Source organism: Aotus nancymaae, unplaced genomic scaffold (assembly GCF_030222135.1).
Source record: "Aotus nancymaae isolate 86718 unplaced genomic scaffold, 86718_ANA_hifiasm-v0.15.2.pri h1tg000019l, whole genome shotgun sequence".
NCBI lineage: Eukaryota > Metazoa > Chordata > Mammalia > Primates > Aotidae > Aotus > Aotus nancymaae.
In genome coordinates this window covers 5,158,752-6,312,184 of record NW_026988431.1, presented here as the reverse complement: position 1 = coordinate 6,312,184, position 1,153,433 = coordinate 5,158,752, and the positions used below count along the sequence as shown (strand labels likewise).

The window sequence follows — 1,153,433 nt, the reverse complement described above, 5'->3', positions numbered from 1 at the left end:
GTGCAGTGACATGATCATGGGTCACTGCAGCCTTGAAATTCTGGGCTCAAGCAATCCTACTGCCTTAGCCTCCCTTGAGAGGGAGTGCAAGTAGATGGGATTAAGCATGGAAGTAGCTGGGATTACAGGCACATGCCACCACACCTGATTACTTTTTTTTTTGAGGTGGAGTTTTGCTCTTGTTGCCCAGGCTGTAGTGCAGAGGCACGATCTCGGCTCACTGCAACCTCTGCCTCCCTGGTTCAAGCAATTCTTCTGCCCCAGCCTCCTGAGTAGCTGGGATTACAGGCGTCTGCCACCACGCCTAGCTAATTTTTTTATAGTTTTAGTACAGATGGAGTTTTGCCATGTTGGGCAGGCTGGTCTCAAACTCCTGACCTTGGCCTCCCCAAAGTGCTGGGATTACAGGCGTGACCACCGTGCCTGGCCAATTTTTATTTTTTAAGACAAAGTCTCACTCTGTCACCCAGGCCGGGGTACAGTGGTGTGATCTCGGCTCACTGCAAACTCTGCCACCCAGGTTCATGCGATTCTCCTGCCTCAGCCTCCTGAGTAGCTAGGATTAGAGACAAGCACTGCCTTGCCCAGATAATTTTTGTATTTTTAGTAGAGACGGGTTTCACCATGTTGCCCAGGCTGGTCTTGAACAGCTGACCTTAGGACTAATTTTTAAATTTTGTGCAGAGATGGCAGTCTTACTATGTTGCTCAGGCTGGTCTCCAGCTTCTGGGTTTAAGCAATCCTCCTGCCTTGGCCTCCCAAAGCACTGGGACTATAGGCATGAGCCACTGCATCTGAGCCCCAGTTCTTACTCTTTTGAGGTTCAGCACTTGGAGAATCTCTCTTAGATTGAGGTAGGCCCACTAAGAGCTATTATCAGGAAAGAATATCAAAGAGGAACTCACCATGAGGGAAAGGTAGGTCAAGGCTAGTAACCGAGGTTCAATGCAGAGAGATGGAAGATGGTGTTGGGGAGGGTTGGTATTGGTACAGCATACAGCTGAGGACAAATACTGTTTGGTAGTGCCATACCTTGGGGACTATAGGAAGCACATAAAGGTTAATGAAAAGAATTATAACCTCAGATCAATCCTAAATTGGGGTACTATTGAACAAGGCATAATTCGACCAGTAAGTCTCATTGTAGCAGATAAGTGTCCCCCAGCCTGTGTGAGCTCAGTCTCCAAGAGTCACACCCACAGCCAAAGCAACAGTGGGATTGGCCTGATGTGTGACTTTCCGTTTTCTCTCTCCCCTTGCTTTGATTAAGCCCCTCATGTCCTTAGACTATTCACAGAGTGATGAGTGGTCTTTGGGAGATACTGTGCTTCTTAATAATAAGAGAAGGTCTGATTTAACTTGAGCTTATCAAGTGGGCTGTAAGAATTTCAAGGCCTAGGTTAAAGGTAAAGAATAAATGCATATGGTTATCACCTCATCACATAGATTAGATTAATTTTTTTTTTTTTTGAGACAGAGTGTCCCTGTTACCCAAGCTGGAGTGCAATGGCGCCTCTGGGCTCACCGTAACCTCCACCTCCCGGGTTCAAGCAATTTTCCTGCCTCAGCCTCCCAAGCAGCTGGGATTACAGGCACTTGGCACCATGCCCAGCTAATTTTTGTATTTTTAGTAGAGACAGGGTTTCACCATGTTGGTCATTCTGGTCTTGAACTCCCGTGAGCTGCCTGCCTTGGCCTCCCAAAGTGCTGCGTCCGGCCAAATCTCTTTTCTTTTCTTTTCTTTTTTTTTTTTTTTTTTTTAGAAAACTCCTGGCTGAGTTAAGTAAGTGACTTTGAGTTAAGAAAAAGAGATACCGGGATAAGGAGGACTCTACAGGACTGTTTCAGCTAAGACTCTGGGGCTTGGTGTGGATGAATCTGTTCATTAGCCCCGCCTTAGTAAATACTGCCTTAATAGGGCTTATTTCTATCTGAATATACAGCATGATTCACTTGCTGATGTGTATGAGGTAGGAGTGGGGAGGAGGCAGGAGAGTGGCGATAGGAAAGATACACACTTACCTTTCAAAGGGAGGTGGCCACTTGGCTGCCAGAAGGTGGGGGAAATGACCTCTGCCGGGGCAGTGTCCCTACATCAGATCCATCGCCTGCCTCTAACCAAAGAAACCAAGGAGCCTCATAGAAGTACTGGTGACGGGCTGAGAGGTACGGAAGCCAACACAGAAGTGAGGACTGACTCCTCTGAACCCTCCACTTCAAACTCCAAGGAACACTGAGCTTGGGGAACACACCCGCCATTCAGGTGAACCTCGGGAGGTTTCAGCATGTTCCAAGGTACGACAATCAAGTTAGCACATACCAGCACGGCTTGAAATGGCAGATAATAAGCATTAATCTCCCTAATAAATTCATTAGTCAGCTGTATGGTCTTGAAAGTGGTTTGTACACTCAGATCATAAATTTAACCCTGGTTAGACATTAACCTTCTCTGACTTTGCTCAGCAAATCTCCCAGTAGCCCTAGTGGGATCAAAAGATTCCTCAGCCTTCCATTAAGATCTCATGCTTTCCTTTTGCCTAATTACACTGATACAAATCTTGACGGAGCATTTTTAGGGTATAGTTTAAAAAAAACAACAACATGGTAATGCCTTATCTAACTTTCATGGGCATATTTACTAAATCAACAAAAAGACTGACAAGGCATTCAGGACTCTGCGTTTCTGAAAACATACTTTCCAGGCCATCTTTGTAGGAGATTAGATAAGTTCTCTGTCATTCACATGGTACTTCCTTCAGGGTAAGCTCCCCTGTGGCATAGGTCCATGAGACCAGCCCCCTGTCCCGTTCTCTTTCTCTCTGGCTGTTCTGACACACTTTTCCTGATGCAATATTTCCCTTATTGGGCATTTTTAAGCTTAATAATACATTATCTATCCAAATCCAATGTTTTGCATTCCTTATAGAGAGAGGTCTATGAACTAGCAAAGCTTAGAGAGATACTAGGAACTCCTGGCAAAAGTATTTTTCAATACCCTGCCAATCACCTCTATTTCTCTCCTGACCCCTAGTTTTATTTTTCCTTCCCCACTGCCCTGTGCTGCCTGCTCAGCAGAGAAAGTCTGTCTTCCACTCTCCTGCCTCTTTGCTGTGAAAACTGCACACATGTTCAGAATGCCACCTTTCTCTTTATCCCTCATCTACCCTCCTAGTCGCCATCCCTTCAAACTGACATTTCCCCAAACCTCTCCAGGTGGTCCCCTGTGCTTTCTCATCCCACCTCTACCTCTCTCATCATTCAGCCCTTGGAGATAAAGGACCTCTGCATAACAGAAGTTTGTTTTGAAATATTTCAGAATTTGACTCTTCCAGACAGCTGTGTTCTGTCTTTGTGACAGGCATAATTCTAGGTCCCTGGGGATACAGAGGAGAACAAAACAGAAAATATCCTTAGCTCCCTGAGCTGACTAATATCCTCCTGTCAGCTCAAGGAGGTAAATACCTGCGGTATTTCTACTCACAACCCATTGGTTTATTGACTGTTGCCAAACTTTGTGGCTTTTTATTTTTTTAACTGAAGTTCCTTGACAGTAACACAGCAAGACTTTATATTTATTAATGTTCTTAAAAAAAATTAAGGCAGAGAAGTTTTTTCAATAGGTTTTAACATATCCCCAATGAGAACAATGCACAAGTAGTCTATTGAGAACTCAAAGGTTAACAAAAGAAAGAAGAACAAATGTTCAGATTGTCAATGCCATCTGCAGATGGATCTGCAATCCAGATGAAGTTTTAATACCATCTCAGGTCCCTTTCATTAGAAAAATATCTTGTTTTCCACTGATGTATTTATCTATGCACCTATTTATTTATTTTATTTATATTTAAAATTTTTTTAGAGGTGGGTCTTGCTCTGTCACTCAGGTTGGAGTGAAGTGGCATGATCGTCCATCCTTGAACTCCTATGCTCAAGCAATCTTCCTGCTTCAGTCTCCCACGTTGCTAGAACTACAGGTACTCACCATCATTCTTGGCTAACTTTAATTTTTGTAGGGACAGGGTTTCACTATGTTGCCCAGGCTAGTCTCAAACTCCTGGCTTCAAGTAATCCTCTTGCCTTGGCTTCCCAAAGTGCTGAGATTATAGGTATGAGCCACAGTGCCTGGCTGACTCTTTATTGTTTTAAAATCTTTATATACATTTATTTTTCCGTATTATGAAGGTAAAATGTAAGTAAGGTGTTTTTTTGGTCGGGGGACAGAGCTGCACTCGTGTTGCCCAGGCTGGTGTGCAATGGCAGGATCTCAGCTCACCACAACCTCTGCCTACCCGGTTCAAGCAATTCTCCTGTCTCAGCCTTCCAAGTAGCTGGAATTACAGGTGTGTGCCATCACGCCCAGCTAAGTTTTTGTATTTTTAGTAGACACGGGGGTTTTTCATGTTGGTCAGGCTGGTCCTGAACTCCTGACCTCAGGTGATCTGCCCTCCTCGGCCTCCCAAAGTGTTTGGATTACAGGCATGAGCCACTGTGCCCGGCCCTAAGTAAGTTTTTGAGGGCAAAAAACAGAAGAGTACGTGTATTTTCAGTTTTTTGGTTTGCTAATTGTGTGAACTCAGAGGTAATAGGCAAATAGTTAAGAACAGGTGTAGCTAGACTCTGACTATGCAAAGCAAGTGTGGCTTTATGGGCTCCTACCAGCTGAATATGAGGTTCCGAGTGACATAAGAAAACGGTTTCCTCTCAGCTAAAATGGAACTATATTGAATATTCACAAATTAGTAGTCAGAAGACAAAGATGAGCCTCAAAGTCTTTGGTTTGTTTGGTTTTGCTTTGCTTTTGGCTAGCCCAGTATTATCGATTAGAGTACGCATTCATTCTCTAGTCTGCCACAGGCCTCCCCACTTTCTATCGCACACATTCTACTTTCACAGTTGCTTTGCATACGTTTATATAACCAGCCATGACACGTAGACGCCTGCCCTATGAAGGCATCTGAGTTTTCAGTCCTTGAATTGGAAGCTTTCCTTGGCTCCCCTTTCAACTCTGACATTTCTGGTTCTAGTTCTTTCTCAACACCCCCTTAGTGTTGTACTGTTTCACCAGGACTTAGTAAGTGCTCTGGGAGACAAGAGTCTTAAATACAGCGTGTTTATTTTAGATGTGTCTTAAGCTTCATCCTCTATTTGCTACATGATTTGGATTCTGGTTTCTGTTCAATTTCATCAGTGGGGGAGGAGGGTTGGGGTGGGGGGAGAATCAGTTATGAATTTTTAAACAGGTTTGATATGAAATATTTAGATAGAAAAGATAATCTGGGTACGGAAACTTCTCCCCTCTCCTTGTCCATCTAGAGAAATGGAACCTTCTTGTAAGCATTTAGGCCCAGTTGTCTCTAGATGGTTGTGTGATATGTCACTCTAAGACAGAAGGCAGGACTCAACTCCAGGACCTTAAGGAATTATTGGTCTGGTTAGCTCACTTCTTTTTTTTTTTTTTTTTGGAGACAAAGTCTTGCTCTATCCCTAGGCTGGAATGCAGTGGCGTGATCTTGGCTCACTGCAACCTCTGCCTCCCGGATTCAAGTGATTCTCATGCCTCAGCCTCCTGAGTAGCTGGCATTACAGGCACCTGTCACCACACCCGGCTAATTTTTGTATTTTTAGTAGAGATGGAGTTTTGCCATGTTAGCCAGGCTAGTCTTGAACTCCTGAACCTCAGGTGATCTGCCCGTCTTGGCCTGACAAAGTGTTGGGATTACAGGCGTGAGCCACCTCTCCCAGCCAGCTCACTTCTTAGGGTATAGTTTTGGAGGCTGAGGATGAAAAGAGAAAGGGGGAAACCATCTAGTTTCAAATCTTTTTTTTTTTTTTTTTTTTTTTTTTGAGACAGGGTCTTGCTCTGTCTACCAGGCTTGAGTGCAGTGGTGCCATCTGGGCTCACTGCAACCTCCGCCTCCCAGGTTCAAGCTGAACCACCAAGCCTGGCAAATTTTTGTATTTTTAGCAAAGATGGAGTTTCACCATGTTGATCAGGCTGGTCTCAAACTCCTGGCCTCATGTGATTTGCCTGCCTCTACCTCCCAAAGTGCTGGGATTACAGGCCTGCACCACTGAGCCCAGCTTCTTGTTTCATATCATTTAGAACTCTGTTGTTGTGACCGTAGCCATCACATGGGACAGCCCAAGGGCATCCTCAAATTAAAACAGTGTTTCTCAAAGCATATTTTCTGGACCTCCTGAGAATAGCATATTTTCGGGCATGGTGGCTAATTCCTATAATCCCAACACTTTGGGAGGCAGAGGCAGGAGGGAAGATCACTTGAAACCAGGAGTTCGAGCCCAGCTTGGGTAACAATGCAAGGACCTGTCTCTACAAAAGATAATGTTTTAAAAAATTCGCTGGGCACAGTGGCACACACCTGTAGTCCCAGTTACTTGGGAGGCCAAGTCAAGAGGATCTTTTGAGTCCTGGACTTCAAGGCTGCAGTGAACCATGATCACCCCATTGCACTCCAGTCTGGGTGACAGAGTGAAACCCTATCTCTAAAAATAAATTTAAAAATAAAATGCAGATTCCTACTGATGTTCTGCCCTACATCCCTCTGACTCATCTCATAGTTTGCCTGCAGCTGGATGGTTTCTGTATATACATGAATCTCTTCTCTATTCTGCCTGAGGGCTTTCCCTGGCTCCAGAGAAACTTTTAAGTGCCAGGGAATTTATGCCTAGCAAGATAACCATCCACTCATAAAGGAAAGGAGCTGGTGGATAAATACCCCAGCTTCTGTCTTCCTCAGTAGGGCAATTCTAAGGCTTGTTTTTCATGGTTCCTCAGAGGATCCCTAGTAAGGTTGAGCCCTGGTTGCTCAAGTCTACGCTCCTGGTTAATGTACACGCTCCCTGCCTCACCTCTCTCTTTTTTTGTGTTTCCGGAGCCATCACTCTAATAAACTGCTTACATCCATGTCTTTATTTTAGGGTCTTTTTTTGGAGAGCTCAGATTAAGGAGCCTCATCTCAGACAAGAGGCAGTAGAGCCATGATGGATAAGAGGCTTTGGAGCCAACTGCCTGGGCACAGTCCAGGTTCCACTACTAGTTAGCTGGTAACTAGCTAACTAGTTATTAACTATTAGAGCTTCAGTTTCCTCATCTGTAAAATGGGAATAACAACAGTAGCTACCACATAGGGCTCTTGTGAGGATTAAATGAGTTCCTACATGTAAAGTGCTTACATGAGTGCCTGGCTCATAGTAGACATATATAAGAAATGCTTACTATTATTATTGAATAGATCAAAGTCTTTTAGGTGGGGCCTAAAAATATGCTTTTCAAATAAGCTCTCCAAGTGATTCTTATTCACTATAAAATTTGAGAACCGCTGAACTAGAGACACACCCTTTGGCATTCCTATTTTACAAAGAAAGCATTTAAGGAAGCCTATTCTACTTCAGTAAATCTGGGGTTGTCTGCGGTTGAACATTGTTTGCATGAAAAGTTTTTGGGGTAAAAAGCTGTGTCACTGCTCAGAGCACAAAATAATGACAGGTGATTGTACCCGTGGGGCTCACCAGATTACTGGATCCATCCCCCAATTTAAACCTTTTCCCCATATTAGGTAAAACAAGTTCTAAAATACATTAGTTCTTCAAAACCAGTGGTACTCCAAAGTGTGGCTAGACTGGCAGCATCAGTGTCACCTGGGAAATTCTTAGAAATGCTCTTCTCAGGTCCCACCCCGGGCCTCTGAATTTTAAACTCTGGCGGTACGGCCTGGAAATCTATGTTTTAAAAAATCCTTCAGGTGATTCTGATGCAGCCTAAAATTTGGAACCAGCATCTTAAATTAAGGGAATTCTTTAAAACCTCCCTCCTTTTGTTACCAGTGGGATCCAAAAGCTAGATTTTTTCCAGAAGTGGTTTTTTTTTTTTTTTTTTCAGCTTTTTAAAATCAGGTACCTACACATATAGTTTAAAAAAAATAAAAGCTGAACTCTGCTTACTAATGATTGTGACTAACGAGGCCCAAAGGTAAAGCATCCAAGGGTTAGGTATTTAGCCTTGCAGGAACACCCCAGAGTTTTGCAATACTAAGAATATTAGAAAAACGTAATTGTTTTCCATAATTAGTCCTAGATATTTCTTGCAGGTACCTGGGCAAGGCATCTCACAGGTGACCTTCTGACCCCACAAAAACATAAAACAAAAAACAGAAGAAATGAAGCACTTTAGGAAATTTCTTTTAACATTAAAATGAAAGTCTAGCTAAATTGTGAAGATGAAAAGGATCAAATGAATTTTTGCTTTACTTCAGTTTCCTCTGGGTATCCACTAGGTCATAATAATCATAGTCAGGTTCATTTTATCTCCTTTTCTGCATCTGATGTTTTGGCCCATTTTCTGACTCATAACCAGAAGAATTTTGGAGAAAAACCGATTTTTTTTTTTTTTTGAGATAGAGTTTTGCTCTGTTGCCAGGCTGGAGTGCGGTGGGTCGATCTCAGCTCACTGCAACCTCCGCCTCCCGGATTCAAGCAATTCTCCTGCCTCAGCCTCCCGAGTAGCTGGGACTGACTATAGGCACGTGCCACCATGCTCAGCTAATTTTTGTATTTTTAGTAGAGATGGGGTTTGACCACATTGGCCAGGATGGTCTCGACCTCCTGACCTCGTGATTTGCCCACCTCCTCCTCCCAAAGTATTGACATTACAGGCATGAGCCACCGCACCGGCCAAAACTGATTTTTTTTTTTTTAGGTAGCCGATCTCTGCTACTACTATTATTTAACATTATCAAATTCAAAAATGCTTTTTGTGTGTTATCTTATTTAATTTTCACAACATTCCTATGATGTATTATTATTCTTATTTAGCAGGTAAAGAAACTGAAGCTCTGAGATGTTAAATGCCTTACCTGAGGTTACATATATAATAAGTGGCCAAGCTGGGGCACAAACCCAGGGAGTGTGATTCTTCACTAACCACACTGCTGTCAAATAGTGAACCACAAGACAGTGGTGGTTATTTATTTATTTATTTATTTATTTATTTTGAGACGGAGTTTCGCTCTTGTTACCCAGGCTGGAGTGCAATGGCGCGATCTCGGCTTACCGCAACCTCCGCCTCCTGGGTTCAGGCAATTCTCCTGCCTCAGCCTCCTGAGTAGCTGGGATTATAGGCACGCGCCACCGTGCCCAGCTAATTTTTTGTATTTTTAGTAGAGACAGGGTTTCACCATGTTGACTAGGATGGTCTCGATCTCTTGACCTCGTGATCCACCGCCTCGGCCTCCCAAAGTGCTGGGATTACAGGCGTGAGCCTTATTTATTGAGATGGAGTCTCGCTCTGTCACCCAGGCTGGAGTGCAGTGTTGCAATCTTGGCTCACTGCCACCTCTGCCTCCCAGGTTCAAGTCATTCTCCTGCCTCAGCCTCCCAAGTACCTGGGACTATAGGCCTGTGCCACTGCATCTGGCTAATTTTTATATTTTTAGTAAAGACGAAGTTTCACCATATTGACTAAGCTAGTCTCAAACTCTGGACCTCAAGTGATACACCTGCCTCAGCCTCCCAAAGTGCTGGGATTATAGGTGTGAGCCACCATGCCTGGCCAAGATAATGGTTATTTAAAAACCATTTCTTTGGCCGGGCGCGGTGGCTCAAGCCTGTAATCCCAGCACTTTGGGAGGCCGAGGCGGGTGGATCACGAGGTCAAGAGATCGAGACCATCCTGGTCAACACGGTGAAACCCCGTCTCTACTAAAAATACGAAAAATTAGCTGGGCATGGTGGCACGTGCCTGTAATCCCAGCTACTCAGGAGGCTGAGGCAGGAGAACTGCCTGAACCCAGGAGGGGGAGGTGCGGTGAGCCGAGATCGCGCCACTGCACTCCAGCCTGGGTGACAGAGCGAGACTCCGCCTCAAAAAAAAAAACCATTTCTTTGAATAGCAGAAATAAAATGCCCATTCTATAAAACGCTAAAATAAATTTGAAATATTTTTAAAATTTGGAGTAAACTTAAATTTACAGAAAATTTGTAAAAGTAGTACAGAGAAGTTTACTGAGCTTCTTTGAATGTTAACGTCATATATAACCAGATACACTTATCACAATTGAGAACTTAGCACTGGTACAACACTTTTCACTCGGCTAGCCTTTATTCCAATTTTACCAGGTTTTACTATTTCCCTTTAAATGTAAAAACTGTTCCAACAGTCATGTTAGCATTCTATTTTGCATTTTGTTATTCTGTCTCCCTCATTTCCTCCAATTCATGACAATTTCCCAACGTTTCCTTGATTTTCATAATATTGACGGTTTTGAAGGGTACTAGTCAGGGGTTTTACAGAATGCCCACAATTTGGGCTTGTCTGACAAGTGATCTCATGATGAGACTGTGGAACTAGGTTCTGGAGAAGAAAACTGCAGAGGTGAGGTTCCTTCTTATCACTTGTATCAGTGTGTATATACTATCAACATAACTTATCACTGGCAACACTGACCTTGAGCACTTGGTCAAAGTGTCTGTGTCAGGCTTCCTCACTGTCATGTTATTTTCCCCTTTCTATAACATTTTCATTGGAAGTAAGTCACTACTAAGTCCAGCCCAGACTCAAGAGGAGGAGAATTATGTTTCAATTTCTGGAGGGCGCGGTAACTACATTAATTAGAATTCTTTTGCATAAAAGATATGCCCTCTCCTCCCCTCGTTTATTTATTCATTAATTTTTATTGATGTGTACTCAGGGATATTTAATTTTTTAGTTTATAATCCCATATTATGACTGTTTATTTTCTTGCTGAAATTATCCTAAGCTTTGGCCATTGGGAGCTGTTTCAGGTTGGCTCTTGTGTCCTTCTGACATGCCCAAGCTCATTTTCCTTGTCCCAGCCCCAAACAGCCATAGAATTGAGAAACCAAGATCTGGACACTAGTTGTGTTATTGATGCTGCGTGTCATTACTTCTAGGCCCTGTCATCTGACAGAGCAAGGAAATATATGTGTGTATTCTAATACATGTATGCACACATATCTATATATGTTTCTGTATCTGGCTACCTGCATGCATATATGCTTAAAAAAATAAAATATGTATATAGGCCAGGCACGGTGGCTCACGCCTATAATCCCAGCACTTTGGGAGGCTGAGGTGGGCAGATCACAAGGTCAGGAGTTCGAGACCAGCCTGGCCAACATAGTGAAACCCCGTATCTACTAAAAATAAATAAATAAAATAAAATAAAAATAGCCAGGTGTGGTGGCTTGTGCCTGTAATCCCAGCTACTGGGAGGCCAAGGCAGGAGAATTGCTTGAACTGGAGAGGTGGAGGTTGCAGTAGGCCGAGACTGCACCACTGCACTCCAGCCTGGGCAACAGAGCAAAACTCTGTCTTGGGGGGAAAAATATGGATATAACAATAAACATAAGTTTATACTGGTATCTCTTACTCTAATTCAGCGTCATCGGGGACATTCTAGCCTTTCCTTCTTGCATATTTGTAACTCCTTTCTCTAAGATGTATTTATTTGTTCAACTCTAGTATATACTGCTAACCAGAAGCCCTGAAGAAACAAATTTACCGACTAAGGTAAGATGTTTATATTAAGTTCTTTTTGTCTTTAGTCTTACTGTCTCCAGTCAAAATATCACTTTTGAAAGTTGCTGAGGTCAGCTTCCCACCCCTTTCTGTGAGGTTATTGTATACATTTGAAATATAGTTAAATGTATTAGTTGCAAACAGAGCTCCATTCTGGGATGGGATAGATTTTTTTATAGTCCATTTGCTCAAGGATTTATTGAATATCAGGACTCCTAGCAACCATAAAATGCTTTATATGTTTTCAGTATTCTTTGTGTCTATATATGGAAGGCTCTATATAACATTCTTCAAATAATACGTGTTCACAGGAGAAAAAATCTAAAACTACAGGAAAGCAAAAAGAAAATAAGTCACCAGGCAGCCTATTGCCTGGAAATAACCATGATCAGAATTTTATGATATGTTCTTCTAGATTCTTCAAGATGAACAAAGTTGGCATTATAAATTCACATGACTTTGAACCTGCTTTTTACCTTTACTACATCATAAACATAAGATAGTATTTGGATGTAAAAAATGCAAATTTAAAAAGTATTTTCTCCCCCTTTTTCCTAGAGATTTCAGATCAGTAATCAGAGACGCTAAGCAAATGCTGATGCAGGCATACCAATAAGCAACTGGGACTCTTCCTGGCAAAGGGAACTGATTAATACAATGTGTGCAAACATTAATTGATGGTGTAAATTAAGAATCAAATCCCTGTTTTAAACACATTACACACGCAATCAAGAAAAGCATTTAACCAAATTCGTTCATGAATTCCATTGTGTGCTGTTGAATAGCTAATTTACAATTGCATTAGTCTGTAAAATAATCTATTAATAAAATTGGAGAAAATTGGGCATAGATTCATTATCTCAGTCAGTTGTAGAACATTTTCCCTGCAAATGAGGTGGAGGCCTAATTATCATGCTCGGCAGACTGAGAAGCATATATCTGCCCTTTATTCCTCCATTGTCGACTAATGTTCCGGCAACCCAACCAATTCATTAAAGTTAGTGAAAAAACTTGTGTGCATGCTTAATCTTCTTTGGTGTTAATTAGAGTTGCCTTTGTTTTAAAAAATGTTTTATAGTTTACTAAAATGAAGAATAAATTGCCTATCAGCTTTGTAAAGTATTTGTGCTTTCTGCTAGTAGTCTTATCCTTTGTGGAGAAAAAGCTGGGCCCTTGAGTCATCCTTCCTTCAGAATTTTTGCTTTCCCACTGCTCTTTGGACTCATTAGAGGTCAGGGTAGAAAATACTCAGAGAAGTAATCCAGAAACTACTGTCAATATTAAACACAGAGAAAGTTAGAAAACTTACAACTAAATGGGTGGGAATAAAGAGCCTGTAGTGAACTATGCATTTACTCATTCTTTATGCAGTCAATTAACCAATCAACGATCACTGATTAAGCACCTGCTACATGCCAGGGCCCATGCTAGGCATTGTGAATATCAAAGTTAAAGGTTTGGTCTGGGGTTGACAATGATGTGGGAAATCAACGTACCACTGTTGGTAAAATAAATTCACCTCTTCATGAAGTGAATGGAGTTACAATTAATTTACAATTAGTAATTAATTAGAGTCCATTAGTAATTAGAATCATTAGTAATTAATTGGAATCTATTAGTACTTAAAGTGTATATAATCTTATTATTCAACAAGTCCAATTCTAGGAATGTATCCCCTGAAAATTCAGTTGATTTCATTATTTGTGAATTTGCCTGTTCACTAAAGTTTATAATGCCAAGATCAATGCTTAGAGCATTTTCACAGTCATTCGTGAACTCGTAGAGCAGCAAAAGCTTTGAGGATACATATTCCCAGCTGAAATTGAACAAGGTGATATGTTGCCTTCTTGTTTCACCTCTTAAACTATAAACAAGTATCCTTTTCATGGTCTATTTAGTGCCATATTTTTCTCATTGTTACATGTTTTGTTGGTCATTTCACTGTTTAAAATGGCCCTAAAGCATAGTGCTGAAGTGACGTCAACCTACATCACTGTACCTGTGATAAGATACATCATAGTTCAAGAAGGCTGTGATGTACCTCATGGAGAAAATACTGTTAGATAAATTTCATGTAGGCATGAATTATAGTTGTGTTAGCCCTGAATTTAGTGCTCATGAGTCAACACTATATATTAAAGAATATGTCTTTAAACAGAAATGCACATGAGCTGAATGTCTGTTCCCCCTCAAATTCATATGTTGAAGCCCTAACTCCCAACATGATGCTATTTGGAGATGGGGCCTTTGGGAGGTAATTAGGTCAGATAAGGTCATGAGGGTGGGGCCCTCATAATGGGATTAGTGCCTTTGGAAGAAGGAACACCCCAGAGCTTGTTCTCTCTCTCTTCATGTGAGGACACTGCAAGAAGGCAACCAGCCAGGAAGACAACCCTCACCACAACCTGACCGTGCTAGCACCTTCGGCTCAGAATTGCAGCCTCCAAAACTGTGAAAAAATCAATTCTATAGCTTAAACCACACTGCCCATGGGATTTTGTTAAGACAGCCTGAGCAAACATAGGCATTTGGAATTCATCTATGAGGCAAACTTCTAGAGGTAAATACTTCTATGAGAAGGTACTTACCCTTGCAGAACTTACATTCTAGCAGTGCAAGGATTACTGCAGTGGCCACCAATAGGAGACTTATAGCTTGTAGCCCCAGAAATCCCTCTCCTAGCTACATCTCAAGAGAAATAAAGGTGTATGTCCCCCCCCAAAAAAAAGACATTTACAAAGTAGTTGTTAGTGGCTTTATTCACAAAAAGTGGCTAGCCAGCTAAGCACAGTGGCTTGTGCCCCTGTAGTCCCAGCTACTTGGGAGGCTGAGGCAGGAGGACTGCTTGAGCCCATGAGTTCAAGACCAGCCGGGGTGATACAGAGAGACAATATTAAAAAAAAAAAAAAAAAGCAGCTAGTCAAATTATGATATGTACATACCAGAGAACAGTCTACAGACACTGAAAATGTTATGGATGCATATTTACTGACATAGAGCAAATCCAGGACTAATTGTGTTTTTTTAAATAATTATTTTTTATCGATGCATAATAATTGTACATATATGTGGAGTACTGTGATATTTTGATACATGCATACAATGTGTAATGATCAAGTCACGGGCATCAGGATATCCATCACCTCAAACATTTATCATTTCTTTGTATTAGGAATATTTCAGATCTTCTCTCCTAGCCATTTTGAAATATACAATAAATTATTATTGACTATAGTCACCCTCTGTGCTAGCTAACACTGAAACTTATTCCTTGTATCTAATCATACGCTTATTCTCATTAACAAACCATTCTCCTTCTCCCCCTGAAACACCCTTTTCATAACTATAACTTCTATGAGATCAACTTTTAAGCTCCCACATATGAATGAGGACATGTAATATTCATCCTTCCATGCCTGGCCTATTTCACTTAACATAATGATCTTCAGTTACATCTATGTTGCTGCAATTGACGGAATTTCATGTTTTAATGACTGAATAGTATTCCATTGTGTATATATACCACATTTTAAGATTTATTCATCTGTTAATGAGCACTTAGGTTGATTCTGTATTATGCAATAAACATGGGGATGCAAGTATTCCTTTGATATAATGATTTTCCTTTCCTTTGAATAAATTGGTATTGAGATTGCATGGATTACTCTTATGTAGTAGTTCTATCTTTAGTCTTTTGAGAAACCTCCATACTGCTTTCTCTATCGGCTGTACTAGTTTACATTTCCATCAGCAGTGTGTATGAATTCCCTTTTCTATGCATTCCTCGCTAGTATTTATTTTTTGTCTTGTTGATAAAAGCCGTTTTAACTGGGGTAAGATGATATTTCATTGTGGTTTTGTTTTGCATTTCCCTGATAATTAGTGATCTTCAGTATTTTAAAAATATACTTTTGGCCATTTGTGTATCTTCTTTTGAGAACGTCTGTTCAGATCCTTTTCCCACATTTTTTTTTTTTTTTTTGAGACGGAGTTTCACTCTTGTTGCCCAGGCTGGAGTGCAATGGCGCGATCTGGGCTCACCGCAACCTCCACCACCTGGGTTCAAGTGATTCCCTGCCTCAGCCTCCCAAGTAGCTGGGATTACAGGCATACACCACCATGCCTGGCTAATTTTGTATTTTTAGTAGAGATGGGGTTTCTCTATGTTGGTCAGGCTGGTTTTGAACTTCCAACATCAGGTGATCCACCTGCCTCCGTCTCCCAAAGTGCTGGGATTATAGGCGTGAATCACCAAGCCCGGCCCTTTTCCCACTTTTTAATGGGATTATTTCATTTTTGGCTTTTGGGTTGTTGTTGGTGGTGGTTTTCTTTTTTCTTTTTTTTTTTTCTGTTGAGTTCTTTATATATTCTGGATATTAATCCCTTGTCAGATGAATAGTTTGCAATTTTTTTCTTCATTTTACAGGTCGTCTCTTCACTGTTGTTTCCTTTGCTCTGCAGAGTTTTTTGGTTTAATGTAGAAGCATTTGCTTTCTCTCGTTTTTGTTGCCTATGCTTTTGAAGTCTTAGCCATAAAATCTTTGCCCAGACCAATGTCCTGAAGTATTTTCCCCATTTCCTTCTAGCGGTTTTATAGTTTTGGGTCTTACATTTAAGTCTTTAATCCATTTTGAGTTGAGTTTTGTATATGGTGAGAGATGAGAGTCTAGTTTTACTCTGCATATGAATATCTGGTCTTCCCAACACCATTTATTGAAGAGGGTGCCAGGACTAATTAATTATTGACTGAAAGATAATCAGTTACAAAACAGCAGGTACATTAGGCCCCAAGTTTGTGAAAATGTGCAGCTATATTGCATGTATATTTATGTGTGTGTATATATACATGCAATATAGCGCCACCATGCCTGGCTAATTTTGTATTTTCAGTAGAGATGGGGTTTCTTCATGTTGGTCAGTCTATGTATTTGTATAGAACTATTGGAAGATGTTAATAAGGCCTTTCACTTGGTAGTTGGACTTCAGAGAATTTGTGCCTTTTAAATTTGACTCTTCTGTGCTTCATTCCATTTTTTTATTTTTTAATGCTATATATGAGAATACAAAAGTAGTCCCATTTACCACTGCAAATCTGCAAAGGATTTACATGATTTACCAGCCAGTTTTTTCTAAGAATCTCCTGCTTCAGAAATGTCCAGGTTTCCCAGGGGATCACACATTTGTGTGAGTCCTTATTTTGCTGCTATGTGGCTTCATATTATAAAGCAACCCCCACCCCCCACCCACCCCACACACACACCCAGGAACCATCTACAAATGTCACTTCTCACCCACGCTGTACCCACTCTCTCCCCATAACTCCCAGAAAGTGATATTCTCATTAAGCTGTGTGCGCAAGCTGACCTCAGTTTCTTCAAGAGCCACCACCCTAGGGAGCAAAACTAGGCATCAGTTACTGCCACTTCCCTGTGCCCCACCCCCATCCTCTACCAAGGGGGCAGCTCAGCTCCGGGGGTTCTTTAATGTTGGAAAGTAGCTATGAGGGGGATTATGTTCTCCGGTCCCCCAGCCAGCAAATCCAAGCCTCAAATGAAAACAGCTAGGTTGGGAGAGGGTCGACGCCTTACTCTGCTTTGCAGAAGCAGGTGAAAATGGCCTCTGATAACATTGGTGATAATTGAGGGGGTGTGAATAGGGGATTGGTCCCAGAGCAGTTTGTGATAATCTTTTTAGCTGTCTTGGTAAAAACCCATTCTTTCCTGTGTGTGTCCATGTGTGTGGTGAGTGTGTTTTTAGTGCTACTCAACCACTTTTCCAATCGTGAATGGGGGATTTGTTTTCAAAAAACCAGGACCATGGCTCACCCTGTAAACTCATTCTCAAAACAACCTAGTAAGTACATAGAAATACTTACATTTATTTGTGTTGTCTTATTCTTAAAATGTCTCCTTAGCTATGTAGTTAAGATAGGCATGCAGCCTTTTAGCTAAGATCCATATTCTGAGATGTGTTTGCAGTATTTGTGAAGCAAAGGTAGGGGGAGCATGCTGCATCTCACGTTGTCTGGGAGGCATCAAGATTTACAATTGTAAGGCCATTTCACTCTTCTTGCTTGTCTCAGGCAAATGCAGGTGACCGATGGGGCCAAAGAAAAATGCATTTGCCTGAGAGTCTTCATTTCTGAAGCAGTCACCCATGTTCTCAGTCCTAACGTCAAATTTCTGGGGATTTTTTTTTTTTTTTTTTGAGATGGAGTCTCGCTCTTGTCACCAAGACTGGAGTGCAATGGTGTGATCTTGGCTCATTGCAACCTCTGCCTCCCAGGCTCAAGCGATTCTTCTACCTCAGCCTCCTGAGTAGCTGGGATTACAGGCATGTGCCAACACGCCTGGCTAATTTTGTATTTTCAGTAGAGATGGGGTTTCTCCATGTTGGTCAGGCTGGATTTGGGGATTCTTGAGCACTGCTTCTTAAACTTGCTCCATGTTGTAATCACCCAGAGATTTTTTTTTTTTTTTAAATATTGAGGACCGTGTCCCTCTTCAAGAAAATCTGATAAACTGGTCTGGGGTACACCCTAGGCACCTAGATTTTTTTTGACTCCCCAGTTGACTACAATATGCAGCAAAGTTTAAAACTCACTGTCTTGCAGATGGGAGTGGTAGCATGTGCCTGTAGTCCCAGCTACCTGGGAGACTGAGGTGGAAGGATCACTTGAGCCCAGGAGTTCAAGGCTATAGTGAGCTGTGATTGCACCACTGTACTCCAAGCTGGGGCTAGAGTGAGACCCTGTCTCTGAAAATAAAATTTGCATCACTGTCTTAGAGGGTGCACTGTGGGAATGGATTGTATGTGGGGGATACATTGGTTTCTCAGAGTTGCCTTTGACTCAACCAAATTAGAAATTTATCTGAAAAATCCCTATTCAGAGAGATTATAGACATTAAAAGGATAGCTTCTTGTAACCATGCTGTTCATAACACAGAGGCAGAGAGACCAACAGAGCATAGGGAATGCCTGCTGCAAAAAAGCCTCCTACCAGGTAATCTCAATAGTACACCTGACAGGGAACAACGCTGGTGTCACATTCAGGATGTCCAAGGCAAATGTTCCGTGGTACTGCAGCGCTCATTGACGACTTGTACAAAATGGCAGGTGGCTCCAATTATGGTATAAAAATAATCAGAAGGAATGCCTTCCAAAATAGTTGTCTACGCCTCATGCATTGTTATAAATACAGTCTTCTATTTCTCACAACTGATGCTTCTTATTCCAGTGGGGCTGTATTTAGCCTCAACATGCTGTGTAGAAAAGGAAGACCTTGCTTTCCTCTCATTGGTCAAGAGTCTCCCCACACTACCTCTGCAGCTCAGCCTTCCAGGCAACCAAGGGATTATAAAGACAGTAGCTGTAGTTTCTAATTAGCAGACACCACCTTATATCTGAACTTATATTTGCCCTGATGTCAAAGACTCACATACAGATTTTTAACAGCTGTTGTCATTCTAAGGCAGGGAGTCATTTTGTTCCCTTTTCCAAAGCAGATTCCCAAGGGCCAGGAAGGCCAGACTTTGACTTTCTCCCCAATGGTTGACCCATCCTGCATCAATTCCAGCTGATGCAACAATTAGCTTTGCTATTACTTAATCTCATTTCAGGCACCCCGCCCAACACGTCGTTAGCAACGCACAATAGTAACGTCACCAATAATGTACAAAGGTTTTCCCAAGCTGGTCGTCTTAGGCTAGACACCGTCATAAACACGGAGGCTTCATGTGGGCTTACATGCAGTTCAAGGGTTATGACAGAGAGAAAAACAAACCTCAAATACATCTTCTTTGGACTCAGAGGTTACAGTGGAAACAAGGTTTTTTAATGGCATTTGATTCCCAGGAGAAACGCTTGAATATACTCATCCTGGCGATTGGCGCTTTATCTCCCTTTACCTTTTCCCCAAGCGTTTTCCTTGATGGGACATTAGGAATCAGCAAGTACCTGAAGTTCCCAAGTTTTACTCTTAGAATGTCCTCTTAGGTATGGTTCACTTTGCCTGTGAGGCTGTCTCTGGAGATCATTTGTTTTAGGTAGAACTTCTCCTCACAATTCATAGACAAACTCCACTTGACCCCATAAGATCACAGGGGAATCAATGTACAGGAACAATGAATAATGTTACAACCTCACGCAACATTTCCCCAATTCCCATAACTGCCTCATATTTCTAAAACCTCTTGACACCTTCTGTTAAACAGCTTCAGAGAATAAGGTCCTTGGCCATATATGTTAATATTTGACAAAGGAATAAGAATCTTCATTTCTGGCCTAATTCCCTTTTCCTGAATTCTCTGCTGATTTCTAGCAGAAATGGGGAAGGGGCTTCTCTGGGGAGAACACCAAGGCTGGTTGTTAGTAACCAGATCTAAAGAGTGAAAGGGGCCAACGCACAGTGGCTCACGTCTGTCATCCCAGCGCTTTGGGAGACTGAGGCAGATAGGTCACTTGAACTCAGGAGTTTGAGACCAGCCTGGCCAACATGGTGAAACCGCATCTCTACTAAAATTTTAAAAAATTAGCCAGGTGTGGTGGCAGATGCCTATAATCCCAGCTACTCAGAAGGCGGAGGCAGAATTGCTTGAACCTGGGAGGCACGGTTTGCAGTAAGCTGAGATTGTGCCACTGCACCCCAGCCTAGGTGAAAGAGTGAGACCCTGTCTCAAAAAAAAAAAAAAAAAAAAGTGGAAGGATCTAATCCACAAAAGACAGGAGTTATTTCCAGAAAGTGAGATAAGGAGTCCAAGGAGGAGGGGACACAAGATCACACAGGCCCTCTCTCCTGTAATCAGTTAGTAGAATACTGGGCAGCTGAGGATAAGAAAAGGACAAGAACTAATCCTGCTTAGCCAGCCTCTCTCCAGCCTAGGAATTTTTTGTCTTCTCATAGTAGGTCAATACAAACTGTATCCTACCTGAGTGAGTCAGAAGAAACTGGATTTCAAGGCCTTTCGAGAGCCAAGTCTAAGGTTAAAGGCTTAATCCTCCAGAATCCAAGGGTGTGTAGGAGACCCTAATCCATCAAAAATATTGGGAGCCACACAGGAGTCAGCATTAGCTTTCTAACTTTTCCCACAAAACAACTTCAAGCACAAATCCCACATTCCTTGCTTCATCACTTAACACCCTGCTGCCTGGCCAACATGTCACACGTCAGATTTCTCTGGTTCTAAAAGATGATCGTGATTTCCAATTTCCATCCCCTCCTGAGAGGAGGAGAAGGGCTGAGTTCAGGTTATTCACACAAACATTGAGCAGCTGTGTTGTGTTAGATACAGTTCATCCCACCATACTCATTAAGACTTAGCCGATGCCCTCAGCATTGCCAACCAAATTGCAATGCCACTGGAAGCTCAGAACTCTTATTTGGGTTCTGAGGATCAACACCTAATACAACACCATAGAAACCCAGGGCTGGGGCCATCCTCAAGGACATCTAGCCTGCCTTCCTGCTAGGCTGATGAATAAGCAGGTCCAGAGAATGATGTGAGCCCATTTCACAAAGCAGTTGGCATTGCCGGGACATGAATCCAGATTCCTGACTTCTGGACCAGAGGGCTCTATGGCTCTTTGGTTTTCTTCACAAAACAGCCAGACTGGCATTAGTGAACAGGGTACCTCTGTTCAGATTGGCATTAATGAACAGGGTGCCTCTGTGTGGTTATGCTGTTCTTGCCCCTCTGAAATGCTCCCTGGCTGCTTTTCTTCATCTCCCTACCTCCTACTCATCCTTCAGGATTTAGTTCAAGTGTCATCTCCGTAACTCTTCTCTGGCTCCTAGTATGAGATAAGGGACCCTGTGCTCCCTACATTCATAGTAGTCACAGCATTGCTCCAGAACCTCCAACTAACCTGTAAAGTCTTGGATAGCAGAGATTATGACCCCGTTCAATTTATACAGATCAATGCCCAATACAATGCCTGACATGTTGCGCATTCCTTTTTGGTGAATTATGGTATAAATGTTATTATCAGTGCATTACACTGATGATGTGTAATGTGAGGTATGTGGTGATGCTAAGCTTTATTTGTGGACCCTCTGGAATCTCATGGCCTACATATATGGCAATAGCAATGAATTATTTAAAAGACAAAGAAAAACCCACGCAAATATGTTAAGCGAGGTTCTTGTGTTGTGAAAGCTCATTTTCCAGGCAAGGAAAGGGAAGGGGAAGCGTTGAATGAGTCAGGGTCATATTCCAGCTTAGTGGCAAAACCTGGATTTCAAGTTTCTTATCAAGGATTCATGCTCTTGTCACTACATTCGCTGCCCCATCATCACTTAGACAAGAAAGGTTTTTTTGTTTTGTTTTGTTTTTTATCAGTAGTCTTTTATCTTCTGTCCTTTAGAAAGGGGCAGAGAAGAATGTGAGTTTTACTGATCCTATACCCAATGTCTTATGGTCTCAGAGGCCAGAGTTAAAGTACAACCAAGCAGCAGAGAGTTCTTAGTGACTTATCACTGGGATCATCAGCTTTGGAGGCAGAAATGGGCCCAAAGACTGCATGGATGTGAAACTCATGAGTCATGCTGTACCCATTAGAGCTATGTTAGGTGACGGATAGAAAGATGGGATGTCTTCTCTCCCAGGATGGGACTGGGAGAGACTGTGGGCCTCTCTAGTCCTCTACGTCATCACTGGCAAATCCCATCAGGTAACTGGAAAGAAATATTGTCTGGATTAGGACTGAAGTACTATGTGGTACAAATGATTGTTGTTAGTAATAAGTATACATGGCAATGTGTTAGATAGTAGTTAATATTAATAGTTATTAGTATTTATTACTAGAATCTGCCTTAGACATAGGTGAAGATGGAGAATAAGGTTTGGAAAGAACAGTGCTCACTGCTAATCTCTGAGGATGGATGGACATCTATCTTTCGTCAGTTCTGGGTCCTGCAGGCCTGAACCTGGAAGGCCACTAAATACCACAGCCCCCTGCTGGCCACAAGCTGCAGTGACACCTCAGAACTTCCTGGAAGAAAGACCCACTCCAGAATTCCAGAGGTAGACTCAGAATCACAGAGGCGGGGAAAAGCCTTAGAGATCAAACAATGAGGAAAGCGTGACTTAGTAAATCTCCCATCACTTATTACAGGCAGAGCCTGAAACAGACACAGCCGGGTGTTCCTGGGGCCCTCTGAAACCAAATGCACAAATACTGATTGAAAGTCCATTAGTATCTGCACGTATTACTCTTCGGTGATTTCTTTGAGATCAAGATGGTTGTTAGAAACAGCTTAAAGGCTTAGAATTTGTCTTTAAAAATTATCAAATCCTAACACCCTACTTCCTTTTGTTATTTTTTTCAAAATGTCTTATTTTTTTAACAAGCAAAATATAACAGAAACCTAGCTCGAGTGGTAACTTGCGTGGGAACATCAGCCACGTGAGTATATGTGGGAGATGGGAAGTGTGTAAAAAAATGTTTTAGGCTTTATGTTCAAACAATTCTCACTCAGAGTTTAAGTATGAGAATGCTTCACTATATGATTTTCTAGTCTCCAACAGATCAGAAGAAGGGAATAAATAGCAAATAAAATGTCTGCACTATTAGCATTAGGCATACTGTCACAGCAAAAGGAGGAATATTGCCAAAAATTCTCTTTAAAAAAATCAACCCAACAACTAGAATACAGCAATGCTGGGTTATAAAATGCCCAAGATACCTCCAAGAGGTAACCCTTGAGCAGGACTGGACTCAGGTTTTGTGGCTTATACCATTTAATGGATTTTTTTAAAGAAAAAGAATACAGGCCAGGTGCTGTGGCTCACACCTGTAATCCCAGCACTTTGGGAGGCTGAGGTGGGTAGATTACCTGAGGTCAGGAGTTTGAGACCAGTCTGACCACCATGGTGAAACCCTGTCTCTACTAAATATACAAAATTAGCTGGGTGTGGTGGTACATGCCTGTAGTCCCAGCTACTTGGGAGGCTGAGGCAGGAGGCTTAGAACCTGGAGGTGGAGGTTGCAGTGAGCCGAGATCATGCCACTGCACTCCAGCCTGGGTGGGAGAGCAAGACTCTGTCTCAAAAAAAAAATCATACAGTAAAATTGATTAGGGGTGGTACACAGTTCTGAGAATTTTAACACTTGTATGTTTGTGTAAACACCACCACCATCAGGTTATAAGGTAGATATATCACTCACAAGAAATTTCTCATGCAAAAGTGTACAAATTTTGGCTGGGCATGGTGGCTTACACCTGTAATTTCAGCATTTTGGGAGGCCGAGGCTGATGGATTTTGAGGTCAGGAGTTCAAGACCAGCTTGACCAACATGGGGAAACCCCATCTCTACTAAAAATAAAAATAAAAAAAATTAGCTGGGCTTGGTAGCATGTGCTTGTAATCCTACCTACTCAGGAGGCTGAAACAGGAGAATCACTTGAACCTGGGAGGCAGAGGTTTGCAGTGAGCCAACATTACACCATTGTACTCCAGCCTGGATGACAGAGTGAGACTCCGTCTCAAAAAAAAAAAAGTGTACAAATTTTAAAACAATATTAAAAGAGGTAAGTTTTGTTAGCTGTGGCATTCATTATTATGGAATACTTCATTCCCCCAAATTTCTTCTTGATGGTCCATGGAGGTGCTACTCTAACAGGAATCCATTAAACGAACGGCAGGTGCACTTCAAGAACCACTGTGCGGATGATTTTCTAGACTTTTTTCCCCACCTGATCAAAGTTCAGCCTCTCCTTTTTAACTTAGCCTTTCCCAGTTGTGTGTGTGTGTGTGTGAGATATGGTTTGACTGTGTCCCCACCCAAATCTCATCTTGAATTGTAGTTCCCCTAATCCCGATGTGTCCTGGGAGCAACCTGGTCAGAGGTAATTGAGTCACAGGGTTGGTGACCCTCATGCCGCTCTGTGATAGTGAGTTCTCAGGAGATCTGACGTTTCCATAAGTGGCTTTGCCCCTCCTTCACTCACACTTCTCCTTGCTGCTGCCGTGTGAAGGAGGATGTGTTTACTTTTCCTTCTGCCAATATTGTAAGTTTCCTGAGGTCTCACCAGCCATACTGACCCGTGAGTCAATAAACCTCTTTCCTTTATAAATTACCCAGTCTCTGGCAGTTCTTTATAGTAGTGTGAGAACAGACTAACACAGTGTGTGTTTTGTATGTTTAACTTATAACTTTCTTCTGAAGATGGTATTTTTAAAAATACTGTGTTCTCTAAGAAAATCAAGCCAGGAACTCCGAGCTTTGGCCACAGAAAGAGAAAGTCCAGATAAGAACATCTGTAGACAACCGAGTAACCTTGGCCATGCCTTCCTTTGCAAGGTCTCCTTTGTGGTTTTCTCATTTGAATCCTGCCTTACTGTCACCACCACAGTGGCCTCAGGGCACTCTGATCCCTCTGTGTCATTCTGACCCAACTGTAAAAATCCAATTCTCATAGACTCCCTAATTAAGCTAAAAAGGGTATAGTTAATGCCAAAGAAAACTAAACAGGAAAATATGTAAGTTAAAAAAACAAAGCAGGAACTGTACAGTTTCTGCTTCAACGGCTGGCAGGTTTCATCCCCTAGCTTAGGTGGCTACACTCCAACTCCAAAGAATCCTGCCTATACCAATGCAGCAGTAATATAGTAGGGAGTTAGGAATTTGGGTTCTGAAGGGAAATTACTCACATTCAAATCCCCACTCTACTGCTTACTCGCTGTGTATCCCTGGACAAGTTACTTAACCCCTCTGTGCCTCAGGTTTTTCATCTGTAAAAGGGATATTGATAGGATCTATTTCAGGGGTCGACGTAAGGAATACGTAAGCTAATACCTGACAACCATTTAGGATGAAGCCTGGCACACAGTTGGTATGTGATAAATGGTAGCTATTATTTTTCCTGGGGACACTGATCTCGGTTCAAGTTCTAAAGGATGTTTGTGTTCCTCAGGTAACTACAATAGAGATAATCTTACTCTCTAACTGAGACTCCTCCACCCCTGCCCACTCCATCACATCTGTTACAGGAGGTGGGCTTCTCCCCAGCCCAACTCTATCCTGGTAATAATACCGTAGCCACAGAACAACTGTAACATCCAAACTAGATTTAGAGAAGCCAGACCAAGACGGCTGTTCTCTTTAGATTTCTATGCCTTTTGTCCTTTTTGATAGGGATTCGCCCAATTGCTTCTAATCGGCACCTTTGATCTAATACAGCAAGTTCCTTTTGAACTTGACCACAGAGCATGTTTCCCATCTCTTAGACTGAAAAGAACATGGACATTTTTTTCTGGCCAGTGTTATCTTGCCAGAGCTATCTAGCCACCATGGACTTGGGCACAACTAAGAACAAAGGGACCTTGGTGTGGAGGCTCACGCCCATAATCCCAGCACTTTGGAAGGCCAAAGCTGGCAGATCACTTTAGGTCAGGAGTTTGAGACCAGCCTGGCCAACATGGTGAAACCCCATCTCTACTAAAAATACAAAAATTAGCCGGACATTGTGGCACATGCTTGTAATCCCAGCTACTCAAGAGACTGAGGCAGGAGAATCGCTTGAACCCAGAAGGTGGAGGTTGCAGTGAGCCGAGATCACGCCATTGCACTCTAGCCTGGCTAACAGAGTAAGACTCTGTCTCAAAAGAAAAAAAAAAAAAAAGAGCAAAGGGAACCCGTAAATGACTCTCTCTGTAGCCTAAGAAATAGATGCCATAAAGTTCTGAGCTGCAGGTGAACCCACTGTCTGCTGGAGGTAGAGGAAAGACTGGAAATGACAAGGCTTTCACGTGTCCTTTCCTTAAAACAAGAAGGTCTGACATCTGTAAAAGAGAGGTCTACTAATAAATAAATAAATAAAAAGAATTCTGTTGTTTTCTTCTGGTGCCATGAACCCTTCACGGACATTGGGAACAATTTTTGACAATTTACTAATCTCACAGGAATGAGATTATGGAGGATATGTGATTTTCTTTCCACTTTCCCAGAATTGTGATTCAAGGGTCATCTCTGAGAACAAAATCAATGGCAGCCCAGAACCTGCCTCCAAGGACTGGCAGAGGCTGGGCCCAGCTGCCTCACACCACAGGGCCTGATGAGAAGGGTCACGCTGGCAAAATGTTCTCCACCTTCCCACACACTCAGTCCACACAAGAGGGGCCTGAGGAGAGGCACCTTTGGAGGAGGGGACATGATGCATTTGTGAAGTCCTTTTGCCTCCTCTTTTCACAGCTTCAAACCCAAGTGTAGGAGGGCATCAGAGGATCACCCGTGATGTTTGGGGCCCACTGACATCGTGTTCTCTTTATAGCCACCAGGCACTCAGGTCTGCTGGTGCGCTGTGTTAAAAGAAAAACTTCAGCTGAATTAAATTTAAAGGCGTTGAATTGAGCAATGAACGATCTGCGAATCAAGCAGCCCCCAGCATCACAGCAGAATCAGAGAGACTCCAGGGATGCCTCATGGTCAGAATAAACGTATAGACTAAAAAAGGGAAAAGGAACACAACACATGTCCAAGTGAAGGAGAGATGGCCAGGGTCAAGATGATTCTGTGCTACGGCCATGCCTGAGACCACAACGGCATGGGCAGAAGATGCTGCCACGAGCTGGAGGGCTGCCACACAAAGTGGCTTAATTTTCAAAGGGGTCACTCATGGAGAACTGCTTAGGGTGGCCTCTTGTCAGCTTGCCCTATGGGAACTCACAGACAAGAGCTAGGTCAGGGGATTACAACTCTGCCTTGGGCAATTGCTAGTCTACCGTCTCCTATTCCTCATCGGCTCCTGGCCAGTAGATCCTCTAGTCGAGTATATTGCAGATGGTAAGGAGTCAAGATGGTTGAGGACAAGGAATCATTTGAACCAGAAAAGAGACTGAAGTGTTAAATGAACAAGACTGGTCTGGCGCGGTGGCTCATGCCTGTAATCCCAGCACTTTCAGAGGCCAAGTCAGGTAGATCACCTGAGGTCAGGAGTTCGAGACGAGCCTGGCCAACATAGTGAAACCTCGTCTCTAATGAAAATACAAAAATTAGCCAGGTAGGTGGCATGTGCCTGTAGTACCAGCTACTCGGGAGGCTGAGGCAGGAGAATCTCTTGAACCCAGGAGGCAGAGGTTGTGGTGAGCCGAGATGGTGCCACTGCACTCCAGCCTGAGCAACAAAGCAAGACTCTGTCTCAAAAATAAATACATAAATAAATAAAATAAAATAAGATAAAATAAAATAAAATAATTAGCCGGGTGTGGTGGTGGGTGCCTGTAATCCCAGCTACTTGGGAGGCTGAGGTTGGAGAATCACTTGAACCCAGGAGGTTGCAGTGAGTGAAGATTGCACCATTGCACTCTAGCTTAGCCTGGGCAACAGAGTGAGACTTCATCTCAAAAAAAAAAAATTTTGATTAAAAAAATATAAATGAAAAAGACTGAGTTTTAAAACCAAAATGAGTCATTTTTCAAATGAAAGGAAATGCTATATTGTTAGATGAGGGACTCAACCTGGCATAGTCACTGGAAATTTTGGGACAAATATATCATTATGAGATTCTTCAACATACCAGGTACATTCTGGTCCCAACCTCAGTTACCAAAAGGATAGAAGATAATTTCTAATAAAACCACAGCTCTGCCAGGCACAGTAGCTCACGCCTGCAATCCCAGCATTTTGGAAGGCGGGAGGATCACTTGAGTCCAGGAGTTTGAGCCTAGCCTGGGCAACAAAGCAAGACTTTGTCTCTAATAAAAATTTAACAAGGTAGCTATGTGTGGTGGTGTGCCTGTAGCTACTCAGGAGGCTGAGGTGGGAGGATCGCTTGAACCCGGGAGGTCAAGGCTGCAGTGAGCCCAGATCATGCCACTGCATTCCAGCCTGATTGACAGATTAAGACCCTGTCTCAAAAAAAAAAAAAATCACAGGTCCAAAATGGCTAAAAACTGTATATTGTAATATTTCTAATAAAATATGTAATATTTTATTAGAATAAATTTATTTTATTAGAATATTTGTTTACTAGAATATTTTATTAGAATACATGTTTGTAATAAAATATATTGTAACAAGACCTGCTGACTAAAGAAAATAGTATTTGGGACTGGGCATTGTGACTCACACCTGTAATCCCAGCACTTTGAGAGGCCAAGGTGGATGATCACCTGAGGCTGGGAGTTTGAGACCAGCTTGGCCAACATGGTGAAACCCCCATCTCTACTAAAAATTCCAAAAAATGACCCAGGCATGGTGGCATGCACCTGTAATCCCAGCTACTTCGGAGGCTGAGAGAGGAAAATCGCTTGAACCCAGGGGGCAGAGGTTGCAGCGAGCCAAGATCACATCACTGCACTCCAGCTTGGGAAACAGAGCGAGACTCCGTCTCAAAAAATAAAATAAAATAAATAGAACCCCCACACCCACAAACAAAAAGGAAAACAGTATTTAGAACATAGTATGTAGTTCAGCACTTCAGGAATGGTTGAAAAAAAAATAAGCATGGTTCATGAAGAGACAGAAGCTTTTCCTGGTGCTGAGTTCACAGAATCTATCACTAGACTGGTACTTACTGTAATGAAGCCTCCCACAGCTGTTTTTGCAGGAAATGCAGACTTGTCTCCCATGTGACTTTGGTGAAAGACCCAGTAAACAACAATAGGCCTGAAAGCACAAAGCTACAGGAACAAGCCCTTCCCAGCCCTATCCTCTACCCCAGGTCTGAATGCCGCACACCTGTGGCTTGTTTCTGGCTCAACAATAACGATCTTTTCCTCACAAAGCAGCTCTTAAGCGCTAAGCATGGCTTCCTATCACTAATCCCCAAAACATTTCTATGGGATAAAAACAGGAGACCAAGGGTAGACTCCTGCTCATTTAGAAACATTTTAAAAGATGGCTTGGGTTCAGTCTGCTCATTCCTCCCTGCCTCTACCATCACAAACCTAAACAAAACAAAATTCCTGCAGAAAAGCAAACTGTAAAACTCACAACCAGAGCACGAAATGAGGAAGCACAATGTGGAAATGCTACACAGCGTCTCTCTGCTGCCTCCCACCAGCCAGGGCCGGGCTGGGAGCCAGGTCTGAGAAATAGTAGCACATGCTGCCACGCTTTTGGTGGATGGTTGCCATGGCAACCTGCCTCTGCTGAAATGCTGAGCATCTTTCAGCAGTCTCATCCTTATGCTCTTCTGGCCTGGAAGGGAATGTTACAAAGAAGGTAGAATGAGGGGGTTGGGGGGAATACCAGTGAGGGTGCATGAAACAAGTAGACGGTTGGAGGATCAGGTAAGATGCCTCTCACTATACTGGAAGTCTCAAGAAAGGGATGGAAGATAGGTGGCCTTTAGATGTAGGTCCCACCCTATCTTCTGCAGCAATTTCAGTCATTCATTCATTTACCCACTTGCTCATTCTTACGTTAAACTAATTTTATGGAGCACCAACCATATTCCAGGAATTATACTGGACACTGGAGGTGTAAAGATGAGGAAGATACGATTCCATCCCCTGCCAGGGAGCTCACAGTTCACATGGGAGACAAGAGATACACACACGTGTGCACACACACATATACACTCAATTAACCATGATATAATGTTCTAAGTGCAGAAATAGATGTACATAAAAAATATCACAGACTTGAAAAACCAAGCGCAAGTAATTCTTAGAGTTGGGTGCAAGGGGCTGATCAGAGAAAGCTGCATAGAAAGGTTAATACTTGAGTAGGGTCTTGAAGGCGTTCGTTAAAAGAAAAAAAAGAATTGTCCAGGCTGGGCACGACACAAACACTTGTGGTATATTCCACATGTGATGTATTAAACAGCCACCAATGATAACAGCACTTGTGGAGTGCCCAGCTACTATTTTATGTGCTTTATATGTATTATCTCAGCTAACTCTCACAGTGGCTCTGTAGAGGGGGTATTGCTGTCCCATTTTACAGAGGTGCAGATAAGTAAAATTACTTGCATAAGGTTACACTGGTATTTGATATTGGGTGAGAGAATCAGACTTCTGGCTCCGAAGTTTATGTGCTTAATCTCAGCCTTGTGATTACCCCATTGCTCTGGAGAGGCAAGGTCACAGGATATACAAGGGGAAAGAGGAGAAACACAGGTTGAGATTGTTGGGAAACAAAGATTAGGGGTAAATTATCACGCCCTCAAATGCCATTTTTAAAAGTCTGAAGTTTGTTTGTGTTTTGGTCATGAGAAGTCATCATGGTGTTATAATGAAAATTGTATTATTATGATGATTCTGGAGTTCATGTGTAGGATAGAATGCAGAAGAAACAGACTGAACATTTCAACAGCAGGAACAGGAAGAGAGGAAGGGGAGGATCATACATAGTTTAAAACAAGGCAAGGCCCATGTCGTTTGGTTCATCACAGAGCTTGATATACTACAGGCATTCAGTAAATATTGGTTAAATAAATGTTTCAGAGTTATCTTATTTGGCTTTACCTGAAAGCAAATTCTGAAATAAAGGTTCCCATATGAGAGTTTATTTAGCGAGTGTGGGGAACACCAGCAGATTAGAGAAGTAAGACAGGGAAAGACACAGCCAGTAAAGGCTGGGCTCTGTGGCTCATGCCTGTAATCCCAGCACTTTGGGAGGATGAGGCAGGTGGAATGTTTGATCCTAGGAGTTTGAGAGCAGGGTGAAATGGTGAAACCCTATCTCTACAAAAATGCAAAAAATTAGCTGGATATAGTGGTGCATGCCTATAGTACTAGCTACTCAGGGGGCTGAGGTGGGAGGATTGCATAAGCCTGGGAGGGGAAGTTTGCAGTGAGTCAATATCATGCCACTGCCCTCCAGTCAGGGTGATAGAGTGAGACCCTGTCTCAAAAAAAAAAAAAGTGCATTTATTAAGCCAGCTACTAGAGTGGGCAATTGGAATTTAATCCTGTGGGGAACCTTTGGGAATCAGTATGAAATACACAGCTCAGAGGCATCTCATCAGATGAGTGAGGGAGCTGGGGTATTTATACACCAACTCTATCAGTTAGTAATTATTGAAGGCTGTTCTCAGGGAATGTTAATTCCTGGCATTTCATAAAGCAGAAGTGTGTGTGTGTGTGTGTGTGTGTGTGTGTCTGTGTTTGTCTGCGTGTGTGGTTTGAAGAAGGAAATCAGGTGCAGAGATGCAGTTAAAAATCACTGGGGCACACTGAATCTCAGGTGCATATGGATGGGGATGAATAGGATCTGTTAGAAAATCAATCTTAGGCAAAAGTTGAAAGAGAAACTCTTCATGACAACTGAATTGTGAGACATCATGTCTCCAAGTGAACTTTCCTTTTGAGTTTCTTTTGATTTCCTCTCACTAGGACATAGATGTTTTCCTTTCTCCAACTGCATTAAAAAATTTTTAGACAAATTAAATTTCACAGAGCCTAATTGAGCAAAGAATCATTTGTGAATTGGGAGGCCCTCAAAACCAGAACAAGGTTCAGGGAACTGCAGCTTGCAACATGGTCAGGCAGCATTAAGGGACAGAAAGCAAAAGGGAGGTATAGAGACAGCTTAGTGTTTGCCTTATCTGAACATGTCTCATCAGTTGGCTGCCTGCGATTGACCGGCCCTTAGCTGCTGTGATTGGCTGAGACTCAGCTATTTGTTATACAAGTATATTTCTAAGTTCAGCTTTCAGTTAGTTTACATACTAAGTTGGTTGCAGTTTGTTAAGTAAGGAGTCAAGTACTGAGGCATCCCCAGACCAAATTTAGTTTAATTTAACCATTGGGAATGTGTTCTCAGAGGCGGGAAACTGGTGTTTCAGACTCCTGGATTTTACTATTTGGGTGAACTCCAGAAAACTTCCCAAATAGTATGGGTGGCTTTTGTAGAAGGTTAATTATATTATTCAATGTTGAAAGCTGAAACTCCATCAAGTAAGATTTAGATCAGAGATTAAGTAGAAAAGAAGGTGGAAGGAGGAAAAGAGGAAGAAAAAAAAGAGAAGGGAGAAAGAGGGGGATAAAAAGACTACACTAAAATTGGCATCACAGGTCCCAAAGCCAGCTCTTGTATCTGAATGCACAAAGCTTAGACTAGTGTCTAAAGTTTCTAATGGCGAGAATGAGAAATTAACATGCGATTTGTTTTTCTGGCTAATCACAAAGTTCTCATCTGTAGAAACTTTTCTCCCCATTCCCATCTGCCCTCCCACCCTACTCACTCACCTCAGCATCTCCCCCACCTTCCCACCCCACCAATATCTTGTCTACCCAAGTTTTTCTGTTTCTCATCACAATTGCATTCTATGAAGGTAAGTCTTCCTCTATTCTTCAATTTGAACAGATAAATAGTAATGATTTCTAAACTCGTAACGCAACTGTGTCTGCCCCAAGGAAGGATCAAAGGAAATTAGCCCACAGAGTCTATTCTATTATACACAAACCATGGGTTTTTGTTTCAAAGCATGACTCTAGGGCTACCACAGAGACGGATGCCATGGCTACGTGGTTAGAGCATGAGTAAGTACCTCAGAAAGCATGATGCTATCAATGTACTTTTCAAGCCTTAAGACAAACTTGTGGATACAGCTCCCATGTCTAACTTGTCAGAACTTTGTCTTTGGCAGAATGGCATAGCAGGAAGCAGGTGGCTGACCTGTTGCGTGGAGTCACATGGGAGCTTCAGAGACCTGCTGAAGGGGGAACTGCCTTAGCATTGCTCCCTTAGTCAATCATATGCCTCCTTTGACAAACCTTGAAATTCCCGCTAATAACCTTACAAGGAACTGAAAATCATAGCCAACATCTAAACAGAAGTGGATGTATTTAACAAGTGAATATCACATTTAAACCTGTCAAAACAAAGATAATTGAAAATCATGTGAATACCACAGTGCAAGTAAAAATTCACCCACCTTCAAGACACGTCACTTCCCAGACATTGCCTCATTGACTCATTCGTCTCAGGAAAGAGGAGCGTTATGGCAAGCTATGAATATTTCTTCTCCCTGGATAGAAAGGAAAAGTCGGCTGATGTTGGAAATCTTGCCTTTTGAAAAGCATAGCAGGATTATTAAAAACATCAAGAATCACCAAACTAAGGTGAATGCAAAAAGAAAGAAGCGGTTATTGTGAGACCACAGGTATCTTTTGAGAGTAGATAGTCAGAGAGTCTTTTACGGAGCAGAGTATCAAATGAAGCTCATTAGGCCTGGCAAGGCATATTAAAGAGGCATTCAGACCAGGCACTGACTCAATGAAGGCAGCTCAGGTGTGGTCCAGGGTACCATGTTCTCCCTGAGGTTGTGACTACCCGTTAGATGGTGATGGAAAGTATGATGAGCTATCTGTCAGTGTCTTCAAAGGCCTCTGGAGCAAAGCCACAGTGTTCTAACCAGGTGCACACAGAAAATGTTTTTCTCATCCACAGCCAGAACATGGTGTAGACCTGAAAGATAACCTGTGACTGAGCAAGTCAACCTGTTGTAAATGGGTGATTACTATGATCTCCCTAGATGAGTAAGTGCTCTACCACTACTGTTTATTTATAGTTTAATTCCAACAATTAGCAAAAACAGAAAAGAAATTGGGAAGACAACATAGAAGATGGTTAAGAAGGCCAAGTATGGTGGCTCACACCTATAATCTCATCACTCTAGGAAGCTGAGGTGGGCAGACTGATTGAGCTCAGGAGTTCAAGACAAGCCTGGACATCATGGCAACATCTCATTTCTACAAAAAGTATAAAAATTAGCCAGGCATGGTGGCATGCACCTGTAGTCCCAGCTACTCAAGAGGATGAGGTGAGAGGATCACTTGAGCACAGGAGTTCAAGGCTGCAGTGAGCCGTGATTGCATGCCACTGCATTCCAGCCTGGGTGGCAGAGCAAGACCCTGATTAAAAAAAAAAAAAAAAAAAAAGGTTAAATTCAGACTGCCTGAGTCTGAACACAAGGCTCTATCACTTATTAACATGATAATCATGGGCAAATAATAATTCTAGGCCTCAGTTTCCTCATTCACAAAATTGGGATTTTACAGGTTTTGGTGATGATTAATATGATAACAGATGCAAAGAACTTAATACAATACCTCTCAGTAAATGGGAATTATTATTATTATACTAATAAAACATATACCCATAAGAGTGAAACTGATGTGGAAATGAAAATTAAGTACGAGAGGTGGGTGTTTTGGGAGGAGGTGGTAAATGTTAGTTATTATATTGGCCCTAGTTAGGCAAATATGATTACTTTGATTGGACATTATATTTAGCTCTGAGTTTCCTAAAATCTAAGAAAAAATAAAAATGATTGTAGACCAAATTATTCTCATTTTATTATTAAATACAACATTAACATATATTTAATTCTCAATCAACTTCTGTGGAATGCCAGAATAACTGCTGCTCAATATAATACCCTCAGCCAGATGTCTTACTTTTCTACTTGCCTCTTTTTTTTTCAAATTTAACCTTAAGACATTTTGAAAATTAATAAAATTCAAGCATCTACTAATATCTGTGCCTTCCCATCATTCGTATACTTAGCTTTAGTTTTAGTTTATTGTTTACTTTGTATGGAAGTCTTAATGACTGGTTTCCATAATTTTAACTTAAATAAACACTAAATCAAAAGCATTTTTAAAAGCCTTGAGACTTCCAGAATGGTGAAATAAAAAGTCTCTCTCCAGCAAAACAATTTAACTTGTGAAAATAATTTTTTAAAAATCATTTAACTTTGGGAGACTGAGGTGAGAGGATTGCTTGACCCAGAGTTTGAGACCAGCCTGGGATACAAAGTGAGACACCATCTTTACAAAAATTAAAATTAGCTGGGCGTGGTGGTGCATGCTTGTGGTCATAGCTACTTGGGAGGCTGAGCCAGGAGGATCTCTTGAGCCCGGGAGGTAGAGGCTATAATGAGCTATGATTGTACCACTGCACTTCAGCCTGGGCAACAGAGCAAGATCCTGTCTCAAAAATAGCAGCAACAACAACACCATTTAAAGTCTCTGAAAATTGCCTCAAGAACATATAGCAAGTGAATAAACTCACTCAAGAAAGTCAATTAGGTATCTCAGTAAGAGCAGGGAGTGTCTGTGGCATTTCAGCCATGGCCTGGCCTACTAACCCTCCTTGCAGTGCCATATTAACAAAGCTCTACCCTGGAAGGGCTACTCCTGGCAGGCACAGGTAATAAGATGTGAGCTCCCTTGTCCCTAAGCTTCCATTCCGGGCTATGATCTTACTCTAAGGGAGGTGAACTGCCAACATTTTTCAGATATATACATTTTCTCCTGTTGGTCTTCCTGCTGTTAATTTATTTCATAGTCTCATTTATTATTATTATATTATTTTGAAACAGGGTCTTGCTCTGTCACTCAGACTGGAGTGCAGTGGTACAATCACGGCTCACTGTGGTCTTGAGTTCCTGAGCTCAAGTGCTCTTCCTGCCACAGCCTACTGAGTAGCTCGGACAACAGGCATGTGCCACCACATCCAGTTAGTTTTTAATTTTTAATTTTATTTTTGTAGAGACAAGATCTTACTATGTTGCCCAGGCTGGTCTTGAACTCTTGGGCTCAACTGATTTCCTGCCTCAGTCTCTCAAAGTGCTGGGATTACAAGCATGAGCCACTGTGCCTGCCAGTCTCAACTAGTGAACCCTCAGAGGAGAAAGGGAAATTATTAAAAACTTTGAGAAGAATGAAAAAACAAAACATATGTTATGTAGCTAAAGCCGTGCTCCAAGATAAATTTATAACTGTAAATGCCTATATTAACAAAGAAGAAAGACCACAAATCAATCACCTAAACTTCTACCTTAAGAAACCAGAAAAAAGGAGCAAACTAAACCCAAAACAAACAGAAGGAAATAATGATTATAGGAGATTAAGTGAAAGAGGGAATAGAAAAACAGTAGAGAAAACCAACTGATATAGTACAGCTTTGCGTCCCTACCAAAATCTCATCTTGAATTACAGTCCCCAGATGTTGAAGGAGGAAACTGATGGGAGGTGATTGGATCATGGGGGTGGTTTCCCCATGCTGTTCTAATAATAGTGAGTTCTCATGAGCTCTGATGGTTTTATAAGTGTTTGACAATTTCCACTTTCTCTTGCTTCTTCCTCCTGCTGTCTTGTGAAGAAGGTGCTTGCTTCCCCTTTGCTTTCTGCCATGATTGTAAGTTTCCTGAGGCCTCCCCAACCATGCAGATTGGTGAGTCAATTAAACCTCCTTTGTTTATAAACTACGCAGTCTTGGGTAGTATCTTTATAGCAGTGTGAGAATGAACTAATACACCAACAAAACTAAAAGTTGGTTATCTGTAATGATCAAGAAAATTGACGAATCTTCAGCTGGACTGACCAAGAAAAAAGAAAGAAGATTCAATGATTAAGATCAGGAATGAAGGAGTAGACATACCACCAACCTTACAGAAATGAAAAGCATTATTAGGACTGTAAGAGAATATTATGTCAACAAATTAGAAAAGATATGTGCAATGCTTTTGCTTATAATGGAAAAAGATCAGAAGCCATCTTTATGTCCATAAATTGGGGAGGAACTAGGTGCATATGTAAAATATCAATATACCTACACGACATACTGTTGAATTTTAAAAAGCAAGTGTAGATAAATATGTTTACTATAATATCTTTTTTTTTTTGAGATGGAGTCTCTCTCTGTCTCCCAGGCTGGAGTGCAGTGGCATGATCTCAGCTCACTGCCGCCTCTGCCTCCCAGATTCAAGTGATTCTCCTGCCTCAGTCTCCAGAGTAGCTGGAAACACAGGAGTCCATCACCACTCCAGCTTAATTTTGTATTTTCAGTAGAGACACGGTTTCACCATGTTGACCAGGCTGGTCTCAAACTCCCGGCCTCAAGTAATCCACCTGTTTCAGCCTCCCGAAGTGCTAGGATTACAGGGGCGAGCCACTGCACTTGAACCAGTATAATATATTTTATGTAAATATATACTGAATGATATTCTAAAGTTTCTAGTGGTAGGTGTAGGGTTGTGTGTGTGTGTGTGTGTGTGTGTGTGTGTGTGTGTGTGTGTGCATGTATGGGAAAGACATACATCAGAACTAATAACAGAGTTTACCAGGGAGAAGGTGGTGAAACACCAGGGTTGGGAGTTAGGGTGGGGGAAAAAGGAGGAAGATTGTTGCTTTATTTATAATGGTTGATATTTTTTGAAGGAAAAATATTTATGTATGGTTTGTAAAATTTAAATTGTTTTTAAAGAAAGTAATAGCTTAATAAATGGTGTCAAAATCGTTAATTCATGTAGGAAATTACAAATTTGGCAGTATTACATAGGTATGGCCTTGGATAAAAAGAAACGTCAAAACCATTTTTTTCTACATTTGCTTATACATATCAGTATGTCTGCCACGGTCAGGTCTAAATGGAAAAGGTCTTAAGAACAATATTATATGAAAATTAAAGATTAAACAAAAAAAGATACAAATAAATGCTAACAAACATAAAGCTTATTTGAACCCTGACACAGTTCTGAATTTGTAAAATATCTATTACTTCATGAAAGGCTCAAATGCAATGTCGAGAGAAACAAATTGCCTTATAGTTTAAAGCAACAGACTAGTGAACTTGCCTAGTTTCCTAGACCCTAATGATGCAGATGCTGAGTGTAGCTTCAGGCATTTTTCAACACCAAGCCTTCAGAATGAAAAAGTACATGGCTTATTGCCAAATACGTTTGCCAAGTCCCAATTTACAAGCACAGTTCAGCTCATTTGCACTTCTATCTTGATCCTGAGTGTTGATCTATTAAGAAATAATAAAACCATGACGTTGTTCCTTGGGTAGAGAGAGCCATGACCTTGGTAAATCTCATCCCTGGGAACAAAAATATCCGTAAATGTCTTTAAACTCTCTCATTTTCTATTGGATTGAACACTTTCCTATGGAGATCTCTTAGGTTCATCCCAAAAGGTAGGATTTCCTCATTGAGATAAGGCATGAATGTCAGCGTGTCATTCTCAATAATTTGGTTAAAAAATCATAACTATTAATAGTTAGAAGAAAATAGTTCAGAAAATAGTTCAGTCCTAATTTCACTTTTCATTCTGAATAGGGGAGGATTTGCTGGTGTTCATTTCCCTGAATGCTTGAATTAACCATCCAGAGTGCCTCCTTTCAATAAAATGTAGAATAGACTTGCACAGGCTGAGTTAGGGTCTAATACTAAGGATAAGGCATATGTTCAAGAACCTTGAGTATTAATATAAAAGAACTATGAAACTCAGGAAAGGAGTTAATAGGAACCATCATCAACAGATTGCTAAAGGAAGAGATGACAGTGAACATCTGCTGCTTATGTCTGCTGAGAATCCATTCCCTTCTTCTGGTGATAGTATCCCGAGTCCCTTTGCAGAAGCACCCCTCTTCCACTCTCAGTTCATGAGGTTTAGGTTGGACTATTCTGACCGCCTTGCTCTAGGAGTGGGCACGTGACTCAGATTGGGCCATTAGAGAATTCCATACCTCAAGTTAAAGAAATAGATTCACAGATGGCTGCTTGACCCACACCAAGCTAATGAGAATCCAGGAAGTTTCTGGCCCTGCTGGAGAAACATGCATGATCTTGTATTGGTAGAACTTACTTCTGGAGCTCTACATAGTCCTGTTTACAGAGACCCCCTATCAGAAAATAAAGCCAACATTGAGAAGAGCTAGGCCAAGGGAAGGCGACGTATCCTGATGGCATTTTGTGAGACCTGAAGTTAGCATCACGCCTTGAACTTCTCAGTTACATGGATCATTTTAATTTCCTTTGTAATTCGAATGAGTTTTTGGCCACTGACAACCAAAAGAATTTTGACCGATACACCAGTAATGCAGTGTATTTAGGTATTAAGCAAGCCTTTCCAGAGTCTGCCCTGCTACTCTGCTTATCTAAGTCCCAATTTTTTTTCAAAGACCGATTATAATATTGTGTTATCCTTGCAGCCTTTTAGAATCCCACCGGACCTTTGTGAATCCTTCCACCTTTTAATTTCCCAAAGCATTTATCATCAGTTATTATCCCCGCTTGTTTGTTTTAAATATATTCACACATCCTCTCTCTCCATATAGATTATAGTGAAATCCCAAGGTTAGGAACCACATGTAGTAATGCATTCCTTAATCTCAGTGCTTGGAGATTAGAGCTTCAATAAACGTGTGCTGATACATTGTAAGGGCTTCAGTATCTGTGATCCAGTTTTGTGTTCCAGCTCAACTAACCCCATCACGTGCCCAACATACACACTTACCCTCAGTGAAACACATATACACTGTGTACACAGACCCCTAAACATACACATACTCTGAAGTCACTGATGCAGAGTGAGCTCCTTCGTGTGTATTGCCTTAAAGACCCTATTAGGTGGAGCAGAGGGAGAGTGGGGACGGAGAGCATTAGGAAGAATAGCTAATGCATACTGGCCTTATTACCTAGGTTGGTGGGATGATCTGCAGCCAGACACCATGGCACATGTTTACCTGTACGTCCTGCACATGTACCCCAGAACTTGAAATAAGTTGAAGAAAAAACAAAAGATCCTATCCGAGAGAGGACAATTCTAGTAACTAAGTTCCTTAGGATTCAGAAATGGCTGAATGACAAAGATAGAACCGTTTGGTTTCCTCACCCCCATCTCAACTGAAATGAAAAGGAATGATGAGGGAAGGCCATGTTGAGGAGAAAGGTGAGTCTGAGCGAGTAATCTCTAACCCAAAGGAAGGCCTCTCCCCCATAGCCAGCTCTAGAGTAAAAACAGTAAAATGATCTTTTGCTGCATCATAAGTACATGTTAGAGCAAAGATTTACCCAGATTTACCCAGGCACAGGTCTTGAAATAAATTACACAGGACTTGTAAGGAGCAGGATCTGGGTGGGTGAGAATTTTAATAGCAATGAAAATATGACTCAGTTCTTGGCTCTCCCCTAAGGCATTTCAACCTCTCTGACCTTGGTTTCATCATTGCTCTGCTGTGAGGAAAGAATAGTAAGCGGAGATCCATGGAGCAAAGTGTTTTTCCTCTCCCTTTCTTCCAGCTTCTCTGGGTGAGTGGGGTGAAGAGTTATATAACGTGATATCTCCCAGAGTGGTGACAGAGAAAACCTTCACCAAAAGACAAAAAAATGAGGCCTGGCGTGGTGTCTCATGCCTGTAATCCCAGCACATTGGGAGGCTGAGGCGGGCAGATCACCTGAGGTCAGGCATTCAAGACTAGCCTGGCCGAAATGGTGAAACTCCTCTTCACACACACACATACAAAAAAAATTAGCCCAGTGTGATGGCAGGTGCCTGTGGTCCCAGCTACTCAGGAGGCTGAGGCAGGAGAATTGCTTGAACCTGGGAGGTGGAGGCTGCAGTGAGCCGAGATTGTGCCACTGCCCTCCAGCCTGGGCAACAGAGTGAGACTGTCTCAAAAGAAAGAAAGAAGAAAGAAGAAAGAAAGAGAAAGAATGAAAGAAAGAAAGAAAGGAAGGAAGGAAGGAAGGAAGGAAGGAAGGAGTTAAAAAAATGTAAAGAAAAGAGTGAAGAAGTGAGAACATTCAAGGTCTAGAAGTCACTGAGGGGAGGTATTTCAGTAGCTACTACCATTGCAGTGAGTATCAGAGACTCTTCTTGGTAGAATTCCACAAACAGCAACAGAACAGCTCACCCTTACTGTACATGTATGCTGTGCTAGGCAGGACATTAGCACTTGACATGTGTCTCCTCACCCAACCCCTCCCTACCTGTGTGTTAGATTGTATCAACATTCTGATTTTTACAGATGCAGAAACTGAGGCTTATAGAGAATAAGAAGCTCTTCTTACTGCGCAGCAAGTGAGCAACAGAAACAGTCTCAGAATTCCAGATCCTCTTATTTCATCCTTTTAATCTCTCCAAAATATAAAATAAGATGGTACTCAGAGAAATACCTTTGGTCTTTTCTGGGCCAAAAATCTTAGGGAAGATACGCCATAAAGAAACAAGAATAAAAGTTCCTCCTGGTGCATAAGAACCCCAAGTGCCCAAAGTCTAAATGAGGTGTAAACAGTCTCCCCTTTTCCAGAGTTTTGCTTTCCGAGGTTTTAGTTACCCTCAGTCAATTGTGGTCTGAAAATACTGCGGTATTTTGAGCGAGAGACATGACATTCACATAACTTTTTTTTTGGAGTGCAGTGGCATGATCTCGGCTCACTGCAACCTCTGCCTCCCGAGTCCAAGTGATTGTCATGTCTCAGCCATCTGAGTAGCTGGGATTACAGGCGTGTGCCAACACACTCAGGTAATTTTTGTATTTTTAGTGGAGATGGAGGCCATGTTGACCACGCTGGCCTCAAACTTCTGGCTTCAAGTGATTTGCCTGCCTCAGTCTCCCAAAGTGCTGGGATTACAGGCATAAGCCACTGCACCTGGCTCACATAACTTGTATTTTAGAATACGATTATAATTGTTCTATTTTATTATAATTTTTGTTAATCTCTTACTGTGCCTAATTTATAAATTAAACTTTATCATGGGTATGAATATGAAAAATATATGTGTGTGTGTATATATATATATGTTATATATATATATATGGTTCAATATTAGCTGCAGTCCCATCCACTGGGGGTCTTGGCACACATCCCTTGCCTATAAGGGGGGACTACTCTAAGTGGCTTCAAGTGACTTTTACAGATCAGTTGAAACCGTCAGCTGCCAGCATATATCCACCCTGGCTCCTTCCCTCTTTGCTTTGCATGGAACTTACTCTCAGTAACTTATTTTCACTTAGAACTTTAGTATTAAAACAGATGAGGGTGGCCAGGCCAATTGGCTCATGCCTGTATGCCTGTATGCCTGTAATTGTGGCACCTTGGGAGGCCAAGGCGGGAGGATCACTTGAGCCCAGGAGTTTGAGACCAGCCTGGGCAACATGGTGAGACCAGATCTCTACAAAAAATAAACAAAATCAGTCAGATGTGGTGGCATGCGCCTGTGGCCCCAGCTACTCAAGGGGCTAACAAGGGAGGTTCTCTTGAGCCCAGGAGGTTGAATCTGCAGTGAGCAGTGTTTGCACCACTGCTCTCCAGCCTGGGCGACAGAGCAAGACGGTCTCAAAAAAACAAACAAACACACCCACGAAAACAACAACAACAACAAAATAAACAGATGAGGGTGTGGGACACCCTTTAATTTTGTTTTTTTAACCTATCTCTACTTCCAGTTCTGGAAAAGTTGAACGATGTTTTCTCTCTTCCAGCTGCACTTAGAATCTTGTGATCCAGGTTAGTCAAAAGCCACTTAAAAGCTTATGGGAGACAGAAGCTCCAGCACGTTCAGGAAGGCAGCTCATATCACCAAGATCACCTCCTTCCCTCTCCCTTTTCCCACGTGCTGACTCCAAGGAGGTTTTTTGTTGTTTTGTTTTCATTTTTTAGAGACAGGGTCTCTGCCAGCTCATGACAGCCTGGACCTCCTGGGCTCAAGCAGTCCTCCTGCCTCAGCCTCCTGAGTAGCTGGGACCACAGACACATGCCACCACACCTGGCTAATTAAAAAAAAAATGTGTGTGGAGAACGGGTCTCACTGTGTTGCCCAAGCTGGTCTCCAACTCCTGGCCTCAGCAATCCTCCTGCCTCGGGTTCCCAAAGCAATGAAATTACAAGCATGAGCCACTGCGCCAGGCCTCAAGTAGTTTTTTTTTTTTTTAACCAGGACTCAGGACTTGTAAGGCTGACACTGACACAGAAACGGACACTTGCTTTTCCCTGTTGGAGCTCAGCAGGGACACCGCCAGACCACAGAAGAGGGTCTCAGTTTCCCTTTGGAACGCCGCTACAAGCAGATCGTATCGGTGAGTGCTGAAACACAGTGGCATGAATATAGCAGCCCCCTGTCTCATTACTTTAAGCATCACGCTCGAGAATTCCAAGCCAACAGAAGAACTCGTCCCGTTCCCACACCTTTTGTTGCCATCTCCCAAATCCAGCAAGTCCTGGTCCTTAAACTAAAGGGCTGGGGATTTCAGAAAGGGTGAAGGAAAGTGTTCTTGAATCATAATTTTCCTCATTGTCTTTAGAAACTAGAACAAGGCACACATGAAATTTTTCCTGACCTTCAATTTAATCACTTGCCTACCAAGGAGGTAAGCGCATTCACATTTTAATTTTCAAGGAAATGTTTGGTCTCAGTTTTCAGGTTCTTCCTGCTTGACGGGGTGTCCTCATTTCACACAGAAAAAAAAAAGACAGTGATGACACAGTTCTGCCCTCTAGTGGGCATTGTAAAGAATTTAGAGTATGAATAAAAAGACTTGAGCCTCCAGGGAATTAAGATGTTTTTTTTTTTTTTTTTTTTAATTTTTAATTTTTTATTTTTTTAAACTTTGCTGCATTTCTCTTAACTGATCAACAGGTTGAGATTTTGCCAGCACTGCTCAAACCGAACTTGCAGGCCATGTCTACAAGAAGTTGATATTTTTCTTGATAAAAATAATGACGGGTGGGTGAAAAAAAAGGTGACATCAGAAAACAGGGAAATCACTGAGTTTGGAGTGAGCTGTGCATGGCACTGAAGAGTCATGCGACTTTAGATCTCACCAGTCATCAGCTATCTCATATGTCAAGTTGGGATAAGAATACCTATTATCATAGAAGTGTGGTAAGAATCCAGCACATCTGGAACACATTATTTGTGCTAATTGTGCCTCACCAAGCCATGTGACTGGCTGGAGTGCAGTGGTGCTATCTCGGCTCACTGCAACCCCTGCCTCCAGGATTCAAGCAATTCTCCTGCCTCCCAAGTAGCTGGGATTACAGGCGCATGCCACCACCCTCAGCTAATTTTTGTATTTTTAGTAGAAACGGGGTTTCACCATGTTGGCCAGGCTGGTCTCAAACTCCTGACCTCAAGTGATCCATCAGCCTCAGCCTTACAAAGTGCTGGGATTACAGGCATGAGCCATCTCGCCCGGCCAAGCCACGTAACTTTAAAGAGAAGAGACCATTATAAAATGTAGGCAGAGAAAGGGTGAAAACAAAGGCTCCAAGAAAGAAGCCCAATTCTACCCACAGAGAATCATTAAAGATACAATTCATATTTCTTGCTTAAATCTTAATCCAACCTGATTCCACAAATAGGTTTACTCTAATACAATTATCTGCAGTACAACGACTGAAATCTAAAGAAAAAGTGACTTTCCTTCAGGTGTGTGGAATGTAAATGAAAACTAAAGCCTGGATATATGATTGCCTTTTCTGACTTATTTTGCAATGAAATCAGCCCACAAAAATAGAAACTTTTACCTAAAACTCTTTTTAAAAAAACTTTTAACACATATATTTTAAAAAGTTATCTCACCTCCTACTTAACCTGAAATCTTGCTTAGAAGCAAAACTAAAATTGGAGTGATAATGGCTTTTCTTTAGCTACAATTTCCAAGGTAAAAAAAGAAAGAAAGAAAGAAAAAAAAGAAAAGAAAAGAAAAAGAAAATTTAAAACTCCTGATGTAGGCCGGGGCACGGTGGCTCATGCCTGTAATCCCAGCACTTCGGGAGGCCAAGGCAGGCGGATTATCTGACGTCAGGAGTTCGAGACCAGCCTGACAAATACGGAGAAACCCCATCTCTACTAACAATAGAAATTAGCCGGGCATGGTGGCGCATGCCTGTAATCCCAGCTACTCAGGAGGCTGAGGCAGCAGAATGGCTTGAACTCAGGCGGCGGAGCTTGCGGTGAGCTGAGATTGCGCCACTGCACTCCAGCCTGGGTAACAAGAGCGAAACTCCATCTCAAAACAAACAAACAATAACAAAACAAAACAAACAAAAAAACTACTGATGTATGTTATTTAAAAAAATAAAAAGCAGCCGTCCTCCCATCAGTCTGCAAACCCCATTGTAAAAAAGTCAAAACACACAAGGGATGCAGCACCACTGATGCTCCTTCGTTTCCAGCCCCGGCCCCGGCCCCGGCCCCGACAGCCACCGAGATGTTGATGCCTGAGAAGAACCGGATTGCCATTTATGAACTCCTTTTTAAGGAGGGAGGCACGGTGGCCAAGGAGGATGTCCACATGCCTAAGCACCAGAGCTGGCAGACAAGAATGTGCCCAACCTTCCGTCATGAAGGCCATGCAGTCTCTCAAGTCCCGAAGCTACGTGAAGGAAGTTTGCCTGGAGACGTGTCTACCGGTGCCTTCCCAATGAGGCTATCCAGTATCTCCGTGATGACCTTCATCTGCCCCGGGAGACTGTGCCTGCCACCCTATGACTCAGCCGTCTAGAGACTGGCAGGCCTCGGCCTAAAGGTCTGGAGGGTGAGCGACCTGTGAGACTCGCCAGAGGGGAATCCAACCGAGATACCTACAGACCGAGAGCTGTGCCCCCTGGAGCGGACAAGAAAGTCGAGGCTGGGGTTGGGTCAGCAGTGGAATTCCAATTTAGAGGTGGATTTGGTTGTGGACGTGGTCAGCCACGTCAGTAAAATTGGAGAGGATTATTTTGCATTGAATAAACTTACAGCCAAAAAAGCTTTAAAAAAAAAAATCAAAATACTTTCCTAAACTCCAAAAGAAGATCTAAACTCTGACACTCTGGCCTCAGCACCCAATGTTAAAAAATAAATCTTAAAATTCAATCTTCTGTAATTTTTTTTTCCCCAAGATTATCTAAATTTGGCTTATTATGAAGACAAGAACAACCATTCAATTCTTATTTATTCCCCACTTCATTCACAGAGACATGCCAGAACCTCTGTACACATGATAATGTCTGACACTTCTTGCTTTCCGTGGTATAATAAGAAACTTGACTTTTCAACAAAAAAGATAAAACGAGGACATATATCACAAGACTATTAAATTCTTCAGGAAGACAATATTATTTTAAGATTATGCTTCAAAAAATTGTAAGCAAAATGAAAAGGCACCATTTCAAAAGTACTGACAGTAAATTAAACTTAAAGGAAGTTTAAGGGAATTATTATAATTATTATAAGTGCTCAGAAAGGATTACGTGTCTGTAATCCCAGCACTTCAGGAGGCCAAGGCAGGCAGGTCACTTGAGGCCAGGAGTTCAAGACCAGCATGGCCAACATGGCGAAACACTGTCTCTACTAAAAATACAAAAATTAGCTGGGTGTGGTGACTCATGCCTGTAATCCCAGCTATTCAGGAAGTTTCTGAGCACTTATAATAATGTAACTCAAAAACAAATCTGTTCTTACAGAAATCTCCAGGATGTCTAAGATAATTTTAAGAGGTGCAGGAAGCAGTATTCTAACGATAGTAAATGCTGTTAATTGTACTGTTTTTAACAGAGTAGGCAACTGATTTTGACTCACTCTCAGTTGTTCAAATACATGTAAAATTTTTATTGCTTAAGCTATCAATATTTTACAATAGAAAAAATCTGAATCGTAATAGATATAGTGAAAGCTAAAATGTTAATGAAACTATCATGCAAGGTAAATTCAGATTTATAATAAAGGCAACTTGCATTCAATTGGTGAAAATTACTGCCTAACATGTTAGGACCAGAACATCTGTCTGTAAACTCCATTGTAAAAAAATCAGATGAAGACAACATGGGTGTTAGGGTTCATACACCTTCTTTCAGCTTTCTGTAGACTTGAGTGTTTTTTGTTTTTTTTTTTTTGGCAGAGTATCACTCTGTCACTCAGGCTGGAGTATAGTGGTGCAATCTTGGCTCACTGCAACCTCCATCTCCCAGGTTCAAGTAATTCTCCTGCCTCATCCTCCTGAGTAGCTGGGATTACAGGTGGCACCAATATGCCTGGCTAATTTTTGTCTTTTTAGTAGAGACAGAGTTTTGCCATGTTGGCCATGCTGGTCTCGAATTTTTGACCTCAGGTGATCTGCCTACCCTGGCCTCTCAAACTGTTGGGATTACAGGTGTGAGCTACTTCTGCCAGCTTGAGAATTATTTAAAATTATAATTGGGGGTGGTTGTGAAAACCAGGAATATGAAAAACATGTCTGCCTTCACCATTCTTTTCAACATTATTCTGGAGGTCCTTAGTCAGTATAAGAAAATGTGAAAAGGAATTAGAAAGGAAGAAACTGTTATTCACCAATGATATTGCTGGTTATGTAGAAAACTAAAAACAATTTATAAAGAAATGTTACAAAAAAGATAATATAGCAATATGGCTGGAGATAGGATAAATTGCATTTTTGTACATCAATAACAGTTTTAAACTGCAATGTAAATACATATAAGATTTAAAACAGCAAGAACAAATAAGATAAATATGAATAAATTTCATAAGAGATGCATAAGACATTAATGAAGAACACTTACAAACTTACAGAAAGAAGATCTATAATTTTAAAAGACCTATAATTTAAAAAATACTGGCTGTGGACAGTGCCTCACACCTGTAATCCGAGCACTTTGGGAGGCCGAGGTGGGAGGATCACCTGAGGTCAGGAGTTTGAGACCAACAGAGGCAGTGACACTGTGTAACTTCCAAGGGAAGATGCTAAAAATCAATATGTCTACAACACATGTTCTATCTCTTGGGATGCTCACCACTGAAATCTAATTACCAGGAGAAGCCACTTGCAGAGAAAGTGACGCCAAGATTGAACCACTGCATTCCAAAAAGTGAAAGATGACCAACATGGAGAAACCCCATCTCTACTAAAAATACAAAACTAGTTGGGCATGGTGGTGCACACCTGTAATCCCAGCTACTTGAGAGGCTGAGGCAGGAGAATCGCTTGAACCCAGAGGGTGGAGGTTTCGGTGATCTGAGATCGTACCATCGCACTCCAGCCTGGGCAACAAGAGTGAAATTTCATCTCAAAAAAAAAAAAGAAAGAAAAGAAAAATTTATTTAAAACAAAGTGAGAAGGAAAGATGAAAATTGAAGATAAAAGATATTCTAGGCAAAAATAAAAGAAGAAGACACCAAAAGAGACAATATCAATGTCAGATAAAAGAGAATTCAGTTCAATATCAGATGCATTAACCAAAACAAGAAGCATATTTATAAAAATAAAAAGTACTATCTAAGACAAAATCTAACAATCATACGCCTTTATGAACTAAATAATGTGGTTCTATTAGTCAGGATAACCTAGGTTTATGATGTAGTATAACAAATAATCATAAAAACGTCAGTGGAGTAGCACAGTAAGTTTATTATTCAAACAATGTCTGTTGCAGGTCTGGGAAACTTTCTAAGGCAGGAAACTTTATCCCCCATGTGATTCTTCTTTATCAACACATGTTTTTATGATTACCATTAGAGAGAAAAGTAGAATAGCAATTAAACGATCCAGAAACGCGTTGGCCCTAACGAGTCACGTTGCCATGCCAAACCTCGAGGTAGGGGGTAGCAAAAACTACTGCTTCTCAAGTGCTTGAAAGGAGGAAAGGCAGAGATGTCGCTGCGAAGCACTAACATTTGGTGAAATACATTAAGGAAAGCTCTCTGAAAATACAGGGCAAACTTAACTAAAACACAATCATTTGAGAAGCTCTGAGAGCAGATTTTTAAAGAATTTGGTCAACCAGGTAAACAAAATAATCGAGGGCAGAAGGAATTCAAATAACGTAAACAGCAAATTTGTAATTCAGAAAGACTGTTTCTTCTCTATTCTCTACATTTATGGATTTTTTATGTACTTACACACCAGTGAAACTTTATTTTAAAAAGTAACTATTTTCCCCAGATGCAGTGACTCATACCTGTAATCCTAGCACTTCGGGAGGCTGAGGCAGGAAAATTGCTTGAACCCAGGAGTTTGAGACCATCCTGGACAATATAGTGAGACCCCATCTCTAAAATAAAAAAAATAAAAAAAAAGAAGTTAGTTGGGCATGCACACCTGTATTCCCAGCTACTCAAGAGGCTGAGGTGGGAGAATCACTTGAGCCTACGAGACTGAGGCTGCAGTAAACTATGATTACACCCCTGTGCTTCAACCTGGATGACAGAATGAGACCCTGCCTCAAAAAGAAAAAAAGTAACTATTTTCAAACAACATTCGCTGATAATTCAATAAAATAAGAAATTAAAAATTTCCCCGAAACTGACTACAAATTAAGAAACATTCATATAAATTTATAGATTAAATAGAACTTAAAAAGAGAACAAAATACCAAATTTTGACAATGAAGAAAAGATTTAATAGATACTTCCCAAAGGAAAATATAGAGAGAGGAGGTGGAGGTAGATGACAGCAGAATAGAAAGATCCACTGATTGCCCCCCAAGCAAGGACACCAAGTTAACTATCTACCCAGAAAAAACACCTTCATAAGAACCAAAATCAGGTCAGCACTTATAATACCTGGTTTTAACTTCATATCACTGAAAAAACAATGAAGAAATAGAAAAAGCAGTCCTGAATCTCCAATGCCACCCCTCCCCTACCTACCCCTGGCAGCTGCAGTGGGGTGTGGAGAGCATCTCTGGGTACTGGGGGAGGGAGAAGCAGCAATTGTGAGGTATTGAACTCAGTGCTGTCCTATTAGAGCAGAAAGGAAAACCAGATCAAACTCAGCTGACACCCACCCACAGAGGGAGCGTTTCAACCAGCCCTAGCCAGAGGGGAATTGCAGATCCTAGAGGTGGAAACTTGAGTTCCCACACACCTCACCACAAAGGCCCAAAGTACTCTTGGCCTCTAAGTCAACTTGAAAGGCTAAGTCATAAGTACTGTAACTCTTAGGTGAATTCTAGGGTGGAAGTAGGTCCAGAGACAGTGGACTAGGGGTGGGGGGGCACGTGACATACTGAGACACTAGCTGGGACAGCCAAGGAAGTGCTGGCATCGTCCCTTCCCAGGGTGCACAGTTAGTGTCCTCAGAAGAAACTCCTTCCTTCTGCTTGAGGAGAGGAGAGGAAAGAGTGGGGAGGACTTCGCCTGGCATCCTGGAATACCAGCTCAGCCATAGCAGCATAGGAAACCAGTCATGAGGCCCTTGTTCCAGGCCGTAGCTCCGAGATGACATTTCTAGACACACTCTGGGTTAGAAGGGAACCTGCTGCCTTGAAGGAAAGGGTCCAGACCTGGCCTCATTCAGCTAACTAAAGAGCCCTCCATCAAGGGCCTTGGGTGAGCCTCTGAGATTTGCTAGCTTCAGGTGAGACTCAGCACATAACCAGCTGTGGTGGCTTCAGAGCAAAACTCCTTCTGCTTGAGAAAAGCAGAGGGAAAAGTAAAGAGGACCTTGTCTTGCACATTGCCGCAGGAGAGTAGAGCACCAAGAGGGCTCTTGGGTTCCCTAATTCCAGGCTTGACTTTTGGACAGCATTTCTGCACCTGCCCTGGGCCACAGAGGAGCCCATTGCCCTAAGGGTGAGTCCGAGGCCAGGTGGCATTTGCCAAAAGCTGACTTCAGAGAACTTAGGCCTTAAGGGATCGTTAGTGGTAATCTGGCAGTACTTCTTACAGCCAGGGGTGCCAGTGGCTGTTGGGTGAGGTTCCTCTGTCTTTGAAAAAGAAAACGGAGGGAAGAGTGGGAAGAACCGTATCTTGTGGTTTGGGTTCCCGCTCAGCCATATATAATACAACATCATTTTCAGTTGATGCCAAAAAAAAGCATTTGATAAAATTCAACATCCCTTCATGATAAAAGCCCTCAAAAAACTGGGGATAAAAGGAACATACCTCAACCTCATAATAAAAGCCATTTATGACAGACCCACAGCTAGTATCATACTGAATGGGGAAAACTGAAAGCCTTTCCTCTAAGATTTGGAACACAACAAGGACACCCACTGTCACTACTGTTATTCAACATAGTACTGGAAGTCCTAGCTAGAGCAATCAGACAAGAGAAGGATATAAACAGCATCCAGCTTGGAAAGAAAGAAGGTGAATTATCCTTGTTTGCAGATGATATATTATATTCAAAAAAACCTAAAGACTCCACAAGCAATCTATTAGAACTGGTCAAAAAATTCAGTAAACCTGTAGGATACAAAATCAACATACAAAAATTAGTAGGATTTCTACGTGCCAACAGTGAACACTGTAACAAAGAAATAAAAAATAATCCCATTTACAGTAGCCACACATAATATTAAATAGGCAGGAACTAACCTAACCAAAGAAGTGAAAGATCTCCATAATGAAAACTACAAAACACTTATGAAAGAAATTGAAGAGGAAACCAAAAAATAGAGAACGATTCCATGTTCATGGATTGGAAGAACACTATGTTAAAATGCTCATACTGCCTAAAGCAGACCGTAGCTTCAATGCAATCGCTATCAAAATACCAATGAAATTCTTCACAGAAATAGAGAAAACAATCCTAAAATTTATATGGAACCACAAAAGATCCAGAATAGCTAAAGCTATCCTAAGCAAAAAGAACAAAATTAGAGGAATCGCATCACCTGACTTCAAATTATACTGCTACTGGCATAAAAAACAGACACATAGACCAATGGAACAGAACCGAGAACCCAGAAACAAATCCACACACCTACAGTGAACTCATTTTCAACAAAGGTTCAAGAACATACACTAGAGAAAACACAGTCTCTACAATAAGTGGTGCTGGGAAAACTGGATATCTATACGCAGAAGAATGAAACTAGACCCCTATCTCTTGGCATATAGAAAAATCAAATCAAAATGGATTAAAGACGTAAATGTAAGACGTCAAACCATGAAACTACTACAAGAAAACATAAGGAAAAGTCTCTAGGACATAGATCTGGGCAAAAGTTTCTTGAGCAGCACCCCACAAGCACAGGCAACCAAAGCAAAAATGAATGAATGAGATCACATCAAGTTAAAAAGCTACTGCACAGCAGATTATACAATTAATAAAGTGAAGAGACAACCCACAGAATGGGAGAAAATATTTGCAAGCTATCTGTCTGACAAGGGATTAACAACCAGAATATATAAGGAGCTCAAACAACTCTATAGAAAAAAATCAAATAATCTGATCAAAGGATGGGCAAAAGATTAGAATAGACATTTCTTGAAAGCAGACATAAAATGGCAAACAGGCATATAAAAAGGTCAGGTGGTCAGGTGCTGTGCCTTACATCTGTAATTCCAGCACTGTGGGAGGCGAAGGCAGGCGGATCACCTGATGTCAGGAGTTTGAGACCAGCATGGCCAACATGGTGGAACCCCATCTCTACTAAAAATTCAAAAATTATTCGGGCATGGTGGTGCACATCTGTAGTGCCAGCTACTCAGGAGGTTGAACAAGAGAATCGCTGGAACCTGGGAGGCAGAGGTTGCAGTGAGCAGAAATCAAGCCACTGCACTCCAGTCTGGGTGACAGCAGAGAGGGACTTCGTCTCAAAACAACAAAACAAAACAGAAAAAACGAAAAGGTGCTCAACAGTTTTATTCATCAGGAAATGCAAATCAAAACTTCAAGAATATGATCTCATCCCAGTTAAAATGGCTTATACCTAAAGACAGGCAATAACAAACGCTGGCAAGGATGTGGAGAAAAGGGATCCTTGTACACTGCTGGTGGGAGTGTAAATTAGTTCAACCGTTATGGAAGACAGTGTGGCGATTCCTCAAGGACCTAGAAATAGAAATTCCATTTGACCCAGCAATCCCATTACTGGGTATATATCCAAAGGATTATAAATCGTTCTACTATAAGGACACATGCACACGAATGTTCATTGCAGCACAGTTTACAATAGCAAAGACCTGGAACCAACCCAAATGCCCATTGATGATAGACTGGACAGGGAAAATGTGGCACATATACACCATGGAATATTATGCAGCCATCAAAAACGATGAGTTCGCGTCCTTTGTAGGGACATGGATGAACCTGGAAACCATCATTCTCAGCAAACTGACACAAGAACACAAAATCAAACATCGCATGTTCTCACTCATAGACGGGTGTTGAACAAGGAGAACACATGGACACAGGGAGGGGAGCACTATACACTGGCATCTGTTGGGGGGAGTGGGGGGGACAGCGGGGGTGGGGAGTTGGGGAGAGATAGCATGGGGAGAAATGCCACATATAGGTGAAGGGGAGGAAGGCAGCAAATCACACTGCCACGTATGCACCTATGCAACAATCTTGCATGTTTTCCACATGTACCCCAAAACCTAAAATGCAATTAAAAAAAAAAAAAAAGGCTGAGTGTGATGGTTCATACCTATAATTTCAGTGCTCTGGGAGGCTTAAGTGGGAGGATTTTGAGCCCAGAATTTCAAGATCAGCCTGGGCAACAAGGTGAGGGCCCATCTCTACAATTTTTTTTTTTTTTTTTTTTTTTTTTGCCAGGCATAGTGGCATACACCTGTAGTTCTAGCTACTCAGGAGGCTGTGGTAGAAGGATTGCTTGGGCCTAGGATTTTGAGGCTGCAGTAAGCTATGATTGTGCCACTACACTCCAGCCTGGGTGATAAAGTGAAATGTGAAACAATGTTTCAAAAAAAAGCAGAAGAAGAGAAGAAGAAGAAAAATTAATCATTGATACATTTGGATCTCAAATATTGTTCATCCTCTGAAAAACATAAACAATAACAAAAACTATGCCTTAAAATTTAATGTTTTCATGACTAAACATATTTCACAAGCCTCCAAAATATTGAACGTCCACAGTATAGGGTCTAACCCATGATACACTGCCAAACCAATGAGTTCCTCAAGGAGCTTGGCAAACCATGAGACCATTGTAATACTTGGCTCTTGCCTCTGTATAGTGGGGTTTACAGAACTAAAGCAGTCTCTAAGGTGCTCCCAGCTCTCCAATTCGGTGACTCAAGGAATGATGATTGATTTAGGGATTTAGGAAGAAGTTCTAGTCAACAGAAGTTCTAGTCAACTTATGGCATTAATATTGAGTCATTTCAAGAAGGAATGGTGGCAATATAAGACCATTGTAGGAAACATTCTGATTGCCTGAAGTTTTGTGGAATAGGCTACAATTTGGTGTCTGGGATGAGGAAGGGAACAAGATGGTGGTGATGGTATCTACATGTTAAAATCTACCCTTGTTATTCTTCAAATTGCCATCATGGTCTCTCTCAGTAACCAACTCCATTCCAGTTCTAGAAGTTCCAGGCTGTGAATTGTGGATAGTAACTTGGGTTTCCCCTCCATCCACCTTTTCTCTCCCTCAGATTCTTCCCTGAATCCTTTCCAAAGTAAGTGATAAGAAACCACTTCTCTTGTCATAGATGACATCACTCCCCTTCTTGCTTAACAACCAAATTATTTAATAGAACTTTTTTTAATCACTTGATTTCCATATGATGCTCCTCCTCATGAGTTATTGAAATATATTTTTAAAAGGATTAGGAAATTGATAATTTGCCCTGGGAATAGAAAAGCAGATGGAAACATACTTTATCACTTTGTTATGCACTAGTTTAATGGGATTTCTTAGCAATTTTGGGCATATTAGACTGTTTTAATCAATATGTTTCACCCACTGTTACCGATGTATACACTTTGTCCATTTTACAACTAGATTTCTGTGTCCCATGTTCCCCAGAAGGCCTCCCTGTTTCCTGTGATGATACATAAAGACCGGACATCATGGCTTTTTGGCTTACTCTGTTTAATGTCACATTCAAAGTACCACTGAGTAAAATTTTCTCATGTATATGTAATTGATAATAATGGCTGTACTGGAATTTAACTCCTTTTCCAATTCCTGAATGAAATAATGGGTCTAACTGACAATCATCAATATACAATGACATGCCCCCAAAACAGACAACTGAATATCGTGAGCCTACTCATGGAATATTACCACCTATAAAATATTATTACCAAAAAGGTGGAATCTGGATCAGATCAACAAAACATCACTTTGTCAGAAAAACAAGAATCAGAGGATTATGTTAACACCACAAAACTGCAATCAGCAGATCCAGAACCTGGAAAACTAGACAGAACAAATGCCCCAATTTCTTCAATCTATTACACGAAGAAATAAAAGAGGAAAGTTGAGGGGAGAGACCTCTAGACTAAGAGAATTAAGTGATACATCAATCACATGTGTGGGACCTGTTTGGATCCCGATTAATACAAACCACTCTAAGGAACAAGCAAACAAAAAGAATAATAAGAACAACTTTATGAGACAACCAGAAAAACGTACCTGAATATTTCTAGATATTCAGAAATGATCGTTGATTTTCTAGGTAAGATAATTGTATGGCAGTTATACACATATTTTAAAAGAGTCCTTTTCTTTAAGGGCTGTGTACGGAAATAATTGTGGATTAGAGGACAGGAATTTTGGGATTCGTGGCAGAAAGAGTGGAGTGGGGATTACAGGAAGAAACAAGAGAGGCCATGACCAAACATGGAGAAAACCTGTCTCTACTAGGGGCGTGGTGGCGCATGCCTGTAATCCCGGCTACTTAGGAGGCTGAAGCAGGAGAATCGCTTGAACCCGGGAGGCGGAGGTTGCAGTGAGTCGAGATCGCGACATTGCGTTCTTTCTTTCTTGCTTTCTTTTTTTTTAACAGAACCATTCAGGACCTGACAAAGCAGCGTGTTTAAGAGTGGAAGAACCCTATTCGTCTGGGGAGACTTGCTCTCCATGGCCACCAGATGGCGAAGGCTACCCGCGGCCCAGAAGAGAGCGGAGCTGCAACCGGGCGTGGAAACTCAGCTGCCCGACCTGGAGGCCAAGGGCGAGGCGCGGGGTCCTCCTCCACGCCACTGTGTGCGGAAACCTGAGTGGGACTTAAAGTCACAAAAGTCCCTATGTGAGTCCTGCTGCCTCCCTAGTGCTGATAGAAAAGGGTTCGGACCTTTTTAAGGAGGCAAGGGAAAATTAAACTCGTGTGTGTGTGTGTGTGTGTGTGTGTGTGTGTGTGTGTGTGTCTGGTGGGAAGGAAACGCTGCCAAAAATACGCATTGCTTCGGCAGCGGTCAGCGATCCCTCCGACGCGGGGGCACTTCAGGGACCATTGCTGAGGGCCTGTCTAGCTTTTGGGCGGCTGAATCCTTCCCTTGGTGAGCTCCATACGTGCCTTTGGCAACACACAGAGGACTCCCAGGGTTGAAGACGTGGGTGCATGTGTGTGTGCGCGCGCCCACGTCGTGCTTTCTTTTTCATTTAAACCCTAATAAGGAGAAATTCGATGGCCAGCAAGGCCAGAGTTCCATCGTCTTGGGGGTGGGGTGGGGGGAAGGCGTCTGTAACTTCAGTCTGACCAAAAATCGTTTAGCTCCTACGCCCAGAAGAAAATGCAGCGCAGGTCGGGTTCGGGCGCGCGGGAAGCCCTGCGAACCCCAAATGTGTGCGCTGAGCCGAGGCCTCTGCAAGCTGCAGGAGGGAATCTGACCTCCGACAAACACAGGCGCCGGAGGACCGGGTCCTGGGATTGGCGCACTCCCGGGCTGGACCTGCGGGGTTCGCACATTTGAAAGCGTAAACTTGAGGAATGACGGCGGGTCGATGGGTGTTTTATAGAGTGGGACTCAGTCGGGCTCACCAACAGATTTTTCCAAATTCCCTTTTAAAAAGAGCCTCCCAGGGCTTTCGAAATCTCCGCGGGGTGAAAGCTAAACTTTGGAGCCGGTGTGTACAGGAGTAGATACCGGGGCGAGAGCCAGAAAGAGAAGCGACACAGTGTCCAGGCGAATGGGAAAGGAAAGATTTTAATTTTTGTTTCTACTGGTAGCTAAATGTCGATAAAAATCAAAGGGCATGCGGGAAAGTTTTTATTCCAGAGCTTTTCCATGACACTCGCAGAGATTTTAAAAATTACATTCCTCCCCCTCCGCAGGTTGGATTCGGAAAGAAGCGACTGCAGAGGAGAGGGAAGACCGTGAGTGTGCTTTTATCTAGGTTTAAAGAGAATCAAAGACGGCTGTAAAAAGGGAAACCGGGACCAAAAACAGATTTAGAGCCTCGAAACTCTCCACTGCGGGTTTGGAAGATGCGCTGCTGCAGACTTGAAACAGGCACCAAACCCGCGCCCAAACACGGGCTGAAAATATAGCGCGCGAATCTGCAGCTTCCCCTCCTCCCCAGGTTCTTTCTGGCTCTTCCCGCCTTTCCTAGTTTCCCTTCCAGACGTCTTCGGCTCCCCCATTCCACCCCCAGGACAGCTACTCTACATCCCAGCAATTCCCAGCTTCTGCACCGAGGAGGAGGAATTCTGGAACCACCCAGAGCGAACTCGTGCCGGGGCGGGGTGGGGGCCGGAGGAAGGTCCTGCTCCGAATTCTCTCCAAAGCAGAAAAAATTCCAGGGGCTACTTGTGCGCTGCTTCTCACCACCCCCACCCCCCACCACCCCGCTTCCTTTTTTTTCCTTCGCAAATCATCAACAAAAAAGTGTTTGGCGACGGAAAGACACCAGTGGAAAATGGCAAATAACAGTATTTCCAACTCCAAGTCAGGTCCTCTTTGCACTGCTTTTTCCTGTTTCATTGCAATTTCTTTATTTCATTGTGGTTTTTTGTTTGGGGCAAGAACGGAGATGTGAACCCGGACGAGCCAACAGACCCCCAAGCCAGTATCTCCTCCCAGCGCAGAGAACACCGCCTGCGCCGGTGCAAACGCGGGGACCCTGGCAGAGAATGTAAACAAACCGGGCGCCGAGCCCTTGATCTTTATTTAAATAGAGGCTTGTTTATCGGTGTCATCCTAGGAGGATTAATTAGATACATCTCTTCACAATTTGGTGTCTGACACTCCATCTTAGGAATGCCTTATCACAAGGTGTTAATTGGGGCCACTCAGCCACTTACGTTTCTATTAAACACTGTGAGGGACTTTTCACAAGTACCAGGTTCTTTTTACTGTACGGTGCAAAAATATACAGGACTCGAAATAGACTAAGGCCAGAATCTGCTTTATCCCGGCAGTGATTAGCACTTTGGGGCTTTCTAGAGGGCAGAAATAGGAGAGCACTCTTTTTGAAATTCCATCGCATCTCCCAATATTCGATGGTAGGATGCGGTGTAAGGGGGCTGTGGGGGTGTGGGGGAGGCGCTGACCAGAATGGGCGGGCTTTGAGTCTCCGTTCCGGCATCTAAATCTGTCATCCACAATACATATATATTAAAAAGCACATCTCCAACGCTTTTGTCTCTGGCTCCCCAGTAAAGTTCGGGGCGCCTTTGCTACAGTGTTTTGAGCAGGCCGTTCGGAAACGCGGAGCAGGAGTTCGAGCCCCCAAGGTCACGGGTGGCGCAGGAAGAACTCGGGCCCCAGAGGGATAGAGGGGAAAGGAGACAGGACAGTCGAGGTACAAGGTCCTGGCGGCCTTAATTGGGCGCAGAAGGGGAGGAGGTCCCGGCTGATTGCTCGCCTCCCAGCGGCTAATCCTCTTAGCAGCTGCATTTCCGCGCTACGCAGTTAGCAGAATGACCCTCCCAGCCAGACCTTTACCCCAGGAGGGTCCAGGAGGGGGCTGGAAAGGTTTGCAAGCTGAGCCTGAAGCCGTCTGCTGATAAGCCCGGCAGGACGTCTGGCGGGGGTGGGGGGGAACAAAGGGGACCTCCACCCCACACTCCTTGGTTTGACTGTTTGGACGGCCCAGGGTTCAGCCAGGGGATGGGCTGTCCTTCGTCTCCCCGTGGAGCGTGGGCCAAATAAACGGAACAAAGCGCAAGGTGAACTGCTCCAAGGCCACTGTTTGCAGAGCGGCGCTGCGCGGAACGACTGGAATCCTCCTCTGAAAGCGCCACGCCCGCCCCTAGCCTGCGCCTCAGCCCGAGTAACCGCGGAGTTTGACTGCAGCCACCGAGGCCGGCAGCCCCGGCGGCGGGTGCGCAGCGTCTCGGTTCAGAAGGAAGCCGCAGGTGGGCGCCGAAGCTGAGCTGTGTGCAGCCCCCGCGCCGCCGCACCCCAGGGACCCGGAACTGGTGGGCGCTCAAAGGCCCACGGGGGTTCCCAGGGAGCCTACGTGGGCCTAAGGATGGGTGGCCCCAAGTAAGCCTAGAAAAAAAGCCCAGAGAACCTAAGTAAGTGGCCAGATGCTCTGACAGAGCCTGGTCTCCAAGAACCAGGAGCGGCGGTTTTCGAGGCTGAAGTCTGATGTGGGCAATCGGCTGCAATACTCCCTCCTCCGCCCCCGCCACCCCGCTCCGCCCCCTGCCGCCAAAACCCATTGTCCAGACTTCCCAGTGGGGTGAGGAAATAGCCCCATTCCATTTCAAGGAAAAAAGAAGATAAACAAAAGCATCCCCACCCCCGCATGACTACAGTATCGAGTTAGAGATTCTAGAGTCTTCCGTGGAGGTAGGGGATGGGTGAGGCAGTGTTAAAGCTGAAAAGGATGAAGAGGAAGCAAAATGAGATCTTTAGAACAAAGATGAAAACCCCAACAGTACAGAAGACAGAGCTATGCCCGTTCCCTTATTAAACCACATTTATTAAAAATGACTAAGACTGTACATAAAAATCCAAGATCTCTAAAAAGCCTATAGGAACTGTGGCATCAGGTTTAGTTTCTTCACATTACCAAGTTAGGGAGAGGAGATGGCGCAGGAAGAAGATGAAATAGGAGTTTTCCTTAAACACGGTTCAAGTTAGTACAGAGTAGATGAATACATTCTTAACTATCTAAGAAGTAAACAGAATATTCCCAAATATCATGGGGATGATGAAACTCTCCCCTTGCCCCTGCAGCTGTAAGTGATTTGCAAATCTTTACAAAGCCAAAGCACCAATTTTACATTATCCCAGACACCTATGTAGACTATTTGTACAATATATTCCACATTATTCTACAGTGTATCTAAACACACAACTGTACACTTTTAAATTCTTTTTCTTTTTTTTTTTGGCGACTCCCTCCCTTCCCCTCTCTCGAGTCCTACTGGTCACCCCCGCACATAGCAGAGGCCTAGCAAGTCTCAAGTCAGGCAATCCTGGACTAGGGCAAACATGGCTTGTTCCAAAAGCCAGGGGGGTAAGGAATCAAAGTCAGGTGAGACCATCAATTTCACAAACGCTTTTCTTGACTCCTGGACCTAATATCTTTTGCCCCTGGCGGAATGTAACAGCAAAATATCTCCTGCTGAAACTGAAGGCCCAGCCCTCTTCCAGAAGCAAAACACCTTAACACTCGGCTTCTATTTGCTTAAGAATTTACAAATAGAAATGAGAATCAAAGGTTTTAACTCATTTGATAGCAATGGGCACTCAATATTCACAGCCTGCTTCTTTGAATGGTTAGTGTCTCAAATAAATACAGAACCTTGGATACCCTTTGAATTTTAAGATACCTTAAAGTCTTCCATTAATTGTATTTTTTTTAAATGCTAGGTTTGTTTCAGTTACCTGCAGCAATCAAAAAGCTTTGGTACCTTCTTTTAGATAATTGCACAAAACAGGATGCATCAAGGTGGAAGGCAAACATCTTTTTGGCAACCTAGGCAAAGAAGACAACAAAAACACCACCAAGTCCATCTGCAAAAAGTTAGCTAATGTTTGAGGTGAAAATAACTCTTTAGGGAGTGGTGTAAAAAGCATAATACCCTCCCATGCCTTTTGAGGTGTCTTTACTATACTCCTCAGCATTAATGTCCTCACATTTTATGGAAGGAGAATTTTCATTACTGGAGGTGCTAGGAGACAGCCGCCTTCGCTTACAAGCACTGGTGTATACCCCTGAATCATTGGAATCTAGAGATTTGATGGAAGGGGGTGTCTCTATCCAAGAAGAGCCAATTTCCTCTTTCACTTTCTCTTTGGAGAGCTGATCTTCAGAGAACACAGTGGGGCTTGTTCTGGAGGTCCATGGTAGTCCAGCTGCCATCTTTCTCTGATAAGAACCTCGACCTCCCCACCCTGCCATTGCAGGGAAGGTTGGGTCGGGGTAATACCCCAGGGCATGGGATGTCTGAAGGGGCAAGGATTTAATGCCATATGGGAGCAAGGTGCTAGAAGTATATTCAGATTCATAGGAACCGATGTCTAGTTTGTTGGTCCCGGGTTGCTGGACAGGCGTGACAAGCCACCGCTGGGGAGGGTTGGCCACCTCTTCGCTCTGTTGGGGTGAAAGGAGGCCGTTGGTCTGTGGCACGGTTCTCTCGCCATTATAATAGCGGGCTTGAGGTAAAGTGTTGACAAAGGGCTCCGGGAAGAAGGACTGAACGCCGTACCGACCTCCAGGGACAATCTGATGGGATCTAGGAGAATCCGTGGGAGATGGAGTTAACCTGTCATTTTCTGAAGCGGTGTACATGCTACAATATAAAGAGAAACACTTAAAAAAAAAAAACCCTAATGTTGTCCCCAAACAAACCGCCTCCCAGAAATGAAAAAGGCTGTGTTGGTTATCTGCACGAACGTGCTGGTCTGTTGGACTGGAAGAAGTCAGGAGATGCATTGGAGGATTTTAGCTGGACTCTTGGCTTATTGGGAAAAATTTCCTACTATTGTAAGAAAAAGTTTCCTCCTAGGCATCAAGTATTTAAACTATAGAAAATGTACCTTTACTAGTCTAGAACATGAAAAACTCAGATCAAACCTCCTTTGTCAATGTGATGGAGAAAACACTGGTTGTGGTGGTAGAAAACTCAGATTTTAAAAACAGCAGGGCCGTGCTGTTTCACGTCGTGAAATTACATCCTCTTAGTTTCAGGTTTTTCTTATGTTAAAAAAAGAAAAGCGGGGGTGGGGAGAGTAATAATATCTGCTCTTAGGAGAATAAAAAAGGTGGATCAAATGAAAAGGAAGGTATATAAATGCAGATTCTTAAAATTTCAAGTCTTCACTCAAATGCTAAAAAAACTTAATTTTTAAGTCTTCAACATTTCTTCAAAAATTAACACAACCCTTTTGAGAAAATTCTAAAGCAAGATTAGTAAAGGGGAACAAAAATTGGAAAAACAAAAATAGATAAAAATCTCAAAGGTAAAAGCTCTTCCTAAAATATATTCTCAGCAAAGTGTCTGTTGATGTACGTCCTGTTCAGAGCTGATCATGCAAGTGTGGATAAAAGTTGCACTTACGAATCATAGTTGTCTCTGAAGCCTTTTGCAAAGGGGTTATGATCAATCTTTAGTTGAGTAATCTAGATGGGGGAGAAAAACAGTCATTGAGGGCTTTATCATGCTGGACCTTAGCTTTAGAGATTCTTGAGATGTCTGGGACACTCACGTCAGTGTTTTGGTAGGCAGTCACTGCAATGAATTGCGTTTCTGAGAAGGTAAAGGTCTGCGTCTTTGAGGGCTCATTCAAGTCCTCTACACTGTCCTCTGTAACTTCAACAATGTGGAGTCGGGGTTGGTATTTGTGTAAGGACTGTAAGACTATCATCTGGAAGGAATACAGAAAAAGAGTTGCTAAATCTAAAAAGTCCCTTAGTGGTCAACAAAATTAGATTTTGACAAATTATGTATTGCAGTATGGGACTTCTAAATGCTCCTCACCAACAGCTGTCTTTGCTTATTGCAATTTTAAAGGCCTCATTATTGCCCCCTCCCCCCACTTTTTTAAAAATTTAAAACATAGCTTGGTATGTGGTTTCGATAAATACGCTTTCCTCTTGGTTTTCTAAATTCTCAAAAGACTTCGGTATTTCTCTTCCTAATAGTCAACTCACTGTTACTGAAATCCAATAAGAAAGTGAAGATGAGAAAGGCCAAAAGAACAAAAATGGTTAGAAGTAGACGAGCCAAAAGGTCACAACTGCAATTATAAATACAGCAAAAAGAGTAGGAACTCTTATTAGAAAAAAGACTTATAGTCAGAGCAGAAGACACCCCCTCCTCCTCTGTCACTCTACCTGGGTGTTGTTGTTATTTGCGCCTTTGTTATTGGTGAGTTTTAATTTCCCAAATGAAATCTCCTGTCTCATCCAGTGGGAACCAGTATTAGGAGACTCTGGGTGAACATACATTTTGTTGCCTAAGAGAAAAAATGAAACAAAACACAAAACCCAAGTATATAGGGCTGTTTACAAATGGGAGAAGGGTAGGGATGTCTCTTAGCTATGGGCAAAGTATAGGAGCCAGCGTTACAGCTGGTCTCCCAGCAAAAGTTGCTTAAGGAGGCCAGTGGAGACCAGTAGGACTACACTGACATCCCTCCTGGGCCCCTGTGCTTCCAACCTTCCTTGCACTAGGCACTTGCCTGGATGATATTTCAGAATTTAAAAATGGAGCTAATAGGAGATAACACTTGAAGGTCAATTTGGGGCCTTCTAACGCTGTAAGGGCAATATCCCATGGAAGGTAGTTGGACATTTATGGGTCAACTAAACTTTGGCTGGGCTTTCTCAAGCGAGCATTAGAATCCCAGGGGCCCTTCCCACCTGGAAAGCTTATGACTACCAGTTTCTTAAATGTAGGGATTGGGGTGGGGTGGGGTGATGTCTTAAAAGTTCTAAATATCTGTATATTGGCAGGCGAGAAATCTGACTTAGCAAATTCTCCTCTCGTCAAACAATCAACACAAAGAAACTCTCACTAACACCTCTAGGCCTCAGAATGGAAGGGAAAACAAGTACTAGCTTTAAATGTGAATTGTCTGAGTCGAGGCTTTCGATTTCTTCCCACCAGCCGGTTCCGCCCGGCTCGGGCCTCTTCTCTGCTCACCCTGCATGTTATTGTCGGCTTTGCCGCAGGTCACCCACTTGCCCCCTTGGAAGCGCCAGTGGTTGGGGTCTGCCAGCACCACCTCTACGAACACATTGTAGTGGGCGGTGGGATTGAGTCCGTTTATGTTGAAGCTCAAGAAAGGAAACATGCGCCTGTGTGCAAGGGAACAGAACCAGAAAAATAGATTTAAATCGGGATGTCCTAGAACGGACCCAGACCCTGGCAGGTTCCCCAGACACCTGGGATAGGGTCGGGGCACATTTAAAAGTTTGCAATGAACAGAATGCTGGTAGAGCAAGTGGCCTGAAACTATGTGAAATATTTTTAGTTGGCAACTCTTGGAACCTTTCCCTCTTTTCAAAATAAAATAAAATAAAATAAAATCTGCCCCAACGTCGGTATATCCCAAATTCACGTGCTTCCAAACCCTCAAACTCTCGGCCCTTTCAGATGCTTATTAAATTTTTTCTCCCAGGATGTTAAAAACTAATTTTTAAATGAACCATTTTAAAAAGTACCAGAGAACAATATTAGGTTATTCTTGTTAAAAATACATGTCAAAACTTTAGGATAAAAGTCCTCGTTGAGTGCCCCTCTCTGAGCACCCACCCCTTCCTTTCCCCAGAAGTAGGCAGTGTTAGCAGTTGGATGTGTATCAGAACTTTCTTGCGCACCGAACCCGAGCCAGGTCTGGCTCCAGGGCGGGTCTAACCACCTACTCCGACCAACTTTCCTAGGCCGGCGCTCTAGCCCTCTCACCCACCTTCCGGAGACGCCCCGTGGAGACCCTGGCGCCTAAAACTGCGGGAGCCCATCTACTGCGCTCAGGAGGCCAGCTCTCGAACCTTTCCCTACGCGTGGCTCCTTGCCGGCTTGCAGGCATGCACCAGCCGACCGCCGAGCAGGCGGATCTAATGCATCCAGCTGGAGGACATGCCCTAATTTCCATTTCCGCCTCCTCTAGGTCTGTTCAGGTGAGGATGATGGGAGGGAAAAGGAGCGTACAGCCGCAACATTAGCACCCTGCAAGAGCCGCCGGTGCGCAGACACAGAGGGACACAGCATTGAACAGATGCCGTGTCTACGGAAATTTATTGCCCTCGGTGAAACACTCTAAGCACCGCGCGGAACGACTGGGTACAACTCCCTCATCCCAGACCTTCCCCTGGACCACACGTTCACCCTTTATCCCCGAACCCAGGGTACCCTCCACGCTGCGCTCACCTGCCCTGTTTCGTAATGATCATCTCAGTTTGGTGGCGGTGGAATTTGAGCCACAGAGGCCGGTTGCACAGGTAGACGTGGGCACGGAAGCCAGAACCGGGAACCCCTAGGCCCCCCAATCCTCCGCAAGATCCCGCCGCTGCGGCTCCAGGGTATGGCCCGTAGAGCGGAGCACCCTGGCTGTACTGATAGGTGCCGGGCCCGCCGCCCCCGCCGCTGCTACCGCCTGCGCCACTGCCCGCGCCGGCTCCTGGGCCGAACTGCGCCCTCCCGGGTGGGCACACAGCCGCGGGGAAGCCGCCGGGGGGCAGCATGGAGCCGTAAGGGTAGCGCGCCCCGTTAGGAGCCGGGTACACAGGTCCGTGGGGCGCCCCAGCCGCCGCCTGGTACGGGAAGAGTGAGCAGGGCGCAGCCAGCTCCGACCCCTGAGGCCCGGGGGACTGGAGGTAGTAGCGCTCGGAGCTCAGGCTGTCCATGGAGTAGCGCGCAGTAGCTGCAGCCGCGGCGGCGGCGGCGGCGGCGGCTGCAGCGGCGGAGGGCAGCTCCTCCTCCCCGCAGGGGGAGCCCTTGCGGCCGTCCGGGGGCCCTGGCTTGGCCACTGCCGCAGCGCTGGCAAAGGCGTCCCCGGCGTCGGTGTCACTAAGCATGGCCGCAGGGGCTCCTGCGCTGGTGGCTGCGGGCTCCCCGCTCACCGCGTCGCAGGAGAGACCGCCGGAGAACTTCTTGGACGCTTTGTCTAAGTCCAACTTCTGAGGAGACGGGGCCGCGCCGGGGAGGTGGCCGGCGCTCCCGCCGCTGCCGCCTCGCGCACTCTCCAGCGGGTAGAAGTGCGCGCCGGGCAGGTTTACCGAGCTCACCAAGAGCTGCTCCCCTAACTGCATGCTTTGCAAAGCGCAGACGGCAGCTGGCTGCTTCCTCTCCTCCGGTGGCCTTATTATAAAGGCAGGATGGGGGAGCCAGCGCCCTCTTCCGAGGGGAAGGTAACTTCCCCTTCTTCCCGCGCCGGGGCTACCCACCTGCCGACTCACGGGCAGCTACGGCGCGCACTGGCGCGCACTGGCGCGCCCTGAATCCAGCGTCCTTTCCGCAAGGAAAGCGCCGTGAGTTGGAAAGCAGGAGGTGGAAACTAACCCAGAAGCCCTCTCCTTTTCCTTCCTCGTACCTTTTGCTCCTCAGGACCCCCACCCTCCTCTTACACTCACACGCTGGAAGAAGGGGACTTAGATCTCTGTCCCCATCCACCCATTAGCCCGCGCCTTTCTGCCCTTTTTCGATTTCCAAACCATTGGTCAAGTTGACCACTTGAAAACTTATAGGCTGTCACTGGCTGCTTTATATACTTGCCGTCAGGGAGGGGCTTCGCGGCCTCACAGCCCGGAGACCCTCCTATTGGCTGATGGAGGTGACACTAATTCAATTAGGCATTTACTAATTGGATCAAGTCGCCTGCGACTTTCTTTTCCTTTAGCCTGATTTTTTTTTCTTTTTTTGACTGCGTCCCGCTGTGAGAATGAATCCTGGTGTCTGTAATTTTGCTGGAGTTTAGGGGACAAGGTTTGAGGTCTCCGTAGAGGTGTCCATCCTTGGCACATTAGTCATCTCAGCCCTCTACGCGAGGAAAGAGATGGCGGGAGCAGATTTTAGAGGCCAGAGGGAGAAAGACTCTTCAAGCTGATTGCTGGCAGGGAAGCGCCCCTCCCGGAGTCTGGGGGAAACTGGGGCGAGTTGGAACTAGGGCGAGTTGGAGACAAGGAAGTTTCTTTCCTCGTTGGAAGCTGTAACTTCAAAGCACACCCTCCTCTCGTTGAAGGCGGACTCCGTGGCCTTCAACGCACAGGAACCACTTTTTGTTCGTTCCCATCCTTTCCCAAACCTTTCCTACTGCGTAAGTGGGAAAGGTTTGTAGAGAGGAAACTCGCGCTAAGATTTTGTGATTCCTGGGACAGTCAGAGCACATTGCCATCCTCGAGGACCTAAGCGCTCAGCTTCTAAATCAGAAGCCTGGATAGGGTAGGGTACTGGGGACAGGACAAGAGTCAAACTAGGCGAGCTAACACCCACTTCATACTCACGCCATCACGCCTGCTTTCAGGGAGGCAATCACTTTTATTCCACACCACTTAAAATCCACGCTGCTCAGTTTTCCTGATCCCAGATTCTGTCCCTTCACCAGCATCTTCAGTGAGGCCTGATACCAAGAAACAAAGGTTCCCTAGCAGCCCTGCAGTTAGGATTCCCTGCGCCTCTACTCTGCGGCTAACACAGAAGGTAGAATAATTAGTGAAATAATCAGTTTGATATTGAATTAAACTCCAGCTGCTTGTTTCTTCGCTGCGTTTCCGCAGCTAGAGTCAAGAGCGGGGCCGTCATATTTTGTTGTTTCATTATTACAGAAGCTGGGGCACGTTTCCTTGCGGATAAGGAGAGGCCTGAATATTCGCTGTTAATAAGCAATTACAGACGTCGCCAGTAATCGCTCCGGGAGCGCATTTTCCGGCTGAGATGTCCGGACACTGCTTCCCCAACCGAACGCGATCACACGGGAAACTCTTCGCCCACAACAGATGAGGTGGCCAAAGGATTGCTGAGCGCGCTCACGCAAGTGTAGAACAGTGCGAAGCTTTCCAACCCAGCTTTCCAACCACAGCAGCACCAACATCGGCTTGTCTGGGGTCTCCGAGAATGAGGTCCTTAATGCACTTGGAGTCTCCAGGGCATTTATCACAGTGTTTTTTTTTTCGTGGGGGGGGGTGTATGTGTGTGTGTGTGTTCGCGCGGGCGCGCGCTCGCGTGTGGATGGTGGTGAAAACCAGGAGTGCGCAAAGATTTTCAGGGTCAAGGCACTGCCAGAGGAGAGAGGGCAAGTTGAGACGAATGGGCTGGGGCAGTGGGCTTGTAGGTCCCGAGCCAGAGCGGCCAGGAGCAGATCGCCAGAAAGCTGGTACTGAGCGCGTTCTGCCCTGCGCTCCCTGCATTTCGTCCCATCAGTGTAGACCGGGTTTGGCGCGGCTGTCTGCTTTCATCACTACACTGACCATGCCTTCCTCCCCTACATTAGTGTTATCTTGACCCAAGGAAGTCTCGAGCATTGATTGTTTAGAGAGTATAGCGTTGTGAAGACTTCATGATCGTCAACCTGGGAGATTCCGTGAGGGTTAGGCGAGCACAAGGAAAGAAAGGGGCCGCGCCGCTTGCGCGGCTTTGACGACGTATCTATCCCTGGGCTAGTGGTCTTGGTTACTATTCGTGGGATCTTCCACGTTATCCTTGACCTGAGTTGTAAGATGTCTAAGGGAAAAGTAGGGATGAGAAATCTCCCTAATATGAGATCTAATCTCACGTTATTTGGAGCTAGGGTGGCCAAAGGTACATGACAGTTTTGCGCTTTAACAAAGCAAGAAGCGGGCCTCGGTGTCCCTTCAAAATGCTTTTGACGCAGCCAGGGAAGCGCTTCGCGTGGCAAAGTGCCATCGCAGGCAACAGGCATCGTTCCGACCCACTCTGGCGCGAATAACGCGGGCCAGCTGTCCCCCGAGCCACATCAGAAAGGGCTGATTTTATTCCAGCCCCAGAGCAAGCTTTTGAAAGCACATGAGTTCAGTATGAGTACCGCCTAATTATTAAATATACACACGATGTGTATAATTAGGATTTATATTGATTCTTGGGGGCAGGAAATTTTGGTTTATATCTTCCCACTTCCCCAATAAATATATTATTTTATCCAAACTTGAACACATTTTACAGTTGGAGAAGCAAAGACAAACTCAAAGAGAATAAAAACTCAGTTTCTATAAAACTACTCTAGGACCCAGGAATTTTGGAACGTGGAAAATATGTACATAATATTATATTACATATTGTATCACATCACATTTGTAAATATATGTTGCAAGTTCTCTTTAAAAAATGAAAAGCACTGTTTCAACTACAGATTTTTTTTTTTTCTGGCTGGATAAAGATAATCTCATTTAATGGTTCTGTGTTAATTAGCTAACCACATTGTTATTATTATTACATTTAGAGTATACTAGTCTAAAATGCCTGGAGAGTTATAGATGAGCAAGTCTGTGATTTCCTGCTTGAAATGGGCTTTCCTTTTGCTGGTTCAATATTACTTGTAGCCAGGGGAAGAGACATAAAAAATATTTTCACGTGTCCCAGCCACACTTTAAAATCCAGGGACTCCTTTCCAGAAATAGGAATAGAAAAGAAAGTCCAAAGCAGTGGCTTAAGTGAACACATCAGGCAGCACCCTCCTTAGATTGGGTGGGCAAATAACAGAGCCTTCCAGCCTGTTTGCTGGTTGATTTCAATTACACCCCAAGCTTCATGAAATCCAAACGAGACATTTATTGAAAGGTGCCTGGTTTTATGTGGCTCAACTGACAGTGTATTGGAATACACTGAACAAAAACATCAACATCAGGGAGGAAACATGGAGACCCCTTGGAACCCCAGACCCAAATACCGGCTGGATTAACTCAAATCTTGCACCTTTCAGCCTGAGATGGAGCAAGCAGCAATCTTTGAAGGCTACCAGGAAGCCAAGGCCAAGTCTGTATGTGAGAATATTAAAGAGCTCACACTCTATTGTTCTGAGGAATAATGCCAATTTCATGCCACTGTCTTGGTCAAAGTTATTGCCAACTTGACCAGATGACCCCTTTATCTCTTTCTCCCACTGAAAGGTAATCACCATCCATGCATTGATCTTTTAAAAGCAAAACTGAGAAGCATTTGGCTGCAACAGGACTATTATACATTAAATACATTTACACACATATGGATACATTACAGAGGTGAGTTTTAGATGAGTGCAATGATATATGGTTTACCTCTCCCCATGTGCCACCCGCCCCCCACAACCAAGGGGGCCCATATAAATGTCCCAATAAATACTATTATTTTCACCCCCACTAAAAACGTGTTATCAAAACACTGTCCATGTTATTCAAACACTTTGTAAATTCTGAGCAGACTTGCTGCCGGTTCTCCTTTTAACCCTAGGAAAACATTCCAACATTAACCGGTCACCAGCGCTTCGCCTGGACTTTGGGAAAGCGTCAATGGGTTTTTTGTGGTGAGTTGGTCCTTTTACTATTTATCTATGGCCCTTTTTTTGTTGATGTTACATTTTATTTCACCATCTCAGGTTCACTCTTTGGCCCTTTGTTCTCTGATAGCCAGATCTGCCACCTCTGCTGTGCTTTCCAAAGAGGGAGGGAGCTTTCATCACCGTTAGGTTGTTCATGTTTCATATATATATATTCTTTTTTTAAAGAAAGTGTCACATAAGATAAAGCATCTTGGCAAGGACAAGCAGTGTTGATTCTGCTGTCAACAGCAAAATACTCCCACCAACAGTTTCACTTTTATAAGAATTTTTAGAATTTATATTTCACCATGACACTGAAATACACTGACCAATTGCTTTATAAAAACAAAAACAAAAACAAAAAAACCCAAAGCAGATCTACAAATGTGTGATGTGAAGGGTTATATTAAACCCATGGTATTTTTTCAACAACAACAAAAATGACCAATTTAAACTATTATCTTTGCTCTAAGTCTATATATCTACCTTGTTAATGCACTTGTGGTTCACTTTTAAAACATGAGGAGGTGAAGGAATCCTGAAATGGATGTTAATAAACACACTAGTAGTTGCTTATTACAGAAGATAAATGATCTTTTCCTAAAGATTGAATCAAGAATCTTTGGCAAATAGCACATAATCATGACTTACCTTTTTAATGACAGTATTTTTTAAACTGCTATGAATTTCTGTCTTTAGCTGCTGTTTTATCATCATCATCATTATCTTTTCCTTTTTCCTCATCATATATATGGGATTATATAATAACAAGAAAAGCCATATTAGGCAACAAAAAGTAAAACACTCTAAAGAAAGAAAGTGTATTTTGGGAACGTTTGGCTAATTCTTGCTACATTATATGTGAAAGTTACATGGGACTCCATCTATCTTGCTCACTTTTCTACCCTGAAAAGCCTGGAGCACAGTAGGTGCTCATCAGTTAAAAGAAAAGCTTTCCTGAATCGATGTGCTAGAACAGCTAACACAGGTCACAGACAGTGTCAGGTCTTAGGCTTCATAACCACAAAGACTAAAGTAATTTTTTTTTCTGAGAAAAAGAAAACAAAGATCCTTCTAAATTAATAGACCTGACATTTTCATCTTTTTTTGACTTTAAAATATAGTTTTCATTTTTAAAACCTTTTCTGTCTCAAGGTTCTTACATTGTTGCATGTCTTTTGTATGTCCATGCTAAACTTCTTCCATGGCAAAATAGAAAAAAAGAAGTTAGTGCTGGAACTGTAGTGCAGCTGTTAAGGGAAGCAAACACCATGTCACCAAGGAGAAATGTTAACCTGAAGGTAGATCAACTGTATGTTACTGACAGAGTTGACAGAATCTATGAAAATTAATGTTTAACAGAAGGCACCCCTATGATACAGGTGCAGCAAGATGTCTACACAACAGGTGGGCAGAACCTAAATCCTGTTGACCAAAGCTTCCATATGACAGGGGTAGCTGGAATCCCCCATCCAGACCCTATGTGAGAAAAGTAGAGAGAGGAAGTCTGGCCTGGGGGAATTAGCAAAAATAACTAAGCTCATAAGATAACCAAGTGAGAAACAGTGAGAGGGAAGGAGAAAGGAAGGACAGACAACAGGATAGAAAAACGTCGCAGTCATTCCTTAAAGGTCTCCGTTTTCAGACTCCTAAGAGAAAAGCAGAACCTTGTATTCAGAAAATGTGTGTATTTGTGGCTGTAATCTTTGCTATCTTTGTGAATCTGGGCAAGCTCTTTAACCGCTGTGTGCCTCAGTTTCCCCACCTGTATAATAACAGCCCATTTAATATAAAGCAATTAGAACAGCACCTGCACCTATATAGGAAGCCTTTCCTACTACTCGCCATTACACTTACACTGAGCTTCTTATTAAGATACAGGAACTAAACGAAGTTGAATAAACCTTAGTCTTTTTCCTCCCGGGGATTCCTAGTCCGATGGGGGAGGCCAAGAGCTAAGAGGTCAAAAGCAACGTGAACCAGCTGGAGTGAGTCAGTCAGAACCAAAGAGAGTCCCCAGTTACTCTAGCAGCTCTTTTTTATTTCCCCAACTGGGAAATCAAGTGCCCTCCCTGTGAGCTCGGCTGGAGAGGTGCACTTCAAAGGGAGGCGGCCGGGGCGCCCTAACCAGGGTGTGCCTTCCGCCCCCACCAGGCTGCCATTAGCATTCTGTTTTTCCCAAGGCTTCCAGTCTCTCCCGCCACCCGCTGGGATTTTGCCGTTCCGGCCGATTACTTGTCAAAAAGAGAAAATAGGGTATTTAGCTCGGCTTTTGTTCTCCACCTACTTGGTTAAACGCCTGACCACGAAGGAGTTAAGTGAGTAGTCGGAAGCCTCCCGCAGGGTTCGCGCTCCAGGAGAAGGCACCCTTCACTGGAAGTCCATCTGGATCCACTCTCTGTGGGTCCCTGAGGGCCTCAGTGACGGCATCTGCAAATTGAGGGGACAGAGCAAGTGCAGAGCAAGATCAACCGCAGAGGGCGGCTGTCGAGGGAAGTTCGGAGGAGGCCCCCAAGGCCAGGCCGGCCTGTGCTGCTTAATCACTCGACAGGGGCCGGGATGGTCCCTGGAACTCCCTCCCTCTACAGATTAAGAAGGAGCCACAGGAAAGGCGTATCCAAGGGGCAGCAAAAAGCAGCTAGGATCATTTCTCCACCACTTAGGGCTGACTTTTCAAGAATACAGTTTATTTGCAAATTCACAAAGGAGGAGAATAAGAAAAGCAGCAGCAGCAGCTGACGGCTCTGCTTTACGTGTATGATCTTTGAAAAGAAACAGCACCCTAAACTGTTATGATCTCATTTTACGGAAGAGTAAAGTGATGCTTAGAGAGGTGAAGACCCTGGCTCAAAGCACCCAGCTGAAAATGATGGCCTGGGGATGTGAATTCGAGCAGTCTGGGCTGCGGTGCTCCTAGAGGGAAAATTAAGTACGTGTGAATGGGGCACGGGTGGGTCGTTGTTTTCTTTGGGGAGGAGGTCAGACGGAGGCTATAGAATGGGACCCTTTCTTTGGGGAGGGGGTCAGATGTAGGCTGCGGAATGGGACCCTTCCTCGGAAGTGAGTCTTCCTCGGAAGTGAGGAAACCAGTGAATGGCATTCGGTGCCCATCTACAGCCTCTGGACCTTCAGAATGAGCCTCTGGGGGCAACCGGGCTCCATAACTCCGCTGTAAACCCCAACTTTGGAGTAGAATCGGTCATCCTTGCTTGGCATAATCATGACCGGGGTTGTCCACTCTCTAAGTGCTGGGGCTGGGCTAAGCCCTTGGCATACATTATCCCATTTAGGCTCTCACTACTGACTCTTGAAGGTAGGTGCTTTCAGCATCCTTGCTTTACAATTAAGAAAATCGAGGCTCGGAGAGATAAAATAACTTGCCTGAGGTTACACAACTTGTAGACTTCAAGTTCAGGAGGACCGAGAAGCTGGGGAAGGCGGTGCCTTCTGTCTGGACCTCTGAAACCTTTAACGGAAAAAGGATTCCCCTGGCCCCGAGCTTTTACTGAGGGGCGATCCGGAGAGTGAGCCGCGGCGAAGCAACAGCCAGTTCTCTCCTCCATTCCCCTCCAGATAAATTTCCTCTTCTCCTACTCCTCGCTGGGGTTTGCGGTGCCCCTGTCTGCCACATGAAAGCGCTCTCTAAAGCTAGCGTTTTTGGACTTTAAGAGAGCTTCTCGCCTCCTCCTAGACGTTCGAAGCCTTCGAATTGCGCAAGGGCCTGGAAGCGAGAAGGTTCGTCTGGTCTCTCCCTCCTCTGAGCGCAGGACCGCGGCGGACGCCCTAATCCCGAAACACTCATCTCTGGGACTGCGCACTCGCCAGCACAGCAGACAACGCCGCTTCAGAGGAGTCTTTTAGGGCGCTGAGCGCGTGGCGAATGCTCCCAACTTGATGCACTATCGCTCCCACCCACGCCCTGGTCCGCGCAGCCCGGGGAAAACATAAGAATTAAAAAAAAAAAAAGTCAATTCCACGCAGGGGCTCAAACCCAGGCGTCTGGCGCCGGAGCCAGGGAAGGCTCTTAGGGGCTGGGTTCCTGGCTCTTACTGCGCGAAGGATACGGCGAAGGTTTCGAAATCCCACCCCCCCTCCGCCCTCCCCTCGACCCACTGGCTGCTTGGATCTCCAAATACAGTCAGGGTGGCACTCAGGTGTTCGAGCGCCTCAGTGTATCTTATCACCGCTCCCTACAAGTACACACCCATTCCAGATTGTCTTTTGGGAAAAATTACGGGGGTAGGGGATCCCACATATCTCCTCTCACCCTCCCTCTTTGCCCCTTGACGCCAAGAATCTTCTATGTTTCTCTGTCATCCATCAGAGCAGAGGTTTAGACACCTTGACGCTAACAACTGATAATACATACATACATATATGAATATATCAGCAATACATTATATGTAATATGTATTCTATAATATAAAATCAATATATACTTAACATACTTGCATGAGTTAAAAAAGACCCAGCAACCCAAAAGCCGTCAGATTGCCAACTCTCGCGCCCCCAGTTCCTCGAAGTGAAGGCCACCACGATTGGTTTCTCTTGCGTATTTCTGGGGCCATTATGCTACGTTTGCAGCAGCAAGTACGTAAACGCACCTGAACTTCTCTTTATCTGTCCCCCGCCCATATGAACGCTTTTATACACTCTATTCAACACCTTGCCTTTTTCACTTATAACACATCTTGAAGTTAGTTTCTTGGAGACGTCGGAGTTTTTGCTAGCTTGGCACATCCTGGGCGCACCATTGGCGGGAAATGGTTTTAAAATTATACTGGTATTCTGAGGGCTTTCCTTGCAGCTGTGTGCGCCGACCAGCTGCAGTCCTGTCCCCGGCCAGCAGCCGGCTGTCCCGCACCCCCCGGAAGCGCGCAGAGGGTGGAAATGTAGAAGACGCAGCGCCCCCTTGCTCAGCGTGCGTGGAACCCCGCTGTGAGAGTTTCCCTTTCACTGAGACCCTCTCATTGTTTGTACTCTGAGACCCCCAAAACAGGTAAACAAGCACTCATGCCCTGCCTTGTGACCAGAAGCTCGTGGGCCAGGGAGCGATCTGCTAGACTGTCCCAGTGCTGCCTTAGGTCAGATCAAAGCGGAGGACCTAGAGGGGACCGTCAGTCCCATTCACATCCGCTCAGCTTGGCAGCTGGGGCCTGGAGAGGGTTGGGTAGATGTGGGCCAGCAATTGCGTGTTATTTAAGGTCCAGGGAGTGACCTCATCTGAAATACTTCCTGAATTCTCCTCGGTCTCAGTGGCAGCTCTTGAAGATGCTGAAGGTCCTTAAACTTCTCAGAAGTGGCACTATAAGACTCAGTTGATTCCACAATACTAGAAAACAATTGTTGATCTAGTATGTGTGTCAGACATTGCGCGAAGTGCTGGGGTACAGGAGTGGTGACGTTGGATCCCGACAACATCAAGTCAGCAAATAAAAGAATATCAGAAAACAGTCAAAAGGAGTAATGCGGTGGTTCTCAATCTTGGCTGCACATTAGAATAATCTGGAGAGTTCTTAAAAATCCTGAGGCCTTGTCGGGTGCGGTAGATCATGCCTGTAATCCCAGCAGTTTGGGAGGCCGAGGCGGACAGATCACCTGAGGTCGGGAGTTCGAGACCAGCCTGACCAACATGGGGAAACCCCATCTCTACCAAAAATACAAAATTAGCCCGGCATGGTGGTGCACGCCTGTAATGCCAGCTACCCGCGAGGCTGGGGCAGGAGAATCGCTTGAACCGGGGAGGCGGAGGTTGAGAGGTTGCGGTGAGCTGAGATTGCGCCATTGCACTCCAGCCTGGGCAACAAGAGTGAAACTCCGTCTCAAAACAAAACAAAAATCCTGATGCCCAGGTAGCACCACCGAACAATTAAATCAGAATTTCTGGCGGTGAGACACAGGTGTCAGGATTACTGAAAGATCCCCAGGTGGTTCCAATATGCAGCAAAGTTGGAAAGCCACTGGGCTTGTGGGTTAGTGGAGGCCCTTTATGGAGAGTTGACATTTGAGCTGAGACAGTAATAGGGAGGTGGCAGTCAGGAGAAGGCCTGTGGGAAGACCCTGTGACCAGCCCTGAGTCTGCTGATGCTCTGGGATTGGCAGTGGGGGAGGGAAAAAGAGGACATTTGACAAGTAGAAGGAATCATGTGATGCAGAGCATCTAGTCACAGTTCACTGCATCCCTGGGAAGTATCTCAATTGCCCAATTCCACAGGGAAGCTTTAAACAACACTACAAAATATCTAGTTTAAAATGATTGTTTAAAATTAAATAATGCATGAAATAGATAAAAAATAGAATAATGCTAGAAAGGTTTTGACAGTAACTTTGTGAGGTGTTTCGTGAGGACATTTCACCAAATCTGACATGTCATTCATTAATATGCATCACTGATGTGTTTACCATAAAGAAAACAAAAACTGTGTTCTAGAATTTTAATTTTGTGCTTATTGAAATAATTGCTTTTTTTTTCTTTTGAGACTGAGTCTCGCTCTGCTGTAGTGCGTGATCTTGGCTCACTGCAACCTCCACCTCTCAGGTTCAAGCAATTCTCCTGCCTCAGCCTCCTGAGTAGCTGGGATTACAGGCATGCATCACCATGTCCTGCTCTTTTTTTTTTTTTTTTTTTTTGTATTTTTTAGCAGAGACAGGGTTTCACCATGTTGGCCAGGCTGGTCTCGAACTCCTGACCTCAGGAGCCTACTTCGGCCTCCTAAACTACCAAGATTACAGGTGTGAGCCATCGCGCCTCGGCCAATAATTGCTTCTTCAGAGAAAGGATTATTTTCATATTTCACTCATGTACACATAAGAAGGAAAATAAAAGCTGTATTCACAAGCAGTGACAACTGTGTCATAACTGCCACCTGATCAACAGTGATGGTAAGACACCATTGCTAGAAGAATGCATCTGATTTCTAAGAAGTTGAAAGATGTGCCATAGAATTAATTCAAGTCAGTGTTGTCCAATGAGCTCACTACTCTCAGTGCTTTACACCTTTTAGCTCATTTAGTCCTTACAATGATATGATACGAGGTAGGAACAATTATTTATTAACAAGATTTATAGGTGAGAAAACTGAGACATTGAAAGCTTAGTTACTTTAAGTCCGACCATTACCAAGTTGCTGAGATAGGGCATAAACCCACTGAGGGCTTAATTACAATAGGAGTCTGAGAAAATTGTCCACATGAGCCAACTGAGACTCAGAAGTGTTGAAAGGAGGGGTACAGGGTGAGAAGTGAGAGCAAGGGTTTGAGAACTCAATTAAGTGGTAGGTTGGGATCTGCTTTTCCGCTTGATCTGTTTTGTAACATTTTAAGGGTAGAAGGAATCGTGGTAAGACAATACTATATAGCGAAGAGTATTCTTATTATCCATTAAAATAAGAAAGATGATAAAACATACAGTTATTAGATAGTTCTTAAAAATAAAAAGTATACAATTATCATCTCTTTCTTATTTTTAAGAAATAAAAATAAGAAATTTTTAAGATACAAGAAAAAGATAACTGTATATTTTCGGGTCATAATTTTTAAGTAAATTTTAAAAATTAAACCTAAAGTACAATACATACAAAAAGTACAAGTATTCTAAATTTACAGCTTGATGTTTCACCAAGTTGAACACACTTGTATAACCAGCATCTGTGTTAACAAATCCAGTATTGCCCAAATTCCAGATGCCTCACATTCTCCTTCTGCTCACTGCTTCCCATGAGGTAACCATCATTTTGACTTCTGTAAGCACTGATTTGTTTTCCCTGTTTTTGAGTTTTATGTGAATGGAATCTTACACCGTGTTCTTCTTTGTGCCTGGCTTCATTCCCTCAGCATGGGTTTGGGATTCACTTGTGTGGTACTGCATGCATGCATTTGTTTCACCTCCTTGCTGTGTCATATTTCATTGTATAAATATACCATTTTTCCATTCTGCTGCTGGAGACATTCGTGTTGTTTTTAGTTTTGAGGTTATTATATATAGGGCTGATATGAACATTCTTGTACATGTCCTTTGGTGAATATCTGTATCATGTTTCGGTCAGGCTTGTACTCACAGGAGTGGGACTGCTGGGACACAGAGGTCAGACTATATTTTTTAAAAACGTTAGTGACATTTTGGCAATTTGAAGATGGTACCTTATAATCTTAATATTTAGTTGTGATAATGTTAGGGAGTACTGAGGGAAGGAATATCAAGTTAAGGAAAGCAGGAAAAATGAAAAGGAGATAGGAAGATAGAAGCTATGCTGTAGCATACACTTACTTTTCTGTATTCTTCTGTTCAACACTAAATACTTATAAATACATTTCCTCTACAGATTCCTCATGTACCCACAGAGAAGCACATTGGCAAAGCAGACAGGGATTAGGAACTATTTAGAATGCAGAGAAAACCCTTTGCTTACATTTCATTGTCTACATTTATGACTTTCAAGCAATTGCCTAGATTGAACATTTCTAGTATGTGAAGGTAGAGTTACTGATATCGGTACACTTTCAAGTCTAGATTTTCCACTGATTTTTTTAGATAAAAATATATTATATAAAATATATACTAATATGTATTTATAAAGAAATATATTATTATATATAAATATATGCTAATATATATTTATAAAGAAATGTGTTGTTATATATGAAAGTAATATATTATTTTTCTTTTTCTTTTTTTTTTTTGTGTTGAAGTTTTGTTCTTATTGCCCAGGTTGGAGTGCAATGGTGCAATCTTGGCTCACCGCAAACTCCACCTCCCGGATTCAAGCTTTCTCCTGCCTCAATCTCCCTAGTAGCTAGGATTACAGGTGTGCACTACCATGCCCAGCTAATTTTGTATTTTAGTAGAGATGGGATTTCTCCATGTTGGTCAGGCTGGTCTCGAACTCCCAACCTCAGGTGATGTGCCCACCTCAGCCTCCCAAAGTGCTGGGATTACAGGCGTGAGCTACCGCACCCGGCCAGTAATATATTATTTTTCTATACAAAAAACATAATCAGGGAAAAACTTTCCCCCCAATGTTATAATGCTATATGATCTTTGTAAAAAAAAAAAAAAAAAAAAAAAAAAAAGGAAGCAATTGAGAATCAGTAAAAACAAGTTCAACACAACACAATCTATCATGCAATCCCTTAGTGATAACCAGTCTGGACAGTGGTGCTTATAGGGCACCAATGGGTGCCTACCTAGCATCTCCCTATCCCATTTGTTTTTCCTAAAAGAATTTTTATTTTATTCAGGCATCCATCCCTCTCATAAGACTCTGGGAAAAGGGATCCCAGCTGCACTTAAGGAGAGGTTGACAATCAGTATGTGTCATTTTCTTGGAGACGCTCCTGGCCCAGATGGAAGGGGAAGACTTAGAGTCAATGCTTGGGAGAGAGGTTTTCTCCTTCACATTCCTACTTAAGTAGAAAAAGCAAGAAAGCAGTGTGATTGCCTCTGGCACCATCTTGGTACCATGAGGGAAATCTTTTTAGGGGAACCCAATGGTCAAACAACAAATCAAAGACAAGGGAAAGAATCTGGATCCTTGGGGATTTCTTTGGGTTGCTAATGGTTGTGTCTTCATTTTGAGGCAAAAATTACCTTAATATCTAAAATGATTTGAATCAACATCCTAACTATAGAGTTATATATCTTTCCAGATATGCCTGAGCATGGTGTTGCATAAATATCTATTTACATATATACTACATTTACCTATATGCTATATACACATGTAATATGTAAATATACAAATATTAGTTCAGTTTTTTCATTTAAAGCAACACCACACAATGAACATTCTTGCACAAACATCTTTACATACTTGTCTTATTTCATTAGAATAAATCCTTAGAATTCATGGTTCTAGATTGAAATAGATTTGTGTTTCCAATTTTGATACACAGTAATAGATACTCTTCCACAAATATTATACCAATTTACAATCCCAACAAAAATGTTTCCATCCTCACCAAAACCAACTATGATTACTAACCCTCTAGTCTTTGTCAGTCTGGTCAGGGAAAAATATGTCAATATTTTTTAACTTTGCATTTTTTAAATTGTTGATGAATTTCTGCACCATATTTAAGTTTAGTAAGAGCTTTTCGGATATCATATATATATCTCTACTAAGTTAAGTGTTTCAAATATTTCCTCCTCTCTTATGATTTGTCTTTTGATTTAGTTAATGAGATTTTATTTTATACAGAAAGTTAAATATCTTTCCTGGTGCATGTTGGGATTTATGTGAAGCCATAGAAAATCCTACTCACTTTCAGACTTTTTCCAGTGCTTTCAAACCGTATCATAAATGTTTGATACATTTGAAATTAATTTTGAGGGAAAGAACAGTTAGAAATTCATCTTTATGTTTTAGCAATTATCTAACCAGTTGTTCAAATATCATTTACTAATTATCCTTAATTTGAAACACCTTTAAAATATGTGTCCCATATTTCCTTACATACTTGGGTTTAATTTTGGACCCCATTAGCTGCCATTGAACTATTTGTCTTTATCTCTACTAGTGACATGCTATTTTAATTATCTTAGCTTTATAATATAGTTTTCCCCTTATAGGACAAAAATACTTGCCACTTAAAAAAAAATCTTTCTCTTTCTTTCTTGACAAGGTCTTGCTCTGTTGCCCCAGGCTAGAGCACAGCAGTGGATCTTGGCTCAATGCAGCCTTGATCTCCTGGGCTCAAGCCATCCTCCCACCCTAGTTTCTAGAATAACTGGGACTACAGGTGTGTGGCCTCCAAGGCCGGCTAATTTTTGTGTTTTTTTTGTAGATACTGGGTCTCATTATGTGGCTTAGGCTGGTCTTGAACTCCTGGGCTCAAATCCTCATCCTTTGTTCTCTCAAAGTGCTATGATTACAGGCCTGAGCCACCCCACCCAGCCTTAAATGGTATATTGTTTGTTGCAGTAAAGCTATTGATGAAAAAAAAATCTTGTGGCTGGGCGTAGTGTCTCAGACCTTTAATCCCAGCACTTTGGGAGGCTGAGGCAGGTGGAGACCAGCTTGGACAACATAGCGAAATCCCGTCTCTACTAAAAATACAAAAATTAGCCAGATGTGGTGTGCACCTGTGGTCCCAGCTACTCCAGAGGCTGAGGTGGAAGGATCACTTGAGCCAGGGAGAAGAGGCGATGGTTGTAGTGAGCAAAGATTGTGCGACTGTACTCCAGCTTGGGCGACAGAGCGAGATCACAGCTGGAAAAAAAAAAGTTAATGACTACCTATCTGAGTTTTTTTTTTTACTTTGAGTAGCTTTGCACTTGATTATTATCTTATAATATCGCCTGCTGGGATATGAACATTTTTCTAGGATATGATGCATAGGGTATGATAATTTTCTTCCTTTTTTCATTTAATTCCTTTTTTTTTTTTTTTCCGAGACGGAGTTTCGCTCTTGTTACCCAGGCTGGAGTGCAATGGCGCGATCTCGGCTCACCGCAACCTCCGCCTCCTGGATTCAGGCAATTCTCCTGCCTCAGCCTCTTGAGTAGCTGAAATTACAGGCACGTGCCACCATGCCCAGCTAATTTTTTGTATTTTTAGTAGAGACAGGGTTTCACCATGTTGACCAGGATGGTCTCTATCTCTTGACCTCGTGATCCACCCGCCTCGGCCTTCCAAAGTGCTGGGATTACAGGCGTGAGCCACCGCGTCTGGCCATTTAATTCTTGAATATTGAACTATCACTTAAAGTAAATGTGAAATCATTTTTGTATTTTTATCAGTTTTCCTGGGGATATGGGAAATTGACTGGAAAAATCAGAATTACTCATTTATGGCCCAGGTCCATGGAGAAGAATGGAGGTGGAGACAGGGAGGGAGGCAGCCAGCAGAAGACAGAGATGAAGAAGCCAGGCCAGGGAAGACTGGCTGGAAAAAAATTCTAGCACGTAACAGGCATAAACTCCACAGCCTCCCTTTACTTTGGTAGTTGTTTGGAAAAACCAGAAAGATTACTACCCTCTAAATTATGGTTCAGTTTCTCCTTAGCTTGCTCACAAAATATAAAATCCCAATTGTGAGATGGTTTGGGACAGCCATTCTTGACTTAATTGATGGACAGTATCTTTACATTCATCAGGCAGAAAACTGAGGAGACTTCTCTGGGGTGGGTTAGGGTTAACAGTGAGTTCCAAGCCCAAGGTGTGGAACCAAATTTTGGAGGTCATCTTTTCAACCTCATGTTCCCACAGCCTTAAGAATGCTGGCTAGTTGCATGGTGACTCATGCCTGTAATCGTAGCACTTTGGGAGGCCAAGGCAGGAGGATTGCTTGACTCAGGAGTTTCAAACCAGCCTGGGCAACAGGGAAAAACCACATCTCTACAAAAAGCACAAAAACTAGCTGGGCACGGTGGTGCACACCTGTAGACCCAGCAATTTGGGGGGCCGAGGTAGGAGACTCCCTTGAGCCCAGGAGGTTGAGTCTGCAGTGAGCTGTGTCCTCCTTTCCATTGCACTTCAGCCTGGGTGACAAAGTGAGACCCTGTCTCAAAAAAGAAAAACAAAGGAATTGCTGGCTACATAATAGATGGATTTGGAGGGTTTTTTTTTTGGTTTTTGTTTTTTGTTTTTTTGAGACTGGATTAATATATTTAGTTAGAAGATCATGCCATGTACCTCCAAAGGAAGAGGGTTCAGAGTAGGAATTCACTTCAGTTTCAGTCTCACTTTGGAAATGATGATCCAATGAGAAAGACATGTTTAAGTCTTAAGAAATTTTGGGAACTAGTAGACAAAATTTAATGAGAGTGAGGATATTCACATAGCCTAAACATATCTCCACATAAGATACTTATTAATTATAAGCCTAACAAATGCAACTTTACAGTAGAAAAACCTAGCAGATATTGCCTCTTACTTAAGTCCTCAAAGTTAACAACAACAATCATGGGGAAAAGAGCTGTACGCTCTGATATGATGCAGTGAGAAGGACAGCATTACTTCTGTGGAATTCTGCCAAAACCACATAAAGTGAAGCTAATCATGGAGAATCACTTGTCAAACCCAAATGCAGGGACATTCTACAAAATAAATAGTCTGCACTTTTTGGAAAATGTCAAGGTCGTAAAAAACAAGGATGACTGAGGAACTGTTTCAGACTGAAGGAGACTAAAAAGACACGGCAACTAAATGCAAGTTGTGGTCCGGGACCGAGTTTTATTTTTGTCTGTCACTTTTGAAATAAAGGACGTTAGTGAGCCCATTGGCAAGATTTAAATAAGGTTTGTAGATTAATTATATTTTATAAATGTTAATTTTGCAATTTTGATAATTGTGTTGTGGTTATATATTATACATAAATATTCTTGGTTTTGGAAAATATACGTTGAAGTATTCAGGGTAAAAGGGCATCATTTCTGTGCACGTCCTCTATGGTCTGGAGCATTGGTTTAGCATCCAGCACTCTACAATCTTAACATATGAGTAATACAAAATAAAAAGTAGCCAGTAAAGTCCTATGTGCTCTATGATTCATTTTGTAAAACATATACAAATATACACATTTGCACGTGCATGTGTGCACATGCACACACTTATGAAGGAAGCCAGGAATGAAGTATACAAACATGTTAGCAGGCTAGGTGGTGCAGTGAGGAGTGATAACTGTTTTTTTCTTTTTATATTTTCTGTGCTTTCTAAGTTAGATACAACTAACATAATTGTAATTCTAAATGAGCATTGATTCTAAATTCTAAATGAGTTGATTTTCCATGAGCATTTAGAATCAAACATAAATTATTTAGAAATACATTAGTGGAACTACTGTACAAAAAATAATGAATGAAATGCACATTTACTTTTGGTCCCTCTAGAAAACTTACTAAAAGGAGAGTAAATAAATTATTTTTAAGGGTATAAACATAAGAGATCAAATAGAACAGGAGTGGAAAGCTGAGAGCCCACCAAAGTTATACCACTGAACTCCAAAGGTTCAGAAATCGATTGTGCCAAGTACCTGTATGATGAGAGGAGAGGGAAACAGGGCCTAAAAGCAGGAGAATTGGTTGGAAGTAAGTTTATAAATGCATTAGTCTGTTTTCATGCTGCCGATAAAGACATACCTGAGACTGGGCAATTTACAAAAGAAAGAGGTTTAACTGGACTTACAGTTCATATAGCTGGGGAAGTCTCAGAATCATGGTGGAAGGCAAGGAGGAGCAAGTCACGTCTAACATGGATAGCAACAGGCAAAGAGAGATTGTGCAGGGGAACTCCTCTTTTTAAAACCATCAGATCTTGTGAGACTTATTCACTATCAGAGAATAGCACAGGAAAGACTTGCCCCGTGATTTAATTACCTTATATTACTATGTTACATACATATTACTTACATGAAGTCTGGGGCCATTCTAAATCTTGTCCAAGTGAAGGCCATCTGGGAGGGCAGTGGGACCACAACTGAGAGAGACTGTGAGAAATGGCTGATGAAAAATTCTGAAGTGGAGAAAAATGGTCAGAGGGAGAGAAAAATTCTTCACCCACACCATAGGAAGTGCATGTTTTCACTGGTGGTTTCTGAACAAACTATGAACATTTCCAAGAAGAGTCACCTTTCATCACTGGTCAGATCTCATGTTGTCATGTGACAGTGATAGTCACGGTGCCAGTCAAGTAAGAATTTTTCTCTTTTCCTTTACCATCTTCTCTCCCAGCTACTCAAGCTGCTTTGGCCCTGATGAGAGTCAACAAACACAATCAGTAGGATGAAGAAGGAGGGATGGAGATGAAAGAGGAGGAAGGACAGCAGATTGCACCCTTTCCCAGCTTCCTGCCTTCAGAGGCCCCCAGCATTAGGAAGGGAGAATGTTGTAACTTAAAATCATGTTCAAAGCTGTGATTATTATATAGGGTGGGAAATGTTTAATTATGAAGCTTAGACAAGTTTTCTAACTTAAATGACTCTAAACCATTTATCTATCATCTATCTATCTAGCTATCTAAATCTACTATCTATTTATCTAGCCTAAGTGTTGTTAGAAATATCAAGAAATATCATGGAACTGCCTGAGTGTCTGAGTTTTTATCCAGCAGCACAAACAAAAATTTCCACATTGACTACATCTTAATAAGAGACGAAAATACCTAAATAAAGATATTGTCTAATTATATGTCATATGTTCTCATTGCTCAACATACTGGTTATTTATTTTATACCATATTTGGTTGGAGTTCTGTGGCTTACAGCTAAAAACATCCTAATTGATGTATTGGTTTTCCCAAGGGGTTACTATGTAATAAAGAAATCATATTATAGTCCACACTATTGTATTTTAGTCTCTAACATTTCATTAGGTTATTGTTTACTGATCAGTATTATTTAATAGTAATTGAGTCATGACAAGAAAACAGTTACAAAGTTATCGAAGTATTTTAATCTTAATAACCCCCAAAAGGAAATAGTAGGATACATAGAGAGTATAAAATATTTTAATGCCTTAAGAAAGAAAGATATGAACCATGTGAAGACACTTCTTAACAGGATCATACATGTAAATTGTATTGTCCACATTCACATTACATATTTTATTTCTGTGTCATTGCTAGTTTTGAAGGATTTATAATTGACAGATGGTACCAAATGCAGCTTTCTCCCTTTCGCCTATTGTGGAGAGGAGACCTTTGCCAAAATTTCACAATATGAAAATTGCTCCTGTTTCTTAAAGGGCAAACATGAATCACTTTCTTTTTGGATTAGGAACAAGTTCAGAATGGCACAGAAATATATTGACATGATCTACTTGCCAGAGTGCTGACATTCAATGCTGTATATATTTTTGGGAGAAGATTTCTGGCTTGTTACCATAGAAGGACCAGTTACCCTTGTGTTAAAATTGAACTCAAGGTGCTTTAGGTCCTCTCACATGGAGTTAAGAAAATTTAAAGCAATTTTTTAAAATGAAGAATTTCACAATGCGTGTCTATCGTTGCTCTTTCATTCCCAGTCTATTCATTGTTAAAGTGTTCTAAACTTCTTCCACAGTAGTTGAAGAAAGGAATAACTCGGTTTAAAATGGAATGTCCAAACACAAGCTCAGTTTACCCCCATCTAAATTTTAACTATCTTTTAAGACCGATACAAAGTACCACTTCTTCCAGAATATTTTACTTTTAGCAATGCATACCACTTTAATATTTGACTTTAATTTTCTAATTGATTTTGTTCTCTGTTTAATTTATGTAGCATTGCCTTCTCAACATGTTTATGTGCATTATAATTTAGACATATTTATGATAGAGATAGGGTATGGTAAATATATCTGTGTCTAAATTATGATAGACATCTTCATAACCTAGTGCCATATCACATTAGGCACGTTTTAAGTCTTCTGTGAAGTTGGACGTGGTGGTGCACATCTGTAGTCCCGGCTACTTAGGAGGTTGAGGTGGGAGGATTGCTGGAGCCCAGGACTTGGAGGCTGCAGTAAGCTATGACTGTGCCATTGCACTTTAAAAGCCTGGGCCACAGAGTGACATCCTGCCTCTGAAAAAAAAAAGAAAGAAAGAAAGAAAGAAAAAGACCTCAGTAAGTCCTGATTATGAAAAGTAATCCATTTTCTAGGGAATTAGTCCTGATGAGGAAATGTTATTAATTCAATAATCAGGCTAGTGAAGCAGTTCATAAGACTAAGTCCATGACTATGCGTTACCATTTTGTTTTTGCCTTCAAATTTTGCTAAAAGCTCTGGTTGTCTCCCTGTCTGTCCAATCATGCTGCCTTTCAATCAATCCTCCACATGGATGCCAGCATCTGTTTTTAAACCAGCAAACTTGATTATGCCACTCCTCTGACCCAAATCCTTCAGTGACATCTCATGATCTTCAGGATAAAAATCAGAGTGTTGGCTGCCCCCTAAGGCCCTCTGTTATCTGGCTCATTTCCTTCCACTCTCTCCAGCAAACACTTCAGCCTTGCTGTGGCATCCTTCTTCAGTGACTGTATAGGAAATTACTCTGCCTAGCTGGCCTGCCTCTCCCTGTTTGGGGCTGAATTGTGTTCCACCCTCCCGCCCAATTCATTTGTTTAAGTCTAACCCCCCATACCTCAGAATGTGACTGTATTTGGACATAGGGTCACTGTAGATGTACTTAGTTAAGATGAGGTCACACCGAAGTATCATAGGCCTCTAATTCAACACGACTGGTGTCCTTGTAAAAATGAGAAGTTTGGACACCGGGGTGAGCACACGGAAGACTGCCCTGTGAAGACTGGAGTCATGCTGCCACAAGCTAAGGAACTACCAGAAACTAGGAGAAAGCTTTGGGACAGATTCTCCCCTAGAGCCTGCAGAGAGAACATAGTCATGCTGATACCGCTATTTTGGATTTCTGGGATCCAGCATTGTCAGACAATAAATTTCTCTTGTCCTGAGCTACCCAGTTTGTGGTACTTTGTTACAGCAGCCCTAGGAAATTAACATGCCCTCCTTCCACTTGGTCAACTACCTGTTGTTCAATATTTGGTTCAAATATCGTCTCTTAGGAAGCCTTTCCTGACATTTCCAGCCACACTGAGTTCCCCTCTGTTTCTCTCTTTATTTGTCTTGTGTCTCGACCACTGGTTTCTTTGTTTGTGTCTCAACAGGATCTGTGTCTTGTTCATCTCTTTATCCACAGACCCTTGCATAATTGTCTCAATATGTGTTGTCAACTTCACCAACATCTCTGTGGAGAAGTATTTGTCTCATAGGAATATGGCAACGTTTATTTTATAAAGGGAATCTAGAGGTATAAAAAGCTAGAGTGAAAGTAAATTAATCAAGGTCATTTAGCATCTCTATGGCACAGCCAAGAGCAACCATCTACATCTGGAGTTTAAGAATCAGGAGATTCAAGAGATCGAGACCATCCTGGCCAACACGGTGAAACCCTGTCTCTACTAAAAATACAAAAATTAGCTGGGCGTGATGGCATGCGCCTGTAGTCCCAGCTACTCGGGAGGCTGAGGCAGGAGAATTGCTTGAACCCGGGAGGCGGAGATTGCAGTGAGCCAAGATTGTGCCATTGCACTCCAGCCTGGCGCCTGGCAACAGAGCAAGACTCTGTCTCAAAAAAAAAAAAAAAAAAAAAAAAGAGAATCAGGAGATTTTGGAGACTTCTAAAACCTCTCTTTGCAGATGTGAAAGCTGAGATCCATTCCATTAGATATAAATGGCTCCTTATCTGCATAGAAGAGTCCAGAAGAAAAAGGAGTTTACTCCTGTGGATGTATATGAAACTATTAATAATGTTAGGAAATTCTGAGAAATTTAAATGGAGAGTAAGAATGTAGACTTATCCTCTAATGTAAATTCTTTATTATCTGTTCCTCAGAAATGCAAAGAAGAGTGGCTAACCATCATTTAGAATGACTGTTAACATGCTCTTCTCCTCTGCTTTCACGGGTCAGAATTTAGTTAACAACTTTATATGACAGAAGAAAGCTCAAATGGTCATTTTAAAGTTGCAGCTAGAATTTAAGAATCCTAATTTGTCTAATTTAAGGCTTTCTTGATAATAATAATAATATTGATAATAATAGGAATCAGAACCCTAATGTCTCTTAATACAAATTAGTAAAACTCTGGCTTTCACTGGGTACCTAAGAATTTTCTGCTTTTGGTCTGTTGGCCTCAGGAAATTCACCATGGACTTCGTTGAAACACAAAATGGAGAAGAGTAAAAGGAACACATTTGTGTCATAAGCAAATCCTTTAAAAATCATCAAGAGACTGCATAGATGGCCACAAAGAGATTTTGTAAAGGGTTTTCTACAACTAAAATCAATTCATCCACTTTATCTGTTTTGAACATACTGGGGATGCAACGAGAGATGTCACTAAGAGTTAGAGCTGCTTGGAAACCTTTAAGGTGTCAATTGACCATATTTTTAGGTGCAGAAATGTTACATGGACACACCACAGATTCACCAGTGATTTACTTTTTTAAATCTGCAACAAATGGACCCAGGAATCTACAAGGGAATAAAAATATCATGAGAGCAAAGCTGAGTTGAAGCAGGGTAACTCAAAATCAATATTTTGCTTTTAAACTCTTAAGGGGAGACCCAGGAGGGCTGCACTCATTTTGTCCTCCTTACTTATTATCCTCAGAGGATGGGGTAAAAAGTGACAAGCCTGCTCCATACTTCAGGCAGGACATTCTTCACTAACAAGCCACTTGTTAGAATTCTGAGCTTCAATTTCCTGGCGAGTGGCTTTTTAATAGCTATGCTATCAGTTGCTAGTTAAAAAAAAAATCACACTTTCTGTATCACATAGGTGGCATTTTGTATTTTGGGACCAGGCAAAGGACAGGCAGCAGCAATGTGGTGGGAAAGGGGGATAGTCTTGTTAAGCTACACCTGTGTAATAAAGGCAGTGGAAGCACCAGCCAGCAGCTTGACTGAGTATTTTGCTAGAAATTAGAATTCGCCGTTACTGAAGTCAAACAATTTTCTGTTCTTGTACATTGAGAAGCAAACGCTTTACATTTTCATTACTTTGCTGGTGCTTTCAATGGAGTCAAACAGTAAATTGAGGAGGCTGAGGATTTTCTTTAAGGGACAACCTGGAAATAGGTTTTATTCCAAGTAGATGACATTTTTCAAGTGTTCTCTTAAAGAGCCTAGTTTTAAAAACAAAACCAAAGCCATGTTAGGTAATTTCTGAACTATTTAGAAATCAAAGCTGCAGGTTTTGACTCAGTATGAAATGTCCCCTGATCACCTAACTCCTCGGCGCATTGCCTTGCATGTAGTCCTTGCTCCATGTGGACTTAGCAATTTCCTTCACCAGAATGGTAGGAACAGATGAACGCACTGGCTTAAATTTTCCTATTGTCAAGAAACAAAGATCAAAATGGGTAAAGAACAGATCAAAGTATACTTATTCACATGTAACAATATTTCTCTGTGTAGCAGTCAGAGTCCAAACAGGAAAACAGAAACTATAACAGTTATGCTAATGTAGATAATTTAATATGTAAAATTAGTCTAACAGATTTGTGTAACTGAAAAAAAGGGGAAAGTAATAGTTGAGGTAATGCAATGATAGTAACTCCAAAAAGCAGCCATGACTCATCAGACTGGGGAAAGAGAGATGAGGTTAGGGTTATTTATTGGAACATGGAAACTTGAAAGAGAGGCCCTGTGATATTGAAATCCCGATCATTGTGAGACAGTGGATATGCTGACAGAAAAAAGAGGAAGGAACCACTCTTTCCCCTACCCCTTACACTCTCACTTCCAGTCTTTCGGTGTTCCATCACGTTGTCAGAACCTAACAGGGAGCCCACCTGGAAAGGAGAAAGGAAATCTGCAGGATCTCTAGGCCCAGGATCTCCATGTCACAAAGCATAGTATAGAGTAGTAGGTTTTGGCTAAAAGACAATTGCTCAGTAACTGGCCACTTAAATCATAGAATCTAATCCAACACGATAGACCAATTATGCTGCAATAAACAACTCCTGGACCTCGATGGTCTCAGACAACAAAGGCTTACTTTTCAGTGATACTTCTCCTTCAGAACTCATGGACACAGGCTAATGCAGCAGCCACTGCCTGAAGCATTGGTGGCCTTTGTGGCAGAGGGAAAGTGAGCAGGAGTAAGTTGTGCACCGGTTCTTAAAGCTTTTGCTTAGAAGGGACGTGTCACTTCTGTTCGGATTTCTTTGGACAAAAGAAGTCATATGGACATTGCAGATTCCAAGATTGAGGGGAAGTGCAATCCTACTACTTAGGAGAAGAACAAGAAATATTTGGTTGATGGGGAAAATTGATGCGATTAGGCAAATTTTAGTAACAAAAACTTTGGTGTAGTTGACTTCTAAGATTGGAAAAGCAAATCAAGTAGTAACATACTTCTTTTCCATATAAGGACCATGTAAGGTACATTTTCAACTGTAATGCCATTTAAAACATGCAATACATTTTTTTTTTTTTAATGGAGTCTCACCCTGTCGCCAGGTAGGAGTGTAGTGGTGCAATCTTGGCTCACTGCAGCCTCCGACTCCCTGGTTCAAGCAGTTCTCCTGCCTTAGCCTCCCAAGTAGCTGGGATTACAGGCATGTGCCACCACACCCAGCTAGCAATACAAGTTTTGTATTAAAATGAAGTTAACTTAAAACCTTCTAAAACATTTCTAAATCCAGAAAATTACTAAACTACAAAGAGTTAAACCAATATTTTTTAAAAGTACATTAAATTACTTTGCTCCCAATGTAAAACCTTTTTGCTCTCAAGTGCAAAAAGCACGTTTTTCTTTCCTTTCTTACTGTTTTCTCCAATTTTAAAACAAACTTCAATCTATTGGCACACTATTGGAAGAATGAATTCAGATGCATTTATTGGTTTGAGTGTGAGATAAAAATAATTTGGAGACAGCAGAACTAGGAAAAAACAAACAAGTGAACAAAAACTCTATTCTGCAAACTTCATGTGGGCAGGAAACAGATGTCTAATTCACTGCGTTATAGGCAGCCTCTGTTCAGTGTCTGGCACATGGCACATAGTTGATAATCAATGACATTTGCTCTGACTGAGATGGTGTCATATATGCTATGAGCATGAAGCTTCCAAGGTATCGTGGAAGTCCACAGGAGCAGCCAAAGCTGATCTGTATAGTTAGAGAAGAATCCTAGACGTAGTAGGAAGAGGAGGAGGTGGTAAGTAGGTGGCCACAGCTGCCGCAGAAGGGAAAGCCGTCTGGCATTTTCCTGATATGTGCATTGGAAGGACACCAGGCTGTTGGGATGGGGCAGGAATGAGGAAAAGGAAGGGTAAGCTGGGCCATGGTCAGTGACACCCTCAGGATTTTAACTGCCTTGTGAGTTAGCCAGCAATTTTTATTTTACTGAGGAATAATTGGTTTAACTGAGAAGCTAAGTAGTATTCACTACTACGTACTGCTAAGATGTGCATATAGGCCAGGTGCGGTGGCTCACGCTTGTCATCCCAGCACTTTGGGAGGCTGAGGTAGGTGGATCACAAGGTCAGGAGTTCAAGACGAGCCTGACCAATATGGTGAAACCCCATCTCTACTAAAAATATGAAAATTAGCCGGGTGTGGTGGCGCATGCCTGTAATCCCAGTTACTTGGGCGGCTGAGGCAGGAGAATTGCTTGAACTCAGGAGGTGGTGGTTGCAGTCAGCCAAGATCACACTACTGCACTCCAGCCTGGGAAACAAGAGTGAGACTTCATCTCAAAAAAAAAAAAAGATGTGCATATAGATAAAAATATTTCAAGATAGGAATTGCTGAGTGAAATGTAGGAACTCGAACTCCTGACTTCAGGTGATCCGCCCACCTCGGCCTCCCAAAGTGCTGGGGTTACAGGCGTGAGCCAATGCACCTGGCTAGGTTGGATTTATTAAAAGCACCGTTTGATAGACATCCTGGTAAATGAAAGAATTTTCTTACTTGTTCTTGATGGCAGAGCTATGACGTAAGTGCTCTTCAAAATCTCCATTTCATAGAGGAGAAAACTTAGGCTTAGACAGGTTAAGTAAACTTATTCAAGGTCACAGAAGGATAGCAGAGCAAGAACTAAAAGCTTGTTTTCTCTGACATCAAATGCTCTTAACTACTCTGCAACACTTTCTCCCACAACGTACATTTTGGGTTCTAAACTCCCCCCTTCTCTGTCTTGCTACCCTACCTTTATTCCCACTTAGGCTAATTTTCCTTACTTGCTTTATATTTATTTTCTCTTACTGTATTTTCTATTTTCTCATAAGTTGCTTTAAATTATGTTTGGAAAAGTGAGAGTACAAACAAATAAATGCAGATATTTCCATGTATTTGTTTAATTATTCACTGATTAGACTCAGATAAAAATTTACAACTATTCTCTCATTTATTTTTCCTCTGCCCCAGAGTGCTATTATTAATACTGAGATGCCTTTGAAATCTTATCTAATTGAGACACGGAATAGTTTATTTCTTTTTTTTGTATATATGTATTTTTTTATTATACTTGAAGTTCTAGGGTACATGTGCAGGTGCTACAGGATTGTTACATAGGTATTCACATGCCATGGTGGTTTGCTGCATCCATCCCCCTGTTTATTTCATTAAAAAAAATTCCAGGACCCAGTGTTTCTTTCTTAAACACACAGTTCTTGTCATTTCCTCGTCCCCTTTGAGATATGCCTATACTCTCCTTCTTTTAAGTTTTCTTTAAGCCTGGTTTCCTAACTGCCCTCCATCATCCTGCATAAATTAGTAGACACTTTTCTGAGATATCGAGCCTGTCTTTACAGAAAAGTGGCATAATACATCGGAATTTAAAGTGTTGGTTGCTCAGCATTTCTTGGAGGATCACTGATGGATTGGGGATATTTGTAGCAAATTGCTTAATTTCTCAGAGCCTTAACCTTGGCATCTAGGAAGTGATGATAATGACATTTACCCTATTTTTCTCAGAGGAAAGTAGTAATTAAAGATCAATGGGACTTTCTGAATGGGCAGGAGGAGGTGATGGGCTCCCAGGGGAGTGGAGCTCTGTGTTGTCCCCAGAAGATCAAAGCGTTGGGCTTTCTCCTGAAGTCTCTTCTTCCTTCTGTTACTGCACAAACCTGGATAGAGGCCCTGGGCCAGCAGAGAAGGAACAGTGGTGGAGACAGGGGGAGGGCAAGAAGCTAGTGCCTGTGTGTTTTCAAAGAGAAAAGACTCTGGAATGGGAAGCATACAAATGTATCACCTCCTCCACCATAGTTAGAAAGGATCTGAATGTCTACACCCCTCCGGATAGTAATGATGCCTTCTGGATGCTTTTTCTCCACATTTCCAAGGTTGCAGAACTGCTTTTACGCCCTTATCCCCCTCTTCTCTTCTTGCACTGTGGCACATTCCCCCCAGTGCTGGTCATGCCTGCAATTCTTCAATGTAGAGTCTTTAACTTCCAAAATCCACTCAGCAAATGTTTCCTGCAGCTCTTACTTGTTCTAGGTTCCTGTATTATAAAGTTACCCAAGGAATCCCAGTTAACTTTTACATTTTGAATATCACTTAGAATATTTTTCTTTTTTTTCATAATTTGCTACCTCTCTAGGCCTTTGTCTCCCACTTGAGAGAGCTTGATCAGCCCCAGCTGCCAGTGCTTGCAGAAACCCTTCTCCTGGCCTTGTTTTGAACAGAGAAGCACAAACTCAGCAAAACTTCAGCACTTTGGGAAGTGCATGCTGAATGTGGCTAGCTGGCGGAGAAGTCAATTTTTTTTCTTTTTTTTTTTTGAGATGGAATCTCACTCTGTTGCCCAGGCTGGAGTGCAGTGGCACAATCTTGGCTCACTGTAACCTCCGCTTCCCAGGCTCAAGCAATCCTCCCACCTCAGCCTCCCAAGTGATCCTTCCACCTCAGCCTCAGGAATAGCTGGGACTACAGGCTTGTGCTACCACGCTGGGCTAATTTTTTGTATTTTTAGTAGAGATGGGGTTTCACCAGGTTGGCCAGGCTAGTCTCAAACTCCTGACCTCAGGTAATCTACCTGCCTCAGCCTCCCAAAGTGCTGGGATTATAGGCATGAGCCACCATGCTAGGCCAAGAAGTCAGTTCTTTAATGAAGGCAAGTGAGCACATATCTTTTCTTGTCTGGTGTGTGAAGCTCTAGAAATAACTACACAGCTCCCTTTTCACGGTAACCCTGCCTCTTTCTGCTCCAGCCCACCCAGGACTTTCATTTCAAGTCTTGCATTAAACAACAGCACAATCCTCTCTTGATGGTGAGTTTGGTTTACTTTGTTTTGTTTTTGTTTTGTTGACTGTAGGCCTGCTGCCTCTGGAGCCACAATTTATGGGGTATATGGATTAGCATGTTTCTCCTCGTGGCGGTTGTGCCTCCCTCCCTGCCCCATTTAAGTTGCTTTGCCAGTTTCTCTGCTCCACATGGTGGGGGAACTGTTTCAGCTTCTCCTCCACATGGCGTGTCTGTGCCTGGCCCCTGATCCCTCCTCCAACTGCTTAGAACTACAGTCATTACTGTATTTTCTTGCTCTTTAAATTCTCTACAAGAGCAATTTTCAGGATTTACTAAAGACACAAATAAACCGAAAAACAGACTAGCCGGGGAGACAGGGCAAGCACCACGGTCATCAGAATGACTGAATTTGGCTGAACTTCCATGGCGAAAAATGCGTGGGTAAACAAAAGATGTTTTCTGTCTTCCTGTACCACAGGGGGCTACTGGATCTCCTTCTCCCACATACTTGTTTTTTGTTTTCCTATCATTTGAGTCAAGAAAGTGAGTACTTGTGAAGTTTGCTGTACGCAGGTTTCCTGGGGCAGTTATGGTTTATCAGTTATGCATCCCATGGCTGGGTGAGGTGGGGATCCAGAATCTGGATATACAGGGAGAAACAAGTAGCTAGAAGACAGGACATCTGTTAACGGGAATCTAAACCAGATGCAACTTGGGGAGAAAGCGGCCAGTCATGGATACTGGTGGCCCCATATGGAGTTGTGACCTTTAGGAACTTTGAGAAAAACTGAGCCTTGAGCACGCTTGTTGTCTGCTTGAGCCGTCAAGAGCAGAAGTTGAGGCTGATACAACTTATTGAGCCCTGGAATATCAGAAGGTGACTTCTGGGTTGAGATTTCTGCTTCAGAGTTTGATATTGGGTAGGTGAGAGACAGTGTGGGGATGCATACTTGGTTTGCTTATGTTGATTTCAATTCTGCTTCTAGCTGGGCACGGTGGCTCATGCCTGTAATCCCAGCACTTTGGGAGGTTGAGGTGGGCAGATCACAAGGTCAGGAATTTAAGACCAGCCTGACCAACATGTTGAAACCCTGTGTCTACTAAAAATACAAAAATTAGCCAGACGTGGTGGTGCACGCCTGTAATCCCAGCTACTCAGGAGGCTGAGGCAGGAGAATCACTTGATCCCAGGAGGTGGAGGTTGCAGTGAACCGAGATTGTGCCACTGCACTCTATAGGTCAATGAATTTTCACAAACTGACCACATCTGTGCAGCCAATGCCTAAATCAAGAAGTACATATTACCTTTACCCCCAAAGCCACCCTCAGGCTTCTTCCCTGTCCCTATCTTTTTCTGAGGGGTAAGTGTGATTTTAGCTTTTACCATCATCACCAAGAGTTGCCAGTTTTGTCCTCAGAAAAGTTAAATAATACAGTTTCCTGTCTGGCTTCCTTTAGTCAACAGCCTGTTAGTAAGATTCACCCATATTGTTGTACACAGTCTTCATTGCTGTATGGTATCCTGTTATTCAAATACACCACAATTTATTATACAGTTCTACTGTTTGTGAGACTTTGGGAAGTTTTTGGTTTGGGGCTATTGGAACTGGCTAGCGCTGATTACTTTTTTTTTAAATAGTGCTTTGTTATGAAGTCAATATACATTCAACCAGCGATTTGGTCACCAGATTCTGTTAACAGAGTTATGTTATTATAAGTTAGTCCTTTTTCAGTGCTAGGATTTTTTCCTATTAGTAAAATAAATGGGCCAGTTGTGGTGGCTCACACCTGTGGTCCTAGGGCTTTGGGAGTCTGAGGTGGGAGCATTGCCTAAGGCCAGAAGTTTGAGACCAGCCTGGGAAACATAGTGAGACTTCCATCTCTACAAAAAAACTTTAAAAAATTAGCTGGGCATGGTGGCATGTTCTTGTAGTTCTTACTACTCAGGAGGCCGAGGTGGGAGGACAGCAAGTTGAGGCTGCAGGGAGCTATGATTATGCCACTGTGCTCTAGCCTGGGCGACAGAGCCAGACTCTGTCTACAAAATAAATAAACAAATGATGGGCATGGTAGGGAGAGAAGTGAGATATCTAAGTAAATTGTTTTTTATTGCTGCACAGTACAGAACCCCAAAACTTAAGCCTTAAAAAAAATAACAGCTTTATTATTTCTCACAGTTCTGCGGGTTGACTGAGACCAGCTGAGCAGTTCTTTTGCTTTACATGGTGCAGCTGGGATCCCTCATGTGGCTGCAAACCAGCCTGGGAACATCCACGATGGCTTCACTCACATGTCTAGAGCCTCGTCTCCATGGCCGGGGTGGCTGAAGGCTCTTGCGTCACTCTTTCTCTCCACGTCATATTCCATCAGTTAGGAATTGAGCCCAGGTTTCGTTATGTGGCGGCTGTGTTCCAAGACAAGACAAATGGAAGCTGCCTGGCCTGTTGAGGCCCGGGCTCTAAAATGCACAGAACATCATTTGTATTCTGCTAGTCGAAGCAAATCACAGAGCCAAACTGAGATTCAAGATGAGGGGAATTGGACTCTCCCACTTGATGGGAGAAGATGTGTGCTTATAGAGGGATAAAAAAATTGTTGGTAGCCTTCTTAGGTGATGATCTGCCACACAATCTATCTTGTCCCCTGCCAAAACTCGGGGGAGGAAGGAAGGCTGCAGAGTCTTGAGGGTTATGTGGAGAAATGAGCAGATAATAGATTTGGTGAAAGGGTGAAGGTGACAGCATAGAGGAGGAAGGGTTGCTACACAGATTGGGAAGTGACAATGGGAAGTCAGGATAAATAGAACATCTCCTGCTCGTCATTACTTTGGATGTATTCATTTATCTAGCAAATAATTAATGCAGGAGCCTTGAGGCAGTGTGGTAGACCAATAGGCAATTTCTGGAAGCAGCATTATCCTGAGGGGCTACCTGTTCAGAGGGCAGTAAAAGTTTGGAAATCAAATAGCTCAACCAGAAGACAGAGTGAGGAACTGAAGTAAGGATTCAAATGACACTGGGACATCCAGTCATTGATGTGATGGTTCCAGAGGTCTGCAAGGAACTTGGCAATTGGCCAAATTACTGGAGAACACTTTGAGGTTAGGAGAACCTGGTCATGGAGTTTTGTAATTAAATGAAGGTGGGACATAGTTTGGAATTAGTAGTCCTTAAAGTTGCAGGCATTTTCAGATGACATTACTGGTGGTTTTACTGGCTCAAAAGGGATGTTAGGGTTCAGGGTTCCAAAGATAACTGGTCAGTGATGGTTCAGTAGCATTATGGGTGCACCACTGATATCACCTCTGTACCACTTCAGGGCGCCCCAGTCCATCAACTGCCAGCACCTGATTTTCTTTGCCTGAGGGCTCTCTTTTGTCATTGGAACCAACTCTGCCACCAGAATAGATAGAATATTAATGTTAATGTTTCTCCCTCATCATCCCCTTACCAGTGACTGACAGAATTTTATGTGTAAATACCCCAAATTCCCTTGCCCCTCAAAGGAATAACACTGAGGTGTATATTCTGTACTAGCTCTAAGTGACATTAAACTCTAGTGGCCCACATTGGTAGTTGGCTTGAAAATATACTCTTTAGTGACTGCTTTTACTTTTGATTTTCTTTTAAAACTTGATGAATTACTAAAAATTATCAGTATAATAAAGACAACAGATCACAAGATGGTTCCTATTGTAAAGATAGTTTGTTACTCACAGTTCCCAAGAGGAAGGGGCATCCTATCCCATCAGGAGGGTGAAGTATTGGGGTTGGTCAGGAAGCAGAAGGAGTGAGGAACTGTAGGTTTCTGAGGGAAAGAATGGGTGAGTCAGGGTAAGCAGGACTGGCTTATTTGAATAATTTCAAGGGGCTCTGAGATATAGAGGCTACATGTAGTTATCTGGTATCTGGCTCTGGAATGATTAGAGCAGATGGATTATGACTGGGAATGTGAGATCCTAATAAAGGAGGTGTTTGGCGTGTGAGCTCTGAATTGGTGAGTTTGTATTTGAAAACTGCCTTCACAGGCAAGTTGTTTACTATCTCCAGGAACTCACTAACTCTGGACACGGCAGAACCTCCAGAGTCAGCCATGCCCCAGATGTCAGAACACCACAATTTAGAAATAGAAGGAATGGGTAATACAGATGCTTGCTTCCCTCCTCCCATGTGAATAATTCTGTCTCCTCTCAAATAAAACTACCCAAATTCAAATTCTTTTCTTAGGCTGTGCTTCTGGGGGAAATCCAAACCAATCCAGACAGGGATGGTGTCTCTTGTAATCATATGGATTTTAGGTGACTAAATTAAGGTGGTGGCAGTGAGAATGGAAAAAAAGGGATTCTCTGGAATGTGTACAATATTTTCAGTCTTGGAACATGTTAGCTGAATAGAAATATATATGATTTACATGTATATATTTCTCTAAAATGAATTTAATCCCAATGATTATTATTAGCTGCTTGAGAAGTGTGCTGGTGCCAGGTTGTATCACCCCTTGAGAATTGATTACTAAATATCCAGAAAACTTGAATACTGGTAGTTAAACTGTTGGCCGTTTGAAATTGGCCATGATGAGAGCATTTACACCACCAAAACTGGCAAATGCTGCAAATTGGGGCTTTTCTCCACAGAGAGATGATTTACCAGCACACCACTGCAATTATGGCATGTTTATGAAGAAAAGAACATAGTCTCATGGAATTTTGATGTTGAGAAAGTCATCAAGAATCAGCTAATTAAAACTCCTGAGTTCAAAGATAGAAAATGAGCCTCAGAGAAATGTAAGGGAATAAATTGCCTGGAATGAGAATTGGTGGCAATGCATAGGCTAATACCAATCTCTTGGTAAGTAAGAGTCCTCAAAAATTTAATACCTCGGCTGATGTATTAAAGTCATTATAAATATTCCAAGTGTTGACATTTAAATGTTCAGATTGTATTTACAGAGTAGTGTGTGTTTTGAGGAGGAAGAAGAGGGGTAAAATTGCACAACTGACAGTGCAATAAAGCTATTTTGTTAAATGCTGAAATAAATAAATAAATAAAAATTCCCTGAGCATTCATTGACACTGTAAATATGGAAAGTCTGTTATTGAACAACAGTTAAATGGATGCCAAGGGAGAGCATTGTGACAAAATCTCAACCAAATATCAATATGAACATATTTCTGTCTGTGTGAAAATATGTTCTTTCCGTATGGGAAGGGAAACTGTAAGGAGAGAAATATAAACAACACACTGAAGAAATGTTGCGTGGAGAAGCTGTTTATCTGCCAGAGCAAAGCACTTCTCTTCCTTCTGTGAATTTTCCTAGAGAGGCTGTCATGAAATTTACTTATGCAAATAGAAAGCCAATTCTTCCATTCAAGGAAAAAACGACAGATTTTAAGAGCTGTTACTTGGTAAGGATGAAAACACACACAATATGGTTATATTCTGAGCAGATATTTTGATTGAATCACCAGAGCTTTTTAAACTCCAGAGAAAGATTAAATGATTTTATTATTATTATTTTGAGACAGAGTCTCACTCTGTCGCCCAGGCTGAAGTGCAGTGGTACAATCTCAGCTCACTGCAACCTCTGCCACCTAGGTTCAAGCAATTCTCCTGCCTCAGCCTCCTGAGTAGCTGGGATTACAGGTGCTTGCCACCGCGCCTGGCTAATTTTTGTATTTTTGGTAGAGATGGAGTTTCACCATCTTGGCCAGGCTGGTCTTGAACTCCTGACCTCGTGATCCACTCGCCTTGGCCTCCCAAAGGGCTGGGATTACAGGCATGAGCCACCATGCCTGGCTTCAAATAATTTCATTTTCAGAGACTTATGTATAATAACGTATTAAGCGATAGAAATTTATAATTTGGCATCATTGTTTGTGTTCCCAAGAGTTCAGCACACCTTAAACTCAGGAGATCTGAGAATTCAGTCCACAGTTTAAAATATTTCATAACAGATTCTAGATTAAGAAAAATCTGAATACCAGCTTCCTAACAGTTTTCTTTTCTTTCCAAATATAAAACATATTGCTATAGACTGAATGTTTGTATTCTCCCCAAATTCATATATTGAAACCTAATTCACACATTATGAATATAAGAATATAAGAATTCCTATCACTATAACAATTAGGTTTCAATATATGAATGTGTGAGAGCATTTGAAGATAGGGCCTTTGAGAAGTAATAAGTCATGAGAGCAGAGGTCTCATGAATGAAACCAGTGCCTTTATGAAAGAGACCTCAGAAACTCCTTTACACCTTGTCATGTGAGAATGCAGGGAAAAGAAGGCTGTCTATGAAGTAGGAAGCAGGTCCTTGCTAGATACTGAATCTGTTGGCCCTTGATCTTGAACTTCCCAGCTTCCAGAATGGTGAGAAATAAATTTCTATGGCTTATAATCTACCAAGTCTATGTTATTTTTATTTTTATTATCATAGCATGAATGCATTAAGATACATATTATTGAGACTAATTAAAAGGAAGAGATCAAGCTAGAAAGATGAAAAATAAAACATCTCCAAACACATTCTACTAGTCTAGTCATGAGATGTACATCAGACAAACTCCAGTGGAAGGACAGTCTACAAATCTGACCAGTATGTCCCAAAATTCTCTAGGCCATCAAAACAAGAGTCCGAGAAACTGTCATGACCAAGAGAAGCACATAGAGACAGGACACCAACTGTAATGTATTATCCCAAAAGGGATCTTAGAACAGAAAAACGACATTAGGGAAAACTGACAAAATCTAAGTAAACTATGGACTTTAGTTAATAACATATCAATGCCGATTCATTAACTGTGATAATTCTACCAAGCTAATACAGGATATTAACAATAGAAAAAACATGGGGTAGGGAATACAGGAACTCTGTAATAATTCTATAAATCTAAAATGATTCTTAAAAGTTTATTAAAAATAAAGCAGAAGCTTATGTTTGGGGAAAATGAAAGATGTTCATTTTAGCTTGTGTTTTTTACTCACTGTTTATGTACAGTCTTATCACACTGCTGACATGAGAAGCAGCCATGTGCTTTATGCAGGGAAGGGAGAAATAAGAGGAGTTAAGAAGCTCAAGGCAGGCTGGGTGAGGTGCCTCACGCCTGTAATCCCAGCACTTTGAGAGGCCAAGGTGGGCGGATCACCTGAGATTGAGAGTTTGAGAACAGCCTGACCAACATGGAGAAACCCTGTTCCTACTAAAAATACAAAATTAGCCAGGTGTGGTGGCACATGCCTGTAATCTCAGCTACTCAAGAGGCTGAGACAGGAGAATGGCTTGAACCCAGGAGGTGGAGGTTGTGGTGAGCCAAGATTGTGCCATTGCCCTCCAGCCTGGGCAACAAGAGCAAAACTCCGTCTCAAAAAATTTAAAAATAAAAATAAAAATAAATAATTTCAAAGCAAAAAACAGTGATGACAATTTAGGACGCTGTCAGTGACAGTGTATGGTAGGTGTCAGAAGAGCTCTGATACTAAAATTACTCAGTATCCCAACCACTGACCACCTTACGCCCAGGAACACTTTTATTCTCAGTGAACAACTGTGTTAGTAGGAGGTATCTTGGAAAAAAGAGATCAAGATGCAAAGTTCAAATATCTTTATGGAGCCCTGCTGGGGGAAAAGAGGTCCACTGACAATTAAGAATGCTTTTCACACCTATGTTTGTTTTCTGTGTACAGCCTTTTTTGTGGTAGGCAGTCTCCAAGGATGTCTACCATCAGTTTCTTCCATCTGTGTATATGCACGCTGCTCTTCACATTAAGAGTTGGAATCTGACTGAGCACGGTGGCTTATGCCTGTATCCCAGCACTTTGGGAGGCTCAGGCCAGAAGATTGCTTGAGCCCAGGAGTTTGAGACCAGCCTGGGCAACAGTCTCTAAAAAAAATAAAAATAAAAAAATTAGGCACGATGGTGCGTGCATACGTGTGGTCCCAGCTACTCAAGAGGCTAAAGTGGGAGGATCACTTGAACTCAGGAGGTGGAGGCTACAATCAGCTATGATCATTCCACTACAGCCCAGTCTGAGTAAATAAAGAGTTGGAATCCAATTTCTCTTCTCTTGAATCTTGGTTGGGCTGAGTGACCTACTTCACCAATAGCATGTGAAGGCACTGACATTTTGAAACTTCTGAGGTTGTGTCATAAGAAGCATATGGCCGCCGGGCATGGTGGCTCACGCCTATAATCCCAGCACCTTGGGAGGCCGAGGCGGGTGGATCACGAGGTCAAGAGATCGAGACCATACTGGTCAACATGGTGAAACCCTGTCTCTACTAAAAATACAAAAAAATTAGCTGGGCGTGGTGGCGCACGCCTGTAGTCCCAGCTACTTGGGGGGCTGAGGCAGGAGAATTGCTTGAACCCAGGAGGCGGAGGTTGCGGTGAGCCGAGATCGCGCCATTGCACTCCAGCCTGGGTAACAAGAGCAAAACTCCGTCTCAAAAAAAGACAAAAAAAAAAAAAAAAAAAAAAAAAAAGAAGCATATGGCTCCTCCGGGGCCACTTGGGAGGCTTGCTTATGGGACCCTTGTTCTCAGGAGTCTCCTTGGAAATGAAGAAAGCAAGCCACATGGAGAGGCTATGTGTAGATACTCTGGTTGACACTCCCAGATGAACTTCCAGCCTCCATACAGCCAGGATTAGTTGCCAGCTCTATGAGTGAGACATTTTGGATGTCCAGCCCTGTCGAGCATCGTATGATTCCAGTGCCAGCCACTGTCTGACTACATCTGTATAGGTATCCCAAGGACTATTAACCCAATGAGTGCAGTCAACCCATGGAACTGTGAGAGAAAATAATAAATCGTTATTTTAAGCCATGGAGTATTGTGGTGATTTGCCAACCAGCAATAGGTAACTGGAATTCTCCCTAAAAAAGCAACCTATCCAGATATTTTCCAAAGTTTGATCAGTAGGTAAGTTACGCTTCTGAGAGCCAATATGCACAATCCTTGTAGTAAGTAGCACTACTGAAAATCAATCACAGTTAAACATAGCATACATTGAAAATATTTAGCACTGGTATTTGACAGTAAACAAGACAGACTTAAATTCTGTTCTTATAAACAAGTGGAATAAGGCTCAAAAAAGGTTATATCTTTAAAAAAATTTAATTAGGCATATTTCCCTCAGTTTTAATACCTCTTTCACTCCCTTAGGATTATAGAACTGTATGTAAGAGTAGGAGCTAGGAAAATAAAAAATAATTAATTGTTACTTTTTTGGGGTCACCCTTAAGTTATAGCATTTTTTGTGTGTTCAAAAGAAGGAAATGAAGACAGGAAAAAGAAGGAAGGGAGGGCAGAAGGGAGGGAGGAAGGGAGGAAGAAAGGAAGGAAAGAAACCAGTAAGCACTTGGTAGTTCGAGTTGACTGCCTTCTATGTTTTATCCTGTATCTCTACATATGTTTACCAAAAGAAAAATTATTTACCAAGTTTTTGCTACATACGGTAGGTGTTTATACATATTAGCTAATTTAATAGCCACAACAACTCTGTGAGTTGGGTACTGTTACCATCTTTACTTCAGAGTTAAAAGACACTGAAGCACAGAGAGTTTAAGAAATTTGTCCAAGATCAGCTAGTTAGCATTAAAAGAGTTTCAAACTGAGGACATCTGATTCCAAAACTTGTTTTTAATTGTCACTAAACATCTGCAAGGTTTAATAAGGCAGATTTCAATTTTATTTATTTATATTATTTATTTGTATATTTAACACACAGTTATAGTTAGCTATGTAATTATCTTTGGTTTATTATTAACTGCTCAAGATAGCTCCTTTTGCAAACACTTGAATAAGAAGACCTGCATTCCTTGTGTGCATGAATATGAACAATGATACATATGTATCCTCTTTCGAGTTTTCAGCTCTGATAGACAAAAGTATTGAAAAGCAGCAAAACCAAGAACAAATCACCACTAGAAAAAGCAAACAAACAAAACCAAACCGTAGGGTCAGATAGACCTGACTCAAGCTCTTGGGTAAGTTATGAGACCTCTGCCTCGTTTCCTCATCAGTGAAGGGGCCCCTAATGCACTTCACCACAGGGTCACAGGGAGTAAATGCATTTCTGTGCATTAAGTACCTGTCACATCGTAGAAGCAGCTAAGAACAGTGATTAAAATATTGGGGTTTGGATTCAGACAGACTGGGATTGGAAACGTATGCCTGGGTTACATATGTAACTTTGGAAAAAATAATACTTACTGTGAGAGATAAATGGGATAATGTTTGTAACACATCTGGTACACAGTGAGAGCCCAGAGTCTAGTTACGGTGATGCTAATGTCGGTTCTACTCTGCCCTCTCTACCTCCTTCCATTCCACACTCTCTCATCCTTCAGTAGAAACTGGCATGCTTGTGTCAATAGAAGCTGCCTTCATCACTTTTTTTTATTAAGGAATAATTTAGACACAGTAACTTCACCATTTTTAGTGTACATTTCTGTGTTTTGATAAATTCATACGGTTGACCACAGCAAGATGTCATATTCCATCATCCTCCAAAATTCCTATTACTTTCCAATCAACTCCTAGCTCAACCCTCTTGGCAACCCCTAGTTTGTTTTCTGTCCCTACCATTTTGCCTTTTCCAGGATGTTATATTAATACAATCACAGAGCAGGTAGTATTTTGAGTCTGACTTTACTCACTTAATATAATGCTTTTAGAGTAGTTTCCAATAGATTTTAGTTATTTTTAAAAATACACTTTATTTCTCCCTGTTGAATCATCCTGATTCACACAGATGAACTAATTAAGGGTGGAATCTCAAGAGTCTCTTACTCAGAAATTATTTCATTCTTTGGTTCACTGAAATACCTGCGTACAAAACCAAAAAGCACAAAACAACACTGGGATACGAGTTTCAACCAACTTAAAATAGTATGCTATGACAAGAAAAATATAATATCCCCTCTTTTCACAATTAAAATAAAAAAGAGAAAAATCATTATTCTGATACCAACCTTACCTAAGTTATCCCTTCATTTTACAGGAATGCTTTCTTTAGTGATTTGACCACACAAATCTGCTGCATCTCATTTGACTTCAATGACTTGGATACCATTTTGAGGCACTTTCATCTTCTGCTTTTAGACATAATGTGATTTATACATTCATGCTGACTCCATACATGCTAGCTGGCAATGGATTGAAATGAAACCTGCTGAGGAGAATCCGTTGACAGTTGGAATTCAGGAAGATGAACAGGCTTAGGAAAAATGTTCACGATCTTTTCCCATGCTTTTTTCTCATTTTAACTCTTGGAGAATTCAAATCTTGGCTTCTCAGAACTTACTGCAGGACTTAAGGAGAAAAAAAGGACACACAGAATTATTTTTTCTTGGTATCAGGATGGGGAGTAAAAAGAAAGGTTAGAGATGATTAAAATGGAATGGCTACAGCAGAATTTGGGTGAATTAAAGCTATGAAACTTTTTATCAATTATTTTATGAATAATTCTTCCAAACCATAATCGTAAACTTCAAGTGCATTAGTATTTCTTCTTTAGCTGAGATTTCTGTTACAGAAACTGCTAGTTGATCTCTGATATCCATTCTGATGGCAATCTAGTAGCCCAATTTGTTTATTCCACAAATAATTTTGAGTGCCTACTAGGCATGGTATTAGATATAGGAGTTCAATGGTAAGAAAACTGGCCAGCTCTTGTCCTTATGAAATTTACAAGCTTATACACTGATGATAACCTTCCAAGGCTTCTATGAATGCCATGGTACCAATGTACTCACATAAACATCCTTCAAAATATGGCAGTCACTTTGATAGGAGGAGGAACATATGACAAGTGGTATGCTTGGTTTGAAAAATAAAAGAGCAGGATATTAGAGACTTTGAAGCTGAATATTGTCAGCCAAAGAAATTCCTGGATACACAGAAGGTGTAAAAACTATATTTATTTTATTGTTTCTTATTATTTTCTTACAGTGGCACTTTTTAAGAAGATTTGATCCATCCTGGCTAACACAGTGAAACCCCATTTCTACTAAAAATAAAAAAAAATAGCTGGGCGTGGTGGCACGCTCCTATAGTCCCAGCTACTAGGGAGGCTAAGGCAGGAGAATTGCTTGAACCCAGGAGGCAGAGGTTTCAGTGAGCCGAGATTGCACCACTGCACTCCAACCTGGCAACAGAGTGAGACTCTATATCCAAAAAAAATTTTTGATATAACTGTGAAATAGAGAATTATAGCCAGGTAAAACGCTCACATAAAAACAACAAAAACAACAAAGCAAAAAAAAAAAAAAAAAAAAGGCAATTTCCCAAATGAATTAGAAGAAAATCAAGACAGAGATATTGAAATACTGGAAAGTTAAAGTTAAGGTAAAATTGTGAAGTTAGAACCCTAAATACAGTTATTTCATCTTTTAGGAGTCTCATCAAGCCCATATCTGAATAGAATCATAGCTAGCCCCCTCCATCTGCTCACCCAGGTAGGCCAGGACTTGCTCAATTTAACCAATTAGGCCCTCAATAAATAGTTTTTGAGTGCCTTCTATGTGCCAGGCACTGCTCCAGGCACCAAAATAGACTGGCTTGCTTTCTTCTTTTAGAGATAATAATTGAGTAATACTTTCAATGGACAAGCAGATTAGATTCTCTCTGGGACCTTCGCTAGATCTAGAATTTCAGGATGGAAAATTCTTCCACGGTCTTTTTAGTCTCTTATTTAGGCAAGTTCACTTTTTAACATTGTAATTAGACAGCTATACATAACACCTTTTAAATATTGCAGAAAACATGTCATAGCTTCATTTTAATAGCATTTTCCACTGTCTGTTAACTCTCTCTCATTGGTCATACATTTTTTATGTTTTTTGATGAAGGGCTTTCTTATTCTTATATTACATGTGAGGAGATCTTAGGCACAGGAGAGTGAAATGACATTTCTGAACTCACCTCCTTGTAAGAGGTAACATCAGGAGTTGACAATGTGTTTATCCGCTATGTTGTCTCAACAGGTGATGCGTTTTCTGTATATTCATATCCGTTCTCTTTTCTGATGATCCCCTCTCTTTCCTAGAATCTGGCTGGGTAATGAGGATGATAACATCCCTTAGAGAGTAATGGTTAGGCACATATGTATGTTGTAACCAGAATAAGAATCCTGGCTACTGGAAATGTCCTCTGGAAATTTATTCACCCTTCCTAGAACTTAGTTTTGTTTGTTTGTTTGTTTGTCTTTTTGTTTTATGTGTACAATGGGTAAAAATAATTGCAACTTCTTTCCTCATGAGATAAAAGCAGTCAATAAATAATCTCCATTATTATTACTTGATAGTAATTATAACACTGTAAAATTAAAGAGGATCTTAGAAATTATTTATACATAGTTGATATGTCTTTTGACATAATTTTTCTCCAAGTTAAACAAAAGTTTCCAATTACACTTTGCATTTTGGTCTGACTGCACAGATTGCCTTGAGTATTAGAGACTGAAAAATATTGACGACCTAAGCAGATTAAAAAATAAGCTTGGAGCCAAGCGTGGTGACTCATGCCTGTAATCCCAGAACTTTGGGATGCTGAAGTGGGTGGATCTCTTGAACCCAGGAGTTTGAGGCCAGCCTTGGCAACATGGCAAAACCCTGTCTCTACCAAAAAAATACAAAAAAAAAAAAAGCCAGGCATGGTGGTACATGCCTGTAGTCCCAGCTACTCGAGAGGTTAAGATGGGAGGATTGCTGGAGCCTGGGAGATGGAGGTTTCAGTGAGCCAAGATTGCACTATTGCACTCCAGCCTGGGTGACAGAAGTGAAACCCTGTCTCAAAAACAAATAAAATATGCTGGGCGCAATGGCTCAGGCCTGTAATCCCAGCACTTTGGGAGGCTGAGGTGGGAAGATCACTTGAGGTTGGGAGTTCGAGACCAGTCTGGCCAACATGGTGAAACTTTGTCTCTACTAAAAATACAAAAAATTAGCCAGGCATGGTGGTGTGTGTCTGTAATCCCAGCTACTTGGGAGGCTGAGGTAAGAGAATCGCTTGAACCTAGGAGACAGAGATTGCAGTGAGTAGAGATAACATCATTGCACTCTAGCCTGGGCAACAAGAGCAAAACTCTGTCTCAAAAATAAATAAAATAATAAGTTTGGATTTGGCATCTATTAAAAAATGTTTCCTGATCCAATGAAAGTAAAATAGCTCTAAAAGAGTTGTGTGCCCCAAGTTGATTCATATCTTAGTTAAAAATGATCACAATAAGGCCAGATGCAGCAGCTCTCGCCTGTAATCCCAGCACTTTGGGAAGCTCAGGCCAGTGGATCAGCCAAGGCCAGGAGTTCAAGACCAGCCTGACCAACAAGGTAAAATCCTGTCTCTACTAAAAATACAAAAATTAGGCCGGGCGTGGTGGCTTATGCCTGTAATCTCAGCATTTTGGGAGGCCAAGGCGGGTGGGTCAGCAGGGAGATGGAGACCATCCTGGCTAACACTGTGAAACCCCGTCTCTACTAAAAATACAAAAAATTAGCCAGCCATGGTGATACATGCCTGTGATCCCCACTACTCAGGGGACCAAGGCAGGATAATCGCTGGAACCCGGCAGGCAGAGGTTGCAGTGAGCCGAGATATTGCCACCACACTCCTGACGTGGTGACAGAGCGAGACTCTGTCTCTAAATAAATAAAAATAAATAAATTAGCTGGGCAAGGTGGCTCGCATCTGTAATCCCAACTACTCAGGAGGCTGAGACATGGAATTGCTTGAACCTGGGAGTCTGAGGTTGCAGTGAGCAGAGATCCCTCTACTGCATTCCAGCCTTGACGACAAGAGTGAAATTCAATCTCACATAAAAAAAAAAATCCTCACAATGTTTAAACCTATTACTGACTTGGTTTCTATTTCTGATAGGAAATGGCTTGAATAAGGAATATTCTCATCCATCTCGTTTCTCATTTGGTATTGCATAGGATGCTACAAGGCTGGACTGAGATCGTGCCGGGGAACTTCCAGACAAACGGTAGGCTGCCATCTAATTCTAAGAAGCTTAGCAGGTGTTTATGTGGGCGATACTGGAGATGAAAGGTTTGGTTACAGAATATAGTTGAGGTTAAAGAGCTATGTCTTTTGGAAAACATAGATGCTAATGGGTAACTATGAGAACTGAGTTGGGGAAGACACTATATATGTTACACAAAGTTTTAGACTGATGACCATTTTCTTTCTGCATATTTTTCTTAATGTTTTTGTTGTGGTAAAATACATGTAGCATAAAATTTACCATCTGAACCATCTTTATGTGTACCATCCAGTGGTATTAAGAACATTCATACAGTTGTGCAAACATCACTACCATTCATCTCCGTAACTCTTTTCATCTTGCAAAACTGAAACTCAGCATCCACTAAACAGTAACACTCCATTCTCCTTGTCCCCTAGTCCCTGGCAACCACCATTCTGCTTCTTCTCTCTGTGATTCTGACTACTCTAAGTACTTCAAATAAGTGGAATCATATAGTATTTGTCTTTTCATTATTTCCTTACTTCATTTAGCATAATGTTCTCAAGGTTTATCCGTGGTGTAGCATATGTTAGAATTTATTTTCTTTTTAAGAATAAATAGGCCGGGTGCAGTGGCTCATGCCTGTAATCCCAGCACTTTGGGAGGCTATAGGTGGGTGGATCATGAGGTCAGGGGTTCAAAACCAGCCTGACCAATATGGTGAAACCCTGTCTCCACTAAAAGTACAATTAGCTAGGCAAGGAGGCAAGGTGGTATGCACCTGTAGTCCCAGCTACTCAGGAGCCTGAGGCAGGAGAATCGCTTGAACCCGGAAGGCAGAGGTTGCAGTGAGCCAAGATTGTACTACTGCACTCCAGCCTGGGTGACAGAATGAGACTCCGTCTCAAAAAAAAGAAAAAATAATATTCCATTGCATGTATATACCACACTTGATATGGAGCAATGGGAACTCTTATATACTGTTGGTGGAGATATAATTTGGTAAAACCAATTTGGAAAACTGCTTAACAGTACCTACTAATGCTGAATATAAAATCAACAATTAAATAATTCTACTTTTAGGTATATACCTAAAAAAATTTGTACCTGTGTGTACCAAAAATCATATATGAGAATGTTCATAGAGTTTCTACTCATGTTAGCCCCAGACTGGAAACTACCAAAATGCCTAGTAGTAGAATAGGTAAATAAATTGTTGATATATTCATACAATGGAATAACTTACGGCAATGAAAATGAACAAATGATTAGTACATCCAACAATATGAATGAATCTCATAAATAAAATATTGAGTGAAAGAATCTAGTTACAAAAGAGTACATGCTGCATAATTCCACTTCCCTGAAGATCAAAAACTGACAAATCTGATCTGTAGAAATAGAAGTCAAGATACTTGTTAACTTTGGAAATTTGAGTATTGATAGAGAAGGGTAATGAGGAGGGCTCTTCAGTTTTTGGTAATGTTTTGTTTGATCTGGGTACAAGTTATGTGAGTATGTTTAGGTTAAGAAAGTTTTTGAAGCTGTATATGTAAGATGTGTGCACTTTGCTTTATGTTTTTAAAAATAAGGATGTGTACTCTAAAAATGATGACTGAGGCCAGGCGGGGTGGCTCATGCCTGTAATCCCAGCACTTTGAGAGGCCGAGGTGGGTGGATCACCTGAGGTCAGGAGTTTGAGACCAGCCTGGCCAACATGGCAAAACCCTATCTCTACTAAAAATACAAATATTAGCTGGGTGTGGTGGCAGGTGCTTCTGGTCCAGCTGCTAGGAGGCTGAGGCGGGAAAAATCATTTGAACCCAGGCTGTAGAGGTTGCAGTGAGTGGAGATAACATCATTGCACTTCAACCTGGGTGACAGAGTGAGACTCGGTCTCAATAATAATAATAAATAAAAATGTAAAAATGATGACTGAACTTTAAATATCATGTATGTTATATGTAAGTGTTCATGGAGCACATGGAATTATGTGTCTATTATTTGAGTGGTAGGATTTTTGAATGTGTATTTGTACCATCATTTTTACAATATTATTTGTGCAACACATAATTAAAATTAAAAAGAGATGATTTGATATATTTATTTGCCTTTAATATATCCAGTGTTTTCAGGGAGATAGCTTAAATAGTAGAACAGAAAAGAGACAAGCTAGAATGGGTGATGACTAGAGCAGAAGGAAATGAAATACACAATAATATCCATTTTAAAATAAAAAAATTACTATGTTGCCAGGCGTAGTGGCTCACACCTGTAATCCCAGCAGTTTGGGAGGCCAAGGTGAGAGGATTCCTTAAAGCCAGGAGTTCAAGACCACCCTGCCTGGGCACCAGGCAAGATCCTATCTCTCCAAAAATAAATTTAAAAATTAGTTGGGCATGTTGGCATATGCCTGTAATCCTAGCTACTTGGAGGGAGCAGGAGGATCACTCAGGCCCAGGAGTTTGAGGCTGCAGTGAGCTATGATCGTGTCACTGCACTCCAGCCTGGGTGAGGCCCTGCCTCCAATAATAAATAAATAAATAGATAAATAAATAACTATGCTTACTTTTCATTGAGCTACTGAAAGCAAAGCTGCCTATCCAAGAATCATAGGGCTTTAGTTATGGAAAGGGCCTTAGAGTTTACAGAGTCAACCTTCTTTGCTTCACAGATTTAAAAAAGTCAAAGCCACAGTATTACACAGTTTGATGATGACAGGATCAGGACAAGAATTCAGGTCCCCTGACTCAGTCCAGTGCTCTTCTTTCAGATCAGCTGTTGGTTGATCCACAAAGCTGTGACATGACCCAGGGCCAAGTAGGGGGAAAAAAAATCTCACTGGGAAGATAGTCTGAAAACGTTAATAATGCCCCACTCCTCCATGAAGTCACATCCCTTTGCAATATGACTTTTAAAAAGATGAAGTACCTTTTTGACCACTTGAAGCTGAGCTTGGCCATGTGAGTTGCTTTGACCAATAGAATGAGGCCAAAATCATGTTGTGCCAGTTGTGAGCCTAGACCTCCAGAAGTGTGAGCGATTCAGCTCTGTCTCTTTGAAGCCTGCCAGCTGCCAGGTCAACAAGCTCAAGCTAGCCTTTTGGAACTGAGAGACCATGTGGAGCAGAGATGAGTGTTCTAGCCCTCAGCAGATTCAGCAGCTGACCATAGATGCATGAGTGAGCCCAACCTAGGTCAGAACACCCCAGCCAAGCCCAGAACAAATTTCCAACCAACAGAATTGTGGGTCAAATAAATGATTGTGTTTTAAGCTACCAACATTTAGGGTGGTTTGTTTTACAGCAAAAGTGAATGGATATCATGTCAATTGATCATATTAAGCCATGTCTCATTCATCCGTTGCATTGCAAATTAGTGTTCCTTCCCTCTAATTTTAGAAAGAAAGCCTCTTCAGATGAAAGACTTAAGGAGGCAAAGGAAAAATTGGCATTTACAGCATGTTTTCAAATTAGGCCTAGACACTTGCTCCCTTCTCTGGAAAGACCTCCTGAGGACATTTGACGTTATGTAGCATTCTGTTATTCATTTAATTCTGTTCTCTTTCTTACTCCAGACAAACAAATTCAAATACTGTATATTACTATCACTTTCTCTTTCTTCTTTGTTATCACTCCCCTGAGTGACATAGATCTATCAGAACCTTTTTATTACAGTTGCTCTTACTTGTCATGGCTAGAAGTTTAGCATCCTGCTCTCAGAAGCATTTTCTGGTTTGGCAAATGCCTTGCAGAGATGTCCTCTGTTCCTGCAGACAAAAAATCAAGTTAAGGTATATTTCTTTCAAGAGAAATAAGCATTCATTCTGACCTTTTCCTGCTATTCTGCCCACTCCTAGAGCACTGTGTGTGCTCTGATGGTGACCATGGCCCTGAGCCAGAGGGAGGGAAGTCTCACCATATTGTTGTCAGAGTAGATAAGCAGTGGGGCACATGAAAGGGAAGTGCTCCAGGATTTGTGGGCTGCTTAGGCTCAAAGATGCTCTCTTCTCATTCCAGCTAACGGGGACTAATGGAAGCAATAAAACCCATGCTCATTAGTGAATCTCAGGCTCCCAGCACCCTGGTGGGAGGGTGGCTGAGCAAGAAGCCAACTATAGTGGCTTCTCTTTCCTTCTTTAGAACACACATGTGAACACACACAGAGACACACAGCACTCTCTCACTTAAAAAGGTGTGACAGCTTTCAGAAGTAGAGTTGTAGCTATATAAGATGAATGAAATATGGATGTCAGTGGCTTTGGATTATGTGTTGTTTTTTTTTTCATTTTCATGGCTGCTTCATGCTTTTATTTTTATTAACAATCCCTCGTGAAGCACCTACTCTGTGCAAGGTAATATGTTAAGTACTACCATGAGGACACAAAGGGGAACTAGAAACTGCCTGTAAGATGGTAAGAGTCTATTAAACAGGAGAGCATCATGAATAAGTGAATGAATTAATTATAACAAATGCTATTCAAAGAAGAAATGCCATGGTAGATCAGAATCTTTTCTTTTCTTTTTTCCCCCATTTTCCTGGAGAATGAGGTCTCGCTATATTGCCTGGGCAGGTCTCAAACTGCAGGGCTCAAGCTATCCTCCTGCCTCTACCTCCTTAAGAGCTGGGATTATAGGTGTGAGCCACCGCGCTGAGCATTTTTTTTTTTCAAGATGAAGTCTCACTCTGTTGCTCATGCTGGAGTGCAGTGGCATGATCTCAGCTCACTGCAACCTCCACCTTGCAGGCTCAAGTGATTCTCTTGCCTCAGTCTCTCAAGTAGCTGGGATTACAGGCACCTGCCACCACACACAGCTAATTTTTATATTTTTAGTAGAGATGGATTTCACCATGTTGGCCAAGCTAATCTTGAACTCCTGACCTCAAGTGATCTGCCCACCTCAGCCTTCCAAAGTGCTGGGATTACAGGTGTGAGCCACTGTGCCCAGAAAGAATGTTTCTTTTCATGAGAAATTCTTATTTTGTAGATCTATGAACTTTTGGTTCTCTTCTTGAGTGCAGTGACTTTTCTCCTTTCTTGTTGGTTGGAAACTCCATTCTCTGCCAGTGAACTCTGTCACACCTGAGGAGACAGGGCCCATTGGACTTCGTGGTTTCTGGGAACAGAGAGGAGTGCTTACAATAAGGGAGTGAATGCAAACACTGTCTGAGAGACACTGTTTAGGGAGAAAGCCAGAGAAACAGAATTGATTGTCTAATATATACAGTAGTCCCTCCTTCTCCACGATTTTACTTTCCATGGTTTGAGTTACCTGCAGTCAGCCATACTCCAATAATATTAGATCAAAAATTCCAAAAATAAAGAATTTATAAGTTTTAAATTGCATCCTTCTCTGAATACAATCTCAAGCTGTCCCTACTCTGTCTAGCGTGGGATGTGAATCATCCCTTTGTCTAGTGTATCCACATTGTCTACACTAGCCATCCATTAGTTACTTAGCCATCTTGGTTATCAGATCTAGTGTCTCAGTATCACAGTGCTTGTGTTCAAGTAACACTTATTTTACTTAAAATAGCCCCAAAGACAAGAGTGGTGATGCTAAGCCATAGAATGCTTTCTTTAAGTGAAAAGGTAAAGTTATTGACTTAAAAAGGAAAGAAAAAATATGGTATGCTGAGATGACTAAAGATGGAAAGAACAAATCTTGTATCAGTGAAACTGTGAGAAGGAAAAAGAGATTCATGCTAGTTTTGCTGTCGCACCTCAAACTGCAAAAGTTACAGCCACAATGTGTGATAAGTGCATAATTAAGATGAAGAAGGCATTAAATTTGTGGGTGGAAGACATGAACAGAGAATTTTCAATTGATGGTAACAAGTTGTGCCAGAAAGCACTGAGCCTATGCGAAGACTTCAGCAAGGGATCCCTTGAAATAAGCAACAGCAAGTCATTTACTGAAAGTAAGGAATGTTTATACAGATTCAGAAATAGGTTTGGACTGAAAAATATAAAAATCATTGCAGTCTGCTGAAAAAGTTGCTGCCACATTTCTGGGAGAGTTGAAGAAGTTGATTAAGGAGAAAGAATGCCATCCAAAGCAAGTCAGAATGCGATGAAATCGAGCTCTCCTGAAAGAAAATGCGCAATAGAACCTACATTCATAATGCAAAGGAGGCACCAGGGCTTAAGGCATGGGAAGACAAATTAACCCTGGTACTAGGTGGCAACATTGCAGGGCATATGATAAAGCCAGGTATAGTGTACAGAGCAAAGAACTCATGAGTTCTCAAAGACCAAAACAAAAATTATCTGCTCGTGTTCTGGCAACAAATCAGAAAGCATGAGTGACAGCCCCCTTGATTATGGAATGGTTCTACCAATGTTTCATCTTAGAAGTGAAAAAAATAGCTGGAAGAGAAAAAGTTGGAATTTAAAGTCCTTTTAATAACAGATAATGCCCCCTAGCCACCCTGCAGCTGTTTGCTATGAATATGAAAATGTTGAGGTTGCATTTTTACCTCCAGATACAAACTCATTGCTTCAGTCTCTTGATCAGGGCATCATTCGTTTTTTTAAGGCCACATACAACAACCAGGTATGTGATTGCATTTGATCAGCAATCGACACAGACTCTAATCTGAATATAATGCAGTGCTGAAAATCATTCACTATTGTGATATAACAACATTCATCCAAATGGCAATGGATGAATTAAAACCAGAAGCTAAATGCCCACTGGAAGAGCTTATAGGGTGAAGTTGTGAATGATTTTAAAGGCTTCCCAGGGATTGATGGAGAAGTTAGGAAAATCATTCATGCAGCAAGACAAGTTGGTAGAGAAAGATTTGTCGACATGCTTGATGAAGTGGAAGAACATATTGAAGACCATTGAGAAGTGTTAACAAGTGAGGAATTAGGAAAACTTGTCATCCACAAAGAAAGAAAAAGAATAAAAAAACTGAAGCAGAAACAGCAATGTGAGCATTACCAAAATTGGTTGAAGATTTTCAAATTGCAGGAACATTAAAGCACAAAATTATGGAATATGATTCTCACATGGGACAGCGTCTTATATGGTATGATGATGGAAAGATCACATTCTCTGCAGCAACACTTTGATGAGTTAAAAAGAAAGAGACAGTACCTTCCGATTACAATGTTCTTTCAGAAGTTTTCTGCAAAAACTTCAACTACGGAGGCTCCCCAGCCATTGACATCATCTGTTCCTGACGTCAAGCCATTGGTATCATCACGGCCTCACGATCCAGGATAACCCAAAGCAAATAATCCTTTTCCTAACACTATGTCAGAAGGTCAATAGTAGCATCGTAATGCCTATGTTATTCACCTCACTTTTTTTTTTTTTTTTTTACAGGGTCTCACTGTCACCCAGGCTGGAGTGCAGTGGCATAATCTTTGCTCACTGCAGCCTCATCCTCCTGGGTCCAGGCAATCCCTTTGCCTCAGCCCCCCAAGTAACTGGGATTACAGGCATATACCATCACATCTAGCTAATTTTTTTGTAGAGACCAGGTTTTATCATGTTGCCTACGCTGTTTTCAAACTCCTAAACTCAGACAATCCACCTGCCTCGGCCTCCCAGGGTGGTAGGATTACAGGTGTGATGCAATGGCCACGCCTGGTCTCATTCACCTCACTGCATCTCATCATGTAGGCATTGCATCACCTGATTTCACAACATGAAGAAGGGTGAGTACAGTACAATACGTGTTTTGAGAGAGAGAGACCGAATTTACGTAATTTTCATTACAGTATATTGTTATAATTGTTTTATTTTATTATTAGTTTTGTTGTTAATCTCCTACTGTGTCTAATTTATAAATTAAACTTTATCACAGATACATACGTGTGTATAGAAAAAATATAACATGTATAGGGTTTGGTATTAACTACAGTTTCTGGCACCCACTGAAGGTCTTGGAACATATCCTCTGGGATAAGGAGGGACTAATGTCAACCTAAAGGAAGAAGCCGAGGCACAAAACATAATTTTAAAGCATTTGCTTGAGCCCTTATGAGGACAGCTGCTGGGGAGACACTTCCAAGTTGCCTTGAGAAGTACTCCGCTCAGCCTTTGTGAGAAGCAGGTTTTCAAAGGCAAAAGGGAAGAAGGAGTGGGCCGATACAAAGTTGTTGGACAGGAATTCTCATTGGTTTACAGAAATAACATTGATTAGTGATTGGCCATATATTATTGAACTACAGGATATGAGTTATGGTGTCCAGTGCATGGCATTGGTTAGGTTAACTTTGTAAATACTTTTGGCATTGGTCAGCCTAGAGCCCTCATGGTAAGTGGTTTCAAGAGGTAATTACTTAGTTCAAGGGGCAAAAGGACACTGACTGCTGTCATGTTTCAATGCATCTCTTGGCTTGATAATTTAAAGGGGCTTGCATTTCTCAGATTAAAAGTTTCTTTTCTTTATCACTGCTGTACTCTGGATAAATGAACTTAAACTTGGTCTTTGTCTTCAAAGTTTATCTTTGCTGCTTTCCCTCTCTGATTTTTGACTTCTTCTCTTTCATGCTATAGGTCACGCCTGGGTTTGTCTTCATGAGGTGTCATGGTGCCGGGATGTGTTCTCCTCTTCTCATTTGCCAATTTATTGCAGATCCCTCCTCAAAAAAGTTCTGGGACTAACTCAGCCCATGGAGATCAAGGTGAATTAGAAAAACAAAACAAAACAAGATACATTTTAACATCTAATTTTCTATTCCCAGCATCCTCTCCCCAGAAAAAAGGTTACGTTTGTCTCTGGTGATGCATTCGTTGTAGGTCATTAGATGAGTTATAGGAGAGGAAAATCAAGATTTGGAGAAGGAGTCTTGGAAGTTCTGGTGAAGTTTTCCAAAACTGGGAAAAACATGACGTATGTGATTACTGGCATCCTGCCCCCACACAATGCTCCTGGGAGGAAGGGGAGTATCAGAAGGGAATGGCTGGCTGGACTCCCTTTGCAGAGGCTTCCAGAATTGGCAGACTTTCCTGTGCCATAGCTTTGCACAGTAGGATTGAGGAGACATGTGTTTTTTGAACATTTCCAGAGGAAGAATTTGCACTTAGTCTATGGTGAATGGTATATCACCATAGAGTGGAATTGTTTACCATAGTGGTCCTATTAGGAACCAACTGGACAATGAACACGTTGGTAGAAACCAGGGCAGAATAGTGCAGTGGCCTAACGCTGCAGGCTGCCTCAGACCATGATGCCTCCTTAAGGTTCCTGAGGTGGAGGTGAAGGTGGTGGTGGTGAGTGCTCATAAAAACCGAGGATTTCTCTGCAATCCAGCAGGATGGGCACTCAAAGCAGGCAAAATTTGAATGATCAAAGTAAAAAAGATAGTATTTATTCCTTTTAAGTTTTTCAATAGAAAAAAATTCACAACCATCTTCATATGTTTTACTTAATGGGAACTCAAAGGATTTTTTTTTTCCATTTTTGCTGCTGATTCAGAGAAGATGCTCATTGGCTAATGACTAATTCATAGTCACAACCATCCTTTTAGTAGTCACACACACACACAAATACAACAACAACAACAACAATAATAAAGCACCGAATCAGGCACAGTGGCTCACGCCTGTAATCCCAACATTTTGAATGGCTAAGGCAGGCAGATCACCTGAGGTCAGGAGTTCAAGCCCAGCCTGGCCAACATGGTAAAACCCCGTTTCTACTAAAAATACAAAAAATAGCCAGGTGTGGTGGTACATGCCTGTAATCTCAGTTACTCAGGAGGCTGAGGCAAGAGAATCACTTAAACCTGAGAGGTGGAGGGTGCAGTGAGCCAAGATTGTGCCAACCTGGGTGACAGGATGAGACTCTATCTCAAAAAAAAAAAAAAAAAAAAGAAACACTGGATCACATAGTGAAAATGAGGTTATAGGAAAGAAAAAACATGGATGAAAAGTGAATAGTAGGGCTTCCACGTCTGATTCCCCAGGATTTCACATATTATTGATGTTTTACTGCTCATAATTTTCAGATATTCTTTTCTGTGTTTAAAAGTAAAGAATTTTTAAAAGTTTGCCAAAGGTCAGTATAGAGAATGTGCTTCCTAAGGGCACTGTATCTTAGGGTGGTTGTAAGTCATAACAATAGCAGCAACAGCAGAAGCAACGGCTGTACAAGACAGTATATTTACCACACAATATGGAGTTTTTTTTGTTTTTTTGTTTTTTGGTGCCATGACTCAGATACAATATGGAGTTTAACTTCCTTTCGTAGTTAATCCACATGCTTTCTATTTAGCAACGTTCTCCTTTTATTTCTGATTATTTCATCTTCCTAAACACAGAAAAGCACTACAGATTACATCTAATTCATTCATCTTTTTAATTTTGTTTAGCACTCAAATTAAATTAGTTATTCTAGGATGTAGGACTGAATCATAGCCACCCACAAGCTAATTGTGCCCTTGTGATCCCTCAGGTCAGCCTGAAACAGTATACACTTCTACCAGCTACCCCTGGGAGAGAGAGGTTTCTGCAAACAGGTGTCACCTACTGTGGAGGCTGCTCTTCAAGCCAACAATAAAAACCAATACTGGGGATCCCTGTGTTTTCATGGGGTGCAAAAGAGACATGTTGCTCTGCAGATGGGGCCCAGGGGTTTAGAGGTGAGCAGCAACTGGATCTTACAAATTCTTCTACAGCCAGTTTTCTCAATCTTGACACTATTGACATTTGGGGTCAGATAATTCTTTGATTAGGGGGTTCGTCTCTGTATCATAGGATGTTTAACAGCCTATCTGGCCTCTAACTACCAGATGCCCCCCATCCTCCTATTTAAAAAGATACTTTATCCATATTTATGCTGCTGTCTCTACTATGATGCTTGCTCAAAGAATGAGCAAGTTCAATCTCTTTGGAATATCTCTCTATGCTAGCAATGAGCGTCCTTGGCATCAGTAGGTAAGAAAGCTGAGAGAAGAGGGCTTACTTATACCAAATGATAATTATAATGATACCCTTTCCTGAGGCCTAAATTCCATGGTTCTCCAAGGAGCAGTTGGGTACTTCCGCTCTCTTTTACCTTGAATCCCTCTAGAGCTCTCACTCTCTGTGCTCAGCCCCTAAGGTTTTGTGGAGGCAGGCTTGGATCAATGGTTCCCAGGCCCAGCTGAGCATTTATTCACCCAAGGATATCAAAAGAAATAATCAAGACCATATTCAGTTCTAATATGGTTTTGGGTGTGGTATCTGTGAATATGTATTTTTAAGAATTTCCTCAGGTTTTTCTGATATGCAACTACTTTGGATGACTCTAGAGTAGTAATGATGATGATGGTGGCTATGTCGATGTCTATACTGTATGGAGCTCTTATTGTGCTCCAGACCTGTGTTTACTGATTTTTATTTTTTTACTTTTTTGAGACAGAGTCTTGCCCTGTCACTCAGGCTGGAGTGCAATGGTGCGATCTTGGCTGATTGCAACCTCTGTCTCCTGGGGTTCAAGCAATTCTCTTGCCTCAGTCTCCTGAGTAGCTAGAATCACAGATGCATGCCACCACACCCGGCTAATTTTTGTATTTTTAGTAAAGATGGGGTTACACCATGTTGGCCAGTCTGGTCTCAAACTCTGACCTCAAGTGATCTGCCTGCCTTGGCATCTCAAAGTGCTGAGATACAGGCATGAGCCACTGCACCTAGCCAGACCTGTGTTTAATACTTTCCATACATTCACTCATTTCATCCTCCCCAAATCTCTATGAGTTACTATTACTGTTTCCAATTGAAGATGAGGAAACCGAGGCCCAAAGAATCTAATAATTCTTTCAAGTTCATGCAAGCCACACTGGGCATGCCTCTGGAGCTGGAGTTCTTAACCATTAAACATTTTTCCTTCCTACCATTTTTTCAGCTGTAAGGTGGGTAGGGGTTAGACTAATCAAGACACATGCAGATGATTGGGGGAAAAGATCTCTCTGAGAATGTCTGGAATTTCTGTAGGCCTCTGAATCCAGGCCTTTTTCCCAGAGTTAAGGAACGGGTAGCTGAAAGGCGCAGTTAAGTGTAAAGTTGATCTTTGTCATAACTCAGACAGGGAGTCTTGCAGCTCCATAAATATGGAACAGGGGCTACAGAACTGCCTGAGGGAAAGGGCTCATAAAAATGATATTTTTACTAAGCACCAGAAAGAACATTTTCATCTTTAAATATGCAGAGACACTACAGCAAGTATCACAAATTCATTCTGGTGATGCAACCAACAACACTTAATTATCAGCTCCACAAGCAAATTAGGTGAGAAAATTACTTGTCTTTTTACATTTATTTTATTTCTAAAAGAATTTGAAGAAGATAACAATTTAACTACCACAGTATATTACTCATAAACGGCTTCTCTTCTTTATCTGTTGTTTCTTTCTCTCTCCCTTTGCTTTAGCCACAGGTATACCTGTTCTTTGTTTTGCCATTTGTGTGGATACCTAGTAGAGGAATTTGGTGCCATTCTTTGAGGAATCCACTGGATGTGTCAGAAAGCTGAGTTAGAGACAGTTGGTGGTAGGGTTAAGGACCAGGAATGGAGATATGTTCATGAGCGTCTCTATCTGAATTCGTCTGTTTACATGAGGCTAATTTCCTAAGAAGACTGAGCTGCCCTGCTCAGACTGTTTACCAGAGGTGGCTTTTGGGTGACGTTTGTGCAGCCACTGATGCTAACTCATAGTCTGCAAATCCTAGCTCCACATTTTTTTTTTCCTGTGAGATGATATTGTTTTGAGGACATGGAGCTCTGTGGCCTAAGAAAGACCACAGAGTTAACTCTGCCCATGGGGTTAGGCAGGGCAAAAAGAAAGCCCACCACTCCCAAGCAAAGTCATACTCTCCTTCACTTTCTTACACATCACGTGGCTCTATTCCCAAGGGATCTTTCTGAGATGCTTCTAGAGCGGAAGCTACGGCTTCCTCCTTAGTATTTCCTGAAAGCAATGAAGTCTCAGCTATTTTACTAAATATGCTTGCAACAACAGTTAGAGGCGAAAGCTTGGTTTCTTGTAGTTTCCCTAATTTGTAAACCTCTATGTTCTCAGTCTGCTCAGCCTCTGTCAGTGGAGAGGAGGAGGGAAGGAAGCTGGCTGGAGACCGCTGGGCCCACAGAGGACCACAGGCAAGCTCCTGCTAGAAGTCACTTCTGGTGTCATCAGCAGTTACACTCTCAGCAATTTGGTCCTCTAGCTCCAAAACCTAGAACGATTAGATATTCTAGAGTTTGTCTAGTCTCGTGTTTCAGAATCAAAGGCCAGGCCTGAGGTGGCCAATGCAAACAAGTGAAGTGAGTCAGGAGGGGACTGTGTGGGCCGGAAAGCATACACTCCAACTGCAGGCGGAGCTGCCTTTAGCTCCCTCAGACGGTGGTCAGGAGGAAATGCAAACCCAGGGTGCCAGATCTTTCCAAAAGATTTCAGAAATTGAATTTTTAAAAAGAAATTTCATGAATTTTTAGTGTTAGCAAACCATTCAGGTTTTTTTCCCACTTATTTTATTTTTTATTTTTTTTGGAGATGAGGTCTTGCTTTGTCACTCAGGCTGGAATGCAGTGGTGCAATCACTGCTCACTGCAGCCTCTACCTCCTGGGCCAAAGCCATCCTTTCACCTCAGTCTCCTGGGTAGCGCCACCACACCCAACCAATATTTGATTTTTTTTTTTTTTTGGTAGAGACAGAGTCTTCCTATGTTCCCCAGGCTTGTCTCAAACTCCTGGGCTCAAGCAATCCTCCTGCCTTGGCCTCCCAAACTATTGAGATGGCAGGCATGAGCTACCATGCCTGGCTCTGAGTTTTTTGGTTTTTTTAAAATGTTTTGTGTGTCAAACAAAACATGTTTGTAAGTCAGATGTGGTCTGAGGGTCACCAGTTTGCAACTTCTGCTCTAGTTCAACACTATCCTTTTCAAGATGGATCTCCCAGAGGGCACATGGTGTGTTAGCCATTCACAGGCTCAGAACCAAGACCTGATGTCTGAACTACAGGTCAAGCATTCTTTCCTTTACATTTTATCCTTAATTCTCTTGATTTTCGTCAACTCAAGGATTCATTTCAACTAGTGGTGATTGAATACTTCCTATATACAAAGAACTGTACTAACTGCTTGAGATTACCAGAGAGTTAAACAAAATAATCACCCTTCCCTCTAAGGACTGGTAATTTTCTTGAGAAACAGCAGAGAAATATGATTTACAATGTGTTTCCTCTGTGCTAGGCACTTTATATCCAGCATTTCAAGGACTTTTCAAGAGATTCTATGAAATCAGCATTGTTTAACAACTTTTTTTTGGTTAAGAATATTACAGATCAGAGAGATTAAGTAACTTGCTCAGGGTCACACAGCTAAAAAGATACAGAGCTGGGTGTTGAACTCATGTCTTCTGACTCCAGAGTCCAGAGTTTTCCATCCTTTTTTTTCTTTTCTTATGAGAAATTGGGAGGGTTCATTTAATGCATGTTAATATTTTCCCTTGCTTTTCTACTAGACCATATAATAATAGGGGCTCCAAAACACAGTATTCAATAATGCATAGAAGAGTTATTATCACTCTCTAGGAAACTAATTGTGAAGAATATGCAAAGCAGCAGAAACAACACAGAGGGGTCAGAGTGAGAAAAAGTTTTATTAAGGAAAGTGTTAGACTGGGTACAGTGACTCACACCTGTAATCCTAGCACTTTAAGAGGCCAAGGAGGGAGGATTTCTTGAAGCCAGGAGTCAGAGACCCACTTGGGCAACATGGTAAGACCCCCAACTCTACAAAGTAAAAAAATTAGCTAGGCACAGTGGCATGTGCCTGTAGTCCTAGCTACTCCAGAGGCTGAGATGGGGATATCACTTGAGTCCAGGAGTTCAAGGCTGCAGTAAGCTATGATCATACCATGCACTGCAGCCTGGACAACAGAGTGAGGCCCGTCTCACAAAAAAAAAAAAAAAAAGAAAGAAAGAAAAGAAAAGAAAAAAGAGGGATAGCTTCTGAATAGATGAGCTTTGAGAATGTGGACAATGGCTAGCATTGGGCTTTGTGTTCTCAGCCTTTGAACAGGTCATATTAAAGCAAATCTATTTTGCTTATCTCTAAATACAGTTCATGATGATTCAGATTCTAGGGGTGGTGGTTTAGAATCAGTGTAGAATCAGCTAGAGGTACCCCTTGCAGCAGGCATGTGCCCCGACAGAGGAGATGAAAGCCTGTCATTCAGTGGGATTTGATGATTTACCCATAATCACCGGGGCCGGACGCCTTGGCTCTCAGCACACCCGCCTTCCTGTGCGGCACACAAATTCTTGCTACTTAGCCCCAGCTTCTCACACTGAGCCAAGGCCCAATTTCCATCTCAAATTTACTTTGTTCTTTTATAAGCATCAAACATTTGACATTTATCATAAAAGGTCTGAACTATTCATCTGACAATTAAACATCCTCTGGGGTATGCTGAAGGGTTGGTATTTATGTTTGTGATTTTATTTTTTCTCTTTAGTAACCCTTCCTTTGCCTCTGTGATACTGATATACACTGGTTCAGAACATGTACAATATTAGGCTATGAAAGAACCGTTTATTTTGAATTTTCACTAAAACTACACTATGTTATAATATCATTTATTCTGTTTTTCCAGGGTTAGAACTCTTGGGACATAGCTATCAGGGGATTCCCCCACTTTCCCACATCTGTGTGTGTGCATGTGTGTGTGTGTGGGTATAGATCCCTACCCCAGAAAACACAATGACTTCAGTTAATAGCCATTGAGTTCACAATTTCTACTTCTGGCGACTTGACAGATGGGAGGCCAAGGTGGGAGGATCACTTGAGGCCAGGAGTTGGAGGCTAGCCAAGGCAACGTAGTAAGACTACGTCTCTGCAAAAAAATTAAAAATAGCTGGACATGGTGGCGTGTCCTTGTAGTCCTAGCTATTCTGGAGGCAGAACTACACATACATCTGTGTGTGTGTACATATCCCTACTCCAGAAAACACAGCATCTTCAGTTAATAGTCTTTGAGTTCACGACTTCTACTGATGAGGACTTGACAGATGTGTAGCATATCAATTCTCCTGGCAGGGGAGGTTGGGGCTGGGAAACAGACATGAGGCAAGAAAATTTCTCATTGGCTCTAAAAGCAAGGATAACACCACTGATATCACTTACGTGTGACCGTCTCAGCTCAGGGGCTAGAAGAAGTGCTGAATGAGAGTTTTTCCATTGACTTGGTGTGCTAACAAAGTGTCCTGGTGATACTAGAAAAATGACAAATGAGTATCTTGAGTAAAATAATGACTTGGACTCCAAGAAATTAATTAGAAAACATCTGTGCAATGTAGAGGAAGAAAAATAAAATGAGACCCAGAAGACCCAAATCGCAAATCAAAAGAACCTCACAGAAAATTCTAAGATTGAGATTATTTATGCTGGGGAAGACTAGACTTTTTTACTAAGGATATGATGTGAAAGGCTTTAGGAGACATCTTGGTCTTCTCTGCTGGGAAATCTGAGAAGTGGCTCAGAGTCTCAGCAGGGGCACCTCCAGCAGTGGTGAGCAATTCCCTGACAAACTGCTTGGGAGGGAAGGCAGTGCTCCTGTCTGGAATGTGTTTTTTACCACTTTTCAGTTAGATCGAGAGTTCAGAGGAACTACATTTCTTTAAGCCAATTAGGCAGAAAACCAGGGTTATATTAAGAATCAAATGATAATAGTTGAACGTTGGTCGAAAAGCATCTGACTGTACATAAGTACACAGGAGTTTTCATGTAGTCTGAACTTGATTTAGATTTTATATTAGAGGTTAGCAATTGGTTTGAATGATGGTTTAATTAAGTGGTTGTATTTTTAATAGAAAACACATATAATGCTTCTTTACTTGAGCTTTCCATGCCTTAGGAAATCCTAACTATTTTAAGAAACAGGATTACCTGTGTTTTCCTTGTCTCCTGGTGGCAGCTACCTACTTAAAGGCATTTATTCCTTCCTAGCTAAGAAGGTCTCAATGGCCTTAAGAGGACCATCTTGAAAAAGGACCTAAGTGATAGTAAGCACCAGATTCACCTTCCTTCTTGGCACCACTTTTGACGCTTAAACATGATGCGATGATAGCCAACCTTTAACAGGATGTGACCTTCGTGAAGGCAGAAACTGCCCTGTTCTTCATTTGCTGCTGTATCTCAGGTGCCTAGCTCAGTGCCTGGCTTGTAGCAGGCATGCACAGACATGCATTGCTTAAAGAAATGGGTGACCAGGAGTCAAGAGCAAGAAAGAATTTTACATATCTAATACTGTACATCTCATTGCCAGCATTTCTTCATTTTACTTTTGGTTTGTTGATTGCCTAAAAAAGCTTCTCTTAGTGCTGTATAAATTATATATGTTGCCTATTTTATATCCTAAGGCCATAAAATTATCTGTTTAGCTTACAACTGATAAGTGCTCACCTAAAGTGATAGGTTTATATAAAAGACTCCACTTGCTGGGTGCCGTGACTCATGCCTGCAATCCCAGCACTTTGGGAGGCTTAGGCAGGTGGATAACTTGAGGTCAGAAGTTTGAGACCAGCCTGGCCAACATGGTGAAACCCTGTCTCTACTGAAAATACCAATATTAGAGGGGCGTGGTGGCGCATGCCTGTAATCCTAGCAACTCAGGAGGCTGAGGCAGGAGAAAAGCTTGAACTTGGGAGGCGGAGGCTGCAGTGAGCTGAGATCATACCACTGCACTCCAGCCTGGGTGACACAGTGATACTCCATCACCAAAAAAAAAAAAAAAATTCCACTTGATGATAAAAATCAAACCCTAATCTATATATTTTTTATTTTAAAAATATATTTTATTTTTAATTGTAAAAAAAATTAAATTCTGAAATTACAAAAAATTTAATTCTGAATTAGGAAATCCCTAGAGGCTGCCTACAGTGATGTATTATAACTTCCTGGCTTATTATCATTAGTAGTGAGAAATTTCTCAGGTAATTTTTTGCTAAAAATAATTATAGCAAACATATATCATCTTTCCTGTGCCACATACATAGTGCAAAGGATCAATTATATACGTTATTTTATTCAAACCTCTCAACAGCCATTTTACAGATGAGAAAATGTAGACTTTGAGAGCTTGAATAATGTGTCCAAGGTCACACAACTACGAAGGGCTGAAGTGGGGATTAGGACTCTGTTAGTGGCTTCAAAGTCCAATTCTAAACCACAAGGCTGCAATTCTCTACATATTGCTCAAAGTGGTAAAAATACTAGAATTTGTAAATAAGATGCTGCTTTTATAAATCAGGGTCAGGGATTTTGCTAGATTCTTATCTCTGTTAGTCATGAACAGTTTTGTTTGCTTCTGGAGTGGAAGAAAAAAAGTTACGTTACACGTGGAGTATGAGACCTGTATATGTCCATCTTCTGTGAGTCCACACTTGGCAACTGCTTCTGAGGTATAGTATTAAATGTTGTGGCAGTTAAACCCCAAGTGCATGGGTGCACCTTGAATGATCCTATGTCTTTTATTTCCTCTATAATCTGTTTCATCAAAATAAACATGAATTCGTATTCCCAGAATTTTAAATAAAACACGTGTACTGAATTTTCCGTAAGAAGTAACAAAGTGAGAAATTCACCCTGCCACTTAACAGCAAGAATGTTGGCACATTCTTTTGAGATGACTCCTTGAAGGTCCCCCAGGCTTGGGAGCTCCTTCCATCTCTCTCTCTCTTTCAAAGTCCTGCCTGGCTCTTCTAGACTTTTCTTTTGGGAAATGGTTCCTTGGCCTTTTTTTAAGGAAATCAACCTTTCAGCTTTTCCCAGCAGCCATAGTTCTGTATCTCTACCTAACTAGTACCCTCGTTCTGGTACAAGGCCCCAGAATGGTGACTGCCAGTTTACCAAGGATCTGGACAGCTCAGAATACTGTGTAGAGAAAGAGGCTGTGAATAGTTATACTTAAAAATGTCTATTTGTGTTAATGAGGGTATTTTTCCTCTCCAAATCTGAACATCTCCAAAAGACTATGGCAATTGCATAATATGTATCCTGGGGTCAAAGATCGAAAGCCATGTATTCGGAAATCATCAGATTTTTAAAAATTACTAAAAAAACAAAAAGGTTAATATTTGAAGCCATCTTGCCAAAATAATAGTTGGTCTATATACCTCTTCATATTTCAGTGTGTTTTGGTGGTAAGGCGAAAAGGCCTCAGTCAAATGTAGACATGCTTTGAAGCCTCAAAACACATGGTTTCCTTTACAGGACCCAGGATCTATTAATCTTCCCAGCATGCTTTCCTCACTCATCTCCACAAATGCTACATTATACATTACAAATAGCTCATCTACATGACGTGATGATAGCCAACCTTCACACATGATGTGACGATACAACCTTTGTAGCAACATTAACAAGTTTACAAACTTTTGTACAATGTTATTGTTTACTCTACCTTATGAGTCCCTGGGATCAAAATCCACACATATATCATCACTGGCTACACACAGAGGGCACCCGTGCAACTTAGCGGGCATGGATGTGGACTCCTGCAATCCTGTACCGCCTGAAGGGATGCAAGACCGAGTCAAGCATGTTCCCTATGTGCAATGTGTCAAGGATGATATGTCAACCCATTACCCATGAAAGCCATTCGGGGTTTGTTAGCAAATAGTGGCCTGATTATGAATGGGTGTACAAGTGCTTTGTTGCATAGGGCTGTTTTGATACTGCATCTTGATGAAGGCAGCTTAGAGCAACCCAGCATTAACTAGATTACACATTACTTTTAAGTTAAAGGATATAATTGAAGCAGATGTATTTGAAGCTCTGGAATTGAATCTTCCTATTAAACAAAACACACTGATATCTGAATAAGGGCTTATGACTTTCACAAATATTTATTCAAATATTAATGTGTTAAATATATTTTATCTTGGGATCCTTCATTATTAACATATTTTAGTGAGTAGAATTACACACACACACACACACACACACATGCACTCTCACATAAACTACCCAAAGTTGATAGCTTTTGCAGGTTAACTGTGTAATACTAAGTAGAGTAAAATTATAATATGTCTCTATATATTTAATATATGATATTTGAGTGGGTATACATAAATAAATAGATGACCACCATTGTAGAAAGAAGTCTGATTTCCAAATGCCTTTCAAATTATTATTACATGCTATTTGGTTGTTTTTCAGGGGAAGAGATTATATTTAGGTCCTCTTCACCAAATCATTAAAGCTATTTTGAAGCGTTTAAGAGAGCAATGTTTAATCTGTATATTGGCAAAGAATTCTGATCACGAAAGTACCCAACAAAGAACTCAAGTTTCCATTTGGATGTCTCAAAGCAACCTCAAATGAACATACTCAAATCAAATTTATAATCTTCCCTCAAATTTGGTCCTTAGGTTTCCCATCTCAGTGACCATCAGCACCATTCATCCAATTGCATAACCAGAAAGTGGGGAAGAGTATCTATTCTTTCTTCACTCCCAGGTTGCAACCATCACCAAAGTCTGTTGATTTTGCAATCTAAGTAATTCTCCAATTCAGCCCCTTCTTGCTATCACTCCAGATACTCCCCAGCCCAATCTGTCATTACCTTTTTAGCAGCATCTTCTCTTGCGCACATGAAAAAGCTACTGACTAGACCCTTGTCAATCTCTGCAATCTTGCCTCTCATAGGTTGCCCCTTGATATAGTTTCTTCAACCACCTGGTCTTTCTCTCAGTCCCAACAATGCATCATGTATGGTGGCCCTTTGTGTTCCAGGTCTTCCAGCATGCTGATCTTTCTTCCCTGTCCATCTGTAATTTTCCCAGTAGAGTCCCGTTAGCTATCAACCAATTTATCACTTTCTTAGGGAAGTCTTCTGTCATCTTCCTAGTCTTGGTCAATCTTGTCAAATACATCTTCATAGTACTCTGTGGCTTTTTCTAATAACATTTTAACATAGTGTTTCTTATATATTCAATTGTATGATTATTTGGTTAAAGCCCGTATCTCTCTCTGATTTGATTGTAATTTTCCTGAGACCCCAATCTATTCTACTCACCACTCTATCCACAGTGATCCCATAGGGCCTGGAATGAAGTGCCTATCCCTTAAGTTTTTGCTAATTGCATAAGTTAATGAAGAGCTATGAATACCAGATATTAAACAAATCTGTTAAGAAATTGAACAGAGAGAAAGCCTACTGAGTGACAGCTGTAGAATTTCACTGTCTTAAAGAAGAGACCTCCAGACCAGAAAACATCATAGAAAGTACCTCCAATTGTAGGATATGACAAATCTCTTGAATTCCTTAGGTACAATTGCTGTATAGTGCATCATGAAGTAAGGCTGAGCCTTCCAGAAGCTGCCTTCATAACTATTTCTTTTCTGTTGGACAAGTAGGGTCTTTGCCTCTTGTTCTTGGCCAGCAGAAATGTTTGAACAGCCAAATGGCCAGATACTCGGGGTAGGTATCCTGTTTCCCTAAGACAAAGGCAGCAGACAGCAGGCTTGGGGTGCTAAGTGTCATAAACATGTGGCTTTTTTTCTCCCTAGTGAAGGCCCAGTCTCATGCATTATAGTTATACCTCTGCCAATATTCTGAAAACTTCATCACAAAATATATTATAGACTCAGTGAGTTTGCAAAGGGAAGGGTCATCTTCTCTAATCTACTTCTCAATATGGGAATGCTTTCTAAATTATCTCTATGAGAAAACCATTCTCCATTATGAAGTGCTTGAAGACACCTTAAAATTTCTTTCACTGGAAATTTCTTCCTTTAGGTTGGAAGTCTTAGATGATAAAGTTAATCCCTCTTTTAAGCCCTTTGAGCATTTTGAGACTGATATAAAAGCTGTCCCTTTAGTGCTTCATTTTTTTCCTCTTTGTGTTTTTCAGTTTCTTAGTGAATATTGGATTATACTACTATGAGATATTTTTTCTATTATTATTAACAAAAGGAGACTTCAAATTTAAGAAAGATGTTTTTGGCACTCCTAAATTCAGAGCTTAGATTCACAAAACCTTTCTGTCTTCAAAAATTTACTCAGCAATCTGTGCTCACCCCATTCTGTAAATTCTTAGCCATATTCACTCGGTAATTACACATACACTTAAAATTTTAGTAACATTTTACACATATTTTTTCTTTTCTGTCAGATTTATACATTATTTGTATTCCACACTGGCATTGCCTGTTAAAAGCTTATTTGCAATAGGTAATCAATAGAAACATGTTGTTAATTGATCTAGGGGCCATAAATCTCAAATTGTAGTCCGAATGGTGTTCAGACTCGAATATCGTTTGGACCTCAACAAACCTTGATTTTCTCATTTGTGAAAGATATAAAATCTCATTCTCAACAACTTCATAAGACTACTTTGAAGACAGATGGAAAGATATTCTGAATTTAAAAAATATTTTAAGAGGTTTAATTTTATTTTTGAACTCCCTGCCAATTTCCATGAGATTGTGATTCAAGCTCACACCTCCTCACTCAGTTGTATTTGCCTCTCTGTGTTCCTTTTTTTTTTTCCAGCATGAAGATAGACCTGGCAATTGAATTCCTCAGTTGCACTGGGACTGTTGCAAGACCCAAAGTTTTGGGATCATCTGGCTTTGGGGAGGACATTTGGCATGTGTTTGCAAATAATATTACAGGGACCCAAGGTATGAATTCACATTGGGCCTGAAGTTTCTGTTTTCATGGGAATAATCAGCTGTCTGTATGGCCCGATTAAAAAAATTGACATGGAAGGGTGAGTGAAATAAATATGTGATTTTGGATGACAATCTTTGGGGCGGATTAGGAAGAAGGAAGCCAGATTCATGATTGGAGATGGTCAATCTCCATTTTAGAAGGCTGGGGCTGCCTGCAGGGCTTTTAAATGCTGACAAAGGTCTACCAGGCTTTAATTGGGAAGTCTAATGTTTTCTTCTTTTACCTGGTGCTCTGATGGAATATCAAAGGGATTATTCTGTCCTGGATTTTGAAAAACAAAATAAATGAATACCAATTGCTCTTCAAGACCAAAACCTCTATCCACTTCTCAGAACTGTCAAAGTGCCTTAGGAAGCAGTTTTTGTTTTTGAAAGAAGCCATCTCATTAGAAGTGTTTTGAGACTGGAAGGAAATACACCAAAATTAAAATAGTGGTTGTTGTTTGGGACCTGGGCCTGTAGACAAGGGTTTTGTTTTGTTATTTTTCTTTCTGTTTCCCTATTCTTTTTGAATAACCTGTTATTCTATTATGACTTTTATTTAATTTATTGTTCGATTTGTATAAATTTAGGGGGTACAAACGAAGTTTTGTTCCATGGATATTGCATAATGGCAAAGTATTATGACTATTTAATGATATAAGGGCATAATATAAATATAAAATACAATATACATGTTATATGTATTATAAAAATAAGGTAGTATAAGATAAAAAGAAAAGAAAAGAAAAAAAAAAAACAACAAAGCCAGTCCCCCCAAACAAAAGCCCTTCAAACAAAGCTAGTTATTCTACCCTTTTATTTTACTGCTTTCAGGGTGCTCTCTGTAGTATATGGAAAACATTTCTATTTCAGCTGGACACCAAACTCAATAGTTTTTGTTTAATTTTTATTTCCTCCCTGTTCCCAGCAAGTCTTTACCAATGTTTGGGTTTCAGCTTAACTGAGTATGTAGGGCTCAGAAATTGCTCAAAGATGGCAATGTGTAGAAATTCCATTTTTTCCCTCCATTTTAATTTCCTTTAGCAATTTAGCACTTCTTTTCAAATCACACATATAGAAAAAACAGAAAAATTTCTTAACACCCCTTTGGCAAGTCACATGGAAAGAACTGCCACTGTTTCTATTTACATGCTTTGGGCAAGTTATATTTCAAATAAAGAGCAAGAGCTTCAACCAAGAACCAAAGGAGAATTTTTAAAGTCCCTTTTAAGCAACTAATTCCTTCAGACAAGATGTACTATGAAAAGCAAAACACAACCTAGAATTACATACAATAATGTAAGAAGGGTGTACAAATTAAGTGTTTATAATACTTAATATTATACTTGAAACTATTGATTCTTAGAGAAAACACAATGTAAATATAAAGTACGCTTTATATTTTTCTTATAAGATTTTAGTACTGATAGAATCTGGAATATACATTTTTAGTAAACATAAAATCATATATCCCCAGTTGTGGCTCAGATGAAGCCTTCAAATCTCATTGTTTATACTTACTTTCAACAAAATACTACATTTGGCAGCTACCAGTAAGTTAAAAGAAAGGGCATAATCCCATATTCACCTAGTTTTCGATTGACATACTTTTACAATATTCACATCCTTAAAAAGCTTGCTTTTGTTTGGGAGGCAAACTGTAATTTACTCAAGGAAAAAAAAATATGAGGTCAAGGGAAAGCCATTATTGTATTTAATAATTAAAACAAATAATATAACAATTATATGCATAATATTATAATAATATAATATATATTAATTTATATATTATATTATATACATTATATATTTTTAATAATTAATTTAAATAATTATTTAAATTGTTATTTGTTAATTAAATTTTTAATTGTTTAAATTAAAGCAAATATTGAAAATCCTGATTGCTGAACTTCAAAGGTGGCAGAAAATAGGAGTAACGCAATATTGAAACTTGGATTATGTGGTCTGAGATGTATTTATTTATTATCTGGAAATTAAAATAGAATGTGAAGTTATACTCATATATTTTCTCTACTTGTTTGGAGTAATTTCTAATTTTTCCTTTTTTAGTGCTGTTGTATCTCCCAATAACAGTGGCTTCTGTGTGTGTAGTGATTTGCCCATTTCAAACAGATTTCTTCCTCTCTTTTTTTTTTTGAGACAGAGTCTCACTCTGTCACCAGGCACCAGGCTGGAGTGCAGTGGCACAATCTCGGCTCACTGCAACCTCCACGTCCTGGGTTCAAACAATTCTCCTGCCTCAGCCTCCCGAGTAGCTGGGACTACAGGTGCACGCCACCACACCCAGCTAATTTTTGTATTTTTAGTAGAGACGGAGTTTCACCATGTTGGCCAGGATGGTCTCGATCTTTTGACCTAATGATCTGCCCGCCTCGGCCTCCCAAAGTGCTGGGATTACAGGCTTGAGCCACTGCACCCGGCCAGTCTTCCTCTCTTTTTTAACAAGAACATTTTCAATTTGTTAAATGCAAGATCTAAAAGACAGAAAATCACTTCCCATTCAGTTTCGTTTCATTTATTTATTTTTCCTTTTGTTAATTTTAAATTGTGCAATTAAACATTCCTTTTGGTTGTTAGGAGGTAAATTCTATCTATTTCTATCTACTGTGATTTCTTCAAGATAAGTTCATTTGGTGCCAGTAAAATTATTTTTGTTCTGCTATTTCTGAATTTATGGATCATTTTTAGAATTTGTATTTAGATTTTTTTTTTTTTTTTTTTTTTTGAGACGGAGTTTCGCTCTTGATACCCAGGCTGGAGTGCAATGGCGCGATCTCGGCTCACCGCAACCTCCGCCTCCTGGGTTCAGGCAATTCTCCTGCCTCAGTCTCCTGAGTAGCTGGGATTACAGACACGCGCCACCGTGCCCAGCTAATTTTTTGTATTAGTAGAGACGGGGTTTCACCATGTTGACCAGGATGGTCTCGATCTCTTGACCTCGTGATCCACCCGCCTCGGCCTCCCTGTATTTAGATTTAAACTTAGTAGGAAAGCTTCTGGCAAGTGTAGTAGACTCAACTCTGCTACCACTTTGTTGGGGGACCATGAATAACTAACATTTAAAATTCAAAGGAATGAAAGTAAAAGTTAGGGGTCAGGTTTAAAAACAGGTGGAAAACAGCACTTTGGGAGGCCGGGGTAGTTGGATCACAAGGTCAGGAGATCGAGACCATCCTGGCTAACATGGTGAAACCCTGTCTCTACTAAAAGTACCAAAAATTAGCCAGGCGTGATGGCATGCGCCTGTAGTCCCAGCTACTTGGGAAGCTGAGGCAGGAGAATTGCTTGAACCCAGGAGGCAGAGGTTGCAGTGAGCTGAGTTCACGCCACTGCACTCCAGCCTGAGCAACAGAGTGAGACTAGTCCCCCTGTATAAAACAAAAAAAAAAACAAAAAACAGGTGGAAAAAACACAAGACTCATACTACTTTAAGAGTACACCCCCCACACACACATCAAATAAGAAAAATATTTATTTTCTTGTGTTTCAAATAAATTATTTTGCAGCAGGAAACACTGCAGAAGTTTCTTAATGCATTTAAAATATTATCTGCTTGGCTGTTATTTTTAAGAAACAACTATAGTAAAAATTAATGTCGTCTTTTATCAATGAATGATCATTGCTTTCAACCAAGGCCTCTATGCAGAAATTAAGCTGGAGATGAGATCAACAATACCATTTGTATAAGGCATTTACGTTTTCTTGGGCTGAAGTTTTAGAAATCTTTATAATCCTCAGAATAATGGGTAGCATTTGTGATGCTCAATTTATTTTACTCTCAGCAGTGTTACAGAATAAAGTTAGGGTTTTTTTTTTTTTTGGCAAAGATGTTTAGTGGTCTAGCCAATATGTACATTCTCCCATGTAAAGACCCCCAGCTACCCTACTACATTTCCCATTGTGGGCTCCCTTATATCCCTGTAACTACTCCCCACCATGAAATGTGAGTGGAAGAGATGGGTATCACTTCTGGGTTGAACTTTTTAAGAAGGGGGTGTGCCTTCTGCATTCTTTTCTCTTCTGCTTATAGACCCAAAATTCTATGAGATGGTTAAGGTGGCCAACTGTCCTGGTTTGCCTTGGACTGAGGGAGTTTCTAGAATGTAGGACTTTTAGTTTCAAAACTGGAACAGTCCTGGAAAAAGGGGTATTTGCTGATCACCCTAAAAGATGCCACCTACCAAGAATACCTATGTGGGACTTTTATGTAATTGAGAAATAAGCCAGGACAATTTTGAAGTTAATTTGTTGCTACTTACTAGCTTTACCCTAACTAATACAGATTGGAATTACTACTCAGTAAGTGGCCTTGTTCAGGTAGACATATGTCAATGAGAGGATATCAAAAAGCAGAAATGCTGGCTCTCGTCCTCAGCAGCTCCGTGATCTAGAAAGTGTTCTTGGCCTAATCTTCTGGTTGGAATAGATGAATGGTTCTCAAAGGGTGTTGCAAGAATCTACAGCAATCCCTAAGATCTCAGGGTGTCCATAAGGGCAAACAAACCATTTCATAACACTACCAGATGTTATTATCTTTTCACTCTCATTCTTTCAGGAGTGTGCAATGGGGTTTTCAAGAGGCTACACAAGGTGTGATGACATCATGACTCTGGTGGCTGATGGAATATATGCTTGTGAATTATTGTGTTTTAAAATTGTCTTGCTTTTAGGGGTGGCTGACAAGATGGCCAAATAGGAACAGCTCCAGTCTGCAGCTCCCAGTGAGATGAACGCAGAAGGCAGGTGATTTCTGCATTTCTAACTGAGGTACCTGGTTTATCTCATTGGGAAATGGTTAGAGAGTGGGTGTAGCCCATAGAGGGCCAGCCAAAGCAGGGTGGAGTATCACCTCACCTGGGAAGTGCAAGGTATCGGGGAACTCCCTCACCTAGTCAAAGGAAGCTGTGAGGGACTATGCCTTGAGAAATGGTGCATTCCAGCCCGGATACTATGCTTTTCCCATGATCTTCGCAACCCACAGACAAGGAGATTCCCTCGGGTGCCTACACCACCAGAGACCTAGGTTTCAAGTACAAAACTGAGTGGCCATTCAGGCAGATACTGAGCTAGCTGCAGGAATTATTTTCATACCCTAGTGTTAACTGGAACACCAGTGAGACAGAATCATTCACTCCCCTGGAAAGGGAGCTGAAGCCAGGAAGCCAAGTGGTCTTGCTCAGCAGATCCCACCCCGACAGGACCCAGCAAGCTAAGATCCACTGGCTTGAAATTCTTGCTGTCAGCACAGCAGTCTGAAGTTAACCTGGGATGCTTGAGCCTGGTGAGGGGAGGTGCGTCCACCATTACTGAGGCTTGAGTAGGCGGCTTTCTCCTCACAGTGTAAACAAAGCGGCTGGTAAGTTCAAAATGGGTGGAGCCCACTGCAGCTTGGTAAAGCCGCTGTAGCCAGAGTGCCTCTCTAGATTCCTCCTCTCTGGGCAGGGAATCTCTGAAAGAAAGGCAGCAGCACCAGTCAGAAGCTTATAGATAAAACTCCCATCTCCCTCGGACAGAGCACTTAGGGGAAGGGGTGGCTGTGGGCGCAGCTTCAGCAGACTTAAACATTCCTGCCTGCCAACTCTGAAGAGAGCAGTGGATCTCCCAGCACAGCCCTTGAGCTCTGCTAAGGGTCAGACTACCTCCTCAAGTGGGTGCCTGACCCCAGTCCTGACTGGGAGACATCTTCCAGCAGGGGTAGACAGACACCTCAGACAGGAGAGCTCTGGCTGGCATCTGGCTGGTGCCCCTCTGGGATGAAGTTTCCAGAGGAAGGAACAGGCTGTTCTCCTCCACTGGTGATACCCAGGCTAACATGGTCGAAGTTGACCTCCAGCAAACTCCTGCAGACCTACAGCAGAGGGAACTGTTAGAAGGAAAACTAACAAACCAAAAGGAATAGCATCGACATCAACAAAAAGGACGTCCACACAAAAACCCCATCTGAAGGTTACCAGCATCAAAGACCAAAGGTAGATAAATCCATGAAGATGAGGAAAAACCAGCACAGAAAGGCTGAAAATTTCAAAAAACAGAATGTCTCTTCTCCTTTACAGGATCACAACTCCTTGCCAGCAAGAGAACAAAACTGGATGGGGAATGAGTTTGATGAATTGACAGAAGTAGGCTTCAGAAGGTGGGTAATAACAAACTTCTCTGAGCTAAAAGAGCATGTTCTAACCCAATACAAGGAAGCTAAGAACCTTGAAATAAGGTTATTCTGCTAACTAGAATAACCAGTTTAGAGAAGAACATAAATGACTTGATGGAGCTGAAAAACACAGCATACAACTTTGTGAAGCATACACAAGTATCAATAGCTGAATCAATCAAGCAGAAGAAAGGATATCAGAGATTAAAGATCAACTTAATGAAATAAAGTGTGAAGACAACATTAGAGAAAAAAGAATGAAAAGAAACAAAGCCTCCAAGAAATATGGGACTATGTGAAAAGATCAAACCTACATTTGATTGGTGTACCTGAAAGTGACAGGGAGAATGGGACCAAGTTGCTAAACACTCTCTAGGATATTATCCAGGAGAACTTCCCCAACCTAGCAAGACAGGCCAATATTCAAGTCCAGGAAATACAGAGAATACCACAAAGATATTCCTTGAGAAAAGCAAGCCAAAGACATGTAATTGTCAGATTCACCAAGGTTGAAATGAAAGAAAAAATGTTAAGGGCAACCAGAAAGAATGGTTGGGTTATCCACAAAGGGAAGCCCATTAGACTAACAGTGGATCTCTCTGCAGAAACTCTACATGCCAGAAGGGAGTGGGGGCTAATGTTAAACTTTCTTAAAGAAAAGAATGTTCAGTCCAGAATTTCATATCCAGTCAAACTAAGCTTCATAAGCAAAGGAGAAATAAAATCCTTCACAGACAAGCAAATACTTGAAGATTTTGTCCCCACTAGGCCTGCCTTAAAAGAGCTCCTGAAGGAAGCACTAAATATGAAAAGAAAACACTGGTACCAGCCACTGCAAAAGCATACCAAATTGAAAAGACTATAGATACTACAAAGAAACTGCATCAACTAACAGGCAAAATAATCAGCTAGCATCATAAAGACAGGATCAAATTCACACATAACAATATTAAGCTTAAATGTAAATTGGCTAAATGCCCATTAAAAGACATGAACTGGCAAATTGGATAAAGTGTCAAGACCCATCTGTGTGCTATATTCAGGAGACCAAAGACACACATAGCCTCAAAATAAAGGGATGGAGGGATATTTACCAAGTAAATGGAAAACAAAAAAAGCAGGGTTGCAATCTTAGTCTCTGATAAAACAGACTTTAAACTAACAAAGATTTAAAAAGACAAGGGCATTACATAATGGTAAAGCAATTGATGCAACAAGAAGAGCTAACTATCCTAAATATATATGCACCCAATACAGGAGCACCCAGATTTATAAAGCAAGTTCTTAGAGATCTACAAAGAGACTTAGACTCCCACACAATAATAGTGGGAGACTTTAACACCATACTGTCAATATTAGACACATCAACGAGATAAAAAATTAACAAGAATATCCAGGACTTGAACTCAGCTCTGAACCAAGCAGATCTAATAGACATATACAGAACTCTCCATCCCAAATCAACAGAATATACATTCTTCTCAGCACCACATTGCACTTATTCTAAAATTGACCATATAATTGGAAGTAAAACACTCCTCAGCAAATGCAAAAGAATGGAAATCATAACAAACAGTCTCTCAGACCACAGTGCAATCAAATTAGAACTCAAGATTAAGAAACTCACTCAAAACTGCAAAACTACATGGAAACTGAATAACCTGCTCCTGAATGACTACTGGGTAAATATCAAAATTAAGGCAGAAATCAAGAAGTTCTTTGAAACCAATGAGAACAAAGACACAATGTACTAGAATCTCTGAGACACAGCTAAAGCAGTGTTTAGAGGGAAATTTATAGCACTAAAATGTCCAAAGGAGAAAGTAGGAAAGATCTAAAATTGACACCCTAACATCACAATTAAAAGAACTAGAGAAGCAGAGCAAACAAACTGAAAAGCTAGCACAAGACAAGAAATAACTAGGATCGGAGCCGAACTGAAGGAAATAGAGACACGAAAAACCCTTCAAAAAAAATCAATGAATCTAGGAGCTGGTTTTTTGAAAAGATTAATAAAATAGACCATTAGCAGGACTAATAACAAATAAAAGAGAGAAGAATCAAATAGACACAATAAAAAATGATAAAGGGGATATCACCACTGATCCCACAGAAATACAAATTACCATCAGAAAATACTATCAACACCTCTATGCAAGTAAACTAGAAAATCTAGAAGAAATGAATAAATTTCTGGACACATACTCCCTCCCAAGACTAAACCAAGAAGAAGTCAAATCCCTGAATAGACCAATAACAAGTTCTAAAATTGAGGCAGTAATTGTTAGCCTACCAACCCAAAAAATGTCCAGGACCAGATGGATTCACAGCCCCATTATACCAAAGGTACAAAGAGGAGCTAGTACTGTTCCTTCTGAAAGCATTCCAAACAATAGAAAAAGAGGGAATCGTCCCTGATTCATTTTATGAGGCCAACATCAAACTGCTACCAAAAATCTGGCAGAGACACACACACATAAAAGAAAATTTCAGGCCAATATCACTGATGAACATCAATGTGAAAATCCTCAATAAAATGCTGGCAAACTGAATCCAGTAGCACATCAAAAAGTTTATCCGCCACAATCAATTGGCTTCATTCCTGAGATGGAAGGCTGATTCAACATGCAAATCAATAAATGTAATCCATCACATAAACAGAATCAATGACAAAAACCACATGATTATCTTAATAGATGCAGAAAAGGCCTTCAATAAAATTTAACATCCCCTTCATGCTAAAAATTCTAAATAAACCAGGTATTGATGGAATGTATCTCAAAATAATAAAAGCTATTTATGACAAACTCACAGTCAATATTATACTGAATGGGCAAAAGCTAGAAGCATTCCCTTTGAAAAGTGGCACAAAACAAGGATGCCCTCTCTCACCACTCCTATTTAACATAGTATTGGAAGCTCTGGCCAGGGCAATAAGGCAAGAGAAGGAAATAAATAAAGGGTATTCCAATAGGAAGAGAGGAAGTCAAATTGTCTCTGTTTGCAGATGACATGATTGTATATTTAGAAAACCCCATTGTTTTATTCCCAAATCTCCTTAAGCTGATAAGCAACTTCAGCAAAGTCTCAGGATACAAAATCAATGTGCAAAAGCCACAATCATTCCTATACACTAATAATAGACAAACAGAGAGCCAAATAATGAGTGAATTCCCATTCACAATTGCTGCAAATAGAATAAAATGCCTAGGAATACAATTTACAAGGGATGTGAAGGACCTCTTCAAGGAGAACTACAAATCACTGGTCAAGGAAATAAGAAAGGTCACAAACAAATGGAAAAACATTCCATGCTCATGGATAAGGAGAATCAATATTGTAAAAATGGCCATAGTGCACAAAGTAATTTATAAATTCAATGCTATCCCCTTCAAGCTACCATTGATTTTCTTCACAGAATTAGAAAAAAACTACTTTAAATTTCATATGGACCCAAGAAAGAGCCTGCATAGCCAAGAAAATCCTAAGCAAAAATAGCAAAGCTGGAGGCATCATGCTACCTGACTTCAAACTATGCTACAAAGCTACAATAACCAAAACAGCATGGTACTGGTACCAAAACACATATATGGACTAATGGAACAGAACAGGGCCTCAGAAATAATGCCACACGTCTACAACCATCTGATCTTTGACAAACCAGACAAAAACAAACAATGGGGAAAGAAATGATTCCCTGTTTAATAAATGGTGTTGAGAAAACTCCTAGCTATATGCAGAAAACTGAAACTGGACCCCTTCCTTATACCTTATACAAAAATTAACTCAAGGTGGATTAAAGACTTAAATGTAAGACCTAAAACCATAAAAACCCTAGAAGAAAACCTAGACAATATCATTCAGGACATAGGCATGGGCAAAGACTTTATGATTAAAACACCGAAAGCAATGGCAACAAAAGCAAAAACTGACAAATCGGATCTAATTAAACTGAAGACCTTCTTCAGAAGAAATGAAAGAATGCTGTTTTATCTTTTATTTTTATTTATTTATTTATTTTTGAGATGGAGTCTCGCGCTGTTGCCCAGGCTGGAGTGAAGTAGCATGATCTCAGCTTACTGTAACTTCCACCTCCCAGGTTCAAGCGATTCTCCTGCTTCAGTCTACCGAGTAGCTGGGACTATAGGCATGTATCACCATGCTCAGCTAATTTTTTTTTTTTTTTTTTTTGTATTTTCAGTAGAGACAGGATTTCGCCATGTTAGCCAGGACAGTCTCAATCTCCTGACCTTGTGACCCACCCACCTCAGCATCCCAAAGTGCTGGGATTACAAGCATAAACCACCATGCCTGGCCTTGTTTTTTTTTTTTTTTTTTTTTCTTTTAAGAATCATTAAAACACCAGAACTTATGGAGTGAAAACATGAAAGAAGTCTGTTTATATTTTAGGAAATATATATACTTCTACAAACAAACCTAGTAGAATATCGGACAAAAAAACCGTACAGGTCTCTCTTAGCTCTTTATATGAACTCAGTTGCTGGTGAGTGGGGAGAGAATTCACCCATCTGTGTACATGGCTTTCTGAATAATAATAATGATAATGGTAATTGGCATTTATTAAGCTCTTACTATGTTCTGAACACTTTATTTGAATGATATCTTTGAATGCTTATAACATCCTAGAAGGTAGGTGCTCTATTGTTTCCAATTTATGGATAAGAAAACTGAACCACAGAGAAGTTAAGTGACTTACCCAAAGTCACACAGCAACAAAGATAAAATTCAAAATAAGACAGACTTATTTTATAGCCTGGTATTCTTTACCTGTAAGCCATACTGGGTTGTACAGTAATTGCTGAAGGAACAAATTTCAAAGCCTTCCTTATAGATAGTCTTTCTTTCTATTCGTACAAAGGATATAAACTGTAAGAACATTTATGGCACATTGAATTAGCTCAGTAGTTCAAGTGAAAGAGTTTCTCATTAACTATTTAAAACTATTCATTTTTATTAGGAGGACCAGGGCTAGACTCAGGATAAACCTCTATTTCATTCAATTGAACTTAGCCCAATTTAGTTCATGTTACTGAATATACATTACATGCTGGGTTTAGGGAGGGAAGACTGTAATTGTAATTAAAAAGGTATTACCTCTGCTTTCTAGGAACACAGAATCACTTGTGGGATTAAGAGATAAGGACAGCAAGTAGACCAAATTTAAGCTCAGGTTCAAGCCGGCATAGGCTGGTTGCCACAGTGCTGTGTCTCAGGTAGGGTAGAAGTGTGAAACAGACAGTTCCAGAAGGAAAGCTTGAGGGTAACCTTGGGTCTTTTTACCATTCCCAGCCCTAGCAGGCCATAGGCTCAATAAATACTTGTTAAATGAATGATTAAGATCCCTTAAGGTACTAAGTAGGATATGAAAACAATTTGTGGAGGAGAAAGCATTTGAAGTGGATACCTTTAAGTTTTAGGGGAGAAGAGTATTCCATTCTGAGGCTGCAGGACATGCAAAGGACAGACTCTTAATATAAAAATGCTGGAAATGATGATGGTAGAAGCCTGCGGAATGATGTGGAATAAAGAAGTGTGTGATAATGATTATGATTTGACTAACATCTATTATATATCTCCGTTGTGCCAGCTGTTTTCAAGGGCTTAATCTTATTTACCCTCCAGAAATGCAGATTGGTGGTGGACGTAAAGGTGCAACCTCGTTCTCCCTTCAAAGGGAAAGTGCTTCCCAACTGTGGGGGGTGTGGTCAGCACACAGCCTCTATTCAGCAATCAGCTCCTTCAGAGTTGGCCTCAGCTACAGAAAGGCCCCTGGCCCATAATCATGCGCATTTTAGGGGAAGCCCATGTCCCATCATTGAGTGAGGAAGCGACATAGAGGCCAGGTCATTCTGACCAACATGGACAGACCCTATTGGGTTGTGTTTGCTCTCGAGCTTCCCCTAGGGTTGGCTATGGCGCTGTTAGGCTTTCATTGCTCCCCTCCCTTCCCATCACAGCTCAATTCCTAATCAACATCTCACTTGGTTTAGAGTCTGCTTCCAGAAAACCTAATCTTCAAGCCCGTTAATCTCCCACATTGGCAGACTGGAAACTGGAGCACTGAGAGACGGGGCATTTCCCCAAGGCCCCACAGCTAGTGAATAGCAGAGCCAGGTTTTAAATTAAGATTCTTTTAACCTCTAATTGAGGGTTCTCTTCGGAGCCGCACCCTGGCTACAGGACCAACCTTACAGTATTTAACCAAAGATGCATTCTCGCACAGGCAACCAGAATCCCTCCACTGTCAGCCCAAATAGATGTTTTTTTCTGTGCCCCCTAGAGGAGGCCAAGGCTCTAGGTCATCTGTGCCCACTCTTGGTTCAACTGCTCCTATCAGTTTTTCAAGTCTCAACTCCTAAATCAAAATTAAGTTTCCTGGTTACAAGCTTCCGCAGTACCCATCATAGCACTGGCCACAATCTGCGATTACATGCTTATTTTCTCCTGATTGTTCTACTAGTCCGTAACTTCAGGAGGGCGTGGGTTATGTTTGTTGAGTTCACCACTAACTTCCTAGCACTCCCCCATACTGTTTGGGTGTGGAAGGAGCTCAATATACATTTGTTAAAGGGGTGAGTTAAGTGTGTATGATAAATACTGGGTACTTATCTCAGTCAATATTATTTCTCGTTTTCTTCTCTCATGGAACTAAATAAGATATTCACGGTTGGGCACAGTGGCTCACGCCTGTAATCCCAGCACTTTGGGAGGCCAAGGTGGGCAGATCACGAGGTCAAGAGATCGAGACCATCCTGGCCAACATGGTGAAATCCCGTCTCTACCAAAAATACAAAAATTAGCTGGGCGTGGTGGCATGCGCCTATGGTCCCAGCTACTCGGGAGGCTGAGGCCGAAGAATTGCTTGAACCCAGGAGGCGGAGGTTGCAGTGAGCCAAGATTGCGCCACTGCACTCCAGCCTGGTAACAGAGCAAGACTCCCTCAAAAAAACAAAACAAAACAAAAATTCACAAAATATTATTGTATTATGGCAGATATTAATTATTATGATTATGATGGTTTTTAGGCTCACACCATGGGGGGTGTGGTCAGCACGCAGCCTCTATTCAGCTCTCAACTCCTTCAGAGTTGGCCTCTGCCACAGAGAGGCACGTGGCCCATCATCATGCCCTTTTCAGGGAAAGTCCGTGTCCCATCAGTGAGTCAGGAAGAGATATAGAGGCCAGATATATATATATGACCAAATTGGGTGGTCAGAAATTAATAACTTACTCAGAAACTCTCCCTATATTTTTTGCTGAGGTCATGTTTAATTTTCTTCAGGAGAACTCTGAATCCTAAGACAATGCCGACATTTCCCAAGAATGGAAATTCCATGAGCTTTCTCAGATAGTTGCCCGGATGTCTGGAAACCCCGTGAAGGTGATCTCTATCATTTTATCCGCTTAGATATTTGATTCATAAACTCATTCTTTAAAACCAAAGTCATGGGTGGCACCTTCTGACCTCGTTAAAGCTCATAGATCTCCCTAAGTGAAGATTTTTCTTCTTGAAATGTGGCAGAGGTGTGAAATATTGAAGAGGTGTTCTCTCAAACATTTGCCCTACAAACTCACACAATAGAAAACCAGAGTCAGGCATTTCCGAAATGGGTCACTTCTCAGAAAGACTGTTTCAACTTCACTCTATATTATGAAGATTTTTTTTTTTTTTGAGACAGAGTCTTGCTCTATCACCCAGGCTGGAGTGCAGTCGCGCAATCTTGGCTCACTGCAACCTCCTTCTCCCAGATTCAAGCAATTCTCCTGCCTCAACCTCCTGAGTAGCTGGGACTACAGGAGCATGCCACCACGCCTGGCTAATTTTTTGTATTTTTAGCAGAGATGGGGTTTCACTGTGTTAGCCAGGATAGTCTCAATCTCCTGACCTCGTGATCCACCCGCCTCAGCCTTCCAAAATGCTGGGATTACAGGCATGAGCCACCACACTCCACTGAAGATTTTATAGATTTCAGTTATGCAGACTTTTTAGCTTTTACTTTTTCAGACTAGCCCAACTTATTTTTTTTTATAATTTTTAATGTATTCTTCAATATAAAGTTGATATATTGACAACACAGAAAATATTGAAAAGAGAGAAAAGAAAAAAATCATATTTTCAGACATCATACCTGTTTCCATTTGTGAGTTTTTCTGGAGTATAGAGATTTTGAAGTTCAAGTGGGAGGGAAAAAGTTTGTTGAAGGCTCCTTCTAGAGTTGCTCTGAAACCAAATTTAAACTTACCTTGAACAGTTGCAACTTAGAATTAGAAAGCTCAGTCTTTAGGCTCTGTTGTCTAGTAGCTGTGTGTTTCTGCAATTTACTTAACCTCTGAGTCCAGTTTTTTCTTTTGTAAGATAGGAATAATAATTCCTGCAAGTGACCTAGTAGGAATGTATTAGAGGATTAAGTGGGAAACGGCAAAATCCCTTCTGATCCCCAATAAACATAAGCTACTCTTATTACTGAACTTTTTTGGATCTTTTCTGGATCTTTTCTGAACACTGTTGTGGCAATGCTGTTGGTTTCCACGCCCCTCATCTTCCCTGGAGCCTTATTATTGTAGTGCCTACAGTCTCATCTCTGATTACCAGCATTTTCCACTCTTTGCCCAAGGGCTTACTCTGACAGCCAGCTTCTGGTATATGCTCACAAAAACAGGCTGAAATGCCAGAGAATTCGCATGCCTGGATCAGTCTACAACCAATGCCTGAAGGGAGCTGATACATAAATACCTTGGCTGCCCTGTCCACCAGATGGGATTACACTGAGGCTTATAGTCTACACTGGGTCTCAGTTTCCCTAGAGCTATTAAGCTGCAGGTGCCCACAGTGACAACTAGCTCAATTATACACCACACCATTTTTGGCCTCCTGAATCGTGTATTGGGTTTATTCCATTCAATTTTCTGATTTACTTCTCCACTTTCTAACTGGTATTTCCTGGAATTACCTTTCCATTAAGCTGCTAACAGGACTTGATGTTAGGCCAGTTGAAACAGAGGCAGGAGTAGGGAAGACAAGCACCCAAGCATGGCCCCTGAGTTTCTCATGTGAACAACTGGATGGGATGTTCATTCCATGAAATGTAATTGATAAGATGCATAGAGCAGGTTCTGTGGCAAGATCAGTATTATATTCTGTTGGACATACTAATCTTGAGATGCCCCTGAAACACGCAACAGGAGATTTCCAGCATGTCTAGATAATGGTTGGTATGAACATGCAGGTGGACCTAGGGGAAGCCAGAGTGAAAACCAGGTATAATCCAAATGAGTCAGTACAGCAAAAATTATGCATTAATCTACTCCAAAAGAGAGAAAAAAATCTAAAGATAGTAAAGATGTCACTGACCATAGAATAGTAGTCGTAATAGTCCTTGTTTTTCCTCTTGCCTCTTAGTTCTCCTCTTCCTGTTTCCCCTGTTTCCTTCCTTCTCTTCCTCCTCTTCTTGTTTCTCCTTCTTTTTCTCTCTTCCTTCAAAACATATTTTGCATTAATCTTTAGGTTGTTTCTTTTATTTTGAGCACAATCTCAACCTGTAAGAGCTTCCATGAAAGGAATGATTTTAAACTTTTAAATTGTGCTGATTCTTTGAAGGGTTGTTATGTCAGGTAAGAGTTGCATTGGTATCTGTTTTATCTTTGTTTCTTTTTTGGTTTGAGAGAGAAGTGAGGAAAAGAACAAGATATTACATAGATTATTTTTCTCCTGGTCTTTGGAGCAAGCCAAGACCAGAAGTACAGAAATCAGTAACAACAATATTTGGAGTGAGCAAAGTGTGAGCTGACTTTACATGCAGGCCTTTTTTAAAGGGAAAGAGTCAACAAAATAGAGAGTCAGCAAGTTGGAAGGGGAAGAAAAAACAAACTAAAACAAAACAAAAATGCTAAGCAGAAGAGCCAAGTATGATAGAAGATGAGTGACAGCTAATTAACACTTTCCATTGATTTTATAGAAGACAGAGTTTCTATGTAAAAAAAATGTGGAAATTTGCAATTAAGTAGAACAGATTGGAAGGAGAAGAGAGAGAAAGAGAGTGAGAGAGAGACGGAGACAGAGACAGAGATAGAGCGAGACAGAGAGAAACAGAGAAATAGAGTAGCAACATTGAGAAATCAATACTATCCTGAAATTTGCCTGTCAGTAAAAGTGAAGTGGGCCTCTCCACAGGTTGTTTGGACTTCCTCACAACATGGTGGCTGGGTTTCAAGAACAAGCATACCAAGAGAACCAGATAAAAGCTGCATTGCCTTTTGTGACCTTGGCTCTGAAAACACATAATGTCAATTTTCCCATAGTTACAAGTACACCCAGATTTAAGGCAGAGGAACAAAGACCTTACTTCACAATGAAAGGAGTTTTAAGGCATCATTGAAAGAAGATCATGGGAGATAGGAAATATTATTATGGCCATTTTGGAAAATATAGTGTACTACACTATCCAAAACTAGGGTGCCATTTTCATTTATTTAAGTCTTCTGTTGTGTCTCTCCATAGATTTTTAGAGTTTGTTTATAGAGATTGGGTACATTTTATTTTCTTTTTTAAATTTTTAGAAAACTTTTAAGTTCAGGGGTACATGTGCAGGATGTGCAGGTTTGTTACATGGGTAAATGTATCATGGAGATTTGTTGTACAGATTATTTAATCACTCATATATTAGGCCTAGTATGGATTAGTTATTTTTCTTGATTCTTTCCCTCCCTACACCCTCTGCCCTGTGGTAGGCCCCAATGTGCATTGTTCCCCTCTATGTGTCCATGTGTTCTCATCATTTGGTTTCCACTTATGAGTGAGAACATGTAGTATAGAACATGTGCTAAGGATAGTGGCCTCCAGCTCCGTCCATGTCCCTTTAAAGGACATGATCTCATTCCTTTTTATGGCTGCATAGTATTCCATTGTGTTTATGTACCACATTTTCGTTATCCAGTCTACCATTATTGGGCATTTAGGTTGATTCCATGTCTTTGCTATTGTGAATAGTGCTGCAAAAAAAGTATGTGTGCATGTGTCTTTATAATAGAACGATTTATATTCTTCTGGGTATATACCCAGTAATGAGATTTCTGTGTTGAATGATATTTCTGTCTCTAGGTCTTTGAGGAATTGCCACATGGTCTTCCACAATGATTTAACTAATTTACACTCCCACCAACAGTGTAAAAGTGTTGCTTTTTCTCCACAACCTTGCCAGCATCTGTTGTTTTTTGATTTTTGAATATATAATTATAGCCACTCTGATGGCTGTAAGATGATATCTCATTGTGTTTTTGATTTGTATTTCTCTAATAATCAGTGATGTTGAACTTTTTTTTCATGTGATTGTTGGCTGCACAGATGTTTTCTTTTGAGAAGTGTCTGTTCATGTCCTTTGCCCACTTTTAAATGGGTTTATTTGTTTTTGTGTGTGTGTAAATTTGTTTAAGTTCCTTACAGATGTTGGATATTAGACCTTTGTCAGATACAAAGTTTGCAAAAATTTTCTCCTATACTGTAGTTGTCTGTTTACTCTGTTTAGATAGTTTCTTTAGCTGTGCAGAAGCTCTTTAGTTTACAAAGATCCCATTTGTCAATTTTTGCTTTTGTTGCATTTGCTTTTAGTATCTTCATCATGAAATCTTTGTCCGTACCTATGTCCAGAATGTATTGTCTAGATTTTCTTCTAGGGTTTTCATAGTTTTGGGTTTTACATTTAAGTCTTTAATCCATCTTGAGTTGATGTTTATATATGGTATAAGGAAGGGGTCCAGTTTCAATTTTCTGCATATGGCTAGCCAGTTCTCCCAGCATTATTTATTAAATAGGAAATCTTTTCCTCATTGCTTGTATTTTTCAGGTTTGTCAAAGATCAGATAGTTATAGGTGTACAGTTTTATTTCTGGGTTCTCTATTCTGTTCCATTGGTCTACGTGTCTATTCTTATACCAGTACCATGCTGTTTTGGTTACCATAGCCCTGTAGTATAGTTTGAAGTCAGGCAGTGTGATGCCTACAGGGAATATTTAAATGATTATTGAGAGTTATGATGTCTCATTTGGTGCTATTGTAAAGAGAACATTTTCTTTAATTGCATTTCCTAACTGATTATTGCTTGTACAGAAAAGCTAAAGTATTCATGTGCTAATTTTGTAGCCATTCACAGTAGTAAATGTCCTGGGGAAGTATCAATTTGAAAATTGCTCAGTTACCAGGTCTTAATGTGTTTGTGGTAAATTTTTACTGTCTTGTAACAAAGTTTCAACAGTTCAGCCAAACCCAAAAGATGACAGAAATAGAGAACCTTTCTTTTATTGTATCATTCACCAAAAGTGTCTCTGATTCAAAAATCTACTTTATCTTTATATAAACCAAAGATACATACATATGCTTTGTCATAGATATGTGCTATGCTTTGCAAAGACATATGCTTTAAAAAGATGTGCTGTGAACATGATGGAAGAAATAATTTTGTTTATGGATTTTTTAGGGGATGTGCCTTTCAAGGCCTGCATTTTGTAAAATATATGGAAGAGTTTGAAGTTGCAATTTATTTTAATGTAGCCATAAAGCTACATTGTAAAACAATGCTAAAGTTTCATATTGAGCAGATTCCATAGATCAAGACCTTTTTGAAATTAAAGGACAGTTTGAGACTCAACTTGTTGACTTGTTCTGGCTCAAAAACTATACTTCTTTACTGATAAAACTATAATTCTTACTGGACAAAGTAAACCTGAAAGCACAACACTACTCTCAATCTACAAAGAAGTAAGGGTGTTCAGATTCCAAATGAACCAATAAAGCAAATATCAACTTTTATTCTTCACTGCTAAAAAACTCTAAGCTCGATGGAATCACACGTATGGAAGGATTGCAGAGTGTATTAGTCAGGGTTCTCCAGAGGGGGACTGAACTAATAGAATATATATATATATATATATATATATATATATATATATGGGAGTTTATTAAGAAGAACTGACTCACACGATCACAAGGTGAAGTCCCATGATAGGTCATCTGCAAACTGAAGAGGGAGGAAGCCAGTAGTGACTCGGTCCAAAAGCCTTAAAAGTAGAAAGCCAACAATGCAGCCTTCTGTCTGTGGCTGAAGGCCTGAGATCCCCCGGCAAACCGCAGGTGTAGTTCCAAAAGTCCAAAGACCGAAGAACCTGGAGTCTGATGTTCCAAATAAGGAAGTATTCAGCATGGGAGAAAAATGAAAGCCAGAAGACTCAGCAAGCCAACTTATCCCACCTTCTTCTGCCTGCTTTGTTCTAGCCCAGCTGCAGCTGATTGGATGATGCCCACCTGCACTGATGGTGGGTCTTCCTCTCGCAATCCAGCAACTCAAATGTTCATCTTTTCTGGCCACACCCTCGCAGACACACCTAGAAACAATACTTTACCAGCTAGGCATCCTTCAATCCAGTCAAATTGACACTTAGTATTAACCACTGCACAGAATTACTTACAGGAAATGAAATCACAAATTTAAAAGTAAAAATGTGTAAACAAATATAGCTATGGCTGCCTTTGGAGTGCAAGCTTCAGGATGTTTCTAAAATATGCCTTGGCTTTGTGGTTAGCACTTACAACTAATATGCTATATATATATATATATATATATATATATATATATATTGCTTATTTATTTTGTTTATTACTATCTTCCATTTTAACATTAGCTCAATGATTTTCATCTGATTTTAAGAATTCTATATTCTCAGTACCAGATAGTACCTAGTATTTAATATGTATTTACTGACTGAATAATTCCATAGACAAATGAGATTTAGTATCAAGACAAGGTGTTTGAACTGAGACTGAAGTATCCACAACATATTATCTGTTGTTCTTTGGATGGGAGTATTGTGAGCTTTAAAGTTGCAATTCTACTAGATTCTGTGAAAGAAAATGTTCTTTCACAAAATGAACTGAAGGTGAGAGTCACCATTAGTTGTGAAAATTTCGAGTTAGAATTGATGTATCTCAATTGAAAAAAAAAAAAAAACCTGAAAAGAAATAGACGAGCATTGACAGTAAAATGCATTGCATGATTTTTTTTAATGCTTCTTTTTACTTTTCTGTATTTTACACATTTTCAACAACAAAGATGAATTACTTTTGGAGGGAGAAAAAAAACTAAAAAGAAGTGAAAAACTATTGTGCCATTAAGTTTGTGTTGCTGTTGTTGTTGTTTTGCGTTTTTTTGAGAAAGGGTCTTGCTCTGTCCCCGAAGCTGGAGTGCAGTGGTACAATCATGGCTCACAATATCCTAACTCTCAGCTCAAGCAATCCTCCCACCTCAGCCTGCAGAGTATCTAGAGTATCTAGGGCTATAGGCGTGTGCCACCATGCCCAGCTAATTTTTTTTTTTTTTTTAGAGATGGGGTCTCACTGTGTTGCCTAGGCTGGTCTTGAGTGCCAGGCCTCAACTGACCTCCTCCCTTAGCCTACAAAAGTATGGGGATTGCAGGCATGGGCCACCACACCTGGCTCCATTAAGTTTGTTAAAAATCAGCATCTTACTAGTAATTAATATCAGAGTATATGAATTAGAAGTAAAAGATGTGTGGCTGCACACTTAGACACCAATAAAATCAAACTATGTTTTCTTCTGATTTGGGTATAACTACTTTTAAAAATCTATATTTGAATGAATGACATATTCTTCTTTTCTTTTGTTATTAATAGTGGTTCCATGGCATCCCATCCACATGCAGATTTTTATTTTCTTTTTTAAAAAAGTATAGAGATGGGATCTCATTATACTGCCCAGGCTGTCTTGAACTCCTGATCTCAAGAAATCCTCCCTCCTCGCCTCCCAAAGTGCTGGAATTACAGGGATGCCACCGCACCTGGCCCCAAGTATAGATTTTTGAGTACAAGTTTAATTATTGAAACAGCATTGACTATATGATATTTAAGGTACCTTTGACTCTTATTCTCTGCCACCCCAAATTGGGCTCTATTTACATCATATGATTGTGAAAACTAAATAACAAGCAAATATGTTTTCATTCATGAAAAGACACCCTAAATTATAAAGCCCCATATATGTTAAATAATAACATTTATTAATTATCAACAAATTGGTTGGAAGAGTACCTCCCAGGACCTAGTCTAGTTTTCTGTCTGCCGTGTAGGTGGCTATTTTCAACTCGGAGGGAGCTGGGTGGAACCTTTACTTACCGGTTATAAATGGGAATAAGGAAGCACTTCTTTCCTGTGCTGTGAAGCATCAGTCTATAGGACACAGTTTAAACAGAGGGGACTCCAGGCCCATAACATATATAACAGCCTGTGCCAAGGGAGTAAGACCTGATGAAAATCTTTCTGGGAGTGTGAGGCTGCCCCAGCATGGGTCCAAAGGAGGCATTTCCCTACAAGGTTGCTAACTTGGAACAACCCTCAGCTAAGGGAACCCAAATCAAGTTTGTCTCTTCTGGAATGATACTAGTTTGCGTTCTGTACAGAGGCCTGCCACCCCAAATTATTGAGATCATAGAGCTCTACAATAGGGCATTTGACGGCTTGTTTTATCATGTAAGCTCCATGTTAATAACAAGAGGAAGTTGGGTGTGTCCTAGCATCCAAACAAATTATCATTTGTTATTAAATTAGCTAATATTAAAATGAAATTTTAATAAGAATAAATTACTATCATTACTAGTGCTTATTGCTATTAAAACTGATTTTATTTATTCTTTTCTTTTTTCTTTTTTTTTTTTTTTTTTTTTGAGACGGAGTTTCGCTCTTGTTACCCAGGTTGGAGTGCAATGGCGCGATCTCGGCTCACCGCAACCTCCGCCTCCTGGGTTCAGGCAATTCTCCTGCCTCAGCCTCCTGAGTAGCTGGGATTACAGGCACGAGCCACCATGCCCAGCTAATTTTTTGTATTTTTAGTAGAGACGGGGTTTCACTATGTTGACCAGGATGGTCTAGATCTCTTGACCACGTGATCCACCCGCCTTGGCCTCCCAAAGTGCTGGGATTACAGGTGTGAGCCACCGCACCCAGCCCAGCTGTCTATTTTAAACATGTATACTCATTAAATCCCTCTTCTTATTCATTAACACGTAATTACTGATGGTCACATATGGTGAGCCTTGTTCTGGGTGCTGGTAATATAAACAAAATTGACAAAGTGCCTGGTGCACACATTCTAATGCGGAGAAAACAACAACAAAGAAAGAAAAAAAAAGCAAGGTGTGATATTGCTATAGTGGGACACAGAACAGAGTATGGGGGTTACAGAGTTTTGGAGTGGAAGGGAGACGCTCTATATCACCGGGGGATCAAGGAAGACTTCTCTGATGAGATGATATGTGGACAGAGACCTGGATGAAGAAAGGAATGAGTGGACCATGTAGATGTCTGGGGAAGAGCATTCCAGATGGAAGGACCAGAAAGTGCAAAGTCCTTGAGGCAGTAACGTAGTTGTTTTGATGGGGGAGTGGCTAGAGCAAAATGAGAAGTAGAAACATTAGTGCAAGATGAGATCAGAGAAATTGAGGGGCGGTGGAGGGCTGTTCACATAGAACCATGTAGGGCCTATCCAGGGAGGACTTCAGATGTATTCTGAAGGAGCCCAGAGAGGAGACAAGGAGACCAGTAAGAAGCTACTGCAATGGTCCAGAGAGCAGTCAACAGTGTACATGGATATAAGCCATTTCTCCCTTGTAAGCCTGCCCTTCTCTGTCAAGCTGAAGCCACTGCCCACTTCCGATGCTACCCAATCCCTCTCCTCCTGTGGCCAGACCACGGGTAGATATGAAAAAGGTAGAGTGGGTGTCTTCTATGAGATCTGTTGGGTGCTAAGAGTCTGTGTGACAGATAACCAAAATACCTAAGAGTGACAAGGCAGGATTAGTGGGTGTCACCCTCAGAAAATCAATTTGAGAATCTTGGTCTAACACTTATGGGTTGAGAAGAACATGCTGGTAATGCTAGAGAAAATGCTGACTAGAGGCACCATAGACTTCAGTAAGAAGTCTAAAAAAGAAGTGGCAGACACAAATGTGTGGCATATACCAAATCACTCCATATTTAATCTCCGTGATGAAGTACCTGGAAATCTGTAAATGACAGCAAGAAGCAGCTTGACAGGCTGCTGTGTGCTCTACTTGACAGCTACAAACTAGGTGGAAGTTTTTCTCAAATCTGAGATGTCGCTTTTGAATATAATACTAGGCAAAGTGGGTTCAAAGTCCAAAGTCGAGGCCTCTATCCTATCCATAAACCAGATCAATGAGCTATTAAGAAGGGCAAAGAGAATACATGGCACCATTTATTTAGCACTTTATTGTTCTAGAGTATAAAAACATGATGAGGCCAATGGTGTTTTACTCACTCCTATGCCCCTAGTTTGGGAAACTGTGTGTGTAACACAGTAAGTACTCAATGAACAGTTCTCACATTAATGAATTTCAAATTCCTTTGGGTTATATGTATATTCTTGTAAGCCTAGTGATGATGAGACTACATTTTATTTCTTCCCATCTTTTTCTCCTCTCCTTATTTCTCTTCCATGTTACTATAGCAGATGCCATCAATGAACTGCCCATATCTCCTTGGCCCACTGAGAAATCAGGCTACAGACAGTTCCTGTATATAACAATGCTTCTTTTGGCTTCTGCCTGCAGGTGTTTTCTTGCCACAAAAGAGTGCTCAACCTTCTGGAAGTTCTCTGAAGAGTTAAATCCCCAGGGGTGATCTTCTATCAGTGAAGGATGGGAATTGGTAAATAACTATTCCAGATTCTTTGCTTCTCAGCAGAATAATTCTGAGGTGCATTCTACAGTTTCTCAGAAGGAATTGAACCCCAGTTATTTGCAATGGTTTCTCACCCATTAAGGCATCTTTATGGCTTTCCTACCTTCCCTATCTGAGTTCATTACTTTATCACTCTATTTCCTGGGACCACTTTTTAAATAAACTACATACACCCAGATCCTTATATATCGGGGGCTGCTTTGGGGGAACCCAAACTAAGACAATTATCTGCAGTGCTTAGAAAAGCTGTCCATAGCGGGTACTTGTGAAGACTGAGTGAGATAACGCAAGTCAAACATTTAGCATAGTGCTCATGGAGTAAATACTCAGCTCTTCGCCACCATTGCTGCTGCTGGGGGTGTCCATATGCATTATTAATTTTGGGGGAGGAATTTTGAGGAATCAAAGCAAAGACCAGTGGGCAGCCACAATAACAACAAAAACAATGGTGGTAGAATATGAGGAATAACAGAGGCAAAGATCAGTGACGAAGCTAGGAAAAGTGGTGTCTTTACTAGGTGTTAACCTATGTGGCACCAATAGCATAAGAAGTAAGACTTCACCCTGAGCACCAATGAGTAGAGCTTCCTGTATTTTCAACAGAATTGATGAAGGTCTCATAGCTAGCCAGAGTATAATGATATTTACAATAAAATGGGAAGGTCTATTAAGACAATCTTCGTGGGAAGGGTCAAAAATTGGACTTCCTTTGAAGGGAGAGAAAGATTATACAGGTCTTGTTAAAGTGGAACAAGGTGGTCCAGTCTCAGGTAAGTGTAGATGGAGAAGAGAAAAGCAAAGGGAGCTAGAATGCTGAGGATCAGAAAATCAGAAAAAGGTGAACTGCAGAGCTCTGAACCCAGAAAGAAGCATTTAAATCTTTGCCTTTTTGATATCGTGTGTTAAATGCTGTGTGACTGACACTTGTGCTAACTGTATCTGAAAGAGGTCAGAGCTCATAGGGGAATTTTGCCATTAACTCTAAGCAGTGGCAGACCATTGGGATTATACCATAATGTCAACAAAGGTAAATGGTGCTAGTGATTTTTTTCCAGGACTGGGGCTTGTGCCTGACAGTGTTTGATTCTGTAGAATGCTCAAAACTGGAAGCCCCTTTGAGGCACAAATGGTGTCCTATTCACTTTTAAATTTGCAGTGTCTCTCATCGCGCCTGGCATGCAGTAGTTGGTCAGTAAACATATGTAGAAGAAGGGAAAGGAAAAACAAAACCAGTGTTATCAAGGTAGGAATGGAGAGAAAAGAAGAAATTAGAAAGTCTTCAATAAATGCCACTGTCTGGGTGGGGTGCGCAGGTACCAGTGGTACCAGGTTGGCTCCTTTCTCCTCCACTCTGCTGGTTGAGGCAAAAAATAGACCAAAGGTTCCCACTGATGTGGTTTCTTGTTAAACCACCACTATGATACACAGCTCATTCTGACCCAGTGCAGTTATGACTTCTCACCTGCTTTTTATGAAAGATGTGATTCCACAATTGTAGAGAGGATATGAAGTAGGACAGGAAAGGAAATGCCCCGTGCTCTTGTCCATATGGAAAGGAGGCCTATGGCCAAATGAATCATAAAGCACTTAGGAGTGGAGTCCAGGCTCGGTGGGGGGGCCTCTGGAAAACAGAACTATGTGAGAGTTTGGATTCATTCTGAGTTCTACAAAGAGACATTCTCCTACTCTTGAATTCCAAGTGTGTCTTAGGGGTAATTACAGCTCATAAAGCAAGTCCCTTGTTTTATCAGTGAGATACAGTTAGTGAAAGTGCAGATACGTAACATGTTAATAAAGTTACCATCACATTTTGTTTCTTTAATTTAACTCAATGCCTGAAGTCCACATAAATTATACTTTGATTCCTGGCATGACCTTATGATATTTGACCAAAAGCCTATATATTTTTCCCACATTTTGTTAGTTTTATTTATTTACTTTTTATATCAATAGTTTTGGGGGGTTTTTGGTTACATAGGTAAGTTCTTCAGAGGTTATTTCTGAGATTTTAGTCTCCTGAGCAGTATACACTATACCCAATATATCATCCAAAAGCATAATATATCTCTTGACTGGTGTCCCATCTGAACCAGTGAGCAGAAGGACAAGAGTGGCTCCTGGACTTTCTTGATGTCTACAAAAGTCCATGAGCAAAAACAAAAACCCAGTGATGTCAAGCTCATGTTCTCCCAATATCAAGGATGTGGGCTGGGGTCATCATCACTTCTTCTCTGGGCTTCAGTGTCTTCCTCTTGCAAAGAGGTGCTTAGATTACACACTGTTTGGGGTCCCATCTCAATGTGTTATTCTATGATTCCGAATGTATATCATAGGAGAAAAGTTAGGTGTCAGGCACTATGGAAGATAACACTGTTAAGGCTTTTGCTCCAGCTACCTTGCAGAGGATAGGCTTCAAAAAGTTTTGCCTTGTGTCTTTCTGAATCATTCCACTTTTAATACCTGTGGTAAATAAGTAATTCAATTATTTGTCAATTAATTTTGCTTATGCCCCTTCAGCTGTGCAGTCATTTTAATTTCTTTTTAAATTTTTTGTTCGCAGGATCAAGAAAAAAGGCTTACCTTTACAAAGGTTTACTTACTCTAAGGTCATACAAATATTCTTTGATAAAATTTTTCTATAGTTTTTGAATTTATTTTTAAACATCTAAATCTTTAAGGCATATGAAATTTATTTTTGCAAATGGTGTGAGTCAGGAAATGTTAACAAATTTTCTTTCCAAATTGGTCCACTATTTCTTGGCTATTTTGACAATTTATCCTTTCCTCCACTCATTTGAAATACTATTTTTATCATACACAAATTCTCATAAAAACATGACTCTTAATTTCCATTTTCTTAAGATTAAATTTGTAGTAGATAATGTCGGTACTCCTCCTAGATCTCTTAGATTCTTTTTAATGTTTGTTTTGGAGTACTGTGGAGAGAAGTGTTTGTGAGTTTTAGCATCTTCAGGTCTTTTGGTGGGGGTGGGGGTGCTCTTTTAGCTTTCTTTTTTTTTTGAGACAGAGTCTCGCTCCGTCGCCAGGCGCCAGGCTGGAGTGCAGTGGCGCGATCCCGGCTCACTGCATCCTCTGCCTCCTGTGTTCAAACAATTCTCCTGCCTCAGCCTCCCGAGTAGCTGAGATTACAGGCACACACCACCACACCCAGCTAATTTTTGTATTTTTAGTAGAGAAGGGGTTTCACCATGTTGGCCAGGAGCTCTTTTAGCTTTCTTTGTCTTCACCAAGGGAGGTCCAGAGGTTTCCCTCCCTTTCCCTCCTTAACCAATGACTGATGGGTGTGAGTATGTGAAAATCCACTTCTCGTGTCTTGGATAGGTGCAACTCTGAGGCTTACCTTATACACCACATTACCTTATACACCACCTCCAGCCTGATCAGCCTGAAGCCACCTTCCTCAGGACTTCATACTCCTGCCTAGATTCTGCCCCTTCCCTGTCCTGCTTTCCCCATTCCCTGCTAGGTTTTCCCCTGGAAATCCTTCACCAATAAATCACTTGCACACAAATCCTCATCTCAGGTTCTGCTTTTGGGACACTCGATTTAAGGCAGAATCTTTTTCATCATCCCAGCAGATGACTCCACCAACTGAAAAAAAATCTTTTCCTATCAGTTACCTGTAGAATTGAGAAAGCTATCCATATGACATCCTTCGCTCCTTCCAGCCAGATGGGAGTTCATGCATTTAGTTAGATTAAAGTAAGCTCAGCTCCTGGAGGTATCCTGTCAATACAGTGAAAGATGCTTTAGTATTTTAAGCACAATCCATAAAGAACACAAAGCTTTTAATTTCTCAGAAATAATCCAGCAAGTCCTTAAAATAATATCCCTGGATCATCAGTTGGTATAATTTATGATAAATAAGGTGATATTTGATCACCTTCAAACTTTCAACCTAATAAAAAGTATCATGTGTAATTGGTAAGAGATTAAACAGAAGAGTTTAAAATGAAGAGAGTCCTATGTATTCTTTCTAAAATATTTAGATATATTTATTACTTTATGAAATATTTATTGTCTGCTATATACAAGGTACCCTCTAATCCTCTCCCTATCTTTCTCTCTCTGTCTCTCTCTCTCTCTTCTTCCCTCTCCAAATTTAACCACTTCCAATAGAGTTAGGCATTAAAATTGTTTTTAGTGTTTGCCTATCAAAAAAGAAATGCTGCAATAAACATCTTCACAGTACACTTTTGCATACTTCACTCACGTGTATTTGTGGAATAAATTCCTAGCAGTGGCTAGGAATTGCCAAATTTATTGCCAAACTTGCTGCAGTTTTTTTTTTTAATGCTATCACATTTAGTAATTAATAGTGACTATCTTTTTTTTTTTGGCAGCATCTCCAACATTGATTTTATAAAAACTAGCATTTTTTTGATTTTATAAAAACTAGCATTTTTTGACACTTTCAGTGTATGCAGGTATCATGGAGTTAGTTAACTCTCCAATGAAATTCATGCTTTCCTTTTCTCCTTAATTATTTCTTAGATGTGGCTGGCCAGGAAGGCCTATTTTCTGCCCCATTCCCTCACCCTTTTTGTGTCTAGATGCAGCCAGATGACTAGCTCTTGCCAATGGATTATGAATGGAAGTGATGAATGACGCTTACCAGCTAAAACTTTCAAGATAGAGTGTGCCTTTTTCTCATGTTCTTTCTCCTTCTGCTGGCAGGATGCAGAAGAAGATCAATTTAGGACTAGCAGAGTCACAGAATGGAAGGAACCTGAAGGAAAGCCATTCACCAACCCAGAATACCCACCTTCTACTGTTACATGAATAAGAAACAACTATTATATTAAGCCACTGAAATTTGAAAGCTTATTTGCTTTAGGTGCCAACATTAGCCTAATGAATACAGATTACTTTGTAAATTAATATAATCTACTTAAAATTTGTTTCCTGATTTATTATTTTGAACATTTATTTTTCACTCCACTATGAATGATGAGTGAATTCATGCACTTATATTCCTCTTACCTCTCTAACCTTACCACCTCTCTATTTTTATCAGTTATCTTGTCATTTTCAGATCTACTATTGATTTATACTTTATAGTAGGCTTATATTCTTACCTTATACTTTAATAATATATACATCAATTTCTTGATTTTATTAAATTAGAGTATCATTTAACTCTGTGATATAAAATACTTGTTTTATACTTCTTGTACCTCTATTTTCTTTTTTGCTTTCTTATTTTAGCTAATTATATTTTTGTTTTTCATTGCTAAAGCTTACAACTTTTTTATTGTTTTATAATATCTATTCCCATATGAGGTTTATCCTTCTTTTACTGTATTCAAAATTATGACCAAGTCTTCATAGTTTTTATTTTCCTAATTTTGTTAATTTAATTCAACTCTTTGTTGTCTGAATTTTGTCATCAAATTGTTTTTGCACATTGGAGAAATTCTGTCTCTTGCTGCTAATTTTGAATGACAACATTGTAATGAAGAATTCCGAAGGCAGTTTTATTTTTTTCTCTTATATTCCATTACTTTTTTTTATGCATGCATTTATGAACTTTTAAAAACATAAGTGACTTCAAGAGCAGGCATGGTGGCTTACACCTGTAATCTCAGCACTTTGGGAGGCCAAGGTGGGCAGACTGCTTAAGCCCAGGAATTCAAGACCAGTCTGGACAACATGGTGAAATCACATCTCTACAAAAAATACAAAAATTAGCCAGGTGTGGTGGCATGCACTTGTAGTCTCAGCTACTAGGGAGGCTGAGTTGGGAGGATTGCTTGAGTTCAGGAAGCTGAGGCTATAGTGAGCCATGAGCATGCCACTGCACTCTAGCCTGGATGACAGAACAAGACCTTGTCCCCCCCCCAAAAAAAAAGTGACTTCAGCAGTCTATGTCTCTCCCTCCCTCACTTCCTTTTTTAAAATATTAAATGTTCTGAAATTTCTTGTCCCTTAATTTAGGTCTTCCATCATTTTAAGAATAATTTCTTATATAAATATTTTTTTCAATTCCATTAGTTGTAGTCTCTTTTTCATGAAGCAAATTATATGTACAGTTGACCCTTCATATCCATGGGGTCTGCACTTATGAATTCAACCAACTGCAGATCAAAATATTTAAAAAAACAACAATAAAAAATTAATAATACAAATAACCAATACAATATGCCAAGTATTAATATTTACATAGCATTTATGTTGCATTTGATATTCTAAGTAATCTAGAGATTATATAAAGTATACAGAATGATATGTGTGGGTTATATGCACATACTATGCCATTTTATAGAAAGGACTTGAGCATCTGTGGATTTTGGTATCCATGGAGGAAGATGGTTCCTGAAACCAATACCCTGCAGATACTGAGTAAAAGAAACAAAAGCCAAATGGTTCTACTTTGCCATTATACCTTAGAAGTTGTTGATTTCTTTTTCTTTTTCTTTTCCTTTGCCTTTTCCTTTTTCTTTTTTTTTTTTTTTTTGAGACAGAGTTTCACTCTTGTTGCCCAGGCTGGAGTGCAATGGTGCAATCTTGGCTCACTGCAACCTCCACCTCCTGGGTTCAAGCGATTCTCCTGCCTCAGTTTTCCAAGTTTTTTCTCCTGCCTCAGTTTCCCAAATTACAGGCATGTGCCACCATGCTTGGCTAATTTTTCATTTTTAGTAGAGATGGGGTTTCTCCATGTTGGTCAGACTGATCTCAAACTCCCGACCTCAGGTGATCCACCTGCCTCGGCCTCCCAAAGTGCTGGGATTACAGGCATGAGCCACTGTGCCCGGCCAACTTCTTTCTTAATTAAAAAAAAAGTAAGAAAGAAAGCATTCTTGGTAACTATTTTCCTCTGGAATGTTTTGTTCTTATCTAAAAATGTCACCTTTAACAGCATAGTGCACACAAGTCATCAATCGTAATTATGGTTCCATTTCAGAAAGCCAACAACACAGCTGGGCGCAATGGCTTATGCCTGTAATCCCAGCACTTTGGGAGGCTAAGGCAGACAGATTGTTTGGGTCCAGGAGTCTGCAACCAGCCTGGGCAACATGGCAAAATCCTGTCTTTACAAAAAATACAAAAAGTTAGCCAGGCATGGTGGTGTGCACCTGTAGTTCTAGATAGGAGGCTGAAGTGGGAGCATCACCTGAGCCCAGGGGTCAAGGCTGTAGAGAGCCATGATCATCCCACTGCACTCCAGCCTGGGTGACAGAGCGAGATCCTATCTCAGGAAAAAAACAAAAAAGAAAACCAACAAAGCAAAGCAAAACTGAGGTTGCAGTCCATCATTTCTGACAAATGAGCCAAGGGCAGCTTGGAGTGCTGTAAATTATGCTGTAAAACTCTTTGGAGGGTGCTGAAGAAATCCAGTGGGTTTTGGATCCAATTCTGCACTATAGAGTTCATCATTCCCTCTGGTGAATAAGTGCATGCATTGATAAACTTGGCAAAATTTGGAACAAAACCAATTTAAAATGCCATATAAGAATTTGTTCTCTTGATACACCTTAAAATGGGTTCAGTTCTGTTTTACATTAGTCATCAAAGATAATAGCAAAATTGTATTTATGATGGCAATGGTTTTCAGTATCTTGTGTAAGAAAGGGCCTATTAGCTGGGCACTGTAGCTCGCGCCTGTAATCCCAGCACTTTGGGAGGCTGAGGCAGGTGGATCATGATATCAGGAGTTCGAGATCATGCTGGCCAACGTAGTGAAAGCCCGTCTCTACTAAAAAATACAAAAAAAATAGCTAAGCGTGGTGGCAGGTGCCTGCAACCCCAGCTACTCGGGAAGCTAAGGCAGGAGAATTGCTTGAACCTGGAAGGTGGAGGTTGCAGTGAGCCGAGATCCCGCCACTGCACTTCAGGCCAGGCAACACTGTAAGCCTCCATCTCAACAAACAAACAACAAAAACTAAAAGAATGGGCCTGTTAAGACTGCCACCAAGGAATAATGATCTCAAAATTCTCAATAGGTACTTCAAACTCGCCAACACAGTTGTTACTATTGCTGTAGTAAAGAGAAACAAGAATCCAAACATTTCCTCTTTCTCTTTCTGATCAATATCTTCATCCTTTCCTTCCTTGTCACCCTCCACGTCACAGGGGTCATCCATCTATCCTTGTATGTGACTGATTTGCTCTTGCATATCATGTTTTCCGACAAGATTGACTTGGAGGTTATTTTTGAGGGGATTTTTAATATTTGCAAGTGATATTTCCACAGATTAATAGCAATCTGACTTTTAAAAAGTTTTAAAGAAATCTTAGCTAGATCTCCCCACTTCACCTCTTAACTTTTTCCCCTTTTCAAAAGCCTATGTAAAAAACTGAAGAGTGAGAAACTCCCACTAGCAACCCACATATTTTCCCTCCAAATGGGCTGCTCATTTTTTGAGGCAGTTTTTCATATGGTTTTGGCTTTCACACTTTTGGTCGTCTGTCATGTTTTGTTTACTCGAACAGGTGGAGATTTAGTTCTATCTCTACAAAACATGTAAAATGGAGAGGAAAATACAAGACTTTGCTTTAAAGAAATGAAAGAGAAGGAATGAAGCCTTAGACATAAAAATAAGGAACTTGAAGCGTGGACTTAGTTTTCCTCAGGCTGTCCTGACCTCTTTGGTGAGTCCAGATTTTTATTTAGTGGCCCTGGGAAAGATCCATGTGATTTGATTTTCTGGGGAAGATCATCCAGAGTCCAGTGTTGTGTCTTTAGTTTAGCTGTGTCTCAGTGTGAAACTAGTAATTTTTTTTTTTTTTTTTTTTTTTAAGAGTCTCACTCTGTCGCCAGGCACCAGGCTGGAGTGCAATGGCGGGATCTTGGCTCACCACCACATCTGCCTCCCAGGTTCAAGCAATTCTCCTGCCTCAGCCTCCTGAGTAGCTGGGACTACTGGTGCGTGCCACCACTCCCAGCTAATTTTTGTATTTTTAGTAGAGATGGGGTTTCACCATGTTGGCCAGATCACAAGGTCTTGATCTCTTGACCTTGTGATCTGCCCACCTCGGCCTCCCAAAGTGCTGGGATTACAGGCATGAGCCACCACGCCCGGCCAAAGCTAGTAATTTTTAAAAATCCATGTCAAGACTCGTGAGACTGAGCTGGGAAGATCACTTGAGCAAGGTAGGTGGAGGCTGCAGTAAGCCAAGATTGTGCCACTGTATTCCAGGCTGGGCAATGGAACACTTTGTCTCAAAATAAATAAATAATAGTAAAAAATCCATGTCATTAAAACTCTGTAAGACAGAGTTTTCTCCAACTTGTTCTCTTTGTGTAACATCTAAGATGGGAGACTCAATCCTATCACTCCAATTCACAGCAGAGTATTCTGCAACTTTGGGTTTCTAAGGTCTAGTGTGCAAACGGCAGCAGAACATTGAAACTCAGCAGAGTACTGCCCAGAATTGTGGCTGTGGGGGCTATGGTACTCAACAGAAGAAGCAGTGGCTCCCAGGAGGTGTGAGGGTGAGAAACAGGAGAGTAGTTGGGAAAAAAGCAGACTGAAGATGAGCCCATGTAGGAACCCCCTTCAAAGTACCAGAGGGAAGGCTCCTGGAATATCCATTAGCAGGAGCTAGTAGAGAAGGGAATGGAGAGTCAGCAAATATGTGTTACCATATCTTCTGAGAATAATATCTTATCAGATTTATTTAATATTTCCCTCTATTGTCAGTGAAAACATAATGGTATAAGGAGAGAGTTCATGGAAGAGTGCTTAGAGATTTTGGTACTTTGGTTGTCTTTTTAGTAGAATTTCCTAAACTCACAAGTAATTCATGTTCTCAACATAGAGGTAATAATGAAAGAGCCTTACACTCCTGTGAGGCTTGCTCCTTTTCAGAAGGCTCCCCGTGGATGCCCCTCATGCACAGTATTTCAATGAGGTTGGCAGACCATGCATTTATTTACTTCCACTTTGACAGGAACAACCTGAACCTCCGAGATGCGGAAGTATTTTCAAGAGTGAGGCAGCTAAGAAATGGAGGGACTAATAAACCTAGGTATTAGTCCTAGGTATTCTAACTCCAAGATCATTACTCTTTCAACCAAATCATGCTCATTATGGTAATTTTTTTAAATAACAAAAATGGCTTGCATTAATCTTGTATAAATTTATACGAAATGTAAAACTTGGTTAAGCTGATTTCTGTAGTTTCTATAATGTAAATAGAATGATGATACTTTGTGGTAACGCATTATGCAATTTTCAAAGCACAGCAAATTTTAAATAGCCTAAGAAGTTAATGGGAAGTTATTGTTACCTGTATTTGACATAGAAGGAAACAGGAAAAAGGAAGTTAAATAACTTGTCTCAAATCTTCTGATTCCCTTTCATCATCTAAGAGCAGATTCCTTCTTAAAATTCTTCACATCATCACACAAGTAACCTTTATAACTGTGGTATAGCCACATTGATATATTTACTGTCATGTTATTACATTTTACTCATGATTTTTCTTTCTTCACATGCTTCATGTATTGTCCTGGGCTCTCTTTGCAGGGAATTTATGGTGAACTCTGAAGCAAAGTTGCTTCCATCTGTAGATATATAGTTCACTGATTTTCTTGGAAGCAAAATAAGATCATCTCAACAACTATATGCAAACATCACTCTTTACCTCCCTCCCAAAACCCAGCCTTCTTAAAAAAAAAAATGCAGGTTGTCAGAAATGGCACCTTTTACATTGGCTATGTATTAGAAAAACAAAAACAAAAATTGATTTGAAAATAATTGAGGTGTGTGGATTTCACAGGTGTTGCCTGCTGTGCTAACCGCCTGGCTGAGACTGATTCATGGTATCCATTGGCCTCCTTGAGATAGCTACTGGGCTTGCACTTTCACCAAAGGGGAGACACAATAAAAAGTCTACAGATATTTAAAAAGGAAAAGAAATATAGTCTTGTTTTTTTTCCTTCCTATAGCAGTCAGGAACACTATGTATATATTCAAATCAACTGGGAGAAACCACCTCCAGTATTGTGTCTGAAGTACATCTCTCAGAATTGTATGTTCCTTTCCCTTCAGCATAAAAAATCAGAACACTCTCCTTGGATCCCAAGCACTGAAAGAGATTTTTCTAAAAAGAAGTAATTAAGTATCAAACTCTCTATTGAAGAGAATAATTATGTAGAGTAACTAAAGGGGATATTTTAGAAATTTTTCCCACTTTTTGATGTCTACTGCTCCATGGAGAAAGTTAATGTAATTCAAAGATTAGCTAAAAATTTAGGAGGAAATGGGAGTTAAAACCATGGTGATGTCGATGACTGGGACAAAGACTCAGAGAGCCTTTCACTGTGTGGAGGCTTCATCCCCAAAACTGTAAAATAGGAATATGGAGAGGACAGTAGTAGGTACCTGGGGATAATAATTCAGATGTAAAGCTCTTTGAACAGTCATCAAACTGGTGTCCTCCTTCCAGTTTCAAGAAGAGCCTTAGCATATATAGCACCTGCCCAATCAGGAAATGGCTATTTAGTATTGAGAATACATGGAGGGGCATTTTAAAGCTAGATGGTATTTATTCCTACGTGCAATCTCTACTTTTTATTTGTACTTGGATGTGATTAGACTAGGGAGGAGGAGGAAGAATGACTACTTAACTGAAGTGATCATTTGATAAGGCTTTCCCACAGAACAACTGGAGATGTGATTTTTATGTCAGTCATCACCATTTTGGTTGACCAGAACATCAGAGACAAACCATATCATTCCACACCAGCCCATCCCAAATCTCACGTCTTTTCATATTTCAAAACCAATCATACCTTCCCAGCGTTCCCCCAAAGTCTTAACTCATTTCAGCATTAATGCAAAAGTACGTAGTCCAAAGTCTCATCTGAGATAAGGCAAGTTTCTTCTGCCTGGGAGCCTGTAAAATCAAAAACAAGTTAGTTACTTCCAAGTTACAATGGGAGTACAGTCATGGGATAAATGCTTCCGTTCCAAATGGGAGAAATTGTCCCAAACAAAGGGGCTACAGGTTCCATGCAAGTCTAAAATCTAGCAGGGCAGTCATTAAATCTTAAAGCTCTGAAATGACCTCCTTTGACTCCCTGTCTCACATCCAGGGCACACTGATGCAAGGGGTAGGCTCTTATGGCCCTGGGAAGCTCCTTCACAGACATTGAATGTCTGTGGCTTTTCCAGGCACACAGTGCAAGCTCTCAGTGGATCTACTATTCTGAGGTTGGGAGGACAGTGGCCCTCTTCTCACAGCTCCATTGGGCAATGCCCCAGTGGATACTCTGGGTGTGAGCTCCAACCTCACACTTCCCTTCCACACTGCCCTAGCAGAGGTTCTTCATGAGGGCTCCACCCTTGAAGATTTCTGCCTGAACATTCAGGCATTTCTACACATCCTCTGAAATCTAGGTGGAGGTTCCCAAACCTCAATTCTTGACTTCCATGCATCTTCAGGCCCAACACCACATGGAAGCTGCCAAGGCTTGGGGCTTGCATCCTCTGAAGTAATGGCCCAAGCTCTACCTTGGCTCCTTTTGGAGCTGGAGTGTCTGGGCTGCAGGGCACCAAGTCCCTGGGTCCGGCTTACAAAAACATTTTTTACTCCTAGCCCTCTGGGCCTCTGATGAGGAGAATGCTGACAAGATCTCATCCTGAAGACATTTTTCTCATTGCCTTGATGATTAACATTGGATCCTTGTTATTTAGACAAATTTCTGCAGCTGGCTTGAATTTCTCCCTAGAAAATAGCTTTTTTCTTTTCTATCACATCATTAGGCTGCAAAGTTTTCAAACTTTTATGCTCTGCTTCCCTTTTAAACACAAAGTCCAATTTCAAATCACCTCTCTCAAATTCAAAGTTCCACTAGGGCAGAAGCAAAATGCCACCAGTTTCTTTGCTAAAGCATAGCAAAAGTTACCTTTGCTCTAGTTCCCAAGAAGTTCCTTATCTCCATCAGTCCACCTCAGCCTGGACTTCATTGTACATATCATTATCAGCATTTTGGTCAAAACCATTCAACAAGTCTCTAGGAAGTTCCAAACTTTTCCACATCTTCCCATACTCTTTTGAGCTCTCCAAATTGTTCCAACCTCTGCCTGTTACCCAGTTCCAAAGTCAATTCCACATTTTCTGTATCTTTATAGCAATATCCCACTCCCAGTGCCAATTAACTTCATTAGTCAATTTTTACACTGCTATAAAGAAATTTATCTGAGACTAGGTAATTTATAAAGGAAAAAGGTTTAATTTACTCACAGTTCCACATGACTGGGAAGACCTCAGGAAACTTACAATCATGGCAGAAAGGGAAATAGGTAACTTCTTCACAAGGAAGAAGGAAAGAAAACATGTGAAGGAGAAATGGTCAAACATTTATAAAATTAGTAGATCTCAGAAGGACTGTCCTGAGAACAGCATGGAGGAAACTACTCCCATGATCCAACTACTTCCTTCCCTTGATTACATGTCCCTCCCTGGACATTTGGGTATTAAAATTTGAGATGAGATTTGGGAGGGGACACAGAGCCAAAACATATCACCCTGTAAAATATTCCATGAGACGATCAATCCCAAGACACATAATCATCAGATTCTCCAAGGTTGAAATGAAAGAAAAAATGTTAAGGGCAGCCAGAGAAAAAGACCAGGTCACCTATAAAAGGAAACCCATCAGACTAACAGCGGACCTCTCAGCAGAACCCCTACAAGCCAAAAGAGATTGAGAACCAATACTTAATATTCTAAAAGAAAAGAATTTCTAACCCAGAATTTCATATCCAGTCAAACTAAGCTTCATAAGTGAAGGAGAAATGAAATCCTTTTCAGACAAGCAATTGCTGAAGGAATTCATCACCACCAGGCCTGCCTTGCAAGAGATTTTGAAGGAAGCACTAAATAAGGAAAGAAAAAACTGTTACCAGCCACTATAAAAATACCATGAAGTACATAGACCAGTGACACTATGAAGGAACCATATAAACAAGTCTGCAAAGTAACCAGCTGGCAACATGATGACAGGATCAGATTCACACATGACAATACTAACCTTAAATGAAAATGGGATAAATGCCCCAATTAAAAGACAGAATGGCAAGCTGGATAAAGATCCAAAATTTATCAGTATGCTGTCTGCAAGAGATCCATCTCACATGCAAAGACACACATAGCATCAAAATAAAGAGATGGAGGAAAAATTACCAAGCAAATGGAAAACAGAAAAAAGTACAGGTTGTGGCTGGGTGCAGTGGCTCACACCTATAATCCCAGTACTTTGGGAGGCCAAAGTGGGTGGATCATTGAGGTCAGGAGTTAGAGACCAGCCTGGCCAACATTGTGAAACCCTGACTCTACTAAAAGTACAAAAATTAGCCAGGCAGTAGTGGTGCGTGTCTGTAATCCCAGCTACTCAGGAGGCTGAGGCAAGAGAATTGCTTGAGTCTGGGAGGTGGAGGCTGTGGAGAGCCCAGATTGCGCCACTGCACTCCAGTCTGGGCAGAGAGTGAAACTCTGTTGGGTTGCAATCCTAGTTTCTGACAAAACAGACTTAAAGCCAACAAAGGTCAAAAAAGACAAAGAAGGGCATTACATAACAGTAAAGTGCTCAATTCAACAAGTAGAATTAACTCTCCTTAATATATATGCATGCAATACCAGGAACACTCAGATTCATAAAGCAAGTTCTTAGAGACTTTCAAAGAAACTTAGACTTCCACACAATAATATTGGAAGACCTTAACACTTCACTGACAATACTAGACAGATCACTGAGACAGAAAATTAACAAAGCTATTGAGTACGTAAACTCACCTCTGCATCAAGTGGACATGATAGTTATCTACAGAACTCTCCATCCAAAAACAACAGACTATACATTCTTCTCATCACCACATGACACTTACTCTAAAATTGATCACATAATCAGAAGTGAAACACTCCTCAGCAAATGCAAAAAGACTGAAATCATAACTAACAGTCTCTCAGGCCACAGAGCAATGAAATTAGAACTCAAGACTAGGAAATTCACTCAAAACCACACAACTAATGGAAAACGAACAACTTGCTCCTGATGACTCTTGGGTAAACAGTGAAATTAAGGCAGAAATCAAGAAGTTCTTTGAAACTAATGAAAACAAAGAGACAACATACCAGGATCTCTGGGATGCAGCTAAGGCAGTTTAATAGGGAAATTGATAGAACTAAATGCCCACATCAAAAAGCTAGAAAGATCTAAAATTAACAACCTAACAATAAATCTAAAAAAATTAGAGAATCAAGGCAAAAATAACCCCAAATCTAGCAGAAGACAAGAAATAACTAAGATCAGAGCTGAAATCAAGAAGATAGATAGACATAAAAAATTTTTCAAAAAAATCAACAAATCCAAGAGCTGATTTTTTGAAAAAAGTAATAAAATAGATAGACCTCTAGCTAGACTAATAAAGAGAAAAAGAGAGAAGAATCAAATAAACACTATCAGAAATGATAAAGGGGATATCATGACTGACCCCACAGAAATACAACCAACCATCAGAGATGACTGTAAAAACCCTTATGCACATAAACTAGAAAATCTAGAAGAAATGGATGAATTCCTGGGTACATACACCCTCCCAAGACTGAACCAAGAAGAAACTGAATCCCTGACTAGATCAATAGTGAGTTCTGAAATTGAGGCAGAAATAAATAGCCTACCAACCAAAAAGCCTAGGACCAGATTCACAGCTGAATTTTACCAGAGATACAAAGAACTGGTACCATTTCTATTGAAACTATTATTTTTAAAAATGGAAAAGGATGGAATCCTCCCTAACTCATTCTGTGAGGCAACATGATACTGATGCCAAAATCTGGCAGAGATAGAACAAAAAAAGAAAACTCAGGCCAATATTGTTGACAAACATTGATGCAAAAATACTCAATAAAATACTGGCAAACCAAATCCAGCAGCATATCAAAAAGTTTAACCACCATAATCAAGTTGGCTTTATCCCCAGGATGCAAGGTTGGGTCAACATACATAAATCAATAAATGTAATTCATCACATAAACAGAACTAAAGACAAAAACCACATGATTATCTCAATAGATGCAGAAAAGGCCTTTGATAAAATTCAACATTCCTTCATGTTAAAAACTCTTAATAAACTAGGTATTGAAGGAACATTCCTCAAAATAATAAGAGACATATATGACAAACCCATAGCCAATATCATATTGAATGGGCAAAAACTGGAAGCATCCCCTTTGAAAACTGGCACAAGACAAGGATGCCCTTTCTCATCACTCCTGTTCAACATAGTATTGGAAGTTCTGGCCAGGACAATCAGGTGACAGAAAAATATAAAGCATATTCAAATAAGAAGAGAAGTCAAATTATCTTTGTATACAGAAGACATTATCCTATATCTAGAAAACCCTGTTGTCTCAGCCCAAAACCTTCTTAAGCTGATAAACAACTACAGCAGTCTCAGGATACAAAAGTAACGTGCAAAAGTTACTAGCATTCCTGCATACCAACAACAGGCAAACAGAGGGCCAAATCATGAATGAACTCCCATTCACAGTCACTACAAAGAGAATACAAGTGAAGTGAAGGATCTCTTCAAACAGAACTACAAACCACTGCTCAAAGGAATCACAGAAATCACAAGCAAATGAAAAACAATTTATGCTCATGGATAGGAAGAATCATTATCATTAAAGTGGCCAAACTGCCCAAAGTAATTTATAGATACAATGCCATTCCCATTCAACTCCCATTGGCATGCTTCATAGAATTAGAAAAGTTTTAAGTTCATAAGGAACAACAATAAAAAAAGCCCAAATAGCCAGGACAATCCTAGGCAAAAAGAAGGAAGCTGGAGGCATCATGCCACTCAAATTCAAACTATACTACAGGCTACAATAACCAAAACAGCAGGTACTGGTATAAGAACAGGCACATAGACCAATGGAACAGAATAGAGAACTCAGAAATAAGACTGCACACCTATAACCATCTGATCTTTGACAAATCTCATAAAAACAAGCAATGAGGAAAGGATTCCTTATTTAATAAATGATGCTGGGATAACTGGCTAGCCATATGCAGAAAATTGAAACTGGACCCCTTCCTTTTACCTTATACAAAAATTAAGATGGATTAAAGACTTAAATGTAAAACCCAAAACTATAAAATCCCTAGAAGAAAATCTAGGTAATATCATTCAAGACGTAGGCATGGGCAAAAATTTAATGACAAAAATGCTAAAAGCAATTGCAACAAAAGCGAAAACTGACAAATGGGATCTAATTAAACTAAAAAGCTTCTGCATAGCAAAATAAACTGTCATCAAAATGAACAGACAGCCTACAGCATGGGAGGAAATTTTTACAATTTATCCATTTGACAAAAGTCTAATATCCAGAATCTATAAGGAATTTAAACAAATTAATAAGAAAAAAAAAACAACCCCATTAAAAAGTGGGTGAAGAACATGAACAGACACTTCTCAAAAGATGACATACATGCAGCCGAAAAAACATGAAAGAAAGCTCAACATCACTGATTATTAGAGAAATGCAAATCAAAACCACAATGAGATACCATCTCACACCATTTACAATGTCTGCTATTACAATGCTAAAAAACAAAAGATGCTGGCAAGGTTGCAGAGAAAAAGAAACTCTTTTACACCATTGGTAGGAGTGTAAATTAGTTCAACCATTGTGGAAGACAGTGTGGTGATTCCTCAGAGACATAGAGGCAGAAATACCATTTGACCCAGCAATCCCATTACTGGGTATATACCCAAAGAAATATAAATCACTCTGTTATAAAGATATATGGATGCATATGCTCATTGCAGCACTATTCACAATAGCAAAGACATAGAATTAACCTAAATGCCCATCAGTGATAGACTGGATAAAGAAAATGTGGTACATATATACCATGGAATACTATGCAGTCATATAAAGGAATGAGATCATGTCTTTTGCGGGGACATGGATAGAGTTGGAAGCCATTATTCTCAGCAAACTAATGTAGGAACAGAAAACCAAACACCACATGTTCTCGCTTGTAAGTGGGAGCTGAATGATGAGAACACATGGACACATGGTGGGGGAACAATACATACTTGGGCCTGTCAGAGGTGGGTTGGGAGCAAGGAGAGCATCAGGAAGAATAGCTAAGGGATGCTGGGGCTAATACCTAGGTGATGGCATGATCTGTGCAGGAAACCACTGTGGCACATGTTTACCTATGCAACAAACCTGCACATCCTGCACAGGGACCCCTGAGCTTAAACTATAATTATATAAAAGAACATGAACATTTCAATCATAGAGCAGGGTAGGAAATAAGGAAATAAATAAATGGCAACACAGTGTGGACTCTGGAGCCCATCACTTCCCTGTCAATCTTGAGTTTACTACTTTTTAGCTCTGTGATCTTGGGTAAGTTACGTAGCTTGTTACCACATCTCAAAAATAAAGATAAGGACTGTGTACCTATCTCACTGTGTTATTGCAAAGATTAAAAAATTATCTACCAAACTCTTAATACATTATCTGGCAAACAATATGTACTCAATAAAATATACATGTTATTATTATGGATAACTTGACTATTCTCCCAGACTACAAAACCCAAACTCTGAAATTCCAAATTTATCTGTGATGGCTCCTCTTTTTTTTGGCACTATCCTTTCCCACCAGCCAGTCAATAGTTAAATTATTTAAATTCTATGATCTCAACCCTTTATCTCCTTTTCTGATACTTCCTCTGAAATGCAGCTCCTCCTGACTTTCCTCCTAGCAACAGAAAATCTTTTCTAATTGCCTTCGTCATCTTTTCTCTGCTCTATTCTATACACTGCTGTAGCTCTGAGCATATCACTTCTTTTTAAGGGTTTTCTATTGCAACTAATTTATTTTATTTTATTATTTTTGGACACAGGGTCTTACTCTGTCACCTCCGTTGGAGTGCAGTGGGGCAATCATGACTCACTGCATTCTTGACCTCCCAAGCTCAAGTGATCTTCCCATCTTAGCCTCCTGAGTAGCTGAGACTCCAGGTGTGTGCTACCAAGCATGGCAAAGTTTTAGATTTTTTGTAGAGATGGGGTCTTGCTATGCTGCCCAGGCTGGTCTCAAACTCTGGGGCTCAAGCAATCCTCCCACTTTAGCCTCTTAAAGTGCTAAGGTTACAGGTGTGAGCCACTGTGCCCTATTGCAACTGATTTTTTTTCACAGCTATTACTTTTATATTTAAGATCTGCCCTCATATGACATTGCAATAGATTATAGCTTTGGTCCTAGTTCTTCACTCCCCTGTGATAGGATTGTACATCCATACCTTTGCCTTGTAACTCTGCTGTGTCCTCCTGCTGGGTCTGCTTCCTCACCCCATGTCACTTGCTTTGGCAATGAAAGATGAGTAAATGTTGCAAGAGCAAAGGTCTTACCTGTGTTTTTTATGATTTGACTCAGCTCTTATGCTCCAAATCAATCATGAAAGAACATACCCTGGATTCCTGCTATTCTTTTAGTCTTGGCTCCAAAATTAACACACATGAGGAAGAACTGAGCTCAATCCACAGCCTGGATTTAAGCTACCTAATGTATAGTAGGGGAATCAGAGCTACCCAGCCAAACTCAATCTAGGTCAACTGAACCTCAGCTGACTTGCAGATTTATTTTTTTTGAGACAGAGTCTTGCTCTGTCACCCAGGCTGGAGTGCAGTGGCGCAAGTGGCTCACTGCAACCTCCACCTCCCAGGTTCAAGCAATTCTTCTGCCTCAGCCTCTCTGGTAGTTGGGACTACAGGCATGCATCACCACACCTGGCTAATTTTTGTATTTTTAGTAGAGATGGGGTTTCACCATGTTGGCCAGGCTGGTCTTGAACTCCTGACATCAAGCAATCCACCTGCCTCGGCCTCCCAAAGTGCTGGGATTACAGGCCTGAGCCACTGTGCCTGGCCTGCAGATTTATGAGTATGAGAATAAAGGCTTGCTAATGTAGATTAAGTTTTTTTTTCTTTTTTTGAGACGGAGTCTTGCTCTGTTGCTCAAGCTGGAGTGCAATGGTATGATACTGGCTCACTGCAACCTCTGCCTCCCAGGTTCAAATGATTCTCCTGCCTCAGTAGCTGGGATTACATGTGCAGGCCCCCACACCCAGCTAAATATTTTTTATATCTTTAGTAGAGACAGGGTTTCACCATGTTGGCCAGGCTGGTCTCGAACTACTGACCACTGGATCCTCTTGCCTTGGCTTCCCAAAGTGCTGGGATTACAGGTGTGAGCCACTGTGCCCAGCCTCATCAAGTTTTGTGGTGGTTACTACACATCATAATTGTGTTGATACCTGACTAGCATAGACTAACTACTTTTCCAGCGTCACCTCTGATCATACTCTTGTAAATATGCTACAGTCCAGCTAATTATAAAAACTTGATGACCTCTCAATGTGCCCTTGGCTTTTCTACCTTTGGTATCCTGGTCCTCCTCTCTGTCTTCACATGAATACATGTAGCTGGTAGTTATTGGTACTGGGCTAAGTAATCATGGGTGATCACTCTGTAACCTTCTCTACTCTCCAGGCAGCAGGCTGAAATGCCATTCATGGCTTTGAATTTTTTAGTTTACCTTTTTGTATTTATATAGTTTGATTCCATTACTAAAGAGAGACCTTGATTTTTAATAAGGAATTAATATTTATTGAGGGCCTGTATGTTATATAAGTGGCATAAAATACCAATTATAATTGGTGTTTTATATACAATGTTCATCCATGAAGTAGAGATTATTTTCCCCAATTTTGTAGAAGAGGGAGGGGAGCTTCAGAGAAGTTATGGAGCTTGTTGAAAATGTGAACAGTGGTGGGGCTGAAATCCACTTTGCTTCTGTTTCTTGCTGCTATGCTTTTTGGCTGTGCCATCTTATCTTTTGCAGTTACAACCTCAAAAAATTAACATGTTAACTGATTTATTAAACAGATAAGTGATAGAAACAGTTTGAAAATCTAGAACATAAAGTGCCACATCTTAGTGGTTTTATTAAAGAAATATTATTTTAAAAATTAGATTTGAAACCTTAAGTAGCTCATGCCTCCATCTCTCGAGACCTGCCTTGTATATTGCCAATGTTTGTGTCTTCAAGTTCTATAGAACTCAAAAGGAAACCACAGAACACCACCCCAGGATAGCAGAGAGAGTCTGACCTAAGCCCACAGAAGCCAAAAGTAGCAGGGTTGGAGTTAAAAGCTTACACTTTGTCTTCAGCTCACACCCTGGCACCTTCAGGCATTGTCTTTTTTTAACATCAGGGTGCCAGCCTCGAATTTTTAAACCTTAACTCTGAATTTCTTGACTCCATATGTTTAAGATACACTTTGTGTGTTACTATTTTGAAACAGCTGTTTGTCAGAGCTAGGGAAGAGGGAGGGAATCAAAGCTTCATGGGAGGTGCTTGTCTTAGAAGTGAGGCTGCTGAGCTACCAAACGCAAGCCAAGTTTCTCTTGATTCTTACAAGCCGAAGAGCCTCACTCTAAATCAGGGTTTCTAAACCTTGGTGCTATTGACCTGTGTGTCCAGGTAGTTCTTTGTTGTGGACTGTCCTGTTCATTAAATATTGGCTAGCATCTTTCTGACTTCTACTCACCAGAGGCCAGTGATGCTGCTTTCCCCAGATGTGACGATCAAAAGTATCTACAGATATTGCCAAATATCTGTAACCTTCCCTGTGACAAAATTGTTCAGATTGAGAACCATTGCTCTCAATGAATTAAGGAAGGCTGAGATCATTTTGTTGTGGTTTTTTAGAGATGGTTTCTCACTCTGTCACTTAGCATCAAGTGCAGTGGTGAGATAATAGCTCACTGCAGCCTCGACTTCCTGGGCTCAAGTGATCCTCCTGCCTCAGCCTCCAGAGTAGCTGGGACTACTGGCTAGGACTGATATCAAACTCAGAAAGAAAGGCAAAATAGATGACAGATGAACATATCTAGAAAAATTATCCTAGTACCAGTTAGATGAACCATGAATGCATTTTACTTTTTATACAAATCTTACTTATTTATATTATGAATATCTTAGGAAAGAAAAAAATCAAATAGAAAGGCTGTTTATTACTACTAAAGCAACTTACATAGATATACCCAGTAAATTAAAGGTGAACCCTAAACTAAAACTTGTCTCTTAGAGCAGGTATGTATACTGTTGTAGTGACTTGGCAGACTGAGAGTAAAGTATCCCTGATCTTGGGGTTCAATGTCCCCAGAGCCAGAAAACCTAAGAGCTCTGCCATTTTTAAGCTGCTACATATTGACTGCTTCAATTGCTTTAGGGACTTTGCTTTCTGTCTTACTATATGAGGTAGACACTATTGTTCCCATTTTATGGATGATGAATGTGAGGTATACAGAGGTATCACTTGCCCAAGTTCACAGGCACAGGGACAGGAATTAAAATCAGGTCTACCTGGCTCTGATGCTTGGGCTCTTCAATCAAATGGTGTCTGCATCCCACAGCTGGGATAAGGCCGTGGATTCACTGAGCTTCACAGAGTAATCATCACATTCATTATCTCACCTCACATTGGTCCCGCTCGGTCCTCTGATGCCTCTGCCCAGAGCTGATCATGCAAGGGCATTCAAGGAGATTGTTGTCACATGAGGTTGTCTCATAGAAATCTCTGGCTCGAATATTGCGTGATTCTGTGATTCTAGTGAATGTCATCCAGAGAAAGGAAGAATGCCATGACATTATTTATACTGAGATAGCAGGAACTAATTGGAAAGAAACACCCCAGTGGTACAGAAAAGTAAATCTAGTGTTTCCGGCAGAAATTCCATATTAGTGCAGGCAGTGGGATATAATAAGGCTGTGGGATGTTATATGTAACCTTCTTATAAGGGGCCCAGAAGATATGGAAACCCTCTAGTAGGAGAGGCATGGGGGCCTACGGGACCAGAAAACAACAGATGTGACAAATCACTGACAAGGCCAATGTCAAGAAGGTTTTCCTCTGTTTTCTTCTAGGAGTTTTATGATTTCAGGTCTTATAGCTAGGTCTTTTTTCCATTTTAAGTGGATTTTTGTGTTCAGTTTAACAGTCCAATTTTTTCTTTTGCATGTGGAAATCCAGGATTCTCAGGACCATTTATTGAAGAGAATATTCTTTCTTCATTGTGTGTTCTTTTTTTGGGGATGGAGTCTTGCTCTGTCACCTAGGCTGGAGTGCAGTGGTGTGATCTTGGATCGGATCACTACAGCCTCCATCTCCCAGGTTCAATCAATTCTTGTGCCTCAGCCACGCGAGTAGCTGAGATTACAGGTATGCACCACCACGCCCAGCTAATTGTTGTAATTTAGTAGAGACAGGGTTTCGCCATGTTAGCCAGGCTAGTCTTAAACTCCTGATCTCAAGTAATCTACCCCCCTTGGCCTCCCAAAGTACTGGGCTTATATGCCCAGCCATTGTGTGTTCTTGGTACCTTTGTTGAAGATCAATTGACTGTAAATGCATTAATTTATTTCTGGGCTCTCTATTCTGTTCCACTGGTCTACAAGTCTGGGTTTTGTTTCAGTTTTTGGGTTTTTTTTTTTGGCAGTATCATGCTGCTTTGAGTACTCTAACTTTATAGTACACTTTGAAATATGGTAGTGCGATATCTCCAGCTTTTTGGTTTTCTATTCAGGATCATTTGTGGTTCCATAAAAAATTTTAGGATTGTTTTTTCTACTTACGTGGAAAATCTCATGGAAATTTTTAAAGGGATTGCATTGAATCTGTAGGCTACTTTGGATAATCTGAACATTAAATAATATTAATTATTCCAATCCAAGAATATAGGATATTTTTCCATTTATTTGAGTCTTCATTGATTTCTTTCATCAATGCTTTATAGTTTCCAATGTACAGATCTTTCACTTTCTTGGTTAAATTTACTCTTAAGGGCCAGGCACGGTAGCTCACACCTGTAATCCCAGCACCTGGAAGGCTAAGGCTGGTGGATCACCTGAGGTCAGGAGTACAAGACCAGGCTGACCAACGTGGTGAAACCCCATCTCTACTAAAAACACAAAATTAGCTGGGCATGGTGGTGTATGCCTGTAATCCTAGCTACTTGGGAGGCTGAGGCAGGAGAATCATTTGAACCCAGGAGGAGGAGGTTGCAGTGAGCAGAGATCGTGCCTTTGCACTCCAACCTGGGCAAGAAAAGCAAAACTATATCTCAAAAAAAAAAAATATATATATATATATATATATACACACACACATACATATATATATTCTTAAGTACTTTGTTTTTTTTTATTGTAGCTTGTATAAATGGGATTGTTTTCTTGATTTTCAAATATCTCATGGTTTGTATATAGAAACACTACAGATTTTTGTATGCTGCAACTTAATTGGTTTATTATAACAATTTTATGGTTTTTTTGGTGGAATTTTTAGGGTAAATACAAGATATGTCAACTGCAAACAGTTTTACTTCTTCCTTTCCAATTTGAATGCCTTTTAGTTCTTTTTCTTGCCAAACTGCTCTGGCCAGGACTTCCAGCATTATATTAGATATAAGCAGTGAGTGTGTAAGTCCTTGTCTTGTTCTGATCTTACAGGAAAAGCTTTTAGCTTTTCACTGTTGAGTGTGATGTTAGCTGTGGACTTGCCATACATGGCCTTAATTATGTTAATACATTTGTTTCATAACTAATTTGTTGAGTTTTTATAATAAAAAGATGTTGAATTTTGTCAAATGCTTTTCTGTATCTGTTAAAATTGTCATGTATTTTTCTCTTTATTCTGTCAATGTGATGTATCACATTTATTGATTCATGTATGTTGAACTATCCTTGCATCTCAGGGATAAATTGCACTTAATCGTGGTATATAAGACTTTTAATGTGCTGCTGAATTTAATTTGCTAGTATTTTGTTGAGGACTTTTACATCTCTGTTCATCAGGGATATTGACTGTAATTTTATGTTCTTGTAGTTTCCTCACCTGAATTTGGTATCAGGGTAATGCCAGCCTCATAAAATAAGTTTGGAAGTGTTCTGTCCTCTTTAAGTTTTTGGAAGAGTTTGAGAATGAAGGGAATTTATTCTTTTTAAAAATGTTTAGAAGAATTCACAGGTGACGTTGTCAGGTCCTGGTCTTTTTTGTGTTGAGAGTTTTTTGATGACTGATTTAATCTTATTATTGGTCTGTTCAGATTTTATGTTTTTCATAATTCAATCTCATTATGTCATATGTTTCTCAGAATAAATTTATTTCTTCTAGGTTACCCAATTTGTTGACATGGAATTGTTCATAAATTCTATGCATTTTTGTGAAATCAATTGTAAATCTCCGTTTTTATTTCTAATTTCATTTATTTCAGTCATCTCTCTTTTTTGCTTAGTCTAACTAAACTTTTGTCAATTGCATCTTTTCAAAAAACCAACTCTTAGTTTTACTGACATTTTCTATTGCTTTTCTAGTTGATTTCTGCTCTGACCTTTATTAATAATTTTCTTCCATATGACAACTTTGGGCATAAGTTGTTCTTTTTCTAGTTCCTTGGGGTATAAATTGAGGTTGTTTGAGGTCTTTCTTCTTTCTTAATGTAGGCATTTATTGTATAAACTTCTCCCTCAGAATGTTTTTACTGTATTCCATAAGTTGTGGCATGCTGTATTTTCAGCTTTACTTACAGGTATTTTTTGTTTTTCCTTTTGATTTTCTCTTTGGCCCACTGGTTGTTTAGAAGTGTGTCAAGGCGGGTGGATCATGAGGTCAGGAGTTCGAGACCAGCCTGGCCAACATGGTGAAATCCTGTCTCTACTAAAAATGGAAAAATTAGCAAGGTGTGGTTGCACACACCTGTAATTCCAGCTACTCAGGAGGCTGAGGCAGGAGAATCACTTGAACCTGGGAGTCAGAGGTTGAAGCGAGCCAAGATCACACCACTGTACTCCAGCCTGGGTGACAGAGTGAGACTCCATTTTAAAAAATAAAACAAACAACAAAACAACAACAACAACAAAAATATTGTTCAAGTTTGCCATTTTCTTATTGACTTCCTGTCTTGGTGATCAGTCCATTATTCAAAATAGAGTATTAAAGTCCCTTACTATTGTTGTAATTCTATTTCTCCTTTCAGTTCTATTAATATTTACTTAAACATTTAGATACTTTCATGTTAGGTACATTTACAGTTGACCCTTTATATCTGTGGGTTCTCCATTAGTGAATTCAACCAACTGTAGATAAAAAATATTTGAAAAAGAAATGAATGGTTGCACCTGTACTGAACATGTACCAACATTTTTTTCTTTTCATTATATCCTAAAAATACAATGCAACAACTATTTACATAGTACTTACATTGCATTAGGTACTGTAAGTAATCTAGAGATTAAAGTATACAGAAAAATGTGTGGATTATATTCAAATACTATGCCATTTTGTATAACAGACATGAACATTTGAGAATTTTTTTTATCTGCAGGGGGTCCTAAAATCAATCCCTCACAGATATTAAGGGACTACTATATATTTATAATTGTTATATCCTCTTGGTGAATTACTCCATTACCATTATGTAATGACCTTCTTTCTTTTTTGTAGAAGTTTTTGACTTAAAGTATATTTTATCTGATATAAGTATAGCTACTTCTGCTGTATTTTCAGCTTATGTGTGTCCCTAATGCTACAGCATGTCTCTAGTAGGCAGCATACAGTTGAGTTTTGTTTTGTTTATCCATTCAGTCACTCTGTCTTTCGATTAGAGAATTTAATTCATTTACGTTTAAAGTAATTATTGATAGGTAGGGACTCACTACTGCCATTTTGTCAATTATTTTTGACTGTTTGGTTGTTCCTTTGTTCTATTCTTCCTCTCTTGCTGTTTTTCATTGTGATTTTATGATTTATTTTTTGTAGTGATATGCTTTTGAATCCTCTCTTTTTATCTTATGTGTACCTCTTATTGAATACATGAGGTAATCGTGAAGCTTACATAAAATACCTTATAGTTATAACAGTCCGTTTTAGGCTGACAACTTTGACTGCATATAAAGCTCTACATTTTGACTTCTCCCATCAGAATAACTACAGCTACAGTAACTTGGTAATGAATACAAGATACATAACAGTTGTAAATTGTGACATTCAATAACATAAAATGTTGTAGACCAGCCTGGCTAACATAGTGAAACCCTGTCTCTAATAAAAATACAAAAATTAGCTAGATGTGGTTGCGTATGCCTCTAGTCCCACCTACTTGGAGGCTGAGGCAGAAGAATTGCTTAAATCTGGAAGATGGAGGTTGCAGTGAACCAAGATTGTGCCACTGCACTCCAGCTTGACTGAAAGAGTGAGACTCCATCTCAAACAGAAAAGTTATGAGTCAATGTTTCTTGAAAAGACTGAAAAAGCAGCCTCCCTACCATGCAGATTCTACAAGCAATCAGAAACACAGCCCCATTCAAGATGGAGTTACTCTTGTTCCGAGACCTCTGTCACCTGCATTTGCTGTTTTCCAAGTGCCTTCAGCTCAAAGAAATTAGTATAATGAAGCAGCGTATTTTGGTGTGGCAATTCCTGAACTCCTTCAGCCCTTTATAACAATCCTTAAAAAACCCAGGAAGGGGTTCTAATTGGCCTGGCCTTGGATTGTTTACTTTGCAGTCCATCAATATGGCCAGAGGATAAGATGTTTAGGATAGGTAGTCCCTGTGAGAACCATATGGTTAGCCTGGAGAGAGAAACAGTTCTCTAAAAGAAAGTCTGCATGTTCCTATAAGAAGAGAGAGGACCTGGGCAGATAAAGGAGTATAAGTTCACATCATGGATTTTAAAGATTCCCGAGGCCGGTGCTTCCTGTTTGGATGGCATAGCCCTTCTGTGGTCATTATGGAAGGTAGTCTAGGCTAATTGCCAATTTGAATCTAAAGTAAGAAAGCTGAGTGTTTTCTTTGATCTTGAACTTGCTTTTATTTCTCACTTGCATTGCCCTGATAAGTCTACTTATTATCACTTTCTCTATTTTGCCCTATATCCTGCCTGGTCTCTGTTATGTTTCTGTTGAAAATCTTATTCACACATTTGTGTGCTCATCTTGATTATAGAAAATTTTATTTTTAATGCTTCCCTGTCTTTGCTTTATTTCAAATCCATAGTCTCAATCATCAGGTCACACACACACACACACACACACACACACACGCACATCATGCAAAAAAAAAATCTTGAATGACAGGAAGCAAAAGCTAAAGTTTTAATACCATGTGGAAATCAAGGTAAAAGCCAACTTTTTGGATAAGCAGACCCATCTAAAAAGCATAGGGTGTTTGGTTGTGGCGGGTGCTGACAATGAGAGGGAAACACATCTTTAACTTCCACATTAGGGAATAAATAGGAAATGGCTAAAATGGAAAATTCAATTTGGACTATATTATGTAACTATTTGAAAGCAAATGCCAAAGGAGACAGCAAAAGGAGATAAGTGGTTGATTGTCAGGCATAGGAAGTAGTGGGAAAAAGAATATGGCCCCAAGGGGCTAACTTTCATAAGTCATCTTGTTGAACTATGTTATACAATTTTGTGCATGATAACTTGACAAAATAGAAGTAAAATGAAAGGAGCCCTAAATCTGAGCCAAGGGTCTTGAATTCTGGCCTGCCTTAGCTGATTGCTCAGATTTTTCTCTTTCCTTCTCTTGGTTTAATCTCTCTCTCTCTCTTTTTTTTTTTTTGAGACACAGTCTTTCTCTGTTGCCCAGGCTGGAGTGCAGTGGCGCAATCTTGGCTCACCACAAACTCTGCCTCCCAGGTTCAAGCGATTCTCCTGCCTCAGTCTCCTGAGTAGCTGGGACTACAGGTGCGTGCCACTACTACCCGGCTAATTTTTGTATTTTTAGTAGAGATGGGGTTTCACCATATTGGCCAGGCTGGTCTCAAACTCTTGACCTCAAATGACCCACCTGCCTCGGCCTCCCAAAGCGCTGGGATTACAGGCATGAGCCACCATGTCCAACCCTAATCTCTCATTTTGATGGTGCTTCCTATAATTGTTTTTTGAGAAAGGACATAAGAGATTAAAATGGTAAGCTCTTATATATCTAAAAATGTCTTTAATCCATGCTGAAATTTTATTCCTTGTCTTGGCATAGAATTCTAAGTTGGAAACTATTTTCCCTCGGAATTTCTCCATTTTTCTTTTAGTTTCTACTGTTTTATTGGGAAATCTACAGCCATTCTGCATCTTGGTCCTTTTAAAGTAAGGTTTTTTTTTTTTTTTTTTTTTTTTTTTTTTTGCTTTTCTGAAAGTTTTGGGATTTTGTCTTCTATCCTAGTGTTCTAAAGCACTATACTGGTGGGCCTCAGTGAGGATTTGTTTTTATTTATTTGGGTGAACCTCAATAAGACTTTTACTTCTGAAAAATTTTCTTATTTTACTAATAATTTATCTGTTTTCTCTTTCTAAAATTTCTTTTACTTAGATGGTTAGTCTTCTGGACACTCTCTAACCTCTAATTAGCAAACTTTTTTCTCTCTCATTTTTCATTTTTGCTCTACTTTCCAAAAAATTTCAGCAAAATTATCTTCTAGCACATTACTTGAGATGTTCATTTCTGCTTTCCAATTTTCATTTTCTAAAATTCACTCTTATTGTCTGCATGTTTCGCTTTTAAAAAATAGAATCCTGTTTTTATTTCATGCATACAGTATCTCACTCTATCGCCCCGGCATGATTATAGCTTATGGTAACCTCCAAATCCTGGGCTCAGATGTTCCTCCTGCCTCAGCCTTCTGAGTAGCTAGGCATATGCCACCATGCCTAACTTTTGTTTTTTGTAGAGACAGTCTTACTACATTGCCCAGGCTAGTCTTGAACTTTTGGCATCAAGCAATTCTCCCACCTTGGCCTTCCACAGTGTTGGGATTACAAGTGTGAGCCACCACACCCAGCCTTTTCGTAGACTTCTGGCTTTCATGTTGTGTTATTCCTCAGATGTCTAGTGAACAGCTTTCTTTGGTCTATTTAGTCAGTCAGTATTTGCCTTTCTGCATTCCAACTTCCAAAATTTTATCACTATCATGAAAGGAGAGATTTCCTCAAAACGAGAATTCCATCAGTGAGAAAAGAGATATTGTCTTATTCTTCTCCTTGTCAGTGTTTGCCATTTAGAGGAGAGGCTGGGTGGCAGTGTGGAAGCTGCATGGGGAAAAATACTACTTTTGCTCAACTGTCCAGACCAATTTGGCTCTAACTCCAAACTTATATTGGGGCTCACAACACAAGAATGGCACCTTGGTGTGCTGAATACTCTGAACTGAAGGACAATGAAAGGGCCTTGGAAACAATGTCTTCCTGATGTTCTCCCATCCTCTGGTTTCCTGCCCTCTTTCTCTCCAGAAGCAAATCATAGTAACCAGAATTTCCCTTTTGCAAGGTGGGTCATAGAAACTAGAACTCTTCTCGCCCAAAGCAAGACATAAAAACTAAAAAGTATACTTTTCCCCTTCTCCCTTCTTGTTTGAAGACCTCATTCCTGAGGGTTCTGTCCCATATCCAGGAGGAAGGAATGTTACTCAGAGAAGACAAGAAGATTCTGGAAAGGCCTTGCTGGGTTTGCCACTTATCATTAGATCATACCCTTTTGTCCAATCACATTTCTACATGTCTGTCTATTTTTCACTGAACCTAAACATAAAAATAGTCAGTTTTCTCTGGATCTCCCAGTTTTCATTTCTAAAGGCACCGTGTTACATAAAACTTTGATGCAATAACTGTGTTATGCTTTTCTCTTGTTAATCTGTCCTTTGTTATAGGTGTGTTGGCTTTGATCGTATGATTGCTGAGGAAAATATCACACCTTTCCTCCTCTATGCTTACAGTCCGAACTCAGCAGAAGAAAAGCTCTATGCAAATTTCCCATCCCTTCTTAGAAAGCAGCTTGAGCTCCAGCTATCTCCAGCCCCTTTGGAGTATTATTCCTGCCCCTTCCTTTTCTTCCCCTAAATGGCTTGGAAAAGCAACCCACATGAAGTCTTTTCTGAAAGTGGTTTTGGAAAATAGCATTATCTTCATTGCATTTCATTTCCAGTGATTTTAGTGTCTTGTAAATGCCAGATGACTCAGTCTCTTTTTTATTTTGCCTCTGCTTTCTGGCTACCCAGCCCAGTCTCAGTCTCCTCCTCTATAAAATGGGGACATAGTACCTCCCCTGCTCTACTCCTGTGAGGAAGAAGTAAAACAAGGTGAATTGGAAAGCCAGTGGTCAAAGCCTGTCACTTCAGGAGCTTCGTGGCCTTTGACAGCTCTGAGAACTATGAGAACCATGGGAATATCTTTCCCCAATGCCTCCTTTACTAGGGGGCCCTTGATGAGGGTTTGCACTTTTCCCCATCAGGGCTACAGTGTTTGCAAAAGTGAAAGTAACTTTAAATCCCACGTGATCAAAACATAAGGTGAAAAAAACCCAGTAACTAAATTCTCACCTCCACAACTATTGCAAGTAAAACCAAGGAGTGAAGAGAAGATATTAACCTCCCTAGACCTACATGCAGGCAACAGGGTAAGTAAGCAGCATCAGTTCTCTCCACAAACCCAGAGAAGGTGTGAGACACCGTGGAGTCTGCTGCTTCCTTCAGACCCAGGGAATGTCTGCTTGACACCTCTCTTTCTACCTCCCCACACCCCACTTCCTTCTATTTTTGTAACTTAGAGAGGAACAGGAAGGGGTATTTTTTAAAAAATGTTTTTAAGCACTCAGTGTATGCCTGTGTCCTAGAAGCTGATGAAGCTGTGAACTTGGCACTGAAAATGATTGTGACCCAGGACAAGGGCTTCAGCGTCTCCACCTTGTCAAAGAAGGAGCTGACCGTTACCTGGTTAGAGAATATTTTGTCATCTCCCTCAAGCTGGTGCAGGGAGCTCCAGCACACACTGCTGTATGATATTCAAATCCAAAGTGAGAAAAGACTCCAATATTGTTTTACTTAATCAGTGAAAGGGAAGGTAGCATCAGAGTTGAGTTTTGAGAAGGTGGCCCCTAAGCCAGCCTGCCAGATCAATTTGTGTCTCCAGGGAGAGAACAGTGGTGCTGGCTTTTCCCTTCAGGGGCTGGTAAAACCCATGAGGACCCATCGAATAGGCAATGACAAACTGATGACTGTGGCTACTGAGATTATATTCATTGCTCAGTGGTTCAAACATGTCCACAATTTAGAGTGGAACCCTCTATGCAAATAAGGAATAGAAAAAACTGTATATGGTTTTCAAATAAAATATATGCTGTCAGGATAACTAACTGGGTGTTTGGTTTGTTTATTTGTTTTTCTTTGCCAGCAACCACTTTCAACCTACTCTCTATTTCTTGTTTTCCCACTTAGCCTCCAGTTACATGTCAGATTAGCTACTCTTTGGATAGGTTTACCATATTTAGAAAATAAGAACATAGTTAAATTTGAATTTCCGATTAAACACTTTTTTTAGTATAAATCAGTCCCATGAAATATTTGTATACATTTATAGAAGAAATTATGTATTATTTATTTGAAATTCAATGGGACAAACTTATACTAAAATATTATTTGTTTATCTGAAATTCAAATTTAACTGGGATTTTGTATTTTTATCTAGCAACACTGACTCTGTATCTCTTTTCCTCTCCTTTTTAAAACTCTTTCCAGAAAGAGGTTTTAAGCCAAAGAGAAACAATGGACTATAGGCATGTTCTGACCTACTACAGTGAATTCACACTGAACCAAGGAACTGAGATGGTGTCGGTTTACAAGTTAGTAGTAGGGTGAGTAAAGTTTGTAAGTTTGCTTTTTCTCCCAGGGAATAGGCAGCCAATTGCAATAACTTTATAGTGAGCATTTGCAGTTTTCTATAAACGTGATAAGCTACGAAGCAGAATACCTAAGTGTGCATCATCAAGTTCCTAGGGCTTACATTGGTGAACAGATAGAGGATTACATTTTTGAGATCATTCTTTTAAACTAAAAGAACTTCAATTCAGTGAATATGTATTTCTTGAGTAAGTGTTAAGAATATAAATGTTGGGCTAGATGCTTGTAGAGATACATAACTTCAAGGATATGTATCCCACTTTCACCATATTCTAATTCATTTGAGGGAATACATAATGTTTTAGAGCAACATATTTGTTACATGAGCAGTGTACATTTTTATTTTATTTTTATTTTTGAGATGGAGTCTCGCTGTGTCACCCAGGCTAGAGTGCAGTGGCATGATCCCAGCTCACTGCAACCTCCACCTCCTGGGTTCAAGTGATTCTCCTGCCTCAGGCTTCTGAGTAGCTGGGATTACAGGTGTGTAATTAAACACCTGGAACCTGTAATTACAGGTTTGGATTTTATATATATATAAATATATATAAATATATATATTTATATATATATATTTAACCGGTTAATATAAATATATATATATATATACTTTTTTCTTAATATATAGTATTATTCTCTGTTTTATTGTTCTATGTATATTGTTTTGCATCTGTCTTTACTTGCAATTATGTTTTTAAAAGTCTATCCATGTTGATCTATGTAGGGATATTTCATCTGCCAAATTACATTTCAGTGTATGCATATATTATAATTAATCTGTTTTCCTATTAATGGACATTTAAGTTGTTTTCCATTTATTTTTCCAGTTTCATACTATTATAAGCAGGGATTCTCTAATATATATTAAAAATGGAATCTCCACATTGTAGAGTACATTTTTTTTAACTATTTTCAATTTACCTTTAATTTAAATAAGCCTGCATTTAGTGATCCTTTTAGCTTTATTGAGTGAAATTTGAATTTGTTACTGTGAGAAGTTTTTGTTTTTCTCCTCAAAGGAAAGCCCTTTCAATTTTGCCTTTCACCTACCTCATTACCAGCAATCATAACAGAAACAATGATAAAATCACTCTCTGTAAAATGTCACCTTTGAAAGTTCTTTTGTGATGATTTGTGGACCTTCAGTCAACTAAGCCACCTACATTTCCCAAATCCTTTGTTGTATTTCCAAAGACTATCTGCTTGAAAGACCATACAAGGCCCCCTCAGGATCATATGTCAATCACCTGGTGGTGGATAGACAAGTAACATCAGTGTGAATTTTAAGGAACTGCCAGTAATATGTGTCAAGGGCCCAAGTGTGGGCATCCCTATTTGGTTCAATAGTGCCACATTTAGGAATTTACTGTAAGCAAATAAGTAAAGATATGCACAAAAATAAAGTGACAAGGTATTAACTACAAATAAAAATTTTAAAGTAGAAAATCAGAAACACCCTTAGGATTCTATAATAGAATGTTATATAAATAAATCAAGATGGGTTTCTATAAAAAAATTGACCCAGAAAGTGTTAGTAGCATGTTAAATGAAGAAAATGGAATAAAAGCTAGTTTGAAGAAATATTACTTTAATATATACGTATATAGATGGAAAAATATCTGGAAGAATATAACTGAAGGCATTAACAGTTACTAACTCTGGAGTGTGGAATTTATAGATGGAGTTTCATTTTCTTCTTTTGTCATATGTTTTTCTAATTTTTATACAATGAACATATATTATTTTGGCAACAAAGATAATTAAAAGTAGATATGACAGAATTTTGTTTACTCGGGTCATGGTTACGTGTTGAGAATGAACGCTAAGAGATAGGCAGGCTGGTAGGAGAATTTAGGAGCAAGTTGAGATGGAGAAGTAAATTTAATAAAACACATTATCTGGGAACAATTTTGGATTTTTCTTGTACATTTTTTTCACCCTTGTTCTCCAGACCTTTTAAAAGATTCTAAAGCACAAAAGTCCTGGATGATTGCATGGTGTGTAGCAATGAATCATCCAGTTTTCCTTTTGTTTTTGAAATATGTCTGCACTTACTCCTTCACTGTAGAAAATTTATGCTCCCAGTGAAGACCTGCAGAAAAGATAGATTTGATAGCCTTCCTTGATAACAAATTTAAGAAAGATATCTAATGCTTCCTTTATTATTTAAAAAATTTAGTTTGGAGGAAATAAAAATCTTCTCTAGAATAACATTCTTTTTATAGCCTCAATATCCCTTCCTTGAATCTTCAGTGTGGCAAAAATAAAATAAAATAAACACAAAATAAAAATCACTTGGTTAAGGCTGAAGAACCCTATTTACTATCACTTTCTGTCAGGTTTAAAATATCCAAGTTACAGTCTACAGAAAGAGAGAATGGTTGCATGTAGATAGGCTCCTTAATGGATGAAGATACTCAAATGTAAAAAACCTAAAATTGGTTTTATAGTAAACTAATCAAAACTAGAAAAAATGATAAAATCTAATGCTCTCTGGTATGTAGGTTATGGAATAACTGGCATTGATGATAGCACTTAAAACTGGTTGGTTCAGTATTTATGGAAAGAATCCTAATAACATGTAAGAATTATCAACAGGTATTTGTTTTACTCCCTCCCAAAAGAAAAAGTTATCTGCGTAAGTATCTTTCTCCCAAAGACCATTTGGTTTACTAACAAATGTCATGATGTAACTTTAGAGAAACTGTACCACAAAATAGAGCTTGAGATCCCTAAAATCACACAATTGTAGAGAAGGAAACTTAAAAATATAACTTGTTGACTTTAAAAGCTTCTAAAAGATTTTCCCAAATTCCTCCAGCTAAAAACTAAAGATGCTGAACTTGCTGTCGATGACTCTGTAAGTATGAGTTATGAGTCTTTCATGCAAAACCCATGCCCTCAATAATGAGGCAGCTCTTAGGGTCCAGAAGGAAGCTGTCGGTCAAGGCAAAAGCAAGTGTTGGTTAAAGGGTATATACCACCTGCCGGCTGCTGCTCGCTCTGCATTCCAGACAGACAATAGCTCTGGAAGTGGTGTGAATTGCACCCCACCCCCACAATTAACCTCAAAGAAGTGTTAATTTCGCAGTCAAACTGAGGACCATTTAAATTCAGGCAGTGTCAGAAAACAAGCATTTATTTGGAACCAAAAGAACAATTTGTCTCTTTTCTTTTTCATTGTCTGCCCATTAATTTTCCCAGAATAAAACACCTTCAAACAGACTTTCCCTGCTCCTAGAATGTCCCACATCCCAGTCTAGGCAAACAGGATTTTTCAACGAGAAGAAAAATTACTCCCTCATTGTTTGGTGAAGAGCAGAAAGAATGGATGGTTGCCTTTAAAGAGGACCATTTCTGGAAAACAAAGCTAGGACAGTACACACTTGTTCGAGTATTCTCTTTCACTAGTGACATGATGACGTCCTTCCAGAGTCCATAACACTTATGAAAGTGTGGACACTTTTCCTCTCAAACCACTGGTTTTGCTTATGACCACATGATTATGATTTTGGGTAATAACTTTACTTACCTTTCCTTCATCTCATGGTTTCTCAACCGTGAGCACTACTGACATTTTAGGACTGGATAATTCTTCAGTGGGGAGGCAGGTGGAGAGGAAAGGGAGGCAGTCCTATTTTTATAGGACAGTTAGCGGTATCCCTGGCTTCTACCCACTATATGCTGGTAGCACCCTCCTCCCTCCTGCCCCCAGCCCTGTCATTTTGACAACAGAAAATGTCTCCAGACATTGTCAAATGCTAGGTATCCTATATAATAGAAATATCAACTATGTATTGAGTTCAACTATGTGCCAGGTTCTGTACTATGCACCTAACATTGTCATAACAACCCGGACAATTAGGTACATGTTGTCCCTGTGTCACTAGAATGTAAGATCCATGAGGACAGGTGCCATATGTCTAGCTTACCATTGTACCTCCCTAGACTTTGCACAGAAACCAGCATGTAACTGTGTACACCACAATGCCCAGGTAATATTCTTTAAAATGAATCAATAATTGAAATTTACTAAAGAAGATCATTTACTTCTTCCTCTTATAACCCAAGCTTTCAGCATATTCTGTTTTCTCCACTTTCCAAATATACTCAGAATGTAATCATTTCTCATCACCTCTAAAACTACCATCCTGTTCCAAGTCAGTATGATCTGGATAATCGCAACAGCCTCCCAATGGGGCTCCATGATTTTGCCCTTATCCTACCATAGTCTATTATCAACCCAGCAACCAGAGGATCCTTTGAAACATAAGAGATCAGATAACTCTATTCAACACCTTGTAACGGCCTCCCTCTCAGAATAAAGCCAAAATTCTTTTAGTGGCCTACAAAGTTCTACGTGATGTATTCCCTGTTACCTTTCTGAATTTATTTTCTTCTACTGTCTCCCTTACACACTCAGTTCCCTCTACATTGGCCTTGTTGTTGTTTTTTTTTTTTTTTTTTTTTTTTTTTTTTTTTTTTTTTGAGACGGAGTTTCGCTCTTGATACCCAGGCTGGAGCGCAATGGCGCGATCTCGGCTCACCGCAATCTCCGCCTCCTGGGTTCAGGCAATTCTCCTGCCTCAGCCTCCTGAGTAGCTGGGATTACAGGCACGCGCCACCGTGCCCAGCTAATTTTTTTGTATTAGTAGAGACGGGGTTTCACCATGTTGACCAGGATGGTCGGCCTTGTTGTTTTTTAGATACGCCACGCCTACTTCAGAGCCTTTGTACCAGCTCCTCATCTTGCCAGGAACACCCTTCCTACAGCCCTCTCTCTTTTTTAAATCCTTGCTCAAATGTCATCTTCCCAATGAGGTCTTTCTTGGGAACTCCAAACGTACACTACTCCTGACCCTCTTTGCTACTTAATTTTTCTCCACCAGCACCCTCCGATGAACCAGAATGTAAGCTCCATGAAGAGAGATTTCTGTCTGTTTTGTTTGCCATTAAATATCCAGCATCCAGTATTAGGCATACAGTAGCTGCTCAAATATTTGTTAATTGTTGAAAGAATGAATGAATGAATGAGTAAAGACACAGAGATGTGAAATGGCAGAGCTAGAATGCAAATTCAGGCTGCTAGCCTCTAAGTCCTATTCTTCCAGTGATAACCAAATTTGGGTGTGCATCAGAATCGCTTGGGGAAGATGGGTATGATGGTTAAAATGCAGATTCTAGGGCTCCGTGCTGGACCTTAGGAATCAACATGCAAGAGAGGAGGATTCAGGAGATTGTAGTTTACAAAAGCTCCTTGGAAATCCCTATGCAGCTCATTTGCAGGCTCCGTGGATCTGCAAATGGAAACTTAAGGAGTGACCTGGGAGCCACCTGCAGCACAACCAGCAGAGTCAAAGTCTGGGACCTCCAGCCAGCCTCTCAGACTGTGAATCCATACTCTTCTGTGTACTAGCTCTACTACTTTTTGCTTTAATTTTTCCTTTCTTTCCTTTCTGAAAAATTTTTATTTTTTATTTTTTGGGATGGAGTCTTGCTCTGTCATCCAGGCTGGAGTGCAGTGGCGTAATCTCGGCTCACTGCAACCTCTGCCTCCTGGGTTCAAGCAATTCTCCTGTCTCAGCCTCCAGAGTAGCTGGGACTACAGGCACCTACTACCATATGCCAAGCTGATTTCTGTGTTTTTAGTAGAGATGGGGTTTTACCATGTTGGCCAGGCGGGTCTTGATCTCTTGACCTCAAGTGATCCACTTGCCTCGGGCTCCAAGTGCTAGGATTACCGGTGTGAGTCACCGCACCCGGCCACCTTTCTTTCCTTTTTCTAATGAGAATTCTTTGAGTCAAAGACCTCAATATCTAACTGTGCTACATTTTCTCACCATAGAATCCAATGTCTGTAATTTCTAATTGGATGACATTGGTCAAATTACTTAACTTCTTTATCAGTTTTTCAGTCTGTAGATTGTGGATAATGCCACTCTCGATCTCCTAGGATCACTGTGAAGATCTGAAATTCCAGAATAGCCCCCGATATATAGTAAACATACAACAAATGTTAACTACTGTTATTGTTATTATTTAGACGGAGTCTCGCTCTGTTGCCAGGCTGGAGTGCAGTGGCACAATCTTGGCTCACTGCAACCTCCGCCTCCCGGGTTCAACTGAATCCCCTGTCTCAGCCTCTCAAGAAGCTGGGACTACAGGTGTGTGAAACCACACTGACTAATTTTTTTTTTTTTTTTTTGTATTTTAGTAGAGACAGGGTTTCACCATGTTGGCCAGGATGGTCTCAATCTCCTAACCTCATGATCTGCCTGCCTCGGCCTTCCAGAGTGCTGGATTATAGGCATGAGCCTGCGCACCCAGCCAACTATTATTATTGTAAACATCACTCATTTCTAGGCTCCAGCCCAGATCATGAGATCAGCATCTCTGCACACAGGGCTCTAGGATATTTAAAATGAGCATTCCATGTGATTTTGGTGCACACAGAGGGTTAGCCTGCCCTGCCTCGCTCTGTCCCATGGGGAGTAGGAGTTAGTGTTCTACAGCCTCACAGCCAAATGTTCAATATATGCTGGGTGGAAGCAGCAGTGATCTGACTCCTTGTGGAACATAAGAGACTCCTGGTCTTGCTAGTAATAAGGCACACAGGTCTGGTGTGGCAAAGTAAGCTTGGAGATGATTTAGCCTAAACCCTCATGTTCATAACTAATGAAGCAGGCCCCAAAAGTGATTTTGTAACTCATGTGCTAATACTTCAAAAATGAGGGCATAAGAATTCCCCTATAGCCTTGCTATTCAGTGCAGTCTAAGGACCAAGAGAATCTATATCACTGGGAAGCAAGTGTGTCAGAAATGCAGAATCCCAGTCATATTCCAGAACTACTGCTCCAGAAACATTGGTCGAGATCCTTGGTTCTCAGAATCACTGCACAGTGAAATTATTTGGAAAGCTTTCTGAAATACTGGTGTCTCAGTCCCATCTGTGGAGATGCTGATTCATTCAGTCTAATGTAAGAACTGGACTACATATCTATTTATACGGAAATATGAATACATACATATGCTATCTCATCTCTGGCATTACACGTTTTATTTAATAAAGGAAGACATAAAACAAGAAGGTTAAATTTAAAAAATAGAGAAAAGCAAAAAACCTAACACCTACCATCCTGGCACGCAACCACAACAGCACTTTTCATTTGGTAATATGAATTTTAAATACTAAAAGCATATTTTTCCCCTGTTGACTTTGCTTATGCTGGTATTCATTTTCAGAACCACCAAAGTGGATGACTACATTTAGCCCTTTTTTTTTTCTTGTTTTTCCCCAATTAGATTGCTGCTTAGGATTTTTCCCTTTATAAGCATCTTTTATAATGAGAATGAATAATTGTCTCCTGAAGTCATCCCATTAACTGTCTGGCACTTCAGCTTGCTCTTCTGTGACCCAGAGATAACTTCTAGCCTATCTTATTTGTGAGAAAAGTACATGAGATAATAAAGATGAAGATACTTTGAAAAAGGATAAAGGAGCTTAAGACCAGTTGGAAAGAGGAAATCTCATTGTTGAGGACCAATGCATCAGGCACTGGGTAGTTCAAATATTTTGCATCATATATTCACACTAACGCTGCCAAGTATTACTAACCTTGTTTTATAAACGGCAAAACTGAGGCTCAGAGAGATGCAGAAACAAGTTCAAGGTCATACTGCCAGTAACTGAGACAGTTTTCAAACCTAGATTTTCCTAACTTTGAAGTCACTTCTGTGAGAAGCCATTCAAAGGCATGCATATATTACAGACTTTATTATAAATTATATATATTATATTATTTAGACATCATAGAAAGTGCAATGTCAAAGGAAAGACATAGACAAAGGGCTGTAGGACCGTAGAAGGGAAGGAAATTTTGTAAGTTGAAGTAGCTCACACTTCAGTGAGCGTGTAAATTATTTGTCCGATAAATTCCAAAGCAGAATGGTAGCCCTCTCTGACACTCTACTAATTTAAGCTAGAATCATTTAAAGAAATGATTAGATACTCACCAAAGCTTTAGAGAGAACACTTGATTTATAAACTATATTTATCTGTCTAGACATAGACTTCTGAGAAGTACTGAAAATGGGCTTGTTTTAAGTTGAACAGGTACATGTCTGTATGTTGAAAGTTGAGAAAAGCAAGACCTTCAGAGCAGAGAACATATCTCAACCCTCCCATTCCCTTCTCCAACTTCTCTCTCTCTCTTTCCTCCTACCCCTCTCCCTTTCCCTCTTTCTGAGATATTTCAAGATGAGGCAAGTCAGGAAAACTTTCCTTAGGAGGCACTAGAATTAGGCTTATATTCTCAAATTTACTGATTATTCATTTGTCTACATGTTAGCACCACCTGGACAGCTTGAAAAATAACCATGTCTGGGTCCTGGCCCCAGAGATTTCTGATGTAATTGGTCTGTAGCAAAGGTTGGAGTTGGGGATGTTTGAAAGATCCTGGTGATGCTAATAGGCAATAGTGTTGGAGAACTACTAGTTTAACCACTAAGAAGCTGAAGCCTTGTGACTAACTTACTTAAAAGAGTATGTAATAAAATTATACATGATTAAAAGTACATCACTGTAGCCAAAACTATAAACAGAAATTGCCATCACTTTTGAGTATGACTTTAGATAGCTATAGATGTTCTGGATATATACACAGCATGCCTTAACACAGTGTTTAATTAATATTTGCTGAGTATGTAGTGATTGAGTGGTGGATGAATGAATGAATGAATGAAAAATAAATGTGTGAAGTTGAGCAACTATACTAGGAAAGGCATATTCTTTTCAGTTTTTTAAAAAAAGTGTTTATTTCTTTGCATATAGGTAATATTAGAAGAATCCCAGATTCAAAGTCAAGAGACTGACATTTGAATATCCACTCTGGAAAAGTCAGATAAGTTCTCTTGTTTCTGACATTCAGTTTTTTATTTGTTAAAAGAGGAAAACAATTCTGGGGCTTTCATGATACAAACAAGATTATGTCTTAAAAAAAAAAAACCACCTTTGTAAATAGTAAAGTGACACAGAAATACAAGGGAATATTTTTATTTTTATGATACAAGTAAGAAAAACTCAGTAAGCATCACTTTGACTAGTGGTTCTCAGAATTTAGCATGGATTAGAACCCCCTGGAAAGCTGGTAAACATGCAGATTCTTATCCTCTCTTCCAAAGATCTTGAGCCAGTACTTGAGATCTGGGCTAAAGTCCATAAACCCAAAGGTGATGCTAATGCTACTGATCCACAGATTGTACTTTATGTAGCAATGACTTAGACAAAGTTATGGGGCAGTGTTTAACCAATAAAAATATGTTTTTCTGACTTTTTCTTTCTCCTAAGGTATCTCAACTCCTCCTTTAATTTCCTTTACCCTAACCTCAGAAACTGCTTTCTAGAAAAAACAAAACAAACAGTATCATTCATTAATATTTGTGAACAAATTGATATCTGTGTACTACTTCATCTTAGAATATCAAAATGTTAAGACAAAGTATGGAATAGAAATGTGCTCATTTCCTTAAATAATTGACAGGTTTGGGGGCAACTAGGGGAGGGATAGTTGGGGGTGGGGGGTTGGGGAGGGATAACCTGGGGAGAAATGCCAGATATAGGTGATGGGGAGGAAGGCAGCAAACCACATTGCCATGTGTGTACCTATGCAACAATCTTGCATGTTCTTCACATGTACCCCAAAAAGTAAAATGCAATAAAATATATATTTAAAAAAAAGACAAATTTCAAGGGGAATTCCCTTTGAGATGCCTTCTTGGTACACCTTAGTATTTAATTTGGCATTTCTTCCTCTGTATCTACCACTATAAAAGCATTTATCAAAAAAAAAAAACAAAAAAAAAAACCAAAAAACTAGTATTAGATAAAATAGAGTTTAAAGCAAAAGTTGTCACAACAGACAAAGAAGGTTATGATATATTGATGACAGAGTCAATCGATCAAGAAAATATAACAATTATAAACATACATGCACCCACTGAGAGAAACTCAAAACATATGAAGCAAAAATTAGCAAAAATGAATGAAGAAAGATAGTCTTGTACAACAATAGTTGCAGATGTCAATACCCCACTTTCAATAAAGAATAGAACAATTAGACAAAAGATCACTAATAAAATAGAATACTTGAATAATATTGTAAACTAATTAGATCTAACCAACATATACAGAACACTCTGCCCAACAACAGCAAGATATACATTCTTCTCAAGTACACATGGAACATTCTCCAGAATAGATCATATCCAGGATAGCCACAAAACAAGTCTTAATAAATGTTAAAAGACTGAAATTATTGTAGGGCATGGTGGCTCACCCCTGTAATCCTTAGCACTCTGGGAGGCCAAGATGGGAGGGTCACGAGGTCAGGAGTTTGAGACCAGCTTGGCCAGCATGGTGAAACCCCATCTCTACTAAAAATACAAAAATATAGCTGGGCAGGGTGGCATGTGCCTGTAACCCCAGCTACTTGGGAGGCTCAGGCAGGAGAATTGCTTGAACCTGGGAGGTGGAGGTTTCAGTGAGCCAAGATCATGCCACTATACTCCAGCCTGGGTGACAGAGTGAGACTCTGTCTGAAAAAAAAAAAAAAAAAAAAAAGATTGAAATTATTGAGGTACTTTTTCCAATCACAATGAAATGAAGATAGAAATCCACAGTAGAAGAAAATTGAAAAGTTCACAAATCTGTGGAAATTAAACAACACCCACTCTTAAACAACCAATGGCTCTAGAAGAAATCACAAGAGAAGTTAGAAAAATTTTGAGATAAATGAAAATAAGAGCACAACATATCAACATTTACAAGATGTAGCTAAAGCAGTGCTTAGGGGGAAATTTATAACTGTAAATGTCTACATTAAAAAAGAAAGAATAATTCCAAATCGATATATTAACTTTATTATTTTAGAAACTAGAAAAAGAAGAGCAAACTAAACCTAAAACTAGGAGAAAGAAGAAAACATTAAATATAAGAGTGAAAATAAATAAAACAGTATAAAAATAATAAAAAATAAAACCAGAAGTTGATTTTTTCAAAAAAATTAACAAAATTGACAAACCTTTAGCTGAATTGACTAAGAAAAAAAGAGAGAAGACAAGACTCAGATTACTAAAATCAGAAATGAAAATGGGGACATTACTACCAACCCTATAGAAATAAAAATGATGAGAATAGAATAATCTGCACTGTTATACAACAACAAATCAGATAACCTAGGTGAGACAGACATATTCTTAGAAACATACAAACTACCAAAACTGAATAAATTAGGGAAAGTAATAGATCTATATAAGTAAAGGGATTGAATCAGTACATTGCTGGGGGAAATGTAAAATGATCCAACCTCTGCAGAAAACCATCTGGTGGTTCTTCAAAAAGGTAAACAAAGAATTACAATATGACCCTGAAATTACACTCCTAAGTATATACATCAAAGAATAGAAAAGCATTGCTTAAATAAAAACTTGTACCCAAATGTTTATAGTGTCACTATTGACAATAGTTAAAAGGTGGTGTATTAGTTCATTTTCAGGCTGCTGATAAAGACATACCCAGAATGGGAAGAAAAAGAGGTTTAATTGGACTTACAGTTCCACATGGCTGGGAGGCCTCAGAATCATGGTGGGAGGTGAAAGGCACTTCTTACATGTCAGCAGCAACGTAAGACCTAACATCATGAAAACCCTTGAAGAAAACCTAGGCAAAATCATTCAGGACATAGGCATAGGCAAGGCCTTCATGACTAAAACTCCAAAAGCATTGGCAACAAAAGCCAAAATAGACAAATAGGGCCTAATTAAACTCCAGAGCTTCTGCACAGCAAAGAAACAATCATTAGAGTGAACTGGCAACCAATAGAATGGGAAAAATTTTTTGCAATCTACGCATTTGACAAAGGGCTAATATCCAGAATCTACAAAGAACTAAAACAGATTTACAAGAAAAAAACAAACAATCCCATTCAAAAGTTGGTGAAGGATATGAACAGACACTTTTCAAAAGAAGACATATATGAGGCCAACAAACATATGAAAAAGATGCTCATCATCACTGGTCATTAGAGAAATGCAAATCAAAACCAACTGAGATACCATCTCACACCAGTTAGAATGGCAATCATTAAAAAATCTGGAGACAACAGATGCTGGAGAGGATGTGGAGAAATAGGAACACTTTTACACTGTTGGTGGGACTGTAAACTAGTTCAACCATTGTGGAAGATAGTGTGGCGATTCCTCAAGGACCTAGAAATAGAAATTCCATTTGACCCAGCAATCCCATTATGGGGTATATATATCCAAAGGATTGTAAATCGTTCTATCATAAAGACACATGCACATGTATGTTCATTGCAGCACTGTTTACAATAGCAAAGACCTAGAACCAACCCAAATGCCCATCAATGATAGTCTGGACAAGGAAAATGTGGCACATATACACAATGGAATACTATGCAGCCATAAAAAATAATGAGTTTGTGTCCTTTGTAGGGACATGTATGAACCTGGAAACCATCATTCTCAGCAAACTGACACAATAACAGAAAAACAAACACCACGTGTTCTCACTCATAGGCGGGTGTTGAACAATGAGAACACATGGACACAGATAGGGGAGCATCATACACTGGGGTCTGTTGGGGGGGACTAGGGAGGGACAGTGGGGGGTAGGGAGTTGGGGAGGGATAACATGGGGAGAAATGCCAGATATAGGTGTCAGGGATGGAGGCAGCAAACTGCATTGCCATGTATGTACCTATGCAGCAATCCTGCTTGATCTATGCACGTACCCCAGAACCTAAAGTGCAACATATATATAATTATATATATATGAGAAAAAGAAAAAGAAAATAAGGAAGAAGGAAAAGTGGAAATCCCTGATAAATTTATCAGGTCTCATGAGACTTATTCACTGTCATGAGAATTGCATGGGAATGACCAGCCCCCATGAGTCAATTACTTCCCCCTGAGTCCCTCCCACAATACATGGGAATTCTGGGAGATACAATTCTAGTTGATATTTGGGTGGGGACACAGCCAAACCATATCAGGTGGAAACAATGCAAATGCCCACCAATGGATGAAGAGATTAACAAAATGGGTTATATCTACATGATGAATTATCATTGCTCCATAAAAAGAAATGAAATAGCAATTCATGCTACAACATGAATGAACCTTGAAAGCATTATGGAAGCTAGACAGAAAAGGTCATATATTGTATGATTCTATCTGTATGAAATATCTAGAATAGGTAAATTTATAGAGACAGAAAGCACATTTGTGGTTGACAGGGTCTGAGGTGAGGGGAGAATGGGGAATGACTGCTTAATGGGTGTGGGACTTCCATGGGCGTGACAAAAGAGTTCTGAAACTGGATAGTTGTGATGGTTGTACAATATCGTGAATATACTTAATGCTGTTGAAGTGTACACTTTATAATGGTTGAAAAGGTAATTCTATATTGTCTGTATTTTACCACCAAAAAAAGGGAAATATGAAAAGGCACGTTGAGAGAAGTGCTTTAGTCCTATACCTGTATCCACTACTGGACCCCCTACTCCATCCTGACTTTTGGAGGTAACAATTTTAGAAAATTATTATTTATTTTTCTGCTATATATTTATGAAATATAACAAATACAAATATATATTCCTATAGCTCTCTATTTTTCCCTCTAAAATCTAGCATGCTATGTATACTAATCTGTGCTCCATTTTTCCAGTTAGCTATATACTCTGAAGATACTCCCACATCAACATAGAGAGAAGGTTCTTCTCTTTTACAACTACAAATCCTCCACTGTGAAAACATCCATTCCTCTGGAGACTCACTGAGTATCATTTAGCCTTGGAAAACAATTATAACTCTTTTGAAAAGTTTAGGACTTTTCTCTCTTTATTTCCAATCTCAATGACCAGTCTGCCTTCCATTAAAAGCTTGAAATATCCAATGATGCCAAAAGCAAACTCCCTACTAGGATTCAAATATAAGATAATGAACTTTCTTGTGATCTTGTCTATGTATCCACCATGACCTTCTCACTCCTCACTGCAGGAAATATTTGGGGTTGGTAATAACGATTGAGAGCTCAAACCATGTGAGATTCTGCAGTGTATAAACCCTAACCATTGCCATTTTAGCATTTTCACCATATCTTAAGATAAGTAGGAAAAAAGAGAAAGAAATAAGTCATCTGCTTCTGCAGGCTTCAGAATTTCCTTTAGGCTCCTTCCAACCCAATCTTTGACTCTGATTCTTGAATGTATAACAGTAAGATTGGTCAACTTTCAGAGGACCATTTAAGGGTTTCAAATAGCTTCTCTCTTGCATCAAAGGAAACCAGCAATCTCACAGCTGCTTCAGTAATTTCAATCAGAAAAGAAAGTGGTTAGTAACTTGCTGAAATAAACCATATTGGACTCTGGATTTCACCAACCATGAAAGATTATTTTCTTCACACATGTGTTTAACTTAATGGGTGAAGAGACAAAAAGAAAATGAGTTTTCATGAAGTACTATGGTTTGTCTTGATTACAATTCAGCAAAGATTCCTTGCTGTAGATTCTTTCCAACTGCAAGTTAAAGTTTTAGTAACTTGGCATGGCTGCCTCTTGGGCGAAAACAAAGGCAGTTCTCATGTTGGGATGAAACAGCTTCTCCCTCAGCTTCCTGTCTCAATTCCAGTAGTCCTTCAAGAGCAGGACAGACTCTATGTTCTCACAGCCCTTCTGGTAATGTCATCTCACAATGACTTTCTTCACTTTGCATCACTCACACTCAGGGGCATCCACAGTGTCTCGAACATAGTAGGCACTCAATAAATGTGTGCTGACTGTTGAATGAAGGTTATTACATTCTGCATTTTAATTCTATGTAGTCTCCTGCACAATCAGTGTTTTCAAGAGAAACAGAACCAATGGGAGATAAATATGTGCATATACATATAAACATATGTATACATACATATATATTTGTTTTATTTAGAGATTTAAGGAACCAGCTCACATGACTGTGGTCTGTCAAGCGAGTTCAAACTCTGTAGGACAGTTCAACAGACTTGAAACTTGGCAGTTGATTCTGTAGTATTGAAACAATTTATTCTTCTCCAGGAAACTTTAGTTTTTGCTCTTAAGGCCTTCAACCGATTGGATGAAGCTTACCTGCATTATTAACGATTAATCTCCTTTAAAGTCAACTGATTGTAGACATTAACAACACCTACAAAAATATCATCATATCAACACCTAGATTAGCATTTGATTAAATGCTTGTGTATTATAGCCTACTTAGCCAAGTTGATAAATAAAATCTAACATCACACTTCCTCATCTGATTTAAACCTCAAAGGCTGAAATGCATTTATGTTGAGAGCTTAGGATATGCTTCTGTTGCATTCTACCTACCTCAATTATTTCTGACCCAGGTTTCTTATTTCTTCTGAAGATGCCTCTCATATTTTAAAGTCCCAATCTGCTTTTATTCTTGATGCAGTCTAGTTTCCTTTTTCTGGGCTATCCAGCAATATGCCTCACCTGGTCTCCAGCTCCATTGCTCAACTTGTAGCTGGTTACTTGAATGATATAAGATTTTGTAGCTACCTTCTATGCCATGGTCATCATGTACAGTTGTGAATGGTAACCCTAGAATGACATAGTGTAAACAGAGAACCCACTTGTGACCATCCATTCATCTATTCACTATCCAATCATCATTACCTACCCCTTCAGACATCTCTGGGGGAATCTATATTCAAAACTCCTTTCATCTGAGGAGACCAAAGTGAGGTGAGATCACCTAAAGTTGTAAATACCTGAGAGCAAGTTTAAAGTAAATGACCCTCAGTCATGAACTTCTTAGTGAGAGTAGGGGTGGGGTGGCTTTTCCTTGAAGGCAGACCTTGATAAGACCTAGGTGGCTGATGTCATACATGGCAGGGTTTCAGAGTACTCTTCAGAAGACAAAAATTTATGAAAATGCACTTCACACATTTCTCTACAGTTATCCTAGTCCTACTATGCTCTTAGCACTTAGGATAAATTTTGATCATATCTTTCTAACAAGGTTACTTGAAATCTAAATCTCTCTTTAAAGCTGCTCAGAGTCTCTTTCTCTTTCTGCAGCTGACTTTGGCCTCAATCATGCATTCAGCAAATACTTGTATGCCGCCTGCTATGCATCAGGCACTGGTCTAGACACTGGTCATTTTCCTGTTGATTTTTACATTCTAGTCTTCCATCGAAGATGATAGGCCCTGCCCCTCTTCTAGTACCTTTGAAATTCCAAAGATATTTATTACCTCTGGGCTAAGACAGAAATACATCTGGTTCATTCAATAAGATTTAGGTCATAGGATGATAGAACATTGTCAAGTGGTGCACACTGAAGGCATTACAATAGATGCTATCCCTAGTGCATGCTATCTGTAGTATAGGGTTGCCTTAGGAGAAATTAAAGGGCTAGCAATACGACTATACTAAAAACAGAGGTAAATAAAGAAAAAAGAGATGGATTTAAAAGAATTCTGTAAACTTTATTCTTCCTTTTAACAAGTTCATTAGGTGAAAATTAACTTTGGCTGTAAGTGTATGTATGTGTTCTTTTGCCTGGGAGTCTAGAAATCCATAAATCCTAACCAAATTGAGCCAAGGAAATAAATCTTCTTTAGACTGATGGGTTATTTTTTGACATGAGCAAAGCTGAAGTTGGTTTGATGAGTTAGACCATCTCTTCATCCAGAAATCTATATCCCACCAAGATAGTTTTAAAGACTCTTACAAAATTACATGGATTGCACCAAGATTAAAAGGAAGTGGAAGAAAAAAAAACTAAGAGAAAGAAAAGTGAAAGAATGTCTTCGTGAGTCTAGCTTCCTATTTTCCTTAAACTTATTTGCACAAATGTTGTTCCTCATGACTTGCCACTTACATAATTTAATTTTCTAATATCCATCTTTTGTTCACGTCTTTGAAATAGAAAATTCTTTTGTAGAAAATGACATCTTAGATAAATGAAATGTAGTAAACCAGTATCCTAGAACTAAAGTCATACCTCATTTGCTAATTGTCTATTTCATATGAGTTTTAATCATATTTTCAATTGCTTCCCATGTCTATATTTTGTTTTTCTAATGAAAATGGTAACTCCTTTAAGGCAGACAGTTCCTACTGGGTGCCAGTCACTTTACATACACTGTTTTATTCTGAATTCTTTTAATGACACTGTGTGATAGATTACTCCCATTTTACAAACAAGGAAATTGAGGCTCAGGGAGGTGAAGTTATTTACCTTACAGCTAACTTAGTAGCAGAATGAGAATCTCACTGATGAGCACAGGGTTGTGGTAGTACCTCTCTGCAGGGAGGTAAGGGTGGGAGTCTATGTGGTTTTGACAAGGGTGGGCAAGAATTCACCCTGGAAATCTTGACTAAAATGTTTTTGTGGGTCTCGGGCACAGTTAGGTTCACACCTAGGAAACTCTCTGAGGGTAAAGCCACAGCTTGGTTAAATTGGGTGACTCGTGACTCACAAGTGTGAAGGTTTATATTTTAGCACCTGGCAATCAGAGGCAGAATTAAACTACTTAAAAATGAACATTCATGAATACTCAGAAACTTTGCAAGAGCTCCAGGTCACAGCATATATTAGACTCTGAATTGCATCTAAGGGTTGAATTACCTTCTAGCCTGTCTTTGATTCATACTAAATAAACATAAAGCGACAACACTGGGCAGATGAGTAAGCCTTTGAGTCCTGTCCTGGGGTTGTGTTCTCTGCTGGATCAGATTTGATTTCAGTAGCCCCTCCTGAAAAGCAGGTTCATTATGGTATTTATTGGGTAGGTTTGGAACAAGGCAATCATGAGGTCCTGATAGCTGTAATACAGATTTTTAAAAATCCAAGCCTCAGAAACTTGCAGAGATAAGAAAAGACAACTGTACTTTGTACAAGTATATCTAAAATTCAGTACTTCTTTATTTTGAAAATTGCTTTTCAGTTTCTTCAGGAAAAATTATAATTGTTGGAGGAAATTAAGGGAAGAGAAAGGGAAAATAACCTGCTTTGTATTGACATTGTGCTCTACATGACTAAATTATTGAGCGAAGAATCAAAGCAGTTAGTAACCTCAGCCTACTGCATCTCACTACTTATCTACCTGGGATAATTTAAAGATTTCTCAGGACGTTCTTTTCTTTTTTTTTTTTTTTTTGAGATGGAGTCTTGCTCTATTGCCCAGGCTGGAGTGCAGTGGCATAATCTTGGCTCACAGCAACCTCCGCCTCTTAGATTCAAGCTAGTCTCCCATCTCAGCCTCTCTAGTAGCTGGGACTATAGGTGCACACCACCTTGCCTGGCTAATTTTTGTATTTTTAGTAGAGATGGAGTTTCACCATGTTGGCCAGGCTGGTCACAAACTCCTGACCTCAAGTGATCCACCCACCTCGGCCTCGCAAAGTACTAGGATTACAGGTATCAGCTACCCGCCCGGCTCAACATCTCATATTCTGTTTAGGATTTTGCCAGGGCTAGAAACCTATAGAAATGATTGAAGCATGAAAATGGGGATATTTTGTTGCTGACTTGTGGCAGAAAATGGTGGTGGTGGATATATGCTTGTAGTTAATTATTCTGCCCATTTTGTCAGCCCTTCGGCCCTATTGGTCATTTTACACTTCATAGGTTTTTTTAAAAAAGATATTTAGACTTCCCACCTTTTACAGTTTTTCAAAACTTGTCTTTCCCCACATTTTGAGACATTTATAGTAAAACTAAAGGTAATGCAATAACCGAAGGATATGTATTTGTAGTACAGATGCCAGGAAGCCAGTTTGTTAAGGGCCTCCTAGACTAAAGAAGGATTAAAGGAGAGGAGAGGATTCATATATAAGGTGGTAGAGAATCTTGGTGCCAGAAATTAGAGTCGAAAGAAATAATAATTGGATGCATGTTAAACCTAACCATTTAGATGGCTTATTTTCCACTGGGCTATGACAAGTTCTGTGAGTAGAACATGTCTGGTGTTGCCCATCACTGAATCCCATTTCTTGCACAGAACCTGGGACATAACAGGGACTATATAAATATCTAGTTAATAATGAATAAGGGAATGAGGTAGGGAAAGAATCCTGCCTATCTTGTTCTTTATAGTATTCCTAGCACTGGCACTAGTAGATGATCAATAAACGATACAGACTTGGGTGTCTTCCTGGAGCTTAAAATATCCAAATGTTAGGCTTTGTGAAATACAGCCACTATTTGTTGTATGACTGGGTTGGTTTTTATAGACCAGATAATTTTTTCACTTCTCAGAGTAAAAAGGGCTGGGTTTTATCTTGCAAATGGCCCACCATTTTTTTTTTTTAATTTCATTTTATAGCATCTCTGTAAGTGCTGACACTTTGCCTGGCTTTGAAGGGGCCAACTGTTGACTTGTTTATTCTGACTCTTTATTAAGTATATCCATAATCAAATTAATTCTTGTTCTGTTACAGGAATAAGGCAGAGTGGGGAAGTCCATATTATAGAGCCATGTTATAGAAATTAGAATACCTGGTAGTGCCAAGAATGCATGCCCCTGGATACAATGTAATACAAAGTGAAGAATAATGACTTACAGGTCTGAAGGCTCTGGTTTTGGCCCTTCTTTGCCAACAACTTTAATGACTCACTTAACTTATTTGAGTCTTTTTCCTTGGTTGTAACAGGATTATCCTTTTGAAGAAACAGTATCAAGAAAATCATGTTCAGAGTAGAAAAAAATTATAGCTAGGTGGTACATGTATCTGACTGAAAATAAACAAGCAACGAGTATTAATTTGCTCACGTCAGTTTTTATGATGAGTTTCTGACACTTTGTTAGAGAGCCTGGAAATTCAAACACAAGTATTTCCCCTTCTTCCTTCTAAAGGAGCCCATAGGTGCAAATTCTAAAGGCTTATTTGATGCATAAGAAAATTTCTCTTATGTTCATGAGTTGTCCTAATTTCTCTCCCTTTTTTTTCCTTTTCTGGGTAAAATAATATTTGCCAACTCAGTTTTAGGGTTGGATAGGATTTCTTTGCCTCATTATCGATATAACATCTAATCAAATCATTCTGAGTCTAATTAAAACATTTTCTCAATGTGCTATCAAAGAAATTCTAAACATTACACATCAAGAGCTTACAGGAAATCACCATCTTTATGTTAGAAAAGAAACAGGAAGCACTGCTTATCTCTGGAACCTCAAGATTTCTGAAGGACTTACCTAATCTACAGGGTTTCTACTTAGGCACCAAAATCAAGTCATCTATGGCACTTTCTAAGACTTAACCTAGTTCTCCACAATATCTCCAGCTTGGGAAGAATTTGCCCAAGAAAACATTTATATTACAAAAGTCCAAATGCCAGGAAAAATGGATAGGCAGTAAAGCAATTTAACATCAAAAAATAATTTGTTAGTGTTTTAAACTATTGCTTAATATGAAGGGGAGGATCTGATACTGTGTATACAATAGCACTGCAGTTGCTCACTATAGGTGGTAGGTGCAGAACATAGTTTTATGCGCTTCTTTCTGCTTATCTCTGCTATCCATATTACATCCAATAAACATGTATAACTTTTGTAATCAGAATAAGATATAAAATGTATTATTGAAAATTATGCTAAATTAAACCATAGGCCTTTGCAGACATTCATATTGAGAATTATAGACTTGAGAAGAGGGCATCCCAAAGGACATGAGTCTAAACACTATAATTTAATAAAGGAAGAAACGAAGGTCCAGAGAAGTAAACTGACTTGCTCGTGTCTGGGGGTAGAGGTGGATGAGGAGCTAGGTGAAGCCTGGATTAGAGTCTCAAGTCAGAACTCTTTGAGTGTTATCTGTATAGTTTCTATGACAGATATCCTTTAACATATATGTGATATGCAGATAATTTAATTGTCCAGATAAAAACTACTCTGAGATCTTCTCTAGGAGTTCACTGGTAGGAAACGGAAACATTTTTTTAAAAGCATGATCAAATGTCTAGTCCCATTTGACTTGAATAATATGCCCAATTATAAGATAACAAACTTTGTCATTCCTGGCAACAACTAAGCTCAAATACATTGCTCTGACTGGGCTGCTCTACAAGGTAGGCTTGAAACCCAGTATCTGCCCTCTCCAGTAATGACCTAAACACATCACCAGGCATTACAAAACATCTAAACCCAGAGACAGAGGAGAAGTGGAGTGAGCAGATCCCTCCATGTAAAGGAAAAGAAAAATCAGATTTCTTTTCCTTTACTGTCAGACACTGTCAACAGGAGCCCCAGATGGAATACTCTGCTCTCTGTATCCATTGGTTCTGCATCTGTGGATTCAACCAATGGCAAATGGAAAATATTTTTTAAAAAAATGGATGGTTGTAGCTGTACTGAACTATGCACAGACTTTTTTCTTGTCATTATTCCCTAAGCAATATAGTATAAAAACTATTTACACAGCATTTAGATTGTATTAGGCATTATAAGTAATCTAGAGATGATTTAAAGTGTATAGGAGGACGTCCATAGATTATATGCAAATACTACATAATTTTATACCAGGGACTTGAGTATCCATGGATTTTGGTATCTGTGGGGGTCTCAGAACTGATCTCCCATGGATACTGAAGGAGGACTCTACAATAACCATTTGAGAGAGGTTTTTAAAAAAACTCATTTTATAGACAAGTAACTGAGATTGAGAAGCTAGTCTATTTTAGTTAGTAAATAGCACAGGCAATATTTGAATGCAGGTTATCTACCACCCAGACTAATGGTCCTTCCATTTCTACAGCCACGAATCCCTGTTTACAAGGTAATAATATATCCATTGCGTAAAATAGATGTAATAGAATGTAAAATAGGAAGTGTTGATCAAGTGCAAAGATATAGATGATTATCACAGACTATTAGATAGAAGGCTCAAAGTAGTCAATAATCAAATAGAGGCCCGGTGCGGTGGCTCACGCCTGTAATCCCAGCAATTTGGGAGGCAGAGGCTGGTGGATCACTTCAGGTCAGCAGTATGAGACCAACCTCGCTAACGTGGTGAAAACACGTCTCTACTAAAAATACAAAAAATTATCTGGGTGTGGTGACGAGTACCTGTAATCCCAAGTATTCGGGAGGCTGAGGCAGGAGAATTGCTTTAATCTGGAAGGCAGAGGTTGCCGTGAGATCGTGCCACTGCACTCCAGCCTGGGTGACAGGGCAAGACTGTCTCAAAAAAAAAAAAAAAAAAAATCAGATACAGACCTGATATGGATGCTGTTGGTGCCCTACCCAGGTCTTCTTCACTGGGCTACTGAATTCCTCTTCCAGTTGCTGTGAGTATCCACTCTGACCGGCTCACAGCTGCTTTTTTTATCTGGAGAATTGCCCTCAGCTAGGACCAATGGGGACCAATGGGGACCAATGGGAACCAATGCAAACTGCCTCATCTAGGAGGCAGCCCGCAGACCACAGTTAACTGATATGGAGGTGTCAAAGGCAGACCACTTGCCTCAAGGTGAGACACACTATGTGGTGCAGTTCATGTTCCAGAGCTCCCCATGGCATCTGATTGAAGCCTGTCTCCAACTGAGACCACATCTTTGCTTAGCTGCTTCTTCCTGCCCCATTTTGCTTCCCCCACTCCCTTTCTTCTGAGTGTGCTGCATCAGTCAATCACTTGAATGAGAATTCGAGTTGTCAGATTTAAGAAAAACAAAAAAGCACACATGACACTAATTTAAATTTGAATTTCAGATACACAAAAAATAATATTTTAATATAAGTGTGTCCTATGCAATATTAAGGACATACTAAATTCTTTCCTGTTTATCAGAAATTCCAGTTTAACTGGGATATTATATTTTATCTGGCAACCCTAGTAGGAATTTATATCTCAGACTCTGCTTCTAGGGAACCCAACCCACAACAACATCTCAATCATTGAAATTTATGAAAGGAACTAGTTGCGGGAAATTGGATGGATTGTATAGAAGGATTTTATTGGAAATAGCTGTGGAGTTCCAACCACCTTTCCCCAAAGTGGAAGAGCGTGCTGTGCTATCTTCTGAGCTTAAGCTAGAAAGAGGGGCTGTCACTGGACCACTCAAAGTGCTTCATATCTGTCCCGGCAGCTGGGGTCACAGTGGAACAATTAATCTGGGAGTTCCAACACAGCTTGAGGCAGGAGGGTTTAGAGTACAGTGGGGGAAAATTGCATTCTTCCTGATGGCAGTTAAGGAGTGTGAATTTTAGAGACTAGATGAGGAATTCATGGGCAGAATGGGACCTGGAGTCATTTTTAAAGTGAGTATTTCCTAGAAGATGGCCTGTTAGGGAAGGGGACCCCAACAGGTTATAAAGCTGACTGAGGGGGCTTCAGGAGTAGCCAGTAAAAGGAAAAGTACAGCCTAGAGCAAGGCTTGGAAATTTTTTCTGTAAAGGGCCAGAGAATAAATATTTTACTCTCTGTAGGCCACAAAGTCTCTGTTGCGATTATTCAACTCAGTCATCATCACAGAAAAGCAAGCATAGACAGTATGTAAGAGGATGGGCATGGCTATGTTCCAATAAAACTTTATTTATAAAAACAGGCACTAGGTGGGATTTGGTCTGCCTTCCATCGTATGCCAAATCCTGACCTTGGACAAAGCAGAGTCAATCAGAGGGGATTAGCAGAAAAAGTACAAAGAACCTGTGAATTTGCCTAGGAGCGAATCTTCTTTAAATGTCTCATCATTTTATGTTCATATCAGTCAGATAAAATTATTTCTGCTCCCCTTTCATTTCTTTTCTCCCCAAACTCCAGCTTTGGAAGGGTCAGAAACTGAGATTAGTAAAGCAAGGAAGAGTGAGAAAGAAGACTAAGTTAAATTGGAGTTTTGCTAAAGGGATTAGATAATTTTAACTATTTAAAATTATTTTTTAAATTGTTAAATTATTAAAATTATTTAATTGAATTGAGACTGTAATATAAAGTAACTGTAGAATTTTCTATTAATTGTGTGACCAGAAAAGGTACAAGGTCCAGTCAGTTTTTATCTAATCACTGAGGAAGAATGTCCTCCCCAGAACAAATTTTAAAGGGATAGCAAGAGACAAAAGTAAAGATGGGGCCGGTTGCAGTGGCCCATGCTTGTAATCCCAGCACTTTAGGAGGCTGAGGTGGGTGGATCACCTGAGGTCAGGAGTTCAAGACCAACCTGGCCAACATAGTGAAACCCTGTCTCTACTGAAAATACAAAAATTAGCCGGCGTGGTGGTGGGTACCTGTACTCTCAGCTACTTGGAAGGCAAGGCAGGAGAATTGCTTGAACCTGGGAGGTGGAGGTTATAGTGAGCCAAGAGCACACCACTGCACTTTCACCTGGGTGACAGTAGAGAAACTCTGTTCCCCCACAAAAATAAATAAATACAAATAAAATAAAGGTGCTTTCTTATTACATTTAATTTGTCCTGCTTGTCTGAGGTACTTCTTACATTTATATTTGTAGGTCCTTGCCCAGAAACAAATCTAAAAAGGTTCCCAATTTTGAGAAGTCTCCAAAGCAGTCACACAAAGTGGTTCTTGAGAGAAAACGTTGGTTTTGAATTCCAGTGAGGCCTGGAGAACACAAAGCTATGCCAATGGCAGGCGAGTCAAAGTATTCCTGTCCGCTTAAGTTTTCACCCTCCTCTTTGTTCCCATTAGGAGTGGGATGGGGTGGAGGTCAGGAGCAAGAGCGAGTGTGAGGAGCACGTGGAGAGTGAGGAGCACGTGGAGAGTGAGAAGAGGGGGAAAGGCTGACCACACTCATTTCCCTGAAGGCAGTAGTGGGCTGGTGGTTGGGTTTAGAAACCTCACCTTTGAAAGATTTGCTTTGTTAAAATGTGACTTGATAGTCCACATTTTAATCTCTGAATTAAGACTGTTGGTGACTTAACAGTGACTGTAGGACTTTCCAGTATGTAAGAATTAATAGAAAAGTCACGGGACTGCCTTACTTTTCATCCAGAGGTGGAAAAGTACTGTTCTCATGGAGCAAAACTGAGAGACCAAAACAAAATTCTCTCTCTCTTCACAACCCATGAGTCCCACAAGTTTAACACACTAGGTAAACAGATAAATGTAAAATGGGACTGGGCTCTGGGAGCCCTGTGGTGGGGGGCCTTTCCTCACTCTGCAGTGCCCTGGTCCCCAAGACCTCCCTAGGAAATCCAGGGTGTCAGAAGGCAGTTTGCCAATCACTGCTGCATATCTAGCTCTCCCTTAATTCGGAGGCCTGCAGAAAACAGCTTAAAACTGGCTAAAAGTGTGATGATACCAATGAATTACTTCTTGGTGTTTTCCTCAGGATGTACCACAAACTGACATCAGATTGCATTAGAAAATAATACCGTAGTTCAGGGGTCAGAAAACCTTTCCTTCAAGAGGCCAGATAATAAATATTTTAAGCTATTCTGGCCATATAGTATCTGCGGCAACTACTCAACTCTGCTGTTGTTCTTGAAAGTAGCTGTAGGTAATGCATAAACATACGAGCATGATGATATTCCAGTAAAAGTTTATTTACAAAAACAAGTCTCATGGACTGTAGTTTGCTAACCCTTGCTGTAGTGTACCAAAGCATCCATTCCCTGTTTTTCCAATAAGAGGGCTTATTTTTCCTCCAGGATGACTCCTTACCACCAGCTTTACTCCAAGTCTGTGTGGTTCAAGCCCCACTCCTCTAAATCCAGGGGAGGACACGTCATTCAGATCTGGATAAGCGTAGTATGCCTCCCTGTGTCCACTACTACTGACTTAGGGTGAGGGTCTGAGCCAAGGCAGTCAAAGTCAAATTAGATTAAGTGAAGGGACTTTTGCTTTAATAATTTTGGATTTTAGGCTGGAAATATGTAAGCCTGAAATATTAGGATGAGCAGGGAAAAGGAATCTGCCTGTCTTTGGTGGAATTCCCATAATACAAAGATTTGTTTCCAGGAAAATCTGAGGCAGATATGGAAGTCAGATCGGGAAAGCAGGAAAACAAGCAAGGATGCAGTATCAAGCAAAGTCCCATGAAGGGCAGCTTTGGCTAACCTCTGAGGGAGGTGGGGAAGCTCTGGGACCAACCTTAACTGTGAACTTGTTCCCGTCAGGGATGAGGGAGTCAGGATATTTATACCTCTGCACCTGCTAGTTATTGGTTAAGATCTACCCCTGGAGAACTTTAATTCCTAGGCTATTCTAGCATTCAGGGCAGTAGTTGCCAATGTTGGCGTCAGAGCTTGAAGGCAAAGTGCAGGTGCTGTCTATCAGAAGAGAAAGCATACCAGGTTAAGGTGTATGAAGGCCATGCGTAGAAAACTGACAGCTTCTGCTACACTGCTAGAGAGAGAAGTGAATTTTTGAAAAGGAAAAACAAGAGATGCGGAGAACATGAGGGCTTATGACAATTTTTGAACCTCTGTGTCCAGCTATTCCAGAAACACTAATTTACCCCTGGATTTTGCAGTTACTTGCAAGGAATAGGGGGAGAGGAGGAATTCCTAGAAGTTTTCTATTACTTGCGAGCAAAAGTGTCTTAATGGAGAGAGACACACAATTGATCAGACTTTACCATAACACAGAGTAGGAAGAAAATAAATCTTAAAAGGTGGCACATTGGCCTTTGGTCCTCAAGCCTTGGAAATAACTTCTCTCAATGGAGCTTTTGTGTCTCTATTTCTATTCTTAATAACAGCCCCATTGTGGAATTGCAGGGATAGGAGCCTTTCACACCCTTATAAAAATCCAACTTCTGAGAATGAGGGAGGGCCTGAAAGGTTTGGCCCCTGGGGACAAACCCCAGGTGCACTCAAGGCCTTAATAAATAATGGAGCACAAGTAGAAGAAAGGGCAAGAAATGTGGGAAATGTGATATCTCAGTTCCGAGGCCCGGTGGACCAACTTGGCAGTCTTGGATAGAAACAGATTAAGTGTGAGAAATCACTCATCCCTGATATATAGTTGCTTCATGGACTTTGCCATTGTGAGAAGCATTCAGCCTCAGTAAGTCACAGACAACAAAATGTGCATTTTTTCACTTCAGAGGATTTAGCCAGTTGATTAACTACAAAAAGAGGGAACTTGGTGGGTAAAAGACTAAGCTTTCACTTCAGGGAATTCTGGTTGAGCCCTCCAAGAAACGGAGTTCACATCTCAGCTCTGGGACTCTCAAGGATAATAGCTCACATCAGAAAACCACAGTAAAGGATTTGGCAAGCGGGGACCAGGGTAGGTGGTTGGATGGACAAGGAATTATGGGAAGTCTCTCCTTCCAACCTCCCAGTTAGGGAAATTCTTAAAGAGATGGCGGAATAAGTGGAAAATATTGGAAATCTAGTGCTAAGTCTGATTTGAAATTGCCTCATAATTTTAGAAAAACAAAGAATGTGTGGTGACTACAAAGAAAGATGATGGTCATAAAAATATTTTCCTCCCTACCTGCATATGTTTATTCTTCTTCTTACTTTTAATGGAACCTACTTATCAATGGGATAGGAAATCAGAAAAGCACAGAGATTCACAAATGTCAATGTATTCAGGACTGATCTTACCAATAGGCAGATTAGATTATGTGTAACATAAGAAATCACTAATGTTTGACAACTTTTGACCTACAAAAATGACAATTTCATATGGTACAGCCTAATAATTTTGATATTGGCAAAAGAGGGTCACTAAAACAATTTGATGTTAAACAATTCAAAAACGTTTTGAAGCAGCCTTCATAGGAAAAATCAGAATGTTGAGTGTTTTTATGTTTTCTGATACTTACTTTATAACTCAGTATTGCCTTTAATTTGAATTACATGTTGAAGGTGAGGTAGAAGCAGAATAAATTTTTCAGGACTTGGGTATATGAAGACCCCATCCAAGCCCTGGTTACATTCATCATATGAATCTCTGCAGGTCTTTCTCTTGTAAATGTTATTATTTCAAACACCTAATGAAGAATCCTGACTCCACCATTTAGTATTTGCATGGCCTTAGATCACATGGATGCAAGGTTTAGACCTTTAACCCAATAATCCCTTCTGCTGAAACGTAAGGTAATAAAAGTGTATTATTAAATGAGATAATCCATGTAAGGTACCTTCACATACTAAACTCTGAATAAATACTAGCTAGGATAATACAAGTTATTATTGTTATTATTATTGCCATTATTACTAGGGCAGGTCTGGACAAAACGGAGAAAGCATGAAGCCTGTTTTCCATGTTGTCAGCCTTCCAAGTTCCTCTTTCTGGGCATTCATCTCTGGCATTGGCAACAGGGAAAGAACCTGAAAGTGAAGTTAAAAATCTAGGTTCCTGTCTCTGCATTGCCACTTCTCAACTGTATAATCTTAAGCAAGTTACTTAAAAGTCTCTGAGTCTCAATTTTCTTACCTGTAAAGGTGAGGAATAGCCATCTGATGGGTTTTTAGTACAGATTAAATATAAAGTGTTGACCCTGCACCTGTTACACAGTAGGCACAGATTAATGTCCTCCCCCTTTCCTTCCACCCACTGACTCCTTGGATGCCTAATGGTCCTCTGTCTGATAAGGCCTGAGTCCTCCCTCTCTGTCTCCCTGCTCTTCCTCTCGCACAGTCAGAACCTCAGTTCCCTAGATCCTGTTCTACTCTCTCTCAGTCTCACTGAGCAGAGTAGTGAAGGCAGTAATGACATTCATTTACTCAGGACATGTTCCTGACTACCTACTAGGTGCCCACCACTGGGGGTACAATAGTGAACAAAAAGACAAAAATCCCTGCCCCCAGTGACTTTACAGCCACAGGGTTTGAGTTGAGTTTTTCTAGTAGACAACAAAGTAAATGGCATATATAGCATGTGAGATGGTGATAATATGTAAGGATAAAAAAATAAAGTGGAAAAGAGGCATAGGAAATGTGTGTCTGTATTTTAAAGAGATTGCCTAGGAAAGGCTGACTAGGAATTTAACTGAGTACAGGTTTGACGGAAGGGAGGGATATTTGTAGTGAGAGGTGACTTCAAACGCTACAATCCTATTGTATAATACATAATCTATGTGACAGGGTTTTTGTATCAAATTCAGAATTATTAGCTTTCACTCCTAAATCCATTCCAAGGTTTATTCACCTTTGACAATCTTCTAATATTGCAGATGGGATTAAAAACTGGTATTGAGCCAGGCAGGTTAATAGTTACCTGGTCCTGACATGATAATGTTACAGAAATGTCCATTTCCACTTAATTACCACTGAAGACATCTTGGTTTTCAATGTCCACTTCCTGTCCCTTTGGTCAAGATTCTTTTGTCTCAAAAATGTTTTCAGTCATGTCAAACTAGTGTGCTGCTCTACAAGGCCAGTGACCAGAGGCATGCTCGGTAGTGATTATAACTCACCCATGAGGCCAGCCAAATGTGCCTGGAATGGGGCTAAATGCTTGGCATGCATTATCTCATCTTATCCTCTCAACAACTCTGACATACGTTTCTTAATTATCATCATTTTCCAGATGTGGAGAATGAAGAACAGGAAGGTTAAGTAACTTGCTCCAAGCCATGCAGCTTGTAAAGCCATAGAGATGAGACTTTGAACTAGTTATACATTTAACCACCATATCATTGGTTTTTAAACTCCAGTATGCTCTAGAGTCACCTGTAAAGCTTGTGGAACCCAAATTGCTGGACTTCACCCCCAGAGATTCTGATTCAGCAGGTCTGGAGTGGGACCTGATAATCTGCATTTCTAACAAGTTCCCAGATGAGACTGCAGCAGCGCTCTGAGGATCACATTTTGAGAACGACTTTGCTGCATTATACTTCTTTAATCTAGAAGGGACTAACTTTTCAGTTAAGACAAAAAATATTTCTGTCCTTAAAAAGAAACATTCACTGTGTTTATTGACAACAAACTGGGGAACCAGGGTGCTTATTAGTTCAGTTTAATTGGCACTGAGTTCGTTTTAGGAGTTCTCAATCTAGTGTCTATGAAACAATGGCACCGATACTTCTTAAAGGCAGAATGTGATCAGAGGAATCTGAGAGTTCTGGGGGTCCTCAGAAGCAGACACACAGAAGGTGGGTCGTTACAATAATGGTCCCCAGTGGGTCATCCCCCTGTGTCTATATTCTTGTGATGTGATGCTGCCACTCCTTGCATTAAGAGGTGGAATTAATTTTCCCTCCCCCTTGAATCTTCGCTGGCCTATTGCTTTAACCAGTAGAATGTGGCAGATGGGCCAGGCGTGGTGGCTTAAGCCTGAAATCCCAGCACTTTGGGAGGCTGAGGAGGGTGGATCACCTGAGGTCAGGAGTTTGAGACCAGCCTGACAAACATGGTGAAACCCTGTCTCTACTAAGTAATAATAAAAAAAAAAAATAGCCATGTGTGGTGGTGCGTGCCTGTAATGCCAGCTACTTGGGAGTCTGAGGCAGAAGAATCACTTGAACCAGGGAGGCAGAGGTTGCAGTGAGCTGAGATTGTACCATTGCACTCTAGCCTAGGCAACAAGAGCAAAACTCCGTCTCAAAAACAAAAAAAAAGTGGCAGATATACGATGTTCAAGTATGGAAGACTACTTCTTAAGGGCCATTGCAGTTTTTGCTCTTATCCTCAGAGACAGCTGTGATGAAGCTCAGGCTAGTTTACCCGCAGGGGGCATGTAGTGGACAACTGAGATGCCCAGCCATGAGCCAGTAGGAGGAGCCACAGACAAGTTTTCCAGGTAGTGATCAAGAAAGCTTGCTGGATTTTCCTTCCAGATTGGCAGTCTCTGGCTGCTCCAGCCCACTCATCAGCAACTACTAAGAAACTCCAGCTACAGATTTCAAACCCACTGCTTGCCTGGCATTGGAAAGTCCCATCTTAATCTGCAGGTGGGTTCCCGTATCAGGGTGTTCCTAAGCCTCGGTGCTGTATTTCCCTATGTAAACTATGAATGTGGGGTCATGACATTATCATAGTATCATATAGAGCTATTTTTTTCAATTATCTTATAACCCTTCTGGTTAGATCAAGAATAATTACACTTGCTAAACAACCTTTAGATTAGCACAAGGAGAGCAAGCTTTGGGCAAAGAAATTTGGCAGCCAACACTATCTATCCAGGATCTAATAACATCGTTCTGTTGTCACTGAGCGTGTGTGCTAGTGTCATTTATGTGTAGTGATCTTGGTTGTTCATTTGTGTTTGTGATGTGAAATTTCCTTTTCAAACAAATGTAATGATTTTAAAACTGTATCAAGTGTAGAGAAAATGTATGATAAATGATAGCATTGGAAGTAAATATACATGGCAAAGCTGTGATAGCAGTGAATGAGCCCAGGCAGAATTCATGAGGTTGGGTCACAGGCCTAAGACAAGTGTTCTGTCACCTCACAGACCTCCAGCCCTCCTGCCTTGCCCTTTAGAGCATGTGACCCCGCGATCATGGGACAACTGGCTTGGCTTCATGTTTGCCTTTCTCTACATTTTCTTCCCCTCTTCATTCCAGGTCCTTGGAGAGGGGCCCTTCCAGGGTTCCAGAACAGTTGAAGAAAGTAAAGCACTGACTCCTGGGGAGGTGGTCCTCCACCTCCTGTCTCTTCCTTCCCCAGTTAGCATAAGAGTCTGACTGTATAGTCTCTAGTATAGTGAAAAGGCTTTCTTAGCCCCTCAAGGCTCTTTATTTTCCATTTTTGAAAAATGGAGGTGCTTTTGAGGGCTGGGTTTGTTTCTTTCGGGGGGGAAACTCCTAGGACTCTGAAGAGCTGAGAAGTCCTGGTAACTTACAGCTGGGTCTAAGCCCTAGGCTGTGAGAGAGTTGTCAAGGGCCTTAGAGTTTTGGTTGATAGCCTCAGGCCATGCTCACCAGGATGGGAAGGCAGCAGGCACTTAGAGGGAAATCCTAGCTTAGGACTGTAGATGGAACATTTGCAAGGATCTCTCTTATGATGTATTTGGGTGTCTTTAAAAGACATAAATTCAGCAGGAAAGCAAAGGAGGCAGGAATGCTCAATATTTAAGCAGTTTATATTTAGTTTTTTGTATATGTCAGCTATTGCTTAACATACTGGGGATACAGAAGTAAAAATGAGACAGATAAGGATCCAGCTGTCATGGAGATGTCATTATGGTAGAGGAGCCATAATATTAGCAAATACATGAAGTAATACACTGTATAATGACAGGTAGTGATAGTAATTCTGAAGGAAAATTAAGCATCTTAATGGATCAAAAGTATATATGTGTGTGGGGTGTGTGTGTGTGTGTAAGGTACTACTAGCCCTCCTTAGGGACTTTAGGGAATGTGTCCCATAGACACTCCCATAAAGGTCTGGATTAAAAATGGAAAGAGTTTAAGCCTGCTGTGAAATACGGTGGTTATGGGGGTGGGGGAAATATTCTGGAAGAAAAAGGCTTGGCTAGGACATTCAGATAACAAGGAGCAGGGGACTATCCCCTGTAACTGGGATTCCCCTTCCTCCAGTGTTACCCCCCTCATCTTGCCCACTACAATGCCCTAATTCTTTAGAGTCCGGAAATTTCCTCTCTTACAACCTCATCTTTATTGAAGGTAAAGCAAGAAGCTCCCAAGGCAGCTGCTTAGGGAGAAACATTTGGTTCTGTCCTTTGTTCTTGGAGAGTTTTGGGTGAAGCTAAAGAGGATAATGGAAGACTGTTTTGAGTTTTCTCTCTCCTTGTTTTGGAAAATACCTCAAAAAACCTGTTGATCAGTGGTCCCCGGTACTCTCCACATGTCAGTACTGTGTCACCAGCAGTGTTCCTGTTATCTATTGTTGCATAGTCCTCAAATTTAATGTCCTAATTCAACAATTTATTATTATCTGTATGTTCTGTGTGTTGGCTGGGCTCACCTGGATGGCTGTCCTTTGGGGTTGTTCATGCAGCTGCAGTCTGATAGGGCTGAGGCTAGAGTTAACCAAAGGCTCAACTAGGCTAGATGCCAGGGTAATTTATTCATTCATGTATCTGGTACTCCAGGACCTCTCCCTGTGATTACTGGTCAAAGCAGTCACAGGCCACTCAAATTCAAGGCAATGGAAGAATAGTAACAATCTTTGGTGGTAAAGTGTCATGCATGTACTAGGAAGGAAGGAATTGGTGGCAACTATGTAGACATGCTACTTCAAGGAGCACAGGGGGGCATCCTTCCAGGGCTCAGGCAAATTCTGACAATTTCAGGTCACTGAAGGGAGTTCTGAGGGTTGGGATTTCTGGGGTTATTATTTTAAAGGATTTGAGGGGTTATTACCCATCAAAATGTGAGATGTCACTATAGGCGTCATTAACATCAGTCAGCAACAATACCTGCTTCGCCCCTGCTCCAATACACACCAGGTCCCCCCACCTCTGAAAAGAATATTAAACTCTACCTGCCAACTGAATGTATCCTTCAAGTTCTCTAGAGTGGCTGTGAAACATGGGAAAAAGTACAGTCTTGGCTCCACAAACATGGATTTGCCTTTAGGTTCTGCCACACAAACTCGCCTGGCAAATTATTCTTCTGAGAAACATTACCTGCAAAATGAAGGCAATAGTACGTAATGTTGCTTTAAGGATTAAATGGACTAATCAATGTCAAATTCTCACTGTAGTCACTGAGTAAATGGTTGTTGAGGCATTGACAGAAAAACTAGTTCCCTCAAATGAAACTTTTACAAAGAGCCTTGTCTTAGGATTAGGTTAAATATTTTTGGTGATAGAAAACCCAAAATATTACTTCTCTACAACATGAAAGAAATCTGGGAATAGAGAGTACTAATCAATATTGCAGCTCCATGTTAACTGGGGACCCCGGCTGATCTTACTGTGGTATTCTAATGGTGGTTTTCTTTCTTTCTTTCTTTTTGTTTTTTTGTATGCTTATTAATTGAAATTCTTCTGTAAAAAAGTGTTGCCCCTCTTCTTCCTCATTAGTTTATTTAATCTTTTCAACATGCCCCTATCTTTTTTTCCTTTTTTGGAATAGCACTTCCATAGTTTATGGCACCATGAGAGGCTTCGAGGCTTATCTTGTATTTTCCATGCCCCAAGACTGAAATCAAACACTTCTCCAAGGAGCCCTCTTTCTCTTGTGGAATGGTATTTATAAACCAAGATCTGAATGTTAGATGTGCTCCTTGCTACTGGAATTTCACTGCTTCTGGGACTTGTAGGCAGACTTGACTAGGAGAGATAGATAGATGGATGACAGGCAGGCATTTGTCTATCTAACCATGTATTCTAACTCATGCATATACACAAATCTATATTTATTCCTGTTTCTCTATGCATGCATGCATACTTACAAAATCATTAGTACATGCTGAAACCTCCCTCTCCAATGCAGCACAACAGTGTTCTTCCCAGAATTCTTCTTTTGGTTATTTGTAACTTCTTTCTCTGATAATAAGAAATCTGGCCCTCATTCATTTTCCCTCTCTCTCTCTCTCTGTCTCTCTCTCTGTCTCCATCCATCCATCTTTATTTGTTCAGTTCTAGTACACATGTAATTTTAGAATTGCTAATATGTACCCCTGTGGGAAATAGACTTACCAAGTAGGGTGCAATGTTTATATACTGTTCTTTTTGTGTTTAACCTTATAATCAAAGCACTGTTTTCCAAAGTTATGTATAAGATACTTAAATTTTTTTTCATAATAGCTGTAGCATTTTGCATTTCCAACAGCAATAAATGAAGGTTCTAGCTGCTTTGTATTTATGTCAGCACTTGGTATTGCAGATTTTTAAATTTCAGCTCTTTTAATGTGTGTGGTAGTATCTCATTGGAGTTTTCATCTGCATTCCCCTAATACTATCGATGTTGAACATCTTTTCTTATGCTTATTTGCCATATGTATATCTGCTTTGGTGAAGTGTCCAATCAACTCATTTACCCATTAAAAACTTTTGATTTTAAAAATTCAATTTGTTTTGTATTTTTGAGTTATGAGAGGTATTTATATATTCTAGACACATGTCCTTTAAGACATGATTTGTAAATATTTTCTTTCAGTCTGTGGCTCTTCTTTCCATTTACTTGAAATGTTTTTCATAGAGCAAAGATTTTAATTTTGATAAAATCCAATTTATTATTTTTTATGTACTATGCTTTTTATTCCTATCTAAAAATTCCTTGCCAAATACAAGGTTATACTTATTTTCACCCTTTTCTTGAAGTCTTATAGTTTTATGTTTTATATTCAGTCTATGACTAATTTTTTGTTAACTTTTCATGAGGCGTAAAGTACATATAGTTTTTATCTGTTTTAGTTTTGGTTTTGCTGCATGGATATCCGGTTGCTTCAGAATCATTTGTTGAAAAGGCTGTCCTTTCTCCATTGAATTGCCATTGCACCTTTGTGAAAACATATCTGTAGCTATAGTCTCTTGTAGAAATTGTATTTATGATGATTCTACATAGAGATGTTTTATTATAGTTTTCTATTTTATATAGTGTTTTATTATGATTTACTTCCCTTTTATTTGTCCTTTATATTATAATTAGGACATTATTGATTATTTTTTAACTTATGTATAAAAGCAGATTTAATTTTATTTAATATTACTAAAAGGAGCTTTATAAAAAATATTTTTTATAGAAAATATTGAGTAAAACAAGGTCAGATAACAAACAAGATAATCCCTGATAGGCCATTTTAAGGACTTTGGATTTTATTCTAAGTATGAAGGAAAGCCTTTGTAGAACTGCAAACAGAAAACTGAAATCATCTGTTGTACTTTTTAAAAATATTATTATAGCTGTTTTATGAAGAATAAGTTATAGGATTGTGGCTCACACCTGTAATCCCAGCACTTGGGGAGGCCTAGGTAGGCAGATTACTTGAGGTCAAGAGTTTGAGATCAGCCTGGCCAACATGGTGAAACCCCCTCCGTACTAAAAATACCAAAATTAGCTAGGCATGGTGGTGTGTTCCTGCAGTCCCAGCTACTCAGGAGGCTGAGGTGGGAGAATCACTTGAACCTAAGAGGCAGAGGTTGCAGTGAGCTGAGATCATGCCACTGCAGTCCAGCCTGGGAGACAGAGAGAGACTCCAGCTCAAAAAAAAAAAAAAAAAAAAAAAAAAAGAATAAATTATAGAAGCAGCAAGGGTAGGAGCAGAGGAGCATAAGGAAGTAATTTAATAAGCCAGGTGACAGATGATTGTTACTTGTAGCAGTGAATCAGGGTGGAAGGGATGAGCATCACGTTGTACACATATTTCTGATGTAGACACAATAGTACTTGCTGTTGAATTAGTTGTGAAGAGTAAAAGCAGAGGCAAAGTTGATACCAAATTTTTTTTTGTCTGAGCAACTAAAAAATTGAATTTTCATTTATATGAAGATAGGAAATTATGCAAGAAGAATGCAATGTGGGGCATTTAGTTCTGAGATCCATTTGACATCCAACTGGAGACACTGGGCAGACAGCCACGTTGGGCATTTAAATCTGGAGTTCAAGGGAGAAATGCAGGTTGGAGATGGAGATTAGAGAAATTTTAGTACATAAAAAAATTGGCCGGGCGCGGTGGCTCAAGTCTGTAATCCCAGCACTTTGGGAGGCCGAGGCAGGTGGATCACAAAGGTCAAGAGATCGAGACCATCCTGGTCAACATGGTGAAACCCCGTCTCTACTAACACAAAAAATTAGCTGGGCACGGTGACGCGTGCCTGTAATCCCAGCTACTCAGGAGGCTGAGGCAGGAGAATTGCCTGAACCCAGGAGGTGGAGGTTGTGGTGAGCCGAGATCGCGCCATTGCACTCCAGCCTGGGTAACGAGCGAAACTCCGTCGCAAAAAAAAAAAAAAAAAAAAAAAAAAAAAATGATATATGCAACAGTATTTGGAGATAGGGTTTTAAAGAGGTAGTTGAGTTACACTGAAATCATTAAGGTGGCTCTAATCCTTTATGACAGGTGTCCCTATAAGAATAATAGATTAGGAGACCCATGGAAAGGGAAGACCATGTGAAGACCCAGGGAGAAGACAGTCATCTATAAGCCAAGGAGAGAGAACTCAGAAGGAATCAACTATCTTGATACCTTGACCTTAGACTTCCAGCCTCCAAACTGTGAGAAAATACATTTTTGTTGTTTAAGGTTTGAACTTTAAGCCACTCAATCTGTGGAACATTGTTATAGCAGCCCTAGCAAACTAATACAGTAGTCCTCAGGCATGAGGCTGTCTTTACTTTTTGGTGCTTTTCTAGAGAACTGGCTGTTTGATTGGTGGATACTCTTCCCTAACAAACATACATACCATTTCAGTCTATGATGGTCATTAAATATCTCTAAAAATGAATCGTTCCTCTTCCTCCCTGGAGGTAGACACCTAGCTATGTAAAGGTTTGAATCATTCAGCATGCATTTTTTTCAGTTGACTATTCCATCATTCTCTTTGCATTTCTTGTAACTAAGTCCTATCTTCTGCTGTGCTTGGTGCTTCTGAGTACAATCTTGCCTTTTCATTTACACTGGAGAATTATGATTTTCAGTGATAAAGAGTGGAGGCATTTGGCTTCTGGCATCTCTGCATGGGGATGGGAGAAGGTGGTATATGAATGCACATTAATTTTTTTATTTTTATTTTTTTAAGATGGAGTCTCCCTCTGTCCCCCAGGCTAGAGTGCTGTGGCGTGATCTTGGCTCACTGCAACCTCTGCCTCCTGGGTTTAAGTGATTCGCCTGCCTCAGCTTCCTAAGTAGCTGGGATTATAGGTGCATGCCAACATGCCTGGCTAATTTTTTTGTATTTTTAGTAGAGATGGGGTTTCACCATGTTGGCCAGGCTGGTCTTGAACTCCTGACCTTGTGATCCGTCCACCTTGGCCTACCAAAGTGCTGGGATTACAGGCTTGAGCCACCATGCCTGGTATAAATGCACATCTAGAATGTCAAGTCATTTATATGCCTTTTTACTTTAAGTTTTACCTTGTTACATGTGTCATGGTAGTTGCTTGTGAGTTCTCTAGGGCAAATAAGCCCATTTCTCATTGGTATCTTCTGGGTACATATTTTAGATTGAAGCTCATTCCCCTACCGTGTCGGTCACTACTTAATTCTTTGCTTTACATTTTCTAAAAATGTGATCATGCCTCTCCTTTTCTTGCTGGGCTATACCACTTTTACTCCTTTACTGCTATTTTATTGGAATCATAACTCTGAGAGGAGATTAGGGAATGTATCCAATTTGTTATTTTTTATCTATCTGGGAAACTTTTGCAAAAGGAGGGCAATAAAATGATTGTAAAAATGTATTTTTAAAAATCAAATTAGATTTGATAAAGAAAATAAAATTCTGAAGGCTTTTTTAAGTTGCTTAAATTAAGTCAGCAAATTGGGTTAGCTGTACTTAATCTCTTTCCATTTTAGTTTTCTCTCTTGTCAAATAATGGGTTCCCCAATCCAGGTGGTTATTAGAACCAGCTTGAGTGCTTTTTTGTAATCCAGATCCATAGGCAACAGGCCCAGAGATTCAGATTCCATAGATCTGGGGTAGAAAGCATAAAGCCAAAGCACCTCTTAGGGCTCTGGGCACTTGAATAGTCTGTGAGTTTGATAATTTCATTTCTATTCCTTGATTTCCTTTTTAGCTGGAACTCTTTTAGGAATGACAACTATTCTAAATATTTGGATAATAGTAGACTCATTTAGAGCCTTAAACTGAACTTGCATAAATCACAATATTGCATAAATCACAAATTAACAAGTGGAAGCATGCAATTGATTATTAGCTGGGAGGGCCAAAATGAAGTATGAGGAGAAAATGCTGTATAATTTGAGAAAAAAAATAAAACATATTTTTATGTTTGGAAATTATATTTGAAAAATTAAACACCTCTTTTCTTATAACAACTTCAAAATAAAATGCAAAAATTTTTTGTGTCCGACATGGTATGCCAGAAATAGAATTTATTTTCTGCATACACAAAGCTTAGGGTAGGGGTGAAAGGAATGATGTCATGAGATTTTCAGGTTTATCCAAAGGGGTCATGGGTTTAATAAAGTTGGAAAGCACTGCAATAGTGAGATGGATTAGTTTCTGAAGAAAAGTGAGAAAATAAAACCATTATGTCCAACTGTCACTCTTCCAACTGAATATTGAAACCACTTGGGAAAAAACTTGAGTGAGGTTTACAGTCATAAGCAACTTTGGTATTTTTGAGGTTTGCCTGTGAATTGCCATTTAGCTGTACCACATACTTCCTAGATATGTGATTAGTTGCCATACTTTAAAACTTTCAAAAATGTTAAGTTGCTTGTTACACTCGTCTAACTTATTAAAAGGTTTTTGTTCATTTGGATTAGTGGATTTGTGTGTTTTGGTATGGTTTGTGGACAGAGGATGCAGAGACTGGGATTTCTGTTCTACTTACACAATAATGTGGTGTATTAACTGGAACAGGTCACTTAGTATTTTATCTTTAAGTCTTTGTATATCATACATTGCATACAAGGGTGATTTGGTTCAAAATTTGTCACCCATGGACTGCCAGGTTCATTTGACTGACTGATTCTACCAGCTAGGTAAGTGTCTTCCTCCTCCTTGCCTCTTTATATTGTTGATGAATAATGACACGTAATCAAAAGTGATGTTGTTACTTAGTTTAGCAATGGCAGTAACAGTAGTAGTCTTACTCCAGAAGATGTCTTAATGCAAGAGGTGAAACTGATTAAAGAGACTAGAATATTAATATTAAAAGCAATGGAGCTAGAGACAAGAAAGCTGATTTTGTGTCCTGGCACTCCCAGTCCCGCGGACTTGGTTATGACAGTTTAAGATTTCTAAGTCTTAGTTTCTTTTGGTTTGTAAAATTGAGATTATAATAGCTATCAGATAGAATTGTTTTCAGAACTAGAGGAAATAATGCTTTCAAAGACTGAGCTCCATGCTTGGCATTTTGTCCTAAAGATAATTGCAACACTGCACATTTTTAAGTAAAAGGATGATATGATTAGATTTATGTTTTAGAAAGTGTGGAGGATGAGTTGGAGGCACATAAAACTGGAAAACAAGAGATTTTAAGCAGGTGAAAAAGTTATAATGATATAGCTGAAAATTATACAATCTAAAATAAAGCAGAAGAAGAGGGAAAGGAAAGGATGAGACCTAGTTGAGTGATAAGAGAGTAAGTGTCTTGACATTATAAGTTCTGTGAACTTATGGCTCCAGAATTCTGATGCAACCTTGTGGGAAACTAAATTTGAATGAACTCAGATTACGTCTCTGCCACTCAGTAGCATGGGAACTCACAATATAAATTGAATTCAGTAGTCGAAAATATAAAGAAATAAAAATTTCTCATATTGTCAACTGAGGTTCAAACTCCTTATACAGACAAGCTGTTTTGGACATATTAATAGAAATGGAGTAGGCATTGATTGTGAATTGCTACATGAACACATTCTATCTTGTACAGATCAGAACACACATGAAATACCATTCAAAGATGGGAATCAAATTTGCAAAAGAGTAGTAGCAAATTGGAGCCTGATGAGCATGGAAAGAGAATAACAATCATGCAGCATGAGAAAGAGTACAAGGATCTGGGATCCTTAGGTGAGAAGTCAGCAGTTATTTAATGGTATTCAAAGAGAATATTGAAGGCCAAAGGTGGAATGACTGCTAACCTTTATATGTCACTTACTGTCTTCCAGACACTGTCCCAAGCATTGACATGAGTTAACTCTTTTCACAATAACCCGGAATGTAGATACCTATTATTATCACTATTTACCAGCTGAAGAAATGAAGGTGTAGAGAAGTTAAATAATTCCCCTAAGCTCATATAGCTGATGAGTGGTAGAACCAGGATTCAAACTTACTTTTTGTTTTAGGGTTCTGAATTAGTGTAACAAAGACTTCTTTACAGTTAGGGCTGTTCAGAAAGGGAATGCTGGCCTTGGAAGCAGTGACTTATTTCACTGGGAATGTGTTGGGCAAGTGTCATGGATGGTACAGAGAGATTTGAGATTTCTGCTGGAGATGGACGTTAGGTAGAATGATGTGAGGTCTCTGATTTTGAACTTCTAGGAGATCATTTTTTTGTGACATTTTATTTGTTAGTTAAAAAATTTTTAAATTTGGTTTAAAATAGTTTCTCCCCTTTAGGTGGCATGTGAGATGTGCTCAAGAAAAATACTGCAGTAAAACTCTATCTTAGGTTATAGAGCATTCATTCATTGTACAAGATCTTAATTGGAAGTATCACACTAAAAAAAAAAGCAGACTTTAGTAAGGAAAAATATTTTATTTATGTAGCTACAGATCTAACTGGGAGGATTTACTAAAATTATTTTCATCCTTCTTTTATATTCTGGTGTGCACATGGGGTGTGTGTGTGGGGTGTGTGTGTGTGTGTATATGTGTGTCTTTATCTCTTAATTGTTGATTGTGTTGGCTGAATTTCTTGGGATTGGTTTTCCCTGCATAGCTTGGCATTTGTGTTAGAGAGCTCATTTTGGGTGGGCTTCCACCCATCCTTCTTTTTCCAATCTGTGCTCATTCTTGTCTGTCTGAAATACCTGGAATTATCATGGCAGATTCAGCCTTCTTTTCGACTATAACAGTGGGAATGTCACATTTGGTGGCCCATAACAACCTAGCACTTAGGAAAGTGAAGAATTTACAGTACTTTCAGAATGCATTGAGGAAGTGGATATGTATCAGATGAACCTAGATAGCAGCTTATTTTACATATACACTGACTTTTTCAGGTGTGTAATAACATAAAAATCAAGAGAAGATCATACTTTGGTTTAGGCTGAACTTTATCAAAAGTGGTTTACCATTGTGGAATATCTCATGCTGACAGTTATTGAACTTACGCTTTTGAGTTGTCAACACCGCAAACAACCCACTGGTCTGAATTTGTAGCTATTTTGTTCATGTTGATTGCTGCACAGAGTTGCAAATATCTAACAATTTCACTATACCTTTTAGTGTGACTGCACCAAACTTTTACATTTTGAAATTATGAATTTCTGGCTGGGCACGGTGGCTCACACCTGTAATCCCAGCACTTTGGGAGGCTGAGGCAGGTGGATCATGAGGTCTGGAGTTAAGACCAGCCTGGCCAAGATGGTGAAACCTCATTTCTACTAATAATACAAAGAAAAAAAAATTAGCCTGGCACAGTGGCAGGTGCCTGTAATCTCAGCTACTCGGGAGACTGAAGCAGGAGAATCATTTGAAACCCAGGAGGTGGAAGTTGCAGTGAACTAAAATCACATCACTGCACTCTAGCCTAGGTGACAGAGCAAGACTCCATCTCAAAATAAATAAATAAATAAATTTCATTCTGTTTCTCCTTTATATTAAAGTCAGAAGATTATATTGATTTTTAAAAATCTGTGAATGGGTAGGTTAAATTGTTATAAATTTCATTCAGAATAGAACACATGGCATTAGAAAACATTTATTATAAAATGGAGGTTTGGAGATTTATAGAGCTTTCATTTTGTTTTAAGTTTCTATTACCTCTAAAGCCTGAAAATGAAACCCGGCCAAAACCTCCCAATTCTAAAACCAGAGGCTTCCTTGAATCTTGACTCAGGTTTGCTAAAAGTGGTGGGAGGAAGGGTTTCTGTGGAGGGCAGTATGAAGCAACTATCACGTTTAGGAAAACCCATTATAATAATAAAACTTTACTTCCTCAGAATATTTTTGAAACTTTCTATTTACGTAGACATGCCCTAAAGAGCAAATTAAATAAGAAACAAATGACGTGATAAGACTACTACTGTACTGATACACATTTCCACTGAAGTATGTGTAACTTTTATCCTTCCCTAATTTTTTGATCTAGATGATTCAAACCAGAAGACAAATCTAGCTTTAAGAGAGTAGAGATGAGAAGAAAAAAAGATGACTTTCTAAAACTCAACCTTACTTTGGGCCTAGGGGGCATCTTTTCAGTGGGTGTTTTCTTTTTGTTTGTTTTTTTGTTTTTATTTCCCTTTGTGGAATATCTTTTGTCTCTTTATCTCTATACTCTCAAATCTTATATTTCTAAAAAAACGAACATGCAAAAATATTTTATGAAAAAAGAAACCAAAGCATGAGTAACGATTCATTCTCTCAGATAATAAAATGTGTTATAAAGCTATAGTGAATAAAATAGTGTCAGTGGTAAACAAATAGACACAGATAAAACATATTCTAGAAACAGACTCCAGTATATGAACATTTTTTATGATAAAAATTGTATCAGAAATGACTAGAGAACAATTATTAAATAAAAGATGATTATACAGTAGATAAAACTTTGGGGGGAAATTCAATTCTTAGTATGTATTATGCATCAACCTAAATTTAACAAAATTAAAATATTTTTAAATATTAAAAATAGCATAAAATTAGATAATTAGTGCCATAACCTCAAAGATGGAAACAACGGTATAAGAAAAAAATCAAATGCAAAACTTATGGAGAAAGTCATAAAACATAGATTGATCAAATTAACTACTTAAAATTTTGGTTTTAATAATAGTAAGATGAGTGCTCACATTATGCTAGTGCTGTGCTCTCCAGACATTCTGAATGTGCGTCTTCAACAAAGGAACATGGCCAGGAAGTCCAGGATGTGTCCTATACAACGACAAGATAATTAAGAGAATGTCATTCATATTGTAGACAGCTTTAGTATTTTGAACATTTAAAATATTTTATTGTAATTTTTTGGGTTTCAAAGATAGGCTATTTGTATATTTATTAGGACAATTCTCTGCCCAATCAAGTAGAGTATCATTCATAACAGAGTAGATGGATATTTTGCTTTAACTCACGAAGAAAGGAACAAATTCAACAAACAAAAGATTTTATCGATGTAACAACAAACAATGTTTCTAATATTAGAAGCTACTTGTTGTTCATGTACTCCTTAGAAAATACCTTAAGATAAAAAGGGAAAAAATCCTCACTGGTAAAATTTAGCTAAATATTATGTTTCATTTTTTAGTTCATAGCATTTGCCATTTGTTTATTTTACTAAAATGATGCTGTGGCATTTCCAATATAAGTCTAAGGATAATTTCATAGGACATAAATTATGCTATCATATAGTAAGTAACATTCCTTTTCCATCACCACAAAATAATCTAATTACAGCAATTATTTATTGGTAGCTGTGAAAATTTTACCACAAAATGTTAATTGTTATTAAAGTTTAATGGCTCATTATATAAATATAATTTAAATAGATTACTCATTCCAAGATAAATGTACTACATGATCACATTATTTCTGCCCAAATATTTGAAAGATAAGAAAACAATATATCATGATCAGGAAAACTGAAAATGAAAAGTAATTAAACAATAGAATGAGAAAAAATTATTTTAATCATTGGATGCTAGCAGTAAAAAGGACTGGAGACAACTAGTCTCCACAGAATTTAATATGTATAGATAATTCATAGTGGGGACAATGGGTGAATTTATTCTCTACTTCCACGTCAATAAGAATGGATGAATTCCTTAAAACACACTGAAAGATGAATGAATAAACAAAATGTGATATACACATACAATAACATATTATTCAGCCTGAAAAACGAAGGAAGTCCTTTCATTGCCACAACATGGATGAAGCTTGAAAACATGCTGAGTGAAATAAGCCAGTCCAAAAAGTCACATACTGTATTATTCCTCTTATATCTAAAGTAGTTCAATTCATAGAAATAGAAAGTAGGATGGTAGTCATTAGGGGTAGGGGAAGAGGGAAACCAAGAGTTGCCATTTAATGGGTATAGATTTTCAGTTTTGCAAGATGAAAAAGTTCTGGAGATCTGTTTTATAACAGACCCTTTTTGAAATGATTCAAGTCATTGTTCATGTGGCCCACAAAATTCCATGGTCTTTAACCAACTGAACACTCAAAGTGCAAGTACTTCTTATCTTGGGCTTCTTTTTCTTCTGTTGCCACTGATAGCTGTAGTCAGCCCTTGCTCTTCAGAGATTTCCCAGGAGTGAAGCAAATACTGCTATGTGTGTTTACCAAATTTCAGAGGACCTTGGCCAAGCGATCCCAGTAGGCATTGTTGACTTTTGGCACTGGATAATCCTTTGTTGTGTGAAGCTGTCCTGTGCATTGAAGATATTAAGCAGTATCCCTGGCCTCTACCTACAAGATGCTAGTAGCATCAATTTCCAGTTGCAACAACCAAAAACGTCTCCAAATATTGTCAAATGTCCTTGGTGGGACAAAATTGTCTTAGGGCCATTGACCTAAAGGCATTATTTTTTTACAAATCTACTTCCTAATGACTTCTTTACCTTTTCTTTTTTAGGATGAAGGTGGTAGTGGAATAATGCGGGCAAAAGAGCACCCCAAATACAATTTCTGTATAGATGGTTTAGTTCCTTGCTTTAGAGTGGCACATGGCATCCTGTAAAACCTCAACTAAACCTGGGAAAGAAAGAGTTGTATTTAATGCCTTGTCCCACATAAAATAAAAAATATATATATAAGTGATAGGAGAGATGAGAAAGCACACTAATATATTAACAGAAATGATCTTTGAGAGGTGAAATCATTGATTTTTTTTTCTTCATTAGAATTTTAATATTTTATGCAGTGGATTTGTAGCACATGTTTTAAGATAATTAAAAAATAACATCAAGACCAAGTAAATCCAGCAATTTCCAAGACCTAACTCAAATATCTCTTCCATGATGCCCTTCAGATTACCAAACTAACAATATTTTCTTTTTCTTCTGTAACAACAATAATAGCTGACTTATACTGAGTACTCTAAGGCTGGGCATGGATTACCTAATTTAATCTTCATATTCAGGTCATTAAACAGAAGTTTTGTTATTCCCGTTTTGTAGATGCAGAAACTAAGCTTATAGAAGTAAATAAGTAGCCTAATTTGCCTAATATCACAAAGCTGTTAAATGGCAGAGCTATCATTTAAACTTAAGTATGTATTCACAGTCCATTTCCTGTTTCCCATGGTACTGATCACCAGGCACACAGCTCTTATTGGTGTTTTTAGTGACTTCAACAGTATTAAGACATTTTTCCTTTGTCTACATAATATTCCCCAACTAAATAATAAAGAGTTTTTTTTTTTTTTTTTTTTTTGAGATGGAGTTTCACTCTTGTTACCCAGGCTGGAGTGCAATGGCGCGATCTCGGCTCACCGCAACCTCCACCTCCTGGGTTCAGGCAATTCTCCTGCCTCAGCCTCCTGAGTAGCTGGGATTACAGGCATGCGCCACCATGCTCAGCTAATTTTTTGTATTTTGAGTAGACGGGGTTTCACCATGTTGACCAGGATGGTCTCGATCTCTTGACCTCGTGATCCACCCGCCTTGGCCTCCCAAAGTGCTGGGATTGCAGGCGTGAGCCACCGCGCCCAGCAATAAAGAGCTTTTTTTTAAAGGGAAAAGGTATTTAATTTTCATTAAGCATCTTCGTCTAGGGGGCACCAAGATAGATGAATTATTGAAACAGTGCCTTAGTAGAACAAGACAGTGGAGGCTTTCTCTATAAATATAAGAGCAACCCATAGTTTTCACCACAAGCATTTGACATCATTTTTCAGTCGAAATATTATAAGTCATGAAGATTATCCAACATGTGAACACTAACCTGAAGTTATCTGTTTACACAGATGACCTACTGCCTAAATACTGGTGTCATTTATATTCAAGCAAAAGAAGAGGCAATGAATATGTACCAGGAAGAAGGATATTGCTAGACATACTGAACTGATTTTAGGACAAAATTATCATGTAAATTGAGCAGCTTCATTGTACCAACCTATCTGAAATGCATACTCAATGTAATAGTAATGGCAGAATCCCTGCTGATTAAAAGGAAGAGGTCACCTCTGGGGAGGTACAGAATTGAAGGGGATCCCTGACAAATCACTAGATTTGGCCCACAAAAATCAGGGGTCTTTAACCCGCTGAACACTCAAAGTGCAAGCAATTCTTATCTTGGGCTTCTTTTTCTTTCTTCTGTTGCCAAGCTGGGTCCCACTACATGGTGGGGCTGCTCAGATAAGACCAGGCTTGGGCCTCAGTGGCTCAACATCTGGCAGAGTAGTGTGAATAGGCTGCCAGTTTTCGACCCTATAAGTGAGTAGGTCTGTTAAAAGCAGGGACTGATATGTGTGCCTTGGAAAAGTTCTTTATTTTTATTATTGTGGCCACAATAAGCATATCTAGTCTTTTTTGTTTGAAAAACTTATGAAAACAGCAAAGTTAATGGTAAAATTCAAAGAGAGAAACTTTGCACAAATGGTATTCAAAAATGTGGTCCATGGATCATCAATTGGGAGTTTATTGGATATGCAAATTCTTTTTTTTTTTTTTGAGATGGAGTCTCACTCTGCCACCCAAGCTGGAAAGCAGTGGTGCTATCTTGGCTCACTGCAACCTCTGACTCCCGATTTCAAGTGATACTTTCCTGTCTCAGCCTCCCGAGTAGTTGGGATTACAGGTGTATGCCAGGATTACAGGTGTATGCCATCATGCCTGACTAATTTTTGTATTTTCAGTAGAGACAGAGTTTCACCATATTGGCGAGGTTGGTCTCAAACTCCTGGTCTGAAGTAATCTGCCTGCCCTGGCCTCCCAAAGTGCTGGGATTACAGGCATGAGCCACCACACCCAGCCTGGAAATGCAAAGTCTTGATCCTCACGTCAGACCCAATTAATGAGAATCTTTGGAGTTGGGATCTAGGAATTTTTGTGTTAACCTACTCTCTAGTGATTCTTCTGCATATTTTAGGGTCATTAGTCTATATCACTCCCACTACATTCATCATCTTCACAACAGAAAAAAACCTTCAAGAATCCATTTAAAATAAGTTTCTGACATTGTGCTTTCCAAGACAGTAGCCAGTAGCTATAGGTGACTAATGAGCACTTGAAATGTGGCTGGTCCACACAAAGATATGCTGGAAGTATAAAATCCACATTGGATTTCAAAGACTGAGTATAAAAAAGAAATGAGAGGGGGGAGGTTTTCAAGATGGCCGATTAGGAGGAAGTCGGGATCGCAGCTCTGAAAGAAGGCGCAGAGGGTGAGTGGACGCCGCATTTCCAGACAGATTTTTACTGACCACAGACCAGGGGATTAACAGGAGGAGGAGCCGCACGGGTCACCAGCGCCGCTGGTTTGAGCGGAGAGGCGCGCCGCTTGGCCTACGCCCTGAGGTGGGGGGGCCGTGGATCCACGTACAGAGCGAGAGAGACTGAATCACCTCTGAGCCAGCAAGGGGAGCTGAAGCAGGGATTCAAGCCAGGACACTCCCGGGCAAGGGCACGCCACGAATCTCAGAGCCGCTGCTTTGGCTGATGCAGCGGCTCACAGGGCAGCGGATTTTTACTGCCCACAGACCAGGAGATTCACAGGTGGCGAAGCTCCAAGGGTTGCCAGCGCCGCTGGTTGGACTGGCGCGGCTGCTCTGCCTGCCCCCGAGGCAGGGAGCAGCGGCCCCTTGTGCAGAGTGAGCGAGACCGGATCCCCTCTGGGCCAGCAAGGGGAGCTGAGGCAGGGACTCAACCCAAGAGTTTCCTGGGCAAAGAGGACGCCTCCAGAAACACGGCTGAACACGGGACGGTCCAGCTCTGTGGAGGAGGGGCGTCACCCACCGGGAAACACCCTGCAGTTCCCAGGACAATTTGCCCACAGCAGCTCAACGAAGCCTCTGCAGGCTGAGTGTGACTAGGCTGCCACCTTGTGGGCAGGGAAAACCATTGCAACAGCGGAAAATCATAACGCCCTAATTCCCTGGGACAGACCACCTAGGGGGAAGAAAAGGGGGTTTATGAGTTCAGCTACTACAGACTTAAAATTACCAAAATCAGAAAGACAGCAACTACAAAGTCGATAGGTGGATAAATCCACAAAGATGGGAAGAAACCAGCGCAAAAAGGATGAAAACACCCAAAACCAGAACACCTCTCCTCCTACAAGGGAGCACAACTCCTCACCAGCAAGGGAACAAGACTGGATGGAGAATGAGCGTGATGAAATGACAGAATCAGCTTTCAGAAAGTGGATAATAAGAAACTTCCGTGAGCTAAAAGACCATGTTCTAACCCAATGCAAAGAAACTAAGAACCTTGAAAAAAGACTTGACGAAATGTTAATGAGAATGGACAACTTAGAGAGGAATATGAGCGAATTGATGGAGCTGAAAAACACAACACGAGAACTTTGCGAAGCATGCACAAGTTTCAACAGCCGAATTGACCAAGCAGAAGAAAGGATATCAGAGGTCGAAGATCAACTCAATGAAATAAAACGAGAAGGCAAGATTAGAGAAAACAGGGTAAAAAGGAATGAACAGAGTCAACAAGAAATATGGGACTATGTGAAAAGACCTAATCTACGTTTGATAGGTGTACCTGAATGTGACGAAGAGAATGCATCCAAGCTAGAAAATACTCTTCAGGATATTATCCAGGAAAACTTCCCCAACCTAGCAAGGCAGGCCAATATTCAAGTCCAGGAAATACAGAGAACACCACAAAGATATTCCTCTAGAAGAGCAACCCCAAGGCACATAATCATCAGATTCGCCAGGGTTGAAATGAAGGAGAAAATACTAAGGGCAGCCAGAGAGAAAGGTCGGGTTACCCACAAAGGGAAGCCCATCAGACTTACAGCAGATCTCTCAGCAGAAACCCTACAGGCCAGAAGGGAGTGGGGGCCGATATTCAACATCCTTAAAAAAAAGAACTTTCAACCCAGAATTTCATATCCAGCCAAACTAAGCTTCATAAGTGAAGGAAAAATAAAATCCTTTGAGAACAAGCAAGCACTCAGAGATTTCATCACCACCAGACCAGCTTTACAAGAGCTCCTGAAGGAGGCACTACACATAGAAAAAAACAACCAGTACCAGCCACTCCAAAAATGCACGAAATGGTAAAGAGCATCAACACAATGAAGAATCTGCATCAACCAATGGGAAAAACAGCCAGCTAGCATCAAAATGACAGGATCAAATTCACACATAACAATATTAACCCTAAATGTAAACGGACTAAATGCCCCAATCAAAAGACACAGATTGGCAAATTGGATAAAAAGCCAAAACCCATCAGTGTGCTGTATCCAGGAAACCCACCTCACAAGCAAGGATACACAAAGGCTCAAAATAAAGGGATGGAGGAAGATTTACCAAGCAAATGGAGAACAAAAAAAAGCAGGAGTTGCAATTCTCATCTCTGATAAAATAGACTTTAAAGCAACAAAGATCAAAAGAGACAAAGAAGGACATTACATAATGGTAAAAGGATCAATGCAACAAGAAGAGCTAACGATCCTAAATATATATGCACCTAATACAGGAGCACCTAGATACATAAGGCAAGTTCTTAAAGACTTACAAAGAGACCTAGACTCCCACACAATAATAGTGGGAGACTTCAACACCCCATTGTCAATATTAGACAGATCAACGAGACAGAAAATTAACAAGGATATCCAGGACTTGAACTCAGACCTGGACCAAGCAAACCTAATAGACATTTGCAGAACTCTCTACCCCAAATCCACAGAATATACATTCTTCTCAGCACCACATCACACCTACTCTAAAATTGACCACATAATTGGAAGTAAATCACTCCTCAGCAAATGCAAAAGAATGGAAACCATAACAAACAGTCTCTCAGACCACAGTGCAATCAAGTTAGAACTCAGAATTCAGAAGCCAACCCAGAACTGCACAGCCTCATGGAAACTGAACAACTTTCTCCTGAATGTTGACTGGATAAACACTGAAATGAAGGCAGAAATAAAGATGTTCTTCGAAACCAACGAGAACGAAGACACCACATACCAGAATCTCTGGGACACATTTAAAGCAGTCTCTAGAGGAAAATATATAGCAATAGGTGCCCACATGAGAAGAAAGGAGAGATCTAAAATTGACACTCTATCGTCAAAATTGAAAGAGCTAGAGGAGCAAGATCAAAAAAACTCAAAACCTAGCAGAAGACAAGAAATAACTAAGATCAAAGCAGAATTGAAGGAGATAGAGACACGAAAAACCCTTCAAAAAATCAATAAATCCAGGAGCTGGTTTTTTGAAAAGATCAACAAAATAGACAGACCACTAGCCAGACTAATAAAAAAGAAAAGAGAGAATAACCAAATAGATGCAGTAAAAAATGATAAAGGGGATATCATCACAGATGCCAGAGAAATTCAAACCATCATCAGAGATTATTACAAACAACTCTATGCACATAAACTAGAAAACCTGGAAGAAATGGATAAATTCCTGGACAGTTGCCTCCTCCCAAGCCTAAACCAGGAAGAAGTCGAAAACCTGAATAGACCAATAACAAGGTCTGAAGTCGAGGCAGCAATTAAGAGCCTACCACCCAAAAAAAGCCCAGGTCCAGATGGGTTCACAGCCGAATTCTACCAGACATACAAAGAGGAACTGGTACCATTCCTACTGAAACTATTTCAAATAATCCAAAAAGAAGGAATCCTTCCCAAATCATTTTATGAGACCAACATCATCCTAATACCAAAACCCGGCAGAGACTCAACAAGAAAAGAAAATTACAGGCCAATATCCATGATGAACATAGATGCAAAAATCTTCAATAAAATACTGGCAAGCCGATTGCAACAGCACATCAAAAAGCTTATCCACCATGATCAAGTAGGATTCATCCCGGGGTGCAAGGCTGGTTCAATATACGCAAGTCTATAAATGTAATTCACCACATAAATAGAACCAAAGACAAAAACCACATGATTATCTCAACTGATGCAGAGAAGGCCTTTGACAAAATTCAACAGCCGTTTATGCTAAAAACTCTCAATAAACTAGGTATCGACGGAACGTATCTCAAAATAATAAAAGCTATTTACGACAAACCAACAGCCAATATCATACTGAATGGGCAAAAACTGGAAGCATTCCCTTTGAAATCGGGCACTAGACAAGGATGCCCTCTCTCACCACTCCTGTTCAATATAGTACTGGAAGTTCTAGCCAGAGCAATCAGACAAGAAAAAGAAAAAAAGGGTATTCAATTAGGAAAGGAGGAAGTCAAATTGTCTCTATTTGCAGACATGATTGTATATCTAGAAGACCCTATCATCTCAGCCCAAAATCTCCTGAAACCGATAAGCAACTTCAGCAAAGTCTCAGGATACAAAATCAATGTGCAAAAATCACAAGCATTCCTATACACCAATAACAGACTTAAAGAGAGCCAAATCAAGAACGAACTGCCATTCACAATTGCTACAAAGAGAATAAAATACCTAGGAATACAACTAACAAGAAACATAAAGGACCTCTTCAAGGAGAACTACAAACCACTGCTCAACGAAATAAGAGAGGACACAAACAGATGGAGAAACATTCCATGTTCATGGTTAGGAAGAATTAATATCGTGAAAATGGCCATACTGCCCAAAGTAATTTACAGATTCAATGCTATCCCCATCAAGCTACCAATGACCTTCTTCACAGAACTGGAAAAAACCACCTTAAACTTCATATGGAACCAAAAGAGAGCCTGCATAGCCAAGTCAATTCTAAGCAAAAAGAACAAAGCAGGAGGCATCACACTACCAGACTTCAAACTCTACTACAAGGCTACGGTAATCAAAACAGCATGGTACTGGTACCAAAACAGAGATATAGACCAATGGAACAGAACAGAGGCGTCGGAGGCGACACAACATATCTACAACCACCCGATCTTTGGCAAACCTGATAAAAACAAGCAATGGGGAAAGGATTCCCTGTTCAATAAGTGGTGTTGGGAAAACTGGCTAACCATATGCAGAAAGCAGAAACTCGACCCCTTCCTGACACCTTACACTAAAATTGACTCCAGATGGATTAAAGACTTAAACATAAGGCCTAACACCATAAAAACACTAGAAGGAAACCTAGGCAAAACCATTCAGGACATAGGCGTAGGCAAGGACTTTATGACCAAAACACCAAAAGCATTGGCAACAAAAGCCAAAATAGACAAATGGGACCTAATCAAACTCCACAGCTTCTGCACGGCAAAAGAAACAGTCAATAGAGTGAATCGGCAACCAACAGAATGGGAAAAAATTTTTGCAACCTACCCGTCTGACAAAGGGCTGATATCCAGAATTTACAACGAGCTAAAAAAGATTTACAAGAAAAAAACAAACAAGCCCATTCAAAAATGGGCGAAGGACATGAACAGATACTTTACAAAAGAAGACATACAAGAGGCCAACAAACATATGAAAAAATGCTCATCATCACTGGTCATTAGAGAAATGCAAATCAAAACTACATTGAGATACCATCTCACGCCAGTTAGAATGGCGATCATTAAAAAATCTGGAGAAAACAGATGCTGGAGAGGATGTGGAGAAATAGGAACACTTTTACACTGCTGGTGGGAGTGTAAATTAGTTCAACCACTGTGGAAAACAGTGTGGCGATTCCTCAAGGACCTAGAAATAGAAATTCCATTTGACCCAGCAATCCCGTTACTGGGCATATATCCAAAGGACTATAAATCGTTCTACTATAAGGACACATGCACACGAATGTTCATTGCAGCACAGTTTACAATAGCAAAGACCTGGAACCAACCCAAATGCCCATCGATGATAGACTGGACAGGAAAAATGTGGCACATATACACCATGGAATATTATGCAGCCATTAAAAATGAGGAGTTCGCGTCCTTTGTAGGGACATGGATGAACCTGGAAACCATCATTCTCAGCAAACTGACACAAGAACACAAAACCAAACACCACATGTTCTCACTCATAGGAGGGTGTTGAACAAGGAGAACACATGGACACAGGGAGGGGAGCACTATACACGGGGGTCTGTTGCAGGGGAGTGGGGGGGACAGTGGGGGGGGGAGTTCGGGAGGGATAGCATGGGGAGAAATGCCAGATATGGGTGAGGGGGAGGGAGGCAGCAAATCACACTGCCATGAATGCACCTATGCAACAACTTTGCATGTTTTTCACATGTACCCCAAAACCTAAAATGCAATTAAAAAAAAAAAAAAAACAAAAGAAATGAGAATACCTCATTAATTATTTTTATATTGATTGCATATTGAAATATTAATTCAGATATATTAGATTACATATATTATGTTAAATAAAACATTAAATTTAATTTCACCTCTGTCTTTTTATGTACTTAAATGAGACTACCAGGACATTTTAATTTACATATGAGGCTTGAATCATATGATATTTCTATTGGATAGCACTGTTCTAACTAATCCCCTTAAAGTATGACTTACTTTTTAGTCTATATTTTCTAGTTTTAAACTAGCCAGGGTTTTTTAAAAATGATAACAAGAACAGCAGAAATAAAAATTTGTTTTATGTTTAATATATACCAGACCCTGTACTAGCATCTTGCATAGATTATTTCATGTAATCCACACAATCATCACAACAGTTCTATGAAGTAATACTGTTATCCTTACTTTAATAATAAAGAAATTAAGGTTGGAAGAGTTTAAGTAGCTTACTCAAGGATACCAGGTGGTATGTGACAGACACAGAATTCAACTTAGGGCCATCTGACTTCAGAGCACATGTTTTTATATATTTCTCTGTACGTATTAGCTGAAAAAAATGTTATTTATTTTTGATGACATTTCTGTACAAAATGACCATATTATTAAAGTCTTTATCAAAAAATTATTAAAGAATAATGACAGAAGCAACCTCATGTGTAATGTGTGAATCCATAGGTGTTTAAGATGTAAAGCCATTCAAGAAGCTTGAGACAATAGTCCTCAGCTTTGCATCTGATAAATGGGTGACATTTCCAGTAGTTCCTGATAAAACTCATAAGGCAATTGGTCATATGGCTGAGAAAACTCTCCAAATTTGGGTGGCAGCACCTAGTTCAGGAAAAATCTGAGACAAAAGCAGCAATTTTATAACTCTGTAATACCACTCAGTGTTCTATCCAATCAGCTTAAAAGCCCTGAACCAACTTAGGTCACAGATAGGCTACTAAAGGTAGGGTGAATTCTTGTATAGATAATTCCATTCCCTAGAAGATCTGTGATGAAAGACCTACGTGATGAAGATCTATAATGAAATGAAATTTAACAAATGTAAGCACATGCATCATCTTTTTAGATGTCTAGCAGAGGAGCCAGGAAGCTTACCACCAGCATACCACTCATTCTCTCTACTGTGTCAATATTTGTTAATGCTGGGTGAGGGCATCACCAGGGCAAGCCTCAAAATCAGGGAGCAGCAGAACAACAGAAACGTCTGGCAATAAGCAACAAATGTTATTGTCTGGATCAATTCTCAGACATGAGTAGAACAAGTTTTTCATTATCTATGAACCGCAAGAATGAGAAACCAGAGTGTGGAGCTAGGTGCTAAAGGATGGAAGGAAGGAAAAGAACAGAAACAATGGCTAAAATTGTAGTGATGTACCTTATGACACCTAATTCCATAAGCCTCCTTATCAACTGGGATCGACTTGATTTCTTATGATCAATAGAAATATATCAATCAGCTTTATATTAAATGTTTTTGGCTAATAATAAGGTCAATAACAATTGATGTTGTGAGAGCTTGTTTTTCACCAATAGCCAACTTGAGTTAAGCACCAACAATTAATGCCAAGGTATTCATAACCTTAATGGTGGTCTACACAGAGCTTGGGGAATTGTTTCAGTGGTTTTTGGATCAACTGTCCTGCGAGTTTTAGAACTAATTGAACCCTTTTCACCAATGATTTCATCAAGGATATCTACAGATGGACAGCAAAACTTTATAAATCAGAACTTCTAAGATAATGTCTGTTTTCTTCACAGTGTCTATTATTTCCAATGTTACAACCTCAGACTTCGCAGGTTCTTGAGTTGACAAACAAGGACATTTAAAACCATAGGAAGTCCCACTACCTCGCTTATAGAGGCCTCAGCCCATATATATTGGTAAAGCATTAGCAATAAATAAAACAACCCTGATCTCTTAAAAAATCAACAGAGGTCAACTCCAAGAATATAATCCTCAAAGTTGAATCATGAAAGTTTCTTGTTGCAATAAAGGCTGACTGCCAAGGCACCTTTTTTGGAGATCCATTCAGCAGGATTGGGAGGAGAGTTGGAAATGACAGTGGCTACATGCATATAAAGCATTTTTGCAGCTTATCCTCAGGTGACTTTGTGGAAGCTGCTGCCTGTGGACTTTTATGAGCTTTTATTTTCATCAAGTCATTAGGAAAGCCAAATTTCAGTTGCCACTTATAGTTCCCAGAGCTTGAATATGCCAACTCCTATATTTTCATAACTCACTCAGAATCTCATTCAATATAAAATGCAAGGGACTAATGTCTAATGACAGTTTTTTTCCACCTGGGAAGTACTAGCTTTCATGTGCTTGAAAAGTTCAAGATGAACAGGGAACAAAGCTTTCCTCCTGATAGCAGAAACTCAAGGAAATGTGACTCGCTCCTGGTCTAGCCAGCGGTGAAAAGCATCAGCATAGCTCTAGCCTTATACCCAAATTAAAACCATCAGCTTAGTCTGACTGTGATGTGGCCATAACATTTCACCACATTAAATGTGTGATAACTGTGCACTGGCAGGTAATGTGATCTGACAGTGTCACCATGGAGCTGTCACATCTGAATTGTTTTCTCAAACCCAAATGTCAATGTCCACAATGGATCTTTATTCCAGTTTAAATGTATTATGATGGTAATAATATATGTAATCATGAAAGAATTCAAGACAGGAGAAGCAAATTAATATTTATTGAGTACTCACTATGTGTCTGTGGGTGACAGACCCTAAGGTGATCCGCAGCGATTTCCCACTTCCTGATGTCTACTCCTTTGTGTAATCTCATTCTCTAGAGTGTGTGCAGGACCTGGGATTTGCTTCTAACCAATATAATATGTCAAAAACGATGGGATGTCACCTCCTTGATTACGTTACATCATATGGCAAAAGTGAGAGATGTCATCCCCGTGATGATGTTATGTTACATAAGACTTCTTAGCAGAGATCTTCCTTGCTCATTCAATTAAGTAAGCAGCCATACTGAGGAAGCCACATGGCAATAAAGCTACCCAAAGAGTGTTCTATGTCATCTCCCAAAGATCTCCAGTGGGACTGAGATCCAGATGCCACAATGATCACCTGCTCCATAGCACATCCTATAGTGGAGTTTCTTCCCCTTTTCATCAGACTTCCTGATATGGTTTGGCTCTGTGTCCCCACTCAAATCTCCTGTCAAATCGTAATCCCCAGTGTTGGAGGAGGGGCCTGGTAGGAGGTGATTGGATCATGGGGGTCATTTCTAATGGCTTAGCACCATCCCCCCTAGTGCTGTCTTATGATAGTGTTCTCATAAGATCTGGATATTTAAAAGTTTGTAGCTCTCTTTCTGCTTTGCTATGTCTTCCTCCTGCTTTGGCCTCCTGCTTTGGCCTTGCTTCTCCTTCACTGTCCATCATGATTGTAAGTTTCCTGAAGCCTCCCTTGCCATGCGGAATTATGGAATTAAACCTCTTTTCTTTATAAATTATGCAGTTTCCAGTAGTTCTTTGTAGCAGTGTGAGAACAGACCAATAGCCTTTCCAACTCTCATCAGTGGTGGCTGGAATCTCCTTCCGTATAAATGGTTTGAATTTCTTTTTCTTATGGTCTGCTTCTGAGTGAACCCAACCAAAGAGGTAGGGGCACTTCAAGTTGGATGAATGTTTTTAAAAAATCTTATCAAAAAGGACAGAAACAAGCACAGAGATTGCTTCAAGCAGCATCCCTAAGAATGTTTTCAGCAAGGTACATAAAAAAGGAGAAATAAACTTAGGAGAAACAGCTGGTTGTTATTTGTCAGACTCAATATTTACTAGCCAAGCTTTGACGAATAATTTGACCCTCAAATACTTAAATACTGGATAGGCAGTATGCCGGATAGTGGACACGTGTTCCTTCACTGGATAGTTATCTCCTCTCTTGTGAAATCACGTTAGTATTCTGATTTATATATTGGTCTCTCTAGTTTGGTTAGTGTGAGTCAGTGTTGAGTCTGGCAGGAGCTGCTGTGATTAAAGGATCAGACTCTGGAACTGCCACAGCTTAGGTAGGCAAGCATATTCCTTTCATGTATTTGTCACTTGCCTCAACAATTTTTATCATGCATTTGTTATTCAGGAAATAAAAGAATTTTCTGGCATTAAATTCTGAAACAAATTCATTGTCTGCTTATAAGTGGTGTAAGATAACATAATGATCATTATACAAACTTCCACAAAAGTTGAGAATAACATATTCAATATAGCAGAGTGAAGGTGTTTTTGCTGGGGCAAAGCCAAAAAGGTGAAGGAGTAGTGATTCTCAACCAGAGTCCAAAGTACTGACGCAGACCTCAGTAGCTTTCATGAGTTTCTTCACCACGTATTTCCAACAGACTGAATAAACAGATCTCATACTGATATATATGGCTGTTTTTACAGGTATAGGTAGAAGTTTTTTATTATAATGCTTTTGAACTCTTGGTGGTAGGTGGTGTCTTTAATCACTATGTATTTTCTTAATCAATGGTTACTAAATAAAACTACTACGTTTTAAGGAAGGCCTTGATAATTGTTTAGGCTTGTAAAGAATCCTCATATATTAAAAGATTGAGCCATGATTTTTTGACTATCTGTCCTAAGAATCCATTTTTTAAATTGGTTTTTGAAAAGTAGGATAGAGGAATTAGTGAGTTCAGTGTTACCTTCTCTGGTGGTCATTGAATTTAGAGCTTCTGCACTTTTGCCTAAAGTGGGTCCCTGTGCTATGGAGTAAGGTTGATATTCCGTTATGAAAATTCTTAAGCCTGCCTGATATTTATCCCTGGGTGGGGCCTCTTTTATGACCTATGCAAGCAGTATTAGGGTATAGGGAAGGAGGAACAATCACTCTACTTAAAGATTATTGCAGGATACTAAGACAGAGTAATTTCCCCACAAGATGCGGAAGAAGACAGTTGGTTCCACCCTGATGTTCAAGATTTCTCTGGATTTATAGCCCATAAACCTACTTCTCTAAGCCCACAGATGTGAATTTCAGGAGTTCACAGGACTCTTCAAAATAATGATCTTTCTCATTACTATTGTACTTTACAACTTTGTATGCATTTTCTTTGGCCCTTTTCTGAAACCCTGTGAGGTAAAAAGGGTAAGATTGTCCTATTTTATGCATAAGAGAAACACCCTGTCTCACATAGGTTGCCTTTGTGAAGGCCACTTGACTAACATAGGGAAGAATCATAACAAAGACCTGAGCTCTTCTGAAACCAATCTAGAAGACAATCACATCATCGACATAAAATAATGTAAAGTCACGCACCAAGTAATGATGTTTCCATTAATAATGAACTGCATATATACATATATATGTGTATATAATAGAGGTCCCATAAGATTATAATACCATATGTTTACTATAACTTTTCTATGTTGAGATATGGTTAGATGCAATATGAAACAGGAAAAGAACTAAGGCCCAACAACTCTAAGAGGAATTCCCAGAGGCGTCCGGGAGTTTCCTGTTTTACACTCAGTTATTTGTTACATACTTTTTAATAATATACTCTCATAATGAAGCCCTTGAATAGTTACTTTAGAAAAATAAGGGTGACTGGCATCATGTTTAAGAAATCACAGTTTGACTGAGTAACTTGGTAGAACCAACTTGCTCATCTGGAGTTGAAGGAACAGAAATGAACAGATTTTTAAAATAATTATTCATAAGATGTCAACTCTCATAACACTGTTTCTTGATTATCTGCCGACCTGAGGGGCTCCTGCTATATTCTCAGAATAATGTGTGACATGCTGACATCCGGCTGGTCAATGGTAATGAGATATTCAGTGGGTTAGAGAGAAGGGTCTGATAAGTAAGTCAAGCCCCAAGTCTCCTTTGTCTGTGATCTGTTGGGACACTTCATAGAGAATTTCAAGGGGTGTATGGTGAAATAAATGGAAAGTCGGGACTCTTAAGATACTAAACATTTATGTACTAGGTAATAGGAGACAAAGGATAAATAATGATCCTAGAAACACATAGATTCTGTTGAGAGGACTATTTCAACATTAGGCAGAATGCGTAGAATAACAGGAAATGGCATTCAGGAAAATTACAAGTCCCACCCCTACCAGCAATCTAGCTGAGTGACACTGAACAAATCAGTGAAACTCACAGAACCTATTTTCTCATCTTAAATATGAGGTAATAATGCCTTAGAAGACAATAGTGATGATGAAATGTAATTATAGAAAGTATCTTGTCTATAGAAACATATTCAAAATGATACTAATGAAAATTTAAATATTAAATAGCATTTAATTTAATATTAAAAATTATTTTTCTATTTGAACTGGATTCTGAAATACGTTTTGTTGAATATTACACCTTATGTGGCATGAGTGCTATTTTAAAGGTATACAGTAATATGCTTTAAGCACAAATTCTGATTAGAGAAAGATTTTGCAATTCTCACCAGGCAACTACAGTCATGCATTGCTTAATGATGGGTAAACGTTCTGAGAAATGCATCATTAGACGATTTCATCATCCGAACATCACAGAGTGTACTAATACACACCTATGTGCTATAGCCTGCTACACACATAGACTGTATGGTGTAGCCTATTGCTCCTAGGCTACAAACCTGTACAACATGTTACTGTACTGAATAGTGTAGGCAGTTGTCACACAATGATGGGAGAGGGAGATGAAATTTTCCCATCAAGCACCTGCTCAGGCACAATCTAAATTCACCCCGAAGACCTGGAAGTTGGAGCAAATTAAGCTACCTCCTCCAAACACATTGTATACAGACAATCTTAGTTCAAAATAAACATCAAAAAGAAAAGTCTATAAACATGTACACTGAAGCAAGTGTATGGAAAGTGAATGGCCCACTGCTTTGCTCTCAGACTGGGGTGGTGATTCATAGGTCAATGGTAGCCATGAGAATCCCTCTTTGCATCCCTGCAGGACAGCTGCAGTGGAAGACAATCAGGCCTGGAAGTCAGGGCACATCTCTTACCAATTCAATGACCCCAGCATTGTCATTTATCCTCCTTGAGCTCCAGTTTCCTCCTCTGGCATGTGAGCTTTTATTTGATCCCCATGATGACATGGCAGTGAGGAAGCAGGGAACTGAGGACACTCAATCTGTAAAGAGTTAAGTCACTCTCCCCAAAGTCACATAGTTAGGAATGACAAGAAGAAATGCTGAAACCTGGGTTTCTGTACTGTGAGCCCAGTGCTGCTTCCTCTACATAATTACAGAGCCTGTGCATTTATAGGATTTATATGACTCAGGTCTTCTTTAGGAGGCTGCGAGCATAGACTTCTAGGCCTCGGGTTACCAATTGTTCTGGTTTACCTGGGAGTGAAAGGTTTCTGGGGCATGAGACTTACAGTCTTAAAATGAGGAAACCTGGACAAACAAGGGCAAATTGGTCACTATAGCTGGTTATAATTTTATGCAGTGGTTGTCAGCTGTGGCTGCAAAATAGAACTACATGAATTGCTTAAAAATGCTGATGCCTAGGCCCATGCCAGGCAATTGATTCTGAATCTCTGGGATTATCTATATATATAACTGCCACCACACCTGGCTAATTTTTGTAATTTTTTATATATATATATATTTTATTGCACTTTAGGTTCTGGGGTACATGTGAAGAACATGCAGGATTGTTGCATAGGTACATACATGGGAATGTGGTTTGCATGGTCCAGATCTGAGTTCAAGTCCTGGATATCCTTCTTAATTTTCTGTCTCATTGATCTGTCTAATATTAACAGTGGAGTGTTAAAGTCTCCCACTATTACTGTGTGGGAGTCTAAGTCTCTTTGAAGGTCGTTAAGAACCTGCTCTATGTATCTGCGTGCTCCTGTATTGGGTGCGTATATATTTAGGATCATTAGCTCTTCTTGTTGCATTGATCGTTTTACCGTTATGTAATGCCCTTCTTCGTCTCTTTTGATCTTTGTTTGTTTAAAGTCTATTTTATCAGAGATGAGAATTGCAACTCTTGCTTTTTTTGCTCTCCATTTGCTTGGTAAATCTTCCTCCATCCCTTTATTTTGAGCCTATGTGTATCCTTGAATGTGAGATCGGTTTCCTGGATATAGCACACTGATGGGCTTTGACTTTTTATCCAATTTTTCAGTCTGTGTCTTTTGATTGGGGCACTTAGCCCATTTACATTTAAGATTAATATTGTTATGTGTGAATTTGATCCTGCCATTTTGATGCTAGCTGGTTGTTTTGCCCATTAGTTGATGCAGTTTCTTCATTGTGTTGATGCTCTTTGCCATTTGGTATGTTTTTGGAGTGGCTGGTACTGGTTGTTCCTTTCCATGTTTAGTGCTTCTTTCAGGAGCTCTTGTAAGGCAGGCCTGGTGGTGATGAAATCTCTGAGCAATTGCTTGTTCATATAGGATTTTATTTCTCCTTCACTTATGAAGCTTAGTTTGGCTGGATATGAAATTCTAGGTTGAAAGTTCTTTTCTTTAAGGATGTTGAATATTGGCCGCCACTCTCTTCTGGCTTGGAGGGTTTCTGCCAAGAGATCTGCTGTGGGTCTGATGGGCTTTCCTTTGTGGGTGACGTGACCTTTCTCTCTGGCTGCTCTTAGCATTTTTTCCTTCATTTCAACACTGGTGAATCTCACGATTATGTGCCTTGGGGTTGCTCTTCTTGAGGAATATCTTTGTGGTGTTCTCTGTATTTTCTGGACTTGAATATTGTCCTGCCTTGCTAGGTTGGGGAAGTTCTCCTGGATAATATCCTGAAGAGTGTTTTCCAGCTTGGATTCATTCTCTCCGTCACATTCAGGTACACCTATCAAATGTACATTAGGTCTTTTCACATAATCCCATATTTCTTGGAGGCTTTGTTCATTTCTTTTTACTCTTTTTTCTCTAATCTTGCCTTCTCATTTCTTTTCACTGAGTTGATCTTCAATCTGTGATATCCTTTCTTCTGCTTGGCTGATTCAGTTATTGAAACTTGTGTATGCTTTGCAAAGTTCTTGTGTTTTTCAGCTCCATCAATTCATTTATATTCCTCTCTAAGCTGTTTATTCTTGTTAGCATTTTCATCAAACCTTTTTTCAACGTTCTTAGTTTCTTTGCATTGGGTTAGAATATGTTCTTTTAGCTCGGAGAAGTTTATTACCCACCTTGTGAAGCTTATTTCTGTCAATTCATCAGACTCATTCTCCATCCAGCCTTTTTCCCTTGCTGGTGAGGCATTGTGATCCCTTATAGGAGGAGAGGCTTTCTGGTTTTGGTGTTTTCATCCTTTTTGCGCTAGTTTCTTCCCATCTTTGTGGATTTATCTGCCTGTAGTCTTTGTAGTTGGTGACTTTCGGATGGGGTCTCTGAGTGGATGTCCTTTTTGTTGATGATAAAGTTATTTCTTTCTGTTTTTTAGTTTTCCTTCTAACAGTTAGGCCCCTCTGCTGTAGGACTGCTGTAGGTCTACTCCAGACCCTGCTTGCCTGGGGATCAGCTGCAGCAGCTGTAGAACAGTAAGGGTTGCTGCCAGTTTCTTCTTCCATCTTTGTCCCAGAAGGATACCTGCCAGATGTCAGCCTGCATTCTCCTTTATGAGGTGAATCTTTGGATATACAGGGTTCGGGGAGCTGCTTGAGGAGACAGTCTGTCCCTTATAGGAGCTCAAGTGCTGAGCTGTGAGCTCCATTGTTCCATTCAGAGCTGTTGGGCAGGTACATTTAAGTCTGCTGCAGCGGAACTCATAACTGCCTTTTTTTCCCAGGTGCTCTGTCTGGGGAAGGTGGGGCTTTATTTATACGTTCCTTTTCAGAGATGTCCTGCCCAGAGAGGAGGTAGCCTAGTCAAAGTCTGCCAGCAGAGGCGTTGCTGAGCTGCTGTGGGCTCTGCTCAGCTGCTATGTGAACTTCCTTGCAGTTTTGTTTATAGAGGTATAGTTAGAACTTCTTTGGTAATGGCAGTCTGCCTCAGTAATGGAGGACTGTCTCTGTAATGGTAGACTGCTGCAGTAATGGTGGACTTCCTTGGTAGTGGTGGACTGCCCTGGTAATGGCGGATGCCCTTCCTTCCATAGAGCTGGACCGTCGCGGGTCCAGCTGTGCTTGCTGTGAAACTCTCAGTCCAGAGCATTTCAGATTGCTGGTCTTTGTGGGGGTGGCACTGGCTTAGCCAGATCACCTGGCTCTCTGTTTCAGCCCCCTTTTTTTCAGTTGAATGGGCAACTCTGTCTCCCAGGCATTCCAGATGCCAATTGAAATGGCGCCCAGATTTGTGTGAGTTTTTGTGCGGAGACCCACTGCGACGGCTGAAACATCCTTGCTAGAGACTCATGGTGCTTTTCCGCCCAGGACTCTCTTGGTCTGTGGGCAGTAAAAATTCATTTGGAAATGTGGTGATCACTCACCCTTTGCGTTTTTGCTGGGAACTCCAATCCAGAGCTGTTCCTATTTAGCCATCTTGGATCGTCTCTCTTAATTTTTGTATTTTTATTATAGACGGGGTTTCACCATGCTGGCCAGGATGGGCTCGAACTCCTGACCTCATGATCCGCCCTCCTCGGCCTTCCAAACTGCTAGGATTACAGGTGTGAGCCACTGTGCCCAGCCTTCTATATATATATATATATATATATTTAAAAATCTCTAAGGTTTATTTTGATGTATAGTAAAGATTGAGAACTACTGATTTAGAATACAAAATCGATGACCTTCCTCCTTCAACAGACCACACATAATTGCCCAAAAACAAGGTGGAGAAGTGGCTCACCAATGTCTTATTGAAAGGCACATTGGAGAAGGTTGCTTTCCTCAAGGTTTTAACAGCTGGAGTGAGCCCTCAATTGACTAAAGCAACAGATTGTAGTACCGAGGGAACTGCAAGGACCACAATACCATCTACAGTCCCAGGACTTGTGTGGAAAGACAGATGCTGCTTCTTGAAAACCATCTTCCATAGGTTGGCATTAAGTCCCTCTCTGGCTTACCCCAAGTAGGAGGTGGAGGATGCCATTATGGTGTGAGGAAAGCAAGTCTCTGCATGTGGGAGTTTTCTTCTAACTACTGAATAAGATGAGTGCATTTGACCAGGTTTAATGGATCTGACTTTTAAAAAATCAAAGAGTTTAGAAAGCCTCAAGATAAATAGTTATAGGAAAATAAAAATCATTTCTGCATTAAGCTTTGAATAAAATAGGGAATGTCACTTGGTGACTATAACACCTGAGTTGCCTTGTTCTTCCTGATCCTGTGGCATTCTGCATCATCAGCTGTCTTTTGAGAATAGACCAGAGTTGAGGATAACTTCTCACCTATGTATTTAAATATTGCACATCAGAGTTCTGTGACATGATTTGCCCATAGCCATTTACGATGGCCAAAAATGCCACTCAAAGTAGAATTTGTATTAGTCTGCACATTGTTCCTTTTTTTTTTTAAATCACTGTGGGGTTTTCTGGTTCTAAAATCAATAGTGTTGAATATAATTTTGAAGTAAAAATACAATAATTATTCTCCAATAATTTCCCAGCAAGTACTTTTATTTTTGTGTTTCTGTGCCTGTCTTATTTTTAAATGACAGTACCAATAAGAAGTTAATAAGAAGTAATAATATTTATTAAACCTCCCTGGAATAGGATGACATTATAAGCTTTGAAGCAATAGAAGAAATGACAAAACAAAACTGGACAATATAATTAAAAATTGAAATCTCTCTGAACATACTTGTGTGTGTGTGTGTGTGTGTGTGTGACAGTCAAGTAGCACTTAGGATCTTACCCCACTTCCTTTCCATGTGCCTTCCAGTACATCAGACGTTGAAAAGTAAAAACAGACATTTCCCAGGCTCCTTTGCAGGCAGGGTGGTAGATTCAAAATAGATTCACCCGTGAATGCATTTCTGTGAGGATTTAGAGGCAGAAGTGTGCCAGATGCTGCTGTTGGCTCTTCATTTTTGGTTTTAGGTACAGCTGTGGGGATGTGAGGTCTAAAGTAACATTCCAGGGTCTCGTCCCCACCTTTGTGGTTGTCAGGAGACATTTGTGCTGGAACCGTGAGGACCTCATATTCCTTTGGCCTCAGCTGCAGTGGCTTGTTCTTCCTGATGGTGGCAGATGTATTATAGCAGCAGCTTTTAAGGACCAGTTCTGTGATGGTTTAGGAGTCATTCTTAGGGGCCCAGCCTAAAGCCTGCTCCTATAGAGTTTTCAGGAATTTTATAGGCATCTAATCATCTGTGTTAAGTTCCTCTGCTTAAAATACTTACAGGGGTTTCTGCACTAAATTATGAAGTATTGCTAATAAAAACAAAAGAAAAAAATATAAAAGGAGAAAAGTTAACAAAATGAACAACTGGTTCACACGAGAGGAAATGCACAAAAACAGAAAGGCCCCGAGATGGATCTCCTTTTAGGAGTTGCCCTATGGCAAACTCACCCAAATGACTGACATGAAAATGGCCACCCACACAATGTGATCCCTCTCTTTACCCCCCATGAAAGTGATTAATTGTCTTGTAAGTCCCTTCTTCAGAAACTTGACATTGGAATTAAAATCCCTTTGATATTTTTTCCAGGTAGCTGAAATAAAGATGTGTAAAATTTTGCCTGTGGACTGAGACACAGACAAAGCTGGCTTGTAGTGAGAAAGAAAATTAGGCAAAGGAAAAGAAAGGAACTGAAAGAAGTAGAAATAAGAAAGTGGTGAAGAGAGTGTAAAAGGTCCCTTGATTTCAGTTTGTTCCAGGGGCACAAGAATAAATTTCTTATTTTGCTTAAGCATGATGTGTTTTTGGTTACTTGCAAATAACAATAACAATAATTTTAACCAATATCTTTGCAATAACAGAAAACTGATTCAAAGATAATTCATTCAGCAAATGTTTATTTGGCATCTTGTGAAAAGGAATTGAGGAATAGGGCTTTGAATAAGACAAAACCTTCATATTCATGGAGTATCTGGTTGAGTAGGGAAAGAGATACTGACCAAGTCATTATAGGGAAGCACAAGTTTTCTCAAGAGCATACACCAGGATTGATGAGGAATTGCTAAGTCATTTAGAATAGATGAATAATCACTTTATTCATGATTGGGGAAATCTCTTTTAAGTGTTTGTGATGCTATTGTCTGCTTTTCAGGAAAAGCACCCTTTTACTACTATGACCAAATACCAAAGTCAAAAACGTGTAGGATGGAAAGATGAAGAGCTTAACAGCAGAATCTGACACTCAAAGTTATGACTTTGGACCTGTCATGGAAGGCTTGCTATTTACCCTCTAACAGGAGCTGTTTATGAGTGTCCTTCCTTTCAGTAACAAACATTAATTGACTCAGAAGGTTCAAGTCAGGAGCTTGTGAACACTCAAAAACTATTAGAATTCTTATACATACACCCATGTTTCCTTCTACATGGCCCTGCTTTGATTACAAAATCTACATTCAGAGATATTTATTCACATTTTCCTGTCTGAGAACTCATGCTAAGAAGATTCTGGAGAGAGATATAAACATAACTGCATGCATATTTTGGGGTTTCCAAAAAAAAAAAAAATACATGGTTTCTTAAAGATGCTAAAAGATATTCTGTGATTTCCAGGACTGGCTGAACACTGCTTTGACCTGTTATGAGATAAGGAACCTAATACTGAGACAATATGTGTCCATGAGAAATGCATCTGGAAGCAGAAAGACCGATGGCATCCTGACTCTATTTGCAAGTTGTATGGTCCTCTAGGCCTTATTTCTTTATCTGTAAAATGATATATTCCAGCTCTACTCTGTGATTCTCTGTTGACCAAGACATGACTGAAAGAATAAAAATGCAAAAACACACACTGAAGATGGAAGGAGAGTATTTTGTGCAACGGCTGTATTGCTGGCAGACTCTAAATTGGTGTGAAACTCTGAACTTGAGGGAGCGGAAGATGAGCCAGGCTCAGCTCACACCAACAAACATGTTATAGCCAGAGGATGCTTTTGAATACCAGATGAATTAAAGGCCGTTGCCAGCAGCTGTGAAGAATGTCACTGGGATGCTGTCTGATTCCCCAGTGAGTGCTATGAGTGAAGGATGTCGGTTCCTACGGGAAGGTCAGCTGCATTTCCAATGGTTCAACTGCAGGGTTTGGCTGGAGGCATCCACAGACACACAGGTGCTGAGAAATGTCTTTTTCTTGCAGTGTGCACTGGGACAGGCCAGCTCCGTGCTGTCAGATGAAGTGTAGCATGGATAGCCTTGGCCACGATGGGAAAAGACAGTGAATCTGGGGCAGGCAGTGGGCTCTGGGGAGCAGAGGAGTAAGCCTGTTAGGACTTTTTTTCTTTCTTCTTCTTTTTGTCTTTTTCCCAAGAGAAGACTGTCCTGCCACCTTGACTACTAGTTTTTATTGTAAATTAAGTTTTTTTTAAAGAGTATTGGGCCAGTATAGATTTCAGATTGTGTTTCTTGGAGTCCTGGTGGGGGCTGGAGGAATGAAGTAGATTTGTTAGTTGCTTCAGGGTTATCAGGTGGGGACAAGCAGGTGGGCTCACGATTCCTTGTCTCTCTTCAACTAGAGATGATCTAATTTCACTGTTCCTCTTTTTTCTTTTTGCCTTATTGTAAAAATTTAAGGTATATAACATGATGTTTGACATACACATACATAGTGAAATGATTACAATTAAGCAATTTAGCATATCCATCATCTCACATGATTACCCTTTTTGTGGTAAGAGTTGCTGTTTTATAGTAAGCTCAAATATAAGATGATTGTGAAGTGATTCCATTGCTTAAAAGGAATCAATAAGTAAAATTTAACCCATCAGATCAGAGCTTCTCACTTTGATGCACATATCAATCACCTGGAGATTTTGTTAAAATAGGGTGAGGCCTAAAATTTTGCCTTTTTTTTTTTTTTTAATCCAAAGATCTTTATAAAGAAAATGATAACTTTGCACAACAAAATCCATGTCTGAAAAGTTTTGGTAACTAATTTAATATTTTCCATGAGGTATCATAAAAAATATGCTTGAGAATTTTTAACTTGCTCAGAACAGATTTTGATTTGCATTTCTCTGATGTTCAGTGATGTTGAACACCTTTTTATATGCCCGTTTGCCATTTGCATGTCTTCTTTTGAGAAATGTCTACTCAAATCTTTTGCCAATTTTTGATCAAATTATTAGATTTTTTTTTCCTATGGAGTTGTTTGAGTTCCTTATATCTTCTGGTTATTTGTCCTTTGTCAGATATGCTGTTTGTAAATATTTTCTAATTCTGTGGGTTGTCTCTTCACTTTATTGTTTGTGTCATTTGCTGTGCAGAAGCTTTTAAACTTGATGTAATCCCATTTATTTATTTTTGCTTTGGTTGCCTGTGTTTGTGGAGTACAACTCAAGAAATTTTTGCCCAGATCTATGCCCTGGAGACTTCTCCCCAATGTTTTATTGTAATAGTTTCATAGTTTGTTGTCTATCAAATTTTACTGTCATGCTTTCTGGATTCTATGTCAATTTAAAATTATATAATAATTATTCATATTTTGATTTAGCACTTCAATCATTTCTAAAATCAAAATGGAATTGATTAAAATTAAAAACTCAAAGTTTTAAAAACTAGACAACTAAAAAATTCTTTTGGAAGTTTAAGTATGATATAAAAGCACAAATTATTTTTTTTCTTCAACTTTTATTTTAAGTTCAAGGGTGCCGGACACGGTAGCTTACTCCTGTAATCCCAGCACTTTGGGAGGCTGAGGCAGGTGGATCATGAGGTCAGAAGATCGAGACCATCCCGGCCAACATGGTGAAACCCCATCTTTAAAATAAAAAAAAGTTCAAGGGTACACGTTCAGGATGTGCAGCTTTTATACATAGATAAACTTGTGCCATGGTGGTTTACTGAACAGATCATCCCATTACCCAGATATTAAGCCAAGCATCCATTAGCTATTTTTCTGATGCTCTTCCCCACCACCACCAGGTGCCCAGTGTGTGTTGTTCTTTCTAAAACAATGTGTCCATGTGTTCTCCTCATTCAGGTCCCACTTATAAATGAGAACATGTGTTTGGTTTTCTTTTCCTGGATTAGTTTGCTGAGGATAATGGCTTCCAACCCCATCCATATTCCTGAAAAGGACTCTTTTTATGGCTGCATAGTATTCCATAGTATGTATATACCACATTTTCTTTATCCATTCTATCATTGGTGGGCATTTAGCTTGATTCCATGACTTTGCTATTGTAAATAGTGCTGCAATAAATATACACATACATGTACCTTTATAATGGAATGATTTATATTCCTTCGGATATATACCAAGTAATAGGACTGCTGGGTCATATGGTATTTCTGCCTCTAGGTCTTTGAGGAATCACCACACTGTCTTCCACAATGATTGAACTAATTTACACTCCCACCAACAGTGTAAAGGCATTACTGTTGTATTTTGCCTTTTTATTAATGGCTATTCTGATGGGTGTGAGATGGTGGTTTTGATTTGCATTTCTCCAATGATCAGTGATGTTGAGTTTATTTTCATGTTTGTTGGCTGCATGTATGTCATCTTTTGAGAAGTGTCTGTTCATGTCCTTTGCCCACTTTTTAATGGGGTTGTTTGATTTTTTTCTTGTAAATTTGTTTAAGTTCCTTGTAGATTCTGGATATTTGACCTTTGTCAGATGGATAAATTGCAAAATTTTTCTTCCATTCTGTAGGTTGTATGTTCACTCTGATTTTCTTTTTCCTCTGTAGAAACTCTTTAGTTTAATCAGATTTCATTTGTCAATCTTTGCTTTTGTTGCAATTGCTTTTGATGTTTTCATCATGAAATCTTTGCGCATGCCTATGTCTTGAATAGTATTGCCCAGATTTTCTTCTAGGGTTTTTATAGTTTTGGGTTTTACATTTTAGTCTTTAGTTCATCTTGAGTTAATTTTTGTGTATGGTATAAGGAAGGGGTTCAGTTTCTATTTTCTGCATATGGCTAGCTAGGTCTCCAGCACCATTTATTAAATAGTGCTTTCCCCATTGCTTGTTTTTGTCAGGTTTGCCAAAGACTAGATGGTTGTAGGTGCGTGGTCACATTTCTGAGCTCTCTATTCTGTTCCATTGGTCTATGTATGTGTTCTTGTACCAGTACCATGCTGTTTTGGTTATTGTAGCCTTATAGCAAGTTTGAAGTTGTGTAGTATAATGCCTATGGCTTTATTCTTTTTGCTTAGAATTGATTTGGCTATTCGGGGTTTTTTTTTTTTTTGGTTTTATATAAATTTTAAAATAGATTTTTTTCTAATTCTATGAAGAATGTCAATGGTAGTATAAGGAGAATAGCATTGAATCTATAAATTACTTTGGGCAGTATGGCCATTTTCTTGATATTGAGTCTTCCTATCCATGAGCATGAAATGGTTCTCCATTTGCTTGTATTCACTCTGATTTCTTTGAGCAGGGGTTTGTAGTTCTCTTTGAAGAGGTTCTTCACTTTGCTTGTAAGCTACATTCCTAGGTATTTTATTATTTTTGTAGCAATTGTAAATGGGAGTTCATTTATGATTTGGCTCTCTGCTTGCCTGTTGTAGTGTATAGGAATGCTAGCAATTTTTGCACATTGATTTTATATCCTGAGATTTTGCTGGAGTTGCTTATCAACTTAAGAAGCTTTAGGGCTGAGACAATGGGATTTTCTAGACACAGGACATGTCATCTGCAAACAAAGGTAATTTGATTTTCTCAAGCCAAGATAATATTTTTTAAAAAGAAGAATATCACAAAACTTGCCTAATTGATATCAAGACATAATAGAAATTTGCAGAAATTAAAGAGTGTGGTAATGATGTGAAAATAAACAAAATAATTAATGGAGAAGACTAGAGAAACTGGACTTTGACTCACATGATGAGAATTGAGTATATTATTAAGGTGGATAAAATATGGATAATTAATAAAATTATTGCTGGTATAATTGATTATACAGTGAGGAAAAAATAAAGTTATACCTCTCCTTTTATCACAAACACAAACCAATTCTAGATGTATTTGAAAATGAAATGTATTTTTTTAAAACTAATCAAGTACTAAGCCCAAATGTAAATGATTATTACATAATCTTAGCAAGAATAAAAATACTGTGGAGTGGAATCCAAAAACCATAAAGGCAAAATTTGATAGATTTTTACCACTAGAAACAAACAAAAACAAAACAAAACTTACTTTCATATGGCAAATACAACATAATAAGACAGTCTGTCAAAAAATATTTGCAATTTTTATAAGATAAGGGGTAAACATCTATACTAGCTAATAAGCTTGGGAAAATTAATAAGCAAAAGTCAAGCAATCCAATAGAAACGAAATTGCCAAAATGTATTACAAGAAAATAGATGTGTGATTATTGCCTTTGAACCAAACTTATGAGTCATGTTTTACTCAGCATTAAAACCAGCCCAGCAAAAACCCATGACGATACACGGCTAATCATTATCAGCTGAGGAAAAACATACACAGCATAGAACTTGACTCATTTGTGGGAGGCAGCACCATCATTTTATAACACAGTGCCTGGAAAGCCATTAAAGATACATAATGTGAATAATGCCTAAAATTTCCACCCTTACAGAAGCTACCCTAAAATGCCATACTCTAGTTAATCTTATGGAGAGGGAAACTAGCTTTAGAGAAAAATACTAAAATTATTTGTATTTCTAAGTCTTTTGTCTCAGAATGGTGTTCTCATATACCATATACTTCTATTTTCCCTCAATAAATGCTTACCAACATTGTAATCTACTTAGAATGTAGTTGAAATGCCTCACTGGAGGAGCCTGAAGAATTGGGTTTCTTCTTTTTATTAATAGATTTAATTTTTCAGAGCAGTTGTAGGTTCAGAGCAAAATTGAATGGAAGGTATAAAGATTTTCCTTATATTTCCTCCCCTGCCACATGCACAGCCTCCCCAACTATCACCATCCCCAATTAGAGTGATACATTTATTACAATTAATGAACTTACATTGACACTACATTATCACCCAAAATTCATAGTTCATATTAAGGTTCACTCTTAGTGTTGTACATTCTATGGATTTGGACAAATTTATAATGGCATGTATTCAACATCATAGTATCACAGAGTAGTTCACTGCCCTACAAATCCTCTATCCTCTCTGCTTCACATATTCATTCTTCCCTTCCCCTTCACCCCTGATTCTTTACAGTCTCCACAGTTCTGCCTCTCCCAGAATGTCATATACAGTAGTTGGAATGTACAGTGTGTATGACTGGTTCTGTTTTTAAAACCGCAATTTATTACGTGTGATTTGTGAAATGTTGTTAACTTCCCTAACCTCCTTGGACGTTGATTTCCTCACCTGTGAAGTGGTGACAGAGGATTTGCTTTGTCCTGGGACAGCTGTGAATGTTGGACCGTGCAGCCGTGCTTTGGAGATGGCTGCACCGTAATAAAGATCACAGGGAGGAGAATAAACACAAGCTTTTGAAGATGACAAAAGTCACTTTTAAAGACTGAAATTTTGTGGTCTGTTGAAAAAGTTTGGAGAGGATAGGGTACACATTTGTTTCCTGGTTTATACAGAAAAACTGGAATATAGAGCTTGAGGTAACTTACCAAATGCACACAATGGATCGCTTTTCATGTGTATATTTTCTGTAGAATATTCTAGCAATATCTATATCCATTAAAACAACAAAAGGAAGCCAGTCATTACATCTTTACTTTTCAAATCACATTTTATTTGAAAGGTGTTATGGGCTGCAATGTCTTCTCCAAATTTCCATGGTCAAGTCCTAACCTCTAGTACTGCAGAATGTGACTGTATTTAAAGACAGTGTCTTTAAAGAGGTAATTAGCTTAAAATGAGGCCATTGGGGTGGACTTTAACCTACTGTGACTGCTCTTTTTATAAGAAGAGAATATTAGGACATAGACAAGTTCAGAGGGAAGACCATGTGAAGACACAGGGAGAAGATGACCATCCACAAGCCAAGGACAAGGCCTCAGAGGAAACCAATCCTGCCGATCCCTTGATCTTGTGGGATCTAGCCTTTAATATTGTGAGTGATTTCTCTTGTCCAAATTAACCAATCTGTGGTACTTTGTTATGATAGTTGTAGCAAACGAATATGAAAGGACCCTTGTTGTTGTTTGTTTGTTAAGGGGATACGTTTACCAAGCTAAAACTGCTTCAACAGGTCAATGATATCAGCTCATTTTACAGAATTAGGAAAATCATTTCTTATCATGAATCAGATTCACACCTCAAAATGGACTTTCTGAGCCCAGGATGTGTAGTTTCTGATTAACTGGAGGTGAAGAATAGAAAATACATTACTCAGCTGATGGTAATATTTTCTATAATTACATGTCCTGGTTAAGCATACTCATGGGCTTGGCATATTTTTGTAAATCATCAGCTGTGTATGCCCCATTAATAAATAAATGACATGTAGACAGATGACAGTGGTGCAAGTTAGAAATAGGCTGTCTACACCCTGGGGGCAGGGGAGGAATGGAGGAAGAGGATTTGATAAGTTAAACCATGATGGTGACAGTACCCACTCCATGGCAAAGCACCAAGGAATCCTTTCACATGAACTGAGTTGAACTTCTTGGAAGTTTGTAAACTTGAAATGAGCTCCACATCATGGGCCAAGGAAGAATGTCTATAACCATGCTCCTGAAATTTAATGTACATATGAATTACATGGGGTCTTGTTAAGATGCTGAGTTTTAATCGAGCAGGCCTGAGGTAAGGTATAAAATTCTAAATTTCTAACAAGCTCCAAGGAGATTTGGGGACAATACTTTGAGCAGAATGTGCAGTAAAAGGAGAACATAAGAGAAAGGAAGGTAGACTATAGAGGCATCAAAAGGAAACTTAGAGTCCCTCAGCCTCTTTTCAAAATCAAAGAAATACAAATGAAAACCATGGAATAGTATGTCTTGCTTATCCCTTTGGCAAAGCTCCGAAGACTTGATGAGGCATGGTAGGAAAGAGTATGTATTTCTCTTATATGTCACTGGCTGAAGTGTTAATAAATACAACTTTGAAGGTGAGAATTTGGCTTTATCTGTTAAAATTGAAAAGGCATATACTTTAGAGCCCAGTATTTTTATTTGTGCAAATATATCCTATAAATATACTCATATTTGTGCAAAAACACAGTCTATATTTTCTGTTGAAGAGTTATTTATGTGTGAGTATGTTTATATGCTAGAACATGTGTAAAATATCTCTGGAAAACTATAAAAGAAAGAGATAGTAACATAATCTTTGACAGAGGAGAATGTTTAAGGAATTAAGAGTTTGGGATGAAAGACGGTTTTCATGTCACTTTTGAACTGGGTAATTTTTTTATTTTTTATTCTTTTGAGACGTAGTCTCCCTCTTTTGCCCAGGCTGAAGTGCAATCTTGGCTCACTGCAACCTCTGACGCCTGGTTCAAATGATTCTCCTGCCTCAGCCTTCCGAGTAGCTGGGATTACAGGTGTGCACCACCATGCCCAGCTAATTTTTGTATTTTTAGTAGAGATGGGGTTTTGCCATGTTCACCAGCCTGGTGTTGAACTCCTGACCTCAGGTGATCTGCCTGCCTTGGCCTCCCAAAATGTTGAGATTACAGGTGTGAGCCACTGTGCCTGGCCAAATTTTTAAAAAGTCATATTCATGGATTAATTTTATGTTTTAGTTAAAAAGGGAGTGGAGTGAGGTGGGAGAGATAATTTAGAAGGCTCATGAAAGACACTATTAGGACCAAGAAGGTGGTGCTGTTTTCTTTTCCCTCTGAGATCACACCAAGGAAGCCATCATCATTGTGTGCTCATAAAAACAACTCCCGCCAGCTTCCCAGGTATCTCACTGCTGCCTGCACTGGGGTTAGCCTCTTGGGTCACCCAGAAGTCATTTAGTGCTTCTGGGGCACTTTAGGTTTCTAGAGAAAGAGGATCATGCAGGCCACCTTCAGAAAGAGGGGAATTTATTGGACTACAACTAGAACATCTTCGGGTATCAAAGCTATCCTAGAAAGCAGACACGCTGTCTTTCTGAATCTCTTTGTGAGTCAGCCTCTGTCTGTCTTTCTCCCTTCCTCCCTCCCCTTTCTCTCTCTCTCTCTGTTGAGATATATATATAGTCATATGACATAATGTATATATGTCATATAATGGCATTATATATATCTGTATATATAGTCACACACACACACACACACACATGTATAATGTCACCACCTTCTCCACTACCCACTATCAAGCATTCCTGGAGTGTGTATTTTTTCTTTAGCTTCTGCTCCTTGTATTTCTGTCCTGCTCATAACTTGGAACTCCCTATTGTCTTTATAGTCCTACTCTACCCTGTATCTCAGTTTCTGATTCTAAAAGGTCCTACAGTTTTTCCAGTGTTTCCATATTCCAATTCCTGAGAGGTGGACTCTGAACCAGACTGACCAGAATATGAGTGATTGGGTAGGAATCACAGGGCAGAATCGCTCGCGCATCCCCTGCAGAGGCTGTTGGTTTGCTGCTTCATATAAAGGAGGGAGTTTTATATGGAGTAGACATTTCTAAGACCTTCTTTTTTGCAAACTCACTTTTTTAAAGACCCAGCTTGATGTCTAGGGACAAATAAGACTTGATTACTTGCAATTATCCAATCTTCTGTGGCATGTCACTTATCCTTCTGTTTATAAAACAGAAAGTCTGACTCCTCTGCAGAGCCTATTCTACTTACTAACTATAGGCAGAAATGAGATGGGTACCATTTTCCCATTTACTAAAGATTTACAAAATGCAGACAGGATCACACCCCAGAGGCTGAGAAAACAGCACTCCTGTGAATTCCTGAGGAAAAAAATGACAACTTTTTTTTTTTTTAGTGGTGGTTCTTTATAACTCACTAGCTTAACATAGTACAGAAACTAAAGAAATAGACTGTTACAGCTAGATGCTTTTCGATACATTTGAACAAAACAATTTACAGGGGACTTCCCCTACCCATTCCTCCAAACTTGATTTAGCATATATATTCCTTAGTCCAGAAAGAATACGATTTTGACATATCTTTTTCAGATTCAGATTCAGATTCACAACTCCCACCTCATTCTTTGCAGAGACCTAGGACTAGGAGCCCCAAAATATGCAAGGAGTCCAGGGCCCAGAGCAGTATCTTTAGCTTCCAATTAATCTGAATTAAAAAAAAAACCTTGGAGAAAAGCTATGCCTGGTCTCCTTATGCTAATGCTCTTGGCATCTCTGCCATCATGCCCCACAGCACCTGTTCAATGTTCTCAAAAAATTAGAGATTCTTGATGGATAAAGACTTTGGCTACTTCTACAACTACCTTAGGAGGCTCTTAAATGAGCTTTCTGTATCCTGGTAATTATGTTTCTTCTGGCCCTGATGCTACCACCCCTTCAGTTGCAACCCTTCTTCCTTTTCATAGGTGGTTTTAAAATTTGTTTTTTAAATAAAATATAAGTGTTGACATAGATGGTGGCACAAGATACGCCATAGGATCCAATTAGCTTTTAACTACAGCTGGGAAAGAGTTCAACAGAGCTTTAGAGGCAAGCTATCTCCCTGTCCCTCCAGGCAGGAAAAGGGGTTTTCAGCATGGGCTATTAACAGACAGCCAGTCTAAATGGTAGAAAAGGAAAAAAACAGAGGAGATAGGTAACATGCAATGAAGAACATTTGGGAAAACAAAGCTTGTTCTCAAAGAAACAGGTCAAGCTGCCAATCTTTTTTTCTGACTTTTGCACTTTTCCTGACTTTTTTTTTTAAGCCAGGTAGTAACTGGCTAACCAATTATTTAGCCAGGTGGGCTAGCTACAAAGAGAAATCCTGTGACTACAGTGTAGCCACCTTGCCTCTCTAATACTCAAATATAGAGAAATGTATGTGGATGTCCTTTCTTGTCAACATAAGAAAATTATGTCAGATTCCACTGTTCAAAATAGAGCCCAGCAACTCTAGAGTTAATACAGATAGCATAATGACTAAAGATTCGAAAGAGGTCTGTGTGAGATAGAGCTTAATCTGTGTCCCTGTGAAATTGTGTGTTGGTAGCTTATTTTCAACCTTCTAAGGCGGCGCCGGATTTTAAAAAATAACAATGTTGAAAAAAAAATCACTAGTCCTTTTTCCTTTATCCTTCCCCAGTTTTCAATCTTTACCTTTCATTGGCATTGTTGTTGTCATCTTCAGTTTCCATTTTTCCTAGTCTTGGTGGTCACTTTTCTTTTTCTCTAAATTTCCTTGAAGAGAGAAAGATCAACAGAAAGCCACAAAGACCTCGAACCAAAAGCCAGAAAACCATCCTGAACCTGGAAGGAGAGTACTGATTGAAACCGAGGAGGGTGCTGGGGATACAGTGGACTCTCTGAGAGGAAAATCAATAATGATGACAGAATTTGTTCTGGCTGGGATTTTGTTAATGAAATATACTGCTTCCCAGAGTGACAGAAAGAAGATGAATTGGAAATGGTAGCTCATTATAGACTGTTCTGTTCTAAGGGTTCTCTTCATTCACTCTGAAAGAATAGGACACCCATTTGCTAGAACGGGACCCTTCTTTAGAGTCCCCATCTCTTTGGAGGCTCAGAGTGCTTGGACCTAATCAACTCTCCAAGGCCCAAGTCACACTGAATTTGCCCAAGTAACAGTTGTCTGGGAATCTCATTTGCTTTTAATTTTCAGATTCAGAAGCACACCTAGGAAGAGTCCCAAGCTGCCACTTGGGTGGGTGAGATGAATACAATTATGTTAGGGAGATCATTAATTTAATCCATATGGGTGGGTAGTGGTAGTTGAGAAATAAGCATTAGTGGTTGGGGCAAAGCTGTGATGAATAAAAGGCCCGATCCTTGGTGTCAGGAGGGCTGAGTTTCAGAGCCATCTTCTTACTACCTAGGTGCTTTCATTTAACATGAAATTATTTAAAAATTGAGATATACCCTAAAGTATCCTTGAGTTCTTTTCTAGCTTTTTGATTCTATGTCACACCAATCCTTGAAGCCAGGGACACAGAGAATGAAGTTACAGGGTTCTTGTATGAGAGAAAAATGGCTGGAAACAGTTATTTATCTCTACCTCACAGCTTTGTGTGCCAGAAAATGACACTGAACATTTTACATGAGAATCCACCATGATGGTGACATTTCTCCTTCCATTTATGTTATTCTGTTTCTTAGTTTTAGGATGTCTTTTTAAAAATCTCTGTTCTCTTCCTTTTTCCAACTCCTACATACAACTACCAGTTCAATTGTTTTTTTCTCACTAAATGTCCCCTCATGTGACTCTGCCCCCACGCACAAGTGTGAAAAGTAAGTAGGTCTGAACAGCCACTTACACAGCAGGTAAATTCCATGATGATTGGATAGGAGATTTCCTCTTGAATGTTCTATTAATAATAATACAAACTAATTTCCTTTCCAGTATTTTTCGTCCCCAAGCTTCTTGAAGTAGCTGTCACTAACAAGAAGCAAAAGGAAAATTCAGTCTCTGTGTATGATTTTAGGACTTAGGTTTCTCCCTAAATTTGTTTCATCATTAATGGTGGGTGTCTTATACAGTAAGAGAGAATTTGAGAATTTTTTTTTTAATTTAGAGTCTATCACTGAGGCTGGAGTACAGTGGCATGATCTTAGCTCACGGTAACCTCTGCCTCCTGGGTTCAAGCGATTCTCCTGCCTCAGCATTCTGAGTACCTGGAACTACAGGTGCGCACCATTACGCCTGGCTAATTTTTTTTTTCCATTTTTTAGTAAAGATGTGGTTTCACCATGTTGGCCAACCTGGTCTTGAACTCTTGACCTCAAGTGATCCTGCCAACTTGGCCTCCCAAAGTGATGGGATTACAGGTGTGAGCCACTGCATCTGGCCAAGAAAAAAAATTTCAAGTGGTCTTCTAAAAAATTAGTTCATTAATTTGTCAAATTTTTTTGAATGCTTATTGTATGTATAGCACTGTAATAGGCACCATGGAAGAAAATAAAAGAACTAAGTAGATAGCAGTGGCAGAAGCTTCTAGTTTCCTATTCAGTATCCCTTTAGTCATTTTTCTTGTACTCCAACCATTAGCTCTACTATTAGCAAATTATGTCAGCCATACTTTAAAATAGATACAAAATCTAGTTCCTGAGCCATCACATCTGTTACCTGGATTATTGCAACAGTCTCCTATTTGGCCTCCCAATTCCTTTAGGGTATTCCTACTGTCTACTCACTACAAAGAGCCAGAATAATTCTTTTAAATCAAGCCAGCTTATGTTATACTCTTAAATTTCACCAATGGCCTCCTATCTGACTTAGTGGAAAGGGCATTGGCCTAGTGTCCTTAATATCTGGCTTCTCACTGCTACTGTGACTTTATCTCCTATGTTGGGGCTCAGAAAATGCTCTACCAAAGTATGAAAGAGACTGGGAGAGCCTCAGAAGCAAAAATAAACCTTTCCCACCTTTCTGTGTAGGAGATGGCCATAAAGAAATTCTCTAATCTAGCTTTCCTGAAAGTAGGTCATAAGACCCTCACTCCAGAGGGGTTCTTCCCTATACCCAGGGAGATGGAACGCTACACAGAGAGGTCAAGAATCTAAACAGACAGGCCTTACTGGGTTTCCCCTAACTCAGTCTATTACCATTATATCATATGCTTTTTATCTAATCACATTTCTACATGATTGTCTACTTTTCATGGAACTCAAATGTAAAAATAGGCAGTTTTTACTTTACATAAAATTTTAATTTTGTTAATAATGAAGACCTCGGTCTTTCAGTCTTTATTTCTGAAACCTCTCATGTAAAATAAAACTTTGATTAAATTAATTTGTTATTTTCTTTTGTTAACCTGTTCTTTGTTATAGGAGTGTCAGATATAATTCTCATGATAAGTGAAGAAAGGTATCACAACCTTTCCACCCCCACATCTCTCCCTTCTCTGCTCTAACCACACAGGTCTTATTAATACAACATGTCAGACACCATCCTGCCTTGGGGTCTTCACACTTACTCTTCTTTTTGTCTAGAATGTTCTTCCCTCAGATGTCTGCACAGCTTCTCTGACACTTCTTTTAGATCTCTACTGAATATTATAAGTGAAGAGTTTTTGACTCAGTTCCTGATTTATCTTCCTATTTACTCTCTTCACATACTATTACTGTGAGATCCATAAGGGAAGGACTTTTGTCTGTTTTATTCATTGTTACTATTCCTAGGATCTTAAATAGTGCTGGGCACATAGAATACGCTCAATAAATATTTGTTGAACCAATTTTTCTGCTTTCTCTTCACTAACAAAACACCAAGTTTATTCAAAATAGTAATGAATCCATCTAAAAGACTATACTTTTCACACTCTACTTTGTGTCTAAGAGTGATTGATTTGATCTAAGCCTAAGTCATTGGGTGGGTAGTGGGGTTTGGGGACAGTCTGGGAAGCATACTATTGTGTGCTTCCCTGTTTTTCCCTCATTCCTAGCTGGAATGTAGACTTGATGGCTGAAACTCCCACAGATATATTGTGTCAATGAAGAAACTCCAATGATTACAGCCACAGGCTAAAGAAGGTAAACCAAAAAGGTAAATAGAGTCTGAGTCCCTCTTATGGATACCAGTTTGGTTGTTTGCCTTCTTATTTCTTTATATTAAGAGAAAAGAAAATTCCACTTCATTTAAGTCACTGTTGTTTCAGGGTTTTGTTACTGGCAAACAAATATAATTCCTAACTGATAAAATGGCCATTTTCCTTCAGAAGCCCTTATCTTTTAAAAAGAGAAGATAAAAATACAAGGAAATATAAGTAATAAGTAGACATAACAAATTGCCTCAGGAATCTTCTGATGTGCAGTGCTATAAATTCAGAGGGCAAATATTGAAAGACTCCACAGAACTGGTAAGAAGTTGGTTAAAAAGGAAAGGGGCTGACCCAAGGTTGGGATATAGAAGATATTTGGTATGTTGCAAGGATAGCTTGTCTAGGTTGACAGACCAGAATACTTACTCATAGGAAATTGTTAGAAAATTACATTTTGAAAGACTACTGGGACTGACTTACAGAGAGCTAGATTGGTGGTAGTAAAATAGGAAAACAAAACGTGGAAATGAGAAAAGGTTCCAAGAATTTGGTTGTGGGAAACAAGAGTGAAGATAGGGTGCACTGAGAGGGACTGGAGACAGTTCACATATATGGGGAGGTCAGGATGAGTTTCTAAGGGAAGGGCTTGGCTTCAGACATTTTAATTCAATATATCAGACCAATATCGAAATGGAGCTGTCTGGTCAACAATAAGAGATGCAGAGGTAGGGCTTGGGAGAAGAAGACAGGGTTGCAGAATTAGATGAAAGAGATATTCACATAGAGAAGATACAGGAAGTTATGTTAATAATGGATTAGGCATCTGTGAATAGCTTCAATTGTATTTGGAAGAAGAGGATTTAGCAAAAGAGATAGACCAATGAGCAAGCAGGTGGGGAAACTGAAGGTCAAGGGGACCAACAGAAGGTGATTTTAAGAATGAGGGTGGACAGTTTGCCAAAAGCAAAACAACATTTTTTTAAAAATCCAAAACATTAAAAGTGAAAGGAGATGGAAACTTCGAGAAGACAACTGGGTTGGCATCTAGCTGCCTGGGAAGCTTTGAGAGAACACCTTCAGTGATGAGAAGTGAGACTGCCAGGAGTAGAGGTGCAATTGGCAATGAGGAAAGGCAGCTGCAGAGGTAAGGCAGAACTTGGAGTTTGGCAACAAGAAGAAGAAGAAAGACTAGACCTTGACCAGTCACAGGGTTGAGCACAGTTTTGCTTTATTTTATGTTTTTAAAGGAGAAGAACTTTTATATTTTAAGGTAAAGGCAAAGAAACCAGGAGAGAAAATACTGATGCTGAAGGAGATGAATGCAGACAGAATTAATTTCAAAGGCTTCTTTTTTGAGGCTAGGGAGAATGTGAAGGGTATTTCAAGGTGGAAGATGAGGGATCTCCTTAGGAAGGGGATTAATTTATCCATTAAATAAAAGGTGAATGTTTGCTGAGAACTGAGGTAAAGGGAAATGGAATTAAATCAAGAAATGGGGGAGGTTTTTTATGGCTACTGAGAAGTGTGTTTCGGCAAAGGTTTTAGTGTTGTAGTTACTAAATAGTCTGTGGTGATGGTGGTGATGGCGATGATGCACATAAAAAGGTAAGAAAAGTAACTTTATGTTGAAACAGGAAATCTAGTAAATTTTCAAAAGCCATCATTAAAATTAATCTTAAACTCTAAGTTTCATCAATGCAGAATTGTTTTTAGGTGTCAGGTAACTATGAACTCAAGTCAAAAACTAGAAAAATTCCATGCTTTATTTGTTTTCTCTCCTCCTCACCTCCCAACCCCCTAAATCCAAACATTTCTGGATGTAAAGCACTTTCTAAATCAGTAAAGATTCCTTAGTCACATGAGGCTAAAAGGATCACAGCCAGAAAGCTGTGATCACTGAGCTCAGGCATTCTGCATAAAACCTAGATGTGACCTCCAGAGGACAGGCAATTCAGTTTCAGCTGGCCTCTGTGTGGTGATAAAACCAAATTGCAAATTCCATGAAAGTAGGAACTTTGTTTACTTCTGATTCCCAGCACCTAACATAATGCAAAGCACACACTAAGCCCTGAATTAGTATTTATTGACCAAACGTTGAATGAATACAAGAATAAGTGCTGTGTCATGTAATTATCAATGTACCTAACAACCAGTTTTCAAATGACTATTCAACATAAAAACATTTGTTTTTCTCTCATCACAAGCTTAAACTACACACACACACATAAATCTTTTGTGTATTTATATAGTGAATATCCTAGGTGCTACTCAGTGCTTCTAAGTGGTTCTGGATGAGGATGGTTTGTGTAGCTCCCGAATTTTAGCCTTGCTCATGAGCTCAAGAGCTTAAAGAAGATTTGTGGAAGCTGCAGAGTGGAGGCAAAACTTAAGAAGCAGCTCAAATCTAAAATGAAGACTTAAAAATAACAAAATGAAGATAAAGATCACCAACTCCATCCATTATAAACTATAAACAATAATGAAATCATACCATACATATGTCCTACAACGTTTTTTGTCCTGGCTCTGTTTTCATAAATGTCGATCTCCATCATTATTTTGTACTGGTGTCATTCTATCATATGAGTGTACCATTATTTAGACATTCTCAGACATTCTCTAATAGATAGGCTTTTTATTTTCTTTTCTTTTCCTTTTCCTTTTCTTTTCTCTTCTCTTCTCTTTTCTTTTTTTGGCAGGATCTTGTTATGTTGCCTGGGCTGGCCTTGAACTCCAGGGGGTCAAGTGATCCTCCCACCTCCGCCTTCTGAGTAGCTGGGATTACAGGCGAGCACCACCATGCCCAGCCTTGATAGGCATTTTAACATTTTTAACATGCTGCAGTGAACATGTTTGTAGATATTTATGTACTTGTAATACTTTAGGATGGATTCCTAAAATTAGGTTTGCTGCTGCCAGCTTTTTCTTCAAAACAATACACCTGTAAGCCCTTAGCAAACAGGAGATTATTCCTTTCTAAAACTTGTTTCCAGCATTGGCTCTTAGCAGGCGATTTAAATTTTGGTCACTGAGAAGCAAAATGGCTTCTTAGTGCCTTTAAATTTGCAAGTCCTTAGTTATTGCCAAGCATTACCTTCTCTTCTATGTTTATAGGCCATTTGTGTTTATTTTGCATGAACTGCCTGTTTAGATCCATTGCTCAATTTTCTATTACATTGACTTTTTCATATTAATTTACTTAAAGTAATTTTGTATTTCAAATATTAACCATTTATTTGTGATATATTGCTTTCTCCTAGTCACTTTTATTTTTGTTTATGTATTCTTTAAAATTTTAAAAAATATTTATACAGCTATTAAATTTTTGTATTGGGAGTTTGAATTTTAAGCTTTCCCAACCTCAATCTTAGAAAACTATTTTCCATAACATTAGTTTTAATGCTTTTATTGTTTTATTTTTACATTTATATCTCTAATTCCGGTGAAATTTATTTTTGTATCTAATACAAGGTAACATTGAACTATTTCTTATATGTAAACATCCAATTGCTTTAACAGAATTTGCCTCAACCCATTTTCCTTGGGATTTTAAATATTACTTTAGCACATATTGAAACAGGATATTTCCCTGACCGCTTTGCAGGACTCTTGACAAGGGTACCCTGTTTACTCAGCCTGCCACTCTCAAGTCCTTGTGGGAGGGAATGCATGACCGAATGAGGTGGGAACTAGAGTACACCAGCACTAGAAGCAGTTAGCCACTTCAGTGCCAGCAGTAATGAACTCCACTCCCATGGACCTACTGCATTCCCCTTGTAGGAGGGATTGTGCAGGTGAGTGGGTGCAGGAGCTAGGGTGAGCACTTTTGGACACCAGCAGGAGCAAACTCTGTGCAGGCCCATGACAGTGTCTGCGGGGGGTACTGTGACTCTCAAAGCCCCAGTGGGCATGTTATAATACTCTTTTAGTTCTGCTGTCTGCAAATGGTTTAAATGTTAACAGCTCCGTAGGCCCTTTTTTTTTTTAATCTAAAAAAAAAAAAAAAAGAATTCGTCTTCTTATTTTTTTTTTTAATGCAGTATTTTAATTATACCTTTTCTATGTTTAGGTATGTTTAGATACATAAGTACTTCCCATTGTCTTATACTGCCTGTAGCACTCAGTATGGTACCATGCTGTGGAGGCTGGTAGCCTAGGAGTAATAGGCTGCACCATATAGCCTTGGTGTGCAGTGGGCTCTTCCATTTAGGTTTTTGTAAATATATGTTTGCCCAATGATGGAATAGCCTAATGATGCATGACTGTATTTACCTTCTGAAATATTATTCCTGACAATTACTTGGCCTTGGCTGTTTATTTAAACAGACCACTCATTTCACCATTTCTCATCAGAACATAAGCTAATGAACTGTTACATCCCCAGTGTCTCGAACAGGGTTTGGCACATAACAGGCAGTCAATAAATATTTGCTGAATGAATGAACTGACTTTGTTGATCCCTTGACTCACTGCATTGTGTCACTGGGTAGTTTTTTTTTTTTTTTTTTTTTAAAGTAAACAGGGCTTGCTATAAAGGAAAAGGTTTTTTTTTTGTTTTTTTTTTGTTTTTTTTTAGAAAGAAAGAAAGAAAAAGAATAAAGAAGAGGAGGAAAAAGGAAGAGAAAGAGAGAGAGAGAATGGAAGTATTGCTTTCTTGCCCAGGCTAGAATGCAGTTTAGTAATGGGTATTGAAAACCTCTTTTATACCAATAATTATACTTGATGTAGACAGGAAGGAATAAGGGAAGAAAATAACAAATGAGCAGCCAACCAATATTTCATTTAAACCTATGAAATGCTATGCGATTACTGAGGAGTGATTTACTTCCAATTATGTAGTCACTTATGGAATAGGTGTGAGGTGGTAATGTATGTTTTATGTATTTGAAGTGGAGAGTTCTATAAATGTTTATTAAAGTTTACTTGTTCTGGGTCTGAGTTCAAGTCCTGGATGTCCTTGTTAATTTTCTGTCTCGTTGATCTATAGAATCATTAGCTCTTCTTGTTACATTGATCCTTTTGCCATTATGTAATGGCCTTCTTTGCCTCTTTTGCTCTTTGTTGTTTTAAAGTCTACTTTATCAGAGGCGAGAATTTCATCTCCTGCTTTTTATTTATTTGTTTATTTTTACTCTCTGATTGGTTGATAATCTTCCTCCTTCTCTTTGTTTTGAGTCTTTGTGTATCGTTGCATGTGAGATGGGTCTGGATGCAGCATACCAATGGGTTTTGGCTTTTTATCCGATTAGAATATATCTAAGTTTAATACTGGCATTTGATGCTAGCTGGCTGTTTTGCTCATTAGTTAGTGTAAATTTTTCATTGTGTTAATGTTCTTTTCTTTTTGATATATTTTTGGAAAGGCTGATATTGGTTGTTCCTTTATATGTATAGTGCTTCTTTCAGAAGCTCTTGTAAAGCAGGCCTGGTGGTGGTGAACTCTCTAAGTACTTGTTTGTTCGCAAAGGATTTAATTTTTCCTTCGATTATAAAGCTTAGTTTGGCTGGATAGGAAATTCTGAGTTGAAAGTTCTTTTCTTTAAGGATGTTAAATATTGGTCCCCACTCTTTTCTGGCTTGTAGGGTTTCTGCTGAGAGATCTGCTGTAAGTCTGATAGGTTTCCCTTTATGGGTAACCTGACCTTTCTCTCTGGCTGCCCTTAGTATTTTCTCCTTCATTTCAACCCTAATAAATCTGGCGATTATGTGCCTTGGGGTTGGTCTTCTTGAAGAATATCTTTGTGGTGTTCTCTGTATTACCTGGAGTTGAATATTACCCTGCCTTGCCAGATTGGGAAAGTTTTCCTGAATGATATCCTGAAGAGTATTTTCCATCTTGGATTCATTCTCTTCATCACATTCAGGTACACCTATCAAACGTAAATTAGGTCTTTTCACATAGTCCCATATTTCCTGGAGACTTTGCTCATTCCTTTTCATCCTTTTTTCTCCAATCTTGTCTTCTCGTTTCATTTCACTGAGCTGGTCCTCGACTTCTGATATCCTTTCTTCTGCTTGATCAATTCGACTGTTTAAACTTGTGCATGCTTCGCGAAGTTCTCGTGTTGTGTTTTTCAGCTCCATCAATTCACTTATATTCCTCTCCAAATTGTCCATTCTCGTTAACATTTCATCAAACCTTATTTCAAGGTTCTTAGTTTCTTTGCATTGGGTTAGAACAAGTTCTTTTAATTCACAGAAGTTTCTTATCACCCACGTTTTGAAACCTGCTTCTGTTATTGGAACACACTCGTAATCTATTAAGCCTTGTTCCGTTACTGATGAGGAATTGCGATCCCCTGTAGAGGGAGAGGCATTCTGATTTTGAGTATTCTCTGCCTTTTTACGCTGATTTCTTCTCTTCATTATATATTTATCCGTCTGTCGTCTTTGTAATTACCGACTTTCTAACTAGGTCTCTGAGCAGACGTCCAACTTGTTGATTCCCAGCGCCGAAATCTGAGCAATCCACTGCGCCGGCCAAAACAGCGGTGTTAAGATTGATGGTGCTTTTCTGCCCGGGAATCTCCGGACTCCGCACCAAAAACTGGTGCGCTAAGGCACCAGCAAAACTGCCACGCCGGCCACAAGAGTCGCCCTGGCGACACGTGGGGCTCCTCTGCTGGGAATCTCCTGGTCCGTGAGCCACAAATATTTGTCTGAAAGTGTGGCGTCCTCTCGTTCTCTGCGCTTTCACTGGGAGCTAGGAGCCCGAGCTGCTAGTGATCAGCCATCTTGGATCTCTCTCCCGTAGGCCCTTTTGAATCCGCACTCACTCCTGAGCTCTTGTCTGGTGTGGAGGAAAAATGAGGTTGTATGAACCAACTGAAGGATGGTAAATGCAGGGGATTTTATTGCCAGCAAAAGTGGATCTCAGTGGGAAGAGGAGCTGAAAAGGGGACAAGGAGGTAAGTAATCTTCTGAAGTCTGACCAGAGATGGCTAGATTTTTCTCTGAAGTTACACCCTCAAGCTGTCCCTCTGAAGTCAAGCTGCTTCTCTCCAATGGCCAGCTATAGCTGTCCTGACATCAAGCTGCTTCTTCCTCCCTGCGGACTGAGCCTGGGCTCTTTATAGGCACAGGATGGGGTGGGGTAGGGCTGTGAGTGGTTTAGGAAAAGGCAGCATTTGAGCAGCAAAATGGGGATATAAGTTATCTATTTGGGCTACGGTTTTAGGCTTTTTGGTTTGAGAGTGGGGCTTTGCCAGGGACCCCTCCCTTTTCTGCCTAGAATTTTTCTGCCTCCTGTCCTTCTCAATATTAAATTTCTACTTATTCTTGATGTTCTCTGGATTCTACTCCTATAATTAATCTGTTAATACTAATCTCCTTGTTATGATACATTTTCCAAATTATCTTGGCTATTTTCATGTATATTTCATATACATGAATATATATTTTGCATATTTCATATACATTAATATATATTTTGTATATTTCATATACATTAATATATATTTTATATATTTCATATACATGAAAATAGCCAAATTGATATTAACTCTCCCAGGTTTAATATTAATTTGTAAAGTTAAAACTAAATACACATCTAAAACAATTGCTTTACATATTTATTATTTCCGTTAGAGAATATGGCATATTTCTCCATTTATTCAGACATTATTTCATGTTCCTCAGTACAATTTTAAAGTTTCCTAGATATTCTAATATTTCTGTTACATCACTTTGTACAATAATATTCTCTCATTTAATCTACTAAGGAACTAAAAATGTGCTAATAGGTTATTAAAATTTTGAATCATCCTTGAAAATGGTGTATTTTTAAAATTGTTTTACTGTATTTGATTTTACTGCACTAACGTTTTGTTTAGAAATTTTTGTTTGTATATTAGTAAGGGATAATTCACTAGCACTTTTCTTTTAGTGCTTTTTTTTTTTTCAATTTTGATGGGAACATTGTGTTGATTTTGTAGTCCGAATAATACAAAACTGCCTGTTTCTGGAGAGTTAGTTATACTGCGAGCCTGGCATCCTATTATAGATCTTTGACAAACTTTTCATTTCCTCTCTGGATTAGTAGTCTACTTGATTTTGTATCTTTTCTTGAGTATTTATTTCCATTTATAAATGTCTTCCGTACATATTCAGAGAGATTTTCTATACAGGTCCTTAGGGATGATTACCTCCACCAATATTACAGTATTTTGAGCAACTCTTCTCCCAAATAATTCTGTCTAGCACTACCTTCTGACCCCAGATCACACAATTCAATATTCCCAAGTGCTGAAGTAACTTAGTACCTGGGTGCCAGTTAGATTAGTACCACCAATAAAATCATGCTGTGCTTTTGTCAGGTAAGCAGAGAAAGGAAACAATCTCAAACCCTATATACCAGCTGGCCACACTAGGCAACCCCAAGTTCCCTGATGTGGAATTTTCAAGCAATGGAAACTAAGTCTATATAATTTCCCTGGCAATCAAAGAGACAACCTTCACCTCCCCACTCCTTCAATGCTTTTTGGTTTTTCACCAACAGCCCTATCATATCACAGCTTTACAAATGTCCTGGCATTTATTTTCTTGCTGTACAGGGTGGAGATAGAAAGAAATCCTTTGTGGACCTGCAAGGAAATTCTCAATTATGTTTTCTTCTTTTACTTGAAACCACATGCTCTTTTTCTTTACATATTTTTCAGTTGGGTTAAAGGAGGCTGGAGTTGAAAATGTTCTGACACTTAAAAAATAGTTTTTGCCAGGAGGGTTTTTCCCAGTTTGAAAAATAATTCAGTGTGCCTCCAAATAAACAAATGTATCACAAGAACTGGAAGCCAAGAGGCTAAAAACAAAAAAAAAAAACAAAAGAATCTCAACCCTAACATCTGCTTAGGTATATGTCATTACTTGGTGGAAAAAAATTAAACCCACATCTGTTATGGTTGCCTAGATCCCTACAATGCTTTGATAGGTCCAACTGGAAAGCAGGACCCAGGAAGAGACAGATTCAACTTGCAGCCAATGATTCTTTGGATTGTCAGAAATTTGGCTTTAGGTTTCAAAATCTGCTCTCTATTTAATAATTAAATTATCTTACTATAGATAATAAGATGGTGATGTATACAATTTCAAAATAGAGAAGGTTTTTAAAAAAATATTTAGTTCATGAAATTGTTTTACAAATGGGGAAACTGAGACACAAGAAGTTTCATTAATTGGGTTAATACTCAACAGTTTGGTAGTAACAGAACTCAGACCAGAATCGAGGCCCCATGACTGAGAAAATATATTCTTTCCTCCATGTTCCACAGCTTTTATACAGGTAAGAAAAGTGGATAAAGAATGAAGTTTAGAAAACAAAAACAAGCTGGGGTCTCTCTTTGATTCTGTGTCTACCTGAAGACTCTTGAATCTGCCATATTCCAACAGACATATAAGATTTATATAGAATAATGCAAGATGTGGTGTGTGGCAAACTTTAAAAGATATGCAAAATTATATAACCGAAACTTTAGAAACCTAAATGAGGTGCATATGAAGTCCTTAACATAAGGCTTGGCACCTATATAGAACTTAATAAATGCAAACAGTACCTGGAATATAGAGACTCAATATTTGTTGTATTGATGAATACTTATCCATTTTCTTATTAAAGTCTCCTTCTGGGAGATTCCTGGCTTTGAAAACAGAGAAAGCTATCTCCCAGGATGAGTACATTTCTTTAGGGAACAAGATGCCCCTAGCACGAACTTAAAACACTTTCAGCTGAGAAACCTGGGTTCTGAATCTTTAGTTAACTCATGGTGCAGACAGTACTGGGTTCTCATCAATGGTGGAAAAGGCAACTGGACTTTTGTTTGATGTTGTGGCAGAGACTGCTAGTGACCCACTGTATCAGTTAACTATTGCTACAGTACTGCTGCATTAACAAGCAACCACAAAGATTTGTGGAAATAGTTCAGTACTAGAGTAGGTTAGAAGAAGATGAGACTCCATGGGAAAGGGGCAAAAAGTGAGGATGCAGGCTTTCAAGGAATATTTTCGTGGAGGAAGATAATAAAAATATAATTTTCCAGAGAGAGATCCAAGATGGCTGACCACTAGCAGCTCAGGATTGTAGCTCTCAGTGAAAGTGCAGAGAACGAGAGGACACCATACTTTCAGACGAATTTTTGTTGCTCACGGACCAGGAGATTCCTAGCGGAGGAGCCCCACGGGTCGCCAGCATGACTCTTGTGGCTGGCGCGGCGGTTTTGCCGGTGCCTCAGCACAGCAGTTCTTGGTGCAGAGTGAGCGGGACTGGGTTCCCTTTTGGCCGATTCCCAGGCAGAAAAGCACTATCAATCTTACCACTGTTTTGGCTGGCATAGTGGACTGCTCAGATTTCGGTGCTGGGAATCAACAAGTTGGACGTCCACTCAGAAATCTAATTTGAAAGTCGGAAATCACAAAGATGACAGGTGGATAAATTTACAATGATGGGAAGAAACCAGCGTAAAAAGGCTGAGAATACCCAAAATCAGAATGCTTCTCCCTTTACAGGGGATCACAGTTCCTCATCAGCAATGGAACAAGCCCTGATGGAGAATGAGTGTGTTCCATTAACAGAAGTAGGCTTCAGAAGGTGGATGATAAGAAACTTCTGTGAATTAAAAGAACTTGTTCTAACCCAATGCAAAGAAACTAAGAACTCTGAAAAAAGGTTTGACGAAATGCTAACGAGAATAGACAATTTGGAGAGGAATATAGGTGAATTAATGGAGCTGAAAAACACAACACGAGAACTTTGTGAAGTATGCACAAGTTTTAACAGTCGAATTGATTGAGCAGAATAAAGGATATCAGAGTTCGAGGACCAGCTTAATGAAATAAAACGAGAAGTCAAGATTAGAGAAAAAAGGATAAAAAAGAATGAGCAAAGTCTCCAAGAAATATGGGACTATGTGAAAAGACCTAATCTACGTTTGATAGGTGTACCTTAATGTGACAAAGAGAATGAATCCAAGTTGGAAAACACTTTTCAGGAGATTATTCAGGAAAACTTTCCCAACCTAGTAAGACAGGACAATATTCAACTCCAAGTTATACAGAGAACACCACAAAGATATTCTTCAAGAAGACCAACCCCAAGGCACATAATCATCAGATTCATTAGGGTTGAAATGAAGGAGAAAATACTAAGAGCAGCCAGAGAGAAAGGTCAGGTTACCCACAAAGGGAAGGCTATCAGACTTACAGCGGATCTCTCAGCAGAAATCCTACAAGCCAAAAAAGAGTGGGGGCCAATATTCAACATCCTTAAAGAAAAGAACTTTCAACCCAGAATTTCATATCCAGCCAAACTGAGCTTCAAAAGCGAAGGAAAAATAAAATCTTTTGCAAACAAGCAAGTACTTAGAGATTTCACCATCACCAGGCTGGCTTTGCAGAAGCTTCTGAAAGAAGCACTATACATACAAAGGAGCAACCGGTATCAGCCTTTCCAAAAATATATCCAGCTAGCATCAAATGGCAGTATTAAACTCTTATATATTATTAACTGGATAAAAAGCCAAAACCCATCGGTACGCTGTTTCCAGACCCATCTCACATGCAACGATACACAAAGACTCAAAACAAAGGAACAGAGGAAGATTTACCAACCAAATGGAGAGCAAACATAAATAAATAAATAAAAAGCAGGAGTTGCAATTCTCACCTCTGATAAAATAGACTTTAAAGCAACAAAGATCAAAAGAGGCAAAGAAGGACATTACGTAATGGTAAAAGGATCAATGCGACAAGAAGAGCTAAGGATCCTATATATACACGTACCCAATACAGGAGCACCCAGATACATAAGACAAGTTCTTAATGACTTATAAAGAGACTTAGCCTCCCACACAATAATAGTGGGAGACTGTAACATCACATTGTCAATATTAGACCTATCAACGAGATAGAAAATTAACAAAGATATCCAAGACTTGAACTCAGACCCGGAACAAGTAAACTTAATAAACATTTATAGAACTCTCCACTTCAAATACACAAAACATACATTCTTATCAGTACCATATCACACCTATTCCAAAAGTGAGTATATAATTGGAAGTAAATCACTCCTCAATAATTGCATAGCATTTCATAGGTTTAAATGAAATATTGGTTGGCTGCTTGTTTGTTATTTTCTTCCCTTATTCCTTCCTGTCTCCATTGTTAAGCACAATTATTGGCATAAAAGAGGTTTCCAATTCCCATTTTTAGACTGCATTCTAGCCTGGGCAATAAAGCAATACTCCCGTTCTCTCTCCCTCTTTCTCTTCCTTTTTCTTCCTCTTCTTCATTTTTTTTTTAATTTCTCTTTCTTTCTTCCTTTTTTTCTTAAAAAAGTATATATAATTTTCCTTGTCTTCCTTTTAAGAACTAGTGCCATTTAATTGTATCAGAAATAATTATTACTATGATGTCTATCTCTTCATAACACAGTGACTAAAACTACAGAGAAAACTGTAGTTCTTTTATAGTGCTCACTCATTGTAGCAAATGGGCAAGTCAGTCAACTTTCAAAGTCACGTGGATATGAGTCAGCATATTGGCTCCTGACTTACTAGATCTTGGACAACCTATCAGTAATAAGCCTCAGTTTCCCTATCTATAAAATGGGGATAATGTTAGGATCTACCCAGAATGTTTGTGGGTATATGTATATGAAACACCTTGCTTTAGGCCTATCTTGTACTATTTGGTTGAGTTCAGCTGTTCCAGCATCAACAAGTTATAACAGGTCCTTCTCCCAAACCCTCCAAAAGGTCCTCCCATACACCTGACTTTCATGGATGGAGATGGTATCTCATCAAGACAATACCACTCAATTCTTTTTCTTTTATCTCTATTCTTTTGGCACTAATTTGACAGTAACCATCACTTTGCAGGGAGGACTTAGGTATATAGTAGGAATTCAGTACACTCTAGTGGTTCCCCCTCAGCAGTTGCACTGCAAGAAAATACTTAGAATTAAAAAGCAAAGTAGGTCACTAACTAAAAGGAACTAGAGAGTTGACAAGTTGGTAGGTAGCTAGCTATGTTGTGATGCTCACCTGAGTAAAACAGTGGTGGAGAATAGCAAATAGGAAGAAAAGGTAAGACAATGTGGAGTGCTATTCTAAGTCTACTAAGCTAATCGCATTATTTGTAGCAAACTGAGCTATAAAGTGAGAAATCACTGAGATTTGCTAACAATATTGGATAACAAGGAAGTAAAAACCAGCAATAATCAAGGATTATATGTACCATACAAAGACTAATTTGGAGAGTTTACCTGACTTGAACAAAATGTTTTCAAATAAATGTATTATGGAGCCTATAATTCTGAGTTACAAAAAATCAGTTTAGCTTTTTAAAAAATCGTTGAGATAATTGTAGATTCATGTGCAGTTATAAGACAGTACAGTGAGAACCTGTGGAGCCTTTTCTAAGTTTTCCCCATTGGTAACAACTTGCAAAGCTATGGAACAATATCACAACTAGGAAATTGACATTGATGCAGCCAAGACAGAATAGTTTCATCAACACAGGGCTTTTAAATTATCCTTTTATAGTCATACCCACTTCCCTACCAGCCCCATTTCTTGCTTAATCCCTATTGACCACTAACCTGTTCTCCATTTCCATAATTTCATCATTTATAAATGGAAATGTTACCTTTTGAGACTGGCTTCCCCCTACACCCACCCCACTCCACACAATTCTCTGGATTTTCATCTAGATTGTTGCGTGAATTGATAGTTCATTCTTATTTACTGCTGAGTAGTACTCTATAGTATGCACATATTACAGTTTGTTCAACCATTCCGCCACTGAAGAATCACCCGCGTTGTTTCTAATTTAGGGTACTGTAAATAAAGCTGCTATATTCGTGTACAGGTTTCAGGTTTTTATGTGAACACCAGTCTTCATTTATCTAGAAAATTGTCTATGTGTGCAATCACTCGGTTTTACGGTAGTTACAATGTTTAATAGTTTTTTGTTGTTGTTGTTTTAACAAAACCACCAAACTATTTTCCGGAGTGGCTGAACAATTTTACATCCCCTCCAGCAGTATATGAGTCATTCAGTTTCTTTCTCCACATCCTACCACCATTTGGCATTGTCATTATTTTTTATTTTAGCCATTTTGATAGGTGTGTAGTGATATCTCATTGTGGTTTTAATTTGCATTTCCCTAATCACTAATGATGCTGAGCTTCTTTTCATATGCTTATTTGCCACCTGTATATCTTCTCTGGGAAATGTGTCTCATGTCTTTTTCCCATGTTCTAGTTGAATTGTTTTCATTTTTACTGCTGAATTTTGAGAGCAGTTTGTGTTAGAGATACTAGCCTTTTTCAGATATATGGCTGGCAAATACATTCTCCCAAACTGTAGCTTTTTTTTTTTTTTCATTCTTTTAATAGAGTCTTTTGCTGAGCAAAAGCTTGTAATTTTTATGAGGTCCAATTTATTTCTTCTCTTCTTGGATTATACTTTTGATATCAAGTCTAAGAACTCTGCCTTGTCCTAGATTCCAGAGATTTTCTTCTGTTTTAGTCCTAAAAGTTTTCCAGTTTTATATTTAAGTCTATTGTGTATCTTGAGTTAATTTCTATGAGGTGTGAGGTTTAGGTAAAGGTTCATTTTTTTTGTCTATAGATGTCCAACTGCTCCAGCATCACTTGCTGAAAAAGCTAACCTTCCCCATTAAATTCATCTTGTGTCTTTGGGGAAAAAATCAGTTTGGCCTATTTGTGTGGGCTCTATTCTCTTTCTGGGTTTTCTGCTCTGTCCCATTGATCTATGTGTCCATCCCTCTGCCAATATTACACAGTCTTGGTTACTTTAGGTATACAACAAGCCTTAATATTTGAAAGAGTGATTCCTTCTATTTTATTTTTCTTTATGAACATATTTTGGCTATTCTATGGCTTGTTCTTTTCCATATAAATTTTAGAATAAGCTTGTCTATATCTACAACAAAACTTGCTTGAATTTTAACAGGAATTGTGTTAAACCTGTATATCAGTTTGGGGAAAATTGACTCATACGTTAAGTCTTCTAATCTCTAATATGTTAAGTCTTCTAATTCATGAATAAAGTATATTCTCCATGTATTTAGGTCTTAAGTGATTTCTTTCATCAAAATTTTGTAATTTTTAGCATGCAGATTTATACTTGTTAAGTTTATGTCTAAATATTTCATTTTTTTGGAGTAGTTATAAACGGTATTGTGTTTTAAATTTTGCTTTCCATGTGTTTATTGTTAGCATTTTTAAATGGGATGGTTTTTGCAAGTTGCTCTTGTAAACTGATCTTTTAAGAATCAATGTTATTTAGAAACATATTTATTAGTATTCTATTCAATGTAAATTACATCATATCTTGGGGGAATATTAAAGTGTAATTATCACTACTTATATTGCATTTTTACCATTCACCTTGTCTCTAACAAAGAGTCAAGAAGTGAAAACTATAAGACATAATTTTAGTCCATAGATCTGATGAGATGATCTGCAAAAAGACAGGGAGGAAGTATTGGGTAAAATGAGTCTAAAGAGTACAAGAGGGTGGAAAGACTGCAGACCTACCTAGGATTTGAAATACCTGGATTCTGGTTGCCTTCCAGATATTTTCTGTGGCTCGGGCAAGCCTCTGAATGACTATCTCATCTGTAAATTGTTCATGTCACTTATGTACTTTTTATTCTCCAGCAACATATTTTAGAATCCAATGAGATCATACTCATGCTGTGGAAATATAGAAATGCTACACCAAGATAAAGTTAAATTTTCTTTCCTTGAGTGATTTACATAATTAAGAGTAATTTTCCACTTGGAAAATGCTTTTAAGTTTTAGTATTAAGGTGAGATGTGTATTATCAAGGTAGCCTGTCTACAAACAGCCATGTAGCCATGTTTCTGGGGAACGGGAGTTAATTACATCACACTATGTATGAGCGAGTGTCCCTTCCATCCAGGCCAACTGGGCATTATTACAAGTACAAGTAATTGCCTTGCCTTTCATCGCTCGCCTAAATCATTAGAACACAAGATTATTAAACTAAGACCTCACCAATTTAACTGCTCAATGATGAAGTCTATTAGACCATCTGCTACCTTATCAACACCAGGCACAGCAAGTCCAGGCAACTTTATACCCAACATGTAGCATCATACTGCTTCCAATTGGTCCATATACTGTTTTTAAAGTGATTGTTATTTAATTGCTAGGGCTAACAAGCAATCCAACAACTGCTTCTCAGCTGTCAGTAAGACTTGCCAAAAGTGGACTGTTGGTTCAGAAAAGGCCATCCCACAGCGTAAGTTTGTTTCAAATCATGCTATTCAGGCTAGAGCCTGGAGAGATTATTTCAGGAAGGTATGAGTCTTAAAGACACAGGATTATGACCACATCTTCCTCTCAGCTCATGTTCTCTCACTATATGAAGGCATAGTTATTCTAAGAAGGTGAATAGCAGGAAGAAATGCGAATATAGAATATATGTGCATTTATAGTTTTCTCCTCTCTCTGGTCCTTCCTCTCTGTCATACTTCTTATCTTTCTCTGAAGGCTGAAGTCACTTCTATATTGTTCACTATCATATCCAGCACCTGGTAGGTCTTTAGCAAATACTTCATAAGTGAGTGAACGTACATCCACATATGCAGGGAGAAAAGTAAGAGACGATATGTACACAGAGTTTGATGGGAGGAGGAAGAAAGGCTTGCAGGAAGCCCTAGGCAGTTTAGTCACTTCTTTCTCCTTCAGGTACTAGTGAGAACCAAAAACCTAGAAGAAATGATCTAGATATCTTGGAGAACTGACATATTAGTAAAGCATTGTAAAGGAAAAACAACGTCTTGGGTAAAAATGGAATGGAGTCTTTGCCATCCTCTTTTCCCAAATAAACCCTGCTCTGCCATTCTTCAGTGACACAGCTCCTCCATGAATCCATAACACCTGCAGCAATGAAGTGTAACATACTTACTAGCACTTAGCCATATATTGCTTGATAGTGATTGATACAGTTTGGATGTGTGTCTCTGCCCAAATCTCGTATTGAAATGTAATCCCCTTGTTGGAGGTGGGGCTGCTGGGAGGTGATATGGTTTGGCTCTGTGTTCCCACCCAAATCTCATCTTGAATTGTACTGCCATAATTCCCACATGTTGTGGGAGGGACCCAATAAGAGAAAATTTGAATTATGGAGGCAGTTTCCCCCATACTGTTCCTGTGGTAGTGAATAAATCTCAGGAGATCTGATGGGCTTATTAGGGGTTTCTGCTTTTGCATCCTTCTCATTTTCTTTTGTCACCGCCATGTAAGAAGTGCCTTTCACCTCCCACCATGATTCTGAGGCCTCCCCAGCCATGTGGAACTGTAAGCCCAATTAAACCTCTGTCTCTTCCCAGTCTCCAGTATGTCTTTATTAGTAGTGTGAAAATGGACTAATATATGATGTGATTAGGTCCTGGGGGTGGATTTCTCATAAATGGTTTTGTACCATCTTGCTTGGTACTGTCCTTGCAATAGTGAGTTCTTGTGACATGCGGTCATTTAACTCTCATGCTCCTGCTTTTGTCATGTGACCTGCCTGCTCCCTCTATGCCTTCTGTATGATTGTAAGCTTCCTGAGGCCTCCCCTGAAGAAGATGCCACTATATTTTCTGTATAGCCTGCAGAACTGTGAGCCAATTAAACCTCTTTTCTTTACAAATTACCCAGTCTCAGGTATTTCTTTATAGCTATGCAAAAATGGACTAATTCAAAATTATTTACCAAAGTGTATGACAACATTATAAGTTCATCAAAAGCAAGACCATGGTTGCATGTGTACATTCTTACCATAGCTGGCTAAGTCATAGCACATATTGACACTTGCAGACTAACTAGTGGAAGGACCTACATTTTATCTCCTCAGCAGGTTGATAGAAAAGGAACATGTTTCTCTAGGTTACTTCCCATTATGTTTTTCAAAGCTTCCAGGTGGTAAATCCACAACTTCAAAAATTCCTTTCTAATACTCTTAAAAGAATTAATGGGTAACAGGGACCCCTCCTTTAAAAAAATTCCCCCTCTTATTACTTTACTCAGATTGCTTAAGATGTAAAATTCATGTATAATGGTTTTCATTATACCATCGTTCTTTTCTAATGTGGGTTCTTTAAAGTCAGACAAACTGGGTTCAAATCCAGCCTCATTCCTTACAACTCTGAGAACAAAGGCAAGTTATTTAACCTCTAAACGTTTTGCTTTCTTCTTTTATAAAATGGTGTGGTGATGAGAGGCTGTTAGAAATAAATGTGTAGAAAGCTATTACTTGAGATAATGCCTATCACTTGGGTAATTATCAGCTTTGACATCCATAACCCTTGACTTCTCTTGCGAAGAAGAGGATAATGGTGATATTCATCTCATATGGTTAGTGTAAGTATTGAATGTACAGCCCATAAAGAAGAGTAAAGCGGGGTGATGGTACATGAAAGTTTCTGTTTTGAGAATACATTTTACTCCGTGATAATTAATTTAAGGCATTGTCCACACTAAAGCAAACACAGAGGCATATTTAAATAGACAGGAATATGCATGATTTCATACTAAAACACTCATTTCAGAGCAAATTTCTGGTTTGCTTCAGGATGTACAGGGCTACTCCTTAGATGCAATGGAATTATGTACACTCCACTCTGCTCTTAAGATAGTTTGGAGGAACAATTTGGAAAACACTAAGAAAATTATTGGTAAACCATAAAACACAAAAAATGTTAAATTGAAATGATGCATCTGGTGTCTGCTAAGTTTCTTCAGTATGACCAAAAGTCAGGGGTCAGACACACAAATGTGTTCTGCTGCATCTTTAGCATCAGCCTATCTCCACCAGCTCCAGTATTCTTCCCTCTAACACCTTCCACTAAAGGTTGTTCCACTTTCGTTGAGAGACTGAGAAGTTATTTGAGAACTGATTGACATTGTGGATTTAACTACCCTAAGGAGACATTAAGGTAGATTTCAGCAAGTTTCTGGGGTTTTTTTCAAGTGAATCCCATACACTGTGTTCTCCCTTCAGAGAAAGTAGCAAATACTAAGTTACCAAGTCAAAAATATCACACTTTATACTGCCTGCAAGGATTTTCTAACTGTCAATCTGATAATCTGATGCTTAAGTTTCTTAACTCTTCCTATGTATATCTGAAAGTTACATTTTACTGGGAAATTTTTTGTGTTTGGAAAGCTATCTGATACAAAAATTATACTCACACTTTCCCTGTTACCATCTTAACAATCAACACAAAATCCTCCTGAAAAACAGCAAGTGAATATGTAGTAAGCCAATGGTATAACTAGGCTACTATACCTGCAGATTATTAGTTGCACGAGGTAGACAATCAAGGTTGGGTGGATTTATTCATTTATTCAACAAATATTCGCTGATGGCCTAAAATAGGCCAGACACTTGGCAAGGCATTGGATGGATAGATGGATGAATGGATGGATAAATTTATGATGATTATATCAATGAATGGATGGTTCTCCAAAATGCATGACAACTAACACCTGATTTAAACTAAACATAGTAACCCTAGAAAAGAGCAATTGTAAAGAGCATTTTATTTTTTTTTTAAGGAATAAGGTCAGATCTATAACTATTGGAGCACATACTGTTTCAGATATAACTTGGGCTCTGAGCAGAATTTCCTGGGTGTTTGTATTAGTTAATCATAGGAAAAATTACAAGTAGTTTCAAACATACTAAGTGAAAGCTTTTCTTTGATTTCATCCCCAATGTACAGATTCCCTTAACCCTACTTGGAATAAATGCTTTGATTTTATCCTGTTAGAGACTCTCAGGTCTAGCATGTTGGAGCAGTACCAGCCTTCAAGTCTAAGGAGAAATTTAAAGTTTCTGTTATGTTTTAATTCATATTTTCAGTTTTTATAAGCTATGCCCAAATTTTGTTTTTGAAAAAATCATTTATCTTAGTGATTGCCTGCCATACCCATGTAGTACCTTCATTACACATGTCAGCTTCCTAAAAACCAGGACTTTCTGGCTGTCTTGTTTATTTCCTTGTAACATGATCTAGTGCTGGAAGTTTTGCAGAGTGAATGAATGAATGAATGAATGCATGAATTAAAAAGGCAGACTAAGTTTTATCATTGCTGTTGTGACATCTACCTTGCTACATATTGAACCATACTTTTCCAGCACATTCTAACTCTTCATCTTTGCAGCTCCATTTTATTCTTGACAACAAGGCATATTCAAAGAAAAAAGTGAAAGCAATAGAAACAAAGAAAATATATTAAAAATTAACATATATTGTATTTAAATAAACTCAGAAAAAGCCATATGTGTTCTATCAGTCATTTCTTGCTCCTAGGCCATGTAACAGTGGTTGTAACATGTTTAAAAAATAGATATTCTCTCCTGGCAATGTCTAAGCCTTGAAATAAACCAAACTACCCACTTTCTCTGTTATAAGCAAAATATTCTAGAATCATATAGAAATAGTCCTAGTTGATATTGTCTCCTCAAGTCTTATTAGTGTCTGTCTTTGAGATTGTATAATTTTCACCCATAAAGACAATGGCTAAAATAATACCTGGATTCATTTATATGGAAATGTCAAATAAATTCTATCTTCCTCAAATTATTTACCAGCTTGCTAGATATTTACCACACTTTACTTACTTATTCCATTAATATAACATAGACATTATTTTTAAATATTAATACTAATAATCATAATAATACCTTCAGCATCCTCTCCCTAGCATATTAGTCTTGCCCAATGCTGATTCTTTTTAAATTCAGTCAAGTATCTTTGAAAGCTCTGGAATGAAGTACTCACAAGTATAAAATCAGAAAAAAATACCCATCTATACCACTGAAAGCTGACTTGCCAAGACATGTATGTGTAGGTCTAGCCTGTCTTGAGGCAATACTTTATTTTTATCCAGAATATTTTCCAAGCCTAGAAAAAAGACAGCTAATACATCATTTGGGACCAGAAGTGTCATGCCCAGGTTGCAGTTGCACCTGGAATATCTTGTCTGTTATGGGCTGAATTGTGCCCTCCCTCTCCTATCCCCAAATTCATATGTTGAAGTCCTAACCCCTATTACCTCACACTGTGACTGTATTTGGAGATTAGGCTTTACAGAGGTAATTAAGGTCAAATGAGGTCATATGGTCAGAACTAATCCAATATGACTGGTGTTCTTATAAGAGTAGGAGATTAGGGCAGGCACACACAGAGAGAGAGCATGTGAATGAAGACACAGAGAGAAGATGGTCATCTGCAAGCTGGGAAGAGAGGCCTCAGAAGAAATCAACCCTGCCGATGCCTTGATCTTGTTGATCTTGGGCTTCTAGGCTCCAGAATCATGAGAAAACAAGTTTCTGTTGTTTGAGCCACCCAGTCTGTGGTACCTCATCTTGGCAGCCCTAGCAAATTAATAGAATGTCTTAGAAAATCTGGAGAAGAGATGCCTGATTAGGGCAAAGGGGAATATTAAGAAAAACTGAAGTTCTTTTAGTCTCTCAGGCACCAGAAGTCTATGAAATGTGACTAAAGGTAGTTGCCCACTTTAAAAAAAGGGAGTAGACTTTAATAAAGATGAGGAACCTTTCCTTTTGGCCCTACTTACATTCAGGTGAAAACTAGATTGAGTTCTCCTTTGTTCCCCAAACAGCTTGCATTAGCAACTGGCCACTGCCAAGCTTGGGCTGGGAGGGAAGCAGGCTTTATCAGTATGCAGATGAGGCGCTTGGGGCAGGCTGCTAAACCAAACACCCTGTGTCAGCAGCCTTTAACCTGATGGAGGAATTCAGCCTCATTTCTGGCCAGCAAATCAATTCATCCCAGAGAGAAACCTTGGGGACAAAAATTCACACACCATCAGGAATTCAAAACCTTACCTCCTGCAAGACTGGCTTCCAACAATTTGGAATAATAATACACGCCAACACAAAGACCCAAAGCAACAAAGACCATCTCAGACTGCTTAAACACACTTAAAAAGCTCTAAGCAGATGGCCAGTTCTGTCCCAAACTGAACAGGCTGCAGTGGACCTATCAAATACCGTGTTAGCACAACGCTTTCATCTTTATTCCAAACTCTAATGCTCACTAAGCATTCCCAATGACAGGCAAGCCCCATTTTCACTTTCATTTGGAGAAAGATGTGAACTAGCCTTCCCTCAACCAAATTTAGGTAAATGACTGTCTTTTGAAATCCATAAGCAACAGCACCTTGTATATCTTAAATACCTTGTACTTTTCTTCTCTCGGTGTTGTACCTAGCATACCCAATACCCTGGGCACATCATTTTCAACACCTCCTCCTCTACACCAAAATTTTCAGCAATGATCATAAAATTAAATGTACAATGATCAGAAAATAAATGTAAATAGTAAAAAATTTTCTTTCATTGAACTTTGTATATCTAGCTGTGTTAGTGAAAAAGAATAGAATACCAAAGTTAAAAAAAGAGGAAAGGAATGGATTAATACTTTAAAATTGAAAGCAAAAAGTCCATTTTAAGTAACTATGAAAGCATACCATTAATTTAACATTGGAGTGTTTTTTTTTGCTCATTTACTAGTTAATTAACACTAAAGAAGAAATATCAATTTTAAAGATATTCAAATTTAAGATATTTGAAAGGTATATAATATTTAAGACATTTCAAGTATAAACTAAAGTTTATACTTACCAAATGAAATACTACATCTTGCAGTTCACATCCTGGTTCGCTGATTTAAATTTAAACATAAATTAAAACTCCAAGTGATCACAGAAAAAGAAAATGAAATAACTTGAGTTCTGTTGCTTCATCTTTATTATTGTTTATTTAGGACCCACCATAGGAGTTTAAGACTCAAACTGTGCTTGAAGCAAACTTGAATGACTCAGAACCATTGAGAATTCATTGCTGAAACAAACACAGTAGTCAAATCCACAGGTGTTGGAAGCCAACCACAAAACTGAGAATCTTCCAAATTAACTTCTGTGGAGGCTACCTGTTTAGTAAAGGGTAATAAAAATGTGCTAATCTGAAGCTTACATTTATAGCAATTGTCTAGAACCTAAACTCAAAAAGTTTGTTATGTGTGTGTGGAGAATAATCACTGGTAAGTTTTAAATTGTTGGTCCATGATAATAATAAAAAGCATTTTATTAAATGCTTTTTGTAAATTCTTTACAGACAATGCCTGTGTTTGGAGAGTATTATTCCCAACACCCCACTAAGTATTCCACGGACTTCTCTTCTCTATCAAAGCTAGGTATACGTTAAGAATTCCAAAGTGTTTAACTTTGTTATCTCATGCCGTCCTTTATTCTAAAGGATAAAGGGAGAAATATAATCCCCAGTCTCAGAATCTTAGCATCAGTGGTGAAGATGCCCATCCTTGGAATGAGTTTTGGTCTTCAACACTGATGCTAAGATTTTGAGAGAAGGAATTATATCTCTCCTTTCCTTGTTTCTCATGGCATAAATGCCAATTAAATAAATGAATAAACCAACTTATAAAAGATTTACTAATTTTTCTTAAATATGTACATATAACACCCTGCATAGTAATCCCATACATATTTTATTTAGAAACAGTTATATTAAATGTTATTTCATATTAGAAGCCTTAGGTAGATGGATCTTACCAACAAGAAAAAAAGACTGAATAAAACAAGTCAGACATTAAAAGAGTAAATACTGTATAATTCCATCAAATAAACTACAGAAACTGGGAAGCTATTCTAAGCTGCTAAATGTTAGGATCATTACCATGTAAGCTGAGCAAGGAAGGGAGGTTGTGATAATGACTAAATAGGAGTACAAGAGATATTTAGGAAGTTCTAGAAATGTTCAGTTTTATGATCTGGATACTGGTGGCATGAGAGTGTTCACTTTGTAAAAATTTCTCAACCTGAACATTTATGTGTACTTTTCAATGGGTGTATTATACTTCATTGAAACAATTTTTCTTAAAAAGAAAAACCACAGAAAAATATGATATGTAATAAAGAGAAAAGATATATTTTGACCACATATAAGAAATAGATGCTCAAAACCTTCAATAGAGTTGATTATATATTTTGAATTTCTCTAACCTCCCACTATCTCCTAAAGCACAGGGTGTTGTCAGTTTATTTTGACTAGCTACTAATAACTGCAGAACTAAAACCAGCTTTTAAAATGTGCTCAATGACAGTTTTGATTCTGAATTCATCTTCTTTGATGCTCACACACTGGGCTGACCCCAGAATGGTCTCTTGCTGCCAAAGTTTTACTTGCTGTTTTCTCTTGGTGCTTCGTTCTTCTCCTTGCTCGGCTTCCCTCGCCTCTCCTTACTTACACTAGCCTTTCTGAATATACCAGAATACTCGTTATCAATACATTCTTTCACGTATTCTGATAAACACAGAAAAATTTTCTTACCTTGTTCTCGACCAACTCCGTTAACTCCCCATCAGTTTCTAGACTCCTCTAAAGTTTACCAGTGATGCCCATGAGTGCCTGAATCAACTAAAAGTCCTCACCTACTTCTTTCTCATCTCGTTTCTCCTGAAAACCCCCAAACCCTTTGATTTCTTGTATCTCATACTCTTTTTCCTGAAAGGAGAATGATTTGGGAAGGAAGACAAATGTGAGGGGAAACGCCCATGACCATGGGTAAAATAGAAACACACTAGGGACATGAGAAAAGGAGAGGAAGAGAGGAACAAACAACAGCAAGTAGGCGAACCACAGACCATCAAAAGTTTGCTGCAATTTAACACAATAGTAACAGAAAAACATTGTTTACTGTTGCTCAGAATCTAATGATAACCTCAATAACAAGAGCACTATCAGCAATAGCTATTATTTGTTGAGAGTACCATGTGCCAGGCGCTGGGCTCAGCAAGCTACTTTAATTTTGTTTAATCTGCACAACAAGCCAAGGAAGTAGGCATTTTCATCTCCATTTTACAGATAAAATAACTTATATTCAACCAAGTTTGAATCTACTTTTCATATGATGGTTATTACCACACAATATGGCAAATACGGCACAGAAAATGAAGGACAGCTGTATTACAGAGTGAGACCCAAATTCCAGAATCCATTTGAGAAATATTGTTAGTTTCAATCATGAGGGGTCCATGTTCACATGACAGAGATTATCATTGATCATATTTATTTATATTAGCATTTATCATATTTTATTGAAATTGTTTGAGTACCTTCAAACTTCTGTAATGTTAGTTATTATATTCTATTTAACTTGGTATCTGCAGCATCTTGCAGTGTACTCGACACATCAATAACAATGGAGATTATTACAAGAAATAATATTTTCATCTCTTGGCTTAGCAAAATGAAATAGAGGATCATTCCTCCCAATTTAATCAATCCATACTGAGCAGCAAATCTCTATATTCTTTCATTCCCCAATTAGGTTAAAACTAGGATCCCAAAATACCAATAACCAAAATCAGTAACAATGATTTTCAAACTCTGTGCCAAACATCTAGGTGGCTTTTGTAGGGGATTCCATTTTGTTTATGTGTTGTTTCTGGGGACAAGTTTAACTTATTCAAACACTCTGGCACTATCTAGATTCTAAATTGCCTCATTTCTGCTTTCTAAGTAGTTTTTCTACCACTATAAAGCTTTGTAAAACATCTTGTGGTTTGGATAAAAATAAAATCGCTAAGGGTCATTTGCGGGTTATTTTGTTTTTGTTTCTGTTTTGTAAATAAAGAGATGAGCAATCTTATATGAGATCATTTTCATGGAATAGATAAGTAGCAGTGAATTTACATTTTAGCTTGGGAGGGTGTGTTCATAAACCAGAAAAATATTTGTTAACAAAAAAGTGATGAACAGTACCCTAGACAGGCTGCTGATAAGTGCTATTTATCTCCACGTGACTCAACTGGGGTCAGAATAAGGTGGCTGCTTCAGTTATTCTAAAGATATTTCATTCAAATGTCAAATTTCATAATAACTCATTGTATGGAAGATTTAGTAGAAATACTAATTAACTAAAAGTTATCTTTTCAGTTATACTTTGATACTAATTAGGGAAATCTTTGTTCTGGAAAATAATACCATAGAACATTTACTGACTTAGCTTGTGTCTCTTTGTACAATCAAAATTTTAAACATATGTCAAATAACCTTCTTCATTAACCAAAGAGATATAGATAATTTTCTTTGAGAATGGGGCAAACATTCAGTGCCTTGGTGCCCAGACAGTGGAGTAAGAATGGAACACAATTAATACAATTTTGTTCATGGTTTTCTCTGATCTTTCCCCATCAACTGATGGAAGAATAAACTAGAGAATAGTTGTGTACCCTGGAGTACAACTGATCTGATTACCTGAGAATGTCTTTCTAGCTTAACAAGGGAAAATATGCTCTCTTATGATACATTCTTCATGATATCCATGTGCCTCAGAGGCAATGGTACTACTGGGATCTATATTGAACAAGGTTCTTTTGTTGGCAAACAGGAGATGGCTCTTGTCTTTATAGAACACACCCAGAAAAATGCTGTTTTTTTAACTAGCACACCTCAAGATGCCCAAAGTGTATCCAAGATTGGGAGTTAGAACTGTCTTTCCAATAGTCCCTCCATGGAATAGTCACAGATACCCACCTGCTTACATGTACATCCAAAGGAAAAAAATTTAAAAAATTTGTGTCAGCTCTGAGGTTACCCAGATATACAAACGGAAGTTGTAGCTGGCAGTGCTATTAATGTAAAGAGTTCATGATCAAGAGTGTAAAATACTCTTTAGGTTTATGGTAACCTGAAGCCTGGAAACACAGGTAAATGAACGTTCATAATAAATGGGTTGTTAGTGTTACATTACAATAAGTTACATAGTCAAAAGCATTGTATGATATCTTCAATATGCTCCTCCTTTTAGCAATCCATAGCTTAATGCTTTGTGCAAAATTGCAGTGAGTGTGGTGCATTAATGAAGAATTTTCATCAGTCCCCGTATATATATCTGGATTACAATGCCTTAGTAATTTATGTTTCTAATTTTAACATAATAAACCTGTGTCTTTAGCATACCCCAGAATAAGTAAGTGAAAGGGTTCAGATCTAATAAGCATGCAGTCCACTTCACAAGACTATGTGGTTTAACCCAATTTAAGAAATTATCCTCTACCCAGGCCCTCATTATTCTGGTGTAAGGAAATGGTGCACCATCATATACATCCACTTTGGTGACTTCACCTGGCCTGTCAACCTATAATTTAGAGCTTTTTCTTTATTCTGTAAGAGTGGAAGGGACTATTTCTATATGGGAGTTTTGTCTAATGAACCATCAGTTATAATTCCATAGTTAGAACATAACCTGTGCTGCTTCTTTTTTTTTTTTTTTTTTTTTTGAGATGGAGTTTTGCTCTTGTCACCCAGGCTGGAGTGCAGTGGTACAATCTCAGCTCACCGCAGTCTCTGCCTCCCTCGTTCAAGTGATTCTCCTGCCTCAGCCTTTCAAGTAGCTGAGACTACAGGCGCGCACCATCATGCCCAGCTAATTTTTTGTATTTTTAGTAGAGATGTGGTTTCACCATGCTGGCCAGGCTGGTCTTGATCTCTTGACCTCATGATCTGCCCAGCTTGGCCTCCCAAAGTTCTGTGATTACAGGCGTTAGCCACTGCACCCGGCCAACCTGTGCTTCTTCTTTACATTAATTTATTCCACAAATATTATTAAATTCCTATGCTAGACTACACTATTCTAGATGCTTGAATTAGCTCTGTAAATAAAAGCAAACCCTGGCCTTTATTAAATGTTCATTCTAGCACGGAGATAAGACAATAAACAATGAACATATAAGTAAGTATATAATATAGTATGTTCAGAGGTGACAAACAATGGGAGATAAAAAAGTAAGGCACAGTAATTGAGAGTTTCATTAATATGTAAATATAGCATACAATGGGAAAAAATAAAAACGATAACAAATTAAAAAATAAACACAGAAAGTTACATGTTCAATCTATAATAATATTTGGGTATGGCTGAGTTCCAAGAGAAAATGTTGTTTGAAAGAAAACTTCCACTGGAAAACTGGAGAGAAAACATCAAGCAATATATCTCTTGACTCCAAATAAATCTTTGACTTTATGACATGGAAAATTCACAGGTGGAAAATTAGAGGAGATTTTGGTTTATGACTATAGTTGATTCATGCCCTCCTGGGCAAACAAACAGCAATCTACTTAGCGACTTTCATTTTCAACTTGAAATGTTGGAACCATTGAGATATTTTGGATTTTCTGACAGGTAGTTGACTCTAGAAGCCACAAAACTCAAGAATCCTAACACCATTCAAGTGAAGGTGTAGAAGTATCCAGTTCAATGAGCTGCCATTGCTTATACTTTGATTTCTAGACCACAATGACTGGCCTTTGGCTGGTTGTTTGGTGAAGCATGCTTACGAGACATGAGGAACCACTTCTAACTTCTAATTACATGAGGAAATTCTGTTTGAATATATGTATTTCCTGGGACATCTTGGTGTACACCATCATCCCTCCTCCCCATACACAAACTGTCACACCCTGACACCCTCCATCCTCAGATCCATGATCCATGACTCCTACTGACTGCCCCAGGAACAATGAAGGTGCTCCCTTAGAAGAAGGCATGAGGGGGTGGAGTGACCGTTGAGTATACTCTGATTTTTTAAAAAACTGTCATATGGCGAGATAGTGGGTTTCAATGCTGTCACCTATTCAGTCAGCCCAGATGAACTAGAATCACCATTTCAGTTATATCATAGCTCCAGGCAAGAACATGTCACCCCCTTTATTTCCAGCTTCCAACAAGCTGCTTAGGCAGATGCTAAATGTGGTCCTCCCTGCCACGTTGGGTAGAGTGGCCTTTGTGTGGGTTAATTGAGCCCCCACTCCATTTAATAGGCTGTTGAAGTCTTATTGAAACAGAGCTAGTGCCGCAGGTTAAATACATTGCAGTGCTCTTGCTAATCCTCTCATTAACAGGGCTGGAAAGCTTGTTGGGAGCTGTGAGTTTGCATATATTAACAGGGCGCTCTTCACTCAAGTGCTATCAATAAAATGACAAAGCCAGTTTGCAAATAGTGAATTCAACAGTGACACAAAGCTAGATACCTTTAAAAAGATAAACAGCTTAATAACTGATAAATCTTATATTCACACTTGAGAGAAGAGAAAGATAAGCTGGGAAGAGACGTCTTTTATTGGGTCAGACTTAAGACAGAAATGCAACTGATGTCAAACCACTGCAGAGACTAGCAGATGAAGTTGAATTGAGAAATGATGTTAATGAGCCATGGAGGGTAAGCCCACATTTAGAAGCACCCAAAATGGCACGGTATGTTGTTTTTTAACAAAGGGGTGGAAAACAAAATCCTGGCACTTGCTGAAATAGGTAAGGTGGAGAGCTGTAGGGTTGCCATCTCCCAGGAAAACCATGCCGACATAACCATTTCAGAAAGTGTGTGGCATAGAATTAGACTCCTGATGCTGAGCCTGCTCTGTGCCAGCACGAAAGTGGGGGAAAGGGAACCTGTGAAACAGCGGGAGGGTCACTGTGTATCCAGCTGAAGACTGCCCGTCATCAGTTTATATGTTACACAAGAAAATGGAAAGAGGGTTTGGGGAGAAGAGTATCAGTAGACGGAGATAGTGTCACAAAGGACTAATAAATATGGCATAAAGACAAGATGATTGGTAAATGATCTGTGTCGTTAGCCACCTTGATCCTTAGTGAAAAGACAAATGCTCTATGATGTCAAACCTCAAAATGGAGCTCTTATGGCTGAATGGATTTTGAGCATCTTCGTCAAAATGTTATCTACATTTTAAGAAAAAAAAAGAAGACTCCCCAGGCTAACTGGTCAAATAGCAGAAGTTTACACCCTAGAGTATAATTTTTAAAAAATGGTAGATGAGGGTTTCCTAGGACTGCTAAAAACCACGGCTGTTTTGCTGCCTCCCTCCCCCACCTGTTTGTGTAAAAAGAACAAACATCAGACTTCAAAGGAAATCAAGTGTCACTGATCTGAGAGTTTCAGATCTTTAGAAAGGATGTAATTTCAGAGTTATTTTGATTTTTAAAAAGTGCTTTGGCCCAACTATCCAAAATTCGGTTAGTAATAAGCCATGTTTAAAGTGTCATGGTGGATAATTCTCAACTAGATCAGCAATCATTCTATTGCAAACTAGCTGTGTGACCCTAAGCAAATCATTTATTCTGTCAGGACCTAAATGTCCTTGTTTGTAGTATGTATGACTTGCACCAGAGGAAGTCTGAATTCCTCCTAGTTCTCAAATTCCATGATTAAAATAACAGAAGGATAAGCATAAAGAAATTGATAGATTTTATTCTAAAACATGAATGGTCAACATAACTGACCTGTGGTAATGGTTGAAAAGTAGAGCGAAAGTAAGCAGTCTTTGATAATTGACTTATATTTGACCTATTCAATTACCAGTTCCTAGAGGAATGGGCTTGGCCTTATATGTTTCCAAAAAGCCTTACAGGGTCTTACACAAAATTGGCTTTAAATGTTTATTTATTATTATTTCAGAGACTATTTCTTTTCTTTATTTACTTTCAATAAAGTATATATTTATTATTTAAAAAATTACAGCACTGGTAAATCAGTCATATGGCACTGGTATTTTGTTATATTTCAAGTCACACTAAAGTTTCAGAAAAACTAGAAATACTGATTTTACTCTACATGTTCAGAGACTATTTCTAATGACTTTTCATCAACAGTGGAAACTAACATTTAAAATAAAAGTTTGAAACCTTTCCCTCACCAGCTTATCAGTCAACTTGTGATTGTTTAATCTCCAACTTTCTATATGAAAGCAGTTTTCCAGTCTTTCCAATCAATCTCTAAAGGAATCTCTAATCATCCCTTGCTTTCTTTCCTACTGCTACTGCCTTTCTCACTGTTCTTCCTACTGGTCTTCTTTCCCGTACATCTGCACAACAGACAGGTTAATTTGCCTAATGCCCAAATTCAAATATATTATTTACCTCCTTGCAACAGTTAGTGAATCACCACCATGTGGCAGATTAATTACAGACCCTTCACTTGCGGTTCAGAAGTTTGCATAATCTGGCTCACACCATTTTATTCTTATTCTCTCTTACTAAACTCTAAAACGTATACTTTATATTGAGTGGAGTTGCTGAACTTTCCTTTGCTTTTCCATTGCTGGGCCTCTACCATCCCAAGTGCCCCCAAATTTCCAAGCACAGCTCAGAGAGTATCCTAATTTCTCGTTAGTCCATGAACTGGAAACAAAATTAGAAGCCCCTAAGGTTTACCGTAAGTATCCCACTAGAATCTCACATTTTTCATTTCCACATGAAATTCTTTCTGAGATATTAGACAATAAATTCTATTCAGTACTACTAATATCTTGCAAGTTACAAACTTCAATAGGGCAGAAACAATGTCACTAGTTTGGGATTGCTGGAAGGTGACCTGAGAACAGCTTTCACCTAAAAGAAGACCAATAAAGGTTTATTGAATTAAGTAGAATGACTTATCAAAAATACTTTAAAATGTCCCCTTGTGAATTCTAAGCTTCTATTTAAATAAATCCTTTTAAAATGAGGATACTACCTGTGATTCATCCTTTGATACCTTAGAATTTCCATGGTTAGATTTTCTTTAAGAGCATTAATACACGTGAGTAGGCAAATAACTGTCCCCTGTGAAAGAGGCTGGTAATATCACTACCAAGATGGCTGGTAATAACACTAACACAGCTAGTTAGTAATAGACCTAAGACTGGAAGGGCTGGGTTTTTCTTAGAGTGTGGCATAAGCCAGCAGTATTAGGATCACTTGGGAGTTTATGAATAATACAGAATCTCAGGCCTCATTCCAGACATACTGGGTTAGAATCTGCATTTTAATAACATTCCTAAGTGAATAATGTGCACATTACAGTTTAACATTATCTCTTTTCTAGCACTATGGTCTGTAAGCAAAGAAGAAAAAAGAGATAATTTTGTTGACGCTTTCAGGGATCAAAATGTTTATTTTAATTGAATCTCATAGATAAATATATGTTCATCAATCCCTACCTGTCATGGAAGTAGTCTAGGACAGAAAAAACAAACAACCAAAAAAGAAATACGTGGTAAGCACACATTCTTATTTATTCAGGACCAATAATTACTATTTGAGGTCAAAGCAAAACCTAAACCAGCTCACATGAAAAGTTCTTAGTAACATGCTGATTAAGTTAAGACAAAAAAATGAATATATTTACCTCTTCTTTCTATTCTGCCTAAGCGGTCATTCTAGTTTAGCACAGCATTTGGCAAAGCTGTACTAAAAACTTTTTGGTCACTCCAAAATTTTAGTTACCAGAACCAAGTACCCTATATTTTGAATTCAGTTCTCTATTAAGTATAAAAATACAACTTCTCTTTAGGAAAATTAGGGTTTATTCTGGTCTACAATCATATTGCTAGATTGATAAAGCATTGTTTATACCACTTGGGGAATAAACACAGGGAATTCCTGCAGGTAAACAATGAACATGACCAACTGAGTGGAAGTAAAAGAAGACTGAATTTAAATTTTTTCTCTTCCCTCCTCCTCACCTTTTTTCTACTTTTCTTTAGAAAACAAGATTTGCCACGGAGTTTCCTTGGAGAAGCACCTTGTCATTTCACTACTCTTTAAGACAACTGGGGAACCCAAGAGGAAAATTCTGCCTTAAGAATTCCTCAGTATCAGGTTGCCCCAAGTTGAAACTGTTCACATTTATCAAACACTACAGAAGTGCTAATAGTATGCATTGTTATCCACAGTTAATGCAATCAAGGGAACACGTTCAGTGCTCTGGCATGGGGGGGCGGAGGGGTGAGTGTGCAAGAGCTGTTCTTTGAGTGAGGAGAGTAGGAGAGATTATAGCATAGGCTAGTGTGAAGTTCTTTCTTTTTAAAGAAAGACATGAGGATTTCTGTGTCAATTTGGTGGGATGCTAACAGTTCCTGATAAATTCTCTCTCATTGTTCAATGAAAACGTACGTGAAAATGCAAGAAGAGAGGATGAGAGAGACTAAAACCATTCTTCAAGTAGGAAAAATACAAGGCTATATGTTACAGAGAGGGGAATATTTTTATCAACTGTAGCTTTGATGGCATTGGTCAGAGAAAAACATCCTGAAATACCCATATTTTATCTTCTGAAGCAAAAGCAAAACAGCACATATGGACTGCAGCAGTAACAACAAAGGGATGGAGGCCTTAAATGAGTTGCTGCTTTACGCAGCCCAAGGGCATCAGTGCAGTGTAACTTCAGCACGGTCATCTAACAACCTGTCAATTGTTTTCATCCTCTATTAAAAAAAAAAAAAAGACCTTAAAAAAAGGTTCTGGGACCATTTAGTTTTACAGGAAACCTTTTTTCCCTGAAGTTTTAAAAATAGAAAATACCTGTGTTATAATAATCTATGCTATAGCTTGGTAAAAACAGAAAAGGAATCTCATTCCATTTAACCTTATAAAGATATCAACACTGATGCAAAACTGGGTAAGAACACTCCCTACCCCGCCAATAAGAATACTATACCTAAATCCCATGTAAGAATACGTAGAAAAAAATATTAGATATAATAGTATCAGATGAAATTAAGATGACTATAGTAGTTATATTAGAATAGGTAGTTAGGCAGACATGAGCAGGGCAGGAGAGGCCCCCCCCCACTTCCCCACCAGAAATGTCAGGCAACCATCAGGTGATGGTCAGGCAGTGGTAAAACTGTCCCTCTAAAATAATATTGGTTGCAGCAGGAACCAGGGAAAGGCAGTCTCCCAACAGACAGAAAGCACCTGAAACTGGTTATCAGCAGCTTCCTGAGAAGATTCAGGAGTGAAACTGGTTATCAGCAGCTTCCTGAGAAGATTCAGGAGTTGGGCAAGTGGGCCCTAGCATTCGTACTAAGAGGCAAAATGGCAGTTTAACTGGTATATGACCTTCCTCTGGGAATGCTCAACTGGTAAGAGAAAAATGCCTCAAGTGAGCATGCACACAACTTCACTAAACACACTGTGAATGCAGCCCCTCCCAAGTGCTGGCAGTCCACTGCACAGGCAGAATGGCAATATATAAAACCCCAAGTCAATGGTCAAAACAACACACTTGAATCTCTCAAGTCACCTGCTCAGCCCTCTGCTTCAATTCCTTTTGCTCCTGCTCTAAAACTTTTTTTTTTTTGAGACGGAGTCTCGCTCTCTCTCCCAGACTGGAGTGCAGTAGCACCATCTTGGCTCACTGCAGCCTCCGCCTCCTGGGTTCAAGCAATTCTCCTGCCTCAGTAGCAAGGATTATAGGCGTGTGCCACCACACCCAGCTAATTTTTGTGTTTTTAGTAGAGATGAGGTTTCACCATGTTGACCAGGCTGGTCTTGAACTCCTGACCTCAGGTGATCAGCCCGCCAAGGCCTCCCAAAGTGTTGGGATTACAGGCAAGAGCCATCGTGCCTGGCTTAAAACTTTTTAATAAACTTTCCCTCTTGCTCTAAAACTTGCCTCCATCTCTCTGCCTTATGTCCCCTCAGTTGAGTTCTTTCTTCTGAGGAGGCAAGAACTGAGTGAGGTTGCTGCAGACCCATACAGATTCACCACTGCTAACAGTTAAAAGTGTTTAGTCTTCCCAGAACACTATTTCATCCTAAGTACCACAGGATTATCACTGCTTTCTCTAGGAAGCAGCATCTAAAATATATGATGCTTAGGCCAGGTGCAGGGGCTCATACCCATAATCCCAGCACTTTGGGAGGCCGAGGCAAGAGGATCCCTTGAGCTCAGGTGTTTGAGATCAGCCTGGGCAGCAAAGTGAGATCTTGTCTCTACAAAAAATTAAAATATTAAGTAGGCATGGTGGCATGTGCCTAGGGTCCCAGCTACTCAGGAGGCTGAGGTGAGAGGACTGCTTGAGCTTGGGAGATCAAGGCTAGAGTGAGCTGTGATCATTCCAGCTTGGGTGACAGAGAGAAACCTTGTTTCAAATAAAATAAAGTAACTATGGTGTTTAGCATGAAGGATGTTTAAGAAGTGTGCTAGGGATCAATTTCTGTGGAAGGGAGAGGAGAAATAGGAGCAGGCAGAGAGAGATGTTGACTTGTGATACAGGCCCCCAAACATTCTCAGCAGGGACCACAGGCAGTTCTGAGGCTGTAGCAGCCCTAAGTTGGGATGACACAATTCAAAGATTTTACTTCTACATAAACCAGTCTTTGGATGTGGGTTACCCTGTGAAGGGACATGACCTTGGATGAGGCATCTCCCACATTCACTGCTGGGAAAGAAGGTCTTCTTTATTCTGGATTTGTTGCAGCTGGTCTGTTGTTAGCCATGTTTCCTGTCACACAGAGAGAGCCTGTCTATCCTAATACAGAATGCAAGTGACAGCTGGAGAGAGCAAGAGAGAGAGAGACAAAGAATAAGAGAAAGCTCTGGGGTTCACAGGTTACTACTTCTAATCCCTGCGGCCTGATTCCTTCAACTTTTTCTTCAGTTTTCTCAGTCCAGTATCTCTTCTAGCAATGTAAGTGAAGAAAACTCCCTTTCACTTCAGCTAATGTGAGCTGAGTTTTTATTACTCAACCATATAAAATATCAGGTTAACTCAGTTACCAAACCTAAAAAAGGAAAACACACACACACACACACACACACACACACACACACACACAGTTGACTAATATCAGTTATCAATATAGAATAAACTATAATGAACAATACCATGAAAAAAAGCATTGACATTGTATATAAAAAGACTAACTCACTGTGATGGTTCATTTTAGGTGTCAAATTGACTGGGTTAAGGGATAGCCACATCGCTTGTAAAACATTATTTCTGGGTATGTCTGTGGAAATGTTTCTGCAGGGGATTGGCTTTGAATCAATGGGCTGAGTAAGGAAGGTCTTCCCTCATCCAATCTGGGCAGACACCATCCAACCCATTGAGGGTTCAGATAGAACAAAAAGGCAGAGGAAAAGCAAATTCATTCTCTGTGTTTTACAGTTGGGACACTCTTCTTCAACTAACGTTGGACATCAGAAGTTCAGGTTCTATGGCCTTTGGACTGTAGGACTTGCGCTAGCAGTCCCACAAGATTCTCAGGCTGTTAGCCTCAGAGTAAGAGTTACATCATTGGATTCCCTGGTTGTGAAGCCTTTAGGCTTGGAGTGAGCCACACTATCAACTTTTCTGTTGCTTTTACTTGCAGATGGACTATATTAGGACTTCTCAGCCTTCATAATCACATGAGCCAATTGCCCTGCAAATACTGTGTTAGGCCATTCTTGTGTTGCTATAGAGGAATACCTGAGACTGAGTAATTTATTTTAAAAAGAGGTTTAATTGGTTTATGGTTCCATATGTAAGTTGTACAGGAAGCATGGTGCTGACATCTGCTTGGGTTCCTGGGGGACTTCAGGGAGCTTTTCCTCATGGTGGAAGGCAAAGGGGGAGCCAGTATATCACATTGCAAAAGAGAGATTAAGAAAGAGAGTTGGGGAGGAGGTGCCACACACTTTTAAACAACCAGATATCACAAGAACTCACTCACTATCTTGAGGACAGCACCAAGCCATGGGGGATCTAACTGCATGACTCAAACACCTCCCACCAGGCCCCACCCCCAACACTGGGGATTATAATTCAACATGAGATTTAGAGGGGCAACATCCAAACTATATCAAATCTCATCCTCTATATCTATGGATATGTATTCTTTTGGTTCTGGCTTTCTGGAGAACTCTGAGTAATACACCTGCCATAACCAAAGTCAATCCCAGGAATGCAAAGATGCTTTAACAGAAGAAAAATCTGTCACCAGGCGCAGTGGCTCATGCCTGTAATCCCAGCACTTTTGGAGGCTGATGCAGGCAAATCACGAGGTCAGGAGATTGAGACCAGCCTAGCCAACACGGTGAAACCCTGTCTCTACTAAAAATACAAAAGTTAGCGAGCCGTGGTGATGGGCACCTGTAATCCCAGCTACTTGGGAGGCTGAGGCAGGAGAATCACTTGAAACTGGAAGGCAGAAATTACAGTAAGCTGAGATCACGCCACTGCACTCCAGCCTGGGCAAAAGAGCAAAACTCCTCTTTGGACACAAAAGAGCATCTCAAAAAAAAAGAAAAAGAGTAGAAAAATTTGTTAATATAGCTTACTGAATCATACCAACATTCAAATAAGAAAATACATATAATCACCTTAATAGAAGGGTGTGGTAGGCTGAATAATGGGCCTCCCCATAATGTCTGTGTCCTAATTCCTGAAACCTATGAATATGTATTTTATATGGCAAAAGTGACTTTAAATATGTAAATTAAGGATCTTGAGATAAAGAGATTATCTTGAATTATCCAGGTGAGCCCAATGTAATCACAAGAGTCCTGGTTAGAGGGAGGCAGTAGAGCTAGAGATAGGGAAGGCTCTGTGACAATAGAAACAGAGACTGGTGGGATGTGCTTTGAAGAGAAGGAAGGAGTCATGAACTGAGACATGCAGAGGGCCTCCAAGAGTTGGAAAATGCAAGAAAACAGATTTTCTTCTCAAAATCTCCAGAAGAAACTGGCCTTGCCAACACCTTGCCTTTTGCCCTGTTAAAATGAAAACTTGAGAAAAACTAAATTTAACAGAGTTTAATTGAGCAAAAAATGATTCACAAGTTGTGCAGACCCTGGAACCAGAATAGGTTCAAAGAGACTCCAGGGCTGCCACATGGTCAGATAATATTTATGAGCACAAAAAGGAAAGCAACATACAGAAAATAGAAGTAAGGTCCAGAAATAGCTGGATTGGTTACAGCTTGGTGTTTGCCTTATTTGAAGATGGTTTAAACAGTTGGCTGCCTGTGATTGGTCAAAGCTTGGTGACTGTTATAAGAACAAGTTAGTCTGTTTATACATTCAGTTAGATTACAGTTCGCTTGGTATGGATAAACCTTTAGGCTAAACTTAAAATATATAGAGGCAGCTTTATGCTAAATTTAATTTAAAAGCCCAATGAGACTGATTTTGGATTCTGACCTCCAGACATTAAGAAAATAAATTTGTGTTGTTTTGAACCACTAAATTTGTGGTAACCTGTTACAGCAGCAACTAGAGACTAATACAGAGAAAAATGATGGTAACATTTCATATTCAATGTTGATTTTTTTTAATTAGTAAAGGATACTTTTTTAGCATGACAAAAGTTAACAGCCTACTTCAAGTAGCAGCCCATGACAGTGTCATAATTATATTTTACACTTTTTAGCAAATGGAGTTAGGCGTAAAACAGGAATGTAGGCAATTCTACTGAAAAGGAAGAAAAGAAATTCTCTTCCTAGAAAATATAAGAAGTTGAACTATGAAAACATTAGAACTACTTGTCACTTTATACTTCAAAAATCCAAAAAGCTCTGAAGTCAGACCTGTTTGCAAAAGTTTGGTGTCCACACTCATTTATCATAAAACCTGAATCCAGTGGATGTCGGGCTTTTTATAGCATTGATTTATCTATTTAAAAATATTGTCAGTTTATTAGCACATTAGTGTATTGACTATGGGCTCCTGCCTTATACCTTACTGTAGGTATTATAAGATGCAAGATAAACACATATATTTATAATGCATGATATATTTGGATTATTATTATTACTATTACCTTTCTAAAAATTTAAACTTTAAGACTTCAAAATATATCTGTCTCCAAGGGTTTGCTATGGATTGAGGACCTATGACAGTGCAGTTTGATAATGTGACAAGAAATAGGTAAATAAATAAGTAAAATTTATTTTAAACATTTTAAAAATCAGATAGATATATTTTAAAATATTTCATTACCAAAATGATAAAATATCTAAGTATAATCTCTCAGTAAGAAGTATGTAGTGCTCCTATGGAAAAAAAATACAAAATTACTGAGATGTAAAATAAGCTATATAGCTGGAGAGACAAATGTAATGCCATCCTAAACAAAATCTCAATAGAACTTAATTTAGCACTTGATTTTTTAAAAAACCTCTCCAGCCTAGACTCTCTTTTCTGCCTCCACATTGCTCACAGGCATCACATAAATTTCTCAGCAATGTCTTTCCTTACACAAAGTGATCCTCAACTGAATGCATTTTAATTTCTGCAGAGGGAGGGTAGCTTCATTTCTGATAGGTTCTATTCAGGGAATTTAAGACTTTGAGACTAAGAATCACTATTCTCAAATTCAACTGATTTAATAAACATGTGCAAATTAACTCTTCAAAAAACTTTGCAAATAGTAATAAGGTCTGCCAGATTGTCAACAACACTATAAAATAATTAAATCTGTGTGGTACTAATTTAAAAATAAATCATAAAATAGAATGATTTATCTAGAACCAAATCCTAAAATAAATATAAGTATAATACATAATAAAGTATGCATTGCAAATCAATAGGCAAGGAAGACAATATTCAACAGCGATTTGAAGATATTAATGGGTAGAAAAAATCTGCTAAGACATTTACTTATATCAGGCACATGAATTAAAAAATAAAAGGAAACAAATAAATGTTTTAAAAATCTCCAGGTAGGATAAAGTGAATATTTAAAAGTTTTGCATGGGAAAAGTTTACCAAATGGAAAATAGCAATGGATTGGACTTTTTGGGTCTAATTAATTAACTATTATTATTTGTGAGATTGAGTTTCACTCTTGTTGCCCAGGCTGAAGTGCAATGGCTTGATCTCAGCTCACTGCAACCTCCACCTCCTGAGCTCATGCGATTCTCCTGCCTCAGCCTCCCAAGTAGTTGGGATTACAGGCACCTGCCACCACACCTGGCTGATTATTTATTTTGTTTTAAGTAGAGACAGGGTTTCACCACGTTGGCCAGGCTGGTCTTGAACTCCTGACCTCAGGTGATCTGCCCTCAGACTCCCAAAGTGCTGGGATTACAGGTGTGAGCCACACACCTGGCCTGGGTCAAATTAATTAAGAAGTAAATAAGAAATTAAAAAATAAGGAAAATAAAATAGTGACAAATACTTTAGACAAAAAGTTAAAATCACCAATATGTGCAACTCACATAAATCACTAAAAGTCATTAAGATTCCAATAAAAAATAATGAGGCTAGGACCACATGATTCATACATGAGAAAATTCAAATTGGGTTTTTTAAGGTTACAGCAGCAAACAATTGATATCAATTCATTTGTTCCTTTCTTCCCTACAATTAATATAACATACCTTAAGAAAAAAAGATAAATGCAATGCATGTACAAAGCATCTAAACAAAGGGAAAATTTGGTTAACCCAAAAAGTTCCAACTTTTGGATTCTACTTAGGAATATACTCCATAGAGTTCTAGGATTAAAGATAATAAAATTCTTAATTATATTTTATCTACTCATCAAATTGTGGCATGCTGGGTTATATATGCCAATCTAGTTTTGAATTTCTTTAAAGCAACACCTCTTGAGTTCATTGTAAGAAACAAAGAGTACCAGTCAAACTGAAAATCATACAACACTAGGTGTGTGGATTTTCCCAACAACTTTAATGGGGGCTGTTTAAAAACCTAGCTTTTATTATTTCACTGCATTTCAGTCTTGCTTTGAAGCCCACATTACTCCAACCAGTTCCTGTCACTACCTGAGAACCATAAAATGTAGATGGCAAAAATTACAATGTTGGGTGTCTATCTTTTTTATATCCAGTGACAGAAAATTAAATACACTTCAACAATACAAAGACATGGACTGGTGGATATATACATACTTATCATTATTTCAAGACAAATTTCAAAATGGAAACACAGACAATCCATCCATGCAGGTCTTCATGCACCAGGGCTTTTAAGAAGTATTGTTAACGAATGTGAGGCACACGCTCACCCAGAAAATGGAGTTTCATTATTTTTAAAACATAATTTTTTTGTAAACACATATTTTATTATTAATTACTGGAAAGAAAGAGTTTACCACCCTCGTTAAAGCTTTTAATTTTTGAGATGAAGAAATGGAGATAGAGGGAGGTTGAACAACCTTCCCAAGGTCTCATGATTCTTACTGAAGAAACTGACTTTAAAGTCAACAAATTGTAATTTTGAGTTTTGTTGTTTAATTATTCATTCATTCAAAAATATTTTTTGAGTACCTGCCATAGGCCCAACACAGGAATATAGAAATGAAAAAAAAAAGAGAGAGCATCTCTTCATTCAAGAAGCTAATGGTCAGGTGACAACGATAAAAACTCAACCAAAGACCATAGAGTGCTTGGTTGAAAGTCAAGGTAGGTTGGTGAGGAAAACCATGGTAAAAAATGAAGTTGCAGATGGAGCCAGGGGCCAGATTATAAAGGACTTCAGAGGCCATGTTAGGACTTTATGTTTCAAGTGTGATAGATAGCTTGTGGAGCATTCTGACCACAGGCATGACATGATCAGTTCTATCATGAGTTCTATTATTTTTATCATATTGCCTCTCTCAAACAATAGTTTATTAATGGCACTGCATGTTTGGTTTAATTAACACTATAGCTATAATTTCCTGTATTTTATTTCAAAATCTTATGTCTACCTTTTAGTATGAAAGACATTCCAAACCATATGTTCAGCAGAGAACTCCTAACTTTGATAAATTTGATGCTTCACAAGCAAACTAGGTAAATTTGCTACGTTTAAGAGTCAGATGTTCTATTCCTTTATTTGAAGGTCTAGGTTCCTTCCTCAAGATTTCTTTCTCCTATGAATCTAAGTCCCGTTTTCTTTCACTCTTAATTTCCAGCGATATCTAAACAGCAATAGTGACTTTTTCCAGGATAGTTTAAAACCCACTGCATTTTAAAGATGAAATAGAAGCAGTACTAGAAAAACAAAACTTAGAAACAACAATAAAAGCTATAGCTTCTCTCTCTAGAGAGCATACATCTTGAACTTGTGGAATGGTCCTGATTTCAAATATTTTGCCTCTATGTTCTAAAAGATATTTATATTCATTGCCTCAGTATCTCCAGTTCAGAATTGATGATCACTGTATTTGTTTCATATTGCACAATAAAGTGAACTTAGATTTGCCCAAATAGCCTTCAACTGATTTCATATAACTACACAGTCACTTTGGAAATATGGGTCACTATGCTTCCATCTTTTCTTATCTTCAATAAAAGAAAATGTCATGAAAAAATGCAATTCTTAAAGAAGGGGTCATGGCCTTTTTTTCCTTAATTTTAAGTCTGCAAATTTTAACAGAGTTGGAAATAGACACTCAATTTTAGTCTTTGGGCAATTAACAAGTTATTTTAGCTATAGAGCAGTTTTCATTAATACTACACTAGTAGAAATTTCCAAAAAGAAGAACACCTCATAAGAGAGAGAGCAAAAAAGAGAAAGAGGGAAAAAAGGAAGAAAAGGGGATGGGGTAGGGAGTGGGAAAAGACAGGAAAAGGGAGGGAGAAAAGAGAAAACATTCTTCACCTACCAGCTGGAAAATATCTTATATTTATTTGAAGGCTCAATACATTATAATTAACTTATTTCTATTTTATAAGTACCCAAAAGCTACAACTTTGTTCCACTCTTATTTTTTAAACATATTTTGAATGCTGTAATTTGTTCATCCTTTTATAGTTCCAACCTGTACCAATAAAATTATTGTGTTATGTTATATAGATATTTAGCAACATATACAACTAGGTTTAATCAGATTTTTCTTTTACAAAAAACAGAATAACAAAAACATTTATTGCAAATAATCTTGACAGAAATCAAAGATGTCTCCTTAATTTAAATCCAGCTATAGTTTCAGAGTTAACCACAATGGCAATAAGTTTGTCAAATGTTCTTTTTCACAAGGTAGATGCTTATTCACATACAGATGTATCTAGTGAACGGCAGAACTATGAGGGAACTCATTGAGGAGATGCTAGAGTTAGCCTTTGCTAGAATCTCTTCAAGACCCCCCTCCCCACCACCACCTTTTTTTCCATTTGTAAGTGGAAAGGAGACATCACACCTAACAAATTTAGCACAAAGTCTGACACATAGTAAGCTCCCGATCAATGTGAACTATTTGTTATAATTACTTGGCCCCCAAGTTCTCTCCACAACCCTACTGTCCAAAGACAGCTGCCTTTACGCACACATCAACTGTCAGGAGACCACAGTGATTGAGAGTTGGAAAGTACCTCAGAGGTCTTCGAGTTCAACCTCCTACATTTCACAGGTGAGGAAACTGAGCTTCAGGTCATAGAAATACATGGCTCAGGGGAACACAGTTATGAGGCTTCCTGACTATGTTAGTTATGTACTTTTCCTGACTGCCAGACCCATTTATTTCCTGTTATTCAAGCCGAATCCAATTCCCTCTTAGACAGTGGTGATGCTGCGTACCATACAGTTACTGGCATTGCCTGGGAATTTGACTGGTCTCCAGGCTGACTAGGATACAGCTAACAGGGTGGGCTGCTGGTTGGAAGACTGGCACGGTGGGTGGGAACTGGAGACTGGAGATGTGTTTTGATGCTTAGAGAGGGCAGCTAGAACTGTTCGTTTAAAACATATATATCATGTCACTCCTCCTCCAGAGTTTTCCAGTACCCTCTTATCTTACTCAAAATTAAATCCCAATCCAGGCCGGGTGCAATGGCTTACGCTTTAATCCGAGCACTTTGGGAGACTGAGGCCGGCAGATCATTTGAGGTCAGGAATTCGATACCAGCCTGGCCAACATGGTGAAACTCTGTCGCTACTAAAAAAAAAAAAAAATTAAATAAGCTGGGCGTGGTGGCGGAGGCCTGTAGTCCCAGCTACTCGGGAGGCTGAGGCAGGAGAATCGCTTGAAAGTGAGAGGCCGAGGTTGCGCTGAGCATCGTGCCATTGCACTCCACTCTGGACAACAGAGCAAGACTCTGTCTCAAAAACAAAAAAAGAAAGAAAGAAAGAAAAGAAAAGGAAATCCCAAATTCTAACTGTGACCTGCAAAGAAGGGAATAATGTGGCCCCACTCACCTCTCTGATGTCTGCTTTCACTGCTCTCCATGTGCTCGCTCTACACCAGGCCTCACTGGCTTCCTTGCTGTAGTTGAAGAATACCAGGTATGTTCTGGCTACAGGGACTCCTCTGCCTGGATGGATCACTATCTCCCGACATCAGCATGCCTTCACTTTGTTCAAGTCTCAGCAAGAATGTCATCTCACTTGAGAGGCTTTCCATGACCTTCCCTATGCAAAATGGCATCTCTGCCCCGCTTCTCTCTTTTCCTTTCAACCTGCTTATTGTTCTTTGTGGCATTGACCTTTAGCTGACATTTTGATGGATGTTCATTTATTTGCTTGTCGTGTGTCTTTGCACTAGAATGTGAGCTTGTGGGCTCAGGGACTTTGCCACGTTTGCTGTTGTGCCTTCAGAGTCTAGAAGAGTTCCTGGCATATAGTTTCATTAAGGGTACATTAAATGAATGTAAGAAAGGAAGCAAGTAGGAGGGTTCTGTATGCTTGGCTGACTCTACCAAAAGACTTCTGGGCTGAGATGCTTCCATCAATATGAACAATTTTAAGAGAACAGCAGGGCATTCTTTTATGTCTTTAGGCCAGCCACTTGTTCAAGTATGTATGCTTATTTTTGTCTGCCTCCCTCACTCTTTGCAAATGTCATGAGAGTAAGAACTTTGGTTCTCTGCCATAACTCCAGCAGTAGACCAATAACTGCTACATAGTGTTTAATAAATTCAGTGAATAAATCAATAAATGAAGTTTTGAAAAGAGGGAAGGATAAATAATATAATATGGATATGAAGTATCTAGAATACGTTTTGAAAATGATCCAGGCCTCCTATCTCCTAATAAGCTCTTTACATAATTTGGTCTTGGCAAAACTTAAAAAATGCTTGAGAAACTGAATTCTTAAAAGTATATATGTACACACACACACACACACACACACTCATATACATATATTTTTGCTATCTGTGTACCCTGTTTGCCATCAGTGAACCCTGTTTGGATGACAATTCTCTAACTTCCCTCATCTACTCAAGAAATATATTTGGAGAATCAACTATGTGTTGGGCACTGTGTTAGATGCTAACTATAATTGTGAGAGAAAGAGACATGATTCTTACCTTATTACACTCACAATCTCGGAAAGAGATATTAAACAAATAAACACATCAATGACTTATTATCTTATTGCTGATTGCATAAGTGTTTTGAGGAAAGAGAACAAAGTACAGTAAGACAAAGTAACAGATTTATGTGAAACACATCCTGGTAAATTCAATCTATGGCCATCCCTCCCTAGACCCTGAAGTCATAAGCTTATGTATGTCCTGTGGTTCTAAGGTGTAGTTCTAGTGCCATTTACCTGAATGGAGCTCTTTACTGGGATATCAGGCTCAAAAGAGTCACCACAGGGTTCTGTTAATTTGATAAGAGATATTTATCTGAAACTTCCCAGTGCTATCTGAAACCTGTGAGATTTCATAGACATAGCATTTACTTTCTCTCTTGATATCAGCCGAAGTCTCTCAACTTAACAGAAACAATAGCAATAATTACAGAAAATCTGTCTCTATCCCTTACTCTGCAGAGAGCAGCACTCTCAGGTTTTTAAATCTATTAATTCATTTATAAAGTAGCTACTATTATTATCCCCATTTCACAGGTGAAGCATCAGGCACCAGGGAGTTAGGTGACTCATCAAGATTAGACAGCTATTAGGAGCAGAACTGGGTCCTTTCATTGTCTCCCAGTTAAATCTTTTGTAGTTCAACGGCTCTGGGGGTTTTGGAAATTTTATAGGGAGAGTGCAGAAGTGCTCTTTTGTCTTTTATCATATTTTATCTTTTATCAAATTCCAAACAAGTTGTCATTGCCCAATAAGTAGATAAAGGTCTTTCCATTCAGTATTTAACAAAAAGATGAAGGCTTTTGCTGGAAATGTTAGTTGTTGCCTCCCATTTCTAAATTCAACCCTGAAATATAAACTGTGAAATATAATTTCTTTTCTCCCATCTTCCTGGTTGTTTGTGAAGCATGTGGGAGGGAGCATATGTGGCTAGCAAATTTCCCCACCCACTGCACTGCCACCCTGAAGCCATTCATTGACCCCATCAGGCCTTCAGAAGTCTCACAAGCAGGAAAAGGGCTAAGTGAAGCAATGTTCTGGTCAGTGTGACAGTTTTCAAAGAGAAAGTCTTCCTTATGTATTTTTCCCCCTGCAATCAAATAGGAGGCAGTATACCTGTCAGGCTAGCTTCTTGGTTCAGTACATTAAAAAAAATCTCACTATCTTTGAGAAAAATTGGATGTGTGGTCCTCAACCACAGGTGATTTTGTCCTGAGGGGACACTGGGCAGTGTCTCGAGACATTTTTGACAGTCACAACTTGTGGATGCTACTGGCAATTAATGGGTAAAGCCCATGGACCCTGCTAGACATCCTACAAAGCACACGAAAAATCCCCCTACCTTCATCTCAAAGAATCATCTAGCCCCATTTGTAGTGATGAGGTTGAGAAATAACTTGGTCTATAAAAACGTACTTGTTCTTATATTCTAAAATAAAGTCAAATAAAAATGTATTTTTTGAGCCTCTCTCATGTGCAGAATCCAGTGATAGGTCCTGGGATAAGCTCTTGATCTAAAAGATCAAAAGAGAGAGAAGACATAAAAAGCACACGGCAGACTTCTGCTTTTGGGAAAATGGGATAGACATACTTTTCCCTATTCCTTCCTCCAACTACAATGAAAAATGCTGGAAATTACATGTAAAATAAACATGAAGGACTTGAAAAATGTTAAAGAAGAAGGCAGACTGGCTAGAGAACTTGGGATTCAAGGAACAACATGGTGGTGAGTTCCCTGGATTTATTTTTGCCTCATACATCCCAGACTTGGTGTGAAAAATATCTGGGAAGCCAGAAATGTTGATAGACATAAGAGTGGAGAAAAGCCAAAGGACCAGAAAAGAGGCAGCCTAGCAAGACAGAAAACATTTCAGACAATACTTTCTCTAACTCCAGTCAAATACTGCAGAAAAGACTACATATAGCTAGCCCCACCCACTCCATGCCAGCAGATACCAAGTGGGGAGCTTAGACTTCTACCATCAAGGCTGAAATGAGGTGCCCCAGCATCTTTGCAGCAGTAGTGAGAGAAGGCCAAGTAGGGAGCTGGGACTTCTATCCCCACCAGTCAGTGACAAGGCCTCCTCCCTGTCACAGTGTCAGTGGAGATTGTAAGGAGTCTATACTTCTACTCTGCCTTGTAGTAATAAGGCACCTCTCCCTCTCCTCATCAGAGTGGTGCCAGAGGAAGCTTCACATTGAGTCAGGACTTTCACCATTATCCAGAAATAGCAAGGTCATTGTCACTGTGGTGTTAGTGAAGACAATATAAGAGCTAGAACTCTGACCCATGTCCTGCAGTAACAAGGAACATCTCTCTTAGTGTTAATATAAATGTTTTAGAAAAGAAAATAGAAGACATTTCAACAGCTAGGATAGGTAAAGAGTTTTTAGACTTGATACAAAAAATATGAGATATAAATTAATAAATTCATACACTGCCCTTCAACAAAACTTTTATTGTATGCATTCAGGAAAAATCTATACCTTAGAGACGATATCTAATTATTCAGTCAAGTCACTGTTGAATGAATATGTGAATATGTGCAAAATGCCTTTTTAAACTTAACCTGCTATATGTGATATAATTCAATTCAGTGTTCATTGAACATCTACTGTTGGAACATGCCGTGTTATGTCCTGAAGTACTGGATTTTAGAGAAGGAAATAGAGTGTGCAAATTAAAGGGTAAGGAAAATTAAACACAAACCTGCCTTTTAGATAATAAATATCACCCTCTGGAAAGTGGACGGGGGCAGCTCCTTCAGAACCAAGCACTCTAAACTTTGGCATTTTTGATGGACAAGCATATTTCAGTCATTTCTGTCAGGTCTTGATTCTATAAATGAATTATAACCCTTTCAGTCAATATTGGCAGAGACTTGGCACGGTTGCAACTTCTTTCTCCTACGATGTTCTTGGCTGACATCACTTGTGAATCCCAGCACTCTGTAGCACTGTGCCTAGACATGGCCTCTGAGCTCATCTCAACCACATGCTCTAGGCAGTGCATACCAACTGATCAGAGTTGATCCTCGAGAAGCACCTGTCACAAACTCTGGGTCTGAAAGGTGACCTTGATAAATCATTTCCCCTCCCATTTGCACAAAGTGAATCTCTCGGTAATCTTTTTATGTGGACACTGGCCTCTCAGGGTTCTGGAGTTTGGTAGGAGGAGGAGACTGCAGGTTTAAGCCTTCAACTGGGTCATCGTCCTTCACAGCACTGGCTCTCAAACTGAGTATTTTTCCTAGTCCTCAATAGACACGTCAGCACTCTCCTTCCCTGCTGGCCCTGGCAGAGAGAAAGGGAGAGACAGGGACGAAGGGCTGCCATGGATTCCAGGTGTCCCTTAATGCAGTCCAGCGTGGCCACCGCAGGGCCTCTCTGCTTGCCCACAGATATCCTTTTGAGCGTTCAATTAAAAGGGACATTTGCTGACGTCCGTAGGTGGTGCGCACGGGTCCTGGCAGTTTCAACATGTTGGTTTCGCACATCGATGTTTATAAGATTTGAGAGACTTTTTGTATTTATTTCAATGCAAATATTAATGTTGACAAAACCTGATCTGTTCCTGTGTTTATTTAAAGCCTCAGAAACAAAAGGATCATATTATTTAGCAACCTAGATAATATTTTGCAAAAGTTTTCTTGCAAAATGTTTTTAAAGTGACACTGAGAAAATAAATTCATTGTCTTACTCTTTGAATCACGTTCTGAGAAAGCTTAGGAACTAGAGAGACCTACTGTAAACCCTGAATTTCAGTTTCCTCATTCAAAAAAGGTTAATAAGACCTACTTAGAGGATTGTTGACACAATGAAGGAAATGAGTGAATTCTTTTACAGTTTTGGAGCAGGGGAAGGCCTTTTAACAATTACTTAAAATCCAGGGGCTATAAAAGAGAAAACTGATACATTCAAACATTACTCAAAATTCAGGAGGCAGAAAAAGAAATGGAACCATTTAAATATATTTTAAAGGTATGCAAATCAAATATGAAAGAAAAACTGAAAATAGCTGTATCATATCACAAAGAGCTCATCTCTTTCATATACAAAGAGTTCCAAGAAATTGAGAAGAAAAAGGCCAAAAAGTTCATTGATAGACAGTTTACAGAAATAAATACAAATAGCCCATATATATATAAAGGCTCAATTTCACTCATCAGAGACAAAGCAAAGTGAAATTATGGTGAAATAACATTTCTCACCTATCAGATTGGCAAAAATCCAAAAGTTTCACACACTCTGTTGGCAAGGTTGCAGAGAAATGGGCACTCTGATATATTGCTGGTAGGAGTGCAAAATGGTACAACCCCTGCAGAGGGCAATTTGGCAATCTTTATAAAAATTACAAATGCATTTACCCTTTGACCCAGCAATTCCACTTCTGGGAATTTATCCTACAGATTATATGTATATACATGAAATAATGAATACATATTAATATAAACCTTCATTAATAGCAAAAGATAAATAATTCAACTGCTCATTAACAGGGTACTGATGAAATAAACTGTGATATATGCACACCACAAAATATTATGCTGCTGTAAAACAAAGAATGATGTTGATTTCTGTATGCTGACACGGAAAGATCTCTAGCATTTATAGTGAAAACAGGAGCAGAAACTATATAAAATGGGCTACCTTTTATGTAAGAAAGATGAGAAATTGGCAGGAGCAAATATATTTGTATTTACTATATTTTCAGAAAGAAATATTTTTAATATTCAAAAGAAGAGAATAGAAATAGTATTTCTTATGGGACAAAGAGCTGGAAATAAAATGGATGAGAATAGTGGAAGCAATACTGTTTAATATCTTTCTTTTTATATTATTTTGACTTTTACCCATGTGAATTTGTTACCTTTTAAAAAGTAAAAATTCTTCAATAAAATACTGGCAAGCCGATTACAACAGTACATCAAAAAGCTTATCCACCATGATCAAGTAGGATTCATCCCGGGGATGCAAGGCTGGTTCAATATACGCAAGTCTATAAATGTAATTCACCACATAAACAAAACCAAAAACAAAAACCACATGATTATCTCAATTGATGCAGAGAAGGCCTTCAACAAAATTCAACAGCCCTTTATGCTAAAAACTCTCAATAAACTAGGTATCGATGGAACGTATCTCAAAATAATAAAAGCTATTTATGAAAACTGACAGCCAATATCATACTGAATGGGCAAAAACTGGAAGCATTCCCTTTGATATCTGGCACTAGACAAGGATGCCCTCTCTCACCACTCCTATTCAATATAGTACTGGAAGTTCTAGCCAGAGCAATCAGGCAAGAAAAAGAAATAAAGGGTATTCAATTAGGAAAGGAGGAAGTCAAATTGTCTCTATTTGCAGACATGATTGTATATCTAGAAGACCCTATCACCTCAGCCCAAAATCTCCTGAAACTGATAAGCAACTTCAGCAAAGTCTCAGGATACAAAATCAATGTGCAAAAATCACAAGCATTCCTATACACCAATAACAGACTTAAAGAGAGCCAAATCAAGAACGAACTGCCATTCACAATTGCTACAAAGAGAATAAAATACCTAGGAATACAACTAACAAGGAACATAAAGGACCTCTTCAAGGAGAACTACAAATCACTGCTCAACGAAATAAGAGAGGACATAAACAGATGGAGAAACATTCCATGTTCATGGTTAGGAAGAATTAATATCGTGAAAATGGCCATACTGCCCAAAGTAATTTACAGATTCAACGCTATCCCCATCAAGCTACCAATGACCTTCTTCACAGAACTGGAAAAAACCACCTTAAACTTCATATGGAACCAAAAGAGAGCCCGCATAGCCAAGTCAATTCTAAGCAAAAAGAACAAAGCGGGAGGCATCACACTACCGGACATCAAACTCTACTACAAGGCTACAGTAATCAAAACAGCATGGTACTAGTACCAAAACAGAGATATAGACCAATGGAACAGAACAGAGGCATCGGAGGCAACACAACATATCTACAACCACCCGATCTTTGACAAACCTGAAAAAAAAAGCAATGGGGAAAGGATTCCCTGTTCAATAAGTGGTGTTGGGAAAACTGGCTAGCCATATGCAGAAAGCAGAAAACTCGACCCCTTCCTGACACCTTACACTAAAATTGACTCCAGATGGATTAAAGACTTAAACATAAGACGTAACACCATAAAAACACTAGAAGGAAACCTAGGCAAAACCATTCAGGACATAGGCGTAGGCAAGGACTTTATGACCAAAACACCAAAAGCATTGGCGACAAAAGCCAAAATAGACAAATGGGACCTAATCAAACTCCACAGCTTCTGCACGGCAAAAGAAACAGTCATTAGAGTGAATCGGCAACCAACAGAATGGGAAAAAATTTTTGCAGCCTACACGTCTGACAAAGGGCTGATATCTAGAATTCACAACGAGCTAAAAAAGATTTACAAGAAAAAAACAAACAAGCCCATTCAAAAATGGGCGAAGGATATGAACAGATACTTTACAAAAGAAGACATACATGAGGCCAACAAACATATGAAAAAATGCTCATCATCACTGGTCATTAGAGAAATGCAAATCAAAACTACATTGAGATACCATCTCACGCCAGTTAGAATGGCGATCATTAAAAAATCTGGAGAAAACAGATGCTGGAGAGGATGTGGAGAAATAGGAACACTTTTACACTGTTGGTGGGAGTGTAAATTAGTTCAACCACTGTGGAAAACAGTGTGGCGATTCCTCAAGGACCTAGAAATAGAAATTCCATTTGACCCAGCAATCCCGTTACTGGGCATATATCCAAAGGATTATAAATCGTTCTACTATAAGGACACATGCACACGAATGTTCATTGCAGCACAGTTTACAATAGCAAAGACCTGGAACCAACCCAAATGCCCATCGATGATAGACTGGACAGGAAAAATGTGGCACATATACACCATGGAATATTATGCAGCCATTAAAAACGAGGAGTTCACGTCCTTTGTAGGGACATGGATGAACCTGGAAACCATCATTCTCAGCAAACTGACACAAGAACACAAAATCAAACACCACATGTTCTCACTCATAGGCGGGTGTTGAACAAGGAGAACACATGGACACAGGGAGGGGAGCACTATACACGGGGGTCTGTTGGGGGGAGGGGGGACGGCAGGGGGGTGGGGAGTTGGGCAGGGATAGCATGGGGAGAAATGCCAGATATAGGTGAAGGGGAGGGAGGCAGCAAATCACACTGCCACATATGCACCTATGCAACAACCTTGCATGTTTTTCACATGTACCCCAAAACCTAAAATGCAATTAAAAAAAAAAAAGTAAAAATTTAGGAAAAGAAAGAATTAAATGAGTTCATGGACATAAAATACTTAGCCAGTGTTCCAGACCCATCTATGTATAAATATTGATGGTTTATATAAATTGTAAACATATCCCCGAGTTATTTAACTGGGCTCTGAAGAGTTCTATGGCTGTTTCACATAGTGTGGCCTTCAGACTCTCAGATTGAACCTTCATTTTTAATACGTATCCCAGAAAGTCTTCGTTTTTAATATGTATCCCAGATCAACGCTTGGGTCCATCTGAATGCTTGCATGCATAATCAGAATCGCTGGAGCTAAGACCTAGGAATATAGATTTTTTAAATCTCTCACAGTGATTCTTATGAGCCTCACAGTTTGAGAACTACCATGGTCTATCTCAGGTATACTGTAGAGGGTGTTAGAGGTAGCAAGCATGCAGAAGGTCATTTAGGCTATTATTTTGATACCATAGCTAGTCTGCTGAGTTCAAAATATACCTCTCCAGTCTTGTACTCTAAACCTGCCCATGCGATTTCCTGTTGGCATGGTCACCTGACTGTGTGTAATAGGGATTTCAAATGTAACACATCTAAAATCGAACTTTAACTGACTGGACTGGAATTGATCCCTTGTTTACTCATTTATTCTCTCACATGTTCTTTGTATAGTCTTCTCCATCTCAGTCAATAACATCATAAACCATCCAGTTGCTCAAGCTAAAAGTTTAGACATCACTTTTTGTTCTTCCATCTATCCTCTTCCTACATCAAATCCATCAGCAAGCCCTCTCCTTTGCAGGATTTATACCATTGTGTAATGCATGAGAGTGCCCATTTCTCTACTGCTTTCTCAACGGAAATTGAAACTGAGTCAGTTTTTGTATGTCCAAGAGCTGTTTGTATCTCCTCTTTTTTTTCCCCCATGGCCTATTCAGCTGTGCAAGATAAAGAAGTTCTGGAGATCTACTGCACAGCAATGTGACAATAGTTAACAATATTGTACTGTATACTTGAAACTTGCTAAGAAGGTAGATCTTAAGTATTCTCAACACATACACAAAAGCTAACTATGTGAAGTAAGAGATTGTTAATTAGCTTGATTGTGGTGAATATTTCACTATGAATACACATATCAATTCATCCAGTTGTATAAATTAAATATGTACAAATTTTAATTGTCAACTATACCTCATTAAGTTTGGGGAAAAAATGGTGAAAGGTAACAAGTATGAGAATATTTGCTAAAGCCCTTACCTCCTTAGAGAGCCCTACCCTTAGCAAACTGCTAAAAGGTGCTTCCTACACACCAACCTCTGCTTCTCTCTATCTGACTACACTGCCCTTGTGTAACCTCTGTCCTCACTCACCTGGACATTAACGTGTCAGTGGCCTCTCTGTTCTCCCGCTTCCTTTCTTGCCTTCCTTACACTCTGTCATTCACCAAATCATCTACTTCCAACGTAAGTCCACTCATGTCACTTTCCTGCTTACAATGGCTTCCCATCTTACTCATGAAAAGACCCTGAGTTTTCTTCACTTTGACCTACAAAGGCTGGGTGAGTTCCCACTTACTACCATTTGTATTACATTCTGTGGCACTCTTCTTGCTCTCTGTATTTCAGTTACATAGCTTCTCTTTCTTGCTTTGGAGTGTGCACCATGCTACCCCAGATTCAGGGCCTTTGTGTTTGCTGCGGCTTCTGTGTGGAATGTTCTTTCTACTGAGCCTCCCTGCACTTATTTCTTTGTGTTACTCAGGACTCAGCTGAAATCTCCCTCCTCAGAGAGCCCTCTTCTCTACCACCACCCCACCCCTGGAGGTCACACTATCATTTTTCCCTGTTTTGTTTTCTTTATAGCACTTGTCATTATCTAATATTACTTTATGTATTGGTTTACCTCTTCATTGCCTAAATCACTCTCCAGGAATGTCAGCTCCATGAGAGCTGGGACTTTGCCTAGTTTGTTCACTGTCTTGTCTCCAGACCTGAAGCTGTGTGTGGCACATTACTAAGTGCTCAATAAATATTGGCTAGGTAATCAATGACCTGCTTTTCATGGTCATGGCTTCGCCTCCACTTTTTCTTCTTCAGACCAACTCAGCCTCATTGTCTTGGCTTCAGCTGCCATTGTTTATATCCATTGCTTTGCCACTTTTTCCCATCCTCACTGATGTATGATTGCCAGTTTAAAAATGCACATATTTAAATTATACAACTGGATGAATTGATATGTGTATACATTGTGAAATATTCACCATAAGCAAGCTAATTAACACATCCATCACCTCACATAGTTACCTTGTGTGTGGTGTGTGTGTGTGTGTGTGTGTGTGTGTGTATGTTGAGACCACTTCAGAGCTACCTTCTTAGCAAATTTCAAATGTACAGTACAATATTGTTAACTATATCACGTTATTGGACATTACATCTCCAGAGCTTTGTTATCTTGTGTAACTGAAACTTCATACCTCTTGACCATTGATATGGTTTGGCTCTGTGTCCCCACCCAAATCTCATTTTGAATTGTACTTCCATAATTCCCACATGTTGTGGGAGGGACCCAGTGCGAGAATATCTGAATTATAGGGGTGGTTTCCCCCATACTGTTCTCATGGTAGTGAATAAGTCTCATGAGATCTGATGGGTTTATTAGGGGTTTCTACTTTTGCATCCTTCTCATTTTCTCTTGCCGCCACCGTGTAAGAAATACCTTTCACCTCCTGCTATGATTCGGAGGCCTCCCCAGCCATGTGGAACTGTAAGTCCAATTAAACCTCTTTTCCTTCCCAGTCTCAGGTGTCTTTATCAGCAGCATGAAACAGACTAATACAGTAAATTGGTACCAGTAGAATGGGGTGCTTCTGAAAAGATACCCAAAAATGTGGAAGCGACTTTGGAACTGGGTAACAAGCAGAGGTTGGAACAGTTTGGAGGGCTCAGAAGAAGACAGGAAAATGTGGGAACGTTTGAAACTTTCTAGAGATTTGTTGAATGGCTTTCATCAATATGCTGATAATGATATGGACAATAAGGTCCAGGCTGAGGTGGTCTCTGATGGAGATGAGGAACTTGTTGGGAACTGGAGCAAAGGTGACCCTTATTATGTTTCAGCAGAGTGACTGGTGGCATTTTGTTCTTGTCCTAGAGATTTGTGGAACTTTGAACTTGAGAGAGATGATTTAGGGTATCTGGTGGAAGAAATTTCTAAGCAGCAAAGCATTCAAGATGTGAATTGGTTGCTGTTAAAGACATTCAGTTTTATAAGGGAAGCAGAGCATAAAAGTTCAGAAAACTTGCAGCCTGACACTGTGATTAAAAAAAAAAAAAAACATTTTCTGAGGAGAAATTCAAGATGGGGCAGAAAATTACCTAAGTAATGAGGAGCTGAATGTTAATCCCTAAGACAATGGGGAAAATGTCTCCAAGGCACATCAGAGGTCTTCATGGCAGCCCCTCCCATTAAAGGCCTGGAAATCTAGAAGAAAATGGTTTTTTGGGCTGGTTCCAGGGTCCCTGGGCTGTGTGCAATCTAGGAACTTGGTGCCCTTCATCCCAGATGCTCTAGCCATGAATAAAAGGGGCCAAGGTACAGCTTGGGCTGTTGTTTCAGAGGGTGGAAACCCCGAGTCTTGGCAGTTTCCGCATGGTGTTGAGCTTGCAGGTGCACAGAAGTCAAGAACTGAGGTTTGGGAACCTCCACCTAGATTTCAGAAAATGTATGGAAATGCCTGGATTCCCAGGCAAAACCAGGGCCAGGGCCCTCCAGAATCTCTGCCAGCGCAGCACGGAAGGGAAATGTGGGGTCTGAAGCTCCCACACAGAATTGTTAGTGTAGCTGTGAAAAGAGGGTCACTGTCCTCCAAAGTTTCTGTGACTGGTTTATTTCACTTAGCATACTGTCCTCCACGTTCACCATGTTGTCCTAAATGGAGGACTTCCTTTCTTTTTAAGGCTGGATAATATTCCATTACACACACACACACACACACACACACACACACACGTAGTCCATTATATAAATGCATATAATTCATTACATATATATATATGTATCTTTCTGTAAATGTGTGTGTGTGTGTGCACGTGTGTGTCTGTCATCAACACTCAGGTTGATGCCATAGCTTGTCTATTGTGAATAATGCTGAAATGAACATGAGCATTCACACATTTCTTTGGAATACCGATTTGATTTCCTTTGCATATATATCCACAAGTGGGATTGCTGGATCAAAGGTAGTTCTATTTTTAATTTTTTGTGGAACTTATATACTGTTTTCCATGATGACTATAGTAATTTACATTCCCACCAGTCGTATACAAGGGTTCTCTGTTCTTCACATCCTTCCCAACATTTATCATCTTTTGTCTATTTGATAATGGCCATTCTAACAGGTGAAGTGATATCTCATTGCGTACTTTGCATTCCTCTGATGATTATGGAAGTATCTTTTTGTATACCTATGACCATTTGAATGTCTTATTTGAGAAATATTTATTCAGGTCCTTTATCCATTTTTAAATTGAGTTTGTTGGGATTTTATTTTTTGTTTGTTTTTCTATTGAGCTATTTCTATTGCTTTCTACTGAGCTACAGGAGTTTCTTATATTTTGGATATTAACTTCCAATCAGATGTTTGACAAATATTTTCTCCATTTTTCAGGTTGCCTTTTCACACTGTTGATTGTTTCCTTTGCTGTTCAAAAACCTTTTAGTCAGATATAAGCACTCTTGTTTTTTTTGTTTTGTTGCCTGTGCTTCTGGTGTATTACCCAAAATATCATTGCCTAGACCAATGTCAAGAAGGTTTTTCCTATTTTATTCTAGAGTCCTACAGTTTCGGATCTTACATTTAAATCTTTAATCCATTTTGAGTTGATTTCTGTATATGGTGTGAGATAAAGGTCCATTTTCATTTTTCTGCCTGTGGACATTCAGTTTTCCCAATACCATTCATCAAAAGACTACCTCTTCCTCATTTTGTGTTCTTGGCACCCTTGTTGAAGATCAGTTCAACATAGGGTGTATAGATTTATTCTGGAGCTCTCTAGTCTGTCTTTATGTCTATACATCTACTACTTAAATAGGAATTCAGGAAAGCCACCCCATTTAATGGCTAAAAAAAAGGAACAAAATACTTTATCACTTGATATAACTAAGTTCCTGAGGTATTTCTGATGAATCTGGCTCATCTTTTCTCTCCTGTCATAACTGCTGCCTTCATTCGTGTTCCTGCACATGATCCAATCATATGTGGTTTTGGGTGTGTTTGGGTTTGGATAGAAGAAGAGTCATGTGATTTTCAAGGAAGCTGTGAATGGGCTGCTTCACTTAAAATGATAACTCTAAGATATGATAATAACATTAGATATTGAGGGCCAAGAACAAGTATGAGAGGAGAGGACCAGCCCAAGACAGAAAACGGGACAGATAAAGGAGATTGAAGACAAATTTAGCCTAGTTCATTTTCTTTCTCTCCCTTTCTTTCATTAGTTTCCTTCCTTCCTTCCGTCCTTCCTTCCTTCCGTCCTTCCTTCCTTTCTTCCTTCCTTCCTTCCCTCCTTTCTTAGTTTCTCTTTCTCTTTCTTTCTCCTCCTCTCTCTTTCTCTTGGAATTTCACTCTTGTCTCCCAGGCTGGAGTGCAATGGCGTAGTCTTGGCTCACTGAAACCTCTGCCTCCTGGATTCAAGTAATTCTCCCATCTCAGTCTCCCAATTAGCTGGGATTACAGGCATGCACCACCATGTCCAGCTGTTTTTGTATTTTTTGTAGAGATGGAGTTTTACCGTGTTGGTCAGGCTGGTCTCTAACTCCTGACTTCAGGTGACCCACCCGCCTCAGCCTCCCAAACTGCTGGGATTACAGGTGTGAGCCACTGCACCTGACCCTACTTCACATTCTTTAACAGCTTTCTATTGGACCCTTACTCCATTCCCTCTTCCTGGAGCCCAATTTGCTTAATAGAAAACCAAATCGGGAACAAATAGGACTGGGAGGAGTGGAAGTCACATCTTTTGTGAGCAGGAACAGGTTTGAATGTATGCATCCTAGCAAACACGGTGTCATTGTGATCTGTTGCTCTGTGCCATCCACATCTCTTCACTATAATTAGCAGAAGAATCTAGAGTTCAACATAAGAAGCAGTTCTCACTTTAGTGGGCCATGAAAACAATTTCAACTCTGCTTACCTTGGCTTCTCTGAATTTCAAGCAGAGGAGGTACTGCAGTCCATTTTAAGTGAGACCAGCATCTTCCCTCTTGCTCATTCCTTTGTAAGCTCCTATAAAATAAAATCACCAGATTCCCAGAAGATAAAAATCCATTCTCTCCCTCCCCTTCACATAAGTGCATCCTCATGTATTCACAGGCTTCTGCAGATTTTAATAAGGTCCCCCGTGTGGGTCTCTTCAAATATGGGCAAAATACTCAGAGTGAGAAAATGTCACATCTAATCAAGGGTGCTATAAATGCAGTACCCGTGGCAGGCAGACGGCTCACAAGTGGCTTGAACCAAATCACAGTCTTTCTCTGTTGGAAACCATAAGAACTTCATTTTGGGTCTTCATTTTGGTTATTTCAATTAAATACTTAGGATTTTTTTTAAAAGGAAAATTTTATTTGAATTGGGCAAACAGCATAGCCTGCTGATGGTGACAGAAACTCAGAACTTTATTTCCTGGAGAAAAAAGTGTTTTAGAGACCAGTGAGTTCTCCTTTTAAACATAAACACCTAAACGTAAAGGCACAACCACTCCTAACCCCCAAATTCTTTCTGACTCTACATTTCTGCTTATATTACTGTAACTCAGTCTTCTCCAGCCTGGAGTTCTTCAGCCCTATGGTTTTAAGTCAACATTCCATGTTTTGCAGATGTCCAGAGCTTCTCCCAGTATCCCTGAAAGGATTGGTGCAGGACAATGGTTCTTAACCTAGGTGATTTTGCCCATAGAGTATATCGATAAATGTGTAAAACATGTTTGATTGTTACAACTGGGAGAACAGTGGTGCTAGAGGTAGAGACCAGGGCCGCTGTTAAACATCCTATGACATTCAGGACGGTACCTCACAACCAAGAATTATTGGGCCCCAGATGTCAATAGTGTCAAGGCTCAGAAACCCTGTCCTAGAGACTTGTATTTCTGTTGAGGCGCTCTCCATCACAGCCATTGCAGGCTGCTTTTCTCTTATCATGGGGTCCTGCCTGGAGTCCTTGACTTGGACCTGGACCTCTGCTGGTTTCACTGACTGTAGCTCTGAGATTTTGGCTTGTCTTCATGAGATGCTGTTGCCACCACGTTGGTATCAGTAGAGTGTTGAGTTAGAAAACATTAAGTCCTCTTTATTAGACTTTCCCTTCAATCCCCTCTCACATAAAGGTCTCATAGCCTTTGACTAAAGTTTTGGGGTCAAAGAGGGAGAGAACAGTAGAGTTTCGTCAAGAGAATACATTAATATATATTCATTCAATTGTCCTTTAATTGTTCTCCAAAGACATTTCCCAGACTCCAGAACTGTGAGAAAATAAATTTCCGTTTAAGCCATCCAGTCTGTGGTATTTTGTTATGGCAGCCTTAGTAAACAAATACACTGGATAATAATATCAATGAAAACCTAATTTATTTAAATTTGAAATCAGGATGATAGTATTTTTTGATGAAGTTTGCAATGTACTCACTATACAAGCCAATTGAACACTCATGCACCAAATAGGGGAACCAGGATGTGAGAGAAGACAATATGAAAATTGAGATATAATGGTATGTGTCAAAAAAATTTTGTATAAATACAATCTAGTATAAATCAATGTTCCAAAATATGTACTAAGTGCTAAGGAACACAGAGAAAATAAGATTGTCATCAAATGGGACTATGATACTTTCACAGTGTGGGGCATATCCCATCTGGCAGGGTAGGAAGATCTAATCATAGGTTTAGAAGGATGTGCTATGCTTTGTGTCTATATGGTGATATGGTTCGGATCTGTGTCCCCACCCAAATCTCACGTCAAATCATAATCTCCATTGTTGCAGACAGGGCCTGGTGGGAGGTAACTGGATCATGGGGATGGACTTCACGAATGGTTTAGCACCATCCCTTTGGTGCAATTATGATGATAGAGTTCTCATGAGATCTGATTGTTTAAAAGTGTGTGATATCTCCCCCTAAATTCCTCCTGCGTTGGCCACGTAAGACAAGCCTGTTTCCCCATTGTCTTCTGCCATGATTTGTAGCTTTCCTGAGGCCTCCCCAGAAGCTGAGTGGATTCCAGCATCATGATTCTTGTATAGCTTGTGGAACTGTGAGCCAATTAAGTCATTTTTCTTTAATACCCAGTCTCAGGTATTTCTTTATAGGAATGTGAGAACTGACTAATACAGAAAATTGGTACCAAGGAGTGGGGCATTGCTATAAAGATACCTGAAAATGTGGAAGCAGCTTTGGAACTGAATAATGGGCATAAGTTGGAATAGTATGAAGAGCTCAGAAGAAGACAGGAAGATGAGGGAATGTTTGGAATTTTCTAGAGACTTGTTAAATTGTTGTGAACGAAATGCTGATAGTGATATGGACAGAGATGACCAGGCTGATGAGGTCTCAGATGGAGTTGAGGAATTTATTGGAAACTGGAACAAAGGTTACTTTTGTTACACATTAGCAAAGACGAAGAACCTGATGGCATTTGCTCCTGCCCTAAGGATCTGTGGAACTTTGAAATTGAGAGTGATGATTTAGGGTATCTAGGGGAAGAAATTTCTAAGCAGTAAGTGTTCAAGATTTGACCTGGGTGCTTCTAAGAGCTCATGTGCATGAGCAAAGAAATGAGGTAAAACTGGAACTTATATTTAAAGGGGAAGGAGACCATAAAAGTTTGAAAAATTTGTAGCCTGGCCATATGGCAGAAAAGAAAAGCCCACTTTTAGGGGAGCAATTCAAGCCACCTGAAGAAATTTGTATGACTAAAAGGAAGGCAAGTGCTGACAACCAAGACAATGGAGAAAAGGCCTTGAAGGCATTGCAGAGAACTTCATGGTAGCCCCTCCCATTACAGGCCCAAAGGCCTAGGAGGATAGAATGGTTTCCTGGGTCATGCCCAGGGCCCTCCACCCACTGCTGCCCTATGCCGTCTCAGGACACTGTTCCTTGAATTCCAGCTACTCCAGCTCCAGCTGTGGCTCAAAGGGGCCCAGGTACAGCTCAAGTTTGCAAACTATAAGCCTTGGTGGTTTCCATGTGGTGTTAAGCCTGAGGTGCACAGAATGCAAAAGTTGAGGCTTGGGGACTTCCACCTAGATATCAGAGGATGTATAGAAAAGCCTGGATGTCCAAACAAAAGTCTGTTGCAAAAGTGGGGCCCTCATGGATAACATCTACTGGGGCAGTGCAGAAAGGAAATGTGGGGTTGGAGCCCCCATATGGAGTCCCCACTAAGGCACTGCCTAGTGGAGCTGTGAGAAGAGGACCATTATTCTCCAGACCCCAGAATGGTAGATTCACTGACAGCTTGCACCCTGCACCTGAAAAGCTGCACCAGCCAGTGAGAGCAGCTGTCAGGGCTCAGCCCTGGTAAGCCATAGGAGCAGAGTTAACTAAGGCTTTGGGATCCCAGTCCTTGCATCAGTGTGGCCTGGATGTGAGGCATGGAGTCAAAGGAGATTATTTTGGACCTTTAAGATTCAATGACTGCCCTGCTATGTTTCAGACTTGTATGGGGCTTTTAGTCTCTCTCTCTTTTGATCAATTTCTGTCTTCAGGAATGGCAGTGTTTACCCAATGCTTGCATCTGCACTGTATCTTGAGAGTAATATTATTGTTGTTTTTGATTTTACAGGCCCATAGGAGGAAGATGCTTGCCTTGTCTCAGATGAGACTTTGAACATTGGACTTTTGAGTTAATGCTGGAATGAGTTAAAACTTTGGAAGACTGTAGAGAAAGGGTGATTGTATTTTGCAATGTGAGAAGGACATGAGAGTTGAAGAGGCCAGAGACAAAATGATATGATTTGCATCTGTGTCCCCTTGAAAATCTCATGTCAAATTATAATCTCCAATGTTGGAGGTGTGGCTTGGTGGGAGGTGATTGGATCATGGGGGTAGATCCTTCAGGAATGATTTAGCACTGTCCCTTTTGTGCTGTTCTCATGATAGAGTTCTCATGAGATCTGGTTGTATAAAAGTGTATAGCACTTCCCCAGCCCCTTTCTCCTGCTCTGGCTATGTGAGATGAGCCTGGTTCTCTTTTGCCTTCCACCATGACTGTAAGTTTCCTGAGGCCTCTCTAGAAGCTAAGCCAATGGCCAGCATCATGCTTCCTGTACAGCCTGCAGAACCATAAGTCAATTAAATCTCTTTTCCTTATAAATTATCCAGTCTCAGGTATTTCTTTATAGCAATGTTAGAGCTGACTAGTACGTATGGTTTCTGGTGAACATTTATTATTTCTTGTTTGTTGATTAATTTAGAAAAACACCAGCCCAAATGGAATCCTCTGTTTTAAAAAAGAAAAAGTACCTGAAGGGACACTAAGAAGGAAAGGGGGAGGGAGAGAAACCTGCATTTTCTTCATTTTATATTTCTGACCAATCTGAATTATATAGTGATTATGAATAGCTTAATAATATAGTTTCATAAAAGGTAGAAATGTATATTTTAAAAGACATGCATTGACATACTATTTTTTAATTTATATTTTTGCCCTCACATTGAACAAGTGATTTCCAAATTGCAATGATGATATCCCACAGACATAGCTAACAATAGTCAGTTCTCATGTGTGCATGGCACAACATATAGTCCAATATTTGCCATTTATTATCCAGTTCAACTCCATGAAATTTGCTCACACATTTTAGAAAAAAAGGTCAACACTTTAAGGCTTATAATTTCTCCAGTTCAATTGTTAACGCCCTTAGAGAAGATGTGCAGATCCAGGGTCATCTCATTTTTGGAAGTGAAAATGTAACATGGATCAGTTAAAAGTTGAAGTTCCCATATTCTTATCTTTGCATTTAGAGATGTAATCAGGAGTAAGCAAGGATCTTAGGTATACCAGCTGATCATTTAATAAAGCAAATGTCCAGCTATAATCCTCAGATACATTTTAGAACTCTTGCAAAGGCTGATATAATCATACATGTAAATTAGCCAGAGGATTTTTTCTCAAAACTTTTGAAAAAGAAAGGGATTGTTGTGAAACTAACTATAAAGAAGGTGGGCAGGGAATGGCAAAGGTTATCCTGCATGATGTGTGACTAATCTCTAAACTAACTTCTATTAGAAGATAACGACCTTAACCTTGGCCACGGGGGTTGCCACATCTTTTATGTCTTTGAGTCACATCTTGCGGGTGAACCTATACTTCAAAGACAGAGATCAATGAGAGTGTGTTTCTGGGTGTAAGATTTCCTGCAAACAGGACTTATGTACTTTCACAGTGTAGGGCTCATGGGAGAAGTTGCCTCCTAAGGGAGGTCTTGAAGTAAGTCCCTTGAAAGGGATACTTGGATTTTCCAGTAGTTTTAAAAGGCATAAGCAGTTGATTTCCCAGTCAGTTTCCAGAATCTCATTGCCTTTCTCCTCTCTGAGCAGCAGCCAAAGTCCTGACCATCAATCTATAATTTGCAGAAAATTCTAAGTCTCATAAGCAGAGCTTCCTGCCTATAAATTGATGACCCTGAGTGCACAGCTATTCCCTACATCCTATGTTTCCCAGAGGACAGTATTTAGAGCTCTCTAGGGGAGTTTCTCCCATGGGGAGTCACAATTGATTTCTTAGCCAATATCACAGCTCTCTTTTTTTCTGGCCAATAGCTATGACTTTAACTTCTAGCTGATACTATGAACCAGAAGTCTCAGTGCATGAGTGAGTGAACGAATAAGTAAATAAATGAATGAATGAATGCTGGCTGGTAGAAGCTCACAATATAGGCAAAAAAAAAATAAAAAAAAATCCACACATTTCCACGCAATCACTTCACCAAGCATTATCTTAGGAAGTTCACTGACACTTCTGTCTCCTTTCTCTACTTCAGGCAATAGCCCTCACAAAACTGAAACAGAGCTTCTAATAATGAAATGTTGGAACCTTAAATAGTACAGAAAGTTTTATTAAATTAACTATAGCTTCCAACTATCAGTTTTTGGTAGCTTCTTTGGCATTTACACAAAACTTTGTGTAGTATGAGTGGCAGAGAATTTTCCTGTTTTCTGGATTTTTGTTCTTTGTTATAAAATTTGTTCATTTATGAGCCTGTATGTTTGTGTATAGGAAGTTTGTGTGATAAGTTGTATGCATGTTAGCTGGAACCATTTATTACATTAATGGAAAGAGAGGAACAATGTTTTTGCTCCTGTTATTCCCAAAACCATAAAAGACACACAGGTTTTCTCCCTCACATGACAATTTCTCTCCCTTCTCAGCAGCATGGAGGAAGATTTGAGCTCTATTACCCACAAAAGCAAGATGTATGGCATCTAAGAATTTCTCACTTGCTGTCCTTGTAGATAATTTTTTAACTGGGAAAGAGAGGTTTAAAGGACTACAACTCAGTTTCACCTGATGGACTCCAAGTTTGGGAAATCAATGGCAGATCATTCCCAGTCAGGCGGGTGTCTTTTGCAGCCCTATGCATGTGACCACAGCTCCTGTATAAGCGCATCAAACTGATCTTGCAACCAAAGTTAACTTAAGGTTGAAACTCAAAACTAAAAGGAAACCAGAGCCTATAACAATTGAGAAAAAAAAGGAAACAGTGGGAGTTCGTGTGGACAGAAATTGTCAAGTTTCCCACTGCTAGTATTTGTCAGTATCACATCCAAAGTCCCCACCCACCCGCCCTTCCTCTCTCCATTCCAAAGTGATGCCAAGGGAAACACATGCAGAAACATATGCACACATGTGTATAGAAGGAGCACTGTAGGGCTTTGCCAAAGTGATTTTGACCACAGCAGATCATTTTTTCAGCTTTGCTTAACACAGGTATTTCCCTTAACTTACTGTCCTCAGAGTAAGTTTCAGCACCTGGCAAGTGACATTTAATTTTGTTCCTTTGAAAGGGCACCCAGAGGTTATTACCACCCAGTTCCCAAGTTGCTCTCAGGACTTGAACTCATGTGAGAACTAAAGGCAAGCCACACAGCACTTTACCTACCCTACACTCACAGATGGAAACCTACCTCAATTCTGGCTCATCTTTGAGGGCATTTTATTTGATAATCTGTCCCTGCAAAGGTATCCATTCCCCAGGACACCATAAGAATGAAAGCACAATGAAAGTTCATCATGGGCAAAACTAACATTTATTGAGCACTTATAATGTGACAAGTTCTGTGCTAAATACTGCACACGGATGAGCCCATTTAATCCTTATAACAACCTATGGTGTACAGGAAACTGAGGCACAGAGAGGTTACATGACTTGCCCAGGATTATACAGCTGCTAAATGGAGAATACAAGCAATCTGATTCCTGAGCTTATGTTCTTAGCAAATTTACTCTTCAGGCTCTATTTAAATACTTTTGTAAGTGTGTGTGTGTGTGCGCGCACGCGCATGTATGTATGTGTGTGTGTGTGTGTGTGTCCCATATGTATATGAGTGGGTTTCTGGAAGGGAGGTGCAGGAGGTGAAACGAGGGCAAAAAAAATAGACGGAAGAAAGATATCTTCAGGGCCTTGGAACAATTGTTCATGGATGCACCTCTCAGTTATAGTGTAAAGGGGCCCTTTTAAACAGAGCATCAACAGTAGGCTGCTGGCAAGATGAATAGAGATACCTCACTCTCTCCAAGTGGCAATTTGAGGAGACCAATTTAAGAAAACATCATTTACTCATTATTGGGGTTTCTAAGGAATTTCTTTGGGAAAGGTATAAATTGCACCAAAAAGTAAATCCCACCATCTTCAGGTCCCAAAGCTTGCTTTCTCCAGCTTTTTTCTAAGAAGGGACATGGAAGGATTTAAAAAAAATCCAAAACCCAAACGGTATATCTCCATCTCACACATTTCTTTTTTTTCTTTTTCTTTTTTTTTTTTTTTTTTTGAGATGGAGTTTTACTCTTGTCCCTTAGGCTAGAGTGCAATGGTGTGATCTCCACTCACTGCAACCTCTGCCTCCTGGATTCAAGCAATTCTCTTGCCTCAGCCTCCTGAGTAGCTGGGATTACAGGCGCCTGCCACCAAACCTGGCTAATTTTTGTATTTTTAATAAATACAAAAATTACAGGTCTAAGTCACCAGGCCAGGCAACACACCATCTTAGAAAAAGAAACTTAACCTTCTTGCTTTGATTTTTCTCCCTAAAGTGATTTCTATCGTAATTGAGCCTTCACAGGCAACAAGGGAAAGCTCCTGTCTGGTTATTAAAACATGAACCCTTCACAGAAAGTAGCTCATTCTAATACCTTATTGGGGAATTTAAGACATAATATCCAACAGTAATCTTGTGGATTTAACAGACTTTGTAGGTTCATTTGCCATGTCTCTCCTTTGTCCTTCCTCCACAGAACTTCTACTAACCTCAAGAAAAGTCCTATGTAGTGAAAATATAAATGTTGAAAACAGTTTGTTGTATTATATTTCTATTGCAGATTACTGCTAGAAGACTTTAGACATCATTTAGTGCCATCTTCTTTGTGGGTAGGGGACAAGGAGAACAAGGCTTAAATATGAGACTGAATATTCTCAAAGCCACATGTTACCTCAAGGTTTGGTGCTTCTTTGAATCCCACTTCATTTCTCACTTTTATTGCATATCTTATATGCCCCCATTTTATTAAGATGGCCATAGACTGATCAACATGAAAAAGGTTCTTCAGAAGCTTTCACTCAATCAATACAAATTTTGGACTTACATTCTTCTCTCCAGTGTCTTTCCAAAAAAGACCTTAGATAAAAGTCATTTTTCAAAACGTGTGACCCACTTGGCCACATTTAAATGTTAATAAAATCCTATTTTGCTTTTATAATACACTACTAGAGATAGTTTCCAAGTTATATTAATACATGTTCTATACTGTACTGATCAGTAAGACTTTTTTACTTAGTAGAATTGAGGTAAAGAGGCAAAAGTAGAAGCCAAGAGCTAATCATCAGTGTGAGGTCACAGTGGTGACTATAGGCTCCATGAAAAAAGAGAGCTTGCCTATTATTACCACACTGAACTAAGTATTAACAGTATATGGTTAAGTAGTAGGCACTCAACACATTTTGGTTAAATAAATTAACAAAAAGGTGATAGGGAGAGGAGGAGCTCCTCATATATTTCTACATGCTCCAACTACCACATTTTCCATAGACAAAGTTCTTAATGGGTCATGGCACATCTCATAGCTGAAAGAGACCAGGTAAATCTCAGCTTCTTAAAGAAAGAAACTGAGAATACAGTATTATTTGGTGCTTTAAACTGAGATTTCTTATTTGCACAATGATGGGAAAGGTAGAGCTGGCTCCCAAGAATGGTTTTCAACTTCCCCACCTTATCAACCCTGTAACATGATAAGACATGTTATCCCTATGTAATATCTCCTGCTTCTCAAGGTTACCTTCTCTAAGCCTCAGGTTCCTTGTGTGTGAAATGTCAGTAACTCTAGTTAAAGGTGGTAAATGAGGAAAGGTGCCATTTCTAAATCAGAAATTTTGGGGATCTCTGGAAGACACAGGAGAAATGACTCATTGATTGATTAAAATATATATATATCAAAACATCAGCTGGCAAGCCCACATTGAGGCACAAGTTGGGTGCAATGCAATTCTTCTCCATGGAAACTCAGCAAGGGCTGAGTCAAGTGGTGATCTCTGAGATAATTTATTAAAGAGCAGTTGAACAGGCATGGCTGTTGATCTCTACACTCTTTTATCTGTCTTTCCATATTCAGCAGTTGGCCATGGTTTTCTGTCCAGGTTAAAACTATGAGACTGGTCTCTAAATAAATCAGAGACTTTGTTTCAAACATAAAAAGTGAGCATGGGAACAGGAGAGAAAAGTAAAGCATGACTATGAATTTAGGTGTAAGATAGAAAGGTTGCTCCTTCTTGAAGGGCAAAACATTGAAGCACATTGCCTCCTAAGTTTGGCAACCATGAAGGGAGGTGCCATCCTCTTAGCTCTCAACCTTAGAATAGCCTAGATTCTGTCATCCTCTGTCCATTGGAGAGAACTTTCCCAGTGAGAGCAGAGCCTACTGCAGAGATAATACTTTACTTCTGCTAAGGAAAACCCACATTAGCTGCCTGTATTAATCACCTCATGCTTGAATTTCTAAAAGTAAGTGTATAAGCAACAATCTCAAAACATTTGGAAAGACATAAATAATAGAGAAAAAATTAAAATCTGGAATTAAAAATAATTAAAATAATTCTCAAGGGAAAGGAAGAAATGAAAGTATGCCAAACATCTGTTTGAATGGTGTGGGTTATAAACATTGATTTATCTTCAATAATAAAAAATATGTTTATATACATTAAAAATACATGGCTGGTTGAGTGCAGTGATTCAGACTTATAATCCCAGCATTGTGGGAGGCCAAGGCAGACAGATCACTTGAGCTCAGGAGTTCGAGACCAGCCTGGCCAACATGGTGAAACCCTGTTTCTACTAAAAATGCAAAAATTAGCCGGGCATGGTGGCACACCTATAATCCCAACTACTCGGGAGGCTGAGGCAGGAGAATCGCTTGAACCTAGAAGGCATAGGCTGTAGTGAGCCATGGTCACGGCACTGCATTCCAGCTTGGGTGACAGAGCAACATGGTTAAACATGAGCTAACTAGAAACAGGATGTAGAGATCCCAAAATGCTTTCATAAGACACAACACAAGCACAGAAACTGAAAAACGGTAAAAGACAACTTAGTCAATCCAGTGAATGAGAAAAAAATCCACAGCAAATAGAAAATAAAGCAAGATAACAGAAATAAAATCAAATATACATGTAATCACAACAAAAGTCAATGGCTTGACCTTCCATCAAAAAACAAAGATTTTCAGATATAAAAGGAAAAAAAAGTATGTATGTAATTTGTAAGAGAAGTACTTTTAAATTTATTTTAAAATATTGAAAATATGAAGATTGATAAACATATATCAGGCAAAAGGTAAAGAGACAATTCATGAAAGAAGAAATATAAATCTTCTATATATCTATGAGAAGGTACTCAACTTCTAGCAAGGATAAGATTAATTAAAATGATCATGAGATACCATTTTCCACCTGTAATAAGATAAGCAATTTTTTAAAATAATTGGTGATAGCCAGGGTTAATAAGGATGAGTAGAAACAGGCATTGCTGATGAAACTATAAATTGGCTGGGATTCTCCAAGTTATGGCGGGGCAACATGGAACGGGAACAAGAATGGAATGATCCCATTGACTTATCTCTAGGATGAAGGCTAGGAGTCTGGACAAAGGTGCCCAGGAGACAAGTTCTGTCAGCAAGTCATGTCATCATAAAGCATAGAGCCAAGAGCATGGCACCTCCATTCATGGTTGCCAAACTTAGGAGGTAATATGCTTCAACGTTTTGCCCTTCAAGAAGGAGCTACCTTTCTATCTTACACCTAAGTTCATAGTCATGCTTTACTTTTCTCTCCTGTTCCCATGCTCACTTTTTATCCTTGAAACAAGGTCTCTGATTTATTTAGAAGCCAGTCTAATAGTTGTAACCAGACTCAGCTCTGATGCTTCCTTACTTTGTTCTCTAGTGCAAGTCTCCTTGCTAGAACATGCTTCAATTTCTCCATCTGCCTTAATGTTCTCTTCAGATGAAATGAAATAGTATATGCAAAATGGTTCAAAGAATACAAAAAAGCTGCATTATGTGTGACATTATCATTTTTTATAATAATAAAAATTGTATTGACATGCTTCCACAAGAAGGACAGAAAAGATTAAATGTGTATGAAATTGGTCAAAATCTGGCTACCACTATCTGAATGCTTTTATCCTCCCTCAAAAATTTTAAAACATTTAAAAAGCAGTACTTTCAGCATCCTTGGATAGATCCAAATACGTGGTCAACTTGTTTTCTTTATAGAAATACAAGATGTTCTTTTGCTCCCAAACAGCTGTGCCTGTCTGAAGCATTCACAATCACTGGATTTCTTACAGAGCCCACTTAGGAGGAACCAACGAAAGTGCTTTTAGCAGCTGGGTCCCAAACCCAGGCCGCAGGTCTCAGGGTAGCTTGTTAACCCTGAAGTGGGAGGTAGGGACTCAGGATTTTGGTTATACCTTCCATTGTCTGCCTTTTACTGTCACAGTTGCTGTTGTTTCTAAGGGTGACATCTGAGCAGGCTTTCAACACTGGGGAGAAAGACTTTTCCACAATCTAGGAGTAACAGGGCTTCTCAGGGTGAATGAAACTTTCTTCTTTAAGACTCTTAGTATTATCTTCAAAAGTCAGCTCTTCCACAGATAATTTTTATTAATGTAAGATGTTCTATTTGAGAGTCATCACTCTAGATAGCAGTTTTTAAAAATGGTACTGAGCAGATACCAATACACTTGAGGAATACTTAAGATACTGGGGTGGTATTCTACCTCTATCTCTTATTATATCTGCAATCTTGTGTATGATACTTCAATTCTTGGTGCCTCTGATTCTTTATCTTTCCTGCCACTGGTACGTGGCAAGTGCTTGATAAATGGTAGCACTGGTCTTTGTTATAGTCTCATCTGTACTTTACTTCCATTCAGGCAGAGTCATTATTTTACTATCAACATTAGTAAAGAAAGAGAGTAGGCAAGATAACATCTAGTTTCTCACATCAGGGAGAAAAAGACCAGATGGCCTAGGCTACACTTACAGACACAGACCAGGAAAGCTGGGCTGCTGTGAATAAAATTGTTTGAAAATGTAGGACATGCTAAGTACCTACTACCAGTTGAGTCCATTGAGAGGCATAGCTGGGAATCAGATTCAAACTGGAGACAATCTAGATTATAAAGGCTTCTTTAAACAAATCTAAAAGTGACAGAATGATGTCTCCTTTCTGATAGATAAATTCAAATTCAGATCCAAACCATAAACTGTTTGATCTGCAAGTTCTGCTGGAATCCTATCTTTTAATGGAGGCTTTCCATCCCCTTTCTGACCCGGTTTCCTGTGGAAAAAGTGGAGGCCATTCATTAACAGATGGGGAATTTCAGGAGAGAAATAGGAATTGTAAGGAAGGGTCAAATAGGAATGCTAGAAATAAAATTGTGATAACAGAAAAGAAGAATGCTTTTGATGGGCTCATAAGCAGGCATGATATAGTCAAGGAAATAATCAGTGAACATGGAAAGAGTATCAAAGTTACCAAAACTGAGAACACAGAGGATAAAAATGTGAGAGAAGAAAAATGAACAATGTATTCAAGAGCTATGGAACAATATGAAACATTCTAATATATAATTAATATCTCAGAAGAAGAGAGAGATAGCAGGGAAAAATATTTGAAAAGATAATGAAGAACTTTCCAAAAATAATAAAATGTATCAACAACAGATCTAAGAAATTTAGAAAACCTCAAGCTGGATCAATATCCCCTCCTCAAACACACACACACACACACACACACACACACACACACATATCCCTAGACATATTAAATCCAAACTGAAAACAAAGATAAACAGGAAATCTTGAAGGCAGCCAGAGGAAAAAAGAAAGAAATACATATTACTTACTGAAAAACAAAGATAAGCATTACAGCAGATTTCTTGACAAACACTATGCAAGTTAGAAGACAAGAAAGTGATGTCTTTAAAATATCAAAACTGAAAGTGGCTATCCTAGTATCTAGTAGCCAGTGAAAATACTTTTCAAAAATGAAGGTAAAATAATGAATTTTCAGACAAATGAAATTAGGAAGATTTTATTACCAACAAAATCTTTTTTGGTAATAAAAATTTTGTGAATTTATGTGAAATGTGAAAAGAAATTCTTCAAGCAAAAGGAATATGACACTAGAGAGAAACCTGGATCTACATAAAGAAATAAAGAGTTCTGAAAACAATGTAAAATGGAAGTAGACATAAAAACATATTTTCATATTATTCATCATTCTGAAAGAAATCAACTGCCGGGCCGGGCGCGGTGGCTCAAGCCTGTAATCCCAGCACTTTGGGAGGCCGAGGCGGGTGGATCACGAGGTCAAGAGATCGAGACCATCCTGGTCAACATGGTGAAACCCCGTCTCTACTAATACAAAAAATTAGCTGGGCACGGTGGCGCGTGCCTGTAATCCCAGCTACTCAGGAGGCTGAGGCAGGAGAATTGCCTGAACCCAGGAGGCGGAGATTGCGGTGAGCCGAGATCGCGCCATTGCGCTCCAGCCTGGGTATCAAGAGCGAAACTCCGTCTCAAAAAAAAAAAAAAAAAGAAATCAACTGCCTAAAGCAAAAAAAAAAAAAAAAAAAAAAAAAAGCAGCAATATATTGTGGGTAAATAGCAGATAAAAAAGTAAAATAAATGTCAACAATAGCACAAAAAAAGGAAGAGAAGAATTGGAAGTAAGACCCTTATACTATGTGATATTCTGTTATTTAAAAATAGACACTGAAAATATAGATATATATTGTAAAGTTTTTAATGATTCCAATCTTTATTTTAGATTCATGAGGTACATGTACAGGTTTGTTACATGGGTATATTGTATGATGCAGAGGGTTGGCTTCTAATGATTGCATTGCCCAGAGAGAGAGCATAATATCCAACAGTTAGTTTTTCAACCCTTGCCACTCCCCGCCCCCACTTCCTATGCGTCCTCAATGTCCATGAGTACCTAACATTTAGCTCCCACTTATAAGCAAGACCATACAATATTTGGTTTCCTATTCCTGCATTAATTTCCTTAGGATAATGACCTCCAGCTGTATCCATGTTGTTACAAAGGACATGGTTCCATTCTTTTTTATGGCTGTGTGGTATTTGATGGTATATTTGTACAACACCTTCTTTATCCAATAAACCATTGATGAGTGCCTAGGTTGATTCCATGTCTTTGCTATTACTAATAGTGCTGTGATGAACATATAAGTGTATGTCTTTTGGTAGAACTATTTATTTTCTTTTTGATATATACTTAGTAATGGGATTGCTGGGTCAAATGGTAGTTCTCAGTTCTTTGAGAAATCTCCAAATTGTTTTCCACAGTGGCTAAACTAATTTACTTTCCCACTGACAGTGTGTAAGCCACTCCTTTTCTCTGTAGCCTCACCAGAACCTGTTTTTTGACTTTTTAATAGTAGCCATTTTGACTGGTGTGAGATGATATTTGATTGTGGCTTTGATTTGCATTTCTCTGATGATTAGTGTTGTTGAGCATTTTTTCATATGCTTGTTGGTCGCTTATATGTCTTCTTTTGAGAATTGTCTGTTCACATCTTTTGTCTATTTTTTAATGGGGTTATATGAGTTTTGCTTGTTCCATTGTTTAATTTCCTGATAGATTCTGGATATCAAACCTTTGTCAAATGCATAGTTTGCAAATATTTTCTCTCATTCTGTAGGTTGCCTGTTTACTCTGTTGATGGTTTCTTCTGCTTTACAAAGGTGCTTTAGTTTAATTAAGTCTCGCTTGTCAATTTTTGTTTTGGCTGCAATTGCTTTTGAGAACTTAGTCATACGTTCTTTCCCAAGGCCAATGTCCACAATGGTGTTTTCTATGTTTTCTTTTAGGATTCTTATAGTTTGAGGTTTGTATTTAAATATTTTGTCCATCTTAAGTTTTGCATATGGTGAAAGGAGGGGGTTTAGCTTCATTCTTCTGTGTATAGCAGCCAGCCAGCTATCCCAATACCACTTATTGAATAGGGAGTCCTTTCCCCATTGCTTATTTTTGTCAACTTCGTCAAAGATTAGATGCTTTAGGTGAGTACCTTTATTTCTGGGTTCTCTATCCTGTTCCATTGGTCTATGTGCCTGGTTTTGTACCAGTAGAGGTATACTGCAAATCCTAAGACAACCAGTAAAATATTTTAAAAAGAGGCATAAATAATAAGCCAACAGTGGAGATAAACTAGAATCATAAAAAAATACTCAATTCAAAAGTAAGTAGAAAATGAAGCAAAAAAAAAAAAAATAAAAAGACTGAAGAAAGAAAGCAAATGGAAAATATCCTGTAAAATAGTAGAGTTTAATACAATCCTATCCAAAATTATATTAAACTTAAATGATTTATCTGTACTAATTAAAATATGAAGATTAACAGATTGGATGAGAATACAAAATATCTATATGCTACCTACAAGAAACACTTTAGATATAAAGACTTAAATAGGTTGAAAATAAAGGGATGTAAAAAGATATGCAACGACACTAATAAAATGAAATCTGGAGTGGCTGTAATAATATCATACAACATCAACTTGAGAAGGAAGATTTTATCATAGATAAAGAGGGGCAAATTGATAAAGGATTCAGTTTTCCAAGAAGACATAAAAATTCTAATTGTGTATGCACCTAACAACTGAGTTTCTAAATTCATGAAGCAAATGTTATAGAACTGAAAAGGAAAATAGGCAAATCTACAGTTATATTTGGAGAGCTTACCATTCCTGTCTCATCAGTTGATAGAATATGTAACAGAGAATCATCAAATGTATAGAAGACCTGAGTATCACTACCAACATACTTAACCTAATTGATATTTATATAACACTCCACCCAATAACAGCAGAATCCACATTCTTTACATGTGCAAATTAAACACTCACCAAGACAGACCATATTCTGAGTCATAATACAAACCTAAACAAATTTAAAATACTCAAATCATACAAAATATTTTGTCTACTCAGGACAGAATTAACTTAGAAATCAATAAAGAAAGATACTGGAAATTCTGTAAATATTCAGAAATTAAACATGACACTTCTAAATAACCAGTGAGTCACAGAGGAAGTCAAAAAGAAGTCAGAAAATAGTTTTTACTGAATGAGTATGAATACATAACATAAAATGCATGCAAAGTTTCCAAAGTAGTGCTTAGAAGGAAATTCATAACATAAAAATCTTCATATTTTTCTTATATTAGGAAAACGTTCACAAATTAATGATCTAAGCATTCACTTTAAGAAACTAAAAAAGGGCAAATTAAGCCTGACATGAGGAGAAGAAAGGGAATATGAAAAAAGCAGAAATCAACTAAATTTAAAAGAGAAATACAATGAAAAAAATCATCAGTAAAACTAATGAACCTCTAATAAAACTGATAAAAGAAAAAGGAGTCAAGATACAAATTAATACTATAAAATGAAAGAAGGTTGATAAGAACTAACATCACTTCAAATACTACATTAAAAGAGTAAAAAAACCAAACTCATAGCCTTAAATTAAATAACATAGATCAGGGACTGATATACTTTTTATGTAAAGCTCCAGATAGTAAATATTATAGGCCTTGTGGGTCACACACTATCTCTATTACATATCCTTATTTTATAATTTCTTTACAAAGTAGTATTGTTCTTAGCTTACAGACCATACAAAGCAAGCTACATTCCACATTAGGCTTAGGTATATTTTGCTAACCCCTAATATAGATGAAATGTACAAATTCTTTGAATGTGCACACAACCAAAAGTCACTCAAAAATAAATAGATTACTTGAATAATCCTATATCTATTAGATCAATTAAATTTGTAATTGAAACACTGCAACCGAGAAAACTTTCATATCCCAATAGCCTCACTGCCAATATCCTACCAGACATTTAAGGATGAGTTAATACCAATTTTTTTTTTACCAATTCTTCCAGAAATTAGTAAAGAACTGAACAATTCCTATCTTATTCTATGAGATCAGCATTACCCTGAGACCAAAATCTGACAAAGGCACTGTAAGAAAACTGCAGACCAACAACCCTCTTGAACATAGACACAAAAATTCTCAATAAAATACATGCACATTAAATTTAGTATATATAAAAAGACTAAAACACCACAATGAAGTAAAATTTATCATATAAATAAACGTTTGGCTTTACATTTTAATATCAGTATACTTCACCATATCAGTAGAATAAAGAAAATCCATATGATTATCTAAATAATTATAAAAAAAGCATTTGAAAAATTCAACATTCATTCATGATAAAAAGTCAAAGCACATTGAAAATAAAAGGAAGCTTCCACAACCTGATAGCATCTACAAAAAAACTATCATCATATTTAATGATGAAAGACTGACTTCTTTCTCATTAAGAATGGGAATAAAGGAAGGATAGTCACTTCCAATACTCCTATTTCATCAGATAAGAGATGAAAACTATACAGCTAGGAAAGAAAAAAAAAAAAACACCCATATTTGCAGATGGCATGACTGTCTATGTAGAAAATCCCAAAGTTTCTACTAAAAAGCTACTATAATTAATAGGTGAATAAGGTCATAGAATACAAAGTCAGTATATAAAAATTGATTGTATTTCTATATATTAGCAATAAGCAGTTGGAAAAAAAATTTTTTAAAATCATGTTTTACAATTGCACAAAAAGACATAAAATACAGGCAATATCTATGCTGAAAAGTACAAAACTTTACTAAGAGAAATTTAAAAAGACATGAATGAATGGAGAGGTATATAATTTATATAAATTGTAAGACCCAATATTATTAAAAAGTCAGTTCAATCCTAAATTGTATGCCCTCCTAATCAAATTATCAGCAGGAGTTTTGGTAGAAATTAACAAGCTGATTTGAAAATATATGTGGAAAGCCAATCTAGAATGGCCAAAATAATTTTGGAAAAGAGAACAAAATTGGAGCCCTTAACATTATTTTGTTTCAAGCCTTATTATATAGTTCTAATTATTCAAAAAGGGTGATGTTGGTGAAAGCGTAGAAACACAGACCAATAAAACAGAACAGACAGTCCAGAAATGACCCCACGTATCATATGGTCAACTGATTTTTTGAACAAGGTCCAAAGGCAATTCAGTACATAAAAGTTAATCTTTTCAACAAATGGTTCTAGAATAATTTGATATCAATATGCAAAAAAAGTCAATCTATACCTTGAATTACATACAAAATTTAACTTAATGCAGATTACATGCCTAAATGTAAGACCTAAAACTCTAAACTTCTAGAAGGAAACATAAAATATTTTGTAAGTTGAGTTACACAAGGATTACTTACATATGATACAAAAAGTATAATGTGTAAAAGAAAGATTCTGATAAATTAGTCTTCACTAAAAATAAAAAGGTTTTGCCTTTCAAAAATCACTGTTAAGAATATGAAAATGCAAGCCTTGAACTGGGAGAAAATATTAGCAAAACTCATAACTGGTAAAAAAGTTGTATTCAGGATATCTAAAGAACTCTCAAAACTAAACAAAAAGGAAACAAACTAATAAAGATGAACATAAGATTTGAACACATATTTTGCCAAAACTTTAGGAGCCTGGGGCAGGAGGATCGTTTGAGCCTAAGAGCTTAAAACCAGCCTAGGCAACATGGTGAGACCCCATCCTGCTCCTCCCTCCTGCCAAAAAAGATATATTAATGGCAAATAAGCATATGAAAAGGTGCTGAACAGAATTAATTATTAGGGAAATGCAAATTAAACCTACAATGAGATGCCATTACATACCTATTAGAATGGATAAATTTATTTTTTTTAATTGGCTGTGAGATTCTCATAAGTTGCTGATGTTGGGAAATGAATATGGCATTTTCCTATAAAATTAAATATACATTTGCCTTATGACCCAGAAATTACACACACACATGCACACAAACACCACACACACACACACACACATAAACACACCTGTGGACAAACATTTGGAGGGTACGTTTAGAGGGTATTATTCTAAAAAACTGAAAACAAGCCAAATGTCCTTCAACTATTGGATGAATAAGCAAGCTATGGTTTGTCTATATAATGAGTGTACCCAGAAATAAAAAGTAGTGAACCAGTGACACATGCAATAATATGGATAAATCTCAAAAGCATTATTCTAAGTAAAAGAAACAAGACTCAAAAAACTACATTCTGTATGATTCTATTTATATGATGTCATACAGCATATGATGAAAGGGCAAACAGAGAGACAAAATAAATCAGTAGCTGCTAGAAGGCTAGGATTTTGCAGTGACTGACTACATGAAACAAGATGGACATTTTTGGAGTGATTACATGTTATATATATTGATGGTGATTGTGGTTACATGACCAAAACCAACTACATCAAAATGTTCTCTGTGTTAGCCCTTCTGATTATACTTCATAGAATCATAGTGTGATGCATTAACGGAAATGGCTGATTTCACAGGGTATTCCCCAGCATAAAACTTCGGTTTATGTTGATGGAACATCTTTCTCATAGTTGGCATTTTTTACACCAATCTAGATAAGAAATCCCTTTTGGCAAGAGCTCTACATTTATATCAGATCAGAATGTTTGATGACACATTCTCTGGAGAATTACAGAACTGGGGCTTCCTTATTATGTAATAAACAATAAACCCTTGAAGTTCTAAGTATCTAATATTTTTTAGGTATCTCATATTTCTTTTTCTGATAGCCTCCAAAATATCCTTTTTAAATTAGGAAAGCGAGGGACACATTACCATTTATCACATGTAAAAGCTCAACCAGGAATAGGGGTGGTTTCTTACTTGTTTCTAAAACACAGTTAAGGAAAATGAGCAAATTTAGAAGAAAGAATGATGGAGACTTGATTCTGTTGCAAAACCACTAGTAAAGATCAGCCTCATGTACACAGTAGGGGTCAATAGAAAACCACCACTTTTCACCTAAAGCAATTTGTTTTTGAACAGCCTCATTAATTTTATCTTCTGCAAAGAATTTGGCCATCAAATTTATATTAAATACCAGAAAGCTGTCTTTTGGTTTTGAAAGATGTCTGAGTCACTTAAGAATCACAGGGTTCTCTGCTTGAGGAAGAGCTACTTTGGTGTTGAAAGATGTCTGAGTCACTTAGGATATGTAGAGAGATGGCTCTTTGCCAGCATGTGGGTTATCTAACATCTGAGCAGCCCAAAGTTCATGTTGGCTGTTTGCATTAATCACCATAATTTGACTAACAAGCCTGAAGTGACAGCTCAGCATCAGCATGGCACTAGGGCCACAAAATGAACAAAGACAAGAAGCAAAAAAGGTAGAGTGGTGAAACAGAAATCCCCCATTCCCCTCCATGGCAGTTGAGAATTTCCAAAATGTCAGTAAAGGCATCAAGAATTCAAGCAAAAGAGATAGCGAGGGGGAAGCCCAGTTGGGAAGAGAACTATTCCAACTTCACGTTCTTTTATTCATGGTTTTACTTCTTCCTACAAATCTTAGCCAGTTTCTGACTTTGGGCTGTGGCGTGTGAGGTGTATCCATACACAGACCCTAGGGTAACTTGGTTTCATTTGCTACGCTGTTCAAGAATCCAGGCTGGGCCTATCTGATTTCAAATAGTCAGATTTTGCCATTTTTCCTTAAAAATATATAATTGTTCTATCTCCACGACCTGGGTAAATTAAGAGTTTTATACAATTTCATAAAAATAAGAATGAACATTTTATTTACAAGAAACAGAGTAAAGCTACATACCTCACTACCACTACCACCCTCCTCCCCTGCCCACCACACACACACACACACACACACACGCACAAACACACATACACCCAAAGGCATAGAAATAAATGATCACTGAGTATAGATTACTTATTTCTTAGGTAATTCAAGTCAATTGATTGGCTTAATTCCTGGGCAGGACTTTAAATTTGCCAACGGTTTTTCAACTCAACCTTGTCTCTTTCAGTTTGCCTGAAGTACATCACCTGCCACGTATTATAGCTGAATCTTTTAATGAAGCATGGCCTCTTTGCTGCTTCTGAGTGGTCAACCTTACTTACTGGTCATGTGATGGCACCCCTCCCTGAAATCAAGGAGCTTCTCCAAAGATTCTCTCCCATTTCCTAAATTGAGTGCCACAGAATACTATCTCCATGGGATGTTATTTTGTGTTTAAAAAGAAAAAAAAAATGGTTTATGTGGTGAGATGAGATGTGCAAATATTCATTGGTGAGAATCTGTTTTGAACATACTTAAGAAGCAGGGCCCCTCAGAGCCTTTCATATGTGTGTGTGCCTTGTGAAATCTCCACAAGCAAATATGGCATACAAGATTTCCAGAACTTACTTGACAAAGGAGCTCATTTAATTTTCTCACCCACAACACCTATTGTTTCACAGGAGAGACTGCTTCCAGTTCTAAAAACCTAACGCTATCTTTCATCCTCCATTCAGAATCCCACCACCAGCTCCTAGCTCATTTGCTGAACAGGTATAGGTGGCACAACCAGATTCCAACCTCTCCTGCCTGACTTTGTCTCATCTCTCCAGGTGCTACATATGGGTCTCATACATTACAGTTATGTTTTATGATTGCTTCACACATATGATAACACCAAAAAGAATGTGCTCTCACATCACCCCTAGTTAATTCATAACCCAGGGGTATATAATGTTATCTCCCCTACCAGATAGTCAGCATGTTCCCTTCTGCTCCCTCTTAACAAACTAAGTCTTTAAATCTGTTTTTTAGTGGGTAGCCATAACACATCATAAAAGATTCTAGATATTTAATGAGATAAAAATAGATATGACTGTACTTTTCTTTCAAGCCATAGCTAGTCTTCTTGTTCATAAAATAAAGCCTTATTTAGTGGCTCATGCCTGTAATCCCAGCACTTTGGGATGTCAAGGCAGGTATATAGCTTGAGCTCAGGAGTTCAAGACCAGCCTGAACAATATAGCAAGACCCTGTCACTATTAAATAAAACAAACAAACCAGAAAACCCCCCAAAACACCTTTATTTAAAACGAAAAGTTTCTTTTTACAACTATAAATCTACCTGAAAATATCTTAACTTCTGATTTCTGAAAACAAGAAAATATAGTGATATACTCCCTTTCAATTGCTATTTGAACATTATTTCAATTTTCTTTAAAAGTAAGAATAAATTCTATTTGGAGAAGTATTTATTTTGATTAAGTAAAAAATTCTGTACATATTTACCATGTGTGCATTTGTGTCTGTGTGTGTGTGTGTGTATGTCTGTGTGTGGGTTCTTAGCATTTGGAAGAAAACAAAGATTGCTGAGGGTGGGAGGAGGTGTCTCCTGTTTTCACAGAGATTTCAGTGCTTGAGTCATCCTTGTCATTTTCAAACTCAACTGCTCAAAACTGAGTCACAGGGGAGGGGTGAAGTGGGGATTAAACTGAGTTTTGAAATAAATCTAACAACTGTAATAGGTAGTCACCCACAACGGTCACCCTAGGAGGCCACCTCACACATTGCTCACTCGTATACATTTTCTGGTTCTTTTCCATCACTCCCTAAAAAGAATGTGTTAGGCTGTGTTCATTTCCCAAACATGTCCTCTCCTCTTGGAAATGATGTGGTTACTAGCAAAACAACTCTAAATATTTGGACTTTTATAGCATACCACCAATCTATCCTGTAGTTTTCCGTACGGAACAATAGTTAACTTATTAAAACCCTTGGAATAAAGATCAACCATTCATTATTCTTATATCTCATCATTATTGTGAGGAATAAATGAGTTGGTATTTGTAGGATAATCTGAGTAGGGCTTAACACAGATTGTGTGTACTTACTAAATGCAGATAATAAATGTCAGCTATTACTATTACCACCATCACTACTTCTACTACTACTGTTGCTATCAGTGCCTCATTCAATCTCAGAGTATTTCCTTGAAAATTAAACTTGTGAAGTGTGTTTTAGACCCCTGCTTCTCAAAGTGTAGTTCACAAGGTCTGCAGACCAGCAGTGGCAGTATCGAGGCAGCTTGTCAGAAATACAGAAGCTTTGGTCCCTTCCCAGATGTACAGAACCAGAACTTGTGTTTTAACAAGATCTATGGGTTGTTCATATGTACATTAATATCTGAAAAGCACTCACAGAAGAATATTCTGGCTAATGGGGAGATACAGTACATACAGATGATCAATTCTCAAAGATTTCAAACAAGAATACAACAAAATAAACTTACTCTTTTAAATTTTGAGGGAAAAACCTGATACATCAGAGGTCTGCTTAAATGCCCTGTATTCTCAGAACACCCCTTGCTAAGAAGGGGGAACTGAAAGAATGAAGGTATGGTTATCACTAGCACTTATTAACTATTGGACATTTCATCTTATGTATTTCTGTGGAACCTGAAATATAACATGTTCAAAATAAAACTCATGGACTCTGTTAGGTTGGAATTTCCAGACACACATGCTGAAATAAAGATTCCTGTGATAGTGATTTATTAGAAATGCTCCCAGAAAAATCTAGTAAGGAAGAGGAGAAGTGGAATTGGAAGAGAAAGAAGTTAAGTAAGGAACAAATGTCCAGCAAAAGCCCATGGGGAAGGAGAAGTAATTGTGATTCAGTCACTCAGGGGACTCTGAAGATAGTGTAAGTCCTAGCAACACCAAGTGTGGTCTATACATTGGCAGGTCAACATCACTAGAAAACTTGCTAGATGTGCAAAATCTCATACCCCACACTAGTTCTACCAAATTGAAATATGCATTTTAATACAATCCTCCAAGTGAATCATAAGAATGTTAAAATTTGAAAAACACTGACATATGTCAATATATCAAAGCTGCTAACCAGGAGCAAGGACCGTTAAGTATTTATATTCCACTGCTGTGTCAGTCTTTGGTTAAGGACTGGTCCTAGGGTCCTTAATTTCCTTAGTAAATTCCCTGCCACTTTCTACCCTCTGTGCATGCAGGCAAAGGAGTTTAAGCAGGGTGAGGTCAGTCCCTGACAAGGAGACCCAGGATCTGGCTGCACCAGGAGGTGGTATGCAGGGAACTGATCAAGACATCCCAGAAGATTAAAGGCAGAAAACAAACAAGACCTGCTAATCTCCATTTACCTTTTTCCTCATTCTGCTCTTTCTCTGGTCTTTTCTAGCACATACATTATTCGCCATCCATAGAACTCTGAGATCACTTTTCCTCACTTTCCAAGACCAACAGGGGACCAGTCCTCTCAGGTCTACCTCCACAAGCGTTCTCAAATCTGTCCTCTATTCTCCATCACCCTGCCACTGCCCAAGTTCAGAGCTTTGGTATCTCAGACCATCACATTCCCTTTCTAACTGCCCTCAACCCCACACTGTGTCTGCCACCTGCACACATCTTGCTAGTTGAACGTCCCCTGCTCTTCCATGCCTTTCCTAATTCTTCCAGGCAGAAACGGCCATTCTATCTTCCTATAGCAGTATTTCTGGTATATTCTTCAAGTGAAGCTGGTATGTTCTTCAAGTGAAGCATTTGTCCTATTATTGCTATTTTTAGTCATTAGAAGATCTGTCTATCCGGATAGATTCTGAACTGCTTGAAGATAATGTCATAGCACTTTCTGTGCTTAGCACATAGTAGGTGCTTGATGAATGCATATTAAATAATGAAGTTATTGATTCGAAAGTATTTTTCAAGTACTTGAGCATAGGTCAGGTGCTTTGAATCTAAACTTAAATTTAATAAACTTCTCAAGGATGCAAATGCTGCATGAAGTGAAAAAAAGATGAATGAGAGATGTTATGAATAACCCTTTCAAGCTTTCCAATAGATGACACCTCACTCATTTGTCACTTAGCAGATTCTCTCAGCTGCTTTAGTAAAAATTAATTGTAATATTTAATGCAAACAGTTTTCTCAAGAATTGGTCACACACATTTGACAAAAGCACACAACAGCTACGGTCAATCACTGTTTATTATTTTAGCTATTAGACACTAATTTTCATATCCATTGCAGAATTGAAACTGTTTTCCAAATACAAGTCTTGAGAATAAATGCTGTTTACTTTTACTAATATCATTCCAGAACAAATGCAACATTTGTAACCTGAGTAATTAGTATCCAATCTGTTCTTTCTAAATTGTGAGCATCTCCCCCTTGCTCTTGCTAGTGCACTCTCTCTCTCTGGTTTAATTAATGCTAATGCATACTGCCCTACAAGAATTTGCAAGCTGTACTGAGAAATAATGCAGTGTTAGTTTTGTAATTTAGTGCACAGAGCACATTTGTGCAAAAGCTTTGTAAACTGGGCCTGTGGTCAAAAGGAGCAATTAGCACTTTGTTAGTATGCAATGATGTACTAATCTGTGCAGTCCCCAAAAGCAATTGTCTGTTCCATTTTGCCCTCATGTGCAAATTTTTTCCAGTGTATACAGCACTACTCCAAAAATAACACATTGCCTGCCTGGTGCTGTAAACTGGATTCATGATGATGAAGACGTATCAATTAGAAAATATCTGTTGGGGGAAAATATACATGAGTCTGGTCCTACAATTTTTAGCAAAATGAGAAAGTTGGTAAATAGCCTTTGAAAGGAGCTATAGTTTTCTGTTCCTCACTCAAATTTGACAAATGAAATTGTCTTCATCTTCATAAAAAGACTATAAGGTGGGCATCTGGTGGGAAAACAAGATCTCAAACCAGAATAGTTAAACCCAGAATCACATGGATGTCGATTTCATTAACACAGCAGGACTGATTTGCATTTAAACAGATGCCATCCATTCCTTTATTTAAATGGCACCTAAGAAACATAAGAATTTTGTGCATTCTTTGAACTTCTCAAGTTCTTAATAAAGCACATGATTATGTCAGTGGAATTATAAAAACAAAAATAATACCTTGCATTTTTAGAATGATTCTCAGTTTTCCTAAGGCACGTCAGGTACACCAGCTCATTTGAGTCTCACCACACATCTGTGGGTAGGCATTATCATCACCACTTTGCTGATGTGGAATCATGAGTTCAGAGAGGTTGAGTGACTTGTATAAATCACCCAGGAGGCAGTATTGTATAGTGATTCAAAGCATGAGCTTTGAGGCCAGAGTACCTAAAGTCAAATGTCCACTCTGCTTCTGTCTGGCATGTGACTTTGGCTTTACCTTTATGCACACGTTTCCTCAATCTGTAAAACAGTGATGATAATTATACAGTAGGTCCTTATTTAACATCATCTATAGGTTCCTGAAAACTGTGACTTTAAGTGAAATGACATGTACCGAAACAATTCTTACCAGAAGCTAATTGATATAAACAAGAGTTAAGTTCCTACAGCATATTTCAGGTCACAAACACATTACCAAACTTCTAACTAAAGATAAAAACACTTCTAATATATATTTTTAATTTTATTTTAAGTTCTGGGATACATGTGCAGAACATGCAGGTTTTTCTACATAGTTATACATGTGCCATTGTGGTTTGCTGCACCCATCAACTTATCATCTAGAAAAACACTTCTAATTGAATATTGAGATAAATGTGAGATATACATACATTTAAGAAAGATTAATAAAAATGAATAAGATGATTATTTGCCCTATTATTTCAATTCAGGGTCATGGGCAGCTGGAGCCTATCCCAGCAGCTCAGGGCTCAAGGCAGGAACCTTCATGCCTGGACAGGATGGCATTCCCTTGCAGGGCACATTTGCACAGACCCACATTCACTCAGACAGGGCAACCGAGACATCCTAAGTTATCTAATGTGCACATCCTTGGGATGTTAGAAGAAATTGGAGTACCCAGACAAAACTCACCCAGACATGGAGAGAATGTGCAAACTCCACACAGACAGCGTCACCAGCTGGGAATGGGTAGAATAATTATGTTACTCAAGTACCTGTCTCAAGGGGTTATTGTGAGACTTATATTTAAAGCACTTAAAATACAAATATGGGCAATATATGAATTAGCCATTATTATTGTTATAATTATTAGCATGTAGTAAGTGACAGAGGTAGGACTTAGATGTGAGGACTTTCAAAGCAATCCAGTAAATATAACCATTTTTCCTTTTCAAGGACCTATTTTTCAGACTATCAAAAGTTTCAAACATATTTTTGAAGATAAAAGAGAACTGAAGGGGAAATTAATGCTATTCAACTTAAGAAAAAGCTATTAAAGAGATAGTGAATATTGTTCTTTATTATCATCAAAGAATGCTGTAACAAGTTGGTAATAAGCTGAAACATGAATTTGATTTGACATAAATAAATAGTTCTGATAGTGGAGAAGAAGAGGTTTCTTAGGGAGTGTAGTAGATTGCAAAAATGACCACAGTCCAGCACCTCTCTTTGTATCAATGGCTCTAGAAGGCCACTTTGCAGCTCTGCTATCAAGAGGTGGAGCCTGTGTTCCTACCTAATGATTCTAGAATAGCTTGTGGCTTGCTTTAGCAAATAGGATGTGGTGGAAGTAATGGTATGCTAGTTCTGAGTCTAGGACCCAAAAGACCTTATAACTTCTGCTCTTGCTCTTGAAATACTGCCCAGTTACCCTGAGCTAACCTGCTGGAGGTTGAGAGAGGTTTGATCCCTTGCCCCAGGCCACAGCCAGCAAACCCAAGAGGCAGTCATCTAACTTATTGGCAACTGACTGCAGGTATATGAGCAAGTTCAGCTGAGTCCAGAAGAACCACACAGCTGAGCCCAGGCAAAATTGTTACCCCACAGAAATATGAGCAAAATAAATATATATATTTTTAATCTGCCATGTTTTGAGGTAGTTTGTTATGCAGAGAAAGCTAAATAACTCTATGAGACTATGGCATTTTTGACCTTAAAAATCCTTGAAGACAACATAGGTATCTCCCAGTGGAAACTATTTTGGAAAAAAACTATATGGGATAACATGAGGAAATAGACTTTAGAGGATTTGTTCCAACACACATACTTCTCTAAGTTTGTGAAATGAAGGTTTAAACTCCAGCTAGAGGGTTATTTTCATCTGAAAGGAAACAAACAGCGTACTCTTTTAATCATGCATTCAGTAATCATCATTGTTGAGCACCTCCTCTGTGCCAAATGCTAAGAAAATGAAACAGTCTCTTTCCTAGAAAGAAATAAAAATTGTGGCAAATATAATTTTGACTCTACCTGTTTGCTATATATTATTAAAAATCAAGTTTTTAAAAGAAAGATTGCATTTCCCTAGTAGTCATGTAAGCTTAATGACAATATTACGTGAAAAACAAATAGGTTACAAAGATGCTTTTAGAGCATATTTTAATAGTTTATATATCATAAATGTTACAATACCTACTTGTGAGAAGTTGAAATCTAGAATAGGCATTCACGCAAAGGTCGGGCCATTTCATCATTTGACATTCAATACAAGTTGGTAGAGCAAGTCTGAATCCTGACACTGAACTTTTACCAAAGTCTGTGTGCCAGTCAACATTTCCTGTCATACAAGTCTGACATATCAGGTCTGGGCTACCTTATTCTTTTTCTTCTTTTTGGTATTTGGTAACCATAATTTTATTGTAATCCTCATACTTTAGAAATTCCTCCTCCTTTACACTTGCTTTTTTCCCTCTGTATTTGTCAGCTGTGGTTGGTGCCATTGCCCTTTTCTCCTTTGGTCTAGGCAGTGGTGATCTTTTCAACTGTAGCACCATGCTGAGATATACATTAGTAGCAGGATGATACAAAGCCCTCTCAGATTTCTCACAGTTGTTTTCATATGGGAGGTTTTATGTCTCTCATAGCTGCAAAACACTTTTTCAATTTTTCTCAGTTGCCTGGAGCATATAGTACATAACCCACAATGGTCTCTCATTCATTCATTCATTCATTCACTTGTTCATTAACTCTACTAATAAATATTGAGCTTGGCAATGTGCTGGGCTTGGAAGATACAAATTTGAACCAAATATTAACTTGAAATCTGTCCTCAGGGAACTCATAGTCTAGCGAGAGAGAGAAAACTTTGTCAAATAGTTATAAAAACAAGTGTAAAATTGCCTTTAGGGTGACACCTGGTATATGAGTATTTTACAATAGCTAAGGAGAGAACATCCTTCCTTTAGGAAATATCACTTGAAGTGAGATATGAAGCCTGTGTAGAAAGCAACTAGGAGAAGAAGAATGCAAAACAGAATGAGCAGAAAAAACTGTGAGTGCAAAGGCCCTGTGGCAGGAAGAGGCATAAAGATTTGGGACTACAAGGCAGTCAGAGAGGCTGGGATACAGAAGGTCAGGGTGAAAATGTGGGTAGGATGAGGAGGCAGAAAAAGGAGGAACAAAATTGGGTAGGCTTTAGTAAGGAGTTTTACCTGTATCCTGAATCAGAGAAAAACCAGTGAAGGGTCTAGCAGGGTACCAACATGGATAGAGTGGCATTTTAAAAAGATTACTTTGGCTGCAGTGGGGTGTAAGAACACATTGAGCTTCTGTTCCATAAGAAATCCCCAAAAAGAAATCACACACAAGCCATAGCTGAATATTTAGACCAAGGAATGAGAAGGAGGAACAGGTGGAAGTGGTCTAAAAGAAGACAAAAACCAGTGTTGAGCTAGAAAAGAAAGTAATCAGGATACTTTGTCCACGAGCTGCAGAACCCACATTTGTCTTTGTTTTTGTTTGTTTGTTTGTTCTGAGACAGAGTCTAACTCTGTCACCCAGGCTGGAGTGCAGTGGCGCCATCTCGGCTCATTGCAACCTCCACCTCCAGGGTTCAAGCAATTCTCCTGCCTCAGCCTCCTGAGTAGCTGGGATTATAGGCACGCACCACCACATTTTTTTTTTTTTTTTGTATTTTTAGTAGAGCCGGGTTTTACCATGTTGGCCAGGCTGGTCTCAAACTCTTGACCTCAGGTAATCCTCCTGTCTCAGCCTCCCAAAGCATTGGGATTACAGGCGTGAGCCACCATGCCCAGCCAGGATGATTTGTTAAACATGCAGATTCCAAGGCCCCATCCTACAACTTTTGAGTCAGAATCTCTAGGAGATGAGATCTGGGAATCCGTGTTGGTGTGTTGAGTCAACCATGACTAAAAATTATATTGTCTAAGGTAAGTGAAAAAAATGACGAGGTTGAAACTATTCAAAATCCCACGAACTCCTCAACGTGAGATCTGAGCAAAAGAAAGAAGAAAAGGCACAGATACAATGAAACAACATTAGACATGGGTTTTCTTCCAGGCTTAGTCAAGGCAGCTCCCTGTGCCCTGAGGTTTGTCCCAGGACCTCTCTGCCTGTGTTCTCATCTGCACCACAGTGCTAAAGGCCCTTCCAGCCATGAACGCTAAATTCTAAACTGAAGCATCTATGTTGATCCCTACTTTCCCTACACACCTGATGATGATTTACCTTCATTTTATTCTGATTACCAATTGAGACTTGTTTATAATACTTTAAATTAGAGTTAGCAAATTATTTCCTGTGGACCAAACCCAGCCTGTCCCCTGTTTTAGTATGGCCCAGGAGCTAAAGACGGTTTTACATTTTTAATGACTGAAAAGAATCAAAAGAAGATTTATTTTATGATGCAATAAAAGTATATGAAATTCGAATTCAGTGTCCATAAAGAAAGTTTTATTGGAAAACACAGCCATACTCATTCATGTATGGCTGATTTTGCTGCATACATACTTCACAAGGTCAGGTTGAGTAGTTGTGACAGACATCATCTGGCCCACAAAACCTAAAATATTACTAATTTTTTAACAGAGAAAGTTTCTGACTCATGCTTTAAATTAACCTCTCAGCCTTTTTGGTTAAACTACTGACAAATTATCAAACTCCTGTGAAGCAAATAGTTAATTTGTAATCAAATAGTTAATTTGTAATCAAATAATTGCCCCATAATTTAAATATTTTATAAATTTGACTTTTCAAATTGAATCTTCTTAAAGTCTATATCTTTTGGTATTATGACTAACTTACTATCATTCAGGTGAATCAGAAATGTATGGATTCATAAAGGATCTAAAATAATTATGAGTCCACTGTATACTGCCTAGGCTTCTCTAGGAGTATATCAAATTAATAAGACAGAATCTACATATAGTCTGTACTTCAATTCTAATTGACTTATCTAAAACAGAATTAATTACTTTTGACTTCAAACCCATCTCTTAGTCTTCTGTTCTATACATTTAATACTGTACATTTGAATAACATTTTATGAATATGCAAAATGCTTTTGAAAACAGTAAAAATCAGATAATTCACACTATTGACAAGGAGGCCTAGTACAGATTAGCTCATTTCTAGAGAAAGGATTAATTGAAAAAAAAAAAATGGTGTAAGTTTACTGAATTACCCTGTAAACTGTGCCCAGAGAGACACACACTGTTGACAAGAATCTTTCAGTAAAGATACCATAACATATTTGGTAAACATAATGGGAGTTGCACTTGCAGGAGACCTCATTACAGCTCTTGGCTATGAAATGTTCGTGGAGAAGTAGGGTGAGACTGCTGGGTTTTCTGAGAGAAGTATTGAGTTTGTGGATTATTAAAGAGGTGAGAACCAGTGAAAAAGTGGGGTTAGGCTGTACAGCACTTTTCAAGACTTATTCTGTCTTCAATGTTTACACTGCTAGAGAGTTTTTCTCAGATTCAACTCGAGTCTGGTAAATATCTTTTTAATTATATTTATTATTTTGTTTTAATTTTTTTTAGTACCACGTGCAATAAAATCTTTTGAAAGAGAGGAATTGGTATGGGGGAGAGAAATAGCAGACTGCTAGTAGTAATAACCTTTGGATGTCACCTTCCCTAGCTTTTCCAACTCCTAATAAGCCCATGAAGGGCAGACAGTTTTAAGGCCCACTGGGACAAGAAATTAAAATTGTTTCCTCTGGCATGGGCCAGACTGGAGCAATCTTATAAAGAAAGCAAATTTATTTTTTTCCCATATCCTCTCTTCAACTCACACATTTTTTTCTAATCAATTATTAGTTTATTATTTGATGATCAATTCAACAATTTTTTTTTCTGGTATTTTTAATTTTCTTATTGGGTCCATTTTACTTAAAAAAATACAAAATATTTTTAATATATCTTAGAAAAATTAGCAAAAATTTGTGAAAGTTGAGCATATTACACTGTACAATGTTATGATACGAATGTTTTAAAATAATAAATATTTGGTTTTCTTTTAACATAGCACATCACAAAAATACATTTTAAAAACTTTTTTCATGCATAATTCCTGAAAATGATCATATCCCTACTTATTAAGGAAAACACCTGATTATCACAAGCACTCAAACACTCCTGAAATTTTCTGTACAGTAATTACAAAAGTAAAACCAAGAGTTCTGTTGGCCCTTTGACAGGTAAAACCATTTTAAATGCTAGGAAAAAATCAGTTAGTATCAAAATATAATTCCAAATGGTATTTACTTAGTTCATTTCTGTGCTATCTTTGATTCACAAGTATCTATCTTAGCCAAAGCACTGTTTAAAAGGATTTTGCTTCCCTTAGACATAGTGTCACTGAAACCAAGATGTAAATTGGTAACGTTGTGCATTAAACAGAAACCTGTTGCACAACCACATATAAAACTACTTGGTCATATCAAGGTCCACCTGTGACCAGAAAGCAGGCAGTCCTTAGGCCGATGGCTGGGAGCCAGACAGTGAGGTCTTCAAGAAGCCAGGGCTAGGGCAGCTAAGCCCCAGGTCATATTTTCAGCTACAGCTGTGGATTAAGCCAGGTTGAAGGAAGGACATTCTGCAAAAGTGCAGGGCCTATTTCACAACTTTAAGAAGTAGAAATTCACATATTCTATTATCACCCTCCCCACCATGCAGAGACTCCCCAAGGCCACACTGTTCCACCCCATAGATTTCACATAGGTGATTAGCTTCTTTGTAAAATATTTTTTCCTCATGCTGGAATGAGGGATACTGGGGTCTTCTGGTGTAATGTGTAATCAAACCACAGGAAAGTTTCCATTTCTTGCCTAGGTCTCATTGGTCTAATACACCTGCCAGCTACTGAATAAAATGATAATATTGATAAATGGCTAGGCAGAAATTCAACACCCAAATCCGCTGTCAAATTTCAAAGGCACATGATACAAAAATATTTTAGACAATAATCTAAACTTTATAAAGATAACTACAAGAAATCATTAAATAAAATTATATTTTTATTAAACAGCTAAAAGTCTTAAGACAAATACCTAAAGACCACTTCTTCATTGGCAAATATTTTCTAGTCATAAAAGGTGATAATTTATGGGATTATATTCCAGTTTCCAAATACATACACTGAAACCTCTAATACCACTCTCTCTAGATGTATACATCTATTTGGAATTGCTTTCTTAGCATGCACTCAGCAAGCACTAGCATAAGAACACCTGAGGTTCTCTGTCCTCATTTAATACTTGTAGAGAGAAAAGGACTCTATTCTACTGAGTTCTGCCCCCTCCTTTTTTTTTTGCAATAACTGAATTATCCCCATATTTATTTATAATTTTAAGCTTAATTGCTATCCATGGAGTTACTGCTGCTTCTCAATTATAACTAGTGTTAGAAGGCTTGATTTCATAAATGTTCTCCTTAATCCAAAGATAGATCATGTACGAAAACCTTCCTTAATACTCCTTTGAAATCAGATACATATAAACTATGATCCCAATTTCCCTGTTAAATTTATTTCTATTGGCTATTTCCTCCATTGTCATCACAGAGGAAGGGAAAAAGCAAAAAAGCTGCCCGTCTAACAAAGGCTAATATCATGGCTAGTCTAATATATTGGCATGCTGTCATCTTTATGATGTTTTGAATCTAACTAGCAGACATACAGTCAACTTCCTACTGGCCATGCGCATATAATTTGCTTTCTTAATTATCCAAATAATTTTTATTTCAAATTAGCTTCTTTCTACTACTCAGCATAATCCTCTCACAGCCTGGCATATACTTAGTAGCACATCACTGACTAGAGAGAGTGAATATGAGAGAAAATTAGGTTGAGAATATGGGGCAAAGGTATGGTCTCCTCTAAGGTGAGGGGAAAGGAGATGGGAATGAAACATGCCAAGTGTATGATGGTTAGGGAAATAAATATATTAGTAGAAGCTAAAAAACCCCTACTAACAGGATCACATTCCAAAAGGGCAACCAGGAAATGGCAGTGACTCCATGACTTCTCTGTCAGAGCACCAATGGTCAAAGGCATTCCATGTTAAGTATCAGGGAATGGAAAGCAAACTGCCCAGTCTAGTTTAACAGCACATACTCGGAGAAGGAAACACACTGCCAAAGGAAAGAGCTGACACCCAGTCCACAGAGGTCCTGACTACTCCGTGGCAGTGAGGCCCTCCAAACTCTGCAGAGCTGACTATGCTGTCTGCACCCTGCCTCATTTGGGGAAGAATCTGAGAGAGCTAAAAGGTAATTTTCAGAAGGTGAAGTTTTCAAAGAAAGAGTAAATAAACAGCTTGACAATACTGACTTTTTCCCCCTTTTCAGGTAGCCCTTATTTGCAGAAAGATAAATAATAAGGCTTCCTTAGGATATTGACCCACTTAGGCACAGAAGGAAGAAGAGTTAAAAGCAGCAAAGCCATTTCTTTTTCTTTTTTGAGATGGAATCTCACTCTCACCCAGGCTGGAGTGCAGTGGCATGATCTGGGCTCACTGCAACCTCCACCTCCTGGATTCAAGTGATTCTCCTGCCTCAGCCTTACAAGTAGCTGGAATTACAGGCGCCTGCCACCATGCCCAGCTAATTTTTTTTTCTTTCTATTTTTAGTAGAGACAGGGTTTCACCAGGTTGGCCAAGCTGGTCTTGAACTCCTGACTTCAGGCGATCCACCGCCTCGGCCTCCTGTGATGCTGGAGGCATGGATTACAGGCGTGAGCCACTGCGCCCGGCTCCCAAAGCTGTTTCTTTTGTCTTTAGCATAAAGCCCTCCCACCATATAGTATCTACATAATTGATGAGATGTGAGACAGCAAGCTCAGTCACTCCGTGGTCTTTTTCTCTTTCCAATTCTTCTCTCTCTCTTCAAGGTCTGCCTCAGTGAAAGCAGCAGGTCCCCAGTTAGTGATCAGGTGAGAGTTCTTTGAACCTGGTTCTATCAGTCGAATTAATCCTTCATGATGGGCCACTTTGTCCTTCCAGCTCTTGGTCTTATTAGCTGCCATCTCCAGCTTTTTTTTAACTTCCTAGTACTGCTCAAGTGCTTGTTTCCGTTCCAACTCCAGCTGCTCCAGCTGCTCCATGGCCTCCTTCAGGGCCCGCTCCTCCAGGACACGCTGATTCTCCAACTCCTGCTTCTCTGCCTCAGTCATCTGAATGGCCTGCTGCTGCTCCAAGTGTCACTTTTCTAGTTCAGCCCTCTTGGAAGACTCTTCCTCCAACAACCTGGCCTGAAGCTTCCACACCGTCTCTTCATCTTGCCGGGCCTGTCTCTCATCCTCAAGAGTCTCTTGCAGCCTTAGGTACGTATCTTCCAGCTCCCGTACTCGCTGTAAATACTGTTCCAGTTCAGAGGACTTTTGGGCAACCTGTTCTTCCATCTGCTGTCTGATAAGCTTCTCTCTTTCCAGCTCTGTGCTGAACCTGGCCTGAAGTTCCACTTGAGTCTGAAGGCGTTTCTTTTCCTCTTCTGCTGCACGAGATGCTGCTTCCTCGTTTCTTCCGCACGGCCTCCAACTCCAGCTGCTTGCTTTCGCTGGCGGCCTGGAGCTCCTTCATTTGTTGCTCCAGTTCCTCTTGTTCAGCCAGTTGCTTCTTCCAGAGTTCCTTCAGACGCTGTCGAGCTTCTTGTGTGGTGGAGGGCTGCCCAGCTTCAACAGATGAATAGTAGAATGAATGGCTTGAATCCACTCCTGTTTCTTCTTCTTATCTGAAGCACCAATTTCAAAAGTCTTATCAAAACATTTTATGAGAAAAAGGCATTTCTTTCCATCTTTGTCAGGCAAGGACTCTAAACAGCAATTTTCATCCAAGAGAATGTCTCCTTTCTTATCATTCAGGTCCTCACTCACATAGTAAGAAATTATGTTGCGTTTTAGTACAAACCATTGTTCAGTCCAGTTTTTCCGTCTGTGACCCTTTTTCATCATGTAACCCCCCTGTTTTTATACATCTAATATAAGTTCATTAAAGACTTCATTAATTGCCATAGACACAGTCTGCCAATCCATGCCTTTGCTAAACTGTCCATTTCCAATAAGCTCGATAAGTTCCCACGCAGAAGGGCCATCTTTACTGTCATCAAAGTTGACTTTATAATGTTCAAATTGTTCTTGCTGCCAACCTCCTCCCATAGCTTCTGTAAGCTTCTTAAGCAGGTATTCGATCTCTTCTGTCACAATAATTAATGGATACTTGGTCTCAGATAAAAAGTTGAAAATAACCCATACTTTAAATGCATCACCTTCTGTAATGAGCAGGGAATTCCTTTGTGAGGTTTTTTTTGACACAGAGGGTCCAACACATCCTATTGAATTCAATCTTGTCAAAGTTGTCTTGGACCTTTTCCAAAATGAACTTGTTTAAATAAGGCATGTAGCCCTGGTTGGACACTGGCCCCTCATCATCATCCCTGAAGTGTTCTTCAAGGGCAACAGGGTCATGAGGAACCTTCAGCACCGTGCACAGGTTACGGGAAAGGACCTTGAGCTGGGACTTGGAGACTTTGCCACTGTGGTCATGGTCGAGTGCAGTGAAGGCATGCCAGATGGCTTTGAGCAGCTCGTCCCTCAAGCTCCCCATGGTCGCTGCCCTGCTGCCCCACCAACCCCTCCTGGCCAGCCAGCCCCTCCATGCCTCTCAACAAGTATTTATTTAGCACCTGAGAGGCACCAGGTTAAACCTCTGGCAGCTCTATAGAGAGTTCTAAGTAGTCAATCTGTTCTATCTAGCCAAGGTAGGAGAGCGCTGGAACAAACAATGCTAATATCTCTTTGAATTAACATAATAAAAGTTTACTTCTAGCTCATGTAACTTTTCAGTGTGGAAATTGGGCCCTCCCATTTTGTAGTTCTATAATATCATAGGACATCAGGGGCCTTCCATTTCAATGGTTAGCACTCAGTCACTTGGCCACAGATAACTGTAATGAGAAACATGAGAAACATGGTTTAACCCTTCCCAAGAGAAGGAGGAAATGGGTTGGGGAAAAGATAGCCAGTCTTGGCCAAGTATCTTCAGGAAACTTACTTTCTCTCATACGCCAGTGCTGGACCACTCAGCACCATCATACTGCATGGATTGACATTCCTTTCACACCTCACACCACCCAATGCTCTGAAATCTTTTAGCCTCTCAGCATCACTGGAGGCAGGGATAGGAAATGTGAACTTGATTGAAATAGGAGATTATTTGAGAAACCACTCTATGCCTTATTATTTTAATAAGTTAAGTAAATTATTTTAATCTTATTTAATCCTCTCAACAATTCTGAAATGTAGGTTTTATTAACGTCATATCATCAATGACAAGCTGAGATTCAGAGAGGCTAAAATCCTCCTAGGGTGACTTGGATTCAGTCTCAAGTCTACTGGACCCCCAATCTGGTACAGTTTTCATTACACCGGTTTCCTAACTTGAGCTTTTTTTGTGCAGCACCTTTATGCCATGTCCTATATTACATACTTCTAGTACTGTTAAAAAGATCTTCTCATCAAAACTTAGTCTCAGCCAAGGCAATGCTATCTGTGACACACTATGATGGTACTATCTTTACACCTTAGCAATCACTTTATTGCTTGTATCCTCATTATTTGTAATTTAGGATAACAACCTAATAAATAATGCTGAGCAAGGACAAAAGACCAGCACTGATAATCTATAATACTTTCCCTGGGATTTTTGCATTTTTAACAATATATGCTTAGGGTTTAGCCTAGAGGAGAGAGTCACTAGAATGACATTCTCAAATTAAAACCACAATGAGCTATCATTGCATAGCCACTGGAATGACTAAAAAGACAAATTAAAAAAGCAAATTTTGCAAAAATATATAACAATTCTCACAAATAACTGGAGAAAATATAAAAGCATATAACCACGTTGGAAAACTGAGCAGCAGTGAGAAAATTTAACATCTATTTTTCACCCAAATTTTTCACTTGTAGGTATTTATCCAAGAGAAATGAAAATATGTTCACATACACACACACACACAACACACACACACACAATCTGTAAAAAATATATAAAGATTCCCCAACTTTTTGGTCTCTTCTACATTCTTAATAATCACTGAGAACCCTAAAGGGCTATTGTTTATGTGAGTTTTATCCATTAATTGTTACTAAATTAGAAATTAAAACAGAAATTTAGATAACTATTCATTTTGAAATAACTGTAATAAAGTCAATTTTACCTATTAATATCATTAATATTGTTAACTTAAATAACAAATTTTTATGGAAAATAACTATATTTTCTCAAATAACAAAATCAGTGTGAAAAGTGGCACTATTTTATATTTTTGCAAATCTCTTTAATAGAAATTTAATAGAAGATGACTGAATTCTCTTAACTGCTTCCACATTGTCTGTTCAAGAATGATTACTGTACTACAGCTTGCAACAGGAAAAAGTTGGAAACAATAAAACTGTGTATTTAAGAGAATTAATAAGTTTCATATTTATAATACTAGTTTTTCAACTAGATTCAGTTATGTGTATCAAATACTTAAATCTCAGAAACAAAATATTGTCCAAGAAGAGCATGTAGAAGAATGACACATTGTATGAGACTATTTTTATAGAGTAAGAAAACATTAAGAAATGTTCTAAATATTATTTATCATATCACATACAAATATAATAAATCTATAAAAGTTGCATAATTATAAACTCCAAATTCAGAGTAATTTTCCTCTAGAAGAGAGAGGAAAGAAGGGAGGGGAATAAGATTGAAGAGGAATAAACAGTAGATTCAATTGTATTTAAAATGTCTTATTTTAAAATTCTAAAGAAATATGGTAAAATGCGAAGGTTTGACACAGTTGAATAGTTGTTATAAAGGTTGTATTTATTTTACTTGTTATGCTTTTACGTATGATTGAAATATTTCAGAATGCTAAAAAAATGTATGTGTAAGAGAGTACAAAAGGCTTTGTGAGTAAGCAAAACAAATGTCTAGGTAATCTATGTTCGAAGAGTTATTCTCATTTTTGTTGTTTTGAAGCTTTTCAGAAAGTTTTCAAACACAACAGGAAGAGCTTATGCTCAATTCATGCGCACAATTTTGTTTTTAAAACTTTCTTGAATTCGTACCCTTTCTAAATTTTGAAGGAAGGGCCTCTTTGAAAGGGTTTGTTTCTATTTATCCAATGAAAATTCATTCAATATCCTCTACAAAAAAAAAAAGAAACAAAGAGGTATTGAAGAGGTACAATGATGCCCATTTTACATCAGCTAACAATGCAACAAGAAAGTAATTTCTTATCCCAGCTGAGTTCATAGATGTATGGGCAATCCAGCAAATACTCTTCCTAGGTACACCACAGTAAATATATGCACTAGTACATAGGGACAGGTGTACAAGAATGTGTATTGATTTCAATGAATTAATCATTAGAAAAAGGTTTAATGAATTATGGTGAGTCTGCATAATGAGATCTTATCCAGTTTACAGTAGTAGGCAACTACCTTCACTTTGCATAATTATCTTGGTTATTCTTAAGGATTTCTTCTTTAGCAAAAAATTGTAAGATAATGTTATCTAAATGTAAGGCAGAAATTTGTTTTTTTTATTAGAGTTGCAGAAAATTTAAATTTAAAGAATAATTTTGGGAAAAATGTTTTTGTGATTTTAAATTGTCCAATTGAAGAATATATGGATTTCTATACATTTGGATCTTGTGTTATGTCCGTCAATAAGATTTTTTGATTTCTTTACCTTGTCATGCTTAACATATTCTTAAATGCTTTTTTTTGTTTTTGTTTTTGCTGTGTGTGAAATGTTTTCCATTCCCATTTGGGATACTCAAGGCTAGGATCTATAAGAGGTATAGATTATTTAAAATATTTATCATGTATATAGCCAGCTTACCAAATTTTCTAACTAATTCTATTATTATTATTTTCTTTTGAGATGGAATCTCACTCTGTCACCCAGGCTGGAGTGCAGTGGCGTGATCTTGGCTCACTGAAACCTCCATCTCCTGGGTTCAAGTAATTCTCTGCCTCACCCTCCTGAGTAGCTGGGATTACAGGTGCCCTCCACCATGCCTGGCTAATTTTTATATTTTTAGTAGAGTGTTTCCCCCAAAGTTCTAGTGTTAGAAACTTTATCCCCAATGCAACCATGTTGAGAGCTGGGCCTTTTGGGATGTATTTAGGTCATCAGGAATCCACCATCATGAATGGATTAACACACTATAAAAAGGGCTCGTGGAAGTGGTTCACTCTCTTCTACCTTTCTTCCATTGAGGACCCCACACCCATTCCCTCTTGCCCTAACACTTTCTGCCATTTCCAGATGCATCAAGAGGGCCCTCACCAGATGTTTGCACCTTGATCTTGGACTTCCCAGCCTCTCGAGAACTGTGAGAAATATTTTTTCTTTATAAATTACCCACTATGTGGTATTCAGTTGTAGCAGCAAAAAATGACTAAGATAAAATATTTGCTAAGTCTTCTAGGGGCTCAGGTTGTTTGATCAATGGCAGCTCTCCCATTGAGGGTAAATAAAGAGATCTCCATTCTCTTTAACAACACCTAATGGCTCTCTAGCAGCAGGTAGCAGGCTACCCTCTGCTATAGTGGGGAACTCTTTTGCTACCCAGACTCTTTGTTCTCTTTGATACTTTGTCCTCCTGTTATACTCCTTGGACTCTTGGAAACCAGGAATACCTGGTACTCTCATGAAAGGCCAATGAAGACCTTCTCCCTGGAGTTCGCCAACCTTCACAAAAAGTAAATTATTTCCTGGGGTTCTAGCTGGTCTCCAGATGCTCACTCAGATAAAGAAGAGTGTTCCCTATCAGTCAGGTGGAGACTAACAGATTGGAATTGGTGAGGAAGTCAAAGGGCTGCATTTGGGTCACTGTATTTCTGGAATCCCCCTCTTTTAGATTTCTAAATTATTATGCCTAATAGACTCAGTGTTAGTTTTCAAAGAATCCGTTGAATGATATATGTGTGGCTTCATCCTGGCTCAAGCACTTAGTGACTTGGCTTCCCACATTCTTCCTTTCTCATTCTCTATCCAACCATACACCTTAACTAAGTAGAGTCTAGATTACCTCAAAATGCACTTTGTACTGTGATGGAATTCCAATTCATAGATAGCAAATCCTAGAGGCTTACACTTGCATTCAATTGAAAAAGTTACAGAATAACTGAATAAATTATCTTTATGACACGGTTTATCATGCAGGATTGATAATATCACTAGATTGTTGGTGGCTGGAGACCAAAATACATAACATGATACATTAGCTGGTCTCTAATAATGGCCCCCAGTGAACCATACTTTCCAGTGTTCCTGCCCACTGAATCTGGACTGGTGGGCCTGTGACTTCCTTCAACTGATAGGATGTGGGAGAAGTGACAGTCAGACAGTTACAAGGCCTAAGCCTGTAAGAAGGTCAGTAGCTTTGAGTCACAGTGTTAGATGTCCAGCTACTTTGCTGGAAAGGCCATGGAGAGACAATACATGTAGAGGCCAGTGGAAAGAGAGAAAGGAATCAGCAACATCTTCCCCCTGCCTTTATCAGCTACAGTCCCAGACTTAGGCATCCTTGCCAGGATGTCTATCAGACTCATGAGAGGAGGATCCTGGGTGTTCAAGCCTTGCTCACAATCTGATCACAGCTGCAAAGAGACCCTAAGTGAGACCAGCAGAAGAACCATCTAACAGAGCCTATTTAAAAACAATGGGAGAAATAGTGTGCAAAATGGCCTGAGTTCAGTCCTTGTTGAAGCTTAGGCTGACTTTGTTCATTCAAATAGACATTCTTCAGAACGCCAAACCACAGAATATAAAACTTAATAAAATTGTTGTTTTAAGCCACTAAATATTGAAGTAGTTTGTTCTGCAGCAATTTATAACCAAAACACATGTTAAGGCAGAAATGTGGAGTGAAGTTGGGACTCTCAAACCCACACAGTGACTTATTTCCAGACCTAGATTTTCCATTTTGTTCGATGTCTTCATCCCTTTAAGCAGAGCCTTTGTCTCCTTGTTGCACTAAGACAAAAATCTTAGTGATACAATTTAGGATTTTTAGGACACTCTTGATTCTCAGGGATTTAAGAATGATCCACTAGAACCTACAACAATGAAGGCGAATAAAAGCAATCCTCTAACTTGGATTCCCCAATATGCTGAAAGTGTGCGATCTTGTTTCATTTCCCAAAAGCATTCGACTCTCTGAATCAGGCCGTCAATCTAGTGAAATGTCTATAAGAGTAAAATGGCACACACGCACCCAGGCTCATAAAATCATAATAATAATAAAAACCCCCTCAGACTTCTTTTTTTTTTTTTCAGCTGTGAAGCAGCACCTGCCATTAGCTGTGGTGGTTCCTATTTTCATATTGTCTGACAGTAGCAGTTGGATCACGCTTGAGCCAGTGTGACTGAGAGGCGGGCTCCCTGCTTCCACAAAGCTGAATTTAATAAGATGAGAACAGCATGCCAAGATGGGGAGCTCCCTCCCTGACACTTATCCTGACACCAGCCCCTCAGCGGGGCTGTATTGCTGTGGTAATCTGGGTGAGCCGGACAGAGCGTCCTGCTTACAAGTTCAATATAATGGAACAGCAGGGGGCGAAGGGCTGGCAGAAAAGCTTAGCAAAGTTAAAGCCTATTACTCTATGCTTGAGGAAAAATGAGTCACCAAATATTACACCCAGAGCAAGACTTGAACCTGCCAAATGCAGCAGCAACACACGCTAAGCCTTGTCCATAATGGTGCATTCATTATCTTATGGTCCAGGGTAATGTGGATTTAAATGTTTTTAACCCTAATGGAAATGTATATGCAAATTTTCCCTTAAGCCCACCCCTCCCTCAGTATTCTTTTGCCCTGTTTGAATCTAATAGGCAAGGTGACTGTACACTGCATATGTCAGAGAAAATGATGCCTTCTTAATCTGCCTTCAGCAGCAAGAAGAAGGCAAGAAATTGGACAGAAATCTTTCAGCTGCATGTTACGGCCTTTGTTGTTGCTGTTTTATGCCTCTTGTGGTGTTGAATTTAAAACTAATGGAAGAAATAGCATGCAAATGATCTCTGTATTCAGTACTGATTGAGGCTTAGGCTGGCTTAGTTAACTTGAATATCAGCTCTTCAATACAAGAGAGTTCCAAACCAAACTCTTCAATATAGGTAGGTTTTGATACAAATTCTTAAATACTGGCCATTCAAATCAAACTCTTAGACGTGGAACAGATTTGCCTTATATTTTCTATCAACCAGTGCCCCAGAACTTACATATTTTCATCAACCAGTCTAACTGAAAGACCATTATTTAGAATCCTGATCCTTAGGACTGTAAGACTCAGGATGTTTGAAAGAATCACAATAGAACTGATTTGTGATTCCTCCTGCTCCCCTAGATTAGCTACTACCATATTTTCATTACAGCAGAGGCCCCTGAGATCATCAATTATGGTGTTAATGACAACAGCCACCAAACACTGAGCTCTTATCATGGGCCAGGTAGGTTGGTTGGGTACTTTATGCCTATTATCTCCAATTGTTATGTAGTGCATTATAAATATTCTCATACTGTTCTTAAGATGTACGAAGAAATTTTACCTTTTTTATTTAAAGCTGGTCAAATCTTGTTCTTCAGGGTTTTCCAACAAAGATAAAACATTAAATGTCAGACTCTTTGAATGTATAGTGTCTTTCAGCCATATATTCAGTCTTTTAGGTTTCCTCTGTTTCCCCTTGCTCCTCTTGAACTTGGTGTCTAGAATGCATATGATTAGCACCAGTGGCAAATGAACACTCCAGACTCATGTTAGTTCTTGGATTCCTGGAGGCCCTACCTTAGGATGGCTGGCCTAACCAACCGCATGGGCTGAAGAGCAATCAGGTCCTAACTGGCCATTTGGAGCTTTCTGCTGGCCTACTACTAGAGACTGTGGTCCTGGCCTATTGACTCTGTTTATGAAGCCTTCAAATGTTGCAGACTCTGAGCATCGCAAGGTGTATGCCAGTCCACCTTCTGTCTCTTAAATTCTGTGTCCGCCCATCAGGACATGTAGGAATATCTGTATGCCCTTTACGCCAGATGCAGGCCAGGGGGAGCAAGCCCACCTCCTCAGTCTCATCTCTCTAGTTCCTCTGTCATTCAGTGGTGTACTTTCTTTCCCACTCCATGAGGACATGGTGCAGAAATGAATGGAAGATGCTTCCCAAGATCTTAGCTTTGTCTAGGGAAGTAGACCACTAATCTTGGTGTCTTGAGGATATCCTAGACACATCTAAATATTTCCATTGTCCTCTCACTTTAAATGCAGGCCGAGGAGTGAGGGAAATGGGAATCCTGACATCTGACCTCCTTCCTTTATCATTCACACCTTTCTTCTGTTTAACACTGCCCCGGCCCAGAACTAGGGCTTGCCTCTTCCTCTCCCTGCCTAGCCAGACCCCCATACCTCATATCATGAATTCTCGTAAACTCTAACTGCCCTAATTTCGGTTCCCCAGAAATAGACAAGAAATCAAATGGAAGTAGTATATTTGGGAGGGGCAAAAACCACCAAAGTGGGAAAATGAGACAGGCAGGCAGTGAATAAACGGTACATAATAGACCAGTTACCACTGGGGGCAACTGTACCTTAATCCCATGGGGAAACTCTGGGTAACAGAGTAGAGCACATATTCAGAGTTATTCCACCCAAGGGTTAAGGAAGCTGCAGCTTTTATGTATCAATTCCTGTATTTGCTGTTGCTTCAGACAAAGCCACCAGAACCCAGCCATGGATTATCTGATTCAAAATGACTTTAACAGTTAAATTTTGACATTTGAGACTTGTAATTTTCCTAAAAATTATTTCAGTAACTTGTGAACCTTCTTCTACTTCTTGATCTGAAAGCCAACCAACCAAACAAGCAGAAACCATTACAGTGTTCATTCTAGTTCAGCAAAAGATATGCATTAAAACAAAATACTTTGGTTGTGTATCACCAACCAACTCTCACAAGAAATTCATTACTTTGGTACAAAGTAATAGCTTTTAAATAAAAATCCAGCTAATGCTTTTGATCAAACTATAGCAGTTACAAAAGGAATTTATTTCCTCTTATAAATCTAAGTAATACCCCAACACTGGAGAGCCAAACTCTCTTATTTCTCAGCTTTCTGAATATGCAGGTCTCTCTTCTCTCTGAAACATTCTCACATCCAACTCCCAGCATCATTGTCTTTATAGACATCCTTTAGGTACCATTTTACATGTAATTTCCTCTGAAAATCTTTCTTTCATTCTGCCATCCATCTTCCAATTCCCGAGAAAGCACTTTACTCATAGCACAAGGTATTTAACCTGCCATAGAATGAATCCATCTGTTTTGTAATGGCCAGTTTTCCTCTCTGAAGCCCACTAATTCATGAGTTCATATATATAAGGAGTGCTTTCTAAACAAAAGTAGCGCTTGACATCTAGCATGGCTTACATGTTCAAAGTGGTTCCATGGTAAGTGAATTACACTTCTGTTTAGTCTCCATGAAGCCTAGCCTAGATTAGAAGACAGCACCTGTTCTCAGAAAGGCCTGGGATGGAATCCTAATTTACCTCCTCTGTGACTTTTGGCAAATTGCCTAACCTCTGTAATCTTCTGTTTCCTCATCTATGTTACGAAAACAGTAGTGTTCACCTGTCAGGGATGTTGTGCCACTAAATGAGATGTAAGTCAATTGCTTGGTGTTTTATCTAGCAAATGGCAAGCTGGGAAGTGGGTTCTACTGCTACTTCTCAACAGAGAATACATAGAATCATATTAATATTTATAATGTATTTATTCCTACTATCACAGCAGTCTGAGAGGCTGAATATATAAAGAAGTGGTTCTCAAATTTTAGCATGTATTAGAATGCACAGATCATATTTTTTATATGAATATATATATGAATATATCTCTATTTATATATACAGATTACAGGGCCCTAGCTCTAGAATTTCTAATTAAACAGGTATAGGGCAGGGTCCAAGGCATTTCTGACAATCTCCTAGATGACCTTGATACTAACTACACTGATGGTTCTGGCACCATCCTTTGAAAATTGATTCTTGCTGTCTTCACATCTTCCTCAGTCCAGACAGCTGCACATAGGAGTCACTCAAAAAGCTTTCGAAATTACTAATGTGTGAGTCCCATACCATGGATTTCTAATTTAATAATAGGTCTAAGGTGTAGCCTGAGCATTAGGGTTTTGAAACTTTCTCAAGTGATTCTAATGAGGAACCAAGGTTGAGAACTGGGGCCCCAGGTGCATGTCAATGATGCCTTGCATCTCAAAGTGTGGTTCTCAGACCAGCCAGGAAGCTCGTTAGAAATGCACAGACTCAGACCCCACCCACCTGGACCTAACTAATCAGAATCTGCATTTTACATAAGATCTTCCAAAGGATTCTTGTGCATGTCAAGTGTGAGAAGCTCTGAAATGGGGAGTCTTCTCACCCAGCTCACATCAGAGGAAGTATTACCAGATCTTACTTTTGCTTCCAGGATTGTCTTTCCTAAAAGACCAGGATTTAAGGCAAAATGAGCAAAATGAAGAACTCATTACCTGTGACCTTTCCCCAAAAAGAGGGGTTTTTACACCTGCACTGCAGGCATGAGTCTGAGAACCCTTCTCTCTTTGTCCCCATCCTTTTCTCCTCTTTATCTTCCCAGACTCAGTTTCCATCTCCAGACACAGCCTTCACCACACCTGTTTATTAATGGCTGAGGCTTCATACTCTGATTCAAGTCAAACAGGAGGCAGGATCAGTGTCTTAGTAAAATTCAGGAAAATGAAACTCCTCTTTTAAAACATGTTAGCACCTGGTTTCTCTCTAAATTACCCTAACACACAAATGTGTTAAGTATTAAAATAAAATCTTTATCCACTACAGGCTGGAAAGTGAAAAGTAACATGGAAGGGATACCTAATGATTTGGAAAAAGAAAAAGATTCAGCTGCATTAGTGAAGAAATTATGAGGTGTCTATGACCAGAGAAACCTGAAATGTGCTAATTGAATGCCCTCAGATACCATTATCAGTGAGGCCCCTCCAGAGCCAGCAGCACAAGCTTATCTGAGCAGAAACCCGAGTTAACAGCAAAGAGAACCGTCTTGATGGCCTAAGTCGGCTTCTAGGGTGCATGAGTCAGCAGCGGAGGGGTCCTTCTGCGTGTGAGTTCATTAGGAATCTTCCATAATCAAGAGTGAAAATCACCTCTGGTTGAGTGTGCCATTATGTATTTGAAACCCAGAAAAAAGGCAAGTTGTATTTTTAGAGAGAATAATAACAGCCATATTAGGAATACATGCATGCACACATTGCAGTCATGCACACATCCACATGCCCACACACACTCCAAATCACAACTCTTGTTACTCCAAATGTGTCCCATGGACCAGCACCATCAGTATCATCTGACCCCACCCCGTACCTACCGTTTATGAATCTGCATTTCAACAAGATCCTCAGGTCATCTGATGCACTTTAAAGTTCGAGAAGAATTACTCTAGACCAGTGGTTCACATCTTCGGCTGTGCATTAGAATCACTCAGGAATTTCAATAGGCAGCACATTTTGAAAGCCAGTAGTCTAAAATCAAAGATAAAATTACCCTCTTCAAATTGAGCCCTTTCACCACTTTTGAAACAGGACTTTGATGTTCAAGAGAAATACTTTAAGATTGCTATCGGAAGATATGGCTAATAACAGACGAGATCAGGCACATTCAGGGTAGTTGGCCATAGACAGCTAAGAACTCTTTTAAAGACTAACTTTTTTCTCTTTTAATAATTATCTCTTTAGCTAAAGCTTACTGAGACTACACACCATGACTTACTTCGTATAATATCAAACTTCAGGCAAACCAAAGGGCGTGGGCCAACATCGGTGCTCAACCAATGTTTGTAATTAATGATAAATTACTGATAATAAGTGAAAGCTCAGAATTCTGGCTTCTCTGTGTTATTCATTTTTTTGTACCTTCAATTATGAAAGAAATTCTTAGGATTGTATCTCTTCATCAATATTATAACTCTTTGAAATGCAGGAACACATTACTGCTTCTTCCCCCTTCCCATCCTAATACACAATATATTAATAAGCACAGAGCATATATTCAGTGATTGTAAATTTCATTGACTATCTTCAACTTTTTATGCAACTAGAAGGCATGAGTTTTTACATGAGAACATCTGAATTTTTCTAATTATGAAGCATGCATTACTGGGAGTTTACTGTATTTTACATAAAAGCTTTTAATTAATCAGACTTCATCAAGAATAAAAAACAGCTGTCAAGAATAATTTTCTTAAAACTAAAGTCTTCTAAGATATGTCATAGATTTAGAATATATTCTACAGAGCATACTGCACTTCACTTTCTATAAATCTGTGCAGTGAGTATCTGTGTTTGGAATGATTATACCAGACAAGGGGTTGGCAAATGTAATTTGCTTTCTGTAAAGCACCAGGTAGTACATTTTTTTTCTTTGTTTCACCAGCCATGCAGCCTCTGTCGCACCTATCTATCGGATATTGAAAACAGCCATAGACAATGAATAAGCAAATGCTTGTACTTGTGTCCTAACAAAAAAATTTAGGAGAACAGGTGGATTTGGCCTATAGGATATAGTTTTTCAACCCCTACAACTGGATGATGTAGAAGGTAAATGTGGAATGAAGTATACTTACAAAGGCAAAATAAATTAGGTTTGGTACAAGCTGGAGTATAAACAACTGCCCAAAAATGCAAACTTATATACTTAGATACTATTTTCACGGAGAAAAGGAAACTATAAATCCTTAACAAATTTTTCAGAGCCAATTTGGGTGTGGAAAGTGAGAAAATGCTCTGTTAACTTGTAGCTTTAAGAAATATTTAATTAATCAGGACATGGTATTCCTCAAATAGATTATTCACAATTTTCTGTAAAGATTGTAGCAACAAAGATTGTAGGATGACTTCTTCTCCATTATGGAGAGAATCAATTGATGACTTAAATAAGTGAACTGGAAACACAACCCACCTTAGTTTTCCAGAGGAATTAGGACAATGAGAAAGCCAGCCAGGAGCTGATGGAAACACCTACAGTCAAAATAATGTCTATTACACTGTAAAAGCTCTTAGTCTTTTGATTTGTTCATTGAACGAGATCATTTCAGGGTTGAAACTGTTGAATCCTAAGTAAACAGGTAAAGAGCTTCAGGTTCCCTGGTAATTTGGAGATTCCTTCTCTCAGAAGACATAATAATTAGCCCAGGAGGATACTCAGCCAAACCTAGTATGCTATTGTGGGTGTCTTGACAATGTCTAACTCAATGACCTTCACCACTCATGAGACGCAATGCACACACAAGAAAATGGGTTTCTCTAGCAAATAAAACATTAAAATATTAGCTTTGTCTTAGCAGATGTTCTTCCAAGTTTAATCCGGTTTGATAATTTTAGAAGAGATAGATTTTGTTTGATTAGAATTGATTATCAGAGCATACTACTTACTGGTTAAATATTCTGGATTTGAAAAAGAAATTTAGTTTCACTCAGGGTTTCAGCAAGCTGGTGTCATGTTTGTCGTTGTTGTTATGGTGGTAGTGACTTTCTTGTGGGGTTGGGTTTAAGACCCACCTATTGAGCTCTTTACCACCTCCTTCTTTCTTCCTCATTCTAGAAGTATTTTCCCTCCAGAGCAGCAGGTGCTTAAACAACACGTGCTAATAATGAACTAGATAGAAAGAAGCATCTCTCAGTTTGGTAACAGGCAAGCTGCATTTGCATATTTCAGTCTGAGAATTGTATGTTGCTTTAGAGGTGATGAAGTATCTCTAAGGAAGTCTCTTAGATTTAAACCTCCCTTATAATTTCTGGCTTCATGTTAAATATGTAATGGTTTCCCTCTTCATAGCATTTTTTGGAAATTGGTAATATAGATGGCCATTTACAAAACTGGAACTGGGGTGAATACATGCACGACTTTGCCTGGGACAATCTCACTTTCCAACTCCTTTCCCAACAAAATTTTAGTAGTGTTCCCTTTCAATCTCAAAAGTGTACAGATTGGACAATAAATCATATGGTCAGTCTAACAAGAGCTGACATTTATTTACCATTTCCCTTAGCTAAACACACTGCTAAGCATTTCTATGCCAATTACTTTATTAAATTCTCACAATATCCTTTGGAGAGTTTACCTTATGGTTTTCACGTTATAGATGAGGAAACTGAGTATAAGAGAACTGGAGTTATATGGATAGTAAATAGCAAAACCTAGATTTTAACCTATGAGAATGATTCTAAAAAATGTTCAACCACAATGTTCTATTTCTCCTTAAAAGCTACAGTGTACTGCAAAGTGCCAGGGAATTGAGAATTGTTCATCTCTTCTGTTTGGGAGAAATTGTATTTGGAGAGAAGGTAAGAGACAAAGTTAGAAAGAAAGGTGAAAGCTGCATAAATATTATTTTATAAGCAATATTAAAGTTTCTACATCTTTCTTCTCCTTAGTTGGCTTAGTCTGGGATATGACATGAAGTTAAAACATGTGCATTTCCAGAGGAGGCTATGCACATATGCATACATCCATGTCTGTAGGTTAAGAAGAAACTAACAAGAGACAAGGTGGTATTTGCTATTAAGTTTACGATGAGGACTGTAATGTGTTCCAATTAATAGCTGTTGTAGATCAAATACTATGTCTTAATTATTTTGGTGTATTTTTCCCCTTTCACTCTCAAACATTTCCCAGTTTGGGCTATAAATTGTATTGCAGTCATATCTATAATAAAATATTCAAATAATCTTATTTTTGTTTAAGCGCTTTTGATGCTTTACTAAAATCTTAATGCATATCATTAAATATTTCTTGGAATATTTTATTTCTAGAAAAATAGACTTGATCATTCCTTCAGAGATTTGTTGAAAGCACTAAAATAACCAATGAAGGGTGGGAATGAATCCACAAATGAAAGTGACAGTCTATGAGCAAGCAATATCACAAGATGATTACAACAGAATCTTATAACAAAGGTAGGTAAACTCATTTCTGGAAAGAAGAGGCTTTATCAAGGATAGGAGCTTTGTCCTGGAATAAAATACATGAACAAGAGTTTATGTGGTGGTCAGTGTAGTAGAAGAATACAAGTAAGCAAAAACATACAAGTCCTCAGTAAACTGAAGGCTATGCAGGGGAAGAATAAGGGGCCAGTTCTTTCTGCCTCCAATGCCGAGCATCAAGAGAACAGAGAGAGGGTAAAAAAAAAAACAGCAGGAATTTCTCCCAGTTTCTCTGGTCAGACATAAGGACTCTCCTTTCTTGGAGTTTTGGATACCTGACCAGCCACAACTGCAATTGTCACCACCACTGCCATAGAATTTCCTGGGAGATGGAGCAGTAGAAAACATAAATTCTCTTTGACCCCATGAGGCACCCTTTCTCCTTCTTTAGACTACAATTAAGTGGGTTTTCTTGGAGTTCGTTCTGTCTGTACTTGATGTATAGTTCCTGTTTCCAACTGTCTTGGTCCTACAGTAGGAGATGCCAGAGGAGAAAAGTGGTTCAGTGGTACTCCAGGTTCTGGTTTCTTTCTTTAATCGTCTGCTACCACTTACTTTACAGGCTCCTCAGAGAACTGCTACATACATTCCATGCAGGGTTTTAACTTTCTTCATGGAGAGAGACAGAGTGGAATATGTTTACTTCAACTTGAGTAGACATTCCAGAAAGGACAGGATATCCCAGAAAGGACAGGATATCCCAGAAAGGATGTCTTAATTACTGTAAGAAGATTGGCTTTGTGACTAAAAGTATCCAGAAAACTTTTTATCTGAAATTTGAGAAAGTCATTGGACCCATCTTAGATTTCACCCAAGAGCTGGGGGAGAAAAGAATAAAGTGGTTTTATGAAAGGTCTTTCACCTTAATGATTTCATGTGGTTAAATTTTTAAAAAGAATATTTACAAGTATTTCACTTTAGTAATCACTTCTACAGAGCCAGCAGGAAAAAAAAAAGTCAGTCTGAAAGTACTTGAAATGCTTAATTATTTTTCAGAGTAGACAGTAAGGAAGAAAAAGCTCCAGATCCTAACTTTGGCTCTTTGCTTCACTGAATTACCAAAATAAGGGGAAGTCTTCAGCCACGGCTTCAGATCAGGACAAGATGGGAACTTCATCATGCCCGTGTTATTGTTGGGGGATTGATCCCAAAATAAAAGACCTAAGTTTCAGCTGGTCCCAAACCATAGAGAATTTTACCCACACAAAGCCCCCATTTGCCAATGCAAATCTGGTAATTGGACACTTAATTACCCTATTTGCACACATAAATGAGGGGTGTTCCTGCAAGAAATCAGAGTCCACTCTTAAAACTTTGGCCGCAAGCAACGAAACCACATGCTTTTGTCAACAGTTAAGTTGATTAGAATTGTGTTTATTTCTGCTCGTGTTAGGCCACATGTATTTTCATTGGAGTCTGATGTGTATTGAGTTAAAAGCTTAGTTAAAAAACCTGTGTTATGCAGAAAACCTAGATAGTAATTGCCAACTATGTGCCAAGAATCCTTTCATCATGTAGAGAATACAAGGTCTGAATAAAAAGAAATATTCTTTGCAACCTCATATGCTTGGGCAGACTCAGCAGTCTTATAGTTGTAATAAAGACAGAAGGGCCTTTTAAAAGAATACTTTAAACAAAATTTCCAGCATGGATTACTCTTTTGGGTAAATGGCTCAAACATTGAATTTTCCCACTTCCCTAGGGCAGGTAAAGGGGTGAATTTTCTCTGAATATCTTCTAGTTAGACAGTGTCCTAACAATGTCCTTAGGGGGAAAAGTGTTTTTTCCATTTGGAAGCATGTATTGTGAGTAGGCCCATCTGGGTTTCCTCCCTATGAATAGAAATATCAAGATTTGGCTGTTTTCTGATCTTTGATTATACGCAGGCCTGAGTTCTAGTCCTGATTCTAACTCAAACTGTGTACTACTGGGGACAGACTCAATTCCTGACAATTGCTTAAAAAAAAATGGTGAAGGGAAAGCTTGTCAGGGAGAGTCAAGTAGAAAGTATGGGAAATGGAGTCAGGGACGGGAGGCCTCTAAGTTAGCAATGGTAGAGGAGGATGAACAGTAAGAGATGATCATTTGATTTGGTGATTTAAATGTCAATATTAACTTTGTCTTGGTCATTAGATGCTTAAAAAATATTTTTTGAGTGAATGACTTAATTATCAGGACAATTTTTTGAGCACCCCTTGCCCAGGAATCACCATGCAAGAAGTCTGGATTACTCAGAGAGAAAATGGGCTCCTGCCTACAAGAGAGTTGTGAGAGTACTCGCCGAAGAGTAAAAACTAGCCAAGGTGAAACAACTGAGCAAGACAGTCAAAGATGTAATGTGAAATGAGGGAGCAAGATGATCTTTGAGTTCTTACATAATAATGGGATGCCTACTGTGTATTGCATTCCATAGAGGTGCTCACCTCCCACTGAAGTACAGGATATCAAACTATGGAAAGACAGAAGCTGGCTTGTCGCCACCACTGCTGTGATCACCTTAGGTTCAGTACATGCCAACCAAAGCAGAGAAGCTGTGTACCTGGTGAGGCCCCACTACAACATGGTAAAAACCAGAGGACTCTGGAACCTGGCCTGGATTATGGCGGCCCAGAGGTAGAATGCTTGCTTTCATCACGTCTTTTGTCTCTCTAGATTATGGGGCATCAGGACTCTCTTCTTGGCTCCATCTTCTTCCGTTATTTTTCATGTGGACATGTGGGATACACACACACACACACACTCTCTCTCTCTCTCTCTCTCTATATATATATATATAATATGCATAATATATGATATCTTTTTATTGTTTTTTTCCCCAAGGATAATATTCAAAAGAAAGTATTCTGCTTATGTGTTATGTGGAAAACAGTTATGTGTGAAAACTTAGTTTGAAAACAGAAACAGAAGTATGGGGCCTGTCAACTTGCCCACCATTCCATCCCTCAATAAAACATGTTTTTAAATCTTCAGCACAATTTTTCTTCTTCTTTCTTACTTCCATTCTCTTTCTTCCTTTATTTTCTTTGGGGAAGCTAAAAGTACTATTGTGATGGGCTTGACTGGACGTTACTGAAAAGTGACTCTATTAGTTGAACATAGATGTAACAGTGTTTAAAGATGTGTTATCAGTGGCTAAATGCTCTGACCAAACTTTAGAGGTCAGGGGGTTAAGAAAAATATTTTTTCACTTTTACAAACCTGTGAACTTCAGCTGTGTCCTGTTGGTTTAGAAGCAGAAGGGAGAAGAAAAAATTACCTTTATTAAGTGTTAACTAGATTCCAGGCTCATTAACCAAATTATCTCAGTTAACTCTCTCTGCCACCTTCAGGTAGGTATTAATATTTACTTTATAGATGAGAAAGAGTGTTGTTTAGAGAAGATTGGCAACTTGCATAGGGTCACCTAGGGAAGGAAAACAATCAGAAGGCATGTTCTATGATCTTAAAATACATCCAAAATATTGGTTTTTTTTCAAGCTGTGGGTCAGGAAGTCAATTTAATGTATCATGACTAAAGTTTTTTTTTAATTAAAAAAAGATTAAAATAGATTTGAAAATATCCAACTACCATTTCCTGAAGCTTTTGCTTTATTTGGTGTGTATGTATATGTGTGTACGTGTGTGTGTGTGTGTGTGTGTGTGTGTGTGTGTACTATGTTATGATGAAAAATGTATTTCTCCCTGAGTTGTAGTCAAAAATTTGAAAGCCACTGCAATTGCCCATACTGGTGCTGTGCAGTAAGAAAAAAATTGTCTAGGTAATTGTCATTAGGGTAACTACATAATTTATAATCCAAACAAGAACACTTTGGAAAATGAAGGAAATTCTATCATTGAATCGCTGACTGCTTTGACTAATGGATTACAACTAAAGTGTCACTATACCTAATTCAGACCTAGCCATTAAGAGGACTGGAATCTTCTGCTTTTGTCTATTGAAACTCTCAGTTGCCACATGAAAAATCCAAAATCCAACTACATTACATGGAGAAGCCACAAGTCTACAGTCTATAAGTATTGATAAATTACAATTAATAAAATATCATAGTTTGCTCAGATTTTCTTAGTTTTTACCTAATGTCCTTGTTCTGTCCCAGGATCCTATCCAGGATACCAGATAACATTTAGTTGTCATACTCCTTAGGCTCCTCTTAGCTATGACAGCTCTTCAAGCTTTTCTAGTTTTCAATAACCTGACAGTGTTAAAGAACGCTGGTCAGGTATTTTCTCATGATTAGACTAGGATGTAAATTCAGGGGAGAAAGATCACAGAGGTAAAGTCTTTGATCCACTTTAACTTTTGTATGTGGTATGATGTAGGGATTCGACTTCATTCTTTTCCTATGGTTATACAGTTGCCCTAGCACCATTTGTGACAAAAACTTTGTTTTAGCTTTTTAAATATTTTTTTTGAGAGGAGGAGGAATATCCTGGATGATTTATATTTTTATATGAATTTGGCATCGCCTTGTCAATTTTGGCAAAATTAGCTAGAATTTTTATAGAAATTGCATTGAATCTGTAGGTCAATTTGGGGAGTATCAAAATGGTAATAATGTTAAACCTTTCAATCCTTGAACATAGGATGTCTTTCCATTTATTTAGGCCTTCTTGAGTTTCTTTCAACAAATATTTTATAGTTTTCAGAACATAAATTTTACATTCCTTTTGTTAAATTTATTACTATGTTATCCTTTTTTTTAATGTCATTGTAAATAGAAATGTTTTCTTAATTTTATTTTCTGATTGTTCATGGCAAGTATGTAGAAATATAATTGATTTTGTATGTTGATCTTGTGCCTTTCAATTTTGCTGGCAGTTAGGCATTCTATGTCACAGGATAAGATAGGAGGTTGGCACAAGATACAGGTCATAAAGACCTTGCTAATAAAACAGGTTGCAGTTAAGAAGCCGGCTAAGACCCATCAAAACCAAGATGGTGATGAGAGTGACCTCTGGTTGTCCTCACTGCTACACTCCCACCAGTGCCATGAAGGTTTACAAATGCCATGGCAACGTTAGGAAGTTACCCTATGTGGTCTAAAAAGGAAAGGCATGAATAAACCACTCCCTTTTAAGCATATAATCAGGAAATAAGCATAAAAATGGGCAACCAGCAACCTTGGGGCTGCTCTGTCTATGGAGTAGCCATTCTTTTATTCCTTTCTTGCTTTTCTTTTTTTTTTTTTTTGAGACAGAGTCTCCCTCTGTCACCCAGATTAGAGGGCAGTGGCACGACCTCAGCTCACTGAAACCTCTACCTGCCAGGTTCAAGCAATTCTCCTGCCTCAGCCTCCTGAGTAGATGGGACTACAGGTGTGCACCACCACGCCTGGCTAATTTTTTGTATTTTTAGTAAAGACAGGGTTTCACCATGCTAACCAGGCTGGTCTCAAACTCCTGACCTTGTGATCCACCCACCTTGGCCTCCCAAAGTGCTAGGATTACAGGCATGAGCCACCATGACTTGCCATTCCTTTATTTTCTTAATAAACTTGCTTTCACTTTACTGTACAAACTCACACTGAATTCTTTCTTGTATGAGATCCAAGAACCCTCTCTTGGGGTCTGGATCTGGACCCCTTTCCAATAACACAATGGGTTTATTTTGCCCACTGCCCAGATGCAACCTACTTACCAAGGCAGGCGATTGCAGTAGAGAAAGAGTTTAATTCAAAAATTGCTGGCTGAACAGTAGACTAGAGTTTTATTATTACTCAGATCAACCTCTCTGAAAATTCAGAGGCTAGTGTTTTTCAAGGCTAGTTCTGTGGGCAAGGGAATAGGTGATGCTGATTACTTGGGGGTGCAATCATAAGGAGAAGAAAAATAGTTCTCATGTGCTGAGTCCACTTCTGGGTTGTGCTACAGGGCTGGTAGGTAGGTCCAAGTGGAGCTACTCATGGCCATAAATGCAGAAACTAGAAAAGACATCTCAAAAGGTTCTGCAATAGTGATGTTGTCTGCAGGAATAATTGAGGAAGTTGCAAATCTTATGATCTCTGGAATAAACGCTTCTAATTTTTTCTATCTCCACCCTAGCAGAATTCAGGCTCCTGTCATCCTCCTAAACTGGTGGTCTTTTATTAGCTTTACAAAGATGGTCTAGTTTTGGGGAAAGGCTATTATTATTTAAAATATAAACTAAGTTTCTCCCAAAGTTAGCTCGGCCCAAGCCCAGAAAAGACTGAGCACAGTGTGGAGGTTAAAAGCCAGGTGAGACTTGGTTAGATCAGATCTTTTTCATGTCACAATTTTCTCACTGTTACAATTTTTGCAAAGGTGGCTTCAGAAAGTCCAGTAAATTTGAACAGAAAGGGGACAGCACATACTTTTGTCTTGCTTCTGATCTTTTTCAGAAAATCATTCAATTTCTTACCATACGGTATGATATTAGCTGTGAGTTTTTGTAAATCCGCATTATTCGATTCAGAAATTTTCTTTCTATCTTAGTTTGTTGCATTTTTATCATGAAGTGGTATGAATTTTGTCAAATACTTTTGCTGTAATCTGATGATCATGTGGTTTTAGTACTTTATTGTACTAATACGTTTATTACGTTATTGATTATCCAATGCTAAGCTAAACTTACGTTGTTGGGAAAAATTTCACTTAGTCGTGGTGTATAATGTTTTTATATGTTGCAGGATTAGGTTTGCTAGTATCATGTTGAGGATTTTTGCCATGTATATTTATAAGAAATGTCGATTTGTAATTTCCTTTTCTTATGATGTCTTAACCTGTTTTTCTTTTAATCAGAGTAATATTAACCTAACAGAATGGATTGTGAGATATACTTCCTTTTCTTTTTCTTTATTATTATTATTAGTAGTATTATTTGAGACAGGGTCTCATTCTGTCACCCAGGCTTGATTGCAGTGGCACCATTATGGCTCACTGTAGCTCAGGTGATTCTCCCACTTTGGCCCCCCAAGTAGCTGGAAATAAAGGCACATGCTACCATGCCCAGCTAATTTTTTGTAGAGATGGAGTTTCACTATGTAACCCAGGCTGGTCTTGAACTCCTAGGCTCAAGTGGTTGACCCACCTCAGCTTTGCAATGTGCTGGGATTATAGGTTTGAGCTGCTATGCCAGGTCTCTTTTCTATTTTTTTCTATGTTCTATTTTTTGAAAGATTATTGTTAATTGTCTTGTAAACATTTGCTAGTAAAAATACTAGTAGTGATCTGACCATGGCTCTTTGCAGGAAGTTTTTTGATTACTAATGATATCTCCATTTTTTATAAATATACTCGGATATTCTGTTTTTTCTTGAATGGGTTTATGTAGTTTACGTCTTTCTAGGAATTTATTCATTTCATCTAGATTATCTAACTTGCTGGTATACATTTACTCATAGCATTCCTTTTAATCCATTTTTTATTTCTGTAAAATTAATAGCAATATTCCCTTCTTTGTTCCTGATTTTAGCAATTTGAACATTCTTTTTTTTACCCCTTTTGTCAGTCTATCCAATAGTTTATCAATTTTGTTGATCTCTTCAAATAACCAAGTTTGGTTTTGTTTATTTTTCTCTATTTTTTTTTAACTTCTCATTTTATTAATTTTATTCTAACCTTTATTATTGCTGATTTTTCTCTATTGCTTTTTTCTTTCCCATTTTATTAATTTCATTCTAATTTTTATTATTGCTTTTCTTCTGCTAGATTTGGATTTAATTTGTTCTCATTTTTTCAGTTTTTGAGGCAGAATTTTGTTATTGATTTGAGACTTTTTTCTTTCCTAAACATTTGGTGCTATAAAATTCTTTCTCAGTGTTGCTTTAGCTGCATCCCGTAAGTTTTGTGTGTTTTGCATTTATTTTTATTCACCTCAAAGAATTTTCTAATTTCTTAAGATTTCTTTTTAGACCTACTGATTATTTAGGAGTGTATTATTTAATTTTCACATATTTGTAATTTTCCCTACTGTCTTTCCATTATTAATATCTGCTTTCATGCCACTGTTATCAAATAACATATTCTGTATGATTCCAATTATTTTAAAAGTACTGAGGTTTGAATTATGACGTAGCATAGAGTCTATCCTGGAGAATTTTCTATGTGCACTTGAGAAGAATGTGTGTTCTACTCCTGTTGAGCAGAGGGTTCTATAAACATAGATTGTAGTTGATTCATAGTGTTTTTCAGATATTCTGTTTTCTTACTGATCTGCTTAGTTGTTTTGTTCATTGTTGAAAGTGGAGTGTTCAAGTTTTCAACTATTATTGTTGAATTGCACATTTCTATTTTAAATTTTGTCAGAGATTGCTTCGTGTATTTTAAGGTTTTGTTGTTTATGACTCTGGATGTTTATTATTATTATTATATCTTCTTGATGGATTACCTCTTTAATTATTGTAAAAGGTTCTTCTTTGTCGTAGCATTTTAAGCCTTTTAAAAAAATTTTGTTATAACTACACAAGCTTTCATGTGGTTGCTGTATGCATGATCAATCTTTTTCTACCCTTTTACTTTCAACTATTTGTGTCTTTGTATCTAAATTTCATCTCCTATTGAAGACATTATAATTGGATCATGTTTTTATAACAATTTTATTTCTGCCTTTTGACTGGATTGTTCAATCTATTCACATTTAATGGTTTTTTTTTTTTTTTTGATATATTAGATTTATACCAGCCATTTTGCTTTTTGGTTTCTATATGTCTTCTGGCTTTTTCCTCTGTTCCTCTTTTACTATTGTGTTTTGCATTGAATGAATATTTTCTATTGTAACATTTTAATTCCTGTAATGTTTTTTTTTAACATTTTATTTTTAACTTATTTTTACTTATTTTAACTTATTTTAACTAATTTTCTTAGGGAACGTTCTTTTTTTTTTTTTTTTTTTTGAGACGGAGTTTCGCTCTTGATACCCAGGCTGGAGCACAATGGCGCGATCTCGGCTCACCGCAATCTCCGCCTCCTGGGTTCAGGCAATTCTCCTGCCTCAGCCTCCTGAGTAGCTGGGATTACAGGCACGCGCCACTATGCCCAGCTAATTTTTTTTTTTTTTTGTATTAGTAGAGACGGGGTTTCACCATGAGGGAATGTTCTTGAGTTTAACATATACATCTTACAATCTGCTTCAGATATATATTGTCTTGATTCCAGAGAGATATAGAAATGTTACTCCCATATAGTTCCATTCTCTTTCCCTTTTTTTGTACTATTATTGTTATATATATATTACATCCATATATGTTATAAACCGAGCAATACAATAATTATTACTTTATGTAACTTTATGTCTAAGAAGCTGAGGAAAGAAAGAACAAATATATGTTTATAGATTGTTATACCAACCTTCTTTTGAAATGTTTCTTTTTCTTTTAATTTGTTCCTGTGGATTCAAGTTACCATCTGGAGTCATTTTCTTACTCCAATACAGCTTTATTATCATTCACCTACTTTGTAATGTTAATTGTCAAATCTATTATATTTTTATGTTTAGGTCCAACAGTTTAATTAGTTTCATTAAATTGCTTTCTAAATCACTGAAGACATTGAAATAATAAAAACATACATTTATACTGTCTTTTAATAGTGCCCTATTGGTGCTTTTCAACAATGGATTCAAATTTCTCTGGTATTATATGCTTTCAGCCTGAAAACTTCTTATAGTATTTTTTGTAAAGTATGTCAGCTAGCAACAAATTCTATCAGTTTTTTATCTATCTGGTAATGTTTTTATTTCATCTTTGTTTCTGAAAGATAGTTTTACTGACTATGTCTCTTGGTTGATACGCTGTTGGGATTTTTTTTTTCCTTTCAGCACTTTTGATAACAATCGACCTCTGAACAACATGTGCTTCAGTACATTTGTCCACTTGTACATGGATTTTATTCTGCCTCTGCCAACCCTGAGATATCAAGACCTCTTCCTACTCCTCCTCAGCCTATGCAATGTGAACACAATGAGAATGAAGACCTTTATGACGACCTATTTCCACTTAATAAATAGTAAACGTATTTTCTTTTTCTTATGATTTTCTTTTCTCTTTGGTTTGTTTGTTTAAAACAGAGTCTCACTCTGTCACCCAGGCAGGAGTGCAGTGGCACAATCTTAGTTCACTGCAACTTCCACCTTCTGGGTTCAAGTGATTCTTCTGTCTCAGCCTCCTGGGTAGCTGGGGCCAAAGGCATGCACTACTACATGTAGCTAATTTTTGTATTTGTAGTAGAGACAGGGTTTCACCATGTTGGCCAGGCTGGTCTCAAATTCCTGATTTCAAGTGATCTGCCCACCTTGGTCTACCAAAGTGCTGGGATTACAGGCAAGAAGCACCACACCTGGCTCTTTGTTACGATTTTTCTTATAACATGTTTTCTCTACCTTACTTTAAAGTGGGAATAGAGTATATAATACATATACCATCCAAAATATTTGTTAACTGGCTGTTTATGTTATCAGTATGGCTTTTGGTCAACAGTAGGTTATTAGTAGTTAAGTTTTAGGAAAGTCAAAATTATATGAGGATTTTTGTCTAAACAGGGGATTGGTGCCCCCTAATTTGAGTGTTGTTCAAGGGTCAATTGTTCCAAAAGAGAGCCCGCATAGCCAAGTCACTTCTAAGCAAAAAGAACAAAGCAGGAGGCATCACACTACCTGACTTCAAACAATACTACAAGGCTACGGTAATCAAAACAGCATGGTACTAGTACCAAAACAGAGATATAGACCAATGGAACAGAAAAGAGGCCTCAGAGGCAACACCACACATCTACAACCATCGGATCTTTGACAAACCTGACAAAAGTAAGCAATGGGGAAAGGATTCCCTGTTTAATAAATGGTGTTGGGAAAACTGGCTAGCCAAGTGCAGAAAGCAGAAACTGGACCCCTTCCTGACACCTTACACTAAAATTAACTCCAGATGGATTAAAGACATAAACCTAAGATCTAACACCATAAAAACCCTAGAAGAAAATCTAGGCAAAACCATTGAGGACACAGGCATAGGCAAGGACTTCATAACTAAAACACCAAAAGCATTGGCAACAAAAGCCAAAATAGACAAATGGGACCTAATTAAACTCCACAGCTTCTGCACAGCAAAAGAAACAGTTATTAGAGTGAATCGGCAACCAACAGAATGGGAAAAAATGTTTGCAATCTGCCCATCTGACAAAGGGCTAATATCCAGAATCTACAAAGAACTAAAACAGATTTACAAGAAAGAAACAAGCCCATTCAAAAGTGGGTGAAGGATATGAACAGATACTTCACAAAAGAAGACATATATGACACCAACAAACATATGAAAAAATGCTCATCATCACTGGTCATTAGAGAAATGCAAATCAAAACCACATTGAGATACCATCTCGTACCAGTTAGAATGGCAATCATTAAAAAATCTGGAGACAACAGATGCTGGAGAGGATCTAGAGAAACAGGAACACTTTTACACGTTGGTGGAAGTGTAAAGTAGTTCAACCATTGTGGAAGACAGTGTGGCAATTCCTCAAGGACCTACAAATAGAAATTCCATTTGACCCAGCAACCCCATTACTAGGTATATAGCCAGAGGATTACAAATTATTCTGTTGTAAAGACACATGCACACATATGTTCACTGCAGCACTGTTTACAATAGCAAAGACTTGGAACCAACCCAAATGCCCATCAATGATAGACTGGACAGGGAAAATGTGGCACATATACACCACGGAATACTATGCAGCCATAAAAAACGATGAGTTCGCGTCCTTTGTAGGGACACATGGATGAACCTGGAAACCACCATTCTCAGCAAACTGACACAAGAACAGAAAATCAAACACCACGTGTTCTCACTCATAGGCGGGTCTTGAACAATGAGAACATAAGGACACGGGGAGGGGAGCATCACGCACTGGGGTCTGTGGGAGGGAACTAGGGGAGGGAGAGAGGGGGGTGGGGAATTGGGGAGGGATAACATGGGGAGAAATGCCAGTTATAGGTGATAAGGAGGAAAGGAGCAAACCACACTGCCATGAATGTACCCATGCAAAAATCTTGCATGTTCTTCATATGTACCCCAAAACCTAAAATGCAATAAAATATATTTTTATAAAAAAAGGGTCAACTGTTTATTGTCCCATTGCCTTCTGACTCTCATTGTTTTTTAGGAGAAGTCAGCTGTTTATATTATTGGAATTCTGTGGCACGTGTTAAGTCATTTTTCTCTTTGATACTTTCAGGATTTTCTCTGTTTTTGTCCTTCAGCATTTTTTTCTATGATGTATCTAAATGTAAATTTATTTGTGCTTGTCTTACTTGGAGTTCATGGAGCTTCTCGGATGTGTAGATTAATATTTTCAGCCAATTTGAAAGTTTCCAGTCATTATTTCTTCAAATATTTTTTCTGTTTTTTAAAATTCTCTTCTCCTTCTGCTACTCCTATTATCATATGTTAATGCTCTTAATGGTGTTACACATATCTCTGAGGCTTTATTCATTTTTCTTCATTTTTTTCTTTCTGCTCTTCAGATTTTATAATCTCTATCAATGGATCTTTAAGTTCACAGATTCTTTTTGTCTTTCAGTTCAAAACTGCTGTGAAATCTTTTAGTGAATTTTTTATTTTAATTATTATGCTTTTCAACTCCAGAATTACTACTTAGTTCTTTTTTTAAATTGTTTATCTCTTTATTGATGTTCTCTATTTGATGATATGTTGTCATCATAGTTTCTTTCACTTCTTTAGGTATATTTTCTTTTAGATATATTTTCTTTGAATATATTTGAAATGGCTCTTTTAAAGTCTTTGTTAAATCTGACATTTGGGTTCCCTTACAGTCAGTTTTTGTTGCCCTCATTTTTCCCATGTGTGGGTCACAATTTCCTATTTCTCTGCATGTCTCATGATTTAGTTAATTGTTGTTGAAAACTGGAAATCTGTTATAGCAACTCTGGATACTAATTCACTTCTCTCCTCACCAAAGCTTGTTTTTGTTGTTGTTGGGTTGTTTCTGTTGTTGTTGTTGGGTTGTTTCTGTTGTTGTTGTTGGGTTGTTTCTGTTGTTGTTGTTGTTTGTTTTTTGTGACTTCACCAACCTATTTTAGTGAGTTTTTTTCCTCTGAAATGTAGCCTCTGTTGTAATTTCTCAAGGGTGTAGTCTTGAGTATGTACACAGACAACCTAGGATGACTGATTTTAGCAGGGCTCTCTTTGAGTGTTTCTTTCCATGATCTTTCTGTTAAGTTGTCTGCCTTTGGTATTACACCCAGCTGTTTTGTCAGTAAGGGTAAGCCAAGCAGATTCTATCATTTAGTGTATTGAACTTAGGCCAGTTAGTTGCCTCTCTAAGCCTTAGTTTTAGAGTAATATTAGTCAAATGACTAATACTACATGTGTTATGCCAACTAAATTAAATCATGGATATAAAATCCTCTAACATAGGACTGTTGGCCCAATGCACATAGTTCATGCTTAGTCCCTGTTATCCAAACTTCCTCAGTACATAGAAAGTTGATGAGTATATAATAAGAAGACTTCAAAATTATAAACCACAAATATTACAGAAATAATGATTTTCTTCCCAAATCTGGTTTGCCTACCTGCTTTATTGGCTGATGGCAAATATCAACTAGAATTAAGTTTCTCATTTCTACTTTCTAGATTCATTGAGCATCAGGGAAGTTCCAGGATGTATTTTGTTCAACATTTGCACATATCAGGTTAACAGTCAGATTCATCTGAAAAAGAAAAAAAGCTTTATTATTAGTACTTACCAATATGTTATTTCCCAAGCATCAGCAAAACCAGATTTCTCCTGAAGAGGAAAAATAATAGTCCTAGTTATTCACCTAATAATTATTAAGTACCTGGTATGTTCCAGGGAAAAAAGATGCTAGAGATAAGGGAATAGAAAAGGCAAATATTGCTCTATCCTCATGAAATTTACAATCTAGCAGAGTTTGACAGCCAAGATATTTCAGAAGCACAAAATTGAACTGCTTATGAAACTAAAATTTTTCACAAGAATTGTGATCAAATTAATGTTTGTGTGGTGACATCTTTATAGTCCTGAACAAAATTTATAAGATATTTGGGAAATGGCCTATAGCATTTGGAATGTAGAGCATAACTTTTGCTTCAGCTGAAGTCTCAAATTGCATAAAATTCAAATATGAATAGCATATACTATCATCTACTCCAGGAAATTTTTGGTTCATGTGGGAGATAGGCAGATAACATAAAAACTACATAGCAGTGCTCCTGGCACAAAATGAGATGTTCAATAATGGAAACAAATATAATTACTACTTACTAAGTATAGAAAGGTGCTTGAGGAACAAAATGTAAGGTGCTTATGCCATATGAAGTATGATCAAATATGACCTCTGGGCACAAAGGAAACAAGAGTCATCTAGATTTATATTAATTAGATACCTTTACTTGTTCAGCACTACAGTAGAAACTCTGAGGAAGACAAAACTACCTGTCTTCAAGGTGATTATACTGATGAAAAGGTCTCAGGACAGAGAACTCAGAGCCAGACCAGCTGCTCAACCATAAGTTGTAGAATTATGAAGACCTTGCCTACTCTGAGCCTCCATTTCCTTGGTCTGTAAAATTAGAGTAAACATACTATCACCCAGAGCTGTTGTAAAGATTAAGTGAAATAATGGATTTAAAAAGGCATGTGAAAATGTGTTCTGCAATTGAGGAGGTTATTGTTACAATCCAGCAGGAGGAATACTGAGTTTCTTTTAAACCAATGAGGCCATCTCTGAAGACCTGAATTCTGTGTGGTCACATGAAGTAACTGAGTTACCACATCAAACATGCCTTCCCTTCTTTCGCTAACCAGTTCTATGGTCCCCATACAATGTAAATCCAACATTGATCATGTGGATGAAATGAATCTAAACGTGGTGGCTTTTCTCCTCTTGGAAGCTTGAGCTTGAACATGGCTAATTCCATATCCACTCCATTCTGCCCAATTTCCACACCATCTATCCCCACCACGAATTTGGTTTCATTCTCCCGTATTAAAGTCACACACCACCAAATTATATGCTCCCCAGAGTCTCTCTCTTCTTACATTCATCTCTTCATTTTCCAGGGTTCACAGCAGAGTGATTTGCATATAACTGGTACTCAATATTACTTTTAATAAAATTATAAAAGAAAAGACCATTTTAGCTGATGGTGTTTGGTAAAGTTATCTCCAATATTGTTTGATGATAGCTCTTAAACATTTTCTGATGTGTTACAACTAATGTGCAACATTAGCCAGAGGTATAATTTATTTGTTCTAATAATATTTGATGAGTTCAAAATATTATTAGAACTAATTTATTAGTTCTAAGACTTAAAAGAGTTCAAATACTTATATGATAAGGGTTAGGGTTACAATAGTGAGCAAAGCCAAACCTGTCTCTGCTCTCATAGAGCTCAGGTTCTGTTTGCTATTCATTGTAAATGAAGACCAAGAAAAATTTAAAAGCAGACTTGGCATTTAGCTGGAACACACAAGTACAGCTGTGTATATGGCCAGAATCTATTTCAGGTAGTGCTTAGGCAACAATGTTTAGAAAAGATTTTTATTATCACTTCTAACCAAATATTAACTCTTTAATTTAAAATGTCTACTGCAAAAGAGATAAAAACAATACCACTGATCAGGCCACTTGTAAACAGAGTGTTTTAAGCATTTTAATTTATAGTATTAGGTTTAAGATGACTCCTCCTGAGTGGTCAATGTCAGCCCATTCCTGAACAGAAATGCAATGCAAATGGGGACTCATGTCCATTGTAAAACACTCAGAGAATCTCCTTTACCTGGTTCAAGAAAGTGCGTCCTACTGTATACACTACTACATAAACGATCCTCAAGAAATGCTTTTCAGAGCATTCCATAATCAAAATTAGAGAAAAAAAATCTGTATATGTAAGAGAACACATGGAAGTCCTGCAAAATGCTACAGTAAAAATTAAATTTTCAACAGTGTTTGACTTGTAACCCAGGTCTCCTCACATTTGTTTCATCACAGAACCATTTTCCCAAAACACACATATAAGTATCTGGAAAAAGTAATATTCTCGGGAAGATACTTTGAGATACTCTGGTTTAACGTATTCAGATCCTACTCTGATAATTTTCTTTCTTTCTCTTTTTTAATTGCCATCATAGGAAAGGTATAAATACATCTAAGTCTATTTTAATCAGTTATGTCATCTGCTAAAGTGGCAATCAAAATCCAATTTTGTCTTTTAATAGAGTGAGCAGTTGAGAGGAGAGCAATAATAATGGCTGTTTAACACCAGAAAACGCCAGAGAATGATTCTATTCTACCTGGATATGTGCAGGGACCTGCAGAGGATTCATCCTGCAAGCTCATATACAATTCGTTTTCATATTTTTATTTCATATTTATTTTTATTGTACTCTTCTTTACTTTGGCAATCTTAGATTAAGTTTCTAGTTTTCCAAAATTGCCTGCAGTGAACTCCTATCCCTAGAGATTGCTTTTTTATTAGTCTCTTAAGCAAGTTATACAATTCAAATCACCTCTCCCTGTCCACCCATCTGCTTGTTTTTGCTTTTCTTCCTCTCTGCTGGATTCAGTGTAGAAATCCTCTATGCCTCCTCTCCCCCCTCCCTGTCCGCTGCCCTAAACTCTCCCCCACCGTTCTGTCTATCCTCTCTGTCAGGGTCCAGGGGCCCCTTCTGTTCAGATGGCTCTGGGCCCACCTGTACCGGCCCCATCTGTCAGCAAAGCAGCCTCAGCATCCCACAAACCTGGTGGAGGAAATTCTCCTCTGAAGAATTGACGTCACTAGGTGTTCTCCTGAGAGTTGTGCCCTGAAAAATTAGCTACATTGAGAAAGAATAAAGGGCATTTCAGCATGGGATAAAGGCGTTCCTCCCAATGGCATTAATAAAATACTTCTTCCACACAGGGCCATATTTCAGTCTTTCATTCAGAACATTATTTTACATTAACCTGACAATTTTTTAAAAGCAGGAATTTTAAAGATATTAAAAAGGATAATATCTTCAGGATAACCAGAAATTTAAAAGTAATTATTTGTATTATTAAAAATACATTTTATTTACTAGAACTTCTTATGCGATACAATTATTTAGAAAATACATTTTATTTATTAGACCTCTTTATGCAATATAAATAATTATAAATTATAAGTAAAAATATAAATAATTATTTATATTGTATAAGGAAGCCTAGTAAATAAAATGTATTTTCTGAACCTATCATGACCAAGCATAGTTGCAAAATTATTTCTTCATACTCTTCCAATTCAAGTAATGCAATAATCTTTTTGGAAGAAGTCATTCAGTTAGTTCCTGGGCACTATTTGTAAAGGACTCAAGGAATCATATCCCAGAGGAAGGGTTTCCTTGAAGAAAAGCTTATTTCTGATATTTAAAATCCCCTGTCCCCAAAACGTATACACAGTGAAAAAAGTGAAGTTCCATAATTGACCAATACAGTAAGGCTTGGCTCCTTTTTCCTGTCTGAAATTTGATTCATATTTAACCCAGATTTGTGTGTTGATTTAGAGACCAAAGTGCCAAGAGGAGGACAGAATGGTCACAGCCAGCCATTGTAGAGGGTATTTGGTGCCAGGACTGAACAAGTTCTCAAAAATGTTGATGGCACCTGAAATTCGTACATTAGAACCCCTTGATGTACAAGCCAGTCTCTTGGTTCTGATGTTCCCTTGCCTGTTTCCTGCATGTGAGAAAAGTGCTGCAGCGACCCTGTTTATCTGGCCCCTGCACAACATTGTCAGGACACATTTCCATTTTCCAAGTGACTGCTGCCACTGGGCCGCAGTCTGTGCTCATTTCTCGAGTAGCTAAACCCTTTGACACTGTGGTTTTTAATTAAAATTACATTAAAGTTAATCAACCAGAAAGAGGCTTCTGTAGAAGGCAGGTTTGATTGCAACCTGCAAAGGGCACGAAGGCTGCCAACTTGCTAAAGATGTGCCTGCAGATGCCAATCTGCCCACATGAGCCCCACGGTTACAGAGCTGCCGAGGAGAGGTCAGTTCTGTTTGCGTTTTCCCTGGAACTGTCAAAAAAATTGCAATGGCAGTGGCGTGGTATAAAGCTAAAAAAGCAGACAAGCCTCTTCAAAGCATACCATTCCAGCATTTCTGCTACTGCCCCAAACCACTGATGTGAAGCTGTCATGTCCCAACTGCTTCCTCTTCAGACGCAGTTAGGCTCAACTGAGAGCCATTAGGTTTGTTGTTTGAGGAGGCTATAGATAGTCTTAGAAGATCTTGTCTTCTACAGGCTAGGTTTCTGGCATATGATGCTGTGATTGGCTTTGCTTTGTTTTGAAAGAGCCAGAGAAAATATTTGCATGCTTCAGGATTCCTTGTTCATCTTTAGGTTCTTTGCAAAAGAGATTCACTGGAAAATGACTGTGCATAGCACAACATATCTTTATGCATTTTGAACAAAGACTCTATTAAATAAAAATTCATATATAGGACTTGTTATTTATTTGACACTAAATGTTGCAATGGTGTTCAGTCTAAACTATATATTATTTTATGCTCACTTTAAATGTTGCAGTGGTGTTCAGTCTAAAATGTAAATTATTTTATGTTCACTTCTTATATGATTAGTTTACTTACATTTAGTTCTTGAAGTACCTCACACTTTGTGAGAGATTGAGTAGTTTTAGATAAATGAATGAATGAATGAGTGAATGAATTAAAAGAGGGAGTCATCTATCAGAACTAATTCTATCTGTGCTTTTTTTTTCTAAAGCTATATAGTCATGTACCATGTACCAATGATTTTGTAAATGATGGACCACAAGCGACAGTGGTCGCATAAGGTTTGAATGGAGCTGAAGAATTCCTATTGTCTAGTGATGTCATAGCAGTCATCATTACACAATGTATTACTCATGCATTTGCAATGATGCTGGTGTAAAGAATTCTGTGCTGCCAGTCATAAATCTATAGCAATTCTGTACAGCACATAATACTTGACAATGACAATAAATAGCTGTTACTGATTTATGTATTTATTATGTAATTTGTTATTATTTTAGAGTATACTCTTTCTCCTTATTAAGAAAAAGTTAACTGTAAACAGTCTGAGGCAGGTCTTTCAGCAGGTAGTAACGATGCCACAAGAAGGCATTGTTATCATAGATGACAGTTCCGTGTGTGTTACGACCCATGAAGACTTTCAGTGGGACAAGATGCGGAAGTGGAAGACAGTCATCTTGATGATCCTGACCCTGTGTGCCTAGGCTAAAGTGTGTGTCTTAGTTTTTAACAAAAAAAGTTTAAAAAATAAAAATAACTAATAGAATAAGGAATAAGGATATAAAGACAACATATTTTTTACAGCTGTACAATGTGTTTGTGTTTTAAGTTAAGTGTTACTACAAAATAAACAAAGTTAATAAGTAAAAAAAGTTACAGTAAGCTAAGGATAACATTGTTGAATAAATAAAAAGGGAAATATTTTCTACAAATTTAATGTAGCCTAAGTGCACAGTGCTCAGAATATCTGGAGTAGTATACAGTAATGTCCTAGGCCTTCATGATTCACTCACCGTTCACTCACTGATTCACCCGCAGCAACTTCCATTCCTGCTAGCTCCATTCATGATAAGTTCCTTATAAAAGTATACTATTTTTAATATTTTATACCATATTTTTACTGCACTTCTATATTTAGACACACAAATAGTAACTGTTGTGTTACAGTAACCTATATTATTTGGTACAGTAACATTCTGTACAGGTTTGTAGCCTTGGTGCAAAAGGCTATACCATATAGCCTAGGTGTATAGTAGGCTATACCATCCAGGTTTGTGTAAGTATACTTCATGATGTTTGCACAACAACAAAATCACCTAAAAATGCATTTCCCATTAAGTGACTGTAAAATCACCATTACTACAAAAAGTTAGATGTAATTTTATTTTAAGTGTCAACTCTATTCGTATCTGATGCCTAAATCACTATTCTAAGGATTCTGAGGTTGTATCCAAGTAATCAAGCAGAGCAAATTATTTCTGTCAAGGACTATCCTAGTTCTATGGTTTGGGGAACAATATAAAGATTATACCAGAATTCATGAGTTGCTTGGAAGGAAGTGGACAAAGCCTCATTGCATGAAGCTTTCTATGGGAGAGGAGGAATGAACTTTTAAGAGGAAATTTAACTAACTTTACTGAGTTTCAAGCTCTGTAAAAGCTGGCAAACATTTTCTTCTATATATCCCTTAGAGGCATCCTGAGTCTGTTCTGACTCTAATTAATCCATTGGTCCCACAATTACTTACTTGTCTATGTATATCTATGCTATAACAATGTTATTATAGCAAAAAATTAACTTTCTTTGGAATCTGAGAAAAGAATTTTTGTGTATGGATATGGTTAATTCATCATTACAGTATCCTGTCCTTACTGATCACATCATGAAAAAAATTGAACTAAATTCTTAAACACCTCTTTCTTTTAATGAAAACTTACAATCTTTTACTCAAAAAATCAGTCAGTATAAATGTTCTTTAAACAGACTTTCAGGGATAACACTTGGAAATAATTTGTCTTCTTTCTTATAAAACTGATCATTTAAAAACAGAAATAAAATATGTTTCTCTTCTCACTTCAAATTAAATATTAACATTTTCTGCCCTCTCTAAATCATGTTCCTAATGAGATCCATATAAACATATGATTTTCAATGCAATTTCTAGGTCAAGCAAAGTATAATGTAGTGTGGCCCCATTCTCCAGTTTACCAGAGCAAAGTTCAGTTATTAACTATTATAAATATTAGAAAGTACATTAAGACAACTAGCTAATACTTACTGACCATCTACCATGGGGTAGGCATTCTTTGGTGTGAAAGGCATAGCAGTGATCAAAGATGATGACATTCTGTTCCCAGGCCGTTTACATGCTGCATATGAGAGAGCAGCTATACAAAATGGCTGTCCTGGAAGCACTGTAGGCTAGCTACCCATTAGACAGACTTTTCCTTGCTATGTCCTTGGTAATAGAATGCTAGTTTGGTTTGGGAACGCATCACAACCAAGATTGCTGTCCCCTTCATGTTGACCAGATGATACTTACCAGCCTCCCTTGAGCTTGGGGTAGCCATGTGACCCAGTTTTAGCCAATAAGACCTACTAGGAAGTCTGACGGGAGGGAAGTGGGTTCTTCAAAATATATTTTCATCTCTAATAAGAAGACTCCTGCCAGGAGTATTCCTGCCTCCCTTACTAGCCCACTGTCTCTGCCTTTAGGGACTGGAGCCATCCTGTAATCATGAGGCAAAAGCACCAAGACAAAAAGCCAAATTCTGAGGACAGTAAAACAGAAGGATGGAAACTTGGGGCTTCAACAACATTTTGAACTGCAGCCTCCAAACTGTAACTTGTAGATTTCTTGTTACATAAAACAATTAAATGTCATATCCCTTAAGCTAGTGTTAGTTGGAGAACCTATTATTTGCAGCTGAAAGAATCCTAATTGATATCATTGGTTTGTTTTCAAACATGAAAAATAAAACCTTCCAATCCCATAGTCTACTCCACTTCTTCCACTTTAACATTTTACTTATATCTTTGTGTATCACTGTACATGAAGAATCTGCCTGTTCCTTATGCAAGTCCCTAATGGAGAAACATATCAAAGGCTAGCTCTTTTTGCCTCAGCAGGTATTTGGAGTAATATCTCTGTACAGGCCTTGGCAGGCCTCCAAAAACTTTCCCCAGTCAATACGTAGATTCTTTTTTCTCTTCTGGCTTTAAATCAAATAGGAGTTCTCCTGTCCATAAGAATGCAACTTCTCCGTGCCTCCATGTGAATGAGCCAATCAGATCATTCCCTGGATTTTGAGCAAAGGCATTAAAGAGGCTGAGGACACAGGCTGATTAGTTGGGCAGGCTATGATTCATGAAGGAACAGAAAGATGAGGTTAAGCCTGTCATAGGCAACATCTGACTATGTTATAACTACATACAATAGCTTATGACTATTTCAGGCAAGATTTTGAGTCCTGCTACTACTCACGTATGTTCGCCATAAGAATCATATGGAAAGCTGACAAACTTTGCCACCTACATTGACAGACTGAATTAAAAATATCTACCTATATACTTTTCACAAGAGACTCCTGTAGGATATAAAGACACAGAAAATTGAAAATAACAGCATATAAAAGACAGATCAGAAAAATACTAAGCATAAGAAAGGTGAAATAGATACACGAGACAGGTTGCTAAATTAGAAATTCAATTGAATTGCCCAGATATGTAAATATTTGATATCATAGTGAGCACCTGGGAGGTGACTTAGCTCTGGCCAATGGTGAGATCAAAGGGCAATGTTTGCTCTGGGAATGGCCTTCGCATGCTTCAACTCTGGAGGTAGGTTGAAGCTCCAGTTAGCCAGTTAAAAAGGGAAGAAAGGAAAATTAGATGATTCTTTCTTCCCCAATGACAGTTGGCCTATGTGCAACTAGTCTTAGCTCTTGGTGGAAAGGTTTAGAGAGTGGTAAAAAAAAAATCTTCTTTTTGATGATAATTAAAAGGAATATTAAAGTATTGATTAATACTATAAAATAAGACACAACACAACAAAACAAAAAACTACCATGAAACTATACATAGAGTTCATATTTATTAAATATAGGGCTTTTATTATGGGAATATTAATAATATGACTAGGGTGAGTCAGAACAGGTAGCCTATTGAGAAGTCTGTGGGTTTGAGCACTCCTTATCATTTGTGTCAAATCTGAATTTTTGTTACTGGTTAGTACTTATGAGGTATTACACTTTGGATTCTCTAGAACAGCAGATGCTAAGACCGAGTTTAGATTATAGGATATCTATAAGAGTTGAAATCAATACAAGTAAAAGGAAAGGGGAGTGTCTTGTTCCATTTTCTGCTGTGTAATAGAATACCACAGATTATGTAATTAATAAAGAAAAAAGTTTATTTGATGCACAGTCTAGGGGCTGGGAAGTTCAAGAGCATGGCATCTGCTAGCACTGGTAAGGGACTTCTTGCTGTGTCAAAACATGGAAGAAAGGCAAGTAAGTGAGCACTATAGACAGTGAAATGGGGCCAAACTTACCTTTTTATCAGGAGCCCACTCCCATAATAACTAAGCCACTCTCATGATAATGGCATTAATCAATTCATGAGAAGCCCTCAGGATCTAATCCCTTCTTAAAAGTTCCACCTCTAAATACTATTACAATGGCAATTAAATTTCAAGGTGAATTTTGGTGACATTCAAGCCATAGCAGGGAGAAAGCAAGCTTAGGCAGAGGGAGATGTCAAACTGAGAAGCAAGCCTGACAGATCCTTGGCCAACCTGGCAGGGTACTTTGGCTCAGCATTTCTCTGTGTTGGGCCAGAATGTGTGGGCCTGTACACCACTGTCTTGCTCAGCCACAAGATGCAAGATGCCACAGAAAAGATGTGACCTCAACCAGGTCAGCTCTCTGCAGCTGAGGCCAACCCTAAAGGAGCTGCCAGCAGGAGGTAAAACTATGAATGCGTATTGTTAAGTGTTCTAAGTGACAGTGGCTGTTTCCAATTTCCTTTCTTTATTGAGATAGTCAAGATATTATTTGCCAAATGAATGACTACATACCATGTTTTGGAGGTCTAATTTATTTGCAGTAGCAAAGACCACATTTAGCATAATGGTTGCAATCAGAGCTAATACTTCATTGTGCTCATGGTACTCTTCTGTAGGTTTTCTCAACCTCAGCACTACTCATATTTTGGGTCAGATAATTCTTTGTCATAGTTGGCTATTCTCTGCATTGTAGGATGTTTCGCAACATCCCTGGATTCAATCCACTAAACACCAATAGCATCACTATACACATACACAGTGGTGACAACCAAATGTCTCCAGATATTGCAGATGACCCCTGGGGTTGAAAATCACCACCAGTTAAGAATCACTGGTTTCAAGTTATCCTTAGTAATTCATCCAGTTTCTCCAGGGCCAGACTGCTCAATTAGATAAAGATATGTTGGAAATGATTACCCCTGCATCCTTTAAATCTTTAAAGCTATTACTAATCTGTACTGCAGCCTCCCCTCTTCCAGGATGCAATATTGGTTTTGATTTATTATCTTGGTCATTGAGTCAGCAAAATATCAAGGCTTCTACTTGACATTCTCCACTATGATGGCTCTTACCCCATAGACCACAAAAACCCAATATGGGGGTCACAGAATCTGCCAATATGCCCAACTCAATGATAATTCAGGGGCAAGGGAAGCTTCTAGGAGGTCTATAGACCCAATGGACCCTGTAAGAAATACAGTGGCCAAGACTACTTATCACCTGCCTGCCATGTGCTCCTACTCTATCAAGGGGAATATGGTGACACTTCATGCCTTTGGCCATCAGTGTCAACTCAAACTTTATGTCCATAAATCTTCAAAAAGTATGGATATTCTTCTTACCCCAGTGAACAGATGCCCAAGTAAATGGCCATAAGTACCTTTTAAGGACTAAGAGAGTAATAACCATGTATACCTGTTATCATAGGATCTTTCCCCCTTTGGACCAGATCATCTCTTTAGTCAATGGATTCTTAGTTTGAAAATGGAATAGGGATTGTGTCTTCACTGGGGATCTGCTCTCATTTTCCTAGTCAACAGCTCTTGATTTCTCCTGCTAGTACAAGCTGAGTAATACCTTTGTTGGATACCTAACTCTTTTGTCCCTAGTACTCAAGTTATATTAACTGTCTCAAAACTCTCTGCAAATCAAGCTCCCATGGCTAGCACTTCAACTTTGTCAGTCATAATAATAATTGTTTCCCTGGCTTCTGGGGGTCGAGGATCACCACTGATCTCTATTGTTTGTGTTCCATTATACCCACTGCTAGTGGGGAGTCAAGTTCTGTAACAGCCCTTCTCATCATTAACACTGGCAATCCCTACAACAGAAAAGCAAGTGCTGTTTTGAAGGAGATGTGAACAGGACATCTCTGTGTCTAAAATATAGAGTGTTATTTTAATCATAGTAGATGAGGTAATTATTAACTTAAGATGTTTTGCTCTCTAAAGTTGCAATTGAACTTTCTATTACCTATGGAAAAACCTGAGTCCAGAATTCTTCTCCAGAGTCAGGGAAAATTTCTCCCCAGTGAATGTATTTTAAAGACAGGGAGAAAAAAAATAAGGATGCATTTTTATTGCCTCCCATGAGACATGCTTGTTTAAGTGTCTGTTCACATATGGTAATATCAGAGAAAATAGTCTCTAAGGCTAAAAGCATTGTTAGAGATAAAGGCAGACATTTTCTAATAATAATACACACAATTCACTGGGAATATTTCTTAAAGTCTAAACTTTTATGCACATAACACACCTTAAAATATATGAAGCAAAAATTAAAATAAGTAAAAATACAAATTTACAAATCCAACATCATAGTATGATTTTACCATACTCACTGTTAACAGTTAACAAATAAATAGCTCAATAAGCATATAGAAAACTTGAACATCATAATAACTGTCTTGATCTCATAGGCATATATAGAATCCCAAACCCAATGAGTAAAAAGTATACCTCATAGAAAATTTATGAAAATTCATCACTTGCTAGTCTATAAAACAAATCTCAAAACTTTGATACCAGGTCTCATGCAGATCATGTTCTCTAACTACAATGCAAAAGAGGTAAAAAATGAGAAATGATTTTTTAATCTAAAAAGCCAACATATTTCGAAAATGAAAAAAAACACATTTCTAAGTAAGTCAAAGAAAAGCTATACTGGAAATTATATGGGTCATTATAGATCCTCCTAAACCAATGCCTTCATATTAAAAAATGGGGAAACCAAGACCGAGAGTAGTTAAATAAATTGCTCATAGTCACAATGCAAGTTGGTAGAAAATAAGGGGACAGCAGTGTGTAGTTCAGGGCACAGGATTTAGGGTACAGGCCATGGAGTCAGACTAGTTCTTAATCCTCCATTTACTAACACTGTGCCCTGGGACAAGTGAACCTGTATTTTCAACAAGGCTCAGGCTCAGTGTTTGCAGTGTTCTGTTGATGAAAGCAACAAGGTCAGCCCAGCTTCAAGGAGTGGGGAAATAGAATCCACCTCTTCAGGGGAGCTGCAAAGTCACATGGCAAAGAGCAAGGACAGAGGGAAGGGTAGAGAATTTGGAAATATTTTTGCAATCAATCTATCACAAGGGCTAAATTACTCCTTGGCAGAAACTACAGTGGAGATGAAATAGAAAGTAAAGTGAATGTATGTCTCGCAAAAAGAGCAAGTATTCCCTTAAGTTGCATGTGTTTTTCCATTGAAAGCAGGGGTTCCCCAACCCATGGCTGCAGATGTGTGATAGTCTGTAGCCTGTTAGGAGCTGGGCTGCACAACAGGAAGTGAGCAGAGGTGAGTGAGCATTACTGCCTGAGCTCTGCCTCCTGTCAGATCAGCAGTGGTATTAGAGTCTCATAGGAGTGCAAACCCTATTGTGAACTACACACGTGAGGGATCTAGGTTGAGTGCACCTTATGAGAATCTAATACCTGATGAGCTGAGGTGAAGCAGTTTCATCCTCAAACCATGCTTCCAATCCTACCTTCTCATCTGTGGAAAAACTGTCTTCCAAGAACCTGGTCCCTGGTGTCAGAAAGGTTGGGGAACCACTGCTTTAAAGGAATCCATACCTCCAAACAAACGTCAGATACAAAGAACTAACTTGATATATGAAATAATAATCAATGAAATATCAAAACAGTTGCTGAGGTTTCATGAGCTAGAACAAATCTAACTTTAGACTTGAAGATCTGAATCAAATTATTCTGTACAGAAAGATAACATTTTAAAAACCCAACTTGTTTGGGTTGGATGCAGAACAAAATATTGACAGACAAATTAATGAATGTGAATGGCAACGTATTTTAGGTAAATATTCTCGTGTGGACTGCATAGTTCTAACATTTAAATAGTAAGAATCTTTGAAGGACTATGCCTTCCGGTTCAGAAAATGAAGCCTCTGCTTTTTGAAGGAATATCTAAATTATATAATGAGGCTGGAATATCACATCTTAGGTAGTTTTTATGAATGCAAGTGCCTTTTTGCATTGTATGTTTGGTACAAAGACACAGCATTTATTACAACATGGGAGAATAAAGGTAGAAATTCTTACGAGTACAAAACAGCATGAGAAATGTAATTTTCACTTCCAGCACACTGAAAGATATAAACACTCTTGAACATGCTGTCAGCCACCTATCCAAGAACGAGGATTCCAGAGGGATCAATCTGTACATTTTAAAAAGTTATTTTTAACTCATTAAATAGTACATCTAAAATTACTGATAAGCAACAGTTTATATTTTGAGGAACAAATTAAAATATATTTATTATTTTTTAATTATAATTTCAACTTTTATTTTTGATTTGGGGGTACAAGAGCAGGTTTGTTACATAGGTATACTGCAGGATGCTGAGAACCTCTTTTTTAAGACATGTCATGAAATTTTGTTTGTCTTCTTGCACATTTGTTGAAACTTTGCCCCACTCCACACTTGTAAGAAATAAAAGTTATAGAATAAGAATTATCTAAAAAGAAATGCTTATACAACTCTTTTCAGGAACAACAGTAAACTATTTTACTGACAGAATCAGCAACTTAATTAAAAGTCTGCTAATGCTGGTGTTAATAAACCTGGCATATTTTCAATTTAGATTGATACTACTCAAACTGATACTTGGTAATATGTCACCATAAATCTGGATGAGAATATTGGCTATATAAATTAAACTTTGATTACTTGAAAAATCATAGAGGCTATTACAGATGCTCCATAATCAAATTGTATTTTTTAATAAAAATGTTCTACTTAGGAAGCCAAGATGAAGTAATTGGCTGTGTACTATTTACCTTCTGGTTAGAGAAAAGTCACCAACACATAATTATTCATGATATTAAAGTTTTAAATGAAGAAACAAATTTAAAGGATGGATGTGTGGACTGTTTGGATTTCAAAATTGAATAAGTGATTTACTACTTTCATTTCTTTTGCAGGTACTTATTAAGCTCCTATTATGTGCCTGGCACTTTTATAGAGGTTGAAGAAAATGTGGAACGGGAGACAAAGATGTCATGCTCATATAATTTACATCCTAGGGATGTTATTATTAAACTTTAATGAGCCTTATCAAAGAATGACTAGAACACTGTAGTGACACTATAGCTTGTTGGAAAGCTATGATGACTGAAAATAAAAATTTTGATATAGGTTCAAATATTTCCAGAGCTGTGTCAAATAAACCTGTATGTCAGTTAGCACCTCCTTGCCTCTAATGGCCTCAACCTTTAGCAATTCCTTTGTTTCAGAAGTTCCAAGTACTATATAAAGTTTCTGAGTTGAGAGAGGGAAATGATGGCTTGTATTCTCAGAGCCAGTGCAGGTTTCAGATCCCTGAATTCTAGGAGTTTCTTCTGTTCTACTCATTTCACTATATGGAACTCAGTCCTGCCTTACTTTCTACACTATCATGTGCATCACTTCCTAAAACTGCCTGTTTTCACTGCTTTTAAGGCACATTGGCCCATTTTCTGTTTCTTAAAGGTGCCAAACTGACTTCAACCTCAGGAGTGTTTCACTTGTGTTCCCTCAGCCTGAGATGTGATCCTTCCAGATATCTGCTCAGGTTGTACCCTCACTGCATCTAGATCACCACTGAAATGTCACCTCCTCTGACCACCCTGTCTAAAGTAATACACATGCATTCTCCCACTCTCTACTTCAATACACTGCTTTCTTTCTCTTCATACTATTTGATAGCAGCCAACATGCTGTGTATTTATTTATCTGTTTACAATCTCTTCCCAGCTCCATGAGATCACAGACCTGGACACATTCACTGCTGTAACGTCAAGGGCTAGAATACGCTGAGAACACAAAATTTTTTCAATTAATATTTGTTGAGTAAATGAATGAATGCATGAATACAGGGAAAACAAATGAGCATAAGTTTAACAGACTTTCTTGAAAAGTTCTGGGCTAAGATGAAAGAGGTGCTCAAACTACACTCACATAAATAATCTTGAAGGGAATTCTAAGCATCCACACTCTTAAAACTACTATAGCCACTCCCTTCACTTTCCCTTTGAGATGCAAAACAACATACTCCTGCCTTTGTTTTAGAGATGAGTTCCTCCCTTCCTTAGAAGTTCCAGCACCTACTCACACCTAGACTTTCCAAGAACTCACCTTCTGCACAGTCACTTCTTAATGTGTTTTTCCAAAGACAGTTCATTCTTTTAGAGAAAATTACTAAAATCTACTATTTAAAAGTTAAAGTTGTCTTCACCTCATTGCATGATTAGTGAAAAGCAGTGCAAAATCGAATTTTTGAGTTAAATATTATTCCAGATAGAAATGATTTGTCTGGTTAAGACACACATGTCAAAGACTATCCTAATCTCATCAATCAGGAGTTTTAATCCATATTTACAGCTTGAATTTTTCTGGAGGAAAAAACATATTTAGATCAGTCTAAGACAGGTGAGTGGTAAATAAGACACAGGAGATAGGACTGGTGAGTGAGAGGTAGCACGGGGAGTTTCTTTGCAATGATGAAACAGTTCGGTGTCTTGACTGCGGCTGCATGAATCAATACACAGGATAAAATTACATAGAACCATGCACACGCATGCGCACACCTGGAAATGAGTTCATGTAAGAATTTGCAAAATCTGAATACTATTCAGTTTTGTATTGTATTGTACCAATGTCAATTTTCTGATTTTGATATTGTACTATAGTTATGCATGATACTGCCATTGGGAGAAGCTGGGTCATGAGTACGCAGGGATCTCTGCATTATTTTTGTAATTTCCTGAGTCTGTAATTGTTTCAAAATAAAAAGTATAAAACAAAACACAAAACTACAATGGAAGTATCTGCAAAAGAAGTTTCAAAAAAATCTATTTCAGACCTAATTGTGATTCCAAAAATAAATGTACGAACAGCTGGCCAGGCGCGGTGGCTCACGCCTGTAAACCCAGTACTTGGGGAGGCTGAGGTGGGTGGATCATCTGAGGTCAGGAGTTCAAGACCAGCCTGACCAACATGGAGAAACCCCATCTCTACTAAAAATACAAAATTAGCCAGGCGTGGTGGCACATGCCTGTAAGCCCAGCTACTTGGGAGGCTGAGGCAGGAGAATCACTTGAACCCAAGAGGTGGAGGTTGCAGTGAGCGGAGATCACACCGTTGCACTCCAGCCTGGGCAACAAGAGCAAAACTCTGCCAAATAAATAAATAAATAAATAAATAAATATATGAACAGTCAAAAAATTTACAAATCTGTTGGAAAAAGTAGCATATACTTTCTCTAAAGATTAAAACTCAATATCAACAAAATTGATATTGTTTTATGAGTTTACTCATGGCTTTAAAAAATGTTGATTGACAAACTGACAAAACCCATGACATGTTAAGATTGTTAAAGATAAAGTACATCTATTGACACTGTTTACTACCCAGAATATCAACATATTTATACATATACAAACTCTTAAATCACCAGAGTTTTCCATCAATAGCAATAAGATGCATGATCATCTCTGCAATGTCACAGCTGTGTTGTAATGTGCCTTCTTTAAATTGAGATATTGCTCCTGAGGAGCAATAGTTGTCATAAAGGTATTTCTCAAAGCAAGGATCTACAGGAACTCCCAGTTTCCAACAGTTCTAGCTAACTAGATATTTTATGAATGTCAACACACCATGGCTTGTAATAAACAGTCCTCCAATGTACTTTATGGATGATGCATTGCAAGGCCTGCAACATGAAAATGAGTCCCTCACAAAGGCATGAATAAGAATGAATTACATCTTTTCTTTTCGACACAACCTCCCTAACTAAAGGCCCTCCTTCTCTGAACCTGTGTTTGATATAATCACATTTTAGGATGCAAAGAAAAGTTTTAGCGCTGGGTAGGGATTATTCCCGTTATCTACAGGTGTTGGGAAGTCAATTTGTGGCTTTTAGTATCCTGCCTACTGGACATTGGTGTCTTCTATTCTTTGGAGCCAGAGCTGCCAAATTTTAGAGGATCATTATATTCAAGTGCTGATAATAAATTAACCAGCTGTAGTGACAAATGCTGTGATGTAGTAAAATGTTCTTCAATTATATTCCAAGCCAAAATTCCTTTTGTGTCTTTAGAAGGATTGGACTTCCCTTAAAAATGCATCTTTCTTGTATGTCAACAAATATCAATGTTTTAAAGAAAAGTCCTTACCCATCTTACTGGAGTATGATGACTACTAGAAAGAAGAATTAATAAATATTTGATCTGATTGTTCAATGAAGTAGAATGCTTCATTTTGCTCATCCTAAATTTGGAATTTGTTACCTGTAAATTATAAATGCATGAGGAAGAAGAGAAAGAAATAGATTAGGATGAGAATAAATGAGAGAAAGGAGAAAACAAAAACAGCCAGTGAAATCTAAATAAGGTCTATGTTTTAGTTAACAGTTTGTTCAAATATCAATTTCCTGGCTTAGACATTATAGTATAGTTATATGGTAACTTTGGGTGAAGCTGGGTGAAGGTGTATGGGAATTATTTGTTCAAATTCCTGTGAGTCTCAAACTATTTCAAAATAAAAAATGATTAAAAAAATTAGAAAGCAGAGAAGCTAAAAATACACGGTAACTCCCAACACCCACAAATTAATTTATTGAAAAAAGCCTCATATATTGCCCTTAGCTACAGATGGCCAGTGGCTCTAAAGCAGATTTTACAATAATAACATCTATTATGTTCCAGTAACTTCTTATTAAGTGCCAACACTATGCTAAATGCTTCATACACACCATTTTATTTAATCTCCACAACAACCTTGTCATAGGATCAGTTAACCTTCTAAAGAGCTATTATTCTCATCTTCATTGTACCAGCAAAGAAACCAAGATTCATACATGTTAATTTTCCAAAGCTATGTAGCCAATAAGTAATGAGGGTAGGAACTGGAGCCAATCTGACTTTGAACTTCATGTGCTTTGTAGCAAAGGGACTTGTCTTCTTTCCTTCTTTACTAAGATTAATTTTTCATTATCTTTAATTGACACATAATTATATACATTTACGGGATACAGTGTGATATTTCAATATCTGTATACAACATGTAATGATCAAAATCAGGGTAATTAGTATATTACCTTAAACAATCACCATTTTTTGGAGTTGGGAATATTAAAAATCCTCTCTTCTAGCTATTTGAAAATATAGACTAAATAATAACTGTTAATGATAGTCACCCTACTGTGCTGTAGAAAAACTAGAAATTATTCCTCCTACCTAGCTAGAATGTTGTATCCATTAATCAGTCTCTCTCTATCGCCCTCCTTGCATCCTCCCAGGCTTTAGTAATTACTATTATATTCTTTATTTTTATGAAGTCAACTTATTCAGCTTCCACATAGGAATGAGAACATGTGGTATTTATCGTATCCATGCCTGGCTTATTTCACTTAAACATAATGTCTTCCATGCTCATCCATGTTGCCACAAATAACAGGATTTTGTTCTTTTTTTTCTTAAGTGACCATACTTTCTTGATAACTACCCAGTGGCTTAGATAAAGAAAGTAAAATTATTTTGTTTTTCTATGGAGAATATATAGATTTAATCAGACAGGCTCTATCTAGCAAATCCTCATTTCCCTAGATAGGCCCAGGGAGGGAGAAGGCAATGTCCCTTTTGAAGAAAGTGGTCACAGATGGTTCCTTCCTCATAGGTTTCTCTCCTTTGTGTTCTATGGGCATAATACACTGACCATAGCTCACCAGATCATGAATTCAAAATGTAACATAGACTACCAACTCTGTTGTTGAGGCTGCTAAGCCTAAAGTTTGGTTGACTCTGATGCACATCAAATTGGGGTCTTGAGTTCAAAATAAGAGAGTCCAGCTGCTTAAGGTATGGACTGGTGTTAGCCCAGCTTTAGTGCTCAGTATTAGGTGGTTACTAAGTAACCCAATTAGATCTTCCTTTGAGGAATTTAAATTGGAGACACACAAAGAGAAACAGACACAACAGAGTCAATCAGAGCCAGAAAATAGGAAGTTTGAGAATAGCATCTTCTTCAGGCAAAAGATCAATGACCACAAGCTGCTGAGAAAATGGCTAGATTTTTTTTCTTTTTTTTTTAAATTATACTTTTAAATTATTGGGTACATGTGCAGAATGTGCATGATTGTTACATAGGTATACATGTGAATGACTATATGCTTTTAAAGGTACTCCTGAACCATAAATTGCAATTATTGATACTCCAAGTTTCCAAAGGTCTGATTATATCATTATTTCTAGCATTCCTTAATTATTGCAAATCCTCACCTATTTTTGTTTTATAAATAGAGTTTCTCTACCCTTGGAGAAACATAAAGAAGTGTCTTGTAGTTAAGAAATATAAATCAAAAGAACAGATTTCTACATAAAATTTTAAAATCTTTTTCACGTTCAAGTAGTATTGTGTCCAAGATTATAAATTCATACATTTTTTGTACACAAAGCAACTGTTTAAACTTTTTTGAAACTATTTCAAAATAAAATTTATGAGAATAGTACAAAGAGCCTTTATCTAGATTTACCCATTGTGAACATTTTGCCACACTTCCTGATCATTCTTGCTCTAACTATATATATGCATACTGATTTTTCTGAACCATTTGAGAATAAATTACCAATATCATTCTTTATTACTCCTTAATCATCATTATTTATTTCTTAACTGTATTCTTTTCATATAAGCACAATGTAGTTATCATATTTTAAAAATTTATCATTGATACAATATAGATATTAGATAATATGGATATTAGCTATTAGATAATATCTAATCTATAGTCAATATCCCAGTTTCACCAACTGTCCCAATATGTCTTTATAGGAAATATTTCTGGTTCAATATCTAATCTAAAACCACACACAGCATTTAGTTTTTCTATCTGATAGGGCTCCTGTAATCTGTACGGTTCCTCAGCCTTCCCTTTTCTTCCGTGACATGGACACTTTTAAGATTACAGACCATTTCTCTTGTAAAACACTCTCAACTTTTGACCTGTCTGATGTTTTCTCATGATTAGACTCAAGTTATACATTTTTTTGGCAGGAGCACTATATATGCAACTTGTTTTCTTAATGCATCACATAGGAGGCACATGAAGTAAGTTTGAAAATCACCACTGTTGCAACCTTCATGGTAATATTTGACCCAGACAAGAATTACCAGTGGATGCTAAGTTAGTGTGTAAAAATTGGATGAAAAACAGATTATTGATACAATCCCAAAGTATCTCCTTCTTAATCTTAAAAGCAGAAAGAGTAGTTTTGCAATACCACTTTAGCAAAGTGATCAGAATAATATATTTTTAAAGATAATAACTAAATACATAGAAGATTCCTTGAATATGTTTCTTGTTTTATTTTGTATCATCTACATGGAAAATTACATACAGAAATGAAAACTAACAAGAAGGGACAGTGAGACAAAATACAGCAGCAAAGAAACAGCACCTTCCTTTCACATAAATCCTAAGTAAGTGGATCTTATAAGGTGAGATATTTCTACATTGAGTTTCTAGACTGACTAAAAAATAAGTACCCAGAAGTCTGCCTGATAAATTTCAAAACCAGAAAGACTATGCATGTGACTCCTATATTATTATTTGTAATAATACTTCTAGTCCCAGGGATAGGAAGGGGGCTAAGATGTGATTTTCAGAAACTGTTGGATTTCTGAGCAAAGGTACTATATGGGCCTTAAAAAGAAAAAAGAAAACAAAGACAGCCAGAAGACCTGTAATTAATAGCTATACCTGCAAAACCAAAAGACTTGAAAAGAGCATGGAAAGATCTGCTGGTCACATTTCCATTCCAAGCAGAAACAGCATACAGTACTGTTCAATAAATACTTATCATCTTTTATGTGCCAAACAATGGGATAGCCTTGGGAATCCAAACATTTGTAAAATATAAACACTCTTTCCTAAATTTTACCCTTTAGGAGGGACAGTGAATTGGAAGCATTTGACTGGGGGAAAGCCAATATTATAGGTACCATGATGAGAAAAGTAGAGTCCAAAACTATGAAGTATTCAAAATGCCTCCATAAAGCAGGTAATGGTTGATCTAGCCTATTGGAGAAATTGATAGGCCGGGCGCGGTGGCTCAAGCCTGTAATCCCAGCACTTTGGGAGGCCGAGGCGGGTGGATCACGAGGTAAAGAGATCGAGACCATCTTGGTCAACATGGTGAAACCCCGTCTCTACTAATACAAAAAATTAGCTGGGCACGGTGGCGCGTGCCTGTAATCCCAGCTACTCAGGAGGCTGAGGCAGGAGAATTGCCTGAACCCAGGAGGCGGAGATTGCGGTGAGCCGAGATCGCGCCATTGCGCTCCAGCCTGGGTATCAAGAGCGAAACTCCGTCTCAAAAAAAAAAAAAAAAAAAAAGAAATTGATAGCAATTCAATGTGGCTAAAGAATTACTTTTCTCATGACACTTCTAGAGCAATTATTACGAGGCTTTGTCCTAATCAATTTGCATATGTTAATCCATGTAACTCATACCAACTGAGGAGACAGATGCTGTTATTATTTCTCCATTTTACCAATGAAAGTGCTAGAAGAGTGGGATGAAGTGTTGTGCTTAAAGCTTTAATCAGGAGTCAAATTATGGAAAGATACATGTCCAATACAAAAAGGTTTGAAGTTTATCCTACAGTCTGTAGGATAAGAGGTACTGTAGATTTTTTAGAACAGAAGTGATATGTTTAGATTTGCATTTTAGAAATTTGTTCTGGCAGTTGTGTAAATGGTGAATTAGAGTTGGGCAAGACAGGGGAAAAAAGGAGCCAGCAAGAAAAGAGAGGAGATAATTACAATAGTCCTATAGAATAAGATGAGGACATAAACTCTGGCAGAAGAAGAGGGCTGAAGAGGATAGTTTGATACAAAAGTTGTGTCAATGGGATTCATGATTGATAGGAATTCCAATAGATGAATTTACAATTTCCCCCAGGATCTCGTTTAATCTATTAAATGCTTTCTAGTACAACTGATTGAGGCTAAGTTTATTGGTCCAATGCCCACATATGGCCACTAGTTTAGATTCATTTCTCTGATCACAAACCACACCACTCATCAGACTTCAATTATAATGGGTAAGGCTGGGTGTTTCTGGACAAATCACTGCCTCTGATAGGAGGAATACCCAAAATACAAATTAAAATGTGAGCAGGTCTGTCAGGTTCAATCACCTTATTATATGGAGTACAGTGCATGTCAGAAACTTCAAGGAAAGTGTGGAAGACAACTCTTTATAGGTCACAGATTTCTGCATGTCTTGTGAGCCATGCATTCTCCAGCTTTTTTTCCAGAATATCATTTCAAAGATTTTTGTATAATACAAATCCTTGGAAGATGGAGATCATATCTCCTTCCAGAGCAAAGGATAAGTTCACTCATAGCTTTGGAAGCCAGTGTCTTCTGCCAAAGTAAAGGGCTGATATGTTTACTGGCCAGCAAAAATAAATTCGGGTTCCCTAAGCTCAGGGCTGCTCTCCTGTAACACAGCCCACTGCATTTGTCTAGGCCCATATTGTCCTTGTGGGACTTGAGGACAAAGAGAACAGACACAAATATGCAATACTCACGCTGCCTTCTGTGCCAGGCATAATAAAGTCCTCTATCTCTGACCCATAGAGTCTCATGTTTTCTACCAGCATCCATGAAATTGTAGCAGGCTAACTTATGATGAGTGTTTTCTGTTTTGTTTTGTTTTTGTTTTTGAGACTTGCTTTGTCTCCAGGCTGGAGTGCAGTGGCACAATCTCGGCTCACTGCAACCTTTGTCTCCTGGGTTCAAGCGATTCTCCTGCCTCAATCTCCTAAGCAGCTGGGACTACAGGCGTGTGCCACCACGCCCAGTTAGTTTTTTGTTAGTTTTTGTATTTTTAGTAGAGACACAGTTTCACCATGTTAGCCAGGATGGTCTCCATCTCATGACCTCATGATCCGCCCACCTCGGCCTCCCAAAGTGCTGGGATTACAGGCATGAGCCACTGTGCCTGGCCCTTATGAGCTTTTAAGGAGTTAAAATCATTGACACTTTACTATTCCTGCTAGAAAGTTACTCAAGATTCCTAATTCTGGCATGCTCAATGTGAAAGAGTGAACAAACTAAACAGTTATTGAGCTTAACAAATTGTACATTCTTTTTTTCTAACCTTTGCTAAAACCATATCCCTACAACAGCCCAGAATCTTGCCTAAGATGTAAATAAACTCACTTTCTTGGTGATTGATTTCAATTTTTGTAATTTTTAAATAGAAGTGATAATGATAAGTGAGTTTGACTTGCCAAAAACCTTCACAGAAAAACAGGAAATGATGGCAATTCTTGGATGTCTACTTTAGTATTCACTAGCGGAGACTTTTCTGCTTTTCTAAAGGAACAAATGCCGTGGGAGTCTGAAGATGACTTAGACAGTGCACAAATCATTTACTTGGAGATCAAATGTATAATAGCTGTTATCTGAAATTAATTTCCTTTGAATTTCAGCTAATACACAGAGCTGCTAAGCAGGAAGACTTGTTCTTAGATTTATTTAATCATATTATGGGTGTAGCAGGATGGTGGTAACTGAGACTGGATCTTAAGAATATTTGAAACATCAATGAGTTGATTCTGGAAAAACTATCACTTAGAAGTTATAAAGCTCTTCTGCTTTTTATGAGGTAAAGACTAGGCTTTATTTTTGAAGCCTATTGACTTTTTGTTTGGGGAAAATAACCCACATGTAGAGAAAGAGTTATGAAATACAGATATTTGAGAAGGGCAGCTCCAAAAGCTATACTTTTCTGAGAAATGATGTAAAACCTTATTTTCATAGTGATCACAATGCATCTCTTAGATCATATTTTTAAAATAATTGAAAATGTTTACAGAAACAATGAGGTTTAGGTTTTCAGGCTTATGTTTACAGAAACAATGAGCAGAAAATACAGAGTTTCCATATCTCCTCTCCAGAAAACACAGAATTTGAATATCTCTTCTCACCCCTCCACAGATTCCTTTATTGTTAACATCTTGCATTAGTATGGGACATTTGTGACAATTGATGAGCCAATATTGATACACTAACTGAAGTCTACAGTTTACATTAAGTTCATTCTTACTGTTGCACATTCTTTGGATTTTGGGAAATGTACAATGATATGCATCCACCATTACAGTATCATACAGAATAATCTTACTGCCCTAAAATTACCCTATGTTCCACTTATTCATCCCTCACTCCTCCTACCCCAGCTTCTGGCAACCACTGGCGTTTTCACTATCTCCATTGTTTTGCCTTTTCTGGAATGTCGCATATTTGATAGGATACAATAGATAGCCTTGTTAGATTGGCTTCTTTCACTTGGCATTATCCACTTAAGTTTCCTCCATGTCTTTCTGTGGTTCATTAGCTCATTTGTTTGTTTGTCTATTGAGACAGAGTCTTGCTCTGTCGCCTAGGCTGGAGTGCAGTGGCGCGATCTTGGCTCATTGCAACCTCTACCTTTTGGGTTCAAGTGATTATTCTGCCTCAGCCTCCCAAGTAGCTGGTATTACAGGCGCACGCCACCACACCTGGCTAACTTTTGTATTTTTACTAGAGATGGGGTTTCACCATGTTGGTCAGGCTTGAACCCCTGACTTCAGGTGATCTGCCTGCCTCAGCCTCCCAAAGTGCTGGGATTATAGGCATGAGCCACTGCACCTGGCCTATTTATTTATTTACTTACTTATTTTTATTTATTCCCTGAAGGCCATCTTGATTGCTTCCGAATTTTGATGATTAAGAATAAAGCTGTTACAAACATCCATATGCAGGGTGTTGTGAGGATGTAAGTCTTCAATTCATTTGGGTAAATACTAAGGAGTATGATTACTGGAGCCTATGTTTAGTTTTGTAGGAAACTACCAAACTACTTTTAAAGTGGCTATATATTTTGCATTCATAACAGATAAATTGTTTTTTTTTTAGGTATTGATTTAGACTCTCTTCTATCTATATTTTCCTTAAGAGGTGTGTGTGTGTGTGTGTGTATGTGTATCTAAAGGATTAAGACAAGAGATTCCAAGACAGCTAAAAGATATTGTAATAGGCAGAATAATGCACCCAACAAAGGTGTCTGTGCCAGAATCTGTGAATATGCTATATTATGGTACGTATAAGAAGGAATCAAGATTGCAGTTGAAATTAAGGTTGCTAATTAGATGACCTTAAAATAAAGAGATTATCTTAGATTATTTGGGTGGGCCAAATGTAACCACAAGGGTCCTTTAAATGTGGAAGAGAGAGTCAGAGTTACAGTGATGCAGCATGAGGAAACAGGGGGCTTTGCAGAGGGAAGTGAGCTACAAGCCAAGCAATGCAGGCAGCTTACGGAAGCTGGAAAAGGAAAACAAAGAGATTACCCTCTAGAACCCACCAACACCTGCATTTTAGCTCAGGGAAATCCATTTTGGACTCTGATTTCCAGAACTAAAAGATAAAAAATTTGTGTTGTTTTAAGCCTAAATTTATAATTTGTTATAGGAATTATAGAAAACTACTACAGATATGTAGCCTAATCTTCCTATCATCTCAAACTAGGAAAGAGATTTTGAAAAGGGTCAAGGTTGGAATGTTTATGGCCCACATGCAATTCCAAGACTGAATGACCCAGAATTGAAAACATATGTCTACACAAAAACTTGTACACAAATGTTCATAGGAGCACTATGCACAATAGCTAAAAAGTAGAAATAACCCAGATGTTTATTCGCTGATAAGTGGATAAAAAAATGTGGTACATCCATTCAATTGAATATCATTCAGCCATAAAAAACAATGAAGTGCAGATACATGTTACAACATGGATGATCCTTGGAGACATTGTGCTAAAGAGGCTGGTTGAAAAAGGCCACAAAGAAAATAGGATTCCATTTATATGACATGTCCAGAATAGGCAAATTCATACAGACAGAAAATGGTTGGAAGAAGCTGAAAGTAGGGAGTTATAAATGGGGAATGACTGCTAATTGGGTGTAGGGTTTCTTTTTGGGATGATTAAAATGTTCTAAAATTAGATAATAGTAATGGTTGTACAACTTTGTGAATATACTAAAAACTACAAAATTACATATATTAAAAGGGTGAATTGTATGATGTATGAATTATATCCCATTCTATCTCAATAAAGCTATTACTAATTTTTTAAAATCCCACATCTTAGAAAATGTATTAATGATCAGTTACTGAGTTCTGATATGAGTTGGTAAGAGGATTTTCTCTGGGAGAAATGGACAAAGGAATTTCCCACTTGTAGTCATCCAGGAGGCAGGTCTTGGACTGTTGTGAAAGGAAAACTGTTTTTATTTTTCTGGCCTTCAGGTAATTGACAGCTTAGATTCTGGATGTGTCAGTGAATTTAGGTTAAGGTACATCACAGAAACACCAAATCAAAACAAAACTAAAACTAAATTAAACTTCTAATAGCACAAGTTTATTCCCTGCTCATCCTTTATGTCATTGGAAGTCATCAGGGGACTCTATTCCTTGTCTTCTTCCCTGGAGCTTAGATTGATGATACAGTCATCACTCCAAAAATTGTTCAGCTCACAGCAGAGGGGTCAAGCTCTTGAGTTCTTGCACTAACAATAATTTGCTTTAGCCTGCATGTGATACAAGTTACTTTTACTCATTGGTCATAGCTAGTTGCAACTTCCACCCAACCAAAGGTAGTCAGGTAGTGCAATACTACTATTGCCCAGAAGGGTACAAATCAGAAACTTTTGGGGAATAACACCAAAGACTACAGTTGTAGGCTGAATAATAGCTCATGAAGATATCAGGTTCTAATCTTGGAATCTGTAAATGTTATATTATTGGAAAAGGGTCTTTGCAGATGTGATTAAGCTAAGGCTCTTAAGCATGGGATATCATCTAAGTAGGCCCTAATGACACAGTATGCATCTTTATAAAAGAAAAGCAGAGGAAGATTTGACACAGACAGAAGAGGAGGAGGCAAAGTGACCATGGAGGCGGAGACTGGAGTCAGGCAGGAATGCAGCTGGTCACTAGAAACTGACAGAGACAAGAAATTTTCCCTTAGAGCCTCCAGAGGGAATGTTGTCCTGCTGATACCCTGATTTCTGCCCAGTGAAACTGATTTTGCACTTCTGGCTTCCAGAACAGTGAGAGATTACATTGGTGTTGTTTTAAGCCACCAAGCTTATAGTATTTTGTTACAGCAGCCACAGGAAATGAGTATAACTGTCAGATTATATATGGTAGATGTGTTTTGAGTACTTTCTTTAGGACAACTAAATTCGTCCCTTTTACATAGTCATATGTCCATAACCACACTAAAGCCAAGCAAAAGAATTAAAGAAGAACCAAGTAGTAAACCACAATCAAAAAACTTAAACCTGTGAACTCACAGGACTGACAGTATCAAACTAGTCACTCTTCACTAGAATCACACGGCACTATCCTCCAGACCTTAGAAAACTCTCACTGAAGTTTATGGTGCTGTCTTTACTAAACATAAGAAGGTGGCTTAAAATCGACAAGAAGGGAATAGCAAAAGGACAGGCCTTGGCCTATGGTCAGAGCAAGTCAGTTAGCTGAAATGACAAATGACAACCAGGTTGAATCTGTGGAACATACAGGCATTCCTCAAGTAATCCTTGAAACATTTCGGAAAGAAAACGTTAGCATCTGGATTTCTTGACGTCTGTCAAGCAAAATAGAATTCGAGCTCTAGTGACTTGGATATTTAAAGGAAGTGTGATACTATAACAAACTTAAATTTTTAAATTATTGAAATTACAAAACTGGAGGAGCCCTTGGGGAAACATTTAGCACTATTAATTCATTATACTAATAAAACACTGAAGTTCAGAGGAATTGTTAGAGCTTCTGTTTCTCCATCTTTAAAATGTAAAGTTGGACAAGACCATCTTAAGTAATTCTTAAAGACTTGGGGCTCTATTAATTAATTTGATAACTGGCTCTAACATTCAATATTGGAAAGAAATCCAAAGTAGACCTGGACAATTTAAAATTGTATATATGAGATAAAATTAGTTTTTTTTTCTTTGTTTTTTTTTTTTAAGAGTGCAGTGGTGTGATCATGGCTCACTCTCGAACTTCTGGGATCAAGGAATCCTCCTGCTTCAGCTTCCTGAGTAGCTGGGACTACAAGTGTGCATCAGCATGCCTGGGTAATTTTTTGTTTTGTTATGTTTTACGTATGGGATCTTTCTCTGTTTCCCAGGCTGGTCTCAAGCTCCTGAGCTCAAATGATCCTTCTGCCTCAGCCTCCCACAGCATTGGGAATCACAGAATGAGCCACCACACCCAGCCTCACAAGCAGTTTTCTTTCTTCTCAGGAACGTTTCTGGGGTCAAAAGTGATTATTACAGAAATAATAATCATCATCAAAGATGGTTTAATGCTAAATATAAAGTGGCAAATTACTTAAAAAAAGTTTATGAAAATATGTCAGTATGTCTTGGAACATTTTGATAAATAGTGGATGAGCAAGGGAGTGAGTGAGCAAATGAAATTAAAAAAAAAAATCAGAAGAGCTTTAAAGATGGCTGATCACTAGCAGCTCGGGCTCGTAGCTCCCAGTGAAAGCGCAGAGAACGAGAGGACGCCACACTTTCAGATGAATTTTTGTTGCTCACGGACTAAGAGATTCCCAGCAGAGGAGCCCCACGGGTCACCAGGGCAACTCTTGTGGCTGGCGCAGCGGTTTTGCTGGTGCCTCAGCACGGCAGTTCTTGGTGCAGAGTCTGGAGATTCCCGGGCAGAAAAGCACCATCAATCTTAACACCGCTGTTTTGGCCAGCGCAGTGGATTGCTCAGATTTCGGTGCTGGGAATCAACAAGTTGGACGTCTGCTCAGAGACCCACTTAGAAAGTCAGTAATTACAAAGACGACAGAGGGATAAATATATAATGAAGGGAAGAAACGAGCCTAAAACGGCAGAGAATACTCAAAATCAGAATGCCTCTCCCTCTACAGGGGATCGCAGTTCCTCATCAGCAATGGAACAAGGCTTAATGGAGAACGAGTGTGTTCCAATAACAGAAGCAGGTTTCAAAACGTGGGTGATAAGAAACTTCTGTGAATTAAAAGAACTTGTTCTAACCCAATGCAAAGAAACTAAGAACCTTGAAAAAAGGTTTGATGAAATGCTAAGGAGAATGGACAATTTAGAGAGGAATATAAGTGAATTGATGGAGCTGAAAAACACAACACGAGAACTTCGCAAAGTATGCACAAGTTTAAACAGTTGAATTGATCAAGCAGAAGAAAGGATATCAGATGTCGAGGAACAGCTTAGTGAAATGAAACGAGAAGACAAGATTGGAGAAAAAAGGATAAAAAGGAATGAGCAAACTCTCCAGGAAATTTGGGACTATGTGAAAAGACCTAATTTACGTTTGATAGGTGTACCTGAATGTGATGAAGAGAATGAATCCAAGTTGGAAAATACTCTTCAGGATATCATTCAGGAAAACTTTCCCAACCTAGCAAGGCAGGGTAATATTCAACTCCAGGTAATACAGAGAACACCACAAAGATATTCTTCAAGAAGACCAACCCCAAGGCACATAATCGCCAGATTTATTAGGGTTGAAATGAAGGAGAAAATACTAAGGGCAGCCACAGAGAAAGGTCAGGTTACCCACAAAGGGAAACCTATCAGACTTACAGCAGATCTCTCAGCAGAAACCCTACAAGCCAGGAAAGAGTGTGGACCAATATTTAATATCCTTAAAGAAAAGAACTTTCAACCCAGAATTTCATATCCAGCCAAACTAAGCTTTATAAGTGAAGGAAAAATTAAATCGTTTGCGAAAAAACAAGAACTTGGAGACTTCACCACCACCAGGCCTGCTTTACAAGAGCTTCTGAAAGAAGCACTATACATATAAAGGAACAACCAATATCAGCCTTTCCAAAAATATATCAAAAAGCAAAGAGCATCAACACAATGAAAAATTTACACTAACTAATGGGCAAAACAGCCAGCTAGCATCAAATGCCAGTATTAAACTTATATATAGTCTAACTGGATAAAAAGCCAAAACCCATTGGTATGCTGCATCCAGACCCATCTCACATGCAACGATACACAAAGACTCAAAACAAAGAGAAGGAGGAAGATTTACCAACCAACCAGGGAGTAAAAATAAACAAATAAATAAAAAGCAGGAGATGCAATTCTCGCCTCTGATAAAATAGACTTTAAAGCAACAAAGATCAAAAGAGGCAAAGAAGGCCATTACATAATGGCAAAAGGATCAATGTAACAAGAAGAGCTAATGATTCTATAGATCAACGAGACAGAAAATTAACAAGGACATCCAGGACTTGAACTCAGACCTGGAATAAGTAAACTTAATAAACATTTATAGAACTCTCCACTTCAAATACACAAAACATACATTACCACCTCACACCTATTCCAAAAGTGACTACATAATTGGAAGTAAATCACTCCTCAGTAATCGCATAGCATTTCATAGGTTTAAATGAAATATTGGTTGGCTGCTTGTTTGTTATTTTCTTCCCTTATTCCTTCCTGTCTACATCATATTGGTATAAAGGAGGTTTTCAATACCCATTACTAAACTGCATTCTAGCCCGGGCAAGAAAGCAATATTCCCATTCTCTCTCTCTCTCTTTCTTTTTCTTCCTCTTCTTCATTCTTTTTCTTTCTTTCTTTCTTTCTTTTTTCTGCCTTTTTTTTCTTTCTTTATTGAAAAAAAAAATCTCAAAACAAAAGTATAGATGGTCTTTTATTTAAAATGCTGCAGAAAATATGGCTCTACCTCCAAAATATATATAAATCTGACCACTTACCACCTTCACTGTTTCATGTTGATCTAACCAACATCATTTTTTGCCTGTGTTATTTCAAAGTCTTAAATGGTTCCCTGTTTCCATTCAAGCCCTAAGTCTTTCTTAATACCACAGCCAGAGGGATCCTTTAAAAATATGTCAAATCGTCACTCCTTTGCTTAAACTTCCCTTCACCCAAATAGCTTCTTATCTCATGGAGATTAAAGCTAAAGTACTTCCAAGACCTTACAAGGCTCCTCTCAGCTGGCTATCCCCACTACCTTATTAGCTTATTCCTACCACTCTCCTCACTCACTGGCTTTGGTCTAATCATCTAATCACACAGGCCACTTCTATTCTTCAAATACACTATGCAAATTATCATCTCAGAGCATTTGCATTTCTCGTTCCTCTGCCGAGAATCCTCTTCCAAGTCACATAGTGGCATGATTCCCTGCTTCTCTTCCTTCATTCCTGCTTAAATGTCACTTTTCCATTATGGTCTTCCCTGGTCACCTTATGTAAAACAGCAACAACCACCCCTCCCCAGCTTGGCACTCTCTATTTCTCCTTACTCAGCTTTATTTTTCTGTGCTGTGCTAATCATCAAATGAAATGCATTCACTTGTGAATTTGTTCACTGTTGCTTTCTGTTAAAATAGATATAAGAACTGTGTTTTTTTCCACTGCTGTATCCTTAGAGCTTAGAACAAAGTCTAGCACAAATGGGATACTCCGTAAATGTTTGTTGAATGAATAAATGAATGCAGCTTATTTACTTGTTTGTTTTTTGTTTGAGACAGGGTCTTGCTCTGTTGCCCTGGCTGGAGTGCAGTGATGCAATCATGACTCACACTGCAGCCTCAATCTCCGCATCTCAAGTGATTCTCCCACTTTAACCTCCTGAGTAGCTGGGACCACAGGCATGTGCCACCACACCAGGCTAATTCTATAATTTTTTGTAGTGATAGGGTCTTCCTATGTTGCACAGGCTGGTCTTGAACTCCTGACCTCAACAGATCCTCCCACCTCGGCCTCCCAAAGTATTAGGATTATAGGCATGAGCCACCATGTTTGGCCACAAATGTAGTTTAAATATTAGGAGATTTGTTATATAAAATTACAAGAAGAGGTAATTTTCCACAAATCTGTCTCAGTTGTTCAATGACATCATCAAAGACCTTCCACTCTGCTATCCTCAGGGTGTTGGCTACTGTCATAAAGCTTGCTTCAAGGTTGCAAAATGGCTACTGCAGTTCTAACCATCATAGTCACTCACAAATATTTGTATGCAATCATTCAGTTAGTAAGTAAATTTTATGAGACAGTACTAAGTACCAGGCATTATTGTAAGCATGGGAACATAACCATAAATAAAACAGGAAGTCACTACTCTCATGAAGTGTGCTAGGCTGGAGTGCAGTGGCCCAATCACAATTCACTGCAGATGTGACCTCCCAGGCTCAAGCCATCCTCTTTCCCCAGCCTCCTGTGTAGCTGGAATTGCAGATGTGCAACAGTAGGCCTGGCTAACTTCTGTAATGTTTGTAGAGACGAGGTCTCACTATGTTGCCCAAGCTGGTCTGGAACTCCTAGGCTCAAGCAATCTGCCCACCTCAACCTCCCAAAGTGCTGAGGTTTCAATTATGAACCACCTTACCTGGCCCTCATTCATATAACTTTAATCATGAAAAAAATATTCCTCTGAAGTCAGCAAACCTCTTTCATGGGTCAGCATTATGTCATATGACTAACCCTCTTTATAAAGAAAGTTGGAAAAGCAAGTCTCTAAAATTTTCAGCCTCTACCATGACAGGTACATTTTGCTATAGGAAAGAAGTAGTAAAGGGAACAGCTGCTGGAGAGGCAATCAACAATGTTTGCTACAAATCATGCTAAACATAGGTAGTCATTCAGTATCTGTTTCTTAATAAAGCATTAAGGTTGACAATGATTGCCCTGTGGCTGAAATTTAATATTTATCTCTGAAGGTTTTTGTTTTCTAAGTTTCTGTCACTTATTTTAACAGCCTTAATCATGCAGTATCTCCCAACATTCTAACAAACAGACTTTGGAAATTCACCAAGCAATGCTGGATTGCTCCCAGGACTAAGTGATGGCATTTAATTTGCTCACCTGGAAAGAAGTACAATTCCAGAAAAGACCATTTCTTCTTGTATTACTTATTGGTCGACCAGCCACCTTTAGGCCAAAGCTGTGAATATATATAATCTGTCAGCCTTCTCTATGTGTTCTTCAGGACCAAGCCTGAGTATCAAACTTCTTTTGTCCAGTGTAACTGCAAGAGCCACTTTAGACTCTTCACTTTGCTTTTCTGTGGGCAATAAAGCAGCAGTTCCATCACCGTTGTCCAAACAGCAAATGAGAAGTGATGTTTCAGTATAAGGCTCTGTCTGGAAAAGAAGAGAAAGAGGCAGCTTTTCTGACAGAGCCGTTCACACTTTGCCTGCACAGCTGGGAGACATTAGCTGAATTTCCCCAGACTGGTCTGCTTTCTGGCATGGTAAGTTAAAAATCCTGAGAGCCTCCAAGGTAAGCTGGATTTCTATCATACACATTTAGCAGCTAAATCACCAAAAGTCACTTTCAAAAATTCACGCAAAGCTGCATCTTTACCCAAGGTGAGGAGTTCAACAGAAGTTAGCAAAATGGGGACCGTGGGCAGGAGGCAAGGAAAGAAAGAGAAAATATTGATAGATTATCTCTGTTCAAAAGCTGCTTTCATTTTAAGGAACTTTGTGCTCAGGAAAGGAGATAGAAGATAGTTCTGCAATAAATAGTATGGGACATATATGAAAAGAATAAATAATATTTCAATGTGTGTCAGTTTCCATTTCTGACACCACATTAAGGGGTTGGGAAGAGCATGCAAAGAGCCATAGGCCGGGTGTGGTGGCTCACGTCCAGCACTTTGGGAGGCAAGGCAGACATATCACGAGGTCAGGAGTTTCAGACCAGCCTGGTCAACATGATGAAACCCTGTCTCTACTAAAAATACAAAAAAATTAGCCAGGTGTGGTGGTGCACACCTGTAATCTCAGCTACTTGGGAGGCTGAGGCAAGAGAATCGCTTGATCCTGGGAGGTGAGGGTTTGAAGGTTGCAGTGAGCTGAGATCACCGCATTGCACTCCAGCTTTAGCAACAAAAGCAAAACGTCATTAAAAAAACAAAAGCCATAAAATTTGTATTAGGCACTGGAAATTTATTAAGCAAATACCCACATTTTAGGATGCTTTCTTTCACCATGCATATTCAGCAGTCTGATATGCCTTTCTCAACAGCTGTTGACTGATTTGATACAAAATTATACATAAAATCTGTTTAATGTGAAATTTGTTGTAAAATATCTAGTTGCACTATAACTTCTGTCAAAGTTACCTTAAATCAAAAGCGTGAAACATTTACTATGGAGATTTTTTAAAATCTTGAGTTATTGGGACAGAGAAGATGAAAAATGAAAACAGCAGCTCAGAATAGAAAAGGCTAGATTTGGCCGGGCACAGTGGCTCATGCTTGTAATCCCAGCACTTTGGGAGGCTGAGGTGGGTGGATCACCTGAGATCAGGAGTTTGAGACCAGCCTGGCCAACAGGGTGAAACTTCATTTCTACTAAAAATACAAAAAATTAGCCAGGCATGGTAGTGGGTGCCTGTAATCCCAGCTACTTGAGAGGCTGAGGTAGAAGAATCGCTTGAACCCAGGAGGCTGAGGTTGCAGTGAGCTGAGATCATGCAGTTGCACTCCAGGCTGGGCAACAAGAGCCAAACGCCATCAAAAAAAAAAAAAAAAAAAAAAAGGCTAGATTCTAGTCCCACATCATGATAAATTAACAGTGAGATTTTGAACATGTCATTTAGCCATGGGGCTCAAAGTCCTGTCCCCTTTACTTTATGGGAATTTCGTTATGAAAAACTCTATTTCCCCAGGTATTTTGTGTGATCTATTATCAGCTTTTGATTCCATAGATAAGGACAATCTCTTGGCTTTTTATTTATATTCTGCCTTATTCCACAAGGACTCTCAGGCTGCTCTGTGGGCCAACTTACATGACTTTGGTGTAGCTCTCAGATTTTAAGTGTTTATCTAAATCAATATGGCAATACCAGAATGGATTTTGAAAGGATTAGTTCCAATTTTAAATGGCTTAAAACTGGATAGCACCTAAACATTTTTATTTATAATTTGTGCCTATATAACTTAATCTGGCTCAGGAGATCTATATATTTCCTCCTATATATGCTCCAACACATATAAAAATGTAGAGACAAGCATCCTTCCCTATGTTGATGATATAATCTTACTATTATAAGAATATCATTAAAAAATAATGGAACCTGCTGGCATATTGCCAATTTGAATTTAAAGAAAAAAGAATCTTATGGTTTCTCTATTTTCTGAACAGAGGGAGTCCCTGTGGCAGGGCTAAAGAGAGAGAGAAGAAGCAGGTGGTTGTGGCTCCAGCCTCACCCCACCCCCAAAGAGGAGTGTTTTCGTTCGGTCATGTTTTTATTTATTTATTAGACTTCTAAATAAATTTTATTCAAAAAAGGAACTTCTTGATTAAAAGAGTCTGATCTAGGTGAAGAGAGGCAAAACCAGGAGCCACTGGAGTGAATCTTGCCCATGGAATTTTTTGTCCTGTAATACACCATTAAAATGTTTACATATGTTGCCAATATTTAGTTATTTTACATAAAAATCTGGATTTCTGGGTCTCTTGACAATTGGGGAGGACTGGAAACACTGAGACGCATTCCCACACACAAAAATGAGCTGGAGCTGTGTACTGGCTGCCCAGCTTTAGAAAGTCACACACTCTCTAATTCACTGTGTCCCCACTACTCCCTGGTTTTTTATCCACCTGATTGTATTCACACATTTATTTTACTTGTCTCACACTTGGGGCAATTCTGGGAGGTGGCCCTGATCTACATGTATCTCAACACCAGTACATTCTGGTATGTTGACCAGGATGTGCTCCTACTTAAAATTAATATTCTGAGTTAGCCACATTGAGTCTTTGGGACAGAATTCAATAGCTTCAACCATGGGTTTGTTTCAGCATTTGAACAGATTCATGGACTTTGTCCTGCCTTAGTTTCTTTGAAGCATTTTGTGAAGAGGAGCTGGTTCCATGTGGGCATAACTTGAAGTGGAACTAGGAGGCCATCAGTTTGCTCATAATCTCTAAGGAGGTTTGATTGCAAATCTGCCTTTAAACAACAGCTCAGAGGTTCTTTACCCTACTACACTCTACAGCAATCTCAGACAGAATCATAGCCAAGAGGAGAAATACTGGAAGGTTGTCCAAGCAGTGCTTTTTAAACTTATTTTTACTACAACCTGCAGTAAGGGATGTATTCAGCCACAGGTATACACACTTGCGTGCACGCACGCACACACACACACACAGACACACACACACGTTTTATGTTACAGTGCTTACCCTTAATACAAATACTCTATTTGTATACATGTACATATGAAATACATTGTTTCATTTCTTTAAGTGCTGTTTGTTACCTACTATCTAGATCTCACAAATTCTTGGTCATAGTTTGCCTTTTAAAAAACGTAAGTTTAAAGAACATGCTGTTAATTAATTTCCTAGATTTTTAACATTCTGTCTTCATATTAGGTAAATTATAAAAATATGCCTCTGCAATATTTTTTTAGTTCTCTATGGACCTGCATCACTAAATTATGAACTATATTACCTTTGCTTTTCATCAAGTGCTGTCATAAGAAACGGTCATTTTCTTGCCTAGTGTCCTTTGTAGGACAATATTCCTTTACAGTGTGACATAACATGTTCCTTTGGGAGTTCAAGAAAAGTTGATTTTCCTGACTGATATGTAATCTTCTACTAGATAATCATTACTGTATAACATCTTTTCTTTTCTATTTTACTGTAACACTTAGCAAACTTAAAACTTTAGTACTTGCCTGTTGTAGCTTTTCTTCACCTAGATTCTCTAGTGTGATTCTTTCTTTCTCCATGTCTATAATCCAACTGTCTTGCTTTCATCAGTTCTCATCTAAATTACTACAATAGTTTCTAGCCACTTTTCCTGCCTCCTCTATTTCCAATCCTTACTCCACACTGCTGTGGAATGATTTTTTGTAAGACACAAATGTGACAATCTAAAAAGAAAAGATTATTTCCCTGCTTCAAAATCTTCCATGGATCTCCTTGAGTATTACCTTCAGCTGCTGTGGCTTACACATAAGAATTTTTTTTTTTGGAAACTAGGTTAGATAAACATTGTTTATATAATATTAAAATTTGTAATACTCCAAAAACTTTGATAGAAAAGAAAAAAACATCTAAAAGTCCAATAAAGGATGTTGATCAAATGATTATGTATGATTTTTGGTATGTGCATATGGAAATTTAAAATGATGCTTATATATCTAGGAATATTATCTATTCAACAAAAGAGAAACATCTACACATGGATCTTAAACTGGCAGCTCAAGAGCCAAAATCATCCCTCCAACAGCTTAGCTTGTCATGAACAATGTTTTAGAATTTCTATTTTGGACATTTTTAGATGGACATGTGGTTTCTAGTTCACTACTCTCAAGTTTCTTACACATAGTTCATCACATTCATTTTAGTTACCTGCCAGATCCCTGTGGCTTCAGAATTTATCATTTTTGTTAGAGAGTTGAAAGGTTTAAGAGAGGTGGTCAAGCAAGGCCTTTCTCACCATAATCCACTCTTCTCCCAAATGCTGGTTTTGTATTCTGCTTTTTGCATCCTTTCCAGGTTTGATTCTAAAAGTACCTGAAATTCTAAAGATAATAAAAAGTAAAACAAATAAGACCCTAGGTAAAGTTTTGAAAAAGGCATCTCTGATGAAGAGGCATTTAAGTTGAGAAACAAAGGATGAGGAGGAATGAGCTATGCAAAGAAACAAAGGATGTTCTGAGAGAGGTAACAGCAAGGACAAACGACCTGAGATAGGAAAAAGGTTGGTGTGTTAGGCCAGTGTGAGCGAGACTTAGTAAGAAACAGAAAGAACTGTTAGCATGTTAAAAACATTGCCCAGGCTGGGAACATGAAGCTCTCCACAGACCATGATAAGGAGTCTGGATGTGGTTCAACATGCCATAGGAATCTTTCATTACTTTTGGGTGAGGAGTAATTGGGATGATTTCAGTTTTTAAAAGATCATTCTGGCTGCCGTGCAGATGACGGCTGGTACAAGGGTAATAAAGGAAGCTAGAAGAACTTCTAGGAGGCTACTGCAGTAGAATAAGTGACAGATGATGGTGGCTTGAGCTAGGTGACAGTGGTGGAGGTGGAAACAACATTTGGACTTGACAAGTATTCTAGAATATAAATTGCAGGAATTGCTGATTGGCTGGATGTGAAGGTGATATTAAAAAAAGGACTGAAGGATGTTTCCCTGGTTTCAGGTATTATTAACTGAGTGGATGATGGTAACATTTACCATGAGAAAACTGAGGAAGGATGATGTATGGCATTTGGGGCCACGGAGCAGGAGACAGCCATGCTTCTAAGCATGTTCAATCTGAAGTCTATAAGCCCTCAGATAGATGGGATTTAGGGGAGAAGTTCTAGGCTTGAGACACAGATTTAACAACAGATAAAGACAATTTTGAACCTTAGTCAAAAAAGTATACAAAGGAAAAGAGAAGGAGGAACTCAATCCAAGATTAGTGATACTACAATAAGAGTTGGAGTAAAGGAGGGAGAGCCAGCAAATACTTCTGAGAAAGAGCTGCTAAAAAAGCAAGAAGAAAACAAGAAGACTCTGGTGCCACCAAAACCATCTAGGGGGAAGAAGTTGTTAACCTCACTGAATGATGCTGAAAAGTTAAGGTCAGATTTGCATAGGATTTTGCAAACTGAATGTGGTTGGTGAGCAGTAGAATGGAAGCCATATAGAAAAGGGTTGAAGGGAAAACGCTAAGTAAAAAACTGGTGATGGTGTATGTAGGGATCAACTGAGCTTCTCAATGAGTAGTTTGCATATCTATGTGGGCTCCTTGGGTAGCTTAAATCATCATGAAAATATAAATTTGAAGAACATGGTTTTACTATTTATTTCCCTTGAAGGAAACCTTTCAGTTTGAAGTCAGGTTTTCTCCTGATTCAGTTGCTGCTAATGTGTTTCATCCAGCATTCTTTTCAAAGACAGTTTTACAACTTGGCTTAGATCATTCTGCTTGTTGATACACTTCAGGGCCTGAGGTTATCTCAAGATGGTATGTTGGAGTCTGCACAAGTTTCATGTATTTAAAACTTGGACTTGGTAAAAGAATCTCTTGAGATTTAACACCTCCCTCCCCTGGCAGGCTTGGGGAGGGGGAAAAATCATACACAGCAAATATTATTTACACCATTCTAACACATTCATAGCACTCTTACCAAATCCTAATGAAGGAAGAAAGAATGCACCTGCAATAGGGAAGTTCAGTAAATGAGAACTATAGAGTTATTTTAAGAATATATAAACAAATGAGAAAGGGAAAGCTACTGACCAAAATAAACAATGTTCATTTTTTATCTTGAAGAGATATAAGTATTTAGAATGTCAAGATCTAAAAATAAAATAAATTCTGTACCTCTAAAAAAGAGAAAATACTATTATTTTGTACCCTTCAGTATCTAAGCAACTATTCTCTTTTCTGAAAACGATGCATGAATCACACTGACCAGTAGAGTTGTTGTAATGGTTAGACTTTTACTATTCCTCATTTTAGAAATTCGGATCTAGCCAGAACAGTGCAATTTATCCAAATGCAAATTAAGTCAATTTTAAGATAAAAGAAGAAATTTGTATCTTGATCCTCTGACCACCCTATTGTAGAATCACAGGAACTTCAACTGGAAGAAATCCTAGACATATCTAATCCAAGTTCCTACCTAGTTGTAACAGAGGTCATCCCAATTCTGCGTGAAAATCTTCATGATGTGACACTCACTATCTCATACAGATTTTGAACAGATCTCGTTGATAGAAAGTTTGCTATTATTTCAGTAATAATGTTCTCTGTACATGCACCACCAAACTCAAATATTTAAAGGAAACTATATTAGTCTTTCCATTAAAATGCTTTCTCTTTGGTGCAAATAAAGATGACAAATAATTGTTATCATTTTTGAATGTTTACATGCCTATGAAAATTATTTTATGTGTTTCTTCTCACTTAATATTTACAGTTACATTCTGAGGTATATAAGAGGGCAGGTCTCCAGATGACAGATCATGTTGGCTGACCCAGATCTTCCCTCTCTTGCTTGTAATTCTCAGGTAGAATGTACCGAGAATTCAACACCCTGAGATAAAGAGGAAATGCCCAGAACAACCCAAACTGTGTCCTCGTTTCTCCTAGAACAGGATGTTCTGCAATGCTTGAGCTCAGCATGCCAAATGTCACTCAAGGTATATAAACCCAGGGCCACATGCTTTTCCAGATCCCTCCGTTGCGGTGCAACATGGGGCATGCACAGACAGAACTCCATCCACCCCTGGGCAGCTTTCCTGAGCCTTAGGAGACTGGCTTGCTCTGATTCCTAGGTTTCTGTTGATCCTTGCTGCCTATAATAAATCTGTAATAAAAGAATAAATAATCTACTTTGTCCTACTTGTGCATGCATTCAGTCTCACTGGACTTAAGCAATTGGTAGAGAGCCTTTGTAATGTGGTTGTGGTCAACTTTGTTAGTGCCATCTTTCTTGCCTGTTCTCCAGCTATAGAGTACAGCCAACCAAATTCTTTCCCAGCCTCTCTTCCAGCTAGAGGTGGCCATGGAATTCCATTTTGGCTAAGGAGGCATAGAAGAATGTCTGCTAGAGGGATTCTTGGAAATACTTTTTCTTCCTTTGAAAAAAAGAGAAACCTGTTTCGAGGGTTTTCTCTCTGTCTTACACCCCCACCTGCTCTCAGTGCTACAAGATTTTGGACTTGAAATGATGAAAATGAGATTTCTGGAGCAACCACTGCCATTTTCAACAGTGGAGGGAAAGTCAGGAAAATCACAGAGAACCTAGAATCCTCACATTGTGGAACCACCACACTAATCCTGGACCATGTACTTCTAGATTTCTTATTAAGTAAACAAGTGATGTCTTTGTGAATTGAGCGAAAGTTACCTGGCTTTTCCATTACCTGAAGCTATAATTATCCTAATTGATATAGTAGGAATGTTATTATCTTTGTTTCATATGTGAGGAAACAGAACAAAGAAATAAAGTAAAAATATTCCAAGGTTGCACAGAGGGCAAAGAGCAGAGCCATGACTAAAGCTTACGTAGTCTCAGAACAAACATACAATCTCCTCCAGTTTGTTGAATCGATTTTCATGTATCATGTTTTTTAGATCCCACATCATGCTGAATAGCCACATATTGTCATAATTGGCTTTCTTGATATCTCTCCGAAGTGAGGTTGTTAGAGCGAGGTACAGTCACTCCTAAATCAAAATAGTGTAGAGGGTAGTAGACATTCTCTTGTTCTGAATACTTATGTGAACACAGGCTGGAATCCTATGAGCTTTTTACTCAGTCTCATCACCCTCATATCAACTCATGTTAAGCTTTATTTTGGCCAGGTGCAGTGGCTGATGCCTGTAATCCCAGCACTTTGGGAGGCTGAGGAGGGCAGAACACTTGAGCTTAGAAATTTGAGACCAGCCTGGACAATATAGCAAAACTTCATCTCTAAAAATAATTTTTTTAAATTAGCTGGGCATGGTGGTGCATGCCTGTGGTCCCAGCTACTCCAGAGGCTGAGGAGGGAGAATTGCCTGAGCCCAGGACATCAAGGCTGCAGTGAGCCGAGATTGTGCCACTGCACTGCAGCCTAGGTAACAGAGTGAGACCCTGTCTCAAAAAAAAAAAGTCTTTATTTTTTCCCTTAAACATCCTTCTCACTCTTTAATATTTAGATAATGAAAATAACCTCAGATAATTGAAAGAGGTTGTTGAAGAAGCATTTTCTTTAGTCATTTGCCTTTACATATACAACCACGATAATATAATTCTTCTCAAGGAAATGATAGTCTTTCAATCTTTGAAGGCACTCAGGCACAGGGATTCCTAATCTCACTTTACTGCTCCAGTGTTTAAAATTTTTATGATCCTCATTAACTGCATCAATAAAATATAAGCAGCACAAATGCAGGAACCTTTTGTACCTCTGCTGTACCCTTGGAATCTTAGTATAATATCTGGCACATATTAGATAGACACTCAGTAAATATTGATTGAATGTGAATGATTCTAAGAAATTCTTCATTCTATTCAGTTTTATTTCCCTATATTTTTTTGCAAGTGGAAATCCCAAAAGGAATGGCCTAAGGTACAGATGCCTTGAGAAACCCTGGTTAGCAGATGGTTATATCCATGCCTTTAATTTATTCTTTCTTTAATCCATCATCTGGGGAAGGTTTAATACCATTTTTTATACCACTAATGACACTATTTCCTATGACGTTCCATCTAACTGTTGTTTCTGGATCTCTAGCTGCTAATATGTCCAAAACACATGGTCGGTCAATGAATATGTCACATGGGATAGAATCGAGAGCTATGTTGGAGTTGGTGAACAGGCTGAATGAGCAAATGAATGGATAAAACCAAGATCTATGCAGTTATAATTTCCCTTTGATCTTCAGTCTTATCTCTATCACAGAAATACTTATTTCTGACTAGACCTTTTGGTATTTTCCTAATACTTCTCTTTTTCATGTTCTCCTGTTGGTAGCCACTATTTTCATAGAAATCTAAATTAGATCTAAGTTTTCCTTGCCTCCCCTAATAACATGTTACTCTTCCTTAACTAATCTATAAAATTTTCACTATTTTTTAATAGTAAAAAATTATTGGTCTCCAAGCTAATTGCACTGTGATTAGCCAATGAGTCAGTCCTTTAACTCAGATTTCAGAAGATCCTGTAAATGTGAATCCATTTACTCCTTGTATCACTTTAATCAACTCTCACTACTTTTGTTAATTAATTTACTTACTCTCTCATGGGAAGCCTATCCTAATTTTTGACTCACTTGCTGTGATTAGGAAAATCCATTAGCCTAAAAGCCAAATCGAGGCTGAGAGAAGCATATCTGAAGTACATGGAGTTACAAAAAGAGCTTGTCAAAACTGAAACTAGGAAGGGATTCAGGAAATAATGAATTTATGAAGAGTGTTTGTATTGTGAAGTGTGCCCTCTTAACTGGTAAAGATGATCTCAAATAAGGAAAACTCAGATGTGGGTTTCTCTGAGAATATACTCAGAAATATTTTATTGCTCTGAATTTAATCTAACCTAATGGAGTGTTGCACCATTTGAGGATCCTCTTCATAAGTGACATTTACAACTTGGTTTGCCTGCCCAGTGGGCGGAAAAATGTGTTACTCTTGACCTCGTTGAACAAGAACCCAGATTTGAAGCTACACATCTAAAGTCTTAAGCTAACAGAAACCCAGGTAACTATGGAAACAAATGATACCCCAACATTGTTAAAATATTACTGGTACCATTCATCTTTAACATATTTTATGAATTAAATACCTAAAGGAAAGACAATCATTGCATGCCTTAAGGTTGTGGCTAAATTTCCAACTTACCATAGGTACAGGGCCTTGTCACAAGAGCCACCACCCAGGACTCCCCATGCCAGGGAATCAGTCTAATGAAGTGTTTCCTGGACACTATTTATTAGAAGAATTTTTAACATCCTGACCTATGCTGCCAGGGTTCTGGTGGAAGATTCTATGCCATCCCCAAAAACATAAAACCAAAGTCAGACATTTTTACAGTATGGAAATGAAAGGATGATGAGTCAAGAAAATGACAATGTTCTGTTAAATTTTGGCAGGGGAATTACAGGCAAATAGAAGGTGAAGAAGGTATTGGTAACAGTACTGTAAATATATTTCTAGTCTTCTTTCAAATAAATCAAAGTTCCAGGGAAATACATACGTTTGCCAGATACAGCTGTCACATATTCTTGGTGGGAATGGAAATTGATGCAACTTCATTGAAGGGAAATTTGGCCAAATTCATCTACATTTAAAATGTACTTCCGTTTGACTGAAACTTCATTTTTAGTAGTATATGCAAAAGGTATCATCTACGTTTTCAAAATTGTATATGTATTGCTTATAAGAATGAAAAATTGGTAACACCATAAATGTCCATCAGCGTACGACTGGTTAATGAAATTAAGGCTGAGAAATGGAATGCTATATGTCCTTAAAAATATGAGTGATAGGAAACAATCTCCAAAATATATTAAGTGAAAAATTAATATGCATAACTTTCTTCCCCTCTCTTGTATATGCAGTGAATTTCCCCAGAAGGAGGCACACAAAGAGATGACTGCAACTGCTTGTAGACAGGGAAACTACGAGGCTGGAGGAAGAAGAGGAAGGAAGGATTGCATTTCACCATACAACAGTTGAGATTTTTAACATGTTTATGTATTTCGAATTTTAAAAATTAATTTAATAAACATATGTGTCATCATACCCAGAACTTACCAGAAGGGACACCAACCATGATCTGGCCTACCTCACCATACAATGGTGTCATCAAAATCCCTAGGGGAGAAAGTTTTCACAGGCCAAAATATCTAGACTCCTGAGGAGTGCGACACTATAAAACAGACAAACTGAGTACATGAGGCAGATTTGTGGGGCCAAGGGCTTCAGAGACAAATGAGGGTTTTAGTAATTTTAAATAGACTACTATAGCATTGAAATTCATTAGGTAGCAGAAATCATGCCTATTGTCAAAATAGACAAGTTTGTCACTCACTTGCCGTAAGTCCATGATGAAAACTAAATATTAGTAAAGTTGCCATAGTTCTTACAAACTGTACTCTGAAGTATTAATAAAAGAGCTAGAATAGGGGGCCCAGAGTAATAAAAACCAACCAACCAAAGAACAAAACAACAGCCACAGTTAGTATCAACCATGGAGGGTCTCCTAGAGTAGGGCTGCGAATTAGAGCTTTAAGATAAATAGTGGTCCATAGATGGGAAAATAAAGATGTTCATGCACACAATATGGATGACAATACAAAGGTAGAGCTAAAAAGAATCCAGATTTGGAAATAGTCTCACTTGAGCTAAAAAAGTATTAAGAAGAATGAGGAAAGAAGAAAAAATTGATGTCAGTTATTGAATAAAAGATTCAGTTCAAATTTTATATGCTAGGCAAAAGGAAGCTACTAGAGATTCTTAAGCAGGTGATTGATCGATTTTCATTTTACAACTTTCATATAGAAGAGAAAAAATATACCTAAAATCACATATTCAGGCTTACATTTTAAATATGCCCTCATTAACAACCTAACATCAGCTATACTATTAAAGTCCTAAGAAATCACCAATTTTCTGATGGAAGACATGATGGGAAACACAGGAGTTTTAAGATTTCCACGATAATATGTTTGGATTTTTCTTCTTAACAAATCTTAGTTTCCAGAAACGTCACCCTAAAAAAGATTACTCTTAGAATTTTTATGTAACCATTGACATCCTAAAATGTCATGGTCAAGAGGTTAGGCTTTACTGGTATTAACTCATCTTTGACAAATGGAACATGAAAAAGTATTTCTTTTCAGGCAATTAGGTAGTTTTCTCTACATATTTAATAATTTCAGGAGTCTTTATTGTGAATTCTGAAGGTAGAATTTGAAGTGTGACTATAGTTGCTTTTTAAAAGGCACAGTTGTACTGTATTCATGATACCTATGCATTTTATAATGTCTTCAAATCCACCCATGAATAAAGGCTCAAGGCTCATACACTTATTCATTACTATTTTTCACTTCATACTATATAACCTGTATATAAATATATATATATACACACATATACATGTGTGTGTGTATATATGTGTATACATATAATTATATATGTATATATGTGTATATATACATAATTACATATGTGTGTGTGTATATATATATGTGTGTGTGTGTGTTATTATTGGATAGGTTTGGGCCCTCCAAATTATTTATTTATGTATTTATTCACTAAACTGGGAGTTTGATAATAATTGAATATTAAATAATTTGAGATTATTTTCTTGGAAAGGGTTTTGTTTTTCATTTCTTTTTAGCATATAGTACATTCAGATAAGTTTAGATGTCAGAGTGCTAAAAGGCTTCTAATAAAAAACCCTGCCATTTCTCGATGCCTCTCTTCCCAACCATTCACTCCTGTGCCCAGAGTAATTTTCAGCATTTTTGGTTTGCTCCTCCTGAATTTGCATCAATATTTTAAAGTAATACACAAAACTTGTTTGTTCTAGATTCTGCCTAGAAACCAGACAGAGCTTCTGTTGACAAAATTAATTTATTTCTTATTCTTTTTTTTTTTTAAATGTAACCACTTTTCAAGATTTTTTTTTTTTTTTTTTTTTGTCTCTAATGTTCTGAAATTTCACAATCATATGCCAGGCTATAGATTCTTTCTCATCCTGTGTGTTAGTACTCATCTTTCAGTTTTGAGAAATATTCTTATATTTCTTTCTCATTCTTTTCTTCATGTTTCTCCCTGGAACTTCTATTTATCAGATATTGCTCTTCTAATTTTCTTGACTGTTCCTCTACTATTCATTTGTTGTTGTTGTTGTTATTGCTTAACTTTTAGGGAGATTTTCTCATCTTTATCTTCCAAAGCTTCTTTGGGTTTATTCTATTTATTCTCGTATTTTAAATTTCTCATTCTATTTATTTTAATACTATCTCATTCTTGTTTAATTTGTGCAATATTTCTTTTATATTTTGATATTTTCTTTGAAGTTTTCCTCTTCTTGCATTTTCTTTTTTTTTTCATGAACTCTATTTTTCTCCCTTTGCTTGTTTCAGCCTCTTTCTTGCTGGATATTATCCTCAAATATTTGGTTATCACTGGCTGTCCTTTTATGTTCAAGAGTGAAGCACTAAGAAATTGACTGACATCCGCTTGTGTAAGGGTGAGGTTGTATGCTGGTGGGCTGCACTGCAGGGCAGTAGAGAGGCAGCTGGCTTTTTACTTGTGAATCTTTTATGTCAGTATTAGTCTATCTTTTCTCTGGAGTTGTTTTCTCCACAAAAGGAGATTCCAGCTCCTATTTGGGAGATGAGGTGGTGACAAGAAAGGATAAATAAACTGGCTGCTGGTGATGGGAAGGGAAAGAAACAGGATTATCAACATTCAGAACTTTCTGATTCACCTAGTTACACTGTTTGTCAGTATGCCACTGCCTTCCACTACCTGACTGCTGTGCCAGGTGTCTCCAATCTAGAACCTCTACTTTGTTTAATCTAGAGAATAAACATTTAGTTTCCTGCTGGAGTAAAGGAAGCACTGTGACAGATAGAAGTGACAAGACAAGAAATAATCCCGTTTTCAGAACTTACTTCCAATCTCTCAGGCTGTCTCAGGTCTATGCAAAATACCTGCTTGCTCCTGGTTGTCACCCTTCACACATGTGTGCACACACATCCACAATCACTTAGACCTGGCCTTATTCCCATCTGCTACATCATTTACGATGACTCCATCTTTTTCCATATTCATGTTTTATTTGAATTAAGCATCCCCTAGTCTCATTGGCATTGGAATATGTGTTTTTGTTTCTTGTTCCTGTTATTGTTTGGGGATGATATTTGAAGACAAGGAGTCAAAAGATATTTTTATTAAGCTACCTTGAAATAAAAATCTCCTGGAATGTGATTGAAGAGTAGGTAATTTTTGTGATTGCTGAGGACTGCCTTAGTTTTAGATCAGCATTGTCCAATAAAACGCTTTCAGAGAATAAAAATATTGTATTCTGGCACTGAGTAATATGGCAACTACTAGTTATATATGGAAATTTAACACTGAAATGTCGCTGAGGAACTGATTTTTAATTTGATGTCATTTTTATTAAGTTAAACATTAATTTAATACCCACCTGTGGCTACTAGCTACCATATTGGGCTGTGCAGTTTTAGACAGTAAGTAAGTTAAGATGCCAAACCAAGATTCCAGGTAGATAGATAGCCATTTCCAATCCGGCTATAGATTTGGTCTGTTCTCACTCATAAATAGATAATTCAATTCCCAAAGTACTGTTTTCTACACTTCCACAATATTGTAAAGATTACTTTCCCCCTATATGTTAATGCTTAGAAGAGATTACTTTATGCTGGAAGTCCTATATGTCAATCGTCATCTCTATATAAAATGTCAAGAGCGTGCCAATGGAACATTTAATTATTTTTAAGAACCTTTAAAAGAAATGACCACAATTGTCCTCACCTCTCCAAAGTATGAATGAACTTTTCTACTGTATAAATAGTATTATTATGTATTAATTAAATTTTAGATGAAGTGTGCTAAAATCAACTTTTTAGTTTGAGAAAAATTAATATTTAGATGTCTTGTGGCAATTATTGAAGAATCCTTTATTCTCTGAGGCATCTCAACATTCGCTGTCATAAAAGCACATAATTTGTACACAGAAGAAATATTGTTTGTTCTACTTGTTGTAGTCAAGAGGCATATATCTACATCATTCTAAAGCAGTTTAAAATCATTGAGATACAGGATTAAGAAAAGCACAAATAGGATGGGCGAGGTGGCTCATGTCTTTAATCCCAGTAGTTTGGGAGGCTAAGGCAGGCAGATCACTTGAGGTGTTCGAGACCAGGCTAGTCAACATAGTAAAACCCCTATCTCTACAAAAAATACAAAAATTAGCCAGGTGTGGTGGTGGATACCTGTAGTCCCAGATAGGTTGCAGTACGAAAATCGCTTGAACCCAGGAGGCGGAGGTTGCAGTGAGCTTATATCACGCCACTGCATCCAGCCTGGGTGACAGAGTGAGTGAGACTCCATCTCAAAACAAAAAACAAAACAAAAAAAACCCCAACAATACCACAGCTCCATTGTGAGCTCAGAGGAATAAACAGACTATTTCTGTGGAGTCTAATTCTCATGTTAGTGAGTAGTAAATAGGTTTCAGGGAATTGTAAATAACTAAGAGTCTCTGCTGAGTCATCCTTATAGTTCCTAGCTCTGGAATCAAATACCAAGGAGATATACATAAAAGTTGAAACCACATTATAATAATTATAATGTTATAATAATATAATACATTATAATTATAACAAAATAATATTTTTTAACAGATTTCTCCATGGGATAAAGTGTAAAAGCATGATCAATAATGAAAGAGCCATTCCAGAGACCTGCTTCCTCTGTGTAAACTATTGGCCTGGGAGACCCAGACTTGCAGTTTGTTGAGGAGTCAGCTAGAATAATGTAAAGCTGGGATTTTCATCAATTTGATAGTTCCACACTTGAGGAGTCAAGAAATATTATCTTTTTATTTGTAATAAGAAAAATTTATACTGTTAAGATTACACTCATGGAATCCTAACTACACTCATTGTTCTTCAGTAAAAATTTCTTATCATAGTTTAGTTGCTAACAATTATCATGTTTTATATAAATGTAAACAGAAATAACAAAGAAGCTTTTTTTGCATTACCAGGGCCTGAATATTTGTGTTAAAACTGAAAGGCTGCCTACTTGTTAGATTCTGCAATTGAAAATATTACCAAAAACATGAATGTTGGTCCCACTTTTAAGCTACTGTTCTGTTGTGAATACAGATAATTTGTTAGTCTAAATAAAGGTCTACGTCTAAATCTCAGCAAATGATGGCCTAAACCTGGGCCCCTGTGCAATGGGAGTGATGTGTAAATCAAACACACTTGTGAAACCCGTGTTCTTCGTATACTGAAGGGTACTAATGACTTTAATAAGAGTGAAACGTTTTGCTTAAAGCAAACTGATTGACCTTGACAACAGAAGTGTAAACAAGAATCTAATGAATATTAATTTTTCTTCTTTTCTGCATTAGCTGTAGCTGTTGACTGATTAGCTCTGACACCTACATGGTCAAATTAACAAGCACATTTATAAGATATTTTCCATTGTTTATAATATCAACAAAATTTCTGAACCTTGGTAGGTTACTATAGTAAGTTATCATCATTTCTTAGAAATCTATCAGATTACATTTAAAACAATCATATATTTTACCTCCCATAAAGTATAAGATGCATATTTTGAAATGGATGCATATAGCTCCAGTAATTTATGATGGGATTTCAGAGCCGAAGCCAAAATGTAATAATTATTCCATTATTAGACTTAAACATGAGCTGGATTAGTTATCAGCAGCATTGAGGCAGGGCAGGTTTGATGTATCCAAAGCTACCATATTGAACTAAGTGCCACTTCCCATTGTGCCCTTGCCATCTGTATAATGACATCAAAGGAGAGAAGGCAGGAGCAGATGGCATCAATGGCATACAAGAGCAAAAGTCACACCCACAGCATGCTGCTGAGTAATGAAAGTGAGGTGATGTGCAGGCAGAGAGCAGACGGAAATTAAGAAAGGTCATGGTGGTGCTATGGGCTGCTTAGCTCCGACCATCATTACAAGAGCAGCATGCTCCACTCATTCCTACCTTCCTTTTTATGAGAAATGCTTTTCTACCATTCCCACCATGTGCTTCTAGCAGGGGTTGTCATGTTTTACAGGCCCCCCATCTTTCTGGCCACAGTTGATTATCTCAGGAGGTCAGACCTTGACCCCATTTGGACCCCCTTTTTCCAGAATTTGAGCTAGGTAAAAAGAAGTATTCTCTCTTCAACTATAGAGGGACACAAGATGAAATTACGGAGGGTCACAAGATCTGTCAGTAGTCATGTCTCCAGCTATGAGTAGAGGCCCATTCTTTCTACAGTTAAAAAGAATTACAGGCCAAGCGAGGTGGCTCACGCCTGTAATCCCAACACTTTGGGAGGCTGAAGCAGGCTGATCATGAGGTCAGAAGTTCGAGACCAAACTGGCCAGTATGGTGAAACCCCCTTGTCTACATAAAATACAAAAATTAGCCACGTGTGGTGGTGCATGCCTGTAGTCCCAGCTAATTGGGAGGCTGAGGCAGAAGAATAACTTGAACCGGGAGGTGAGGGTTGCAGTGAGTCAAGATTGTGCCACTGAACTCCAGCCTGGGCAACAGAGCGAGACTCTGTCTCAAAAACAAAAACAAAAAAAGAATGACAAATGATACATCAGCACGAGGTGAAAAGCAAAGACAGAAAATATTTGAGGTTGAGTTTTAGAGAGTAAACAATGTCTGAAATGGAATAGAGATGGAACTCAGATGAAACTGCTTCTATTGATCCCTGTTCATGCAAGAAAAGACATAAACTTTTACAGGCCATAGTAGAAATGAGTAAAAACTAGAGCATCCAATCTTGGCAGCAACGGTCAAGACTGACTAGAGCAGCATCTAGATCATTTTCTTCCCCGTATCTAAATCTGTCACATAGTGTGGGTCCTTTTATAATTAGCCATTTTTCTCCTGATAAGGAAGACAATTTAGCTTATGCCCAACAATGCCGGACTCTCCTCAAATTTTACTTCATTCAGAAAACTTATTTAGGACTCTTGAAGTGTTTAATTCTCTTAATATTCTAAATCTAATAGAAGCCAAACCACTACTATAAATATATCCTTAGAGATCAAAACTTTGGAATGGTTGGGTTCTCTGTTGTAAGTATAATGTGGGTTATCTCTGCAGAGAATTAGAGTTGGGGAGAGAGGTAGTAAACAAGAGGAAATCTTCAGTGAATCTATATTGATTTCATTATTTTATAGTCATAATATTGTAATAATGATAAATGCCCTGTTCCCTGGTAAATAACGTATGTATATTAATTAATTCATTATATTCTGGCAACGATCCCATAGGCCAATGCTAAAATTATCACCATTTTATAGGTGAGGAAAATGGGACACAGCCAGACAAACTTCCTCAAGATCATATGACTAATAATTGGCAGATTCCAGGTACTAACAAGGTAATCTAGATTCTGTGCACTTAACTGCTATGTCCTACTATTTCTAACATGAAGGAAATTTATTCATGTATTAGTTTTGTTAAAATCAAAGTAATAAAGCCTTGATATTTTTATAAGTTTGGAAACATGTACACCAAAATGTGAACAGTGGAAATCAATTTTTAAATATTAGGGATAATTTTTATTTATTATTTTTTAAAAAGTATTATTTATTCTTTCCAAATAGGTATGCTTTACTTTTGCAACAAGAAAAAAATACCGTTAAGTTTTCATAGTAACACAGTTCAAACTATCTTGTGAGACTTTCCACTCTGTCACAAGGGAACCGTAAAGTATGCAGCAGCTTCCTTTTCAATTGGTAATTGGGTCATTCTGTTTTATGGTGATTGGCAGCAAGAATAAGATTTTGCAGAGATGTTGCACGTATTCTTTTTAACCCCTCTGGCACAGTGTGCTGTTTGAGAAAATATATGTTATACCGAATAAATATGACGATAGATATAACAAGGTTTGTTTGCAACAAATACCTGATTAATACTATAAAGTGTGAGCCCTGAAAATTTTCTCATGGTACAGTGAATATAATATCTGTAATCTCTGTAATCTCTGTCTGGGAAAAGTCATGCCTAAGGACTAGACCAACATGGAATAGCAGCATGAAACTCTGAAAAGAACATGAGACTGGCAATCAGCAGACTGAGATTTGTGGTTAATGGGTATTTTATCCTGTTAGAAAAGGTTTTAATTCTAACTGGGCCTTAAATTTTGTGACCTTGAGAAAGACATTTAATCTCCTTGGCTTTTAGTTTTCTTGTAAATATTTAATAGATTTTAATTTTAAAATTAAAATATTCTGTGATTATATGCTAATATATTTGGTCATGTCTGTAGAACTCACTGTTACATTTTTGATTAAAAGTGAAATTTCCTAATCATTAAAAAACTGGAATTTCCCATCTTTTGGACAGATGTATAACACTCCCTCAGGGAAACAGGCTGCTATAGCTACTTAAATGTGTTTCTTTATCTAAATGAAAGTCAAGTACACACATCTAAAAAGGCAGGGCTGGCTGGTGAAAGTAACCCATGAGACATGTGAGTTTCAGGCTTGTTATCAACAGCACAATGGATGTCAGCTTTCAGCTTACATAGAGTAAGCAGCATTTAATATTGATAGCTTCAAGTCAATGCTTTCTGACACAGATTCTAGCAGAAGAGAAAACAGACATGTATAAAAATTAATTTCTGCCTGAAGACAGTTTATTTAGTAATGGGATGGCCTATATCTAAAAAACTTTATTTATCCCTCTAAAAAGAAAACTGAAAGTAAAAGGGATCAGTTCTTAAAACTTATGGAAATTGCTAATAAGCACAAGGGAGCTTTCTACATTTGTCAAAACATTGAACTGTATAATTAAGGTGGCTATATTTTATCGTATCAATAAAGTTGATTTTTTTTTTTTAAAACCTCATGGGAACATGTCAGCATGCTCAAATGGATTTCTTCTCATCTCTTTGTGCTAAAGATCATCAAAAATTCCAAATTACTTAACTTAAAATATGGATACCTTTCAACTCAGAAATTTCAGCTTAATAAATTATCATTATAAGGAAATATTAATTGATGAGAACTAAAATTTATTTTCAAGGATGTCCACTGCAATGCTGCTTATAATAGCAAACAAAAAGATACAATGTAAATTTACTACGGAGGATGGCAACAGGGTGAATGATTAAGATCTCAGACACTGAAGCCAGGATCTTCAGTTCAAATCCTTATTCTGTTGCATAGTAGCTGGAGATGTTAATAGTTTCTTAATATCTCTTGCCTTGGTTTCCACGTTTCTAAAATGAGGTTAATGATAATGCCTATTTAGTGGGATTATTATGATGATTAATTAATATTTGGAAAGTGCTTAAAACCATGCCTCACATATAATAAGTGCTGAATATACATCATTAACGTGAGCAGTGTTTTTCTTCTTGAAAAGCAGAGTTTTACACCTACAATAGCTCACTTTAATGTAATTTCACTAGGTCTATGCTAATATAATGATCTTATACTAAGTGGATCAGAATTTTAACAACAAAAATAATAGAAATTATTTTTATAAAATAACATATTTTTATGAATAGTACCTTAAGATTTGTGAAGATTTGATTTGTGGAACTTTATAGCATTCTAAATGCTGTCTTCTTCAGAATAGTATGTATACTGTGCTATCTTTTTTGTAAAAAATGAGGAATATAAAGGTACTTGTGATTTTTTTAAGTGAAAGAGTAAGCCAAAAACAAATATAAATGTTTATCTATCTACCAGGTGAGATGAAAGAGATGAAAGTTAAACTTCTCTGAATACAATTAGTTTTATACTTTTGTCTTTGGAACTATGTAAATGTTTTATATAATAAAAAAATTGGCCGGGCACAGTGGCTCAAGCCTGTAATCCCAGCACTTTGGGAGGCCGAGGCGGGTGGATCAGGAGGTCAAGAGATCGAGACCATCCAGGTCAACATGGTGAAACCCCGTCTCTACTAATACAAAAAATTAGCTGGGCATGGTGGTGCGTGCCTGTAATCCCAGCTACTCAGGAGGCTGAGGCAGTTGAATTGCCTGAACCCAGGAGGCGGAGGTTGCAGTGAGCCAAGATTGTGCCATTGCACTCCAGCCTGGGTAACAAGAGCGAAACTCCATCTCAAAAAAAAAAAAAAAAAAAAAAAAAAAAATTAACCTAATGTTTCAAAATTCTCTCAAAAATAAATAAAAATGAAACAAATCAACATAACTATGTAAGTTGTTGGCTTAACCACACAGAAACTATTCCTATGACTTTAATTATATATATATATATATATGCTTTCTTTATAAATATAAATCTATATCTTTATAATATAAACATTTATATATATATATCAATGTATATTTAGTAACACATATTTTGTGGAATATTAAAGATAAAAACTATAAATAAATAAAACTATATTTAATAATTATATTGTTAGTAACAATATTGGTATGATAATTTTGAAATTATATATTGCTAGCATAAAACAAAGAAATAATTACATTTATGTCATTAAAAACAAAGATTTTTTTCAGTATATGAGAAAGGAAATACAACTGTAAAATCAAATAAGTTAAATAAAAATTCTAAATTTATGTTGGAAATATTACTATGAACTCATGATGTAATTTTTTAAAAACATAAAGGTTTTCTAGTTCTGTCTATTGGAAAGGCCTAGAAACAATGACCAACCCTGTGGCAATGAGCACCTTTAGTTCTCAGATTATGGTTTCTAAAAACCATTTCCCATAAAAGGAAACAGGATTCCTTGGAGAAATAGCTGATTGTAAACATGAGTAAGTGTAAAATGAGCCTCTTGTCATTCCAGAAAGCAAGGAAGCTCATGAAGATATCAGAGGAAAGTCAAAAGGAACATGATGCCAACTTGAAGGGCTCCTTTAGGGCAAAGATGGACTAATTTGTGCATTAAAAAATATATTATTTCAATGTATAGAAACACATCAAAAATTTTAAAAATCCATGAATTCCTAACAATAGACAATTTTTTAAATGACCTGATTAAGTATTTCTTCTACATTTCTTTTATAAACTATTGCCTCAAGGTAATGGCCAACTATAAAATAGTTGAATCAGACTGACAGCATGTGAATTCAATCCTCTCTTAACATCACCAAAAAAAGAGATAACCAGACATTAAATGACTCCTGATATCATACAGTAAGACTCAGCCTTACTTATGAACTATTCTTGAAAAAAAAAATCTAATGTAATCAAGCCTCTAAGTCTAATTATTGCTTTGTTGGAAACTCAGGGACTAGGATAATATGCTACATAACAATTAATCAGTAAATCCAGAAAGTGGAAATTTCTACATGACAAATTCCCTGGTTCTTCACAAAATAAATAGCAAGAAAAAAATAAAAACAACAACAGAGAATATATAAATTAAATGACTTAAGAAGTATATCAACGTATGTCATGTGTGATTCTTACTGCATCTTCATTTGAACAACAGTGAAGGAAAACAGTTATCAAATAAAAATTATAAGACAACTGGAGAAATTTGAACAATAACTAGATATTTAGTGATATTGGTGAATTATTGTTACTTTTATTTTACATATCATAATGGCAATGTATCTGTTTTTTCAAAGTTCTCTTTTAAAGATAAATATTGAAGTATTTATAGGTGAAATAACAGGATGCCTGAGATTTGCTTTAAAATAATCTAGGTTGAGTATCAAGGGTAAAAAGTAGGTGTGGTTATAAATGAAACAAGTTAGGTCATGTGATAATAATTATAGAAACTGAATGATGGGTTCATGGAGTTTATTATACTAGTCTTCCTACTTTTATATGTATACATTTGAAAAAAATCTATAATTAAAAGGCACTACCTTTTTCTGATTTCTAATCTGGTTTTTAGATTCTTTGTTCTTTTTGGACTGTTCTGGTTTAGGGTTGGTGTATTTAATTAAACTGTGGGCTGATGCTTCTTACAATTGAATCAATCAAGGCATGGGAATGGAGTGATAAGTAGGAAGCCACAGGTATATTAAACCTAAAAATCTTCTAGCTTCCAAGTAACAATATATTACTATATAATTACATGTGTCCTCACTTTTGTTTGACTTCAAATGAAGCTGCATTTCTTCAATTGGCTGTTACAGGATAATAGAGTGAGATGAATGTCAAACATAATTAAAACATAGCAGAGCACAAGGAGAGACATTGTCAGCAGCCAGTGAATACAGTGCCGTTCTCATCCAGTAAAAAACTGTGCCACAGGCAGATGAACAGATGCTGCATTTACCTCAAAAGAGTTTATAGTAAAAGGAAGCAATTTCACAATACAGTATAACCCTGTTCATTTCATCTCCTGGTTCTTACTATGTGAACTATTCAGAGGGTCTCTTACCTGTTTTCCTTGCTTCGAGACTTTCCCTCTCTAATTCTTATTTTCCTAAAATTTGCCTGGCTAAGATCCTGCCCGTGGATACTCAGATCCTGTATAGCCTACTCAAGTCAATTATGTTCCTTATCCTAGCATTCAAAGCCCTCCACCATCTGGCTGTAACCTTTGTTTCTGGCCCTAACTCCAGCTATTTTCTTTCCTGCATTCCATGCTACAGGCAAATTGGCTACTTATTATTTCCTATTACAACCAAACTCTTCTTTTAGAATTGCTACCTAGTTACATCCATTTACTCCCCAACTTTACACTTTACTTCCTACCTCCCCCCAACCATAGTGACTCCAGTTTATCTGAAAGCTCCTTTAAGAAAGCAAACAAGAAAAACAAAAAAGTCCCAATTTTTAGCTAGTGTCAGTTCCTATCTCAATGTCTGCCATTAGTCTTTCAAAGTCATATATAAATATGAATTCAACTTTCTCCTTCAAATTCTAAAGCCATCTGTCAGTGTCTTCTTGCTTATTTTATTTTCCTTATATTCTTTTACTCCTGCCAGTTCCTTCATTCTAGCCAAGCTCCCATTTCACCCTGTACTTAGTGGGTTCACATATTCTTCCTTTGTGATAATTACTTGCATAATGTGTATCTCTCCAACTAAACTATAAAATTCTACATGGCAAGGACTATGTTTGTCTTTTTCACATTGTAATCTCAGGACCTGAGCAAAGAGACAAAACAAGTATTTTCAGTGATTGAATAAATGCAGCAACATAAATATATTAATATCCAATATTAATTTTGTTTTCTCCTTATGTTAGTGTACCTTTCACTCTATATCTGGAACCATCTTTTTCTTTCCTACCCTTATTCAAAAACATTTCTTAAATAGAAAGTTCCTGTATTCAAAAGTTTTCAAACAGTTTGTATGAACTCTAGCAATCCTAAAATACCCCAAAAATATGTTATTTTTCTTATATATATGTATGAAGGCACCACAAGAGAAAAATTGTAAAATAAATACAGGTGACCCTCTAACAATCCAAGAGTTGGGGGCACCAACCCCCACATACTCAAAAATTGCAATATTACTTTTGACTCCCTAAAGCTTAATTACCAATAGCCTACTTTTGACCAAAAGCCTTACTAGTAACATAAAATCAATTAACACATATTTGGTATGTTATATTACATACTGTATTCTTACAAGAAAGTAAGCTAGAGAAAAGAAAATGTTATTAAGAAAGTCATATAGCCAGGCATGGTGGCATACACCTGTAGTCCCAGCTACCCAGGGGGCAAAGGCAGAAGAATGGATTGAGCCTGGGAGTTCTTGAATTTAAATACAGCTTGGGCAGCATAATGAAACCTCATTTCTTAAAAAAAGAAAGAAAAGAAAATCATAAGGAATAGAAAATATATTTACTATTTATTAAGTAGAAGTAGGTCATCATAAAGGTCTTCATTCTTGTCATCTTCATGTCGAGTAGGCTGAGGAGGAGGAGAAAGATGAACAATTGGTCTTTCTGTCTTAGGGGTGGTGGAGGCAGAAGAAAATCCATATATGGACCCAAGCAGTTGACACCCATGTTGTCCACGGGTCAACTTACATGTTTGGGGTAAAGTTAAATCTAATCAATGAAAGTGATATATGTTTAGACTTATTATGGTCTCAGCATGGTGGTATATACACAAGCTGGTTTCACTCCCGTATACAGAAAACTAAAAACAAATGCACAATGCTCAAATTATTACCAGCAATACTCAAGAATTCAAATATGAAAATGAGAAAGTTTTCAAAGAATTGAAAGAACTCTAAGCAGACAGAAAAAGAGTCAGGCTTCCACATTCGAGACACTCCTGCTCAAATTCTCCCTGGCACCAAGCATGAAGAAAATTTCCTTCAACTCAGTTTCTATGCTGGAAAAAGTAAGATCAAAAAGTGAACAGCCAGCAGAAATCTTGGAGTTGAGAAAATATATTTGCTGAACTGAAAAATTCAAAGGCAGATTGAATGAAACAAAGGAAAGGAACTGTGAGCTCAAAGACAAGCTGTTCAAAAATATACAGAGGCCAAAAAAGAATAAAAAGCAACAAAGAATGCCTATGAGTATAAAAAATCACCTAAAATGACCAACCATCAAACAAAGAAAACACAAGCAAAAAACACTTCTACATGTTAACTTCACCCGTCCCCACATTTTGACTTTTACTTGTCACAATTTATATATTTTTATAGTACTCAATAATAGCTATAGGTTCCTGTAGCTATTATTGTTTTTCATAAATTTCTCTTTTGGGCTTCACATTAGAGTTATGAGTAGACTGCACACCACAATTACATTATTAAGTTCTGGGTTTCTCTGTTGTAATTAATTATATCAGTGGGTTTTATACTTCCATTTTTTTTTTTTTTTTGCATGCTAGTATTTTATGGGTATTTTTCTAACGATATCAATGCTGAATTATACCAAACATTTAAAGAACTATTCCAAATCTACACAAACTCTTCAAAAAATTGAAGAGATAATACTTCTAAGTACATTCTACAATGCTAGCATTATCCTTGATAACAAAACCAAACAAAGACACAATAACAACAGAAAAATTACAGGCCAATAGCACCAACGCACATAAACGTGAGCAAGTCAAATTCAGCAACACATTAGATCATTCACCATGATTGAGTGGGATTCATCCCAAGAATGCATAGATGACTCAACATACTGTATCAAATCAACAAACATGATACATCACATTAACAGAATTGAAAACAAAAACTATATGTTTATTTTAACAGATGGTTTAAAAATCAATAAAATTCTGTACCTCTTTATAATAAAAACCCTCACCAAACTGTGTATATAAAAGAAATATACCTGAAAATATTAAAGGCCATATATGACATACTGACAGCTAAGATCATACAAAATGAGGAAAAATTGAATACTTTTCTTCAAAGATCTGGAACAAGACAAAAGAAGCCCATTTTTATCACTTTTATTTAATATAGTACTTAAAGTCTTGGCAAGAGCAATTAGGCCAAGGAAAGAAGCAAAGGACATAATAAATTACCCTTGTTTCCAGATGCCATTATCTTATACTTAGAAAATCCTAAACCACCTAAAAACTGTCAGAACTGATTAAAAACTTCAGTAAAGTTGCAGGGTACAAAGTCAACATACAAAAACCAGTAGCATTTATCTATGCCAACAGTGAACAATCTGAAAAAGGAATCAGGAAAGCAAATCTATTTGCAATGGCTTCAAAAAATATAAAATACCTAAAAATAAATTTAACCAAAGACGTGAAAGCTCTATGCAAGGAAAGCTATAAAATGATAAAGGAAGTCTAAAGAGGACATGAAAAATTAGACAGATAGTCTATGTTCATGTATTGGAAGAAGTAATATTTGGCGATACTTTGCAAAGCAATTTACAGATTAATTGCAATCCCTATCAAAATATCAATGATATTCTTCACAGAAATAGAAAAAACAATCCCAAAATTCATATGGAACCATAAAAGATCCTGAATAGTCAATCCATCTTCACAGAAATAGAAAAAACAATCCCAAAATTCGTATGGAACCATAAAAGATCCTGAATAGTCAATGCAATCCAGAGAAAAAAGAAAACAGCTGACAGTATTATACTATCTGATATAGTTTGAAAATCACTACAGTGCCGCCATGTGAAGAAAGACATGTTTCCTTTCTGCCATGATTTTAAATTTCCTGAGGCTTCACCAGATCTGCAGAACTGTAAGTCAATTAAACTAAACCTCTTTCCTTTATAAATTACCCAGTCTCAAGTACGTCTTTATTAGCAGCGTGAGAATGGGCTAATATAGTAATCAACCTAAGTTGATTCATCAACAAATGAATAAAGAAAATGTGTACATATATGCAATGAAATATTAGCCACAAAAAAAGAATAAAATCCTGTCATGCGCAGCAACATGGATGGTACCAGAGCTATGTTAAATGAAATAAGCCAAGCAGATAAAGACAAATTTCACTTGTTCTCACTCATATGCAGGAACTAAAAAAAGTAGATTTCATGAAGACAGAGGTATATTAAAAGAAAATCAGGCAGAAATTCTGGAACTGAAGAATTCATTGAAGGAAATACATTCACAACCTTGAACAGTAGACTAGACCAAGCAGAATAAATCATTTCAGGACTTGAAGGAAGATATTTTGAAATAATCCAGTCAGACAAATATAATTTTAAAAGAATAAAAAAACAATGAACAAAGGTTTTGAGACATTTGGTACTATATAAAGTGACTGAATTTATGAATTATTGGTGTCTAGAAGGCAAACGGAGATCAAAAGATTTAGAAAACCTATTTAATGAAGTAGTAGATGAATAATTCCCAGCTTAGCAAGGGACTTAGACATCCAGATACAGGAGGCTCAGCAATTCCCAAGCAGAAACAATGAAAAAAGGACTTCACCATAGCACATCATAGTAAAAGTGTCTAAAGGCAAAGGGGATTTAGTGAATTATAGAAACAGCAAGAGAAAAGTGTCTCATCACCTGTAAAGAAAATCTCATCAGACTAACAGTGAACTCAGCATAATCTCACAGGGCAGAAGAGAATAGGATGATATATTCAAAGTGCGAAAGAAGAAGAAAAAATAAATAAATAACTGGCTGTCAAGAATTTTATATGCAGCAAGATAATGTTTATAAATAAAGGAGAAACAAAGAATTTTCCAGACAAGCAAATCATGTGGGAATTTTCATGACTAGACCAGACCTACAAGAACTGCTGAGAGTCCTAAACTTGGAAGTGAAAGGACTTACTGTGATAAAAACACAAGAAAGTATAAAATTCATTATTAAAGCAATCACACAAAGGAAGAAGAGAAAGAAATCCAATGATACCACTACGGAATCCTACCAAACCACAATTGAAAACACTAAGAGAAAAAGAATTTATAAAACAACTAGAAAACAACAGCAATATGATAACAAAACTTTACATATCAATAATAACTTTGAATGTAAATGAATTAAACACTCCTCTTACAAGAAACGAATTGGCTGAATGGATTTTTTTTAAAAGATCCAACTATATGCTGCTTACAATAAACTTGTTTTACATGTAAAGACACATAAAGACTGAAATTAAGGAGTTAGAAAAAGATATTCCATGTAAACACAAACCAAAAGCACATGGGAATAGTTATACTTACATCAGATAAAACAGACTTTAAGTCACAAATGGTAAAAAATAATAAATAAAACTTTTTAAAAGACAAAGTGGGTATTATTTAATGATGCAGGCATCAATTAAGCAAGAGCATATAATAATTCTAAATTTCTATGCACCTAACACTGGAGCATCCAGATTCATAAAACAAATATTGCTAGACCTCAACAGAAGGACAGACCACAACATAATAATTGTGGGGGACTTCAACACCCAATTCATAGCACTAGATAGATTACCTAGATTAAAAAAAAAAATCAACAAAGAAACACTAGTCTAAAACTGGATTTTAGACCAAGTGGAACTTACAAACATTTACAGGACATTCTACCCAACAATTGCAGAATGTACATTCTTTTTATTAGCACATGGAACATTCTCCAAGACAGATCATATGTTAGGTCACAAAACAAGTCCCATCACATTTTTAGAAATGAAAATCATATCAAGTATCTTCTCAAACCACAGTGGAATAAAACTGAAAATTAATACCAAGGGGACCTTCAGAAATTATAGGGATACATGGAAATTAAACAACATGCTCCTGAATGACCAGTGAGTCAATGGAGAAACTAAGAAGTAAGAACAAATTTTGAAACAAATGAAAATGAAGACACAACATATCAAAACCCGTGGGATACAGCAAAAACAGTGCTAAGAGTTAGATTTATAGCATAAAATGCCTACCCTAAAAGAGTAGAAAGTTTACTAATTAACAATCAAATGAGGGACCTCAAGGAACCAGAAAAGCAAGAATAACTCAACCCTCAAATTAGCAGAAGAAAAGAAATAACAACAAACGATCAACAAGACAATAAGTTGGTTCTTCAAAATGATAAACAAAATTGATAAACTGCTAGCTAAACTAACCAAGAAAAGACCAAAATAAACAAACTAAATGAAAAAGGAGACATTACAACTGATGCTACAGAAATACAAAAAAAGATAATCAGAGGTTGTTATGAATAACTATAGGCTCATGAACCAGAAAATCTAAAGGAAATGAATAAATTCCTGGAAACATACAACCTTCCACAATTGAATTGGAAAGAAACAGAAAACCTGAACAGACCAATAATGAGTAATGAGTTTGTTTGTTTGTTTATTTGTTTGTTTGTTTTGAGACCCAGTCTTGCTCTGTTGCCAGGCTGGAGTGCCTTGGCACTATCTTGGCTCACTGCAATCTCCACCTCCCAGGTTCAAGTGATTCTCCTGCCTCAGTCTCGAGTAGCTGGGACTACAGGCATGCACTACCACACCCAGCTAATTTTTGTATTTTCAGTAGAGACGGGGTTTCACCATGTTGGCCAGGATGGTCTCAATCTCTTGACCTCGTGATCTGCTTGCCTCAGCCTCCCAAAGTGCTGGGATTACAGCCTGGAGCCACCATGCCCAGCCAAAGCAGTGAGAATCAGCAATTTAAAAATCTCCCAACAAAGAAAAGTCCAGGACCAGATAGACTCATGCCAAATTCAACCAAACGAACAAAGAACTAATATCAATCCTCCTGAAAGTGTTCCAAGAATTGAAGAGGAGGGAATTTCCTCTAATTCACTCTGTAAGACCAGTATCACCCTGATACCAAAACCAGACAGGAACACAATGAAAAGTTAATATCCTTGCTGAACAAAGAAACAAAAATCTTCAACAAATTACCAATGTGAATGCAACATTATATCGAAAACATAATGCACCATTATCACATGGGGTTTATACCAGTAATTCAAGGATGGGTCAACATACACAAATTAATAAGTGTGATAAATCACATTAACAGAATTGAGGACAAAAACCATATGATCATCTTAACACTGCAGAAAAAAATTTGATAAAATTCAACATCCTTTTGGACAACTGGGGAAAAAAATCCAACAACCCTTTATGATAAAACCTCAACAAACTAGGCGTAGAAGAAACAAAATAATAAAGGTCATTTATGAAAATCCCAAAGGTAACATTTTACTCAATGGGGAAAAACTGAAAGCATTTCTTCTAAGAACTAGAATAAGACAAGGATTCCCACTTTCACCATTTCTATTAACATAATACTGGAAATCTTAGCTAGAGGAATTGGGCAAAAGCAAAAAGTAAAAGACATCTAAATTAGAAAAGAAGTCAAATTATCCCTGTTTGCTGATGATATGACCTTGTATATAGAAAAACTTAAAGACTACATCGAAAAATTCTTAGATTTGATAAATGAATAAATAAAGTTGCAGATACAATATTAATGTTCACAAACCATAGCATTTTGAAACATCAGTAATTATCTAGCTGAGAAAGAAATCAGGAAGGCAATCCTATTTACAATAGCTACCAAAATATAAAGTACCTAGGAATAAATGTAACCAAGGCAGCAAAATATCTGTACGAGGAAAACTACAAAACATTTTAAATATGACACAAACAAATGGAAAAATGCTGCATGCTCATGGATAGGAAGAATTAATACTGTTCAAACGACCATACTGCTCAAAACAATCTACAGACTCAGTGTAACCCCTACCAAAATACCAACTTCATATTTCACAGAATTAGAAAAAAAAATCCTAAAATTCATATGGAGCCAAAATTAGCTCAAATAGCCAAAGCAACCCTGAGCAAAAGGAAGAAAACTGGAGGTATCACACTACCTCACTTCAGAATATATTACAAAGCTATAGTAACCAAAACAACATAGTACTGGTAAAACAAATAAAACAAAACAAAAGACACGTAGATCAATGGAACAGAATGGAAAACCCAGAAACAATGCCACATATTTACAGTTGACTAACATTCAACAAAGCCAACAAGAATATACATTGGGAAAAGGATATATTTGCAGTAAATGGTGTCAAGAAAATTGGATATTCATATGCAGAAGAATGAAACACAATCTATACCTCTCCCATATACAAATATCAACTCAAGATGGATTAAAGAATTAAATGAAGACCTGAAACTATAAGAATATGAGAAGAAAACCTAGGAGAAACTATTCTGTACATTTGTTGAGACAAAGAATTTCTGACTAAGACCTCAAAAGCACAGGCAACAGAAATAAAAATAGACAAATGGGACTTAAACTAAAAACATTTGTACAGCAAAAGAAATAACCAACAGAGTAAATAGAAAACATGGTGAGTGAGGGAAAATATTTTCAAACTGTCCATCCAACAGGAGACAAATACCCAGAATATACAGAGAACTCAAACAATTCAACAACAAGGACAAAGTCCCCACAAATATTCCCATTAAAAATGGGCAAAGGACATAAATAGACATTTTTTCAAAAGAAGATATACAAATAACAGGTATTTGAAAAATGCTCAAAATCCCTAGTCATCAGATAAATGCAAATTAAAACCACAATGAGATATCATCTTACTCCAATCAGCATGGCTATTACTAAAAAGACAAAAATAACAGGTATTGGTTAGGATGTGGAGAAAGGAAACTCTTATACAGTGTTGGTGAGAATATATAGTATAGCTACTATGGAAAAGAGTATGCAAATTTCTTTAAAAATAAAAGCTGGAATTCCCATTTGATCCAGCAATCCCACTACTTGTCATCTACCCACAGGAAAAGAAATCAGTATATCAAAGGAATACCTGCACTTGTATGTTTACTGCAACGCTATTCATAACAGCAAAGATATGGCATCAACTTAAATGTTCATCAATGGATGAATAGATAAGGAAAATGTGGTATACACAATGGAATACTACTGAGCCATTAAAGTGATGAAATCATGGCTTTTGCATCCACATGAATTGAACTGGTTGGTGCTCATTACACTAAATGAAATAAGCCAGACACAAAAAGACAATATTGCACGTTTTCACCCATAAATGGTTGCTAAAAAATGTGTTCACATGGATATAAAGAGTGGAAAGATAGATAATGGAGACTCAGAAGGGTGAAAGGAGTGGAATTGGGGGGATGATGAGAAATTCATTAATGGGTACGGTATATGTTATTCAGGTGATTAATACCCTAAAAACCTTGATTTGACCATGACTCAATCTGTGCATGTAACAAAATTTCACATGTATCCTATAAATTTGTACAAATAAATATGAAATAAAAGCCACACTCATTTATTTACATATTGTTTATAGCTGCTGTGGCACTACAATGACAGAGTTGAGTAGTTGCAACACAGACCTTTTAGCCCACATAGCCTAAAATGTTTGCTCTCTGTTCCTTTACAGAAAAACCTGTGGTATAAAAAATTAGTTTTTAGAAGATGATGCTGAAAGGAATTGTGACTCAGTCTCCACTAGGGAGAAAGAGATTTCAAGATAATACAGTTTTAACTATAAAATGAACTCTCTGCAATGTCTAGTAAACTCCTCAATAGGAAGGAAAAAAATTAAGATGTAATGTTATAAGAAGATATATGCCTAAAAAAATTCATTATTAGAAAAACAGCAATAACAACAGAGATGTTGTCTGTAGTTAGAAAGAACTTGTGAAATAAGTATTTCGAATAATATTCTAAGGAAATTAAGCTAGTGGTTTCTTGGTGATTTGGTGGATGATTCTTAGAACCACAATTAAATTAGGAAACCAAGGAATATAAGAAAGTAGTGAGCAGAGAATGAAAAGTATAGGGGGCACACAGCTGGTTATCTTTGGGTAAATGACTTCGCCAGCAACTCTGAGCCTTCATTACCGTGCATGTGAGATGGGAGATAATGTTATGTCAAAGCTTAAATAAGAAAACATAGGGGAAAGTGTCTGGCATAATTAAATAAATATATTCTTGGCTAGACTGAGTGGAAAACTACAATCAATAATGAATGGTTTTGCAATAATCATGGATAGTGACAGTAAATTCTCCATAAATAATAGTGTTTACTTTTACAGTAAGAATACGTATAAATGTCCACACAGGGTTGCTTTTCCTCAACTAGCCATAGAAGCAGAAGTATTGTACTGTTTCTTATATGATGTGGGTAGGAATCCAGTGTTATCTTACAGACATGACAACTTGCCATTTTTTAGTACTAATTACCATGATATCCTCTCTGTGAAACTGTCCTAGCATTTCTGTCTTAATGAATAATTTTATGAATTCTCCTACTCCCCAATGACCTGGAATTACATTGTCCCCTGATCTCCAAAGTCACATAAGAAAATACTCACCATGTGAAATTAAATAAACAAGTAGCATTACCTACTTCACACTCTTTCCTGCTCTTCCTTTAAGATAATCTCTGTTGTTTGACAATGACTCCTCTAGAAAACCAAAGAATTGCACTTAAATGGCATTTTTTTTTGCCCTTCTCCCGGGAGCGTGCTTTCATTGGTTCATTGATGGTGTACAACGTGCCAGATAGTCTTCTAAGATTAAGTGCACAATAGTGAATGTTCATATTTCTTAAGGTAATGCAAGCTGCTGTAATGAATACTACTCCTGATCTCAAGGGTTTAAACAAACAAACATGAATATCCAATGAATGTGTATTTCTGGCTTCTGTAAAGTTCAATACATGGGAAGGAGAAGGGGGCACTCCACTCCATACACTCATTCAAGGATCAGGATGATAGAGATCTTGCCATCTTCTATACATACATTCCAAAAAGGTCCTGAGCTTTGACATTCAGCTAGTAGATTAAAGATAAGACAGCAAGAAGGATGGTCCAGGGGTATTATAGGACAGTTCTGGAAGGGGGTATACCCTACTTCCATCCACTTTCCACTGGTCAGAGTTTAGTCATGTGGCTCCACCAAGATTCACAACGTGCTGAAAAATGGTGTATAGGACTGGAAACTCCTTTCCTGCAAGAAGTCTGTCCTATTAATGGGCAGTATGAACTTTTGCCAAAGGCTGACCATTCTGCAACATTCCCTCTAAAGATGAGACACCATTAACAATGATATGCGTAAATATGCACATGGGATCTGAGTTCTGAAAAAGGCAAGTCTGTCAAAGGGAATATAGAAGTTCACATTTTCGATCACAAAAAGGTTCACAGAGAAATTTTAGTATGCTGTATCAAACCTTCTGAATGCAACCCATAGGTGACTTCACAGCAAAACCAGAAGAGGACAGATAGGCATAAAACGAAGTTTAATTTGGGTTGGTTTTTTTGTTTGTTTGTTTTAGTGTAATTTTATTTTACCACTTTTATTAGATCATTTGGTTGTTTTCTCAAAAATTTCCCTTCTTGGATTTATTACTATAAACTCAGAGGATGCTTGAATGAACAAATAAATAAATTTCTGTTGAAGATTTGCTTGATGAGCATCTGTCATGGTGTTTAATTATATATTAACAGTAACCCCCCAAAATGCCTTAATAGCTTTTTCAATCTTGAACTATTCATCATGAAACTGTGTTGATCATGTTATACTATGAAGTTTTTGTCAGGAAAAAAAAAAGTTTCTGAGTATCACAGGAATTCTGGGTCCTAAATAAGCAATCAGATTCAACAAAGTATATATTACTGTAAGATCACATACCTCAGGGGCATTGAAAAGCTGAAGTCTATTCTCTGAAAGTCATTTACAATTTGTAATGTCAAAATATCACTGTAAAATAGCCTCAATTGTAACTGAAAGTATCCCCAGAGGTAAGTAGAGGGAGAACAGTTTAATCTTTCCACCATAGGTCACTCAGTCTGAAGGATATTTACTTCTTGGTCCATATATAATTTTATTATGTAATAGTTCTGTCTGCTTTTACCTAACAATATAAGTATGTAATTATTTATTGATGTCCCCTTTTATGTCACATTATTCCAGGTAACGTTATTTGTCAGCTATAATGATGAAATACAAAAAGATATGATATTTAGAAAAGAACACATTTACTGACAGACAACATGTTTCAACAGGAGTAATAGTGTTCCTTTCAGGTTCTTCAGAGATATGTAGGGGCACGTTTGGTTGTCTCAATTATTGGAAAGCACTGCCTAGTAAGCAGTGTCCAGGGATGTTAGGCATCCTGCAAAGTGTGGAACACTTCTATGGAATGCTTAATTGTCCCAGAGTTCACACAGCTTTAGCATCCCTCCAGACATCCATGAAGATGAAATACCTTCATTACCTAAGCTTAGAAGCTAACTTTGTTTTATATACTAACATAAAGTCTATTTTTGCACAATTTTAAATTATATATTTATTTACTTATTTGTTTAATGGTGGAGTCAGGGTCTCCCTATGGTGTCCAGGCTGACCTCAAACTCCGAGGTTCAAGTGGTCCTCTCATCTTGGCCTCCCAAAGTGCTGGGGTTACAGGTATGAGGCCCCACGCCTGACCTACATTTGCACAATTTTTAGATTCACTGACCTTTCCAGAAATGTAACTACCCTATAAATTGATAGAAGATTCTTTTTTGTTTTGTGCAGAACTTTACAAAGAGATATTTATTTCAAAAAATCATGTTTCTAACTGCAACACTGGTTATGGTATTTGAATCATCAGTACTGGACAGTCAGCATTGTTAGTGCTCTCATTTGTATGGATTCTAATTTTAAGTAAACATGTGACTACATTTTTGTTTTCTTACATAGTGTATGCCTGAACTTTCATAATTTTTCTGTTGTACACTACTCTCCTTTAATTTTCCTTTATCATTTACTTGTGGGTAGGGTTTTATAGTTTTTGTATTTTTTGACATACAAATATCAGAAAACTTAAAAAAAATCTTTCTGGCACTGAATCTGAGAGAATTGAGAACAACTGTTTAGGACAGTATAGGTTTTCAGGATTGCAATGAAATCATAATTTAATAATTGCTACCATTTATTTATTGCTGATTATGTACCAAGCATTGTGCTGATCACTTAACCACTCTGGAAAAGACTGATTATTGACTAAGGGAATAACCAAAAGCAAGTAATAACTGTAAGTCTGAACTATTACTGCTTCTAATGTGGCAAAACTATTACAGACTCCTAACTTCAGGAGAGGAGAAAGACCCTAAAAAGTGCTACTCAAACTTGCCTGTGTACTTCTGTACATACTCACCTGGGGATCTTATAAAAATGTAGATTCTGATTCAGTGGGTTGCTGCTGGTCTACAAATCACTTTTTAAGAAGCAAGATCTGGCTGGGCGTGGTGGCTTATGCCTATAATTCCAACACTTTGGGAGGCTGAGGAGGGTTGATCACGAGGTCAGAAGTTCAAGACCAGCATGGTCAATGTGGTGAAACCTCATCTTTACTGGAAATACAAAAATCAGCCAGGCCTGGTGGCAGCCACCTGTAATCCCAGCTACTTGGGAGGCAGAGGCAGGAGAATCTCTTGAACCCAGGAGCTGGAGGTTGCAGTGAGCAGAGACTGTGCCATTGCATTCTAGCCTGGGTGATAAGAGCAAGACTCCATCTCAAAAAAAAAAAAAAAAGCAGCAGCAGCAGCAGCAAATATCTAAAAATAAGTTTTCAATATTAATGCATCCCAGGTGTACAAAATTGTTAATCTTTATATAATTAAAGCAATTTTTAAAATGCAAATAAAAACAGACATGCAACATTTTCAACTTTTTCATAAATGAATATCTCCATTACTATGATGTAAAAAAATAAGAAAATACACTAGAACAAATCAGAGAAGTTAGTGAACGTAACATAGAACTTGTATATATAACAAGGGCTTTCACCAAAACCTCAAAATAATAAGCCCCCCAAATTAGTATATATTTTGCATAGAAAAATATAAATATTAGACTAATATAATATACACTAGCATATATATAAAATTATAAAATATGTCAGTTCATCTAATATAAAGATATTAAATATTATTTATTAGAATAAAACATTAATTAGCCATAATTTTTCTCCCAGTATGCTAGCTAAAATATAGATACATATCTACTAACTTAAAGCCAGTTAAGCTGTGGAAAAATGTGTACATTGGAATTTCTGGTTGTAATATAAACAAATGTGATCATTTTGTTAGGATAATCTGCCAACTATTACTAAAAACCATTAAAAAGTACACACTCTATGACTTAAAATTATTACTAAGATATTTATAGTACCCAATAATTTACTCAGAAAAGAATTCACAAAATAAAAAGATGTGTAGAGCCATAGATTAATAAATATTTATTGAGTATCTACTGGGGCCTATGCTTGAGGCATTGTTGTAGGTACCTAGGGTACACTGGGGAATAAAAAAAGTCAAGATCTCTGCCTAGTCAAGGGAACCAGGCAATAAATAAAAAAATGTAACAAGGAAATTTTATCATAGTATGTTAGAATGTGATCAGTGCCGTAGGGAAAAAAAAGAAAGCAAAGGAAGTTAAAAAGAATCAGAGTTTAAGATGAGAGCATAGTCAGGCATGGTATACATGCCTGTAATCTCAGCTACAAAGGTGGGAGGATCACTTGAGCCCAGGAGTTGGCGGCTGCAGCGAGGTATGACTGAGCCTACACACTCTGGGCAACAGAGTGAGACCCTGTCTCAAAAAAAACAAAAAACAAACAAACAAAAAAAACAAAGGGAAGAAGAAAAGAAAATAAAGGGATAGGATATGAGGTGGGCAGGGGTCATCTCAGGTTTCTAAGCTACATGCAACATAGAACCATTGTAGGATCCTGAGCAGAGGAGATGCAACAGTAGTTATAATATTGTAAAAATAAAAGCAACTTACAATGTGTTTTGAAACAAATCACGCTGTTCAACAACAGAAGAAGAGTTTAAGACTTTGAAGATAATAGACTCCATGGAAAAATACAAAGTATTTATAATAAAATAAAAAATAAAAGCACCATTTCTAGATTGAAATCATGAGACATGGAAAAAATAAAATAAAATTGAATATAATCTTTGATTATTACCACATTGAAGTGGGAGATAAGATAGTGAAAAACAGCAGTAAGTGAATTTTTACAGACATACAGTATAGGTGTTTTTACCTGACCAAGTGGCAAAATAAAGAAGACAAGGAAAAAGAAATCTCTATATCAACCAACTAAGTCCTCAAACTACTATAGCGCTGTACATGTGACAGCATATTATCAAGATCACTATAACACATATTCCTATGTTCTTCTTTCTATACACTAAAGGTAGATACATTCAGGCCAAATATACAACAAAATTAAATCTTTCTTAAGGTCTGCAGAGTTCTTTCTCCTTGGACTCTTTTTTTTTCCACTTTTTTTTTTACAGTGATAGATAATCTAAGTTTCTTTCTAACTAAAAATCTATGATTCTTTGGTACTTTTACAATTAATTTAGGTACAAATCTCTGAACTCTATTGCGATGGCACCTATGGCAAGGCTCAGAGCTATCAGAAGAGGGAGAAAAAAGAGCTACAGGTATACAGAATTAAAAAACTTCAAGTATAGCTGCTTCTTCTCCCAATTTAAAAGTAAAAATGCAACAGAAGTCTCAAGGTCAAAATCTCCTCTGTTCTGCTGTTCTCCATGAACAACTTCTTTTTATACTTATTCAAAACCTTTGACCCCCCCAAGAAGCCAACAGCCTTCATAATGATGTCTCAAAAACAACTCTTTATATGGTATCCAGTGTATAATGGATTCAGAGACATGAATAAAACATCTTAATTTTCAAGTATTTCTTTCTAAATTAATTTTTGAAAGAAAAATGTCTTGTAAAGAAAGAAGGTTTTTTTTAAGGCATGCAGCTCTTGCATAGAAGGATATAGTTTTCATGGCCTGTCTTGTTAAAAATGTTCTAGTACCCATCTGATGCACACTTATTTATGGATTTTAGACTAAAAGCTCTTTTTTGCTGGTTTTCTTCACAAGCACTTATCTCGACATCCTCATTAGGTGGTTTTTTTCCTTTTCTTTTTTGTTGAGGCCTAGTCATGCCCTTGGTACTCTCTTTTGTTCCATGCTGCAAAAGGAATGGTTTTTAAAGGCTCCCTCTCCACCAGTCCCACCTTTTCTTTCTTTGTAATTAGCCTTATTTGAGGACCAGAAAAGTAAAAGACTGGAAAAAAAATACAAAAACTATTGAACAAAAGATATGATGTTTTTTCCCCCATCCATATGCTGTATAGCTCATGTACAACCTGGGTCAGATGACTTGCATATATGCCTTTAAAATGAAAAGAGAAAGAAAAGAAAGGAAAGGCACTGACTTACACAGCAGCTGCACTGGTATAAACAGGCTCAGAGTAAATGTCACAATGAAAGGAGAATAATACACCTTATCTTTATTGCAAAAGTAATTCACTTTAAAACCAAAGAACGTGATGAAACTAGGTGCCTGATGACAACGCTTGCAGATAGCCATCTGAAATGTCTCAATATTAATTTGGTTTAATTGAAATGAGAGAAACAATTTTCTTTTTTCAAACGCAAATTTTTTTTTCATTGGAGCAACAAGCAACTGAAATTATTCAGCTCTATCCTTTAAAATGGGTTCATTACAATGGTTTTGATACAGTGATGATTAATGAAACATTTTTTTCTGCCTTCTCTTTCCTTAGTTCACCGGGTAAAAACCTCTAAGAGCGAGCCAAGGGATTTATACTATCCTTGTCTCTAGAAACAAAATTCTAGCTTTCAAAGTATTAAAATTTACAAATACCAACTGGACTTTTGGGCCTAGAATAGAGTTGCTCACTTCGGAAAAAAAAAAACAAACACCCTTTCTTTGTATCAATATGATTCTATGAAAATGAGCATCAAAGGCAGCTTTAATGAGATAAATGTTAGGAAGACTAAGGATTCCAGAAATACAGTCATCAAGAAGCCAACCAGTCTTCTTCCCTACTCTAACCCATGAAGTTAATCAAAATAGGGGCTTTGTTAAGTTTATCAAAATATGGGCTTTGTTTGTTGTTTGTTTTTTTCCATGCTGATTAGGCAAGCCTAAGTCAATATCTAGAAGGAAACATAGGGAATATTCTCACTGGGTAATTTAAAGAAAGTTCAATACACAGACTATCTCCAAAGCTATGAAACAGGTTCAGGAAAACCAAAAAGGGGTAGTGTTGGTATCAACTACCAATCCTAGGCCTGAAGGAGAAAAGGAAAGAAACCACGATTGAATCTAGAGAGGTAACTATATAAAATAAATATGGCTTTTGAAAGAGACTTGTGGGCTTGGCAATGCAGAAGGTAAAGGAACACATGTGTCAACCATTCTCTTCTCCTGCCCTCTGATTTTCTGCAGATGTTTCACATTAGACAAACACACCTGGGAACCAGAGAGCAAGGAAAGTTGGTGATGCCATCCATATAGATAAATGTCTCAGGCATAGAGCAGGTGGAGACAGAATCAGGAGGAGCAAATGAAAGTTAACATTTTTTTAAAGTAATCAATAAGTACCTCTTTGTCTCTTTTTATTATAGGTAGAGCCACCTATTTTCCTTAAGCTTTCTTCTCCTTTTATATAAAATATTTTAATTAACTTTTTTTAGGAACAATTTTGAACAGTGAGCTTACATCCTCTTAATTATTTTAACAGATCAAAGAGCTCAAGATACCTGAAAAAATGTTAACGCTTTCTTCTCACCCCCTGTTGGGTGCACACTGATTAATGGATATAGCCATTTCATTAGCAAGAAATTTATTGAGTACTTAAATATGCAAGGCACTATCCGAGAACCATGGGGTACCCAAAGGTAAATCAAGTAAGGCTGCCATCACTAGCACATATCTCTGGTTTTCTCTGTCCTGCATCCCTTTCTGTTTTTTATTTTATTATTTTATTTCTGCTGCCCATGATTAGACACAAGGTTGGGCACATGATTTAGGCCTGACAATCAGCATGCCCCTTTCTCCTGACCAAAGTGATAAGCCAAGACAGAAAAATTGCCTAAGATAGATCACTAACAGTTTTATTTGGAACTTTCCTGCCATATTTATCAAGTAAGAGGTACTCTTTCAAAAGGAATTATTCAGTGAAAAACACGCAGTCAAGCTGAGATAAGCAGCTGAGGAGACAGAGACTGAGACTTCAGCCCAGCCATTCCTGGCCCCCACTCAACTTCTTACTGTTCTGAGACAGTAAGTAAGTTATCTTGTTTTGCATAAGCTATGATTTTATCCTATGTAACCAGGTAAGACTTGACTAACACATTATCCTCACGATGTTTATATGTAATGGATAAAATATGTGTGTATGCAAAACACAAAATATAAATGGATTTTTTAAAAGATAGAGTTCAACAATTTGGTTCAGCAATCCCACAACTGGGTATCTACCAAGAGGAAAAGAAGTCATTATATAAAAAAGATTCTTGCACAAACATGTTTATAGCAGCACAATTTGTAATTGCAAAAATGTGGAACCAAACCAAATGTCCATCAATCAACGAGTGGATAAAGAAACTGTTGTATGTATGTGTCTGTACATATATATATATGTGTGTGTGTGTGTGTAAATACTACTCAGCCATCAAAAGGGAATGAATTAATGGTGTTTGCAGCAAACTGTATGAGATTGGAGACTATGATTCTAAGCGAAGTAATTCAGGAATGGAAAACCAAACATTGTATGTTCTCACTCATAAGTGGGAGCTAAGCTATGAGGATGCAAAGGCATAAGAATGACACAATGGACTCTGGGGACTCAGAGGGAAAGGGGGTGAGAGATAAAAGACTACAAATCGGGTGCAGTGCATACTGCTCAGGTGATGGGTGCACCAAAATCTCCACTAAAGAACTTACTCATGTAACCAAACACCACCTGTTTCACAATAACCTATGGAAATAAAAATACTTTTTAAAAATAAAACAAAAGATAGAGTTAAAGGAGACTAGGTTTACTTACAGAAGTAATTATCTGAGGAGTCAAGGGAATTAAGATGTCATTTGAACTAAGCCATAAATCATGGATGAAATTATGGGCATGTTGATCACTGTGGGGAGGGGCACAGAGAGAGGTGGCAGATGTGGTATTTGTGTAGTTGTATTTCACAAAGAAATGGAGGTGAATGATACAGTGGGGAACATGTTACCATCTATTACTAGTGAGAACACAAACATTTAAACAATGTATATGAGTCCAAGAATATACAGCAAATTATTTAACAATGGTTAAATTTTGATAGTAGGACTGCAAATACTTTTCTCTTTGTGCTTTTCTATTTTTCAGACTGCAGTTTGGAATAAGTAGAAAATATAATTATTTATTACATGAAAAAATGCCAAAACCTATCAAAAAAGGGGAAGGGAGTCACAACTAATGTTGAGTTTTAGAAATATTAATTATCCGGCTCATTTAGTTTTGAACTGTTTGGAGACTGACTAGGCATTGGTCAACAAGAGTTCTTAATTTCATGTCCACAAATTCAAGGGTAGAATTCACTCAGACCATTGCAGCTCGAGGCTTCATGCCACTTACTGTTTTTACAGGTTGCCTAAGATCAATGTATGTGTCAGAGAACTTGTTATCACACTTTTTTTTTTATTACTTTAGGAAAGTAGATTTTTAGTACATGGTTTTATCAAAGAGAATCCAAAACTCAAGGAACATGATGGCATGAACCTAACAAAACCATCAAAACCTGATAAATTCAAGCAGATTATGTAAGTGATGGGGCTGCATCAAAAACTAGGAAGAGTTTGAGCATTTCCTTTACATGAGGGAAAAATTGATTTTATTTGTGTAAAACTAAACAGGACTAAATGTGAACATACCAGCCTCCATCCATTTGTACTAACAAAGTAAAAACAAAATGCTTTTAAAAATTAATTGAGATATTTTAAAGACTATGCCCAGTTTAGACTCAAGAGGAGTTAACAATCGTCTCTCTTCTGTCACTACTGAAAAAATATAGAAAAAGGCCTCTAGTGTACTCTTAGGCAGCAGCTATAGACACTATTATTTTATCAATTAACCTAAATAGGTTTATAATCAGAATTTAGAAAACAAATTCTTAGCATCCTTCCTCCCTAGTCGACTTTAATTTTCTCAACAGTCTTCTTTTTTCTCTAGTTTTATGTGACACTCATAAGATTTTAAGAGCTAGGGAGTTTAGGAAACCAGAAACAGGAGGATTTAGATCCCTCAGAATATGAAAGTTAAGACTATTTTATGTGACATCACAAAAATGTTTTGACAGGTTAATCTTTGTATTTATTATTTGTTTCAGATAGTGTTTGTTTTACTACTAGAGCGTCTCTTTATAGTTCCAAGATGAAATATGATTTGTATGTTTTCTCCTACAAATTTTCTAAGTATGTATTAGTAGTAGTATGTTGGTGCAAATATAATTGCGATTTTTTTTTGCCATTAAAGTGGAAAAACACCAATCTAATAGATTAGGTATATATGAACATGCTCTTTGACATATACGATTTAATTTTTCACATTTTGGTGTGGGCAGAAGAATTAACATCACTATGCTGAAGAAAGACTCATGATAATTTTAAGAGCCATGCCAATGTATGAACAGAAAAAAAAATCAATGAAAAAAATAATGTCTGAAAGCAATCCAGATAACTTTCAGGGTTTTAATAGCATTTTAAGTAGGTAAGAAAATGTCAAATTTTCAATAAATAGTTTTGGGACAATTGGTTATCCACTTGGAAAAATAACAATAATATAACCTTTACAAAAAACAAGCTCCAGCTAAATAAATATTTAAATGTACTTTTTGAACTGTAAATGTTCTAAAAGAAAATATAGTAAAATATTTTTTAATCTTATTATAGGAAAAATCATTAAAAACTTTGCCAAAAAATGTAAAAATCATAAAGGAAAACTTTTAAGTCCTGACTGTATAAAATTTTGTGTTACCTTTGTAAATTGAAAGACATCATAAACAAAAGGATGTGGTTTATATATCAATAAATTGAAATAACATATATTGCACACTTATCTCAAAGAGCTAATATTCTTAATACATAAATGGTTCTTAAAATCAATAATTAGAAAAGCAAACAACCCAATTAAACATGGTCCCAGGAGAGAGAAAAGTAGGTGTTAAACTTATATAAAGATACTTAATCCCACTAATCAAAGAATTCTCATTAAAATAGGGCTTCTAAAAATTTAGAAGCTTAATAACAGTACTGGCAAGGATGTAGAGAAGTAGGTAATGTAATCAATTATTGGTGTAAGTATAAATTGAAATAGACTTTCTGAAGACAATATGACAATATCAATATGTTAAATCCACATACTCAATTACCCAGTAATCTTACCAGGGAGAATCTATCTTATAGACATACTGGCATGTTTGCAAACATATCTATAAAAGAATGATGATTAAATCTTATTTAAAATAGAAAACATACTAATCTATATATTCATAAGACACTAGAAAAATTAATTATATTGTATCTATGTGTTTAAATCATCTATAACTGTCTAATAACACTCCAAAACTTATGTCTTAACACAACAATTCTGTGGGTTGGGAATATAGACAGTTCTTCCTTTCTATGTAGCATTGACTGTGGCCAATCAGATGACACAACAGCTGGTGGCTGGCTCATGCTGGAAGTCCCAGAAGCCTTCACTCATGTCTAGTGCCTCAATCCTCCTCCATATGACCTTGCATTAGGCCATTCTTTGCACTACAAAAAACAAATACCTAAGACTGGGTAATTCATAAAGAAAAGAGATTTAATTGGCTCATCATTCTGCAAGTTGTATAAGCATGGCACCAGCATCTGTTCAGCTTCTGAGGAGACCTCAGGGAGCTTTTACTCATGGCAGAAGGTGAAGTGGGAGCAGGCTCTTCACATAACACATACTTTTAAACAACTAGATCTTGCAGTAATTCACTCACTATTGGGAGGACAGCACCAATCCATGAGGCATCTGTCCCCACAGACCCAACATTTCCCACCAAGCCCTGTCTCTAACATTGAGGATTATATTTCAGCATAAGATTTGGGCAGGACAAATATCCAAACCATATCAGCCTAGTTGAGCTTCCACACATCATCTCACAATAGTCGGACTTCCCACATGGAAGATGACTTTTAAGAGAGCATTCCAAGAAGACAAGCCCTGATGCAGAACTTTTATCAAGTTTTGCTATCCTGTTGGTCAAAGGAAGTAACATAGCCAACCTCAGCATCAATGTATGCTGATACAGCATCAGCATCAACATCAGAGCAATCTCAGCTACATAAAAGCATTGTTACCAGGAGATGTGATTCTTTAGGGACTGCTAATGTAACAGTCTCCTAAACATTCAATAGAAAATAACAGAGCCATTTTTTTTTTTAAAAGGAATAAGACATTTGTATATTTTTTGATAAACAGAAAATTCTCCTGGATGTAATATGTAAGTGGAGAAAGCAAGTTATAGAACAATATTCATAGTCTAATCACATTTGGTTTTTTAAAAAGCAACATTACTACATGTGTATATAATACATATGATATATATGTGTATATACATGAATGTTTATTCATGGGTATACACACACAGATAGATATGAAGAGAGAGAGGGAGGGAAAGAGAGAGAGAGACTTAAAAGGATATGCTCCAATATACTCCAAACTGGTATCAATGGTGAATACTGGGGATTAGGATTGGAATGAACAAGGGTATTTAAAAAAATTATTGTTTGATTTGGGTTATAATTTTTATTTTATCTCTTATATTCTTTAAATTTAGTACAACTACCATGTGTTATTTCTGTGTTTTTTAAAGAGGAAGTATTCAGAAAAATCTTTAGTTCATTCTACAGACCTATAAGCAGCTGCAATAAATCATGTTGATTGTAGTCTGCCAAAGCAGGGTACTGAAGGGTGACAGGTTAGCAAAATAGTACGGGCTCATCAATTATGGCAGCACAATCAACCATAATATCTTTTCAAACAGCTTTAAAGCTTGAAGAGTTACTTTGATAATTTTTCCCTTTCTTGAAAGTGATTTGTCCTAGACAAAACACAAGTGCAATTTTGGTAGTAATTAAAATTTTATATGTTTTGATACACACACACACAAAATCTGCTAAATAAACTTTTAATTTCTCTTCCCTTGTTGACTAGGTAATAACTAGAATGGAATGATGATGGTAATCATGATGATGCTGATGATGATGATAGCAAAAATAGTGCTTACTTACTAAGCATGTCACCTGCACAACAACCTGATAGGGTATCTACTACTGTTATGGGCATTTTGCAATCAAGGAAACTGAAACTTATTCTATGTCATATAATCATATTAAATTTAGTATAACTAGCATTGTGGAAACTGAGATGGGATCTCAGGTATCCCTGGTCCAGAGCTCTTTTTATACTGCTTCTCCTGGGAATTATGATAGATGATCTCTGTGTATATACAAATATCCTTAAAGAATTAGGAGTCTTATTTTCGATACAAATCAAGAAAGAGTAATAAAAGTTTTCACTATTTAAAATCCATTTCTGTCACGCCTGTAATCCCAGCACTTTGGGAGGCCGAGGCGGGTGGATCACGAGGTCAAGAAATCGAGACCATCCTGGTCAACATGGTGAAACCCCGTCTCTACTAAAAATACAAAAATTAGCTGGGCACGGTGGCGCGTGCCTGTAATCCCAGCTACTCGGGAGGCTGAGGCAGGAGAATTGCCTGAACCCAGGAGGCGGAGGTTGCGATGAGCCGAGATCGCGCCATTGCACTCCAGCCTGGGTAACAAGAGCGAAACTCCGTCTCAAAAAAAATAAATAAATAAAAAATAAAATAAATAAATAAATAAAATCCATTTCTGTTACCATTTAGGGTATAGCTAGTTGAGGTTAAGCATTCATTTATGCCTATTATCTTGGTTTTGGCATCACACTAACTCAAAGACAACTCAAGTTGTCTAGGCTGCTTCTAGAACCACGTATCAGTCTCTCTGCTCCATAAGAATTCTCTGTGTCGGGCTGAATCTGATCTACCAATATTCTAACACTGAAATTAGAGAGCTCAAACAACAGCTGATTGCACACCATGAGATCCACTAAAATCTGACAGCAGGTGTATTCACCAATTTTGACTATAATGATGGCAATAAGGAGATTCTGTTAAAGGGACAAGAGCACAGATATCTGGCACCAGGACCTGGAAAAAAGCAAGACAGTTTTAAACAAGTACCACATGTGGTGACTCATTAGATGTTGAGAGCTAATAAGAGGCTGAAGATTTTTAGCTTAGCACTGATGCTGTGGACAGCAGGATATCCTAACATCTAGAAATTGAGAATGAATCAGGAGGTAGTGATAAATCCTGTGCTGATACCTGGTGAGCAGAACTGTTATATTTTTAGGATAAATGCAAAGATGTAAAAATTCAACACAGTGCTGGAGTGAAGCAAATATATTGAGAGATCTGCACACTGGCGGATTCATTAATTCACTAAGCAAGTACTATTTGATGATAGCATCCCAGGTTTCAAAACATAGAAGTAAACCAAAAAGACATGGCCCTTTTCTGATGGAGCTGAGAGTTTAACAGAAATGAAACAACCAGATAATGATTATAATGTGCAATGGGTGTTATGATACTAGAAATATAGGATATTATGGGACCATTGTCTAGAGAAGTGAAGAAATTCCCATGGAGGTGCAGGTCCAGACCAAGGACAAGGAAGAATGCATAGATGGAGAAAAAGCCCATAAATATGGATATCAGCATGTAAGGAGGTCAGAGATGGCAGGAGTTGACGCCATTAGTGGTGAGAAATAAGGAGATGAAGAGATAGACAGGGCCACACGGTGTTCTATGAAAAAGCATCTCTGATTTTACACATGAAAATTACTTTCATAGCCACTTTTATTTAATAGCAGCCAGCAAACCAACATGTATAAAACTACTATGTGCCACACAGTGAACAAGACAATGTCTCTGTCCTCAAGGAACTTAACTATTAGTGGAAGGATCCAGACCAAAAAATCTCATAGAAAATGCAAATAAATATCTAGCAAGTGCTAAGAAGAACAAGAAATCAAATGCTATGAAGAAGAATGAGCGAAGGGGCACATTTTAGCTCCTGTGGTCAAGAATGACCTCTCTAGTAGAAGAAATATTTGAATTGAGATCTGAACAAATGAGAAAGAGGAAGGCATGTGAAGGTCTGGAGAGAGCATTCAAAGCAGAAAGAATAGCATGGGAAAACAAAGCAGAGATCAAAGCAAGTGTGCTTTCGAAGCCCAGAAATTAGGCCAATGTGGCCAGAGACAGTGAATGAAAGGAGGTGTAAGGGAGTTGATGTCAGAGAGATGGCTAAAGGACAGATCACGTGAAACCTTAAAGGAAGACCAACTAAGCATACCACTTGCCCAAGATTATCCCAGTTACCGCCCTTTAACTTAGTTTAATTAAGAATGCCCCTGCTTCACTCTCAGAAGTTTATAGCATATGGCAAAGAGCTTAGATTTTGCAGTCCTGATGAAAGCCACTAAGCAAGGCAACAACATGATCTGATACACGCCTTAGAAAAGTTGCTTTGGCTACAATTAGAAAACATTCTGTAAGGAGGAGAGGACAACACTAAGAACTGACACTTTCATTAATTCTGTTTAAGACCCAGATACCCAAAGAACTTTTTTGATTTCTTACAGAACTCCAGAATCTTGGAGTTTGGAAATAATTTTGGAGTTTGCTTTCTCTGTTCTCCTATATCATGTAAGAATGACCAACATTCTTATGTGTTGAATGATTAACAATAGTTGATCAACTAATTTATTACATGTTGAATGATCAACAATAGTTGGTGCCTATAACTGGCTTTAATGAAATGGAAATCAATGTCAGATTTTAAAGAGAAAACCTCCACTGGATAAAAAGGCAGGAGACTTAAAATAAAAAGAGCACAGTCATTGGAGGAAGACAGAGCCAGATGTGTGTCCTGACTGGTTAGAAGCTTTGTAACCTTAGCCAAATTTCTTAACCATTCTGAATCTTCAATTTGTCATTGTCAAAATCAAGCACACCAAAGGAAACTTTTATACAGTTTTATAATAAGGAAAGAAGAAAATTATTGAAGGTCTCCAGCAATCACTACAACGTTTTTCAGACCATGCGACTTTTTTGTTCTGAAAAATCTAGACAGGTCTGACTGTTCTCAAAATATATATTTGCATGGTCTCCTTTACTCTTACAACTAGGATAAGGTAACTCAAATCTATGTGATTTACCACTGGTGCCAAGAGACTAGACCACAAACAATCAACAACATCTACAGTGGCCTCCTTTCTCAGAAAACTATATTAGCTCCACTAAGTCACCATAAAGATATCACAGACACTTAGATTAGTTTTCTAGAGCTGCCGTAACAATATGAAGTGGCTTAAACAACATAAATTTCTTGTCTCATTGTTCTGGAGGCTAGAAGTCTAAGATCAAGGTTTTGGCAGAGTTGGTCCCTTCTGAGGGCTGTGAGAAAGGATCTGTTCTGTGTCTCTTTCCTAGCTCCTGGTGGTTCGCATCTTTGGCATCCATTGGCTTATAGATGCATCACCCCAATGTTTGTTTTCATGTTCACATGATGTGCTTCCTGTGTTTGTGTCTGTCTCTTCAAATGCCATTCTTTTCAAATGGACACCAGTCATATTGAATTATGGGCCCACTTTACTCAGTACGACTTCATTTTACCTTATAAATTACACCTGCAATGACCCTAGTTTCAAATAAGGTTACATCTTATTTGGAAGTACCGGGAGTTAGGACTTCAATATATGAATTAGGGGGCAGGAGAACATTCAATCCATAACAATGCTGAAATAAATCATCTTTATTTTACATTAGTTTATGCCCCCTAGCCCCCCAAAGAGATTCTATTTAAACCTTTCTAGTTAAGAAAAAAACATTTTTAGAGTTACTTAGGACATTCTGTTTTAAAAAGATTTTTTAAAGAAATGTTTGCCCTGTTAAAATATATATATACAGCATTATAAAAAGGAATTAAAAATGGAGACAAATTTGATGCAGACCTCCCCACAGGGCCACCACTGCCACCACTTGTTCTCAGAGTTGACATTTGAATCTCAAGGGCAATCACAAACATGGAATTCATTCTGAAAATCTCTGCTGCCCGGTTGGAACAACCGTTAGTGTTTATAAGGCACATGGTTTGATGAAGATTACATTTATTTTAGATTAGTCTGGGGGCTGGCATTGTTGTTCTAAAAGTCTGAAGATGAAATTACAAATTTAAATAGTTTCTGTTAGCAGCAAATTCTGCTGTTTGCTATAGCAGATGCTGTCAGTGTTCTGCCCATATCCTATAGGCACACATTGTAATGAAGGCACCTGTGACTCTCTGCCAGAAGGCTTTCTTTAAGCCTGTGTGTAGTGCAGACTGGAAGTGCTGGGGGGTTAACACCACTGGGAGCACCCCTCAGCCAATGCTAGATGGGAGTTGGCAGATAAATGCTCCATTTTCTTTGCAACTTGGTTAGGAAATGTCTTCACTGACTTGCAGTGTTGCCAGCTGCATTAAGCTTCCGTTGCCCATTCCTGCAACTTGATTTATAGGCACCCTTTTTTAGCTGCCTTACTTTTCTTCTATCACTTCCCTACATCCCTGGAATTTCCTAGTTTCATCTCCTAAATAAACCACCTATACAGTTGACCCTTGAACAACACAGGTTTTAACAATGGGGGTTCACTTATATGCAGACTTTAAAAAACAAATATATTAGAAAACCTTTTGGAGATTTGAGACAATTTGAAAAAACTTGCAATGAACTGCATGGCCTAGAAATATTGAAAATTTTAAGAGAAAGTCAGATATGTCTATTTTATCATTTGCTATCATAAAATAAACACAAATCTATTATAAAAAGTTAAAAGTTATTAAAACATATGCACACAGATTATACATGAGACTATTCATTGTCAAGAGAAATATAAACAAATGTGAAAATGTAATATTAAATCATAACTGCATAAAATTAATTATAGTACCTATTGTACTACTCTACTAATTTTATAACCACTTGCTGTTGCTATTGTAGTGAACTCAAGTGTTGTATTTGCTTTAAATTCCATGTGTATTAGTCCATTCTCATGCTGCTATGAAGAAATGCCCAAAACTGGGTAATTTATCAAGGAAGGAGGTTTAATTGAGTCACAAATTCCACATGGATGGGGAGGTGTCAGGAAACTTACAATCATGGTGGAAGGTGAAGCAAAGCAAGACACCTTCTTCACAAGGCAGCAGGAAGGAGAATGAATGCAGGAGTAACTACCAAACACTTATAAAGCCACCAAATCTCATGAGAACTCATGCACTATCACAAGAACAGCATGGGGGAAACTGTCTCTCCCAGGACACATGGGGATTATGGGAACTACAATTCAAGATGAGATTTGAGTGGGGACACAGCCAAACCATATCACCCTGTGAGGCTAATCATTGCCACATGAGCAGTTTCTCTCTCCAGTAAATTTCATTTTGCAGTAAAAAGTGATCTCTTGCAGTTCTTACATATTTTTCATTGTATTTAGTGCAATTACATAAACCTTGAAAAACACCAGGGGACTGAAACAAGATACCACTAGTGATATTAGAAGTGCTCCCAACAAACAGAGAAAAGTCATGACATTACAAGGAAAAGCTGAGTTGCTTGATAGATACCGTAGATTGAGATCTGAAGCTGTAGTTGCCCACCATTTTGAGATAAATAAATATAGTGTAAAAAAAATTGAGAAAGAAGGAAGGAGGGAAGGAAGGAAGGAAGGAAGGAAGGATGGAAGGAGGGAAGGAGGGAAGGAAAAAATTTGGGAAGCCGTCACTGCAGCTATGCCAGCAGGCGTGAAAACTGCACATTTTTTGTGTGAAATGCCTTATCTCATATTGAAAATGCAACTTTGTATGGGTGAGGATTGCTATAAAAAAGGCATATGTATAGACTCAAACATTGTATGAGGTCAGCTGGGCATGGTGGCTCAAGCCTGTAATCCCAGCACTTTGGGAGGCAGAGGCAGGAAGATCATTTGAGCCCAGGAGTTCACAACCAGCCTGCTAATGACCCCCACATCTACAAAAATTTTTTTAAAATTAAGCAGGTGTAATGGTGCACACCTGTGGTTCCTGCTAACCAGGAGGCTTAGGTGGGAGGATTGCTTAAGCCTGGGAGGTCAAGGCTGCAGTTAACTGTGACTGCACCACTGTACTCCAACCTGAGTGATAGAGCAAGACCTTGTCTCAAAAAAAAAAGAAGAAAAGAGAAGTCATTATACGACAACTTAGAGCAAAAGGAAGGTGAAGGATCTGAAGCAAGAGAATTTAAAACCAGCAAAGGATTGTTTAATAATTTTAGAAAGAGGTTTGGCTTTTAAAATGTCAAGATAATAGGAGGAGCAGCAGCAGACAAATTCTAGGACTACATGTCATTAAGAAAATTGAGAAAAAAGGATATCTGCCAGAACAGGTTTTTAATGCAGATGAAAGTGCCTTATTCTGGGGGAAAAACGCCACAAAAGACATTTCTTAGTAAGGAAGAGAAGTGAGTACCAGAATTTAAGATAGGAAAGGATAGGCTAACTTTAGTGTTTTGTGCAATTGTAGTCAGGTTTATTACCAGAACTGCCCTTATCTACAGAGGTGCTAACCCCAGAGCTTTGAAGGGAAAAGATAAACACAAGTCGCCAATCTTTTGGTTGTACAACAAGAAGGCCTGAACAATGCGAACACTTTTTCTGGATTGGTTCTATTGATGATTTGCCCCTGAAATCAGGTAGTAACTTGACAGTAAGAGACTGCCTTTTAAAGTACTTTTAATATCAGACAATGCCCCTGGTCATCAGTAATCCTATGAGTCAACATCAAGGGAGTTGAAGTGGTCTACCTCTTTCCAAACACAACATCTGTAAATTAGCCTCTAAATCAGAAGGTCATGAAGACCTTTAAAGTTTATTACACAGAGTACTCTATGGAAAAGATTGTCAGCATTTAATATTAAAGAGAATCCCCAATAGAGAACATCCTGAAAGTCTGCAGAGATTAAGCATTGAAGATGCTATTTTAGTTATAGAAAAAGTTGTGAAAGCCATTAAGTTTGAAACAATAAACTCCTGCTGGAGAAAATTGTGTTCAGATGTTGTGCATGTCTTCACAAGATTTGTGACAGAGCTACCCAAGGAAATCATGAGAAGAGATTCTGGATATGTCCCCCCACCCCCCAAAAAAATGGTAGGGAGTAAAAGATTTCAAAATATGGATCTTGGAGAAATTCAAGAGGTAATAGACACTATATTAGAGGAATTAACAGATGATGACTTGATGGAGATGAGTGCTTCCGAACCAACGCCACCTGATGTGGAAGAAGATGTAGAAGAAGCAGTGTAGGAAACAAACTGACATTAGGTAATCCAGCAAAAGAGTTCCAATTTTTCATGACTGCTTTCAACTTCTTTCACAACATGAACCCTTCTTAGATACAGGCACTGAAACTAAAGAAAATGGTGGAAAAAAGGTTTGTACCATATAGTAATTTTTAGAGAAATCAAAATGCAAAAGAGTCAGACAGAAATTCTGATGTTATTCTGAATATGCCTGCCTCTCCTGTTTTCCATTCCACTTTCTCTACGTCTTCCACCTCTGCCACTCTTAAGACAGCAAAAACAACTCCTCCTGCTCCTCCTCTGCCTCAGCCTACTGAGAGAGAAGACAATGAGAATGAAAATCTTTATGATGATCCACTTCTACTTAATGAATAGAAAATATATTTTCTTTATTATTTTATTAATAACATTTTCTTCTCCCTAGGTTACTTTATTGTAAGAATACAGTATGAAATACACATGATATACAAAATATATGTTAATTGTTTATATCATCGATAAGGCTTCTGGTCAACAGTAGGCTATTAAGTTTTGGGGAAGTTAAACATGAGACATGGGCTTTTTTATTGCATGGAGGAACTGGTACTCCTAAACCCCCTGTTGTCATTTGAGGGTCAACTGTACATTGTTTAAGGATTTGCTTCTGGGGTAATTCAAACTAAGACCATTATCTTCTTAACAGCTATTCCCTTCTCCCTTATTTACTTGACTTCAATTTTGTAAAGTTCCTATCCTCCTCTCCAGTGCCAAGGACTTTAAGAAAGGTTGACCAGTCCCATCTCTGGGAAGGGTCCTGATTGATCTAAATTGATCATGGTTTCTTATTTTTCTAGGAATGAGCAGTCAGCTCAGTTATAACCAATGAGAGACACGCAGGAAAGTCAGCTATGGGACTTTGGAGACATAGAAAAAAAAACAGTTTCTTTTCAGCCTCTGGCTTTTGTCATGTCTAGATGAGATGCTAAAACTGTTGCAGCCATCTTGCAACCCTGAAAGGAGGCTTTGGGAGGACAGAGCCAACACAGAGGTAGGGGCAGAGCCATGAGAATCCCCAAAAAGAGCCAGAGCTCTAGTTACATTGAACCTGGAGCTGCCCTTTATTTAGAATTCTTGTTATGTGAAATAATTCATCATTTGATCAGTCAAGTCAGGGTTTTTTGTTACTCCAGGCAGTAAGCATCTAATTAATACATTGTTATGAGTAGAGAAAAAAACTTCACAATCTTTAGACTGTCTAGAGGCTGGATACGGCCATTGAAGCAGAAATCAAGAGCCAAAAGGGGTCAAACATACATCAGGACAAACCAGCCATGAGCAGGAGGAGAAAATATGGAATCACGGTCACCAAGCAATAATGGTAAACAAAGCTAAAATGCACAGACCCCAAAAAAGTAGGTCATCAAGGTTGGAGAGTCTTCCAACCTGTCTTGTTTCTTTCCTCCCTTCCTTCAGCTATCACTTACTGAGCACATACTGTATTTTGGTGCACTTCTAAGAACTGGACATTCACAGGTCAACAGGAGCAATAGGGCCAGAGCCCATGGGAAGCTTGCATCCAAGAGAATCACTAGCAAATTAGAGCATAGGAATACATTGTGGAGAAAGAAAAAGGAAAGTGGACACATGCATAGGCCCAGATAAAACTCTGGATGCAGGTGAGATGCTATTTCTGCTGTTGTTTTCCACATGTGGATACCTCCATCCAGGCCTCAAAGTAGCCAAGAATGACTTCTGACCCCAGACAAAAATATTACTGAATAAGCTATGTTAAAGAAAGAAAAATATTCAGAAGGCCACTGTAGACACCCTGATATTGGTAAAACAGCACTCAGAAAGAGAAAAGTCACTTTTATTAAAAATATTACATGAGATGGATAGTGGTGCTTGGCAAGTTATTTTTCTCCTCAGGTAAGCAGTGGTCTAAGTTGAGGTCAAATAAAATCAACTGAACAGCTCTCTGGAAATCTGTTGATAAGCTCATTCTCAGTGGGAGAAAAAATGACAGTAATGTCTGTCATGGGTACAGAGAAAAATGACAGCTATTCAGAAACCCATTTGCAATAGCCTAATTGCAGAAAAATGTGAAAAAAGAGAAGCCTTGACTCCTCTCTATTCCTAAGGGAGAAATTATTTTGTAATTAAGAGAAAAACAGAGCCAAAATATAAAACTATACTTATTTTTCTTCTTGTCATGAAACTTATGCCATAAAAACTGTGAATCTTGATGTTGGCAAGTACCCATTCCTGAGTGATAAGCAAAAACTTCTATCAGTTGACCTGAGCATCTCTTAAATGCAAAGTGTAATATTAGCTATATAATTTAAAAGTAGACTATACTTTATTATTTGTGAACCTGTGAGATTTACTTAAAGTGTTTTACTGAATGTTTATAATTTGTATATTAAATCCAGTAACACCTTTTTTTTTGCATCGAATTGCAAATGGCTGTGTTACCTACTGATTTGCTTTGCATATGCTCTACTTTATTTTTAAACATATTAAAAATATGCACTTATACACATTTATGTTCTCTTTTCAAGGCAACATGGCTGATAAGCATGTTATTAAAATGCATAATCATTGCTAAAAATAATTGTGTTTTTTAGCATATTATGAGAGCATAAAGACTAGTTTTTATTGATCTATTTATTCACTTATTCAACAAATATTTGTGGAATACCTATTAAATGTCAGATATGAGAACACTGGGCTAAATGCTAGATTTATCACCATAAGTCTGTTTGTAAACCTACTTTTGTAATGCAGTCTCATGATGGAACCAGTCAACCATGAATTATTTGTACCAAGGTCTAAACAATTAATCAACACAAGACAACAGAAAAAGAGCTTTGATGGGACATGAGAATTAAGTTTTGGGGCAAAAGTAGAATTGGGGCAAGGCCAGATTCAGATCCTAAGAATATTAGAATGAACAACAAAAGATAGAGGTCAGGAGTTAGAGACCAACCTGGCCAACATGACCCGTCTCTACAAAAAAATACAACAACAACAACAAAATTAGCCAGGCATGGTGGTGCACACCTGTAGTCCTAGCTACTAAGGAGGCTGAGGCAGGAGAATCACTTGAATCCTGGAGGCAGAGGTTGCAGTGAGCTGAGATCACGCAGAGGTTGCAGTGAGCTGATACCACGCCACTCCACTTCAGCCTGGGCGATAAATTGAGACTCAGTCTCAGAAAAGAAAAAAAAAAAGATAGAAATAATCAAGAGAGACTATGAAGACTATGGAAAAATCTAAAGCCAATGACTACAGAATCTTACAAATAGCAAGGAAATCACGCTTTAAACTGTGCTTGGTTGGTATGGGCAAATTCTCATCGACAAGAGAACTGTGTTGTAAGCTCTGAGCTCCATTCTCTGAGAGGTGCATGTAGTAGCATCTACAAAGTACTATTTTCAACTACCTGAGACTTTAGCATTTCATCACAGAAAGCTAATCCTTCTGCAATCACTGATTTACGTTTGTTTTTATCAAGTGCCAGTTGCTTTCCAATTCCATTGCAGAATTCTGACACTATTAGAAAAGGTGTGATACGGATTTCTTCTCCCGCATTAGCCTATAATACATCTTCTTTGATTCATGACCTAGTAGTCACTTACGCAAACATCCCTATCCTCTAAGATGCAAAAAAACAGAATATCGTATCATCAAAGCCAACAAGTTAGAAAAGGGGAGACCTGGAGACAGCAACAAGTTCCAAATTAAAATAAGCTGGTATAAATGTACAAGGCTTAATGGGATGGGTAGGAAAGGTTGGCAGGCTAATACTCAGAGAGTCCTGGAATTGAAAAGGCAAACTCTGAGGCCTGGCACAGTGGCTCACACCTGTAATCTCAGCACTTTGGGAGGCCGACGTAGGTGGATCACTTGAGGTCAGGAGTTTGAGACCAGCCTGACCAACATGGTGAAACCCCATCTCTACTAAAAATACAAAATTAGCCAGACGTGGTGACACACGCCTGTAATCCCAGCTACTCGGGAGGCTGAGGGAGGACAATTACTTGAACCCAGGAGGCAGAGGTTGCAGTGAACCAAGATTGCGCCATTGCACTCCAGCCTGGGCAACAAGAGAAAAATTCCATCTAAAAAAAAAAAAAAAAGAAAGAAAAGGCAAACTCTGTTCAATGGTATAGACACAGAAATTCCACATTATCATTATTCATAGAGCTAATAAGGCCCTAGAAACTGACATATATTAACTATTTCAAAAGAGAGAGAATTATATATCAGCAAGTCAATTACGTTTTTTTTTTTTTTTTTTTTTTTTTTTTTGAGACGGAGTTTCGCTCTTGTTACCCAGGCTGGAGTGCAATGGTGCGATCTCGGCTCACCGCAACCTCCGCCTCCTGGGTTCAGGCAATTCTCCTGCCTCAGCCTCCTGAGTAGCTGGGATTACAGGCACGCACCGTGCCCAGCTAATTTTTTGTATTTTTAGTAGAGCCGGGTTTCACCGTGTTGACCAGGATGGTCTCGATCTCTTGACCTCGTGATCCACCCGCCTCGGTCTCCCAAAGTGCTGGGATTACAGGCTTGGGCCACCGCGCCCGGCCCGTCAATTACTTTTTTATAAGAAGAAATGGCCAGTATCCTTACATCTTTCCCAACTTCAAGGGATTTCTAAAACTCATCAAGAGTTTATTGGGGATAACAAACTAAAAATAATAAAAGTCAAGTGTCTTCCTGAGTCTTTTATCCAGGCCTGGTGATATGACCCATTCCATGTCATTAAACTCTCATGCCTGGCAGATGGGGCTGTAGGGCTCTGAATAAAGCTTCATTTCTAAGTCCTAGAGGTTTAAGAGTCAAGAGTGTATACTGCAATGGTGTTGAGCTCACCCAGAAACTAGTTTGTATGAAGCAAATAGAGAGATAAGGATGGAAGTTTTCAAAAGGAAAGCCATAACTGAGAAAAAGGAATCATTAATCTTTGAACAGACAGGAAGTAAGAGTCCAGAGTGAGACTCAAAAGGCTGGGTTAGAGTTAGAGACTCTTTCCTAGGGGTACTTATGGGTCTCATCAATAAATGGAAATGATATGTCAAGGTTGCCAACTAGTTCATATACATGACACTGAAATTCCATTGATTGGAAACTTTGTGGTCCTCAAGTCTCAGATAAAAACTGACAGATTTGTCTTTTGTTTTTCTAAAGTCCGAAAATCCCCACCTTTCTTTATATAACCTATGAATCTTATTAAACATTAATGGCAAGACTGAAATACCAAAATGCAGGGACATGACAAGCTGTTGGCTCAGTTTTACTATGCAATCCTAATGACAGGAGAAAATAGATGATAAAAGTATTTAGCAGTATATTTTCTTAGGAATTTTGAAGATTATGGATTTAACCCAGCACAAAGATGATCTCTGCTAGATGTTCTGTGTTTGCCCCTCAACATCCACTCTGTAACCTCATCCACCCTGCTCTGTGCTGCCAGAAGCTGATATTTATGGATACATCAACCAGGTTAGCTCCTCTTCTGCCTTCCACTTCTGTCTGGCAGATGGGAACTGCTAGCAGTAAATTAGAAAGTGGAAGGAGGATGAGATTATAGCAGCATGCCTCAAAGACTGTGGTCTCAGAACCTATTAATACTCCTAAAAATTGTGTTTATTGATAAGAGATACTAAGACAAAAATTATATCTATTGATTTTACTATGTGAGAAATTAAAACAGAAAAATTTACATTAATATAATTTATTTTAAAAATAACAATAAACTCATTGTACATTAATATAAATAACATGTTTATATGAAAAAAACTCTGTTTTCCCAAACAAATAATAGTAATTAAAGTGGCAGTGTTTTATGTTTTTACAAATCTTCTTACTATCTAGTTTAATATAATACAGCAGGATTCCCATTTCTGTTTCTGCATTCAATCTCTTGCAATATTACATCATGTGGTCCCTGGAAAACTCCACCCAACTCTCATGAGAAAATTAGAGAAAATAAGGCAAATAACATTTCAGTATTAGTATAAAGATATTTTTGAAAACAGTTATGAGAGGTCTTGAGAACACCCAGGAGTTCCCCCAAAAAACTGCTGGTTAGACTATGCCCCTGGCTCCCTCTCTGCCAGGCTGCAGTTGGCAGTGGCAATATTCCCTTATCAAAACTGCATCTCCTGTTGGGCAGCCAATCCTCTCCTGTAGTTATAGGATAAATATTCTATCCCCCAGCCCTCTCTCCAAACCCAAGGGTGATAAAGGATCCCTGCTGTTGCTAGTCCTGGGGTGCTTCAAGATTCCTTGACTTGTCTTAATCTTGCCCATACCTTTGTAAGTAGGCACTTCATTAAACTCTCCTCAATTTTTATGTACGTACGCCTGTGGTAGACAGATGCAAGCTGGACCTCCATGATCTCCACCTCCTAGTATTTGCCTTTGTGTAATCTCATCCACTTGAGTGGAGGACTTGTAACTCGCTTCTAACCCATAGAATGGAACAAAGACAATGAGATGTCACTTCCATAGTTACATTATGTTGTTCAAGACTCTGTCTTCCTAACAAATGCAATCTATAGATGGACTTGCTGGCTTGATGAAGTAAGCGACCAGGTTTGGAGATGTGACCATATGACAAGGAGCCATAGGCAGCCTTTAGAAGTGCAAAGCAACCTCTAGTCAATAGCCAGCAAGATGCTGCAGCTCAGTCCTGCAGCCACAAGTAAACAAAATGTGCCAACAGTATGAGTGGACTTGAAAGCAATTCTTTCCCAGTGGAATCTCCAGATAAAAACACAGACTCATCAATACTTCAATTGCAACCCTAGTAATACTCAAAGCAGAGGAGCTGCCAAATATGCACCCAGATTCCCTGATTCACAGAAACTGTAAGATACTAAATGCACATTGTTTTAAGGTGCTAAGTTAGTGGTAATTTTTTACACAGCAATAGATAACTAACACAGTGCCATTTTCTCCCTAAAACTCTAACTCATTATATGCCAATTAAAAAACAAAAATAATAATCCTTTTTACTACTGCCTTTCCATTTTTACCAGCCTTTCCCACATTTATTTCCTTATTACCTAATGTCTACAAAGTCAGTAGCAACTAAAAATGTGAAGAAGTATGTAGTGATGTTGAAGTTAAGCATTTTAATCATTAAAATCTTGCTCCAGTTGACTTTCCTGAGTTAAAAAAAATGAGTATATAGTAGTTATACATGCAAGGCCCATTTGTTTTTTTGTTTTTGTTTTTGTTTTTTTTTTAGATGGAGTCTCACTCTGTCTGGAGTGCAGTGGCATGATCTCCACTCACTGCAACCTCTTCCTCCCAGGTTCAAGTGATTCTTCTGCCTCAGCTTCCCATTTATTTTTAACTTTAAAATTATTTGTTAATCATTTATTCAACAAATATTTATTGAAAGCTTACTTCAGATCAGGAAGTACTGTAGGAACTGTGGATGCAGGAGTGAACAAAACAAACTACCTAATCTCATATAATTGATATTTTACTAGAGGGAGACAGGCACTAAACAAGAAAAATAAGTAAACTATATAACACATTGGAAATTGATCAATACAGTCAAAGAAAAAAAAGTCACACCAGGAAGGAGCATAGGGTCACTGAGGTGAGGAAAGAGATTACAATTTTAAATCAGTTGGCCAGGGAGGTCTTGTCTGAGAAGAGGAAGTCTGAGTTAAGCCCCACAAGGAGGTAACAAAGGAGCCATGAGAAATCTGTAGGAAGAACTTTCCAGGAAGACAAAATAGAGAGTGCAACAGCCCAGAGTTGGTAGCACATCTGGTGTGGCTGAGCAAGGGTAAGAGTAACAGAGTTACAATCTGTAAAGGGGGAATGGAGATCAAATAGGGCATTTAGGTCATCGAAAGGACATTGACTTTTACTCTAAATGACACAGGAAGCCATTGAAAGGTTTTGAGCGGAAGTGTGGTATGACTTGACATGTATTTTTAAATGGATCACTGGCTGCTGAGTTGATATAGTCTACATGGGACCAAAGAGGGAGCAGGGAAATGTTTAGGAACTAAAAGCAATTAATTCAAGGAATGAATGATGTTGGGTGGACCTGAATCATAACAGCAGGGTTTGCTGATAGACTGGTTGTTGGTGGAGAAGGCAAATGTGTGAGAAAAAGAGAACTGCTAAAGATGACTACAACTGTTTTGGCTTGAGCAACTAGAAGGCAGAAGTGGCATCAATTGAGCTGAGAAAGGGTGTAGAAAGGGTAGGTTTGAGAAGTAGAGATAAGTTTGGGATATGTTAAGTTTGAAATATCCATTAGATGTCCATATGGAGATGTTAAATGCTCACTTGTATATATGAGAACAAACCCCTGCACTATCAGCACTGGGCCAATTTTTTGTTGTGGAGTGTTGTCCTGTGCATTGTTAGATATTTAGTGACATCTCTGCTCTATGCCCACTAGAGGCAAGTAGCACCTTTCACCCAAGCCCCAGTTGTGACAATCAAAAAGCCTCCAGGCATTGCTAAATACCCTCAGGTTCAGGGGTGAGGGCCATAATTGTCCTGGAGTAAGAACCACTGGAATGAAATGGAGTTATAAAGAGAAGTCTGGCTGAAGATATAAATTTGTAAGTCATCAGCATAAAGATTATCTTTGAAATCATTAGACCACTTGATAACACCTAAGTATAGTCAGAAAGAAAAAGAGGTTCAAGAGCTCCAATATTTGGAATTCAGAGACATGAGGAAGTTACCAGCCGAGGTTCAGCAAAGGAAACATATAAAGAGAAGTCATGTGTGAGGAAAACCAAGAGACTCTAATGTGAAGCATGGGGGAAAAGATTTGCACAAAGGAGAGAACGTACAACCATGTCAATAGTGTTGATAAATCAAGTAAAATAAGGATTGAGAATTGAACATCGGGCTTAACACAGAGGTCACTGCCGACCATGACATTATCTATTTGTGGAGTAAATGGGGCAAAAATATATTCCTAATTGATTTCAGAAATAACAAATTAGACATTGAGTAGAAACATATGAAAATAATGATAGATGTCGAGTATTTTTTCAATGAATTTGCTATAAAGGGAAAGAGGGAAATCAGGCATCATCTAGAAGGATACGTGAAATGATGGGGAAAAGGAAGAGCATGTTTTGGTACTAATGCAAAGACAAATTCAGTTCAGAGAAAAATTTGGATAATGCAGAAGAGAGAGGAGAAAATCACTGGAGTGATATCACTGGATAAGCAAGAGAGAATTGACCATGACATGTAAATCATAATATATACATGCCAATATATATAGTAGATGCCAAGGATGTTAAGTTTGAGATGCATATAGCAGATGTCCATGTTCTCTTGGCACTCTCCATCCTATACATGCCATGGCTCCTTCCTCACTCACAATATGAGGGCTTTCACTAACTGGAAGAGCAGATTTAGTCCACAGCTGTTGACCTCATCTCTTCCAAGCAGCCCTCAGCCCAAGACAGATGGGTACTAGAGTATAAATACCCTAAGGAAGTTTCTGTACCATTTCTTAGAGGTCTCCAGTAGAACTGGACTCCAGTTGTCCATGGCATCAATCTGCTCATTAGCACACACTGTACTAGCTGTTTTCCCTTCCCTATCTCACTGCATCTGCTGATAGTGCTAGTGCTTCCTGGGATCACCTCCCAAATAAGCTGCCTACACTGAGAACCTTGTCTCTGGGGAACCTGTATCTGGGGAAACCCAACCCAAGACAGTGTAAACTCAAATGATTTTTAACTAAGCCCTACCTGCTACTTAGTAGTACAGTATTTCCTGTAAGAAAAATTGTCATTCCAGGCTAACTTCAAACAATGCCTTTCTGCGTTAACAAATTTCAATCCAGACTATAACACAATGGAGTATTTATCTTGACTAAAATGGCCCCATATCTGTGCTTAAGTGTCATTCTCTGTCACATCAGTGTGACAGCACTAAGTGTCTAGCTTGAATAAGTGGTTCCCTGTCCTTTGATAATACACCAAGTGTCCATATTCTCCTCATTATAATTTTCAGCTTTATCAAGAGTAGCCTAAGATATCTCAGAATTCCCAGAGATTTTAAAACTGTGCTTCATTTGTTCTATTATACACTCATTCTGTCTTGTTCATTTGAACTGGATTCACCAGGGAATACAATTTAGTTAGCCATTTCTTTTCTTTTTGCACTCTCTAGCCTGCCATCTTATTTTTAGTCTAAATTGTTGTGCTGCTGCCTCATTCATCACCCACTCCACCTCACTCAACTTACATTTAAAATCTCATAGAGCTGGGAAACTATAACGTAGTTTCTTCTCTTTTCTTAACCTCAGAAATTTCAGTTTGCATAGTTTATTTAATACTTCATACATGCCAGACACTTTTTAAAGTGTTTTACATAAATCAATTTTTTTTCTTCACATCAACTCAATGTAGCAGGTACTATTATTATCTCCATTTTACAAAATTGAATTATTACTGATTTTAATTGGGATTTCGAATTTCATAGCACCTAAGGGCTAGAAACAACCTTGAAAGTTTATTTAGGTAAGCTTTACTTGATAGAAATTTGTCCAAGCACCCCTGGGATAATTATAGACCTAAATCTCAGAAATAGCCTACAGATTTCTGTTAAGACTTAGCCTGGCCTTTCTCTCCTGCCAATCTGCCATAAATGCTCCTTTGCTCTAACACTTCAGTCACAATGGCCTTATTCTGTTTCTCCAATGAGAGAAGCTCCCTCAATTTCAGGGCTTAGATGAATGCTTTCCCCTCTGCTTGGCACTCCGTAGTAGACATAATAACAGCCCACAAAGAAATCCATGTCCTAATCTTCAAAACGTGTGACTATGTTACTTTATTTAACAAATGAACTTTAAAATGTGATTAAGCATCCTGAAATGGGAAGATTATCTTGGATTATTTGGGTGGGGCCAATGTAACCACTAGAGTCCTTATGAGAGGGAGGCAGGAGAGTTAGAGTCAGGAAAGAAGATATGATCACAGAAACTGTGGTCAGAGTGTTGCCATCGCTCGAAGAGAGACTTTAGCCAAGGGATGCAAGCAGTCTCTAGAAGCTGAAATAACAAGGAAACAGATTCTCTCCTAGAGCCTCCAGAAAGAATGCAGCCCTGCTGACCCATTTTAGGCTTCTGAACTCCATAACTGTAAGATAATACATTTGTATTCATTTATGTCACTACGTTTGTGGTAATTTGTTACATCAGCAGTAGAAATGAATACACTCTATTTCACCAATCTCCCCTTTTCATTTTTACTCTTATTAGTCTTTTAGATTTTGATGCAAATATCTATTCCTCAGGGACACTACCTTTATGACCACAAACTCACCAAAGAAATGCCCCTGTTGCATTTTCAAAACATCCCATACTTTCCCTTCATGGTACTTAACAACACTGTTTGATTATTTGATTAATATCTGTGTAACCCACCAGACCACAATTTCCGTGAGGGCAGACAGATTCTGTTTTTTTCTCGTCATTATATTCCAAGCACTCACACAGTAATATCACAAGCACTCAATAAATTATTGTTTAATGAATAAATAAATAAATAAATAAAGAATTAATATAGGATTTGAAAATGATTTGATAGCTCTAAGGCATGTAAAGATTATTATTATAACTAACTGGTTAGCCCTCCAAATAAGAATCAATGCTGTATACAAAAGGTGCCCTGAGGGGGCGGGGCCAAGATGGCCGACTAGAAGCAGTGGCAATCAGAGGCTCCCATTGTAAAGAACCATAACATCATGTGAATCCTGCATTGTCAACCAAGGTATCCAGGTTCTGCCATCAGGACTGACTAGGCAGCTGGTATGATCCACAAAGAGGATAAAAGAGCAGTGTGGTGTGGTGGCCCACCTGAGAGCCATACAGGTCAAGAGAGCCCTCAACCCCCAGCTAAGGGACGTGGTGAGTGAGCATGCTACCCAGCCAGGGGAACTGTGCTTTTTCTATGGAACCGTGCAACCCCTGGATCAGAAGATCCTGCTTGTGAACCCATGCCACTGGGGCCTAGGGTCCCAACCCCAGAGCAACGCAGATTCTCAACAGCCTCTCAGCTAGAATGTGCTTAAGTCTGCTGAGTTCCCAGTGGGGAGGGGGCAACCAGCACCACAGCTGTGGCTGCCTGCTGTCTAAGCCATTTCAGCTCCTTTGGAGCCAGCATTGGGACTCATGACTGCCTAACATGCTAAGCTCCCTGAATTAGGGAAAGGCGGCACCCATCTCTATAGCTCCAGGCCATGCTTTTCCCTTGCTGGAATCAGTAAGGCTAGACAACTTGGTTCCAAGAGGTGTCCTCCACAGCCCAACACACTAGCTGTGGCAAACTGTGGCCAGAGTGCCTCTTCAGGCCTGACCCTGACCCATCCTTCCTCATTGGGCAGGGCCCCCCTGCAGGAACTCCAACAACTCCAGCCAGAGGCACAGGGACAGAACTCTATCTCCCTGGGCCTGAGTCCCTAGTGGGAGGGGCAGCTGCAGTCTCTGTGAACCAGGAGACTTAGTCTTTCCTGCTAGTAGTTCTGAGGAATCCAGGCAGCCCAGACGAGTTGGTTTTCCCCCAGGGAAGCACATCCCCTCCACCAAGGGACAGTCAAAGTGCTTCGTTAAACAGGCCCTGTTGTCCTTGCCACCCAACTTGATGAGACCCTCCAACAGGGGTTGTCAGACACCCTATATAGGAACAATTCTACTGGCATCAAGTTGGTGCCCCTCAAGGTCAGAGATTCCAAAAGAAGGAGCAGGCACCCATCTTTGCTCTTCTCTAGCCTCCTTCAGTGACATCTCCAGTCATGGGAGCAAACCAGAAGAAAGAAGAATAGGGCCTGAAGTGAACCCCCTGCAAACTGCAGCAGCTCTCCAGAAGAGGGACCTAATGATTGAAAGAAAAACAAACAGAAAGTAATAGCAACAGCATCAACAACAACAAAAATGTCCTCACAAAAACCCCATCCAAAGGTCATCAGCCTTAAAGATCGAAACTAGACAAACTCATGAAGATGAGAAAGAATCAATGAAAAAACGCTGAAAAAAAAAAAGATAAAAAAAGACAAAGACAGGTATTACATAATGGTAAAGGGATCCATTCCACAAGAAGAGCTAACTATTCTAAACATATATGCACCCAATACAGGAGCATCCAGATTTATAAAACAAGTTTTTAGAGATCTACAAAGAGACTTAGACTCCCACACAATAGTAGTGAGAGGCTTTAATACCACACTGTCAATATTAGACAGATCAACAAGATAGAAAATTAACAAGGATATTCAGAACTTGAACTCAGCTCTGGATCAAGTGGACCTAATAGACATCTACAGAACTCTCCACCCCAAATCAACAGAATATACATTCTTCTCAGAACCACATGGCACTTATTCTAAAATCAACCACATAATTGGAAGTAAGACACTCAGCAAATGCAAAAGAACTGCAATCATAATGGTCTCTCAGATACAGTTCAATCAAATTAGTACTCAGGATTAAGAAGCTCACTCAAAACCATACAATTACATGGAAATTGAACAACTTGCTCCTGAATGACTCCTAGGTAAATAGAAAATTAAGGCAGAAGTAAATCAAGTATTTGAAATCAATGAGAACAAAGACACAAGGTACCAGAATCTTTGGGACACAGCTAAAGCAGGGTTAAGAGGGAAACTTATGACACTAAATGCCCACATCAGAAAGTAAGAAAGATCTCAACTGAACACCCTAACAACACAATTAAAAGAGCTAGAGAAACAAGAGTAAACTAATCCCAAAGCTATCAAAAGACAAGAAATAACTAAGATCAGAGCAGAATTGAAGAAGATCAGAGACACGAAAAACTCTCCAAAAAATCAACAAATCCAGGAGCTGGTATTTTGAAAAAATTAATAAAATAGATAAACTGCCAGCTAGACTAATAAAGAAGAAAAGAGAGAAAAATCAAATAGACCCAATAAAAAATAATAAAGGGGATATTACCACTGACCCCACAGAAATACCATCAGAAAATATTGTAAACACTTCTATGCAAATCACCTAGACAATCTAGAAGAAATGGATAAATTCCTGGGCACATACACCCTCCCAAGACTAAACCACAAAGAGATCAAATCCCTGAATATACCAATAACAAGTTCTGAAATTGAGGCAGTCACTAACAGCCTACCAAACAAAAAAAGCCGAGGACCAGACAGACTCACAACTAAATTCTACCAGAGGTACAAAGAGGAGCTGGTATCATACCTTCTGAAACTATTCCAAACAATAGAAAAGAAACAACTCCTCCCCAACTCATTTTATAAAGCTAGCATCATCCTGATAGCAAAACCTGGCAGAGACACAACAAAAAAAGAAAACCTGAGGCCAATATCCCTGATGAACATTGATGCAAAAATCCTCAATAAAATGCTGGCAAACTGAATTCAGCAGTACATCAAAAACTTATCCACCACAATCAAGTCAGCTTCATCCCTGCTGTGCAAAGCTGGTTCAACATACACAAATCAATAAACATAATCCATCACATAAACAGAACTAGAGACAAAAACAACATAATTATCTCAATAGATGCAGAAAAGCCTTTGATAAAATTCAACATCCCTTCATGTTACAAACTCTCCATAAACTAGGTATTGATGGAACATATCTCAAAATAATAAGAGCTATTTATGACAAACCCATAGGCAATATTGTATTGAATGTGCAGAAGCTGAAAGCATTTCCTTTGAAAACTGGTACAAGACATGAATGCCCTCTCTCACCACTCCTATTCAAAATAGTATTAGAGGTTCTGGCCAGGGCAATCAGGCAAGAGAAAGAAATAAAAGTTATTCAAATAGGAAGACATGAAGTAAAGTTTTCCCTGCAGACAACATGATTGTATATTTAGAAAACCCTTGCATCTCAGTCCAAAAACTCCTTAAGCTAATGAGCAACTTCAGCAAATTTCAGGACACAAAATCAATGTGCAAAAATTACACGCATTCCTTTGCATCAACCATAGATAAGCAGAGAGCCAAATCATGAATGAACTACCATTCACAAGTGCTACAAAAAGAATAAAATACCAAAGAATACAGCTAACAAGTGATGTGAAGGACCTCTTCATGGAGAACTACAAACCACTGCTCAAGGAAATAAGAGAGGACACAAACGAATGGAAAAACATTGCATCCTTATGGATAGGAAGAATGAGTATCATGAAAATGGCCATACTGCCCAAAGTAATTTATAGATTCAATGCTATTCCCATCACACTACCATTGACATTCTTCATAGAATTAGAAAAAAAAAGACTTTAAATTTCACATGAAATCAAAGAAGACTCCATAGAGTCAAGACAATCTTAAGCTAAAGGAACATAGCTGGAGGCATCATGCTTTCTGACTTCAAACTATACTATAAGGCTACAGTAACCAAAACAGCATGGTACCAAAATAGACATATAGACCGATGGAACAGAACAGAGATCTCAGAAATAATACCACACATCTACAATTATCTGATTTTCAGCAAACCTGATGAAAACAAGCAACGGGGAAAGGATCTCCTATTCAATAAATTGTGCTGGGAAAACTGGCTAGCCATATGCAGAATATTGAAACTGGACCCCTTCCTTACACCTTATACAAAAATTAACTGGAGGTGGATTAAAGGCTTGAATGTAAGACACAAAGCCTCAAGAACCCTAGAAGAAAACCTAGGCAATACCATTCAGAGCATAGGCATGGGCAAAGATTTCATGACAAAAATGCCAAAAGCAACAACGAAAGCCAAAATTGACAAATGGGATCTAATTAAAGAGCTTCTGCACAGCAAAAGAAACTATCATCTGAGTGAACAGGCAACCTACAGAATGGGAGAAAATCTTTGCAATCTGCCCATCTGACAAAGGTCTAATACCCAGAATTTGCAATGAATTTAAATAAATTTACAAGAAAAAAACAACTCCATCAAAAAGTGGGCAAAGGAGATGAACAGACACTTCTTGAAAGAAGACATTTACATGGCCAACAAACATATGAAAAAAAAGCTCACTAGAGAAATGCAAATAAAAACCACAATGAGATACCATTTCACTCCAGTCAGAATAGTGATTCTTAAAAAGTCAAGAAACAATAGATGCTGACTAGACTGTGGAGAAACAGGTATGTTTTTATGCTGTTGGTAGGAGTGTAAATTAGTTCAACCATTGTGGAAGACAGTATGGTGATTCCTCAAGGACCTAGAACCAGAAATCCTATTTGACCCAGCAATTCTATTACTGGGTATATACCCAAAGGAATATAAAGCATTCTACTATAAAGACGCATGCACACATATGTTTACTGAAGCATTATTTACAATTGCAAAGCCATGGAATCAATCCAAATGCCCATTAGCAAAAGACTGGATAAAGAAAATATGATACATATACACCACGGAATACTATGCAGCCATAAAAAGGAATGAGATCATGTCCTTTGCAGGGACATGGATGAAGCTGGAAGTCATCATCCTCAGCAAACTAACACAGGAAGAGAAAACCAAACACCACATGTTCTGACTCATAAGAGGGAGTTGAACAATGAGAACACATGGACACACAGAGGGGAACAACACATACTAGGGCCTGTTGGGGGTGGGGGCTAGGGGAGGGAACTTAGATGATGGGTCAATACATGCAGCAAACCACCATGGCACATGTATACCTATGTAACAACCCTGCATGTTCTGGCATGTTCTGTACATGTATCCCAGAACGTAAAGTAAAATTTTTTTTAAAAGGCACCTTAATAGTCTCTGAAGCATTATTCCTCTATTTAAAAGGCACCAGAGGCCGGGTGCAGTGGCTCATGCCTGTAATCACAGTGCCAAGGCAGGTGGATCACCTGAGGTCAGGAGTTTGACACCAGCCTGGCCAACATGGTGAAACCTTGTCTCTACCAAATATACAAAAATTAGCAAGCGTGGTGGCACACAGCTGTAAGTCATAGCTACCAGGGAGGCTAAGGCACGATAATTGCTTGAATCCTGGAAGTAGAGGTTGCAGTGAGCTTAGATGGTGCCACTGCACTCCAACTTGGGTGATGGAGCGAGAGACTCCATCTCAAAAAAAAAAAAAAAAAAGCCACACATAAGAAGTTGATGGTTAGAAACGTTGCTGGTTAATGAGAAATTGGAGACTCCTGCATTGTTTCCCTTGAACACATTTCAATGTTTCTGTTTCTAAATCATGTCTTTTTCTTGTTTCCACCAATTCGAACATATGAAAATATTGAAAAGAATGTTAGCTCTGCAACTGCTTCAATAGCTCTATTAGTCAAGATAATCCCTGCTATTTAGTAGTAAAAAAAAAAAAATCCCCAAATCTCAGCGATTTTACACACAGATAAAATTATTTCTTGTGTTTACAAAGGCTGAAGGGAGTCCACAGAGTTGTCCTCTGTCTGTGATTCAAGAATTCAGAGTCCTTTCACGCTGTGATGCCACCATTTCAACCTCTGGCTTCCAAGGCTATTGTGTCAGTACAAAGTACGAATAACTCGTAGTTTTTAACTGCCTTGGTCCAGAGGTGACAAAGCCTTCCACTCACACAAGACATTGGCCAGAACTTGTCATTTTGGCCCAACCTAATTACAAGGCAGTCTGGGAAATGAAGGGGACACGGGGAATATTTGGTGAGCATCATTTTATTTTCTATAATAGTTATCAATGTTTTGGGCAATGTTCCACTATTTATAAGTAAAACAAAATGTTGTTTCTCCAATTATATTTTAATGCACGTAGGAAGTTCCAGCTCTTCAAAGAAGTATAGTGACACATTTATAAAGTCTTTTGTAAATAATCACTTCAAATATTTATCTTTTAATGAAATACTTGTTCATATTGGCTTTTCTTGAAATAGTATATGCAGAGAAGTGCTGGAGCTGGTTCGTACTAACTCTGAAGCTGATTTTGCATCTCTTCCCAACTCCCCACTTAGTGTTAGATGACATCATAATGGTCATGACCATTGTAATTCCACTTCTCAGTAACTTTCCTTGTTACCAGGCAAAAGGAAGCATTTTTATATTGTCAAAATTATTGACAAAGTTATATATTTTACTATATTTTAAAATAGCAGTTCAATAAAATGTTGTACTAGCCATGACCTACACATTTTTGTAGGCAGGTATGATCTTGAGTGTATTAATATAATTGATCTGTTTCATACAAGTACTATGTGTAAAGAATTATGTTAAAAGTTAGTAGAGTTATATAGAATTGTTTTAAAACATGAAAAAGAAACCCAGAAACAACCTAAATGATCATCAATAAGGGAAGTGCTAAACAAAAAATACTATAATCTCAGTTTTTAAAACTGGAGGTAAATTTTTATATATTAACATGTACTGGTCTCCAGAACAAATTATGAAATAAAGTAGAACATGATAGAACATTATATATATAATTCATATATATATATATGAATTCTATTTATGTTAAATAAAAACAATACAATACTATATATTGTTATGATTTTATAATAATTACATGTAAGTGCAAAGAATAAGGTCTGGAAGAATATTTAGAGAACTGTTAATAGTAGTGAACTGGATATATAGTGAAAGGGGCTGAAATTAAAAGCAGGGATTAAAAAAGGACTTTAGCCCATGTTTCAGTTTTTACTAAGGCAATATATTTATTTGTGAAAAGTAAAAATAATTTTTAAAATTAATCACAAATATTTTTATTTCTGAGCATTTGAAGAGGTAGATTACTATATATCAGTAACTAAATGAGATGTCCACGTTTTATTTTTAAGAGAACAAAGTATGTTTCAGAGCAATTTGTATAATATAACTTCATTTGGCTAAAGAGAGAAAGAAAATCTGTTACATTGATACGTGTTATATTTAAGTGGGAAGTACATAGAAATGGAAAGAATTCCTGCAAACTGTTAATGGTGGTTACTTTGTGGGGGAAGAGCGTTGAGATGAGAGGTAGAGAGAACAGGAGGAGGTTTTGTTTTTGTTTTGTTTTTGTTTTCCTTCTGTCCTTTTATAATGAGCATATACTATTATAATTTTTAAAAATCGAATTTAAAAAGTTAATTCAGGGTAGCCTACATGGCTAGTTATAAAATACCCTGAATTTCAGGTCTAAACTGTGGACTATTTTCAGGTCTCATTTTGCTTAAAAGATGGAAGCATTTGTATGTAAGGGACTGATTTGAAGTTTATGCATTAAATCAACAGTTAATGATCTTCTCAGTTCATTCGTTCATTGATCGGCCTCCATCAGGAGTGAAAGAAATAGAAAAATGCAATAATTCTTTTCTAAGGGTTAGGAAAAAATGCTCTAAAAAGGACTTATGGCTGGGTGCAGTGGCTCATGCCTGTAATCGCAACACTTTGGTAAATTGAGACAGGAGGATCCCTGAAGATCAGGAGTTCAAGACCAGCTTGGCACATGGTGAAATCTCATCTCCACCAAAAAAAAAACCACAAAAATTAGCTAAGCATGCTGGTGGATGCCTGTAGTCCCAGCTACTTGGAAGCTGAAGCAGGAGAATTGCTTGAGCCTCGGAGGCAGAGGTTGCAGTGAGCTGAGAGCACCACACTGCAATCCAGCCTGGGCAACAGAGTGAGACTCCATCTCAAAAAAATAAAAAATATATATATAAATAAAAGAGACTCATTATGTTTTATTATTATTGTTTTGTAAATCTTCAGACAAAGGGTGTAAGAGCTAAATAATCTGAAAAAAAAAATCTGGATCAAAAAATTAGATACAGACCAAATCAGAAAGCAAGTACTGGAACAAACTGTAGTAATTGTACAATCACTTTTATTAACATAGTCACTAAGGGGTAAGTGTATAAACTGACATCGTTACTGTCCCACCCCTTTTTGCCCTCAAAAAAAGAAAAAAATTTACAAAAAGTGTCTGTTTTGATGGTATCAAACATGGTAGGAAGAGCCTCTTCCTTTAATCATTTCCTGTTTGTCAGTTTTCTATCTAGGTGTCAGGTTTAAATTTGGAACATGCAGTATGCAATGAATTATTCTCAAGCAAAGGAAGGTAAAGAAAAAGGAAGACACACCTCAGATTACACATTTGAAAATAAAATATAATTTAATGCATAAAGCAATGCTATTTTTATAGTTTAAAAACTAATCTGCTATAAATTGAGTTAAAATACATAATGTCAGTGAATGCCAGAATTAAACAACTCTCTAATTGTTTATGAATTGTTAGAGTGTGATTTTAAGCTTGATTTGGGAAATGCCAGCATTGCAAGATTATAAAGTAAAAGTGATAATGAAGAATGATAAATTCCAAAATGGAGAAAATTCAAAAGTTGAAATGCCGAGAGAAAATATAAGGCAAGAACCTACAAAGAAAATGATAAGAAGTGAAAGATGGCCAGGCACAGTGACTCATACCTGGAATCCCAGCACTTTGGGCAGGTCAAGCAGAAGATTGCTTGATCACAGGAGTCAGAGGTTAAAATAAGCTATGATTGCACAACTGCACTCCAGCCTGGGTGACAGAGTTAAGATTCTGTTTCTAAACAAACAAACAATAAAACAGTGAAAGAGTATTCTAACAGAAAATAAGAAATACAATAGCACTGGTCAAATCACATGATTTGTATCAAGATTCACATATACAAAAATGCAGTTCCCTCTTAGCTATTACACAGACAGACAAGAGAGAGAAAAGCCCTATTAGGCCCTCTTGATGATTGACCCTAACAATAGTGAAACACTAAGAGAATTTTCTCTATGCCTGTGATATGGTTTGGCTGTGTCCTCAGCCAACTCTCATCTTTAATTATGGCCCCCATAATTACTATGTGTTGTGGGAGGAAACTGGTGGGAGATAATTGAATCACAGGAATGGTTTCCCCCATATTGTTCTCATGGTAGTGAATAAGTCTCATGAGATCCCATGGTAGTGAATAAGTCTTATGAGATTGCATGGTTTTATAAGGGGTTTCTCCTTTCACTTGGCTTTTTTTTTTAACTGTACTTTAGTTTCTGGGGTACATGTACAGATCATGCAGGATTGTTGCATAGGTACACACATGGCAATGTGGTTTGCTGCCTCCATCCCCCTGTCACCTACATCTGGCATTTCTCCCCATGTTATCCCTCCCCGACCTCCCCACCTGCCCCCCCGCTGTCCCTCCCTTGGCCTTCCCAAACAGACCCCAGTGTGTGATACTCCCTTCCCTGTGTCCATGTGTTCTCATTCTTCATCACCCGCCTATGAGTGAGAACATGTGGTGTTTTTCTGTTCTTGTGTCAGTTTGCTGAGAACAATCGTTTCCAGATTCGTCCATGTCCCTACAAAGGACACAAACTCATCATTTTTTTATGGCTGCGTAGTATTCCATGGTGTATATGTGCCACATTTTCCTTGTCCTGTCTATCGTCGATGGGCATTTGGGTTGGTTCCAGGTCTTTGCTATTGTAAACAGTGCCACTATGAACATACATGTGCATGTGTCTTTATAATAGAATGATCTGTAATCCTTTGGGTATATACCCAGTAATAGGATTGCTGGGTCAAATGGAATTTCTATTTCTAGGTCCTTGAGGAAGCACCATACTGTCTTCCACAATGGTTGAACTAATTCACACTCCCACCAACAGTGTAAAAGTGTTCCTATTTCTCCACATCCTCTCCAGCATCTGTTGTCTCCAGATTTTTTATTGATCGCCATTCTAACTGGTATGAGGTGGTATCTCAATATGGTTTTGATTTGCATTTCTCTAATAATCAGTGATGATGAGCATTTTTTCATGTTTGTTGACATCCTATATGTCTTCTTTTGAAAAGTATCTGTTCATTTCCTTTGCCCATTTTTGAATGAGTTTTTTATTTTTATTTTTTTTGTAAATCTGTTTAAGTTCTTTGTAGATTCTGAATATCAGCCCTTTGTCAGATAGATAGATTGCAAAAATTTTTTCCCATTCTTTTGGTTGCTGGTTCACTCTAATGATTGTTTCTTTTGCTGTACAGAAGCCCTGGAGTTTAATTAGGTCCCATTTGTCTATTTTGGCTTTTGTTGCCAATGCTTTTGGTGTTTTAGTCATGAAGTCCTTTCCTGCGCCTATGTCCTGAATGGTAGGATAGGTTTTCTTCTAGGGTTTTATGGTGTTAGGTCTTATGTTTAAGTCTTTAATCCATCTGGGTCCAGTTTCTGCTTTCTGCACACTGCTGGCCAGTTTTCAAATAATGAGCAAACTCCCATTCACAATTGCTACAAAGAGAATAAAATATCTAGGAGTACAACTAACAAAGGATGTAAAAGACCTCTTCAAGGAGAACTACAAACCACTGTTCAAGGAAGTAAGAGAGGACACAAACAGATGGAGAAACATTTCATGCTCATGGTTAGGAAGAATCAATATCATAAAAATGGCCATACTGCCCAAAGTAATTTATAGATTCAATGCTATCCCCATCAAGTTACCAATGACCTTCTTCACAGAACTGGATAAAACCACCTTAAACTTCATATGGAACCAAAAGGAGCCTGCATAGCCGAGACAATCAATCCTAAGCAAAAAGAACAAAGCCGGAGGCATTGCACTATCTGACTTCAAACTATATTACAAGGCTACAGTAATCAAAACAGCATGGTACTGGTACCAAAACAGAGATACAGACCAATGGAACAGAACAGAGGCCTTGGAGGCAATGCCACACATCACTTGGCTTTTATTCTTTCTTCCTTGCCACCATGTAAAACATGCCTTTGGCCTTCTGCCATGATTGTGAGGCCTCCCCAGCCATGTGGAGCTGTGAGTCCACTAAACCTCTTTTTTTAAATAAATTATCCAGCCTCAGGTATGTCTTATGAGCAGCATGAAAATGGATTAATACAGCCTGTATGTCCCTGAATAAATAGTAGAGTATAGCCATATCTCGATTTTCTAGCACAATACCAGTTTATTTTTAAATATGAAATAATTAACACAAATGCACAAACCTTTCATGTATGACACAATTTTACATATGTATACATCCATGTAACTATTACCCAGATCAATATATAAAAGATCCTATCACTATAGGAGATTTTTAAAAGTGATCCTTTTTAGTCATTTCCTCTTCCTCCAGAAGTAGCCAGCCATACTACACCTCCTAGTATCATAGTTTAATTGGCATGTTTTTGAATTTAATATCAATGAAATCATACAATATGTAGTCTCATGTGTCTGGCTTCATTCATTGTTTAATGACATTTGTATTGTTTCTATTTTGAGATCATTATGAATGAAGCTACTATGAGCATTTATTCAGAGTGTTTTAGTGGACATATATCTTCATTTGATATTCTTGGAGTATATACCTAACAGTAAAATTGCTGACTCATAGGTTGGATGTATGGTTAGCTTTATTAGAAATTGACAAAGTTTTCCAAAGTTAGGAATTTGTGTTATGCATCATATATTAGCCTCATTCCTGATCCTATTTTCTGCTTGTCCTTGGTTTTTCAGATTTTTCATACTTATTTTACTTTACTCTTTATCATGACTGGCTAGGTATTTAATTTTCAGAGGTAGAAAGATAACCAACAACTCAGTGATAAATTTCTAATTCATATGTCATGGTGTTCTGGCTATTATTGTTATATAACAAACTCCTCCAAAATTTAGTAGCTTGAGACAACAAACATCATTTTGTTTTGCTCACAAATCTGCAATTTTTGTAAGGCCCAGTGGAAACAGCTTGTCTCTATTCACCAGCTTGAATGGCTCAACTATGGTTGGAGGGTCCACTTCCAAGAGAGCTCACTCACATGGCTGACAGGTTGATGCTTATTTCAGATCAGTGCTTGACTGAAGTTGTTAGACAGGGATCTGGATATCTTTCCCTGTGGGAAACACTTTCTCCATAGGGTTGCTTGAGCTTCCTCACATCATGGCAACTGGTTTCCAAGAATAAATGTTTTGGAAGAAAATGGAAATTCCAATTTCTTAAGGCCTGGGCCTAAAACTGTCAAATGTCATTTCTATATTCTATTGGTCAAAGCAGTCATAGAGCCTTCCCAGAAGGGATATGAAAGCCTACTCTTCAGTGGGGAGAATATAAAAGAATTTTCAGTCACTTTAATCCACACAGTATACTCTTTGACAAAAAAAAAAAAAAGTTATTTACATTCTTCCCGCATGTAAAATACACTCACTTTCTGTCAAGAATGTCTTATTGCAACATCAGCCTCAGGCTCAAGGTATTAAATACTGTCATCTAAATAAGGTTGTATTACCCATTTCAGGTTGCCATAACAAAATACCATAGACTGGATGGCTTAAACAACAGAATTTTTTTTTTTTCACACAGTTCTGGAAGCTTCAAAGTTTAAGATCAAGATTCAACAATGTTTTGTTTTTGGTGAAAGCTCTCTTTCTGACTTGCAGACGACTGCAGTTTCTCAATATCATCACAATGTCATCACAGAGGGAGATAGAGACAGAGAGAGCAAGAGCTCTCTTTCTCTCTTCATCTTCTTATAAGGACTTAGTCCTATTGAATCAGAACCTCACCTTTATGACCTCATTTATCCTTGATTACCTCCTAAGACCCTATCACTAGATATAGTCCCATTGAGGGTTACAGCTTTATCATATTAATTTTGGGTAACAAAGTCATCCATGGCACACATCTAGCTGCTCATAGGTAAGTTTTCTTGAGTATAGGTCACTGAGTATAGATCCTGTTGATCAGAGAACCTGTGGGTTAAAGAGAAAAGTATTCTCAACCTATAATAGTGAGAAAGAGATTGGATGACCATAACAGACAGCCCCATTCGAAAAGGAAGGGAACAGAGGCATAGCAGTCACAGATCCATAGTAATTCTGAAGCATAATCTAGCAAATGGCACCAATCCCTTTGATAAGGGTCTAGTTTTGCTGTGAGTGATTATCCATGGCTCTTAGCTTTGACCTCTGGGCTCCAGGCTCTTTCGTCTGACTTATTATTTCACATCAATTAAAAAAGGTCTGTATTTGCAGCAAGGTAGCTTTCTTAACCTAATTCTTAACCATAGAAATTAATTTTATATTCTCTCTCTTTCATTCTAAGCTACTTTGATTCCTTTAATAATTTTATAGGGTTTTATATCAATTTATAATAAACTTCAATAAACAAAGGCACATTTACATTTTTTTGAAGTGAGCCCTTCTATATCTGGGTCATGTGTAAGTCTGTTATGGGACAACAACTTTAAGGTTTCTAAAATCCATATTCTTTAACTGAAAGGTCTATAAAAGACTGTCTTTAAATCTTTTTGAGATACTAACAAAGGGTCTTACATCTACATACTTGAGGTATTTACCCCGAGATCATGTTCTGTTGATAGCTCTAGATTTGATCTTGCTGTTTATTACTTTGAAATATTTCACTAGGGGATACGGGGATAAAAAAGTTTTATCTTCAAGACAGGCAAGTCCTGAGTATTTTTTATTTTCTCTATATTTGACTCAAAAACTTAAGTTAATTCTTTATTTCATCTCTCTTCCTAAAAGCAGTTGAGAAGTTAACTTACAAATTATCACAATCAGTAGAAGCAGCCAGTTTGAACTTTCTACATTCTGCCTGAAAATCTCCACAGCCAAGTCCATGAGTGCTTTATGTATTTATTCTTTTTATTTTCCTAGGTATCATAGACAGCAGTGTTGAGAAACCATGTGACCCAATATAACCAGGATCCTATTTCCCTCATTCTCAAATAGCACTTTCCTCCTCATCATAGGAGCCCTCAGTAGTGGCCTCTTGAGGCCCTTTGAGCTTTCATTTACAGTCTTCTTGAGGTTTTCCCAATGTCCACCCACTGCCCAGTTCCAAAGCCAATATCATATATTTAACGTTTTTGTTATGGAGCATCCCTTTTCCAGGAACCATTGCTGTATAAGAAATTATACCAAAATGTAATGGTTTTGAACAACAGTCACTTAATAATACCTCATTTTTTACACGTCAGGAATTTTGGCAGGGCTCAGCAGAGTGATTCTTCTGCTCCATGTACACTGACTGAGGTAACTCAGTGGTAATCAGTTGTGGAAAATGGGTTGGTTTGGAAAGTCCAAGACAGCTTCTTCGTGTCTGAAGCATTTTGGTGGGGCTGTCTGGAAATCAGGCTTAACTGGAGTACCTACATGTGACCTCTCCAGCATAACAGCCTCAGGGAGTTAGAATTCTTTAAAGTACATTAGGACTTCCAGGAAATGTAATCCAAGGAACCCAAACAGAAACTCCTAAGCTTCTTCTGACCTGGCCTTGGAAGATCTACAATGTATCCCTTCTTCCACATTCTACTAGCTATGAGTGAGTCACAGGACCTGAAGGCCAAAGGTAAGGGGGTAAGGAGAAATAAGGAGGATTGGTTCATTGGGGAACAATCTTTGGAGACTTGATACCATATATGGTACAAAATTAGTATGCTACTTGAAGACTAATAAGAAGCATTGCAATGTCACTGTTCTTTATCCAACCAACAAATTAGCATGGCCTACTTTTTAGCTATTACTGGTATTCTCTGTATTGTATAACCATGGGTAAATTATTTCAACTTTCTGTAATTCATTTTTGTCATTTGTTATGTGTGCTTGATAATACCTATGCCATAGATTTGTTGGGAGATTATAAAGTGTTTAGTGGAGTGTCTAGCACAGAGTAAATGTGAGGCACAAAAATATAAATAGGTAATATTATTTGTCATTATTCCTATAGGAATTCTACTGAAAAGGAATTATGTGTAACATATAATAAACAAAAAAACAAACAGAAAGTACTGAGAGCTACTAATGAAAGTGATTTTGTTTTATTATTGAACCTCAGATATTTATAAATGGTATTTATAAACAGTGAGCAGAAAGGTGAAAGAGCATTGATATAGGTAAGCTTACCTTATGGCAATACTGATTTATACTTCTAAATCTCTCAGTGACGCTGGTAAATCTCAAAATTGTTCTGTAGAATGTTTCAAACATGAGGTGAAAAGAAGATTCATGTCATTCATAGAGTCTTCTCTGGTTTAGACTATTCCTAAGAATGAAAAGTCATCTGCTTTATGCTCCCAGGGAATCATTCTGTTTCAGAACAAATTGTGAATTTAAGAGGAACTTCAGAGTTATTAAATCTTTTTGCCCCAAATTTGAGAGCCTACAGACAATGAGGCCAGCCAATGTTTGGTTCTAATCGGTACATTTTAAATGTGATGCTCTTATGAAAGTGTGTTCTACTTTTGGAGCTTGTCAAAACATGCATTCAAAATATATATATAATTTTTTTTCTTTTTTTTGATGGAGTCTCATTCTTTCTCCAGGCTGGAGCGTAGTGGCGTGATTTCTCACTGCAGTCTCTGCCTCCTGGGTTCAAGCAATTTTCCTGCCTCAGCCTCCCGAGTAGCTGGGACCACAGGCATGCGCCACCACACCCAGCTAATTTTTGTGTTTTTAGTAGAGATGGGGTTTCATCATGTTATCCAGGATGGTCTCAATCTCTTGACTTCACAATCTGCCCAACTCAGCCTGGCCTCCCAAAGTACTGGGATTATAGGCATGAGCCACCACACTCTGCCAGCATTCAAAATCTTAGTCTTCAAGATCTCCAAAGAAAGACATCTTCGTTTCCCAGATCCCAACACCCACCTTTCTTTCAACCCATTTGCACTTGCTCTCTCTTAGGTCTGCAGATGGGCAAGTAGTAGCATTGGAATAAGCCCATGAGGGCATGCTACTCCCCTTCCTCAGGAGACATGCTCAATGAAGATGAAGTTTTCTTTTCTGGAATCTCTTTGAGAGGAACAAGTCTCTGGTCTCAGTCGCATTTCACTCTCTTCTTTTCAACCAATTTTCTCCCAATATTGACATGTTTGCTGTCATAAAGTTGTAAACATACCAGTGATGCTGCTATAGCTAAACATTTTCAGGAGACGTGTGGTTAACTGAGGCCTTCTAGGAAGGTCAGATTAGGCCTGAGAACTAAAGTATCCTACAAGTAAGTGGGGTCACGGTGATAAATGATAGTCATTCTTATTTATTGACTGGAGAGTGCAGTAGCATGGAATTGAGGATTTAGATTAGGAAAGAGTAACTAAATATGAATTGACTAGGCCATGTGCAATGATACAAAATAGTATGTTACCAATAGACTGTTTAGAAATACTGGAATAGTATGCTCCCTGTGCAGCTACTGGGATTTTTATCTCATTTTTCTTCTACCAAAAACCCTAATGGCTTGAATTTGCTTGCCCCATGTCATACCCAAACTAAGAGGAAAGGAGTAATTTGGGGCTATGTATTTATAATGAGAGACACTTAAAAAACAGTTTGAAAGGCATTGATAAAAGCTTGCAGATCTCTCAATAACAACCTTGTTTAAGTGTCTGTCCATACAGAACCATGCATGGAAGAATGTTTGCATCCACATATCTAAAGAAGCAAAAAAGCATATGAGATCAAGGTGTCATTTTCCTGAATGAGAGAAGCAAATTTTAGTTCATTTTCAGTGCTTGGTTTACATTTTAAAGAAAACTAACAATATTAATGATCAAGTGTAGGACCAAAGCTAATACTAACCTAAAAATTATTATCTTTCATGGTGGATTAAAATCTGAGCTTATTTTTACTTCAAAAATGAATGTGGTTAAAGATCGACTTCAATCCCTTAGTGTCTCTTTTCAGTCATGATACCCTTCACATCAAAGCTCATTTACTGAAATAGAAAAATCAGATCTCCAAAGAAGTGGTGAGGTAGATTCTAAATTAACAGACTTCATCATGAGGGTAAGAGAGCAGCAGCAAATCAAAAGTCAGTTAAAGAGCTTCTGCTTATTATTTAACTTATAATAATAAGTTCTCCATTTATTATTATTATTTTGAGTTATTTGACTGCTCGGAAGTTTCACTGTATATAATTAACCTTTCAGAGGACAAGTGTATGATTTCTGGCTTTGCTTTATTGAAGTTATAGCAATTGTGAAAACCTGAAAAAGAGTTTCTGTTCCATTTTCTAATTCCATGAAAGACTGACTCATTTGTAAAATGCCTCCACTTCATTCACTCATTTGTAACTGAAGATATGCATCAATTCACTCAGGAAACAAGTCTTGTTATACATGGGAGATCACTTGTTTTATGAAATGAAATTAATAGTGTAAATGCTGTTAACATTTTAAACATCAATTGAAATTACTCCTTAAGCTCATTTGACCAAGTAGTGTTTTTTTCCCATATTTTGAAATCACACCTGTGCTAAGACATGCACTCTTTTCCTCTATCTGGTAAGCACAAGGTGTGGGAACTGGTGCAATAGATAATTAATCTCTATTGCTATCTATAGTTTCATAGTTAACACTGTCTTAGCAAAAGTGTGAAAACACATTCACACCTTTGAAAATGGATGATTAACTAATCAAATGACAATATGAATGTTGGACAAAATTACAGAAATGACTGCAAGGCAGAGCTCTTTATGATTATAACATTCTATTTAATTATTAAGGGTAGATTGTTCAGTATAATCTGTGCTCCTCAAACATCTAGGCAGATTCTCAACTTTTTAATTGCAGAACTCCTCAAAAAAGAATGAAGAAAATATCAGATTTTCCCTTAATTAAGGAGTTTTAAATACAAGAGGTTAAAAAGGAAAAGAGAGGTACAGTTCAAGACCACCTGCAAAAGGGAGCCAGGAAGGGAGAATCACATTTGAGTGAACTGTCAATTTTTTTCCTCTGGACTTTGTGATTTCCATTTAAAATGCAGAATAATCTGAATACATAATTGAATATTCAGTCTATCACAGCAAAGTCTCTTTTGATAGTCTGATGTATAAAAATCCAAATTGGGAGGTGTATTAGTTTGTTTTCACATTGCTAATAAAGACATACCCGGGTAACTTTGCTAATAAAGACAAGACCGGGTACCTTTTAAAGGAAAGTGTTTAATTAAGCCACAATTCCACAGGGCTTGGGAGGCCTCAGGAAACTTAACGATCACAGCACAAGGGGAAGCCCTTCTTCACATAAGGGCAGGAAGAAAAGAATGAGAGTAGAGCAAAGCCAGAAGCCCCTTATAAAACCATCAGATCTTGTGAGAACTTACTCACTATCACGAGAATAGCATGGGGGAAATTGCCACCATGATTCAATTATCTGCCACCCAGTCCCTCCCACCACACATGAAGATTATGAGAACTACAATTTAAGATGAGATTTGGGTGGAGACATAGCCAAACCATATAAGGCAGGCCCTTATATTCATTATCTTAACTAATTTTCTAAGTTACCTGTGTGTACACTTTAAGAAATGATAATTGGAAAAAGGCAATGATACTCTTGGAGGAATGCAGATCTAAAACTGAAGGTTGAAAACAAATATTCCATGTACATTGTTTTAAAAGTCTTTAGAATAAAATTATCTATCCATATTTATATTTTAAAGCCAAAGTGTATATTAGTGGCACATATCACATATTACCTTATAGTGTAGTATTTTAAGGACATCTTAACTGCCCTCTAATGTCTTGAAATCTGGCTACATATCTGACTCATTACCATGCCACTAATTGGTAGTGTTTTATATTAAGTAAGCATTCTTATCTATTGAATAAATGCTAATAGTAAATGATGAGACAAAAGTTGCCATCAAGTTGCATTTTTATGAAAAAAACTTGGTTATGGAAAGCATGGAAAAGCATAATTTTCAATTTATAAATTAGCCACACATTTCTTCATTATATGGAAAATAAAAGTCATATTAATTATCAATCATTTATCATCACCAAGTGAATATTCTTTTGACTGATCTTGTAGTTACTATAACACTTGAATGTGTGTAAGGGTGTAGGTATATTCACACACCTATTTTCCCACCTGCAACCTGACTTCTTCTCTGAAACCACCTTGGTCCAGATCTTTCCCATTTTTCTTCACCTTGACTTCTTAATAACATTTGACACCACCCAATATCCTTCCTTTTGAAACACTAGTTTCTCTTGGTTTCCATGCCATCACATGCTTTTGATTTTCCTCTACATCTCTTCTTGGGAGATCTCATTGACTCCTGAGATTTAATTACTGTATGTATTCTTATGTCTGCTATGTTTAAACCTCTAGTTCAAATCTCTGTTCATCTTCAGTCATCCATATACGTATATGAATGTATGCACACATACATACTGTATTAGTCTCCTCTCACATTGCTATAACAAAATACCTGAGACTGAGTACTTTATAAAGACAAGAGGTTTAATTGGCTCATGGTTCTGCAGGCTGTAATGGAAGCATAGTGACCTCTGCTTCTGCGAAGGCCTCAGGAAGCTTCTAATCATGGCAGAAGGCAAAGGAGGAACAAAGTGTCTCACATGATGGGAACAGAAGCAATGGTTAGGGAGATGCTACACACCTTTAAACCTACACATCTTTATATAGCCAGATCTCACAAGAACTCACTCATGATCATGAGGACAGTACCAAGGGGGATAGTACTAAATCATTCCTGAGAAATCTGCCCCCATGAGCCAATCACTTCCCACCAGGCCTCACCTCCAACATTAGCGATTATAATTTCACATGAGATTTGGTGGGGACAGATCCAAACCATATCACATATACATACACACATGCATGCACACATACTTAGGGCACCACTCTCTGTCCCCCAAGCCTACTCCTTCACTAGGCTTTCCACTCTTGGTGACTGAAAAGCTATTCATTCAGTCACCCAGGTGGAAACCTGACTGTTGCCCTTTACTCTTCCCTCTCATGCACCCCCACACCCAATACCTCACCATTATCTATTCGTTCTGACTCCCAAACATTTCTTGGATTTGTCCCCTTTCATTCATCTTCACTGCCACACTCCAGGTTGAGCAATACCTGTCTTGCTTCATGTATCACAACATCCTACTAACATACCTTGTTTCTTACATCTTGCCCCTTTCTGTTCATTCTCATTCTATTCAAAAAGATTTTCTAAACTGTGGTCTTCAAGCTTCTCTGCCTACAAACCCCTGATAGAAATTTTGAAAATTATATGTAATGTTTAGGTTGGCATAAAATGATTTTACTGTAAATTTAGATAATTTCATGCCATGTATTCAGACTACCTGATACAATGTAAACACTGATACAGGAAATATAAAGTACATTTATTTGGATACATTCAAAAGAAGACACAGTTGTGTCCTCAAAAGTCATTTAATACCTGCCATTGCCTCCTTAAAAATACCTGAACAAGTTCACAAGTTGTTCTCTAACAGTTGGTGATTTTATGTTTTTTTTTCTTGAACTTATATTTCTATTATACTTCCTCCTAAAATCTTAATCTGTTAAGATTTTATCTTAACAATCAATAAAAGACTGAAGAGTAAAATCTTATCTTAACAGAATTAAGATTTTACTCTTTAGTCTTTTATTGATTATTATGTCACTAAAGCAAAAGCATATATATAAGCTGAAGTTTTCATTTTCTGTATCCATAAGACTCTAAGTCTTAAATAATTTCTTACAGATTGATTTACTATTACATATATCATTCAATATGCTTAATGAAAACAACAAATACATATTTAGAAAAATGCTTACTAAATATAAGTAAAATCTTATAAGAAAACCACTCTTAATGAGATAAGTGCCTTTTTTCCTATTAGTTTATGTGCCCATTACTTATTTCTAGAATTGGCATTCAGAATAAATTGTATGCCTATGTTTGACCTTATATATATATAATTTTTGAGAAGTGTTGATCCCATAAATAACTATATGGGCCAAGAAAGAATTTTATTATAGCAATGACAGCTATTTCTTTAAATATTTTCCAAGCAACATAGCAAAAATCATGTTATTAAAAATTACTTTACAATGATTTATCAGTTAGCAACTTAATTAGATCCTGCTTTAATCTTATGAAAAGCAAACAACTGGACATCCTGTAACTTGTGAAAGGATGTTTTACCAGTCATTAGAGTTATTTACTTGGTCAATTCTGAGAAGTATACTAAAAAACCTTTTGCTAAACTTATCATATGGCAATTAATTTTACTCCTTCATTTGGAGGTGCCTTATTCATGAACCTAAAATTAGTCAAAATCAGACTCATGCTCGCCCCCTATATATATATATTTCACATTAGGATAGTTTCTGTCATCTGTTTAAGAAAATATCTTAGCATTTATGCAATGGATTAGTTTTCCAGGTCATTTCATGATGCTTTAAAAAGCATGGCAGGTTGACGTGAACATTGGCTCTTGAGAATTATTATATATATATAGTAGAGTAATTTCATTTCACATTGAAAACAAATACAGAATTAGAGTAGCAAATGCATATTTGAAACAGTAGAATTAATCATAATAAATGGATACTGATTTTAGGTTCAGGACATTGGAGAAATGTATTTTGCAAAAATTAATAGCAAACAGAAAGAAGGTATTGCCATGTATTGATGATGGCTGGTCATTATTAATAGTAGAAGCTACGACATATTTGTTATTCTCATTGTAATAAATACTTAGGAGGAATGTCTAGATGACTAAAGATATTGATAACTAACAGCAGGAGACTTGGTCAAGCAAAAAAGGTGTTTACAGTATTCAGTAATTTCCTAGGAAAGGTAATGAAATTGTTTTTCCACAATCTGAATCAAAATGTAAAACACAAACTTCCTTTGTTATATGTTTCTTTCACTGAAGCTGTAAAATTTTTTGAAAATAAATCAATTATTTTCCATTTTTTTCTCTTTGAAATCAGACCAACCATGCAGCTGAAACACAGGTGAAGGGGAGTTCTCTTATTGGTACTGGAGGAGCTCTTTCTCCTTACCCAGGAGGGCAAAATTATCCAGAGGTTCACTTTGTTGTAGATTCTTATTTACTAACATGCTTTTTACAATTTGGAATGCTCCAATCCTAAAATAGATAAAGCAGGATCTTTGACTTGACTTGTTGCCTGGATGAAGTAAGGTGCCACCCTCATCAATGTGTTTTAATACTTGTTTTGTTTTGTTTTTAGGTGCATTGCATTCTTTGATGATAGTTCGGTAACGAAATAGGCAAAATTGATAGGTAAAAATTTTCATGACTCCAGCATCTTTACTCTGCAATGTATCTGATTCCAAAACATTCTAACACCCCATTTCTGATACCACATTTTGCCCCGAATAAAAACATTTTTAATACAAGAAGAAATCTCAAATCTTACAAGTGAGTTTATTGTGTCTTAATAAGAAGAGCCTTCACCAATACCAATATTTTGAATTGTCCATTTGTTTGGTGCCCCTGGATAATCCACCAGAGCAGGATTCAGAATGAATGTGTGATACACCTCTTTAAAAAAAGGAGGGAGAATGATAATTACGCTAGGGCAAGAGGAAAAGGAAAACCATATGATGTCTTCATCACAAGTATGTAGTAGAAAGAGTACAAAAGGAAGATGACCACCTTAAAATTAATTATAGAAAATTGTTCATGCCTGTGACACCTTAAACCCCAGTGAATGAGCCGACCCCAGTCGAAAATCTTTTGTCCCAAAGATAATTTCATCTCATTTCAATGCTTAACATTTAAGTGGCCCCCCTTTGCTCTCAGGATCAAGACCCCATTAATTTTGCCTATTAAGAGGTCCATGTTAACTTCTGCCTGTGTTTGCAACCTCACATTTTACCCTTGCACTTAATGATCAGCCAGATTGAAATTCCTGAGACTTTTCCAAACCCACCAGGACTTCTTTCCTTCAGAGTCTTTGTATGCTTTCCTCAATTTGGAACATTTTTGTCTCCTGTTCTTTTTAGCTTGACTTGCTCCTGTTGATCTCGCATTTTCAATATCAATTCCTCTTGAAAACCTTTCTGAGCTGCCCACCTCCAGCCTCATCCCAATCACTGAACTGGATTAGACACTTATCCTATGCACTATGTGCTATTATTGCTTCTTATCCTTAAAAGACCTTACCCACTTGTATTAGTCCACTTTCATGCTGCTGATAAAGACATAACCAAGACTGGGCAATTTACAAAAGAAAGACAGTTATTGGACTTACAGTTCCACATGGCTAGGAAGTCCTCACAATCATGGTGGAAGGTGATAAGCACATCTCACATGGCGGCAGACAAGAGAAGAGAGCTTGTATGAGGAAACTCCCCTTTTAAAACCATCAGATCTTGTGAGACATATTCACTATCATGAGAATAGCATGAGAAAGACCTGCCCCCATGATTCAATGACCTCGACCGGGTCCTTCCCACACACATGCAAACTGTGGGAGTGACAATTCAAGATAAGACTTGGGTGGTGACACAGCCAAACCATATAATCACTCATCAACTTTATTATAATAATTAAAATCTTACTTGTAGACATAGTATCTTAGGGCCATGAGCACTGTTTTATTCACCACTCTATCATCAACTCCCATGCCAATGTCTAGCATATGAGACTTGTTCAATATTGAACAGTTTTTCAACAGACATAAAGAATTTACATATTCAAATAAACCCAGACATTCAAAGTGGTTACTTTTTTTTCTTTTTGTTGATTTTGTTCTTGTTGTTATTAGTATCAACAAAAATGAACTTAAAAGTAGTAGTAACTCTATCATCTTTTTTTTTTTTTTTTGAGATGGAGTCTCACTCTATTATCAGACTAGAGTGCGGTGGTACAATCCCAGCTCACTGCAACCTCTGCCTCCTTGGTTCAAGTGATTCTCCAGCCTCAGCCTCCCAAGTAGTTGGGATTACAGGTAGGTGCCACCATCCCCAGGTAATCTTTGTATTTTTGGTAGAGACAGAGTTTCACCATGTTGGTCAGGCTGGTTGTGAACTCCTGACCTCAAATGGTCTACCTGCCTCAGCTTCCCAAAGTGCTACGATTACAGGCATGAGCCACAGTGCCTGACCTCAAACTATTGTCTTATTGCATTGCTTAAAAATGGGACTTCCTCAGCATGAACATATACAACCAGTTATAATGATCCCAAGAATGCCTGTCAGGAATTCTGGGTTCTAGGCTTTACTTTATCACAGACTACTTTTACATTGGGTAAGTCATTTTGGATGTAAATACCATTCCACTTTTAAGTTCTGTAGCTTCTTCCTACTGTTTTACTTTAATGAATATGGTCACCGAATTCACCTATGGCCATGAACACAGATTGAGATGCCTAAACTTACATGGAGACATGGAGAGACTTGGTAGGCAGCATGGTGCTAACTTTTATTTGTGGAAATAGTTGGGTCTTTAAAGTAGGGTTTGTAATCATGATGAAGTGTACTGGAAGAAAACAAAGTATATCAAAAATGTTTTAGAGCTATTTCACTCTTCCTTTTAAGAGCCACTGCTTTTCTGAAACTTTCTGTAAATGCACTGAATTGGGGGTCCAGAGGCATAGTGATAAGTAAGAAGGAGTAAGATTATAAAATAAGCTTAAGCCACATGTAGGTTTGCTGGGCCTGTAAGTTTGGAAAATCTGGAATCATTGAATGGTTTTAGCAAGTAATAACATCAAGCGGTGGAAAAGGATTTTAAAAGCTTTAATATGGCTTGGCATAGAATGAATTGGAGAAAGAAAGCCTGGAGGTCTGAAATAGTTGGGAGGCTACAAAAATAGTCCAAGTAGAAAGGGGTGTGGTCTGCACAAAAACGTTGACTGTGAGAAAAGAAAAATAGATGGTATTAGAGAAGGTTATGCAACATGATTTGGATTTAGGGAGTGAAGTGCAGAACTTAGGTTCAAAGATAATTGAGGATTAAAATATGGGTTGAGTTGAGACTATTGAGAGAAATATGGATGACAGAGGGTAAGATTTTTTACAATGTGCTAAATTTGAGGCATCTATACAACATTTATTCAGTAAAGAGCTAGAAATGCAATCCTTAAACTTGAGAGAAATCAAAACTTGAGTATTATTTGGGAAACCTTCACATAAAATGCAACAGTTGCATCCCCCAAGATGAATCAATCTAAGAGAAAGACCACAGAGAAGGTCCGATTTCTCAAGATAAAACACAGTAGAATGGTCAAGGTTTAAAAATGAAAAAGGTTGAGTCAGAGAGTAAAAAACAAACAAACAAAAACCAGAATTCATGGTAGAAGTAGGTAAATCTAGTTCAGAGGAACAAAAAGGTTTTCAAAAAGCCCAGGCTTGGTGGTGGTATGTGCCTGTAGTACTACTTACTCAGGAGGCTGAGGCAGGAAACTTGCTTGAACCCAAGAGTTTGAGGCTACAGTGAGCTAGGACTGCACTACTGCACTCCAGCCTGGCAGCAAAGTGAGACCTTGTCTTTAAAAAAAAAAAAAAAAACGATGGGGGAAGGGCAATATTGTTGGATGCCACAGCCACACATAAAGGCTGAACACGAGGCTTGAAGAAAGGCCCTCAGCTTCCATATGCATTCACTGAAGTAACAATTTGAGTGATTTCCTACTTGTCTCATCTCTTGATAATACTCCTCCTCCAATGAATGTGATTCTGTTTTGAATAATAGAAAATGCACATTCTCCAAGGTGCCAAGCTTCTCCAGCTCCCCTCCAACATCAGATAGTATGGAACTGGGCATTTACCACATTCTAATATTCTTCTCAGGACTACTCCAAGGAGAAATTAACTTCATTTGGTTGGAAGATATGACCATTTATTGCTATTTCTACTTCCTAAGAGTAAGCCCATGGATGCCTAAGATACTTCTGGGATTCACAGATTACAAAAGTACCCTTATAAAACATCTAACATCTATTGACCACCAATTGTGTTCCATGCTTTGGCTAGTGATTCCATAATTATTTTGTTATTCAGTATTGAAAACAGTACTGCAAGCTGAATATTATTGAATATTCTTATTTCCATTTTTTAGAGATATTCCAAAATTGTCTTATTTCCCTTATAGTAGAAGATAATAACTCTTTACCTTTAAAGGCTGAGACAATGGCCCACTATTGGACCAAGAGGTCAAAGAATCAAAATAGAAAATCATTTCAGCACTAAAGAATAATGTTTATCAGGCCATATATCATCTATTCTTCTGGTTTCCAGTAATTATTTGAAATTACAAATTATGAGGAATATTTGTCTAGTAGAAATAACATCAGCTTGGGCAATGGGGCAAGACTCCACCTCTACAAAAAATAAAAATAAATAAATAAATTAGCTGGGTGTGGTGGTGCATGCTTATAGTCCTAGTTACTTAGGAGGCTGCGGTTGGAGAATTTCTGGTGTCCAGGAGGTCAAGGCTTGCAGTAAGCAGTGTTCACACCCCTATCCTCTGGCCTGAGAGACAGAGTGAGAGGCTTTCTAAAAAAAAAAAAAGAGAGAGAGAGAAAAAAAGAAAGAAAGAAAGAAAGAAAGAAAGAAAGAAAGAAAGAAAGAAAAAGAAAGAAAGAAAGAAAGAAAGAGAAAGAAAGAGAAAGAAAGAAAAAGAACATCAAGCTCCCTATATAACTGACAAATGCCATAATACCTGAGAGTAAGGACTTTCTAAGTCAATTTATTTGGTCCAAGTATAGTTAAAACTTGTAGTTTGAAACATGATGTAGTGATTTAGCTGTCACCACTAACATCTAGTTCACTAGAAGTTGATAGTTTTTCTTTATGTCTTTTTAAAGTTATTTAGCTTATAGGGGAAATATACTATCCTTTATACTTAAAACCGACCTACAAATGAAAAATAACCTACTAATTCAAGGAAGAATATTTCAACCTGAAAGTACATAGTGTATGCAATCTTCATGGCAAACAATTTATATAACTGGAACACTTTCAGTATAATTAGAGAAGAGTTCAGTTATTTATCTTTTCTGAAAACTCATCTGCTGCTGCCCTCTTAATGGTAAGTTGAAGAGGCTGTCATTAGCAATATTTCACAAGTGGGTTGTGATTAAAATTTATTTATTTATTTTATGCCCAGACTTTTTTCCCTTTTATGATTTCAGAGTGTAATACATAGCTTAAAGCAGAAATATAAAGCCACACCCATTGTCTCCTGGCAATCCATGAATCAAAGAATGAACTGAAGAATTATTCAATAATAAATCAAGGTCAGAAAAATATGTTGACCAAGAGCAGTAGGGAAAAGGAAAAAGGGAAGGAAGGGAGGGAGTCTCAAGCAGGGGCCTCCCTCCAGATTACAGTAACTGTAGCTGGCTGGGCCATTCGTCTAGTGGTTGTAGCCAGTTTCAAAATTCAACAATCAGTGAGTCAAATCACATCAACCAAAGTGGCTGTGCTATTTTGGCAGGAAGTAGAAGTCCAAGAGGCAAGTGAGCAGAAAGCTAGAGAACCTAGTTTGAACCTCAAGAAGCAAAGGTACAAGCCAGACAGAAGGCTGAATAATGCTAAAGAATGGTCAGCAAAGCCTGGGACAGAAGTCAGTTGCAAAGGCATATTGAATTTAAGACCTGATGAATAACGCAGTAGGCGAAAGAAGTTGAAATGCTCCTTGGTAGGGTTTTTGGTCAGATTCTAATAGAGTAAAAGGAACTTTATAAGATGTCCGAGTGATCATGTATCTCATACATGATTGAAACCTTTTACAGACAATCAAATTAAATAAACTTTTAATTAAATACTAACATAATATATGCCAAGAAGCTATTCTTGCCAGACAGTATGTGAATCATCAGAAATACAAAAGTGAGGTATGATTCCTGTTGGTAAACATCATAGTCTAATGAAAGAGAAAGGTTTGAAAACAATCTAAATAAAGCATTAATATAAAACATAGATATGATCACAACATGTGGAATTATCATCAGACTACCCTAAGAGAGTGAGGGAAAACTTGAGAGAGAAGTATGTGAGCTGGGTAGAAAAGACACTTTGTCAGGTATGAAGGCATTCAGTACAACAGTGCCTGAAGTGTTCTAGGTGTGGAGAAAACGTGGGGGTAGAGAGTGAGACATATTTTATGAGTGGAGTACAGACTGATAATTGGGAGAAGCAAACTGGAGCCAGATAGAGGCAACAGTTGTGATTAATCTTATCCATAGGGCAGCAGTTCTCAGAGTGTGATCCCAGGTTCAGCAACTTTAGCATCACCTGGGAACTAGTTAGAAATGCAAATACTCAGGACTTAAGCCAGTGCTAGGAAATTACAAACTCTGGGGAAGTAGGTGGGGCCCAACAATCTGTGTTTTAATGATCCTTCTGGGTGATTCTGCAGCACAATGAAGGTTGAAAACTACTGTGCAGGGAAAAGTGAAACCATAGAAAGTATTTAGCGAGGGAATGACAGGTCTTATTTTCTTCTTAGAATGAAAACTAGCAAAAGTATGGAGAATGGATTAAATGAGTGGCTAAAGACTATGGCTGCAAAATACAAGAAAGAGAGGGTAAAATTCAAGTATCTTTTTTTTTTTTTTGAGATGTAGTTTCACTCGTTGCCCAGGCTAGAGTGCAATGGCGCAATCTCGGCTCACTGCAACCTCCGTCTCCTGGGTTCAAGTGATTCTCCTGCCTCAGCCTCCCGAGTAGCTGGGATTGTGCCACCACTCCCAGCTAATTTTTGTATTTTCAGTAGAGACAGGGTTTCTCCATGTTGGTCAGGCTTGTCTCAAACTCCTGACCTCAGGTGATCCTCCTGCCTCAGCCTCCCACAGTGCTAGGATTACAGGCATGAGCCACCGTGCCCAGCTCAAATATCTTAAATGAGAAAATATGAGTCAGAATTTGACATGGTGTGGTGAAGGCGGTACTTCATGGTCTGGCAGCAATTTGAAGTTTGTTAATTAGGAGAGCACCAAATAATCTTCTCTCAATGTTTTTACTCATTAAAGCACTACTTTTTATTTAAAAAATTTCTCATATCTTTCATTTCAACTTTTTCTATTTCTTATTTCTTACATAATTGGACACAAATGGCAGCCTAACTTTAAGAAGAGGAGTTCAGGAGGCCTGGAGAACACTCTAGTCCTGCCTAGGGTAGACACCCCTAAATCTTTGTGTCTTTATAATAAGCCCTGGAAATCTATTTGTTATAGATTAAGTTATGTTCCTTGCCTCAAAGCTCTCATGTTGAATAGATAATTCATAAGGGCAGGGCTTTAATTCAATAGGACTGGCATCATTATAAGAAGAGGAAGAGACACCAGATCTCTCTCTCTCTCTTTTCCTGTGTGCACACAGAGAAGAGGCCATCTGAGAACACAGTGAGGTGACCCTATAAGCCAGGAAGAGCGGCCTCACCAGAAACTAACTCTGATGGCATTTTGACCTCGGACTTCTAGCCTCCAGAAATGTGAGCAAATAAATGTCTGTTGTTCAAGCCACCCAGTCTGTGCTATTTTGCTATGGCAGCTTGAGCTGATTAATTACAGTAAAAAGAACGTGGCCTCCGAACCAAACAGATGTGAATTCAAATCTTAGCTCTGTCATTCATTAGTTTTATCTTTGTGTTCCAGTTTCCTTGTAAAATATAGACAATGAGGATAATATTGCCTCCTACGGTCATTTATTTATTCAACAAGTATTTATTGAGTGCTTTATATGTACCAAGTACTCAAACAAATAATTGGTATGCTCTTTAGGCTACAATGGCAATTAAGAAGAAAAATAATCCTTTCCCTCCTGCAACTTATGATATAGAAAGAAACAGATAACAATGATGAATCTTACAAATTTATGTTAGTTTGTATATATAAGCAGTGTTACAGCTTCTATTAAAAAAGCATGTCTCCTCCAAGGCCATGCCCTCTTCCTAGGGCAGCCTTCTATCAACAATCGGTTAATGCAGTAGTCCAAAGCCCAGCTCCCTTCCTCCAATTCAGGACATTTCTGAAGGGCCATCCCAGCTTCAGAGCTTTATGTGGAGTTGGCTTAGTTCTTGTTATGATTGTACCACAGCTCAACATCTCCCTCTCCCTATTGCTGTTTCTTTCCTTTCTTTTCCATAAGCATTAGCTTTCCGAAAGTAGAGCACTCCCTAACACATTTCCATGTGCTAATCTTCACCTCAGAGTGTGCTTCCCAGGGTCCAACCTGGAATAGCAGGTTTATATGGAATAAATGTAAACCTGTTCTGTAACTAAGAATGGGAAGTGAAGATTCTTTAACTAAACTTCAAAAGTGGGATATGGGCTCCCTCCCACAGCCCATTCCTCATCTGACTGTTCACAAACTAGAAGCCAGCAGGCACAGAACCAGAATAGACAGGCAGGTGACACTCTTCATTGTTCTGACATGGACAGTTTACATACCTTGTTTTGAGCCTTTGTTAAGTCCAGTGATCAGATATGCAGAAACAAAGTCTCAAACTAGAAAAGATGAAAATATTGTGTGTACCCTCACCTTATGTATCTAGAATTTGTGTCGGTTGAAAAGACCAGGATACATTCACAGAAATAGGCAGGGAGAGGAACAGAATAAATAGTCCAGAAACAGGCCTAAGATGAGAGAAAGAACTGAAAAGGAAAAGGTAAATTATTCAGTAAATATATCTAGAAAAAGTGTTAGAAAAATTGGATAGTTATTTGGAAAAAAAATTCTCACCATAAATAAAATGAAATAAAGATAAGAAGGTAGATGTAAAGGAGAAATCTATTTTTTCTTATCTGTGGGGTTTTTAAAAATTCTACTGAAAGTTCTGGATACATGTGTGCTGAATGTGCATGTCTGTTACATAGGTATACATGTGCCATGGTGGTTTGCCGCACCTATCAACCCGTCATCTAGGTTTGAAGCCCCACGTGCATTAGGTATTTGTCCTAATGCTCTCCCTCCCCTTGCCCTAGAAATCTATTTTTTTATAAAAAAGAAAAGAAAATATTGGGGACATGATGGGTTATCTCTAAGAATTAAATCAAAGTATCAAAAGAAAATATTCTATACTTGTCTGTCAAATTAGTGTAAGTAAAGGAAAACAATTACAAAAAATTAATGCTACAAACAGGTTAGAAAAAGACAACACCTTTGATATAGAAAGACAACATATAAATCAGTAAAAAAATAGTAATAGTATAAATTTAAAATGGAAAAGAAGATAGGTAGACATTTCACAGAAGGCCAATTAAAAGGCTAGTAAATACACCAAAATGTTTATTAGTAATAATAAAAAGTAAAAGGTTGCAACACTATGCCTGTTTGTAGTAATTTTACAAAAATATTTAAGATGACTTTACCTATTGCTAACAATTTATCTATAGTAATTAGCAAAATAATTTCACTTCTAAGAATTATCCTTAGAAATAAACAGAGCTAAAGATAAAAGCTTTATTTTTGGAATATTTATCACTGTGTTAATTTTGAAAGAAAATTTAGAAAGAACCTAAAACATCAACAATAAGTAGAAAGTGAAATAAATTTTGGTATCTATACACTGCTTTGATGAAGTCTTTAATGTTTTCTTAACATTTAATAAGTAATACAAATAAAAGGAAGTATGTATGGATATGTTCTGTATATGTTTCATATGATTGATAATGATTCAAGCATAAAGCAAATGTATGATTATTTCCCTTCTAATCTTTGCTTTTAAGTACCCAGAAATTAATACCTTTATAAATTTATCCAACAGATATTTAAGTGAGTGGTTTCTATGTCTTGGGCACTGCAAGAAATGCTAGGTGAGGGGCTTTGGCAATTGTGGGTCTTTGGGTCTCTAGCTTATTGGCCAGCATATGTTATGGAGCTAAACTAGGTATCTAGAATCATATTGAGAGAAAATATGACTGTCACACCTGGAGCATAACATATGGGTCTTCAAAGAAAGAAGGCCTGGCATGAGAATTGAGAGCCGAAGTATTGAGAGCTAAGGGACTTCCAGCCAGAGAAGATGAAATCAAAGAAGAGCAGATTACAACAGGCAAAGAATAGGCAAATAGTAACATGGGGTAATTATGGTATAGTAGTAGGCTGCTTTCTGTGCCTGGATTTTCATGTATTCTCATTCAGTTCTGTTGCTTGTATGAGCTTATTCTATGGGCAATGAGAGAACCACTGCAGGTCTTATTAATTATGACAATGTTTTTGAGTAGCAAGGGGCAGCAACCAACTTAAAACATGGGAAACAATGAGCAAGTGCTCTTTTAGACTAGATTGCATGCAGGTTGATTGTCTTGGAACATAATCTCAGGAAACAGGAGTGAGGAGGAGGGAAGAGTGAAAGAGGGAAGCTGGGAAAGATAATACATGAATGTATCATTAAGTTGCCCACTTCACAGATGACTGGTGCTGTTTACCATGAGACCTTTGCAGAAATCTTTAAAATAGGTTTGAAGACTGTCTGCCTAGGGAATTTTAAAATGGCATACATTTATGTATTGGATTCCATTCACTATTAATCAAGGTAGTCCCACTGTCAGTAACTTCCCCTGCACTTCTAGATTGAATATGAAAAGCTACTGAGAGGATCCCTGTGCATGTTCCATGGTGTAGTGTCAGAGAAGCAAGTGAGAGGTAAAAGGCTGAGGCCAGGTGCTGTCAAGTTGCACCTACATGAAGAAGGTTGAAAGAAGCTTAAAAAGAACTAGCCCCACGTGTAAGAGTTGGGGCCAAGCGTATATGAAGTTGCACACAAGAGGTGTCCTACATTTGTCTGTTGTGGCTCAAAGAAGAGCAAAGCCACAGAGAGGCAGATACAGAGCTGAGTCTCACAGCAACTGCAACTAGATACACAAACTTTTTCTGGACTTTCTCAGTCTTGTGTCTCTGTAACTCTTTGGTTGGGCTTCACCCTTTTTCTCTCCCTATAGGTAGCTTTCTCTACATGGCAAAAACTAGTCTCTTAATGACTTCTACACATTTTGCGTCTTACAATTTCAGTTTTAGAAAACTACAATAAAGGATATCACCACTGACTCCACAGAAATACAAACTACAATCAGAGATACAAACAACTCTATGCACATAAACCAGTAAACCTAGAAGAAATGGATAAATTCCTGGACACTTGCACCCTCCCAAGCCTAAACCAGGAAGAAGTTGAAACCATGAACAGACCAATAACAAGGGCTGAAGTTGAGGCAGCAATTAATAGCCTGCCAACCAAAAAAAAGCTTAGGTCCAGATGGGTTCACAGCTGAATTCTACCAGATGTACAAAGAGGAGCTGGTACCATTCCTTCTGACACTATTCCAAACAATACAAAAAGAGGGAATCCTTCCCAAATCATTTTAAGCGACCAACATCATCCTGATACCAAAACTCGGCAGAGACTCAACAAAAAAAGAAAACTTCAGGCCAATATCCATGATGAACATAGATGCAAAAATCTTCAATAAAATACTGGCAAACCGATTGCAACAGCACATCAAAAAGCTTATCCATCACAATCAAGTAGGCTTCATTCCGGGGATGCAAGGCTGGTTCAACATACGCAAGCCTATAAACGTAATCCACCACATAAACAGAACCAAAGACAAAAACCACATGATTATCTCAATAGATGCAGAGAAGGCCTTTGACAAAATTCAACAGTGCTTTATGCTAAAAACTCTCAATAAACTAGGTATCGATGGAACGTATCACAAAATAATAAAAGCTATTTAGGACAAATCTACAGGCAATATCATACTGAATGGGCAAAAACTGGAAGCATTCCCTTTGAAATCTGGCACTAGACAAGGATGCCCTCTCTCACCATTCCTATTCAATATAGTATTGGAAGTTCTAGCCAGAGCAATTAGGAAAGGAAAAAAAAAGGGGTATTCAATTAGGAAAAGGGGAAGTCAAATTGTCTCTATTTGCAGATGACATGATTGTATATTTAGAAGACCCCATCATCTCAGCCCAAAATCTCCTGAAACTGATAAGCAACTTCAGCAAAGTCTCAGGATACAAAATCAATGTGCAGAAATCACAATCATTTCTATACACCAAAAACAGACTAACACAGAGCCAAATCATGAGCGAACTCCCATTCACAACTGCCACAAAGAGAATAAAATACCTAGGAATACAACTAACAAAGGATGTAAAGGACCTCTTCAAGGAGAACTACAAACCACTGCTCAAGGAAATAAGAGAGGACACAAAAAAATGGAGGAACATTCCATGCTCATGGTTAGGAAGAATCAATATTGTGAAAATGGCCATACTGCCCAAAGTAATTTATAGATTCAACACTATCTCCATCAAGCTACCAATGACCTTCTTGACAGAAATGGAAAAAAACACCTTAAACTTCATATGGAACCAAAAGAGAGCCTGCATAGCCAAGACAATCCTAGGCAAAAAGAACAAAGCCGGAGGCATCATGCTACCTGATTTCAAACTGTACTACAAAGCTACAGTAATCAAAACAGCATGGTACTGGTACCAATACAGAGATATAGACCAATGGAACAGAACAGAGGCCTTGGAGGCAACACCACACATCTACAACCATCTGATCTTTGACAAACCTTTCAAAAGCAAGCCATAGGGAAAGGATTCCCTGTTTAATAAATGGTGTTGGGAAAACTGGCTAGCAGTGTGCAGAAAACAGAAACTGGACCCCTTTCTGAAACCTTACACTAAAATTAACTCCAGGTGGATTAAAGACTTAAACATAAGACCTAACACCATAAAAACCCTAGAAGAAAACCTAGGCAAAACCATTCAGGACATAGGCATAGGCAAGGACTTCATGATTAAAACACCGAAAGCATTGGCAACAAAAGCCAAAATAGACAAATGGGATCTAATTAAACTCCAGAGCTTATGCAACAGCAAAAGAAACAATCATTAGAGTGAACCATCAATCAACAAAATGGCAAAAAATATTTGCAATCTACCCATCTGACAAAGGGCTAATATCCAGAATCTACAAAAAACTAAAACAGATTTACAAGAAAAAAACAAACCCATCCAAAAGTGGGTGAAGGATATGAACAGACAGTTTTCAAAAAAAGACATATATGAGGCCAAAAAACATATGAAAAAATGCTCATCATCACTGATTATTAAAGAAATGCAAATCAAAACCACATTGAAATATCATCTCATGCCAGTTACAATGGCAATCATTAAAAAATCGGGAGACAGCAGATGCTGGAAAGGATGTGGAGAAATAGGAACACTTTTACACTGCTGTTTGGAGTGTAAACTAGTTCAACCATTGTAGAAGACAGCATGGTGATTCCTCAAGGACCTAGAAATAGAAATTCCATTTGACCCAGCAATCCCATTACTGGGTATATACCTAAAGGATTATAAATCATTCCATTATAAAGACACATGCACATGTATGTTTATAGTGGCACTGTTTACAATAGCAAAGACCTGGAACCAACCCAAATGCCCATCGATGATAGACTGGACAAGGAAAATGTGCTACATATACACCATGGAATATTATGCAGCCATAAAGAACAATGAGTTCATGTCTTTTGTAGGGACATGGATGAATCTGGAAACCATCATTCTCAGCAAACTGACACAAGAACAGAAAATCAAACACCGCATGTTTTCACTCATAGGCGGGTGTTGAACAATGAGAACACTTGGACACACAGGGAGGGGAGCATCACACACTGGGGTCTGTTGGTAGGGGCAAGGGAGGGACAGCGGTGGGGTGGGGTGGTCCGGGAGGGATAACATGGGGATAAATACCAGATGTAGGTGACTGGGAGATGGAGGCAGCAAACCACATTGCCGTGTGTGTACCTATGCAACAATCCTGCATGATCTGCACATGTACCCCAGAACCTAAAGTACAATTAAAAAAAAAAAAAGGCTAAAATAAAAAAACCTGACATGCTTAGACCCACATCTAAAATTTCTAGGACAGAATTTCATCAACCTTTCATAGGCCAGGTATCCATTTTTGGACCAATGAATATGCATAAAGAGAGATGTCATGTAAGGACACAAGGACACTGGTAGAAACCATATAACTAAGTAGGGGAGGAATAGTTTCCAAAAGAAGAGCAAGATGCCAAGCAGACAATACCAGAAATGTATACCACATGTCCTGAGTTAAAAAAACACTCTTAAAGCATATAGAGCCTCGAAGTACCTGTACCAAATAACCAGAAAATACAAAAATAGTGTCAGAATTCAGGCAAGAATTAGGGACAGGGAAAAGAATAGTAATGGTATTAATGAGAAATAATTGGTGGGCCATGTGACCCACTTTAGTTTTACACGATGCCCTTACGTTCTCCATTAACAGGAATTTGTTCAATAAGCATTTGTGATGCCAGGTCCAGTGAGAAATATAGGAACTACCATAGCACGTAAGACACAATCTCTCTCCTCAAAAAGCAGATCATCATGTGACTTAGTAACAACAGCAATACCTTATTTTTATAGGACATCTTTAATCCATACCTTGAGATCCCTGGCTCCATGACACAGAATCAAATTAATAGAATTTAATGTAAACACTCTTCTTTACTGAAGGTCAAGGTCCGAGTTCTTTGGGAGGTTTTCATTTGGACTAATGCTTCATGTCTAATTGGTAAAGATACCAGAATCAGTGATATGGGATTGTTTTGTTTGGGCACAGTACTTGGAAGAAAGCATTGAAACTTGATAGCAGTACTCAACATTACATTTTTTTTTTCTTGTATCTTGTTTGACCCCAAATACTAGTGGATAATCTAGATATTTTAGCCATATTCAAGGGTCATGAAAGAAATCCCACACTTGAGGAAAAGACAAGCTTTCCAGAGAATGTTTCAGAGAAAGTTACGTGGAACGTGGGTGTTTCACAGATTCCTAAGCTTCTGGCAAGTATAAGGCAAGCATTTCACAGAAGAACTTGCAGCAGAAATTCCCACTGCCATAGCTATAGGCTGTCCAGTCTTAAGGGAGTTGCAGGAACGGGAAAAAGAGACCTTCAGAGAAGACATGACTTCCAAAAAAGAGAATGCAAAGAGTACAAACAGAGTGCTAAGAATAAGCCAGTGGGATGCGCTTGAACTAAACAAGGCCCTGGAGCAGCTAGTGTGGTCCCAGTTTACTCAGTGCTTTCATGGATTTAAACCTGGGCTATTAGCTCGCTTTGAACCAGAGGTGAAAGCATGCTTATGGCTTTTCTTGTGGAGATTCAGCATCTACTCCAAAAATGCCACAGTGGGACAGTCAGTTTTGAATATTCAGTACAAAAATGATTTTTCCCCTAACCTGAGATATCAGCCACCTAGTAAAAATCAAAAAATTTGGTATGCTGTTTTTACAATTGGTGGGAGGTGGTTAGAAGAAAGATGCTACGATTTGCTTCGAAACCATCATTTAGCATCACTTGGGAAAGTCAAGCAGTGCATGAATTTTGTGGTTGGACTTTCAAAATTAGGTGGGCTGATTAATTTTTTGATTTTCCTTTAGAGGGGAAAGTTTGCAACTTTGACAGAACGTCTTCTAGGCATTCATTCTGTGTTTTGCATGCCTCAAAACATATGTGAAGTTGGCTTTGAATACATGAATAGGGAACTTCTCTGGCATGATTTTGCTGAATTTCTGATTTTTCTCTTACCACTTATCAATGTCCATAAGTTGAAACCCAAGCTATCTTCATGGTGTATCCCTCTTACTGGTGCACCTGATAGTGACAATATATTAGCCACCAGTGGCAAAGAATGTTCTCTATGTGAAGAGTGGCCCACCGTGCCTCACACCATAGGATGTGAGCATATCTTCTGTTATTTCTGTGCTAAGAGTAGTTTCTTATTTGACATGTACTTTACTTGTCCTAAGTGTGGCACAGAAGTACACAGTCTGCAGCCACTGAAATCGGGAATTGAGATGTCAGAAGTAAATGCTCTTTAGAAACTAAAATTGCTTCCTCTGAGGGAAAAAAAATGCACTGTTTAAATTCTTAATATTAGTCATCCTAAGTATACCATTTATGTATCCTTTATAAGGAATGTGCTGCATAGCCACTGTCTTTTGCTCCTTTCCAGGCATGACTAAATTCTAATCACTGGAAACCATGTGATTCTAAATATATTATGTAAATGTTAATGTATTACGTTTTTTTAAATCACTGCATTCAATTTTTAATGTCAAGAATAATGGACAGCTTTTGTTAGGTGACTACTAACAATGCTCCTTCATTTTACTACTTCTTAAAAAGAAGTTGGACTCTAAAAATAAAGATTTTGGAGACTCTGGGGGAAAAAAAAAGAAATCCCACACTTATTCTACATGGGAAAAACTTTGTCAACGAGAACTCTGTCTTTCTCTTGTTGAAAATCTAGTTATTCTTTAAGACCTACTTTAGACATAAGCATGTACATAAAGTCTTCTGAAAGTCAAATTAATTTCTCCATTCTTTTTTTTTTTTTTGAGACGGAGTTTTGCTCTTGTTACCCAGGCTGGAGTGCAATAGCGCGATCTCGGCTCACTGCAACCTCCGCCTCCTGGGTTCAGGCAATTCTCCTGCCTCAGCCTCCTAAGTAGCTGGGATTACAGGCACACGCCACCATGCCCAGCTAATTTTTTGTATTTTTAGTAGAGACGGGGTTTCACCATGTTGACCAGGATGGTCTCGATCTCATGACCTCGTGATCCACCTGCCTTGGCCTCCCAAAGTGCTGGGATTACAGGCGTGAAATTACTCCATTCTTTGGGCTCCCATATCATCATCTATCAGTTGAATTGTAATTATTCATATGTTTCTATCTCTCCCTCTAGACTTTGAGTTCCTTAAAGGCAGGAACCTCATCTTACTCATCTTTATTTTCCTAGACTTCAGTACAGTATATGGCATATAGAAAGTTCTCTGATCTGAAGGAGGAATGGTGGTAAATCAAGACATTTGTCCTCTTTCAGATTAGTAAGGTAGAGATACTTGGTGTTAAGTCACTAAAGCTTTCATAACTTTGTTTCCTTTAAATAAGCAAAAGGTCCCTACATGTTTTTGGTGCAGTTGACCCACTAACTGGCATGTTACTGACATTTCAGGCTCAGTGTGCAACAAAAAGCACTCCTGTCTTTCGTCAGTTCTTATGAGAAATTCTACAAAGGATCATAGCACCTGCACAAAGCCAAGATAGGAGAAATCCAATATAAGTCATGTCATAGTATTATTATTATTTTAAAAAATTATTTTATTTTCTAGGAATAGAGCCTCTGACCCCAGAGAATACTGTGGTCTGTCTCAAAGGAGGCCACCCAGAAAACCATACACAGTTAAAACAAAACATAAAATATAGAAAGCCTTCTGCAGAGGTGAGAGGTGATATTTCACACTTTTTTTTCTCACCTGATAAGTGATAGGTCATACTGCTAAATCTCCTTTGTTCATTTGTAGGTTATTTCACATAATACTGATTTAAACCCATTACTGCCTAGATTTCAGTCCTTGAATGCGGATTAGCTCTGAATAAAATTTTTTTAAAACCTATATATCATGTAATAATAGTTCAGAAGAACAGCTTTTCAACAGTGAAAATAGAGAAATAGATGATATAAAGGATAATCATCATAGCAACAATAGCTACAGTTTAAGAATGGCCTACTGTGTGTGAGACAGACACCACTGTCAGTGTTTGTAACAGGACATCAGTAAGGTTCAAATCAATCATGCAGAGGTAGGTTATATTTTTAAAGATAAAAACATTGAGGCCCAGGAAGATAAACCATTTACCAAATGTTACATTAAAAGTAGCAGAGCAGCTATCTCTCTCTATACAACAACATGAATGAATCTCATAGCCATGAAGTTGAGCAAAAAAGCCAGATATGAAAGACTACACACTGTATGATTATATTTATATAAAGTTCAAAAACAGGCAAAACTAATCAATGCTCAGAGAAGTTATAAGAGTAGTTAATTTTGTGGAAAGAGGTTTTATTAAGAGAAGAGCAGGAGAGAGGGGAGGTGTCACACACTTTTAAACAGATCTCACAAGGAACCTTCTGGATGGCTAGAAATGTTCTATATTTTGGCACATGTATAAATATGTAAATACTCATTTAGCTGCACAGAGATTTATAATCTTTACTGTATATAAGTTATATCTCAAGAAAAGCAGTTAAGTAAAGTAGGGGAGAAAAATGAGTTTAGCTCTGTGTATTAGGCCATTCTCACATTGCTATAAAGAAATACCTGAGACTGGGTGATTTATAAAGAAAGGAAGTTTAATTCACTCACAATTCTGTAGGTTGGACAGGAAACATGATGCTGGTATCTGCTTGGCTTCTGGGGAGGCTTCATGAAACTTACAATCATGATGGACTGTGAAGGAGGAACAGGCATGTCACATGGCCAGAGTAGGAGCAGGCGAGAAGGGAGGTGCCACACACTTTTAAACAGATCTCACAAGATCTCACTATCGCAAGGATGGTACCAAGAGGATGGTGCTAAACCATTCATGAAAAATCTGCCCCCATGATCCAATCACCTCCCAACAAGCCCCACCTCCAATATTGGGGATTACATTCAGCATGAGATTTGGATGAGTACATACATCCAAACTATGTCACTCTGTTAGTTCTAATGGTCCTCTCTTTTCACTAGATACTTTTTCTGCAATCAGTTTCAAGTTTTTATATTAAATACAAACTCTTAACCGTTTTTCCAGGATAGTGCAAAGAAGTCTTTACAGATAATGTAACAAACTATTGCATGTAAATTAACATAGCACAAATTGCAGATTACAAAGAGGTTGGTTAAGAAAAGTTGATATAGTAATCTGGGACTAAGTTTATAAAGAATTTTATGAACCTTGTTAAAAGAAGGTGTTTGAATTTTATTTACATAGGGAACTATTGAGAATTTATGTATGTATGTATGTAGTGTGATAGTATATATTTATAGGGTACATCATGTTTTTAAATATATGTATTGTGGAATGGCAAAATAAAGTTATTTAACATATGCATTACTCCACATACTTATAATTTTTTTTTTGTAATGGGAATACTTAAAATCTCTTAGAGAGTAGCAATTTTCAAATAGATAGTACATTGTTACTAACTGAAGTGACCATTGTGTACAGTAGATCTCTTGAACTGATTCCTCCTGCCTAACTGAAATTTTCCATTTTTTTAATTAATATTTCCCCAAGGTCCCCAAACCCTTAGCTTCTGAATACCACCATTTTACTCTCTGTTTCTAGAAGTTTGGCTTTTTCACACTGCACATATAAGTAAGATAATGGGGTATTTTTCTTTCTGTGCCAAGCCTATTTCACAGAAGATTCTTTCAAAATTGAAGGATACATCATGTCCTCCAGGTTCATCCATTTTGGTGCAAATGACAAAATTTCTCTTATTAGAGCTCAACAGTGTTCCATTGTGTATACATGCCGTATTTTCTTTATCCATTCATCGGCTGATGAACACTTAGGTTGATTCCACATCTTGGCTATTGTGAATTATGCTGCAATAAAACATGGGAGTGCAGATATCTTCTCAGCAGGCTCATTTCATATCCTTTGAATATATACCCAGTAGTGGGACTGCTGGATCATATGGTAGTTCTGTTCTTAAGTTTTTGGGGAGCCTCCAAACTGTTTTCCGTAATGACTATACTAATTTACACTCCCACCAGCAGTGTGTAACTGTTCTCTTTTCTCTATGCTGTCACTAACATTTTATTACCTTCCTGTATTTCTGCTATTCTAACAGATATTAAGTAATATCTCACTATGGTTTTAATTTGAATTTCCCTGATGATGAATGACGTTGAACATTTTTTTCACATACTCGTTACCATTTATATGTCTTCTTTTGAGAAATGCCTATTAAGGTTCTTGGCCCATTTTTAAATTGAGTTGTTTTCTTGCTATGGAATTGTTTGAATTCCTTATATATTTTGGATGTTAACCCCTTATCATTTATATCGTTCTCAAATATATTCTCCCATTCCATAGGTTGTCTCTTACTGGGAATTTTATATAGGAAATTTTATGATCAAATTTGCTGTTGTGGGTGAAATGGATTAGAGAGAATAAGTGGAAGGAAGAAATGCCTAGGAACAGAGAGTCATTTCAGAACTATTATAACAATATCAGCAAAAATGGGCAGATCTTGGACTAAGAGTTATGATTATGTTTGGCAGATGAAATAAAGATATATTAAGGAAGGAGAACTGAGTACATATTCTGATCAATCAGATGTAGAGAATGAGGGACAGACAGGAGCTGACTGAAGTGGATAGGTGAACTGAGTCAGATTAAAGCAGTCCCTATTTAAAAGTCAGAAAAACAGGGACAAAGTATTTTATTCTGGTGAGAGGTGAATGCTAGGCAGGTTCTCAGGGCTCTAGCTAAGTGATCTGGGATTAAGGGAATAATTGTAGTCCTTATAAAAAATTTGAATGTTTTTATCAGTTGAACTGTGACTCCCAAAATTCTTGTGTTGAAGTCCTAGCCCCCAGCACCTCAGAATGTGATTGCATTTGGACACAGGGTTTTAAAAGAGGTAGTTTAGACAAAACGAGGCCATTAGGATATTCATTAGAGTGGGTCCCAATCCAATATAGCTGGTGACCTTACAAGAAGACATTAGGACACACAGTCACACACAGGGAAGACCACGTGAAGACACAGGAGAAGATGCTATCTACAAGCCAAGAAGAGAAAGAAGCCTCAGGCAAAAACGACCTTGTCAACAGTTTTGATCTCAGACTTCTACCCTGCAATTGTGAGAAAATATTTTTGTTGTTAAAGCTACCCAGACTGTGGCACTTTATTATGGCAGTCCTAGCAAATAATACAAATGTCAAGATGGGCCTAAGTCCTTTCAAACCACAGAAGGCACAAGCCATGCCAACTGGGTGCTAAATAATACAGCTCAGAAAGTAGGCAGGGCCACCAGGAACCCTTGGTTATTGATCTTCTGGCCAATAACTACTTCTCAATCCTATCCTCTGGTAGAGATGGGGCTTCTAATATTCTTTCAAGTTTGATTCTTATTGACTCAGTGTGAAATCTCATTGATTTCAAGTTTGATTCTCATCTGTAGCAGAGTCGAGCTACAGATGAAAAAGTCTTTAATTCTGATGCTAAGAGGGGTCAGAAGCAAGAAGGGGTTGACTGACAATCTCAATTTCAAAAAATAAGTAACTGGATATCAATATATAGCACAAAAGAGTGTTAGATCCAGTAAGAATGACTCAAAAGTAATTAAGATATTTGTTTCTACTTGCACATTCCTTTGCCTTCACAGGCACAGAGAAATTCACTGTGATTCAACTGTTCTTATTACCCTGGATTACTGCAAATTTCTCTGAACTGACCTTTCTGTTTCATTATCACCACTCTTAGCCCCCAATAATGAAGATCAAGGGCAGATCATTTTAGGCATGAATAGGCACATTGCCATGATTTTCTCATTTGTCTGTATATATTTGCCGAAAAAAGGAATTATCTGGAAATCTTGAGTCTTGGTCCTAATCTCCTAAATCCAATTTTGAAAGGTAGTTTCTTCTTTTGCAATTACTCCCATGTTCATCCTTTTATATTTTTATGTACCCCAGTTTAGGCTCTTTTCAGATCTTGCCCAAACCAGCACAATAGCCTCCTTACTTTTCTGTTTACCTTTTAGCTCTTTCCTCACTACCTAAATCCATCCTGCACAAAACTCATATAAAACACCTTTAGAAAATGTTGACCACAATGCTCCTTTCCTGTATGTTAACCTCCAATAGTCTTGCTGCTTATAGCAACACATTCAAACACACCTCTGTCTAATGTTTAAGGCTGTGGGAGTCTGGCCTTTTCTAGCCAATGCATAATTGCCCTAGCTTCCCAAATCCTCAAATGCATTCAAGTGATTTCAAGCATTGCCCAGCACATGCCTGCCACACAGTGCAGTGCTTCCCTACCCTGTGCTTTTGTTCATATGGTTCTATTCCTTAGCCTGCATCTCTGCCATGCTCCACCATGCTCCTTTAAGAACAGTTCAAATCCCAGAAGATTTTGATCTCATTTTTCTCCTAGCACGATGTGCCTTTTTTTCTGTCTGCTCATTCTGCCCATCTTTCAAGGCCAAGCATAACTTGTAACTTATCTTTGAAGTCTTTCCTAACCATTCCAGCACTCAATCTTTTGAGAAAGTCTTCTGTGGGGTCACCAGTGACCAGACATTGAGCTCTAGGGATCACAATTGGGTAAGACACTGTTCTTAATTTCCAGGATGATGTCCTCTCCTATTTCCTTGAGTTTCTATTGCAATTACTACCCAAATAATCGTCTACTAATAAGGCGATGCCTAGGAAATTTCTTGTTTTTAATTGCCAATTACATTTGCTTAACTTAAAAAATGACTTATCTTCCCTAGTTAGGTTGTGAAGACTCAGTTTTCCCCCAAAGTATCTAGTTTAACATGGGAGCAGAGAGAGATATGCTATTATGTATTGGGTATTGGGTTATTACTTTTGCTAGTGCTTCTCCCAGTGTGATATGGCTAGCAGTTCATTTTATGGGACACACAAAAACCACGATTTTACAGATACTGTTGCTGAGGATAAGGCTAAATAGTGCCTATGTAAGTGTTTTTAAAAAGTGAGTTGGTTTAAAAACAAATGTTAAACAGTAATGTTTCAAGTGATAGCCATGGCAAAAATGGTAGAGGTGGTCCTTTAATGTCTTTCAAATGCATTATATGATGTCACATTTATTCCTCAGAACAACCTTGCAAATTAGAAACCGAAGTCCAGAAAAATGATAGAACTTATTCAAGTCACTAAGATAACAGATCATGCTACAAGCTTCAAGTGAAGCCAGATCTTTCTGACTGAAGCTCTTCAAACTTTCCCTCTTTACCATAATACTCTTTTGAATATAGAAAGATTTAGTTTAATCTAATACTTGAATAGAGGTATCTGACCTGTGTTTTAATACTCGATATTCTCAAAAAGATTTGCTTTAGCGTTCTAAATCAAATCCTTCACCTTCAGAACAATAAAAGAGGCACACCAGAGTCATGTTGGTGTATTTCTAAGCACATTTACAAAACATACAAGGAAAAGGACCTGATTCCCCGGCTGGGTGACTGAAACGTTAATTCTTCACCTTGGCACCTCAACCTACAGCTGTAATAAGGGCCGTTATGCCCAAATAGGCCCTTAAACGGAAGACCTGCTGAGCAGAGACCCACTTTCCCAGCCCTGCTCAACTGCCTCAGCTTTTCTGCCAACTGACCAGGCGGAAGCAGCAGCAGGGGAGGAGGGACTGCAGGTAGGTGGGGAGGGGATCATTTTGAAAGCCCTAAATCCCTTGCAGGGAAGAAGCAGCTGCTCCTTGTTTTTCTAAACATCTGTCCCATCTGTCCCGGGCCGCACCTCACAACTTCGGTGGTTCGAGACAGTTAAACATGAATTTGACGAGGAAGCACTTCTGAAGGCTGGTTTGCGAGTGGAAATGAACCTAAGTGCCACCCAGAAAGTTTCTTCTACTGAGAAGAGGTTAGTAGGGGGTCTTCAGCGGGACGGCTATTACCTTCCTTCATTTTACTCTCACAAAACATACAGATTTTACGGTAGAGGCGGGATTTATAACATCACCCAAATCAGCCTGTACGCCCTGAGGACATTATTTTACAACGCAGAGGTACTTCTAGAGCCCATTTTAACCTCTAGGAGAGCCGCAGTCTTTGAATTGAAGGAGAATTAACGATATTGCACATACCATAGCACCTTTATGGAGAACAAGCTGTGCACACCTAGCGTGTGTGGCGTTTATCACATTTAACAGCGTGTTGCTTTTATTTGTTTTGTCCGCCACACTGCTCCTTGAGAACAGGGACGTTATTTTTCTGGTTATTTTCCTCTCGCATTCAGAACCGTGGCTGGAATTTGGCAGCCATGGAACAGGCATTTATGAATGAATAAACGTTACCGAAGAAAAATAAAGGAACTGAATGATTCATTTGGTTCTCCGAAAGCGGGTATGGGGGGCGGGGCTCGGACTTGGACCCAGTTACCGAATGAGGCGTAGTCCCAAAGTCCTGCAGCTCCAGCTCCAGTCACCGCAGACCCACGTCAGCAACCGGTGCTCAGGCCTCAGGAAGCGAGGCTGCGCGCGTCCTGCGCGGTCCCGCCCCGAAGGAGCGCAGCCACGCCCCCTCCCCCGCTCATTCCCTCAGCGAAATCAGTTCCACTCGTTACAGGATTGGGGCGGGGCCAGGGGAGCGCAGGCGCAACGGGCGGCGGAAGTAAAAACCCGGGAAGGAAGAGGGAAAGGGGCCCGTTGGTGTTTTGCAAAGGGCGCTGCGTTTCTGCTGCGGGAAGCTCCCGGAGGTCGCTCGTGCGTCCGAGCCCAAGCCACTCCCCTCTCCTCCCCTCCCCTCCCCTCTCCTCTCCTCCCCGATTGCCCTCGGAGCCGCTAAGCGGCTGCCCTCTTCTCTGCCCGCCGAGATGGCGCTTGACCCCGCAGGTACCGGGCGGGAAGCGGGGTTTGCCGAGGGGCCTCACCCCGGGTCTCAAGCCAGGGGCCGTAGGGGTTGGAGGCCGACCTGGGAAAGGTGCAGAGCTCTGGGTGGCACTGCTTCCACCAGCGTCTCCTCAGGCTGCTTGACCCGGTCTTACGTCATCTTCTCATTTGTTGGGGGTTATGGTTAGCTGAGGTTGCGTTTGATGTCTAAACTCCCGTCCATTGTGGTTTCCTAGTTAACGCGACTAATCTCTTCATTGTCACCCTCTTTTTCGCCCCTTAAGGGCACAGACTCATTTAATGTCTGGTGCAGACAGTCTGGCCCCAGAAAAATTTGCATATTCGTTCTAGCGCACAGTTTTACATTTCTGTTTGGGAGTTCATCCTTGTAACCCAACTTAAAAACATATTTCAAAGGATCCATCATTGTGGCAGGAGTCAGGTTTTTGAGAGAGATCTTCAAAGTCTTAAATGTTGTTTTAATTTCGTTGCTTCCAACCACTTCCGTTTACAGCAGTAGTTTAATTTCCCTGGATTTCCCATCCTTATGGAAGGTCACCTGCAGTATCTTTGCTTTAGGCTATTGTTGCAAGGGTATAGATAGCATTTTTGGAAGGAATGGTAATTGGCTTAGTACATTTCTACAAAAAGTCAAAACATTGAGAGTTGAAATGGCGTCAAACCTTGGGAGATTGAGAAATGGAAAATGCTCTTTCAGAGCCTTCAAGAAGCATGAAAGATAGGTGTAGCACAGAAATAATGTTTAAATTGAACACGTTATTACCAAGTTAAATGTTCTCAGTTATCCACCAATAGTATGTGGTGTGGTAGGTCCTTTTATCTCCATTTTACAGATTAGGAAACTGAAGCGAAGAGAAGTTAAGTGACTAGTCCAAGTGGGTAGTGGTAGATCAGGGAGTACTCTAATTTGATGCATAGGGGAGTTCTGAAACATAATGATCTTATTCATTTTGGACTATGTGATTACGAAGCAGTTAGCAGTTGATCTGGGCTTTGAAGTATAGAATTTCCAGTGGTTGGAGCTGAAGAAGAGGCAGCCCCACGAGCACAGATGTCGATAGTAAAGTGCACTGTGGGATGCTTGGTTTCAGGATGAATACTATGATTTGGTTCTTGAGAATAGAAGGGGTGTCAGTGAGGGATGGGTAAGGCAGGTTCAGGTTTAGGCCCATATAATTTATGGCATTTCTTATTTTTTTATTTTTATTTTTTGTTACTCAGACAGAATCTCACTCTGTCACCCAGGCTGGAGTGCAGTGGCACGATCTTGGCTCACTGCAACCTCTGCTTCCTGGGTTCAAGCAATTCTCCCACCTCAGCCTCCCCAATAGCTGGGATTACAGGTGAGTGCCACCGCGCTCGGCTAATTTTTGTATTTTTAGTGGAGGTGGGGTCTCACCCTGTTGGCCAGGCTGGTCTGGAACTCCTGACTTCAAGTGATCCGCCTGCCTCGGCCTCCCAAAGTGCTGGGATCACAGGTGTGAGCCACTGCACCCAGCGTAATTATGGTATTTCTGAACTGGAAGTGACGGCCAAAGAAATCTTATATAGATGAGGAGACTGAGACTGAGAGAGGTTAAAGATTTCCATATATCTATAAGTTTTGAATTCAGACAAAGAAATTTAGAAAAAAAAAATCTTCATACTTGCTGTCTTCACTTGCTTACCTTCCAGTTATTCATAAACCACTCCAATCTTGTATTATACCCAATGCCACACAACTAGCTGCTGGTAGAGCCAAGTCTGCATAAAACCTAGGTAATTTCATTTCCAGTCCGGCACTGTAGACCATGCCACCTTTTGAGTATTTATTGATTAAACAAATACTTGTTGAGTGCCTGGCATATGCCCCATACTGTTCTAGGCCCTAGGGAACAGTAGTATATAGGACAAACAAAATCCCTGCTCCCAATCTAGTGGTAGAAAAAGGCAATTAATAGCCCAGTCCCACTCTACACAGATGTGTGTGTGGGCACGCGCACGCGCACACACACGCACACACTTTTACAGATTGTGATAAAAATGAAGAAAATAAGCAATGTCATGTGGTGAAGATATTAGTCAGTGAAGAGCTTTATGTGGGAGTGACATTTGTATTGAAAACTGAGGGATGAGAGGAAGCTAGGCAGAGTGTGCAAGGCCATCAGGAAGCAAATACTGAAAATATTTAACTTGAATGTGTGTCAGAGTGTGGAGGGGATCCATGAGGAAAGATACTGGGAAAGTAGGTAGTAGGTAAATGCCTAGATATTGCAGAGGCTGCAAGGCTTCGAAGGCTGGCTGTGATAATAAAGCATTTGGATTTTTTCTAATGCCATCAGATGCCTTTGGAGTCTTTTAAAGAGGGCAGTAACATAATTTGTGTGTTTATTACCCTGGCTACAGTAGTAGCATGCATTGTAGAGGGATCAGGTCATAAGTGGAAGAAGAGAGACAGGTTAAGAGATGGGAGCAGTAGTCCAGGCCAAATATGTTTGTGTCTTGGCCTAAGATGGTATTAGAAAGATGGAAAGAAATATATAGCATCATGAGGAGAAATTGACAAGACTTGCTGTTGCATTGAATAAGGATGGTGAGAAAAAGGGAGGAAATAGCAGCTGGGCACAGTGGCGCATACCCATAATCACAGCACTTTGGGAGACCAAGGCAGGCAGATCGCCTGAGCTCGGGAGTTCGAGACCACTCTGGGAAACATGGTAAAACCCCGTCTCAACTGAAATACAAAAAATTAGCCAGGCGTGGTGGTGCGTGCCTGTAGTCCTAGCTACTTGGTAGGCTGAGGCAGGAGAATCGCTTGAGCCTGGAAGGCAGAGGTTGCAGTGAACCAAGATTGCACTACTGCACTCCAGCTTGGGCTACAGAGTGAGTGTCTCAAAAAAAGAAAAAAAAAAAAAAGAAAGAGAGGAAATAGGGATAATTTTAGTTTTTTACATCAGCAACTGAGTGGAAGGTCATGGTTAAATCTAACAATGTGGTTATTGGAAACTTCAACAATGGAAGCAATGGAAAGTAAAAAAGTAGAGTCAGCAAGTAGGAAGATTTTTTTTTTCCTAAATTGTTTTGTCTAAATTCCAGAATAAAATGCATGGAAACCGGGTTTTTTTATTTGTAATTTCGTGTTTATCTGGTTCATACATTGAAGCTTAGGTTCACATTTTGATGTTTTTCTGCTTTGTACGGCCCACGATGCTATTTGCCCATGTTGGGTAAATGAATAATAGATATACCAAATGAAGTTTATTTAGCAAAATCTGTTTTCCCATTGGTTTATTTTGCATTTTTTGTGATCTTTACAGAAGGTTGATTTTCATTTGGCAGCAACTTCTAATTAACTTTTAAGGGTCTGTTTTCCTAAAGAAACTGAAGCCAACAATGAAATGCAGATTATATACTTACACATAGTTTTATTTACACTATTTTTGTTAATGTAGCGGTAAAAACAGCACTCTTAGCTTACTGCCATGTTCCAGACAAATTTTCTGACATGATTATATTCTCAGATGATGGCCTATAGTAACCTGCACCTGATAAATTTGAGTTTTCCCTTTCTCTATCAACGAGAAGTATTTCCTTTCTCTCTTCTTTGACTTTTCTCCTTATTAGTAAGCTTCTCTTCCCTCTGCCACCATGGATTAATTCTCTCCTTATACAGGATAGGGCATGGTACCCTAAGGGAATTTTCCTTAATCAGGTGTATGTGTGTCCCTGTGTCCTTCTATTGAAGTTTTCTTCCAGAAACCTAGTAAGAGGAGGAAGACGGGACAGAGATAGGGTTTAGGGGGTGGAAAGTGGGGTCAGGAATTTCATGACATTCCATGAGAAGGTGTTTAAAGTATATGTGTCTTCGAGGATTTCATTATGGATGTTCTGGAGTATTTGGGTTGCAGTACTCCAAGTTGCAGTTCTTTTAGTGGTTCCTGTGGGGATGTAGGTAAATTAGCTTTAGGGGTACTGGCACAGTACTAGCACTTACATTTACTAGGAAATTTTACTTTTTAAGTTAGACATCTAAACAAACTTGAAGAATCTCTTTTGAGCATTGTGTGTTTAATATGTAAAAGGTTATGGAGTTGATTAGAAATTTTTTTTTTTTTAAATTTCTTTTTAGTGATAGGGTTTTGCCATGTTGCCCAGGCTGGTCTTCAACTCCTGGGCTCAAGTGCTGCGCCCGCCTTGGTCTCAAAGTGCTGGGTTTATAGGCATAAGCCACTGTGCCCAGCCAACTAGAAAAATTTTGATTTTATCATTGCTGCTGTATCTCTAGAGTATCTTAGACATAAATTACATTGGTGGCGCAGAACAAAAGAAAAAAGACTTGTTTAATGTCTACATTTTGTATATTTATTTATAAATTAAAAGTGTGTTTGCCATAGAAAATACATTGTTTTTGTCTCACTATGTTTTTGTCTCACTAGATTAATTTAACAACTCTCTGATGGTTCTCTGTGAAATTTGAAAAACACTGCCTTAAGCGAAGACCATAAGAAAGAAGAATTGAGATCAAAGAGGAGTATGTGGCATAGCAGTGGGGTGGGGGTGGGGATTTAAGTTATGAAGCATTAAATGACCTGTAAACCATTTCAAGGATTTTGAATTTTGTACTAAGAACAATGGGAAGATACTGCAAGTTTTTAGGGAAGGGAGTGACAAATAGAACGTTCCTCATTTCCTGTTGATCTGACTTTTGTTTAGATTAAGAATAACCTTGATCTCAGCCAAATACTGCATGCCTGTATCACATCTCAGAGTATCCCGTCTGGAAGCACATGGTATCTGTCTCTCACAGGTGATGTGAGTTTTGATTACCCACTCAAGGTTTTGACCTATTTTATTGCCATATTTTCCCTGTTTTGCAGTTAATAACTAATCTGTGGGAAGATTAAGACCTTGTAAATATTTGCTTCTCATCAAGTATTTCCCTTTGATTTAGGGTCCATTAATGTTTTTTACTTGATTCAGTCTTTCCATAATGGTTGCAAAATAATGATTTTCTACCTCCAGCACACTCCCTTCACATTTACTAGATGGTTGTTGACATTTTGCTCTAAGCAAGGGACTGCTTTGTTTAATTTTCATTTATTTATGAATTTATTATTGGTATTATTTGTAAGGACTCATGAATTCCTATATTTTTCAATGGTTTATACTCTGTTAATGTACATAATTAGTTTTTGTGCTTGAATTTCCCCAGATTTGGCCAGAGTTTCCTTCAAGCTAGCCTTTGAATTTTTGTCATATGCTCTCACTGTTTTTTTGAGCATTTCCTTTTTATTCCCTGAAAAAAGATATCATTGCTTCATTTTGTACCTACCCTGGCCAATCCATTGAATTAGTTATTTCCCTGAGAAGCCCTAGTTTCATTTATTTGGCCACAGTATTAGAGAATAAGATCTGGTCACTAGGACTGCATATAACTTAGGTGTTTTACATGAAAGTGATTTATTAATGGATTGCTTTTAGAAAAAACAAAACAAAACCCTGTAAGAGAGTAAGGAAAATAGGAGAGGGGAGGGGAAAAGTCTGCACAAGGGTATGGTTTCAGGGAAGGCTAGTCTCAGCCTAATCAGCTCTTGTGTACCGCATGGTACATAGAATTTTTGTGTCTTGGAGGCAAGGGAGCTGAGCTCTCATGCCATTTTGCAGTCATTGGTTACTGCAGGAGTTGGGAAGAGGGACAGCAGCAAGGAAAACTGCAAAGGGCTTCCATGCCCAGGGGCAGTCTTGAGAAGTTGCAGGTATGAATGCTCTAACATTCTCTGCTACAGGAGGGATACCATCTCTATCCTAAAAATAATTTGTCTGAATCTATTAGGAATCTTAATTGGATAGTGAGAGTTTAGATAGTAGTGAGAGTTCAGATAGTAACAGGTCAGATAGGAAGGGGTACTTGCACACAGTATACATATATACAGGTATATGTACTGCATCTAGTAAAGTGTCGCAGGTTGTGGTTAACAAGTTTGAATAAAACTGGCTTAAGATATACCTAAGGTAGGCGAAGATGTACATTTTTTTATCTTCTAGGCCATCGTACATGCTGTTCTCTCTAGAATTTTCCCTGTCTTCCTTATCCCCAAGTCTACTGAATTCTTGTTTATTTTTCACAACTCAATTTAAAATCAGTTTCATAGGAGGCTTTTCCTGATTGTTACCACCTCCAGTTAAAAATTATTTTTTAATGTTTAAAATTAAAAAAAAAACACCAAAATATCATATAACCTATGTATAGAGTTGTTTTCCTTCTAGATATAAATTCCTTTCCCTTGATAAATAAAAGGAAACCTACAGATATTGATGCACCTATATTAACAAATAATTGGAGAAATAAAGAAAAACATGATTTGGAGAATGGGAATATTCTGTGTAATAAATAGTAAATATTTTTCATATGTATCCACCTCTTTAAATTTATTAGAGACTAGATAAAAGAATAGGTCATTTAATTTCACCTAGATTGTAGAAGATTGCCCACCTACTGCCAGGGAAGTAGTGTGTTGTTGTGGAATCAACACCAAATTTGCGAGTTAATAAGACTGACTTCTTGTTTCAGACTTTGTCATTTACCTATCTTTAATGACATAATATGAGGGTTGAGGATGAGAGGTAAAGAGATACATCAGAAATTGCTAAGGTTGCTTCAAGCTTTAAACTTTTATGATATTAATGCTTGTCATAGGTCTTAAGGGGTTCCTGACTCAGCACAGAAATAAATTCAAGTTTATGTGTTGTTGCCTTTTTTGTTGTTGTTGTTAATCGCATATGTGTAAAATTCTGCGTTTTTGACATCTGTGGACATCCGTGGATGTCAGAAATTTGAAAAGTATTACCTTGTACTTGATATAAGTGGAGCAAACAAAATTGTACCCAAGACTATTGATACCCAAGTTAACATTCTCCCCCACAAACACCTGTTCTATTTTTGCATTAAGTAAGGACATTGAAGGAAAAAACTGTTAAGAATGTAGTGTTTACTATACTGCATTGTGTTTTGCTAAAAAAACTGTTACTGGGAGATTCTTACAGATCAAAAGATATGTTAATTACCTAAACATGATTAATTGGAATGTAGAGTATCACATGTTTATGCTGCAGAATAGGGAACCTTGCTTGTCTGATTCATTATTGTATACACAATCCCTGGTGTGGTGATTGGTACATAATAGGTACATAAGTATTTGTTTACAGAGTATCTGTAACTATCAAATATTAAAACTCTTTTAAATATATGTGTCATTGTTAAACAGTTCAAACAATTTTATTGCATATTTACCATATGCTAGGAGTTAGAGGGAATTACAAAGGTGAGTTAGATGTGGTCTCTGACCTCGTTAAATTTAACTGTTACATACAGTAGTTCTCAATGTAGCTGCTTATTATTGTTTGGGGAGCCTTAAAAAATACCAATGCCTGGCTTTTACAAAACCCAGCATTTTTTATTTAACTGGTCTGGGGTGGGGCCCAAGCACTAAGAATTGTGTACAGTCCTCTCAGGTGATTCTTTGTTACAGCCAGAATTGAGAACTTCTGGTACCAAAATCTGTCTTAGTCTACTCAGGCTGCCATAACAAAATCCTGTAGACTGAGTGACCCACACAACATACACTGAGTGGCTTAAACAACGTACATTTATTTTTTTACTATTCTGGAGGCTAGGAAGTTCAGGATGAAGGTGCAAGCAGATTTGGTTGCTGGCAAGGACTTATGTCCTGACTTGCAGATGACTGCCTTTTCCCTGTGTCTTCACATGGTGAGGGGATAGGGATGGGGAAAGGGGGCTGGAGGAGGAGAGAGGACAAAGGAGAGAGAGCCCTTTGCCTCTTATGAGGCCACCCATCCTATCAAATTAAAGCCTCACCTTTATGACCTCATTTGACCTCAACTACTTCCCAAAAGCACTGTCTCCAGATACAGTCACATTGTGGGTTAGGGATTCAACATATGAATTTGGGGAATGGTAATCACAATTCAGTTTATACCAACCACTGATATGGTGGGAGAAGATTGCATATATAGTGTGATGTGATGTGTTTAAGTCCAGGTGTGATACAGCAACAGAACTAGTGCAGGCAAAATCTTTGGGTTAGAGAAAGGAGAAATCACTTTTTAGTCCTGGGGATCAGGGAGAACTTTGGGATGGAGAAATGTTGAGTTGAGTTTTAAAGAAGTAAACTTTGATAACAAAAAATAAAAGATAGAAGATGGAAAGTAAAGATCAAGATTGAACTAGAGTTTGACTTTACCTGTTACTTGCTGGGTAATGCTGCAAGATTGCTTTGAGCTTTCTGAGTCTTAGTTTCTTTATACCTGCTTCTGAATGAGATGATGTTTGTAAACCAGTTTCATTCACCACCCTCTTCTTCCTTCTGTAAATGTTTATCATGTTGCTTCTGTGTACTATGTAATTGTAAGCTGATTTTTCAGGTAAGAAGGGTAACGTAACCACTAGGTTGGCAAAATGAAAGTTTACATTGTAGAAAATTTACGTTGGAATTGAGATGCTGGTGAGACATAGAAACGACCAGTAGATAGTTAACAATGTTAAGAGTTGGAGATGGAGATGAGCACTGAGAACTCAGCATCATAAATGCCATCTTTAAAGTTGGAACCTCGTGGGATTGCTCCAGGAGGATTAAGTGCAGATATTACCTTGGAAATGTGTATAATTCTAGTATTGTTTATGTTGTTCAGGATATTTTTGAAACTCCTTTAAGATTTCCCTTCAGATTCTTCAGTATACTCATCTTAATATCCTTATTTTGGAAAATCTTTGTTCTGAAAATGAATTTGAATTTCAGCCAAAGTTTAACTAGAGACAGTTTGGTGAAGGTGATAGATGATCATCCTGGGAAATGCTACTTCTTCCCTTGTCTCAGTTTGTTTTGTGTTGCTGTGAAGGAATACCTTAAGATGAATAATTTATCAAGAAAGTGATGTATTTAGCTAACAGTTCTGCAGGCTATCCAGGAAGCATAGCATCTGCTTGGCTTCTGATGAGAGCTTTTATGCTGTGTCCGAACATGGCAGAGAAGGTCAAAGGGGAAGAGGGCATATGTGAAGAGGAACCAAACCTGAGAGGCATCCTGATTTTTACAACAAACCAGTCTCTTGAGAACTAATTAGTTTCTCTGAGAACCAGTCCACTCTCGAGAACCAGTCCTTCCAGTAAGAGCAGGAATTCATTACTGCTAGAAGGGCACAAAGCCATTCATGAGACGTCTGCCCTTATGACCTAAACACATCCCATTAGGTGCCACCTCCTTACACTGCCATACTGGGAATCAGACTTATGAGATTTGTGGGGACAAACCATATCCAAACCATATTGCTCCCACCCCCAAAAAGTTAAATTATGGAACTGGTTTTCATGTTTACTTCAGACTAGCTCTGAAGCCATACCAAGAAAGAAGATGTGATTTGAGCAAAGGCTGAGGCTGAAATAAGTGAGAAACTGTTCAATATAAAAATAATTCTCCTATCCCATTATCAAAGTACTATATTTTCTTTATAGGAATTCTATGAAATACTGTATGATGAAAGAACGAGTAGTAACTGGGTAGACAGAGGCACTGAGGAACATTCATAGGGTTGAGAATATTACAGAATCTTCTAGGTGTATATGAGAAAAAAAGTAAATAAGGCAGTGTATTGCTAAGAAGGCCAGAGGTATGCTGTCATTTATTCCTTTCTCAAATGTCTGCACCTGTCCCATAACACTGCTGATTTTCTACCAGATGTCAGTGGGAAATTGTGCTTGTAGGCAAAGACAGTCTTGAAGTTTTACCAAATAAAGTAAATGTGAAACTTGTTCATTTAAGAAATTATGGCCACAATGGCGGTTGTAACACATTTCTAAAATTGGCAGGTCTTATTGCATAAGTTAATTTCCTGCTTTGGTGTACTTTTAAATTTGTTGTCCCTTTCTGGCCTCTTCTTGGTTAAATCAGTGTGGGTAGAAGAAGAAGTTTTCACACCTAGCAATCTGCAGAATCTGAGGTCCAAGAAATAGGTGCTATTGGGAAATGGGCACATCTCGTGTGAACAAGGTGGTTAATTAACAGTGAAAGCTGATAGGACAGAGGAGCTCAGAGGAAGCATATTATTGTGGGATATGGGTGGTACCTGACTCAGAAGCTAAGCAGAAATCTTAGAGACACATCTGTCTCACTGATGTACTTTCCATATTTTGTAAGCATTTGAGCATATACAAAATTAGATTGTTAGTAGCTGACCTAATATTTGATGTTTATTCTCTTTGAATGTGTTAGTTCAAACAACTGACGAATTGCCCATCTTGCTTTTAAAAATATTTTTTTCCATGATAGGAAGCAGAATCAGAATTCTCTTTGATTTTACTTTCTGATAAAAAAATTGTGAACTGTGAATTTTTGAATTTTTTTTGTTCAGATGATGATGCCTCTGAAACACAAATTTACTGTCTAAGGGTTGTTTGCCTGCTGCAGTATAACTGTGGAAGCTCATTTAGCCTTGTTTGCCAAAGTCCCCTGAAATAGGCCACTACTCCATGTGCATGGTGGTGTCATTGAAGGTTTAGAACCTAAGTTACATGATCTTGGCATTGGCACTTTATCAGAGGCTTGGGTCATTTCACTTCTGTGAGCCTCCAATTTTTTTATCTGCAAAATGAAATCAAAGTACGTACCTGAGAAACCTGTTATGAAGACTGTATGTATTCATTGCCCTTATCTCTAGGTTTCACAACCAGAGGCAGGCTAGAGCACTGGGAGGAAAATCTCTCCTACTCTTGATTTCCCTTTCTGTTTTTGTTTTGTCAGTTCAAGTATTGCTTCAAAGAAAGAAGGTGAATTTTCCTGTTCTAAGATGTCTCTTCTTCTACGTGTCTTCATTTTGCTCTGTCATTATAGCAAGAGGGTATGAACAAAATTGCAAGAGGAATATCTGGTCATAAGCATGCATATCTTTGTGCTGTTGAGAAAAACGAGTTTACCTAGATTCCTGGTGTGAAGCACTTAGAACTAACAATTGAGAACTCTGGTCTCATTGTATTGTATATCATGCCTTCTTCCTGGGGCTCTGCTCTGCATAGCTAGTAAAGAAGAGGGACCAGTAGGATTTGGTAACTCATGCCTGTGATCCCAGCATTTGGGAGGCTGAAGTGGTTGGATTGCTTGAGTCAGGTAGTTTGAGACCAGCCTGGGAAACATAGTGAGACCTCATCTCTATAAAATACACATAACAAAATTACCTGGATGTGGTGGTGCGTGCCTGTGTTTCCAACTACTTGGGAGGCTGAGATAGGAGGATCACTTGAGCCTAGGAGGTGGAAGCTGCAGTGAGCTGTGATCACACTGTTGCACCCTATCCTGGGTGACAGAGCAGGACTCTTTCTCAAAAAAAACAAAAAGAAAAAACAAAAACACCCCTCCCACAAATAGCTAAAACAAACAAACAAGAAGGACCCAAAGATAGAAACTATCGCTAATGAGAACACTGTTGCAAGTTTATTACAAGCATTTTTCATGTTTTTCCTGCAGAGTAAACAGTAGCACCAGACTGTCTTCAGAAACAAGTAAATGTAACTAGGAAATTTTTTAAAAAGTAGCATTACTGAAGTATCAAATTAGTTAAATTAGGATGTTTTCATTATTGAAAAGGCATAGCTTGCCCTTCATATATCACATTCTTTCCTATTAAAGATTCTGTAATATTCTGATTTGCTTCACTGTTTCTTTGTGGATTCACAGCAAGTGCTGTTGTCAGTAGCCTTGTAATCTAGTACGGCCATATTGCAAGAACACATGAGCCCCAAAGCAAAATATGAGCTAACAAATTCAGCCAGTGAAAAAGGTGAAAATTGACTTTCAGGTGATGATAGAATGTTGAGAAGTTAGAGCTTTGGAAATTTTCCCTGGTGATATTATCCTGATTCTTTAATTCAGCATAAATTTATGTGACTAAATAGTAGTATACTTTCAAAATTTAATTTTTAGTTTTGCAACCTCTGTACACGTGTATAACATATATACACCAGATTAAGATTAAGAGAATCACTTTGTAATTTGTGAATAAAAAGTGTCGTATCTATAATATTTGTAATGTTGAAGATAGCTTTTTCAAAAATTATAGTTAATAAATCATTGATACTTAGTGGCTGCTATGCTATCAAGTGGGAAAACCTTTAGTAGAATTTTTGTATTTTTAATACTGTCATTTCTGATTTAATACCAAGAATTTAGAAAATTTTAATCAATATTAATACAATTCTGGAATTATTTATTTGTCCTAGGAAGTTTTAGAAGAATGATCACAAGTCTTGACATGCCATTTTAAAAATGTATTTGATAGGAATATTATAACTTAGAATTCATAATGTAGGTAAATTTCTTTTATAATTTATTTTTGGAAAAATCTATGTATTCAAAGAAGTGATTCAAAATAATATTGGCTTATTTATAAGACCATTGGAAGATTTATAAAACAAAGAGAAGATTCATCAGGATGCATTATGAGTAAGTTGTATAGATTAAAATTATATACGTGAAAAAAAGTAACACTTTGAAATTGATTTTATAAATAGATCAGTATAATCCAACGTCTTCTAATCTGTTTAGTAATTACACTGAACAGTTATTGATGTCTAATTATGATTTATCCTATAGGCAAGGCAAAAAGGAATTTGTGGATATAGTCTCAGTTTTATTCTTTTCTCTGTAAATAAGCATCAGCTTTCTACTCTACAAGATGTCACAGTCCCTTCAAATTCAGCATGTCCACAACTGAATTTCTCTCTTACCTGATCCTTCTTTTATATTCCCTATCTCAATAAATGGTCATATCCTTTTACTTGAAGCCAGCAAACTGGGAGTCCTCCTTGAATCATCCCTTTCCCTCAGCCCCCTTAGGCACTGTCAGTCCTTGTAGGGCCTCCCTCTGAATTTGCTGTTTTCTCTCCATCCATGCTTCCAATCTCAGTGCTTTGTTTTGTGTCCTCATTTGTTTTTTTTGTTGAGACGGAGTCTTGCTCTGTCTCCTAGGCTGGAGTGTAGTGGCATGATCTCAGCTCATTGCAACCTCCACTTCCCTGGTTCAAGCAATTCTGCATCAGCCTCCCGAGAAGCTGGGACTGCAGATGGGCACCACCATGACCGGGTAATTTTTTTTTTTCTTTTTTTTTCATAGAGACAGGGTTTCACCATGTTGGCCAGGCTGGTCTTGAACTCCTGGCCTCAAGTGATCCACCTACCTCAGCCTCCCAAAGTGTTGGGATTACAGATGTGAGCCATTGTGCCCGGCATGTTTCTTGTAGCTTCTGCAAAGCTAAGGAAAAAGAGAAAGTGCAAAGAGTTCAGCAGATATGGTCTATGGGCCAAATCTGGAAAGGCCTATAAGCTAGGAATGGTTGGTAACATTTTTAAAGGGTTGTTTTAAAAAATAATAATATATATATATACTTAACGTGTGTGTGTATATATATGTATGTCATATATACATATACATATATGTATATATGACAGAGATGTTATGTAGCCTGCAAAGCTTAAAATATTTATACTCTAGTTCTTCACAGAAAAAGTGTGTCTGTCTTTACATAGACAGTGAAAATTGGAATACAACTACAGGTGTGGTAAAGGGAAAAAAATGTGAACACCTTCATATCAGTTTTTTTTGAAAATTAGGTGAAACAGTGTCCTTGAGAAATACAAACTTGCTAAAATTTCAGCTGCCTCTAGAATAAGTAAAAAGAATTGTAAGAATTTTACAAATAGTTAAAATTCTTTGTGCCTGTGTGTCTTACACATACAAACATACATACTCCAAAACATAAGCCCTGATAGGTGGTGTATTGGTCAGGATTCCGCCATGGAAATAATCAGTAGGAAGAAAAACGTGTGTGTGTGTGTGTGTGTATCTTAACCTGTATATATATACACGCACGCATATGTGTGTGTGTGTGTATGTATACATATACATGTTAGGAGGTCTATTACAAGAAATTGATTTATGTGATTGTAGGGACCAGTTGGGCAAGTCTGAAATGCACAGGGCGTATCAGGAAGGGCAAGCTTGGAATTCTTGATCTGAAGCTGAAGCTGCAGTCAGCAACTGTAATTCTTCAGGAAAACCTCAATTCTGCTCTTAAGGCCTTTGAACTGATTGAATTAGGCTCACCCAAATTATCTTTGATAATCTCCTTTATGTGAATCAGCAAAATACCTTCACAGCATCACCTGAATTAATGTTTACATGAATAAGTGGGAACTATAACCTAGCCGAACTGAACTATAAAACTGACCGTCACAGGTGTTTTTTAACAAACTTTAAAGGAACTAAGAATAATCTTTGTTTTATACATAGTGTTCTGGATAATATAAAGGAAGAGGAGAGTCCCTAATTTATTGTTTAAATAACATAACTTTAACACCAAAACAATGCAAAGAGGAAAGTCATAGGCAAATGTCAACATGGTGACAGCTGAAAAGACTCTAAATAAAATTTGAGCATCCAAGACAGAGGTTTTGCTAGTTACTACTCACCACTCTTCTAAAGAACTTAGCCAGTAAGAATTTAAAAAGAGGATACAAAACTGTTTTCTGTGTTTGTCTGCATAGAAATTGGAAGATAATCTATTGTCAAATTATTAAAATTGAGAGAGGTTGTATTGATTATAAGGACAACATAAAAAATCAGTTGAACCTATATACTAGCAATAAACAATTACAACAGGTTATTTATGGAAGGATAGATTTACCAATAGAAATCTAATGAAAGATGGACAGTATCTTTAAGGAGAAAATTATGAATCTTTTTGTCTACTTAGTAACCAAATTTCTAATGGTTATGTGTTGAAATCTCCCACTGTGAGAGCAGATTTCTATAATTTTTAAAGCTAATCTGTTTTAAATTGAGGTAAAATATACAGTGAAATTTACAGATCTTAAATGAGTTTTCATAAATATATATACCCTAATGACATTTTTCAGAGAGTACTTCTCAGCTTCCATATGTAACCACTGTTGTAATTTTTATCACCATAGATTAACTTTACATGTTCTTGAATCATGCAGTATGTACTCCTGTGTCTGCTTTCTTTTTCTCAAGTGTTTTTGAGATTCCCCTAGGATAGATCACCTATCCTACTGTTAGTAGTGGTATACCAACAGTGTCATTATTTTTTTATTGCTAAGTAATTTTTGGCTGTTCTGAATAACGCTTTGTAAATAGACTTGTGCAAGTTGTTTTCTGGACTTACATTTTCATTTATCATGCATAAGTGAATACCTAGGAGTGGAACATTTTTAACTTTATAACTCAGCAGTTTTCCAGAGAAATGTATCGTTTCACGGTCCCACTAGCAAGATATGAAAGTTCCAGATGCTCCATATTCTTTCTAGCATTTGGTGTTGTCATTGTTTTTAATTGTAGTCATTCCTCGTTTGTTTGAAGTGATGTGAAGGGTTTCATTTGCAGTTTCTTAATGATTAATGATTTTGAGCACCTTTTTATATATGTATTTTCAATTTGTGTATCATCTTTTGTGATGTGTCCATTGAAGCCTTTTGCCCATTTTTTATTGAGTTGTGTTTTTATTATTGATAGATAGGGGTTCTTGTTATATTCTAGATTCAAGTCCTTTGTCGAATATATATGTCTATGTATATATTAGAATATATCACATACATGTGTGTGTGTGTGTGTATATATATATATGTATATATGAAGTGAATTTTTTTCTCCTGGTCTATGGCATGCCTTTTAATTTTGTTAATTGTATCTTTTGATAGACAAATGATTTTATATTTGGTGAAGTCAAATTTATAATTTGTAAAATTTCTTTTTAGTGCCTTGTGTTCTCTTTAAGAAATGATCTACTCCAAGGAATTGAAGGGTCTTTTTTGTTTAATAGTTTTAGTTTTTACGTTAGGTTTATGATCCATGGCCATTTAATTTTTGTGGTTACTGTGAAGTAGGAGGTAAAAGGGTTTAGGTTTTTTTGTTGTTGTTAATACAGTTCTGCTACCATTTGTCAGAATACTTATTCATTAACTAGCCTTGGTGCATTTGTCAGTAAATTGATTGTATATATATATGGAAGTATTTCTGGATCCTTTTGTTCTCTTGTGTTACATTACTCTTTTTGGTTACCTGAATTATGCCAACACTACATCGTCTTGACTTCTGTAGCTTTGTAGTATGGCTTGTAATCAGGTAGTTGCTGCAAAGCATCTAAATTTGTTCTCCTGTTTTAGTGTTGTTTTGGCTAGTCTATGTCCTTTGTTCTTCCTTATACATTTTTTTTCACTTTTTTAATTATAATTTTATTTTGTAATAATATAATAATAATAGAAAACCTACTGTCTTCCCAGCTTTCCCTAATGATGCTGTCTTACATAATCATAATATGTGTATTCTCAATGGGTGTAATATTTTCTTCAAAAGGATAAAAATTGACATTGGTGGAGACAAAAATCTTACTCTTTTAATATATGAAGCACTGTTATACCCATAGTACATAAACATATATATATCTGCAGTATTAAAATTTCATAGGGACATTAGGATTAAAAATGTTAGAAAAGGCTCCTTTTAGGGCAAAAATGAAAAAAGGTTGGGACAGACTTCTGTAATTAGTTGTGAACAAGGAAAGCGGGAATGGGCATTGGTATAATATTGTTGATTGACGTATTAATCTTAGTGGAATTTCACCAGTTTTTACATGCACTTTTTTTTTGTTCTGGAGTTATATGACATCTGGATCATCATGATTTTCTCCTGTGATTGTTTTCTAGAGGTTTTTTTTTAACTTTTTATTTTGAAATAATTATAGACACATAAAATTGCGAAAAATACTATATAGTCTTGAGTGTCCGTCTCGTAGTTTTTCTCAGTGGTGACATTTTATCTAACTGTAGTATAATATCAAAACCAGGAAACTGAAGTTGGTGCAATACTGTTAACTAGATTATAGACCTTTTCAGTTTTCACCAGTTTCTACATGTACTCATATGTGTGTGTATGTAGTTCTATGTAATTTTATACCATGTTTCTCTTTTGATAGGGAAAGCGTTCAGGGTTTTACTATTAAGTATGATGTAAGCTATAGCTTTTTGTAGATACCCTTCATTTAAGAAGTTCCCTTCTGTTCCATGCGTACTGATTGTGTTTTTTATGAATGCATGTAGAATTTTGTCCAGTGTTTTTTAGCATCAATTGATATGATTATATGGGTTTCCTTTTTTGGACTGTTAATGTATCTGATGGATTACATTGGTTGAATTTCAAATGGTGAACAACTCTTTCCTCCCTGAAATAAATTCAACTTTGTTTTTATGTATCTTTCTTTTTATGTACTGCTGGGTTTGATTTGTTAATACTTCGTTGAGGATTTTTGCATCTGTGTTCATGAGGCATAGTGGTCTGTCGGTTTTGTGTGTATGTGTATATGCTTTGTAAATAGTGTTCTTGCTTTTGGTATAAAGGTCTTGTTGAGTGGGCTTTAGTTGTTTTGTGTTTTTTTAAAGGAATTTGTTCATTTTATTTTAGTTGTCAAGTTCACTGACCTTAATTTATTAATAATATTCCCTTAACATTTAAAAATATTTATTTTTTCTGATTTTTGAAATTTGTGACTTTTTTTCTGATTAGTTTGGCAAGTGGTTTATACATTTTATTGATCTGATCCTCTCAAAGAACCAGATTTAATTTCATTGCTTTTTTTCTTTCATTTGCTATTGATTTCATTGATTTATATTTTGTTATTTGTCATTTTCTCTTTCGCTTGCTTTGTGTTTATTTTATGCTTTTTCTGGTTTCTGAAGGTAGAAACTTAAGTTGATATAAAACCTTTTTTCCTTTTCTAGATAGGTTTTTAGTGCTACAAATTTCCTGCCAAGTACTGTTTTAGCTGCATCACGTAAATTTTGATATATTGCATTTATATTTTCATTCATATCAAAATACTTTCTAATTTCCTTTTTGATATTTTCTTAGATCCATGGGTTATTTAAAAGTGTGTTATTTAGCTTACTAATATTTGGAAATTATCCAGACACCTTTCTGTTACTGGTTACTAATCTAATTACATTGGTATCAGGAAACAGCTTGTATGGTTTATTTTCGTAGATGTTCTGCTGTTATTAGGTATTCTATAAATGTTAGTAAGGTTAAGTTAGTCGATAATGTTGTTCAAGTACTTCACAGTTTTAACAAATTTAAGTTATGTTTTTCTAATATGAGTTATATATTTTACATTTGCATAACATGGGTTCAATTTTCTATCAGAGCATATTGTTACCTCTTGTGACAGATTTTATTTTACAAAGAAGGTTACAAAATTATCTCCCAGCCTTCATGGTTTTCTGTAATGTGGTTTTGTCACCAATAATGGAGTCTGATTTCCTTCCACCTGAGTGTGGGCTATCGTTAATGACTTAAAATCAGTATAGTGCAAGATGAACAAATGGTGTTGAGTGGCTCCAGGTTGAGAGGCCATTGGGAGATACTCTGGTTTACAGTCCTAACTGAGCACTTCTTTTGGCCATTCCAGGCCAATGTCAGATACATATATAAAGAAAGAAATTATTTTGGAAGTAAATTATTTTGGAAGTAAGCAAATCTACAGCTACAAAAGCCCCAGCATTTGTAGCTGTAGAAATCAAGACCAGAACCATCAGAACTTTGAGTCTTCCCAGATCAGGCCCCTCTGACCCATAGTAACCCTAATCACAATAAAATGTTTATTGTTCCACATTACTAAATTTGATTAGTGGTTGTTGCACATCGTAGTCATTTCTCAGTATACCCCGGGGACTGGTTTCAGGAGCCCCATTTTTACCAAAACCTGTGCATTCTCAAGTCCCGCCCATGGGCCCCTCAGAACCCATGTGTGTTCAAAGTCAGCCCTCTCTATGCCATATAGGTTTGCATCCCCAAAATATTGTATTTTCAGTCTGCATTTGGTTAGACAAAATCTGACTATTAAGTGGACCCCCACAGTTCAAACCCATGTTGTTCAAGGATCAACTGTAGTAAGGCGATTACTTCTCTTTTTGTAGGGTTTGAAGGTGGTAAGCATTTTAGTTCCTGTATATCTGAAAATGTCCTTAACTTCACTCATAATTGGTAGTTTAGAGACTCTGGAATTCTTTATAAAGTAATTCTCTCTCAGAACTTTGAAGTTATTTCTCCATTGTCTTGTTGCATCATGTCTTGCCAGTGAGCTATGATGTAAATCTGATTCCGATTACTTTATGTAAGCAGTGTTTATTCCCTTTTGAAGCTTTTAGGATTTTGGGGTTTCAGACATTTCACCAAAGTGCGTTTAGTAATCCATGTTCCATTGCTGTCTGAGGACTCATGTCTTTGTATTTGCCTCAGTATATTTATTATACTTAACAATGATCTAATATTTTCTTTACTGTACTCTTTTAATGGGCAACTTTCTGGTCTTTTGGGGATAAATACCTATATATCCTTTTTCACCCATGGCCCAAAGGCAGCAGAGGAGTTGACCATTTGGTTCCTACTGAGTCACTTTAATTAATAACTGTTTAGTTTCCTCTCGGGAAGTTTTCTTGCTTTCCATATTTGCTGCTTCAGAGGATGGAGCAGCACCCACTTTTGGCATGTGTTTTTCCCTGGATACTCTATAGGAATATGATGACCTCATTTAACGTGACCTAATCTGCCTTTTTTCTTTCAGAGATTCCTCATCATTTTTGATTCACTGAAGACGCTTATCCTATGTTTATTTTTCAGGACTCTCTTAGCATTTAAAGAGCAGGTGGAACTCTAGAGCAGGTGTTCAATTTGCCATTTTAGTCTAATTGTGGAAGTTGTGTTTAAAATGCGTAGAAATCACACACGCTTTGTTTTGTATATAGACTTGTAGTTCCACTTTTTCTTCTGCCAGTTCTTTTTTAGGCTATTCTGTTACTAGGTAGCAAAACAACTTGTGTGTCTCTTAATCTTTTATCTCTTCATCTATTCTTGGATCTCAGGTATCAGTGAAAATCCTCTTTTTGTGGATTATATTAATAAGAGAATGATGATTTAGATGCTAACTTAGACACAACTGCATGGAATATGTTATAAAGTAAAAATGTTGCAGTGTAGTTTGCAGAAATTTTAAGAAATATGTTACTCGTGTTTCTCACATTTTTGTTGTTGTTTATTTTTAAAAATCATTAAAAATAGGATGATTTTCAAGGACTAAAATAGTCACAATTTCATAAGGTTGTAAGTTTTGAGTATATTTGCATAGGTTTTTATTTTAAGTAAACCAGAGTCTTATTTTTCTTTTAATCTGGTGATTTGCTTGAGACTTTATTAAAGAAAGACCTTTCTTTTTCAGACCAGCATCTCAGACATGTTGAAAAAGATGTTTTGATCCCTAAAAAAATGAGAGAAAAGGCCAGAGAGAGGTGTTCCGAACAAATTCAAGGTAAGATTCAAATATTCATGTAACGATCAAATTTATTTTTAATAATACAATCTGAATTTAATCCTTAGCCCCAGAATCAAGTAGTCAATGAATTAATATGTATGAATTGCTTCTCACCCTTTCACTGAAATACCAGTATTTCAGCTTTCAGAACTTCCAGTGATCTTCAATTCATTTATAGCTTAAAAATATTTCCCCAAATTACTAGTAAAAAACATTTTTTAACCCTCAGAAGTACAGTTATATACATAGAAAAACTTGGTATGAGTAATTTGCAGAAGCAAATTATTCTGATTTTTATAGGGAAGAAACATCAAATCTAACATATACCTGTTTTCCAGCTGTCAACCTTATTCATCTATTTGTGTGTGTGTCTGTGTGTGTGTGTGTGGGGGTGAGTGTGTGTATTCTAAGGTGATTTTCTTTGGTGTCATTGTCTGTTACTGAATTGTTAATAGAATACCAATAGGACTTACAGTGAATCTGGAGTTTTTGTTTTGTTTTATGTTTCTAAGTGGAAGATATTTATGTAAATACATACACTAGACAGCTACACATATATGTTTTCTTTGGAAAATGTTTTTAACAGGAAATACTCTTATATTCTATAAATCTAGAGACGTTAGTGATTAATATGTGACATTCTGGTGAAACATGTAAACAAAGCAGTGAAAGGTGAAAAATGAGACCATAATACGTTTGTAAATGATGAGTTATTAGACAAGCTGATGGCAATATTACTGTAGAGATGTCTTTAAAAAAATTCTACCTCTTGGAATGGCCCTCAAAAGAAGTAATAAAATTTTACTGACCTAGGCTATTTTCCTGGCTTTACTTCTTCACTTTCCCTATGGTCATCTTTATTGAGGGACCACAATAATTTTTAGTGAGGATGCTGGGCTGCACTTCCACTGCAAGCATCTCTATAGGGGAGCAGGGCTGGCTGTGTCAACTCTAATTTCAGAACTGGGTCAATAACATTTGGATACTAGGAACACTTTTGTTTCTTTCCCTGTCCTCTGCCCTTAGCACCTTTACAATTGATGAATGGAGGCAATAAAATAAGAGTAGTTCTTTGGACTCAACGATGTGTGATGGTCATTTCTGTTGCTTCAGTAACTTATTATGACCTATTCCATTTTAAAACTCATATAAATAGTCATTCTACGGTTTTACTCTTGCTTTCCTGTGAATTAGTTTAATCAGAGTAACTTTCTTTAACACCTACCCCCAGTTGTCTTGAGAAGTCAACCTATTGACAACTGCGGGTAGTGCATGTATGACATTGACGGGGTCATGTTCATGGTCACAAGAGGTACATCCTGCACATTCCTCATAGAACTTTAAAAATAAATATCCTGATTCAGGTGAGGGCAGGTAAAACTTTAAAACCCTGTAATAAAGTTGTAGGGCTTTTTACTACTAGGAAAATTTACTTATTACTGATACAACAGTCTAAAGTTACACAGATAAGTTGTATTTATGCTGTCTTGTAGCATATTATCTTTGCACATAGAGTGAAAGAAAGCTAGCTAACTCAATTATAGATTTAATTTTTATTGATACAATTCAAATGAAAATGCAGAATGATTGTATGGCTTTGGGTTTCAGAATTGTCATTCATTGTCTCTTAGACAATGAAACTTTGGTTTTTGAAATGAAAGAGTACAATATAACTTAAAAATATTTATTTGTATTACAAAACTAGTGTTTTATAATGGTACAGAAAATAAAGTTTAATTTTCACTTCATCAAAAGTTGTTTAGGATGTTGACATAGTTAAGTTTTTGCTTTTTTAATATACTTAAGTCTTCTGAAGACTGAAAGCATCTTAAAATCTGTGATTCATTGGATTATTTAAATGTATTCATCTATATTAGAATGTATGTTATAACATATTTTGAATCTCTTATACATAACTATATATTGGTTCTTTAGGCCATGTGATTCAAAACAGTATTTTAGAATCTAAAATTGATAAGGTAATAAGGAGTCTTTAGTATTTTCCCTATTTAACCGTATAGATTAGGAAATGATGTGCATTAGAATTATTCAAGCAGCAGAAGAAAACTTCATTTAAACTAAACAATAAGACAATTTAGAATCAGGACACTTCCATTGTAGTTTATTTACTTTTTATGCCTTTGCTTTATTGAATAATTATAGGATTTTATATAAAATCATTATGTATGCCAATTGTATGGTTCTTAGATAAAAGATACAGGAATTTTAATAAGTAATCGGACTTTCTGCTAAATGCCTAAAACATGATTATGTGGGAAAGCTTTTCTGTTTGATTTTTTTTTTTTAATGTCATTTCGACCCAGCTGATCTTAAGAATTGGGTCAGACTGCCAGCAACGTAGGTTTGTGAAGGGAGAACAGCTTTTCCAGGGACAAAGAGAAATGAAATCACTTTCAATGAAAGAAAGATGCCTCATTATAGTCACCAACAGCAGTTATTGACAGCTACACTTCCTATTAACAAGGAGCATTTAACTAAGAGTTTGGCTGTTGGATCTTTGGACTTGATCTAATTTGCTAGCATTAATTAGTTTCTTTTGAGCACAGACACTTGGTGCTCACAGCTATAGATTTGGAGGGCTAATTAGGATAGAAAATTGAACAGAATTGGGTAAGGCATTAACCTTCCACCATTACCAGCTGAGACACTGATAAAGACCACAGAGTCCAAATGTTACCTATTGATGTGAGGCATACCCTAATGAATATCAATTTCAGCCAGGTTGCTGTCTTCTTACTAGTTCTCTCTTCATTATAATTTTTAAACCAGCTTACGTGATACCCTCTTTATCTATAAGCCATTGGTTTTTACTTACTGTACACTGATTTAGTCTGAGTTGCATATTTCACCTAATGTTTAAATACAGTTAAAATTTGTCTTAAGCAGTAGATAACATTTAGAATGTTTCATTGTTATATACCTTTGTACTTTTAAAATTTAATATTAATCTGGAATTACAGGATGCTAATTCTATAGTGAATTTGTGTAAGTTACAGTAACTATGCCATTTTAATATAATGAAAACTATAACATAACACAAAACAATTTTAGCTTTTGGGTGACAAGTAATATTCATTTTACTCAAATGGTGTCAACTCTTGAATCTTGGTCTTTATAAAATATGTTTTTAATAATGTAAAATAAGAAACACAAAAGCATATGTTTCTTTTTTTTTTTTTTTTTTTCCTTTGAAATGGAGTCTCACTATGTTATGCGGGCTGGTCTCTAACTCCTGGGCTCAAACAAGTCTCCCAACTGGCCTCCCAAAGTGCTGGGATTGCAGGCATGGACAACTGCGCCCAGCCTGTGTTTCTTTTTGAAGACAGTAGTGCTTAGCACCTTTCCTTTGAACTTTGATTTGATTAGAAAGGTGACTTGACTTAGAGGTTAGATACTTACAGAAAGGAGAATCCTGATCTTGCTATTCGGGAAACTTTGACAAGATTATAAATTCTGTTGGTATCAAAAGAAAAATTACTGATTTAAATATAAAATTTAGTTTTATAGTATTCTTTCCTTGCTAGTGATGTTATTGGCAGTCAATAAAGCCACTAAAATAAATGACTGAAGTATACTGGTGGACATTAACACAGTGAACACTGAGTACATTGGGAATGGAACTGAAAGAAAACTCTAGAATGGCCAAATCACTTTCTTCCTCCACCTTTCTTCACCTTCTAAAAGCCAAAATAGTAATCTCTCACCAACTGTAATGATGAAATCATTGCTTTTTCTTGGATCTAAGAGTTAGCAACTTGTGTCTTAGGGAGATGGTTTGACAAACTCTGGAGGTTGATTTCAACTCTCTTGTCTTTTTCTAGCTGTTTGACTTCGCTAATATAATGATTTATGTTTTCTGTGTTGGTAATGTTTAAAAAAATATTGTTTGCCACGTATAGGGGACGTATGCATACTAGTATTACACATTTTTCTCCATAAGAGGAAGAGTCACTGAATTATATAGTGTTTTGTAAACATTTCTCATTATATTTCTTTGCTCTTTTGAAGTGCATAGTTGACATTTGCTATAAAGTCTCTATATTGGATAATGACATTTATTTTAGAAATAATAAGAACTTTTTCTTCCTTTTCCTTTTGCTATCACAGATCAAGACAAAAAAGTATTTTGTCATCAGGGATGGCTTGGAACTTTCTTTAACTTAGCTGTATTCTCTTACTTATTGACTCCTTTCATCTCTTGGGGCTACTTTTTCCTTATTTTAATGTTCCTTTTGTATTTATGTTGCAGTCTTTTGATCTTTTGTCCAATATGTGGGGTATAGCTCTGAAAGAATTATATAAAGTACAAGGAAGCAAGAGTTACTTGTTTGAAACATCACAGAGCTGTATGTAAATAACAAAGAAGCTTGATAAAATGCCCTGTTTTGTCAGTCACACAGAACTGAAGTATGTTATATTTTGTGAAATTCCAAAGTGAATAGACAAAAAAGAATCAAATTAAGAATGCTTAGGATGTTCGTTAGAAAGTTTACAGGCAGATAATTATCAAAACAGCATTGAAATAGTTTGGAGGGCTGCAGACTATATACATAGTCGAAGTAATCAATCTTCTGTCCAACTATGTTATTTGAACCTGCGAAAAACCTGCCTTTTTATTTTTGTTTGAAGTGTACCATTCCTATTACATGTATTTTTGTCATTAAACCAGTTCACCAGTATTAACTAACACTGAAGTGGATATGCAATGCGTCTTTAGACTGGTTTGGATATGTTAAAAGGAAAATAATCACTGCATAGGATGCATAGCTGTTATATATGAATATATTATACAATCTAAGAAATACAAGTTTCTGCACTTTTGTCATGGGTTCCTAAGACCACCATTGGATTGACTGATTTGGTAGAAAAACTGACAGGACTCAGCATATAATCCTATTCATAGCTAAAAATTATTACAGCAACAAGATAACAAAGCAAAATCAACCAAGGGAAAAAGCATATGGGAAAGTTCAGAAGAAATCATGGCACTAGCTCCATGAGTCTTCCCCTGGTAGAGACACTCAGGGTGTGCTTAATTTCTCCAGCACTGGATTGTGACAACATGTGTGAAATATTGTCTACCAGGGAGGCTCATTAGAGACTCAGTCCCCAGAATTTTTATTGAGAGTTGGTCATTTGGGAACTCTCTGCCTAACAGGTATCAAAATTTCAGATTTCAAGAAGGAAAGCAGGTGTTTAGCATAAACCATACTGTTTGCACAAATGTTTGGGCACAGTGAGCCATTCTTATCAATTAGAAAATGGTGGGGGCACTCCCAAAATCTGAGTTCTCAGATGCCATCTAAGGGTCAATCTTACAATCAAGCTTTTTAAGGATAGTAATGTCATACCTGCTATGTTAACTCTTTTCTGCACGTGGACATAATAAAAATTAATTAGCAGTAACTATTTGTGTATGCTTATCATGCCTGATATACCAATGGAATCATGAGTAGTAGGTTTATATCAATCATAAATACAGCTGAATTATTTTAAAAATAACTGAACAAAGTATATCATAGTCTTCCTTATCTATGGTTTCACTTTCCATGGTTTCAATTACCTGTGGCCAACTGAGGTTCTAATTATTTTATCATTTTATGTCATCATTATAAGAAGGGTTAGTGCAGTGAGATATTTATAGTACAATAAGATATTTTGAGAGAGACCACATTCACTTAACTTTTATTGTTATAAACATTCTATTAGTTGTTGTTAATCTCTTACTCTGCCTAATTTATAAATCAGATTTTATCGGGGCAGGCATATAGAGGAAATAAACATAGTATACATAGGATTTGGTAGTATCTGCAGTGTCAGGCATCCACTAGGGGGCTTGGATCCCCTATACATGATGGGGGACTACTGTATAATGGTTATTACTTATTGATCTAGTGGTTCTCAGTTATTTGTGTTAGCACATACTCTCATTAGCAGACTTAATAGCTTATTATGATTATCTTATTTCTGAAAACAGGACAACTTTGCAATAAAATTGTATGTATTTGGATATACATATCCATGAATAAAATGGCTAGTTTTCTTCTCACAGAGGAAGACACAGTATGTTTTGGTTTTAGAAGTAAATGAAATCTTACTTGAAGATCTGGGATACGTGTGCAGAATGTGCAGGTTTGTTACATAGGTTAACTTGTGCCATGGTGGTTTGCTGCACCTATTAACCTATTACCTAGATTTTTTCCTCTGTGAAATGGAGTCTCTCTCTGTTGCCCAAGCTAGAGGACAGTGGTGTGGTCTTGGCTCACTGCAACCTCCACCTCCTGGGTTCAAGTGATTCTCCTGCCTCAGCCTCCCAAGTAACTGGGACTACAAACATGCACCACCACACCTAGCTAATTTTTGTATTTTTAGTGGAGACGGGGTTTTGTCATGTTGGCCAGGCTGGTCTCAAACTCCTGACCTCGGGTGATCTGCCTGCCTTGGCCTCCCAAGTGCTGGGATTTCAGGTGTGAACCACCACGCCCGGCCAACCTGTCACCTAAGTATTAAGCGAGGCATGCATTAGCTATTTATCCTAATGCTTTCCCTCCCTCCCTATTCCCAGTAGACTCCAGTGAGTGTTGTTTCCTTCCCTGTGTCCATGTGTTCTCATTGTTCAGCTCCCACTTATATGTGAGAACATGTGGTGATTGGTTTACTGTTCCCGTGTTAGTTTGCTGATAATGTCTTCCAGCTCCATCCATGTCCTTGCATCCATGTCTCTCATTTCTTTCTATGGCTGCATAGTGTTCCATGGTGTATATATATGCCACAATTTCTTTATCTGGTCTGTCATTGATGGCCATTTGGGTTGATTCCATGTCTTTGCTATTGTGAATAGTGCTGCAATGAACATACACATGAATGTATTTTTATCTTTATAATAGAATGATTTATATTCCTTTCAGTATATACTCGGTAATGAGATTGCTGGATCAAATGGTATTTCTGGTTTTAGGTCTTTGAGGAATCACCACACTGTCTTCCACAATTGCTGAACTAATTTACATTCCCACCAACAGTGCAAAAGTATTTCAATTTCTCCACAGTCTCACTGCATCTGTTGTTTATTGACTTTTTAATAATTGCCATTCTGACTGGCATGAGATGGTATCTTATAGTGATTTTGATTTGCATTTCTCCAATGATCAGTGATGTTGAGCTTTTTTTTTTCATGTTTGTTGGCTGCATAAATGTCTTGAGAAGTGTCTATTCATGTCGTTTTCCCACTTTTTAATGGAGTTGTTTGTTGTTTTTTTTTCTTTTAAATTTAAGTTCCTTGTAGATTCTGGATATTAGACTTTTGTCAGATGGATCGATTACAAAGATTTTCTGCCATTCTGTAAGTTATCTGTTCACTCTGATGATAGTTTCTTTTGCTGTGTAGAAACTCTTTAGTTTAACTGTAAGGGTTCTTAGGTTCTTGCCGAGTTTAAAATGAAGAAACTGAAGCCAGCACAAGAAGATCCAATGCAAATTTATTCCGCTCCTGGGCAAGGTTCTGGCAGGAGGGGCCAGAGAAGTCGCGGGGACTCCTCTCAGATGTGGGGTTTTATAGGGAATGGAGGCGTTTGATTGGTTGTAGGAGAGCAGGATGTGGGCGTACAAGCTGCTATTGGCAGGTAGGCGGGATTTCCGGTGAGTGGGCAGCCCAAGGGGAGTGGGGCCCGGACAGGACAAAATGCTATCGGGCAGGTCCTGGCGGGGCTTCCTTTAAATTTTGGCGGGGTTCTTTAAGGGAGAGCTAGGTGCTGTGTGAGGGGGGATGGGCGTGTCTGAGCTCCTGGAGTGGGAGGGGGTTGTGTCCGAGCTCCTGGAGTGGGAGGGGGTTGTGTCCGAGCTCCCGGCGAGGTGACCGGCCTTACATTAACTAGGTCCCACTTGTCAATTTTTGCTTTTGTTGCAATTACTTTTGACTTTTGCTTTTGTTGCAATTACTTTTGACTTTTGCCTGTGCCTATGTACTGAACGATACTGCCTAGATTTTCTTCTAGTGCTTGTATAGTCTTGGGTTTAATATTTAAGTCTTTAATCCATCTTAAGTTAATTTTCTTTTTTTTGAGATGGAGTCTTGCTCTGTTGCTTAGGCTGTAGTGTGGTGGTGTGATCTTGGCCTCTTGGGTTCCAGTGATTCTCTGGCCTCAGCCTCCTAAGTAGCTGAGACTACAGGCCTGTGCCACCACACCCGGCTAATTTATGTATTTTATTAGGGATGGTGTTTTACCATATTGAACAAGCTGGTCTAGAACTTCTGACCTCAAGTGATCCACCCGCCTTGGCCTAAGGAAGGGGTCCAGTTTCAGTTTTCTGCATGTAGCTAGCAAGTTCTTCCAGCACCATTTATTAAATAGGGAATCCTTTCTCCATTGTTTGTGTCAGGTTTGTCAAAGATCAGATGATTGTAGATGTGCAGTCTTATTTCTGAGTTCTCTGTTCTGTTCCATTGGTCTGTGTGTCTGTTTTTCTATCAGAACCATGCTGTTTTGGTTACTGTGGCCTTGTAATATAGTTTGAAGTTGGGTAGCTTGATGCCTCCAGCTTTGTTCTTTTTGCTTAGGATTATCTTGGCTATATGGCTCTTTTTGGTTCCATATGGATGTTAAAGTAGTTTGTTCTAATTCTGTGAAGTTTTTCTAGTTCTGAATTCTAATAGAATTAGAATTCTACCTGTCAATGGTAGTTTAATGTGAATAGCATTGAATCTATAAATTTCTTTGGGCAGTATGGCCATTTTCATGATACCGATTTTTCCTGTCCATGAGCATAGAATGCTATTCCATTTGTTTGTGTCGTCTCTGATTTCTTTGAGCAGTGGCTTGTAGTTCTTGAAGAAGTCCTTCACTTCCCTTGTAAGCTCTATTCCTACAAATTTTTTTCTTTTTGTAGCAGTTGTAAATGGGAATTCATTCATGATTTGGCTCTCTGCTTGTCTATTGGTGTAAAGGAATGCTTGTGATTTTTGCACATTGGTTTTGTATCTTGAGACTTTGCTAAAGTTGCTTATCAGCTTATGGAGCTTTTGAGCTGAGACAATGGGGTTTTCTAGATATAGGATCATGTCATCTATAAACAGAGTCAAAAATCTTGACTTCCTGTCTTCCTATTTGAATAATCTTTATTTCTTTTTCTTGCCTGATTGCCTTGGCCAGAACTCCACTACTATGTTGGAAACGAGTAGTGAGAAAAGGTATCTTTGTCTTGTGTTCATTTTCAAGGGGAATGCTTCCAGCTTTTGTTCATTCAGCATGGTATTGGCTTTAGGTTTGTCATAAATGGATCTTATTATTTTGAGGTATATTCTGTCAATACCTAGTTTATTGACAGTTTTTAACATGAAGGGATGTTGAATTTTATTGAAGGCCTTTTTTTTTTCCATCTATTGAGATAATCAGGTAGTTTTGGTCTTTAGTTCTGTTTATGTAATGAATTAGTTCATTGATTTGTGTGTGTTGAACCAGCCTTGCATCCCAGAGACAAAAGTGACTTGATCGTGGTAGATAAGCTTCTTGGTGTGGAGCTGTATTTGGTTTGCCAGTATTTTATTGAGGATTTTTGCATTGATGTTCATCAGGGAAATTATTCTGAAGTTTTCTTTTTCATTTTTTTTTTAGACAGAGTCTCGCAGTGTCTCCCAGGCTAGAGTACAGTGGCGTGATCTCGGCTCACTGCAACCTCCACCTCCAAGGTTCAAGCTGTTCTCCTATACTTAGCTTCCCAAGTAGCTGGGATTACAGGCACCCACCACCACACTCAGCTTATTTTATTTTATTTTTTTAGCAGAAACAGGGTTTCACTACGTTGGCCAGGCTGATCTTAAACACCTGACCTCATTATCCACCCGCCTTGGCCTCCCAAAGTGCTGCGATTACAGGCATGAGTTACCATGCCTGGCCGCCTTTTTTTGTTGTATCGCTGCCAGATTTTGGTATCAGGATAATGCTGGCCTCATAAAATGAGTTACAGAGGAATCCCTCCTCTTCAGTTTGGAATAGTTTCAGAAGAAATGGTATCAACTCCTCTTTGTACCTCTGGTAGAATGCAGTTGTAAAACCATCTGATCCTGTGCTCTTTTGGTTGGTATGGTATTTTTTACTGCCTCAATTTCAGAACTTGCTATTGGGTATATTCAGGGATTCAGCCTCTTCCTAGTTCAGTCTTGGGAGGGTGTTTATGTCCAGGACGTATCCATTTCTTCTAGATTTTCTAGTTTGTTTGCATAGAAGTGTTTATAGTATTCTCTGATGGTTGTTTATATTTTTGTGGAATCAGTGGTGATATCGCCTTTATCATTTTTTAGTGTGTCTGTTTGATTCTTTTCTCTTTTCTTCTTTATTAGTCTAGCTAGCAGTCTGTTTTATTAATTTTTCAAAAATGCAGCTCCTAGATTTGTGGATTTTTTTTTAAGGGTTTTTGTGTCTCTAGCTCCTTCAGTTCCGCTCTGATGTTGGCTATTTCTTGTCTTCTGCTAGCTTTGGGGTTTGTTTGTGCTTGGTTCTCTAGTTCTTTGGGTTGTGACGTTAGGATGTCAATTTGAAATCTTTCTAGCTTTTTGTTGTAAGCAGTTAGTGCTGTAAATTTCCCTTTTAACATTGCTTTAGCTGTATCCCAGAGATTCTGGTATGTTGTCTTTTTCTTTCATTGGTTTGAAAGAACTTCTTGATTTCTCCCTTATTTCATTATTTACCCAGGAGTAACTCAGGAGCAAGTTGTTCAATTTCCATTTAGTTGTGTGGTTTTGAGTGAGTTTCTTAATCTTGAGTTCTAATTTGATTGTGCTATGGTCTAAGAGACTGTTATGATTTTGGTTATTTTGCATTTGTTGAGGAGTGTTTTACTTCCCAATTATGTCATAGATTTTAGAGTAAGTGCATGTAATGATGAGAAGAATGTATATTCTGTTGATTTGGTGTGGAGAGTTCTATAGATATCTATCAGGTTCACTTGATCTAGAGCTCGGTTCAAGTCTTGAATATCTTTGTTAATTTTCTGTCTCAATGAGCGGTCTGATATTGACAGCAAGGTGTTAAAGTCTCTCACTATTATTGTGTGGGAGTCTAAGTCTTTTTGTAGGTTTCTAAGAACTTGTTTTATGAATCTGGCCCCTCCTATGTTGAGTGCCTGTATATTTTGGATAATTAGCTCTTCTTGTTGAATGGATACCTTTACCATTATACAGTGCCCTTCTTTGTCTTCTTTGATCTTTTTGGTTTAAAGTCTGTTTTGACAGAAAGTAGGATTGGAACCCTGCTTTTTTCTGCTTTCCATTTGTTTGGTAAATTTTCCTCTATCACTTTATTTTGAGCTGGTGTGAGTCTTGGCATGTGAGGTGAGTCTCTTGAATACAGCACACCAATGGGTCTTGACTCTTTATCCAGCTTGCCATTCTGTGTCTTTTAATTGGGGTCATTTAGCCCATTTTTATTTAAGGTCAATATTGTTATATGTGAATTTGGTCCTGTCATCATGATGCTAACTGGTTATTTTGCCGACTTGTTGATATAGTTGTTTCATAGCGTCATTGGTTTTTGTACTTCAGCGTTTTTTTTGTAGTGGTTAGTAACAGTTTTTTGTTTGTTTATTTAGTACTTCCTTCAGGAGCTCTTGCAAGGCAGGCCTTGTGGTGATGAATTCCCCCAGCATTTGCTTGTCTGAAAAGAATCTTGTTTCTCCTTCACCTATGAAGCTTAGTTTGGCCAGATACGCAATTCTGAGTTGGAAATTCTTTTCTTTAAGAGTGTTGAATATTAGCCCCCAGTCTCTTCTGGCTTGTAAGGTTTTTGCTGAGAGGTCCACTGTTAGTCTCATGGGCTTCCCTTTTTAGATGATCTGGCCTTCTCTCTGGCTGCCCATAATATTTTTCCTTCATTTCAACCTTGGAGAATCTGATGATTATTTGTCTTAGAGTGTTGATCTTTTTGTGGAGTATCTTACTGGGGTTCTCTGAATGTCCTGAATTTGAATGTTGGCCTGTCTTGCTAGGTTGGGAAAGTTCTCCTCAATGATATCCGGAGTGTGTTTTCCAGCTTGTTTCCATTCTCCCTGTCTCTTTCAGGTACCTCAGTCAGTCGTAGGTTCATTTTTTATATATAATCCCATAGTTCTAGGATGCTTTGTTTGTTTCTTTTAATTCTTTTTTCTTTGATCTTGTCTGCCTGTCTTATTTCAGCAAGATAGTCTTCAAACTCTGAAATTCTTTCTTTCAGCTATGGATACTTGTTGCAAATTCTCAGGTTGTATTTTTCAGCTCTATCAGCTCTATCAGGTCATTTATGTTCCTCTCTAAGCTGGTTATTCTGGTTAACAGCTCCTGTAATGTTTTGTCATGGTCCCTTAGCTTCTTTGCACTGGGTTAGAACATGTTCCTTTAGCCCAGTGAAGTTCGTTATTGTCCACCTTCTGAAGTCTACCTCTGCCTGTTCATTCATCTCAGCCTCAGCTCAGTTCTGTGGTTTTGCTGGAGAGGTGTTGCAATCATTTGGAGGAGAAGAGGCACTCTGGGTTTTCGAGTTTTCAGTGTTTTCTTTCTATTTTCGTGAATTTATCTAGCTTCAGTCTTTGAGGCTGCTGTCCTTTGGATAGGGTTTTTGTGCTGCTATGCTGTTGTCATTGTTGCTGTTAATTTAGTTGTGTTTTTTTAAAGCCGTCCTTTGTAGGGCTGCTGTGGTTTGCTGGGGGTCCACTTCATACTCTACCTGGGTCCCTCTTACATCTGAAGATGTCACCAATAGAGGCTGCAGAACAGCATAAGATGGCTGCCTGCTTCTTCCTCTGGGATCTTGGTCTCAGAGGGGCACTGACCTGTTGCCAATGGGACCGCTTCTGTATAAGGTGTCTGGCACCTCCTGTTGGGGTCTCACCCAGTCAGGAGGCACAGGATCAGGGAGCCACTTAAGGAAGCACTCTGGCTGCCCCTTGGCGGAGGGCTGTGCTGCTCTTGGGGGAATCCTCCTGTCTGGACTGCCCCAATTCCTCAGAGCCAGAAAGGGGAAAGGCTAAATCTGCTGATCTGAGGAGATCATAGCCACCCCTGCCCCCAGGGGCTCCATCCCAGGGGCTCCATCCCAAGGATATCAGAGTTCTGTCCATAAACCCCTGAATAGAATTGCTGAGATTCCCGCTGGGAGGTCCTGCCTGGTGAGGAGGGATGCATCTGGGTTTGACCTAAAGAGGCAGTCTGACCTAAAGAGGCAGTCTGACCACGATCTGCCACAGCCATTGTGCTCTGCTGTGAGGAATTCCTCCTGGGTCCAAACCACCCAGTGTCCCTGGCACCGGTAGGGGAAAATGGCATACTGGAGCTGCAGTGATGGCTATTGCCCCTCCTCCAGGGAGCTCAGTAGTCTTAGGCAGCAGGCACCTGCTGTGATAGTGGCCATCCCTCTCTCTGGGAACTCAGTAGTCTCAGGTAGTCTCCAGCTGAGCCGCTGCCCAAAATCTGCACAGCTCGGTGCTTGGGACCAAAGACCTTGGTGTGGGCTAACGAGGGGATCTTCTGATCCACGGGTTGCAGAGATCCATGGAAAAAGTGTAGTTTCCCGGGTAGGGTAGCACAATCACTCACTGTCTCCCTTGGCTGGTTATGGGAGCTCCCCTTACCCTGTGTGGCTCCTGGGTGGGCTGTTGTTTCACCCTGCTTTTCCTCTTTCTCTGTGTGTCACACCAACCGCCTAGCCAGTCCCAGTGAGAGGACTTAGATACCTCAATTGCTGGTGTAGGATTCACTCACCCTTTTCGTTCTTCTTGGTGGGAGCCTTTGACTGCAGCTGTTTCTAGTCAGCCATCTTGGCCCCCATGAAATATTTAAATACTAAAAATTTAAATGACAAAATTAGCAAGAATTTTGTCAGGATAGATGAATATAATTTTTTAAACAACCAGTTTATGTAACTCATCTATGAAGGTATAATAGTGTAAAAAAATTGAAAACAAATGCAAAGAATTACATGTGTTGAAATTTTAAAATATTGTTAAAATGAATATATATTATTATAAATGTCATAGCTTTTTTACCAATACCCCATTAACAGGATTTTATTGTTCTAATCTTCCTAGACATTAACTTTGAGTTATTTTGCTATAATAGACTTAAATCCTTTCCTCTTATGAGAAATTAATCTAAAATTAAATATGGCTGTTAAGCAGTACTATGCACTTGTACATAAAATCTGAGTAGAAGATCACATTTCACTTAAGTTACCTGATGAGCCTGCAGTTACAGTTAGTATTTTTTCCAGGTAATCAGGGCCTGACACTGGTAAACGTTTTGCAGATACCCACAAAATTATATTTTACTAAAATACATTTTTATAGGAATCTTGTATATCTGTTGGAAAACTAACAGAGGAGGCAATTGAGTTTGTGCAAAACTCCGGAATGTATTAGACTCTCAGATTTAGAGCCAGTTAATAATAATCAATCCTTTTTTGGGGAACTGGGAACAGAATTTGCTTTGAAGCCTACTGTACAAAAGAGATAAAAGTTTTATTGTATTGTGCTTCATTTCATTACATTTACAGAGACAGTACGTGACAACAATGTTGTGTGATATTAATGAAGCAGATTTTAAGTCAGAAGTTACAGGTGACAACTGCAGTCTAGTATGTATCTCTTTCCACTTTTCTTTTGTGGTTTTCTCTTTTGAGAGATACAAAGTATAGAATAAATTCTAAATCGCATAAATCAGCAGTTTTAAAGATTAATGATTTCCTATGATTTATTCAAATTTTCAGAATATTAATTAAATAAAGATGATAGAGATTTTATTCTGAGGCCCATAAACAAGTTTATCTGGTGTCATATTTTAATATATTGGTTGTCTCCATTGTGTTTGCATTTGGTAATGCTGTTGCATATATTTTAGTGTTAGTCAAATATTACATCACTAAAAATACAATTTTACAAAGCAAATAAAGAATTTTTTTGTTCCTTTGAGCATTTGAACCTTAGTGTTATGTAGAACATAGTCATTTAAAATATGTATTGTTCCCTGTATGTCACTCACCATTTTATGAACAGTAAATGAAATAGACAAAAATCTTGAAAGTTAAGAACCTTACACTTTAGTTGGGGAGGGGAGGATAAATAATAAACATTATAAGTAAATGTAAGCGCCTTGGAGAAAAATAAATTTCAGTAAGTTCAGTGGGGAGTGCTGGTGTTGAAATGTGGCTGCAGTTGTTGATAGGTGATCAATATAGGTCTCCCTGAGAAAGTGACATGTGGACAGAATTCTTGAAGGAGGTGAAGGAGTGAGATAATGCAGATACCTATGAGAAGAATGATCCTGGCAGAAGAAATAGCATGTGCAAAGACTCTGAGGTATAAGTGAAGCTGGCATGGTTAAGGGACACCAAAAAGGTCACTGTGGTTAGGTTGGAATGAATGAGGGGTAGAGTGAATAGGGAGGAATTCAGCAAAATGATTGGAAGTAGAATCTTTCAGAGTCTTAGAGGTACTGAGGACTTGTAGCTAGTAGGGAGACAAATGGAAAGATGAAGATTGCTTTGAACATGGACAGAGACAAGGTCTGATTTATAGTCAGCACTCACTGCTATGTTAAGAATAGGTGGAATAGGGACAGGGCAGAATTAGAGACGCTAGTAATTGGGTGATTGATGTGATTGAGATACTCCAACTGACAGATGATGGTGGATTGGAAGGGTGGTAAAAATGGAGGTGGTGAGAATGAGCACATTTGGGATATATTTTGAAAACAGAGGCAACAGAGAAAGATATGACTCCTTATTTGTCCTGAACAGGTAAAAGAGAAGGAGTTATAGTTAGCAGAGATGAGGAAGACTGAGTGTGGAGAAATTTTATCATTTTATTTTATTATTGGTGGCAGATGGATTCAGAATTTAGTTTTGGATATATTAACTTTGAAGTGTCTTATAAGTTATTTCAATTTGAAACCATTTTATCAGACTATAGTAAGCATCACTGTTTTAAAGGGAAACAAAGGAATAGAATGTTTGTACAATTGTGGTTGCTTTAATGTTTTTGTGCACGTTATGCAGGTTCTCTTTTCTATTAGTGTACTATCAGTAAACATGTTCAATTTTGATAGTGATAGATTAAAAACTGACATTTGTATTCCTTGGCCTTCCTCTTAAGATTTCACCTAGACCACTTCCCCTCCAGAACAAACCATAACTACACTGATTTGTTAATTCAACAAACTATCCTTCAGTACTACTATATGCAATACATGGTGTTAGGTACAGTGGGGAATAGAAAGACATGGTGTCATAGCTCAATAAAAAGAGTAAATTACCTATCCTCCCCTCCCCAATTGAAGTGTAAGGTTCATAACTTTTAAGATCATCTGACTTGTTAATATAGCAGGAACATTATTAGAATTCAGCTATCTTTATTCCCAGCCTAGTGTGTGTTCCATTATAATGTACCATTTGACTATGTCAAAGATAGCAAATACAGTTCGTCTTTGTCAACTTTAATCAGTTGATAGTGTTTGTCTAGCACATTGTGAATGGGGTCCATCAGAAAGAATGTCATTAGATCAATGAGCTGTTACTTTATATTACCCAAACTTAGTATGATTTAAAATTTTTTAATGAGTTTATTAAGTTTATAAAGAGTTCTGTTTTTGGCATGGTCTACTAGCTCTATTGCACAATTCCTTCTGTAGAAAACTACTATGACCTATGGACAAAATAGGAAAATTAACTACATGAAAGCATTGGAAAGTAAACAAAAGCAGACAGAAAATAGAGGGAAGTCAAACGTTGAAAGAAGGAAATAGTACTGGGTGAGTCTTTGCCAGGTAGGGTGGCTGAAACTCTTGACAAACGAAACCCCTCAGTCTTGTTGGTCTGAGGAACCAAGGACAGGGTTTGGTGTAGCTGCAGGCCTTGGAAAGTGTGTGTGCATGTATACTCAAAGTAAATTAAATTGCCTGCTTAAATAAAGAAAAAAATTATTCAGAGAAAACAGAACCCAAACTTTGTACTCATATTACTCACAATGTTGCAGTAGAATGCAAAATTATTCAGTGTATGCAGAAACAAGAAGACATGAACCATTCTCAAAAGAAATCAACAGGGGCTAACTTCAAGATAAGTCATATGTTGTTATTAGCAGACAAGAATCTTGAAACAGCCGTTGTAATTGCTTAAGAACATAAGGAAAATATGCTTGCAATGAATAAAAATAGGAAATCTTAACAGAGAATTTTGAAGCAATAAAAAAGACCCAAATGGAAATTCTAAAACTGAAAAACACAATATCTAACATAAAACTTTTAGGATGGGAATGAGTAGGAATCATAACCTAAAGATAGATCAATCAAAATATCTAAACAGAGAGGGGAAAAATATTTAAAAATGAGCAAAACCTTGCGGACTTAACATAAAAACAACATAAAGGACAATAACATTAGGACAATAATATAAAAACAACCTTCATGTATTTGTAATGGCATACTTGCCAGAATGGCTACAATTAAGAACACTAACAATATTCACAAAACACAAATCTGCCCAGTGGCCTAGCAACTCTTTCCAGGAGAAATGAAACTTCTGCAAGCAAAAAGGCCTAATAGATACTGATAGATACACTACTTACAGTAAATAAAAGCAATTTGTTACTGTATAGTACTGTGTATGGTGGTGTGTCTATCAGTAGCCAAAATTGAAAATAGCCCAGATTCCTCTAAAAAAAAGAAGGGATAAAATACAAGGGATTACTCTTCAGTAATAAAATGGAACAAGCTACTCTTCTGTACAACAGTGGAGGTGAATTTCAAAATGATTATGCTTAGTGAAATATAAGAAAAATAAAAAGTGTATATTCTTTTAATATTATTTTCTAGAACAGGCCACATTTAAATAGTGTTTTAGAATAGACAAAACTAATATGAACAACAGTTGACTATGTGGGTGTGGAACAAGTATTGATTGAAAAAGGATATTAAAGGAACTTTCTGGAGTGATTTTAATATTCTGTAGTTTTTGGTGGTTCATATGGCACAGAGGTATACTTTTGTTTCATTGAATGATATATATTAATACTTGTTTATTTCATTTTAGATCACTGCTATCTAATTAGAAAAATGTAGACAAATATTGAACTCTTACCATATGCATGATGAAGTATTTGTGGGTAAGAAAACATTTGTACTGTATAGTGTTCACAAGATTTTGGAAAAGCAGGCATTTGCACTGCTGGCCAGGAATAACAGCATGAAAGGAGCTCTTATTTTTAAAAATTCACCAAATTCATAAATAAGCAACTCCTTTACTTAGCAATTCTACCAGTAGGATTTTATCTTAAGGAAATGTCAGAGATGTACAATAAAATATGCATAAGGATGTTCAACATAGCAAAATATGTAATACGGAATATTGCCAAAAATGTAGATGTCAGCAGAGTCTGATTGCTTATATTAATTATGGTACAGCCATAGGATATGATAAGATACATATTTGTAGTCACGGTAAGTGTGTTGATCTATATGAGAAACTAGATTTTGTTCAAGAGTTGGTAAACTACAGCCTGTTGTCCAAATTTGGTCCACCACCTATCTCTGTAAACAAAGTTTCCTTGGAACACAGCCAAGCTCATTTACTTGTGTATTGCCTATAGCTGCTTTCACACTACAGCAGTAGAATTGGGTAGTTGCAGCAGAGACCACCTGGCCTACAAAGCCTAAAATGTTTATTCTGTGGCTTTGTACTGAAAACATTTCCTGACTCTTGGTTTAATCAAATTAAATTCTAGAAACACAGGAAGGGCTTGCCTAAATTAACTAACTCCATAAATTTATGAATATTACCATGTGTCCAGCACTGCACATAAGCTGTCTACATAAATGTGACTGAAACAGATTCATTCTGCATTCTTACTGAGTTTAAGTATGGTAGGGGACATAGTTATTAAATAAATATTCAAATTAAAACTATCTATAAAGGAAGAGTGCTATGAGGAAATTTTAACAGGTATTATTTCAAAGTGTTGGTAATGGCAATTTTAAAACTTGATTCTTTAAGTTTTTTCTAGGATTTAAATATATTTCATTGGAAAAAGATAATAAAGTTTAAGTAGCTAACTAGACATTGCTTCAGTAATTTTTAAAACTTTCTGATATTGCTCTGAATGCACAGAATTAAATTAAATTTACAGAATTAAGTTTAATTGCATTTATGTTAAATAAAGCACGTTCAATATTGTGAGAAGTGCTATAGAGACAGGGTTGAAGTCTGAGACTTGCTTTTAAGTACCTTATTGTATGGTTGATGAGAGAGAAACCAGGCACAGAAAATAGAATTATACCATATAAAACAATTTATAATAAAACAGCTATGTTAGTTTAGAAAAAAATAAGCCAGTGAATTCTGATTTAGGCAGGTGAGACTTAATGAAGTATGTGGGATATCAGCTGGACCTTGAAGTACGGCTAATTATTTGGCTAAGTATAGGGAAGCTGGAACAACATTTCAGACCAGAGACCTAGAATTTAAGGTACAGGGGTGAGAATGGACATGTTTGTTTATACAGCAGCAAAGAGATTGACCTTAGGAAACCGGTGGTGCATTAGGAGTTAATGATACACGTAAAGACTGAGAGTCAAGGCTGATTTTGGAGTGCCTTAAAAGTCTGAAACAAAAGTTTAGATTTGACTTCTGGTAAACGAAAAAAAAAAAAAAATCTGAAATTTGTTCTTTCTACCTCCCTTTATTCCTTTTGTCCTCTTTCTCTTCTATTTTCCTTCCCAGGAAAAGAGTTCATACAAATAAAATTGAAAGATTAATTTTACCACCAAATACAAGACAGATTACAAGTTTACTTTCTAAATTTTGGCTTTCTGCATTCTTTTAAAAGTAGAAGCTGTTTTTCATTAACAGTGACAGACAACAATGGAACCATGTGTGTTTGCTAGAACCAAAGGGACGAACCTGTCTCATACTGCTATAGCATAACTCCTGGCATTTATTTAAAGAGTGAAGGTGTTGTAAGAGAATGAGCATTAACTGCATAGTCTTTTTGTTACTGCTTTTCTTACAGGTGTCCTAAGGCATTATTCCTTACCTTCTTTGGAGAAATTAACTCACCAGATTTGTCAGGTTTTTAAATGTGACATTTTATCTTATTGAAGTCCTCAAAGTTAAAGAAGTATGTTCTTTGGTCTAGGAATGGCTAAATAGCTAAACGCAGTTTAATCTTTTAATTTAATGGCTACTTTTGCTTACATAATCTGAAAGTTCACATTGTTAGGCTGCTTTTTTCCTTCTAATTAACACCAGTAATTTTACTCTGCATTCTAACATGTTACCTGTGTCTTTACCTTTAAAATGCATGCACGAGTGATCTGTTTACATTTACCTTTTTTATCCCTTTGATTCTTCATCATAACCTTAAAACTTTAGTTTTAATAACAAACAAACTCAAATCAAATGTAACTCTGGGTTCATATTATTAGGTATCTTTCCTTATTTCAGCTATCTCTTCCAGCAGAGCTTAAAAAAACTGATTTGACTTGACTAGACTTACTAGGACATATCTTTCTGTAGGATTTCCAGGTCATTACACACATCTCAGTTTCTTTTTGACTTTCTGAACTTTGCCGTGTATTTATTGCAAAGTATTTCTATAGTTCAACCCTGTACTCACACCTCCTTAGTCAGTGACATTGCCAAAGAGCCAAGTCTTGCGTAGAATTAAAGTGATGGGCAGACTCTTTATAATAATTTTCAAAGTCCTTTATGTAAAATATTAGGTAATTGACAGGTTTTAGATCATACCATGGGTGAATATTAAGCACATGATTGGAAACCAGTTATTGGCCAGGCATGGTAGTTCACACCTGTAATCCCAGCACTTTGGGAGGTCGGGTTGGGCAGATCACTTGAGGTCAGGAGTTTGAGACCAGCCTGGTGAAACCCCATCTCTACTAAAAATACAAAAAAATAAAAAAAATAGCTGAGTGTTTTGGCGCATGCCTGTAATCCCAGCTACTCAGGAGGCTGAGGCAGGAGAATCGCTTGAATGCAGGAAGCAGAGGTTGTTGTGAGCTGATATCGGGCCAGTGCATTCCACCCTGGGCAACAGAGTGAGGCTCATCTCAAAAAAGAAAAAAGACACCAGTTCTCTGCAGTAACATGTTGTCTTGCTTTTATAGTTGCCTTTCTAAGCCTATTGGATCCTTGAGGTTTTTATGTGGTGATTTCATTTCCATTCTGTCTTTTCCAGGCAGATGATATCCCTTTATGGTGGCAGAATACCTAGTTTTATTGACTCAGTAGGAAGAGTTGTATTCCAACTCAATACAGCTAACTGCATTTACAGTCTTTGCTTATTTCTTGTCACTCACCTACACAAACTGAACTAGAGAAAAGTTCTAGTTTTCTCTAGTTCAAGGCTATATTTGGAAATAAGGAGAAAAGGCTATATTTGGAAATTGGGAGAAAAGTCAAGGCTATATTTGGAAATTTGAAACCCTCTTTAAAAACAGCTAGACATTCATCAAGTCCTAGATTGTGTCAGTCCAGTGTACAAATTTGAATTTAGGATGTGTTGCATTTTATTCTTTTCCTGGCATATCTTCCATAGATTTATGCCTAGCTCATGAAATTTAGACTTTCAGAAATTAGAATATGTGATATTACTGAAGATTTGACTAACCGTACTTTGTGTTGCATTAGTGTGAAAAATCTTAATTGTTCTTCTTCCTCTTATTTTAGCTTCAGAAGATCATCTGTGGTTGACTTATATATCGTTGAGCTTATTGAGGAGTTCTTTCATTTCATTAGTGCCCAGTGATTTTCAGAGTAGACTTTAAATAGGTCTACTATTTACTGCCTCAGTGATTAAGGCTTCATGCAACTTCTTTTGTGTTATCTTTTTCTTTCGTATATTCCCTGGTGAAGTCTGTTTAGATGATGAGATTCAAATTGTCATATTCTTACAGTAGAACCTTTACTTTACCTGTGTAATTGAAGTGTATTGGATCTTCATCTCTCACACATAACGCGAAATCAGTGGTCCTCAACCCTCATTGTACCTCAGAATTATCTAGGAATTAAAAACAAATCAAAACAAAACAAAGTAGTATTGCACAGGTTTCTCTCCACAAAGAGAGATAATTACATTTTTTTTTACAAAGCTCTCAAGGTGATTTGGATGTACATCTAAGGTTGAGAAATAATGGATTAGCCAAAAGAACAGAATTTCTCCTTAAAGCAGCCCATGTAGATTTTGCTCATTTGTATACCTTAAAGTTACATAATTTACTACCTAAAGCAGTCTTCTATACAAGCCATAAATTTTTGGCTGTTTTTGTTGTTAGATTTGTGTGTGTATGTGTATTTGCAATTTCTTAACCTTTACTTCCATCTTGGGAGGTTAGACCCCAGATTATCTAGGCCAGATTTCAGGTTCTTTTCCAGTAGGCCAAGGAAATTCTTAGGAAATAATAAAGTATGTTCTGGCAGCCTTAAACCTTGACCTCTTTTGTATCTTGTAAATTATATGGCTGCTTCCTTTACTATCTCTGTGGCACAAAAACTTCACCTGCCTTAGCAGCTTCTTCCTAATCTGTGTTCCATCAGTGCATTCTTTGATTTTTTGGATTTCATATATGGATTCTAATCCAAATGAGCAGAAATTGCTATGTAATTATTAGATTCCTAAGTACCTAGGATGTAATACTAATAATTAATTGATGAATTTAATGAAGAAAATGACTGTGACATGGAGAAAGAGTCTTTAACCAGCATGTGTTTGTAGTCTCTGTCCTTACCAAGATGGTGGTCCTGTCACTGAGCACAGTAGTTAAGGAGGTACTGGTGACCTGCTCTGCTGGGGAGGAAGGACTTGTGTGGTGACACACAATATGTATTTATCTTCAAAAGCTGTTTCTGGATGGAATTATAATTTTGTTCCAGTTAGTGAATACATATTGTAGAAAATATATACAGATAAAGAGAGTTGATCACGTAAAAGTCTTATTTGGGTTTTTAAAGAAACCATGACTTTCTGTCAAATATCACATATTCTCACTTATAAGTGGAAGCTAAATAATATGTACATATGGGTACAGAGAGTGGAATAATAGACATTGAAGAATAGGAAAGATGGGAGGGTAAGGAGTGAGAAATTATCTATTGGGTACAGGGTATTCTATTCGGGTGATGGTTACATTAAAAGTCCAGATTTCACCCTACACAATGTATCCATTTAACAAAGCTGCACTTATATACCGCCTACATCTATACAAATAAAATATGAAAAAAAAAACATGACTTTTGGACCAAGTTATCAAGTAGTTATTATTATTCCGCGTTATTGTCCAGGTAAATTCTCTGCATTTTCTTTTATGCTACCTTTTTGGTATATACATTTTATGCTTGTATATAACTAATTTTTGAGTTTCATTTAAAAAGGCTGAATCTAAGATATCTTTGTTGGCCTTGCTAGCTGGTACATTTTTATATTGATACAATAACTTTTTTTTTTTGCTATGTCAGTATTTTATGTGGGCCTATTTGAATATAAATACTTCTTCCTCATGAAATAGAGTTAACTTAGTAGGGCAGTCAGGAACCTCTCAACATTTTGACGTTGAAGAAACATTGTTTTTGCTGTAGTGGTTTATACTGGGTAGTTTATATAGGGTTAATCGTTACTGAATTTGGATTCTCCACTTTTTTTCCCTGCAAATTTTAACATGTCATTTAGTGAATGTGAAGTTATGCAAAGCGTTTATGTTAAATAGACTTGTTAAGTATGTCTTTCCTATCTTCTACATGATTCCTACTGAGAGTGTTAATATTCAGATACTCATTTATGATTCTATTTATTCAGGAATATACCTGTTTGTACCATAGTCTTCATCATTGAATTATCACTGTTAAGGAATGTATTCCATATGGTATTTTTCATTAGTAATGGAATATATCAATTTTCTTCTTTCCATTTCCTTTTTGTATTGAAGGAAAAGTTCCAAGGTATAAGGAAGTAGGTCATGGTATCTATAAACTGCTGAGGAAGTGAAGTATATTAAGAAGTAAAAATTGAAGCTCAGTTGCCCTCTAGGGGTTTGGTTTTAACACAGCACATGTAGAAGTAATTTACTGAGCTCTTTGGGGAAGGGTAGATCGGCTAAATGTAGGAGCCTATTTTTCATTTTCTGTTAGAGCCTGGCTGGCATTAAAAAGCTGGTTTTGATTATTTATTGCAAAAGAGAAGACTATATCCCAGTTTTGTAATATACAGACAGTTTAATGAAACATCCTTTTTGTTTGCTTAATTTTAAAGTCAGGGCTTTTGTGCTGGAACAATCGAACCATCAACACATTTTCATGTATTATTTGGTGACCAATTCTCAGATTCTTTTCTAACACTCTTTTGTCTTCTCCATGTCACCTCTATAGCACTTTTAAATCAGCTTCCTCCCTTTCTCTGCCCAAATCCAAGAACAGACTCCGGTAAAGTGGCTTCTTGAATCCTCTCTTATGTTTTATCAGATGTGATCATCATGAAACTTTTCCTTTTGGTTTCAACACCTTTGATTGGCATCTTTATCTGGATTAGTAAGACTGTTTCTCTCATTTTGAAACAGAAGGGCAACTGGCTTTCTAGTTTAATTGATACCCAACTTTACATTGATTGAGGTTCGCTTCATTTATATTTGAATCTGTCTCTGGTGCAAAGCGCTCTACTTTGTAATTTCAGAGTTAGACTCCTCCTGTTTTGGTAAGAGATAGCAATTTTTTTTCCCTATTATTGGAAATGTTAACTTTGACTTGTGAAAATCATAAATATGTTTATTTTATGTGCAGATATTTAAATATTTAAGCACATTTCTATATAAAATATGAAAATTCATGTGGTTATTGGTATGCATTAAAAAGATTTGTGTGTATACATGAGTGTGTGTTAATATATGCTCTTTTATTCCCTTTGAAAGATGCTGTAAACTTTACTCCTTTAAATATATATTGGTTTTTATTTTTACCATTATAGTTATATTGAGCTTTTCTATTTTGGAAAAATCTCCATTATTAATGGTCAGAATCTTTAGTTTTTATCATTGATGTATAGTAATTTTATTTTTAAAGTTCAGTTTTTGTGTGTTATTTTATACTCTGAAAACCATGATTAGATTTTGATATATTAAAATATTAAATTGACTATAATATAGCTCTGTGCTGTCCAGTATATTAGTCAGTAGTCACATTGGCTATTTAATTTTAAATTAATTAAAATCATATAAAATTTAAAATTCAGTTTCGCAGTGGCACTAGCCGCATTGCAAATGCTCAGTAGCTACATGTGACTTGTGGATACCATATTTGATAATGCAGACATTGATTATTTGCATCATTACAGGAAAATTTATTGAACAGTTCTGGTATTGATATATGACTCTTCTTCAATGTGTTTTTAAAAATACCTTAACACTGGTAGTTTCTTGTGTAAAATGAATTGAAACATGAAAATGTTATATATCTTTATCTTATTAAAATAACATTTTGGAAATAACTGAATTAAAACTTACCATATGTGAAATGAGTTTACCTTTATAATAAAAAGTAGCACATATTTCTAATTATGAGCCAAGTGATATCAAATAATTTAATAAAATTATGTATTTTTGAAATATGTAAATATATCTACTTTATCTCCATCTTGTGGTAGAAGTATCTGGAAATGCTGTTAAGAGTATCATTAAAGCTTATTCATTTTTACATTGACTTACCCTTGCTCTTGATCATTACCATAAATGTAACATTAAGTGTTAAATTTTTTTTTTAGGAAATTTTGGGCCTTTAATTTAGGAAAAATTGAAGAATTGAACTAAAAATAATTTTAGCTTTTATAGTTACTATTGAAGGTAAATGTAAAACTGCAAGTGCCACAGTTTGAATGTGTATTGGAATATTAAAACAAGGAATACAAACATTTAAATCATGATTGAGAGGAAAAACAGAAAAGAAAGCTTTAGCTGCTTACTTGCAAATGTAGCTTTGTGTTGTTGAAGAGGATTATGATGAATATATTTATGTGATAAATGTATAAAGTTTGATTGATTGTTTTGTACTGTAATACTTTTTATAATTTTTATTTTTATAGTTTCTTGTTTTTAAGTATACTTAACAGTCCTTTTGTAGATAATTATGATTTTAAGATTATTTTTCGAAGTAAATGAAAAAGTAAGTATTAAAACACTTTGTAAACTGTAGCATTCTATACAAATATATAATCTTATCTTTTAAAAATATATAATATGAAATATTTGGTTGGGAGGACCATATCAGAGGTTTAAGAACATATTTCTAATCACGTTCATTTGTATCATTCTTTTATTTTCTTTTTAATTTTTGGATGAGTTTCTTTAAATATATTTAAAAAATTTTTATATTCTTTGAGGTTATTTTTTAAGTTTTTTGAGTTAAGACTAATGGTAGTCTTAATGCTACTAATGCTACTAATTAGTCTTAATGCTTAAGACTAATGCAGTCTACAAAACAGTATTTATAGTTATGTTTCAGTATAGAAAAGTCTCTGAATGCTCTAAAAATTCTGAAAGAATATTTTAGTTAAATTCTAAGACTTTAGGAAGAATTTTGTGAAGCAAATAAACTAGCTAGGTAACATTTAGTTTTTAAAATTCATTTTGTTTATCTTACTAAGTATTGGAGAGGGAATAGTCTATGAAATGGAAACACCTAAATTATTTATTTAGGAGATATTCCACATAGGTAGTAAGATATAGAAGCTGAATATAGCATGAGATATTTGTGGGACAGTGAGAAGATTAGTTTAATTATATAAAAAAAATTTAGTTGCAATTTAGGGTCATATTTTGATGCTCCTTGAAAGCCAGGCCAAGTATTCTAGAATTAATGTAATAGAAAACAGGAATTTTTATGCTGCAAAGATCTTTATTTAGGGAGAAAGTCCGTGATCTCAGAAACTTAACTGTAGATCAAGCCTGTGAGATTAACTAATTACCAATGCAGGAATCTTTCTAGCAATATGTGAGACTTCATTTTCAGTACCTCTACCCTACTTCAGGCTTTTAGTATGTCCTTCCCTCCTGCATTCTCTTGTTTTGGGGGAAAACAACATCATGCTTTTAATAAAAAGGATATTCAAATTATATAAGTAATATAGAAAATATGAAATGCTTTCCAAAAATTACTCTAAATTCTACTGTTCACAAGTAGAGATATGTCTCTGGGAACAAAAGGATGTACAATGGGATTATATTATATACACTATATTTTCAGTGGAATTTAGAAAACAAAAGATTTCCTAAAGTTTCTGTAAATGTTTCTTGACAAAAGGTTACTTGCCTCCATTGTAAGAAAACATATTATGAAACTCACTGACAAGTTTCAGTAATAATGTTTTAACTCCATATTCTAATTTTGAACAGTATTGAGTGATTCTCTGGTATGAAAGTACAATTATACTTCTCCCACCTTTTCTCTTTCAGGTCCCAGTTTCTGTAAGTTGTAATTTTACGTTGTCATAATTTATATTACTTATATTCTTTTCTGTGACCATAAATCCAGTGCTTATCACATTTTGTTCTTTAAAATTTTATTTTTTGATCCGTTGCTTGATTTCATTGCCAATAGTTAATTTAAGAAGAGTCTTTGGGCTCTTGAATCCTTGATATCTTTCATGATTGGGAATGACTGCTTGATGCCTTACACATTTGTCACTTGTAGAGTGGACATAATGTTGTCAGGTCATATTTTGTCTACCTCAGAACTTTTTACATACACAATTGCATCAGTATTTTATGACATTAAATGTTGCTCTAAGAAGTCTGAGACCAGCCTGATTTTCATCCCCACCCTACCTTGCAATCACCCTACCATAGGTGACATGATTTTTCTGGTTGGATCCTATAATAATTCTTTCTGTGTCCTTGAGTTTGGAAGCTTAACTGGGATATATCTTGTATCAATTCTTTATGGAACATACTGTGCTTTTTTGGTTTGTACATTCTTTTTTTTTTTTTTTAACATCAGAAAACTTAAATTATAATTGAATTTTTTGGGAGTGGGTAATTCTTTTCCTCAGAGATAACCAATCATCCTTGGAACTTTAAAACAAGGATTAATATTTGATGTTACTTGTTGCATAAATGATTATTCCAAAATGTAATAGCTTAAAACAGCACACATTTGTTAATCTCATAGTTTCCGTGGGTCAGGAACCTAGGTATGACAGCTGGGCCCTCTGCTTCAGTTTCTCACAAGGCTGTAATTAATGTGTTGGTTAAGGTCTGTGGTCTCATCTGAAACCTTGACTGGGGAAGGATCTGCTTTGAAGCTCACTCATGGTTGGCAGCATTCAGTCCCCCATACGATGTTGGGCTGATAGCCTCACTTCCTTGTCACCTGAGCCCTTTCCACATGGCAGTTTACATTATCAAAATATGCAAGCCAAGAAGATGAGAGAGAATATCTTGCAAGATATGCCGCAGTCTTTTGTTACTCGGTCATGGAAGTGACATCCTGTCTACATTACCATATTCTTGCTTAGAAGCAGATCACTAGGTTTAGTCTACCTAGTGGGAGGGGCTTACACAAGGACATAAACGCTAGGAGGCTGGGATCATTGGAGGCCATCTTGGAAGCTGTCTGCCGCAATAGTTGCCTATCACACCTTGGTTTTCTCTGTGTTTGCACTAACCTTTCCCCCCACCTCCATTTTACTGTGATTATCTTGATTAATTTAAATAAAATTTCTCATTTGAGTTTTAGCTATGTCTATGTTATTCCTTTTATGTTTCTAATATATTTATTAGCACTGTTATGGATTTATTTTGGTCTTCAATTTATCTCTTCTGTCATCTCACTCTGTTTTATCAACTATTCCTGGAAGTCTAGTTTTCTTGAATTTATGTTTTTATTAAGTTCTAATAGAGGGTGACATTTGAGATGAATCTTCTTTTCCTTAGGCATGTTTGCAGAGTTGCCTTGCTGTTTCACTGAAAAATTGTGGGTGAATGCTCTTTAACACTTCTGCCACCTTTTTCTGATGTTTGTTTTCTCCTGTGGGCTATACTGTGAGGGCCGGGGTGTTCTTTTATGTACTTTCCTGAAGGCTGAGGGAGGAGGAGAGGGAGCACATGGCCAATGCAGAGTTTTTGTTAAATAGCCTTCAGGAATGTTTCCTCTTTTCTGTGGGGTTACCTTTGGGTTATTTTCTGAGTGTGGATCCCTGAAAATGGCATACTCTGGTGGTTTTTCTTAGCCCCTGCTGAAATCCTTTGAAGGTGGGTAGAGGTTTTTTTTAATATTAAATATTTTTTTTTTGTTTTGTTTTGCTTTACTTTTCTCTGGGCTTCCTATTTATGCCTTCCGTCTACTTGTCTCAAAAATGAGGAATTTTTAGTGGGAGTTCATAGGCTATTTTAACTCATTTTCTTTCCGCAGTTCATTCTAGAGGCTAGAATCCATGGTGTGCTGAGCTTTGCCAAAATCTTTTCTTTCTTTCCTACTTTTTGAAATTCATGGTATGAACCTTTCCCCCTTTTATGGCATAGTGGTAGCTAGCCAACTTTTGCCTTTTTAAAACTCTGCTTATCTTATAGAATGTTGAGGGAGGGTTTAAGAGCTTACAGTATCTTGCAGTTTTACCCAAAACTGTCTTCAGTATCTTTCAATTGTTGTATTAGCATGGAGACTAGCTTCTTTTCCTCCTTCTTCCCTAATTTTACCCTTATCCCAAATATTGTTGCTAGGTAAAGCTTTTTGAATTGATCAGTTTAGTTCATGTTATTCCCCACGGTTTATAGGATCAAGCCTAAGCTCTTATATTTAAAGTCACCTAGAGTTTTACTTCAGCTTACTTTAGTAATGACAGTTTTGTCATTACTTTTTCTGAGTTTTGTTTTCTGGCTAAATTTAAACATTTTGTACTTTCCTATAGATGCCTTAGGTAGGTTTCCAAGATATGATTAGTATATAATGTGGTGTTTGTATACATTATGGGTTTTTTGTTTTTTGTTTTGATGGAGTTTCATTCTGTTGTCCAGACTGGAGTCCAATGGCACGATCTTGGCTTTAACCTCCGCCTCCTGGGTTCAAGCAATTCTCCTGCCTCAGCCTCCTGAGTATTGGGATTACAGGTGCACACCTCCGTTCCCGGCTGATTTTTCTATTTTTAGTAGAGATGGGGTTTCACCATGTTGGTCAGTCTGGTCTCAAGCTCCTGACTTCTTGATCCGCCTGCCTCAGCCTCCGAAAGTGCTGGGATTATAGGCATGAGCCACCACGCCGGCCTACATTATGGTTTTTAAAAAGACCTCTTAATATTTTTATTGCCGTTCTATAGGAATGTGTTTATTTGTCAAGATTCATCTAAAAATGTGGTCTCCAGAAATGAACATAAATGTGTATAAGTACCTTTTCTTCTGAGTCCTTTTTAAAAAACTCAATCAAAAACAAAAAACGGATAGGTCAGCTAATGTTAGTACAATTAATGTTCACAGAAGAAAAGAGCCAGGCCACTCTTTTGCAGTCATTTTCTCTATGAGGATAGTTTTCAAACAAAAAGGGTCAAACTTAACAAAGAGAATATTCGTTTATTTATTTTACTAGCTGATTACTTAAATCATTTATTAATGCCTAAATGCTAGGAATTGCACCAGGATCTGGAAAAAAAAACATTGGTGCATAAGGCAAACATGATCTTTTGCCTTCATGGAACTTGAATTGTAGTGAAATTAAAATGGAAAGGAAACCTGACGGCTTCCTTAATACAGTCACACATACACAACCTCCAAGGTTAGTAAAGAAGTTATCTATCACTCCTTTGGCAACCTCGAAGTGCTAAAGATTCTTTTTTTTTTTTTTTTGAGATGGAGTTTCACTCTTGTTACCCAGGCTGGAGTGCAATGGCGCGATCTCGGCTCACCGCAACCTCCACCTCCTAGATTCAGGCAATTCTCCTGCCTCAGCCTCCCGAGTAGCTGGGATTACAGGCACGCGCCACCATGCCCAGCTAATTTTTTGTATTTTTAGTAGAGACGGGGTTTCACCATGTTGACCAGGATGGTCTCGATCTCTTGACCTTGTGATCTACCCGCCTCGGCCTCCCAAAGTGCTTGTATTACAGGCGTGAGCCACCGCACCCGGCCTATTTTTTCTTTTTTTGAGATGGAGTCTCACTCTGTCACCCATCCTGGAGTGCAGTGGTGTGGTCTCAGCTAACTGTAGCCTCCGCCTCCTGGGTTCAGGTGATTCTTCTGCCTCAGCCTCTCGAGTAGCTGGAATTACAGACACTCATCACCATGCCTGGCTAATTTTTGTATTTTTAACAGAGATGGGGTTTTATCATGTTGGCCAGACTGGTCTCAAACTCCTGATCTCAAGCAATCCGCCTGCCTCAGTAAAGTGTTGGGATTATAGGCGTGAACCATCATGCCTGACTAAAAGTATTTTGAAATTCTTTTTAGTTCTGTAAAATCTTTAATTTTCTTCCAAGACCTTTTATATGTTAGATATAAGATTAAATTTGAACTATATGGATTTCAAATAAAATAGAAGAATAATTGCTAGTTTTGAAGAACTCATGTTAATTGTTTAGAATAAATATGGTTTTTGTAAAATGACCTTTAAAATACTCACGTCTGGTTATGTAGAAAATGCTGTAACAGGATCTTCTGTTCTACCATAACTTCATGTATGCCCTTTAATGGTACTTTAACTTTGGAGCAATTACGTAAGAGAGCTCTGTCAAAAAAGTTATATAAATTAATTGCAGTCAGGAGAACCTTACTCAGTGGTTATGTATACAAATTTACCCCCCATAATATGGAAAAATTTTTATAATTGCTTTATTTTCTTACAGAATAGGCTTCTAAAGTTGCAAATTTTATTATTAAGTAGCAAAATTTAGGGGTAGAATTTGCTTTTCGTTACGTGAAATAAATTTTTCTCGTTTGCAATTCAGGGCAAATAAATTTTTATGAAACATTGCAGATGTCAGATGGATTTGGGAGAATTTTTCATAGGATTTCACAAATTAAGTAAGAGGAGGAACTTACATAGCTACATAAACATTAGTGAGTACCAGAAGTTTATTAATCTGCTTGTATTACATAAATAAAAATAAAATGCTGTAGTTGTGAGTTAAAAAGCTAATGGAAACTGATATAGGTAAGTTAAATTCAAAGTAATAATACCAGAAATCCTACATTGCTGTATTTCAGTCATTTTTATGAATTGAAAAAAAATCTTTTTAACTTGTGGTTCTTTAATTCTTTTTCCCATTTTCGCGTTAGAAAATATGTTTGTGTTCATTGAGTTGGGTAAAATAGAGGAATTAGGTTCTTAATGCATTCTGATGTGGTTACTTCTAGATTTGTCATTCCAAAACATCAGACAGGATTCATATTGCCTATTACTCAGAGAACTAGTTATATTAGAACTCAGGCTTTGGCTATTAACTGAACTCTTCTTTCTTTGTTATCCATAGGGAAGTTACAGAGATGCTTAGTTTACTGTACTGATTATTATTATTTTTATTTTCTTTAGAAAAAAAAAAACAAAATAAGAACCTGTAGACTGGAAGGAGCCAAAAATACAGTGTTCACACTGTGCTATCCCAGAAATACCTTTACTGAATAATGTTTTTCTAACAAATTTATTTTAACGTGAGCTCATGTTTACTCATAGGTGTTTAAGGCATTTTTAATGTGTGTCTTTTGTCTTTAGTTTTTACTTTCATTTTAGTGACATTGTGAAATTAAGCCCTGTCTGATTCCCACAAGAGTAACTTAGGAACTTTTACATTGGCATTAGTAGCTGTGCCTTCTCTTTGGACCGGGCTACATTACCCATACTGTGTTTAGGAATTCATGTGAAAACTTATTCTTATCTACAGTTATTTTTTTCTTTATACCCATTTTTCTTGAAAATATTTAAAAAATATGTATAGAATTAGAAACTTCAGTATTTGTATCATATCACTGGCTATAAAAATTATAGCTGATTATAGTTCCTTTACGTTTTTCCCCAAAAATCTCCTTAGAGGGGGCTACCTGGATGACCCTACTGAAAATGTAACCTACTAGATCCTTCCTCCATAACCCCCCACACTCCTTAACTTCTCTCTCTTTTTCTATATCTCTTACCACGGTGTAACATACTGCACAATACTCCTTTTAGAATAAGGGATCCTGGTTTGTTTTACTCATGTATCCCAAGAACCTAAAAAAGGCTTGGTATATAGAAATGTTCAGCAGATATTTGCCAAAAGAATGAATTAAGAATATACAGTTGTCCCTTGGTATCCACAGGGAATTAGTTATGGGATCCCAATCCCTCCTCAGGAAACCAAAACCTATATCCCATGAATACTGTGTTTTTTATCTGTGTTTAGCTGTGGATATGGAACCCACAGATATGGAATGGTATTTATTGAGAAGAAAAAACCCCCAAGTATAACTGGACCTGTGCAACTCAAACCCGTGTTGTTAAGGGTCAACTGTATTATTTGAGTTATTTTTCTACTATTTTATAGAATAAAAATTTGCATGCCCTAAGCCGGTTACTTTCAATTTCTTTTCACCTGGTCCATACTAAGAAATACAGGTGTAAAATACAACCCTGAGTACACATATATACAAACAGATTGTTAGAAATCTGAATTAGTCTCTGCCCCCAGCTGTCATAAGACTTAACAGGCCAGGAATTATGCATATATTCAGTAAACTAGAATGTGACAGATACCTTCCATGAAAAATGTAATGCTGAGACTCCTTAAATGGTTGATCACCATTGTAACCATGTAATATTTTATGCTAAAACCAGACAACTTAGAACTTCCTCTTTTACATTAAAAAAAAATGATGATTCTTTAGTTTTAAAGTTTGTACATTTTTGAGGAAGCTCTTTTTAGCTTAATGTCAGCAAAGCAGCTGCTGCTTGAATTTACTTTGTAAAACACTGAATTATTCATTTCCATAAACAAAACTTCCTTAGTAATTATTTAGCATTAATTTATTTGTCTTTATTTCAATCAACCCTGTTGACATTCTGTTTTAAAATTAAAAATATTCTTTGTGGAATTTAACAAATAAGACTGTGACAGCCACTTTCTTTACTTTCTTTTGTTTTTATAATAGGATTTCCAGATCCTGAGATGAGCTGTCTTATTTTTATTTTTTTATAAAAATTACTAACAAAATGTAGAGCACATGTAAATTTTTATTGAAAATGTCTTCTAAGTAGCTTCTAAGACCAAGTGCTATGATTTTGACTTAACATCTGTTATCTTGAATTCTAGCAATGTAAACTTATTAGAATTACTTTAAATAATTATTGTTTGTATTCACCAATTGTTTAATAGAGCAATAGGAAAAACAAAAGTAAAGTTTGTTGGAACTCTTTCTTCTCTTTTTGCAAATATAGGAATAGCTCTTTGAATTTTGTGCTGCCTTTCTAGTAGCCTGTGGTGAGCCCTTCCACATTCAAACTCTTCTTAGTTATTTATACGGCCTCCTTGGGCAATCAGTCTTTTACTGCTGTGTGATATTTCTTGCCATTTTTCCAGAATTCCTGTTTTACCTACTTATTTGTTTATTTGTTTTATTTTAAATGTGTTACTGCCTTCCTGCTCCATTGGAGACTTCTTGAGGTCAATAGACAAACTATTTGATAGCTTAATACATATTTGGTAATTTAAGAAAGGAGGGGATAAAACCACTTTATAAAGTAACATCCATTCAAATGAAGCATTCTTACCTAAAGTGCTTCTTGGAGCATACATTTAGAGAGGTTTAGTAACTGATCCATAAGACAATCAGTGTGGTCTTAAAGGAAATGTAAACTTTTAGTTAAGGGCCCATTTGAATCCCTGTTGAACCGTACTATATCCGCCATTACTGTGGCAGCCTCATGGGACCATGGAAGAGAATGAGACCTCGAATTAGAGACAGGAAAAGTCTCCATTTAATTCCTCTGTCCTAGGCTCTACAGTGCTATTTAAAATATAATTAAGGAGACCTCTGCTTTAATAGTTGTTGGGTGGGGATAGTAGTTTTTGTAGGAATAACCACAAGTATATAATTATTTCAGGGCTGAAATGTTCAAGAAAACTTTTCCAGCAGATGACACAGACCATCAGCCATCAGCTGGGAGCCATTATACAGACATATTTTGTTTTTCCTCTGCAGTGTTTTAGAAAACAAAGTGAGCTATTTAAAATTGTGAGATTTAATGTAAAACAAAAATTCCAGCTTAAAAAAATACAAATCCTCAGATCTGATGATTCTGTATTTCCAGACCTACAAGACAACGATCTTGAATAAAGTAACAGTTGTACCTTTAAACATGGGACATGTGCTGTAGTGGTTCATTACAGTTTCTGTGCTTGCACTGTTCATGTATTTATACACATAAACATTATATATTCATGTATACATAATCTATATAAAGATAGATACAAAAAGTATTTCTCTGAAACTGTGCTTCAGTCATAAGTAAGAAAACCAAACTGAGATGTTGATCTGGTTCAAGAAAACAGGATGGAGCCTTTTGTGAAAGTAAAGAATATTCTTTTGTGTTTAACATGCAAATGGCTCAACTTCCAAGTTGCATAGGTAGTTCGGCCTGAGTCTACAAGTCTTAGAGATACTTGTCTATATCTGTCAAATTTTGATTGTCATGCCCTTAATTATAATCTATAAGTAACTTGTATGGCTTATAGGATATGAATTTTGGAAATCTATGCTTCCAGATTAATTTGCTTAATTCTTGGTTCCTCATACTTTTTCTGTAAAGGGATATATATCTAAGACACTAAGAAAAGCACATCTGAGGTAAGAAACACCCATGAATATTTAGTACATGGTTAATAACCTAGTTTGTGAGGTTTAGAAATAGTGACGAGGAGATGCAGGCAGCAAACCACATTGCCATGTATATACCTATGCAACAATCCTGCATGTTCTGCACATGTACCCCAGAACCTAGAGTGCAATAAAATATATATATATAAAGAAATAGTAAAGTATATTTTATATATAATATTCTATGTAAAAATATATATATAAAGTATACATATTACATATATAATAAAAATGTATAGTATGTAATCTTAGTACATACTAAGTAGTCTCTAAATTGTTTTAATTCTAATAAATTATACATTCATCTGTGGTTCTCCTCTCTTAAATGTATTTTTTAAAATTCAAAAGTTTTCTCTCATTTTCATCTGAATTTTTGAGTTTGCTAACAAGCAAAAAGTCATTTCTATTCAATTAATCCAACAAATAATTTACTCTTCTTCTCTATCTTAAATTTGAAGAGAATTAAGAAATGAAAGAGAAGGAACATCTATTTCATGTTCTGTTTAGTAGTAACAGTTGCAAATATGTAAGCATTTTATTCTTGGATTCACTAGTTTCCGTGCTCAACAAAGATGGGTCAGTATGTTCTGTTTTTTTCTGGGAAAGTCTATAGAAATAATTTGGTTGTTTTTAAGCACCTACATGCTTTTTGGAGGTGGTAGTGGTAGAAACAGTCCTTATAAATATCTATGCCTGAAACAAGCCTCTTCTCTGAGCATAATCAGTCTTTAATAAAACTGTATTTCTAACTACTTGAGCTGATAAATAGTGAGGTTTGTTTTAAACAAGTCAAGTTTATTTTATGTCAATTTTCTATTTGCCCTGTGTAAGATATATTTAATTACTTTACTGCATCTCAGTGTTCAAATTAATCAGATTCTGCTACATATTGGTGCTCAAATTAGAATAATTCTTTCATCAACTGTGTTATCCATGCCATGGTAGACTAGAATAGAAAAGCTACTCTTGGCATATTGAAGATGCATGCATTTTATTTTCTATTGTAATTTAAAAGTAAAATCAGAAATATTGATTTCTACTTGACTGGAGAGATGATTTAGTTTGAATATCAGTCTGATCTTAATCAGGTGAGAATTAATTGAGTTGGAGGTATTAGATATTCAGTGATGTTAACTGAACCATGATCCATCTAGAGAGAAGCTTTCTTTTGTACTATGTTAGAATTATCAAATAGCTCATGCACTACAATGTAAAATAATCTTTTCATGTTCATCCTTCTACCTTCTTGTATCATTAAATGCACCACTAAATTCATTCTATACACAGTCTAATCTTTAAAGTAGCAAGCTAATAAATCACAATTTAATAGAAAATTAAAAGCACAATAATTTTGTCATAAGATGCTATTGTTGTCACAATTTTATAATGATATATTTGCTAGTGACTAATTTTAAAACCAAGTGATTAAACCTCTGCTTTTCAAGTATACCTGGGACTTTAAAAAAAAAGTCCTAGTTTTACTTTTTTTAATGTTCAACATTACAAGAAGAAAGTGAGCAATACAGAATTATTTTAATGTTTATCTTCAGAAATAAAAATAGTCTGTAACATTATATTGGTCTGAAATGTGGCATGGGCTTTTCATTTATTTTGAGTGTGATAGCAATATCATAAGTGTTGTGAAAATATAAATGGTGAGATAACACCTCCATAGGACTTGCTCTTAAGTAGTAAAATTGTAAAGTCTTTAAATTGCAGCTAGAACTGAAAAGATCGATTTGCCTTGTTAACTGCAGATACTATACCTATTAAATGTTTAATTAAATTTAGTATAACATGTCTTTTATTTACTCCTTTTTTTTCCCTTAAAACTGGGAACGTGTTATCATTGTCAGATTTCTTCGGTTTTGGCAGTTGGTGTGACTGTGTTAAATTAAAAGAAAGCCAATAGTGCGACTTTTGATAGTGTCACTTTACACTGGAATAGTGTTTTTTTGCTTGATACTGGTATAATGGGAATAGTAGGATCTATGTAGTTTGTATATTTTTGAAAAGGAATATCCAAATTTATATTCGAGAACAATTAGCATTTAATAAAATTAAGCTAAAATTGCCGAAACATTCCTAGAGTGCAATGAACAGGGAGTTCTAATGAGATACAGTGAAGTTCCCCATCTAGTTGTTACTAAACAGCAATTTAGGGCAGAAGGGCCTACTTAGGAAAAAATGAGAGAAGGAACTGGCTGTTTCACTCTGCCCTTAGAAGCCGAGGCTCCTCTCTGTAGACCCCACTCTCCTGTCTCTTGCACCCAAGACGATTTCTTGCATGCTTTCTCTCACTTCTTTCTTTCTCTCCCTTTCTCCCTTCTTCCCTCCCTCCCTTTCTCCATATCTCCCTCCCTGCTTCCCTTTTTCCCTTCCTCCTTTTTTTTTTTTTTTTGTTTCATAATGTTCTGTGAGGTGTAGGGAGTACCAAAACACAATACAAATATGTTTCTTCAATTCTTCTCCCTGCCGGTTTTCCTCCTGTGAAATAACCATAGTTATCAGTTTTCTTACATACTCTTTCATAGTCATTATGTGCTTGCAGACATACGTGCACACACACACCCACACCCATACCCCAGGCACAGAAATGATAACATTTTATAATAGACTCTTCTATACCTTGCTGTTTTCAGTTTTAAATCTTGGAGATCATTCTTTATCAGTGTGCTATTTTTTAATGGCTACATACTATTTCATGATATAGTATTAACACTTAAGCAGTTAGTGTTACTGTGATAGATTTGATGGCATCACCAAAAGCCACATTTATATAAAAATATTTTTTTTGCTTCAGGTGACAGAAGACAGGATGAGGAATGGTTAATAATATTTTATTCTTTCAATGATTCCTCACAAATGGGAACCTATTTACTTACTATTTTGGAGACAAGGCCTTGCTCTGTCACCCAGGCTGGATTGCAGTGACATGATCAAACTCACTGCAGCCTTGACCTTCTGGGCTCAAGTGATCCTCCCACCTCAGCCTCCCAAGTAAATAGGACTTCAGGTGTGTGTCATCATATCCATCTAATTTTTGAAATTATTTGTAGAGATGGGGTCTCACTGTGTTGCTGAGGCTGGTCTTGAGCTCCTGGATTCAAGCAATCCTCCTGCCTCAGCCTCCCAAAGTGTTGGGATTACAGGCATGAGCCACTGCACTCAGCTTACTGATTTATTTTTGTTAAGAAAGACATACACGTGTTATTTTTATGTCTGAAATGAATGAAAAATTCTAGTGTGATTGAATTTGGAGAACTTGCTATCTTTATGGATGCATTTGTTTTTTTTTCCCCCATAGGAGATGCTAATGTTTTTTAAACCAGTTGTTAAATAAATGAATTTGACAAATGAACATGTTATAAAGAGAGTGACAAAGATTTGGTAATAGTCTGGAAATCACATACTTTAGGAGGCAGTAGTGTTTGAACTGGCGCTGAGGCAGAAGATGAGAGAAAAATATGAATGTTATTTCCTATAGTATATGATGAATTGGCAGTATTAGACTAGCTTTTTTCAGTCTGTGCTACTCCCGCCCCCACCCCCGCCACACACACCCACACACACGATGGAACTGGCTACCTTGTGAAATAAAGAGTTTTCTGTCACCACAAATGTTTACACAGTAAAATGCAGTAGGAAACACTTTCTGAATTAAGAGTTTAGATTAAGTGACCTCTAAAGGCCTTCACACTCTAACCTTTTTGATTTCAGAAGTCTAGAACAAGACAGCTGGTTCTGTCCAGCACCCTCAATAAGTAGTGTTTAATGGTCACTGTTGGCTCATACTTATTGCCAGAGTGGTCTGTAAACCACTTGCAAGTATGAAAAATTACAGCAGGTTAGTTCGTTACTTGCATTACTAAAAACACGGATCCTACTTTTGTTTCCCCGTTGTGTAGCTGATGAGGGAAGGTAAAGCATCTACTAGTGACAAGAAATCCTAGAAGGATCCATGTTCAGAAGTTTGCCTGTTTTTTTTTTTGGGTCAGTTGCTTTGATCAATGCCTATTAATGAATTGGTCTATTTAACATCGAACACTATGTGGGACAGCAAAGAGGGAATATGTAAGAAAAATGTATTTGGGGAGACTTAGGGAATCTCTTCCATATGGTCTTTTAAAAAAGATAGGGGGATTTGGTTATTTCATTGGCCACTCTAGGCTGTGCACATGCCTCTCCTTCAAATGAGGGGAGCACTTAATATCTAAAACACGAAATTTAGCACTTCATCATATTTTGTTTGAAGAAGCCACTTTCTTATGTACAAAATCCTTATTTTAATTATTTAAATATATTTTATAGGAATTCTTGAAAACAGAGTATAGAATCAGAAAGTTGAGGTATCTGATGCTATTTTATTTTATATGGCTGCTAAGTGGTCATTTAGCAAAAAGTCAGCAACAGGATCTACCTTATTCTTTACTATGGTAGTGATACAATGTGATGAGCCATTGTCACTTGCTTCTTGGGCCTAATTTGTGACCTCTTGTCAGATAAGTGGACTGAGTCTCTATTGTGTGGGCATGGAAATTTCTAACAAGCATAGCAGTTTTTCCTGTGTTCTGCAAAGGAGTAAGTGGAATCCAATAGTAATTAGAAATATTTTTCTAAAATTAAAAGACCTTGTTCTAAACCAGTCTGTGTACGCCACACTATCTGATCTTGGAAATATGGTGTAGCCTATTTAAAGTTCAGTTTATTCATCGGACAAATGAAGATATAGTGCTTACTTGATAGTGTTTTTTGTAAAATTCAAGTGAGCTAATCAACATAAAGTACCTAGTATAGTAGTACCTGGTACAAAGTAAACACTCAGTTTATCTTAGTTGCCATTTTCATGTTTTTATTGACATTATTATTGACATTATTAACTACCTTGCAAAAAATGATTAGAAAGTTACTTGGGAAAATGGAAAAACAAGAAAAAGGCCACGTGAAATAAGACAGTTTCTATTCAACATTATTAATGTATTCTTGACTTTTGGTTTTTCATCTTCTGTGTTCCTAGCGTTACATACTAACTGCTTCTTGCAAGAATCACATTTTAATCTCAAACTTATATTCTAATAAACTGAGATAATGAATCTCAGTATCCTCCTGAAACTTTTCAATTTTTCTATGAAACCCCAAAGTTTTGTTACTGTTTTTTTTAATTTTATTTATGAATAAATTCCGAATATAGCCTTTACTAAACTGAAGAGATAATCATGATAAAGTAGTGTTGGAAATTTTGATCTATGTCAAAGAAATTAGATAACAGTAATGACAGATTATTTAGCAAGATATTTTAAAATGTTAGAGTGAGTTAAATCAAGTAAAACCTAGTAGAAAATGAGAATTATAAATTTGGCACTCCTTCAATTAATTCACTTATTTATTCAGCTATTTGTTAGCTAAATATATATGAATACTTACAAGTATTCCTTTGTATACAAATAAATGCACAAATATTTGTTGAATATACACTAAGCAAGTAAAGTTTACTGAATGATTATTTTATACCATAGTCTTTGTTTTCTTAAATATTTTATTTTGATTAGGCATTTTAATAGGCTTAAAAAGAATCAGTGGATAAGAAAATATGTTCTAAGGAAAGATATGGAAGATAACTAAGCCTAGAATGATCATAAGATTTAAATCATAAAGCAGTAGCCAAATCATCAGCCACTGTTTCCATCTCACCTGAACTATAGGCAACTAAAAATGTCTTTAGCTGTGTTGTTCAACCTCGTCACCTTTAGACATATTTTAAAATGAAAAATTTAGTTATGCAGTCACATTAGCCACATTTCAGGTGCGCGATAGTCACATGTGACCAGAGGCTATGATATTGGAAAATGCAGCGAATATATCCATAATCACAGAAAGTTTTATGAGACAATAGATATATATGCAAGTTATATAAAAATTTAAATTTATAGTAGTCACATTTTTACAATTTAAAGGGGTAAAACTAATTTCACTATTACATCTTAAAGGGCCAGACGCAGTGGCTCATGCCTGTAATCCCAGCACCTTGGGAGGCTGAGGTAGGTGGATCACTTGAGTCCAGGAATTTGAGACCAGCTTCGCCAACATAGTGAGACCCTGTCTCTTAAAAAAAAAAAAAAATCTTATTTAGCCTAATATGTCCAAAATAATATCTTTTTAACATGCAGCTAATATAAAAATTGTCCTAGAGAATTGAAAGTAAAAGCTATGTTTAATGCATCAATATCATAAGTAAGGATTTTTATCTTTTCTTATCCCCTCCCTGGAATTATGTTAATCTAAGGTATTTCTGGACCGTATGGCTTAAAATTTTAACATAACAACTGTTGGGTGATTTACACTCATCTTAGTAGATGTCTCAGACAGCATTTGACAATAATGATTATTCCTTCCTTGATCCAAACTTTCCCAGAAAAGATAGTTATCTGGTGGATACGTTTTATTAGTTTTTATATTTTAAAGTTGTATTCAGATAATTTATAGAAGAATGAAGACAGTGACTTTAGAAAATAGAGTAAGAATTTAAACATAGCAAGCCCCAGGTGTTATTCCATATTTTCCTTGTTCGGAAAGTTTTATAACTTGGAATGGTTTATGTCCTTTGATTGCAACTAACTGCTCATCATGAACCTGGAACATAATCTGTCTTAAAGATTCTGACTCCATATAGCTCTAATAGGTTCTAGTTTACCATTAATCTTTAAAATTTATTTTATTTTTTACTTTATATTTGAGGGGTACATGTGTAGGTTTCTTACATGAATATATTGTATAGTTCTGGAGTTTGAGCTTCTATTAAACCATCACCCAAACAGTGATCATAGTAACTAGTAGGTAGTTTTTCAGCCCTTGCTCTTTCTACTTCTCCCCTCTCTCCCTCCCTCCCATTTTGGACTCCCCAATATCTATAGTTTCTATTTTTATATTTCTGCATTCCCATTGTTTAGTTCCTACTTATAAGTGACAACATGCAGTGTTGGTCTATTTCTCTGTTAATTCACTTAGGATAATGGCCTCCAGCTAGTTCCATGTTGCTGCAAAGGATGTGTTTTCATTTTTATGGCTGTGTGCACCACATTTTCTTTCTCCAGTCCAGCATTGATGGAAACCTAGGTTGATTCCATGACTTTGCTGTTGTGAATAGTAAACAGCAATAAACATACAAGGGCAAGTGTTTTTTTGGTAGAATGACTTCTTTTCCTTAGGGTAGACATCCAGTAGCAGGATTATCCAGTTTGATTTTTAGTTCTCTGAGAAATCTCCAAACTGCTTTCCATGGGGGCTGAACTCATTTATACTCTGTTTATAAGCATTCCCTTTTTTCTGCATCCTCAACAATATCTCTTGGTCCTTTGTTGGAGGCATAGTTTGCAAGTATTTTCTCCTATTCTCTAGGTTGTCTGTTTACCCTGTTGATGGTTTCTTTTGCAGGGGAGAAGTTCTTTAATTAGTTTAATTTTCAATTCTTCTTTTGTTTCGTTTGCTTTTGAGGTCTTAGTCATAAACTTTTTGCCTAGCCCAATCCACAAGAGTTTTTCATAGGTTTTCTTCTAGAACTTTTTTGTTTTTTTGGGTTGGAGTCTCACTCTGTTGCCCAGGCTGGAGTGCAGTGACATGATATTGGCTCACTGCCACCTCTGCCTCTGAGGTTCAAGTGATCCTCCTTCCCCAGCCTCCTGAGTAGCTGGGATTACAGGCATGCACCACCACATCCTGCTAGTTTTTGTATTTTTTGTAGAGATGGGGTTTCACCATGTCTTGAACTCCTGACATCAGGTGATGCACCCACCTTGGTCTCCCAAAGTGCTGGGATTACAGGCATGAGCCACCACACCCAGCCTTTTTTTTTTTTTTTTTTTTTTTTGTAGTTCTCATTTAAGTCTCTCATCCATCTTGAGATCTTGAGTTAATTTTCTTATGTGATGAGAGGTAGAGATTCAGTTTCATTCTTTTGCATATGGCTAACCAGTTTTCCCAGCACCATTTATTGAATAGAGTATCCTTTCCCCAGTGTTTATTTTTGTTTACTTTGTTGAAAATCAATTGGTTGTAGGTATGCAGCTTTATTTCCAGGTTCTCTATTCTGTTCCATTGTTCTGTGTGTCCATTTTTGTACTGGTCCCATGCTATTTTGGTTACAACAGCTTTGTAGTATATTTTAAAGTTGGGTAATGTGGTATGATGCTTCCAGCTATTTCTTTCTTTTTTTTTTTAGGATTACTTTGGCTATTTGGGCTCTTTTTTGGTTGCATATAAATTTTAGGATTTTTTTCCCCAATTTTGTGAAAAATGACATTGGTAATTTAATAGCAATAGCATTGAGTCTGTAGATTGTTTTGCAGATTATGGGCATTTTAATGACATTGACGCTTCCAATCCATGAGCATTGGTTATTTTTCCATTTGTTTCATCTGTGATTTCTTTCAGCAGTGTTTTATAGTTCTTGTAGAGCTCTTTCACCTCCTTGGTCAGATGTATACTTAGGTATTTTTGTGTGTGTGTGGCTGTTGTAAATGGAATTGAGTTATTAATGTGGTACTCAGCTTGAACATTACTGGTGTATAGAAATACTGATTTTTGGATGTTTATTTTGTATCCTGAAACTTTACTAAAGTCATGAATACTATATATTTTTTTGTCCTTAAAAATGTATTTTCAGGCAAAGTCAGGAGAATTACTTGAGGCTAGGAGTTCAAGATCAACCTGTGCAATATAGCGAGACCTTTTCTCTGAAAAATAAAAATAAAAGAATTGGCTAGGTGTGGTGCCACACACCTGTAGTCCTAGCTACTTGGGAGGGTAAGGTGGGAGGATCACTTGAGCCCAGAGTTCAAGGCTGAGAAATCCTGGGTGACAATAAAAAGAATATTGTTCACTCATCAGTTCCTGATTTTGAGAAAATTCATCTGGGATACTGTCATCTGAAGACTTATAGTCAATATGATTATGTGCTTTTATGATCAATTTCATCATCTTCCTTAAAGTCTGGAGTGCTGCTATTGGTTTCTTTGCATTCTTCTAGTTTATCTAATAATTGTAGAACATCTTTTGGCCAATTTTTTCCCTCTACTGTGGTAGTGTATTAGTTTTCTATTTCTATTGTAACTATACAAACTTAGTAACTTTATTAAGACAACCCAAATTCGTTATATTGTAGTTTCATAGTTCTGAAGTGTGACAGGTCTCACTGGGCTAAAATCAAGGTGTTGTCAGAGCTGTGTTTGTTTCTGGAGCCTCTAGGGGAAAGTCTGTTTCCTTGCCTTTTCCAACAAAGGTGAAGGTATTCGCCTTCTTCCATCTTTAAAGCCACCAAGATATCATCTCTCTGACTCTGCTTCCATCATCTCATCTCTTTTCTCTTATTCTCTTCTGCATCTGTCTTTCACTTTTAAGGACCCTTGTGATTACGTTGGACCTTCCCAGATAACCTCCCTATTTTCAACTAATCAGCAAACTTAATTCTGTCTGCATCCTTAATTCCCATTTGCCATGTATCCTAACATATCATAGGGATTATGACTGGGACATCTTTGGGGACTATTATGCTACCTAACATAGGCAGAAAATGAAAAAAATTTCAAGTTTTAACTGTATGCACTGAAAGCTTTTTTTAAAAAAAGAAAAAGCTACTTTTATATCTTCATGAATGATAATACTATACATTGAACAATATAGTAAAGGTAATGTAATATTGAAAGCTTTATTTCACTATTGCATCCTTCTAGGGGATTGTATCATTTTCTTTTCTTATTATTTTAGTTATTTTTAGCATAGTTGGAAATAATTGACAGGCCATGATGCAATAATTTCTAATATGATGAAACAAAATGTTTGAAGATACAGGAAAATAAGATCAATAAGTTGTATATTGAATCTTAGCTTTATATCAAGATCCAATGATCCTTTTGATAAAATGGGTTTTATTGTATTAATAATATGTCAATTTGTTTTTAGATTTTGGGATGCTTTTAAGAAAGAATAAAGTCATGAAATATCCTTGAAATAGTTACAGAATTACTTATAAAAGAATTCTACAAAACTAAAATGGGGTCTAGTGTACCCTGATTATATACTGAGGGTGAAACACTTGGCTTCCATGCTTTCTCTGATGCCTCATAGTCCTCTGTGTCTTTCCAGTTTCTTCTTTCTCTCCTAGACCGTTAAGTGTTAGGATTCCTTAGTCGTTGCCCAGGGCCTCTTTTCATTATTTTTGTTAAGTTACTACTATCGAAACAGTATTTTCAGAACTTGCTTCAGACTCATATAGCTATCTGCCTTCTACTTGGATGTTTCACAGGCCCCTAACTGAACGTGTCCTAAATCCATCGTCATCTTTATTCCATCTTCCCTCACCAGTTCCCACCAAAACAGAACAAATTCATATGCTGTTCCTTTTTGGTGAGTGTGTGTTATGTAAAACAGTGCTTTTGTTTGTTTTTCTGGCGTTTTTTAAGTTGTCAACCTGTGTCATCATGCACCCAGCAAGAAAATTAGGGGTTATCCTTGACTCCTCCATCTGTTACACTCATAAATAACTGTATTCCGTGTCCTGTTAGTTCTCTCTGGTTTCATTTGTATTCATTCACTTCTCTCCATTCTCACTTTGTCTGTCACAGTCCCTCCTGACTCTTGTACTAAATTTCTCTCCAGTTTTCTTATTTCCAGTTCTGTTTCCCCTCCCTACTCTAAAGTTCTATGCAGAAGAAAACATGATCCTGTCATTCCACTGCATAAAACTCTTTTGAGGATTTTGATAGCCCTTAGAACACAGCCTGAACATTTTAACATTGCCTACTGCTCATACTTGGTACATGCCTTTCCTCCTCTACCTGACATCCACCCCCTCACCACACACACACACTCTAATAGCAAATTTTCTAGCCATTCTGAATCATTCTCTATTATATGTCCTACCTGTTCTCCTCCAGACCTTTATGCCCTTCCCTTTGTCCAGAATACTGTTCACTCTCTTCTTTTGCTAATACAACACAATGTAGAGCATAGCTTAAGAGTACTTCACATTGGAAGTCCCTCCTGAGTATGTTTTAGGTTGCCGTTCTGTGCTTCCATAGCACCCTCCCTGCCCAGAGCAGGTATCAACTCAACTGTTAGCTTTTGAGGATTACTTGTCTTCCTCAGAGAATGTTGTTAGCTCCCACAGAGCAGGAACTCTCTCATTCTTACTCAACATGGTAAACCCAGAAGCTAGAACAGTGTTTAAACATGCAGTGAGTACTTTGAAATGTTTGTTGAATGAATGAATGAATGATATTTTATGAGCCCCTAGATAAATGAGAAAATAATTAGATATTGTAATTTATTGAGTCAGCTAATACATGTGAGTCATTAATTAATTGGACAGTGCGTATTATAAACACAATAAATATTAGCTATTGTTGCTATCATGAAGATAGAAATGTAAGTAATTTTTTCTTTTTTGTTCCACTTTGGTAATTAATGAAAAACTAATAGATTATTTACAAATGAATCTTTTCTTAAAAATTAAGGTAATGATTTGGTGATTTCCCATCTGCAGTGTTATAGATTTGCCTTTGAAAATGGAAATGTTTTTTAAGGATGTGACTGCAGTGAAGAAGCCACTGTTTCAATATATGTCTTGTGAAATAGCGATTCCCAACCTTTTCGGCACCAGGGACCAGTTTTGCAGAAGACAGTTTTTCTAGTGGTTTTGGGATGAAACTATTCCACCTCAGATCATCAGGCATTAGTTAGAGTCTCATAAGGAGTGTGCAGCCTAGATCCCTTGCATGCACAGTTCACAAGAGGGTTTGCGCTCCTGTGAGAATCTAATGCCACTGCTGATCTGACAGGAGGTAGAGCTCAGGCAGTAATGCTCGCTCGCCAGACGCTCACCTCCTGCTGTGCCACCCGGTTCCTAACAGGCCATGGACTGGTACCAGTCTGTGGTCCGGGATTTGGTGAACCCCTGTTGTAAAGGATGTTTATCATTTCTGCACATTATATTTTCCATTTGAACTAATAGTTTTATGGATCTCTAGAAAATTGTCTTTGGAACTCTTTTGCAGGGGGTTGGCTAGAATGTTTGCTGGAAAAGACTCACTGGTATACTTTTTCAGCTTACTTGAATTTATCCTAATTCTCATCTAGTCTGGAATTAATTTATACTTGGCTTTGTCTGTAGGTTGGATTAGATTCTTTCCAAAAGTCAAGCTACTGGGATCATTGATGCAGAGGTCACAGGGAGATCTACAATTCTGTTACTAAATTGTATAGACTGATGTACATAAAGTCAGAACCTCACGAATTACTGTTCATGCTTTTGGTTATACAGAATAATGTGCTTTTTGTCCCTGTGGCCTTGATTTCCTTCAGCTGAGCAGTTATTAGAAAGAAGAGAATAAAAATACTATCTTCATTGTCTCTGCTTTGGTTCAGACCTTCATTACTGCATTGAAAACTGAGGGTGACCTCCTGTTGTCTTCAGGCACTTTTTACTTCGCAGCTTCCAGAAGGGATGATGATTACTGAGAGTGGCGCAGCTCTTAGGCATTGTCTATAGGGACCTGACATTAGACTGTTCACTGCAGAAGTCTTCACATAAAAGATAACTTTTCTTGAGAAAATTTAGTTGTAGATTTTAATTTACATTACAGATTTAAAACTGCAGATACCTTTGTCTGAAGAGAAATCTTACAAAAAGTCAGCACTTAGACCCTCTTTCAGTTTTTTTTTTTTATTATTTTTAGTCCTACATTTTTAAAACCTCTTATAATTCAGTAACTGTTCAAAAGATCTTTTCTACATTATGTTTAAAGCACCTCTCTGCTTTTATTTTTATCCAGTTTTATATAAGGAAAGTTTTGTTATTCAGATTCCTATTTGTAGAGTTGATATGATGTATTATGAATTTAGGGTGATTTTTAAGTCTGCCCTACTATGTTCTTTAATAAACAGGATGTCCTAATTTTTTTCCACCTATTAAGATGATGGTGTAGTCATGGAAATATTTTCTATAGCTCATGTGTTAAAATTCTAAAGTATATTGGTATCCAAATATACCTTTGCTTTTTGTAATGCTAGGAGAAAATAGGCATTTTTTGAAGACTTTACTGGCTAATAAAATCAAAGTCCTGAAAAGTTAAGAATAAGTGCTGTGTCTAAAGATGATTGTGAAAAAATTCATTTTTAAAATCAAATTAATGGAGATATGAATAGAGTGGTTCTAGTCAGAGAAATGAAATAATGGGGATTATTTCTTTTAATTTAGTGTGTTTTAAAAGTTGTCATCTCAGTGAATACTTTAGTTCTAATTGGATAACTGCACTTGCAAAGTAATGATGTTGCTTAAAACTGACTATGTGCAGAGAAAGTGTAAAAGATGAACTATCTGCTATTTCTAGTTCAATGCACAGTTGTCATACTTATCCTTTGCTCGATTAAGGAACCACATTTTTGGGGGTTATTTAAATATTAAAGTACATCCGGAAGTTCCATAAATTAAAAATAAATTATTTCTGTTACTGTTTTATATGGAGGCTCCCAAGTTTTTTTCATATCATAGTTAAACTGGAAATTATATAGATTACTTGTACTTAATTACAGTGTGAATAATTATTTTGTCCATTATGTTAAAGTTAGAAGAAGACTTTATCTCTTTATGTTTTTTTCCTAGATAATCTTGATCCAAATTTAATTATATGCAAAAAAAATTTTTTTTAATTATTTTTTTGTTACAGAGTCTCACTCTGTTGCTCAGGCTGGAGTGCAGTGGCATGATCTCAACTCACTGCAGCCTCCTCTTCCCGGGTTCAAGTGATTCTCCTGCCTCAGCCTCTCAAATAGCTGGGATTACAGGCACCTGCCACCACGCCAAGTTAATTTTTGTATTTTTAGTAGAGATGGGGTTTCACCATGTTAGCCAGTCTGAACTCAAACTCCTGGCCTCAAGTGATTCACCCACCTTGGCCTCCCAAAGTGCTGAGATTACAGGCGTGAGCCTCAAAGAATATTTTTACCAATAGTATATGATATTAAGGGGTTTCTTTGAGATAAATGAAGAGTTTACAAAAGAAAGATATGGAATTTTATGTTCTTGATATTTTAAAGAAAAAATGTATTGAGTGCTCATTACTTTAAGCCTTTGAATAACTTTTAACAATCTCTCTACATTCCTACTCTGTTTATTGATATTCTTTTGTATTACCTTAAGATTGAATTGAATGAAATTTGATTTTTATAGTATTTAATAGTAATTAAAATTATTGATAGAATCAGATATACAAGCTCCTTAAAATTTAACATAAATTGAAAAATGGAAGTAATTTAAATTGGATTTGTTTCAGAATACCATTTTAGAAATCAGTTGGCAGTATTAGCAACATCACTATTATATGAATATATGCTAATGAAGGATGAAGGAAAGGTCCTCATTAAAATCTTGTTGCTAAACAAGTGACAGAAACCTTACAGACAGCTTGAGGCTTCAGGTCAGTCACATTTACTCCTGAAGAGATTTGGACAAGTGTGAAACTGCATAGATGATGCCTTTGTTGTGATCAGAACACATAAATGCTTTTTTGCACCAGTTCCCTACCAAGGACATTTTTATTAATATTAGACAAAAAAAATCTTAATGCAATGCCTAAATTCAGAAAGTAAACATTTGCTAACAACCATTGTCTCTGTGTTTTCAGAAAAGGAATAAGGTTTGGTCAACTAGTGTGTTTTCATTAGGCAGAATTCATGATCTCATTACCTTTCTTCCAGACATTATTTGGGTGAACTGGTCTGGTGTAGGTATAGTAAGGTGACAGTAAAGGTAAGATGGTGCAGGGGAATCCGGCCCATGGTTCATTGCCACTATTGAACATGGCAGTTCTCTTAAAGAAGGCTTTAGGTAGATTTAGTTAATTCTGGATTAACTTTGTATACATATTGTTTGAGTATTGCCCATGTCTTTTTATTTGGGATAGTAGTCTTTGCTTATATAAAAGTAGATCTAAACATCATGCTATAAATAGAAAAGTTAACACGTAGTAATAGCTAAGCATTCCAGAGTGAAAGTTAATTGACTTTTAGATAGCCATGTAGCTACCCTTCAGTGTCTCCACTGAAAATGAGCTGGCTGTAAGTCTGCTTTGCCTTTTGAGTGTTAGAGAGTCCTTAGTCAAAAGGCACAAAGGAATTTGACTTGGTTTAATTTGACCTGTGTGCCCAGCTCATCTGCATCAAGAGGAACAAGAACATTTGTAGTTGGAATAACGAAGATACTTGATTACATTTAGAGTCTAACAGACTGGGTTGGGAATGAGAGAGCAAATGGTGGGACTGCTGAGACTAGTGAAGCAGAAGCCAAAGGGAACTAATCCTGTGTGTCCTTAAAGGGGAATACTATGCATCACTCATTTCATGTGATCATGCACATTAAATTATTTGAATTAAAGTCATTTCTTGCATCCTTTGTTCCTTGTTCCTATTCCACCAATTTTCTTTGAAGTATCACTGTGATGTTGTGTGTGGATACAGATATCTGTGTTGTAGGGCTCTTGTCTCAGCAAAGCCCCCCCTAATAAATTGTTTATGCATTTAACAAATCTAATTTTTGGTTTCTTACGGTTTTAAAATATTTTTATGACATAAATATGTATGTTCATGGACACTTCTAAAATTATCTGTTTAAGATAATTATAATATATATTGCTAAGTAACTGGAAGGAAAACACAAAGCTCAAAAAAAGAGAGGAATCTTGATTGTTTTGTATTTTAAAAGTTACAAAAAATATTGAGAAGACACTTGTTTTTATTATACTTTTGTAAGGACGATGTTTAAGATCTGACTTGAAATAGTTGCTTACTTATAGTAGATTAGAGGTGGCAGAGTCTGGAACTAGAGCACCCAGTGATCAGGAGAGACCAGAATAGTCCACGAGAGTAGCTGCAAAAGATGAGGAGCAAAGCCTATTGTCCTGTGTACGAGATAAGATAGGAGTGAGTCTGACCCAAAGCAAACACAAGACAGAGTAGTAAGTGGCCCAGCTGTGGGTAGCATAGGCACCAGGCTTTTCTGGGTTTGTGGTCCTGAAAAGGCAGAATACCCAAGGTGCCAGTACAATTTAAAGGGCAAACTAGCAGAATGGAAATTTGACAGAAAGCCATTTGTAATATCTAGGGCACCTAGAACTTACTTGGAAATGAAGTGGGAGTCCTGTTATTAGAAGTTAAGAAACCATGGCAGGGTTGTGTAAAAGAAGAGGGATGCCTTGATGTCATCAGGTGGGAATCCACCATCTTTTGTTGCCAGGTACTAAGAAGATATGGAGAGACTAGACAACAGGCACCAATGGCTGGAAACAATTCCCCTTCAAAGGAGGAATCAACTCTTCGTATTTATCCTGGAATATACAGTCATATACTGCATGGCAATGTTGAGGTCAACAACAGACCATGTATATGATGGTGGTCTCATAAGATAATAATGCTATATTTTTACCGTACCTTTTCTGTGTTTAGAAATGTTTACATACAAAAGTACTTACCTTTCTGTTATAATTGCCTGCAGTATTCAGTATAGTAACATGTGGTACAGGTTTATAGCCTAGGCTATACCAAATAGTCTAGATGTCTAGTCAGCTGTACCGTCTAGGTTTGTGTAAGTACACCCTGATCTTTAGACCATGATGAAATTGCCAAATGATGCATTTCTCAGACTGTATCCTCATTGTTAAGCAGGACATGATTGTACTCTTTCTCTACTAGAAATCCTGTCTCAATCCTGTCTCTATGAAGTCTCCTTACCCTTCATCTCAGAAGTCCTCTCTCCCTCTTCTCAAATCAAATTTATTTCTACAAAGTGAATATCACTCATCCTATTCTGCCTTTCACTGGTGTACATGTCTTTTGTTGAGCATGGTACTATGTGCCTAGCACAATCTACATAATGTTCAAGGCTGCAGTGAGCTATAATCGTGCCACTGCACTCCAGCCTGGATTACAGAGCGAGACTTTGTCTCTAAAAAGAAAAACTGTGTGTGTGTGTGTATTTATATAGATGTAGTTACAAGTACTTTCTCCTTCTAAATTTATTTCAGATTTTACCAAATGTTGCAAGGACACTGGAGTTCTTATGGTAATAAAATGTCGGAAAGAAAACTCTGCATTGAAAGAATGTCTAACTACTTAGTAAGTAGTTATCTCAGTGTTTGTACTTCTGTGTGTATGTGTGTGTGGTAGATAAGAGTATGTTACTTAACTCATTACATGTAATGTATTCTGTACCTCTCGATACCAAATTTATTATGTTGTTGGCTGAATCTGAAGTTCCAATATAGTCTTAAAAATGCAACATATTTATGAGTCTTTTAAATTTTTGTCAGCATTGTATCTAATTAAAAAGATGAAGTCAGCAAACAAAAGTATATGACTTTTTACCATTTAACAAATATTTTTTGTGAGCAGTTTGATCTGTAAAATATAGTACAGACTGATTTTTGTTTATTCTAATGTAAAGATAACTGAATTAAAATATCTCTGAGACCTTTTACAGCCTTGTGATTTGTTGAATTAATATAATTTGACTCCTAGAAAGTTAAGATAAATTATATAGGTGATAAGAAGGTAAATTTAGATTTTTGAAGTTAACTAAATTAATTTGTAAAATAATTTTATAATGCCATGTTTACTAACATTTTGTTGTAGTTCCTTAAATCCTAGTAAAAGATCCCCCCAAAAATTCTTTGAATTCACATGTTGATTTATTCACCCACGTTCTATTGCCCATATTATTGACAGATATTATTGCAGAATACTTTAGCAAGTATAGTTAATTGAAAGTTGAGAGATCTTAGTTTTGGTAAGCCTTTATTTCCTTTAATTTCTGTAGCTTGTGCAGCATATATGTCAGTATGGTATATTTCTTAGGGGATTAGATTAAAAAAGCATTGAGCACCTGAACCCTACATTTATTTTTTAATAACAGAGTATGTACACATAAATCTATAGACATTTTTTTAGAATGGTGGAGTTGGAAGAGACTTTAGGGATTATGTAAACTCATCTCTATATTTGTAGATGAAACATAATCAATGTTGATGTTTTTTTCTTCAGTTAATAATATCAACAGCAGACCTTATTTATGGTCCCTATTTATACTCAGTGCTTTACTATAGAGGATTGAAAGTTCATTCTGTGACTTTATATTCTTTCATTTCTATTCCTGAGTGCTCCCAAGAACTGTTTACTGAGTAAATGAATCCCTTAAACTTTTGTGTGACTGAATTGTTAAATTCTGTCTCGTATATTAAATAATTTTTATATCTCAGATTCAGTCATCATCATTGTTATTGTTAGTTTGACATATTATCTTTCACTCCAGATGGGGCAGCTCTAGAACAGAGTAGACAGGCATATAGACTGCAGAGAGGGCAACCTGGGTTCAGCTTCTGTATCAGTGCCAGCTTAGCTGGCCATGTGACCTTAGGCAGGTTCATTGTAAGAAATCATAATTATACCTTATAAGTGATTGATTGTGAGATACTATATATAAACACATTTATCATGATAGGTATTCAGTAAATTTTAGCTTTTTTTATTAGTATTTTTTACTATTTATCTGAATATTAATCATTTGAATATCCTTCTCTCTCACACACCCTAGAAGTACGAGAAAATAACAGATTCTAGTCCACTTGAGGGGAGGGGAGGGACTTGGAAGGATGGCTGTTTCTGCTTGTTTAGAAGAGATAAGCAGTGAAGGAAACAAAGAAGGATTTGACATTTACTGAAAGTAAATGGAAAATTACTAAGGAAAATTTTACTTGACTTTGAGTCCCCAGATAGACTAAGAAATATTTGTTCATCTTTAAATAAGGTGTTCTTCTTTGTTAATTACTATTGACATTTCCATGAAATGAATGTAACTGCTCTCCTCTCTCATCTTGAAACATTAATGGTTTGTGCTCCTTTTTTTCTACCTCTTACCTTCATTTTTTCCTTAATACACTATGTTCTGATTTCTGTCCTCACTTCACTGAACTTGCTCTTTTTAAAGGCTCTAATGGGCTGATGGTAACCAAATCCAACAAATTGTTCTTTCTCTTTTACTTCACCTATCTCTTCCAATCCCATCTTAAAAGTCTCCATCTTCCCTGATAATACTTTTCCCCATTTCCCCAACATCTCTCTGTACTTCTCAACATTTTCTTTCTTAATCTACTCAATTAAGTTGGTGTTTCCCCAAGTTCTCTTCTCATTCTTAAATCTGGGAAAGTTTAGTTTGCACTCATATTGTTTCCCTAAGTTCTCTTCTCATTCTTAAATCTGAGAAAGTTTAGTTTGGCCGGGCGTCGTGTCTCACGCCTATAATCCCAGTACTTTGGGAGGTCGAGGCGGGTGGATCACGAGGTCAGGAGTTCAAGACCAGCCTGGTCAAGATGGTAAAACACCAACTCTAACAAAAATACAAAAATTAGCTGGGCATGGTAACAGGCGCCTGTAATCTCAGCTACTCGGGAGGCTGAGGCAGGAGAATTGCTTGAACCCAGAGGGTGGAGGTTGCAGTGAGCCGAGATCGTGCCACTGCACTCCAGCCTGGGCAACAGAATGAGACTTTGTCTTAAAAAAAAAAAAAAAGGAAGTAACATTTCTTTGTCCAAGTCTAAAACTGAACTTGGCTCCTTTTGCTTGGCCTACAGCGTGCCTTTGTGAATTATACAGTAGCCTAGTATCTACAGTCTTGTTGCCTAACTCAAATTGGTTGTTTCCTATTGATTTCTGCAGTTTCCCCACATCATCACTTCCTTTTCATTCCTACAGCTCCTCCCTTGGCCTGTGTCTTCATCATTTTTTGCCTAGATTATTTTAACAGTTTATTGGAGATCTTGCCTCTAACCTTGCTTGCCCCCTTTTGTCCTATCTGCCACATGTTGTCAGATTCATTCAAGACGCAAAACTGATCTTACAGGTGCGGTGCTCTATTAATTGTGCCCCATTTCCTTTGGTATAGATTTTAATTTCTTAGTATGGCATAAATGGCACATCACAATTTGACCTTTGCCCATTCCATCTTCATTTCAGGCCTTTTCTCCTGTGTGCATAATCTGCTAGAGTGGTATACCCCTCTACTTGCAGTTTTTTATGCATCAGTTTTTCCTCATCCATGTGCCTTCCCACTCTTGCCTTCTATATGGATTTCTGTTGGTCTTTCAAAGTGCAACTTAGGCATTTCCCCTTGATATCTCTGCCTTCCCCATTTTTCCATGTTTCCATAGTACACTGGGCCATACCTCTGTCACAGTATTTTGTATACTTAATTGTAATCTGGTCTTTGTCTGCCCTATAACACCATGGGCTTCCAGGACAGGAGCTTTGCTTCTCATTGCTCTATCCTCTGACAGTGCTATATACAAATGAGTGATTTGGTCTTTAGTTTGGTAGCATAATGTTAACAGTGAATTTGTAACCATTACTAAAAGTCTGCTTCTAAAGATTAAGCCTGATGAACCAGATGTCTAAATATTAGTAATTAAAGTAAGCTTACATTTAACACATGCAAGATTATTTAAAGTATTTTCGTTTCCTTCTCATAGCTATACTGATCCAGCCTTTTATGAAGAATGCAAAATGGAATATCTGAAGGAAAGGGAAGAATTCAGGAGAACTGGAATTCCTGCAAAGAAAAGGCTACAGAAGCTTCCCACAAGCATGTAGGCAGATATTGAAATGACATTCAGGAAATCTAATATTCATGGAAGTCATTTTATAGTATAAATCACCTTAAATAATGGACTGAAGATAAGAATATGTGTTTGCTTTATCTTAATTATGGAAATATTAATTTTATCTGAAATAAATATTTTATTTCAAAGTTCTGGTTTCTTTTTCTTTTTTTTTTTTGAGACAGAGTTTCGCTCTTGTTACCCAGGCTGGAGTGCAATGGCGCAATTTCGGCTCACCGCAACCTCCGCCTTCTGGGTTCAAGCAATTCTCCTGCCTCAGCCTCCCGAGTAGCTGGGACTACAGGCACACACCACCATGCTTGGCTAATTTTTTATATGTTTAGTAGAGATGGGGTTTCACCATGTTGACCAGGATGGTCTCGATCTCTTGAGCCACCCGCCTCGGCCTCCCAAAGTGCTGGGATTATAGGCGTGAGCCACCGCGCCTGGCCAAAGTTCTGGTTTCTTAAATAGAAAAGGAGTAATTACTGAAGTGGGATTTGGTTTTCCTGGTCATTCTGGACCTTTTAAAAGTTTTCCCACAACTGTAGTTCTGTAACAGTGATACTGATTTTTTAGAGTTCAAATATGGACCTTACATTACTTTTCTTCCAATATATACAGGCTAATGGCTAATCACGGGAGCCAAAACTAAAGAAAAGTAGGAATGGACAACTTTCAAAGGTGTTAATAATAACTAGGGAGTATAGCAGAATGACCATGAACCAGAATCCTACCTGGTTCTACCACTTACTAGCTATACAACTGTGGAAGTAAATCTAATACAGCATGTGAGGATTTACTGAGTATTGCAGGTACAAGTACAGTGTAGTGTATAAGACAGTGTTTCAGACCTGGTAGATGCTTTTATATTGGTAGTTACTGTTATTAGTAGTACAGGCTTATTTGGAAACTATCTTAGTCCATTTTCTGTTGCTATAGGAGAATACCCAAGACCAGGTAATTTTTAAGAAGAGCTTATTTGGCTTACAGTTCTGGAGTTTATTTGCCAGCAGCTTCTGGCAAGGGCTTTCATACTGCATCAAAACATAACAGGGTGAAAAAAATAGAAGGACAAACAAGTGTGTGCAAGAGACTTAAGCTGAGCAAGCTTTTATAACAACCGACTCTCCTGAGAACTTATACTTGCAATAACGGCATAAATCCATTCATGAGGGCTCCACCTTCATCACCCAATTACCTCATAAAAAGCTCGATATCTTAGTACTGTTAAATTAGCAATTAAGTTTCCAACAAACGAACTCTTGGGGAACACACTCAAACCACAGCAGAACCACAGGTAAGGAGATACATACTTATATGAATTAATTTTACTTAGGTCTTTGATGGAGAATTTTCTAAAGCGTATTGTATGTTCTTAACCTGGTAACTTGGCTACAGAATCCTTTAATCTTTCATTTTGAGAAGTTATTTTTCTAAGTGAATTACCATTCTGTAACATAGTAATGGACTCAGGAAGTAGTATAAAAATTTCCATCCCAATTTAGTAATTTGAACTTTCATATTAAAAGTTATTTCTCCCCCACCATCAGCCATTGTAACTAGTTTCAAGCCATTGTAACTAGTTTCAAGATAAGTAAATTTTATTTATATTTTCACAGTCCTCATTAAAATCACAAATAGAAATTACTATGCACTAAGACAAGGTTTAACTTTGGCTCCAATCCCCATGAAACAGATGTGAGATTTTTTTTTTAAAGGACTTAAATCAAATAGGACACTAAAGAATCAATAGGTGTTCAAGTTCCACACTTTACTCTTGAGTGAACCACTCAAAAAACTATTTTACTCTTATATGAAATACAAAGAACCCACATTTTCCCAGCCACAGATCAAAAGAGAGATTACTAGAGCAGACAAAAGCAAAGCAAATATAGAAATCTAGAGACCACACAGGATAGGGGTAAAGATGCCTTTATTTCCACATTGACCTTTTGGTATTGGTGCATTTCCTAGATCACAGGACCTTAACTGTTTTTAGAGATAACTCAAATGAATATGGAATTTAGTTGAAGAAGCTAGTGAAATATACAATCTGTGGCTATTTTATAGCTTTGATTAAAATCAAAAGTAGCCCACTTCATGTGGAAATTCACTTATGTACATGTGGCTTTCCCCACAGAAGCCAAATTAGATTATATAGTATAAATAATATATTCATCCTCTTTATGTCAAAGACTAAACCATAAATTGTAACCTTCAGAATACCCATGCATATCCATACTGAATTTTTTCACTAGGTACATCTGCCTCAGTTGTGTCTTGCTTGCTTATTGGCGCCTCTGTTGATATTATTCCATTCATATGTGGTAACCCACGTTTTTCACCGCTTAAGATACACCTTCTCCAAGTAGACTTTCTGAGTATCAGTACTTTGTTGTCACATGATTCAGTTTTTCAAGTCTGAATTTTCCCATTTATTTTGGTTTTCTAATATTTTACATAGGCACATTCCTCCTTTTAAGAATTCAGTTCCATTTTGGCAGCAACTCAGTAAGTCTTCTTAGAGATGTACATTTTTACTTTAGCTAATAAGGGAGCAAGAGGAAGGAATAGGTGGATTTTCGTTATTTATGTTCTCTTCATTCTGTTGATTTATGGATGTACTGAATTGAATCTTATAAAAAGAAATCTAAAGATTCAAGGAGGCTCTTTGGAGCAAGTTTCAGCTAGTATGAAAGAAGTCAACATAAAACTTTCAATAGGCAACTGTTTTTGTTTTGTTTTTGAATTTTTCCTAGAGCAGAGATGATCAAGTGTACATTTTAAAACTTCTAGCTGAGTAAAAAATTTTGGGGTTAATCTTTCCTTACTAAAGAACCTTATACATATCTGCCTAGCACTTTAAACTGTTACAATCAGTCACTGACTTTTTGGTATACCTGTTTGATAGCTATCATCACTGTACTGTTTAGATGGAAAATAATTTTCTCCACTCAAAAGCAGTTGGTTTAACAAATGTCTATTATATGAATCACATTAACAACCAACAATTAGTACCAGACTTTTGAGATATATAGGCAAGGACAATATTTCACATCCACTTCAATTTCAAACAAAAATAATTTATTTTAATTAAACAATTTCTTGGTATTGTTCAAAACATTAATCAAGCAATTATCTCATAAGACTTCTTTTCTTTACAAAGGAAAATTTCCAATTTTGGTTTTAAAAAAGGCAAACCAGTAAGCTACATTAGAGATCAGATATAATATACAGCCTATGCAGCCACATGAGAAACAGTTTTTGCTGCTTTGTTATTACACAGGTAGTTGCTTCCTTCAGCTAAAGCCTGGAGTATTGTATTATTATTTGTTTTATGCATATTGGGTTTGGTTCTATTACTTGGCAGGAGATTGTATTCCCCTGAGTCAGCTGTGTTCATTGGTCAGAATAAATTCCAGCATCTGACACCAATTCCATTAATCACAGACAAGCTTGAATAAGTGTAAGATAATAGAAAGTCAAAAATATCTGGTGAATGGTGAACATTGTCTTATGTATGTATGCTATTCAGTAATACAGAAGAGATCTGAGACACTGAGTATAAGATATATGACACTCTATCAAAAATAGGATAAAGTCCTCCTACATAAAATACTTTAGCTCAGGCAAAAAGTGTATTAACCAAGTAAATCTCCACCCTGAAAGAATTTAGATAAATTTCCATTTGAAGCCATCTTTGTTATTTCCTTCTTTGTTTACAAGTAATTGGCCACTTAGAATAAGAGTGTGTGGACATTTCATGATTGGTAATATCAATACAGCCCAACATTTGATTTCTATGATTAAAACTCCTAAAGCCACTTTCTCAATAAATAGAGTATTACATTGCAACACAAGGTCTAACAATTTAGAAGCTGCTCTACCTAACAAGCAGCTGTAGACCCTTTGAAGAAAATGACTTTTTATCATTACACACATATATTTAGGTTTATATAATGGCCTACTGAAGTGGCAGATTAGGCTGAAACCTTTGTGAATGCTCCTTCTACTTCTAACTGAATGGTGTATGGAGTTACAGTCATTTGTTTACATCTCACAGTTTTTCAACTATTTCATCATTTTTTTTTCAATTAGGACTTACGTAATGTACCAGGACAAAGTTGGCTTCAATGATTATTTCACGTCTTAGAATTCAAACTGCAATTCTAAAATTTTACCAACAAAACACTAAGAAATCACTTTAAATCTTAAACATTGAAACACAGTAGCATATAAAGGTGGTATAACCTAAGCAGCTTTTATTTCATTATATTTTCCATCTTTGTGCATTGTGACAACAGAAATGTAACCTATTCGCATTGCCATTTGTTCCATTATACAATTTGAAGCAAATACACTGTTTCCTTTTATTTTTATGAACAGATATTTAGACATTTCACACACTTTGTAAAACCACATCTAAAATCTCCAATTCCATTCTTTTATTTGAGAGGCAAAATTGTACAGTTGTTATTGAAAGGAGAGTTCTCTTTTTTAAACACCTTAAGTTTACTTATTAATTAGTATAGTAGCATAGTTTGGATTCTTAGAATACAGAGCTAGAGGGTGCTCCTTCATACTGGAAAACCAACTATGTTGGTTTTTGTACATCTTGTACAGTATGTTCAAATAAAGATACTGAAGAACTCTGAAAAATTTTAATCAAAATCCCCTTTCAGTTCCTTAAATATTGGGAGAACCACTGAAAGAGATAAGTGTCCTCATGGTCAAATCATGAATCTCTTCCAAATTAATTCTTATAAAGGCAGTTTTGATTATGTTGATCCAGGTAATGCAGTGGTGGAAGGTTGGATAAAGGCAAAGTTTTACTTTTAGTTTCTCCAAATGCTGTCTCACTTGACTTAGGAGGGCTTGGAAATACCCAGGAATTGTCTTCCAGAGAATTTCTGCCATAAGAACTGTGTTCCTGAAAGCATGTACCATCATTAGGAATGGATCTCTCATTATCTGTCCATGATTGGAGGATTGCTTTCTCTGATAAAATCTTTATATCTCCTGGTAAAGGGGAAGATGCAGTATGACAAAGAGCTTTGCCATTTGGTGAGAGAGGGGGATGTCTTGTGTATGTTGCAGTAAAATTCATCAAGTGCAGTTTTGTGCTGTCTTTTCCAAGGTCTTCACTGCATCCTACAGGGGCACAGGCTAAAAAGAAAACAGACTGTCAGTTTTCATGGCATTTGTGATCATAGAATTCTATAACACTTCATTAATTTGGCTGAATTCTAAAACTGGTTATGAAATTAACATTTCCAAGTTAGTGTGATCATTGAGGCACTGTGACTAGGAGATAAATGACAAGATGATCTGAGTTTTAATCCTGGATCACCAATTTACTGACTGTGACTTTAGATATTTGTCTCTTAGCTGCTCCTGATGTCTCTTTCCTTGTCTGCAGAATGATACAGAATTCCTGTCCCACCTATGCCGAAGAGCTTTTAAAAGATGAAGAACTACATATTTTTAAAAGTTGGAAACTAATACAGTTAAAATACAAAGAAAGATCCCGTTCCTGGCTCTTACTGTGGCTGGAGAAGGGTTGCAGATGGTTCTGGGGACTAAGACAGTTCTCAAGTTTTAGCAATTTTTAGTTAAATATAATATTCCTTCGCTTAGTCAAACTCTTTGTCCATAGGCAGTCCAACAGTAAATTTTTCAGAAATAATTAATTTTGAATTGGTGAGATCCAAATGAAGTTTTTATATATCAAAGGTTTTTGTGGATAAAGTAGTTTAAATAAGTTTGTAAAATCTTGTTTCTTGTAAAACATAAATAGCAAATGTTAATGCTGCTGTGGTCACAATATATGTAAAAAAAAAAAAAAAAAAAGGCCAAAAAAAAAAGGTTTGTACAAATGCAATGGCCTAGAAAAAGACTACTTTAAAGCTATTATTTCACCACAGCCAGCACATTGGTAATACAGGCTTCTCCTCTCCCTCCAGCTCAAACTATCAGTGTGGAAAAGTAAGTTTATCCTTACCTCAAGAAAGATGGTGAAGTGTAACTACGCTTGACTTCATGTAGTTTTAGAAGAAACAAATTGAACGACATTATAAAATAAGCTCATTATTTTTCCTGGGAGGGTGGATAGGGATGGAGGAGAATCGGAACTACAGTGTTTGGCTTTGGAAAAAAGGTGATACAAAGGTCAGGAGAAAGGTGATCTAGTCTCATTTCTGTATTCCTCAAAGCACTGAGTTCTGTGGTAAGGAGTGGTGACCTTGAACCTGCCACTGTCACAGGAAATATGCTAGAAAACTTATGTTCCAAAGCACTAACAAGTATTAGCCAGGAAGGAACACAAGGATGAGCTATGTCCAAGTATGAAAAGAGCACTGCTCCTTTATTGTTCAGGTAAACAAAGCTAGATTGAAAACTCAATGCAGAATTATTCTGTGAGTTCCTTTAAAGAGAGATCTTATTTGTACCATCAACCTACAGTCTCACATATAACAGTGACCAGTGGAAAACTCAAGGACAAAGTGAACCATAAATTAAGGTAGGTTTGCTAAAACCCCATATTGTTTTCCCTGATTTATATGTAACCAACTCTCTAAAAATGACAAGGAGTTCCAAATTCAATTTTCCTTTCCAAAATGTAACACTTTTCCTCACTAATAAACACTCCTGAGAACTATTTATGACACAACCCTCTTGTGCACTCTTTAAGACAATGTGAAATATAAATAAGTAATTTTAAACTAGATGGTGATTATGTTTTATAAAAAGTTCTATCTCATTTTTAAAAAGTACATTTTAGGGCATTCAAATTTCTATCACCCAACTTTTCAGAAATATACCTGTTATGTAATACTAGGTATAAATGTACTGATTTTTCTCTAAGGTATAAAAATAGCTTTGGCAAAAGTAGCTGCTACTAGTTAACACAAAACTCAAAAAGTTCAATCAGTCAAGCAGTTAAATATGAAAGGCAAAGCAATGAAAATTTTTGTTTGGTTGAAGGGCATGAGGGGAGAACACCTAGTTTTTGATTAATCAGCTATATCCATTATGGAAAGAAAAGCTTGTAAGAAATGCAAAAAAACCAAATAATGAATCAAAGTTTGCTTTCTTTTTCAAAACAAACAACCTAAAAAGCTAGTTCTTTGGTGTATTCTGTAGCACTGGAATGAATATTTGCTTTTGGTGTCTTTTTTTTTTAAAATATATGAAGTAGCTGTGGTAAAAGGTCAACTAGAGCAAACTTAACACCTCAGCCTTATACACATAAGCAACACTTGGCTGAGAAAAGCCACAAGGGGAAAAGAATACAGTACTGAAGGAAAAACACATCAGCAACACCTTTATGTGTGAAGTTGACCAGTATGAGACTGAAGCCGAAGCAGAGAATGGGTAGGCTGCGAACATACTTTATATACTTTGGCTTATCAATCTCTCATTTGATGAGATTTTGATAAGATACGACAGCTAGTTGCTCTTCAGGCAGTTTGGCTGGAATCAGTGGTTTCCGGTAAACAGTGACTTGCCTTTCTTGATTGCAGTTCGGGTTTTCAGTTTTCTTAGTAGTTCAGCTTGTACTTGAGTCACCAGATGTAAATTAGACATTTCTCTCTTCAGTTCCCAGTATGCATGCTGCATATTATCACTGAAATAAAGGATTTTTACAATAAGTTAATACTCGTCATTCTTTTTATACACAAAAAGGAATAACTAGAAATATGCAGATCAAATTTCTGCTCCAATTAGTTTTGAGATGATATAAATTAAATAAAACAATTGAAAGATATTTAAGTAGGGAATTAATAAGTGAAGAGATCTCGAAAGAATAACACTGTCCCTCTGATATGTAGCAACTAACTGTATTATATGAAATGGTATAATAAAAATAAATATTGTAACTGATGAGAGCTTCTTGCAGGGTCTTTCTCAGAACTGCAATTTTATTTTAGGCTATAATGTGCAGCTATTAATTAGTAAGTAGTAAGGAATATGTTCTTTATTTGCATAAAGATATATTCATTCAATTATGGATTATTAATTTGTATTTATCTTTTGATTGCTTTGACACTGTGAATTGAAATGATATATCAACTGCTGAATGTATATCCAAGTCCACATTAAAATAAAATTTAGGTTTCATGCATTACATTCTTTATGTTTGACTGGGCTGTCTCATAACGTTGGTTCTAAACCAATGTGACATGACAGCATAAGACATGAAGAGCCAGATGATTTCCTGGTAAGGAAAAAGCAGCTAGAGAGGGAGGATTATATGAAACAGAAATAGAAACTTCAAAAATCCCTCCCCTATTTTTATAATTAAAAGTATTTTACCTCAATTATCTATGAATTTATAATTATTTTAAACCTCATTTTTATAGATTTTGTTTTCCATTAAACATTCATAGTTGGACAATGAGGATTTTCTTTTTTTGCTTCTTAATTGCCAACTAAGTGAATTAAAATCTTCAGCATATATTCTCATTTTGTTGTACAGGAATATCACAAAATATTAATGTAACAATAAATAATCTTATAGAATTAGAAAAATCATTATTACCCCTTAGAGATATTAGTGTAATGTTAGTAGAACAGAAATCAAACTACACAAACACATGTCACCTCATGCTTCAATTTTTGTGTTACCATAAACACTTAAACTTCAAAAGGATAACATTCTTGAAATCTAATATCTCAAATTACATAAGTAACATAGATTATATTTAATATATAAAATATAATTTTGAATTATAGTAAGGTTAAATACCTCTTTTTTTCAATGAACTTTACACTGCCTTTAAGAAAAATCTGCTTGTTTTAGTCTGTTGTAAACATCATTTGTTAAGTTGTAGTGTATTAGAAATCACAGGGCTTTTTGCAGGTTTTTAACAGGTGTCAAATAATTAGTTCACAAAAATTAACCATGTCTACTTCACCAGAAAACATCTGAGATGTTTGCTACAATGAATGTTTCACATAGGAACCTGTCTTAAGTGCGAAGGGAGTTGTTGGTTTCTTGGTATAATTCTGGGCATTCAGTATGCTTTCCGAAGAGTTACTCACATCATATAGCAGTAAGTGTAAACACTGTACATGTGCTAATTCATGCAGATAGTCATGGTATGAATAATACAGCTTAAAAATAGTTTATTACGGGTGTGAGACAATACATCAGTGCCTGTTTAAGAGAAAAGAAGAGCAAATACTCAAGACAGTTTTGAGTACTAAAATACCAAGCATGTCTAATCATTCAAGACAACTAGGCATGGAAAATAAGAGAAAGAATTCTAATAATGGTGTTTACAGTGTCTAATATGCACTTTTCAGTTCAATTTAATGAAGACTGCTTAAAACTCAGGTTAAAAACTAGGTCACTGAGTTTAATACACATTTAGTCTTCTTGTTTTTTGCTCTTAATGTCACCTGAATTTAAATCTACAGATAGACAAATGTAAAATTATTACTAAGTATAGCTCTCCCTCTTGTGGATAACAAAGTAACTGCAGTTAGTGTTTCCCACTTTACAGTTAATATTAAAGTGCTGTAATCTTCAAAATGTGTAAAAAATTATTTAAAATTCTATCTACTTGAACAAAATGTTTAACCATTATTTAAATGATACTGGAAAAGGCAAGCTATCATCCCTCAAATTTCAGTAGGCTTCCAATTAAACCTCTTATCTAGGTGTTTTGAAGACAAAGTATAGATTGTTACCCTCCTATCCTTACCTCAGTTTCCCGAGTCTATGAACTTCAGTTAAGTTTTGCTTTAAATGCCACATAAGCAAAATGCTGTATGTTATCTATAAAGAACTTATACAACTACTTCAAATATTGAAATATAACACTGAAGCTTCTCAAATGAGAATTCTAAAAAACAGATGAAGCACAAATAATGATGGTTGGGCACTTATTATACACTAGGCACTTCACCCACATTCTCACACCAACTTGGTAAAGTGGGTAACCTCATTTTACACATGAGGAAATGGGTTGAAAAGTATACTGCAGTCTGCCATGTTGCTGTTCAAAGCTGTCTTTCACTTATCCGGTCTAATGACTGATCACCGCCCTTTTGGAGTAACATTTTTCATATCCTCATCAATTACCAGGCACCTACAATACGCTGACTGCCAACACAGTCTTCTCACATCTCTGACTTTTAAATGTAATGAAACCGGCTTGCCCACAACTGCAGAAGAGGCTACATGTCCTGCTTACAAAGTATAACTGCTAAAATCTCAGTTTTCTTAGTTGATACTACACATGGAACTCTTTAATACAGAAATAAATATTCCTTGTATGAGAATAATCCACTTGAGTTTCTACTTCAACCATACATATTTTTCTTTAGCCTTTGAAAATTTACTGAACGATCACATTCCCCATTCACCATGGTAAAATTAAACTATGGGATATTCTTAGCCAAGAGTTACAGACTTAAAGTGTGTATTCTGACAACTGTGGCTCCCCGCCAAACAAGTGGCTTTCATTTTTTATTGCAAAGCTCATCAAGAATCATTTTACACTGCAACCCAAAGAAAATAAGTTATAAGAAACCATACTTACCCTTATTGTGTGTAATGCACTCTGGTTCTGATTGGCATGTTCTATTCTGACTTATTCCATGTTTTTTTAATGCTTATTATAACTCATAAAATTTTGTGTCACTAAGAAAACACAGAAGAGCTTGAAAAACACTAACCTAATCTGCATTTTCTAAACCTGAAATTTACATTTTAGGAAGTCATCGGTAATACAGTTCCACAATGCAGGTTTACAGTTGATGAGTAAAAGAAGTACAGTGACTCTACACCTAGATCTGGTTTAAAAATTGAAGCCATCAACCTAAAGCCAAAATCAAAACAGGATACCTGGCAGGACACTGTTTAAATTTCTGACAGGGCTATTACTGTTAAATGATGTTTTACACAGTGAGTATCACATAAAAGGCCTCCAGTAATTAAAAGGTTCACTCTGTCATAGGGAAACAGTATACTACCTCATTTGCCTGGCAATATGATAGAGGAAATACAAATAAGGAGAGTTCCAAAAAAGGAAGTTATCCAAATAACTGGAAAATATTCCTTAAATATATCCAAACCTTTAGTTAACGGTTTTATGGAAATATCCCTATGTAGTTTTTCCAATATAGTAAACTAATCTGTAATCTGAATTGTTCCTCTTAAAAGTGGATGATCTAACTTAAAAAAATTAACAAAACACAAGAACATAAACTGGAAATAGATGGAAATGAGGTGAAAAATACAAAACAAAACAGAATGCAGTGGAGAATGAAGCTAACATAAAAATGCATGATAAAAGTTTACCGACAGTAGGCCATAAATTTGGTTCTAAGTTTTCTAGTACATAACCAAAGAGAGAAACTTAATCAGTTTTGCAGTTCACATTATCTACGTGATACAAATGCGAACCAATTGCAAAAAAACACAAGTATATCTGAGCACTAAGAGAGCCACTGGGACATGCTGTAATTACACAATTCTTTACATACATACTGTTAGTATGGCTTTAAAACAAAGTAACTTTTAAACTGAATTTAAGGCAATTCTTTCTAAAAACTGTCCTCTGAATTGATACTGAGCTTTAAAGAACTGAAACTACACACTCTGGAACCACAATTAGAGCTTTGCAGCCTTGAAAACGGAATCATCTCCTTGGGACTTCAACTTTCCCCAAATCCTGGCACAGAGATTCTTCAATATTTTGTTAGTTATCTGATGCCTTCAAACAGGTATTTTTGTGGGGAGTCAGGTTTTCAAGAAATTCTTAGTGTATGTGATCCAAATTATGCAATCTCCCATGAATGAAAGCAGAAATTCCATTCTATAGCACATACTTCCAATGTACTATTTATATAGCCCCTGTATTTGATCTCTTCTGATTATATTTATTCATTGTCTACTTCTTTCTAAACTGATTTGAAGTGGCTTATAAAAATGACAAATACAGAAAAATAAGGGGAAACCTAGGTTGACAGGAGAAGGTAACTGACAAAGAAGATAATTTTAAGAAATAGTTTACATGGACACTGTAACACACATTTTTCAAAAAAACAACAAGTTTCCTTTCAGTAAACTTAGATAAAATTCAAAGGCATAACTGAAGTACTGTTCAAATGGCAGAGTTAAATAACTTCAACAGAGATTGTACTGCCAGCTCACATAGTCTAATAAAACAGTTACTGCTGGCACTTTATAGAAAAAGTCTGTCAACCCCTGATCTAGAAGAGTAGCTATATGTCATTGCCTCAAATTGTTTTTCCTAATTGATCATTTCTCTCAAGCAGGTTTTTGATAGGAACTGGCGTGACATGATTCACATTATTTACTTCAGTCAGTAAACCTCGGAAGCCAAATGATCAAACAATGAAGTCAGATCAGTATTTTTATTGGATGGAGGGTAACAATGTAGAGAGGCTATCTTAACATAGTAGAAACAACAATTATTAGATCACTTAAAACATAGAACTGAAGTTACTTAAGTAAAAATGATATGTATTTGAGGAAAATGGGTTGAAAAAGTATATAAACTCTGATGGCTACTTCTATTCTTATGCGAAGAGGGAATAGTCCTCAAAATTCATGCTATTCCTATGATTGTGCCACTGTACTCCAGGCTCCGCTACAGAGACCCTGTCTCAAAAAAAAGAAAAACAATTTCATTCTATCCCAAAGACTAACACTGGCCAAGTATACCCTTAAGTAAAAGGAATGTTATTGTATATACATAACGAATAATTCTTCTATGTACAAATTAAGTATTACAGAATACTTTCACATAACTAGTTCCCTAAAATCATACTAAAATACTACTGAATATTCAGAGATTTTAAGACAACCCATTTTTCCACTACTTAAATTCAAAGCTGTTGTTACATAACAATTAAATTTTGTTTTATAAATATATTGTGATCAGAGGTTACATTCAGTCATAAAAGAATCTAAGGACCTATACAAAGTGATTTATGGAAAAGGATAATGAATGTATTATTTTAATGCTGAAATGGTCATACCTTGAAATGCTTAGTTTTTGGAGATCTCTGCTCTTCAGATTGTCTTCCTGATGTGGATCCTGCCATTTGTTTTAAAAAAAGAAGTTTAAAAGTTATAACTTTTACATTTTATTTAGTCTCAGTTCTTTATTACCAGAGACATGTTTCAGGTTTGATAGAATATATCTATAACGGTAGAGCATAAAATTAGATTTTATACTCAATTTTAATAAAATACCTTCAATCTATAACAAATATCTCTAAATCACTTCCAATGGTTTAAAGTATTAATGCTTTAATTTTCTTTAAAAAAATTGCTCTCATTTTGTAAAAGAACTTGTAATCTTACAATATATTTCTAAAGACACCAATCTGAAGTCTATATTCAAAAAAGTATTACACATTTATCAAATTTCTGTCTATTTATGGTACAGCTGAATGAATTCTATGGGAAAATGGAAGTTTTTTGGTATTTTACTTTTTCGCGCTATTACCAAAAACATACCAGAATTTTAAGAGGTTACTGTTTTAAAACATCAGCATACATTCCTCCTTCCACATGGATTAAAAATGACCTGGCAAGGACATCATAAAGTCCCTAGATACTTTCAAGTTTTAGTAGTTTATTTAGGTTGCAGATATGACAAAGAATCTTCAGAAGATATTTTTAAATGGATTTAATATGTTTGAAACAACTCTGTAACACTTGTTTGCAATGCATTCTCATATAAGGGTTTGTAACAAATAAAAATGATTATCACAGGTACTAATTCTACTGGCAGAAGTGGCCAGTATAAGCTCAGAATACAAAATGTAATTTTACCATTTCTTACCAATACAATCTAAATTACATATTTTACAGTGAAACATTAAAAAGCAACATAAGGACTTCATGAGTATTCTGAACTTGAGAGTAACGTGAAAAATACCTCATCTTACAGGAGTTAAAACCTTTCTGGATCTCTGATTTTGATACTCTAACAGTTAAGTTAAATCTTAGGGAGCCCTATGGAGAGGGGAAACAGAACGGCCCACAGGACAGGGGAGGTTTGACTACTAACAAGACACGTATCCTTGGACCTTGTTTTTTCTGTTCCTTACAGGAAATGAAAGAACCTGATCAGATCAATTTCAGTATCTTTGTATCACCAATTAAAAATTTTTTTTTAAATTAGTATATACTTAGGCATATATGTTCATTGAAAACCTTCCTCGTTTTTAAAGCCAAAAATACAAGAAAATTTGACAGTTTGAGTGGAAAAATGTTTTTCCAGCTACTATCTAATAATTCACACTCTAATGTACATCAGCAGTAAACTCATAGGGACTGTATCTAGTATTTAAAAACCCTTTTCTTGGCTAGTAATTCATCTGCCATGTCCTAAAGCTGGTAATGGATCTGTTCACCAACTAGTGCCATATGATGTGGGAGTGTCATATAAGGAGAGGCCCATGGCTATGAAATCTTGGTAAACAATGTTCAAGTTATATAGGTTTCTGTACTACAGGAGAACCTTTAGTATACTACAGCACATTATGAATCTCTAACTGGGCTACTATTATTAGAGACTTTAGACATCTTTTAAAGCAACTTCATTTTACTGATCAAGTATCTCTCTTAATTCTTTGGCCCTAGAGTCTCTATTTCTCACAGGATCAATTGTTCTGAATATAAATGGCTGGAATATTGGGGAACACATGAAGTCTAAAAGGCCCATAATGGAATTGCCCCTAGAACATCACTAACATCAAATAGTAATGAACTGAGTTCCCTAACGGAATACTTAAAAAAATAAACCCCAAAACAAAAAGCACTATTATATCCATGTAGGATGCTATTACATGCTTCAGAAGGTTTTATAAAATGCTTCACTGAAAATACCATCTTAAAAAAAAAATTTCTTAATATGGCTAGAGTAATGTGAACATAAATTTCTCTCCTTGGCTTCTTCTCAGATTCCTGTATCTAAGAGGACTCTGGTCAGCAACATCATTGAAACAAGATTTGAAAGTACGCATCTCACAACATCAAGATTTCAACTTGGAACCCCTGATGAACTGATATTTCCACTCTTCCTTTCCTAGGTTCATTTTTTAATTTTAGCTGTGAACCGTTTTTACTTCACAGCCTTACCCTACCCCTAAATAAATGCCTTTGAAGGTGGGGACCATGTTGTAAATGCCTTTTCAATATTCCTCTCTTATCTCATGTTCAACTGTTAAAAGTTTCTTGTCTCTCATATTTAATTTAGTCATCAGTTAAAGAAAAGTGATTTCTAAAGTTTCTTCTACCTCTAAAAGTCTGTTTCTGTGATTTGGTCACTTAGGATAGATGAATTTAAACTAAAAGCAAATTTATTCCCTAGCACCATCTAGTGGAAAAGGGTAACTAACATATTAAGAACAGAAATTTCAACACACATAAAAACCTAAAGGCACTGCCTTTCTGGATGACTCTCATCGAGTTTTTTAAAAAAGCATTTACTTACTGAACATACTATATATTGGCCACTATGCTAACTACTTTACATACTGTAATTTAAACTTCATGAAAAAAGGTATTTAATGTCTATTTTATAGAAAATGACTTCCAAAAAGTAAAATGGTGTCCCTAATGTTACAGCTAATAAGCAACACCACAACTATGAGCTAAGTTTTCGATTTCATGGTACTGCTTCCTACAGTACAACAAACTATCCATTACGTATAAAAGCTATCAAATTATTTCTTTTCAAATAGATATAAATTCTGGCAATTAGAATTCAGAAATTCAAGGTGCAGATCTTTTCTTGTAAGCATGTCCTTTGAAAAGAGGCTTCTCAGTGGTGATGGCAACTGGGCTATGGAATAGGATGCTGAGTATCTGAAGGAATTGTGCTGTGTGGCCACAAGTTCAAACCTGGAAAATTAACTTTATTTGTCAAGTAGGAAAAAAACCACTTTGGCTCTAACAGGAGTTGACAGTAATTTTTGTAGTGTTTCCCTTTTATCAGGAATGGAGGTGCCAAAGTGAGTTCTCATTGCTCAGTTCAGAGGAATTCATTTGGTCAAGGACCAGGCAGAATGCTCTATTATACTCAGTATCTGGCTCATTCTTATCGAGTGGCCACTTCACATAAAAACTAGATTACAGAAGAAAGAAATATCAGCTCCATCTAAGAACACTTGAGATTCAGGGCACAATCTGCCAAGTAGTCAGGAAGTAGGAGATGGAGTTCCCCTTTCAAGTGGTGGCATCCCAAAGGGACAAGGAATAAAAAATACAATTCCTCAATAGTGTTAAAATGCTTTGGTAGGCAAAATGGTTGAGTGGAGAAACAATTATATACCTTAGTTGAGATACGTAAATGCATAAAATGGCTATTTGCTCCAGACTTAACTGAGCTTTTCAATTTCTTGTAATAACTATTTAAAGTCTGCATTTGGTGCAATGCTCTCACACTTCCCTGCTTCTTTATCATTTCTTGTTTTAATCTCAGCTCTGTCATGACATCTGAAAATATAGGTCCAAGCTTTTTAGAACCAGATGTAAAATACTGGGCACACAGACTCCTGGTAAGGATCTAAGAGGCAGCTTTTTTTAGTGGATGACTTCAGGCTAACCATACTCCAGCAAGTTGGTAGGTTTTTGTTATTTTTTCCAATTCTTGAATTCTCAGCTATTTGCTGGTAGTTAAAGATGCCCCAAAAGTATTAGTGTTCTGATAATAAGTAAGCTCTGTTACCTTTTCTTTGTTGGTCGTGTTTTTTTAATTCCAAAAATCGAGTTGTCCCTTATATCTAAATTAATGAAATTATTAAGTAAAATAAAATAGGACTTAAAACATGAGTTCTCTTTAAACTTTACAGAGAAAAAGATAACTTAAGGAAAATGAAGGAAAGGGAGTCTGAAAGAACAGTTATAATAAACTAATAAGCTTATTAAAAATCAACCTTTTAAAAAACCAAATTGTATAGTTTTGGAACAGACTAAAAGTGTATGGCATGTCAAATTTTAGCAGAAATGCTTAAAGAGGTAGATAAACATAATTTTTTCAAGGACTAGAATATTCTCTAAGTAATTACAATTTATGTTAACTCTGTGGTTTAACACATACTTAGTTATAAATCCTACATATGATGCACAAAGAATACTGAATTTCTCTATTTAATAATTATGTAATACCGTTTGTTTGGCTTTCTGTAGTTCTATTTTGAGATCGCTACATTCTTTCTTCATCAGTTCCAGCTCTTGTTCTAAACCATGGATCTTCAGGTCACAGCTCAACTTTTCCACCTCCCAGTTTGATGAAGGTGGATTTAAATTCCTCATCACTACAAAAAGGATGGACACTGTTATCTTTTCCTTCTACATTGATTGCAATTCTTAAAAAGGTTATTCTGGTAAAATCTAGATAATAGAAAAACTAACATAAAACATACGATCAATAGGTTGTAAAAACAGTAATTATTGATACTTTCAAAGATCTATGCTAAAGAGAATAAGAAATCTAGGTATCTTGTTTTAGAATTTCTAAAGACAACTATCCTAAAATCAAGCATATGCTAAAATTGCAGACAGATTAATATTCTGCAAAGTCAAGGTTAAGACAGTGATGAAAATAATAAACTGTGGCTAAGCTAATCATTCCATCTAGCTCTCTCAGAGTATGAAGTTTGACCAATGAGCCCAGAACATGATGTCAAAACAATTTTATCCTTAAACATTCCACTGCAGAAACTCAATACAACCGGATACTGCTTTATTCCTTACTTAGTACCTCAGTCTCTTTTGCTGCAAAAAGCCCCAACCAACTACGCTAAGAGACTGTATCTCAATCTCCTATCAAAGTCTCTCAGAGGCCCACTCTTTAGCCTGCCTCAGAATATTCATGGGAACAGGCTATTTACCCATAAGCCCCAGATCTAACTTTCTCCCCCAGTATTTTATCTGCACCTTTTAACAACCTGCAGTAAGAAAAAGAAATTGTAATGACTCCAGAGCAGTGTGTTTAACTGTGGGTAAGATGTTGGGTAAGAAAGAGAAGCCAGGACAACCAGTGGGCTAGATGTTTTGACTTCTGCTTCTTGCTTCTGGGCTTCTACTCCTTTCTTCCTCTACTTCATCACAAACTAGTCCTGAATAAAAACCATTACATTTTCTCTAAGAAAAGTGCAATATATAGCTAAGGAAAAATTAAAGGAAGTTGATATATGTGAAGGTAGAATAGAGAAATTAACATAAACATAAAAATTAAAAAAATAAGTACAGTAATTTTCTGTACTCTTAGCATGTGAGTGCAGAAAATTGTTAATGTTACAAATAAATGGAAAAATATATAAATTCTGTTAGAATATTTATAACAAGTAACTAGCATACCCTGCTGAGTTTCCACCTCTGTCCTCAGTTGGAGGAGTTCTACTTCTTTAGATTGTAGCTGTTCATTCAATACTTTCAAAGATTCAGAGTTGTCTTTATTCTAGTTAAGTAGGGAAAATGCCAAATTACATTCAATAACATCTACAGGTTGGTATTATACTGTAATTTTCAAGTAGAAAAAAAAAACCCATTCTTGTCTTTAAAAACAAGGTGAGAAAATGAACTCAGTTTCTCGGTAATCTCTTTTATTCTTTTTCCAATTTAGGATATTATTATTCACTGGTTTTTAAAAAAAAGACTAAATCTACTATGTCATCATTTTTGAAAATAAGTCAGTGGTGTTAGATGTATTTAAGTCCTAAACATCATTACATACTAAATATTTTATATAGAAATAAGTTAAAATATTATTAAAATTTCCATTTTGTCTTGAACATGTATATAAAATTTTAATTACTAAATATAAATATTTAACTTACTTCTAATATTAAACTTCTTGAAGGAGAAAATTCATTTCCAAAATACATATGTAATTATTTTCAAACCAACTTACCATTTTGTCCAGTTTGCTCTTCAAATTATCTCTATCAATGCAAACCTCTCGATATGCATGATAGGCCTTATTTACTTGTTCTCGTCCCACAGAACTTGTTTCTTCATCAAATCGAGCTATTAGCTAATGGTATGAAATTAGAAAAGAAAGCTTAAGAGAGTATTCTACAGATAAAAAATAAGTCAGTGTTCTGATGGCTCCATATCTGACTTCAATCGTAGTAGTATAGGGATAGAGCCTGGATTCATTCGGTGAGTATTTCATTTCCACACAATTAATCTTTACTGATTAAGAAAGCAAAAATGCACAGAATATTTTTTGAGCTTTCTATGCTTTTACATAACAGTATTTTATAATTCATGGTATCTGTTTTATAACATTAAATTATAACTACCTGATAAATTTTGGTGGGAAAATGAATCAGGTAGTTATGATAATTACCTGATTCATTGCACGCCTAGGCTGGAATGCAATGGGGTGATCTTGGATCACTGCAACCTCTGCTTCCCAGTTTCAAGCAATTGTCCTGCCTCAGTCTTCTGAGTATCTGGCATTACAGGTGCACACCACCACGCTCTGCTAATTTTTGTATTTTTAGTAGAGATGGGGTTTCACCACATTGGCCAGTCTGGTCTCAGACTTCTGACCTCAGGTGATCCACCTGTCTCGGCCTCCCAAAGTGCTCGGATTACAGGTGTGAGCCACCGCATGCAGCCAAGGCATACTTGACTTTTTAAGAAATAGATGTGTGTGCTAATTCATTAAATCCTTTATATTAGAGAATAGGAACTAACAGGATTGTTGGTCACAAAGTACAGAAATATTTCCAATGTTAACTATACATAAAATCCCATTTTTCTATTAAACTTTAAAACAAAGCTATGAGCTCCAAAATGTTACCTTCTCTCACTGTATCCTACAAATCTACATAATCAACATTAAAGTAAATATAATTCATATGAATACAAAGGAATTATAATTATTTTTACAACTGACTCCTTTCCTCTTAGTTCCCACCAAAATAAATCAAACTCTACCAAGCCCCATCTTCAAGTTGTTTTATATAGCATAATTCATTTCCTTGGATAATTAATTTCCATTACATAGGACAACTCATTCTTTACCCTTGGTGGTAGCTGCTCTTTGTAGAATAAAAACGCTCTGATCTGAGCTGAAAAAATATAAACTAAGATAAGTTAAAACTTTAAAACTCAAAACTAAAAGGATAACTAAAGAAGATTCCCCATACATAAGGCCAAGTAGATTGGGGCTTCATATTGAACCAGCTACTTTACTTACATATTCTATAGCAGTTAGATTTGTCACAATTATACATGGAAAGGTAAACAGAAAATATTAATTCATCAGTTAAAAGCATTATTCCTATTACATCTGTTAAAGAATAAAAGAGAAAGAATAATGAGGTAAAGATTTCAGCCCTGGTAAAGATACTATTAAACCTACTGGAACAATGTTCCAGAAGCTTCCTCCTTTGACACTTAATTTCCTTTGTTGGTATATCATTTTTTTTTTTTTTTGCCCAGTTTTGAAAATTCTGACTAAAATATATACAGCTACAAAGGTAAGTAAACCTGAAAAAGAAAGGAAAATATTTGGACTATAACTCCATGTTGTTAAATCCTCTCCTACAAATATTCATCAAGTACATAGTATGTGAAACACAGGATGGTAAGTATAACGCCCACAACCACAGAAGAGAGGACAAAAAGTATTCAAAATTGCAAATATTTTGAATTATTCCTTATGTCACAAAACACAATGAAGGTAAAAGATAAGATTACCTTTTCTTCCAAAAATCTTATTCTTTTCTTTAACAAAGAGTTCTCTTTCTCTGAATCCTTAAGTCGTTTTTTGATGTCTTCATATGCAGTGACAAGAGCAAAATGAGAAGCAACAGATTCATCTCCTGAATATATTGAAACTGGAGCCACTGTATCTCTCTTATGGGCTTTTTCATGATTCAGAATGCAGATATCATCTTCTACCAGTGCATCCATGACAGCTGTTTAAAAGAAAAAATATGAATGACAAATGTCTCACTGAATAAGTGAAAAGGAAAAGTTATAGTTAGAATAATGTAAATACTAGAACAATGTTTAAAAACCAGACTGTCTGGGTTGTATTCTAAACTCTACCATTTAGTGTCAGTCTGACTTTGCGCAAGTTGCTTAACCTCTATGCCTCAGTTTCCTTATTTATAAAGTATAAGAAATAATAGCAAATACTTCATAGATTCTTAAGAATATTAAATAAGATAGTATCTATGAAGCATTTAAAACCATAATTATTAGTACATTCTGTAAAAGTCTGAAACATCACTTTCCATTAAAACAGTCAAAATTTTAAAAAATACTTTATCCCCAAATATTTCTTCCCTTAACATTTCCACTTAGACCTATTATAACAAGTTTTATAGCTTTTCAATTTATAAATTTTCAAAAATTCTTTGAGTATAATTCATTACAACATATTAATATTATAGAACTCTGAATGCATACTCTACTATATTCTTTCCATACCAGTAATTGGTTATGTTTGTTGTATATTCAGAATAGAAGACAAATAAATTAACATTTGGGTGTCCATTATGTCCCACTATCATGCACTACATTCTTATAATATTATCTCTTTTAATCATCTAAACAATTCTATGATGTAGGTATTATCTATATTTTATAGGTAGTCTTAGAAAGTTGAATTAGCCCAGTTAAATCTAGAAGAATGTTAAGCTCTGTGAGGGCAGAGACTATGACTGTTTTTGCTCATTATTGTGTCCCCAACTCACCACTGTGTAGAAGCTGCTCAATAAATATTGATTGCTGAATGAAGAGTGGGTAGAGTAGGATTCAAATCAAACTCTGACTCTAAAACCTAAGAGAAGAAGCTAGTTACCTTCATTATTTAATGAAAAATTGACTTGCTCTGTACATCTACTTTTGCTGTTAGGTTCAGCATTACTTCTCTGGGAGTTATGTTCCTGAAAAACATGATGGAAGGAGAAACTGTGGCTAAAACCTTTTAAGACCTCCTGGGAAAAACAGGGTAAGAGGGACTTCAGATCATGCAGGAGAACCTAAAAAGTTATTTAAAATATTTTTTAGTTTAAAATAAAACACTTATTAATTACTTATAAATTACACTTAATAATTCCTGACCTAAGATATATGACATTCAGTTGATAATCTTTATTTAAGACACAGCATTCTAAATAAAGATTATCAACTGAATGTCATGTATCTTAGGTCAGTAATTATTACTAGAAAGTGAGTTTTTAAACTATCCCTTGCTTGAAATAAAATTTGGTTACTAATATCAGTCACTGTTCAAGAACATTAGATGAAGAAACTGAGGTAGGAGGAATTTAAGTACTTTTTCCAAAGTAACATAGGGCTGGGCACAGTGGCTCACGCTGTAATCCCAGCACTTTGGGAGACCGAGGTGGGCAGGTCATGAGGTCAGGAGTTTGAGACGTCCTGGCCAACATGGTGAAACTAAAACCCCATCTCTACTAAAGATACAAAACGTTAGCTGGACGTGGTGGTGCGCGCCTGTAGTCCCAGCTACTTGGGAGGCTGAAGCAGGAGAATTGCTTGAACCCAGGAGGGGGAGGTTACAGTGAGCTGAGACTGTGCCATTGCACTCCAGTCTGGGTGACAGGGCAAGCCTCCATCTCCAAAAAAACCAAAAAAAACATAGTAAGCGGAGAGTTGAGATATAAACACAGGCAATTTAATTACAGCCATATTTCAAACCCATGTTTCACTATGCCTACTTTCTTCCAAAATGTCTAATCTCCCTTCTTGTGCCAACTACTGCCTGTAACGTTCCTTTTGCTTTACTTCAAACCACATGAATACTAACAAAAGGTTAGTATTTTGCTTTTCTAATTGTACAATTAAAAACTTCCAACTGTTGTCAACTAAAGCAAGAGTTGGCAGCATCTAAGCAACTGGTATCTAGGATTGCATGAAAGGCAGATAAAAACAAATGTGTATACTACAAGTCTTGAGTAGGTGAAACCTACCTTCTAGTCAATCTTCACCAACACCAATTTAACATTTTCTAACCATACAAGACAACTCCATTCTTAAGGTACAATCTTTCCCAGTTTTTCAATAAAGTCCAAGAACAAGATTAGACTATGCTACCTACAGTATACCAAAAAAGTGGCAGATTCTCAGAATCATAATTAATTCATGCTTCTTCTGATACAAGTTGCATTTTCTCCTAATAACAAAGAGTTTACTTTTCAGTCTCTTAGTAAGAGCAAACATCATTCCAGTCATGCTCTTGCTAGCTGAAACTCTCATTATTTCCTTTCAGAAGAAAAATACAGGTTATTCTCATGTTGCAAATTGAAAGTATGCATATATATCTCCATAGAAGACTCTTACACACACACCCCTTAAAAGTAGAAGTAAAATAAGCATAGATGGTTAGGTAAGTGGTAGAATAAAGTCTAGTTTAAGGAGAGGTAAAATTGTGCCCATACTAGACATTTGACTTAAATAATTTAATAATCACCCAATGGGCAGGATTTATTTGATGTGTATTTTTTCTAAAGACAGCTGAAAACAAGAAATAACAAACTGCCCTACAAAGTCAAAAACAGATATCCTGCGGTTTATGTATTTTAAGGATCAGGGCTCATGCACTTTTGTTTTACGCAAAGTTCTAATTAGCTCAGCTGTGATTTATTTGTTCATTTTTATCATGAAACAATCATTTACACAGCAAGGAAAATCCAGAGTGAGAGGCAGAGTTATGCAGAAAAAATATTATTATACCATAAAGGTAGGCAATACATTTGAAACAATACAAAAGGCTATGGAAGGTCTGAGGGATGGGGAGAAGAAGTGGTTTTCACAGAAGATACCACAAAAGAGCAATTGTCTCTTAACACTGTACCTTTAAATGAAGATGGTTATTTTCATTGTATTGTACTTATTGTACTTACACCTTTAGAGTTTGCTAACTTCCAGCAGAAGGAACAAGTTCAGAGATCTAAGTGTGGGGAGATAGGTTGAGAAGGGGAGTGGCAGGAGATGAGATTAAAAAAACAGAATAGAGACAAACTGAGATGGTCCTTCCTGATAGAGACACTATGGATTTTGGTGCTTATTCTGTTGATTTAAAAAAAAAAATAGGCCTGCACATGATTAAAGGGTATGAATACTTACATGTGTTGATTTTTTTAAAAATTCACAACCAGATAACTACTTAGCATTATGCTAAATGTTTACAAACATTATCCCATTTAATTCTGAAGACTGTCCTATGAGGTACAAAATCTTATCAAACTCATCTCACAGATGAGAAACTGGGACCTGGAAAGGTAATGAAGCTCAGCCAGGATCACATAATTAGCGTGAAACAGGACTCGGATTTTAGAGCCTGAGCTATTAATATTTTCCCCTCCCTAATGAATCTTTTACAAAACCTTACACTCCTACAAAACCAAGAACCCCTCAGAAGGCTTACAAAAGTACTTTATATGGAAGGGAGTATATTGATATAATAATGTCACTTTTTTTTTTTGAGACCGAGCCCCAATCTGTCTCCAGGCTGGAGTGCAGTGGCGTGATCTTGGCTCACGGCAACCTCCACCTCCTGGGTTCAAGTGATTCTCCTGCTTCAGCCTCGCGAGTAGTTGGGACTACCGGTGCGTACCACTATACCAAGCTACTTTTTTTGTATTTTTAATACAGACGGGCTTTCACCATGTTGGCCAGGATGGTGTCGATATCCCGACCTTGTGATCTGTCCTTTTCTGCCTCCCAAAGTGCTCGGATTACAGGCATAAGCCACAATGCCCAGCCAATAATGTCATATTTTATACAACATGATAGCTGGTCATTTTTAAGACAATATGAGTAGTCAGACTGGTTTACCTATTGATATCTGGTGCCATTTTATTTGTAAATCAAAAGTTGCATATATCTTGTCTCTGTAAGAAGACAATGGCATAAAAAGATTTTTTCGTTTTATACCATTATTCTATACTATAAACATTACTTAGAATATGCCGAAAAGCAGCATCAAATTGCTTATCTGTCCTAAAAGTTATGTTAAGAAATAGCCACATATTAAAGCATACAATCTGCTAGCACCACAGATATGTATCAACTTTTATTAAGTTCTAAAATAACTGTCATTTAAATTTGATATAAAATGGATAATTAAAATTTTAATTTCTATCTCTGCAAAAATAAATATGAAATCACAAGTATGAGAATATTAATACTTATTGTATTAGTCTGTACAAACCAGACTTCTGGAGAGTAAAAGCTACAGGGCCAGGGAAAGTGAGATCTTAAAAAGGAAACAATACAAGGCAGATATCCCATTATATTTATTAATATAATGAAAGGAAAACTGTTAGCAAAGTAACAAAGTAGGCTATGTGTAGCCTTTGGTTTTATTGCTATGCAAACATCCTTCATAAAACGTATTTCTACAGAGAAGTAAAGGGAGCTGTGGTAATCTGCCTCATAATAAAGATTCAGCTTTATACATTTTAGTTGCGATGAAATGGCTGTGTGTGTGTATACAAATCAGTTGGCCCATGAAGCCTGATCTTCTAGATAAATGGTAATAGTGTAACTGGCTATTATTCTGTTTGACAAACTAGACCAAGCTAGTTATACCATTTAACATTTGGAGACACTTAACATTATGTCGTTTTGTTATCACAATTTAAATTTTCTTAAAATAATAAACCTGTTTTCATTACTATCCTTGAACATTCGCAGGCATGGTCAGTTCTATGTTATGAATTAGTAAACACCCTTTAACTTTTGCATTAAGATTTTACTTTTAATATTACAGAAAGTAATTTCACATTCATCATTTCATCACAATATAATGGGGGGGTTAAATAAAACGTAGTCATGCAAATATTTCATATATTTAGCAATTAAATTTTGTTTCCCTTTAGAGGTTTGCTTAAATATAAAAAGAGAATTAGAAAAGACTGAGGTAAACGCTGTTGACAATTATTTTTGAGAACAATGAAATTCCCAAGAATAATAATGGAGAAAGGGCACGATTTGTCAGATAAAGTAGGTAGGAATGAGAACAGCAGTACCTGGAGCTTGGGGAGAAACACAGGAAAAAATAAGATTCAAACATTATTTATTAGAATTATTTTAGAGGATCTTAAATTTTAGCCTTCATCATTGCAATCAACACTGAGAGAGCTTTCAGTTGTTCATTGCCACATGTATCAAGGTTTGGGATACTAGAAAACGTATCTGCTGATATCAGACTGGTCTTCTAGGAATAAATATAATTATGCTATCACATTTCATCTTTATATCTGCCATTTATTGATCACTTAACATATGCCAGTCATTAACGCTTTCACATGTGTTTTTCTACCACTTAGCTAAGTACTATTATCCAAAGTTATGAACGAAGTCTTAGAAAAGTTAAATACCTTACCTATAGCTACACAACTAATCAGTGGCAAAGCTGAGATGTGAACCCAAATAAGCTGTCTTCTACGTCAATGCTCTTAATACAACATTTGGAGAGGCAATACAAAAGGGATTCTGGTTATCCTAAGAAGAATATAGACAAGGAATAACTATGTCAAAAAGAACACTAGCCCAGGATTCAGAAACACAGATTCTAGCCTAGGATTTACTACCCTGATTATAGTTTAGTTCACTTTACCGCTCCAGATCGAAATTTTTCCATCTGTAGAATCACAGGGTTAGACTGCATCACTAAGATGCCACCTTACTAAACTGTGAAGGCAAAAGTTTAATATGAATACAGAATAATGGCAACCTAAACAGAGAGAAGGGAATTCACATTTATGCCAGGAACTGCCTAAAACGTATAGTACACACATTATCTCAAGTCCACACCAAATTTGGCTAGAAAGGTATTGGCACCACGATAAATGAGGAAACTGAGGCTCAAAGAGGCGAGGTAAACTGCCGATATTCACACCAGCAGTATGTGACATAACTGAAGTTTGAATCAAGGCCTATATGGTAGATTCTGTATTCTATATTGCCTCTTGAAGTAAATCATATTTAGAATTTTCATCACCTTTCTACCTCCGAAAAGCTAGGATATTCCCATACCCATTTCGTACAATCAGTCAAAATACCATGGAGCAAGGATTAAGGCTTATGAAGATGAACAGACCAATGCTTACTTCTCTTTCTCTGTCTGTAATCAAACAGGTGCAGAATAGCCTAACTAGTTTATAAAGAAGAGTCATCAAGTACCTCTTTTCAAGACATCATCGCTTAGTCTGTGTACATTAGCAATAAAATGCCCTGTAATTCAATAAATGTCCAAAGATGTACACAGCATTAGATATATAATAAGAAGAAAAACTTCAACTTAATTTTCATGACCCTCACTGAGTTATCCAACAAACTGCTTTAGTCTAGAAATGAGTTTGCATTGCCACGGAAACACAGGGCTCTTCCAGAGTTAGCACAGGTATGAAGAGAAGTCTACTTTTCATTCCTTTCATACAGTAATAGCTCTAATGCAACTGGGCACCTACCATACATTCAATGTTACTGGTGTTATTGATAATTACTTTCTAACAGTGATAAGACAACTATACTTGGATTCTGAATATAAGTTCAGTAAAAAAGAAAAAAGATTGGTTCTATTACTTCATGGATTACAAAAAAAACTTCATCATTTTACTTAATAATCAGGACAAGGACCTGAATTGGTAATAGTAGGCAAGTGTTTATGGTACACCAAGCAGTGTGCTTCACCTTTTAGAGAAACGATCTTATTTGTTCTTCATAAGGATTCAGTAAATCTATGTAATACCTCTGAGGTTGTAAAGAAGCTCCTCATATTACAGGTGGAGAAACTGAGACATAAAAACATTAGAAAGTAGAGGAGCCAGAAGTGAAAATCAGGCAGCTGACTCCAGAGCCAGCATAACTCTCAGAAACTATGCTTTGGTGCCTTAGAGTATGTATTACCCCCATTTCAGAGATAAGGAAAATGAGGAAGTAGTTTAGCCTCTTACTCACTGTCAAGTGTGGAAAAATCTGCATTCAGATACTGGTGTTCTGACCTAATCCAGCGTCATTTCTCATTATGTTATGCTGTCCCTTTAATACTAAAACCTTCTATTTGCATATGATGTCTCACTTACAAACAATATCACATTAAAATTTTGTAAATATCCTGTAAAGGATGCACTGCTCTCAATTTACAGATGATGGAATGATCACAAGATTGAGCAATGAGATAAGGCGTTTTTAGAGAAACGAAATTGTGCCTTGAGATCTTGCTCAACCCAATTTGAAATTCCAAACTGAAAACCAAAATATCTTCTATACTTAAGGAGCAAGGGTCAATTTTAATCCTGGTATATCTGTCCTTGATCCCCTTAACAAATTTGCATTACGTCCGGGAGCAACTGAAGGTTTGATTTGTATCGGAGTTTTCGTGGGCATTTTGTCGCTTTCGAGTACTGGGGTTTCTTGTGTATAGAGGGTGTTAGCCTACCTTGCACGTTAGTAGTAGTCACTCAACAAATAGCTGAAGGCTGGACTGAAAACCATATACAAGTTAGACATTGGAGAAACGACGAATACCTGTTAGCTCTCGATCAAGTGCAGGAGGTCGATATTCACTACTCAGATGCCCAGAGAGTACCGTCCTAGACACATGTCCCTCTTTTCTCTCCATACAGATGTAGTCCCAATGAATGAAAAAAAAACTGAAGGCGCCCCAGTAAGTCAGAGTACGGAAAGAAAAGGAGCAATTAGCTAAGTAAAGTGAATAACCAAGAAGGGCCTGGACAGCTGGGGTGTAGGGGTAACAGGGGAAAGAAAGGGATGCCCAGGAGTGGGCCGCTCCCTAGTCAAAGTAGGGGGCGCGGGAGGGAGTGAGAAAAATGACGTGTCTCTTCCGACCCGCAACAGCAGCGGAGGTTGGCCGCGGCACTGCCCGCATCCCTATCCTCCGCCCGGCCCTGGCGAGTCACTCACCCAGAAGCCAGGCTACGTAGGGCCGCCCCCAAGGCTGCCGAGTTTCGATTCCTTAGTGTTTGGAAACGGACCGAAAACAAACCGGGTCGCCAGGGGTCACCATGGGCTTCCGGTTTCTTCGATGACACCGCCGCTTCCACAGCGAAGGGAGCTGCTCAGGGTGCGCCGCGGAGGGAATCCCATGTCTTCTGACTCGGCAGGAGCCCTGGACGTTCTGGAAGGAGGGGCGAGAGGAGGCAGGAGGAGCCCGGCAGATGCAGGAGAAGGCCTGTTACCCAGCAATACGCGCGCGATACCCAGGCCCGCCGTCGGGACCAGCACGGGCCGGAGGGAGGGGAAGCGCTGCAGCTACGAACTGAAAGGGTGGATCAGCTCTCAGCCGGAAAAGGGGCTGCCGCTGTCCGCGGGCTCGGCGCCAGGGCGGCGCGAGAAACCGGAAGTCGGGCCCGAGGGAGCTGGGAGGGCGTTCGCGAAGCTTGGTTCGGTCGTGGGGGTGGGGAAGTGCAGGAGTGGCAGCGCGGTGTACTACACGTCCCGTGAGCCTCCGCGGCAAGACGGGGCGGGGCCGCGCGACGCCAGGAGGCGGAGGTGGCGGCAGCGGCGGCGGCGGCGGAGTGGAGTGGAGTTGTGTTGGGTAAGAGCGTTACCAGTCCCCGTGTCTTGGGCCAAGCGTCGCTTTCAGGGGCGCCCTCTAGCGCGTCTTTTTCACTAAGCATCCTCTTGGGGTTCGCCGAGCGTGTGGTGCTCGGCTCAGTAGCGCCTTTACAGGTTTACCAGGTGGTGTCGCCTAACGTGGCTGGGAACTGGGAAGCCTGTTAGAAGCCGTTTAACCCTCAGTAGCCTCTGTTTTCTAGGCTCGTTGCAAGCCCTCAGGCAATCACTTGAGGTACAAGCTCGACGAATAGTTTAGGGGGCTGTAGTTACCCACAAACGACACCGCGGCTTCCAGCACACTGCTCAGTTTATGGAATGAGACACAGGGTGAAGATGCCAAAGTTGTATCTGGTTTCCCTGGAGTTGCCACCACTTCGGTTGTTTCTAAATGAAAGTCCCTAGCTGTGGAGTCACGAGTAGTTGAATTAATTACAGTCACTGAAGGTCGCAGCCAGATGGAACCCCTGTAGCTCCAGGGTGTTATTGATTAAATAAACAAGGAACCATAATTATAGGAAATTTAACTTAACTAATCGCCAATTAGCTATACGGGCATTCCTCACCACCCCCTTACAGTAGTATTTTGTCATCTGCAGGCTTGACTGTCAGCCCAACTGGCAGTCCAGTAGGATGAATTCCACTCAAGGGTTCACTTGAAAATACGTCTTTATTGTTGCTGAACCTCTCCTTTTTGATTTAGATTTAAGTGAAAATTTATAGCTGTTATGAACAAAGACCACAAGTTGAAGTTATAGGATATTTTTTAAAATACTTAGAAATCTTTATTAGTGTTAGCGTTGAAAAAGGAAATGATTTGCTGCAATTTACTGGGCTGGAGAACGAAAGAGAGCAGTGTTTTTAATATTTTGAGCAAGTATCCGTCCTTAACTTTTTTGATTGCTTCCGTGATGCATTTCGAGAATTTTCAATGTCAAACTTAACCATTAGGTGGTGTGTTTTTACAAGCAGAGTTTTGAAAAATGCTAGCACAATTGGTTGAGGCATCACGAGTCATCAGAAATAAAGTGGTAACCTGGTTTTTAATTTGAAGGTGTAGAAATGTTTTCGAATCTTCGTTCATAATTTAAAATAATTTTAGCGTTGTTGAAAAGGCAGGGAAAATCATTTTAATCTTTTCTTTCAGGGTAAATAAAAATAAAATGTCATAAATCAGTATTTTGAAGTTTATCTGGTGAGAGTCCATTTTTGTTTTACAATGCATACCACACAATGGTTTTATTAACAAACGTACGAGTTTATTAACAAACGTATTTGCTTAACCAGGATATACAAATATTTTTATTTAGTCAAGTAAAACATCTTAATTTCTTTTTTTGAGTTGTGGAACCCCTGCTAGATTATGACAAAGTATAATCCATATATTCATTGTATTTAGCTGCAAATGGTCACTTTCCACCCTGCTTCTGCTTTAATTAACTTTAGCAAATAAAATGAATTACTAGAGAAAACTTGTCACACAGTTTAGATGTAATCATGTATTAAAGGTTTATTATCAGGGAAAGACCTCTGGTAAGTTAATTGAAAGTTACTGTCTTGATAGGGACATTTTATAGGAAAAGAGAATGGTTAGATAATTGTTAAACTAGATAACAGAAAGAAAAGAATGTAGGGGTCCTAACTGCTAATCTTAACTGACAGCCAACTAGTTGTGAGTGGTTGGTTTTCCAGAGTTTCTTGATTCCATTGAAAGTTATTGGAACTTTGCTTAGGCGTTTTGTTCAGGAATTTTCATATTTTCCCAAGAGGGAGTTGTGAATTACATCATCCAAAAAGCTGTCTCCAAGGCCAAATTTGGGCCAGTTTCTTTTCTTTTGAATGATTCTATTTTTTGTAGCTACAAATTCAATCTGAAAATTTCAAAACAAGTCACTGCTTTTAAAAAATATAGTTTTGGCCAGGCGCGGTGGCTCAAATGCCAGTAATCCCAGCACTTTGGGAGGCCGAGGTGGGCGGATCACGATGTCAGGAGATCGAGACCATCCTAACCAACATGGTGAAATCCCGTCTCTACTAAAAATACAAAAATTAGCTGGGCGTGGTGGCAGGCACCTGTAATCCCAGCTACTCAGGAGGCTGAGGCAGGATAATCGCTTGAATCTAGGAGGCGGTGGTTGCAGTGAGCGGAGATCCAGCCATTGCACTCCGGCCTGGGTGATAGAGTGAGACCCCATCTCAAAAAAAAAAAAAAAAAATCTATCTCTCTATATATGTATCTATATATACTTTTCTCAGAATGGACATTTTGGACTCAGTTGAACACTGTTGACACTGGGCACTTTAAAAATTGTCCTGTTTACATGTTGTCATTCAAAAGAAAAAAAAAAGGTATTAAAAAAGCTCCTTCACCATTTTTCACCCTCCCACACCAACTCCAAGGTCCAGATGTTCTCTCCATCAGGGATAGGGCTTCTGAAGGACATGATACTGGCCGATACTGGGTTCCCTTTTTCACTGGATTTGATTGGATTTCAAATCCAGTATCTTAGCAAATCTTTTTTAGCACAAATTTGACTGTGGCTTGGCCTATTTTCTTATTTTTAGGTAACAAAATAAGGTGCATTTTTAGAGCTTCAAATCTTAGGCAACATGTAAATAAAAAAAATTTTTTTCTTAAATGAGGACTGGTATCTGAGCTATGAAGAATATTTACAGTAAAAAGAAACAATGAGTGCAGTTTTTAAGAAAAGATTTTAAGTGATTTTCTGATTAGTGATTTAAATTGTATATTTAATTTGATTAGTGTCATACTACCCCAGGGGTCGTGTTTTCTGTTTCTTTGTTGTGTATTCTGAGTACTGTGCTTTGGTACACCCTGGATAGATGTGGCTCTTCATTGTCAGAGGAAGAAGACTTAATATTATCAGTACCACTAAATTGAAATGGCAGTGTCTGCCTTTTTTATATTCATATCAGCTTCAATGTCATTCTATCAGTTTTGTTTTTGAAACTTCTTCCTCTCTTGTCCTCACATATCACGTGTCCAGGTTACAATCTTTATGGTATGAATAGTTTTAGTGACAAGGATAAAAACGATTTCAAGACTACTACCAAAATTAAAAACTGATATTTGGGTGTAGGCAGTTGTCTTCCCTCTTTTCCCCGTACTTTCTCCCTCTCCCCTTTCCCTTGTCTCCTTACCCCTCCTTTTCCTCTCTCTCAGATGTATGCATGCGTGCACACGCACACACACACGCACACAGAGAGGGAGAGAGAGAGAGTTATGAACACCTTAAAGTTCATGACTTGTGTTAAACTGTATGTATCTAAACCTGTGTGTATCTTAAACCAGCAGTCTCTGAACTGGGCAACGTATATCCTTTACACTTAACCTTGAGAAGTATGTAAAGGCTTTCCAGGGGGTTATATAGTTAAGGGTAGTTTAAGAGTATTAATTCTCAGGTTGTGAACTTGCATGTTTTCATTCCTAAAATTAATCTTCCTCAGAATGTGCTGAACTAGACATCTTTCTGCTTTCCTCTTTAGCAATTGTTCCTCCCTCACTGACAAATATGGGGATACCTTATCTGACCTAAATCTTGATAGTGCTATTTAGAAAGTGAATGAATCTAATGACCGAGTAGTTAATTCTTTTGCAAAATTGGTGATTTTCAGTTGCTTTAGAAAATAATTGCAGGAGGACCAAATTGAGTTATCTGCTCGTTAAAAATGATTTTTGCTACATAACCCTATGTGATTTTTGGTACATAACTTACGAGTTCACACAAATTATTATTGCTATAACCAGAAATCATTACTCTCCCAAACGTTTGGAATGGAAGAATATAACATATAAAAATAGAATTAACCTGAATTCCATTTCTTTCTAGCAATAAGTAATATTTATTTCTGGGTACATGGCATAATGAGGGAGGGGGCAAAAGGTTCTGTCTATTTCTTTATGACATGCATTTCCAATAAATGTTTTATATTTTATAGGCCAGGCATGGTGGCTCATGCCTGTAATCCCAGAGCTTTGAGAGGCTGAGATGGGCTGATCACCTAAGATCAGGAGTTTAAGATCAGCCTGGCCAACATGACGAAACTCTGTCTCTACTAAAATACAAAAATTAGCCAGGCATGGTGGCTCACATCTGTAGTCCCAGCCACCTGGGGAGGCTGAAGCACGAGAATTGCTTGAACCCAGGAAACAGAGGGTGCAGTGAATCAAGATTGTACCACTACACTCCAGCCTGGGTGACAGAGTAAGACTCTGTCTCAAAAAAAAAAAGCTTTTTATATTTTAAAATAACTATAGTTTGTTATATGTTAAATATTCATCAACACTATTCTAGTAATTTAATGATGACACAATATTGGAACTTATGTTCTTGGAAATTTTAAAATTTACTTTTTTTTTGTTTTAAGGAATTATGATAGAGTGATCAATTTAAAATATTTTGAAATCTCAAAATATATTATGTTAGGATAAGCTTATGTGGAGGAAGTGAGATGGAAATATGAATTCAAGGAAAGGAGGGATGGTATCAAGTTCTCAGCTGCTAAAGGAGAGCTTGTTCATGTACTTTACAAAAAGATGGATGATGGTAGATTTTAAATTGCTATGGCATTTATATTCCGTTTATAAAAGAAATTATGACTATTGACTCTAGCAGACAGTTTGTCCTGGACATACAATCTGTGCTTCACTAAGAACTTTTTGACTCAAATATGTTTTACATTCAATAGGAATTGGTTGCTGACAGAGCTTTTTTTTTTCAAAATAAAACATGAGTACCATAATTGTCTGCACAATGGCTAAATTCAATGATTTTCTGGCAGAAACATGATGAAGAAAAATTAATGGTCTTAGAAAGCCTTTGACTTGAAGAATAGTAGGGAGAAAAAATAAGAGAACAACCAATAGGAGAACATCACCAGAAAACCCAGGAGGTGGTTGGTAGATTGTACAGAGAAGACCCAGTAAAGGGAATCCTATACTACTTAATTAACAAAGTAAGAGAAACCCTTCTCTGAAGCTTTGCAGTTATACTCTTTTGCTATTTGATATATGAATTTGTTCATTTATTAAATATTTGGCAAATTATTGAGCACTAATCCATGTGCCAGACACTGTTTTAGGCACCGGGATGAAATAGGCAAAATGGCTTTTTTAAAGTAGAGGAGGTAAAACCTATTAGAGAAACCAGGCACATTGACAAAAACCTGTGTGAAATTTAACAACATGATAAGAAATTCCCTTTTTTATTTTTTACCAATAGTTACTATATGTGCCTCTAAAGAAAAAAAAAATTCTTTTTTTCCTACCTAGAATGGGAAGAGAAGAATAAATTCTGTTTTGAGGCTTTCATTTATATTGTAAAAACCAGGAAGGCAAAGCCAGTTATTCAGAGGAGAGCCATTTTATAAAGCTACAAATAAATATTAACGAAAAGATGACATTAAAGTTCATTAAGATCTATTGAAAGAAATTAAGCTACATTTTTCAAATAGATTGTATAGCAAAAGAGAAAGAAAATTTCCAAACCCATTGCGCAACTCACACAATACAAAAGTGAAATTTTTGATGTGACGTGATGGTTAATTTTATTTGTCCACTTTACTGTGGGCTATGGGCTGCCCATGTATTTGGTTAGACATTCTTTATGGGATGTCTATGAGTGTTTTTAGATAAGATTAGCATTTGAATAGTAGATGGAGTGGGCAGCATCATCCAATCCGCTGAGAGCCTGAATAGAACCAAAGGTAGACAAAGGGAGAATTCGTGCTGTCTCTGCTTGAATATTTGAGCTGGGACGTAAGTTTTCTGCCTGTGGATTAGAATTTATACCATTGGCTCTTCTGGTTTGTAAGCCTTTGGACTTGGACTGAACTCTCTGGTTCTCTAGCTTATATATGACGGATCATGGGAGTCTACCTCCATAATCACATGGGCCAATTATATATGTATATATATCCAAACATATATATCTGTGCATCCTATTGGTTCTGTTTCTCTACAGAACCCTGACTAATATGCTTTGTATTAATTACAAAATTAGATATGGTTTCCTAACGATAAAGATTTTGAATTGCCTATGAATAAATACTCAAGTGATTCTTAAGTCTCCCTCAGAAATGTATTATTTATTCACTGAAATTACCTTATTAATTATTTGCTCTTGATAGTTATTCTATATCATTCCCTTTTGGCTTTAGTAATCCCTTCCCTCATCCCATAGTCAAATCTGTTCACCTAGTTTTTTGGGTTTTACTCCTTAGCTGTCTGAACTATTGCAATAGTTTTCACTTAAATTTTTTTTTCTTCCAACACATTCTTTATATTCATTTCAAAGTGATCTTTAAAAACTCTAAATATTATCATTATACTTTTCTTAAACTCCTGAAATGACTCCTTAACATTTTTTGATGGACCTTCTTAATATAGCTGAGCCTCTTTCTCCACCAGCTCTTGTAAATGCTCCCAATATAGGCACTGAAATTGGGTATCTGTACACACTGACAAGATTTTCATTCAAGTAACCTGATTTTTTTTACAGTATTTAATTTCTTATATTATTGATATTTTAAAAATAATTTTCAAATTCTCAGAGAATTCGGGAACCCCAGAAAAATTCTCTTAACATTAGTTTGAGAATTATAGATGTGGTTCTCACATATTTGTCCTAAATGAAAACATATTTACAAGAGAATCTTATATGTCTGGGTAAGGAATTTTACTAGAATACGTTGAGTCTTAAATTTATTTGGAATATGTACCAATAAAGCATCATCACTTTTTCAACATCAAATATTGTATAGTACAATTCAAAGCCACACATCCTTTGTACTTGAAATAGAAAGGTTTTTCTCCAGAGACCACCCAAAACTAAAGTAAGAATTCTCAATATTCTCGGAAATCTTCGTAATAGATTAGATTGCTATCTGAATATTATGGTCAGAAGTTGCAGGAGGCATTTGTATCTCATTTTACCCTCCAACAATCCTTTTTCTGGAATAATTCAAATTTTCTGTTTGAAAAGTATTTTGTTTTCCTAACTAGACAATTCAATACGTGTATTGTTTGAAGTGAGATAATATGTGCACATACCTGTGCTAGGTAACAAGTTTAATGATCAGAGAAAACACAGAAAACTATTACTACCTAGAAATACTAAACTGTACATTGAGAAAGTCATTGATATGTTGAGTCTAGTAACTGAGATGATTGCTCAAAACTAACTGAGTTTTAGAAGCCAGATTATTTTTTACTTGTATTATTTTTGATTGTTAATACTATATTAAATGAAAGTGGAAATGGTCAGATTTACCACCCAAATTATCTTGTGTTTTAAATTGAGGATTTATCAGTAACAAATATGATTTAAAATTATTTGTAACTTTCACATTTGTGAAAAATGTAACTTTTTGACCATAAGTATTCATTAAGTTTGAATAGTTATTTTTCTATTTTGGTTAATATTTTCTTATGAGGGTACAAAACATAGTATAAAGAGTCTAAGTCAATAAAAAATTTTTTTTCTGTGTAATTAAGCGGAGTACAACTAGGATTTTCTAGTAGAGCTAACTTAACTTGACAAAAATATGCATGTGGGTATCTTTGATTTCATGGGCAAAAATAATGGCTTGGGTTGAAGAAAAGAGAAGAAAAATGTGTATCTTGATGTTAAATAAATTATCAGAATACTTCATAATCCTTGCTTTGTAAAGATAAATTAGCAACAAAAAAAGTTTGAGAAGTTATAAAGGATTTTCATCCTTACAAAAACTGTAGAACAAGTTATTCACTGTTTTTTTAGGAGAGAAAAACTATAGAGCAATCAGGAAATTATCAGCTATAAAATGTAGCATTAGGTGTATTTATGTGATATGTTCTTGAAACATTCTTTATGTAAGAGGTAATTACAGATAGTGTCTTTTTTCCCTTACACATCGTAGACTATGATAGTCCCATCTCATCTTGGCTAAACTTTTGAAAACTTAAATATTGATTATAATTCATAATTTCATTTGGTCACTCATATTTTAATGAGAAATTTTAGAAAAAATTAGAAATCATTGACATTTATTGGTTTTGCTAAGAGGATTGGTTTAAAACCAAATATATCAGTAATTACATTAAATGTAAGTAGACTACTCAGATCAAAGATGTCATATTGGATTAAGAAAAAAAAACTGTGGGCTGATTATAAGAGATACATGGGAAAGAGTGAAGGAACAGAAAATATTAATAATGCGTACATTAAAGTAGCTTGGTATAATTATAGTAACATTAAACAAAGCAGACTTTCAGGAAAAAAAGTATCGCTTCTACCAGAAGATAAAACAATTCTGTTTATATGCATCTAAAGAGACAGCCTCGTAAGAAATGAAGTAAAAAGTGATGAAACTAAGAGGCAAATCTAAGGTAGATTTGAATATACATCCCTTGGTAACTGATAGAATAAACAGGAAAAGAATGCACTACTAAAAGAGGTGACTGGAATTAAAATGATTAACATCACAGCCACTAGTATGGCTATTGTTAAAAAAGCAACAACAGAAAATAACTATCCTAAAATTCATATGGCATGTCAAAGGACCATCTATAGTAGTTTTCTTATGATATAAAGACATGAATGTTTTTAGAAGTTTAAGAGATACATCGGTTTTTTTAGAAAAGGAAAATAAGCAAATCATGAAATGTTAACAACCAAAATTTCTGAAGATTAGATATTATTTCATCACAGAATGAAATAATAACTTTTTAAAAAGGCCTTTTTTTTCTTCAATTGGCAAAGGTTTAGAAAGTACCTATTGAAAGAGCAAAATAAAACTACAATGTAGCAATTGATATTAATACATTTTGAAGTACATTCTGCTAATCTTTTTCTGCACATTATTTACAACCTGTTTTGGTAACTTTTCTTTTCTTTTATTTTAATAGGTTCAGGCGATAGAAGTGCAGTTTTGTTGGATAGATAGACATATTGCCTAGCTTCAATGTATTAGCTGTTAGTGTACCCGTCACCTGAATAATGAACATTGTATCCAACAGGCAATTTTTCAACCCTCATCCCTTTCCCATCTCTCTCCTTTTAGAGTTCCCAGTGTCTGTTATTCCCCTCTGTAGTTCCATGTGTACTCATTGTTTAGCTCCTACTTACAAGTGAGAACATGTGGTATTTGATTTTCTGTTAGTTGTTTCACTTAGGATAATGGCCTCCAGCTCCATCTGTTGTAACAGACATGCTTTTTTTCTTTTTTATGGCTACATAATATTCCATGGTCTGTATCTATCTATAAAAACCCCTTACATTTTCTTTATCCATTTACCCATTGATAGACACTTAGAGTGATTCCATATTTTGGCTATTGTGAATAGTTTTACAATAAACATGAGAGTGAAGCTCTCTCTTTGATATAATGATTTCCTTTTTTTGGATATGTATCCAGTAGTTGGATTACTGGATCATATGGTAGTCTTTAGTGTTTTTTGTTTTTTGAGGAACATCTGTGCTGTTTTACATGATATACTAATTTACATTTCCACCAAAAAAAATATGAGGGTTCCCCTTTCTCCACATCCTTACCAACATTTGTTATTTTTTTGTCCGAGCCGTTTTTACTGGGGTGAAACGATATCTTATGGTGGTTTTGATTTGTATTTTCCTGATGACTAGTGATGTTGAGCCTTTTTTCATATACCTTTTTCAACTGGCTTTTTCTGTGTGTGTGTGACAGAGTCTCACTCTGTCGTCCAGGCTGAAGGGCAGTGGCACAATCTCTGGCTCACTGCAACCTCTGCTTCCCAGGTTCAAGTGGTTCTCCACCCTTAGCCTCCTGAATAGCTGGGATTACAGGTGTGTGCTATCATGCCCGGCTAATTTTTGTATTTTTGATAGAGATGGGGTTTCACCATGTTGGCTAGGCTGGTCTTGAATGCCTGATCTCAGGTGATCCACCCTCTTCACCCTCCCAAAGTGTTGGGATTACAGGTGCGAACCACTGCACCTGGCTCCATTTGTGTGTCTTTTGAGAAATGTCTACTCAGATCTTTTGCCTAATTTACAATTAGGTTTTTTGTTTGTTTGTTGTTTGAGAGCACTATAGTTTCTGGTTATGAATTCCTTCTCGGATGGTTTGAACATGCTTTATCTCATTCTGTAGGTTGTCTCTTCACTTTGTTGATTGTTGGTTATGCAGAAGCTTTTTGGCTTCAGGTGATCTCATTTGTTTATTTTTGCTTTTGTTGCCCGTGCTTTTGTTGTCTCATGCAATATATTTTTGCCCAGACCAATGTCCTCAAGCATTTCTCTAATGTTTTCTTGTAGTAGTTTCATGGTTTCACATCTTAGACTTAAGTCTTTAGTCCATTTTGATTTGATTCTTGTATATGGTGAGTGATAGGACACTAGTTTTAGTCTTTCTCATATGGTTACTTAATTTTCCCAGCACCAGGTATTCAACAGGCTGTCCTTTTCCCAGCGTATGTTCTCAGTACCTTTGTCACAAATGAGTTGACCGTAAATGGGTGAATTTGTTTCTGGGTTCTCTATTCTGTTTCATTAGTCTATGGGTCTATTTTTATGCCAGCACAAATGAGTTGACTATAAATGGGTGGATTTATTTCTGGGTTCTCTCTATTCTGTTTCATTAGTCTATGGGTCTATTTTTATGCAGTTTTGGTTACTTTGGCTTTGTGTAGTATATTTTGAACTCAGGTAGTGTGATGCTGCCAGTTCTTTTTGCTCAGGATTGCTTCAGGCTCTATTTTGGTTCCACGTAAATGTTAGGTTTGTTTTTTGTATTTCTATGAAAAATCTCATTAATATATTGATAGGGATTACATAGAATTTGTAGGTTGCTTTGGGTAGTATTATCATTTTAATTATATTAAGTTTTGCAGACTAAGAGTGTGGGATGTCTTTTCATTTTTTTTGTTTCTCTTCATCAGTGGTTTTTCTTGTATAGCTCTTTCACTTATTTGGTTAAATTGATTTCTAGGTATTTTATATTTTTGTAGATATTATAAATCGGATTGCTTTCTTGAGTTCTTTTTCGTATTGTTCACTGTTGGCATATATATATAAATGCTACTGATTCTTGTAGTTGATTTTGTATCCATAATTGTACTGAATTTGCTTAACAAGTTTTTGTTAATTTTTGTTGATTTTTCTTTCTGGGTGATCTGTGTATTCCCAAGAGTGAGGTGTTAAAGTTCCTTACTATTATTGTATTGCAGTCTATCCTTCTCGTTAGATCTTTAATATTTGCTTTGTATACTTGAGAGCACCAGTGGTGAGTGCATAGAGGTTTATAATTGCTTTATCCTCTTGCTGAATTCATATTTTTATCATTATATAGTGACCCTCTTTGTCTCTTTTTATAGTCTTTGATTTTTACTCTCTTTTTCCTGATGTAAGTATAGCTATTCCTGCTTTTATTGTTTTAATTTTTTTTGTTTCGAATTGTATATAATACCTTTTTCCTCCTTCAACTATGTGTCTTGATAGTTGAAGTGGGTTTCTTATAGGCAGTATATTTTGGGGTCTTGTTTCTTTATTAATTCAGCCACTTTCTGCCTTTTAATTTGAGAATTTAGTTAATTTACAGTCAAGTTATTATTGATAAGTAAGGACTTACTACTTCCATTTTGTTGCTTGTTTTCTGATTGCTTTGTAATTCCTTTCTTTCTTTCTTTCTTACTGTCTTCCTTTGTGGTTAAGTGATTCTGGTAGTATGTTTTAATCTATTGGTTGATTTTTGAAAAAATGTTTGTGAGTACATAAGTGTATATAGTTATGGGCTACCTGAGATGTTTTGATACAGGCATGTAATCTGAAATAAGCATACCGTGGAGAGTGGGGTATCCATCTCAAGCATTTTTCCTTTGAGTTACCAATAATACAGTTACATTATTTAAGTTATTTTAAAAATACAATGAAGTTTATTATTGACTATAGTCATCCTTTTATGCTGTCAAATAGTAGGTCTTATTCATTCTTTCTGTTATTATTATTTTTTTTACTCATTAACCATCTGTACTTCCCCCACCATTCTCCTACTACTCTTTCTAGCCTCTGGTAACCATCCTTCTACTCTGTATGTCCATGAGTTCAATTGTTTTGATTTTTAGGTCCCACAAGTACGTGAGAACATGAAATGTTTGTCTTTCTGTTCCTGGCCAATTTCACTTAACATAATAATCTCCAGTTCCGTCCATGTTCTTGCAAATGATGGATCTCATTCATTTTTTGTGGCTAAATAGTACCCCTGGTGAATATGTACCACATTTTCTTTATCCATTCATCTATTGATAGACACTTAGGTTGCTTCCAAATCTTAGCTGTTGTAATCAGTGCTACAACAAACATAGGAGTACAGATGTCCTTTCGATATACTGATTTCCTTTCTTTTGGGTATATACCCCGCAGTGAGATTTCTGGTACTTGATATTTTCAGTGAATCTATTACAGGTTTTGGGATTGTGGTTATCATGAATTTACAAAAACATCTTATAGATGTTATTTTAAGGAGATAACAGCTTATCTTAGATCACAAAGAAAAGAATAGAAACAAATAATGAAGAAATTTAAAAAAAACCCTCTACACTTTAACTCCATTCCTCTCACATTTTGACTTTTAATTATCGTATTTACATATTTTTTTCTTATACCTTATAAAAAAATTAACAAGAGCATTTACATATTTTTATATTACCCATCTCTTTACAGATTTCTCTAGCTATTTTTTTGATAGATTTATCTTTGAGTTTCCTTCTAGAGGTATGAGTCTGTTGCACCCCAAACTTACAGTACTAGAGTTCTGAATTTATCTCTTTACTCAACTTTACCAGCACATAGTGTCTGGCAGATTGTGGGAAGGATGTCATGAACCTAGAAATCTGATTTTTTTATTGTCTGCTGAATTTTTTCACTTCTCTTTGGACCCAGGGATTGCTTCATCCTCAGATTTCAGTTCTGGGATACTGTTGGTGGTAATCTTGGCAGAGGTATTTGTTTTTAGTTTCTTCTCGAGGACAGGTGGAGCTAAATTGCTTGTACTCCACCATTTTGGTGATATAACTTTTGTCTCAAAATATATGTTGAAATATTTTGTTCACTGATTACTCCCTAACCCTTTTTTTCTCTTTTATGTGTATGTTTTTATGTCTTAAGTATAACTTTAATGGAAGGAAAAATAAATTAGTCTGTAATCTTAAGCAGAACTAGACAATTTGCTTTCTTTATTTAACAATATATTGTGAACATACTGTTTAAGCATAGGCATGATTTTAGTTTTGAGATTGAAATTATATTCTTTATTCCTCAGTTATGTTTTTAGACAGTTCTGATGAAATTCAAAGTGAAGACAGAAATATTTTTCTATTATTAAATTCACTACATGATTGTTTTGTATTTTATTACTGATTTGTTTAGAGACCTTTAGTTTGTTTTGTTTCTTTCCAGAGGAGAATTCCAAATTATTCCTATCTTCAACCTGTTGTTTTACTCTGCAAATTCAGATGTGATACATGCATGCTCTCAATTTTGCATCATGCAATTTAAAACTACTTCCATTTTTACATTCTCATTTTAAAACTTGTGATAGAGTCCTTTACTTAATATTTGTGTAGTGATTCTTGAAACAATCATTATACAGTTGCCCACTGGAACTGAGAGTAAGAACATTATTACTCTTTATTGGGATTATGACATTTGCTTCAAAAATAAGGAAAGTAAATGACAATGTATAAATCATTTTGAATGACAAGTTACAATTGTCTAATTAGATTAGCTAAAGATTCTATTTTTGTGTACTGCAGTTTAAGGAAAGTGGTCAACTTAATTAAAGACTTTTTTCACAGTAGGGCAGCAAAATTTTACCTTTAAGCAATCAGCTATATGACTTCCATGACAATATAACTTAAATCTTAAGGTCAATTGAGAAAGGGCACATGCAGGGAAAAATAACTAAAGTCTATATTTTGTATTCTCATTCAATCTATGGATGTAATTTTTTATTTATAATATGATTATATTTGAAGGCAGTCTGAAGAACTTGATTTTAACTGTCTTTGTTAGATCCGTTTTATTCTTACAAGCCTTAATATACTGAATAAAATTGGCAGCCATTCAATGTAGACCTAAACCATATAGCTTGATTATTAAGATTTAGAGTTGGCATTTAATGCAGTTTATCAAATTTCCAATTATTTACTTACTTTTCCCTTGAAAATATTTAACACAGCGGAATATAGTTGCTGCCAAAGACATCAGCTGTCAAATATGGCAATATGCTGTTTCTGTCCATTCTACTTTGATTTCTGACTTTGGATGAAACCTATCAGTTATCTTTATTATTAAAAAAGAAAAGAAGCTCTTTATTAAGCATCTTGGAGCTATGCTAGAAATTATCCACCAGTATCTGCATTAACTAGTCTCTGAATGATAACAGTTTTGCATAGATATGGGCTCTTAATAAATTTTTGTGGGATCATTAAGTATTTGACATATGGGCACAAATTTAATTTGGTAAAACAGCGAACAGTGAAAGTTAAATATACATCATAGAGAAGCTTAAAGATAAATGCAGTTTAAAGATTAGAAGAAAACTAAATAATTATTTGTTGAGCACTTGAAGAAAATCATGAAAGACAAAGTAATTAGAGTGCTCTCATTCTACATTGGTTTTTGCACATTTTAATTTTCTTATCTAACTAGAAATATAACTCACTTAAAAGCAGTCTAGAAAGGAAATCAAACATTTATTATGTCTTCAGTGTGTCTCAGTTACTGAAATGGGTTTTTTCATAAGCTGTTTAATTTCATCATTAAAACTGTCTACAAATTAACTATTATTACCATCAACATATACAGATGATGAAAAGATGTGACTTGCCTTAATTTGAAAAACTCATGGGAAATGAAGTGAGAATTTAAGCCCAGACTTAGGGATGATGTTCAACTGTTACATATGGCCATGATTGTTGTTAAATATTTTGAATATCAACACTACCTAAGCCAGTCTAACTCTGAAGTTTATATTTTTTTCATTATTTCATGCCTTATAAATATTTATTCAGTGCTTCTCTTTGACAAGTGTTCTTTTAGATGCTAGGGATAAAGCAATTAATAAGATAGATATGAGCCTTGTCCTAAGTGGACTTGTCTTGTAGAGGACTTCATTAAATAAACTATAATATAATGTATTGAGTGGCATGCAGAGGGAATGGAGATTGCTGAGGCATATAATAGGCATACTGACTCCTACTTACTGTCTTTCGGATTAACTGAGATATCACTTCTCTCAAGTAGCTGAACACTGCCTGAAAGTATCAGGTGTGCCTTATGTGCTTCCATAGTATTCTATTTTTGGCCCATAATAGTTCTTATCATCACTTGGGAGGGGGGATCTTGTATTACATTTGCATTTACACCTGGTTCATTGCATTTATACCTGGTTCATAGCAAACCCTCAAGAAATAGTTCTAGAACAAAGAAAATAGAATCAAAATCTGAAACCGTAGCAAATAAGTGAGAGCACAGTTTTAGATAAGCTTTTAGATATTTGGATGAGAAGTGATGGAAATATCCTTGTAAAGCCAGAGAAAGATTTCTCTTTTGAGACTGAGGAGTATGGTCTAGAATGAAAAAGATTTAGAATAATCACTGAGGGGATGTAAGAGGAAAGAGAGAAAGAATACATTAAAAAGATAGCCTTAAACAAGTGCTATAGAATGAGGGTAAAATTCTTGAGGTTAAAACAAAAAATCAACAAAAAAATGTCCTTAAGAATGTTACTATGAGTTCTTCACTATCGACAATTAGAAAGTTTATCTGTGTGTTTCTCTGAAATCTACCTTTATACAATAAATATCTTCTGCATTAAAATAGGTCATTGAAACAAAAGTTCAGAAGGAAAATATGTCTCTGTTCTATTTCCAAAATATTTTTTTTACATTGAATATATTAACACCAGTCAGTACTTGAGCAACGTTAAGGAACCTAGGACATAAAAAGAAATGACTGTACTCTTTAAATGGGTGAATTTTGTGAAATGTGAATTATATCTCACAATAATGCTTTTAAATTAAAACAATGAGAACCCTTTTCCATAGCAAAACTAAAGAACAGAAAAATTTGACCAATTTTATAGCTCAAGTAACATATCAAGGAATTTCTTAGAAGGTAGCTTTCTGTTTGGGGGAACAAAGGCACAGGTGAATTATGATGGAATAGATCTAATCTTGAAACAAAAACATGAAGTAAGTCAAGTTTATTTTTTTTATACTGAACTCCTTCTCCTCCACCACCTGTATAAATATATGTCATAACTTGCTGTGACCCCACAATGTTTTCCAGCTTGCTCTTTTCTTTGCATTTCCTCACTTCCACAGAAGCATACAAATGAATAAACAAAAACAACTACTCAAAGAATTACCTAAAATTGTTTTATCCATTTCCTTACTTTATAATTACTCTTTAGCATACTTCAATGAGGATTTCGTCTTTACTACAAACCTGGCATTGCTCTTGTCACATCATAGGTGACTTCCATGTTGACATCCAATGGCAGCTTCTCTGTCTTCATTCCTGAAAATTCTAAGTAACGTCCAACACAGTCAATCATTTAGTTTTTCTGGAAACATAAATGTCATTAACTTTTATCTGATTATTTAGGTTGAAATCTTAGTAGTCAAACTTGATTAATCTCTTTCCTTTTATTCCTACATACAATATGTCAGCGAGTCCTGCATATTCAACCTCTAAAACATATGCAGAATGAGTCCACTGTTTTTCAAAGTTCTGTTCCCACCCAATACCAAAATATCTTTTTCTACAAGTCTATTCTCTACCTGATAATATGCTATATTTAAAATATATACTCTTTGTTGAACTTTACCATATATATAAATATACATGTGTATATATATATACACACACACACACAGAAAAATAAAATTATTAATTTAAGTCTTTACTGAAGTCTCTTGAAAGGGTGCAGATAGGGAAGTCCTTTGTTTAATAGAAAATAAACTTCCTTACTCATCTGTCCTCCTCAAAGCTCCAAACTGTGCAAGAATTTCTTGCCTTCATAAAAACTTCACTAGTAGCCTATTGTTGATCAAAACCCTTAACAATAACATAAACAGTCAATTAACACGTATTTTATATATCTATTGCATACTGTATTCTTAGAATATACCTAGAAAAAAGAAAACGTTACTAAGAAAATCATAAGAGAAAATACATTTACCATTTATTAAGTGGAAGTGTATCATCATAAAGATCTTCATCCTCGCTGCCTTTATGTTGAGTAGACTGAGGGCTGGTTTTGCTGTTTCAGGGATGATGAAGGTAGAAGAAAATCCTCATGTAAGTGGACTCATGAAGTTCAAACCTGTGTTATTCAAGGGTCAACTGTGTATGTAAATTTTAGAACACCACCAGCCTGGGTGACACAGTGAGACTCTGTCTTTACTAAAAATAAATATGAGGCTATATTCCTAGCTACTCAGGAGGCTGAGTGGGAGGATTGCTTGAGCCCAGGAGTTGGAGGCTGCAGTGAGCAATGATCCCACCCCTGCACTCAGGCCTGGGCAACAGAGAGAGACCTTATCTCAAAAACAAACAAAATTTTGGAAGAACAAAGTGGCTATATTAATTTTCTAGGACCTCTGTAACAAGGTACAACAGACTGGCTGACTTAAAAAACAGAAATTTGGGCAGGTGTCTCACGCATGTAATTCCAGCACTTTAGGAGGTCAAGGCGGGTGGATCACCTGAAGTCGGGAGTTCGAGACCAACCTGACTAACATGGAGAAACCCCATCTCTACTAAAAATACAAAATTAGTCAGACATGGTGGCACATGCCTGTAATCCTAGCTACTCAGGAGGCTGAGGCAGAAGAATCATTTGAACCTGGGAGGCAGGGTTTGTGGAGAGCCGAGATCGCGCCATTACACTCCAGCCTGGGCAATAAGAGCAAGGCGCTGTCTCAAAAACAAGCAAACAAACCTAGAAATTAATTTTTTCACAATTCTGGAAGCTGGAAGCCTGAGATCAAGTCTGAGATCAACCTGTTGACAGGATAGGTCCCTTCTGAGAGCTGTGAGGGAAGAATCTAACCTCTCTTCTTGGCTTGTAGAAGCCATCTTCTCCCTGTCCTCACATCGTCTTTTTTCTGTATGTGTCTGTGTCCAAATTTTCTCTTCTTTTAAGGACAATAGTTATATTGGATTAATGCCCACCCTATTTACCTAATTTTAATTTAATTATCTCTTTAAAGACCCTAACTCTAAATGGAATAATATTCTGAGTTACTGGGGATTAGAACTTTAGCATGTGAATGTCTTTGGAGAGGAGAGCACACAGTGCAGCTGATAATAGTGGTTTTCCTGCTTTTGTTTGGATACTTGCTATTCTGCCAGACAATTTATAGAATCCTTTTATTGGTTCTTTTCTCCATTTTCACAAACTCTGAAGCTAGTATCTAGCTTAATAAAAGAGAAAAAAGGCATATACAATATTTAAGATACTGAGTCTTTGATAGGAAAGCTGGATGCTGCTGTAAAGTGCCCTTAAGTCTTTCAAAATCTTGTTCTAATGAGTAAAATTAAGGACATTTCAGGACACAAGATATTATATTAATTGTATGGTAAACCAAATGTTAGTTTCAATCTTTCCCATTAAGAAGCAATAGTTGAAGCGTTTTCAATGATGACTGACTATACTTGTTTTTCCTCATAATAATAAATTTATAATAACTAAATCACATGGACTTGACACTAGCAGTATTTGTTAACAATTTTGAATTAAGGTGTTGCCAAGGTTCTGATCATTCAGTCCTGTACTACTGAAATATTAATTAGGGCAGACTTAGCTTTCTAGTGCAAATACCTTGAAGGAGAAGGCAATTCCTAAATATACAGAGTTAACTTGACTGTCTTGTTGCATCCTGTGTCATCTCCCCCATATTAATATTTGATAATGTGTTTAATTTCTATAAATGCCTAAAGCAGAATCACAGCTCCTCTTTGGAAAATGGCAAATCTTTAGGATAAAAGATTCTATGTGAATAGTACCAAAGCATTACTACATAGTAACTAATATTTCTATTAAAATATTATGTATCTGAAAAATAAAACATGCAAGTCTTAAATATGACACAAAGCAAAGGTTAATGCTTCTTGGATTACATTTCTAGAGAGCTTACCATGGGTATAAATAGTCGACTATTTTGTTTGTATTATGTGACTGACAATGTCACTGAAAACCTGCACAATGCAGTTTTAGCTATGGATTCAGTTGGCCTTTGTGAAGGTTTTACCTGTGTAAAAGGGGTGTTTGGTTTGTTTTAACCTATTAGGGTATATTTCTGTTGCTACTTTATCAGTAAAACAAAATCTACTAGAAGAGATGTGTGTTAAGGCCGAATGGGTTGGTTTTTTGGTGCCTTCTTTCAGTCAGACATTCTAAATTTTGAGATAATAGGTGATTAATGAATTCTGAACATGGACCTCTTCAATTCTGAGATCTTTATTAAAAGCCAACCTCACATGAGCCTAAACCAAAGTACTCTTATTGCCACTTTTCTGACCCAATGCTTATTTTTAAAACTGGATTTTAAAAAAATTAGATCGTCTAAGTACCCTGTGATTTTGTAATTATTCATCTAAACTTAAAATTTAATATTTCTTTCTTTTAGAAAAAATTGACATGCTCCATACCACTGTATACACAGAGCATGCAACGAGTTTCCTGGGCTCTCCCACAGCTTTAGAGGTACATTACTAGAGCCCTAGCCATTATCACTTTTCTCTATATTTTTAATTTGGGGAATATATTTCTGCTGGTATTAATGGTAGAATATACTATAATGTGGATCATCTTTACTTCTCTGTTTATTTATTTGTTACTAGACCCAACCACAGTCTTCTTTCATTGCTTTCACCTTTCTTTGCTTATGAAATATTTTATATGTAATTATACACTTCGTATTAATATATGAGAAATCACAAATCTGTTTTGTACTTTTTATGTTATTAGATACTATTTTTCAAACTTTTGCTAATATATTAAATAAGTTTAATCTTATTAGAAATGTTTTAAAAAATACAAACAAGAAAGCAACCTTACAGCTTCCTTGCTTTCCTGAAGCTCTTCTACTGAGTACATTCACTTCAGACTATGTATTCTGGGTATTAACCCATATGTCTGTATACTGAAAATATTTCATTCTAGCTACTTGCCTTTCAATTTACTTCATGGCTTTAGTTTTTCAGTGTGCCTTTAGTTACACAGATTTAATTTTGACATGTTCAAGTTTGCCAATCTTTCTTTTATGACTTTTGTGTTTTAGATACATTTCTACTTCAATATTATACATATTTTATACTTTTAAAATTAGTGTTTTGTCAGTCTAGAATTTGTGTTTATAAATGGTGCTAGGTTAAGATTAAACTTTATTTTTTATTGTAAGAATTGCAAATAAATGTTGAATTTCTCATGCTTTTGGGGCACATATTAAGATGATCATATGGTTTTCCTTCTTTAATCCATAATATGGCATGTCCTGCAAACAAAGCAAGTAGTCAAGACCTGCACATATGAGACCTGTTGAAACAGTATTTAATTTACTGGAGAAAGCTCACGGGGACAGGGATCAATAGCTCAGTGAGTGGATCTCTGTGACATCATCTCACTGTGAAACAGGCACAGCATAGTAATTTTTAAAGGCCATATGACAAGGTCCATTAGAGGAGACTTGACTGTTGGTCTGCATAGCTTTTAATTAATAATTAGAGAAATACCACCTCATCCCCTGGCCTGATCAGGCATTAGAATACAATATGACATGGAAGAACTTTTATTCCAGTGCTATTCTGAAAGCATGGGTATTCAAGGTTGATGGGATGTTGTAGCCCAACTGCATCCAGGCCTTATGTTTACAGCTTTAAGTTAGTGCAGGAAAAGAGTAGGATTGACCGTATCAATCCATATGATTAGGCTAGCACTGGCTCCTTCTTTGGCATAATAAGGGTTGGAGGGATTTATGGTTATAGCTTTAAGATAGTGCAGGAAAAGAGTAGGATTGACCATATCAATAAACATGATTAGGTTAGCACTGGCTCCTTCTCTGGCATGATAAGGGTTGGAGGTGGCACTGGGGTCCAAACACTGTGATTGATCAAAATTGATTGTTTTAGGGTCTGGGCCATATTCAGTTTCTATGGAGCTTTGTAGGACATTTTATCTTTGGGAGGCTAGCTTGCAGGGGACCATTCTTGGATTAATTAATTCTTACTCTTATTACCTATTTGGCCATGGTGAATTTTTCTCTTAATATGCTAACAGATTGGATTTACTGTTTTAGTTAGGATTTTAAAAGTCTACTTTCCTAAATGAGATTAACATAACCTTTTATTTTCTTATACTCTCCTTATCTGGCTTTTACACTTTTTTTTTGAGTTAAATATATACATTGTATCTTCTAGTAACTTTAAAATTTTTGTTTCTATAGTTATATTTCTAATATGTTTTATTTTTGTTTTCTCCTTTTGAAGAACTAGCTTTTGCTTTTGTTGATTGTTATAAGCTGACTGTTTGAGTCTCCCCTAAATTCAAATGTTGAAAGTCTGACCCCCAATATGGATAAATTTGGAGTGGGACCCCTAAGAAAGAAATTAGGAGTAAATGAGTTCATAAAGGTGGTATCCTGATCTGGTAGGATTAATGCCCTTATAAGAAAAGACACCAGAAAGCTCACTTCCTCTTTTCTTACAATATACACCAAAGAAAAGCCTTGTGAGGATCTAGCAGTGATGTATCAGTCCACAAGCCAGAAAGTGAGCCCTCACCAGAATCCAAATCAGGCAGAAAACCTTTACCTTTAACTTGTAGTTCCTAGAACTCTAAGACAATTAATTTATGTTAAGTTACCTAGTCTGTGATATTTTGTTATGGCTGCCCAATAGTAGACTAATAGATTCTTTGTGTTTGTTTTTTCCTTGCTTGTTTCTTAGTTTATTCACTTCTCTTATACACCATTTTGTAAAGTTCAGGATGCATCCTATGAAAAATTCTTAGCTAAGGTTTGAAACTTACTAATTTAATATTTATTTTTTATTTTGATATCCTATCCATTTAAACAAGTTTGATGGTCAAATTAAAAATATCTATATTATATTGATTCTTTTACAAATAAATAGCCTTTTATATTTTTATGAATTAAGGTTATATGATTATAGATATTCTAAAATGCTCTACTGTTTATTAAGCCTGTGTTTTATAGGATACAAGTTTTCTTTTGTTGGATTTGTTTCTTCTCTTTTATTGTTGGCTCTTCTTTTTGATTTTTATGATTGGGTGATCAACTGTGTATTTTAGATTCACTGTTCGTTTGTTTATGAGTTCTCTGCTTACTTTAGCTTTTCACCAAAAAGGAAAAGGAGAATTGATGGGACAGACTCCTGGATAGGGTGAGCCAATAGCTTCTTCTGAGTAGTACAAACTCCCTGTTTCTCCTGAATATAGGTAGACTACTGAAGGTCCTGTTTTACCCCTTTGACCCACCATCAGCTCTCTCTGCTTTACCTGGCAACAGGCATCTCTGTTGCTTTGTCTGGGCCAAAGAGAGATTACCCTATATGCTGTTACTTCAGTATTCAAAGCAATCACTCTTGGTTTTCTAGGATCCCTCCAATATTCACTATCTAAATAGTGAATATCGTAGGCTTAGCAAACCTTTGGACCACCTCCTATCTTTTTAGTAGTTTTCTTCTGTGCATATTCTACACATGTGTTTCTTCTCTTTTTTCCCATCTGTCTTTTTTCATGGAAGGATTCCCCATTTCTAGAAACCCAAGGATACTACTTTTTTAAAAAAAATACATTTTTAGAAGATAAGGAAATTTACTCTTCTGTAATTTCCTGGCATTTGGAGTGAGATGCGAAGGCTCTAGCAAGTATTTAGTCTATCTTAAACCAGTCTCCAAGACACCTACATTTTAAAAGTTGTTTTATTTTGATACAATTTCAGTGTTACAGAAAAGCTGCAAAAATAGTAGAAAGATTTCTCAGTTACTTTACGTCCAGTTTTTTCAAGTATTAACATTTTATTACATTTGCTTTATTTATCTTTATGTTTGTGTGTATATCTGCATACTCTATCTGGATCATTTAAGATGAATCATTCAAGAATAAGTTGTAGTGATATCATAAAAAATGGCAGAATAGAAAACTAAAAAAAAATCTGTCCTCTATGACAGTGATTGAACTGGCAAAATCTTTCAGAATTGATTTTTTTTTGGAACTCTGGAATGTAATTTTGGGATCTAACCAACAACTTAGTAACACCCACAGGAGTGTGTAATAAAGAAGGAAGCTGTTACATTTCAGTAAAAGAGTTTTATGGCATTTTAACTTACCCTCTTTATTAGTCAGAGTTCTACAGAGAAACAATCAAGAAAACTTACATGTATATAGAGAGATTTATTTCAAGGAATTTGCTTATTTGATTTTAGAGACTTGGCAAATCCAAAATATGTAATAAGTAAGGAGTTTGAATCAATAATCAACATTTCTCATTAAATGGAAGTCCAAGACCTGATAACTTCACTGCTGAATACTACCAAATATTTAAAGATGAATTAATACCAATCCTTCTTAAACCCTTCTAATAAATTAAAAAGAAGGAAAAACTTCTAAACTCATATTACAAGGTTACCATCACCCTTATACCACAACCAGACAAGGACACTACAAGAAAAGAAAACTACAAGTCAGTATCTCTAATGGACATAGACTGAAACATCCTCAGCAAAATGCTAGCAAACCAAATTAAACAGCACATTAAAAGGATCATACACTATGATCAAATGAGATTTATCTTTGGGATGCAGTGATGGTTCAACATATGCAAATCAATAAGTGTTATACACCACATTGACAGAATGAGGAAAAAGCATTATATGGTCATCTGAATAGATGAAAAAAGAATTTGACAAAATTTAACATCATTTAATGATTAAAAAAACTCTTAAAAAATAGATATAAAAGGAATGTACTTTAACACAACATAAGCCGTATATCACAGTTGTACAGCTAACATAATACTCAATGGTTGACAAGTCTAACATTTTTCTCTAAGAAGAGAAGCATACCACTTTCACTCTCACCAATTGTATGCAACATACTGGAAGTTTTAGCCAGAACAGTTAGGCAAGTAAAAGGAGTAAAAGGCATCCAAATAAAAAAGGAAGATATAAAATTATCTCTGCTACCAGATGACATGAAATTATATATACAAAACCATGAAGACTCCATCATAAAACTGTTAGAACTAATAAACTCAGAAAAAATACAGGATATAAAATCAACATAAAAATTAGTTATGTTTTTGTGCACCAACAAGAGCTATCAAAAAAGTAATTCAGAAGAAAATTTCACTTACAATAGCATCAAAAAAGGTAAGATACCTAGGAATAAACTTAACCGTGGAGATGAGAGCTCTGTATACTGAAAACTATAAAACATTATTGAAAGAAATTGAAGAAGAAAACAAATAGGAAGATATTTCATATTTGTGGATTCGAAGAAGTAATATTGTCAAAATATTCATATGATCCAGAGCAGTCTACAGATTCATTGCAATTTCTATCAAAATTCCAATATCATTTTTCACAGAAATAGTACAATCCTAACATTTTCTGGAACCGTGAAAGACTCCAAATTTATAACAGAAGCAATCTTGATCAAGAAGAACAAAGCATCAAATTTCCTGATTTGAAATTATGTTACAGAGCTATAGTAAGCAAAACAGTATAGTAGTGTTATAAAAATGGACATATAAACCAATGGAACAGGAGGAAGAGACCAGAAATAAACCCATGCATATACAACCAATGAATCTTTGACAAAGGCAACAAGAATACATGATGGGGCAAGAATATTTTCTTCAACAAATGGTTTTAAGATAACTGGATATTCACATGTAAAAGAATGAAGTTTGACCATTATCTTACACTATACACAAAATCATCTCAAAATATATTAAAGACTGAGACATAAGACATGAAACTACATAACTCCAAAGAGAAAATAAATATAGGGGAAAAGCTTTATAACATTAGCCTTGGCTATAATTTCTTGGATATGACACCAAAAGCACAGACAACAGAAGCAATAATGAAGTGGGTCTACATCCAATTACAGTGTATCTGCCCAGCAAAGGAAACAATCAATAGAGTGAAAAGGCAGCCTATGGAGTGGGAGAAAGTATTTATTTGTAAGCCACACATCTTATAAGGGATTGCTATCCAAAATTTGTAAGGGATTCATGCAATTTGGTGGCAAAATATCGACCAGTTTGGCCAACATGGTGAAACTCCATCTCTATTAAAAGTACAGAAATTAGCTGGGCGTAGTGATGCATGCCTGTAATCGCAGCTTGTTGGGAGGCTGAGGCACGAGAATCATTTGAACCTGGGAAGCAGAGGTTGCAGTGAGCCAAGATCACACCACTGCACTCTGGCCTGGGCAACAAAGCCAGACTCTGTAAAAAAAAAAAAAAAAAAAAAAATGCTGATATTGTTCAAAACTCCTTGAGTGTGTTGTAATTTTATGTTTTGGGATACATCTGTCACCAAATACATATACATTGTAATAAAAATTGATACTTCACAAGAATTTATATTGGCTATACTGCATCTTAAATATCTTTGTTTTAATGAACACAAGAACTATGTAATATTTTAGTTCAAGAAGAATTGATCTTATTTTCTAATGTTTTGAACTCTGCTATAACATTTAAAAATAGCACGTATGGGCTGCGTGCAGTGGCTTATGCTTATAATCCCAGCTCTTTGGGATGCTGAGGCAGGGGGATCATTTGAGGTCAGGAGTTTGAGACCATCCTGACCAACATGGCAAGACCCTATCTCTACTAAAAATAGAAAAATTAGCTGGGCTTGGTGGCGGGCACCTTTAGTCTCAGCTACTCAGGAGGCTGAGGCAGGATAATTGCTTGAAATCAAGAGGCGGAGGTTACAGTGAGTCAAGACAGCACCACTGCTCTCCAGCCTGGGTGACAGAATGAGACTCTATCTAAAAAATAAATAAGATAAATAACTAAATAAAAATAACATGTATGGAATACAGAAATCTTTGTAGAATTTATGTAAAATCCATACTGACTTTTCTCATTTTATTTAGCTTGTGAATTTCACTTGAAGCTATACATATCTATAATAATTGTACTGTATTAAGTGCTTAGAACAGTTTAGTAGGACTCTACAGACCTTGATGGTCTCTTTAATAAATTCAGGTTAACTAGTAATGCTTGTTTCTACAATGTTATTTCTGTTGTTCTAATGAAGTTCTCATTATGTTTTTTATGTACCTTTTAATAGCTTTCTTACTAGCTAATTGTTCTGCTTCTATTTTCTCTGCATCTCTTCCAAAACACAAATTAAATGTAAGACATTGTCTTAGTCTGGCTGCTATAACAAATTACCATAGACTGGGTGGCTTCAACAATAAACATGTGTTTCTCACAGTTTTGAAGGTTAAAAAGTCTAAGATCAAGGTGACAGCAGGTCCCATATCTGATGGGTGACTTCTTCCTAGTTTTCAGTTGGTTATCTTCTTACTGTATCCTCACATGGTGAAGAGGAGAGGTAAATAAGCACTCTATGCTATTTCTTTTTGTAAGGACATTAATCCCATCATGAGGACTGTCCTCTAATGACCTAATTGCCTCCCAAAGGCCCCATACTCAAATATAATCATCTTGGGGGTGGGACACAACACTTTCTTAATTCATAGAATTTTTACTTTATTTAGAAAGTTATTTTGGATGGTGGATGGGAGGCAGGACTAGACTGCAGCTTCAACTCAGATGGGCAGAACAGTATGTGGAGGCTCCCATCATGAATTTTTGCTCCGGAACGATGGCAGGAATAAGTAAGGAAACTGGAGAGGACCCACAGACCCTCTGAAGGAAGCAGATTGCTCCTGCAGGACCCAGGAAACACCCCAAGTACTGTGAGTGTCCAAACTGTGGATGTGGGAAAGGGAAATTGTCTGCCCCTGAATTCACACCCCCACTGGGGAAACTGAAGATGTAGATTACAGGAGAAGATGATGACTTTACCCAGAGATTAATCAGTTTAGAGAGCTGAGTGAAATACAGGGGTAGAGGAAGCAGCAGGAAAAGCCCTGTGAGCTTGCTGGGTCCCCTAGCAAGCCATATCTGTCTGACCTCAAGGGGTCCTTAGGGAGGGTGGCCAGAGGCACTGGGAAAAGACCACAGGGACAAGGAAATCCCCAGCTGAACTTTGTAATAATTTGAACTGATTGAGAAGCCTCCTGGCCAGGTCTTGGAGGAGGGCATGCATCTGGTGTGCAGACTCCGCAGGTGGGGAAACAAGGAAAGCCATATTTTCCTTTTGCAGCTGGGAGGCAGATAGCCTGGGGTAAGTTCTCGGCTCTGCTTGCCCACTGTCTGGAAACAGACTTGGTGCTGTTGGTGGGGACATGGTGGGAGTGGGACCAAACCTTTAGATTGCTTGGGAGCTGGATGAGGCCTGTGACTCTGACTTCCCCCCACTTCCCTAACAACCTACGTGACACAGTAGAGAGAGCCATAATCCCCCTAGGAACATAATTCCATTGACCTGGGAACCTCAACCCCATCCTCCACAGCAGCTGCAGCAAGACCCACCCAAGGAGAGTCTGAGCTCAGACATCCCTAGCCCTGCCCCCACCCAGTGGTCTTTCCCTACCCACCCTGGTAACTGAAGACAAATGGCACATACTCTTGGGAGTTCTAGTGCCCTGCCTATCACCTGTTCCTTTTCATACTGCCACAGCTGATGCTTTCTGGAAAACATCACCTCCTGGCAGGAACCAGCACAAAAGTAGTGCATTAAACCACAAAAGTTAAGGAACCTCACAGAGTCCATTTCATCCCCCTGCCACCTCCTTCAAAACAGGTGCTGATGTCCATGGCTGAGAAACCCAGAGATGGTTCACATCACAGGACTCTGTGCAGACAACCCCAAGTACCAGCCCAGAGTGTAGACTTGCTGGGTGACTAGATCCAGAAGAGAGGTAATAACTACATCTCAGCTCTTAGAAAGCCACATCCATAGGAAAAGGAGGGGAGTATTACATCAAGGTAATACCCCATAGGAGAAAAGAATCTGAACAACAGTATTTAACCCTAGACCTTCCCTCTGACAGAGCCTACCCAAATGAGAAGGAACCAGAAAATCAACTCTGGTAATATGCCAAGACAAGATTCTTTTTTTATTTATTTATTTATTTATTTATTTATTTATTTATTTATTGCATTTTAGGTTTTGGGGTACATGTGAAAAACATGCAAGGTTGTTGCATAGGTGCATACGTGGCAGTGTGATTTGCTGCCTTCCTCCCCTTCACCCATATCTGGCATTTCTCCCCATGCTATCCCTCCCCAATTCCCCACCCCCCCCGCTGTCCCCCCCACTCCCCCACAACAGACCCCCATGTATAGTGCTCCCCTCCCTGTGTCCATATGTTCTCCTTGTTCAACACCCGCCTATGAGTGAGAACATGTGGTGTTTGATTTTGTGTTCTTGTGTCAGTTTGCTGAGAATGATGGTTTCCAGGTTCATCCATGTCCCTACAAAGGACGCAAACTCCTCGTTTTTAATGGCTGCATAATATTCCATGGTGTATATGTGCCACATTTTTCCTGTCCAGTCTATCATCGATGGGCATTTGGGTTGGTTCCAGGTCTTTGCTATTGTAAACTGTGCTGCTATGAACATTCGTGTGCATGTGTCCTTATAGTAGAACGATTTATAATCCTTTGGATATATGCCCAGTAATGGGATTGCTGGGTCAAATGGAATTTCTATTTCTAGGTCCTTGAGGAATCGCCACACTGTTTTCCACAATGGTTGAACTAATTTACACTCCCACCAACAGTGTAAAAGTGTTCCTATTTCTCCACATCCTCTCCAGCATCTGTTGTCTCCAGATTTTTTAATGATTGCCATTCTAACTGGTGTGAGATGGTATCTCAATGTAGTTTTGATTTGCATTTCTCTAATGGCCAGTGATGATGAGCATTTTTTCATATGCTTGTTGGCCTCATGTATGTCTTCTTTTGTAAAGTATCTGTTCATATCCTTCGCCCATTTTTGAATGGGCGTGTTTGTTTTTTTCTTGTAAATCTTTTTTAGCTCGTTGTAAATTCTGGATATCAGCCCTTTGTCAGATGGGTAGGCTGCAAAGATTTTTTCCCATTCTGTTGGTTGCCGATTCACTCTATTGACTGTTTCTTTTGCTGTGCAGAAGCTGTGGAGTTTGATTAGGTCCCATTTGTCTATTTTGGCTTTTGTTGCCAATGCTTTTGGTGTTTTGGTCATAAAGTCCTTGCCTACGCCTATGTCCTGAATGGTTTTGCCTAGGTTTCCTTCTAGTGATTTTATGGTGTTCGGTCTTATGTTTAAGTCTTTAATCCATCTGGAGTCAATTTTAGTGTAAGGTGTCAGGAAGGGGTCCAGTTTCTGCTTTCTGCATATGGCTAGCCAGTTTTCCCAACACCACTTATTGAACAGGGAATCCTTTCCCCATTGCTTGTTTTTATCAGGTTTGTCAAAGATCGGGTGGTTGTAGATATGTTGTGTCGCCTCCGACGCCTCTGTTCTGTTCCATTGGTCTATATCTCTGTTTTGGTACCAGTACCATGCTGTTTTGATTACTGTAGCCTTGTAGTAGAGTTTGAAGTCTGGTAGTGTGATGCCTCCTGCTTTGTTCTTTTTGCTTAGAATTGACTTGGCTATGCGGGCTCTCTTTTGGTTCCATATGAAGTTTAAGGTGGTTTTTTCCAGTTCTGTGAAGAAGGTCATTGGTAGCTTGATGGGGATAGCATTGAATCTGTATATTACTTTGGGCAGTATGGCCATTTTCACGATATTAATTCTTCCTAACCATGAACATGGAATGTTTCTCCATCTGTTTGTGTCCTCTCTTATTTCGTTGAGCAGTGATTTGTAGTTCTCCTTGAAGAGGTCCTTTACATTCCTTGTTAGTTGTATTCCTAGGTATTTTATTCTCTTTGTAGCAATTGTGAATGGCAGTTCGTTCTTGATTTGGCTCTCTTTAAGTCTGTTATTGGTGTATAGGAATGCCTGTGATTTTTGCACATTGATTTTGTATCCTGAGACTTTGCTGAAGTTGCTTATCAGTTTCAGGAGCTTTTGGGCTGAGATGAGGGGGTCTTCTAGATATACAATCATGTCGTCTGCAAATAGAGACAATTTGACTTCCTCCTTTCCTAATTGAATACCCTTTATTTCTTTTTCTTGCCTGATTGCTCTGGCTAGAACTTCCAGTACTATATTGAATAGGAGTGGTGAGAGAGGGCATCCTTGTCTAGTGCCAGATTTCAAAGGGAATGCTTCCAGTTTTTGCCCGTTCAGTATGATATTGGCTGTCGGTTTGTCGTAAATAGCTTTTATTATTTTGAGATACGTTCCATCGATACCTAGTTTATTGAGGGTTTTTAGCATAAAGGGCTGTTGAATTTTGTCGAAGGCCTTCTCTGCATCGATTGAGATAATCATGTGGTTTTTGTCTTTGGTTCTGTTTATGTGGTGAATTACATTTATAGACTTGCGTATATTGAACCAGCCTTGCATCCCCGGGATGAATCCTACTTGATCATGGTGGATAAGCTTTTTGATGTGCTGTTGTAATCGGCTTGCCATTATTTTATTGAAGATTTTTGCATCTATGTTCATCATGGATATTGGCCTGTAGTTTTCTTTTCTTGTTGAGTCTCTGCCAGGTTTTGGTATTAGGATGATGTTGGTCTCATAAAATGATTTGGGAAGGATTCCCTCTTTTTGGATTATTTGGAATAGTTTCAGTATGAATGGTATCAGTTCCTCTTTGTATGTCTGGTAGAATTCGGCTGTGAACCCATCTGGACCTGGGCTTTTTTTGGGTGGTAGGCTCTTAATTGCTGCCTCGACTTCAGACCTTGTTATTGGTCTATTCAGGGTTTCGGCTTCTTCCTGGTTTAGGCTTGGGAGGAGGCAGCTGTCCAGGAATTTATCCATTTCCTCCAGGTTTTCTAATTTATGTGCATAGAGTTGTTTGTAATAATCTCTGATGATGGTTTGAATTTCTGTGGAATCTGTGGTGATATCCCCTTTGTCATTTTTTATTGCATCTATTTCATTATTCTCTCTTTTCTTTTTTATTAGTCTGGCTAGTGGTCTGTCTATTTTGTTGATCTTTTCAAAAAACCAGCTCCTGGATTTATTGATTTTTTGAAGGGTTTTTCGTGTCTCTATCTCCTTCAATTCTGCTTTGATCTTAGTTATTTCTTGTCTTCTGCTAGGTTTTGAGTTTTTTTGATCTTGCTCCTCTAGCTCTTTCAATTTTGATGATAGGGTGTCAATTTTAGATCTCTCCCTTCTTCTCATGTGGGCACTTATTGCTATATATTTTCCTCTAGAGACTGCTTTAAATGTGTCCCAGAGATTCTGGTATGTGGTGTCTTCATTCTCGTTGGTTTCGAAGAACGTCTTTATTTCTGCCTTCATTTCATTGTTTATCCAGTCAACATTCAGGAGAAAGTTGTTCATTTTCCATGAGGCTGTGCGGTTCTGGGTTGGTTTCTGAATTCTGAGTTCTAACTTGATTGCACTGTGGTCTGAGAGACTGTTTGTTATGGTTTCCGTTCTTTTGCATTTGCTGCAGAGTGATTTACTTCCAATTATGTGGTCAATTTTAGAGTAGGTGTGATGTGGTGCTGAGAAGAATGTATATTCTGTGGATTTGGGGTGGAGAGTTCTGTAAATGTCTATTAGGTTTGCTTGTTCCAGGTCTGAGTTCAAGTCCTGGATATCCTTGTTAATTTTCTGTCTCGTTGATCTGTCTAATATTGACAATGGTGTGTTGAAGTCTCCCACTATTATTGTGTGGGAGTCTAAGTCTCTTTGTAAGTCTTTAAGAACTTGCCTTATGTATCTGGGTGCTCCTGTATTAGGTGCATATATATTTAGGATCGTTAGCTCTTCTTGCTGCATTGATCCTTTTACCATTATGTAATGTCCTTCTTTGTCTCTTTTGATCTTTGTTGCTTTAAAGTCTATTTTATCAGAGATGAGAATTGCAACTCCTGCTTTTTTTTTCTCTCCATTTGCTTGGTAAATCTTCCTCCATCCCTTTATTTTGAGCCTTTGTGTATCCTTGCATGCGAGATGGGTTTCCTGGATACAGCACACTGATGGGCTTTGGCTTTTTATCCAATTTGCCAGTCTGTGTCTTTTGATTGGGGCATTTAGTCCGTTTACATTTAGGGTTAATATTGTTATGTGTGAATTCGATCCTGTCATTTTGGTGCTAGGTGGCTGTTTTGCCCTTTGGTTGATGCAGATTCTTCATTGTGTTGATGCTCTTTACCTTTTCATGTGTTTTTGGAGTGGCTGGTACTGGTTGTTCTTTTCTATGTGTAGTGCCTCCTTCAGGAGCTCTTGTAGAGCTGGTCTGGTGGTGATGAACTCTCTGAGTTCTTGCTTGTTCACAAAGGATTTTATTTTTCCTTCACTTATGAAGCTTAGTTTGGCTGGATACGAAATTCTGGGTTGAAAGTTCTTTTCCTTAAGGATGTTGAATATCGGCCCCCACTCTCTTCTGGCTTGTAGGGTTTCTGCTGAGAGATCTGCAGTGAGTCTGATGGGCTTCCCTTTGTGGGTAACCCGACCTTTCTCTCTGGCTGCCCTTAGTATTTTCTCCTTCATTTCAACCCTGGTGAATCTGATGATTATGTGTCTTGGGGTTGCTCTTCTAGAGGAGTATCTTTGTGGTGTTCTCTGTATTTCCTGGACTTGAATCTTGGCCTGCCTTGTTAGGTTGGGGAAGTTTTCCTGGATAATATCCGAAGAGTATTTTCCAGCTTGGATTCATTCTCTTCGTCACATTCAGGTACACCTATCAAACGTAGATTAGGTCTTTTCACATAGTCCCATATTTCTTGTTGACTTTGTTCATTCCTTTTTACCCTGTTTTCTCTAATCTTGCCTTCTCGTTTTATTTCATTCAGTTGATCTTCGACCTCTGATATCCTTTCTTCTGCTTGGTCAATTCGGCTGTTGAAACTTGTGCATGTTTCACGAAGTTCTCGTGTTGTGTTTTTCAGCTCCATCAATTCGCTCATATTCCTCTCTAAGTTGTCCATTCTTGTTAGCATTTCGTCAAGTCTTTTTTCAAGGTTCTTAGTTTCTTTGCATTGGGTTAGAACATGTTCTTTTAGCTCACGGAAGTTTCTTATTATCCACTTTCTGAAAGCTGATTCTGTCATTTCATCACCCTCATTCTCCATCCAGTCTTGTTCCCTTGCTGGTGAGGAGTTGTGATCCCTTGTAGGAGGAGAAGTGTTCTGGTTTTGGGTGTTTTCATCCTTTTTGCGCTGGTTTCTTCCCATCTTTGTGGATTTATCCACCTGTTGACTTTGTAGTTGTTGTCTTTCTGATTTTGGTAATTTTAAGTCTGCTGTGGCAGAACTCATAAACCCCCTGCTCTTCCCCCCAGGTGTTCTGTCCCAGGGAGTTACGGTTTTATGGTGTTCCCCTGTGCGGTTGCTGTTTTCCCTGCCCACAAGGTGGCAGGCTATCACACTCAGTTTGCAGAGGCTTCGCTAAGCTGCTGTGGGCTCCACCCAGCTTCGTGTGAATTTCTGGGTGTAGTTAGAACTGCTTCCACGATGTTGGCCCGCCCCTGTAGTGACGGAGTCTCTGTAGTGGCGGATTGCCTTGTTAGATTGCCCTGGGAACAGCAGGGTGCCTATGGAGAATGCCCCTCCTCCACAGAGCTGGACCGTCCCGGTTTCAGTTGTGTTTCAGGTCTTCTTGCTGGGTAAGAGGGGACACCGTCTCATCTGATCTGCCTCCGGAGCCGCTGCGTTGGCTAAAGCCGCGGCTCTGAGATTCGTGGCGCTGGCCTGGCTCCCCGTTTCAGCTCCCCTTGCTGGCTTATAGGGGACTCAGACTCTCTCACTTTGTACAGTGAGCCGTTGCCTCAGGGTGCCGGCCCAGCGGCTGCGCCGTTCAAGCCAGCGGCACCAGCGGCGCTGGCGACCCGTGTGGCTTCTCTGCGTGTGAATCTCCTGGTCTGTGGGGAGTAAAAATCAGTCTGGAAATACGGCGTCCACTCACCCTCTGTGCTTTCTCTCGGAGCTGCATTCCCGAGTTCCTCCTAAGCGGCCATCTTGGATCTCCCAAGACAAGATTCTTTATCACTCCCCAAAAATCACACTAGCTTACTAGCAATGGACCCAAACCAAGAAGAAATCCCTGATTTACCTGGAAAAGAATTCAGGAGATTAGTTATTAAGCTAATCAGGGAGGCACTAGAGAAATGCAAAGCTCAATGTAAAAATATAATAAATAAAAAACAAATACAATAAGTGAAGGGAGACACATTCAATGAAATAGATAGCTTAAACAAAAAACAATCAAAACTTCAGGAAACAATGGACACACTTATAGAAATGCAAAATGCTCTGGAAAGTCTCAGCAAAAGAATGGAACAAGTAGAGGAAAAAAATCCAGAGCTTGAAGACAGGATCTGAATTAACCCAATCCAACAAAGACAAAAAATAAAAATAAATAAAAATATGAACAAATCCTCCAAGAAGTCTGGGATTATGTTAAATGATCAAATCTAAGAATACTTGGTGTTCCTGAGGAATAAGAGAAATCAAAAAATTTGGAAAATATATTTGGGAGACTAATCAAGGAAAGCTTCTCCAGCCTTGCTAGAGATCTAGACATCCAAATACAAAAGCACAAAGATTACCTGGGAAATTCATCACAAAAAGATCGTCACTTAGGCACATTATCATCAGGTTTTCTAAAGTTAAGATGAAGGAAAGAGTCTTAAGAGCTTAAAAGCACCAGGTAACCTGTAAAGGAAAACCTATCAGATTAACAGCAGATTTATAAGCAGAAGCCCTATAAGCTAGAAAGGATTGGGGCCCTATCTTCAGCCTCCTCAAATGAAACAATTATCAGCCAAGAATTTTGTTTCTAGTGAAACTAAGCTTCATACATGAGGAAAGGTACAGTCTTTTTCCGACAAACAAATGCTGAGAGAATTTGCTATTACCAATCCACCATTACAAGAACTGCTAAAAGCAGCTCTAAATCTTGAGATAAATCCTGGAAACACAATAAATCCTGGAAACACAGCAAAACAGAATCTCTTTGAAGCATAAATCTCACAGGACCTATAAAACAAAAATAGGATTTACAAAACAACAACAAAAAGCAAGGTATACAGGCAACAAATAGCATGATGAATGGAATGGTGCCTCACATCTCAATAGTAACATGGGATGTAAATGATCTAAGTGCTCCACTTAAGAGATTAAGAATTGCAGAATGGGTAAGAATTCTATCCATTCTGCAATTCTTCTGCTAACTATCTGCTAACTATCTGCTAACTATCCAGTTAACTATCTGCTAACTATCCAGCCAACTATCTGCTGCCTTCAAGAGACTCACCTAACACATAAAGACTCAAATAAATATAAGGTAAAGGGGTGGAAAAAAAACATTTCATGCAACACCACAAGTGAGCAGGAGTAGCTATTCTGATACCAGACAAAACAAAAACTTTAAAGGAACAGTAGTTAAAAAAGACAAAGAAAGACATAACATGATGATAAAAGGCCTTGTCCAACAGGAAAATACCACAGTCCTAAATATATATGTTTTTAACACTGGAGCTTCCAAACTTATAAAGCAATTACTAATAGACCTAAGATAGGAGATAGACAGCAACACAATAATAGTAGGAGACTTCAATACTCCACTGATAGCACTAGACAGAAAGTCAACAAAGAAATAATGGATTTAAACTGTACACTGGAAAATGGACTCAACAGATGTATACAGAACATCTCATCCAACAACTGCAGAATATATATTCATCAGTGCATAGAATGTTCTCCAAGATAGACCATATTATAGGCCACAAAACAAACGTCAATAAATTTAAGAAAATTGAAGTTATCTTATGTACTTTTTCAGACTACAGTAGAATAAAATTGAAAATCAACTCCAAAAGGAACCTTCAAAACCATGCAAATACATAAAAATTAAATAACCTGCTCCTTAATGATCATTGGGTCAAAAATGAAATCAAGATGGAAATTTAAAAATTCTTTGACCTAAATGACAGTAGGTACTGATAAAACCTATCAAAACCTCTGGGATATAGCAAAAGTGGTGCTAAGAGGAAAATTTATAGCTCTAAATGCCTACCTTAAAAAGTCTGCAACAGCACTAACAGATAATCTAAGGTCAACCTCAAGGAAGTAGAGAAACAAACAAAAAAACCAAACCCAGCAGAAGAAAGGAAACAACCAGAATGAGAGTAGAACTTGTGCGACCCCGGCTGTGGGACCCCGACCCACAGGAGCAGGCAGGCGCTCGATCGACACGAGGCAGGACGCGTGGTGACCTGTACCGGCTTTATTGGGATCTCCGGGCGACTCGAGCGGGCAGGGAGGAATCGCGCGCGCTTTCTTTGTTCGGTCGGCTTTATAGGGACAGAGGGCCAGGGGCGGTGGAAGAGCTGACCTGGCAGGTAGTAATTGGCTAGGTTGGTTGCTGGGCAGGAAGCCTGCCGGGCGGGAGCTAGTGGGACGGAAGGTTACGGGAGAGCTGATGGGGCGGATGGTGATTGGTTTAGTGAGTTGCTGGGCGGGAAGGTTGCTGGTCTTGCCAGGGTAGAGTGAGATAAGGGACCCTCCCTGTGGGGGAGGAAGGGCCTCCTTTATGGGGGATTAGGCCCTTTCCACATGGCTGGGGGACGGGGCCGAAAAGCCCTCAACCAGACATTCCCAACTCCTTAAAGAGGAAAAGGGCAGCGGTCGTCCTTCTGGCTACTTCCTGCTGACTTTGGGGCAACGTGGGGTTGGGGTAGGAGTTAGGATGTCTGGAGAGGTGTGTAGCGATATTCTGGCCGATCAGACACGGGCTGGAGCATCATCTGGTGGATGGTGACTCGCGTGAGTTCTTGGAAGTGCCGCTGTAAGAACTGTAAGAAACAAGGAGCAATGAGCAGGAGCAAACAAATGATTACCAGGGGCCCGATTAGCGGGGATAAGAGGGTATACATAGAGGAAGACCACCACACTGTGGCATCAGCTGAAAATTTTTGATTTTGTAGGTTGGTTTTGATTTTTTGTAGGTTTTCGATTCTGGTTTCTACCAGGCCAGATTCATTAATGTAGTAGCAGCACTCTTCTTGCAAGAAGATGCAGGTGCCCCCTTGTCCAGCGGTGAGTAGGTCCAGAGCCCTCCGATTTTGTAACGCAACCTGAGCAACAGAGGTGATTTGTCTTTGGAGGGATGCAAGGGATTCAGCAGAGTTTTCAATGGCAGCCTGTAATTGAGAGGCAAGTTGGGTTATTCTGGAGTGAGTTTGGACTAGTGCTCCTCCTCCCAACCCTGCGGCCACTGCCGAACTGGCAAGGGATAGGCCTACAGCTAAAGGCAGGAATGCAGCTCTCCGAGAACGGTGGTGAGGCACTTGGAGCATTTGGTATTCTGCCAGTGAGTAGACAGTTAATCGGGGGACGAGAGTTACTGGGAGGCATAAAAGGGTTGATACTTGGCCCTTGTGGAGGGTTTTTGACAAGGTGTTATTACACCAAAAGAACGTTCCTTGTGGAGCAGTTAAGTTGGTAGTTACTGGAAAAGTTTTGTTACAGCCAGTGAAGTTTCGGCCTAAGGAGTAGCATACTGGCAACTGTGTTAACTCAGGTGGAGTGTAGAGATTTACTCCCTTGATGGGAGGAAAGGGAGGAGTAGAGGCCGAGGTGCGGGTGTTTGGAGGGATGGGATAGGGGACAGCAACAAAAGGGGTTTGGCCTAATACGGCACACATGAAACATGAGGTGAGGTCAGTTAGTCCAGAGGCGTTAGCAACTTTAAGTCCTTCCCTCAGAAAAGTGAGCCAGGAAAATGGGGACGAGGATTTTGGCGAGCTTAACTGATTGTTGAGGATTTGTTCCTGTTGCTTAATGTCGGAGTGAACCTGGGGGGTCGTGCGGACGTATGCCCGCCATATGTACAGGTGTGAGGAGGGATAACTTGTGTCAACCGAGTTATAAAGGGCTGCCTTTTGATGGGAAGTCCATCAGGCATCCCAGGGGTCGGAAATCCGTAGTGAAAGTCCAGTCGGTGTAGAGATAAGGGGAGAAGGATCGCCACGACTTGAGGTTTTTAAATGTTTTTTACAGGTGCCCCAGGTGCATCCCATGCAGGACTTCCAAGAGGTGGAGGCGCACTCCCCAGTTTGTTCATAGTTGAAGCATAGGAGAGATCTAAGCGAGTTGGGCACATTGTAAAATTGGGTGAAGTTTAGGGAAATGGGGGTTTTGCATCCGTCGGGGGGGCAATCAGAGGTTGTTAAGAGCTGGTTGTGACTATAGGGAGGAGTGTCACAGATAAAGGCGGTCTTGGTATAATTTTCAGTTAGATAAAACCTCCAGACATAGGGGGTGTTGCCCTTACATTTTGGTAAGTTTGATAGACAGAGGGCCAGTAAGAATAGTTTTCCACAGTGGGGAGGAGCCATGTGGGACCCTCTTGACCCGTGACAGATGAATCCAAGACTGAATTTCTGCGATTTTGATTACCGACGGGGTGGTGAGGATGACCGTGTACGGGCCTTCCCACCTTGGAGTGAGAGGTTTCGGTGTCAGAGATTTTATAAGGACCGAATCCCGTGGAGAGATTTTCTGAGTGCCGTCGGATGGCTGAGTAGGTTGGGGAAGAGAGGCGTTAGCGTGTTCGCGGAGAAGGCTCCGGAGAAGGGTGAAATAAGGGAGGTATTCTCCTAAGGGAGTAGTGTCAGGAGGTGATGGGGTTGAGAGCAGGAAGGGGCGACCGTACAGCAGCTCAAATGGACTGAGCTGTGATGGGCCCCGAGGGGCTGCTCTTAGTCAGGCGAGGGCAATGGGAAGCAAGGTTACCCAAGACTGGCGAAGCTCTAACATGAGCTTCGTTAGCTGCTCTTTGATGAGGCCATTGGCCCGCTATACCTTACCGGAGGATTGTGGGTGGTAAGCGGTGTGTAACTTCCACTGAATTCCTAGGGCAGTAGAGACAGCGTTAGTAACCTTGGAGACAAAGGCAGGACCATTGTCAGACTGGATGGTAGCCGGGAGTCCAAAGCGGGGTATGATGTCCTGGATTAGATGGGTGGTTACCGTTTCTGCAGACTCAGATGCTGTAGGGTAAGCCTCAATCCAGCCTGAAAAGGTATCCACAATGGTTAAAAGATATCGGTACTGCTTGTGTTTAGGCATATGAGTGAAGTCAATTTGCCAATCTTGGCCTGGAAGAAACCCTCATAATTGGTGGAGTTGTTTGCGGGGGTGGCAGGACCCCTGAGGGTTAACCCTGGCACAGGTGAGGCACTTCGCATGGACCTCATGAATGGTTTGGGAGAGACCGTCTGGATGTAAGAGTGGACTGAGGAAGTGGAGCAGGGCCTTGGGCCCGATATGAAGAGAGTTGTGAATATCTTGGATTATTTGAGTTCGTTGTTGTTTTGGGAGAATGAGAAGGTTGTGTTTAAAGGCCCACTTATCTTTAAATGCAACTCCTGGGGTGTTTTGTAAGGATTGTTTTTCTTGATCTGAGTAACATGGGCTGTATGATTTGGACAGGAAATAAAGATGGGCAGGGGGCGGGTGATTCCTTGCAGTGTCCTTAGCCACCCTGTCAGCAAAGGCATTGCCTTCTGCCACTGTGGAGCCAGTGGTTTGGTGTCCCTTGCAGTGGATGATTGCCACTTTGTTGGGGAGTTGGATAGCTTGAATGAGATTGGCAATAAGTTTGCCATTTAAGACAGGGGTACCTTTAGTGGTGAGGAAACCCCATTCTTTCCAGATCATGCAATGGGAGTGGGCAATGAGAAAGGCGTATTTTGAGTCTGTGTAGATGTTAACTTCTTTGTCTCTGGCCCATTTTAGGGCCTGAGTGAGGGCCACTAGCTCGGCCTGTTGTGAGGTGGTGCCCAAGGGAAGGGAATGAGTTTCAATGATGTCTGTTTGTGTGACTACAGCATAGGCAGCCGTCTTGGGGCCAGAAGGATGTGGGATGGAGCTGCCGTCGACAAACAGAGTGAGGGCTGTCGGCAAAGGTGTTGACTGGAGGTCTGGGCGAGGGGACTGTGCCTCAGCCAGGATTTCAGGACAATGGTGGTCTGGAGTGGGTCCTGAGGGGGTGGGAAGAAGAGTGGCCGGGTTTAAGGCCGCACAGTGTGAAAGAGTGATGTCAGGATTTTCGATGAAGAGTAGGTGTATTAGTTGGATTCTGGATGGCCCCAGATGTGGCAGTGACCGGTGAGTGAGGAGTTCAGTTAGCCTATGAGGGGAAAACACCTGAAGGGGAAGCTGTAGGTTGATTTTAAGGGCTTCAGTGGTGAGGGCAGCCGCCGCAGCCAGGGCGCGGAGACATGGCTGCCATCCCTTTTCAGTGGGGTCGAGTTGTTTGGAGAGGTAAGCCACTGGTAAGAGGGTGTTTCCCACTGGCTGCGCTAGGACTCCTACTGCAGTGTGGGACTTTTCATCTGTGTACAGGTGAAAGGGCAGGCTGGGATTGGGCAAGGCCAGGCTGGTGGATGTACATAAAGCTTTGAGGAGTGTCCTAAAAGCCTGGGTAACCGTGCCCTGGGAAGAGAGTGGTCCCGTAGGGGTTTCAGATGCGGCCTGATACAGAGGTTTGGCTAGGGCCGCATAGTTAGGTACCCAGTGGCGGAAAAACCCAACCAAGCCCAAAAAGGAGAGTATTTCCTGGGCTGACTGCGGGGGCTGAAGAGTTCTAAGAGCCTGTAGCCGGTCGACCGTGATGGACTTTTTCCCGGGCGTTAACTGTAACCCCAAGTAGGTGATTGAAGAGGAGGCTATTTGGACCTTACCGGGGGATACTCGGTACCCCTTGCCACCTAAAAAGTTCAGGAGAGCGGTGGTGGCCCGTATGCACTCAGGGCGACTGGGGGAACAGACCAACAGGTCGTCCACATATTGGAGGACTGACGAGGGCGTAAGGTCACAATTGAGTAGGTCATGGGCTAATGCCTGCCCAAACAGGTGGGGACTGTCTTGAAACCCCTGAGGGAGGACCGTCCACATAAGTTGCTGGGAGACTCCTGTGAGGGGATCTTCCCAGGTGAAGGCAAAAATGAAGTATGAGCTCGGATCGAGGGGAATGGTGAAAAATGCATCCTTAAGGTCCAGCACCGAAAAGTAGGTAGTGTCTGGAGGGATATGTGAGAGCAATGTGTAAGGGTTGAGGAAAACTGGGTGTATGGGAACAACTGCCGCGTTGACTAGACGTAAGTCCTGGACCAGCCTATACTGCCCTGAAGGTTTGCGGACAGGAAGGATAGGGGTGTTACAAGGGGAATTGATAGGGATTAAGAGGCCACAGCTTTTAAGCCGTTCAATGATGGGCCTGAGGCCAACGCGGTGAGCCTTGGAGATGGGGAATTGGGGGCGGCAAAGGAACTTAGGGGAGTGTTCTTGGAGGAGGATTTTAATGGGCTGATGGTGAGTCGCTACTGTGGGACTGTCTATGTTCCAAACCTGGGGATTAACTTTGGGGAGAAGGGCAGATAATCTGTCTGCGGATTGTGGACATTCGGGAGCGTAGGCCAGTAAGAGAAAGTCACACTGAGCGGTTGGGGAGAAGGTAATGCTGGTGTTTAGTTTGGAGAGGATATCTTGGCCCAGTAAGGGCACCGGGCAAGATGGAATTACTAAGAAGGAGTGAGTAAACTAGATGGGGCCGTATGAGCATGTAAGTGGCAAGGTCTGGCCTGGGGTGCTAGGAGTTCCATCAATCCCCATAATAGAGACCTGGGAAGGAACAATTTGTCCAGGATAAGTGGGGAGCACAGAATAGGTAGCCCCCGTGTCGAGCAAGAAGGAGACACTTTTACCCGCTACCTTGAACGTAACCCTGGGCTCGGCAAGGGTAACTGGAGTTGGGGAGCCAGGGCACCACTACTCGTCCAACAGCCCCAGCAATTCTGGGAACGGGGAATTCTGGGTGTCTGGATCCTGGGTCGTGGAGCCAGGTTCCAGGCCTCCAGCGGATACTCCCTGCTGCCCAGTGCGTCAGCCTGGAGGGGCTGGGACCCTGGGTAAGTTGGGGCAATCCGACTTCCAGTGTCCCATGAGCTGACAAATAGGACAGGGCTTAGTAGGCAGACGAGGCTGGGGGCATGTTGAGGACCAGTGTCCTTCTTTTCCACATTTGAAGCACGCTCCAGGAGGAGGGCAGGAGTTGCCTCTTGGCTTTTGGGTTCCTGCCGGCCTCAGAGCGGCAGCTAGCAAAGTGACTTTCTGCTTCATTCGGGCTTGGCGGGCTGCCTCAGCTGTGTCCTCCCTGGCATTAAAAACTTTAAAGGCCATTTTTACCAGGTCTTGTATGGGGGTTTCCGGACCCTCCTCTACCTTTTTAAGTTTCTTCCTGATATCGGGGGCAGACTGGGAAATGAAATGGGAGGCTAGGACCGTGGCCCCATTTTGGGATGCCAGGTCCAGTCGAGTGTAGCGGACAAGAGCCTCCTGTAAGCAGCCAAGGAAAAGGGCGGGGTTTTCATCTGCCTTCTGGGTGACTTCCCTGAGTTTGTCATAATTTACAACCTTGTTGGAAACTATATCCATGCCCCTAAGAAGGTATAAGATCATGCGGTCCTGTAGTGGGATGTGGGACCCGGTATGCGCCTGGTAGTTCCACTGAGGATCAACATTGGGAAGAACTTCAGTACCCACAGGGATTTGGTTGGGGTTTAGAGCATGATCTCTATCTGCCTGGTGTCTGGCCACCGCCAGGATGCGCTCATGTTCTTCAGCAGTGAGGGTGGAAGTACAGATGACACGTATATCGTGCCAAGTAAGGCTGTAAGCCTGAGTGAGGTATTGGAACTCCTTGATATAAGTAGAGGGGTCGGCTGAGAAAGAGCCGAGCCTACGCTCGATCTGAGCTAGGTCCTGGAGAGAGAAGGGGACATGTACCCTTACTAAGCCTTCCGACCCGGCCACCTCACGGAGAGGTGCTAGGAGTGTAGGCTGGTGTGAGCGGGTGGGGGCCGCCACCGGGGAAGTAGGAGGGAGTGGTGTTTGTGGTGTGGGAGGGGTAGTTGCTGGAGTAGCAGGAAGAGGGGGAGGAGCCTCTAGGGCGGGAGGTGCAGGAGGAGCGGTCGCAGGGGAAACAAAGGAGGGAGGAGTTTCCGAGGCGGGAAGCGTGGGGGGAGTGGCTACTGGAGAGGCAAGAGAGGGTGGGGCCTCTGAGGCAGGGAGCGTGGAGGGGGTGGCCGCTGAGGGAACAAAGGGAGGAGGAGTTTCTAAGGCGGGAAGCGTGGAGAGAGGGGGGGAAGGGCTGACAACTGGTGGTAACTGGCGACTGGGGTTGACGGGAGGAGACAGATGAGTTTCCGGAGCCACGGGGGCAGAGCCAACGGCAAGAGGGGGAGGGGACAGGTGGTCAGGCAGGTCCTCCTGCACTGAGTAAGGCGGGGGAGTGGTGGCGGAAACGGTGGAGGATTTACAGTAAGGAACCTGGGCTAGGAGAACTTGATGTGTGGAACAAGCAGAGCAAAGGTCCGGGTGGGTACGGAGATCCCAAAAAGCCTGCACATAAGGCACCTCGCACTCTTTGCCGGTGCGGCGGAAGAAATTATCAAGATCACGAAGGATGTTGAAATCGAAAGTACCAGTTGGGGGCCAATGTGACTGGTTATCGAGCTGGTACTGAGGCCATGCCACTTGAGACAAGAAAATAAGTTTCTTTCGTCTTAAGGTTTGCGAGTATCCTAATTTGGAAAAATTTCGCAACAAACACCCAAGAGGAGTGTTAAGGGGTATTTTGGACTCTGTGTTCCCCATGGGTGGCGCGGCAGTGGTTCCCTGCCAACTACCGAGTAAATGTAGGAAGAGGCGTCCCCCAAACACTACAAACACTCGGCGAATTGGAAAGAGTAAATGTAGGACGAGGCATCCCCCGAACACTACAAATACTCGGAGAATTGGAGAGAGGAAGAGTCAGAGAGGGCGTCCCCTGTCCGGCGCTTCCAGAAGGCTCCTGGAGCCTGGTTGGAGGATCGTGCTTGGGCCGGCCGGCGCTTGGCGAGAGATCCGTGGAGTTGGAGTTGGGAGGGCCTGCCGTGCGCCCCACAGGGAAGGAAAGGTAAGGCAGGAGAAGAGTAATAAAATCAGTCCTACCTCACTCAGAGTGCAGAACGGCCAGATCCGGAGGGGTCGCCGGGGGAGGGGGCTGCGGGCAGCCCAGCAGCCCGAACCTCCCGGGTTTTCGGCACCAGTTGTGCGACCCCGGCTGTGGGACCCCGACCCATGGGAGCAGGCAGGCGCTCGATCGACACGAGGCAGGACGCGTGGTGACCTGTACCGGCTTTATTGGGATCTCCGGGCGACTCGAGCGGGCAGGGAGGAATCGCGCGTGCTTTCTTTGTTCGGTCGGCTTTATAGGGACAGAGGGCCAGGGGCGGTGGAAGAGCTGACCTGGCAGGTAGTAATTGGCTAGGTTGGTTGCTGGGCAGGAAGCCTGCCAGGCGGGAGCTAGTGGGACGGAAGGTTACGGGAGAGCTGATGGGGCGGATGGTGATTGGTTTAGTGAGTTGCTGGGCGGGAAGGTTGCTGGTCTTGAGTCAGGCCAGGGTAGAGTGAGATAAGGGACCCTCCCTGTGGGGGAGGAAGGGCCTCCTTTATGGGGGATTAGGCCCTTTCCACATGGCTGGGGGACGGGGCCGAAAAGCCCTCAACCAGACAGAACTAAATGAAATTGAAACAAAAAATACAAAAGATAAACAAAAAGCTAGTTCTTTGAAAAGATAAATAAAACTGATAGACTATTAGCAAGTTTAACCTAGAAAAGAAGAGAGAAAATCCAAATAAGCTCAATCAGAAATGAAATAGGAGACATTACAGCTGACACCACAGAAATACACAACATTATTCAAGGCTACTATGAACACTTTTAAACACATAAACTAGAAAACCTAGAAAAGATGGATAAATTCCTGGAAAGATAGACTCCTCTTAGCTTAAATCAGGAAGAATTAGATACCCTGAGCAGACCAGTAACAAGCAGCAACATTGAAATGGTTATTTAAAAATTACCAACAAAAATAAGTCCTAAAATTGGCACATAGACCAACAGAACAGAATACCCAGAAATAAACCCAAATACTTAGGTAAGTCAGTGGATCTTCGACTAAGCAAATAAAAATATGAAGTGAGGAAAGGATACCCTTTTCAATAAAAGGTGTTGGGATAATTAGTTAGCCACATGTAGGAGAATGAAATTTGATCCTTATCTCTCATCTTATACAAAAATCAACTCAAGATGGATTAAGGACTTAATCTAAAACCTAAAACTATAAAAATTCTGGAATATAATATTGGAAACCCTTTCTAGACATTGGCTTAGGCAAGGACTTCATGACCAAGAAACTAAAAACAAAGAAAAATAGCTGGGACTTAATTAAAGAGCTTTTTCATGGCAAAGGAACAGTCAGCAGAATAACCCAGAAGGTGGAAAAAAAATCTTCACAATCTATACATCTGACAAAGGACTAGTATCCAGAATCTACAATGAACTCATATAAATGAACAAGAAAAAAAAAAAAACCATCAAAAAGTGGCCTAAGGACATGAATAGACAGTTCTTCGAAGAAGATATACAAATGACCAACTAACATATGAAAAAATGCTCAATATCATGAATGATCAGGGAAATACAAATTAAAACTACAGTGCGATACCACCTTACTTCTACAAGAATGGCCCTAATAAAAAAAATCAAAAAACAGTAGATGTTGACATGGATATGGTGAACAGGGAACATTTCTACACTGCTGGTAGGAAAGTAAACTAGCACAACCACTATGGAAAACAGTATGGAGATTGCTTAAAGAACTAAAAGTAGAACTACCATTTTACTGGCTTTGTACCCAGAGGAAAAGAATTCATTTTATGAAAAATATACCTGCACATGAATGTTTATGGCAGCACAGTTTGCTATTGCAAAAACATGGAACCAAGCCAAATGCCTATCAACCAACCAGTGAATAAAGAAACCATTATATATATATGAGATCAAATATTACTTAGCCATTAAAAAGAATGAAATAATGGCATTCACAGTGACCTGGATGCGATTGGAGACTATTTTTCTAAGTGATATAACTCAGGAATGGAAAGCCAAACATCATATGTTCTCACTCGTAAGTGGGAGCTAAGCTATGAAGAGGCAAAGAATGACACATGAACTTTGGTGACTTAGAGGGAAATGATGGAAGGGGGATGAGGGATAAAAGACTACAAATAGGGTGCAGTGTATACTGGTTGAATGATGGGTGCACCAAAATATCACAAATCACCACTAAAGGACTTATGTAACCAACAGCATTTGTTCCCCAATAACCTATGGAAATCAAAACATTTATTTTGAATTCATTTAGACACATATTCTTATCACATCTCACAGAAAAAAAGAAAATATAAGTAACATAAATTTGTTTATGAAATTCCTAAAGCTTATTCATATGAGTACTTTTCCTAAATCATTTTTCAATTCCATCTTCGATGTCTATCTTTCCACATAATATTGCTATGCTCTGAATGTCTGTGTCCCCCAGAATTCATATTTGAAATCCTAACCCCCAAGATAATAGGATGTAGAGCCTTTGGGAAGTGGCATTAGGTGGTAGGGATTTGCAACCTGAACATACTAAGGCAGGAAATTGCTACAGAGAAGTGGAGGTGCTGCTGTAATAATTTCCTAAAAATGTGATAGTAGCTTTAGGGTAGAGGCTTGCAGAGTTTTGAGGGGCATGCCAGAAAAAGCATACATTGCTGTAAATGGACTGTTAAGGGTAATTCTGGTGAGGGCCCAAAAAGAAAAGAGGAGTGCAGTACAGAATGTCTCAATCTTCTTAAACAATACCTAAGTAATCCTGAGGAGAATGTTGGTAGAAATACAGACAGTAAAGGCCATTTTGATGAGAGGCCATTCTCCAATGGAAATGAGGGACATATCATAAAGCAATAGAGGAAGGGCCATCTTTGTTATAATGTGATAAAAAATTGGCTCAATTGTGTTCAAGTTCTAGTGTTTTGTGGAAGGTAGAACTGTGAGTGATTAAATTGAATATTTGGCTGAGGGAAGTATCTGAGCAAAGTGCTAAAGCTGTGGCTTGGCTCCTCTTGACTGCTAATAGTAAAGTGTAAGAGGAGAGAAATGATTTAAAGATAGAATTGTTAATCGAAACAGGAGTGCTTAAAGATTTGGAAACTTCTCAGCCTCCACATATAGTAAAGAATGAGAAAGCATGTTCAGAAGAGAACATGAAGGGTGTGACCTAATGATCATCTGATAAAGAAATTAGCCATCTCAAAAGAAGCCAAGATCTATTATCCAAGAAAATGGAATAAAATGGGAGAGTGACCCTGAAAATGCTTTAGAAGTCATCAGTGTTCTTGAAACACTTTCATGGTCACTGTTGTCTAGTCATAGCATGAGAAAATCATTGTGCACTTTTTGGTGAGCTTATACTTTAACTTATCAAGTCCATTCATGTATAGGAAATGACAACTACATCATGACTTTGAGAGGATATTGATTGGAAGATATAATGTGATTGCTGAGATATCTGAATATAAAAATTTGCGTCTTGGCAATTATGAAATATCTAATTTTTTGTGATACTTTTAGTTTTAAACAGACAAGGACTCCTTTTTGCTTCCAGGATAATAATGTCTATTAATCTAATGTGGTAAATAAGACTCTCCTGAGTTTTTTCACCCTTTCTATGACCTTTGCTTCCCTTAAAAAGTGTTCTAACAGCTCAGCTCAATATTTTTGTACATGCTTTGCATCTTTATATGTTCATGCATGTTTTCACAGAATTTTCTTTTTTTTTTTTTTGACAGATGAGGTCTTGGTCTGTTTGCCAGGCTACATTGCAGTGGTGTGCATAGATCACTGCAGCTTCCAACTCCTGAGCTCAAGCAATCCTCCTGCCTCAACCTTCTGAATAATGGGAATACAGGTGTGCCCCATCACACCCAACTAATTTATTTATTTTTGGTAGAGATCGAGTCTCACTGTGTTGCCCAGGCTGGTCTCAAACTCCTGGGCACAAGTGATCCTCTCGCCTTGACCTTCCAAAACGTGGAGATTACAGGCTTGAGCCATTGCATGTGGTCTTTCCTCTTATGCGCTTCTTTCCTCCTTCACCTCGCCAAAGTGAACTACTTATCTTTTCAGGTTCAGCTAAAATGCTAGCTGCTCCATGCATCCTTCATGGAGCCCTCCTATTTTAGGAAAATTTTCTCGTTTGTGTTCTCCTAGGTATTTGTACATCTAACATTTATCACACTGTAATACATTTACCAACTATTTTATGGAACTTGGCATCTATGTTTTTCTGTTGATGAAGTCAGGAACAGGGATTGTTTCTTGATCACCTTTTGTTCACAGTGTCTAACATTTAATATATCAGTGTCTAACATTTAATAGGAACTCAATATTTAAATTAATGCTTAAAGTCATCCGTTTATTCAAAAAATATTGAGTATCTATAGTGTGCAAAATAATATACTAGGAATTCAATATAGGGTAGTAAGTAGTACTTTTATTATCCCCAGGTATGGGATCAGAGATTTTGAGTGGTTAATTTGCCTAGTAAAATGTGGTAGAGTTGTCTGACTGAAAATTGAGTGTCAGCTGGGTGTGGTGGCTCATGCCTGTAATCTCAGCACTTTGGGAGGCTGAGGCAGGCAGATCACAAGGGTGGATCATCCTGACCAATATGGTGAAACCCCCTCTCTACTAAAAATACAAAAAATAGCTGGACGTGGTGGTATGTACCTGTAGTCCCTGCTACTCAGGAGGCTGAGACAGAAGAATTGCTTGAACCTGGGAGGCGGAGGTCCCAGCTACTCAGGAGGCTGAGGCAGGAGAATCGCTTGGACCCGGGAGGCAGAGGTTGCAGTGAACAGAGATCATGCCACTGCACTCCATCCTGGTGACAGACCCAGAGTCCATCTCAAAACAAACAAACAAAAAAGATAATTGAGTGTCCATAACCATTCACATCCATTTCCTTGAACTTAAGACTTTATAATTTTAAATAGACATTCTGTGTTTTCTATTTTCTAAAATTTAATATTTTGGTTTTCTGCATTTTCTGGTTCAATATAACTAAGTTATGAAATAAAAACAAAAATTGAGCAAAGCAAATACTGTACTCAGCATAGCTTTGCATTTGTCAATGTTTTATAAACTAATTGTAGTCTACTTAGGTATGATTGTAGAGGGATCCCTTCAAAGACTCTAGCATTCTTGTGATCGCATTTACTTCCTCGTTATTTGCATCATCTGTATGTGGCAGGAATTTTGAAAAACAGCAAAGTGTTGGAGAAAAGGTAATGGAAACAATGAGAATATGGTTTGAAAAGAATAAGTATTTTATGATCTGTATTCTAAATTCTATTAGCCTGGATAAAACATATCAAATCTAAAATACCAAGAGGTTTAAGTTAGATGCAATTGAAAATGAGTATCACTATTTAAGTAATAATGACATTTTCTTAGTGTTAATTTATCTTCTCAGTATTATCCACTATAAGAACCAACCTCCTAAGAAAATCTGAAAACCTTATCTACCATTTAAAAGTAATCTTTTAATCCCCTTAACATTTTATAATAGACTTTCATAATGAATTTCCATAAGCTTTCCATTGATGTGGTGCCACAAACTTAGAGCGGTTTTTCTTTTATAGCAATCCATTGGTTGCAAGTTGGACAAAATCCTAGGTGATTGAGTGACAGTAATTACTTTATTCTGTCTTCTCTCTCATACTTCATTTATTTGCATTATTAATATTGTCTAGTCTGTTTCTTTGTAGATATTTTTAAGCGACTATTTTGTGAGGAATAGTTTTATCTAGATAATATATTCTATAAACTTTTAATAAATATAAATTTGTTTAGTTAAATGTAACTTCAATACGTTGTATTATAGTAATTGTAAATGAATAACTGAAAGGCACATTTGTGAAACCCTCTTAAGTTATGGCATCTCCCACCTTTTCAACAGGAGACCTCACATATGACCAGCTTACATGTGGTCTTAGTGAAGATTCCAGTGTCAATTTGATGTTAAGTATTAGTAAAGTCTATTTTTTCTTATGAAATAAAAATAAATAGAATGTCCTTGAAAGAACTTGTTATTGATAATCTCATTCTTTCTAGAACTGTACTCCAAATATTTTCCCTCAGCTCAGTTGTCCACGCAGAGTCTCAATACCTGCTTCAGACTTAGAATTTTCTGGATCTCTTTTGGTACAGGGAAAGACATCTAAAACAAAGGAATACAGAGCCCAGAAATAGATTAATGTGCACATATATGAATTAGAATAAAGAGCCATTTTGGATCAATTACTAAAAGATAAATAAATATTATTTATATCATTGGTTATCTACTTAGACAAAAAGTAGAGTCTTCCAACTTAATCATTCACAAACACAGAAAATTCCAGATGACTTAATTTTTTTTCTATTTTCTCCTTCTTTTTTTTTTTTTTTAAGACAGAGTCTCACTCTGTCACCCAGGCTAGAGTGCAGTGGCACGATCTTGGCTCACAGCAACCTCAGCCTTCCCGAGGTTCAAGCGATTCTCCTGCCTCAGCCTCGTGAGTAGCTGGGATTACAGGCACCTGCCACCACGCCCGGCTAATTTTTGTATTTTTAGTAGAGACAGGGTTTCGCTATGTTGACCAAGCTGGTCTCAAACTCCTGGCCTCAAACTATTCACCAGGCTCGGCCCCTCAAAGTGCTGGGATTACAGGCGTGAGCAACCACGCCCAGCCACTATTTACTCCTTTTTTCTCACTATCTTTATTCAATGAATACTCTTAGGTGTAGCAAGTAATAATGGTAAAGAAACTGGAAAACATATGGAAAATCTAAATGAGCATTGTAGGAAACATACGTGATAATTATAACTAATTTTGAGGTATAAATGCAAAATAATACTCCGATGCTGGAAAGAAATGAGATAAAGACACAAAGTCCATCTGAATTAAAACATTCTGTTATTTTGAAGAAGGTAGAGATATTCATTAATTTATACCTTGTTAAATCGCGTATTAAGAGTAGTATTGGCCGGATGGGGTTGCTCATGCCTGTCACCCCAGCGCTTTGGGAGGCCAAAGCAGGCGAATCACGAGGTCAGGAGTTCAAGACCAGCCTGGCCATCCTCGTGAAACCCCATCTCTATTAAAAATACAAAAATTAGCTGGGCGTGGTGGTGCATACCTGTAATCCCAGCTACTCAGGAGGCAGAGGCAGGAGAATTGCTTGAACTGGGACCTGGGAAGCAGAGGTTGCTGTGAGCTGAGATCGCGCCACGGCACTGCAGCCTGGGCTACGGAGCAACACTCTGTCGCAGAAAAAAACAAAATAGTATTAAGGGTAACTATTAAAGTAATAAAAATAACATAAACTTGCTAAAACCAGTATAGAGAAGAATAAAATTAATTTTTTTCAATACAAGTTAGAAAAGGAGAAAAGTAAAGAAATAGCATAATAAGATGTGCACAAAAATGCAAGTATATCAGTGTCAAAATAAAGTATATGAACTAAAACCACTGGTTATCAGATCATATCTTAGATTGGATAAAAATGCAAATCCCAACTATATACTCTTTACAGGAGGCAGAGGGGAAAAAAAAAAACCCTTAGTATTGGAAAGGCTAAAAGTAAAGAGATGGTAAAAGTTATAACCAGGACCAGGCCAATCAAAAACATAATTACTATCTTAATTGCTATGTTAATAGTGGACCAAATAGATTTTAATAGGCAAAGAATATTATTAGGGATAAATTGCATCGTTACATAAAATGAGAAAGAATTCACAAGCAAGATGTAACAAATCTGAACATATACATATTTAATAAGCAAAGAAACGACAAAATTGTGTGGATAAATTGACAAATCCACAATTACTATGGGAGATTTTAACAGCCCTTTTAGTAATTAATATATAACGATTTAGTATCGATAGAGAAAACTAACCCCACAATCATAAAATTTTATTTATAATGGTTGACACAAGCTTGGTATAATGATTAAATGTACACCTTGCACCCAACAATTGAATAATACATATCGTTTTTCTGCACACATATAACATTCACAAGTATTAAGTAGGACCACAAAACAATTGCCAGAAAATCAATATCACACAGATTATATTCTCTAAACAAAATACAATTGCATTAAAAATCAATAACAAAAAGATAACTCTTAAATACCCTTGCCTTCTGATTTTTTTTTTTTTTTTTTTTTTTTTTTTTTTTTTTGAGACAGTGTCTTGTTCTGTACCCAGGCGCCAGGCTGGAGTGCACCTCCGCCTCCCAGGTTCAAGCAATTCTCCTGCCTCAGCCTCCTCAGTAGCTAGGACTACAGGCGCACGCCACCACGCTCAGCTAATTTTTGTATTTTTAGTAGAGACAGGATTTCACCATGTTGGCCAGGATGGTCTCAATCTCTTGACCTTGTGATCTGCCCTCCTCGGCCTCCCAAAGTGCTGGGATTACATGCGTGAGCCACCACGCCCGGCTGAATTTTTTAAATTAAGTAACTCATAGGTGAAAGATGAATTGAAATCGTGTATTTAAAACTAAATAACAAAGCGATACTGAGAGAGGAATGTATAACCTTGAATGTTCATATTAACAAAGACTGAAAATGAATTAACTAAGCATCAGCTCAAGAAGGGAAAAATGAGAGCAACAAAGAATGTCCAAAGAAAGTAAAAAGAAAGAATTAAGAAAAGTGCAGCTATTCATTAAATAGAATTCAGAAAAATAAGGAGACTTAAATTCTGGTTGTTTAATAAGTTCTGACAAGAGAAATGAAAAAATGAGAGGGCATAAACTTCAAAGTGAAAGAGAAATATAGTGAGAAATATAGTAGATATACTAAAATTCATAAAATTTATGTTGAAATTAGAAAATTCCTCCCTTAGGCAAACTTTCCATAAATGGGGGAACATTTTTCACTTCATTTGATGAGACTTTTACAATCTTGGTATCAAAACCAGACAAAGACAAAAGGAGAAATAAAATAATAGACAAATGTTATTTATACATACATGTGGAAAATCTTAATTATTAATGAACTAAATAAGGCAATGTATATTAAAAACTTATGAGGTATAACCAGGTGGAGATTATCCAGAATGCAAGTATAGGCTATTATTCAAAAATCCATCAATACAATGTACTCAATTAATGATCTTAAAAGAAAAATCATATATTTATCTCAGTATATGCAGAAAAGAATTTGATTAAATTAAACACCACATTATGATTAATAACAACAAACAAATCCTTTTGGTAAGCTGGTAATAGAAGGAAAACAACTTTCTGTAACCTTTTAATGATCTCTACAAAAACCATACTCCCAACGTAACAATCAAACATTGGAAGCATTCTCTTTAAAATTAGGAGAAGAAATCTACTATCATGGCTTCTGGTCAATATTATACTGTCTTAGCCAGTAGAGTAAGACAATATATGAAGATTGGAACTAAACAAGCAAAAAAAGGTGTTACACACACAAACTTGATGTGAAGGGAAAGTCTAGCAAAGGACAGGGACTCTGTGAGTAACATATAATCTGGTTCCAAAGACTGAACTCAATCACTTCTGCTTTACTGACTCGTGACCCAGAGAGTAGAGAAAAAATTTATTCACTTCAGTTACAATGCACATTGCAGTTTGCTCCTTATGCATTTTCTCATCAACTAAAGAATTAACCACATTAATACAAATATCATTAGTAAAAGTTTTTATCTTCTGCTAGATTTGATTCTGCATTTAGACTTTTTCACTTTTTCAATATCATAAACAGTGTTACACTGAATATTTTTGTCTTTGTATGTGTTGGTTGGTCTTTTTAAAATTTATTTTATTACATTTGCGTGAGTGGGATTAATAGGTCAAAATTTTTGAACTATGGCTTTTGAAATATATTGACAAATTTCTAAAGCAATTTGTAGTGGCCCTGGTAAGGTATATGACAAATATAAGTAAGTGAGCTTCTAAATATATGATTAACTTATGAATGAAAGGGTTCTTTAAATGGTGCTTATACTTGGTTAGTAGTGTTTTACTAATTCATGTATATGGTACATCAGTCTTTCCATTTTTAAGAAATAGGCTTTGTATTGCAAAATAAGTTGCCAATAATTAGTTTTACTTGTATTTTATTTATAATATTTCTTATTACATACATTGTTATTGAAGCTAGAATTTGGGGGCTTTGTTATACAATTCCAATATTTTATATGTTTAACATTTTTCTAACTAGAAAGCTCTGAGAAATTGAATTAATAATGAATAAAAGGTAAAACTATTTTAAGAGATTTCTTTAACTTAAAAAACGTTAAATTTTTATATGTTGAAATATTTTGCTGCATTTCATTTCCTGAGACAGAAGAAAAGGATTATTTGGTCATGCTGTATATATACCCAAGAAGCAGTACAAACTAATGGGTAAGATCACAAACTTAGACTTAAACTGCCTGCATTTAAATTCCAGCTATACTGTGTACCAGCTCCAGGACCTTAAACAAATTGCTTTACTTTTCTTAGCTTCAGCTTTGTCTGTAAAAATGGGCATAATAAGGTTGTTGGGAAGACTATATGAGTCATGTGTATAAAGCACTTAGAATATACCTGGTGCATAGTCAGCATTCAGTAAGGCTTAGCTGTTATCATGGCAAAATATACTTGATAGATACCAGATGTGTGCTGTATAGTCGGTCAATAGAAATTATAGTTAACCTCTACTTCCCTTTGGCTCCATCATATTTTTCTATTTTTAATTTTGGGGCATTTTAGGATCAGAACGATTGTTGTTTCCAGTTTGTTCCTTTGTTTCTAGATAGGTGGAAACAACGTGTTCAACATATGCAGTCTTTGAAGGATAGAGGATGGGTGCAGAAGATATCAAAGAGAAATTTCTCTGATTTTGGTTTGAATCCTCATTCTGTTATTTTCTTCTTTCTTATTTTCCAGATTAAATGCCTTATGGATAAAGAAAATTTGGATGGTAAGATTGAATATTGTAACTATGCAATGGATTCCTCAGTGGAAAACATGTATGTAAACAAAATGTGGGTTCAATGTGAAAATGAAAATTGTTTGAAATGGAGATTGTTATCAAATGAGGATGCAGGCAAAGTTGATCATAATGAACCTTGGTACTGCTTCATGAACACTGATTCAAGATATAATAACTGCTCAATTTCTGAAGAAGACTTCCCTGAAGAGTCTCAGCTTCATCGGAGTGGATTTAAGATTGTCTATTCACAGCTCCCTCTTGGAAGCCTGGTTTTGGTAAAATTACAGAATTGGCCAAGGTAAGGTTTGTGCTGTTTTATTACTTTTGAGGTGTAGTCTTGCTAGGTTTATGGATATTAAAAATCTTTTCAAAGAGTCAACATTTTTCTTTTGTCTACTTGTTTCTTAATTTCTTATCATTGTTCTTTTCCATATTTCTTTGGGGTTTTTTTCAAGCTTTTTAAATTGGGAGGTTAGGTAACTGAATCCAAATCTTATTTTCTTCCCAATATAGGCAATTAAAGCTATAAATTTCTCTCTAAGTAGTGCTGTAGCTTCATCATACAAATTTTGATATGTTTTATTATTTTGAAATATTTACTGATTTTCTTTGTGATTTATTTTTGAAATGGGTTATTTAGAAGAAGTGTGTCTTTACTGAATATTGGGGTATTTTAATGCATCTTATTGAGTTCTCATTTAAATCTGTTGTAATCAGTTCCACTGAATCATATTGTGTGGCCCACCATACCTTCTTGTGGCATATCTTATGAATATTTCATGACCATTTGAAAAGAATGTATTCTATAATTGTTGCCTAGATACCTAAAAATTTTTTTCTTTAGATTTATGTAGATTTATTATATTGCAATATTTCTCATCCTGGGCTGGTTTTCCCAAGTAGGCAGTGTGCACTTCCAGTATATAACTTCAAGTGTTATTTTTATCTAAGGTTTATTATAACCTATTATGTTTGTTCTGTTGCATTGCTTTGATTTTCTTACTTTAGGATTTTGATATTACTTATGGTGGATCTTCTTTGTCTATCTTTTGTATTACTTTTTCTTAAACTGTTTTTATCTTTTCAATTTTTCAAATTTAAATTTTTCTTTTTTGTTTTTCTGAAAGGTATTATCAATGGCTTTTGTGTTTCTTCTAGTTTAGTCTTTTTTGTTAAAATTATTTCATCACCTAGGTATTAATCCTAGTACCCCTTAGTTATTTTTCCTGATCCTTCCACCTTCCACCTTCTGGTAGGCCCTAATGTCTCTTATTCCCTTCTACATGTCTATGTGTTCCTGTTATCACTTCTTTTTTTTTTTTTTTCAGTTGTTCTAATTATAATTTATGTTGATTTTTTCATTACTTGTATTACTTTCTTATTTTCTATTATTTCAACTTGAAATTTCAGGTACAATTTTGATCTTTGTAAGGCCATGCCTCTCTGATAAGCTTTCACTTTTTGGTAGGGGTATTATTTATTTTTACAATAACAACTTTATATTAGATTCTACTAGAATCTTTTCTTCTTGAGTAATTTTCTATGAAATGAATTCTTATTTGTTCAAAAGGCAAGAAGGAGTGCTAACTTTTTTTTTAGTCCATTTTCTCTCTGTTGTTCAGATTGAATTATTCCTATTGTTCTCTTTAAGTTCACTGATTCTTTTTTCTGTTATATTCACATTGTATTAAAAGTATCCATTGAGCTTTTAAAAATATTGTATTTTCAGTTCTAAATGTTCATTTGGTTCTTTATATTTCCTATTTATTTACTAGACTTTATATTCTTTTTATTTTGGATCTTATTTAAACCTATTTAGCATGCTACTTTTGCTACTACATCAGCAGGATATGCAAGAGCCCCTCTTTGTTACTCCCACATGGGAGTAAGAGTCGAGGTTCCCCACTCAGCCTCTACTGATTTACAAGGGAGGGGAGAGTGCCTCAATTCCACTGGGCAAAGGTGAGAGTTCAAGCTCCCCACTCACAACCCTAGCTAGTAAGGGTAGGGTGACCTTTTTATTGTTGCCAGGTGAATTTCACTGATACCATATGGTATCTTATTAATACTGGAAGGTGGTAAAAATCTTGGCTTCCTACTAAGCTTTTTCTGCCACCACCTGAACAGGAAGGGTGCTTCATTATTGCTGGGTGATTTGCAGTCCAGGCTCACAACTGGCCTTTGGTATGGGGGTAAATGTAGAGGCCATATATTTTCCATTGCGTTTGTCTGTGATAGAGCAGTTATTCTGTATAAGTCTTCTGTCTTGCTGGGCTTCTCCTCTCTTGGTCCTTTGGCTAAAAAGAGCAGGCTTTATTGGAGCTTTCTTTGGTTTGTATGGTTGTATTCACTGGTATTTCTGGGTTGCTGACTTCTTCAGCACCCAGTTGAGGAATACAAAGCGTAAGAAACGCACTGCTATGTCATTCCTCAAGTCACAGGATCCCTAGCTAATATATCACTTTTTCTTCAACTTTGAGAATTTTTTAATGTTTGTTTCATATATAATATCCAGATTTTTCAATAGAGGGAGAAATACAAAGAAATGAATCTACTTGAGCTTGTTGAACCATATGTTAGAGGATAGTTGGTTTTGTTTTTTTTTTAGCTTTTTTCCCCTAATTCAGAGTTCCAGAGCCCTTATTTTATCGTTTTCTCAAAGTATCAAAAATAGGCCTGCCTTTTGAAATTTCCTAGGTTTTTCTCTCCCCCATGTTTATTTTTAAATTTTTAAAACTTTAAATTTTTATTATTTTAATTATTCTACTTTAGCTTTTAGAGGAGTTTTAGGTTTGCAGAAAAATTGAGTGGAAAGTATGGAGAGTTTCCATATGTCCCCTTCTCCCTCTGACACACACAGCTGCCCAACCATCAACATCCCACACTGGTATGGTACATTTGTTATAATCTATGAAACAGAATTCACTCATCATTATCAATAAAGTCTGTACATTAGGATTCATTTTTTGAGTTATATATTCTGTGGGTTTTGACACATGTCCATCATTATAGTATATACAGAATAGTTTTACTGGCCTAAAAATTCTCTGTTCATCTCCTATTTATCCTTTCATCCCTCCAAATTCTTGATGACCATTTATCTTTTTACTATCCTCATAGTGTTATCTTTTCTAGAATGCCATATAGTTGGGATTATATAGTATTTAGCTTTTTCAGACTATCTTCTTTTATTTACTAATATGCATTTACATTTCCTCCATGTCCTTTTATGGCTTGATTACTCATGTATTTTTGCTACGGAATAATATTCCATTGCCTATATGGAGGACAATTTATGCATTCACCTACTGAAGGATATCTTGGTTACTTCCAAGTTTGGGCAGTTATGAATAAAGCTTCTATACACATCAATGTGCAGGCTTTTATATGGATATGTTTTCAGTTCCTTTGGGTAAATATCAAGGAGTGCATTTGCTGGAAAATATGCTATGATTATGTGTGTGTGTGTGTGTGTGTGTGTGTGTGTGTGTGTGTTATTAAGAAAATGCTAAACTGTCTTCCAAAGTGGCTGTTTTATTTTGCCTTCCCAACAATGTTGCTTCACCTCCTTGCCGGTATTTGGTATTATTAGTGTTCTGGATTTTGGTCATTCTAATAGATGTGTAGTGGTATTTCATTGTTTTAATTTGTATTTTCCTAAGGACATATCCTTTTGAATATCTTTTTATGTGCTTATTTGCCATCTTGTGTCTCTTGTTCGGTAGGGTGTCTGTTGAGATTTTTTGCCCATTTTAAAATCTGGTTGTTCATTTTTTTGTTGTAAAGTTTGAAGAGTTTTTTGTATATTTTTGATATCACTGTCTTATCAGATATGTATTTTGGAAATATTTTCTCCCACTCTGTGGCTTGTCATCTTATTCTTTCAATAGTGACGTTTGCAGAGTAGATACGTTTTATTTTAATGAACTCCACTTTATCATTTTTTTCATGATTGGTGCTTTTGATGTTATATCCCCACTTTTGTTTGTATCTTCTTTTTCCTTTCTTTCTTATTGATCTTGTCCTCTTCAGTTTAGATTTTGCTCCCAGTAGTTTCTCATCCTGTGAGCTTTTGTCCTGGAATGGATCTTTGTTGGTTGGTTCATAGGGCCCACACTTTTCCAACACTTTCAGATTTTGTTGCAATCCACCTCACAGTTTTTGGCTGCTGTCCTTAGTTCAACTTGCTGCACTTTCCATTAAATGCTTGTTGCAGTTTGAAGTTCTCATTCCTCTTCCTCCCACCCTCCTTCCTCTCAAACAGATGTTATTACTGTGTGGGTCATATAATTTTTAGTAGTTTGTGCCCGTTTCTTCCTATTTTGGTGTTCATGTGGGTAGCTTACCACTTAGTATTATCATAGATGGTATGTGCCAGGTTTGCTTTGCTGTTATAGTTGCTCTACCTCTATTTATGGGGAAATTTCAGAATATTCTAAAACTAACTACCATTGCTGCTATCTTTCCAGAATCCTTTACTATTTTACATTGTGCTTTTCAACATAACATTCTTAAAGCTGTATATTCTGGCTCACTATCTTGTTTTCATTCATGTTCAGCTATTCTACATGAATAAAATAGGATGTTGGCTTTCATAGAGAGACTATGGTGGACTTATTCCAACACACACACACACATGTGCACACATGCATGCACACACATGCACACATGTATGCGCACGTGCACACACACACACATCTCAATCAATACCTAGATTCATGTTCTTGCTCTATTACTTATGGTTATGGTCTGAATTATGTTCCCTCAAAGTTCACATGTTGAAGTCTAACCCCTAGTACCTCAGAATGTGGCCATATTTGCAGATATGATTCTTAAAGTGGTAATTAAATGAAAATCAGACCAAAGTAAGATGGGCCGTAATCCATTATGACTGGCTTCCTTATAAGAAGAGGAGATTAGAACATAGACATGCACAGAAGAAAGACCATTTGAAGACATAGCAAGAAGGTGGACATCTATAAGCCAAGAAGAGGGATCTCAAAAGAAACCAAATATGTCAATGTATTGTTCTTAGATGGTAGTCTCCCAAAACTATAAAAAAAAAATGTGCTTACTATCTTTGCACATATGGGAAATCTCTTGGAAATATGTGTCCTTTGTTACTGAGGGCTTTTCTGAAGATCAAATGTGACAATGTTTAAAAATTATATTGTTAATTGGCTTTCATATAATAATTAGGATGGACATTAAGAGGAAATAGTTATGTAAGAAAAATATTTTAAAAGACATAAATATGAACACTCATTTTATGAGAACTTATGAAGGTATTTGTAGTCCCATATAATTTTCCTTAGCTCTAATTAACAGTTTGGAAGCAGAGTGTTTATACTCTCTAATGAAAATTCTGAAGTTTTAATTCTAACTCAAAAAATTTATTTGCTTTTTGTCACTATGTTTGAAATACTGTGTTAGAATAAAACCTTTTTCTGCAGTGTTGTGCTAGTTGAGGCTTAGGACTTAAAATTAAAAAATGAAACATGTTTTACACCAGTCCCTGAATTATCTCTATCTGTGATTAGGGATATCAAAATACCCAAAAAGTACAGCTGTATCTACCTTCTTATTTATTGGAGAGTAGAATGCATATGGCTAAGTAGTCACGTATATTTCTCTTTATAAACTAAGTTGAGCACATACTTAAAATACAAATTAAGAAACTCAAATCTACTTATATTGCTTAATCAGTAGCACAAATATATAGAAAGATAATAACAGGTTAAATTGCAATAGCAAAATATAAAGATAGAATTAACCTACTAGAAACAAATACTAGTTCTTAATTAAGCAATGTCATAGATGTTGAAGTTCCAAGTGGAAAGATCAGCTGCTGGTTTCAGAGATACCTAGCAGTGTAGCATTAACTGCGTCAACTCTCTTTAGCCCATGACCTTATACGTAGCTTCTAAGGGTCAGAAACTCAATCTTGCCAACATATCAGAATTATTTTTTCTTAAAAAAGTTGACTCTCTATAATAAAGCTAACTAGAGACTGATACAGAATCCAGAACTGCTTAATCTGTATACAATAAAAACAAATAATTGTCATGAGATTAGCACTTTCTTTTTCTATGTGCAAGCTCCAGGAAGAATCAAATTATAAGTGTTATATCTACTTCTGCATTCTGGCACAGCATATATTTATGTACTTATAAAAACATAAATGTGGCCTTTTGTCTTTGGGTCATACCTGTATATGCTTGGGGATGGAAACATCTGCATGTACTAGAAAGAGAAAACTGTCCACAATGTTTAAGCAGCCTTGTTTTTTAAAAAATTGATCATGTACTATTGTATTCAAGCTAGAGAGTCTGGACTCTTTAGAGAAAAAAAAAATGGTGCATATCTCACTTAATTCTGAAAGATACATTGTCAAGCAGAAACTAGGCTCTGTTTACCATAGCTACTTCAGGAATATTTACACAGATATTTGACAAAGCTCTGTCATAAATATAAAAATTAATTTATAGAAAATATATTTGCATTATATTGAATTGTAGTCCAAACAGTTAGGTAATAAAATATGGCTTAACAAAGCAATTAAATGATAATTTTTAGAGACAGTATATAAATTGATAAATTGAGATTTCTACTGGATCATTTTAGTATTATAAAGTATTGATGACTTTTCATTTGCATTATTTTGCATGTGAATTAATATAATATGTGTGTCTGGATAGAAAACTTCCCTTTTTCATCAGACCCCACAGTTAGGTACAATCCAGAGATTTCTTGGCAATACGACATTTAGTTAATCATGATTCTGACTCATCCATTTTGTTTCCAACAGTCTAGGGAAAAGCCCCAAGTAAACATCCAAACCACTATTTAAATATAAAGTCATGTATTTCTAATTGGCTATGTGGGAACTGAAACCATGATTAAACTTCAGCTTCTATAGGGGCAATAATTATCTTATTAAAGATCATTTCTACTGGATAACAAATATATAAGACATGAATTTCTTCCTGATATATTTGCATCCCTTGAGCTTACTTGTTCTGCCAAAATATGCCCTTTTCTCTAATGGATTTCAATGACTTGTATCTATTTGATTTTATTGCATTTGTGCCTTTTACTTCTCACCACCCACAGATTCTAAAATTGATCATATACTTTTCTTGTAATTCTGATTATCTTTCCATTGAGTTGTCCACTCTTACTTCTCCATTTCCATTGTTAAGTCTCCTAATAATGCTTCAGAATTTCTCATCCGAGTATAAAGGAAAAAATAGTGTAATGGAAGTGGGCAATTGATTATCATGGTTGACAGTGTCTGAACTCAGAATGACATCAGCTTTTTTCAAACACCTCAAGTCATAAAAGATGATGAATGTAGGAGATGAGGAGAAGTAATTGTGTTTTCTGCATCCGTTGTCTCTGCTCAGCTTTTCCTTTAGTTTACTGCATTCATTCTTAACTGTGACATACAGACAGAGTCAGACAATTCCCCTCTGCTTCATGAAGAAATACTGAAGTGCCCCATTTATTTGGACATGTGACAATACCTTTCACAATTGGTCCTTAAATCAGCATGCAAGATTTTCTATAATTTAACATGTTTAAATATGAACAGAGCTTTCTCTTTCATTAGCATCTAATTCTTTTTGAGAGTCATCTCTATTTTTATTTATATTTATAAAGTAGTAATTTAAAATGAATACTCTTGGGCCCAATAGATATATGATTATTAAAGATTATCAAAGTAGCTGCTCATTTTATACATGATAACTGCAAAATATTCCCACGTTTATGACTTAAGTGTGAGAAATCCTGAGACTATTTTATGCTGAATGGAGTAGGTGCTACTTTTAATTTGATATTGCTTGACAATAATCCTCTTAGAAATTTAAAATTACTAATTATTAAATATAAACCCCTTGCATTTTATGGTTTTAACAATGTAATGTAACAGTTACAGATCGATTGCTTTTAAAATAGATGTTAATTATGATGAAAGACCCATTATTCCTAAGTTTCTGTTAAGCTAGGGTCTTCATTGCTGCTGCCATGGAGTCTCCATTGCTACTTCTTAGTGGTGTCTTCTTTCTAGTGGGTTCCTCCAGAAATATAAATTTCCAGTGTAACTTTAAAAGGTAAATTCCACTCAAGTTTTCTTTTAAGGACAGCCTAGTAATAGTCATCAAACTATGAGATACTGTGGTGTGAACCTGATAATAACCAGATAGTCTTCTTTATTGAGGTACTGAGGTTACAATTGACTCTCTGTTACCACTTACAGTTTTGTTTTTTTTTTAATGTACTAGGCTTCTTTGTGTTCCAGACAGTTGGAAACAATCTGTAATCCTCTAGACTTTCCTCTTCCAAAACCTATGACTGCCAGGGAGTCCTCTGTCTGTGCTTTCCCTAGTTTAGAGCCTCAAGAACCATAGGACTCTGCTCAGCCTCCAGGGAGCCCCCGAACATCTACTCCATTCTCACATTCCACCATCTCTGTTGACTGTGCACCCATATCACCACCTCCTGGCAGTAGAGTTGGAACTTGTCAACTTCCTAGAATCAGAATTTTTATGTTACTAATACCAAGCATGAAATATTTGTATTCGTTTACATTGTGTTGTCAATTATGATCTGTAATGATATCGTTTGGCTCTGTAACCCACCTGAATTTCATCGTGAATTGTAATCCAAACTCTAACACCAACATGTTGGTGGCAGGATATTGTGGGAGGTGATTAGAACATGGGAGTAGTTGCCCCCATGCTGTTCTCATGATACTGAGTGAGATCTCATGAAATCCAGTATTAATAAGGGACATCCCCCTGCTTCACTCAGTGCCATTCTCGCTTCTCACTCTCGCTGCCATATGAAGAAGGAAGTGTTTGCTTCCTTTTCTGTCATGATTTTCAGTTTCCTGAGGCCTTCTCCACCATGTGGAACTGTGAGTCAATTTAACCTTTTTACTTTATAAATTGCCCAGTCTCAGGTATTTCTTCATTGCAGTGTGAGAACAGACTAATACACAAAATTGGTAGTATACAGAGTGGGGTGCTGCTATTAAAGATACCCCCAAAAAATGTGGAAGCAACTTTGGAACTGGGTAACAGGCAGAGATTGGAACAGTTTGCAGGGCTTGATAGAAGACAGGAAGATGTGGGAAAGTTTGGAACTTCCTAGAGACCATTGTATGGCTTTCACCAAAATGCCGATAGTGATATGGACAATATAGTCCAGGCCACGGTGGTCTCAGATGGAAATTCCTTGTTGGGAACTGGAATAAAGGTAAATCTAACTATGTTTTAGCAAAGAGACTGGCAGCATTTTACCCTTGCCCTAAAGACCTGTGGAACTTTGAACTTGATAGAGATGATGTAGGGTATCTAGCAGAATAAAGTTTTAAGCAGCAAAATGTTAAAGAAGTAACTTGGGTGCTCTAAAAAGCATTCAGTTTTATATATTCACAAAGATATGGTTTGGAATTGGAATTTATGTTTAAAAGTGAAGTAGAGCATAAAAGTTTGGAAAATTAGCAGCCTTATGATGTGATACAAAAGAAAAACTCATTTTCTGAGAAGAAATTTAAGCCAGCTGCAGAAATTTGGATAAGTAGCAAGAAACCAAATGTTAATCACCAAGACAATAGAGAAAGTGTCTCCAGGGCATGTAAGAGCTTTACATGGCAGCCCCACCCATCATAGGCCCACAGGCCTAGGAGGAAATAATGGTTTCATGGGCCAGGCCCAGGGTCTTGCTGCTTTTGTGGTCTTGGGACTTGGTGCCTGTCCCAGCCATGACTAAAAGGGGCCAATTACAGCTCAGACCATTACTTCAAAGGGTAAAATCCCTAAGCCTTGGCAGCTTACACATGGTGTTGGGCCTGTTGGTGAACAGAAATCCAGAATTGAAGTTTCAGAACCTCCACCTAGATTTCAGAGGATATGGAAATGCCTGAATGTCCAGGCAGAAGTTTGCTGCAAAGCTAAAGCTGTCATGGAGAATGTCTGCTAGGAGAGTGCAGAAGGGAAAAGTGGGGTTGGAGCCGCCACACAGAGTCCCCACTGAGCCACTGCCTAGTAGAACTGTGAGAAGAGGTCCACCTTCTTCCAGACTCCAGAATGGTAGATCCACTGACAGCTTGCACCTAGAAAAGCCACAGACATTCAATGCCAACCTGTTAACGCAGCTGGGAGGGGAACTCTACCCTGCACAACCACAGGGGTGGAGCTGCCCACAGCTGTAGGAGCCCACCTCTTGCATCAGCATGACCTGGATGTGAGACATGGAGTCAAAGGAGATTATTTTAGAGCTTTATGATTTGGCTGCTGCACTGGATTTTTGACTTGCATGAGGCCTATAGCCCCTTCATTTTGGTCAATTTCTTCCATTTGGAATGGATGTATTTACCCAATGCCTGTACCCACATTGTATCTAAGTAATAAATAACTTGCTTTTGATTTTATAGGCTCATAGACAAAAAGGGCTTGCCTTGTTTTAGATGAGACTTTGAACTTGAAATTTTGGGTTAATGCTAGAATGAGTTAAGACTTTGGAGGACTAGGAGCTGCTGGCAAGATGGCTGAATAGGATCTGGTCTGCAACTCCCAGTGAACTTAACACAAAAGGTGGGTGATTTCTGCATTTCCAACTGAGGTACACAGTTCATCGCATTGAGACTGGTTGGACAATGGGTGCAGCCCACAGAAGGTGAGCCAAAGCAGGGTGGGGCATCACCTCACTGAGGAAGTGCAAGGGGTCAGGGGATTTTTCTCCCCTTGCCAAGAAAGCTGTGAGAGACTGTACTGGGAAGAACAGTGCATTCCTGCCCAGATACTGCACTTTTTCCCACAGTCCTCATAACTGGCAGACCAAGAGATTCCCTCTGGTGCCTACAACACCAGGACCCTGGGTTTCAAGCACAAAACTGGGTGGCCATTTGGGCAGACACCAAGCTAGTGGCAGGATTTATATATATATCTATATATATATATATATAGATATATATATATATATACACACACATACACACACACATATATATATATATATATATATATACCACAATGTCAGTTGGAACACCAGCAAGACAGAACCCTTCATGCTCCTGGAACGGGGGCTGAAGCCAGGAAGCCAATCATCAAGATCAGTGGGTCCCACTCCCATGGAGCACAGCAAGCTCAGATCTACTGGCTTGAAATTTTCACTACCATCACAGCAGTCTGAGGTCGACCTGGGATGATAGAGCTTGGTCAGGGGAGGGGCGTCCACCATTGCTGAGGCTTGAGTAGGTGGTTTTCTCCTCACAGTGTAAACATAGCTGCTGGGAAGTCTGACATGGTGGCTCACACCTGTAATCCCAGCACTTTGGGAGGCTGAGGCAGACAGATCACAAGGTCAGGAGATCAAGACCATCCTGGCCAACATGGTGAAACCCTATCTCTACTAAAATATGAAAAATTAGTTGGGCATGGTGCTATGCACCTGTAGTCCCAGCTACTTGGGAGGCCGAGGCATAGGAATCACTTGAACCCAGGAGGCAGAGATTGAAGTGAGCCAGGATTTTCCACTGCACTCCAGCCTGGTGACAGAGTGAGATTACATCTCAAAACAAACAAACAAAACCCACTAGGAAGTTCAAAGTGGGCAGAGCTCATGGCAGCTTAGCAAGGCCTCTGTCGCCAGACTGTCTGTTCAGACTCCTCCTCTCTGAGCAGGATATCTCTGAAAAAAAGGCAGCAGCACCAGTCAGGGACTTACAGATAAAACCCCCAACTCCCTGGGACAGAGCACCTGTGGGGAGGGGTAGCAGTGAGCACAGTTTCAGCAGACTTAAACATCCCTGCCTGATGGCTTTAAAGGGAGCAGTGGATCTTCCAGCACAGAGCTCGAGCTTTGATAAGGGATAGACTGCCTCCCATGTATCCTGACTGGGAGATGCCTTCCAGTATGGACTAACAGACATCTCATACAGGAGAGCCCTGGCTGGCATCTGGCAGGTGCCCCTCTGGGACAAAGCTTCCAGAGGGAGGAAAAAACAGCAATCTTTACTGTTCTGCAGCCTCTGCTGATGATACCTAAGCAAACAGGATCTGAAATGGACCTTCAGCAAACTCTAGCAAACCTGCAGCAAAGGGGTCTGACTATCAGAAAGAAAACTAACAAACAGGAATAATATCCACATCAACAAAAAGGATGTCCACTCAGAGACCCAATCTGAAGGTCACCAACATCACAGACCAAAGGTAGATAAATCCATGAAGATGGGGAGAAACGTACACAAAAAGACTGAAAATTTCAAAAACCAGAACTCCCCTTCTCTTCCAAAGGATGACAACTTCATGCCAGCAAGGGAACAAATCTTGATGGAGAATGAGTTTGATGAATTGACAGAAGTAGGCTTCAGAAGCTGGGTAATAAGAAACTCTTCCGAACTAAAGGAGTATGCTCTAATCCAATGCAAAGAACCAAGAACCGTGAAAGGAGGTTAGAACAATTACTAACTAGAATAGGCAGTTTAGAGAAGAACATAAATGACCTGATGGAGCTGAAAAACACAGCACAAGAACTTCATGAAGCATACACAAGTATCAATAGCCAAATTGGCCAGGTGAAAAAGAGGATATCAAAGATTGAAGATCAACTCAAAGAATGTAAGAAGACAAGATTAGAGAAAAAAGAGTGAAAAGAAACAAACAGAGCCTCAAAGAAATATGGGACTATGTGAAAAGACAAAATCTACATTTGATTGATGTACCTGAAAGTGAAGTGAGGAGAATGGAACCAAGTTGGAAAACACTCTTCAGGATATTTTCCAGGACAATGTCCCCAACCTAGCAAGGCAGGCTAACATTCAAATTCAGGAAATACAGAGAATACCACAAAGATACTCCTCAAGAATAGCAACCACAAGACACACAATTGTCAGATTCACCAAGGTTGGAATGAAAGAAAAAAGTGTTAAGGGCAGCCAGAGAGAAAGATCAAGTTACCTGCAAAAGAAAGCCCATCAGATTAACAGCAGATATTTTGGCAGAAACCCTACAAGCCAGAAGGGAGTGGGGACCAATAATCAACATTCTTAAAGAAAAGAATTTTCAACCCAGAATTTTATATCTAGCCAAACTATGTTTCATAATCAAAGAAGAAATAAAATCCTTTACAACTAAGCAAATGCTGAGAGACTTTGTCACCATCAGGCCTGCCTTACAAGAGCTCATGAAGGAAGCACTAAACATGGAAAGGAACAACCAGTATCAGCCACTGCAAAAACATACCAAATTGTAAAGACCATTGGCACTATGAAGAAACTGCATCAACTAATGAACAGCTAGGATCAAATTCACACATAACAATATTAACCTTAAATGTAAATTGGCTAAATGCCCCAATTAAAAGACATAGACTGGTAAATTGGATAAAAAGTCAAGACCAATCTGTGTGCAGTATTCAGGAGACCCATCTCACTTGCAAAGACACACAGAGGTTCAAAACAAAGCAATGGAGGAAAATATACCAAGCAAATGGAAAACAAACAAAAAGCAGGGGTTGCAATCCTAGTAAAACACACTTTAAACCAACAAATATCAAAAGAGACAAAGAAGGGTATTACATAATGGCAAAGGGTTCATTTCAACAAGAAGATCTAACTGTCATAAATATACATGCACCCACTACAGGAGCACCCAGATTTAAAAAGAAAGTTCTTAGAGACCTACAAAGAGCCTTAGACTCCCACACAATAATAGTGGAAGACTAACATCCCAGTCTCAGTATTAGACAAATCAATGAGACAGAAAATTAACAAGGATATCCAGGACTTGAACTCAGCTCTGGACCAAGTGGAATTAATAGACATCTACAGAACTCTACAATCCAAATCCACAGAATATACATTCTTCTCAGAACCACATTACACTTTTTCTAAAATTGACCACATAATTGGAAGTAAAACACTCCTCAGCAAATGTACAATAATAGAAATCATAAAAGTCTCTCAGACCACAGTGCAATCAAAACTCAGGATTAAGAAACTCACTCAAAACTGCACAACTACATGGAAACTGAACAACCTGCTCCTGAATGACTACTGAGTAAATAATGAAATTAAGACAGAAACAAAGATTTTTTTTGAAACCAATGAGAACAAAGACACAAGTACCAGAATCTCTGGAACACATTTAAAGCAGTGTCTAGAGGGAAGCTTACAGCACTAAATGCCCATAAGAGAAGTGAGGAAAGATATAACATCAACAGCCTGATATCATGATTAAAAGAACTAGAGGAGCAAGAGCAAACAAGTTCAAAAGCTAGCAGAAGACAAGAAATAACTAAGATCAGAGCAGAACCGAAGGAGATAAAGACAGAAAAAAATGCTTCAAAAAAATCCATGAATTCAGGAGCTTTTTAAAAAAAAGATTAACAAAATAGATAGACCACTAGTCTGACTAATAAGAAAAGAGAGAAGAATCAAATAGACACAATAAAAAATGATAAAGGGAATATCACCACCAATCCCACGGAAATACAAACTACCATCAGGGATTACTATAAACACCTCTATGCAAATAAACTAGAAAATCTAGAAGAAATAGGTAAATTCCTGAACACATGCAACCTTCCAAGACTGAACCAGGAAGATTTGAATCCCTGAATAGACTAATAACAAGTTCTGAAATTGAGGCAGAAATTAACAGCCTACCAACCAAAAAAAGTCCAAGACCAGACAGATTCACAGCTGAATTCTACCAGATGTACAAAGAGGAGCTGGTACCATTCCTTGTGAAACTATTCCAAAAAATAGAAAAAAAAAAAAAAAAAGGAATCCTCCCTAACTAATTTTTATAAGGCCAGCATCATCCAGACACCAAAACCTGGCAGAGACACAACAAAGAAAGAAAATTTCAGGCCAATATCCCTGATGAACTTTGATGCAGAAATTCTTGATAAAATACTGGCAAACCAAATCCAGCAGCACATCAAAAAGCTTATCCACTACGATCAAGTCAGCTTCATCCCTGGGAAGCAAGGCTGGTTTAATATATGCAAATCAATAAATGCAATTTATCACATAAACAGAACCAATGACAAAAACCACATGATTATCTCAATAGATGCTGAAAAGACCTTTGACAAAATTCAGCTGCCCTTCAGGCTAAACACTCTCAGTAAACTAGGTATTGATGGAATATATCTCAAAATAATAAGACTGATTATGACAAACCCATAGCCAATATCATATTGAATGGGCAAACACTGGAAGCATTCCTTTTGAAAACTGGCACAAGACAAGGATCCCCTCTCTCACCACTCCTATTCAACATAGTATTGGAAGTTCTGGCCATGCAATCAGGCAAGAGAAAGAATTAAAGGGTATTCAATTAAGAAAAGAGGAGTTCAGATTGTCTCTGTTTGCAGATGACATGTTTGTATATTTAGAAAACCCCATCGTTTCAACCCCAAATCTCCTTAAGCTGATAAGCAACTTCAGCAAAGTCTCAGGATACAATATCAATATGCAAAAATCGCAAGTATTACTAAACACCAATAATGGACAAATAGAGAGCCAAATCATGACCTAACTCTCATTCACAATTGCTACAAAGAGAATAAAATACTTAGGTATACAACTTATAAGAGATGTGAAGAACTTCTTCAAGGAGAACTACAAACCACTGCTCGTGGACATAAAAGAGGAAACAAACACCTGGAAAAACATTTCATGCTCATGGATAGGCAGAATCAATGTCATGATAATGGCCATACTGCCCAAAGTAATTTATAGATTTAATGCAATCCCCATCAAGCTACCATTGAATTTCTTCACAAAATTGGGGGGAAAAACTTTAAATTTTATATGGGAACAAAAAAGGGCCTGCATAGCCAAGACAATCCTAAGCATAAAGAACAAAGCTTGAGGCTTCATACTACCTGACTTAAGCTATACTATAAGCCTACAGTAACAAAAACAGCATGGTATGGGTACCAAAACAGATATATAGACAAATAGAAGAAAACAGAGGCTTCAGAAATAACACCATACATCTACAACCATCTGATCTTTAACAAATGTGACAAAAACAAGTAATGGGGAAAGGATCCTCTGTTCAATAAATGGTGTTGGGAAAAGTGGGTAGCCATATGCAGAAAGCTGAAACTGGATCCCTTCCTTAAACCTTATATAAAAAATAACTCAAGACAGATTAAAGACTTAAATGTAAGACCTAAAACCATAAAAACCCGAAAAGAAAACCTAGACAATAGCATTCAGGACATAGGCATGGTCAAGGACTTCATGACTGAAACACCAAAAGCAATGGCAACAAAAGGCAAAATTGACAAATAGAATCTAACTAAACTAAAGAGCTTCTGCACAGCAAAAGAAACTATCATCAGAGTAAACAGGAAATCTACAGAATGGGGGAACATTTTTGCAATCTATTCATCTGACAAAGGGTTAATATCAAGAATCTACAAATAACTTAAACGAATTTACAAGAAAAAACAACCCCACCAAAAAGTGGACAAAGGATATGTCCAGATACTTCTCAAAAGAAGACATTTATGCAGCCAACAAACATATGAAAAAAAGCTCATCATCACTTGTCATTAGAGAAATGCAAATCAAAACCATATTGAGATACCATCTCATGCCAGTTAGGATGGCGATCATTATAAAGGCAGGAAAAAACAGATGCTGTAGAGAATGTGGAGAAATAGAAATGCTTTTACACTGTTAGTGGGAATGTAAATTAGTTCAACCATTGTAGAAGACAGTGTGGCAATTCCTCAAGGAGCTAGAACTAGAAATACCATTTGACCCAACAATCACATTACTGGGTATATACACAAAGGATTATAAATCATTCTACTATAAAGACACGTGCACACATATGTTTATTGCAGCACTCTTCACAATGACGAAGACTTGGACCAACCCAGATGCTCATCAATGACACACTGGATAAAGAAAATGTGGCAAATATACACCGTGGAATATGATGCAGCTATAAAAAAGGATGAGTTTATGTCCTTTGCAGAGAAATGGATGAAGCTGGAAATCATCATTCTTAGCAAACTAACACAGGAACAGAAAACCAAATACCACATGTTCTCATAAGTGGGAGTTGAACAATATGAACACATGGACACAGGGAGGGAAAAATCACAATATGGGGCCTGTTGTGTGTTGGGGGGCTAGGGGAGGAATAGCATTAGGAGAAATACCTAATGTAGATGGTGGGATGATGGGTGCAGCAAACCACCATGACACGTGTATATCTATGTAACCAACCTGCACATTCTGCACATGTACCCAGAACTTAAAGTATTACAAAACAAAGAAAAAAAAAGTACTGCTGGTAACAACAACAGCAACAACAACAAATGACATAGGAGGCCTGTTGGAAGGGCATGATTGTATTTTGAAATGTGAAAACATGAGATTGGGGAGAGTCCAGTGGCAGAATCATATGATTCGGCTCTCTGTCCTTCCCCAAGTCTCATCTTGAACTGTAATCTGAACTGTAGTTTCCACAGGTTGGGGGTAGGAGCTTGTGGGAGGTGATTAGATTATGAGAGTGGTTTCCCTATGCTTTTCTCATGATAGTGAATGAGTGCTCATGAAATCTGATGGTTTTATAAGGAGCTTTTTCCCCTTTCACTCAGCACTCTCTCACTTCTCTCTCCTGCTGCCATGTGAAGAAGGACATATTTGCTTCCCCTTCTGCCATGATTGTAAGTTTCCTGAGGCCTCTCCAGTCATTTGGAGCTGTGAGTCAAAGAAGTTAAACTTCTTTCCTTTATAAATTACCCAGTCTTAGGCAGTTCTTTATAGCAGCATGAGAATGAACTAATACAAATAATAACTTTTAAAGTTGGCTATGGGTTGGGTAGATTTATGATTTTATAACTGGTATCAATTGATAATTTAACAGATTAATAATTTACAGTCCTCAAATTCAGCAATTTATGGATTTTTTATTTTTGTGATTTCAGGTTCTTCACGGGTTGATTTTTATACTTTCTTTAGTTTTTAAAATTATTTAAATAATTTAGTTTATAAATAATTATCTTAATGAGGCAAATATATATCTGTATCATTCTTTCTCCTCTCAGTTGTACCAAATATGTTACATATATATGATTGTATTTGTTTGCTAGAGTTGCCATGACAAAATGCCATACACTGGGTGGCTTAAACAACAGCAATTTATTTTCTCAGTTATGGAGGCTAGAAATCCTGAGATTAAAGTGTGGGTAGGATTTTCTGTTTTTTTGAGACCCTCTTCTTGGCTTGCCAATGGCTACCTTCTTGCTATGTCTTAGCATGATCTTCCTTCTGTGTATGTTTACCTTCACTTCTTCTGCTTATAAGGAAACCAGTCATATTGGATTTGGGCCGACCCTAATGAACTCATGTTAACTTCATTATATTTTTAAAGGCTCATCGTCCAAATATGACCACATTTGAGGTTAGGACTTTAACATATGAACTTGGGTGTGTAGGGAGGACAAAATGTAGCCCATAATGATGACACTTTATAATTTTTTAATTTGCCAAAAACCAAAAATGGGTAAAGTATATGTTTGTTTGAACTTCAACAACACAGTGAGGAACCAGTTACAATGAAGTCTAGATACCTGCTTGGTGCCTGTATTAGATTGTTCTCACACTACTAATGAAGACATACTTGAGACTGGGTAATTTATAAAGGAAAGAGGTTTAATTGACTCACAGTTCAGCATGGCTGGGGAGGCCTCTGGAAACTTACAATCATGGCGGAAGGGGAAGCAAACACATCCTTCCTCACATGACAGCAGTAAGGACAATTGCTTAGCAAAGAGGGAAAAGCCCCTTATAAAACTATCAGATCTCATGAGAACTCACTCACTATCATGAGAATAGCAGCATGAGGGTAACCACCCTCATGACTCAATTACCTGCCACTGGGTCCCTTCTAAAATACGTGGGGATTATGGGAATTATAATTCAAGATGAGATTTGGGTGGGGACACAAAGCCTAACTGTATCAATGCCTCTTGTCTGGTGTATGGCAAAACCAGAGAAAATATTGCTCGTCAAGAGACTTGAGCCTGTGTTGGTCCTTGCTGTACCGCTAGGAAATGTTGGAAAAAATCTAAGCATTCTGTGTCTCAGCTCTCTAAGCTATAACATGTTGGGGCATACAGAAGGTAGAGGGGTATAGGATTTGAGATTCTGAACATCATTATCTAACTGGGACTTTACAGTGCTGCAAAGTGAAGTAGCACTTGACAGCTGTACAGATTTTTGAATGGTTTGGCATGTTTCATACCTTGATCTATAAAACTCCATCATATTTCTACTGTACATTCCTTAGTCATAGCTTGCTGACCTTATTCACTGTCTTCCCTTCCTGCTTTATTCTCTGAACAGTAGGTTTGAGTCCAGAATGATTTGTTAATTTTTTTAACACTTAGTTGATATATAAGTGCAATTTTGCCATGGATAGAATATTAAAACACAACATTTTAGCCCAATAATTTACATTGTGCTATTTAAATACAAGATGATTTTCACAGTTGTAGTTTTTAACATAAAAAGTCAATTTTTGAGACATTAATAATAAATATTTATGAAATTAGACAATATATAAGATAAATTATCTAGCTATAGTTACAATGTATTATCTGAATAGAAAAAATAGATATTACTGAGATGAGCTCCTCTATATCTCTATAATCTTTTTCAACTTTATTTCACTGAAAGAATACCATCATTCTGTCCTTGGTCTTGATATGGTGGCAATCCTTATTGATCAAACATCTGATATGAAAGGCCTTTTGTTATTTTAGTAACTTTACTCGTTTGACTATGGTATAAGATAAACCTCCTCAAACTGATTTTATCATAGAGGTAGAGAAGATCTTCAGAGATCATGTGGTTGCCCCACTTCAATAAGCAAAGCACATTCTTACACACACACACACCATACACTATACACTACACACTTTGCTACTCTTTACCAAATAGTTGTTTAGACTCTTAGTAAGCAAGGAAATATTACTTATGAGGCTGAATATTCCGTCTTTGGGCTAATTCTTAAGTCCTTTTATGTTTTTCTTTTCTTGAGTTGAATATAGCCTCCCTAAGCTTTCCCTTCCTTTGGTACTGGTCTTGCTTCTGAGCCATGACTGTGATCTAGTCTAGTGGAAAACATTTGGGCTTTGGCATTAGAAAGTCCTTTTTCAAACCATGTTTCCACCTTTTATTAACAGTCTTCTTAAGAAAGTTCCAGGATATCTCCAAGACTCAGTTTTTACTTAAAGAAAATAGGCTTGGCGTGGTGGTTTATGCCTGTAATCCCAGCACTTTGGGAAGCCAAAGCAGGTTGATCACTTGAGGTCAGGAGTTTGAGACCAACTTGGCCAACATGGTGAAACTGAAACCCCATCTCTACTAAAATACAAAATTGGCCAGGCATGGTAGTGGGCACCTGTAATCCCAGCTACTTGGGAGACTGAGGCAGGAGAATCACTGGAACCTGGGAGAGACGGAGGTTGCAGTGAGCTGAGATTGCACCATTGCACTCCAGCCTGGGTGACAGAGCAAGACTCCCTCTCAAAAACAAAACAAACAGACAAAAAACAAAAACAAAAAGAACCCCCCAAAAAACCCAACTACCTAACATCAAAACTTTATTCATCACTTCATCAGGTTGGTGGGAGGATCAAATTGATAATGAAAACTTCCAAGGTGTTCTCACAACACTGGCATCATTAACTTGCCTCAGTACATTGCCTCTTCCAATTCCACCCCAGTCTTTTTTTGGATAACTTCTAAATATCTGTGATATTCTTCTTCAGTTTCTTTTATAATAGCCTTGAATCAATTTTCATTTTAATGTTTAAAATTACAGAAATTATTTTTAAAATATTGAGCAAATATGTTACATAATAATTCTGATTTTCTTAGCACTAAATTTGTTTTTATTTACATTCACAATGAGGAATGTTTATAGTGATTATGTACCTGTAAATTTTTTAGTTTATTTCAAACTTCCTTTTTAGTAGAATGTGATAAACCAGATAAAACACTTAATTAGGCATGAGTTTTCTCACTTCAGAGGTTTTTCAGGAGTATTCTCTAATTCTGGTTCAGACACCATATAGAAATATTATTTCATTTTGCTTATTAGAGATATTAATGACAGGAGCTCTCTGCTGCATATTATGAAATAGAAAAACCAAATAAAATAGAAAAGGCAAAAGTGAGAAATGAAGACCAAAGAGAAAAATGAAACACGTAAAGTAATTTGTAGAGGTTTATGTCATGAAAGAATATATCTCTAAAGTTTTGTTTTTAATAAAGAGTAAATTTTATTTTCAATGTTGAAGATTTTTTGACAATGTGGTCACCTGGCAATGGAGCAGATGGGGGAAGGGGACAGGATAGAACTTCTGATCTCTCTATCTGGTTTTCCCACAGTAGTTTAACTCCACAGCACTATCACAGCCTGAGCCACCAGGATTCCTTTGGCAGACCTGGCTCAGGAAATATCAGCTCTCTCCTACTCCATCAGAAGTCATGCTTAGTGGGTTAACATTTTGCTAATTAATCATTCTGATTGTTTAGAGTTAATTCAGCTCTGCATGAATCTGATGAATCTTTTCTTCTTTTTCTATCATTAGTGTCTAAATATCCCTTATTATCCCTAGAGATCATTATTTTGCTTTATAATTCTTTTCTCATGTCTTATCTGTATCTTAAACTTGTGAATATTTCAAAGCTTTCTATAGCTATAAAATGCAACTTATTACTTGCATCAAACAAATATCCTACCTTTGAAAGATAGAAGTAGAAATAATATGTTTTGTGAAAATTCAGAGGAGAAAGTTCAATATGTGATTGTGATAGATGTGTTGATGTCAGCCTTTTTAAAAGCATCAAAATAATTAAAAATAATTTCTTTTGAAAGTTGGCCAGGAATACTTTGCCCTGACCATTTTAAACGGAAGTATGTGACCTATGACCTGGATGGAAATGTTGAAGAGTATCACATAGAATTCCTGGGTGATCCCCATTCCAGATCATGGATAAGTGCAACATTTGTTGGACATTATAGTATCACATTAAAGGTAGGTACAGTAACATCAAAACGTTATTCTTCTTGCACTTGTTTTTAGTTATGGTAATTTTTATCTTTGATCATAAAATATAATTATTTACTTTTAGATTTATATAAATAATGTATACTGTTTATTTAAATTCAAATATTTGTATTTTTAAAGTGTTTTTTTTAAAGAAAGTGTGGATATGAAATAGTTAATGGGAATTTTAACTTTTATTTTTCTAATGGCAATATAATAAAAATCAACTGAAGACTTTATGTAATTGCCTTTTGAAACAATTTTAAGACTATCATTGGGTAATTTTTTAATTATCTTGAGAAGAGGAGACTTTCTTTCTTTTTTTTTTTTATTGCATTTTAGGTTTTGGGGTACATGTGAAAAACATGCAAGGTTGTTGCATAGGTGCATACGTGGCAGTATGATTTGCTGCCTCCCTCTCCTTCACCTATATCTGGCATTTCTTCCCATGCTATCCCTCCCCAACTCCCCACCCCCCCGCTGTCCTCCCCTCCCCCCCAACAAACCCCCGTGTATAGTGCTCCCCTCCCTGTGTCCATGTGTTCTCCTTGTTCAGCACTCACCTATGAGTGAGAACATGTGGTGTTTGATTTTGTGTTCTTGTGTCAGTTTGCTGAGAATGATGTTTTCCAGGTTCATCCATGTCCCTACGAAGGATGTGAACTCCTCGTTTTTAATGGCTGCATAATATTCCATGGTGTATATGTGCCACATTTTTCCTGTCCAGTCAATCATCGATGGGCATTTGGCTGGTTCCAGGTCTTTGCTATTGTAAACTGTGCTGCAATGAACATTCGTGTGCATGTGTCCTTATAGTAGAACGATTTATAATCCTTTGGATATATGCCCAGTAATGGGATTGCTGGGTCAAATGGAATTTCTATTTCTAGGTCCTTGAGGAATCGCCACACTGTTTTCCACAGTGGTTGAACTAATTTACACTCGCACCAACAGTGTAAAAGTGTTCCTATTTCTCCACATCCTCTCCAGAAACTGATAAGCAACTTCAGCAAAGTCTCAGGATACAAAATCAATGTGCAAAAATCACAAGCATTCCTATACACCAATAACAGACTTAAAGAGAGCCAAATCAAGAACGAACTGCCATTCACAATTGCTACAAAGAGAATAAAATACCACAAGGAACGTAAAGGACCTCTTCAAGGAGAACTACAAATCACTGCTCAACGAAATAAGAGAGGACACAAACAGATGGGAAACATTCCATGTTCATGGTTAGGAAGAATTAATATCATGAAAATGACCATACTGCCCAAAGTAATTTACAGATTCAACGCTATCCCCATCAAGCTACCAATGACCTTCCTCACAGAACTGGAAAAAACCACCTTAAACTTCATATGGAACCAAAAGAGAGCCCGCATAGCCAAGTCAATTCTAAGCAAAAAGAACAAAGCGGGAGGCATCACACTACCGGACATCAAACTCTACTACAAGGCTACAGTAATCAAAACAGCATGGTACTGGTACCAAAACAGAGATATAGACCAATGGAACAGAACAGAGGCATCGGAGGCGACACAACATATCTACAACCACCCGATCTTTGGCAAACCTGAAAAAAACAAGCAATGGGGAAAGGATTCCCTGTTCAATAAGTGGTGTTGGGAAAACTGGCTAGCCATATGCAGAAAGCAGAAACTGGACCCCTTCCTGACACCTTACACTAAAATTGACTCCAGATGGATTAAAGACTTAAACATAAGACCGAACACCATAAAAACACTAGAAGGAAACCTAGGCAAAACCATTCAGGACATAGGCGTAGGCAAGGACTTTATGACCGAAACACCAAAAGCATTGGCAACAAAAGCCAAAATAGACAAATGGGACCTAATCAAACTCCACAGCTTCTGCACGGCAAAAAAAACAGTCAGTAGAGTGAATCGGCAACCAACAGAATGGGAAAAAATTTTTGCAGCCTACCCATCTGACAAAGGGCTGATATCCAGAATTTACAATGAGCTAAAAAAGATTTACAAGAAAAAAACAAACAAGCCCATTCAAAAATGGGCGAAGGATATGAACAGATACTTTACAAAAGAAGACATACATGAGGCCAACAAACATATGAAAAAATGCTCATCATCACTGGTCATTAGAGAAATGCAAATCAAAACTACATTGTGATACCATCTCACGCCAGTTAGAATGGCGATCATTAAAAATCTGGAGAGAAGAGAAGACTTTCTGTTTTAGCCATAGCTCACAGGAAAAATTAAGTATGGATTGCAACCAGCTTTTCAAATTTCAAATGGAATATTTCATTTATACTGACTCTTCAGCATCTAAACTTTAAATCTCACACTTCAATTAATGGATAGACTGTTAGGTTGGTAAATCAATTAAATGATCTGTGTTTACATTCTAATATTGAAACTTTTCATCATCAAATCATGCTTTCATTAAAACTTGATAAAAAGTAGATGTCAGAAATGTGAATACCTTTTACTCAATTTGGATATTTTCTCTTTTTCCTTTTTATATTTTTTTGAGATGGCTGGCTTTAAATTACTGGGCTCAGGTGATCCTCCTACCTCAGCTTCCCAAGTAGCTAAGTCTATAAGCACACACTACTGTGCCCAGCTGGATGTTTTTTGTTTGTTTTTAAATAGATGTGTACATATTTAGATTTACAAATAAGTTAATATGTGTATTTAAAACATGCAATTTAATCCACAGTAAAATTAAATCTGTGAAAATTAGGGGTACTTTAAAATGGGTTTTTACTGTATCTTTGGCAACAGTATTTTGGTATTCAGTTTTAAAAGGGTAAGAGGGAAGGCTGTTTTTATGAAAACATTCAAGTATGGAATAATGCCATATAAATCAATTTCATAGTAGTTGTGATCCAGTCATCTTTATATGAGGCATCGTCTGTGCTCTGACATTTTGAATTTGCTCCTAGATTCTTTTGCTGGCAACCACAGAAGACAGGACAGAGTATTCCATCTGTGCCCCCTTTATAAAGGATGGGGAAATGTTTTAGCATTCATGAAGCTGACCTTAGAATCTTACCTTGGGATAGCTGAGATTTTCCTGTCCTTTGAAGGTGGAGATAGTATTGACTCTAATTTACATTCTATTGCCTAGACTTCCCAGGGATTTAATCTTTTTTCGTCGTTTTTGGAGCTCCTATATCCTCTGATCCTATCTATATACTCCACCACATTGATCCAGATATTAAATACACACCCCTGGCCTCAGAAAGAAAGACCACAAACATCAAAAGTAATGTATAGTTACACAATGTAGAGTTTTAAAAATATTTTTCTAGAGGAAAGGTATATAAATTGTGTAAGTTGTCTGATAACTTTTTCTAAAACTGGATGAAGAATGATAGTCATTTATAATTTTAACTGGTTATAGCTGACTAAATTTTACTTCGTACATTATTTCAATATAATTTTCCTCTAAATTAATTCTTCTAAATTAATTAATTTAACAAATAAGTAATATTCCAGGATTTTCACTGAATATGGACTCTCTATATTTTGCAGTACATATATTAAGGTGGGATAGAAATAAATTTGCCTACAAAGACCTGCCTTATATGGATTTAAATTAAATAGTTTTTGTTTTATTATGAAGATTTTAACTATTTTCTCTTGGGTTAATCATGTTTGTCTAGTCTTTTAAATAGTTAATAGGTACATGGTTGCCATGTTTATGAGACCTCTAACTTAATTAATTTTATTGTTAAGAGCACAACAGTACTCAGTCATTCTCTAGTCATACAGATAGTGTTTTCCCCTAATAAATGGAACTATTCATTGATACACTGAGATATACTCCAGAAAATAGTTGAAGGCAACATTTTTGTTATAGATTTATAATTGATGTTAGTTTATAGATTTTATTTTTTAATAGTTAGCTATACATACAGCTGAAATCCATCCTCCTCTCTTATAAAAAACCTTGATATTCCTGAAAGTATTCAGAGATGGGATTCTGGGAAGAAGGTAGAGTAGAAACTTCCAGGAATATATCTGTCTACCTAGAAAACAATCAGACACTGGTAGAATCTGTCTAATGTAACTATTTTTGAACTCGAGTCTATTGAATGCTTGCAACTTCCAGGAAAAGGCTTGGACTGTATGCTGCAGTTAATTTCCATCAACTTCAGCTCTTAACACAGTAGCAGCTACCAGTCCCCATCCCCAGCCCTCGTGAAGTGACCCAAACCTTCATTCCTGAGGGGTCTGGACTATTTTTAGTCCTGCCTGGATTGGGCTGTTGTAGTTTGCCATTGACCTTGACAGCAGGCAGTTGTGCCCATGTTTCTGGAGCATCTTGCACACAGCTTGTAGGAGCTGAGGTGGGCAAAAAGAACCCTGTTTTCCAAATACTGGGGATCTGTGCGGTAATTGCTGGTTGCTGCTTATGATCACAAAGGTACAGACAATGAAAGAGGCAGCTACTGTAATTGTAATCTCCCCCATTTTTACAAGCTCCTCCCCCTTCAGCTGAAGTCACTTCCAGGAGATTAAAAGGCTGGCACACTTTTTCACTACCTCTTTCATTTTTTCAGCTTTCCTCTTGTGAAAGCCATACATTAAACACTGCAAAATTTGAAATCAACTGCATATACAGGGTAAATTAGAAAGTGACTGTACAGGCAGAGGGAAAAATACATGCTCAGAAAAGACCTAAGCAGAACTAAAGTTTTAGTTCAGCCTAATCCTTGGCACAAAGATAGACTACAACAATAAAAAGACAAAAGCAATAACAGAAAACAGCAAATTGGGGGAAAGAGGAAGAATCTGATTTTCAGACTTACCATATTATTAAATGTTCAGTTTTCAACAAAAATTCATAAGGCCTATAAAGAAACAGGAAAGTATGGCTCATTTAAAGGAAAAAAAAATCATCAGAAACTATCCCTGAGAAAAACTTGATGGCAGATCTATTAGACAAAGACTTTAAAGCCACTGTCTTAAAGATGCTCAAAGAACAAAAGGAAAATGTTGATAATCAAGAACGTGATATATGAACAAAAGAGAAATATGAATAAGGAGATAGAAAACCTAAAAGAAAACCAAAAGAATTTAGGAACAGGAAAGTACAACTGAAATGAAAAGTTCACTATAGTGATTCAAAGGCAAATTTGAGCAGAGAAGAAAGAATCAGCAAACGCAACAGAACAATGGAAATTATTGAGTCTGAGTGTATTAGGTTCTTTAGAGGGACAGAACTAATAGGATATGTATATATATGTTAATGATAAACTTCCCTTTTATATATATATAAAATATATGAAATATAAAATATATAATATTTATATATTATATAAAATAAAAATATATGTTATATCTAAAACTATATATATACTTAGTAACTAAATATATACTTAATAAACTCCCCTTTATATATATATATATATCCATCTGTCCAAAGTGTCCAGGTAGCATCTTAACTTCTAGTTTAATGGAATTGTTGTTGTGTCTCCTGGTGGCTGTGTTCCTCCCTCTGGAACTATATATATATAACTATATATATATATATATATATATATATATATATATATATATATGGGGAGTTTATTAAGTATTAGCTTACATGATCACAGCATCCACAATAGGCTGACTGCAAGCTTGAGGAGCAAAGAGAGCCAGTCCAAATCTCAAACTGAAGAACTTGGAGTCTGATGTTTAAGGGCAGGAAGCATTCAGCATGTGAGAAGTATGTAGTCTGGGAGGCTAGGCCAGTCTCTCCTTTTCACATTTTTCTGCCTTCTTTATATTCGCTGGCAGTTGATTAAATGGTGCCCACATAATTAAGGGTGGCTCTGCCTTTCCCAGATTAATGACTGAAATGTTAATCTCTTTTGGCAGCACCCTCACAGACACATCCAGGATCAATACTTTATATCCTTCAATCCAATCAAGTTGACACTCAGTATTAAGCATCACAAATCCACCCCTTGTCAACTTGAACCTATACACCTCTCCTGAGATCATACATAATATTCAAATAAAGACAATAATAAGGTCATAATTATGCCTAATGTAATACAACTATCCTTTGTACAATTGGAAGTCACATGATAAAGGAAAAAGGAAATAAAATGAAGATCTTTTCTTAGTACAAGTGTATACATGCACCAACATGTTTTTTACAAAGAAAGAGGAAATATTCATGACAATTACAGTCCCATTTCTGCAGCTGGTCACGTGGTTGTACCTGGTATTGATGACTACCTTCTTCTACTACCCATTCTATATTCCCTTTGCCTTTAGCAAGCATCTCAGCAGGTCATGGTTTTTATTCCTGGTGAAGTGACCCAAACCCTCATTCCTGAGGGGTCTGGACTATTTTTAGTCCTGCTTTCATTGGGCTGTTGTAGTTTGCCATTGACCTTAATCACAGGGCATGGTAATACTAAGAGACACCCTAATGGATCTCCTGTATTCTATGCATACTCTTTCTTGCCTCCATTTTGGAGTGGTAGACTGATTTCATCTTGATAGTCCAGGTCAATCACCCTAGCCGACACTGTAAGGTCCTTCTTAGTCTGTTGACCTAAAGATAGGAGGAGCCCAAAGTGTCCAGGTGGCATCTTAACTGCTAGTTTAATGGAATTGTTGTTGTGTTTCCTGATGGCAGTGTTTCACCCTCTGGAACTAAGACCCCTAGGCCAGGAGAACATAATGTCATGGGAACAAAAAGCAAAAATTTTGCTAGTGGATCACTAAGGGTAATGGTGAGTGGTGCCACTTTCACTTCTACTCCTTGTTTCCTGGAACCATGAATCCTGGCTATAGGAGAGACAGTATTATATACTGGATACTGATTCAGAGCATGCACAGTCTTCTTGAGAACTTTGCCCAAGTCCTGCAAAGTATTGTCACCTAGTTGGCATTGTAATTGTGACTTCAAATGGCTATTCCACCATCCTATCAATTCAGCTCCTTCAGGATGATGGGGAACATGATAAGACCAGTGAATTCCATGAGCATGAGCCCACTGCCACACTTCTTTAGCTATATAGTTAGTGCCTTGGTCAGAGCCAATGCTATGTGGAATACCATAATGGTGGATAAGGCATTCTTGAGTTGATGGATGGTAGTCTTGGCAGAAGCATTGTGTGCAGGTTAGACAAACCCATATCCAGAGTAAATGTCTATTCCAGTGAGGACCTCTGCCCTTTTCCATGATGATAGTGGTCCAATATAATCAACCAGCCACCAGATAGTGGGGTGATCACCCCAAGGAATGGTGCCATATTGAGGTCTCAGTATTGATCTTTGCTGCTGGCAAATTGGGCACTCAACAGTGGCTGTAGCCAGATCATCCTTGGTGAGTGGAAGTCCATGTTGCTAAGCCCTTGCATAACCTCCATCCCTGCCACCATGGCCACTTTGTTCATGAGACAATTGGGTGATGACAGGGGTGGCTTGGAAAGAGGCTGAGTGGTGTCCAAGAATGGGTCATCCTATCAATTTGATTATTGAAATCCTCCTCCGCTGGGGTCACCCATTGGTGAGCACTCATATGGGATTCAAATATCTTCACAGTTTTTGACCCCTCAGAGACATCCATCCACATACCTCTTCCCCAGATTTCTTTGTCACCAATTTTTCAGTCATGCTTCTTCCAAGTCTCTGACCATCCAGCTAAACCATTGTTTACAGCCCATGAATCAGTATATAATCACACATCTGGCAATTTCTCCTTCCATGCAAAGTGCACAATCAGGTGCACTCCTCGAAGTTTTGCCCATTGGGAAGATTTCCCTTCACCACTCTCCTTCAGGGATGTCCTGGAAAGGAACTGTAGTGCTGCAGCTGTCCATTTTTGAGTGGTGCCTGCATATCAGGCAAAACCATTTGTGAATCAGGCCTTAGTCTTCTCTTCCTCTGTCAACTGATCTTAGGGAATTCATCATGAGGTCATTGGTGCAGGCTGGGGGAGAGAAGACAGGGTGGCAGGCATGGAGACTGTGAGCATTTGGGCCACTTCATCATGTAACTTACTTGTGCCTTCAGGACCTGCTCGAGCCAGATCTCATATATCACTTCCATTTGATGATGGAATGCTGCTGTGCACAACCCACTATATGGTTAGATGGGTCAGAAAGCACCCAGTTCATGATAGGCAGTTCAGGTCACATGATGACTTGATAATCTGTAGTCAAATGTTCAGTTTCCACCAAAGCCCAGTAACAGGCCAAGAACTGCCTCTCAAAAGGAGAGTAGTTATCTGCAGAAGATGGCAGGGCCTTGCTTCAAAATCCTAGAAGCCTCCACTGTGATTCACCTAAGTGGGCCTGCCCAAAGCTCCAAACAGCATCCTTATCTGCCACTCACACTTCAAACAACATTGGATCTGCTGGGTCATATGGTCCAAGTGACAGAACGATTTGTACAGCAGCCTGTACCTGTTGCTAGCCTTCTGTTCTGGACCACACTCAAAACTGGCAGCCATTTGGGTCACTTGATAAATGTGCCAGAGTAACACACCCAGATGAGGAATGCATTGCCTCCAAAATCCAAATAAACCCATTAGGCATTGTGCCACTTTCTTGGTTATAGGAGGGTCCAAATGCAGCAACTTGTCCTTCACCTTAGAAGGAATATCTCAACAAGCCCCACATCACTGGACACTTAGAAATTTTAGTGAGGTAGAAGTTCCCTGAATTTTAGTAAGATTTATTTCCCATCCTCTGGCATGCAAATGTCTCACCAGTAAGTCCAGTGTGTTTGCTACTTCTTGCTCACTGGATCCAGTCAGCATAATGTCATCAGTGCAATGGACCAGTGTGATATCTTGTGGAAGTGAAAAGTGATCAAAGTCTGTCTAAGATTAGGACACAAAGCTGGAGAGTTGCTGTACCCTTGAGGTAGGACAGTAAAGGTGTATCGCTGGTCTTGCCAGCTGAAGGCAAATTGCTTCTGGTGGGCCTTATGGACAGGAATAGAGAAAAAGGCATTTGCTAAGTCAATGGCTGTATACCAAATACCAGGAGATGTGTTAATTTGCTCAAGCAGTGAAGCCACTTCTGGTATAGCAGCTGCAATTGGAGTCACCACTTGGTTACATTTGTGATAATCCACTGTCATTCTCCAAGATCCATCTGTCTTCTGCATAGGCCAAATGGGAGAGTTGAGCAAGGAATGATGGGAATCACCAGCCCTGCATCCTTCAAGTCCTTGATGATGGCACTAATCTCCACAGTCTCTGCAGGGATGTGATATCGTTTTGATTTACTATTTTTCTAGGTAGAGGCAGCTCTAATGGCTTCCATTTGGCCCTTCCCACCATAATAGCCCTCATTCTACTAGTCAGGGAGCCAATGGACCCACTGTAATTCAGACCTGATCTAAAACTCCACTAATTATCTGACCTCCATAAGCCCATACTTTAACTGGAGGACCACAATGACATGTTGGGTCCCCTGGAATCAATGTCAGCTCAGAGCCAGTGTCCAGTAGTCCCTGAAATGTCTGATCATTTCTCTTTCCACAATGCACAGTTACCCAGATGAAAGACTAAAGCTCTCCTTGGGGAGGAATGTGAGAAACATTCACTATATAAACTGTTGGTATTATAGTGGGGTTCTTCCTCAAAGTGACCTGGCTTCCCCTTCTTTCAAGAGGTTCTGGGTCTGTAAACTGGCTCAAGTCTGGAAATTGATTGAGGGGCTGTGATTGTCTGTTTTTCTAATTCAAATTACTCTTTCATCCATTCAACCCAGAAGTTATCTGCTTGTATAAATTAAGTAGGAATGCAGTTAGGCTTCCTATCAATTTCACTTCTAGGAACACCTTGATTAACTTGTCAATACCAGAGCTCTACACAAGTCAGAATATTCTGATTGCTGCTTTGCTTCTGCTGTCCATTACAATAGCTATGCCCACCTTGCCTTTAATTGTTGAGTGTTGCTCCTTAGCCCCTGCCACCTCGGGATCCAATTATTTCCATTGTATTTTGTAGTTGAGTGGCTGTGGTTCCCACTGTTAGACTGACATACAGAGAAGAACAATTACAGGGCTCCTTGAAATTACAGGTGCTTCCCTCACAAAACTATTTCATAAGACATTGGTCAGAGGCATTTCTTCTGGACCCTCTTAGCTGGGATGAGTAGGTCTAAAGTGACTAATGTGATTAATGTGACTAATATACTCCACCATCCCAATCTCCCTAAGCCTTTGCACCCCTTTCTCTACATTAATTCAAGGGAGATTAGGCATTTCCAGCTCACTCATAGTTAACCATCTTTTAATCCATATTTCATGTAACCAAGAAAATAAACTATTAGAACTTTTTTTTACCTCCCCAAGCTGCAATATTAAAAGCAGAGTCCCTACTTAGTGGGCCTCAATCAATAAATTCAGCCTGATCCCACACTGTGCTCCTTTCACCATGATCCCACACCCTTAATATCCATTCCTATGCCTGTTCTCCATATTTCTGTTTATATAAATTAGAGAACTCAAATAGCCCTTTTTGAGTATAGCACACCTCCTCATGGTCATACTGTCATCCTCACATCTAGGGGCCCACCAGGACTTTAGTCTAATTTTAGGTCTAGAAGTTACAGGAATGATGAGGGTGGCTCCTGAGAAGAATCAATATTATTTTGCCTGGCACCTCCCTCAGGGGACGCCATCACTGTTGCCTCAGGCAACACAGGGTTTATCTCCTCAGACAAAGGTGGAAAGGCTGATGGCAGCATGGGTCCAGGAGGGGACATTGCCACTACAGAGTTTACAAACCCAATTTCCCCAGCTTCATCAGGGTCCTTCCATATGTCCTCATTCCACATTGTAGGGTCTTATTCTTTTCCAATCAATGCCCTCACTTTTACAGTAGACACGTAGTGAGGCTGTGCATGTACCTTTCATTGCAGGTCAGCCACTTGCATGATAAGAACTTGTGTCTGTTTTCCACAATTTCAGCTTTTTCTCTACAGGAGATAAGACTCTCACTCAGGGAAATTTTAGCAGACTTGAGGCTCAGTATCTGCTTCTGAAGCTGGGAGTTAGAATCCCTGAGTTCATCATTTGCTTTCATCCCTTTGTCTACTGAAATTAGGAGCAACTAACCAGCTTCATTGTATTCCTTGGTTCTCTACATATGGGCAAACATACTATGTATACAGTCACCAAACTCCTTGCCTCTCATGGGCTGTGAATCAGGAGTGTCAAATGCATTTATTTGGCACAACTCTCTAAACAGTTCACATCAAGTAGTATCAGTGTTTTCTATACTATTAGAAGTAGAGTTCTTAGCATTTTGGAGTGTATCATATTAAGCAGCCAACTCCAGAAACCCCCAAACAAAATAACTCCATCCTTAATATTTTGTTCCTCTAGAACCACTCCTGGTACCAAAATCTGTATTAGTCAGGGTTCTCTAGAGGGACAGAGCTAATAGAATATACACACACACACACACACACACACACACACACACACACACACACACACATATATGTATGAGTTTATTCAATATTAACTCACCACTTGAGTTACAGAGCAAGTTTCTCTCTAAAAGAAAACAAAACAACAATGAGAAAAGACATTGTTAGTCTAAAAACCAGTATATGTAACTTTGGTTTATAACTCCACATTTTGTTTTCTGCATAACTTAAGAGACTGATGCACTTCAGGGAATTATTAGTTTATATTTTTGGGCAAACAACATATAAAGATGTAATTTCATGAAAACAACAGAAAGGGTGGTGATGGAGCTGTTAAAGGAGCAGAATTTGTGTATGTTGTAGAAGATAAGCTGGTATAAATTCAAATTGAAGTGTTATAACCTTAGGATGTAATCCTTGTGTTAAACACAAAGAAAACAGCTATTGAATATATGCACAAGAAAATGAGAAAGGAATTTAAATGTTTCAGTATAAAAAATTAACTAAACCCAAAAGAAGCCAGTAAAGCAAGAAATGAGGAACAAAAGCTGTAAAGCATATTGGAAATAAATAGCAAAATGACAAAAATAAGTCTTTTATTAGTAATTCTTTGAATGGATTAAACTCTCCAATCAAAAGAAAGAGATTAGTAGAATGAATAAAAAGACATGATCTTACTATCTGCTCTCTAACAGGAGACCCACTTTAGATCCAAAGACACAAATAGACTGAAAGTGAAAGAATGAGAAAAGATGTTCCATGCAAATAGTAACTAAATGAGAGCAGGAATAGCTATCCTAATATTGGACAAAATAAACATAAAGGTTACAAGAGACAAAAGAATAATATTTTAATTAAGATATTCAATACGACAAGAAGATATAACTATTATAAACAAACATGCATCTCTTAAGAGGTTATGAAAACATATGAAGCAAAATCTTCCAGATTGAGGGGATAAATAGACAGTTCAACAATAATAGCTAGAGACTTAATATCCCATTCTCAGTAATGGATAGACCATCAGGCAGAAGATAAGTAAAGAAATAGAGGACTCAAATGACACAGTAAACCAACTAGATTTGACAGATATGTACAAAACACTCTACCCAACAAGAGTAGTATACACATTTTTCTCAAGTTCACATGAGATATTTTCTACAATAGATGGCATCATGGGCCACAGATTAAGTCTCAAGAGATTTTTAAAAGATAGGCTGGGTGCTGTGGCTCACACCTGTAATCCCTGCATTTTGGGAGGACGAGGTCAAGAGATTGAGACAATCCTGGCCAACATGGTGAAACCCCATCTATACTAAAAATACAAAAAATAGCTGGGCATGGTGGTATGTGCCTGTAGTCCCAGCTACTCAGGAGGCTGAGACAGGAGATTTGCTTGAACCTGGGAGGTTGGGGTTGCAGTGAGCTGAGATCCCACCACTGCACTCCAGCCTGGCTAGTGACAGAGTGAGACTCAAAAAAAAAAAAAAAAAAAAAAAAAAAAAAAAAAAAGGTGGATATCCTGCAGAGTATTTTCTCAGATTACAATGAAATGAAAGTAGAAATAATAACAGAGTAAAATTAGAATTTGTGGGAATTAAACATTCTCCAAACAACCAATGGATCAAAGAAAAAATTCCAAGGAAAATGGAGAACACTTAGAGATGAATGAAACACATCTCAGAAAAAACGAAAACACAACACACTAAAACTTATGGTATGCAATGAAAGCAGTACTACGGGAGAAATTTATACCTACAAACATTTACTGAAAACCAAGAAAAATCTCAAACCAGCAACCTAACTTTACAACTTAAAGGACTAGAAAAAGAACAAACTAAACCCAAAGCTACTAGAAGGAAGGAAATAATAAAGATAAAAGCAGAGATATAATATGGAATAGGAAAAAAATAGAGAAAATCAATGAAAACAGAAGTCGGTTCTTTGAAAGATCAATAAAACTGACAAACGTTTAGCTAGATGGACTAAGAATTAAAAAGACTCAAATTACTAAAATCACAACTAAAGCAGGGACATTGCTACCGATTCTACATAAATAAAAATGACTCTTAAGAATATACTATGGACAGTTATACAGCAACAAATTGGATAACCTAGATGAAATGGACAAATTCCTAGAAACACAAAATCTGGTGAAACTAAAACATAAAGAAATAGAAAACCTGAGTAGACCTTTAATTAGTAATGAGATTGAAAAAATCTCCCAACAGCAAAGAATCCTGGACATGATGGCTTCACTTTGAAGTCTGTCGAACAAAGAACAAATACTGATCCTTCAAATTCTATTTTTTCAATAAACTGAAAAGGGAGGCACACTTTCTAACTCATTCTATAAGACCAGCACTACTCTGGTACAAAAGACAGATAAAAACACTGCAAAGAAAAAAAACTATAGGCCGGTATTCCTTATTTAGATTGATGCAAGAAGTCAACAAAATACTAACAATCCTAATTCAGCAGAATAGTAAAAGAATTATACACTATGACCAAATAGAATTTATCTTGTAATGTAAGACTAGTTCAATATACAAAAATCAACAAATGCAATACACCACATTACCAAAATGAAGGGAAAAAAATGATCAGCTTAATTAATGTAGAAAAAGCATTTGACAAGATTCAACAACCTTTCATGATTAAAAAAAAAAAAAACACTCAGCAAATTAGTAATGGAAGGCTACTATTTCAAAATAATAAAAGCCATGTATGAAAAACTCATAGCAAACATTATATTCAATGATGAAGGATTAAAAGCTTTTTTCTGAGATGAGGAACAAGGAACGGATGCCAACTTTCACCATTCTATTCAACATAGCTCTGAAAGTTCTAGCCAGAGCAATTACGCAAGAAAAAAGAAACAAAAGGTTCCTAGTTTCCAGGGATGTTGTCTACAGGCACTCAGAATGGTCCAACATTTGACATACCATCTTAGGATTTCCTACAATACAGCCACTACTAAAACTAGGCTGTCCTGAACCCCGGGTAATAGAATTGTTTTCCTTTATACCAAAAAGATTGGGAAAACACCAAATCTGCATGTGGTGTGTGCCTGGGGAAGAGTTAGAGGGGTTTGTGCTGTGAGGCCTAAAGTTACTATGAGATTGTCCAAAACAAAAAAACATGTCAACAGGTCCTATGGTGTTTCCATGTGTGCTAAATTTTTTCATGACAGTATCAAGTATGCTTTCCTTATTGATGAGCAGAAAATTGTGAAATTGTTTAAGGCTCAAGCACAGAGTCAGAAAGCTAAATAAAGAATAAAGTTTTTTTTTTTTTTGAGTAGTGAAAATTAAAAGGCTTTAAAAACAGATCCAAATTGGACAGAAAGAAGTAAAATTATCTTTGTTTGCAGGTGATATGATCTTATGAGTAGAAAACCTTAAAGATTCCACAAAAAAAATTAGAACTAATAAGCAAATTCAACAAAGCAGCAGATGCCTTATCTTTTTGTTGTTGTTGTTGTTTTTGAGATGGAGTCTCACTCTATTACCCAGGCTAGAGTGCAGTGGTGTGATCTCGGCTCACTGCAACCTCTGCCACCTGGGTTCAAAGGATTCTCCTGCCTCAGCCTCCCGAGTAGCTGGGATTACAGGTGCCCGACACTGCGCCTGGCTAATTTTTGTAGTTTTTTTTTTTTTAAATTATACTGAGGTACATGTACAGAACGTGCAGGTTTGTTACATAGGTATACATATGCCATGGGGGTTTGCTACATCCATCACCCCATCATCTACATTAGATATTTCTCCTAATGCTATCCCTCACCTATACCCCTACTCCCTGATATCACTCCCCTATCCCCCCACCTCCTGACAGGCCCTGATGTGTGATGTTCCCCTCCCTGTGTTCATGTGTTCTTATGGTTCAACACCCACTTATGAGTGAGAACATGCAGTGTTTGGTTTTCCGTTCTTGTATCGGTTTGCTGAGTATGATGGTTTCCAGCTTTATCTGTGTTCCTGCAAAGAACATAAACTCATCCTTTTTTTATGACTGCATAGTATTCCATGGTGTATATGTGCCACATTTTCTTTATCCAGTCTATCACTGATGGGCATTTGGGTTGTTTCCAAGTCTTTGTTATTGTGAACAGTGCTGCTATAAACATATGTATGCATGTGTCTTTATAATATAATGATTTATAATCCTTTGAGTATATACCCAGTAATGTGATTGCTGGGTCAAATGGCATTTCTAGTTCTAGCTCCTTGAGGAATCACCACACTGTCTTTGACAATAGTTGAACTCCAACCAACAGTGTGAAGTGTTCCTATTTCTCCACATCCTCTCCAGCATCTGTTGTTTCCTGATTTTTTAATGATTACTATTCTAACTGGTGTAAGATGGTATCTCATTGTGGTTTTGATTTGCATTTCTCTAATGACCAGTGATGATGAGCTTTTTTTCATATGTTTGTAGGCTGCATAAATGTCTTCTTTTGAGAAATGTCTGTTCATATCCTTTGCCCACTTTTTGATGGGGTTGTTTATTTTTTCTGGTAAATTTTTTCAGTTTTTTGTAGGTTCTGGTTATTAGCCCTTTGTCAGATGCGCAGATTGAAAAAATTTTTTCCAATTCTGTTGGATGCCAGTTCACTCTAATGATAGTTTCTTTTGCTGTGCAGAAGCTCTTAAGTTTAATTAGATCCCATTTGTCAATTTTGGCTTTTGTTGCTATTGCTTTTGGTGTTTTACATGAAGTCTTTGCCTATGCCTATGTCCTGAATGGTATTGCCTGGGCCTCCTTCTAGGGTTTTGATGGTGTTAAGTATTATGTTGATAAGTCTTCAATCCATCTGGAGTTAATTTTTGTGTAAAGGGTAAGGAAGGGATCCTGTTTCAGCTTTCTTCATATGGCTAGCCAGTTTTCCCAACACCATTTATTAAATAGGGAATCATTTCCTAATTGCTTATTCTTGTCAGGTTTGTCAAAGATTAGATAGTTGTTGATGTGTGGCATTATTTCTGAGACCTCTGTTCTGCTTTATTGGTCTATATCTCTGTTTTGGTACCAGTACCATGCTGTTTTGATTATGGTAGCCATGTAGCATAGTTTGAAGTCAGGTAGCGTGATGCCTCCAGCTTTGTTTTTGTTTGTTTGTTTGTTTGCTCAGGATTGTCTTGGCTATGTGGGCTCTTTTTTGGTTCCATATGAAGTTTAAGGTGGTTTTTTTCCAGTTCTGTGAAGAAAGACAATGGTAGCTTGATGGAGATAGCATTGAATCTATAAATTACTTTGAGTGGTGTGGCCATTTTCAGGATATTGATTCTTCATAACCATGAGGATGGAATGTTTTTCCATCTGTTTGTGTCCTGTCTTATTTCTTTGAGCAGTGGTTTGTAGTTCTCCTTGAAGAGGTCCTTCACATCCATTGTTAGTTGTATTCCCAGGTATTTTATTCTCTTTGTAGAAATTGTGAATGGGAGTTTGCTCATGATTTGGCTCTTTGTTTGTCTGTTATTGGTGTATAGGAATGCTTGTGATTTTTTCACATTGATTTTGTATCCTGCGACTTTGCTGAAGTTGCTTATCAGCTTAAGGAGATTTTGGGCTGAGATGATTCAGTCTTCTAAATATACAATCATGTCGTCTGCAAATAGAGGCAATCTGACTTCCTGTTTTCCTAATTGAATACCCTTTAATTCTTTTTCTTGCCTGATTGCCCTGGCCAGAACTTCCAATACTATATTGAATAGCAGTGGTGAGAGAGGACATCCTTGTCTTGGGCCTGTTTTCAGAGGGTTTTTGTCTTTGGTTCTGTTTATATGATGGATTACATTTGTAGATTTGTGTGTGTTGAACCAGCCTTGCATCCCAGGGATGAATCTGCCTTGATCGTGATGGATGAGCTTTTTGAGGTGCTGTTGGATTCAGTTCACTAGTACTTTATTGAGGATTTTTGCATAAATGTTCATCATGGATATTGGCCTGAAATTTTCTTTTTTAGTTGTGTTTCTGCCAGGTTTTTGTATCAGGATGATATTGGTCTTATAAAATGAGTTAGGGAGGATTCCCTCTTTTTGTATTGTTTGGAATAGTTTCAGAAGGAATTGTACCAGGTCCTCTTTTTACCTCCGGTAGAATTTACCTGTGAATCCATCTGGTCCTTTGGTTGGTAGACTATTAATTGCTGCCTCAATTTCAGACCTTGTTTTTGGTCTATTCAGGGATTCAGCTTCTTCCTGGTTTAGTTTTGGGAGAGTGTAAGTGTCCAGGAATTTATCAGTTTCTTGTAGATTTACTGGTTTATTTGCATAAAGGTGTTTGTAGTAATCTCTGATGCTAGTTTGTATTTCTTTGGGATTGGTAGTGATATCTCCTTTATCATTTTTATTGCATCTATTTGATTATTCTCTCTTTTTTTCTTTATTAGTTTGACTAGCAGTCTATCTATTATGTTGATCTTTTCAAGAAACCAGCTCCTGGATTTATTGATTTTTTGAAGGGTTTTTCTTCTCTATCTCCTTCAGTTCTGCTCTGATCTTAGTTATTTCTTGTCTTCTGCTAGCTTTTGAATTTGTTTGCTCTTGCTCCTCTAATTCTTTTAATTGTGACATTAAGGTCTTGATTTTAGGTGTTTCCTTGTTTATCTTGTGAGCATTTAGTGCTATAAATTTCCCTCTAGACACTGCTTTAAATGTGACCCAGAGATTCTGGTATGTTGTCTCTTTGTTCTCATTGGTTTCAAAGAACATCTTTATTTCTTCTTTCATTATTTATCCAGTAGTCATTGAGGAGCAGGTTGTTCACTTTCCATGTAGTTGTGTGGTTTTGAGTGAGTTTCTTATTCCTGAGTTCTAATTTGATTGCACTGTGGTCTGAGAGACTGTTATGAATTCTGTTCTTTTGCATTTGCTGAGGAGTGTTTTACTTCCAATTATGTGGTCAATTTTAGAATAAGTGCAATGTGGTGCTGAGAAGAATATATATTCTGTGGTTTTGGGGTGGAGAGTTCTGTAGATGTCTATTGGGTCCACTTGCTCCAGGTCTGAGTTCAAGCCCTGGATATCTTTGTTAATTTTCTGTCTCATTGATCTAATATTGAGAGTGGGGTGTTAAAGTCTTCCACTGTTATTGTGTGGGAGTCTGTGTCTCTTTGTAGGTCATTATGAACTTGCTTTATTAATCTGGGTGCTGTTTTGGGTGCATATATATTTATTATAGTTAGCTCTTCTTGCATTGATCCCTTTACCATTATGTAATGCCCTTCTTTGTCTCTTTTGATTCTTGTTGGCTTAAAGTCTGTTTTATCAAAGACTAGGATTGCAGCCCTGCTTTTTTTTTGCTTTCCATTTGCTTGGTAAATCTTCCTCCATTCCTTTATTTTGAACATATGTGTGTCTTTGTAAGTGAGATGTGTCTCCTGAATATAGCACACTGATGGGTCTTGACTCTTGATCCAATTTCCAAGTTTGTGTCTTTTGATTTAGCCCATTTACAATTAAAGTTAATATTGTTATGTGTGAATTTGATCCTGCCATTTTGATGCTAGTTGGTTGTTTTGACCATTTGTTGATGTGGTTTCTTCATAGCATTGATGGTCTTTACAATTTGGTATATTTTTGCAGTGACTGGTATTGGTTGTTCCTTTCCATGTTTAGTGCTTCCTTCAGGAGCTCTTGTAAGGCAGGCCTGGTGGTGATGAAATCTCTCAGCAGTTGCTTTTCTATAAAGGATTTTATTTCTCCTGTGCTTATGAAACTTAGTTTGACTGGATATGAAATTCTGAGTTGAAAATTCTTTCCTTTAATGATGTTGAATATTGGCCCCCAATCTCTTCTGGCTTGTAGGGTTTCTGCCGACAGATCTGCTGTGAATCTGATTGGCTTCCGTTTTGGGTAACCCAGCTTTCTCTCTGGCTGCCCTTAGCATTTTTTCCTTCATTTCAACCCTGGTGAATCTGATAATTATGTGTCTTGGGGTTGCTCTTCTCGATGAGTATCTTTGTGGTATTCTCTGTATTTCCTGAATTTGAATGTTGGCCTGCCTTACTAGATTGGGGAAATTCTCCTGGATAATATCCTGAATAGTGTTATCCAACTTGATTTCATTCTTCCTGTCACTTTCAGGTACACTAATCAAACGTCGATTTGGTCTTTTCACATACTCCCATATTTACTGGAGACTTTGTTCATTTCTCTTCACTCCTTTGCCTAATCTTGTCTTCTCACTTTATTTCATTGAGTTGATCTTAAATCACTGATATCCTTTTTTCTGCTTGATTGATTCAGCTGATGAAACTTGTATATTCTTCACAAAGTTCTCATGCTATGTTTTTCAGCTCCATCAAATTATTTATGTTCTTCTTATTCTAGTTAGCATTTCATCTAACCTTTTTTCAAGGTTCTTAGCTTCCTTGCATTGGGTTAGAACATGCTCCTTTTTAGCTCAAAGAGGTTTGTTATTACCCACTTTCTGCAGCAGGTTGCTTCTGTCGATTCACCATGCTCATTCTCCATCCAGTTTTGTTCCCTTGCTGGTGAGAGTTTTGATCCTTTGGAGAAGAGGCATTTTGGTTTTTGGATCTTTAAGTCTTTTTGTGCTACCTTCTTCCCATCTTCATGGATTTATCTAACTTTGGTCTTTGAAGTTGGTGACTTTTGGATGAGGTCTCTGAGTGAACGTCTTTTCTATTGATATTGAAACTATTTCTGTTTGTTAGTTTTTCTTCTAACAATCAGACCCCTCTGCTGCAGGTCTGCTGGAGGTCCACTCCAGACCCTGCTTGCCTGAGATTCACCCCCGGGGGCTGCGGAACTGCAAAGATTGCTGCCTGTTCCTTCCTCTGGTAGCTTCGTCCCAGAAGGGTACCCACCAGATGCCAGAGCTCTTCTGTCTGAGGTGTCTCCCAGTCAGGATACATGGGGGTCAGGGAGCCACTTGAGGAGACAGTCTTACCCTTATCGGAACTCGAGCACTGTGCTGGGAGATCTGTTGCTCCCTTAAGGGCTGCTCGGAAGGGATGTTTAAGTCTGCAGAAGCAGAACCCACAACCGTCTCTTTTCCCAGGTGCTCTTTCCCAGGAAGGTGGGGACTTTATTTATAAGTCTCTGATGGGCTGCTGCCTTTTTTCAAAGATGCTCTGCCCAGCAAGAAGGGAGTCTAGTGACAGTCTGCATGCAGAGGCCTTGCTGAGCTGCCGTGGGCTCTGCCCAGTTGTTGTGTAAACTTCCCAGTGGCTTTGTTTACATAGCCAAGGTAAAAACCACCTACCCGAGCCTCAGCAATGGGATGCTCCTCCCCCGACCAAGCGCAAATATCCCAGGTTGAGCTCAGACTGCTGTATTGGCTGTGAGAATTTCAAGCCAGAGGATCTTAGCTTGCTGATCTTCATGGGGGTGGGACCTGCTGAGCCAGATCACATGGCTTTCTGGCTTTAGCCCCTCATTTCAGGGGAATGAACGGCTCTGTCTTGCTGGCATTCCAGGAACCACTGGGATAGGAGAAAACAAAAACTACTGTAGTTAAAACGGCTGCCCAGTTTTGTGCTGGAAACCCAGGGAACTGGTGTTGTAGGCACTAGAGGGAGTCTCCTGGTCTGCAGGTTGTGAAGACCGTGGAAAAGCACAGTATCTCAGCCAGAGTGCCATAGTATCCGGAAAAGTTCCTAATGGCTTCCCTTGGCTAGGAGAGGGAGTTCTCTGGCCCTTGCACTTCCTGGGTGAGGTGATGCCCCACCCTGCTTTGTCTTGTTCTCTTTGAGCTGCACCCACTGACTAACCAGTTCCAGTGAGATGAACCTGGTACCTCAGTTGGAAATGTGGAGATCACTCGCCTTCTGTGTTGCTGTCGCTGGGAACTACGGACTGGAGCTGTTCCTATTCAGCCATCTTGGTGGAAATCCTCCTTTTGTAGCATTAGTAGAGATGGGGTTTTACCATCTTGGCCAGGCTGGTCTTGAACTCCTGACTTTGTGATCCACCTGCCTTGGCCTCCCAAAGTGTTGGGATTACAGGTGTGAGCCATCGTGCCTACCCACCTTATCTTTAAAATAGAAATTGTGATAACATCTGCCTTGTAAAGTGGATATGAGGGTTAATTGAGATAATACATGTAAAGCATTTAGCATGTGCTTGTTTTACAGTAGGCTCTCAATAAATGTTAGTTGTTATTATTCATTGGAAGTAATAGGTTAAATATACGGTTAAATTATTTTCTTTCCCTAGGACCCCATGTCTATAGGAGAGAGTACCAAAAAGATGCTGAGAACAATAAGGTGGAGAATAGTATATTTTATTTTGACTAAGGTCATATATAGAAAATGATGTGATTTTAATGGTCTTTATCATCAAACACAATTCTCCTAGAAATTGAGATAAATAGAGCTAATTGATGATGTTATTCTTTGATTTTTCAGTACATGACTGAAATGAGACCATTGCTGCGATGTTTTCATAGCTAGTGCAAATGGAAGCATCAAGAACTATTGAAAGCAGGAGATGAATTAGAGCCTCCTTAATCTGACTCCTTAGTGAATGAATAGGCCCAATATCAGCAGTGCCTCCAGAATACTTTGGATTTGTTTGATGGAATCTGGAAGAACAGAAAATACTATATTCCATGTTCTTTACAACTGAATGAAACCAGTTTCTTTTCCTATCTCTATTCCACCTTTCAGATTCACTCACATTTATATATGCTGAATTTGCTGCTCTAACTAAATTGTTGAATTCACCTCTATTGTCTCTCAACTTCATCTCTTATAAATTTAGATAGCTGTGAACTTGTACTGAAGTTAAAAGTCCAACTCCAAATAATATTACCAACTTCATTCAGTATATAAAGAATGGAACAGGTGGCTACCTTTTCCATCATCAAATGCATTAAAAAATGTATCAACTAGGTTTCTCATATTGACTCTTCAATGGAACAGCAATATTCTTTTCTAAGAAATTTCAGGATATAGCTTTCTCAAATAAAAGTGGTTATTTTCTGTTTTAAAAAACTATGAATCAGATAATTATTTTTGAACCAATATACAAGACTCACAAAATTGCCCTGAGAGTCATTTCACTTAAAAGTAAAGTTGCCTTATAATGAGTTTTTTATGTTGGGGTTCTTAAATTAGTAAATAGCTGTAGAGTAACTTCTTGTTACATATTTCCATCAAGAATGGTGAAGTCCAAAACTCAAAATCATTTAACAGAAAGTTTATAATTGTGTTTATTTATAATTGTATATATTCTTTATCATTTTCCTTTCTTTAATTCTTCCCTCTACCTTATTTTTACACATCAAAAGGAATTTTAATAAAACTTGACATATATTGCATTAATAGTGCTGACATGAAGCAGGACTTATGTAGGGAGTGTGATATCCTAGCATTTTAAAAAATGAGATATTAGGACTGCAGATATTTGTAAGAAAGAGGAATATATATTATTAAATTTTGTAGATTTCCTCCATTGTTATCTTTGTCATTATAAGCAAGTGTTATTCCCCTTCATGAGTATGCAGTATACTTCTTCATCTTATTTTTTTACTTCTAACTTTTATTTTAAGTTCAGGGCTACACGTGCAGGATGTGCATGTTTGTTACATAGGTAAGCATGAGCCATGGTGGTTTGCAGCACAGGTCATCTCATCTCCGAGGTATTAAGCCCAGCATCCCTTAGCTATTCTTCCCTATCCTCTCCATCTTCCCACTCTCCACCCTCTGACAGGCACCAGTGTGTGTTGTCTCTCTCCTTGTGTCCATTTAGTCTCATCATTTAGCTCCCACTTAAAAGTGAGAACATGCAGTATTTGGTTTTCTGTTCCTGCATTAGATGGCTAAGGATAATGAGCTCTAGCTCCATCCATGTCTGTGCAAAGAACGTGATCTCATTCCTTCTTATGGCTGCATAGTATTCTGTATTGTATATGTACCACATCTTCTTTATCCAGTCTATCATTGATGGGCATCTAGGTTGCTTCCATATGTTTGCTATTGTGAATAGTGTTGCAGTGAACATACATATGCATGTGTCTTTATGATAAAATGATTTATATTTCTTCTGCTAGCAATTTTTGTATGTTGATTTTGTGTCCTGATACTGTGTTGAAGTTGCTCATCAGCTTAAGAAGCTTTTGGGCTGAGATGATGGGGTTTTCTAGACATAGGATTATGTCATTTGCAAACAAAGATAATTTGACTTTCTTCCTTCCTATTTGAATACTATTTCTGTCTCTTGCTTGATTGCCCTGACGAGAACTTCCAATTCTGTGTTCAATAGGAGTGGTGAGAGAGGCCATCCTTGTCTTTTTCCAGTTTTCAAGGGGAATACTTCCAGCTTTTGCATTCAATATGATATTGGGTGTGGATTTATCTTTTATAGCTGTTATTATTTTGAGGTATGTTCCTTCAATACCTAGTTTATTGAGAGTTTTTTAAATGAAGGGATGTTGAATTTTATCAAAGGCCTTGTCTGCATCTTTTCATATAATCATGTGGTTTTTGTCTTTAGTTCTGTTTATGTGATTCATCACATTTATTGACTTGCATCTGTTGAACCAACCTTGCATCCCAGGGACGAAACCAACTTGATCATGGTGGATAAGCTTTTTGATGTGCTGCTGGATTTGGTTTGCCAGTATTTTGTTGAGGATTTTTGCACTGATGTTCATCAAGGATATTGGCCTGGATGATACTAACTTCATAGAATGAGTTAGGGAGGAGTCCCTCCTCTTCTATTTTTGGGAATAGTTTCAGTAGGAATGGCATCCTCTCTTCTTTATACCTCTGCCCTTTACATTTCCTTTTAAGTATCTTCTAGTAAAGGATCCAGTTCAGTCCATGAATTAGGTGAAATCCAGTATCCCTAAATCCTAAACAATGCTGAATAAACTAGTTTTGAAAATAAATTTAGAATTATCACTTCTTTACTATTTGTTCAGCTCACAGAAGATGTACTAATTCTGCATCACATATTTAACCATCTTCTTTACCTAGATTTCCTACCTGCCCTTATGATTCTATCATTAAACATAGAACATCTGTTTGTAATAAATACAACCAGTGTTTCCCCTTAAACACATATTCTATAAAAAACAAACAAATATAGAGTAGAAAATAGCTTCCAAGTATACTAACATTCTTTTAGGTTCAGGTCTTGATATCCGTTAATACTGTTGCTTAAAATTTTTTAGACTAATCTTGAGTTTTTAAAGGCTCAGTGCGAATGAGTACATCCTTATTTCATGGCTGATTTAAACCTGTACATTTCTTGTAGTTCTATTTAATGTCGCTAGCTGAAGCGCTCAGCCTGGCTAGAGCAGTGGAAGATAGCAGCACTTTAGATAAGCATCGGCCTTAAAAATTATCTATTGACTCTATGCTCATTTGCTTCTTGTGTTGTATTCCTCAATATATTACTAATACTTCAGTTATCATTTTCCATAACAGAGTTTACAACTGCTTTTTTTTGCTACAGACTTGATGAATTTCAGTTTTGTAAAAATAAAAATTCTATCCCTTGAAATCAGAATATATAAAATACTTTAAACTGTACAGTGTTTTTATTCTTTTTAACAATTGTGTTAAAATAGATATGATAAATTTACCTTTTTAGTCATTTTTAAATGTACAGTTCATTGATGATTTAAGTTTTTAACTACTGATTAATAGTTCCAAAAATGATTTCCTAAGCAATATAGAAGTGACCTGATACAGAAAATGCCATATGGCAGTTTTCCATCATTTTCAACACCACTTATTTTTTTATGATATGGGCTAGGAACTCTTTATAACACCATCTTTGATAGTTAGGCAATAGAATTACCTTGTAGTGAAACAATATCATTTTGTAGTGGCTGAGCACACAAATTCTCTAGGTTGTCTGTGTATGAATTCCAGCTCTATCTTACTAGCTATGTAAACTTGGGCAAGTTCTAAACTCAGCACCTCAGCTTCCTCATTGTAAAATGAGGATTCTAGTGCCTATTTTATAAGCTTATTAAGAAGCTAAATGAGTTATTTGTGAAGTGTCTAACACGGTGCCTGTCAGTACTACATATGCATTGAATAAATTAGTAAGTTAAAAAATATTAGGTTCATTAAATTGTAGAACTTCTATAGAAATTAAATATATACAGGGTCAACTTCTCTCTATTGTGAATAGAGTTCCTATCTCATTTTCTTGGACTGTAGACATCAGATGATAATCTCACATGATCTCTGTTTGTTGTTAAGAATGCTGAGGTTCAGGTTAAGTGACTTGCCTGAGGTTACACAGCAGCAGAACCAGGACTCAAGCCCAGGTCTTATGATTACAGACTCCAGGTTTTCATATTGTATGTCAGCATGCTTGAAATTTACATTGGACCATCTACTTCTCATCTTCATAAGCATACCAAATTCATAATAAGCTATCATCTGTAAACTGGAAAACCACACAGGCCTTCTTATTGATCAACTGTTGTTAATTCATCCAACTTGATTAATTAGCTTAACCTTTAGCCAGGGTCTTTCAAAGTTGAATAAAGATATGAAAGGTCTTTTCATTATGGTTAGCACATTGATTTTTTGCCATGGATTTGGAGGCTTTTCATGTTGTCATTAAAACCTAGAATTTATTTCATTCCCTTTTAACATAGCAGTAACTGGTTATTATACAAATGTTGTTATCCTGATGCCAGTGTTTGTTTTGTGTTTTGGGGTTTTTGTTTATATTTGTTTGTTTTGATCTACTCTTGGTTCTCAGACTTGCTGGTCATTACATTCCACTGTAGAGCTCCTTAAAAATACATATTCTTGAAACTATTCTCCTTGGTAAATCTAGAACCACTATGTATAGCCGATTATTTTCCCAAAATATTTTCTGTGTGGTACAAGAATTAACTAAAGAAGATATTTATGTGAATGTGTGTTGTGTTTATTGTGTTCACTCTGTGGAAATGTATAAAAGTATTTATGTATCTGTGGTACTGAAGAAGCCAGGAAAATCCTGGGAAGAATTGGGACATTAAATTCTCTTGTCCTTTTAAATATGTTTTTTTCTTTTGGTGGTGCCTGATTTTCTCTCTGCTGTGATAGCCCAGAGCCCTCTCACTTTCTCTTTCTTCTCAAAATCTGATTTCAGGTCTATCGCACTATATGACTGGCGTATTGGTGGTATAAAAATTGTTTTCCAAAAGGATGTCACTCCAGATAATGGATAAACCTGAAATGTCACATTGGGGGTCCTTTAAACAACATTGCCACATGTAGCAGTTGTTTATTCCTTCTAGATAGGAAAAGAGCTTAGATATTCCAAGTTTTTAGTAAATATATGTTAAAGTCTAGGTGAATAAAAAGCTTATCTAGTGCCTTGTGATTTTTCTGATTTGTCCATCAGAGCCATTTTATCATAAATTGCTTTATTTCCTACCTCCCTACCCCCACCCCCAATGTTGCAGGGAGTGCCCAGTTAGGAATTTGATCTTCTGTCTTGATATTTTCCAATATTTCAAGCCAAGTAATGGAATTACACTACAAAGATTTGATTACCAAATTTCCCTATCATTATCTTCTGCCTAATTTCTTCTCTAGTGCTCACTGCATTCTTGGTATTATCTCTCAATCTGATGTAAAGAATCATACTAAACGGAGCTAGACTTTTGTTTTTTTTTTGGTCGGCTTTAATAGTTCACATTTTCCAGTGGCCTGGAGAGTAGGGTACATAAGTTGTTTTGATCTTAAAATTCTGCTGAGTTAGGGGAGTCTATTTGTGTCTGTAGGAAACTTAAGCAGAGTAAGCAACAAATCAGTAATATTTTTAAAGCAATATTTGCTTCAAGTATTTGATAATTTGAATAAGCTGTCTAAATAATCCACATTTGCTTGTTTGAAATTGTATGGACATGTGTTAAAGTGACAGGTGAGAGGGAAGGCAGATATTATTAGAAAGGCAAGGAGGCTAGCTAAAGCTAGTTTCTCTGATGCACACTGGTGTAATGCGGCAATCTTCTAGTTTGCATCAAAGGAACAGGAATGTTCCTACTGTCTGGATTACTAGTTGCTGTTGCAGAAATCCAATTTAAAGAAGACAAGATATCCTAGTGATTTTTTACTGAATTGCTTTAAGTGAAAATGATCTGCCCAACAGAGGAAAAGAGCGATAGCTTTGGCACAATAGTAAATAGAATGATGTGTCAGCCCAATACATGGTTAGAGTCAGTGAGCTACACTGCAACTTTTAATGCATAAATAACAGCAATTGACATAAATCTTCAGGCGGATACTTTATAATAGGTGGTAGTGTTGGTTCTTAAACAGTTAGTAGTGATGCATTCCAAAGGATAATCATTTTTTAATTTCTTTACATTATGGGATCTATGACCATAGCCCTGTGTTGCTAAAGACATATTATGTAATAAATAACTTAATGATCAATATTTGAAGTCATATCAATGAATTTTTGAAGCTCTATAAAGAAGTTTCTAAGTATATGTGATTCCAGTTTTCTAGAGTTTAAATATATAAACATTGTTTCCAAAAGATAAGTTTTCTAAATTGGAAGTGCTTATATTTACAGTTAGCTTTAATATTGATATTTGAACTCATAAGTTTAGATTATAGATGTTGTTGTCATACCTAGAGCATTGTTATGAGGTTCTCCCATCCCCATGATTGGTCATACTAAGAAGATTTGATTGAATTACTTTAGTTTTATAGTTAGGTACTATTTTTTATATAATATTATGCTTGAAATTAGACACACATTTTTCAAGAAAAAATGCTACTAATACTAGAGGATAAATCAGTGACCTATCAAATACTTTACAAATCTAAATTTTATAACCAAAATGAAGTTTTATATTATCTTAGTATCACTGTAATACCAGATGATCATTAAGTTTATACATTTTTCTTTTTCCTTTGTAGAGAATAATCATATAATTCAGGATTAAAACATGTAGCAACCTTTCATTTTCATCTGGTTTCCTGACTGGGTGTTTTCATGCCACCTTGAACAAATTATGTCTATTTATAGTACTCAATAAATATTTGCTGAACTCCTGTTATCCAAAATTCTTCTAGGTTCAGAGGTAAATAAAAGACAAAATTGAATGCCCTCATAAAATTTAAATAGTATAAGACATGAAATAAAGAAATAAATAAGAAAAATGATATAGTACATTAGTTATTTTTGAGTGCTATGTAGAAAAATTAGGGGACTGAAATAGGCAGAGTTAAGAAGTACAAAACCAAGGGGTGGGAAGGAAAGACTGTCACCTCCCTATCTATTCTAATATTTAAAACCACACAGCTAGGACATTTTCCCTACCAATTAACCAAACACCAGTGGTTGGTGATAATAATTTTTGTTTTGATTGTATTTTTCTCTTTCTTTTACTGCAAAAAGTAGTCAGGGACCTTATATTCTCAGGGGAGTTTTCTGTTGTGGGAGTCAAAAGCAGGGTTTGCTTGTTTTCCTGATCTAAGTTCCTTAAGGGTGGGTAGGGCGGACTGAGAACACAGAGGCCAGGGACACTGCAAGGGAGACACAGGAACAGAAAGGCAGAAAAGATAGTCCCTTACATTTGGAAGAGAACAAAAGTCTATCAGTCCCTCTGGCTAGTGACAGTACCCTGAAGAAGAATAGCACCATGGTGTATCCAGGGAGGGTGAACCCATGCTATCAAGACTCCTAGTCTCTGAAAAGATTCTTTTGTCAAGGTGTGGCAAAGAAGCTGTTTGGCTGCCTAATTTCAAGGGACTTGAACAAAAATATTATTCATGTAACCATGATGGGCTGAAGAGCAGTGATCTGCCCTCATTTTTCAAGCACCTTCTAGGCACAATGCCTTTCTGATTTATGTGAACCTAGGGAATGTAAAGGGTAACCCCAAAATGACAGAGATCAAATTTCTTATCCTGGTTGGATGAGCACTCTCACATTCAATTTGATTTTGCAAATATAAGGTAAAGTAACATTGCTTACATATTAAAGTTTGAGGAGTAAGATTTATTCTGCTACAACCCTACATTATCGTTTATTACATCTTGATTAGTTCTTTTGTAGAAGAAAAAAAAGTCTTAAAATAAGTAGCAACAGAAGACATGAATTTCTCCCAGATTGCAAATTTCTCTCCACTGGTCTTACTGGTGGACAAACCCTTATGTATTTCTTTCTTTGAATTTTTTTACTCCACATTAGTATTCAGTAATAGCACAAACCTTGTTCAGTAAGTCAAAAGTTATTAAGAGGAGACATTCAACTTCCTCTTTAAGGAAATGGGAAAGGAAAAAAATGAGGTTAAGGCCTTTAGTTGGTCAATAATACTGATTAAAACAAGATCACATAGAACAGTGGTATACAAACTTTTCAGTGTTGGACACAGCTAGGCATTTTCTCAGATATAGAGCATTATTTTCTCTGTCTATCCCATATGTTTAGTCTCAAACCTCATTCATGCTCCAAACATTTCCATGTTTATTCATTTATCAAAAATCATCTTATTTATACTCATAAGTTTACACAAATTTTTAGTCTAAGTGTCTTTCTTCTCTTTCTATAATGATTACTTCTTTTCTCCTTCACTGAAAATTTAAGAAAATTGAGAAAACTCAAGTTGCCAAAGTAATATAGACATATTAAGGACATAATATCCTCTCTTCGAATCAATCATAGGATTTACGAGAATTTGATGATCATGGTACCCACTCCTTCCTATAGTCTCATCTGGAGTTACTGGTATTGACCCTTGAATTTATAAGCTTTTAGGTTCTTGGAAGTTTTTACTACAGAGCTGCCTTGAAAATGTTTAAATTTTAATTTTAAATTAAAAAATTAAAATTTGTTTTGCTTTTGGTTGAGAGATAAGCTAATTTGAACATTCTAAAATTATTAGATATACTCAGCTTTTAGTGAAAGAACCCAAAGCTAAGGACAAATATAATTATTTTTGCATTGCAAAGTGTGGTACAAGAGTACCTACGCAGGATTTACAAGGAGGTGCAAAACTAGCTTGGCATCACTTAACCCAATTTTACATAAGGATAGAAAAGGTTTAGGTTGAACATCCAGAAATGTCTTGGTGGTGGTACATGTTTGTAGTCCTAGCTACTTAGGAGGCTGAGGTGGGATGATCCCTTGAGCTCAGGAGTTCAACGGTCCAGTGAGCTATGATCATGCCACTGCAGTCCAGCCTGTTCAACAGAGCAAGACCCTGTGAAAGAAAGAGAGAGAAAGAGAGAGAGAGAGAAAGGGAGGGAGGGAAAGAAAAGAAAAGAAAAGCCAGGCATGGTGGCTCAGATACAAGGAAGGAAGGAGAGAAGGGAGAGAGGGAAGAGAGAGAGAAGGGAAGGGAAAGAGAAGGAAGGGGAAGGGAAGGAAGGGGAAGGGAAGGCTATAAGAAGAAATGAAAAGGAGGAAATTTTCTTGGGAGGAAATTTTGGTATACTGTGATATTTTCTCCATTCCTCCTTCCTCCCTATCTTGGGAAAAAGAAGATGGTCATTTTTCTTTACTTCATGTGTAGTACAAGAGTGTTTTTTGTTTGTTAGTTAGTTAGTTTATTTATTTATGTGTAGTACAAGAGTGTTTTTTGTTTGTTAGTTAGTTAGTTTATTTATTTATTTATTTTTTGGAATGCCTGATGAATGTATCCTGGAGCTTGAGTAATACAGCATGTTGATATCAAACTTCTCCCTCAGAAATCTACACAGTGAAAACTGAAGATAGATGGTAGCACTGGGAACAGCCAGCATTTCCAGTTTTCAGGAACAATGATGCAGACAAAATGGAAAGAGTCAGGGGTCAGTTTAAAAGGGTCTTCACCCAAAAGGGCTTCCTGCCTTCATCCAACCTATGCAGAAAGAGGCAGAAAAATGGTAATGAGATACAGGTTGAAAGCAACCAACTCTAAAAGAAATGCCTCTCTCCAGGAAGTTAGCAATCAGGTGTTCCTAGTTGGTAGAGAAGACCCTCTAAAAACTCACAAATACACTGTAGTAAAAAAGAACTTCAAGCCCAGAGAGCATCAATCCTAGATTGCCATTATAGAAGACAAATAAAAATATTTTCTGCAATTTCTCTTGTTTTCTCCGTATCTGACTCTTTCAGCCACAGAGGACTTAGAACATAGTGGGGGAGAAGAAGCACAGATGGACAAGAACCACTGGCAGCCTGAAGTGTACCCCTAGCTTGTAGGACACAGGAGCTTAAACTCTAAATGAAGCTTAGGATTTTGTTTCTTACATGCTAGAGGACACTTTGGTTTTTGAATTTTGAGGGACTTAAACTAACTGCAGGACATTTCATTATTTTAGTGTTATCAGAAACATCACAAGAACTGCTGTAGATTTTAGCCAAGGCTTAAGAAACATCTGGATTCCAACAGAAAAAGTTTAAATGGCAGTTGCTTTCTGCTTAAGCTTGAATCCTATTTTGAATAGTATTTGGCTTTGAATAATTCATTGTTAAATATGAACTTAATTATTTATTTGATTGCTGGTTAGAAAGGTAAATGTTTCCATGCTTTCAAAAGATAATTTTTAAAATGTAGTTTTACCTTAGTTTGACTTTATTTATAAAACAGCTTTCTTTCTTTTGCTAATTTGTTTCTAAAATATAATGTAAATGTGTTCCAAACTGAATATTTATCTCTTTAAATGCTATAGTATTTTAAGATGGAACTTAATCATAATGGTATTTCTGTAATTCATTCAAGCATGATACTCATTCATCTTTCAGAAACTTTATCCTAGTAATTAGTATATGGGATGAATCTATTATGTTTAGTGAGATGCTGAGTCTTTGCTTCCTTCTTGTCAATCCAGAAGCCTTTCAGTCGATTCAAATTGGAAAATTGTCATAATGTCTAAAGGAGCTATGTTTATGGAGATGATTTCAAAGTTGTTAGCGTCTCAAAATAATGCAGTTAAATAAATGTGAATTACTTAAAAATCTCACGGAAAGAACATGAACTCACTTTACAATTTTATTTTAATTAGAGAAAAAATTGGTTGTTCAGGTAGGAAATTTGAATTTTTAAAAGTAGGTAGGATTGCTACCATTATGTAATATTATTCTGTTCTAACTGACTAATATAATTAACCAAAGAAAGAAGCAAAAGTGCCCACACAAGAAAGGAAGCAGCAAAATTACATTATTAGTAGACAGTTGTATACCTGTAAAACCCATGGAACTCAAACAAAAAAAAACTATTGTAAACAATAAGAAAAAAACTGTTAAAAACAAGAAAATTCAGTAGTGTTTCAAGTTATAAAATTACTGTATAAAAGTAACTGTCTTTCTGCCTTAAAGACACAAGCACATGTATGTTCATCACAACATCATTCACAATAGCAAATACATGGAATCAACCTAGATGCCCATCAGTTGTAGGCTGGATAAAGAAAATGTGCTACATAGACACCAGGGAATACTACATAGCCATGCAAATAACAAAATCATGTCATTTGTAGCAACATAGATGGAGTTCAAGGTCATTTTTTTATACTAAGAGCATTAATACAGGAACAGAAAACCAAATACCATATGTTCTCACTTCTAAGTGGGAGATGTACACTGAGTATACATGGATACAAAGATAGGAACAGTAGACACTAGGGCTTACTTGAGGCAATCCTTTAGTAGGGTGGGAGGATGGTGAAGACAGAAAAGCTGCCTATTGGGTACTGTGCTCATTACCTGGATGATTAAATAATCTGTACACCAAACCTGCACAACACAGAATTTACCCATTTAATGGACCTGAACATGTGCCCCCTCAACCTAAAATAAAAGTTGGAAGGAAAATAAAAAGAAGTAACCATTTTAAAAATATGAAGAGACCAAAATTCTCATTTATAATGGCAACAAAGGATTAATAATACACTGGTGTAAGCCTAAGAAACAATGTCCAAGATCTGTGTGAATAAAACATCAAAATGCTACTAAGAGACAGGAAATAAAACATGAGACTCTCTGTGGTGGCTCATGCCTGTAATCCCAGCACTTTGGAAGACCAAGGCAGGCAGATCACCTGAGGTCAGAAGTTTGAGACCTGCCTGCCAACATGGTGAAACCTTGTCTCTACTAAAAATAGAAAAGTTAGCCAGGCGTGGTGGTGCATACCTTTAGTCCCAGCTATTTGGAAGGCTCTGGCACAAAAATCACTTGAACTCGGGAGGTGGAGGTTTCGGTGAACCAAGATCATGCCACTATACTCCAACCTGGGTGGCAGAGCAAAACTCTTTCTCAAAAATAAAACCTGAGTAAACAGAAAGATATAATCCTCTTCTCTTCTTGATGTGGGAGATTTGATATGGAAGATGTCATTTCTCCCTAAATTAATTTAAATGCAATCTCAATTTTAAAAAATAATAAATGAGACTTTTGGCAAAGCAAACTAATTCTAAATTTGTTGGAAGATTGAACAAGAGAGAGATTTAGGCCTATAAAACATGATAGCTATAACAAGATGTCACTAATTAACGCAATATGGTACTAATAGTGATTTGACAGATTAATAGAACTACATAGAAATTCCACAAATAAACTCAAAAGTACTTGAAATTATAGTTAATGGTTCAGATTGTACTCAAATACGAAAAGTTGTATTGCTTAATAAATAGGATGGGTGCAAATTGTAACATGGGGAAAATAATGAAGTCAGAGCTATATATCATACTCATGTCCAAACTAGTTCTACAGGAGGAAAGACTTAAATGAACAAAAACTACAGAGGAGGAGATTTGTAGTACATAGAGGTAATTTTTTTAAATAAAATGGGGTAACTTTTAAAATATGAAAATATTATTTTACAGTCAATAAGAAAAAGACCATTATACATACTAACACGGGATTTGAATTGTTATTCCATATAAAAGAAAATTTAAATGGCTTTTAAAAAACAATCAAACCTGCTGATCATAGATCCCTAGGACATTGAGAGAAAATAGGTAGTAGCCAGGTAGTGGTTACAGTGGGCCTTGGGCGACACCCAGTACTGTTCTGGCTTCATAGCTGACTCAGTGCAGTCCCAATGGTGATGGCCACAAGGTTGCTTGTGTCACCTCACCCCCAGTCCCGGGTGACTCACAGAGAGCAAGACTTTGTTTGTTTGGGAGTAAGAAAGGAAAGAGAACAAGAGTCTCTGCCTGATATTTCAGAGAATTATTCCAGATCTTATCCACCACTCCATGAGTCTGCAAGAGCCATAGCATTATTGGGCTTATGGTGCTCCCAATGCAGATACATTGTAGATAAGCAACACTCAAGCTCTTTCAAATACCTGGAAAGCTTTCTCAAGAAGAACAGGTGCAAATAAACCCAGACTATAAAGATTACTCTTTAATGCCCAGACACTGATGAACATGCACAAGCATCAAGACCACCCAGGAAAATATGACCTCATCAGACAAAGTAAATAAAGCAACAGGGACTAATCTTGAAGACATACATGACCTTTCAGACAGAAAATTCAAAGTAGCTATTTTGAGGAAACTCAAAGAAATTCAAGATAACACAGAGAAGGAATTTTGAATTCTATCAGATTACTTAAAGAGTTGAAACAATTAAAAAGAATTAAGCAGAAATTCTGGGTTGAAAGTGCAATTGGCATAGTGAAGAATGCCTCAGAGTCTCAATAGCAGAATTGATCAAGCAGAAGAAAGAAATAGTGAGCTTGAAGACAGACTATTTGAAAACATAGAAGAGACAAAAGAGGAAAAAGAATGCAGCACACCTGCAATATTTAGAAAATAGCCTAAAGATGACAAATCTAAGTTATTGGCCTTAAATAAGAAGTAAAGAAAGAGACAGTGGTAGAAAGTTTATTTAAAGTGATAATAGCAGAGAATTTCCCAAATCTAGAGAAAGATATCAATATCCAAATATGAGAAGATTATAGAATACCAAGCAGACTTAACAGAAAGAGGACTACTTTAGAGCATTTAATAATCAAACTCCCAAAGGTCAAGGATAAAGAAAGGATCCTAAAAGCAGCAAGGAAAAAGAGACAACAGACAATGATACTACAATACATCTGACAGCAAACTTTTCAGTGGAAATATTACAGGCCAGTAGAGAGTGGCATGACATATTTGAAGTGCTGAAGTAGAAAAACTTTTAACCTAGAATGGTGTATCTGGCAAAAATGTCCTTCAATCATGCAGGAGAAATAAAGGTTTTCCCAGACAAACAAAACTGAGAGAGTTCCTCAACACTGGACCTGTCCTAGAAGATATGATAAAAAGAGTGCTTTAATCAGAAAGAAAAGATCTTAGTGAGCAATACAACATCATCTGATGATCCAAAACTCACTGGCAATAGTAAGTACACAGAAAAACACAGAATATTATAACACTGTAACTGCGTTGTATAAACTTCTCTTCAGTAGAAAGACTAAAAGATGAATCAATCAAAAATAGTAACTGCAACAACTTTTCAAGACATAGAGAGTGCAGTAAGATACAAATAGAAAAAGTTAAAAAGAGGGAGGACAGAGTTAAAATTCAGACTTTTTATTTTTATTTTGCTTGTTTGTTACATGTAACAGATAAGCATTGTTGTTATCAGCTTAAAATAATTGGTTATAAGATAATACTTACAAGCCTCATGGTAACTACAATCAAAAAACATACAACAGAATACACAAATTAAAAAGCAATGAATTCAATTATGCCACCAGGGAAAATAACCTTCATTAAAAGGAAGAGAAGAAGGAAAGAAAGAAAGAAGACTGTAAAACAACCAGAAAACAAATTAAAAAAATGGCAGGAGTAAGCCCTTATCAGTAATAACATTGAATGTAAATGGACTAAACTCTCCAATCAAAAGACATAGAGTGGCTTAATGGATATAAAAATAAGGTCCAATGATTCATTGCTTACAAAAAACATACTTCACCTATAAAGACACACATAGAATGAAAATAAAAGATGGAAAAAGATATTCCATGCCAATGGAAACCACAAAAGAGCAGGAGTAGTTATACTTAATATCAGACAATGTAGGTTTCGAGACAAAACTATGGGAGACAAACAAGGTCATTATATAATGATAAAGGAGTTAATTCATCAAGAGGATATAACAGTTGTAAATATGTGTGTGTGTGTATATATATTTGTGTGTGTGTGCGTATATATATGTGTGTGTGTGTGTGTGTGTGTGTGTGTATATATATATATATGCACCCAACACTGGAGCACCCAGATATATAAGGTAAATATTACTAAAGCTAAAGAGATAGGTAGATCCCAATACAATAATAGCTGGAGACTTCAACATTCCACTTTCAGCATTGGACAGATCTTCCAGACAGAAAATCAACAAGGAAACATCAGACTTAGTCTGCACTGTGGAACATAGGGACTTAATAGATATTTACAGAACATTTCATTTTATGGTCACAGAATACACATTTTTTTTTTTTTTTTTTGGCCTCAGCACATGGACGATTCTCAAAGATAGACCATATGTTAGGTCACAAAACCAGTCTTAAAACATTCAAAAAAATCGAAGACATGTCAAGTAACTTCTTACTGCAATGAAATAAAACTAGGAATAAATAAGAAGAATTTTGGAAACTCTGCAAACACATGGAAATTAAACAGTATGTTCCTGAATAACCAGTGGTTCAATGCAGAAATTAAGAAAAAAATTTTTATTGAAATAAATGATAATCAAAATATGACATACCAAAACCTATGAGATATAGGAAATACAGTACTAAAAGGGAAGTTTATAGCCATGAGTGCCTAAGTTAAAAAAGAAGAAACACCTAAAATGAACAACCTAATGATGCATCATAAAGAACTGGAAAAGTAAGAGCAAACAAAACTCAAACTCAACTGATTTTCTTTTACTCAAATTAGTAGAAGAAAAGAAATATTAGAGATGAGATAAATGAAATAGAAAACAAAAATACAAAACATAAAAATTGTTTTGAAAAGTGAAAGAAAATTGACAAACCTTTAACCAGAGTAAGAAAAAGGAGATAGTACCCAATAAATAAAATCAGAGATGAAAAAGGAGACATTATAATCGATACCACAGAAATTCAAAGGCTCATTATTGGCTACCATGAACAACTATATGCCAATACATTGGAAAGTCTAGAAGAAATGGATAAATTTCTAGACCATACAACCTACCAAGAGCAAACCACAAAGAAATCCAAAACTTGAGCAGACCAATAACAAGTAACAAGATAAAAACTGAAATAAAAAGTCTCCCTGTAAAGAAAAACCCAGAACCTGATGGCTTCACTGCTGAATTCTATGAAACATTTAAAGAATAACTAAGACCAATTCTACTGAAACTATTCCAAAAAATAGAAGAGGAGGGAAACTTCCAAACTCATTCTATGAGGCCAGTATTACCCTAGTACCAAAGCCAGACAAAGACACATCAAAAAAGAAAATGACAAGCTGATAGCTCTGATGAATATTGATGCAAAAATCCTCAACACAATGCTAACAAATATAATTCCACAACACATTAACAAGATGATTCATTATGACCAAGTGGGATTTATTCCAGGGATATGGGATTGGTTCAGCATACACAAATCAATCAATATGCCATATCAACAGAATGAAGGATAAAAAACAAAGCATCATCTCAATTGATGCTGAAAAAAGAAATTGGAAAAATTCAGCATCCCTTTTTGATAAAAGCCTCATAAAACTGGGTACATAAGGAAAATACCTCAATATAATAAAAGCCATATATGACAGACACATAGCTAGTATTATACTAAATGGGGAAAAACTGAAAGCCTTTTCTTTAAAACCTGGAGCATGAGAAGGATGCCCATTGTTATTCAACATAGTGCTAGGTAGTGCAATCAGACAAGAGAAAGAAATAAAGAGCATCCAAATTGGAAAGGAAGAAGTCAATTATCCTTGTTTGCAGGTGTCATATCTTACATTTGGAAAAACCTAAAAAAGCTGTTAGAACTGATAATCAAATTCAGTAAAGTTGTAGGATACTAATCAACATACAAAAATCAGTGGGAGGTTTATATGCCAATAGTGAACAATCTGAAAAACAAATAAAACAGTAATGCCATTTACATTAGCTACATATAAAATAAAATACCTAGTAATTAACTAGACCAAAAAAGTGAAAATTTTCTGCAATGAAAACTGTGAAACACTGGTGCAAGAAATTGAAGAGGACAGAAAAAAATGAAAACATATTTCATGATTATGGATTGAAATAATCAATATTGTTAAAATGTCCAAACTACCCAAAGCAGTCTACAGATTCAATCCAATCCCTATGAAAATACCAATGACATCCTTCACAGAAATAGAAGAAAGAATCTGATATTTATATGGAACCACAAAAGGCTCAGAATAACGTATCCTAAGCAAAAGGAGCAAAACTGAAAAAAAAATCACATTACTTGACTTCAAATTTTACTATAGAGCTATAGTAACCAAAATGGTATGGTATTGGCATAAAAGCAGACACATAGACCAGTAGAACAGAATAGAAAACCCGGAAATCAACCAATATACATCTACAATGAGCTCATTTTTGACAAAGGTGCAAAGAACATACATTAGAGAAAGGACAGTCTTTACAATAAATGGTGGTGGGAAAACTGGATATTCATATGCAGAAGAATGAAACTAGAACCCTATCTCTTGCATATACAAAAACCAAACCAAAATGGATTGAAGACTTAATTCTGAGACCTCAAACTGTGAAACTACTACAAGAAAACTTTGGGGAAACTCACCAGGACATCAGTTTTGGCAAAGATTCCTTGAGTAATACCCCACAAGCACAGGTAATCAAAGCAAAATTGGACAATGGGATTACGTCAAGTTAAAAAGCTTCTGCACAACGAAGTTTTGTATCCAAGTGAGTTAGAAGGAAAGCACCACGCTCTGAGTTCTAAATTAAGAGTCCTTTATGAATTAGCTGGTGACCGAGAGATGGATAATGCTCAAACTACTCTCGGCCCCGCAGAAGGGGCTTGATTTCTCTTTATACTTATTTAGGTAGGGGACGGGGAGCCTAGCTGAAGTGGAATATTAAAGAAGCAGAACAAGCAAGTTAGATAAGCTGGTAACCAGGGGTCAGGAGGTTCCCAGGATTGTTGGTTGTTAAGGGTATTTCCACACAATCATCAACAGGGGTAGCAGGGGGAACTTTCCATACAATCAATCACCAAGGAAGGTATTCACAATAGCAGGTGGACTTGCCAAGCAGGATGCGGTTACAGTGGTTACAGGTGCTGTGAACAGTGTGAACCACTCTTAACGGTGCAAAGCTTTTAGTGCAGTGTGACCCAGTAATGCACCTGTGGGGGCTGAGGCAGGGAGGGAGAAGCTAAGCTGGAGCTTACTGCTGAGATGGAGTCAGTTAGACTAACACAAACTAGGTTATTACAAAAGGATACAATCAACAACGTGAAGAGACAACCTGCAGAATGGGAGTAAATATTTGCTCACTACTTTTAGTGCAGTGTGACCCAGTAATGCACCTGTGGGGGCCGAGGCAGGGAGGGAGAAGCTAAGCTGGAGCTTACTGCTGAGGTGGAGTCAGTTAGACTAACACAAACTAGGTTATTACAAAAGGATACAATCAACAAAGTGAAGAGACAACCTGCAGAATGGGAGTAAATATTTGCTCACTACTTTTAGTGCAGTGTGACCCAGTAATGCACCTGTGGGGGCCGAGGCAGGGAGGGAGAAGCTAAGCTGGAGCTTACTGCTGAGGTGGAGTCAGTTAGACTAACACAAACTAGGTTATTACAAAAGGATACAATCAACAAAGTGAAGAGACAACCTGCAGAATGGGAGTAAATATTTGCTAACTACCTATTTGACAAGGGACTAATAACCAGAATATTTAAGAAGCTCAAACAACCCTTAAGGAAAAAAATCTAATAATCCAATCAAAAAATAGGTAAATGATTTGAATAGACATTTCTCAAAGAAACATACAAATGACAAGCAGGCATATGAAATGGTGCTCAACATCACTGATAACCAGAGAGGCAAATTAAAACTACATTGAGATATTACCTTACCCCAGTTAAAATGGCTTATATCCAAAAGACAGGCAATAACAAATTCTGGTGAGGATGTGGAGAAAAGGGAAACCCTGTACAGTGTTGGTGGTAATGTCAATTAGTACAACTACTATGGAGAACACTTTGAAAGTTTGTCAAAAAACTAAAAGTAGGCTGGGTCCGGGGGCTCACGCCTGTAATCCCAGCACTCTGGGAGGCCAAGGTGGGTGTATCACTTGAGGTCAGTTCAAGACCAGCCTGCCCACATGGCAAAACCCTGTCTCTACTAAAAATATGAAAGTTAGCCACACGTGATGGTGCATGCCTGTAATCCCATCTACTTGGGAGGCTGAGGCAGCAGAATTGCTTGAACCTGGGAGGTGGAGGCTGCACTGAGCCGAGATTGTGCCACTGTACTCCATACTCCAGCCTTGGTGACAGAGTAAGACTTCATCACACACACACACACACAAAAAGAGCTAGCATATGATCCAGCCATTCCACTCCTATGTATATACCCCGTGAAAAGGAAATCAGTTCATTGAAGAGATAATCTGCACTCTCATGTTTATTGTAGCACTGTTCACAATAGCCAAGATTTGGAAGCACCCGAAGTGTCTATCAATATATGAATGGTTAAACAAAATGTGATATATACTGTGGAGTACTATTCAGCAATGAAAAAGAATGAGATCCAATCATTTGCAGCAACATGGATGGAACTAGAGATCATTATGTTAAGTGAAACAAGCACAGAAAGATAAACTTTGCCTGTTCGCACTCATTTGTGGGAGCTAAAAATTAAAAGAGTTGAACTCATGGATATCGAGAGTACAAGGTGGTTACCAGGGGCTGGGAAGGGTAGTGGAGTATCAGCTGGAAGTGGAGATGGTTAATGAGTACAAAAAATAGAAAGAATGAATAAGACCTAGTATTTTCTAGCACAAAAGGTGACTATAGTTAAAAATGATTTAATTTTACATTTAAAAATAACTAAAGGGGAGAGGATCCAAGATGGCCGCTTAGGAGGAAGTCGGGATTGCAGCTCCAAGAGAAGGCACAGAGGTGAGTGGACGCCGCATTTCCAGACGGATTTTTACTGCCCACAGACCAGGAGATTCACAGCAGGAGAAGCCCCACGGGTCGCCAGCACCGCTGGTTTGAGTGGCGTGGCCACTCAGCCTATGCCCTGGGGCGGGGGGCAGTGGCTTCTTATGCAGAGCGAGAGAGACAGAGTTCCCTCTGAGCCAGCAAGGGGAGCTGAAGCAGGGAGCCAAGCCAGGAGACCCCGGGCAAGGGAGCGCCACGAATCTCAGAGCCGCTGCTTCGGCTGAGGCAGCAGCACACAGGGCAGTCGATTTTAACTGCCCACAGACCAGGAGATTCACAGGCGGAGAAGCTCCACGGGTTCCCAGCTCCGCTGGTTGGACCAGAGCAGCTGCTCGGCCTGTACGGGGGGCGGGGAGCAGCGGCTCCTTGAACAAAGCGAACGAGACTGTGTCCCCTCTGGGCCAGCAAGGGGAGCTGTGGCAAGGAGGCAAGCCAAGAGATTACCGGGCAAAGAGGGCCCCTCTGGAAACACGGCTGAACCCGGGACGGTCCAGCTCTGTGGGGGAGGGGCGTCCTCCATCGGGAAACACCCTGCAGTTCCCAGGGCAATTTTCCATAACCAAGACAACCCGCCACTACAGAGACTCCGTCACTACAGGGGCGGGCCAGCATAGTGGAAGCAGTTCTAACTACACCCACAGGACTGCAGGGACGCTCACACAGAAGCTGGGCGGAGCCCAAAACAGCTCAGCGAAGCCTCTGCAGGCTGAATGTGACTAGACTGCCACCTTGTGGGCAGGGAAAACGGTAGCAACACAGCTGAAAAGCATAAAGCGCTAACCCCCTGGGCCAGAACACCTGGGGAGAAGAAAAGGGGGTTTATGAGTTCAGCTGCTGCAGACTTAAAATTACCAAAATCAGAAAGACAGCAACTACAAAGTCAATAGGCGGATAAATCCACAAAGATGGGAAGAAACCAGCGCAAAAAGGATGAAAACACCCAAAACCAGAACACCTCTCCCCCTACAAGGCAGCATAACTCCTCACCAGCATGGGAACAAGACTGGACGGAGAATGAGTGTGATGAAATGACAGAATCAGCTTTCAGAAAATGGATAATAAGAAACTTCTGTGAGCTAAAAGAACATGTTCTAACCCAATGCAAAGAAACTAAGAACCTTGAAAAAAGACTTGATGAAATGCTAACGAGAATGGACAACTTAGAGAGGAATATGAGTGAATTGATGGAGCTGAAAAACACAACACGAGAACTTTGTGAAGCATGCACAAGTTTCAACAGCAGAATTGACCAAGCAGAAGAAAGGATATCAGAAGTCGAAGATCAACTCAATGAAATAAAATGAGAAGGGAAGATTAGAGAAAACAAGGTAAAAAGGAATGAACAGAGTCAACAAGAAATATGGGACTACGTGAAAAGACCTAATCTATGTTTGATAGGTGTACCTGAATGTGACGAAGAGAATACATCCAAGCTGGAAAATACTCTTCAGGATATTATCCAGGAAAACTTCCCCAACCTAGCAAGGCAGGCCAATATTCAAGTCCAGGAAATACAGAGAACACCACAAAGATATTCCTCTAGAAGAGCAACCCCAAGGCACATAATCATCAGATTCACCAGGGTTGAAATGAAGGAGAAAATACTAAGGGCAGCCAGAGAGAAAGGTCGGGTTACCCACAAAGGGAAACCCATCAGACTCACAGCAGATCTCTCAGCAGAAACCCTACAGGCCAGAAGAGAGTGGGGGCCGATATTCAACATCCTTAAAGAAAAGAACTTTCAACCCAGAATTTCATATCCAACCAAACTAAGCTTCATAAGTGAAGGAAAAATAAAATTCTTTGTGAACAAGCAAGTACTCACAGATTTCATCGCCACCAGACCAGCTTTACAAGAGCTCCTGAAGGAGGCACTACACATAGAAAAAAACAACCAGCACCAGCCACTCCAAAAATGCATGGAATGGTAAAGAGCAGCAACACAATGAAGAATCTGCATCAACCAATGGGCAAAACAGCCAGCTAGCATCAAAATGACAGGATCAAACTCACACATAACAATATTAACCCTAAATGTAAATGGACGAAATGCCCCAATCAAAAGACACAGACTGGCAAATTGGATAAAAAGCCAAAACCCATCAGTGTGCTGTATCCAGGAAACCCACCTCACATGCAAGGATACACAAAGGCTCAAAATAAAGGGATGGAGGAAGATTTACCAAGCAAATGGAGAGCAAAAAAAAGCAGGAGTTGCAATTCTCATCTCTGATAAAATAGACTTTAAAGCAACAAAGATCAAAAGAGACAAAGAAGGACATTACATAATGGTAAAAGGATCAATGCAACAAGAAGAGCTAACGATCCTAAATATATATGCACCTAATACAGGAGCACCCAGATACATAAGGCAAGTTCTTAAAGACTTGAAAAGAGACTTAGACTCCCACACAATAATAGTGGGAGACTTCAACACACCATTGTCTATATTAGACAGATCAACAAGACAGAAAATTAACAAGGATATCCAGGACTTGAACTCAGACCTGGAACAAGCAAACCTAATAGACATTTACAGAACTCTCCAGCCCAAATCCACAGAATATACATTCTTCTCAGCACCACATCACACCTACTCTAAAATTGACCACATAATTGGAAGTAAATCACTCTGCAGCAAATGCAAAAGAACGGAAACCATAACAAACAGTCTCTCAGACCACAGTGCAATCAAGTTAGAACTCAGAATTCAGAAGCCAACCCAGAATCGCACAGCCTCATGGAAATTGAACAACTTTCTCCTGAATGTTGACTGGATAAACACTGAAATGAAGGCAGAAATAAAGATGTTCTTCGAAACCAACGAGAACGAAGACACCACATACCAGAATCTCTGGGACACATTTAAAGCAGTCTCTAGAGGAAAATATATAGCAATAAGGGCCCACATGAGAAGAAAGGAGAGAACTAAAATTGACACCCTATCATCAAAATTGAAAGAGCTAGAGGAGCAAGATCAAAAAAACTCAAAACCTAGCAGAAGACAAGAAATAACTAAGATCAAAGCAGAATTGAAGGAGATAGAGACACAAAAAACCCTACAAAAAATCAATAAATCCAGGAACTGGTTTTTTGAAAAGATCAACAAAATAGACAGACCACTAGCCAGACTAATAAAAAAGAAAAGAGAGAATAAACAAATAGATGCAATAAAAAATGATAAAGGGGATATCACCACAGATTCCACAGAAATTCAAACCATCATCAGAGATTATTACAAACAACTCTATGGACATAAATTAGAAAACCTGGAAGAAATGGATAAATTCCTGGACAGTAGCCTCCTCCCATGCCTAAACCAGGAAGAAGTCGAAACCCTGAATAGACCAATAACAAGGTCTGAAGTCGAGGCAGCAATTAAGAGCCTACCACCCAAAAAAAGCCCAGGCCCAGATGGTTTCACAGCCGAATTCTACCAGACATACAACGAGGAACTGGTACCATTCCTACTGAAACTATTCCAAATAATCCAAAAAGAGGGAATCCTTCCCAAATCATTTTATGAGACCAACATCATCCTAATACCAAAACCCGGCAGAGACTCAACAAGAAAAGAAAACTACAGGCCAATATCCATGATGAACATAGATGCAAAAATCTTCAATAAAATACTGGCAAGCCGATTACAACAACACATCAAAAAGCTTATCCACCATGATCAAGTAGGATTCATCCCGGGGATGCAAGGCTGGTTCAATATACGCAAGTCTATAAATGTAATTCACCACATAAACAGAACCAAAGACAAAAACCACATGATTATCTCAATTGATGCAGAGAAGGCCTTCGACAAAATTCAACAGCCCTTTATGCTAAAAACTCTCAATAAACTAGGTATCGACGGAACGTATCTCAAAATAATAAAAGCTATTTACGACAAACCAACAGCCAATATCATACTGAATGGGCAAAAACTGGAAGCATTCCCTTTGAAATCTGGCACTAGACAAGGATGCCCTCTCTCACCACTCCTATTCAATATAGTACTGGAAGTTCTAGCCAGAGCAATCAGGCAAGAAAAAGAAATAAAGGGTATTCGATTAGAAAAGGAGGAAGTCAAATTGTCTCTATTTGCAGACATGATTGTATATCTAGAAGACCCTATCACCTCAGCCCAAAATCTCCTGAAACTGATAAGCAACTTCAGCAAAGTCTCAGGATACAAAATCAATGTGCAAAAATCACAAGCATTCCTATACACCAATAACAGACTTAAAGAGAGCCAAATCAAGAACGAACTGCCATTCACAATTGCTACAAAGAGAATAAAATACCACAAGGAACGTAAAGGACCTCTTCAAGGAGAACTACAAATCACTGCTCAACGAAATAAGAGAGGATACAAATAGATGGAGAAACATTCCATGTTCATGGTTAGGAAGAATTAATATCATGAAAATGGCCATACTGCCCAAAGTAATTTACAGATTCAACGCTATCCCCATCAAGCTACCAATGACCTTCCTCACAGAACTGGAAAAAACCACCTTAAACTTCATATGGAACCAAAAGAGAGCCCGCATAGCCAAGTCAATTCTAAGCAAAAAGAACAAAGCGGGAGGCATCACACTACCGGACATCAAACTCTACTACAAGGCTACAGTAATCAAAACAGCATGGTACTGGTACCAAAACAGAGATATAGACCAATGGAACAGAACAGAGGCATCGGAGGCGACACAACATATCTACAACCACCCGATCTTTGACAAACCTGAAAAAAACAAGCAATGGGGAAAGGATTCCCTGTTCAATAAGTGGTGTTGGGAAAACTGGCTAGCCATATGCAGAAAGCAGAAACTGGACCCCTTCCTGACACCTTACACTAAAATTGACTCCAGATGGATTAAAGACTTAAACATAAGACCTAACACCATAAAAACACTAGAAGGAAACCTAGGCAAAACCATTCAGGACATAGGCGTAGGCAAGGACTTTATGACCGAAACACCAAAAGCATTGGCAACAAAAGCCAAAATAGACAAATGGGACCTAATCAAACTCCACAGCTTTTGCACGGCAAAAGAAACAGTCAATAGAGTGAATCGGCAACCAACAGAATGGGAAAAAATCTTTGCAGCCTACCCATCTGACAAAGGGCTGATATCCAGAATTTACAATGAACTAAAAAAGATTTACAAGAAAAAAACAAACAAGCCCATTCAAAAATGGGCGAAGGATATGAACAGATACTTTACAAAAGAAGACATACATGATGAGGCCAACAAACATATGAAAAAATGCTCATCATCACTGGTCATTAGAGAAATGCAAATCAAAACCACATTGAGATACCATCTCACGCCAGTTAGAATGGCGATCATTAAAAAATCTGGAGAAAACAGATGCTGGAGAGGATGTGGAGAAATAGGAACACTTTTACACTGTTGGTGGGAGTGTAAATTATTTCAACCATTGTGGAAGACAGTGTGGCGATTCCTCAAGGACCTAGAAATAGAAATTCCATTTGACCCAGCAATCCCATTACTGGGCATATATCCAAAGGATTATAAATCATTCTACTATAAGGACACATGCACACGAATGTTCATTGCAGCACAGTTTACAATAGCAAAGACCTGGAACCAGCCCAAATGCCCATCGATGATAGACTGGACAGGAAAAATGTGGCACATATACACCATGGAATATTATGCAGCCATTAAAAACGAGGAGTTCACATCCTTCGTAGGGACATGGATGAACCTGGAAAACATCATTCTCAGCAAACTGACACAAGAACACAAAATCAAACACCACCTGTTCTCACTCATGGGCGGGTGTTTAACAAGGAGAACACATGGACATGGGGAGGGGAGCACTATACACTCCATCTGTTGGGGGGAGGGGGGATAGCGGGGGGGTGGGGAGTTGGGGAGGGATAGCATGGGGAGAAATGCCAGATATAGGTGAGGGGGACGGAGGCAGCAAATCATACTGCCACGTATGCACCTATGCAACAACCTTGCATGTTTTTCACATGTACCCCAAAACCTAAAATGCAAAAAAAAAAACAAAAAAAAAAACTAAAGAGTGTAATTGGATTGTTCGTAACACAAAAGATAAATGCTAGAGGCGTTACATATCCTTTTACCCTGATGTGATTATTACATATTACATACCTGTATCAAAATATCTTAGGTAACTCATTAATATATACACCTACTAAGTACCTACAAAAATTAAAAATTTATAAAGGTTGGCAAAGATGTAAAAGTGTTCTGCAAGGTGTGGGGAAATATATTGAATATATTGCTTGTGGCATTGTAAACTTTGAGCTCCTCATTCAAAAGTGATTTCACAATAGCCTCCAAAATTTAAAATATACATACATTAAACCTGTAATTTTATGTCTTGGGATTTATCTTTCAGTATACTCTCACATGGGAAACATGACATATGGACAAAGCTTTTTTTTTCAGCATTGTTACCAATAGTGTATCAGAAACAATCCAAATGTTCACTTGGGCATTGTCAAATAAATAGGGGTACGTACATACCACCTATGTGGACATACAAACATCTATTTTCTCATTCCTTTAGTTCTGTCATCCATATCACCTCTTATACTATAGCCTAATTTTTTATGCTTTTTATAGATTTCTCTTCTCATAGGCTAGAATGTAAGCTTTGTCTGTTTTCTTCAATGATAGATCCTGAGAGTCTAGAATATGTTGAATCAATAAATACTGTGTGTGTGTGTGTTTGTGTGTGTGTGTGCATTTGTATATGTGTATGTGTTTCTAATTCCTAAATCTTATCTGCAGGTAAGTTTTCTGTCCTGAATTTTTGTATCCAACTGCTACTCGACATCTCCACCTCGATATCATAATTATCTTCCTCTTGGGTATTGAGAAGTCTCATATCAGCACGTCCAAACTCTTGATCTTTCTCCAAATCTTTCCTTCTTGACAGCCTGCTTTATCTCAGTAGATAGAAAATTCCATCCTTTTGCCCGCTTAGTTTGAAAGTTCTATAGTAATCCTCCATTTCTCCCAAAGCCAATTTTCAGGTGGTCAGGGAATGCTTTTTGCTCTATCATCAAATTATGTCCAGAATCCTAACACTTTTCACCACAGTAACTGTTACTGCTCTGGTCCACATTGCCATCATTTATTCCATAAATTATTGCAATAGCCTCCTAACTTAGTGTCCTGCTTCTATACTTGCCTCTGTATAGCCTTTCCTCATGAAAACAATCAGAATGATTTATTTAAAAACATTAATTCAAATCAAATATTTCTTTTATGCTCAGAACTCTGCACTAGTACCTATTTCACTCAAAGGAATAGCCAAAGACCCTACAATGGCTTGCAAAGGCCTTGATGATGTGGCCTGTGTTAATTTTCTGAAATCATTTCCTATTACTCTCTGTCTTCATCATTCAGACTCAGCTACCCTGGATTCTTTGATGCTTCTTGAATACACACGTACTCTCCCACATTAGAGGATTTTTTTCTCTGCCTGGAGTACCCTTTCCTTGGATATATATATGGCTAACTTCCTGGCCTCCTTCAGGGAGATCATGGCCTAAATGTCACCTTTTCGATGAGAGAGTTACCTTGACCGCTCATTACCCAACCCTCAGCACTCATGATCACCCTGACTTTGCCTTACCTTTTATTTTTTTATTACAGAGCACTTATCACCTCCTATAATATATATAGTGTTATTTTTATGCTTGTTATAGTTGTTTGTTCTCATAGGCTAAAATGTAAGCCTTGTCTTTTTTCTTCAGTGATAGATCCTGAGAGTCTAGAATATGCTCAATCAATCAATAAATTCAGCAATCTGCAAGAAAATTAAAAATATAACTATTCATAACATTCATTATATATTTATATAAGTTATAGACATATTTAATGTTATAATATATAAATTATATGATTATATAAGTATCTCTGGAAGACTATAAAAGAAACTAGTAATAGTTGCCTTTGGGAGAAATAGTACCTGGGATGGGAAGGAAGGCACATTCTATACTGTGAGAATTTACACCTTATCATTTCTTCAATTTAAAAAAGAGTAATTTAAAAATACAAAGCACAGTTGAGCCTAATTTGGAAATCAAAATTCTTCATAAAATAGATCCTTAGCTTTTGAGTTCCTTAGAAGGTTTTAATTTGTATTACCACTAGGTGGCACATGCCTACTGATAAGTTCCAAGACTCCCAGACACAAGTTTTCAAACAAACCTTTTCAGTTCCCCTGAGTTGTCAAAGTTTATTTTAGCTGTATGACACTGATTTTTCTCAAAAAAAATTTTTTTTAACTATTTTTCCATACTATTTCTATAGGGCAGAGGTCCCCAACCTTTTTGGCACCAGGGACTAGTTTCATGAAAGACAATTTTTCCATGGACCGGAGGGAGGGAGAGGGATGGTTTTGGGATGATTCAAGCACATTACATTTATTGTGCACTTTATTTCTATTATTATTTCATTGTACTATCTAACGAATAATTATATAACTCACCGTATTGTAGAATCAGTGGGAGCCCTGAGCTTGTTTTCCGGCAACTAGAGGGTCCCATCTAGTGGTGATGGTAGACAGTGACAGATCATCAGGAATTAGATTCTCATAAGGAGCACACAACCTAGATCTCTCGCATGTGTAGCTCACAATAGGGTTTATGCTCCTATGAGAATCTAAAGCCACAGCTGACGTGACAAGAGGTGGAGCTGAGGCAGTAATGCTTGTTTGTCCCCTACTCACTACTTGCTGTGCTGCCCAGTTCCTAACCGGCCATGGATGAGCAATGGTCTGACCCCTGCTATAGGGAATATTATAGGAACTGTTTCTACACTATTCCTATATACAGAATAGTATAGCAACTATTGAATGCTACAAGCTTTAAAGTGATTTTTCACTATAATTTCTAATTTAAGATTATAACATTTGACTTGCAGAAATGTCTTAAATCTGTGAAGGCTAGCTTAGACATCCTTAAAATAATTTAAAATTTCCAGTATTTAGTGAATTATATCTGCCTATCTTTTCATCTGTTTCCTATGAAAAACCTTACTTCATGAATGAAATTTATAGATTGTGTGTCCAAAAGTAGATTTTTGTTTGATCCTATTGTTTTACTGCTTTTATGTCAAGTTGATCAGTGCCCAGGGCCAAATGCAATTTAACTGCCTCTTTCCGAATACTTTACATAATATACCATGAGGTGTAGGCAGATGAGTACTGCAGAGGATGCAAAAATGACATATTGCTTATTGCCTCCATCTTCATGGACCTTTCATTTTATGGTTGGTGATGTCATGAACACAAATAACTGTAATAGAAATCATCAAGTAGTAAATCAGTAAATGCAAAGAAGTAAATGCAAAAAAAATCAGTAAATGCAAGAAGTGTAGTGGGAGCACATAGTTGATATTAATTTGGGGAACTCTAAGAATATGGTGACATTGAGAATAGCTTTAAATATATAGTTTCATTCTCTGAATTACTTCAATATGGGTCTTATATAGATTTATACTTCTGTGTAAAAGGTGAATTATCTTACACATCTTTGAGAAAGATATAATCTTTATAGATAGGTGTTAATTATAGGTTAATAAAATAAATAGCCATATTCCTTTTGCTGGTAAATATTCAAAATGAAAATGATGGCATGAATTTTATAAATGTAACATTTGAAAACATTATAAAAATCATTTTTGGCAAGTTTTAAAATAACACTGAAAAGATTACTGGACTAGGTCAATTTAATGTTTATTTTTGACCCAGATTTTTTAAATTTTGTTTTTCTTTTTAAAATATATTCTTTGAAAACCAAATACATATTTAGAAAATGTGCTGTATCCAAGTAAAATAACTTACTGAGTTCTTATTATGCCATAAAACTATATTATTTTATTTCATCCTCATGAAACCTTATGATGTATGTAGTGTTGTCATTCACATTTTTTAAAAAAAGAAACTAAGGCACAGGAAGTTTAAGAAACTTATATGCATATGTTAATATCTGCTATAACACTAAAACTAGATGTGAATAGAATTTTTTTTTTTTTTTTTTTTTTTTGAGACAGAGCCTTACTCTGTCACCCAGACTGGAGTGCAGTGGTGCGATCTTGGCTCACTACAACATTTGCCTCCCAGGTTCAAGTGATTCTCCTTCCTCAGCCTCCCTAATAACTGGGATTACAGGCATGAGCCACCACCCACTGCCAAATTAATTTTCTTCTAATAAGAAACTTGCTTTTCAATTTGTACCACTTTAGTGTAATTGCTATGTCATTTAAAAGGAAATCAACATTATTCTTATTAAATGTATTAACTACTTTATTACATTGAGGGCCTTTTTGTAACTTTCTAAGTGTGAGATGAATAATATTATCACTATTATCTTAGTGAACCAAGCATCTGACCCTTTTGACTATTAATTTGCAAAATTTTCACAATTTTGCTGAATTCTAAAATAATAATTATATACCAAAGTCTAAGAAATATACCATACAATGCTCCAAATCAGATTTAGTTCCAGCTTAATAGTTAGGTGGATTTTAAAACAAAGTTATATATTTAAAATGAATTTTATTCTTTTTTCTATATTTATATAGCCAGAAAAATGTAAGAAAAAAAAGAAATGGTATAAAAGTGCACTAGAAGAAGCATGTCTACTCTATGGATATTCTCATGAGCGAAGACTGGAAATGTGCTGCCTGTCAAAACAACAAGGTATATAATTTTTTTTCTTTATCACTCCAAAATAAGGATTTATTCAAATGCATGTTTTCCAAAATACGTTTGCTCATTCAAAAGTTTCTGTCACTCTTCATAGGGAAGTAGTATATCATTGTTTATTGGAAAATGTTTTTATATAAACAAATAGCATATATTTTGTCCCCCAAAACAATTTTCAATGACTAAACATACACTTTATTTAAATATAGGTGTTCTTGTTAGCACTTTTGTTATTTTCTTTACTCTTAGGCTATCTACATAGGTCCTCTTGTGTATTTCAAAGACATATATTTCACAATGGGAACTGTAGCGTTAAATATGTTCCTAGCATAAAAATTTCATTTGGATATGCTGTATAAAATATAGAACAAAGTATTTTCAAAATGTTGTATTTTAAAGTAAGTTCACAGCAGGAGTAAAAGATAAACTTCAACTTTTAAAAAATTAGTTGAAAAATTGTGATAATATTTCAGGTTAGTTTCAAAGAAAGTTTTATTGAATTCTCAATACTATGACGTATAGATAGCTTTTTAAGTGAAACCATGTGGAAGATTATAGTACGTATGACATGTTTTTGTATATATTTAACTTTTAAGTTCAGGAGTACATGTGCAGGCTTGTTATATAGGTAAACTTGTGTCATGAGGATTCATTATACAGATATTTCATAACCCAGGTATTAAGCCTAGCACACATCAGTTATTTTTCCTAATCCTTTTCCTCCTCCCACCTTCCACCCTCTGATAAACACCAATGTGTGTTGTTCTCTGTATGCTCATGTGTTTTCATCATTGAGCTCCCACTTACAAGTGAGAACATGCAGTATTTGGTTTTCTGTTCCTGCATTAGTTTGCTAAGGCTAATGGCATCCAGCTCCATCCATGTCTCTGCAAAGGACTGATATCATTTTTTATGGCTGCATAGTATTCCACAGTGTACAGGTACCACATTTTCTTTATCTAGTCTACCATTGATGGGCATTTAGGTTGATTCATTGTTTTTGCTATTGTGAATAGTGTTGAACATACATGTACATGTGTTTCTTTTATTATTATTTTTATGTTTTGAGATGGAGTCTTGCTCTGTCACCCAGGCTGGAGTGCAGTGGCATGATCTTGATTCACTGCAACTCTGCCTCCCGGATTCAAGCAGTTCTTCTGCTTCAGCCTTTCGAGTTGCTGGGATTACAGGCGCATGCCACCATGCTCAGCTAATTTTTCTATTTTTAGTAGAGGCAGGGTTTCATCATATTGGCCAGTCTGGTCTCGAACTCCTGATCTCATGATCTGTGTGCTTCAGCCTCCCAAAGTGCTGAGATTACAGACGTAAGCTACCATGCCTGGCTGCAGATGTCCTTATAATAGAATGATTTATATTCCTTTGGGTATATACCCAGTACTGGGATTGCTGGATTGAATGGTATTTCTGCCTCTAGGTCTTTGAGGAATCACCACACTGTCTTCCACGATGGTTGAACTAATTTACACTCCCACCAACAGTGTATAAGCATTCCTTTTTCTCCTCAACTCCTCATCACCATCTGTTATTTTTTGACTTTTTAATAATGGCCATTCTAGTGCAAGATGGTATCTCATTGTGGTTTTGATTTGCATTTCTCTAATGATCAGTGATGTTGAACTTTTTTTCATATGTATGTTGGCCACATGTATGTCTTCTTTTGAAAATTGTCTGTTTGTGTCTTTTGCCCACTTTTTAATGGGGTTATTTTTTCTTGTATATTTGTTTAAGTTCCCTAGAGATGGTAGATATTAGACTTTTGTCAGATGCATAGATTGCAAAAATTTTCTTCCATTCAGTAAGTTGTCTGCTCACTCTGTTGATAGTTTCTTTTGCTATGCTCTTTAGTTTAATTAGATCCCATTTGTCAATTTTTGCTGTGTTGCAGTTGCTTTTGGTGTCTTCATCATGAAGTCTTTGCCCATGCCTATGTCCTGAATGGTATTGCCTAGGTTGTCTTCCAGGGTTTTTATAGTTTGGGTTTTACATTTAAGTCTTTAATCCATCTTGAGTTAATTTTTATATATGGTATAAGAAAGTGGGGGTGGAGGTGGGTCCAGTTTCAATTTTCTGCATATGGCTAGCCAGTTCACTCAGCATCATTTATTAAGTAGGGAATCCTTTCCCCATTGCTTGTTTTTGTCAGGTTTGCTGAAGACCAGATAGTTGTAGACACATGGCCTTATTTCTGAGTTCTTTATTTTGTTCCATTGATCTATGGATATGACACATTTTTACTCTGAAAAGAATGTGATTGCCACATAAAATGATAATTTTTATTAAACTTAAATATGTTTTAAATTTTTTCTGCTTAGTGATTATGATCATTTTATATTTAACAAGGCCCCCTTTTTTTTCTTTATTACTTTAAGTTCTAAACAAATTACTCTATGGATAGAAGGATCTGGACTTTGATGCTAACTGAATTTTAAAGTAGCAATGATTTTTTTTCTCCTTTGGAAAACTTTAATTTATATTTACAAAATGTTTGTATGTGAAAAGGTTTTAAATAAGAAAAATTTAAATTTCAACCCAGCCACCTAAATTTAGGTTTTAAAGCAAATAAATAAGTTTGAAGGGAGTGGAAAAAGAATGACAAGTATACTACTCAGGTTTACTCTGAGACCAGGAGAAGAGACATTTATTACTACAAATGTGATTTGATTCCTGTGCTAAAAATATAATGTCTCTATGTATTAGCAATAAAGGTTGAATGCACTCTATTGTTACAAATTTAGTTTTATGCCTTGCGCAGACTATACATTTCTTACTTAAACACGACAGCCTTTTAGACATTTAATTTTTTGAACATTAATAGTTTTAAGGAACATAGTCATTTATTTTTTAAACATATCTATTTCTCACCAGGAATAGACTTGCTATCTCAATTGGCTGTGAGACCTTTGACATGCTTTCCTATCTGGAGACTTTGAAAAAGGAGTATTTCTGATTGGTTTTGCAGCAACAGCTCATTTTCTGGCTGAAAATCTGATTATTTTTACATGCAATTTTATGTAATTCAGCCTGGTTCTTGAGAGCCATAGGCCTAAATGCTTTCATTTTGTCTCTTAAGTAGCCAAAATGGAGGGGCATAAACTTTCAGGACTCCAGAATTCCAGGAGTTTAGTCTTTGCCATAACAGGCTCACAATTCACTATTCACTATCTCCAAAATAGTCAATATAATCCTTGTGTGTGCTTGGCATCCAATGTAGATTCTGGTAAAGTATTCAGCTTCTTACTGTATTCAAAAGTAGTTTTGAGAACTAAGTAGCCACTGTTTAGATATTTTGCCAAAGGTGAATAACTTAGCAGCAATCCACTTATTTTAACCCAGCAACTTTGAAGGCTTCTTCACCTAACAATTTCATTTTCAAACCTAGAAATAAATTACCCCAATATGTAGCCTAAAGTCTTCCTAGCATGCAGAAACTGGCATAGTATTATATCTGATGCAACTCTCTCATTGTTGAAATATGCAGGATCTTTAAATATATGTAAATATGGACCCAATCAGATGATAACCGTCTCATCCTATAATTTAGTTGCCCTGTTTTTGTTGTACTACTTCTGTAACTAAGTAATTTTCTGCTGGGGCTAGAAAGTTTTTTAATTATATATAGAAACATTCATTATAATTGTACTTCTAAAAATAAATAGAGCATTATCCATATAATCTCTTTATAATTAAGCTTTAGGATTTTGTAAGATTAAAACTTTCTTACATGCTGTACATTTTAGATTGGATTTCCCTATTTCCAACTTTTTTCCAGAATTATTTATGTTGTTAAAAAATTGACTTGTTTAGAGCACTTTTAAGTTTACAGAAAATTGAGTGGAAAGTACAGAGAGTTCCCATATATCTCCTCCCCACAACCTCTAAACACACAGCCTCCCCACTATCAACATCCCATACCTTGAGATCCATTTGTTACAGTTGGTGAACCTACACTGACATGTCATTATCACCCAAAGTTCATAGTTTACATTAGGGTTTACTCTTGGTGTCATGCAATCTGTGGGTTTGGAGAAATGTATCAGTGACCTGTATTCACCATTGTAATATCATCATACAGAATATTTTCACTGCACTAAAAATCCTCTGTTCCAGCTGTTTGTTTCTACCTCCCTCTTATTTCTTGGCAGCTACTGATTTTTTATCTATCTCCATAGTTTTGGCTTTTTCAGAATGCCATATAGTCACTGTGACCTTTTCAGATTGGCTGTTTTCTCTTAGTAATACGCATTTAAGTTTCTTCGATTCATTTGCATGGCTTGATATATCTTTTATTAGTGCTGAATACCCATTGTCTATATGTACCATGATTTTTTTAATCATTCACCTATTCAAGGACATCTTGGTTGCTTTTAAATTTTGGCAACTGAATAAAGCTGCTGTAAACATATGTGTGCAAGTTTTTGTGTAGACAGAAGTTTTTACTTCTTTTGATAAATACCAAGGAACATAACTGCAGATCATATGGTGGGATAAATATTCAGTTTTTTAAGAAACTACCAACTGTCTTCTAAAATGACTGAACCGTTTTGCATTCCCACCAGCAATGAATGAGAGTTCCTGTTGTTCCACATTGTCATCAATATTTGGTGGTGTCAGTGTTTTGGGTTTTGACCACTCTAATAAGTGTGGTGTGGCACCTTATTAATGTTTGAATTTACATTTCCGAGTGACATTTGATGTTGAACATCCTTCCGTATACTTATTTGCCACCTTTCTATCTTCTTTGGTGAGGTGTCTTTTGAGATATTTTTCTCATTTTTCAACCGGATTGTTCTTTTTTTTTTTTTTTTTTTTTTGCTGTGGAGGTTTTAAGAATTCTTTGTATATCTTAAATGTCATTCTTTTATAGGTCTATCTGCAAATATTTGCTCCCAATCTGTGGCTTGTCTTTTCCATTCTCCTGACGGAACCTTTGGCAGAGCAGGAATTTTAAATTTTAGTGAAGTTCAGCTTATCAATTATTTCTTTCATTGACCTTGCCTTTGATGTTGTATCTAAATGTTATTGCTATATGTGGGGTCATCTAGGTTTTCTCTATGTATTGTTTAGGAGTTTTATAATTTTGCATTTAGACCTATGATTCATTTTGAGTTCATTTTTGTGAAGGGTGTAAGGACAGTGTCTAAATTTACTTTTGTGTGTGTGTGGATGTCCATTTATTCCTGCCCCACTGGTTGAAAAGACTGTCTTTGCACCATTGTATCACCTTTGCTCCTTTATCAAATATCTGTTGACTGTATTTATATGGGTCTGTTTCTGGGTTCTTTATTCTGTTCTGTTGATCTATTTGTCTGTTCTTTTGCCAATCAGTACCACACTGTATTGATTACTGTAGCTTCATTTTAAGTCTTGAAGTTGGGTAGTGTCAGTCCTCCAACATTGTTCTTCTCTTTCTATATTGGGTTGGCTATTCTGGGTCTTTTGCCTTTCCATTTAAATTTTAGAATCAGTTTGTTGATTTCACAAAATAACTTTCTGGCATTTTCTTTGGGATTGTGTTGAATCTATATATCAAGTTGGAAAGAATTGACATCTTGACAATATTTAGTCTTTGTATCCATGAACATGGAATATCTTCAAGTTTATTTAGTTCTTTTTTGAGTTATTTTATCAAAGTTTGGTAGTTTTCCCCATTTAGATCTTGTACTTTTTTTTTAGATTTATGCTTAACTAATTCACTTTGGGGTTGTCAATGTAAATTCTAATGTGCTTTCATTTCATATTCTACCTGTTTGGTACTGGTATGTCAGAACGCTATTTATTTTTGCATATTAACCTTGTATCCTGCAACCTTGCTATAATTTGTTATTAATTACAGGGTTTTTTGGTTGATTCTTTTGGATTTACTACATAGACAATCATATCATGTGCAAAGAGAGTTTTACTTCTTCCTTCCAAAACTGTATACCTTTTATTTTCATTTCTTTTCTTACTTTATTATCTAGAAATTCCAGTACAATATTGAGAAGAGTGGTGAGGGAGAAAACCCTTGACTTGTTCTTCCTCTTAGCATGACATCTTCTAGTTTGTTACCAGTAATTATGATGTTAGCTTTAGATGTTTTGTAAATGCTCTTTACGAAACTGAGGAAGTTCCCATATCTTCCTTGTGTCCTGAGGGTTGTTTTTTGTTTTTTGTTTTTTTTTGTCAAATGCTTTTCTGTGATCTGTTTATATGATCATGTGATTTTTTCTTCTTTAGCCTGTTGATACAATTGATGTATTACATTAATTGGTTTCCAATTTTTGAACTACCTTGCAAGGTAGTATTCTAAGGAGTATTTTCTCTGCTTCTATCTTCTGGAAAAGGTTATGGAGAACCAGCATAATTTCTTCCTATATGTTTGATAGCATTTACCAGTGAACCTATCTGGGCTTGCTGCTTTTTGTTTTGGAAGGTTATTATATTAATTCAATTTCTTTAATAGGTGTAAGGCTATTCAGATTGCCTGTTTGTGAGAATTTTAACAGAATGTCTCTTTCAAGAAATTGGTCCATTTCATCTAGGTCATCAAATTTGTGGGCATAGAGTTGTTTATAATATTCCTTTATTTTCTTTTAATGTCCATAGGATTTGTTATAATGCATATCTTTCATTTCTAATATAAGTAATTTGTGTCTGCCTGCTTCTCTCCCTTTCCTCTCCTCCTTCCTTCCTTGTTTTCTTCCTCCCTTCCTTCCTTCCTTGTTTTCTTTCTTCATTCCTTCCTCCCTCCCTTCCTCCCTTCCTTCCTTCCTTCTTGCCTTCCTTTTTTCTTTCATTTCCTTCCTTCCTTTTCCCTCCCTCCCTCCTTCCTTCCTTCCTTTCTTCCTTCCTTCTTTAGAGTCTTATCAGTTTTACTTGTCTTTCAAAGAACTAGCTATGGTCTTACTGATTTTTCTCCATCTACTGTCCTCAATTTCATTGATTTCTGCTCTTTTATTTTTTTTCTTTGGCTTATTTTGGATTTAGCCTGTTCTTTTGTGTTTTTCTAGTTTCCAAAGTAGAAGCTTAGATTATTGATTTTAGAGCTTTGTTCTTTTCTAATAGATGCATTCAATGCCATAAATTTTCCTCTAAACATTGCTTTTGCAGCATCCCATGATTGATAAGTTGTACTTTCATTTTCATTTAGTTCAGAATATTTTTGAATTTTTCTTGAGATTTTTTTCTTTGATCTATGTATTACTTAGAAGTGTGTTGCTTAATCTCCAAGTATTTGAATTTCCACCTTTCTCTCTGCTATCACTTTCTGGGTTAATTCCATTTTGGTCTGTGAAGAGATGTTAAATGTGTTAACATTCTTTTAAATGTGTTAAGGTATTTTTTATGGCTGAGAATGTGGTCTGTTATGCTGAATGTTTCATATAAGCTTAAGAAGGATGTGTATTCTGCTGTCGTTGGTTGAAGTAGATTACAGACGTCAAATTATCCAGTTGGTTGATGGTGCTTTTGAGTTCAACTGTGTCTTTACTGATTTTCTTTTTGCTCGATTTGTTCATTTCTGATAGATGACTGTTGAAGTCTCCAGCTATAATAGTAGATTTATTTATTTCTCCCTGCAGTTCTGTCAGTTTTTGTTTCTCATATTTTGATGCTCTGTTGTTAGGTGCATGCACATTAAAGGTTGCAAGTCTTCTTTGAGTATTGATCTCTTTATTAATATGTATGCCACTCTTTATTCTTAATAACTTTCCTTGCTCTGAAGTCTGCTCTGTTTCAAATTAATGCAACTACTCATACTTCCATTTCATTAGGGTTAGCATAATCTATTTTTCTTTTAATTTTTCAATCTAGGCCATTAATGTTTAAAATGATTATTTTTAATGTCATGGATTAATAACTATCTTATTTGTACTATTTTCTATTTATTGACCTTTTTCTTTGTTACTATTTTTGTCTTTCACTCTTTTTCTGTCTTTGTGATTTTGAAATTTTAAAAAGTTGGCAACATAGTGAGATTCTGTCTCTACGGAAAATTCAAAAATTAGCCAGTTGTGCATCTGTAGTCCCAGCTATTAAGGAGACTGAGGATTGCTTGAGCCTGGGAGGTCAAGGCTGCAGTAAGCCATGATTATGCCACTGCACTCTGACCTGAGTAACAGAGCCAGATCCTATCTCAAAAGGAAAATAATAATAATAATAATTTCAGCGTGTAGAATTCTAGGTGGGTGGGTTATTTTGCCAACACTTTATTTTGCTCAACTGTTTTATCACTTGTGTGGTTTTGAGAAAAAGTTGGTTGTAATTCTTACCTTTACTTTTCTATTTATTGGTAAGGTGGTTTTTTTCTCTAACTTCTTTCAAGATTTTATTTTTAATCTTTTATTTTCTGCAGTTTAAATATGATACATAGATTTTTGGCAATTATCTTATTCGGTGTTTTCTGAGCTTCTGGATCTATGGTTTTGCATCTGATGTTAGTCTGGGGGAAATTATCAGTTATTATTGTGTTGAATTTTTTTTGTTCCTGTATCTCTTTTCATTCTGTTATGCCTATTATGAGTATGTCACACTTTTCTAGTTGTTCCATATTTCTTGGACATTCTGTTTTATCTTTTTTCAGTATTTTCTCTTTTTTAGTTTTGGTGGTTTTTATTGATATATCCTCAAGCTCAAAGATTCTTTTCTTAGCCGTGTCCAGTCTACTGATGAGCACATCAAACACATTCTTCATTTCTGTTACATTGCTTTTGCTCTCAAGCATTTCTTATGAATCTTTCTTAGAATTTTTATTTCTTTGCATACGTTACCCATTTGTTTTTGCATGTTGTCTACTTTTAATACTATAGCTTTTAGCATATTAATCATAGTTGTTTTAAATTCATGAGCTGATAATCCCAGCATCTCTGCCATATCTTGATCTGTTCCTGCTGCTTGCTCTGTCTCTTCAAATTTTCTTTTTAACCTTTTAGTATGCCTTATACATTTTTATTGAAAGGTAGGCATGATGTTCTGGGTAAAATAACTGTAATCATGATCCTTTAGCTATATAGTAGTAAGACATGAGGGGGTGGGAAATCATTGTATAGTCCTATGATAAAGTCTCAGTCCTAGGCTGTAAACTTCATAAAGGCTTTTCCCCAACCGCCCCCTCCCCCCACTTTTTTTTTCTTCACCTACATAGCTTGTAAAGGATGGCTAGAAGGGGCTGGAATTGGGTATTTTTCTTCCCCCAGGTGAGGCTGGGGTTAGACTTTGAAAATCCCTCAATAGGTTAGGCTCTGATGAAATAGTTTCTCCTCAGGGCAGGCTTTGTTAAGAAGTACAGAATGCTCTGATATATTATTCAAAATGATTGCTTTTCTCTTCCCCCTGATGGAAGCCAGGAGATACTTCTTTAATCTTCTCCTTGAGAACCTGGTAGAGCTCCTAAAGGTAAAACTCAACAAAAGTGTGCCCCTGTCCCCATGACTAGGTACCCCTGGAGTTTTTGTCACAGGCTTGTTCCCACATAACTTCTAGCAATTTGTCAATTAAAGTTTGAATTTTCCTATCCCTAAACTAGTTTCTACCCTGCTCAGGTGGGCTATGATTCTCTGTACTTACCTTTTTCTCCAAATTCGGGGGCATCAGTTTGCCCTGTGACCTCATCTCTCCATAGGATCTAAGAAGAGTTGTTCATTTTCCAGTTTGCTCACCTTTGTATATGTTGTTGGATTCTAGTGGCGACTTCTAAGCTCCTTACGTGCCAGACCAGAAACTAGACCGTCCTCTACGTTTTTATGAAAATGCTCTCAGCTGTGACATTTAAACAAAGAAAGACTGATGTTTTTCAGAGGCCACGAATAGACAAGTTAAAAAAAAATATTTAAAGAAGATAAACCATTGAATTATGTTAATATTTGTATTCCTCTCTAATATGGTTGTAAGTAAAAAATCAATAACATCTGTTCTGGATCATGAGTCATAACCACCTCTACTCATTTAGAACATTTTCATTTACTACCTGCAGCTCCTCTTTTGCACGTTAGAATTATGACTTGGATATAGCTCAAAGGAGGAGTGAAGGCCCTTTTCATTATCCACATCTACATTTCCTATTAACTGCTTTTCACTCTTTATGATGAGAGTCCCTACATGCAGAGATTTCTGATGGAAGGAAATTAAACCTTTCTCACAAGAGAAAATGTAGCTTTTAGAAAGTTGTTAATGTTGCTGAAGTTGAACATAGACCTACTGTTAATAAAGAAATTACTACTGATCATAATGTTTTTAGTATTACATAAGAATTTTCCTTTGGCATTTGAAAATCAATATGGTTGATACTTCCCAAGATACTCTTTTTATTGGAAGATGGTTTTTATAACTTTTGAACATAAAAAGCTCCTTGAACAACAGTTCACATGTTTCTGTTCCCGATTCATTGCCATAGTAGCAAATTTATATAAGAATGAGGTATATTTTGACAGGAAACATAGAAAACATCCATTTTGGTTAACTCTCTGTATACCATCCGGATACACAGACTCCAATTATAGTTTTTGAGTTTTTTTTTTGTTCAATTTTAACTATTTTTAAGGTTTGACATTTCATCATGACTTTTATCCTTATTAGAGGTTTTCAAAAGAACAAAGAGTAAATTTACTTTTTTAAAATATACAATAAAACTTATTCCATCTTGTGATTACCATAAGGTTCTACTGGGCCCTTTACACATCATTAATCCCAAAATATACTATGAAATTTTAGTGATCTTATTTTTTCCTATTTCTTAAAACATGTTGCTGTTTTATTATTACTCATCAATTATTTCCTACTATGTTAAAAAGATGAAAACAATTATTTAGATGGAAGAACGGTGGAGTCAAACAGAAAGGTGATACAGAGGTGAAACATATAATCACTGAAGTGTTTTTCCTAGTATTCCAAAAATCAAGATCTCTCTCTCTCTTTCTTTCTTGCTTTCTCTTTCTCTCTCTCTCTCTCTCTCTCTCTCTCTCACACACACACACACACACACACACACACCCCATAATGTTTATTAGCTAAAATGGAAGTGAATATTTGTTGATTATTTGTTATCTTCATACATGTTTTTAGGAGTTTTAATTAAGTAGATTATATTATTTAAATCTCACAATATACCAGTGAGTTAATCATTTTTACTCCTGGACCTAATTAAACTAAAGAGCTTTTGTGCAGCAAAAGAAACTATCTACAGAGTAAATAGCCCACAAAATGGGAGAAAATATTTGCAAGCTCTGCATCTGAAAAAGGTCTGATATCCAACATCTATAGTAAGCAAAAAATAAACAACCCCGTTAAAAAGTGGGCAAAGAACACAAACAGACACTTTTCAAAAGAAGACATATATGTGGCTAATGAGCATATGAAAAAATGCTCAACATCACTGGCCATTAGAGAAATTCAAATTAAAATCACCATGAGATATTGTCACACACCAGTCAGAATGGTTATTAATAAAAAGTCAAAACATAACAGATACTGGTGAGGTTGCCGAGAAAAGGGAATGCTATATACTACTGGTGGTAATGTAATTTAGTTCAGTGACTGTGCAAAGCAGTTTGGCAATTTTTCAAAGAACTTAAAGTTGAACCATCATTTGACCCAGCAATTCCATTATTGGGATATATACCCAAAGAAATATAAATCATTCTACCATGAAGACATATGCATACATATGTCATTGCTGCACTATTTACAATAGCAAAGACATAGAATTAACTTAGATGCCCATCAATAATAGACTGGATAAAGAAAATACCATACATATTCACAATGGAATACTATGCAGTCATGTAAAAGAATGGGATAATGTCCTTTCAGCAACATGGTTGGGACTGAAGGCCATTATCCTAAGCAAGATAATGCAGTAACAGAAAATCAAGTGCTGCATGTTGTCACTTATAAGTGAGAACTAAACATTGAGTACATGTGGACACCAAGAAGGAAACAATAGACACTGGGGCCTACTTGAGGGTGTAGGGTGGAAAGAGGGTGAGGACTGAAAAACGACCAATTGGGTACTATGCTTATTACCTGAGTGTTAAAATAATATGTAAACCAAACCCCACAACACACAATTTATCTATATAGTAAACCTGTACATGTACCCCTGAAACTAAAAGTTTAAGAAAAATAATTATTACCCCTGGTTTATTAATTAAGAGAGTCTAAGAGCATATGCATTGTTTTATATCTTACACTGTCTAATTTAGTAGCTGATATCAAGTAAATGATCAATATATTTTAATTAATAAATTACATTTTTTCAGGAAACTGTGAGATTTTGTATGAAATACATACACATTTTAAATTCTAAGTAATATTGAACACTTACTGAATATAAAATGTGGCCCCTGCTTTTAAGGAATATTCTAGTTTTACAGAACACTTAGACATGTTCATAACTTACCATAATACAAGGAGGAAGTTCCGCAGCTTAATATGACTATGATTTTGCAAAAGAGGTGGCGATTTCTCCTATTCGGAGGAATCATCTGTAGTAGTACCTAACCTTATATGTTCATCAGTGGAGAGAAAGGGTATTCCAGAGGGATCATCTCAAGTATACAGCTGGATATAGGAAGGAGGATAGTTTACATGTGACTAGCCAGTTGTAGGTATGAATATAGTAACCTGTTCATCTGTGTTTCTATATTTTATGACAACAGTTGTTACCAATAGATACATATACACATATACATACTTTAGCACATATCAAAGTAATATCCTAGGATAGTTTTTTATGAACTATTTGGTTACTAATTATTCTGGTTTTAGGAGTGGTATAATGAGAAAATGTACTAGTAGTCTTCATTCTTGCTGAATCTTTCTCTGAGGCACTGTTTACAGGTCAGTGGTCCAAAATGAGATGGCAGACATTCTGGAAAAATTAGAGGCTTGTGTTCAAATGAGTCTGGCCGAGCTGTATGACCTCAGGCAGGGTACTTCATTTGCGTCAGTTGTGAAGTGAGGAAGGACTGCATACTTTACAAGGTTATAATGATAATTAAATAAGATATCTATATAAAGTCCTTGTCCCATGTCCAGCATATAATAGATATGAAAGTGGAGGTAGCTGGGGTTCAATTCTAGATCCTATATACTCCAGAACACACAAGCTCACCAGAACCTAGAAATCAGATATACTAGACACTAACTTGAGAACATCCAACAATCCAAATTTAAGAGAGGAGATTTGCCAAATTAGTAAAAAGATGTTCATATTATTACTTTTGGATTGCATTGCTCCACTCAACAATGGGAAGCTGAGTTTATTAGCATATTAATTAAAGGGACAATTGGAACAAAATATTGTTATAATAGTAATGAGAAAGTAGGAAATTCTAATTGTGTAACTTAGTATTTATTTGGATAGGAACATTGGCAGTTTTTTGAAGCAGCCATGTTTCATTATCTTACAGATAAATCCAAAACACATGACAAAGTTGCTGCACTGGCCAAGAAAAGGGTAAGGTTGTGTTTTATTTTATAAAATATGCAAACTTCAAATTTCATTTGATTAATAGTATTTTTTAAAGAAAATTAAATTATTTAAAAACAAATAATGACATACAGTCCATTTTTTCTTCTAAATGTTACTTCAGTATATGTTTCCTTTCTTAGGTCGATACTAGGAAATTAATATTTATGGTTACTTACATTAATGTTATAGGACTATCAGAAATTAAAACAATAGAAAACTATAAGTAAACAAGTAAATGAGTGCTTTTACTTAAATTATATTTCATATTCATACTCTTATATACTCTTCACACTCATAGTTTTATAAAATATTTTTATATACTATATTACCATAATGTGTGTACACAATCTCATAGAAAATTTAAATAGAATTTGGAGCTCAGCATGGCCTCTATCTTAAACTTAAGTAGATCACAATATCAGCCATTTTAATGACTTTTATGAACCTGGAATTTTTTAAATGTAAATTGTCAGCAGCATTTAAAAATAATTATTAAAATTTAATACATTATTCTGAATATTGTATTCAGAGAGTTGTTTACTTACTGTCAAAAACTTGACTGAGATAGGATGAACCTTGACATTCTCCTCAACTGATGATGTTCTTGCTACTAAACAAAGAGAAAGAGTTGGTGCCTAAAACAAATACTTCTGGACATATACTAGTGCCACAATAAAAGGAATTATGATAGAAAGAAAAGCCTATGATGAGATTTCCTGTGTTGAGCGGTGAGGCAGAGCAGATCAAGGAAGGATGGTCAAGTGTAACCTCGAGGAACAGAAAAGGATGTTAGGCATGTAACTATAGATGGCTACGCAAAGGCTGGGCATCATGTTTGTATTCTGAATATGTACATTTTATGAGTCCTTCTAAAATCAGATTTTGTTTTATCTTTTTGCTTTTTGGCTTATGAAAGGAATTTGGTCTTTTCATTGGCTGAGTAATGTTCATGTTCCTTTGCAGAGAGGAATTCAGTATCACAGAAAACAAGGTTGCCCTTTATAAAAGAAAGGATATAGGTCTTGTGTGTTCATCTGGAGATTTAGACAGGAATATGTGAAGTAGTGTAGTATTGTTAATGTGGACAGGTTTATTTCAATCTTCGCTAAAAGATATTTAATCAAAGATTATAAAGATAATAACTAATGTTTCTATATATTACTTTATTTTTACCAGTTGTTCTTAACAAGGGTAGTACTGTCCTCAGTGCCATGGGCCAGATCTGACCTTTAAACTATTTTTGGTCTGCAATGAGATATGTACCGAAAGTAAGAGTAATCATTTATGAACTTGTATGGTAATTTGATAGAGTATTTTTTGTCTGTTGAATCTAATAATAATAAAATGGAGCTTGCATTTTTTAGTATGTCTGTGTTTTTTATTTCATTTTTTCTCTAGTAACTCATTTTTATTTTATTTAATAAAAGTATAGATCTCAGATAGACTGGGGGAAAAACTGATTCTTTACCACAGATAGTTGGAGAGATACTGTCTTAGGAGACATTTTAGAAATTTTTGGAGCTGCTGTGGGTTATAGTAATTTTGGAGAATATAAGGTGTTTTACTGGGCAAGGACTAGAGACACTAGGTATCCTGAGATGTATGGAACAGGGCTGTGTAAAACAACTGTTCAATATTTGGAATGATTTTGAATGTTCTTCTGGAGTCAGCAAACTAGAAGAATAATTATATATTGTGTTAATACAAAATAATACTGAAACATTACATGTTAGGCTAAAAGCCAAGGAATCAGAAGGCTTGTTATAGAGAGACAAACTGACATAGAATAGACAGATTAAATAGCTCTTGAAATAATTGACTATTTTACTGAACACTTTGTAACATTTTCAACTATATATTTAGCCACAAAAGGTCAAAGTATAGTTACAGAGAAACCGTGGAAGGAATTTATGGATATGTAACAGGAAATCTGAGATGGCTTTTGTCTTAAAACTAAACATTACTTACTAAATTAGTAGAGATATAGGAAATGCATTGATTTCACTGAATTTTTTAAATAAATGTTTAGAAATATTTTTAGTTCTTGTGTCAGTTTGCTGAGAATGATGGTTTCCAGGTTCATCCATGTCCCTACAAAGGATAGGAACTCATCAATTTTTATGGCTGCATAGTACAGAAAATCAAACACCACATAGTCTCACTCATAGGCAGGTGTTGAACAATGAGAACACAGGGACACAGGGAGGGGAGCATCACACACTGAGGTCTGTTGGGGAGAGCTAGGGGAGGGACAGTGAGGGGTAGGAAGTTGGGGAGGGATAACATGGGAGAAATGCCAGATATAGGTGATGGGGATGAAGGCAGCATACCACATTTACCTAAAACACAATTAAAAAAAAAAAAAAAAATATATATATATATATATATATATATAAACACACACACACACAACTTAAAGAAAAAAAAAGTTAAACATAAATTAACCATAAGATCTAGCAATCCTTCTTCTAGGTATGTACTCAAGAGATAAAAATGTACATCCACACAAAAATTTGTATGTGAATGCTCATAAAAGATTATTCATAATAGCTGATATGGTTTGGCTCTGTGGCCCCACTCAAATCTCATGTTGAATTATAATTCCACATGTCAGGGGAGGGGGCTAGTGGGAGAAGATTGGATCATGGGAGCAGACTTTCCCCATGCTGTTCTCATTATAGTGAGTGAGTTCTCATGAGAGCTGATGGTTTAAAAGTGTGGCACTCCCCAGCTTTACTCTCTCCTGCCACCATGTAAGACATGCCTTGTTTCCCCTTTGCCTTCTACCATAATTGTAAGTTTCCTGAGGCCTCCCCAGTTCTGTGTGATTTTAATTGACTCACAAAAACTGTGAGTCAATTAAACCTCTTTTCTTTATAAATTAAATAAATAAATAAATAAATAAATATTTTTAGTGTTGTTAGCAAGATTATAAAACATTTCCACAAACATTGTCTTTCACTTTAGACCCCGAGGGGAAAACAAGGCAGACATTATTATCATTATCTTATAAAGAAGGTCATTTGTGGTTAGAGAAGTTAAGGAACTTGCTCTAGCCACATGGTACTTTTAGATATTTTTGTTTAATCTTAATCAGTTTTCCTTAATTCCTATTAAAATATTGACAAGGCAGCCTCATTAAGGTTTGAATATTAATTTCACTTAGTAAGGTAGCTTTTATTTTTCTTTACAGTTTGGTTTTATGGATATTGAACATAATATTTTTAAAGATGAGTACTGTTTTATTTAAAATATTATACATGTATTAAAGAAAGCTGTTGGTATGAAAGAAAAAGATAACGGCAAAATGTATTAGGTAATTAAGTGCCAGGCACTACATATATGTTATTTCATTTTATTTCAACAATTATGGGGCATATTCAATATTATCTCTGGTTCACAAGTGAAGAAAACAGGCAGAGGGATATTGACCACTGCAAAAAACAATACAAAGATAAATGATTAAAAAGCAGAAAATTGCTTCTAGAGCCCGTCATCCTGGGTTGAAAATCTTAATAGTTTGTGTTTTTTTATTTATATAAATACATAAGTATTTATATCCATTATATATTTATATAACACGTAAGTATTTATATGTTTTATATTATTTATATAATACATAAGTATTTATATATTATTTATATAATACATAAGTATTTATATATTATTTATATAATATATAAGTATTTATATATTATTTATATAATATATAAGTATTTATATATTATTTATATAATATATAAGTATTCATATAAATAAACAAAATACAAACTGTTAAGATTTTCAACCCAGGATGAGGAGCTCTAGAAGCAATTATTTACTTTTTTATCATCCATCTTTGCATTGTGTTTTTCGCAGTGGTCAACACTGTTTTCTTCATTCGTGAACCAGAGATAATACTTATGTATTTATATAAACAAATGTGTGTATATGTATAAATGTTTTGTGATTGTTTTATTTTTTACAATGAGATCTCATTATATATGTTTCTCTATAGATTTAAATACTTTGATTAATAAATTCAGACCTGTTTTTAATATTCTGCATAGCATACTATAGCAGATGTATCAAAGTTTTATTAACCAGTCATATGTTAATGAATATGTAGATGTTTTCAAATTGCTGGTGTGGTTTGGTGCTGCTATAAGAAATGATTTAGTAAACATCCTTGCATATATATTTTTAAGTGCTGATACTATTATTTCTATATGATAGTTTCCCAAAAAGAATTGATAGATCAGAGCTACTCCCAGTGTTTTCTTGCTTCCCTTGAATCATGAAAAGACCTTGAGGAATAAGTTGTTAAAGTTATGTGTTGGCCTGTGCTGAGTTATATTATCAGTTGCTGCCACCTCTTTGAACCAAGATATAAGAATGTTGCCATCTTGGATACTACTCCTAAGTGCCTACTTTGAATGGTATTCCTGGGGTCAAGCATGAGAGCTCTGTTTACAAGCTTCTGTACTTACTTAGCTCCCCTTTTAAGCTCTTTAGCCATGTGTGATAGAGATGGGTAGTACACGTGCACTTGCCTGATCACCTCTGCCTCACTGGCAGCAGTCTGCATGAAAGAGACTCTGAGTAAGTCACACTAATCTCTCTGAGTTCCACGTGATAAAAAGGAGTAGGTCTAGCTTCTGTAAGTCTCTTCCCACCCTGATATCCCACGAACTGTAAGATATTCATAACAGCTCATTAAGTACTTTTAGAATATCAAAAGACTTGTGCAGACCAGAATTAATATATAGTAAATATCTGAGTCAAGCGGGCCTAAAGATAAATAATAAAAAAATAAAATAAAAAACAAGTATACCAGGAAGACAGGTGGACTAGCTGATGGTGTTGCCTGTAATAGATTTTAAAAGATGTTTGAATAGATAAGTACATGTATGTATGTGTATTTATATACATACAAACTTTGTGTGTGTGTGTGTGTGTGTGTGCGTGTGTCTTTAGGAAACAGTATACTGTGGTGGAAGAATACAAACTTGATACCGAGACAGCTCTGTCTCCAAGAGCTAGTTCTGCTACTTAATTGTTGTGTGACCTTAGGCAAGTTAATTTAAACATCTTTTAGCCTCATTTAATCAATCCCTCTAAACTGGTAACAATAATAATTATCCTGTATGATTTTTATAGAGGTTAATATACGAAGCAATTATAATAACATATAGTTAAAATATTTTAGTAGTTGCTTAATAAATGCTAGTACTTTTCTTCCAGATTTCTCCTTAGAAGGACATAGGAAGTAAGAATTTAAGAAAATTTAAAATTCTCAGACTTATAATAATATCGTAGTTCTATTAGATAGTTAGGATTAGCTATGCTTTTTTTTTTTTATTATACTTTAAGTTCTGGGATACATGTGCAGAACGTGCAGGTTTGTTAGGTATGCACGTGCCATGGTGGTTTGCTGCATCCATCAACCCGTCATCTACATTAGGTATTTCTCCTAAAGCTATCTCTCCCCTATCCCCTTACTCCCTGACAGGCCCCAGTGTGTGATGTTCCCCTCCCTGTGTCCATGTGTTCTCATTGTTCAACTCCCACTTATGAGTGAGAACATGCAGTGTTTGCCTTTTTGTTGCTGTGTTAGTTTGCTGGGAATGATGGTTTCCAGCTTCATCCATGTCCCTGCAAAGGACATGAACTCATCCTTTTTATGGCTGCATAGTATTCCATGGTGTATATGTGACACATTTCTTTTTTATCCAGTCTATCATTGATGGGCATTTGGGTTGGTTCCAAGGCTTTGCTATTGTGAACAGTGTTGCAGTAAACATATGTGTGTTTGTGCCTTTATAATAGAATGATTTATAATCCTTTGGGTATATGCTCAGTAATGGGATTGCTAGATCAAATTATATTTCTGGTTCTAGATCCTTGGGGAATTGCCACACTGTCTTCCACAATGGTTGAACTAATTTACACTCCCACCAACAGTGTAAAAGCATTCCTATTTCTCCACATCCTCTCCAGCATCTGTTGTTTCCTGATTTTTTAAGGATCCCCCATTCTGTAGGTTGCCTGTTCACTCTGATATGTTCCTTTTCTGTACAGAAGCTCTTTAGTTTAATTAGATCCCATTTGTCAATTTTGGGTTTTGTTGCCATTGCTTTTGGTGTTTTAGTCATGAAGTCTTTGCCCATGCCTATGTCCTGAAGGTTATCACCTAGGTTTTCTTCTGAAAATTCCCTAGTTATACCCTTACTCATTTTGGGGGAGGTTATATTTTTTCTGATTGATTTGTAGGCATAGACACTCTTATTAGTTATTAATCACTTGTCAATATGTTGCAAACATTTTCTGATTTTCTTTTTAAATGTTTTGTAGTTCTTTTTCTATATATAGTAAAATTGTTTCTTTTGGAGCTTTCAGTGTTTTTTGACATACTTTAAAGGCTGCCCTCTTATTAATATAAAATATGTTTCACGATTCACTTAACCTTTCTTCTATTGTTACCAGTAACACTGATGAAAATCTTCATCAGTATAGCTTCCTTTTCTACCCTGTTTGTTGAATTGTTTTTTCAAGGACAATTCCCAGGTGGAAGGATTATGTTGAAGTGCTCTCACCATTAGTGCTTGCAAATGCCGTAATTGTCATTGACAGGTATTAGTATAATAAAGATGTTGTTGCCAGTTTATATCATAATTTGTTGTTGTTTCTTTGACATGACGTAAAAAAAAGTTTATGTACTAATTTAGGGGAAAAATCATGTTTATAATACTAAATGCATTCATGTAGAAACAGAGTTTGGCTCTCAATTTATTTTTATTTAGATTTTTTCAATAGAGCATTTTACATATTTCTTATTAACTCTATCCCAAATATTATTATAATTATTATATATAATAATTATAATATAATTATTATTATATTATAATAATAATTATTATATCTTATTAACTCTGTCCCGAATATTATTACTAACTAGAAAAGGATCTCTTTTTTAGTTTTTTGTTTACATACAGATGTTATGTGTCCCTTATCTTTTTTGCCTAACACTTACTAATACCAATAATTCAACTTACACTATTTGTATGACAATGACCATTTTATTGATTTATACATTTATATATGAGTAATTTTGGCTATTATATTTTCTGATAAAAAATCTTTCTCCCCAAAGTTATTACAAAAATTTTTGATAACAAGCAGAAAATTTTCATTAGACCAGTTAACAGGATAGGTTGCTTACATTTTATGGCTAGATGTCTGGATATTTGTGTTAATTGCTAAGCTTGCCATTAATATGGAATTCATGTACTGCAACTCACTTAATTTATTTAGCTTTATATGCATCCTTCCCAGAAGATAAATATTATAGCAGATCCATACTGCTGGGTTCTAGCCCTAGGCAGAGAGAAACTCAGAAAAGAATAGCAAGCAGCAGAACCCCTTGGGAAGAGTCACAGTCAGGCTTCAAAACTCATGTAATTTCCTTTTGTATTCTACTTTGTGGGCATCATTCACCTTTCCATAGGTCAGTGTTCCCCAAACTTGAGTCATTCAGATATTCCATCACCATTTTGCCATTTTCAGTACTGTTACTATAGCTTTCTTTTAGTTGTAAGAGAAGAAAATTTCGACAATTTGAGTTTAAAGATCTAATTGGCTTTTATTAGCGATTCATGAGTCTGGCAGCATCTTATCTATGAAACAGAAGGGTGCTCTGCTGGGATTAGCAGAATGATCAGCTTTTGTAAGGCAGCTCCAGCAGGAAGAAGGAAACAGCATTGTGTAAAAAAACCAGATTGGTTAGCATCAGGTTACTTCAAGTAACTTTCCATGTGTGGAAAAAAGCAGAGAGGACTTTCTTAGGTTGACTGTGACCCTTATTATGGATTGCTGTGAATCTCCTGTTTTTTGGGAAACTGGTTCGTCTCCCAGTTCAGTTTAATTACGTGATACCTAGTGCAAGTGATTCCATTCTAGTTTGGTCTGGATTATTGGAGCCTAGTGCAGGGGCACGGTCCACAACGATGACCTCCTGTAAATTTTATTTAACACATTTGACTCACCTTTTTTGTAATTTATTTTTTATTGAAGTAAAATTTAAACACAGTGAAATGCAGAGATCTTAAGTGTACAGTTTGATGAATTTTTCTTAAATACGTATATACTCACATAACTACCATCCGCAATAAAAATAATTTTCCTCATCCAGAAAGTTTCCTAATGTAAATTTTTATCCATTTTATCCATTTATTACTTTAAATCATCAGTGTAAATCTTAACATAAAAAGTTAATTTTTCTTTTTTAGAGACAGGGTCTTGCTCTGTCGCCCAGGCCGGCATACACTGGCGTGAACACGGCTCACTGAAGCCTTTACCTCCTGGGCTTAAGTGATCCTCCTGCCTCAGCCTCCCAAGTAGCTGAGACCACAAGTGAGCACAACCATGCCTGGCTAATTTTTGTATTTTTTGTAGATAAAAGATCTCGATACATTGCCCGAGCTGATATGGAACTCCTGGGCTCAAATAATTCTCCCACCTTGGCCTCCTATAGTGCTGGGATTACAGGCATGAGACACACACCCCTCCTGAAAGTTCTTTTTATACTAGTTTCATTTGCCCTATGCTCAAGATCTGTCGAGGGAAACTGCCTCCTTATAAGGCAGTATTAAAATGGCTTTCCAGAAGGTGGTTTCAACAAGATACTCTTTAGTAACTTCATAACTAAACCTGCTTGATTCAATTGCAAGATTTACCTCTTTTATCTTGAATTAAAGTCTATAGGAATTCTATAGGATAACAATTAGTAGTAAAATATTACAATTAGAGGAAACAGAGAAATCTCTGATTCCAAATCTTTATATACCACTTATGAAGGCAAGCAAAGATCCCTTGCTTCAGAATACCTATTTGCTGGTGCAGATTGTTGTATTTGCTCCTTAAATTAAAAAAGAAAAAGTCTTTATTGAGACTTGTATATTTGCTTAACCCTGTTTTGTATTTGTTTTTCCCATGATGGATCTGACTTCAGCCAAACTGCCTACTTGTGGTTTTCACAAAATGGCCAGTGGGAGTGGGAGGAGCTGAGGAGTACAGGGGAAATGCATTATCAGGGTTGAGTATGGCAGAGTTGAAAACTCCTTTGTTTTTCTCCCCTGGAGAGAAAACAATAGTGTGTCCTAGTGTAAAGACCACACTATTCCCGAAGTTTATAGGGCGTGTAGTGTAAGAAATGTTGGCTAGCGACTAGTTATAAGGGGCGGTTTTTCCATTCACAGGGCTGCTGGGCTGCTTGTTGCTAGGGTTGCAGTTCTAAGGGGCTGCTGTAAGAAAGTAGAAATGGAGAGGGGTATAGTGATGCCTTCCTAAACCAGTGGTTTTTTTCCCAGTGCAGTGAGTGGTTTGTCTCAGAAAATTCAGAGTTTAATTATGCAAATCTGGTCCTTGGTAGACAAAAATTGAAGTTTATCTATCATCAATTTTCTCTAGTTGTTTAAGACTTGTTTTCATCCTTATTACTAAAAAGAAAACAAAAAAGCATCCCTTTTGAATGTCATTGTTTATAATAACTAGTTTTATATTAATTTTTCTCTGTACATAATGCCCATTTACAGATTCACTTGAGATTAGTTTACTTGGAATTTGAGTTTGATAATACTTAAAATCTGGTGCTACAGATTCCAAAAATTTGAAACTTTTCAACCATAACTCTCCCTGTTTTCCATTTTATATTTTAACTTTGAACCAGAAAGCAAGAAAGATGATTCCACAAAATGTGGTTGCTCTTTTTTTAAGAAACAAAATCTTCCTCAGGTAACTGTTATCAAATGGTGAACAGCTGCCAGATGTTGTCCTTTGTTGTTTGGACCTAAGGTTGTGGTATGCAGTTTTCTTCAGTGCATTTTGCTGATTATATTTATTACAAGTGTAATACTTTCTCTCTGATTCAGAGACACATAAGTCCTGTTTCCAACTTCAGACTCCACACAAAATGAATCTGAGTCTCCTCTGAACTCTGGGATATTTCTTGCTCACCATCATCATCTTCACTCCATTCCATTAGAATCAGAACCAGTATTACCAATCAATAGGTTATGGATAAAACATAGAATAGGAATTTAAATAATGAGTTTGTATTTTATAGATTGCAGCAATTACACTAGCTACATTAAGTGATTTTTCTATGCCTAATAGTTATTCTGCTATTCCACTTGCAAAGGGAGAGGTATCACTGGAAAAAATGCGTCAGTGAAAAGAGAATTGGCTTATAGCAGAATTCAAGTCTACAGTTTCAAATTTATAAGAATTTGGGTTTGTCCACAAGCCTTTCAACTTTTCATTTACGTCAAATGACACAAGCCTACTTTCTTTATAAACCTATAAATTATTACTTTTGAAATTCTTTAAAATTATAATGACTTTAAGGTGCTATTTGTCTTTTTGTTTATGTAGTTAATACCTTTACTTTGCCAAGCAGGGTAGCTCATGCCCATAATCCTTGCACTTTGGAAGGCTGAGGTGGGTGGATCGCTTCAGCCCAGGAGTGCAAGACAAGCCTGGGTAACATGGTGAAACTCTGTCTATACTAAAAATAAAAAAATTTTGCCAGGTGTGGTGGCATGCGTGTGTGGTCCCAGATACTCAGGAGGCTGAGGTGGGAAGATCCCCTGAACTTGGGAAGTTCATGCTGCAGTGAGCCAAGATTGTACCACTGCACTCTAGCCTGGGTGACGGGAGTGAGATCCTGTCTTAAATAATGATAATAATAATAATAATAATTCCTTCACTTTGTCCCAGAAATATTTTGCTGTATCATGAGATGTTTATATTAGGTATACATCTTACACTTATACTCTGCTACACACTAGATGGCAATTTTTTTTTTAGATGGAGTCTTGCTCTGTTGCCAGACTGGTGTACAGTGGCACAATCTCAGCTCACTACAACCTCCATCTCCCAAGTTCAAGGGATTCCCCTGCCTCAGCCTCCTGAGTAGCTGGGACTACAGGTGCGCACCACCACGCCCTGCTCATTTTTTGTATTTTAGTAGAGATGGGGTTTCACCATGGCCAGGATGGTCTCGATCTCCTGACCTCATGATATACCCACCTCGGCTTCCCAAAGTGCTGGGATTACAGGCATGAGCCACTGCACCCAGCATAGACAACATTTTAAAAATAATTTTTAAAATGTTTTGGTTGTGCTATTGTGGAGAGCCTGTCTATTCCTATGTATGAGAGAGATCTTATGCATTATACTGAAGGTCAATGCTTAAAGCATTTGACAGTGATCCATGGGTTCAATAATCAGTCTGGTTATCCTTACTATTCTAGTTGATGTAGAGAAAAATTATAAAACAAATAATGAAGCACTTGCCATTAATTATTTTGTCCAGAAAAATAGTATGAGTACTATAACTACTGAATACTATCTGCATCAGCTTTTTAGAATTTAATTGAAACACAAAGATTCTAGACAATCTTCCCTAAAAACAGTATCTTCTCCCAACATTTTCCTTGCTAAGATATCCGTTGGCAATAGGAAAAGCCTGCACTCAAATAGGAATTGTTTCAACTGATTTGGATTTTCAGAAAGTCTAAAATTAGAAGTCAAATAATCTAATTTACTGGCTTTATTCAATCAGCTAAGCAACTGTGTTACAAATTCTGCTTTCCATGTTGTTCTTCCCTCCCTGGACTCCCTGTCTGGATTAGTCCTTAGTATTCTTAAATTCTTTATAATTATAAGTGAAATCTATTCTATTACTAAAAGAAATACCTGAATTTTCATGGTCTATCTCTGGTATAGATAGTCAAAAACCACTAAAAACTAAATTAAATGTAAGGCTTTAAAAACTACCAGTGAAGCACCAAATCATAGAGCTCCTTGAAGTTTCCTGGTACTCCTATCCTCTACCAAGATTTTAAGTGTTAATCAAAGGCCTTTTATGCCTTTTGTTTAAGGTGGGCTGGTGATCAACTGCTATTTTTAGGGGAAGTGCTGTCTTGTGTCTTAGTTCTTAGTTCACTGCTTGAATACACAATATTCTCTTTGATAAGCCCCTCAAAGCAGAGAAATCTACAGTGCTTTATTGTAAACTTACACATGGCTGGGAGAGTGCAGGGAATAGCAAGATATTTATAAGCCATATTGCCACAGACTGGTATCTGATATTGTCCAAATCTCATAGGAATGCTGAACTCTACTAAAGGTTGACTAGACTGGAGCAAGTGGCAATTGACGATTGACATTTATATATAAGAAACACTAGATTTGTGTTCTTTCTATTGAAATAGTATCTAAAATAGGGCCATAAAATGATCATTGTAATCCTCCACTCCTTTTCAAAGGAGAGTTGAAAGCAATCATTGTCTAGGCCCAAAGACTTAACTGTATTATTTGTACTCTCCGGATACTCAGATTAAGTAATAACCATCATTTGCAGTGCTGCATGTAACTAGTTATTCTAAGTAGATTTTCCAAAGCAAAATGAGGAAATTGGCTTTTCCTTTTATATGGTAACTTTTAACAAGGAGTTTGTATACATTATTCAAAGCATATAGATTCACTTTTGGAAATTCTGTCGAAGTAGGCAGCTCTTTAGTGATTATTGACTGACAATTACTCTCAAAAGAAGATTACAAAACATATTTGTGTCTTTCCTGAGCATAAAATACTGAATCAAATTTTCACACCCCCAGATTTAACAGAAGTAACAGACTTACTCTTTGTGTTTAAAAATAAAAATAAGCACTTCATTTAGCTGAATAGTGACTTTAGGAAATGGGCAATTGTCAAGTCAGTTTATGCAGATCATACAAATCTAATGTAAACACAGTTCTATGGATTTTCTGTACTTTGCAATTAAAGGCAATTCTATCATTTGCAATTCCAGTCAGCAATCCTAATGATATATATATGTTTTGTACACTCAACAAGGAAAGTATTAAAACTTAATTTGGTTTATTTGGAATCAGTGACACATAGTGTTGTATTTGTGTAGATAGGTGGGATGCATTAAATCAGTGTCTCAAAAACTTTAATTTGCTTGGGAGTCATCTAAGAAGCTTATTTAAACACAGATTCCTGGGACCCACCCCCAGAGTATCTGATAGGGTGGGCATAAAAATTTGTATTTCTCTTTTTTTCTTTCTTTTTTTTTTACTGCAACCTGTCTCCCAGGTTCAAGCATTTCTTCTGCCTTAGCGTCCCGAGTAGCCAGACTACAGGCACACGCCACCACATCCGGCTCATTTTTGCACTTTTTGTAACAATGGTGTATAACCATATTGGACAGGCTGGTCTCGAACTCCTGACCTCGTGATCCACCCACGTCAGCCTCCCAAACATCTGGGATTACAGGCATGCCACCAAGCCCAGCCTAAAAATTTGGATTTCCATCAAGCTCCCAGGTATTGTTAATTCTGACACATAACGGCCCTTACTCTGAATAGTCCTAGGCTAGACAACGTAAGAGAATCAGCTATGCAACAGTAGGAAGAAAAGTGGGAGGGATGGGATAGGTAAATATTACAGTATCTACCTGTAGTGAGTTGAATAGTGGCCCCAAAAAGATATATCCATCTGGAACCTTAGCATGTGACCTTGTTTGGAATAATGATTTTTGCAGATGTAATCAAGGTAAGGGTATTAAGATGAGATCCTCTTGGAGATGGGCCCTAAGTTTAATGAGTGCCCTCACCAGATACAGACTTCTATCCTATATTACTGTAAGATAATACATTTCTCTTGCTTTTCCATTTGTGATAATTTGTTACAGCAGTCCTAGGAAACCAGTGTACTACCCAAGCTCCTACTATCAGAATGCTAAGTTCCCTCAGTCGTATGCTATAAACAAAAAGGTAAGAATCTGGACACTGGTCCAGAGGTAAACAATGATTGAACAACTAATTGGCAAGGAGATTTGGATATTTTCTGGTATATTATTTAATCTTCCCCCAAATACTTTGAGGTAGAAATTTTTTGGCATCATTTAACAAAACAAGACCTTGAAATGCCAAATACTCATTTAGGCCACAAATATTTATTGTTTACTTTACACCAGACTCTTGCTGGCTATTGGAGTAGTCAAGTGACACCAAAAGTGACATAGCCAGTAAGTGCTAAAATAAGCACTTAACTCTAGATCATGTTATGCCAGATTCTATGCTTTTCTCCATTACATTTTATCAAAACACGAAGGCATAGAGCATTTTGGCAAATACTGACTCGTTCATTTCAATCACTTAACAAAGTAGAAAAATAATTTATTTTTTTTTCCAACAGGAATCCCCTTGATTTATGATAACTGTTTAATGGTATTTCCATTAGTACCTATAAAGTGCTTTTCACTTTGTTATCTTTTAATCTTATTTCCTCTTCTAACCCTGTTTACTTTAACCCCTTTTACTTTATGCTCAAACATGCAGATAATTTAAGATGATACTTAATAACAAGATGGAAATAATAGATCTATATTGTCTTTGGAGATGGAGATCAGTAATTTAGACAACAGTATTTCAATATTTTTGTTTTTGAGATGGGGTCTCACTCTGTGGAGTACAGTAGTGAAATCTCAGCTTCTATGAATTTATTACAGATTTTAGTTAGCTACCTTTTGAGTTTTGATTTCGTGTTATTGCATTTTTGTCAGTGAATGTGGTCTGTAAAATAGAGATTACTTTAATATTTTTGAGACTTCCTCTGTGACCCAGTAGGTGGTCAAATTTATAAATGTTTCAGCTTGGAAACAATACGTATTCTTTAATTATTCAATGCTATGTTCAATATATATTCATTATATTAAGCTTATTGTTTGTGGGTTGAATTACCCTATTCACTATTTTTTTCTGCTTTATTATGTTTTGAAAGGTAAATTGTGTAAGAAATTTTAAGAGAGGTAAAAAAAACTCTGTAGATTTAGCATTTTCTACTTGTAATTCTGTGTTTTCACTTTGTACATTTTTTTCTTTTGAGACGGAGTCTCGCTCTGTCGCCAGGCTGGAGTGCAGTGGCAAGATCTCAGCTCACTGCAACCTCCACCTCCCTGATTCAAGCAATTCTCCTGCCTCAGCCTCCCAAGTAGCTAGGACTACAGGCGCGTACCACTACGCCCAGCTAATTTTTTGTATTTTTAGTAGAGACGGGGTTTCACCATGTTAGACAGGATAGTCTTGATCTCTTGACCTTGTGATCCACCTGCCTTGGCCTCCCAAAGTGCTAGGATTACTAGCATGAGCTATTGCGCCAAGCCCACTTTATACATTTTAAAGCTAAGTGTATTAATTCATTTAGTGTTGCTATAAAGGAATACTAGGTAATTAATAAAGAAAAGATTTATTTGGCTCAGGGTTTTGCAGGCTGTACAAGAAGCATGGTGCTGGTGTCTGCTTAGCTTCTGGTGAGGGGCCCAGCCTGCTTCCACTCACGATAGAAGATAAAGGGGAATCAGCAGATACAGAGATTACATGGCAAAAGAGGAAGTAAGAGAATGTGGGAAGGTGCCAGGCTCTTTTTAACAGACAACTGTAGTGAGAATTAATTGACTGAGAATTCACCCACAAGAGAGGGCATTAATCCATGTATGAAGGATTTACTCCGTAACTCAAACACCTCCCATTAGGCCCCACCTCCAACACTGGGGATCAAATTTAAACATGAAGTTTGGAGGGGACACACATCAAAATTATTGCACTAATATTTTAGGTAATAGATAGATCAAGACAATTATACTTTCTGAGTGACTTTTTTTAGCATTTAGTAGCAACTCTTTTATTTTTTATTTTTTATTTATTTATTTATTTATTTTGAAAGAAAGGAAGAAAGAAAGAAAGAAAAAGAATAAAGAAGAGGAAGAAAAAGGAAGAGAAAGAGAGAGAGAGAATGGTAGTATTGCTTTCTTGCCCAGGCTAGAATGCAGTTTAGTAATGGGTATTGAAAACCTCTTTTATACCAATAATTATACTTGATGTAAACAGGAAGGAATAAGGGAAGAAAATAACAGACGAGCAGCCAACCAATATTTCATTTAAACCTATGAAATGCTATGCGATTACTGAGGAGTGATTTACTTCCAATTATGTAGTCACTTATGGAATAGGTGTGAGGTGGTAATGTATGTTTTATGTATTTGAAGTGGAGAGTTCTATAAATGTTTATTAAGTTTACTTGTTCCAGGTCTGAGTTCAAGTCCTGGATGTCCTTGTTAATTTTCTGTCTCGTTGATCTATAAAATCGTTAGCTCTTCTTGTTACATTGATCCTTTTGCCATAATGTAATGTCCTTCTTTGCCTCTTTTGCTCTTTGTTGCTTTAAAGTCTACTTTATCAGAGGCGAGAATTGCATCTCCTGCTTTTTATTTGTTTATTTTTACTCTCTGATTGGTTGATAAATCTTCCTCCTTCTCTTTGTTTTGAGTCTTTGTGTATCATTGCATGTGAGATGGGTCTGGATGCAGCATACCAATGGGTTTTGGCTTTTTATCCGATTAGAATATATATAAGTTTAATACTGGCATTTGATGCTAGCTGGCTGTTTTGCCCATTAGTTAGTGTAAATTTTTCGTTGTGTTAATGTTCTTTTCTTTTTGATATATTTTTGGAAAGGCTGATATTGATTGTTCCTTTATATGTATAGTGCTTCTTTCAGAAGCTCTTGTAAAGCAGGCCTGGTGGTGGTGAACTCTCTAAGTACTTGTTTGTTCGCAAAAGGTTTAATTTTTCCTTCAATTATAAAGCTTAGTTTGGCTGGATAGGAAATTCTGGGTTGAAAGTTCTTTTCTTTAAGGATGTTAAATATTGGTCCCCACTCTTTTCTGGCTTGTAGGGTTTCTGCTGAGAGATCTGCTGTAAGTCTGATAGGTTTCCCTTTATGGGTAACCTGACCTTTCTCTGTGGCTGCCCTTAGTATTTTCTCCTTCATTTCAACCCTAATAAATCTGGCAATTATGTGCCTTGGGGTTGGTCTTCTTGAAGAATATCTTTGTGGTGTTCTCTGTATTACCTGGAGTTGAATATTACCCTGCCTTGCCAGGTTGGGAAAGTTTTCCTGAATGATATCCTGAAGAGTATTTTCCAACTTGGATTCATTCTCTTCATCACATTCAGGTACACCTATCAAATGTAAATTAGGTCTTTTCACATAGTCCCAAATTTCCTGGAGAGTTTGCTCATTCCTTTTCATCCTTTTTTCTCCAATCTTGTCTTCTCGTTTCATTTTACTGAGCTGGTCCTTGACATCTGATATCCTTTCTTCTACTTGATCAATTCGATTGTTTAAACTTATGCATGCTTCGTGAAGTTCTCGTGTTGTGTTTTTCAGCTCCATCAATTCACTTATATTCCTCTCTAAATTGTCCATTCTCGTTAACATTTCGTCAAACCTTTTTTCAAGGTTCTTAGTTTCTTTGCATTGGGTTAGAACAAGTTCTTTTAATTCACAGAAGTTTCTTATCACCCACATTTTGAAACCTGCTTCTGTTATTGGAACACACTTGTTCTCCATTAAGCCTTGTTCCGTTACTGATGAGGAATTGCAATCCCCTGTAGAGGGAGAGGCATTCTGATTTTGAGTATTCTCTGCCTTTTTACGCTGATTTCTTCCCTTCATTATATATTTATCCGTCTGTTGTCTTTGTAATTACCGACTTTCTAACTAGGTCTCTGAGCAGACGTCCAACTTGTTGATTCCCAGCACCGAAATCTGAGCAATCCACTGTGCCGGCCAAAATAGCGGTGTTAAGATTGATGGTGCTTTTCTGCCCGGGAGTCTCCGGACTCTGCACCAAAAACTGGCGCGCTAAGGCACCAGCCAAACAGCCGCGCCGGCCACAAAAGTCGCCTTGGCGACACGTGGGGCTCCTCTGCTAGGAATCTCCTGGTCCGTGAGCAACAAATATTCCTCTGAAAGTGTGGCGTCCTCTCGTTCTCTGCGCTTTCACTGGGAACTACAAGCCCGAGCTGCTAGTGATCAGCCATCTTGGATCGCAACTCTTTTAATCTCTGATTTTGCTTTTTGACTTAATGTCTGCTTTTATTCTAACATGAATATTGCTACATTAGGTTTCTTTTGTTAATAATTATGAATATATTATATTCCAGCTCCTTACTTTCAACCTTTTTTTTTTTTTTTAATTTTGAGACAGTCTATCACCCAGGCTATAGTGCAGTGATGTGATATCGGCTCACTGTAACCTACACCTCCTGGGTTCAAGTGATTCTCCTGCTTCAGCCTCCTGAGTAGCTAGAATTACTGTTGTAAACCATCACACCCAGCTAATTTTTGTACTTTATTAATAAAGACAGGGTTTCACCACTTTGGCCAGGCTTGTCTTGAACTCCTGACCGCAAGTGATCTGCCTACCTTGGCCTCCCAAAGTGCTGGAATTAGAGGTGTGAGCAACTGCTCCTATTTGTTTCAACCTTTCCATGTCATTCAGTTTTTTGAATTACAGGTTTATTGAGATATAATTTGCATAACATACAGTTCACTTTTTCAAAATATACCATTCAGTTTATTCAAAGTTTTGCAACCAACATTACTATCTAATTTTAGAACAGTTTTTCATCACCTTGAAAGGAAACTTTATACCCATTAGCAGTCACTGCCTATTTCCCACCTCTCCCTTTTCTGTGGTAACCACTAATCTATTTTCTGCTTCTATCAATTTGCCTGTTTTAGTCATCTTAGATGATATTATACTGTGGCCTTTTGTGTCTGGCTGTTCACTTTTCATCTGTATTATAGCATGTGTCAGAACTTCATCATTTTTAATGGCTGAATAATATTTCATTATATGGATATACCACACTTTATTTATCCATTGGTGGACATTTGGGTTGTTTTTAATCTTTGGCTATTATAAAAAATGCCATTATGAACAATCATATACTGGTTATGTCTGAGTGCCATTTGTTGAAAAGACTGTTCTTTGTTATTGAATTGTCATGGGACTCTTCCTAAAAATCAGTTCACCATGTATGTGAGAGTTTTTTTCTGAAATCCCAATTCTATTCTATCGATCCATTCTTCTATTTTTATTCCAATACCATACTATCTTGATTACTGTAGCTTTGTCATAACTATTGAAATCAGGAGATGTGACCAACTTCTTTTGGCCAAACCCTTTGCAATTACCCCTTCTAAAGAAGAGTATATTGCCTCACTGCATGCCTTTGGCTGAACTTTGTGACTTACTTTGGCCCATGGAATAAGGTGGAAGTGACAGCATGATAATTCCAACCTAGTCCTTAAGAGGCTTTGTGTGTTTTTGTTCTTCTTTTGAGCCTCTAGACTAACCCAAATTTACCCAGTGGTCTTAGGAAAATGCAAGTCATGTAGGGCAGATCTACCTACATCAGCTAACCCTAGACCTATAGGAGAGCATTCCTAGCTGCTTCACTATGCATCAGAGATGGCCCACCAAACCAGAAGGAACCTCAACCAACCTGAAAACATAAGAGGACACCAGTTTCCATCAGGAAAGCCTAGGATCTTCCATGAGAAGATGATCATGTACAAATTTCTTAACTCTTCTAAATTAGTCATTTACAAACACTGTGCATGTCCATTGAGGATCAGCAGGGATTGAAACAATTAGAACAGAATCTCTACTTCATGTTCACTAAGGGAACCAGAGTCTCTACCACCTGCTAGCTACACTCTGGAGCTTGTAGCCTTTTCACCTATCAACATGAGAGTCAAGGCTAAGAATCTACCCCAGATGTCAAGAAAGACTTTGGGCATAATCAGTGCTGGAGTGAAAAGGATCAACACAGAAGAGAAAATGAGAAGAGGTAAACATAATGACAGTCTGGAAGATGAATTGAATTTCATGGCAAAAGGGACTCAGAAAGTCATTCGGCAATCCGGGTGTGAACCAACTAGAAGCAAGTGTCTATTCTTTATGTGGGTCGTATTGTTGGATCCTATCTCATGGGAACTAATAGCTTAAAGTGGTTTTCAAACAAAAGTATGAAATTTGCAAATATAGCAAATGAAAGTGCATAATGTAAACAAGATTTTTAAATGGAAAGTACTTCAATCTTCAGGATACTGAAGGAAAAAAAATGTTTTAAAAAATGTTAGCAGCAAATTTCAGTAATAAATGTACTGAATAGACAGACATTATCTGTCTATCCAAGTATTAAAACTACCAATTTTTCTATCCATTGAAGTACATATTTTTAGATATAATAAAAATGAATTTTCCTTAAAAAATTACTTGTATTTCTCTTCTTTTGGTGATTATCCTTAAATATGAACATGCTTAATGGGTATAACCATTTAAATCTAATCACCATCACTCTTCTCTTGAATAATTCAAGGTTCTAAAGATGCTTGAATAATTCAAGCATCATTCTAAAGGTGCTTTCATGTTTGTCTAACCCCTTTTCCTCCTCCATTTAGTTATTTACTTTTGTAAATCCTCTTTGTTCTTTACTCCATTACCAATTAGTCTTTTTTCAGGTCAGTGTTTCTTTAGATTTATATAATGTTGAGCATTTACTTATCTTCACTTCTTTTTGATTTTTCTAGATTCAATCTTCTTCCTTCAAAGTACATTCTTTAGTAGCTCTTTCAGCAAAGTTCTTTTTAATTCTCACTCTTTTGAAAAATATTGTTTTAAAAATTGTAATTTTTTTCATAATAATGGAAATCAACAATCACAAAAAGCAGAAAAAATAGTATTGAACCTTTTTATACTCCTCAGTCTCAGCAAACACACATGTATGGCTACCTTCTTGAATTATAGTTTTATTGGATATAGTTTAATTGAAGATATATTCCTGGATATTGTTTTGATATGGTACCAATTACAGCTTAATTGTCTTTCCTTTATAGTTGGCACCATGTCTTTTACAAATTGACATGTTTGATTTTGGAAAATTCTTTTTTTTTTTTCTTTTTTGAGAGGGAGTATCACTCCAGCCTGTTGCCCAGGCTGGAGTGCAGTGGCTTGAACCTCCTGGGTTCAAGCAATTCTCGTGCCTCAGCCTCCCATGTAGCTGGCATTACAGGTATGTACCACCATGCCTAATTTTTTGTATTTTTAGTAGAGACTGGGTTTTGCCATGTTGGCCAGGTTGGTCTCAAACTCCTGAACTCTGATAATCACCCACCTTGGCCTCCCAAAGTGCTGGGATTACATGCGTGAGCCACCACGCCTGGCCTAATTCTGGAAGATTCTTTGGCATTATAACTTCAAATATTTATCTTCCATTTTGTTTCTATATTATTCTTATGGAACTCCTTTCAGAAGTATTCTCGACCTATCATTCTGTTCCCCATGACTCTTAGCTACTCTTCCAAAAAGTATTTTTGTCTCTCACTGCTATAGATTTGGTGATTTCTTCAAGTCTACCTTCCAGAATATTCTTTCTTCAGTGTTTCTAATCAGCTTTTTAAGCCATCCATTATATTTTAAATTCAATGACATGACTGACTATTTATTTTCTAGAAGTGTGATTAGGTTCTTCTTTTTTTGGTTTTGAGCTGGAGTTTCGCTCTTGTTGCCCAGGCTGGAGTGCAATGACACGATCTCAGCCCAGTGCAACCTCTGCCTCCTGGGTTCAGGTGATTCTCCTGCCTCAGCCTCCCAGGTAACTGGGATTACAGGCATGCGCCACCACACCTGGCTATATTTGGTTATTTTAAAAAATTCTTTCATAGCTCATAGATATCATAGAAACCTGAAGTTGGTCATTATAGTTTCTAATCCATTTTAACCCTTTAATAACTATATTTATTTTTAATTTGGGCTTATTGCTATAATACAAACATATGAAATGAAAATCGTAAATATAAATAAAATTAGATGAATTTTTATAAAATGAGCATTCTTTTCTAACCAGTACCAGATCAAGAAGCAAAATATTTCCATAACCCCAGAAGTGTTCTTATGCACTCTTCTAGTCATACTTCCCACCTCCAGCGTAAATGCTATCCTGACTTGTAGGGCCACACTTTAGCTTTGCCTGTTTTTGAGTTTTATGTCAACTAAACTATACAGTGTAAATTATTTTATGGTTTTTTTTTCTTCTGCAGATGATCTACATGCTCTTAATCTTAATACTTGTGAATTACGAAGACCCTGTATACATTTTCACATTAATTTCTTGGCTCTTTTACTTACTTTTGTCTTAGTGATTTTTAGAAATACTGGATAAGTCTTGTTAATTATTTGATTGAGAAATCTCAAGAGACATGAAATTCGATTTCTCACTTTAATAGTATAGACCTAGTGTTTTCATTCTTTTAGGATTATTGCTTTTTGCTATCTAATTCCCCATGTCAGACTGTGTACTATGGTATTGCTTTTGTGTCCTGGTGAGTGAAGTTTTTCCTATTCTCTTGTTATGGACAGAAAAGTCCTTGAAGTCCCTAGGCTTTATGGAACATTATTAGCACAGCTCTCTAACCAGTGTCACCCTCAAATCATGTCACTTGCCTTTGCTTAGACATGAAAAGCCCAGGTCAAAACTCCTTTGGTCCCGTATCCTGGTACAAATTTCTTTTGGGCCTTCACCATGACAGTTTCCATCTGTATATTAATAGCTTTGCATTTCATATGCTTCTAGCATCGGATTTTGTTTTCTTTCTCTAAAGATTATATATGTGTGTACAACTTTAAGGTGTTTTTATTAGTATTTTTATGTGTTTGTGAAGTTATCTAAGGGGAAGTGAATAATATAGAAGATAAGCATCCAAATCAGATCAGTTTGCCATTCCTGAAAAGTGATCAGATCCATCCAATTGCAGTGACTATGCAGTGGTTGACTAGACTTAAAGATGTTTTTTGGGCTATGGGCCAGAGCGTTTCTTCTGGCCAAATTTCTTGAACTGCATGGAACCCATTATTTTGCTGAGCTGATTTAGTCCCATACAAACTAACTCATCTTTTTGTCTTTGTTTTATAGAAGCAGATTTCTAAAAATAATATTGAAAAGAAAAAGCCCAAATTTAGAAAAAGGAAAAGGTATGCTTTTAGAAATTAAATAATATTATGATAAAATTGAAATATATATTGGATTTAGTTATTGCATGACCTTTTTCACAGTCTTTGATTCTGTTTCACTTGAAAAATATTGTGTTTACAGTTTTCTAAAAGAATTAGTAGAATTATGAATAGTAAAAGTTTTATATTTATGAAATATTTTGAGCCAGAACTTTGAAAGATTAACATCTTGAGCAATCAGGTGAGACTCAGGTGAGAATGAGCAATCAAGTGAGAATCAGGTTTTTAATTTAAAAATAGGTGATGTAACCAGAAACAGGTTTTCATAATGAACTGATAAGCCACAGATGACAAGTTTTAGTGTTTATCACTGAACCAGTCATTTTTTTAAAGAATGGGAATCAGTGCTGTGTTAGGAGGGATCCTACCAGAAAACAAGGACTGACACTTATAGGAAGCTCTTTTCTTCTTCTTTGTTCTTTTTCAGAAGATGAGTAACTACATTTTAAAAATGGACTTCCACTGCCTTATTTCATTACACTTCACAGTAACTCTATCAATAGTTAGGAAGTATATTATAATCTGCATTTTAAAAAATGAAGAATTCCTGGCTTGGAGAAGTCAGTGACATTCTCAAGATCTTAGGGTTAGATAAATTATATTTGAACAAATTCCTTCTGACTCTGTGTTAACAACATAGAATAGTGGAAACAGTATGGATTTTGCAGTCTGACAGAAGTTAGTTCTGCCATATTCTACCATTTACCTAAGTTGTCAAATTTCTCATTTTTCTCTGATATCTCAAATTCTGTTTCTTTATATAATGACAGAAACAATTCATAGGTTTTTTTTGGAGGAGGATAATGAAAAAGCCTGTGTAAGGTGCTTGGTAAATTGTTACTGCTTTGCACATAGTGAGAGCTCAAAACAATATTAGTCTTCTTTTTTTTTCACTGCAGCATACTTTCTTACTACATAAAACAACCAAGAAAATTATTTTAAGATAAGAAAATATACATATTTATAATCTACAGTTACCAATGAATATACATAAATGGTCATTTAAATATGTATAATTGATCTTTTGAAACTAAATCTGTCAAATTCTTTTTCTAGGAAAGCAACTTTAACATACTCTTTTGAAAATGTTTGTTATGATGATGCCTTATCAGAGGAAAACATGGGTATGTGAAGGCCTGTCCTGCTTTTGGTTCTTTAACTTATATATAATTCCACAAAATGTAGTTGTAGTCCTTTGAAGGAAAAGAAGGATCTGTTTTATGTGTATGTGTGTGTGCATGTGTGTGTGTACATATACACATGTATACATATGTATACATTTATACACATATATACATGTGTGTGTATATATACACATATATGAGAAATATTAATGGATCATTTGTGTTATTGATTTAGATACTGAGGCTTTTAAATTTTCTTGGTTTCTTAAGGTTTCTATTTCCTTGAATTAAATTTTCTCTGTTTAAGTTATGTATTTAATTTTTTAAATAACGCACCAGGCTGAGTGTGGTGGCTCAGCCCTGTAATCCTAACACTTTGGGAGGCTGAGGCATGCAGATAACTTGAGGTCAAGAGTTCAAGACAAGCCTGGTCAACATGGTGAAACCCATCTCTACTAAAAATACAAAAATTAGTTGGCCGTGGTTGAGTGTGACTATAGACCCAGCTACTCCAGAGGCTGAGGCAGGAGAATCACTTGAGCCTTGGAGGTAGAGCTTGTAGTGAGCCATGATTGGGCCACTGCATTCCACCTGGGTGACAGAGCAAGACTCCCTCTCAATAAATAAATAAAACATAAAAAATTATACAATAATGCACCAGCAGCTGTAGAAAGAAATACTAGCAACTATACATTTCAATCCAGACTTCTTCATTCCAGACTTACTGGGATCCTAAGAGTGCCAAAGGGAGAGAAGAAAGGAAAGCAGCAGCCTGGGACTTTCAACTAAATTGTCATTGGTTAGAACACGGTAGAGTGAATGTAGAATGCAGGGAGAAAGTTTTAGTTTTCAAAGGCAATTGCCTTTTTCTACATTTTCTTTAGTCTTGAAAAGCAGTCAAATGCTTATTTGCAATTTAGAACTTTGGCAGTCATGTTCAAAGCTCATTAAACCCTGAGGAGTTATCAGTGATATATTTATTCCCTTTTCCTTGAAGCCACTCCCAGGGCATCCTATGGCATTGCAATTCAATTGGCTAAATAAGTCAGTCATTGTAGTCTTATTAAAAGCAAGGAAAGCCAGGTGCAGTGGCTCATGCCTGTAATCCTAGCACCTTGGGAAGTTGAGGCGGGAGGATCCCTAGAGCCCAAGAGTTAAAGACCAGCCTGAGTGACACAGTGAGACCTCATCTCTACTAAAATAATAATAATAAAAAAATTAGCTGGGCATGGTGGCACATGCCTGTAGTCCTAGCTTCTGGGAAAGCTGAGGTGGGAGGATCTCCTGAGCCCAAGAGTTTGAGCTCGCAGTGACCTGTGATCACGCCACTGCACTCCAGCCTGGGTGACAGAAAGGATGAGGTAGTTATTTTTTAAAATCTACTTGTTCTCCTAAACCACTACAAACTTCTGTTGTTTCTATCTCTTTTCAAACTTATTATATTCCTGTTTCCTTAGTAATTAAGGTGTTTTTTCTTGGCTATTTCATCCCTTTCCTTCACATGATCATTCATATGTTCCTGTAGAATGATAAAAGGCTGTTTACTGAGTTCCCACTAGGAGACCCTGGCACTGTAGCTGAGGCCAGGATCCTTCTCCCCTCCAACTCACACAAGATACTACAGGAGAAATCCGCTGCAGCCCAGAGGCATCCATTGATTGGAAATGACTCTTCCTTGTAATAAATGAATACATCTTGGTAGTAATCCAGGTAAAGGAGGTCTCTTCAGGATTGTAACATTCACTATGGCTCCAAAAGTCTCAAAAGTTAATTGTTAAAATAGTTAACCTGATATGTGTTTTATTTCTCCATCCCACTGTGAACCAATAAAGATTAGGAACATCTACTCTACTGTGTTCTTTGCTAGAGTTCATTCCCTTCCTAAAAGAGTGATTCTTTTTCAAGTTTCACTTTTAAGTTTTTTAATCCCCCATCTACCTTTCTATGGATCCCTCAATCTAAGCCTCTAATATTTCCCATTTCTCCATAGCTTAAAGTAAGATCAGTCCTAGATCAAATTATAGAAGAAATTATACCATATTTTTGAATCTCTGTCCCACTTCTTAGACCCACTTTCCTTATACTCCCAGATGTTAAAGTTTCCACATTAGTCTTCTGCCCCAGATTTGCTGTTTCTTCAAGAGCTTTATGCTCCACTAATTGCTTATCTCTGTCTCTCTCAGTAAGCTTCTCTCTCCTCTTTTCCTGTGGAACCATGAGTCAATTAATCCTTTTTTCTTTATAAACTGTTGAGTCTAAGGTAGTTCTTAGCAATGGGAGAATGGACTAATACAGCCCTCATCCCCTTTATCCCAAAAATGCCATGCCTCCCATTTCTTTTTGTGTCTCCGGGAATGGTACTCTCTTCTTTATTAAATTTCAACCTTTATTTTACTCATGTCTACATTTAAGTTGTAAGCACACAGAGACATGTTTGTGGCTACTTTAAAACAAAAGAAAAACCAAGTACTTTTTCCTCCTCGTCACCCTCCTCTTTTATTAAAATGCCTTCAGAATTTCAACATTGAGATAGCCTTGAAAATTTATTTAGTATTCTTTTTTCAGTGTCAGCTTTGGAATAACCCAACCAGTAGCTACTATATAAGGGAATGTGTTAGTCTGTTTTTGCATTGCTATAAAGAAATACCAAAGATAGGGTAATTTATAAGAAAAGAGGTTTAATTGTCTCACAGTTCTGCAGGCCTTCTAAGAAGCATGGTGCTTGGCTTCTGGGAGCCTTTCCAGGAGGCTTACAATTATGGCAGAAGGTAAAGGGGAAACACGAATGTCACATGGTAAAAGCAGGGACAAAAGAGGAGAGAGTTGCCACATACTTTTAAACAGCCAGATCGCATGAGAACTCACTCATTATTCCAAGGGAATAGTACTAAATCAATCCTGAGAAATCTGCTTCCGTGATCTACTTACCTCCTACCAGGCCCTGCCTCCAACACTGTGTATTACAATTCAACATATAAGATTTGGGCAGGTACACAGATCCAAACTCCATCAGGAGGAAACAGCTTCTTAAACATTTAATAGGTAAGTTGAGGTGAAAGAAAACTCCATAAATATATATTTAAAGTTTTAAAATAATAACCGAGTTATTGAGACAAACCATGAGTTATTTCTTATCAGGAGTGGAAAAGCAACACTGATTTATTTTCTACACATTAATTTTAAAAGCTAGATATGGGGCTGGGCATGGTGGCTTGCGGCTCTAATCCCAGGACTTTGGGAGGCTGAGGCGGGTGGATCACTTGAGGTCAAGAGTTTGAGACCAGCCTGGCTAACATGATGAAACTTCATTTCTACTAAAAATATAAAAATTAGCCAGGCGTGGTGGCGGGTGCCTGTAATCCCAGCTACTTGGGAGGCTGAGGCAGGAGGATTGCTTGAACCTGGGAGGTGGATGTTGTGGTGAGCTGAGATCACATGAAACTGTACTCCAGCCTGGGCAACAGTCAAAAAAAAAAAAAGGCAAGATATGGACTTTAGTATTACAGATACATTTTTTTTTAAAAAACTTTCTCTGAGTGATGGAGTAGCCATAATGCTACCACTTTACTCTCAGCAATAAATTGAAACAACTCAGAGAAGCTACAAGATAATCAGTATTGATAGAAGATGATTGGTTATGCAATAAGCAAAGACATTCATTTTGTCTGTGTCTTTGGAGGATATTATTGACCAATTTTGATAGCATAGTTTGTAGATTACAGTAACTGCTATTTTTGAGAATTATTTTTTAACTTCATTTACAATATAGGAATACTTATTTAGAAAAGCAAACCTCTCACTGCTCTGGAAGCAGAAGCTGACAGCAGTCAGGTTGGTGTTGTAAACCCTAGTTGACTGATGAAGTCATCCATTACTTTGTCTAATTTTGATCAAAAGGCAGTGTACATATTTCTTCAGATCACTTGAAAACAGCCTACAATGCCACTTGGCAATGATATTTATTATCAAAAAATGATTATATTTTAGCCTAACATTAGAAATATAAAGATGTTTGTTTGCCATTTTTTCTTTTACAGCATAGCTTAAAATGTGTCTTCTCAACAGTGCATTAAATGTCATTGTCAATTTTCATAGACTCAGAATGTAAAGTAGGAAAACGTAACATTTGTGAGTGGAACTGGGGAATTGGTATGAAAATAACCATACGCAGTCATCTATTAAGTAGCAGCTTACTAAATAAGAAATCTGTCTTAAAGAGGGTTTTAGTTTTTTTAAAAGAAAAGTGCTTCAATAAAAAACCTGCATTCCTCTAGAAAATTCTGATTTGATAGACGTGGTGTTGTTATGTGTTTAAATAAACTCCCCAGCTGATTATTATGTCCAAAAAATTTTGGATATCACTGTTTTAGAATTCAACATTCTGTACTCTGTGTTCTTACGCCTTAGCAGTAACCATAGAACACAGATCTGTGTGGATGCAAGTAACATGTTAATTACAGGTTTTGCTTGTTTTGTTTTTAAACATGAGAACTTTTTCTAAGATGTGGAGTGGCTTATTAGAAAGCTTCTTTCAAACTGTTTTGAAAGAGGTTTTCCATAGAGAAAACCTAAAATTGACTAGGTGGAGGTAATAGCTAGGAAGGCTTATTAGTCTATGCCTATTTTCTTGAGTTCCTGCCCCTTAGTAGGCAAACAGTAAATATTTGTTGATTGAATATGACAGTGCTCATGCCTATAATCCTGGCACTTTAGGAGGCCAAGGCAGGCAGATCACAAGTCAGGAGATCAAGACCGTCCTGGCCAACATGGTGAAACCTGGTCTCTACTAAAAATATCAAATTATCCAGGTGTGGCGGCACTCACCTGTAGTTCCAGCTACTCGGGAGGCTGAAGCAGGAGAATTGCTTGAACCCGGGAGACAGAGGCTGCAGTGAGCAGAGAACGTGCCACTCTACTCCAGCCTGGTGACAGAGCAAGACTCTGTGTCTCAAAAAAAAAAAAAAAAAAAAATATATATATATATATATATGAAAGTGCTTGGGGAAAGCAATAAATATTGATAGAAAAATTATTTTCAAGACAAACTTGTGTTTTGAAAAATATACTAAAAGTAGTTTTTCCAGTATTGTAATGACAACCAAGATTTCATAACCTGCCATGATTTTATTTAACATTATTTAATAGGCCCTTTAGAAGAATTTTAAATTATCCTACTTATGTCCTTCTTGGGTATATTTTCATGTTCCATGACGTTTCAGCTGTTCCACTTGTGATTTTTGCTGACTTGCCCATGAACTGCAGATAACAGAAGGTGCTATGTTAGATTTTATTTACATGTGGAAGATGAAGGGATGTGTACTCACAGCCGTTCTCTCCGAATTACATTCTCTTTGGAAGGGCTTCTCAGACACTCCATCTGCCTCTGGTGTAGGACAGCAGGCCACATGTGGCCTCCTTTCTTTGAAGCAAAGGCTTCAATAAGCCCTATAGCAAATGAAAATGTTTGTTTTATTTAAGTCAAGAATTCAAATGCATATTTTTAATCAATAGCAAAGTCTAGACCAGGCGCGGTGGCTCACACCTGTAATCCTAGCACTTTGGGAGGCCTGAAGTGGGTGGACCACAAGGTCAGGAGATCAAGACCATCCTGGCCAACATGGTGAAACCCTGTCCTTACTAAAAATGCAAAAATTAGCTGGGTGGTGGTGTGTGCCTGTAGTCCCAGCTACTTGGGAGGCTGAGGCAGGAGAATCACTTGAACCCAGGAGGTGGAGTTTGCAGTGAGTGGAGATCATGCCACTGCACTCCAGCCTGGTGACAGAGCAAGACTCCATCTCAAAAAAAAAAAAAAAGTTAAGTCTTTAGTTGTAGCAGGCTTTTATTTTTTTGGTGGGGATATTGTTTCATGTCAGCAAGGTCAATGAATTACCAGATTTTTTTTTCCTATTTATATATTTATGTCACAGTGGCACAAAAACACCTTTTATAAATGCAGTATTTTTTTAAAAATCAGATTAGGCAATTAAGATGTGTTGCCATTTGGATTAGGAAGGCACTAGCCTGTGTTCAGCCTAGCCACTTAATCACAAAACTTTTTCTTTTAAATAGTAGTTTAATAGTCTATAGTAGAGGTTGGCAAACTGTGGTCACCAGCTTCTGACTGTTGTTGTAAATAAAGTTTTATTGGAACACAGCCACTCTCAATTGTTTATGTACATGTCAATGGTTTGTGCTACAATAACAGAATTGAGTAGTTGTCACACACCATCTGGCTCACAAAACCTGATATATTGGCTCTCTGGTTCTTTAGAGAAAAATTTGCTGATGCTGTTTCTATAAATAATGTAATTTAGTTTGTTGCCCTTGGACCCTGATTAAAAAAAATTTCTAGTAAGTTTTGGATATTTCACTTCTACTTTATGGTTTATACATAGCAAGACTATCACATTTTTCAAGGAAGAATTGTAAATGATTCACCTGGAAATTCATAATAATTTTGTATCAGGAGGAAGTCATGTATGAAAATTATATGAAACATTTGTATTTTACCTTGTAGCATTTAAAATATTCTTATTTCTGGGTGGTTAAGATTATGAGTTAGATTGAATTAAGTGAGATGTAGCATTTTTTACTGTATTAATCATGTTTTTTTAGTTGTCTCTGAGACAGAAGTTTTACTAAAAGAGCTGGAGCAAATGCTACAGCAAGCACTGCAACCCACAACCACAGCTGAGGAGTCTGAAGAAGGGCATGGAGAGGAAATAAATACGGGAGAAAAGGTAATATTGATAGTTATTTTCAGACCTAAATAACAACTCCAAATTATTTAAACAGCAGAATTGTTCCTGGTTATACATTTTAATATATAAACAACTATTTTCATGTCTGAAATTTGAGTCCTTGGTTATCATGAGGTGAATAATAAACTAGTAGCCTGTTGAGAAATCAAAACACATCTATCAGTATTTGAAAAAAATCTGTGTTTAAGTACAGGAGTTCTTTAAATTTTAAATCTTTGGGATTGGAGTGAAGAAAGATGGACGATGCTCACTGTAGCTGAGGTAGGCCACTACAGAGAGAACTCCCCCTTGCTGCCAATCTTTACAGTCAGGAGAAGGGGCCAGGATAACAGGAGCTCACTGGAAAATCTGCCCTATCTGGGTTATGCACCAGGATAATCTCTATAGGGACAAACCTTATGAACATACTGGAGGTAGAATTTTTCACTGGAATGTGTTTTACCATTTATATCTAGATTTGTCCTTTTTAAATTTTGTCATTTGGCTTTCTATGTTGAACTCAGAAAAGCAAAATGTGCTTACTCTATTCAATGTCTTTGCAAATAAAATGAGAGTTTGTGACACAAGGCTCAGGCCCTTAAGTCACAGCAGCGATATGGTAAGTATGAGAAAAAGAAGTCATAGGGTAGATACTTCCATGTGGCAGTGCAGCTGTTCCCTAAGTAGGAAAAAAAAAATGGCAGTGAGGAGTTCTGTCCCTTTAAGGTTTTATTCATTCATTCAGTTAGATACACAGTGTGCCTGGAGTCAAGAGAGCCTATTGACACTGACTCTGGAATGTAATGCATGTGTTCCAATCCTGGTCCTGCCAATAAGGACTTGTGTAATTTGGAAAAGTGGCTTATCATTTACCTCAGAGGATTGTTTTGAGGGTTAAATATGGTAAACCAGGAAAAGTGCTTTGCATAGGAACAAACACCCAAGGTTTGGCTATTATTACAGACGAGAACTGGCAATGGCAGTTGCTATAGAGAATAAGTGCTTAGATTTTCTTTCTTCATTTCTGTTTTCTCACATTCACACTTTGAGCAACTGCCTATCTATAAGTCTGTCTGTTCTAAGATGTAGAAAAAGATGGATTTGTAAATGGACAAAGGGGTTTACACCTTTCAGCAGACTGCCCAGTTGTATGATTTCATTCAGAACCTCAACAAAAATAAAGATTTTTCTCAAACACGTTCTTTATTGAGTTAGAAATTAATAAAATATACAGATGGTACTGCTATGGAGATGAATATGTTAAAGGAAAATAATATTAATGTTAAAAACTCCTACTGAGTTGAAAACATAACTTTCTTTTTTTTTATTTTTTTTTATTTTTTTTTATTTTTATTTTTATTTTTATTTTATTGCATTTTAGGTTTTGGGGTACATGTGAAAAACATGCAAGGTTGTTGCATAGGTGCATACGTGGCAGTGTGATTTGCTGCCTTCCTCCCCTTCACCCATATCTGGCATTTCTCCCCATGCTTTCCCTCCCCAATTCCCCACCCCCCCGCTGTCCCCCCCCACTCCCCCACAACAGACCCCCATGTATAGTGCTCCCCTCCCTGTGTCCATATGTCCTCCTTGTTCAACACCCGCCTATGAGTGAGAACATGTGGTGTTTGATTTTGTGTTCTTGTGTCAGTTTGCTGAGAATGATGGTTTCCAGGTTCATCCATGTCCCTACAAAGGACGCGAACTCCTCGTTTTTAATGGCTGCATAATATTCCATGGTGTATATGTGCCACATTTTTCCTGTCCATTCTATCATCGATGGGCATTCCATTTGACCCAGCAATCCCATTACTGGGCATATATCCAAAGGATTATAAATCATTCTACTATAAGGACACATGCACACGAATGTTCATAGCAGCACAGTTTACAATAGCAAAGACCTGGAACCAACGAAAACATAACTTTCTTAATCAGCATCAGCAATATCAATTTTTACCTGAATGCATGGATTGTAAATGCTACTTTTCCAATTGGGTTCTTTTCTAAAAGACTTGTTTTCTATATATGGGTCTTTTGCAGAATAAGACCTGTAGGTTGATAACATACATTCTATATACATATAATTAATATACAAATTATTCTTTTTCAGCAAATGTGTGTTTTATTTGAATACCATATGGTTTTGTGCAGTGTTTTTCAGTGCTAGCAGTTTCTTTGAAAACATACAGCCAGGTTTGTCTTTATAGTGATGTCCTGGAGCTTTTACAGGCACAGAATTAACTTCTATTTTGCCATTATAAGTAGTAATTTGATAGAAGAGAATTACTTCTGAGTTTTATTTCTTAAGGTAAAAATACATAGCTTTAACTTATCACCAGGCAGGAGCTTGCTTTTTGTTTTAGATTCTTGTATTATTTTATGCTTTCAAACAGCATTTCAGAAGTGTAAAAATTAGCTATTTTAACTGGCTGATGGGCAGGTGAGTGCCTCCTGGTTACCAGTTCATAAGCCAATCTGCACACTGAGCTTTGTAAGTCTGGCATTCGTACCAGGTTCAGGATATTTGGGTTGTTGTTCACTTTTAAATGAGGTGAATAATTGTGAAACCAACTAGCAAAACTGGAGCAATTTCAGTTTAAAAGTAAAGAAATAATCACATGTAGGATTTCATGTATTTATTTATTTATTGTTATTAGAAATAATTAATATGTCTTCCAAAGGCAACTCCACTTAAATCTGGAGATATGTTGTTTTTAAAAGAAGGTAGCCTCTTATAAGTTAAATACGCCAAAAAGAGCCTCCTAAGAATTTTAAAGTTCTGAACACATTGATTCTCTGAGCAGACATTGTATAAGCTGTTTTCAAAGTTGTCAATTTGATGATGTTTTCATCATCCATTTCACCTATGAGGTTTCAGTTGGATTATCTCAGGAATTTACATCAATGGATGAGAGTAGCAACATGGAAAAAAGCTTATACACATAGATAATCAAAACTCATTTCTATTTGTCATTGAAATGTTTTGTGAAATTATTTTCCTACCTAGAGTCACCTTCCTAATTATGATCTTCTTAAGCTAACATTAACATTGGATTAATATTAGCTATATTCACCCTACATTATACTATAAGCACATTCACCCTACATTATACTATATTATTTGAACACTGGAATAATAGAAGAGTTTGTATAGCTAATGTGGCTTGAAGAATTACTATGTTTCATTCAAGTTATCAGGAAAATTTGATGTAGTTCTGATTAATTATATGGTTGTTTTGCAGTTATCCAAATGTATCCCAGAAGCTCCTGCAGGCAGTCCATTTGAAAAACACTATGAAGAGGACTATCTTGTAATTGACGGGATAAAATTAAAAGCTGGAGAATGTATTGAGGATATAACTAATAAATTTAAAGAAATAGATGCTTTGATGTCTGAGTTTTAGAACATTATGCATACTTTTAAAAGTTAATTATAAAAAATTGACATCTTTATATTTATCCAAAATTAAAACCTTAAAAATTTTTAGGAAATAGGTGTACATTATACCAAAGTTGATATTTGCAATAACTTTCTGCTTCATACTTCATATTTTGAGAATGGCCATGATTTTTAGAGTCAAATGGTATTTAAGTTAGTGTTAAAAATTTAGAATTAAGAAACCCTGATATTTGTATTTGTATATTTCTTGTTTGTCTTAATTTTTGAGTTGTTTGTGAAATTTGCCTCACAAACACATGCTTTACAATGATTATTTAGGTCCTTTATTCAAAAGTGGCTAACTTAAAGTGGCTTCCAAGCTACTATAATTCTCACAGGTAATTCAAATCTAATAAACATAGTGAATGTGTATTTGTAGTGGAATCAAACTATTACAAAATAAAAGGAAATAATTTGTTAAATCATTGTTTAATAGAGTTAAAAGTTTTCTTAAAAACCAAAAAATGTCACTTGCTACTTCTTATACGGGAAACAGTTATTTCAACCATGTTTCTCAAAACTGACTGCTTAATAAGTCTCTGGGAGACTTTGGAAGATCAGAATCCTGGACTCCTCCCTGCTGAGTAAGTATCTTTGGAGGTATCATCTGGAAGATGAGAAAATGTAATTTAAAGTGTATAGAGAGGAGTTAAACATATTCGTTATAAGAAATCTAAAAACATAGAACATAAAAACTATATCATTTTTCAGGGATTCCCATGAACAGTTTTAGTAGATATCCTTCTAGATCTTGCTTTAGGTACACTGAAATGTGTGGGTATTCACACTATCTTTAGTTCCTGCTCTGTTTATCTTTCTCTGGGGACACGGGGTGGGGAAAAGGGCATTCCAAGCACATAAAAACCAAAGCTTGAGGAGAGAAGAAATGCACAAGAGCATCACCACATTGGTGAATTTTATTGTGAGTTGCCTCATATTGCTTTAACAAGGAGGCAGCACATGTATAAATATTAAAAATAAATAAGACACCAAACAACCAACATACCACTACAGGCTCATTGAGTGGGTTGCTTCTTTTAAGTATTTTTAGATTCTATAATAATCACATAAAGTGGAGAGTGGAGATGATAGACCCATAACGGTGGAATATTTCATTTGCCAAAGTAAAGTGTGTATGTATTTCTGTCCTCCATGTTTTCCTCATGTATTCCTTAGCATTTTGATGTTGTGTCATAGGATGTTGAGTTGTAAAGCCTATTTGGGTCCATATTTTACCTACTAACTTATCTAAGGCATGTAACCAGTAAATAGAAGGGCCAGAGTTGAGTACATTTCTGTCAGGTTCCAGATCCCATGTCATTGATTACCATCTATAATGTCTTGATGAAGATTTTTACTAGCTGGGTCGTGGAATGATAATCTAGTTTCCTCATATGTAAAATGAGGATGGAACTATTTAAACCAAGCATTGTTGTGAGGAAAAAATGAGATATTTTTTGTGAACGTGGTTTGCAAATCAGTTTGCTCTTCTGTTTACTCCTCTTTGCAAAGATAGTCAAGTATGTGTTTAAGTATATTGCAATTAATAATTACTAAGATCAAATATAACTATATATTTGAAATGATCACTTTCCTTACTCGTATATTATTTAATCTACTACTCATCAGTATCAGAGTTCTTTTTTCTCTTTTATAAAATTAATCTTTGGAAATTATCACCAGCAACATTATGATCTTCTGTCTTTTAAGGTACATCTCACTGTCGAGCTTTAGAAATGGCTTTAAATAACTTTGCTTTCTTAACAGACATTCAGTTAAAAAGGGAAAGGTGGGGGGAAGTCATAGTTTTGATGAGTAGTGGCTGGTTTATGTGTCATTTTGGATGCTTTTCAGCAAATGCCCAAATGCCTTTTGAAAGAAAGCCATGTTATTTTTAAGGATGTGTTCCTGCAGCAAGTTGGAATTTGGTCCTAGGCTCAAAATAACTTTTGAAAACCAGGAAGCTCACCAAAATATTTGATCAGTACTAGTCTCCTTTATTCTTGGCAATTCCTTATTATGACATGTAGTTAACTTCCATAAATTTTAAATTTTATGAAATGAACTTTTTGCAATTTGCAGAGGAAAAGGAGGAGTCAGAAGAGAAATATAAATGTGACTATGTCCCTCTCTTCTGGAGCTTACAGTCTAGTGATGGAAGAATGCAAACAAGCATAAATGTTCCTCAAAGCAGAAAGTGCATTTGAAAATGGAACATCTAAAACCAGAAGGGCGTTATCTTTCCAAGCAGCTAAGAGTCCATAATTACAAAATACTTAATACAATTTCTTCAGGCTCAGGCGTCTCCTACCAGCAGTGAGAGACCACCTCACCAAGTCTAAGGTCAGCAGACAGCTAACTTGGGCTGCCAAAAGCTTTTAATAGAGAAAGTTAAGCCAGAGCTAGGATTTCCCTCCTAATCCCTTTTCTTGGCTTCTCTTGAATTTCAGAGAGGGCCAATGACAATGACACCTGATCTTTATATCTCATTAGTTATTGTTTTGAAGGGACTTTCTCCTTCTACTAGCACAACTGGATCAGACACCACATACTCCATATGATCACCACCCATTCCCCCTCTCCACTTCCTGCTTAGTTGCCTGCCTGCAACTCACTGTCCCCTTTTCTTCCATAAATACCCTTACTACTGTGGATAAAGGCAAGGTGTGGGAGGCATAAAAGTGGAAGTTGTCAAAGGACACTCATCTTGCATGGTGGTTCTATGTGAACCAGTTTGCTCTTGGAACCTTCATGACAGGGAGGAGTAGGGGACAGTGGGTGAATTAGAGAGCAGGCTGTGCTGACCAATCATCCTTCAGCTCCTGCCAAGAGTCCTTCCTACCTCTCCCATGGATGCCTGACCCTATCTCTCAATGGCAGCTACTGTCAGGCAGTGGTAGAACTGGAAATCACCATTAGTCACCTGATTTATGAAAGCCTGACTTCTTCCAAGCAAAGGAAGATTAGGGAGTCAATGTACATCGCTGTGTGAAAATTGCAGGCTATTTGTAAACTGAAGCCCAACTTATGAAGTAGAATGTGTTAAGTACTAGGATGGGGGTGTGAAAGCAGAGGAGAGCAAGATTAATTTTGACTGCAGGAACAGCTTCATTGAGACATTTCATTCATTCCTTTATTCAATACTTGAGGCCAGGTTTGTGCTAGTGCAAGTAGTGAACGTATTGTAGCAAAATATTTATAGTAAATACAGTGAACAAGATAGACATGACCTCCAACATCATGGAACTGACACTAACCTTGGGTAAGTTGCTTTAGCTTCTCTGTGCCTCACTTTCCTTATCTAAAAATCAGGATGATGGTGATGGTAATGATGATGATGATGAAGACAGTAGTAATAATACCAATCTCATAGAGTAGTTGAACAGAATAAGACATGCAAAGCACCTAACAAGGTGCCTGGCACTTGGCATATTATGTTACTGTCAATACTAATTTTATGTTCTGGTTGAAGAGAGAATCAAGGCCATATTTTGAAGATAGAAGGGTGGTCTGACTGAAGAGGATGAAAGTCACAGGGCAAATAAGCACAGAGTTGAGAAAAGTAGGAATATCAAGTAACTAACCCGAGTAACCAGAGGACAGGAGACAAAGGGCGTGAGGGGAGGAATGTTGGCAGTGAAGGTTGGACTAGACAGGTGGGGCTTTGCTCAAGAAGGACCTCGTATATCATACCAGAGGGGCAGCATTTTATTCAGCAGAAGAGTCAGGTTTTTCAATAGAGAAGGTCAATGATGACCAGAATGTCCAGGATGAAACACTCAAGGGTGCTGGGCACTGGGACTGCCTTAGAATTAGACCATTCTGCAATCGGAATGCATCAGAGGGTAGTGGGAAGACATTACTATACCACCCTTTGCCCTTGTGTTTGAAGAAATCTGTGCCCTGATGTTAGCTCAGATTGTCAGTTTTCACAGCAAGCACCTTAGGGTTGCCATTAGGCAGCAAGAACTGGAATGTTAGATGTCTCCGTGAAATCTTATTAAACTCTCAGCTGCTTGGGAATAATGCACCACAGCTGCAGAGTTTTAAATAGAAAAGGGTCTCTGACTGTCAGAAAGGTTACAGGTAGATAGTTTCATTTGTCCTCCATGAAAGCTTAATATCATTGTCTTCTGTTGAAGTCAACTTATAGACCTCATTACTGCAAGTTCATCAAGCAGGTTGAGCAGCCTTATAGATTTTACCACACTCTCAGAACCGTGTTGGGAAAGAGCCAATGCATTTTTAACCAGCTTCAGCAATTTAAAGCTCTTTGGTGTTGTAGTGCATTCATACAATTGTCGGTAACTCTCTAAGAGCAGCATCTATGTCAAGAGAGATTCCCACTATTGCAATGTGAGTTTCTGGAGGTAGAGGCTACATGTACTTCCATTTTGTGACCCACCCAGACCACAGCCTCATTTTTTGCACATTAAAATACAAGTTTCTATATTGATGTTAAACTTCCTGTCAGTGTAGCCTTTTCAAAAACATCCTGAAAAGTTCTATACTCAGACACCTTTCATTCGAATCTAAGATGGTTATTGCTTTTTTCCTCTAACTCATTCCAACATCTCATAACAAACACATGCTCTTGTCAGTTGCTACAATAATGCAGGGTAGCAACCATAAAATGCCAATGCAACCATAAAATGTCAAACAGCAAAGCACATTTTTTTTAGTTTGAGAGTCTGCAACGTTCCACTGGCTTGGCTACTTTGAGTAGGTCACAGTCGTGTCTGTGATTAGCTGCAAGTGTACTTAGGTGTGGCTCAGTTGATTTTGCTAGGCTCACATGTCTTGAGGCCAGTCGGTTATCAGGTGATCTAGAGCAGTCTCAGGTGGGTAAATTGGGGCAACTCGTCTCTGCTGCATATGCCACATTTCGTCTTCTAGTAGGTAGCCTAGGCATGTTTTCATGGAGATAGAAGAGCGACCAAAGTAAGAGCAGGCCCCCTCATGCAAGTGCTTTCCAAGCCTCTGCCTGCCTCATGTTTTTGCTCAGATCTCTTTGGCAAGTTCCATAGCATGTGAATATAGGGCCTTATATGCAATTCATGCAATTCATCTACCACATATGCTCACTGAGGAAGAGAAATTCTTCTTGTTGCATTGATCCCTTTATGATTATGTAATGCCCTTCTTAGTCTTTTCTGATCTTTGTTGGTTTAAAGTCTGTTTTATCAGAGACTAGGATTGCAACCCCTGCTTTCTTTTTTTTTTTTTTTTTTTTTGGCCTTCCATTTGCTTGGTAAATATTCCTTCATCCCTTTATTTTGAGCCTATGTATGTGTGACTTTGCACATGAGATGGGTCTCCTGAATACAGCACACCTATGGGTCTTGCTTGACTCTTTATCCAATTTGCCAGTCTGTGTCTTTTAAATAGGGCCTTTAGCCCATTGACATTTAAGGTTAATATTGTTACATGTGAATTTGATCCTTTTATTATGATGCTAGCTGGTTATTTTGCCCATTAGTTGATGTAGTTTCTTCATAATCCTGATGGTCTTTACAATTTGGTATGTTTTTGCAGTGGCTGGTACCAGTTTATCCTTTCCATATTTAGTGCTTCCTTCAGGAGCTCCTGTAAGGCAGGCCTGGTGGTAACAAAATCTCTCAACATTTGCTTGTCTATAAATAATTTTATTTTTCCTTTGCTTATGAAGCTTAGTTTGGCTGGATATGAAATCTGGGGTTGAAAATTCTTTTCTTTAAGAATGTTAAATATTGGCCCCCACTCTCTTCTAGATTGTAGGGTTTCTGCAGAGATCTGCTGTTAGTCTGATGGGCTTCCCTTTGTGGGTAACCCAACCTTTCTCTTTGGCTGCCCTTAACACTATTTCCTTCATTTCAACCTTGGTGAATCTGACAATTGTGTGTCTTGGGGTTGCTCTTCTCGATGAGTATCTTTGTGGTGTTCTTTGTGTTTCCTGAATTTGAATGTTGGCCTGTCTTGCTAGGTTGGAGAAGTTCTCCTGGATAATATCCTGAAGAGTGTTTTCCGACTTGGTTTAATTCTCCCCATCACCTTCAGGTACGCCAAACCTAAGTTTAGTCTTTTCACATAGTCCCATATTTCTTTGAGGCTTGCTTTATTTCTTTTCATTCTTTAATCTTGTCTTCATGCTTTATTTCATAAAGTTTATTTTCAACCTTCTGCTTGATTGATTCAGCTATTGATATTTGTATATGATTCAAGAAGAGCTAACTATCCTAAATATATATGCATCCAATACAGGAGCACCCAGATTCATAAAGCAAGTTCTTAGAGACCTACAAAGAGACTTAGACTCCCACACAATAGTGGGAGACTTTATCACCCCACTGTCAATATTAGACAGATCAATGAGAGAAAAAATTAAGAAATATTTGAACTCACCTCTGGACCAAGAAGACCTAATAGACGTCTACAGAACTCTCCACCCTAAATCAACAGAATATACATTTTTCTCAGGACCACATTGCACTTATTCTAAAATTGACCACATAATTGGAAGTTAAACACTCCTCAGAAATGCAAAAGAATGGTAATCATAACAGTCTCTCAGACCACAGTGCAATCAAATTAGAACTCAGGAATAAGAAACTCACTCAAAACTGTACAACTACATGGAAACTGAATAACCTGCTCCTGAATGACTACTGGGTAAATAACAAAATTAAGGCAGAAATAAATAAGGCATTTTAAACCAATGAGAACAAAGACTCAATGTATCAGAATCTCCAAGACACAGCTAAAGCAGTGTTTAGAGGGAAATTTATTACACTAAGTGCCCACAGGAGAAAGTGGGAAAGATCTAAAGTCGACATTGTAGCATCATAATTAAAAGAACTAGAGAAGTAAGAGAAAACAAATTCAAAATCTATCAGAAGACAAGCTATAACTAAGATCAGAGCAGAACTGAAAGAGATAGAGACACGAAAAACCATTCCAAAAATATCAATGAATCCAGGAGCTGTTTTTTGCGGGGGGGGGGGGGGGCGGGTGGGAGGAAGATTAACAAAATAGACTGCTAGCCAGACAAAGAAAAAAAGAGAGAAGAATCAAATAGACACAATAAAAAATGGTAAAGGGGATATCACCATTATCCCACAGAAATACAAACTACCATTGGAAAATACTCAACACCTCTATGCAAATAAACTTGAAAATCTAGAAGAAATGGATAAATTCCTGAACACATACACCTCTCAAGACTAAACCAGGAAGAAGTCAAATCCCTGAATAGACCAACAGCATATTTTGAAATTGAGGCAGTAATTAATACCCTGCCAACTAAAAATCGACCAGGACCAGACAGATTCATAAACAAATTCTACTGGAGGTACAAAGGTACCATTCCTTCTGAAACTATTCCAAACAACAGAAAACCAGGGACTCCTCCCTAACTCATTTTATGAGGCCAGCGTCATTTTGGTACCAAAACCTGGCAGAGACACAGCAAAAAAAGAAAATTTCAGGCCAATATCCCTGATGAACATCAACTCAAAAAATCCTCAATCAAATACTGGTAAACCAAATCCAGCAGCACATCAAAAAGTTTACCTGCCATGAACAAGTCGGCTTCATCCCTGGGATACAAGCCTGGTTCAACATATGCAAATCAATCAACATAATTCATCACATAAACAGAACCAAGACAAGAACCACATGATTATCTCAATAGATGCAGAAAAGGCCTTCAATAAAATTCAACAGCCCTTCATGCTAAAGATGCTCAATAAACTATAGTTATTGATGGAATATAGCTCAAAATAATAAGAGCTATTTATGACAAACCCACAACCAATGTCATACTGAATGGGCAAAAGCTGAAAGCATTCCCTTTCAAACCTAGCACAAGACAAGAATGCCCTTTCTCACAACTCCTATTCAACATAGAATTGGAAGTTCTGGCCAGGGCAATCAGGCAAGAGGAAGAAATAAAGGGTATTCAAATAGGAAGAGAGGAAATCAAATTGTCTCTGTTTGCAGATGACATGATTGTATATTTAGAAAACCCTATCATCTGAGCTCAAAATTTCCTTAATCTGATAAGCAACTTCAGCAAAGTCTCAGGATAGAAAAATCAATGTGCAAAAATCACAAACATTCCTACACCAATAATAGATAAACAGAGAGCCAAATCATGAGTGAACTCCCATTCACAATTGCTACAAGAGAATAAAATACCTAGGAATACAATTTACGAGGGATGTGAAGGAATTCTTTAAGGAGAACTACCAACCACTGTTCAAGGAAATAAAAGAGGACATAAACAAATGGAAAAAGATTCCATGCTCATAAATAGAAAGAATCAATATCATGAAAATGGCCATGCTGCCCAACTTTCTTCACAAAATTAGAAAAAAACTACTTTAAATTTCATATGGAACCACAAAAGAGCCTGTATAGCCAAGACAATCATAAGCAAAAAGAACAAAGCTGGAGGCATCATGCCACCTGACTTCAAACTATACTACAAGGCTACAGTAACCAACACAGAATGATATTAGTACCAAAACAGATATATAGACCAATGGAACAGAACAGAAGCCTCAGAAATAACACCACACATCTACAACCATCTGATCTTTGACAAACCTGACAAAAACAAGCAATGGGGAAAGGATTCCCTGTTTAATAAATGGTGTTGGGAAAATTGGCTAGCCATATGTAGAAAACTGAAACTTGGACCCCTTCCTTATACCTTATACAAAAATTAATTCAAGATGGATTAAAGACTTAAATGTAAGACCGAAAACCATAAAAACCCTAGAAGAAAACCTAGGCAAAACCGTTCAGGACATAGTCATGGGAAAAGACTTCATGACTAAAACACCAAAAGCAATGGCAACAAAAGCCAAAATTGACAAATGGGATCTAATTAAACTTAAGAGCTTCTGCACAGCAAAATAAACCATCATCAGAATGAATAGGCAACCTACAGAATGGGAGAAAACTTTTGCGATCTATCCATCTTACAAAGGGCTAATATGCAGAATCTACAAATAACTTAAATTTACAGGAAATAAGCTCATCAAAAAGTGGGTGAAAGATATGAGCAGACACTTCTCAAAAGAAGACATTTATGTGGCCAACAAACAAGAAAAAAAGCTCATCATCACTGGTCATTAGAGAAATGCAAATCAAAACCACCTTGAGATACCATCTCATGCCAGTTAGAGTGGTGATCATTAAAAAGTCAGGAAACAACAGATTCTGGAGAGGATGTGGAGAAATAGAAACACTTTTACACTGTTGATGGGAGTGTAAATTAGTTCAACCATTGTGGAAGACAGTGTGGTACTTCTTCAAGGATCTAGAAGCAGAAATACCTTTGACCCAGCAATCCCATTACTGGGAGATATATATATATATATTCTCCAAAGGATTATATTATATGATATATATATATAATCTCCAAAGGATTATATTATATTATATATATATATAAAATCTCCAAAGGATTATAAATCATTCTACTATAAAGACACATGCACATATATGTTTGCTGCAGCACTGTTCACAATAGCTAAGACTTGGAACCAATCCAAATGCTCATCAATGATATACTGGATAAAGAAAATGTGGCACATATACACCATGGAATACTATGCAGCCATAAAAAGGATGAGTTCATGTCCTTTACAGAGACATGGATGAAGCTCGAAACCATCATTCTCATCAAAATAACACAGGAACAGAAAAAGAAACACTGCATATTGTCACTCATAAGTGGGAGTTGCACAATGAGAACACATGGACACAGGGAGGGGAACATCACATACTGAGGCCTGTCAGGGGGTGAAGGGCTAGGGGAGGGATAGCATTAGGCAAAATACCTAATGTAGATAATGGGGTGATGGATGTAGCAAACCACCATGGCACATACATACCCCTGTAACAAACCTGCAGGTTCTACACATGTATCCCAGAACTTAAAGTATAATAATAAAAAAATATATTTTAGAACTGATAAATGAATTCAGTAAAGTTGCAGGATACAACTTTAGCATACAAAGATCAGTAGTATTTCTGCACACCAAAACAAACTAGATGAAAAGGAAATCAGGAAAGCAATCCAATTTACAACAGCTACAAAAACTTAATAAAATAAAATACCTAGAAATAAACTTAACCAAAGAGGTGAAAGACCTCGTACAAAACTGCAAAACACTGATGAAAGAAATTGAAGAGCCACAAGTCAAAAGACATCCCAGGTTTATGTATTGAAAGAATTAGTATTGTAAAAATGAACTTACTATGTCAAGCAATCTACAGAGTCAATGCAATTGCCATTAAAACACCAGTAACGTTCTTCACAGAAATAGGAAAAAAAATTATTTATATAGAATTAAAAAAGAGCTCAAATAGCCAAAGCAATTCTGAGCAAAAAGAACAAAGCTGGAGGCATACTACCAGATTTCAAATATATTCTACAAAGCTGTAATAACCAGAATAGCATTGTACACAGCATAAAAACAGACATAGAAACCAAGTGAAATATAACAGAGAATCCAGAAATTAATCCATGCATTTACAGTAATCTGATTTGTTGTAAAAGCACCAGGAACACTCTGTGATGAAAGGACAATCTCTTCAATAAATGGTGCGGGAAAACTTGACGTCCATATACGGAAAATGAAACGACCCCTATCTCTCACCATATAGAAAAATCAAATCAAAGTGGATTAAATACTTAAAACTCAAAACTATAAAACTATTAGGAGAAAGCATAAAGGAAATGATTCAAAACATTGGTCTAGGCAAAGATTTTAGGACTAAGAATTCAAAAGCACAGACAACACAAGCAAAAATAAATGGGACTATGTTAAAACACTTTTGCATAGCAAAGGAGACAATAAACTCAGTGAAGAGACAACCTGACAACCTGTTGAATGAGAGGAAATATTTGCTCATTTGACAAGGGACCAATATCCAGAATATATAAGGAACTCAACTATTCAACAGCAAACAAAACAAAATAAATTAACAACAATAACAACAAACAATCTGATTAAAAGGCGAGTAAAAGATCAGAATTGACACTCCTCAACAGATGACAAAAAACCAACAAGTACATGAAAGAAATGCTAAACATCACTATTAGGAAAAATACAAATTAAAACCACAATAAGATATCATCTGAGGTGAGTGAAAATGGCTATTACAAGCCACAAAAAAGAACAAATTCTGATGAGAATGCAGAGAAACAGGAACTCTTAAACACTGTTGGTGGGAATGTAAATTAATATAGCCATTATGGAAAACAGTATGGAGGTTTCTAAAAAATCTAAAAATAGAACTACTACACAATCCAGCAATTTTATTACTGGGTATTTATCCAAAGGTAAAGAAATCGCTTTATCAAAGGAATACCCATACACCCATGTTTACTTCAGCACTATTCACAATAACTAAGATAGGGAATCAAACTTAGTGTCCACCAACAAGTGAATGGAGACAGATAACTGCATATATACACAATGAAATACTAATGAGCCATAAAATGGAGAAAGATAACTGTATATATACACACACTAAAATACTACTGAGTCATAAAAAAGAATGAAGTCCTGTCATTTGCAGCAACATTGGTGGAACTGGAGGTCATTATGATAAGTGCAATAAGCAAGGCACAGAAAGATAAGTATTTCATATTCTCTCATCTGTGGCACCTATAAAAATTAATCTCATAGAGGTAGGAAAATGGAATGATAGTTATCAGAGTCTGAGAAAGGTGGGGGAGGGGATGAAGAGTAATTGATTAATAGATACAAACATAGAATTAGAGGCAAATGGTTTAGTGTTTGATAGCACAGTAGGGTGACTATAGCAAAAAAATTATTGTATATTTCAAACTAGCCAAAAGAGAAGAATTTAAATGTTCCCAACACAAAGAAATGATAAATGTTTATGGTGATGGATTTGATCATTATACATTCTATGCATATGTCAACACATCACCTGTACACCATAAATATGTATAATTATTATGTATAAATAAAATAGACTAATTTTAAAAAGAATGAATCAGGCAGTCAAGGTGGGGAAAATTAAATGTTAAAAGAAACAATGTGTCATTTGATTTAAATGATAAATGTCCTTTTTGCCAATCACTGTGTGACAAATACTAGTCTAGAGTCATTGGACTGGTAAACATTTTGGTGAACTTACAGAATTTAAAGATCCAGAGGGTTATATTCCGGTTTGGACAGGGGTAGGGATTTGGAGGAGGTGCTTTAGAGAATGAAATCAGTTTTTACTGATTCCTTTTATTAAGGTGGTCATGTAGCTTTCCTTCCTGTATCATAGTCATGATCAGTGAATTTTTTGATATTAGATTATTTAGCTGATAATTTCTAAAATCCACTTTTTTTGAATTAAATTGAAATTTATTGCAATAAGAGCCTGAAAACTATTTCGTTTTTTATCCACATATTTCATCCACAAATACACATATTTTGTGTGTTGGTAGTCTCTATTTATAATGTCTAGCTTTGGATGATGGTTCTTGCCCCAGGCCTTGCACTAAGTATTTAAATTCATTCAAAACCATTATTGCTCATAAATTTTACCTTACACAAAATAGATTATAAATACTTTTAGGTCAGGGTCTGGGATTTATGGATTTTATAATCCTTTGACCTAGCACAGCAAGCAAGGGCTTAAGAAATATTTGTTTAATAAATGAACAAATCGAGTTTATGTTATTTAAATCCCTGGAACAAATACCCTTGCCCAAGTGAGGATTAAATTTGCCATCTAACTTGGCCTTTCCAATTATATAAGTCTAAGTTCTCAAAACTGGATGAACCTTGAATGTTTTCACAACTTAGCCTCACACATGGCCACATACGCTTTGTTACTTATTTCATGTGTGTGTCAGCCAGTATTTAAAATGATTCTCAACTTCTGGGATCCAAACTCTTGTGTAGTCTCTTCACGTTGAAAAGGGATGAACTGTGTAACCATTAAGATATTGCAAACATGACAGAATGTGACCGCCAAGGCTCAGTCATAAAAGACAGTGCAGCTTTTACTTTGTTCTCTTTCAGAGAAGTCATCTGGAGTAATCCAACTACCACACCATGAGGGCATTCTAGCAAATCTATAGAGAGGTCCATGTGGTAAGCAACTGAGGCCTCCTGCCAACAACCAGCACTAACATAACAGCCATGTGTGGGAGCTCTTTTAGAAGTAATCAATCAGCCTCAGTCAAGCCTTCAGATAACCACAGCCCATGCTGACGTCTTGACTGCAACTTCATGAAAGACCCTGAGCCAGAACTTCTCAGCTAAGACTTGCCTAGATTCCTGACCCAAACTCATGTTTTGAGGTAATTTCTTATACATCAATAGATAACCTAATGCAATATGTGATGGGCTTGTCTCACCAAATAGATTATAAGCATATTTGAGAAAAGAACCATAAGTTTCATTTCTCACAGTGCTTGGAGTAGCATTGAGAGACTTATCTCAATAACTGATGTTAATGCTTCACAATTACATTCTAGTCAAGTCAACAAATATTTATTAATGCCTACCAGATACTCTTCTAGGGGCTAAGAATAAAAGTAAACATAAAGGAACAAGGTAAATTCTAATGGAGAAAACAGATGATAATTTAAAAATAGATATGGATCAGTTCAATGAATCAATGAAGATATGAAGATAAGAAGAAAATCAAAACAAGGAATGGGGGATAATGATATTTTATGTATTTTAGACAGGGTGTCAGAAAAGCCTCTCTGGTTAGACATTTGTGCATAGAACTATGCATGTATCTGGGAAAGAGCATCCCAGGCAGAAGGAACCACAGGTTCAAAGGTCATGATACTGCCAAAGAATGGCATATTCAATCAGGCCAATATGGCTAAGGCTGAGTTAGCTATTTGCTTCAGATTTCACTCTTTAGTTAATTGAAAATTGCACAAATGCAACTTTACATTTGAATCTCTCACAGTGGCTTGCATCCCTCTTTTCCTGAATTAGAACATGGCACCAAATATTGGTCTACTATAAACAGATCTGTTCATGTAAGTTAGTCATTTTATAAACATATGAATATGGCTAATAAGACAAAATAAGCTAATATTTGTAATTGGAATGAAGAATTAGAAAATTTACTGATTGCAATCTTCCTGTTGTAACTTCTGTTCTCCTAAGCTTTCTGATTTCCTTAAAACCATTAATGCCCACCAATAAATTATATAGCCTTTGTAGTAACAAATATGTTTGAATGTTACTGACATTGTAGGGAAGAACCAGGCTCATTCGGTATATGTTTATTAAGAAATAACTTCTCAAACTGGCAAATGATTAGGTCTCCCAACAGAAGAACAAATAAAATCACATTTTCTAAATCATCTGTCAGTCCACGCTGTGGACTTTACTTCTTTTCCATTACTTCTGAAACACATATCATGGTGAATCAAATGATCATTGAATAATGAATTTGGCCTTGATTACTGTGTGTTCATGATCATAAATAAATGAAGTTATGTATGTATTTCATGAACATCTGAATATTTTAATCTTACATTTCACCTCAGATTACCAAGTGAAGTGTATCCTTATTTTAAAAGTAAACACTCCTTTGAGAGGCATAATACATAACTTAAACTCACATTTAACATTTTAAATTAACATGTAAATAAGAACTCCTGCATTATTTTACTATGAAATTATTTTACTATTTACTGGTGTTCTCTCTTTAATAGATGAGTGATTTTCTTTCTTTCTTGGTCCCTTTTATAAACATAATCTTGGCAAATTAATGAATTATTTTATTTGTTTTTTAATTCGGAAGAGCAAACATCACAGAGGACACATTGGGGAAGTGGAGAATAGGGAATAATAAGGCAGAACAAGGGGGAATCAAAGAGAGGAAGCCAGAAAGAGAGAGACACAGAGATAGAAAGATTCAAAGACAGAAAAATTCTGTAGCTTATATGCATGTGGTGTGGGGAGGAGGAGTAAGTGTGCATTTTTGTGTGTGTGCTGGCAAGACAGTGAAGAGGTAACTACTGAGATATAGCCAGAAAGGAAAAAGGATAACCATTTAAAGACTAGGATTTGTTTGTGGGAAGGAAGAATAGTTTGTTATTTTTTAAAAATGTAATACTGAAAAAAGTAATCACCATACATGCTTTTTCTTAAATAAAAATGAGGCCGTTCAAATTGTAAAAGGAAATATATTAAAAATTCCTAAAAATAAATGCATCTATTAAGTATTTTACCTGGAAGCCTACTACTGTACATTTTTGTCAAAGCAAATTAAAAGCTATGAGGGCTAGGCATGTGTAGTGTCATTTATAATTGAGTTTTCTCAGCTCTACCAGAATTTCTTTTTCTAACCTAATTAGATATAGACAAAAGTATTAAAAAAATCTTTCTGTGATTCATATTTACTTAATATGAATTGTTTCACTTTGAGACAGTTGGCTCTGATAATAATTTATCAAAAAAATTAATTTTGATAGAATCTAGTAAATGAATTTGCAAAATATAAACAAATTTCAAACTTTCTTACAACTTATTTTTCTGAGCTGTAATGCATATGATTTATACATTTAGCACAAACAGCATATGTTGAAGGCTATTCATCTTAAATTGCACAATTTTTAAAAGTATTTAATCTTTAGCTTTAGGACATTCAGACAATTATTTGGAATTTGTCAAACCTCTAGAATTTGGTTTTCTAAGTAGCAAGAACTTTAAATATTCATTTTCCATATAAATGATTATCTCTTAATGACAATTTTAAGAGAATTTTTATATGCTTTTATTGAAAAGAAAAAATATTAACAATTCTTCAAATGTTTTAAGTAGAAAAATAAAAAGCAACCAAACCAAAGAAGTAAATTCTCACAAATATTTTCCCTCAAAGACTTCCTTCTTTTAGAAACTATATTTTGAAGGAAATCTAATCTATGCTTACCTGATTCATTTATACATCTTCAGAGTTGTTTCAAACATCAATACATTTTAAGAGTCTTCTTATAAGTCTTTTCCAAGATATTTTTATTTGGACTAGAAGTTCATGTTTTGTTGACACTAAATGGAGCTTGGGATGAGAGACAAAAAGTTAGCTTGAAGCCCACAGAGTTCAAGTGACTCCAAACAAGGTCAAAAGCATTCTTCTAGTCTCAAATAAGATTGTAGTGAAGAATAGAAGTGTTCACTATGTGATAGCATGTTTAAGTCAAAGATTTAAAAAGGGAATAATACGTTATCCTGGAATCATTAAATAGTTAAGGCATAAAACAAATTCTACACAAAGTAGAATAAGTTGGAAATTCTTATATTTGCTTGGTTTGTGTTTTAATATTTTTTTGTTTGTTTGTAGACTTTTTTTTTTTTTTTGAGATGGAGTCTCACTTTGTCACCAGGCTGGAGTGAAGTAATGTGATCTTTGCTCACTGCAATCTCTGCCTCCCAAGTTTAAGTGATTCCCCTGCTTCAGCCTCCCAAATACCTGGGATTACAGGTATGTGTCACCATGCCGAGCTAATTTTTGTATTTTTAGTAGAGATGGGGTTTCACCGTGTTGGCCAGGCTGGTCTCAAACTCCTTACCTCAAGTGATCTGCTCACTTCAGCCTTCCAAAGTGCTGGGATTACAGGCGTGAGGCACCAAGCCTGGCCAAGACAAATATTTTTAAAAACACATTTTTGTAGTTTTCATATTTGTATTGCTAATTGTCTTAGTGTTTCCCCAAGAAACAAAGATTTGGGGGTGTTTTATTTGGGCGCTGGTGCTAGACAGTACTGGGAGACGATGTCAAGAAGTGACACAGGGAAGGCGAACACTAAGGATGTGTTATGAAGCAAATTCCTACCATGGGCAACTAAAGCTCAACCCTGCTGGGGCAACTCGAGAGCCATCTGAGACATACACCTCAGAAATGTCCTACCCAGAGTGTGAGGAACGTAGGCTATTTATATGCCAGTTCCCATTGGTCATTGGTTAGAGCCTGCCCCTGGAAGGTAATAATTACCCATGCTTCTGCGCTGCCATCTACACCAGAATGGACTGAGGTGATCAGAACCAAGGTGATGTGGGATGCATGGACAACATCTACTACTCTGACATCCATTCTATTTCATTTCAGAATAATAACCATAGGAGATTTATGGTGGAGGATCAAGAAAAGCTCTGTCTGAGTTAGTGAGTTTATGAAAGTAATTTTTAAGCAAAAGAAAATTTGAGAGCCTCAGTTAAGATTTTAAAGAAAAAAAAGTATTTACACTTAGTGTTTGACACTTCGTTTTCCTTCACATGGATAATAGCTGACATTTATTAAACACTTCTTATATGCCCGACACTGTGCTAAGTGGTTTAGCTTTTAATGAAACATTTAGTCCTCACATCTACCCAATAAGATACACGCTATTACTATCTTTGTTTCACAGATGAGGAAACTGACACATAAAAAGTTTCTGTAACTTGCCCAAGATCTAGCAGCAGAACAGGAATTATAATTCAGTCTGGTTTCAGAACCATGTGCAAAAGTTCCTGGGTCTAGTAGGAAGTTTTGCACAAACCCAGCTACCAGAGAATAAATCTGGTCAGGCAGAATACTCACACAGCACATCAGGCAAAGCAAATTTATTACTCATAGACAGGCAGCAAGGATAGATAGAAGCCTGGAATCCATGAGAAGCCAGTTCTTCAAGATGCATGAAAGCCGCCCAGAATGGAGAGTCTGATCTGTGCATGCCCCACTTTGCATTGCAGCTGAGGGACCGCTAAAAGCACTTTGCTCTGGGTTTTATACCCTGGTGTCACATGAGTCTCTGAGTGCAAACACTGCAGACCATCCTAATTTAGGAGGAACAAAGATGTGTTCTGGGATATTCTGACACTTCTGTCTCATCTCAGAATGTTGCTTTCTCAGTACATTTTGCCTGAGAATTGCAAACAACAGGGAAAGCTCTGGCTTGGCCAATGCCATCCAGGAATCTGCCCTCCTACACCGTGGTCTTCAACTCTGCATATACTGATATCTAGCATTCATGGTACAATGGTTAATTCTGTTTCAACTGGATTGTGCAAATGGGGTACCCATACTAAACATGATTTCTGGATGTGTCTGTGAGGTTGTTTCTGGATGAGATTAGCATTTGAATTGGTGGAATCAATAAAGTAGATTGACCTCCTCAATGTGGCTGGACATAATCCAATCTGGTGAGGGACTGAATAGAACAAAAAGTCAGAGAAAGAAGTAATTCACCCCTTTTTGCTTTCTGTGTGCCTGTCTGAGCTGGGATATCAGTATTCTTCTGTCCTTGGACTGACCACCTTGGGATTCCCTTGTTCTCAGACCTTTGAACCTGGAGTTATACCACAGCTTTTCTGAGTCTCCAGTTTTCAGAGAGCAGACTGAGGGACTTCATATATACATGAAGGTATTTATTATTAAAAAAAGGCTCACACAGTTATAGAGGTTGAGATTTTATACATATATATATATATACACACACACACAAACACACACACATACACACAAACATATATACATAGACACACACACACACGTATATTTGCTTTTGTTTCTCTGGAGAACCATGACTAATACAGATTTTTGTTTGGGTACCAAAAATGGTTCCAGAAGAACAGAATTTTAATGATGACTTTTCTAAATTGGTCAAAGGGTTTCTGAAATTGGATCTGTAATGTACTTAGATTTGAAGATGCTAATGACTATTCCCAGTAGTAAAGAGAGGACCTATTTTCCATGGTGTGTAGTGTTTATAGAGATAAACAAATATCTCCATTGGATACCCTAATCAACCACTCCAAGGAGCAGGGAACTGGGTGACTGTGTATATTATGCATAGAAATATTTTTAGAACTCTAATGAATGTAATGAGGTTGGCTGGTTGTGTGTAATGTCACTGGACAAAGTATTGAAAGAAAAGGATGAGCTCAGGGATTCTCATTCCCAGTGCAAGTGCCACATACGTGACCTGAAAGCTTCTGTGTGCCCTGAAGAAGATCCTTATTGTCTGTAGCTTCAGGACTGAGATTGCTGAAAATCAGATAAAGAATCTTATCCGGTTATTGGTTGAATTACAACGCAAGTTGAACTCCTAGCCTTGTAGCATGTCTGCTGTTAAAATGAGGGCATTGATTGGAAAATAAGGGGATCCTGTAAGTTGAAACAGAGATGTGTGAAAAGACCCTGATGAATCCGGGAACCCTGACCCGCTAAATTCTTATTAGTGTTTTTGCCAGTAGAAGTCGCCTTGCTAGTTATAGTGGCCTTTCTATCCTCTGTCTGAGGGCATTGACTCTGTATTGCCTGAGGAAACTGTAATGGCCTCCTCTGATGCAGTTGCCATGCAAGACAATGCTGACTTTCCTCAGGACTCACCCCCAGCACCCCTTTTTACTTCCATGAACTCAAGTCCTACCAGGCCTTTAAAGGTCATTTACAAAGTATGACCCATGAGGAGTCGCACTACACTACCATAGAACCATGTGAGTTTTCTAACTTATATAGACAGAAATGGGAGCATATGAGGAAAGGAATGTTGAGGGTGTGGAATAGTGGTGGAAAAATCATAAAGTTGTGTCAGGTTGAATTTGTTGATATAGGCTCACTAAGCAGAGATTCTGCGTTTAATGTTGCAGCTTGGGAGTTAGGAAGAACTGTAACTGTTTGGTTGGTTAGCCAAAACTTGGATCAAAAGGTGACCTACAGTGTGGGAATTAGAAAGGCCAGACCTGCCTTGGTTAAATGGAGAGGAAGAGATTCATTGGCTTAGACAGACTGTAACGTTAGAGTGGATTTTTCATTTAAGACCTACTTACCCACCCTGGGAAAGCCCAGAAGATACACCTTTCATCAATACTTTGAGAGCGAAATTTGTGAGGGAAGTCCCAGCTTCCTCTTCAGAACTCCATGATCACTCCATTCATCGCTCTAGGCCAGACCTTAGAGTAGGGATTGCAGTGACTGAATTGGGAAATTAAAATGCAATGGGAGTAATTGAAGTAATTGAATTCCTGGGTGGCACAGGCCAAGTGTCATCACTCAACTGCTAAAGGGAAGGTAGACGCTGTGACTATAATGGACAGCAGAGTCAAAGCAGCAGTCAGAATAGCCTGACTCATAAAGACTTAGGGTGTTGGCTAATTGATCATAGTGTCCCTAAAAGTTAAATAAATATAAATAGGAAGCCTACTAAATTCTTACTTGATCTGTATAGCAGAAATGTTCTAAATCAAGTAAACAAAATTCTATCTTGAATCATAAAAACGGACTCACAACTCCTCAGTTTCCAGACTTCAGCAAGTTTATAGACATAGAGTACCACGAATGAAGGAGCTGTTCGGTCCTCTTCAGAAGAGACCATGGGACATTGCCAGAAATTTACTAGTAATCTTCCTCATAGCCCAAAGGGACTCTTGGCCTTTTACTGGGGTAACTGTGCATTGGGGAGAGGAAATAATCAATACTGGCTCTGAACTGACAGTAATTCTAGGAGACCCTAATCTTCACTGTGGGTCCACTGGTGAAAGTAGGGGCTGATAGAGGTCAGGTAATCAATGACATTTTAACCAAAGACCATTTCATAGTGGGTCCAGTAGGTCCTCAACCCCAGCCTGTGGTTATTTCCCCAGTTCCAAAATGCATAATTGGAATAGTTATACTCAGCAGCTGGTGAAATCCCCACACTGGTTCCCTAACTACTTGCACAGTGAGGGCTATCATTGTGGGAAAGGCCAAGTGGAAGGCACTAGAACAGCCTCTATGTAGGAAAATAGTAAGTCAAATGCTGTGTGAAGCCTTTTTTTTAAAAAAAAAAAAACAAAAAACTTTAATCCCATTCATAAGAGAGGAGCCCTCATGATCTAATCACCTCTTGAAGGCCCCACCTCTACTATACTATCACATTGGCAACACCTGAATTTTGAAGGGGGCGCATTCAAACCACAGCACATCTCCTAAACCAGATGTGGTCTTATTGTTTGAGTAAATTAACACATTGACCAACATGGTATGAGGTTATTAATCTGTCAAATGCCTTTTCTCCATTTTTGTCAATAAGGCCTACCAAAAGCAGTGTGTTTTCAGCTGGAAAAACCAGTAATATACTATCACTGTCCTACCTCAGGGGTGTATTAGTCCTCCATCCTTGTGTCATAATTTAGTTCACAGGATTTTGATCATCTTTGCCTTCCATAAGATATCACACTAGTTTATTACATTGATGACACTGTGCTGATTGGACCTAGTGAGCACAAAGCAGCCACTATTATAGAATGATTGGTAAGACATTTGCATGCTAGATGGTAGAACATAAACCCATATAAATTCATGGACTTCTACTGCAGTGAAATTTCTAGGGGCTCAGTGGTGTGGGACATGCCAAGATATCCCTTCTAAGATGAAGAATAAGTTGCTGCATCTAGCCCCACCTACAACCAAAAATGAGGCCTCCTTAGATTTTTGGAGGCAGTCTATTCCTCAGTTGGGTGTGTTTCTCTAGCCCATTTACTAAGTGACCTGAAAAGCTTCTAGTTTTGTGTGAAGCCTAGAGGAAGACTTGACTCTGCAACAGGTCCAGGCTCTTGTTTAAGCTGCTTTGCCACTTGGGCCATATGATCCAGCAGATTCACGGTGCTTGAAGTGTCAGTGCATATAGAGATGCTGTTTGTAGCTTTCAACAGGTCCTTAATGGTGAATCACAGTGTAGACCTTTAGGATTTTGGAGCAAAGCCTTGCCATCATCTGCAGAACTATGGTCCTTTTGAGAAATATCTCTCAGGCTGCTACTGAGCCTTAGTAAAGACTGGGTGTTTAACCCATGGGCCACCAAGCTACCATGTGATCTGAGATACTCATACAAACTGGGTTATTGTTTCTCCCAGCCTGCACCTCTGGCTTTATGGGGAATTCCCTATCATCAATTGACAGAGGAAGAGAAGGTTTGGGCCTTGTTAACAGAGAGTTCTGTATTTATATGCAGGCACCACCTGAAAGTGGTCAGCTGCAAACCTATAGCTCCAACCTGGGACATTTATGAAGGACAATGGTGAAGAAAAATCCTCCCAGTGAGCATAACTTCAAGCAGTGAATCTGATTGTTCATTTTGCTTAAAAGGAGAAATGGCCAGATATGCAATTAGATACTGATGGGCTATTTATGGGCTAGGTTTTGCTGGATAGTAGTCAGAGATTTGGACATTATTGGAAAATTGATGACAAGGAAATGTCAGGAAGAGGTATATGGATAGATCTCTCTGAATTAATAAAAGCCATGAAGATACTTGTGTCTCATGTAAATGCTCACCAAAAGGTGGCCTCAGCAGAAGAGGATTTTAGTAAGTAAGTGATTAGGATGACTCATTCTGTGGTTAGCAGTCAGACTTTCCCCAGCCTCCCCCGTCATCACCCAAAGGGTTCATGAATAAAGTCATCGTGATGTCATGGGCTCAGCAACATGGACTTCCCCTCATCTAGACCAACCTTGTTATAGCTATTGCTGGGTGTGAAATCTGCCAGCAGCAGAGAACAACACTGAATCCCTATATGGCACCATTCCCTGGGGTGATCTGCCAGCTTCTTGGTTGATTACATTGGACTGCTTTCATCATGGAATGAGCAGCATTTTGTTCTTACTGGCATGGACACTTACTCTGGATACAGATTTGCCATCCATGCATGCAATGTCTGCCAAAACTACCATCATAGACTTTTAGAATACCTTATTCACACAGCATTGCTTCTAATCATGGAACTCACTCACAGAAATAAAAAAGTGTGATAACAAGCCCATGTTTATGGAATTCACTGGTCTTATATTTTCCACTATCTGGAAATGGTATGGCCTTTTGAAGACTCAGTTACAATGCCAGGGGTGGGACAAGGTTCTGTAGAAGGCTGTATGTGCTCTGAATCAGTGTCCAATGTATGGTGCTATTTCTTCTATACCCAGGATTCACAGTCCAGGAATCAAGGAGTAGAAATAAAATGGGACTACATGCTATTTCCCCTAGTGATCTGCTAGCAAAATTTTTGCTTCTTGTTTCTGTGACTTTATGCTCTGCTGGCCTAGAGGTCTTCATTCCAAAAGGAGATGTGCTTCTACAAGAAGACATAACAGTGATTCCACCGAAATGGAAGTTAAGACTGCCACCAGCCATGTTGGACTTCTCATGTTTTTGAATCAATAGATAAATAAGAGAGTTACTGTGCTGGCTGGAGTGATTGATCCTGACTACCAGGGGGAAGTTGGACTACTACAATGGAGGTAAGGAAGAGTATGTCTGGAATATAGGGGATCCCTTAAGGAGTCTCTTAGTATTGCCATGGCCTGTGATTAATGTCAATGAAAAACTACAACAGTCCCATTCAGGAAAGGCTATTAATGACCTAAGACCCTTCAAGAATCAAGGTTTGGGTCACTTCAACAGGTAAAGAATCATGACCAACTGAGATGCCTTTTCTACTCATTTTGCACAGGACTGATAGGAGGAAGTCATTTTTTGAAACATGCATTCTTCTTTCTGTATTTATACTTTCACTTAGTTTTCAACCCTGGTTGAAATTAAAAATAAAATTATAGAATGGAAAAACATTTTGGGGGCCAAATAAAATCCATATGTGTGAGAATTTTGAAACATGAAGAACTTGCATACATTCAGTACAACAGACTGAAAAGTTGTAGATGAGGCCACGTCTTTCTTGTTCCTTAGCATGTAAATGACAGTAAAAACACTTTGGGTTATTTTATACATAATGCATAAGTTAAATTTATTTTATATGCTATTTTATGACCTGAAGCTGTTTAGTAAATTGGTTAGCATGTCTCTGACTAATAGGGTAATGTTGAACTATCATTCCTTGAGGCATATTTATGTATTTTTAGATGAAAAGTTGTTATATGCCCCCCAAATGGGGTGTTGGGCTGGGGAAAGAACCACTTTGGGGAAAGAACCACTGTAGGAAAAGCAGTAAAGCTTCTCAAGAGCTATTAACTAAACAGCTCAAGTGAGGTGACACTGTGTATTGGCTTTTAAAAAAATTAAGATAAAAATCTGGCATGAGGGAACTTTCATTTATAATTTTATATACTTTTTTGAGTTAAAAAATGTTGACTTTAAATTTTAAAATTAACAATCAAAACTTCTTTTGATCTCAAATGTGTTATTGAAAACAAGCTGAGTTAAATTGTGAAAACAAAGTTGGAAATAATCATTTTTTTCTTATAAAAAAGAAAATACTGCTACCCAAAATAGCCAAGAGGCCAAAAAGTTCTAAAGAGAAAGGTAATCACCCTTTTGGCACTGTGGGCTGTGTGTCAGTCTCATAAATGAAAAGATGATCCCTAAAATGAGAGGGGTGAGTTTTACTCAACCTCGAGGAAAGTTGTTTTTCAACTATCATTTCCAGACCTCATAGCACAATGGAGAGAAAAAATAGAGGTAAATACACACAGACTCTTTTCTGGAAGGGGAAAGGGGAAACCATTCTAGCTACTAAATTCCTAGAAAGAGTAAACAGAAATAGGGATACACAGGACTTGGTAAAAGTAATTACTTCAGTTTTTAAAGGTTGTGATAAGGCTTCCAAATAAAGCCTATGAAGGAGCCCACAGAGGCCAAGGTATGGCAATCAAGTCCTCAAGAGACAAGTGTAGGATCCAGAGGCCACAAAGCAGATGCCTTCTGAGGAGAAAAGATCAGACTCCAGATTGTCCAAGGAAGCAGCCTTTTATGAATTCGTAAGTGCCCAGTGGTCAGTTTGCCATTGATGATAAATGTCTATGCTTAGGGGAAATAATGGCTTATGAAAAATTCCAGAAATGGGTGAATAGACAGCAGAGATGACAATGCATGTTATTCTAATTATCATTTACTTTTCCTGATTGTTGACATTGTATTTGGAACTGAGTGAGGTGTTTAATAGCCAGCAGTACAAGGAGATGCAAGTTAAAGGAGGAATCACTCTCAGTGTATAACCAGGGCAGATGGCCCAGCTGTTGTGACAGCCATCTATGGGGAGGGCTTCTGGACCTTGAACACAAAGAGATTTATGTTTCCTGATAGTGACTGCATCCTCCCCAATTATTTTTTTTTCTGTCAGGAATTTGGAACTGTAAACAGAGAAGCAGGCATTGGGAGTTGTTGCAGGTTAATGGAAGCCATTTGTGAAAGGGTCCATAAAGTTGAAAGTTGTGGATCTGCCATAGTTCTTATTGTATGAGTTAGCTATTGCAGTGTAATAAATGACCCCCAAACTCAGTAACTTAAAACAACAATCACTTATAATGCACATATTTGTGGGTCATCTGACCTCCACAGGACTCACTCATGCATTTTTTAGGTTGGTTAGAGGCCCTGATCTAGGCTCAGCGTGGCTGGGGTAGCTCTACTCTGTGTGTCTCTCATACACTTTTGGGACAGATGACTGGGCCAGGCATTATTCTTCTCACCGGGATGACAGAAATGCAAGAGAAGTAGAAAAATTCAAGTGTTCTCGAAGCCTAGCCTTGCAATTGGCATGCTTTCATTTCCAGCTCATTTTATTTAATGAAAACAAGTTGCATTGCTGAGCACAGATAAAAAGGTGGGCTTTGTGGCTTGAATGTTTATATCCCCTCCAAAACTCATGTTGAAACTTAATCTTCTTTGTGGTGGAATTAAGAGGTAGGGTCTTTGGGAAAGTGATTAAGTTATGATGGCTGCACCACATGAATGGGGTGCATATTTTTTAAAATGAAAAAGCTGGTGGGAACTAGCCTTGGCTCTATTTTGCTTTTCCATCTTTTCTGCCATGTGACAAGATTCATCCCCTCCAAGGGCACAGAAACCCAGCACCATCTCAGACAGAGTGATCATTCCCCTCACCAGAGACTGAACCAGCCAGAAACTTGATCTTGGACTTCCCAGCCTCCAGAACTGTGAGAAGTACATTCTGTTTATAAATTACCCACTTTGTGGTATTTTGTTATAGGGGTACAAACAATCTAAGAGAGTGGGGAGATAGACTCTGCCTCTTAGTGAGAGGAATGACAAATTCATATGATATGGGGAGGTGAAGAACGAGGGTCCTTTATGCATATCATGCTGCTATGGCAGAATATTGGTTGTGTTGATTGCTGATTGTTGTTTGCCCCATACCCATTCAATACATTTGTTTCTTTTACCTACCTCAGAAATAACAAGCAGAAAGCACCTTGGATATTGCTGCATGCCAGGTCTAGCCCATAAGTATTGCCAAAGTAGTGAGCTTGACTGTGTCCTGGTTTAAGATCCAGTTCTCATGGCCATGGCACTAGGCAGGGAAGGCAAAAAAACATGAACAAAATCTGGTTTCTTTACACTGGCAGTTCACTGGGACAGTGGGAGGATAAACAGGTCTCTTGTAATCCAGGGCATCTCAAACCATATGCTTGGGCTTCAGTTTTTATTCAAATCCCCAAACTTCTCTTTTAACTACACCCATGTTTCTATCTGACATCTTCCTTGGGGAAGTCCATGCCCCTGGACATTCTGGAAATGCTACCTACTTCCATTCTCAAATTAGGATTTTTATATTCACCTCCTTGTATCACCATGTCATTAAAATATAGGAGGGGCAACTGCTGTCCTGGGACATTTTATTTGGTGATGGCATCTTCAGGGCTGAAGATTACGATGGAATATACCTGCTCAAGGCAGGCTTTACCTGGCCAGAGAAATGAACATCTTTTTCTAATTTGCACACAGATGTTATATAGAACAACAATAGCTCAGGCTTTCCTGGTTTTCCCTTGGTAACAATTCTAATGCTGGTGATTTTCTTCCAAGTTAGTGCAAACCGTAGATGCCATTGTGGCTCAAATTATTCAAAGAGGAACTTCTACCTTCTAGTATATAGTCACTAGTTGGTCTTATATTAACCTACTTTTTATTCTAACTCTCCTTGTATTATTGTGAAGTCTATTTTCCTTCAGAATGTTAACTCAACTCATTTCTCAAGTACTACTTGAACTTGAGGACACTAATATATTTTATTCTCAGTTTTACTGCCCATCACTAACTAAAACTGAGTCTGGTTGCTTGTATGAGAAAGAATCTTAACTAATACATTAGCTAAAGAAATACCACAAAGAAACAACAGCATTGCTTAATCAACATGGCAGCTTGATCTGCAAAAGTTAAAAAAAAAAAAAAAGAAAGAGTCAAAGTAGTCTTGGCTGTATTAGCAGCATCAGGCAATTACAGAATCTGCTGCAATAAATGGCCAAGGTTATGGCACCCATAAAGTTTAATTTGCATTCTGAATATTACCATGTGTTCACTGAGAATGCAAAGCAGGCTCTGCAGGTTGTGAGCAGCTGAATTACAGTACATTTCAGGATTTCTTTGGTCCATGCAAAGGCAGGAGGAGAATGGCTTGCTGGTGTGTGGTCAGCCTCAACCTTTGCCTCCTTCAGCAGGACAAAGGTAACATTAAAAGAGATGGCCCTTCTGGGCTACCGTTGGAGGAGATAGAATCACCAGATGGTCTGGTGTAAATTGTCACTGGGCCACATTGCAGCCAATCGGATTATCTGGGTCATTCTGGAGATTAATGTAGATAGTCAGAAGATTGATTAGGTTGCCATGATTGGAACCTGCTGGTATGGGAATGAAAATGATTTTGCCAATTGTATCAAATGTGTGTTATTCCAAGTTACCCAGTGAGAAAGTGAGCTGGCATTGTGCGGAGACACTGAAATTGGATAAGAATCTCATTGCTAGAGAACATACAGAAAATTATATTTCCAGATCAATGAAATATATAAGAATCATACTACTACAGGAGAAAAGGGTTCTAAGCCCAGAATATTTTCCCGCAGCTTCCTCACACTTAGGTATCAAGCATGCATCCATGGCAAGGAAGGAGGTCAGGGCTCTGATTCATTCTGATAATCTTCTCTGCTAGGCTGTATGGATCTCCTGCTCATCTTTCCATTCTTGGGCACCTTCCACAGGCCAGCATTTCCCATAAATCCCTGTGGAAGCCCCCTGTTATCAATGGTTCAGGTTATATAACTAGGATTGTCCTTCCAGAATGTCTGTCTGCTCCACTCCTAACTGCTCTACCACAGCCATGAGCATGACAGGCATCAGACTTAGAAAATCATAGGAAATTCTTTTTTAGTGAAACAAGGAAGAATTTTAGGATACCAGGAGAGTGTGAGAAAGGGAGGATGACGGGGAGAGAAGGGCCAAAAGTGTCTCCCTATTCTTTATTCCTTAAGTAAATTCAGTGCCAAGCCACATCCAAACATAACCCCACTAGCAGGTGAATCTTCAGTTGTCAAATTCTCCAGCACCTCAAGACTGGCTCAATTCCCTCAGTCTTGGAGGTGTTGTGTGAGTAGAGAGGGGAGGAGAGAGGAGAGGGGAGGAGAAGGTAGGAGTGCTCCCTACTTGAGGTGGAGCCCCTTCAGCACCATGGCTGATCATTCTAGAGGGGGAGCTGTCCTGACCCATTTTGTTGCAATGCTGAGGGCAGGAACTGGGAACCAACTGTGACATCCAAAACAGCTTTCACCTCATTTGAGATGCTGATGAACAAGGATTTAAAATATTCACCTCATTTCTTTTTTTTTTTTTTGAGACGGAGTTTCGCTCTTGTTACCCAGGCTGGAGTGCAATGGCGCGATCTCGGCTCACTGCAACCTCCGCCTCCTGGGTTCAGGCGTTTCTCCTGCCTCAGCCTCCCGAGTAGCTGGGATTACAGGCACGCGCCACCATGCCCAGCTAATTTTTTGTATTTTTAGTAGAGACGGGGTTTCACCATGTTGACCAGGATGGTCTCGATCTCTTGACCTAGTGATCCACCCGCCTCGGCCTCCCAAAGTGCTGGGATTACAGGCATGAGCCACCGCGCCCGGCCACCTCATTTCTTTAATAAGTGAGTTAACATCATTTTTGAAAAACAGGATTTGTTTTAAGGAAAGAATTTTAGTTGTAGGTCTCTTCTATAATAAAGCAGAGTATATATATATATATATATACACACACACACACACACACACACAAGAAAAAGTAAACAAAAAGCCTACATAAATGAATGTATGAAGCACACTAAACAATTTAAAATTATTTCTACATAAATCACTCAGAGAAAAATATAACATAGGAAGAAAATAAAAATCTTCATAACCTCCCAGTTGGATTTTAGTATATTTCCTTCTAGTTGTTTTTCTATGTGTGTGAGAAAACCTTTTAAAAATTAGATAATTTGTGTACATACATACACCACACACACATACTTTTCAAATCAATCTCTATTAGTTTACTATGGCTGCCATAACAAAATATCACAGACTTGGTGGCATAAAGAATAGGAATTTGTTTCTCACACTTCTGAAGGCTGGAAGTCCGAGATTAAGGTGATGGCAGGTTTGGTTTCTCCCGAGGCCCCTCTCCTTGGCTTGCTGATGGCAGTCTTCTCTCAGTGTCCTCATGGGACCTTTTCTATGTGCACTCCTGGTGCTCTTTCTCTTCTTATAGAGACACCAGTCATACTGGATTATGCCTTCTTTGAACCTAATTACCTCTTTAAAGACCCTATCTCTGGCTGGGCACGATGGCTCCTGCCTGTAATCCCAGCACTTTGGGAGGCTGAGGCAGGCAGATCACCTGAGGTCAGGGGTTTGAGACCAGCCTGGCCAAGATGGTGAAACTCCCTCTCTACTAAAAGTACAAAAATTAGCTGGGCATGGTGGCAAGCACCTGTAATCCCAGCTACTCGGGAGGCTGAGGCAGGAGAATCACTTGAACCCAGAAGATGGAGGTTGCAGTGAGCCAAGATCAAGCCACTGTCCTCCAGCCTGGGTGACAGAGTGAGACTGTGTCTCAAAATAAAATTCAATAAAATAATAAAATAAAAACCCAGTCTCCAAATACAGTCACTTTGGGAGTTAGGGCTTTTTGGTGGGACACAATTCAGTCCGTAACACTATTTAACATTACATAATAATCTTTCCCCTACATCATTAAATTGTCTTAAAAACATTTTGATAGCTATACTATAACTTGCACAATATTTTCCTATTATTTTAATTGTTTATAGTCAGCAAAAGGTTATTTTACTTATAAGTAATATTTCATAAACATCTCCTTGCGTAAATGTTAAGTGTAACTATTTGTCTTTCAAGTAAATTTTAAGCTACTGGAAGAAAGGCATCAGGGAGAGAGCTGTGGTGAGGGACAGACCCAGGGATACCTATGGGCTAGATTGCCCTAGTTTTCCCCACTTCACATCCCATTCTTGGACTATAGGCCATTGACAAGCACAGGCCCCAGGCCTATCAACAGATACCCCCCAAATGTGATCCCATCCCAGTGACAGGAGGTGGTTGCCAGCTCCCACTTGTCCATCTATGCTATGGTCCCTGTTACTGACTTTCCTCTGATCCTCCACTTCCCCTTCTCTGGACTTTTACTCCTCTAGCTCTTCTCATAATTATGCAAGGTCTCCTTACTTTGGCAAACTCCTTATTCCATAATAGTAAGAAGAGCTTACTATATGCAGAAGAGCTTACTATATGGTAGGGTGCAGAACAATCATAATGGGTAGCGTGGTTCCGCATTCTTAACTGATACAGGCAATTTGCCTCTCTGTACTTCAATATCCTCATATGTAAATTGAGACTAATATATGGGGAAGTATCTAGATGTTCTAAGGTACACTTAGAACAGTAGCTGGCACATAAAAAGGATTCAGTGAATTTGGGCTGTTATCTTCATTATTGTTATCACCTGTATGCCCAGGTACCTGCTTTAGATTTGTAATTTCGTCCAAGTATGACTCCTAGCTTCTTTCTTGATTCCAGTAAAAATTTGCTCACAGAAACATTTGCAAAGCATAGTTAATTTTACTGGTCAGGTGTAGGAAGACATGAAAAGAATTTTACTTCATGGTATTACAAGCAACTCCAAGTTGAAAAGCTAACTTTCTTAAATTTTCTTCTGCTGCATACCCCTGGGCATTCCCACTGATTCTTTACCCAAAGCACCCAAAACACCTACCTCATGCCTTCCCCAGATGTTCCCTCCTTATCTGCTCTCCTCATCTCCTCAAGTCTTTTTTATCCCCCTCCTTCCCAAGAGCAAACCCTACACTTTTTCTTGTTTTGTCCTGTCAAGCAGCTTGATCATGGTTTTATTACTTGAATTATTGCAGTGGTCCTTAACCTGGGGCAATTTTGGTACCAATGGGATATTTAGCAACGTCTAGAGACATTTTTGGTTGTCACAACTGGGAGTGATAACTGGAATCTACTGAGTATAGGCCAACGATGATGAACACATCCTACAACAAAACATTATCCAGTCCAAAATGTCAAAAGTGCTGAGATTCAAAGACTGAACTAGTGCAACGTTCATGTTCTCAGAGCCTTAGTGTTAACCCGATTAGCTTACCAAGACAGTTTTACGAGAAAAGACGGCTCTCTTCCCTTTAAAATACTTTGACTCTGGCTATTAAGAAAATACATTTCCATCTCTGCACAGAGAAGTTGTAGCTTTTCCTGCACTATAATGCAATACATGCTTCCGTTGTTCAGCTCTAGGATTAGCTTCTAGAGCTGTGCTTCCCATATGACAGCCACTTGATAGATATGGTTATTATATTACCAAAAGTGAACATTAAAAATAGACTGGTGTTGAACAATGGGAACACATGGACACAGGGAGGGGAGCACTATACACTGGGGTCTGTTGGGGGGGAGTAGGGGGGAAAGCGGGGGGTGGGGAGTTGGGGAGAGATAGCATGGGGAGAAATGCCACATATAGGTGAAGGGGAGGAAGGCAGCAAATCACACTGCCACGTATGCACCTATGCAACAATCTTGCATGTTTTTCACATGTACCCCAAAACCTAAAATGCAATAAAAAAAAAAAATTCAGTCCCTTAGTTATACTACTCACATTTCAAAGTGACTACCAAATGGGATAGTGCAGATATAGAACCTTTTTATCACCCCAGAAAGTTCTATTGGACTGTACGATTGTACAGTGAGATTGGACCATGAGGTTGTAGGGTAATGAGACTGTAGTGTTTGCCCCTAGACCTTCCTCATAATTCTTCTCTTAAATTTAACTTTTAAGTTCAGGTGTACACATCCAGGTTTGTTACATAAGTAAACTTATGGTGGTTTGTTGTACAGATTATTTTGTCACCCAGGTATTAAGCCTAGTACCCATTAGTTATTTTTCCTGATCTTCTCCCTCCTCCCATACTCCATCCTTTGATAGGCCTCAATGTGTGTTGTTTCCCCTCCATGTGTCCATGTGTTCTCATCATGCAGTATTTGGTTTTCTGTTCCTGGATTAGTTTGCTAAGGATAATGGCCTCCACATCCATCCATGTTCCTTCAAAGGGCATAATCTCATTTTTGTTTTCTAGCTGCATAGTATTCCATGGCATATATATATATATCACATTTTCTTTATCCAGTCTCCCATTGATGGGAATTTAAGTTGACTCCATGTCTTTGCTACTGTGAATAGAGTTGCAATGAACATACATATGCATATGTCTTTATAATAGAATGACTTCCAATCCTTTGAGTATATAACCAGTAATGAGATTGTTGGGTCGAATGGTATTTCTGTTTTTAGGTCTTTGAGGAATCACCACACTGTCTTCCAACATGGTTGAACTAATTTACACTCCTCCCCAACAGTGTTTAAGTGTTTCTTTTTCTCTGTAACCTTGACAGCATCTGTTATTTTTCAACTTTTTGTTAATAGCTATTTTGACTGGTATGAGATGGTATCTCATTGGGGTTTTGATTTTCATTTCTCTAACCATCAGTGAGGCTGAGTTTTTCTCATATGCTTGCTGGCTACATGTATGTCTTCTTTTGAAAAGTGTCTGTTCATGTATTTTGCCCACTTTCTAATGAAGTTGGTTTTCTTGCTTGTTAATTTGTTTAAATTCCTTATACATTCTGAATCTTAGACCTTTGTCAGATTCACAGTTTGCAAAAATTTTCTCCCATTCTGTAGGCTGTCTGCTCACTCTGTTGATAGTTTTCTTCGCTGTGCAGAAGCTCTTTAGTTTAATTAGATACCATTTATCAATTTTGCTTGTGTTGCCATTGCTTTTGCTGTCTTTGTCATGAAATCTTTCCCTGTTCCTATGTCCAGAATGGTATTGCCTAGGTTGTCTTCCAGGACTTTTATAGTTTTGAGTTTCACATTTAAGTTTCTAATCCATCTTTTTTTTGGATTAAAACAACACAGATTTATTTAGCACTCACACTGCATGTCTAAAGCATGTCACTTGAGGGATGCCATATTATCGTCATCACTCAGGGACCCAGGCTGACAGAGAGTTGGCCATGTGACTGACATCACCATCTTAACATTCTAACAAAGGAGAATGCAAGGGGAATCACATGCAAGCTTTGAAGTGCTTCCATCCAAGAAAGACACCTGTCACTTCCACTCTTATTTAACTGGCCAGAGAAAGTCACATCACCCTGCCTAATTCCATGGAGTTAAAGAAGCATAACCTTCCCTTGTGTTGGGAGAAGAGGAGAACCAGAACCACTAGCAAACACCACTAACATGTGCTTCATCATCCATAATCTACCTCCTTAATTCCTTTCTCCTCTTCTTCCCTCTCTGATCTTCTATCTGAACAGTATTCCCTGATCCCTTGCCATTCTAATGTTATCTCCTTCCATCCCTTTCTTTGTTTTGTTTTGTCTTTATTTTTTTGATAGTGAGCTTTTTTTAAAAAATAAGTTTTTGGGGAACAGGTGGTGTTCAGTTACATGAATAAGTTCTGTAGTGGTGATTTCTGAGATTTTGTTATACTTATCACTCAAGCAGTATACACTGTACCAAATGTGTAGTCATTTATCCCTGACCCCACTCCCACCCTTTTCCTTAAGTCCCCAAAGTCCATTGTGTCATTCTTATACCTTAGCGTCCTCATAGCTTAGTTCCCAGTTCTGAGTGAGAACACACAATGTTTGGTTTGCCATCGCTGAGTTACTTTACTTAGCATAACAATCTCCAATTCCATCCAGGTTGCTGCAAATGTCATTACTTCATTCCTTTTTATGACTGAGTAGTTTTTTTTTGTATATGAGTAATTTTTTGTATTTATGAAAGGGGTTCAGTTTCAATCTTCTGCATATGGCTAGCCAGTTCTGCCAGCACCATTTATTGAATAGGAGATTTTCTTGCCATTGCATGTTTTTGTCAGTTTTGTCAGAGATCAGATGGTTGTTTGTGTGTGGCCTTATTTCTGGGTTCTCTATTCTGTTCCCTTCGTCTATGCTTTTGTAACAATACCATGCTGTTTTGGTTACTGTGGCACTGTATGGTAGTTTGAAGTTGAGTAGCATGATGCCTCCACATTTGTTCTTTTTGCTTAGGATTATCTTGGCTATTCAGGCTCTTTTTTGGTTTTATATGAATTTTAAAACAGTTGTTTTTCCTAGTTCTGTGAAGAATGTCAATGGTAGTTTAATAGGAAACTATAAATTGAATCTATAAATTGATTTCGGCTGTATGCCATTTTTATAATATCGATTCTTCCTATCCATGATCATGGGTTGTTTTTCCACTTGTTGGTATCATTGCTGATTTCTTTGAGCAGTGTTTTGTAGTTCGCCTAGTAGAGATCTTTCACCTCCCAGGTTAGTTGTATTCGTAGGAATTTTGTGTGTGTGTGCACGTGTGTGTGTGAATTGTGAATGCAATTGTGTTTCTGACTTGGCTCTTGGCTTGACTGTTGTTGATATATAGGAAGGTTAGTGATTTTTGTACTTTGATTCTGTATGCTGAGATTTTGCTAAAGTTGTTTATCAGCATAAGAAGCTTTTGGACTGAGACTATAGGTTTTTGTAGATATAGGATCATGTCATCTGCAAAGAGATAGTTTGACTTCTTGTCTTCCTATTTGAATGCTCTTTATTTCTTTGTCTTGCCCGATTGCCCTGACCAGAAGTCCCAATACTATGTTGAATAGGAGTCATGAGAGAGGGCATCCTTGTCTCATGCTGGTTTTCAAGGGGAATGCTTTCAGCTTTTGCCCATTCACTATGAGGTTGGCCATAGGTTTGTCATAGGTGGCTTTTCTTATTTTGCAGTATCTTCCTTCAATAGTTTATTGAATTTTTAACATGAAAAGATGTTGAATTTTATTGAGAGTCTTTTCTGTGCTTATTGAGAAAATTATGTGTTTATTTGTCCTTAGTTCTGTTTATGTGATGAATCACTTTTATTCATTTGCATATGTTGAACCATTCTTACATCCCCAGGATACTTGATCATGGTAGATAAGCTTTCTAATGGCTGCTGAATTCGGTTTGCCAGTATTTTGTTGAGGAGTTTTGCACTGATGTTCATCAAGGATATTTACCTGAAATTTTCTTCTTTTTATTGTGTCTCTGCCAGGTTTTGGTATTAGTATGATGCTGGCCTCATAGAATGAAACAGGAAGGAGTTTCTACTCCTCAAGTCTTTGAAATAGTTTCAGAAGAAATGGTATCAGATACCCTTTGCACATCTGGTAGAATTCAGCTGTTAATCTGTCTGATTCTGGACTTTTTTTAGTTGGTAGGCTACTGAATTACTGACTCAATTTTAGATCTCATTATTGATCTGTTCAGGGATTCAGTTTCTTCTTGGTTCAGTCTTAGGAGTATGTATGTGTCCAGGAATTTGTCCATTTCTTCTAGATTTTTTAGTTTATGTGCATAGAGGTGTTCATAATATTCTCTGATAGTCATCTGTATTTCTGTGGGTTCAGTGGTAATCTTCTTCTTGTTTTTTCTAATTGTGCTTACTTGAATCTTCTATCTTTTCTTCTTTATTAATCTAGGTAGCAGCCTATCTATTTTTATTAATTTTATCAAAAGACTAGCTCCTCGATTCATTGATCTTTTGAATTTTTTGTGTGTGCCTCTCAATCTCCTTCAGTTCAGCTCTGATTTTGGTTATTTCTTGTATTCTTCTAGCTTTGGGCTTGGCTTGCTCTTGGTTCTCTAGTTCTTTTAATTGTGATGTTAAGTTGTTAAATTGAGATCTTTCTAACTTTTTGATATGAGCATTTAGTGCTATAAATTTCCCTCTTAACATTGCATTAGCTATGTTCCAGAGATTGTGATATATTTTATCTTTATTCTCTTTAGTTTCAAAGAACTTCTTGATTTCTGCCTTAATTTCATTATTTACCCAAAAGTCATTTAGGAGTAGGTTATTTAATTTCCATATAATTTTGTGGTTTTGAGTGAATTTCTTAGTCTCTCTCACCATTCTTTTTTGTTCACTTTTGTAAATCACCATGTCTTTTGTGATCCAGTCAGGAAATCATAGGAGGTGTCACTCTCTAGCATCAGAGTGAGCTGAAAGCTCCTCTCCTGCAAAGGCATTCTGCCTCAGATATGAGGAGAGTAACTCAAAGATGCTTAGGTCCTTTGAAGGGAATGTAAACTCCTCAAGGACAGGAGTTTACAATTTCTTTCCCTAAGGACCCATGACACATAGCATGGTGTCTGACACATGGTCAGCATTTAACAAATAACTAATTCAGTGAGTTGAGTGAATTATATAAATCCTAACACGTTCTGTATCTGTGCGTTGGCCTGTATCTTGGCAATCCAGGATTAAGTAGACTTGGCCATCAAGTTGGTTTGTTGTAGCCAAAACCTACATTGTAGGGAGGAGTAATAAACAAAGAATAGGAGTTTGCATTGGCTTCTGGTTCCTCCTTGCCAGCTAGGTGACCTTTGCTGGTTATTTGGTTGATTGCTTAATCTCTGTGGGGCTCAGTTTTCCCCTTTGTTAAATGAGAATCTAATTTTTGACTTTCCTACCTTCTTGGCTTTTTGTGAAGTTTGAATGAGGTAATTTTGTTGAGAGCAGTTTCTAAAACATAGATATCAGTAGCTTTTATTGTTATCACAATTACACAGGCAATGGTCCTAGTTAAAATTAGCAGGGGTCATATATTTCTTCTTCCTGTAGAATTCTAGCTTTCAGACTCATGGTAACATTTGTTTATCTCACTACTGGCAAGTTTTTTTGGTTACTTTGAGCTCATTCCTCGATCTTCTTTCTGTTTTCTCATTAAAAAAGAAATGAATCTAGTTCAGAGGGCTTTGCTAAAGAATAGCTAATGAATTACAGATGCTGTAAATGCCAAGCAAAGACAATAGGCTGCTCTCAGGGATCCAGTATCCTTGCATTCCACTGTATCAGTCTCTTCCACTTTCTCTTTTTTTCTTTTTATTGCATTTTAGGTTTTGGGGTACATGTGAAAAACATGCAAGGTTGTTGCATAAGTGCACACGTGGCAGTGTGATTTGCTGCCTTCCTCCCCTTCACCCATATCTGGCATTTCTCCCCATGCTATCTCCCCCCAACTCCCCACCCCCGACTGTCCCCCCCACTCCCCCCCAACAGACCCCAGTGTATAGTGCTCCCCTCCCTGTGTCCATGTGTTCCCATTGTTCAATACCCATCTATGAGTGAGAACATGCGATGTTTGATTTTGCGTTCTTGTGTCAGTTTGCTCAGAATGATGGTTTCCAGGTTTATCCATGTCCCTACAAAGGACGCGAACGCATCGTTTTTGATGGCTGCATAATATTCCATGGTGTATATGTGCCACATTTTTCCTGTCCAGTCTATCATCGATGGGCATTTGGGTTGGTTCCAGGTCTTTGCTATTGTAAACTGTGCTGCAATGAACATTCGTGTGCATGTGTCCTTATAGTAGAACGATTTATAATCCTTTGGATATATACCCAGTAATGGGATTGCTGGGTCAAATGGAATTTCTTTTTCTAGGTCCTTGAGGAATCGCCACACTGTCTTCCACAATGGATGAACTAATTTCCAGTTTTTGCCCATTCAGTATGATATTGGCTGTTGGTTTGTCGTAAATAGCTTTTATTATTTTGAGATACGTTCCGTCGGTACCTAGTTTATTGAGAGTTTTTAGCATAAAGGGCTGTTGAATTTTGTCGAAGGCCTTCTCTGCATCAATTGAGATAATCATGTGGTTTTTGTCTTTGGTTCTGTTTATGTGGTTTATTACATTTATAGACTTGCATATATTGAACCAGCCTTGCATCCCTGGGATGAATCCTACTTGATCGTGATGGATAAGCTTTTTGATGTGCTGTTGTAATCGGCTTGCCATTATTTTATTGAAGATTTTTGCATCTATGTTCATCATGGATATTGGCCTGTAGTTTTCTTTTCTTGTTGAGTCTCTGCCGGGTTTTGGTATTAGGATGATGTTGGTCTCATAAAATGATTTGGGAAGGATTCCCTCTTTTTGGATTATTTGGAATAGTTTCAGAAGGAATGGTACCAGTTCCTCTTTGTATGTCTGGTAGAATTCGGCTGTGAACCCATCTGGACCTGGGCTTTTTTTGGGTGGTAGGCTCTTAATTGCTGCCTCAACTTCAGCCCTTGTTATTGGTCTATTCAGGGTTTCAACTTCTTCCTGGTTTAGGAGGAGGCAACTGTCCAGGAATTTATCCATTTCTTCCAGGTTTTCTAGTTTATGTGCATAGAGTTGTTTGTAATAATCTCTGATGATGGTTTGAATTTCTATGGACTCTGTGGTGATATCCCCTTTATCATTTTTTATTGCATCTATTTGGTTATTCTCTCTTTTCTTTTTTATTAATCTGGCTAGTGGTCTATTTTGTTGATCTTTTCAAAAAACCAGCTCCTGGATTTATTGATTTTTTTGTAGGGTTTTTCGTGTCTCTATCTCCTTCAATTCTGCTTTGATCTTAGTTATTTCTTGTCTTCTGCTAGGTTTTGAGTTTTTTTGATCTTGCTCCTCTAGCTCTTTCAATTTTGATGATAGGGTGTCAATTTTAGATCTCTCCTTTCTTCTCATGTGGGCACTTATTGCTATATATTTTCCTCTAGAGACTGCTTTAAATGTGTCCCAGAGATTCTGGTGTGTGGTGTCTTCATTCTCGTTGGTTTCGAAGAACATCTTTATTTCTGCCTTCATTTCATGGTTTATCTAGTCAACATTCAGGAGAACGTTGTTCATTTTCCATGCGGCTGTGTGGTTCTGGGTTGGTTTCTGAATTCTGAGTTCTAACTTGATTGCACTGTGGTCTGAGAGACTCTTTGTTATGGTTTCCGTTCTTTTGCATTTGCTGAGGAGTGATTTACTTCCAATTATGTGGTCAATTTTAGAGTAGGTGTGATGTGGTGCTGAGAAGAATGTATATTCTGTGGATTTGGGCTGGAGAGTTCTGTAAATGTCTATTAGGTTTGCTTGTTCCAGGTCTGAGTTCAAGTCCTGGATATCCTTGTTAATTTTCTGTCTCGTTGATCTGTCTAATATTGACAGTGGTGTGTTGAAGTCTCCCACTATTATTGTGTGGGAGTTTAAGTCTCTTTGTAAGTCTTTAAGAACTTGCCTTATGCATCTGGGTGCTCCTGTATTAGGTGCATATATATTTAGGATCGTTAGCTCTTCTTATTGCATTGATCCTTTTACCATTATGTAATGTCCTTCTTTGTCTCTTTTGATCTTTGTTGCTTTAAAGTCTATTTTATCAGAGATGAGAATTGTAACTCCTGCTTTTTTTTTGCTCTCCATTTGCTGGGTAAATCTTCCTCCATCCCTTTATTTTGAGCCTTTGTGTATCCTTGCATGTGAGATGGGTTTCCTGGATACAGCACACTGATGGGTTTTGGCTTTTTATCCAATTTGCCAGTCTGTGTCTTTTGATTGGGGCATTTAGTCTGTTTACATTTAGGGTTAATATTGTTATGTGTGAATTTGATCCTGTCATTTTGATGCTAGCTGGCTGTTTTGCCCATTGGTTGATGCAGATTCTTCATTGTGTTGATGCTCTTTACCATTTCGTGTGTTTTTGGAGTGGCTGGTACTGGTTATTTTTTTCTATGTGTGGTGCCTCCTTCAGGAGCTCTTGTAAAGCCGGTCTGGTGGCGATGAAATCTCTGAGTGCTTGCTTGTTCACAAAGGATTTTATTTTTCCTTCACTTATGAGCTTAGTTTGGCTGGATATGAAATTCTGGGTTGAAAGTTCTTTTCTTTAAGGATGTTGAATATCGGCCCCCACTCTCTTCTGGCTTGTAGGGTTTCTGCTGAGAGATCTGCTGTGAGTCTGATGGGCTTCCCTTTGTGGGTAACCCGACCTTTCTCTCTGGCTGTCCTTAGTATTTTCTCCTTCATTTCAATGCTGGTGAATCTGACGATTATGTGCCTTGGGGTTGCTCTTCTAGAGGAATATCTTTGTGGTTTTCTCTGTACTTCCTGGACTTGAATATTGGCCTGCCTTGCTAGGTTGGGGAAGTTTTCCTGGATAATATCCTGAAGAGTATTTTCCAGCTTGGATGCATTCTCTTTGTCACATTCGGGTACCCCTATCAAACGTAGATTAGGTCTTTTCACATAGTCCCATATTTCTTGTTGACTTTGTTCATTCCTTTTTACCCTGTTTTCTCTAATCTTGCCTTCTCATTTTATTTCATTGAGTTGATCTTCGACCTCTGATATCCTTTCTTCTGCTTGGTCAATTCGGCTGTTGAAACTTGTGCATGCTTCGCAAAGTTCTCGTGTTGTGTTTTTCAGCTCCATCAATTCACTCATATTCCTCTCTAAGTTGTCCATTCTCGTTAGCATTTCGTCAAGTCTTTTTTCAAGGTTCTTGGTTTCTTTGCATTGGGTTAGAACATGTTCTTTTAGCTCACAGAAGTTTCTTATTATCCACTTTCTGAAAGCTGATTCTGTCATTTCATCACACTCATTCTCCATCCAGTCTTGTTCCCTTGCTGGTGAGGAGTTGTGATCCCTTGTAGGAGGAGAGGTGTTCTGGTTTCGGGTGTTTTCATCCTTTTTGCGCTGGTTTCTTCCCATCTTTGTGGATTTATCCACCTGTCGACTTTGTAGTTGCTGTCTTTCTGATTTTGGTAATTTTAAGTCTGCAGCAGCAGAACTCATAAACCCTCTTTTCTTCTCTCCAGGTGTTCTGTCCCAGGGAGTTAGGGCTTTATGATTTTCCACTGTGCTGCTGCCATTTTCCCTGCCCACAAGGTGGCAGCCTAGTCACACTCAGCCTGCAGAGGCTTCGCTGAGCTGCTGCGGGCTCCGCCCAGCTTCCGTGTGAACTTCCCTGCAGTCCTGTTTATATGGGTGTGGTTAGAACTGCTTCTGCTATGTTGGCCCGCCCCTGTAGTGACGGAGTCTCTGTAGTGGCAGGTTGCCTTGGGTATGGGCAGATTGCCCTAGGAACTGCAGGGTGCCTCCGTAATGGAGGACGCCCCTCCTCCACAGAGCTGGACCGTCCCGGGTTCAGTTGTGTTTGCCATGGCGCTTTTTTTTGCCCGGGAGTCTCCTAGCTTGGCTCCCTGTTTCAGATCCCCTTGCTGGCTAAGAGGGGACACCTTCTCGTCTACTCTGCCCCAGGAGCCGCTGCATTGGCTGAAGCTGCGGCTCTGAGATTTGTGGCGCTTTTTTTGCCTGGGAATCTCCTGGCCTGGCTCCCCATTTCAGCTCCCCTTGCTGGCTTGGAGTGGACTCAGTCTCGCTCACTCTGCACAGGGAGCCGCTGCGCCAGGGCAGAGGCCAAGCAGCCGCGCTGGTCAAACCAGCGGCGCTGGTGAGCCATGGGGCTCCCCCGCCTGTGAATCTCCTGGTCTGTGGGCAGTAAAAATCCGTCTGGAAGTGTGGCGTCCACTCACCCTCTGCGCTTTCTCTTGGAGTTGCAATCCCGAGTTCCTCCTAACTGGCCATCTTGGATCTCTCTTCCTCTTCCACTTTCTTTTCAGTCTGGCATTTAACAACACCCCGATGACATTATGGTTTCATCTTCAGAGAACGGTGTCTCAGAAGTTAACACTTTTGTCATTATCCATTGAGCTGATTTTGAGATTCCTAAAAGTGTTTAAAAGCAAGATCAGCTGACTTCAGTCACAGCAGGTATTACAGGTAAATCATGTTCTTCTGAAATGGCTATTATGTCTACATCTACATCTACATCTACACTGAAATTCATCATCTGCAGCTTCATTCTCTCTTCATTTTACTCAGGGAGGGAGACCCAAGTTTGGCGCTTTCAACTATGAAATTCCCATGTTGTAGGCAGTATTTCTGCAGCATATATTTCCAACACCTTACCTTAATTGCAATGCTCTTTGTTTTACTTTACTCATATGCTATCTATCTTCCAAGTCCCCTGTCTTTTTTCTTTCTCTCTGGGACTACTGCTGGAACTACTGCTCCAACAATTTCCTTCTCTGTAGTGAGAGAATGATAGAAACTTAAGGCTAGAAAGGACCTGAAAGATCCTCTAGTCTTAAACATCCTATAATCCTTCAATCTATCCCAATTAGTTGTTCAACCTGTGCTTGAACAAATTATTACAACATACCCATTACCTTGGAGTTAATAAAAATTGTCTAATTTTCTTATAACTTAGTTTTCACTCCCCAGTGAAACAGTCATGAGTTGTTCCTTTATTATGTCTTTCAACCCTTAACATATTTGTATTGGTTGGGATTGCTTTTGACTGCATGCAGCAGAAATCTGAATAAAGTTGGCAAACAAATAAAGCTTTATCTTCTCTCATAACAAGAAGTCTCGGAGACAGGCCATTGTTGTTGTTGGCTCAGTGGGTCACTGATGTTGTAGCCAGCAAAATTTTTGCACAGATCCCTTTGCTAAAGCTTTTTCCAGGCACCATGATCACATTTAAGGCAGAAAGAAGGCAGTCACATCTATAACTTTTTGTCATGAAAACAATAGCTTCTTCAGAAAATTTTCTTTAGTTTTATGCTTACCTCTCATTGGCTAGAGTGATCACATCTGCAAGATTGGGCTGTAGAAACTGAAATGAGATTGTCGTGTTTGGTGTATCCCAATCATAATCCGTATCCTGGGGATAGGCTTATTGCCTCTCTCCAAAATATTTGGGGTCTGTTAATCAGGAAGAAAGGGAGAATGGTATTAGGATGGCTACTGTCATAGCTGTGTTCCTCAAGAAGCTAGTCATGAGACAAGTTTGCTAGCAAAAGGGGCTTATTTAGGAGACGATCCCAAGAAGCATTAGCAGGAGAGTGGGAAAATGAAAAATAGATGGATAGAAAGGTGTATTAATGAGCAGGTTAGTGCTTTGGGCAACTGCAGCTCAGTCCTACTCAGGACAGCGTAGAGCTTTCCTACCTGAGTGGTAAGGAAGCTGGAATATTGAACCATTCATTCCCATCCATCGCTGGTAGAGAGCTGCTCCCAGGAACACTAACTTCCAAGCACCTCCAACCTATCCCTTGTGTGGACTAAGCATCTCCCTCAAGCAGAGAGTTTTAGAAGCTTGTAACAAGAGCAATCCATGTACTCAGACATGGTGAGTGCCAAGGAACATGCAGTGTCTGCTAAGCTACCGTCAATGCCAGTCACAGTACTTACAAGGTACTCACTCAATAAATACTTTAATTCAATGAACACTTATGGAGTACCTACTACTTGCCAAGTACTGTAAAAGATATTTACTAATTGATTTACTCTCAGAGGGACTTTCTTAACATAAACAAAAACAAAACACATGGTCTTTATACTCAAATCTTGATAAATTATAGAAATGCACTTTCCCCATGGCTGTGACCCTTCTCCTTTCCCTATTCAATATTGGTGATTAAACTTTTTGTTCCTATCAAAGGAATCAGTCAGTACTAAAACAGCCTGTCACTGCATATAGTGTAATTCTTAGGAAACAAGCTGTTTTATTTAATAAAATGTTCAGTGTTTCTGAGTTCTACTTTGTCCTTAAGAGCAGTTATTTACTAAGTAGCACATTAGTTGCTTGAAAAAAATGAATGTCTCTTTTTCTTATTCTAGCATGAGCTACCATGAGCTACCTCTCATTATAACCGCCATTGTTCTTTTCTTAATAACTTAAATGAGGACATGATTGTCATGAATGTAGGTGTTGCTTCAAACCTCCTTCAAAAGTTATTCTTAGGTACCTGCTACAACAGGAAGAATATAATCATCCTGCCATCCAAGGCTAGCTTTGCTCCAGTGTGAAGTTCTCTTGTGCCTGGTGGATTGAGTCTGATGATGGTGCCATGACTATTTTGTTTTCTATTTCTTTTGCTTCCCTTCTTTTCTGCTCCGCCCTTCTGCACTCATTGACCACAAATTTATTGAGTACTGCAGTGGGCACTGATGCCTCTCTAGCATCTATTCCACTCCCTTGCTATTGGGGTAGGCATGTGGTTTGGTAGGACTGATCACCAAACTCATAGCCAGGGGCAAGACATGATTGGCTTGTGTCAACCAGACAGTATTTTGCTGGTCGTAGTGATTAGTTCATGGGAGATTATGTCCAATGAATGTGGAGCCAGCCTGAGAACAAAGATGGCACAATAGAGAAAGATAGATCTGAGAAAATAGAAGTGAAATACAGTCATAGTCCAGTTAAAACTGTTTTAGAAGCTATATTAATTTCTACACATTTTAGTTCCATGAACTAATACATTTCTTTTGTTGTTAAAACAATTTGAGTTGGTTTTCCTTTACTTGCAGCCCAAAACATCTTGACTAGAAAAAACCAAAACCCTGCACTTCCTTTCCTCTTCCCGCCTTGAATTAACCCTACGTTTCACTCTGTATTCTCCACTTGTTTCTCTAGGTTCCAAATCTGGATTTCAGTCACCCAGTATCCAGCCAGCAATATCTTTTCGAAATGTGGCCAATACTTGACCATGGAAAAACCCAGTCATTCAGCTTACTAAGACCTTCTGAGGCATGGGAAATTACCATAAGACATATGCCAAGTATGTCCCCAAATCGTGTCTTCTGACTATAAACTCCATAAAGTTTGTCGAATTCTAAATTATATAAAAACTGTGGCAAGAAAATGTTTGACAATAAGCCTAGTTCTGGAATTGGTGTTCAGGGTCTTTAGTTCTCCTATTGCAAACCCAAATTCATTTATTTATAAATGGTGAGTGATTAGCTGTGGAGCCTGGGAAGTGTAATTTACAGCAAATTACATCTAGTGTAGTTCACCTTGTGTTGATCTCTGAGGAAGAAATCATTTTCACTCACAAGAGCTAGTCAAATGCAAATCTATCCCTTTCATAAAACAGCTATTCTTCAACATACTTCAAAGAGCATTAGAAGAAAGAGCCTCCTTCTCATGAGAGAAGGCTCATGAGAAGTTACAGTTAAGTATGAGGAGGGTTTTCTTCATGCAAGGCGTTTTAAGAACTAGAATGGGTTACTCAATGAGGTTAGTAAATGTTATTTATTTAGAGATTCTTAAAAATAAAGTGGGGCTGGGCGCAGTGGCTCACGCCTGTAATTCTAGTACTTTGGGAGGCCCAAGTGGGTGGATCACGAGGTCAGGAGATTGAGACCATCCTGGTTAACATAGTAAAACTCCGTCTCTACTAAAAATACAAAAAAAATAGCAGGACGTGGTGGCATGCACCTCTAGTCCCAGGTACTCAGGAGGCTGAGACAGCAGAATCTCTTGAACCCAGGAGGCAGAGGTTGCAGTGAGCCAAGATTACGCCACTGCATTCCAGCCTGGGTGACAGAGTGAGACACCGTCTTAAATAAATAAAAAAACAAACAAACAAACAAAAATAAAGTGGCTTGGTGTAGGTGAAGATTTGCTTAATGACAACGAAAAATAGTCTTTAGCTGTCTGATGATTGACCCTGAAAAGCATATACTTAGTTTCTTTTAAAAGACTGAAGAAAGCTTTCAGAACAAATAGCACTATAAACACAGACATAAAAATTTGCACTACCTTGAAAGTATGGGTTGTTTCTTTTTTTCTATTCAACAGTAATCCCATAGAACTTGTTGGCCTCTGACATTCCAATGCATAGTTGTTGGTAAAATAGGTCAGGTTTGGTTGAAGTCTGACTACATGACACATTGATTTTGCTATTACTTTGGCCATCTTTTGAAGCCTTGCTTGGTGTACTTACATGTGGTCAGAGAATATTTATAGTCTTCTCAGTGATCTTGGCATTCTTAATTTAGAAGCAATAGGAACATCTAATGACTCACTGGGTCCTGTTGATTATGCCTTCTAATTCGCTGTAGAATACAGCACCTCTTTTTTCTTTTGTGGTTGTTGTCTTATTCAAAATCTTATTTCTTGCTTCTCTTATACCTCTGTTCCCCTAGTTGGTTTCCTTGCCCTCTTATCTTACTCTTCTCCATTGGGTTATCGTGAAATCTTCTACATCTTATTCCTAACTTAAAATACCACCATCATTACCATGTTATAGAAGCACCTTCACAATATGGGTTCAGCCAACTTTTCCATCCACCTCTCATTTCTCCTTTACACATGTGAGGTTCTGCAATGTTCCACATTACATTCATCTTGCTCTGTACCCATTGTTCTCTCCAATTTGAACAGCAAGGATGCTCCCTCCCTTTTATTCTTTCTTGTTAACATCTCCTCATCCTTCCAGATTCAGCCCAGCCACCACTTCCTCCCTGACACCTCACACTGAGTTAGACACCCTGAGGGTTCCCACAGCACTTAGTGCTGACTGTCAGTCTCCTGAGATCCTGGAGGACTGGAGCTATGTCTTGCATTTCTGTATTTCTGGCATAGTTCTTAGAGCATGGTACAGGTGCTCAGGAAAGGTTTATGAAATGAAGGGCTGAATGAATGAGGTAGAGATTATGCTTCATTTGCTTTCTTAGGGAAGGATAAATGAATGAGTTAGGCTCATTATGCATTCCTGAGGGGTGTGGACTGTGGTTGAGCTAAGTTATGCCTTTGTAAGAAAGACATGGTTAGCGCTGTTCGAGGCTGTTAATCAAAATCTAGATTTCTGACTTCCAGTGCACAATGCCATAGAATTCCAACATTCAAACATACTGAAAGAAGACCAGGTGGCTAGAGCTTGTCCAACTCATACAGGCAGTTACCTAACTGATCCAAAGTTACTTTGTACCCTGGAGTTTGGGACACCCAAGTAAGAGCTGAAAATTGGGGCAGAAATAATCTTTATCATCATGTCCTCAAATAAGCCCAAACTAAAATCTCTTGTATAATATGAAAACGTTTCAATGGATCTTTCAACAGTGGGTCTATTAACATTTTAAATTTGCAATTCGAAGAGAGTCCAATAATACCTAATAGATATTTATAAATGTGACGAGAGCTTTATGTAATTTTGTTATTTAATCTCTGCAACAACCCAAAGGGATAGGAAATGTTATTATTCCCATTTTACAGGTGGGAAAATTGAGGTTCAGAGAAATTAAATAGTTTAGGTAACTTTCTGAAGTCATACATTTACTGGTAGTGGAGTTAGAATTTAAAATTATATTTGTCAGACATCAGGGACTTGCACTCTTAATTAACCACTTTTTTTCAGTCTTAGCCACCAGGGAAAGCAACATGTGCACATTCTCAGTTCTTTTTATTGATACTGTATCAACAAAAGCATATGAAGTTTTCACTATATAAACAAAGTAGCAAGATGTGAAGCATCAAATATTTAAAACTAAGAATCTAGAATGTAAGTAAATACAAAGGGAAAATATTATTCTAGCTATGCAAGGCATAGGTTGTTATTAACAAAGTGATAGATGACAAACTGCAATCAGAGAGGGGGTGGATAAATTGTGCAAGGTCACAGAGCGAGTGGCTGAAGTTGGATTTGAAGAAGGCCTGTCTTACTCTGAAATCCTCCCAAGGCCTCAGTTGTTGGGTGCTGATAGGCTCTTATTTAAATTTGTCATGGAAACATAGAGCAGGAATAAACTTAATGCCAAAAATCCTGCTTACTGCTTACTATATGATAGAAGACACAGTTGAAACAAAAATTTTTACCACTCAAAGATACCATTCTGGCATTAAAGTGAATTAAAAAACACAATGTGATACTATCTCATACCCACTTGAATGGCTACTATCAAAAAGATAGAAAATAAATGCTGGAAAGGATATGGAGAAATTGAAACTCTTATACACTGTTGGTAGGAATGTAAAATGCTGCAGCTGCTTGGAGAATAGCATAGTAGTTCCTCCAAAAATTAATAATAGGAATTACCATATGATCCAGCAATTCTACTTCCATGTATACACCCAAAAGCACTGAAAAGCAAGAACTAAAAGAGATATTCCTAAATGACTGTTCATGACGGTGTTATTTACAATAGCCAAAAAGGTGAAAGCAACATAAATGTCCATCTGTGGTGAGTGGATAAACAAAATGTAGTATACATATAACCATGGACTATTATTCATTCTTTTTTTTTTTTTTTTGAGTAGAGTCTCACTCTTGGCTCACTGCAACTTCTGCCTCCTGGGTTCAAGCAATTCTCCTGCCTCAGCCACCAGAGTAGCTGGGACTATAGGCATGTGCTACCACGCCCTGCTGATTTTTGTATTTCTTAGTAAAGATGGGGTTTTACCATGTTGGCCAGGCTGGTCTTGAGCTTCTGACCTGTGATCCACCTGCCTTGGCCTCCCAAAGTGCTGGGATTACAGGCGTGAGCCACTGCACCTGGCTTACTTCATTCTTAAAAATATATGAAATTCTGACACATGCTATGAAATGAATGAACCTTGAGGACATTATGTTAAGTAAAATAAACTAAACCTGTCAGAAAAGGACGAATACTGTATGATTTCACACATATGAAGTGCCTAGAATAGTCAGCTTCATAAAGACAGAAAGTAGAAGGATGGTTGCCGGGGCAGGGGTTGAGGGGAATAGGGAGTTATTGTTAATGGGTACAGAATTGCAGGTTTGCAAATAAGAACTCTAGAGATGGATGGTGGTGGTGGTTGCACAGCAATGTGAATGTATTTAACGCCATTGACTTGTATACCTGAAATGGGTAAGATGGTAAATTTTATATGTGTATTTTACCACACTTAAAAATAATTTAAAAATGAGCTAAGTGTTACCAGTCAGAGTCCAGTCAGGAAACCAGTTACTACTCTAGCCTTTCAAATGGAAGAGAGTGTGATAGATTCAGTCACACATGGGTTGGCCAGCAGAAGATGATGAAGCCACTCAGAGGTTAGCAAGAGCAGGAGGCTGTTCCCATCCCTAGGGCTAGAATTCCACAGAGAGGAAGGTGTATTACCTGGTCCTAGAATCTCGGGCCACATAGTTGGAACTAAAACCACAGTGGTCGGGGTGTGTGGGGCTGCTGCCAGGTGAGACCTAGGGCAACTAAAGGAGGATCTGTGTCTGGCAAGAGCTAGAGACACAGGGGAGATGTAGCTGCTGCTGGATGCAGCTGAGGCAGGAGAGAGGGGAAGAAATACCCTAGCATCTCCCCTCCTTATACCCTGCCATCTTCTACCAGTACCTCCCATGGACTGAAACTACTCAGAGACCAGTTAGCAAAACAGCCCAGATATGTAGTTTCCTGTGACACAGAGCAGAGTACACAACAAACCAATGAGAAATGGATCTAAGGGCAACCTGGCAAAATACCAGCACACTAGTTTGTGAAAGGCTTCTTTCCTTCTTGTTTAAAAAGCAATTTTTAAAAATCTCTCTACATTGAGTTTCAAATACCTCCATGTTCAGTGATACTGATTATTATTAAATTAATTCACTTTCTAGACATTAGAAACATTTATTAAGAGTCTATATATATTTGAATAGAGGTTTAGCTTTGGGTATCATTCAATGCTTCAGAAACTATCTCTTGGTCAACAAACTTCAAGTCATCCTGAGCAAAATGGTATACTGTTTTGTTTTGATTTGTTTGTAAAGTGTGAGCTCAGATAGAATAAAACTCTTGCTCTTCCTTTAAAATCAGATCAGAGTTCACTTTCTTCTCTGGCCCTTCATTCACCCGAAACCTAGGTTAGTGTTTCTTTTCTCTGCAACATCAGCACCATGAGTTTACTTAAGAGTACTTTTATAACAATTTTAACATTTTGTTGATTTGTCTGTTCTTTCTACATAAGTCTGCAAACAACTCAAGAACAAAGACATTATGTGTGTATATGTACAGTATATGTATATATATTTTCATAGATATGTGTGTGGTTATACTATGCTATCTCCAACACTAATAACTAACAATAACCATTTCAGGACCAGATACATCATAAGTACTCAATACATTTAAAAAACTGAATAATTATTTAATGAAATACAATTAATAGGTTTCAGCAACTGTTTGGATGTGGGGAGCAAGGAAGAGGAGTCAAAACCGCATGCGAGCTGTTCAGCTGTGGTGATTAGGAAGAATTGTGCTGTTAATATAAATAACAAAGAATGGGGTAAAACCTTTTTAAATAAAAGTTTTGTGAATTTTGTTTTTGAAATATTCTAATAGACAATCAGAAGTATGGAACGGGCCTCAGAAGAAATGTCAGGGCTTACAAATAAATTTGAAAGTCATTTTCATAGATGGGATTTATAGAGGAATCATCATGTAGCAGCGGCTTGTTTTTTCCATATATTGCTGCAACAGTGTTTTCTCTTATCCTACATTCTCTTTTAGTACTTTACTACTTCCATATCAAGAGGTGGAGTCTATGTCCTCTCCCCTTGAACCTGGGTAGGCCTCTGTGTTTGCCTTGACCAACAGAGTATAGAAAAAATAGCCTTGTTCTAGATTTCTGCCTTGTTCTAGTAGATTATTTGCTCCTAGAACACAGCCACCATCTTGTGAGGAAGCCCAAGAAGCCTTTGGTGAGCTCATGTGAAGAGGAACAGAGACCCCTGGCCTATAGCCCCTGAACCCCAGCCATCAGGCAATACCAACTTGCCAGCCACATGAGTGAGCCATCTTCAAATGTGAAGCTTTCAGCCCCCACTGGAAATAGATGATGCAGAATAGAGCTGAGGCATATCACATCTACCAAGCTTTGTCTGAACTGCAGATGTGTATCATAAATTATTTTTATTATTTTAGAGTATTAAGTTCTGGGGGTAATTTTTTATATATCAAGAGATCATTGACATATGTAGGTGGAAAGGATCGTGAAATTTGAGTCTGACAGGCCTGAATTCAAATGCCTGTTTCTACTATTACCAGGATTGTGGCTTTAGGCATTCTACTTACACTGTCAGAACATCACTTTCCTCAGGCATAAGGAGCTAGCACTGCTTATTGCAGTGGGGCTGTTATGTTAATTAAAGGAATTGTTATACATTAAATGCCTAGTGCTGTGTTTAAGCTCTCTGGTGATTAATAGGAGTGCTATTTCCCCAAGAACTAGAAAGTTGAAGTTTTGTGAGCTCTCTGAAGAAAGAATATGCATGGAGTAGAACAGGTCACTTGGGGATGAATAGGGAACAAAGAGTTGGTGAGGGAATAGTCAAGAGGAGGAAGAATCAAGACTGTGTAAGATTGATTATTTCACTCAAATTTTCTTCAGAAAATGTGAAGGTCCTTAATTTAATTTGAAAAAAATTTTTGATAAAATTTGAGTGAAATAAGAGACAGACGAATGATGAAGATAAATGAACCACAAAGGCAGCGATTCCTGTAGTAGAGAGGTGATGAGCGACATATGACATAACAGTGTTGACAGAGCAGAGATCTGGGAGCCTGAATACTAAGGGGTAAAAAGAAAGGGAATAGTGAATAGTGAGAAGCAGCAAACGGTTGGCATTTATATATGCCTTAATGTCTAAGTGTGTATGTTTTTCTTTAGGTATGTGAGAATATCAAAATATGAAAAAGGTATGTATCATCCACCAAAATTTCTCTTTCTCCAGTATAGTGGTCTTTCTCTTTGCTCTAGAAATTTATCCAGATGCACCTTCTGTGGGTTTTATTTCTTTATTTATTTTGAGATGGAGTTTCACTCTTGTTGCCCAGGCTGGAGTGCAGTGGTGTGATTTCGACTCACTTCAACCTCTGCCTGCCGGGTTCAAGCAATTCTCCTGTCTCAGCCTCCCAAGTAGCTGGAATAAAAGGCACCCATCACCACACCCAGCTAGCAGGTGCACCTTCTAACTCATCATCCACACTCTTCTGGTTCTCCTTAGAGGATTATTTATTATGTTTATCACTGCCTTTGTGGGTTATTTTTTCTTATCTGTTTTGTATTTACATTTAAAATCTCGTTTTCCAAAATGTCACATCTAATTATTTACCATAGTTGTACATGCTTGTTATACTCTGATTTCAAAGTGGAAAGCCAAGTGTACAGATAAAGAACATAATGACCAGGGGATCAATGGCCATATCTAGAAATAGGAGAAGAGAAGTGCTTTTTAATAGATGTAAACGAAAGCATACCATTAAAAACTACAGGTTTCCCACCTTCACTTGATTATCTGATAATTTCAGTGTGCAATTAACTAGTCAGAAGGTATCTACTATTATAATCTCAGAGTTTTTGAGTTAAACAAATGACACGTTATTTCATAAATAGGGAAATGGAGACTCAGAAAAGATACCTGTGTGAAGTTACAGTTACTCACCTTCCTACAATGGTTCAGTGAAATTGATACAAATGTGTGATCATAGTAAATCCACAGTGAAAACCCAGTTTCCAAATAGCCCATTCTTGTTTTACCTTTTTGAAGACTACATTTTCTGAGATGAGATACAAAGTCATTCACATAAAAGATTTTTAATATTCATTCTCAAACATTTATTTAGCTCCCGCCATGTACAAGGCACTGCTTTAGGTGGGTCTTCTAAAACATACTACATGAGGGTATGAAAGATAATTTCTGGTTTAAAAAGCCAAATTAAGAAAATGTAATATTTATTAGGCACTTGTAAGATAAAAGGTACTTGCTAGAGCACCTCCTCTGCCAGCTTTACACCTTCGTAAAATTTCTGGTTTGCTCAGGAGATATGAGCATGATGCTAATGAGAGCCGGGTCAGGAATTTAATTCTTGACAGCTTTGTACGAGGAATGCTAATTTTGACCAACTATGTCTAGGTTGTTGTTAGTTGTAGTTAGTTCTGCAACTGAGGGAAGTGTGGCTGGTAGAGCTGATGGTGACCCAACAGTTATATAGGGCCAGTAAGTGGATACAAGAGGCAGGAAATGGAGCTATCCATGGTATGTTTCTGAGTTCTCCCCTGCCGCAGGAGACAACAGTTGCAAGGCAAGGGGAATTGGGACATGGGATACAGGATACAGGGCGGAAGTTGAAGCAGAATTCACCTGGGAAGCGTAACACTTCTTTCCCATATCTGTTTCTTTCCATGTGTATGGAGTTCAACTAGCACAACATCCCTGGCCTCTCTCAACTCTTTCACTCTCTCTGCCCCTGGAGAGGTGTCTTGTCTGCATAGTGAATTTGAAAAAAAAAAAAAAATGGACTGAGTTTGCTGGTCTCTTCATTTTACTATCTGGGAGCTAGTTGCCTGCAGGGCATATGCCCACACTATTTGTCACTGGGCGAATTTGTCTGCCTGATCTTAGTGTTCATAAACAGGAAGACCATTTGCTTACAGATACAAGATACATCCTATAACCTAAATGTTATCAGTAATAGAGGAGATATTTTGGCCCTGAATATCCTTTTGCCTTATATCTCAGCTTAACAACTTGGGTTGGTTATTTACTGAGTTCCCTTTTTAAGACTCCTAAAGGATACACAGGGAGAATATTCTGGTTGCTGGAACCTCTGGGGTAAGTGGGTGTGTACTGATTTTTGTTGTTTCTAGTGCTCTCATAGTATTTTGTGGCATACCTTAAGTATCCATATTGCTGTTGTTTACAAGGCAAAGATCACCACATGCTTCATCTCTATGGCTTCACTGTCCAGCAAAGATTCCAGTAAATGAAAATACAGAACAAAGATCCTCAGTATGGCAACCAGGAATCCAAGCTGGGAGGCCCAAATCAAAGTCAAGGGCACAGAAATAATCAAACGTAGGAGATCATAGGAGAGGGACTGCATTTCTGAGCACCACACCCAAACATTCAGAAGCACAGCTCAGTAAAACTGACATTCTGCACAAGCCAAATGGGCCAGCTCACTAAGGCAGAATTGCTCCGATATTGCTTGGACAGATTGTGACTGTTCTTCAGACTGAAAAGGTCTGGAAAAATTTTCAGGTGACCCCAAAATTAAAGTTCAGAATCCTGGGAATTCTTATGTCCCCAAACTACACATAAAATTTTAGTTGTCTGTTAAGCAACGTGTGTGTTTGAGCAAGTAAAGGGTGGTGCATCTAAACATTGCTTAAGACAACTATTAGGATTTGTGGCTTAACTTTATTAAGATGTCAGCAAAGGTGTAGACACAAAGAACAGAGTTTGGCCCTTTTAGCTCATCACTGAATGAGTAAATATTATTGTCTTCTTTCATCCCTACTGTGCTCCCTCCCTTTTGAACTGGATTGATGTGGCCTATGAAGAAACTTGCCCTCCATTTTTGAGAAAACGAAGGCTGAGTGAGGTGGGTCTTAAGAAGCCCGCATGAAAGTCAAGATGTTTTGAATGGTGTATGAGCTCCTGGGCAGCCTCCTGAAATCATATTATCTGAAGTCCTTTGGAGTTTCTTTCCTGAGGACAACAACAACAGTCTATTTATTGGTTTCAGTTGCTGTGAAGTGACCATCCTGCAGAAGTGAGGCTGTTGCCCTTAGCTACACATCTCTTTGTGGCAATAATTTTGAATAACACAGTACCAAATCAGCAGCTGGGCAAGGCACAGACCCTGATGAAATATTTTCCTAGTGTTAGCCTCCTTTTATAAGACAGGTTGTGGCTAATTCAGCTTAGAAGTGATGCACATCCTTTTTCAATCAAAGAAAAGGGCTGACTTTATTTTAACACTATCCTCTTCCCTCTCAAGTAGGGATTTGCTTATTTTTATTCTGCCTTTCTGAGGTGTGTTAGTTAAAATAATAATCCAAATCGCTGGAATAATTTTTTTTCCTGATCACACCCACCTTACACAGTTATTGAAAGGATTATAGAGGATAATGTACAGAGCACACTTAAGCAATGATAGGCAGTGCGATTATAAATGTGATTGTTGTGGTTATTCTTATCCCAGAGAAGACAAAGCTCAAGGGGGCTGGCTTCTGTTTTCAAATCATGAGTGTTTTTGTTTTATCCCCTCTCCTCTCATCTCACCCCATCCCATCCCATCTCATTCCATTGGTTCCATAGATATTTAATATTCAGACTAAGTGTTGAGTACATTTCTGTTTTGAATTTCATTTGCTATCTTCTGGTACTGTTAGCTCCTGATCTCTTTTTTGTTTTGCATTTCACCTTCCATTTCGAGAGTAATCTGCAAGTTTTGATATTTACTTTCAACATAGTTTCACTCAATGTAATCAACTTTCCATTATATACCAACAAGATGCTTGGGGTGGGGGGGCATGTCTTTATGTATCCTGTACTTGGAATCCATTTGCAGTCTTTTGTCTCTTTTTCTTAAAGCAGATTCCAAATGCATTCTATGTCTGCTGATATTTGAAAAGGCTGTAAAATTAAAGCTAGGCAATTATGAATACTATGAAAAAGGTTTTGACAACTTTTGTTGGCATTTAATTCAAGTTAAACTCCTCTCATTCAAAATAATAAGCATAATGTTACTTATTATGTAAATGAGGTGGCAAGGCAGATGTTTTTCTTCCTGGTGCATTCACTGGGGATTAATACATACAAAAGCTGAGAAGGAGGGGCTGGTGTGCAACCTGGGAATTCGAATAAGGGTTGAGCAAGAGGAAGGATGATTACTCTTGAGCTGTGCTCTTCAATAGTGGAGGCAATAACCTCATAAGGCCATTTAAATTTAAAATAATTAAAGTGAAATAAAATTAAAATTCAGCTTCTCAGTCACATTAGCCAATTCATTTGTTCAACAGCCATATGTGGCTGGTGGCTACTTATTCAAGAGCACAGATAAAGACCATTTCTATCATTGCAGGAAGTTCTACTGGACAGTGGCGCTAAGCCCAGAAGGGTTAAAGTAAAGGGAAGGATGCTTGTAGATTCCTCTACAATTGGAACTTTACCCTTAAGAGTCCTGCAAGGTTCTCAGAATGGATGTACATCCATTAAGAGCCAAGAGATGTAAAAGTTAGAATTAAGTGGCTGGTTAAATTCTACCTTTGCATATCACGGGGATACACTATAGTTGTGCTCCTTAAACTTTAAATGTTCATACATATCACATGGGAATCCTAACGTGCAGATGCTGATTCAGTAGGTCTGGGGTGGGGCCTGAAAGTCAGCATTAATAAACAGCTCCTGGGTGATACTGATGGGCACCCAGGTGATGACCTGTGAATTGCACTTAGGGTAGCAACGTGCTAAAGTCCTTAATAGCATTGACTTAATTTACAGCAACATCCCTGAAGATGGTTAACCAATCTGACACAGGAATCTTTAATCACTGAAGGCTGGTGCCAGGGTACATCTCATAGCCACTTAAAATTGAATCATTTCACATCAGAGTCCTGGAGAAAGCAGAAGCTGCTGTCATGTTACCAAGAAGAAAAAATGGCTCATTGGAAAATACTGAATACACTAATTTGAATCTATGATAATTGGGATAGTACTCTACCTTTCTAGGTATTCAATTTTTGCAGATTAAGGAAGAAAAAAATTTTTTAAACTAGCATAGAAGAAACTGCTGCTCCATGGAAACACTGATTTGCATACATAAAAATTCAGTCTATAGACATCCTTCTCAACCTTGTCTGCACAATTGGAATCACCTGGGGGAACTTTTAAACATTAACATGTTAGATTTCACCCTCAGATATTATAATTTAATTGATCGTGGGGGAGGAAATCGGTGTTTTTTGAACACTCCCCAGGTGATTCTCACATGCAGTCACAGAGAATCTTTGATCATAGCAGTGGATCTCAAACTTGAGCATGCATCAAAATCATGCCTTGTTAAAACATGGATTGCTGGATCTTACCTCTAGAGTTTCTGATTTGATAGGTGGGATGGACACTAAAGTGTACATTTCCAACAAATTCCCAGGTACTACTGCTGCTGGTTTGGGGCTCATACTTGGAAAATCACTCACTGACTTAGGACAGCACTGTTTCTCAGTCTTGGCTACACATTGTAATCACCTGGAGAGGCTTAAAGGCTACTTGTCCTTAGATCCCAGCCGCAAATATTCTGATTTAATTTTTCCAGGGCCTAGTAGTCTGTGCATTGAAGATTTTAAAAAGTTTCCCACATGATTAAAACTTGAGAAACATTAATGGTAATAAAGCAAATCCATTAGGTCTGAGGACCAGAAGCACTAGCTTTACCTGGATGTTTGTTGGAAATGTAGTCTCAGGCCCAAACCCAGACCTACTGAATCATAATCTGCATTTAACAGCATTGTCCGGGTGACTTCATATACATTAAAGGTGAGAAGTACTATAGTAGATAGCCTTTTAAAGTAACAATTTATTGATCTGTGTCATTTAAAGAAATTCTTGTAACAATTTTTGATAGTTCCTAAAAATATTGTGGCACATAATTTGGTCCAAACTCACTCCAAATTTTTGTAGCTTTACTAGATTGCCACTCACTGCACAGACAAGCACTTGGTTTCTGTTTGCTTTGCAACAGAAGGAATTAGTAATCCCAGCAGAAAAAAAACTGTGGACTTTCAAGTCTCAAGTAGAAAGAAGGTTAAGAATAACCAAGTTTTTAGGGAAGTAGTTCCACGTATTTGCATCAAGCTTATTATTCAAGATAAAGTGCTTTTTAGGTTAATGCCTTTTGATTTCAGAAAACTGTATGCATTTAATTTATTACCAGAGATACAATACAGATAAATTCTTAATTTATGAAAGTTTTCCTTATGCAACACTAAGATCCTGGAGGATGAGAAGTGGTGGGGAATATAATGTCTTAAAAAAAAAGTTGCTAAATTGTGTTTTCCTAATTAGCCTTTCTTGGTAGTATTTTAGGGAAATATTGAGTGCTCATAGATGATTATAATGTAGAAAGACCAACCATGTGATGTGCCAGAGCACTGGGTCTTAAACTTAAATGTGGTAGGAATCACTTGTTAGAAGTAGATTCTGATTCAGTAGGTCTAGGGTAGGGCCCAAGACTGCATTTCTAACAAACTCCTAGATGCTGGGAAGCTGCTGGTTCGTGGATCATACTCAGTAGCAAGGAGTTAGGGTGACTACTCTCCCAGGATACCTTTTTGTAAACTACCATCTCAGGGACTCAAAAAATCAAGAGGTCTGGTATAAATAGGAAGAAGGGTGATGTTGCTAAAAGTGCTGATTTACTAATTTAAATCACCTGGGAAGAGAAAGCCAAAGGTCAAAATTATTCATAGACCTATCATTAATGGAAAGTTAATTGGGAAATGAAGAGTCATTTGAGGCAATTGCAAAATAGTAACACAAATACCTCAGATGACTAGTGGGGCAAAATTTTCAAAATGTTGCAAGCTGTCTGGATGCTTGAAGTAGCAATTTACATGCATAATTAGGTGCAATCAACAGTTTTGAAATGTAATATATTTTCCGAGTCCATATTTACTTGTGACAGATGCTTAAAAAAAACTATGTCCCCCAAAAATAGAGGGGCAGAAGAAAGGAGAAATATTTGCATTTAACAATAAGAACCTTTAAAAGGACATGTCTAAATTTAGAACAAATTAAATTGACATATTGTATATTTATTTTGATTTAATCTTCATTTAAACCTTGAAAGAAGTTCACAAACATATTTTGGAAGTAGCAAGCATGGAAGAATAATAACTTACCAGTCAGCTATTCCTGCTGCTGTCTGAACTGACGTGATTTTTATTTCTACACTGTAAAAAAAAAAACCTGACAAATTCAAACCTTTGTTGCACAAAATACTATCGACTTTCTTCCTGTCTTCAGAAGGGGCTTCATTCTTTAAAGATACCAAATATCTTTTAGGAAATTTAAATAAAGGTGATTTAAACTGGTAGTTTCTTTTTTTGTAAATCAAGGTCTTCAGGTGAATGCGCACTGTGAATGTATCTTACTGTTCTCAATATAACAATGTTAGGTGCTCACTATGCACTAAGACACTCTGCTAAGTACATTACACATATAATCTAATTTACCATTATAAACATTCTATAATGGTTGCTGGTTTATTACCAGGTACTGGGGAGGAGCTTACTCTATTTTTAACAAGTTCCCAGTTTAGAAAATGAACTTGAAATCTAATTTTTAGAAAATTTGAAGGAAAAGAGAATGGGTAATTTGGTCCCTAAACTTTTTCTTCTTTTTCAAAAGCTTGTTCACATTGCATTATTCAGATTGGTTGTCTACACTGAGGAAAGTGGCAATTAATTTCTGTCACACATGCAGCGTCAGATTAAGAGATAGCATTGAGGAATACAACCTAGTGATGTGTTCTTGTGTAACTGCATCTAAAGGGCAGTATGTCTTGATATGTAAAAGTTGTGTTTAAAGTTAATGGAAAGCATTCATGGGATGAGCAATGCAATTTTCCAGTTTCATCAAGCAAGTGTGATCTGTGATATATATTAGGGGAAAAAAGCCATCATCTGCTAAGAAATGCAAGAATAGTTCATTAATCTGCTGATCCATTTGGGAGCATTACGGAACTCAAAGCCCAGAACAATGGGCTGTATTTAATATTGAACAGGTTCTTGATAACCCGCCATTTATCTCCATAGCTGCTTGAAGGTCCCTCCTGAACCTGCAGAGTTGCGGTAACAGTTCCCGTGAAGTTGTAAGCTACTACCCAGCATTAAGTGCTGTTTAAATTGAGAAGTCATCCTGATCACCTGACTAATGGTGAACCCCGATTTAAGAACTTCCAAGTCTACCCTCGCCATCTCTCTCTAAATTTGTAGACGCAGCGCACTGCTCGCCCTGGGGTCACCACCGAAGCCTCCTGGTGGAGCCCTGCTCTGCTGAGGACGCTCTCCCAGCACGGAACTCACCACCAAAAAGAGACGGCGCCCAGCTGGCGCCCGCCCCGGGCACATTGCAGTAAATGCCTGGCAGCGACTTCTCGCTTCTCACTCCTCCTACCCCATCGACCCTCTGCTGCCGACCTTTACGCCAAACTCCGGCGCGCCGCGAGACTCGCGTCCTCGCGGTCCCCGAGGGGCCCCACCCCTTCCCGGTTCTAACCTGCGACCTGGCCAGAGGCAAGGGTAGGTCGATTCCTGCCCGGAATTTGCCGTTGGCTTCTCCTTCTCTACTCCAGTTCTCTAGTGCAGGGCTGTGCGGCGCGGAGCCACCAGCAGCAGAGCAGACCCCGGAGCGGAGCTCTGGGACACACACACGCACAGCCCGGAGGGACTGACCCCGGAGGCGCGCGCGGCCGCGGGAGGGAGGGGACCAGGGCCAGCGCGGAGGCGGGGGTCGCTGGGGTTGGGGGTGGGCGCGCCGGCCCTCCGCACGCTCCTCTTTCTAGTCCTCGCCGCCGCCACCTCGCCCAGGTCGGAGATCCCTCCTTTCCTCGGCTCCTTTGCGTTGGGGAGGGGGTAAGGCTGAGGGTCGGCGCTTGGTCAGCGGGCGGGGACGGTAGATTTCACTTACACCTGACAGTCCCTATTCTTGCCAGTTTGGCCGGGCACATCCCGGCGATCAGGTTTGTTCTTCCAGCAACTTTGTTCAGAAGGTTGGTAGGGAGGGGAAACGCCGAGGGGCCCCAAGAGACGCTGGAAAGCGGCGAGGAGCGTGGGCCGGGCTGGAGAGCAAGTCCTCGAGCGGCCCTGAGGCTGGGAGCGCGCTGGGAGGCGCCGCCGCCGCCGGGATGCGCTCTGCTTAGCGGGACTGCCTGGGGCGCCTGAAGGCCAGCGCTCCAAGGACACGCGGCCACCAGCTCCTCGCGCTTCCCGGCCCAGACGCCGCCAGTGCCGGAGCCGAGCAGGCGAGCGGAGCCGCGGAGAGCGCGGGCGAAGGGTGGCAGGAGGGAGGGCGCGCGGGAGGCGGCCCCTCCTCGGCGAGCCATGCGTGCCACGGGCGGCTGAGGAGCTGCCGGGCGCCGCTGCCAAGTCTCCGCTCCGCTTTTGTCTTGCCCTCCAGTGAATGGGAAGATGGAGATGGATGTTGAGGGAGTTTCTCCGCGCCCGGAGCCCATCCCCCGCTCCCAGGGGGTTGGCGGAGCCTGCCAGGCGCCGCCACAGCCGCCCCAGCCCCAGCCGCCGCCGCAGCCGCTGGCTCAGGATGAACTGCCCGGTGAGAGTGCAGGCGCTGAGGACAGCGACGATCCCGAGAGGAGACCCAACGGCGAGAAAGGAGAGAGCAAGGTAGGTCCACAGTGTTGGCGCCGTGATACCTTTTGAACAAAACCAAGGAGTTGCTGTCGTGGCTGTCACTTTAACCCCTCCGCTCCCCAACCCCCTTCCCTCGTTTGTGTGGGGGTGGGGGTGGCAGATGTGAAGAAGGCTTAAGATTAAGGGAATCCATGGGCGCTAGTGACTTTCCGAACTGGAGGGTATGTGCAGAAGTCTGTCCTGGTTTCAGTGCTCAGCGGTGTGTGCAGAGAAAAGTCTTCTGGTACATGCGGTGTGATGCTCTGGGCGAGCACAGCACCTCAGCAGAGCAGTGTTGAGACCTTTGCTTGCCCTCGCCGTATAACTGAGGCTTATTTGGATGATACAGGTCCGGGAAAACATATCTTTAGGAACTGCCAAGTGGCTTCTGAGACTCCTTGGAGGGAGGTGACATCAACCTAAAGATGATAACAATGGGAGCAAAGTTTGGCTCATTTGCAGACTGGAGTGCCTTGCTTAACCCTGCTCCAAGCTGGAGGTCCTCCTCCTGACCTGGTATCCTCCTTCTAGGAGGGCAGGGATCAAGAGCCTGGCAGCAGATGAGCCCTACAAATCTTTTGCAGCCCTGCTGTGTCATTGTAGACCAGGGGATACCTGCTACTTGCTGTGGAAAGAGGAGTTCTTCAGGTAATTGGATTCCAATAAGAAATGGCTTGAATGTTATTTTCTGGTGCTGATGTCTCTTCTGCTGAGAAAATTGTAAAGTAGAGGAAATGGCATAGAAAATACTGCCTTGGTAGTATTAGGAGGGTGTGTTTATTACAGCTTTGTCTCTGGGTAGTCTTCCTTCACACACTCGGAGTTTAGTCTTGTGGAAGCTAATGTTGCTTTGTTTTATCTGTATAAAGTGTACACTATGTATTTGTTAATGTATTTTGAAACTGGCTGGTAATATTGGGGAAAAGTTGGTTCAACAAATCAGAATATTGGAACCAAATGAGTCAGTCTGTCTACTTTCTCACTTTTGCTCACTTAAAGAAGTGTGCAGGAAAATGGGCATTTCTGCTAGTTAGAACGGAATTGTGTGTCATAAAGTGCCCCTTCTTGGAGATTGCCTTGGTTTCTGTTAGAGCTTTCCTAAGACACGAGTGGATTAAACAAATGCTGGAAATGTGTCAGGATCACGTTGAATTGCTGTTCAGTGTTTGGAGACAGGCTCACTTAACAAGTTCAGATTTGCAAATGTTCAGAATTGTTTTGCATTTTGAAATGGAGCTAAGAATCAAAATTGTTGTTTATCTTCCAGAATCAATATTGTTATTTAAATGGAAGTTTACCAAGGAACTAGAATTTGAACACACTCTAGATGCGACAGGGTGCCTTGCAAATGCATACAGGATTTACATTGTGAAAACTATGATGAATTTTAATATTCCGATATCCTCAGCTTTCCAGTCGCTCTTGATTTCATGAATATTTAATTCTGTCATGACTGCATATTTACTACTTTAAATGACTGTCTGCGCTCAGTTTTATGAAATAACCATAACTGAGCATCATATTACCTAATTGAACTTTAAGTCTCTTTTGCAAAATAGGTGTGGAGAATAATTAAAATATACAACCAGTGCTGCCATTTCCATACTGTTGATTCATATGCCCTGAGCATGAGAAATTCCTGCCATCAGCAAAAATCTGTGCTTATCTGTTTCCCTTTGATGCACCATGCAGACTGTCTAATGTTTTACCGGTTGTGAGGAGTAAGGAAGGCAATGCACTAGAATACTACAGCAGGTGAAGAGCGGACTGAAAGCAGGTTGATTACATTTAGTTAATTAGCATGTTCAGATAATTGAGTATTCTGATGATGTCTGCAATTTCTTGAGGTGGAAACAAAATACTACTTTTTTTTCCTCCAGGTGTTTGTCTTAAAACATTATGTTGCATCCCTCTCTTAACCTACAAATCAGCTGTGTTAACCCTTTGCTTGCCTCTAATACTGTCCTACTGGTTCTTTTGAGTCTGAGGATGGTTGCTGTGTTTCAGACTTGCATAACTGTTTTTGTCTTTGACAGATACTAAGGCAAGTTATAAATTGATTTTTCTTAGCAAATCCTTATTTCATTAGTGGGGAGTCCTTTGGCTGTCTGACCAAATTATTCTATTAAAATATAAATGGAAGGACAAACTGGTATAAAGTGAAATGGGGTTTTACCAAGCTGTCTGGGGTGAGGTGGAGGAGTTTACCACAGTATGGTTTTCAAACAGTAATGTACAAACATAACGTACCAGGTGATTATGTTTTTTTCTCATTCGTAAGAGCAATAAAATACAAATTTCAAAAACAGAATTATTTACTTTAACTTTACCTTAAGGGTATTATAAATAGGATGTGAGTGGATATGTCCCTTGAAAATTAAGTGTCAGGGACTAATGGCATTTTTTTTTTTAAGATTCTGGTTTAGGGCCATGATTTATTCTCATATGTATTTATCTCAGTTGTCTTATTGGAAAAGAAGTCAGAGCTTAGTGCCAGATCAGCTTGTCTCCTAAATTGCAGGTTCGTGGGTCATATGTCCTCAGAAAGTCTATGAAATAAGAAGAAAGGTTAGAAAACTGGATCAGTCAAGGGATTTTTTACGCCCGAGTTTCATGATGTGACTGGTGCTTTCTGTCCTAGAATAATGTTTCCTGATTCCTCTCTAGCAAATACTCTTCAAAGAAATATTAAAGCAGCTGCATATTATATATGCTTTGATTCCATGAATTCAGGAGGAAACAGACCCGAAATAGACCATCTATTCTTCCTCTGTGCTTTAAGGCAGGTTTATATTAAACTCTTGCAAAAGCAGCCTCTTCTCTTTGCAATGACATCTAAAGACAATATTGTAATCACCTTTGGTGAACTGGTGAGATATTTCCTCGCCCATTATTTCAAGACCACCTTCCTCATGTCTGAAAAGAGGTCCTCTGAACTGGATAAATCTCTTTTCTTTTGGTCTTAGCAAAGAAGATTAAATGATCATGGTCCTTAAGTAAAAGACATTCAAATTCTTGAAAGTGCTCTTGATTCTGGATTTGATCATCCTCAGAACTTTCTTAGAAAGTTTTCTGTGGGCTCTAAGTATTCTATCCTTTCATTGCTTTTTAAAATTCTTCTGAAATGCTTTGGTTATAACAAGTAACTCTTGGATGGGTGTTTCTGAAACTTCCTTTGGAAAAGTTTAAAAAAAAAACTTTCTTGTGTCTAGGACCTGTACTCCAGTGTGTTAGTACCTTTATATTATAAAGTTACTTATATAAATGTGGAAATTCTTCCCCGATCTGATCCTAGATGCCAAATAAAAATGATTATTTGTTTCCTTCAGGTTCATCTCATTCATATATTCTCTCTTTTACTTCATTCCTCACACCCTATACCTGCCTCACCTCCCACTGCCAATACTGTTTACTACGGTATTTTATATAGAAGGTATATTTATGGCCCAGATGTGAAGCATTATGACCAAACTCTCTTTTTTGCTCAGCTCTTGTTAAATCCTTGGTTTGCAAGATGTGTTATTCCCATGGCTTTGGATTGGAGGAACTCTGTGCTCTTGCTACCAATGATACATTGTTGATGAAAATGACTCAATTCTCACTTCAACTGCATTCCATCAGTAATGCTGTTCTTACAGTCATTCTTTAGGAGCATACTGTAGGGACTCTTACCTAGCATGTCACTACATTTTTGAAAGCCTTTTATTTTGGAAATAGATTTACATTTATAGAAGAGATGCAAAGACATATTCTTTGCCCAGCTTCCTCTAATATTAACATCCTACATAATCAAGGTATATATATTACAATAAAGCAATGAACATTTGTATGAAACTACTAATTAACTTGTGTAGCAAAATCTTTTTTGAGTGAATGTGTAACATATAGATGCTTTCCATTCTATTCTTTTAGTATTTAAGGTGATCTTTATACCTGAAAGACTCTGTGAGAGGGTATTTAAGAGTAAAATTTAACTTTGGGATGACTATTTCTCCCTTTTATCTGTTGAGTAGGAACAGCTTGCAAAGTGCAAAGTTGGAGGTTCCTGGAGCTCTGCATCAACTGCAGTGAGCCCTGGGGGAGTTACAACTTTGGCAAAGCTCTTGAGTGCTTTTAGCTCCAGAGGAATGATGGTCTTCCTTTTTTTGTTTTAAACTGAAAAACGTTCCTGCTCCAGGTAAGATAGGGTTTGTCAGTAAGCAGAGGACAGCAAAGTCTCAAGTGGCAGGTAGAGGATAAAAGGCAATTGATAAATTCAAGGTAGTTCACTTTGATGCCTAACCCCTTGGGTGATTGTTTCTGGCATGAAATGTAATGGAAGCCTTTTTGGTTTTGCATTGTATATTAACCAGGTGGACACTGACTTCTGGCACAGAAGCAGAACCCTGTCCACAAAAGGTAGGATGTCAAAGTGATTAAAAGTGTTGACTGTGAAATGAAAAAGACCCTAGTTTGATCTTGGCTTGGTCTTTCATTAGATCTTGATCTTAGACAAAGTCTTAACCTTTCCAAAGCTCAATCTTTTCATCTGTGAAACAGGAATAATTATGGTGCTATCTATGGTTACTGTATGGCTGGAATGAGATAAAATGTGTAGAGTTTTCAATTCAGTGCTTCATAGGTAATGACTGCTCAATAATAGCGAATAAATTGTATAAGTTGGGGCTTCAAGTCCCCCCTAAATTTTCAAGGGGGACTTGGAGCCCCAACTTATAAAACCAGAGGGTTCTGGGACTGGAAATGACACAGACATACTTTTCTACAGTCAAACCAAGTTGGTGCTCATGTACCTGGTTTTGCCCTGTGGTCCTTAAAATGTTCTCAGGTCTTTCTTGGTGGGCAGAAGGTTAGCAAATAGTTATCTTGACTTGTCAATAATCTGCTGTTTTCTCATCAGGAAAGCCAAGGAAGAGCAGATGAAAAAGTCTCTATATCCCACCCCAGGCCCCAGAAATATGCCTAAGACACTATAAAGCAAAGGGATTGCTCTGCTTTTGCACATTATATTTATGGCTTTTCAGGAAGATTAGGTGGCAAATCTTAAGACTTAAAAATGATTGAGTTAAAAAGTTGTATCTGTTAGGGCTCCTTGGTTGCAGGAAACAGAAACTAACTTTAATTTGAGCAAAATATTATATCGTAAAATTTTAACGTACTTACAAAATCAAAGGGAAAATTACAAAACTAGTTTTTGGGAAGTGCTGAAATAAGAGATGTTCAGATGTAAGTAGTAGAACGTACAGAAAGGTTTCTTAAGGGTGCTGACATAAGAAAAATAAATCCCAGCCATTTTTCGCTTTTATGCCCCTCTTCTCAAGACCTGGATTTTATAGGAGGTCATCTAACTGGCCTCTCTTGGGTCAGATAGCTGCTGCTTGGCCAGGGTAAGGTGGGGAATCCTCAATGCAGGTTCTGTGAAATTTTATCTTTTGGAAGGAGTATAATTCCTGGAAAAAAAAATCATGGTGCTGTTATCAGACCAAAGAAAATGGCTACTAGTTGCCAAAACAACCATGATAATTCCTTTCCTAAACAGGGAGAGGGAGAGAGAAGAAGGAAAAAGAGAGTGAGAAAAAAGGAGAAGAAATAGACACGTATTTAGACAAGAATCTGGAATATTCAGTAGCATTGCATTCTTGCCATTTTAAAAGAAAGAATACAGAGAAAAATATGGAATCTATAGCTTACTTATGTGCAGGAGGAAGAGCAGAGAACTTGATCCTTATTTTTATATGCAAAACGAGACTCCTAGAATTAGGAAACTGGATCGGAATGCATAGCCCACTGGGTTGGTCTACCCAATCTCCTTCCTTTATTTTTACATAGGAGAAAATTGAGGTTCCATAAGTGATTTGCCCAAAGACAGAGCTGGCACTTGAATACCATTTAACCTACAATGTGCATCCAGATGGCATAAGTCAAAGTCCCTCCTCTTCTTAGGAAACTCCAATCTTCTCTGAGTTCTGATATGGTTACATGAAACATTTGGAGTCTGCTTTAGAATTTTAAAATTCTTAGTTCCTCCACTTATGAAATGAGATCAGCAGCATGCATCTCCTGAACAGATCATCTGACAATGGATGCAATTAGGCCCTGATGTTTTAAATTACAGACCTTTCATGGTACTCCTGTCCTTTAGAATGAAATATAATTGTTGTCTGCCTATAAATTAAAGCAAGTTGGTTTATTGCTCAAATTCCTAAAGCTTTTTCTCTGACCTTTGAATTTATATGTCAAAATGTTTCTGTTCTCACATTTCGACCTTACACCATACTGAGGACGTCCTGTAGGTGGTGGAATCATGCACAATATTAGTTTCTCATTTTTGGGTGGCAGGTGTGGGGAATGAGCTTTTTATTCCTGGGCACACATTCTTCTGGCACCATACCTGGCACATAGTTGGTGCTAAATAAAAATAGTGGTTATGTTGAATTCTGTGTTGATGCATTCAGTCAACGTGTGTTAGCTGGATTTGCAAAGTTAAAAAAGTTAAAACTCCACAGTTCAGTGGAGGAGACACACTTTTACACAGATCATAATGCTGTAAGAGGATGAGGGCCATGGAAGAGATGAGAATAAGAGGTATTGCAGAGAGGGGCTCAGCTGCCCTCACTGAATGGAGGCTTCATAAAAAGGAGCCATTTCACCAGGTTTAAGAGGAGTTGCAAGAGCTTTCCAGATAGGGGGAATGGGTCAATATTTGGAATGGCTGAGAAAGGTTCAGAAGTTCGTCACAGAATTGAGTAGAGGTAGTAGCTGGAGGTATATTTATCAGGAAGGCCTTGTAATGGCATGCCATGACATTTGGACTTTATCTTATAAATAGTAGGTTGAGAGTAAAACTTTGAGGCTGTCATAGCAGTCTAACACTGTCCAGCAGGGTTTTCCAGACTTTGGAATTCCCTAGATCAGTCCATTTAAAAGAAAATGTAGAGACAGAATTAACTCCTGTTTATTGTGTGACAAGAGAGGATATTATATCATTTTACAAATAAAGTGCATTTAAGCACCAAAAATGGTAAATAAAATATATGTCAGAATAGAATAGGTGTCAGTCTTCACTCAACCCTCTCCCAACCCGTCTCTCAGATGCATCCTGTCTTATCTCATCATATCCCATCACACACCACTATCCTCATTGTCCTCACTTCTCTGTAGACCTTTATGTACTTCCTTGTGGACTGGGGGTTGGGAACTGCTGAGGGCATCTGTGTCAAGTCTGAGATTGGGCTGAGGCATTTTTGCTGAGTTTATCTTCTTTTTCTCATGGGCACAGCCATGGCGGAGTTACTGTTACTGGTACGAGGAATCCGTGTTCTTAGACAAGCCTATTGTTTTTACCTCTAAAATATAATTGAAAATAAAACATTCCTGAGCTTAAAAACATAACTCAAAAACATATTGGAGGCAGCAGGAGGAGTAGCAATTCTGGTAGCTTAGTCTTAAAAACTGAGGCCATTTAACCTGTTTTCTAAGATAAAGTATTGACCTGTCTATCAAGCATTCTGATGAATAGCCAAATGGAATGAGACTGTGGGACATGTAGAGACACTGATCAATGAGTGGTTCCTACATTTCCTGAGGTGCTCCTCAGATAGTCAAAGGCACAGGTCACAATTCATTCACAAAAACTAGTGGCTGGCTCCGTGCTGTCCATCCATCCCGTGCTTCCTTCTGTACACTTTTTCCAGACTTGCATCTCCCTCCCCCGTTAGACCTCCTTGTTCTTTACATTCTGTTTTTGGTGTTTTTTTTTTTTTAAGTAAAATTAATTGCCATATAATTTACAGACAGTAAAACTCACCCTTTTTACGTCTACAGTTTGGGTTTTAACAAAGGTGTACACCTGTGTAACCACCGTGATTAGGATGTACGATGTTTCCATCATCCTCAAGAGTTCTTTTGCATTCCTTGCTGCATAATTCCCTCACCTTTCCCCCGCCTTTTCAAAAATTTTCTGTAAATTGAGTCAAATAGTATGTAGCCTTTTGTGTCTGCCTTCCTTTGTTTAAAAAAATTGGTTTGATATCCACCCATTTTGTTGTATGTATCAATAGTTTATTTTTCTTATGGAGTAATATTTCATTGTATGGATGTATACCACATGTTGCTTTTCTGTTTACCTGGTGATGTACATTTGGGTCATTTACAAAGTTTTGACTTTTATGAGTTAAGCTGCTATAAGCTTTGTTCTGTGAGTGTGAGGACATTTTCATTTCTCTCGGATGAATTTCTAGGGATGAGATTGTTGGGTCATAAAAGTGTGTGTTTGACTTTGTAAGAAGTTGCCAATCTACTGTTAAAAGTAGCTCGTCTGTTTCACATTTCTACTATCCGTTCCAGTCCCTGAGAGTTCCAGTTCCTCCACATCATTGTGAACACTTGGCATTGTCGGTATTTTTAGTTTTAGTTATTCAAGTAGATGTACAATGATATCTTGTTGTGGTTTTAGTTTGTATTTCCCTATTAAATAATGATATCGAACCTCTTTTTATGTGCTTGATTGTTATCTGTATGTTTCTTTGATAAAAAGTCTGTTCAAATCTTTGCCCATCTTAGAAAAAATTGGCTTGTTTATATTCTTTATTGATACAATCTATTATTTTCACATAGATTTAGGTTTCAGAAACCCTGGTGGAAGTTTGAGGGACATTTCAAGTTTTCTTTATTAGGATTGTTGGTGAACCAGCATTTACTGAGCATTTATCATGTGCCAGTCAGGGAGCGAGTTAGATTCACATCAGGTGGTCTCATCTTATGCTTTATAGTAATCCTGAGAAATACCTATTATTAACCCTGAGGTCACACAGCTAGTATATGGCAGAGAAGGAATTAAATTGAAGTCTTTCTGACACACTCTTTCCACTTCCTCAGGTGTGACTCCAAGGCTTGTTCTCCACAACTGACTGGTTAGTTTCCCAGCCAAATCACTTGCACTGCTCTGGGTGTTTTAAAAGCAGCCCTCAGGTGAAATAACACTGCTGGCACTGACATGCAAATCAGAACATTGAGCTTAAGGCAAAGAGAATGCTCCCGGTTTTATTTCAGTCCTGAAAAAAAATCCTATCCATTTCAGAAGATAGAAAAGTGAGAACTCTCCAGAGAAGTGGAACGTCTGAGGTGTTCATTTACATGTCAGCACCCAAGGGTGTGCATCTCTCTCAGCTAAATTGCACTGCTCTGTTACCCATGGGCCTAGGTTAGGGGTAACTCCTGGAAATTAGACCCCATTTTAAACCCTAACTGTGTTTCTACAGGCTGTAAGGACCTTGGGCAAACCATGTGAACACTGTGGTCTGGATTCCCTTATCAATAAAGATGATGGATAAGATCTTCTTACTACACCTGAGGTTATAGGATTGAATTACTGGTAGGGTTACTAACTCATCTCAGTTTATCATTGAAAGTTCTCCATCTCGGGTAAACCAGGACAGTTAGTCACCCTATTTATGGGATGCATGTAAAACATCTGTGCCTTTATAGGCTCTCAGGGTATGAGAGCTGTCATGGTTGAATGTGCTTTGGGGCATTCGATCTGTGCATCTGAAAATGACTCATTGTATTTCAGAACTAATGAGGCCCTAGGAATGATTCCAGCTTCTTCAAATTGACTTTAAAAATACTTCAAAGCAAGACTCTGGATTGAATTGGAGGAAAAATGTTACCTTTCTGAATAAGTGGCCATAGAATTTTCTGAGGCAGCTCCCCAAAGCCTTTAACCACAAGTTAAGTGTGTTGTAGGATGCTAGCTGTGTTTTAGAATGCTAGTCTCTTTGGCTGGAGAAGGGAAAGCTCTTTGAAAGAGCACCTTCCCTGGCAGAACAAAAATCAGCTCAATATATATTTTTTTAAGTTGCATGTTTGGTAGGGTTTGTCTCATTAAGAATCAGACTCAATATCTCCCATGGGAACCCTCATTTGGGAAAAAAAACTGCTCTTGTAGGAAAGAATGGGGGACTTAGATGGTGTGACACTGGATCCTGGATCTGCCCTTGTTAACTGTGAACTCTTGGACAAGTCTTTGAGTCTCAGGATCCATGGGGCTAATACTGCTACCTTTCGAGGAACTGTCTAGGCTAGAAACTCAAATTCAGTAGGGCATGAGCCAAGCCAATTGTAAATTCTTGCATGAATCTGAATGTATATATGTTAGCCACTCTGGTTTTGTTAAATAAATGAGTCCCACCTGCCTTCATGGTTTTTATGATCTTATTTAAGGAATTGAACAAAAGAATATCTCATCAGAGTTAAAGGAACTAGGGAATAGGGTGGTGTAAAGGATCATGTGGTCATTCCTGAGAAGGATACCCTCAGATGATACTGCATGGGTTTGTGTGCCCAGGGGGTCCAAGGGGCTGGATTTGGGTGGCAGGACACCACCAGGGGCATCTTCAGCTCACCCTGAAAACTTGCTCTGCTACCTGTCTTGCTTGCTTTTTGGATGAAAGTAATAATCACCTTTCTTTTTTTAAAGTATACTTTAAAGATTTTTTGAGCTCACAATGTCCTACCCCAAGCTTTTGCTCAAGCCATTCCCTTTGCCTAGAATGTTCTTCCTTCCTTCCCTTTCACTTTCTTGTCACACAGTTAATTCCTATTCAGCGTTCAAAATTCAGTTCAGTACCTCAAGGAAGCTTTCCCTGATTTGAACCTTTCCTTGCATGCCTCATAAGTCAGGTTCCTCACATAGGGGGTAACAATACACACTGGGGCCTATTGGAGGGTGGAGGGTGGGAGAAGGGAGAAAATCAGGAAAAATAACTAATGGGTACTAGGCTTAGTACTTAGGTGGTGCAATAATCTGTATGACAAACCCCCTTGTTACAAGTTTACCTGCACATGTACCCCTGAACTTAAATTAGAAAAATAAGTCAGGTCCCTGTTGATATAATATCACACGTTCTTAGTTATGTAATGTGTCTAATGTATGTCATGAGGATAGGAACAGGTCTGTCTTTTCAGGCAATTTCTCCAATCTTAACATAGCAGCAATCATATCACGGTACCCATTTTGATAATCTTTTATCTAAGACTTACTTTCTGGGACAGGATGGGCAACGTTCTTAGGCAGCCCACATTTTAGTGGGAGAGAGAGATACTAAACAAATAAACAACTAAATAAACATTACAGATAATAAACAACTAAAGAAAATTCTGACACCAGTGGCCCCTTAGCTGTAGGCATATATTCAGACCCCCTGTCTAACCATATTTATTTAAGGCAGCAAACAACCATATTCGAGCCTGTTCTTGGGAATGGCCATGTATCTTAGAGCCTCAGAAACCTGGCCTTGTTTACTTCTTTCTGCTTTTGTCTGCAGAGTTTAAGTTCTGCTCACCACGTTGGCATTGGGAAATATGTAGCACATGCGCCACCAGCTCCCCTTCCTGGATTCATGTTAGTCACTGCCAACTAATGACAGCACTCTTTCCCACTGAGTTCAGCCTTTGCCTTGGAATCAATTGGAGGTGGTGTGCATGATGAAACTTTGGTGCGGTCCTTGCTAGGCTTACAGCTGTCTTAGCAATGCCTTTTCCCTTGCTTAGACCAGACATTGAATCTTCAGTACTCCCCTCCTCAATTTCTAGACTTGCATTATTCAATATAATGGTCAATTGACACGTGACTATTTACATTTAAACATGAATAAAATTAAATTACAAATTCAGTCACTCATTTGCATAGCTCCACTTCAAGTGCTTAAAAGCCATAAGTCTAATGGCTACCGTGTTGCACAGTGCAGATATAGAGTGTGTCTATTATTGCAGAGAGTTTTCCAGGACAGGGATGCTATGGATTACAGGCTGTTCTCAGAATAGCAGCCTGCCTCAGCTGTTGTTCTGAGAAGCTGTGAAACAAATCCTTTGACAAGGACGGAGACTTTACAACTTCCCTGGGTTTGCTTTAGGTTCTTGGTGACTTACAAATTGTTTTAGAATTAACAATATTGTTGTGTATAGAGGCAGCTTACAGCGAGCTCTTTCAAAAACTTTGGCTAGTGGGGTTACTACTTTTACCTAGGTGTTCTCTTGAATCCTGGTATTTGCCCTTGACCATTATAGAAAGCAGTCCCTGGTAAAGTGGTTCCAAGAGATGGCTTTTCTATTACCCAAGTTCAAAGCCTTTATTAGTGGGTAGTCCAACAGCTGCCTGAAGCGCCATTGACATCTCCTCTTAGCCATTTACTAATGATTGTCTTCACACTGTGGGGATTACTATAATGGCACTTACTGTCAGAATACACAGGCAGAGAAATCTTGCCAAGAGCCCAAATCTAATATCATCAAAGAGCCTCCATGCTTGCAACAACAATGTAGGGAATAATTTTCAAATTATATAATGGATAAAGAATTCTAGGTTACAAAGTTACACTCTTAAGGTGTTTGTCCTATTCTTACATCTTAATAAAATTTCAAGTATGTTATGATTGTGAGTGGTTTTAGGTATAGATAAATAAGAAAGAGAGTATATATGAAAGGAGTCTGATAATAGATATTACCTTTTTAGCCCTTCTTGTATTTCTTCTTTTAAATCCATGAGTGAGAAGAGTAATCTTTTTAAGACAGGAGGAAGGATTGGGGAGTTAGTCCTGAAAGATCCTAATATGAGACTTGCTGTGCCTTTATCTGGCACATTAACTGTCAGCAGGAAAAGAGATGGGAAAATGGCCCCCGGGCGGATTTGGTGAATTTCCTCCCTGTTAGCTAGGATGAAAATTTGAATGACACCTTGAAGTGATCTAAAGCTCTTTTATTTACACATCCAGTTAGCCAGGAGGCCCCTAGGCATCGCATTCAGAATGTAGCAATGCATGGAAGACAGTGAGAGTGAGAGATGTTAGCTCTCTCTCCTCCATCCCAGCAGTGGCAGATAATCGGGACCAAGGAATGAGAATACAGTTGATACAGAGAACAATAAGAAAGAGAAAAATATATAGCTAAGCCAATAAAAATGACATCTTTCTGGTATTTTTACATACCATTTAAGTATTAAAAACACAGAGATACAGAAAGACTAATGTATTTGTCAAAAGTTAGAGATGTAACCAAGGCAACCATAATTGCCCTTTAGTCATTACCTTCTTATTTCTTTATGTTTGAACTAAAGACAGGAAGCTAGAGCTCATCAGGGATGCACAAGAATCAGTTTTCACCACTGAAATTTATGAGTGAAAATATGGACTCTTGGTACCTGTGACGTCAACAGCTTCAAGCAACTTGAAACCTAGAAGGGTGCACGGATAAGGAGCAGGAATGAAAAAAAATTGCTGTAACTCTTTGCTGTGCCTATTGTGTCTTCCCATGCTCACTACTCAGAAATGTGCATTCACTTTCTGTATGTGATTATGGCAATAGTACTCAGCTCAGTCAGGCCAGCTGGGAGTCACAGCCTAAATATTGGGTGGTCGTGTGTCCATTTGTTCTTCTACTTTCAGTTTCCAGGCAATTTTGGAATTCAAAGAAACTTCCTCATTTATGGCACTAGTCCCTGAATTCTACAGAGATTTGATATCTGTGGCAATATCAACATGTCAGATGTTGCTTCTCTGATTGTGTATCCTTTGAGTGAGGAAGAAGAGGTAAAGAAAAAAGAATATCCTTGAGGGAAAAGCAATATTGAAGACCTAACATTTCACAGCTGCTGTGATGTTTGAAAATTTATGTGAAGTCTTTATTTTGATGCATCAATTTAATTGTGGCCTAGAGCTGAGATTTGCATTTTGGAGGCTATCCAGTGTAGAGTTACAACAGTAAAGTAACACCACACACCTCACTACATTATTTAGTTTAATTTTTCCTTTTTTCTTTGGTGTCAGTTGTGTAACAGCTATATTTGAAAAAGTTAAAGTTCTATAAAGGGTTAATTTTGCACTAGGTTAGCAAGTAAGGTCTAACCTTTTTCAGGGCTAGACTGAGTGTCTATTTAGTGTCAGGTAGATAAAACAGTCTGATGTTTCAGTTGAGAATCATATCACTCTCTAAAAAACAGTCTGACTTTCTGCTGATGATTCATTAGAAAAATGAGCATGATAATTGAATTGGGGGTTGAAAAGAATCACAAGGAAAACAACCACATTCAACTTTTGGCCCTGTCATATGAAATTCCGTTAATGTGCAATACATAAAACAATGATCGCTCCTAGTGGACTCTTTTAGCAAATGCAGGCTACTTATTTTATTTTATTTTGCTCTGATCAGTTGCAAGAAGCTGTTCATCACTGCTATTGAATCAGGGTGGGATTTGGAAACAGATTTGGAAAATGAGCCTCTCTGAATGCCTGTGTGTTGATCAGATTCTGGGAAAGAAATCGGGGTCCCAAAGCAAAAGATGACAACTCAGAGAAACTAGAATGGTGGAATTTTCTCACAAAAGTATTGTTCCTCTTTTTGAGCATGGTTGTGATAAAAACTGTTACAGGACAGGTAGCTGCTTTACTCTGGAAGGAAACAGGTCTTGCTTCCAACTGTATGGAGAGTTGGTTTGTACAGGTTGGACAAAATAATCACCTTTTGGCAAGTTATAGATCTAACTCTTCTCTAGAGAGCTGTTTCTTAACTGAGGATGATTTTGGCCCTCCCACTAGGGACATTCAGTAATATCTGCAGACATTTTTGGTTGTTAGAGCCATTGGTGGGGTGCTCCTGGCATCCAGTAGGTAGAGGCCAAGGATGCTGATAAATATCGTGCAGTGCACAAGACAGCCTCCCACAGTGCCAAATTATCAGGCCCAACATGTCAGAAGGGCCAAGGTGCAGAAACCCCGATCTGAAGAGTGTTCTAGGGCTTTGAGGTCTTGTTTTTGTATATCCTTTATGAGGATAATATTTTGAAGGGAAGTTTTAAAACAGAATGTGTAAGGCTTTATCTTATCATAAGGTAGTCAGGACCCCCAAGTCTGTAAATATATCCTTTTCCCAGATCTAATTCTAAGAGGCTAGTGTGAGGGGAAAGTTTCTTAGACCAAGAATTCCAAGCATTGTCTTTTCTCTAATAAAATTGAAATTTGCTGGGACTCATTCTGTTGTTTTGAAGGCGGAAGACAGGAAACTGCCTCTCTAAAAATCATAGTCTCAGACTTTAATGAAGGTTCTTTTTGTTTGTTTGTTTTTTCTAGAGATGGAGTCTCGCTATGTTGCTCAGGCTGGTCTGGAACTCCTGGGCTCAAGTGATCCTCCCACCCAAGCCTCCCAAAGTGCTGGGATTATAGGTGTGAGCCACCATGACTGGAAAGATTGTCTTGATGTTAAACTATATATGCTTTGGGTTTCTAAACCAGTGATTTCAAATTGTATAGCTGTTATACTGTCATTAAATTTTGCTACAAACATTTTCTTATCTTGTACAGTATGGATTAGTCCATGCTTATGAATTTTCAGACCAGGAAAAACATAATATGCCAAATAGTTTGCTTAAAAAATACACACAATATAAGGCTCAGAATACTTAGCTCTGTAAAGTATTGGAGACTAAATAAATCATGTTAAAAAAAAAAGAAGGCCACTTTAATTTACCTAGTGGGTAGAAACTTTGAACAAACGTGTGCACAGTCCAGATTTTACTTTTCAATGTTGGTAAGCTTGAGTAAGGAAAATACTTTATTAAGAAGAAAAGCTATTGATTCCACCTTAAATCTTCAAAGATTTAATCTACCAAATTTGTTACTTAGTCTCTTTATTCACTGAAGTTAAATTAGCAGCCAGTGTGAGATGGCCAAGAAAGGGTCCCATATCAGTTGCTACATCCAGAGCCCAAAGTAAGAAGTGTGATACTTTATTTCAGGTGTTGGCTCTTTCTGCAAAGTGCCAAATGGTAAATATTTTCAGCTTTGTAAACGATACAGTCTCTGTCTCAACTATTCAACTCTGTTATGGTGTAAGGCAGCCATAGACAAGTGAGTGGATGTGTTTATATTCTAACAAAATTTTATTTGCAAAAACAGGCATTAGGACCAATGTGGCCATCAGATCATAGTGTGCCCACCACTGCTTTATTTAATTTATGCAGCTTTATCATGGGCAAGTGCGTGATTTTCTTTACATTTTTTGCAATGATGAGGATTATTTATGAAACTATGATACTTTCTTCAAAGCCTCTAGATTGGGAGTCATTGCAGGATGCACTTAAATATGCATTTATATGCCACCTACAACCTAAAAGGCAAAGAAAATGCCATATCCACAAATTGACTTTGTCAAAACATGATTCAGTGTTCATGGAAATGATCTAATAGGGTCTGTTAGGTTATTATAAAAGTACCAGAGCATTCTCTAATATTTACTAGATTTCAGATTTAGTGAGACATTAGGTTGGAAAAAAAAAAGATCAGCCATTTCAAAAGAGGATTCCCTTTGGACTTGAACTGTGCCATGGACTGCTGGTCAGAATGGTGCATGAGATGAGGACAGAATTGTCAGACATTACTTGACACTGTCCTTGGCAGTATGTGATGAGGTCTGAAAGTGTGTTGCTCAGTTATGGTCTGGCTCTTCCTGATAGAGTTTTCTGATGAGAGGTTGTGTTGCTAGTCCTTGTCAGTGTACCACCTACTGTGATGTAAGAGTGAGCAATGGTTCCTACGAATTGTAAAGAGGGAAATGAGCCACCACCCATTCTTTGCTTTCTGTTCCTCAGTAATCACGCCAACAGGATCAAACACTGTGGCACTTCCAGCAAGTCAGCCAGTCGCAATGTGGAGGCAATGAGAGATTGTTTTTTTCCACCTCTTAAGCGCCCTCAGTCAAGAAAGATAAAACTGAAGTAGTTCGGTGTGAGGGTTCTCAGTCACAGGATGGTAGTGACGCAGTGTGCTGTGTAGCGGCACAAACATAAAATTGCCCTGAAGTCTTCATTTTATGTGAAATGTGAGGCTCTTCAGAAACAGTCTCTGATTCCTTGAATGAAGTATATGCTATGTTCAATTAGCCGTGTTTTCTTCAGTTCTACCAGTCAACACTCCTTCCTTGGAATGAATTAAACCTTTAAATTTGCCTTTCACATGAGCCAATAACAAGTTGATGAGTAAAACCTTTGCTACCTTGTTAAAAAGAGCCTGTCACCCAGGTAGAACTGATTTCATCTATGACTCAGTTGGAGAAAACTCCGTGTAATATGATGCCTGGCACCCATTCCCCTATTTCCAGGAAGCATCAAACATAATTAAAGAAAGGCAAACCTTTCCCACCGAGAGTGGAGCTACCCTTCTCTTTCTTTCTCTCTGTCTCTGTATTGAACAAGCTAGTAAATTCATAATCTATTGCAGAATAATAAATTAGCCCAACACTTAGCAGCTTAAGGAGCAGTAAGTATTTATTATCTCACAGAGGTTCTGTGGGTCAGGAGTTCAAGCAGCTTACCTTCCAGGTTCCGTATCATGGTGTCTCATGAAGTCGCAGCACAGATGTCAGCTCGGACTCTGAAGGCTTGACTGGGTCTGGTTGATTGGCTTCCAGTATGGCCCAGTCATGTGGCTGGCAAGTTACTGCTGGTGGTGGGTAGGGGGGCCTGAATTCCTTGCCACCTGAATCTCTCCATAGGGTTTCCTGAGTATCCTTATAACATCGCAGCTGGTTTCTCCCAGACTAGTGTTTCAAGTGAGAGGAAGATGGAAGCCACAGTGTTTTTTTATGACCTAGCCTTGGAAGTCACACTCTGGCACATTTGCGTACCAAATTGTGTACATAGAGCAGCCCTATGCAGTATGGCAGGGGGAAGCACAGAGGTGTGAATATGAAGAGGTGAGAATAACTGGGGGCCTTCTTGGAGGTGGGCTTCTATAGCCAGTTCCTTGGAAAGATTCCCCAACCTGTTCCTAATTTTCATTTGCATGGGGATAAAAACTTCAGTAAAGGTTCTTTCTAAACTTAGGAAGGTCATAACTAACTTAGGCTTTTCACATAAGCAAGAATGTGAAGCTTAGCATATATATATATATTGCTATTAGTAACACCTGTCAGATATCCTGGCTGGAAATTTTAAAACATGCTGTTCAATTTTTTAAAACCCTTTTGATGTGTTGTGATTACATGTATCTACATTTTCTCTCTGTCTCTTGCTTAGTATCCCAACTGGTCTTAAATCTTTTTTTCATGTAACTTTCCTCTATGAAAACTGTTTTAGATTTAACTGCTGCTGACAAACCTAAAGGTGTATATTGTCTCACACACAATAGAGCTTTATTAGAGCTTTATTTCTCTTTTTTTTTTTTTTTTTTTGTGAGATGAAATCATGCTCTGTTGCCCAGACTGGAGTGCAGTGGCACAGTATCGGCTCACTGCCACCTCTGCCTCCTGTATTCAAGCAATTCTCCTGCCTCAACTTCCCGAGTAGCTGGGATTACAGGTGTGTGCCACCATGCCCAGCTGATTTTTGTATTCTTTTAGTAGAATCAAGGTGTCACCATATTGGCCAGGCTGGTCTTGAACTCCTGACCTTATGATCCACCCCCTGTTGGCCTCCCAAAGTGCTGGGATTACAGGCGTGAGCCATCATGTTCAGTCTGTTTCTCACTTTTATCACAGTCAAAGATGTGTGTTCTTGGTCAGTGGGTGGCTTTCTTTATGCAGTGACCCACTGGCTCCTTTCATCTTTTGCTTCTGCCATCCTTGATGGCCACATCATCATCTGCTTCCAGTCTGAGGAAGGGAAAGGGTGTGGAGATGGTGATGCCACGTAGATTCCGCTGGAGGGAACCAGTTATATGGCTACGGCTGTTCCAGGGTGGCTAGGAAATGTGATTACTCACGAGGCAGCTGCCTTCCAGACACAAGTGTATTCTCTCGAAGCAGGGGTTGGGGGTGGTCTTTGCAGCAGGGCGACCGTCTCTACCTGAGATCCCAGGCTTCAGAACTTGCTGCCTTGGAACATTTGGTAAGAACTTGAATTATGTATATTTGAGATTTTGTGACAAAAGTTAATATTACTTCACTTTATAAGTTAAAATAATATGAACGCTAGTCTATAATAAAAATTTCAGCACGAATCACTTAAATTACAAAGTTGGTAGCCAAGTACATTGTAAACTGTTTATGCTATTGAGGCATGGAGGGAAGTGGGCACCACTTTGGACTGATAAATATAAAAGCTCTCTGTCCTTTTGAGGATTATTCTGGAATAATGTGAGGCTTTCAAGATATCAGCCCTTTCATAGGGAAGTAATCAGCTCTGTTTAAACAGAATATCCTCGAACTTATATTTATGTCCCCGTTCCTAATAATACTTCGGTTTGCTTGTATCTCAACCACTTACTTTCTCGCCAGTGTTAACATGGTCATTGTCTAGTTGAGGCACTTCTGGGCTGTTGTCACTGCTTTTCTAATTGCTGTTATTATTATTGGCAACACCACTTATCCAGCACTTACTGGGGCCAGGCATTGACCTAGTGTTGTGCTATCTTTTATCTATTTTAATCCTCACAAAACGTCGCAAAGTAAGCGCATCACCCTCATTTGACCATTATGCTGAGTTTCAAAGGCTAAGACGCAGTAATGGTGGAGTTGAGGTTTAAATATATTCTGCCTGGTACAAAGCCCTTGCTTTCTTCCACCTCATGGTGTACGTCAGACTAACTGCGATACAATAAGTTTATTTGACTTTTTTGTTCTTATGTCTCTGGGGTAAATTAAATCATGTTTCTTGATCCTTCATTCACACTGTGGGGTATCTTCCTACTCTTTTAAAAATAATTCCTCATCCCTGATAGGGTCTTCTCAAATCTGAGCAGGCATTTTATTTCATGTGTTGCCTTTGCATGCTCATAAATGGCTTAAACAATGTTTCCGCTACCCTTTCTTAGAGCGTGGGTCTCCTTTGTGAATAAATTTACAAGCATCTCAAAGAAAATGGAGTGTGGGCCATTAACCATTTTGGCTTTTTAGAGGAGAATCCAATCTTCTGTGACAGAATGGCAGGATTAATAATTCTTGTGAAGGCACTTTGGAAAGAATTCTATTACCAACTTTAGCAAGCCTTTTCATTCTGTCCCACACTACCAACTCATCAGTAAACTGGTAAATGGATTCAGCTGATACAGATTTTCCCATTTGCTGGGCTTGCAAACCCATGTTGTCTTCAACAGCTCTTTTCTTGGTCTAGTCTCATTGAATGAGTCTTCACAAGTGGTAAAAAGAACAAGCTTTTAAATCAAGACAGCTGTGAGCTGGAATCCTGGCTCAGAACCTTTATAACTGTGTAAGGTGTTTGAAAATTACTTAATCTTTCAATGCATCAGTCTTTAATTTTGTAAATGGAAATGATGATGCCTAAAGACCTAAACAAGGACACATAAACAAAAATGCCTAGTGTCAGGAGACTAGGAGGTCCCAAAAAACTCTACTGCTACATTGATTCTTTTAAAAAACAACATTAGGAATGTAGCAAGTAACCAAAAAAAGCATGAAAAATAGCTAGAGGAATCAGGACTGATTTTTCTCACCTAATCAGTCTGTAGATTGGTGGCTAGTGATGTTGGTTCAGGACCTTGATGACATCAGAGCTGTAATCTCTATGATTCTCTTGGCTTTGTCTTCAGGCTAGCAAGATAGCTTCTGAAACTCCAGACATTATATTCATGTATAAGATGAGAGGAGGAGGGAGATATCACCTGTGCTTTTCTTTATTATTAAGTAAACACAAACATTTTTTAGAAATGCCCCAGCAGTTTTGCACTGATGTCTCATTGGCTGGGTTGTGTCACATGACCACCCCCAGCTGCAAGATGGACTTGAACAGTGACTATGTAGCTTTGACAGCTTCAACAGAAGAGTTGAGCAAAGACTATTTACAGTCTCAGTTGTTGATGGAGTGGATGGGACTGCACGGATAGGAAGTATAAAAGAGGGAGGTGTACAATGTTGTGAAAGCACAAAAATGACCGCATAGCAGTAGGACTGAGACTTAAATATCAGAGAGGAAAGGAATGATTCAGAAAGATCCTAAATAATGATAGGTAGAGAAAAGAGTGGGGTTTCCGCAGTAGAAATAGGATGCAGTGACACATAAGCATTGTGTGCATTTCATGTTTGGGATTTGGTAGAAACTTGGTGGCTCTAGGATGGTGTGTGTGTATGTGGGTACGCTGGAGTCGGTGTTGTGGAGAGTTTAAGACTGGAAAGACAAATTAAAACTAGACTTTAAAGAGCCTTGTGCATAGCAGGAAGCAGTTTGGACTTTGGCAGGTGGGGAGGGTGCTAGATGGCTTTAACATCAGCTTACATTTGAACTGGAGTGAAGAAGTATTTAATGCAGGTTATGGAGTAGTGGGCTAATGCTGTGAGATAAAAAACAGAGGAGACAGCAAATACCAGCGAGCTTTAGACAGTGGGCGTGCGGAGACTTGTCCTGATTTGCTTGAAGGATAACAGAGAGAGAGGAGTTAAGAATAACCCCAAGATATCTAGCTTGGGTTCACGATGACACTATTGAGTAGAGGAAAGGAATACTGGAAAGGAGCAGGATTTGGGGGAGAGAATAATGATTCTGGCTTTAAACATACAGAGTTGGATGGGCCTGCAGGAGTTCTAAAGATTGGAGATTGGATTCTAAAGGCCAGGAGAGAGGCTGACGGAAGGTACAGTTACAGAATGGTAGCTGACATCAACCTAGGGCAGCACGCAGAGTGCTAGGGCAGCATGCAACCTAGGCCAAAAGGAAGAAGCAGAGGAAGAGAAGAAACGAAGAGGGAGTGGCATTCTGAAGGGAAGCGAGCATCCAGTACTTCAGAGAATTCATGCAGAACGGAAGAGGCGACACTGATTCTGAACACTAATTTAGCTTCATTTGTTATGTCTGACGTGTTTCCTTTTTTGGATGTTCTCTTGTCTAGACCCTAATTTCCTTGTTATTTGAACTGTTACATCTACTTTCTATTTAATTTTGTACAAAGTATTAAGCTATTTTCTCTAAAAGATATTTGTAAAACTAAAATAAATGCTGGATTTTTTCTACTTAAAAGCAACATAGGCTCATTATGAGAAAAATCAGAAAACACTGATAGGTAAAGATAAGAAGAGAAAAATCCTCATAATCCTACTACCCAGTAATTACCACTGCCAAGATCTTGATGTGTATATTTTTTGACTAATATTTTTAGACACAAATACACAATTTAACATAAATCAGGACATTCTATACACATTGTATTGCAACCTGCTTTCTTAAATGTCACAGTATACTGTATCATAAACATATTAAATGCTCATCTAACAGCATTACTTTTCATGGATGAATAATATTCCACTCAATGTCCATATAATTTTAGACAATTCTTCCCTTAATATGTACTTTAAGGTTGCTTTCAGTTTTTCCCTATTATAAACAGGGCTACAGAGAACATTGGTTTAGATAAATGTGAGTATACTTTAATGGATAAATGTTACTGCTAGGAAGTATCTTTAAGATAAGTGCTTCGAAAGGGATCACTGGCTCTTCTAATAACCTTTTGAGTGTTGCTCTCAATTTCATCCCACACACCCATGTCAGGAACAATGTCTGAAAAGCTCCTCTGTGGACTTCTCCTGTTCTTCTTACAATTATTATGAAAGTAACTCTTTGCTCTTCTCTACACATGACTTGTTCTCATGATACAGAAGGTTTCCTGAGGAGCCACCAAAGTGTTTGAAGGACTCTGAAGGGAGAACCAGAAGCAAAGGTCAAACAGAACAGCATCTCATCCTGAAGAACAATTTGATAATACATTTCTAATAGAGGAAGAACTTGTCACTGGAGCAGGGTCAGCTGTTATCCTCTGCAGTCAAAAAGAGAAGAAGCAGGTTAAATCTCTAGGGTGGGTGATTTAAGTCACCTACATGAAATCATTTCTTGGTATTGTAGGATATTAAGCTTTGAGATGTGCTCCTGGGTGTGACTTTGGAGTCTTACTGGGAAAACTTTAAGCATTTTTAGAATCTCTTTTTGGCAGGGGTGGTTAAGTGGACTTTTCTCAGAATGAGATGCCCCTCTTGGTGACCTCTACAGGCTGCTGCTAAGCCCATGAAGTCAGTCTTCAACCTGGGAGATGTGCCATTACTCAAGGTTTATTGCACTTGGGTCAGGTGACTATCATTTAAGCCTGTTTTCTGTGTATGTTTGTGTGAACCGCTCTATAGAGCTGATTGAAATCTGTAGTTATTTTTCCACTTCAATTCTTTTGTCCATGAATAGTGCTTCTGTGAGAAAAGAGATCGGTGTTGTTTATTGTTGCTACTTTTGTTTTCTTATAGCTGGAAGCTTTTTCTATCAATACAAATTCTGATTCTTTATAAAAGATCAGAGTTCGTCACATGTAATCTGTATATCCAGGGTTACTCTAAGTGACACCATTTTCAACCTTCTGTAGAAATCACTTTGATTCTAATCTGTTTCTTCATTTCTTATATTTTGGGCTTTCTTTAGAAATATTTTCCTTTTTCTTTGGGGCTAAAGGCCTGAAGGAGAAAGTATAGGCAGACAGCCAAAAATTTTTTCCCTGTAAATAAAAGATCACAGAAGGTGCCTGAGGAGATTTAGACCTTGGGAAAACTAAAATGAGCATTTTAATTCACTCTTCTGGGACTATTTTACTTTTTTTTTTTTTTTTTTTGTGGGAGGGGAGCTTTGTGAGCCTCTCCTTTTTCAGTGAGTACTAATTTGATTTTTTTTATTATATTGATGACAAAATGTGATTAATAAAGGAGGAAGAAAGGAGTTTTGAATCAGGGGACTATGACCATGTCATGTTGAATTTTTAACACTGAAACCTTTAGTTAGTTGTAGGAAAGATATTTAGAAAGTACGTTCTCCTGCCCTTTTGGATTTCATGTGAAAAATATGAACGTGTGGAACTGCTGTCTCCCTGAAAAGTTTCCTGATTTTTGTGCTCTTGACTGCATCTTTTTCCAGTACTGATAAGTCAGTTTGTGATGCCCTTCCCTTGAAAATAATGATATTGGTTGTACCAGTGAGGTACCATTATGGGAAATAGCTGATCAGTTAGAATCAGTGCAAATATGCACAGAACAGTGAGGAAAGAAGGCGGCTCATTAACCTGGGACTCTGGAGACTTACAGTCTGTTCTTGGCTGCCTGGAACTAGCTCTTAGGCATCTTTTCATCTATCTGTACATGGCTCAAGTAGGAGAGACACTAGTCTGAGAGCCAGGGACCCTAACTTCTCACTTGTAACCTGCTACTAATTTACTGCATGTATGTATCTAAGCAAGACTTTCTCCTGTCATTTTTTCCTATGTATGTAACTAACAGGATTACTTCCAAATATAGACAAATGTGAGTAAGCATTTAGTATGAAGGATTATAAAATTTATTTAAGTGCTACAAAATGCTCTCAGTATATTTGTGCCACTTTCTAAATCACAAAACAAATCCAAACTTGTAAACTGAGGATGTAGGTATTGATGATTACTAAGATACTCGATTTTTTATTATTGAATTTCTAAGTTATGAACAAATTCATAAGAAACAAATGATTATTCGTTTGACAATGTGGCAGGTAAACATGGGGCATGTGGGAAAACTTGTAAGTAAAAGACAAAGGATTAGAGGTATGGTTCCTGTCCGCTGTGAGCTGGCAAGTGCAGGGCAAGCTGAAAAGGTAAGGTGAAATATAGAGTCCTTCAGAGGCCAAGGCAGCAGATCACTTGAGGCCAGGTGTTCAAGACCGGCCTGGTTAACGTGGTGAAAACCCATCTCTACCAAATTTACAAAAATTAGCCAGATGTGGTGGCACATATCTGTACCCCAGCTACGCAGGAAGCTGAGGCAGGAGAATCGCTTGAACCCTGGAGGTGGAGATTGCCGTGAGCCAAGATCTTGCCACTGTACTCCACCCTCAGAGACAGAGCAAGACTCTGTCACATACACACAACGGAAGTGTTTTGGAGAGGGCTTATGCGTATCTGGTGTTTGGTGTTCTTTCCTGTGCAAGGCTTCTTCTGTTTGGTTTTATTTTCATTTCCTCCTTTACTCCTCCATGCCCCTTGCCTTATTTCAATTCTCCTCTTCCACATAGCCACCTACTCCAGTGGAGCCATCATTGAAAAAGATAGACCCTTGTAAAATATGTCGTCTTGTTTTGTGTATTATACTATGGTTCTCTGTTAGTTTCTTAATTTACCCAAAACTATATGTTCAATATTGACTTATATTTTGTGTATAGCTGGTTTGCTTCACTAACAATTATATTATATTACAAGTATGCATCCATCGTATTTTACTGATTCATTTCCCCAGTGGTAGGCGCTCTCACTCCCAGCTATGACAAGCAATACTCTATTGTGTCAGAATGTTTCTGGGGTACATGTTTGAGGTTGGATTGTCTGGTTATAGAATGTACAGTAAATAATGCTGTATCACTTTCAGGTATGCTTATATTTATTTTTTATTGTAAATGCAAGCACATTTGTAAGAAACATGTGAAAATTATTTTTAACCATCACTTAAAATTGTCCATTTTCATGGGATTTAGTTGCATTTCTCTTATTAATACTACATTTGAGCATCTCTTTTTGTGTTGGTGAGCCAGTTGGTTTTCTCCTACTCTGATATGATGCGTGTCTGTGTATGTGTATGTGTGTGAAAGAGAGGGAGAGTGTAATTTTGGATAACATAGTGATATAAGTTTGGAAGCTGCCCTAATTCTTAATAGCTACCTTATTTATCTAAAAGAATCAACTGCTAATCCCATCAGTAAATTACTCTTACTAAAGACAAAGGATTAGGGCTGGGCATGGTGGCTTATGCCTGTAATCCCAGCACTTTGGGAGGCCAAAGTGGACAGATCACCTGAGGTCAGGAGTTCGAGACCAGCCTGGCCAACATGATGAAAACTAAAAAAATACAACAAAAATTAGTCAGGCGTGATGGTATGCGCTTATAATCCTGATTACTTAGGAGGCTAAGGCAGGAGAATCACTTGAACCCAGGAGGCACAGGTTGCAGTGAGCTGAGATTGCACTATTGTACTTAAGTCTGTCCTAGGCAACAAGAGCAAAACTCTATCTAAAAAAAAAAAGAAAGAAAAAAAGACAAAGGATTAATCGGATTCCCTCCTCTCCCTACTTCCACCACCAGATAGAAAGTTAAAAGCTTTCTTACCACCGGCTTCTAATAGTTAAGAAAATGTCTGTGCATATTATTGCAGGCAAGTAGGTTGACCCTATTAACAGAGACACTATTCTGATAGTCAGAGACTATCCAAGAGAAGTTAGTCAGAGACTCTAGCTTCTTATGTAACCTGCTGTTAACGTTTTGAATAAATTTAAGTAAGGTTTTCTCTCCTCATGTGTCATATTTAAAATAAATAATAGGAATAAATACTTCCAAGTCACAGGCACATTCAAATGTGCATCTAATATCAAAGAATATAACATTTTTATTTTTCCAGGGCTGGCATGTAAGGAGCTTGGAAGATGACGTCTCCCTCATCCACACATGAGACAAATAATGCTGAATAAGCTGAAAAATTAGCAACTCTTAGATTCCTCAGAGAACTGAAGGGATACAGGGCAAACTGATTCCCCCAAAATTGGAGAAACAGGGACATACAGAGAAGTACAATTTTACCAGAGTAGAAACTCAAAAGGGAAAAACCTCTGGGAAACCAGTGCTGGAGTAAGGAAACATAAACTATAATTAGTGAATTGCTGGAGGCTCACCATGGACGAGTTAGAGAGTTAGAACTCCAGGAAACCTAGTTTTAGGGGGTTGCTCCCACACTTTTGTGAGTTTTGTCTCTAGGAGTGCCCTACCAGGTTCTCATAGTGAATACTGGATAAAAATCCAGTTGTGCTGTTGACAAGGGGAGTGGAAAAGTAACCATTTCGAAATACGCCCAGGTGTTCTGTTCTTAAGATCTGCCCTTGAAAGAAACTGTTTCACCAGAGCCTAACAGATTGGTCTTTTATCAAAGCCTGAGTGACCACGGGGAAGGGAAGCACCCTCTAGTTTCCCTGATCTATGTTGGACGTTAAAAGGGGGCACAGAAAAACATTTGTGAAGTTGACAACTCGGGCACAGGTTCACTAAAACTGACACCTACTCACAGGATTGCAGAATGTGTCCCCACCCCTCACAGCTCAGCACCATATCACTAAAGGTCTATTTACTGCAGCTCCTTTTACCCGATTAATGTCTCATTTTCAACAAAAATTACAAGGCATACTAAAAGACAAAGAACACAGTTTGAAGAGACAGAGCAAGCATCAGAATCAGAATCAGACTCAGATATGGCAGGAATATTGCAATAATTGGAAAGGGAATTATTAATATGCTAAGGGCTCTCATGAAAAAAGTAGGTAACAAGCAAGTACAGCTCAGTAATGCAGAAAGATGAAGCAGAAAGATGAAGATTCTAAGAATCAAAATAGAAATGCTACAAATAAAAACTGTTGTAACAGAATTCAAGAATGCCTTTGATGGCTCATTTGTAAAACTCTTGTCTCTCAATGTGATGAGTGTACAGTATTCAAATGTCACTTTAAATTTTAAAACAAGCTTCAACTTCACCATTTCTGTGAAACACGTTGTTTTTTATGTGATACATTCTGGTACTGGTTGTTTTATTCTTGACTTTGAAATGCTCACAGAAGGGAAAAGGGAGTTTTTGAAGAAATAGTATGGGAACCAGAACATTACGCAGTGCCTTTGAAGGTACAATGTACAACTAGACATTGATTCCAGGTGAAATCAGCAAATTTTCATTTAGAAATTATTTGGTAAAAATTATTTTTGTCTTAATGAAGTTGAATTCAAATTGTTACAAAAAAGATCCTGACATCAGCTTTAAAATTGGATACTTTAAATTGGAAAGTGTGAAGATAAAAATTAGGAAGTCAAATGTTCTAAAATATGAAAATATTTTATTTGTGATTTACAGCACTTTTTTGGTCATTACAGTTTATCAATACTTTTTTTCCCCAGAGAAATCTTGCATTTCATTATTTGTGATGCTATATAGGTTGTTGCTTGTTTTTATCTGACGATAGCCATCAGCTATGTTTGGCTTATGCCAAAGACTGCAAATTAGGCTGGGCATGGTGGCTCACACCTATAATCTCAGCACTTTGGGATTCCAAAACAGGCGGATCACTTGAGATCAGGAGTTCGAGAGCAGCTGGCCAACATGGCGAAACCCCGTCTCTACTAAAAATACAAAAATTATCCGGGCACGGTGGCACTTGGCTGTAGTCATAACTATTCCAGAGGCTGAGCTATGAGAATGGCTTCAACCTCACTGCAATCCAAGGGAGGTTGCAGTGAGCCAAGATCGCGCCACTGTACTCCAGCCTGGGCAACAGAGTGAGACCCTCTCTCAAAAAAAAGAAAAAAGACTGTAAATTAAAAATAAAAAGAAATAGGAACAGACAAAAAATATTTTAGAAGCATTTTATAGTATATGAGGATAGTGGCAAGGCACATTCTTAAGATGGACACTGCTTTTGTTTTATTATTTTTTCATGGGATCATCAAAAACCTACTTTTCTGCAACTCCCTTTTGTCAATCACATATTACCAGCATCTTTCCAAGTCATTGCAAGCAGATTTGCCTTATTCTTTACCTATTTTATAAATATAATGTGTTAAAACATTGCCCTATTTATGCCATTGCCTATGTATTTGCTTTTAAGTAGAGTGCTTCAGTAGTCACAATTATATAATATATCTTTAAGTAGTCATGCTAGTGTTCCTGTAGGGTAAATTATTAAAATTATAGAGGTTACAAAGTCATGGATTGTGGTCATTTAACATGTCGATAGTGACTGTCAAATTCCTTTCAAAAAGGATGCTCTAGCCTCCTTTCCTCTGAGAGGAAAATGCCTATTTGTCATACATTTGCCACCACTCAACATGATCAATCTTTGTATTTTTTGTCAATCCAATAGCCTTCAGTTGGTATCTGGAAGATTCTGGCTCAAGATAGAAGACTGATCACATGTATCTGACTCTTCTTTCTAGTAACATTACAGACATTTTTTTTTTTAAGAGTGGAACTATAATAGCACTGAGCAAGAACATTCTTTAAACTATCAATGGCCAGACGTTTTGAAGAATATGCAGAAGACAGAAAGCATCATTTTCACTCAAGGGACTGATGGAGAAAGCTCAGTAGAAACCGAAATTTAGAGCAGCTTCAAGTCTGGGGGTCAACAGAGAGCTGGAATGAGCCACAGAGCAATCGTCAAAGTTATTCATTTTATAGAACTGTGTCTCTATTAACATGAACATGTGGTGGCCCCTCTGAGCCCTTATTAATTAGAACAGCTTGGAGGAATGGGCTTTTGCTCTTGAGCTAAGGTTGAAGAACTTCTTCCTAAAGAAACCAATTTGTCTGAGGGTAGCTCTCAGTGAGACTGTAGGAGTCTATAGTGAAGCAGGGTGGTGTATGTAGGCAGTCCTGATCTCCACAACAGATATGATCAGATAAACTGAAGAAAAGGTAAGTGGCTGGGAAGGAAAGACAGCAAAGGATTCCATTCCTATGGTAATTGTGTCTGTCCTCAGTCCCTTTGCATGCCTCATGTCCCAGCAAACTCCAGGATGTGCACCTGTTGACATCTCAAGTATACCATTGTCCCGCCTAGAGCCTGCTGTCAGCCCTTCATTCAAGGGAGAGATGCCTGTGGAAGTAACATATATGGCTTTAAAGTAAGTCCGTGTTACCTCTCCTAAATATATTTTTAAAAATTAATGAACAAACAAAGGTTAGCAGACATTTGATGAAAACACTGAGGAAAATCTTGAAAGAATGAAAATAAACAGAACAACTAATCTAAATTAAGTAGAAATAGTTTCAATAATGGAAAAACTTTAATATTCTCAGAGTAAATTGCTTTCATCCAGAAAATAGCAAGAGTTTAGGAAAATAGGAAAAATGACATTTAAAAAATTAATGGATGGCCCAAATAATCAAATAGGACTGAAGGCCATGTCACTGGTCTTAAAGATAGCATCAAGGAAACCTTTGATAATTTACAGTAAAACGAATCACAACATAAGGAAATACACTTAGATGGGAGCAGAGGCCCAGACATCTAATGTGACCCTAATGGGAACTCCAGAAAATGAGAAAAAGAAAGAATAGAAGAAAGGACATAGCCCAAAAATAATAGAAGAGTTTTTTTGTTCATCTGTTTTTTTTTTTTTTTTTTTTTTGAAGAAGAAATACAAATCTTCAAATTGAAAGATTCCAGTAAGTACCAAGCAGAATGAAGAAAAAGAAAACCTACTGCTAGCTTAGTGTTCAGCTTTTGGTAATTAACCATTCCTCTACCATATGTTAGAACTGGCTAATTAATGCTTCTTAGGGATCATCATGGAAGTTGGGAGAGATTGGTTCTTAACCTTTCTGAGCTATCTAGCACTTAAGGACTCAGTGATCATGAAACAAAAAGGGGCCATTTTTGTCCCATACTGAGAGCATCAGCCTGAGAAAGAACCCAACACATAGACCAGGCCTGAGAGATGGAAAGAAAGAGACGGAGATATAATAACATTGTTTGAAATCATCAGTCTGGCCATATCTGATTTTAGTACTACTGCATGGGATTCATATTAGGGACCAAAGAGTTTGAGATTCGTTTCTGTCCTGAGAGTTGTGAGAATACACTTAATGTGTCCTAGAGGAATTCTAGTACGCTGAGGATAGAGAGAATGAGGGAATGTGTTTTCTTTCTGGGTCTATGAGGGGGCATCGCTTTAAGGGCAAGAATTTCCCCGGCGCCATGCCCCCTTCCCATCTCTCTCCATCCAGGAGATTCAACGGATTATGTTTGAATTACGCCGGCGTGGGAAGAAACTAAATGTCAATCACTCCAGCGGAAGTTCTAAGGAACTCCTTTCATTGGCCCAGGGTCTTGGAGAAGGTGGGAGTTTCTCCCAGGATAAATGTCTGTGCCCACACACACCTGACCGGATTTCCCCTCTGGAATCCCCTTCTGCACTCTTCGTGGAAGCCTTTCTCCTCTTCTGCCTTCCTCCTCTTTTCTCTACCTAAATAAAATCACCTTTCTGCAACACTTTTTTAGATCCAATATTTACTTGAAAAGCATACGGTGCACCTGCAGTGGCCCCACCGCTTATTCCTTAAAAGGTTAAAGGCCAAAAACCCACAACAATCACCAGCATCCAAGAAAAACCCGGTTAAGATCCTAAAAGCTTCCAAAGAGAAGAAACAAATTACTTACCAAGAAATAGACTTGGAATGACATTCTACCTTTTGTCAGCAACACTGGATGGATAGTCGACAAAAAAGCAGTGTTTTCAAAATTGCTGGGAGGATAGGGAAAGGTTTGAAGCTGGCATTCTATACTTAGTCACATTACCAATCGGGCATGAAGGTCAAATGAAGGTATTTTGGGGTGTGCGATAATTCAGGAAGTTTATGAAAAGACTATAACAAGAGGTACTTCGGCAATATGATAAAAGAGTTAAGACTCAGGAGAACGAAAAGAAGCTAGAAAGAAGGTAAGAGGTTAGTTGGTGTGGGGGCCTGAAAATGTCTTCTCCAATTAGAAGTGATTTAGGACAACAGATTTCTTGTGCATTACTCTTCTTGGTTCTAAAGTGAATAATAGCTACGCATTTATAAAAATCATAAACACTCTTAATTGGTTTTCCATTTTTAGAATTAACCTATATGGACAAAGCACAGAAGACTGACTTAACAGTCTAAAGGCAAAACGTATATACTTTAAAATGCAATGACTGCAAATGGGGGCAAAGTGATTTGCTTTAAACAATTATGAAATAAATGCAACTTCTCTGAGCAAACTCTTGTGGAACTGGTGTCTGTCTGGATAGAGAGATGACCATGAGTCCATATTAGAGAACAGGGCAAAGGGAGAATGGAGACACAGCAGTTGGGAACGTTGTATCTGACCTGAGGCAGGCTGCTCAGAAAAGGGTCTTAGATGTGATAAGTTTAAGAGGGTCAGACCAGCGGTTGTGCTCCTGGCTGGGGGTAGTGTTTGCTCTCTAGGAAAGCATTCAGACCGTTAGATTATCACCCCTTTCCCTATGACTGTTTGTTACCTAAATTGAATATGTAATTTTTTTTGTTGATGTCATTTCGGTTAGAAGGCGTAGAATGTACTCACTTTTCTAAGAAGGAGGATTACATGTGATAAAATGATGTCTTTTTAATGGACTGGTGATTGTGTCTTAAATATTTAAAAAGAGAAGGAGCAAGCTGAAATGTTCCATTTCCACTTTCCCCAGTTGAAATTGGTGAGAAGGGCTTAGCCTCTTTTTTTAGAGAAATAAGAATCTCATGCTCAAAGTGCATAAACACAGAAAAGAGAAACAAAACATGCTAATTGGTGATTAAAGGAGAGAAGTTCAATATTTTTTGACGGTCTGGCAAAAGCTGACATTCTCAAGAATAAACATTTCTAATGAGATCCAAAGACCACAGGGCAAAAGAAAATGGGATAGTAAAGACTTTTTAATAATCTAAAATAGCTAGGGAGAAATAAAGACAGTTTAAGGCGTTAGAGAAAGTTATTTGCTATTGTGTTGGAAAAAGTAACCCAATGTTTAGATTCAATTTTTTATTTTTCAACCAGTTGAGTTGGTATGATTTTTTGAAATCATTCTTTCTCCTTCTCTACAGTTAACACGTAGCTATAATTTGGTTTCTCTGACTTGTGATGTTTTAAGGTAAAGGAGATATGAAAGCTTGAGGATATGGAAGGGACTTCATCATAGGCTAGGGTTAGGTAAAAAAAAAAAAGAAGAAATGAAGTCATCTTTAAGGGAGCAACTGGGGACGAACCCAGAGCTGTGCTTACTGAAAGTAGACACTCAGTGAAGCCCACACATGTGATGGAAGCATTATCAATTAAAGTAGTATAGAAGAAAAACACAATGTTTAGAAATTGATACATCTTTTTTAAAAAAGAGAATGATCCAAGAAACATACTTCTAGAAATGAGTTCATTCAAAAGAAAAAAAATAGTTACGTAAAAGGACATGGGAAGAAAAATGTGACAACAGAAAAGCCTTGTGTGGCTCTTCTCTGTATGTGTTAGCAGTGCTAGAATAATGATGGTGAATGTACCGGTAAGAGAAAACATTCCAGAGATTTATAAGTAATACCATTTAAAATAGTTCATGTACACCTTTGTTAGCATATAACAACTCAAATGAACAGACATACCAATAGACATGATTTACATGAAAAGACATGGAGTCTGTTGAGAGAAGCAGCCCATACCCCAAATAATGGCTAACATTTGCAGAGTTTTAAATCTGTGCCAGGCACTATGCTAAATGCTTTTGATGTATGGTCTCATTTAATTATCTCTGCAGTTTTTTGAGGTAGGGGCCTTGTACAGATGAAGCTTCAAGAGACAGAACAACTTTCTAAGATCCTACCAGTAAGTAGCAGACTTGAGTTTTGAATTCAGATACTCTGAGTTTATAGCCATGCTCTGAACCACTCTGTGACTATAAGGGTGTTATTGCTCCTGCTATTAAAGTAATATAAGTAGTATCTTCATACAAGAAACAGAAATTTCACTGATACAAGGAGTAACTTTTACCTCAAGGACCTACATTTCTTTTCACCTCAGCATCAAAAAAACAATTAATAAATAAAAATCAAAATGACAGCTGCAGTTTCTGAGTACTTCATACATGCTGGGTAACGTATTTGACATATATCATCTCATTTAGTTATAGTATGAACTCTGGGAGGCAGTAAGTCAGATGATTGAGGAGGCGAGTGAGCGTCATACAGCCTGGGTTCAAATGCCATCCCCTGGCATTATACAGCCTGGGTTCAAATGCCATCCCCTGGCATTATACAGCCTGGGTGCAAATGCCATCCCCTGGCATGACTGGCTGCCTGCCTTTGGCAAGTCTTATTTCACTGAACTTCAAACTCCGCATCTGTAAGTGGCAATAGTAATACCACCTTCATCATAAAGTAGTGACGCTTAAATTGCTAATCAGAATGTCTGACACACAGTAATTGCTCAAATATTAGTTTTTTTTGTTTTTTTTTTAATTCTAATTTAGGTGAGAAAATGGAGACTCAGAAGTTAAATAACCTGCCCAAGGTCAATAGTTCTCATGTAGCAAAGCTGGGATTCTGGTCTCTCTCTATGCCACAAACCTCAGTGTTTGCTCTTAAGCCCTCTGTTGTGCTAGCCCCCTAGGATTTGACCTCACAGCTGTTTTCTAAGTGTCATTCAGACTGCTTTTCCTCCTAATTTAAACACTAGCATGGATAATCTATGAACAGGTTGCCTGTTGAGCATGGATATGTCAAGGTTAAGGCAATGAATAAATTAGGAAATTGACACAGTTGCAGGTGACCCATTTTTTAAAGATTGAATTTAAATACACTTTCTCTTCAAAAGAAACTCGATTAAGTAGAACTACCCTGTTTTACTAAAACATGGAAGGTCTATTTGAAGAAACATTTAGAATATTTTATTTCCAATGGTGGCTTGTTCATAAATGCATAACATTAAAAAAGGAAGCAGAGCTTTTAGTTTCAGTGACTTTGAAGTTTTTAAAAATAGAAGCACAATAGGCTCTATAATCCATATCCAAACTGCAGGATAGCATGAAGAAGTACAAATAAAGCATGTTCCACATGGTTATATTCAGGGGAATCAAATTGTAAGGTAGTATTAAAAGGTGGTGTAATGAGCTCTTTATAAGTTAACTGTATGACCTTAGGCTTTTATTTTCTGTAGTTTTTTTTTTCTTTTAAAAATGTTTTAGGAAGCCATGATATATCAGAGACCACAAATTGTGTAATGGTATGCATTTAAATAAAAGGAGAAAGGTCAAACTTTGCCAGTGGCAATGTCCAGAATATCCTGCCCCAAACCTGCTGGGGATCTCATCACAGAAATACATTAATTTTGTGAATTTGTCACATTCTGGCCACAATCTCACTAAGCTCAGCACATTCGTCAGTGCACTGCTAGTGGTTTCTTCTCTCAGTTGTGGACTCAGAAACTTTTTACCCTAGTGTATAAAACAGCAAAGCACTTGAGGAAGGCACAGTGAATCCCAAGACCCATGTCACCAGCTAACCCATAATCTCCCTGTAGGCACAGACGACAAATTATAGTCAGCTGGTTGCTTAGCAAGGCTATAAGCAGCTGAGGTGAGTAAGTTACATGATTTAAATATTTAACGGCACGAGGATGAGATGGTTAATTACATCAATTCCATAAAAGAGCAAGACCTGCCGCTAGGACCAGATTCTCTAAAGTAGGCTTGGATGGGCACTGCCAACTATGACTCCTCTGTGTGACGCCAGGCAGGTTCCTTGTCTTGCTGTGTCTCAAGTTCCCTACCTATAAAAAGTGTGTAAGTAAATGGTTTGACAAAATGCTTGGCCATGATACACCATCATCATCTTCACTATCCGGGCTTCAACTGCCAACAGTCTCCTTTCTTCACGCAGAAACCATTGTATCTCTGTAAAGTGACTTTGCACATCTCTGATTTTTAAAGTTTAGTTCATAGAGGTAAGCATTTTTTTCTGATTTGCAAGTTCTCATAGATTCCAAATACAGAAAGCAGTGATAATGGGGCTTTCTTTTTTTTTAATGGGGTATCCATGTAGCCAAGTTAAAAGTGTTTAGGCTCTTTCCGTGTTGATAATACACATGGTATTCTGCCAAAAGTCTGTGGAAAGGAGACCTGTCTATGTAAACTATCTATTTTTAACTTCTAAAAGACTAAAGTGTCCTCTGGCGTTACAGCCTTTCTTTCTTCTCCTTAAATATTTGTATCAGGATTAAAAAGCATTGCTTTTCCTCAGATTTTTCATAAATATGTTTCACTTTCCAATGGAACAGAGCGTGAGTGATCTTGCTGTTTTCCTCCTGATTTTAGAGACTGTGCTTGCAGGGAACAAAGAGTAGAGAACGAGTGGGCCTTTATGCTGCAAAGACAGTTGATAATTGACACCTGCTTCCAAACAATTACTGCATGTACAATATTTAATTCAGCTATTTTCTGGCTTTGGCTTTTTATGATAAAACACATTTTGCATAACTCTGTGAATCTAACTCTTTTCTCTCTTGGCCTCAGACTGTGTATTTAGAAAATACTATCCCCTGTTTGGGGTCAGATATTTGCTGGGGTAGTGATTGTTTTTGTCTCTCTCTGCTGCTGTAACCCACTACCACAGACTGGGTGATTTACAAACAATAGAAGTTTATTTGGCTACAGTTCTAGGGGCTGGGAAGCTCAAGAGCATGGTGCCAACATCTGGTGAGAGCCTTTAGACTGCCTCCTCCCATGGAAGAAGGACAGAGGGCAAGAGAGTACACATGACAGCCATTAGCAAGAAGAGGCCACACTTGCTTTTATGATAAGCCCACTCAGATGATAACTCACCCACTGCCACGATAATGACATTAATCCTTTCATGAGGGCACAGCCCTCATGACCTCATCGCCTCTTATTAGGCCCTGTTCCTCCAACACTGTTTCATTGGGAATCAAGTTTCCAATATGGGAACTTGGGGGGACACATTCAAGCCATAGCATGCCTGATCTAATTTCTTTTAGAAAAAAGTAAGCTATTGCCTATGGAAATGTGGAGTTGGACTCCTAATTTAGTATTTTATTTTGAACATTCGGCAGCCATTTGCTTGTTTTCATTCAAATCAAGGAGTTAGAGTTCCAAAGTAAATCATGTACATGTTACGAGTCTTGACTTCACAGTGTTTCCCCTTGATGTTTCTGTGAAATGTGTTATCCTGGATTAGTACAAAATCAGGCCCCAATGCTTCAGTATTAAATATCACACAGCTGTATTAACTTTTTATGAGATGAAACTGAGCTGAAAAACATTACATGTAGATTTTGGAGGGGATTGTTTCTGACTGGTGAGTTATGATGACTGGGTTTTTATCTATCATACTAGAGTTGGGCTGATCGGATTAAAGCATTTTAGGCATATAAACCTGAAATATAAAGAAGAGAAATATGTTCTCATTGCAAGCACTTCTTTATAAGTGATGATGTCACTGTATGAGCTTTCTAAGCTACTGAAATATACTCCGGATGATTGGGAGAGGCTTATATTTCTCGATTCCCTGGGATCCTAATATACATATCTCTAAAAGGAAATGAAATATAATGGCCTTGCAAGGGCTGTCTGTAGTTGATGGGACACCCAGTGCCATCAAATCATGGGCTGCGCTAAATGTGATTAGGAGCTGTCACAATACATTTAGCCCTCATCGGTTAGAGAGAGAATCCGGGCCAAAGGTCATTCTCTACAGCGAAGTGGGCATTTAGTGCTTTTATTTGCACTAATGGTAAATGATAGTTAATGAAAATCATTTATGAATCTTGTCCAAACCAGTGTTTCTCTACTGAAAACAGCGGCTGGCTGCCTCTCGAAAGGACTGTAATTGCAATACAGTTGACTCCATGTGATAGTAATTGGGCTTACAGCTTAATGAAGTCTGTGTCCAGTAACTCATTTCCACATAGTGGGAAAACAAGCCGAGTAACAGCCCTCCCTGATGGGAACTTATATTCCTGCTTCATCCGGTTGACCTTTGTCACTTTGCACTTTGAAGTGAAATATTACCACCTTTGAAATATGGTTTCCAGTCTGAGGCCTCATACATTTGAATCATGGTTGACACATATTCTAATAATGATTAATAGCCTTTCCAAGTATATTAGTTGTTTTAAAGGTCATTTAATTTTTATGTAGCAGCTTAATTGAAAGTTTTTATCCTTCTTATACACCTGACATTCACTTCAAGGGAAAGAGATTATAATCACAGTAAGTTGATGGGAAATAATTTATTTGGCATTCCTTCTCTTTGCTCAGATTTTCAATTTACTCATAAAAATTTTCATTCATTATATTTCTTTCCCAATAGTTGTGGTAAAGTTTCTTCTGGTGAAATTCAATGGTGGTAGCTTCTTGGGTTGATTCTATTTCATCAATCAACTATTGGAAACCAGTGCCAGGCTACTTACACATAGTTCCTTTAAAATCATGGATATGTGAGGAAGACAACCACCTGCTTGAAGGACTAGTACAGCCAGACCTTCCTATCCACGGGTTCTGCGTCTGCAGTGTCAACCAACTGCAAATCAGAAATATTAGAAAAAAAAATAAAAATAATACAATACCTAGGAATACAACTAACAAAAGATGTAAAGGACTTCTTCAAGAGAACTACAAACCACTGCTCAAGGAAATAAGAGAGGACAAAAACAGATGGAGAAACATTCCATGCTCATGGTTAGAAAGAATCAATATTTTGAAAATGGTCATACTGCCCAAAGTAATTTATAAATTCAATGCTATCCCCATCAAGCTACCAATGACCTTCTTCACAGAACTGGGAAAAACCACCTTAAACTTCATATGGAACTGAAAGAGAGCCCGCATAGCCAAGACAATCCTACACAAAAAGAACAAAGCTGGAGGCATCATGCTACCTGACTTCAAACTATACTACAGGGCTACAGTAATCAAAACAGCATGGTACTGATACCAAAACAGAGATATAGACCAATGGAACAGAACAGAGGCCTTGGAGGCAATGCCACACATCTACAAACATCTGATCTTAGAGAAACCTGACAAAAGCAATGAGGAAGGGATTCCCTGTTTAATAAATGGTGTTGGGAAAACTGGCTAGCCATGTGCAGAAAGCAGAAACTGGACCCCTTCCTGACACCTTACACTAAAATTAACTCCACATGAATTACAGACTTAAACATAAGACCTAACACCATAAAAACTCTAGAAGAAAACCTAGGTAAAACCATTCAGGACATAGGCATAGGCAGGGACTTCATGACTAAAACAGTGAAAGTATTGGCAACAAAAGCCAAAATAGACAAATGGGACCTAATTAAACTGCAGGGCTTCTGTACAGTAAAAGAAACAATCATTAGTGTGAACCGACAACCAACAGAATGGGAAAAAATTTTTGCAATCTACCCATCTGACAAAGGGCTAACATCTAGAATCTACAAAGAACTGAAACAGATTTACAACAACAACAAAAAACCCATTCAAAAGTGGGTGAAGGACATGAACAGACACTTTTCAAAAGGAGACATATATGAGGCCAACAAACATATGAAAAAATGCTCAACATCACTGGTTATTAGAGAAATGCAAATCAAAACCACATTGAAATACTACCTCATGCCAGTTAGAATGGGGATCATTAAAAAATCTGGAGACAACAGATGCTGGAGAGGATGTGGAGAAATAGGAACACTTTTACACTGTTGGTGGGAGTGTAAACTAGTTCAACCATTGTGGAAAACAGTGTGGCACTTCCTCAAGGACCTAGAAATAGAAATTCCATTTGACCCAGCAATCCCATTACTGGGTGTATACCCAAAGGATTATGAATCCTTCTATTATAAAGACTTGTTCATTGTGGCACTGTTTACAATAGCAAAGACCTGGAACCAATCCAAATGCCCATTGATGATAGACTGGACAAGGAAAATGTGGCACATATACACCATGGAATACTATGCAGCCATAAAAAGCGATGAGTTCCTGTCCTTTGTAGGGACATGGATGAATCTGGAAATCATCATTCTCAGCAAACTGACACAAGAACAGAAAATCAAACACTGCATGTTCTCATTCATAGGCGTGTGTTAAACATTGAGAACACATGGACACAGGGAGGGGAGCATCACACACTGGGGTCTGTTGGGGCAGGCCAGGGGAGGGACAGTGAAGGGGGTTGGGGAGGTTAGGGAGGGATACCATGGGTGACAGGGGGAGGGAGGCAGCAAACCACATTGCCATGTATGTACTTATGCAACAATCCTGCATGATCTGCACATGTACCCCAGAACCTAAAGTACAATTAAAAAAAACAGAATATATCACTGTCTAAAATAATACATATCTTAAAAAATAATAATGCAAATAGGAAACAGTGCAGTCCAACTTACATAGCATTTGCATCGCATTCAGTATTATAAGTAATCTAAAGCTAACTTAAAGTTTACGGGAGGATGTGCATAGTTTATAGGCAGAAAGTATGACATTTTATACCAGGGACTTGAGCATCTGCAGATTTTGGTAACTATGAGGGGTCCTGGAACCAATTCCCTGTGAATATTAGCGGATGACTATATGATAGCGAAAATGTTTCTGAAGGTTTTCAGCAGTCTGAAGAAGACTTAAAAGCGGGATGATTTATACAGAACAGCTAATAATAACAACTGTTCGTTGAGATTTACTATTTGCTAAACACTGGGCTAGACCTTTGATGTGCACAATCTCATTTAATCTTTGTAGTGCCTTTATGAGTCCCATAGGGTCTCCCCATTTTACAGCTGAGGAAAATGAGAAAGAGAGGTAGGTGTCATGTTCAAAGCAGGCAGCTAATAAGCAGGGCTGCACCTAGCCGGTGTGGCACTGTGTGCAAATTAGAGAAAGGCTCTCACTCCAGCGATGGCTTGGCTGGCAGAGCACAGGAAGGATTTTGGCCCCTGCTTGCACCTGCTGCAGGTACCCTTGTATATTGCACAATCCATACAACCTATGTGGTGGCCGGGCTGGTGAGTGACAGATCCTGAGTTAAAGCCATAGCAGTAGATCATTGCTGTTCAATGGAAATAGAAATTAATTTAAAATTTTTTAGTAGCCACATTTAAAAAATAAAAAGAAAGAGGCAAAAGCATTTTTAAGGATACATTTTTTGTAACCTAGTATGTCAAAAATATTGTGTCAACATGTAACCAGTATCAAAATGTTACATTCTTTTAATTTTTAGTGAAGTAGTCCTTGAAATCTAGCGGGCATGTTACTCAGTTTGAATCACGTGTATTTAAAGTGCTCAACAGCCACATGTGGCTCATGGCTTAGACAGAGACACGCAGCTCTAGAGCTCCAAGTCTTCCGCCACCCCCATATTTTTCTGAAAAAAATAAGCTGAATTCAATCAAAGCATCCTACAAAAAAATCTTATAAAAACAATCAGGCAGATTAGAAATTCCAAACCTCTGGCTGTTATCAGTGTAATTAGGAAAGCTTGTTTTTGCATACAAAGAGTGTATTTGTACTATTATTAATATAGTCAAATCTTGAGGATGTGGGGTCTGAGTATCTATATTAATGGGCCGTCCTTTGTCCTTTGCATTTTAGTGATAAGGTGGGCAAACAATTCAAGAGGAAATAAGACCGAAACCAAAGAACTTTTGAACTTCTCAGCATTACTCTCATAAGAGTAATGCAGTCCAGAAGCTTAAAGACATTTTTGGATGACTGGTTCAAGGATATTATATGATGTTTATTCTCTGTAGAGTTAGACAACATTACCAGAGGCACAAAAGTGCTGGCCGAGTGAGCCCAGCTTTTCAACTTGCAGGGCTGCTAGCATGATTTAGTGAGTTAACTTTAATTTATAGAATTTTTTTCTTAATCTACTTTATTCTTTTTGGTAATAGAGCAGGAATCAGACTGAATGTCATCAGTCTGTGACTAGTCATATCTTTTTGGAAAATGTTCAAGATTCTTTTGAAACTCTCTGGAAAGTGGTGACATCACTTGAAAGGGTTTATAGAGCTTTAATTACTAATTGATTACTACAATTACAATCTGGGAAACTTGCCATACAATGGAGAGTGGTTCTTGGGTGGCATGGTCTGGTTTCCTTGAAGCAAGGACAGCGGTGAATAGTACAGCATTTTGGGAAGAAGTCAGGCATTACAATCTTAGGTCTGCTATGACTTCTTTTACTTTTCTTATTAGAAATATGGAAGAATGATCCCTCCTATGATTGTCATGAGGAACTAATGAGAATTTGTGGAAAGCATCAAGTTCTATGCCTGGCAGAAAGTAGATAATTCATAAATTGTAGTCTTCATTCTTTCTAATATAACTTATTGTCGTATCTTTTTGTGTTGGTAATATATTTTTTCCCATCAAAACATAATTATTAACAATTATGGTTTATTGTTAACAAAAACTGTCATCCAGCACTCAGGATCATGATCCTACCACATAGCTTATGCTACTAAAAACACAACAGTATCATTCTCAGAAAAAAAGAATAAATTAAGAAGTTGTCAAAATAAATTAATATAATCTTTATATGAATTATATATGATTTTACTGGACAAATTTTTTTTTTTTTGCTATCATAGGAGTGGAAAGATTTCCAAAAAGCTAAAGAAATGTGTATTTTTTCGCACAAGAAAGTTGAAAAACAATTATAATCTTTTTTCCTCTTTAATTAATTTATTTTTTTCTTTTTACTTTTTGTCCTCCCTTCCTTCCTTTGAGGAAATGGGTCAAGTTGGTGAAAGTTTAGGCTTGAAGTTTTGTGTGTGGAGCAGGAAGTCTTGTGACTAAACAATTTTAACTCATAGATCAAGGTGATGTATGTGGGTGATGGCTGTGGGAATGTTTTTATTCCAGAAGTGCTACTGTTCTGAGTTACCAAGGTCTAGATAATTGTGTAAAATGCAAATACTCCCAATCCTAATTTGTATCTGTGATTGAGCTGTGTTGTCCAATTCTTTGGAGTGGCCACCAAATATTCTTAAAATCCTGATTATGTATTAGAGTAAGAGTCAAATAAACAAATAAACCTAGATATGGTTGAACACTTAAGTTTCACCTCAGAGCCTTTGGTGTAAGCAACAGATTCCAATTCTGTCCAAGTGAAGAAATAAAAGAGTTTAGAGAAGGGCTGCTGAACAGACAGATGCCAGAATAGACGGGAGGCTGAAGGGTGATCCATGGCAACAGACTAGGGACAGGCCACTCTTGGCATTCAGCAATAGGATCTACCTAATGGTTTCATCATTTATGGTCTCATGCCACTTTGCTCATGATTAGAAGTTATAGTAAAGCGTCCAATGACTGAAGCTTGGATTACTTGACTGTCCCCTTGGATGGGCTGGGGTAAAACTGGCTTTATAATGCAAACAACACTGAAGATTGCATGTGGATGCTAAGTAGCCAGGCTAGTCAATTGATAAATGTCTACCACAGATACAATTTTCACTTAGGAGCAACTGCTATTAACAACTACTTCCATTTATGCAAATTTCACTTAAGTCTGAATAATCCTAATGCTCTAATTGCTCTCGCTTCCTTTCATGGGGTCGGAAGTTCTTCTGTGGCTTAGTCGCTGCTGAGTCTCTGGCGCCTTGGTTTTCCACACTTTGCCACAATCTCAGCAGCTGTTGAAGATTTCTCAGTGGAATGCTGCAACTTTCTTTCCAGGTTCCCTGTTCTCTGTCTCCTGTTTGCCAAAAAGCCAGGAGAGACAGGAAAAAAACAAATTATATTATGGTTTAAGAAAACAAAACACAGCTCATCACGGGCTTTATATACAAAGCTTCTCTTGGTGGTTAGGAGTAGTATCTTAGTTTCATCTCTTTTTTTCTTATTTTCTGCGTTTGAAAACTACCTTTAAAACACACACACACATATATGCACACACACACACACACGCACATACCCACACACAATGACCTTATTATATAACTGTTATGGAGGTTAGCTTTTTTTTTTTCTCTCCAGCAATGAAATCTGATCAGTACCTTTGTGAGTTAATGCCCACAGGTGGTGTCAAACATGATTGTGTGGTTGATGGATACAGTGAAGAGGTCTGCATGGTGTTTCCCACACATTTCTTTGAGATGCTACAAAGATAATGTTGACATTTTAATATAGTGTCAATACACATTATAATTCAGAGAATATTTTGCATAATGCTAAGCACATAATAGGAGGTCAATAAATTCATGTTACTGATGGACTGATGCAGCACCTGTAGAGTATAATTACTTATCCTTCAAGTCAATGATTAGGATCTGGCTGGTAATGGAAGTTGTGACATACCATAGTTTTGTTAGAGCCGCTTTCTTTTCTTCTGGAAAATGGTTGCCATTTTTGAACTGCTTTAGCCATATCTGTGGGTTTAGGAGATTCCCAGAGTGAGACTATGAAGTGAACTGTGGAATCCAATTTGTGTGACTGTATCATGTCTAAACAGTTTTATGAGAAAAATAGGCGAAACTTTACACTGCAATAGGAATTCTTGCGTATGTCCTCAAACTTTGTCAATCATTCGTAGATCATGGCTGTGGTGTTGCAGTCCATCGTTTTTTATCTTTCCTTATAATTTTTTTCCGGTAACTCCTATTCTAGCCTTTAGTCATGTGAATGTGTGATACCACAGCCCTAGAAATGGGGATCTCGTAGATTTAAGCTAAGAAAATTGAAACTGTTGCTAAAGAGGAGTGGATTATTAAAAACCTAATTTCATAGAGATTCTTTTAATGCTCTAATGACAATTGAATCTGGTAGCTCCTTTCAGTTGCAAATGACTGAATATCCAACATAACCAATTCAAGATAAATAAAATGTATTGGCTCACAGAAATCAGACATTCTGGGGTGGGGCTGACTTTCAGGCTCCATTGTCTTCAGGGCTCAGATCACGATTTAGTTCCTCTTTATCTCTTGGCTCAGTTGTCTGCGTATTTGCTCCATTCTTACACAACATCTTCTTTTCTGGTCGCAGACAGCTGCCAGGCATGGCGTCGTGCCTGTTAGGAGACATGAGAGTTTCTTTTGTGGAAGTCTGAGCAGTTTTAGTGGCTCTGACTAGATAATGCAACCATCCCTGGATGATTGATTTACTGTGGTCAAAATGAATATCAAGTCTTAATTGGCTTGGGTCTGAGGTATATATGTGGCCCATGCCTGGAGTTCAGGGTTGCGTTCCTTCTCAAACTATATCAGAGTACATTCACATTGACATACTGGATAGATAGTATCTAATATAATATAGATAAAATAGTAGGGCATAATGAAAACACCGATGTGGCTACATTTGGGATAGGAGGTAGGTTAAGCTTTTTTGCTTTTACTTCTTTGTGGTTTCTAAATTTTCAAATAGAAAAGTATAAAATTTTTATAAATAGACAGATGAATTGCAATTATACTATAGTAGTACAATAACTTATTTTGCATTCTTTAAAAATACATTTTTTTTTCTTTTTGACACTTTCTTTGCATTTTTCTTAGAAAATCTTTGTCATGAATAAGTTAAATATTTGCATGTGGTCTATCATTTATAAATTATTTTTTCAATGTCTTTGAAATTTATTTGGGTGTATGGTATAAGGTGGGACTTTAATTTCATTTTCTTTTTTCCAAATTGGCAAATTTTCAGGCAATATTGTTTGAAATTACGTTCTTTCTCCATTGATTTGGAAGGCTTATATTTTGTGCTTTTTTTTTTTTTTTTTTTTTTTTTAAAGATAACTATGCCAAGGTTCTTCTGGAAAAATTCTCTGTTGTTGATCTTATGTTAACCAACCCCCTACGGGTAAAGGAAAGAGATAGCCAAGTGTGAAGATTTGGGAACACGGGAAAGAAAGCTGATGTTCCCTGCTTGGATAGCTGTATGGTTCCTTGGAGGTGGCATTACTTCCAAAATCCAAAACTCTACAATCATATGACAGCATTGTTTCCTCTCTTCCCTAATCATTCCTACTGGAACACCTGTTAATGTAGGAGAAAGCTGCTGATCAAACATGGGAAGCCATTTGTAAACACTTGGGATACATCAGTGAACAGCCCTGCCAAATTCATTTCTAGTCCCACATGGCAAACTTTACAGATTCAGGACTCTGGAAAATATTCATTACTGTAAAAAGTAGTCCTTTTTTGTGCATAAACAAGACATTTGCTGGAAATGTGTTTTAATTGTTCACATATTTGCAGAGAACCTTTTTTAATTTTGCCAATTAAGTTTTATATTTCAGAGCATAATTTTTACCACTTTGGAACAGTTTTTGGTATGGTCTTAAAATGAAAGATTTTAATGTAATACAGATATGAAATCTTGTAAAAAATGATTTTTAAAAAACTTTCATAGCATCTCCCATGACAGTGACACCTGAAAAAGAAAATTGCAGTGGACATTTTGTGGGTGATACAATCAGAGAGAATTTTTAAAGTCTTAATAATCGTTCCATTAGTATGTTTAAATCCTACATGGACGTATCCCTGGAGTTATTTCAATTTTAGAATCTCCATTGAAGTCAGTAAGAATCTTGCTTGGGAAGGACATTTTTATTTATTTATTTAAATTTTTATTTAAATAAATAAAAACAATTTATTTATTTAAATTTTATTCTTTTTTTGGATTTTATTTTATTTTATTTTTTTATTGTACTTTAGGTTCTGGGGTACATGTGCAGATCATGCAGGATTGTTGCATAGGTACACACATGGCAATGTGGTTTGCTGCCTCCATCCCCGTCACCTACATTTGGCATTTCTCCCCGTGTTATCCCTCCCTGACCTCCCCACCCCCTTCCACTATCTCTCCCTTGGCTCTCCACAACAGACCCCAGTGTGTGATGCTTCCCTCCCTGGTCCCTGTGTTCTCATTGTTCATCACCTGCCTATGAGTGAGAGGATGTGGTGTTTGATTTTCTGTTCTTGTGTCAATTTGCTGAGAATGATGATTTCCAGATTCATCCAAGTCCCTAAAAAGGACGGGAACTCATCGTTTCTTATGGCTGCGTAGTATTCCATGGTATATATGTGCCACATTTTCCTTGTCTAGTCTATTGTCGATGGGCATTTGGGCTGGTTCCAGGTCTTTGCTATTGTAAGCAGTGCCACTATGAACATACATGTACATGTGTCTTTATAATAGAAAGATTTATAATCCTTTGGGTGTATACTCAGTAATGGGATTGCTGGGTCAAATGGAATTTCTATTTCTAGGTCCTTGAGGAAGTGCCACACTGTCTTCCACAATGGTTGAACTAATTTACACTCCCACCAACAGTGTAAAAGTGCTCCTGTTTCTCCACATCCTCTCCAGCATCTGTCGTCTCCAGATTTTTTAATGATCACCATTCTAACTAGCATGAGGTGGTATCTTAATGTAGTTTTGATTTCCATTTCTCTAATAATCAGTGATGATGAGCATTTTTTCATACGTTTGTTGGCCTCATATATGTCTCCTTTTGAAAAGTGTCTGTTCATATCCTTCACCCACTTTTAAATGGGTTTGTTTGTTTTTTTCTTGTAAATCTGTTTTAGTTGTTTGTAGATTCTGGATATTAGCCCTTTGTCAGATGGGTGGATTATAAAAATTTTATCCCATTCTGTTGGTTGCAGGTTCACTCTAATGATTGTTTCTTTTGCTGTACAGAAGCTCTGGAGTTTAATTAGATCCCATTTGTCTATTTTGGCTTTTGTTACCATTGCTTTTGGTATTTTAGTTGTGAGGTCCTTGCCTATGCCTATGTCCTGAATAGTTTTGCCTAGGTTTTCTTCTAGAGTTTTTATGGTGTTAGGTCTTATGTTTAAGACCTTTAATCCATCTGGAGTTAATTTTAGTGTAAGGTGTCAGGAAGGGGTCCAGTTTCTGCTTTCTGCACATGGCTAGCCAGTTTTCCCAACACCATTTATTAAACAGGAAATCCTTTCCCCATTGCTTGTTTTTGTCAGATTTGTCAAAGATCAGATGGTTGTAGATGTGTGGCGTTGCCTCCAAGGCCCTTGTTCTGTTCCATTGGTCTATATCTCTGTTTTGGTACCAGGACCATGCAGTTTTGATTACTGTAGCTTTGTAGTATAGTTTGAAATCAGGTAGCATGATGTCTCTGGTTTTGTTCTTTTTGCTTAGGATTGTCTTGGCTATGCGGGCTCTCTTTCAGTTCCATATGAAGTTTAAGGTGGTTTTTCCCAGTTCTGTGAAGAAGGTCATTGGTAGCTTGATGGGGATATCGTTGAATCTATAAATTACTTTGGGCAGTATGGCCATTTTCATGATATTGATTCTTCCTAACCATTAGCATGGCAAGTTTCTCCATTTGTTGGTGTCCCCTCTTATTTCGTTGAGCAGTGGTTTGTAGTTCTCCTTGAAAAGGTCCTTTACATCCTTTGTTTGTTGTATTCCTAGGTATTTTATTATCTTTGTAGCAATTGCGAGTGGCAGTTCGCTCATGATTTGACTCTCTGTTAGTCCATTATTGGTGTATAGAAATGCTTGTGATTTCTGCACGTTGATTTTGTATCCTGAGACTTTGCTGAAGTTGTTTATCATCTTAAGGAGATTTTGGGCTGAGATGATGGGGTCTTCTAAATACACAATCATGTCATCTGCAAATAGAGACAATTTGACTTCCTCTTTTCCTAATTGAATACCCTTTTTTTTTCTTGCCTAATTGCTCTGGCTAGAACTTCCAAAACTATATTGAATAGGAGTGGTGACAGAGGGCATCCTTGTCTAGTGCCAGGTTTCAAAGGGAATGCTTCCAGGTTTTACCCATTCCTTATGAAATTATATTGAATATTTTGGACTTACACAAGTCAAGAACACTGTGAATTTTTTTTTCAATAAAAAGCTGTAGAATTCTATTTATTTTAAAATCTCCTTTCAGCATTCCCATTATGGTTTGTTGCCTTCCTAACTCAATTTTCTTAAAATTATTTCTCATACAAATATTAATGTTTCTCTTTTTAAAAGATCAATTGCATTCAGTGTCATGTCTCCATCGCTTTGTAGGAGATGTGATCTCCATGAATGGGCTCGAGTTTTCTCTCTTGAGACTTGTGAATTGAATGAGACCATCTGCATAGATACGTTTAGCATCTTATTTAGATGTTTTTAGTGTGTGTTCAAACTGATAATCAAGACTCAGGGCTGTTAACAGATTGGTTTCTCTTGTAAGTGGACTGTGTTTCCTATGGTGAAAAGCAAAATTCCCTATGCCAAATCTCAGAACTCTTAGAACATTGTATACATAAAGTCAACTGGCACGCTTAGTTTGTATCTCTGTGATAAAATATCTAGAACATGTCAGATGCTGGCTCCCCCTGTAAACTGGAAATAGATTATTTCACATCTTAGGCATATCAGAGTATGTTCATGATCATATTCCATTTTGAATTTATGATTATGAACCTAAACTTGAGCCCATGTATGGGGCTGGCTAAAAGGTATTTTGCACATATTCTAGTCTTCTTGGCTTCTGAGCCCAGCTGTGTTGCCATGATTATTGCCTCCATGTTGAATGAATTTTCTTTCTGAAATCCTGCTCTGTCAGTAGAACCACTCAAAACACTTGGGATTCGGCTAATTCTTATTTATTGCTTTGCATGCTGTGCCATGTACTTCTGTAAACAAGGTCACTGTATTATAATTAAATGAAGATTATTTGTCTGTTGCAAATACTTAGCAAAAACAAAACAAAATTCAACAAACTAATGCCAAAACTGCATTATTATTTGGGTCACAATTATCGAATGCATATTTAGCTATGTTCCTCAATAGGAATATTCATTTGTTTCCTTGTTTCTTGTGAGCCAGAATTGTCGTAATTTCTGTAACCTCAGTGCAGAATTCAGGACTCAGCCAGATGAATAGAAACCCAGCTAAGAGATGAGAGCAAAGCCTGATGAGGAAGAGACCTTCATCTGGGTGAAGGGAAGGTGATGCGATCCTTTGGGTGGGAAGACATCTTTCACTCTTAGGATGTATCATGGTGTGTTTGAAGCTGTGTTGTACATTTACAAAGCCACACTGGGAGTCATTAATCTGACTGAATTGTTGATGGGGAGGAATTGCCATAGACTTAGGGCTTTGGAGGGGCCGCTGCCATCAGAGGCCCAAGAGGGACAGAGCAAAGGGGCTGCTATTTCGGGATATCCACAGAGACGATGCACCCACAGAAGAAATCTTGTTCTAGAATTCAGGCCTGAGCTTAGCAGCAGCAAACTTCTTTCCAAAACAATAAATAATTATACAGAACTAGTGTAAATAATAGAGTCCTCTTAATATAGAACTTTATTTAATTTTCCTTTAAACAAGCTGAGCCTTACCTTAAGAAGAAATCTATTTCAAGTATAAAAATGACTATGGCACACTTCTTTATATGTTAAAGTAAATTAATGTTAACATGCTTTGTTGTTAAAATAATTATGTATCTTTTAAAAAAATACCATAAATGTTTATATATATCCATATGGGTATATATATTTGGGTGATATTAATTTATTTGTAGGAAATTTAAAAAATTATTATTTTGATAGCTGTTACCAAAGTTCTTTCTAGTGACAAAACTGTTTTTGTTCAGGAGAATAATCAGTGTGAGGCCAAGCCTTGGAGTCAATGTTTGTAAGAAAGATATTAAACAAACAGCTAAATATATTTGTATATCCAATAAGCAAGAATGGTTGTGGGAGAGGGTCATGAAGGAGAGAAGATGGAATGCAAAGAAAAGAGAGACAGAGGAGTGCAAAGGAGAAAGTGAATGAGTCAGACAACATGGTGGGATGATGAAGTCTACAAACGGAGGTGGCCATGGAGAAATTCCTAGTGTTAGGTTAGCTAAGAAATATTTCATTTATATTCAGTGGCAGCCAACAAAGTGGCAATACCTTGCAAGGCTGAGGCAGGGTTCTACAGACCATATGTGCTCTGAATCAGTGTCCAGTATATGGTGCTGTTTCTCCCATAGCCGGGGTGAAGTAAGGGGTGGAAATGGGAGTGCCGTCACTCAGTATTACCCCTCGTGAACCACTAGCAAAATTTTTGCTCCCTGTTCTTGAGACATGATGTTATGCTAGCCTAGAGGTCTTAGTTCAAGAAGGAGGAATGCTTCTATTAGGAGGCACAACAGTGATCTCATTGAACTGAAATTTAAGAATGCCGCTAGCCACTGTGGGTTTCTCATGCGTCTAAATCAACAGGTGAGGAAGGGAGTTACTATGCTGGCTGGGGTGAGTGAGCCTGGCGATCAAGAAGAAATCAGAATGCAGTTCTACAGTGGTGGCGAGGAAGAGAATGTCTGGGATATGGAGACCCCTCAGGGTGTCTCTTAGAATTACCATGCCTTGTGATTAAGGATAATGGAGAACCACAACACCTTAATCCAGGCAGGACTACTGATGGCCAGATCCTTCCGTAATGAAGGTTTGGGTCACCCACGAGGTAAAGAACCATGACTAGATGAGAGGTGCTTGGTGAAGGCAAAGATAATACAGAATGGGTGATAGAAGAAAGTAGTTATAAATAGTGACTATGACCAAATCATCAGTTACAGAAATAAGGTCTATAATTGCCATTAATATTCTCCTTATTTTGTTGTGAATACATTTGTGTTTATATATACATATGTTATGCAAATATCCTTGTTTTCTTTCCTCTCTTATTCCCTTATCATGTAACACATGTTGACTTTACATCAGTATCTAGGTATTGTTAATTTTGCACCATAGTATTTAAGTTATGGAATATCAGGACAAGAGTAAACATCACTCAGGGACCTTACCTCTTCTTCTGGGAAAGAGCTTAGTCAGCATTTTTGGTTGTATGCAGAATAAGAGAAATTACGATGTTGTTATTGTCTTTTTTTGGAGATTAAGTATGGCTTATGGAGATGCATGTAAAATTGACAAGGGGTGAGTTTGTGATGGTTATTTATTATTATTATTTTTTGAGATGGAGTCTTGCTCTGTCACCGAGCCGGGAGTGCAATGGCGTGATCTTAGCTCACTGCAGCTTCCACCTCCCAGCCTCCTGCCTCAGCCTCCTGAGTAGCTGGGACTACCAGCACGTGCCTCCATGCCCAGATAACTTTTGTATTTTTAGTAGAGACAGGGTTTAACCATGTTGGTCATATGGGTCTGGAACTCCTGACCTCAGGTGATCCATCCATCTTAGCTTCCCAAAGTGCTGGGATTACAAGCATGAGCCACTGTGCCCGGACAGTGTAATGGTTAATTTTATGTCAACTCCACTGGACTGAGGAATGCCCAGATAGCTGGTAAAATATTTCTGGGTGTTTCTGGAAGAAATCAGCATTCAAATTGGTGAACTGAGTAAAGGCAGGTGGCCTTCTCCAATGGGGGTGGATATCATCCAATTTGTGGAGGTCCTGAATTAAACAAAAAGGCAGAGGATGGGTGAATTTGCTCACTGCTTGGACTGAGACATTCATCTTCTGATGTCAGACTTCGCCTCCTTCTTTCTAGACTTTCAGACCCAGATCAGGATTGACAGACTTCGCCTCCTTGTTCCTAGTCTTTCAGACTCAGGCAGGACTTACACTAATGGCTCCCAAATTCTTGGGCCTTTGGACTTGGATTGAATTACACCATTAGCTTTTCTGTTTTGCCATCATACAGACAGCAGACTGCAGCACTTTTCTGCCTTCATAACTGCTTGAGCTAATTCTTATAATAAATTTACACACACACACACACACACACACACTCACTCACTCTATTGGTTTTGATTCTCTGGAGAATCCTGACTAATACAATGTGAAAAAGTCTAATGCTCAGACTTTAATGTGTGCGGCTGCTTTTTAAAGCCATTAGTAAAGCCCGGCACACATCCCAGTGCGTAGCTGGGGTAAACACAGTGGCTGAATTCCAAGACAGGCGTGGCAGAGAGGCAGGACCAGTGCTGCACGAGGTAAGTCTTGTGTGAGATGTGGAGTGAGTCCCATGGACCCATAGTGACCTTGAGACAAAAGTCTCCTAGGGATTTGAAGACAATTTCTGGAGAATACCGAACTTTCTTGAGGGCAGGATAAAAGGAGCTGGAACCAATTTTACATAAATCAGAAAGGAAAGGATGGGTGGAAGGGTAGGCAGGTAGGTGAGCATGAAGTAGAAACACATTGCTTGGTTAATTTAGAATTCTATTACTCAAGTTTTCATCGCTACAGGACAATAATGTATTTCTGGCCAATGTTATCATAAGAAAATTAAGGAACGTGAGGGCAGTCTGGAGAAGGCTATTAGAGGTTTTCTGGTTCGGAGGGCTTTGCCAGGACCACCTTGAATGGTCAGGGCCCACTAGATGTAAGCATGAAGCCCTTGTGAGATCCACGTAGCAGATAAACCTAATACTGAATACGTCTCGCTCTCTGCATCCTTCAGTGCTTCTATGCATTATCCCCACCTGCCAATGCCCAGAGGGAGAGAGCCAGAGTGCAACACTTTTTCATTTCTCTGCCCTCATTTACAACTCTCTCCTTCAGCTGATTTTTTCAGAAACTCTCCTATGACTTTCTAGAGGAAACTGAGGATGCAATTAAATGTCAATGAGTTGAGTTAATTAACATGGGTTACTATGGAATAAGGGCAGTTGTTCATTCATTTTGGTCCTATTGAGATATATAACTCCAGAACATTGGTTTCAACAGTTTTCCTCCCCATCAGTTTGCTAGCAGCTTATCACCAGACAAGTCACTGAACCTTACTAAAATGTTCATGTGAGGAATTTTTCATAGGTAACCATATGGGTTTTTAATTGTACATGTCTTGATTATCCTATGTAGGAATCAGTTTATCCAAACTTTTACTAATAAAAAGTTCTTGGCCGGGCCCGGTGACTCAAGCCTGTAATTCCAGCACTTTGGGAAGCCAAGGCAGGCGGATCATGAGGTCAAGAGATCGAGCATCCTGGCCAACATGGTGAAACCCCATCTCTACTAAAAATATAAAAATTAGCTGGGCATGGTGGTGTGCGCCTGTAGTCCCAGCTACTCAGGAGGCTGAGGCAGGAGAATTGCTTGAATCCAGGAGGCGGAGGTTGCAGTGAGCCGAGATTGCGCCGTTGCACTCTAGCCTGGCGCCTGGCAACAGAGTGAGACTCTGTCTCAAAAAAAAAAAAAATGTTTTTGGCACTTATCTGGTACTAAGGAGGGTTAAGTCGTACAAAGGAAATATAAACAAGTACGTGGCTTTTGATGACCTTTCTGGTGTTATGCTCTCTAGTTGTTTCATATGTGTTACTCTTATAATTGGACCCTTGTCATGTTCTACTTGTGTTCCCAGAGGTACCTCACATCCTTTGGGGATGCAAAGTAGACACTGAATAAACATTTGCTGAATTGCATTCAGCTATGAAGATAATCTTGCAATGACATGATGTATAATCTCTCCGCTTAGCTCTCGGTTTATCTGTTGGGTTGAATCTTGACTATACATGCTTGAATGCATGAATGCTGTAATTTCCTTGTCAACTTTGAACTACATGCATCTCCTGGGCAGAGATTTAGTAGATTGATTAGTGTAGAAATGGATAGAACAGTGTAGGTGCTAAGAACCAGACTCCCTGGGTTCAGATGCTGGCTTGCTTGCTTGAATAACCTTGGAAATTTACTTACCATTCAGTGGCTCAGTCTCCCAATTTGTAAAATGGGAATAATAATAGTTCTACCTCATAATTTTGATAGGAGAATAAAATGAATTTTTATATGTATGTTGTATATATTTTGATGTGTATGTATATGTGTTTATATATTTTGATATGTGTGTATATACATGCACACATAGCTCTAAGAACAGTACATGGCATGTAAGTATTATAAAAGTGTTTGTTATTATTGTTACTATTAATATTACAAATTTTTAATGTTGAATTTGGTGTAAGTCCGGGCATATCTTTTTTTCTCTTTTTCATTCAGGAGGCATATTCTTATTGTTTATTTGGACAGTGAGTTTCTATAAAAACTGGAAATATTGCTACAAATTTGGGGTTTTCCCTGAGTGTCTTAGGGTGGTACTAAATAGCAGCAGCTTTTGCCCAGCCTCTGGAAGCACCCGTCTGCCCAGGAGCAGCGCTGCTCTTATGTTAAAAGCAGAAAGGCCTAAACTTGTCTAAGAACTTCCCACCCGTGTTCATCATTCTTTGTCTAGCTGCAGCCTGAGTGGGCGCATTTATCCGTTTTGATTAGAAGTTGAATCAATAGTCAAGCATACAGAGTCCCTCAGGCTCAATCTCAGAGCTGCCTTCAGCTTAAGGAAAAGGAAAATGTTCTCCCCCGTCCTTTTGTGTTATTTCTTACTGGAACCAGATGTTGGATGAAGTGCCTTGGGGTCCTGATGAGTGATATATGAAGGTGGCTGTACACTCTCCTACCTTTACATCATTTGAGGACTCCAGATCAACTGTGTGATTTGTTTGGTTGTATTATAAATCTGAAGTGCCACATGACAGTGCCCCAGAAATGTTTTCAGGGAATGTGACTTTATGAGGCTTCAAGGCCTGGTTACAATGATGCTAACCAAATAAAGAAATAATCAACAGAAAACTCATGTGATTCAACAAATTTTTATTGAGCACTTAGTATATTCCAGACTCCCTATGGCCCAAATAGATTCCTGTTTTTATATGACCCACAAGCTAAGAATGATCTTCATAGTTTTAAATGGATGAAAAAATCAAAAGAATATTTTGTGACAGGTGAAAATTACATACAACTCAAAATTCAGTGTCCATACATAAAGTCTTACCAGTACCCTGCCACACCCTTTTGTTTACTGCACTCTGTGTTGCTTTCTGCTCTAAAAGAGCTGAACCACGTGCCTGCCAAAAAGATGCTATAGCTTCAGAGGCATGAAACATTTACTATATGGCCTTACCAAACCCTGGTCTTCGTCAACAGATTCCCTGCCCTCTGCTTCTTACTGAGCTTGGCCAATGGATAGATGCTGCTGGAGATCAGAGCGCAAGGGATCACAGACTTTGGGGACTTAATTCTCCAGTTGCCTCTCTTTGGGGCCTCTGTCAGTTGCCTAAATCAGCTCCTGAAGGTCACACAGCACCTGCCAGGTGGTCTTCAGAATACAAACCCTTTTCTTCTTCACGTGCCAGCATCTGCTTTTCTGCTTACCACTCCAGGCTCAGTGGTGCTAATGCCCCTCGCTGTTCCTGGGCCCTGGTTACTGCACCATCCCTATGGTTTCCCCATACTCTGTCCCCACTTTTGTAAATAGTCCCTTTATTAAGCGAACCTCAACTTGCCAGATTTGTTTGTAGTAATGTATTTCTTGCTTGGCATCTCCTAGGTAACAGTACAGAAATAAATCAAAGATTAAGAAAAAAAAATTTTTGTTTTTTTTTTTGGAGGGAAGGGTATGCTATTTATTTATTTATTATTATTTTTTATTTTACTTTAGGCTCTGGGGTACATGTGCAGGTCATGCAGGGTTGTTGTATAGGTGCATACTATATCCGGCATTTCTCCCCATGTTATCCCTCCCCACCCTTCCCACCCTCCGCTGTCCCTCCCCCAACCCTCCCAACTGCCCCCAGTGTGTACTGCTTCTCTCCCTGAGTCCATGTGTTCTCATTGTTCAACACCTGCCCGTGAGCGAGAACATGTGGTGTTTGGTTTTCTGTTCTTGTGTCAGTTTGCTGAGAATGATGGTTTCCAGATTCATCCAAGTCCCTACAAAGGACATGAACTCATCCTTTTTTATGGCTGCGTAGTATTCTATGGTGTATATGTGCCGCATTTTCTTTGTCAGTCTATCATTGATGGTTTTGAGTTGGTTCCAGGTCTTTGGAACCAACCCAAAGACCTGGGTTAACAGGGCTGTAACGAACATACGTGTGCATGTGTCTTTATAGTAGAACAATTTATAGTTCTTTGCGTATATACCCAGTAATGGGATTGCTGGGCGAAATGGAATTTCTAATGAAATATTAAATAGAACATGAAATAGGGTGATGAGCTAACAGAGGGAGGGAATGGCCAGAGAAGCCTCTAGGGGAAGTGAAGCTTGAATGCTGAGAAGAAAAGAGTGAGGATGCAATCTGGGGACGTGGTATTTCAGAGTGGAGAAGTGCCTGGTGTAAAATGTTTAAGGTGCTTAGATTATAGGAAGGAGGCCTGTAGGCTAGAGGACAGTAAGCCTTATAAAATGAGGAGTGAGATAAGCAGGAGCCAATTTCCATATGGCCTGATGGGTTAGCAAGATTAACTATTACTCACCTTCCACGTTACCACATTTCTCATGTAAATCTAATGAAAAAAAAAAAGGTGAGTCATGCTGATCCAAATAGTTTTATGTAATTGTTATAATGTTTTTTGGTAAATTAGGTGTGAGGTAAAGATTTTATTATGAATATAATGGTAATATTTAAAGAAGTGTGGCATAAACAGATTTAAAAAGGATCACACTGGCTGTTTTTTAGAGGGGAATTGTTTGATGGGAAGAAAGGCTGTGTAAACACTGGTAAAAGGCTGAGCTCATTGCAGTGGTGAGCAAGTCTCCCACAGAAGGCCATCCTATTCATTTCTGTTATATTTGATGTGCTGCTATTCATTTCTGTTCTGTTATATTCCAGTGGAACTTTGGAGACGTTATGGTACTTAGGTCTGGTGTTAAGGATTGGAAGAGTTGGTTGGTGGGACCATGATGGTTTGATTTTGGTTTTGTTAACCTCGTGGCATGTCCTGTTTGGTTTTTCACAGAGAAGACATGGCATTTCTTTCCTTTGTTTCTTTGGGGGATAATGTCTCATTTTCTGCATTTTAAATTCCTTATAAAGCTTTAAAAAATCATAAACTAACCCCTCTTCAAGCAGCAAAGAATAAAAGCCAGTTTTTGGATAGATTTTTATATTTGGTTTCTGTAAGAGTAAAACAGGAAAAAAAAGTACATCAGCATAAGCAGTTTGTGAGTGTGTTTTGATTGTACTAACTGGTTTTGATTGTGTTCTCTGCACTCTCTGAACTGTCTCTGAGTTTTTTGGTCAGGGTGCTGTGGTTAACTTTTGTATTCTATTTTTGATGTTTCAGCCACATTAATTTACAGGCCACGCCTCCTAAAGGCTGGTATTCATTCTCCCTGTCCCCACCCTCCCCACCTGTTCTCTCTGCTCACCCCCTGACCGGCTGCAAATCCCCTGCTGTTGTAGAGTTAGATCCTTGGGGGTATCTTTTGATCATCCCCAACAACCTGCAAGAGAGAGATGTTCCTTAGTTGGGATCACATTGCAGGGTGGTCAGAATATATTTTTTAGCTTTTATTGCATTTTTGGGACTGCATGTGCAGATTGGTTTTATAGATAAATTGAGTGTTTCAGGGATTTGGTGTATAGATGATTTCATCACCCAGGTAATAAGCAGAGTACCCAATAGGTGGATTTTTCAGTCTTCGCTCTCCTCCCACACTCCACCCTCAAGTAGGCTCTGTTGTGTATTGTTCCGTTTTTTGTGTCTATGTGTACTCAGTGTTTAGTTCCCACTTTTAAGTGAGAACGTGCCATGTTTGGTTTTCTCTTTCTGTGTTCACTTAGTATAATGGTGTCCAGCTCCATTCATGTTGCTGCAAAGAACATTATCCTTCTTTTTTATGACTGTATAATATTCCATGGTATATATGTACCACATTTTCTTTATCTGGTCTACCATTGATGGGCGTTTAGGTTGATTTATTGTCTTTACTATTGTAAATAGTGTTGAAATGAACATACACGTGCATGTGTCTTTATGGTAGAATGATTTATATTCCTTTGGATAGATACCTAAGAATGAGATTGCTGGGTTGAATGGTAGTTCTGTTTTACATTCTTTGACAAATCACCAAACTGATCGCCACAGTGGCTGAACTAATTTGCATTCCCACCAACAGTGTATAATCATTCCCTCTTCTCTGCAAGCTTGCTAGCATTGTTATTTTTTGACTTTTTAATAATAGCCACAGTGAGATGGTGTCTCATTGTGGTTTTGGTGTGCATTTCTAGAATGATTAGTGATGTCGAGCATTTTTTCGTATGCTTGTTGGCCATGCATATGTCTTCTTTTGAAAAGTGTCTGTTCACGTCCTTTGTCTACTTCTTAGTGGGGTTGCTTGGTTTTTGGTTTGTTAATTTGTTCAAGTTCCTTATACATTCTGGGTATTAGACCTTTTTCAGATGCAGAGAAGCAAATATTTTCTCCTATCCTGTAGGTTGTCTATTTATTTTGTTGTTAGTTTTTTTTGTTGTGCAGAAGCTCTTTGGTTCAATTAGGTTCCAGTTGTCAATTTTTTTGTTGTTGCAATTGCTTTTGGAGTCTTCATCATAAATTTTTTGCCAGGGCCTATGTCTAGAATGGTATTTCCTAGTTTTCTTCAAGGTTTTTTTTTTTTTTAATAGTTTTAGATTTTGCATTTAAGTCATTAATCCATCTTGAATTGATTTTTGTATATAGTATAAGGAAGGCATCCAGTTTTAATCTTCTGCATATGGTTAGCCAGTTATCCCAGCACGGGATGGTCAGAATATTTTGTCACTTCTCTTTCTGCCCCTCTTCCATGTGGCTTTGGCATCCCCACGTAAGAGATTCTGCCCTTCTCAGTTGCCATCCTTATGCTGCTTGGATGTCAAGTGTGAGCCCAATAATTATCCTTCTTAAATACCTTGGGCAATTTCACAAGACTCTTCAACTACCTGTTTTTGTCTGCTTAGTGTTTTCTTTTCTCTAATATCTGCATTTCACTTAATTTTGCCTGTTTCCTATGGTATATATGGTAAGCCTTTTGGTAAGGGCTGCACATAGTTTAAGACAGAACCAGAAGCATAATTCATTCATTTACCAAACATTTATTGGATGCTTCATATGTAGCAGGCCTTGTGCTAGCGATTGAAAAGTCTTTGTCCTCAAGGACCACATAATGCCATAGAGGAGCTGGGCATCCCAGCTGATACTTATAATTAAATATTGTAAGTAAAATAGAAAGATGATGATGATTACAGAGGCAGTAAAATGTTGTGGTTGACAGCCCAGATTCTGAGGCCAGATAGCCTTCATTCACATCCCGGCATCACCACTAGTTATCTCTGTGTTCCCAGGCAAAGTACTTAAAGTTGCTGTACCTGATATTCCCTATCAGGAAAAAGGAGATACTAAATGGGTTAAGTGAGTTAATGTAATAAGACAACTAAAAGAATGCCTGACATATAGTAAGTGGCTAAATGATTATGATCTACTGGTATTAATAGCCCCTTCTAATCCTGACAATATTAAACTTTGAAAGAGAGGATAGAATTTAGTGTGAGATAATTGCCACTTGAAATCTGGAGAATTTTTTTAAGTCAATTTCTGGCTTTTGAGATTGTACAGTAACTAAAAATTTGGGATTGAACCCTTAAAAATACTTTCAAAATATTTTCCCCTTGAATTTATGTATTAAACTCAAACCCTGTATATGCTATGCTATGCTGCAAGAAGAAGAAATGAATCTTTCCTGTTTACTAATGGAGCCAGTTGCACTGATTCTAGGGAACGTTTTTCATCTTGTAATCCTGTTCCTCAGTGCCAACCTCTTTTTAAATTAGCTGTCTTCTCTGTAGGCATTCTAAGGAAATAGGTGACTGCAAAAGCAATACATTGGTTTTAATTCCCATTTTTCAATATTGCACCTTCTAAGGGACATATGAACAGGGAGAGCCTTCAGAAATTCCTTTAAGTATTAAGTACAGAAAACAAGCATCAGGTGCCTAAACTTCAGCAACCTTCCTGCCTGTCAGTAATCCCAATCTTCCAAATGTTTTTCTGAAGTCATTACTCCTGTCAAGCTCTTGTTGCCATATCTTTTTCCTTGGCATATTGAGAGATTGAGTCTGAGACACCTTTGACTCCTCATTAATTAGCACATATTAGTTGCTCAATCGTTGTTCATTGAATAAACAGATAAATAAATAATTTTAGTGTCTGGGTCTGTCATGTAATATGTCTAGCAACTACCTATCTAGAGAACTTACTTCGCTCTTTCCTTTTCTTCCTTCTGCACCTTATTTGTAGATAAGAAACTATAATGCTTTATCCCGTAGTAGGACTTCTGAATCCAGTGTGAAGTTTGGCATTGCATATTTGCATAGAAGCATTTAAAGAGGAAGATTTCACACTGAAATTCAGCCTGTGCTCTGCTCATCAAACCGTATGCCTGACGAGGGGCTCTATCTAATGAGAGGATTGGAGTTTTCTCTCCTGCAGACAGGCACCTTGTACTATCTCTTTTGCTCAGAGAGGGCACCTTTATCTAATTTGCATACAAACGGTCATATAGCTTAGTAGTGGCTATGGCAGTAAATTCAGAATTCATTGCTATTGTTCTATGATTCCTGAAAGCAGAAAAGGAATAGGATGAGCAAATAATGTCCTTTTTCACTCAGCCTATTTCTCAAATGTAGATCTGTCATACTATGAAAACCGGCTGCTGCTGCTTCTCTCACTCAGGTCTGTGATCCCCACACTTCAGAGCAGTTTGCTGTTATTTTCAGGTAGTTTCATAATCATATGGATAACTCATTAACAGTCTTTCCTTGCTGCCAGAATATTAACTTTAGAAGCATCTTCTACTAATGATAAATTTTTAGCACCATCTGTATGTAGGTGAGCTGGAAGAAATTTAAAAGGAAAAGCCCCGCAGAATCCCTAATTGCCCTCTTAGCCAAGATTTTTCAATTCGTGCTTCCGTTGAATCTGTCGCAGGAACTGCTAACGATTAGAAAAATGAATAGTTTGTATCTTTTCCCTGTGCATCTTCCACTGGCTCTGCTAATGACTAATGAAGGGGCTGGAAAGCAGGGGGCACAAATCAGCCAACTCCTCATTGAGCTCCTGCTGGGCTGTGACTGGTACAAAAATTGAAGAGAATTGGGCCCAGCTTTCATGGAGTGTGAGTCCAGCCCACAGGCCAACAGCTTCATGCAACTAATCTTGCTTGTCTCTGAGCTGGTGGTATGATTTTAAATGTATCTTTGTCTTCTCCTCCAAATACAGATGGATTATAGGGTTCAAGTGGGTAACTTTAATGGCAGAAGGAGGTTGGTGGAATAAAAGAAGACGTGGGGCAGATGAGGATGGACAAATGAGCATTAGTTCCCTCTAAAGGGAGCAGGACCCAACCCCATACCCAAGACGTTTCCAGACATCCAGTGTGTTCAAAGGAAACTGGAAAAATTTACTTTTTGTTGTGAAATCTAATATTTTTAAAATGTTGGCTTAAACTCTTTCAAAATGATATGGTACAAATAAAGCATTGCTAAGAACAAACCACGTCTAACTCCTGGAGGAAGAGGAGGAGGCCAGTTCAGTCATGGTTATCCAGGGAAATAGAACCAATAGGAGATCTGTCTATCTATCCACCTATTTATCTATGTATAGCTAGATATACATATAAAAATATATACATTTGACCCTTAAACAACATGGGGGCTAAGGGCACTGACCCCTTGCACAGCAAAAAAATCTGCATATAACATTTGATTCCCTCCTAAACTTGACTAATAGCCTACTGTTGACCAGAAGCCTTACAAATAAACATTTGATTAACACATATTTTGTATGTCATATGTATTATATACTATATTCTTACATAAGCTAGAGAAAAGTAAATGCTATTAAGAAAATTGTAAGAGAAAGTATATTTACTGTTCATTAAATAGTAGTGGATTATCATAAGGATTTTCATCCTTGTCTTCACATTGAGTTGGCTGAGGAGGAGGAGAAGGAGGGAGAGGAAGAATTGGTCTTGATGTCTCATGTTTGGCAGAGATGGGAGGCAGGTGCACTCTGTGTAACTTTTAATTGAAAAACGTCCTTATGTAAGCAAATCTGTGCAGTTCAAACCCATGTTATTCAAGGGTTAACTGTATATACACATACATATAAAATTTATAAATATATATTTACATATTTTTAAACATAAAACTTTAAAATATTTATATGTGTAATTAGTTTAGAAATACATATATAATTAGTGAGATTCAGTGTAAGAAATTAGTTCATGTTTTTGGAGCTGGCAAATCTAAAACCTGTAGGGCAGGCCAGTAGACTAGAAACTCAGGAAGGAATTGATGCTGGAGTCTTGAGACAGAATTTTTTCTTTTCTGGGAAGCCTGTCTTTGCTTATACTGACTTCAGCTTATTAGATGACACCACCAACATTATTGAGGGTAATTTTCTTTATAGTCAACTGATCATAGATCAGTTAATCACATCTTCAGAATACCTTTCCAGCAATATCTAGATTAGTGTTTGAGTAAATAACTAGGTACTATTTCTAGCCAAGTTGACATGTCACACCCAGGATTTGGGGAAGATGCTTCCAGAACAGTGTCATGCGGAGCACTTAGCACAGGGCCCCATACACCCCATAAATATTGCATTTTAATGCAATCAGTTAATTCTTACTTCAGCCAATGGATGAATTATCTTGAAGTGAATAACAGTTAAAGCTTCAAGGCTGTATTACCCAGGCATCTTCAGATAAACAGAACCAATGAAAGATATATATAGAGAGAGAGGGGTGTGGGGAGGAGAGTTATTATAAGGTATTAGTTCACACCAGTCATGGAAGCTAAGTCCCGTGCTCTTCTATCTGCATGATGGATGCCCAAGAAAGTCCGTGGTATAATTTGAAGACCTTGAGAGCCTGAGAGTCAAAGGTATAGATTTCAGTCTAAGTCCGAAGGTCTGAGAACGCTTGGGCAAAAGTAGTAGATTCACCCTTTCTCCATCTTTCTGTTTTACTCAAGCACTCAGTGGATTGAATGTTGCTTATCCACAGTGAAAAAGGGCAGTCTATTTTACTAAATCCACAAATTCAAATGCTAATCTCTTCCCAAAACATCCTCACAGAAACACCTAGAAGTCACCTTAATCAGTTATCTGGGCAACCTATGGCCCAGTCAAGTTAACACATAAAATTAACCATCAGAAGGACCTCTCACTCACACAGGATCCTTCCAAAGGGCTGTACCTAATTTTGTGTTCATAATATTAAACCATTTATCTTGGTTATCCTCCACTGTGTAAGCATCAGATCCCTCAACACCTGCCTCTGCCTCAGTTAGCTCTGCCACTGTGTGTGTGCCCTCCAGCCAGTCCCTCCCTGTTTCTGACCCTCAGTTTCTCCATTTGTAAATTGGGGAAGATAATTCCAGCCATCTTCTGGGTTTCTTTGAGGGTTAAGAGAAGAGGTCATGAATTTATGAACATATACAATCTAAATGCTTTAGTCTAGTTTCTGCTTCTCAAAAGTGTTCTAATATTAGTATTTTATTAGCTAAAAAAGCAGCACCAACTTCTTGTACTCAATAAAATAGGTAATTTGAAGTGAGAATATACTATTTACCACCCCCTAGGGACATAAAGAACAATTTTCATTTTCAATAACAAATTTTCCAAGTGCTTCATATCGGAAATGTAGGCATCACCTAGCAAGTTGAATGCTAATTAGGTCCCCCCACTGGGTGTTGCCTGGGGCCTGGTACTGTGCAGAGGGTCTCACACACAAGATTATTCAACCTCCTTCTCACGGTAGCAGTGAGACAGATGTCACCATCTCCATTTTCCAGAATGGGGCAACTGAAATGCAGAGAGGTTAAAATTGACTTGCCCAATATCAAATTAAGCAGCAGAGCTGAGATACAAACCCTGTGGTGTGCTTCTCTGTTAACTGGGGATCTGGAGGCAGAGAGGTAAAGGAGAGCAGGTGCTTGGAATGGTGAGGAGAGCATTTGCTTATGGTGGCTATTCAACCAAGTAAACTCTGATCCTTAGCACTGGCTTAAGAAATGAAGTCTTCTGCTGCCTTTCAGGGAGCTACTTCAGGTCTGCTTTGTGAAGGCTGTGTTCTACCCAAGGCTCCTGATCCTGGGCAAGTGGGGTCTGAAATCTAACCTATGCTTCACTGATAAGCTGAGACTCCCGAAGAACTGCAATAGCCCAGAGGGATGCCATTTTCTCCTGTACATGTCACTGTGTAGAGCTGATGGCCTGGCCAGCCCTGATTATCTTCTCTGCCTTCCTATGAGTCCTTTATTCACAGTTATTTGAAAGCTTTCCTTATTACTTTCTAAGCATTTGAATCTTGCCAATCTTATGGATCATCTCCTTTGTACAAATCCTCCTGAATTCCTAGATCTGCTGTGCTGTGATCTTAAGTCCTTCTCAGCTTCACTTCATTCATAGATTCATTCATTCATTCATCAACAAACTTTTTTTTTTTTTTTTTTTTTAAGAGACAGAATCTCACTCTATCACCCAGGCTGGAGTGCAGAGGTACGATTATAGTTCATTGTAATCTCAAACTCCTGGGCTTAAGTGATTTTCCTATGTTGGCCTCCCAAAGTGCTGGGATTATAGGCATGAGACACTGTGCCTGGCCAACAAACATTTATTATAGTATGTATTAGGGTTCTCTAGATGGACAGAACTAATAGAATATATATATATACAAACATACGGGGAGTTTATTAACTCACATGATCACAAGGTTCCATAATAGGCCGTCTGCAAGCTGAGGAGCAAGGAGAGCCAGTCCATGTTCCAAAACTGAAGAACTTGAAGTCCTATGTTCAAGGGCAGGAAGGGTTCATCAAGGGAGAAAGATGTAGGCTGGGAGGCTACACCAGTCTAGCATTTTCACATTTTTCTGCCTGCTTTGTATTCTAGCTGTGCTGACAGCTGATTAGATGGTGCCCACCCAGATTAAGGGTGGGCCTGCCTTTCCCAGCCCACTGACTCAACTGTTAATCTCCTTTGGCAACACCCTCACAGACACACCTAGGATCAGTACTTTGCATCCTTCAATCCAATCAAGTTGACAGTCAGTATTAACCGTCACATAGTATGTATCCTGTAGTGTTCTAGATATTGGAGTTAGAATAGCGGTAAACTCAGATTTAAGTGAGAAGGGGTCTTTGTAATCAAAAAGTTCAAATTTGTGGAGGGAAAAGAATTATAAAAAATTGTCACAATAATGTGTATTGCATGTTTATTATGTGCTTGTTATGTTTTAAGTGCTTTGCTTGCATTCATTCATTTGATTCTTACAGTGATCTCATGAGGGTTGGTATGACTACTATCCCCATTTTATATTTGATTGAACCATGTGAAACTGCCATTGCCTCTGATATAGGTCAAAGCAGTTGTAGGATAGCCGTTTAATATAGTTTGGCTTAAGAGACTTGGAACCCTGCACAGTTACATCATTTGCCCAAGCCACTCTCATAGTAATTGATGTAGCAAGGTTCTGAGCCCAGGTAGTCTGACTCCAGAGCACACACACCTGATACCACATTGGCTAAGCTGCCTGATAATTGGAGTGTTGGTGCTCAGAGGAGGGAGTAGCTGCCTGCTTTGCCTGAAGAAATCGTAGAAAGCTTTTCTATGGCGGCATGTGGGCTCTCACCATTCTGGGACTTCATGCTCTGTGTTTACCACTATAGTCTAGTTTATCACAGGCAGACCCTGTTCTTTACTTACCACCTACATCATGGCACTTGCTTCAACACTTTTAATTTATGAAGAATTCCATTAAAAAAGTTTATTTACTACTTTTACTGTCAGTGTGTCTTGGTTTTCTAAGAGACAAAATGTGGAAAAAGAAGAGTGCAGGGTTGAGCCTAAGAATTCCGGGCTTAGGAAGAAGGAAAGAAAAAATCACAAAGTATCTGAAATAAAGATAATGAAAAGTTCTGCTAAGTCATCAATAATTAATAGCAGTAATTAATTCATAATATAATAAACATTTTAGTTTATTTAGTTTCTGGGTAGGTGAGCACTGGCTATTCAGACTATGAAAAACAAGAGAATTTGATTTGTAAAGAAATAAATTTTTATGAGGGAGCTTCCTGCTTTCTAATCTATCTGTTTAGCCTAACTTTGTCACATCGGTGCTTAATGCTTGACGTCTTTATAATGTAAGGGTTATCCTCATAGAAATCTCAGAAGGGCTTGGTGTCTTAAGTGTATTACCTTATGTTAGGACTGAGAAACTATAGTTTTTTTTCAGGAGACAGAGGTAGAGATTAGAGCTGAGAATAAAGATTTTAACACATTTCCATAGACTGACTTTAATTGTGGCAGAAGCCCCTTAAGTCACACTTCATGACTGTTTTCTCCAAGGAGACCATTCTTGTGTGCCTCCAACATTGACTCCGTTGATAGTATGCACATATTCTCATTCTAACATAAGCTAGATCTGCTAATTATGGAGTGGTTTGTGTTGATAACCAGATTCTATACTTTTGCCTTCTAGCATATTCCTACATTTTTTTTTTTTTTTTGTGCCAACCTTGGGAGCACAAAGGAATGATTGAAACTTTCTGTAAAATTTATGAGCTGGTCTTATTTTTATGATAAAAGATTTGCTCTTCAATACACCCTCTGGTAAATTTTAAATTTTACTTAAATTAGGTTAAATCCCAGCAGCAGACAACTAAGAAGCATATTGTTATTCACCTTAAATTCAATTCTAAGTAACTCACTGTCTGAGGTTTATAAAGTCCCCAAAACTATAATATACAAACCTTTAAATATCCCATTCAGTGGTCAAAATGCCACTTACATGTGGTTCTCAAGTAGGGGAGGGAGAATTTTGCCCTCCTTGGGGACAGTTCAGTTGTCACAACTGCAGAGAAAGAGACTGCTAATGATATCAAGTGAGTAGGGGCCAGGGATGCTGCTCACGGACACGATGCACAGGACAGCCTCCAACAACAAAGAATCATCCCAGCAAATGCTAATAGTCCAGAGGTTGAGAAACCCTGAACTGTATCATTATATGAAAGAAGAGTGATTTTAGATGCATGTATCAGGGCTTAACATTTAATGGATGGAAGAATATCAGATAAATATCTAGATAACTTGCTTCTAATAATTATGTGCAAAAATGAAAAAGTGATCACATTATTTGTAGTAACTCACAAATATAACTTATTTGTTTGAAAGCCTATTCACATATTGCCCCAGCTTTTTTATTCTAAAGAGCTTGAACTCATTCCTTAAAATATGTGGCCCATGAACAAATGATGAACTAGGATTAAGGAGTTTTATAAAGTATATATTTATTTTTTTCTTACCCAGCAATTTGTCTTAATTTTTTTTCTTTTCTTTTCTTTTTTTTTTTTTTTTGAGACAGAGTTTTACTCTTGTTGCACAATCTGGAGTGCAATGGCACGATCTTGGCTCACCGCAACCTCCGCTTCCTGGGTTCAAGCGATTCTCCTGCCTCAGCCTCCCGAGTAGCTGGGATTGCAGGCATGTGCTACCACGCCTGGCTAATTTTATATTTTTAGTAGAAATGGGTTTTCTCCATGTTGGTCAGGCCGGTCTCAAACTCCCAACCTCAGGTGGTCCACCTGCCTCGACCTTTCAAAGTGCTGGGATTACAGGCGTGAGCCACTGTGCCAGGCCATTTGTCTTAATTTTAAGATCCTTATAAAATTCTGAGAAACCCCTCTTTTCTGGGCAAGAGACATTTGGGGACAGTGACCACTTTTTGTTTAAACCTCTTTCTTAGGTTTCTTCTCAGACTCCGCTGTCTTGTGTAGCAGCATGAGCTCTCTCACGTCTTCATCATGGCTGTTGTTTTCTGTGCACCAACAGATACGTTTACTGGAAGTATCTTCGTCTTCTTTTACTAGGTCATGCATATAATCTGCAGAGTCCCGAGGCACAGTGTGCTTATGGTGCAGTTTGGCATGGCCTTCCTTGCTTTTGCTTTGGTAATCGTAAACAGGGAGTCATGTGGACTTGCCCCATCTGAAGCTCTCTCTGGAGCCCCTCACACCTTGGTTCCCTGGATAGGTCTCCCACAGCTTGCATCTGGATGGTGAGTGCACAGGCACCATCACTGCTATGCATCTCACATACTTCTAAAAGACTTCGCCCTTTGCAGATCTTGTCCAAGCCACACATGCTCAGAAGCTTTAGGGTGGCAGCCAGTCAGTACATGTGCTATAGTGTACTCTGTCAGGCCATCCCACACTCTGTATTTTGGGAACTGTCAAGTTAAACTGGAACTGTCACAACCTCTTTAACAGGCATCTGATAAGGGCTATCTGCTGATAACATGGGCTAGCCATTGTCTTGTATTTGAGTGTGCTCCAGTAATTTCTATTCCTTGGTTATTAAGAATTTCCAAACACAGACATAGAGTCATCAATCCTACCTTCTCATCTTTGCCTGTATTTCAGTTGGTCTGTATTGTTGGGAACCTTACTATTGTCAACCTTGCCAAACCCTCCTTGGCTTCCTGAAAAGACGTCTCTAGCTTGGCACAGATCCTTGATGTTTACTTTTCTTTAGAATTCACGAGGCATCCATGTTAATTTTAGATAAAGATTGGAAAATATAGAAAAGTATAAAACATTACTTATAATTTTACCATTTACTGTTAAAACTTCAGGCACATTGTCTTACATGTATCTATGCATAAATGGATGTGAATATTTTTAACAAAATAAAAATCACACTATTACTGAGTTTATTTGACTTAGAATATAACAATCATTTACCCATATACTTATGTAGCTTGGGTAATATTTTAAATGACTGCACAGTAGTTAAACAGATAGCTGTACTGTAACATGTGTATAAATATTTATTTCTTTACTGGTTGCTTTTGTTAAACGTTTACATTTGTTCCACTCTTTTCACTGTGACAGTCACCTACAAATGTACACATCTCTGCTTGTTAATCTCAGAGGTTAAGTCCTAGACATGGAATTCATTGGTAAAAGGCTATGAACATTTTTAAGAGTTTTGATATACATTACCAAACTCCCTCCAAAAGATATTTGCCATTTATTTAATTTTCTTTCTGAGTTAGCTAAAAACTTTCAGCACTCACCGTTGATTTTCCTGCTTTCTTTCGGTAGATATTTTTCTACTCTCTCACCATTAAGGATATTTTACTATGGAAGTGTCTGCTATTCCAATTTTTTAAATAAGTATTTTCATGTTTTAATTAGAAATGAATGGTGGATTTTATCAAATGTCTTTTGGGTATCTATATTATCAAATAATTTCTATCATTTGATCTATGAACATAAAGGATTATATAAATGTGTTTCCTTACAGTCACCTTTGCCTTCCGTGCCCTTTAGGTTTTCCTGGGTTCTCCTATGGAAAACCCTTCCCACACAGAAGGCCTGCTCACTCCATAGGAGTGAGGAGACTTATACTGTAAGTCTATACTTATATCATAGTATACTTTAGTGCACTTGGATAAATCTTTCTAAAAAGAAAACAAAAAGTGAGGAAATCCTCACTTCTGTGGAGTGAGCAGGCCTTCTGTGTGGGAAGGGAAGATATGGACAAGTTCTGTTTTTATGGACTGGATAAGGTCCATAGGTCCAGAAGAGGTCATACACATTGTCCAGATAAGGTCATATACATTGTCCTTGCATACTCAGCTTTTCTTGAAGCTGTATGTATGCAGTTTCAGTAATGGCACCTGGAAATTGTTTCCCATCTGAGGAGTGCTGCAGCCTCCAAGGCTGTCGATGTGAGGCAGGATAACTTGATTCCACGTGGTATTTCCTGTCTTTCTCAGTACTCTCATATGCCATTTTCTCACCAGAACCTTAAACTTGAGGGATACTGATGAGGCTTTTTAGCATTTCCTCTCATACCAGTTTTACTGCACTGCTTTCTCAGGCACAGAAGTTATTGCCAAATTTTGATATCTTCTTTCAGCTCAAAATAAATCACTTATGGAAAATATACTTTAAAGTTAACAGTGGAAATGCGGAACCATTGCCTGATTTAAGTGTTGATGATGTATCACTCATTGTTGATGTGCTCATCTTCATCACTGCTTAGAAGATTAGTTTTATAAGTCTATACTTACAGCATAGTATACTTTAGTACACTTGGATAAATCTTTCTAAAAAGAAAACAAAAAGATACATTTAATGTACAGTCTTAACCATGTGATAGATAATGAAAAAGTGTCTTATGGGAGTATTTCTGTTTTTAGTTTCAAGAATTAACTGATGTGAAGATAATTTAAAATTGTAACATAGCTGAATAGAATCATGGGTATAATGGAAATGAATGTGACATCATTCTAAGTGTGTGGCATTATCTAATAAATTTTAATTTTAGCTCTTCTAATTATCTCAGTCACTATCTAAGGCTGGAAACTAGGTTAAATATTACATGATTCATCTTCTTAAAAGGGAAGAGAGAATAATGTTTTAAGACCCCAATTTTGAGGGCTTTTTGCATACTAGTCACTGTGCAATAGTGCAGTTTAGTTCATGTTTATGGTGGAAATTTGGTGTCCACAATGAAATATGCCCGAGCTTTTCAATAGTTTTATACATCTCCATAAATCTATATAAATAAACATGGGAAATCTTGTGAATGTATGTAATGAACGTCTAGACATGTGTTTCTTTGCAGTGGAAAAAATATAATTTGAAACCTTACAATGTGTTAAACACAGTAGGCTAAAATCACTGTGATTTAATGGAAAACAAATTTAAGTTGAACAACTCTAGAATATACAGGACTGGGGAAGTTATCAAATAAAGCATAAGCTGTGAAAAAAAGTCTTTATAGATAGAAGGGAAAACAGATAGCTAGATGTTGACAGTGAATGCCAACTTTCAACAGTTAGCTTTACTAAAGCCATTTATTTGCAGCAATTCGCAGTGGGGTTGCTCACACTTCTAATAATGCTTGTGAATCATATTTCAGAGCTACTTGAAACATGAGAAAATCATTCACAAAGTACAATTCTAACTCATAAGCTTAAAGTGATATAATAATGGATTGATAACTTCATTTAAAAAATTTGAAAAGAGGATATTTTGATTGAAATATAACCAGTGCCTGTCTCAAGTTTTTGTAAGGTAGCAATCTCACATAATTGTATCATCCAGAGTGTGATAGTGTGGAAATTGCAGATTGAATGTGGACCTATTTTTCTGTATTCAATGAATAGATTGCTGTAAAGCTATATGTAAATCACATTTAAAAATCAGTCGAATCATTTCAGATATATTAGAGGATCTTTCTGTGAGAAAAAAATCCATTTGGGAAAGATTTCATAGACTGATATGTCATTTCTTAGTTTATAGTATTTAAATATGGATTTTCTCAGACTTGTTTAAAGTATGCATTGTAGTTAATCATTCTGACATCCGGATTTGACTTAGCCATGTGCTTATTGCACATTTTTGGAGAGGATGGGATGTAAAAACAAAATGTATGCGAAGTTAACAGCTAAGAGGGGGAACAGATTCCTGCATATGTATTTTTTTGTTTGAACCTTATTTTTTCAAGATTACATATAGATAATTTTGAAAATTATACAGTTCTACAAGATTCACAGTAACCAGCTGTAGTACTCTTTCTCCCTTTCTACTCAGTTCAATTTCTTCCCCCCAGAGTCAACCGTTTCTGATGTTTAGAGCTGTTTCTCTTTTTACCTTAATCTTTCAAAAAACGAGGTATACTATACTTCTTGATTTGATTCTGAGTTTCATTTCATTTTTTTCTTTTCCTATTTTCTTTTGCTTTTACTATACATCATGACACTCAATTTTTTGAGTGTAAGACATTAGCTATTGGCATTCTTTCCTTCACCACAAGTGAAACAGATTTTACCTACCTCTCCTTTAGAGTTGTATAATAGTGTTTGTGAGAATCAATGTTTAGCTTTACAGAATTTGATTATGTAAATGTGATGGGATATTAAATTGTTTCATCCAAGAAGCCATGTAATAAAACACAACTTCAAAGTGAGGTCCAAGACTGAAATGAATGACCAAGAACCAGCTGCTTGTACATGGTAGGGAAGGAGAGTTTGCAGGGTTGGAAACATTACTGAGACAAATTAAAGATCCAGTTAAATGAAATGATGTATTCAGAGCTTGTAGAGGCAAACTGAGTATGTCCTGTGAACATATGTGAGCCCCAGAAGGGAGGGCTAGCCTGGAGCCCTTGTTACTCTGGCCCGAGAAGATGACCTTGTGTGTGTGTGTGTGTGAGTGTGTATGGGGCGGGGTGGGTTAGGTAGGGTGACAATGTAGAGAGAGTCTATGTTGAGAGTTAGAGGGGTAGAAAGAGTCTAGGGGATCTAATTGCTTTGTTATAGAGACTTGTGGCCATCATTCTTGTTTTCTGCTTTCCCCCATATTTCGTAGGTATCTATTGTTCCCCAAACCCAGATCCTTCTGAGGCTTGCAGTACAAATGTTTTTAGAAAGGGACTTCCCCGCTGCTGACACACTTCCCTGGTTTACGGATTTTACGTGCTCACCAGCCTTCAAAATTAATTGTTGTTTTTCTTTTCTCCTCTTCTTTGTCCTTTTTTTGCCTTAAAAAAATCTCTGTGGTTGTGATTGCTGGGGTTTTGAGTCAGACTGGTGGTAGACATATGTGTTCAATCTCTAATATTTACCTGGAGTTTCAAAATTTATTCTAACATAAAGGTGAATAAAAGGAGTATGCCTATAGGTTAAGAAGGTGAATAATTATACAATTTTTTGAGGAAAAAGAAATATTTGAATATTGCACCTTTCCTTTGTGTTCCTGATATTGATTCAGCTGTTTTTGCTTGAGGAAGGCAGGAAGGTTAAATGGTCATATCCATGGTGGGTAACTATACTCCTCAAGACAGTGCTATCTGGGACAGCAGGCACCACGGAGTCTCACCACACACATATTCTACTTGCATAGATTCAGCTACACAAATTCAAAAGAATAAGGCTTACAAAGTATATATCTTTGCCCTCTGGGGCTCCATGTTCCCTGTCCCTCAAAAGTTTTTAAAAAATAAAAAATATGAATAAAACCTAGAAGGTTCAATTCTTACCTTTTGTGCTTTTAAGGACTCAGTGATAGAAATATAAAGATAAATTTAAAAATTATTCAAGGGTCACTTTGTATATGCTTAATTTTGCCTTAAAATCTGATTTGAGGTTCCCAGTTGTTGTGTCAAATGAGAGTCTACTATAGTCATTCTACTCCACTATACAGAACCAAATATTGAAGGTATGCTTATTCCTGTGGCTGTGTGGTATCATGGAAAATCTGAGTCTTGTACATTATGTGACCTTGGATTTAGATTCTAGCTTTTCCATAGTAGACACATTAATTAACTTCTGGAATTGTTGGTTTTCTTGCCTGGCTGCAGTTTTCTAGTGGTTGCAACTATAAATACTTAATAGGCTTATTTTTAAGAGTTAATATTAGCCAATATTTTAAGTATGATGAAGACTGCTGGATAGACAGTAGATGCTTAAAAGATTAATTTCCTTGTTAACCACACAGCTGAGAATTCACTTACTAGTTTTCACGAATCAGTTATCTGATTATTTTCAGGATGTTGGTGTAGGCCCAAGAATATTTACTCACATTTATTGAGTACTCACTACCTTATATTGTTCTATGTTCTTTACTGATTTATTTAATGACTTATTTAACTCAAATGTGAATTTTTAGTTCTCGAAAACTCTGTGAGTTACTATAATTTCCATTTCTATTTGATAGATAAGTAAACTGAGGTCCAGAGAGATTAGTTTACCCAAGGTCACAGAACTGCCCACTGGTAGAGCTGGGATTTGAACCCAAAATAATGATAGCATTTCCCAGCATAATTTAGGAGAAAAGATAAACCCTACTTTTTTCTTTGGCCATCTGGAAAATTCATATTAGCTCTTGTGTTTAATGTAAAATCATAGGAAAGTTTTTCTATAAGGGAATAATATGAAATATATATTAGGTTGGTGCAAAAGTAATTGCAGTTTTTGCGATTAAAAGTAATGGTAAAAACCATAATTATGTTTGCACCAACCTAATAGATTGCATTTTTTTTACTGTATATTGAAGAAACATTACTCAAAACTAGTTTAGGCAACAAAAGGACATTTATTTGGAATTCAGAGAATGATTAACTGACATAACTATAGAAAGAATACAAATACAGGTAGGCTCAGGAACAGTTGATGCCAGATAACTGAACCCCACCAGGACTTTCTTTCCGTGTTTCATCTGTGGCTCTCTGTGCGTGTTAACTCCTCTTTCTCATTGTAGACAGGTTTTCTGGTTAGTGCAAAAAGCATAGCTGCTGACAACCTAAGTGTAACATTTTATATGACTTAAGCCATGTGAGAGGGCTCAGTTTCCTTCTCAGATTCATGTTGTAAAACCCCAGGGCAGGACTGAGTCAGAGCCTCGTCCTTTGGGCACTTAACTGTAGCCTGAGAGTGCAGTCATAAAGAATATGGCTTCTCTTGAGACAGCCTTATAGACTTGGGATTATGGAGGGTGAGCACAGCTAAATCAGACAGGAATACTTTTGGCTGCAAGTAAGAAAACAGTATTAACTAATGGTGGTTTGGCCTAAAGGGACATTTATTATTCATTTGTTTACTATTATAACAAAAAATCTGAAGTTAGGATTGAACCATTATGCCAGTGATATCGTTAATAACCTTATAATGTTCCATTTTTTCACACTGTCTTCCCTATATAGGCTTTTCTTATTTCTGTTTGTCATCTCTTCATCACAAGTGGGCTGCCAGAGGTCCAAACATCATGTACACATTGAAGGCAAGACAGAGAAGGTGCATGGCTAAGCAAAGGTTCTTCTTTCTTCAGTCTCTCTTATCTCTTTTCTTAGGAGCCCACAGCAGACCCCTTTTTGACTCATCAGCCAAAATGGAGCCATATGAATGTCTCTACCTTTGAGGGAGTCTAGGAAAACCAGCAACTTGCTTATTAGCCTGTGTTGTAAGATGCAGTAAGTGAGTAGGGGTTAGGAATGGCTATTGCTTTAGCCAATCAACAATGTCTGCCACAGTGGGTGAAGAGTTGGACAAAGTTGTCAGTTGCCATGAGGGTGGGAAGGACAGATGTTAGACAGTCTCATAGCTAAATATTACATGACATAGAAAAGTCATGAGCTTAGACCTCAGCAACTTTCAAGTATCTTCAAAAGAGCAGACCCAGCCAATTGTGTTCTTTTTTTTTTTTTTTTTTTGAGACGGAGTTTCGCTCTTGTTACCCAGGCTGGAGTGCAATGGCACCATCTCGGCTCACCGCAGCCTCTGCCTCCTGGGTTCAAGCAATTCTCCTGCCTCAGCCTCCTGGTAGCTGGAACTACAGGCGCGTGCCAATATGCCTAGCTAATTTTTGTATTTTTAGTAGAGATGGGGTTTCACCTTGTTGACCAGGATGGTCTCTATCTCTTGACCTCGTGATCCACCCGCCTCGACCTCCCAAAGTGCTGGGATTATAGGCTTGAGCCACCGAGCCCGGCCCAATTGTGTTCTTTCTTTGCCTCCCAAATAGGACTTGGGGCTTTTTTGTGGTGAGAACATCTAAAAACCTACTCTCTTAGCAATTTTCAAATATACAGCACATTGTTATTAACTGTAGTCACCATGATGTACAAAAGATGTCTTGAACTTATTCCTCATATCTAACAGAAATGTTGTATCTCTCCAGTGCACATCCTTCCCCAACCCACCAGCCCTTGATAACCACCACTGTGCTCTCTACTTTTATGAGTTCAACTTCTTTAGATTTCACATATACGTGAGATCACGTGGTATTTGTCTTTCTGTGCCTGGCTTATTATACCTAATGCCCTCCAGATTCATCCACGTTGTCACAAATGACAGGATTTTCTTATTTTTAAAGACTGAATAGTGTTTCATTGTGTAAATATATATATTTTATGTATATCTATTTATCTTTATCCATTCATCTGTTGAACACTTAGATTAATTCTATATTGTAGCTATTGTGAATAATGTTACAGTGAATGAATGTGGGAGTACAAATATCTCTTTGACATACTGATTTTATTTCCTTTGGATATATACCCAGTAGTGGGATTGCTCGCCTGTATAGTAGTTCCATTTTTAATCTGGGGGGAGCCTCCATACTGTTTTCCATAAGGGTTGCACTAATTTACATTCCCACCAACAAGGATTCCCTTTTCTCCACATCCTCACCTTCACTTGTTATCTGTTGTCTTTCTGATCATAGCCATTTCAATAGATGTGAGTTATATGTTATAGTGTTTTAAATTTGTATTTCCCTGTTGATTAATGATATTGAACATCTTTTCACATCTATTAGACATTTGTATGCCTTTAACAAAAAAAGGGATGAGGTCTTGCTAAGTTGCCCAAGCTGAAGTGTAGTGGTACAATCATGGCTCACTGCAGTCTCAAATTTCTGAGCTCAAGCAATCCCTTGGCCCCCTCAAAGTGCTGGCATTGTAGGCATGAGCTGCCACACTGGCTTGTATGTCTTCTTTTGAAAAATGTCTATTCAGGTCTTTTGCCCATTTTTAAATTGGGATACTTGTTCTTTTGTTATATAGTTGTTGGAATTCCTTATGTATTTTTGATATTAACCCATTATCAGATACATAGTTTGCAAATATTTTCTCCCATTTCATAGTCTTTTTTCTTCACTCTGTTGTTTCCTTTGCTGCACAGAAGCCTTTTAGTTTAATGTAATCCCATTTGTCTATTTTTGTTTTCTTTGCCTGTGCAGGTTACAGATATCTTAAATAGAACAACCCTTCCTCTATTTCCTTGTAAAGACCATAGCAAAAAGCAGAGTACATGGTAGGTACACAATTAATACATGTTGGTTAATTCCCTCAATAAAAGAGCATTTATTTAAAACCATAACTAATCCATGAAGAATAGTTTTAACCTATGGCCTACTTTGAAATAGGGGCTTTAGAAGAGAGAACTGGAAGGAGAAAATTCCTTTAGTGTACAATCCTTTGGCCTATGTCAAGCTTGGTTTTGGGGCATCTATTTAAATGACATCTTTCTCCTCAAAACTCCTGATGGTACATTCATCACACAAGTAATACTCAGTAAAGGCTATTTCTTTTTCCACTCGAAGCAGCTATTAGATTTGCATTAGAGACAAAACAGCCACTATGCCCGTCCACTGTGCTCTTTTGCTCCTGCCTGTTTTTGAAGTATTTTCAGTAATACCAGGGGTTGTTGAATCTTACTTTCTCTGGAGTCAAGTGACTATATTATGCAAGGGCAGAAAAGGAAAGGAGAGAGTTTGATGTAAACACTGTGGTTTTTCAAAAGAAGTCAAGTTCTTTAGAGAAAGGGGAGATAGCAATGGGAAGTGCTGCTCAGTGTGAAAAGGTGAGATGCTGAAAAACAGCGGAGCCAGCAATAGGTTCTGTGTTTGCTTAGCCTTTGATGAATGAAAATTCTATTTGTATTTGAAGATGATAGAATTCGAAATGGTCATATTTCAGCTTCATAATGTTCTTGAGAGTGTGGCTGCGTTTTTTGCGTCTTTTTTTCGTTTCATCTTTGATGTCCAGCTGGTATGTTGAGACAAGAGTGTGATTATGGAATTGGATTTGAAGAGCGGCACTAAATCGTCCTCACTCGGAACTTGACCTTCGTCCTAAACAGAATAGATTTCATGGGAGGAATCAGGTTGGAGAAGATATAATTTAATTCTGCCATGGCTCAAACAGAAAGTTAAGTCCTTTAAGTTCCTCATTCTATGATACTGCTTACTGATGTTTTTGAAGAAAGCAATTTTTAATATTAGAATCATTTTCTCTCTCTCCCACATTTATTTAATTACTTTAATACCCAAGCCAGGCTGGTGTGGTGGCTCATGCCTGTAATCCCAGCACTTTGGTAGGCTGAGAAGGGCAAATCATGAGGTCAAGAGATCGAGACCATCCTGGTCAACATGGTAAAATCCCGTCTCTACTAAAAATACAAAAATTAGGCAGGCATGGTGGCGCGTGCCTGTAGTCTCAGCTACTTGGGAGACTGAGGCAGGAGAATTGTTTGAACCCGGGAGACAGAGGTTGCAGTGAGCCGAGATCGCACCACTGCACTCCAGCCTGGCGACAGAGCAAAACTCTATCTCAAAAAAAAAAAATTATTTTAAATTAATTTTTCTTGCTAACATTTCTTTCTCTATCTTTTAGAAAATGGTCAATTTTTAAATTTTTGGTGAATTAAGTGTAAAAAATTGTACTGCTTCTATTTTGACATGCCAGGTGACAAGTACTTAGTACTTCAAAAATGTAAGCCTATGGTTTCCCTGTTTAAAGATTACTGGGGATCAGATGTATTTGTTTTCCTCTTTCTTCACCTCAAAACAGGATAACAAATGAGGATTACTGTGAGATTTTCTTCTGTACCATTTTTTAGGTTTTACATAACCTTGTTTTGTGTGCTTCCACTAAGAAAACCTCAGCATCTCTTCCTTGTAGCATTTTCTTTACTGAACCCTTCCTTAAGAGGAGTTCACCACTATCACTGAAGTCAGATTTGCCATGTCCGCAGTATGACGCTACTGTGCCTTTTTCTCCTAGAAGATAAATCTTCTCTCTGGTGGGGAGACTCAGTAGCTGTTAAGAATGCTAACCTCCAAAAGGCTATTGCTCTGGATATTTTCTTTGCAGAGGGAGTCCTGTCAACACATTCTTCTCATTTCTTTAATTAATATATATTATTTTAACTTCTCCAGGCGTCGCCAACTCTTGTCACTTTGACTTCTTTTATCTCCCGTGTCTGAAGTGTTCCAAATTGCACTAGACATCCTAAATGAGGTTGGCTTGCTGTGTTCTTCCCCATAAGCAGCACCTCCGTGTGAATCTCAGTGTGGTGCTGACCTGTTATCCCTCCCGGTTACTCCTCCTCACGCTGTCTTCCTACTCTGCACTCACTCTGCAAGTTTGGATTTAACATTTTGCCAGTCGTTTTCAGCCCACCCAACTTTTTGTTCAAGAATGGTTCTTAGTTAACCTTCTTCCAGCTTTTGTGTGTTAATTTGGAATGGTCTAAGAACTGCTTCCTTCAAATGTGGCCTGATTGACTTAGTGAGTAGTTTCATATTGAAGGAGAAGATAACTGTGGGTGTTATGCCCCCTTCCTGTAAAACTATAGATAATTCATTGGGCCACTTGCCTTTGGGCGTAGTGCGTATAATGGTGTAGACAAATTTAGGAGTGCCTAAGAGCATAATTATGTTAATTTTTCTGGGTTGCTAGAGGTCACAAAAAGCCAGCAAGCCCTGAGCCAATTCCAGTATATGCTTTTATGTAACAAGATAATGAGGAAATAACTGTCTCTAGCATTCCTGTGACATGCAACTATAGATACAGTATTTAAAAGGGTCCAATGAAGGGAGATATCAAAGGCACAGTTTTCATGTCCAGGATGGCACCATAGGTCCCCTGACCCACATAAAACTCAGAGGCTCATGGAGGCCAGCAATCTCAACTTGCCACCCAGTAGTTCAGTTTTTGAGGGCAGAAACTTGATTCTCTGCTCTGCCCCTATGGCACTTGACACAATGCTTTGCACCTGGTGGCCATCCTTTAAAAATGTGTCAAATGAAATGAAGAGTTCAGAGATTGAGGGAGCTATACATGCACCACAGTATGTCCCTGACAGAGCACATGAAGCAACTTGCTTCATAGCGTGACTGTCTGCGGCTAGAAGCCAGACCCTCTGCTCCTGTTCTGGCACTCATTCCACTGCATCTCAGGACCACTCCGGGGTTCATCACCACCCCTGTCGACACTGGATCCTCCCTAATGTTTCTCCAAAGAAGATAGTCTAGTTTGCAAAACCTTAAATATCTGACTTCACACTGGTTGCCATCCCATAGTAGCAGGGTATGTGTCTGAAATCTATCTTGAAGACATAACCCATTGAGAAATATGGTTTGGAATATATAGGTATTCCGTCTTTTCCATTCTCTTGACTTATGTCACTCATCGTAGTAACACATATCCCTTAAGAAGCAGTGGGCACCATTGTTGGGAGAGGTTTAATGGGGATTTTTTATTACTTCTCTGTGGATTCCATTTTTAAAAATCATGTGGGCTATTGGGCTTATTGTACTCTATTACCCTCTCAATACAACTAAAAGACCCAGAAGGGTCCTCTCACTCCTGACATCTTGTCATCAAAGATTCATTCCTTGATATGACATTTTACTAAGCTTCTACTTTGTGCCAACCACCATTCTAGGTCCTAAGAATATCTGCCCTTGCAGAGATTATATTTTGAAAGGTAAAGATAGACAAATACATAATCCAGACTAGTTATTTCATCCTTTCTGTTTTTTCTTCACTCTTAAGCTTGACTTTCCATTAGAATTAGTGGAGCTGCCTATATTGAATGTGTCTCTAGACATAAAATACTAAGTGACCCATGGAACAAAATGCAATGGCTGACATTTTGGAGTGGGGGGAGAGATAGATAGATAGATAGAGAGAGAGAGAGAGAGAGAGAGAGAGAGAGAATATGAGAAACTTACAAGTAATAAAAGTGCAAGCCAGAACTGGATGCCATGTTTAGAGAAAGAAAATGAAAAAAACTAAAAAAAAATCCTCTTTTATCTCTTTTACGTTTTCCTTCAGGAAGATATTTTCAAGACAGGTAAAAGTTGGTGCCTGCTACATACTCAGTTGGATTATGTAATGTGTTTTCTATGTGTGGGGAGTCCCCATATTAGTTATTTGGGATCTCGGATTGGGGATTTCTCTCTCTCTCTCTCTCTCTTTTAAATTAACTATTGGCTCATCAAGTTTGAATGGGGAAAATTTAAGCTAGATGTATGATTGAGGTCATCAGCTTATAGATAGTAAGTAAAATCTTTTTTTGTTTTTTGAGACAGAGTCATCTCACTCTGTTGCCCAGGCTGGAATGCAGTGATATGATAATAGCTAACTGCAGCCTCGACCTTTTGGGCTTAGGGAATCCTCCTGCCTCAGCTTCCCAGAGTAGCTGGGACTACAGGCATGTGCTACCATGCCTAGCTAACTTTTTTTTTTTTTTTTTTTGGTAGAAATGAAGTCTTGCTATGTTACCCAGGCTGGTCTCCAACTCCTAGCCTCAAACAATCCTCCTACCTGGGCCTCCCAAAGTGCTGCGATTACAAGTGTGAGCCACCACACCTGGCAATAATTAATGTCTTAAGAATGATTGTGTTTGCCCTGAGGTAATGAGTGTGCAGCGTGAGATGTGAAAGGGTTGATACAGATTCCCTGTGAACAGCCACATGTGAGGATATGGGAAAGAGATCCTCAAAGAGACTGAGAAGTCATCGTGGAATACAGTGAAAGCAAAGACTTTTAAGAGTTAATTCTATAAAAGACTGAAGAGAGGTCAACGAAACTACACACCAAATGACTCCATTGAATTTAGAAGAAATTTCAAGTGAGAGGGCCAAGGACCTCTGAAATAAGCACAGCAAAATGAAAGGAATAGAACAGCAAGAAGAATTGGCCAAGAAAAGCACAGGAGGGATGGGTTAGAGCCATGCTTAATGCCTACTATAACGTTTCCGATATATGTGAATAGGTTGTTTTTGTTCTTCCGAGTAGCGGTTCAGTGAAATCAGAGATGGCTCTCACATCAGCAAGCTCTCCTTTGATGTAGCCCATTTCTGTGGGAAATCCATTTCCGACAGGAGACTCTCTTGTGCTCTGTTGAAAATCAGCCTCCAGGAAACTCATATGGGAATTCTGAGGAGAAAGGAAAAGCTTCTGGGGAGATGTTTTGAAATCCTTTGAGCTGCATATAATCAGTGCAAACTTTACATGTATATTGACTGTACATTCAGAGCACTTTCAGCAGTAAAGACCTCAAAGGCTCTAGTCCATTATGAGAACAAACAGCAATTTAAAGCAATATTTTCCCAGAGAAAAGAAATCAGGAGGAACAAAGATGCTGGGGTTGGGGCTTTTTTCCCCTGTTCGTTTGTGAGAAAATGTGCTTTTGATTGATATCTAGAGAAGACTGTGTTCAGCATAGCATATTTTTGATGGTTAATGAATTTGCAGAATAGTAATTTAAAACATTTGGGGTGGTTCCTTCAGGCACTTTTCCCAGTACCTCTTTTATTCTTTCCAATATCTGGAACATGGAGACAGAGAATGAAAATAATTACACTCACTTTCCTTTGCTCTCTTTCCCGTGAGTCTGGCTACCAGCAAGACCTTCTATTCTCATGAATCCTTCGCTTTCGTTTTTAGTAACAGGGCTGGGACTTTTTTGTGAAAGGCAAGAGCATGCTGTCCTGTAGAAGACAGGGCCCATGACGAATCCAACATACTTCTTTCTGCATCTTTTTCTTTGCAATTCAACTAGAGCAATTTGTCTATAAAAGTGCAGAATGGCTTTAGAGAAAATACTCAGTTTCTAATTCAGATCAATATACTGAAATGAAAACATTACGTTACCCCATTGGTGCATTTTCTTCTTCATGTTGGTATTTGATTTTTCTGGTCACACATTTTGCATTGGTGGTGTTTGGTAGCAACATGCTACGCAGATAAGATGCTGCTGAGGACTGTCAGACCATGGCAACTTAATAGCATCTTGGTAATGTGTACAGCTTATGTCTGCTCAGATTCACATACAGCATAATTTCCTATGCTACTTCGAAAAATAAAAACAAGAAACAACACCATTATACAACAAACCACTAATTTCAGGCTTCATTTACAAACAAGTAGTACGCTGCTGTTAAATAAACATTAAAGAGCTTTCTGTTACCCTGTTATGGTTGAAAATATTGGTCATGTAATAACCGAGATAGTCAATATATTTTTGGTAAATTAAGAAAGACATTTAATAAGAAATTAGATGAAAATATTATATAAGAAAAATGTGTGATAAAGTAATAGTCAGAATACATCATTGCTTAGCACCAAAACATTGCAACATCTTTACCTCCTTAAGATGCTGCAACTGTATTTCAGATACTGTCCAATTTCCATGGACATTGCTACCAAACAGCATGACATCTCAAACACGTTAGAATCTTCAAAACCCACATAGCCTTCTCTTTCACTCTGGCTTCTGTTTTACTATCAGCAAACCTGAAGAACAATGAATGTTAGTAATAGGTTGACATTTTTGAAGGTATTTTGTGTGCCAGGGAGAATGCTGGAGATTTTTAATATATTATCTCTAATTCTCACAGTAATATTCCTGTTGTACGGATTAGAAAACTGAGGCTCAGAGAATTTAACTAACTTTCCCAAGAGTATGTAACTCATAGTGATGAAGAAGAGATTCAAATGCAAGTCTACCTGCCTCTATATTTAAGACCCTTTCCACTGGACCAATTTCGTCAGAATCTCTAGGGGTAGGCATCAGGTGTTAATACCTTTTAGGAGATAGCCTTGGAAATTTTAACATCGAGCTTTGGTTGGAAAACACTGCATTTGTACCATTTTGTCTTTCATGAGCGCAAGTAAATAAATCAGCTTTACTAATGTAGTTTATCTGTGGAGACAAAGTGATATAGGCTAGCAAAAGTAGGAATGTCTTCATTTTGCATTTTCTTCAGCTTTCTGTTTGGAGTTGCTCCATTCCTTATTTCAAGAGGAAGGAACTATACCGTGTGCAAATATGTGTGTATATGGACTGTTGCTATGTGTACCTCATTCATGTCCTTAAGAATGGGAAACTATTTAAAATGGCAGATATGTAGATGAAATGTTTATATAGAAAAGTATACAGAAAATGTTGAGCAAAACTGTGTACTCATTGATAAAAAAGTTAAGGAAAAATAAGTGATATGAATATAGACTGTAATGTATAGTTTCTGTGTGCATGTGTGTGAAAGCTCTTTGAGTTCATTATTTTAGAAACTTAAAAAAATTAATTAAGAGCAGAAGTCACTGGACTTGACAATTGCATATTTAATCTCCTGGCTCTTTAACCAGAAATGGTAGAAGGCCACTTCGTTTCTGGGTGGTGGAGGATAAAGAAGGATTTATTTGTTCTTTTCTCACCCAACATCCTTGGTATTTGAAGTGTAGGTCAAATAATACTGTCCAAGAAGCTGGCCTGTCTTAAATATGTCACGATTTGTTAGCAAAGATGATTCTTCATCTACAATGTTTAGAGTTTTTTTCTTTTTTTTCCATTAGTTGATATGGTTTTCATAGTAGTGGAAAATCTTTTCCCACTTTTCTCTGCTCTGTATATAGGCCGATGAACCCCAGCTTAGTTCTATTGGCATCCTTGCTTAATCAGCTTGGCTATACTCCTTATTTTGCCTGCAAATCAAATCCTACTTCACTCCCTTCTGCCCCCACTTTATGGCCTTAGTACCCATGATTCTTTGCTGATGCTCGAGAACTTAGCTATCACAGCTACAGCAGAGGCTCCCTGTTCTCAAATGTTCATTATTGCCACCAGCACAGTTTGCTTGGAGGTGCTGAACTGTGTTATAATGTTAATTTATAACATTTGAAGGTAGGGCGATGCTTCATGTTACTAGGTAAGGCTAATATAATATTATTTTTATCTCAATTTTTATCATTTTAATTGATTATTGGTTATAAGGAGATTCTAATTTCCCATCATTTTAGGGCATATTCTTTTGTTACACAGTGGGGAAGCATTACTACTAATAGTTAATTAGCCCCTCCTAGTTATGTAAGTTAATTTGGGAAACTTAGAGTGTTTCTGAAAACTAGACATACAAAGATTTTAGTAGATGAATGGGATTTATTCTGTGACCTCGACTAGTGTAGAGTTTATCAGGGCTGGAGTGAGTGATGTGATTAATCAAAGAGATATTTGCTGAGGAGTTACAAGCTAATTTAGAGTCCCTCTTCTTTCTGCACCAGACCATTCATTGTTTCTATTAACTGTGGGGTAAATGGAAATTTCAGGATAGTGAACAGTTCCACCTAGTATCTTATTCACTAACAAAGACAATGCTCACAGAGAATCTGAGTAATCTTCCAACTTATTCCAGCCTTCTCCCTGCAGGTGGGTTTTTTCAATAAATCCAAGAATCCAGGGACCTGAAATTGGTGTTTTCCTTTAATGACAGGGGCCAGACAGGGACAGAAGAAGGTCTCACAGGTCTCTAGGCAGTTGACTAATCTCTTCAGCAAAGGAGGAGGGATGGCCTAGACCATTTTAGTGTTCTTGGTTTCAGAGGGATAGCTCTTGGAAATAATTTTAACCCCTACCTAATCAAATTTTGACTTCAACCTTATGTTTCTTTGGGGGATTAAGGATATAGGGATATGAACATTAATTTTCTTCTTTAACCTATAGAGGAAGAAATAGCGATAAAGCAGATAGGGCTCCAGTACAAAGAATTTTCATGAGAGTATTTGCAAATATTACTTCTTTTTTAAAACAAGCATGCAGATATCTTAGAAGAAGGGCACCTTGGCCTTTGGTCTTCCTTTCCTAGAATAATGATTATAACATTACTCAGCTGTGTTCCTAGAGGAAGAAAAAAGCAATGCAACAACCATGCTAATGGGATTTCAAGCCACACGGGCACCAGAGGATAGTGCCGTTTGTAGCTGAGCTTACTCATGGAAGAGATGGGGGAGAAGCTAGTATGATGGGGTAAGGAAGGAGCGGAGCAGGACAGGGAGAAGCAGAAGCTGCAACCGGAGTCTGAGAATAAGTAGGATTTTTCCCAAGATGACTCTTTGGGCTTCCAGACTATTGGCCTTCACCTTCCAATGTTTTCAGTTCTCTCACAGGCATGAAATCCGAGAAAGCTGATAAAAAACAACTTAAATAAGCAAGATCCATGCAGTACTGTTAAGGTCCCTGTGTCTGCTTTTCATTGGATTTTCTGTTTGCTTTCCATTTGGCCTATTTGATTCCCTTTATATTCTGGGCACGTAGAGAAATGCATATTTTTGTAGTAGGCCTGTTCTATCTATATTTGAGTTTGCAGGAGGGCGTGCCATTTAGAAAAGTTTTACTTAATATGGGTAATAGTGAGAGAAAAAAAGACAACTTTGTGTTTGAAGTAATAGCCTTGTTTCAATGACATTTAAAAGATGGATGCTCACCATCATGCATCTTTCCAAGCTAAGAATCCAGCATATCTTGAGAAGATGAATGGATTCAAGAGGCTGGTTAATACATTATCTTTGTTTTGCTGCTGGCTAACAAGGGAGAAATATTACAACTTGGCCAATAGGTTGTCCTGCTCTTGTTTTTATGTTGATGTAAAGTATCTAATATGCTGAGCACTAAAAATTTCCTGTGTTACTTTAGTTCCTGGAGGAAACTAAAAATAGAATGGAGAGAATGAATGAAACATAACCAAGCCTTCTTTAGTTCTTTTCCTTCTTTTCTGAATATATCAGAAATGTCTTTTCACATGACCTACTACATAAAGATTCCTAATGTCTTGTTTCATGCCCTTGGATGAGGTACTCTCAGCTGGAAATAGTGTGTTCAGTGGCTTCATTTCTATAGTTTTCTCTCAGAGGCCATCTGAGGGGGGAGCTTAGAGACTTAAAGACAGAACTGAATTGCAAAAAGGAATTCTATTACAAGAACAGGACTTTGAATTATGATAATTTACATTTGGTCAGATTAAAAGGACAGGGGGACTTTGAGATAGTCTGTCTTTTGCTTTTGAAAGCTGTGGAAGAAATAAATTGCTGACAGATTGGAACCATGGTGATAATAACAAAATTCATTTGACTGTTGTGCTGTCAAAACAATGTAAAGTTTGGGAAAATATTCTAGAAGCATATGGAAATATTAGGGCCATTTTAAACATTCATTTAATGTCCTTGCCCAAAGCATGCTATAATACATAGCAAGGGGAGAATATACTAGAGTTAGGATGTAATCTTTTGAAAGTAACAATAAAACCAAATCAAACTGTCTTGAACAACAGAGGGGATATATCAGCTCGCGTAACTTTAGAAGGTCAGAGGTAGAGCAGGCTGTGGTGGTATTTGTTCCAGAGTCATTAGGACTCTGACTTTATTGCTCGTGATTCCCTTGGCCCTGCCTTTGTTGGTATTTTGGCATCATTTAGAGTCTGGCTGTCCTCACTGTAGTAAAGGGCTGCAGCAATTTGAGGCATCCTGTCCGCATGCGGTCCTGTCCAGCCAAGGTGGACATGCCCTTGTTTCTTATTCCTAGAAAGGGCCTGAGACTCATTCTGCTCAATCCACTTGACTGGCTTAGATTAGGACACATGCTCACTCCTGGAGATGGGGATGGAGTTAGTATTTCCAGAATTGTGCAGAGTCTCCAATGTAAATAGGAAATGTCAGAAAGCTGAATGGATGCTTGCGCTGCAACCAGTAAGTGTCCATGATGACGCATTGCGATTAAAATTCTTTTAAGTTTCACAGGTAAAGGAAAGAGGGTTTCATGATCATTCCTTTCCCATCATTTTCTGTTAGATGATTGTTAATACATAATTATCTGTGAAATATTTCAAGATACCCAGAGAAGCCAAATTCCCTACTTTACGCTAGAGTGAAGTATGCTACTTCATAGCCAGTGCATCACCTTACTTTTTCCCTTAACTCTTGCTGGAATGGAATCCCATTTTTTCTTAATACTCACTGGAAAGGAAGACTAGCTGGCCTAGCCATTCTGTATGATATCCTAAATCTGTTTTCATATCACTTTTATTAGCTTTGCCTCCTGATGTCACAGTAAGGTAATGGCCCCTGGTTTCTGTGGTCCCCAGTTTACAGATTTGAGGCAGGTTTAACTGACATATCAGAGGTCATACTCTGAATTACATGAAACAGGTAATATTAATGGCTATAGCTCCAAAGTTGTAGCAGATAGCAAACTGCAGCCCATGGGCCACATCTGGCCTGTGGACAGTTTTTGTAAATAAAAGCTTATTGGAACACAGCCACAATATTTTATTTATGTATGTCTATGGCTGCTTTCAGCTCTACAGTAGCAGGGTTGAGTAGCTGTGGCAGACACTGTATAGCCTGAAAGGCTTAAAATATTTACTGTCTTGCCCTTTACAGAAAAGTTTACTGACCCCTGGATTGAATGAACCACATTCTTCACTTGAAAAACTGTGAAAGATTTTACAGCTGGGTATTACTTTTCCCAAGCCTTTCTGCTTAGGATTTGTCTTTCAAAATGATCAAAGAATGTTGAAGATACAAATAATCTGAGAAGATTCATCTAGTCTGGAATGTCTTCCATTCCTCAGATAAAAGACTGAGCCCCAGAGATATCAAGTGACTTATACACGCCTCCACAGCATATTAGAGATAGACTAGAGTGTCTTCTATTTCCTAACCAAGGTTTGTGTATTGGCAGAGCACCTAAACATACTGCCACCAAAACAGGATCATTTTCTGTCATCCCTCCTCAAGGACCTTATTCTGTCCCTTGACTCATCTTTTCTGTATTTCTATTGCTTCTTCTCCACCATCCTTTCAAATTATTAATAGAATACTCAGGACTTACACATTGTAGTAAAGACATTGCCATCACCTATTTCATCTAGATGTAGTATCATGCTTCTTCCCTTCCTTTCATTACCCCAGTGGCACACAACTCACTATTTTTACTCCCTCAAGTTCCATTTTAAATTCAGTTCTTCCAAAACTGTTCCAGCTGGGGTCACAGACAAGTCTGTGGGACGATATGTAGTCTTCATCTGTCTTAATTTTATGTAGCATGAAAACTCTTGACACCACACACCACATGCCACACTTCACGGGAGGCTCTTTTTCTCTTGTTTTTGAACCCTGATCCTATTTTACTTCTCTTCCTACCTTCCGATGAGTTTCTCTCCCACATGATTCCTTCTCTGACTGTCTTGTGTGTTCTCCGGTTTCACACTTAGAAGCTCCCCTTAGCAATCCTATACTTTGTTGTGGCTTCTATGACTGTCTACTGAACTGATGAATGTCTCTGAATGTAGTAGTAGAATTAATACTCACCAGCTTTCCTTCCATATTACTCCTCTGTTTGACTCTTCATCCTCCTCCTCTTCATTCTCATGACATTTCAGTACCTAATACATACTGAACCCTTGTTATCAAGCAGGTTCTGCGCTGAGAACTTTTGAAAGTGGAAGAGCACTTTTAGAAGATTGAAATATTATTTTCAACTTAAAAAAAAATCAACAAAAATTTACCAAATAAATGCATTCAGGTAAGCAGCAACCACATCACAAAAGAAGATTACCGGCATTTTAGGGACTTCTTTAATGCTCCCTCCCAGTTACTAACCCTCTACCCATTGGTAATCATCCGGACTTTTTCACATTTATTAGTTTAGCCTGTGTTTGTGTGTTGTTTGAGTGGAGTCATACAATATGTACTATGTACTTTCCTCAATATTATGTTTGTAAGATTTGTCCATCTTTGTGTGTGTAGTTGTTGATTGCTCACGCCCATTACTGTGTAGCGTCCTATTGTATGAATAACTACAATTTAGATATCTATTTTTCTGTTGCTGGAAATGTTGCTTACTTTCAGTTTTTTATTATCACAAGTAGGACTATTAGGAAATTTTCATATATATATACACACCATTCAGTACCCATACATACACATTTCTATTGGGTCTAATCCTAAAAGTGAAACTGCCAGGTCATAGAACATACATATGTTTAGCACTAGTAAATATTGACAGTTTCCCAAATGATCAGTTTATATTCCCACGACCAATCTATAAGCATTCTTGTCCATGTAGCATATATTCAAATTTACAAAACGGCAACATAGTTATAATTTTATTATTTTGCATTTTAATGAAATCTGAGTCTTAGACAAAAGACCAATGTCATGTACTATTTGTTATATCCAAATGTAGTCTGCCCCCAGAGCCTATATACTCCAGTAAAGCGCCTAAGGGAGACAGTACAGTCATGAGTTTTGAGTTTCTCTTTCTGGTTGGGTCAGTGAAGTCCCTTCCTCATCCCTCTTCTCTGTTTATCACTAGCGACAGAAACTAAAAGCCATGGCTACAGGCTGCTAAAAGCCTAAAACAAATGAACAAAACAGAACAACAACAGCAGAATAAGGTGGCTTAGACAAGCTTGCAAACCACTCTCCCTTCTTACTCCTCTGGGTTAAGGATGGCATTATATACAGGTTGTCCTCTACTGCTCGTTTCGATAAAGCCAAATGCCAGCCCAATGTATGTCACCTCCTACTGTGGCCAACAGATGGCGCTAATGGTGGTTTGAAACTTGTCACTAGGGGCTTTTGAGCACATGAACTCAGATATAGCCTCTTAGAACTGGTCTTTCTCCATAATGGTCTGCGCTGGCCTGAGAGTTAGAGACTTTAGGATGATTCCTCTCTCCCACCCCACGTAGTTAAATCCCAAATCCCATCCATGTTAATCAGAAATAATTCCTGAATATGCACCCCCCTCCATTCTCTCCTTCCTCTGTGTGCCCTCTCTTCCTGTCCCTTTTTTAGCACTCATCACAGGTGGCTATTTATGTACCTGCATTGTCCTGCTATGCTATGAACTCTTCAAGGTAGAGACTGGGTCATACTCATTCTGTGTCCCAGGTGTCTGACAGTGCCTGGCACAAAGAAGGTGCTCATGTTGGGGACTGAATAAAGTTCTCCTGGCAGAAGCCCAAAAAGTTCAAAATGACTGTTCTTTCCTGTGGTCACAGAAGCTCAAAGGGCATTTGACTTGCCCCGTCTACTCTGAATGGTCTGGTATCGTACTCTGACCTATGGGAGATCAGGGCTCATTATCACACAGGCTCCTGGCCAGCGTGGCTTATTTGTACATTCAATCTCTCTTCTTCCAAAAGATGAAAGATAGGACGTGATACAAGCTACGAGATCATTTTTTTCAAAAGAAAAATGGGTGATTGTCATAGCATTTCTGGTGTCAGACTGCAGATATGACCAAGCTGTCCATTTTACCCTGGTTCAAATTGAATTGCTGGTAATTAAGGATTGGGAATGCGGTCAGGTCAGTCTGAGACCAGACAACAGAACCATTAAGGACAGATATATCCCTTTATGAGAAATAAAGAGATTCTTGGTTATTAGGCTGTATGTTTGTGGGCTAGGGGTTTGTTTTTAATCACATACTTTTATATACTTGGAAGAGGTTAGGTAAAAACATTAAGCAGATTAACATTTTACACATATTTTATTTCCCTGACCCTTTTTCTACCTCCTTCCCACAGTTATAACTTTTCTTTTTCTTTTCTTTTTTCTTTTTTTTTTTTGAGACAGAGTCTTGCTCTGTCGCCAGGTGCCAGGCTGGAGTACAGTGGCCCGATCTTGGCTCACTGCAACCTCTGCCTCCTGGGTTCAAGTAATTCTCCTGCCTCAGCCTCCTCAGTAGCTGGGACCACAGGCACACACCACCATATCCAGTTAATTTTGTATTTTAGTAGAGACAGGGTTTCACTATGTTGGCCAGGATGGTCTCGATCTCTTGACCTTGTGATCCGGCCCGCCTCAGCCTCCCAAAGTGCTGGGATTACAGGCATGAGCCACTGCACCCTGCCCAATTATAACTTTTCAATGTTAGTGTTGATAGTCTCTCTTTCTAGTATACCACTATGTTGGATTAGGAACCAGACTGCTTGAGTTCAACTCCTGGTGCCACCACTCCTATATATGTGATCTTGGGTAAATTACTTAACCTCTCTGAGCCCCAGATTTCTCATTTGTAAAGTGAGTTTAATATTATAATAGTACCTTCCTCATAGGGGTGTAATGGAGATTAAATGAGTTTTAATACATCTAAAACACTTAGAATACTGCCAGCCCCTATTAAGTGCACTTGGTAAATATTGGCTTTTTTTTTCTTTAAATCACAACAGACCTAGCTGTTTTATGAAAGCATTTCCACAGTAACCATAAGCAAGTTCATTTATTATTATGTTTCATGTTGTGGTAGCTTGTACGGGTGAAAAATGGCCAAATGTAAATGAACTTGTATTTAAACTTTTTCTCATCATATTTTCTGTACTCATTACATCATATGAGCAGAATCCTATACTGTCTACACAGGTCATCATAATTCCTTATGTTTGTATTGCATCTTAATGTTTGTAGGTGACTTTCACTTATAAAATTTCGCTTGAATCTCTTAGAAAGCCTTGCAAAATGGACAGGGCTTTTTTTTTTTTTTCTTTTTTCTTTTTTTTGTGTGTGTGTGTGATGTAATCTTGCTCTGTCACCCAGGCTAGGGTGCAGTGGCAGGATCTCGGCTCACTGCAACCTCCGCCACCTGGGTCCAAGTGGTTCTCCTGCCTCAGCCTCCCAAGCAGCTGGGATTACATATGCCCACCACCATGTCTGGCTAATTTTTGTATTTTTAGTAGAGACGGGGTTTCACCATCTTGGCCAGGCTGGTCTCAAACTCCTGACCTCATGATCCACTCGCCTCGGCTTCCCAAAGTGCTAGGATTATAGATGTGAGCCACTGTGCCTGGCTGGAAAGGGCTTTTAAAATATTCATTCCATGTTATTTAAGAGGTAAGAAATCTATGTCTACTGTAGGTAAGGGAATTTTGCAAGATCACAAGGGTAGTAAATGACAGAGCTGGGATTGCTGTTCTTCTTGTCCCAGTAGCTCACCCATGGTCAGGGTCCAGGAGCTTGTGGACAAACATACACATGAGGGATGTTGGTAAGCTGCAAGTGGATGGCGTGTATGCCCATTAGTAAAATGTGTGCACATGCAATGGCTTCTACCCAACACAGAAATTAGGTATTAAAAACTTCACAGTAGGAGAATTCACAGCTGAGGACATTATTTCAAAAATAAGGGTGGGCAGTAGAAGTCCCAAACGAGACTAGGCAAGCTTTTAAAATTTGATGTTACTAAAGTAACTTAAGACAGCACCATAAATTAGGACGATATCACTGAGAGTTTACACATTTCTAGTGAGTAGCAAGGTAATTCCAGATCCCCCTTGCCAACATTTGCAGCATGTCACTTTTATAGTTTTTTTTTTTGTTTTGCAGATATTGGCATAGCATAGAGACACTGCATTCTCTTTTTTCTGGGTCTACTTTGACATCTAAATGTTTAATGCTTTTCTGATTTTATGGCTCAAAATTATTGATTTCTGTGCTTTCTGGGGCCTGCATCTGTCAGCTTCTCTACCTCCAAGCTTTCTTCCTCGGCTCCGACACAGCCAGAATCCAATCCTAAGGTTCCAGTCTCCTTTCCCTTGCCACCTTGTCTCACTCAAGTCTTTAAGACCAGTCTTCCTTTGCTGTTATTTTCTGTATCTCCTGTTAACATTCTCAAAACCCAGAACATCTTTATTAATTTACCTTTAGAAGACTGACCTAGAACTGAAACCTTCACTGTTTCAGAATGAAAGTGGGTGCCACAATTTTGCATAAGGGTTCATTCAAATTCAATTCAGCTAAAAAGTATGCATGGAGTTTCTATGTATGCTATCATAGTTCCTCAGGAAAATTCCCTTTGAGGGCCTGGAACTTTGGGATTCATCCAGACTCATTTGGATCCAGTTCCCTTTTCATGGGAAGCTTGTGGAATAAATAAAGTATAGTTGTTATTTACTGTTATTAACTAAGGTCTCCTAAAATTTTCTTTTTTCAGCCCCACCCATCACCTTACCAAAACTGTACACCTATACTACTGAAAGCCTCTTGATAGAGCTATGGTTTTATTTGAAAAATACTAGCTAGCTCTGTAGATATTTCCTTGTAGGAATGTTAAGGAGAAATATGTCCAATTGTACTGCCAATCGGTTGAAGGGATGTTGTAATTGATGAGCACCCGTACCCATGAGTTCTGACCGGGGATAAGTAATAAAAGCATCACAACCTCTTTCTCTCCCTGTTGAAATAGTGTAGTGCTTTAGGACCCAGGCATCCATTTTCTCACCTGCAGCCAGAGGGACACTGACTGTTCCCAGATCTTATTCTCTCTCCCCAGTTGCTCACTGCCTCTGGGAGTTGCTTTGCCCAAGGTTGTGATTGCTCCCAGGAGGAAAGGGCAGAGAGCATCCAATAACCTTTTATCTAGCACACCGGTGCCCAGTGCCTCGCTTCAGTTTAAGACAACTGTAAAGGACCTTGCAAGCTTCCACACTTTCCATTGAATCCGGAGACCTCTACTGAGAGTGTATCACAGTTCAGCTCCTCTCTCTACCTAATCCTGCTTCCTTCCCTACCCTCCAGAATCGATCCCAAGGGCACTCCCAATAAACCTCTTGCACACAAATCTCAAGAGTCTTAGGATCTGTTTCCCAGGGAACTCAACCTCAGAGAAATAGCCGGATTATCTGTGCAGTAGGTTGGCTGAAATTTGAGGGCAAAATCCTCCCAGAGTCCTCCCACCATTGCCAAGCAAATGGCACTGGTCCAGAATTGTTTTGACTGTTAAATCCCATATTTGGCAGTGAGGTATTTCTTGACATGAAACTTCATAAGGAATACTGGAAGTATGCAGTTCTTTAATTGATACCTTTTAATGAAAATTCCTTTTTGTTATATACACACAACTGCCTGCCCCCCAAAGAATGGTTTAGCTTAAAATGACCCTGAATTTGTATTTTAAAAATATCATCCTTGGTGTTGAGGTTGGGCAAACCGTAGTGAACATGGAAGACGTGACGCCATGGGGAAGAGTGAGGCAAGTCAGGAGGCAATTACAATGTGGCCAGAGAATCTGTGATTGGGGTGACTGTGCTGTCCTGTGAGGATACATAAGAAAAGCGGCTAACTGGAGTCGAGGAGATTTCGAGAAAGCTTTTCTATACTTGCTGGGCCAGGGATTGGATTGGCGAGTGAACCTCGGGATCTTGAGGGAGGGATGGAGGTTTTAGGGGGAGCCTTGAAGAAGAGACAGGATCCTGGTGGGCTTGAGTAATGGAGAGAAGTCCATAGTTCTGGCCATGGAGCGCAGGGTTTGAGATGGGGTGAGGTGACAACAGAGGCTGAAAAGGCGAGCAGAGGTCGGATCCTACAGGGCTTAGTGAGATGTGTTAGAGAAACTGACCTGTGTGCTCTGAGCAATGGAGCAGCATCAGTGGATTTTAGGAAGGGAGTGAGCTAACCATATTTGCTTACTTTGTGAGTCTAATATTTGTGAGTTGGATTATGATCATTTATAATATAGATTAGTAGAGTCATGTTGACTGAAAAAAATTAAAATCAGTGCCCCCAAAATAATCAAGATAAAGGATCATTCTTTTCCATGTACATTGATTGTGAGAGGCCTGCATTTAAGGACACAAGTGGATTTCAAGAATTCCAAGGACAGGAAACAGAATAGGGCATCTGATGGTGGAGGCATGTAAACTAAGAACAATGAAGCAGCCATTCTGTGTGTGTGTGTGTGTGTGTGTGTGTGTGTGTGTGTGTGTGTGTGTTCATTCTGCTGTTTGCCTGGCAAGCTTTACCTCTTCATTTCTTTCTTTTTTTTTTTCTTTTCAGTGTATCCTTATCTCTGTCACTTTTTTTTTTCTCTGTCTCTGTTTCTTTAAATTGTCTCTCACTGGGTCTCTCTCTGCCTCCTTAGGCAAAACAGGCACCTAAAACATATCTATTAAAAAGATTCCCCTGAAGGGACAGTTCCCTGAGCCCATGCTTAGCCACAGCATTTATAGATGACCAAAAATGCCTGTAATGACACAGTTAAGTGGTTGGGAGCTCCCAGTCTTCATGGGAAATAGTTTTCTATCATTGACAGTTTTAGGACTGAATAGAAAGCATATTTTTTTCCTGTTATTTTATTCATGTCTAAGCTTCCTTAATTAAAAAATGATTACATTTTCCATGGAGTAAATATTTGATCTTAAACTTAGCAGATGCACTGGAATTAGTACTTCTCAGGAAGAAGGTTTCCCCCAATTCAAATCTGCTGTGAATGACCCAACCCAAATCCCACCAATGAGTCAGTTTTTCCTGCAGAAACTCATTCTCTTTCAGACTGCTAAATTGTGGGGGAGTACCTGAAGACAGATATTGATCAGTTAAGACAAATGAGAGAAAATGACCAGAACGAATAAACTTTGGGGAACCAAATTATAGAAATCATCTATCCCCATCAAAATCCCTGCTCCCTTCTGCTGTTCTTCATTTTGAGAAAATAAAAAAGAACAAACAAACGTTGACTGATAGACTCATTAAGGTTTGAAGTTTGTTTTTGTATAAAGATATTATTGGAGCTGCTGCGGCTTTCTTGATGTTTGTCATGTATTTTTTTTCCCCAACTCTGTTCTGTTTGAAGTAAGATGTTACTTCACTCTGGCAATTTGGATTGCCTAATTGATGTTGCCAAGGAAGAGGCCTCTCTTGGTTTCTGTGTCACTTCTCTGCACTCAGAAATGTCTCTAATCCCTCTAATGATTATCTTCACGGCATGCAAGCACATCTTACCCTGAGAGTAGAACACCGGCTAAGGAAACAGAGTGAAATCTTAGCCAGAGTGTTCAGAGCATGGAGTTACTTGAACAGACTGCCTCTTGATTAAGCTGGAATATTCTACAGTGTACACTTTCACAGTCATTAAATGAAGTTTACTCAAATGTTTTTTATGGAAATGAATACCTTCTCACTGTATGACTCTTTAGAAGGGGTGGGGGTAACATGAAAACGTTGAGAGAAGTAGGTAGGCTCTTGTTTCAGGTCTATTGTGGGTGTGGTGATGCAATACGTTAGGCAAGTCCCTGGACATTTCCTGCTAAAGCAGGTCGACTAGGTGGTCACTAATGACCTTTCCACAAACCTAGTGTTCTGGATGGATGCATTTTGGGACCTGATCTAAGAAAGTTGTTCACTCTCTTAAGTAGTTCGGTTTTCATTCTAAAAGCTGAGATTAGGCTAGGTGCGGTGACTCGTGGAGGGAGCACTTTGGGAGGCCAAGGCAGGCGGATCACAAGGTCAGGACTTTGAGACCAGCCTGGTCAATATGGTGAAACCCCATCTCTACTAAAAATACAAAAATTAGCTGGGCGTGGTGGTGTGTGCCTGTAGTCCCAGCTACTTGGGAGGCTGATACAGGAGAATCTCTTGAACCCCGGAGGCAGAGGTTGCAGTGAGCCGAGATCACGCCACTGCACTCCAGCCTGGGAGACAGAGCAAGACTCCATCTCAAAAAAAAAAAAAAAAAAGGCGAGATTATAGAAAAAACTGTGTTCATGAAATTGATGGTTCTTATTCCTCCAGTAAGCAAAAATTGAAGTGTTTGCCATTTTAGCTGCAGAGGAGTGCTACGCAACATTTTATTCCTTTTCTATGCATTTGTGAGTGAGTGGGCATGTCTGTGGGTGTGTGCCTGCATATATGCATACATGTGTGTTTGGGGAAGGATGGGTTCTAAGGGACCTAAAAGAGAGCATTATACCAGCAGAATATGGTGGACAGCTTCAGAACCGAGTGGGCAGTCTTCCTCTCTCTGCTTTTTACATTAGCTTTTATGCTACAATTGCTGCCTTCTATTTAGTAGAATTCTCCACCTTTCCATGATTAGTTTCTAGGTCTTCCTGGTGGGAATTATTTCTCTTTCTTACTCTGTACCCAGCAGGTCCTCAGTAAAGACTTGTTGAATGGAACTGAATATAATTATATTTCAACTATTAGCTCTTGGAGGTAGCAATTTTTTAAGGAGTCTCAAGTGCTGAAGTCCTTAGGGGTAGGAAAGCCTCAAGCATGCACACTGAGTTATGAGGAAGACAGTCATACTGTCTTTTGCGCTGCAAGACCTGCTGACTTATTCAGTTGTTCTGATTGCTGTAAGAAGTGCTTCATTTACTCTCCTCTGTCAGATTCGTAGGGCACATCTATGAATACAGTCATGCATCACTTAGTGACAGGAATGTGTTCCGAGAAATGTGTCATGAGGCAATTTTGTTGTGTGAACATATAGAATGTATGTAAACATAGATGTATCTAGACATAGATGTATACATAGAATGTATCTAAACATAGATGGTGTAGCCAGCTACACACCTACCCTGTATGGCATAGCCTGTTGCTCCTAGGCTGTGTTACTAGAATGATTACTGTAAGCAATTGTAACACAGTGGTAAATATTTGTCTATCTAAACATTAGAAAAGGTACAGTAAAAGAATGGTATAATCATATGGGACCTCTGTCATGTATGTGTGTGTTGTTGACTGCAATACCGTTATGTGGTACATGATTGTACTTAGGAGTTGTTGATAGATTGATGGTTTTCATCTCTACTGTCAGCATCCTGCTGTAAGGTACCATAGTTTCTTGCCATGATGATGTAGTAATCCCCTAAACTAGTGGTTTTTCTGACTTCGATGTGCATCAAAATCACCTTGGAAGGTTTATTTAAAACACAGATTACTTATCTTTCCCCCCAGAGTTTCTGTTTCAGTAGATCTGGGGCGGGACTCTGAGAAGCTGCTTTTCTAACAAGTTCCCAGGTGATGTTTATGACATTGGTCCTCAGATCTCACCCTGAAAATCTGCACCCTAAATAGCCTACATATCTCCTTTCTTGGACCAAAGCTCATTATGTGTGCAGAAGCTGGAGTGATCTGTTATAGACATAAATTAGATGGCATTATTTCCTCTTAATACCTTCCGGAGTTCCTTCCCCAGCCTTTGAGGGTGATACGGTTTGGACCTGTATTTGTATCCAAATCTCATGTTCAACTGTAGTCCTCAGTGTTGGAGGTGGGGCCTGGTGGGAGGTGACTGGATCATGAGTGTGGATCCTTCATGAATGCTGTGTCACCATCCCTTTGATGCTGTTCTTGTGATAGAGTTCTCATGAGATCTAGTTGTTTAAAAGTCAAGCCAGGCAAAGTGGCTCACATACTTTGGGAGGCTGAGGCGGGTAGATCACTTGAGGCCAGGAGTTCACAACCAGCCTGGAAAACATGGTGAAACTCTATCTCTACTAAAAATATAAAAATTAGCTGGGTATATTGGTACATGCCTATAGTCCCAGCTACCTGGGAGGCTGAGGCACAAGAATCACTTGAACCCAGGAAGTGGAGGTTGCAGTGAGCCAAGATCATGCCACTGCATTCTAGCCTGGGTGACAGAGCAAGACCCTGTCTCTAAATAAATAAATAAAATAAAAGTGTGTAACATCTCCTCTGTCTCTCTCGGTCCCACTCCTGCCATGTAATATGCCTGCCCCTGCATTGCCTTTCGTGATGAGTAAAAGTTTCATGAGGCCTCCCTAGAAGCAGAAGCTACTATGCTTCATGTATAGCCTGCAGAACTGTGAGCCAATTAAACATATTTTCTTTATAAAGTACCCAGTCTCAGTACTTCTTTTTTCTTTTCCTTTTTTTTTTTGAGATGGAGTCTTGCTCTTTCCCCCCAGGCTGGAGTGCAGTGGTATGATCTCAGCTCACTGCAACCTCCACTTCCCAGGTTCAAGTAATTCTCCTGCCTCAGCCTCCTGAGTAGCTGGGATTATAGGCACACACCACCATGCCCAGCTAATTTTTTCTATTTTTAGTAGAGATGGGGTTTCGCCATGCTGGCCAGGCTGGTCTCGAACTTCTGACCTCATAATCTGCCTACCTTGACCTCCCAGAGTGTTGGGATTACAGGCGTGAGCCACTGCGCCTGGCCTCAGGTATTTCTTTACAGCAGTGTGAGATGAACTAATACAAAGAAAGGCCCATGTATTCTGACTCAGAAGGCCATGAGGCCGTACCCTGCCCGACTTCCCGACTTTGTCTGCCCCGTCGTCTCCACCTTCCTCACCATTCTACTGTGTCACCTGCCTCCACTCAGGACCTGACCATACCATCTGTTCTTTCCAGCTCTTCACAGAGTATCTGCTTTTGGTGAGCAGCCTTTTTCTTTCCTATTATTTCACCTATTAGTACCTGAACATCGTTTCTTCTCAGCAGCATTGTTACTTCTTCATAGAAGACATCCCGAACATGCCAGCAAAGGTGGTATTACTGCTTATTCCTTTTTCCCCTTTTTAGTCTTCAGCACAATATTTCATGATATTAATTTGTGCTTTGACCTCATGAATAACTGTATTTTGCCTTAGATTGTAAACTCCGTGAAGGAAGGGGCCATATATGTTTTGGTCAGTGCTGAATCTTTAATGCATAGCAGTGCCTGACATATGGTAGATACTTAAGAAACATTTTGTCAGTGAGTAATTGGATGGATGGGTGGGTTGTAAAAGAAATCAGTTTCTTTACTCACAAAACTTCTGACACAACATGAGTAGTTTTCCATATACTGTATTTTTCCAGTTCAGGGATGTACACCAATTGAGTGTATATACAATTTAATTCAATTCTGACAGTAACTCGAGTTAGCATAGACCTCACAAGTTAAGAGCTCAGTCCCTCAAGTCTACCCCGCACTTCAGATGCCAGTAGTAGGTCCCTGGATTACTACCCACACTCTTATCTGATGTGGCTACAGATTGGGTGTCCCGTGACCCCCTCCTCAGGTTCAGTTATGTGTCATGATGGCTGACGGAACTCAGGGAAACATTTTCTTTACCATTACTGGTTGATTATAAAGGATATTGTAAAGGATACAAATGAACAGCCAAACAAAGAGGTACATAGGATGAGATCTGAAAGGGTCCTGAGGGCAGAAGCTTTTGTTTTTTGGGGTCGGAATATGCCACCCTCCTGTGACGTGGATAAATTCACCAACCTGGAAACTCTTCAAACCCCTTGATTTAGGGTTTTTATGAATGCCTCATTACTTAGGCATGATTAATTAAATCACTGGTCATTGGTAATTGACTAGATCTCCAGCCCCTTCCATTCCCTCAAAGTTGAGGGTAGGGGTGAATGTTCTAATTCTTCAATCTTACCCTGGTCTTTCTGGTGACCCATTCCCATCCTGACGCTCTCTAGGGACCCCAGCCACCAGCCATCTCATTTGCAAACTAAAAGATACTTACCACTCTGGAGATTCCAGGGGCCTCAGGAGCTCTTAAGAATTGGACTAAGGCCAAATATTATAACAAAGGATGCTCCTATTTCCCTTATCACTCAGAAAGCTACGAGAGTTTTAGGAGCTCTGTGTCAGGAAGTGAAGGGAGAGACAAATAGATATTTTTTATTATGTTACAGATGAATACGATTCTGAAGTTTTGGACGTTGTAGAAAAAGCTTAGGAGAGGAGGGAAGGAGTACCTGCTGCCTAGCATTTGTCTGTAGCTACCTGCACTGCTTTATCTGTCAAATGAACATTTCCAGGGTCTGTTTTTGAAATTTTTGCCAAGGAGCTCAGAACTGCAAATACAGTCAACACCCCCAGCACCACCACTCTGCTTGGTCATCTTGGGACGGGATAGTTCCCCTGATCCCCTTTGCAGAAAGGAACTGGACTGGCTTGTTTCAGTCAGCCCGCTGCTGGCCACTTTTCGCCGGAAGGAGCTTGCAAGCAAGTGCGGGAACTGAAGTTAACAAATGCTGGAACCAGCCAGTAGCTCCTCTCTGGCAGGAGCAGCTCCTGTGCAGGCCCCGCAGCAGCATCCAAGCATGCTACAACCCATGCTCTTTCAGCTCTGCCATCTGGGGACGGCCAAGTGCCAGCCAGCTCAGTGGACGGTCAGGATGGCAGCCCCTGCCCTCTTGGCACCTGGGTTCTTGTCTGGCGTCCAGGAAGAATCAGGTCACAGGAACTGTTTGAAAGGTGATGAATGAGGAAGACTTTATTGAGTGGTGGGTGGCTCTCAGTTAAAAGGAAGGCTGGGAAGGGGATAGATGGGAAGGTGATCTTTCCCTCAAGCCTGGCCGTCTCCCCAGGGCCACTCTCAAGCTACACTGTCTGAAGTTAGTGGCGTCTGTCTATAGTCTCCTATGCTCAGCTGCTTGAATCCTTGATGTTCAGCCGCTTGTGTTGTTCTGCCAGCTGAAGTCTTTTATGGGCACAGGATAGGGGGAGGGCAGGCCAGAAAGGCAACATTTGGGTGGAAAAACCAGGTCAGCTGTTTTCACTTAGGGCCTCAGGTCCCAGCTCAAAGGTGAGGTTTAGCCGGCAGCCCAGCCCTTCTGTATCATTATCAGCTCAAAATACTGTGTCTTCCTTAAAACTCCTTTCTTGAGTGATCTGATTCTGAAGTTAATAAAACCAAGTCTGTGACTCAAAGAACTAATTTGTATATCTTTTAAATGTAGTACTCTTTATGCATGATAAGGTCCAAGTTTTCAGAAATAGTTTTGGCTCAGAATAATAGAATGATTTCAAAGATAGTCTTGTGGTATTTCAAATGCCTGCCTTCTTGGGGTTGTCCTTTCCTTTGGCATGGCCTATGTCTCTGGGGAAATTTTGCCCCTTCTTGGACTCCACACCTTGCTCGTGTCTTTTCTCGCCAACCTCTTCCTAGATTCCATCCATGGAACCTGGCTCAAGGAAAATCAAAGCATTCCTCAGAGTTCATGGACAGGTAGGGTTATCACAGTTACATGGCAAAGCAGATTATGAACCCAAGTCTGCTGTTTATTCACGTACTCTAGCACAGCTCTAACCTCCCTACCTACATACTGAATTCCAATTTTCCTTTTCAGTTGTGTGCACTTGAGGAGTTAGAGCGGAGTGATCATCAAGGGCCGAACAGTCAAATTCAGGCAACCTATGGGGTTATTCTAAAAGTGAGTGAAGCATTTAAGACAGAAACCCATGGCCTTTACCACCACACAGTCCATGCAAAGGGGTGGTCCCAGAGTGATGTATTTTGCCTCCAGGACTTTCAGGGTTTTATTTTATTTTATTATTATTTTTTGAAGTCGATTTTAGGAAAGCACACTGTCAGATGGAAATAATAATTTGCACTTGACATTGACACAGTTCACTTAGGTGCAGAATTTGCCAGGGAGTTCCAGAAGGTGAAACTGAGGCGAGGAGTCAGGGAGATTTAATACATCTGGAGTTAGGATGATCCCGTCCGTGACCATCGGCAGACTTCTGTTTGCCTTCTCGGGATTTCTTCTCTGGTATTGGAGCATGTTTCCTCATTGTGGAGAACCACCCCTCCCCTCCTCTCCATTCCTCCTGTTTTACAGGTTTATTGTTGGAGGGCAATGCTCATGGATCTTTCATGTTTCTGCACATCTTGTGTCAGCTATTGTTTCAGAGGATCTTTTCAAGGATGTTTATGGTAAACAGCCTTGGATAATAGAGATAGGGTCTCCCGCCAGGAAATGGCTAGGGTTGTTTCCTGACTAGAATAATAAAGATAATATGTCCCTTCAGGGTGAAGGGTGAGCAGGTTTGCTAGCAGCCTCCTTATAAGATCGGGGTGTCCTAAACTCGAGGTCCTCACATATGAGTCAAGCCACGTGTACGTATGCAGCACCTTCCTGGGCCACTCTGTATGCTTTTCAAGGGACTTGTGAAGCAAGGGGAGGCCGTGTGAATGTGAAGCACAGACTGCTTTCTGTGCCATGAGCAATCAAGGCTTTTGTCTCTCACCTGAGTCTGGCAGCATGTGTGAAGTCGCAGAAGGCTCTCTTGTTAACCAGCAAGGAGGGTAAAATCTCTGACCCCTCACAACTCTTGACAGCTAACCCTTGGAAAGCCTGGTTATCAGAGGAAAGCAGGCTCCTGGCCACAAGGATCACGTTGGTATAGTCAGATGACAAAGATCAGGTCCATAGGAAGACTCTTCAAGGCTTTTGCTGGAGTTTCTGGGCAAGGGATGAAGAATAGGAGCCTAGCCATCTTTGTGGTTACCTGGGGAGAGCCCCTTGAGAATGAGTCCCCTTACAGAGTAAAGCAGAGTCAAGAAAATGAGAGAGGGGAGGAGCAGAAAGCAAGGGAAATTGATTGAGGTTGAAATTGAGATTGATTTTATATGGGAGTGTTGATTGAGGGCCTGGATATCCCCCCGCCTTTTCTGTTACATAAGCCAATACATTCACTTTGTTTGCTTAAGCCAGTTTGTGTGGGAATGTCGATATTACCAAGTGAAAAAGTCCGGTCAAATAAGGTTGCAGAAGAGTGGGCTGACCATCCCAAGGGACCACTATTCTAGAGATTTCTTCTCAAGCTTTTCCTGTATGAGCATATAACCCTCAACTGCTTACCCACTCTAAAATACATCTAAGCAATGGCTGCCATTAGGGTATAGAACTGGAGCGTGGTGCCTCTCCCCAAATGGCTCCCTGAGCAGTTGTCTTGTTGATGCTCTGCTTATGCATCGGTGTGTCTGCTTCCCTGAGGTGATGCGAAAATTGTGAATCAAAACAAATGCAGAGTGCTACGAATGGGTGCAGTAAGAAAGGCGAGAAACAGGGAAGGTGGCAATGCTTTGGAACTCCTGGGGTCAGACCCATGTGAGGAAGCGAGGAATTTGAAATTGTAGAGGTTTTTGCATCGAAATTCATCACTCAAAGCTGTTCTGTGGTTCTGCAGAGAAATGATAATCAAGTTGAGGTTAACTATCAATAGATTATTGTTATTATTATTCGGTGGGAAAGCACTATAGAATTTAAGGTTACACAATGAACCCTGTGAGGTAAAAAGATTAGCAGCTTCCTTCAGGACCAGCTTTGTTTTTGAAGTGAGAAAGATCTTTTCTTTTGCTTTTCATTTCTTTTGGTTATGTTGTATGTGAGCACAGATACGCATCTGTATTCATGTATAACCACGCCCACACATATGTGTGCGTATGTATACATGTGCATGCACATGTGAGCCCGTGTGCACATATATGGATGTGTGGGTATGCCTGTGTATGCATGTGTATCTAGGCATTTATCTTTCTAATTTGGATTGCAGAATTATAATCAAATTTCCAATATTTGATTAATAACTTCACATAATCTACAGCGTTTCTTTTACCAAATGTCCTTTTACCTTTCCAGTAATAGTTTCCTTTTTTTTTTTTTGAGACGGAGTTTCGCTCTTGTTACCCATGTTGGAGTGCAATGGCGCCATCTCGGCTCACCGCAACCTCCGCCTCCTGGATTCAGGCAATTCTCTTGCCTCAGCCTCCCTAGTAGCTGGGACTACAGGCGCACGCCACCATGCCCAGCTAATTTTTTTTTGTATTTTTAGTAGAGACAGGGTTTCATCATGTTGACCAGGATGGTCTCGATTTCTTGACCTCGTGATCTACCCTCCTCGGCCTCCCAAAGTGCTGGGATTACAGGCGTGAGCCACCGCACCCGGCCCAGTTTCAATTTGTAGTTGGAGAAGAGGCATAAAGAAGAACTAGATAAAGCTTACCAGGTAAAGTTGTGGCAGGTATGCTAATAGATGGAAAAAAAAAAAGAGAGAATCAGAGGTTAAAAAAAGTAAGCAAAGAACCAATTCAAATACTGAGACTCCTATGAAATCCCGTGCAAGGCTGGCCCCAATTCAGTTGCCAGACTTTTTTTTCTGACTTCCTGTCATACGAACTGTGTGTTGGTCCCCTAAGCAAGCATCACTGTTGTGAGATGCTTTGCTCATACCTTTCCAGGCTTCCCTCCTTGCCCTCGTGTTTTCTGCCTCTGCACTTACATTTATCCCTTGCTGAAAAAACATGCTTTTCCCTTCTGAGCCCTGTGTGTCTTAATCTCAACCCAGACAGATTCACTCACCCAGCCCCTGGGTCCACATCGCCATCTCATTTACAAAATTACATGACCCTCTGGGTAGATGCCATGTCTTGCTTTCTCTTTGATCCAAAGCAAGCAAAAATGTTGAGTGATGCTTCTCACTTTCAACACACACACACCTCAAGTTAATTCTGAGATCAATTTTTTGAGACTGGTCCTGGGACATGTCACTAGTGAGATGAAGATGTGTGAGAGTGCAAAGAACTTGGAGTTCTTTTTCTTTTTTTGAGAGGAATTTTCACTTGCGAGCAAAATTTTAATTGGATGTCTAAACTTCCAGATAAGCTTTTGTTCACCATTTGTCATGAATTTATAGGGGGAATGAAAAAAAAAATCAATATTCTGCAGTACTCCTTTCATCCCAAGGAGGTTGAAAGACTTTAGCTGCAAAGTGAGGAGATCAGAAGAGAAACAGAATTATTAAAGAAAAAAAACACCCCATCTTACCAACGTCGTTTGGAAGAACAGACCCTTTCTGAAGCAATTTCTGATCTCCTTTCCAAAGACGATCACTATTAATGGGCAACCATGAAGATAGAAAGAAAGAAAAAGAAGATTCACAGAGAAAAATGCGGAGTGCAATTTTCTATTCTCTACAGCTTTGTAGAAAGAGATCCCAGTTGTAAGTATGAACGATTTGCAAACATTTAAGCCAGGCATTCTGCCAAATTTAAATGCCTTTGCCAATCACGACAAGAAGCCTCTCTGATATGACTCCAAATAGCTGGAAAATTACAAATAGGACAGAATTTCCCATGGCCAGCTTTCATGGGACCCTTCCTACACATACACTAGGTTTCTTTGTATAAGGGAAATGTCATTTCATAACTTTTTCACCAACTGTGGCTTGATGTATATGTTTGAGAATTTCCTTATTTCCTGTTGTCTGAATGCTCTGATATTGCAGGGGAGAAACAGTTATAACTTTTCCTCACTCATTGTGACTGAGACCCTTAAAACAAAAGGCAGACTAGCCAGAGAAAAGCATAGCAAATTTATTAGCCAAATATTACGGGACATGAGAGTCTTCGGAAAAGAAGACCCCACATGTTTTTACATTGTTTTGTTTGTTTTATCCATTCCCTCAAACGTTTATTTATTGAGTTAAAAACAATCCAATAATAGGCTTTAAGTAGGTTTTACATTGTTAACACTGAGACTTAAAAACTTTAAATGGGATTGTTTTAACAAGAAATAAGAAAGTGGATTTTGCTAGAGCAAACTAATAGCAGTTTTTGGAAAAAATAAAATAATTTCAAATGATAGGGAAGATCATGTATTTTTATGCTTAGACTTGATGGACAGATGTAGAAATATAGTTAGATGAAAATTGAGTATGACTGAATGGTAATAAACTGGGGTGGAAAGTAGCAAGGCCTGTTTGTCGAGATTCTTCTTGGCCTCTCTGGATGGTATTCTGTCCCTGTGGATATAGGGCAGGTCATCTGTCATACAAGCATCTTCAAGAAAGAGATTCAGAGGGATCTTTCTGCTTCTGCGGCTTTCTCAGTTTCCTTCAGCTTGAAATACTGAGTCTAGTAAGATGCTCCATTTGGGGCTCGTGTTTCCTGCACCCCATCAGCATCATATGTGAAATGGTTTTATTTTTTTTCCAAAAACTGCTATAAATTTGCTTTAGCGAAATCTACTTTCTTATTTCTTATTAAAACAATCCCACTTAAAGTTTTTAAGTCTCAGTGTTAATAATGTAAAGCCTACTTAAAGACTGTAATTGGATTGTTTTTAACTCCATAAACAAGTGCTTGAGGGGATGGAAAAAACAAACAAAACAATGTAAAAACTTCAAACTTCTGTTTAATTAACGTTTTGTAATGTCAGCTGTCCTCCCTCCCGCTCCATCCCGTCATCCCCCTAACCAAGGCTAAACCTGTGGCTCTGCTGGCTAGGAGCGGAGGGGTCTGGGTCATGGTCTGTTCTCTTACATACTTTTGCTCTACCTTTTTGGAATATGACTCTGATGTTGAGGACAATGAGGAAGGGGATGAGATGAACGTGGTGCCTTGTATGCCTGTCCATGGAGTTGCATGACTCTTCTTGGTTGGCCATAATTACTGACCTAGTTTGTGATCGAGTCCATGAAATCCTTGAACATGGGTGGTGGCTCCATTAGGCCTCCTGATAAAGGTCTCATCGTAAGTGGCTCCCTGTGCAAGACTCTACTCCATCTTCTAGGTGATCCCTAGCTGAACACCTCCCATCCTTTGCTGTATCCTATAGCTGTGCCTGGCATGACTATAATACAGTGTCGTCTGTGTTTGCAGTGTTTGCATCTCTGTGGTCTACTGGTATGTTCAACTCTAATTTACATATATCTCAGGAACAGGAAACTTTCCCTTTTCATACCGTATCTACCAGTGCTCTTTACCTACCTGTAGTGGTATAAGGACTTGCTAGCAAGCTCAGTGACTAAACTGACCCCAATTAAGGCAAACAATGTTTCCTCTTACTTTCATGGAGCCTCCCTCCCTTTCCAGTGTCAGGGAAGAGGAGAATAGCTTATCTTAAGAAATTCTTCAGTTCCTCAGCCTCCTTCTTTTACTCTTTACTTTTATACCACTAAGATGGGTATAGGAGGTGGGAATTAGGCAGAGGGTAGTTAATGCTGAGTCTACTGACCTGTTACCCTCCTTCCCTCCCGCCCTCCCTTCCTTCCTTCCTTCCTTTCTTTCCTCCCCTCCCCTCCCCTCCCCTCCCCTCCCCTCCCCCTCCCCTCCCCTCCCCCTCCCCCTCCCCTCCCCCTTCCCTCCCCCTCCCCTTCCCTTCTTCCCTCCCCTTCCCTCCCCTCCCGTCCCCTCTCCTTCCTTTCCCTTCCTTCTTTCATTCATTCGTCTTTCTTGTTTCACTCTCATTGCCCAGGTGGACTGCAATGGCGTGGTCTCAGCTCACTGCAACGTCCACCTCCTGGGCTGAAATTACAGGTGCCTGCCACCATGCCTGGCTAATTTTTGTATTTTTAGTAGAGACAGGGTTTCACCATGTTGGGCAGGCTGGTCTTGAACTTCTGACCTCAGGTGATTCACCCACGTTGGACTCCTAAAATGCTGGGTTTACAGGCATGAGCCACTGCACCCGGCCCTTGCTGTCTTTCACCATTCCCTGTGGGATGGTAGCTAGGATGTGGAACACTTAAGGTATCTACTGTCAATTACTGGGACAGCAGGACTCTGTACCTAATGTCATCCTTTTATGCTATGGTTAATGCCTTTTACTGAAAAAGGGAAAATGTGAAAGGGAAAGTATCAGAAAGAAGTGATGAATATTTTCCTTATAGTGGCCCCAAAAAAGATGACGAAGAGCCCACTAGACGTGAAATATTTGGATCTTCAATGGGAGAGACTAGTCTCTTTATTCCTAGAGCCCAGCATAGTGCCTGGCACATGCTTGCTGGGTAAATACTGAAAGAAACTTCCAAATTGCCAAGGTGCTAGAAGGTAATAGGGTGATTTTGCTATACAAAAGACTAAACTGGAGACAAGGCAACCCTGGAAGAAACACGGTCCCAGTTTTCGTCCCCTTCAACTCCTCCTGAGCTCCAGCGTCGGTTTCCCTTGCCCTGCCCACATAAAACTGCACGATCAAAAAATCGGAATTGTCTTTGAAGTGACCACAGTGAATAGTGGTGGTTGTCAATGCCAAATCGCTGTTTTGAAATCTTGGATTTAGCTTGCTATGGCAAAATGAGTGGCATGAATGCCCTCACTTGTAGAGCACAATGGACTTAAGGATGCATATTTAGAAATAGTGCTTCACAGCTACGTTAAGTAAGAAAATTAATGTCAGGCAGTACCACCTGTAAAAATGGACCCAGTACCTTGGGTCTCAAACTTTGGAAAACCTCACATTCATCAGTACACACACATACACACACACACTCTCACACACACACACTTCAATAAAGAACACACGATGCCTCTGTTACTCAGGATTCAGCACTCAGTGTTGGCGGCTCAACATCCTCTTACATGACTACTAATACTGTTCAGGCCTCAGGGAGATGCTTTCCTGCATCACGCCCAGTGTTCTCGAACAAAAGATGACTGCATCTGAATGCCATGAAGATTTGTGGATTGTGCTGTCTGAAACAGGCACTGTTTTGGAGTATGGGGAAGATTTGAGCAGCAAAAGCACTTCGGTAAGACAAAAGACTGATTAAATTGTAAAACCTTTCTCTCAGTTTGAGTGTGGTAGTGTATTGCATAAAAAGTATTATTTTTCAGCAGAATCAAGCATTCATTTCCTTGCTTCTCTTCATGGTTCCAGAGGTACCTGGGAATTAGTGTTCTCTTGGCAGTAGTTGCACACGATGACTGAAGAACAACATTTTGCAGTATTAGACAACTGCTAATCCCCAAGTCACTTTCCATCAACAGAACATCCAGATGTGTACAAGAACACTTCAGTCATCTTTGATATTTTATTTTCAGTTAGATAAAAGCTATAACGTTACACACGTTTTTAAAAAAATAGTATAGTTATAAAGTGTTTTTCAAGGTAGGAGAATAGAATATATTTATGTTTGTTAAATTAATATGTAAATTAAAAATATTAAACATGCAGTATGTAGGTTTTTATTCATACTTTTCTCCCAAGCCCTATAGATATTAGGGTTGGACCTAATGTAAAATATTGGGTCAGAGTAGTGGCCTCATAAAAGTGAGTTTCCTTTCTCTTCCCTAAATTTTTGTCTCTCACCGTGAAAGAATAGCTGTATCTCTGAACTTTATTTTATGGAGGTGGACTTATAGTACAATGATTAAGATTTTGCCAATGTTAAGTAGCCTGGTCTTTTCCCATGAAATTTAAGACGAATTTCTACAGGAGAAAATGGAATGTGATCCCTTTGTTTTCACTAAAACTGCATGTTCATGAGAATCAATAACAAACAGGCCAGATGTGGAGCTTGTTTCTTTGTATTTAAACATATTCTTTTCCCAGCATGGATGCAAGCTTACTTGGTTGGCAAAATATGCATTTTGTCTCATGATTTAAGGATCATTTTTGTCCTTAACAATGGCAGCAGTAACAACAACTATATTAACTGCCTATGGAGAAGCACTTTACAATGTTCAATGTGCTTATATATATTTTGCCACCTGTTAATACATTAAGAAAGAAAACTGTGGCTTCTGACATTCTGATAGATCTCGTTGCAAAGTTAATGGCAATATGCGAGAGTTTGCACCTCTATTTATTTTTATATTCTATTAACAAACTGAGGCCAGGCATTAATTTCCAACTGGCTTATGCATTTCAGAACATTTTGTTTTCTTTTCATGGAAATGAAAATATAACTGTAGTTTTCAGAGAATGTTTATGCTGCAATGGTTTGTTTTTCATTCTGGAAAATCAATAACTTACTCTCTAGGGAAAGCATAATTTGGCAGTTAGATGGTTTGGCCTTTCATTTTTCAGAAGTCTTTGAGGCATTGCATTTGTTGGTCATGATGGTATGTTTAGAATTTGTGTCCGTCTATATAAAGAGACACAATGAGAATACAAGTATCAGGAGAGGAGTTGAGAAATCTAGGTTCTTGACTTCGCTTTTCCAAATCTTTCTGAGCTTCAGCTCATCTGTGTAATCACATTAATATGTATGCCCACCTATGTAATATAACTGTTGTGAAGAACAGACTGCATGATGGATGTGAAAGTGCTCTGAAAACCGATCACTACAGCAAATAAATGGTATCAGAAGTAAATGATACTATTATAGACTAGGGTGGGAAAACAAAGGCCTGAGGGCCAAATCCAGCCTGCCGCATGTTTTTATAAATAAAATTTTATTGGAACACACCACATCCATTTGTGTACAAATTGTCTATGATTTCTGTCATGCTGTGATGGCAGTGTGGAGTAGTTGTGATAGAAACCACATGACCAGCAAAGCCTGAAATATTTGCTATTGAATTCTTTGTAGAAAAAGCCTGCCAACCCATGTGAGAGACCACAGACTATTTGGTTGGAATTCTCAAATGTCGGGAGTAAATAAGCATCTAATCTAAAATTTTGGGAGGAAACTGTAATTCCTGTTCAATTGATGAGTGAATGCTTTTTATTAAAAAAAAAAACAATGACTAATAAAGAAGTAATGATAGAATTAGAAAATATCAATTTTTATAGGCCTTTTGAAATAATTGATGCAAACCAACAATTGTCAATGATTATTAAAACTTTTGTATTAAGTGTTATTTGGGCAAATATATGCTTATACGGTGTTGAAAGCATAATGCCACATAAAAAACCTTCTATATGGGAGAGATCTGGTGGTCACTACCTTACCCATTTGATCAGGCTCTCTATCAGTAAAATTGAGGCAGACAGATGTGGTGTGCCTTCTAACAATACATAAGGTTTTGAAAAACCATTATCTATTGAGTGTTTTTGTCAAAATGTGTAAGGTAGACTCAATTTCTAGTTTATAGGAAATACTAAGAATATACGGATCAGTTAAATGACACCAAAATGAAACAGACAAATCAAAAAACGAAACCGTGGAAGAGCATTTCTAGATTGTTGGAGCTATACCAACCAAATGTCACGTGGGAACCTTGACTGTGTTCAATGTAGAAAAAGGAAAGCTGTGAAGAGTCTTATGGGCCAGCTTGGGGCATTTGAATATGGACTGGATACTGGATATTGTTATGTTAGAGAACAATTGTTAATTAATTATATCTTGTTAATAGGAATGATATTGTGGTTATACAATGGACAGTGTGCTGAAGTATTTTGAGTTACTTTCAAATGCTTGAGACGAACACACACACAAAAATTTACAAAACATGTCAAAAGAATATATGAGAGTTCATCGTACTAGTCTTCTAACATTTTTACTTTTGAACATTCCTAAACTAAAAACTTGAGAATCAAATTCAACAAGCAGTTACTGCTGGTGAAATAAAGAACCCAGGAAATTGTCATCTAGTAGAAGGAAGACATGGGTTTTTTTGCCATTTGGTTAATAATGGTGTGCAGTAGTGTTCTCTCTGGTATGCTTTATCCAGCCACTCGAGTGAAAAAATCAGAGATAAAACATTCTCTTTTTAATATTTTTTCTCCTGCAGATGTTCATTCCTGATGGTAATTCATCATACAGGCAGGAAACCACCCAAGCAATATTTTTCCCTTATAAAATTTCATCTTACTAGTTGTCACCCATCATTCCAGCCTGTCAAAATCTTTAGAACTTTGATTGGCCCATTCAATCTGTTAGTTATCTTCCTCAGTCTTGTGACATCTAAATGGTTGATGAGCTCACTTTCTATGTCTTCATCCAAGTAGGTAATGAAGATATGGAATAGTAACTCCTTCCTGCTCGCTGCTGGCTGAAGACAAAGCCTCACAGCATTCTAGTGCTTGCTCCATGCCTGCAGTCAAGAGGCGGGGAGCAGGCACTAGATGCTCAGTAGCCCGGATTGGGCCCCATGCTTCAGCTAGCTGCAAATATAGCCTGTCACCTCTGACCCAGGACCCTTTCTGGACCAGCCCCTTCAGGTCCTCTTGGCCTCAGCACTTCTTCTAGCTGCTGCGGCTGCTGCTGTGACTTTCCCAGCATGGGCTTTTATTGGCTCCATGTGGGCACATCCTGATCATGAGGGGCCTCTTGTGTCCTAAGACATTCCTATTGATTTTGAGGCAAGAGATACCCTGAGGACCACAGTCCTGCTAAAGCATGTTCACCCTGGAAATGTGAGGGTCTCCAGCCCTATACGGCAAATCTTTGAGCAAAGGGAGACTAAAGTCTGAAGCTACATTCATTGCCCTTTCTCCCTCTAGGCAGACCCCTGAGCTGACTCATTAATGTCAGGAACACATATTAGATAATAGGATCAAGTGTTCTAGATTTAAATTAATTTGGCCATATGTAAATTATACAAAATCATAATGTCTTTAGAAACAATACTTTCCTGGTGATATTTTTTGCTGTTCTGAAGAGCAGCATACAAATACTTATTCTAAGTCAGTGGCTCATGATTAACTATATCTGTACAAAAGTGTTTTGCATGTTTTTCTTGCTCCTGCCATTGATTGTTTTAATTTGTATATACATCCTCTAATATGTTATTTCTGTCATTTTAAACATTTCTAGAAGTCAAGAAATATGATTAATTGGCTTATATATTGTTGGTTATAAATTATTTTAAAATATAATTATTTCATATATATACATAGCTGAACCATTCATATTTATTTTATTTATTATTTATTTATTTTAGAGACAGGGTCTCATTCTGTCACTCAGGCTAGATTGCTGTGTGTGACAGTAGCTTACTATAGCCTCCAACTCCCGGACTCAAGCAGTCTGCCTGCCTCAGCATAACTGGGATTACTGGTATGAGCCACCTCACTAAGCACCATTTGTTTTTAAAGTAGAACTATGAATCTCTAATGGCTCATTGGGAGGTAGTATGGAGTAGTGGTCTTGAGCATACATTTTAAAATAAGATTTTTGGGGATCACATCCATTCTGTGCCATTAACTGTCTTATTTTGGTAATTTACTGTATTTAATCTCTCTCTGCCTCAGTTTCCTCATCTGTATAATGAGCATGATACTACTTAGTATTCATTTTATAGGATTATTGTGAAGATTGAGTTAATATGTATAAAGCAATTATGAAAGCACTTGGTATTAATAAATACTAAGTAAATGTGAGCTGATATTATCATATGATTATTATTACTACAATTATTGTTACCACTACTACCACTAAAAGGATTTTTTTCTGGAAATTATTTTCCTTTTAGCCGTAGGGTATACCTATAACTAAGATGTAAGCAAAAGTAGTCTCCTGAGCAGCTAAAATAAATACCATAAAATTATATCTCTAACTACAAGCTCTTTACTTAGATCTTCATTCACAGCATATTTACTTTTATGCTGCATTCAATGCTAACCAATTTTTTATCTGTTTTTCTGGATCAGAGATAATTGGAAACATCTTATTAGAAAGCAGGAGAATAGGGTTGTTCTTTCTAAGGTATACTTAGGGAAAGCTTTGTGGTGACAGGTGACAATTAACTATAAAGCAGGAGACAGTACAGGAGAAAAATCACAAGACCCTGTAAAGCATGATGACCGGTGAGTAGTAATTCATCCAACAAATGTTTATGAACACTTTGTGCCAGGCATTGTCCTGGACTATGAAAATGCAAAGGGGAATGTAACTGACAAGGCCTTGACAGGAGATTATATTCCATGGCAGAAGTTGGAGGAAGTAAATACAGTCATCCCTCAGTATCTGTGGGGAATTGGTTCCAGGACCTCCCTGCAGATATCGAAATCCAAGAATGCTCAAGTCCTTTATATAAATGGTGTAGTATTTGCATATAATTTATGCACATCCTCTGTGTAGTTAAATCATCTCTAGATTACATATAATACCTAATATAATGTAAATGCTATTTGAATAGTTGCTATACTGTATTTTTAAAATTTGTATTCACTTTGGGAGGCCAAGGTGGGCAGATCACTTGAGCCCAGGGGTTTGAGACCCACTTGAGCAACATGGCAACACCCCCTCTCTACAAAAAATACAAAAATTAGCCTGGCATGATGATGCATGCCTGTAGTCCCAGATACTTGGTGGCCTGAGTTGCCCGGGAGGTTGAGGGTGCAGTGAGCTGTGATCAGTACCACTGCACTCCAACCTGGGAGAGAGAGTGAGATCCTGTCTCAAAAATTTTTTTGGTATCATTTTCATTTTTACATCTTTTTTTTTTTTTCCTGAATATTTTTGATGTTCAGTTGGTTGAATCTGCAATGCAGACTCCATGGATCTGGGGACTGACTGTGCATCTAAAGAATGAAATGCATAGGGTCACATGGTAGAGAGCAAGTGAGGTGGCAGTAGTGGTACTTGGAAAAAGACTGCAGTGAAACCTGAAGTACGAAATGAAAACAGCCCTGTCAACAGCTCGGGGACAAATATTCCATGTGGAGGAATAAGCAAGGGTAGAGAAATAAGCATTTAGAGGAATAAGCAAGGCCATGAAGTACGAAAGAGTTCAGTGGGTTCAAACTATAGAAAGAAGAGCAGAGACCGAGGCAGGAGAATCACTTGAACCCGGGGGGTGGAGGCTGTAGTGAACCGAGATTGCACCACTGCATTCCAGCCCAGGAGACAGAGCGAAATTCAGTTTCCAAAAAAAAAAAGGAAAGAAAGAAAGCTGAAAAAGATGGAATGTGACTGGCCCAGGGTGAGGTGGTAGATGATACGAGCTAATATTGGAGAGCTAGGAAGGGGTAAGCTCACAGATGGTTTTAAAGATGGTAGTAAGGATATGGAATTCTATTATATAGACTCCATGAAAAGCTTATAAGCAGAATAGTGATGTGATATAATACAGCCATACAGTCAGGTGCTGGCCAATTATGTTTCAGTTGATGAAGGATTGCATATACAATGGTGATCCATAAGATTATAATACCATATTTTTACTCTACCTTTTCTATGTTTAGATATGCTTAGATACACAGATACTTGCCATTGTGTTACAGTTGCCTACAGTATTCAGTGTAGTCACAACATGTTCTCCAGCTTTGTATCCTAGGACCAGTAGGCTATCTATATAGGCTCTGTGTGTAGTAGGCTATACCATCTAGCTCTGTGTAAGTACACCCTGTGATGGCCACACAGTGACAGAATTGCCTATTGATGTATTCCTCAGTATGTATCCCCATCATTAAGGGATGAATGATAGTGTGTGTATTTCTTTCTATCTATCTATCTATCTATCTATCTATCTATCTATCTATCTGTCTGTCTGTCTGTCTGTCTGTCTGTCTGTCTGTCTGTCTGTCTGTCTGTCTGTCTGTTTGCCTGCCTGCCTGCCTGCCTGCCTGCTTGCCTGTCTGCCTGTCTGTCTGTCTGTCTATCTGTCTATCAAATAGAGATAGATATAGCAGGTCCTGGTTTCATTCAGCATCATCTTATTATAACATTGATAAGGAAAAAAATGTTGAATCCCAGCTTGGGTCGCTGTCTGTGGAGTTTGCACATTTTCTCCATGTCTGCCTGGGTTTTCTCTGGGTATCTGGTTTCTTCCCATGTCCCAAAGATGTGCACGTTAGGTGAATTGGCACGTCTACATGGTCCCAGTGTGTGCATATGTATTTTTGAGTGTGTCCTGTGATGGAATGGGATCCTTCTTGGGCTGGTTCCTGCCTTGTGCCCTGAGCTTCCAGGATAGGTTCTGGCCACCTATTATTCTGTAATGAAATAATTAGGTAAATGATTATCATACTTGTTTCTATTAATCTTTTAAAAATATAAATATAATTCACATTTATTTCTGTGTTTCAATATTAGAGGTGTTTAGGTTTTTATTTAGACATTTAGTAACATTTCAGTGATCAAAAATATGCCATGGGAACTCAACTTTTGTTTAAATCAATTATCTTATGGTAAAATTGGTTTCGTTATGTGTTTTTTCACTTCAAGTCACAGTTTCCAAGAACCTATCAATGATGTTGAGTGAACAGTTACTGTATAACATAGATAATGATTGTCACTGCTAAACAGAATGGACTGGAAAAGGTGAGACTGCAAATAGAAAGATTTTGTAGGAAACTATTGAAGCAGTTCAGTTGAGAGTTGATGGAAGGTTGAATTAAGATACTGGTGGTAGAGAAAGAAGTTCTTATGTTTGAGACGTTTTTTAGGGATGGACTTGACAGGATTTCCAAAGAATTGAGCGAATACAGGAGGTGAAGGATAAGCAAAAGGTGGGAGTCAGAATCAGAGGTGACTGCTGTTCCTTCATTTAAATAAGTGGATGATAATGGTGATATTTCCTGCGATGAAGAGGCAACGAATAGTCTGGGGGCATGGTGTCAAGAGGGCCCTCTGAGGCATGTTTTGTTTGGGTTATTATTTAGTAGACAGCCACATAGAGGAGCTGGACAGGCACTTAGCTGTGCAGTTGTGTGGAAGGAGAATAAAGGATGGATGTTTTGTATATCTCAGTAACTTCTGAGGATTTGTGCACAGGGGAGCATAGGAATTTAATGAGGCTGTAAGCTTCTTGAGATAAATATTGGTGAAGGTTGATATTGATGTGTAAATTTTGAAAACATCAAATACCTAACTAGGCAACAGTTGATTTTAATATTTATAAAGATCTATTAAAGGCCTCCCTAAGTGAGATAGTCCTCTTTTTTTAAGAAGCTAGGGAAAAATATTCAGTTTTTTTTTTTCTCATATGAGCACTGCAGTTTACTCTACGTTCCCTTATATTTACTAAACATGTCTTTCCAAGACCCCCTATGCACCTGTGCCTCCCAGGTTTCCTTTCTGAAGAACAGAGGTAAATGAACTCAATGATCTAAATGTTAATTTTTTTTGTTTGGAATTCTAGGTCTCAGGGCCTTCTTTAGTTAAAACAATCACTCTTAAAAGGGACTCAGAATGACTGAAATGTTTAAGGGATGGCAAAACTCTGAGTTTTATCATGTACACTTACCATGGTGGGTAAAGGTTGGGATACCAAGGTCATTTGGCCCTGGCCAAGGAGACTGAGTTCCATGTTGGAATGGGGAGGGTGGAGATTTATCTCCCTTCATAGCAAAGCAACAGGGGCCTTCTCAGCTACGTTTGTTAGCAAAACTGCTTCAGAGCCCTCTCTCAATCTGTCAAATCTTTGATCTTAAAAGGGATTTTGTCTTGTTTTTCATTTTTTTAAATTTAAATTTCATATGATACTAGCTTCTTAACAAGCAAATTCTGCCTTCCTTCCCCCGTAACCACCTTTGTAGCACTGCACACTGATTTATTTTGCTGGCAAGTACAGTGATTTTATTACCTTTCGCCATGTGTAGGGTGCCTCCATGGCAGTTTTGTTCAAGCCCCTTGGTGGGAGAGTCTGCTGAATTTGTAAAGGTGTCATTATTTATTGTAATATTCTCAAACAGCAGCAGTTATGTTGCTTGCTTGAAATAAAGGCATTGAATTCAAGACCATGCGCGATTTCCCTAAGATATCTGCAGCAGGAAGTATTTGCTATTTTCAACATCGATTCCTTGACCATTTGAATCATATGTTAACCTTTGGCCAAATATCGACTATTCCTGTCAGATGAGGGCATATTGCCTTTTGTTGGAAGCTAGTTGAACAGATCATATCAGAAATGAAGGAAGAATAAAGTTTGCATGATTGAAATAAATTGTAAGATCTTGGTTCAAGTTCCAAAAGACTAGAGAAGGGAAGATGAGTTGAAATTCTTTGGCTCTCGCCAGCGGGGATGAGTATCTTCTGTAACTAGACTGTTGAGCCGAGAATTCGTGGTCTTATGAAAAGAAATAGCAGAGTTGTGAGAAACTTTGGGGAAACCATTGACTGATGTTCCCTGGGGACTGTTTCTGGGGAAGATTACAGCGATAGACCTATTAGAGGTTGCTGGGTCTGTATTTTCTGAATCTTACTACTCTTCTTCTTTTACTGCTTGTATACCCCCAAACTAGGCTGCCTCAATTTTTCTTTTTTGTATAAAAGAAATGGTTAATCTTCTGCTTTTAGTGTCTGTGTCCTTGTATATATTTTAGATGGAGAGAGACAGTATGTCTCCACTACTTGTAAGTGTGGCTTTTTCTAAGTTCAGTTTTCTCGCTTATAAAATGGATTTGATTTCTATCTCAATGTGGGAATTGAATATAAGTAGGAGACATCAAGCACTGAAAAGTGTGTGGGCTTTTGAGTGCATCTTGTTTTGAATCTTACTGGTCGTGTCATTCTGGGCAAGATACAACAGCCTTTCTAGGCCTCAGTTTCTCCATATGTATAAATGAAATAATGTCTGCATTGCAGGGTGCTTGTAAGTGAGAAACAGAAAATACTTAGTCTGGTGCCTGGTCCCTGAAACAGACACAATAGGCAGTAGCTGCTATCACTACAATGTTTTATATACATGCCATGGAACCTGACTCTAAAATAACTTAAGATATTTCAAAATTCAATACAAATTGGGCTGGCCTTGAGCCTGTCTAGACACGTGTATATAGTTAGCACCTCATGTCCTGGTCTTATAATGCGGTTTTATCACATTGACTTAAAGGGAAGCATTGCAGCAGACCCAAGAATCTGAAGCCAGGAGGCTTGTCTCATACAGAACCCATAAAGTACCAGGAACTGCTCCTGCAGGGGCATCTCGGTGGAATTTAGTGTTTTGTAGTCATCAATTCTCAGAGAAGATCTTGATTCAGTGGAGCTCTAGTATCAGAACTTCCACAGCCAATATCAACTGGGTATCAGCCTTGCGTATTATTTTAGGGCCATCTTTTACATGTGGGAGGGTAGTTACAGATGGTCCACAGTAACTACCCTCTCAGGGTCTTGAGGTCTTGGAATTTTCCCATCATGGAGGCAAGGGATGTGGATTCACAGGCTGGTCCCTGGTTTATACTTGGTTGTCCAACAAAGAAGCAATTACTCATGTGGGCTTTCATAGCAGGATGCTGATTGATGATGTATAAAAGAAGGGTTCCATTGACAAAGAAATCTGGAAGATGAAAGGCACGTATCTTAGAGTACAGAGCTAGATATGAGTACTAGCTCCAGATAATCTATCTACTGCCCTTTGCAGTGTGTTAATAATATTAGAACATTTTATTAAACTCCCACCAGATGCCTAGCACTATGCTTGGCATTTTATACATGTTATCCCTAATCCTTCCCAAGCCCGACAGAATCCTTTGCTGTACCTCGATGCTGCAGTTGATAACACCAAAGCTCAGATTACATGGCTTCATCATGGCCGCAAAACTAGGGGAAGATCTGGGCTTCACACCCAAGTTACACTGATGTCAAAGACCAGACTTGCTGCACTCTTGGGGGTTCTGTGTGTTATATTCCGGAGGGAAAGAAAAGGCACTGCCTAAAATGATACTTTGAAAATCAGACCTTCACTGGGTTGATCTGAGAAATGCTGAGCTTGTAATTATGCCTGGGGAAGGAGAGTAACTCTGTATGATCCACTTACTTGTGAACCACAAGAAGAAGAGAGAGGTGGTGTTTAATATTTAGCAAATGATAAGGCATGGATAGAGAGCAAACTAAAGATCCTGGGCTTCAACCTGAAGCAGGGACTTGGAGGCCACCTCATGTGTCAGCTGTTAATATTTAGGTGCTGAGTCACCAGGAGGCCCAGAAAGTTCTAAGAGACAGACACAGGGCAGTCAGGGTGGGGAACACCTGGAGGGATTCAGGACAGCAACCATATTCCAATTAGTTTAGAGAGTTTTTGTTTTGTTTTTTCTTATTTTGATGTCTGAGTCAGTTGCCTACCAGCTGAACACCAGTCTTATCAGAGTAGGTAAAGTTGGTTTGAGGCACTGCAGTGTTTCCTGACTCGCCAGGTGATGAGTTGCACACCTGACCCTATTGCTATAAAGCCTTGTTTGTTTTCTAGTGGAGGTGGGCAGGAAGACAAGCAGCTCTGCACAGAGAATCTTTTGTCTGCTTCAGCTGTCTTCTTGTTTTAGAGTAGAGGAAGTAGTCGTCGTTTTTTTGTTTTGTTTTGTTTTTAGAGCAGTAGAAGTAGTCCTTTTTTTAGCGTTGTTTACTTTCCAATATTTATATGGGGTTATCTATCATGCCCTACCCTGGAGCGCTGTTTTGTAAAGGATAAGCAAGTTTAGCTCCTTCAGCTTCTCCTAAATTTTAAATAAGAGAAGAATTCTACGTATTGCTTTTTTTTTTTCCTGTAGTGATTGAGGTGAAAGCCAGAAAAACTTCTCAGCTTCTCTAATTGTCTTTTCCATGAGTGATTATTTTTATTCTAGATTCAAAATCTGATTTAAAAATTCTGCAAAACACATTGTTTTCTCTTTTTTTTTTTTCACATGAAGTCAACAGTTCCCCGTGTCTTATGTACTTTATTGATAGAAACTTAAGTGCTTGGTGAATTTAAAATGCAGAAAGTGTTGAAACTGTTTGATTTGGTTCCCAGATTTTGCTTTTGTCCCAATTCCATATCTAGCTGGAGAGAGGCTTCGGGGGCTCAATGATCCAGTACGCTACTTTCCCTCCCCCACATTTCCTGGGGTGCTCTTGCACCAGGGGATTGCTGGAGGCTTGAGGACTTTTCTGGATGTGGGGTAAGGCATGTGAAGAGCGTGTAGCTATCTATATTCTGTATATTCTCTGTCTGAGTTTCACCTGAAAGCACAATAACATTTATAAACAGAAGGGTAAAACATTTATTTTTTTCAAGAATCTCTACTTTTCTCATTTGTCAGAAGGGACATTTTATGGTTGCTTTCAGAGTAAAGCAGTAGCTAAACGAGGACTTTGTCGCTAAACGAGGACTTTGTCGCTAACCTCAGACGTGACGATGGAGTTGTAAATTTTGTCTTGTTAAATTAACTTTTTATTGAAGCTTCCTTTTCACTCCGGTTTTTGGATTTTGTGGTCTCCCATTCCTTCTTTCAATCCCAACAGGAAGCTTATTATTTGGCAGTTTCCTCTGAAACATTACTGTTCTGGAAGTTGACGCTGGATTGATTTCCACTGATCCTGTCAGCGGGGACCATGGGACCAACCTGTCTCCCATTAAGACCTATTCTTCGACTAAACCAAATTCTCTGAGGAAGCTTGGTTGAGCTAGCTGGAACCACATGTGATCTTATAGGGTAGTATCAGGTAGGCAGACTTCTGATGACCCATTTAGTTTCATTAGATGCCTGGAATTTCTGTTGGCACTGAGCAAGAAGCAGCTAGACCCCTTTAACCAATTGGTGACTTCATTTTCAAAACCGAACCTGAGAAACTGGCAATCTCTCATATCTAGACTCAGAAGCAAGGGGGCCCAGTATCTTGGCCTTATAAGGCACTCATGCTTCTTTGCCACATTATTTGATAACAGCTTCATGTCATGAATGCACAAGCAGAGAGATCTTTTGGAATGCCATTTCTGAACCAGATAAAGCTATTTGCAATTTAGAAAATATATTGGCATGAATAAGGACAGGCATATATTTGCTGTCACCCTTCTCTAAAGGTGGAAGAATAACCTGACGTAGAGCATGATGGAATCGGAGTTAGGAGACAGGTCCTTGCCATGCTGGCAAGAACTAAGTGAGGCACTGGACTTCTTTGTGCCAAAGATTCGTGGAAAATGCCATGGGAGTCATTCACTGGTTAACATTGGTCAAATGAAGATCTGAGTAAAAGCTGTGTTGTCTGTTGCCTTTATAGGCAAAAATGAATGGGTTAAGATATTGACTGTAAAGTCCAGGGGAGGTGATGCCGAAAGGTAATAAGTAAGGGATGGTGGGAAGATGAATATCAGCATACGGGAGGAGTGGGAACCAGCAGTTCTTTGAGCAGTTTTGTTCAGGTGATGGTCATGGGTTTATTTATTTATTTATTTATTTATTTTTATTTTTTTCATTGCATTTTAGGTTTTGGGGTACACGTGAAAAACATGCAAGATTGTTGCATAGGTGCATATGTGGCAGTGTGATTTGCTGCCTTCCTCCCCTTCACCTATATGTGGCATTTCTCCCCATGCTATCTTTCCCCAACTCCCCACCCCCCACTGTCCCCCCCACTCCCCCCCAACAGACCCCAGTGTATAGTGCTCCCCTCCCTGTGTCCATGTGTTCCCATTGTTCAACACCCATCTATGAGTGAGAACATGCGATGTTTGATTTTGTGTTCTTGTGTCAGTTTGCTGAGAATGATGGTTTCCAGGTTCATCCATGTTCCTACAAAGGACGCGAACTCATCGTTTTTGATGGCTGCATAATATTCCATGTTGTATATGTGCCATATTTTCCCTGTCCAGTCTATCATTGATGGGCATTTGGGTTGGTTCCAGGTCTTTGCTATTGTAAACTGTGCTGCAATGAACATTCGTGTGCATGTGTCCTTATAGTAGAACAATTTATAATCCTTTGGATATATACCCAGTAATGGGATTGTTGGGTCAAATGGAATTTCTATTTCTAGGTCCTTGAGGAATCGCCACACTGTCTTCCACAATGATTGAACTAATTTACACTCCCACCAACAGTGTAAAAGTGTTCTATTTCTCCACATCCTCTCCAGCATCTGTTGTCTCCAGATTTTTTAATGATTGCTGTTCTAACTGGCGTGAGATGGTATCTCAATGTAGTTTTGATTTGCATTTCTCTAATGACCAGTGGTGATGAGCATTTTTTCATATGCTTGTTGGCTTCACGTATGTCTTCTTTTGTAAAGTATCTCTTCATATCCTTCGCCCATTTTTGAATGGGCTTGTTTGTTTTTTTCTTGTAGATCTGTTTTAGTTTGTTGTAAATTCTGGATATCAGCCCTTTGTCAGATGGGTAGGCTGCAAAAATTTTTTCCCATTCTGTTGGTTGCCGATTCACTCTATTGACTGTTTCTTTCACGATGCAGAAGCTGTGGAGTTTGATTAGGTCCCATTTGTCTATTTTGGCTTTTGTTGCCAATGCTTTTGGTGTTTTGGTCATTTAGTCCTTGCCTACGCCTATGTCCTGAATGGTTTTGCCTAGGTTTTTTCTAGGGTTTTTATGGTGTTAGGTCTTATGTTTAAGTCTTTAATCCATCTGGAGTTAATTTTAGTGTAAGGTGTCAGGAAGGGGTCCAGTTTCTGCTTTCTGCATATGGCTAGCCAGTTTTCCCAACACCACTTACTAAATAGGGAATCCTTTCACCATTGCTTGTTTTTATCAGGTTTGTCAAAGATCGGATGGTTGTAGATATGTTGTGTTGCCTCCGACGCCTCTGTTCTGTTCCATTGGTCTATATCTCTGTTTTGGTAACAGTACCATGCTGTTTTGATTACTGTAGCCTTGCAGTAGAGTTTGATGTCCGGTAGTGTGATGCCTCCCGCTTTGTTCTTTTTGCTTAGAATTGACTTGGCTATGCGGGCTCTCTTTTGGTTCCATATGAAGTTTAAGGTGGTTTTTTCCAGTTCTGTGAAGAAGGTCATTGGTAGCTTGATGGGGATAGCGTTGAATCTGTAAATTACTTTGGGCAGTATGGCCATTTTCACGATATTGATTCTTCCTAACCATGAACATGGAATGTTTCTCCATCTGTTTGTGTCCTCTCTTATTTCGTTGTGCAGTGGTTTGTAGTTCTCCTTGAAGAGGTCCTTTACGTTCCTTGTTAGTTGTATTCCTAGGTATTTTATTCTCTTTGTAGCAATTGTGAATGGCAGTTCGTTCTTGATTTGGCTCTCTTTAAGTCTGTTATTGGTGTATAGGAATGCTTGTGATTTTTGCACATTGATTTTGTATCCTGAGACTTTGCTGAAGTTGCTTATCAGTTTCAGGAGATTTTGGGCTGAGACGATGGGGTCTTCTAGATATACAATCATGTTGTCTGCAAATAGAGACAATTTGACTTCCTCTTTTCCTAATTGAATACCCTTTATTTCTTTTTCTTGCCCAATTGCTCTGGCTAGAACTTCCAGTACTATATTGAATAGGAGTGGTGAGAGAGGGCATCCTTGTCTAGTGCCAGATTTCAAAGGGAATGCTTCCAGTTTTTGCCCATTCAGTATGATATTGGCTGTTGGTTTGTCATAAATAGCTTTTATTATTTTGAGATATGTTCCGTCGATACCTAGTTTATTGAGGGTTTTTAGCATAAAGGGCATGGGTTTATTGATTGATCAGGTGTGTTCCAGAGTAAGGCAGGAAGATGCAGAGATACTATTTAAAAATGTAGGAGTAATGAACTCCAAAAAGGAAGAAAAATGAACCTAAAATGCCAAATTCAGAAAAATATAAAATGGGAAATATATTAGTCAGGGTTCTCTAGAGGGACAGAACTAATAGCATAGATGTATGTATGAAAGGGAGTTTATCCAGGAGCATTGACCCACATGATCACAAGGTGAAGTCCCACAATAGGCCGTCTGCAAGCTGAGGAGCAAGGAAGCCAGTCTGAGTCCCAGAACCTCAGAAGTAGGGAAGCCGACAGTGTAGCCTTAGTCTGTGGCCAAAGGCCTGAGATCCCCTGGCACTGGTGTAAGTCCACGAGTTCAAAAGCTAAAGAACCTGGAGCCTGATTTTCTAGGGTGGGAAGCATCCAGCGTGGGAGAAAGATGAAAGCTGGAAGACTCAGCAAGTCTGCTCTTCCATCTTCTCCTGCCTGCTATATTCTAGCCACACTGGCAATTGGTTAGATGGTACCCATCCAGACTGAGGTTGGGTCTGTCTCTTTAAATCCACTGACTCAAATGTTAATCTCCTTTGGCAACACCCTCACAGACACACAGGAACAATACTTTGCATCCTTCAATCCAATCAGATTGACACTATTAACCATCACAGCAAAGGTTCTTCTAATAGAATATTGCCTCCGTTATATCTGCTCTGGTATCAGGAAGTAAAAGCTGAGGCCAGAGGGAGAGGACACCCAAGCAGAATCTTTGCATCGGAGAAAACAGTTCACAGAGCAACTCAAAGTGCTGTTTCAAGCAACTTTCAAGTAGCAATTCCTTGCTAATTCCAGTTTCTTTATCACGGTGGATCCCGCCATCTTTCTTCCTCCCTGGCCCCCCCGAGATGGAGTCTCCCTCTGTCACCCAGGCTTGAATGCAGTGGTGTGCTCACTGCAACCTCCGCCTCCTGAGTTCGAGCAATTCTCCCTGCCTCAGGCTCCCGAGTCATGGGGATTACAGGTGCATGTCACCACACCTGGCTAATTTTTGTATTTTTAGTAGAGAGGGGATATCACCATGTTGGCCAGACTGGTCTTGAACTCCTGACCTTAGGTGGTCCACCTGCCTTGGCCTCCCAAAGCACTGGGATTATAGGCATGAGCCACCACACCCAGCCCACACCATCTTATATTGCTGAGATTTCATGCCACAAACTTGAGTGCAATTTTTGACTCATTGTTTGCTTTAAGGAACTATATGTAAAGTCAGTTTCTCTACCCCAGCTTCTGGTGGTTTAACACAATGATAGAGCACAAGGACATTGGAGTCAGATGGCTTGGGTTCAAATTCTAGCTCTGCCCCTTACTGGGCAAGTTTCTTTCTCTCTCTCCATGTCTCTTTTTAGTCCTTTGCAAAAGGAAGATAGTAATAGTACCTACCTCATAGGGATGTTGTAAAGATTTAAGAGACAAAAAATATCTCGTTCATAATAAGTGTTTAATATATGTTAGCTACTGTTACTATCAGTATTAGATTCACAGAGTTCCTTTAGGACTAACTATTGTAGAAGAAGCATCGTGAATTGAACACTGGGACAACCTGAACTTGAATACTGACTTTTGCACTTACTGCCTGGGTGACCATGGGTGAGCCATTCAGCTTTTCTGAGTTTCAATTGTACCCACCTGCAAAATGGCGCTCATGGTACTTGCATGTAGCACTGTTGGGGCTTACAAATGGCTGCTATGTGTAAAACATGAGGCACGGTGCCTGGTTTGAGGTTGCTTTCCCATAAATAATAGCTACTATCATTATTGTTGCCATTTTTTTCTTGTATGTGAACATAGGCATAAGGTTATCCATCGGTCAGAAACATAACTGAGATTCAAGGGCTGTCATTTCCTGTCCCAAAGTGAGTATTTATTTTGAACTTCTATTTATTTTCACTAATGACTTAAACTTCTTGTCCTTTCTTGACTTTGGCCTTTGGTATCTCTTTTGATCTTTTACAACTTGATCATTCTAGGCTCATCTAGATATTCCGACTTCTTGTTGAGGCCCTGCCAATACATCCTTGATCCAAACAGCATAGCACCTACCTGGATTTAATACTAGCTCCAGCATTTACATTAAGCACGTGACTTAACTTTTCTGAGCCTCAACTGTCTTTCAAATGGTCATTGTAATAATGATCTTATGAGATCTTTGTGAGGCCTAAATAAGATAAAGTATGATAAAGTACCTAACTATATCTACCAATCAGATGGTGCTCTGTGTTAAATTGGTTGCCCTGGAAACAGACTCTGAAGCAGAGATTTATATGTAGATTTCTGTGGGGCAGTGGTCTCTGGAACAATATCTGTAATGAAGTGAGGGTTGCAGGATTGGGCAGAGGGGAAAGTTGAATTGCAGTGCAATTGCAGATGAGGCTTCAGCCAAACCCAAGGGAAGACTCCAATTGGGCTGATCCTTTAGAATTATCCCAAGTGGGCCCAGCCTTTGTTACTACATCAGCCAGTCATTGAATGGGGGGTACCTAGGGTGGATGGTTGAGTGTGTAGCTCCCTTTGACCAAGGTCAGTTCCTGGAGAGGGCTGCAGCAGTGAGCTGTCAGTAAGCAGCACTTTTCTCCTTTTTTTTTCCTTTTGAGTTGGAGTCTTGCTCTGTCTCCCAGGCTGGAGTGCAGTGGCAGGATCTTGGCTCATTACAGCCTCTGCCTCCTGGGTTCAAGCAATTCTCTGCCTCAGCCTCCTGAATAGCTGGATCACAGGTGGGTGCCTACCACCACGCCTGGCTAATTTTTGTAGTTTTAGTAGAGATGGGGTTTCACCATCTTGGCCAGGCTGGTCTTGAACTCCTGACCTTGTGATCCATCTGCCTTGGCCTCCCAAAGTGCTGGGATTACAGGTGTGAGTAAGCAGCGCTTCTGATAGCTGCAGGATTGAGTGCCTCTGTCCTGAAGGGGATCTGGGCACACAGTACAATATCCACTATATGCTCAGTAATTTTGAATTGCTTCTCTTCAATTCTTTGGCATCCATTTCCTTTCTCTTGTTGTATCTCTAAGTTTCACCCTGATTAGCACTTGCCTTTTCCTCTAGAGACTCCCCAATTCCAGTGTTGCTCCTTTTGAGTTGAAATAGGTTATCATTTTATGATTTTCATCTTTTTTGCCTTGGGAGCTAGTTGCAGCAGGGGTTGAGGGGCGAATTAGGGAAACCAGTTATTCGTCTCTCATTGTTCAATGAAGAAAGACTTAAAGTGGAGGTGGTATCTTTTTTTTTATTTATTTAATGGCCACTTCCGAACATTTGATGTTGAAGCTACTCAATTTTGTGATGAACAGATTTGTAAGGCTGTTTCTATGCTAAACAGGAAAGAATGAGGTGATCGGTTAATGGTGTATAAGCCTGTATAGGACTTGTATACTCTTACAACAGAGAACACTTTTGTAACCCCAGATGTGTGGGAGTTTTTCCTCCCACACGCCGGTCAAGCAACTCTGTAGCAGTTTCTCCAGCAGACACCACCTGGGTGTCCTCTAATTCAATTCAATTCTGACAGTATCTACCTGGAGAGAGTGTTACATCCCACAGGTTGAGGGCTGAGCCCCACCAGACTTTCCCCCTCTTCAGATGCCAGTCACAAGTAATAATTTGTTACCTATATTTCTGACCAACTGCACTTCTCAAGTTCAATTAATTTACTAGAGTGGCTCACAGAACCAAGACAAGTACTTTTGTTAACTCATTCCTTATAAACGATATTACAAATGTTACAGATTAGGAGATGCACAGGACAAGGTATGGGAAAAGGGGCAAAGAGCTTCCATGTCCTCCCTGGACATGCTACCCTCCAGAAACCTCCACGTGTTCAGCCGTCTGGAAGCTCTCTGAGCCCTGTTCTTTGGAGGCTTCACTATGTAGGCATGATTGGTCAAATCGTTGGCTATTAGTGATCAACTCAACCTTCAGCCCCCTTCTCCTCCCTGTAGATTAGGGAGTAGGGCTGAAAGTCTCAACCCTCTAATCGTGCCTTTGTCTTTCTTGTAACCAGCACCCATCCTGAAGCCACCTACAGACCCCAGCCACCAGCCATCTCATTAGCATACAGAAGAGACTCATATCACTCCAGAGATTACAAGGATTTTAGGAGCTGTATGTTAAGAAACAGAATGAAGACCAAATATATAAAAATCCTATTACAAATGACAATATCACATGATATCAGCTGTGGGAGTGGGTTAAGAGACTGAGGGTGCGCATGCTCCATTTTTGTTATTACAAATATAGAGCTTTGTCTTCCCTTTCAACGTTAGATATAAGAATATTTTGGCTTTTTCTAGGCTTCTGGGGTAAATTTCTATACCAATGTTCACAGCTTATTTGGCCCTTTAAAAATAATTAAGCCATATGCCTAGAATTGTTTCTCAGGTCACCTTAATCACTTCTACAACTTCATCTTCTGGAAACCTTTCATTAAATAATTAAGAGTTCCTTAAGAAAGTTGGACTACTTTCACGAATGCCTTTTAAAAAAAATTAATTCTAACTTTTTTGTTGTAGCAACCTGCTAGATAAACACAAATGCTTTTTTATTTGCCTTCCTGTTAAATCGGGGCTCACCTTTTGTGAATATATCACATTAATGCTTGTTTGTTTTATGGATTTGTTTAGCGTATCCCCTAAGGAGCATTCTTTCTCTGCCATCCTTGCCTGTCTTCGATTGTGTAAGGTCCCAGCAGGCAAATACTATGTCTTTTAAAATTGTATTGTACAGTACTGTGCACAAATGAGCAATTAATTCTCAAAATACCGGCAGTGGGAAAAGGCACAAAGGAACTGATACTATCTTAAATGATTTAAATGATGTCTTTAATGCATTGGTTATCCCCCATTTTGTTTTCTAATAAAAGTTGTCAGAAAGAAACAAGATAATGTTCGAAGTATATTGAGTTTCTCTGAACTGAAATTCTGGTTTAATTAAAATTATTATTAAAAGAGTTGCTGTGTATATCCACAAGCTGTTATCGTTGGATGCTTTTATCAGGCTCTTTAAATTGTCCTCATGAGCTTAAAATCCTGAAGAGTATCAATGGCACCACTGGGGAAGGTAGAGGTTCCATACTTGATGTGGGTCAAGGGTAGTCAAACTTTCTGTAAACGGCTACGCCATATGAATATTTTCAGCCCTGTAGGCCATAAGGCCTATGTCACAACTCCTCAACTCTACTTTTGTAGCATGGAAGCAGCTGTAGACAATATGTAAATAAAGCATAGTGGTATTCTAATAAAACTTTATCTTCAGAAAGAGAGGAGGGTCAGATTTGGCCTGTGGCCTATCATTGGCTAACACATAATCCGGGTGATTAGACTAGATTACTCCTGCACTGATTCTGAAATATATCAGTAAATTGAACCAATGGCAAGAACAATTGCAAAGTCAAGAATGTGAAAACAGTTTTAATGACTTAGATTAACAATAGTTGTTTCCTAGTTTGGTTGCTCAACCAAGAGTAGGTTCCATGGGGACAGTTCCTCATTCCAGAGTTCCGGGCATGCCCATTTTTAAGATTCTGGCCACCAAGTGGTCTCAGTATGGCCTCCTTCACTCAGTGACTGCAAGATTTGGGGAATCCACTGGTTTTCTCTGCACCTAACCACGTTTTTCTTTCCCGTATTAAGTGGATTATGATATCTTCTCTACTGACTTAAAGGGTTGTTGTAATGGCTGAGTGAAATACTGCTCAGGATCACATTTCATCACACATTCCTGTTAAAGAGGAAAATAGTAAGTTTGCTTGACCCACTTTTTCTCTAAACCTAAGCATGGTACGTGGTTGAATTGTTTTTTTCTGGGCAGATTTGTATGTCTGTGTTTGAGTGATATTAAATATCCAAATATAGGTAAATGATTGAATGATTCTTAAGCTTTGCTTCACAGTGGACTTACCTGCAGCAGTTTTAAAAATCCTGATGCTTTGGCAATACCCCAGATTAACTGAATCTGAATCTCTGTGAGGGGGACCAAGCATTAATATACTTTTGAAACCACCCAAGTGTATCATTTTCTGTTGCTACTGAAACAAATCCACAAATTTAGTAGCTTAAAATAACACAAATTTATTATCTCACAGTGTTGTAGGTTATGCATCTGACACAGGTCTCATCTGAACTATAGTCAAGGTGCTAGCAAGGCTGCATTCTTTTCAGGAGGCTCTAGAGCAAGCTTGTCCAACCCGCAGGCCACATGCACCCCAGGACAGCTCTGAGTGTGCCCTGGGAAGCCAAAAGATTGGACACCCTTGCTCTAGAAGCTAATGTGTTCCTTTGCCTTTCCTACACTCTAAAGAGGCTGCCCTTGGTCCTTGGTTCATGGCCCCCTTCCTTTGCAGTCAGCAACAGCAGGTCAAACCCTACTTTTATCTCATCACTATGACCTTTGCCTCAACTCTTTTTCCTTCCTTTCCCCTTTTTAAGGAATGTTATATTGGGCTCATCTGGATGATCCAAGTTAATCCTTCTCTTTTAACAACCTTAATTCCATCTGTCATGTAGCCTAACATACTCACAGGTTCTGGGGAGTATGATGTGTACAACTTTGGGAACCCATTATTCTGCCTACCACACCAGATAATTACCACTCAAAAAGGGAAAAGTCTATGGACCCTAACTAGTAGAAGCAAATTATTCCCACATGTGTTCTGTTGACGGTTAGTGCATAAGCATTCATTCCTTCATTGATTCACTCATTGATTCATTCTTTCAATAAATGGTGATTTCCTTTTGTGTTCTTAGCATTGATTCTAGAGATACAATAATAAACATTGTGGCAAAGGTCTAATGGAAAGGAAAAGATATTTAAATAGAGAAAATGCACATGCCTTGGGTCCTCATAGAAAGGATCCTTTCCCAAATTTTGAGACAAGGCTAGGATTTGTGGACGAAGCGATGTGAGAATTAGACAGGTGTAGAATATGGAATAAAAATAGCCTTAGTAGCTCTTTCAGACACTTAATGCATTATCTTCAATGCTTACTACAAACTTGTATAGTGCATACTATTACTGCTGTTTTGCAGATGTGGAAACTGAGTCTCATGAAGATGAAATAATAATAGTTATTCTATTCTATGAAATCATGTGTGTAGTTCTATACTAGGGCATTTTAGAATGGCCATCGTTTCTTTAAACACTGGGCAAAGTTTTTGCTGTCTTCCAAATTCAAATGTTTTTCTGAAGAAAAAAAAAAAAGAACAGAAATCTGATTCAGCCTCTATGGTTATAACTGGCATGTAGCCACAGAAATGTTTAGCCTTGTGGCTTGTTTTCTGTCTGAACCAGAAGAGTACCATGTTCTCAATGGACGCTTAGTCAGTGTGGATTTTAATGGGCATAACAGGACTCCTAGCATACAGTCACTGTGTTGCCACTGTCAACACTACAGTTCATCCGGGTATCAAAGTGATCGGACATGGGGATCTGGTGTCTTCTGGATTTGATCAGTGAAGGTTTGAAGATTTTGGTGCCTGCTGCTCTTTGAAAAGTGATAGGAGAATCGAGTTTAGTGTTCTTAGACTTACTTAGCTCCTCCTTTCCATCTTAAGCCTAACAGATCCACTTGGGGTGATTCTACCATGAATCTGTTTTTATTGAGTCACTTGACTTTCACAAGTACCCATATTTAGTTTCTCTGTGACAAGAATATGGGTAATGCTTCCTAGACTAGTTATTTCTTGCATATCATATCTACAATCCCTGAAGCAAGAACCTACAGTATGTAGAATATTGAGATACATTGGACGTTTCTAAAAACGACTTCAAAGAATTTCTTTGAGTTGCTTCATTCTGGGCGTTAATGCTTGAAATATCAAGATAAATAGGAAACCCAAGGTTTAGTAAGAAAATGCAGATCATTAAATGAGGGAAATAAAAGTGCATTACGATGTATTAAGAAGGGGCTTTAGGCCAAATTTTAAGACCAGCTAAGGATTTCTGGAGAAAGTGATGTTCAAAGGTGATATAAGGATTAGGTAAGGAGAGAATGTTGGATAATAACTGCCTGAATGCCTACTCTGGGCAGTTAGTGAATTATGTTTCATTCTCACAAAACCATGCACAATGGTTACTATTACCACTATGTTGCAGATGAAGCTCCTACAGAGCAAGTAACTTTTAAGGTCTTATAAAGAAAATGACAAAAGTAGAATTCGGCTGGGAAAAGACTAAGCTACAGTACTAATACAGTGCCATTAGCCATGTATTGAAATTTAAATTACTTTGACTATTTAAATTATTATTATTATTATTGAATAATAATATTATTCAATTTTTTTAATTGAAAAAATTAAGCTCCTTCTTTATACCTTGTTCAGGTACTCAGCAGCACACGTGGCTAGTTGCTACCATATTGGATAGTGCAAATTAAAGAACATTTCCTTCACTGCAGAAAGTTTTATTGGACAGCATTGCTCTAGGGTATTTAGAGAATATTTAAAGGTGTTCTAGAACTTGTTTAGGTCAGCAGCAGTATTAGTACCATGTAGGCTCCTAGAATATCAGAACCAGAAGCAGACTTTATATGAGTAGCTCTGTTCTACCCTTACTAGTCACAAGGTAGATAACAAAAGATTAAAAAAGAAGCTTTCACCCAGTCTGTTCTACTAATACGTGGAGAGTGGGGCAAGAATTTGGGGGTTCATATGGTTACTATATTCAGGGGAACATATGTTTCTTGTGCAGGATTTATCTATGGAAAATGCAAGTGGTCACCTTGGCATGGGGATAACTGAGCTATTTTAGCAAAGGGAAGTGCTGCTACTATGTATATAGCGAGTACATAATACGTCAGTCAAATGTGTCAAATTGGAATTGATTAGTATAATTTTCAAGTGATATCTAAGCATCCATTTGTAGATAAACTAGTAATATACTAAAAGAAGTCATTTTTATATGTTCATTAATCCAGATCTTTAAAATACTCCAGTGTGGTGATTTCTCTTGTCTTAGTGGAAGTTAACCTTTCAGTAGTGCTCTCAACTTAGCTAAAGACCTTTTTAAGTTTTCAATCCTATCGTCTTTGAGGTCATCCTATAAAGAAGGATGGACAAGTATTATGATCAGCAATGAAGAGGTAAGGGAAATAGGCTACTCAGAGGTTTGCTTTTCTGTTCAAATTAGGTGACCTGGGGTTGATTCTACATCTGTTGGTGCCTAATCTTAGGATATTTCCAACAGACCATAAAAAAAAAGCAACCTCACTTATTTAAGGAAAATGAATCTGTAATTACTATTTTTTCCCATTGTTTCAAAAGTTTACCCCCAAAGACTTCATATTAATGAAGTTTTACTGCTCTCCAGAAGATGTTGATTCATGCAGGATTGAAGAGAATCCAGTAGGCAGGTTGTGGAGTCATTCACTACATACGTATGACTTTTTGCCTCAATGTTGGAGTCATAGGAGACCACAAATAGTTGCTGTTTTCACCTAGTAAGGACTAAGTAGTAGCCAAGTGTAGGCACCTAAAGTGGATCTTACTTTGCTTAGTACTGGGAAACACTCATAGTTTTTATCACTGTTTCAGGCTGTTAAAGTGGAATGAGTTTGTTATTGATGGTCTATGTCACAATTCCAGTGTGACAGACACCAGCAAACACATTGTCTTGCTCTAGTCTACAAATATAGATCAATGACTATTTTATTTGCTCAACCCTGCCTCCAGTCCACGGCTGTGGCCTCCATCATGAAGTAGCTGGAATGATTAATGATCTGTTGGAGGTATTAATGCCTCTTGTTTTGGTACTCTAATTATAGAAGCAGATTGGAGCCAAGCTTTTAGAGTGAGTTTGAGATTGAAAGATATTTGAAAAGCAGGTGATTGGTCCACCACTTCCACTTCTTTCAATTTAACCATAAATCAGTTGTAAATCATTTTTTCACTGTAATTTTTCATAGGTTTTGAACTTTGGTAATGAGCATCCCTGTCCCAGAGTGAAACTGTGATTTTCCTAGTTCTTGTTGGAAAGAAGATGAAGATTTATGAAGGGGCATAGAAGGAAATGTGCTGCATTTCTTTTTATCCTCTGCTTGTTGTTTTTCCCTCCTTTCCTGTACTTCAACCCCGCTGAGTCTCAACGTTCATGCGTGCCATACATGGCATCTAGTATTTGGAAACGGGAAAGCTGCAGTGTGTCTTGACCTAGTTTCCAGTGACTGTACAATTACAAATAAGAAGTTGATGCTATATAAAGTAGTACTACATTCCACACTGAAAAGAACATACGGAGAAGCAAACAGTGCCTTTGCCCAAGCAACACCAATTTTTAAATCTCATTCGCTGAATTTGTTGACTTAAATTTTTTTTTTAAAGTTTTGGATGGCTCAAGGCATTGCTACCACCCAAGAAGCTACCATGAGAACTGTGGAAAAAGTTCTGAGGAACCCTGGGTGAAGAGATAGGTTTAAATTGGAATCAGTTTGACAAGGTTTCCTTCCCTAACTAGAACTGCAGCTTACTCCACTGTGTGTAATGTAATACATCTGTGTCTGATGAAAATCTGGCTTGCAAATTATGGAAAAGCACAGGATTTTTTACATTTGTATAATTTATATTTTTTAAAGCATTTTATTATCTGGGGAGTATATTGACAGCAATGGATATCTTAAAATAGATTGTTTATGGACACTCAAATGCAGCAAATATACATGTTTACCTTTATACTGTAGCACGTGGAAAAATCCACCAGGTCTTTTAGGGTATTCAATTTTTTGTAGCTGCAACACTAAAGTCCTATGTATTTGAGTAATGTATTACATTTACAATTTATATGAGGTTCATCTATTAACAGGCTTGTCTTCCAATTCTACGAATTGAAAGAATGATTCCTTTCTGTATTAGGTTTCTCCAGAGAAGCAGAACCAATAGAGTTTACTTAGAGATATATAGAAAGAGATTTGTTATAAGAGACTGGCTTATGCAATTAGGGAGGCTGAGAAATCCTATAATCTACCATCTAAAAGTAGAGGCCCAGGAAAGTTAGAGGTATAGTTTCAATCCAAACTCTAAGGCCTGAGAACCAGGGGAGCCAATAGTGGAGGTCCCAGTCCGTGTCTGAAGATCTGAGAACCAGGAATACTGATGTCTGAAGGCAAGGAGAAGAAGGAGAAGTTCTCTGCACAAGCAGATAATTGTTATTTTTAAATTTTACTTTATGTTCCAGGATACATGTGCAGAACATGAAGGTTTGTTACATAGGTATACGTGTACCATGGTGGTTTGCTGCACCTATTGACCTGTCCTCTTCCCTCCCCTCACCTCCCATCCCCCAACAGGTCCTGGTATGTAATGTTCCCAACCCTGTGTCCATGTGTTTTTATTGTTCAACTGCCACTTATCAGTGAGAACATGAGGTGTTCGGTTTTCTGTTCCTCTGTTACTTTGCTGAGGATGATGGCTTCAGACTTCATCTGTGTCCCTGCAAAGGACATAATCTCATTCCCTTTTATGGCTGCATAGCATTCTGTGGTGTATATGTACCACATTTTCTTTATTCAGTCTGTCATTGATGGGTGTATAGATTGGTTTCATGACTTTGCCATTGTAAATAGTGCTGCAATAAATATAATGTACATGCGTCTTTATAGTAGAATGACTTATATTTCTCTGGGTGAATTGGTACTTGTGGTACCAGATCCTTGAGGAATCACCATACTGTCTTCCACAATGGTTGAACTAATTTACATTCAGAGGGAATTTTTTTGTTCTATTCAGACCCTCAATGATGCCTGTTCAAACTGGGGAGAGTAATCTCCCTTACTCAGTCTCTTCCAGAAGCACCCTCACAGACACATCCAGAAATAATGCTTACCTGCTATGTTGGCATCCATTAGCCCAGTCAAGTTGACACATAAGATTAATCATCACACCTTTTTTCTTTCCTTCCAGCCTGCCTGCCTTCCTGCCCACTTTTCTTCTTAAAATATCTATTGAGCCATTATTATGTACCAAAACAGTAAGCTTGTCTTAGGTGGCTGGATAGTGGGAGGAAAAGGTGATTTTGAAAATAAGATTCAGTCCCTGACATCAAAGGCCTTTCACTTTAGTGGGGGTGGGGGGAGAAGAGAACATAGGTTTTCGTTATTTTTGCAGACAACAGAGTCCATTTTGAGCCAAAAAAGAAAAAAAAAACCTTGTTTTGAGGGCATTGGGTAGTTAGCAAAGTCTTTGGAAGGCCCAGGAAATCAGTTTTTTGGTTTATTTTGTTTTTGTTTTAAGAGACAGAGGTCTCTCTCTGTCCCTTAGGCTGGAGTTCAGTGGTGCAATCATAGCTCACTGCAGCTGGTAGGTCCTGAGGTCAAGTGATCCTTCCACCTCAGCCTCCCAAAGTATTGGGATCACAGGTGTGAGCCACTGCACCTGGCCTGGAAACCAGGTTTAAATGCCAATAGCAAGATAAAAAAGCAGCCAAGAGAAACACCCCACCACTTCTCCAAGGGAAGTCCCACTGCTGCTGCTTTACAGTTTTGGGCCAAACCCTCTGCCAGAGCTGCCACAAAAGAAGAAATTCCTTTAACACCACACTTGCAAGAAGAACTAATGTCCTAAAGTGAATCTGTGACCTTGTGTTGCCTTTTTCTTTTTTCCATCTCAAACCTCTTAAGGTATACCTACTTAGCAAAACACAGAACACATCTGCTTTCTTAACTGCAAAAACGTCTGGGGGAGCATAATTGTTGGCTTTCCAGTTTCTGTTACATAGGAAGTTAATCATATGGGTTGGAATGCATATGGAGGGAGTGATCCCATAGTATCCCCCGTAGGGAGACAAGTTAGCAAATAGCTAGAATAAATTGTGTGTTATGCTGTAGCAGATAATAGTTCTATGGGAACACCTAGTGAAGGCACCCATCTCAAGAGGAAGGAGGGGTATTCAGGGTAGCATCTTGGAGTAGGGCTACACTTGCTGAATCTAGAAAGGTTTCAGGATTGTATTGGGGTAGGATAAGATAGGTATATGTTACAGAAGCAAACAGCTTCAAAATTTCAGTGATTAACACATTCACACAAAACTCCTACAAAGTCTGTGCTCTGGGGGGGCACTGGGTACAGATTTGTGGGACCTGGTGGCAAAATGAAAATATTGGGCCCCTTTTCTAAAAATTGTCAAGACAGTGACAGCAGAGCATCAAGCCAAACACAGAGCCCATCCGAGTGCCGGGTCCTAGGTGATCACGTAGGTTACATGCCCATGATGCTGGCCCTGGGTGAGGGTCCAGGAGACTCTCCAGAGAAGCTTTCTTGTATTTGGTAATTCAGTAATTCATGCACCTTCAGTGCGTGACTCTGCCATCTCAACACTATCTCCTCCATGTTTGCCAAAACTGGGCAAGAGAGAGACCGGAGGGCCGCATGGGGGATTTCACTGCCTTAACCCAGAAGTGCTGTATCTTACTTCTGCTCACATGTCATTGGCTAGAACTGATCACATGGCCTGACTGACTACCAGGTGGCTAAGAAGTGGAGACTTCCGCATGCCTAAGAATAAGAAGTCAGGTTATGGTGAAACAGGATTATCTACCCAAATATTTTGGATATTTGGATTATTTTCCCAAAGAAAAGGGAATGATATAAACAATATCTTTGTTATTTGAAAATACTATTTGTATTTGAATATTAATAAATTTAGAGTGGCTTAAAAATTCAAGAAGTATGTTTGCTTTTTGCCAATCCACTCATTTTGAATAGAATAATTTCAAAATAATAATTATTATTTTTTTTGCTAAATTCAAGTGTTACTAGAATAATTAGCAGTAACTAACGAAAAACTCTGAGAGAGTAGTAGCTAATGAAAATGTTTGGAAAAGAAAAAAATGTTTCTATTTTTTTTTTTTTTTTTTTTTTTTTGAGACGGAGTTTCGCTCGTTACCCAGGCTGGAGTGCAATGGCGCGATCTCGGCTCACCGCAACCTCCGCCTCCCGGATTCAGGCAATTCTCCTGCCTCAGCCTCCTAAGTAGCTGGGATTACAGGCATGCGCCACCATGCCCAGCTAATTTTTTGTATTTTTAGTAGAGACGGGGTTTCACCATGTTGACCGGGATGGTCTCGATCTCTTGACCTCGTGATCCACCCGCCTCGGCCTCCCAAAGTGCTGGGATTACAGGCTTGAGCCACCGCGCCCGGCCTCTATTTTTTTACGTATATATCTTGTCTTAAGATACAAATTGTATTTTATTGAAAACGATGTATATAAAAACCAATAAAATAAAAATATTCTCTTGAATTTTTAAACTTTTTTTAACCAACAAATACACTCAAATATATGTGCTCAGACAGGAAAATAACGTCACTGAAATGATTCTAAAGAGTTTACCTGCTTCTATCAAGTGCTCTGAATTATCTTTATCTGGTGTGTGCTCAAGTGTATTCACATATAAAATCCACTTCTAAATGTGGGAAATAGGTGTTCTAAAAAGCTAACCCTTTGTGTCACTGATGCCCTGTGTCTATTACTCTGATGCTTTTATCTATGAATTAAAACAAAATTGCCAAGTCCAATAATGTACAGATAATAAAAGGAGCTTAGATAAGAGATAAATAAATGTGGTTCATGGCAGACATGTCGGAGTATCTATTGACAGATATATTTCTTTTTTTTTTAACCAATGAACTCCTGTTACTGTTGTACACATTTAATTTGCACTCCTTTAATTTTATGCCTTTAAATTCAGTGTTGCTCTGTTTGGTACAGTATTGAACTACTCTTAGAATGCTTTTTTTTTGATGTTGCACTGTGCTTTATTGGAAAGAAAACTGGACTTCAGAACAAATCCAAATCATTGGATTTGTTCTGAAGTCCAGCCCAAACACTTACCAATTATGAAAATGTATCTGTTTTTATGTATAAAATGGGAATGATAGCTGTGATGATCATAATAACAAACGTGGTGTTAAGGTGATGACTAATTGTTTTTCTAACTTAATGAAGGGAAGGTGTTTACACTCTAGAGTCCCAATCAGGAGTCAGCAAACTATGGCCCACAGGTACACCTGTTTAGCAAAACATGGACAATGCCTGGCAAATTTGGCCCTTCACCCATTTTTTAAAATAGGGACACAGACATGCCTTTCATCTGTGTAATGTCTATAGCTACTTTCCTGCTCTGATAGCAAAGCTGAGTAGCAGTTGTGACAGGCACTGTGTGGCCCATAAAGCTTAAATTATTAACTGCCTGGCCCTTTATGGAAAAATTTTTTTGAATTGCTGATCTAGATAGTCCCAAATATCTGTTTTGATTTAAGAAAATGTAGGAATATTGCCTTAAAGGGATATGAGGCGGCCTTTAAAAAAACTCTGTACTCTATACTACACATAGAAAATCTCCAAGGACAGCCTAACCCAGCTTTCAGCTGCTGAAAATGGTATAACATTTATCTTTTCACTCTTGAAGTGCTACCTACAGGGCCACTGCTGGCAGAGGTCATTATGCAAATGCAGACTCATCTCTCCAGGATACCACATGTGAGGCATTTGCACAAATGTAGATTGTATTCAGGCCTGAATATAATGTATATACTTTAGTCACTTTTATGAAACTGTTCAGTCATCTGGACGTTTTTCACTGTGTTTATCAGGAAATGTGAAATAGAGAATTGAGCAATTTTCTCATCAATTTGATCAATGTAGACTGGCAACCTGGATGCCTTTAGTCTTTTTCTTTTTAATGCCGTTTTTCTCTCAATTGCTAGAATTTATTTATTTATTTTACTAAATTGCTCCGTTAATTACTTCAATTTTCCAATCTGTCTTGCCATCGAAGGCTAAGCCTGTTTGAATTTTACATGTGGTTGGTACAATTGAGGTCTGTACCTAAAGTGTGAGATTTTCAGTGTAGGATTCATGTTTGTTTATCCATCTACTTGCTAGGTCCCTTTGATCTGTAACCTAAACTGTTCAAATTTCACTTTTGAATCAATCAAGTACATTATGGAAACATGAAAGGAAAGGAGGAGAGAGATTGGAATGAAAAGCCAACAACTGATGAACTTGGAGAAAGTGCCCTCGTGGCAAAAGAGAAGGGTTTTGAAGCAGACAAGCAGGTACTAGAAGACCGTGGGTCGATGCTTTGGAAATAGATAAGTAGGCCATGAGGGGAAGCAGAAATTGCCAACACTTTAGAAGAAAGATCAATGAATAAGAGGGAACACTTTAAAAAGGAGAAGCAGCCAGTAAAGTTATATTCGAGAGTAACCAGTCTGAGAAAATAAAACTGGCTCTGAATTCCAAAATTGTCCCGATTTGAAGGGGGAATCTTGAGCAGGCTTCCAGTCCTACCTTGATCAAGTAGGGACATTTTCTTATCAGGCTACAACCTATTCAAGCACTCTCTTTTCTTCAGGGGTTGGTATCTTCCTTGTTATATAAAGAATTGCCTATGTCTGGTTGGGCAGATGGGGTGAGGAGCAAACTTTCAGGATGAGTGGACATCAACAGGTAACCTATTGGTCACTGTGGATTGATGGGCTTTGGTGGTATCAAATAAATATGTCTGGATGATATCAACTTACAGCCCCTGGCCATGGATGGTACTTGCTTTAGGGGAGAATACTGATTTCTGGGTCTCATACCTTCCTGTTTCTGTAGCCCTTCTCCTTTCTTCCTCTTTTTCTACTCATTTGTACAAATGGTTTGTACATTTTGAAGAGTAGCTTTAGAACTTGGTAGTATTTTTGTAGTCTTTGTTTTCTGGTTTCCCCCAGAGTGACTCATGAATTCTGAAAAAGAGCCCTTTGGGTTTGAGGAAGGAATTTTGTGGCAAAAATGATACTGTAAGATACTATAACCTGCTAAAAGTGGTTATTAGCTTTGGGGATTTAGAGTTTATTGGTGACTTTAGACATTGAGGATGAAGGGAGACATATTTTAGGACCAAGATTCAAAGAGCATTCAGAAGGATTTTCTTTTTGGTTGGCTAGTTGGTAAGTTATTTTTAGATAAGAAGTTTTAAGCGGGTACAGAAAGGTACTAGAACATTGCAGAGTGATGGGGAAAGTCCACATGGATCCAAGTCTCAGGCACTACAAGTTCAGAAGGCATCTGTCACAATTAAAGCCGAAAACCTATGACTAACAGAGGAGGAAGACCATTAACCAGTGTCTGATTAGGTCAGGTTCTGAGAAGCGAGATGGACAGAGGTTATTGAAAGTCATAGGCTGGGAGTAAAAACAAATTCCTGCAGAGAAAGTTTTGCAAATGACTGACATCTTTAATCATAAGAGGCTTTCAAAAATTTGATGAGTAAATGCCTGAGGAAGTAGAAGTTAACTTGGATCTTGAAGAAGAGATAGGTGAGCATGGCAAAGGGAATAGGAGGTCATTCTAATTAAGAGGATTTACTTGAAGTAGGATACAAATGGCGTATATCTGGCATATCCTGAAGACTCTTAGCAAACTGATATATTAAAATCAATGCAGTTAGTGTGAGATCTGAGGGTTTCAGTGTAGCTTTGGGTGTGTGGTGGGGTGTGTGGGGGTGTGTATGCTGTTCGTTGAGTGCAAGTGTATAAACTGTTTACCAAGCTAGGTTTTAAACTGGAAGGCTCAGCCTACATTTTTTATCTAAAGAATCATAACCCCCTTAGTGTAGTTTTAACAAAATATTTTAATTCTTTGTTTTCTTTCACTTACCTTACTAAAGACTTTCTTGGCCTAGATTTGTGCAAATTTTAATGTACACATGAATCACTTGAGGGTTGTTAAAAATGTAGATTCTGATTCAGAAGGTTTAGCAGAGACAGAGGCCTAAGATCTGCATTTCTCACAAGCTCCCAGGTGATGCTGCTGCCGCTGCTAGACTGGGGATTGTACTTTGAGCAGAAATGACTAAATGGAAGTGGAAAGAGTTTGGTAGCAAAAAGGGGTTTAGTTTTATCATCGTAATGGCTTGTGTGGTTGAATTCCAGCTCTGAGACCTGTGAACTTTATGATTTGGATATGTTGTTTAAGCTGTTTGAGCCTTATTTCTTTAACTGAAAAATAGGGATAATGATACCACCTTCACAAGCATCATTCTCATAGGTACATTTCTCCCAGGTCTATCTCATTCACTGTTTTATTTTCAGTGGCTAGAACACTTGGCACATCGCAAATGCTTCATAAACACTTATTAAATGAAAGAATAAATTGAATGAATTAATGAATAAATAGATTTGATTATGAATTTATAATGTAAATATGATATACAGCAAAGGATCTCGCCTAAGAGACATTTTAATAAATGTTGATCGCTTCCCCATCTCCTTTGTCCTCTGAAATAAAAGGCCAAATTTGGATGCATGTTTCAAACTGCTGAAGCAACAATATATAAAACAGGTACTGTCTCTATGATATCTCAATGAAATAACAGGTACACTTCAGATAATAGAAACTTGATGGATAGATGGGAGAGTAGTTTCATCATGTTATTATTACGTATAAATGGACAAGGGTACATTAGGCGATCACTTCTCATAAATTGATCATCTAAATATATACATTATGTCTTATCTGCTGCTGGAGCACTGGAAGGGAAGCGTTGTAAGAAAATAGGAACCTTTTAAGAATTCTTTAGATTCAGAAGACACTGGAATCACGTACACAGCTGATATTGGGAATAAAATTTGACAAGCCTGGATTACCTACTCATAGACTCCCTACTTTCCCAAAATGTCTAAATTAGAGTTTAGCAACCTTGCTCCTTCCTAAGTGCAACAGCGCTGGAATATCGAAAGTTAAGCCAGTATGCTTGAATGGATATTGTTAACTGGTTTATACTGAGGAGAGTGATTAGGCCACTAAGCTAAAATACCAACTATGGGTCAAGAACTGAAGTAGATAGTGGAGAGATGGGGTGAGAAGGCAGAGCCAGTCTTCGGCCTCATCAACCTTATTCTCAAGAACAGACAGGGAAACCCAGGAAAACAGGAAGAGACCAACAGCTGCGTTGTTTGATTGGCTTTCAGAAATGTGTTCACTGAGATGAATTGTCATTTGTTGGTTAAATGGGCTTAAGACCAGTTGTGGTGGGTTTTTTGCTGCGCTATTAACTGCCGTATCATCAGCACTTGTAACAGTGAAGACTATATGGTAGGTTTTCAATAAATACGTTTTTAGTGATGAAAAACTTTGCTGCAAATTATTCTTAGTAAATTCGTGTTAACAATGACTGAGAATGGTTTGTTCTGTGCACACCCAGAGCAAATATATATTTCTCTCTTATGTATAACCAATGTGTAGGTTTTAGCCATAATTAATTTATTAATTAAGGTTAAAAAGAGAAACACCCCTAAACTATGAAACTATCTTTTTGCTAAGGCACTTGAATAGGAGCATCAAAAAATTAACAGAAGATAGCGCTGCTGACAGTTCTTCATGTTGAGAATTTTCTTCTTGACTTAGTAAGTACTTTTAACTTTTGTAGCAGCTGTCACTGCCATTAGTGGTGGTTATATTTTTTGTGTTTATTGAAGTTGACAGTAGATTCAGTTTGTGGTTTCATTTTGTTCCTAAAGCTGATGATTATTAAGTGTATTTTTTAAAGCATGGTTTGCTGTTTTATAAACCTTCTGAAGACACCACCATTCTCACTTTCTTAAGTGCAGGATTATCAACAATGTTGTCGCCTACTAATTTGGTCTAGCCCTTATGCCACAGAGCATTCATTGCCCAAAGCAGGAGGTACCATAATGTCAATAGCAAACACATCTGGTCTTAAAAAAATAAAAAAAGAGAGAAAGGCAGACATGCAGTTTGCCAACCATGTGACTAGCAGGTCTGTATAATTATGATTGCAATTAAGATTATTTTAAAAGGGAGATAAAGAAATGATATGGTTTGGCTGGGTCCCAACCCAAATCTCGTTTTGAATTGTAGTTCCCATAATTCCCACAGGTCATGGGAGGGACCAGGTGGAGATAATTGTATCATAGGGGTGGTTTTTCCCCATGCTGTTCTTGTGATAGTAAGTTCTCATGAGCTCCGATAAGTAGCTTCTTGCTGCCACCATGTGAAGAAGGATGTGTTTGCTTCCCTTTCCACCATGATTGTAGGTTTCCTGAGGCCTCCCAGCCCTGCAGAACTGTGAGTAAATTAAACCTCTTTCCTTTATAAATTACCCAGTCTCGGGTATGTCTTTTATCAGCAGGAGGAGAATGGACTAATAAATGAAGGTTTCATCTTACAGTGTAGTAGTGAAAGCTCTTATTTTGGGCTCACCTCTGGCTGGTAGGGAATTAGTATCCACACAAGCAGGTCAGACTTATTAAATCATAGGCAAGAAATCTTGGGCAATTTCTGCAGTTACGATGATGAGTGAGCCCATGAAGTGTCTGGGTAATCAGGTAGATGTGATGGCCCACTAATTCCAAACACAGCCAAACATACCGAGATTAGGAGTACTTAAAAATAAAAACTGCATTAATTACAGTATTGTCTCTTTGTGTGTGTGTGTTTTAAATAACTGAGATAAATGTTTAAAAATGGTAGAGGAGGAGAGGGATGAAACAAAAGAAAAAACTCAAAACAAGTCTCTTTTGTCCTGGAGTGATAGTTATATAGTAATACTGTCCCAAGAAGTCAGTTTTTTCTCATTAGGAAAGATGAACATGGGAACTACCTACTCTTACCATTTAGTAAGTGAAGTGAGCATGAGCAGAAGTGACACACAGAGTTGTAAAAAAAATTAATGTGTGGCCCTGAGTGATGGAATCTGTATCTGGGAGGCAAAGCGTGGAGATAAAGGGGCCAAGTAGACCCAAATGGGGAATATGACCTTGAGAATAGGTGCAAAATAGAACAAGAAAAAACAAAAAAACAAAAACAAAAAAAACCCATGGGCATGAAACCAGTATGAAGGAAAAGAGACATTCCCCTAGGCAAATGGAGTCTATCTCCCTGTAATGTTCAAATATGTAAAATGCAAAGATGAAAGGGAGGAGGTAAAAGGAGAAGGAGAGTCCTCCGCCTCAACTAGCCACACATCTGTTATTGGGCAAGGCATATGATCTCCTGGAATTCAGAGTCATTTTCTATTTAGTGAAGTGAAAGGACTATAATGAGTGGTTTTTATATTGTCCTGTGTAGATTTTAGAGGTTCTAGAAAAGGGCCTTCTCAGGGAATAGGTTTGTTTCCAAAGTGGCTGAAAACCAATGATCCTAGGATCATCTCCGGATCTAACAAATTAGGATTTTTGACTTTTATCATCTCTTTAATAGGGAAGGATTGATGATGAAATACAAAATAACACTTTCATTTTATGTTTCTAATTAACTGAAAAACTTATTGTACTTGCTTAGTAATCTGTATGTAGTATGATTTGATGATTTGCAATTAACATTGTGTTTCCAAAGTTTTTTTAATCTCATGCATTTCTTGTTGGAATAGAAGTCCCTGAATTCATTTTTACTCATTGAACCACCAAGTTCCTATAACAGTGTCCAGAATAAAACAGAAATTGGACTGAGGTCCTGAACACATTGTTACACAGGTTATGTCTTCAGTAAGTTACCTGTTTTATATAAATGAGCCTAATTAAGGCAGGCTATGAGTTCAGTGCTGACATTAGACTTTGTTTGGGTAATATTTTGACTTTGTTCTCTTATCTCCAGCAATGTAAAGTTAGTTTAATAGATCAGCACTCATAAAGAGGTGCCAATTATGGCACCTTATGTGCACATAGTGGCACATTACGAAGAAAGGAGAAGGTAATAAGATAGGAAGGGCTAAAGAGAAGAGAAAAAAGGGCAGGGTGATGGTAGAAGAGACAACTAATTCCTTCTGAGCTGATTTTAGTTTCTATTGATGACTATGCCCTGAAGAGAAAGGATTCAGAGAAAGAGGAATCTATATGGCAGGCAAAAATAAGATATGGATTAAAAACTCTTTTCTGTATGTTCATAATGCTGACTCACAGGATCAAAGACTCTAAATGGTGAATTGGCCTTCTGGGTACAATGAAGGACACAGTGTAAACCTCGTCCTAACTCATTCATGATGAAGAGTGCCTTTCTAGAAAAACTTTCAGATGATGAGGGAGAAAAATGATCAGAATAGTCTAATCTAATTTCTGTTATTTTATCTTTGCCAATATTATTTGAAAAGAAAACTGCTTTAAAAAGTCTTGTAGGAAACAGCCTATTTTTGGCTTATGGCTCACTATTTTGGTAAACTATTTGGTATGTAGACATTATAGGACCTTTTACTCTTTAAATACCTGACAATATTGGGGAAACAAATAAATAATTGACATGCCTGGTGACTTTATGAAGTATATTCTGATAAGCAGCTGCCACCAGACAGAAAGATCCACTATAAAGGCTTTCTTTGCTCCTCAGTCCCTCAGCACCTTGAATTTGCAATAGCTGCATCTCATTATCCTATCTCTGTTACTTTCAGGATAGGTTTGCATTGGTAATATTCTAATAAAAGTCAGTAACTGTCACCTCAAATAATGCTGTGTTACATCCTCCACATTAAAAAAAAAGATGCCAAAAGCACTTATTGAATTGTTTTCATCTGGCAGGTAATGGAGATTGGTATTTAACTTGTTATTATGCCCATAAATAGTTAATCCCATTATCGTAAACAAAATGAAGCTACTAGTCTCATTTATAGAAAGATATTTTAAAAGAGGAAACACTTGGGGCTGGAGAACACTTTCTCAAGCTTTTAAATGCAATTAAGAGATTCTCAACTAGGGAAGAAAGAATGAAAATTTTCTCTTCTAAATGTAAGTTGAACACATTATTTTGTGCATTATTATCTGTATAGGAACAACGATAAGATCAATATATTTTGAAGCTGAAGCGTTTTCCCTAATCACGTGCCTTCTCTGACTCATTCAGCTAACCATTCTGAAAACCCCAAATCTTATTCCAGAGGAATTTGTCAGCCATATGTCAAAAACAGTTTGTATGCAGTCATAGTTATCACCTGAGGAGATACTTTTAAACCCTAAAGAAAATGAACAGATACAGTTATAATTTACATGCTCACCTCTTTATTGTTTTTTACCCCTCAATGTTGTTTGTTTGTTTTTTACTGTTACCAATAAAGTAAGTTACATTTCTGTGACTTCCTATTCTTCCAACAGTTTAAGAGAGTCTTAGAATCATTTTTGTCATTTTAGAGCTTGATACACATGACTAATGATGACTTTTATAACACAGGAATTGTTTTGCTGCTTGAGAGCTCTAATGTACTTAAAGTTGATAGGAATAACTAATCTACTTGGGGTGACAAGTTAGAGTATGTAGTGAATTAATTGCATGCTCAAATTTTCTTTTCAAAACATGCAAAGATTTTATATTTCACTACAGAATAAGAATTTACAGATGGGTTCCCTGGACTGGAATTTTCACCTCTTGGCATGTATGTATAGTATCTTGGGTTGGGTGCGTTTCACGGTGTAACTGTCTTCTTTTCAGCATCAACACTCAATGAGAATGAGGTCAAACATCACAGCTCTAAACAGCCTGATTCTATGAATTGGAAACTTCCCTCAAAAGGCTATAACATTGATTCATAGCTCGTTTTCCCACCCCCACTCCAGTTATTTAATTTATCTTATCATTACCATAAATGTTTCTGGCCTTATCATTGAAGACTTCTGTTCTCTTAACTGAAGCATTTGTTTAACTAAGCAATTGTTTCATTACTTTTCCTGTCATACTTTAATTTTCAGAAAATTGCATAGATTTCTTTGCTGTGATTTTTTTTCCCACTCACCCTAACCTCCTAGAATGCTGCCTGCTAGTCTTCCTGAATCCAACCTTTCCTTCATTCTCATCCTTTCCCTGAAACCTTCTTTGACAAGTTTGGAGACCACCTTGATCATACCTTCAACTGAACTAAAGAAGGTGTTTTCAGTATTCATAGAATATTGTCTTGTCATATTTCTCTATGTTTATTTCTCCTTTATAATTGAGATTCCTGAGCTCCTTAAAGGCAACTTTACTACCATAATTTGTATATACCTTCCTCAAACAGTACATACAGTTGTATATAGTAGTTGAAGCAGTTAGGCAAATTGAAAATTGATAATTTAAATAGATCTCCCTGCCTTTATATTAGTCTGATGCCCTAAACCAGAATTATAAGCCTACTGAGGGAAGTTTCTATTCAACTTTCATTCTCCAGCACCTTGAGCCTATCATATGGTAGGCATCCAGTATTGTCTGTTGAATTGAACTGAATCATCTCTGGTAACTAGATATAGCATGCCTGTTTTAAAGATGTTTAGAAAAGAAGAGATATGACATAGCATTTTTTGATAACTTGGCTTCTTAACATTCTTTGTGTTTAATTTATCCTAGCTGAGTCTGACAATGAGATAGCTTCTATTTTGACTTAGCCAAAATTTTGGATACTGATGATGACTTGGCTTAAGTCACCACCTCTGATAAAAGTTATGTTATTCATGTACACAGCCTTCCAATTTTATTTTAAAATATATAAAACATTTTTTAAAATTATCCCAGGATATTTTAAATTATTAGAGTAGAACATATCTACTGAGAGTTTTAAGCATAGCTTTTAATACTGAAGGTTTAAATGTTTTAGGCAGATACATTTCCAAATTTCTCATTCTAAATCTCACCTTTATCTAAAGAATGCTGAAATCACCAGCTGAAAATAAATAAAAGCGAAGTCATTGTCTTTTGACGGTTCAGCCTGGCGATACCCCTATTTTGTCTGCGGTAACTGGTTGCTGCGCAGCCTCCATTGGCCCCCTCTGGTGGCAGTTCGCTGGTCTACCACCTGAAGCCCTTTCGGTGTATAGTTTTGGTGTATGGTTAAAGCCCATTTAGGGTACGGTTAATGACCTGTGAACAAACTGTCTAGACATAGCATTAAAACTCGTAAAATGCCATCTTCATGTCCTCTGTTATCGACAGGGACATTCCAAAAGTCTGTGTGAAAAAAAATCCACCAACAGAAAACCAACACTGAAATTTCCAGATGACTAGATTTTAATTTCCATTGTCGGAAATATAGATATAAATACTGAGATACTGGTATTAAAATGCCCTCAAAAAAGTAGAGGCTAGGAAAGCTAGAAAACGCAAAATGCCTTTCATCAACCCCTAGTAGTAGTTTCAACAGTCTCCATAACCTAAGGCACTGAAGACCCTTCCCCTGTACCTCAGACCTGAGAAATTTGTTGGACATAGCATAGAGCCTGGATTTTACACTCAAGTAAATATGCTCTGTGTGTTCCCAAAAAGGCCAATATTTATATATCAAGCTCACCAAGTTAAATTTACTTTCCCACATTAAGCCTGCATGATGAATGGCTTTATCTTGCCTATTACAGCCTGTTAAATCATAAATCCCTAGGCAGGAGAAAGAGGAAAAAAATAACTGGAATGAAAAGAGCCTCTGAGGGACAAACTATTACTATTTAAGGTGGTTATACTGCAGCACATTTGCTAACAATAATATGTAAAATACATTGGAAACCTATTTGCTCTTGTTTTCTTTCCATTTTAATTTCTGCTGTTAACAACAACAAAAAAGGAATATTGATCTAGGAATATCTAACTTGATATTTCCATTTCACTGTTTTGTTACATAATGATATAGTATTCCTCGAACCTATTTTACTTATTTTCTTATTTGGTAGGTGAATAAACGAATGCATGAATAAACATGAGCATTAAAGCACTTTCACATCCTAGTTGGAATGCCCTTTCCACTTATTGAAAGTTTAGCCTTCACTTCTGTTTTAAGAAAATGCTCAATTTCTCAGAGAGGCTTTCTCTTGTCTTTGATTGGAGGTTTTCTTTCCTTCGACCACACTTTGTATTTTGCTTGGATTACAATTTTAATCTGCTTTGCATCAAAAGCATTTAAGTAATGTTCATAACAGTAAAGTATTGTGTTCAGTTCTCAACTACACACTTAGTGCTTTTGTACGTTACTTTACATTCCACAAAGCAGAGCATGGGGCATTTGGAAGGGAGGGTAGTGTCAGGGTGACCCTATAATTTACTTCCCGAACTGGACACTTTTGAGATTGAAGGGAGTGGTATTAGTAATTATGCTGGACAATAGGCAAAGCCAGGACCCTCCTGAGAAAACCAGATGTATGGGATACCTAAGAAGCATGAAATATTGAAACATGAATGAGAATTGTGCATCGGGCACTGTGTTCAGGTCTGTTTTCTTATAACTTAGAGTAAAATAGACTTTAGTGGTATCTTGTGAATAAATAAATGCTTAGTATCGATACCGGGGTTCAATGTTTAGACAGGATAATAAACATGTGTGGTAAATTATTAGATGGTTCAGGCTCCAATTCTGGCAGGTGAGAATAAAAAGAAAAGAGGTGTGTCTATTGTTGAGCTTTATTCTGTGTACTGGTGGCATACATAAAATAATTGTTTGATGTTTAGCATTATTGTTGTGTACATCTATGTCTCCATTTCTAGAAGATGAACTAACTTCAAGACAGAAAATGCACCTGATTTATATTTGTATATCTTATATTTCCTTATATGTGCATAGTCAACTACTGTATGCTGTGAAACTGTATTGAATCTTGAAAGAGTTCTGCTGGTTAAACCTGTGTTTAATGGAGGCTCTTCTATAAAATTCTTGACTCATAGAACTGATTCTTTACTTGACAAACCTATTTTTTTTTAAAAGAAGCCATCCCATTTTTGAATTGCCACATTTATGGAAAAATACCCCTTTAATTTCAATGAAAACACATCTTATTATAATTTTAATTTAACATTATTTCTTGAGCACTCACCACAAACAAGGCATTTTTAGTCTACCTGGAGTCCTCATTTGACCTGGATCTATCCAGAGTAAATCTAAATCTCCTTCCTTTCAGTTGAAGTCTGCTCTTATGGTCTCCTGAGTTTTTTCTTATCCAGCCTAGCTTTCTCAGGTTTTTAAATCCTTTTTCTCATGACTTATTTTTCAGACTAATTGCTATTCAGTTCATTTTTGAAAGAATTCTACTGTGAAAGTCTCCCTTAAAAAGGAATATCCAGTTCCGAGCAACGTCTTCTAGCTGAGGTCTGAGCAATGCATAGTACAGGTGTTGGTTACCAAGGCTGCCATGTAGTTATATATATTGTGTGTTCTGTGAGAGTTCCTGAAAAAGGAGGAAAAGGTAGGCTAGCTTCTGGCCTGCACTCCAACCCGCCAGTCACATGCCTTTACTCAGGGTTTTGTCTTTGCAGAAGGGCCTCCGTTCTTTTTACATTAGCAAAAAGGCATCATATGAGTTTGTCAATATAAGATCTATTACTCTGACTGATTCTTACCTTGCTTAGCTCTTAGACTCTGAACATCTTTGAACATCTTTATAATACAGCGTTAAGATTTCCTATGCTGTTTTGTCAATCATATCATTTGTGCAATATTATGATCCTGTAGCTAACTGAAGCTCCGAGGTCTTATTTATGTAGCTTCTGTTAATCCAAATTTCTCTCATTGTGCCTGACATTGATATATGTCATTGAAAAGGGTAACAACTTTCTGTAATTTGTACAGATTTTCTTCTACATTGACTTGAAGTCATTAATCGATACTCTTTGAAAATATTTTTTTCCAACTAGCCATTAGTTCATCTTACTACTAATTTCTCTATCTTCTTTAAAAGACTATCTTGAAACAGTAAAATCTTTCACTGAGCTTATTATTTTATGTTTATAGTATTTCCCTGAGTTGACCAGGTTCAGCAACTATATCTAGGCAAACCAATGTTAATTTTGATAATCACTTCTTTTGAAGCATCTAAAGTTTATTTAATATGCATATTAAACTTTTATTGAGGCTTGATATCAAGGCCAGCAATTTCTGGAGTCTGTATTTTTTTTTATTTCTCATTTCCCATTTATTTTGAAAACCAGAACATTCATTTCTCTCTGGGCACCTAGCATCTTTCCTATTCTCTTTAAATCTTCATGGGGATTCTGTGAAGATGACTGCATTTATTACTCATTTTGTCCACCTATCCCTCTTAACTCCTTTCTGGAGCATCACAGTAACCAATGTAAGAAGACTAGAGGAATCTTGAGAGTATGTCTGTAATTCTACATTCCCCAGAGAGTTCTAGAAAGAAAGCAGGTACAAAAGGAAGGTACATCTTCCTTCTCAAAGATGTTGGTCAAGAATCAAGAAAGAAGCAACAGAGAAGACTTGCTTTGCCTTTAATATTGGGTGAGTCTAGATGATGACTTTTGAGATTTTGTGAGGAGCCCACATTGCCCTGTCTGCTGCTTTTGCTCTTTGCAGGGTTCCCTATCATGCTGGATCAATTTAAACATAGTGTTTTACTACATGGGAAGGCTGAATGTCTTCCAGTTGTCACCTGTAAAGAGGAGCGTTACCTGTACAATAAGAAACTTGATTTTAGAAAGAAACCATTCTCACGTCGCAGGAGAACCAGCTCATTTGCAGTTGACCTAGCATTATATGATACACCCCTTCTATTGACTCATGGGTTCCCTCTGCATGAGAAAATCCAACAGTTTAATCTCTACAAGTTACTGTGGAAGCACTCAACAGTGAGGAGAAAAGCAAAATTTCAACTCTGGGAGGAACACTAAGCAGACTACATCAGTCAGGATATACTAGACTTCACTGCAATAACAAATGACCCCCAAAACTAAGTAGCTTAAAATAAGATTAATTCTCACCCAGGCTCCACGTTCACTATTCACCGAGGATTGCCTGGAGGGCTTTTCTCCATGGCCATTAGCATCCTTACTGCAGGCTCATGGTGATAGAAAAGCCACTTACTGGAACAACGGTGGTTGCTCTGACAGAGAGAAAATAATATTTTAACATATACACTGGCTCTTAAAGCTTCTTCCCTGAAGTTACATGCAACACATTTCTCACATTTTAATGGCAAAATCAAGTCACCCTAACTTCACATGGGTAAGAAGTGCAATGTCACTGTGTGCATGAAAAGAGAGGGAACTAAAATTATGTAAACAGCAAAATGAAGCAGTTGGAAAGGTTTTTCTTATGATATAGAAATAATAGAATTGACAAATGGAAACCTTACCAAAAAAGTAAGGTGATTTTTAAAGACATGCAATTAGAATTCTGACATTCAAAAATTAATTTAAAATGCTTTGCAAATTTAAAAATTCAATAGACAATTTAAAAGGAAAATCGTCTCTTCTGAAAACAAAATGAGATTCCTGGTCAAGTGTAAGGAGTATCTCACAACATAGAGCAAAAATACAAAGGAACAAACATTCTGGGTAAAAAATATAAGAGACAGAAGACAGTTACAAGACACTTAAGTTACATATAAAAAATATTTCCAGGAGGAAAAAAGAAGCAGATTGAGGAGCAACAATAATTAAAGCAAACAAACAAGAAATGTTCTTTAAGATAAAGAAAGACTTGAAATTTCTGTTTGAAAGCTTTCAAGGTCCAGGCAGGGTCCATGAAGAAAAAAATAGTGTGTATGTACACATATATGTATATGTATATATGCATGCACACTCATATATCTTGCATATTTATACACGTGTACATAAACAAGTGTGAATACATATATAGACATATTTATAGATATACTGATGTGTATACACTGGAGTTACATGTACATAGGATATGTCTGTATATGTGTTGGGGGTAATATATGTACTCAAGAGTATGCATAGATAGACATATGTATTTTCTGGTGAAATCCTGGAAGGATAAAGAGACCAAGAAATTTTCTAAGCTTCCAGAGAGAAAATATATTTCATTTAGAGAAAGAGAATCAGACCAGCACTATCCTGTAACCACTGACATTAGAACAATGGAATATCTAGGGATTATTGAAGGGAAGAGGAGCAGCCTGAAATCCTGTCTGAGATTTCAGTCACCATTCAAGGAAAACTTCAGAGTGTATGCCATTCTTTTTTTTTTCTTCAACTTTTAAGTTCAGGGTTACATGTGCAGGATGTACAGGTTTGTTACACAGATAAACATGTGCCATGGTGGTTTGTTGAATAGATAATTCCATCACCTACAATGTTTTTTTTTTTTTTTATTAAGTCCAGCATCCATTAGCTATTCACCCTAATGCTCTCTCTCCCCTCATGTCTCCCTTGCTACAGGCCCCAGTGTGTTTTTCCCCACCTCATATGTCCATGAGCTTCCTCTTACAAGAAAGAATATACAGCATTTGGTTTTCTGTTCCTGTGCTAGTTTGCTGAGGATAATGGCTTCCAACTCCATCCATGTCCCTGCAAAGTACATGATCTTATTCCTTTTTTATGGCTGCATAGTATTCCATGGTGTATATGTACCACATTTTCTTTATCCGGTCTATCATTGATGGGCATTTAGGTTGATTCCATGTCTTTGCTATTGTGAGTAGTGCTGCAATGAACATACATGTGCATGTATGTTTATAATAGAATTATTTCTATTCTTTTGGGTACATACTGAATAATGTGATTGTGGGTCAAATGGCATTTCTGGTTCTAGGTCTTTGAGGAATCACCACACTGCCTTCCACAGTGGTTGAACTAATTTACATTCCCACCAGCCTTGTAAAAGTGTTCCTGTTTCTCCACAGTCTTGCCAGCATTTGTTGTTTCTTGACTTTTTAATAATAGCTATTCTGACTGGCATAACATGGTATCTCATTGTGGTTTTGATTTGCATTTCTCTAATCATCAGTGATGATGAGCTTTTTTTAATATGTTTGTTGGCCACATGTATGTCTTCTTTTGAGAAGTGTCTGTTCATGTCCTTTGCCCACTTTTTTTTAATGGAGTTGTTTGTTTTTTTTTTCTTGTAAATTTGTTTAAGTTCCCTGTAGATTCTGGATATTAGACCTTTATCAGATGGACAGATTGCAAGAATTTTCTCCCATTCTGTAGGTTGTCAGTTTACTCTGATGATAGTTTCCTTTGCCATGTAGAAGCTCTTAGGTTTAATTAGATCCTATTGTCAATTTTTGCTTGTGTTGCAATTGCTGTTGGTGTTTACATCATAAAATCTTTGCCTGTGCCTATGCCCTTAGTGGTATTACCTAGATTTTCTTCTAGGGTTTTTAAAGTTTTGGGTTTTACATTTAAATCTTTAACCCATTTCGAGTTAATTTTTGTATGTGATGTAAGGAAGGGGTCCAGTTTCAATTTTCTGCACATCACTAGCACCATTTATTAAACAGGGAATCCTTTCACCACTTCCTCTTTTTGACAGGTTTGTTGAAGATCAGATAGATGTACTTGTGTCATCTTCTTTCTGGCTCCTCTACTCTGTTCCATTTGTCTGTGTGCCTTTCCTTGTACCACTACCATGCTGTTTTGATTATTGTAGCTTTGTACCATACTGAAGTCAGGTAGCATGATGCCTCCAGCTTTGTTCTTTTTTGCTTAGAATTGTCTTGCTATTCAGGCTGCTTTTTGGTTCATAAGAATTTTAAAATAGTTTTTTCTATTTCTTTGAAGCATGTTAATGGTAGTTTAATGGGAATAGCATTGAATTTATAAATTACTTTGGGAAGTATGGCCATTATAATAATTTTGATTCTTCCTATCCATGAGCAGAGAATGTTTTTCCATGTGTTTGTGCCCTCTGTGATTTCTTGGAGCTGTGGTTTGTTATTCTTCTTGAAGAGGTCTTTCACTTCCCTTGTTAGCTGTATTCCTGAGTATTTTATTCTTTTTGTGGCAATTGTGAATGGGAATTCATTCATGATTTCACTCTCTGCTTGTCTATTATTGGTGTGTAGGAATACTAGCAATTTTTGCACATTGATTTTTTACCCTGAGACTATCCTGAAGTTGATTATCAGTTTAGAAGCTTTTGGGCTGAGCCAATGGAGTTTTCTACATATAGGATCATATCAACAAAGATAATTTGACTTTCTCTCTTTCTATTTGAATTCCCTTTACTTCTTTCTCTTGCTTGATTCCTCTGGACACAATTCCCAATGCTATGTTGAGTAAGAGAAGTGAAAGAGGGCATCCTTGTTTTCTGCTGCTTTCAAGGGGAATGCTTCCAGTTTTTGTCCATTCAGTATGATACTGGCTGTGGGTTTGTCATAAATGGCTCTTATTATTTTGTGATATGTTCCTTCAATACTTGGTTTGTTGAGAGTTTTTAAAATGAAGGGATGTTGAATTTTATTGAAGGCCTTTTCTGCATCTATTGAGATAATTATGTGGGTTTTGTCTTTAGTTCTGTTTACGGAATGAATTACATTTATTGATTTGCCTATATTAAACCAGACTTGCATCCTGGAGTTGTAACTGACTTTATCATGGTAGACAAGCTTTTTTATGTGATGTTAGACTCAGTTTGCCATTATTTTGTTGAGGATTTTCACATCGTTGTTCATCAAGGGTATTGGCTTTAAGTTTTCTTTTTCTGGTTATATCTCAGCCAGGTTTTTGTATCAGGATGATACTGGCCTCATAGAATGAGTTAGTGAGGACTCTCCTTTTCTATTTTTTGAAATAGTTTCAAGAGGCATGATACTAGCTCTTCTTTGTATCTCTGGTAGAATTCAGCTGTGAATCCATCTGGTCCTGGGCTTTTTTGGGGGGGTGGGGGGAGTTAGTAGGCTATTTGTTCCTGCATCAGTTTCAGAACTTGTTATTGTTCTATTCAGGGATTTAATTTCTTTCTGGATCAATCTTGGGAAGGTTTATGTTTCCAGGAATTTATCCATTTCTTCTAAATTTTCTAGTTTATGTGCATAGAAGTGTTTATACTAGGTTTGGTGGTGGTTCGTATTTCTGTGGGGTCAGTGTTGCTATCCCCCTTATCATTTCTAATTGTGTTTAGTTGAATCTTTTACCTTTTCTTCTTTATTATTTTAGCTACAAGTCTATTTTATTAATTTTTTCAAAAAGTTATTGGATTCATTGATTTTTTGAAGGCTTTTTTGTGTCTCTATATCCTTTAGTTCAGCTCTGATCTTGGTTATTTCTTGTCCTTTGCTACCTTTGAGCTTGGTTTGCTCTTAGTTCTCTAGTTTTTTAGTTGTCATGTTAGGTTGTTAACTCAGGATCTTTCTAGCTTTTTGATGTCAGTATTTAGTGGTACAAATTTCCCTCTTAACACTGCTTTAGCTGTGTCCCAGTGATTCTATTACACTGTCTCTTTGTTCTCATTAGTTGCAACAAACTTCTTGATTTCTGCCTTAATTTCATTATTTACCAAGGAGTCATTCAATTTCTTTGCACTTAAGTGGTTTTGAGTGCATTTCTCAATCTGGAGTTCTAATTTGATTGTACTGTTGTCTAGAGACTGTTGGTTGTGATTTCAGTTCTTTTACATTTGCTGAGGAGTGTTTTACTTCCACTTATGTGATCAACTTTAGAGTAAGTGCTGTGTGGTGATGTGATGAATGTATATTCTGTTGTTTTTGGGTGGAGAGTTCTCTCTATATCTATCATGTCCACTTCAGGCAGAGCTGAGTTTAGATCCTGAATATCTTTGGTAATTTTCTGTCTCAATGATCTGTCTAATATTGTCAGTGGGGTGTTAAAGTCTCTCACGGTTATTGTGTGGAAGTCTAAGTCTCCTTGTAGGTGTCCGAGAACTTGCTTTATGAATCAGAGTGCTCCTGTATTGGGTGCATATATATTTAGGATAGGTAACTCTTGTTGAATTGAACCCTTTACCATTATGTAATTACCTTCTTGTCTTTTTTGATCTTTGTTGGTTTAACATCTGTTTTGTCAGAAACTAGGATTGCAACCCTTGCTTTTTTCTGCTTTCCATTTGCTTAGCAAATTTTCCTCCATCCCTTTATTTTGAGCCTATGTGTGTCTTTGCATGTGAGATGGGTCTCTTAAAGACAGGATGCCAATGGATCTTGGCTCTCTATCCAGCTTGCCATTCTGTGTCCTTTATTTATTTATTTATTTTTTATTTATTTTTTTTGAGACGGAGTTTCGCTCTTGTTACCCAGTCTGCAGTGCAATGGCGCGGTCTCGGCTCACTGCAACCTCCGCCTCCTGGGTTCAGGCAATTCTCTTGCCTCAGCCTCCCAAGTAGCTGGGATTATGGGCACGTGCCACCATGCCCAGCTAATTTTTTGTATTTTTAGTAGAGACGGGGTTTCACCATGTTGACCAGGATGGTCTCGATCTCTTGACCTCGTGATCCACCCGCCTTGGCCTCCCAAAGTGCTGGGATTACAGGCGTGAGCCACCGCGCCCGGCCCATTCTGTGTCCTTTAATTGGGCATTTAGCCCCTTTACATTTAAGATTAATATTGTTATGTGTAAAATTGAAACTGTCATCATGATGCTAGCTGGTCATATTGCAGACTTGTTTCTGTGGTTGCTGTATTGTGTTACTGTTGGTCTTTGTACTTAAGTATGGTTTTGTAGTGTAACATTTTTCCTTCCCATATTTAGTGCTTCCTTCAAGAGCTCTTGCAAGGCAGGTCTGGTGCTGATCAATTCCCTCAGCATTTCTTTGTCTGAAAAGGTTCTTATCCTTTGCTTATGAAGCTTACGTCAGCCAGATATGAAATTCTGGGTTGCAAATTTTTTTAAGAATGTTGAATATTGACCCCCAATCTCTCTTGGTTTGTAGGGTTTCCAGTGAGAGGTCCACTGTTAGTCTGATGGGCTTCTCTTTGTAGGTGACCTGGCCTTTCTCTCTGGCTGCCTTTAACATTTTTTCTTTCATTTCCACCTTGGAGAATCTGATGATTATGTGTCTTGGGGTTGATCTTCTCATGGAGTATCGTACTGGGGTTCTGTAGATTTCCTGACTTTGAATGTTGGTCTGTCTTGCTAGGTTGGAGAAGTTCTCCTGGATGATACCCTGAAGTATGTTTTCCAATGTGGTTCCATTCTCCCCATCTCTTTCTAAGCTCAGTAAATCATAAGTTTGGTCTCTTAACATAATTCCATATTGCTTGGAGGTTTTTCCCTTCCTTTTCATTCTTCTGTGTTCTTGTCTGCCTGTCTTGTTTCAGAAAGATAGTCTTCAAGCTCTGAGATTCTTTCCTCTGCTTGGTCTGTGCTGCTGTTGATACTCGTGATTGCACTGTGAAATTCTTGTGTTTTTCACCTCCATCAGGTTGGTTATATTTCTCTTTAAACTGGCTATTCTGGCTATCAGCTCTTGTATTATTTTATCATAATTCTTAGCTTGTTTGCATTGGGTTAGAACATGTTCCTTTAGCTCAGCAAAGTTTATTATTACCCACCTTCTGAAGCCTACTTCTGTCAGTTCAACCATCTCAGCCTCAGCCCACTTTCGTGCCCTTGATAGAGAGATGTTGTGGTCATTTAGAAAAGAGGAGGCACTCTGGCTTTTGAATTTTTAGCATTTTTGCACTGATTCTTTATTATCTTTGCGGGCTTATTTACCTTCAATATTTGAGGTTGCTGACCTTTGAATGGGATTTTTGTAGCTTCTTTTTTTGTTGCTATCGCTGTTGTTTTCTTTTAGCAAGCCACTCTTTTACAGGGCTACTGCGGTTTCCTGGGGCTCTGCTTCAGACCCTAATTGCCTCAGGTTTTCCCATACCTGGAGGTATCACCAGTGAAGACTGCAAAACAGCAAAGATGGCAGCCTGCTCCTTTTTCTGGAATGTCTGTCCCAGGTAGGTACTGACCTGTTGCCAGCCTGAGCACACCTATAGAAGGTGGCTAGAGACCTATGTTGGGAGGTCTCATCTTATCAGGAGGAATGGGCTCATGGACCTGCTTAAAGAAGCAGTCTGGCTGCTTTTTGTTAGAGCAGTTGTGCTGTGTCGTGGGGGACCCTTCCTCATCCAGACTGTTTGGATTCTCTAATGCCAGCAGGCTGGAACAGCTGAGTCTACCAAATGACAGAGATGGTAGCCACCCCTCCCCACAGGAACTCCATCCTGTCTCAAGCAGACTCTAGCCTGTTGCTGTTGGCTGGCTGGAATTTCAAGCCAGTGGGTCTTAACTTGTGAGGTGCTATGGAAGTGGAGCCTGCAGAACAATGCTTCTTGGCTTCCTGGATTCAGCCCCTTTCCTAGGACTATGTACCGAGAGCTCTCCCACCTTGCTGGGGATCCCAGGGCCAGAGTATGTAAAACTCTTGGGTCTCTGTATGTGCCTGAGCAGGGGCTTTGCTGAGACTCCACACAGCTCTGTGTATCAGACTCAAGGCCCAGGTGGTGTGAGCTCATGAGGGAATCACCTGATCCACGGGTTGCAAAGATCCCTGGAAGAAGCATGGTTTCTCCCACAGGTTCGCAAAATCACTCACCACTACCCTTGGCTGTGAGTAGGGGTTCCTTTGGCTAAACGCCACTTCTGGGTGGGCTGTTGGCCCCCGTGCTTTTCTTTATCCTCTTTGGGTCGAGTCAGTGTGCCTAGTCAGTCCCAGTGGGAGGACTTGGATATTTCAGTGTAAGGTACTAAGTTCACGCACCACTTTCATTCCTCTCCGTGAGTGCCGCAGACCTCGGCTGCTTCTAATAGGCCATCTTGGTCCCTCTCTCTGCCATTCTGTCTGTGAAAACATTTGGTGAACTAATATAACCAATTGAAAATTGAACCAAAGTAGACACTTCGGGTGGGGGAGACAGTACAATGAGCAATGATGAACAGTAAATTTCACAATACATAGTTAAATATTTTTTCATCATAATAGTCCCATGAATTTTTGCCTAACTTATAGATGGGAAATTGAGACTTAAAGCTGACTGGCATTCAGAGTGGAAGAGCTAGGCTTCAAACTAAAGCTCTTTATGTGCAGAGTCCAATCTCTTAACCACTTAATCATGGAACTTTTCTTGAAGCCTTCCATAGGGGGAGAACTGCTTAAATAAAACATAAAATCCAAGAACTACAAAAAAAATAGATAAACACATTTTTTTGCTGAAAATGTTTGGCAAAAGATATTAAGACAAAGTCTAAAGATTAAAAATAGTGTAGAGAAAATATTTGTAACACATGACAGAACAAAAGTTCATATAGCATGTAACTTATCTGGTCAGACTAAATGATAAGAAAAAGGGCTGGAAGCGGTGGCACATGCCTGAAATCCCAGCAGTTTGGGAGGCTGAGGCAGACGGATCACAAGTTCAAGAGATGGAGACCATCCTGGCCAACATGGTGAAACCCCTTCTCTACTAAACATACAAAAATTAGCTGGGCATGGTGGTGCGTGCCTGTAGTCCTAGCTACTCCACTCGGGAGACTGAGGCAGAAAAATTGCTTGAACCCAGGAGGGTGGAGGTTGCAGTGAGCCAAGATCGGGCCACTGCACTCCAGTCTGGCGACAGAGCAAAAAAAACAAAAAATGAAAAGAAAGAAAGAAAGAGAGAAAGAGAAAGAGAAAGAAAGTAAATGACTAAAGTTGAAAAATAAGCAAAGTACATGAACAGGTAGCTCACAGAAGAGAAATGCAAATTTCTGGTACCTTTATGAAAAAAAAAAGATCCCTTATCTCATTTGTAATCTGGGTTACACAAATTAAAACAATAATGGACACAAATTTTATCTGTTTCATTGGCTAAAATAAATCATAGGTATAATATTCATCATATGACTGGTGAGGACTCTATATATGTATAAACTGTGTGTGTATATATATATATATATAAACTGTGTGTGTATGTATGTATATAAAATGTGTATACACACATTCATATGCTTATAATCACATATATACACACATATATATACACATTCATGTGCTTATAATCATAGTACAAATTTTTACAGTATGAAAAAAATAATCTGATGGCATCTATGAAGATTAAAATTTTATATATCCAGAAAACCCTCTGGGAAACAATTCCTCAGAAGTCACAGCGTATTACATTAAAATATTGGTATTCTGATAAATGTTTTACCACTGGCTCTCCAGAACAAGAGAGAAGAAGGGGAGAGGAATGAAAAAAGGAGGAGGATGAGGGAGGAAGGAAGGGAAGGAAAAAAGGAAGGAAGGAAGAGAATCTCACTGTAGTACTTACCACTGTCAATGCTGTAAATACTCCCATTATGATCAAGTCCAGGTTACTAATGTGCCATCCCTAAATGCAGAACTGGGGAGGGATGCACGCAGTTGGCTGTACTAAGTCTATGTGAGCAGGCTTCAGCACACCACTGCATTAAAACGTGCATAAGGACCTCAATTGCCACATTATCGTGATCCTGTAACTGTATCTTCTGTATTCTGTCTGTATTGTTAGAATTTTTTTTTAAAAAAAGCACTTAATATTTGTGTAGTTCTTGAAATTCTTATAAAAGTTTTAAAGAATAAAATGCACTATGTATTTTACAGTTACCCCATAAAATATTTCAGTATTTCAGAATCTGATTTATTTGGTCCTGGAGTCTCAAACTCAATCAGTCAAGTGCTCTATTACTATTTCCTCATCATTTCTTAGACATTGTAAAGAAATCTGACAGCTCTATTAATAAAATGAATCTTGCCAGGCGCGGTGGCTCAGGACTGTAATCCCAGCACTTTGGGAGGCCGAGGTGGGTGGATCACGAGGTCAAGAGATCAAGACCATCCCGGTCAACATGGTGAAACCCCGTCTCTACCAAAAATACAGAAAATTAGCTGGGCATGGTGGCGCGTGCCTGTAATCCCAGCTACTCGGGAGGCTGAGGCAGGAGAATTGCCTGAATCCGGGAGGCGGAGGTTGCAGTGAGCCGAGATCGCGCCATTGCACTGCAGCCTGGGTAACAAGAGCGAAACTCCGTCTCAAAAAAAAAAAAAAGAATCTTTAGCAGTTCGAGGTTGCCAAAGGAGTGATAGGTAACTTCTTTACTAACCTTGGAGGTTGTGTATGTGTGACTGTATTAAGGAAGCCGTCAGGTTTCCTTTCCATTTTAATTTCACTACAATTCAAGTTCCATGAGGGCAAAAGACCATGTTTGCCTTATGCACCAATGTTTTTTTTTCCAGATGCTGGTGCAATTCCTAGCATTTAGGCATTAATAAATGATTTAAGTAATCAGCTAGTAAAATAAATAAACGAATATTCTCTTTGTTAAGTTTGACCCTTTTTGTTTGAAAACCATCCTCATAGAGAAAATGACTGCAAAAGAGTGGCCTGGCTCTTTTCTTCTGTGAACATTAATTGTACTAACATTAGCTGACCTATCCTTTTTTTGTTTTTGATTGAGTTTTTTAAAAAGGACTCAGAAGAAAAGGTACTTATACTTCTTCACACTTTTATCAAAAATCCTTAATTCTTTCTCTGCTTTAGTCCTCCTGAGACTTTGTATGCATCATTCATCTTGGACATTTTCCCTTTCTTTGTACAGAGTCTTTGAAAAATGTAAGCCTAGAGAGATCTGCCTGTGCAGCTGCTTGGTTAGTATTATGTTTTGACATCCTTTCTTGTTAGGTTCATTTGGATCTTTATGATAATAGGAGAATTTCCCCCTTTAGGAATCTCCTGCCTCATTTGAGCCACTTTCCTTTTACTTTGTCAAGCCACTCTCCTGGTTCTACTTCTTTTGGTCTGATAAGCAAATAACAGGGTTTTTCAGCATCCTGAGCCTAACAGGCATAAGTATCATCAGAGATTGGACAGTTTTCCTTGTTTTTGTTTTTTTGAGTAGTTTTAAAAATTTGTATTTTCTATTGTATTGTTATTTTTTATCATTTTTTCCAAAAAACTTTTTTTTTTTTACATTTTTTTAATTGTACTTTAGGTTCTGGGGTACATGTGCAGATCATGCAGGATTGTTGCATAGGTACACAAATGGCAATGTGGTTTGCTGCCTCAATCCCCCCCATCACCTACATCTGGCATTTCTCCCCATGTTATCCCTCCCCAACCTCCCCCCACCCTGCTGTCCCTCTCTTGGCATCCCCCAACAGACCCCAGTGTGTGGTGCTCCCCTCCCTGTGTCCATGTGTTCTCATTGTTCAACACCCACCTATGAGTGAGAACATGTGGCGTTTGATTTTCTGTTCTTGTGTCAGTTTGCTGAGAATGATGGTTTCCAGATTCATCCATGTCCCTACAAAGGACACGAACTCATCGTTTTTTATGGCTGCATAGTATTCCAGGATGTATATGTGCCACATTATACTCTGATTTCTCTTCAGGTCATATAAATCTTTTGCCTTTTATTAAAGATTTCCTTGGTTTTATATCTATCTTTGCTTCTCACCTCAAAAGCCCTTAGGCTGTCGTATATGGGATAGACATTTCATTGTCTCTTCACGGTTCATGATTTATGTAGTGTTTGCCGAATACTCACTACATGTCTGTCTGAGTCGGTATTGCCTATTACAAACTTCTAGGAAAAAATAAATGTCAAAATATCTAATACAGTGCAGTTCCTTTGGGCACTTAAATAGTGTGTGTGTGTGTGTGTGTGTGTGTGTGTGTGTGTGTTGTGTACTTTGTAAGGAAAATATTTACATGTTTTGAAAGGAAGAGGGTCTGAAATAGGTTGATATTTAGGTAATTCCAAGATACAGCATCTGAGCTGTATCTGAGTGAGCTGATCAGGGCAGCAGCTGTGGAGGGTTGTAGAATAAACTTTAAAGTGATACACAGCAATTCCTTAAATGTGTAGAACTACTTTCCAAATTAGAAACTAGCCAGCAGAGATGTCACAAAATTTGTTGTATGTCGAGGCTGCCTGTTTTTCTCTTTTTGCAAAGGCCATAAAGAGAAGGGTAATCAGGAAACTTGGAAAGAGAAAGAGGGAATAGTCTTTACTAAGTAGCAGGCAGACAGGAGAGATGTTTTTTTTCAGTTAGTATGAATGTTAGAGAAAGTGAAAACTTAAATATAAGAAAGATCACATAGAGTTAGACACTCATAATGGTGGACAGATGGCTTTGAGCAAAGAGTGTCACCCACCACACGCATGCACACACACACACATACACACACACACACACAGAGGAAGAAACTAAAGGATAGCATGAGGATGAATTAGTTGTGTGTTTGTGTCGTGCTTAGATTGTGAAGTGACTAATAACAGCATAAGGTTTGTGAATGTTGCACCTAATTGTATGTAGCTGTTCGAATTTCTTTTGCTGTTGTTCTTTCTGTTGTTTGAGTAAATATAAGGAAAGGTAATTGTTTTAATAGAGAGCTCTATTATATCAAAAAAACCTTTCCTAAGAGAATGAGTAGGTAATGAATTACCTAAGGAATGACTGTGCTATTTATATCTCTATTTTGGCCCATGAAGCCGTTGTGAAGCCACTACTGTTCAGCTTGCAACTGAATATCTGAATCATAACTACAGTTTAGGAAGAAATAAATAGCGTCATTATTTAAAGTCATGCCTATAAAATGACAGTAAACTTCATTGTCATTAACTCTTATGCTCTGATTAGGAACATATAAACCTGCCAGAAAATTTTTCTCCTGAAATCTGTGACCTGAACATTCCATTGTCTGAGCTCAGGGGACAGAACTAGAATCTCTGAAGAATACGGGTAACCCTCTTCACCCATATAAAATGGACATACAGTAGTCCCCCCTTATCTGCAGGGGATACGTTCCAAGACCCACAGTGGATGCCTGGAACTGCAGATAGCAACAAACTCTATACAGTATATACTATGATGTTTCCTATATGTATCTACTTATGATAAAGTTTAATTTATAAATTAGGCACTGTAAGAGATTAACAATAATAACTAACCATAAAATAGAACAATTATAACAAAATACTGTAATAAAAGTGATGTAAATGTGGTTTTTCTCTTCAGATATCATATTGTACTGTTCACTCATTTTTGGATCGCAGTTGACAGTGGGTAACTGAAAACACGGAAAGCTGAGCCACAAATACTGGGGGGCCACTGTGCTCTTTTCCGCTTGCCAAATTTTCAAGGGAATATAAAGAATAAAGTCTCTAAAGCTCTACAGAACATATATAAATAATCATTTTAATAACACTCTCCTTAAGCAGACAAATGGGCCCTGTGATTCGACAGGGTCCTTTTCATCTCCATTATCTATGATGGTAATGCATAAATCGCACTCTAACCAGATCGTATGTTAATATCTTCAGTAGGATGGTTGATAGATCTGGCAGCCTGGATGGATGTGATTTCCAACCAGCTTTATATTCTAGTTGTGTAGCAAACTAGAAGGGCAAGAGAAATCCAGTTTGGGCTTTTCACTTTGCCAGGTATAGTAATGAGTTCATCTCTACTTCCTCCTGGGAAAGCACTGAGAATTTTAAGAGATAAACGTGTTTTAAAGTGATGGTCAGACATAAATTTGAGCCATAATTTAATTTAACAAGTTATTACTAGGATGCTTACTAACTGCAGGACATTCTACTAGGTGTTTGGTAGGAGAAATCTTTCTAAATGCCAGTAATACTCATTCCCTTTTCTCAAGGAACTTAAAATATCATCAAGAAGGTGAAGACTTTAAAGTTTCTTAGTGTGGTTATTTCTACAGTTTTGAATGGTAGCTAAGGACCTACCTGGATGGAGGTAAAAATGACCACCTGAGATTGCCATTTGTTGAGTCAATGGGCTTGAATGCGTTGGGTCAGTGGCTGATTCCTAGTTAGTAGTAATTAAATCTTTAAACAAATGGAAAACTTAGAAAATATGAGAGAGGCAGCAGAATGAGATGACTCTCTGAGAGAACAAGACTTTCTATATGTGTTCCAAGAGCTTACTCTGGGGCTAAATGGTCATGAAGTACATGTTTAATATAGACTTTCTGACTAGACTGATCTCACCACAGGTGGTCATGGAGACTGGATGGGAACTTGAGAAAAAATAAGGGGAGACTGTAGAGCATTAGATCCTCAAGGGGGACGAGATATGGAGAACTGAAGAGAACAAAAGATGTGGAATGCAGATGAATGAGAGGTAGTAGGCAATGAACAAATTATCAAAAATAGGGCCCTATTTTCAGGCCCATATTATAAACTACATGTTTTGGGAAGTTTCAGTTTTGTTGATTCTTTACAACACTGTCTCTTACCTCGTTTTCAAAACATTTATGGAGTTTTGCTTTTAAAGAAGATAATGTTAGATTCCTCAATTTTTGAGGTAAATAATGTTTACCTAGACATTATTGATATACATAAGCCCTGTTTGCCTAAAGAGTGGTTTGGGATAACTTTATTTAAATAGGATAATGTTCTTTTTCTGCAGATGTCAAGCATATTATTGGAATCGTGAGGGATGTTGGTTTTAGTACTGTCACAGGAAAGAACAAAATTCTAATTTTATATAATGAATCAGAATGTAGGCAATTTCATACAGGAGGTATTTTTTTTTCAAATAAAAATTAGTTAATCCTTTGGATTTTATTGAAAAGTACAAACTTTTTGGGGACTTTATATAATGGAGAAAATCTGCTAATATTTTACTTCCCTGTCCTTTTCTCACTCTATCGATAAATTAAGCTACAATCATATCAACTTTATGAATCACTAACAACAAAAATGATCCCAGCCTATTGATTAGTGCTGAATAGACTATGAAACCAATACAAAGTAAGATCACTTTGTGAGCCAAGAGTTTAGTTGAAACTAGAACTTAGTGGGTAAGTTTGCCAGTCAGAAGGCAGGAGACCTGTTTCTTGATTCTGAGTTTGCTACACACTACCAGAGCCTTGGATGAACTGTCTTTCTCTCTGCGTCTCTGTATCTGTGTCTGTAAAATTTAGGACTAAAAACTTGTTGGTTACAAATAATAATAAAGTATTTATATATTATTATTATTATTTATATATTATTACAAATAATAATAAAGCACCTACTCTCAGTCAGGCACTGTGCTAAGCCCTTTGTATTATCTCACTTAATCCAAACAATAGCTTCTTTGAGGTAAAGTTATTATTATCCCGAATTTTCAGTTGCAAAAACAGATGCAAAGTGGACTATGGTGTAATATACCAGGAGCGCATAGAGTGCTGTTCTTGTATCCTGGCCCACTTTGATGTAATCCTCGTAATAGCCTTGAGGTCTGCCTCTGTTTAGAGGGCAGGAAATGAAGACTCCAGGAAGGTAAGTCATTTACCCACCTTTTCTTCATAAGAGCACAACAGACCTAGCACAGATATACAGGTTTCTTGACTCCTAGGCTGACATTTTTCTACTATACCCTGCTTATATTAAAACCATTGAAATCTGACATTTTCCATGTCTATGATTTTTACCTATAGAAGAATCCTAGGAATTTGGCATCTTACAAACTGAATCTGGCCCGTAGATGTGTCTTGTTTGCCTGCATAGTAATTTTAAAAGTTTATAGTTGCCGACATTTTAATGCTAGGAAGCGTCTCATAAACAATCTTTATTTTTGTCTTCTCTTGAAAAAATAGGAAGTTCTAGTCCCTAATAGCCTCATGGCAAGTGACTGCTGGAACTGAGTCCCACGCTCTCAGGGTTTCACACTATGCCCACCCAGCCCATTTTATTTGCCTGGGAGCCCTCCAGGGCCTTTGTGTTCATATGACTTGTGGGTTAAATTGAAGAATTCTACTTCTTCAAAAATCAAGGCATTTGAAGGTCTGCAGCGCAGCAAGTTGGTTATTCTACTTGACTTCTTTCTCATGGCATCTGTAGGAATGAAAGTCATAGTGGTGTGGTTTATCTTTCACAGGGCTTTTACACACTGAACATTTCTCCACTGTAAGTGACATTTCAAATTCAGAAAGCCAAGCTGAGTCATAATTGGCACTGTCACTGTTCAGGTTTGATGCTGGCACCTCATGTGTTTGCCTGGTTGAGTAATCTGTTTACATCTGGGGAGGCCACACACAGACAAATGTGAACTCTGTTTGTATTCATTTCCTGCCTGGGAACTTGGTTCCTGTGAGTCGCAGCTTTGGAAGACCTGATAGATTGGAAATTTACTGGTATAGACTTGGAAGCAAAAACTTTACTTGAACCCATTTTGGGAGCTGACCTGAATAACTTTCTTTGGGCTACAGCAAAGGGGACTTTCCCATTGACAGGTCCAGTTGATTAGAACAATCGTATGAACTTCATGCCCAAATATAAGATGCTCAATATAATCAAGACACTCAGCAATCCCATTTTACAGACAAGGCAATTAAAACCCAGAATAAAGTTAGCTAGATGAGTACCTATTATATATCATAAATATAAGAGAGCCAAATTCTCTCTTATTTCCTCGGTGTCTCTCCCAGCCATGTAACAACTAGCTCCACTTCTAGCATTCCAAAGAAAGACAGACTCACCCCTGCCAGACTTGACTATCTCTGCCTTTTCCATTTCCTGTGAGCATCAGTATGCAAAGGTCCAAGAGAGAGAGGATTTTTAGGAGACCCGAAAACTCCTGGGTCTGGCTTTTGTCTTGCCCTCAGAGTCAATGGCCTCCTCAGGCCTCCTTCCCCAGTTGTGATAATCTGGCAAAATCCTTGGATTATTGGCATCAACAAGCTGCATATTAAATAAAATTTTACATTTAGGACTTTGTTGAGAGCCCCCATTCTTCAAATATGGAGCTAGGAATGCTGGAAGTCATTTATACAAAATTGTCTTCTTTTACTCTCCCGTCCTCATCCCCCGCCGCCTCCAGCAGTAGGTCACAGGTGAAATTGGGAGAGGAGTAAATGGAAAAAAAAAAGAAGGTCTCCTGGAGGTGAATCATTGGCACCATTTTTATCAGAAATACTTACCCGGAACCTATTTTTGGAAGCCTTGGGATACCTAATCCTGGTTTGGCGGAACTGCAAAACATCTCCTTGCAGAGAACATCTTGTTTTTTATTCAGAAAACATAGTCACCTTAGTCTCCAGCATTCTGCTGGGCATTATGAAGCTTACAAAAAGAGCATGCAGAAGGGATGGCCTCAGCTTTCGGGGAGTATATACTCGAGTTGCAAAGTCAGAAATGTGTACAACAGTGTTTATGTAAGAGCCTCGGTCTTCTTTGAAGCACCATCAGCATCATAAAAACACTTAACACAATAAATATTCCCACATCCATTCCGGGTTTCTCAAGGACAAATGTATTTTTGAGGTAAAAGAAAAGAAATGATATAAAACTAAGGTGAAGAGATGTTAAGCTGCCTGGCGAGGAGAGACTGGGTGGATTTAGAAGTGACTTTATAAAAGGTAATCTTTAATATTCAGCTACTTTAGACATTGATGAGACTACCAAGGGGTAATGTTTAATATTATAATTTGCTACAGGTTAAATGGCCAATGATAAGTTCACTGCAAACTTGAGCACCATTTGGAATAGTATGGTATGTTTTTAATACGACTCTTAAGAAAGTGTTGAAGACTTCCTTATATGTGGGTAATATTGTTGGCAACACGAGATACCAGTTTTGTGCTATAATAGCACTCATACATGTAAAAATTCCAGAGAATCAGCCTTTTGGAATGTGTTTTCTGTTTTCCCTTTTGCCACGGTTCTCTTTCGGTAGATACGTAGCTTTGAAGGTGAGTGCAATTAAACATTCCTTGGTATTGCATCTCTCATGCATATGTGAGAAAATTTAGCGGCAAATTTCGTCTCTAAAGAATGTGCAAAACCCGTTTGACTTGACTGGATCTTCTAGAACTTTACTCTGAAACTTAGTTGCTCTGGCTCTTGTGTCTATTTTCAATACATTGTGTGTAAATGGTGATTTATTTTCTAAGCGCATTTATGGGACTGTCAGATGAAGCATTCTGCATGGATGGAGGTGGAAGTTAGAGGAAGGTCACAAGAATATGTTCTGTGTGCCTTCACATTTGCTGCTTAGAGGTCTCTGGTTGTTACTGTGCTTCCCTTCATGCCCTTCTTAATTCTGGCTTTTATCCCAGCCATTGTGACAGCTGTTTGTAATTCTGTTTGCAGTTCATTTCTGGATGAATTACGCATTGCTCTGTCTGCTTGTCATTGTTGTGGCCTCTTCAAGTTGCCATGTGATGGGAGAACAAAACAGTCTGGGTTCTGTAAAGGACTCGACTTTCTATTCAAATGAGAATTATTTTTAGAAAGCTTCTATAGAATCTAAAGTTTCCTCAATCAGCAGGATTTATATAAAGCCATATGTTGGTGTGCTTTCCTCAGAAAAAGCCTTAGAAAAGTTCTTTTAGAATTTCACAGCTTGTGGGAGGCGCATTCTGTGGGCAGGCCTGCCCCACGCACCTGAAGTCATGGCAAGGTTTCTGTGAGGTGCTGAGTGTGTGAGGTCTCCACTGGTCATTTGCTCTTGAAGCAACAGACTCAATCAGAAAGGGCCAAAGCTATATTACAGTGAACTCTGTTAGTAGCCAAGTTGAGGATGCAGAGTGATCTGTTTAATCAATACTTTATCTGGATTGTCAGTTGTAAAAGGCTTAGAAATAATGCAACAAAATACTCAGCTCTGAAACAACACCAATGTCATTTCACCTTTGTTTGATTCAGAAGGTCCTTCAGAATCTTTGTGTCCTGGGGGAGCTAGTTAATAAAGATTCCAGGTTTAGCATGTTTGATACACTAGCCTTTATTCCAGTTAGGAAGGGAAATAGGCAAGTGGAAATGTCATAAAGTCCTCCTGGCCCAGGAGGGAGATGAGAGCCCTAAGCAAAAATAAGAGTATTTATGGTTAGTGTCATTAGTATTACTCCTTGCTCACTGCTATTAAATACTCCGTAAATATTTCACTTCTGGAGTATAAGATGAGTAGGCTGGGCATGGTGGCTCATGCCTGTAATCCCAGTACTTTGGGAGGCTGAGATGGGTGGATCACAAAGTCAGGAGTTCGAGACCAGCCTGGCCAATATGGTGAAACCCCGTCTCTACTTAAATACAAAAATTAGCCGGGCTTGGTGGCAGGCTCTTGTAGTCCCAGCTACTCAGGAGGCTGAGGCAGGAGAATTGCTTGAACCCGGGAGGCAGAGGTTGCAGTGAGCCAAGATCACACCACTGCACACCAGCCCAGCCTGGGTGACAGAGCAAGACTTGGTCTCAAAAAAAAAAAAAGATGGGTCAAAGTAGGACCTCTTCTTTACCTGTATTCGACCCTCACCTATTAACACCCTGTTCTGTAATATGCTTTGAGCTGCTTCGTAAGTCAGATCGCTACTAATTTGCAGCAAAGGCCCAGGGTTTTCAGGAAAGATCTCCCAGAAATGGGCCTCACATTGGTCTGTCTAGCTCACATAGCTTAGTTCACCCCAAATTGGACTCTCACTCAGAAGCAGGCCAAGCGAACATATCTGATTACACAGCATTTCACGTCCCAGTGGGCTACAGGGCATAGCATGTGCCACGGGCTCATGTTCTGACTTGGTGCCCTGTCTCAGTGCCAGCTCCCATTTTAGCCTTCCAGGTTCATCCTTCAAAGGGTTGGAAACAGCATCACAATTTCATTCTCTCAGGAGATTTCTCACCCTTGACAAGCCTGCAGGACAGACAGACCTGACCTCCATGGCCCTTTGTCCTTCAGCCGTGATTAAATGAATATTCACTCTGCAGAGCATCACACCAGGCATCGTGAAAAATTATAGAAGAAGGAGGTGATGCACTCCTGGCCTTTGAGCATCTTATCAACTTACAGGAAAGACAGAAACAGCATGCAACAAAATATATGAAAACTTAAATGTCAGCTGGATATATATAGTTATTTATAAATTCAATTGACATAGCCTGGAAATACATATTTATGTATACATATATCTATATGTACATAAATTTAAGGCCTTTCTGAAATGACTGAAGTGACTAGAATTAGAAAAAGGTAGTTTTCTATTAGCTTAGTTTTAGTCCCCCAGAAGTGACCCTGAGACAAGGACTTGAGGGCAGGTAGTTTATTTGGGAGGTATAGGAAATGCCAGTCAGAAGCGAGGGAAAGAATGACAGGGAAAGGAAGGCAGCCAACAAAGGGTACGATATTGAGCCAGCTATAAGTATGCACAGCTGGAGCTAAAGCCTATGGAAAAGTTCTGGGAAATAATTTAGAACATTTGCCCTAGACTCCCATCAGTCACTGGTTGAGGACTCCCCTCGTTGTGAGTTAATACTCCGATACTCATAGACCACCATGCTCAGACAGTGTAGTTTCTCAAAAAACAATACAAAACAAATGTCATGCAAGGATATGCAGTTAACGGCAGTTCAAGGCTGGTCTTGGTGAGACCTGAGGGATACAGTAAGAAACCAACATTCTCTGCTACATTCACAGATATTGGTGAGAAAAATGGTTTTGAAAGGAGACAGGGATTTTGAATATTAGGAAGCCAGTGTCTCTAAAAATCCAAAAGTAATAGTGGAATGACATTCAAGCCACTATGATAGGCTTCCTTATACAAGTTCCTCAAAAGACTATGCCTCAAGTGGCATAGGGAAAAAGGTCTGGGTGACCAGCTGAATCAGACTGAAAATGAGGAGCAACTTGGGATACAAGGATTCAGGTTGTGATGATTGCCCTAAGTTAGGATTCCCTGTGATTCACCAGACATGTCTCAGCTGCAAACCCTTTTCGTAGCAGTGAGTAGGGTAGCCACACTGTGGACTGGGAAGCAGTTACTTTATCTGTGGCATGAAGTCCTGACACATCACAGGAAACATTTCAGAAGAATGAGAACTGAGTGTTATTGGAGATGCAATGGGTCAACAAGTCCTTCCTTCAACTCACCTAGCTCAAAGAGGTGGATGGTGGCCAACAAGCACTGGAGGTTTTATACTAGGTCTCCTGTGTTTTTAAAGGATAAGACTGACAGCACTGGGGCAGTGGGCATGGGGGTGCTCATGATTAGTAATACCTCTAAAGTAGATCTGATATAATACAGTCTTTTCTTGAATTGCGTTGTATGTATAGATCTTCTCTAAGGAGCTGGTAGATGGAGAGTTAACACTTTCAAAGGAAGAAACACTGCAGAGGGCTCTTGTTCATCTGCCACTGGTTGGTTATTGACATATTGCTACAGAAGGCCTGTAGCCTAGGCTTTAGCAAATGCCTCCTACAAGGACTCCTGTGTGTCAATCTTTGTTAATGGAAATGCCTATGTGTTTTAAGTGTCTTTTAGCTGCTCTAGAAGATGTGCCCAGGAATGAGCTTTCTGAGACTGCATCTCAGGGTTAATTATTATTTGATATATAAAATATACTGATATGGTTTGGCTGTGTCCCAACCCAAATCTCATTTAAATTGCAGTTTGCATAATCCCCACGTGTTGTGAGAGGGACCCAGTGGGAAATAATTGAATCTTGGGGGCAGTTACCCTCATGTTGTTCTTTTGATAATGAGTGAGTTCTGTTGAGATCTGATGGTTTTATAAGGGTTTTTTCTCCCTTTGCTCAGCATTTCTGTCTCTTGCTGCCATGTGAAGGAACATGTGTTTGCTTCCCCTTCCGGCATCATTTTAAGTTTCCTGAGGCCTCCCCAGCCATGTGCAACAGTGAGTCAATTGAATTCCTTTTCTTTATAAACTACTCAGTCTTGTGTATTTCTTTATAGCAGTGTGAGAACAGACTAATGCAGTAAATTGGTACTACAGAGAGTAGATGTTGCTGTAAAGATACCCCAAAATGTGAAAGCAACTTTGGAATTGGGTAACAGGCACAGGTTGGAACAGTTTGGAGGACTCAAAGGAAGAAAGGAAGATGTGGAAAAGTTTGGAGCTTCCTACAGACTTGTTGAATGGCTTTGACCAAAATGCTGATAGTGATATGGACAATTAAGTCTAGGCTGAGGTGGTCTCAGATGGAGATGAAGAACTCCATGGGAGCTAGAGCAAAGGTTACTCTTGCTATGCTTTAGCAAAGAGACTGGTGGCATTTTGCCCCTGCCCTAGAGATCTATGGAACTTTGAACTTGAGAGAGATGATTTGAAATTGGAACGTACTTTTAGAGGGAAGCAGAGCATAAAAGTTTGAAAAATTTGCAGCCTGATAATGCAATAGGAAAAAAAACAAAAAACTGTGTTCTTGAGAGAAAGTCAAGCTGGCTGTAGAAATTTGCATAAGTAACAAGGAACCAAATGTTAATCCCCAAGACAATAGGAAAAATGTCTCCAAGGCATGTGAGAACTCTTTATAGCAGCCCCTTCCATCACAGGCCCAGAGGCCTAGGAGGCAAAAATGGGTTAGTAGGCCAGGTCCAGGACTCCCTGCTGTGTGCAGCCTAGGAGTTTGATGCTCTGAGTCCCAGATGCTCCAGCAGTGGCTAAAAGGGGCCAAGGTACAGCTCAGGCTGTTGCTTCAGAGGGTGCAAGCCCCAAGCCTTGGCAGCTTCCATGTGGTGTTGGGCCTGTAGGTGCACAGAAGACAAAAATTGAGGTTTGGGAACCTCTGCCTAGGTTTCAGAGGATGTATGGAAATGCCTGGATGTCCAGGCAGAGGTGTGCTGCAGGTGCAGCACCCTCATGGAGATCCTTTGCTAGGGCAGTGCAGAAGGGAAATGAAGGTTGGAGCCCTTACACAGAGTCTCCACTAGGGTGCTGCCTAATGGAGATGTGAGAGGAGGGCCACTGTCCTCTAGACCCCAGAATAATAGATCCACAAACAGCTCGTGCTGTGTACCTGGAAAAGTCACAGAAACTCAATGCCAGGCCATGAAAGCAGTTGGGAGGGGAATATACCCTGCAAAGCTACAAAGGTGGACCTGCCCAAGGCTGTGGGAGCCTCTGACATCATTGTTCCTGGATGTGAGACGTGGAATCAAAGGAGATCATTTTGGAACATTATAGTTTAATTACTGCCCTACTGGATTCTGGACTTGTATGGGGCCTGGCCTCTTTGTTTTGGCCAATATTTTTGTTTGGAATGGGAGTATTTACCCAGTGCCTGTACCTCCATTGTGTCTAGGAAGTAACTTACATGCTTTCAATTTTACAGGCTCCTAGGCAGAAGGGACTTGCCTTGTCTCAGATGAGACTTTGTATTCAAACTTTTGGGTTAATGCTGGAATGAACTAAGAGTTTGGAGGACTGTTGGAAAGGTATAATTGTGTTTTGTAATGTGAGGACATGATTTGGGAGGGGCCAGGGGCAGAATGATAAAATTTGGCTGTGTCCCCACCCAAATCTCATCTTGAATTGTAGTTCCCATAATCCCCATATGTCATGCAAGAGACCCAGTGAGAGGTAATTGAATCATCAGGGAGGTTATCTCCATGCTGTTCTCTGTATAATGAGTGAGTTCTCACGAGATATGATGGTTTTTTTTAAGGGACTTTTCCCTCTTTGCTCGGCACTTCTCTCTCCTGTTGCCATGTGAAGAATGATATATTTGCTGCTTCTTCTGCCATGATTGTAAGTTTCCTGAGGCATCCCAAGCCATGTGGAACTGTCACATTAAACCTCTTTCTTTTATAAGAAAGACTCTTATAAAAGAGTCTTATATAAAAGAGACTTTTATAAAAGACTCTTATAAAAGAGTCCATGTGGAAGAGTCAATTAAACCTCTTTCTTTTATAAATTACCCAGTCTTGGGTATTTCTTCATAGCAGTGTGAGAATGGAATAATACAGATATCATCTGATGCGCTCTCTTTTTTCCTATATTCTATTTAGATATGAAGCAGAGAATATCTAGAACAGAAATGTCAGGATACATTAATAATTTATTGACAGTTTTTATCTGCAAAAATATGTTGGGCAGTATTACGATGCTCACATGCATTTTTATGTACTCAGTAACATAGAAAGGTATATCAGGGTGGGTCTAGTCAGGAGAAAAAAGCTAAACCAATTACTTTAATGGAGGAAATTAATATAAAGAATTGTAACCAGGCATTGAACAGCTGAAGAGGCACAAATGGATACAGAGGTTCTCAGTGGTAGTAAATGTGGGAAGCAGCTATGCTACCACAGCTGGTGAGTAGGGGGCAAAGAGACTGAAAAAATTGGATGATAGCCCCTCCAGAGGGTAAACTCAGCCATCTTAATATAGGGCATTGGATGGTAGGCTAGTGTCTCTCAGCGGGGATACAAGAAAACAGATGCTGGAAATCTAGAGAACCTGCAAGGTTGAATCACTTGCTCTTACTAGAACCAGTTGCTGCTGTCAGGGAATAATTATTACTTGGGCAATGCTGATGAAAAGAAAGCAAACAAGGATCCGTGTTCTTCTCTTTAAGACAGACAGACAGACAGACAGACAGACACACACACACACACACACAGAGGGCAGAAAGAGGAAGAATGTGTACTAGGGAGTGCACTAGCAGGATCAAAATACATACAAGAGCTGGCTGAGATAAGGAAGGTTGCTACTCAGTTATAAAAATAATCGTAACAGTAGGAACTTTGTTCAGGGGAAATAATATTAAGGACCCTTATTTGGCTAGAGGATGGGGGTTAGTTGGGTTCTAAAGTCAGGGAATTAGGAGAAATCACAAATAAACACTAGAATTAAACACTAAGACTGTGAGAGCTTGTTGGAACGAAAAAAATAGATTAATGTCTCTTTGCTCATGCTCACTGTGTGATATACATATGCATACTGAGTGAAGTACAGGTGGAAAATATTCTCCTTCTATCTATGTTATTCGTTTCTCTCCTACCCTTCTGCACGATAACCAAGCATTGAAGAGGAATTCACATAAATTATGTGTATACAAGTTTGACTTAAATTATACCAGGCATGTGCTAAGTACCCTATGTCATGTGCTATATTACCTGATGATTACATTGATCCTAGAAATTATATTATTATTCCTCCATAACAGAAAAGAGATTGGATGTTCAGGAAAGTTAAATTAACTAATGTGCTATGGGCACAGCTGGTGAAAAATAGGACCTTAATTTCAAATATTTTGCCTAAAAGTCTATAGTCTTATGCTCTCTTATAGTATAATCTTTTTCTTCATTTAATTATTCTGACTTGACTTCATATATAAGGTGAATCATCTTTCATCTCTAACAGCAAGAATTGGAACCTACATGAAATGATATCTAAAATATAGTAAACTTTCACTATCTAATATGGTAGTGCAAGTTTACCATACCTGCACATGTGGCTATTTAAGCTCAAATTAATTAAGATTAAGTAAAATTTGAAATTTAGTTTCTTAATTATAGTAGCTTCATTTCAGGAACTCAAAGCTACCAGTGGCTAGTGACTGCTGTATTAGACAGCACAGAACATTTCCATCATGGCATGAAGTTCTGCAATAGAACTATAGTGAATGATCAAAGTATAACTCAAAAACCTTGTTTACAACCCCAACCACGTAAACAAGTCTACAAAATAACTGGCTAGCATCATGATGACAGGATCAAGTCCACATATAACAATACTACTAACCTTAAATGTAAATGAGCTAAATGCTCCAGTTAAAAGACACAAAATGGCAATCTGAATAAAGAACCAAGACTCATCATACGCTCAAAATAAAGGGATGGAGGAAAATTTACCAAGCAAATGCAAAACAGAAAAAAGCAAGGGTTGTAATCCTAATTTCCGGCAAAATAGACTTTAAACTGCCAAAGATCAAAAAAGACAAAGAAGGGCATTACATAATGGTAAAGGGTTCAATTCAACAAGAAGAGCTAACCATCCTAAATCTATATGTAACCAAAACAGGAACACTCAGGTTCACAAAGTAAGTTCTTAGAGACCTTCAAAGAGACTTAGACTCTCACACAGTAGTAGTGGGAAACTTTTAACACCACACTAACAATATTAGACAGATCATAGGGAGAGAAAATTAACTAAGATATTCAGGACCTGAACTCAGCTCTGCATTAAGTTGACCTGATAGATATCTACAGAATCTTCACCCCAAAACAACAGAATGTACATTCTTCTCATCAGTTACTTTAAAATTGACCACATAATTGGAAGTGAAACTCTACTCAGCAAATGTAAAAGAACTGAAATCGTACCAACCCTTCTCTCAGACCACAGGGGAATTAAATTAGAACCCAATATTAAGAAATTCACTCGAAACCACACAACTATGTGGAAATAGAACAACCTGCTTCTGAATGACTCCTTGGTAAATAATGAAATTACGGCAGAAATCAAGAAGTTCTTTGAAAGTAATGAGAACAAAGATACAGTGTACCAGAATCTCTGGATGCAGCCAAGGCAGAGTTTAGAGAGATATTTGTAGCACTAAATGCCCACATCCAAAATCTGGAAAGATCTCAAGTTAACAACCTAAAATCAATTAAAACAACTAGAGAACCAAGAGCAAACAAACTACAAAGATAGAAAAAGACAAGAAATAACCAAGAACAGAGCTGGACTGAAGGATATAGAGACATGAAAAACACTTCAAAGAATCAATGAAACCAGGAGCTGGGCTTTTGAAAAAAATTAATAAAATAGATAAACCCCTAGCTAGACTAATAAAGAAGAAAAGAAAGAAAAATCAAATAAACACAGTTAGAAGTGGTAAGGGGAATATCCCCACTGACCTCACAGAAATACAAACAAACCATTAAAAAATACTATAAACACCTCAATGCACATGAACTAGAAAATCTAGAAGGAATGGATAAATTCCTGGACATATACACCCTCTCAAGCCTGAACCAGAAAAAAATTGTATCCCTGAATAGACCAATAATGAGTTTTGAAAATTGAGGCAGTAACAAATAGCCTACTGACTGAAAAAAGCCTAGGACCAGATGGATTCACAGCTGAATTCTACCAGAGGTACAAAGAAGAGCTGATACCATTCCTACTGAAACTATTCCAAAAAACTGAAAAGAAGGAACTCTTCTCTAGCTCATTCTATGAAGCCAGTGTCATCCTGATACCAAAACCTGGCAGAGATAGAACAAAAAAATAGAAAACTTTAGACTAGTATCCTTAATGACTATCGATGTGAAAAGTGTCATCAAAATACTGGCAAGCTGAATCCAGCAGCACATCAAAAAGCTTATCCACCACAATCAAGGAGGCTTCATCCCTGGGTTGTAAGGTAGTTCAACATATGCAAATCAATAAATATGATTCATCACATAAACAGGGCTAAAGACAAAGCCACATGATTATTTGAATAGAAGCATAAAAGGCCTTTGATGAAAATTAACATTCCTTCATTTTAAAAACTCTTAATAAACTAGGTATTGAAGGGACATACCTCAAAATAATAACAACCATATATGACAGACCCACAGCCAATATCATACTGAATGGGCAAAAGCTGAAAGCATTCCCCCTGAAAACCAGCAGAAGACAAGGTTGCCGTATATTGCCACTCCTGTTCAAGATAGTATTGGAAGTTCTGGCCAGGGGAATCAGGCAAGAGAAAGAAATAAAGGGTATTCAAATAGGAAGAGAGGAAGTCAGATTATCTTTGTTTGCAAATGACATGATCCTGTATCTGGAAGACCCATCTTCTCAACCCAAGAGCTTCTTAAGCTGATAAGCAATTTCCACAAACTCTCAGGATACAAAGTTAATGTGCAAAAGTCACTAGCATTCCTATACACCAACAACAGACAAACCAAGAGCCAAATCACAAGCATGCTTTCATTTACAACTGCCACAACAAGAATAAAATTCCTAGGAATATAGCTAAAAGGGGAAGTGAAGGACCTCTTCAAGGAGAACTACAAACCACTGCTCAAAGAAATCAAGACAGAACAAATGGAAAATCATTCATTCCATGTTCACAGAGAAAAAGAAGTAATATTGTGAAAATGGCCATACTACCCAAAGCACTTTATAAATTCAGTGCTATTCCCATTAACTTAACACTGAAATTATTCACAAAATTAGAAAAAACTATTTTGAAATTTATACAGAACCAAAAAGAGCCTAAATGGTCAAGGGAATTCTAAGCAAAAAGAACAAAGCTGGAGGCATCACATTACCCAACTTCAAACTATATTATAGGGCTCGGTAACCAAAACAGCCTGGTTCTGATACAAGAACAGACACATAGACCAATGAAACAGAATAGAGAACCCAGAAATAAGACCACATTCCTACAACCATCTGATCTTTGACAAACCTGATGAAAACAAGCAATGGGGAAAGAATTTCCTATTCAATAAACAGTGCTGGGAGAACTGGCTAGCCATATGCAGAAAATTGAAATTGGATCCCTTCCTTACACCATATACAAAAATCAACTCAAGATGAATTAAAGGGTTAAATGTAAAACCTACAACTATGAAAACCCTAGAAGAAAACCTTGGCAATACAATTCAGGGCATAGGCATAGGCAAGGATTTCATGTTGAAGGTACTAAAAGCAGTTGCAACAAAAGCAAAAATAGACACATGAGGTCTAATTAAACTAAAGAGCTTCTGCACAGCAAAATAAACCATCAATAAATTAAACAGACAACCTACAGAATGGGAGACAAAGTTTGCAACATATCCATCTGACAAACATTTAATATCCAGCATTTATAAAGAACTTAAACAAGTTTACAAGAAGAAAACAACCCCATTATAAAGTAGGCAAAGGTCAAGAACAGACATTTCTCAAAAGAAGACATACATGTGGCCAACTAACATATGAAAAAATAACATCACTGATCATTAGAGAAATGTAAGTCAAAACCACAATAAGATACCATCTCATACCAATCAGAATGGCTATTATTATTAGGTTGGTGCAAAAGTAATTGCAGCTCTGTCATGGAAATTAATGGCAAAAGCCACAATTACTTTTGCATCAACCTTATAAAAAGTCAAAAAACAACACATGCTGGCGATGTTGTGGAGAAAAAGGAAATGCTTTTACACTGTTGGTAGGAGTGTAAATTAGTTCAATCATTATGGAAGACAGTATGGCGATTCCTGAATGACCTCGAAGCAGAATATCTTTCAACCCAGCAATCTCATTACTCAGTATATACCCAAAGTAATATAAATTGTTGTATTATAAAGATACATGTGCGTGCATATTTTCTGCTGCACTATCCACAATAGCACAGACATGGAATCAACCTAAATGCCATTAATGATAGACTAGATAAAGAAAATTCGGCACATATACAACATGGACCACTATGCAGCCATAAAAAGATCATGTTCTTCATGGGGGCACGAATGGATTTGTAAACTGTTATCCTCAGCAAACTAACATAGGAACAGAAAACCAAACACCCTGTATTTTCACTTATAAGTGGGAGCTGAAGGATGAGAACACATGGACACATGGGGCCGGGAAACACACACTGGGGCCTGTTGGAGAATGGAGGGTGGAAGGAGGGAGAACATCAGTAAGAACAGCTATCAGATGGTGGGCTTAATACCTTGGTGATGGGATGATCTGTGCAGCAAACCACAGTGGCACACTTTTACCTATGTAACAAACCTGCACATCCTGCATATGTATCCCTGAACTTAAAATAAGTGTTAGAAAAAAACCTAGTCTCCAAACCTAGCTCTGCACTTTATTAGTTGTGGATCCATAGGTAGGTTACTTAACATCTCTGTGCCTTTGTTGCTCCATCTGTGAAATACGGATAGTGAAGATAGCACATCACAGGGTTCAAGTGAGAATTAAATGCAACACTATTTATAAAGTTATTAATGCTGTATATGGCACATTGTGAGTTCTCAATACATGCTACCTAAAATGGAAGAGGGTCTCTCTCTTAGTTTCTAAATGCTGTGCCATATCTGTTTTCTCCCTGATATTGATAATTTATATTTGGAGTACTCCATGGAGGCAGGGAATCCTACATTAGCTCACAAGGTCACTTTATTTAACATACATTTATTTATACAACTCATACCGTGTACTAGGGTCTGATGTAAGCACTGAACACATAGTTATTTCATTCTCCACACAATCCTATGTGGTAGGCCTCCCATACAAAAGCCTCCCCATTTCTATACCTGCCACATTTTGTGCCTTATTTTGATAAGTCCTGTGGGACTGGGGACGGGAAATTAAAGATGAAAGAATAAGATTCTGCCTTTAAGGCAGAGGGTAGAGAAACAAATACTTGTAGAGGGTATATTATCTCAGGCTAGATATTTTGTGTGTATTATTTAATTTCAAGCAACAACTCTGTGTGATAGGTGATATCCCCATTTTGTAGATGTGGAAATAAGCTAAGGAGGTTTTTTAAATATATATAACTAACTCAGCATTGCACAGCCAGTTCATTGTGAGGAATGGGATTCTAACCCAGGCCTGATTTCAGAGCCTGTACACTTTTCACTGCATCTTGATGTCTGTTAATAGGAAAGATAATGTGCATATATAAATCAAATGTAAGGTATAGATAAAAATATATGGATAAATTGTCCTCGGAGATACGGGGAGTAATCAGTAAGCCAAGAGGTTCCTGGGACGCTTCATTGAAGAGGGAGCATTTGAAATAGGATCTGGAAGTGAGCAGGGTGTAGGCTGGGTGGGATTGGGAGAAGGAGATTATGGGTAGGGGGAAGGGCACATCCAAAGACTCCGATAGGATCAGGATAACATGTGTAGTTGGCAGTGATGGACCAAGGAGGTGAAACTGCCTGAGTAAGAAGCAATATCTTTCACCAACATTGTTTAGAATTGCCAGAGCATGGTCATAATAAAGAGCAGGCTGACTCTTAGTTTATTTATTGCTTTTAAACTCTACAGATAATGTACCTGCTTTATTATGCGTATCCAGGACAGACCACTCCTATCAACCTCTATTCTTCGGTATGCCATTGGGTTTGTTGGAATTAAGTTTCTCTTGAATTGTGTTCTCTGTAAGTCTTTCTTGGTAGCGCTCCAATTTCTACAATTTCTAGCCTGTGTTATTCCCAGCCTGTGTTATTTCTGGCTTGCGTTCTTCACTATGTGATTTTTACCCTGTGTTCCAGGAAGACAGGTTCTTTCAGGGGCAAAGAGTTAGCCCTAGGCTTTCTATAGGTTTTGGGAAAGAAGGATCACAAGTGGAACCAGGTGTCTCTCGTATTCCAGGTCTGGAGTTCTGCCTCAGGCAGGAAGCCTGTCTAAAATAAAAACTCTTCAGGATCTGAGTGATATCCACAAGCAATGCTAGATTGAACTAAAGGGCATGGGCCATGGCACTGCAAGAATCTTTTTAGAACTTTTGTCACTTGGTGGGAAGTTAAGAGTGGGCTGATTTGAACCTTGAAACCGTTAAAGGGAAGACCATGTGGTTGAAACCCTCTCTACCCCCATCCCCCTGGCCTTTCCTTGACTACCACCCTGGGGCAAAGGAAGGAGGATCTCCTGCTAATTTTCAACTGCATTTTGCTTTCTGTTATGTAGTATTTCAGTGACATCATCCACTCAGGAGAGTTGGGGCGAGGCTGGCTGAGGTTCTCAAGGAGCTGAGTTTTGAGTTCAGGTGCTCGTGTAGCAGTGGAATGATGCCTCCTGATCTTTCAGACCTTTGAGACCTATGGGCGGTCTTAGAAATCACCTCAAGCCTCCATCCAGTCCAGGATACGACTGCCTAGGGGAATTCCAGGGAAAGGTGGCAGGTAGAGTATCCTTTCTGAGTTTTATTCTCTCGTCCTCCTTTCCCTTCTTTCTATGTGTCTGTGTTGCTCCGTTGTGTCTCCTCCTCGAGATTCCAAAGAACATTGATGCCAAGGTATTTATTTTATGTTCTTGTCAACAGAGATACCATGGACTATAAGGTGATGAATACCACAATTAGCTCACTACAAGATCTCAGAGATTCCAAGCCACTGGCTGTTCCAAAGCATAAAGCCACCCTTCAGGAGCAGCGTTGGGAGGCAGGCTGGGAGGAGGTAAGGAATCATCCACTCTTCCCTCTGCCCCTTGACTCCATCAACCTTTCACTATCTGATTGTTTGGGCTCTTGCCTGATGGGCTTTTTCCTGTGTGTTCTTCCTGAGGCCCTGAGTTTTTGCCAGAGGACGGATCACCCCCTTGAGTGTCCCGGGAGCTGCTGAAGCATAGTAAGGAAGATGCTGCTGATGCACAGGACAGAAACACAGAAACTGGAGCCAACAGGCACCTAAAGTTGACTCGCACCCAGCATCCCTGCAGACTGATGTTCTCTGAGCTGTAGTTCTTCATTGGACTGTTTTTCCTTTGCTATCACCTGCCTAACACGTAGTGCTGGATGCTTTTGACTGGTTGGATTTCTTTTTTTTTTTTCCCCTGAATTTTTTTCTTTCCTTGATTCTGGGAATTATAAAAAAATTGCTTTAAAAAGTATTATTCTGTGCTGAAATTAGCCTTATTTATGAACAAGTTTTATCCCTAGGGATTTCCTGAATTGCAATCCCACGTTACCTTGTAAATGGGGCTGTGTTGTTTGATTTGTATAGTACTGATCTGTAGGTTAAAATACATTTCCTTTCTTTTGTTTCATTCTATTTTTTTTAAAGTTTGAATCCAGGTAATAGCCTGAGTCACATTTGCTTAGCTACTGAAGCGATCTCAATGTGGTATCGCTTAGAGTTGAAACATAATCAAACATACATTATACCTGAGGCTCTTGCACACTATTTGATATATATGTTACACTACAAAGAAACACAAACCTTGCAGGTTGAAATTTAATTCCTGTTTGATCCTGCAGCTAGAATGCTAAAGAAATTGTAAATATCAAAAGTGGCTTCAAATACCCTGAATGTAAGCTAGTCAACAGTAAGTGGATGGTTTCAGAATACTATTTTCTAAGTCAAAGCAGGAATTAGAGATCTACTGACCTCATCCACAATGTTGCGCAGGTCTGTCTGAGGATCTGTCCATTTTGGAGTAAAGAACAAGGCATGCTTCTGTGATTGTGCTTATGAAAACTGTGGTATTTCCGATTTATGTTTTGTAATTGTGCCTGCCTTGCAATAAAACACCTTCAGTTGACTCAGCAATAAGGTCTCTGTCAATTTCCTGTAAAACTGTGTCTTCAGTAGCTTTCTAGGGAAGTCCAGTGTAGACCTATCAGTGGTTGACCTGCTAGACATTTCAGCTGGACCTAGCATTATTGCTCTTTCAGAAATAGCACTAGAGCTGTCCATTGTCTACACATGTGGTCAGTTGTATGGTCAGCTTCTCAATTTTTCATATTACCAACAACTACAGAAATCTCTAGTTACAGCCTAACCCTGTTACATAGATGTGCTGCCATCTGCCATCGTGTTCTAACTCTGGAGTCCCTATTTATTTCTGAGATTCTAGGACAAGCCAAAAACCCTCTGGACCTCGGTGTCCTCATAAGCAAAATGGGGATAATGATACTTCCTATGATTGTGGTGATAAGTGCCTGTAAAAGGACATCACATGGATGGTACTTTGAACATTGTAAATTCATCTGGATGTGGCAATACTCAATAAATGATGGCTATTTTGTTAATAAATAATTGAATGAATTTCTAAGTCTCTTACAGTTGACCTTTATTTGAGAACACTGAGTAACCTCTGAGTAGTTTCTTAGGCCTCTTTACTTAAAGCCCTTGGAAAAAACGTGAAGATTCATGAGGCAGAAGTCTGGAGCAGAGAATCTGCTGCTGCCTTCCTTGGCCACATAACCAAATACCTCAATTCTTTAATTCCTCCTTCTGAAAATTGGGCAGATGTTTTACCCCCTTCACAACGATGACACTATCCCATTCTCAGAAACTCATATAACTATATGAGACACTGCCTTTTCTACTTGTTTACAACTTCAAGCCCATGTCATCCAAGAGGAGGTGAGTATCTCTCTAGATTCTGACAAGGAGAGCTCTTTAACTAAGGAGAACAATCCAAACCATCAAAAACCACATCACACTAGATCTGTCACTTTAGTGGAAAGCACTTCCGAGAGAACCCTGGTATTCTCTACCACCACACTTGGGATTTTGGGATGATCAAAATGTGCAGCAAAGACAAGAGCTGACGCAATTCATTTTGGACTGGGTGGCAAATGGAACAGTTGTTCCCTTATTGCCATGGTACAGATTATTGTCCCACAGGCATTATCCCTGGACTTCAAGACATGCATAGTAGAAAGAATATTTTCTACTTTCTACCCTGAAGTCATTAAAATGACAATAATAATTGCAGCAGCAAGTTAACAGTTATTGAGCACTTACTGTAGGCTGGGCATTAGGCAAAACATTACGGGCTCTGGCTAATTTCATCATCAGAGGGATTGCATGAGTAGGTACTCTCGTTACCCCCATTGCTTACATGAAAAATTGAGCCACAGAGTGGTTAGGTAAGTGAGCCAGACCACCCAGTTGGTGAGAGGCATAGCTGGATGAATCGGTCAGGTTGTCCTGACTCCAGAGCTTGAACTCTACACTGCCAAACTCAGCTGCTTCCTCACTTGGGTTTCTGTACCTGTCTGACTGCTTACTGGTTTGTGACTTTAAACCTCACCTTTGGAATTTCGTTGTCCTTATTTGTAATTTAGGTCTATTCATTCTCATTCTCTCTCGCCTGCTTCCCACAATTATTGCCTATGCTCTTGGAAAATGTGTTCTACCTAACATGAAAAGTAAATTATTTTTAATAATATTTTTTTAAATTAAATTCACTTCTGGATGGGATCTAGGTTAAACCTACCTTATGCTGAATTCTGGTTTCTGTTTAGCAGTTTGAGGTTTCAGCATATCATATCTAGAGGAAGTTCTAATGGTTGTGAATGTTTAGCCCAAAAGCTGTATGACAGGTAACTGATAGAGTACCAAACTAAAAGAGAAACAATATTAGATTCTTGAGCAGAACGATGCCAACTCTAACTTTCCCAAAGTTCCCAAAGTCTTGATCAAAGGATGTCATTTATGTCAGACTGAAATAACCTCTTTCCAATTCTCTCCAACAGTTTATCCAGAGGTTGGTGATATGGTGTATCTGTTTGAAGAACCACTGGAATTGAAAGCAGGTTGCATATTTGTAAGCAGGTTGTAGCGGCTACAATTGGCATCCTGTCCAAATTTTTTAGGGCTTCCTTTAACTGGGGCACCATTGTACATCACAGGCCAGAAGTGCTAGGGCATGTATTCCCTGCCCCACTGAGACTAGCCCTCAACCAATGGCTGAAGAGATGTGTGATGTAAACCCTCCAGCTCCCTCACCCCTTGGTGGACTGAATGAGGCATGTTCTACACTGGCTCTGAGTTCTGTGAGGTGATGCTCCAGTTGCTTATGGTGTTAACTAGCTGTTGGCCATGTTTTATTCTCTATCTCACACTGTTATCCACTCTTAACCAGTGCTCCCTAGAATTACTTTCCCAATAAGTAATTTGCACAAAAGTTCCATCTTAGAGTCTGCTTCTGGGAGAAGCCCAAGCAAATTCAAAGTTCTGGTGCTGGTCAGTTATAGATATAATAAAGCACCAGAGGAAATACAGCAGTATTATTCAAGACTAAATAGTCTCTTTCTTTGTTTATCTACTGCTAATATCAGAGGGATTAGAACAGGAATGGGGGCCTTATAAACCTGAGACACAGTTGCCAGAGAACAATTTCCTTCTTGCAAAATAGGCACCTTCACGAGTTATGAGATATTTTTCCTTTAAATGAAAGACTCAACTAACATGATAATAATACCAGGCAAGAGTCACCTGACGGCAAATCAAATTACAATTCACAGGCTAGAGCAAGTCGCTAAATATAAGGGGGTAATGGGAAAAGGAGAGAGTCACAATCCCAAAGCCCCCCTCTCACCTCTCAAGGACTCCTATTTGCCTTTGAATCACTTCTGCTTCAATTAACATTGATTGAGCTTGCCTAGAGTGCCTGGCTCTTGTCAAATCCCATTACAGGAGACTCCAAGATACTATCTGTCGCAAACCTTTGTTGTACTGAGACGTTTTTGTGGGAATATTGAATATGGCATGGAGTAGCTAACACATTGATCGGGGATGTAATACAAGAGGTTTGTTTTTTCTAGTGTGGCAGTATTATAAATGGGATTTCATTTTGCCATTATTATTATCAACTAGAGCCAATTCTCTAAGTTCAAGTTATGATGCTCTAAAAAGCATGTCAGACTGACCCACTAGTGCTTTTAGAAATAAACATTGAAAATGTCAATCGTGTAAAGTGAGAAAATGTGACTGAATCTTTGTTATAGACATCACACACTGAATTTACTTGTTTTCTTGGAAGGAGACACACAGAGAAACATGTTTTCTCTATGGGGTTCTCAGTAAAGGAGTCTCTGTTTATTTTATCGGAGATGTAAAAGGAATTAATAGTATTTATCAGTCTGTCTTACGTCTTTTCGTCTCTTGCAAAGATCTTGGAGGGTGGGGATATATTGTATGCCTCTTTGTTTTCAGTATGTGATTGATAACAGCTTTCTTCATATTCGGTATCTACTCCTTCTTTACTTGAAATACACTAGATGATGGAAACTGTTTATTTTATAGATTTCCTATGGAATTTTAAGCCATTAGTAGTGTGCACCCAGCCTTGTGCTTACTGGAGGAGGGAAAGAAAATCAAAATCCCATCCTTGGATGCGTGCTTAGATGTTGAGGGGTTAGATTCCTATGAGGAAAAAAATCAAAGAATAACATTGTTTCTAGGATTTTTTTATGACCAAGAACTTTTTATGCAGTGATACACTATTATAGGTACCTTTTTAATGCTTGCATTTTAATCTTATTAATTTTTAATTTTTAGAAAAACATTTAAATGCTCTTGCTACTAATAAAACACATCTGATGAATGGAATCGTCTTAGATATTTAATTAGATTACAAATTTAATTAGACAAATTCTCCTAAGTATTTTAATAAAATACTGACCAATTTCATTAAGTTTCACAAACTTTAAAAGCAGATGGCACCACATGTACATGCACAAACACAATCACAATCACAATGGGATTCAAAATTTTTATTCCTACACTTAAACTATTAGGTAGTATTTATATAATGGGTTTATGTCTCCATTATTCACAAACTTGTTTTATATCTTCCTTGTTTGTTATACTTCTCATTGTTTATACTTTCCTAGGTTTCAGTAATCTTGCTAAACTTGAAAGAAAAAGAACGCAGTTTCAGTCCAACTGGTGTTGCAGATACTGGGCTATCAATCACATGATTTTTGGTTGATACATGGATATTATTGGATCCCTTCAAAGTTGATACAGCCAGTCCTGGGCCAGTGTTTTCTGGCTTGAGTTTTTTTCTGAGAGTTAAAGTTCAGTTACTATGTCAATGGCTGTTGGAAGCCCTTGTCTTATACTAGAAACATGGAGCCTCCTCTGAGGGTTCCCATGTCCATCAAATCTTAGTTCCAGTCAGTAAGACTCTACTTCATGACGCTGTAGTTTTTCAGTATTTTTGATGAAAGCATCTAGTGGTTTCATTATCTAAGAGTTGAAGGGATAAATCTGGGCAGCAGATACTCTTGTGATCACCACATCATATATCAGTTTCCAACACACCACTGGAATTTTTCTCCTGAGTCTTATGAGTGACCATAGGAGCTGATAACTCATCTGGTCTACCAAGAAAAATCTCCAAGTTTTCTTGAGTTATTTGACTTAACATTCACTGTAGATTTTTTCCTATTTCTTGAGAAAAATATAGATATTGAAACATCTCAAAGAAACTGAATATCTATACATGTCAATTTTCTAACCTACTCACTAAAATATTTTAAAAATAAATATGCCTTTCTCTTTGTTTTTCAATGAACTCTTTGTACATCTTCTACTTTTTTTATTGCTAGTACTTTTATGGACTGAAGTGAAGGCTTTTCACAGACATAAGTTATTCCAATAAACTATAATTATTCTTGTTCAAATTATTATATTGTGAGCAACCCCATAAGCTATCTCCATTGTCTTTTCAGCATTACTTCTGAGACATTTTTGAAAGTCTCTTGCTTAAAGGCAACAAGATGTTCCATACCCGTATTGTTTGTTCTTTATTGTTAGCTAAGATTTTAGTCCCTGAGAAGCCCTGACTCCTAATAATAAAGAGTAGCACTAGGATTGTGTAGTAGCTTTATCCCCAGGAATATGGTGATAGTCAAAATGCTACTTCTTTTGGTCACTTTAATGGAAGTGCTTGAAGGAAGTATTCAGTCATGTCCCACATAATGATGTTTTATATACATGATGGTGGTCCCATAAAATTATAATTGGACTGAACAACTCCTATTGCCTAGTGATGCTGTAGCCATCATAAGGTTTTAGCACAATGTATTACTCACATGATTGTGGTGATGTAGTGCAAGGCAACCTACTCCCCAAGAGGAGCCTGGGGCCAGTTCTTCAGGAGGTATTCCAGAAGAACACATTGTTATCATGGGAGATAAGAGTTCCTTGCTTGTTATTGCCCCTGACAACCTTCCAGTAGGACAAGACGTGGAGCTGGAAGACAGTGAAACAGTGATATTGATAATCCTAACCTGTGTAGGAGTGGGCTACTGTATGTGTGTGTGTCTTTTAAAGTTGAAAAAGGAAAATATAATTTAACAATCTGAAAACAGAAAAAACTTTAAGAATAAGGAAATAAAGAAAATACCTTTGTTCAGCTGTACAATATGTTTTAAGCTAAGTGTTATTACTCAAGAGTAAAAAGTTAAAAAAATTAAAATATTTATAAAGCAAATAGTTACGGTGAGCTGAAGTTAATTGTTATTGAAGAACAAAAATGATTTAAAATAAATTCAGTGTAGCCTAAGTGTACAGTGTTTATAAAATTCACATTAGTGTATAATAATATCCTAAGCCCACATTCATTCGCCACTCACTGACTCACCCAGAGCAACTTCAGTCCTGCAAGTTCTATTTATGGTAAGTGCCCTACACAAATGTACTATGTTTAATCATTTATACCTCATTTTTACTTTTCCTTTATGTTGTTTAGATACACAAATACCTTTCCGTTACGATTACCAACAGTATTTAGTACTATATAGTTCAAACCTATACAATAACATGCTGTATATGTTTGTAGCCTAGGAGCAATAGTCTATACCATGTAGCTTAGATGTGTAGTAGGCTATACCATCTAGATTTGTGTAATTATGCTCTATGGTAGCACAATGACAAATGACCTAAGGACACATTTCTCAGAACGTATCCCTGTTATTAAAAGATGCATGACTGTGTTTTAAGATCAAATGTTTTAACTTTTTTAATATGAGTGGTAATTTTTATGTGTTCTAAATCTAATATTAATTTTGAACATTTATTTTTCTATACCATGCCCTCTTGGATCATTAAATTCGAATCACATTCTTTTCTCATTTATTAGCCTTATGTGTTTTATTGATCTCCATTTTGTAGTTCTTTTTTTGACCAACATAAGACACCATCCAAGTGGAGAAAGCCATGAGATACACCAGAAAGATCAGTTTTATCATCTGTAAATGGTATGAACTGATGAGATTTAGGATAGAGATGTTCATCTTATGGGTGATGAAATGCTCCTTGGAATTTTTGTCATTGGTCTAAGGCAATGGTTATCAAAGCACCATCACCAGGAGGGAGTACTAAAACACATTTGTTTTGCCTACCCCCACAATTATTACCAAGTCAGAGGTGGGGGCTGGAAAATTTGCATGTCTAACAAGTTTCCAGATGAGACTGATGTTGCTGGCAGTGAGACCACACTCTGAGAAACAATGGTCTAAGGTACATAAAATGAGGCTTGTTGGCTATGCAGAGATGACTTTTGATGCCTTTAATTTTGAAGCCATTCATCAAGCTGAAGATTAAGCAAGAAAAAGTAACAACTTCTAAAAAGACAAGTCCTTGGGCTATAGAAATTGGTATTATTTTGAATCTTGCATATTTCACCATGTCTACCCTTTCCTCATAGTTTCCATTCTCTTCTGGCAACTGACTGCCTAGCAGCTATAGATCTCATGCAGAGACCGAAGTGCAGAGTGATACAAAAATCTTAATAAGAACCGAACAGAATTCCATAATTCATGTAGAAAATTCCCTTCATGTAAATAAATACTAATGAAATTGCTTCCAAACGATTCTTTGGGGTAAGGGAAAAGTAATTCACACAATCAAAGGCGTTCTCTGCTTTTAAACCCAGATCCTAAATCTTGATTTTATTTTTTAAGTTTGAAGTATAAAACTTGTCTCCCTTTACCTGAACCTGTTATCGAAGGAAGTCTGTCTTCCTAAGTGTTTAAGCGAGTGCTAGGTGTGCTCTCACTTCAAGATGAATAATAAATGGCCATAATAAATGAATGTTGTGGGTGACATTAATAAGACATTTTCGATCCTGCAGGAAGAGTCATGCTGGAAGATAAATAGATGCATTTATTTATACTTTTGTTAGGAACTTGAACTTTTAACACACAGATCAGGTGTTCAGTCTATTTTGGAAACATCTGAAAAAAAAAAAAAAAAAAAAAAAAAACTCTTGTTTTCATGTTTCTCTGTCTGATCCTAGAAGGTAGATGTTTCCTAAAGGTACTGGCTTTTCTCTTTGTCTCTTCACCTCTTTATTTTTCTCTTAGCAAACTCTTCTACAGTTTAAATCATTATTTCTATAGGAATTGATTGACAATCCAACCTCCCTTCAAAATTGAATCTTCATTTTTAACTAACTATAGTACATCTCTGTCTAGATGTGCTCCAGGCAACTCAAATCACCTGCCTGTAAGAGAACTGGGTTCCTCCTCTTCCCAACCCAGTTTATCCGCTTTGTTTTTCCTTTTCCCGAATATCAGTCACATTATTTGCTTTACGAAAATTTCTCTTTTATCATCCCACACATCCACATGACTCAGCCTCCAGTATGTCTCTCTGACATTAATATCTTTGTTTCATCTTCTGACAAAACTATAACTTAGGCACCTAATGTTACCATTCAAATCATTGTTACAGCCTTTTAACAAATTTCCTCCTTTTCAGTCTCTCTGCACTGCAACCCATCTTAAATATCATTGCAACAAAAATATTCCCTGGTATAGAAGCTTTCATGATTCCTGTTATGTAATGAGATATGTTCAAACCCTCTTTATCCTGCCATTCCAGAACTTCTAATATATAGCCCCAACTTTCTTTCTCATTTTGCTCTCCCACTATTCACTTATAAACCCTCTCACTACATTGGCATAATCTCAGCCTTCCAACATGTCTTTAAATTTAATCATTTGTTTGTGTTATTCCTCTTTCTTTGATTTTTGTTTTGTTTTGAGACAGAGTCTCATTCTGTCACCCAGGCTGGAGGGTAGTGGTGTGATCTTGGCTCACTGTAACCTCCATTCCTAGGTTCAACTGATTCTCATGCTTCAGCTTCCTGAATAGCTGGGATTACAGGTGTGCACCACCACACCTCACTTATTTTTGTATTTTTTTAGTAGAGACGGAATTTCTCATCATGTTGGTCAGGCTGGTCTCGAACTCCTGACCTCAGGTGATCTGCCCACCTTAGCCTCCCAAAGTGCTGAATTACAGGTGTGAGCCACCATGCCCAGCCTCCTCTTTTTTTGTGTGTGTGTTATTTTCTTCTTTCTTTACCTATTGAAAGCCAACAAACTCTTCAAAGATGCATAAGAATTGCTTCTTCTCTGTAGAATGTTGCTTGATTCAGTCCAACTGATATTAGCTTTTCTTTCTTTTCTTCCACCTTATTCTGTGGAGCTTTCACATTCTGACTTGTGCCTTATCCCTGGTGGTTCTGATGGTGTGGAACATTGTTTGTTGGATCCTGGACTCCCAAATCCTGTTATGTAGCTATGTGGGGAAATATCAAGATGGACACTCCTAGCAAATGCATGCTGTTCATAATTCATCAAATATTTCAGGGCCCTGTCATGGCGAGTGCCAGGCATTGGACTCACACTAAATCTGGACTCTTAGAGCATATATTCTAGAGGAGGGACAGAGATAATAAATAAACCAACATATGGTTATTGTGCAAATAAACCAATAGATTGTTATTTGTGCTAATAAGAATAGAAGAGAGTTGTGGGTGTGAAATGTATGTAGTTAGGGAAGGTTTCTTTGAGGTGATATTTAAAGTGAGACTTGAAGAATAAGGAAAAGCCAGCCAGGCAAAGGTCTCAGGGAAAGTGTTCTAAACTGAGGAACAGCACATGCAAATCCACGAGAAAGAAATGAGCTTTGTATGTTTAAGGATGAGATAAAGTTTAACCAGTGGGATGATCTAAATCCCATAAATGGAAGTTGTATGAGATGAAATCAGAGAAATTAGATCATGTTGGGACTTACAAACTATGGGATAGAGTTTAGATTTTATTCTAAGCATTGTCTTTGTCCTTTTGTGTTGCTATAATAAAATATCATAGACTGGGTAATTTATAAACAACAGAAATTTATTTCTCATAGTTCTGGAGGTTGTTAAGTCCAAGATCAAGACACCAGCAAGTTTCATGTCTAGTGAGGGCCCAGTCCTCACTTCCAAAATGGTGCCTTGTTGCTATCTCCTCCAGACACACGTATCCATGTGTCCTCATATGGTGGAATAAACATGGGCAAGAGAGTACTCTTTTTAACTTCAAGCACTTTTATAAAAGTGTGAATCCCATTCATGAGGGCAGAGCTTTCATGACTTAATCACCTCCCAAAGGCCACACCTCTTAGCATTGTTGCATTGGGGATTAAGTTTCAGCATAATTTTGAAGGGGAAATCATTATTCAAACCATAGCAGCAAGATGAGAAACCATTAAATGAGCTTAAAGCAGGAAAATGCCTGTGAGTATGATGTTACAGTGGCACAAGAGAAAAAGCAAGCAGACTGTTTGTTTTCCTAAAGTGTTGACTCCAAAGTGATATTTGGAAACTAAGTTGGGGGAACTGGCCGGCTTATATTTAGGTCTCAAAAATGCCCTTTCCTTTGTGGTCTAGATTAAAAGCAAGTTAAGCAACTTCCTTGGCTTTCTTCCCCATTGGCCACAAACTACGTTGGCCTTTGATCTTTTGAATTCTATGGCAAAAAAAGACAGAAAAGAATAAACTAAAAGATAAAGAGCTCAAGGACTGTTTTACTTTACCAGTGGCATGAGAAAACTTTCAAAAGAGAGACATTCTAAAAGACAGGAAATCCAAAAGGCGCAGGCTACGTGGACCTTACAGTTTTAAATGTCTTTGCTCATAACACAATAGCTTTCATGACTACAGCAAAGCTCCATGCTCTACAACAAGGCCAAATAGTGAACTTGACCTATGCCCCATGTCAGCATCCTGTGTCAAACATAGACAAAAGAGGTCTTGAGTTCTTCATAGAGCCATTCAATTTCTTATTTATTTTTTAAGAATGACAGGTATATAATACAATGTGTATGCAATATAAATTTTCTAAATTGAGTCATTTTTTGTACCATTATTGTAAAGAACACAACTCCTCTTGACATAGACACAAGCACAAATTTCAAAGAGAAGTACATTAAGAACAACAACAGAACTAGGGAGATCAGTGGGACATTATTTAACACGAGTCTGTGTACCCCAGATTCAGGGATCACTGGGAATGTTCAGCCAATTATTTTTAAGCCAGTGTATTTATTCAGAGACTTAGAGGTAATAATCACACACTCTAGATTTTTACAATATTAGTAGAATTCTCTTCTTGCTGTCTTTTGTGCTTAGCTATTTTTTTCTATAAGTGACTGACCTTGTTGTGCAACTTGCTGGAATAATCCCTTTAAAAATGTTAAAGGATAAAATAAACACTATTTGGAAGCTTTTCGATCCTTTTAGAATTTACTTCTGCATGACTTGTTAGGTTTTACTTGTTCTGAATCTTGTGACCCCTAGGACTTTCTATTTGACTAAGTAATCAGATAAGATTATTAATTTGTTGATGAATGACTAACTTAATTTACCATTTTTCTCATATTAAAAAGTTTAATATAGCCATTATGGCCTTAAAACACAGTGTAGTTAATTAATCATAGTGTTATTTGACATAGTATATGTGTATTGTACCTCAAACATATGCTGGTACCTATGCTAGAATCAAAGATAAATGGGAAATAGTCTATGACTTTAAAGATCACAGTGTAAACTCCAGTAAAATCTCAGGGAGGGAATTTTAAGAATTCTCATTGACCACTAAATTCCCTCTGTAGAGTTTTTTCCAAGTGGTGATCCATTTTCCCTGAGAAATCCTCAGTGCCATTGTTCCTGTTATCATTCATGGCAATCAATGCCATCTCTGGGGATCTCATCCTTATTATCAGGTGAAAGTCTATGTCTTGATGAGTTTATCCATGGATCCTATTCCTAACTTAGGAAATTCAAATGTCTACAAAGGCTTGGCAGATCATTTACATGAGTTAGGCAAGCCAGGTATTAAAATTTAAAAGTTCAAGTATTATAATAAATGGCCTCTGGCATGTGACCAGAACATGGTGAAGACAATAGTTGGGTGGAAGGGACTGTGGTCAAAGCTGAAGAGCATCCCATCTTTCACTCTCATTAATTATTTCTTGGAAGAAATGGTCAGATATTATAATTTTTTCAAGAAAACCAGGACACCTTTATTTGGCATCTCCTGATTTTTAAATTGGCAGCTGATTCAAAACCTTTAAGACATTCTAGGGGACAACATTTTGAGAGACAAGCACATATCTACAGCTAGTTTTAGCCTGTGGGCTATTAATTTTTAAAACTTTTCTAAGCCCCACAGGTTAAGAAAGAAATCTGTATTCTCTTTCACTTGAAAGATTCTGTGGTTAATACTAGGTATCAGCTTGATTGGATTGAGGGATGTCTAGATGTCTGGTAAAGTATTGGTTTTGGGTATGTTTGTGAGGGTGTTGCCAGAGGAAATTAACATTTGAGTTGGTGGCCTGGGAGAGGAAGACCCACCCTTAATGTTGATGGGCACCATCCAATCAGCTGCCAGCATGGCTAGAACAAAGCAGGTGGAAGAACGTGGGATAAGTTCTTGCTGAGTCTTCTGGGTCTCTTCTTTCTTCCTGTGCCAGATGCTTGATTCTGCTCCTCCTGCCCTTGGACATCAGTCTGCAGGTTCTTCAGCCTTTGGACTCTGGGACTTGCATTAGCAGCTTCTTGGGGACTCTTGGGCTTTTGACCACAGACTTAAGGCTACAATGTTGGCTTCCCTAGTTTTGATGCTTTCAGACTTGCACTGAACCACTACTAGCTTCTCTCTTTCCCCAGCTTGCAGGTGGCCTAGTACAGAAAATTAGTACTGAGAGGTAGAGCATTGCTATAAAGATACCTAGAAATGGGGACTTGAATTTGGAACTGGGTAATGGGCAGAGGTTGGAAGAGTTTGGAGGGCTCAGAAGAAGACAAGAAGATGAAAGAAAGTTTGGAACTTCTTAAGAGACTGGTTAAATGGTTGTGACCAAAATGCTGATAGTGATATGGACAATGAAGTCCAGATTCCAAGGTCTCCGATGGAAATGAGGAACTTACGGGGAACTGGAGAAAAGGTCTCACATGTTATTCCTTAGCAAAGAAGTTACTTGCATTCTGTTCATGCCCTAGGGAATCTATGGAAGTTTGAACTTCATAGTGAAGGTTTAGGGTATCTGATGGAAAAAAACTTCTAAGCAGCAAAGCATTCAAGACATAGGCTGGGCGTGGTAGCTCATGCCTGTAATCTCAGCAGTTTGGGAGGTTGAGGTGGGTAGATCACCTGAGATCAGGAGTTCAAGACCAGCCTGGCCAAAATGGCAAAACCCTGTTTCTAATAAACATACAAAAACTAGCCAGGTGTGTTGGCATGCACCTATAGTCCCAGCTACTCAGGAGACTGAGGCAGGAGAATGGCTTGAACCTGGGAGGTGGAGGTTGAAGTGAGTCAAGGTCGTGCCATGGCATTCCAGCCTAGGTAGCAGAGTGAGTCTCCATCTCAAAAAAAAAAAAAAAAAAAAGATTTGACTTGGTTTCTTCTAACAACCTATGCTCAGATACAGAAGCAAAGAAATGACTTAAAGTTGCAACTTATATTTAAAAAGAAAATAGAGTATAAAAGTTTGGAAAATCTTCAGCCTAGTCAGGCTGCAGAGAAAGAAAAAGTTTTTTCAGGAGAGGAATTCAAGCAGGCTGAGGAGCAACCATTTGCTGAAAATATTTGCATAACTAAAAGTGAGCCAAGTGCTAACAGCCAAGACAATGGTTAAAAGGCCTGGAAGACATTTTGGAGAACTTCTCGGCTGCTCCTTCCATCATAGGCCCCAAGGCCTAGGAGGAAAGAATGGTTTCCCAGACCAGGCCCACCAGGACACTGCTCCCTACATCTCAGCTGCTCTGGCTCCAGACCTGGTTCAAAGGGCCCAAGATACTGTTTGTGCTGCCACACTGGGGAGTACAAGCTTCCATAAGCCTTGCCAGCTTCCATGTGGTGTTAAGCCTATGGGCATACAGAGTGCAAGAGTAAAAGAGATTGTCACCTTCTGCCTAGATTTCAGGAGATATATGGAAAAGACTGTGTGTCCAGACAGAAGCCTGCTGCAGGGGTGGACTCCCCACTCGAAGTCCCCAATGGGGTACTGCCTGGTGGAGCTGTGAGAATGGGGCTACTGTCCCAAGATCCCAGAGTGTTAGAGCCTCTCCACCCGTGTCCCTATGTCTGTGCCAGGTCGTATTAGAGCAGCTGTAGGTGCTGCATCTTGCAAAGCCACAGGAGGAGAGCTACCCAAGGTATTGGGAGCCCACCTCTTGCACCACTGTGCCCTATATGTGGAACATGGAGTTAAAGAAGATTATTTTAGAGCTTTAAGATTTAATGATGGCCTTGTTGGCTTTCAAATTTGCATGGGGCCTATAGTCCCTTTCTTTTGACCAATTTCTCCCTTTTAAAATGGGAATGTTTATCTAATGCCTATACCCAGATTTTATATTGGAAGGAACCAACTTGTTCTTTATTTCACAGGCTCATAGGTGGAAGAAATTTGCCCTGTCTCAGATGAGACTTTAGATTTTGGACTTTTGACTTTGAGTTGACACAAATGAATTAAGATGTGGGGAACTGTTAGGAAGGCATGATTGTATTTTGCAATGTAAGAAAGACTTGAGATTTGGGGGGACTAGGGATGGAATAATATAGTTTGGATATTTGTCCCCACCCAAATCTCGTCATGAAACATAATCCCCAGTGCTGCAGGTGGGCCCTGGTGAGAGGTATTTGTATCATAGGAGTGGCTGCATCATGAATGGCTTGGGCCATCCCTTTGGTGTTAAGTGAGCTCTCATTCTGAATTCATACAAGATAAGGTCATTTAAAAGTGTGTGCCCCCCTTCCAGCCCACTCTCTCTTTTACTTGCTCCTGCCTTCACCATGTGATGTGCCTGCTCCCACTTCAACAGTGGTATTTGGAAAACATTTGCCAAACTGTGTTTCCTATCTGTAAAAAGAGCTATTCTTTAGAAAGACTGTAGAGCACCAGTATAAACCCAACTGTTACTGAATAGTGGAAATTTAAGTCTGACAGGGAAAATATTTGGGGAAAGATTTCCCCGAATCACTCACCAATTATATCTACATATGACTTTAATTAGATAAAATGTGTAGTCTAGTGTCTGCTTCTTACATGAATGTCCAATAAATGTTTATTTTTGTGCTGGTTGTTCTCCGTTTAACTCCCTATCTAGACCTACTCTCTGCCCTTATGCCCCTGATTTGGAACACTGAAGGCTGACTTCTCTGGCCTGCAATACTTGGGTTCTCTTTCCAGATGGCTTCTAGTAGGGTATGGCCAAGGGAAGACACCAGAAAGATATCAGAGAGCAGAAGGAGAGAGAAGCCAGGCTGTTTATTCCATTTTCCCTCCCTGCTTTAAATTTCCATCTCTGATGGTAGCTGCACCTCTGCGTGATTTCAGATTTCACCAGAAAGCCCATCTGCCATGAGTCTTTGGTAGACTCTGAGATCATACAGAGATATAGAAACACAGCTCTCATGGAGCCCCTGAAATGTTCTTGTTATCCTGTTACTTCTTTGACTCCAAGGTGGTACCAGATTCCCAATGTTGCTAATGTCGGAGTGTCTCAACTCTTGCTGAGTACCTCTGTCTTTTGATTAGAAATGTTTGGGGTGAATTATTTATTCTGCAGTGTTCTCTGGGAAATATTTTCTTCTTCTCTTTCTCCTTAGCCCTTATAATGCCATTTCTCCATTTATCTTTGTGTCAGTGATAGAAACTTGTCTCTAATGAAACATGTTTAAATATGCGGTTAGTAGTATGCACTCATATTTTTTGGTTTCATTGTCTTAATAAGTGTAAGGATCTTGTTGGATAAGTCACTTTCTATAGAACCATGTTTAAAATTACAAAAAACTACCCTGTTGATCCATAGAGCCCAAGAACATTTAATTACTATAGAGAAGTAGCCTGCCATCTCCAGCACACTCAAGTGAAGTCTCTGAGCCTCCAGAAACCTCAGCTTTTTCTATTTTCTGAACCAGATGTGACCACCTGGGACATGTGGGAAGCTTTGTTCTCACCAGCAGGATAGGTGTAGAATTAGTCTTACTTTTCTGGCCCCTGTTTTCAGTGAGCTTCAAGAGATGCCTGTGAAACCTAAACTTAACTATAATTTCTACACTTTGGGTCTGACCCTTTATATTTTCAGTCACACCTTGGAGACATTTTTGAGGTTACACAAACTTCTCAGAACCATAGCACTGCCAACCTTCCTAATCTCAAGTATTTTGAGCTGGGTGAATTTTTTATTCAGGTTTCTTAGGTCACTTTGGAATTTGGTCCTCTGACCACCTACCATTTTAGTCCCCCTGGCTTAGGCCACAACCAATCTTTTATTTTTTTCCCCTTTTTCTTATGTTCTCATATTAAGAATCCAGTATGGCTTGGGGAAGAATCCAGACTAGTTATGACAGTGTAATATAACAGGTCATCTTTTGCAAACAAAAATTTTACGAGTATTAAGTGTCAGGGACCAATAAACATAGCACAATAGCCAGTCATCCAACTATAAAATCCACAAACAAGTAATTAGGGAGGATGAATAGAGGTTTTACATTTAGAAATACAGAACATCTCTTAGCAAAATCCATTTCAAAACAATATGGGTTGTAAAGTCTTCACTAATAATTTTAATATGGTCTTATCTTTAAAGCGCTTTCTAATTCCCCCAGCGTGTTTCTGAAGTATGTATCATTACGAAAGTGTGTGCCAGACTATTTTTAAGACACATTAGTATAGTGAATAAACATTCTGTTTTTACCTTAATATTTAAATTGGATTTTTTGGTTATTATTTAAAACTACATAATTAAGGCATTTAAAGTTTTACTCATTGTTTTAGGATAGAATAGGTTATATGTAGACATTTTATAATGCTGCAGTCTATATCCATTTCTTTTATGTTGTATATTCCCAAACAGTAATTCCTTAGAGCAGTTGGTTGCTCAAACAGCAACAACTTTGTCCCCCATGGGCTATTTGGCCACATCTGGAGACATTTTTGATTTTTACAACTTGGGTGAGTGTGTTTGTGCATGTTACTGATATCTAGTGGGTAGAGCCCAGGGATGCTGCTAAATATCCTGCAATGCACAGGACAACCCTCCATAACAAAGAGTGATCCGGTTCCAAATGCCAATAATTCTGAGGTTCAGAAACCCTACCGTAGATAGGAAAAGGTTCCTATTTGCTGATTCTGCAGCCTATCTGCTCCTGACCCTCTCTAACCTCTAGACTAGGACTACTACTACTACTAAAGGAATTTTTTGCTCAGAATTTCTTCAGTTTTACTAAGTAGTTGCTATGCATATGATGCTGTCTGCACAACAGAATGAAGAAATACACTAGAATAAAGAACTGAGGTGTTCTTCAGGATTTCTCCATTAAAACATATGTGTGTAAGAGAGGAAATTATTATTTGAAACCAAAACTGGTTATAATTTGGGAGGATAGATGGTGACAGGAGCATTCTCATCATTGAAAGTAAATCCCTACATGGTTTTTTTTTTTTTTTTCAATTTACTATGACATATTGGGGAGAGGGCAAGGTGAAACTGAAATTTTAAAAACTTTGTCAATTCTTCTTTGTTGCTGAATGCAATATCTGAGCAGATGGCCTTTTTGTTTAACTGAGACAGTGACTGTGAGGATTCGTGCAGAGACTTCTTGAATGAGGGTAATTTATTCAGTATAACAGAGTGTGGTGTTGGCTTTCTGGGTGGGACAACCTAAGGCTGAGATAGCAGGAAAATAAGAAAGCCAGAAAAGGTGTAAAAGTCTAAACGAAGAGGAAGAGCACCAAGCAATAGAGTAGGGAACAAAGGAAGGTTGAAAACAGGGACTAGAGGGAGATTCCTGTTCAAATTAAGGACTCTCAATGGCTTTTTAAAAGATATGTCTAACAATCAGTGATGGTTATTTGTTTTTTCTGTAATACAAAGCCCCTTTAGAACTTTAAAACTTTAGTAAACTCAGCTATATGCACAGGCACATTCATGCACACCTTGTGAGTAGTTTCTGGCAATGTCAAAGAAAAGGAGCTGAATTCTATGGCTGAATCAGTGTAGCATAAAGATAAGTCTACTTGGGATGACCAGGTTTCAACAGATGCAACCTTAGGACCTAGAGCTAAATGCAAGGAAATTGTACATTTCTGTCAAATTGCAGTAATCTTGGGGAAATTAAATGAATTACTATAGAATGGAGGGTAGATGATACAAATAAAATTTAGTGAGATTTCAAAGGATGAGATTACTTCAGATGAATCTCAGTAACTTATAATATATTAGAATATGCTTGATTTTACATGACAGAAATTTAAGTTGAACTGGTTTATGAAAAAAGGGAATTTACTGGCCTAGATAACTGGGAGGTCCAAGGGGTTGCATCTAGGGGTGCCAGCACAGTCAACAAGGCTCTGACTGTCTTTATCATGTGACTGTTTCTGTGACAACTTCATTTTCACAGTAATTCTTTTCATGTGGCACCAGACATGTTTCTGCTTATTCCAGGTTTCCAAGCACTTTGGTTATAACTATCTGAAAAGGAGAAGAGACTTCTTTTTCCCAGTATTTATGTAACTCTCTCCAAAAGGACCCATTAATAATATTATTTGGGTCATGTTTTCTACCCCAGATCAATTTCTGTATCTTGGGGCTGGCTATATCCAACTGGCCATGCTGGGTCATGTGCTTACTCTGTTGTCTGGGGAATCATAATCATGTGACTGGCAGGCTAGTGGAGGGTATGTTCCCCAAAGGCAAAGTTACTCAAGAGAAAAAAATGTAATGGTTGTCCACTGAACACAAATCGCTCAGATTACTTGATGACGTTGATACTACAATTTCGTTAAAGTGATACTGTTTTTAGTATATTGAGTGTTGTAGAGCCAAATATATCTGCACTGAAACATAGATTCTTTCTTCTGGGAGACTCCCATAATTGGAAAAGATTTTCCCATTTTATATGTTTCAATCTGTGATTCTTTACTTTTACTATGCATCATCATCACCTGTAGAGAAAAAAGAACAGATGCTAGACTATATTTCAAAATATTCTGATTTAATTACTTGAGAGTAGAGCCTAGGCATTGTAATTTTTAAAGACATCTTTATTATTTGGGGTTAAGTGGTCGTGTCCTAGGATTCTTACGTTAACATGCAGATGATTCTGAAATCTTAATGGGGCGTAAGGGAGTATATTGTGGACTCTGGCGTGCTAATATCCTGTTAAAGATTTTTGCATGAGTTCATGAGAGATACTAGTCTTTTTTCCCCCTCCCTTTTCCCTCTCTTTTCCCCCCTCTCTCCTTCTTTCATTTTCCCTTCTCCTTTTGTCTTTGTCTGGTTCTAGTATCAGGGTAACACTGGCCTCATACAATGAGTTGGGAAGTATTTCCTCCTCTTCAATCTTTTGGAAGAGATTTTGTAAAATTTCTGTAAAGTCTTCTTTAAATATTTGGTAGAGTTCTCAAGTAAAACCCTCTGGCCCTGGAGATTTATCACTTGGGACCTTTTTAATTATACATTCAAATTCTTTAATGGTTATAGACCTACTGACACTGTCTATTTAATATTGGCTGAATTTTGGTAGTTTATAGTTTTTAAGTAATTGGTCTATTTCTTCTAATATCCCTTATTATCTTTTTAATACTTCAGGATCTGTAGTGATATTCCTTACTTCATTCATGATTTGGTAACTTCTGCCTTATCTCTTTTTAATTTTTGTCAGTATTACTAACATTTTATCAGTTGAACCAGCTTTTTGATTCATTGATTTTTCTCTCTTTTTTTCCTGTTTTCAATCCCATTCATTTCTGTTTTTATTATTTTGTTCTTTTACTTATTATGGGCTTTTTTTGCTCATCTTGTAAGTTGTTTTCTTCTTTGTGTTGTCCTGTTTCTTCAGGGTTTTTGTCTATCCCAATTTTTATATTTTTAAAAAAGCTTAAGGATAATATCAATAATTTTATCTAGGAACTGAGAATAATGGAGAGTAAGAATTACGTAAATGGGAAGAAATTTGAAAAACTGACTTCTTCCTGGAACTTAAAAACCATTATTACAGTCACCAAATTTTGCAATTAAAAAACATTTTGAGGTAGAAACTTAGATTAGACTTTTCTAAATGGAAGATAGATGAGTTTAGATTTGGGAGTTTTCCTTGCTTCCAATGTAAACATTTAGTGCTATAAATTCCTCTCTCAGTACTGCTTTAGCTGTGTTCCATAAAATGTAACTTTATGTTTTTATGTAATATTGTACTTTTGTTTTTATTTAGGTCTGTGTATTTTTAAATTTTTGAGATTTTTCTGCTTTGACTGATGGATTATTTAAGTGTTGCTTAATTTTCATGTTTTTAGAGATTTTTAAATTGTCTTTCCATGATTGATTTCTAATTTGATTACATTATGGTAAGAGAGCACACTGTATGATTTCAATTCTTTAAAAATTGTTGAGTTTTTTAATGACTTGCATATGTTTTGTCTTGGTGAATGTTCCATATGTACTTGAAAAAAATGCATATTCTGCTGTTGTTGGGTTGGGTGAAGTGTTCTGTGTCAAGTAGATACTGTTGACTGACTGTGTTTGTTGTTCATATATTCTATTTTCTTGCTGATTTTCTGTCTAGTAATTCTATCAGTTGCTCAGAGTGGATACTGGAAAATTTTTCAGCAAAAAATGCATATTGGACATGCACACAAATGTTTGCACACAACTCCAGGTACTTTCTAGACTTCCCATTGTTATAAGGAAAGTAGTCTCTGGGTAAAACTCTGGTTTTGATAGAGCTTTTCTCACTCTTTCCTACCAACCGAGATTGTCTTATTAAGTCTTTAAATATGTCTATAACTGTGAGGGAAAAGAAGACTTCGTCACAGATAACTGATGAAATGATGTTGCCAATTTGCATGTTATACTTCACAAATTTTGTTCATTCTTGGGCATTACCTCTTTAATATTAATAACAGCATAGGGTATCCATGAGTTGTGACTAGGGATTGTGATAATCATAAAGGGTATTAACATCCCTCTGAGGATAGGAATACTGTTTAGGCATCACAGGTATTGCTCCAAGTTATCATTTATAATATAATAGGTAAAAAATGTGTGTCCAGGGTCTTGGTATGTATCAACTCCATTGAAATTAATAAATGTCAGGCAAACCAACTAATCAAGTGATGAGGAAATAAAGATAAGGCCTATATCAGTTAGATATTCTGAATGATAATCCACTCCAAAACTTTGGGGCTTAAAACAATAAGCATTTATCATGGCTTAGGAGTCTGTGGTTCAGCTGGATGGTTCTTCTGGTTACAGCCAAAATAACTCAGGTGCCTAGGGTAAGTTGGGTGTTAAGTAAGGAAGGAGGCTCTGCTGATACTGCCTGGGCTCTCTCATATATTTGAGGAGTTGGCTGAACATTTACTAGTCATTGATGTTATTCTTAACTAGGACAGTGTGGATCGCCACATAGTCTCTCATATCTTCCAGTGAGTTAACCCAGGCTTATTGTGTGACAGTGGTGAGGATTTTGAGATTGAGAGTGCAAACATGCAAAGCCCTTAAAGCTCAGAACTGACACACTGTCACTCTTGCCATATTCTTTTGGGCAAAGGCCAGTCCAGATCAAAAAGGAATGAGCACACAGACTCTCCGTCTTGATGCAAGGAGCTGCTAAGTCACATTGCAATGAAAGATGCAGTATAATCATTAATACAATCAATCTTCCACAAGGCCCTTTTGCAATCACTCATGCCTAGATGCCTTAAGCTAGTATATTTGGAAGTAATTTGGCTTTCAATTACTTAAGCCTGCTCTTAAAAGCTTTCCACTACTTAAAATGATAGAAAACTCTGAGATTTTGCTCTGTGTCTTAATTAAGTTGGATGCTATTTTCTTTACTTTAGATAATTTTTGTCATCATATTTTAATAGAAATACAACTTCAAAACAAAAGGAGGAAAGGTAAAAGGAATAGATGGACATGTGGAGAGAGGGCAAGAGGAAGGCAGAAAGAGAGAGAAAACAGCTGTTTATTATAAAATCCAGATGCTTCATGTGGATTTCCAGGACATTTGCAATAGTTGTTTATTCTGTTAGACAAAATGGCCCCCACTGGTTATTTTGAGATAATCCTGTCAAACGCAGTGGCTCTGTTGGATGGCATTGAAATTATTATTCAGCTTGTTAGAATCCTTTATGTTTGCACAGTCCTTTGTAATCTTCATTATTTTTATTTTTCGATGTGTAGCTTGACATTTTTACTCTTGTTTTATAGCAGAGTGATGATGGTTAAACTTTCTTCCTACTGCCATCCCTTTTATATTATCATAGGGCCAGAATGGCTGTTGAGAGGTTGTGAAATAAAGAAACCTTTCGGGGGGTTTTCATTTGGGCTCCACAGAAGAAAAGGTCTGGAGACCCTGAAATGTTCTTTGGGATTCTCACTTCAATAATTTGTCACTTTTCATCCTTTTTTATGTACAACCCCAATTTCTTATAATTTCTTGTTGTTTAGTCTTAAGGTCATGTCTCAGTATCCTACTAAGAACACCATTAAGAAAAATAGATAATGCAACAGGGCTCTGATTAAAAAAGGAAACATTTTCTAAAGTTGTTAAAAATTTCTAGTGAGAGTTTCTTAATGTAAAAATCAATGTAAGGGGTAGAGCAAAGCAGTATGTATAGTCAGATAAATTGGGTTGAAAAACTAGTGTTTATTCATGTAGTTATTCAATGAATCAAATACCTTCACTGTTCAAGGCCTTCAGGTGATAAATAAAACACATTCCCTTTTCTTGAGGGCACGCATTCCAGTCCAGAAGAAACGAATTTGTAAATAGCTAAGTCACTGTATTCTGTCGCAATAAACAATGAGTTACTATATATTCTGTCATCCAAGTTGTTTTTAACTGCACACTCTGAGGACGGACAGGGGTTTCAGATATTTGGGCCTATTCAGATTTTCCATCTGCTCTGGTTGGATGGCTTGGGTTCTCCTTGCATGGAGACACTGTCTGCTTTTTAGGCCAAAATTATCTGTTCAACTCTAACTTCTCTAGTTTAGGACTTAATAGTGAATTTTTGAGATTTTGCCATAGTAAAGAATAAGATTATTCACAGTATTTAAAAAAATCATACTATTTTAAGATTAATGGAAGAGCATGCCTTTGAGGAGTGACCTACCAAAAGTTTTAGAATTTATAAATCAGGTTTCCACTGATAAAAGAAAATGGACCACTTGGTAATAACCTGACTTAACTGGGCAGCTGGCAGGGAGTGGACTGGGATGGAATGGGGTTGGGTATTTGTGGACTGGAGTAGTATGGGGTTAGCTATTTCTGGCAGGGGGTTAGACTGGGATGAGACGGGGTTGGGTATTTCTGTGATGGGATGGGGTTGGCTATTTCAGGTTCTAACTGAAGTAAAGTTTCAGAAGGAAAAGTCTTGATAAATGTCACAGTTCTTTTATAAACTTTTCATCATGGTCTTTTTGACTATTAAAAGCCTGTCATTAAGAGGGTACTTAAAACAGTAAGAATACAGGAGCAGAGATTAGGTCACGTCATTAATCAAATTTGCTAACTCTGCCCAAGAAAACCCTGCTAATGGTATCACAGAAATATAAAGCAGAGATGGTCATTATCAAGTAGGGATACTTGATGTTAGTTCCTTTATAAAACAAAGGAAAACTTATAGAGGGAAGTTAGTGCTTCGGATGAATTTAAGTGGAAAAAAGAAACCACTCAAACCCAGATCCTTCATCACTTAATAAAGAGAGGTACTTGGGATGCTTTGTGAAAATGTGTTCACTGATCATCTTGTCTCCACCATTCGGAGGGAGGATGCTCAGCACCTGGGATTAAAGTTTTGCCAGTGGGGACACTGATTTGGGGGTTTCTCAGACCCCATTTACTATACAGCTAAGAGGCACAGGGTGTATATAAAAAGCAACATCTAGGATTTACATGTTTGTAATTCTAAATTAGATTACTTAAAATATTAGATATTGCCATACTCTGAAGATAGTGTTGGCCTATCCTAGGATGTGGTCCAATTTCCAAGTGTATCCCTCAGGGTTGACTAGGTTATGCTACTGTAACAGCAGTCTTCCAATCTCAATGGTTTATCACAAAAAAATATGAATTTTTATCTCTCTTTTGTCTTGGAGAAAAGAAGGTATAGTAGCTTTTCTGTGGGAATCTTTCCAATCCTCTAAAGATAGTTAACATGCAAAAATAAAATTTAGCAGAATTGCAAAAATATGTTTTCATTCTAGCTTTCATTTTGGCAATCTGAGTACTAGATATAGGAAGGTACTTTTGGTTCTCCTCCAAAATAGAAGGCACATTCCTTTGACAAGCTTTTCTATTCTTGTACTTTAGCTGAATGAGGTTGGGAAATAGAAAATTGTTTTATTTATTGCATCTAATAATTAAGGAAAATCTTGCATCTTTTCTTGAAAAAAGTTAAAAATGAAGTTATAGGAGATTAAACTTCATACAAGCAAAGCATGTGGCCATAAAAAAATGACTTGCTCCTAGTAGTACTCATCAGCTCAGAAATTGCTAAGTGTGATTTTTTATTATATTGTAATATATAGAAACTCAATATTTTACTACATTATAGTATAATGCATAATTTTTCCTGATGCAGTTGACATAAGTCATGTAGCTTAATGTGTGTTAATTGAAGTAACTTAAACTTGTTTGTACATCAGGTTGAAGGTCTCATTCCCCACCCTCAAAATCTTTGTGAACTCTTCTGCAATGAGTTGGAGTTAATCCAAGATTTCCCAGCCTTAGCACTATTGACATTTTGGGGAACATAATTCTGTATTGCTGGGAGCTTTCTTGTACACTGTAAGATGTTTAGTAGCATACCTTGGCTTTAGAAACTAGATGCCAGGAATAACTCTCCCTCTTGGCCCCAGTTGGGATAACCAAAAAAGTTTCCAAATAGTGGTGGTGAATTTATTCTTGGTGGAAACTCCATCCTCTCCCCCACCCCTCAAGTTTGAGCACCAGGGGTGGGTATGTAAGTGGGTTGAAGATATCCAAAATATAACAAATTAAATTTTATTTTTTTGATGGGATTCTCATTGATCAAGAACAATTAGAATTTTTAATTATACACATAACAGTGTAGTTATTTTTAAAATACATTCAATTTCCCATTTCCATGTAGCAATTGTTTGTAGGAAGGTAATATAATTCATAAAATACCATAGCTAGAAAAGACCTGAGAATTCATCTGTTATACCCCACTTTTTGACAAATGAAGAAATTGAGGCTCAGAGAGGTGATTTGCCCAGGAAGAGGCAGCCCGTTGACATTGACAGCACTAGATAAATAGTGCTGTCTTTCTAATGCACTTTGAAACAATGTTTAGACCTAATGATTTTGTCTGCTGTGTAATTTTATGCTGATATAGTTTCTACAGAAACAGGGCTGTAGTGCATCGAAATAATTTGACACCATTCTTAAGAGTCTCTAGAAAAAAAAAAAGAATAAGAAATAGGGTAAACCAAGATGGGTTTCATCAAAAGTCTATCCTTGCAGCCACCTCACCTGGATTCGGTGACACTGGTCACAGGGTTTCTACATCCTCCCACTGGGATTTTGAAATCATCTGCCCCATGCAGGTTTTTTTCAGGCAAACAAAGATGTGGCATGGATTATTAATTCTACTTTTTATGAAGTGTTTAGCAGATGCTATATTATTATGCATTTGCTTTGCACTTTAATGCTGTGAGCTGGAGTATTATAATATTCACCTGAGAAAAAATGGACATCAAGACCCAACAGGAGGAAAAGAAGCAGCGTTGTCCCTACAAGAGAAATATATCTAACATCTTAGAGGTAAATATATGTTTGGTACATTCTATTAGAGATAATAGCATAGAATCATAGAATTAAGAAATAAAAGGGACCTATGCTAATATTTCGATCCCCTCGTCTTCTTTCCACGCCATGACAGACATTATTAACCAATCATTGCACCTTTGATGGACACAGGCTCATTATCCTTCTCTTGACAGCAGTCTAGGAAGTCACCACATTGATTGGCATTGGCAAGTAAATCTATCTGTAATTTAGACACACTTTTCACCTTATAGATAAAACTGGGCTTCATTTTTTAAAGAGTTATTACCCCAAATCATGCAACTAGTTGTTAAAAGTATTGTGAACTGCAGTTTGCAAATTTTTAACTCTCTGGCTGTTATTTTTTCCTTTCCACCGGGTTGGGAGGTTATGCTGGCAGTTCTTTAGGACACAGATTGCTTTCAATGGAGAACACATATGACTGGGGAATCACCATGTGCCAAGTACCTGTCAGGGCAACAAACTTGAAAGAGATGGTTGCAATGGAGTCAACTGGTTAGCATCAGAGGATAGGGAATGGCCTTGTCCTAAGGAACCTGATGATCTGGGGTGACTCTGCTGCCACCTTACTTTGATGAACAGTGCTAGTTTCCCAGTCTATGGAATGCACTACTAGGATTTCAAAAATAGGGTAGATTATTAAAAAATGTTCTGGGCTTCTCTCCTGATCATGTGGAACCCTTTCTTTGAAAGAGGTGAATTTCTTATTAGTCAGGATTTGCCAGAGAAATAGAACTAATAGGAGATATATATATATAAAATATGATTTATTATAAAAATTGGTTCAAGCAGTTATGGAGGCCAAGTTCTCTAATCTACTGGCTGCAAGCCGGAGACCCAGGAAAGCCAGTAGTATAGATCTAAAGCCTGAGAACTAAAACCTAAGAACCAGAAGTGCTGAGAACAAAAGATTGATATCCCAGCTCAAGCAATCAGGCAGGAAGGGATGGGGTAAAGTACTCCTCCTCTTTCCTCCTCCTTTTTTTCCTCTTCCGGCCCTTAACAGATTGGAAGATGCCCACCTACATTCAGGAGGACCATCTAATTTACTAAGTCCATCAGTTCAATGGCTAAACTCGTTCAAAAACATCCTCCCAGATACACCTAGGAATGAGACTTAATCTCGGCACCCCAGGGCACAGTCAAATTGACACAAATTAAACTATCACAGTTATCACATCTAATAGGGTAGGTAGAACTGCAAGGACATTCAGAAGAAGTCAAATAACCAAGACTAAGAAAGCAGAGGAATCAGAGTGTTCCGGTTCCTTGGAAATGCCAGAGGGCTTGTCAGGAGGTTTCTGGGGTCTTTACGCCCAGGCAATGAAGCGCTCTCAGCACCAATGACTTTGCATGGTTGCTTCGGTCTATTCTGCCATCAACTGCCCCATTCTTTCTCTCTGTTCTGAAAAACATTTCTGTGCCACATTGTTTTACCTGTTTACGGTTTCTCTTCCTTTATAAATCTAGACTGCCATAATTCCTCATAGTTCTTATTAATCCTCTCTCTGTGTATCACTTCATTTTCCTCCTTCATTCTTAAGTACCTCATGCTCTCAGCATTTCCAGGTTCGAATTTTGAAGAAAGGAAATCTGATTGTCCTAACTATCCGGTAATCTAAGAGTTCTCAGTTTGGTCCCCTAACCAGCAGCATCAGTATCATCCAGGAACTCATTAGGAAGGCAAATTATTAGGCCCCGCCCAGATCTAATGAATTAGAAACTCTGAGGCCCTAGCAATCTGATTTAGTAAGGCTTCAAGTGGTTGTGATGCACTTTGAAGTTTGATTATCACAGTCTATCCTAGATCTACGCAATGGTTACTCTTAAAGTGAGGTCCCTGCCTCTGGTCCAGTGAACCATCGAGGTGGTATGGGGTTAGGTGGAGAAAAAATAGAGAGCAGAGAGTGACATAGTATAAAACATGGTCACCCATGGCTGTCATCGGTGGCTATAGATGAAGCAGGTGTGAAGTTTGACGTGTCTGGTGTGTCTTCTAATACAGCACATAATTTAGAAGTAAAATCCTATCTTAATTTTATTTTATCTCTGCTACTTGAAATCATTATGACCATAGTCAAGTCATTTTTCCTATGTAGCCTCACTGTCTCAGCCTGTTTTCTGTTGCTTATAACAGGTACACGAAAGTGGGCAATTTATAAAGAAAAGGTATTTATTTTTTGCAGAGTTATGGAGGCTGAGAAATCCAAGGTCAAGGGCCACATCTGGTGAGGGTTGCTTTACTGGTGGGAACTCTCTGCAGAGTCCCAAGGCAGTGCAGGGCATCACATGGTGAAGGGGCTGAGTGCGCTAGCTCAGTTATCTTTTCCTTTTATAAAGTCACGAGTCCCACTCCTGTGAAAACCCATCGATCCATTAATCCGTGAATGAATTCATTCATTCATGAGAGCTCTGCCCTTATGACCCAATCACCTTTTAAATGCCTCACTTCTCAATACTGCCACACTGGGAGTTAAGTGTCAGGGTAAGTTTTGGAAGGGACAAACATTCAAACCATAGCACTCATTTTATTCATAGGTAAAAGGTAGACAGTAATACTCATGCTTGGGAATCTGTACAAATCAAATTATTATAATAACTAAAATTTAAATATACTTTGCAGCTTACAAGCACACTTACATGTTTCTCAATTGGTCTCTGAGTTAAACATACGTAAAAATACTTGTAAACTTCAATCTGCTATAGAACTTTATCTGTTATGGTTACTATTTTTCCCAGGAAGGCTTGAGGAGGAATAATGTTTCTTGTAGTCCAGACTGTCCCACACATGCAGTGACCATGGACTTGTCCTGTGAATCTTGTACTGCAGGATCTGATCTTGTAAACATAATTAGATTCTTGATTCTAATGCTTGGCTAAGCCTAAATAAAGGCAGTATATAATGCCCAGTTGTGTCAGTTTACATAAGAGTTGTTTTTTGTTTTACAAAATATACTTTAACCATACGCATTTTTTTTAAGAGAAACTGTGGACCTTAAAGTTATTACTTTAGGAACTTACCAAAATTTAATTCATGGTCTAATTTTAATTTCCATAAATGAGTATCTCTATGCTCTGAATTCCCAAGGTATTTACAGCTGTCTCCCTTGGACCAGGAGTTACCAAGATGTGGTCCTTGAACTCAACATGAACATGAACGTCACCTGGAGCCTGTTAGAAATGCAAGTTATCGGGATTCACCCCAGACCTAGTGAAGCAGACACTGTGGGGTGAGACCCAGCAACCTGACTTTTAACAAGTCTTCCAGGTAATTCTGGTGATGCTAATATTTAAGAGACATTGACACAAATCTTGGTGATGCTATTTTTTGAAAGCGGAGGACTGGGCCCTTGATTCTTCCCACTATCTTCTACATAGTGCCTTGTACATAGAAAGTGCTTAATATCCATGGGTAGATTTCTGCAATGGTGCTTTACGATGTGGGAAGTGCCAAAGCGGGGGGTCACAGTCCTCAGTCCAAGCCGTGGATTGCTGCTTAACAATTGTTAGTGCCCTTGGACAGTTCTGGTGTCAATGTGTCAAAGCTGGGATGTTTAAAATTGTTTACTTCCAATGAGCCTTCTTGTTTTAGCGATTCTTGATGAATGAATCAAAAGCCATCCCTCTAATCCACTTGAACCCTAAAAACTGACCTTTTATCTTCTCTCAGTCTCTGTCACTTGTGTCTCATTGTGATCAAATGCACCTATATTTTCACACTTGTCACTAAACCTTCTCTTCACTCTTCTTGTCTAAATGGAACACTGGCTTTCCTTGGCGCTGCTTCTTGCCTCACAGCATTCTTGCAGAGAAGCTGCTCCTTTGTTCCTGGCTCCTCATTGCCACCTTCACCTTTTTCCACGCTTAGTTAAACATTAAAGATGGTTTCAAAGTGCATCCTATCCTCCTAGCAGCCATTCTCTACCACACTGAAAGTCATCTGCCCTGAGCAGTCCAGCAACACTGGAGTCGGTTTTAATCTGCTACCTCACCTCAAATCTTGACATCTTCCTAGAAGCTTTCAGTGGGCCCATCCCCTTTCTTACCATTTTTTCTATTTTGAAAGCCTCAAGCCAACACAGTCCTTAATCACAGAGTAAATGCTCAGTAATTTCTTATTGGGTCATATTGATGGACTTTCTAAAGATAGTTTAGAGTCCTAAATGAGAAGAGTTTAAGTGTTCTCAAACAAGGCCATGGAATAGACTGAATTCCAAAACAATGCCTTAGCCTATTGATCTGGGGATAAGTCTGGGTCTTTTTCTGTACTGAGGATTATTTCTCAAGCTCCCATATTTACCCTTTTCACTCTTCTCAGAAAATGTTCAGACAGATTCTGAAGCTATTATTTTTTTCTTTATTAAATCTCATACATAAACTTCATAAAAAGTTCAAAATTAGAAAATGTCTCATATAATTGGAACATCTTTATAATTCCAATGATGACATTGGCTGTTGTTTTGAGATATTTATTGTTTACCCATTATAAAAATCCGTTATTTATAAAGTTTTTTTAATCAGTTTTTTCTTCATACCCAATGTCCTTTGGCATCCAATAAGATGATTACGTAATTCTTCTTCCTTGGTCTAATGATGTAATGCATTTTGTTAATAGATTTTCTAATATGAAACTTCTATTACATCCCTGGGATAAACTCTAGTTGGTTGTAGAGGATAAAAAATGTATTAATGTTCCATTTTAGTATAGTTTTTGCTTAGAGATTTGTATTTGAATGTTAAAGAGATTCCATTTCAACTATACCTTTTCACAGAGAAACATCTTTTCAGCTTTTTAAATATTATGTTTTAAAAATTCATGCTCATGATTTAAAAATGCAAACAGTACTAAAAGATATAAAATGAAAATGGAAACTTCTCCCACTTCAAGTATGCCCTAGCTCTACCCCCACCAGTATGAAAACAACTTTTAATGAATCTTTCTAGAACTTTTTATGCACACAAAAGTATATAAATTATGTGCAATCCATCTGATATCAATGAATTAATTCATTTCAAATAAACTGATATTTTTAATGAATATATTTTAAAGATCTTTCTACTTTGCCAAAAGTGACTAAGAGGTGCATAATATTTCCTTGCATGACATAGCATCATTTATTTAACTAGTCTCTTACTGACCATTTAGGTTGTCCAGGTTTTCAGTATTATAAATAAACCATAACACAAAGCTTCATACACACATCTGTGTATGTCTTATAGACGAAATTATTTGAATTGGGATTGCTAACTCTTAACATGATGGATATTCCCAAGTTGCTCTTCAAAAAAGTCATACCAACTTGCAGTAAGACATGATTTGTTCTTGACATAGAAAGCAAGTCCATGTTTGACATTGCTGGGTGATAGTCTTATTTAAGGCTGGGAGAGCTCAGATTCAGCCTCCATCAAGCACCCTGGCTGGCACCTGGAAGACTTGTCTTTAAAAATCTTCTTGGCTCCTTTCCCTGCAAGCTCTCTCTACCTTATCTCTCCAGGATCATAATGGAAAAAATAGAGAGCGTTTATTTCTACTAATCTTATGGAAGAACTCTACCTGCGAGAGCTTTTAATTTTAAAATTCTCCTTCACAACCTCAAATAAATTTTAAGCTCTTTAACTTTTAGAGGGAAAAGCATTTCCAGAAAACATTAAGGAAAAACTGGTAGCAAAAATTCACATTCAGTCCCCATACAGTTGTGCTTTTAATAAAATCTAACGAAGTACCCCCAAGTTGCTCTGAATTGCAGCCTCTTTTCTTGCTCCCCAGAGGACAGTGTCGCCAGGCAGCCTTTACCCTGCTAACTTCTGCCTGTTTTCCTGTGTCTGTTAACAATTAGGATGTTTCTTTTCTCTCTCACTTTGCCCCACTCTGCCCTCACTGCTCTGTTGACATGCTTTTTGTCTCCTTTTTTATTCTAGCCATTCCCTGTGGCTTTCTTTTATGAGTGAGACACAGCCAACCTCTTTCCCTCCTGGTGAAATTTACTCAGGCCATGTATCCAACTATTCAATCATGGATACAAGAGCTATGGCCAGAGTGTATTTAAAGTGATCGAAGCATCTATCTATTTTTAAACTTAAACTTTGGATTTTTCCCATTTTAGTCCTGCAGTGTCTCATTTCAGCTGTTATATTTTGCTTACATGTCTGTGTCAGGTTGGCCAGGTTTCTGGGGCTACCCAAGAAGCACAGTCATAACAGCTCTAATAGCTAATATCCATAGACTACCATGGTGGGAAACGTAACATTAAGCCCTGAGTCAGACAGTCCTGCTTTGAATCTCAGCTCTTTCTCTTGTTAGCTTTTCATGTGACCTAACCTTATCTTCACCTCAGTTTCCTCATCACCACAATGGGAATAGTTATAGTATAGCTATCTCATAGCCTCATCAGAAGCATTATACGAAAAAAATGTATGGAAAGTGCTGAATAGTACCTTGTACACAGAGCTCAGAAATTCCAAAAGTGACTGTTACTATTGTTGTTGATGTTATTTACAAATGGCTCTTTGTCATCTTTTTAAAATTCTCACACAATTTGTGGGAATCAGGAAACTGAGACCATGAGGGTTAAATAACTGCCCAAGTCACTATGAGTCTTTCTTTTTTAAGTATAGTCTTTCGTCTCTTCTCTCAAGTTTACAGACTTTGTTGTTGAGATTAACATTTATAAAAGAAATTTAGTCTAACTGAAAAGAAATAACATTTGTATGCATGTGCATTTTTTTTCACTGAAACTCCCAGAAAGTGATTATAAATTGCCTATGTCAACAACCTGTGTATATTGACAGAGAAATAGTCTTCCATTTTCGTCCAGCTTCTCCTTACCATGAACTAGGTCACTGTGTTGCTCCCTTTCCCATGTATGACATACCTAAGCCTACTCTAGTCTAACACTGGTATTTCCTCCATCATTACCTTCACTGATTTCTCCTTTGTGAATATTTCAAAATTAGATTACTGTCTCTCGTACATTTAATTCAAACCCTAGACCAGAATAAATAGTTATAAATTCCAGTCTCTTATACTTCCAAACTGGAACAAGCTTGGTCTACATTATTGAAGAATATTTGCATGTGATTTATACAGAATCATCAGTCCATCTTCAATATTTTTTTTAATGAAAAAGCTTAACTGGAACTACTTTCCTTCCTTTCTGTTTCGATTTTCCCTTTTATTATTTTCAGTATGCCCATCCTAGACTTTGCTCTTCTCAGAAGCTCCTAGCAAAATGAATTTCAAGAGACGTCGTGAACCATATAAAGTACATACGTAAAATCTAGCTACTGTTTGTTGAGATATTGCTATACTCCAAATAGTCTACCAAATTTCCTTTACCCCCACACCAATACTGTGAAATAGTCATTTGTTTTTTGAAAAATATACTTTAAGTTCTGGGTTTTAAGAATTTAAGAATGTGCAGGTTTGTTACATAGGCTTACATGTGCCATGGTGGTTTGCTCCACCCATCAACCCATCATCTACATTGGGTATTTCTCCTAATGCTACTCCTCCCCTAGATCCCCACCCCCTGATAGGCCCTGGTGTGTGATGCTCCCCTCCCTGTGTCCATGCGCTCTCATTGTTCAACTCCCACTTATGAGTGAGAACATGTAGTGTTTGGTTTTTTGTTCTTGTGTTAGTTTGCTAAGGATGATAGTTTCCAGCTTCATCCATGTCCCTGCAAAGGACATGAACTCATCCTTTTTTACAGCCTCATAGTATTCCATGGTGTACATTCGACACATTTTCTTTATCCAGTCTATCATTGATAGGCATTTGGGTGGGCTCCAAGTCTTTGCTATTGTGAACAGTGATGCAGTAAAGATTCGTGTACATGTGTCTTTATAGTAGAATGATTTATAACCCTTTGGGTATATATCCAGTAATGGGATTTCTGGGTCAAATGGTATTTCTGTTTCTAGATCCTTGAGGAATCACCACACTGTCTTCCACAACGGTTGAACTAATTTACACTCCCACCAACTGTGGCTTTTAAAGTTTCTATTTCTCCACATCCTCTCCATCATCTTTTGTTTCCTGACTTTTTAAAGATTGCCATTCTAACTGGTATGAGATGGTATCTCATTGTGGTTTTGATAGCATTTCTCTAATGACCAGTGATGATGAACTTTTTTTTCCATATGTTTGTTGGCCACATATATGTCTTCTTTTGCGAAGTGTCTGTTTATGTCCTTCAACCACTTTTTGATGGGGTTGTTCGTTTATTTCTTGTAAATTTGTTTAAGTTCCTTGTAGAATCTGGATATTAGCCCTTTGTCAGATGGGTAGATAGCAGAAATTTTCTCCCATTCTGTAGGTTGCTTATTCACTCTGATAATAGTTTCTTTTGCAGTACAGAAGCTCTTTTGTTTAATTAGATTCCATTTGTCTATTTTGGCTTCTGTTGCCATTGCTTTTGGTGTTTTAGTCATGAAGCCTTACCCCATGCCTATGTCCTGAATGGTATTTCCTATGGTTTTTTCTAGGGTTTAATGGTTTTAGGTCTTACGTTTAAGTCTTTAATCCATCTTCAGTTATTTTTTGTATAAGGTGTAAGGAAAGGGTCCAGTTTCAGTTTTCTAAATATAGCTAGCTGGTTTTCCCGACACCATTTATTTAATAGGGAATCCTTTCCCCATTGCTTCTTTTCATCAGATTTGTCTAAGATCAGATGATTGTAGATGTGTGGCATTATTTCTGAGGTTTCTGTTCTGTTTCATTGGTCTATATATCTGTTTTGGTACCAGTATCATGCTGTGTTGGTTACTGTAGCCTTGTAATATAGTTTGAAGTCAGGTAGTGTGATGCCTCCAGCTTTGTTTTTTTTTGATTAGGATTGTCTTGGCTATATAGGCTCTTTTTTGGTTCCATATAAAATTTAAAGTACTTTTTTCTAATTCTGTGAAGAAACTCAATGGTAGCTTGATGGGAATAGCACTGAATCTACAAATTACTTTGGGCAGTATGGCCATTTTCACGATATTGATTCTTTCTATCCATGAGCATGGAATATTTTTCCATTTGTTTGTGTCCTCTCTTATTTCCTTGAGCAGCGGTTTGTAGTTCTCCTTGAAGAGGTCCTTCATATCCCTTGTAAATTTTGTTCCTAGGTATTTTATTCTCTTTGTAGCCATTGTGAATGGGAGTTCACTCCTGATTTCGCTCTCTGTTTGTCTATTATCGGTGTATAGGAATGCTTGTGATTTTTGCACATTGATTTTGTATCCTGCGACTTTGCTGAAGTTGCTTATCAGCATAAGGAGATTTTGGGCTAAGACAGTGGGATTTTCTTGAACTCAGCCCTGCACCAAGCAGACCTAATAGATATCTACAGAACTTTCCACCCCAAGTCAACAGAATATATATTCTCAGCACCACATCACACTTATTCCAAAATTGGTCACATAATTGGAAGTAAAACACTCCTCAGCAAATGCAAAAGAACAGAAATCATAACAAACAGTCTCTCAGACCACAGTGCAATCAGATTAGAACTCAGAATTAAGAAGCTCACTCAAAACTGCACAATTACATGGAAACTGAAAACCTGTTCCTGAATGACTGCCAGGTAAATAATGAAATTAAGGCAGAAATAAATAAGTTATTTTAAATTATGAGAACAAAGACACAATGTACCCGAATCTCTGGGACACAGCTAAAGCAGTGTTTAGAGGGAAATTTATGGCACTAAATGTCCACAGGAGAAAGTGGAAAAGGTCTAAAATCAACACCCGAACATCACAATTAAAATAACTAGAGAAGCAAGAGCAAACAAATCCAAAAGCTAGCAGAAGACAAGAAATAACTAAGACCAGAGCAGAACTGAAGGAGATAGATAGAGATACAAAAAACCCTTCAAAAAGATCAATGAATCCAGGAGCTGTTTTTTTTTTTTAAAGATTAACAAAATAGATAGACTGCTAGTCACACTAATAAAAAAAAAAGAGAGAAGAATTAAATAGACACAATAAAAAATGATAAAGGGGATATCACCACTGATCCCACAGAAATACAAACTACCATCAGAGAATACTATAAACACCTCTATGCAAATAAACTTGAAAATCTAGAAGAAATAGATAAATTCCTGGATACATACACCCTCCTAAGACTAAACCAAGAAGAAGTCAAATCCCTGAATGGCCTGCTAACAAGTTCTGAAATTGAGGCAACCAAAATAAGCCCAGGACCAGATGGATTCACAGCTGAATTCTACCAGAGGTATGAGCAAAAGCTGGAAGGATTCTCTTAGAAAACTGGCACAAGACAAGGATGCCCTCTCTCATCACTCCTATTCAACATAGTATTGGAAGTTCTGGCCAGGGCAATCAAGCAAGAGAAAGAAATAAAAGGTATTCAAATAGGAAGAGAGGAAGTCAAATCATGTCTGCAGATGACATGATTGTATATTTATAAATAATCTTTTTATGCTTTTTTTCTTTACAAATTAGAGAAAAATATGGGAGAGCAACATTTAAGATAATAAGAAAGAGGTAGGTACAAACTTTATTCAAAATACAAACCTCATTAGGGTGAGCAAAAGTACACGTGGATCTTATTTTTAAGTCATAAAAGATGCACACCAGTTTCACAGAAGGCTCAGGGGCCCATTGCTATCTCTTCCTGTCTACTGCCAGTCACAAGGGAGCCCTTTTTTTCTTCCCCTGACCCTGATGATCTCTTCCTAGGGCTTTTGTGAAGAAAGTGCTTCTATCCTTATGGAAGTGCCTCAGACAAGTTTGAGAACTTGCTGATTTAGAAATGAAATGGACAATATCATTTAGAAGTAGAGCTGGATCAAGGTTCCAGAAGACATGACCAGGGCACCAAACCTGGCCTCAAAGGGAAAGTGACAATGGAAAAGGCTACCTGGTAAGCTAATGTAGCTGGTCTTTCTAAGAGGGTTGCATATGAGCCACAATCAAGGCAAAGATGGAGAACATGAGTAGGGATACTCAATAGGCCATGATGAATTCCTTCAGCACATTTGGGGAATTTGGGACCCCATCTGAAGGCATCAAATCTTGCCACTGTGAGTTACCTCTGTTAACTTTTGATTCTGCTGGTTGTGAAAGGTTTGTTGCATCCAGAAAAGAAAGTTACAGCCTCCTCCTTTTCCAGCTTTTTCACTAAGTCCTTAACTCAAAAAGAATACCCACTGAACACTGACTTTTCCTTGTATCACATACCTTAAAGAGACAGGGATGAGAAGAGCGTGGAGCATGGATATTGGACTCCAGCAGGACTGGGTTCCAGTCATACTACTTGCTTGCAATACGACTCTGAAATATTTGCATATGGATTTTTGGCTAATTCTCCTTTTCAGCCAAATAAGGATAACATCTAGTCTAGTTATTCTGAGTACTAGAGGTAATACACTACATGATTATCATATTGATGAATGTCAACTCTAGGTTAACGTGGATGGAGAGATTAGACACAATGAAAAACCGAGATAAATGAAAAGGGATTACGTGTTAACAGGATACAGAAAGAAGTCAGCACGTTCAGGAACAGAGAAGAGAGACTGACATCTCTCAATTCCAGACAGAGTTATTTGTTTCTGGCTTACTGCTAGCGTGGTGTCAGCAGTAGGCATGCAGCTGAGGAGAACAAGTGAGAAGGGGCTATCTCGATCCTGCTGCCTGCCTCCACATCTAGTCTATGTACCTAAGACTTCACCGGTTCTATGCTTAGGTTAGTCAGGGCAGGACAGGTACCACTTCCCCAGACTCAGGATCATAAGTTTTTTACCAATGGCCACAGAAAAGGGAACAGAACAGTGCCCTCAGCACTATTATAGCCCTCATCTATGGGCCTGAACCTCTCCAGACCTGTTTCATACACTTTCCTTAACTCGAGCCGCCAAACTGGAATGAGAGTCAGTAACCCATGTGCCTCTGGTGTCATGTCATTAGGCCCTTAGGCTCTCCCCAGGGCCTGTTATACATCAATGTAGAGCACCTGTTACTGAGCAGGCATAAAATCGTAGCAGCTATCATCATCGTCATCATCATCACTATTATTATTTGTCTCTTTTTTTCTTATTGCATGACCATTGGCCTCTTAGTTCACTCATCCATCAAATGTTTGTTGAGCATTTATTATACGCTACATACCACACCCGGCACTGGTGATCCACTGTTGAAAATATAGTTACAGCACCTGCCCTCATGGGCCTAAAAAGATCATTTTGGTGCAATGTGATAATTGTCATAATGGAGGAACTACAGGACATTTTGGAAAGACCTAAAAGAAACACAACTCAGATTTGGAAAAAGTTCCCAAAGAAAGAAGAGCCAAATTTAGAAACTGGACATTTCTCTTATTCATTTATTCAATTATTTACCTTTACTCATTCAACAAATATTTATTAGAGCTTTCAAATAAAAATATTCCTTTGGGAGGCCAAGGTGGGTGGATCACAAGGTACGTGGTGAAACCTCGTCTCTACTAAAAATACAAAAAATTAGCTGGGCATGGTGGCACGTGCCTGTAATCCCAGTTACTCAGGAGGCTGAGGCAGGAGAATTGCCTGAACCCAGGAGGCGGAGGTTGCAGTGAGCTGAGATCACGCCATTGCACTCCAGCCTGGTTAACAAGAGCGAAACTCCGTCTTTAAAAAAAAAAAAAAAAAAAAAAAAAATTCATGAGCCACATATGTAATTTAAAATTTTCTAACAGATTCTAATGTGAAATTGGCCAATATTAATAAAAATAAAAAACAGGTAAAATTAATTTTAGTAATATATTTTAATCTAATTTATCCGAAATATTATCATTTTAACATGTAATCAACATAAAAATATTGCAACATTGTGTACTTTTTTGTGCTCAGTCTTTAAAATCAAGTGTGTATTTCATATGTACAGCACATTTCCATTCAGACTTGGCACATTTCACATGTCCAATAGCCACTTATGACTAGGGGCCTTCCATATCAGTGTGGTAGGTACCAGGCACTGTCCTAGGTGTTAGGGATATAGTAATGTGTGCAATAAACACAGTCCCTGTCCTAGTTGAGCATGTAAGTCACTCATGAGTAGTTGTTAGATAAGTACAAAGGGACTTGCAGAAGGGGAGAGAATGTTCTGGTCAGAGAATCAACATGTGCCAAAGTCCAGAGGTGAAAGAGCATGGTGAGCTTTGGAATGGAATAAAGTCTCAGGGATAAAGAGGGAGAGCAAAGCAATTAGTGAAAGAAGTGACAGAAGAAACTGGAAGTCAGATAATAAGCACCCTCAATAATGAAGGCCTTTAAGCCATATTTAAAAATTTAGACTTGGTCTTAAAGCCAACGGGGATCACTAAAGGGTTTTCAGTAGGTGAGTGACTTAATCAGATTTGCACTTATGTAAGATGATTCTCCCTTTGTCGTGTAGAATGGATTGAAGTAAGTCAAGATCAAAGGCATGGAGATCGTTTAGGCCACTTTCACAATAAATGTGCTAAGAGATGATGTTGGCCTGGACTAACATTTCGGATAGATTAGAGGGTTGAGGAGAAGTGATGGGAGAGAGTCTTAGAGAATGCACAGGACTTGATGATTGGCAGATTATAATGAATGTGCACGGAAGGAGTCACTTATGATGTCCAGGCTTTTGGGCATATCTGGGATGTGTTGCCCAGACATTTACTGTGAGAAGTAGTACAGAAGAAGGGGCAGGTGGATGCTGCTGAAGATGGGAAGATGAGGAGGTTAAATCCAGCATTGGACATGGTGAATTTAAATATAGATGTACACTCAGAAGGTATAATTGAAGAAAGTTTAATAAAGAATCTTTTAACAAAGTTTTGTACTCAAAGGGATAGCCAGAGTAAAAAGAAATCTACAGTGGCTAGTAAAGTGGTGTGATATCAGCAATGATGGAAATCCATTACCACTATCTATAGGTCTAAGATCAAAGAGAAGTGATGGTTTTCCGAGTTTAGTGTAGCAATGGGAAAGAGCCACCCAACAAGAGATGGGGCCATAGGTAGAGTATTGTGGACTTGTCAAAGCAGAGGAAACTAGGGGAATAAAAATCTCAACCACTATCCTCCCCTCCTCTGAGCACCTGTCAGTGACTCTCACTAAACGCACCTAGAATTCAGAAGACTGAGGAACCAGATTGATAAACACCATAGAGTCAGTTTTCTAGGGCTAAGAGCAGAGAGAAGAGGGGTAAGGAGTGTGTCTGGGGGGACAAATAAAAATTAAACAGCTCAAAGTACCTACAAACCATTCAAATAGAAATATATATAGGTTAGTGCCTATGTGAGTTTTGTACTCAAAGGGATAGTTTGGACTAAAACAGTCAATATCTTAAAGTGGAAATGCAATCCATGAAAGTGGACGGTGTGTCCTAGGAAGAGGGTATAAAATTAGGACAGAGCCCAGAGGACCACTAGTATCTATGGTAAGAACTCTTTCCTGAATGGAAATTACTTTTCCTCTATTGCCCCTTGGAAGAATGATTAGGAACCTACATTGTGCTTTGGTCTGTTAATTTTTTTAAAAGGCCCTTTCATGTTATGACTCAAATTGCTTGCAAGTCACTGACTTCACAAAATTGGCCAGTCGGTAATTATTTTTAATGCTTTTTGCTGTACGGTTTTCAGGCTTTCCATCTTTATTATTTCTTTAAATGCTTAATAACTACCCCTGGGACCAACTGGCTTCCTGCTAATGATGTGTACATGCTGAATCTGTATTCCTTTTCTTTTTTTCTTTTAAAGATCTCATCATCTAGTTTCCCACTTCAAACTGGCAGGTAAACAGAAAGGGCATGGGTCTTCAGCCACTGGAACTCCCTAATAGAAAGTGAAGGTGGAAAACATACACTTTGGGACGCTAAAATACTATGAGAGATGCATATTTTATTGAAGAGAGGACAAAAACAGAAGGAATGACAGATAAGGGCAACTCTAAAAGCTTGTTGCCAACTGAATAAGATGCTGGACGTTCAGTGGGAAGAAGTAGAGGCAAGAAATTTGTACAAGAGAAATGGCCTTTGGAGGTGAGGTTGAGGGAATTTGCCATGAAAATAGCCCAAACCCTTTGTGTGTATTTTTGTGCAGGTGGGTGGTCTTAGTGTTACTGCAATATTTGAATAATAGATCCATAAATAATACTGAAAGCACAGTCTAGTCACCTGAGGGTGGAAAGATAAAAACACCCAAGGGAAGAAATCAGGGCCCAAGTTAGGGTTTTTTCAACAACTCTCTAGTGACGTACAGGAAAGTGGGCATCACGGCCTGAGCGGAAGCCTAGTTAGTTAGGTTTACTGTAATCACTTGGTGGGTATTAGAGAGTGAGGCTGTGGCCTGATGCTCACACTGGTGCCTGGGCACCAGGTCACCATGGGCGTGCTGAGTGTAAGTTTCCGTCTAATCTCTGAACTATTAAGGGCACAATCTGGCAGCATACCAGAAGCTTCATTACATTAGCAAGTGGAAAGCATCTGTTGCCCTCATACCACCACTTCTAAAATTGTTGTCGATGCTGTAATAAAGGTAAGTGGAGTGCAATGGGAGCGCTACGGATTGCTACTAAGCCTGGTAGAACCTTGAAAGATGCAGAGGATTTGGTTTGGCACAGAGGTGAAGGGTTACAGGTGGAGTGATGACGTGTGGAACAGAAGAGTAGTATGTGTGGGTATTGATGAGGAAAATTAGTCTTCATAAAAAACAGAACTTTGCATCATTTATGCTAGAAGTTAAAATCTTAAAAAATAAATCTTAGGCCGGGCGCGGTGGCTCAAGCCTGTAATCCCAGCACTTTGGGAGGCCGAGGCGGGTGGATCACGAGGTCAAGAGATCGAGACCATCCTGGTCAACATGGTGAAACCCCGTCTCTACTAATACAAAAAATTAGCTGGGCACGGTGGCGCGTGCCTGTAATCCTAGCTACTCAGGAGGCTGAGGCAGGAGAATTGCCTGAACCCAGGAGGCGGAGATTGCGGTGAGCCGAGATCGCGCCATTGCGCTCCAGCCTGGGTATCAAGAGCGAAACTCCGTCTCAAAAAAAAAAAAAAAAAAAAAAAAAAAAAAAAAAAATAAATAAATCTTAATGTAGCTCTTCAATTGTTTAGTAATAAACTATGACAACCTCGTTCAAACACATTATGAGCATCTCATTAGCTTTCTTGTATTTCCTAACTCACAGCCAGATTATAAAGTCTACAATAATGGGATGTTTAGGGACATAAGAGGGACATGGAATCCAGCCTTGAGGAATCAGTGGAGGTTTTTCAGGGAAGTGACAATCAAGGTAAATACAAAAGGTGAGTAAAAGGTAGCCAGGTGAAGATAATGGAGAGGCGATAGGGAAGAGTTTTCCAATCAAAAATGAGGTAGATGTTATACATGTTGTCAATTCTTCTATGTCCAGATGAATCAGGTCTGCTGCCATGTAACTTTACAGAGTCTAGCCGTGTGACTTGCTTTGGCTAATAACATATTAATGGAAATGATGCATCAGAGGCGTGAATGTGCAGTTTTGCATTTCTGCTTGTCCTCTTCTTACATTCTTCATCATCATGAGAACATGCCCAGGTAAGAATGCTGTAAGATGAGAGACATGAAGCAGAGCCTAGTTATTTCAGTCATCCAGCTGAGGGCATCTGAGATCAGCCAATCTTTAAACATGTGACTAGGTTTAGCCTAGCTCAGCAGAGCCACCTAGGCACCTGCCTCAGAGGTATGACCGGTAAACACTTATTGTTGCATGACATTAAGGTTTTGTGGTTGCTTGTTATGCAGCATTATTGTGGCAGTAGATAACTGACACAATAAGCATGACACTCAAAAATGAATGGAGTACTTAAATCACTGAAAGGAGTACAAGCAGTAACCATTCCCATTGGTTATGTTAATATATTGTCTCTGGACTTCTCTGAAACAGTTTAAAAACAGTTCCCATTGTATGATCGATACCAACAGAAGGACTGTTGAAGAATCTGAGGCACTTTCTGATGTGGGTCCTATTGACTTTATAAAGGAAATTGAAGCTGACTTAGCACAGTCTTATAACCAAAGAGCTCAAGGTAGTGACGGAGGGAAAGTTTAATAGATTACTTATTCAGTATCACTGAATAAAATTTATAAACAATCAATCATATTCCCTTTTGTTATTTCTCCCAAATTAGAATACATCTTGATATTGCTGGGATTATCAGATTTGCCATTTAAACATAAAAATTCATCAAGTGGCTGAGGCCTATGAAGAATAAGCCAAGTAATAACTTGCTTCTGTGTTTACACTTCTTCAAAATCGAAAATGTGAACCTAATGATCTGGTCCAGTGGTTCTCTTGCTCTGGCATGCATTAGAAATACCTAAAGGGCTTGTTAAGACAATATTGATGGACCCCATCCCCAGAGTTTCTTGTTTAGGAGGTCTTGAGAAGTACCAAGAATTTGCATTTCTAACAAGTTCCCAAGTGATGATGCTAGTTGTGCTTGTTGATGATTACACTTTGAGAACCACTGCCTCAGTAACTGTAACAGCTAATAATGTGTCAGCTTGGCTAGACCACAGTACCCAGTCGCTTGGCCGAACACTGGTCTAGATGTTGCTGGAAAGGGTTGTTTTTGTTTTTCCTCCATAATATGGGAGGGCCTCAACCAATCAATTGAAAGTCTTAAGAGCAAAGGCTGAGGTTTTCAGAAAAAGGAATTTTGCTTTAAGACTGCAACATAGATTTCCTGCCTAAGTTTCCAAACTACTGCTCTGCGGTTTGGACTTGGGTTGCAACAGCAACTCTTAACCTAAATTTCCAGTCTGCCAGCCTATCCTACAAATTCAGCACTCACCAGCCCCACAGTCATGTACATTCATTCCTTAAAGTTCCTAAAGATCAGTCTCTCCCATCTCTTTTGCCTTCTCCCTCCTCTTCTCCCTTCTACATACTCAGGTAAATAATTCAGGTGTATCTATATATTCAGGTAAATTATTTCTCTTCTCTTTCTCTCTGTGTATATAGACTAGAGAGAGCGAGAGAGGAAACAGAGAGAGAAAGAGATTGTCTATTGGTTCTTTTCCTCAAGAGAACTGAATACAGTGATACTGCAACAAAGTGACAGGAAGAAAGAGAGAAAGGAAGGTAGGAAGGAAAAGAAAAGGAAAGATAAGAAAAAGCTAGAACTTTGCACCTTTGTCTCTTTATCCAGAATGGCTTTCCTTATTTTTTCACCATTTGAAAGCCTCTTTAGCCAGAATACCCATTTCAAATATCCCATGTTGGATGAAACTTTCCTGACTCCCTCTGGACAGTTTCCTTGTTCTGTAGCCTGCACTAGGGTAGCATTATAAGCTCTTAACCACAGAGTATGATGTTCTAGAGGGCTGGGCATCATTTTAACCTTGTCAGCCTCATAAAATTCTTCATAAGTCCTGGCCCATAGTTGGCATTTCATAAATATTTTCAATGTATAAATGAGTGAATTAGTGACTTCTGTTTTTATTGAAATTTATTAATACATTGATAGACCATAAGGAACTACCAGTTAGCCCTAAGAAATGATACAAATGCAAATACCTATTTTTCACATTACCAAAAACAAATGACGACAATAGCTACCAGATAAATAAGCTTTTACAGTGAGAATTGAACACAGTACTTGATCTATGCATGGGCATCAGTTGTATAAATGTAAGCTCATTCATTAATTCCAATAAACATTTATTCAGAGCCTACTTTGTGGCCGGCACTGTGTCAGGTGATGTATACATTACTTATCATTCACTCTGGCACTTTTCCTCAATGTTCTTAAGAAATTTTAATAAGTACTTTTAAAGCAGTATATTTTCACACATCTAGAAAATTAGATGTTTTCCTTATATTTTAGAAATTAAAAGAAAATTAAGCAAATGGCACTAGAATTAGAAAGAATGAGCAATTCATTAGGCAGTAAGAATATTAACTGGAAATTGGGAATCTATTTCTTATTTTAATATGCACTTGAGCTTAATTGGCTAAGTTTTGAATATGGGGTGATGAGTTGAGTTGTTAATACAAATCACACACCTTTTATATACTTAATAAAATCCAAGAGTTGGAATGCATTTGCGCTGCAGACAATTTATCTGGAGGAGTCAGTGAGTTGGGTAATAGAAACGGATAATAGGAAATCAGTGGCTGAGAAACCTATAAAGTAAATTAACGCGTGCCTTACTTTATTAATTTATAACAATAATGTAATGGATAAATCAATGAGGAGTGCTTTGACAGAAATGGATGGAGGGAAGAGCTCCTCCTTTTTGCAATTTGCAGGAATCATTTCCTCTGCAGAGGAAATGTTGGCCAGAGGTAAAGAATGTCTTGCTCTTGACAAAGAGGAGAAAAGTGTAACATAGCGGAATCTGTGAGTGTTCTGTTCATATCCCATGGGCCTTAGGACTTCAGAGAGCTTCTATTGACTTCCAATGCTAGTGTTTGAATCTCTTTGCCTGAGGACTTTTTCCCCAAAGCCTCTAGGCTGGCAGTGCTCGAAAATAACTTATTCACTGGTCCTCAGCAGCCTTCTACCAATGGCTGACAGGAGTTAGTATATTAACACCCCGGCTTCCTAGTTCCTTAGGTGATAACACTCTTAATGTAATAATTAACTCTTAATACATTTACGCAGTTTTCTAGAGTTTTCAATCAGGATTCAGCTCATTTATTTATCCATAAGTGATGCTGGCTTGTGGGCTGCTTTCTCTTCCCTGTGTCACTTCTCCGCTTTCTTAGTAATGCTTCTTGCATCCCTCACAGAAAATGCTTGCACTTGAATCCTTGCTTGGGGTGGGCTTCTGGGAAAACCCTAAGACATGTACAGAAACTGTTGACTTTTGTGGCTGTTGTTCTTTGTTGTTCCTGGGGAGGGGCCTGAGTTTTCAGGCTCGGTCCTGGCTTGGAAGTTCTAGCTGCAGAATTCCATCAGCTGACACTGAAGGCTTCAGAGTTTAGAGGAGCTGGTGTTGGTAAGAATCTGCTCACAGGGGAGGATTTGGAAAGATGAAGGTGTTCTGAGACAGTGAGCTGAACTCTTCATTGCTGTTCTCTCTCCCCATCTCCTGTGCCATGCAGCCCGCTCGTCAACATACATGTGTGGAAGATAGATTAGCACCACTTAGACTGAGCTCTGTTCATTTTCTACCGCCAGTCTGCATTTGAGAGAGTAAACATTTGTCTCGGTAACACTAAAAGAGAGCATTTTTCTCCTTTTACTCCTGCATTGCCAGGCTTAATTAGCACTTTGCACAGACTTTATAATGCCTTTTGGCTATATTCTATCTCTGTTCCATTTTGAGAGGGATTGTTCTTTTTAAAAACTGTGTGTGTTTCTGTGTGGAGGGAGTTTGTATAATATGAATATGTCCCTTAGCCAGCTTTTCTCACCTTAACTACTATATATAGTCTTACTTGTCTCCTGCTTCCTCTCTTAAACCACACAGGTCTATTCTGAAACTAGCAGTCAGAATGGGCAGTTAAAATATACATTTGTTCTTGATCTTTTTCTATAAAACCCTCCAGTGGCATTCTTATGCCCTTCCTATAAAATCCAAACTCTGCCCTCATGTTACAAGGTCCCACTCACTCATCTTCTTCAGATCTTTGCTGTTGGAAATAGGTGCTTGGTGCCGCAAAGAAAAATCAGCACTGAGACAAAGGATTTTGTCGTAACGCAATTTTTACTTCCTGGGCTGCAGGAGGGGTACTCCCGGTAGCCATTGTGCCACGAGAGTCCAAAGAACAAAGGGAATACACACAAGTTTATTCCTTATGCATTTGGGTTTGTCCTCACTGCTGTGTCTGATTTCCATTGGCTGGAGCCAGACCTCACAATCTAAACTAAAACCTGATTGGCTAACAACTTAAAACTTTTCTAAACAGGTAAAAGCAATGGAGAGCTGGGACATGCCTGTGAGCAGGTCCAGCACAGATATTTTGGTTAAAGTACAAGGACATACAATTTACTACGTGCTTGTAAGCACAGCATGTCTAACAGCTACGTAGGATAAGGCTTAACAAAGTTATTAGCACACTTATTCTTTAATAAGAAAGAAAACTTGGAAAAAGGAACTTCCTACATATTTGCTCAAATGTCATCATCTCAGAAAGGACTCTCTGGGTGTCGCTATTTGAAGTTGTGAGTTCTTCCGTAGCATTCCCTGTCACTCTTTACTTCGTTATTTTTTTATAGCACTCATCGCTGTGTTATTAACTGCATGATTTGCTTCTTTGTTGATGATATCACTATTACAGTGCTTCCTTCATGTAGCAAAACATATTTGGGATTCATTCATGTTGTATGTCTCCATAATTCATTCCTTTGCATTTGGTGGGTAGTTTTTCATTGTGTTGACATACCTAAGTGTATCCATTTGCCAGCTGCAAGACTTCTGGATTGTTTCTAGTTTATGGGGCTTATAAATAAGTTTGCCATAAATATTTGTGTATAGGTTTTTGTGTGAATATATTTTTATTTCTCTTGGGTAAATACCTTGGAGTGAGATAACTAAGTCATAGGATAAGTATACGTTTAAGTGGTTGTATCATTTTGCACTCTCACCAACAATGCATGAGAGTAGTTTTAGTCCCAAATCTGTAGGTTTATGAGCATGAGGGGTTGGGGGTGAACTTTGAAAGATTCCTTGAGACTAATTATTATATTTAATCAGAATTTCCAGGTGGGGCCCAAGTGCATGTCTTCCTTCCTTCCTTTGTCTCTCTCTCTCTCTCTTTCTTTCTCTCTCTCTTTCCTTCCCTCTCTCTCTTTCCTTCCTTCCTTCTTTCCTTATTTCTCTCTCTCTCCCTCTCTCTTTCTTTCTTTCGTTTGTCTTAGAGCTGTATATTTTAAAATTTATTATTTAGTTTACTCTTATAAAAATTTCAGGTTAAAAAAGACATTGTGTGGAAAGTATAGGGCTTTCATTTTCCTTTTTGTCCTCTGTGCAGTTTTGTCTGTTATTAACATCTTAGATTAGTGTGGCATATTAGTGACAGTTGATGAAAGAATATTGATGTATTATTGTTAACTAAGGTTCATAGTTTATATTAGGGTTCACTCTTTGTGTTGTATAGTTCTATGGGTTTAATGCATAATGCCCTGGGTACGTGCCACTACAATATCACACAGAATAATTTCACCACTGTCTAAATCCTATGGTTTGCCTATTCATACTTCTCCCTACTAACCCTGAAATCCTGGAAACAACTAATCTATTTTGTTCTGAATAGTTTTGCTTTTACAGGATATTGTACTGTTGGAATTATAGTATGTGGTCTTTTTAGACTCCCTCTTTTCATCTAGCAATAGGCATTGAAGTTTCCTCCAGTCTTTTCTAAAAGTTTCTCAGGAAATTGTAACATGCAGCTATGTTTGAGAAATCCCAATTTAGAATACAAGCTCCCAAAGGATCTTTCTTTTCTTCAAACATGTTTTGTTCATTTGTGTACCCTCAAAACCTGGAACAGAGCCTGGCATATGGTAGGCTCACAATAAATCTCAAATGAGTGAATGAATGAATGGTAAGGTCAAACCAGGTTTACAGAAATCTGAACATTCCTCACATTTGATTAATCCTCTCAATAAGCTCTGAAATTGGTTTCAGACCAAACAATCCATTACACTGATCCTTCTTGACTGCAGTTTGCCACTTCCTATTTGCTGCACCCATGCTTGGTCACTCTTTACACTCCAACATACATTGAGCTTCCGGGAAGTTCAATGTATGTTGGAGTGTATAGCGTGACCTTTATTACCCTCATTTGGAAATCTTCTCCTTCATTCTGCTTTTTAAATCTTTCCAGAATTTCTATAACTGATTCAACTTTGATCACTTGCAAAAGACCGATCACATCATTTCAAACTCTTCTCTGAACTCTTAAAATAATTGTTGCTTTTAGAATCATTGGATATTGTGACGTGCTACCTGTTTTTCCCAGATGTTTGCCCTTGTGAACTGCTTTTTGAACTCGATTGTGTTATTTTCATGTGTTTCTCCCTGGTGCCCCAACTAGAATCTAAGTACCCTAAAGGCAGGGATTACATCCTTACTCACATTATTCAGTCCTGAGTCTCTCCTAGCACTTAGCATTGTCTCAAGCTTGATGAATATTTGTTTATTTGTTATTTTTTCTAGTTCAGGAAATGATGAACTATAGAGAATGAGAATCATGTAAGGAAAATTGTATGGGTCCAGGCAGCCAGAAATTGTAACACTAATCATTTCGCCTCTCTAGGCCTCAGTTTCCTCATTTGCATAATTATTTGTACTGAAGTCTCTAATTTCTTCTCTATTTGTACCATTCTGTGTTTTGATTATCCATAGCAACAATAGGGTAATTCGACAAATGACATAATTGGCCTTAATAGACATAGCTGCTGTTAGGATTAAACATCAATCTTTGATAACAACAAACAAACAGAAATAAAGCTGTTAATCTGAGATCAGTTCCAATTGTTATGTTTACAATGGGTTATTCTCCTTGCACCTGCACTCTGTCCTTCACTGGAAATACCTTATTTCCCTCTATACTTCCTCAGCAGGTACATTGAAGTTCCACTTCATACAGCCTTTCGTGGTTTGTATCTTTATTTGTTTGCTTTCCCGTTGTTTTTGTTTCTCCCGCTATCTAGTAGCTCCATGAGAGAGGAACCATATAGATCATCTTCATCATTACATTAGAGCCTGATATGTAATATCTGTGAAATGAAGATAGGACCTGAAAAAAAGGATTTTATCAACAAATAAGTGCTAGAAACACTGCATATTCTACTCTTCCTTCTTGGAATGTCACAGTCCTGCACGCAGGAAACCTCTTTGCTTTTATCACTCTAGGATTACCCAAACTTATTTGATCATGGACCTCCCTGCCACCTTTTTTATTTTGCTGAGAACATCTATTTATGCAACAATGATGATTATATTAATTGCAAAGAGTGGTTTAGAGACTAGATGAAATAATGTATGTAAGGAAGTTGCCATTGTACATAAAAAATGCTTGGGAAATTCTAGTCACTATGAGCAGAGAGGCTGACACTTAAATAGTACCTGATGAGCATTATTTACATTTTCTGACACTTTGGTTTCTCATCTTGGAGCCTTTCATGATTTGGTTTACCTTGATATTTCCAAGGGTAGTGTATTAAGTTAGGCTAAAAAGTATAACAAACACTTTTAAACTATTGTAACTACTTAGGCAAAGTTTATGTCTCAGAGAAGTCCAAAGTGGATTTCCTTGATTGAGTAGTTCTCTTTAAGGTGTGACCCAAACTCAAATCCTCCACTGTGTCCTCTTCCTATAGTATGGAGGAAAAGAGAGGGGTTTAAAAAATTATGAATATTGACCAGGCACGGTGTCTCATGCCTGTAATCCCAGCACTTTGGGAGGCTGAGGTGGGAGGATCACCTGAGGTCAGGAGTTTGAGACCAGCCTGGCCAACACGGTGAAACCCTGTTTCTACTAAAAATACGACAGTGAGCTGGGTGTAGTGGTGGATGCCTGTAATCCCAGCTACTTGAGAGGCTGAGGCAGAATAATCGCTTGAACCCAGGAGACAGAGGTTGCAATAAGCCCAGATCACACCGTTGCACTCCAGCCTGGGCAACAAGAGCGAACGAAACTCTGTCTCAAAAAAATTAAAAAAATTATGAATATTCATTTATTTATTACCCAGTTGTTAAAACATTGACCATGGATGAATACCCAGGAGCTCCCTGTATTTTCTAGTTATATTTAGGTCATTGAACATCCAGGAGTAAAATATCCAGTGTCCTGTAATTAGCAAAATTGTGAGCATGATTTGAGAGTAATTAGTGTTTCTGTTATACCTGGAGCTTCTGAGAGGTGGTCAGTTTGTGGTGGGAGAGGGTGGATACAGTCCTTAAGCCTTCTTAATCACCTACATCCCTTTTTACCATTCTGTAATTTTTTAAACACAAAATATAATAGTTTTCTTATGTTAAGTATATAACTTGATAAATTTTCTCAAAATAAAAACACCTGTAAACCGCTATCTGCAACTGAGAAATTGAACTTTACCAGCAAGCCTGAGAACTCCCTCAAATCTCCTTCCAATCAGTATTCCACTCCCACAGTAATGCCTACTTGACCAATATCATCAAAATTTAACCTGAAATGTTTTCGTATTTATGTCAGTAAAATCATACAATCTGCATTCTTTTCACTCTACATATCTGTCAAATTCATCTGCATTTTTGCAGGTAGCAGTAATTCGCTCACTTCCATTGCTATATAGTATTACACCACCAATTCATTGTAGTCTTGAAATAAATTTGAGTTGTGTCCAGTTTTCTAGTTTTGGGTCACTCTGAAGAGTTGCTATACATGTTTTTGTACTTTTCTTTGGTGCACATCTGTACACATTTTATATGTATTTACCTAGAAATGGAATGGCTAGGTAATGGCATATGTATATGCTCAGCTTTAGTAGATACCGGGAAAAAGTTTTCCAAAGTTGTTGTACAAGTTTATATCTATAAAAATTTCATTTGCTCCACATCTTTACCAACACTTGGCGTTGCCATTTAAAAAAAATTAACTGACTGGGCGCTGTGGCTCACGCCTGTAATCCCAGCACTTTGGGAAGCTGAGGCGGGTGGATCACGAGGTCAAGGATCGAGACCATCCTGGTCAACATGGTGAAACCCCGTCTCCACTAAAAATACAAAAAATTAACTGGGCATGGTGGCGTGTACCTGTAATCCCAGTTACTCAGGAGGCTGAGGCAGGAGAATTGCCTGAACCCAGGAGGCGGAGGTTGCAGTGAGCCGAGATCGCTCCATTGCACTCCAGCCTGGGTAAAAAGAGCGAAACTCCGTCTAAAAAAAAAAAAAAATTAACTATTCTGGTTGGCTGTGTTGTGGTAACATATTGTAGTTTAATTCATGTTTTCCTGATAACGAATGGAATTTAGCACTATTTTCTATTTATTGGTGATTTGGACATCATATTTCTCAAAAGGTATGTTTAAGTGAGGTTTTTTGCCCATTTTTCTATTAGATTGACTGTCGTTTTATTGACTTGTGGGAATCTTCTGGTTATTGGGCCTTTGTCAACTGTGTGTATTTTAAATATCTTCTCAAAATCCATGGCTTGCCTTTTGCTATTTTAAAGTTGTCTTTGAGGAATGTAAGTTCTCAGTTTTCATGTAGTTTAACCTGTAAAACTCTTTCTTTATGATTAGTGCTTTTGTATCCTTTTAAATGAATATTTACCTATGCCAATGTCATGAAAATATTATCCTATGTTATCACCTAGAAGTGAAACAGGAGGAGTTCCCTTATACCCCTCACAGGATATGTGACAGAGGTGTGACCTGCTTCTTTGGTGCCCTGCTGCTCAAACCTCTAGTGGAACCATGCAGATGGGCAGGTCGTGGGGAATGTTTTGGTGTTCCAACCCCACAGCAGCATCGAGGGTTGAGTGTTTGCAGCTCCCGAAGCCCCAGTGGGCACATGTTACAGTGCGCTCGTTCAGCTTAGTCATCCACAGGTGACTTGTTTTAATCAGCTCAATTAGACCCTCTGCCTTATTGCAAGGGCAGAGAGCTTTCTGTGTCCCAGGTTCTTGTCCTAGTGTACCAGAAAAATTGGGTCATATGTGAGCTTGGAGGATGGGTGCAAGGTTTTATTGGATGCTGGCAGTAGATCTCAGCAAGGTGGATAGGGAGCCAGAAGGGGGATGGAGTGGGAAGGTGGTCTTCCCCTGGAGTCGGGCCACCCAGTGACTGGACTCTTCTCCAACCATCCCTGACCAAATTCCACATCGTCCCACCTCAATGGCCTGCTGGGGTCTGTTGCTGTGCTCTTGCTGTGCTCTTCTGCTCCTCTTGAGGTGCAGCTGTTTCTGTCTATGCCCCCTATGGCCTCGGGTTTTTATGGGCACAGGATGGGAGATGGCAGGCTAGAGTGGTCTTGGAAAATGCAACATTTGGGTGTGAAAACAGAAGTTCCTGTTCTCACTTAGGTCCGTGGACACAGGTCCAAGGGTGGAGCCCTCGCCAGGGACCTAACCCTTCTCTACCCAGCACTTCCCTTCCCCTCTCCCATATCATTTCCCACCTCTGAAGAGGTGTTTCTAAGTGCCGTTAGAATATGCATGATGACCAGTCTTAGCTACTTCCTGCTCACAGGGAGCATTTTTTAGGGGGGAAATGGAAGTCAAATTCCTCCCAGAGGGGGTTCCTGGCAAAGGGAAGCCATTGTCTGAGGCTTGGGTTGCCTGGCAATTTGCAGTTTGATGACCTCTTAAGTGTGAGAGAAAAAAACATATTTATAAAGTTAAGTATACATGGGTTAAACATGTATGTTATATAAGGAAAGAATTCAGCGCCAAAGACTACAGAGATAGAAGTGAAATATACTAACGACATTGTACCCAGGGCTGTTTCACCCCAGTGAAAGAAATTAAACCTTTTATAGGAGCGGTTAAACTTTAGAAGAGAGATAACTGTTCTTGCCATATCTTTAGCAGTTAACAGGTGCACCCTGGGAATTTTGGGGTTTGTGGGCTTTCCTAGCAGCCATTAAAGCCTCTGTCTCTTTCCTGTATTTCCTCTCTCTCTTATTATAAAAGACCATGGAGGCTACTTTCAGGAGGTCTTCTAATGTACTGTCTGGTTCCAGGACCCGTTTCTGCAACTGCCTTCTGATATCAGGGGCTGCCTGAGTAATTAATTTATCCTTTAGAATTAATTATCCCTTGACTGAATAAGGGATAACAAGGTGTGCTTTATCAAGGCATCTTTCAGCCTTTCCAGGAAGGCAGTGGGGTTTTCATAGAATCCCTGGTCGATCATGACCAACTTAGTATAATTGAGGGGCTTGGTTCTAGTTCTAAAGAAGCCTTCTGTTATGCACACCTAAAAGTGTCTCCTCTTCGAGTCTCTTATTTCATCATTGGGATCCTATTTAGGGTCATGCACGGGTACCATGTCTCTTCCAGTTGCGTAATTTTCACCTTCTTCTTCCCTGATCTTATATGTGATATTAACTCATCCCCAAATCTCTCTGCTGGTTGCAGAGTGGCTGCTTCTCAGTGTCCCATCAGGGTCGGATTCAAAAGTAACATACCATCTCTCCAGGAGAGTTCAGATATTTGGGTGAAAATCTGGAAAGCCTCTATATCGTTGTCAGGGTCATCTGAAAACTTGCCAATAAGCCCCTTAATTTGCTTTAAGTTCTGTAGAGAGAAGGGGACCTGGACCTTACTGGGGTCAAATTCACGAGGTATCTGTTGGAGGGGCAAGTGTGAGATGGGGGCTTGTCTAGGGCAAGGATTTCTAGCAAGTGAGAGGCTGAAGCTTTTGTGATTTTTCTGGGTTCATCTGCATTTTAATTTTATTTTAGTGAAATTCTTGCTGATGAACCTTCAGTTTTTGTCTACTGTGATATGTATTATTTCAGTTTCATTTTTGAGGTGTATTTTCACTACTATAGAATCCTAAGTTGACATGTTTTCAGCATGTTAAAGATGTCACTTCATTGTTTTCTTGCTCTCATCATTTTAGTTGGAAAGTCAGCTGCCAGTCTTACTGCTACTCATTTGACAGTAATGCATCTTTTATTCTCTGGTTACTTTGAAGATTTTGTTTTGTTTTAGTTCAGTTTCACCATGATGTTCCTTCATGTGGTTTTCATTGTATTAATCTACCTTGAGCTAATTGGGCTTCTTTTACCAGTGGTTGACATCTTTCATTTGTCTTGGAAAGTTTTAGGCCATTATGTTTTCAAATATTGCTTTTGCCTCACTCTTATTCCCTCCACTACTGGGAGTCCAGTTACATGTGTACTATATTTCTACTCTGTTCCACATGTCTTTTATAGGCTTTTTCTGCATCTCATTTTTAATCCTCTCTCTTAGTCTGGATATTATTTACTGACCTAACTTTAAGATTATTAATACTTTCTTCAACTGTGCCTAATTCTGTTGTAAAATTATCATATTTTAAATTTCAGTAATTACGTTTTTTTAATTCTAAAATTTCCTTAATTTTTCATAGAATCAAATTCTCTGGTGAAATTCATTTGTCTTTATTTTCTTGAACATAGTAATCAGTTATTTTAAAGTCTGTGTCTGATAGCTCCGGATCACATTTAGGTCTGTTTCTGTTCACTGGTTTTTCTCTTCTGTCTCTTGATAATGCCTGGTAATTCTAAACTGAATGCCAGATATTATGTTAATAAGTGTTAGAGACCATGAATCAAGTCATGTCTCTTCAGAGAGCGTTTTGTTTAGCATCTGGATAAAAAATAAGAGTTGATTTGAAGTTATGTTTTAGTCCTTGTAAGATCTAGTCCATTTCTGCTTTATTCTAACTATCATGTGTAATCCTGTAGAGACTATGCACCTATGTGGGCCCTGAACTCCTGATTATATTCCCCCAATGTGATGTGAAGTCAATATGTCTGCTGAACTTTTCAGTTTTTTAGAAGCCAACTTCTCTGTTTCTCCATACTTGGTCTATTTGTCATACACAGTAATAGATGGTTAGATGGATGGAAGTGGTATAGAAGCCAAAATTATTCCATCTGCCTTGCTGACTCCTCAGTGCCTTCGAATATCTCTGATGTTTTAAAACAGATGTTTTTATTTTGTGTTTTGTTTTGGCATTTTATCTAATTTTTCTAGTTGTTCTTATAGCAGCATTAGTCTGACAAAAGTTTGTGCATTACAGCCAGAACTGGAGGATTTACGGTGCCAGATCTAGAAATGCTGTATATCACATTCTTCCAAGACATGAAATACAGTCACCTTATGTGTCCAGAGGAAAATAAAACATTTTAGTGAAAATATAGCATTTTATTTTCCTGTTACAGGCAATCAGTTGTGGGTTTACTATATACTTTGTAGGTTTCAATTGACTCTTTACGCATTTTTGCATATTTAGCCAAATTTTAAGCTAACACAAAAATATTAAAAGGCTTATAAAACAAACTTTGTATATGTATTTAAAATCTTAATATTTATTAATTTTGTTTGTTCTGGGTACTATGCTAGGCACATTTACACCTGTTGTATTCTTAATCCTCATGTAAATCCTACAACCTCTGAGACTGAAGCTGTTGTTTAATTTTTGCTTTTGTATGCAAACGAAAAGCTGATTAATTTATTCTGTAACTTTTTAATTGTTATATGCTGTCATAACATATAGATGCAAGAAGATATAGTACTTGAAACTAAGAACTAGGCTGCTGGGTTTTAATTCGATCTTCACCACTTCCTGATTGTTCAGCCCACAGCAATCTACTTCCTTTCTCTGCACCTCAGTTTCCTCATCTGTAAAATAGATATAATAATATATTGTTGTACCAAATGCATTAATCTTTGAAGAGAGCCCAGAAAAGTGTCTAGTACATAATAATCAATAATCATTAACTAATAACATTATGTGGAAGAAGAAAGTCCAGAGATATTCTGTAGCAGATTTACATAACGTTTTATAGTTTTATAACAGCTGCACTAGAATGTAAGTTCCATGAGTTTAGGGAGTTAATCCCTCAGTACAAAGTATGGTACTTGGTACCAACTAAGTATAAGATATTACATTTTAAATTATAAAAGAAGAAGACATTTTTCCCCTTTTTCACCTATCTTTGTCAGTTACAGCTAATAATGTCTGTCATATGTTTTCCCTTCTTTTGTTTGCCCACTTTTTTTTTTTTTTTTTAACAAAGAAAGTCTTTTCTCAAGATAAAAGTTCTGAATTTTTCTGAATATATCAGTTACCATCTTATCTTTCTTGAACTGGAGATCACGGTAGAGTATGTTTAAAATGTTGGGAGGACTATACATAACTTGGATGAATAAGTAGTCAATATTTTTTTCTAACTTGGTAAAAAATTTATGCCTTTACTGTCACCAACAACTTGTGCTGTGCCTTGTGTACTTGATATCATGTACCTTTGATGGTCCTTTCCTGTTTCTGACAGATTTTTTATTCTTTTAGGAGGGAAGAAAGGCATACATTTCTGGACCTGTATTCATTTTGTTTTTCTTGTGGTAGTATCTTACTTTTTATTCCAAAAAAATAGTTATCTGTCAATCAGTGTTTACTAAGCATTTATTGCATCTCTATGTGCACTTTCTCACATTAAGGTCTTTCTAACAATTGGAGAAAGGCTGTGTAAGGAAAAAGAAAATCTTTTTTTTTTTTTTTTCTTTTTAAAAATTTTTTATTATGCCTTAGTTTACCTTTTTGACACTATGTTCTGAGTAATACAATGAAAAGTACATATACAACACTTCTGCAGTATAACAAGGTATGATAGTTATCTCCAGAAAAAAATCATTTAAGTAATTATTTGGATTTTTAAACTGAACTAGACACTTTTTTATGACACATCATTTTTACTTGAAAGAATGACTGAAAAAACATGGTTGTTCAGACTTACATACTTGGCAGAAATTTTCTCAAAAATTAACGAAGTGAACTTGTCATTTCAAAGAAAATAGCTAGCAATATTAGTCACCAATCCATTTTTATAATGTGTGGCTGACTTTTTTTTCAACAAGAAGTGAAGTCACTGCTCCCTGTCCTTGAATCTGGGAAGATCTTTGTAACCACCCTGACCACTGTAATGCAATGGAAGAGATATCAAGTGATTTCCAAGACAGAACAGCTTCTGACTGGCTCTCTGTCTCCAGCCACCATGTTAGAAGAAAGCTCAGACCACATGGAGACAGCAAGGCCTCTAGCTCACAGCCAGCATCAACTGCTAGACATGTAAGTGAATGGGCCTCCAAATTATTTCAGTCCCTACTCTCTGAGCCTTCCCAGCTGACATCACAGGACAGCTGACATCAGAGGGGACTTCATAGGAATAATACAGGGTATATCCAACTTGTATATTCCTGGTAGAGGCACAGCCTTGGCCTTCCCCCTGGGCTGGTGAGAATGTTGTGAGCTGGACCTTTTCCTCAGTTACCCCTTCTATCATCAAGATTGGAGAATGCCTGGGTCTATGGGGTTTCTTAACATGAGGCTGGCAAAGACAGGGAAAAGGAATTTTGTGGTTGGAGAGGCACCAGAGAGGAAGGAGTAATTCTGTGTGGAAGGAGCAATTCTGTGCTGTGAGACAAAGAATGCTTGCCCTTGCTGACTTTTCTATGGGCATGGTCAGTGAGCACAAGGGAGAAGTTGCTCATATTAGATGTCTACAAGCAACCCTGTGCCATCAAAGTCTTTCCTGACTACTCCCAGACTCCAAACTCCACACAGCAAGCACCACTGATAGAGGCCTTAGACAGGAAAGACAGGAAGAAAAAGACATATTCCCATCCTTGAGAAACAAATGATGCCAGGGTTACTCACCCATTGCTGCATAATGAATTACCCCAAAATGAAGTGGCTTCAAAACAATCATAATTTATTATTATTTCATGGTCTCTGTGGGTTATAAATTCAGGCAGGTCTTAGCAGAGATGGCTTGTCTCTGCATGATAATGTCTGTGAGGAAAAAGAAAATCTTAAATTGTTAGAATGTAACATATTCAAAAGCACTTTGAAAATATTTGAGGTATTATTTTCTTGTTCTTATCTGTGGTATTAGTTTCCTAGGACTGCTATAACAAGTTCCCACAAATAAGGTGGTTTCAAATAACAGAAATTTATTCTCTCTCAGTTTTGGAGGCCAGAAATCCAAAACCAAGGTGTCAGTGAGGTTGGTTCCTTTTGGAGGTTCTGAGGGAGAATCCATTCCCTGCCTCTCTCCTAGCTTCTGGTGGCTGCCAACAACCATTGTTGTGGCTTGGCTCATGGATATATCACCCTAGTCTCTGCCTCCGAATTCACATCACCTTCTCCTGTGTTTCTCCTTTACTATTTGTATCCTCTCTTATGAGGACATCTGTCATTGGATGTAGAGTTCACTCAGGTAAGCCAGGATGATCTCATCTCAAGATCCTTAATCACATCTGCAAAGACCCTTCTGCCAAATAAGCTCATATTCACAGATTTCAGCAGGACATAGGTTTCTGGGAGGACCACTATTCAACCCACCATATTTGATGCCTACTTTATTTTTCCTTGAATATTATCCTTTTTCAGATTCACAGAATTTCCGCCTTGTATCTCTTGTTCTTCCCAAAGCCTAGTTGAGTGCTCTATCTAGTAATACCATTTTAATAATGATGCATTACATAAATGGATGGCAAAAATGAAAATACAGAGGATTAAAACAAGTTCATTCCATGTAGTAACATGGTTTGAGTCTAGTGATAAGACGGACAAAAAATCACAGCATGGCGTGAGAGTGATAAGTACTATGATATGGCTAAGTGCATATAAAAGTTCACCCTAGAAAGGCTTTCTGGGGAGGGGAATGTAGGAAATAAACATTGAAGGTTTGAGAAGAAAGTTCCTTGGTGAGGTCAATGAAGAGCAGCCTAAGCACAGAATAACACATGCAGAGACTTCCAGTGTGCAGTCTCCTGGGACCAGTAGGAAGTATTTGGTGTGACTGGAAGATATAGTGCATGGGATGGAGTTATGACTGGGAGTTGTTGTATGCAGGGTAAATTGCAAGAGATAATGCTGGAGTTCCAGAGGGCCATATCATGAAGGACCTTGTATATTCTATTATCTTACTCTGTTCAGGCTAATATAACAAAATATCATAGACTGAGTAGCTTATAAACAACATAAATTTATTTCTCGCAGTTCTAGAAGCTAGGAAGTACAAAGTCAAGTTGCTGGCACATTCAGTGTGTGGTGAGGGCCCATTTCCCAGTTCAGATAGCACTTTCCCATTGTGTCCATGCATGGTCAAAGAGGTGAAGGTACTCTCTGTTGTCTCTTTTAAAAAGGCACTATCGACCATCCTGGTCAACATAGTGAAACCCCGTCTCTACTAAAAATACAAAAAATTAGCTGGGCATGGTGGTGCATGCCTGTAATCCCAGCTACTCAGGAGGCTGAGGCAGGAGAATTGCCTGAACCCAGGAGGCAGAGGTTGCGGTGAGCCGAGATCGCGCCATTGCACTCCAGCCTGGGTAACAAGAGCGAAACTCCGTCTCAAAAAAAAAAGAAAAAAAAAAAATCTTTCTCTTCTGCTCTGCGATTTTACAAATTACTCAAGCCCATGATGGACTCTGATCTCCACATTCAAGCTTCCCTGTGTCTCCAGATCACCTGCTTTCTTCTGTTCTACTCTTGTCTTTTTGAATTTCTATAACTTGTAGGGTCTGTCTCACATTTAATACTGGATTATTGAACTGTTTGCTCTACATTCGCTTTGTCTCTTTCAAGTAGATTCCAGATTCCTCAAGTGATATATCTAGCACAATTCAAGGCACCCTGAAGATATACCAAGAGATGATTTGAGAATCAACATGTCTTTTTGGGCTTCAGGTTTCAACATCTCTTCTTTGGGGGGTCTTGTTAAAGTTCTTATTTTCCAGTTCTCTCTTGGTATATCAAAATCAATCTTCATGCTCTAAAGGAAGAAAAATAAGTAAAAAACTGAGGTGGAAATTATAACTCTTTTTAGGCTTGGTGTGAAAACGGGAGAATGTAGGTTTTAGTGTATTTTTATCTTCTTAGATTTATTTTCTTTCGTTCTCTGACAATTGAAAAATTGTAATAATAATCACATTGTTCCCTAACTTTTAGTTAGAACCAAAGCCAAGATTATTTTAATCTGACTATTAGGAAAGAGCTGTAGGAAGTAGCCTACAAAACATCCCTGCTTTCTTAAGAAGAATGATGATTACCTTACAGCTGAAAGATAATTAGCCTCAGGCAACGGACTTCTTGGCCAGACAACAGTAAAGGGTTTCAGCAAGATGCCTGGAGCAAAATGGAACATGAGCACCAAGGGACTGCTTAAGATGGAAGTATATTTATGGGATAACCCTTTAATTTCTTTTAAAATTCTATTTGTGGAAACTAAACGTTGTGTCACTTGGGGAAAAGATTCAGGCATCCTCTTGAATACATGCTGTGGTACTTTAAAAAGGCAAATGTACTTAACATCTTCAAACTCGGCTTCTTCTCTGTTAAATGGGAATAAAAATATCTCCTCTCAAAGAAACATTTGACACCTTTCCATGTAGGCATTTGGAGAGTTATAATAATAAGACAACAATCCGATTCTTAGCTCTTTGAGCAACTATAAATTACTTATAAGTGATTTGGCAACTCTTTCAAATTTCTACCAAAGTATAATTAAAAAAAAATTCAAACATGACTATCATGTCAAAGATTTATTTAACTCATTAATGAGGGAACCAGCAGGATGTTAAAGCTTGTTCAAAGAGAATTTGAAAGACTGCTAGAATAAATTGCTAGATTTAGGTATAATATTTTTTTCCACTTCCTACAGAGCAATAAAACTAACTTTTGGGGTTACCATATTCAGATATAATTTGCATTCCTATCAGACAAAATATAAAATTAACATATAACTTCAAAGGTTATGAAACCTAATCAATAGTAATTGGTTAATCAAACAAAGCTACGTTCTCCTAGAAAATTAAATAATCTTGGAGAAGACCCGTTAGATAATATTCTTGTGGCAATGAAAGGACATATAGTCATTATTTTATCTTATTCACAAATTTTTAATATATATTTTAACATTACCTTTTTTTTTTTTGTCATGGGTTGCACTCTGTCACCCAGGCTGGAGTGGAGTGGTGTGATCACGGCTCTCCGAGCCTTGAAACCTGGGCTCAAGCAATCCTCTCACCTCAGCCTCCTAAGTAGCAGAGGCTACAGGGCATACCACCACATCAGGCTAATTTTGAAGACATTATTATTTATAGACATGGGGTCTCGCTACGTCTCCTAGCTGGTCTTGCACTCCTGGTCTCAAGCGACCCTCCCACCTCGGCCTCCCAAAGTGCTGGGATTACAGGCTTGAGCCACCACACCTAGCCAACATTACCTTTTTGTTTTTAATATTTCCTATCATTTTCATTCCTTGCTGATACCTTCAGTTCATTTACTATTTACTTTTTTACTTCTCTTTGTCCCTTTAATTCTATCCGTTCCTAACTCCTGCTTTCTCATCAGCTATTTATTGCCCAATTATATCCACATCCTGTGGTCTTTTTTTTCCCCTTCCTCTTCACGACATCGTTTGAGTCTGCCTTGGTTCTTATGCTAAAACTAGATTTAAACCAAATTGACCATGTACAACTATCAGCTTCCTTTTAATATGAGCAATATTAAGATTTACTGTTGCCTTCCAAGTATCTCTACTTGGAATAAGGAAAGAAGATCTCAAGCAGAATTCTTCCACACCTGAAATCTAAAGCAAGTGGGTGCAGAGCTCTATAAACTCTATGAAGTCCTGGCTCTGCCCTTTTGTCTGCTCCAAAATAACCTCATATGAAAGTTTCACATAAGGCAAATGTGCACTAGTCTGCGGCGTACGTTTTCTAACCCTTTTTCTTTTTAGCATCAAGTGATCAAGAATGTTCAGAACCAGCATGCCAGAAGCAATTAAGAAACAGATTTAGGGAGCTATTACTATGGGTGGAAAGTATGCCAGACTTTTATTCTCTGTTCATGTAAAAGTAGGAATGTATCTGTTCTATTCTAGCCTATCCTTGCATCTTGAGCACCATCATTCTCACCAATAAATGCCCATATCTAACGTTATGCTTATTAACAAGCCACTGATTTTACCAATGAAAATCCTCTTATAATATTCACTACGTGAGTAGGAAAACCTCTGTTGGTGTTGATCAGTAACAATGCTAGCTTAGGCTTTGTAGGTGCTTATGTATGGTTTTCTGAAAAATGTCAAGTAACCACCTCTGTAGTGCATCTCCAGTTAGGGAAACGGTCCTCCCTGGATCTGTCACACTCATTTACATTACACAATCTAGCATAGAAGCAGTTTAAAATAAAATACAGTCTACAACACAACCTGTATTTAGCCTTTGTCTGAGTGGAGATATCACAACTTGCACTGTCTATGGACGGCAGAGGTGACATGGTACTTGCGGGAGAAGATGTTTCCTGTCATTGAGCTCTGGAAGCTGGGACAGTAGTAAAACTTCTTGGGGAACGTAGAACCCAGCCGCCTCAGCTGTGGGGAATTGATCAAGGACAGTGCTGGAGACTCTGAACTTCTCTCTGGTGGGTTGAGATATCCCTGAGGATGAGACCCCATTGTCCAACAATTGCAGTGGCTACAGTAACTGGGAAAAGATGAGGAAGTGAAGTAAAGCATCCTGACTTATTATACAGAAAGTATATATTTTTACATTGCTAATTTCTTTGGGGCATTAGCATCTGGCAGAGCTCCTGGGAAAAACAAAGACCAAAAGCAATGCTGGTTTAAATTCAACTGTAATTGTGTCAGCTTTCATATTATGATAAAATCTTAGCCTCTTTACAAGGAGGTTAAATCCCTAGTTGATTTGAAGTGAATTTAGTTTCTCCAAAGATGAGCAAGACGAGACAAAAACATGACCCATTTCTTTCCTCCTCAGAGTTCAAGTTCTTGCTACATTTTTTCCTCTTCCCTCTGTCTTAAGAAGTTTTCTCACAGCTATCAGTGCAGAGAGATGCTCTTGCTGCTTTGGGAATAGAAAGATTCATGGCTTCCTCCGACACAAAAGGCCCTGGATTATTTTAGGCAAAGACAGCAGCCTGGTGATTCATTGGGCAGTGTGCATGTTGAGCCCTGGCCAGAGCTTTTACCTATTTGTGACAATATAATTTCATTTGCTTTTAGAGATGCGACTTTATGTCCCCTCTGTCAGACTAACTCAGACATATGTCAACCAGGAAAACACTTACAACTGCTCCTAGCAGTCTGCACTGCACATAGCCAGGTAGCAGGAGACAGAACTGGCATTTGATGTTGATTCTTCTCTTCTAAAACGAAGGGGTTGCAACAATTGCTGAAACTCTCAAAATTTGTGAATCCATGCAATTCTATGATCTGCATGTAAGGATTTAGGTTCTAGAATTGGGAACACAGTTTATGTTCTGGTTTTAGAATTTTTTTTGCCACATAGAAGGTAGAGAACAGTTCTGGGTTTTTTTTTGTGTGTTTACCTTAGCCCAGGTTTCATCTTACTTTATTCTATTTTTTTCTTTATATTCATTTCCTATGTTTTTTATTTTTAATTTTTCAGAGACGTTATACATACAAGTGATTTTAATGCAAACATCAGGAGCCCTTATGGATGCCTCTTGTAGTCTCATAAAATCATGATATTTTTGCTAGATGCTGATTCCATTTTTTGCCTTTCTTTTTAGTGAGAGCCAGTGGCATAATTTTTATTATGTTAATGATAAAAACCATGATTTTTATTGTCATGCATGTGTTTATATTTCAATACATACTTTTAGATCCATAAGTGCTCAATAGTTTTGGTATATAGGTTTATAAATATTATAACTGCTGTATAGTTTTCTTTTGTACAATTTTGCCATAATTTATTTTTTCTCTTGGGATATTTACAGTATTTCATCACAACAAACAGAGCTGGAAAATTCATTCTTATCCATGTTTCCATGTGTAAGCATTGTCTAGGGGATTGGCTTAGAAGGGAATTGCTAAATTTTTGGATATTAATATTTTCAACTTAACTAGATATTGCCAAATTGCTCTCCAAAGGAAAACGTTGGAGTCGTTTATACATTCTGGGTAGTACAACGTTGTCAGTCACATGCACAGCAATATATTTTCCAGTCTCTTGCTTGTCCTTTTCTTTCGTTCAGAGTTGATTTTAAAGTAATTTTAATTATTTAAAGGCATCAAAAATTTCTTTATGTTTTATGCATTTTGTGTCTTATTCTAAAAATTATTTCATTTCACATTGTCATGAGGATTTTACCCTCTCCCTCATCCCCTGATTCTTATGTGTGAGCACTTTATGGATTTCCTTGTGTTATACGAGCACTACCTGGTTCAATCCATGCTAATCTGGATCCAAATGTAGATGTAGCACCTTCTTAATGAATCTTCCTGCACAAATGCATTAGTGATCAAAGTACTAAAGATTCTGTAGCAGTGACAAAGGAAGAGTTCACATCTTCCACTCTGTTAGATAAATCAGTCTTTTCTGCTATCTGATTTTGTTCTGACCCTTTGTTATATGACCTAACCAGCACTTTCTCTAGCAGAATTAGGTGCTTATTTCTTCCTTTGGGGAGCAAAAATAACTTCTTTCTTTGCTTCATGGTAAACTTTTCCACCTGTTTTGCTATAAAATATTGCTAACAGTTGACTTTGAGTTTAACAAGTAACAAGCATACAAAAGTATAATCTCAATAACAATGGGTCTCTTACTAAAATAATTTATCATAATCATTAATTCAGTTAATCAAGTAACTGTTTTTTTTTGAGATAGAGTTTCACTCTGTCACCAGGCTGGAGTGCAGTGGTGCAATCTTGGCTCACTACAATCTCTGCCTCCTGGGTTCAAGCGATTCTCCTACCTCAGCCTGCCAAGTAGCTGGGACTATGGGTGCGTACCATGATGCCCAGCTAATTTTTGTATTTTTAGTAGAGATGGGATTTCACCATGTTGGCCAGGATGGTCTCGATCTCCTGATCTTGTGATCCATCCATCTCAACCTTCCAAAGTGCAGGTATTACAGGCGTGAACCACTGCACCCAGCCTTAAATAACATTTATTAAACATCAACGAAGTGCCAAGCATTGTATAAGTTACTGAACACACAAAACATATCCCAGGTGGAAAAGATAGAGAAAGAGAATCTGAGAAGGCTTCTCTGAGGAGGTGAAATTTAAGGTGAGATTGGAAGAACAGGAAACTAGCCATTTCATAGTAGAGGAAAGTGTTTAACAGGCTACATGACAAATGCAAAAGCCATATGAAGTGAAAAAGGCTTAGCATAGAGGAAGAACTAAAAAGATATCAATTATGGCTAAAAGAAAACACAGAAGGAGAAAAATGATATGGAAAGTAGAGAGCAGGAGGGGTAAAATTATATATCATCTTTTAGGCCTTCATTAAGAGGCTAATGATTTGATTTGCATTTTGAAGTATAACACTGGCTGTATATGGCAGATAGATTGATGGTACACAAGAGTAGAAGGAAACCAGTTAGAAACTACAGCTGGGGTCCAGATGAGATTTGATGATGGCCAAGTTTAGTATGGTAACAGTAGAAAGGTGAAAAAATACTTTTTAAAGGAAGAAATGGCAGAATTTACAGAAGAAACAAATTAAGAGAGTAAGAAAGAAAATAGAATCAAAGATGGTACCCAGTATTGTGACATGATTAGAGTTGGATGATAACCTGACATACTGGAGACTTCCCTGGAATATGTTCCAGGTAGAACAAAGATGATAGTGCTCAAGAGTTTTATCTCAGGCATATCACTTCCAGACACCTATAGACATCTAAGAGTAGACCCTGAATAAGCAGTTGGATCTAGATCTAGCTCAGAGAAGATGTAAATTTGGGAATATCAACTAGTAGTAAAAGACAATGTTTTCCATTTCATGATAGAACAATAGACATACAGATAGGAAAATGAAAGAAACAAGACCTTACTTTAGTTCTAGCCTAAGATATAGATTCCAGTGACCACAAGCCATGGCCTTCAACTTCTATGGATGGATCTTGGACAGATTTTTATCTCAGAAAGTCCAAGGAAAGTCAAAGATGGCAATTTTCCATTTGGTTCCTTTTACAAATTCTATTTTTCCTTTAGGTGTCATTTTAACCTAAATGGGTTAAAGACTTAAATGTAAAACCCAAAACTATAAAAACCCTGGAAGACAACTTAGGCAATACCAATCAGGACATAGGCATGGGCAAATATTTAATGATGAAGACACCAAAAGCAATTGAAACACAAGCAAAAATTGACAAATGGAATTTAATTAAACTAAAGACCTTCTGCACAGCAAAAGAAACTATCAATAGAGTAAACAGACAACCTACAGAATGGGAGAAAATTCTACAAACTATGTATCTGACAAAGGTCTAATACCTAGCATCTATAAGGAACTTAAATTTAAAATTTAAAAAATCCCATTAAAAAGTGGGCAAAAGACATGAGCAGACACTTTTCAAAAGAAAACATACATATGGCCAACAAGCATATGAGAAAATCTCAACATGACTGATCATTAGAGAAATGCAAATCAAAACCACAATGAGCCAGTCAGAATGACTCTGATTACAAAGTCAAAAAATAAGAGATACTGGCAAAGTTGTGGAGAAAAATGAATGCTTTTTTACTATTGGTGAGAGTGTAAATTAGTTAAGCCATTGTGGAAGACAGTGTGGCAATTCCTCAAAGACCTAAAGTCAGAAATACCATTTGACCCAGCAATTCCATTACTGGATATAGACCCAAAGGAGTATAAATTGTTCTATTATAAAGACACATGCATGTGTTATGTTCATTGCAGCCTCATTCACAATAGAAAAGACATAGAATTAACCCAAATGCTTATCAGTGATAGATTGGTAAAGTAAATGTGGTACATATACAATAGAATACTATGCACCCACTAAAAAGGAATGGGATCATGTCCTTTGCAGGGACATGAATGGAGCTGGAGGCCATTATTCTTAGCAAACCGACAGAGGAACTGAAAATCAGATACCACAGGTTCTCACTTATAAGTTGGAGCTAAATGTTGAGAATACATGGACACAGCACTGGAGCCTATTGAGGGTGGAGGGTGGGAGGAGGGAGAGGATCAGGAACAATAACTAATGAATACTAAGCTTAATACGTGGGTGATGAAAGAACTGGTACAACAAACCCCCATGACACACATATATCTATGTAACAAAACTTCACATCCTGCAAATGTACTCCTGAACTTAAAGGTTAAAAAAAAAAAAGCAACGAAATGATTGCACACTTTGAGGGAAGTGGATTATATCATATGAGGCTTATATCGTATGAGGAAGTGGATTATATCATGTGAGGCTTATTGAGAGATTTGTATCATAAAATGTCATTATCAATAGGTAGCAAGACTCACATGCTGGTGTTTGAGCGACATTAATAGTTCTAAAACTTTTTTTTGGTTTTCTGTTGATATTACCAAAGTAGATTTATTGATTATTTCCGTGTAATTGATAAGGTATTTGATATTCCAGTGGTTGTATTTAGATTTTCTTAGTGCAGGTAAAATGATGAATATTCCAGGTTCTTTTTTGAAAAGATAATTAATTTCTAGCTTTACTGGGATATGTTTGAGGTTTTTTGGGTAAATCTTCTATACGGCCATGGACGCATGTACATATCTTACACTTTATTTTTAATGCTTAGTCCACATGTTTGCCTTCAGCTGCTACTTGCAGGCAAAATTCTGGGCTCAGTCATCCAGTCTTACTGATGACAAGTACAGCTATTAGTCAGAAAATACTGGGTGCCTACTATGAACCAGCTGCTATGGTACCCATGAGAATTACCAGAAATCTAGGTCATTGTTCCTCAATTCAAGAAACTTACAGTCTGGGAAAAAAATGGATTTATAATCACCTACATCCATTGCAAGACAGAATAGAAAAATAGTTATAAGATTTTTAAAAACATGCTGTGTCATTTCCAGGAAACAATGACCACTTGTGTTTATAAAATCTCCCCAGTGAAATGAATGAAAACCAGTAAAACAAACAAACAAAAATACCGAACAAACTAGCAAATAAACAAGCTGGTAGATCACTAGTAGAGTAAAACAAAGAAAGGGAAATAACTGAGTGCCCTAAACTTCCCCAAGTGGCAGCCAAAAAAAAAAAAAAAAAAAAAAAAAAGAATCAAAACATGATAGTATGGCATGGCATGTCTCTAAACCACAGCTCCAAAAGTTAAGATGCAATATTGGTGAGTGTATTAATCATGGTAGGCAAATTGTTAAAACATGCAACGTTAAAGCCTCAGTGTTTAAGATACCATAGGTTTCTTTCTTACTTATTTCATAGTTCAAAATGGTTAGTCTCATGAAGTAGTTTGTAGGCTCTTTCCTTCTCTGGGTCCATCCTCCTCTAAGCCCTCCATGTCCTCTACATTAACGGGAAGAAAGGTAGAAAAGCATACACGAGAAGTTTTTTATGGAATAGGCTTAGATGTGGTAGATGTCACCTGGTCAGAAGACGTCAGTGACATGCCCACCTTTACCTGTAAGGGAGGCTGGAAAATGTCATCCGTATGTGTGCAGAGGAGGAAAGGGAAAGGTTTTGATAATTATAGCAGTCTCTGAGAGACTCTCCCTGAGAGCAGAGAGTCTACAAAATCCCTAAAATTCCCATTAGCCATCCCCAAACTAGAGAGATGTGAAATAGCAGACATTTTCTTCCCTTTTCTCTCTGTTGATTAGGGGCGAGAATTTAAGGTACTCACATTCAGTGTCAAGTAGGTATCATGTTTCAGAGCTAGGTTTCACATCCAGGCAGCCAGTTCCTAAATCTGCTCTTTACCTTTATGCTATATTATCAATATACACAAGAGCCGCTTACCAAGAAACAGAGGATGATGGCCTATGAATTGGGCAGATCTTGTAAAAGCTGAACATGTATATTTCTAACATTTCTTCAGGATAGATTCTTAAATGTATAAATATTGGGTCATTAGATGTACTGTCCAGTTGTTTTCCTGAAAACTTGCTCCGATTTATGTCCCATAAGAAGTATATGCAAGTGCTTCCCTCATCACATCATTACCAACATGGGAGTACTAAGATTTATTTCATCTTTGCCAGTTATGTAGGGAGATAGATTAGGAAGCATTTATTCTGACTGTAGCATTGGGGAATCTTCATAGAAAATGTGGCATCCAAGTTCATCAGTGAGGGCATGGCCAAAGCAAAGTGGAAGGGCCTAGAAGACCATGGGCTATTTGGAGAAGGCAGGGTAGCCTGAGCTAGCCAGAATGTAGAGGGTTACACTATTGAGCTCTTACACTGAGAAATGATTCTAGAGAACAATGAAAACCAGGGTGAAATATAATGATCTTGTTATAATCAGTTTAGAGGTGAGAGGTGATGACAGTCTAAAAGAAAGTAGCCTCCAAATAAGCTTTGAGTGGGGTGTTTGTCTATGACAGGTACATATCTTATACACATATACTTAAATATATGTTATCTAAATAAAATGTATATATGCACACACACACACACACACATATATACACAAACACGTTCTTTCCTTCGTTACCACCACTCTTCTTCATACTATCATTTTCAAACAAGTTACCATTTTGTCTTAAAAACTGCTGATTGGGTTCATATAGGATTGCGTGTATCAGGGTAAAATAAATTCACTAACGGGATGACAGGTGTGAGGGTTTCCAGCTTTGAAATGCATCCAACTAGGGACATTTGCATTCTTTGAGAAGTCTATGCTAATATAACATTCACACTCAGAGGAGAAGTTTAAATTGCAAATTTTGAGAAGCTTGAAGTCAGTAAATAATATTTTTGGGAGAGGAGTCGTGGTGCCAAGACAATGTCAGTGAGGAAGGCTAAATGGAAGGAAGGCATTTGCCAGGTGCGAATTCTCTTCTGGAACTGAAATCACCCTTGAAGCCTGGGACTGGCAATGAATTTTGCTCCTTTCCGACAGGGGATTGCAAACTTCAGAGTACATTAGAATCACCTGGAGGGCTTGTAAAACCAAATGGCTCAGCTTCACCTCCAGAGCTACTGACTCAAGAGTGTTGGGGTCAGGCCTGCGAATTGCCATTTCTAAGAAATTCCCAGGTGATGCCTGTTCCAGAGACTACACCTTGAGAACCGTTGCTCTAAGAAAATCCTAATAGTAAACTTGCTTGTTAGCGAAGACGGGAGAGAATAACTAAATAATCACCAGGAAAGATTTTGCCTGCTGAAGTTCGGTCTGCTAATGTTTCTCCATCTCTTTGAAAGGTTGCTTTATTTCTTGGAAAGACATGATGCAAGGAAGAAGCAGGGACGGACGGGAGGAAGGGGTAGATATTTTCCTCACCCTTCCAGGAAGCAGCCCTAACCCTAACTCTTTCCTTTTCCCAACTGCCCATTTGGAAGGAGAAAAATCCGACGTCTCCCAGGCTGCTGCAGCCACTGCTGAGAGCAGCATCTTATGCCAGTTTCCCCTGGCGGCTTCCCAGCCAGCCAGCCGCTCACCCCCGTGATGATGTCAGCGCTCGCTGCTTCATCACACCTGGCTGAAGGAATCAGCTAAGCTCCACGGGAAGAGGCCCGAGGAATGAGCACGGTCTTGACAGGTGAACCAAAGACGCTTTTGTTTTCCGTGCTGGGGCTGGCTGCCAGGTTGTGGATTTCTGTCAGTCAGCTGGCTGCCACACTTCTCTGCCTCTCTATTTTCCCGAAAAAGAAACCATTAGTGATTTGCAAAGCTGCTCCAGAGGATGTAGGGTTTCAGTGTGAGACTGAGTTAGAATGGGGTAACCATCTCCATACTTTGGCCAGAAGCCACAGATAGGAGTGGGGCTTATTAATTATTACAGCCAAGGGGGCATGTAGACAGTTGTGCCCTCTGGTAGTGAGTGGGTCCTGCCTGGAAGCTTTTGATAGAATTTTTGAGTGATGATCTTCCAGTTGCGGTGTGGGCTGACTGTGTCCTGGAGAATGCCCTGGGCAGCAGCTTTACATTCAGCCCCTCAAGGCGGGTCAGTCATCTGGGTTTGCTGCCCTGTCTGATGCTCCCCTACTTGGGACACCGGTGAGTTTTGTTCCCACTGTGATTACTGCTCTGTATGTCTGGTGAAAATCACAGAGATATGTTTAAGAGTTAGAATCTTTAAAGAAAATGTTGTGTCCAGAGAATTTTTATCCAGTCCTACTCATGTTGGATCAGCCAACATGGCAATGGGCTAAGTTCAGCATCGGGCTGCTTCTCTGCGGTTTGTTGAGCATGTGGGATGCGGAAGTGTGTGTGTATGTGTGTGTGTGTGTGTTGTAGGGGTGATTTCCTCTTTGGGTATATTTATTCACAGATCAAAATCTTTGTAAAGGGAGGTTTTTGTTTTAGTTTTGTTTTTTAACAACGTTACAATTGTTTGCAGGCCTAGAGGATGGTCCTAAGAATTATTTCCTTAGGTAGAAGAGATGGGAGAGCAATATTGAGGTTTGTGGTGCAATATTGGGAAATGACCCCAGAGACTCACTTTGGGTCACCTGGAAAATCAGCTGCGACTGGGGGGCTTGCTTCTTCTAGCAGCAAGGGGCAACCCAAGCTCAGCCTTCCCCAGGACTTACGGCTTTTTCTCCTCTCAGGGGGACTAAAACTCTCATGGCCCCAAGGCTTTCAGGTGCTGGGCAGAGAGTGCTTCCAGATATGTTCTATAAATAGCTGGCATCCAAGTCTATAATGGGTGGTACCAAAGTGGTCTGATCATTTCTCCATGGACGGAGCTGCTCTCACGCTTACTCTGTAACAAGGCTTCTCAATTGCGGCACTCTTGGTATTTTGAGACAGATAATTTTTTGCTGTGGAGGGCTGTCGTGTGCACTTAGGATGTTTAACAGCATCCTGGGCTCAACTCACTAGATGTCAGTAGCAACACTTGTCCCAGTTGTAACAACCAAACTGTCTTCAGAGATCACCAAATGTCCCTTGGGGGTTAAAATTGCCTGTAGTTGAGAACCACTGACTTACAAGGAGGTGCAGCATGGGTGAGAATCTTTCCCTGGAACAAACACCCGTTACTGTGTGACCAGGTGATTGCCCAGGACCCAGCAGACCTCCCCATAGGAGGATGGAACCTGCACCTTCTCTTCGCTCACGGACCTCATGTCTAAATCTTGGTTTGTCCAAAATCAGAGCCCAAGATGTGGTTTCACATAATTTGCTTGGGAAAACAAAGAAGTGTAAGTGAAAGAATGAAAGTAAGATTGGAACCAGGAAAGTTAACACAATATATTTTAATGAGTAGTTACTTCAGATAAATGAGCCTTGATGCCTCTCAGTAATGTCTGAGGAACAGTGTACAATGCACTTCAAAAATGTCCCTCCAAGAATGCATAGTTAAGGAATATCCACTCACTCTCATCCTGAAATTGGTAGAAGCTGCCCCTGAAGACATGCAGTTTGTTCCTACTTGATGCCCGGCAAGCTCAGGTGGGGCTGCAAGAAAGTCCTCAAGCTGACTTGAAGACAGATGGCAGGTGCTTAAGTTTGGAAGCTCTCAGAATGCTGGAAAGTGTTTAGCTATAAGTGAGTTTAGGTGTGCTGAGAGGATCAGTTGATTGGAACTTCAACAGCTTTCTCTATATTGTCTTTGTGAGTTTCCTCTTTCCTCAATATAGTGTGTTCCTGAACCCATAGTATGTGATATTGAGGAATTTGTTCTAACTTCTGGTGCATGACAGTAAGATCCACAAAGGGACCCCACTTGAAGGATACTCTCTGATTGCTATTATATGGGCTAAAAAGAACGATTTCTGAATAGACCCTGGTTAAAGAAAGCTATAAGCAGAAGAGAGAAGCAGCTCAGTGCTTTCTGAAAATGCCAGAGTATCTGGAATGCTTTGCAGATGGTCCTGAAAGTGTTAAACTTAATGTTTATCCCTTTCCATGTCATCTGTCTTTACAAGGGATTTGTGATTTATCAGGGGCATGCCTGTGTTAAAGAGCACGTGGAACATCCCTGGGACTTAGTATGCAGACAGCATGCTTCCTAGGAACTCTGAATTCTAGCAAGTCTGATGAAAGATGGGAATTAGAGTTATTGCTGTTTTCTCTGAATAAGGGAATTGAGATGCAATGTGGGGGGTCTACCGAGATTTCAAAGACCTTAACTGGTTTTATGAGAGGTCACAATAGCCCAGGATTATTGCTCTTGCTTATGGGGGGACAGGTTTGAATGCCAGCTGGAGTAGTTTGAATTAGATAGGACTAGCCACAAGAAGCTTCTGAAGCCTGCCTAGTAAGGAAGTGACATAATGAAAATGGTGGCAGAGGATTTCATTCTCACAGCTGTTGGAGTACAATTATTCACAGTTATTCCAGTGGCTGACTGGCTAGGCTGGAGACAAGAGATGCTGGAGTGGGAGAAACCCACCAAGAAGCTGTTGTAATAATACAGGATAAGATGATGAAGATTGTAGAATCAAATTGAAATGCAGATAAGAATTTCAATCTTCTAGCAGTCCTTTCTAGATCTAAAAGTAGTGAGGCAATACTAGACTGTCCTAATATTAATGTAGAAGGTGTTTTCTGAGAAGTCTCCTTATAAATCATGGAATTATCTGATGTTGTAGCTGGAAGGATCTAGGGTCATCTTCTCCAGTGGTGGCTAATTTGGATGTCCGTTGAGGCCAGACAGGCAAGGCGAATGTGTGGAGCCAGTATTGCTTAAACATAGATACCCACATTGTGTGGGAGTGGAATGTTGTGTGCTGTTCAGCATTCTGGTGGAACCAGCTCCCAAGAGCTGATTGTTAAATTTTCAGGAAATGGGTAAGATGGTTGACATCACAGCAGTAACTTGAGGTTAAACCTAGCAGGAGTATTTACACCATTGAAGTGGGCAAACTACAAATCAGAGCTCCCCATCTCCCAAGAGCTGGTTGTTAAATGTTTACCAGCAGCACACAGCTGGTACTGCAACAAACAAGAGCCATATGCCAAGGCACTTCAACCTCAAAGGCCTGGTGGGAACATGGGCTATTTCCAGATGTTCTAATTTTTCAAGACTCACACGCCTTTATTTTACACACGATGTAATGCAAACCTAGGTGGGAGTGTGGCATATCTGAGGAAATCGTGAAGGCCAAAGTAGAAGGAACAAAGAGATCCCTCAGTCAAACAGCATGTTATTAAAACAGGTATCCATGCTCTATTCATTGCTTTAAGAGAATTGGGCAAAAGGTACTCCACAAATATGAAAAAAAAAAAAAAGAGGCGCGGCATTCTTTAGCCTTAGCATGTAACATCTCTTATATGCTAGTTACTGGGTTAGGTGTGCATGGCCAAAGAACTGATGAGATCAGGGACTACTGAGTAACTGAGGGGAATATTTCCTCATTCTCTGATCAGTTACTTTCACTAAGAAGCAAATACGAAAGCAAATAGAAGAAAAATTAGACATCCTGAGATTTAACTCTTAGGTGGGTATTGCAATTCTTGAGCTCTCCCTATACCCATGGAAAGAAACGGGCACTTCCTGTGATCCCTCTTAATTTAGACCTTGGGAGACAGTTTTGCGTGACTGACACAGATGGCTTATGCTTCCATTGCCTCAATACTTTGTCAATAGATTGTGATCTCTTCTGTTCCATTAAAAAAAATATTTAGAACTTCATATTATTCTAGGCAATTCACAGGCAACTGGGAAAGAATCCTAAATTTAGCTGATTTCATAAGAAAGGATCTAAAGTACACTTCAGCAGCTACATATATGCTGAGTAGTAAGAGAAGTCTCTCCTAATTGACTGTTGTTCATGTAGAAGCTTCTGGGGAAAAAACAATTAAGTTAAAAGCTACCTTTGTGTCATAAATCTCAGTACCTTGACAAAGATGACTTATTTTAAATTAATTGCAAAGAACTTTTGCAAAATTATATAGAATTTTGAAAGACTTTCTTCATACTAGAACAATATGACCAAGTAGTTAATGTCTTTCTCTTTACTTGGAAACTTTAATTAAGGTTTCCTGTTCCGTAACCTTGTCAGATCACTGTCCTGGCATGGTCTTAAAATAAGTTTTATGGCCTTCTTAACCTTCATTTACCTTAGAAATAGAAACAAGCCAACCTTCTTTCCCTCAAAGTGAGAGTAGAAAGCTCTGCACATCTTAAAATGCTGTAAATGTACTGGGGTGGTGACTTGGGATTTAGTAGTTCTTCAGTGTTCTCTTGAAAATGTTTGCTAGCTCATTAACTACTGCTCATGCCCTCTTTAATTGCTCTTTATCTTCACACCATCATAAAACCAGTTGAACACAGGAGCCATCAGAAAGGGACTTATTTTATTGACTAGAAGCAGTAACCGGAGCCATCTATTTACAGATGAGATGAAGGCAAGCCTTACGGGAGGGTTACGGGTTCCTCACCTGGTCACCTCTCTTCTGAGAACTTGGCGGGATTGCACTTTTCAGCCCCTTGGTAGCAAGGTTGAGGCTCTAGGAGCAGTTCTAAACCCATGAGCTGTGGTCAAAGGTGGTATGTACTGACTGGCAATGTTCTGATTTATAGCTGATCTATCAGCGGGACTCGAGTGAGTGACATTGGTAACAGAGCGTCCCCACCCTCTCCTCTGGTGCCCCACATGGATGTGTAGTATAAGCAAGAAATGAATTTATTTTATTTTAAGCCACTGAGATTTGGGCAGTAGCTGCTACTGCATTATAACCTGTCCTGTCTTGAGTGATACCAGCAGTCCTGTGATTCTGAGGGAAGTGACTGGAAGTCGAGAGAAGTGCCTTCCACCCTGAGTGCTTTGTTGTTTTCCGAGTCATCTGATGATGCGGGTGTGAAAGCTCAGAAAGACCTTCAGTCATGCAGAAAATTTACAGTCAGTTTGAATGACTAATTCTTAACTCCTACCACCATAACCACTATGACTATTCTCGTTCAGTTTTCTCAATTTTTTTCTTTTTTGCCCTGAGACTTGACATGTGAGAAGAAGCCATATTGTTTGTATTTTGGGTGGAGGTAAGGTTTTCAGGTTTAAAAAGCTAGTGCAAAGGCCCAGAGGTGAGAAAGAGCTGACATGTTAATGTCTGTGAGAGGGTACGAAGTATTCTATAATGGATTCTGTGGGTTCCCCCGCCCCAGGTGCTATCTCCAGCGCAGTGCACTCAGTGAGTGTTGGCTACTAATGGCTCACAGCAGCCACCTTCTTTGGAGCATTGCTTTCCACAACTGGGAGGCACCAAAACTAGAAGCTTCTTACCCCTACCCTCCTCCTCAGGAGGGTGAGCACACAGCTAACGACTGACTACCTTGGCGAGCGAAATGCTGTACCATTGCCTCTAGGGAGGATACTTCTGCTTTGTAGGGTATATCCTAGAACATCTCCTCACTCCCAACAGGCAAATCTGGATCCTACTCGAGGCTTCTCCTGTCTCCTTTACAGTAGCAAGCAGTAAGTAATAAAGCAAGTGTCCTAGTCTATCATTGCCGCCATAACAGAACACCTGAGACTGGTAATTTATAAAGAACAGACATTTATTGCTCACAGTTTTAAAGGCTGGGAGGTCTAAGATAAACGTGCCAGCAGGTTGGTGTCCAGTGAGGGTCCAGTCTCTGTCTCCAAGATGGTACCTTGAATGTTTCCTCCTCTGGAGGGGAGAAAAAACTGTTCCTCGTGCGGCAGAAGAACAAGAGAAGAGGATTATGGTGTCCTTACGTGATTGAAAGTAAAAGAAAACAAATCCACTCCCACAAACCCTTTTAATACCAGGATTAATTCATTCATAAGAGTGGAGCCCTCATGACCTAAACACCTCCCATTAAGCCCCACTCACAAACATTGGTATATTGGGGATTAAGTTCCAATGTGAGTTTTGGAGGGGACAAAATCATTCAAACCATAGCACCATCCTTGCTTAGCCCCTTTCTCTTTTCTATCCTGCGTTCCTCATTCCATTATACATTCGTTTGCTCAACAAGTCGTATGCATCCAGGTGTCTATCTCAGGCTCTGCTTCTAGGGAACTCGACAGAACACACGTGCTGCGATAGGAAAGGGTCCTAGGAGCAAAATATGTGAAGAAACACTGCATGCTGTTAACTTTTCTTAGAAGTTCCTCATAACTAATGGGGTATTAAATCCTCTTAAGTCCTGCAATAGAGAAATTTGTTTAACCTTGAATAATCTATTTAACTTTGAGACTTTAAAGAGCTCTGATACAGGATCAGGGATCTCAGCTTCAGACCCCAGCTTGCAGTTACTAGTTGTGTAATCTCATACAAGGTCCCTAATCCTGTTGAACTTCCCTTTCTTCTCAGTAAATGGTATTATATTCATTGCTAGTGAAAAAGTAAATATGTAAAATAAAATAAATATGTAAAAAATAATACTATATTGGAAAATAGTTTGGCAGTTTTTGGTAAAGTTAAACATAAATTTATAAACCACCAGTTCTCTTATGTTTCCTCCCAGGACAAATGACAATGGATTTTGTCATTATTCAGGCATTATTTATAATAGAACAAAAACGGAGACAGCCCAAGTGTCTGCTAACTGTGGTGTAGCCCCACAATGCACTACTATTCAGCAATAAAAAGAACCACTGATACGTGCTACAGCACACACCTCAAAAACATGATGCTGTGGGAACAAAGACAGAAATAGAAGATGACATAGCATGTGATTCCATTTGCATAAAATTCCCAGATCAGAGGTTGCCTGGGCTTTGGGTTACTAGTGGGGGTTGACTGCAAATGAGCACAGAGAAACTTTTGGGGCTGATGGAAGTGTTCTAAAATTGGATTGTGGAGATCACTGTGTACCTTTATAAACTTAATGACCATCAGTTGAATTTTGTATTTACAATGGCTGACTTTCACGGTGTGTATGCTACACCTCAAGAAAACTGCCGCGACAGGCTCTGAGAGAGAATACTTTCTTGTTCTGACCAGCCCTAAAAATTTTTTTTTGTCGATATGGGAATTTATGTCTAATAGAAGATAGTATTAAAGAAAAGGAAGGAAGACTGTAATAGTTACCTCGTGGGATGACTGTGAGGATTGCCTGAGAAAAGCACTGAGTGTTTGATAAATGTTAACTATTGTTGTTGTTGTCATGTTTGTTGTAGTTGAGCCAGTATTTACCCACTTTTTAAAAATTTTTATCTATCTATCGAGATGGAGTCTTGCTCCATTGCCCGGACTGGAGTGCAGTGGCACAATCTCGGCTCACTGCAACCTCTGCCTCCTGGGTTCAAGCAGTTCTCCTGTTTCAGCCTCCAGAGTAGCTGGGAGTACAGGCGCATGCCACCATGCCTGGCTCTTTTTATTTTTTAGGAGAGACGGGTTTTGCCATGTTGGCCAGGCTGGTTTTGAACTCCTGACCTCGTGATCTGCCTGCCTTGGCCTCCCAAAGTGCTAGGATTACAGGTGTAAGTCACCGCGCCTGGCCCTTCACCACTTATTTTTAAGAGCAAAACTTACTTTTCTAAGAATATAGATATGATAATGGGATATTTTGGGATCTGTTATCTAAGAAATTTTGCACATTAGCTTTTTTCCTTTTTAACACTCTGTGGTTTATTTTGTTTGTTTTTCTTGTAACTTACCTGGGATATGTAGAATTGAAGAAAAGCTTTTTTATTTCCTATGTACAGACTGCAAAACGCGATGACTTTTCAGTATTTCAGATGCAATAAAATATTAGTTTGTGGATTCTAGTAAGGACTCAGAGTTCTACAACAGACATTACGTTCTGATAAAATTCCTATTATTTTTGAGAAAGTGAATACAGTATGTTAGGCCAAATGTCTCTGAAAAACCAATACATATTCTCCCTGTACATCTTTTAGACATTAGATACACCGAAAATCTCACCTAGATGACCTTGTGTTTTTAAAAGGCAAATACATCTGCCTTTTTGGCTTAGCCAGAAACTATTGTTAATTTTGACCCCCAAAAGGCAGATTACTAAAATACGTTAGTGTTTTGGGCATGTGCAGTATAGAACAATTTGGACCACTTTAAGCCGTCAGAGTAAGACTGCACGCAAACAGAAGTGCTTGTAGAAACGAATTGACGACTCCAGTAGTTTTAAATCAATGCATGCTGGGCAATCAGACTCCCTTATCGCTCCCTAAAATGACCTGCTTAAAGAAAATTGAAGCACTGTTATAGTTGAGATAGCTGTGCAATCCACATGCTCAAAGTGGTGATCACCTTCAAATTTAAGCACTTAATTTAAGAGCTCCAATAATTTTAAATTGCTATGTGCCGCAAAGAGTGACAGACGGTTACCAGAGTGAGCCAGTATTTTAAAAACACTTCTGTGTAGTGTAATATATTTCTGTGGAAAGGTTCACAGCAAGTTGGAGCAAATTTCCAAATTAACATTGAAAAATGAAAAGTGACATAGAGACAAACTTCAGGTTGGCTTTCTTTTTTCCATTTCCCTTTTGTTCCCCCAGCCAAAAGAAAGGAGTAAGCCTAGTCACTCATCTTTCCCTTGTATTGAAAAGCCACAGGGATTTGTCAGGAGCTAAAAATAAGTCTGTCTTTTTAAGTATGGAACCCCCCTGGTGAAGCCACACTTGGCAGTAGAATAGCTCTGTGGAGAGGACCAGGGAGAATGGCCCTTGGAGCCAAAGGGAGAGAGACAGCTTGCATTAATCCAGCTGGGCTCTGAAAATCCCTGCGTGAGTTTAGAAGCCCTAGGGGAGGAAACCGGAAACTGGACCCAGGGTAGTGAAATTTACATGGTGCAAGCCCGATGGCTTAGGGAACCAGGGGCTGTGTCTGGAAGTGCTTCTGTGTCCACCTGTCTCTCCTTCCCTGCCCTGAATTTCCTCTGCATGTCAGGTCCGTGGTCCTGCCCTGGACTCACCCCAGCTTCTGGAAGTTCTGTTCATTGGGCTGGGCATGCCCCACTCCTCTTTCTTCCTGTTCTTCCTGTCTTCCTTTGATAAGTTCCACCGCTCTCCTGGATATCTAAATTACCAAATATGGCTCAGCATTGGTTCCTTTCCTTCCCCTGCCTCCACTTTTATCTCTCTCGGTCTCATCCTCACAATATCCTACTAAACTTCTAATAGGGTCTAATTTTTCTTCTGCAATTGGATTCACAGCCAACAGCCTCTTTTAATCCCTTCATTAAAAATTGAGAGGTTTTAAAAATCTATTTTGATATACTTTTCATACAATAAACCATACCCATTTTTGTTGCACAGGTTTTGTTGTTTTAAAAATTTTGCAACTAAGTAACCATCACTACAATCAAGATGTAGAATATTTGTCACCCCAGATGTCCCTTCATGTCTTTTTGTGGCCAGCTCCCCTGACCCTGGCCCTAGGAAACCACTGATCTGTTTTCTGTCACTTCAGATTAATTGTCTTGATTCTTCACCAGTAAAATGGTGATTATAACTTCCACTGTACAGGTTGTCCTGCAACTGAGTGGGGAACTAGTGTTTCTCAGCAACCTGGTCCCTACCCCCAGGGACCTCCTACAAGCCTGAATTTCTTTTGAAGTTTTGTGTTTAAGTTAAAAATGTAATGCTATTTCTCATTTTGTTTCACTTATATCCATGTTTGTTGTAACTTGAAAATTATACTCTAAATTACTTATCCAGGAAAAAAAAAATGCTCCTGGAAGATGTACTATGTTTACTCAGTGGTTTCCAGCATGCTCTGACTTACTGATACTCTCCCTGCAATGAGTGACTGTCTAGGAGCTATCTGAGTTTGGGGAGTTACCTAAAATATTCTTCCTAGCCAGTCCTGCCACAGAGCTGTCACTCAGAATCCTCATTCTCTTA

At 38.2% G+C, this 1,153,433-nt stretch overlaps 6 protein-coding genes, 3 long non-coding RNA genes and 2 pseudogenes across 21 annotated transcripts; 5 read left to right on the top strand and 6 right to left on the bottom strand.

Moving 5' to 3' along the window:
* The first annotated feature begins 45,454 nt into the window (after window positions 1-45,454).
* LOC105705561 (small ribosomal subunit protein eS10-like) lies at window positions 45,455-45,948 on the top strand (annotated as a pseudogene).
* A 13,829-nt stretch (window positions 45,949-59,777) lies between these two features.
* Window positions 59,778-66,109, bottom strand: EOMES (eomesodermin). 2 transcript variants are annotated; one of them, XM_012435580.2, is made up of 6 exons: window positions 65,200-66,109; window positions 63,973-64,127; window positions 63,162-63,283; window positions 62,534-62,692; window positions 62,386-62,447; window positions 59,778-61,617 (listed from the first exon to the last, which is right to left on the bottom strand). In XM_012435580.2, the coding sequence occupies exons 1-6, from the start codon at window positions 66,078-66,080 to the stop codon at window positions 60,879-60,881; spliced, it is 2,118 nt and encodes a 705-aa protein (XP_012291003.1). In that variant the 5' UTR covers window positions 66,081-66,109; the 3' UTR covers window positions 59,778-60,878. The 2 variants fall into 2 exon arrangements, with proteins under 2 accessions (XP_012291003.1, XP_012291004.1); XM_012435581.2 differs by having other exon boundaries at window positions 59,778-61,560.
* A 30,789-nt stretch (window positions 66,110-96,898) lies between these two features.
* LOC105705649 (uncharacterized) lies at window positions 96,899-158,178 on the bottom strand. Its single transcript, XR_001104720.2, has 8 exons — window positions 158,030-158,178; window positions 151,777-151,968; window positions 148,159-148,281; window positions 113,642-113,723; window positions 107,912-108,042; window positions 105,966-106,299; window positions 98,702-98,792; window positions 96,899-97,389 (listed from the first exon to the last, which is right to left on the bottom strand). It is a non-coding gene; the product is annotated as an uncharacterized LOC105705649 (long non-coding RNA).
* Window positions 158,179-168,360: 10,182 nt separating this feature from the next.
* Window positions 168,361-395,135, bottom strand: LOC105705616 (uncharacterized). The gene is made up of 6 exons (XR_001104710.2): window positions 394,904-395,135; window positions 377,745-377,898; window positions 329,543-329,634; window positions 232,857-232,938; window positions 222,741-222,885; window positions 168,361-168,432 (listed from the first exon to the last, which is right to left on the bottom strand). It is a non-coding gene; the product is annotated as an uncharacterized LOC105705616 (long non-coding RNA).
* LOC105705581 (uncharacterized) lies at window positions 187,992-198,907 on the top strand. Its single transcript, XR_001104697.2, has 3 exons — window positions 187,992-188,088; window positions 189,206-189,321; window positions 198,198-198,907. It is a non-coding gene; the product is annotated as an uncharacterized LOC105705581 (long non-coding RNA).
* Window positions 365,058-366,878, bottom strand: LOC105705613 (switch-associated protein 70-like; annotated as a pseudogene).
* Window positions 395,136-531,146: 136,011 nt separating the features above from the next.
* LOC105705614 (peroxisome biogenesis factor 2-like) lies at window positions 531,147-532,204 on the top strand. The gene is given in 1 exon segment (XM_012435527.2): window positions 531,147-532,204. A coding segment is annotated over 1 exon segment (918 nt). The 5' UTR covers window positions 531,147-531,240; the 3' UTR covers window positions 532,159-532,204.
* Window positions 532,205-539,565: 7,361 nt separating this feature from the next.
* Window positions 539,566-617,858, top strand: CMC1 (C-X9-C motif containing 1). Of its 7 annotated transcripts, none has more exons than XM_064378600.1 (6): window positions 540,492-540,716; window positions 545,150-545,244; window positions 545,427-545,503; window positions 561,064-561,153; window positions 614,086-614,176; window positions 617,581-617,858. In XM_064378600.1, exons 3-6 carry the CDS (start codon window positions 545,461-545,463, stop codon window positions 617,699-617,701), a joined length of 345 nt encoding a protein of 114 aa, XP_064234670.1. In that variant the 5' UTR covers window positions 540,492-540,716; window positions 545,150-545,244; window positions 545,427-545,460; the 3' UTR covers window positions 617,702-617,858. The 7 variants fall into 7 exon arrangements, with proteins under 7 accessions (XP_021522146.1, XP_064234670.1, XP_021522145.1 ...); XM_021666470.2 differs by having other exon boundaries at window positions 545,427-545,520; XM_021666471.2 differs by lacking the exons at window positions 540,492-540,716; window positions 545,150-545,244; window positions 545,427-545,503 and adding an exon at window positions 539,566-539,746.
* Window positions 617,859-620,676: 2,818 nt separating this feature from the next.
* On the bottom strand, window positions 620,677-647,003 carry AZI2 (5-azacytidine induced 2). 4 transcript variants are annotated; one of them, XM_012435525.2, is made up of 9 exons: window positions 646,628-647,003; window positions 639,534-639,618; window positions 638,423-638,643; window positions 636,621-636,743; window positions 636,068-636,167; window positions 634,874-635,022; window positions 630,730-630,788; window positions 625,221-625,339; window positions 620,677-622,878 (listed from the first exon to the last, which is right to left on the bottom strand). In XM_012435525.2, the coding sequence occupies exons 3-9, from the start codon at window positions 638,636-638,638 to the stop codon at window positions 622,466-622,468; spliced, it is 1,179 nt and encodes a 392-aa protein (XP_012290948.1). In that variant the 5' UTR covers window positions 638,639-638,643; window positions 639,534-639,618; window positions 646,628-647,003; the 3' UTR covers window positions 620,677-622,465. The 4 variants fall into 4 exon arrangements, with proteins under 4 accessions (XP_012290948.1, XP_012290947.1, XP_012290946.1 ...); XM_012435524.2 differs by lacking the exon at window positions 639,534-639,618; XM_012435523.2 differs by lacking the exons at window positions 639,534-639,618; window positions 646,628-647,003 and adding an exon at window positions 646,232-646,356.
* A 16,875-nt stretch (window positions 647,004-663,878) lies between these two features.
* On the top strand, window positions 663,879-1,072,735 carry ZCWPW2 (zinc finger CW-type and PWWP domain containing 2). 3 transcript variants are annotated; one of them, XM_064378597.1, is made up of 17 exons: window positions 663,879-667,030; window positions 702,450-702,793; window positions 724,428-724,587; window positions 776,653-776,770; window positions 790,183-790,229; window positions 813,119-813,177; window positions 814,273-814,340; window positions 820,956-821,080; window positions 824,326-830,127; window positions 830,485-830,558; window positions 837,566-837,846; window positions 840,858-840,998; window positions 847,458-847,772; window positions 850,308-850,424; window positions 1,071,156-1,071,370; window positions 1,071,511-1,071,643; window positions 1,071,752-1,072,735. In XM_064378597.1, the coding sequence occupies exons 1-9, from the start codon at window positions 666,965-666,967 to the stop codon at window positions 824,485-824,487; spliced, it is 1,149 nt and encodes a 382-aa protein (XP_064234667.1). In that variant the 5' UTR covers window positions 663,879-666,964; the 3' UTR covers window positions 824,488-830,127; window positions 830,485-830,558; window positions 837,566-837,846; window positions 840,858-840,998; window positions 847,458-847,772; window positions 850,308-850,424; window positions 1,071,156-1,071,370; window positions 1,071,511-1,071,643; window positions 1,071,752-1,072,735. The 3 variants fall into 3 exon arrangements, with proteins under 3 accessions (XP_064234667.1, XP_064234669.1, XP_064234668.1); XM_064378599.1 differs by lacking the exons at window positions 850,308-850,424; window positions 1,071,156-1,071,370; window positions 1,071,511-1,071,643; window positions 1,071,752-1,072,735 and adding an exon at window positions 885,448-885,507; XM_064378598.1 differs by lacking the exons at window positions 850,308-850,424; window positions 1,071,156-1,071,370; window positions 1,071,511-1,071,643; window positions 1,071,752-1,072,735 and adding an exon at window positions 869,166-869,282.
* Window positions 884,351-885,502, bottom strand: LOC105705647 (myocyte-specific enhancer factor 2B). The gene is given in 3 exon segments (XM_012435579.1): window positions 884,351-884,460; window positions 884,966-885,151; window positions 885,154-885,502. Coding segments are annotated over 3 exon segments (645 nt in total).
* Window positions 1,072,736-1,153,433: the final 80,698 nt, after the last annotated feature.

Excerpts from the sequence above, each read along its gene's own strand:
- EOMES (XM_012435580.2), bottom strand. The coding sequence starts at position 66,080 with ATGCAGTTAGGGGAGCAGCTCTTGGTGAGCTCGGTAAACCTGCCCGGC. Across the intron at positions 63,284-63,972 it reads AGCCGACAATAACATGCAGG|GCAACAAAATGTATGTTCAC; the intron begins GTGAGCAGAGAA and ends TTTTTCTCTTAG. Across the intron at positions 62,693-63,161 it reads CAAATAACAACAACACCCAG|ATGATAGTCTTACAGTCCTT; the intron begins GTAGAGTGACAG and ends TATTCCTTCCAG.
- CMC1 (XM_064378600.1), top strand. The coding sequence starts at position 545,461 with ATGCCTGTATCACATCTCAGAGTATCCCGTCTGGAAGCACATG. Across the intron at positions 561,154-614,085 it reads GTGTTCCGAACAAATTCAAG|ATTTTACCAAATGTTGCAAG; the intron begins GTAAGATTCAAA and ends AATTTATTTCAG. Across the intron at positions 614,177-617,580 it reads AAAGAATGTCTAACTACTTA|CTATACTGATCCAGCCTTTT; the intron begins GTAAGTAGTTAT and ends TCCTTCTCATAG.
- AZI2 (XM_012435523.2), bottom strand. The coding sequence starts at position 646,325 with ATGGAGAGAAAAGAGGGACATGTGTCTAGGACGGTACTCTCTGGGCAT. Across the intron at positions 636,168-636,620 it reads AGAGCAAACTGGACAAAATG|AATAAAGACAACTCTGAATC; the intron begins GTAAGTTGGTTT and ends CTACTTAACTAG. Across the intron at positions 625,340-630,729 it reads CAAAAACTAAGCATTTCAAG|TGATAATATGCAGCATGCAT; the intron begins GTATGACCATTT and ends CCTTTATTTCAG.
- ZCWPW2 (XM_064378597.1), top strand. The coding sequence starts at position 666,965 with ATGCTCCATACCACTGTATACACAGAGCATGCAACGAGTTTCCTGGGC. Across the intron at positions 813,178-814,272 it reads AAATTTAGAAAAAGGAAAAG|GAAAGCAACTTTAACATACT; the intron begins GTATGCTTTTAG and ends TTCTTTTTCTAG. Across the intron at positions 814,341-820,955 it reads CTTATCAGAGGAAAACATGG|TTGTCTCTGAGACAGAAGTT; the intron begins GTATGTGAAGGC and ends ATGTTTTTTTAG.